This window comes from Saccopteryx bilineata, chromosome 4 (genome assembly GCF_036850765.1).
Source record: "Saccopteryx bilineata isolate mSacBil1 chromosome 4, mSacBil1_pri_phased_curated, whole genome shotgun sequence".
Lineage (NCBI taxonomy): Eukaryota > Metazoa > Chordata > Mammalia > Chiroptera > Emballonuridae > Saccopteryx > Saccopteryx bilineata.
Genome location: NC_089493.1, coordinates 217,470,926 through 218,590,972, shown reverse-complemented (window position 1 = coordinate 218,590,972; position 1,120,047 = coordinate 217,470,926). Strand labels below are relative to the sequence as shown.

The window sequence follows — 1,120,047 nt, the reverse complement described above, 5'->3', positions numbered from 1 at the left end:
AGTAAGGTTTTATTTTCCCCATTAAAGTATTTCTTTACTTTCTAATTTAGAGGCATTACTTAACTCTTTCCTAAATATTGGTCAATTTCTGTTATAAGATGTGAGGTTCACAATTGTATTCCAGTATTCAAGATAGATTCCTCGTTTTTCAATTAGGAAAAGTAAAATCCAAAATGTTAGCAAAACAAAGTGCAATATTAAATGTTTGCTTTATAGATTATACTCTATGGCTGTTTGTAATTTCTCTCTTTTTCCCCCTTTTTTATTTGGTGCTGAATATGTCTTTGTAGGCTCTGTTTTAAGAAAACTGTGGGAAATGATTTGATATTTCCTATTGCTCTTCCTTGTGGAAAATAAAAGTGTTTTGTTTTTTTCTTTTTTGTAAAACTGTTTGGAGATTTATTTGAATCGTGATCATATTAGCATCATACATGCTAACACTATTAAAACTACAATTAGGCCCTGGCCGGTTTGCTCAGCGGTAGAGCGTCGGCCTGGCGTGCAGAAGTCCCGGGTTTGATTCCCGGCCAGGGCACACAGGAAAAGCGCCCATTTGCTTCTCCACCACCCCCCTCCTTCCTCCAAGGCTCCATTGGAGCAAAGATGGCCCGGGTGCTGGGGATGGCTCCTTGGCCTCTGCCCCGGGCACTAGAGTGGCTCTGGTCGCGGCAGAGCGACGCCCCGGAGGGGCAGAGCATCGCCCCCTGGTGGGCAGAGCATCGCCCCTGGTGGGCGTGCCGGGTGGATCCCGGTCGGGCGCATGCAGGAGTCTGTCTGTCTCCCCGTTTCCAGCTTCAGAAAAATAAAAAAAACTACAATTAAACTAAGCCATCTGGGTAAGAATTGTTTCTAGACTACTAAAAGAACATTACTGAAGGCTTAAGGAATTTTTAATACTAATTATTATTGTTTAATTTCATTAAATTATGGATACTTTCTTACAAAACTTGTCTTAATAGGAAGCGGATTTAACCAGGTAGTTTCCCTTAGATATCATTTCTCTTGTTATATGTCCAAGTCTAGTATTTCAAAAGCACATAAATTTAAAAGCTATATTATTCTAATCTTCTCAAAACATGAGTTTTCTAACAAAACTAAATTTTATGTCTGAATTTTAGTGATTTGTAGCATTAGTAACAGTCACACTGAGAATTCATCTTCTAGTGTTTATACATATATGTGGATGAGATCAAGTTGTGCCTCCCCCATATTCTCAAATGTATATACACATAAAAATGTGTTACAAAGACATTTAGACAAATATGTTTATAATCAAATTTCGTAGAAGTATACTTTTATTCTTGTTCATTAAAAGCTAACAATCACCACAGCCTGACCTCTGGTGGCGCAATAGATAAAGCATGGACCTGGAATGCTGAGGTCGCCAGTTTGAAATCTGGGCTTGCCTGGTCAAGGCACACATGGGAGCTGATGCTTCCTGCTCCTCCCCCCCTTTCTCTCTGTCTCCTCTCTAAAAATGAGTAAAATCTAAAAAGAAACAAAAATAGCAACAGAGTAGATTTAGGGAGGAATGAGAGAGCAAGAATAAAATCTAAATAAAAAAATACACAACATCCTAATATAAGAAATGGGAGGAGGAATTATAGCATCACAAGGAGAGACCTAGTTTCTGTCTTCTGTGACTAGACGTTTCCTTGAATAAGTGCATTTTGATTTCTTCAGCTACAAAGTGGAAAATTAGCTATCCAATGTTCTTTTCATCCCTGAAGGTACAAAGTTATAAGACTTCTTCAGGTAAATAATGCTCTTAAGTTAATTATAACATTGGAAATGAACCACATTGCTTCTGAATTTACATTAGAATACTTTTAGACTGATGTAAGTACATGTATTAAGTTTAACAGTGACAATTATCTGGCTCTGCTTTTGCGTTAAAAAATCTATACTTACAAACTCCCCTTGCCTTTATGACTAAGCTTGGTATCTTGGTATATTTATTAGGACTTTTGATTGTAACAGTGAGAGAAACTCAGACTAGCTTAAGATCCAAAAACATGCCCAACTGGAAATAAAAACAGTATCACTGTCTTTGTTGGCACAAAGTTAAACATAAGGAAAAGAATATTTTTTTCAAACCAGCTTTACAGAGACCAACTTAGACAAGTGATGTTAAGGTGTTATTTAGAACCAAGAAGCAATAAAGTTGCTTTATAATAGTTTATAGTATTTATATGTTAATATATAACCTAATGTGATTCAAGAAAACAAATGCTTATGACATTTATGTTAAATTCTGGTACATCATATAGCTAATTCTACTGGAAATGGATTTTTGCTACTTCTAAATTCAAGACTTACATAACCTCTCAACATCATTTTCCAATCCAAACAAAATTATTACCCCTGGCCCTGGTAGGTCTTGGGAATATTAATAAAGTTAAAACAGTGAGAACATTACTTTGTAGAATTTAAAGGTCTGTTCACTGTTAACACAAAACAATCTTCCCAGTGAACAGAAAAAGGTGGAAGATTAAAAGATACTTCCCTAATTTTTAATCTTATAAAATGATGTTAACTTTGTGATTTTGCCAATCTAGAGATCTAACAGTAATGATACTAGTGAAAAAGCATTACAGTTACTACTTCTGATGATAGGAATGTTTGCATAAATGAAAAGCTATCTCATCCTTACTGCATATAGGAATTTGTACTTGTTAGGTCATTTTTATCTAATGAATTAATGGCTTAATTAAATAGAGATGAAAAAAAAAAGAACAAGTTAGTTTCTGCTTTATTTGTTGTTTTTTAAGGAAATAAACATTTCTACCTTTTAGTGTAAGGCACAATTATAATCTAGACATCTTGACAGCTCTGAATTTCTAAGAGCAGTATTCAAGATGTTTACAATAATAAGGAAATAATAGTAGACTAAGATGCAGCACATGCACCATGCAAATCAACAGTATGCTGACAAACTAAAGCATACCCAGAACCTACAGCAACAAAATCACACATGTATCCTTCCCCAAATTACTAATTCCAGAATTGCTAAAGCAGAGGAGAAATGTTTCCTCCCCTTCACTATTCTTCCTTCCATTTAAAGAGCCAACTTTAGGAAACCCCTTGTGAGAAAACAGCCAGAGGAGTCCATGCTGTGTAGAGAAGCAGTGGACAAACGCCTCTGGCTGGTGATCCTTTAAGAGTGAGTGCCTTGAGCAGTTTCATCAGGAAGAGCCCAATAAATGCCTTTATTCCATTGGCCCCTCTATTAGTGTCTTATGACTACTGTTGGTCAAATAAGTTTGTAAATATATATGGTTTGCTCGCTTATAGTTTATATTGGGTGTGGGGGACAGGCTGTAAGCAGGCCAGGTCGTTAGCATGGTTCTCTAGCCAGATGTGGCCCTTTTGATGGCTGCATCTGGCTCACAGACAAATCTTTAAAAAATAAATAATGTTAAAAATATAAAACATTCTCATGTATTACAATCCATTCATTTCCTACCGCTCATGTTTATGGTTGCGGTGGCTGGAGCCAATCACAGCTGTTTTCCGGGACAACACCAAATTTTTATTGGATAATGCATAACATACATGGGTCATTGTTTGGCTCTCACGGAATTACATTTTAAAATATGTGGCATTCATGGCTCTTTTAGCCAAAAAGGTTCCCGACCCCTGGCCTAAGGCTTAGTTTTAAGACTAAGCTTTTCCCTACACCCTTGACTGATTGCATGATGTGGGGTGGTGTATTCTCATGAAGAATCCCATTATGGCTCAGATAAGTGACTTTGTAGCAGAGACTTTCTTGCATGTGTATTGGATTAACGGTTTTGATTTCTATACTATAAAATGGGGCAGACTGGGAGCTTGCTCTCTCTCAGTTCCTGCTATCACCATTGCAGGGGCCTCTGTTGGGCAGATAAAATATGTTATGCTCACTTTGTTAAAGATTGCGCTGCCCACATGGAAGCCCATCGCCCAGGTGATACTAACGTGTGTTGGGGGCGGGCTGTGGGCAGGCAGGATCCTTGTAGCTGGGGCTTGGTTTTAGGACTAAGCCTTTTCCACCCTTTTTGATATGGGGTGGTGCACTCTCATGAAGAATCCCATTATGCCTCAGTTAAGTGACTTTGTATTAGAGACTTTCCTATTTATATATTGGATTAAAGGTTTGGAATTCTGCACTATAAAGTGGGGCAGACCAGGAGCTTGCTCTCTTGGTTCCTGAGATTAGTATTAGAGAGAAAAGCAGAGAAAGGCCACATGGAGGAGGCCAGAAGAAGCTGCCAAGATGGTGGAGTGTTGGAAGAGAAGCCAGTTTGTGCAGGAAGAAGGAAGGAGATGGGGAACAGAGGTGAATAAGGCTGGTGAGCTAGGAACCTTTGATTCTAGGAAACTCAGATAAGTCGGTAGCTTTGTGAGCACTGAATGAGAGGGTTTTGGAGCCCAGTGTGTGTTTTTACTTCCTGCTGGGTGCAAGCTAGAATTAAAGATGATGGCCCACCAGCTCTTGTCTTCATGATTTCATTACCATCTGTCCGAATCCAATGTGAAACCTGCATGGGCCAGGCTGCTGTGATGGTGCCCGTGCCCACTGGCTTTACAGCCTCCCTGATCCCTTGCCCTTCATGGGAAAAGCAGGTTTTCCTTTATGTGAATAGCCACAATGGCGGCTCCTGGCCTTACAACTGGCATAGTTTGCATCAGGATTTGGAGATCAGTATAGGGCCGCCACCCTTGACAGGTAGGGTAGAGGACTGGTTGCTACCCTGGCTCCCCATGGCTGTCCTTTTAGGGGCCGTGGGCTACGTGTTTTTCACTCAAGAGGATACCAGGAGTCCTGTGCTAGAAGCTGCCTGAGGTCAGAAGCTTCAGTATGAATGGCAAGTTGAACAGCAGAAAAAGCTGGAATTGGAGTGAGCACTGGAGAAGGAATTACAGGTTCGCGAGTTGCAGTTTGCCCTGGAAGCTGAACGTTTGCACCGGCAGTTGTTGGAGAAACAGCTGTGGATTCAAGAGGTCAAGTCTCAGCTTCTGGCCAAAAACCAGCAGCCACAGGAGCCTAAACGGTCACCAAAGGAGCAGCAGCATCCATACCGGTGAATTGGCTTTGAGTCAGTAGGAGCAGGCGCTTGCGACTCCTCTTCTGAGGATGAGAAGGCTCAGGCTGAAGCTGCCATACACACACTGAGAGCCTGACAAGTGGTCGCCGAGAAGGTAAAAACCCCGCAACAAAGAGTCCCTCAGGGGCAGCCACAGCCTCCTGCCCAGGTAATGGAACACTCTGTGGTCCGGCCCTATACCCAGGCAGAGCTGATGGAGTTGGGGGCACAATTTAGGCAGAAACCTACTGAATCCCTGGTAGCCTGGTTACTACGATTATGGGACATAGGGGTGGATGGCATCATGCTCTCTGGAACAGAGATGGAGAAATTGGCTGCCATTACCACACACTCCTCCTCGAGGAAGCATCTTCAGAACTGCCATGGCAACCCAGGAGACCATACCCTATTAGAATGGATGATGGCTGCCATTCGTATGGTCTGGCAGAATGCTGGAGAATTGCCAGGGGCAATGAGTCGGTGGCAGTGCTACAGTGAGTTAGTAAAGGTCCTTTGGGAACTAGGTATGAAGAATGCTATTTTCAACCCTGGGTCCCGTGGGCCAGACGAAGTGTTCACGGCAAAAATGAGGGAATTTGTCCTTGCTAGTGACCTGTCAGCCCTTTTGGGGTCACATGTGGCTATCTTGGGCCCCTATGTGGGGCAACCCATCAGTGCAGTTACACAGATGGTAGCAGATTTGGGAGAGCTGGAGGCTGCTCGGGATCATAAAGCACTGAGGGCTGCTGCCTATGTTGCCCCCCCAACAGACTCACAAAAGAAACGGGCCTATAAAGGTTACCCAAACACAGATGTGGGTAGATTTGATTGTGGCTGGAGCAGATAAGGGGAAATTGGATGGCCAGTCTAATAAAATTCTTTTGGAGCTTTGGAGCATCTTAAACCAGAACTGAAGTTCCAGCCACTGAAACCAAAGGCCCCAGCAGCTACCAATAAAACGTTTGGTGCGCGGGCAGCTGGGTTACAAGATTATATGATAGAGACAGCCGAGAGAGGAGAACTCCCAAGACCGATTGTACTAGTTTGAATAGGAAAAAGGCCGAGGGACCCGTCTAATGGGGATGGGTGGGGACTGGAAGCCACACGTGGAACTGGCTATCCACTGGTCCCCTTCCAATGTACAATGGGTGTTGGCCTTGGTGGATACAGGTGCAGACTGTTCCCTCCTCTATGGGAACCCAGAGTGGTTTGCTGGGACCCCAGTGGCCATTGACGGTTATGGGAGCCAAACTGTGTAAGTGAAGCCAATAACTATTCCATTGAGGATAGGAAGACTGCCTCCTAAGCCATATAAGGTGTATGTATTTCCTCTTCCTGAATATATTTTGGGGTAGAATTCTTACAAGGACTGTGGTTGGAAACTACAACCGGGGGGTTCCGGCTGTGGGTCTGGGTCATGAAGGCAGTGTTGCAGGGACACGCATCACATTCCCCTTTGCAATTACCCATCCCTCAGCGTGTGACTAAAACCAAACAGTACCACCTGCCAGGAGGTTATGAAGAAGTCACAGGGACAATCCTCTAACTAGGAAAGGTGGGGATCATCCGCCAGCACACAGTCCTTACAACTCCCCAGTGTGGCCTGTGTGCCATCCAGATGACGGAACATGGAGAATGACAGTAGATTACAGAGAACTTAATAAAGTTGTTCCCCCTTTGCACGCTGCTGTTCCCTTGAGAGCTAACATGATGGATCGGCTAAGCCAGGGGTTGGGGACATACCACTTTGTGGCAGACTTGGCCAATGCTTTTTTCTCTATTGATATAGCTGCAGAGAGTCAAGACCAATTTGCCTTCAGTTGGGAAGGGAGACCATGGACCTTTACAGTGTTACCCCAGGGCTGTTTGCACAGCCCCACCTTGTGCATGGGCTGGTGGCTTCTGACCTGGTTAAATGGAAACAGCCAGAGGCAGTTTGTATGTACCATTATATTGATGATATTATGCTAACTAGTGATTCTCTTCCAGAATTGGAGCAAGCAGTGCCTTCCTTGCTATCCCATTTGAAAGCATATGGCTGGGCAGTCAACGAGAACAAATTACAAGGACCTGGGTTATCTGTTAAATTCCTGGGAGTTGTCTGGTCAGGTAAGACAAAAGTTATCCCTGACACAGTTATAGATAAGATCCAAGCATACCCTGTGCCCAATACGGTAAAACAGTTACAGGAATTCTTAGGTTTATTGGGGTATTGGCGAGCATTTATGCCTCATTTGGCTCAGTTACTATACCCCTTGTACAACCTTATTTGGAAGGGGGTTCATTGGGATTGGGCTAAGCAGGTGCAAGGTTCATTTGCAGCAGCTAAGAGAACTGTCAAGGGGCACAGGCCTTGAATGTGTTTGATCCTGCCAGACCCTGTGAGATGGATGTTCATGTAACCTCGGAGGGGTTTGGATGGGGCTTGTGGCAACGGACAGAGTGCTTACGGCAACCTATTGGCTTTTGGTCCCAATTGTGGAAAGGTGCTGAAGTTCATTACTCATTAGTGGAGAAACAGCTGGCAGCTGTGTTTGCTGCCCTCCTGGCCACTAAGAGTATTACAGCCACAACACCAGTTACAGTCAAGAAAACATACCCTATTGCAGGACGAGTGAGAGATTGAGCAACCAAACCACGTAGTGGTATGGCCCAAATGTCCACCTGGCCAAGTGGGGTGCCTACCTGCAACAGTGCTGTGCTCTTAGCACCAGTCCATTGAGGGCAGAACTACAGGAAGTCTTGGGTCCAGTCACCTATGCGACCTTAGAGTCAGGTGCAGCTGGGGCTCAGGAGGCAGAACCTGAAGTCAGTCCCTACCAGGAGGGGCAGGTGCCCATCCCCGAGGATGCCTGGTATACTGATGGGTCCAGCAGGGGCCAACCTGCCAAATGGACGGCCATAGCCTTCCATCCGGCCACTGAGACTATTTGGATGGACACGGGTACAGGCCAAAGCAGCCAATGGGCAGAATTAAGAGCTGTTTGGCTAGTTGCCCATAATGAATGCACCATCCACTATGGGGTCAGGCCATGTGGCAGGACTTATAGGAAATAGGACACCAGAAGCAGGTGACAATATATCATGTCATGGGGCATGCCCCTCTAGCCCATCCTGGGAGTGATGAGGCAGATACGTTGGCAGGGGTGCGATGGTTGGAGACTGCATCTGCAGGTGATGTGGCGCAGTGGCTCCACTGGTGCCTGCTCCATGCAGGACAGAAAACTATGTGGGCTACGGTTAAGGCTTGGAACTTGCCTGTGTCCTATGCAGAGGTACTTGCAGCCTGTGAGCAATGTGCAGTGTGTTCCAAGGAGCACCCTCGGAGACCACTGGTGTCACCTGGACAGATACAGAGAGGTCATGTTCCACTGACACGAGGGCAGATAGACATCATTGGACCCTTACCAAAGTCAGAAGAGTACCAGTATGCAGTCACTTGTGTAGATACTGCCACCGGTCTGCTTGCTGCTTACCCTGCCCATAACCCTGACCAGAGGGCAGTCATATAGGCTCTGGACCACCTGAGTGCTACATACGGGCGACTGCTGGTCCTTGAAAGTGACAATGGTACCCACTTCACTGGTTCAATGGTGAGGCAATGGGCTCAAGAGCTGGGGGCGGACTGTAAGTACCATGTTCCCTACCATCCCCAGGCTGCTGGTATCATTGAGCTGTATAATGGACTCTTAAAGCAGGGACTGCAACAGGAGGGGGGCACCGGCTCCCTTACTGGATGGACACGCCGCTTGTGGATAGTACTCCGGATTTTGAATGAGAGACCTCGACGGGGGAGCCCAGCTCCAGTGGAGGCCCTCCTGCATTGGGCAGCTGCCCCCATTCAGTTGCAGATACGCACCAAGGACATTTTACTCAAGCCAGGTTTTGGACAGCAGGGCAATGTGCTCTTACCTGCTCCAACAGCCCTCCTTAAAGGACAATGGCTTCAATGGACTTGGCCCTGGACTGTACAGGCCCCCCACCCAAGATGGGGGCCTTGTTGGCACCATGGGGAGAGGGACTAGAGGTGGACCTCCAGTTAACTTATTGGCAACCAGCTCCTGGCCACCTAAGGCAGAAGTGTATTATCCCTTGAGTGCTCAGGGGGACAGCATTATGAAGGGCACCTTTGTAATTTCTTTATGTTCAATAATGAGTTCTCCTATTTTACTATACATAGAACCAGCAGATGCTGGTGTATTGGTCAATAAGGTTTGGTATGCCTGCTCAGGGCAGCATCTGGTACCAGCTACGGTGCTGTCTGCAGACAAAACTCTGGCCTGTATTCTGCCAGAGGAAAAAGATTTGCTTCTCTTGGTGCCGTTGACAGCTCTCTCATTTCGCCCATAGCTTTTGATTTGTTAATCCTATTGCTGTAGTTGGTACTGTTTCTGTTTATGCAATGTATCCCACTCCTTGAACAGTGACCACCATGGAAGATACTTGTGGTTTAGATTGTGAAGCGAGCAAAAGGGATGGAATGTTGGTCAAATAAGTTTGTAAATATGATATATATGATTGCTCGCTTTATAGTTTGTATTGGGTGTGGGGGACAGGCTGTAAGCAGGCTGAGTAGTTATAGCCTTACACTTATTTTTAAGACTAACTTTTCCCCACACCAGGGGTCCCCAAACTTTTTACACAGGGGGCCAGTTCACTGTCCTTCAGACCGTTGGAGGGCCGGATTATAAAAAAAACTATGAACAAATTCCTATGCACACTGCACATATCTTATTTTAAAGTAAAAAAACAAAACGGGAACAAATACAATATTTAAAATAAAGAATAAGTAAATTTAAATCAACAAACTGACCAATATTTCAATGGGAACTATACTCCTCTCACTGACCACCAATGAAAGAGGTACCCTTCCAGAAGTGCGGAGGGGTCCGGATAAATGGCCTCAGGGGGCCACATGTGGCCCGCGGGCTGTAGTTTGGGGAACCCTGCCCCACACCCTTGACTCATTGCATGATGTGGGGTAGTGTATTCTCATGAGGAATCCCATTATGCCTCAGATAAGTGACTTTGTATCAGAGACTTCCTTGTTTTTATATTGGATTAAAGGTTTTGATTTCTATACTATAAAGTGGGGCAGACTGAGAGCTTGCTCTCTCTTGGTTCCTGCTATCACCATTGCAGGGGCCTCCCTGATCCCTTGCCCTTCATGGGAAAAGCAGGTTTTCTGCTTTTCCCTTGTCTTCTCTTGTGGCTTGCCTGTCTTAGTGAGACACCAATAAACAGAATGGCCCACCATCCTCCAACTCCGCCATTTCTTTACTGTCTGCCCAAATCCAATGGGAACCTGCATGTGAATGGTCACAATCGTGGCTCCTGGCCTTATAGCTACCTTAAAAAAAATCACAAAAACCAGAAGACTTAAAACAACCAAAATTTATTCTCTAACAGTTCTGGAGACTAGAAGTCTAAAATCATGAGAGGGCCATATTCCTTGTGAATCCTGGAAAGGAAAATCTTTTTTTGTTTGTTCTTGTTTCTGGTGATGGCTGGCAATCTTTGATTCTAGGAAATTCAGATAAGTCAGTAGCTTTGTGAGCACTGAATGAGTGGGTTTTGGAGCCCGGTGTGTGTTTTTACGTGCCCGCAAGTGCAAGCTAGGATTAAAGCTAATGGCCCACCAGTTCTTGGCTCCATTGTTTCATTACCGTCTGTCTGAATCTAATGCGAACCTGCATGGGCCAGGCATCTGTGATGGTGGTCATGGATACTGGCTTTAGAGTGGGTCAAATAAGTTTGCAAATATGATGTATATGTTTGCTCACTTATAGTTTGCATTGGGCATGGGAGACTGTAGGTAAGCCGGCAAAGTCATTATAGCCTAAGGCTTAGTTTTTAAACTAAGCCTTTCCCAACCTTTTAATACTAAGATCTTCTCAACATTAATCTTTTCCTTACATTCTTGGCTGTTGCATGATGTGGGGTGGTGCACTCTTATGAGGAATCCCATTTATGCCTGAAGTAAGTGACATTGTATCAGAGACTTTCTTATTTGTATATTGGTTTAAAGGTTTTGATTTCTACACTATAAAATGAGAAAGACCAGGAGCTCTCTCGCTCGGTTCCTGAAATTAGCATTACGAGGAGAGGCAGCCAAGATAGCGGATTGTTGAAGGAGAAGCCAGTTTGTGCAGAGTTTGAGCAGAGAGAAGAAGATGGGGAACAGAGGTGAATAAGGCTGGTGAGCTAGAAACCTTTGATTCTAGGAAACTCAAATAAGTCACTGGCTTTGGGAGCCCTGAATGGAAAGGGAAGTGTTTTCTCACTGTAATGAAACAATGGAGCCAAGAACTGGTGGGCCATTAGCTTTAGTCTCTCCGAATCAAATGCGAACCTGCATGGGCCAGGCGGCTGTGATGGTGGTGGCTGTGCCTAGTGGCCTTACACCTAGCATTGAGCCTTTGCAGGGGCAAGGGGATTGAAGTAAAGAAGGAAACTTTATCCAGTTCAAACCCTTCAATGGTGCTACAGTGTGGCTGTGAAAACAGCATAGCCTGGCCAGGTGGCCCTGAGGCCAGGCCTCTCTCTGGCTAGATAGCTCTATTCTGTTCTGATCTGCTTTGCACTGCGCTGGTCCACTCCACTCTGCCACGATCAGCTTCCCTCTGCTCTGGCAATACATCTTCGATGTTTTAGCTCAGCCAGGGAGATGCAATCTTCATTCTTTGGTGGAAAGGGAAAGTGTACTGTGCAGTGAGCAATGTTAATACTGTATTTTCCCATGTATAAGACGCACTCGTTTCAAAAAAATTGGGGTCTAAAAACTGGGTGCGTCTTATACAGTGGTTTTAGATCTTTTTACTTGCATTTCCCAATTCTTTTGCTCTTGTTTTTGTGCTCATTGTTGAAGACAGTGATTTATCATCAAACACAGATGAGGACAAGCTAATGGATGGGAGTTTTGACAGTGATGAGGAGTTGTATGAATTTTATAGTGAATAAAATGAGTTCAATACCTTTTTTTCCAAAGTTTGGGCCCCAAAATTAAGGTGCATCTTATACATGGGAGCATCTTATACCTGGGCAAATATGATATATGCTCCTTATGTTAAGATAAAGACTGGAAAATTTTCAGGACAATACTAGTAACTAAACAATATACAGGGGTTGGCAAAAGTAGGTTTACAGTTGTGAGTATGTGAATAGAGTTAACAAAGCTTTTGTAATAATCATAACCTAGGTGTCTTTTTCCATATGAACAACTGTAAGCCTACTTTTGTCCATCCCTGCATTTGGTTTTATAAAACTTATGACAACAAACATTAATTCATAAGAGTGGTGGAGTCTTCCTCAGTATGAGTCGGAAGAGTGAAACTTGAAGGTTTGGCTAGTCCTCAGTAGCAGCTGTAAAGGCACCTGCCTGCTTATTTATGGTAAAGTTACTGGTGTCTGCTTCTGTCAATGGAGGGAGGAAGATAATAAGGCAAGTTGAAATGTTTCTTTAGGGAAAGTTGAATATTTCTCTGTTCACCTTACTATTGTTTATTTCAAAGACAATCTCCAACTTATTGTCAGTTAACACTGTGATTCTTTCAAGAGGGAAAAGCAAACAGTGGAATATCCACTTGGGACAATGCTTCTACGATAGAAAGTAGAAAAACCTAGAGAAAAATGCAGTACAGTTTTGGCTACAATCCCCCCTTATTACACACTGAAATTTCCTTTCAAAACAACCTTGGCTCAGCTCTAATGAAATACAACATAACAGAGTTTTGTTACCTTAGGGTTTTATCTACACCATTCTATATCTCTTTGACAGTCAGCTTTTTTGATTCAATAAAGGAGAAGAAAATTGCTCTGATTTAAGGAAAGTTTGTTAACTCGTTTAGTTCTCTAAGGTACTATTCTTCAGTATGTTGAAGCACTAGCTTACAAATAATATCATTGAAATCAGAATGCTCTGACCAGGTAAAACCTGGAGTCTATATTCCTAAATTAGGGGAGATATTGTATGTCTGACTGCCTTAATCTGGTTCCTCCTAAACCATGCAGAGTGATTTGTAGAGAAATGGTATATGTGTAGTTTACTTTGGCCCATCATATAACTACCACCCTATGAAGGGCCTACGATCTGTCAGGTTCTGTACAAGGTCTATTTATGTACATTACCTGATTCATCCTCATAGCCGCTTTGAAAGATAGTTATTACATTCATTTTTCTAGTTGGGGAAACCATTTTGAAGAAAAGTTGATCAACTGTTTCAAATCATACACCTGTCAAATTAAAGCCTAGCCATTCATATACAGAATTGTCTATAACACTACACATATTAATGTTAACCTCCTGTCTGAACCAAGGCTTTGTCTTCAGAAAGTCCTCAGGTAGCATAAAATTCACTCATCCATACCCAGCCCCCACAAAAATGAAACACTAGAATGGTAAGAACTGCAAGTAGGAGAGAAGAGGTTGGAGGATGTAAAACTCTGGGTGTGATTGTGAGCAGCCCTACTTTTCTAAGGCAGGAGTAGGAAATTTAAAGGCAGATCTCAGCAGATAGTCTTTAGAGAGGTAACTAAGGCTCGACTGTCAGCAGCCATAGCTGGTACAGGGAGAGAAGACAGTGAGAGCACAATTCCTGAGGACAGAGGACCTAGGATTCCGAGGGAAAACTAGGTCACAGTACAGTACCATGCTCTCCCAGGCTCCTTGCCCACTGGGAATGCCTCAGTAAATGTACCTGGACTAGTCCAACAGCCAGACGACTCCTCTGAAAACTGAGCTAATTAATCCCTTCAGGTGCCGGGAAAACCATTTTAGCTAATTATTTCTTTAGTACAGGGGTCGGGAACCTATGGCTCGCAAGCCAGATATGGCTCTTTTGATGACTGCATCTGGCTTGCAAGCAAATCTTTAATAAAAAAATAATGTTAAAAATATAAAACATTCTCATGTATTACAACCCATTCATTTCCTACCGCTCATGTTCATGGTTGCGGGTGGCTATAGCCAATCACAGCTGTCCTTCGGAACAACACCAAATTTTTATTGGATAATGCAGAATGTACACAGGTTGTTGTATGGCTCTCACAGAATTACACTTTAAAATATATAGTGTTCATGGCTCTCTCAGCTAAAAGTTTCCTGACCCCTGCTTTAGTGTATGAATAAGAGATAATGCTCAAAACACTCAATAATTAAGTGGAAGTGGGAAAGCCACTTGACTTCAAAACATCTCTGAGGCACACTTGGCACTTTGGATTTTAAACTTCCAACATTCATTCGTTCAACCATCAAGCCAAACAACAAATGTGCATTTTCCATAGCATTAAGTGCTGTGCATACCCTGAGAAAATCAGAACTAAGTCCATCCCATTTTCAGTAGTCTTACACCATTATGCCCTTTTCTATTGTTAGATTCTTTGGGGTGATGATAATGGCTATTAGCTCTTTTTTCCATACATCTTACATATTTTCTCAAAGAGATCATTTATTTTTTTAGCTTCAATTATCAACCCAATGATAATGATCCAAATATCCATTATCTTAGATCCTACTTTTTCTTATCTCTTTGCCTTTATTCTCCATGACATTGTAGATATTTTACTGAGTAAATTCTCCAGTTTTTAAAAACCCATTCATAAAATAAACTCATCATTCTTCCCCATGTACTTAACCCCCATACCTTCCCTACTTCCAGAATTTCTTCTCTATTAAAAGAACCACTCTTCTCACCCATTTACTCCATACCTTAGTTACGAAGTCCTCTCCATGCCGATCAGTTATCAAGTTTTCTCAGTCTTCTAAGACATCTATGGTACCTGGCCCTTTCCCCCCATTCCCATCGCTAACCTCCTCATCTAGGTTTTTATCCTGTCACACACTTCTTACTTTCTGCCACCCATTCCAAAATACCAGTTTAAGCCTCAGCTCCTCCATGAAGTTTCCAGGACACTCCAACCCTCGTTGATCCCTGCCGTGCTGGAGTTTCCTCAGCATTTATTCTACCTCACAGTGCTTGTTCTAGTTTATGATTTTCTGCTCTTCCCTCCCCAGTATCTCATTTCACTACACTCCACTCCCAATTATTATAAGCCTGAGTACAGTAAGATGCTCAAAAAATACTTGGGCAATGATTAATATTTGGGCGCTGCTGTGTACTGAATGCACCTCTCCTCCAGTTAGTATATTGAAATCCTAATGCTCAATGCAACTATCTGAAAATAGGATCTTTTTTTTTTAATTTTTATTTTAGAGAGGAAGGGGGGGAGAGAGAGAGAGAGAAGGGGGAGGAGCAGGGAAAGAGAGAGAGAGAGAGAGAGAGAGAGAGAGAGAGAGAGAAGGGGGAGGAGCAGGAAGCATCGACTCCCATATGTGTATTGACCAGGCAAGCCAAGGTTTTGAATCGACAACCTCAGTGTTTCCAGGTTGACGCTTTATCCACTGCGCCACCACAGGTGAGGCAAAATAGGGTCTTTAGAAGGGAATTAAGAGTAAATAAGATCAAAAGAGTGAGGCCCTAATCTCATCGGACTATGGCCTTATAAGAAGAGAATAATCTCTTTCAATTCTTAATTTTTTAAATTATAGTGTACATACAGTATTTCTTTGTCTTAATTCCTATTGTAAAGCATAGTGGATAGACAATCATAGACCTTCCAAAGTGTTCCTCCTGATATTTCTAGTACCCCATGGGCACCAGTCATTACAATGTTACTGACTATACTTCCTACGCTGTACTTTACATCCTCATGACTATTTTATAACTTCCAATCTGTACTTCTCAATTCCCTTCACCTTTTCAACCAGTACCCCAACCCACCTCCTCTCTGGCAACCATCAGTCCGTTCTCTGGATTTATGAGTCTGTTTTGTTTGTTTGTTTATACTGTCCTTTAGATTCCACATTTAAGTGAGTCATGTGATATGGCAGCCTAAGCTGACAGGCCCTGAGAGAAGTTGCTGTTACCAACACTGCTTCCCTTCTCCTCTTATGATTAAGGTTTCATCCTTGTGAAGAAAGGAAAAGGGCTGTCATACAGAATATGTTTTCTATATATGAAGTAAAAACTGAAAGGATGATCATAATTAATGAAGGTTCCTCCTGGCTATAAAACTTCTAAAAAAAAAGGTGTCTCAGTCTAGTTTTATAGCCTTTTTCATGGTATTAGTTTTCTCTGTCCCATAACCTTGAGCCATGAAGTATGGATGAGCTAGTAAAGAGTAAGCCCTGAATAATGTAGTCTAGTTACCTCAGCCATACTGAGCACTCAGGGATGGGCACAAGCCCCAGTGCTGACCAGAGGGCTATAGAAGAATTTTGTGAGAAAATTCCAGAAAACTTTCTTGCTGTCACCAAGAATTGTCAGGACAGGTATTCTCCTTTCCAGAGGATGTTGTTATATGTGGAACTACTTCAGCTGTTTATTTACTGTGCAGGAAACCAGGCTAAAAATGAAGCAGACACAGAGAGGGGCAGAGCTGGAGCCTTGATCTGATTACCCCCGGAAGCCTGACCTCCCCCTGCCCTTTTTGGCTCTGTGAGCTAGTAAATTCCCTTCCGTGTCATTTTGAGTCTGACTTTAATTACCTGCACCCAGAAATATCTCTCTTATATATAAAAGAGCTAAACCAGGAGTTGGGAACCTTTTTGGCTGAGAGAGCCATGAATGCCACATATTTTAAAATGTAATTCCATGAGAGCCATACAGTATGTTTAACATTAAATATAAGTAAATGTGTGCATTTTATGTAAGACCAACACTTTTAAAGTACAGTAAGTCTCTGAATTCTTTTGAATAAAATTGTTATGCTGTTGCTAACCAATGATGAATAAAGTACTTCTTACCATTAATGCGACTTCTGGTGCTGCATGATTTTGCTGATGGCTTTGAGTCTGGTTGATACATGCTGAGATTAATCTTCATGCAGGCGTTGAGACTTCCATCTGTTAAACATGATTGTAGGTTGGTCTTAATGTTCTTTAGATGTGAGAAAGACTGCTCACATGCATACATAGAGCCAAACATCATCAGTACAGCAATACTCACATGCTGCAGTGTGTATGTGATGGGAAGTGTGTTCCAAGTTTTGACAATCAGCTGGTCCGTGGGTTGAAGTGTTTACATTTCTCCCCACTTGTGTTTGCTCGCCAACTCTGCTTGCTGTCGTGCAAGTCTTTCCAAATCTTCATTCAGTGACTTGAACTTATTCACCCACATGTCTGAGGCCTTCAGGTCAGCAGCTTGTAGCTCAAAATCTCTGACAGAGACACTGGGGATGTAACTCAGGTCGGCGCTGTCCACTGCACACTCGTGTGGATGGGTGATGAACTTAAAAAGACGAGTGCGCTCACGAAATTCTCCAAAGTGTGCTTTGAATGACTGCAGGAGATTAGATGTGAAGCCTGCTAGCTGCTGGAGATCAAAGTGTTGAGTAGGGTCACTTGCTGTGCATGCATCTTTAACTCTCCCAGTTTTTCAAAGTGTAGTAAACTACCTGTTTCAATGTCAGCGATGAAGAGTTCCAGCTTGTTTTCAAATGCAAACACTGCTTGTTAAAGGGATAAGACTGTATTTCCAATGCCTTGCATTTTCACATTGAGCTGGTTCAGATGTTCAGTCATGTCCATGAGATAGTAGAACTTCAGGAGCCACTCAGTGTTAGCTAACTCAAGATGCTTGACATTTTTCATTTCAAGAAAAGTTTGAATTTTGCTCAGACAGGCCGCGAAACGGCTGAGCACCTTCCCTCTTGACAACCAATGCACATTGCTGTGCAGAAGCAGACCAGGATAATTATTCCCAACTTCATCCAGCAGCGTTTTAAATTGGCAATCATTTAAAGCTCAAGCAACAATAAAGTTGATCACCCGAATGACCAGCGACATCACCTCACCAAGCTGCTCGCCACACATCTGAGCACAAAGCGCCTCCTGATGTAGATGCAGTGAAAATTTAGGATTGGTCTCTTTTCATGTTCATGAAGAAGCACTACAAATCCTCTGTTTTTCCCCACCATGCACGGAGCACCATCAGTACACACCAAAATAAGTTTATCCATCGGTAGATTGTTTTCTTTAGCAAACTCAGTGAAAGACTTGAATAAATCCACCCCTCTTGTTGTCTCTTTCATAGGCAAAACAGCAAGACTTTCCTCACGTAGTGTGTCACCGACAGCATACCTTGCAATCACGCTGAACTGGGATAAATGGCTTATGTCTGTTGATTCATCCAAAGCGAAAGAAAAGAATGGTGCTGCATTTATGTCCTTCACTTGTGTTGCCTTCACTTGATTTGCCATCATGATGGTATGATCATGAACAGTTCTTGCCAACAGAGGCATGTCTTTTATTTGTTTGATTATCTTGTCTTTATCGGAAAAGTCATCAAAAAGTTCACTGGCAACATCAAGCATAAATGTTTTGGCATACTCCCCATCTGTGAATGGCTTTCCGTTTCTCACAATTGCTAAAGCATCAGCAAAGCTATCTGAATTCCAGTCACCTTGTTGTGTCCAAACACAGAGTTGCTGCTGACTAGCTTGCACTCTGCACAGTAGCTCTTGACATGCTTTCTTCCTGCTGTCCCCTTCTGGATATTTTGATGCAAATGTAGTGTGGTGTGAGTTGAAGTGCTGCTTTATATTTGACTGTTTCATTGATGCAATTTTATCATTGCATATTAGACACACTGCAGAACCTGCTCTCTCCACAAAGGCTAATTCCTCTGTCCATTCCTGCTGAAAAATACAATACTCCTCATCTTTTTTTCTTTTAGCCATCTTCTTCATCAAAAGGATTTCTGCAATTAGCTAGCTGGTTACTTGATTAAAAGGAGGAATGTTTACTTCCTGACCTCACAACGACCCATGTATGTTATGCATTATCCAATAAAAATTTGGTGTTGTCCCGGAGGACAGCTGTGATTGGCTCAAGCCATCTGCAACCATGAACATGAGCAGTAGAAAATAAATGGATTGTAATACATGAGATGTTTTATATTTTTAACATTATTATCTTTTTATTAAAGATTTGCCTGCGAGCCAGATGCAGCCATCAAAAGAGCCACATCTGGCTCACAAGCCATAGGTTCCCAACCTCTGAGCTAAACCCATTACAGTGAGGAAATTATTATTCATGAGAGAGCATTCAGACCTTCTCACTCTTTGTGTCTCAATCTTACTTCAAGTGCTTTGTTAGAACATTTGCTCTACTCTCTAGTACTGTATCTCTGTGAGTGCTAGTCAATGCCACAGCCTGAGGCACTTGACTGTGAGTACACTACACCGAAACTATATTAATTTATCCTCCCAGAACAAACTAAAGCCTCTGATCACCCGTGGGCAATGGACAAGGAGGCACCTGATTAATGATGCTGCTCTTATATCATCAGGGGCAAATCAGATGTACAGTCCTCAGTTCATTTTAGTTAGATGCCTATGTTAGTAATCAGTGCTACTATTACAGCTGTTTCATGCCTTGGGCACATAAAGAAAAATAAAAGCCTTTAATTGAATAACTAGAACAACAGAATGAAGATTTGAAGAGGCAACGCAAGGGCATATTTAGGAGGACCAAAACTCCACTAAGGAGAATTGAAGAGTAATTATAGAACCATTGGAAAAAAGCCTGTGTCTCACTTTCTTAGCAGCAGAATGGGAGATAACAGTATAAAAGTAACATTTTCAAGTAGGTTATTCATTTTTTGTTTGTTTGTTTGTTTTTACCACAACCTAAAATAAATACATTTTACTTGGCAACTTAAAACACATATCATTGAAACAGAGAAAAGGTATTGTATTATATGGAATGTAACTTGATATTTTCTATCAGATTCCACCATTTTATCATATTGTTGGTCGTGAATCATTAAATAGATTTTATGGTCCCCTAATCAATTGTGATATAAAGTTTGAAAAACACTTCTGTTAAATTTGTATTGTAACACTTTCTATTATATGTCTTTTTAAATGTATATTTCCATCTCTTCAAAGAACAAAACAAGAAGACAAAAATCTGTAAATGTTGCTTGAGGAATTTAAATAAGTCAGCAAAGATGATAGTAATAGCTAATAGGAGTTGAGCAGTTACTGTCTTGCAGGAGTATGTTAAGCACATATACTCTAGAACTGGACTTCAAGATTCTATTCCCAGCATAGAAAACTTAGGCAAGTTAGTTAACCTTTCTGTGCCCAGTAAAACAGAGATAACAATAACACAAACGTTTATATGCAAACCTGGATACGTATAAGACAAAGTATTACACACAGTAAGTGTCATAAAAATGTCTGTCATTGTTATCATTCTTACTAAGTACTTTATAGGAGTTATTTCATTTAGCTTTCTAATAATCCTATAAGATACTATAGCAGAATGGTTAGGTGGCCTAGATTTCTACCTACTTCTCTGTTGACCAAATTTCTACTTATTAAGGGCTTGTATCTCTTGAAAGTGACTCAAGAGTACATCATAGTTGCTAAGGCAATCACAATAAACTGTCTCCCCTTCCCGTGATGGTTTAAGGAAGAGCATGTGAATCAGTTCTGGCCAAAGAATCCCAAAGAATCTTGAAAATGTTTTCTCTCCCTTAAAGTAAAACAGAAGGAAGAAACAGCCTATCTTCTTGCACTGGATGCCTTTATGTCTGTATGTGATGCCAGAAACTGCAGTGTGCATTTGGCAACCATGACAAAAAGCCAATAGAGAATGAATGGGATAAAACAAGCACATGAAATTTTCAAGTCACACTCAGGAAGTCATCTATTCTTTATCCAATTTATGCTACAATACCCCCTTTTTTCAAAGGACACAAAAAAATTTTTTAATGCCCTGAATATGTGACCTGATAGATACAGAAAACATTTCCAGAGTCAGTTGTCTGTCTCAAGTCCTTTAATGTCAGTTAAGATTGTCATTTGTTGTCAGCTAAGATTATCATAGGTTGTAATACTGCTAATATGTATAGCATTTATATGTTTACTTTATGTCATATGCTGTGACTTTGTACATGTTTATTACTTTGCAATTATTTTTTTCTAATTACATGTCTATAGATTAGTTTCTCTCTAACTAGGTTGCTTATTCCATAATTAATGTTTTAAAAAATCTTAATCTAAGGTGTTATTGACTAGTAATACATTAACACATGCTTGTTTCCAAAACATCTATGTTTATTATTTTTTGTTTGTTTATTTATTTATTTATTTTGGTGACAGAAAGATAGAGAGAGGGACAGAAAGACAAGAAGGGAGAGACATGAAAAGCATCAATTCTTTGTTGCGGCTCTTTAGTCTCCTTAGTTGTTCATTGATTGCTTTTTTATATGTGCTTTGACCTGGAGGCTGCAGCAGAGCGAGTGACCCCTTGCTCAAGCCAGTGACCTTGAGCTCAAACCAGCAACCTTGGGATCAAGCCAGTGACCCCGGGCTTTCAAGCCAGTGACCTTTGAGCTCAAGCCAGCAACCATGGGGTCATGTCTATGATCCCACACTCAAGGCAGCGACCTTGAGGTTTTGAACCTGGGTCCTCCATGTCCCAGTCTGACGCTGTATCCACTGCACCACTGCCTGGTCAGGCCAGAAAGTCTATGTTTTTAATATACATCTTTCCTAAAAGTATTTAAATATTTTAGAATTTCAGAGAGTTTGACAGGCATATAAGAGATATTGGGTGAGCAAGATGGCCAACTCTGATATTTTTTTCTGAAACCTAGCAAGCATATATTACCTATAGCAAACTTTCTTATTATATCAGTAAACAGAGAAATAATTAAATTTAAAAAGTGTTTCATAGCCTGACCAGGTGGTGGCACATTGGATAGAGTGACAGACTGGAACATAGAGGACCAAGGTTTAAAACCCTGAAGTAGCTGGCTTGAGCACAGGCTCACCAGCTAGGGCAAGGGGTAGCTGACTTGAGTGTGAGATCATAGACATGACCCCATAGTAGCTGACTTGAGCCCAAAAGTTGCTAGCTTCAAGCCCAAGGTCACTGGCTTGAGCAAGGGGTCAATTGCTATGCTGGAGCACTCCTCCACTCCCCTGTCAAAGTACATATGAGAAAGCAATCAATGAACATCTAAAGTGCCACACACACAAAAAAAAATTGATACTTCTCATCTCTCTCCCTTCTTTTTTTTAATCTTATTTTTATTAATTTTAATGCATTGACATTGATAAACCAGGGTACATATGTTCCGAGAAAACATCTTCAGATTATTTTGACATTTCATTATGTTCCATACCCCTCACTCAAAGTTAAATTGTCTTCCGTCACCTTCTATCTGCTTTTCTTTGTGCCTCTCCCATCCCCCCATGCCCTTTCTCTCCTTCCTCACCCTCTCCCTATCCCCCCTCCCCGTTACCATCACATTCTTGTCCATGTCTCTGAGTCTCATTTATATGTCCCATCTATTTATAGATTCATATAGTTCTTAATTTTTCTGATTTTCTTATTTCCGTATAATGTTATACGGAATATAATGTTATCAAGGTTCATCCATGTTACTGTAAATGATCTGATGTCATTATTTCTTATGGCTGAGAAGTATTCCATAGTATATATGTACCAAAGCTTTTTAATCCCCTCGTCCACTGAGGGGCACCTGGGCTGTTTCCAGATCTTCGCCATTGTGAACAATGCTGCCATAAACATGGGGATGCATTTCTCCTTTTGGAGCAGGTCTATGGTGTACTTAGGGTATATTCCTAAAACTGGGATAGCTGGGTCAAAAGGCAGTTCTATTTTTAATTTCTTGAGGAATCTCCATGCTGTTTTCCAAGTGACTGCACCAGTCTGCATTCCCACCAGCAGTGCAGGAGGGTTCCCTTTTCTCCACATCCTTGCCAGCACTTATTCTGTGTTGTTTTGTTGATGAGCGCCATTCTGACTGGTGAAAAGTGATATCTCATTGTGGGGTTTTTTTTCTTTTAATTATAATTTTATTTTTTTAATGGGGCGACATCAATAAATCAGGTTACATATATTCAAAGATCAACAAGTCCAGGTTATCTTGTCTTTCAATTATGTTGCATACTCATCACCCAAAGTCAGATTGTCCTCTGTCACCTTCTATCTAGTTTTCTTTGTGCCCCTCCCCCTACACCCTTTCCCTCTCCCTTTCCCCCCTCCCCCCGTAACCACCACACTCTTATCAATGTCTCTTAGTTTCACTTTTATGTCCCACCTACGTATGGAATAATGCAGTTCCTGGTTTTTTCTGATTTACTTATTTCACTTCGTATAATGTTATCAAGATCCCACCATTTTGCTGTAAATGATCTGATGTCATCATTTCTTATGGCTGAGTAGTATTCCATAGTGTATATGTGCCACATCTTCTTTATCCAGTCGTCCATTGACGGGCTTTTTGGTTGTTTCCATGTCCTGGCCACTGTGAACAATGCTGCAATGAACATGGGGCTACATGTGTCTTTACGTATCAATGTTTCTGAGTTTGGGGGTATATACCCAGTAGAGGGATTGCTGGGTCATAAGGTAGTTCTATTTTCAGTTTTTTGAGGAACCACCATACTTTCTTCCATAATGGTTGTACTACTTTACATTCCCACCAACAGTGTATGAGGGTTCCTTTTTCTCCACAGCCTCTCCAACATTTGCTATTACCTGTCTTGTTAATAATAGCTAATCTAACAGGTGTGAGGTGGTATCTCATTGCAGTTTTGATTTGCATTTCTCTAATAACTAATGAAGATGAGCATCTTTTCATATATCTGTTGGCCATTTGTACTTCCTCCTGGGAGGAGTGTCTGTTCATGTCCTCTTCCCATTTTTTTATTGGATTGTTTGTTTGTTTGTTGGTGAGTTTTATGAGTTCTTTGTATATTTTGGATATTAGGCCCTTATCTGAGCTGTTGTTTGAAAATATCATTTCCCATTTAGTTGGCTTTCTGTTTATTTTGTTATCAGTTTCTCTTGCTGAGCAAAAACTTCTTAGACTGATGTAGTCCCATTCATTAATTTTTGCCTTCACTTCTCTTGCCATTGGAGTCAAATTCATAAAATGCTCTTTATAACCCAGGTCCCTGAGTTTAGTACCTATGTCTTCTCCTATGCACTTTATTGTTTCAGGTCTTATGTTTAGATCTTTGATCCATTTTGAGTTAATTTTAGTACAGGGGGACAAACTGTAGTCCAGTTTCATTCTTTTGCATGTGGCTTTCCAGTTTTCCCAGCACCATTTATTGAAGAGGCTTTCTTTTCTCCATTGTATGTTCTTGGCCCCTTTATCAAAAATTATTTGACTATATATATGTGGTTTTATTTCTGGACTTTCTATTCTGTTCCATTGGTCTGAGTGTCTATTTTTCTGCCAATACCATGCTGTTTTGATTGTCGTGGCCCTATAATAAGTTTGAAGTCAGGTATTGTAATGCCCCAGCTTCATTATTTTTCTTTAGGATTGCTTTGGCTATTCGAGGTTTTTTATAGTTCCATATAAATCTGATGATTTTTTGCTCTATTTCTTTAAAAAATGTCATTGGAATTTTGATGGGAATTGCATTAAATTTGTATATTGCTTTGGGTAATATAGCCATCTTGATTATATTTATTCTTCCTAACCAAGAACAAGGAATATTCTTCCATCTCATTATATCTTTCTTGATTTCTCTTAACAATGGTTTATAGTTTTCATTATATGAGTCCTTTACATTCTTTGATATGTTTATTCCTAAGTATTTTATTTTTTTTGTTGCAATTGTGAAGGAGATTATTCTTTTGAGTTCATTCTCAGTTGTTTCATTGTTGGCATATAGAAAGGCTATTGACTTCTGTATGTTAATTTTGTATCCTGCGACCTTACTGTATTGGCTTATTGTTTCTAGTAGTCTTTTCGTGGATTCTTTGGGGTTTTCGATGTATAGGATCATATCATCTGCAAAAAGTGATACCTTTACTTCTTCTTTTGTGATATGGATGCCTTTTATTTCTTTGTCTTGTCTGATTGCTCTGGCTAGAACCTCTAGTACCACATTAAATAAGAGTGGAGAGAGTGGACAACCCTGTCTTGTTCCTGATTTAAGGGGTAAAGCCTTCAGTTTAGTGCCGTTTAATATGATGTTAGCTGATGGTTTATCATATATGGCCTTTATCATGTTGAGATATTTTTCTTCTATACCCATTTTGTTGAGAGTCTTAAACATAAAATTGTGTTGTATTTTATCGAAAGCCTTTTCTGCATCTATTGATAAGATCATGTGGTTTTTGTTCTTTGTTTTGTTGATATGGTGTATTACGTTAACCGTTTTACGTATGTTGAACCATCCTTGAGATTCTGGGATGAATCCCACTTGATCATGATGTATTATTTTTTTAATATGTTGTTGTATTCGATTTGCTAGTATTTTGTTTAGTATTTTAGCATCTGTATTCATTAGAGATATTGGTCTGTAGTTTTCTTTTTTTGTGCCATCCTTGCCTGGTTTTGGTATGAGGGTTATGTTGGCCTCATAAAATGTATTTGGAAGTATTGCTTCTTCTTCAATTTTTTGGAAGACTTTGAGTAGAATAGGAACCAAGTCTTCTTTGAATGTTTGATAAAATTCGCTGGTATAGCCGTCAGGGACTGGACATTTATTTTGGGGGAGGTTTTTAATGGTTTTTTCTATTTCTTCTCTACTAATAGGTCTTTTTAGCCTTTCTGCTTCTTCTTGACTCAGTCTAGGAAGGTTGTATTGTTCTAGGAATTTATCCATTTCTTCTAGATTTTTGAATTTAGTGGCATAAAGTTTTTCATAGTAGTCTACAATTCTTTGTATATCTACGGTGTCCGTGGTGATTTCTCCTCTTTAATTTTGGATTTTCTTTATATGAGTTCTTTCTCTTTTTTCCTTGGTAAGTCTTGCCAGGGTTTGTCAATTTTATTGATCTTTTCAAAGAACCAGCTCTTTGTTCTATTATTTTTTTCTATAGTTTTACTGTTCTCTATTTCATTTATTTCTGCTCTGATTTTTATTATCTCCTTTCTTCGGCTGGTTTTGGGTTGTCTTTGTTCTTCTTTTTCTAGTTCCTTAAGGTGTGAAGTTAAGTGGTTCACTTGGGCTCTCTCTTGTTTGTTCATATATGCCTGAAGTGATATGAACTTCCATCTTATCACTGCTTTTGCTGCATCGCATAGATTCTGATATGTGGTATTGTCATTTTCATTAGTCTATATATATCTTTTGATCTCTGCACTTATTTCTTCTTTGACCCATTCATTTTTTAAAAGTATGCTGTTTAGTTTCCACATTTTTGTGGGATTTTTTTCCTCCTTTTTGCAGTTGAATTCTAGTTTCAAGGCTTTATGATCAGAAAATATGCTTGGTACAACTTCGATTTTTCTGAATTTGCTGATGTTGTTTTTGTGGCCCAACATATGTTCAATTCTTGAGAATGATCAATGTATACTGGAGAAAAATGTATACTCAGTCACTTTGGGATGAAATGTCCTGTAGATGTCTATCATATCCAGGTGTTCTACTGTTTTGTTTAAGGCCACTATATCTTTGTTGATTCTCTGTTTGGATGACCGATCTAGAGCTGTCAGCGGTGTATTGAGGTCTCCAAGTATGATTGTATTTTTGTCAGTTTTTGTTTTAAGGTCAATAAGTAGCTGTCTTATATATTTTGGTGCTCCTTGGTTTGGTGCATATATATTAAGAATTGTTATGTCTTCTTGATTCAGTGTTCCCTTAGACATTATGAAATGGTCATTTTTGTCTCTGAGTACTTTTGTTGTCTTGTAGTCAGCATTATCAGATATGAGTATTGCTACGCCTGCTTTTTTTTGGATGTTATTTGCTTGGAGTATTGTTTTCCAGCCTTTCACTTTGAATTTGTTTTTATCCTTGTTACTTAGATGAGTTTCCTGGAGGCAGCATACAGTTGTATTTTCTTTTTTAATCCATTCTGCTACTCTGTGTCTTTTTATTGGTGAGTTTAATCTGTTTACGTTTAGTGTAATTATTGACACTTGTGAGTTCCCTATTGCCATTTTATAGACTGCTTTCTGTTAGTTTTGTGTCTTGTTTGATCCTTCTCTTTCGTTTTTCTATCTTTTGTTTTTATTTGGTTGTATTCCATACATCTTTCCACTGTTGCTATCTTTTTTATCTCATGTGCTTCTGTGGTGGTTTTTTCAGTGGTGGTTACCTTTAGGTAATGAAAAGGGTTCCTACCCTGTTCATTGTAGCGCACTATTTTGTGAGTACTTTTGCACTCCATTGTCCTTTGCTACTGTTAATCTCCATCCTCTTCCCCCTTTCTTTTTGTTGTTGTCACAGTTTAAATTTGGTTTTATTGTGTTCTTCTTGGAGCTTTTACTTGTGGCTTTATTTTTTTTTTGTTCTTTGTATCTGATTGGAGAACCCCCTTTAGTAATTCCTGGAGTGGGGGTTTTCTGATGATAAATTACCTCATCTTTTCAGTATCTGTGAATGTTTTTATTTCTCCTTTATATTTGAAGGATAGCTTTGATGGGTATAGTATTCATGGCTGAAAGTTCCTCTCTTTTAAGACTTTAAATATTGGGGTCCACTCTCTTCTAGCTTGTAGAGTTTCTGCTGAGAAATCTGATGATAGTCTAATGGGCCTTCCTTTATATGTTGTATTCTTCTTTTCCCTGGCTGCCTTGAGAATCTTTTCTTTGCTGTTGGTTTGTGCCAATTTCATTATGATGTGCCTTGGAGTAGGTTTGTTGGGGTTAAGAAAACTTGGAGTTCTGTTTGCTTCATGAATTTGAGGCTTTAGTACTTTCCACAGGCTTGGGAAGTTCTCATCTATTATTTGTTTGAGTATGTTCTCCATTCCATTTTCTCTCTCTTCTCCCTCTGATATACCTATTATTCTTATGTTATTCTTTCTGATGAAGTCATATAATTCTTGTAGGGCTATATCATTTTTTTTATTTTTGAGTCTCTTTCTTCATCTCTCTGTTGTGCCTCAAGTTGCTTGTCTTCTATTTCATTAATCCTCTCTTCTATCTGGCCTGTTCTATTAGCCAAGCTTGTTACCTTGTTTTTCAGCTCATGAATTGAGTTTTTCATCTCTGTTTGATTTGTTCTTATAGTTTCAATTTCCTTGGACATATATTCTTTGTGTTCATTGAGTTGTTTTCTGAGCTCTCTAAATTGCCTTTCTGTGTTTTCTTGCATATCTCTGAGTATTTCTTGGATTTCTATCTTGAATTCTCTGTCATTTAACTCCAAGGTTTCCAATATATTAAATTTTTTCTCCATAGATTTTTCCTCATCTATCTGTGTTACCCCTCTTTCTTTTGTATCCATGATATTTGATTTTCTCTTCCTTAATGGCATCTGAGGGTGGTTTTGTTGATAGTATTAATGAGATTTAATAAAAAATAAAAAGTAAAAAAAATAGAATAGAGTTGTGTTTTTTTAAAAGTTAATAATGAAATAAAGAAAAATAAAATAAAATAAAAATTTAAAAAAAGGAAATTATTCCCCCCCTCCTTTTTTCCTCTCCTCCCCTCTTCCCTCTTTCTTGAGAAAATCTTGTGGTGAACTGTGAATTATATTGTATTTAATAGAACAAACAATGCCTGTAATGAAGGGCCTGAATTGGGGAAAAGTAATAAAGGGGCAAGAAAAAAAATAATAAAAAGAAATAAAATAAAAAATAAAAAAGGGGGGTATGGACCCACAAAAACCAAATAATGAAAAAATTTGGATCAGGAATAAAATGATTTGCATTTAGGTGTTGGTTGACTAAGAGTTATGATGAGAGGAGTAAGAGGAAAACAGGAAAATGGGGAGACAAATTATAAAATTACTATTGTATTTAGTGGAACAAGAGCTTGATAAAATGGAGAGCCAGGGATGGGAGCACTGCTAGTGAGTTAAAAAGGTGAAGTAAAAAAACCCCAAAATGCCACAAACATAAGTTTGAGTCCCAGATAAAATAATTTGTTTGTTATTGAGGTTTGAATGAGAGGAGACGTAAAGGAGAAAGGAAGAATCTAATATAGAGGGAGAAAAGAAAGAAAGAGAGAGAAAAAAAAGAGGGAACCACTAAAAGAAGAAAAAAGAAAAATAGGAGAGGGAGAGAGAGAGTTAAGGGTTTTGGAGTGCAACCCTCATAGAGAGAAAGGAAGAGGTAAGAAAAGATAATGGGAGATGTAACACTTATGGGTAGTGTAGTTCAAGGAGAGGAGAGAGTAAGACCAGTAGAGATTTAAACAACCAAATTGGAGGAGGAAAAAAAAAATCAAGGATGAAGAGAAACAAACGAACAAATATAATAAAATGGGGTAGATTATAAAGTCTGCGGATTATTCTAATTTTGAGAGGTTATCTTCTTGCTTTTACTTTTCTCTCCCTCTTCCTGGTCGCTGACTCTGTACCCCGGGTTCTGCCCCTTTGGCACGCTCAGGTAGAGGTTTGCAGTTGGTAAGTCTCTATGGCGATGTCATGTATTGCGCTTCAGTCTCGTTGGCAGTCGAGGCTCATTAGCATTTATAGGCTCTGACAGTGAGAGAGTCCGTGTTCCTGGAGCCTCTCTCCTAGTCTTTCCTTCCTCAATTAGTAGCCTGAGAATCCAGCTATGGGGTTGCTGCTGCCTCTGCCTGGATAGTAAGAGGCTCAAAGAGCTGGCAACTCCCCACTCTATTCCCACTCAGCACAGGGCTCTGGGTAAGACTCAGTCAGTCAGAGCCGCTAGCATAATCAGCCGGGGCTTCCACCTATTCAAAGACCTCTGGCTCTGCCACTCTGTCCGGTAACACAGTCGGGCACCCACTCCCTGGGCGCTTGGAGGAAACTCTCGTTCACTATCTGCGCACACAGACCAGTATATTAGACCGGAAGTCTCGCCCTCTGAGTGAAACCTCCCGCCCGCACTGAAAAGTTCCAGTGTTGGAATTGGCTCTCGCTCCGTCCCCGTGTGCGGCTTTTCCAAGGCGCTGGGGTGGCCTGAGACTCCGCCCTCAGCCCACACAAAGGCCCCCGACTCTGCCCCTCCTGGGACAACACGGGTTCCCACTCCCGAGGTGCTGGGAGGAGTCTCCTGCCCACTCTCCGTGCGTGCAGACCAGGATGTGAGGCCGGAGTTTTGCCCTCTGAGTGAAACCTCCCGCCCGCACTGGAAAGTTCCAGTGTTGGAATTAGCTCTCGCTCCCTCCCTGTGTGCAGCTCTCCCAGGGTGCTGGGGTGGCACGGAGGCTTTCGGCCCACACAAAGGCCTCTGACTCTGCCTCTCTGTGGAGTAACACGGCGCACCCTCCGGGGGCTTTGGAAGAAATCTCTCGCCCACTATGCGCCGACCAGGGGATCAGGTAAAGTGGCTGCCCCGCTTGTTTTTCTTTGTCTGGGTTTGGCGCGAGTGTTAGCTGTATTGCCCAGGTTGTCACAGGAACAGTTTTTCCTCGGCTTGGATCCCTATGCCACAGCCTGGTTTGGCCGTTTGTGCCACGGCCTGGATCTATTCATCCCCTTTGCCCGCCTTAGTTTCTATATTCTCAGTTTCCAGTGAAAACTGCCCTGTTTAGGTTAGTGAGGAAGGCGGAGCATTTCTTACTCCCTATTTCCTTCGGGGTTTGGTTATATATTTAGCCAATGTTTCACTCGATCATACTTTTTGGTGTATTGCGAAACATCTGGAGGCTCCAAGGATAGGTTTTTCTGTTTCTGGTTGAAGATCTTGTTAAGTTTTGGGGGAGATTTATCGGTATCGCTTCTTACCCCGCCATTACTCTGACGTCATCTCATTGTGGTTTTAATTTGCATTTCTCTAATGATTAGTAATGTTGAGCATTTTTTCATATGCCTATTGGCCATCTGTATGTCCTCTTTGGAGAAGTGTCTATTCACTTCTTTTTTCCATTGTTTGATTGGATTGTTTGTCTTCCTGGTGTTGATATTTGCAAATTCTTTATAAATTTTGGTTATTAACCCCTTATCAGACATATTGTCAAATATGTTCTCCCATTGTATAGTTTGTCTTTTTATTCTGTTCTTATTGTCTTTAGCCATGAAAAAGCTTTTTAGTTTAATATAGTCCCATTTGTTTATCCTGTCTTTTATTTCACTTCCCCGTAGAGATAAATCAGCAAATATATCGCTGCGAGAGAGGTCGGAGAGCTTACTGCCTATGTTTTCTTCTAAGATGCTTATGGTTTTACAGCTTACATTTAAGTCTTTTATCCATTTTGAGTTTATTTTTGTGAGTGGTGTAAGTTGGTGGTCTAGTTTCACTTTTTTGCAGGTAGCTGTCCAATTTTTCCAACACCATTTATTAAAGAGGCTGTCTTTATTCCATTGTATTTCCTTACCACCTTTGTCAAAAGTCAGTTGTCCATAGAGCTATGGGTTTATTTCTGGGTTCTCTGTTTTGTTCCATTGATCTATATGCCTGTTCTTATGCCAGTACCAGGCTGTTTTGAGTACAATGGCCTTGTAGTATAACTTGATGTCAGGAAGTGTGATACCTCCCACTTTATTCTTCTTTTTTAAGATTGCTGAGGCTATTTGTGTTCGTTTTTGGTTCCATATGAATTTTTGGAATATGTGATCTATATCTTTGAAGTATGTCATTGGTATTTTAATTGGTATTGCATTGAATTTATAAATTGCTTTGGGTAATATAAACATTTTAGTGATGTTTATTCTTCTTAACCATGAGCACAGTATATGCTTCCACTTATTTGTATCTTCCTTGATTTCTTTTTTCAATGTTTTATAATTTTTTGAGTACAAGCCTTTAATCTCCTTGGTTAAATTTACTCCTAGGTACTTTATTTTTTTGGTTGTAATAGTGAAGGGGATTGTTTCCTTAATTTCTCTTTCTGACAGTTCATTGTTGGTGTATAAAAATGCCTCTAGCCCTGGCCAGTTGGCTCAGTGGTAGAACGTTGGCCTGGCTTGCAGAAGTCCTGGGTTCGATTCCTGGCCAGGGCACACAGGAGAAGTGCCCATCTGCTTCTCCACCCTTCCGCCTCTCCTTCCTTTCTGTCTCTCTCTTCCCCTCCTGCAGCCAAGGCTCCATTGGAGCAAAGATGGCCCGGGCACGGGGGATGGCTCCTTGGCCTCTGCCCCAGGCTCTAGAGTGGCTCTAGTCACCACAGAGCTACGCCCCGGAGGGGCAGAGCATCGCCCTCTGGTGGGCAGAATGTCTCCCTCTGGTGGGCATGCTAGGTGGATCCCGGTCAGGCGCATGCGGGAGTCTGTTGGACTGTCTCTCCCTGTTTCCAGCTTCAGAAAAATACAAAAAAAAAAAGCCTCTAATTTCTGATGATTAATTTTATATTCTGCCACTTTGCTGAATACATTTATCAGGTGCAGTAGTTTTTTGACTGAGACTTTAGGATTTTCTATATACAATATCATATCATCTGCAAATAATGATAGTTTTACTTCTTTTCCAACTTGAATGCCTTTTATTTCTTCTTCTTGTCTGATTGCTGTGGCTAGGACTTCTAGGACTATGTTGAATAAGAGTGTTGAAAGGGGGCACCCTTGCCTTGTTCCTGATCTTAAGGGGATTGCTTTTAATTTTTGCTCCATGAGTATGATGTTGGCTGTGGGTTTGTCATAGATGGCCTTTCTCATGTTGAGGTATGTTCCCTGTATTCTCACTCTGCTGAGAGTTATGATCATGAATGGGTGCTGGATTCTATCAAATGTTTTTTCTGCATATATGGAAATTATCATGCGGTTTTTCTCCATCCTTTTGTTTTTATGATGAATCACATTGATTGATTTGTGAATATTGTACCAGCCTTGCCTCCCCAGAATAAATCCCACTTGATCATGGTGTATGGTTTTTTCCATATATTGTTGGATCTGGTTTGCTAATTTTTTTTTTTTTTTACAGGGACAGAGAGTCAGAGAGAGGAATAGGCAGGAACTGACAGACAGGAACGGAGAGAAATGAGAAGCATCAATCATCAGTTTTTTGTTGCAAGACCTTAGTTGTTCATTGATTGCTTTCTCATAGGTGCCTTGACCGCAGGCCTTCAGCAGATGGAGTAACCCCTTGCTCGAGCCAGTGACCTTGGGTCCAAGCTGGTGAGCTTTTGCTCAAACCAGATGAACCTGCGCTCAAGCTGGTGACCTCGAAGTCTTAAAACTGGGTCCTCTGCATTCCAGTCCGACGCTTTATCCACTGTGCCACCGCCTGGTCAGTCCGGTTTGCTAATATTTTTTGAGGATTTTAGCATCTATATTCATCAGGGATATTACCTTATAATTTACTTTCTTTGTGTTGTCTTTGCCTGGTTTTGAAATCAGAATTATGCTCATCTCATAAAAGAAGCTTGGAAGTCTTCCTTCTTCTTGAATTTTTTGAAATAGCTTGAGAAGGATAGCAGTTAGTTCTTCTTTGAATATTTAGTAGAATTTACTTGTGAAGCCATCAGGCCCAGGACTTTTCTTTGTTGGGAGTTTTTTGATAACTGTTTAGATCTCATTTGGTGTAATCAGTCTGTTTAGGCTTTCTAATTCTTCCAGATTGATTTTTGGAAGATTGTATGTTTCAAGGAATTTGTCCATTTCATCTAGGTTGTCTAGTTTTCTGACATACAGTTCTTTATAGTATTTTCTTACAATATTTTGTATTTCTGTTGTGTCAGTTGTTATTTCTCCACTCTCATTTCTAATTTTATTTACTTGAGTCCTCTCTTTTTTCTCGGTGAGTCTAGTTAAAGGTTCATCGATCTTGTTTACCTTTTCAAAGAACCAGCTCCTAGTTTCATTGATCCTCTGTATTGTTTCTTTAGCCTCTGTCATTTATTTCTGCTCTGATCTTTATTATTTCCCTTTTACTACTAAATTTGGGCTTTACTTGCTGTTCTGTTTCTAGTTCTTTTGATGCAGGGTTACATTATTTGAGCTTTTTCTGGCTTCTTAAAGTGTGTGCCTGTAGTGCTATGAATTTCCCTCTCAGTACTGCTTTTGCTGTGTCCCATAAATTTTGAGTTGTTGTATGCTCATTGTCATTTGTTTCTAGGAATTTTTTCATTTCTTCTTTGATCTCATTTTCAATCCATTCATTATTTAACAACCTGCTGTTTAGTTTCCATGTGTTTGAGAATTTTTGAGTTTTTCTGTTGTGATTCATTTCTAGTTTCATGCCATTGTGATTCAGAGAAAGTACTTGATATGATTTCAATCTTCTTAAATTTGTTGAGACCACTTTTGTGCCCTAACATGTGGTCTATCCTAGAGAATGTACCATGAGCACTTGAAAAGAATGTATGTTCTGCTGCTTTAGAGTGAAAGGTTCTGAAGATATCTATTAAATCGAGTTGATTTAGTGTGTCCTTTAAGTCTGCTGTTTCTTTGTTAATTTTCTTTCTTGAGGATCTATCTAGTGATGTTAGTGGGGTATTGTAATTCCCTACTATTATAGTATTGCAGTTGATTTCGCACTTTACATACATCAAAGTCTGCTTTATATACTTAGGTGCTCCTATATTAGGTGCGTAGATATTTATAATAGTTATATCTTCCTGTTGGATTGTTCCCTTTATCATTTATCATTATGTAGTGACCTTCTTTATCTTTTACTATATCATTTGTTTTAAAGTTCATTTTTTCTGATATAAGTATTGCTACCCCAGCTTTTTTTTTAATTTCCATTTGCATGAAATGTTTTTTTCATCCTTTTACCTTAAGTCTATGTGCACCTTTTGTTTTAAGGTATGTCTCTTGTAGACAGCATATGTACAGGTCCTGTTTTCTTATCCATGCAGCTACCCTATGTCTTTTGTTTGGAGCATTTAATCCATTTACATTTAAGGTTATTATTGATATGTAGTTGTTTATTGCTATTTTATTCTTTAATGCTGTCTTCCTATTTTGCTATATTCCTTTCCCACTTTGATCTGTTTACAACAGGCCTCTTAACATTTCCTGCAGCATTGGTTTGGCTGTAATGAATTCCTTGAGGGTTTTTTTTTTTTTTTTGTCTGGGAAGCTTTTTATTTCTCTTTCAATTTTAATGGATAGAGTGGCTGGATAAAGTAGTCTTGGTTTTAGGTTCTTGTTCTGCATTACTTTGAATATTTCTTGCCATTCCCTTCTGCCTCAAGTGTTTCTGTTGAGAAGTCGGATGTCATCCTTATGGGGGTTCCTTTGTAGGTGATAGCCTTTTTTTCCTCTAGCAGCTTTTAATATTTTTTTTTATCACTTAGCTTTGGTATTTTAATTATGATGTGTCTTCATATAAGTTTCCTTGGGTTTCTCTTTAATGGAGTTCTCTGTGCTTCTTGAACTTGTGAGTGTTTCTTCTGCTTTAATTTTGGGAAGTTTTCAGCTATGATATGATTGAACAAAGTCTCTATCCCTTGTTCTTTTTCTTCTTCTTCAAAAACCCCTATGATGTGGATATTTCTCTTTATGTTGTCACAGAGCTCTCTAAGAGTTTCCTCAGAGTTTTTGAGTCTCTTTTCTTTTTTCTTCTCTGCTTTCATGCCTTCATTCAACTTGTTCTCCAACTCGCTGATTCGATCCTCAGCTCCATCCATCCTGTTTTTAATTGCTTCCATTGTGGTCTTCATTTCTGATATTGTATTTGTCATCTCCGACTGATTCTTTTTTAATATTTCAATATCCTTTTTTTATACTTGCTATTTTTTTATTTAGGTGTTTGTTATGACCATCCATTGTTGTTCTAAGATCCCTAAGCATCCTTAGAATCATTATTTTGAACTCCGCATCTGGAAGTTTGGTTATTTCCAATCACTCAGTTCATCTCCTGTAATTTGGATTGCACTTCTTTGTCTTCTCATTATGTCTGGGTTTTGGGTGTTTTGTTTGTAGAGCTGGTTGAAGGTAGGCTTGGTGTTGTCTGCCTCCAATTTTTAATTGTGTTATTTCTAGGTCTTCTTGGGTTGGCATCAGCTATTATTTGTAATCTACTTTCTGGTTTGAGCTGCTTTGAAGTCTTGATTTGTTTGTTTTCTTAACAGGTGATAGTCTTGTTTACTGATCTCATCAGGGGGCTTATTTGAAACTGTATCTAGGAATGTGGTGGGTGTAACCTGAAACTCTGAAGGCCTCTTTTACCAGTTACTTTCTCTGGGGGCAGGGTGTTTTCTCAGCTTTAGTAGGGGGAGGTGCATCTCAGATCTCCATGGAGACCTGAGTTACTGCCCCTCCTCCCCACTTCTTGTTTTCAGCTGTGTCTTGTTGCAGTGATTGGAGATGGAGAGATGTTTGGAAATCTGTGGCCTGGAAGCACTGAAGTCTTTTGTTTTGTGGAAGGATCAGTCCCTCCCCCAGCTTTGGCCACCTCCAGCACCAGATGAGTCAGCTTCTCAGGTCGTTCCCTGCATTCCTCTGCCCCTCACCATCTGTCTCTCTGTCTTTCCTTTCTTTTTGGAAGACAAGCCAGCCCTGTCAACACACCTCATTCCCTGGTCGCCAGGAAAGTGGCTGTGAGCAGTATTTTCTGCTCTTTTCCTTGGAGTGAGAGTCCAGAAGGGCTCTCAGTCTCAACCCCCCCCCTCTGTTTCTGTAAGCAGGGGAGATTCAGGCACTCCCTAGCAGGTTTGTTGTGGCTTCTTCTTTGCTCTTTGGTTTTTGAGAGCTGTTCCTGTAGTCCAGAGTTGGTTTTTCATGCTGATTGTTCATAAATTAGTTTGTAATCCAGTTCAGTGGTGTGAGCTGAGAGTCTGTGCATCTGCCTACTCTGTTGCCATCTTCATTCCTTGTCTCTCCCTTCTTGCCTGTCTTTCCCTCTCTTTGTCTCTGTCACACACACACACACACACACAAGTGTTGCATAAGTAGGATATTTAAAATTACTAGGTCAATTTACAAACACATAACAACCATATTTGGGTTTTCTTCTGTTTTGTATTTTTCCCAAATTAGAAGTGGGGAGGCAGTTAGACAGACTCCCACACATGCCCGACCAGTATCCACCCAGCATGCCTACTAGGGGGGTGATGCTCTGCCCCTCTGGGATGTTGCCCCATTGTGGCTGGAGCCATTCTAGCACCTGAGGCAGAGGCCATGGAGCCATCCTCAGCGCCCAGGCCAACTTTGCTCCAATGAAGACTTGTCCATGGGAGGGGAAGAGAAAGATAGAGAGGAAGGAGAGAGGGAAGGGTGGAGAAGCAGATAGGTGCTTTCCTGTGTGCCCTGACCAGGAATTGAACCCAGGACTTCCACATGCTGGGCCCACGCTCCACCACTGGGCCAACCAACCAGGGCCCCATATTTGGTTTTTTAAATCAATATTTTGATTGTAAGAAACTCACTTCTATTTTACATTTTAACATCTCTGAAATTGGAAAGTATCTTGTACTCTTTGTTGGCCAGCAGGAATCATGATGCAGTTGCCATTGATCATACATACACAAGCTTTTAGTTATTTGTGGTGGTCATATTGGAAATCCCTAATCCCATGTCATTTTGGGATCACCAGAGTTGCAGTTGTTATTTAAAACCTTCTGTTGATACCTTTTGGTAAGATGAAGACAACCATATTATCAATATGTGTAAATTGATGTCAGAAGCTTGGATGAAAATGTATAATAACAATATTAAAGCATTCTTTTTGGATATGCTGCATCAACCAGCATACACAGGCACTGACAAATCTGATTCAAACATGAATCTGAAAAGCTGTAGGAATACCTTAACAAATTATGTGGTTTCTATTTTCCTTTCTTTTTCACTAGCAAAAATAAATAATTCTAAGCATTATGAGGAATTGTGTCATAGTTTGTCATCCTTTTTCCTTAATAATCCTAAAATAATGATACATCTTCAAGTCAATGACATCTTAAATTCTATGAATAAAATATTATTCATAGAAAGGCAAACAGAATCAGAAAGACTAAATAACACACACACATGGTTTCCACAGAACTAGAAGACAAGTCTTTTCTATGTGCTCCAATATTTTGCCCCTTCTTTTGTAAGCATTTGGGCATGAACCAGTTTCCTGAGGCTCCCTCTACTACAAGGATTTGGTTTGGAGACATTTACCATCAGTGAAAGTAATGTGCATATTTCCCCTAAGAATATCGCATATGATGTGTAAATGACATAGCAAACAAAGTGTTTTTTCTTTTTTTTTAATATTTTATTTATTGATTTTTTTTAGAGAGAGAGTGAGACAGAGAGACAGAGAGAGAGAGAGAGAAGAGGGAGGAGCAGGGAGCATCAACTCCCATATGTGCCTTGACCAGGCAAGCCCAAGTTTTTGAACCGGTGACCTCAGTGTTCCAGGTCAACGCTTTATTCCACTTCGCCACCACAGGTCAGGCCAAAGTGTTTTTTCTTCATGTAAATCACTGTGCAGGAAGAACTTGATTGCTTAGATTGTAGGCAGGGATTGCAGGTGTGTGAGACACAGATTGTATATGTTGGAAGGAAATCGCACTGTGCACACACACTCTCTCTGCTATGACATGTATGTTCTATCACAGCCTATTAGCCCCTAGAGAAAGTTGCATGCTTTTGCTAGGTTTATGTGCAAAACACAGTGCAAAATATTCTGACAATCTCTAGATAGATGTCAGTGTTTAGCTTCAGTTATCAATTGTATAAACTAGTGATCAAAATATCCCAAGCTTTTAAACTTTGAAAGTGACTAAAAGGAAGCATAATTTAATCTCATAGTCTGTAAAAACTCAGATTCTTACAAGCTCCTGCTGGAACACAAGAAAACATTCCTTTGAAACAAATAAACAAACAAACAAATGAAATGCCCTGGGAGAAAAGTTAGAGAAACAACATAGATACTCATGCATGATATGGTGGTGCTGAAGTGCTCTAGGTTGAGGCAACAGGCCTCTTAAACCTTTTATGTTATAGTCTACGTTCAGAAGGCAATGCTTTCTGAGCATTAAAAAAAAATTAAAAACAATAAATCTTTCTAAACTCCAGTTATATGACAATGATGATTTGAAACTATATCACAGACCATTCAGTTAAACATATCTATGGGAAAGAAAGGACAAAGTTCAAGAGAATTTTTCCTTCCATGAGGCTTTTGAGAACAGTTTTTAAAAGGATAGTTCATGGTTGTAAGAACTTGAGAGTAGAGGCAGTGACAAGGGAAAGCCTTATGTACTGTGAAAATACTAACAGATCCTCTCTCTCTCTCTCTCTCTTTCTTTATTGAATTTATTGGGGTGACATTGGTTCATAAAACCATACAGGTTTCAGGAGTACAACTAAATAAAGCATCTCTGCACACTGCATCTACACTCATCACCCAAAGTAAAGCCTCTTTCTGTCTCCATTTACCCCCCTTTGCTCACCTCCACCGACTCCCATCCCCCCTTCTCTCTGGCTCAACATCTCAACATCACTACACTGTTGCCCTAACAGACCCATGCTCAGTCAGACTGATAATATTAAAATCCATATACTAATTTAATTTGATCATCTCTAAAGCAAGTTATGAACTATTCAAAGAACTAATCTAGAGCTAGATTTTTGTCCCCCAGTGTAATCACAATAGCTAGTCAAATATAGATACTTTTAGATAGTAATTTATTCAACGCATTTTTTTTTTCTGAAGCTGGAAACGGGGAGAGACAGTCAGACAGACTCCCGCATGCGCCCAACTGGGATCTACCCGGCACGCCCACCATGGGGGCAATGCTCTGCCCATCCTGGGCATCGCTATGTTGCGACCAGAGCCACTCTAGTGCCTGAGGCAGAGGCCATAGAGCCATCCCCAGCTCCCGGGCCATCTTTGCTCCAATGGAGCCTTAGCTGCGGGAGGGGCAGAGAGAGACAGAGAGGAAGGAGAGGGGGAGAGGTAGAGAAGCAGATGGGCGCCTCTCCTGTGTGCCCTGGCCGGGAATCAAACCTGGGACTTCTGCACGCCAGGCTGGCGCTCTACCACTGAGCCAACCGGCCAGGGCTAACACATTTTTTGCCAGTCCTAAATTTTAAAGTGTTAAGTGAAATCTCTAATGCCTCTAACATGGTGTTTTTCTGAAAATCTAAAACACCCAGGCCCTATGTTGAATAAGAGGAAAAAATCATCATTTGCCAAAATGTTTTTAAGTTACTGTCTATATCTGTGTTTGCAGTGTGCCTGCTTCCTCTAGAGGAAATGTTATGTAAATAGGAGCATATCTCAGTCATTGTTGGAGATTATGTCAAAGTTAAAAGAAGAAAACCTTGAGAAATATCTTAAAATCTTTAGGCAAAAGAAGGTTTTTTGCTGTATTTTTTTTTCCTTTAGTGATAGAAGGCTTGTAGAAAACTTAGTTTGAAATAATGAAAGAAAATCTGATCATAGACAAGCTCCCCTTTTCCAGACTAACTTTCTTTTTCCTTATTATTTGTACACATTAAAATCTTATTGTAGAATGCTTCCAAAAGCATTCAATTCTTTTGTGATTCTCATCATAATTATTTTCAGAAAAGCTAGTCTTGGAAATGCTTAACATTTTTTTAGAGAATTTTAAATATCTATGTTATATAGACCAGCGGTTCTCAACAGGATTGATTTTGTGTCTTCCCTACTTTTACCAAGCCCTCAAACATTTGGCACTGTCTGGGTACATTTTTGGTTGTCATAGCTGGGGAGAGGAGGAAGTGCTACTGGCAGTTAGTGAGGAGAGCCCAGAGAAGCTGCTAACATACTACAGTGCACACCACAACTCCCATAACAAAGAATTATCTCATCCAAAAGTTTGACAGTGCTGAGGTTGAGAAACCTTCATTTCTCTTTGCTTGAAATATGCAATGTGCCTCAGGGCCTTAATGACATAATTTAGTGCACACAGAGAGAAAACAATTTAACACAGACCGTTGTTGCCATGTGCACTATCATCACCTTAGACCAGGGGTAGTCAACCTTTTTATACCTACCGCCCACTTTTGTATCTCTGTTAGTAGTAAAATTTTCTAACCACCCACTGGTTCCACAGTAATGGTTATTTATAAAGTAGGGAAGTAACTTTACTTTATAAAATTTATAAAGCAGAGCTACAGCAAGTAAAAGCATATAATAATAATTACTTACCAATTACTTATGTCAGATTTTCGCTAAGTTTGGCAGAAAAAATTTTTATAAAACAACTTACTATAGTTAAATCTATCTTTTTATTTATATTTTGATTGCTCTGCTACCACCCACCATGAAAGCTGGAATGCCCACTAGTGGGTGGTAGGGACCAGGTTGACTACCACTGCCTTAGACTAAACCATAAATTCTTCCTTGGACTTCTTGGATAGTCTCTCCACTGGCCTCCATGTTATTACTTCTGCTCTCTGTGTTCCATTCTCTCCTGGGGCTGCCAGAATAGTTTAAATGATGGATGGTTTCTTTCTTAGGCTGTATTAAAGTCAATGTCTTATGAGACCCTGAAGAATCTACTCCCCTCTCTCCCACCCTCTCTACCTCTCCCTCTCTTCAAACCACAGTGGCCTTTTAGTTGCTCATATAGCCATGATTCCTCGCACCTCAGGTCCTTCCAGTTATGATGACCTGCTTTATCCCTTCTTATCTTTCCGATCTAATCTCAGTTATAAAAAGCCTTCTTCAATCCATCTCCACTAGATGAGGACAATCTGCTATAAACTCTCATAGCCCCCTGTACTTTTTTCTTAATACTATTTATAATCTGCCTTATATACTTTAAGAAAATTTTTAAATAATATTTATCTATACAGTTGACCATAGCTTTGTGAGTGCAGTTATTGTTTCCTCTCCAAGGTCCAGCAAAGTACCTGATACAGGAGCTCAATTAATATTATGAAATAAATGAATCTAAAGTTTTGTATTCTAGGATAGTTAACACATGTTGATGGGGTTGGAATAAATGCCTTCTACATTTATTATACCTTAATGCATCTGCTTGTTATGGAAGGAGAAATATTGACAGGTGTACTTTAGATAGTAAGAGTTTATCTCAAATATTAAACTGTTTTGCATAATAAAATAAGAATTAGGTTTGAAGATGTGAAGTGACTTGGAAGAGGAGAAACCTGGGGCCTTAAAAATAAAACTGGGAGTGATGAATTCTGCAGTTAGAAATTCTCTATGACAGGAACTAACTGCTAGATTTTAGGAGAGTGATGGTAATGATTTTGATGATATTTTTGGTACTGTACAGCTCTATAACTCTTTATTAATACAAATTCTGCAACCTTGACCTTGCATTAGTGGTGCTTTGTGATGGGAGTAATCTAGGTGTTGTCCAAAGTTAGGATGAAAAAAGGTATCAGAGAAGGGTGGAGGCTGAGATCTCAATATATCACAGCCAATTGGAGTAGGATAAAGAGAAATCTAAGTCCCTTGAAGATTGCTGAAGATATTAAGATATACAATGAGTTTTCCCACATTTATAGAAAGGACTTGAGTCAGTATTAGAGGTTTAGTTGCTCCCAAGCAGGTGTCCCCGGGGCACTGGCCTGTGGGCTGCACAATAATGTAGCACGACTAAAGGAAAGGTTAAGCTAGATGATACCTAAGGTCTCGTTTTCAAACATTTCCCTTCTTTCTTCTAACGTAACTAAAGGCTGAAGCATGAATTTGAGAATAATTGCTTTTAATTTTAATATCTGAATGTGTGGACATTTCCTCTGGCCCAAGTGTTATTTCTTTTGTTTCTTAAACACTCATCTGGCAAATTGGCAAATGGGAATTACACTTAGCCTTTATTCTGAAGTTCCCAGAAGAGTTTACAACTTCCTAAATCAAGGTCACCAAATAACTCACTGTGGAAAGAAATGAGAAAAACCAACTGTAACAGGGTATGGGAAAGAGTTGTAACTTTTTCACATTTAGTGTTTAAATGGTACTGTTAGCTAACATACATATGTACAGTTATGCTTTTAAGTGCTTTCATATATCAATTCACTGAATGTTAACCTTCGAGGTAGGTATCATTAGTATGCACATTTCACTTAAAAAAAAAAGAATTGATGCACAGATAAGGCGAGTAATTTTCTCAGGATCACAAAGCTAGTAAGTGATGAGTTGAGATTAAAACCTAGGCAGTCAGCCTCCAGAGGCCACACACTTAACCAATGTACATCCGTGTTTAAATCTAATTAAGTTCATTCTGATTGGTAGGCTTTTAAGTATGGTGCAGTGCTAGGTAAAACACTGTTTAAAAAACATGACATTTATGCCTGACCAGCCAATGGCACAGTGGATAGAGCATTGGAATGGGATGCACAGGACCCACATTCAAAATCCTGAGGTTGCCAGCTTGAGCATGGACTCACCAGCTTGAGTGCAGTGTTGCTGGCTTGAGCATGGGATCACAGACATGACCCTATAGTCACTGGCTTGAGCCCAAGGTTGCTGGCTTGAGCAAGAGGTCACTTGCTTTGCAGTAGCCCCCATCCTTGTTCAAAGCAAAAATGAGAAAGCAATCAATGAACAACTAAGGTGCCACACCAAAGACGTGATGCTTCTCATCTCCCTTCCTGTCTGTCTGTCCCTATCTGTTGCTCTCGCTGTCTGTCTCTGTCTTTCTCTCTCTCTCTCTCTCTCTCTCTCTCTCTCACACACACACACACACACACACACACACACAAAATGGCCTCTCAGTTAATGTTACATCTGTCCTTTATTTGCTCAACTCACAGGCAAATCCTTGAATTCTGTCTTTCTCTTACATCCCACATCTAAATTGTCAGGAAACTTCTATGCCTGTGTCTTCAAAATATAACAAGATTTTTACCACTTTATTACAACCATCTCTGTCTAAATCATGGTCACCTCCCCTCTGGATCGTGGCACTTATCTCCCAAACATTTTCTCAGCTTCCACTTTTTCCATCTAAAAAGGTATTCGCAATATGGCAGTCAGAATGATCTTTTAAGAATAAAAGTCACTTTTTGGGAAGATGGCAGCAGAATAGGCAGATGCACAGACTCCCAGCTCTCACCACCAAACTAGAATACAAATCAATTTAGAAACAATCAGCATGAAAAACCAACTCTGGACCATAAGAACAGCTCTCAAAAACCAAGGAGCAAAAAGGAAGTCACAACAAACCTGGTAGGGAGTGCCTGAATCTCTCCTGCTAACAGGAACGAAGGAGGGGGTGAGGCTGAGAGCCCAGAGGAAAAGAGCAGAAAATACTGCTCACAGCCACTTTCCTGGCGACCAGGGAATGAGGTGTGTTGATAGGGCTGGCTTGTCTTCCAAAAAGAAAGGAAAGACAGAGAGACAGATGGTGAGGGGCAGAGGAATGCAGGGAATGACCTGAGAAGCTGACTCATCTGGTGCTGGAGGTGGCCAAAGCTGGGGGAGGGACTGATCCTTCCACAAAACAAAAGACTTCAGTGCTTCCAGGCCACAGATTTCCAAACATCTCTCCATCTCCAATCACTGCAACAAGACACAGCTGAAAACAAGAAGTGGGGAGGAGGGGCAGTAACTCAGGTCTCCATGGAGATCTGAGATGCACCTCCCCCTACTAAAGCTGAGAAAACACCCTGCCCCCAGAGAAAGTAACTGGTAAAAGAGGCCTTCAGAGTTTCAGGTTACACCCACCACATTCCTAGATACAGTTTCAAATAAGCCCCCTGATGAGATCAGTAAACAAGACTATCACCTGTTAAGAAAACAAACAAATCAAGACTTCAAAGCAGCTCAAACCAGAAAGTAGATTACAAATAATAGCTGATGCCAACCCAAGAAGACCTAGAAATAACACAATTAAAAATTGGAGGCAGACAACACCTTCCTTCAACCAGCTCTACAAACAAAACACCCAAAACCCAGACATAATGAGAAGACAAAGAAGTGCAATCCAAATTACAGGAGATGAACTGAGTGATTGGAAATAACCAAACTTCCAGATGCGGAGTTCAAAATAATGATTCTAAGGATGCTTAGGGATCTTAGAACAACAATGGATGGTCATAACAAACACCTAAATAAAAAAATAGCAAGTATAAAAAAAGGATATTGAAATATTAAAAAAGAATCAGTCGGAGATGACAAATACAATATCAGAAATGAAGACCACAATGGAAGCAATTAAAAACAGGATGGATGGAGCTGAGGATCGAATCAGCGAGTTGGAGAACAAGTTGAATGAAGGCATGAAAGCAGAGAAGAAAAAAGAAAAGAGACTCAAAAACTCTGAGGAAACTCTTAGAGAGCTCTGTGACAACATAAAGAGAAATATCCACATCATAGGGGTTTTTGAAGAAGAAGAAAAAGAACAAGGGATAGAGACTATGTTCAATCATATCATAGCTGAAAACTTCCCAAAATTAAAGCAGAAGAAACACTCACAAGTTCAAGAAGCACAGAGAACTCCATTAAAGAGAAACCCAAGGAAACTTATATGAAGACACATCATAATTAAAATACCAAAGCTAAGTGATAAAAAAAAATATTAAAAGCTGCTAGAGGAAAAAAAGGCTATCACCTACAAAGGAACCCCCATAAGGATGACATCCGACTTCTCAACAGAAACACTTGAGGCAGAAGGGAATGGCAAGAAATATTCAAAGTAATGCAGAACAAGAACCTAAAACCAAGACTACTTTATCCAGCAAGGCTAAAGTTTAAAATTGAAGGAGAAATAAAAAGCTTTCCAGACAAAAAAAAACCCAAGGAATTCATTACAGCCAAACCAATGCTGCAGGAAATGTTAAGAGGCCTGTTGTAAACAGATCAAAGTGGGAAAGGAATATAGCAAAATAGGAATACAGCTTTAAAGAATAAAGTGGCAATAAACAACTACATATCAATAATAACCTTAAATATAAATGGATTAAATGATCCAATCAAAAGACATAGGGTAGCTGCATGGATAAGAAAACAGGACTTGTACATATGCTGTCTACAAGAAACACACCTTAAAAAAAAAAGATGCACATAGATTGAAAGTAAAAGGATGGAAAAAAAAAATTTAAAGCAAATGGAAATGAAAAAAAAACTGGGGTAGCAATACTTATATCAGACAAAATGGACTTTAAAATAAAGGATATAGTAAGAGATAAAGAAGGCCACTACATAATGATAAAGGGAGCAATCCAACATGAAGATATAACTATTAAAAATATCTATGCACCTAATATAGGAGCACCTAAATATATAAAGCAGACTTTGATGGATTTAAAGGGTGAGATCAACAGCAATACTATAATAGTAGAAGATTTCAATACCCCACTAACATCACTAGATAGATCCTCAAGAAAGAAAATTAACAAAGAAACAGCAGACTTAAAGGACACACTAGATCAACTCGATTTAATAGATATCTTCAGAACCTTTCACACTAAAGCAGCAAAATATACATTTTTTTCAAGTGCTCATGGTACATTCTCTAGGATAGACCACATTTTAGGACACAAAAGTGGTCTCAACAAATTTAAGAAGATTGAAATCATATCAATCACTTTCTCTGATCACAATGGCATGAAACTAGAAATGAATCACAACAGAAAGGCTCAAAAACTCTCAAACACATGGAAACTAAATAGCAGGTTGTTAAATAATGAATGGATTAAGAATGAGATCAGCCTGACCTGTGGTGGTGCAGTGGATAAAGCGTCAACCCGGTAATGCTGAGGTTGCTGGTTTGAAACTCTGGGCTTGCCTGGTCAAGGCACATATGGGAGTTGATGCTTCCTGCTCCTCCTCCCTTCTCTCTCTCTGTCTCTCTCTCTGTCTCTCTCTCTTTCTGTTTCTCTCTCCCTCTTTCCTTTCTAAAATGAATAAATTAAAAAAAAAGAATGAGATCAAAGAAGAAATAAAAATATTCCTAGAAACAAATAACAATGAGCATACAACAACTCAAAACTTATGGGACACAGCAAACGCAGTACTGAGAGGAAAGTTCATAGCACTATAGGCACACTTTAAGAAACTAGAAAAATCTCAAATAAGCAACTTAACCCCGCATCTAAAAGAACTAGAAAAAAAAAACAGCAAGTAAAGCCTACATGTAGTAGAAGGAAGAAAACAATAAAGATCAGAGCAGAAATAAATGACACAGAGGCTAAAGGAACAATACAGAGAATCAATAAAACTAGAAGCTGGTTCTTTGAAAAGGTAAACAAAATCGATGAACCTTTAACTAGACTCACCAAGAAAAAAAGAGAGAGGACTCAAATAAATAAAATTAGAAATGAGAGTGGAGAAATAACAACTGACACAACAGAAATACAAAATATTGTAAGAAAATACTATGAAGAACTGTATGCCAAAAAGCTAGACAACCTAGATGAAATGGACAAATTCCATGAAACATACAATCTTCCAAAAATCAATCTGGAAGAATCAGAAAGCCTAAACAGACTGATTACAACAAATGAGATCAAAACAGTTATCAAAAAACTCCCAACAAAGAAAAGTCCTGGGCCTGATGTCTTCACAAGTGAATTCTACCAAATATTCAAAGAAGAACTAACTGCTATCCTTCTCAAGCTATTTCAAAAAATTCAAGAGGAAGGAAGACTTCCAAGCTCCTTTTATGAGGTGAGCATAATTCTGATTCCAAAACCAGGCAAAGACAACACAAAGAAAGTAAATTATAGGATAATATCCCTGATGAATATAGATGCTAAAATCCTCAACAAAATATTAGCAAACCGGATCCAACAATATATGGAAAAAATCATACACCATGATCTAGTGGAATTTATTCTGGGGAGGCAAGGCTGGTACAATATTCGTAAATCAATCAATGTGATTCATCACATAAACAAAAAGAAGGAGAAAAACCGTATGATAATTTCAATAGATGCAGAAAAAGCATTTGATAAAATTCAGCACCCATTCATGATCAAAACTCTCAGCAAAGTGGGAATACAGGGAACATACCTCAACATGATAAAAGCCATCTATGAGAAACCCACAGCCAACATCATACTCAATTAGCAAAAATTAAAAGCAATCCCCTTAAGATCAGAAACAAGGCAGGGGTGACCCCTTTTACCATACTTATTCAACATAGTCCTGGAAGTCCTTGCCACAGCAATCAGACAAGAAGAAGAAATAAAAGGAATTCAAGTTGGAAAAGAAGAAGTAAAACTATCATTATTTGCAGATGATATGATATTGTATATAGAAAACTCTAAAGTCTCAGTCAAAAAACTACTGATAAATGAATTCAGCAAAGTGGTAGGATATAAAATTAATATTCAGAAATCAGAGGCATTTTTATACACCAACAATGAACAGTCAGAATGAGAAATTAAGGAAACAATCCCCTTCACTATTACAACCAAAAAAATAAAGTACCTAAGAGTAAATTTAACCAAGGAGACTAAAGACTTGTCCTTGGAAAATTATAAAACATTGATAAAAGAAATCAAGGAAGATACAAACAAGTGGAAGCATGTACCATCCTCATGGTTAGGAAGAATAAACATCATTAAAATTTCTATATTACTCAAAGCAATCTATAAATTCAATGCAATACCAATTTTTTTTTTTATTTTTCTGAAGCTGGAAACGGGGAGGCAGTCAGATAGACTCCTACATGCACTTGACCGGGATCCACTCAGCATGCCCACCAGGAGGCGATGCTCTGCCCATCCGGGGCATTGCTCTGTTGCGACCAGAGCCATTCTAGCACCTGAGGCAAAGGCCATGGAGACATCCCCAGCCCCCGGGCCATCTTTGCTCCAGTGGAGCCTCGGCTGCAGGAGGGGAAGAGAGAGTCAGAGAGGAAGGAGACAGGGAGGGGTGGAGAAGCAGATGGGCGCTTCTCCTGTGTGCCCTGGTCGGGAATCGAACCCAGGACTTCCACATGCCAGGCTGACGCTCTACCACTGAGCCAACCAGCCAGGGCCTTGTGGATCACTTTTGTTTGGGACTCTCTGCACTTCCTGAACTTGTATGTTTATTTTATGCACCAGGTTAGGAAAGTTTTCACTAATTATTTCTTCAAAATATGTTCCCAATGCCTTGCTCTCTCTTTCTGGTATTCCTAGGAGGCAGATGTTGTTATGCTTAATGCTGTTCCAGATGTTCCCTGAATTATCCTTATTTAATTTTTTTTTCTCTTCTGATTGGGTATTTTCTGTTACCTTGTCTTTCAAATTGCTGGTTTTATCCTCTGCTTCATCTAATCTGCTTGATTCTTTCTGGTGTATTCTTCATTCCAAATATTGGATTATTCATCTCTGACTGGTTCTTTTTAATGATTTCTATGTCCTTTTTTATGCTTACTATCTCTTTTTTTTAAGTTGTCATTGAATTCATTCATTCTCCCCCAAAGTTTCTTGAGCATCTTTATAACAAGTGTTGTAAACTCTGTATCTGGTATATTGCTTGCTTCCATTTAATTTAGTTTTTTCTGGGATTTCATCTGTTCCTTCATTTGGGTATGTTTCTTTGTATCCCCATGTTGGCCACCTCGCTGTATTTGTTTCTGTGTATTAGGTAGATCTGCTATGTCTCCCAGTCTTGGTGGGGTGATCTTATATAGTAGGTGTCCTGTGAGGCTCAGTGGTGCAGTATCCCTGACCACCTGAACTAGCTGCTCCAGGAATGTCACATGTGTGGGTTATGTGAGCCCTCCTGTTATAATTTATTCTTGATTGAGGTTGGCTTCTCCATGGGTGAAGTTGGCCCTCAGGCTGGTTGACTGTGAGGACTGATCCCCACCACAATATATAAGCTACTGTGTGTGGGCTGACCCCATAGAACAGAATCCACCCCAGCAGGATATGGTGCCTGCCAAGATATTCCTTTGGGTGTTCCACTTGTAGAGCTAATTGGGTCATGCTCTGATATGATCTGAAGCGAACCACCCATTATGTTGGTTTTGGGGTCTCTTTGGAGGGACTCTGGTGCAAGTCAATGCCAGAACTGCCTCTGACTGGTCTTGGGCTACCTGCTAAGAGCTACAAAGCTATTTATGGTTGGTGGCTGCCTCTGCTGGGCATGGGAACAGCCAAGCTACACACCGAGGCTAGCTTCTACCACTACCCAGACTGAGCAGGTCAGCAAACAGCCCAAGGTACTCCAAGATCTGCTTCTCTCTGCCAGTTATCTATTAGTCTTAGCTACTGATAGAGCCTCTTGTGCTACACAAGTAATATGAGGTGAGTTCTGAGTCACCAGAAAGAGACGAGTGGTTTCACCATACTGAGACAGATTCAAACTTGGCATCAGTGCTGGGTTTGAGGCTACTCAGCAAAAGTCTCTGAGTACACCAAGGCATCCACCTGGGGTCTGTAGTCCTTTGCAGTGGGGCAGAGTCCTCAGGGTGGAGTCTCAATAGAGTTTTTATCAGGCTAAAACAGATTAACATTTGGCCATTTTGGCCATATGGAGAGAAGACTCTGCACGGGAACAGTGGTGCTGGTTGGAAAGTATGGGGGAAATGGCTCTCACTATTTAGTCTCTCCTTGTAAGTCTGTGATACCTTCTCCTCACTCCTGCCAGCCCCAAACCTGTCCAGACCTCCTTAAGAGCCTTCCAAGAAAATCTGCAATGCAGGCCCAAGCTGTTCACAGCCAACTCATTTCTACACAGTGTATGAGCTTGGCAGGGCAGGACCACTGGAAATTGAAAGTGTAGGGCTAGTTCATAACCCCAAGCTGATGCTGCATGGAGGGAAGTGATAGACCCAGAAAAGATGGTATCTTTGGCAATGCAGGAGAGAGCCTCAGCACAGGGACATTGGTAGCTGTCCCTCCAGCCCTCTCCCCAAAGCCACACAATGACTCTATTCCTGTATGACTTCAATCTGCTCCAAGACACCATGCCTATGAATAAGATTTTGTGCACTGGCTTTTTTAAGAGGCCACCTGGGCTTCTAGCAGCCTCTCTAGCAATGGAATCTCTGCTGATTTTCATCACTTGATGTTATGTGAGCTCTTCTGGCTGGGGAGCCTGGTGATGGGTTAGACCCCCTTACTTTTCAGGGGGGGAACTTTGCAACTGAGATATCCTTCTGGATTCTCATCCATTGCATGTGGGTACAAGGCAAGACCTTTTCACTTCTCTGCCCTTCCTATCAGTCTGGGCATGGCTTCTTCTATATTTTCCCTTAGTTACAAGAATCCTTTTAAGGTAGTCTTCAGTTGGTTATTCAGGTTAATTATTCTAAAATTAAGTGTAATGCCGATTTGTTCCTGGTAGGAAGTGAGTGTAACTTCTACCTACTCAACCACCATCTTGAATCCTTGAAAATCCTTTTTAGAATTAGAAACTGCTATTTCCCTTGGTCCTGCTGAATGCCATATCTATCATAATCTTAATCTGTGTCTCTCTCTGTGTGTTTTTTTATAGCACTCAACAGTTTCTAATATAATATATAATTTACTACTTACTATGTTTATTATTTGTCTTCTTTATTAGAATTTAATCTTGTCAAAATTAATATATCAAAAGTGCCATACAGATTTGTTGACTGAATGAACAAAAGAGTTAAGTGATCATAGTTAGGGACTCTTAGGAATCTGTGCAAATATTTAGCTGATTTTTATAGTCAAGAAATTGTCAAAGAAAGTATATAAAATATACAGTGTGTTCATAAAGTCATGGTGCACTTTTGGCCGGTCACACGAAAGCAACAAAAGATGATAGAAATGTGAAATCTGCACCAAATAAAAGGAAAACCCTCTCAGTTTCTGTAGGATGATGTAGCAGCATGTGCACATGCACAGATGATAACATAACACCGTGTATACAGCAAAGCAGCCCACGGCCATGCCAGTCAAGATGTGGACGGTACAGAGAAAAGTTCAGTGTTTTCTGTGGCTCGCTAAATTAGAATCCGTGACCAAAGTGCAACGTGAATAATGGCACGTTTATAAGAAAGCGCCACCACATAGGAATAACATTACTCGGTGGGATAAGCAGTTGAAGGAAACCGGCAGTTTGGTGGAGAAACCCCGTTCTGGTAGGCCATCAGTCAGTGACGAGTCTGTAGAGGCTATACGGGATAGCTACCTAAGGAGCCCTAAAAAATCTGTGCATGAGCCCACATCGAACTAAACTGAATAGGTATGAAACTGGGAGGGTTTTCCTTTTATTTCGCATTTCTATCGTCTTTTGTTGCTTTCCTGTAACTGGACAAAAGTGCACCATGACTTTACGGACACACTATATTACTATTAGGTATGTCAGTTCTTTAACATACAAATTGAGATAAGTGTTTGAAATTTTAAGGATCTAAATTTTTTGTAGTAAATCACTAACATTAAAATATAAATTTAGAGCAATTAATATTACCACTTTAATTATGGAATGTCTTGTTTTAGCATAATATCTGCATACCCTTTTTCTATTTACTTTATAAGCCCCCCCCCCCCCAAGAATAACAGAAATCAGATTTCTACACAGAGTGTGAGCTTAGCAGGGCAGGGCTACTGGGATTTTGGAGGGTGGGGTTAGTGCATTACCCCAGACTGATGCTGTACAGAGGGGAGTGCTTGACTTAGAAAAGAGGGCTTCTATGGGCAGTGTGGGAGAGGGGCATGGACAAATTTTGTTTTCAGAACACTTCATTTTTCTAGTCTGCTCTGCACTTTCTTGTAAGTTTTCTTCTCTCAGAGAACCTTCGTTTATGCATTACGTCTTTAGAATAATGTGTGGGTATGCGTTTGAGTGAGTGGTAAGGACGGACTCCATCAGCAGGTTTCACAACTCCTCCAAGCTAGCTGTTGATCCATCAGCACCTAAACTGTGCTCCAGGACAATCTGTATCAGAATTCTTTATAAAATTGCCAATTTCTGGAGCTCAGGTAACTATTTCTACTGAGTGAGAATCCCAGGAAGTAGGACTGAGCATTTGCTTTTTAGCTTGATTCTGGTGTGGTTCCTAAATCCCACTAATGTTTAAAAATGACTTTCCTAGTCTAGACGTTTCCTGACCTTTCTCCCAGATACAAATGTGCCTTTCCTTGAGCCTAATCTGAGAGATGTTCAGGCAATAATTATGGATAACGTTTTAATGTATTCACTCCCAAGTTCCCCTTTCTATAATTGCTTTCTTTTTTATTCCTTTTTTTATTTTAGTGAGAGAAGGGGAGGCGGAGAGACAGATTCCTGCATGCACCCCAACCAGGATTCACCCGACAAGCCTACCAGGGGCGATGCTCTGCCCATCTGGGGCCATTGCTTTGTTGCAACCAGAACCACTTTTTAGCACCTTAGGTGAAGGCTATGGAGCTATCCTCAGCACCTGAGGCCAATTTGCTTGAGCCAATCAAGCCATGGCTTTGGGAGGAGAAGAGAGAAAGAAAGAGAGAGAAATGGAGGGGTGGAGAAGCAAATGGTCGCTTCTCCTGTGTGCCCTGATTGGGAACTAAACCCAGTATATCCACATGCCGGGCTAAGGCTCTACCACTGAGCCAAATGGCCAGGGCCCATAATTGCTTTCAATACCTTTATGCAAACTAGTACCAATGCCAGGAAATTTCTGCATACTTGTAGGCTCATGGAAGAGAGAATTTGTAACAACTTTCTCCCGTTCAAGGCAATCCTTCTCTTTAATGTCCTAGTCATGTGAGTTTGATGAGAGGAAAGATGGTTCTCTAAGAAATAAAATTTCTTCTTTTTAAAATGTCTTCTAATTCAAGTCATGTACATGGTGGGGCAAAAGTAGGTTTATAGTTGTGAGTATGTAAAACATAGTTACTATTATATTATTATTTATTAATTATTGTATTATTTTTCATATGAGCAACTGTAAATCTAGTTTTGCCCCACCCTGTATCTGGAAGTAAAAACTATGTTCTTGTACATCATATTTATGTTTTATTTCACTGCTTACCAGGTTGACCTAGAAAAAACCAGGAGAACTCTATTTAGAATGGCATAAATTAGATTTGGCTTTTAATATTTGCTAGGTTATATAAAATATTTATATAAATAGGTATTTCTGGTATTTATAAGAACAAAGTTATTCTGAGAATTTCGATACTCTTTTTGTTTGTGTAAAATTCCACTATCTACAAGGCATATTTAGATTAAGGCCCTGATATAAATACAATTGATTCTCATGATTCGTGGTAGTTATATTCTATAAAGTCACCATGAAAACTGAATCAGTTAACACTGAACCATTTTTTCTAGCAGAGATACAGGGTTAGGTTCTTACAAGCCTTCAGTCACAATATTTTTGTCAACTGATCAATGAATAACTTTATTTTTGTGTTTTTATGTTTAAAAACTTATTTAATAATACTGTAATGGCCATTTATGCTATAATTTGTGCCAAATCAAAACTGATCTAACACATATATTTTCTCTGCAAAAGTCAACACAGTCTTCTTGTGCTTAAGAAAACACTTTTCAGCACTATGTTTAGGTACAATTTTAACCAGTGAAATCTCTGACCAAAATCACAAAAATGAGAAAAACATGACACTACATAGACCACTAAAAGGACAGCTGTTTTCACCATGAGAGCTGAAACAAGAAGACATAGCTTTACCTTCTTTGACTCCAATAGAAACATGCACTTCAGTTCACTCAAATTTTCCACTGCTCTGTGTATACACATGTGTGCAAATTACTCTGCAAGTGCCAAAGTATTGATCTGAGACTTACAAATAAAATTTAGCCAGTAGGAAAACTTATAAAAATGGAATTAATTAATAATACAGATTGACTGCATTTCAAATGTAAAACACTAATAATAAAAATATAGCTACTACTGCCCTGACAAGATGCTCGGTTGCTTAGAGCATCATCCTGATATGCCAAGGTTGTGGGTTCAATCCACAGTCAGAGCACATACATGAATCTACCAATGAATGCATAAATAAGTGAAACAAAAAAATCAATCTATTTCTACTTTTCTCTCTCTCTCTCCCTCCCTTCTTCTCTCTCTAAAATCAATAAAAAGAATTTAAAAATATGTAACTACCACTTATTGAAGACTTACATTGTGCCAAGCACATTTATTAACTCAATCATTTTTTTCTTTTTCATCATACTGGGGTACAATGGACAACCTGAGCAGCTTCTGAAGCTCATACATTTCTACCACCACAATTACCTCAGCAAGCCTGGCTCCCTCATCATTAACTCAGGTCTTAAAGGAGCAACCCAAATTTATTGCTGAAATAATTGGAATTTAGAAATTAATTTTCTCAGGATTACAACCCTAAATATTAAAGCAGGATTTAAGAATTTACGATTTATTTTAAAACAACTTGAATATTTGTCCAAGATATGCAAATGGTTTGTTTGCCCTTTTTTCACATGTAAAACCTTAATGCAAACATTATTACTTCAAAGTTAAGAGAAGAAATTTTTCTGACATTATGTCATATCAGTGGAAAAACCAAAGCACAAAGACATTAAATTGCTCATAACCGGGCTCATAAATTCTATTTGTAAAAACAGGAGTTTCCACATACAGTGGCATAGCCCAGGCATAATGACAATTTTACTTTGTGGATACAAACAGCACTTCTAGGAAAATAAGTGGCATGTCATCTAAATTTGAATTTGCCAATCTATTCTTTTTTTAAAAAACTTTTTTTAAAATTTTATTTATTCATTTTTAGAGAGGAGATAGAGAAACAGAGAGAAAGAAGGGGGGAGGAGCTGGAAGCATCAACTCCCATATGTGCCTTGACCAGGCAAGCCCAGGGTTTCGAACCGGCGACCTCAGCATTTCCAGGTCGACGCTTTATCCACTGCGCTACCACAGGTCAGACCAAAACTATTCTTAACATCTCATTAAATTAGACTGGTAATGGTTTTCTGAGTATTTTCAAGGATTATTGCAATCATTGCATATCATAAGCTTCACAATTTAACACTTCTATATCAAAATACTAGATAATATATAACATCTTATTTCTAGTGAAACAGTTCAATAAATATTTCAGAACTATCTTTTCTCTTCATGTTGCTCTCACAGCACTTTGCACCCATCTTTGTTTTACAATGAGTTGCATGGTATCATAATTATACACTCACACCTTACTGCCCCAGCACAATATGAGTGCTGCAATGACTAAAACTCCATTTTACTCACTTTTACGTTGTCTAGTACAGTGTCTGACTCATAGTAGGTGTTCAGTGAAAGTTAGTGAATAAATTTATGAATGAATAGATGGATGAATGGATTCATGATTGACTAAATGAAGTTTCCCATATTTGATGTCTTAAAGAGTGAGACTGGGTTGAATTGTTCTTGTTACCACTTTTTTTCATATATTTAATGCATATTTCTTGAGCACTGACTGTTAGGTGCCAGTCATTGCACTAGGCATTAGAAATAACAGCACAAAATATAAAAAAAGGTTACTGTCTTATGAAACTTAATCTTTTTTATATTTTCAGTGGAGGAGAGGACACTAAATAAATACATACATGAGTTCAAATAGTAAATGGTATAATGGAGGGAAAAAATATAGGGTCATATGGGCAGAGTGATGGACTGGAGGTGAGGGGGCTTCCTGAGTTGACATTTGGAGCAAAACCTGAATGACGATGGGGTATTAGAATAGAAAGTCAGAAGGTTTCTTGCCTCAGCCCAGGAGTGACACATCTTGCTCATGTTCACATTTCATTAACCAGCACTGATCACATAGCCTCAATCAACTGACTCCGGTTGGCCAGGAAGTACAGTCTCCTTTAGGACCAAGGCGGGGAAGACAGATCATGGCCAACCAGCAATATCTCTCCAATGGCTCAGAGAAAAAAAAAATGGCTGTGTAGTAACTTTGCTGTTTGCAAATACAATTAGTATTTAGTATTCAGTGGAATTTAAAAAATCTGAGGGACAATTGTTCCCAGCAGAGGGAGAAGCAAATGGTTGGCACATTAAAAGAATAGGGAAAAGGTCTGTGCATAGCTGGACATGGTAAATATAAGGCAGTGTGGTAGGACACAGAGAGCTAGAAGATACAGCGCAATGTGGGCCACGCCAAGTGGTATAGATTCTACTCTAAGTTCAGTGAGGTGCCTCTATGAGCTTTTAAGAAGGAGAGTCAGGTAATTGGATTTAAAATTTTAAATCTCTCTTTGACTGTTGTGTGCAAAATCGATTACAGGGGAGAAGAAGGGAAGTGAGGCCAGAGTAAAAGTGGGAAAACGGTCAAGGGGGTTCTGTACCACTTACTCCTGGTGAGAGAGGATGGTAACCAGGCCTGGGGGAGGACAACAAAGGGAAGGAAAGATAGAGCTTTAACGTAGAATAGATAGGACTAGTGGTGGGGTGGACACAAGAATTTGGAAAATAGAGATATCCTTCACCCATAGATAGTGCTAGAATCTTATTTTTCTCCCCATCCTTATTTCAATCCATAAACTTGCAGATGCCAGAATATATGCTATACTATGTTCTTCACTGTTCAAGTTTTATAAACTGTATTAAATAAAGTAGATTAGACATAATAAGGGTAGTAGCAAACAATCTTAAGCTTGAAAGTGAAGTAGATTTACTAGTGCTGGTCAGGCTAATTGTTATTTTTTTTAAATAGAGACTATTCTTTTCTTTGTGTTTTAGAATATATCTTATGCTTCAGGTTGCACAACTGCCAAATGTGAATTTTCATTGAAAGTTTTCTAGAAGTTAGTTTATGATTACCTGATGTGTGGTCCAAGTATTGGAGTAGCAATTGAATTTGTAAACCTCTACATTCATTCTCAATACCAATTAATGCTACAAATGCAATTTTATAAGTCACTGAAATCATTAGTGGCTTTGTAACTACATTGCAAGAGCAATGCTTCCAACTTTATTTTTAGAAATGCTAGCTGCAGTCTTCTGTCCTTTATCATTCTGTGTGGAAACATAGAGGTCATTTTTACATAACTACTTAAATATTCACAACTTTTAAAATGTTTTTTATTGTTATTTATTGACTTGAGGGGGAGAGAGAGAGAGAGATACATCAATTTTATGTTCCACTTATTTATGCATTTCATTGGTTAATTCTTGTTAATCCCCTGACAGGGGATTGAACCCACAACCTTGGCATATTGGGACAACACTCTACCCAACTGAGTTCCCCAGCTAGGGCTAATGTTCACCACCTTTAATGAATGAAGGGGTAAGCAAAAATGAAATTTAAGCATTAATTCTCCAGATATATTGAGATTTACATTTGTGTTACATTCTAGGCAACATTGAGTCAACAGAACAGGCAATTTGCTGTATGAAATATCAATATAAAAATGAGACTCAGAGACATGGACAAGAGTGTGGGGGTTATGGAGTGGGGGGGAGGGGAGGGAGGGAGTTGGGGGAGGGGAGGGGCACAAAGAAAACCAGTTAGAAGGTGACAGATGACAATTGGACTTTGGGTGATGGGAATGCAGCATAATCAAATGTCAAAATAACGTAAAGATGTTTTCTCTGAACATATGTACCCTGATTTATCAATGTCACCCCATTAAAATTAATTTAAAAAAAAGACTAAACTGAAGTACAGCTATGGAAATTTCTGTTTATTTTCTTGTGTAGTGTGACTAGACATGTTTAAAGTGCAACAGAAGCCCTGGCCGGTTGGCTCAGTGGTAGAGCATCGGCCTGGCGTGCGGGGGGACCCGGGTTCGATTCCCGGCCAGGGCACATAGGAGAAGTGCCCATTTGCTTCTCCACCCCCCACACCCCCTCCTTTTTCCTCTCTGTTTCTCTCTTCCCCTCCCGCAGCCAAGGCTCCATTGGAGCAAAGATGGCCCGGGCGCTGGGGATGGCTCCTTGGCCTCTTCCCCAGGCGCTAGAGTGGCTCTGGTCGCGGCAGAGCGATGCCCCGGAGGGGCAGAGCATCGCCCCCTGGTGGGCAGAGCGTCCCCCCTGGTGGGCGTGCCGGGTGGATCCCGGTGGGGCGCATGCGGGAGTCTGTCTGACTGTCTCTCCCCGTTTCCAGCTTCAGAAATAAAAAAAAATAAAAAAAACAAAAAACAAAAAAAATAAAAATAAAGTGCAACAGAAAATGCGTCATGTCTTGCATGAGGCTGAGCACCAGTGTGACGCAGTGTGTGTGGTATCATCACAAGATGATCTATTTGTAAATACTTTTTCTAAGCATTTTATGTAGAAAGTTCTTATCAGATGTGGATATTGGTCCAGGAAGACAGAGAGGATTCCAGACTGATGTGGAGACCTGGAACCTATCTTGCTGTATGCTTGTGCAAACCTGGCTGATTCTTGGAGTGAACAAGAATCATTCTGTTACTGGGACAAATAACTGCTCTGGCTGCTAGTTTGGACTCTTGAAACCAGGCTGGTTTCAATAACACTGTCAGTGAGAGAAACTTTTTTTTAAATTTTATTTAATATGGGGAGGATCTAAGAAGATTTACCAAGATGAAAGATATAATAGAGAGAGAAAGAATGCCAACACTGAAGAGGGAAGGAACATTAAGGACAGGGACATTCCAAGTTTTGAGGCTTTTTGTTTTGTTTTGTTTGGCTTCTTCTGAGAAATGACTTTGTAACTTTTAAGGGGGAGGGGATTTTATATCTTCCTCTTTTTCTGATTTGGAATGTGTCTGTTTGTGAGGTAAGGAGTTACTGTAAATGCATATGTCTATTTCTGGGGTTTTTTTCCGCTGAGAAAATTGGCCATTAAACATGCCATTGTGGGCACGCTCCTTCCCAGAAGCACCCCTGCCCCGTCTCCTCCTCTCTGCCTCCGCTTTCCCCCAGGGGAGCTTCCCTTGCCCCTCTCTCCTAAGCTCTAAGGGACCCCACTGGACTTGCAACCAGGGGAGCAGTGGGCAAAGCTTGTCCCAGGCTCACCCCCTGAACCTGTGTGCAAGCCCCCTTTTCTCGGACTCCCCAGTGAGCCACAGCAGCCCGCCTCGCCTCTCCTGTTGCTTATCTTAGGCCCTTCCTGGCTTTACTGTCCCCAGCTGTAATTAATGTTTTCTCAAAATCTAAAATCAAAACAAAACAACAACAACAAAAAACTATACTGCTGCTGCTCCCTTATTTTGCACCAAGTAAATGTTTAAATATTTTAGGATAAACATGTTTCTGCTGACTGCTGGATGAGATTCATTACTGCCAGGAGCAGGAGGACCTCAGTGGAACTGTTCAAGGAGATCTGGTTAATATCCCCATGATTTATGCTTGAGGTAGAAATTGCACTAATATTTACACGAAGGGCATGGTTTGGGGGCTGTGGCAAGGCTCGATTGAAGTGGGAATTTGCACAGTCAAAGCCCACTGTTGAAAATAGCTCCAGATCAGTGCCCCTTCCAAAAGCATAATTAGGCCCTTCAAATGACATGTTATTTTCACATTTTTACTCTTAACCTGCAAACATTTTCTTGCCATCCAGTGCCTGCATTGAGACAAATACTTTGCAAAAATAATTAAGCAAGGTAATATTAGGCCACAGGATAACTTCTTTTTAAAAAAATGTATTTTGGCTTGTTTTTTCATCAGCTTTACCAATCATAATTTTCTTGATGGTTATGTTTAAAAAATATAAACCAAAACAATGATCTATGGGTTTTCTTTATAGCATCTGAGCAGCATTGTAGAATTGTGCTTCTTTGCACACTAAACACTTGAATAGTTCCGTGTAGATGGAAAAGAAACTTTGGGCCACAAGTTATATTGAAAATACAGTTCTGCTGAAGTCCTTGCAGGTTTCCTTATTTAAGTTTTGAGTGAGCCAGTGGGAAATCTCTGACACTGGGTTTGCAGGTTTTTACTTTTTCTTTGTTCTTGCTTTCTAAGTTCAATGGTTCTCTAATTTGTTCAGGAAGCAGAACATTCTGAAAGTCAAGAAACTCTTTGTGTCACATGATAAAATATGGATATAGTTATTCCAATCTGAAAAACTCTGACTTAGTACTAAAAGGCTATTCTGTGTATCTATTATCAAGATATACATAGCTATATGGATACACAATATTTATGCATTTATTGTATTTATTTTTCAAGAATATCCAATGTTGGTGAGGAAATCACACTGCCTTGATCTTATGTTTATAAACAAAACAAGGCTGCTTCCTGGTTTCCAAGTGAGGCTATTTTCATCTTTTCCTGTTAGTATTTGTTTGCTACTCTTCATTCACTTTTGTACCTAGCAGATAAGATGCAATCTGATGTTCGAAGAAAAATTAGTGAGAGGAAACTTTAAAAATTTAAAGAGTCTGTCTCCTTATCTGAGATTTTCAGAGAGTTGGGAAAATTCCATTATTTGATTTTAGCACTGAAGACATTAGTCCATCTCATAGTCCAGCAATAATAGATTTGAGCATAGCTTGAAAACTGTTCTTTTAATTTTGAGAACCCATTACCATATCTAATTGCTGTTCAGAAGATAGAAAGAGGCCAAGGTTAACTGGAAGGCAGCTATGGACAGCTTCCTTTTAACTTTTTTAAAATGTTATTGAGTTCTATGTGCCAGGTATTTATTTAAACCCTTTGCATTTATTAATATTTTCAACCTTCAAAACTCTAAGAAACCAACAGTATCATTCACTCATTTATTAATACATTTATACCAAGTACTAGGCATTATTATAAGCCCTCGTGGTAGAATATGAACAGAACAAAGTCCTTGTTCTGCTACAGTATATAATTGTCATCAAAGGTTCTGTTAAATCTCTGCTCTACCCCTCACAAGCTCTGTGACCTTGGACAGGTTACATAACCTATCTGTGCCTTAGCTTCTTTATCTGTAAGTGCAGGTGATAACAGTTCCTACCTCAGATAGTGGATATGAAGCAATATAATGATATTAATGAGTTCATAGGTATAAAGCTCTTATAAGAGGTGCTTGGCAAACAGTAAGCATTATGTAAGTACATGTTCATTGTCAAGATCATTGTCAACATAAAGTGCTTCCTCTATGTCAGCCACTCTTCTAAACATATGACACATACATGTGGTGGTAATAAATGATGTGAAGAAAAGTAAAACTGGGTAAGGGAAATAGAGAAGGACTAGAAACAGATGTGGGTGTTCGCTGCATACAGATGGACGGGGAAAACTTCACTGTGATTATGTGTGGATGAAAAAGGGACGCTGCAATAAATCACAAATCCCTAGCTGGTCAGCTCCTGGCGGGTAGTCACACTCAGGCATGTAACTTCTTTACCAAAAGGCTTATCTTTGATTTAAGCAAGCCTTGTTCATTGTTTCAGTGTATTTATGTTAACAGGGTTAACATACCTTTCAAATGCACCCTTTCAGACCTCAACCCCTCCTTCTAAAGCTTGAGAGCACATAATCTTAACTACCCTATAATCTTTTCCCTAATGTACATTCTCCCACTTAAAGTAATCTTCCTTAGGTCCCCTCCTTGATTTCAAATACATAAAATAAACTAAAACTGTCATTCTCCAAAGCACTTAGGATCTTGCTCCCCAGCATTTTCATCAGTTTGGCTCAAAGAAAAATTCTCTACACATTTCCCTTTCTTTACATCGACACATTTGAAATGATACCTGACAGAAGTGGAAGACTGGTCAAGTGGCCACCTAGGAGAGGAGTGGTTCGGGTGGAGGGAACAGCATGTGGGAAGTACAGAGCAGGGAATGTGTGTGGTGTGCTCAGAGAACACCAGGAAGACAACACAACCAGGAAAGGGGGCATGGTCAGTGTAAGGCCAGTAGCGCAGCCACCATCACAGCCTCCTGGCCCATGCGGGTTCGCATTAGATTCGGACAGACGGTAATGAAACAATGGAGCCAAGAACTGGTGGGCCATAAGCTTTAATCCTAGCTTGCACCGGCAGGTGAGAAATACACACAGTGGGAAAACACTTCCCTTTCCATTCAGGGCTCCTAAAGCCACTTATCTGAGTTTTCTAGAATCAAAGGTGTCTACATCACCAGACTTATTCACCTCTGTTCCCCATCTCCTCTCTGCACAAACTCTGCACAAACTGGCTTATCCTTCAACACTCCACTATCTTGGCTGCTTCTCCTGGCCTCTTCCACAGCATGGGGTTCTGCTAAAACGCAATCATTCTTCTCCCAGAACAATATGATTTCTCTTCCTTTTGAAACTTTTTGGTGCAAAAGCCCTCCCCCAACACATATTAACATAAGCACACCCATCTCAAGCAATCACCTGGGCAACAGGCTTCCACATGGGCAGCGCCATCTTTAACAAAGTGAGCATAATATATTTTATCTGCCCAACAATCCACCCCTATGCTCACTTTACTACCCACAATCTACACCACCGGCATCCCTGTGCAAGGAAGTTAGGCACATTACACAAATTACAACAACATGACAAAACATACAATTTCAACAACTACAAAGGTACATTTCACCAGTCTCTGAGCACTTTGCCAAAAGCACAAAATGTCCTTGGCCTTCTTTATAGCCATTTGAAAGGCTTCCCGGGACAGGGGAAGGGCCTCCAGCAAAGCCGCCCCCCACCCCCATCAGGGTATTTCTCATTGTCCAAAATCCATAAGTCCATCCAACAAAGGAGCCAGTGTCCACTCTGGTCATAGTCCAGGAATCAGTCCAAGCACATGGGGCCTTAGCCTCCCCCCTCATCCCTGCCATCCTGGCAGGTCTGACACTGTCCCAAAGAGGAGCACATGGCAATGGCAGTCAGCATTTCCATCTCTGCTCCAGAGAGCATGATGGCATGCACTCCTATGTCCCAAAATCACAGACCTACCAGGGGTGTAGTAAGTTCTCCTTGCTACTGGGCTCTCACCTTCTGGAGACTGCAGATCGCAACTCCAGCCCAATTCTCCTCATCTTCCAAAGAGGAACTGAAAATGCCAGATCTTGCCACCAAGCTCAAGCCCCGGGCCGCCGTTGCTTTCTGCTCTGCAGGCCTTGCGGCCCCAAACCCAGCCTCAGCCCCGGCCTCCCACTGCTGCTGGCTCTTCACAACGTCCAGGGCAATCTGCAACTCATGAACCTGTGATTCCTTCTCCAGCATCTGTTCCATTTCCAGCAAATGTCATGAACTTAGTCGGTCTCCTCTGGTGAGAGGAGCTTTAGCTCCAGGGTCGGCATCTCTTTCTCCCACATTTGCTCCAGCTCCTTCCACTGCTTGGTTTGCAGGTCCTGGGAAGCCTTTTCCACAGAGCCCTCGGTTTCCTCACGCATGGCTGTAAAAGTCAGCCAGCCTACGGCCCCCAAAAGGACAGCCATGGGGAACCATAGCAGCAGCCAGTCCTCTACTCCACTCCTCAAAGGTGGTGGTGGCTCCATGCCGATCTGTATTGAATCCTGCCACAGACTACGCCAAATGCAAAGCCAGTAGCCACAGCCACCATCACAGCCGCCTGGCCCATGCAGGTTCACTCTGCACAAATTGCTTTCTACTTCGGCACTCTTCACCATCTTGGCTACCTTTCCTCTCCGATTCTAATTTCAGGAACTGAATGAGAGTGTGAGCCCCGGTTCTGCCCTACTTTATAGTGTAGAAATCAAAACCTTTAAGCCAATATACAAATAAGGAAGTCTCTGATACAACGTCACTTATCTGAGGCATAAATGGTATTCCTCATAAAAGTGCACCACCCCTCATCATGCAACAGTCAAGGTGTGGGGAAAAGCTTAGTGTTGAGAAGATATTAGTATTAAAAGAGTAGGGAAGGCTTAGTCTTATAACTAAGCCTTAGGCTATAAGGACCCTGTCTGCTTACAGCCTGTCCCCCACACCCAATGCAAACTATAAGCAAGCAAACATGTACAAACATCATATTTGCAAACTTATTTGACCCACAGTCAGAAATGAAGAAAGGGTGGGGATTGTATTAGGAAGAGCCTGTAGTCTATGATGAAACTTTCTATTTTAATTAGAGCTTCGCTCTGAATAAATCTGTAGGCCTCAGAGGAGATCCCCAATAAATTGTGCCTCACCCAGCTTTTAAGTAACTGGTAAATAAAGTGAGACATTTTTAATGTATTTTTTCTTTTCTTTTTTTCCCTTTCTAATGTATCCTAAGCATCAGAATAGTTATTTGGAATATAGTAGGCTTTCAAAAAATATTTGATGAGTGAATAAAAGAAATTCTGTTTTAAAGTTCAGATAGAAGCCACCACGCCAGATTTATTACTAATAGAGGTGCAGGTGTTGGATACTGCTTTAGGTTAGACGAGAGGACTTGCTAATACTGAACCCCAATATTAAGTAGAAGGAAGCACTGAATGTCAAATGAAGTCAGCATCAGCTGACAGGGGCCTAGGCAGCTGACACAGACTGACACAATAGCAACGGCAGAGGAGAGCACCTGCTTTTTGCTGGTTGGCTCCCCTCCAAGGGGATGAAGGGCCATTCCTGGTTTTTCATCCCACACTCATCAATTAGGTAAGTCAAGCCTTCTTCCCAGGAGATTGTCTAGAAATTGCCAGGATGTGCTTAGGACTGTCTCACCTTGTGGAAACAAGCAGAGGAGAAAAGGTATATCCTTCTAACAACTGAGATAGGTGCACATTTGAAGATCTGGAGCAGGGAAGGAGATTCCCTGATTTACATTTTTAGAGGATTCCTTCTATCTGCTCCTCCAGATCCACATTTTACCCTCCCCCAGTGGCTCAGTAGCCCCTGGAGAGTGGGATTGGAGTTTACTGAGTGCATCACAGAACTCAGATTGGGTGAGGTCTGTGCTCTTCTCTTTCTGAGTCTGGGAACCACTTCCTGTGCTGAGATACCATATCATTCCTTTTTAGTTTCCCTCAAAACTACTTACCTTTGTAAATTGTTTCTTTATTACACTCTCTTCCAATTACCGAGTTTGTGTATGCCATCTGTTTCCTGCCCTGATCCTGATAAAAAGATATAGTTTTCCCTGGCTGTTTTGTCAGGACAGGATTATTTGGGGAGGAGGGGTGCAAGAGGAGGAGGGAAGTATAAAATCTATAAAATCCAATCAGTTAGGAATGGACTGCAATACTCCTGGTGAGAGATGGTGGCGCTGTGCACAGTGGTAACAACAGAGGTAGTGGGAGAGGCCACAGCAAGGATTCAATGTGAAGCTAAAACCAACAGGACCTGCTGAGGTATTGAATATGGGCTCTATGAGGAAAAAAAAAATCTGAGAAGACTTCTTACTTTATAAATTTGGGTAACACAAAGGTGCTATTTAAAGCCCTGACAAAGAAAGGAATTGACAAGGGTTTTATCAGAGTTGGGAGGACATCCTCTAAGGATCTACAAGATTGCTCTAGCAAGTTTTTTCTCTTGGTAGTGTTCACCTCAAGACTGCAATTCCTAAAGCCCATCCTGTGACATTTCACGGCGTCTCCAATGATCTCTACACTGTGGCAAATATTTCCACCCAAGGGAATGAATTTTAACCTACTTTAATTAAACCTGAATATATGCCATGAAGCTTTGTTAGGAGAAAGAGAAAAAGGGAACTTCGTAAATACTAGACCTCAGAATAAAACCCTGTTCCTGAGCACTGAAATCTCTACTAGACCCACTGGCTGTACAAACATGTGACTACTACTGTCTGCATATATTGAATGAGTATGCATAATATTGTTGCAGGAAGCAACACCAACAGAGGAGACACTCAGACAACTTGATTAATAGGGGAAGGAGAATTTATTAGCAGCTGGTGGAGCACGTGAGACTAGTAGCACCAAAGCACGAGCCCCTTGAATTAGATTTTCTTACAGGTTATATACCTTTACAGTGTCCAGCAATGGGCATATGATTCCTTTGTTTAAGGTTTCCCAGGACGCAAGGAGAGGGGAGGGGGAGTTTCACTGGGGCAGCTTGGGAGAAGGGGTTTACAGATCACTGGTCATAGCTACATACAGATCCTGCTTTTCTTGCTTTGTGTTGCAAGCGGCTCCAAGCAACCATTTAGAGAACTATGGGATGTAGTTCATTTATAACTGGCTGACTCAGTTATCCCTGCTGGTTCCTTCCCCTTGTATTCTTCTGGTTTCTCCCCTCTCAAGGGAGAAGGGAGGCTTGCTCCTTTCTCTGTATAATCCGTAATATCCTAGTAATATATAAGTTTGCACGTGTGTATGTGATGAAACAAAAACTGAAAATGTGTAAACTGAATTGCTAGAATTATTGGTAACTTTTTTCTTTTTATATCTTTCCACATTTAAAGTTTTCTGATATAATCAGACATTAGTTTTAGAAATAGTTTCTATTTTGATATTGCATTCTTATACTGAACTCAGCTGACCATCTATCTAAAAGGGTAATATTTTCACCTCACCTCACTTTTATATAAATGCATATATATATATATATATATATATATATATATATATATAGCTTTACCCTTCAAAGCATCTATCACAGCCTGAAATTAATGTTAATTGTTTGTTGTTCAATGACATTAGTAAGATTTAAGGTCTCTGAGACAAGGTCCTTGCCTGCCTTGTTAACTCATTCTTCCAGTGCCTAGAACAGTGCCTAACTCTTAGCATGTGGCTCAATAAATGCTTGTTAATTCATATTCATATACACACACCCACTTTTATTTTAAGTGTATATGGCAGCAGTGACCGTCATGGTGAGGCTAAAAAATCTACACCACTTTTATAAATTGATACAAAAATCCTAAGAAGAAATTTTATACCATCTTAAGAAAAATCATGACCTTTGATTCAGAAACTCTACTTACAGGGGCTTACTATGAGATTCAGAGAAATAGTTATTGACAAAAGTGCCTATAACATTGGTATAAAAATGAGAAAATTAAGGAGGCTTGGTTAAATATATTCTGAAAAAGCCATAAAATAATGTTATTGCAGAAATTTAAGTGCTATAGAAAGAGGCATATCATCTGTTAATAAAATTTAAAAGTAGGTAACAAAAAAAGAAAATAAAAATGTTTTTAAAAAATAAAAAAGTGCTTAAAATTTATTAAAAATTAAATAAAAGTAGGTAACATGAAAATAAGTTTGGCATGACATAAAAAAGGGGTTCTATGAAAAGTAACATCAGAGAGTAATCTGATCATAAATTCTTAACTGGGCAGGCCCTGTGCTGAGTAGTCACTATCCACGAATATAACTTCTTGACTAAAAAGCTTAAGCCAGCCCTAATTGGATGGCCCAGTTGGTTAGAGCATCATCCAGAAGCACAGAGGTTGCCAGTTTATCCCTGGTCAGGGCACATACAGGAACCACTCGATGCTCCTGTCTCTCAATCTCTCCCTCTCTCTCTCTCTTTCTCTCTCTCCCTTTTTCTCTTGCTGAAATCAATCAATCAATCAATAATAAAAGGCTTAAGCAAACCCTGTTTCTGTGCCTCTAGATCAGGGGTAGTCAACCTTTTTATACCTACTGCCCACTTTTGTATCTCTGTTAGTAGTAAAATTTTCTAACCACCCACCAGTTCCACAGTAATGGTGATTTATAAAGTAGGGAAGTAACTTTACTTTATAAAATTTATAAAGCAGAGTTACAGCAAGTTAAAATATATAATATATAATTATTACTTACCAAGTACTGTAAGTCGTATTTTTGCTAAGTTTGGCAGAATAAATTTTTATAAAACAACTTACTATAGTTAAATCTATCTTTTTATTTATACTTTGGTTGCTCTGCTACCACCCACCATGAAAGCTGGAATGCCCACTAGTGGGCGGTAGGGACCAGGTTGACTACCACTGCTCTAGATCAACACATCTTTGAAATGCCCCCTTTCAGACCCATTCTTATAAAGTGTGAGAACACATAATCTTACCTAGTTTTGTAATCCAATCTTGGCCTCATTTCTCCTACATTCATCTAACATTCCTTACATTCCCTCCTTAATTTAAAACTTTTTAAAAAAAAAAAAATTGCAAAACTATTATTCTCTGAAGCATTTGAAATCTTGCTCATTGGTAATTGTCATCAGTTTGGTTCAAATAAATTTTTTTTTTTTTTAGTTTTTCTATTGATTGAGAAGAGGGAAAAGGGGAGTGAGAAAGACAGAAAGAAGCATCAACTCATTGTTCCACTTAGGTGTTCCATTTAGTTGTGTATTCATTGATTGCTTTTCACATATGCCCTGACCTGGGATTGAACCTGCAACCTTGGTGCACCGAGAGAATGCTTTATTCATTGAAACACCTGGCCAGGGCCTCAAATAAACCCTTACAAAAATTCTCTGCAGGTTTGGATGTTTCTTATGTCAACAAGCATAATTCCTTATGTGTTGAGAAACCTTGAGAACTCCGAAATATTAATCATGATTATATATTTCTGGGTTGTGCGAATAAAGATGTAGTTTCCTGTGGGTGCTTACCTTTACATTATAAAAGGTCTACAACAAAATCATAAAACAAGATGTTGTTTTATTTTATTTCATTATTCAGTAGTATTAAAAATTATTATAAGCAACCCAAAATGGATTTCCTAAGGACTAATAAATATAGCAAGACTCAAAGCAGAAAAAGTAAAATTTGCAAGTGAATTAGAATCACAAAAAGATCTGAATACATTTTCTTTTTAATTCTGTTATATTACCCAACATTTATCTCAAGTGGAGCATTTCTCTCTGGCTTCTAAAGAGATTTGTAGAATTACTAGCATTTGTCAACAGAAATTATTATTGCAAGTAATAATTATGCTGACAATGAAAATCATGGAGGAGTAAAAACAAAAGCCACAATTCATGATTATTCTTGAGTGGAATCTGCAGAGGTTGGAGGCACCTGGACAGATAGATCCCCTTTCAAATTCAAATCTAGTAAATGGTAATAAGCACAACTATCTGTACAGGACCCACTGAACTAAACTCTGAGGAAACACAAAACTTGTGAACAAGGTCCTTGTTCACCAGTGACATTAGTTATCCCTTATCAAAGGGATCTCAGACCCCCAGTGGATGCCTGAAACCATAAGTAGTACTAAACCCTGTAAATACTTCGTTTTTCCTAGACACACAGACTCATGATTAAGTTAAACTTATAAATTAGAAGTGGTGGGAGATTAACAACAGTAACTAATAATAAATTAACAATAATAAAGTTAAACAGCTATAACAATAAACTAATAAAAATTATATAAATGTGGTCTCTCTTCCTCAAAATACCTTATTGTACTGTACTTCCCATTCTTCTTATGATGATGCAAGATGATACAGTGTCTATGTGATGAGATGAAGTGAGGTGAAAAACTTAGGCACCTGTGACATGACCATAGACTAGTATTGATCTTCTGATGATGAGAGTTACTTGAACACAATCACTGTGTGCATGACCGATTTCTGATAACCTAAGTGACTAGTGGGTATCATCTACAATGTGGAGAGATGCTGGATAGTGGGATGATTCCTATTCCAGATTGAACAGAGCTAGACAGTATGAGATTTCATCATGCCACTCCTAATGTCATGTTATTTAAAACTTATGAATTGTTTATTTCTGGAATTTCCCATTTAACATTTTTAGATTGAGACCTGGCCATTGGTTAAAGTGTCTTCCTGACAGGCTAAGTTTATGAGTTCAGTCTCTGGTCAGAGCATAAGGAGCAACCAATGAATGAATGGGTAAAACAATAAACTGATGGCTCTCTCTCTCTCTAAAACCAATAAATAAAAATTTTAAAAATGTATATTTTCAGATTGAGGTTGACTGCCACAACTAAAACCACAGAAACTACTAGACGGATGCAGCTGAGATTTTTCATCAGGAAGCTGTTTGCAGTGGGAGGGAAGGGTGGTAATAGAGATCAAGAGTGGGTTTGCAGAAGTGCTGGTTCTTCCCCCTCTGAGCCAGGGTCTGCGGAGCTGTGGTGGGAAAGCTGAGCCAGCCCTGCGGACATGAAACACTCAGTTCTTAAAGTCAAAAGTGTGAAATTTTACCTAATTCTTTTCAGGAATAGTACTTTACAGCTAGCTCAATTCACAAATTTAATTTATAGGATATATTCCAGGTATCTTTTTCTTTTTTTGAATTTTTATGAGAGTTCGTTTGAGCCAAAATGACAACATATGCTGGGGAGCGAGACCACAAATGCTTCCCTGCAAGTACGGTTTTTGATCCTTGTGTTTAAGGATCCCTGCCTGAAAGCTGACCAGCATTTGTCAAACAGAACACCCAGAGAACACTGTTCTTAAAGGACCAATATGAAAGTGCTGTGTGGCTAAATTTTAATAATGGCAACCTCTGCAATTCACTAGAAGTAGATATGTACTAGATAGGATTTTTTCCCTAGACCTGTTTCTTAAAGTTTTGTCCTGCTGCTGTTTATCTATCAGATACAAAAACAAAGAAGCAAACGGTAGCAAGCCATCCATAAGGGAGAGCAACAACCAAACAAAGTCTACCGTGTTGGGAAAACAGGTAGAGATCAGTTTTTGCAGGACCTCAATTGTCATGGTATCAAATTTTTACTTTAGCCTGAAGATGATCAGAAATCCTTAATATGTAGAATAAAAATTTAAAAACAGTTCTAAATTTCAGAAATGAAGCTCTTTGATGGTTCCATTTTAGAGAAGAATCTCCGCACTTGGGCCACGACATCATGACATCAAACAATATCTGTCAGTCCTCAGATTAGTAATGGGTGACTTGGCACTCCAGCTGATGGGCTGTCAAGGAAGAAGCTATCGTGTGTCATATCAGAGCCCGCCACAGACACCCGGGGCAATGTGGTTTGTCACTTAAAGAGGGCAGCCTAAGCGTATCCCTTCATCTGGCTGCTGAGTCATCCTACTCTTGGTAGCTACTTAAACAGAAGCCTCCAGCACACACACAATCAGCACTGCACTCTGACAATGCCCAGACATTCAGAAATCATGTGTCCAGCTTGGATGTCCCACAACAAGTCTGATTTTCAAAATAATCTCTGTCTTCTTTTCCCCATATTGTCACACTAGAATTTTGACTTCTGGTTCCTGTCCTCAAATGAGACTGTCCAGGCCCTGACAGGTGGTTCAGTGGATAGAGTGTTGGCCTGGTATATGAATGTCCCAGGGTCAATTCCCAGTCAGGGCACACAGGAGAAACAACTATCTGTTTCTCTCCACCTCCCTCCCTCTTCCTCTCCTGCAGCCAGTGGCTCAATTGGTTCAAGTGTGGTCCCAGAAATTGAGGATAGCTCAGGAGGTCAGCTTCAGGTGCTAAAAATAGCTAGGTACTGAAGCATGGACCCCAGACAGGGGTTACCAGGTAGATCCTGGTTGGGGCACATGCGGGAGTCTGCCTCACTATTTCCCTTTCTCTCACCTAAAAAAAAAAAAAAAAGAGAGAGAGAGAGAGACAGACAGACAGACAGACTATCCAACTAGTTCTCTTATGGGACCTTGGTCCACAAGCCACAAATTCCTGTTTTAAATTTTCTCATGGTCTTTCTGACTTGACTTTTTTGTATTTCTTTTGTGACAGCAACACTGGTTGAACACCTGTTATAGATTGGGCACTGAGCTACAAGTAAGGGTTGGTTACAGAATAAATAAGACACATTTCTTGCCTTTAGTAGCTCACAGCCTAGTGGAAGAGACAGGTAATAAGGCAACGACAATATATGAAGCGATGACTCTAAGACAGGTAAGTACAAGATGATGTTGTGGACCTTAATTTTGACGGGTTAGTACTACCCTTCTCTGAAAGCTATTTCCCTCTGTGAATGGCCACCTGGGAGGAATGGAAGAGATATGGGAGGTATCACAGGGGTTTGGGAGGATGGATATTTTAAAAGGGCTTTTCAGCATCTCTCACTCCTAGGAATATGATTGTGTCTTTCCCTTCCCTCTTCTCTTCCCCTCAGGCGTGCAGCTCCTAAACTCTAGGGGACCACACAAGACTTGCCACCAGGGGAGCGACGGGTAGTGGCAGCTCTTCCCAGGCTAACCCTGTGAACTTGTCTCCAAGGCCCCTCTCTGTGATGGTCCAGAAAGCCACAGCAGCCTCACCTAGGCTCTCTCCTGTTGCTTCTATCCTAAGCCCAAAGCCCAAAGCCCTTCCTTTTTTTTTATTTTTAATTGATACTTTAGAGTAAAAGGAAGGAGGAGGTAGAGAAAAAGAGAGAGAGAGAGACACTGGTTTTGGTTTTCCACTTATTTATACATTCCTCGGCTGATTCCTGTAACATGCCCTGACCAGGGATAAACCTACAACCTTGGTGTATCAGGACAATACTCTAACCAACTAAACTACCCAGCCAGGGCCTGAGCCCTTCCTTGTTTTACTGTCCTCAGCTTTAACAAATGATTAAATAATAAATAAGTAAAAATAAAAGGGCTTTTCCAATTTAACGGTACATTAGCATTTCCTCTCGTCTGCCAGCGGTCACCTTATTTGACCTGGGCCCTCATGGCTGCTCCACCTGGCTGGGTGCTATTGATGGTTCTTTTCCCTGCTCACCCTCTAGGCGCTTCTGTCAGTGTGTCAGATGAGGACTCCTTTCCCATTTGGCTGTCATCTATCAGCCACAACTGTCCTGTCCAGAAGAGCTGGCTTGGGCTTTAAAGCCTGCCTCCCGGCTGGGCTTCTCTACTCCTCCATTAAGAATACCGTTTGGTGTCACATGTACCCAGGTGCTGCTGATGAAAGTGCTACAGGAGCTGGATGTGACTGACGTCTTAGGGAAGGCTATGTCTTAGCATGTCCATACAGTTGCTGTGTCCAAATTCTGTTCTTTCCTACCAATGGAAAGGTATTGTAAATAAAGAGAAAGTGCACTAGCTAATTTTAAACACCAAATATCAGCTAGAAGCTATCCTAAGTACTATGTAAAAATTTTATTTAGTTCTCACAGAAATATGGTCCTATGTAGAATACCATTTTGTAGGCTGAGGAAATTATGGGTCAGAGAGGTTAGGGGACTTAACCAAGGATACACAGCTCTACAAATTGTTGTTGAGCTTGAATCTGAACACAAGTCTATGTGTCTTAACTCTTTTGATTTTTAAACTACAGAAATAGTTCACAAAAGGAACCATGAAATATTAACTTGACAATAAGATTCCAGTCTAATTATTAGTCTTCAAGAGTGATAAAAATAAAGGACATATAGAAAGAGTTTCTGAATCTTCTGCAACATAGAACCAACCAAATACAATCTGAAACAGAAGGAAGCAACGGATAGTAGGATATAATTCACCAGATGAAAACATGGATAAATATGTTTATAGTCCCAGAACTTTTAATATTAGAGAATAAAAGGCACATTGGGAAAAAATTGAGGGGGAAATATGTCTGTTTTTATGACTTGATGATATCTATGGGGTTTTTCCTTAAGCCTCAAAACAATTCACAGCATTGCCAGCAGCATTCAGTACATTCAGAACAGAATCATTTCGCCCATAGCTGAACCAGGGCCATGCTTGGGCCAGCACCGAGGACAGCCTTCCAGCAGACATGCCAGGTCAGTGACTGAAGGGGAGAGCAGGCCATTTAAAGCAACACAGTTTATGTAAGTGTGATCTAATTGCTTCCACTGGAAATGGGTCAAATTTGGGTTAAGAGAACCCAGTGACATCAGACCATCAGTTTTCTTTCGATCGTCTCAGAGAATATTGCTTTCCAATGAAATAATAATGCTTGGATTCATTTTAATTCGCTGTGTTCCCCACACCTTTCTTGCCCTGTCATAGTTGATCTGATTTTTTTTGTTTTGTTTTGTTTTTTGGTTAAGCTAAACAGGATATAGTATCTGACTGTGGTAAATTTACTATTAGGAATGAGGAAAAAGTATGGGCTAAAGAAATAGTTCCTTTTTGCCTCTCACAGCTGTGATTCAGTTGTGACTCAAAAGGAAGTGTGCCACCTACTGAGTCACAGAAACCACTTCCTGTAGCTGTTTGGTTTATTCTAAAGGGGCATTAGGCCAAGTACTGCCCTGCCCTGACCCTGGCTGGCTCTCCCGAGCCAAGGCGTCCACAGCTTGAGGTGGTTTGGCAGTGGGCTCTGAGAACATTGCATATTAAATTACAAGTGTTTCGTTTCCTAGCAAGGAGTCTTTAGCAACATGAAAACGAACATGTGTTATTTTCAAACCAAGTGTATCATTACTCAACCTGAATATCCTTACTTTTTCATAAGGTATGTATTTTGGATGACCACTCTCAGGATCTGAATGTACACTGGTTCTGTTTTTCCTGAAGCCAAGTTGGGCAGTCTGTAGGGTAGCATTCACCAGATGAGGCTTCAAGAGTACACTTTCATCAGTTAAGCAACACTAAATTTGTGTGCATTAATTCAATATATTTTTGGAACATGAAGTTATTGCCATACACTGTGCTGCTGAGATGTGGAGGCTACAGTTACAGACAAGACTGTATGGCTCCTGACTTTGTAATGCGTACATTCTACACTGCATAGAAATTACTCTTTCCCTCTAGAGGCAGGGGCTGTGCTCTGTACATCATTTAAAAGAATATAAACTAAAAGAAAAGTGTTGTTTCCTCTCTATCTACAAAACACTTCTGACACCAGATGTGTGGGTATTTTCACAATAAGCAATTATTCAATTCTCAGCAAACACTGATTGAATATCCTACAATTTAACTTAATTCTGACATTAACTGCCCAGGGTTAGCACAGACCCCTCAGGTTAAGGTCTCAGGCCCACAAGATTGCCTCCCACTTCAGACAGCAATCATAAGACTGAGGTTGTTACCTATACTTGTGACAAAATGGCTATAAATGGAACTTTCCCAAAAGTTCCTCCTTGGGTTTGATAATTTGCCAGAATGACTCACAGAAGTTAGAAAAACATTTTACTTACATTTAGAGTTTATTATAAAGGATGCAATTCATGGAAGGCCAGACATAAGTGATGCACAGGGGAACGCTCGGGGTGGGGGGTGCGGAAGGGGCTCCCATGCCCTTTCCGGGCAGACCACCTTCCAAGCACCTCACTGTATTCATGATCTGGAGTCTCTCTGACTCTACAGTTTATGGTAGAGACTCTGTCATTTAGATATGATTAAATTACCAGCTGTTGGTGAGGAACTCCATCTCCAGCCCATCTCCCAACCCTGTAGATCAGGGAGTGGGGTTGAAAGCGTCAACCCTCCAATCTCTTGGTGAGATCTAGCAACCAGCTCTCATCCTCCAGGAGTCACCTCATTAGCATAAACTCAGGTACAGTCAAAAAGGGGCTTATTATGAATAACAAAAGATGCTTCTGTTATCCTTATTACTCAAGAAATTCCAAGGATTTTAGGAGCTCTGTGCCAGGCAGGATTCAGGAAGAAAGACCAAAACATATATTTTGTATTATATCACAATCATGAGTCCTAGCATCTAGCCTTGCACCATGAAGCGCCTCAATACTTGTTTGTTGAATGGATACATGAGAGAAAGAAAGAAAGAAAGAAAGAAAGAAAGAAAGAAAGAAAGAAAGAAAGAAAGAAAGAGGAAAAGAAAAAGAGAGGGAGAAAGAAAGAAAGAAAGAAAGAAAGAAAGAAAGAAAGAAAGAAAGAAAGAAAGAAAGAAAAAGAGAGAGAGAAAAAGAAAGGAAGAAAGAGGGAGAGAGAGTGTAAGGCCAGTGGCCACCACCATCGTGGCCATGCAGGTTCCCATTGGATTCGGGCAGATGGTAAAGGAACTGTGGAGCCAGAAAATGGGGGGCTATTCCATTTATTAAAGTCTCGTAATGGCAGACGAACAAACAGGCAAGGAAGACTGCTTCCCTTTCTCACTCCGAACCCAGCAGACTCACAAGCCGCCACAAACAAAACAGTAGTCCCAGCCAAACAGGCCAGGCCCAAAACTCTCAGCACACCCTCTTTCTCTCTCAACTCTAGCAAAACAGGCTGGGGAAAAAACCCCTTCTCCAGCAAACAACAGCAAACAATGGCCCCTCCCAAGCAGGAAGGCAATCTGCAATCTGCTGTCCTAAGGGCAAGCGCACACAGCCTTCCATAGACTATACATACAGGGTGCTGCCCCAGTACAAGTGAGCAAACCTAAAAAACACTTGTTACAAACTTGTCCCAACAGAGAGAAAGAGAAAGAGCGAAAGAGCGAAAGAGAAAGAAAGAAAGAAAGAAAGAAAGAAAGAAAGAAAGAAAGAAAGAAAGAAAGGAGGGAGGGAGGGAGGGAGGGAGGGAGGGAGGGAGGGAGGGAGGGAGGGAGGGAGGGAGGGAGGGAGGGAGGGAGGGAGGGGGGGAAGAAAAGAAAGACAGGAAAGTGGAAAGGAGGGAGGGAAGAAAATCACCTCATCATAGTTTTATACTGTATTGCAAGTGCAGATGAAAGCATCTAGTTATTTGTTTTCTCTGTAATGAGAGTTACAAATAAACTAAAGGTTTCTGCTCTTACGTGGACCTGGAGATTCCACAGGACAAATGTGAGCTTTCAGCCAGGGAAGTTCTGGAACCAAGAAGGGCTATTCTAAGATCAGGTCAATACTAGATATGCTGAGAACCCCCTCTGAGAGTAAAAGTCTCTTCGTTCCCATCCCCATAATGGGTCAGAATTCCTAATGATAGAGAATCTATTATTTCTCTGGTGATCCATGCCTAACAGATATGTCAAAGAATGGCTGCAAATCTGTAAAATTAAGCAAGCTGTAATTTACCCACCTCATAGAAGTTGTGAAAATTCAATGCAACAAGGTCTGGAATGGTGCTTGGCACACGGTAGACTCCTTGTAAGTAGCAGGCATCGCTCCTACAACTGCTCTGGTGATTATCACCATTACCTCTTCTATACATATTACTTAGGTCGCACCTGATAAGGCTAGCTGTTATTCCCAGGAATGACCTTATGTTAAATAATAGAACTTTATGGCTCAGTGTGTCTCAGCCTTTCTAAACCCAAGCTTTTCATTTGACAATCATAAAAATCTTAAAAAGTCCTGCCAAGAGGATATTGTCTAGGTCAGTGGTTTTCAACCTTTTTACACTTGGGGACTGTGAAAATAGGAGAATTATTTTAGGAACTGCTAAGGCAAAAATTACCCTGAGCATAAGCGAATTCAAGATCATTGGTTCCATAATTTTCATACAACATCCAGGTGGTTAACTCCTTAGCAGACCTGCTCGAAATTTCTGGTGGATGGGTTCGCTGAATGGTGGTTGAAAAACATAGGTCTAGGTTACTTACAGTGTTTAATCTTATGAGGGTTATATTTTTAACCAAACATAAAATTATATTATAATGTTGAATTTTTAAAAGAAAACTGTATAACCCAAATATAACTAGTGAAAAAAATAAACAGGGGCATATTAAAAAGTTTAGTTTATTTGAGAAAAAAATCTGTTATAATCAGGTAATAGTTAGAAATATTCCACCTACAGGAGCTAGTGAAGAGGTAAAAACAAAGCAAAGAAATTACTTTACTGGTTATAGCTTAAGTGGTTGCCTTATTTAGAAAATCCTCGTTATCAGTTTGTGAGTGGTTGTCCATAGGTTTTGATGTCCTAACCCTGAGGTTTTGGTATGCTTACTAGGCTCCTAATGTATTAGAACCTCAGTCCAATGGCCTCCTAATTTGAGTAGCTTAACACTTGTAGATTGTTTTGCCCCTGCCCTATGGCTATTCTCTACATATTAGACATAAAATAAGGGCAAGAAGGAAAAAAAGAAGAAGGAAAAGAAGGAAAGGAAGACAAATAGGAAGAGAAAGAAAGGGGGGAGGGAATTCCCCGCTCCAAATACTGAAGAGATGGAGATTTTATTGAAGTTTTCTTAAGTACTGATGAGGCAAGGCATTGATAATGCACCTCACACCACAAAGATAACTATCATCTTGTTTAAAACTTGACCAGTTCCCCTCAGTGTTCCCTTTTCTATAGAAATCCCCCAAGTATTCCTTACTAGGATGATACTTATCTTCCCATTTCCTACACATTATCCTTGTCAGCTCCTCTGTTTTCACAAAGATCAACTTAACAACCTCTCGACTTCCCTACTTCTTTCTCCTCACCCATTATATATCATTGGGCTCAAACAAGAACAAGAAGTTAGACCTTCACTAAAGTGCTCAAAATAGAGGAAATTACAATAGCTGCCTAGTCAACAATTATGATAGTAATTACAACAAGCAAATAAAATAGTTTACAGAAAAGTCTCAGAAGTCCAACTGTGTCTTAAATCCTTATCTCTATGTACAGTTTTGTTACTTTCTTCTTCTTCTTCTTCTTCTTCTTTTTCTTCTTCTTCTTCTTCTTCTTCTTCTCATTCTCATTCTTATTCTTATTCTTATTCTTATTATTAAGTGAGAGGCTGGGAGGCAGAGAGACAGACTGCTTGCTGCATGCGTCGCTACCGGGATCCACCCGGCAAGTCCCCTATGGGGTGATGCTCTGCCCATATGGGACCAGTGCTCCATTGCTTGGCAACCGAGCTATTTCAGTGCCTGTGGTGAGGCCATGGTGACATCCTCAGTGCCCAGGACCAACTTGCTCGAATCATTAAAGCCATGGCTATGGGATGGGGAGATAGAGAAAGAGAGAGCAAAAGAGAGAAGGGGTAGGGGGAGGCTGGAGAAGCAGATGGTTGCTTCTCCTTTGTGCCCTGCCTGGAATCAAACCTGAAACATCCACACACCAGGCCAACGCTCTACTAGGCATAAATATTTATTGATTAAATAAAGTAGAATTAGTTTGAGAGATAACATTTCAAGTAACACAAAATACCTTTCAATTATACTTTTTATTTTTTTCTCTTAAATAATCTGTGTGAGACAAATAGTCACACATATATTCATAGGAAAAAATACAATATTGTGTCATTAATGTTTTTCTTATGTCACTTTAGGTCAAAAGTCACAGAAAATTATATTGAACTCTTGACCAATCTATCTATTTTTTCCTTTGGAATACTGGCCCAACTAAGAAAAAAAATCAAGGAAATATTAATTCTTGGCAAAAAATGTCTTCTTAAATTCTTGTGTGTTTTGTTTTGATTTTTTCCTTAGTGACTAGAGGTCAGTTTCAATCCACTGAAGCACAAATTCCAAATTTTTAGTCTGTTTTTTTTGGGTCCTGACTGAATGCCAAGAATAAGGCAATGACACACCATCACTACCAAGATGCACACACACACACAGAGTCCACAGCATATTCTGGTTGACATGCAAGATTCTGCACCCTAATATTCTCAAAAGCATATTTTTAGTTTCAAATGCATTTACTCCCTAGCCAATGTTCATAAAGTTTTTTGTCTAAAACACTGTCAGTGTATTCTAAACTCTAAAAGATAAAACAAAATTACCCATTGACTAAAGATAGTAGGTGTCATCTACTTATTCTTTCTTGATTCCTTTTAAAACTTCAATTTTAATATACTTGGGAGTGGATCAATGACTATACATGTAATTACTGAAGAAATGATACTTCTGTTTTAGTCTAGTAAAAAAGAAACTGCATATTTTTCCGCAGCCCTGAAAGAATCCCATGTTTAATGTATCGAAGAGGTTGGGTGCCCTAAAGAAAAGAGTAATACACTGGGTAGCCAAAAGAACAGACGTCCACTAGAAGTAATACGAGTACCAGGTTTGGATGAGACCCATCTCTGCTATGAGATGGGACAATTTACTTAATCTTAGCCTTAGTTTCTTCAGCTATGATAGAGATATCAATAACTGTCTGTTTATTTTCTGAATCTCCTTACTAAAGTTAACTATAGCTATTGTTTCATGATTCTAAAAATCTCATAATAATCTTTCTTTTTATAGCCAAGTTCTCTATCATTGACAGAAATATTTATCTGGTTATTTTGGCTTCTCTAATCCTTCCAAGGAAGCTTCTGGTCAGGAACTGACAATGGCATTTAAGGTCCCTTGTGCACTTGGTAGAGAAGAAGAAGAATTTGGAAGAAGAAAAGGATCTAACCACCAATGATATGTTTTTTATTTGGACCTAGTAACTTCCCTGATAATAATATTTAGCTCATATCTGTTAAGTGCTTATTACGTGCCAACCCCTTTTTATGCATTGCCTCTTTTAATTCTTATAGTAATCTTTTGTGGTAAGGTATCACAGTGTTTGACTATAAATTACAGGGGGGGGGGACCCTCCACCTGACTAAAACAATAAGGAAATTTGTTGGCTCACATAACTAGTAGTCTAGAGAAAGGGCAGCTTGAGGGTTAGTTTATTAATCAAGATCTTTAAGTTCTCTGTCCTGTCATCCAGTGTTGAATTCCTCCTAAACCACTTTCTCTCTATAAGATGACCATTAGTGGAAAATCTATTTCCTTATTTCTATCTAAAAAGGTAAGACAGTGCTCCACAAACAGGGAAAGGCTGCCTTCTCCCCTTATGATCAGCCTAACTTTAGTTAGCTACTCATTTCTGAAACAGCTGTTGGAAATGGAAGTGAGTTGAGGAGAAGTACTACTGTATAATTAGTTCACTTTCCTGAATCTAGAGCATTAGGATTATCTTGATTAATTTATATGAAGTAGAATTTACTCATAGAGCTGAGGCAATTCTCTGAACCATATTGCTTACTATACAACAAAAGAAGACTAGGTCGAATTCGGGGAGACAATTACAATGGGCACTATAAGTAAATACTGCTAATTCTCAACTTGCAGATGAGAAAATTGAAGCATGGGAGATGAAGGTTAGTTAAGTAATTTGCTTATGATCATAATTGAACTTGGGCTGTCTACCTGCATTCTAACAATTCAATTATTTTCAATATCCATTTGAGAGCTTATGATGTATAAAGAATTCCAAGATAAAGAGAGGGTGAGTAGGGAAAGATCACAGTACTAGGCATCCAGAGATGAGATTCGAGGCTTGCCTCTCCCACTTACTAGCTATGTGACTTCTTTGAAAATGTGAACTATAAAACCTATTTTACTGGAACAATAGCAAATATTCAAGTAAAAATCCTGCAAAAGAGTGACATCACTTGGAATAGATAGAACTTGTTTGAAATGCAAACTCTCTGCCTCACTCCAGATCCATTTAACCACATACTCTGGGGTGGAGCCAACAATATATTCTTTAATAAGCCCTCAGGTAATTCTGATGCTTAAGAATTACTGGTCTGACATATTGCTTAAGCTTTTATTCGCTGTTACTGTTCTAAAGACAATGAGCACCTTGACTTCTCTCTCTAAGAGTTCACAATCTAGATAAATATAAAGTTCTAAATTAAGTTCTTTAACAGAGGACTACATTCACTGATAAGTACTCTAATACAGGTTCACTGCACTTTTAAAGCTTGTATAGGGTTAAATTTATTTGCAACAAGGTGAATCTCTGAAGGTGTTATAGGTTAGTGTATGGCCAGTATCTGCAGCCACCATCACAGCTGCCTGGCCAACACAGGTTTGCACTTGATTCGGACAGATGGTAAGGAATCAACAGAGCCAAAAATTGGTGGTCCATTTTCCTTTAATCCTAGCTTGCACCCAGCAGGCGAGGAAATACACACAGCGGAAAACACTTCCCTTTCCATTCAGGGCTCCCAAAGCCACTGATTCATCTGAGTTTTCCTAGAATCAAAGGTTTGTACCTCACCAGTCTTATTCACCTCTGTTCCCCATCTCCTTCTTCTGAGCAAACTGGCTTTTCCTTCACCATTCTGCCATTTTAACTGCCTCCTCCACATGGCTTCCCTGCCCTTCTACACCATGGGCTCTTCCTCTCTACAAGAACATGATCACTCTCCCTCAAATGGCCTCCTAGCTCCTCCTTTTAAGACCTTTTGGTGTAAAAGCCCTCCCCCAACACACATTAGTATAACCAAGCCCCTTCACAAGCAAGAAGAGCTGTATCATGTGAGAGCATCATGACATAAGAGCAGTGTCCATCTTTAACAGAGTGAGCAAAATATAATTTATCTGCCCAACAGTTAGATAAGAAATGGAAAGGGGGGAAAGTAACTGTGAACTGTAAAGCACACAGATAATTAAACTTCCAGTGGTTACCATAAATGTCTATCTAGAAAGTTAACTAAAACTATATCAATACAGCCTGACCTGTGGTGGAGCAGTGAATAAAGCATCGACCTGGAATGCCTGAGGTCACCCATTTGAAACCCTGGGCTTGCCCAGTCAAGGCACCTACAAGAAGCAATTACTATGAGTTGATGCTTCCTGCTCCTCTCCCCAACCCTTTCTTTCTCTCTCCTCTCTCTAAAATCAATAATAAAATCTTTTAAAAATACATATCAATACAAATTAATAGATTAGGGACCTTATATGTTATATAAATAGAATCCCATCAAAAGTAGAAAAAAATGAGGACTTTAGTCCTGATGTTACATTTGCTAGTTGGCTCTCAATGTCCTATTTCATAAAAAAGAAAAATGTTTGATCTGGATCCCTGGTTCTTAACTAGGGTTAAATAAGGTGGGGCCAGGACATGTGTAGATTTAAAAATTGCACAGGGCAATATGGGTACACCCTGGTTAAAAAGTTTGAGACTAGCTAGTCCCTAATAGATTACAGAATAACCGAATGTAAAGTTAATGCATTAAGAGTTTATAAATGAAAGGAAAAAGAGAGAGAGAGAGAGAGCAGGTAAATGTTATTTAAAATCTCTAAGCCAATCTATGCTTTTTTTTTTAATTTGCTTAACATCTCTGAATGTGTTCCAGTACCTGAGCACCCAATTAATCAAACGGAAACATCTGTAATATGTAGCAACTAAAATATCACCTTCCCCGCGTGGATCACAAAGTCCTTGGCAATCACATCCATACCAGACTAGTGAGTATTGTTGTTTTCATTTTCCAGATGGATAATCAGAGGATAAAGGCCTTGTTCAGTGTCACACATTTCAGTCACCAAGCCAGACACAATAGATATCAGTCTTCTCATCCCTTCAACAATAAAGAGCTTTCAAGCTCTTGCAGTCAACAAGAACTTTTGGAAAGATTTCACAGACACCGAAAAGGCATCTATATGGATGACTTCCATAAAAAGGAGTGTCTAACCTCACTGACTCTCAGCAGTAGAGACAGAAGAAAAGTAAAGTTTTAAAAAAAGGTCTGAATGAAAATGAATTAAATATAACTAATTATCAAGGGCTGTTTTTACACAGTAAAATAAGAGTAAAATTATTTTTCTTAAGCAGTAATTTTTATCTCCTGATTAATTGAGCCATTCATTCATTTAATAAATACTTATTGATTGCCTTTTATATGCCATATCTGTACTGTTAATGTAATAATGACCAAAGAAAAGAATAATAAAAATAACAATAACAGCTAATATAGCAGGTACTAATAATATACTAATATATAAGAATTGTTTCTTGAAAAACATGTTCTAACTCAGTGTGAAAAAGCAAATTCTTTGGGGCTGTATCCATTGATTATAACACAGGTAATCACTGAAATTTTCCAGTTTTCAGTCTATCAGAAGAAGCTGTCACTGAGAGCATTGTGACTTCTTTTTATGGCAATTTTTAAATTCTTAGAACTTGATCTTCTAACATTATTTCTTTGTTTCCCACTTACTAAAATATTATAATTTGTAAAAAATTTTAAAAAGCCATCTTGATATTGTTTTAACACAAAACAGCAATGTTCTTTCAACTATGCTTGAGATGGAATTAAACACAACATATTTGCCATTGCTTTCAATGGTAAATTCATTCATATATGATTTTTAAGAGTAAATGCTTTGGAGGCCCCCCCAATCTCTTATCTCTTTATCTTTTTAAATGTTAATTTACTCACACTGATGATGCTCTCAGATATTAGGAAACCTTTTGAGACAGAGGAGAAGAGTGTGTTGGGGGATGGGGGAGTAGAGTGATGCAATATTTCTGTCATGTGATTTCACAATTTGTTTTCAATCTGTTTGGACTTCTGAAAAGGAAGACTCTCATATGTCAACAAGCTCATAAACTGAAGCTTAAAATACTAGAAACAAAACCATAGTTTCCAATATATGCCATATATGTATTCACATTTTTTTCTGGGATGCTGGCTGGCATTAATGTTCAATCTGCTAAGAAATGTGTTGTTTTTTTTTTAAGTGAAGGGGAGATAGACAGACTCCCACATGCGTTTGACCAGGATCCACCTGGCAACCCCCTTCTGGGGCCGAGGCTCGAATAAGCCGAGCTATTCTTAGTGCCCAGGTCTGATCCTCAGACCAACTGACCTATCCTCAGTGCTTGTGGCTGAGGCTTGAACCAACGAAGCCACTGGCTGCGAGAGGGGAAGAAAAAGAGAAGAGGGTGAGGGAGGGGGAGAGAAGCAAATGGTTGCTTCTTCTGTGTGCCCTGACTGGGAATTGACCCTGGGATGTCCCCAAACTTGCCTAATGCTGTATCCACTGAGCCAACCAGCCAGGGCAAAATGTGCATTTTTCTCTGATGGCTTTATTAGCTTGCTTCAACTGAACACATGAACCATAAACAATGCCTAATAAGAAAACTTATTATCTTCTCCAAGGTCAAAGTTGGAACAAGTAGAGGAAATTCAGTTTTCCTTACTTGACAATGTTCATCATTCTTGTAGCCAGTGTTCTCACAAAGAATGCAAACCTCTTATAGTTAGCACAAAGGTGCTGCAAATTTTCAAAGATAAAATATAAACTGATGAAATTCAAAAGATATAAAAGTATCGCTATTAAAAAACCTTACGCTGTCACTGTTAAGAAAAAGTCAAAGTCTTTGTAAACAAGAAAACAGACTTTTGGTTTCATGTTCTATTGGTTCGAGCACTTAGGAAAATTTCTGCTGTAAGCCTACTCATGTGTTCCACGGTTGCTTATGTGTGTGTGTATTTTGTTGTTGTTTGTTTTTACTATCTGTTGAGCATTTCTTTTTCTTTTCTTTTCTTTTTTTTTCCCTTCACATCAGACGGGTAATGTGCTGATAGTGGAACAAGGTTTGAGGAGTCACATCTCACAGGAGAGCGTAAACACCCGCTCAGTATTCATAAACTACAGAAGGATCATTGAGCATTTCTGATATAGTAAACACGACTTTGTGAAAATAGGTGTCAGTGAGGAGGAATGAAAAAAAAATTAAGTTCCAAAATGACATAAAGAATAAAGCAATAAAACATAATTTTCTGGAAATGGCAGCCTTGGAGGCAAATTGGTCATATAAAATGAGGACTTGGTTTGGAGTCAGGAGGTGTTTGGAGTTTGTCTTTACTAAGCATTAGTTAGGCAAATTTTAGCCAGTTAACTTTTCTGTGACTCTTGATTTTTTTTTTTTTTTTTTGTATTTTTCTGAAGCTAGAAATGGGGAGAGACAGTCAGACAGACTCCCACATGCGCCCGACCGGGATCCACCCGGCACGCCCACCAGGGGGCGATGCTCTGCCCACCAGGGGGCGATGCTCTGCCCCTCCAGGGCATCGCTCTGTTGCGACCAGAGCCACTGTAGCGCCTGCTGCAGAGGCCAAGGAGCCATCCCCAGCGCCTGGGCCATCTTTGCTCCAATGGAGCCTCGGCTGCGGGAGGGGAAGAGAAAGACAGAGAGGAAGGAGAGGGGGAGGGGTGGAGAAGCAGATGGGCGCTTCTCCTGTGTGCCCTGGCCGGGAATCGAACCCAGGACTTCTGCACGCCAGGCCGACGCTCTACCACTGAGTCAACCGGACAGGGCCTTGTGACTCTTGATTTTTAAAATAAGGCTAAAAGAAAATGAAGAGATGAATTTATTTTTAAAAATAAATTTGCCGCCTGACCAGGCGGTGGCGCAGTGGATAGAGCGTTGGACTGGGATGCAGAGGACCTGGGTTCGAGACCCCAAGGTCGCCAGCTTGAGTGCAGGCTCATCTGGTTTGAGGAAAAGCCCACCAGCTTGAACCCAAGGTCACTGGCTCCAGCAAGGGTTTACTCGATCTGCTGAAGGCCCGCGGTCAAGGCATATATGAGAAAGCAATCAATGAACAACTAAGGTGTTGCAACGCGCAATGAAAAACTAATGATTGATGCTTCTCATTTCTCTCTGTTCTTGTCTGTCTGTCCCTTTCTATCCCTCTCTCTGACTCACTCTGTCTCTGTAAAAAATAAATAAATAAAATTAAAGTCCTGTTTAAAAAAAAAAAAATGGGCCCTGGCCGTCGGCCTGGCGTGTGGGGGACCCGGGTTAAAAATAAATTTGCCAATTAAATATAATGTGGTTGAATAGATTATTTTGGAAATACAATGCAATTAAGTGTTTTGTTGCCAGACCCAGAAGCGAAGCTTTGAAACATTCTTTATTATCATAATTGTAAAATTCTTCACTGCATATTCTTTCAATATTCTTAGATTTTTCTCATCTTTACTATATCACTTTACCATATTGTACTAATGGGTATCACAAACATGTTTATTTAGTTCAAGTTATAGACAACTTCTCCATAAAGATAAAGAATTATTTTCCTATACAGCTGTGGTTCTATCACAGCATTTTAAGTCCTATGCATCAAACACTCCTTCACAGGAAAAGAACACTACCATGTTAGAGTTGCAATGATGCTATGATGAATCACACAGGTAGCAACTTATTCTGTGAAGTTTTAAGCTTGTTAGTGCACATATGGCACTAAAAATAAAACCCCACTTCACTATAGTTCTTCTAGTTCCTGAGGCCATCATTTTAAAATAAATGCTGAATGTGGTTTTTCCACATCTTTTTTAAAAAATATTTTTTTTAATTACAATTTACAAATTCCACATTTTGATAGTGTAAAAGTATGCATACACTTTGGAAAGAGTGCAACTCCTTACCAGGTAGTAACTCAAGCAAAGGAGGAACCCCATGGGACCAGGGATTTGTCAGCGAGGCCTGAATCACGGGAGGTTGGTCTCTGGTGTATCCTCTTGGTCCAGAAGTAGGAGATGGTGGTCCAGTGAGCCAGAAATTGCCTGGCAGCATCAACATCCTGGCTGCTGCTCAGTGTAGGTTGCATTTTTTGGCTTTTGCTCCTCAACCAATAATTCAAGAGTGAAAACCAGGACTGGAGCCTCTTTTCAGCTAGAACCAGGACACCACCAGTTCAGCCAGAAGTTAGTTTGAAGGTGGAGTGCCCAGCATTCCAGGAGTGGCACATGTCAGCAGGAGTTATGCCAGGGCTGTGTCCCAACTGCAGAGCTGGGCTTGTCACACATCCTTCACTTCATTAATATACTGGGTTTGTGGGCGGCTGGGCAGAGGCGCTACTGAGACTGAATCAAGATGTTGACCTAGGTGCTGAGCCCATTATCTCAGCTTTGGAAGGCATGTATGGGGGAGAGTCAGGCTGTGGCCTGTAGATTTCAAACCTCCTTCTTCACAGTATACCTGAAAACTTACCCTTTACACTTTTGTTTCATCTTTTTTTAAGAGTAAAGGGCTCATTTCTCTGCTTTGCTCCTTTGGCATAACAAAATGCTTCTACAGCAGTGGTTTCCAGGGCTGATGTTGCATCTGAAGGGAGGAGACACCCCTCAATCTACTCTTTTGCTATAACCTGTCCCTTTATAATACTGATATTTGATGTTGTTTTATTTCATAAAAATTTTGCTTTTTTTTTTCTTAAGTGAGAGGAGGAGAGATGGAGAGACAGACTCCAGCAAACCCCCCAGACCAGGATCCACCTTGCAATCCCCATGTGGGGCCAATGCTCGAATCAACCAAGCTATCCTCAGTGCCCAGGCTGATGGTCGAAACAATCCAGCCACAGGCTGCAAGAGGAGGAGAGAAAAAGAGGGAGAGGGATGGGAAGAGAAGCAGATGGTCGCTTCTCATGTGTGCCCTGACCGGGGATTTAACCTGGGATGTCCACACACGTGGCTGATGCTCTATCTACCAGGGAAACCAGCCAGGACCTATAAAAATTATTTTTAAAAATGCAATGTAGGCCCTGGCCAGTTGGCTCAGTAGATAAAGCATCGGTTTGGCATATGGAAGTCCCAGGTTTGATTCCCAGCCAGGGCACAAAGAAGAGGTGCCCATCTGCTTCTCTACCTTTTTTCTCTCTCTCTTTTCCCCTCCTACAGCCATGGCTCCATTGGAGCAAAGTTTGCCTGGGTGCTGAGGATGGCTCCATGGCCTCCAACTCAGGCACTAGAATGGCTCCAGTTACAACAGAGCAATGCCCGGGATGGGCAAAGCATCTCCCCCTGGTGGGCATGCCGGGTATATCCCAGTTGGGCTTATGTGGGTGTTTGTCTCTCTGCCTCCCCACTTCTCAATTCAGAAAAATACAAACAAATAAACAAACAAACAAAAAACCAATGTAGATCATATTTATAGGGGAAAAATCAGAACAGCTCAAGCTTAATAAATTAAAAACACAAGTCCACCTCACCACCCTCTACATCTCCACTCTCTGGAGGTAAGTACTGGTAAAATTTTGGTATGGTTTTCTGGACATTTTAATAAACACATGCAAATATAAATGTATGTAGGTGTTTCTAAGAGTTTCTGATTTTTTGGTTTTATTTTGTTCTTACAAAAATGTTCTGGTCATGTTCTCTTTGCCTAAATGTATAGACAAATGGCAGCTAGAGGGGGGAAGAAGCGATTTGTTCTACTCTTCTCCCTCTCAGGCTTGCCCTGTGCACTGGCTTTCTATGCTCTCATAAAAGAGAGAGCTTTCTGGTATGGTGTCCAGGACCCATGCCATGGAGCAGAGGTGTTGCCACTGACACAAAGAACATCTGTTTTCAAATACAAGTCATGCAGCCAGGACACAAGTAGTTGTGTTTTAGTGTTTAGTACAGCCCAGCATCAGACTGATTTTAACCAGCTAGTGGGGAACATGTAAATGGATTTGTGATACATAATTCAGTGAGAATGTCAATGATTTTAATGTAATAAAATGGGGGGGGAAAAAAACTTCCCAGGGGCTAAAATTTTGTGGTTCATCTTTGGCACTGCTTTTAGCACAAATATAATGTATGTGCAAAATGGTACCCCAATTAATTATTCACATACAAAAATATATACTGCTTTTCAAACATCTTAATTGTTTTTCTACTAAGAAAAGTATAACTACAAATAATAAAAGTGTAGTATCCCTTTACAAGTTAGTTATATTTCATTAACAGGTAATATATCCTAAATATTGTTGAAAACAGATGAAAAGACATACAGATTTGTAGGGAAAGTTTAGGCTAAGACACTGCTCTCATAGAACAGTTATGAAGAATTACTGTACACACAATACACATATCTTTGTACAGAAATATTACGAGTTATTATTTTGAGATAATGTCTGAAGTTTTTCCTTCTTGCATTTCTCTGTTTGACCATATGAACCAATAAGTTAGGGGAAAATACTGCCTCAGAATGAGGTCTTAAAGAAGTGAACTGAAGTACCCAATAGCCTTTCTGAAGGCTAACATAGACAGAATCATCTTGAAAGGCAACATTTACAGGAGAAGAAGGGGTATTTTGAGCTCCATTAGACTAAGAGCCTGAAGGAGCCAGAGCACCAGAGAGTTTTTATCATACACCAGTAAAGTGGGTAAGATGACTAGTTTTCATACCAGTATGAAAAGAGATAAAAATTTCTCTAGGTTGAAGAAGAGTGATGCAAAGAGAGACCTGGTTAGTGCCTACCTATTGCCTGTGTCCCTGAGAAGCAGCAATAGAAACCCCATAGAGAACTAGAAAGACCACAGGTGGAGAATGTGAGTTTTGCCTCTGTTCTCAGAGGATAGCCAGAGGAGACCCAAAGCCTTTCATATCAATTTCATGTCCAGCAAGACAATAAAGCACAGTGGATGAGGGAAGACCTGGGTTGGTGGAACTGAAAGGGGTTTCACCTCACCCAAGACAGGAGAATACCTATTGATCCAGACTCCTCAAGAGGAGCACCAGCATGACAGGGTAGCCAGGGGACCCAAAAGTACCTGTGCAGAAGAAGGAGGACACAGAGTACCCGAGCAGGAGGAGGAGGATACAGGGTACCTGTACAGGAGGAGGAGGACACAGAATACCTGTGCGGAAGGAGGAGGATATAGGTTACCTGTGGGGGAGGAGGAGGACACAGAGTACCCGTGGGGGAGGAGGAGGACACAGAGTACCCATGGGGGAGGAGGAGGATACAGAGTACCCGTGGGGGAGGAGGAGGATATAGGTTACCTGTGCGGGAGGAGGAGGACACAGAGTATCCGTGCAGGAGGAGGAGGACACAGAGTACCCGTGCGGGAGGAGGAGGATACAGAGTACCCGTGGGGGAGGAGGAGGACACAGAGTACCCGTGAGGGAGGAGGAGGACACAGAGTACCCGTGAGGGAGGAGGAGGATACAGAGTACCCGTGGGGGAGGAGGAGGACACAGAGTACCCGTGAGGGAGGAGGAGGACACAGAGTACCTGTGCGGGAGGAGGAGGATACAGAGAACCCCTGCGGAAAGAAGAGGATACAGAGTACCTGTGCAGAAAGAGGAGGATATAGAGTACCTGTGCAGGACTTCTGCAGCATATAGACTGTGAGCCTCAGCAGCGAGGACCAACAGGACTAGAGGATGGTAGAGGTCAAGGGTTCCACGCCCACCTGATGTCAGGGTAACATACATGCCCCACTCTCCTTCTGCCTTCACTATCTCATCCCTGGGAAAGGAGAAGGGAGAAGACAGGGGAAAAGTAGTCCTGTGTTAAGTGAAAATTACTCAAAATGAGTTTCGAATTAACAAAATGCAATTTTTCATGGGCAGTGGAATTAGGGATCTTGAGCAAGGCCAAGGTCAGTGATAGAAAAACAAAGCTACATGTAATATGGGAAGAAACAAATTTTCCTCTAGTTCTGGCTGGTCTAACAATGAGGTCAACATACTAAGGCCAGTGGCCATGGTGGCCATGCAGATTCCCATTGCATTTGGGTAGACAGTATAGGAACTGTGTGCCAGAAAATGGTGGCCCATTCCATTTATTAGAGTCTCACAATGGCAGATGAGCAAGCAGGCTGGGCAAACCGTCTCTCTCTCTCTCTTTCTCTCAATTTACAAACCAAACAGGCAGGAAATCCGCAATTTGCAATCTGCTGCTCTGAGGGCAAGCACTGCCTTACACAGACTATACACACATGGCGCTGCCCCGTGCTCATGCACCAAATAGGCAAAGTGCAAGTGAGCAAACCTATACACTTGTTTGCCCAACAAACATGAACTACAACAAGAGAAAGGAACCATATTTTAAGTATATATAAGTATATATATACCATATATATATATACACAAGAGAGTCAGGGACAGAAAGTTAAAATGAGGTATATATGAGGTATATTCTGAACTACGGATGCCGTAAGACATCCTGTCTTGGGGTGTCAGAGGAAAGGAAGGTCATTCCCAAGCCAATAAGATGCGCAGGTGTTCAGTAATTAGTAGTTTGCCCTCCCATATACATAGGTCATAAAAAGCTTTTTTTTTTTTTGTAAGAACTCTTATTATGAACAAAGCCCCAGGTTCAAATTCTTTAAGGAAGCAGTAAAGTTTCTCATGAGCACTCAGGGTCTCAATTGCCTTCAGCTCAAAATAATCCACAAGACAGACCAGCACATTTTAGGGAGGCCTATTCTGAACCACTATGCTAGAATACCTGAGTTTGTTTCTAGAATTTTCATGCCCTCTAGGTATACACACATATTTACATGCATGACTAAACAAAAATTTGTGTCTGTGTCTTTTTTTATAATATCATACATAGACCTTGGAGACAAACAGGCCTGGGTTTCAATTTTGTCTCATCCCTTTAATAGCTGGATGACATGGGGCAAATTTCTTGATCCAAGATTCTATTTCTGTAAACTAGTGACAATAGTGTCTTATAGACTTATTGTGAGGATTAAATGAGGTATAAGGCCTGGCATATGGTAAACTCTTAAATATTTTTACCACAATCATAATAATATTAATCATTATGTGAATGGGGGAAAAAAGGGGATTCCTACGGAAAGTAACCTCACAAGGACATCTGATCAAAAATTCTTAACTGGGCAGGTAGGTAGTCACGCCCCAGGTATATAATTTCTTTAGTAAAAGGCTTATCTTTGCCTTAAGCAAGCCCTGTTCATTGTTTATATGCACCTAAATTAACACACCTTTAAAAGGCTCCCTTTCTGAACCCTTCTTTTAAAATGTAAAAGCACCTAATCCTAACTAGTTTGTAACCCAATCCCTTTCTTGCTTTGTCCTACCTCCACTTAATCTTCTCTCTGTTCCCTCCTTAATTTCAAATGCATTAAAAAAAGATGCAAAGCTGTTATTCACTAGATTGGTCGGCAAACTGCTTGTGAGCCACATGCGGCTCTTTGGCCCTTGAGTGTGACTCTTCCACAAAATACCACATGCAGGCGCTACCTCGATAAGGAATGCACCTACCTATAGAATTTAAGTTTAAAAACTGGCTCTCAGAAGAAATTTCAATCATTGTACTGTTGATATTTGGCTCTGTTGACTGATGAGTTTGCCAACCACTGCACCTTGCTTCCCAGCATATGCCAGCAGTCCGGCCCAAATACTGCACTTTTTTTTTTTTTTTAACCAGAGAGAAAGAGAGAGGGAGAGATAAGGACAGACAGAGTGTAAAGCCAACAGCCAGGGCCATCATCACAGCCGCCTGGCCCATGCAGGTTCGCATTGGATTCAGACAGTCGGTAAAGAAACAACGGAGCCAAAAACTGATAGGCCATTTTCTTTCATTCTAGCTTGCACGCGGCAGGCAAGTAAAAATACACACTGGGCTCCAAAACCCACTCACATTCAGTGCTCACAAAGCCACTGACTTATCCGAGTTTCCTAGAATCAAAGGTTTCTAGCTCACCAGCCTTATTCTCCTCAGTTCCCCATCTCCTTCCTTCTCTCTACACAAACTCTACACAAACTGACATCTCACTCAGCACTCCGCCATCTTGGCTGCTTCTCCTGGCCACATGGCCTCTTTCTGCTCTCTGCTCTGCTCCCTCTGCTCTCTCATGCTAATCATGCCAGGAACCAAGAGAGCAAACTCTCGTTCTGCCCCCATTTTATATTATAGCTTCACAACCTCTAGTCCAATATACAAAATAGGGAAGTCTCTAGTAAAGTCACTTCTCTGAGGCATGATTGGATTGTACCACCCCACATCAAAAAGGGTGGGAAAGGCTTAATCCCAAAACCAAGCCCCAGGCTACAAGGATTCTCAACACACATTAATATCACCTGGGCGACGGCCTCATGTGGGCAGCGCCATTTTTAACAAAGTGAGCATAATACATTTTATCTGCCCAACAATCCACCCCTATGTTCACTTTACTACCCACAATCTACATCACCAGCATCCCTGTGCAAGGAAATTAGGCACATTACTTGTTGGGCAGATAAAATGTATTATGCTTACTTTGTTAAAGATGGAGGCCGACGCCCAGGTGATATTAATGTGTGTTGAGAATCCTTGTAGCCTGGGGCTTGGTTTTGGGATTAAGCCTTTCCCACCCTTTTTGATGTGGGGTGGTACAATCCAATCATGCCTCAGAAAGTGACTTTGTATTAGAGACTTCCCTATTTTGTATATTGGATTAAAGGTTGTGAAGCTACACTATAAAATGGGGGCAGAACGGGACTTGGCGCTTGGTTCCTGAGATTATCATTAGCAGAGAGTAGAGCCAGCAGCGGAAGGAGGCCACATGGAGGAGGCCAGGAAAAGCAGCCAAGATGGCGGAGTGCTGAGTGAGATGCCAGTTTGTGTAGAGTTTGTATCTGGGATAAGGAAGGAGATGGGGAACTGAGGAGAATAAGGCTGGTGAGCTAGAAACCTTTGATTCTAGGAAACTCGGATAAGTCAGTGGCTTTGTGAGCACTGAATGTGATTGGGTTTTGGAGCCCAGAGTGTATGTTTTTACTTGCCCACCGGGTGCAAGCTAGAATTAAAGACTATGGCCCATCAGTTTGTGGCTCCGTTGTTTCTTTACCGACTGTCCGAATCCGATGCGAACCTGCATAGGCCAGAAGGCTGCTGTGATAGTGGCCCTGGCCCTGGCTCCTGGCTTTACATTACTCAAATTACAACAGCACAAATCATACAATCTCAACAATCACAAAGGTACACTTCACCAGTCTTTGAGCACTTAGCCCAAAACGCAAAATGTCCTCGGCCTTCTTTCTAGCCATGGGAAAAGCCTCCTGGGGTAGGGGAGTGCTTCCAGCAAAGCCACCCCCCACCCCCATCAGGGTATTTCACATTGTCAAAAATCTGTAATCCGTAAGTCCATCCAACAAAGGAGCCAATGCCCTTTCCGGTCGTAGTCCAGGAAATCAGTCCACGTACATGGGGCGTCAGCTACCCCCCTCATTCCTGCCATCCTGGCAGGTCTTACACTGTCCCAAAGAGGGGCACGTGGCAATGGCAGTCAGCATTTCCATCTCTGCTCTGGAGAGCGTGTCCAGCCTTGTGTCCCAAAATTGCAGACCTATCAGGGCCGTAGTAGGTGCTCCTTCCAGCTGGGCTCTCATCTTCTGGAGACTGCAGATTGCAACTCCAGCCCGATTCTCCTCATCCTCCAAAAAGGAACCGGAAACATCAGCTCCTGCTGCCAGGCTCGAGCCCCAGGCCGCTGCCACCTTCTGCTCTGCAGACCTTGCAGCTCCGGACCGGCCTCGGCCTCAGCTTCAGCCTCAGCCCCGGCCTCCTGCCGCTGCTGGCTCTCCACAATGTCCAGGGCAATCCGCAACTCACGAACCTGTGAATCCTCCTCCAGTAGCTGCTCCATTTCCAGGCGGATCTCGCAAACCTGGTTGGCCTCCTCCTCCAGCGCTTCCTCCAGCTCCAGGGTTAGCATCTGTTTCTCTCACGTTTGCTCCAGCTCCTTCTGCTGCTCGGTTTGCAGGTCCTGGGCAGCCTCTTCCACAGAGCTCTCAGTTTACTCACGCATGGCTGTAAAAGTCAGCCAGCCTACAATCCCCAAAAGGACAGCCATGGGGAACCATAACCAGGCCTCTACTCCACCACTCAAAGGCTCCTTGCCGATCTGTATCGAATCCTGCCACAGACTATGCCAAATGTAAAGCCAGGAGGCATGGCCAGGGCTACTATCACAGCAGCCTTATTCTCCTCAGTTCCCCATCTCCTTCCTTATCCCAGATACAAACTCTGCACAAACTGACATCTCACTCAGCACTCCGCCATCTTGGCTGCTTCTCCTGGCCACATGGCCTCTTTCTACTCTCTGCTCTGCTCTCTCTGCACTCTCATGCTAATCATCCCAGGAACCAAGAGAGCAAACTCTCGTTCTGCTCCCATTTTATATTGTAGCTTCACAACCTCTAATCCAATATACAAAATAGGGAAGTCTCTAGTAAAGTCACTTCTCTGAGGCATGATTGGATTGTACCACCCCACATCAAAAAGGGTGGGAAAGGCTTAATCCCAAAACCAAGCCCCAGGCTACAAGGATTCTCAACACACATTAATATCACCTGGGCGACGGCCTCATGTGGGCAGCGCCATTTTTAACAAAGTGAGCATAATACATTTTATCTGCCCAACACAGAGGAAGAAGAGAGATGAGAAGCATCAATTCTTCATTGCAGCATCTTAGTTCATTGATTGCTTTCTCATATGTGCCTTGACAGAGGAGCTGGGGGGGGGGGCAGGGCAAGGGGGCAAGGAGGGCTCCAGCAACTTTAGGCTCAAGCCAGCGACCATGGGGTCATGTCTATGATCCCACACTCAAGCCAGCAACCCAGCGCTCAAGCTGGTGAACCCGCGCTCAAGCCAGCAACCTCGTGGTTTTTGAACCTAGGTCCTCTGAGTCCCGGTCCAACGCTCTGCACCACCGCCTGGTCAGGTCCAAATACATTTTTATTAAAATTTTTTGCAGGTTTGGATATTTCTTATGTTGACAATTGTGTTTACTTGTTTTGACTGTGAGACTGAAATTCTGATTGGTAAGATGATGTCAACAATTGTGTTTGATTATTTTAACAGTGAGTCTGACATTCAGATCAGTAGGATTTAATTACCTCTTGTACATACTAGCAATTTTTTACAATTGTTTAAATTACTGTATTTTCTCATGTATGAGACACACTCTTTTTTTAAACACTTTGGGGTCTAAAAACTGGGTGCATCTTATACAGCGGTTATAGAGTTTTTACTTGTATTTCCCACTTTTTTGCACTTGTTTTTGTGCTCATTGTTGAAGACAGTGATTTGTATCAGATACAGATGAGGACAAGCTACCAGATGGGAGTTTTGACAGTGATGAGGAGTTGTATGAATTTTATGGTGAATAAAACTTGAGTTCAATAACTTATGTAATACTCTTTTTTTTCAAATTTCAGGTCCCCAAATTAATGTGCATCTTATACATGGGGAGATATAGTATAAATATAAAAACTTACAATATTTACCAATATTGCAAAAGTGTAGAGGCTAACGGGTCATTCATGCACAGGTTTTTAATGACAATATTTATGGTGCACCCCCTTTTGCATGTTTGTTTATATTTGTTTAATTTTGAGAGTTTGCTCTGAGAGAGGGATATGAGCCTCTAGATTTGAGGAAATCTCAGATAAAATTCCTTTTGAGCCAAAATGGACATTTAAATTTAAATGAGTAGAGCTTGTTCCCCAGCCCACCTGCATCACTGAGGTTAAAGTGTGGTGGGTGGCCCAAAAGTTCCTCTTGGCCAAGCTCATCAGAAGCACAAGGCCCTTGAGCAATTGCTCAAGGTCACTACTTGATGCAGGGCATCCTGAAGGCTTCTCTAGGAGAGTGGTCATTGTAAGGCCAGGGGCCACCACTGTGGCCATGCAGGTTTATACTGGGTTCAGGCAGATGGTAAAGGAACTGGGGAGCCAGAGGATGGTGGGCCATTCTGTTTATTAAAGTCTTGTAAGGACGGATGAACAAACAGGCAGGGAGACTGCTCCCCTTTCCATCAGGGCTTCCAAGCACCGACTCATTCTCCGGACTGTCTGGGACTCACAGGCCCCCACCAACCTCAGCAGAGTGTCCAAGTCCCTCAGCTCTCTCTTGCTCTCTCTCAGGATTCTCTCTCTCTCTCTCTCTCTCTCTCTCTCTCTCTCTCTCTCTCTCTCTCGCGCGCGCGCAAAACAGGCTGGGGGGAAAAACAACCCTTCTCCAGCAAACAATAGCAAAAATGGCCCCTCCCTAGCAGGAAGGTAATCTGCAATTTGCAATCTGCCACCCTGAGGGCAAGCACCTGCAGCCTTCTATAGACTATACACCAGGGGTCCCCAAACTTTTTACACAGGGGGCCAGTTCACTGTCCCACAGACCATTAAAGGGCCGGACTATAAAAAAAACTATGAACAAATCCCTATGCACACTACACATTATTTTAAAGTAAAAAAACAAAACGTGAACAAATACAATATTTAAAATAAAGAACAAGTAAATTTAAATCAACAAACTGACCAGTATTTCAATGGGAACTATGCTCCTCTCACTGACCAACAATGAAAGAGATGCCCCTTCCGGAAGTGCAGTGGGGGCCAGATAAATGGCCTCAGGGGGCCGCGTGCGGCCCGCGAGCCGTAATTTGGGAACCCCTGCTATACACACATGGTGCTACCCCAATACAAGCGAGCAAATCTAAAAACATTTGTTTATCCAACATTCCACCCCCCCTTTTCCTCACTTCACAATCTACACCACAGATATCCCTGTGCGAGGAATGAAATACATTATATAAACAAACTATAGTAATGGCACAAATTATACAACTGCAACAATTACAAAGGTGCCCTTCTCCCTGAGCACTCTGCCCAATGCATAAATTGGAGGCCTATCTCTAGTCCCCTACTCCATGGTAGGTGGGAGGGCCTCAGGACTGTGTCCATGGAAACCTTAAAGTTTTTTTTTTTTTTTTTTTTTTTTTTTCGTTTTCTGAAGCTGGAAACGGGGAGAGACAGACAGACTCCCGCATGCGCCCGACCGGGATCCACCTGGCACGGCCACCAGGGGCGACGCTCTGCCCACCAGGGGGCGATGCTCTGCCGAGACCAGAGCCACTCTAGAGCCTGGGGCAGAGGCTAAGGAGCCATCCCCAGCGCCCGGGCCATCTTTGCTCCAATGGAGCCTTGGCTGCAGGAGGGGAAGAGAGAGACAGAGAGGAAGGAGGGGGGGGGGTGGAGAAGCAAATGGGCGCTTCTCCTATGTGCCCTGGCCGGGAATCGAACCCGGGTCCCCCGCACGCCAGGCCGACGCTCTATACCGCTGAGCCAACCGGCCAGGGCCCCTTAAAGTGTTCTTGGTGCATCTCTCCAACCAGATAATAGACTTTCCAAAAGCAGCATGTTCATCTAACAAGGGAGCCAGTGCCGCTCTCTGGCTACAGTCCAAGAGTCCATCACACCTCTCAGTGATTAGTTCACAATCACTGTCTATACAAATTACCAAGGTAAAGGTCCATTACAGGCAACTCAGTTCCCATAGGGCCTCAGGCCTCCCCCCTCATCCCTGCCATCATGGCAGCTCTGAAGACACTGCCCCAATGAAGAGCATGTGACAACAGTGGCCAGCCTGTCCACCTCTTCTCCAGAAAGCATGATGCCATCCACATGTATATCCCACAATTGCAGCAAGACTACCAGGGGCTCAGTAGATACTCTTTGCTGCTGGGTTTTTACCTTCTGGACGACCACTGGCCAAGCTCCGAGTGTGTGGATGACAGCTTCAGCCCGAGCCTCCTCATCCTCAGAAGAGGAGCTGGAAACACCTGCTTCCACAGACTCAGAGCCACTCTGCCGGCACAGCTCAATCTTCCGATCCTGCGGTTGCCGGCTCTCAGCCTAAAGCTGAACCTGCAGTTGTTTATCCAACAGCTGCCACTGCCAATGTTCCAACTCACAAACCTGTAGATTGCTCCTGTTCCAGGCACCAACAGTGCTCAGCAGCTCTTGAACCTGGTCGGCCTCCTTCTCCACAGACCATTCCAGTTCCAGGCACTGTACCTGTAGTTCTTTCTCTCATGACCATTCCAGCTCATGCTGTTGTGCTGCTTGGTTTGCAGACCTTGGGTTGCCTCTTGCACAGAGCTCTCAGTTTCCTCTCGCAGGGCTGTAAGAAACAGCCAGCCCATGGTCCCCAAAAGGACCGCCATGGGGAACCATACACTGGAGTGCAACGACCAGTCCTCTACCCCACTCCTCAAGGGTGTCTGCGGATCCATACCAATCTGATCTGAATCCTATCCTACTGGCTACGCCATATGTAAGCCCAGTGGCCACCGCTGTGGCCATGCAGATGCAGGTTCTCATTGGATTTGGGCAGACGGTAAAGGAACTGTGGAGCCAGAAAATGGTGAGGCATTCCATTTATTAAAGTTTCATAAAGACAGATGAGCAAACAGACAGGGAAGACCACTTTCCTTTCACTCTGGGCTCCCAAAGCCTTGACTTGTTCTCTGGACTCTCCTGGACCCACAAGCCCCTGCCCCACCAGCAGCCTCAGCAGGGTATCTAAGCCCCTCAGCTCTTTCTTGCTCTCTCTCTGAATTCTCTCTCTCATACTCTCTCTAGCAAAACAGGCTGGGGGGAAAACCTTCTCCAGCAAACAATAGCAACAATGGCTCCTCCCAAGCAGGAAGGTAATCTGCAATTTGCAATCTGCCGCCCTGAGGGCAAGCACCTGCAGCCTTCCATAGACTATGTACACATGGTGCTGCCCCAGTATGGGGGAGCAAACCTGAAAACATTTGTTTACCCAACTGTCATGTACTACTTTTACTAATGCATTGTCCTAGTACAAGGTGGGGCAAATGTAGGTTTAGAGTTGTTTGTATGAAAAATAATACAATCATCAATACATAATAATGCAAGAATAAACTCTGTTTTGCATTTGTAATCTAACTCAGCCTTGCTTTCTCCCACCTCCTTGTAAACTTTCTTACCTTCAGTCCTTAACTCTGGTAGCTATATTCTCAGGCTTCCTTTTGATTTGAGAGATTTCACCAGACTAAGCATTCAAGATACCTTACCACATCTCTGTCCTAAGCATTCTACACTTCTTGTTTAAGGGTGAGGTGGGCTAGGGGGGCAGTTCCAGTTCCACCCCCTAATGTTATCAAAGTACAAAGCCTGCAATAATCCTCCTCCTCAGATAATAAAACAGCATAGCCACAGGGGCTAATCTTGCCTGTGGTGTTTTGGTAGAAAAAGCATGATAAGGTCTTTGCTTGATCTCTGGGTGGCCTCAAATAAAGCATCTAACCTCTTGACTCAGTTAACTTATCTTTAAAAGGAGGCTAATGATATGGTGTTTGCCTCAAAGGGGTATTACATAATGCTAAAGAGTGCACTGTTATCATTAACCAGAACTGACTTTATTCATATGGTGAACCAGTTTATTTATTGTTTACTACAGCCAATCCTTACAGTAATGCGAATTGTGAATAAGAGCATGTTCACTGTGGGCCTCTAGATTTTATTCAAGACAGACATATAATTTATTTGGCTCTCTGAGTCTCTCTCCTTGATCCTGAAAATGAAAAACAAAACCCTTATCAATTGGCTAGGAAGTTCTCTCCTTCAAAGTGTGTGTAGTTTAGAGGCAAAGGTTGGCTAGCTGAAAGAGAAGAAATGCAAGTGGCCAGATGTCAGCTGGAACAGGCCTGCCTCACACAGATCTTTACTTCTGATTATGTTGTTGAAAAGTTGCATATAGATCAACATGTGGCAAGCACTGTGGTATTTTTTACAATTATTGAAAAGGATAAATGTTCCTTGGCATATACATGCTATCAGAGAACTCAGAAGTTCATGTAGTTTTCAGAACTCATCTAGAAGTGAATCATTCACTTTGCACTCACACTTATAAAAAATATATGTTGTGTACACTTGTGAAGTAAACACATACAAAGTTGCAAATGATTATTTTTAATTCTAAAGGCAACTCTAGCATGTGAAGGCATGGGAAAGAATCTGGTTTTTGTTGTATTTGTTTGTTTGTTTTGTTTTGTTCCTATTTCTCAAGTTTCCTCAGGATCTGTGGAACTGTTGAGGAGACTTTAAACACGCCCTGGTCTACTGGGACGAATGCCAACTTTATATTTCAGTCTAGCTATGGAAATTGCCAGAGCAGATCTAGGAACATCTCTGTTTGGGAGAAGTGATACTATCATCTCTATCATTATCCTTCCTGTGTAGACCCCTCCCATCAACATTGTTTCCCTCTCACAGAAGGTTCTAGGGAAGGACTTCATCACCTCAATGCAGCCCTCACTGACTTCCGACGTGAAAGATAATGAGGCCTCAGAACTCGGGGTGAGGTCCAGGCCGGCCGGCTTCCCAGGGTACCCAGCAAGGTTATTTCACGGGACAGCCCATAGTCAAGGATAGTCCTGTTAGGCCTTAGAATTCCTCTCTTGACTTTGTTTTCTAATTTTTTAAAATTTATTTTAGAGAGAGAGAGGAAGGGAGAGAAAAAACTAGCAATTTTTTTTCTACTTATTTATATATTCATTGGTTAATTCTTGTATGTGCCCTAAGGATTGAATCACAAACTCGGTATATTGGGATGATTCTCTAAACAACTGAGCTTTCCAGCCAGGACCTGACTTTATTTCTTAGAGTAGATTGCACAGCCCATGGCTATTCCTGTATGCATTTCATGGACTATACCCTGAGAGCTTCTTCTTTGAGGAAAAGGGGGTACTGAACTCAGGGCAGGAAGCCATGTTTATTCTTCCTTGGCCATAGAGATGACATAAACTGTCATTATTCCTTGCTGATCTGATTAAGAGGGAATAAAATTTTATAATCACTTACATTTCTCAATAAACTGCTTATAAAAGCAGGTTCATATACTCTAGTGACTGCCCTCCCTCACTCCCAGATGTGTTCTTACAATTATGATATTGTAACCTACCAGACATTTGTCTTTTCACTGACTTTTGTTTAGAATTGATGAAACATAGAGGTACTTAGGAAAACTTTTTAAAACTAGAAGATAAGTTCATTTACTTATTCAACAAACACAATTAACTATATTTGTTGTTGAGTTATATTCAATACCAATATACTCATTGAAATAGATACCAGAGGCATATTATAAGGTGGTATAATCCAGGCCTACTTCTACCAATTCCTATATGACTTTTGAGATTGATGAGAAGGTGTCAACTCCTTCATCTATAAAAAGAGAAATGGAGGTCCAGACGTTAAGGATCTTACTCAAGGTCACTGAACACACATTTGTACATTTGATGTGTGTTGATGTATATTCCCAAAGCTGTTATGAGTTCTCTGATTGAAGAGAGTACTACCTCTTTGTGACCTAATCTACTGTTTACCAAATATATGGAGTATTAAGTAGGTGTCATTCAGTTTCTGTCTATGTAAAAATGCCAGTGATTGCATTACTATTGAATGAGCTCTTCTGTATTCGGAGCATGCTGCTAGATATTAGGTGTTATAATAAGCGCATGAGAATATGTCTCTAGTCACAGGAGGGTTTACAGTTTAGTTTACAGAGACACATATAGACATTTATAAGACATGTAAATCATAGGTATAGCCAAATGGCATGGCCAAAGTTAAAATGTCAAACGGTTTGAACATAGGTAGTGAATGTATGTTACAAGGTTCATTTGACTTGGGTATTAGTGGTGTTTCATAGAGAAAATAGACTTTACCTGTACATTTAGATTGAGCTAGATTTGAATACACAGAGAGTAGATGGAAAGACAATAGCCTGTGATAAAAGTACAGACGTAGAGATAACATTAAATATGGGGCATTCAATCAAGCACTGGCTCAATCATTTCTTATATTGAACTTAGTCCTCTCAGTATAAACTTCTATTTTCACAAGTGGCAGTGGGTGTTTTCACAAGTATGTGTTTTATGTCTGTACATATGTGCACATGTGTGTCAGAACTCTTGGCTTTAAATATTGGCCAGGGAAACAACACAAAGACCTTATGACTCCTCAAATGCTCAACTCCTAGAAAAATAGAGGTAATCTTTGATTCCTATTGCTCTTGACTCTCACTCCAATCTGTCAGCTCATTCTGGTTCTCCTCCCACTAGCATATATCTTAGATTCATCCACTTCTCTTTATTTCCACTGTCCCAATATCAGCCTCATCATCTATTGTTGAATGTATGCTACAGGGCCCCCCCATTCTATTTCTATCCTCAGCAATGCAGTCTCCACACAGCAGTAATCCGACCATGTAAATCACATTATGAAACTCCTGCTGAAACTTTTCAATGGCTTCCAACTTGACTGAGCATATTATCCAAACTGACTGCAATATAGCCTTCAAAACTCTGCAAGAACTGGCTTACTTACTTCTCAGACCTCAGGTTCTTTCACAAAGCCAAGGTTCTCTCCACTTAAGGTTTCTGTGCTTGCTGTGTGCCCTCTACCTGAGCTGTTATCCTCCCTGCGTTGTGCAACCTTCTCATGCTTCAGGCTTCAGCTTCTGGATCTTCTAAATAATTTCCCTCCGTTATTCTCTATGGTGGCACCCTATGAATTGTCCTTTCTAGCAATTATCAATTCTTGGAGAACTTTTAATGTTTATTGAATTTGTTCATTACTTAGCTTTTTAAATGTGTGTTTTCCCTATTGGAACATAACTTCTATGATCAGGGCACTGTCCTGTTCATTATTCAGACTCAAGGATCTAGTACTAAAGACTGCGGAGACCGAACATGTTTATGAAAAAAAATAAATGGAAAACCATAATAGCAAATAATTCTCATAAAATGCAGTTGTTTGAGCGATCACATTCACCTCTTGACTCTGTAAATACAAAATGACAATCATTTACAAAGCAGTTGCTTTTTTTAGGGGTAATTCCTTTTTTATAATTTTTTATTGATTTTAGAGAGAGAGGAAGGAAGAGAGAGAGGGGGGGAGAGAGAGAGAGAAAATCAGTTTGTTGTTCCACTTATTTATACATTCATTGGTTGATTCTTGTATGTGCCCTGACCAGGTATCAAACCTACAACTGTGGCATATTGGGATGATAATTTAACCACCTGGGCTAAGGGTAATTCTTTTTTTTTTTTTTTTTTTTTTTGTCTTTTTCTGAAGCTGGAAACGGGGAGACAGTCAGACAGACTCCCGCATGCGCCCAACCAGGATCCACCCAGCACGCCCACCAGGGGGTGATGCTCTGCCCATCCAGGGGTCACTCCGTCATGACCAGAGCCACTCTAGCGCCGGGGGCAGACGCCAAGGAGCCATCCCCAGCGCCCGGGCCATCTTTTTGCTCCAATGGAGCCTCAGCTGCGGGAGGGGAAGAGAGAGACAGAGAGGAAGGAGAGGGGGAGGGGTGGAGAAGCAGATGGGTGCTTCTCCTATGTGCCCTGGCCAGGAATCGAACCCGGGACTCCTGCACGCCAGGTCAATGCTCTACCACTGAGCCAATCGGCCAGGGCCGCTAAGGGTAATTCTTAAAGAAATATTTATTTTATTATGTCAGAGAATGTTATGACCATTTCCTTTTATAGGGAATGTAGGGCTCAGAGCTGCTTAGAAAGGTCAATGGGAGATTGGTCCAGATAAGTGTCTCATTAGCTTTACACCCAGAAAGAACCAAATTTATATCTTTACAAAATAAAAAATTACTGCATGTTATGTCAAGACAGTTAAATTATAAGTTAAAGAGGAAATGCTACATTCTTTCTGTCTAGTGACTACTATACTACTTCGTCAAGTTTCTCACTGTGAGAACAGAAGAAAAGGGCTGCTGGCTGGCTCTTTTGCATCACTTTACCAGTTTTCTGGCCCACTCATGATTGTAGTCACTCTCCTGATTTAGATTTTCCTTGTTTTTCCTTCAGCTGTCTTCTCATAAAGAATAGTAAACACTCGCCCTGGTGTTTTATCCAAGGATCTTGCCCAAAGTCACTAAAAAAACATGTTTGTGATAGCCCAAAATTTTTATTAATTTTATAATATAGACAAAATACTACTTCTTTGTGACTTAATCAATAGCCTAATCAAGTTTAATAACAATGATGACAGGATACAAGCTTTCATTTACTGAGGGGTTTTTAAAAATGTGCCTGGCAATGTGCTAAACCTTTTATAGGCATCATCACTGTTAATCATGCCTATACACCCATGAATAGTGATTATAATTTCCATTTCACAGAGGAAGAAACGAGAGGTTAGTGAAGCTAAGTAGCTTGAGTTCAAACTATTAAAAAAGTGAACTTGTGTTTCAAACTGAAATTTGTGTAACTTTGTAAGTGCCAAGGTCAGTATGGATAATCTAACAATAATGAATGAGAATCAGGCACAATTTTTTTTTATTTTTTATTTTTATTTTATTTTATTTTATTTGGTATTTTTCCAAAGTTAGAAGCGGGGAAGCAGACAAACTCCCACATGCGCCCTACTGGGATCCACTTGGCATGCCCACCAGGGGGCGGTTCTCGGCCCACCTGGGGCATTGCTCCATTGCTGCCAGAGCCATTCTAGTGCCTAAGGTGGAAGCCATGGAGTCATCCTCAGCGCCTGGGCCAACTTTTGCTCCAATGGAGCCTTAGCTGCGGGAGCAGAAGAGAAAGAGAGAGAGGAAGGAGAGAGGGAAGGGTGGAGAAGCAGATGGGCACTTCTCCTGTGTGCCCTGACCGGGAATCAAACCCGGGACTTCCACACGCCAGGCTGACGCTCTACTGCTGAGCCAATCAGCCAGGGCCAATTTTTAAAACATGAAATGATGTATATACATAGTTGAATTTTAAAATTTTCTAAATGAGAATAATTTAACATCTGTTTTTTAAAGGCCAGGACATAAATATAGCTCTGGTCATGAATAGTTCAAGTATATTCGATTCCATTTCTGGTCTACTCTATTCACTTTGCTTTGCTGGGCTTTCACCATCTCACATTTTCATGTTTCCTTAATTTTGTTTGTTTGGTAGAGTTTCCCTCTTTTAAAATAAATTGGGTAGTCATGCTTCTCTGTAACCTTTGTGAGTCAGTTCAACCTCTAATTACTTCAGTCTCCTTCTCTGCAAGAAAAGCGAGAACCAGTCTGTTTTGCATCACACACATACACAGAGAGAGAGAGAGAGAGACAGAGAGAGAGAGAGAGAGAGAGAGAGAGATAAGGACATAATTCTCCCAAAGCAGCAGAACAATGGGCAGCAGCTGGCAGAACAATTTATAAAAGACTCAATCTGACGCTGTCTTGGAAATCAGCTTTAAATTGCCTACATAGGCCCTGGCTGGTTGGCTCAGTGGTAGAGCATCGGCCTGGCGTGCAGAAGTCCTGGTTCGATTCCCGGCCAGGGCACACAGGAGAGGCACCCATCTGCTTCTCTACCCCTCCCCCTCTCCTTCCTCTCTGTCTCTCTCCATTGGAGGCTCCATTGAAGCAAAGATGGCCCGGGCGCTGGGGATGGCTCCGGGGCCTCTGCCTCAGGCGCTAGAGTGGCTCTGGTCGCGACAGAGCGATGCCCCGGATGGGCAGAGCATCGCCCCCTGTTGGGCGTGCGGGTGGATCCCGGTCGGCGCATGCGGGAGTCTGTCTGTCTCCCCATTTCCAACTTCAGAAAAGTACAAAAAAAAAAAAAAAAATTGCCTACATAATAATGACTGAAACTGTACCAGAAGTATTTCACTGACTAGCTACCCTTAATGCCATAATACCTGCTACCTTTCAGCATAGATGTAATTATTGCCGTTACATTTTGTAAGACCAACAAAGTATCATTTGTACCTCAGGACAACGAATATTAATTAAGGTACAGGGCACACAAAGACATGGCTCCCCTGTTCTCTGGTAACCCCACACATCAAATTATCAAATATCTCTCCAGTCTTTAGACCACTTTAGTTATTAGAAGAGGAGATTAGACAAAATATTAAAGTTTTTTTGTTTGTTTTACTAAAGACAAGTCAAAACAGTTCAGTCTTTTCCCCCAGTTACTCAACATTCTAAGTCTTAACTTTGGCCACATTATAATTTTAGACCCCAAAGCAATGTGATGATTTGATGCATAATTTTCAACACATGTTTTATAAATCCATTCTTCTTGTGCTTCATTTAAAATATTGGAAACTATAAAAAGTTCAACGTGTTACTCCTCTGCCAGGAAAAAGGAAAAAAATATGTAAAAGCTAACAAATGAAAAAAGCCAGAACAACTGGAAACTCAGTTTTGAGGAAACATATGGGATTGAAGCATCCGCCTAAACTCTGTAACCAACTGTCACATGTGACTCCCCCTGCGTGCTGAACCTTGAACGTCACTAGACTGGGGCAGAGGGTTGTGCGTGCAGACTAGTGAGTGACTGCAGAGGCCCTGCCGGGACGTGGAGGGGATGCTGCTCTCCCTGCACCGCACCGGGGAGGGTCTTCCAGGAAGGCCGGAGCTCCGCTGATTTCGCTGCCGCCGCCTTGGCTTGCACGTAGCACGCAGCGTGACTCAGCGCTGACTCACCGCGGGCTGCTGGTTGATTTCCAGAGTCAGCCATTCGGTTGCCTGTCCTCGCTGACTGCCTGCTCCGAGTCCCTGCCCGCTAGACCAGTTCTGCAGCTTTAAACAGAGCACGGCAGATTTTACAGTTTTGGAATCCCGACCAAGCAGGGAACTGACTTTCTTTGTTTTCTTGGACTTCAAGAGCTTAATAGCCCCCTAATCAAATTCTTTCATTAAATGCTTGTTGGAACAAATCCCCAATGTCTCCTTCCACAATGACTTAGAGATGACCTACACGCAGATTTTGCTTCTGTCATGCCAAGCTCATGTCTTAACTTTGTCTCACATTCTGTAAGGTTATCTTTGCAATATGTCTGATACCTATACTTGGCACAAACCTACTATTGTGGTGATGCAGATCGGGTTGGAACTTGGCATCATGGTGGGCCTGGAGTGACTTACTATAAAAAACAAACAAACAGGGAACACTTTATAAAATGTTTTTATCTGCCATATCAGTTGCGAATAGATGCCATGCTCATTTTCAGTCAGTCACTACTCTTTGAAAGGCCTTGTAATCTATTTAGAATGTTAAAATCCTCATTCTTGAGTTGTCATCCATTTCTTTCTCTCCAGGTTCAACACGGAGAGTAACAGTAATGCAGTATTTCTGCAATAGTAGCCATAGGCCACCTGCAAGGAGAGTGCTGGGGATATTTGGCAAACATACACTCAGAACTACAGACTCAGAATGTCCTGAGATGGGTCCTGGAAACAGATAAGCCCATCGGGGATTCCTGTGTACACGTAGGTTTGAAAACTACTAGCCAGAGAATGAGAGTGTGAGACATTAGTCTGTAAAGACTCTAGGAGAAATCCTTACAATTGAGAACATTTTCTTCTAAAATTGATTTTGAAGTTCTGGTTTCAAGCAATTATATTTCTAAAACTGGTTTATATATAATATTGTGTTTGCTTATCTGTATATTAATACAAGATTTTTTTTTTTAAGTAGAAATTTGGGTATAAAATAAAATGAAGTATCTGTAAACTTTTAAAATTTCAGACTAGTATTTCCTAAACCTGACATGATACTGGAATTACCCACAGAGTCTTTAAATACTCCTGGTCAGATCCAGACTTAAAGAAACATACCTCTGAAGGTGAAGCCCCCCAGCAGGCAGTGATTAGCTCTGCATGTTAGTATCTGGACTTTGCAAATTGACACTACCGGGAGTCCCCAGGTTACCAATGAGATAGGTTCTGTAGGTTTGTTCTTAAGTTGAATTTGTATATCAGTTGGAACAGATACATTTGCCTATAAAATACAACTTAGACAAATGTTTGTCTTAACATAGTATTTATTTTTGTCTTTCTATAACAATAAATACTGAAACATTTTCAAACTTACAGCACCTATCTCGTTCATAACCCATGGACTACCTATATACCCAAGTACAATAGACCAACTAATCCCAGGGTAGTAGGTCTGTATTGTTCTGTTATAGTGCTTACTCATCTATTACTCAACACTGTTTCTTTTGAAATTATCATTGAAAAAATAAAATTAAAAGTAACTATATGAGTCCTGGCCAGGTAGCTCAGTTGGTTAGAGTGTCAACCCGATATACCAAGGTTGGGAGTTTGATAACCTGTAAGGGCACAGATAAGAATCAACCAATGAATGCATAAATGAGTTGAAGAACAAATTGATGTTTCTTTTTCTTTTCTTTTCTTTTCTTTTTTTTTTTTTTTGTGTGTGTGTGACAGAGACAGAGAGACAGAGAGAGGGATAGTTAGGAATAGACAGAGAGGAAGGGAGAGAGATGAGAAGCATCAATTCTTTGTGCAGCTTCTTAGTTGTTCATTGATTGCTTTCTCGTAAGTGCCTTGACTGGGAGGCTACAGTAGAGCAAGTGACCTCTTGTTCAAACCAGCAAGCTTTGGGCTCAAGCCAGCAACCATGGGGTCATGTCTATGATCCCACACTCAAGCCAGCGACACACACATCATGCAAAAGCCAGTGACCTCGAGGTTTTGAACCTGGGTCCTCTGAGTCCCAGTCTGATGCTCTATCCACTGCACCACTGCCTGGTCAGGCAAACTGCTGTTTCCCTCTCTCTCTTTTTTCTTCCTCTCTCTCTAAAGTCAATTTTAAAAGAGACCACATGAAATAGCAACTTACTATTATATTGGTATACATATTCACCTCTTTAGAAAGCAAGTTTAAAATCATTGTATTCTAAATCATTTTGGGGAAAGGAAGAGTGGGAATGATTGGAGAGTAATATGGAAGTCTATTTTGATATTTTCCTTATTTGTTTTCCCTTGGATATTGTATTTGTTTATTCATTTTCTTTCCATGTCACTGAATAAGTTTTTCTGTATCATCTTTGCTGACATTGTGGCAAAAGCCCAGATCTGAAACACAACTGACAGTGACATCTCTTTGCTGATTCTCTTATTTACTGTATAGCTTTGCTTCTCCAAGTGTGATCTTTAGGAACAATAGCAGGGACAACACCTGGGAACTTCTAAGAAATGCAGACTCTCAGGCCCCATGCAGGACTACTAAATCAGAATCAACACTATAACAAGATCCTCAAGTGATTTATGTGTATATTGAAACTTGGGAAGTACTGTTATACAGTTATGATAAGAGTTACAATCTGGGGCTGGTGGAAGGAAAAAGAAGAAATAGGTGGACGAGTACTAGTTTCCTGTGACTGCCATAACAAACTGCACAGTGCTTGGCTTAAAACAATAAAAACGTATTCCTCCTCATTTCTGGAGGCTAGAAATCCAAAATCAAGTCAATAGCAGGGCCACCTTCCCCAGAGACTTTGGCAAATCCTTCCTTGCCTCTTCCTAGCTTCTAGTAGTGGCTGTGGGTCCTCGGCCTTCCTTGACTTATAGGTACATCATTTGAATCTTTGCCTGTGTTATCACATAGCATTCTCCCTATGTGTTCTGTCCTTAATCTCTTCTTATCAGGGGACCACTTATATTGGAAAATGAACCCATGCTAAATTGATTACATTTCCAAAGACTTTATTTCCAAATGAGGTCAGACTCATAGGGGTTAGGCCTTCAATGTAGTTCTTTAGGGGACACAATTTAATTCATAACAAGGAGATTTGAAGATTGTATTTTTAATAAGTGGACATATATTATGTGAAAAAGAACATTATAAATAAGCATTATTTTAAAATAACCTGATCACATTTTATAAAATAATTGCTTATTCTCTCTTATTAGTTGTTATTTCATATTTTTATCTTGAATTATTTCAACTAGATAATGAACTCTTTCAGGGAAACTTTATCTGGAACCCTTATAACATGATGCTGAATTCACAGTGAAAACTCAGTAGTTATTAATTATGATAACTACTAATAATTATGATAATTATGATAATGAAATACTATGGACAAATAAACAATATCTTACAAGTTTTAATCTCTCTATGGTACATGCTACAACAAAATTCTACCACAAAGATTAGTTTGACAACAAAAACTAAGCCCTAAAATAAAAGGAAAAATAATTATAGCTAAAACTATAAACACATTGACAGAAAAACTAAAAATATCTTAGGATCAGGGCAAGAAAGTAAAAGGAATCTTTATAACCACAAGAAAGGATAAGAAAGAATAGGACCGGAGAGGTGGCTCTAAGAGAACAGCGTTGTTTTAAAGCTCTTCGACAGTGCATAGTGGGGATCTGTTTCCGTTTGCCAGCCTTTGTTCTCCCTCTTTCTTTTGAGAAAACTCTTGTCATATTTGCAACATTTCTGTGTAGGATGTCAACCATAGTGTTTCCTCCCCCACCTTACTCCCAACGGTGAAAAAAACGTGACTTTCTACTTTCTGCCCTGTATGTCTAAATTTGGGTGAGTTTCAAAATTGAAGAAAGTGGTTGAAGCTGAGTCATTTCAGTGGTAGCGCTCAAAGATAACAACCAGGTGTTTTTGTTGTTTGTTTGTTTGTTTGTTTTACCACGGACAGTACCAGAGTAAACTTGGTTGCTGCTCGCCTCCTGTTCTAGTTGTTTAGCTCTTCCTTTTGTGCTGAGAGCTATCCGGTATCTTTCACAATATAATTAATTGATTGTTTTATTTAAAAATTTTTTAATTTCAATATTTGTGTTTAACTTATTGTTTTCAGATCCTTATTTTTTATTTTTCTATAATTTATTGTTAATTTTTTTAAATGGGGCCAAGAATCAGCCTTAGTTAGTCTCTATAGCTTACAACCAAAGGACTGCAACTGTTACGTAACTATTGATGGGACAACACACATTGCCTGCAGCCAGCTCACTAAGAAGACTAGAAACAGTGGTATGCATTCATGATACATAAAATATGTATTCTTGAAATATAACAAAGGTCCTTTCAGTTTGTTTCAATTGATTTTCACCAGCTATCATTACTGCCCTGTATTTTGAACTGAGTCATCTTCCCTCTGAACCACCCAGATTGCCGGGGGTACACAAGAGAGAATCACTCTCGTTATGCTGCTGGTAGGCACCAATAATCTTCTTTATGTTGCTTCCAATTCTTCATTTTGGTTCTCATGATATTTGAAATATTAGGGAGATTAAAGAAAAGTACTCTAAAGTTTCTAACTAGAGCTATTTTACCAGGGGGCTAATTGAAACAGAGTACCTGTTATGCCAGGCTAAATGTGATCTTTTCTCTGATAGCAAAGAATAACCTAAGCTGTCATATTTGCCAACACTAAACGTGTTTTTTGTGTGTGTGTTCTACTGATGAAATTTAATTTGATAAAGGTATACCAGCTTCCCAGCTTCTCTCAAAATCCTTACTCTTTCCTCTCACCAGTCTCCTTCCGTTCATGTTTGTGGCAGCGGTTCATGGTGGATATGGTTTTGTTTGACTGGAGTAAGGACCATATAGGTAGAGTAAATCCCCCTACCGCCTAGCTGTTTTGAAAGTATAGTGAATCTTGAATATCATGGTGAACAACTTGTACTTAAATATAATTCTCTAATGGTGTTTTTATCAAGATTAAGAAGTGGCCTTTATAAACTACATATTATGTTCCTGGAACTGTATTACCCCTTTTCCATGCTTATGATAGATAAGGATTCAGCTCACTGACCCCACCAACGATGTTAAGTAAAATATTTAAGCCTCAAACGATTTTTTAAATCAATAGCAGAGAGTATGAATACAGGAGTCCCCCCATATCTGCTTTTTCTTCCTGCAGTTTCAGTCCACCATCGTCAACTATGGTCCAAAAATAGTAAATGGACTATTCCACAAATACACACTTTATAGGTTTTGAATGGAACACTTCTGAGTAGCATGATGAAGTCCTGGCTGAAACACAACTCCTACCTTTGTCTGACATATCCGTACTGTACATGCTACCCATCCCTTAGTCACTTGGTAGCCATCTCAGTTACCAGATGGACTGTTGCTGTCTCACTGTGTGTGTGTGTGTGTTCAAATAATCCTTATACTAGCCTAATGCTATGTCACAAGGCTTGCGTTATTCACCCCCTTCATCTCATTGCACAGGCATTGTAGCATCTCACATCAACACAAGAAGAAAGTGAATTCCTCATAATAAGGTATTTTGAGAGAGACTACACTCAAATAACTATTATTACAGTATACTATTATAACTATTCTATTTTATTATAGATTTTACAGAGAGAGGAGAGAGAGAGGTGGAGAAGCGAGAAGTATCAACTCATAGCTGCTTCACTTTAGTTGTTCATTGGTTGCTTGTTGCATGTGTCTTAACCAAGCAAGCCCAGGGCTTTGGAACCGGCAACTTCAGTATTCCAGGTCAGTGTTCTATCCACTGCACCACCATAGGTCAGGCTGGAAACTTTGTTTTCTAGACCTCTAGCTGCTTGTACCACTTCTACCCCTGAAATGATTGTTCTCTAGACCGGTTGCACAGCTATCACTCTGAGACTCCTGTGCATTATAATACAGGAATTAGGTTAGAGCCACTGTTTTTAGATCCTATATCTTTGTTTCTTAATATACTGCTCACAAAAATTAGGGAATATTTCAAAATGAATCTGAAACTATAAAATATCTCCTAATTTTTATGAGCAGTATACATTTCCTCCACTCTTAAGTATCTTTTGTGTGTGTGTGTGTGTGTGTGTGTGTGTGTGTGTGTGGCAGAGAGAGGGACAAATAGGGACAGACAGGCAGGAAGGGAGAGAGATGAGAAGCATCAATTCACAAGGGAGCCATAGTCCTCATATTGAAATTTTTTGCTAAGTTATACATAGAATAAAAAATTTTAAATGCCTACAACTAGAAACAATATCATATAGTTACAGAAAGCTGAGAACAAGAAGAGATTCAAAGGTTGAAGAGGAGAAAATAAAGCATTTAAAATCACAATTGATTGCTTTCTCATATATGCCTTGACCGACGGGCTACAGTAGATCTAGTGACCCCTTACTCAAGCCAGCGACCTTGGACTCAAGCCAGCAACCTTGGGCTTCAAGCCAGCGACCATGGGATCATGTCTATGATCCCACACTCAAGCCAGAGACCCCATGCTCAAGCTGGTGAGCCTATGCTCATGCCAGATGAGCCTGTGCTCAAACCTGGGTCCTCAGCATCCTAGTCTGAAGCTCTATCTGCTGCACCACTGACTGGTCAGGTTTAAGTATCTTTTAAAGTGAAAATTCCTGGAAAATAAACATAATAATTTCTGCATACCTGAAAATGTTTTTATTCTACCTTTAAATTTAATTAATATTCAAACTGGGTATAGAATTCTTGATTGAAAATAATTTTTTTCTTTAAACGCTTTGACAACACTGTTCCATTGTCTTTTAACACTATTGCAGATAAGAAAACAGATGAAAGCCTGAATTTGAATTCTTTATTTTCCTCTCTTCAACCTTTGAATCTCTTCTCCTTGTTCTCAGCTTTCTGTAACTATATGATATTGTTTCTAGTTGTAGGCATTTAAAATTTTTTATTCTATGTATAACTTAGCAGAAACTTTCAATATGAGGACTATGGCTCCCTTCAATTCTTTTCTTTTTCTTCATTTTCTCTGAGATCTCTCTAACTGCTATTAATTAGAGCTTAACTATCTAGGCCAAGTCTGCTTCTTTTTTTAATATTTCTTAATTACAGTTGATGTACAATATTATATTAGTTTCAGGTGTACAACCCAGTGAATAGACATTTATATAATTTATGAAGTGATCACCCTGATAAATCTATTATAGTATCCACCTGACACCATACATAGTTATTAGATTATTATTGAATGTATTTCCTACACTGTATTTTACATCTCCATGACTATTCTGTGACTACCAATTTGTACTTCTTAATTCTTTCACCTTTTTCACTTATTCCTCCAACTTCCATCCCCGCTGGCAACCAGGAAAATGTTCTCTGTGTCTGTGAACCTGTTACTGGTCTGCTTGCTCATTTATTTTGCTTTTTGGATTACACATATAAGTGAAATCACATGGCATTTGTCTTGCTTATGTTACTCAGCACAATACCCTCTAGGTCCATCCACATTTTGGCAGATGTCAAGATTGTATTTTATTTCTTTTATGGCTGAGTCATATATCATTGTATATATGCACCACTTCTTACTTATTTATTCACCTATTGATGGACAATATTCTTGCTTTCATTTCTTGGCTATTGTAAATAATGCTGCAATAAATATATGAATGAATATGTTCTTTTTGATTTAGTGTTTTGGGATTCTTTGAATAAATACCCAGAAGTGGAACTGCTGGGGCCTTCATTGCCTTTTGTTATAGACTTTGTTTTAAAGTCTATTTTGTCTGGTGAAAGTATTGTTACCCAAGCTTTTTTTTTTTTTGCTTCCATTTTTATTAGGTATATTTTTTCATTCCTTTACTTTCAGTCTGTGTGCCTCCCAATCTAAAGTGAGCTTCTTGTAAACAGCATATGTAAGAGTTTTATTTTGTTATCCATCCAACCAGCATGTCTTTTAATTAGAACATTAATCTATTTGCATTTAAAGTAGTTGTTGATAAATATGTATTTATTGCCATTTTATTATTCATATTTTAATTGTGGTTTTTTTTCTTCTTAAAGAGGACCTTTTAACATTTCTTGTAATACTGGTGTGGTGATGAAAAACTCCTTTAGTTTTTCCTTGTCTAAAAAGATCTTTATCTGTCCTTTGATTCTAAAAGGTACTTTGCTGGGTATAATAATCTTTGTTATAGGTCCTTGCTTTTTATCACTTTGCTTATTTTGTGCCAATCCCTCTGCCTTGCAAAGTTTCAGTTGAGAAATCAACTGACAGTCTTAGGGTAGCTTTCTTGTAGATAACTAACTGCTTTTCTCTTGCTTTTAAGAATCTTTGTGCTTAATCTTTGGCATTTTAATTATGATGTGTCTTGATGTGGGCCTCTTTGGGTTCATCATATTTGGGACTCTCTGTGTTTCCTGAACTTGTATGTCTATTTCCTTCACCAGGTTAGGATTCAAATAGATTTTCAATTCCTCGTTCTTTCTCTTCTTCTGGTACCTCCATGATGCAAATGTTGATATGCTTGAAGTTGTCCCAGAGGCTTCATAAACTATCATTATTTTCTGGATTATTTTTTCTTTTTGCCATTCTGATTGTGTGTTTTCTGCTTCCTTATCTTCCAAACCACTGGTTTAATCCTGTGCTTTATCTACTCTACTGTTGATTTCTTGTAATGTATTTTTCATTTCAGTAATTGTATTTTTTATTTCTCACTGATTCTTTTTTATGTTCTCTACCATCATTTTTATGTTTCCTTTCTCTTTTGAAGTTCTCCCTAAATTCATCTATTCTCCCTCTAAATTCGTTGAGCATTCTTATAACCAATATTTTAAACTCTGCATCTGGTAGGTTGCTGGTCTCTATTTTATTTAGTTCTTTTTATGGAGTTTATGTCTTTGGTCTTGGTAGAGTGTCTTTAAGTACTACATGTCCTGAGGGCCCAGTGGAACAGCCTCCTCAGTCACCTAAGATGGGTGTTTCAGGTGTATCCTGATGTGGGCTGTGTGCTCCCTCCTATTGTAGTTGAAGCTTAATTGCTATTGGCACATCAATGGGAGTGATTTCCCCCCAGAACAATTGACTGTGAGCACTGGTCACAACCACTATGGATAATCTGCTGTGCAGAGGTTGACCACATGGAGCAGTACTCACTTCAGCAGGACTCTGGTGCCTGCTGAATTCACCCCTTGAGTGTGTCAGTTGTAGATGTAGTTGATGTTCTGAAGATATCCACTAGGCTCTGAGGCCTCCCGAGAGGTACAGGCCAAGATCAGCTGCTGATGCCTCTATCCTGTCTGGGACTATTCAACATGTTTAATCTGCAGATGGCTTCTACGTGTGCTGGGTTTGGAGATGCCCGGGAGAGGCCAAGCTGCAAACCAAGGCCTAACACTAGGCCTGGAGCCAGTTAGCAAGAGGTACGTAGCATGGCAAGACTGAATGCTGTTTGGGGTTTGTGAATCTTTGAGATATTTTTGGAAAGTCCAAAGCATGAGCTGAAATAGGTAATTTATAAGGAAAGGCCACTAGAAATGGCTTGGGTATGTTTGCATGTTGTGTGTGGTGGGTTTTCAGGGAATCACCAGGGCAAGGCAAACAGTGTTAACCAGGTTGATGGAGACTCAGATATGGCACTCACCTGCTGGCTTTGTATGTGGAGGGCTCAGCAAAGGAACAGTTGTCTCTACCAGCACTTCTATCTGAAAGAAAGCTGCTCTTCCAGCCTTTGTCTTAAAGCCAGACAATTCAGCTTTTCCCTGCAAGTATCTGGCACCGTTCAAGCTGTTGTCCCAGTGCTGGAACTCAAAGTGAGTGAGTCTGTCAGTGAATGAGTCCATGTATGAGCCCTTTAAGAGGAATGCTTGGGACTCCAGCAGCCCTTTGGGACTCAGCCACAATATCCACTGTTTTTCACAACTAGAAGTCAAAAGAACTTCTCATCTTGATACTGGAACCCTGGATGGTACTCCTCACTCCTCAGGGGGACCTCCACAACCACCATACTCACCCTGTAACCACAAAGCCTGTTTCAATCTTCCTACCTGTCTTCATGTGACTTCCTTATATTTTTAGTTAGAGGATGTTTTTTCAGCTAGATTTCAGGAGGTTCTGAATAATGGTCGTTCTGTGAATTCGTTGTAATTTTGATGTGGTTGTAGGATTATGTGAGTAACACATTTACCTACAATGCCTTCTTGACTAGAAGCCCCAACTCTAAGTTTCTTATAGCTTTTCTTTCATCTTATGTTTTCTTGATTCTTTGCTGTGTATTTTGAGAAATTTCCTTAATTTTACCTTTTAATCTTTCTATTAATATTTTAATTTTGGCAATTATATTTTTAGTGCCTCAGATTTTTACTTAATGTCTGATTATTCTTTTATTATAACATCCTCTCTGCTTGACTATATCTGATAACTTATTGGAGTTTGTTTTTAGGAAAAAAATAGTTCTTTAATGTTTCTTTATACAAGGTTTTTTTAATGATGTGTTTTTTTCATTTTGCAGGTTGTCTTCAAATATCTAGGTATCCTTGGTCATGTTTTTCTATTTAAAAAGAGGCTCCAGAAAGACATTTATTTAGGACACATAAGCTCTTTGGTCCTCAAATTCCAGAATGACTTTATTCCAGTGTGCTACTAGCTGTCATAGTGTCCCCACACAGTATTTTTAATGACTATTATGAGAATCTTCAGCATTGATTTGTTTGTTTGCTTTAATTGGGGCAAATGCCTGACTGTCAGATATTTTGAGGCAGGCAATTGAAAGTAGGGAAAGAGGAAACATCATTCTCTATGGTTCACTATTCTCTGTAGGACTCTCCCACTTTTCACTGTTACCCTTTCTGACATGTCTCAGTTTCTGAGAAGGGAGACTCTGAGTGCTGCAAATAGACAGCCTTCTACATTTTCCTAAGAAGCTCTTAAAGATTTCTGAGTGTTACCTACATCCTGATTCAGGACCTCTGGGTTAGGGATAGATATCTATTTTTTTTTTAATGTTTATTTCATTGATTTCAGAGAGAGGAAGGGAGAGAGAGAGAGAGAGAGAGAGAGAGAGAGAGAGAGAGGAACATCAATCTGTTCCTGTAGGTTCCCTGATAGGGAATCAAACCAGCAACCTCTGTGCTTTGGGATGATGCTCTAACCATCCAAGCTATCTCGCTGGGGCATATCTATCTCTGTATTTTTAATACTTTCCCTGGCTCATACATATATCCAGTTTTGGTCATCGCCAAATAGTTGCTAGTGTCTTGGAGAAGAGGTAATTATACAAGACAAAGCAGGGTAGGTGCCTCCTAACTTGGCAAAAGACTAGGAATGAGGAAAAAAGAAGGAAGAATCAAAAACTTCTACCAGGTTTCAAGCCCTAGTAACTCCAAGAGTGATAATGCAATTAGCATACATAGGAAAGTGATCAGAGGAGGTTTCACTTCCTTCTTGATTTTTTCTTCCAGGTACTGTTACAGTAAATGTCACCCTTACAAAGTAATACTAAAATGCTCCTTTTGTAGAAATATTACTAATAAGAATTACATTGATTATAATGATGAATAAATAGATATGTTAATACATTCTTAGGCTGGATAACTAGTATCATATGCACAAACTAAATGATCTATACACTTTTAACAATTTATGAAGGTAATTTAAAAACATTCATAGGACATTTGGTTTCCTTTCAGTCAAATGTCTTAATTTCTCAAAAGTAAAATAGCAAAATAAATATACAAAACCTCCTATACTTACTTGTTACATCTGAACACAAATGCAATGAACACCCGCAGTAGTCTCCACAACTCTTCATAAGGTTTATATCCTTACTAAAATATTGCTGTTTACACAATTCAATTTCTATTAATAGAACAGTCTGATGACTCATTAGGTACATTTAGAATCTGATGAGGAATTTTAGATCTGCATTATCTGCGAGAACCATTAATAGCTCTTTCACATTAAAATATGTTTTATTTCTTTTTTGGAACGGTTGCATGAAAATATTGATTAAAAAATTAAGGTATAATTCATATACAGTAATTTTGAACTTTCTTGGTACACACTTATGTGAGTTTTGACAAATTCATACAGTTATATAACCACCACCACAATCAAAATACAGAATAAGTTCATCACTCTTCAAAGTCCCTACATACTCATTTAAAGTCAAATCCTACCCTATCTCCAGACCCTGTCAACAACTGATCTGTTTTTCCTCTGTTTTGACTCTTCTTTAATGCCATATAAATGCTACCAGGCAGTATGTAGCCTTTTGAATTTGGCTTCTATCATCTAGCATAATACCTTTAAGATTAATTCATTTTCTTGCATGTATCACTAGTTTGCTCCTTTTCTTTGCTGATAATGTTCCATTGTATAGAGCTATCACAGTTTAGTTATCCAAATATTAATATTTAACCATTTATCAATAACTTTATCTTATAGAAGAGATAGTTTCATGACTATAAATTATGTATTTATCAAGAAAGGAATAAATAAGGTAAATTCCTTTTATGCTTTGAATTTTTTAGTTACTTTAGATTTATTTGACTATATATTAGTTATAATTATTTCAAATAATATGTTTTTCATGAAACTGAGAAAAATATAGCTCTTTAATTGTGGGTGTGCATTTGAAGTGTATGTTGTGATTAGGAAGGTTTTCTCTACCTGAAATGAAAATATAATACATGATTGTTTTTGCTGATAACACAAGATAATATTTTGCTAATTTCTAAAGGTAAGTGCTCTATGAAGACCCTATTCAACCCAGACCTCTGAAATGGCTCACTTCCCATGGAAATCCTGTTAATCTTTTACCCCAACAGGTGGGTTAGAAAGTAGCCAATAGAAAGACAATTCTTGTCCTTCAGGATCAGTGCCAGTGGAAAAAAGTGACCTGAAATACAGATCTCAGAACTGACATGATGAAAATCTAATGCCACAGCTGTTGTCTCTCACAACCGTCACTCATCATGTTTTAATTTCACAGTTTTGATTTAATCTTTTCTAAATACAGCCCTGGATAAATGCAGAACAAGATAACAACAGTCCCAGCAAAGAAGCCAGGTTGGTATTAGCACCACCCCCCTTTCATTACCTCCCCAGCCTTTTGGGTTTTATTTTTGTGATGACTGAATCTCCAGAACACTACTTTTTATGTTCACAAAGGCTAGAGCTTCTATACTAGCTCATAAGCTTAACAGGAATCATTGTTTTAATTTCATGGTGACTTCTTTACCTTTCTTATCATGCCAACCAGGATCATTTACCAGCCATTTTAAATTGTAACACACAATGGAGTTGGAGTTGGGGTTGAAAAAAAATCAGACTTTTCAATATTGTACCCTAAGATCTCCCACTTTTTAAGCTCTATAATTAAAGATACTGTTTTCAGCCATGAATTACATCTTTTTTCTCATAAAGCCGCCTTTTAAAAAATAAACTCTATATCGAGTTATAGTTTACATGCAATAAAATGAATCCATTCTACATGTACAATCTTCACAAATGTATATGTTCGAGTAAACCACCCCTGCAAAATACAAAGAAGAGGATCTTCTTGCCCTCCTGCAAAATTCTCTGTAATACCCTTTTCAGTCAATCCTCCCTCCTTCTCTAACCTCAGTGAACAGATCTACTTTCTATTATGATAAATTAGTTTTGTTTCTTTCAAGAATTTCCTGTAAACAGTATGCAGTCTTTTGGGTTTGTTTTTTAAAAATTTTTAAAATTTAGCATAAATCTTTTGAGATTTGTCAATGTAGTTGCATGCTTCTGTAACTCATTCTCCCTCCCTACTGCCCCACCCAGTAGTCATCCATTTTATGGATATGCCATAATTTGTTTATCCATTTGCCTGTTGATAGACATTTGGATTGTATACATTTGGGGACTATTATGAGTAAAGCTGCCATGGACATTTATGTATAAGTCCTTGTACAATATTCACTTCTCTTGGCAAATATCAAAGAGCAAATAGATGGGTTGTATGATTAAATATATGTTTAAGTTTTCAGAAAACTATTTTTCAGAGTGACTGTATCATCTTAAATTCCTAGTAGTAATATATGAGAATGCTTAGCAATGTCAGCTTTTTAAAATAATTTTAGCCATTCTAGTGAGATTGTAGAGGTATATCATTGTAATTTTAATTTGCAGTTTTCTGAAGACATCAAACAATTTTTTATGGACATATTGGCCCTTTGGATAGTTTCTTTTGTAAAATGTCCAAATATTTTTCCAATATCATTTTGAATTGTTATCTTCTAACTAGGTTGTAAAAGTTCTTTATATATCTGGAATATTACTCTTTTATTAGATATATATGTCCCAAATATTTTCCTATACCTCTTGTATTGCCATTTCAATTTTTACTGGTATCTTTTGAAGAACACAAGTTTTTAACTTTAGGAAAGTCTAGTTTCTCAATTTTATTTTTTTATGACTTGTGTGTTTTATGCCCCAAGGAAATGTTACTTATCTGAAGGTTACAATGAATGTTTATTTTTTTCTAAAAGTTTTCTATAAGTTTCATGGTTTAACTCTTATATTTAGGTTTCTGATTAATACCCAATTAAATTTTTGTTTACAGTATAAGTCTTGGGTTTCATTTCCAGTATCATTTGAGTAGAAAACAAACTGTCAAATATCAATTGACAATATATGTTTGGATTCACTTTTTAAATTCATTACTAATTATGTTAAGTTATGTGTGCACACTGATTTCACTAACAAAATTATATACTCTCACTTTATAGGAAATCTGGAAATTAGTCAATAAAATTCTTTCAAATTTGTGTTTCTTTTACAAAAGTGTTTTTTATGTTGTTTGCAATATCACATAAATTTAAGAATTGATTTATCAATTTCTACCAAAAATCCTTCTGAGCTATTGACTGAGACCACATTGAATCAATTTAGGGAGAATTTCCATTTCAATGATCTTTGAATCCCATATATCTCTTCGTTTACGTAAGTCTTAAAACTTCTCTCATTAACATTTTGACATTTTTAATGTACACATATTACACATATTTTCTTAAATTTATCCCTAGATATTTTATGTTTCTCAGTGCTGTTGTGAATATAATTGTTCTTTTCATTTCCAGTGGATAATGGTTAGCATGTAGAAATACAATGGATTTTTTATATTGACCTTTTTTGCATAACTTTGCCCAAATCACTTATTTACCATAGTATTTGATTTGTGGATTCCTTGTAATTTCTTTTTTTGTTTTGTTTTTTGTTTTTTGTTTTTTTTTTCATTTTTCTGAAGCTAGAAACGGAGAGAGACAGTCAGACAGACTCCCCCCGCATGCGCCCGACCGGGATCCACCCGGCACGCTCTGCCCACCAGGGGGCGATGCTCTGCCCATCCTGGGCATCGCCATGTTGCGACCAGAGCCACTCTAGCGCCTGGGGCAGAGGCCACAGAGCCATCCCCAGCGCCCGGGCCATCATCTTTGCTCCAATGGAGCCTTGACTGCGGGAGGGGAAGAGAGAGACAGAGAGGAAAGCACAGCGGAGGGGTGGAGAAGCAAATGGGTGCTTCTCCTGTGTGCCCTGGCCAGGAATCGAACCCGGGTCCTCCGCACGCTAGGCCGACACTCTACCGCTGAGCCAACTGGCCAGGGCATAATTTTTTATAAACACAATCATGTTGTTTGGGAGGAAATACAGTTTTACCATTTTCTCCCCAATTGTTTTCTTTTATTTCTTTTTCTTTCCTTATTGCAATGGCTAGGACCCCTAATTCATTGTTGAACAGAAGGGGTGAAAGCAAATATTCTTGCATTTTTCTTGGTCTATGGGCAGAAATACTCAATATTTCAATGTTAAATATGAAGTTAACTGTAGGTATTTCATAGGTGCCCTTTATCAGGTTGAGGATATTCCTTTCTATTCTATTTTCTGAGAATTTTATTATAAATGGCTATTTAATTTTGTCAAAAGCCATTTCTGCATCTACCAAAATTATCAAATAGTCCTTGACCTTATGGAACTTACATTCTAAAGGGGAAAATCAGATGATAAACTAATAAAAATATATATTAATTGGAAATAAGTGCTAGAGAGAAAAGTAAAAGAAAGAGGAGGGGGAAAAGGTGCTATTTGTAGAAGATAGTCAGGAAAGAAAGGAGACATGTGAGGCAAGACCTGAAGGAAGTGAAGGAGAATGATATGAAAATATTGGGAGAAACAGCATTTAGAGATAAAGAGTAGAACATATACAAGAGTATTCCTTGTGTTTGAGGAATATCTAGAAGGCCAAGGGTCCTGCAATGGAGTGAGAGAGGGCATAATAAGACATGAGGTTAGAGAGATAGGGAGCCCAGTTCATACAGGTCTTTGTAGATCAATGAATTTAAGAATGAATGAAATGAGAAGTCATTGGAGGATTTTGAACATTAAAAAGATATAATGTGTCTTATATTTTAGAAGATTACTCACATGTGGGAAACAAACTATAGGAGGCAAGGGTGGAAGTAGGTAGATCAGTTAGGGAATTATTACAGTATCCCTGGTGGAAGATTGGACCAGTATGGTAGCAGTAAGCTAGAGAGAAATGGTGAGATTCTGGACATATTCTGAAGATAGAATATGACAATGTTGCCAATGGATTGGAAGTGTCCTATGAAGAAGAGTTCTAAAATCATTTTAGTTTTAAATCCATACTTCCTCTAAGTAAAATAAAAATTATTTAAAAAAGAAAAAGGTGAAACCTATATGACCCTATTGACCAGTGTCACCTCACCTCAATAAATTTAATAAAAAAGAAAGAAAGGGAGAATAATGCACAGTTTGTATTGTTAAAAACTTATAAGAAACTAAGTTGAAATTCAAGGTCACTGGCAAATCCAAAGAGTTGTAATCATTCAAAATATCTTTAGTGTAAATATGTGTTAGCTCAACATGTCTGCCTGACATAAACGCAACGTGATGAAAATAATACAGTGTGTGTGTGTGTGTGTATATATATATAATACCAATTTGTAAATACTTTAGAATTCAGCAATTAAAATACTTCAGTGCCGTAACCAGCATGGGGAAGTGAAGACCTGAGCGGGGGGATAGATGACTAAGGAAAACACAGAGACATAGATAAAGTTTGGGCCAGGTGGGACATTGTGCTCTGATGGAGACACAATGACCCCAAGTCTGTTTTCAGGCTGGTAATCTCTTGGGGCTTCAAAAGGACTGGGTCCTTTGTTATCCCAGTCTGACACTCTATGGTCCTGCTTTCGGTGTCAATGCCACAAACAGCCTTCAAGTTGTTTTACTGACCTTGCCTTGCCAGGTCCCTCAAGGCCGAGCAGGGCCCCTCCTCTGCTCTCAGCTGCATGTGGGCCGGACACATTCAGACGCAGTGGCTCTCTACACTTCAAAGTTTGAAAAACAACTAATCATAAAGTAAAGCAACTACCACAGCAATTCTATGAAATATGAGGTGAACAACTATTAGTCCTACTATTCCATAGGTTATAAATTTAAAATCCAGATAAATATATGGCCCCTTTGGATCAAATCTAATGAATCAAGGACTAAAATCATAGTCTACTGATTCTAATTATAACCCAGAAATAGTCTTTGTTCAATTGCTCATCCCTGCTCATGGATGCTTACCTTTTCCATTTATTTTAAACTAAAGATATCAAATATCAAGACCTTTAATGGCCATGAGATAGATCCTGAAACACCAATACATGACTTTAAGAATGTCCTACATAATATTAACAGATTTGTAGTGTCCACCTAATGATACCTTGATAAAGTACAATGAACATGAAAGAACAAATTTCTATAGAACTTTGTGACCTAGATAAGTTACTCTAAGTATTTTGAAACATCTAATATAATTGCATAGATTTTTTTTTTTACTTATTTTGCAATTGCAAAATCTGTTTAAATATATGTGTGTTTGTTGCAGGTAGGGGGTTGATGGGAATAGTTTAGATATTCTCACAGAAAACATTACAACACATTTAAACAAAGAAAGTTTGGGAACTATAATTTTTACCTTTTTTTTTTAAGTTCACATGTTAGAGAGAGACAGACAGGGAGAGAGAAATAAACATCAACATGTAGTCACATCACTTTAGCTGTTCATTGATTGCTTCTCATACATGCTTTGATGGGTCATGGGGGTGGCTGCAGCTAAGCCAGCGACCTTGGGCTCAAGCCAGTGACCTTGGGCTTCAAACCAGCTACCTTTGGGCTCAAGCCAGAGACCATGTAGATAATCCCATGCTCAAACTGGTGACCCTGTGCTCAAGTTGGTGAGCCTGTGCTTAAGCCAGTGACCTTGGGGTTTCAAATTTGGAACCTCAGCAACCCAGATCAACACTCTATCCATTGTGCCACCACCAGTCAGGCTATTGCAATGTTATTTTTATGCAATGGTAAGTGGGAATGTTTTCTTAGTTTCCCTTTCTAATAGTTCATTATTGGTGTATAAAAATACAACTGATTTTTGGATATTTATTTTGTATCTTGCCACTTTACTGAATTCATTTATCAACTCTAGTAGTTTTTGGTGGTATCTTTAGGGTTCTCTATATATAGTATCATGCCATCTACCAAAAAACAATTTTACTTTCCTTTTGAATTTGGATGACTTTTATTTCTATTTCTTCTTTTTGTCCGATTGTTAAAGCAATTTTAACCTTCTTTATAGTGCCTAATGTCACATGCCATTTGATGCTTTATTAAAAAATCCATTATGACTCATTACATAAGCATACACATTTTAGTATTAAAATAGATTTTATTCGTTATTACTTGAAAATATTCAGGAGGTAATGTTTCTACTTTATAGACAAAGGTATAAATATTTAAATGTGGTAAAACAGGCCAAAAATCATGAGTGATAAACTCATTACCAGAACATGATTCATTCTTTTGCATTTATAAGGCTACTCTTTTCTAAATATGTTTGTAGTATTTGTTGAGAGACTCTTGATGAACATTTTATACTAGTAGAAATTAAGATGAAATAAATGTCTTTTTTTAATTTTTATTAATTTTAATGGGGTGACATCAATAAATCATATGTTCAAAGAAAACATGTCCAGGTTATCTTCTCATTCAATTATGTTGCATACCCTTCATCCAAAGTCAGATTGTCCTCCGTCACCTTCTATCTAGTTTTCTTTGTGCCCCTTGCCTCCCCCATTCTCCTCTCCCTCCTTCCCTCCCCCTTCCCTCCCTCCCTCCCCCACGTAATCACCACACTCTTGTCCATGTCTCCTAGTCTTACTTTTATGCCCTGCCTATGTATGTACTCATGCAGTTCTTGGTTTTTCCTGATTTACTTATTTGACTCTGAATAATGTTATTAAGATCCAACCATTTTGTTGTAAATGATCCGATGTCATCATTTCTTATGGCTGAGTAGTATTCCATAGTGTATATGTACCACATCTTCTTTATCCAATCGCTATAGAAGGGCTTTTTGGTTGTTTCCATGTCTTGGCCACTGTGAATAACGCTGCAATGAACATGGGGCTACATGTGTCTTTATGAATCAATGTTTCTGAGTTTTTGGGGTATACACTCAGTAGAGGGATTGCTGGGTCATAAGGTAGTTCTATTTTCAGGTTTTTGAGGAACCACCATACTTTCTTCCATAATGGTTGTACTACTTTGTATTCCCACCAACAGTGGATGAGGGTTCCTTTTTCTCCACAGCCTCTCCAACATTTGCTATTACCTGTCTTGTTGATAATAGCTAATCTAACAGGTGTGAGGTGGTATCTCATTGTAGTTTTAATTTGCATTTCTCTCATAACTAAGGAAGATGAGCATCTTTTCATATATCTTTTGGCCATTTGTATTTCTTTCTGGGCGAAGTGTCTGTTCATGTCCTCTTCCCATTTCTTTATTGGATTGTTTGTTTTTGGGTTGTTGAGTTTTATGAGTTCTTTGTATATTTTGGATATTAGGCCCTTATCTGAGCTGTTGTTTGAAAATATCATTTCCCATTTAGTTGGCTGTCTGTTTATTTTGTTGTCAGTTTCTCTTGCTGAGCAAAAACTTCTTAGTCTGATGTAGTCCCATTCATTTATCTTTGCCTTCACTTCTCTTGCCTTTGGAGTCAAATTCATAAAATGCTTTTTAAAACCAAGGTCCATGAGTTTAGTACCTATGTCTTCTTCTATGAACTTTATTGTTTATGTCTTTGATCCATTTTGAATTAATTTTAGTACAAGGGGACAAACTGTATTTGAGTTTCATTCTTTTGCATGTGGCTTTCCAGTTTTCCCAGCACCATTTGTTGAAGAGACTTTCTTTTCACCATTGTGCATTGTTGGCCCCTTTATCAAAAATGATTTGACCATACATATGTGGTTTTATTTCTGGAATTTCTATTCTGTTTCATATGTCTGAGTGTCTATTTTTCTGCCAATAACATGCTGTTTTGATTGTTGTGGCTCTATAATACAGTTTGAAGTCAGGTATTGTAATGCCCCCAGCTTCATTCTTTTTCCTTAGGATTGCTTTGGCTGTTTGGGTTTTTTATAGTTCCATATAAAACTGATGAATTTTTGTTCCATTTCTTTTAAAAATGTCATTGGAATTTTGATGGGAATTGCATTAAATTTGTATATTGCTTTGGGTAATATGGCCATTTTGATTATATTTATTCTTCCTATCCAAGAACAAGGAATATTTTTCCATCTCATTGTATCTTTTTTGATTTCCCTTAACAATGCTTTGTAGTTTTCATTATATAGATCCTTTATGTTCTTTGTTATGTTTATTCCTAGGTATTTTTTTGTTGTTGCAATCCGTGAAGGCAATTATTTTTTTGAGTTTGTTTTCTAATGTTTCATTGTTGGCATATAGAAAGGCTATGGACTTTTGTACACTAATTTTGTATCCTGCAATCTTACTGTATTGCTTATTGTTTCTAGTAATCTTTTTGAGGAATCTTTGGGGTTTTCGATGTATAGGATCATATCATCTGCAAAAAGTGATACCTTTACTATTTCTTTTCCGATACAGATGCCTTTTATTTCTTTATCTTGTCTGATTGCTCTGGCTAGAACTTCTAGCACCACGTTAAATAAGAGTGGAAAGAGAGGACAACCTTATCTTGTTCCTGATTTAAGGGGGAAAGCCTTCAGTTTTATGCCATTTAATATGATGTTAGCTGATGGTTTATCATATATGGCTTTTATCATGTTGAGATATTTTCCTTCTATACCCATTTTGTTGAGTATCTTAAACATAAAGTTGTGTTGTATTTTATTGAATGTCTTTTCTGCATCTATTGATAAAATCATGTGGTTTCTGTTCTTTGTTTTGTTTGATATGGTGTATTATGTTAACCGTTTTATGTAAGTTGAACCATCCTTGAGATTCTGGGATGAATCCCACTTGATTATGATGTATTATTTAAATATATTGTTGTATTCGATTTGCTAGTATTTTGTTTATTATTTTAGCATCTGTATTCATTAGAGATATTGGTCTGTAGTTTTCTTTTTTTGTGCCATCCTTGCCAGGTTTTGGTATGAGGGTTATGTTGGCCTCATAAAATATGTTTGGAAGTATTGTTTCTTCTTCAATTTTTTGGAAGACTTTCAGTAGAATAGAAACCAAGTCTTCTTTGAATGTTTGATAGAATTCACTAATATAACCATCTGGGCCTGGACTTTTATTTTTGGGGAGGTTTTTAATAGTTTTTTCTATTTCTTCCCTGCTAATTGGTCTGTTTAGGCTTTCTGTCCCTTCTTGACACGATATAGGAAGATTGTATTGTTCTAGAAATTTATCCATCTCTTCTAGATTGTTGAATTTAGTGGCATATAGTTTTTAGTAGTATTCTACAATAATTCTTTGTATATCTATGATGTCCGTGGTGATTTCTCCTCTCTCATTTTGGATTTTGTTTATATGAGTCCTTTCTCTTTTTTCCTTGGTGAGTCTTGCCAAGGGTTTGTCAATTTTGTTGATCTTTTCAAAGAACCTGCTCCTTGTTCTATTAAAGTTTTCCATAGTTTTTCTGTTCTCTACTTCATTTATTTCTGCTCTGATTTTTACTATCTCCTTTCCTCAGCTGGTTTTGGGTTGTCTTTGTTCTTCTTTTTCTAGTTCCTTAAGGTGTGAAGTTAAGTGGTTCACTTGGGTTCTCTCTTGTTTGTTCATATAGGTCTGAAGTGATATGAACTTCCCTCTTATTACTGCTTTTGCTGCATCCCATAGCTTCTGATATGTCGCATGGTCATTTTCATTGTCTGTATATATCTTTTGATCTCTCTGCTTATTTCTTCTTTGACCCATTCATTTCTTAAAAGTATGTTGTTTAGTTTCCACATTTTTGGGGGTTTTTTTTCCCTCTTTTTGCAGTTGAATTCTAGTTTCAAGGCTTTATGATCAGAAAATATGCTTGGTACAGTTTCGATTTTTTTGAATTTGCTGATGTTTTTTTTTTTTTTTTTTTTTTTATAATTTTATTTTTTTAATGGGGTGACATCAATAAATCAGGATACATATATTCAAAGATAACAAGTCCAGGTTATCTTGTCGTTCAATTATGTTGCATACCCACCACCCAAAGTCAGATTGTCCTCCGTCACCCTCTATCTTGTTCTCTCTGTGCCCCTCCCCCTCCCCTTTTCCCTCTCCCATTCCCCCCTCCCCCCCATAACCACCACACTCTTATCAATGTCTCTTAGTTTCACTATTATGTCCCACCTACGTATGGAATAATACAGTTCCTGTTTTTTTCTAATTTACTTATTTCGCTTCGTATCATGTTATCAAGATCACACCATTTTGCTGTAAATGTTCCGATGTCATCATTTCTTATGGCTGAGTAGTATTCCATAGTGTATCTGTGCCACATCTTCTTTATCCAGTCATCTCTTGATGGGCTTTTTGGTTGTTTCCATGTCCTGGCCACTGTGAACAATGCTGCAATAAACATGGGCTGCATGTGTCTTTACGTATCAATGTTTCTGAGTTTTGGGGATATATACCCAGTAGAGGAATTGCTGGGTCATACGGTAGTTCTATTTTCAGTTTTTTGAGGAACCACCATACTTTCTTCCATAATGGTTGTACTACTTTACATTCCCACCAACAGTGGATGAGGGTTCCTTTTTCTCCACAGCCTCTCCAACATTTGCTATTACCTGACTTGCTAATAACAGCTAATCGAACAGGTGTGAGGTGGTATCTCATTGCCGTTTTGATTTGCATTTCTCTAATAGCTAAAGAAGATGAGCATCTTTTCATATATCTGTTGGCCATTTGTATTTCTTCCTGGGAGAAGTGTCAATTCATATCCTCTTCCCATTTTTTAATTGGATTGTTTGTTTGTTTGTTGTTGAGTTTTATGAGTTCTTTGTATATTTTGGATATTAAGCCCTTATTTGAGCTGTTGTTTGAAAATATCATTTCCCATTTAGTTGGCTTTCTGTTTATTTTGTTATCAGTTTCTCTTGCTGAGCAAAAACTTCTTAGTCTGATGTAGTCCCATTCATTAATTTTTGCCTTCACTTCTCTTGCCATTGGAGTCAAATTCATAAAATGCTCTTTAAAACCCAGGTCCATGAGTTGAGTACCTATGTCTTCTTCTATGTACTTAATTGTTTCAGGTCTTATGTTTAGATCTTTGATCCATTTTGAGTTAATTTTTGTACAGGGGGAGAGACTGTAGTCCAGTTTCAATTCTTTTGCATGTGGCTTTCAGTTTTCCCAGCACCATTTATTGAAGAGGCTTTCTTTTCTCCATTGTGTGTTGTTGGCCCCTTTATCAAAAATTATTTGACTATATATATGTGGTTTTATTTCTGGACTTTTTATTCTGTTCCATTGGTCTGAGTGTCTATTTTTCTGCCAATACCATGCTGTTTTGATTGTGGTGGCCCTATAATAGAGTTTGAACTCAGGTATTGTTATGCCCCCAGCTTCATTCTTTTTCTTTAGGATTGCTTTGGCTATTCGGGGTTTTTTATAGTTCCATATAAATCTGATGATTTTTTGCTCTATTTCTTTAAAAAACGTCATTGGAAGTTTGATGGGAATTGCATTAAATTTGTATATTGCTTTGGGTAATATAGCCATCTTGATTATATTTATTCTTCCTAACCAAGAACAAGGTATATTTTTCCATCTCATTATATCTTTTTCAATTTCCCTTAACAATGGTTTATAGTTTCATTATATAAGTCCTTTACATTCTTTGTTATGTTTATTCCTAAGTATTTTATTTTTTTTGTTGCAATCGTGAAGGGGATTATTCTTTTGAGTTCCTTCTCAGTTGTTTCATTGTTGGCATATAGAAAGGCTATTGACTTCTGTATGTTAATTTTGTATCCTGCGACCTTACTGTATTGGCTTATTGTTTCTAGTAGTCTTTTCGTGGATTCTTTGGGGTTTTCGATGTATAGGATCATATCATCTGCAAAACGTGATACCTTTACTTCTTCTTTTCCGATATGGATGCCTTTTATTTCTTTGTCTTGTCTGATTGCTCTGGCTAGAACCTCTAGTATCACATTAAATAAGAGTGGAGAGAGTGGACAACCCTGTCTTGTTCCTGATTTAAGGGGGAAAGCCTTCAGTTTAGTGCCATTTAATATGATGTTAGCTGATGGTTTATCATATATGGCCTTTATCATGTTGAGATATTTTCCTTCTATACCCATTTTGTTGAGAGTCTTAAACATAAATTGTGTTGTATTTTATCGAAAGCCTTTTCTGCGTCTATTGATAAGATCATGTGTTTTTGTTCTTTGTTTTGTTGATATGGTGTATTACATTAACCGTTTTACCGTATGTTGAAACCATCCTTGAGATTCTGGGATGAATCCCACTTGATCATGATGTATTATTTTTTTAATATGTTGTTGTATTCGATTTGCTAGTATTTTGTTTAGTATTTTAGCATCTGTATTCATTAGAGATATTGGTCTGTAGTTTTCTTTTTTTGTGCCATCCTTGCCTGGTTTTGGATGAGGGTTATGTTGGCCTCATAAAATGTGTTTGGAAGTATTGCTTCTTCTTCAATTTTTTGGAAGACTTTGAGTAGAATAGGAACCAAGTCTTCTTTGAATGTTTGATAAAATTCACTGGTATAGCCGTCAGGGCCTGGACTTTTATTTTGGGAAAGGTTTTTAATGGTTTTTTCTATTTCTTCTCTACTGATAGGTCTGTTTAGGCTTTCTGCTTCTTCTTGACTCAGTCTAGGAAGGTTGTATTGTTCTAGGAATTTATCCATTTCTTCTAGGTAGTTGAATTTAGTGGCATAAAGTTTTTCATAGTATTCTACAATAATTCTTTGTATATCTACAGTGTCCGTGGTGATTTCTCCTCTTTCATTTTGGATTTTGTTTATATGAGTTCTTTCTCTTTTTTCCTTGGTAAGTCTTGCCAAGGGTTTGTCAATTTTGTTGATCTTTTCAAAGAACCAGCTCCTTGTTCTATTAATTTTTTCTATAGTTTTTCTGTTCTCTCATTCATTTATTTCTGCTCTGATTTTTATTATCTCCTTTCTTCGGCTGGTTTTGGGTTGTCTTTGTCTTCTTTTTCTAGTTCCTTAAGGTGAGAAGTTAAGTGGTTCACTTGGGCTCTCTCTTGTTTGTTCATATATGCCTGAAGCGATATGAACTTCCCTCTTATCACTGATTTTGCTGCATCCCATAGATTCTGATATGTCGTATTGTCATTTTCATTAGTCTGTATATATCTTTTGATCTCTGGACTTATTTCTTCTTTGACCCATTCGTTTTTTAAAAGTATGTTGTTTAGTTTCCACATTTTTGTGGGATTTTTTTCCTCTTTTTTGCAGTTGAATTTTAGTTTCAAGGCTTTATGATCAGAAAATATGCTTGGTACAACTTCAATTTTTCTGAATTTGCTGATGTTGTTTTTGTGGCCCAACATATGGTCAATTCTTGAGAATGATCCATGTACACTGGAGAAAAATGTATCACTCTGTCACTTTGGGATGAAATGTCCTGTAGATGTCTATCATATCCAGGTGCTCTAGTGTTTTGTTTAAGGCCACTATGTCTTTGTTGATTCTCTGTTTGGATGACCGATCTAGAGCCGTCAGCGGTGTATTGAGGTCTCCAAGTATGATTGTATTTTTGTCAGTTTTTGTTTTAAGATCAATAAGTAGCTGTCTTATATATTTTGGTGCTCCTTGGTTTGGTGCATATATATTAAGAATTGTTATGTCTTCTTGATTCAGTGTCCCCTTAGCCATTATGAAATGGCCATTTTTGTCTCTGAGTACTTTTGCTGTCTTGTAGTCAGCATTATCCGATATGAGTATTGCTACACCTGCTTTTTGTTGGATGTTATTTGCTTGGAGTATTGTTTTCCAGCCTTTCACTTTGAATTTGTTTTTATCCTTGTTACTTAGATGAGTTTCCTGTAGGCAGCATACAGTTGGATTTTCTTTTTTAATCCATTCTGCTACTCTGTGCCTTTTTATTGGTGAGTTTAATCGTTTACATTTAGTGTAATTATTGATACTTGTGAGTTCCCTATTGCCATTTTATATCTTGCTTTCTGTTAGTTTTGTGTCTTGTTTAATCCTTCTCTTTCGTTTTTCTATCTTTTGTTTTTATTTGGTTGTATTCCATACATCTTTCCTCTGTTGCTATCTTTTTTATCTCATGTGCTTCTGTGGTGGTTTTTTCAATGGTGGTTACCTTTGAGTAATGAAAAGGGTCCTACCCTGTTCATTGTAGCGAACTATTTTGTGAGTACTTTTGCACTCCATCGTTCCTTTGCTACTGTTAATCTCCATCTTCTCCCCCTCTTTCTTTTTGTTGTTGTCACAGTTTAAATTGGTTTTTATTGTGTTCTTCTTGGAGCTTTTACTTGGGCTCTGTGTTTTTTTTGTTCTTTGTATCTGATTGGAGAACCCCTTTAGTTAATTCCTGGAGTGGGGGTTTTCTGATGATAAATTCCCTCATCTTTTCTGTATCTGTGAATGTTTTTATTTCTCCTTCGTATTGAAGGATAGCTTTGATGGGTATAGTATTCATGGCTGAAAGTTCCTCTCTTTCAGGACTTTAAATATTGGGGTCCACTCTCTTCTAGCTTGTAGAGTTTCTGCTGAGAAATCTGATGATAATCTAATGGGCCTTTCTTTATATGTTGTATTCTTCTTTTCCCTGGCTGCCTTGAGAATTTTTTCTTTGCTGTTTGTTTGTGTCAATTTCATTATGATATGCCTTGGAGTAGGTTTGTTGGGGTTAAGAAAACTCAGAGTTCTGTTTGCTTTTTGAACTTGAGGCTTTAGTTCTTTCCACAGGCTTGGGAAGTTCTCATCTATTATTTGTTTGAGTATGTTCTCCATTCCATTTTCTCTCTCTTCTCCCTCTGATATACCTATTATTCTTATGTATTCTTTTGATGGAGTCAGATAATTCTTGTAGGGCTATCTCATTTTTTTTAATTTTTGAGTCTCTTTCTTCTTCTCTCTGTTTTGCCTCAAGTTGCTTGTCTTCTATTTCACTAATCCTCTCTTCTATCTGACCTGTTCTATTAGCTAAGCTTGTTATTTCGTTTTTCAGCTCGTGAATTGAGTTTTTCATCTCTGTTTGATTTGTTTTTATAGTTTCAATTTCCTTGGACATATATTCTTTGTGTTCATTGAGTTGTTTTCTGAGCTCCCTAATTGCCTTTCTGTGTTTTCTTGTATATCTCGGAGGATTTTTAGTATTTCTATCTTGAATTCTCTGTCATTTAGCTCCAAGGTTTCCAATATATTAAATTTTTTCTCCATAGATTTTTCCTCATCTAGCTGTGTTACCTCTCTTTCTTTGTATCCATGATATTCGATTTTCTCTTCCTTAATGGCATCTGAGGGTGGTTTTGTTGATAGTATTAATGAGATTTAATAAAGAATAAAAAGTTAAAAAAATAACAATAAAAAAATAAAAAATCGAACAGTTGTTTTTTTTAAAAAAAAATTAATAATGAAATAAAGAAACATAAAATAAAAATTAAAAAAAAAGAAATTATTCCCCCCCTCCTTTTTTCCTCTCCTCTCCTCTCCCCTCTTTTTTGAGAAAATCTTGTGGTGGACTGTGAATTATAACAAACAATGCCTGTGATGGAGGGCCTGAATTGGGGAAAAGTAATAAAGGGGCAAAAAGAAAAAAAAAGAAAAAAAGAAAAAAGAAAAAAAAAAAGGAAAGAAAAAAGAAAAATAAAGAGCGTATGGACCCACAAAAGCAAATAAGGAAAAAATTTGGGTCAAGAGTGAAATGATTTGCTTTTAGGTGTTGGTTGTCTAAGAGTTATGATGAGAGGAATAAGAGGAAAACGGAAAAATGGGGGGACAAATTAAAAAATTACTATTGTATTTAGTGGAACAAGAACTAGATAATATGGAGAGCCAGGGATGAGAGCACTGCTAGTGAGTTAAAAAGGTGAAGTAAAAACCCCCCCAAAATGCCACAAACATAGATTTGAGTCCCAGATAAGATAATTTGTTTGTTATTGAGGTTTGAATGAGAGGAGATGTAAAGGAGAAAGGAAGAAACTAATATAGAGGGAGAAAAGAAAGAGAGAGAAAAAAAGAGGTAACCACTAAAAGAAGAAAAAAGAAAGGAGAGAGAGAGAGAGAGTTAAGGGTTTTGGAGTGCAACCCTCATAGAGAGAAAGGAAGAGAAGAGAAAAGATAATGGGAGATGTAACACTTATGGGTAGTGTAGTTCAAGGAGAGGAGAGAGTAAGACTGGTAGAGAGGTAATCGGCCAAATTGGAGGAGGAAAAAAAAGTATCAAGAATGAAGATAAGAGAAACAAACGAACAAATATAATAAAATGGGATAGGTTATAAAGTCTGCAGATTATTCTTGATTTTGAGAGGTTATCTTCTTGCTTTTTCTTTTCTCTCCCTCTTCCTGGTCGGTGACTCTGTACCCCGGGTTCTGCCCCTTTGGCACGCTCAGGTAGAGGTTTGCAGTTGATAAGTCTCTATGGCAATGTCATGTATTGTGCTTTAGTCTCGTTGGCAGTCGAGGCTCAATAGCATTTATAGGCTCCGACAGTGAGAGAGTCCGTGTTCCTGGAGCCTTTCTCCTAGTCTTTCCTTCCTTAATTAGTAGCCTGATAATCCAGCTATGGGGTTGCTGCTGCCTCTGCCTGGATAGTAAGAGGCTCAAAGAGCTGGCAACTCCCCACTCTATTTCCACTCAGCACAGAGCTCTGGGTAAGGCTCAGTCAGTCAGAGCTGCTAGCATAATCAGGCGGGCTTTCTGCCTACTCAAAACCTCTGGCTCTGCCACTCTGTCCGGTAACACAAGCGGGCGCCCATTTCCGGGGTGCTTGGAGGAAACTCTCACTCACTGTCTGCGACCAGGATATCCAGCCAGCAGTCTCACGCTCTGAGTGAAACCCCCAACCGCAAGGAAAAGTTGTAGCGTTGGAATTGGCTCTCGCTCCGTCCCCGTGTGCAGCTTTTGCAAGGCGCTGAGGCGGCTCGAGATTCCGCTTTGGCCCACACAAAGGCCCCTGACTCTGCCCCTCTGTGCGATAACACGGGCGCGCACTGCCGAGGCACTCGGAGGAATCGCTCACTCCTTATCTGCGCGCGCAAACCAGGATATGAGGCCGGCCGCGGTTCCCTCTGAGTGAAACACCCTCCAGCATGGAAAATCTCCACCGTTGGAATTGAGTCTCGCTCCGTCCCCGTGCGCGGCTTTTGCAAGGCGCTGGGGCGGCTAGAGATTCCGCTTTGGCCCACACAAAGGCTCCTGACTCTGCCCCTCTGTGCGATAACACGGGCGCGCACTGCCGAGGCACTCGGAGGAATCGCTCACTCCTTATCTGCGTGCGCAAACCAGGATATGAGGCCGGCCGCGGTTCCCTCTGAGTGAAATACCCTCCAGCACGGAAAATCTCCACCGTTGGAATTAGTTCTCACTCCCTCCCGTGCGTGGCTTTCCCAGGAAGAAATTCTCGCCCACTAACTGCGCACCGACCAGGAGACCGGGTAAAATGGCCGCTCTGCTTTTCTTTCTTTGTTTGGGTTTGGCGCAAGTGTTAGCTTGTATTGCCCGGGTTGCCACAGGATCAGATTTTCCTCGGCTTGGATCTCTGTGCCACAGCCTGGTTCGGCCGTTTGTGCTGGGCGGCCTGGATCTATTCACCCCCTTTGCCCGCCTCAGTTTCTATATTCACAGTTACCAGAGAAAGCCGCCCTGTTTAGGTTAGTGAGGAAGGAGGAGCATTTCTTACTCCCTATTTCCTTCGGGGTTTGGTTATATATTTAGCCAATTTTCACTCAATCATACCTTTGGGTGTATTGCGAAGCATCTGGAAGCTCCAAGTATAGGTTTTTCTGTTTCTGGTTGAAGATCTTGTTGAGTTTTGGGGGAGATTTATCGGTATCGCTTACCCCGCCATTACTCTGACATCATCCTCTCTGATGTTGTTTTTGTAGCCTAACATATGGTCAATTCTTGAGAATGTTCCATGTACACTAGAGAAAAATGTATACTCTGTTGCTTTGGGATGAAATGTCCTGTAGATGTCTATCATATCCAGGTGCTCTAATGTTTTGTTTAAGGCCAATATATCTTCATTGATTTTCTGTTTGGATGAACGATCTAGAGCCATCAGCAGCGTATTGAGGTCTCCAAGTATGATTGTATTTTTTTCAGTTTTTGTTTTAAGGTCAATAAGTAGCTGTCTTATATACTTTGGTGCTCCTTGGTTTGGTGCATATATGATATATTAAGAATTATTATGTCTTCTTGGCTCAATGTCCCCTTAATCATTATGAAATGACAATTTTTGTGTCTGAGTGTTTTTGCTGTCTTGTAGTCAGCATTATTAGATATGAGTACTGTGATGTCTGCTTTTTTTTGGATGATATTTGCTTGGAGGATTGTTTTCCAGCCTTTCATTTCGAATTTGTTTTTATCCTTGTTGCTTAGATGTGTTTCTTATAGGCAGCATACAGTTGTATTTTCTTTTTTAATCCATTCTGCTACTCTGTGTCTTTTTATTGGAAAGTTTAATCCATTTACATTTAGTGTAGTTATTGACACTTGTGGGTTCCCTATTGCCATTTTATAAATTGCTTTTTGTTAGTTTTGTATCTTATTTAATTTTTCTCTTTTGTTTTTCTATCATTTGTTTTTATTTGGTTGTATTCCATACTTCTTTCCTCTGTTGCTACCTTTTTTAAGTCATGTGCTTCTGTGGTGGTTTATTCAAGGGGGGTGGTTACCATTAAGTAATGAAAAGAGTACCTACCATGTTCATTGTAGTACCCTATCTTATGAGTACTTCTGCACTCCATCTTCCTTTGCTACTGTTAATCTCTGTCCTCTCGCCCTTTTTTGTTGTTGTCACAGTTTAAATTTGGTTTTATTGTTTTCTTGGTGGAGCTTTTACTTGTGGTTTTGTTTTCTTTTGTTCTTTGTATCTGATTGGAGAACCCCCTTTAGTATTTTTTGGCGTAGGGGTTTTCTGATGATAAATTCCCTCATCTTTTCTGTATCTTTGAATGTTTTTATTTTTCCTTTGTATTTAAAGGATATCTTTGATGGGTATAGTATTCTTGGCTGAAAGTTCCTCTCTTTCAGGACTTTAAATATTGGGGTCCACTCTCTTCTAGCTTGTAGAGTTTCTGCTGAGAAATCTGATGATAATCTAATAGGCCTTCCTTTATATGTTGTATTCTTCTTTTCTCTGGCTGCCTTGAGAATTTTTTCTTTGTCATTGGTTTGTGCCAATTTCATTATGATATGTCTTGGAGTAGGTTTGTTGGGGTTAAGAAAACTCGGCGTTCTGTTTGCTTTTTGAATTTAAGGCTTTAACTCTTTCCACAGGCTTGGGAAGTTCTCGCCTATTATTTGTTTGATTATGTTCTCCATTCTATTTTCTCTCTCTTCTCCTTCTGATATACCTATTATTTTTATGTTATTCTTTTTGATGGAGTCAGACAATTCCTGTGTGGCTTTCTCATTTTTTTAAATTTTTGAGTCTCTTTCTTCTTCTCTCTGTTGTGCTTCAAGTTGCTTGTCTTCTATTTTACTAATCCTACCTTCTATTTGGGCTGTTCCATTAGCTCAGCTTGTTACCTTGTTTTTTAGTTCATGGATTGAGTTTTTCATCTCTGTTTGATTTGTTTTTATAGTTTCAATTTTCTTGTTAATATATTCTTTGTGTTTGTTTATTTGTTTTCTGATCTCCCTAAATTGCCTTTCTGTGTTTTCTTGTATATCTCTGAGAATTTTTAGAATTTTTATTTTAAATTCTCTTTCATTTAGCTCCAAGGTTTCCAAAATATTAAATTTTTATCCATAGATTTATCCTCATCTATCTGTGCTACATCTCTGTCTTTTTTTTTTTCTGAAGCTGGAAACAGGGAGAGACCGTCAGACAGACTGCCACATGCGCCCGACCAGGATCCACCCGGCACGCCCACCATGGGTCGACGCTCTGCCCACCAGGGGGCAATGCTCTGCCCATCCTGGGCATTGCCATGTTGCGACCAGAGTCACTCTAGCACCTGAGGCAGAGCCACAGAGCCATCCCCAGTGCCCGGGCCATCCTCGCTCCAATGGAGCTTCGGCTGTGGGAGGGGAAGAGAGAGACAGAGAGGAAAGCTCGGCGGAGGGGTGGAGAAGCAAATGGGCACTTCTCCTGTGTGCCCTGGCCAGGAATCGAACCTGGGTCCTCCGCACGCTAGGCCAACGCTCTTCCGCTGAGCCAACTGGCCAGGGCCATCTCTGTCTTTTATATCCTTGATATTTGATTTCCTTTTCCTTAATGGCATCTGTGGCTGGTTTTGTTGATAGTACTAATGAGAATTAATAAGGAACAAAAAGTAAAAAAAAGAAAGAAAAATGGGAAAAAAAGAAAATTTATTATTTCCCTTTTTTCCCCTCCACTCCTCTCCCCTCTTCCTTGAGAAAAAAATGTGATGAACTGTGAATTATATTGTGCTAAATGGAACAAAAACTACCTATAATGGAGGGCCTGAGTTGGGGAGAAGTGATAAAGGGGCAAAAAAGGAGGTAAGTAGGGACCCACAAAATGCAAAAAAAGGAAAAAATTTCGGTCAAGAATAAAATGATTGGCTTGTAAGTGATCGTTGACTAAGAGTTATAATGAGAGGGATAAGAGGGTAACAGAAAAAAGGAAAAAATTTAAAAACTAATATTGTAATATGTGGAGCAAAAACTAGATAAAATGGAGAGCCTGGGTTGGGAGGAATGCTATTGAGTTATAAAGCGAAGTAAAAAGCACCCAAAGTGCTACAAACAAAAAATTTGAGTCCCAAATAAAATAATTTGTTTGTGATTGAGGATTGAATGAGAAGAAAAGTAAAGGAGAAAAAAAGAAACTAATATGGAGGGGGGGAAAAAAGAAAGAGGAAAAAACAAAAAGAAAAAAAAAGAACAAAGAGAGAGAGAGAGAGAGAGTTAAGGTTTTGGAGTGCAACCTTCATAGAGAGAAAGGAAGAATAAAAGAATAAGACAGGCAGAGAATAAAATGACCAAGGTGGAAGAAAAAGAATATAATCAAGACAAGAAGATGAAAGAAACAAACAAAAAAAAAAGGAAATAGTTATAAAGTCTGTGGATTTTTCTTGATTTTGAGAGGCTATCTTATTTTTTTTTCTTTCCTCTCCCTCTTTCTGGTTGGTGAATATGTATCCCAGGCTCTGCCCCTGTGGCATGCTTAGGTAGAGATTTGCAGTTGATAAGTTTATGGCGATGTCATATATTAGGCTTCAGTCTCGTTGGCATTTGAGGCTCATTAGCATTTGCAGACTCCGTCAATGAGAGAGTCCATTTTCCCAGAGCCTCTCTATTAGTCTCTCCTTCCTGAATTAGCAGCCTGATGATCCAGCTATGGGGTTGCCGCTGCCTCTGCCTGGAGAATAAGAGGCTCAAAGAGCTGGCAAAACCCACTCTATCCCCACTCAGCACAGGTCTCTGGATAAGGCTCTATCAGTCAGAGCTGCCAGCATAATCAGGCGGGGCTGTGAGCCAATTGCTCTCAAGGTGCCTTTCTATGCACCTCCAGGTGTGTCCAATATGCCTCAGCAGTCTGTGGCACCACTCTCCCAGGCTTTTTGCACTTTGTAACCTGTTTTGGCTGGGAAGAAGATGCCCTAGTTGCTGTTCACAGAACAGGAGGTCTTAAAAGCTGCCAAATCCCTCTTTTTAATGTATAGCCCTGATTCTGAAAGCTCTGCCAATCAGAAGTTGCCCCCACCCCTATGTGCATAGCAAGAGGCACTAAAAAATATCACACCTCTTGTGTTAGATCTCTGAACTGAGAGAGATCTTGTCACTTAGAGCCGCATAGGTCAGTTTGGAGGTGAGCAGACTGGGTTAAGTTAATTTCAGCGATTAGATCCGCAGATCTATCCCGAGTCAGACTGCAAGCTGCTTGCACACTCCTCCCCCCAAAGCTTTCTATTTTTTTTCCTTCCCTGGGATGTTAGCTTGAATGGCTAGGTGAGGCACCCCGCCCGCTCAGAGAAGTTCAGGCGTAGGGAAATTTGCTTTCGCGCACTCCCTGCATGCCACTGTTCAAGGTGCAGGGACCACACGAGACTCTGGTCACAGCCCATGCAAAGGCCTCTGACTCTGCCCCTCTGTCCAGGAACATGGGAGCCCACTGCCGGGGTGCTAGGAGGATCCTCTCACACACTATCCAAGCTCACCAACCAGGATATCGGGGCTAATGGTGGCCACCACTCACCCCTCTTTGCCGGGGTCTGGTATGGGCGTTAGCTCGTGTTGGCTGAGTGGCCGCAGGCACACTCTTTCCTCAGCCTGGATGTCTGTACTGCAGCCTGGCTCCCTCCACACCCTTAGCCCTCTATCTCAGTTCCAAGTGAAAGCAGCCCTTGTTTAGGTTAGTGAGGAAAGCGGAGTGTTTCTTTCTTAGTCTTATTTCCTTTGGGGTTGATTATATATTTAGTTAATTTTTTGCTTAATCATACCTTTGTTTTCAGTGTGTAGGATTTCTAGATGCTCCAAGGACAAATTGTTCTGTCTCTGGTTGAAGAACTTGTTGAAATTTTGGAGAGATGTATTGGTAGTGCTTTTCATGGCACCATTTCTCTGATGTCACTAAGATGAAATAAATTGTTAGTGGAAAAGATTGCCTTTTTCAAATAAAATCCAGGCTTCTAAAAACAATCATAATTGGGAATCATATAATTCTGGAATATCAGAATAGGTAGAATCAATATACTGATAACTAAAATAATAAGCAAAGTAAAGTTTCTAGTGACTTTTCTGACTTTTGTGGCTGATTGCACCACATTCATTTTGCTCAGCAACTTTTGAAAACATGTTAACCAGCAGAAATGTGAATTGTAGATCTTACTTAATGCAGTAACAAATTAACATTACCCAGGGAGTAAATTTCAATAAAATTCATATAAAGTAAAAAAAAAAAGATAAAATCCATTTTATTCAATTATTCAATCAACAAGGACAGTGAACATTTTCTGACCATCAAAGACATGTTATGTCCATCAGTGGTCTAGAGTGATGAAGAGATGTTAGAGATAAATAAAATGGTCTTTGCCCACAAAGGATTTATAATTTATTTCTTACTGACAATTTTATTTCAGATTGGTAAATGAAAGCTTTGTGTTTATTAATATCATTATTTTGAGAATCAAACTGTGTCAGACTCATACAACTTTTGTGGATGATACCATGGAGTTAATAAATAATACAGAAAATGTATACAACAGGGTCCTTATTTTATTGAGTGAGTGAAGATTTGATATACCTCTTTAAAACATCTTATTATGGAAGAAATCCTGACAGGCAAAGACCTTTGTGAACATCTTCACCCTCAGGGAAACACACACACACACTCACACAAGTTGGTTTTGCCTCTTGGTGCTGGAAAGAAACACATGGATAGTGTGCAAGTACACTCCAAGGACTTCAATGTCATCTTTAAACAAATTTCCAAAATACCAAAGACCCAACCAATTAAATCAAATTTAGGAAAACTGCTTAAAAATAAAACTTGACCAATTATTCATTCGTTTTGGATATTCTACCCAATTATTTCTCCTATTTCCTTCATAGTACAATCTACTTTCTCTTAGTGTTTTTTTTTTTGTTTGTTTTTTGGTTTTTTTTTGTATTTTTCTGAAGCTGGAAACGGGAAGAGACAGTTAGACAGACTCCCGCATGCGCCCCACCGGGATCCACCCGGCACGCCCACCAGGGGGTGATGCTCTGCCACTCTGGGGCGTCGCTCTGCCGAGACCAGAGCCACTCTAGCGCCTGGGGCAGAGGCCAAGGAGCCATCCCCAGCGCCCGGGACATCTTTGCTCCAATGGAGCCTTGGCTGCGGGAGGGGAAGAGAAAGACAGAGAGGAAGGAGGGGGGTGGTGGAGAAGCAAATGGGCGCTTCTCCTATGTGCCCTGGCCGGGAATCGAACCCAGGTCCCCTGCATGCCAGGCCGATGCTCTACCGCTGAGCCAACTGGCCAGGGCCTTGGAGTTTTATAGAAAGAAAAAAGTTAATTATTTTTCTGATGCTAAGCTTTTGATAAAAATCACCTAAAGACTATTAGTTTTTATATGTGATCTTGACTCATAATCATTATGCTGTTTATCTATTGCACTTCAACCTAGTAAGTATTTATTGTTCAGGTTTGAGGTACAATTCACTGGCTAGACACAGAAACATGTAAACATAAATACTAACCTATATTTGATGTCCAGATACTTACCATGTAGTAAGGTAATGCCATAAGTTCTATAAAGTTAAATTTATATTGTTAAGATGTACATGAAATTTATACTTGTGAATGAGTATTTGTCAAAGTAAATAAGCTAAATTATTTTTATTTTTATCATTAAAAATAAAGTAGGAAATGAAAGAAAAACAGCTTTTAAAACTTGTTCATTATTTATTTGCCATAAAAAACAATTTTATGTACCTATACATTTTCAGTAAAAAATAGATTTAAAAACAAATTAGCATACATTAGTAAAACAATTTCCTATTGAATTTAAAATATAAAGAAAATGATGTATAGAACAATTCAGTTTGGGGACCTAGAAAATAGGAGGAGCGCTTTTTCTGAAACAATTTAAGAAATGTGTAAACTACTATAAAAGCTAATAATAGCTCAGTAAAATTTAAAAAGCCAAATAGAAGTTTTCATAGTTTGCTAAATCTTTTTAATCTAAACCATTTAAAAAGATATCTTTAGATATTTTATATAAACACCTATAGCTTTAGGGTACTTTCTGTAATAGTTAAAATAATGAAGAATAAAGATGAGACTCCTAGGTAAAGATCAAGGATCAATCATGTACTTCTGTTTGCTTCCTTCCTATAATCTCATCATAATAATAGAAGGTGATTTAAGAAGAACAAACTCATAAAGACAAAGAGACAGAAGAGTTGTCAATACAAAAAATTTTAGCAAACACAGAAGTGGTAACTACCTATTAAAACTTTAAAAAGCAGTAGTGGGGAATGTCAAGAAGCAAATTAGTTTACACTTCAGATTTGCTAAAGGCTTAAAAGGTGCTCTTGAACTGTGGGAAATGTGAGGCTATAAACAAGAGAATGAGTTGAAAGTGTTTAAAAGATACAGTTAGACATTTCCCCATTACAGAGCTTTTTTACCTGTATAATGGATCAACTATACATCCTTAAGTAGGGCAGAAGATTCCAGGTTTATTCTAGAGAGATCTTTGAAAAGAACACTAGGAGAAACAAAAGCTAGGCGTACGTTACTAAAAATAGTAGAATGAAGAGAACTTTAATAACATATAGAATTCTAAGAACAGCCAATCTTGTCTTCTCACACTTTGAATTCTCATTTCCAGCCTGTATTTCTTTGGCTTAGGAATGGAAAAGTCATTTCTAGGAAATTTGATCAACCAAGAAGACCAAAAGATTCCGATATCAAGGTTCCCTCAATGAAATGAGCCACCCAAATCACCTACCAAGAGCAAAGCCCTTCTTTCTCAACATGCACAGAGGTGGATTAAGGTCAGTTGAGACCCTGGGCATAGAAGAAAATATTGGGCCCCTTACATTAGAAACAAGTATAAAGTTGGGGTTTTATGGGGCCCTTTAGAAGTCAGGGGCCAGGGTGTGTGCCCAGTGTGCCCGCTGTTAAATCCGCCTCTTAACATACAGCACCTAGAGGTGCTCAGAGCTTCCCCATCAGCTTTATAGTCTTCCCATCTCTTAGAAAACCAAAGGTCATTCGATATCTGAGGAAAAGCTCTGATGTGAAAGACAAATATGGAAACAGGCAGATAAAGGCAAAGATGGATTAAAGAGAAGGAAGGAAATGGAAATACTCTCTTGCAATGCCCGGTAGACACAAGAAAATACTGTAGGCATAGCATTAGAATAGGGTGATTATCTACCTGTCTATTTGTCCAACAGTCCTTCCATCCATCCATCCATCCATCCATCCATCCATCCATCCATCCATCCACCCATCCACCCATCTATCCATCCATCCACCCATCTTTAAATAGAACAAAAAAAGAGCTCCTAGAAATTCAAATTACGAGAATAGAAAAATATTAAAACTAGCCTGACCAGTGTATAGCCTGACCTCTACTGAGCACTATAGAGCATCAGATTGGGATGCAAAGGACCCAGTTTCAAAACCTTGAGCTCACTGGCTTAAGCGTGGGCTCACCAGCTTGAGCATGGGTCGCTGACGTGAGTGTGGGGTCACTGACTTGAGCATGAGATCATACACATGACCCCATGGTTGCTGGCTTGAGCCCAAAGGTTGCTGGCTTGAAGCCCAAGGTTGCTGGCTTGAGCAAGGGGTTGCTCACTCTGCTGTATTCCCCCAAATCAAGGTACATATGAGAAAGAAATCAATGAACAACTAAGGTGCCACAATGAAGAATTGATGCTTCTCATCTCTCTCTCCCTTCCTGTGTGTCTTGATCTGTCTCTCTCTCTCTCTTTGACTCTCTCTCTCTCTCTCTGTCTCTGTAAAAAAAACAAAAAAAAAAACAAAACAAAAAAAAACACTGAAAGATAAATAGGTAAGTCGAAAAGATCTCTTTGAAAGTAGATGAAAAAGACAATGAGAGGACTGCAAGAGATAAAAGATTTAGACATCAGTGGACTAAAGAACCAGTCCAACAGGTCCAGTGTCTGAATAACAGGAATTTTAGAAAGTGAGATAAGAGAAAATAAATAGAAGAAAACAATCAAGTAAATCAAGAACATTCTGCAAAATTGAAAGATATAAATTTCCCCATTAAAAGGGACTACCAAGCCCCCAAAACAAAGATTTCTAAATCTCTCAGTGTTTGTTTGTTTGTTTGTTTTTTAGGGGGGTGATTTTTCTGGATCGCACGCTTACATTGCTGGTTCTTGATTTTGTAGCTTTAGGCATTATCCATTTACTTTCTACTATGGTGGCTGCGGATTAGTGTTGTTTCACCATTTACCTTCTTCATTTCTATTTATCTTCTCTTCCTCTCATCCACCTCACACAGGTATATGGCACTGTTTAATATTTACATTATTATGACTATGTAAAGGCTATTCATGAGCATGAGCTGTGTAGCATTTCATTTTTTTTTTCTTTCCTGCATAACCTTTTGCTTTCCTTAGAGTAGACCTTTGTGTTGTTTCTTCATTGAGAATTCACAGTTTGACCTATTTCAGATAGATTCAAACACTGTTACTAAGACGGATCTCCTTCCTTTGATTCGCTCTGCTTTCTTCTGAGTTACCTTTATTCCCAGGCAGGCTTTCCCAGCAAGCAGGCTCTAGGCTTACCAGATAGGAGTCTTTTTCTCAACAGTTCCAGAAAGAGAACCAATGTCTTGCCCAAGAGGATGTGTCACACTTTGTGCTCTCCTGACACTTCGCTTTGCCAGAAGTGGTGTCAATTTTATTTGAGCCTCCCAGATTGGGAGCGAGGGAAGGCGTATGGGCAGAAGAAAAAGATAATAGGTTTAGAAAATTTTTAATGTACTTTACATTTGCATCTATAACTATACAATAGTTCAAACATACACACACAAAAAAATATAGAATTGTATAGTCTAGAAAGGACAAGTTTATTTAGGTCATTACTCTGATTAAACAAGATTATAATCAAATTATTCCAGATTTAACATTCAAATTCACTAATGTCAAGCTCTATAAATGATGCCTTTTGGCTGAGGAAACTATATAATTCAGATTTTCAAGTTTAATAATACTAAGGGGTAACAGTTTGTACTGATATTCAAAGAGAAGAAATTAATGTGTGAATCAAAATTAAGACAATATGAATTTATGGCATCTTTTAATATCACAAACATGTTTTTATGCAGTTACCGTAAGTTGATCTTTTAAATGAAGGATTTAATATTATTTTGGTGTGTTTTGTGATGACCTACACAATCTATTAAGTGAAGCAACCATTGACTACATGAAATGTAGTATTTATGCTACTCTACTACTTTGTGAGTTTCTTGCCAAATAGTTTCTGTTTGGTAGACATAACTACAACTAATTTTATAGCAAATCAAAAATCCTTACCTATACTTCAAATATCTTCCACTGTAAGAGGACCAAGAATGCTTCTTTAAAGAGAAAATACTAACAATTTCAAGAATATTGACATAATAAGTTCAGACACCATCTTATTACTGCTATGTATTGATTTTTAGTGTTATCATGTTTATATTCGAGATGCTCATTACACATTATTTATTAGTGGTAGAGTACTATGATGACCACTTTAGTTTATGACAATACAACCCTGCCATTTGCAAATAGTGATAATAACAGAAGTTAACATTAATCCTCATAAAATCCCTTCAAGTTAGACACTATTATTATTTCCAGTTGATTGATGAGGAAACAAAAAACAAGATAGAAACTTACCCAAGGAATTACTTAGTATTATAGCCTAGTCTGAATCCAAAGCCTACACAAGGTAATAATAAACTGAAAGAATCTAGTGATAGCATTGTGCAGATCGTAAGACACCAACATACATTTTGAATGGCATGTGAAATAAGCCAGGAAGTTTATAATTTTACAAAAAATGTCATAGTTGTAGCTGTTGGTAAATGGAATACACTGCTCACTAAGTCCAACTGTGTAGGACTACTCATATAAAAAATTTAAGTTTGTAACAATCACAACCCACCATGAAACAGAGCCTTTTTACAATTATGAAGTGATTGATTTTTTAGAGTGTTGTCACTCATTCTCTTTCACTATACCAGCTCTCTCCCAATATTTATTTAAAAAAATTTTTTTAAATATACTTTAAAATGGGTACATGCCCTCTGATGGAGCACACCCACACCTTTCCCTTTCCTCTCTTCTTCCCTCTCAGAGGTGCATCTCCTAAATTCTCAGGGACCCCACCAGACTTGCCACCCAGGGAGCAATGGGCAGTGGCAGCTCCTTCCAGGCTACCCTCCTGAACCTGCCCCAAGGGCCCCTTTTCTTTGCCTTCTCAGTGAACCAAAGCAGCCCGCCTAGGCTCTCTCTATCCTAAGCCCTTCCTTGTTTCACTGTCTCTAGCTTAAATAAACTTAATCGCAAAATTTAAAAAAAGAATTATAATGCTATATATATTAAGTATAGAAAAAGTATAGAAAATAATGTAATTAATATACATGTGCCTATTATTCAACTTCAAGATCCAACATATTGCTGTAGTTGCTATTTTTTTGTTTTTTATTATTCTTTTAATTGATGTGATAAATTAGATTATTTAAATAATATATAGAACATATCTGTATGGCCTAAAGAATAATAATATAAATACTCATGTACTCTCCAGCAAACCCAATAAATAAAACATTACTCCTATTTAGGAGTTCCCCTTGTTTCCGTTTTCAATGTTGATAGTGTGAGTGTTGAATTTTAGGTTAGAAATAATTCTACCTCAGAATTTAAGGCCCTCTTTCATTGTCTTCTATCTTCCAGTGTTGTTAAGAAAACTGCTGCCATTTTAATTGTTTGCCCTTTGTGTATAATCTGCTTTTCGTCTTCTATGGAAGCTCTTTGCCCCTAATGTTTTGAAATTGTACAATGATGTATCTTGTATGAGCTTATTTTTATCTATGTGCTGAGTAGTCTGTGAGCACTTTCAATCTGGAAATTCATGTGCTTCTGCTCTTTGAAATTGTATTATATTACTTTTTTAAATTTTAAAATAATTTTAAAATTACAATTGGCATACAATATTATATTAGTTTCAGGTGTATATCCCACTGATTAAATGTTATATAACTTACTAAATAATCATCCCAATAAAGCTGGTACCCCTTTGACAACATATATAGTTATTAGCATATTATTGTCTACCAGGGGTCTCCAAACTTTTTACACAGGGGGCCAGTTCACTGTCCCTCAGACCACTGGAGGGCTCCCAAATACAGTGGTCCCCTCACTGACCACCAATGAAAGAGGTACCCCTTCCAGAAGTGCAGTGGGGGCTGGATAAATGGCCTCAGGGGGCCGCATTGCGGCCCACGGGCCGTAGTTTGGGGACGCCTGCTATACTGTACTTCACATTCTCATGACTATTTTGTAATGACCAATTAGTTCTTTTTAATCTCTTCACAGTTTTCACCCATAACCCCAACTCCCCATCCCATCTGGCAATTGTCAAAATTCTCTCTGTATCTATGGGTCTATTTCTGTTTTGCATCTTTGTTTTTTTTAGATTAATTTGTTGATAGATATGTATTTATTACCATTTATTGTTCATATTTTGTATGTTGGGGTTTTTTTTCTTTTTCTTAAAGAAGATATTTTAACATTTCATGTAACACTGGCTTGTGGTGATGAACTCCTTCAACTTTTCCTTGTCTGGGAAGCTCTTTACTTGCCCTTTGTTTCTAAATGATAGCTTTAAGATTTTTCATAATATACTGCTGTTCCTTGAAAATTTATCTGTGAGATGTTTTTTTGTGTGTGTGACAAAGAGAGAAAGAGATAGAGAGAGGGACAGATAGGGACAGACAGACAGGAAGGGAGAGAGATGAGAAGCATCAATTCTTTGTTGCGGCTCCTTAGTTATTGATTACTTTCTTATATGTGCCTTGATGGGGTGGGGGGCTTCAGTAGAGCTAGTGACCCCTTGCTCAAGCCAGCAACCTTGGGCTTCAAGCCAGTGACCTTTAGGCTCAAGCCAGTGGCCATGGGGTCATGTCTAAGATCCCACACTCAAGCCAGGAACCCCGTGCTCAAGCTGGTGAGCCTGTGTTCCACCAGTGACCACGGGCTGCCAGAGCCCTATCCACTATGCCTCCACCTGGACAGGCTGTGAGAAGTCTTTGAGACTTGGATTTTAAATACCTACATTTTGTTTTCAATGATATCTGGGAATAGTACCAACCTAGGATCATTTTAATGTAAATGTTTAGGTTGTGCCTTTTAAACCATACAGAGAGAATAAACTGACTCTAAACTTAAATTGAGCACTAGCTTGAAGTTCAATATTAAAAGAAGACTTCTCATCTTAATCCAGAGTTAAGGTCAAGGGTAGGCAAGTTTCCTTACTATTTTTTTTTTCCTAAGCTGTACTACTGAGGGAAACAAATATTTTGTTGTTGGGGGAGGGTCTCAAATAAGAATTTCTATACTGAATGGGTCCTCAAGTTTGTCTTTTATTACTTTTATTAAGCCATTAAATCTGAAAGCTAGTTAGTAGATCACAGTCTGCCATGCTATATCCCACACCCAAGGGTTGAGGAAATTAAACAACTCCTTGTTCTGAATCATAGCCTTATTCCATAGTTCACATTATTGTGAATCGGATCACTTGAGTTACAGGGGAAGAAGAAATGATATTTAAGCTAGCAATCTTTATCTCAAAAGATACATAAAACACATCTAAGTACATATACAAATATACAAAGAATTTACATGTAAATATATGAGTACCTGCTAAGCATAAAGCAGGGAAACTGGAGCTCACTGGGGGAAAGGGAACCCTATGACATGAGGCGAACACGCAAAGGCAGCTGTGGCTGTGCACCCAGCTTGGTGTCCTCATTTACCCCTCGGCGGCACGCTGACAAACATTCATTCCCTCTGTTTGGCAGCTGGAACATTTTTAGCAGCCTTGGAGTCCAGACATGCACACATTTAGCTCTTCAATAGTGCTCCTGAATGACAGTCCCTAAAATGGAAATTTCTGGAAATTTGGTCATAAATAAGTCTAATGTTTCATCAGAAAAAATTATAAAGTAAAGCATATTGGTCCTTTTTCTAGCCAATGTTCCTCAACTATCAATACATTCTTCAACAATATGGCCTTGAAAGTACATGAGGCTAAGCATGGATCTTTCTATAGAATGGTGAAATCCTAAATCATTTATAATGTTAGTCTCTTTTTCAATAACACTATGCACCTTAGGGAGCAGCATCGCCGTCTTATGGACATAGTGGTGGAGTTAGCTACAATAGGGAAACAACTTTATCTCGGAGGAGCTGAACTTATTAGAGGAAGGGGGCATCTATTTTTTGCTTTTCTTTCTTTTGTCTGATACAGCTCAACAGAGTGGCACAAGTTTGTAGGTGTAGATCTCTCTACCCCTGTACTTAACACATACCAAAAAAAGTCACCCAATCTCTCTTCCTATGCTCTTTCTCCAGCACAATTTTCCACCCCTCATTCCATTTCTTGTGAGCATGTGTGTGTGTGTGTGTCATTTGATAAGCTGAATGTATTATTTTCAAGAAAATGCAAAAGGCCAAGTGTAACTAAGACATATGTAAGAGAACAAGGAAAGAATTTTACTAGATATCACACAAGAGAAAATGTAGAAGTTGGAACTTTCAAAATATCAGAATTTAAAGAGATGGTAAAACAGTAAAGCATTCAAAGGAAATTTCATATTGTACCTTTAAAATCTGGGGGGAAGGCTCTAGTAACAGGATTAAAATATGTGCTGTTTTCCAGCAGGTGTTTTATAAAACGCCCCAGGCACACTCTCCCTCTGAGGAGCACACTCACCGTTCCCCCCTCACTTCTCCCCTCCAGGCGCATCACCTTTGCCTCTCTCTCCCCTGAGCTCAAATGGCCTCTTCACCTCCACAACTTGCTTTCTGAGCCCATCTCTTCTATGGCTCACTTCTACCTCTGTGACTTTCTAAATAAATTTTCTTTTGTTGTCTGGGAAAAACAATTTGTAGTAAAAGAAAAAATCTATATTTTATCTCTAACTACTTACATATCATAAGCTTGCTTCCTCCACAGATGTAAAATAAAAATGCTTGAATCTCCAGAGCAAACCATTTAAAAATAAAATGTTATTCTTAATTATTATTATTATTGTTGTTAGTAATTATTAAACTCAGTCTCTTTTGAGGCTAATAAGAGTTTTAAACTAGTGACTTTGATTCAAAATTTTGACTATTCTGTGAGAAAATCCTTTAAAATTATTTGGAGTGACAAGCCAATAAAATTCAATGAAAAAAACATTTTCAATTTTCAGATTTTTTTATAAAGGGAGATAATTAAATAACAATATCTGTCTAAAAAAGTGATGCAAGACTAAAAATGTGTTTTGGTCTACCTCCGATTCATAGTTCAAGTAATTATAGTTGAAATGAAAATATCTCATATTTTTAATAAGTGTGATATTAACAAATCTTTTCTGAATAGTTTCTTCATTGCTAGCTCAGCACATGCAGCATTGTGTAGATATTGCCTGTGTTTGCATGCTACTATAAATAAAGCTTATTCAGTGGCCACTTTCAACTATCTACTCTCTTCCAGCCGTGTCCAGGGCTGCATTTGGAAGGTCATGCATATCTGGTCAATGAGAAAAAATTGTTTGTGTGATTTCATGTGTAACTGACAAGCATAAAATTGAAGTTAATGTGTAATATTTTGGAAGCTTAAAATGTTGCTATTTCTAAACTCAGTTTGCCAGCATTATCAAAACAAATGTTATTGGAAATTTTATATAAAGTTTTCGAAATATTCATTTTGAGTTATCTTCAAGAAAAACACTTTTCTCCTTCAACAATAAAAATTACCCAATGTCATTATAATTAAATATTGCTATGTTCATAATACTCTTTATGTTAATCATGTGCTGGCCAGTTGATAACAAACTGGCTAGTATCTGTGTAGGAATTCCAAGAAGAAAATTTCATAAGGCCTTTATCTCTTAATGAAAAATAATAGTTGTTGGCCCTGGCCAGCTGGCTCAGTGGTAGAGTGTTGGCCCTGCGTGTGGATGTCCTGGGTTCGATTCCCAGTCAGGGCACACAGGAAAAGCAACCATCTTCTTCTCTACCTCACTCCTCCTCCCTCAGCCATGGCTCAATTTGTTCGACTGAGTTGGCTTCAGAAGCTGAGGATGGCTGTGCGGTCTCTGCCTCAGGCACCAAAAGAATGGCTTGGTTGCTGAGCAATGAAGCAATGGCCCCAGATGGGCAGAGCATCACCCTTTAGTGGGTCGCTGGGAGGATCCCAGGCAGGGTGCATGTGGGAGTCTGTCTCTCTGCCTTCCCTCCTCTCACTGAGAAAAAGAAAAGAAAAATATAGTTTTTATCAGTTAATAATGTATTTTGAGGGGGTCCTAAACATCAGGAATTTCTGATTCAAATAAATCTTTTTTTAAATTTTATGTAGAAAATTAATTAAACAGAATGACATTGATTGGTAAGAGTACATAGATCCAGGTGAACACTTCTATAGCATTTGAACTGTTGACTATGTTGTGTACCCATCACCCAAAGTCCAATTATTTCCCATCACTTTATATTGCCCTTATTTATACCTTCCCCCACCCTCCTTCCTCTCCATTCACTCAAATCCCCTTTTCCCTCCCCCATGTTTCCTTCCGCCTGATAACCACTTTACTTTTATCTACATATGTCCAGAAATCTCAGTTTTATATCCCACCTTGTATAAAATCATACAGTTCTTAGCTTTTTCTGACTTACTTATTTCACTCAGTGTTATGTTCTCAAGGTCCATCTATGTTGTTATAAATGTCACTATGTCATTGTTTCTTATGGCTGAGTAGTATTTCATAGTATATATATACCACATCTTCTTTATTCAATCTTCTATCGAGGGACATTTTGGTTGCTTTCATGTCTTGGCCACCGTGAATAAAGCTGCAATAAATGTGGGGGTGCATGTGTCTTTATGTACCAATGTTTTTGAGTTTTTGAGGTAGATACCCAGTAGAAAGATTGCTTGGCTAGATGGTAATTCTATTCTTAATTTTTTGAGTAACCACAGTACTTTCTTCCATAATGGTTGTAATAATTTACATTCCCATCAGCAGTGAATGAGGGTTTCTTTTTCTCCACAGCCTCTCCAACACTTGTTATTACCTGTCTTGTTGATAATGGCCAATCTAACAGGTATGAAGTAGTATCTCATTGTAGTTTTGATTTGCATTTCTCAAATAGCTAGTAAAGATGAGTATCTTTTTATATATCTGTTGGCCATTTGTATGTCCTCTTGGGAGAAGTGTCTGTTCAGGTCCTCTCTTCATTTTTTAATTGGATTGTTTGCTTGTTTGTTGCTGAGCTTTGTGAGTTCTTTATATATTTTGTCAAATAAATTTTTAGTTCTTTGTCTTGAGGTGTAAATTTATCATTAATAATCATTATTATTGATACTAAAAAATGACTATACTTCAGCAGTTGTCTTGTTTTTAAACTAGATTCCAAATCCAAATATCTTATCTCTGATTTCCTCAACTACAACCTTAACAATTGCCTGAAATGGTTAAACAAAAGTGTTGTCCAGGTAAAATTCTGTGTGCCTTCCAGTGGGACGCAAAGAGGTTGTTATGCCAATGTTGTGCTAGCGCTCGCACAGACTGACTCACAAGAACCAACTGCGCATAGACTGACTCACGAGAACCAACTGTGAGCGTGTCTTTCCAATTCCACTTTTAGTGATATCATATTGATTTTTTTAAAATTTTTTTTTTCCTTGTGGGAGAGACAGAGAGTCAGAGAGAGGGACAGATAGGGACAGATAGACAGGAAGGGAGAGAGATGAGAAACATCAATTCCTCGTTGCGGTTCCTTAGTTGTTCATTAATTGATTTCTCATATGTGCCTTGACCGGGGGGCTACAGCAGACCGATTCACCCCTTGCTTCAGCCAGCGACCTTGGGCTCAAGCTGGTGAGTCTTGTTCAAACCAGGTGAGCTTGCACTCAAGCTGGCGACCTCGGGGTTTTGAATCTGGGTCCTCCACATCCCAGTCTGACATCTATCCACTGTACCACCGCCTGGTCAGACCCATATTGATCATTTGAAATTAACCATGGCAGGAGTAGTTATCCACAGAAATGAGTAAACACTATAAATCAAGTTTTCTGGACAGCCAACTGTTTGACATTTATCAGCACATCACTTTTTAGGGGGAGAAAGATAAAAGGAAATATAGATGTGGTTTTAGTTGTAGGAAGGCAACAGGATTTAGAAATGAAGTTCAGAGTGACTAGTCAAATTTAGCATTGGAAAATTTTTAAACGTTGTATATTTGAATAATATTGTCATATTTTGTGAGGTTAGTTTCAGAAAATTTAGAAGCAGACTACTAGGAATTTTAAACTTTTGGGAAGTCCTTAGGAACCTAGTATGTTTATAGAAGTGATATGCAATGTAATCAAATGAGTTATCTAATCAAGTACCTGGATTCTAGTCTGCTCCAGGTCATCCTAACTTGAAACAAGAACAGTCTTTCTTAGGACATCAACAAAACCTGACATGAAGGGCCAAAGATCTTCAAATGGAGGGTACATCCTGGTATACTCTGGAGGGTAAAATGCATACACATAGGCCAGGACCAGCCTATTATATACACTACTTTGCAGAACCAGTGAAGCAGTTTTTACTTCAGAACAATGAAAACAAAGTTCTGAGATGTTAGAATTTGACTCCAGTTGAGTTTCACAGGAGAAATTTTACAAAGAAAAACTTATTTTTATTGTTATTATAGCTCATCTTCAATATGTAATTTGATTATATACAAAATATCGAACCAGTTATTTTGAATGTACTATGAATCCATAGGGCATTCTTGCTATTATAAGCATTTACCAATAATAAACAGGTATATATTCAACTATGTAAAGCCATTGTGATATCCAAATGATAAATGGGCCTATTTGTGTAATTACCTTTTTATTATTAATCAATATTCTGTATCTCTGCAAGATTATTATTTCTCTGTATACTTATAACCACATGTCATACTATGTATTCTTCTGACTGTTCTTATACTATTTCCATCTACCAGAATATGCAGGCTTGCCCTGGCTAGCTAGCTCTGTTGGTTAGATCATTGTCTCATAGCACAGAGGTTGTTGGTTTGATCCCCTGTCAGGGCACATACAGGAACAAATCGATGTTCCTCTCTCTCTTTATCTCTCTCTCTCTCTCTCTCTCCCCCCCTCCCTTTCTCTCTCGCTAAAATCAATAAATAACAATTTTTAAAAAAGAGAAGTCTATGCAGGCCTATGTAGTCAAAAGCCTTTCCTGTGTGTTCATTTCTTTATCTCGACCACTTGCTGGCACATAATAAATAAGGAATATTTGCTAAATAAATGAATGAATAAATTAACACCAAGACTGGTGGACAAGTTCCAATGACTGAAAACTTTCAAAATTCTACTCTACTTGAGATTTCACAGTGAACATTAATTTCAACACTGACAAACCTGGCATTAGAAATGCCATTTGCACCTAGTTTACTAAGCATTGTAGTAAGCATTGAAAGTATGTTTCAGATATTACTTCTCAACTTCGTAGAAAGATTAAGATAATATCATGCTAGCATTTTAGCTGACAAGACATAACTTTCCAAAGAGTTAGATGAGGTTACCAATAAATAACATGATCATTTTCAATAATTTTCCATATTTAGTTGTTTTTTTATTGAATTTATTGGGGTGATATTGGTTAATAAAATTAAATGGGTTTCAGATGAACAATTCTATAATACACATCTGTATATTTTATTGTGTGCTTACCAACTAAAGTGAAGGGTCCTCCCACGACCATTTATCCTCCCATCCCCTTCTCTACCTTCCTCCACCCCCTCCCCCTCTGGTAATTACCATGCTGTTGTCTGTGTCTATGAGGTTTTGTTTTGTTTTCTTTTCTTTTCTTCTTAAGACTTTAGTTATTGATTTTAGAGAGAGGAGAGAAAGAAAAGGAGGGAGAAGCAGGAAGTGTCAACTCGCAGTAATTGCTTCTTGTATGTGCCTTGACTGGGCAACCCTGGGGTTTTGATCTGGCGACCTTGGCATTCCAGGTCAACACTCTACCCACTGCATCATCACAAGTCAGACTTTCTAAAAATTTTTGCTTAATCCCTTTATCTTTTTCATCCAGCCCTGAAAGTCCCTCCCCTCTGACAGCTATCAATCTGTTCTCCACCTATGAGTCTGTTTCTATTTTTGTTAGTTTATTTTGTTCATTAGATTCCACATATGAGTGAAATCATAGGGTTCTTGTCTTTCTATGATTAGCTTATTTCACTTAGTATAATGCTCTCCAGGTCCATCCATACTGTAGCAAAAGGTAAGATTTCCTTCTTTTTTTATAGCCCAAGAGTATTTCACTGTGTAAATGCACCACAGCTTTTTTATCCACTCATCTACTGATGGGCACTTGGGCTGCTTCCACATCTTGGCTATTTTACAAATATAGGGTGCATTTATTATTTTAAATTTGTGTTTTGGGGTTTTTTTGGATATATTCTCAGAAGTGGAATCACTAATCACAAGGCAATTCCATTTTTAATTTTTTGAGGTAACTCCATACTGTTTTCCAGTGTCTGCACCAGTCTGCATTCCCATGAACAGTGCATAAAGGTTCCCTTTTCCTTACATCCTTGCCAGCACTTGTTGTTTGTTTATCTATTAATAATAACCATTCTGACAAGTATGGGTGATATCTCATTGTCGTTTTGATTTCATTTCTCTGATGATTAGTGATAATGAGCATCTTTTCATATATCTATTGGCCATCTACATGTCCTTTTTGGAAAAGTGTCTAGTTAGGTCCTTTACCCATTTTTTAAATTGATTTTTTGTTGTTGTTGTTGAGTTTTATAAGTTCTTTATAAATTCTGGATATTAATTTCTGACCAGATGTGTCATTGGTAGATCTGTTCTTTCATTCAGTGGTTTGTCTTTTCATTTTGTTGATGATTTCTTTTGCTGTGCAAAAGATTTTTAGTTTGATGTAATCTCATTAAAAATTTTTTCTTCTATTTCCCTTGCTCAAGGATAAAATAAGCAAAAATATTGTAATAAGAAATGTTCAAGATTTTACTGCCTGTTTCCTTCGAGGATTTTTATGGTTTTGAGTTTAACATTTAAATTTTTAATCCATTTTAAGTTTATTCTTATGTACTGAATAAGTAGGTGGTTTAGTTTCATATTTTTGAACATATCTGTACACTTTTTCCAATACCATTTATTGAATAGACTATTTTTAACTTATCATATGTTCTTGTCTCCTTTGTCAGATATTAATGACCACAAAGGCATAAGTTTATTTCTGGGCTCCAGTTTCACTTATTTGTGTCTTCTTCAATTTCTTTCTTCAGTGTCTTATAATTTTCTGAGTGCAAGCTTTTACATCCTTGGTTAAATTCATTCCAAGGTATTTTTTTGGATGCATTTTTAAATGGGAATGTTTTCTTAGTTTCCCTTTCCTTTTCTCACTTTCTCTCTCTCTTCTTTCTTTCTTTCTCTTTCTTTCTTTCTTTCTTTCTTTCTTTCTTTCTTTCTTTCTTTCTTTCTTTCTTTCTCTTTCTTCCTTTCTTAGAAGAGGGGAGATAGTGAGACAGACTCCCACATGTGCCCTAACCAGGATTCACCTGGTAACCCCATAAGGGGCTAATGCTTGCATACCAACCTATTTTTACTGCCTGAGGTCAGTGCTGGGACCAACCAAGCTATTCTTAGTGCCCAAGGTTGACATTTAAATCAATCAAGCTACTCCTTGCTAGAGGGGAAGAGGGAAAGAAGGGGGAGAGGGAAGTGGAGAAAAACAGATGGTTACTTCTTTTGTGTTGCCTTGACTGAGAATTGAACCTGGAACATCTATACACCAGGCTATCTACTGAGCCAACTGGCCAGGGCCTAGTTTCCCTTTCTGATAGTTTATTATTGGTGTATAAAAACGCAAGTGATTTTTGGATATTTATTTTGTATCTTGCCATTTCACTGAATTTATTTATCAGTTCTAGTTGGTTTTGGTGGACTCTTTAGAGTTGTCTATATACAATATTATGCCACCTGAAAATAATAAGTGTTTTACTTCTTTTGAATTTGGATGCCTTTTATTTCTTCTTCTTATCTGATTGCTGTGGCTAGAACTTCTTGTATTAAGTTGACTAAGAGTGGTAATTACAGACATCCATGTCTTATTCCTAATCTTAAGGGAAGTGCTTGTAGTTTAGCCACTGAGTATGATGTTGGCTGTGGGCTTGTCATATATGGCCTTTATTACATTGCAGTATATTCCCTTTATTTCCACTTTGCTGAGACTTTTTTTTTTGTTAGTTTTTTGTTTTGTTTTTTAATCACAAATGGTTGCTGGATTTTCTCAAATGCTTTTTTTCTACATCTATTGATATGATCACGTGGTTTTTATCCTTCATTTTGTTTATATGATATAGCATGTTCATTGATTTGCAAATATTATACCAACCTGAATCCCCAGAAAAAAATCTCACTTGATCATGGTATATGATCTTTTTTTTTTTTTTTTTTGTATTTTTCTGAAGCTGGAAACGGGGAGAGACAGTCAGACAGACTCCCGCATGCGCCCGACCGGGATCCACCTGGCCCGCCCACCAGGGGCGAAGCTCTGCCCACCAGGGGGTGATGCTCTGCCCCTCCGGGGCGTCGCTCTGCCGCGACCAGAGCCACTCTAGCGAGAGACAAAGAGGAAGGAGGGGGGGAATGGAGAAGCAAATGGGCGCTTCTCCTATGTGCCCTGGCCGGGAATCAAACCAGGGTTCCCCGCACGCCAGGCCGACGCTCTACCGCTGAGCCAACCAGCCAGGGCCGGTATATGTTCTTTTTGTAAATTGCTGTATGTATTGTTTGCTAATATTTTGTTGAGGATTTTTAGCATCTATGGTCATCAAGAATATTGGCCTATACTTTTCTTTGTAGTGTCTTTTTCTGGTTTTAGAACATATTTAGTTAATCTTATAGTTTTTATATTATAAAGGAAATTTAAGAAATTATTTTAGATCCAATGCAGAAACAGGTTAAGAGAAAATGTGTAACTAATTAGCAGATATGAATTAGATAGAGGAAGATGGTCAACCTAGACAAATACAGGTTATCCATATTTATAATACAATGGTATTTAAATTCATTAGAAGAAAGTTTATTAACAAAAGATCTCCATCTGACAGCCTGATAATGAGCTCCTTGGAGGACAATGGTTTGTCATCCATAGCATTTAGCATGGATCTAAGACCATAATCAGTCTCAATAAATATTTATGGAATGAACATTTCATAACTGATAACAGAGTGTCTTTGCAACCAGGCCGATAGCTTTGAATTGAGAGCTAGACTGGTTTGGTCTCTAAAGCCTATTTTCTTCACTTATCTCTCTTTATTCTTTGTCTGATCTATGAGAGAAATGTAGACTCTGAAGCCAACGAAGGAAATAGAAATGTACAAAATAGTATTTTTAAGAATAATATCTATGAAACCTTCAGGAAGAGTCCAACTTTCATTGGCTGAAATGTTTTCTGTGGGCAAAGGAATTTCTCAAGGTCAAAAAAGTTCAAAGAACACAGCAAACTTTGAGGAACATGCCAATAAATTTTGTGAAAGTTGTTTTTGTGTATGTGCAAAGACACGAAGCTTGGCCAGTCATTCTGGTCTCCAGATGGTCACAGGATGCAGCCAGTAATGACCATGGAACATCCTGAAATAAATTATTAGTTACTCAAGCAACATAGTCTCATTTGTTTTCTTGTAATAGAAATTTGTCAAAAATATTGACTCTGTTCTGTATCATTCTGACTATCACCCAGGCTAAGTAACCATTATTTTTCAGATGGATTATTATAATGTCTTCTTAACTAGTTGCCTCTTTAACAATCTTGCTGCCCTGAAATATATTCAGATTGTAGCTGTAGAGATCATTTTAAAACCTAACTTGGATCTTGTCACTTCCAGCCTTAGAATAGTTCTTGGCTGCCTGGCCTGTGGTGGCACAGTGGCTAGAATGTCAGTCTGGAATGCTGAGGTCACTGGTTCAAAACCCTGGGCTGACTGGGCAAGGCACATATGACAAGCAATAAGGAAGCAATGAACAACTAAAGTGAAGCAATTTTGTGTTGATACTTCTCACTCCCTGCCCTCCTTTCTCTGTAAAATCAATAATAATAAATAAAAACAATAGTTTTTGGCTTCTCATTGTAGTTAGAATAGAATGCAAACATGTTTACCATAGCCTGAAGAACCTGCTGGATTAGGACCCACCTTCTTCAAATGTTTTTTATGTCATTGTCCCTTGGACCCACTGCTTCAGCCACATTGAGCTTTTGTGAACCCTTTAAAGCCCCAAATTTCTTACGTGCTCATCCCTCTCCACGGAACAAGTGTTTTCTTCATAATTTAGTGTTGCACATACTATTGTAAGCATGTTAGGAGGCAGCTGTCAGTTGTTATTTTTATTTGGCCAGGGTGGTTAATTGGTCTTTAGAGAGGTGATTCTTGAACCTAAAAATGAGTAAGCATTTCTAGGCAGACAAAAGTGTAACCTCAGCAGAAGAACCAAACATACAATCTCAGCAGAAGGAATAGAATAGATAAAAATACAGAAGGCAAGAATCCATTGGTATAGAAATAGCAGTGCCACTTGTTAAAATAGACTGGGGATGAAGTTTTGAGAAAATGATGATCTCTACTTGGGACATGTTGACTTTGATTTATCTGGGAATGCAAGATGGAGGTAGAGAATAGGCAATTGAATACATGGGGGAAAATGTGGGATGAATTTATAAAAGGCAGGGAAGGATATATTGATCTAGGAGTTATAGCATGTAAATTTCCTTGGAAAATACTATAAAGTAATAGAAAAAGAAATACCAATATTTAAATATTGGGTACCAGAAAAGAAGATAAAGAACTGGTCAAAGAAATTGTCTCTAGAAATAAGGGAGGCAGTAGTTTCAAGAATGGAGTAGTCCACAGTAGAAATACAGTGGATACTTTATTAAGGTGCGAACTAAAAGGACCAAAGGATTTGGAAACAGTCTTTGATGAGTTTTGCCAGTGAAATGCGAAAAACTGAGATATAAGAAAAGCAGCTGGAGATTGAGGAGGAATTAGGATGGAAAGAAATGTAGACTGAGATTGCAGATCATTCTTTTGTGGAGCTTGGTTGTAAAAGACAGGGGAGAGATAGAGGAACAGGGAAGTCAGCTGTGAAGTAGGTGCAGAATAGAGAGTTTTATTTCTATTTATTTTATAGTAATGAGACTAAATCTGTTTTTATAAGTGGAAGGAGAGTGATATTGAAGTACAGTTTTTGAGGTAAAAAAATTTTGAAACAAAATATTACAAAAAACAGTAAGAGATGTCCTTTTGAATTAAGAAGAATTAACTTTGCCTGACTAGGCAGTGGTGCAGTGGATAGAGTGTCGGACTGGGACACAGAGGACCCAGGTTTGAAACCCTAAGGTCACCAGTTTGAGTGCAGGCTCATCTGGGTTGAGCACAGGCTCATTAGCTTGAGTGTGGGCTCACTGGCTTGAGCGTAGGATCATAGACATGACCCCATGGCCCCTGGTTTGAAGCCCAAGGTTGCTGGCTAGAGCCCAAGGTCACTGGCTAGACCCCAAGGTCACTGGCTTGAGCAAGGGGTCACTCACTTTGCTGTAGGCCCCCTCCCATCAAAGCACATATGAGAAAGCAATCAATGAACAACGAAGGAGCCACAATGAATATTTGATTCTTCTCATCTCTCTCTCTTCCTGTTTGTCCCTATCTGTCCCTCTCTCTGCGTCTCTCACTGTCTCTGTCACAAAAAAAAAGAAGAAGAATTCACCTTTAGCATATTGAGGAGGTCAAACTTCAAGAAAAATGCCACTGAAATTTTGACAGGGATTGCACTGAATCTATAGTTGGTTTTGGGTAGTATGCATTTTTAAAATATTAATTCTTCCAATTTCTGAATATGGAATATCTTTCCATTTTTTGTATTTTCAATTTCTTTCATCAGAGTCTAATAGTTTTCACTGTACAGACCTTTCACTTTCTTGGTTAAACTTATTTCTAATTATTTATTGGTTTTGATGGCTATTGTAAATTATTTTCTTTCTTTATTTTTTCAGATATTTTGTTGTTAGTGTTATCTCTTCTCATGAAGACACCAATCACATAGGACTAGGGGCCTATCTAATGACTTTGGTTGTGTTTTGGACATGTTAAGATTAAGACACATATTTGATAGTCATTTGATGAGTAGGAATAGCAGTTAGATGAATATTCAAATTTATGGTATGTTGATTCATAACCAACTTCATAAAAGCATCTGTTTTAGAAAGGTTATTGATCAGTTAGTTATAAGCACTTGAAGTGAACTCTGGTTGAGTAGGTCATCAAATAGAAAATTGGATAGTTCACAGAATTATTGGGAGATTTAAAGAACCAGAACTTGGCCTAAATAATTAAGAAAATCTGCCCTAAATACCCCAAATCAGAACTGGCTCTGAGAAGAAAACTGTTAAATTCAGTTCAGGATGATATTATTCTTAGCTGTGCTTAAATTACTAATATTTCAGTGAAAGAGTGGATTAAAAAGCTGTGGTACATATACACAATGGAATACCATGTGGCTGTGAAAAAGAAGGAAATCTTAACTTTTGCAATGGCACAGATGGACCTGGAGATTATTATGCTAAGTGAAATAAACCAGGAAGAGAAAGATAAATATCATATGATCTCACTTATATGTGGAATCTAACAAACAAAGTGAACTGAGGAACAGAATAGAGGCAGAGGCAAGGTCACAGGGAGCAGAGGGACAGATGTCAGAAAGAAGGGGGGTGAGGGAACAAGATCAAAGAAGATGAAGGGATTAGTGAAATTATATATACATAACACATAGATACAGATAACAGGACAGCAAATCCCAGAGGGACGGAGAAAGGAGTTAGGGGGAGGGGGTCAAGGGGGGTTTAATGAGCAAAACGGGGGTGGGAGGTGAGGGAGTTATATTGAGTGGGACACCTGAATCCATGTTAACACAATAAATTAAAATTAATTAAAAAATTTTAAAATACTAATATTTCAGTTTCTACACTGTCAGGAGACCAGCCAGTATCCTGGTGATCTGTTGATAATATTTGACACTTAACAGAATAGATGGCCAAGTGTGAAAGAAAATATATCATCACAAACAATGTACAAGTTGAAGCTCTGTGATGATCAGTGGTGTTGTAGAGGACTTGATGCTCCAGGTGGTGCTGGGCATTTAAGGTCCTCCAATGAAATGGCTATTTCTGCTTACCAGCACCCTATACGTCTTTCTTCTGGCAACAGCATTTCAATATTTTTTGTTGAACCACCTCTTCTCGACTTTCATGGCGTTTGAAGTTTCATAGAGCTAAAGAAATCCTCATGTTCTAGCTCTGGGAAGTTGATGCTAATATAGGCATTCAGTGTCTTCCACCTTCTACCTAAGAATGGTACATGGGTCATGCTTGGAAAATCTGAGTCGGTCCTAAGACTTTTTAAAAATTTTTTAGAAACTATTGGAAAAAAGAAATTCTTATTTGACAAGATTGCTGAAAGGATAAGATATAGTCCCAGAACTCTGGGACTAGCCAGCAGTACAGATGGGTTGCCTGGGGCAGAACAAGCGGAGAAGGAAGCCCAGCCGGTCATGGAGAGAGGGAGACTGCGTCCTGCTCCCATATGAGCCCCCGCGTCCACCAGGCCTGGAGCCGCACCAACCCTGGGTTTCACCTTCTCTGTGCCAATGCGTTCCATTTCTAAACTTTAAACCAGGTTCAGTTGTGTTTCTGTTATTTGAAACAGAAAAAAATCTGAATAATATACATTCCTTCCAACAAAACAAAACTTGATTACATGACCGTGTAGTCTATAAATCTAACTTGGCAGATTTTGAGTAATTTCTAGTAAGTTTCTTGTATTTGTAGAAATAATTTGTTGGCAATTAGGTGCAGTTACTTGTTATAAGAACTTCAAAATTATAAAACTTCATTTCTTTAAAAACTAGTGTTTTACATTGACATACAGAGTTGTTCTTCCTATTTTATTTGAATTAATGAGGTTTTATGATATAGTGTGCTCTTTATTTCAACATGGTGATCCTCAACCCAGAGCTCCTTATTGTAGTGAAGGCATATTTGTTATTTTCACATTCATAAATATTATAATTTTACCTGAACTAAAGTTTCACAGACTTAATAAATGTATTTTGTTTAATATTAAAATATTTTAAAATATGAAGTCCATGACTAACTTAAAAATAGACTTCTTAAAAAAGGGGGCAGGGTTGTGTTTGAAAGTATTTTTTAAAGGAATTCATAACAGTGACAAAATGTCAGAGACTCAACAGATGCTGTATTGAGATTTTTGATTTCTAACAACTCTGGGTAGAGTTAAGCAGAAAATGGGTTTATTAAAAGGACATTGAATAGTTTACAAATGCATTGGATGGGTTAGAGAGCCCAATCTCAGGCTAAGAACCAAAAAGTAAAACTGTAAGACTCAGCTTTGCTTTCTCATAAGGAAATAATTGCTGTCATTGCCATGGTCACACACAAAAAGTACTTCCATTCTTAGCTTCTTGCATTACTAATTCCCGGTCAAAGTCCAGCACTGAACCAAAGTCCGGAGAGTATTCTGTGTTCAAGGAAGCTCCTAAGTCTCTAGCATTCTCAGCCCCTCTAACAGTAGACTCTTTTCGCCCCACACCAGCACTCCTAAGTGGAGATTTCCCCCAATATAGAAAGGGGTTTGCTTTTTATGTGGCCAAAATGAATCACAAATGTCCACTATTAGCCAAACCTTTAGCAGTCCAACATCAACTTATAAGCTTTTCTCCACATTTAAAGTTCCAGAAAAATGCTTCCATTTAACCTAAAGTAACTGTTCTTCCCCATATAAAAAGAACAAGTTAAACTCTCATTCAGACTGAAATCTAGACTTCCTGGAAGGTACCTGACTCTGTTGGAGTTTATGCCACGGTCTTGTCTCAATATTTTGTAAAATATGTACTAATATGTAAAGTTAACCACTATATATTATAGGAGAGGTGGAGGGAAAATGTAAGAAAACTTGATAAAATGTATAAATATACACATAAAAGAAAATATGGGTAGATACTCCAGTCTATTTCTGCAACTCAGCTTTGGAGCTGTATTTGTGTTGTTGACTTGCCTCCTCTACTATAAATTTCATGTTTCTTTTGCCTTTGGCCAAGGGTTTACCTAAACCTTCATGCCCAAGAAAGGTGACCCCATGACCACCTTTCCTGTATTGGGTGGCTGTTTCAGTAGTTGTAGAAGGAATGCAGATTGAGTGAGCTATATGTAGGGTGGCAAGATAATTTATCACTCAAACCAAAACATGTTTGCTATTAATAATTATGTTGGAGCAACAGGTATAAACCATGACTGTCCCAGGCAAACTAGCATGTATTGTCACCCTAGATAAATGTTTACTTGTTTTAAACACACTTTTTAAAAACTTATTTATTTTAGAGAGAAAGGAAGAAAGAGAAATAGAGAGAGAAAGAGAGAAATATCAACTTGTTTTTCCACTAATTTTTGACTCATTGGTTGATTCTTGCATGTTCCCTGACCAGGATTGAACCTGCAGCCTTGGTGTATCAGGATGATGCTCTAACCAACTGACCTACCTGGCCAGGCAAATGTGTACTTGTTTTGTAATTAACTGTTTACTATTAGGAAGCTGTAGGCAAGAATTCTGGTAATGGAAGTTGAAGGTAGGAGTTTTGTTATAGTTGCTGTATTAAGTATATTCCTTGAATAATAAGTAAATTTTAGAATTGGTATTTATTTCAAATACATTACACATCTAGAATTTACACATCCAGAAATTATACATAAAGAAATCAGTTGGGAACATCAGGATTAGTTATTATACATGAATCAGGTCTCAAGTAGTTTGGAAAAGTACAAGTTGCTTTGAGACACCTCAACACCTCTCTAATCCCATTACTAATCATGAAAGCAATATTTTTGTTCTCGCTTTGACTTGGGTCACATTCTACGTAGGATGATGTAAGAGTTTTAACCAAGCACAGAATAGTAATGAGCAATCTGGAAGAACCAGTTCTAAAAGCCCACGTTTGGTCACTTTGAATCTAAGAATATGGAACCATTTGATTTGCAGGGTTAACTGCACATCTGTTCACTTTTGGATATTTTCTAAGTGATTAAACTGGAAAAGCAAAGAGTAGATTATGGTACAGTTGTCCAAGAAAAAAATATATATAAGCCATGAGTTTTCTAGTATTTTTCCTATCACACTGAAATATACCAGCTTGGCTACCGAAGCTCTCTGTAAACAGCTGAGGCCTTTTGACTTTTGCTTGTAGTCAGTAGTTTCCAGAGGGGCTGAACATTAGAATTACCTGGAGAGCTTTCTAGAAAACCTGATGTTATAGGCCACATCTTAGATCAATGACATTATCATCTTTTATTCTGAAAGCTTAGCATCAGTATTTTTAAAGTACTACAGATAATTCTAATGTGTAGGCAAGTTCAAGAACCACTACTACAGAGTAATCTCCACTCCCAGCCCAGGAATCCTTAAAGGCTGATTTGAAGAATGATAGCCTTGGGCTAGAATTCTGAAGAGTCTGGAGGAGTTAAAATCAAGTTATAAAGTTAGTATGATTTATTAGTTCCAGTAACTAATCTTCTAGAGTTGTAGACTGAAAAAAAGAGAGAGATAATTAGCTTTGGACTTAGGTAGGCTTTATTTTTAAACCTGGATCTGGTACTTAAATTAGCTGTATAGTCTTGGACATGATACTCTCACTGAGCCTCAGCTTCCTTATCTGTAAAATGAACCAATAACACCTGTTGTTGAGCTGCTACTATTGCTTGCCTCATTAATGAAACTAAACCTCCTCTCCCATTGCCTAGTTTTGGACGCTTCCATTCCTAGAAATGTCTGAAGTCTGTCTTAATAATCTTGTATTCCAGAGCTTGGCCTCTGCTGTGCTCATGTGGATGCCTGCTCAGTGACTATACTCTCTCCTTGACACCAGTCCAATATTGGGATTCTGCTAGGACAGACTGTCCTTATTTTCCCATGCACGTATACATTTGTGTGCTATCCCTTCCCGATTCCTGGGCTCCTGCCTGACCACTGGCACATTCCAAAACTTCTTTGTGGATATCACTGAAACCTGTTGCCTATAAGTACACATAATGGGCATCAAGTTCCAGGGTCTTGACTAGAAATCCTCTTAGTACTTCTAGTTGGGCTATCACCGCAGTTCTGCCTCAACCCTACAGAATGTATTGGATTGACTCATTAAATCAGTATTTGTGGAGCATTAACCAAATCCAAGTGTTTTGGCTCTGTACTCACAATTAACAGAATGGTGAGGGCAGATGAACAACAAAAGGTATAATAAGTACAGTGACAGGAACAGTTCTAGGCTGTGATCATCTTTATATCCCCTTTTCTCATCCAAGGTTAATGTTTTTATATTTGCTTATATCACAAAAATAGTGTCACTGTTTAAAAGATAATTTTAATTTTGGGGACTGGAGAGTGGCCAGGAAAATGGCTATTGGCTATATTAAGTGATATTAGATGCTCATGTTTTCAACATAATTGGAAGGGTTGGATCAGTCATTCTGTTTTGATAATTTTCAAAGTTCATTTTCTACTCCTAGGTAAAGGGCACATATAACCTCAATCCTATTTGGGGATCATCTTTGTGAATCTAAAGTGAACCCCATGCTTTTCCTTATGAATAATTCAGTATACTGTGTGGATAGGTATCCTCTGGCTCTCTAAAAACTAAGTAATCTAGTTGCATCTATCAATTTCCATAAAGACCTTACAGGTATATGAGAAAAAAGTCTGACAGAGAAGGAATTTGGTGGCCTTTCCAGTAGTCTATATTATGGAGCAATGTGAGACTGAGATCGAAGCTGCATTTTCTGCTTTCCCTTGACTGTGCTTATCAGTCCTGACTCCCTGCTGGGCCTTTCTAATTATCTTTTTGTGTGTCTGTTTTCTGTGACTGCCAGCTCCTTTACATATAGTACTAACCAAAGAAATGAAAAGAACTGATTCTACCAGAGGCAATTGAGAAATTATATATGGTTCATAGGGATAATAATAATGATTGTTGTTATTTTAACATTTTACAGAATTCACAACTAATTAGCTGTCTCCTGGACCCTCTCCTCAGGACCAGTTAGCCTGGAAGTTGTCCAGTTTGATTTGTAGGATCAGAGTTGGCTTAGCAAAAATTACAAAGGTGAAACAGGTTAGTTTTAGTAAACCTATCTCCACTATTATGTATCTTGTACAGGTTACCAAGGGGGCTTCTGCTGGGCTCCAACTAGGTCATCTGACTTGGGCAATAGTCCATGAAACCCAGGCTTCAACTCTTTTTAAAAACTTACCATTTTATGTCACATGTCATTGGAATTCTGTTATTTGTGGTCCAAACTGATAATGCAAGTAAACTAATCCATGTAAATGCATTAATTTATGTTATTATACAAATGATCCCAGATCACTCAAGTGTCCATTTCTGCAGTGACTTTATAAAGTTAACAGTTCTACTCAGTGTCTAATTCACTGGTGACTAATGGTGGGAATGGAGGCCAGGCATATGCGGAAGGCTATATTCTGAGAAATCAAAGGAAAAAATATTTTCCAACAGGAAGGACCTTCTGGCTCCCCTCAAAGTAAGCTGTGTGGGCAGCTGTCTGCTTCAGTTCTCCATACGCTCAAACCCCACCAAGGTAATTTTCACTCTGCCAGCAGGAAAGGAATGAACATTGTTTACTTTTAAGTTTTTATTAAAAATGCCTTGAGCTCTTTAGAGGGCATTATCTAAATCCTGAAAACAAATAAGTATATGGCATTGTTTGGCAGACTTGTTTGTCCATAAAGATGTATACAGGGTGTACTTGCATTGGCATGACCTATGCTACCCTGTGTATTTTCTTGTCTACTAAAATCAGTTGGGTAATCCCTATCTGAGAGCACATTTCCCAAGAACTGGTTAGAGCCAGTCTTCATAAGAGGAACCTATTATGAAACCGGCTCCAGAGGGCATTTACTTTGTTGAAGATCTACTGAAAGATACACTTATTTAAAAATGAGATTTCTTTCTTTTGGCTCCCACCTAATACCTTAAACCCAGGGACCTTTGGGGCTCAGTTAGACTTAGAGAAGGCAAATGACAGCTGGTCCTGATCTGCATTTTTGTAAGCTTTCTCATTATTTAAGCTGGTATTTTTTGTAGCTGTTGAATGTATGTGTTTCAAGATCAACTAAGAATTGTACTAAAAGCTATATAAACCAATGTCACCCCAATAAATTAAATAAAAAGAGATCAGCTAAATTAATAATAAATTACCAAGTTAAATATATGTCCAAGATTAAGAACTGAAGTACAAAGCACACATCTTTTGAAAGCTCACCTTTTTAATCTTACAATGTAAGAGAATTTTGTAACCTTCTCTTTAGCATATCAACATTGGATAGAAGACAAAAATAACATTTGAAGTTACTTTCGAGTACAGTTATTAAATTTTCAGTTTAAAAATGTTTCAGTAAGAAATAACACCTTTTTCTTGTGGCTCTTGATCCAAAATTTTGTATTTCCAGGAATATTTGTATTCAAACCTGAGAAGCGCCGGCTCAGACGAATAGTGAGAGAATCTAGTCGGGAAATTATGTGTGTAAATGATCGATCAGTAGGAGGAGGAGCCTGACTTTCCTCCTGGATGACTTTCTCAGGGGAACAATAGCATTTGATAGTAAGATAGCGCATAGTTAGTTGTAATGAGATTGAGATATTAGCATTGAGAGTTGAAGAAACAAACCAACTCAAGATACAGAGTTATCAAGAGGAGCGTGGAAAAGGCAGAAATGGCATCAAAAAATGCAGATTTCTTGGGTTCCTTTTGGGCTCATTGTAATTGTGGATGCACAAAGTAAATAGTATGGCAAATAAACAGGAAAGTTCTGCATGTTAATTTTTGCATTATAACTTGTTCTCTGTGCTTTCTGAAAATTTAAAGTAAATATACTAATCTTGAAAGTAATATTTATTTTTTATCACCAGTATTTTATATTTATTATCTGGAATCTATTTATTCCAGAAGTTAATTTGTCTATAGGTTATTTAAAATTCTGAACTTATTTTCCAGTAGAAAGAGTCTTACTAGCAGTGAGTTTTACAAGCCTTTTCCAAAAGTGCATTTAGCAAGTAGGGGACCTGGAACAGACAAAGGGTAAGGCCTGAGTAACCACATTTTTTTCACAAACACACTTTGATGCAAATGATCTGAATGATACTGTGAAAAACACTATATTATAAAAAGTTGAGGTGTCTTGTGATACAGGCAGAAGACTAAAGAGACTGACTGAGAGCCCAGAAAAGGGTTGCAAAAGGGTGTAAAAATATATTGAGTTGGCTATCTGACCCACAATTTTCTTTTCTGCTACCTGGTACCACTCCACAATTACTTTGGCACAGTTACTTTGGCAATTAGGCCCAAACTCATGAAACCATGACGGACACTTGAGCTAAGCTAGGCCAATCAGATATTCTAACTAGAAAGTCTGCAATTGGAGACACATGCACAAGACAACTCTTTCTGGTTCTGTGAAGAGACTTCCACACACTATAAGGAGCCAGTCCCATAAAAGGAAGGGACAAGCAGAGGGCCAACATATATAGAAAAAGAGAGGGTGTTGGGAGGAAGTGGGAGACAAAGCAGAAAAGGGAGGGGGAAATAGTGAACAAAACCCAGAAAACCAGAAGAGGAGAATTATCCTTGGAGTCTGTTGATGCCATTCCCACCTGTAGTCTGACTGTGTTTTATAGAAGATATTTTTGTGTCCTTCCAATCCATTTTTCTTTTTCATCTAAGCTGATTTGAATGTGTTCCTGAGGGAGAGGACAAGCAGGAGATTGAGAGAAGACATGAGATGTTATCCTGTTCTCTCTACTGCCTCCTCCTTCCCATCTTTCTTCATTCTCTCTCCTCCCTTTCTCCTTTCTCCAACTCCTTCATCCTTTTGATGCTCTTTCTTTTCTATCTTGAACATACTTCTCTCCTCCCTTCTGGAGAGGAAGAGGATCTTCTTTCCTTTTCTCACCTTTGTTCTCCTCCATGTCTTGGCTGTTTCTGCCCTAAATAGAGATGAACAGCGAAGATACAGAGGATAGGAACAGAGAGACATTCATAAGACCACATGGGCACAGGCAAGAATGTGACTGCTTATCATAAATATAATATAGGGAGTATATTTATTTAAAACTGCCCATTTAAGTATGCTGAATTTTAGATAGCAGTTTAGGCAGGCTTGACTGTATTTATATGTAACAAATAAAAATGCTTATTATTCTTTTTTAAATTGAACCTGATGCAATGTTTTACTTGATGAAATATTCAATACTTCTTTGGTTTAATCAGCTTCAGATGCACTAAAAGACCTTTAAAAATGAGATAATCCTCATTGAACTGAGAAAGAACTACAGATGAGGAGTAGAGGTCAAAGAGCTGTTCTTAACATTCATTGAGAGTTATGATTTTGCCTGACCAGGCAGTGACGCAGTGGATAGAGCATCAGACTGGGATGCAGAGGACCCAGGTTCAAAACCCCGACATTGCTCCTTGAGCACGGGTTCACCAGCTTTAGTGCGGGGTTGCTGGCTTGAGTGTGGGATCATGGACATGATCCCATGGTCACTGGCTTGAGCCCAAAGGTCACTAGCTTGAAGCCTAAGGTTGCTGGCTTGAGCCCTACCTAGGTCACTGGCTTGAGCAAGGGGTCACTTGCTCTGCTGGGGCCCTCCGGTCAAGGCATGCATGAGAAAGCAATCAATGAACAACTAAGGAGCCACAATGAAGAATTGATGCTTCTCATCTCTTTCCCTTCCTGTCTGTCTCTCCCTATCTGTCTCTTTCTCTGACTCTGTCTCTGTAAAAAAAAAAAGAGTTAAGATTTTATATTACAAAAATCCTCATTATGCTACAGGGGCTGAGCTAAAAGTGCTCCAGTATAGTCTTGGGCTATTTTTATGAGGTTGTGGGCTGCTGACTCTTAAACTCTCCTGGTTAAAGCAGACAACACTTTGCCTTAAAAGGCCCCTCTCTGCTTTTGTATGAGAACGAGAAAGATGTAGCTTCATATGAACTGACAGAAAAAACAACTTTGATTCAACCTCAGCTTTGATGCTCATTGATTAGCTAGAAGTGTCAAATCCTTTCTTCAAACAAAACTGCAATTTGTACTTTTGTGTATATGATGAAAGTAGGCTGAACCAGGTTGGGCTGTACTGGAGTTGGACTGACAAAGCAAGAATCCCTTTCCACCTGTCTTCTTCTCATTGCCCACTACTCACCCACCTGCCTCCACCCCTCAGACACCCCTGAACTCCCAGGGTTTTGCTGAGCACACCTGGAAATCCCCAGATTCCGTAATCTTCACAATTGCTTCAAGCTTATTAATTCCATGATTCTGTGAGGTTTTTAATGAAAACTCTACAGAAGAGAAAAGGTCATTGGCTCTATTTAATGCTTGTTAATGCTTTCTGATGACTACATGATTAAAAGGATTGGATAATGTAGGAAATCGATTTGTACTGAAGCTGCTGTTTTAATTGCTAGATATCACTGTATATGTGTTTGTTGAAAAGAGATCTTTCATATATTTGATTACATGAAACCTCAGGTTACAGGTTGAACTGTGCCCTTCAAGAAAACATCATATGGTTAATTCCTAACCCCCAGTACCTCAAAGTGTGACCTTATTGGGAAACAGAGTCATTGGCTGCCCATGTAATTAGTTAAGTTTAGGTCATCCTGCAGTAGGGTGGGCCTGACCTAATCCGACTGGCGTCCTTATAGAAAGGGGAAGTCAGAACACAGACAGGCACACAGGGAGAATGCCGTGTTAGGTGAAGGCAGAGATCTGGGGATGCAGCAGAAGACAAGGAAGGTCAGTTGCCAGCACACCCCCAGGGCCAGAGGACAGGCATGACGCACTCTGTCTCTCCCGACCCTCGGAAGAGGCCAACCTTGCTGACATCTTATCTAGACTTCTCACCTCCAGAACTGTGAGATGATACATTTCTTTTGTTTAGGCCACTGTTGTGTGGCACTTGGTTATGACGGTGCAAGAAGGGTAATTCTTAAATATCTGTCATTTGAGTAACATTTTCCTGATTTCTGCTATGGTAGCACATCTGCCTGTATTATTATTTTATATTTTTCTTTAAAAACATCTATTTTAGCTAATTAGGTATCTTTTAAAAACGATTTGTAAGTGTATTTGTGATTTAAGTGCTCTAAAAAAATCCTAGAAGTGCTGGGTTAAAGTATAATAAATATTCTTTAAAGTGCATAGCTGATTGCATATGAAGAGAGGTGGATTCTCAAGGGTTCAAAGAGAACATGTGGATCCATTCACTGCTGTCTACATCCCCTGCATGCCTCTGTCAAGTCACCAGCATCTCTCTGGACCAGTGCAAAAGGTCTTATGTCCCTCAACATCTCTTGCTTCTCCCAAACCATTCTCTTTGTTGCAGCTGGAGTGAGGTAACATTTTAAAATACAAGTAAAATTAATTAGCTTCCATGCTTAAATCCTTTCTATGAGCTGCCATTGCTATTAGTATCAATTTAGAGCAAAATCTTATGGCTCCTGCCTATCTCTCCAGTGTAGCCAGATCTCAAATATATTTTCTCTGGGTCTCTAAGCAAAAAGATTCTTCTGCTTGAAACACCCCACTCTGCTTCCTCCTGCCCTGGCTTTCTCGTAGTTAATTCCAGCTCATCCTGCAGGGCTCTGCCCAATGACTCTCATTTGCAGCCCTTTCCTGAGCCCACTCCTCAAACCAGGAAGTCTCCCTTGATTATATTCTATCAGTTTTCTGTACTTCTTCCTAGCATTTGTCATAATTCCAATTAAACAAATAATTAAGGATTAATTTGTTTCATATATGTCTCCCCTGCTAAAGTTTAAGCTCCACAAGGGGATGGACTATATTTATACTGTTATTTATGATACTCTTTTTACTAAGCATAATATCTTCTATAGGTGATTAAAAATATATTGACTGAATACTCTATATGTACATGAGGCAGGAATTGATGTTAATTTCTCTAAATCTCAGCCCTGATATTTCACCCACTGCTCTGCTATAAGGTAATGATCTCTTGGAGTAAATATTTTAAGGCTAACATTAGCCTGTTATGTTTTCTTTTAGCCTATCTTATAATGCAAATATAAGGAAGTTTCATTTCATATTCTCTGACAAATTTGCAGTCTGAAAGAAATATCTAGGGCAAGATACTTCATATGCTGCTAACTGTTACAAGGGATTTATTCTTTTAAATTATTGTAACTGAGTATCAGTTGAAATTTGTAAGTAAATTTAATTATTTAGTACTTCGCTGTCCAGTGGTTGTGGTTAATATAATTGACTTAACCTTCTACCTGAAGCAAGTGTGTGGTTGTAATTGAAATATTTAATTTTGGATGAAAAGTAATTCTCCCTTGTGCATGCATGTGTGAAAGAGACCCATTCTCCACTATAGTTTATCCTCATTTCTTAAAGATTTCCCTCACCTATAGTCCTATTGTTTTATCAATTAAGACATAAAATTTGAGATCTTTAAAATTGGAGACAATGGAAAAAACAATTGAGTAGAAATAGAAGAAATTTCTGAGTGTGTCAAGTTAGCTTTGGAATGAAAGAAGCCCATCTCATGTTCAACAACTCTAATTAATGCAAAAGACATTCTTCAGCATAGAAATAACCCGTTTTCTCTATGTAACTTTCATTGTTGTGAAAATGAGACTCAGGTAATCTCTGTAATGTAAAGAATGCTATGTAATGTTTTTGAAATTGTTTTTAAGTTCAGCATTCTTGGGGACTGTTTGTTTCATGCTAAATTATTTGCTCACAAATAAGCATCCAGCAACTAGATAAGTGCAGAGATTTTAATGCATATAATAATCTTAGGTGCGTAAGACATCCAACAAAGCACCAAATCATGTGCTAAAAGCTTTATATCAATGATCTTATTTTACTTTCTCGAAACAACCATTCATAATGCAGTGGGTCATTTTATTATACCTTCATTATCTTCATTCCCTAAAGCTTACAGGTATTAAGTAACTCTCCCAAAGTGACAAACTTAGTATATGTTAGGGTCATGAAGCAAACTCAAGTTTATCTGATTCCAAAGCTCCATTTTTAACCACTACTCTCTAGGGCTCACATATGAAAACCCTATAATGCCTAGTATTCAAATACACAAGATTTTATAACCACAATTCTTTCAGATATATTTGATTTTATAGATTTTGCTTGTGCGAGAACTGGGAGAGAAGCCCACATTTCCCGATTCTCTTCACAGTGCTTTCCCAATGCACTGTGCCACTCTCAGTTACAGAGCTCATCCCCACTGCACTGTTCCACTCTCAGTGACAGAGCTCATCCCCACTGCACCGTGCCACTCTCAGTTACAGAGCTCATCCCCACTGCACCGTGCCACTCTCAGTGACAGAGTTCATCCCCACTGCACTGCACCACTCTCTGTGACAGAGCTCATCCCCACTGCACTGTGCCACTCTCAGTGACAGAGCTCATCCCCACTGCATTGTGCCACTCTCAGTGACAGAGCTCATCCCCACTGCACTGTGCCACTCTCAGTGACAGAGCTCATCCCCACTGCACTGTGCCACTCTCAGTTACAGAGCTCATCCCCACTGCATTGTGCCACTCTCAGTGACAGAGCTCATCCCCACTGCACTGTGCCACTCTCAGTGACAGAGCTCATCCCCACTGCACTGTGCCACTCTCAGTGACAGAGCTCATCCCCACTGCACTGCACCACTTTCAGTTACAGAGCTCATCCCCACTGCACTGTGCCACTCTCAGTGACAGAGCTCATCCCCACTGCACAGCACCACTTTCAGTGACAGAGCTCATCCCCACTGCACTGTGCCACTCTCAGTGACAGAGCTCATCCCCACTGCACTGCACCACTCTCAGTGACAGAGCTCATCCCCACTGCACTGCACCACTTTCAGTTACAGAGCTCATCCCCACTGCACTGTGCCACTCTCAGTGACAGAGCTCATCCCCACTGCACTGCGCCACTTTAAGTTACAGAGCTCATCCCCACTGCACTGTGCCACTCTCAGTGACAGAGCTCATCCCCACTGCACTGCGCCACTTTAAGTTACAGAGCTCATCCCCACTGCACTGCACCACTCTCAGTGACAGAGCTCATCCCCACTGCACTGCGCCACTTTCAGTTACAGAGCTCATTCCCACTGCATGTGCCACTCTCAGTGACAGAGCTCATCCCCATACTCTGCGCCACTTTCATTTACACAGCTCACCCCCCATCTCTGTGCCACTCTCAGTTACAGAGCTCACCCCCCATCTCTGTGCCACTCTCAGTTACAGAGCTCACCCCCACTGCACCGTGCCACTCTCAGTGACAGAGCTCATCCCCACTGCACTGCGCCACTCTCAGTGACAGAGCTCATTCTCACTGCACTGCGCCACTTTCAGTTACAGAGCTCATTCCCACTGCACTGCTCCACTCTCAGTTACAGAGCTCATCCCCACTGCACTGTGCCACTCTCAGTGACAGAGCTCATCCCCACTGCACTGCGCCACTTTAAGTTACAGAGCTCATCCCCACTGCACTGTGCCACTCTCAGTGACAGAGCTCATCCCCACTGCACTGCGCCACTTTCAGTTACAGAGCTCATCCCCACTGCACTGCACCACTCTCAGTGACAGAGCTCATCCCCACTGCACTGCGCCACTTTCAGTTACAGAGCTCATTCCCACTGCACCGTGCCACTCTCAGTGACAGAGCTCATCCCCATACACTGTGCCACTTTCATTTACACAGCTCACCCCCCATCTCTGTGCCACTCTCAGTTATAGAGCTCACCCCCCATCTCTGTGCCACTCTCAGTTACAGAGCTCACCCCCACTGCACCGTGCCACTCTCAGTGACAGAGCTCATCCCCACTGCACTGCGCCACTCTCAGTGACAGAGCTCATCCCCACTGCACTGCGCCACTTTCAGTTACAGAGCTCATTCCCACTGCACTGCTCCACTTTCAGTTACAGAGCTCATCCCCACTGCACTGTGCCACTCTCAGTGACAGAGCTCATCCCCACTGCACTGCGCCACTTTCAGTTACAGAGCTCATTCCCACTGCACTGTGCCACTCTCAGTGACAGAGCTCATCCCCACTGCACTGCTCCACTTTCAGTTACAGAGCTCATCCCCACTGCACCGTGCCACTCTCAGTGACAGAGCTCATCCCCACTGCACTGTGCCACTCTCAGTGACAGAGCTCATCCCCACTGCACTGCGCCACTTTCAGTTACAGAGCTCATTCCCACTGCACCGTGCCACTCTCAGTGACAGAGCTCATCCCCATACACTGTGCCACTTTCATTTACACAGCTCACCCCCCATCTCTGTGCCACTCTCAGTTACAGAGCTCACCCCCACTGCACCGTGCCACTCTCAGTGACAGAGCTCATCCCCACTGCACTGTGCCACTCTCAGTGACAGAGTTCATCCCCACTGCACCGTGCCACTCTCAGTGACAGAGCTCATCCCCACTGCACTGTGCCACTATCAGTGACAGAGCTCATCCCCACTGCACCATGCCACTCTCAGTTACAGAGCTCATCCCCATACACTGTGCCACTTTCAGTGACAGAGCTCATTCCCCATCTCTGTGCCACTCTCAGTTACAGAGCTCATCCCCACTGCACTGTGCCACTCTCAGTGACAGAGCTCATCCTCACTGTACTGTGCCACTTTCAGTTACAGAGCTCATCCCCACTGCACTGTGCCACTCTCAGTGACAGAGCTCATCCCCACTGCACTGTGCCACTCTCAGTGACAGAGCTCATCCCCCATCTCTGTGCCACTCTCAGTTACAGAGCTCATCCCCCATCTCTGTGCCACTCTCAGTTACAGAGCTGATCCCCACTGCACTGTGCCACTCTCAGTTACAGATCTCATCCCCACTGCACTGTGCCACTCTCAGTTACAGAGCTGATCCCCACTGTACTGTGCCACTCTCAGTTACAGAGCTCATCCCCACTGCACTGTGCCACTCTCAGTGACAGAGCTCATCCCCACTGCACTGTGCCACTCTCAGTGACAGAGCTCATCCCCACTGCACTGTGCCACTTTCAGTTACAGAGCTCATCCCCACTGCACTGTGCCACTTTCAGTTCCAGATCTTATTCACAAACATTTCACTTGTGACAAACTAAGTCAATACTACGGGGCTCTATGTTTAAAAGAGATTATACATATCAGAAATTTTAAAAAATAATTTGAATTAAAATTTGATGTCTTTTTCTTAAATATTTCATTGTCACTAACATGTTTAACATGAGGCCAATTTTTTACAGTGACGCTCTCCATGATTTTGGAAAAAGACATCTTCTGTGACTAAGACCTCAATCTCAGAATTTAAGACCATTTAAGGAATCAAACACTGTCTTCATTTCTTTTTCTTTTTAAAGGTCTCAAATCAGAGAGAGAACTGCTGGAGAGAAGAGAATCACAAAGAAATTCTACCCTAGTTCATTATGCCTAACTTTCCTGATCTTTATTGCACATGGTAAAAGCAGAAAAAAAGAATCATTATATAGAATCAAGAGAGTGAATTCCTATTTCATCTTTTATTTTTAATTGAAAAGTTAATTTTCTTTTCTGCAATTAATACAAAAGGTAACTATTTCCCCATCAAACATTCCCATGAACCCATAGATAAGATGTTATTTAAGATTTATATATCAATACCTCCTTGAGCAAATCTCATATAACCTGCAGATTTTTAAAAAATTATGCTAAGTATTGTTTATAATTAGAAATCTTAGTTATATGAAAACAATAACAACAGCAAACAAACAAAAACCCTTTAGCAACCAACAAACAGAACTTGGTGGTAAAATGAGTATAATATTTAAAGTACTTGAATTAGACATTGCTAACATTTAAAAGCATGATGAATATTTTTCTTTTTTTTTTTTTTTTCATTTTTCTGAAGCTGGAAACAGGGAGAGACAGTCAGACAGACTCCCGCATGCGCCCGACCGGGATCCACCCGGCACGCCCACCAGGGGCGACGCTCTGCCCACCAGGGGGCGATGCTCTGCCCATCCTGGGCGTCGCCATGTTGCGACCAGAGCCACTCTAGCGCCTGAGGCAGAGGCCACAGAGCCATCCCCAGCGCCCAGGCCATCTTTGCTCCAATGGAGCCTTGGCTGCGGGAGGGGAAGAGAGAGACAGAGAGGAAAGTGCGGCGGAGGGGTGGAGAAGCAAATGGGCGCTTCTCCTGTGTGCCCTGGCCGGGAATCGAACCCCGGTCCTCCGCACGCTAGGCCGACGCTCTACCGCTGAGCCAACCGGCCAGGGCGATGAATATTTTTCTTTGGCTATTTTATTTCATGAAGAACAATCCAGAACTTTTCAGTGTTCCACAGATACCAATTTCCAATTTCTTAATAATTTCTTCCAGTTCTCCTCTGAATCTCTCTAGGTTCTCAATGGGTTTTTATTTTATGGATTATTGTACTAGTCTGTACGGTGCTGAGAATTGTAAGATCTATTGTGTTTCATTCACTCATTCATTCAACTGCAGGTCAGGATCATGACAGGCACTGGTTACAGAAACAAAGTAGTGCCTAGCTCTATTAGAGACTGGATGACTGTTCCGCAGACTGTTTACACTTCCTCCTGGGTGTACAGCCTGCCTACTTTCCCCAGCCCCTCTGATCAGGTGTGGTCGTGTGACTGAGCCCAGTGGCCTATGGGCACAAGTCATGTGTAACACTAGCAGGCCTGACCCATAACACTTCCTTCCCCTTTCTCAAAGTAAACATGTACCGAAACTGATGAGCTACAAGACAGAACTTGAGACCTGACCTTATGCTTGGAGTAGAGCCACCTGACAATTAGGAACATCTGTTTTGGACTTTAGGGCAAGGAATAGACCTCTATCACAATAAACTACTTAAATGTAAGAGTTTATCTCCTACAATTGCTATCAGTTCCCTAATCAATGCACTGTACTTGAAATAAAATAGAAAAACAGATTTTAAAACCACTATGCAGTACAGTGCTCTGAGAGTGGTAAACATGCTCTAATCCAGGGACAGAGGGTGACCTGGGGAGGCAAGGGGAGAGGAAGTGACATCCGAGCTGAATAGTGGAGCTGGGCAAGTGTCAGACAAGCTAAGCACAGAAAGTGGTCAAGACAGAACTGCATGTACAGAATTGCCTTTTACATGCACCCAGGCAAGAAAAGAACAATTTCAAAAGATTTAAAGAAGTTTGGAAATGGGTAAATACTGATTTTCTTTGAGCGGGGTGATGAGACATGAGTCTAGAGAAGAGGAGCAAGATAACAAAGGAGGAATAGACCTCTGACAGGTGAAGAATGGATGGGACCTGACTGGGCGGTGGCGCAGTAAATAGAGCGCTGGCCTGGGATGCTGAGGACCCAGGTTAGAAACCCCGAGGTCACTGGCTTTAGAGCAGGCTCACCAGCTTGAGTATGGGGTCACCTTGAGCTTGGGATGATAGACATGACCCCATGATTGCTGGCTTGAGGCCAAAGGTCACTGGCTTGAAGCCCAAAGTTGCTGGCTTGAGCCCAGGGTCGCTGGCTTGAGCAAGGGGTCACTCACTCTGCTAGAGCCCAGGTCAAGGCATATATGAGAAAACAATCAATAAATAAATAAGGTGCCGCAACGAAGAATTGATGCTTCTCATCTCTCTTCCTTCCTGTCTGTCCCTCTCTGTTTCCCACTTACTAAAAAAAAAAAAAAAAAAAAAGAACAGTTGGGAAGAGGGCATTCTGGGTCAAAAAGCAGAATGTATAGAGAGTTGAGAGCATAGTGAGCTCTGGAAACTAAACATATCTGAGCATAGCTGAAGTGAGGAAGGAGTGGCAAACATTAAATGGGAAAGCTACTGAGATTGGTGTGAAAGATAAGACATGTTCTCTCGACCTTGATTCTGAAAACAATAAAGCACTATTAAGGAGTTTTAAGCAAGGGAGTAATATTTTTGCTTTAGAAGTATTCCTCTGGCAGCAATTTATACAGAATACAGATTACTTGGGTGTCTGTAGTCTATTAACAAAACAGTGTTTCTTTGTGCCTACCAAAACATTTGTTGTGTTGAGTTTTCCCAGTGAAGTCTACCTTGTCATTCTTACGGATCATCATCCGATGTATAGTACTGAACTAGGAAAGACTGGAAGCGTGGGGACAAGTGAGGAGGCTATTGTTATTGTCCAGAATTTTAAAGATTAGAGTCTGAGTTATGTGGTGTCAGGAGAGAAGAAGAGGGGAAGCATTCAGGAAATAAACAACTTAAAAGCAGCCTTAGGTAGAGGCAAACATTAGAGATGTGTTAAGTTCTTTATCTTGGATAATAGGGAGATGGTACTGCTGTTCACTCAAGAAGGACCCAAGACATAGAAGGAAAATTAGGGGGAAAGAAAAATGCTGATTCTGAGGAGACCCCACCTAAGTGGAAATACTGAGCTTTCATTTGGAAAGAGAGGTTTAGGTTCATAAAGATCAGAAAAAGGGAGGATAAATTGTAGAGGGTAGAGAAGTCACAGTAGAATCCTGGATGAAACCAAGAGAGATTGTCTGGGGTGAGTAGAAAAAAGGAGGGCCAGGTGTGGAAGGTTAGGAGCTACTTACACTTCAGCACCCAACCAAATAAATGGGGAGACTGACTGAGCAGGAGGAAAGCAACTCGGAATCGAGCTCGGAGTCCAGAACGGCAGTCATAACAGGCACTCAGTTCAAACCAAGTTAAATGCTGCAATTGTAAGGGGCAGGTGAGGCTTTCACACTTACTAGTACAGAAATCCTTGGGGACATCTGGGGAAAAGATGAGTAGAATGGAGAAATGAAAGCCAGATTATGGTGAATAAAGAGGAGGCATCAAATAGAGGTAGAAGTATCAGATGTCACTATTCTTTCTAGAAATTTTACAAAATGTCTGGAGTCAACTGAATGAAATGCAGCAAAGAAGAAAATATCTTTTAGGATGAAGAAACTTTTGAAAATGTCTATAAGGACTAGGGATGGTTGTAACAAAGGGAAAAATATTAAAGATGAAAACTCCTGGGGATATGGCTCTTAAATGAGCCATAATGTACAAATTAGGCCTCTTTTTCCATTGCTCAGAATCACTTGGCAGCTTCTCGTACTTTGGCTCTGAAATACAATCACTTCTAACCAAAACTCCACAAAGAAAGTCCTTTTTACAGTACCATTCTGTGATCTTTGAGCCAATACGGCCACTAGGCTAAAATTGAAAGAGGGAAAACACTCACCAGAAAGAGAGATATAAATTCAATGTATGTATTAAACACTGATTTATTGGATACACCACATTCATCTGAAAGTAAACACAATTTCAACAACTTAAAGTTAAATGAGCTTAATGTGGAGAAATTAATGTTGAAACGACTTTTAAAGGCCAAATATCACAGTGGGTTTTTTGTTTGTTTGTTTGTTTTCTTTATTTCAAATCCTAAAAGCTACATATCAGAGGTATAAATCAAGTATATTTTTATTTGCTTATTTGTTTTTTTTAAATATAAGCCACTTCTAATGGCAAAAACAATTCTTTTTTAGACTGTTGCTTCATTCCTACTTTTCAAGTGATTCTCTAAGATTTTTACTATTCTAATTCTTTTTTTATTTTTTTTTGTATTTTTCTGAAGCTGGAAATGAGGAGGCAGTCAGACAGACTCCCGCATGCGCCCGACTGGGATCCACCCGGCATGCCCACCAGTGGGCAATGCTCTACCCATCTTGAGGGGTGGCTCTGCCGCAATCAGAGCCATTCTAGTGCCTGAGGCAAAGGCCACAGAGCCATCCTCAGCGCCAGGGCAAACTTTGTTCCAGTGGAGCCATGGCTGTGGGAGGGGAAGAGAGAGACAGAGAGGGGGAGGGGTGGAGAAGCAAATGGGCGCTTCTCCTGTGTGTCCTGGCTGGGAATCAAACTCGGGACTCCTGCACGCCAGGTCGATGTTCTACCACTGAGCCAACTGGCCAGGGCCTATTCTAATTCTTAAAATAAAATATATTGTCTTTTAATACTATTATTATTATTTCACTCAAGTTAATAAAAACACTTTTTATTTTGTCTCTACTTTTCTATGTTTAAAATAGGTTATTTGCTACTTCTCTGCTTTGTTAATATAGACATTTAATAAGATAGTCTTTTTATAAAGTTTTGAATGCTTCAAAGAACAAGAGGTGACAAGGGATCTAGAGTCAGAAAATTCAAGTTTGAGCTCCCACTCTGTCTTACACTAAGTACAGACTGATTCTCTTTGTATCATAGGACTAATGAATGGAGTTCCTTATTGGACTACTGCAAAATATTATCTGTGAAAAAGATCTACAAAAATATAAGTTAATTTAGACTTCTGCCGTTCTAAAAGAAAGTCATCTGATAATACCCTTAATGAACATTAAATTACCTCATTTCTATATATATATTTCATTAGGTAAACAACACAAGTCAACCAGCAAAATTAAGTGAATTTCAAGAAAACTTCTTTTGAAATGGGGAATTGATGATATCTAAGCCCAACCATATAAGAAAACTATGAATTGGACAAATAACCTCTATCCTTCACAGTAAAATATTAACACTGGTAAGTAAAGTATAAAGCTAAAAAAAAAAATAGAGACATCAATCCAAAGAAAGTAAATATCTTTGTGGCTTTCCTTGTTGTATTCTTATATAAATATTTTTCACACCAGCAATAATTTAATTTTCAGATTGCCTATATTCCTATTTTTTTCACATATAAATCCAACACTTGACTCTGTTACATCTGTGGTCCTTGAGTTGATTTACACTTTGATCTTTAAACAATATTTATGTTTAATCTCACCTATTTGTTTATTATCTGTTTCTTCTTTCACTGCTGGGAGTCTGTGTTTTTATTTTCTCAGAGAAAAAAGCAATGTCTGTATCATAAGTGGTTTGATATATATTATAAAACCTTAATAAATATCTTTTGATCAATGTTTTTTGTTATGTTAAAAATGTTCACATTTATGATTCAGTTAAATGATTCTGATCATTATAATATAAAATTAGAACAGTACATATAGTTTCTTTCCAGGTTTGTTTGTTTAGGGATAATTTATTTTTGAACTAAAATGAGCTCATACTGAAACACATTCTCAATATTGGACTGTCCTACACTAAATAATGTATTTACTTTTAAACATAGAATTTACATATTCCAAAAGCTTGCTAAAGTTTCCCAGTTTTCCAGGAAAATAGCTATTGGATTTTTATTAGAGCAATAATTAGTGTACTTCATTGTTTCTAATCCTTAGTGCCCATTTTAGTCATATTCATCTCCTCAAATTGGTCTACTTGCTATCTCATCTAAAGAGGTCTCATATAATGTTTTGGGTTTTCCCCCCTATTCACCATTAGTCTTTGCTCTTCTTAAGTTCCCCTGATTATGTGCTATGTGCTGTTTATAAATATTATCTATGAGAAGTGATAAGAAGAATTTTTTTTTTATTTTAGTGAGAGGAGGGGAGGCAGACAGACAGACTCCCACATGCACCCTGATGAGGATCCATCCAGCAAGCCCACTAGAGAGCGATGCTCTACCCATCTGGGGTCGTTGCTCTGTTGCTCAGCAACTGAGCCTTTTTTTTTTTTTAGTGCCTCATGGAGCCATCTTCAGTGCTCCAGGCTTATTTGCTTGAACCATTCAAGCCATGGCTGTGGGAACACAAGAGAGAAAGAGAGAGAGAGAGAGAGAGAGAGAGAGAGAGAGAAGGAAAGTGGGGGAGGAGAAGCAGATGGTCGCTTCTTCTGTGTGTCCTGACTGGGAATCAAACCCAGGACAACCCCATGCTGGGCCGATGTTCTACCACTGAGCCAACCAGCCAGGGCTTGAAGTAATAATTTTTGACTGGAGGGTAAGCCTTGATTTCTAAAAGAACTGTAAACCATTCTAAGCCCTGACGGCTATGAGAAAACAGTGAGCTCTATGTTTATCAGCTTTGAAAGTGTTAGCACCCAACAACGTGAATCAGGACAGAAATACCTTTAGCTGTTTTATGTTAACTGTTTTATCCTTGCCTCTCACCTAATCTTCTTGAAAGTAGCTTGTACTTTTTTGGCTTTTCCCATAATTTGCACCTCAGTGTTTTGCACATATATATTCATTAATACATAATGCACTTATGTAACTGTAAGACTGTACCGAGTTTTCCTACCCATTAGTCCAAACCTGAAGATTACTACTACTGGAATGTGTTGAAACTACTACTACTTGATCAGATTGGCCTACAAGAGTGCCTGGATACCACTTCAGAGGCAGGCAGATGACTGTCTAGGACTAGGTTAGTCAGGGTTACTAAACCTGGTAGGTACAACACAGACTCTTACATCTCAGTGGTTCAATAAAACAAAGAAAATATATTTCTCTCACATTTTCTGGTCTGATATAGTTCTGTTGACGTCCTTGTCTTATACTAGTACAGTGTTCCAGGGCTTCCAAGAAGGAAGCAGGGAAGACCTGGGGGGGTGTCTCACAGAGGCCTTGGAAATGACAACGTTCCTCTGTCCTCACCCTACGTGCAGAGCCAGTCAAACGGCCCAGATCTCACTGTCAGACAGGTTGGGGAGTGCGGAAAGCATTCCAAACCCTCATCTTTGTTTGTTTGTTTAACTAAAATTGAGAAGAAACTTTAACAACTTTCCCATTGTAGCTCCTTTAAGACTGAGCAACATTAGAAGCCACTGTTCTCTTTCTATCTCAGTGGGTCCCCTGAACAAAACAGACACAATGGCATGAGGGTACAATCATAGGTTTGCGACCGTCTGGGTCACATCTGGGCTGAATTTTAGGGCTCCTTCAGGTTTTGTGGAGATTTCACTAGGAGAGCAAAGGCTGGGATAGAATTGATGATTTGGACTGCTTTTCAGCTTCTCAGCTTTCCCAGGACTTAGGATCAGTTAGTTGGCCAATGAGTCTGGGCTGCAGAATTAATCATCTCACACTCTTGGGTCCAGAGGGGCTGTTGTGACTTAGCTCGGGGCAACTGACTAGAAATTGGTTGTGATCCACTTACAATGGCAGGGAGAAGATGCTTTCCTTCAGAAATAGAACTGGACAGGGTCAAACATCCAACAAAAAATGAGCTATGTTTCCAGGCCTCTGCACTCCTCAGGAGGGAAAATAGATACTGAACACAATGCTGTGAAACAGGTGTTCCAGAAACAGTCTAGAACAGCAGTACATCTATGCCTCGCTGTCTCCTTGCTGCAGCCTGTTCCTTGAAGTACAGTCACAAAACTAGACAGGATAAGTCAGCCCACGTGTCAATTTTCTTTTTTAATAAATTTAAATAATTGAAAGTTCATTGGTTTGGTTTTCAGTTGGATTTAGATCCAGTCCATCACCCAGTCCAGCCCTGGCCCGGCTGCTGGCCTGCGTTGTGATTGTTCTCCAGGCGGTAATAATCATTACAATATTACCTTTCACACAAAGCAGGTGTCTGAGGAGCTCCAGCACCGGAATTCTGTTTCACAGGTGGAAATACAGCCTTTAATGCACTCAGTGCATTGAGAAACAATTGAAACAAAACCATGAAGATGGGTAACCATCTTATGATATGGCTATTGCATTATCTCTGTTGTAATGGCATGCTATTGACTACCACTCATCAATAGACTTTTATGGCTCGGAGTGATCTAATAAATAGCAACAGATGGAGTCTTGAGTCTCCTTGGAACACTGACTAATCATACAACCTGTGGAACTGCTCTCTTTACATTTATGGCTTGGCCTTTTACAGAGACAGAAAATGAATAGGACAGGGAAACTGACAGAAGGAAAACTAGCTACCAGAGCTCAGATGCTGTTCTTTTGTCCGTACTGTTCAGGAGCTGAATCTTATTCACAGCCGTAGTCATTTCTCTTTCCCATGCCAAGCAAACTCACTACTATTGTACACCTGGGAAATTAGAACTTTGCATTGTGCGCAAGTTGGCTAATGTGCTTCCTGGTCCCCACAGCCCTCCACATACCATTTTTTTCACTATGATTATATCAGTCTGCTCTGGCTGCCATTACAAATAGCATAGGCTGGTTGGCTTAAACAACAGAAATTTATTCTTTCACAGTTCAGGAGGCTGGAAGTCTGGCTTACAGATGGCTGACCTCAGGTTGTGTCAATAGCAGAGACAGAGACAGAGCAAGTTCTCTGGTGTCTATTCTTATAAGGATATAATTCCTAATTCTAAATTCTTATAAGAGCCCTATCCTCATAACCTCATCTGAACCTAATTACCTCTCAAAGGCCTGTCTCTGAATAGCGTCACATTTAAGGCTGTTAGGGCTTCAATATATATACGGTCTACCGGAAAGTTCTGTCCGTTTTTGGAATAAAACAAAATACAAATTTTTCTTACCGTCAATAAACTTTATTAAATAATATAATTGCCATTATTATTAATGATTTCTTGCCAGCATGAGGGCAATTTGTATATCCAATTTTTGAAAAATGTTTTATCTTTTGATGCGAAAAATTGAACCAGTGCTTGTTTCATATCTTCTTCATTTTTGAATTTTTTGCCCTTCAAAAAATTTTGTAAGGACAAAAGCAAGTGATAGTCAGAGGGTGCTAAGTCCGGGGAATATAGTGGATGTGACAGAATTTCCCAGCATAGTTCTGCAATTTTTTGACAAGTCCCCAAAGCAGCATGTGGCCTGGCATTATCATGATGCAGTATGATGTTCTTCCTATTGAACATCGCGGCCTCTTTTCTTGGACTGCTGTCTTTAAATTATCCAGTTGCTGACAATACGTCTCTGAATTGAGCTTTTCGTTCGGTTTTAAAAGCTCATACTGTATTGGTCCTCGAATGTCCCACCATATACACAACATTCTCTTATTCAGAGTCAAATTTGGTTTAGAGATGGAAGGGCTAGGTTTTCCGGGTTCACAATATGCTCTTTTCCTTACAGTGTTTTCGTAGGTAATCCACTTTTCATCCCCAGTTATTATCTGGTTCAAGAAGGGTTCAATTTTGTTCCAAGAAAGCAGAGATGTGCATATGATGACTCGATCATCCAAATTCTTCTGACTAAATTCATGTGGCACCCATCTTGAATATTTCCACACCAATCCTATCTTCTGAATATGGTCCGAAATGGTTTGCTGAGCTGAATTAAGCCTTTCTGCAATCTCTGATGTTGTCAGAAAAGGATCTTGCTCCGACATGGTCTTAACAAAATCGTCATCGATCAAAGATGGTCGCCCAGAATGTGGCTTATCAGAAAGGTCGAAATCACCTGTTTCGAATTTTTTGAACCATGTTCTGCATGTCCTATCAGAAACTGTACCTTCACCAAACACTTTCAGTAAATTTCTACATACTTCTGTAGCATTTCTTCCTTGTTGAAATTCGTAAAAATTACAGTGGCGTAAATGAACTTTATCAGTAGCCATGGGTACACTATCGCTTCACACATAAGGCTAACGTGAATCAACTTTGTTTTAGTTAATTTGCTACATCAGTATGTATACATTAAGTGATAAAAAATAGGCACACATGCGCCAAATAAACATGTGCTTATGTATCAAAACTTGTTATGATAGAAATGGACAGAACTTTCCGGTAGACCTGTAAATTTTTGATAGGGTACAATTCAGCTAATACCATGAACATAATATATATATATATATATATATATATATATATATATATATATATATGAGTACTCTAGTGGTTTCTTGGTGGATTTCCTGTTCCTCACTGGACTTTACAATCTATTCCCAACAGACAGATTTTTTTTAAATTTTATTTTTTTAATGGGGCGACATCAATAAATCAGGATACATATATTCAAAGATAACAAGTCCAGGTTATCTTGTCTTTCAATTATGTTGCATACCCATCACCCAAAGTCAGATTGCCCTCTGTCATCTTCTATCTAGTTTTCTTTGTGCCCCTCCCCCTCCCCCTTTCCCTCTCCCTTTCCCCCCTCCCCCTGTAACCACCACACACTTATCAATGTCTCTTAGTTTCATTTTTATATCCCACCTACGTATGGAATAATGCAGTTCTTGTTTTTTTCTGATTTACTTATTTCACTTCGTATAACGTTATCAAGATACCACCATTTTGTTGTAAATGATCCGATGTCATCATTTCTTATGGCTGAGTAGTATTCCATAGTGTATGTGTGCCACATCTTCTTTATCCAGGCATCTATTGACGGGCTTTATGGTTGTTTCCATGTCCTGGCCACTGTGAACAATGCTGCAATGAACATGGGGCTGCATGTGTCTTTATGTATCAATGTTTCTGAGTTTTGGGGGTATATACCCAGTAGAGGGATTGCTGGGTCATAAGGTAGTTCTGTTTTCAGTTTTTTGAGGAACCACCATACTTTCTTCCATAATGGTTGTACTACTTTACATTCCCACCAACAGTGGATGAGGGTTCCTTTTTCTCCACAGCCTCTCCAACATTTGCTATTACCTGTCTTGTTAATAATAGCTAATCTAACAGGTGTGAGGTGGTATCTCATTGCAGTTTTGATTTGCATTTCTCTAATAACTAAAGAAGATGAGCATCTTTTCATATATCTGTTGGCCATTTGTGCTTCCTCCTGGGAGAAGTGTCTGTTCATGCCAACAGACAGATTTTTGAAAACTATAAATCAGATAACATCACTCCTCTGTTCAAAATCCTCCAATGACTTTCCATTACACTTACAAAAAAAATCTATGGGCTACAAGGTTCTATATGATTCAGACCTCTCTTCCTTCTAGGTCCTTTATTTTTATTTTATTTTATTTTTTAAGTTTAAAGATTCCTTTATTCAAGCCAAATAGTTAAACCCTTATTATAGTGTAACCACTTGCTTAAAAAAAACCTTGAATAAATAAGTTATCTATGTATCCTTGTCACTTCAATTTTTACGTTTTTTTTTTTCTTTCTGGGCCAGTACACAATACCACACCTATATCTTTGTCTCTTTTTGCTTTGGGTTACAAACTAATTCCAGCAGAGCCTCCTCACTGCCAACCATCTGGGAAAGTTACTGCTATCCACAATGAGGAAAAGCACAGGAGCTGGTATCTGTTGCCTTGATGTTTGCCTTCAAAGGTTCTTCAGATTGCTCTCCTTGCACACCCAACCCCTACCATAGGGCCAGCTCCATGACATTTAGCTATAGAGTCATTTGAAGAACAGAAAGCTGAAAGCTAGTTTGGGCTGTAAATTAATATGCCCCTGCATTAGCAAGGTCTGTCTTTCATCCATCATTTAAAAAAATGTTTTATTACAGTTGACAGTCGATATTATTTTGTATTAGTTTCAGATGTACAGCCCAATGGTCAGACAGTCAGATACCTCACAAAATGCTCCCTCCGGTATTTCGAGCACCCGTCTAGAACCATACAGTTACTACTATATTACTGACTACAGTCCCCATGCTGTACTTCTACATCTCCAGGACTAGTTTGTAACAACTAGTTTGTGCTTCTAAAGAAATCCCTTCCCCTTCTCACTCCTTTTTCCTTCTTTGCTCACTTTGTTCCTCCATTCCAAGTGTCTGCTGTGCCTCAGTCACATCATGCTTAAGTCTTTTTCATAAACTTCACAATTGCTCTCTTCTTGTCTGGAGAACACTTTTCCAGAGCTTCGAATGGCTTGTTTTCTGTATTCATTTTCACCTTTTTGAAACACTCCTCTTTCAAATTCTGTCTAACTGTATATTCTTGTTAATGTAAGTACTATATCTTCAAAGAACTTCATATATGAAATTTCAATTTTTTATTCTTTATATTCCCAATGCCTAGAACAGTGCCTACCATATGGCAGGTACTAAAGCACCATTTATTACAAAAAATAAACAAAATACTATGCACATGCCAATCACTTCCACGTTCATATTGTCATCCTAGCTCTCTCCTCTGGTTTCCAGGCCTGTATTCCCAACTGCCTACTTGATGTTCCAACCTATTTCATAGACATCTCAAATGAAAAGTTTTCAAAATTGATCTAGCCCATGAAACTTATGCCTTCTCACATGTTTCCCTTCATGTAGTGGTTTAAGCAAAATCTGGGAGTCACCTTTAGTTCTTGCTTCCTCACTCCTTCTTTCCTTCCATCCAGTCAGTCATCAACCAGATTTTTCTATTTTTCCAACACATCATGACTCTGTCCTCTTCGGTCCATCTCTACCACTGCCACCTTGTCCAAAACAACACTGTCTCTTGGCTGGAGCACAGCATCTTTCAACAGCTTTTCCCATTCTCATTCTGGGCACATACATCCCATCTGCTTCCTAAGCAGCACCTAGAGTGGTGCTGAGTATTTATTGCAATAGCAACAGGCAATGTATATTGGGTACCACTATGTGCTTCTCTGTTGATACTTAATAATGAATAAACTAAACATGTTTTGACACCCCCCCCCCCAACTACAGATTAAAATGCAGATGTGTTTATGTAACTACCCTACATAACATCTTTAAAAATTAGTTCTCACTGACCTCAGAATAAAAGCCAATGTCCTCCCTGGCCACTGGTGCTGCCGGATCTAGGTCTGCTTACTTCTCTGCTTTCTGCTTGCTGTGTATCCCTTTTCCCACTCCTCTGGGTGCTGCTTACAGTGACCTCACAGCCCTTTGAAACTGTCTCCTGCCTTTCTTCTTCAGAGTTTTTTTATGGGATTGTTCCTGCCGGGGAAGATATTTCCTCCACTCTGTCCTGTGTAATCCCTGCTCTTTTTAGGCCTTGACTAAAATCTCACTCCTCAAAGATGCCTCCCAGTTAGGACACCCAATCAAAAAAGAGTTTCTTAATACATCCTCTTCACAGCACTTACATTTGGACTTATCATAGTTGATAATTACAGATTTATCTAATTACAGAGATGCCTCTGCCATTAGATTGTAAGTTCATGCGTTTAGAAGTTGTGATCTGTTTTTTAACTGCCATATCTTCAAGGACAGAGCCAAGAACCAGGTACACAGTGGGCATTAAATGAACATTTATTACTGTAGCCAAAATCAGTGGAATACTCTCCCCTACCCCCCAAAGCACTCCGTTAGCTTTTATCTCTAGTCCCTTTTTGGGTGAATAAATTTGAAAACTGTAAGTTTTATTCTCATTCTGTTAAAGATGGCCACTGCTTTCATGCGATGATGCTCTCGCATGATACAGCTGATTGCCTTTCATGCTTGGGAAGGGGCTTAGTTATGCTAATGTGTGCTGGAGGAAGGGGTTGTCACAGGGAAAAGTTTAAAAGGAGGAGTTAGAAGGCCATTTTGAGAGGGAGAGACCATGTTCTTGCAGAGAGGGGAGGAGACCATGTTGTAGCAGAGCAGAGAGGCCACGTGAAGGAGAGGAGGCAGCCAAAATGGAGGCAAGCAGAGGGCACTGAGTGAGGCCTTTGATTCTAGCAAAAACCAGAGAAAGTCAATGGAGCTCTGAATGGAAAGGGAAGTGTTTTCCTGCTGTGTGTATTTTTCTCTCTGGCCAGTTGTAAGCAAGAATAAAGGAAAATGGCCCACCAGTTCTTGGTCTGTTGTTTCTCTATGATTGATCCAAATTAAATGTGAACCTAAAGCTGCTCGGGCCAGGACGGTGTAACGGTGGCCACGGCCACCATCTTTACGTCCCCTCAGTGGGTTAAAGTAAAATGTAACAACAGGATATGACAAAATGTGTAATATGCCACATCCCTGAGGAAAGGGAGGATGTTTTTAACCATGGCTTTCATTGAAATTGCCTAATTTTCTGTTCAAGAATAAAATTTTTCTGCAGATAGTATGTAAGAATTATGTTTTCTAGTAAGGAACTTACATGCATTTGGTAATTATTTGTTTTTCAATTGTTCACTTGCAAAGCATACCTTTTAGATCTTGTTTTATCAATGATAAAATTGATGAACTGCCAGTTTATCAATGGACTGTTGGGATTTCATTGTCAAAGTGGAGTGCTGTTATACCAGGAAGTGTGAAGACAGTGTTCTGTTCAGCGATTGGGTTATTTTTAGCCCAAACTACTTTGTCATATTTAACACAGGACACATTGACATAGATTTAAAAAATTTTAAATTATAATTGACATACAATGTTATACTAATTTCAAGCATACAACCTAGTAATTTATATAACCTACAACAGGGGTCGGGAACCTTTTTGGCTGAGAGAGCCATGAACACCACATATTTTAAAATGTAATTCCGTGAGAGCCATACAATATGTTTAACACTAAATACAAGAAAATTTGTGCATTTTATGTAAAACCAACACTTTTAAAGTAAAATTAAGTCTCTGAATTCTTTTTAATAACATTGTTATGCTGTTGTTAACCAATGATGAATAAATGACTTCTTACGATTAATGCGACTTCTGGTGCTGCATGGTTTTGCTGATGGCTTTGAGTCTGGTTGATTATGTGCTGAGATTAATCTTCATGCAGGCGTTGAGACTTCCATACATTAAACGTGATTGTAGGTTGGTCTTAATGTTCTTTAAATGTGAGAAAGATTGCTCACATGCATATGTAGAGCCAAACATTGTCAGTACAGCAATACTCACATGCTGCAGTGTGTGGTATGTGACAGGAAGCTAGTTCCAAGTTTTGACAATCAGCTGTTCCATGGCTTGAAGTTTTTCATTTCTCCCCACTTGTGTTTGCTCGCCAACTCTGCTTGCTGTTGTGCAAGTCTTTCCAAATCTTCATTCAGTGACTTGAACTTATTCACCCACATGTCTGAGGCCTTCAGTTCAGCAGCTTGTAGCTCAAAATCTCTGACAGAGACACCAGGAATGTAACTCAGGTCGACTCTGTCCACTGCACACTCATGTGGATGGTGATGAACTTAAAAAGACGAGTGCGCTCACGAAATTCTCCAAAGCGTGCTTTGAATGACTGCAGGAGATTAGATGTGAAGCCTGCTAGCTTCTGGAGATCAAGGTGTTGAGCAGGGTCACTTGCTGTGCATGCATTTTTAAACTCTCCCAGTTTTTCAAAGTGTAGTAAACGACCTGTTTTAACGTTGGCGATGAAGAGTTCCAGCTTGTTTTCAAATGCAAACACTGCTTGTTGAAGGGATAAGACTGTATTTCCAATGCCTTGCATTTTCACATTGAGCTGGTTCAGATGTTCAGTCATGTCCACGAGATAGTAGAACTTCAGGAGCCACTCAGTGTTAGCTAACTCAGGATGCTCGACATTTTCCATTTTAAGAAAAGTCCGATTTCGCTCAGACAAGCTGTGGAACGGCTGAGCACCTTCCCTCTTGACAACCAACGCACATTGCTGTGCAGAAGCAGACCAGGATAATTATTCCCAACTTCATCCAGCAGTGTTTTAAACTGGCAATCATTTATAGCTCGGGCAACAATAAAGTTGACCACCTGAATGACCAGAGACTTCACCTCACCAAGCTGCTCACCACACATCTGAGCACAAAGCGCCTCCTGATGTAGGATGCAGTGAAAACTTAGGATGGATCTCTTTTCATGTTCATGAAGAAGTGCTATGAATCCTCTGTTTTCCCCACCATGCACGGAGCACCATCAGTACACACTGAAATAAGTTTATCCATCGGTAGATTGTTTTTTTAGTGAACTATTGAAAGATTTGAATAAATCCTTTCCTCTTGTTGTCTCTTTCATAGGCAAAACAGTAAGACTTTCCTCATGTAGTGTGTCACCGACAGCATACCTTGCAATCACGCTGAACTGGGATAAATGGCTACGTCTGTTGACTCATCCAAAGCAAGAGAAAAGAATGGTGCTGCATTTATGTCCTTCACTTGTGTTGCCTCAATTTAATTTGCCATCATGATGGTACGATCGTGAACAGTTCTTGCCGACAGAGGCATGTTCTTTATTTGTTTGATTATCTTGTCTTTATCAGAAAAGTCGTCAAAAAGTTCATTGGTAACATCAAGCATGAATGTTTTGGCATACTCCCCTTCTGTGAATGACTTTCCGTTTCTCACAATATCTAAAGCACCAGCAAAGCTAGCTGAATTCCAGTCACCTTGTTGGGTCCAAACACGGAGTTGCTGCTGACTAGCTTGCACTCTGCACAGTAGCTCTTGACATGCTTTCTTCCTGCTGTCCCCCCACTGGATATTTCAATGTGAATGTAGTATGGCGTGTGTCGAAGTGCCGCTTTATATTTGACCGTTTCATCGATGCAATCTTATCATTGCATATTAGGCACATTGCAGATCCTGCTCTCTCCACAAAGGCGAATTCCTCTGTCCATTCCTGCTGAAAAGTACGTTACTCCTCATCTTTTTTTCTTTTAGCCATCTTCTTCATCAAAAGGGTTTCCGCAATTAGCTAGCTGACTACTTGATTAAAAGGAGGGAAGTTTACTTTCTGACCTCACAATGACCCGTGTACGTTACTCATTATCCAGTAAAAATTTGGTGTTGTCCCAGAGGACAGCTGTGATTGGCTCCAGCCACCCGCAACCATGAACATGAGTGGTAGAAAGTCAATGGATTGTAATACACGAAAATGTTTTATATTTTTAACGTTATTTTTTTTTCTTAAAGATTTGTCTGCGAGTCAGATGCAGGTATCAAAAGAGCCACATCTGGCTTGCCAGCCTTAGGTTCCTGACCCCTGACTCACAAAGTGATCACATTCATAAGTGTAGTACCCACCCGACACCATACATAGTCACTACATTATTACTGACTGTTTTCCCTATGATGTACTTTATCCTCCTGTGACTATTTTTCATAGCTGGCAAATTGTGCTTATTAATACTTTTCACATTTTTTACTCATCCTTCCCTTGACCCTTCCATCCGGGGACCATCAATTTTTTCTCTGTATCTACAAGTTTGTTTGTTTGCTTATTTATATATTTATTTATTTGTTTTGGGGCCCACATATAAGTGAAATCATATGGCACTGTCTTTCCCTGTCTGACTTATATCACTTAGCATAATACCCTCAAGATCTATTGATGTTGTCACATTAACATACATTTTTAAAGCCCTAAACACTGTTCTGTTTTAACAACAACAATGATTATTATTACTAACAACCACAAAAAGCTTCACCCCTATATTCAGATGTTTTTAATTAAAATACAAAGAATGAAGTTGCCAATTATGAGAGAAGACTATTTGGAGACCAAGCATTCGGCAGTTGGTTATAACTGATCAAATCAAGTTGAGGGCCAAAACCAGAAGATAATCTCAACCTACATCAGAAATCTACACAGGGTCCACAGCTAAGAATGATTTTATGTACAGAATTTGCAGGGAATCACCCACCTAACCTTGAACTCTATCTGACTTGGATTGAGGAACTTTAGTTAAAAGCCCTGAGTGAATGTCTCTTGGATGCAAACAGCAAGAAACTGTGTGAGTGGGTGACCTTTGTGCAGACACAAAGGAATGCATGTGAACAGGCTTTAGAAAATTAGCCTAGAGGTTCTAAATTGCCCCTTCCTTTGTGCTTATTAATTAGCAAAAGAAAAAGAATGTACTGACCCAAAATAGCCCTTTCTCCACATCAGCAAAATGGCCATTAGTCATTCTTTCCCCATCCCACCACATCTCTCTCTCTTGTAATCCTGTTACCTCTGTTCTGCTTCTGATCAATTAAAGCTGAGGAAGAAGGAAATTTAGGAGGTAGTCTTCTTTGCTTCTCTTGGCAGACCTCCTCCTCTTCCTCTTGACATAAGTTTATGTCTTGAGTAGGTTTCTTCCACGTGACACTGGTAGTTCCCAGCAGGCTGGAGTACTACATGTATTTAAATGGTTGAAAAGCAATCAATAGGATATATTTTATGATGTGTAAAAATTGTATGAAATACAAATTTCATACCACCATGTTATTCATTTATATATTGTCTATATCTTTAATGGTAGAGGTAAGTAGTTGCAACAGAGACTTTTTAAATTTTTTTGACTGTCATCCTCAGTAATACATTTTACATTGAAAACTGTATATCCACACAATTCTATAGCTAAGAAGTTTCACAAAACAGTATTTACACTATTATAATATGCTCTATAGTGTTTTCCTCAGTTCTACCTCATTTAAACAATATTTGTAATGTTATTTCTGATTCTGAGCCCATAATGATCACTACCCATAGTCTGAAAACATTCATTTGAATTTGTTTTCTCAATCATGGTTGCATAATAAATCATCTAGGAAGTTGTTTGAAAAGTACTAGGTCTTACTCAAGACCAGTCAAATCAAAATTACTTGACACCTGAATATTGGTCTTAAAAATATAGGAAGCAAACAAACTGCCTCTCATGGTGATCTTACGGGGAGCTGGGGTAGAGAACAAATCCCCCTGCTGCTGCAAGTCCAGTTTTTGGACCAGGAGCTTCAACACATGGGAGTTTGTTGGAAACGCAGAATCTCAGGCCCGCACCCAGATCCCAAGGTACTTTACATGCACATTAAAGTGTGAGAAGCACCATCCCAACCAAGGAAAAGTCTGACTAACCACTGCAGCATTAGGTTACAGTCTCCTCTTCGTCAGGGAAAGGAACAATGACGTATTTGCTTCTGGTTAGTACTGCAAAAGTAAAATGCAAACTGGCAAAGAATAGAATGTATCCAGAGAGAAAAACTATTTCACATGTGGGAGTTTCTACCTGTAGAAGGCCATTCAACTCCAAAAAAGGAGAGTCTGAGCTGGATTCCAAGAATATAACCGGAATGACTTTGGTGTGCCAAACCCACCAGACGCCTATGCTGGGTCCACTACGTTCTCGCTCTGCACTACCTCACGCACGCTACTGCTGCTGCTGCTGCAGGACCTCCACACAGCTTCCTCTACCCTAACCTCTGCACCTGGGGACCGGGCCGATTCCTGGGAATCGGAGGATAGGCTCTGCCTCTGTCTGTTCAGAAACATCCAGGTTTTAGAAACCAAAGCTCTCTGGTGCATTTCACCTCAGTAGGAAGGATCAAAGGCAGAGTTTCCCAGTTTTCTCTAGTTGCTGAATCTGAGGCTTCCCAGGGACACAGTGAGTCACAGAGAAGCCGTGCAGGGGTGAAGTCTCCAGCAACCTACACAATCTCCTCGGCAACAGGAACCTTGGACGGAAAGTTTTCCTTCTGCCATTTCCTCGGGCCGCTTCTACAGTTTAAACTCTGTGTTCTCATAGCATTTCCAAATGCTGGTTTTTACCCTCCACTGACCTGAGCAGTTCTGCTTGGTCCTGTTGTTAACTTTTTACGTGCTGTTAAGAGACCACAACATTTAGATTTATTGCTTATTTTGCTTTGTTTTATGTTTGGTGGAGGGAGAGATTGTGAGCAGAGGTACTGGATTTGGAAGCAGGCATTGATAGAAATTTAATCAAATAACATTAGGTCTAGACATAAATTTAGAAGCCATCCTTTTTTTCTTTACAGCCCCCCTTTCCAAAACAAACAAACAAACAAACAAACAATAAGAAAACAAGCAAGTAAAAAAACAGATCTAACGTACAATGGCCACATGTTAACTTCTTCCGAGATGTTGGATGTCATTGCTCAGTCCCACTGGTGAGAGAGAGCTCAAAGTGTGGGACTAGGAGAATCCGCCTCACCTGACAACTTGATGGAAACATACAGTCTTGAACATCACCCCACCCTCCTGAATCAGAAGCCCTAGGCTGAGCCCCACCCCTCCAGGGGATTCTAAGGCTTGCTGAAATTTGAGGACCTCTGTTCCAGGGAATAACTGAGTTCACACCAGCTAGTTTAAACTGGTCTCAAAGACACGTTGACCTGTTTTGAAAAACAGCTAGTTACTAACCCACACTATCTTTTAAAATAAGTCGAGTTAATGAAAAAGGATTCTTATTCTGAATATAGATAAAACAGACTTTTTATGGCCAGTACTTTTCCAATAAGAACTCAAAAAATTGTATAAACATTACCAAGCCTCATTCAGCTTCACTTACCTACTAGTGGGTAGGTCATCTTTTGTTGAAGATGATGCACACCAATGGACAGGAATCTGTCAGAGGAAGAGGACACATTGCTCTCATTTTGCAGCTGAATTACAACTCATAGTCAATAAACTAGATAAATTAAGGTCTATCTGGAAAGAAATAAAAGGCCTCCAAACAAGGTGAAATTTACCTGTGAAGATTCAGTTAGCAGAAAAAAACTGCTATTCCCACCACTAGGTGCTTTTAAAAGCTAAAAAATAAGTTAACATGCATACAAATACAAAGACAGGAGCAGGGGTTATAGAATTCCTTAGAGTGACACCCTGACATTATGCAACCATGTCAACTAACGCAGAAAGAGAAGCTAATATTTTGATGCTAAAATATGGGAGAAAAGTAGATAAATCAGTAACACATCAAAATCCAACCAGCAGGGTCCGCGTGTGAGACATCCTCTCCATTTCTTGCAGGTGCTACCATCTCTGCCCCAAAGTGACCATGGCTAAGCCTCTGAATTTCCCAGCCCTAAAACTCCCAGTTTCTTCCCCCATCACAATCTGTATGTGACCATTTATTTGAACATTACTTATTTCCAAATAATTAGAGAAAGCTTTAAAAAAATGTGTGCAGCAGGAGAAAAAAATAAATACACACACTGTGTTAAATAAAATTAAAAATTTAAATGTAGTCAAAATAAATCTCTTAAAACCTGGAATACTCAAACCAATTTTCCCCATGTGCATATTTGTTTTAGACCAAATAAAATTCATGCATCTATCTATCATCTATCTATCTACTTACCTACCTAACTACCTACCTACACACACACACACACACACACACACACACACATTTTATACATATATAATTAGGTAGGCAACTGATCTATATATAGGTGGGGGTTGGAGATTAAGGTAGTTTATGATATCTGATAATCAATAGTAAATTGCTGATATCAATTGCTGATATATTCAGCAAGGCAGAGGTGCCCCTTTCACCACTCTTATTCAAATTCTCTTAAAAGGTGAATCCATAGTCCTATCAAAAATTGGAGAATATGCCCTGGCCGGTTGGCTCAGCGGTAGAGCGTCGGCCTAGCGTGCAGAGGACCCGGGTTCGATTCCCGGCCAGGGCACACAGGAGAAGTGCCCATTTGCTTCTCCACCCCTCCGCCACGCTTTCCTCTCTGTCTCTCTCTTCCCCTCCCGCAGCCAAGGCTCCATTGGAGCAAAGATGGCCCGGGCGCTGGGGATGGCTCTGTGGCCTCTGCCCCAGGCGCTAGAGTGGCTCTGGTCGCAACATGGCGATGCCCAGGATGGGCAGAGCATCGCCCCCTGGTAGGCAGAGCATCGCCCCTGGTGGGCGTGCCGGGTGGATCCCGGTCGGGTGCATGCGGGAGTCTGTCTGACTGTCTCTCCCTGTTTCCAGCTTCAGAAAAATGAAAAAAAAAAAAAAAAAATTGGAGAATTTTAGGAAAAATTGACACCTTATATTCAAAATAAACTTTGACATTGTTCAAAATAAAACTAAATGTCTCTGAATAAATGTTGAAATAGTGGAAAGGACTATAGGTAATATAATTTTCTGGAGGGTCCACAGAAATTTATATATGTGGAACACCTCAGTTTCATAGGAGTAAAACATATGATGAGCTTCAAAACAAATTAGCTGAGATTTAGAATGTAGGATTATTTTTCAAGTAGGTGGAAAAAAATTACTTTACAATATAAAAGAGAAAGTGAACAATATACTTACCATATGTAAGGTCGGTGAATAATGGGGGATGGTCATGTGGGGAATTCAGACCCGTGAACTTTGGCTAGGACCGCCCACAATCAAGCATGCCAAAAGGAAGCTTCCCAGGAACCATTTGAAAAGAAGCGATCGTCTGCCAGCCAGTGAAATTTCACCACGTCATAGTAGCTCCACTTCCCTACAGGGACCCTTTAAATATCTCCCACGTGGTTTAATCCGTGCAACTTCCCTAACCTCCATCTTTCTTTCCTTGGGGCCAGGGAACCTTGCTGGGTGGGATGCGTGCTCTGTACTCAATAAAGCCTTTTGCTATTCCACACTTTGTGGCTCTGGCCCGTTCCTTCCTTCTCGGCGGGAAAAAATACCTTACATTTTGGTGCCAAAACCCGGGAGGAGTTAGAAGTCTGCAAGGACTACTCCTTTCCCCTCCCCTCCAAGAAAGAACCAGGAGAAAGAACCAGGATCTCCGACCTTACACCCACTTCGGCGCATGGTGCGGTAGGTCCCCTGCCTCCAGCCTTCCTCTCAGTTCTTTATTCCGAGACTCCCTGTCTGAAACCGTAGCTACGTCAGGGAATTCTTTTTGGTTCCGAGTTAGTCTGTGCTTGTGGAGACCTCCCCAAGCACATCCACTTTCGTCCATGGCTGGACCTTGAGTTTTTAGAACGCTAATACTCAAGTCTGACCACTCTGAGAACTGAGGGTGGCTGTTGGGGCACAGGAATCTCCCTCCCTAAGGAAGAAGAAACTGTTCTTCTTCTCCGCTGTGGCCAGGCCACAGAACCCACTGAATTAGCCTCCTGAAGGGACTTTCAGTTTTAACACCCTCACCAATTTAACTATCGCCAAAAAAGCTGGGAACTGATTGGAGATCTCTTACATTCATGGCTTCTAATTATTCATGCACCCGTCCTTAATCTCTGTGCTGCCTGTTCCACCATGCAGGCCTTTTTCTGGCCAGAGAAACCTCACCTAAAACCTCTATTCCTAATCTTTCCTTCTCCGCAGACTCCCAACTCTCCCTCCTGTCTGACCCTCGTGGGTGTCCCTCTCTCAGAACTTTTCTCTGGTCCCTCTGCGGACCTCTTCTGTGCTTGGGTCTCTTCCCTCTGAGAGACCCCTCTCCTCCCTTCACAAAAACCTGTTTCTTATTCGTCATCTACTACCATTCTCTTTCTCCTCCCATGCTGGCCAGGGGCCCCTCCCTTCACTGTGTTCTTTAACCCCTCCTCCGTCAGGCCTTTCTCAGCCTAGCATTGGCTCTTGCACCGGTTTTCAGGATATCCAACCCCAATTTTCTTGCAGGAAGTACCTGTCCTGCCTTTGGCTCCAGCGTTTCCTGCAGGATCCGGGTGCTGGGCTTCGCACAAGCCCCCCTCCTCTTATTCCCAAGCCCCTAAACCCTTATCCAGAACCTGTGAACACGGCATTTAAAGTTTTTAATTGTCCCAACTAGTAGAAACAGGCCAAGGCTTTTCGCCAGGCCCGCATGCAGCAGAAGGTAACGCTCTAAACCCCAACTCTTGTGGCAACCCTGAGACCAGCAGAGCCACCACCAGCTTGCTTTAAGTGTGACAAGAAGGACCACTGGTCCCGGCAAGGCCCATGCCCCCGGCTGCCCACTGAGCCCTGCCCTGACTGCAAGCAGCCCAGTCACTGGCGGAGTGATTGCCCCTTTGGGCAACAGGTTTTTCCTCAGCGCCTCTATGTGGAGGACAAGCCGCCCAAATGGGAAGGCCAATCCAGCCAGGTGGGTGCATCGCTCGAACTCCTAGGACACGGCCTGGACTCAGAGAACCCAGGGTGTACTGCAACAAGTGGGTAAGTCCATCTCATTTCTTGTGGACACGGGGGCTACCTTCTCTGTTTTGCCATCACACTCTGGACCTCTAGTACCCTCACAGGTTTCGGTTATGGGAATGGATGGGACCCCTTCCTTTCCCCTTTTACGTCACTCCTGACATGCAGTTCTGCCTCAAGCTTGCCTCCTTACAGGACCTCTGGCAGTCAGGACCACTGGACTCCATCCATCTCCAGCTCACCAAAAGGCTGGATCCTGCAAATCCCCCTATTACTCCTCCTTTTTAAAAAAAATCCTTACAGGACCGCATCCACGAAGTTTCTCAACTCACAGCCACACAGATGTTCCTCCTCACACCCCTCAAAACCACCACCTTCTGATCTCCCCCTCCCCATGATGCCCCTAATCAGCAGGAAGTAGCCAGACAAATAAACGGCGCCCTTTTTCTATTTAACACAAAAGGTCAGAGTGTAAGGTCGGTGGATAATGGGGGATAGTCATGTGGGGAACTCAGACCCGCGAACTTTGGCTAGGACCACCCACAATCAAGCATGCCAAAAGGAAGCTTCCCAGGAACCATTTGAAAAGAAGCGTTCGTCTGCCAGCCAGTGAAATTTCACCACGTCATAGCAGCTCCACTTCCCTAGAGGGATCCTTTAAATATCTCCCACACGGTTTAATCCGTGCAACTTCCCTAGCCTCCATCTTTCTTTCCTCGGGGCCAGGGAACCTTGCTGGGTGGGATGCGTGCTCTGTACTCAATAAAGCCTTTTGCTATTCCACACTTTGTGGCTCTGGCCCGTTCCTTCCTTCTCGGCAGGAAAAAAATACCTTACACCATACTCTGATGTAATAGAAATATTGTGAGAAACACAGAAAAACTGTTCCAAATATTTATCTTTGGGTATGTTGATCACATGTCCTATTTTGCCCTAGAAAGTCCAGTTTTATATCTGTTGTCCTGGTTGATGGCTAGTAAGGCCCCTTTTACTTCTTCTTTTTTTTTTTTTGGAATATTTTATTTATTGATTTTACAGAGAGAAGAAGAAGGGGAACAAGAAGTAGTTGCTTCACTCTAGCAGTTCATTGGTTGTTTGTCATACGTGCCTTGACCAGGCAAACCTAGGTTTTGGAACCAGTGACCTCAGCATTCCAGGTCAACACTCTACCCACTGTTGACCTTAAATAGGCCAAGCCCCTTTTACTCTTAAAAGTATCTTTGTTTAAAGATAGAAGGTGACAGAGGACAATCTGACTTTGGGTGATGGGTATGCAACATAATTGAACGACAAGATAACCTGGACTTGTTATCTTTGAATATATGTATCCTGATTTATTGATGTCACCCCATTAAAAAAATAAAATTAAAAAAAAGTATCTTTGTTTAAATGATAAATTTAAAAAAATTATTTATTGTTTGATTTTTTTAAAAATTAAGTGAGAGGTAGGGAAGCAGGGAGACAGACTCCCACAAGTGCCCTGAGGGGGATCCACCCAGCAAGCCCACTAGAGGGTGATGCTCTGACCATCTGGGGCCATTGCTCCATTGCTTGGCAACTGAGCTATCTCAGTGCCTGAAGCAAGGCCATGTAGCCATCCTTAGCACCCGAGGCCAACTTGCTCAAACCATCAAGCCATGGCTGCAGGAGGGAGAAGGGAAACAAGACAGAAATAGAGAGAGAGAAGGGGAGGGGGAAGAATAAAGAACAGATGGTTGCTTCTCCTGTGTGCCCTGACTAGGAGTTAAACCCAGGACTTCTACACACCAGGCCAATACTCTACTACTGAGCTAAACTGCCAGGGCCTATTTATTAATTTTAGAGAGAGAGGAAGGGAAGAGTAAGAGAAAAAGGGAGACAGGAACATCAATCTGTTCCTGTAAGTGCCCTGACTGGGGATCGAACCAGGAATCTTTGTGCTTGGGCTGACAATCTATCAATTGCCAGCGTATAAATGATAAATTTTATGTTCACTTTGTATATGTAAAATTAGATGAACAGCACCTTACATACTGACTAATTAAAATGCTTATTTGTCTGATACAGAAAAGCAGAGCTCTAACTGACACTATCTGCTTTGGTGGGAAACCAATTTACCTATCTAAATAGGTGTTGCTTCTAGTTGTGGGGCTTCTCATCTTTGTCTAATAATAATAATAACAATTCTGTGTGGATTTTGAAGTTCCAGTGTCTGGTGGAAATTCATATTTCATTCCTTGAATTTGGTATTTTTTAATTTATTGACTTTAGAGAGAGAATGAAAGAGAAAAAGAGAGAGAAAAACATTGATTTGTTGTTCTACTTACTTATGCATCCATTCGTTGATTCTTGTACATGCTTTAACTGGGGATCAAACCAGAAATCTTGGTGTATTGGACAGATGCTCTAACCAAGTGAGCTAGCCAGCCAGGGTTCATTCTTTAACTTTGATAAACCACCTCTAAGAGACCTCTGGGAAGGGCTGGGATGGCCTGAAGGAGCACAGGGCTGCATGGAAGGAGGACAAACAAAATCCCCTTTTGTTTAGAAATAGAGATGAGGCAGAGTGTATTAATCTCATTCAAATTCCCTTCACAAATGCTAGAGATCAATGTATTTAGAGGTCACAAGCCAACTGTGAAGATTAATTAGGCCCATAAATAAATGTTACCAATCCAATTTCCCAATTTTCCATAAAAGTAAATCTGTCCAAGTTCTTATAACTTAAGATCTTTCCCATTCAAGAATTGTCTAGAAACGCAGTATAGACTTCTGAGAGGTTATATAGAGAGGACTTACAGGCAGCCAACAGAGTCTAATACTTAATTCCAGCATTGCTGACTTGCACATATTGGGGTTAACAATCCATTGCTCTTTAGACAGATGTCTCTAGAAATGGCTCTGATTTGTGCCACTAGTCCTATCTGTGTTTCATGCAATTGCATTAGAAAACTACACTGCTAACAAAAATTAGGGCATAGCATATTTCAAAATGAATATGAAGAGATAAAAACGGAAGCATTTTCTTTTTATTTATTAAAGAACATCAGAAAAGCAAACAAGTCAAAGAAAGTTGCTTGATTATGCAAATGAGATGCAAACTCAATTATCATGATTGAGTAGCAAGTGACATACTTGGTAGGGTGAACAGAAGCATGTCAAACTGGACCAGAGTGCCACATATCAACTGCTCAGTGGGGTGTATGGTCTCCCAAGATTGTCAAAACACACTGACAGCGATGGGGCAGGACAGGGTCAGACTGCCCAGCAGTTCTTGTGGGATCCTCCGCCACTCTTGCTCCACGGCAACTTCCAGCTCAAGAAGTGCTGTGGGAGGCATTGGATGGTTTGTCAGACATCTTCCCAGTGCTTCCCAAGCATGTTCAATGGGATTTAGGTCTGGAGAATGTGAAGGCCAGTCCATGCGTTTGATTCCTGCCTTCTGAAGCTTGTTGTTGATAAGATGTGCACAGTGGGGCCTTGCATTATCATCCATGGAAATAAAGTTGTTTCCAACTGCTCCAGCACAGAGTACCACTATGGGGTTCAGGACCTCATCTCGATATCTGACAGCAGTCAGAGATCCATTTCTGATGATGTGGAGGTTGGTACAACCACCAATGCTGATGCCAACCCACACCATGATTTCACCACCACCAAAGGAGTCCCTTTCTCGCATGAAACATGGATTCTCCTGTGTTCCTTGTTCACGTCAGATCAGGACACAATTGTCAGGCTACAAACTGAACCATAACTCATCAGAGAAGAGGACAGTTTACTCATTGCAGGTCCAATGACGATGCTCATCAGCCCACCTACTATGGGTTCTACGGTGTTCAGCAGATAATGGAATGCATACCATTGGTGGCTGGGCATGCAGTCCAACATGATTTTGTATGGTCTGGGTGCATATCTGTCATCTAATTGCAGCAAGAAACTGTCCCCGCAGCTCTGTTGCATTGCTGTGCCTATTTCTTCTTGCCAATAAGGTCAAGTAGCCATCATCTCTTGCTGTTGTGGCAGCTGGGTGACCCTGCCCTCATCTTCTTCGTACTGTGCCAGTCTCTTGAAAGTGATTCCACAGTCTGCTAATCATGCTTTGGGATGTCCCAAGTGCTGTTGCCACTGTCATCTGTGTTTGACCAGCTTCAAGATGTCCAAGGCTCTCCAGGCTTCACATTCGGGCAAATCATGTTGCAGGGGCATTGCAGGGGTGGGAAATTGCAGGATGTGCACTCAAGATCAGGGAACATGCAGTTACTCCAGTACTTTCAGCCTTTTGTATAGTGCATTTTCACCAATGAAATAAAAGTTGGTTTTGCATCTCTTTGCATAACCAAACAACTTTCTTTGACTTATCGTTTGCTTTTCTGATGTTCTTGTTTAATAAAATAAATCAAATGCTCCTTTTTTTATTGCTTCATATTTATTTTGAAATATCCCTAATTTTAGTGAGAACAGTATTAAAATGGATAAGGAAGACAGAATTTTTTTATTATCAAGATTTCAAGCTAATTTAGGGAAACACTATCCTCAGTTTTAACAGGCCCTGGTCAGTTTGCTCAGTGGCTAGAGTGTCAGGCCAGCATGTCAATGTTCCAGGTTTAATCCCTGGTCAGGCAGGGCACATGTGAGAAGCAACCATCTGCTTCTCTTCCCCCCTCTCTCCTCCTCTCTCTCTTTCCTTCTCACAGCCAGTGGCTTGATTGGTTTCAACGTTGGCCCCAGATGCTGAGGATAGCTTGGTTAATTTGAGCATCAGCCTCAGAGCACTGCCGGGTAAATCCCAGTTGGGGTACATGCAAGATTCTGTCCCTCTATCTCCTCCTCCTCTCACTTAAAAAAAACAACAAAAACTTCACATATACTTTAATGAATAAGATAATGTTAAGTGATTATATGAGATGATATGTGGGAACATTTTTTATAAAGAGGTTAAACAAGTGGAAGGTATTATTATTATTTTTTTTTTATTATTATATGTGGAAGGTATTATTATGTTTAAACTTTCACATGCCTGCATCCTCCAGATTCCTTGGGGTGCTTGGCCCCTGGACAGTACAGTGTTGAGAGCTGAACTGCAGTTAGACCAGCAGAGGTGATGTTTACCATCTGCTGAGCAAGTGGGTGGGAAGTGAGGCCGGTGATGCAAGGCTCACATGTTCACCTCTCTCCCTTCTCAGACGTGTTCTGCAGTCAGGTGAGCTATGCAACTTTGGAAGGCATTATGGGGGGAGGAGTTAGGTTAGGAGGAAATTCTTGTCCTGTTGACTGGCTTTTTTCCCTTTGCACAGCAATTTCATGTTGTACTTGTTTTTTTCTTATTTTAGTTCAACATTTAAGTATGTGTCTAGAGTCTGAACTTCTTGCTCCTGAAGCCCAAAGAGGGGAAGAAAAATCAAAGAAATAAAAAAAGGAAGATGACACAGAAAGAAAGCTAGAAAAGAAGTAAGAGGATAGAGAGGAAAAGATTGAGGTGGAAATGACTGTTGGGTCAAGATCTTAATTGTTCTGGGTTTCAGTTTCAATTTCTGTAATAGAGGGGTAATCAAGTAAATAATTTTTAGGACAGTTGAGAGGATTCTATAAGAGAAAATATATAAAGGACATGTATCAGTGCCTGGCATAGTACTGGTGATCAAGAATTATTATTATATTTTAACAAGAGACTTTTAATTAATTACATTTAATAATAATTTTAATTAGTCATATTTTTATTTGTAACGCTACTGGTTGGGATCAGGCAGGTGCTCATCCAGTTCGGGCAGACGGTAGAGGAACTGTGGTGCTGGAAAGTGTTGGGCGATGACAGTTTATTGGAGGCTCACAAAGACAGGTGAGCAAATAAAGAACAAAAGGAGAACCTGCTTTTCACAGTGAAGGGCAAGGGAGCAGGAAAACCACACCTCTTAGTAACGAAAGAGTTACCTGGGAGAATCGCTCATGAGGGCAAGCTCCTGAAGCTCTACATAGACTATACACATCTGGTGCTGCCCCGTGCTCATGCACTAATTAGGTGAAGTGCTTGCAGCTGATAAACCAGCGAGCAAGCCTAACACAGCTGTTTCCCCCACATTTCACCCCTTCAGGGTTGCTCACCTCACAATCTATGTGAGAGGTATCTTTCACAATGGTCCCTGTGCAAGGAGTGAGGTACATTACATAAACAAAGAGTACAGACCATAGCAACAGAATTATAAAAGCACAAGCCATGAGCAAAATGAGAGAGTGGTCAGCATCACCAAGAGAAGCAAACCTTTCCCTTCTGGCAGAATACAGGCCAGAGTTTTTTCTGCAGGCAGCACTGTAGCTGGTACCAGAGGCCGCCCTGAGCAGGCATCCAAATCTTATTGGCCAATCCACCAGGATCTGCTGGTTCTATGTGTAATAAAATGAAAGAACTCATTATTGGCCATAAAGAAATTACAAAGATGCCCTTCATAATGCTGTCCCCCTGAGCACTCAACAGATAATACACTTCTACCTTAGGTGGCCAGGGGCTGGTTGCCAGGCAGTTAACTAGAGGTTCACCTCTAGCCCCTTTCCCCACGGTTATTAACAAGGCCACCCATCATAGATGAGGGGCCTGTACAGTTCAGGGCCATGTTCATTGAAGCTGTGTGCCTTTAAGGAGGGCTGTTGGGGCAGGCAAGAGCACATTGCCCTACTGTCCAAAGCCCGGCTTGAGTAAAGCTTCCTCGGTGCATATCTTCAACTTGATGGGAGCAGCTGCTCAGTGTAGGAGGGCCTCCACCGGAGCTGGGATTCCCTGTTGAGGTCTCTCATTCAAAATCTGGAGTACTGCCCATAAGCGGCGTGTCCATCCAGTAAGGTAGATGGTGCCCCCCTCCTGTCACAGTCCCTGCTTTAAGAGTCCATTGTACTGCTCAATGATATCAGCAGCCTGGGGGTGGTAGGGGACATGGTACTTCCAGTTCACTGCCAGGTCTTGAGCCCATTTTTCACCATAGAACCAGTGAAATGGGTACTGTTGTCACTTTCAAGGATCTGAGGCTGCCTGTACCCAGCACACAGGTGGTCCAGAGTCTATATGACTGCCCTTTGGTCTGGGTTATAAGCAGGGTAAGCAGCAAGCAGACCAGTGGCAGTATCTACATAGGTGACTGCATACTGGTACCCATCTGACTTTGGGAAGGCTCCAATAATGTACATCTGCCACCATGTCAATGGAGCATGATCTCTCTGGATCTGTCGAGGTAACACCAGTGGTCTCTGAGGGTGCTCCTTGGAACACACTGCACATTGCTCACAGGCTGCAAGTACCTCTGCATAGGACACAGGCAAGTTCCATGCCTCAACAGTAGCCCACATAGTTCTCTGTCCTGCATGGATCAGATGCTGGTGGAGCCACTGAACCACATCACCTGCAAGCGTAGTCTCCAACCATTGCACCTTTGCCAACGTATTTACCTCATTCCCAGGATGGGCTAGAGGGGCATGCCCCGTGACATGATATACTGTCACCTGCTTCTGGTGTCCTATTTCCCATAAGTCCTGCCACATGGCCTGACCCCATAGTGGACAGTGCATTACCATTCACAGGTTTATGTGTCAAGTAGCAACCCAAAGGGTCAATCTACGATAGACAACTCAGTTGTTGGTGCAAATTACCAGAGGTAAAGGTTCATTATGGGCAACTAGCCCTATGGCTCTTAATTCTACCCATTGGCTGCTCTGGCCTGTACCTATGTCCATCCAAATAGTATCAGTGGCCGGATGGAAGGCTATAGCTGTCCACTTGGCAGGTTGGCCCCTGCTGGAACCATCAGTATACCAGGCATCCTCAGGGATGGGCACCCGCCCCTCCTGGTAGGGACTGACTTCAAGTTCTGCCTCCTGAGCCCCAGCTGCTCCTGACTCTAAGGTCGCATAGGTGACTGGACCCAAGACTTCCTGCAGTTCTTCTCTCAATGGTATGGTGCTAAGAGCACAACACTATTGCAAATATATACCCCACTTGGCCAGGGTGGAAATTTGGGCCATACCACTACGAGGTTTGGTTGCCTAATCTCTCACCCATCCTGCAATAGGTTATGTTGTCTTGACCTTGACTGGAGTTGTGGTCTTAGTACTCTCATTAGCTAGGTGAGCAGCATACACAGCTGCCACTGCTTCTGCACTAATGAGTAATGGACTTCAGCGTCTTTCCACAATTGGGACCAAAACCCAATAGGTTGCCATAGGCACTATTGCCACAAGCCCCATCCAAACCCCTCCGATGTTACATGGACATCCAGCTCACAGGGCCTGGCAGGATCAAACACATTCAAGGCCTGTGCCACCTTGACAGCTCTCTTAGCTACTGCAAACCCACCTTTTGCCTGCTCAGTCCAATTCCAGAGAACCCCCTTTGGAATAAGGTGATATAAAGGGCACAATAACTAAACCAAATGGGGTATGAATGCTCACCAATACCCTAACAGACCTAGGAATTCCTGAAACTGTTTTACCGTAGTAGGCATGGGGAATGCTCAGATATTATCTATAACTTTTGTCTTACCCATTGAGACAACCCCCAGGAATTTAACAGATAACCAGTTCCTTATAATTTTCCCTTGTTGACTGCCCAGCCACACGATTTCATTTTGGACAGCATGGGAGGGACTACCTGCTCCAATTCTGGAAGAGAATCACTGGTTAGCATAACGTCATTCATATAATGGTATAAACAAACTACCTCTGGCTGTTTCCATTTAGCCAGGTCAGCAGCCACCAGCCCATGACACAAGGTGGGGCTATGCAGATAGCCCTGTGGTGACACTGTAAAGGTCCATTGCCACCTTTCTCGAGTGAAGGCAAATTGGTCTTGACTCTCTGCAGCTATATCAATAGAGAAAAAGATGTTAGCCAAATCTGCCACAAAGTGGTATGTCCCCAACTCATGGCTTAGCCAACCCACCAGGTTAGCTAGTGATAGAACAGCAGCGTGCAAAGAAGGAACAACTTTAATAAATTCTCTGTAAAATACTGTCATTCACCAGGTACCATCTGGTTTCTACACAGGCCACACCAGGGAGTTGTAAGGGCTGTGTGCTGGCCAGATTATCCCCAAATTTTCTAGTTTGAGGATCATCCCTTGAGCTTTTCATAACTACCTGGCAGGCAATATTGCTTCATGCTAGTCACACGCTGGGGAATGGGTAATTGCAAGGGGGGAATGTGCTGCAGGTCCCCGCAATGCTGCCTTCATAACCTGGACTTGCAAATGGAACTCCCCGGCTGTAATTTCTAACCACAGGCCTTGTAAGACATTCACTCCCAAAATATATTCAGGAATAGGAGATACATATAACTTGTATGGCTGAGGAGGCAGTCTTCCTATCCCCAATGGAATAGTTATTGGCTCCACTTGAACAGCTTGGCCCCCATAACCAGCAATAGCCACTGGGGCCCCAGCAAACAGCTCTGGGTTCCCATAGAGGAGGGAATATTCTGCACCTGTATCCACCAAGGCCAACACCCATTGTACATTGAAAGAGACCAGTGGATTACCAGTTCCATATGAGGCCTCTGGTTCCTCGGCCTTCTCATTATTCAAACTGGAACAGTGGATCTTGGAGGTCCTCCTCTCCTTCAGCAGTCTCCATCATATAATCTTGTAACTGTGCCACCCACACACCAACTGTTTTATTGGTAGCAGCTATGGTCGTTTGTCTCAGTGGCTGAACCCTCTGTTCTAGTTTAAGCTGCTGCCAAAGCTCCAAAAGAACTTTATTAGGCTTGCCATCTATTTTCTCCCTATCTGCCCCAGCCGCAATCAAATCTATCCACATCTGTGTTCGAGTAACTTTCACAGGCCCATTTCTCCTGTTAGTTGGGAGAGGGATATCACGGGCAGCAGCCCTCACTGCTTTATGATTTTGTGCTGCTTCCAGCTTCCCCAAGTCTGCTACCATCTGCGTAACTGTGTTGATGGGCTGATCCACATAGGGGCTCAAAATAGCCACTAGTGACCCAAAAAGGCTAATGGGTGCTACAGAGAATAAAATCCCTCATTACTGCTGTAAGTACTTCCTTGACTGGCCTATGGGACCCCGGGTTGAAAGCAGCATTCTTCATACCTAGTTCCCAAAGTACCTGGGACAGCTCACTGTAGCACTGCCACTGATTCACTATCCCTGGCAAGTCTCCAGCATTCTGCTAGACCAGGGGTCTCAAACTCTTGGCCCGCAGGCCGCATATGGCCCGCCCACCAATTTTGTGCGGCCCACAGACTGGCCCGCAGATTAATCCATGAAGTTTGATTATTACCTCTTTTCCTTTTTTGTTTATTTGCTTGCCTTTCATTGCAAGCCTCAAATAAACAGGTATGGGTCCTATGCTCTCTGGCCTTGCAGTTTTTCTACTGTCTACCCGAATTCAGTGTGAACCTGCCTGGCCCCAGCCACCAGCATTACACCTGGCATAGTGAGCAGGATTTGGATCAGATCAGTATGGAGCTGCTGACAGCATTGAAGGGTGGGGTGGAGTAGTGATTGACCCGCACAAAATTGGTGGGCGGGTCGCACAGCCGCGAGTTTGAGACCCCTGTGCTAGACTGTACGAATGGCAGCCATCACCCATTCTAATAGGGTATGGTTTCCTGTGTTATTATTGCATTTCTAAAGATGCTGCCTTAAGAAGGAGTGTGTGGAAATGGCAGCCAATTTCTCCATCTCTGTTCCAGAGAGCATGAGACCATCCACTCTTATGTCCCACAACCTCAGTAACCAGGCTGCCAGGAGCTCAGTGGGTTTCTCCCCCAAATCATCAGCTCTGCCTGGGTTTGGGGCTGGACGACAGAGTGCTCCATTACCTGTAAAAGGGGCTGTGCCTGCCCCTGGGGGACTCTTGGCTGTGGGGGTTTACCTTCCGGGTGACCACCGGCCAAGCTCTGAGTTTGCAGATGGCAGCTTCAGCCTGAACCTCCTCCTCCTCAGAGGAGGAGTCAGAAACACCTGCTCCTGCTGACTCAGAGCCACTTCACCAGCACAAATGCTGTTCCTTCTTTGGTGACTGTTTTGGCTCCTGTGGTTGCCGGCTCTCAGCTTGAAGTTGAGACTCAAGTTCTTAAGCTCTCAGTTGTTTCTCCAACCCCTGTTGCTGCCAACATTCAGGTTCAAGGGCAAATTGCAATTTGCAAATCTGTAATTCCTTCTCCAGAGACCGCTTCAGTCCCAGGCACCATTGGTGCTCAGACTGCATCTCACACTGCAGCTTTCAAGAGTGGTTGGCCTCCCTCTCCAGCACTAGTTCCAGTTCATGCTGTTGCTGGTTCTCAGCCTGTAAGCCTGACCTGCAGTTCTTGTCTGTCCAGTGACCCTTCTAGCTCATGCCACTGTTGGCTCTCAAGTCTGCAGCTCATCCGAAGCTTTTGACTTAAGGCAGCCTCTCTCACAGAGCTCTTGGTTTCTTCTCTCAGGGATATAAAAACTCTCAGCCCACATCCCCCAAAAAGACAGCCATAGGGAACCATACACTGGAGAACAACAATCACTACTCCACCCCACCCTTCAATGCTGTCAGCAGCTCCATACTGATCTGATCCAAATCCTGCTCACTATGCCAGGTGTAATGCTGGTGGCTGGGGCCAGGCAGGTTCACACTGAATTCGGGTAGACAGTAGAAAAACTGCAAGGCCAGAGAGCATAGGACCCATACCTGTTTATTTGAGGCTTGCAATGAAAGGCAAGCAAATAAACAAAAAAGGAAAAGAGGTAATAAACAAAGGAAAACCTGTTTTTCACAGTGAAGGGCAAGGGAGCAGGAAAGCCACACTACGCAGAAGCGGGAGAGTGATCTGAGAATCACCCTGAAGAAAAGCACCTATAGACCTTATAAACACTATATACACGGGGTGCTGCCACATGCTCATGCACTAATTAGGTAAAGTGCTTGCAGCCAGTAAACCAGCGAGCAAGCCTAACACAGTCCTTTTCCCCACAGTATTAATCTATATTTGACCAAAACTAGCCTTAAAAAAAAAACCCCGACCCCTGCTGAAATGTGCAATAGAGGTGAGATAATCCTTGCCTTCTAGTCCCATCCTTGGTGCTTATGACCCAAGTATGCAGTGAACATGCACAGATTAGCTTTCCATGGACACCAATTGTGAACTTATGGTACTTTTTTAAATTAACTTATTTTTAAAATTAAATTTAATGCAGTGTCATTGATAAATCAGTGTACATATGTTGAGAGAAAACATCTCTAGATTATTTTGACATTTGATTGTGCTGTATACCCCTCCCCCAAAGTCAAATTGTCTTCTGTCACCTTCTATCTGGTTTTCTTTGTGCCCCTACCCTCCCCCCACCTCCTCTCTCCTTCCTTGCCGCATCCCCCCTACCCCTACCCCCCCACCCCCGTTACCATCACATTCTTGTTCATGTCTCTGAGTCTCATTTTTATGTCCCATCTATGTATGGATTCATATAGTTCTTAGTTTTTTTCTGATTGACTTATTTCACTCCGTATAATGTTATCAAGGTCCATCCATGTTATTGTAAATGATCCGATGTCATCTTTTCTTATGGCTGAGTAGTATTCCATAGTATATATGTACCAAAGCTTTTAATCCACTTGTCCTACGACGGACACTTGGGCTATTTCCAAATCTTCGCTATTGGGAACAATGCTGCCACAAACATGGGGGTACATTTCTCTTTTTGGAGCAGTTCTATGGTATTCTTGGGGTATATTCCTAAAAGTGGGATAGCTGGGTCAAAAGGCAGTTCGATTTTCAATTTTTTAAGGAATCTCCATACTGTTTTCCACAGAGGCTGCACCAGTCTGCATTCCCACCAGCAGTGCAGGAGGGTTCCCTTTTCTCCAAATCCTCGCCAGCACTTATTCTGTGTTGTTTTGTTGACAAGCACCATTGTGACCGGTGTGAGGTGATATCTCATTGTGGTTTTAATTTGCATTTCTCTAATGATTAGTGATGTTGAACATTTTTTCATATGCCTATTGGCCATCTGTATGTCCTCTTTGAAGAAGTGTCTATTCATTTCTTTTTCCCACTTTTTGATTGGATTGTTTGTCTTCCTGGTGTTGAGATTTACAAGTTCTTTATAAATTTTGGTTATTAACCCCTTATCAGACATATTGTCAAATATGTTCTCCCATTGTGTAGTTTGTCTTTTATTCTGTTCTTATTGTCTTTAGCTGTGAAAAAGCTTTTAGGTTTGATATAGTCCCATTTGGTTATCCTGTCTTTTATTTCACTTGCCCGTGGAGATAAATCAGCAAATATATTGCTCCGAGAGATGTCCGAGAGTTTACTGCCTATGTTTTCTTCTAAGATGCTTATGGTTTCATGGCTTACATTTAAGTTTTTTATCTATTTTGAGTTTATTTTTGTGAATGGTGTAAGTTGGTGGTCTAGTTTCATTTTTTTTTTTTTTTTTTTTTTTTGCAGGTAGCTGTCCAATTTTCACAACATCATTTGTTAAAGAGGCTGTCTTTACTCCATTGTATGCTCTTACCTCTTTGTCAAATATCAGTTGTCCATAGAACTGTGGGTTTACTTCTGGGTTCTCTGTTCTGTTCCATTGATCTATATGCTTGTTCTTATGCCAGTACCAGGCTGTTTTGAGTACAATGGCCTTGTAGTATAACTTGATATCAGGAAGTGTGATACCTCCCGCTTTATTCTTTTTTTTAAGATTGCTGAGGCTATTCATGTTCTTTTTTGGTTCCATATAAATTTTTGGAATATGTGATCTATATCTTTGAAGTATGTCATAGGTATTTTAATTGGTATTGCATTGAATTTATAGATTGCTCCGGGGAATATAGACATTTTAATGATGTTTATTCTTCCTAACCATGAGCACGGTATATGCTTCCACTTGTTTGTATCTTCCTTGCTTTCTTTTATCAATGCTTTATAATTTTCCTAGTACAAGTCTTTAGTCTCCTTGATTAAATTTACTCTTAGGTACTTTATTTTTTTGGTTGTAATAGTGAAGGGGATTGTTTCCTTAATTTCTCTTTCTGACTGTTCATTGTTAGAGTATAAGAATGCCTCTGATTTCTGAGTATTAATTTTATATCCTGCCACTTTGCTGAATTCATTTATCAGGTGCAGTAGTTTTTTGACTGAGACTTTAGGGTTTTCTATGTACAATATCATATCATCTGCAAATCATGATAGTTTTACTTCTTCCTTTCCAACTTGAATGCCTTTTATTTCTTCTTCTTGTCTGATTGGTGTGGCGAGGACTTCCAGGACTATGTTGAATAAGAGTGGTGAAAGGAGGCACCCCTGCCTTGTTACTGATCTTAAGGGGATTGCTTTTAATTTTTGCCCATTGAGTATGATGTTGGCTGTGAGTTTGTCATAGATGGCTTTTATTATGTTGAGGTATGTTCCCTGTATTCCCACTTTGCTGAGAGTTTTGATCATGAATGGGTGCTGGATTTTATCAAATGTTTTTCTGCATCTATTGAAATTATCATGTGGTTTTTCTCCTTCTTTTTGTTTATGTGATGAATCACATTGATTGATTTATGAATATTGTACCAGCCTTGCCTCCCCAGAATAAATCCCACTTGATCATGATGTATGATTTTTTCCATATATTGTTGGACTCGGTTTGCTAATATTTTGTTGAGGATTTTAGCATCTATATTCATCAGAGATATTGGCCTATAATTTTCTTTCTTTGTGTTGTCTTTGCCTGGTTTTCAAATCAGAATTATGCTCGCTTCATAAAAGGAGCTTGGAAGTCTTTCTTCCTCTTCAATTTTTTGAAATAGCTTGAGAAGAATATTTGGTAGAATTTAGTTGTGAAGCCATCAGGCCCAGGTTTTTCTTTGTTGGGAGGTTTTTGTTTGTTTGTTTGTTTTTTAAATTTTATTTTATTTATTCGTTTTAGAAAGGAGAGAGAGAGAGAAGAGAGAGAGAGACAGAGAGAGAGAAGGGGGGAGGAGCAGGAAGCATGAACTCCCATATGTGCCTTGAGCAGGCAAGCTCAGGGTTTCGAACTGGCAACCTCAGCATTTTCAGGTCGACGCTTTATCCACTGCACCACCACAGGTCAGGCTGTTGGGAGTTTTTTGATAACTGTTTCAATCTCATTTGGTGTAATTGGTCTGTTTAAGTTTTCTGATTCTTCCAGATTGATTTTTGGAACATTGTATGTTTCAAGGAATTTGTCCATTTCATCTAAGTTGTCTAGTTTTTTGGCGTACAGTTCTTCATAGTATTTTCTTATAATATTTTGTATTTCTGTTGTGTCAGTTGTTATTTCTCCACTCTCATTTCTAATTTTATTTATTTGAGTCCTCTCTCTTTTTCTTGGTGAGTCTAGTTAAAGATTCATCTATCTTGTTTACCTTTACAAAGAACCAGCTCCTAGTTTCATTGATCCTCTGTATTGTTTCTTTAGCCTCCATGTCATTTATTTCTGCTCTGATCTTTATTATTTCCTTCCTTCTACTACATTTGGGCTTTACTTGCTGTTCTTTTTCTAATTCTTTTAGATGCAGGGTTAAGTTGTTTCTTTGAGCTTTTTCTAGTTTCTTAAGGTGTGCCTGTAGTGCCATGAACTTCCCTCTCAGTACTACTTTTGCTGTGTCCCATAGATTTTGAGTTGTTGTATGCTCATTGTCATTCATTTCTAGGAATTTTTTTATTTCTTCTTTGATCTCATTCTTAATCCATTCATTATTTAACAACCTGCTATTTAGTTTCCATGTGTTTGCAAATTTTTGAGCTTTTCTGTTGTGGTTCATTTCCAGTTTCATGCCATTGTGATCAGAGAAAGTGATTGATATGATTTCAATCTTCTTAAATTTGTTGAGACTACTTTTGTGCCCTAACATGTGGTCTATCCTAGAGAATGTACCATGAGCACTTGAAAAAAATGTTATGGTTCTTGTGTATGTGGTCACAGGTCTTTTATCATCCTTGGTTTACTTTTTTAATAAAAATTATATTATAAAATAACCTAGGGCCTTTTGCTATGGAACTAATTAGAAAGCAGCCAAAGATGCCTCCTGGGTTATGACTGATCTCACTGAGCAGCCACGCCCTGAGTCCTGAGGGTGGTTTGGTGCCAAGCCTGAACAGCTGCCACTTGGGTTCTGAATTTAGTTGGTTTGATTTTTGGATGGTGCGAAAGTCAATAGAAAAAGGCAGATTATAAAAAGCCTTAAGAAATTCTTTTCAAATAATAGGTGTATTGTTTTCAAAATTACCCTGTTTTCTGAGTGAGCTCAGCTCCCCCCAGAGGAGAGAGAAGTCTGCAGTTAGTCAAAGAGAAGTAACTATTAAAGTTCTGCATATAAAATATAAAAGAAGAAAGCTGGGGAGGGAAGCTAATGTCTCTATCTTTTCTTGACCCTTTACCCTTGAGTCTCTATCTTTACCCTTGAGTGCAGTGTTTATATGAAGCAGACAACATCTAATTACAAGATCAGCCAGCAAATTCCAAGAAGTGTTTCTTAGGGATACCAGGTCTTCCCTCATGATGAATCTCTGAAGGTTCCTCTTTGGTCTCTTGAATTTCTGTCCCAACCCCATCTAAGAGAAATTTTATGCCTCATTTAGTTATAATCTTAGTCACAATTAGCAACAGAATCAGATGCAGGTGTTATCTCGGGCAGTGCTTTTCAACCGCCCGTCTGCAGACTGGTGCCCGTCTGCGAAAGAGTTAACCACCCTGATGTCATGAAGATTATAGAGCCAATCCTCTTAGTCAACTTTGCTTATGCTTAGGGCAGTGATTGTCAAAGTGTGCGCCCTAGAAGATTTCCAGGTGCACCCTGTGGTATTCCAGAGAAATATGTGCCTATTGGGGACCAAAAAACCAACAGTGTTTTTGGAGTTTAGATTTTTGGGGGACAGAGGTTTAGAATTGGCTGTAAGCTGACAGTCTGCCCAACCCCCCACCTCACTTCCCTGATTAGGTTGCAGAAGGCTGTTAAGCTGTGGTGCTGGATTGTTTACACTGCCCCCAAGTTCCCCAGAAAGACTGGAGTCAGGTTTATTCTATCCTTTGTTTGGTGTGAAGTTAAGATGATATGTATGGTGGGGGTTTTCTGCACTCAACACAATTAAGAGTAAAAAGAGAGGAATTCTTCAATGTATTGATGAGGAAATGAGAGTTTGCCTTTCAAATATATGCCCAAACATTGAAGAAATCGCTAGGACACATCAGGCTCATGTTTCTCATAAACACAAGAATGAAAAAACTTAACACATTCATGCCAGGACTTGCTGAATTTACTAAATCTTACTAAAAATGTATCTATATATATATAAAAAGATACCTTTTTTGCCGTTTTTTAATTTTTAACCCCTATTTTTTTTATAAATTCTAAAAAGCATAACTCAAAAAGTGTAACATAAAAATGGTCTTTAATGTCAGAATAAATTTAATTTTGTCATATTTATTTCATTTAATTACCATAAAAGCACACTTGGACTTTTTTTCTTTAATATTTGACTTAATTATTATAATATATTTCTCAGAAACTTGTATATATACACTTACAGGTATTTGTAGGATTTTAAATGCACTCTGACTTCAAAAAGTTTGAGAACCACTGGCTTAGGGTGATTTCTGCCTTAGTGGTTTCTGAAATAATTCTCCTATTTCCACAGTCCCCAAGTGTAAAAAGGTTGTAAACCATTGACCTAAGGTATTCTTTGTCAATCAGAGAAAAAAGTTAGCATCTAGGAATATAATTTTCATATACACAGATATCTAAAGAGATACCATGTGCCAGGAGATTAAGGAATACTTATTATCTTTTCATGAACTGTATTTTGGACTTTCTTGGGTACTAAATAGATCCATTCTTATTCCTTCCATGAAGGAACTGCTATAATGCCGGGAAACTATTGTGGAAGAGAATAAATCATAGAAAGTTGGAGCTGAAAGACATTAAAAATTCTCTAGATCAGTGGTTCTTGTCTATAGTTTTATACTAGAACGACCTGAGGAATTATACAAACTACCAATACCAAGCCCTATTCCATAAGAGATTCTAATTGTTCTGGTTTAATGTTATGGCTCAAATATTAGTTATTAAATGAAAAGAAATGTATAATTAATCAATGTAATTAATGCATGAAAGTGACAAACATGTAAATGAAACGCTTTTCTAGAAAGTTGAAAACAAAAAGCAAACATTTTGGGGTATGATCTTCATTTTTTCTTTTTTTTTTTTTGGTTTTCTGAGCACTCAATGTCCAATGTGTGGGGAGGGGTCCACACATCACCACCAATTCTCTCTGTACACCAACTTAGTGTCCTACTATTCAACTTAATTATGCCACTTTACTTAATGATAACATCAGATTCTGCAAGGTAAAGGCTCAGTTCCAAAATACTGTCTCCTCTCCCACACCCCTTCAGAGGCGAGTAGTAATTTTAGATTGTTACCTGTTTTTCTGAGCAACCAGTTACAAACTGGAAATTCCAATGACCCCTCCTTGGACTTTAGTTGTCAGTCGAAAGTCCAAGTTGTTACCTGCATTTCTGACCAATCAGCTATAAAGCAGAGATTCCCATGATTCCTTCCTTCCTTCCTTCCTTCCTTCCTTCCTTCCTTCCTTCCTTCCTTCCTTCCTTCCTTCCTTCCTTCTTCCTTCCTCCCTCCCTCCCTCCCTTCCTTCCTCCCTCCCTTCCTCCCTCTCTCCTTCTGTCAATTAATTTAAAGAGCTTAGAGAAGTCAGAAAAACATTTTACTTACCAGAGCACAGGTTTACTACACAAGGATGTAACTCCTTAACAGCCAATGAAAGAGATGCATAGGGTAAGGTATGAGGAAGGGGAGTGGAGTTTCCATGCCCTCCCCAGAGTGCCACTCTCCTAAAATCTCCCCTTGTTCACCAAGTGGAAGCTCTCTGAATCTAGTCCTTTAGGGTTTTTAAAGGCTTCATTATAGAGTCATTATTTATTAACTCGTTGGTCATTGGCATTGATTCAACCCTAGGCTATCTTCTCTCCATAGAGACCTAGGGGTGAGCCTGAAAATTTCAACTCGCTAATCACGTGGTTGCTTCTGCTGGCAAACAGACCCGTCGTAAGTGAAGTCAAAAAGTTGCTCATTTACTTATTTCACTCCGTATAATGTTATCAAGATCCCACCATTTTGTTGTAAATGATCCAATGTCATCATTTCTTATGGCTGAGTGGTATTCCATAGTGTATATGTGTCATATCTTCTTTATCCAGTCATCTATTGACGGGCTTTTTGGTTGTTTCCATGTCCTGGCCACTGTGAACAATGCTGCAATGAACATGGGGCTGCATGTGTCTTTATGTACCAATGTTTCTGAGTTTTGGGGGGTATATACCCAGTAGAGGGATTGCTGGGTCATAAGGTAGTTCTATTTTCAGTTTTTTGAGGAACTATCATACTTTCTTCCATAATGGTTGTACTACTTTATATTCCCACCAACAGTGAATGAGGGTTTCCATACGTAGGTGGGACATAAAAGTGAGACTAAGAGACATTGATAAGAGTGTGGTGGTTACGGGGGGAGGGGGGAGAGGGAGAGGGAAAGGGGGAGGGAGAGGGGCACAAAGAAAACTAGATAGAAGGTGACAGAGGACAATCTGACTTTGGGTGATGGGTATGCAACATAATTGAACAACAAAATAACCTGGACATGTTTTCTTTGAATATATGTATCCTGATTTATTGATGTCACCCCATTAAAAAAATAAAATTATATATAAAAAAAATATTGACTGAATAAAAGAAATATAATCAATAAAAAAAAAGTTGCTCATTAATAAGACACCTTTGTTGCTCTCATCACTTAGGAAATTCCCAGGGTTTTTGGAGCTGTGCCAGAAACAATATAAAGACCTAATATATATTTTTTATTATAAATTACAATAACATACTCTTATTCCTCACTTTGATGAATTGTACAATGCAATCAATCAAATAAAAATTAAGTAGTGGTTCAGGGGTAAAATCTGAAGATGCCATTAAAACATTAATAATAATTTTAAAACTAGTCTACCAATTTTTGATATTCTTTAAATGAAATCTATAATAGTTTCCTTCCCACTGAGTGTGGGCTCCATTTAGTGTCTTCCTTCTAACCACTGGAATAAAGCAGAAGTTGTGTGACTTCGGAGACAAAATCATAAAAAGGCACTGTGGCTCTCTTTCCATATCTCATCACTTGCTCTAGAGAAAACAGCTGACATACCATGAACCACCCAGGCAACCCCATGAAGCGCATATTGTGATGAGCTGAGGCCCTTGGCCAACAGTCACCTGAGCAAGCCACCTTGGAACTGGGTTCTCTAAGTCTGGTCAAGCCATCAGATGACTTCTCATAAAAGGTTGCAGCCCTGACAGCTTGACAGCAACCTAATGAAATCCTTTGGGCCAGAAACCCCGAGGGAAACCGCTCCCAGATTCCTGACTTTCAGAAACTGTGTGAGATAAACAGGTGTTGTTTTAAGATGGCAATCTTTGTGTAATTTGTTTTACAGCCATATTTAACTAATATAGTTATCTAATACATGGCTTCACAAGTTTGCAGTACAGTTGGAAAAGTAGGTTACAGCATACACACAAAAAGCCCATGATGAAGCATGACAGGCTCTAAATGTTCTATCATATGAAGAGGACTGCTGTGTATTAGAACTCTAGAGGATGATATCCACATGGAGAGGTTTGTGACTTAGTGCCTGGAAGCGAAGCAATTCAGAGCCTGTGTGGCAGTAAAGATCAGTGGATTAGATGATGAAACAGAAAGAAGGATGGATAAGCTATGTCCTTGGGAATCTTCCTCATAGTTGTGAGATATTTGAGGAAGCAATGATGAAACCAGAACATTAACTTGGATTTTTTAAAATTGAATTTATTGGGATAACACTGGTTAACAAAATTATACATAACTTAGATCTTTAAGTAGCACACTGAGATTGCATGTAACATGCTACTAAAACATACATTTAATCAGTCAAATTAATAAACAAATTTTCAGTTAAGGGAGTTGATTAATTATTGTGCTAACCTTATTCCTGCCATTGTATTGCTATATATTGTTTTCATTGAACTATATCAGCAGTGGTATTTTAATCCCCATTTGAATGAAATCACCTAGCCCCTTCCAAAGTTAGAATAGAGGATGAAAACCTGGCTCAGACAGGAACAAGGGGAGATCCACTTGCAGAAATTAAGAATTGGGTCAGTTGGGGTACTCTCTTAAATGGAGAACAGGTTGGTATAAGTTGTCAGCCACATTTTCTTCCATTTCAACCTGGGAAGCACAGAAATCTAATCTGGAGAGAGATAGAGAAGTAGAGGTAAAGGAAGGGAAAGAGAGAGAGAGAGAGAGAGAAAGAGAGAGAGAGAGAGAGATAAAATGACCTATAATTTTATGAGTCAATTTTTCTTTCTCTTTGAAGCTGGTTATAGGTGGATCTTTTCTTCAACCAAATAAATCCAAGTCTCACATTATTTATGATTTTACTGTTTATTAACATTAAAAATAATTTGAACTTTGTTGTATAAGATCCTAAAAGCAAATCATCTATTTTTTACACTTTAAATAAATTTTCCCTAAATTGAATAACTTTCCAGAGAAGTGGTACAAATAAAAGAATTTATAAACAATATCTAACTTGTTATTGGTTATTTGTGTAAAATTTTATCTTATTACTCACACAAAATTTCTTCTTTACCCATTGGAAAAAAATAATTTGTGATTTCCTGTAAGTAAAAGAACCAGGAAAAATATTTTATTCTAATCTAAGTTATTTCTTCACTTAAAATTAAAATGCCACTATTACCTCATCCAGCCAGGAAAAGTCTGACCTCATGTAAAACTTGAGAATAATTCTGGTTTTAAAAAGTTTCAATAGTAACAATAAGTCAATTTAAATAAAAAAAATACTGTTATATTCTCATTAGTCACTGAAGAGATATAAAAAAGTTAATATGATAAACCTAAAATAAGTTTGAAAAACTATAATATGCCCTATAAAGAAAATGTATATTTATAACTAAGTCAAATAGAAATATTTTTATTTTACTGCATATATAATGGATTGGATGGATAGAAACGAAGACTAAGAAATCCAGTAATATTTTCCTCTATTTCTCTAGCAGTGTTTGAATGAGATCTTTTCATCATGGGTTATTATTTCTTTTTAATATGTTTTTGAGGAAGAAAAAACCTGGTTTGGTAGTGATGTCTAGTATGGGAGACTGCTTTCCAGAATATTTCAGCTTGTCTTAGGGTCACTGACTTCAGGTCTGAAAACTACAAGATGTATCCTCCTGTAGCTTGTTGTCTGGAGCAGTCACGTGTCCCGACTCTGGCATCCACCCCTAGGCTGTCTGCTCTGGCACCACGGGTTTGTCTTTTCATCTCGGGGAATTTTGAAAGATTGTAGACATGTATCAGTTATCAGAAAATATTGTTAGTCTTTTATAAAAAACTGTAAATTCTTATTTCAGCTTCTGTCTTCTCTAGAAGTTTCATTGCAGCCATTTTTATTGTTTCTTATACTTAGTATTAATGATTTCTTATGACAGCTGGTGATGATTCAATTGGCTTCTATCTCCCTTGTTTTGTTTTGTTTTAAATTTATTCTTTACAAATATTAAAGGGATGAACATAATCTGAGGCAAGGATATTAACTTTGGAAGCATTTGATTTCTACCTGGAACTTGGGACAAAATAGGGGGAGTTTGCAGAAAATAATTTTTATTATTTATTTTTTACAGAGACAGAGAGTGAATCAGAGAGAGGGATAGACAGGGACAGACAGACAGGAACAGAGAGAGATGAGAAGCATCAATCATTAGTTTTTCATTGCGTGTTGCAACACCTTAGTTGTTCATTGATTGCTTTCTCATATGTGCCTTGACTGGGGGCCTTCAGCAGACCGAATAACCCCTTGCTGGAGCTAGCGACCTTAGGTTCAAGCTGGTGAGCTTTTGCTCAAACCAGATGAGCCCTCGCTCAAGCTGGTGACCTCGGGGTCTCGAACCTGGGTCCTCTGCATCCCAGTCCGACGCTCTATCCACTGCGCCACTGCCTGGTCAGCCTGCAGAAAGTAATTTACTGGATGGTGGGAAGAATCACTCTGGGTTCATCAGAATGATGGTGCCATAGAGGTAAGAGAGAAAAGGCAATGGCTGGGATGGTGAGAGGCGTGTGTGCCTAAAAATATGCCCTAGACAAGGGTCAGTTATCAGAGATGATGTGATTGTGGAAAGAACTGAGAGGCTCTCTATGTGGTAAGAGGCTGTTGGTGTTCACCTATATGGACTTTTCCACAGCATGCAACTCAACACATTTCCTAGCCCCTCTTGCATCTCTACAGGGCCATGTGGCTGAGTTCTGACCAATGAGCTTCTAGTTCTGGTCACAACATGTTCCATAAAAGCTTCCACTCTTGGTCCTATTTGGTTGGCTCAGTGGGAGAGCGTTGGCCTGGCGTGTGGAAGTCCCAGGGCCCATTCCTAGTCAAGGCACACAGGAGAAGTGCCCATCTGCTTCTCCACCTCTCTCCCTCTCCTTTCTCTCTTCTCCTCCCGCAGCCAAGGCTCCATTGGAGCAAAGTTGGCCCGGGCGCTGAGGATGGCTCCATGGCCTCTGCCTCAGGTAATAGAGTGGCTCTGCTGGCAATGGAGCAACACCCCAGATGGGCAGACCATCACCCCGTAGTGGGCTTGCCTGGTGGATCCGGTCAGGCCCATGCGGAAGTCTGACTGACTCTCTGCTCCCCGCTTCTCACTTCAGAAAAATTAAAATAAAATAAAATAAAATAAAGCTTCCATTCTTTGTCCCTTTCCCAGGCTTCTCTGCTGAAAATAAAAGATTCTGAGGGTCTAAAAGATGGTGCTACTACAGAATAGAAGGAACAGGGATTCTTGAGTCATTGCTGAAGGAAAGGTTTATTGGACTTTGCATAACAAGAAATAAATTTGAATTATGCTAAGTCACTGAAAATTGGTGTGTGTTTATTACAGTAGTTAACATTAATTATGCTAATATACTATCTCTTTGGTTCTGATGTTGTTTTTGATACTGTCACAGTAAGAGAATAAAGAAGCAGGAAAATATTACTCAGAAGATATTCTAGGGGGATAGGAGGAACAGGAGGAAACAGATGGAATCAGGCATGGACAGCCTCCCAAGACAGAAAACATTTTGTGGATGTACTGGCCTAATTTTAGAACTGAGCAGCACACCTCTAAATGAACCTGAATTTGTATAAAAGTAGACAGAAATACTTTTGACAACTATAGTTAAAGGAATATCTATTTTATACAAATATAAGTGAAGCACAATAAATTATTTGAAAATAGAAAAAACCAGACATCAAACATCAAGTTCCTAGATATCTAAAAAAAAATTTTTTTTAAATGCTGAAGTATTTGAAAAAATTGTGGGGAGGAAAGGAGAGGCCCAAGCCCTGCACTGGCTGAGCGGAGGTGCTGCGAGGACGGACAGTGTACGTGGAGGGGTCTGCACTGTGTGCACTTAGACGGAGCATGCCAGGCCTGCAGGCCAAGCAAATGGCAGGAGAGGACTAGTTTCCCTTTGCTTTTAGTACTCAAAATCTAAGAGGTCGGTTTCTATGCAACAAAAGAAATATTTAGTGATTAGATCTGGAAGTTATTTGAAATCATCAAGTATCTAAAGGGGAAAGATTTTAAGCTAAAATTCATTTGAAATACAGCATAGTTTATTTTTTTTTGAAACATGGAATTCAAAATTCTAAAATAATACCCTAAATCTTCACTCTTGAATGAATAATTCATTGGTCACTATCAAATATATGTCATTATCTTTAAAATATGCTAACATTATGGCACTCATTGATTAGGATAAAATCACTCTTTTGTTTCTTCTATAAATTGCCACTATTAGACATTTCCTCTGGCTTAGGGCTTCCTTTTCTTTCCTCATCTTTTCTTTCTCTTTACTCTTTCTTACTTTCTTTCTTTCTTTTTCTTTTTTCAGAGATAGAAAGAAAGAGAGAAATAGGGAGTGAGAAGCATCAACTTGTAGTTGCTTCACTTCAGTTGTTCATCAAGTGCTTCTCTTATGTGCCTTGAATGGGGGGCTCAAGCAGTGCCAGTGACCCTTTCCTCAAGCCAGTGACCTTGGGCTTTAAGACAGCAACCTTTGGGCTCAAGCCAGATATAATCCCACACTCAAGCTGGCCCCAGGGTTTCAAACCAGGGACCTCAACATCCCAGTTGCTGTTGTATCCTCTGTACCACCACCGGTCAGGCAGGGCTTCCTTTCTCTCCCCACTTCTTTTCCACGCCCAAATTAGGTATTTCCTTAGGCCGAGATGGAAATCTCAGAGTTTCCAGATAGAGATACCTGAGGCTCCAGCACAGATAGCTCTAGTAGTCCTGAGGCTCACAGGGGTCACTGAGTGTCAATCATTCACTGAATGTCATCTATGAAACCTATTATAACACTAGGTCATTTAACACCAGGAATAGAGTATTCAAGTTCTTCAGACTCTAAAATCTCACCAGCTGGGGGCAAAGGTGACAGGAGGAATGATAAATAGGTAGAACAGTGAGAAATTTTAAGGTAGTAAAAACAGATTTTATAATGATAGATTATGTCATTATATATTTGTCCAAACCCATAGACTCAAAACACCAAGAGTGATTATGATGTATCAATGTAGGTTCATTAATTGTGACATATACCACTCTGGTAAGTAATATTGATAATAGAGGAATATATCTAAGTGTAGGGGCAGGGCTATATGGCAGATCTCTTTACCTTCTTCACAATTTTGTTGTGAACCCAAAACTGCTCTAAAAAATTGTCTTAGAAAAATCTCTCTAGTTATAATTATTCCACTAGAACTTGACTGAGCAAATGGGTCTTAAACACCACCTGTGCTAAATTTAGGACTTAAATAATTTCCAATCAACTATATACTTATTTCTGATTTTAAAAATAACATGTTCTTTGCAAAAAACTTGAAAAATACAGAAAACCCAAAAAAGAAATTACAAAATTCTGAACACTATTAATACATGTATATCTGTGTGTAAAGATGATTGTGTATAAATATATATTTATATTATAAATATAACATATAAATGTATGTTATATGTTTATATACATATACAATATAAATACATAATTTTTGTATTTATATTATATATCTATATAGATAATATGTAGAATTTTATTATACATATTTTTCTTAGCTATAAATTTTGGGTGATATTATAAAAGTTATCTCATTTGTTCATTAATATTTTAAAGACACTTTAAATATATTTCCTGAAGTGACTTTTTTATTTATTTATTCATTTTAGAGCTAGAGAGAGAGAGAGAGAGAAGGGAGGAGCAGAAAGTATCAACTCCCATATGTGCCTTGGCCAGGCAAGCCTGGGGTTTCGAACCAGCAACCTCAACATTCCAAGTTGATGCTTTATCCACTGTGCCACCACAGGTCAGGATCAAGTGACTTCAAAAGAGCTTTTCTCCCCATGTTTATTTCATTCTCTAAAAAATTTGTGCCATAGGAAGTCAATTTGACTTTGGGTGATGGGAATGCAGCATAATCAAATGTCAAAATAACCTAGAGATGTTCTCTCTGAACATATGTACCCTGATTTATCAATGTCACCCCATTAAAATTAATAAAACAACAACAATGTAATAATAATAACAACAATATGTACCTATGGCCAAAAATTTAAAATAGGATACAAGTGTAAATTGAGACCTAAATGTCTGAACCCCAGAAGTAAAAATTATTAACAGTTTCTAATATACAGAAATGTTCTGGCCACAAACATCTGATACATACATAAAGTCTGGAAGTGTTAAAAAAAAATTTGTGCCATAGAAGAGTACATAAATTTATGTAAATTTCTAATCTTACAACTGTTATATATTTTTTTAAACAAATGATATTCTCTTCTATAAAATGAAGCTTTGGAGTTACTAGGGATAACTGTGAATTATAACTTATCAACATCATCAAAAGGCAGCTTATTAAATCTTTTATCATTTATACTTGTTTGCATGCCATAAGCCTATGTACTGCCATCAGGGGTCATTGAGGAAGCAATATTTTAATGTCTACCTATTTGGTAACAAATTTACTAGTTTGGGCATTGTCTATGGTTCTCTTATAGCCTCAAAGGGTAATTTTTTTGCCTGAGGGGGTATCAGTGGTCTCTGTTTTTCCTATAATGAAAATAATAAGTGATAAAACATTTTAATGGTTTCCTTTTTCATTGGAAACCTTGGCACTCTCAAAATCTATTTATAAAGAAGGCTTGCATAAGTCACTTGGAAGTATGTGATGACATGCTGAGCTTAAGTTTTACTTTGCCTTGAAGCAGGCAGACTATGAACCATTCCTTTCTCTGCTTCATGTTACACAGTTTAGTCCTAAAACAGAAAGCAACTATTGTTTATTCTAAAAGCCATACAGGGCCGTGGGTTATACAGATTATGCCATATGACAACCAAAATCAAGTTGATGAAATGCATGAAATTTATTACATTTCTAATGGGCACTTTTATACTCTGAATGTCTATCTATTTAGCCACCATGCTTAGAAGAAGGTGTGGATGCAAAGAGAAGTAAAAATCACTGAAGCTAAAAGGTTCATCATCTCTACAGAGTTTCTAATCTTGGTTACCATGTTATATAATACAGTCTAAATCTTGTGAAGAATGATTTACTCCAAGAAGAACAAAACTGAGCAAACAGTTAAAAGGCTGGAAAACGAAGGAAACATAATTCCAAATGGACCACCTTTTATTCTAGAGATATAGTATTTGAACAAAATACAAAATCCACTGAACTTTGTCTATAGACTTTTATGGTTGGCTGAAATAGGAGCATATAATATCAAGTACAGAATAAAGAAACCAAGAATAGTATGTAGTAGTGTTTGTTTCATTAATAGAAAATAGAGGCCTTGGCTGGTTAGCTCAGTGGTAGAGCATTGGCTTGGCATGTGGAAGTTCTGGGGTCAATTCCTGGTCAGGGCACACAGGAGAAGTTACCATCTGCTTCCCCACTGCTTCCCTCTTTCTCTATCTATCTCTCTTCTGCTCATAGCCATGGCTCAAATGTTTCCAGCTAAAGTTGGCCCTGGGACTGAGAATGGCTCCATGGCCTCACTTCAGGTGCTAAAATAGCTCAGTTGCTGAGCAACAGAGTAGCAGCCCAGACCCGCAGAGCATTGCCTTGTAGGGGGCTTGCTGGGTGGATCCCGGTTGGGACACATGCGAGAGGCTGTTTCTGCCTCTTCACTTCTCACTTACTTACAAAAAAGAAAAAAAAGAAAAAGAAAGAAAGAAAATAGAAGCTACTCTCTTTGTAGCAATGAAGCAGCATCTGAGTTTTCTTACATGGAATCATGGCATGCTAATCTCCTGGAGTCTTAGAAAATGTGCAGTGCTTGCATAAATAAAGAAATAAATAAAACTTTTCAGAGTAATCATTTAGTGAAGAATTCTATTTCTTAGTAAGATCACCTTAAATAAAATAGGCAGACAGTGTGTCAGTACCAGCAAAGTCTGAGAGGAGACCCTCACTTCCTCTTTCTGCACTTGATCTTAGGACAAAAGGCTGAGAAGCTATCACTTCCTCCTTCTAAACGAGCTAACAAATATCTAACTTTGGAGGCTATATCTGAAGCTCAAGAATCTGTAACAAAAACAAAAATTCTCAAATATCCCCAGAGTGGGGATGGGGAGATTCTCATTTCCTGATGCCCATCTCCAAATTCAACCTGTTCTCTGAAGACAGAGCACCTTACTTGCCATGAGTAATTTAGTGTGAGTGAATGCTCGAACAGCACCTTTATTTCAGGGGCTATTTCAATCTCAAGCTCAAAGAAGTGTGCATTTGCTGTGTCCTGGTTAATTCATTATGCCTGTACTAAATAGATTCGAAATAAGTCTGCACTGTAACACTCAAATGTAGATAACATGTAATTCCTAATCTTAGTGAGCCAAGGGACTAAGACTAACTGTACTCTGAAGGTAAGCAATGAATGTCTACTCGATTAATTGTTAGTGTCCAAGGTTCAGAAGAACACCTTATCATCTTTACAACTGAGCAATGCCTCTATGTCATGCTGTTATGAACTAATTATATATAAGTCAAGATCTTCCCATATCCAGCCACATTCTAATTTCTCAAGACAACCCAAAGGATTATGAGCCAAAAGTCCTGGCTTCTTGCCATACTACAAAATAAAGTCTGAACAGTGAAAAGCAGACTTTCTTTCTGGCAAAGGACAAAACAGTGATTTGCTAACAGAGCTGCTTGATCACTATTCTTCACTTGCAAGTGCTGGTACTGCATGGAGAAGGAAGTTCAAACAATTTAAAAAACACTTTTTCAATCTTTTCTGGAACTCCTAGAAACCTCTCACAGAACCCCTAATGATATCTACAGAGCCCCAGTTGAGGAACCCACAATGGACTGTATGCTTATGAAAAGTGGGAAAAGCTACATTTTATTTGTTTTAGCATTCTAAGCACCTAGCACAATGCCTGGAACAAAACTGATGCCTAATAAATATTTGTTGAAATGGAAAAAAGAAACCAGTCTTTATCCTACCAGTTAAATTACAGCATCATTTTTCTTCAAGTAGATTGTTACAGATGTTTTGCCTTTAAAAATCTAAATGGATAATAATTATTGAACAAATCAGATGCCATATTATCTTCATATTACCAAACAGATTTCACTTTCTAAGCTATAATGTTAAATTAAATCTGTAATTCATTTTCCTTCCTACTTATTCAAGGAGTCTGAGAAACCACTGAAGACCTAGAAAAACTTATTTTCCTTTTGACAGGTAGTCCAAATAACAATTTAAAACTAACATGATTTTTCAAGGGTTACTGGGCAATGGGGGAAGCCAAACAGAGAATAAATAGATAATAAGAGGTGATACTCTGAATATTTCATTATTTTCCCATGACCTGTTAGTCATAAGGGCTTTGTGTGGAAAGTTGCAAATGCACGAATATTTTGTAACCAAAGTGTTATAATCTACAATTTCTCTCATACTTACCTGGAAAATAAGTTTTTCAGAGGCTTCAGGAGCAAGAAGTTCCTTCTCCATGCAATGCCAGCACTTACAATGAAAAATGGTGGTCAAGCAGCCCTATTAGCAAATGAAATCTTTAAATTTTATTGTGATAAAAACACAACAAGATTATGTTAAGTACATGACAGCATTGTTGCCTGTAGGTGTGAGGTTGTCCAGCAGATCTGCGGAGCGTGTTCATCTGGCCTGTGCCCACTGATTACTAACTCCCCATCTCTCCCTCTTTTCAGTTCCAGGCAAACACCATTCCACTCTGATTCCAGAAATTTGTTTTAGATATCTCACAGAACCATGGAATCATGTAGTATTTGTCTTTTTGTCACTGGAATGGGAGAAACTATTTGCAAACAATACATTTAAGAAGTCAATCTCCAAAATATAAGGAATACCTATTTCTCAACAGCAAAAACCCCTAATAGCTCAATTTAAAAATGGACTAAGGACTTGAATAGACATTTCTCCAAAGATGACATATGAATGGGCAACAGGTATATAAAAACATGCTCAGCATCGCTAGTCATGAGCAAAATGCACATTGAAACTGCAAGAGACCGCCTCACACCTGTCAGGATGGCTAGTCCAAAAAAAAAAAGTGTTGGTGAGGCTGTAGAGAAATTGGAACCCTTGTGCACTATTGGTCTAAATGCAAAATAGTGCAGCTGCTACAGAACATTATAGAGGTCCTTCAGAAATATTAAAAATAGAGCTATCATATGATTCAGCAATATTACTTCTTTGCATTTAATCTAAAAGAATTAAAATCAGGAGCAATATCTGCACTCCTACATTTATTGCAGCATTATTCACAGCAACCCAAATATCCATTAATAGATGACTGACTAAAGAAAATGTGGTACACGTGCAATGGAATGCTATTCAGCTTAAAAAACTATGCAAAATGTGACCACATGAAAGAAACTTGATGATAAAGATAATATTTAAAAAGAGGAAACCAACACTTACTATATAATACCATAATGCCCCTGGTGGTTCTTGAGCACCTTTCTAATTTGTTTTAGTTTTTTCATGTACTCTTTCAATTCTTTTATTAAATGATTACACTTCCCTTCTATAATGTGGCAGAAGTCTTCAAATACACACACACACACACACACACACACTAGGGCAGGATGATGAACAGTTTTATATATTTCATTAATCAGCTTTTAAAAATACCTTTTAATATGCATTGCAAACTATAATAAAAATTGTTTTATTATGATTTTCCTGCTCTGAATTCCCACCAGGACTTTCTTCAATATCACTCTCTTACACACACCCTACCTTTGAAATAAATGTAATCATACTCCAAATCCAAAGTAAGTTGAAATGGTTTGTATTGCCTCTTTCTTTCATTAGTGTTACAAAACAAATGCTATCAGTTTGTTTCCAAATTAAAAAAAGACGTGGCTTTGCTCATAAACTCCAAAAGAATTATCACAGGCAAAAAATTATAGTTTATCTTACTTAAATTTAAACCCTTTTATTTATTAGGAAAGTGATTACTCGTGTTTCTTCATGTACTGAAAGTGTTAACAATTTCCTTGAGCCGAGTCATTTTTCGGGAACTCGGCTCCAATCCTGGTGCTCAGCACAAAGCTGTGGGATGAGCCGCTGCGTCTTTGCAGGGGCCAGGCTGGGCACTGAGCTGAAGCATCTGTGGTTCTACCAGCAACCACAGCACAGTATTTGATACCTGCATCCCGCTGTCACTGCTGATGGGAAACAGGGCTTTTCTCCATTTGTTTCTCCTTAAACCATGTCATTTACATACATAAAAGATGTTTATGAAACATAAATCAATAATACTGAAGCATTAGTGCATATCTGGGTTGTTTTGACTACATTCCTTATTACACTTGTACTTTATTTCACTAGTTAGTCAAAAGATAAAAAACATTGAAGATAATAGAAGAGTTCTGAGCCTCAGTCACTTTGTCCATTCTTTAACTACTACACATAGACAATGTGGCCCTTCTGCTTGAATCCTGCCAGAGAGGCAATAGGAAGACTGGGTTCATGCCATTAACAATTAACAGGCTACAGGAAACATAGTCATGCCCTCGGTGCCTCGCCTGTTCCTTCCCAGACCAGCTACTTAGATGAGATCCACTGTGGCAACCAGCTGCTTTGAAAAGGTCAGGGGCACAAAGAAAACCAGATAGAAGGTGACGGAAGACAATTTGACTTTGGGTGAGGGGTATGCAGCATAATCAAAGGTCAAAATAATCTGGAGATGTTTTCTCTCAACATATGTACCCTGATTTATCAATGTCACTGCATTAAATTTAATTAAAAAAAAAAAGCTCAGTACCATTTACTCATCTGATTGAGATCTACCCTTGAAAAGATCTACCCAGAGGCCATAAGGCTAAACTCGAAAAGGATCTTAAGTGCGGCAGCGGGGAGGGGAGGGTAGTGAAATTGCTTAGAAGCTGTGCTCTGAATAGCACTTTCTTTCTCCAGTGATAACTCCATAACATGCTTAAACTTCTCTGACTATATTTGGGAGACATGAAATATATTGATTGCGTCGGCCTGGCGTGCAGAAGTCCCGGGTTCGATTCCCGACCAGGGCACACAGGAGAAGCGCCCATTTGCTTCTCCACCCCTCCCCCTCTCCTTCCTCTCTGTCTCTCTCTTCCCCTCCCGCAGCGAGCTCCACTGGAGCAAAGATGGCCCGGGCGCTGGGGATGGCTCCTTGGCCTCTGCCCCAGGTGCTAGAGTGGCTCTGGTCACAGCAGAGCGACCCCCCGGAGGGGCAGAGCATCGCCCCCTGGTGGGTGTGCTGGGTGGATCCCGGTTGGGCACATGCGGGAGACTGTCTGACTGTCTCTCCCTGTTTCCAGCTTCAGAAAAAAAAAAAAAATTTATTAAACCCTAAAACATCTCAAGAGATTGAAAAACAACTAAAAGCTGAAGTTCCCTAGTAAAACTCTGTGTTTTGCTTACTAAAATTTTAGTTTGTCTGGTCTCCCATCTTAACAGGCAGTCTACCAGCTGTGCTGCTACCCCATACCCCAATTGTACACTTGCTGCTCTTGCATCCAAATTAGGAAAATCCATTTTTTAAAACACTCTAAAAGACAAAAGTTGAAAGAAGCCTAAAACAAAACAAAATACAACTTAAAGAACCACAAAAATACAGAAGCAGAGACATTGCTCAAAGAAATGTCAGTTGTCTGCTGACAGAGGAGAGAAAAGACCCTAGAGGTGGGGAATAGAGCTTCTGTTTGATGTGATAACAAAGCTTTGGACATAGAAGTGATGGTTTCATAATACTATGGATGTAATTAATGCCACTGAATTTAAAAACTATATTTAAATGGTTAAAATGGCAAATTTTTTTACATATATTTTACCACAATTAAAAAAGCCCAAAGTGTAATATACCAAATATTTTTGAATTGCACACTTTAAAAGAGTGAGTTGTATAGAATGTGAATTATAACTAATAAAGCTGTGTAAAAAATGTCCCGGAGAAAAAGAGGGCCCACTCTCCTGAAAGAGACTGACCATGCAGAGGGGTTCGAGTCCCAACCCTTCGCTCTCCTTTTGTAAGACTGATTTGCTTGCTTCTTCCTCTGCCTCCCTGGCAGCTGGTCCATTTTAATCTACACGGGAGGAAGCAGGCTGGCAAAATATTGCTGCTGTTGCAATATGAAGCTTATTTGTTTTAGCACCGTGGCTTCTAGAAAGCTCGTTTTTTCCTTCCAATATTTAAAAGAATCATGCTGAACAGTGGCAGGTGGTCCACTGCTTCCTTATCAACATGGCCTTTTAGACGGCAATGGAAATCCAGTAACTTGAATTAAGAAAGGTGTTCCTGATTGGTCATGTTTTGCGCCAGATTTTCCTAAATTCTGACAACATGTAGAATTGAAAAATAACAATTGACAATTGCCTTTGTTAAAAAAATCAGATGTCTAGTTAGTTGCAAAAAATGTTACAGGGCTTCTAACTCATGGATTCCACATGATGAAATCTCACATTTCTGTAATCACTAAGCTCCAAATTCATTAAAACTTATTGGCAATTTTAGAATACTTGCCAATTTCAAAATTTTCATACTAAATTTTATATACTGTACCCAATTTCATCATTTGCTCTACCCTAACATGGAAGAAACTATTGTGTAACGCTGTAGGTTGGAAGAGATAACTAAGGTATTTGTCAGTTTAGGTAAATTCAATCTTATTTCTACAATTTCTAAAGTTCCTAAAAAAAAGATTTTAACTCCACCTATGATACAGCCTTTGTTTTCTATGTTGTTTGATTTTGTTATGCAGCTTTTATTTTTTTACCAACAATGACAATCCACTAATCAAAACTCAGTATAAGAGGGCGGGGATGGGAGTGGGCAAGAACCAACAGGAAGAAGAGAGGAGTCATTTTATAATTTATCAGGTGTATATAAAATATAACCAGGTTTTATAAAAAATAAAGCCAGTCTTAACAGCAATAATAGAGCACTTAGATGTTCTAATTATGGCTCTAAGGGAAATAATTAACAGATCAAAATTTTTTTCTTAGGTAAAAATGTTTTAAATTTTTTCTTGGGATGATACTACTGACTTTCTGAAAATTACTTCACAATTTCAAAATAAAAGGTCAAAAAGGCTTTCTTAGGACAAACTTGTTCTGTTCTTAATAATTCTTCTGGAACCTTTGTCAATGAAATCATCATGAACACAACAGTGTTTGTTCTGGGACAGACTTTCTGATTTCTCATTCCAAGACAAAGAAGGGCTAAAAAACCCAAACCAAGAAATATTTTTCCCAAACAAACTGAACTGTTTGAATGATCTTCTTCATAGCTGTGCTAAAATGCTTGCTGGAGTTATTTTTAACCAAGAACAGAACATTCATTTTGAAAAATGTTCAGTTCCCTAATTTTATAATGAGCAGAAATACATACTTTCGATGAAAGACTATGCAAACTGCAGTACCCCTGTCAACAAGCAATAAATTTTATGGTTTTTAGGAATAAGTCTTCTAGATGCTGGGAAGCCTTGACTCTAGATCACCTGGATCAATGCTAGAAGAAACAGGGCGCTTACCATCATCCAGGCGTGGGGTTTGTTTCTTTGCTCATACACAATATTTCCTCATAAATAATGAGCCTAGGTGATGCCAAGTGGATTTTATCATTTTTATTGTTATTACTTTTATTAAACAATGTTAGCCATGTGGGATGATTAAAAAACAACTAATGTTCTTGGAATATGTACATTCTACTAACTGACAAACTTGATCCAGTCTTCCATTACAGCAGTGAATTTTAAGGTTGCACAAAGATGAGTAATTTATATTCTGACACAACAATCACTTCTGCACATTCAGCACAATCGCCAGATTCCTATTATATGGCTGCATGTACTTAGAGAGTTTTAGCACGAAGCCAATACAAATATGAAACTATCCTCATTTTAATGGTCTCTGTGCCGCTAAAGATGGGTGTCGGCGATGGGTATCCTCCTGAGTTCTACGATCTGGGAGTCAGTCAACGTGCCTCCCTCCTGGCTGCCTTGACCAGACTCATTATCACTGACACTGAGACCAGCACCTGCAATAGAAAAAGAGTGAACACAAGAACCGTGATTAGTACAGTGAATTAAGGGTCAAGTTACATTAAGTCAATACATGTTTGTTATTATTATATTAGAAAAAGGGAGCTGTGCATTTAGAATAAATATTATTAATACTTAACAATTGTAAACTATGCTTTAATTTACTTTTTTATAAGTAAAATAAATTTTTAAAGACACAAGTTTGGATTCTCAATGGTTGACAGGTATAACTTAACATGAACAGCATTTCTAAACTGGGGGTTTATTAAAAAAATTCAGGCAGGTTATCAGAATTTTTCAGCAGGGAGGTATGATTTGTTATTCAAAAACATACAACCTCCAACCCTACATGTACTGAATCCAAGACTTTTACCTGAGACTCAGTCAGTGGGCCATGATCCAAGAAGAAAGACACGCACCAATAACACCTGGTGACATATCAGCACCCAGAGGACCAGGGCTCTGAATGACTCAGATCTGATCCCGAGATAAAAATGTTATGCAATATAGTGCCAGACAGATCCACACAAGATTCTCCCAAATCTAGCTGTTAATTATAGAGCACCCAGAAGCTGTTTTGAGGAAGTTCTATTATTCACTACTCTTTCACAACTCAGAATAATTGAGAAAACTTAACACTATTCTAGAGTAACACCTTATTTTCTACTCTGATTCACAAATTTGCATGCTCTCTCTGTCTCCGTCTCTCTCTTTCTCTCTCTCACTCTCTCTCTCACACACACACACAGAATGTAGATGTGGTCACAGGGCATGCTGCTGGTATATATTATATTTTCTGGGCACTAGGCTCTACATGGAAAGGAAAGTGAAAAATCAGTTGCTGGGGAGCTGAGACTTCCCTTTCTGTCTGAGATGCAGGAAAGGGTGTTTGCAGTGTTGGTAGCCATGGGGTGAATTAGCTCTATCTTACCCTGTTTGGGATGAAAGCAGGAGCCCATCAACGAGGTTCTTTTAGTCAAACCCTCCCTCTTCTGGGTCTCCGTCCTTCCCATCCTCTCTCTGTTGCAAGCTGTGGTTGACACTGTACCGGCCCACCCCACCCTCTGATCTCCAGGTCTGCTTTCGCTTTCATCGCCTCCTACAGCCTGACAGCAACCCTGCCTCCAGGCCTGCAAGCCCCACCTGACCTGCTTTGTGCTCCGCAGCCTGATGTCTCACTGGAGCTGCTGCTCGCTGTCTTCTCATCCCATGTTACTATGCTGGCATGCCTGGGATTCTCTTCTCATTCCCCCACTCCTTACTTGGGCTGCCTCCACTCTTCCTATAACTATCAACTCAGGTATCACTGCTGCTACCCATGGAAACATGATGATTCTCATTCAAAATTTCTCTCTCCCACTGGATTTATGTTCTTCATATCTTTATATTCCTAGTTCATAGGACAGTGCCCAGCATACTGTCAGTGTTCAGCAAATGTTTGTTGTCTATATTAATAAACTATGCTCTGCCTCCTAGCTCTTGAAAATGCCTCTTCCATCTCTATTGTCCACACTGTTCCTCTGATCTATTCAGCATCCACTGCCCTTTCCTTCTCAAGAACAAATGTTAGTTCCTATGGCCAATGAAATCAAGTCTGAAACCCTATGCTGTGGCTTTAAAACTCCTTATTCTGGATCTACCCTACTGGATAGACATATTTCAACCTTCACCCATTGGAGAGCTTTCTCAAAGTGATCAGGCAACTCAACAGGTCCTGAACGTGTCATGTTAATTCCAGCCTGTGTATCCATTAAGACCTATGTTTATACCCTTCCATAAATACTACTTTCACTATTCCGTCAAAACAGGGAGTTGGAGGACACAATATTTGAAAAGTCTTATTACTTCTTACCTAAAAATTATTAATAATATCCCCATTTACTCTCTCAAATTGCTTTGCTTTGGATGATGAATTATACAGCACCTCTATATATGATATAATGTATATGTAAGTCGTATAGTAAAATGTGTAAGAAGTACCCAAGAAAAGAGAATGATGTAAATTTTCTAACTGTAAAAGAAAAGGCTGCTCATATGTTATATTTGTATTTATTTTATTTGTTTTTTAAGTGAGAGGTGGGGTGGTAGAGAGACATACTCTGACATGCACCCTGACTGGGATCTACCAGGCAAGGCCCCTACCAGGGCAATGCTCTGCCCATCTGGGGCCGCTACTTCATTGCTCCACAACTGAGCTATTTTACACCTGAGGGGAGGCTATGGAGCCATCCTCAGCACCTGGGGCCAACTTTGCTCAAACCATTTGAGCCATGGCTGTGGGGTTTAGGGGATGGAGAGAGAGAGAGAGGGAGAGAGAGAGAGAGAGAGAGAGAGAGAGAGAGAGAAGGGGTAGAGGTAGAGAAGCAGATGGTCACTTCTCCTGTGTGCCCTGACTGGGAATTGAACCCGGGGCTTCCATAGGCTGGGGCGATGCTGTACCACTGAGCCAATCAGCCAGGGCTTGCTCATATATTTTAAAAATGAAATGAATAACAGTGGGCATCAAATTGCTGTAGAATTTAAACTCTTTGAATTAACTTAATAGAATAAAATAAAAATTTTATTACAAAACACTAAAATTTATAATATAGTGGAAATTACATTATTTGGAACTATTTGAATTTAGGATGAAAATATTTAGATGCTTATTAAAATATATGCAAAGGGTTACATAACTTTTCAAAGTTGTTTAGTGGTTCAAATGAAAAGGAGTGGCCCATAATTAAGGTAGAGCTGAGATAGATCAACAGTTGCAAGTTAAAATGTAACAGAGGACGGGTAAGGTAGTATAAACCAGTAAGGCAGGTCTGGTGAGCACCGGACAAACTGAGGAGCTGACGTTCCATCTAAACAGGCAACTATTACTCAACTCCAATCACTCTGTTAATATATTTTCTTTTTTTAAAAATAAATGGCCTGGGTGGCGAGTGGATACAGAGCATTGACCTGGAACGCTGAGGCTGTCCGTTTGAATGAAACCCTGAGCTTGTCCAGTCAAGGCACATACAGCAAGCAATAAATAACTAAAACAAAGCAACTATGAATTGATACTTCTTGTTCTCTATCCCTTTCTTTCCTCTCCCTATAAAATCAATACATAAATTTTTTTTTTTAAATTCTTTATTTTTATGGGCTATCTCTAAATTTTCAAATATTGGCTCAAAAAATGCTACAATGCTATGCGCGTCAAACAAAACACCCTGTTGGGCCAAATCTGGCTTGTCTGTCGACTAAATTCTGCTGCCGGCAGAATGGTATGTGGACTGTTCACATGGTTTGACCACATTCTGTGATGGAAAGTGTCTACAAGGTGGCGCTTAATTTTTATGGTACCTTTTCCAAAAATAGAAGGAACCAATGCGAGAGACTGCTATTTTGATCTTTGGAAGTATTTACTTCCTAACGAGTGCAGCGAACTCCCAGTAATACTAACCTCTATCTATAAGTAAGGAAGTCATTCCAAACATTCCTGAACTGGATGCATTTAATACTTGTTATATATATAGGACCCACATCTAATTGAATTATGCTGCAAGAATTTATTGTATGTTCCCAGTGTCATAACATCCACAACTGACTGCTTCATAGTGCTAGTGACATAATCTTCCTGGAGAATTATTTGCAATCTGAAAGCCTCCTTTTTAGTCGTAATGCTAGTGAGCATTTTATGCATCCTTGCATTCCCTTCTTCATGAAATTCTCTTTCTCTTTAGTTCTCTTTCATACAGTTCCTTCTCTGGGACCCTCTTCTATTTAGTCTTTAAATGTAGATACTATCTAGTTCACGGGTCGGGAACCTTTTTGGCTGAGAGAGCCATGAATACCACATATTTTAAAATGTAATTCCATGAGAGCCATACAACAACCTGTGTACATTATGCATTATCCAATAAAAATTTGGTGTCGTCCTGGAGGACAGCTGTGATTGGCTCCAGCCACCTGCAACCATGAACATGAGTGGTAGGAAATGAATGGATTGTAATACATGAGAATGTTTTATATTTTAACATTATTATTTTTTTTCTTAAAGATTTGTCTGCGAGCCAGATGCAGCCATCAAAAGAGCCACATCTGGCTCATGAGCCACAGGTTCCCGACCCCTGCTCTAGGATGTTCTTCTGTTTCCCTTCTTTGCTCTTGTTTTCTCTTCCTCCCTCACCCCTCCCTTCCTCGCCTTTTTCCTTCTCATCATTTTCCTTCCACTCTCCCAGATCAACCTTATTCATCCCTGTAGCTTCAAATATGACCTCTGCAGATACATTTCAAATCAATACCTCTGACCCTGAACCGTTGCCCAAGTTTCCTTCAAAACTGACTATTTAAGAGCCACTGGGCCTAAGATCAGTATGTCCAAATCTGAGCTTGTCTGTTTGCCCCTGCACAAAATTAATGAACAGATGCTCTTTATACAATTCCTTAGCTACCTGGTGAGATGCAGGGGCTTTGCTGACTGTCCTCCCAGTGGTCCCTCCGTGCTCCTCCTCTTTCATCTCTTTTTTTATTTCTACTCTCAAGTCTGAGGGCCCAGACCTCATTTCTTTGGACAATTGTAACCTCCCCCTAGCCTTTCTGATTTGGTTTCTAAATGTATTCTTCATACTTTTATAAGAGTTATTTTGTCTCAAAAACCAGTAGGAACATGCTACTCCTCTCCTCATAAACCTCCATAGCTCACTAAGCTCTATAAAGAGCCCACTCCTTAGCATGGCATCTGAACAGCATTTTAATATTACGCAAACTGTCAGGATGTGTTCCCCCCCAATGAGTCTATCATGACGTGTTATGGAAACACCAGGTTAATTGAGTGAAGTGGGTAGCTTTAAGCTAGGGCTTTTTAGAGCTGCTAAAATGGTAATGTGAATTATGAACCTTCATAGTTTCCCAAATATATGCAGTCAGAGGGTCCTCCCATTGACGATAACTACGAATATCACAAGGAACGTGCTCCCTGAAACCGGGCTGGGGTGCTACAGTAAGTTATTAACAATGCAGGCCAACTACCTTTCAGGCCTGCCCCCTCTACCCGCCACACTGCCGTGCGTATTCTCCCAGACAGGTCCCACACATGGACGCCCTGGGCTGTGCTGTGGCTAATTCTGTTCCCTCTGTCTGTACATCTTTCCTCTACTCTTTACCTGTTTAAAACCTACACATTCTATAAGAATCAATTAAGAGGGTTTAAAAAATTTATTTGATTTCCTCAATAGTTAATAACTCTCTCCACTACTTATATTACTCTTCCTTATGTCATGTTTGTGTGAATGTCTATTCCTTCAAAATCCAAGTTTCATATTCACTCACTCACTCATTCTTAAACAATAGCTACAAAATTTTACCAAGTGCCAAGCACTCTGTGTATATGGATCTAGAAATGAAAATTTCACTGAAAAAATTTTAACAGTGCAGTACATTTTTCTGAATAAAAGGATGAAAGAAAAAATTGCATATTTGATTTGAAAACAACTTTCCGTTGTGTCACAGGATGAGTGGGGTTAAACTGACAGGAAGAGCCAATGAAATAATGTAGGCAACAGCACTTTGAAAACTGTAGAATGACACGAAGCTCACGATGCTACCTTTGAAAGTTTCTGCTTTAAAGATTCTCCATAAGAAGGTCTTTTTCGCAGATCATAGGCAAAACTGTCACTGAATCCCTACCAGGTTGCCTTAGAACACTGAACTTGTCTTGGTAGTATCTTGGTGTTCTAGAACAACAACAGGCCACAGATATTTACATTTAGTTAGAGTACGCCTTTTTCTTCAAAGCAAATTGTAAATTATTTTGAGCTTGTGTTATATTTGGTGTCAAGAATAAAATAACCTAGTGTTGGGCTAAGATTAGGAATGAGTCTTGGACGCAGGTTGTGCTGAAGGTGACTGATTGGCTACTTCTAATGTAGTTTGTGGGTTCATACATACCAGTTTTTAATGCAAATATCAGGTCATCAAACTCCTGGGACTCCTCATCAGCTATTAGTGACCCCTGGCCATATCCTCCAGAGGAAGGCAGTGTGGCGCCGTTTTGTGGACTTGCCTTTAAGTCAGGACTGGCTTGACTGGCTGGCTGAAAGGGTCCTCTCTCCCAGTCAGGTGGCACCTTTTTGGGTTGTGATGAGAAGAAAGGAAACCGTTATATAAATACATACATATTTAATGTGAATGTATATAAACTATCTCCACATCTCATTACACAAAAAAGGGCTATTGAACTATTTAGAATTAAGACCTTTAATTGTACCTTTGTCTTTTAGAGAAGTATGTTTCTCTGTGAGACAATCTAACCTGGTAATTCTAAATGATTTCTTTATTAAAATTAATTGTAAATTTATATGCATTCATGTGTGGGGAAAGAAATTTACCTTTTAAGCCAATCAATACCTTTTATTTTTTAAATAATTTATTGTGCAAAGAAAACTGTTAAAAAGATAAAAACTGGAGAGGCGCCCTCCTAATTTTTAAGATACAAAATACAATTTTAAATATAGTAACTACCTATAAGAACATACTGAATTGAAGGAAAAAAGTTATCTGATAGCAATCAGATCCCTTTTAAACATTAAATAATTAAAAAGGTAGTTCCATCCTGAAATAATTAAACATATTCACTTCCCTCTTGGTTATTGGTAAAAATCCCTTAATCCTTCTTTCCTAGTACTTTCCCTTCTCTGCAAGTCTTTCTAGAATGTCTCTAACAGTTCCTCATTGACAGCTGGATCAAGGCCAATTCTAAGCCTCTGAGGAATGTAGAACTCATGTTAGGGTATGCCACTGTGCAACACCCCAGATGAACATTCAAGTAGTGGCCCAGGCCCAGGAATTGAATGGTCACAGCTGCTGCCTTTCAATATAAGCTTTTCTGAGAGACTGCAGAGATGCCAAAGGCTAAGAAAAGTGACCCAAGGACTGTAGAAATAAATCTAACAGAAGACAAAGTTTTAAACAATTTTTCTAAGAAGTTGAACACTGTTCACTTTCTGTGATGATACAAATATTTTATACCTGCATTCTCCATTACGGTAGCTTTCAGATATATGCGATTATTGAGCACGTGAACCTGGTGACTGATGAACTGAATTTTTAATGTTCTTTAATTTTAGTTAGTTTAAATTTAAATAGCCACGCATGGCTAATGGTTATTGCATTGTACAGTTCAGATCTAGGCAAATGCTAGAATGGTAAACAGTAAAAAAGACAAAAAAATTTTTTTTAAAGATTATCCCTAAATCACTGATCCTAAAAGTATCCATTTCCAGCCTGGCCTGTGTTGGCGCAGTGGAAAAAGCATCCACTTGGAATGTTGACGTCACCGGTTTGAAACTTGGGTTTGCCTGGTCAGGGAGCACATGAGAAGCAACTATGAGTTGATGTGTCCCACTCATCTCCCCCTACTCCTTCTCTCTCTCTCCTCTCTCTAAAATGAATAAATAAAATCTTTAAAAAATATATCCATTTCAACTTTGATAAGAAAATAATTCAGTTTTTAAAAGTTTTGAGCCTGACCTGTGGTGGCGCAGTGGATAAAGCATCAACCTGGAACACTGAGGTTGCTGGTTTGAAACCCTGGGCTTGCCTGGTCAAGGCACATATGGGAGTTGATGCTTCCTGCTCCTCCCCCCTTTCTCTCTCTCTCTCTCTCTCTCTCTCTCTCTCTTTCTCTTACTCTCACTCTCTCTCCTCTCTAAAATGAATAAATAAAAATTAAAAAAAAAGTTTTGGGATATACAATATATCCCATCTGGTACTAGATTTCTAAATATTTATGGTACTAAATATATATTCCAATTTTTAAATATTGTACTAGACAGGTAGATAATCTATCCATTTATCTATTTATCTAGCTATCTACCTTTCTACTTATTTTCCTATCTGTAAATTGTTATCTTTTTAGACAAATGTACTTTGATGTCCTGCCATGTTTCTAGATGAACACATAAACACCGTTCCCCTTGGCTCTTCAGTGCAGAGAGGCAGCAGGAGCTGGATCAGGGGTGGGGAGAAGCACATCTTGTCCATTGCAGAAGTTCTCAGGGCCCCGCATGCCATCTATTCTGGACAAATGTCTTCAAGTATGATGTAAAATCTGGGCAATGGTCCCAGTGCTATGGTGGCATTGCCAACAGGTTGGCAGCAAGGTGGTTTAGACCCAGGAAATCAGTATGATGTGGACAGCATGCAGAGTGCAATGGAAGGCAAACTTACAGAGGACAGCCTGGATAAAGTGGTGCTGCAAAAGCATTCTTCTATACCTTTGTTCTAAAATACTTTCTGGTATTTAAAGTAAAGTTTCAGCCTATTTTCGCCAAGTGTTTGTTGGGATTAAAGAAGTGAGCAGGAATGGGTGGAGGTGGAGAACCGTATAAATATTTTTAGGAAGAAGAATATTTTAAAAACCATTTCTGAAGATGATTCAGTCACTATCGTGTCAAATTTGGAAAACTCTGAAGAAACATAATGCAAGGTATGCATTCCCACTAGGAACTGCTGGTTAGCATAGGTCACATGGCAGGGGAGATAATGAATTCGATAACAGGTATAAACCATATATTCAGCATATCAAATATGTACCACAGATCAGAAAATGCCAGTGGCAAAGGGATTTAAGAGTCACATAGCACCATTTAACTTGCACTCTTTTTGAGTTGGAAAGGCCGTATATGAACTAGAGACAGAGAGAGATAAGAGATAAAGCCAGAGAGCAAGAGCGAGGGCAAGGGCAGGCACCTCTTCCATCGCACTGATAAGATTCTGGGTGGACTTGCTGATTTCCCCTCCAGCAGGAGGCATCCCACTCCCGGGTGTGAAGAAGGCCGTGCTGGGTCCTGGGTGCCCATTCATTTCCACTGTGTAGCTGGCTTTCATGGGGCAACAGGTCTGGTTGTGCAGAATGAAATAGACCACAAAAACGTAAAGTCCCTAGAAAAGAAAACTAGTATGTTAAAAGAAGTCCTATGACCAAAGCTAAAGTATAAATGTGGCTATAAACAGAGTGATATTCTACAAATGTTTTTAAAATTCTACCCAAAGCTAGGATTACAGAACAATATTAGAAGTCTAGCAAGAAGCCACTGTAAATTTCTAAAACTGCTCTCTCACGAATGAATCTGTTTTTTCTTGGTTATAATATAAGCAACCCTGAAATGTAGCTCTGCGAATACACAAAAACAGAATTACAGAGGTACATCTGATTAGCTGTTTGTGTTTTGTTTTAGAAAGCAAACCTCTTACCTTCCAGAAAATTACTGTCTTTTCCTAGATCCCACTTATTCTCATTGTTTTCTTAGCAAAATGGTAGACATGAACTTCAACCACCTAGTAGGCTTCTGAAGGGCAGCACTAATTAAACCTTTTTGGTTTGTTTATATATCTCACCTACATATCTCATTTGGAAATAGAATCTCACTGGGTAGGGACTCAGAGGAATTTTGTGGATTACCTAAAGTTTCCCATGCCTTTATTTTCAGTAAACGTTACATAAGAACAATAAAGGGGGTTGAGAGAAAAGAGCTCATAGACATAGAGAACAGTGTGGTAATTGAAGAGGTGTGATGGAAGAGGTGCCTGCCCTTGTCACTCTAGACCAGTGCTGGTCAACCTGGTCCCTACCGCCCACTAGGGGGCGCTCCAGCTTTCATGGTGGGCGGTAGCGGAGCAACCAAAGTATAAATAAAAAGATAGATTTAACTGTAGTAAGTTGTTTTATAAAGATTTATTCTGCCAAACTTAGCGAAAATCCGACATAAAGTACTTGGTAAGTAATTATTATTATATGCTTTAACTTGCTGTAACTCTGCTTTATAAATTTTATAAAGTAAAGTTACATCCCTATTTTATAAATCACCATTACTGTGGAACTGGTGGGCAGTTAGAAAATTTTACTACTAACAGAGATACAGAAGTGGGCGGTAGGTGTCAAAGGTTGTCTACCCCGCTCTAGAGGAAAGGGGTGTGGGGGGCAGACATGGGTGGGGGGTGCATGGGGACGGAAGGAGACTGGACTGGGGTGGTGAGCACTCAGCGCAGTGCACAGATGACGTGCTATGGAATGGTACACCTCAAATCTATGTAATGTTATTAACCAATGTCACTCCAATAAATTCAATTAAAAAAATAAAGCTATCTTGTACATTCTTAAAGATCTGCTGGCCCTTTAAGTTATTTACAATCTAGTCAAATTCTTAACAATTACTCTGCTTCTATCACAGATAGCATCTCAAATTTTGTATTTGTGTTCCCAACAGTGTATACACTGCTTTCCTTCATGATTTCTACAAGGGACCTACTGTATACTTCTAATGAAGCTTCTATAAAGCTTGTTAATTTTGACCTGTATTACAATCAGCCAATAAAACATGTTAAATAGTGCCTCTTGTGTCTGTTAATCCTGGTGTTTAAGTTTTGGAAGCAAATAAGGATCTCCTGAGTTACTAACATTCTTAAATTAATCCACAAAAGTGAAAACAAGGCACTCAATTTGTTAAAGAAGAAAGAGAGTTAATGTCAAATTTTTCACAAAACACAAATAAGTATCTTCATTTTGTGGAGCTGTTATTCTTCCATGGTTCTCCACATTTTCAGGAGTACAGAAGCAATAAAGTAAATAATATACATTTGTGAACTTGCAACATATCTGCTGGTATAACTAAAAAAAGTCTACTGGAAAATACACAAGACAAGGATTACAACCAACTTTTTTTTTTTTTTTTTTTTTTTACAGAGAGATCGAGAGAGAGAGTCAGAGAGAGGGATAGATAGGGACAGACAGACAGGAACGGAGAGATGAGAAGCATCAATCATCAGTTTTTCGTTGCAACACCTTAGTTGTTCATTGATTGCTTTCTCATATGTGCCTTGACCGTGGGCCTTCAGCAGACTGAGTAACCCCTTGCTCAAGCCAGCGACCTTGGGTCCAAGCTGGTGGGCTTTGCTCAAACCAGATGAGCCCGCACTCAAGCTGGCGACCTGGGGGTCTTGAACCTGGGTCTTCCACATCCCAGTCCAATGCTCTATCCACCACACCACCACCTGGTCAGGCCAACTTTTAATATAAAATGAAATTGGAGGACAGTCTGTGAGGTAGGCTGCAGGAACTGATTTCTGTTGCCATTTCAGGAATATTGTTAAAAATTAGGCCTTTCTCTCCTTTCTGCAGGAACGACTCCTTTTCAGGTTGGCATCCAGTCTACTTAATTAACAAATACGTTTTAAAATCAATGATTTAGCTGCTAAAATATTGTTAAACGTAATTATTCTAACAATGTTATAAAATTAGTGACAAACTTATTTCCTTTTGAAATGTTTTCTTAAAGAATTAATATTTTAAATTACGTAGTGGAGAATTGTGTTCACGTGCAAATAATACTGTGAACATTAGTAGAGAACAAATCTTCCTGAAAACACACATGCACATCCAACATTTTTTCTCGTACAAATAATTTTTCACATAATTACATTGGCCAGAGCAATAGACAAAACAGGAAAAAAATTAAACTGTCAGCCTTGAAAACTATGAGAATGTCCTGATTTATTTCAGGATTTCTCAAAGTGTTACAAAGTGATAGGGTAAAAGCTAGATCAGGAAACAAAATCCACGCTTTAAAACCCATCTCTAAGGACCATTTGCTAAAACAGCACATTCTCATTTGTTTGTTTTTATATCCAGCCTTTTGTGATTCAGGAAAGGAACTGACTGCTGAAAAGAACTCGCATGTGAAAACTGCATTTTTTTTCCTTAAAAGCCTATTTACACAGACAGCAAACGTTTTGACTCTTTTAGTCGTGCCCCAGAAAACATAAACACTGTTAATGTGGAAAGAAAAGAGTGTTTAAATGCAGATTGTATGACATTTGCCTGTGTCCAGTCTGTGCTGGGCAAATGTAGAAAAGGAGCCTTCATTATCCAGAGTTCTCAGCTGTACAGGTTTCTGACCTCAGAGTGAAAACAAGTTCCATTCCAAATGCGGCATGTTAAGCCTCAGGCTCTTTTGTATGCTGGTCTGTGAAAGCATTTTGAGAGAATCTAGAATCTCAATTATTCAATTGACTATGCTGACCATCCACTATGCACACTCCCAGGCACTGAGATGCAGGGATGAGAAGTCTGGCTCCTCTCAAGTTGCTCTTAAAGACAATATGCTACAAAATAATAGGTTAACTGTTTTAGAAGCAGGACATATATAATCCATCTGTTCTTCCTATTCTTTGTATAGTAAAGGCTTATAGAGAAGGGTTATGATTATGTGTTTAGTTGGATTTCTAATTCAATGATGAAAAATGCTTTCATAAACCTTTAGTTAGATGTATTTAGATTGAACATACCCACTATGCCAACTTTGTATTTCTTTCTTTTCATTTCCTTTCTTTTCTTTTTTTCTTTTTGACAGAGACAGAGAGAGGGATAGATAGGGACAGACAGACAGGAAGGTAGAGAGATGAGGAGCATTAATTTTTGTTGCGGCACCTTAGTTGTTCATTGATTGCTTTCTCCTCTGTGCCTTGACTGGAGGGCTACAGCAGAGTAAGTGACCCTTTGCTTAAGCCAGTGACCTAGGGCTCAGGCCAGCAACCTTGGGCTTCAAGCTAGTGACCTTTGGCTCAAGCCAGTGACCTTGGGCTTCAAGTCAAAGAGCTTTGGGCTCAAGCCGGCAACCATGGGTTCACGTCTATGAACTCATGCTCAAGCCAGTCATCCTGTGCTCAAGCTGGTGAGCCCACACTCAAGCTGGTGAGCTTGCACTCAAACTGGTGAGCCCGCACTCAAGCTGGTGAGCCCACGCTCAAGCTACATGAGCCCATGCTCAAGCCGCTGACCTCAGGGTTTTGAACCTGGGTCCTTCGTATCCCAGGCTGACACTCTATCCACTGCACCACCACCTGGTCAGTGGAGGTGGGTCTCCTGTAGACAGCATACATATGAGTCATGTTTTCTTAGCCATTCAGCTACCATATATTTTAAGATTGAAGCATATAAGCCATTAACATTTAAAGTGATTATCAACAGGTGAATATTTATTGCCATTTTATTCTTTTAACTATTTTCCTTTGTTTGCTTTAGTTGTTTCTTTCTTTTAAAATATGGTTACCTAATGTTAATGAGGATTACTTATAGAGGAAGTTTGGAATGATTTTAAATGTTTTTAATCTTTATAATTTTATTCTGTTTCAACTCTTTATAATAAATATTTAACATTTAAAAAAATAAGTCATTTAATGAAACTAAGTTTAAATTTATCAGTAGATTAGTAATGATCGATACTATATAATGAGAATATGGACACATTAACTATTTATTATTTTTTCTATATTTTTAAAACATAAAGATATTAAAATAGTAACAATATTTTGGGAGATGTAGGGAAAACATGCAATTTCAAAATCTTCTGGTATATGTTAATTCTGTTAGAAAAAACAGTTGAAAAAATTGCCAGTATAATCATACAAGTGGCCTAATAAAAACCACCTAGATAGCCTGAGAAAGTGCACAGAACAATGTAGGTTATGGGACTTAGAAAAAGAAAATCTTCATTAAAATCAGACTTTCTTCTGCTCAAAAATTATAAATTTTTGATTACAAAAAGAATATTTTCCACTCTACTATAACCTCTAGAAAACAAGAGATTATGTCCAGTTCACTGTTGTGATTTTTTAAGTTTATGGCATGGTCCCTGGCACACAGGAGGAGCTTAAGAAATTTTTATTCAGAGATTACAGTTTTTAAATTTCATTAGTGGCAGAGTAAGATAGTATGGGGACAGATAAGGGTCTGAGGCATGTGTTGGTTTTAGTACTCTCATTCTCTGTGTACAGGTAGATTATTCAGTAGTTGTTCAATAAAGTTTTTCTTTGGCTTAGTCTTTTTGTTTCACATGTTCCGTGTCCCAAGATGTTCTCATGGGAGAATGAAGCACCCACTCCTGGCTGGGTTTCTGCTCTTCTGTGTCAGTGCCCCTCTGGTGGAGGCTTGCTGGGTGCTAAGCCACAAGCTGACTTCCTGGCTGGGTTTGATTTCTCTGCTGGGGCTAGGTTGCTTAATTCCGCAGGTCCTTCCTGTGGCTTCTTCTCCTTAAAGGGTGTCACAACTTTGTTCTTGCTCACCCCTTGCATGTCACCCCTGGGAAGTCTCCTTTATCTGGCTTCCACTGCTCTTGGGCTGCTGATCTACTGCTGTTTTGCATCACCAGTGACTTAGCAGCAAAGACAACAGATTTCATGCCAATGACAGAATTGAAAAGACAAATACAGTATTTCTGCATTTATACATTTTTTCAGGTGCGAGAAAAGTAAGAATTTCAATTTTTATTGTTTCATATTTTTAACTGTTCTTATTTTTCACACTTTAAGTTGTTTTTGTTACTGTTTTAATTTATAATAAGAATCACAGTCCAAAGTGTTCATTAAATATATACAGAGAGAAAACAAGTGAATTCATTTTAACAGCCATTAGTTTATCAGCACAATAAAAATACTTAGAAATCTGTGGGAACAATTATTACTCAAATGCTTTGAAAAATACTTGGATGCAATAGGTAATTACCTAGTGTTTACCATAAGTTACATAAAAGTCTTCTAAAATTTCTTACTAAATTAAGGTACACTTCAGAACTGATAGAGTCAAGAAAAATTCAGCTGGTTTAGTCTGCTGGCTTAAGAAATGTCGATGACTAAAATATCTGGGTAGTAGGTCTTCAGTTTCAAGGTTTGAGATCAGATAAAATGTCTATTTTAAATTATGTAATCCCTAGAAATAGCAGTTCTATAGGTATCATACATATCCAGAGTATAGACAAGATGTTTTCCCTTTTATCTAACCAGGACTTCTACCTGTAATTTAAGAACATATTTTTCTGCATGTCACTTACAGACTCAAGAAACATTTGGTCAGTCTTCTTTGTGATAAATGCTCATGAATAAAAAAACAATTACTAGGCCATGCTTCAACAATCTCCACTGCTGATATGATCACTGTTCCTCCAGCCTCTCCTTGTTCTACGGAGCTTCATCTCCAAGACTCTCTTCTTCATGCTCTTAAGTTTCAAAGCATGCAGAACTCATCAGTCATACTACTACTTACCAAGAGCCAGGCTATTTCTGACAGGACAGAAGAAGTTGAAAATCAATAAAAACAAAACAAAAAAAGGTTACAAGAACACAAACTCCTGACCCTACCAAACCCCTGAGATTTCCTACATTAGAAAGTTTTAAGAAGTACAAATCAAATTGGGTATTAGAATTACAGGACAGAGAAGACTTAAAGGTGGTTATAGCAGTATTGAGATAAACTAAAAAGCAAAAGGGGTTGATAATCTGAGAATAATTATTTTAAGGTTCTAATAAAAAGTGAAGAAGATAATTGAGTTGGAGTAAGCCTTGAATGTCAATACTTTAAATTTAAATTATGTAAGTACCAAACTGAACCATGATTATTTATTTAAATCTCATGATACCTATAAATACTTATAAAAATTATAGTTTGAAACCATTTTTGATTTATTTTAGAGAAATCTCTGCCACAATCAACTGAAAATAGCCAGTTTATAGATTGAAATAATATTAATAATAACGACTATAACAATAGGAAAATAAAATGAGTTGTTTTCAGGCACTCTGATGTGGTTTTTCTTTACAGGAAAGGCTATTCAAAAGTCCACTTTTACTTTTAACAGTAGAAACTTTTCAGCTGTCCAGTCACTGTGGTCCGTGATCAAACTGGCCTGCTGCCAATCTATATACATATATCAGATCACCACCATGTGCACTCTAAACATCTACAGCTTTGTTAATTTTACCTCAATAAAGTAGACAAAACTCCCACATAACAATAAAAAGGACAAACAACACTAAACACAACAGAATAAACTTTTTTTAAAAAAAATCAGTATTCTGGGTTAAAAAAGCCAGATACAACAGAGTACCTACTGTATGATTCTATTGATACAAAATTCTAGGATTTACAAATTAATAATATGGTGATAGAAGGCAGATGAGTGGCTGCCTTGCTCTGGGAACAGAGGGAGGGATGTTCTACAGGGGGTCTGGGAAGTCTTTTGGGGGTGATGAAAATGTTTTGTTTTGATTGTGGTGATGGTTTCTCACCAGTGAGAGCTTAAGAACAAAGTAGGCTTTGAATTTGCTGTTTTTATAAGTCAAACATTAACCTTTGAAGCCAAGGGTCAGCAAACTTTTTCTGAAGAGTCACATGGTAAATAGTTTAGATTTAGCAGGACATATGGTCTCTGTTGAAACTGTGCTAAAATTTGAATGCCACAATTTTCATATGTCACAAAATATTATTTTCCTATTTTTCTAACCTTTATAAATATAAAATCCATACTTAACTGTGTAAGTACTTTTAAATATTTTTTTCAGCATCCTTTATATTACTTTACTGAAAACAAGTCTTTAAAATTTTAGCATTCTGTTATCTGTTAACCACTTTATGGATTAAGCTTAATTGTTTGGACAGAGAGAGGTGATCAAAGAATAGTGTTTATGATGATGAAAATAAAAAAATGGATAACTCAGTATCAATAAAAATAAGAAAAGAGAAGGAATCACTTTGCTGTGGAAATTAAATTTCACACATGTTGAAGTGAAAACATGTAAGATTATTTTAAATACTAGACTGAGATCAGGAGATAAGGCAAGGTTAGATATATAAGTGCAGTTGTAAAAGCTAAAGCCATACAGGTGTATGAGTCTTTTTGAGGGTTACTCTAGAGAAAAAAGCTGAGCTCTCAGGATAAAACACAGCTGGAGAATATGAACAGGAAGAGGAACCAGTGAAGTAAATAAGGAACAATCAACTGGCTAGGCAGATCAGATGAGAGGACAGTCACAATGAACTATATCAGAGAAGTCAAGAAAAAACTATGTTCCAGAGGAATGAGGAGGTTCATGTCGTCAAAAACAGACATCAAAAAGAAAAAGAGGCATTTCTGTATTTCAGATAAAACTGATGTTTTTGGGAAAAACACAATTACAATACAGAGAGTGGTGAGAATAGAATGAAATAGGTAACACATAGTCAAGAAAAAGATATCCTTGGCTTATGGAACAATCTGGCTCATGACAGGAGATTGGCCAGTTTCATCACTATATGTCAACACTTGAGGGGAGTGTTCTCTTCCTACTACCCCACCCATTTCACTCATTAGTATTCTTTTTTTTTCCTAATTAAATGTATTGATGTGACACTGATAACATTATAAATGTCTCAAGTGTATAATTTTATAATATAGCATCTGTATATTACATGGTGTACTCACCACACAGGTTTTATTTTTACCTTGAGCCAAAGACTGTATATATAATATAACACAGAGTTCAATTCCTTTAAAGTACCAACTGAATCAGGCATCCCATGTGAAGTTACTGAGTGAACACTGCACATTTGACATCACCTACAATGCTAGATTAATGTGCTTGTGCCTTCCTGTCAATTTCATGTCTTCTCTGACACCAAGATCCCTTTTGGAGATGCCAAGTTTTTGTATTCCTGACTTATTCCTATTCTACAAGTTGCTGAAGGCGGTCAGCCAGACACATAACTCCTAGGCTTCTAATCTTTTATATTGCTTTTAAAAGGAAAAAAAATTAGTAAACATTTAAGAAATGGTTCATTTCATCATAACATGGCTAATCAAATGTCAAAGATGATCTAATGGCCTTGTTTAAGAAACATTCTCAGATGAGTCAATTCCAAAATAATGACATAGTCATTGTATTGTTTATAGAAATGTAGAACTCAACATCCTATGCTTTTCTGTATTGAAACATACAGGTATAAGTCATGCATTGAGTAGATAAGGAGATATTTCTCATTACAACCGGCAAAACTGGCAAACTGGAACAATTACACCAGCAGATAAAAACTCCTTGAGGTATTGCATTTCTGGGATTTTTTTGCCTTTATACATTTGAGATAATACAGCATTTGAAAAGAAATTAGTAATAACTCCACATTTAATAAGAGAATATATAGTCAAAAAATTTTTTTTCAAGTACTCTTTTCTGATAACAAGCTATTTAGTAGGGACAAATCATTTACTATTTTTTTTGTTGCAATTTACTAATCAGTGAAACAAGGACACTAGGATTTCTGATTAAGTAACAAAACTAAAAAAAATAAATAAGTACAAGTAATTTAATCTTAAAAAGGAAAAATATAAAGCAGCCCAAGTTCATTAATATTTATTGCAAAAGAGAAAAATAAAAAAAATACATAGAATCCCCCCACCCCAACCCCCTCAAAAAGAATCTCAAAGTTTATACCAAATCCGAACACTCAGAAATAACCACTCTCTCTTGGATATGAACTTCCTTAAAACTACAATTTCTAGAGAGGATTTATTTCCCCCAACTCGTTAATTATGTAAGGGCATGCTTTTATACGTAAGCAGTTTTTTGGAATAAGAACTGAAGGTTGGATTTATAGTTGGGCAATAACTGGCTAACGTCAGGTCTTGGTTTGCCTGGAACAACTACTTTGCTTGGGATTTTGGAGGTAGATTGTTGTCTCAGCATTTTTATTAACACCACCCCTTTCGCTCAAGCATCAATGACAGTGAATTATATGGCAATTTATTTAGTAGGGCTAGGTGGGCCCAGCCTTGTGGAATCTATTTTATTTGACATAGAACTATCAAGTATAGTATGCTAATAAAAATCTAAGTCCCAACAAGACTTCTTCACATGAAGATGCTCTTAAATTTAAATTCTCTTTAACTATTTTGATTGAGTGAAAACACAATAGCTGAGTGTCCACCTAGCGTACAGTAGGTTCCATGAAGGCAGTGCGCAGACAGGCTCAGTCCTTTATTCCAGAGTATTTCATGCCCACTCATGTGGTTTAATACTTGGAGCTTCATCACGAGTTCTCTGCTTCCTGAGCCTAGGGTCACAGCCTGAAGGGAAAATCAATAAAGCGGAGGGTGGGTCCAGTGGCTGGCCTTACCTAGATTTGGTGATGTTCTTTCAAATATTTTCTCTCTCTTTAGCGAAATAATGTGTGTACTATTCTTTTAAAGTTTTTGAGTGCCTACTATATGGGAAATTTTGTGATTCCTAAAATAATATAAAAGATGTGGTATCGGCAACAAAGAGCTTATAACAGAGTTAAGAACAGAAGGCACATAAATAAAATTAAGTCCCGTGGCCTAGAATGTGTACTACAATGTAGGTCCATACTCTCAAACATCTTTCGCAACAGAAAATTTCACCTTTGCAATAGCAAATAAGTTTCACATGTGAATATGTATTTCTTTCCCCAATGAAAGTCAAAGGGAAAAGAAGATTTAGTTTTATGTATTTATTCTGTAGCCAATTTCTCAGAATATAATTCACATATATATGATACTGGAAAATGTAAATTTTCTTAGTAGTGCCTCTTTTAATTACCACAACCTCAAGTCAATCTTTTTTCATTTTTTAAAGATTTCTTTTTATTAGATCAAAAAATATAAAAATCAGCAAATGGGTATTGTATTGTTTTACATTTGGAGTCCAAGGACATTATTCATCATCATCTACTCTTTAAGAAAGTGGAATGTTCAATTCTTGTGATTGGTAATATAACAAAAATCTAAATAAGGATTTTAGTCTAGCCCTAAACTCAATTTTCTTTACTGCTTATAATTACAGCTTGTAAAAAATAGGATTTAAAGTCAGATACCTTGAGATTATACTTCTAATAAGTAGTATTAGTAGAATAAGTATATACTAATTAGTATAATTAGTAGCTCTGCTGTTATATTGAGCTATACTTTATTTATATGAACCTCAGGCTTTTTCATCTGTACAATGGGAATATATATCAGTTACCTTAGTGGATTACTGAGAGGTGGAAATAAAATCACTATAAGATATATATTTGTAAGCTATAAATCTGCTTTATAAATATAAGGTGATATTGTTTTCATTGCTAAAAGGATTTGCACAAGTTAGTGGCATCTTTATTTTGTTTGATTTCTTTCTGTGCACAAACATTCCTAGTAGTTGAGGTGGCCTGTCACAAGGTTGTGTTCTGAGAAAGGGAGGGCATCAGTTTCCTCACTGGTAGGGTTTATTCTTTTTTTTTTTTGGATTTTTCTGAAGTGAGAAGCGGGGAGTCAGAGAGACAGACTTCTACATGCGCCCGACTGGATCCACCAGGCAAGCCTGCTAGGGGGTGATGCTCTGTCCATCTGGAGCCCTTGCTCCTTTGCAACCGGAGCCACTCTAGCACCTGAGCCATTCTATCTAGCACAGGTCATAGAGCCGTCCTCAGCACTCAGGACAACTTCGCTCCAATGGAGCCTTGGCTGTGGGAGGGGAAGAGAGAGAGAAAGGAGAGGGGGAGGGGTGGAGAAGCTGATGGGTGCTTCTTCTGTGTGCCCTGACCAGGAACTGAACCCGGAACATCCACACAGCAGGCCGTTGATCTGCCACTGAGCCAACCGGCCAGGGCTGGGTTTATTCTTGATTAAGTCATATCAAAATTAGTGGGAAGGGAAGACAAGTGAATGCTTCAGTGGTTTCCAATACCTTCTGAGTAGAGAATATACATTTGTAATTTGACTAGTAAAGCCTCTGTGGTTTGTTCCTCACCTGTTTCCATTCTCTGCCTAGAGTCCACACTCTAGGCATTCTGAACCACCAGACACTTTCATTTCCTCCAGATGAGCTGGGCTTTGTCTCAGTTTCATCCTGCAGACTTGCTGTTCCCGCTCCTGCCCAACCTCCCCTAGCTTGGCTGGGCCTCTCTACTCATTAGGTAAATATTGGCCTCCTCCAAGACACTGAGAGGCTTCTTTGGTTACCTCACCATCCCATACTGAGTTATTCACCCCAACCTCTCTGCTCCTGCCACCCCATGTACCCCCTTTTATAACAATCATTATGTCCTATCCTAATGGCTAGTTTTCTACTTAGTCTCCTACATCAAAAAATAGCTGTAGACTTAAAGCCAGACTATTGCATCTCTTCCCTGCCATAGCCCAGTACAGTGCCAGGCAAATGGCTTGTTCTTTGTAATACTTGTTGAGTGAAGGAGTGATAGAAAGTCCAAGAAAAAAGCCTGTATTACCTGAGGCCTAGAAAAATAAGGGCCAGAAAACCCAGAATCTCTCTGTAAATAGTATCTACACCTTAAGGACTTATTCTTGACTAAAAAGTAGGTCTAGTTGTATCAGCTATGCCATTTCCTTAATACATCTTCACAGAAATTTTGGAAGACTTAAATTGGGGTACTCTCTTTGGTAGCTGTTCCTGTGGATCAGTATGAGTATGAGGGTATGTAATCACAACTTTTTATAAGCTGTTAAATTGGAACAAAAACTTCCTATAGTGGGAGGGAATGAAAGGCACGTTATGGGCAAGGCAGTAAAAGCTGACCTGGGAGTGTGTGTGTGTGTGTGTGTGTGCGCGCGTGCCAGTGTGTGTGTGTGCCAGTGTGTGTATGTGTATGTTTAAAGTACTTAGTGGTACATGTAGACACATGACACATTTTACTATTTCACTGGCTTAAAAAAAATTAAGTATATAAGGCAATAATTATATCTATAAAGAATAGTTGCTGCCTGACCAGGCGGTGGTGCAGTGGATAGAGCGTCGGACTGGGATGCAGAGGACCCAGGTTCGAGACCCTGAGGTCGCCAGCTTGAGCGCGGGCTCATCTGGTTTGAGCAAAAGCCTACCAGCTTGAACTCAAAAGTCGCTGGGTCCAGCAAGGGGTTACTTGGTCTGCTGAAGGCCCGTGGTCAAGGCACATATGAGAAAGCAATCAATGAACAACTAAGGTGTTACAATGCGCAATGAAAAACTAATGATTGATGATTGATGCTTCTCATCTCTCTCTGTCCCTGTCTATCGCTCTCTCTGACTCACTTTCTGTCTCTATAATAAATAAATAAATAAATAGAATTTAAAAAATTTATAAAAAAGAATAGTTGCTAAAATGAAGAAACCAAGCCTCAAGTCCTAAATTTTGGTTTCATTTCGTTTTATAAATCTTCTATACAGACAGTGGTTTGTACCTTGACTTTAAATTTTACCAACCTTATAAGAGAGTGAATATTTTACAAAATTACTCAAACCATATTGTAATTTTTAGAATAAAAATGTAAGGAAACATAAAAAATATCTAGTAATACTGTTTACATGGCATTGTGAAAAATAGTGAATCTGTGCATCCCATCACACGGCGAAAGGATGACTGAGGTCCTTTCTATGATTTGTCAGTAACAACAAAGTAAGGACACGGAGAAAAAGCAGGCCATTCTTTTAAGAAATGTTACATAGTGTAAAAGATTCATCTGCGCTTGCCTATGTTTTCCTCAAGGGATCATAGACACTTACCTCTGTACTGTTCATACTGTTACCTCTTTTTTTTTTCTTTTTTCTTTTTTTTTTTACATATTTTAGGCGTATATATGAGACTAACAGGCTTGAGATATTAGCAATGGAATCTTTTGCCTTTTATTAAATCTTTACTATATGAAGCTGGAGTCAGTGGTACACTGAGCCTTTTTCTAAGGGTAGTTACGTTAGGAAAGAGGCACCCTCTTGGTGTTACAAGCAGAGTTATTACTTAATTGACAGTAAATACATATCTTTAGTAAGGTCTGCAATTGGGTTAACCTCTGTATAAAACCTGGTAAGACATATGCTGCTAAAAATATATTTACCGTAATTTCAAATCAGACAAAGTTGGTGGGATTCACAGAAGTGTAAGACACAGAACCAGCACACAAAAGAAGACAGATGATTTCTATTTGTTGCACTTTTGTTTGTGCCATGCTCTGTATTAGAGGCTTTGCAAGCATTATTGCTCACACCTTCCAAGAATCCTATAAAATCCATACCATCATCCTGCTACCTATGAGCCTTCCTTCACAGAGGTTCAGTGATTTCCTTGCATACACAGTTTGCCTTAGCAGGCTGGGAAACCTGGGTGTGAAGTGGCTGGAAGCACAGGGATCTGGGCTTCTCTCACATTGGAGCAGTGAAGTAGTACAGGGTGGTGGCAGAGTCTGGATGGGACCAGACGGCAGTAGTGGAGAAGGAGAGCACCCATTGTTATGTAAGGTGGATCATCTACACCAGTGGTAGTCAACCTGGTCCCTACCGCCCACTAGTGGGCGTTCCAGCTTTCATGGTGGGCGGTAGTGGAGCAACCAAAGTATAAATAAAAAGATAGATTTAACTATAGTGAGTTATTTTATAAAGATTTATTCTGCCAAACTTAGCGAAAATCTGACATAAAGTACTTGGTAATTATTGTTATATACTTTAACTTGCTGTAACTCTGCTTTATAAATTTTATAAAGTAAAGTTACTTCCCTCTTCCCTACTTTATAAATCACCATTACTTTGGAACCGGTGGGCAGTTAGAAAATTTTACTACTAACAGAGATACAGAAGTGGGTGGTAGGTATAAAAAAGTTGACTACCCCGATCTACACATACCAATGTTAGGAGAATGGCCCTGCACACCTGGGACAACCCCTTCCCTTCCTCCTCCCTACCCAAGTCCAATCAACTTTACCTCTTTAACCTTTGGACCTCTCTTTAAATCCACTGCTAATATGCTAGTCACAGTTATCATGATCTCACACCTTCACCAAGGCAAGAATCTCTGTATCAACTCACCCCTATTCTCTTCCTCCACTCTCTTGCAATAATGTTCTGTAACAGAAGACGTTACTTCACTGTTTATAGCCCTCATGCTTATCACTACCTTTAAGATAAAGGTCCCAAACCTAAGATGTCTTATAAGCCTTTGTAAGACCTGGATTCTAGCCACTGCTCAATGCCACCAACCTGGCTGTACTCCTCACGTCCAGCTGCACTAGTCTAATTTCAAGTCCCCTACACCTCAAGGCTTTTGCATCCTCATTTTTAGCAAACTCATTCTGCCAATGTATATTAATTACACAGGCAGGATGGCCAGGTAGAGTTCCAAGTGCCTTTCCCTCTGACCGCAGACATGGGCAGAACACATACATCGCTCTTGGGCCTGGCACCACTTAATCAGCCTCCTGATCACACTTCTTCAGAAATTCCACAAATTAGATGATTTTCTTCCATTTTTGCTTTCATAGCACCCTGTTCTGCTCTCTTGCAGAACTTATCACAATTTTAAACAATGTTTGTGTGATTGTTTTATAAAAACTGCTTCCCAGAGTAGAAGCAGTCTCTGATTTTTCCTGTTCTGTTTAGGATGGTTCCAGTTGGTTCTCCATTGTTCCCTCCGAACCTGATGTGGTGACAGACTTGAGAAAAAACTGAATGAATAAATGGTCAGGGAGGCTCTTTGTTGAAAACTTCTCAGAAATAACCTAAAGCATGATTTGTAAATGTATTACCAATGATGATAATAGCAAAACTCAAATTTAGCAGAAAATCCAAAGGGCATTCTAACGAGAGACACATTGAGCTACAATGTAAATAACTGAAATAAATTTAACTATTTTTTTCTTCATACAAACCATTCAGGAAACACTGACAGGTGAGAGTCAAGAATCTGACAGAGATCTTCATTACTAACCAGGGACACAGAGGCTTTATTTCTTTTTGTCCTCTTCCATTTTTAATTTTAGATATTCTGGTCTCCTCTCCCCACCAAGTGGAAACAAAGATGCTTTGTCAGATGAATTCAGCTTAATGGAAACATTCATTTTGAGCATATTTTCCTGTTTAATTTTATAGTCACTAAAGAACTTGGACCATCTTCATGTCCAACTTCTGACCACCCATCCTGCTCCAAAATCAGGGAGGCAACAGGCACTGTGAAAAGTACATAGATTCTGAGACCTGGATTCTAGTCTCTGTCACTAAAAAGTGCTAAAAACTCATGGCCCCAATTTCTCATCTACAAAATTGAGATGTGCTGTAGATGAGATTATATAAGTCTTTATAGAATTAAAATGTGATTTTTATTATAATTGCAGAACATAACATATTTGCAGACATTTTGTCTCCTTTTGAGGCTTGTCACAAAGAAGGATAAATCTATGAATTTACTTTCTGTAGACAACTGGCCCAAATCCCCAGACACAAAATTATTGTAAGTTAATATATCATCAGTACTTGAGCAGGGAATCAAGTTTCTAGAACCTTGTCAAATTCGAGGTTTTGAGCCTGTACAATTAAGGATCAGACTTGGATCTATGGTGTTCCCAAAGATAAGGGTATCCTTTAAAATATACTTGTGAGAAAATAATACCACATTCTAAAGTGGTGACCCAAGTATGGCAAGTAATTATAGAATTTATTGGAAAGGAAGAATTCTATTCTCTTTCCAAAGTGCTCTCTAATTTAGCCTGCCTCATGGTAGTGGGGGGAAATTAAGAAACAGATCTTCAATAGTGATTTTTACATTTCTTGCTACATACATCACAATTACACATGTTAGACTTAGAGAACAAAAAGTATCTCTAGTAAATGTCAATCATATTTGTATATAAAGGAAATGAATTTCAGAGCTAGTTCTAACACATAAATGCAATAACAAAACATTCTACATATATCTGTCTGAATAATTTAGATATCAAAATACTCACAATAGTCTGTATCAATTTTTTGGTCCAGAGAAAACTAAATATTTTAAACTTAGGCTTTTCCTATTTTAGGTTGAGTACTTAAAATATAGTATAGATGATTTTTCCTCATCTATACTATAGCTTTTGGTTTTAATTATAAAAGTCTTAATTTATTTTTTTCAACACTCTTTGTCTTGCCCCACTCACAGCTTGTATAATAATCCTCTAGGAATATAAAGATAAAATTTATTTCCCAGGGAATCCTGTCCTTTTAGATTTGCCTAAGACTACTGGAAATAATTCAACTGGAAAGCACTGGGAACGTGGGATAAATTGTTTTGGAAATAGTGTGGTTATTATCAGTTTACTGCAAGAACAGCAAAATGGTCTTCATGTCTTTATTTTTTCCTACTACATGTGCGTGTGCATGTGTGTGTATGGTAATGGTGGTGAGAGAGTCATTTAAATTTAGAATACACCAATATAAGTAAACATATTGGAAAGGTATAAAGAATCTTTCATTAGTCTAAGCATTCATTTAAGCATTTATTCATTCATCAATCTATTCATTCATTCAACATATACTAAGCATAGGCATTGTTAGAGGTTGGAACACACATAACACCTGTCTTTAAGTGGCTAGCAAATCAGTGGGAGAAAACAAAATTAATAAGATTATAATATATAAATGCCATCATAAGAGAAAATGTCATATTGCAGAAGCTCAGGGGAAATTCACTGAAAAGTGGTTGGGGTTCAGCAGAGAAGACCCCTTGTAAGACTTATCTTCTAAGTGAGTTTTAAAAGACAAATAAGAAGCCAGGCAGCAGGCAGGAGGAAGGAGGAAAAGGCAGTAGAAGAAGGTCCTCAAGAAGACCAGACAACATGTCCATGCTAAAGTAAGCAGTACAAAAAAGCAGTACAGCTGCTGCTATCAGACTGAATAAAATCTTCATGCAACACTTCATTTCAGTGCACAACTTAAGGGAATCACAGATGTTTACTTTATGGTTCTCAATTAGTACATTACAAACCCCAAATGAATCCTGTTGATTATTCAAAATTATAAAACTAAGAAGAGTAATCTTATTTTAAAGTACATTGTAGAATGTTCATTTGAGGGGGCATGAAGATCTCTGAAGACCTATAAAACTATTATACCTGTGAGTTCAAGAATCACAGTGACTTTCTTTAATAAAGGGTTAACAAAGTTGTTTAGGTCCTGAATCAACAGCATGACAGCCTGTTGGTCTTGAAAGCAACCCAAATCTTTATTATGAAAACAGAAAAGATTTTAAGTGGTTCAGGTCAAATAATGGTGTCACCTCTGAAGCTAGCTTCCTAATTTCTTATCCAAGATTCAAGCTGACAAAAAGACCTTGTTTTTGCTTTTTCTACTGTGTAACTACATGGACTATTTGTCCAGCTGAAAGACATTTCTCTAAGACAAAAACTCAAATCTCTAAAAAGATTATTATTACTTAACAAAGTCTCAAATGCATTATTGGATGCCTGCAGGGTAAATTTAATGGGTAATAACAAACAGCCCTGACTGTTGATGGGCTTCCTTGTTGCTAATGACTAGTTTATCACTGACTGAGAGTTCATAAAGAGTTAAAGCACAGCACCTGAAAGAAGGAACAAAGGTGTTCTTTGTCCAAGTTATCGGGAAGTCCAAGGAAGTGATGATCTCATGTATTATCTGTTTACCGTAATTCTGGAACAAGTGACTATAGTCTACAGATGGACACCTGGTTGTTCTGCAAGGTTGGATGCCTGCCTACAGATCTTAGGAAATTAAAACTTTTTACTATGGGTATATTGCTTGTTGCCTTTATGAGGCAGAACCATGCAAACACCAGGCATTTCTGTTTCTTCTAGACACCATCCCAACAGAAGTGGCCCATAAATGACAGAGCCAAGTCACAGAACAAATCTTGTTTCCAGTCAATGCTACAAACATAGATTAAGTCATATATTGGAATTCTTTCACCGAGAAAACTTACAAGAAGCAAAGCAACTTTTCAAAGCATAGCAAAATAAACATTTGCTCCATGACTTACTGAATTTGGCTCTGGCTGGAAAATATGCACTTCCTTACAGTAAACTGAGTTAACTGAGGCACCGACTACACCTTCCTGGTTGCTAAGGCCACCAGACTGCGATGGAAGCCTAACCTCTCTCTTATCCCTAACTCCACCACTAAGTCTATTTATTAATTTAGGTAAAGCATGAAACCTTTAGCTATTTTAACTCTTCGGTGGGACAATGCTGCTGGCTCTCATCACTGTTCTCAGAGCAAATGTTCACTAATTAAATATGGTCTTTTAATATAAACCCTGTTTTGGTACTACAGGCTGGAAAACTATGAAGCATGTAAATAATTTGAAAATGTCAATTGGGGACAAGGTGCTAAAACTCATGAATCATTTCAAGAGATTGCCCTAAATTGAGGAGATTTGTAGGAGGGGAGTGGAAGCATTGGAAATTTCAACTAAGATTTAATTCAACAAGAATTCACTGAGGACCTTGTGCCAGCCCTGTAATTAAGCTTTCTGGGCAGCACAAAAGAAGTGGGAGAGTGGGTCTTCAGGGAACTGGTTGGGGAACAGCCCCAGGCGGTGCAGAGGTGCCAAAGAGTACAAGTACACAATACAAGGGCGGGGGGGGGGGGGGGCTGGCATCAGAAGAGGTTACAGTAAACTAGTGAGGCACAGAAGGGAAGGAAATGGCCAACTTAAAGATGGGTCCTTAAGCTTGGCCTGTGGTGGCACAGTGGAAACAGTGTCGACCTGGAATGCTGAGGTCACTGGTTTGAAACCCTGGGTTTGCCTGGTCAAGGCACATATGAGATGCAAGCAATGAACAGCTAACGTGAAGCAACTATGAGTTGATACTTCTCATTTACCAGCGCTCTCCTCTTTGTGAAACAGATAAATGAAATCTTAAAAAAAAAATGCTGAATCCCTAAGAAAAGTAAGATTTGGAAAAATTTTAAAAAGGTGAACAGAATTACACATGAATGCTAACAGCATGCTTGAAGGCAAGTGGATGGAAAATCTTTCTGTATGATGTATGACCATAATCATTGTATTTGTTCATTCCAGCCAATATTCCCTAGCAATAGTGCTTCCCATGCTTTGTTGGTCCTGTTACCACACAAAACTCTAGCACAAAATGCAGTTACTCAAAAGTTTGAACAATTATTTAAGGTCATGCAAATCTTTTCTTCTTCTCTTCTCTAAAAAAATAGTAAAACTACACTTTATTAAGTATTATGTACCAAGCACTGGGCTAACCGCTTTATGTGTGTTATTTCATTTACTAGGGCTTAGGGATGTCACTGTACCTGAAATTTAAAGTTAGGCCTGTCTGATATTATTTTTAACTGTGTTATAATTTTCCAAGCCTGGTGTTGCCTGGATTCTCTCTGGGAAGTAGGGATTTTCAATGCTTTTCTGTGGATCAGGTTATTCTCCCTGATAATGCTGTGATGTGATTACAGCTTTCATTGTGTCTTCTCATTTCATCCCTGACCCTTCTGGAGAGGTATAGTAAATCTTCAATGTCATTGATAGGTTCTGTAATTTTAAATGAAACGATATCTAATGAAACCAATTTTACCACTGTCCAGCGATTTTCAACCTTTACATCTCATGGCACACATAAACTAATTACTAGCATTCTGTGACACACCAAAAAATATATTTTTTTGCCAATCTAACAAAAAAAATAGGTATAACTTTTATTCATTCACACTGGATGATGACTGTTGCGTTGGCTGTTGTCATTTTTTTAAATTTGACAATCTAAGGGAAAAGAAGTCAGTGCCCTTGACTAAATAATTAGATATTTGCATGTTTTGAAAATTTTCGTGGCACACAGGCTGAAAATCACTGCCGTAGGCTAACAAACAAGCATTAAGGTGTTAGGCATCGTATCAACATTATAATGAAATGACGTTGAACAAAATAAAGGTATTTGAGGCCCTGATATATATAAATGCCTATTTTTTTTGAAAAATAGTATAATATTACATGATCCACTCAAGAAGAATGATATGTACTTTATTTATTTTTATTATTTTTATTTATTTATTCAATTTAGAGGAGAGAGAGAGGGAGGGAGGGAGAGAGGGAAGGGGGTAGGAGCAGGAATCATCAACTCCCATATGTGCCTTGACTGGGCAAGCCCAGGGTTTTGAACTGGCAACCTCAGCATTCCAGGTCGATGCTTGAGCTACCACCACAGGTCAGGCTGCTATGCACTTTTTATTTATTTATTTATTTATTTATTTGTTTATTTTTTACAGAGACAGAGAGAGTCAGAGAGAGGGATAGACAGGGACAGACAGACAGGAACAGAGAGAGATGAGAAGCATCAATCATTAGTTTCTCATTGCGCATTGCAACACCTTAGTTGTTCATTGATTGCTTTCTCATATGTGCCTTGACCATGGGCCTTCAGCAGACCGAGTAACCCCTTGCTCGAGCCAGTGACCTTGGGTCCAAGCTGGTGAGCTTTTGCTCAAACCAGATGAGCCCGCACTCAAGTTGGCGAGCTCAGGGTCTCGAACCTGGGTCCTCTGCATCCCAGTCTGACGCTCTATCCACTGCGCCACTGCCTGGTCAGGTTGATACGCACTTTTAAAGAGCAGTCTTTACATAATGAAGCATAGAAAAGAAAGGCTTGTAACATAAATAATTTTTGGCAAACTTACTTTCTCTAAAACAAAGAGACTTTTAGCAAAACTTACTCTTTCTGAATAGACTCTGTATTCCTGGCCTTGAGGCTGGTTTCCCAGACTGTGGCCTTGGACTAGCTTTGCGAAGTAGCAGGTATTTTCAGAATGTTTCTCCCTGAACTAACCCTATAGATAAACATTGTAAGAAAGCTTGTTTCACTGCTTTGTTTTACTGCTATACTTTCTCCCCTCCCCTTTCCTCAGTCAGTATGTAATTCTCCCTATAAAACTTAACTCCAAAATGCAGTCGGGGCTGCATTGATTTGAATGACTTAGGTTTCTATGCGGTCTGTGTAGCTGACTAATTAAAGACTTCTAATTTCTTAATTTGGCTAATTGATTGTGTGGTAAGACGTCTTATCTCGCTGATCCGATACAACAATATCATGTCAGCAACCCATAGTTTAAAAGATTTTCTCAACCAAATCTAGTGAGTATCAAGGGTGGAGCTTTTTAACTCTCATAGATTCAGGGGAAGCAAGTCTTGAGAGTTGCGAATACCTGCAACAAGAAGTAGAGAGAACAGTGTGTGTCTTCCCTCTGTTCATTCTATTGGTTGTGTACTAGAAAGTAATCTTGGACTGAGCTTGGCCAGAGGTCTGTACTGCCCTTGAAAAAATGTTGAGATGCCCAGTTCTCTTCTCCCTTCTCCTCTGTCTCTGACAGTACAACTCTTGACACTTCAAGCCATGTCTGAAGTGATAGTTAATTGTAATATTAATTAAAATATAGTTTAGAAATTAATTATAAAAACTCCAATATTAGAAATTATTGTGGGAAACTTAAGTATGACATATTTTTATGTAATCTCTCTGAACTAAATCTGTCGATTTAAAATTTTTCTTCCTGACCTTGTAACAAAATTGCCAAAGTTTGTTATAAACATTTTATTTGAGGAAAAGTAGGCTTTCACATGAAGTTTGCTTTTGTCCCATCTGTCATCTTTTCTATCCTTCATTATATTATTTTCGGGTGTTTGTACTAGTGGGCTAAGTTTTTTCTATAGTCATGTTTAAAGTCACCACTGAGACTCTTTAATCTCTAGATCAAGCGGTTTTGTCCTAGTTTTGCTCACATGACACACCTACTTTGGTAAGAGATGCTAATCAAGAAATGTTTCAACTTCCTTTTGGTGCAACAATACTAGGTTGACCTAAAGTGAAAATGAAACTCTAACATAAAATACCTGATATTAACTCCACTTAACTATGAGAGAAAAACAAACATTTGTAAAAAATTAATGTTGTGGTTTTTTCGATAGATGAACTCAAAATATACCAGAAAATAAATGCAACAGAAAATTTTAGGATAAAGGCCAAATACAGCAAAAGAACTAGTCTTAAAGAGATTCCCTTTGCAGTACTAATAATGTAATGAAACTCACTGATGACTACTCAGAAATAATACAAATAAAAAATTCTATTCAGGAAAAAATTTTAAAAAATAAATATATAAATCAGACAAGGAAGTAAAAGCAAATGAAGATGAACTCCGAGACCTTCCTCCTTCTTTCTAGATGTGGCCATCCACTTGCATTCTCAGTAAACTTCCCCCTGCACTTATTTAAAATTGCAACTCACCTGCCTGCTCCTCACTCTTCTGAACTTGGCATTTATCACCTTCTAACGTGCTACATAAGTTTCTTATTTTGTTTATTTGTATTATTTATCCATCCCTCCACCCCAACTAGAATGCAAGTCTCTCAAGGACATGCATTTTTGGGTCTGTTTTGTTAACTGATTTATCCAAAGCACATAAAACAGTTCCTGGAACAGTATAAACAAACAAATTAATTAAAGCTAGGCCTTTTCTAGTGTTAACTACAGTGAATTCATAGCTCGGAAACAAAAGTGAGTACTAGTCAATTCAGCAAAAGAGATTTGTAGAACAGGAGTGGTAACATTGGAAATAATAGAAACAACATAAAAATAGTTAACGTTTCTTAGGTGCTTACTATGTATCACCACTCTTAAATGCTTTACATATATTGTCTTGGACAGTCCTCATTGCAACACCGGGATAGGCATCATTATCATCCTCACTTAACACCAAGGAAACTAAAGCGCAGGGATGTTCAGTGACTTATCTAAGATCACAGAACTAGCAAGTGACAGAGCCCACATTTGAACCTAGGAAGAGAGCTTGTACTTGCTATTTGCACACCCTGGAAGGTGGATGACTGAGGCAAACAGGTTTCACCACATCTATTTTCTCTCCAGGAATAGGCAAACTGGAAGGAGGTCTGGGAGTCCTATTTTAAAATGCCAATATTCAGGCAGGAGGCACACCTGAAACGTCAGTGGGGGTTTAATAGGTAGTAAGCCACCTCAGCCATGATCACAAAGTGTGGGAAACTAGGCAGGGCCAGAGATGCAGAAAGACGTGGAAAGCTGAGTGAGGAGTTACTAAAAAAGAAACTTTAGCATATTGTTTTGAAATTGTCCCTAGTTTGTTTGCTGTCAGTGAGAGTAATAATCATTTCCTGACCTGCACTTTGCCAGACTACTCTTAACCTTTGCAATAAGATGAGAATATGTAGTTCAATAGAAATTTATGGTTTTGTACTGTTAAGTAATGCTCCTTTATTATTTTCACTCTTCTCCCCCAAAAGAGTTATGAGGTAGAAGTGCATCATGAGAAGATCAAACAGTGCTAATAAAAACAATGGTTATTTGTAAACAACCTAGAACAAATAGTGCTTTCTCTTTTTCTAGCTGTGTGTGTGTGTGCGCGCGTGCACGCTTCGTCATTCATCATAGGTGATACGAAAAAGATGACTTCTGGTTGAGGACCAAGTCCCTGCTTACCATTTAGCAAATCTGACTATGAAATGTATTCATTAAAAGAATTTTATTTCCATAACTATTCTATTCAAAAACATCAAAAGGCAGAGAGGAGCAGGAAATAATTATGACACCCCACTCAAGCAGCCTGATAACATATATTCCATATATATGTATAAGCAGAGTATAAATAACTTTGGCTGTCAAACTAGTTTTCCCCTTGTTGTTTTTCACTGAAAGGCCCAAAAAAGGAGCAAAGTAATAGTCTTTAACTTTATTGGTCTTGTCTCCTTTTTCACAGCCACCAAAACATTTTGAGATTTAATTTCACTGATAAATAAAGCACTTTTAAAGTTCAATAACAAGTAAATGGTCCAAGATTTTTGTGTTTTTTTTTTCTTTCTCTTTAAGTCATACTGACCTTTATAGAAGCTAAAGAGTGACATTTGACATTTCACGGAAAATAAGGAAACACAATTTAGCAATTTTAAACCAACGGCCACACGCTACAACTTTAGAGTTGCTCAATTCTTTCCAGACACAAATGCCTCACAAGCATGCTTCATATTCTTTTTAGACTCACAAGTAAATAAACAAAATTTAACGAGATGAGCCTGCATTGTGTATTTGGTTGATGTCATTCTCTCCTCACTGGGGGAAAACATCCATTAAAGAAAATACAGAAAGAAAGAAGGAAACACAAGGTGCAGATGACCCTGGGCGTGCAGGGCTGGCCGGTCTCTCAGATGCTGTGCAGACCTTCGGAACTGCAGCTTGGAGGCCGAAACTGCTGGTGCTGACTCGGCCACTCAGACTTCAATGCAAACTCACACCATAAAAAACCACACCCATGAGTACAGGTGCCAATTTCCTTGGACTCGCTCCATGTTTTTGTCTGCTCAGGTGGCCTATTCCTAGACTTGGAACAAACCTGCTCTGTTGTCTTCATCCCAGCCACTGGGACACAGGCACTGCTTCTGTTTTTGGTGAAGCTATTCAATAGCCTGGTGAATGGATGGGCACACTCAGTGAAGAAGTTAGGAGGGAGCACTAAGCATTGCCCATGGTCTGGTTATTTGGCTCCTCTGCTTGGATTCTGACAACTGATTAAAGTTGAGGAATCTGTACTGTTTCTCTACAGCCCCCGTTCTGGCTCTTAATCTCTCTGTCTCCTGTAGTATCTCAATCCCTTCTACACGGGCGGATTGCAGGCTACCAAGCACAGCGAAGAAGGTTCTGGCCCGATTTCTGCCCGGCATATGCATTTTCTCATCTATTAAGGATAACTAACTCTGTGCCTGCTCTGGGGTATAGATCTGAGCCAGGTTTCACCAGTGCTTCCTACCACAGTTATCAAGGACAGGCCTGGAATGCCAGCCTCGCCCTCCTCCCCTCTCGGATCAGCCATAGACGAGAGGTCACTTGAGGCGACAGATCATTCTGAGGCTGCCTTGGGAGTTGGGGTTGGTTCCAGACTATGTTCAGAAAAGGGGTCCAAGAATTCTCAGAACAACTCTTATTTTTAAAAAACGTTCAGTATAAAAAATTCAGAAAAGATCGACAAAGCCAAAAAAGTTTATTTTCCCTGATCCACATGGACTGTGAGCAAGGGTGTTAGATCATTACAAAACCTTGAGTGAGCGCCTGCCTATGAGGTAAGCCAGAGGTCCAAAACTGGCGCTTGAACGCTGTCTGCCAACAGCCTTTGATTGGCCTGCGCAGTACTTGAAGGTTGTCTTTAAATAGTTGCCAACATTAACAAATTAGGAGCTTTCACATAAAAATCTGGTTTCTGGCTTCTCTAGAAAAATCAGAAGATCTGGCTGACACTGGATCTGCATCCTGTCTAGCAAATACTGACCCAAAGCCAAGTGGCTGCTGCCCCTTTAGACAAGGCTCACTGGCTCCTGATCGAGGCCCCAGCCAGGTCGGTGTGCAGGTCCTGTATACATGGGGCTGTGCAACTTCTGGTGTAAGCACCATAAGTAAATACATAAGTGAGAACCAGGTGTTAAGTGCTAGGTTCTTGTCACTAGGTATCTGGCAAGGTTTGGCTCATGCTGGTCTTACCTTTGCCACCCCCTTATGCTCGCCTCGGAGCTGCCCTGATGCTGCACAAGCACTTCCTATTCACCACAGTTTCCTTTGCCAAAGGATCAGAAGGCCAAGCAAAGCCAAAATGCTACCACTGCCAGATGTTCTTATGTCTGTGAAGTCAATTGCTGCTTTAGTTGGAAAAGACTTATTAGTGAGGCAGATGTATAACTCAGATAATTGAGCCAACTATTTGCCAGTAAACAGACACAGAGTCATGTCAAGGGAGAGAGTTCTATGAGCCAAAGAAGTGGGTGTGTGTGGATCTATTTTATTTCTTAATGCCAATAAACAGACATAAAGTCATGTTAAGGAAGAAAGTTCTAAGGGCCAAAGAAGAAGTGGGTGTGTGTGGATCTATTTTATTTCTTAATGTGGGTCCACAAATTGAGCTGCAAAGTTGTTAAACATAAGGGATAATGGCTAAAGTCAAGATTAAGAAAAAAAAGCTCTGAAACATTTTCCTTGCTTCAACCTGGAACTATGGAGATTGCATTTGACTCCATATACAGGACAGTTGCCAGCTCTCTATTTATTAAATAGCAGAGGTTAACTTCTGGTGGCACACAGCTTGAAAATCACTGCGGGGCTAGGTGAAAAGTTGGTAACACAGAGGTGAAAGAAAATGAGAGGTGGTTTTCAAAGTGGTCTGGGCCTGCAGCTGTAAGATGCCTGTTGCCTGCACAGCAGTGGTGTAGCTACATGCCGCTCTTTCATGCAGCTCTAAAAACATAAGCAATCAACTCTTGGCTGACTTTTGGCTTCAGGAATTCAGTGGCCTATCTGATGCTTCACAGCACCTGCCATTATTAACTGCTACTAGGAATATGCGCTGGCTTTCTGAAATGGCACAAACCTGGATGTTCTTTTATTTCTTTTCACCCTTTCTGAATTGGGAAATTCACCAAATCTCCTAAAACAAACACACAAAAAATGCCCTGCTGAAACCGCTGGGTGGATTTTTGGTTTTGTTTTGCATGCAGAGTTGGGTCTTTGTGTGAAGAAGGCTCTCTCTCTTGGAGGATAAACCAGACATGGTTATCTTTAGGATTCCTGACCAAGCCCTGAATATGTGAGAATGATCAAGATTCATAAAAAGAAAAAAAAAAAGAGGAAACAATAGAAAACAGATGTTGAAAAGGAAAGAAAAATAAGAAATTCCAGCTGATGAAATAGAGATGGTGACAGAAAGAGAAAACAGGAGACGTGCCAGGGATTTAGATGGCTACACACAGTGCCGAGTTCAGCGTGCCCTCGGTGGCACCTCCCTCAGCCACAGCGGAGACAGCTCTAGCGCTGCAGTGTCCTAAGCTGCACGTGCTCCGGGTTGCATCTCAGGAAGTCCTCAGCACAGTAGGATGGGCTCTGACTGTGAGACACATAGAAGATTTATAAATCATGGCCTTTGATCTCAAGAAGCTTGCACGCTGGATTATAATTTTGTCTTACGCATTTATGTGTTGTTTATTTATGATAAATTCCCTTCAAGCTGCTCCAAGCTCACGCTTTCAGTCAGTGACAGTGGGAGGAGCAAGAGCATCCATGACTATGGTTCTAGGCTCCAGACAAATAAACTCCCTGGTAGCTGTCTTTGAACTTGTCTTTATAGGTAGGATGCAAGAGGCCAGAATCAAATATTGCAGTGGTTAAGGTACTGATAAAAGAATAATTTAAAAGAAGTTTTTTATAGAAAGTTTTTAAAACTGTTTTACTAGATCCCATAATAATGTGGCACAATGGCTTTCCTGCTATCAGCCCTCCCTCACACATACACTCCTGTTCCAGGGCCTTTTCAGTCCTATTTCCTTTTATTCTCCTACACGAACTCCACTCCAGCTGGACGGAAGTCAGGGATGGGCAAAGGGGATGAACGAGAGCTTGGTTACATGAGGAACCTGAAGAAACCTTCCTTTCTCCAAACTCATCCAAATCTGGTAGCCTTTGAAGACCAGTTGTAGGAACACATCTCTCATGAAGTCCTTTTTGGCTTCCTATGAACTTCTCTAATTATCGCTATGATTATTATTAAGAATAATTACCAATAACATTAGATTAAAACCGACACCATTACAATATAAGTAACTAATATTTTCTGAGCATTCTTTCAGCTACATACACTTGACCATGCCTCACTTATATTGTTATTTATATCACTCAATCCTCTCAATAATTCTAAGATAGGTACTATTATCATCTCCATTTTTTTTAGAATGAAAGAAATTGAGACTTAGAGAAATTAAGTAAATTTCCCAATGATAGCTATCAAGTGATCATCATCAATTTAGTATTTAATTCTGAATTAAATACTAAATTAAATACTGAATTAAATTGGTCAGTATCATCAATTTAGTATTTAACTCTGAAGTAATCATTTTTGTCTCTTGAGTTGCTATTTGTTGTACAGTTATTTAAAATTTTTTACATGTATTGTTTGGGCAAGAGGTTTTAGTTAAAAGCAAAATTGAGGTTTTAAATATAAAATGTACTCTTCTGTTAATCCTGTGATTGCTATTTCAGGGTTCGGAGAGACTTAGGAGATATCTGAGACTGAGCAGAGAGAAACTTAGAGAGCTCCTTCAGATGAAGAAAGAAGAGTGATATCCTGGAAAACCACTGGGTTGTCATCTGAGACCAGTGGTTGGTTGCTGGAAATCCAGATTTAGTTCCCAGACCAAGCTCATCTCACTCTCTCAGGTCTCAGTGTTCCAATTAAAACAAAACAAACAAACAAACAAACAAAAAACAGAGAATATGGGTACTTGCAGAAGTTATATACTATATATATAGAAAAGAAAGTCAGAGGGGGGATATATTCGGGGGGACACTAGAATCTATGTAAACACAATAAATTAAAATCAATAAAAAAAAAAGAAAGAAAAGTCAGAAGGAATTATTGCCATACCCTTTTTCATTCTTCATATAGAGCATTATTCATTTTTATAAACTTTTGAAATAGAAACAAAGTTCCCGAGTTAGGCAAGATATTGTCTGATTCCATTCATTTTACAGATGAAGAAATTCCAGCCTCATGCCTTGGTTGGAGTCACACAATTAGTCAGTGACACTTCTGAGTTTCTTAATTCTTAGTTCAAATCTTTGTTCACAGGTCATCATGATCCATAAGGACAAAGCATTTCACAGGTAAGTCCATACATATCTTTTTATATTTGGTCTGGGTAGTGATAAACTTGCAATTAATTTCCTTTGATAATAGTGTCTTCAAAGACTATTTTGACCCCAAATGAGAAGACATACAAAAAGTAGTAATTTTAAAAAGGCAAGTTAGTGACTTAGAAAGTTAACCTCTCTAGCCTTGGTTTCTTTATCCATGAGAGGAAGTAGTTGATTCAAAATCAAAGTCAGTGGGAATCTGATAGTGATAAAAATACTTTTGGTGACCAAGAATTACCCAAGCTGTTTAAGGAAAGGAGGGGGAAAAAAGGTAAAACATGTCACAGAGATAATAATCCAGAGGAGAAGAAAAATAAGTTTTGGCCAGGGCTGCTGACTGTTGCAAATGGAAGGGAACTACAAGAAGGGAACTACAAGAAGTGTGGATATCATTAGAGAGAGGTGCGTAACATTTCAGAATTTTCAATGCAGAGACTGAGAGGGAGAGCGCTTCACAAGAAGAATGCATAAAGGAAAGAATAGGGCTGGAATGATTTCTACAGATGCAGGGGTGGAGAGGTGGCCATCAGGGAGGATTCTTGAAAAATACACAAGGGCAGGCAGAGGAAAGGGCATGGCCACGAGCACAGTGTGGCAGGACTAGCCTCTTTTTCTCGGGGAGAAGGAGAGGCAGGAGACAGGGACTGTGCTAGTGAGCCTCAGGATCAGGGAGGTACATGATATTGCTAATGCATACTAATTAATGAACCCATCTGGTGAGTCAGTCAGATTTCAACCAACTTTTATACTTGGTTTATATTTGCTTTTGCATTAAAAATGTGCATCCCATGCTTCAAAGAGAAGAGCACATGATGGAATTAAGTATCAAGGACTAGTGAAAAGTGGTTTTGTTTTTGTAGAGATGACCTTTCTGTTTCTCTGACTCTACTTTAACCAATAAAATGTTTGATTTATATGATTTAGAGGCATAAAAAACAAACATTGTGAACTCTGTCCAAAGACTAAAGTACTAAATTACAGTGTACTAAGAGAAACCTACCAGTTGCAAAAACACTGTGGCTTTTATCATTTATACGTAAATAACAACATTCTAAAGCACAAAAAAGACAGCAAATTGAGGATTTTACAAGCACATCTTATTAAAACCTACAAGAAATTTAGATGTTAAATACAGCAAGTCCAGAAAAAATTGCAGCATAATCCAGAGGCACCCACTCTTCAAGGTACCCCCTGTATTTGCAGATCACATATGTATTATGTTAACATTTTTCTGATAATCTAATTTTGAAGTGTAGTTCATGGGTAAAGACCAGAACTGAGGAGGGGTTCTAGTTAGAACCTATAGTCAACTACTAACAGTCAACAGAAATTTGTCAATTTTTATTTATTTGTAGCATGTTGTTTTATTTTAGTAAAGACTGTACACACATAAAGTCATACTGGCACTTACAAGAGACATCCAAGCACTTCACCCGAGGCCAGTTTGTATTTGGAAATAGACAGTGTTTTCTTGGATGTTTCCTCAAAATACTGAGCCTTTGCAAATGGAAAAGATTCAAGTAGATACAAAAAACGTTTGCAATTTTTTTCCTATAATGGCTACCTAAGTGACTTATTAGAAAGAAAAAAGAAAATAAACCTTTAAAATATGATGAATGAGATGCTCTGAATAAAAGAAGCAAAGACTATGACAAAAAGTTAGATTTCTCAAAAGTATCTTATAGGGACATAATATGATATTGAAAAGGTACTACAGACATGACTATTCTTAAATTTCTCAAGTGTGAATTTTGTAAAAGACCCAGAAAAATGTAAATGATTAATAATATTAGAATTATCATGAATAAACTTATTACTACACTATATATAATAAAATAACAAAGAAGCAGAATCCTCACAGATTCAGAAACACTTTCTAACTTTTCACACTTCAGATGAGCAGTGCAAAGGAAGGCACACCTGTACAACCTTCCTTTTATTTTTACAGCGATTCTTCATAAAAAGTGGGTAACTTAGAAGCATATCATCTGTCATTCAATAACATTTAGAAGTGTTGCCTGGCTAAGCAGTGGCACAGTGGATAAAGCATTGGATGCTGAGGACCCAGGTTTGAAACCCCAAGGTTACCAGCTTGAGCGCAGGCTCATCCAGCTTGAGTGTAGGCTCACCAGCTTGAGTGCGGGGTTGCCAGCTTGAGCATGGGATCAAAGACATGACCCCATGGCCGCTGGCTTAAACTCAAAGGTTGCTGGCTTGAGCCTAAGGCCACTGGCTTGATCAAGGTGTCACTGGCTCAGCTACAGCTTTCCTGCCCCATCCTGTAAATGTACATATGAGAAAGCAATCAATGAACAAATAAGGTGCCAGAACTATGAATTTATGCTTCTCATCTCTCTCTCCCTTCCTGTCTGTCTATCCTAGTGTGTTCCCCTGCCTCGCTAAAAAAAACAAAACAAAAAATAAAAACAGCATTTAGAAGTGTTATAAAATTCATTTATTAAGTAAGAGTAGACCCTCTCCAATTCAAATGAAGTATTATTTTGCCTAACTTAAGGTAAATAGTATTCAAGGACCTTTCTTTAAAAAATCATGGGTATCAACCTCAGCTGCCCTACCCAAGCTAGCAACCTGTAGAGGGGTTGGTTGTCTGAGGCCAGTCTTTCTACAGTCTTTCTACAGAAGGCTCTGTCAGAAGACCAGGCAGCTGCAAGATGAGCTAGAGCAGCTGAAAAATGGAGGCAAATCTTATGGAGCTTGAGGCTTATATGAAGCTGCTGTCATCTCTAAGTAGGAAGAAGCTGATCCTTATACATAGATTGGCCACTTCCACACTACCTAGGCACAGAAAACTTAGACACAAACAGTGAACAGAGAAGTAACTCCAGACAGGTAGCCTACAGCAAGTTACAAAGAACGGCTGATGCCAATGAAGAAAACCTAGAACCAATACAACCATTACTGGGGGGCAGGTAGCACCAACCCTAGCTACACAAGCAGCACACCCAAAGGAGGAGTCCAGCAGGCACCAGACACTGTGGAGAATAAATATGCCTAGCGGGACAGACATTGCACAGTGTGTAATACACATGATCAAAGTTGACCCTTAGAGCCAGCCAGCCTAAAGGGATAATTTCACCCATGAAAGGACCAATTACATTCAATACTCACAACAGGAGGGAAAGTACTACCCTCAAGAAGCATTTCTAGAGCAAGAAAAATAGATGGTCTGGAGGTCAGAACCACCAAGCCCATCTTCATCATAAAGACACCACAACAAATTTCAGAGTCAGACAGTGCAACCTAATCAAAGAAATGTAACCCGAATGAATCAACAAAATAAATCCCCAGAAAAAAAAACTAAATGAAATGGAAGTAACCAAACTACCAGATGCAGAGTTTAAAATAATGATTTTTAGGATGCTCAAAGATCTTAGGACAACAATGGATGGTCATAACCTAAATAAAGAGATAGCAAGCATCAAAAAAGGACATTGAAATCATAAAAGAGAAGCAGTCAGAAATGACAAATACAATATCAGAAATAAAGACTGCTCTAGAAGGAATCAACAACAGGCTGGATGAAGCGGAGGACTGAATCAGCAATTTAGAGGACAAGATAAATGAAAGCACAGGAGCAACGCAGCAAAAAGAAAAGAGGTTCAAAAAGACTGAGGAGATCCTAAGAGAGCTCTGACAACATGAAGAGAAACAACATCCATATTATAGGGGTTCAGGAAAAAGAAGAGAACAAACAAGGTATAGACAACCTGCTTGAAAAAATCATAGCTGAAAATTTTCCTAAATTGATGAAAGAAAAAGTCACACAAGTTCAAGAAGCATAGAGAGTTCCATTAAAGAGGAACCCAAGGAGGCCTACAGCAAGACACATCATAATTAAAGTATTAAAGTTAAGAGACAAAGAAAGAATACTAAAAGCTGCAAGAGAAAAGCAGTTAATTACCTACAGAGGAGCCCCCATAAGGATGATATCTGACTTCTCAAAAGAAACACCCAAGGCCTGAATGGATTGACAAGAAATATTCAAAGTGATGCAAAACAAGAATCAACAACCAAGACTACATTATTCAGCAAGGCTATCATTTTAAATTGAAGGAGAAATAAAAAGCTTCTCAGACAAAAAGAAAATAAGACTCAAAGAAATCAAGAGAGGAGAGACAAGATGGTGATGGAGTAGGCAGATGTACCAACTTCCACCTCCCAGAACCAAAGTGGACTACAAACTAATTTTAAGAACCATCATCTGGAAAAACCAACTTTGGACTAAACTAAGAGGACTCTTCAACCAAAGAAGACTGAAGAAGGCACACTGAGACTGGTAGGAAAAGCAGAAACGCGGAGAGGGCTGCCCAGCTCCCTGGAGCGAATGGCAGCCAGAAGAGACTTGCGTGGTGAGAAGTGAGTTTAGCAGAGAGGGGAGGGTCCTGAGTCCCAAGAACAAAGCCCCAGCCTGCAGCCCCAGAGCCTAGAAGATGCATATAGACAGTATTTAGCTGGAAACAAGTCAGGATACCGTTTGTGAGAAAGAGACTGATTTCTCAGACCCAGGACTCTTCTTAAAGGGACCGCGCAGAAAACCTCTCTCACAACCACTAACCTGGGGATCCAGGGGATGGGGAGAGAGGAGAGGACTGAAGTACCAGGAAGAGTGTAATCTAGAAGGCACAGGGAGAAACATTTTGAGAGAAGCCACCCTAACCCCTGGGACGAGTCACTCCCCAAATCTGAAGTGAATATTTCCCCTAGAAACAGCAATACCAGCAAAGGGAAGGACACCAGCCAAACAAGCTCTCCCGCGGCACTCAGAGCAGAGTCACTTACAAGGAGGGAGCTTTCAGGAATACAGTAGTGAGTGTTAGGGTCTGAGCTGCAGCACCCCCACCCACACGGCTGAGGGCTCGCCTGAGAGCGGGCGGCAGCGGGATGCGGAAACACGGTTCTGTCAGCAAGGGCAGAAGCTGGCTGGCCACTACTGAGGCCCAGGTGTGTGCTCAGTCTTGTCTGGCTGGGGAGCAGGGGACCTGCAAAAGTGGTCAAGCCCAACTTTGGACCACCTGTAATCCAGCCTGCAGGGGAAGGGCAGGAGCCCCGGAAGGGGCAGAGACCCACCCTTGAGCAAGGGCGCAGGAGCACAGCATTGCCCCGCCCATGGGAACGAGGCTTGTGGCCTGACTTGGGAGCCGGCTCCTCCAACGGTGGGCGAGGGGAGCCAAAAGCCCAGAACAGGCAGAGTCCCACTACTGAGCATGGGCATGCAGTCCCGCCTGGCCTGTGGAGCCAAGGCTTGCAGCCGTCCCATGAGCAGGCTCCTCCTGCAAGGGTAGGGCGAAAGCCCAGAATCAAGTGGAGACCCACAGCTGAGCAAAGGTGCTTACCCCTGCCCTCAGGGCTGAGCATAACGCCACCCGCAGAGGCGGGGTGAAGGCCAAGGCAAACGAGGCTTGTATACCAGAGCACATGATCACAGCCACTCCCGTGAAGGAGAGGCGGAAACCACAGCAACAGCCCCAGTGGGCAGGCACCGGCAACGCCTGTACCCAAACACCCTAGGCAGAAACAGCAGAGGGGGTGGCAGGCCTGCAGACAGACCACACCTAGGGAACACAGAGGCGATACCCAGTGGACTCCAGTGGCCAAAACCTTCTTTTACACACACAAAATGAAAAAGCAGAGACGTGCAACACAAATGAATCAAGAGAAATCCACAGAAAAGGACATGAATGAGTCAGATATAACCAAATTACCAGATGCAAAGTTTAAAATAATGATTGTTAGGATGCTCAAAGATATTAGAAAAACAATAGATGGTCATTATGAACACCTAAATAAAGAGATTGCAAATATAAAAAAGGACATTGAAATAATAAAAAAGAATCAGACAGAAATGACAAATATAATATCAGAAATGAAGAACACAATGGAAGGAATTAAAAGCAGAATGAGAGACTTTGTTCAAATATATCATAGCTGAAAACATCCCTCAATTAAGGCAGGAAAACATCTCACAAGTTCAAGAAGCACAGAGAACTCAATTAAAAAGAAACCCAAAAAAATCTACACCCAAGACACACCATAATTAAAATACCAAAGCTAAGTGATAAAAAGAAAATATTAAAAGCTGCTAGAGAAATAAAGACTATCACCTACAAAGGAGCCCCCATACGGATGACTTCCGACTTCTCAAAAGAAACACTTGAGGCCAGAAGGAAATGGCAAAAAATATTCAAAGTAATGCAGAACAAGAACCTACAACCAAGACTACTTTATCCAGCAAGGCTATCATTTAAAATTGAAGGAGAAATAAAAAGCTTCCCAGAAAAAAAAACCCCTCAAGGAATTCACTATAACCAAACCAAGGCTGCAAGAAATGCTAAGGGGTCTGTTGTGAACAGATCAAAGGAGAAAAAGAATACAGCAAAACAGGAATACAGTTTTAAAGAATAAAATAGCAATAAACAATTACATATAAATAATAACCTTAAATGTAAATGGACTAAATGATCTGATCAAAAGACATAGGGTAGCTGCGTGGATAAGAAAACAGGACCCATACATATGCTGTCTACAAGAGACACACCTTAAACAAAAGATATACATAGACTAAAGATAAAAGGATGGAAAAAATATTTCACGCAAATGGAAATAAAAAAAAAGCTGGAGTAGCAATACTTATATCAGACAAAATGGACTTTAAAACAAAGACTATAGTAAGGGATAAAGAAGGTCACTACATAATGATAAAGGGAGCAATCCAACAGGAAGATATAACCATTATAAATATCTACGCACCTAATATAGGAGCACCCAAATATATAAAACAGACTTTGATGGATATAAAGGGCGAGATCAACAGCAATACTATAATAGTAGGGGATTTCAATACCCCACTAACATCACTAGATAGATCCTCAAGAAAGAAAATTAACAAAGAAACAGCAGACTTAAAGGACATACTAGTTCAACTCGATTTAATAGATATTTTCAGAACCTTTCACCCTACAGCAGCAGAATATACATTCTTTTCAAGTGCTCATGGTACATTCTCTAGGATAGACCACATGTTAGGGCACAAAAGCAGTCTCAACAAATTTAAGAAGATTGAAATCATATCGAGCACTTTCTCTGATCACAATGGCATGAAACTAGAAATCAACCACCACAGAAAAACTGAAATATACTCAAACACTTTGAAACTAAATAGCATGTTATTAAATAATGAATGGGTTAACATTGAGATCAAAGAAGAAATTAAAAAATTCCTAGAAACGAATGATAAGGAGTATACATCAACTGAGAATTTTGGGACCCAGCAAAAGCAATCCTGAGAGGGAAGTTCATAGCATTACAGGCATACCTCAAGAAGCTAGAAAAAGCTCAAATAAACAACTTGACCCTGCATCTAAAAGAACTAGATAAAGAACAGCAAGTAAAGCCCAGAGCTAGTAAAAGGAAGGAAATAATAAAGATTAGAGCAGCAATAAATGACATAGAGGCTAAAGACACAATACAGAGGATCAATGAAACCAGGAGCTGGTTCTTTGAAAAGGTAAACAAGATTGATGAATCTTTAATCAGACTCACCAAGAAAAAAAGAGAGAGGACTCATATAAATAAAATTAGAAAGGAGAGTGGATAAATAATAACTGATACAACAGAAATACAAAATATTGTAAGAAAATACTATGAAGAACTGAATGCCAAAAAAAAAACTAGACAATCTAGATGAAATGGACAAATTCCTTGAAACATATAATCTTCCAAAAATTAATCTGGAAGAATCAGAAAACCTAAACAGACCAATTACAACAAATGAGATTGAAACAGTTATCAAAAAACTCCCAAAAAGGAAAAGTCCTGGGCCCGATGGCTTCACAAGTAAATTCTATCAAATATTCAAAGGAGAACTAACTCCTATCCTTCTCAAGCTATTTCAAAAATTTCAAGAGGAAGGAAGACTTACAAGCTCCTTTTATGAGGTGAGCATAATTCTGATTCCAAAACCAGGGAAAGACAACACAAAGAAAGAAAATTATAGGCCAATATCCGTGATGAATTTAGATGCTAAAATCCTCAACAAAATATTAGCAAACCGGATCCAGCAATATATAAAAAAAAAATCATACATCATGATCAAGTGGGATTTATTCTTGGGAGGCAAGGCTGGTACAATATTCGCAAATCAATCAATGTGATTCAGGACATAAACAAAAGTAAGGAGAAAAACCACATGATAATTTCAATAGATGCACAGAAAGCATTTGATAAAATCCAGCACCCATTCATGATCAAAACTCTCAGCAAAATGGGAATACAGGGACCCTGGCCGGTTGGCTCAGCGGTAGAGCGTCGGCCTAGCGTGCGGAGGACCCGGGTTCGATTCCCGGCCAGGGCACACAGGAGAAGCGCTCATTTGCTTCTCCACCCCTCTGCCGCGCTTTCCTCTCTGTCTCTCACTTCCCCTCCCGCAGCCAAGGCTCCATTGGAGCAAAGATGGCCCGGGCGCTGGGGATGGCTCTGTGGCCTCTGCCCCAGGCGCTAGAGTGGCTCTGGTCGCAACATGGCGACACCCAGGATGGGCAGAGCATCGCCCCCTGGTGGGCAGAGCGCCGCCCCATGGTGGGCATGCCGGGTGGATCCGGTCGGGCACATGCGGGAGTCTGTCTGACTGTCTTTCCCTGTTTCCAGCTTCAGAAAAATGAAAAAAAAAAAAAATGGGAATACAGGGAACATACCTCAACATGATAAAGGCCATCTATTACAAACCCACGGCCAAAATCATACTCAATGGGCAGAAATTAAAAGCAATCCCCTTAAGATCAGTAACAAGGCAGGGGTGTCTCCTTTCACCACTCTTATTCAACATAGTTCTGGAAGTCCTAACCACAGCAATCAGATAAGAAAAAGAAAAAAAAAAAGAAAAAAGAAAAAGAAAAAAAGGCATCGAAGTTGGAAAAAAGAAGTAAAACTATCATTATTTGCAGATGATATGATATTGTATATAGAAAACCCTAAAGTCTCAGTCAAAAAACTACTAGACATGATAAATGAATTCAGCAAGGTGGCAGGATAAAAAATTAATACTCAGAAATCAAAGCTATTTTTATACATTAACAATGAACTCTCAGAAAGATAAATTAAGGAAGCAATCCCTTTTACCATTGCAACCAAAAACATAAAGTACCTAGGAATAAATTTAACCAGGGAGATTAAAGACTTGTACTCAGGAAATTACAAAGCATTGATAAAAGAAATCAGGGAAGATACAAACAAGTGGAAGCATATATCGTGCTCATGGTTAGGAAGAATAAACATCATTAAAATGTTTATATTACCCAAAGCAATTCATAAATTCAATGCAATACCAATTAAAATACCTACGACATACTTCAAAGATATAGATCACATATTCCAAAAATTTATATGGAACCAAAAGAGAACACAAATAGTCTCAGCAATCTTGAAAAGGAAGAATAAAGTGGGAGGTATCACATTTCCGGATATCAAATTCTACTACAAGGCCATTGTACTCAAAACAGCCTGGTACTGGCATAAGAACAGGTATATAGATCAATGGAACAGAACAGAGAACCCAGAAATAAACCCACAGCTCTGTGGACAACTGATATTTGACAAAGGAGGCAAGAGCATACAATGGAGTAAAGACAGTCTCTTTAATAAATGGTGTTGGGAAAATTGGACAGCTACTTGCAAAAAAGTGAAACTAGACCACCAACTTACACCATTCACAAAAATAAACTCAAAATGGATAAAAGACTTAAATGTAAGCCATGAAACCATAAGCATCTTAGAAGAAAATATAGGCAGTTAGCTCTCCGACATCTCTCGCAGCAATATATTTGCCGATTTATCTCCATGGGCAAGTGAAATAAATGACAGGATAAACAAATGGGACTATATTAAATTAAAAAGCTTCTGCACAGCTAAAGACAATAAGAACAGAATAAAAAGACAAACTACACAATGGGAGAATATATTTGACAATATGTCTGATAAGGGGTTAATAAACAAAATTTATAAAAAACTTGTAAAACTCAATACCAAGAAGACAAACAATCCAATCAAAAAATAGGTGAAAGAAATGAATAGACACTTTTTCAAAGAGGACATACAGATGGCCAATAGGCATATGAAAGAATGCTCAACATCACTAATCATTAGAGAAATGCAAATTAAAACCACAATGAGATATCACCTCACACTGGTCAGAATGGTGCTCGTCAACAAAACAACAAAGAATAAGTGCTGGTGAGGATGTGGAGAAAAGGGACCCCTCCTGCACTGCTGGTGGGAATGCAGACTGGTGCAGCCACTGTGGAAAACAGTATGGAGATTCCTCAAAAAATTAAAAATTGAACTGCCTCTTGACCCAGCTATCCCACTTTTAGGAATATACCCCAAGAACACCATAGCACTGTTTGAAAAGAAGAAATGCACCCCCATGTTTATTGTAGCATTGTTCACAATAGCAAAGATCTGGAAACAGCCCGTGTCCGTCAGTGGATGAGTGGATTAAAAAGCTTTGGTACATATATACTATGGAATACTACTCAGCCATAAGAAATGATGACATCGGATCATTTACAACAACATGAATGGACCTTATAACATTATACTGAGCAAAATAAGTAAATCAGAAAAAACTAAGAACTATATGATTCCATACATAGGTGGGACATAAAAATGAGAGAGACATGGACAAGAGTGTGGGGGTTATGTGGTGAGGGGATGAGAGGAAGGGGGTTGGGGGAGGGGAGGGCACAAAGAAAACCAGTTAGAAGGTGATGGAAGACAATTGGACTTTGGGTGATGGGAATGCTGCATAATCAAATGTCAAAATAACCTAGAGATGTTTTCTTTGAACATATGTACCCTGATTTATCAATGTCTCCCCATTAAAATTAATTTAAAATAAAAGAAATCAAGAGAAAGAGGATTGTAGGTTAAAGAAAAAAATGGCAACATAAAGGACATATCAATAATAACCTTAAATGTTAATGGATTAAATGCTTCAATCAAAAGACATAGGGTAGCTGCATGGATAAGAAAACAGTATCCATACTGTATCCATATGCTGTCTACAAGAGACCCACCTCAGAACAAAAGATATACATAGACTGAAAGTGAAGGGATGGAAAAAAGTATTTCATGCAAATGGAAATGAAAAAAAAAAAAAAGCTGAGGTAGCAATACTTATATCTGAGAAAATAGCCTTTAAAACAAAGGCTAGAATAAGGGATAAAGAAGGTCACTACATAATAATAAAGGAAGCAACCCAACAGGAGGATATAACCATGTAAATATTTATGTACCTGATATAGGAGCACCTAAATATATAAACCAGATTTTGATGGACAAAACTCTCAGCAAAGGAGGAATACAGGGAACATATTTCACTATAATAAAGGCCACCTATGACAAACTCACAGCCAACATAATACTCAATGAGGAAAATTAAAAACAATCCCCTTAAGAACAGGAACAAGGCAGGGGTGCCCCCTTTCACCACTCTTATTCAACATAGTTCTGGAAGTCCTAGCCACAGCAATCAGACAAGATGGAGAAATAAAAGGCAGTTAAATTAGAAAAGAAGTAAAACTATCATTATTTGCTGAAGACATGATACTGTACATAAAAAACCTTAAAATCTCAGTCAAAAAACTACTAGACCTGGTAAGTGAATTTGGCAAGGTGGCAGGATATAAAATTAATATTCAGAAATCAGTGGCTTTTTTATACACCTCCAACAAACTGTCAGAAAGAGAAATTAAGGAAACAATCCTCTTCACTATTGCAACAACAATAATAAAGTACCTAGGAGTAAATTTAACCAAGGAGGCAAAAGACTTATACTCGGAAAATTATAAGACATTGAAAAAGAAATCAAGGAAGATAAAAATAAGAGGAAGCATATACCATGTGTAAGTAATCACCCATCTATCCTTGAACCCTCTATGACTTGGATTGGGGAACTTTAGTTAAAATCCCTGAGTGAATGTCTCTTGGATGCAAATACCAAGAAACTGTGTGAGTGAATGTCCTTTGTGCAGACACAAAGAAATGGATGTGAACAGGCATTAGAAAATTAGCCTGGAGGTTCTAGATTGCTCCTTCCTTTGTGCTTAATTAGCTTAAAAAAAAAAAAAAGAGAATGTACTGATCCAAATTAGCCCTTTCCACATGTCAGCAAAATGGCTATTAGTCATTCTTTCCCCTTATAACCTGGTCTCCCTCCTTTATAATCTTGTTACCTCTGTTCTGTTTCTGATCAATAAAAGCTAAGGGAGAAGGAAATTTAGGAGGTCTTCTTTGCTTCTCTTGGCAGACCTCCCCCTCTTCCTCTTGACATCAGTTTGTATCTTGAGCAGGTTTTTTCCATGTGACACTGGTAGTTCCCAGCAGGTTGAAGTACTACAACCGTTTTCATAGATAGGAAGAATAAACATTATTAAAATTATATACTACCCAAAGGAATCTATAAATTCAATGTAATTCCTATTTGTAAAGCCAGTATACAAGGCCAGGGCCACCATCACAGCCACCTGGCCCATGCAGATTCGCACTGGATTCGGACAGTTGGTAAAAAAACAACGGAGCCAAAAACTGGTGGGCCATCATCTTTAATCCTAGCTTGCACCCGGCGGGCAAGTAAAAACACACACGGGGCTCCAAAACCCACTCACATTCAGTGCTCATAAAGCTACTGACTTATCCGAGTTTCCTAGAATCAAAGGTTTCCAGACTCACCAGACTTATTCACCTCTGTTCACCATCTCCTTCCTTCTCCCTGCACAAACTGGCTTCTCACTCAATACTCCGCCATCTTGGCTGCTTCTCCTGGCCTCCTCCACGTGGCCTCTCTCTGCTCTCCTCTCTGCTCTCTCCCCTAATGATAATCTCAGGAACCAAGAGAGCAAGCTCCTGTTCTGCCCCCATTTTATAGTGTAGATTCATAACCTTTAATCCAATATACGAAATAGGGAAATTTCTAATACAAAGTCACTTATCTGGGGCATGATGGGATTGTACCACCCCACATCAAAACGGGTGGGAAAGGCTTAATCCTAAAACCAAGCCCCAGGCTACAAGGATCCTGCCTGCCCACAGCCTACAGAGACACACATTAATATCACCTGGGCAATGGCCTCCACATGGGCAGTGCCATCTTTAACAAAGTGAGCATAATACATTTTATCCACCCAACACTATTAAAATACCAATGGCATACTTCAAAGATATAGAACAAATATTCTAAAAATTTATATGGACCCAAAAAAGAACACAAAGAGCCTCAGCAATTTTGAAAATGAAGAACAAAGTGAGAGGTATCACATTTCCTGATATCAAGTTATACTACAAGGCCACTGTAATAAAAACAGCTTGGTACTGGCATAAGAACAGGCATACAGATCAATGGAACAGAACAGAGAACCCAGAAATAAACCCACGCCTTTATGGTCAATTGATATTTGACAAAGGAGCTAAGAGCATACAGTGGAGTAGAGACAGTCTCTTTAATAAATGGTGTTGGGAAAATTGGACAGGTACCTGCAAAAAAAATGAAACTAGACCCACTTACACCATTCACAAAAATAAACTCAAAATAGATAAAAGACGTAAATGTGAGTTGTGAAATCATAAGCATCTTGGAGAAAAACATAGGCAGTAACTCTCTGATGGCTCTCATAGCAATATTTTTGCTGATTTATCTCCACAGGCAATTGAAATAAAGGACAAAATAAACAAATGAAACTATACAAACCAAAAAGCTTTTGCACAGCAAAGGACATCATTAATAAAATAAAAAGACAACCCACACAATGGGAGAACATATTTGCCAATACTTCTGATAAGGGGTTAATAATCAAAATTTATAAAGAACTTCTAAAATGTAACATCAGGAAGATAAACAATTCAATTAAAAAATGGGCAAGCCTGACCAGGTGGTGGCATAGTGCATAGAGAGTCAGACTGGGACGTGGAGGATCCAAGTTTGAAACCCTGAGGTCACCAGATTGTGCATAGGCTCACCTGGTTTGGTCAAGGCTCACAAGCTTGTTTGAGCCCAAGGTCACTGGCTTGAGCAAGGGGTCACTTGGTCTGCTGTAGCCCCCAAGTCAAGGCACATATGAGAAAGCAATATATGAATCATTAACCTGCCACAATGAAGAATGGATGCTTCTCATATCTCCCTTCCTGTCTGTCTGTCCCTATCTGTCTGTCTGTCTGTCTGTCTGTCTGTCTGTCTGTCTCTCTCTCACACACACACACACACACACACACACACACACACACACAAAATTGGGCTAAATAACTGAATAGATGCTTCTCCAAAGAGGACATACAGATGGCCAACAGGCATATGAAAAAATGTTCAACATCACTAATTATCAGAGAAATGCAAATTAAAACCACCTCACACCTGTCAGAATGGTGCTCATTAACAAATCAACACATAATAAGTGCCTGCAAGGGTGTGAAGAAAAGGGAACCTTCCTGCACTGCTGGTGGGAATGCAGGCTGGTGCAGTCACTGTAGAGAACTGTATGGCATTTCCTCAAAAAATTAAAAACAGAACTGCCTTTTGACCCAGCTTTTAGGAATATATCCTAAGAACACCAAATCACTGATTCAAAAGATATGCACCCCCCTGTTTATTGCAGCATTGTTTACAATAGTGAAGATCTGGAAACAGCCCAAGTGTCTGTCAGTGGACAAGTGGATTAAAAGGCTGTGGTACATATACACAATGGAATACTACGTGTCTGTGAAAAGAAGGAAACCTTACCTTTTGTGATGGCATGGATGGAAATAAGCCAGGCAGAGAAAGAAAAATATCATATGATCTCACTTATATGTGGAATCTAATGAACAGTGAACTGAGGAATGGAATAGAGTCAGAGGCAGGGTCAGAAGGAAGGGGGATCAGGGGATAGAATCAGAGAAGGTGAAGGGATTAGTGAAATTATATACACATAACACATGGATACAGATAACAGGACAGCAAATCGCAGAGGGAAGGGGGGAGGGGGTTGAGGGAGGGGGGCAAAGGGGGTAGAATGGGGGACATAGGGGTGGGAGCTGAGGGAGTGGGACCCTTGAACACTTGAATCCATGTTAACACAATAAATTAAAATTAAAAAGTTTTTTTAAAAAGAAGCAAAAAAAAAATCATGGGTAAAATTTATTCCATTTTGCAGTAATTTGCCTATCAATCTTCAGTGAAAAAAGAAAACTTCCTTTTAGCAGATGATCAGGTCACTCATGTAGTCCCCGTAATCAGGTCATATACTTCTGGTAAGCTTTTTTTTTTTTTTTTTTTTTTTTGCATTATTCCACTAGCAATTCTCTAGCTTTTGCTAGTACTGGACAGAGGTGGACACCCAGTGATAAAACAACCCTTCAATACAAAATGCTGCAACCACATCAACCAAAGAGAGGCCACATATACATTCCGAGAGGAGAGACAAGAAGCAAAAGGGAGAGGATGACTGCTCGAGCCCCGGTCCCTTACTCATTTTAGAAGGCTCAGGTACATTTGAGACAAAGGCTCCCTGGTTTGGACACAGCCAGTGAATCCAGCCTCCATTCTCCGTTTTTGCAGTCCCATTATTTCAGATGAAGTCTCTAGCTCCAGTTAGTGCTAGGTTTACTATGCTTTCGTCTTCACACAGCAATGGTCAACTAAGTGGAGAAAATAAAGCTAGAGACTTCCAATGTGTTCCCACCAAAATGTTAACCGTATTGTGCATTTCTTGCTATATTTAAACTCAGTTTATATTCATGAAAAGAGAATGTGTTAGGGATTTCAGAAAACAGTGGATTTCATGGCCATAAGCGTCACCAGAGGTTGGGAAATCCACTCTATCTGGCCTGATTAACTCAATGCATATGGCTTTTGGGTCTCCTCTAACAGGCATTAGGTAGTGGAGGGGACAGTGAGTGAGAGATGGGAAAAAAAAGCAAGGGGCATGTAAAGGAGCCAGGACACATCACCAACTGCATACTTTTTTAAACAGCTTTTCCTGTCTTTGAAGACAGGAGTGATTTTTTTTTTTAATTTCCATTTCAGCTTTCACTGTGCTTACAAATATCCTGAGTAAACAATAGAAACCTGATTTCTATCTTGACTTGATGCTGAAGGCCACTTCTTTTAGGACTGCTTCAATTATAGAACTAAAACATTAAGGATGTAATATAGCTTGTGGGGAGCATGTTCACTGTGGACTTCACTGTCTAATTTGGCGCCTACTGTATGATACTGCTACCCACCCACTGTCTCAATAAAGATCTTCAACTAAGCCAAAAAGAGATTGTTCTTTGAGGAATGTGACTTTATAATGAGCATAAGTTTTAAAACAGACGAACATTTGTTGAAATGCATTAATTTTTATAGGGGAAGATAACTAAACACAAATTCCTATGTAAATTATGCTTATTTATTGTTAATTCATTTTTCTTTTTTATGCATTTTAATTTAGCAAAATTTTTAATGCAACAGAGCATTTGTTGAATAGCTCCTATAAGCATGGCCTTCTGTTAAGTTACCATGGAATATGTAAATAATATTATATGGTGTTGTAGAACTGCATAGCCTACTAGGGGAATTGATCTTAATTTATTGAATCCCAACTCTTGAGTTACTGAGTGTGTGACTTGGCTTAAGTTACTTAACTTCTCTAAGCCTTTGTTTCCCCAAATGTAAAATGGCAAGAATACAGTTCCTTTCTTGCAGGGTTGCTGTAATGTTGAAATAAAGTAAGTACAATTCCACATAATAAATGCTTAATAAATATTAGATATTATTGTGATTTTTATTATAATACATATTAAGCAGAGAGGCATGGGGACACGTGTCTAATATATACACACATGAACACAGTCCAGATAGACTAATGCTTCTGAATGAATGAATAGAAGATTTCTAGTGGGATGATATTGGCTCAAACAATAAGGTAAATGTATATAATCTACCATATCTCCACTTTATAATGAGATTTTTCAAGACTGAAAGAGAATCTGAAATGTTGCTTCAAAATGTTCCAAAACATTAGTTAAGAAACAAAGGACAAAATATAACTAATAGGTTATGCTATATAACACCAACATAGTAGCTATACACGGGATCTTGTAGCCAAATAAGATCACTGAAATGGTAGCTCAGTGAGTGTGACCTGTGACATCATTAGGGTTCTGAACAGACTGAATGATCATCAATTGGAGAAACACTGCTAACTGATTTCAGTGACTGCTAGGAAGAGCTGAATCTCAAAGGTTTTGTTTGTGTGAAAATAATCTAATTTGAATGCATATGCAATTATGGTGTCACATTATTACAGACAGGAGAAAGGCAGTTAATGTTACTATATACCTATTATGTACTAGAAATTATAAAATCTTTTTGGGTGATTTCCACAGATGCCTTATAAAGTAAATAGTAGTATCTCCATTTCAGAGATTAAATAATTTGCCTAAAATCACAAAGCTAAAAGTTACTATGACAATATTTGTATTCCACAGTGCTTTTAACTATTTCATGCTATTTCTCAATCTAAAGAGAATATTATTTTAAATACTTGTATAGAAAAATAGTGACATGGATTTGGTTTATTTTGAAGCATGAAGACAGAAATTCCTGGATCCACCTATCTAAACAGATTTTTTTAAGAGTTACATTTAGCCTGACCAGGCGATGGCACAGTGGTTAGATCGTTGGACTGGGATGTGGAGGACACAGGTTCGAGACCCAGCTTGAGCATAGGCTCATCTGGTTTGAGCAAAGCTCACCACCTTGGACCCAAGGTCACTGGCTTGAGCAAGGGGTTACTCGGTGTGCCAAAGGCCCACGGTCAAAGCACATATGAGAAAGCAATCAATAAACAACTAAGGTGTCGCAACGAAAAACCGATGGTTGATGCTTCTCATCTCTCTCCGTTCCTGTCTGTCTGTCCCTATCTATCTCTCTCTCTGTAAAAAAAAAAAAAAAAGAGTTAAGTTTATACCTGTATTTGATTTCATGCCATTAAAACTGTTTTCGGTAAGATTTTAGTTGGCATTTTTAATCCACATTGTGAGAAGGCAGATCTGTTTTCTAGAACAGTAAGCTTTTGAAACATTCATCTTAATTGTTCTTTTGTGTTGACTGTTTTCCCTTTTTTTGTCAGCTTTGAAAAATAGGTATGAGGCTATTCTATAGCCACAGTCTCATTTCTGAATCTAAAATTTCAATTGATGGATATAAATTGTACAATTTTAATGAGTTTAATATATTTATATATGATATATATATATAAATGAATGACATACAAGATGTATAGTGTACCTCATCAGCTGATCTTAGGATGTTGCATGCACAGCCTTTGTCATCAGTGTTTCCAGAAGCATTAGTACAGTACGCGTGTCTTAAAAGATACCTGCTTACCTGACCAGGTGATGATGCAGTGGATAGAGCATTGGACTGGGATGTGGAGGACCCAGGTTCAAAACCTTGAGGTTGCTGGCCTGAGTGTGGGATCACAGACATGACTCCATGGTCACTGGCTTGAGCCCAAAGGTCACTGGCTTGAGCAAGGGGTCACTTGCTCTACTGTAGCCCCCCCCCAGGCAAGGTACATAAGAAAAAGCAATCAATAAACAACTAAGAATCTCTCTTCTTGCCTGTCTGCCCCTCTCTCTGTCTCTCTCTCTGTCTCTATCACATACACAAAAAAAGATATCTGCTAGATATCTAATGAATTGCAGTGGCTCTAAATATCTTCATATATTAACACACATTTCATCTAATGTTAAAAATTTATTAGATATTTATTGAAATAAATTTAATGAGTCCTTTGCTTCTGGCTCTGATGGGAGTTTATTTCAGATTAACTCTCACATGTACAATCCTATAAACTAGAGAAAATACTATCAACCACATGCACACAACAAAACAACAAAAACAGTAACAGAATAGCAGATGAAAGGCATCAAAACAACTAGCGCTTGAGAGACCAAGATCATACAAGGAACAAAACACACCTAGCAAGGGGTTCTATCTTCACTGCGTGCTTTTTTTCTTTAGAAAACTTTCCAATACGAAGTAAGATGCCTAAAGGCAGATCAAAAAGACATAGCCTGTGACTTGTGGTAACCTCGTGAGATTGGGGAGACCAAATATACAGTTTGGAAACCAAAATTTCTTTTAGACAATAATAAAAAATACAAAGCATTTATTTTAGCGAAAGGAGCTGCAGCCAGGGAAACACAGATTCTGGTCTAAACCTAAATTTTGCTCCACCAAGACAAAGGGGAGGCCATTTTTCATAGAGAAAGTTTCCACCCAAACTCCCAGCTACAGAAATGAGGTTTACAAATTGTGCAGTCCACATCAGATAGTTCCAACTGGTTGTCATTATAGACGCAATGAGGATACAATGTGCAGTTCTGATTGGAAGGAACAGGTCTCAGTCTGTTGGTAGGAAGGGGAGACCAGGGTGTTCCTGCAGTGGGTGATGGGAAGGTGTAGACAAGTGGGGCACCGGGCCAGGAGCCCAGAGTTCAGTCGGAGTCCCTGCTGGTACACAGAGTATGTGAGGAACCCCTGTCAGTAAGAGTTGTTAAACTTATTATTCATAAAATTTGAGCCCTTGGTTGACCATGGGGAGTAAGTGTCAGAAGACAAATTCTTTCTTGGAGTTCACATAAAGTGAGTCTTTTTCTCATGGTCTATAGGTTCAAATATACTAAGGCAAGCAGGAGTTGAGGGGCCAAGATTCCAAAGAAAAAGGAAACTGTAAAGGCATTTGCCACTTTTGAAGCTGCCTAGCAGAGAGATGAGAGGGTAAGAAACAAAGCAGAAAGGAGCTGCACAGAGGCTAAAACACTAAGCAAGGGACTCAGCAGTCTTCCAGTGCTGGGAATGAGCAGCTGGGGCCCAGAGCCTGCCGAGGAGGAAGAGTCCCAGATAACATGATCGGCTTTCACTTCAGCACCTGAACAACTTTTTCGTTTTCCCAAGGGAGGAGGCAACCATACACAGACTGACCACCACAAATCCTGAAATCCAGTGTCTACCGGATCAAGGTGATCAGCCCATATTGTTTGCTTTTCAAAAGAAGATTAAATCTCTTCTAGAGGAAGAAGTTTGCACTTATTTTTATCCAGGGTTTGTACAAGGACTGCCAGCTAGCTATGGGAATTTACCCTGCAAAAGTTTTTGTTTGGCCCACACAATGTTGGCTTTTTTCCTTTCCATTTAGGAGAAGTCTACTCTGCAGTTCTTCTATAAGCTTATTTCACCCACATAAGTTACCTGCATGAACCTGAAGACATCTGCTATACGTTTAAAAGCAAATGAGTGACCACAGTGGGTCTATGTTCTAAATAAGCAGACACAGGGGCCACCACTACATCTGCAATGAAGGAAGTACCTATGAGTAGATGGGACCACTTGGGGGAGGACCAGTGACTTAGGAGGACTTAAGGACTAAGCTTACAAATCTGCTTTTGGCCTTTCATTCATCTTTATATAGCTTCTGCCATAACTGTTTTTTCTCTCTCTTTTTTTTGGTCGAATTCTTCTAATATACTTTGTAGTTATAAAACATTATATAGTTTGTAAACTATATTTTATACATATATTTTTACACGATCCTTCAGACAAAACTTAGGACAAGAAAGCACCTCTGGAGAGTAGATGACAAGCTCAGAGACGGCACACCACTTGGCAGAGCAGACACTGCGTGACACGTGGTTGCGTGCTCCTCACACCGTCCCTGACAGCTCAGTGTTGGAGAATGCCACCATACAATATGCATAGAAAAGCATTCTCCTCTCCACAATATGTGACTAATACAAGAGATCAGAATAAATTAACACTAAAGCAAAGAATCTGAATGACCAGGTGAAAGTCGGCCGTTGGCCCCAAACTTTGTTTCCTTTGTTCTCCCAAACCTTTTTTTTTTTTTTAAACATGACAGAGAGAGAGAGAGAGAGAGAGAGAGAGAGAGAGAGAGAGAGAGAGAGAGAAAGAAATGAAAAACATCAACTTGTAGTTGTGGCACTTTAGTTGTTAATTGATTGACATGCCTTCATGGGGGCGGGGGTGGTGGTGGCAGGAATGGGGAGTGGAGAGGCAGCTAAGGGGTAGGGCTCTAGACAAGCCAGTAACCCCTTGCTCAAGCCAGCGAACTTCGGGCTCAAGCCAGTGACCATGGGATCATGTTGATGATCCCTTGCTCAAGCTGGTGAGCCCACGCTGAAGCTGGATGAGACTGTGCTCAAGCCAGTGACCTTAGGGTTTTAAACCTGGGACCTCAGTGTCCCAGGCTGACGCTCTATCCACTGTGCCACAATCAGTTAGACCGAAAACTGTTTTAACAAAAGGAAGCACACATCTTACTCTAATTCCTATAGGCTATTTCAAAAATCAGAGTGTGCTAGATCTATTCACAGGTAATGGCACACAGAGTTCAGGAAGGCATACCACACAGTTAAAAAAAAGTGCTTGTAGAGGGCATTGAAAAATAACTCTGAAATGGAAAAAAGCACAGGATTAAACACTAAAACAGGATTGGGGCAGGTGAAAAGGAGACACCTGTTTTGCAAGGATAAAGCCAGGAGTCAAAAGGTAGTCTACGCCATTCCTTCGTTACTATTCCTGCATTTGTGGAAGATACCCACCCGAGAGAACCTAGTACAAACAAAGGTAAAAATCCTGCAGTCTGCCTGAAGTGCTCTGCCTGGCTGATCAACAGGCTGAGGAGTCAATGTCAGAGGCTGTCATTCAATATCAAAGGGAGTAAGAAATCTATGGCACAAACACACAAAGATATTTCACCAGCACAGATGCTACTGAACATACAACAGAATGGCATGACCTAATCAAAACTATTTAAATACACCTCTTTGTCTAAGCTGCTCTATATTTATTGTAAAGTTATAGAAATAATCTGTGATGTTTTGAAGAGCACACAAGACATTCATTAGTCTCTGAATCTCACTTTATTTAAAAAGGGTAGTGATTCTTTTCTCACTGAACTTGACATGGCTCTGGGACAAATCAATGACAGAATCATACTTCCCCTGGCCTCTCCATGTTTATTCCAGGGTTTTCTGGAAGATTGCTTTTTCCACTCCTCATGAACAGTTCATGTGCTAGTCTCCAATGGAAACAAAGTGACACTTCTTATTACTTTTGGCTGTTGAAAAACAATTGCAAAGGGAGTGCCTTGAAGCAATTAGTCCTCTGTAACTGATTATTTAACAATATGTATTTCCCAAGAGCTGTTTATCCTCAAAAGGAAGCAGCCAAGACTAAATATGTACTGTATCTAAGCAGACACCTGCATGAACCCCTCTGGATGCTAACTAGAAATTCTCGTAGATGAAAATTAAAGGAGGATTATTCATGAGCAAAGGAGCATGATCCATTTCTTATGCTACGTTAAGGACTACTTTCATTTGGGATAATCTCTTCATAAAAGATGGCTTTAGTTTTAAAGCTGAAATTTAGCATAGAACAACAAGAGATACATGGAAAGCAAGGAATAAAGAGAGAAAAGAAAGAAGAAAGAGAGGGAATAAAGGAAGTAGAGTGGAAAAGAAAGAAAGAAGAAAAAAATCACTATTTTTCTGTATAAGATAAGTGTGTTATGTATTCAAAACACTCTAGTGGTCACCAAACAACAACAGCTAATGGGTAGAAAAAACTGTTCCCACCTTTGAGTCACTTGTTTCCCATCCATTTAAGACATGGGGTTAGGAATAAAAATGATTTTAGTCATCTGGTCCTAAATTTGAATATAGGCTATATATTTTTAGCTACAGATTCCATGTTGTAACTCCCTTCTCTGGAATAGTGAATCATTCAAAAATTGCCAGGACACATCTCGAGACCAGATGCTTGTACAAACGAACATACAGAAGTCATTTACAGAGAGACAGTCAAACAGTACTTTGCAGAATGTGATCTCATAACGCACATACTGAGAAGTGTCATAATCCAGTGCTATGTAATGTTTGGGTCTCTTGCCAAATTTGCATTCCAAGAAGAATGAATTTCAGCTTTTGGAAAGGTTCTTCTGTGTATATGAAACTGTCTCCAAAAACTTATCTTCCCGTATCTCCAAGAAGTTCACGCCTGAAACTGCTGGCTATACTGATGATCTTACATGGGATTCCCTATGTAAAAGTTACAACTGACAGTGAAATTTTAACATAGTAAATGGGAGAAAGCCCTAGAAGAATACATGAAATAAATGTACATAAGTCTGAATATGATGGGTTTGGGTTTAAAATGGACTTAAGAAAAATATTAAATGTAGTACCTTATACATTTCTTGTGGACCACATAGAAACATTTGTTTATATGATGGACTTCAAGGATATTCACAATAAACTGATGTCACACTGATTAAGTTTCTTAGTGGTTTGATAATATCTATCCTTGTCTAAACATCATCAATGAACAAGAAAATGGAGAAAATATGTGTAGTGGATATCTGTTACTTTGGCCTGGTTACCACTGTTGTCCCTTCCACCTCAAATTTGTAAAAGAATCCTTTTCTCTGCTAGGAATTCCATTCCATGTGGGTTTTCTAAGACGAATTCAACTTCTCCTACCTCAGGAGTCTGCTCATGACCCAGGCTTGGCCAGAGTACCTGTCACCATGTGATTGGTTTCTGCATAGTCTGTGATCCAAGGTGAAGATAATTCAAGTCCTTCATATTTCCTGTTGGGAAACAAGCTCTTTCCCTGCTGGGGCACATAAGCTGGTAAAAGGTATCTTACACTGCTGGTGGCCACAATGCTCAAAAAGATTACTGAGTAAGAAAAATAATAGTAGCTATATTTACAATGATTTTTCATACCTTATTTTTGCACTTATATCCATTATGCATTAATAAGTACTTTCGACAGTTTCTTAAATGCTCAGACATAGTTCAACCTTGAATTGTCAGAAAGTGATCAAGAAATTCCTGATGATATTTCTAGTGATCAAGATTCCCTTTTTAAAACTGCATCAACTAATATCTATTAAAAAATCAGAATATTAGAGCAATATCCCTTTCATTCATCAGCCTCAGAGCACCTATGTCATAATTACATTCTCAATTTTAAAAAAAGTGGCAATAATCTCTGCTGAGCAAAATATAGTAGCCAAGCATATGTATATAACATATTTTGTGGTCCCAGACATTGACAAAGGCAGTAAAAGTAATACAAAGGCCAGTAAAACAAAACAAAGAACCATTCAGCCTTCATGGAACATATGTCAAAGATCTTACTACTCTATAACCATGTCCCATAGAGATGCTCGAATTAAAGACATGAAGCAATCTCTACCTTAATGAACCCCAATAAACCCTGGGGATATCATATTTCCCAAGTGTCTCTTTCAGGACTGACTGAACCCTGATACCAAGAATGAACCAGTGTGCCAGATCCCAGCAAGAGTAATACAAATACTCACTGCTTCGATAGAGCCATGCAGATGGAATTAAGCTCATTAAATATGAGTATGAAATATTTTTATTCAATAATTTTTACTTATACACAGCTTATATTAAATTTCTCAAAGTAAGAGACCATAACAATTTCTTTTTATCTCCTTATAATATAGCTTAATGCTCAACAATCATCCTCAATTAATTGGCCTCAATAACAGCTCAATAGGCTTTTTCCTGTGTATATGGTTTGGTAGATTGTACCAGCTACCATTTTAACCTTAAGGTTTAAATTTACTTAATTACTGCTAACTGGTCCAAATACAAATTTCAGATTTCCAACCTCCACTGAATCACACCGATACCTTAAGCAGACCATCTTCAGACCCACCTCCATTTTTATCTACTTTCTGCTTAGAAACTGCTTCATATTTTTTTACTATATTTACCTCAGCTTTCAACTCATTTATCTCAACAAATCTTCTAGTTTGCTGATTTTGAGAGAAAAGAGAGGGCATCAGATGAATATTCTAACTTTCCACCTTTTTTTAGCTCCAGAATAGTGTTTTCATGTTCATTGATCCTTCCCCCTTTCCTTCGCCTCAGAGAGACAGCTCTGCTCCTCTCTCAGACAAGCCCTCTATCACTGCTGCTCTTCCTGCCCTACTCAGGGTCTTGCCATGACAATGACTTTTTCCTCCGGGTGTCAGTTTCTCCTTTGTTGATTCTTATCACAAGTCAAGAAAACAAAACAAAATAATCTTTGAATAACCAATCAATCTTCCTTCCTCAGCCACTATTTCTCATTTAGCATTCTCCTTGACACCTCTTGAAAAATAGAAATAACTGTTCTTTATGTGTGAGGGATGTACAATTGCTTTACATTCATTATGCCATTTCATTAAATTCGACTGTAATTCTAAAGAGTATTTATTTCTATTTCACAGTAGAATTGAGTAAGTATCCAGGACTCCAGCTGAAGTTGACGAGAGAGTAGGCTGGTAGAGTTAGAATCGCGTTCTATACCAGTGGTTCCCAGACTGTGGTTCCTAGGCTAGCTGCACCGGTACCCTCTGGGAACCTGTTAGAGATGCAGATTCTCAGACCCCACCCAGATCTTCCGTGTCAAACACTCTGAGTGTGGGGTCTAACAGCCTGTGTTGTAACTAGCCTTTCTAGACCACATCACTCTTCGGTTCTCATCCAATTTATCTGCTCTGCTACACTTGACAGAGTTTGGTACTGTTTTCTTGTGAAGCTTTTTTTTTTTCTAATAGCAACTCCAAACTGCCCTACACCAGTCCTCTTTCATAATTATCTCTTTCACTGGCTCTCTCCCTAGACCTAGTTACTAAAACATCGATTGGTAGCTTTGTTTCTCAAATCTTACTGACTCTCCAACCTCACTGCTTACTCCTTAGAACCCTGCACTTGAGGGGATCCCCATGTTGTCTCATGTGTCAGCGTCCAGCCATTCACTTGCGCCAGGCATTGCTAAGCAATGTTGCTCTCTCGCAGTCTAGATTCCCACATTGAATTGGCTAACCGTGTTCATTAATTGATCTCTACAGCAATTCTCAAACCTGTCACTACTTTCTGTTCCCAGGCACATTGCCAGAGCACGACAGGCTGGACTGTGGCAACATCTACCTGCTGGAGCTGCTCCCCTTTTCAATATCATCCTAAATGTTTTCCAGCATCCTTCTAAAAAGTAGGTATGAGCATGTCATTCCCATTCAATATTTTTTAAAATTAAAACTAACAATTAAAACAATCAGAACAAAACAAGCAAAGCCCTCCAACTCTGATGATTTCCCATTGCTTAGAAACTGAAGTTTACTGTCCCATCCTGACCTCGTCACATGACACTGAATCCCGCCCACCCTTCTGTCTCCTTTCCTACCTCTGCCTTCTAACTGCAGAACTGTTCTCGCTCTCCTCGACCCTTTTTCTTCATCTAGGTGAATTTGATCACTTTCTCCTTTTGTAGTCCAGGCTACAACGGTTTTCTTGGTCTGAAATACCCATCTCTAACCATATGCTCATCACTTATTTAATAAATATTAAAGGTGTCAGAGCTCATGGGCAGGCGAAATGAATGAATGAAGTCTACCACGTGTATAAGGTCGCGCAGCCTATTGAACGAGGCGGCGTCTACTCAGGACTTGAAAATTGCTGCCAAGCAAGTACAGCTGGAAGAAATTCAGGATTTCTCATTATTAAGTTTGCAGCAAATATTTTTAAAAATCTAAAAACTGGTCTGTGTACCACTGTGTGTCTCACAAATAACATATACCTTTAGGTTGTCAGGGGGGACCTTGATTCTAGCTGCACCGGGCTGTCAGGGGGGACCTTGATGATAGCTGCACCGGGCCTTAGGGCTTCACAGGCGACCAGGACAGGGCCTCTGACTTGAGTGGCTCACTTCTGGGGATCAGCTCAAATGCTAGTACAGGCAGGAGTAAACAGGCCCTTCACTGGGCTCTCAGAACACTTTGTTTACATGACACCTGCCATAGTTTATGCTCATCACTAAGTGATTATGCCTTTGAGTCACCAGATCCTAGAGGAGCAGGGCTGTCATCCTCACTCCGGCCCTGGCTCCACAGGCTCACTGTGCTAAGAGCAGATGCTTCATAATAACCATATCTGTGGGGAGGTATCTGCATAACAACTAGATTCAAAACTCTGAAGTTACTTTGTATTTTTTCCCTTCCTAAGTCCATATTATGCTTTGATAGGTACTCTGCGATAAAATATGCTCTCATGAAAGAATATGTCTCCTTTGCAAACCTAAATATGCTTTGAGTCATATTTTAGTTTTATGACATAATCCTAATACAAGATGTTTTTCTATACATGTTCTTTGCAAGACAGTGGTCAAAATAAGGACAGTTTAGACATATCTCTGGTATATTTAAGAAGTTATTTTAGTCTAGAATAGAACTTTTCACTTGAAAAAATAAGAAATATATATTTACTTGTTCCATTTGTTAATTTCAGGGTGCAACTTTTTCCCATTTAACAAGAACACTAAAGAAGTCAGCTTTAATTTTTGCTGCATCCTTTCATTTCTAGTTATGCTATCCAAGCATGCTGACAAAACTAATTTCAGCTAGGCATTGCTAGATTTAGAGGATGTCTATCATTTGTAGGGAACCAAAACACTCTCATTTCACTCAGCACAAGAGGGGATTGCTTGAACATTGCTATTTACTTCACTCCTCATTTGATCTAAATCTAGACACAGCCATGGTCCGACTATGAACACAGGTCCTCCATAGCTGCCACCTGCAAAGTTCACAAACATCAAATCTTCTGAACAAAAATATATTTTTGTAATTACTGAGATGTTCTCAAAATAAAAGGAAAGTATGTATGTCCTCCCTATCTCTATAGCCCAGCCGTCTTTCAGGTGTTAAAGATTTAACCCCCAATATCTTGTTCTACAATGCTGCATGATGTTATTATGCACACAAATTCCCCTATGTGTGGACACCTCATACCTTTACATTGACACTTCATGCCATGTGTTCATTGGCATACATGTGTGCCATCCATAATCAAACTGTAAATCTTACCTGTAGACTGTTGAAAATGACAAAGAGGACCAACATCCAGAAGTGTCTGTAAGCCATGTGCAGGCCTCCCCAAAGCCATGTTACAGAAATCAGGGCGAAGAGATATAAAACCAGTGGAATTTCTAGAAATCACAGAAAAAAGAAAGAAAAAGAAGAAAGAAATTTTGAGCTTCGGAATACTGCATAGTCTCACACACACAAAAACTATTTGGGGCTCTTTTTTTGGGGAATACTCTCCATGCCTAAGTCCCCATTTTGAAGAACTGCCTTGGAAATCCCATTCTTACGCCAGAGAACACACGTTGCTGAGTCTTCCTGTTTTGCTGGTAGGCAGGGGTGGGGTGGGGATGAAGAATTGTTCCTCTCCTAGACTACCACCTGCTGGAGTGTTCCGGAAGTTATAAGAACAATGGCAGAGATGAAATCACTTTTAAATCACAGGTAAATTCGAATAGATCACTTTGCCAGAACATGGCAAGCAGGCATCAGTGTGCTCTCGAAATTAGTGTAGTCCAACTCAGCATTTTAAAACAGAAATGATATAAAAACTTGTTTGTGTATGATGGTAAAATATATACTGATCTCTCTTTTTCTTTCCTGACTGAGAAGATCCCAAAATTTACAGTTAGGGTTAAGAGCAGAGACTAGTGAATGGGATTCACAACTATGAAAAATAAGTCTATTCTACCCATTGTTTACCCATGCGATTTGTTTCAATACTTTTCAGAACAGATTTCTCCAGGGCCAATGATTTAATTACCCTTCTGGCTTGTTTTTGATGCTTGGGTTTTAGAATAATAACCTTAAAGAGGGGATTTTAATATTTAAGTGACAAGCTGCATAAGATTTGGAAAGTAAATCAGATCTTAGCAGCTGCAAATAAACAAATTTTCAAGTTGTTAAAAGACATCAGTCTGGACCACATCACTGTCCACTCTCAAGACAAACTTGAAAGTCCATAGGTACCCACCACCATCATCAACTAACATCTACCATCCACATGTACTGGACAAGTTAGAAAAACTAAATATAACTATAGCAGGTTTAGATTTTATTTTGAAACAATTTCAAATTTACAGAAAAGTTACAAGTACATTATGACAACAAAGTTTTTCTGAACCATTTGAAAGTTGCCAACCTGATCCTTCATCATCACCCTCTGTAATACTTTAGTGCGAATTTTCTACGAAGACATTCTCCTACATAAACACAGAACAACCATCAAATCAGGAAATTAACATTGATATGTTACTAGCACTCTCAGATATTACTCAATACCTGTCAGTTATTCCAGTAGTTTCCTTTGTAGCAGAAAGAGCCAGCTGACATGTTTCTGAAGTCTCCTTTAACCCCAAACAGTTCGCCTGTCTGTGGTTGGCTTTCGTGACTCTGACCCTTTTAAAGATTACCAGTCAGATTTTCATACAGAAAGTCCTTTGAGTTTGCCTAATTTTTTCTTGTGTTTCAGTTTGTACACTTTGGAAGAAATAATAGAAGTGATGCTGGGTTCTTTTTATAACATTCAATTGGTGGCATAAGAATTTGATTTGTCCCATTACTTATGATAATCATGTGGGTCACTTGATTAAAATTGTAGCTGCACAGATTCCTCTCTGTAAAGTTAGTCTATTTTTCTTTGTAATTAACAAATACCTATGTGGTATTACTTTTGTGAATGAAAAAGGTGCTGTGTAATAAACCTGGCAAGCTGGAGGGGGGTGTCACAGGGCAGGCCTGAAAGCTCAGTGACCCAAAGTAACCGCATGGGATGTTCTGTTCATGAATTCCTGGCCGGGCATGCCATGGTGGGTAGGCACATCCCAAGTTCATAGCTTCCTTAGCAAAGGTCAATCTTTACCTTAACTGACAGCTAGCTGTCCATTGTTCTCATGCATCTAGGTTCTAGGATAACATACCTTTGAAATGTCAAAGTAACTTTCTTTTCTAGACCTCTCTCTATATAGCACAACCACAGCCACTAGAGCTCAAGACCACAGAACCCTCACTGCTCTCCTGTTGTTCAAGTACCATCTCTATGGGCTGTCAATGTTAAATATTATCTGTCCCATACCTGCCAGTGTAAAAGAAGTATGTGTTTCTCCATTTTGCTCTTTTTTTTTCTTTTTTCTTTTTTTTCTTTTTTTTTTTTTTTTTGTATTCTTCTGAAGCTGGAAACGGGGAGAGACAGTCAGACAGACTCCCGCATGCGCCCGACCGGGATCAACCCGGCACGCCCACCAGGGGCGATGCTCTGCCCCTGGGGGGGGGGGTCGCTCTGCCGCGACCAGAGCCACTCCAGCGCCTGGGGCAGAGGCCAAGGAGCCATCCCCAGCGCCCGGGTCATCTTTGCTCCAATGGAGCCTTGGCTGCTGGAGGGGAAGAGAGAGACAGAGAGGAAGGAGGGGGGGGGGGGTGGAGAAGCAAATAGGCGCTTCTCCTATGTGCCCTGGCCGGGAATCGAACCCGGGTCTCCCACACGCCAGGCCGAGGCTCTACCGCTGAGCCAACCGGCCAGGGCCCATTTTGCTCTTTATCCAATCCTACAGCTTTCCTTTCTTTGCTTCCTCCCACCTCCTTAATCTACTACCAGTGGATTTCATGAACCTTTCTTATGTTTTCTCCTTTGATTCTAAATGCACACAAGGACATGCAAAACTGCCATTCTCAGGAGCATTTTCTCAATCTGTTGAGATCTTGCTTCCAGGCATGTCTTCAAAATTTTGGCTCAAATAAACTCTTGTAAAACTTTTCTATAGGCTGGACATTATTTTATCAACGTTTTGAAACTAGGTAAACATTCTTTTATCAAATGTTTGATTTATTAATTTATTCATTCTTAGAATTTGGACCCATACAGTCTCAATTTTCATATGGGTTATTATCAATTGCTATCATTTACCTTGATGCTTAAATTGTTCTAAGTTTGTTTAGCCAGAACTCCTTCAAAATAGTTTCTGTGACTTTTGTTATGTCCTCATTCATTCTGTGAGCTTTTGGGTTCACAAAGGTGTCTTAAACTCATTTTGTACTTTCTCTGCCTCAGTCTTGGTTCCTTCTAGGAGAGAACAGCATTTAAAAACCAAGCACTGGGGCTAAGTATGCTGTTAGGGTGTTGTTGTTGCTTCTCAGCCCTTTCAGTAGACAGACTATGAGAATATATGTATGTATAACAATGTGTACACACTCATACCATACAAACACATGTACAACTATATGTATTTCTATATCCATCCCTATGTAATGAAAGTCAGTTGGAATACTTCCAACTTCAATGAAACACCACAGGGTTATTCTAATTTTCTCCCTTTTCATTTTTGTGATTCCATTCTCTGTTTTTTAAGAAATCTATTTCCAATTATCCTGAACATATTTACCTATTTGACCAACTGCCCTATTTAACTGTAACTAATCTCCCATTGCTATAATCCCTTCTCTTGCACTGATGACCTCCCATGCTCACTCTAACACCTCATGAAAATCTGACACTCCATGCTTAAACACCTTCCTGTGGATACATCCTTGCTCTATATCAACAAGTGGCTTTATGATGGAATTGTTTGGGAAGCGAAGGAAAAGGAAAACACAAGAAGAGAAAGGGCAAAGGAAATGGAAAAGTCTGAGCTTTTTTTTTTTTTTTTGAGAAGACAAAGACTTTAGAATGATACCTTATACCCTTCAGAGAAAAATACACAATTGTCTGAGTTATTATTATTAATTGCACAGTAAAAATGAATAAGACTGTATGTATAAGTGAACAATTCCTTTGTCATTAAAGCTTTACAGTAGTACAGAAGAATATATTAAGAATTATTTAATTTTTATAAAAATTCATTTTTGTTTTATAAAAGCATATAATTTGACAAGGGGTCGGAAGCTCATTTTTACTTTCAACAAGATACCCCAAAGATAGGAAACTGTGTAAGTTTGCTTGTGAAACTTCTGAAAGATGAAGTATTAGGTCTTTAACGGCATTCTTTGCTCCCACTGTGTAAGTACAAAGTTCTATTTATGGCCCTGTACAGAGTACAAAAGGACATGCATATTTTTGCATGAACAACGAGGCACCAAATTTTCAAAAACTGGCCGGCATGTTCTTCTACGTGCCTAGAGCCAAACAAGGGCTGTGCTGACAGCTCAGTGGGGGAGCCAAGGCAGCAGAGCAGGGCTGACCAGGAACACCCGCGGCCCAGCCCATGCTTCCCGGGAACTCGGTTGAAAGTGTGGTAGCTTGGCACCCCAGAACAGAAACTGCAGAAGAGAAAACCAGTTATGAATAACTCAGTATACTGAACCACAGACCCCAAGCTGCTTTCCCACCAGTTCAACAGCAATTAAAACATGACTTCTAATAGAAGAAACCTGTCCAGAGACACTTCTGGATTTTGTGAGCCTGAAGTTTAGAAAACTTAGGGAGGCTTCTTTAAAACATGAAAATTAAAAAAGCATAATTAGGCATAAGACTTTTAAAGGGGCCCATGAAAGTAAGAAGCCCTCAAACTTAAGCTTCAACTGCTTCATGGTTAAGCAATCTGAGGAAACACCTTTTACCCTCCTTGGGGTCTAGAGAGACAATGACCAAAAGGGGAAAGGGTCTTAGGGATGGGTGATGGTGGTGAAGATGGGTGGGGCATGTTGTTTAACAGCTATTATGAATTCCATTTGGCAAACTGAAAACTGAAGTGACGTCAGCGAAATGGCGCCATAAGGAGTGATACTGATAAATCTCCCCCAAAATTCAACAAGATCTTCAACCAGAGACAGAAAAATCTATCCTTGGAGCCTCCAGAAGTTGGAACTTCTAAACGCGAAGGCAGAGGCAGCAGCAACCCCATAGCTGGATCATCGGGCTACTAATTCAGGAAGGAACGATTAGGAGAGAGGCTCCGGGAACACGGATTCTCATTGGCGGAGCCTGCACATGCTAATGAGCCTTGACTGCCAACGAGACTGAAGCCTAATATATGACATCGCAGAGACTTATCAACTGCAAACCTCTACCTGAGTGTGCCATAGGGGCAGAACCTGGGATACAGAGTCACCAATCAGGAAGAGGGAGAGAAAAGAAAAAACAAGAAGATAACCTCTCAAACTCAAGAATAATCCACAGACTTTATAACCTAACCCATTTTATTATATTTGTTTGTTTGTTTCTCTTATCTTCTTGTCTTGATTCTTTTCTTCCTCTTCCAATTTGGTCGTTTAATTCTCTGCCGGTCTTACTCCCTCCTCTCCTTGAACTACATACACTACCCATAAGTGTTACATCTCCCATTATCTTTTCTTTCCTCTTCCTTTCTTTTTATGAGGGTTGCACTCCAAAACCCTTAACTCTCTCTCTCCTTTTCTTCTTTTTTCTTCTTTTTGTGTTTTCTTCTTTCTTTTCTTTTCTCCCTCTATATTAGTTTCTTCTTTTCTCCTTTACTTTTCCTCTCATTCAATCCTCAGTCACAAACAAATTATTTTATCTGGGACTCAAATTTTTCTTCATGGTGCTTTGGGGTTTTTTTACTTCGCTTTTTTAACTCACTAGCAGTGCTCCCAACCCTGGCTCTCCATTTTATTTAGTTCTTGCTCCACTAAATACAATAGTAATTTTAATTTTCCCCCCTTTTTTCTGTTTTCCTCTTATTCCTCTCATCATATCTTTTAGTCAACCATCACCTAAAAGCAAATCATTTTATTCTTGACCCAAAGTTTTTTCTTTTTTGTATTTTGTGGTTTCATACACCCTTTTTTGCCCCTTTATCACTTCTCCCCAACTCAGGCCCTCCATTATAGGTATTTTTTGTTCTATTTAGCACAATATAATTCACAGTTCACCACAAGATTTTCTCAATAAGGAAGGGAGAGGAGAGGAGAGGAGAGAAAAAAAAAGGGGGGGTGGGATAATAACTTTTTATTCTTTTTTATCTTTTTAACTTTTTATCCTTTATTAATTCTCATTAGTACTATCAACAAAACCACCCCCAGATGCCATTAAGGAAAAGGAAATCGAATATCATGGATACAAAAGACAGAGAGGTAGCACAGATAGATAAGGAAAAATCTATGAAGAAAAAATTTAATATATTGGAAACCTTGGAGCTAAATGACAGAGAATTTAAAATAGAAATCCTAAAAATACTCAGAGATATACAAGAAAACACAGAAAGGCAATTTAGGGAGCTCAGAAAACAACTCAATGAACACAAAGAATATATTTCCAAGGAAATTGGAACTATAAAAACAAATCAAACAGAGATGAAAAACTTAATTCATGAGCTGAAAAACGAGGTAACAAGCTTAGCTAATAGAACAGGCCAGATAGAAGGTAGGATTAGTAAAATAGAAGACAAGCAACTTGAGGCACAACAGAGAGAAGAAGAGAGAGACTCAAAAATTTAAAAAAATGAGAAAGCCCTACAGAAATTGTCTGACTCCATCCAAAAGAATAACATAAGAAAAATAGGTATATGAGAGAGAGAAGAGAGAGAAAATGGAATGGAGAACATATTCAAACAAATAATAGATGAGAACTTCCCAAGTCTGTGGAAAGAACTAAAGCCTCAAATTCAAGAAGCAAACAGAACACCGAGTTTTCTTAACCCCAACAAACCTACTCCAAGGCACATCATAATGAAATTGGCACAAACCAACGGCAAAGAAAAAATTCTCAAGGCATCCAGGAAAAAGAAGAATACAACATATAAAGGAAGGCCTATTAGATTATCATTGGATTTCTCAGCAGACACTCTACAAGCTAGAAGAGAGTGGACCCCAATATTTAAAGTCCTGAAAGAAAGGAACTTTCAGCCACAAATACTATACCCATCAAAGCTATCCTTTAAATATGAAGGAGAAATAAAAACACTTACAGATACAGAAAAGATGAGGGAATTTATCATCAGAAAACCCCCACTCCAGGAATTACTAAAGGGGTTTTTCCAACCAGATAAAAAGAACAAAACAAAACAAAACACAAGTAAAAGCTCCAAGAAGAACACAATAAAACCAAATTTAAACTGTGACAACAAAAAAAAAGGGGGGGGGAGAGGATGGAGATTAACAGTAGCAAAGGACGATGGAGTGCAGAAGTACTCACAAGATAGTGCACTACAATGAACAGGATAGAAACCCTTTTCATTACTTAATGGTAACCACCATTGAAAAAAACCATCACAGAAGCACATGATTTAAAAAAGATAGCAACAGAGGAAAGATGTATGGAATACAACCAAACAAAAACAAATGATAGAAAAACAAAAGAGAAGAATCAAACAAGACACAAAACTAACAGAAAGCAATGTATAAAATGGCAATAGGGAACTCACAAGTGTCAATAATTACACTGAATGTAAATGGATTAAACTCACCAATAAAAAGACACAGAGTAGCAGAATGGATTAAAAAAGAAAATCCAACTGTATGCTGCCTACAAGAAACACATCTAAGCAACAAGGTTAAAAACAAATTCAAAGTGAAAGGCTGGAAAACAATACTCCAAACAAATAACATCCAAAAAAAGCAGGCATAGCAATACTCATATCTGATAATGCTGATTACAAGACAGCAAAAGTACTCAAAGGCAAACTGAAAACTAATGTTCCATTTAATATAGATTATTTTAGTTTCACATTTTCTAAGCTAACATTTTTATACGTGGTGAATTACTAAAAACTCTTTGGTTGTCTATATAAGACAATGCTTACCAAAGCAGGCAATTATATTGTAATTTGGCAATGTTAGAAACATGTTTAAAGATGAATGTTAACAGAAAACAAAATCATTTCAATGTGCTCAATAAAAGGAAACCCTAAAAACAGAATAGGCCTAAAGAATAGAAGTGTCTATATAAAAGACTATACTATCCAGAGCATATAAGGAACTCCTACAACTTGACAACCAAACAAAAACAACCCAATTCAAAAATGGGTAAAGCAGTCAGAGAAAGACAAGTACCATATGATTTCACTCATATGTGGGATCTAATGAACAAAATGAACTAACCAGCAAAATAGAGACAGACTCATAAGAAAGTAGGTTGATAGCTGTTGGGGCGTGGGGAGCTGGGTGGGGGATGAATGAATTGAGCAGAAGAAAAAAGAATGCACAGACACAGACAACAGCGTGGTGATGGCTGAGGTGGGGGAGGGGGAGCTGGGGGAGGTGGGGGAGGGTACAGAGAGGATAAACGGTGACAGAGACTTGACTGGAGATGGCAAACACACAATACAGTGTATAGATGTTGTGTTGTAGAACTGTGTACCTGAAATCATAGAATGCAAATCAAAAGCACAGTGAGATACCCATTCTTGTAGCTATTGCCAAAAACCTAGAAAATTACAAATGTTGGCAAAAATGTGAAGAAAGTAGAACCCTTCTGCACTGTTAGTCGGGATGTAAAATTGTACAACTCTTGTGGAAAACTGCTTGGTGATACTTTAAAAAGTTAAACATAAAACTACCATATAATCTGGCTATTCCACTTCTAGATATATACTCAAAACAACTGAAAGCAGGGATTCAAACAGAGACCTGTACACCAATATTCATGACAACATTATGGACAGTAGCCAAAAAGTGACAACAATCCAGTGTCTATCACAGAAAGTGAGATATTTATGAATATTACTCAGCTTTAAAAATAAATGAAATTCTGTAAAGTAGTACAACCATTATGGAGGAAAGTATGGTGGTTCCTCAAAAAACTGAAAATAGAACTACCTTATGACCCAGCAACCCCTCTACTGGGTATATACCCCAAAAACCTCAGAAACATTGATACGTAAAGACACATGTAGCCCCATATTCATTGCAACACTGTTCACAGTGGCCAACACATGGAAACAACCAAAAAGCCCTTCAATAGAAGATTGGATAAAGAAGATGTGGCACTTATACACTATGGAATACTACTCAGCCATAAGAAATGATGACATCAGATCATTTACAGCAAAATGGTGGGACCTTGATAACATTATACGAAGTGAAATAAGTAAATCAGAAAAAAACAAGAACTACATGATTCCATACATTGGTGGACCATAAAAACGAGACTAAGAGACATGGACAAGAGTGTGGTGGTTACCAGGGGTGGGGGGAGGGAGGACGCGGGAGGGAAGGAGGGAGAGAGTTAGGGGGAGGGGGAAGGGCACAGAGAAAACTAGATAGATGGTGACGGAGGACAATCTGACTCTGGGCGAGGGGTATGCAACATAATTTAATGACAAGATAACCTAGACATGTTTTCTTTGAATATATGTACCCTGATTTATTAATGTCATCCCATTAACATTAATAAAAATTTATTAAAAAAAAGAAATGAAATTCTGACATATTCTACAACATGGATGAACCTTGAAGATATTATGTCAAGTAAAATAAGCCAGATACAAAAGGGCAAATATTGTATGACTTTACTTATATAAGGTGCCTAGAGTAGGTGAATTCAGAGACAGAAAGTAGAACAGAGGACAGCAGGGGCTGTGGCAGAGATAGGGAGTTATTGTTTAATGGGTAGAGAGTTCATGTTTGGGATGATTAAAATTCTGAAAATGAACAGAGGTGATGGCTGCACAACCTGTACTTAGTGCCACTGAACTGCACACTTAAAAATGGCTTAAATGGTAAATTTTGTTATGTATACTTCACAATTAAGAAATAAAAGACTATGATATACAGGGCATGTCAAGATTAAGTTCTACTACTGGTAGAAAGAAAAGTAAATCTTAAAAGTGCCTTATTTAGCAAGGAGTCACTAATGCGAAATTACTTAAATTAGCAAGAAGTCACTAATGTGAAAAAGTAGTTTGAAAAGGTTTCAATGAAAGAAATTACTTGTGGAAAGGAAAAAGAAACAGGATGTGTCAGGACTATTATCATTAAGAAAGTCTAGTTATGGGAGTTTGTAAATTCCACCAAGAATACATAAAATCTATTTTTTAGCAGAAAATATGATATCAATGAATTCAACTTCCATTTTTAAAGAAAGCATGGGGCTATATTATGTGTCTTCTTTGTAAGTGCAGCCTTGGCATTTATTGCTGCTCACTAGTGACAATAATAATGGCTTTATTGTGGCAATCACACGTAATTTACATGAGGCTGAAATTTATTTTGTGTTTACAATCTCCTAAAGTACTTGTTTTCCTTTTATCTCACTGACCTTCTGATTGTAACAATTTGGATGTGCTACTAAAACAAACTCATCAAAGTAAAACAAAGAACATATCTGTGAAGTGATGTGGATTTAAAGATATTTAGAAGTCTATTTATAACCATAGGCACACATTATTTTAAATTAGAAGAAAAGGCAATTAAAAAGGTATCAAAGGGTCTTATTTCTAAAATATGGCTCTAAATTAAGATACTTAGAGGCAAAGAAGTTTCATTGATCTGACACATTTCTTAGAGAGAAAATAATGTGCTCTTGAACTTTCCTAACATTAATTCCATAATGATAGTTACCCACCAGTGTTCTCAGCAAATACACCTAAAGTCATAGAAGACGATGACAGGGCACCTATTTCACAGCATTGCCAAACTGGCATTAGCATACTGGGGGTGGAACAGATAACAAACGTATGGATTAGATCTGCAAATTGTTCAAAGGAACACTCCATGGCTCATTTATCCATTTACCTCATTCCTTATGTTTGGTCACTAGTCCTATATTTGGTTTCAATTTTAGAATTTCCTTTTTGCTTCAGTTCTTCAAACACATTCCCAAAAGAGCTCTTAAAAACCCATTTGGATAAGGGAACCCCCTCTAAGTCTTGTGGCTTCTGTCTCGAGATACAGTTGGCCAGTGTTTGTTGCAGGAGGCTAACCTTTGTACGTCTCAGCTTTTCATCATGTGTCAGGGTCTTCATTTCATTTAGCTATCCCTACTAAGTTCATAATCTCTAGAGTCACCAACTTTCTTTAAACTTTTTTAAAAATTATTTTATTTTATTTTTATTTTTTAAAAATTATAGTTGACATTCAATATTATATTGGTTTCAGGTCAACTTCTCTCAACAAACACTTTAGGGCCAGTAATTTCCAAATATTCACCTCCACCTCTCCTGAGCTCCAGGCATGGAGCTTTCCAAAGCTTCTCAAACTGAGTTAATCCAAAGACGAGTTTGGTATACTTCCTCTCAAGCTCTCTCTTTCTCCTGAGTCTCACTCTCTACTAATCTCACGGCTGGTTATCCGTGATACCTGCACCAAATGGGGTGGTGGGAGCCATGCACACGAAGCAGTCAGCACAGAGCCGAAAACAAAGCACCTGTGTACCAAGTTTTAACTTGCTATTATCCTCATCCTCACCACCATCATGACATTAGTCAAGTTAGGAAAACAGTGTCTGACTATAGAGAGCCCCCTCTTGCATATTTGAAGTATCAAAATATCATGTAATAAAGAAACATGTTTAACTTTTCTTGTACCTGAATTTCTCAAACATATTTGGTTATAGAATCTTTCTTTTTACCTGATGTACTCTCAAATTCACACTGGGAGGAGGCTTGTTTTCAGTGTACAGACTCCATCACATCTGGATTGTCACTGAAAACTTCCTGACAAACCTATTTGAAATGTGCCTCTCAGTGTCTACTATTCCTATCAGTCTCCCTTTGATATTTTCCATCCCATCCTATCCCCATCCCCATCCCATCCCATCCCATCCCATCCCAATCCCATCCCCATCCCATCCCCATCCCATCCCAATCCCATCCCCATCCCATCCCATCCCATCCCCATCCCATCCCCATCCCATCCCCATCCCCAACCCATCCCATCCCCATCCCATCCCCATCCCATCCCATCCCCATCCCATCCCCATCCCCATCCCCATCTCATCCCCATCCCATCCCATCCCATCCCCATCCCATCCCCATCCCCATCCCCATCCCCATCCCCATCCCCATCCCCATCCCCATCCCCATCCCCATCCCATCCCATCCCATTCTGCTGTGCTGTGCTGTGCTGTGCTATGCTATGCTATGCTATCCCATCCAACTTTAAAAAGCATGTTGTGACTTACAATTTGTAAATCTCTGCTCTAAAAGTCAATTTAAATAGGATATTGTAGGATATCTTTGACATAAGGTAGGGACAGTAAACATAACTGTAACGAAGACCTACAATTACCACCTTCTTAAGTGGATTTACCCTGACCCTCACTGATAAATCTAATTTTGAAATATCTGTACAGGTGAGCTATTGGATCCGAAGACACAGAGGAGAGCCAATATTGGCCTAGAGTATATTTTACAGGGGAAAAGAGAAAGAATGTGAGCAAATTCTCAGAGGAGCCTCAAAGTCTGCTGAGAACCTAAATAGCAGTACTTTGTCAGTGGCTGACTTAGGGCTATCCTCAGTGCTAAGGACAGTCCAGTGTCAGGCCTACTTTGAGTATGATTTATTGGGATAGAAGAAAAATGGTGCAAGCCTAGAATTATGGTCTTGCCTTGCAACAGCTATATATAATTTTCAGTTTGCAGGCTATAATTTTGAATCTAAAGAGAATAATCAAGTTAGATGAGACATACCCACATGGACCTTGCACGAACTGTTATTAGAATAATTTCATTGGAATCATGTACTTCAAAGTTGCCAGATGTATCCTACTGGGGTGGGGTATGTGTGTGTGTAGGGGTGGGGTCAAACAGGTCCGTGATTCTTAAGTAAAAGGTTATATGGTCTGTTTTCTTCTTCTGAGGCAAAATATCTTGGAATTATGGGAAGAAAAATTATCATTTGGGTTCACAGCCAACAGAGTAATTTTCTACACATTTCCTAAATGTTTTATAAAATTAATTTGAGAATAATTTTTAGAAGATTGAAGTTCTAAAACAAACAGGAAGTCAGCCAACTAACAGTGGAAGACTGGCTCAACCTAGTTTTCTAACCACGTTACCAGCTAGTTACTCTGCCATTGAAGAGTTCAAGGCCCTCATCCCCAGGCTGCAGGGCACACCAGCAGCTCCGTCACACCTGGCTTTCATAACACAGTGAAAATGTACAATGCACCTTTCAACCTGAATACATCCATATTTTTCACCTTATTAGATGGCCTCATAATTTTTGAAAATCATATTATTATATATTTGGCCATGAACAGTCTAATTTTATAGATAGTTTGATAGGACATACACTGCAATCATTAAGATTTATTAGGCTCAAATTCAACAATAAAATCTTGAGTCAATTCTGACACCATGACTCAGAGAAATTAACACTACAGATAACTCTGCGAGAGAAAGAAAATACTTTTACAGTGTGTTAAATATGTTAGTTCCTAAAACCGTTTTCTGGTAGACCTTCAATCCTCACCTGAAGGAATGCCAGTTGACCCGAGTGCTTATTTTCTTTCCTTCATTTGGTTCTCTAGCCCTCACATTACAAAGCTGTACCATCAATTATTTTTTTAATTTTGTTTGTATTTCCTTTGCCATGTTACTATTCTAAAAAGTTTATTTGAGTTAAATCTTTTGTTTCCTCTCTGTCACTGTGATTAACTGTAGTTCTTCTCCTATCAGCTATCAGATTATCTGAGTATTGTTTAATCTTTAAAATTATGCTATATGTATAATTATCAAAAGCCTTGGAAATATTATTTGGTCTCTGTTGTTAAATAACTATCTTTGTGAATAGAGCAAATTAATACCAAACTCACCTACAGAACTGTTTTTAAGAATATACAACCATAATAGACCACAAAATGGTCTGATATCTGTATTACTTAAAAACTTATCATTATCCATTTAAACAATGGCACAGTACCCAGAGGTGTGGCAGGGATTTTTAAGCATATGGAAGTAAACTAATATCTAATTGTTCATTCTTTTTTTTTTTAATGTTTATTTTGTTGATTTTTAAAGGGAGCGGAAGAGAGGGAGAGACAGAAACATTGGTTTGTTCCTGTATGTGCCCCAACCAGGGATCAAACCAGCAACCTTTGTGCTTCAGGACAATGCTCAGAGGAAGCAAAGCCCAGAGGAAGTAGAAGCAAGGAAATAATAAAGATCAGAGTAAAAATAAATGACATAGAAGCTAAAAAAAAAATACAGAGGATCAACAAAACCAAGAGCTGGTTCTTCGAAAAAGTAAACAAGATAGATGAACCTTTAACCAGACTCACCAAGAAAAAAAGAGAGAGGACTCAAATAAATGAAATTAGAAATGAGAGTGGAGAAGTAATAATGGACACAGCAGAAATACAAAGGATTGTAAGAAAATACTATGAAGAACTGTATGCCAAAAAATTAAACAACCTAGGTAAAATGGACAAATTTGTTGAACAATATAATCTCTTGAAAATCAATCTGGAAGAATAAGAAAACCTAAATAGACTGATTACAACAAATGAGATTGAAACAGTTATCAAAAAATTCCCAAAAAACAAAAGCCCTGTGCCTGATGGCTTCATAGGCGAATTCTACCAAACACTCAAAGAAGAACTAGCTCCTATCCTTCTCAAGCTATTTCAAAAAATTCAAGAAGAAGGAAGAGTTCCAAGCTCCTTTTATGAGGCAAGCATAATTCTGATTCTAAAACCAGGCAAAGACAATACAAAGAAAGAAAACTATAGGCTAATATCCTTGATGAATTTAAATGCTAAAATTCTCAACAAATATTAGCAAACAAAATCCAGCAGTACATGAAAAAAATCATATGTCATGATCAAGTGGGATTTATTCTGGGGAGGCAAGGCTGGTACAATATTCGCAAATCAATCAATGTGATTCATCACATAAACAAAAGGAAGGAGAAAAATCACATGATAATATCAACAGATACAGAAAAAGCATTTGATAAAATCCAGCACCCATTCATGATCAAAACTCTCAACAAAGTGGGAATACAGGGAACATACCTCAACATAATAAAGTCCATCTATGACAAACCCACAGTCAACATCATACTTAATGGGCAAAAATTAAAAGCAATCCCCTTAAGATCAGGAACAAGGCAGCGGTGCCCCCTTTCACCACTCTTATTCAACATAGTTCTAGAAGTCTTAGCCACAGCAATCAGACAAGAAGAAGAAATAAAAGGCATCAAAATTGGAAAAGAAGTAAAACTATCATTATTTGCTGATGATATGATACTGTACATAGAAAACCCTAAAGTCTCAGTCAAAAAACTACTGTACCTGATAAATGAATTCAGCAAGGTGACAGGATATAAAATTAATACTCAGAAATCAGAGGCATTTTTATACACCAACAATGATCTGTCTGAAAGAGAAATTAAGAAAACAATCCCCTTCACAATTGCAACAATAAAAAATAAAGTACCTAGGAGTAAATTTACCAGGAAGGTTAAAGACTTGTACTCAGAAAATTATAAAACATTGATAAAAGAAATCAAGGAAGATACAAACAAGTGGAAGCATATACCGTGCTCATGGTTAGGAAGAATAAACATCATTAAAATGTCTATATTACCCAAAGCAATTTATAAATTCAATACAATTCCTATGAAAATACCAATGACATATTTTAAAGATATAGAACAAATATTCCAAAAATTCATATGGAACCAAAAAGGAACATTAATAGCCTCAGCAATCTTGAAAAAGAAGAATAAAGTGGGTGGTATCACACTTCCTGATATCAAGTTATACAACAAGGTCACTGTACTCAAAACAGCTTGGTACTGGCATAAGAACAGGCTATAAGATCAATGGAACAGAACAGAGAACCCAATATAAACCTGCAGCTTTATGGACATTTGATATTTGATAAAGGGGGTAATAGCATACAATGGAGAAAAGATAGTCTCTTTAACAACTGGTGTTGGGAAAATTGGACAGCTACCTGCAAAAAAATGAAACTAGACTACCAACTTACACCATTCAGAAAAATAAACTCAAAATGGATAAAAGACTTAAATGTAAGTCATGTAACCTTAAGCATCCTAGAAGAAAACATAGGCAATAAGCTCTCCAACATCATTCACAGCAATATATTTGCTAATTTATCTCCATGGGCAAGGGAAATAAAGGACAGGATAAGCAAATGGGAATATATCAAACTAAAACGCTTTTGCACAGCTGAAGACAATAAGAACAGAATAAAAAGACAAATTACACATTGGGAGAGTATATTTAACAATACATCTGATAAGAGGTTAATAACCAAAAGTTATGAAGAACTTTTAAAACTTAACACCAGGAGGATAAACAATCCAATCAAAAAAATGGGCAAAAGAAATGAATAGACACTTCTCCAAAGAGGATATACAGATGGCCAATAGGCATATGAAAAAATGCTCAACATCACTAATCATTAGAGAAATGCAAATTAAAACCAGAATGAGATACCACCTCACACCAGTCAGAATGGCGCCCATCAACAAAACACATCAATGATTCAAAAGAAGAAATGCACCCCCATGTTTATGGCAGCATTGTTCACAATAGCCAAGATATGGAAACAGCCCAAGTGCCCATCAGTGGATGAGTGGATTAAAAAGCAGTGGTACATATACACAATGGAATATTATGGGGTTGTGAAAAAAGGAAATCTTATCATTGCGACAACATGGATAGACCTGGAAACTATTCTGTTAAGGGAAATAAGCCAGGCAGAGAAAAAAAAAAATTATATGACCTCTTTTGAGGAATCCAATGAACAATATGAACTGAGGAACGGAATACAGGCAGAGGTGGGATCAATGGGTCCAGAGGTAAAGCAGACAGAGGGAAAGGGGATGATAAGAAGGGATCAGAAAAGGGAAAGAGATTGGTGAAATTATACACACAGAACACAACGTTACAGAGAGCAGGAAAGCTAATCCTGTAGGGCAATGGGGAGGGTACTGCGGGGAAGGGGTAAAGGGGAATGTTGTGGGGAACACAGGGGAGGGAGGATGCATTTGGGAGGATACTAGAATCTACGTAAATTAAAATTTAAAAAATACTAGAAAGAAATAAAAATAGGCTAGACAGATACTGCTATATTTTGTTGTTTTTTGTTTTACTTTTAACTAGATGAAGTTGATTTTGTTACAAAGCTTGTGCAATTTGTGAATTTTAAAAAAAACAAACAAATTCTTGTGTGGATTAAGTATTTATTTGCAAATACTCTGGCATTGGGCGGAGGGAATGATGGAGCGAGGAAAATCAGCACACTTCTTGGACCTGTACAAGTAAATGAATGCAAGGCTCAAATACTGTTCACTTGGTTAACTTGTTAATTTACACCCCACTGATTTATACTTTTTATAGTACTGTACAAGAGGGCTTTAAATTGCTCTTTAATGTTTTTAGTCTTTCTTATGGTCCAAATTCTACTTCTTTGTTGAAGTTGATGCTAACAATCAATCATCTGAAGGTTATTTATACTAAATTTTATAATTTGTTTCTGTCAATTTCAATCAAAAGGAAAGATCTAGTTTAAATATGGGCCTTCAGCCAATAACATTTTTTTTTAAAAAAAAAGCATGACTGGGATTGACTGAGTGGGATTCATTAATAATAATAATAATAAACAGAATAGTATAATGGTTATAGACATGGACTTGAGCCAGATTAATTGAAGGCCATTTACCAGCTGTGTGACCTTGGCAAGGTACTCATCTGCTCTGAGACACAATTTACTCATCTGTACAATGAAAGCAATACTAGTACCTCCCAAATGGCGTTTTCTAGACCTAGATTTAGTGAGGATTTAACAGTTAAAATGCAGAACACTTAGAAGAGTTTTATATAAACTTTGGCTATTGCTTGCTATTTAAGAAATGTATTTCATTAGCAAGCATCAAAATATATTAGCTAAAATGTGGTAGGTAAAAAGGTACATTACATATGGATTTCATTTCAAATATTATATATATTTATATATAGACACACTATTATATATGTACATTTATATACAAATACACTATAATAAAAGGTAGAAGATAATATTAGGAGAAAACAAGTTATGTAAAAATTTAGGGGAAAAAAGCAGTTACTTCTCAATGGTAGTAGGGAGATATTAGTGAGAAAGAATTTTCAGCTGGGCCTTGAACATGAGCTAAATTTGAACATGCAGATTTTGAGCTTAATATAGCAGGAATAGCATAAATAGAGGCAAAAAGATAAATGCATAAATTAGTATAAATTATTCCTTTTGATTGATGTTAAAAGTCCATGAAAGTAAACAGGAGAAGAACATTTGTAACACTGGGTCATGGAGGGAGCGTGAGGGCCAGGGGAAGCAATACAAAATTATTTTGTAGAAAATGGAAAGTCATTTAAAAATTTTGAGAAAGGAGGTGGCCTATTCATAACAGAGCTAATATCAAAGGAAAGTAAATAGTGGAGAGAAGGCTAAAAGCAGGGCACCAGCTCAGTAATGACTGCAGTGGTCGAAGTGCAAGATGAAGAGGACGTGAGGCGAAGGACTGGCAGAGGAGGAGCTCCCACAGTGGAGAGATGGACACAGAAATGTTACAGAAGGAGGATCTACCATAGAACCCCCAAATATAAAAACAAGGAGAAGCTTTGAAACTATACCGATATTGGGACTTAAACATTAGATTCTAAATCAACTCAGCAAAGTATACTTTCTGATAGTGTGATTCTGATGATCATTTTTTGGCAACCGACATAAAAGTCTATGACTGCAGAGTTAAAGAAATTACACTGGCATTCAGTTTAGGAAAATAAGAACAGGATTAAGAGGAAGAATAGGAAGAGTGAGAATAACACAATAATCAGAACAACGAGAACAGGCAAAGGAGCAAAGTTGATAACAAATTTTGTACTTTTTGAGAACAAGATATAATTCTCAGTAAGAGGATAGAAAATAAGTTGGGGGAAAAATTATAAACAAGAGGATAGATTTGAAAATTGCCACTATGATTGAAAAAGGCAAAGGCAATCCCTGAAAAACACAGACACTCCAAAGGTGAGTCACAAGAAGAATGTATCATGTCCTTGAATTTAGCAGAAAAATAAAAAGAGAGGGTCATGACAACCAACGGAGAGAGACTCCTGGAGGCCGGGTACTGATTTATGCAGCAGAGTTTAAGGGTAAGGACATGAGGAAAGAGATTAGTAGATGTGGTGTCCAAGGTTACAAGTGATGAATGAAAAAGGACAAGCAAGGTACTCTCAAGATTTAGCAATGAACAGAGGTGATGAGATCAGCTAGCTCCACATCCCAGTTCGATGCTCTATCCACTGTGCCACCTCCTGGTCAGGCGAGATCAGCTAGCTCATACGAACTACTCTAAGAAGTTTGTTGGTTGATCAAGCAGAACAGAAGCAGACTCACAGAGAACATTTTGATGGCTGCCAGATGGCAGAGGGTTTGGGAGGATGGGTAAAAAAGGTGATGGAATTAATTTGTACAAATTGGTTGTTACAGAACAGTCATAGGGATGTAAAGTACAGCATAGTGAATATAGATAATAATATTTCAGCCACTATGCATGATGCCAAATGAGTGTGAGATGTATTGAAATAATCACTTAGTAAGTTATGTAATGTCTAATCACTGGGGTGTACTTCTGAAACTAATATAATATTGTATGTTAACTGTAATTGAAAAATTTTTAAAAAGATTTCAAAAATAAGTAAATAAATAGATAAAACACTTTGGGAGAAAAAGAAGTTTGTTGGTGAAGGAAGAGAGGCAGGAAAGTAACCTGAGGAGGCAGCAGCATTATTAATTAGAGGCAGTGAAAAGTGGTGAATATGTTTTTAGACGGAAGGGGAAGACTGAGAGAGAGAGAGAAAGAGAGGGAGATTTAAGACATAAGGCAATTGTGTAAAATTGAATGAAACAAGTTCCAAGAGAAGGAAAAATAGATAAAGAGCACAATTGTGAGAGTTGGTTGGTTTTGGTGAGAATGAGTTATTTACCTCCTTACCGGATATGGGAGGAAAAGTGGCAAAGAAAGTGGACAACAAAGAGTAATGAATATATAAAAATAAGGAAAGTTGAGTGAAGTAACATGTTGTTTTCACAAATGTATAGAAAGTAAGAATAAAGCTATTGTGCAACAAGACTTAAAGGTAGTGGAATATGTTTCAAAGATGACTTAAACATCAAAGATAATCCAAAGGATTTCTGAGAGGCAGAGAAAGCCCAGTTGAAGGTTACTTAGACTGAATTAGTATCTATTACAGAGTAGTGCTAATTGGCTGGTAAACAGATGTGCTGTGCCTGCATTGACAGCACTGATGATTGGCAAAATGCTTAAAGAGGGAGCCAAGTTGGTGAGGAAACCGAGGGAGCTAGTGAAAATAGCCTTGGAATGCCAAGCACAGAGAGGAGGGAAGGGAGGTCACAACGACCATTAAAAACAAGTCAGAGTGAGGAACAGAGAGGAGGGCAGAAAGATATTGTGCTCAGAGACAAAGAGAGGGAAAGGGTGACCCAGGAAGGGAGAACATCATCAGAAATGATAACCACATTAACATAATTAGGAAAAGGGTAGTAAAACAGATTTAAAAATAGAAAAAATATTTTTGACATCCTATAAATTGGTAGGAGTGGCGTCTTGTAACTGGTTGCAAGAAAAGTGATCTTTCTTTAGGACCACCCTCTCAGTCCACCTCTGATAGGGTGTACTACTTTTCTTCTGAAAGGAACCAACTTATAAAATATCATCTGTTATTCAGCTGTCTGAGTTTTATAATATGCAAAAGATCAAGTTTGGTGTTGTGAACATAGGCACTGTGTCCAGTATACATTTTTAAAGAAATTGATGACACAGTTGCCCATTTCCAGATTACCTGTTCTTACTTCCTATTTTCCTAGTCCTAGCTATCCTATTTTTCTCTAGTTCTGGATATTTTCTTCAGTATTGTACTGGCTCATTAATTAAAGTATGATCAACTACTATTCCGTGACTATATTTTTTTTAAGTAACTGTGCAGGCACTAAATCATAAAATGAAAGTATCTGTAAATTATGAGAATAGTAATAAATAACAAGGAAAAAGTTGCAACTCAAGAATAAAATTTACAGCTGAGAATTTGGGATTTGGCTGATGAGAGGAAAGCATGGTGTGTTAGAGGGTCACCATGTTGACAGCAACAGGGGGGCTCAGGTCAAAGGGGAAACACCGCATTTTCAGTATCATGGATCTGCCTGACGTGGTGGCGCAGCAGAGAAAGCAGTGACCTGGAATGCTGAGGTCACTGGATGGAAACCTGGCCTTGCTCGGTCAAGGCACACACAACAAGCAACTGCTGGGAGCTGATGCTTCTGCCCACTCCTTCCCCTGCCTTCTCTCCTTCTCCTCTCTCTAAAAAAAAAAAAATCTTTAAAAAATATATCAGACATTCCAAGATAAAACAGCCTTAAAATAGGTTTCTATTTGCTAGTTGGATTTAATACACATTCTTCAGAAATGGTGTGAATATACATTTTAGAGAGACACATTAAAAAAAATCATAAGTTGTATTTTTGTTAGCCAAGAGTTAAATGGAAGATTTCAGTCATCTATTTAAAAAAAGAATGTGCTCTTAGTTCAAAGCAATAAACATGAATCACTATTTTATGTAGCTTTCAAAGTAGTAGAAAGTAATAGTTCATCAGTAATTTTTCCAGAATAAATAAAGAAGGATTTGAGAAGGAAGTTTTTAAAAAAAGAATGAAGCATACCAGGAAAATTAAAATTTAAACTTTTTTTGTCTATGTAAACTTACTTTATACTATCTAAACTTACTTTGTCTATGTAGAAAAACTATAAACAGTGAGAAAAGTTCCATTGAATTCTCCAGTACAAACAGAGGCATGGCAATGGTACTCATACATCAACGGGAGATGCAGCTTGACTGAACTGTGTGCAAGGCACCTGACTAACAAGGCTACTGGGATGCTCTCAGTTACTGGCTGTAAACGAATACCATGCTGACCATATTTTCTACTAACACCCCACTGAAGCCTACTCATAATGCCTATCAACATGGAAATGAGTTTCAATTCCATTCCCTCTGCTCCCTGACCATAAATTTGTTGATAAACTCCACAAGTGAGAGTGGATGCAATGTTATTTAAGTCCAGCTTCTCAGAAATCATGTCACCTTTAGACAACAGTACAAGTTTAGTATAGCTGAAGAAAGAAGGAGGATACAGTGTTCTTTTGTCTATCATGGGGGTTGGGTTCCAGAACCACCTCTCCACCCCGTGATAGGTGAAAATCAGCGAAGTAGCGACCTTATATTTATTTTATTATTTATATATATTTTAAGGCTTTATAAACCTTCCCCACATCCTTATAAACCTTTCCCACACTCTTATAAACACTTCCTATGCTCTTAAATACTTTCTATACTCTTAAACCTACGTAATTTTAACAACATATAAAATTCTATATGGGTACTCACCAGTGAATATACTATAGCTCGATTTAATATTCTTTTAATATACTTTAATTATTTTTATATTTTGTATATTATTTTCAATTTCTTAGGCTAGAAAATCCTTATTTTACTGCAAAAATAATTAATATAATAAATATATAAAAATGCCTATATACTGCAAAATCTCACGATATAGCAAAAAATCTGCAATACAAAATTAGATATGTACAATTTAGAAATCCACGATATAGTTAAGACCGTGAATAGTGAACCTTGATAAGGCTGGGATGACTTTGGAGATGGATACTTTGAAAGGTAATTAGGTCATGAAGGTAGAGTCCTCATGGTGCGATGAGTTCCCTAATAAGAAGAGACATGAAAGAACTCTCTCTTTACCATGTGAAGACACAGCAAGAAGAGGGCCATCTGCAGGTGAGGAAGGGGGCCTCGTCAGGAACTGAACTGGCCCGCAAACCAGATTGTAGGACTTCTCAGCCTCCAGAACTGTGAGGAATAAACCTCAGCTGTTTAAGCCACCCAGTCTATGCTATTTTGTTATGACAACTCCAATTGATTTAACACAGCAGGCATAATCATGAAGAAAGAGGGAGGGATGCATATTTGAGATAATTGAGAGACATTAAGGATGCATATAGGACAAAGGAGTACATATCTGACTATATTCTGTACATACTTTCTTTTAATTTTTTGACAGAGAAAAAGAGAGAGTCAGAGAGAGAAACAGATAGGGATAGACAGGAAGGGAGAGAGATGAGAAGAATCAATTCTTCATTGTGGCACCTTAGTTGTTCACTGATTGCTTTCTCATATGTGCCCTGACCTGGGGTGGAGGGGGGTGGCTATAGCAGAGCAAGTGATGTCTTGCTCAAGCCAGAGACCTTGGGCTTCAAGCCAATGACCTTTGGGCTCAAGCTAGCAACCATGGAGTCACTTCTATGATCTCACACTCAAGCCAGCAACCCTGCACTCAAGCTGGTGAGCCTGTGCTCAAGCCGGATGAGCCTGCGCTCAAACTGGAGACCTCAGGGTTTTGACCCTGGGTCCTCCGCATCCCAGTCCAACGCTCTATCCACTGCACCACTGCCTGGTCAGGCTATTCTGTACATATTAAAAGAGTTAGGCTTTTTCTAGAATTCTAGTTCTTCAATGTTTCATTTTTTTTCTTATAAATTCTATCTAAAACAAAAGTTATATTAAACAGTCAATGAAGGAATAAAAAATAGTTATGCTAATAGAAATACCAACACATACTGTGGGCTGAGTAGATTCCAGAGAGTTCACTAAAGACTTCACACAAGTTAACATTTAATCCTTCAAACAGCTCTATAAAGTTAAGTATTGTTATTATGCCTGCACTACATACAAGAGTAATGAAGAAAATCAGGGATGGTTCAGTACCATAAAGAGAGGGGAAGTCTTTCTTGGAAATCAGAAGATGAAGGAATAATTGCCAGCCCAGATCACTTCCAATTATTTCTCAGGAAAGAAGTCTACTACTTTTATGAAATGAGAACTCTTTAGGTTTAATTAAATGTTTACATGTTCCTTTTCTCGATGAAAGTTTTGATAACAACCTGGGATAGGTGCTCCAGGGGTAACGGCAGCTCTGGAGAGCGTGAGAGTCACCTGTGGCTCTACTGCCAACTACAGACTTGGATACTTTTCTGTGCCTCTCATTTCCATGATTTTCTTATCTGACTACAGACATAATACCTGCTTCATAGGATTCTTGGACAAATAGAGATAATATATACGAAAAGCTTACCACAGTGTCTGGCATATGGTGAGTCTTAATTGGTAGTGATGATGATAATAATAATTATGACTACCACAGCCCACATAAATTCATACTTGCCACTTATATGCAGTCCAACCCTTTACTTCTCCTTCCAGCCCTCCCTATCTGTGCCCTCTGACCTCTGCACGTAGAAAACAAATGTAAATATTGGACTTAAAAGTGCAGTACTAAAATAGACTAGATAGAGAACTTCCCTTGTTCTCACAAGCATTTAACTGTGACTAATAAAAAGCAGTTCACTGAGGGAAAAAAATATTCAGGAAACTTTAGTTCCAGAAAGACCCAGCTCTAACACAAATTAATCAGTCCCTTTTCTTCTTTGGTTATATGTCTAAATCAGGAGTTTAAATAGAAATGTAAGCTTTCTCTCAACTCTATGATTTTATTTCTATAATACTTTTCACCTGGATGTTTTAAGCCTTAGGAAACTAACTCCTTATGTTAGTTTCTAATAAGCATTATCAAATCTTATATGTTTTCAAACAGTAATAAAAAAAAAACACTGACAACTGACTACACTATCTTTAAGGCTCAAAGATTTCTGAATTGACTCTTTAAAGACTGAAGTCATAGATAGGAGTCTAGGCAGAGGATGAGCATCCACGATGTTTCTTAAAAATTTTTTATTTTTCCCATCACTATTGGCAAAATGTGGGAAGACTGAACTGTGTTCACAAAGAGTTTTCAAGCTCAAGTGAAAGAATTGGTCAGGTCTAGGGAGAAGCTCTGGGGTTTTCTGTAGGTCCGAAGACATTGCTTTCTTTTCTGGTGAGCAACCAGGCTGCAGACAAACAGCTTACTGCCAAGGACATGTGAAACCTGTTATATCAGTCATTCTGGACACTATTCAAACACTTACTAGGTTAGATTACTTTTTCTTCACTTTAGTGGAAATGCCAGTTTCACTTTCAAAAAATAATTATATTGTGTTTTCCATTTTTATTTATAAATCGTGTATGTTTCTGCAAACAATAAAATCTAAAACAAAAATGACAATTATAATTTTGATGTAAGAGTAATAATACTAGAACCATAGTGTTTCAGCTATTTATTGCTATGTAATAAAACCAACACAAAACTTAGGGGCTTAAAATAATTTATTATTTCTCACAATCCTACAATCTGAGCTGGGCAGTTTTTCTACTTGTGCTTGAACCTATAAGAATTTTTCTGGCCCTGGCCCGTTGGCTCAGCAGTAGAGCGATAGCTTGGTGAATGGAAGTCTCTGGGTTTATTCTTGGTCAGGGCACACAGGAGAAGCAACCATCTGCTTCTCCACCCCTTCCTCTTCTCTTTCTCTCCCTTTTCCCCTCCCACAGCCATGGCTAGAATGGTTCAAGCAAGTTGTCCAGAGGTGCTGAGGATGGCTCCACTGCCTTTCCTCAGGGACAAAAAAAAAAAAAAAAAAAAATTGCTTGGTTGCCAAGCAACGAAGCAGCGGCTCCAGATAGGCAAAGCATTGCCCCAGAGAGGGGTTGTTGGGTGGATTCGGGTAGGGGTGCATGTGAGAATCTGTCTCTCTGCCTTCCTGCTTCTCACTTAACATATATACATATATATATATGATATATATATATATATATATATCATATATATATATGAGAGAGAGAGAGAGAGTTTTTCTTCACTCTCGTGTCTGGAATCAGAGTTGAGGTACCTGAAACAACTGAGGGATGGCCAAGCATGTCTACCCACGGGGCCACCCCACACTTCCAGCTTGGGGTTTCAAACTTCCTGGTGGTCTCAGGGTAGCTGAACTTCTTACATGGAAGTTGGCTTCCAAGAGAAAAGAAGCAGAAACTGCTAGTTCTTTAAAAGGCCAGACCCATTATGGGACAGCATTATTTCCATCAGATTATATGGTCTAAGCAAGTGCAGAGCCAGTCCAGATTTAAAGAGTGGTGAAACAGATCCACTGCTTTGCACGAGAAGTACATATGCAACAGAAGGGAAGTAACTGATGGTGGCCTTCTTTGCAGAGTACAACACAGAGTTTATTGCATTTACTAGGACTTCTTTCCTTTTCCTCTCTTTTGTTTGAAATTCATTGAGTATCTTTGAACTTAGTTTGAAATTTTTTAAATGTCAGGGGAAACAAAGTCACTCAACTTTAACAAAAGGATGATACTTCGTAATATTCATTATAACAAGTTCTCAATGATTTTCACAATAACAATGGAATCTTGATTTATATTATTTCTGTTTAGTATAAATGTGAAGTAATGGTGCTGCGGAAAAATAGAAGCATTCATTCTCAAATATGTTCTCAAGAAGAAAGGTAGCTATCACAGTACCAGTAAATTCTACATAACTCAGATTCTTGTTGTGCATGGCTATCTGGCTCGAGCCTCCTTTACATTTTCATGTACTGTACTGAAACATATGTGTGGAATTTTAATAAAAGAATTTGTTATCACCTACATCCTCTTTTTACTCCAATTAACCTTGCTTCCCTGATATTACATAAATAATTCCTCACATAAGAACTAGTTGGTGAATCAGAAAGGACTCAGTAAATTTTAATAAGCCTAAAAGAAGAGACAAGATTATCATCATCAGAGATCAAAACCAAACTCTAAAATTACAGGCTTTGTTTAAAATGCTGTTTGAGATACTGAAGTTTAGGTCAGGAAACATATCTTTATCCTAACTCATTCTCACTGCGTCTTCAGCCCACTGACGAGAGGAGGAGGCCAGGGAATCTCACTAAGAAACACTGACCTTCAAATACTTGGTTGACAGCAGCCAGGCAGCAACACGGCACAGAGGCCACGCTGTCATCGCTGTGCCAGGCGAGCTTAGAGGAGGAGGGGCCGGCCAGTGGCCAGCCCGGGGAGATCACGGCACAGAGTGTAGTTTCTTATTAGCAGCTCTCTCTCTGCGCTCCCCTTTCCTTGGGTTTCATTGAGTTTACTTGAGCTCCGAAATTAAGGGTACCAGTAACAAAAAAGTAACTCAAAATACAGAGTTGTAAAGGGATTGATACTTAACAGTCATGACAAACACACCCGTGTTGATTTAAAATTGCTCCTTTAGGCCCTGGCCGGTTGGCTCAGCGGTAGAGCGTCGGCTTGGCGTGCGGGGGACCCGGGTTTGATTCCCAGCCAGGGCACATAGGAGAAGCGCCCATTTGCTTCTCCACCCCCCCCCCTCTTTCTTCTCTGTCTCTCTCTTCCCCTCCCGCAGCCAAGGCTCCATTGGAGCAAAGATGGCCCGGGCGCTGGGGATGGCTCCTTGGCCTCTGCCCCAGGCGCTAGAGTGGCTCTGGTCGCGGCAGAGCATCGCCCCCTGGTGGGCAGAGCGTCCCCCCTGGTGGGCGTGCCGGGTGGATCCCGGTCCGGCGCATGGGGGAGTCTGTCTGACTGTCTCTCCCCATTTCCAGCTTCAGAAAAATACCAAAAAAAAAAAAAAAATTGCTCCTTTTGTCATGAACGTCTAACCTGTACAGTAGCTATTAGTTTGGAGAATAGTTCTACAGATATATAAAAAATCCCAGGCCTAACAAAATGATTGATGCAAGTGCGTTAGGTATTCAAACAGGTGATGCTGGTGTTAACTAATGCATCTGTTTACCAAACCTAAAACTTCAAAGTAAATAAATAATCATAAACAAACAAGCAGCTTGTAAAACTAGGAAAGTGTGCTTTTGTAAGAAAAGGGGAGTTATTTTCTCCTCTTGATTTATTACTTGAGAATCTATTTTTTTCATAATATCTGATATATCTAGAAATGGTCATCCAATTCAAAAATGCAAGGCAAGATATAACTAGACTATACACCATCCTAGCTGCCCTAGTGGAAAGGGTTGCTTTGGAATGCTTGGAATTGCAGAGAACTAAGCTGAGCTGGCTGGAGACTAATTAGAATTGCCTTCCTTCCCAGGTATTAAGTGTGCCTGGGGTGTAAAAAGTTCAGGTTTCTCAGAAGAAAGTGAAGGGACTGGCAATCGGTCTGTGTGCTGTCTTTGAAGCTCAGGTTCACGGAGAGCTTTGCTGCATCTGTTTGTACCTGGAATCGTAACTCTCGAGCGGGGTTCGTGCCACTTATATATTATAGAACGTCAGACAAAGAAAAGCTGCTCGCTATCCAGTTTTCCAAAAATATGGACACGAGAACTTTCAAAATGTACTTCATATTTTGCTAATACACTAGAATATTCATCAATCTCCCCCGCCTCCCATTTTTCCACATAGATACCTATTTTATGTCTAGTTATGGTTTTGTTTTGTTTTTTAATTCTGGAACATTCTCAATCATTAACTCTTAAAATCTTCCTTTTTCTCTATCCCCTGTATTCTTTTCTTTTGGCAATATATGCTTACATCATTTAGTTTTGCTTTTGCATTCTTTCTTTTTGACATGAACTCCTTGGTTAATTCCTCAGTCCCAGCTTCAGGTTCTAATTCATTAATGCCCTCTTCTGTGTCTCATATAGAGTTCATCTCAAATATTAAGATACTTTAAAATTTCAACTAGTATATTTTTCTTTGCCAAGATTTCATTTTCACTTTGTCTATTTTATTTGTTTACATCTATTTTGGGGTTTTGTGTTTAAGTGATTTTAGTGAATATGTCTGCCTTTATACCGGGGGTCAGTCATCACAATTTTTCTGAAAAGGGCCAGATATTAACTGCTGTGTTTGCAGACCACATGTCCTTTGTTGTACTACATATAGTCAGCTATGTATTGTAAAAGCAGCCACAGAATATGAGTATAATACAGGTGTGGCTGGGTTCCCAAAAACATTTTATTTACAAAACAGGTCACTGCAGCCACTTTGGAAAAGTTTAGCAGTTCCTCAAAATGTTAAACACAGAGCTACCACATGATCCAGCAATTCTACCTCAGGTATATACCCAACAGAAATAAAAACATATATGTTAAGCCTGACCAGGCGGTGGCGCAGTGGATAGAGCATCAGACTGGGATGCGGAAGACTCAGGTTTGAGAGCCCGAGGTCGCCAGCTTGAGCGCGGGCTCATCTGGTTTGAGCAAGGCTCACCAGCTTGAACCCAAGGTTGCTGGCTTGAGCAAGGGGTTACTCCATCTGCTGCAGCCCCACGGTCAAGGCACATATGAGGAAGCAATCAATGAACAACTAAGGTGTTGCAACGAAAAACTAATGGTTGATGCTTCTCATCCCTCTCCGTTCTTGTCTGTCCCTATGTATCTCTCTCTCTCTGACTTTCTGTCATTGTAAAAAAATAAAAATAAAGAAAGACAGAAAGAAAGAAAAACATATGTTAATACAAAAACTTATATATGAATGTCCATGACACCATTCTTCATAACAGCCAAAAAGTAAAACCAACCCAAATACCAACTGATGAATGATGAGCAAAATGTAGTGTATCTATATAGTTTACTATTATTTGGAAATAAAAGGAACTATTTACAGATATATGCTGTAATACGGTGAACATTGAAAACATTACACTAAGTGAAAGTCAGACACAAAAGACCATATGTTCTATTATCTTGCTATATAAAATGTCCAAAATAAAGAAATCTAGAAATGAAAAGTTGATTAGTGGTTACCTAGGGCTCAGGGAGTGAAGAACGGGGAGTGACTGATAATGGGGTTTCATTTTGAGACAATGAAAATGTTCAAAAAGTTGTATTATGGTGATAGTTACATAACTTTATAAATATACTAAAGACCACTGATCTATCCAGTTGAAATAGATGAATTCTATGAGACATAAATTATATCTCAATGAAGCTTAAGAAAACCCAGATGAAATGAGAAACAGATCAGCAGCTGGCAGGACCACAGTTTGATAACTACTTATTTAGAATCCTAACGTATTTACTCAAAGTTATTCATAGTTTATCTTAACACTTTTTTTTTTTAGATCGGATTGTTTTGATTGCTGATTTTAAAGGCTGTCTTTGTTAGTTTTCCTCCAATATTGGGAATTTTTATATTGCAGCTATATTCTCTGCCTGTCTGTCCCTCTTTCTCTGGCTACCTTTTTCTGTCCAATGGTTTTATAGTTGCCTTCACTCAGTCCTACATCCAAAGAGGACTGTCGAGTCTGAGTCTTGGGCCTCCTGACCCCATGGTGACATATGGACATGACAGATGGAGTCTGAAAAATCTAGAGAGCTTAGCCCAGGTACTTAATGATATGCTTTGTCTTCTTTCTCCTTGGACTCCCAGATTTCTATGATCTGAAACCCAAGCTACTGTGCTGCTCTTTTTTAGGCTTTTCATGCTGGTGTAAGTGCTCCAGTTTTACCTGCCTTGGCTGGGACCTGTTTATTTCCAGTTGACCACGACAGCCGTTGAGATACTCTCTCATCCACCAGGCTTGTGGACCCAGAAAACAGGTCAGCTTATCACTTTGTCTTCCTGATTTATTTCTGATCCACGAATGTTCATCTTTTGTAAAATTTTCTTTTATTATAGTGTGTCTTTGCTACAAATATGGAACAGGGTAATGGGCAGAACACAAATTAATGGTGCCATCTTGATAAGAACTTTTTCAGGTCATTACAATGAAATTTTAACAGAAAGATTTAAACAGAGCATCAAAAGCTCCTTGGTACATTAGACAGTATTTTTTTTTTAATTTTGAATTCAGGGTAAGTAGAGCATATTAAGTGGAGGTGGGTTATAATAAGTCGCTAATAAAATATAAAAGCTCAATCGGACATCAAAGGTGAACATGTAGTTTTGGAAATAACAGAAGTCAATGAAAAACAGTCTTAATAATAACCTTCAGAGGAGATATCTACAAACACATCAATGAGATAAATCCTTGAATTTCTACTTCTGATGATATAACAGATTTCTCTTCTTATGTCATAAAGTATCCATTTCTATAATTATAAGATTTTATAATACATTAATGATTTTTAATTTATTCATTTATTCAACAAATATTAATTATGCTCATGATATTCACTGAGCAAGAGCTCTGCAAGACCCTGGTAATACAGAGATGAAAGTAAATGGTCCTTGCCCTCAAGGATTCATAATTTATTAAGGAAATCAGCCACACACCAAAACAAGTCATTATCACAGATAAGTGCTATAATAGCTATAGGGATAAAGTGGTTTCTTTAAAGGCATAGATAAAGAAATGAGTAATTCCTACTGGTATGGTTCTGTAAAGAGGTTTCACAGAAGATGTAACATATTGAGAACTTTCAGAATTTTTATAAATGAGGTAGTAACATATATTTTTTTTTCCTTTTTTTTTTTTTGCGCACGAGAGAGATGAGAAGCATCAACTCATAGCTGTGGCACCTTAGTTGTTCGTTAATAGCTTTCTCTTAGTCTCATTTTTATGTTCCACCAATGTATGGAATCATGTAGTTCTTGTTTTTTTCTGATTTACTTATTTCACTCCTTATAATGTTATCAAGATCCCACCATTTTGCTGTAAATGATCTGATGTCATCATTTCTTATGGCTGAGTAGTATTCCATAGTGTATATGTGCCACATCTTCTTTATCCAGTCTTCCAAGAGTGTGGTGGTTACCAGGGGTGGGGGGAGGGAGGACATGGGAGGGAGGGAGGGAGAGAGTTAGGGGGAGGGGGAGGGGCACAGAGAACTAAATAGAGGGTGGCGGAGGACAATCTGACTTTGGGCGAGGGGTACGCAACATAATTTAATGACAAAATAACCTAGACATGTTTTCTTTGAATATATGTACCCTGATTTATTAATGTCATCCCATTACCATTAATAAAAATTTATTAAAAAAAAATAAAAAAAAATAGCTTTCTCATATGTGCCCTGACTGGGGGCTCCGGAGCTATTGACCTCTTGCTCAAGCCAGTAACCTTGGGCTCAAGCCAGTGACCTTGGGATTCAAGCTAGTGACCTTTGAGCTCAAGCCAGCGACCATGGTGTCATGTCTATGACCCCACACTCAAGCTGGCGACCTTGCGCTTAAGCTGCTGAGCCTGTGCTCAAGCCAGTGACCTCAGGGTTTTAAACGTGGGCTCTCAGTTTCCCAGGCTGATGCTCTATCCACTATGCCACTTCCTGGTTAGTCAGATTGAGTAGTATCTTTTTGGAAGTGGGGTCTCAGGGAATTAACTCATGTTTATCTACCACTTTTACTTAGATTATGGGTTTATTTTGGACAGCTTTGAGGAACTAATGAACATGACAGGGGGGAGATAAGACCTTTCCACCTCTCTCATCCCCACATTCCCACATTGCTTATTAAACACATGGATTTTTATCAATTAATGATAAAGTGTTCAAAGTAGAGGGTTCTTTACATGAACAAAGATGACAGTATCAAGCAATTTTAGGAAAGAGAAAATAGACTGGCATAGTCAGAATGCAGGATAAATAATAACTAATTTAAGGTTGAAAAGATGATGCCAGGGCAGACTGTGCAGACTCTCATAGGCTACAAAGACTGGACTTTCCTTTGGGGCAATGAGAGAGTGCTTGGGTGACTGTAATGCTGGATAGTGAGGGGATCCACTTTACAGTTTTGAAATATAGACATCTGAGAAATGAAATAGAGAAGAAAAAGACTTGAGCTAGTGTCCAATGAGGAAAATACTGTAGGAATCCAAGTATGAGGTAATGACTATTAGGTTGAATTGTCATGGGAATAGGAAAATTAGAAATATTATATTTTTTTGAATTTGAAAAGCTACAATAGTGGCCCTGGTCGGTTGGCTCAGTGGTAGAGTGTTGGCCTGGCGTGCAGGGGTCCCGGGTTCGATTCCTGGCCAGGGCACACAGGAAAAGCACCCATCTGCTTCTCCACCCCTCCCCCTCTCCTTCTTCTCTGTCTCTCTCTTCCCCTCCCGCAGCGAGGCTCCATTGGAGCAAGGATGGCCCGGGCGCTGGGGATGGCTCTTTGGCCTCTGCCCCAGGCGCTAGAGTGGCTCTGGTCGCGGCAGAGCGATGCCCCGGAGGGGCAGAGCATCGCCCCCTGGTGGGCGTGCCAGATGGATCCCGGTCGGGTGCATGCGGGAGTCTGTCTCTCCCCGTTTCCAGCTTCAGAAAGATAAAAAAAAAAAAAAAAAGAAAAGCTACAATAGTACAATGCTTCTATTAATACTTCATTGAAAGAGAGGTTTTCCTAGTTGAGAGACAAATGTGCTAGAACTTTCATAATTATGTTTAATGCTTGAGGGCTAGATTTTCCAGGTAAAATATTGTCTACTATATCCATGTTAGATCATATCCAGAATGCATAGGAGTGATTTAGGCATGAAAATGATTAACTCATTATGTTAGACCCTAATGTTACCATTATTAAAAACATGCAAACACTGGCACTTTCATATTACACAGTAAACAAAACAAATCTTGTCATTTGGAAAAAGAAACTAACAAATCTTCCCTAAAGAATGTGCATTGTAATAAAATTGACTCCAACTTGAAAAAAAGCATGCTTCTGTAAAAATTCTATGTCCTGTGAAAAACTAGGATTTCTACATTAAATAGTTTCTTAATTGAAGAATTTAAGATTAATCACAACCTTAAATAATATTTCTTCCTATGCAATGATTACATGCTAAATGAGAAAGGATACAGAAGAGGTAGCTAGATACAGCTATCTTACAAATGACCCCACAAAATAATATAAAAAAATCCCTTGTCTTTATACCACAAGGATCTTCCCTGATCCAGTTCAGGTGCTAGAAGATGTGGTGTCATTTGTAAGATAGCTGTATTTTTCATTATCCTATAAGTGGCAACATCGATTGAGCCCTCAAGAATATATCAGATTATTCTGGAAACTTCATATATGGTATATTGTTTAAACTCTGGGAAGCCCTTAAAATGTGAATAATTCCTCTCATTCATTTGGCTTTAGATTTGTCAGAGCTTAGAATAAAGGAGACGCCTCTTCTTCATTGGCCCAAGAGGGATCCCCTGCCCCTAACTTATAAGGTTCGCCCTAATATTCTAATCACTCACCCATTTTAGAGTGAGTTTTCCATACGTAGGTGTGTGGTTATTGTTCCTCATTAAGAAAATTCCTAAGAGACTTTAACAAAAAAAAAAGAATCAGATCATAAAAACCTGTCCTAAGTATGATTCAAAGGGAAAGAATGAACTGCAGTGAAAGCCAATTTGAGCTGGAAAGACTTGCGCTCTTAAATAACTAGACACGTGTAGCCACTTATGGAGCTGTCTGATCACATGTTTCTAAACATCTGTCAGCACAATCAGAACACCACATGCAAAACACAACCCTCCTGAGCACTATGGAGGTTTATTTGTGATGAATTCTCATATTTTAAAAGAAATGAATAAATTTCACACATTGAACAGAGGTTATTACTGTTTAAGTTGAAGGAAGCTTTGGGAAGCAGCTCCCAAAGGCTGTGACTCATTTTTCTTGAACATTAACATCTTAAGGACAAAACTGGAACTAACAATAAAACCTACAGAGACCTAAAGACAGAAAGAAGTCAGGAAGTACCAAGAAGCAGGAGAAACTGGAGACTACAGCTTCACTTACAGAACTGAAAGCTGAGTCTAACTTCACTCTTCTCTTTTTTTTTGGATAAAATTTTTTTTCAGTGACACTGTCCCCACCATTAAAAAGTTCCCATCTCCAAAGTGAAAATACTGTTTCTTCCAAACCTGCAGCGTTTGTTCGCCCTCTGAAGATATCATCATATGCTTTCCACTGTGGCTTCACTTGGTAGGCATGGATGAACACCACAAATACCACCACAAGGCACATCAAAGGAATAAGAGCTGCAGTGAACAGAGCTGCGTAGATATTTGGGATGAAACACCTGAAAGAGAAGAGACAATTCAAACAATTTCAATAAAAGTATTTCTGAAATCCAGCATGCATGACATTATTGCTTTATTCTAACTCTTCATACCTAAATGTTGGCAAAAGCACAATTTTGGTTTGCCAATTTGAATTTTTGTTTGAGTAGAGGCTACATGATTAAGTCTAATCTACTGCTTCACAAAGTAGGGTCTATGAAACATGCTTATCCTGAGATGCTTAGAAAACTTCAGAAAAGGTTCTAGCCAATACATTTGAGAAATAAACATTGCTTTCCAGCTCTATATTCTTGGCCTAATAAGATCATGGTTACACTGTGGACCGGTTGAGAGAAAGTACTGCTGACTGGTACATCTGAGTTATCCTCAGGCTCAATTCTGTCATTCCTAAGCTATACATTTCCTGAAGAGCCATTAATTCCCTTGAAAATGATAACTTTTCATTTAGAAGCTATACTGCTCAATTACATTTATTAGTACTAGAGTTTATTTAGAACAATGAGGTCCAAGGTAAACTTACATTATTTATTTATTCTGGTAACACTGAAATTCTATAAAAATAGTTTTAGACATGTAACCGGAAATTTTTACTCATATAAAAAAATCACCTTGTTCTTTACATAACATTTTCCATAAAATAATGTCAAAATAGAGGACTGCTAAATAAGTTCTCTATCTGAAACTATGTTTGAGGTATTGTAGAAAGGACACACCTCCTACAACTTACAAGACTATCATACTTTTAATTATAAGAAATCTTAATAGTAGGTAGTATTCTTTTCAAATATTTTTGCCAAGTTCTCAATTTTAATATATAATTCCTATAAAGCTAGATTACAACACAGTCAAAAATAATAGATTCTGAAGAACACTCAAGAAAAAAATATATAACCTGTATAAAAGAAAACCTTAAATCCAAAATACAGGTAATTAGGAAAAACATCCATTCTTGCAACTTGTAAAAATAGTGCCTCAGTTTTATATTTAAAAAGAGATATATAGTCAAAGACCTCATGCAGGTAGTATTTCTAATTAACATGATCTGCTAAATGTATTCCTCCTGTAAACTAGACACATTTCAAGAGATATTTCAACACATATTCTGCATCTGCAAAGAGACGTCAGAATGATAAATGTACTGGCTTTCAGAATTTAATTTGGACAGCACAGAGGCTCGGTCACCCCCTGTGCCCTCCTCTGTATGTCCCTGGCCCATCTCTTCCTGGTAAAAGGCATATGATTAAATAAAACAAGCAAACATTAATGACCTTGCTCTTGAATATATTTCTGCACTAAAAATAGTGGTTATGTTGGCTAGTCATTTCTATGTACATTAGCTTTGAATGATTTTTTTAATTGTTTTCATCTGAATTATGAAGTCACCTCCATAGACTGGCTTAAAGATGCTCAAAGGCAGATATGAACAAAAACTCACACAGGCTTCAGTGCTGTTTTTACCTTGAAAAATGCCATCGCAATTCAGTTTCAGAATGTAAAATGGGGACAGTCACTGAGACTATTGGGAAGTACTCTAGGAGTAATAAACATTTTATACAGAGCTCCAGGGTAGAGATTCAACTCCAACGCATAAAACTGCTCAGTGGCTGACCATGGTCGGCTCCCACTTCTCTATTTGAAGTGCCTTCCTAAAAGCTTTCCTTTGTTTTCAATTCAGGGGACAACCTTGAAACCAGAACACCAACTAATGGTGCACCATCTTGGTTAAAAATAAAACTGGCAAAGTGAACCTCGAGGAGGTGAGCACTAACCAGGCATGTCAGCAGCGGCTCTTAGGAAGAGAAGGAAATTTCCTAAGTGCATCGCTCTTAAACACCTCCATTGTAATTTGCCCTGCATGTAAGAAGATTTGGCCATCCTGCCCCATTCTTTCAGAGAAAGGGGCAGGAAAACTATCCAACCCCAAAGTGACCCTCCCCACAGCCCCATGCTTCTCAGAGCCCCATGGGCCATAGCCTGTCATAAGCACCAGGCTGTTGAGTGTCCTAAATTCGTCCTCTGCATGGTTAACACGGGCAAATCATTAATGAGGAGGGCTCTGGTTCGCAGCACACCGCTCCTGCTGGGAGCCCGGGCCTTCCTGCCTACCTCAGGCCTCAGACCCTGAGGGCTCTCCCCCTACCTGATCCTATCCAGTTGCGGCTCTGTCCCTGTCTCCCTGAGATGAAAGCTACCTGCATTTCCTACCACCTCTTCTGGGAATTAAGGTGGCTAGCTCCTGGGAACTAGCCTTAAAAGGAAAAAAGGAGCCTCATCAATCAGAATTTCCTTTAGCCCAGCTGAATAAGAGGTATAGTACATCCAGGTAGTTTGAGGATTAGGTCACAGGAAAGTGATGTGGGAGTTCGGAAACTATGACTGTCATGTTAGGAACAGTTTCTGGAATGAGGCTAGGAACACATTTTTGGAAAAACCGAATGTAATGTAAGAAATGTGCAGACTGAGTGCTCATCACGCCGAGGGCGGTGAGGTCGGCTGGAGGCTCGGGTTCAAGGCCGATTTGGCAGTAAGAACACTGTGGACTTCCTCTCTTCAAAAGGGTGAAGGAATTGTGTCCCGTGTAATTATCAGCTCATCCAGCTTCAAAGCACTCCAGTGACCCTTCTCTCTTTTGGTGCTGAAAGTCCTTTGGGGTTCTTGCAATCACATGACTAACTTCTGCTGTTCCTTTTTAAACTTTCATGGGTAAGTTTTCATTCTTATTCTAAGCCACAGATGATCCCAATTTATTTCAAAATCTTGTCAGGACTTTAACATTTGCTCTATTTTTAGCCAGATGCAACAAGCCACGGCTGTTTCACTACCTCCAGGCTCTCCTCTTCCACGGGCGCACGGCCTGTCGACAGCGTCTTGTGTCACTTTCTAATCTGGTGAGATGATTACTTCCCCTCGGTAGCACTTCTTCCTTATTCAACTGTTTTCACTTGTATTATCTAACTTGAGTAAAAAATATATAATTTTTGAGTAAAACAATCTCTCTCTATATTTGAGTAAAAACCATATATATGCCATTGGCATGAGGTTATTTCAGTTTTGTTATTCCTATGTGGAATAAGCTCAGGAAGCTCAGAAGCAAAGGAGTCCAGGAGAGACAGAAACTTCACTTACAACTGCTGAAAGATTGGGAGAGATGTTGGGAACTCCCTGTACGTGTGACTGTGATCTGAGTCCATTTAAATTCTATTTTAAAGAACAAGTTGACCCTGGCAATCTGGAGAACTTGAAGAAATCCAGGCAGCTGACATCTGGGTTACATCTGGGTTACACAGATAATGAAAAAGGAGCCAGTAATGGAAAAATAATAAATGTTTGTTTCCAAGGTCCTTACAACTAAGTACGTCTCCTTAACAAGACAATGGTAATAGCTACGAGTCACAGACTCATGTGCCAACCTCCCCTAGGTAGGTCTCCATCAGGCTCCATTAATGATGGCACCTACATCAAAAGCTGTATTTGTTGCTTCAACCAACTTTTATCTTTTGCACATGGAAAATAAATAACTTTATGAAGACATGAGAGTGAAAAGAAAATCACAACTTCAAGGGAGGAAAATATATTCTTTCTGTCCTCTTATAGTGTATAAAGCAGTTTTCATACCTAGGAAAACCAAATGAATTCTAAAATGCATTTTCTTTTAAGCTCAAACTTTAAAACAATAATCAAGTTAAGATTAAATTACAGATAAGCCCTACAAAGTGAAAATGAACCACAGGAAAACAGATGGACTTAGAGAGGATGGGAAGGAACAAGGTATTTTCCTGGACTGTGTTAGCTGGATAATGAAAACTACTGTAAATGTTACTACTACTATACTCACTTCCAACCTCGCTACAAATGACACAGCAGGGATCATTTACTATGTGCCAGGCATGAAACTCAATCCTTACACGCATCATCATGCATAAATATCACAACAATCCCCCTAGTCTCACTGTACACATGGAAAAATGATTCCTAAATTACATAAGGTCAAATTGCTGATAGCAGACAGGCTCATTTGCCTTCACTGCTACCTCTATAATTCTAAAATTATTTCCATAATCCTAGTAAAGAAATATTAAAGGCAGTGGTGAACATGCCAGTGTTCTTCTTGAGAACAGGAACCATAATCTGTTTTGTTTATATTTCTCCCAATGCTTTGTATAATAGGCCCTTAAGAAATGTTATCAATTCAACTGATTTTTAGCAGTGTTTGAAAATCACTTACTTAAACAAAAAAGTAGGCATAGAAAATTCTGTTTTTCAGGTGTGCTCATTTCAATCAAAATCCAAGCAACATTGGCCTATCATGTACAAGTACAGTGCTGGACATGGAAGGACATATAAAAATGCCTGAGGCATGATCCCTTGCATTAAGCAGAGTATATTTACAATAAATACACAGCACATCAGAATCTAGTCTTTATCTCAAAGTGTTGCTGTTCCGTCAGCATCACTAGCACTACCTGGGAGTCTGTTAAAAATGCAGGATCTCAACCCAAGACAGAGTTTCTGTACTGATTTTTTTAGAGAGAGAAAGAAGGGTGAGGGGGGGGGGAGAGTAGGAAGCATCGCCTTGTAGTAGTTGCTTCTTGTATGTGCCTTGACCCAGAAAACCTGGAGTTTCGAACTGGTGACCTCAGCATTCCAGGTCCATGCTTTATTTACTATGCCACCACAGGTAGGTGACACAGTTTCTAAAACCATGTTTTAACAAGATCCCCAGTTGTCTCAAGTAAACACTGAAAGTTTGAGATGCATTTTTCTAGCACACTTAAGGGACATAATGTAGATTAAGGTAATTAACTAATCTTAACATTCTTTTGGCAGAAAAGCCATGGAACTATGGACCCCCAAGGAGAATCAGATCCAGAGATTTCATAGCACGTGGTGGTAACAGCAGCCTGAAGAACCAGAGAGAAAGTAAAGCGGCAGGAAACAAAAGGAATAGAGAAGCAGAGTTGTGTCATAGAAGCCTGGGATTTAGCAACCTGAGCACGCTGCAGAAGAGGAGAGAGCTAGCCAGCAAAGTGAGAGAGGACACACAGGTCTGCAGATGAAAGGAGAAGGGGCCTGAGGGCTGTGGGGGGAGGTGAACATTCAGTCCTGCTGCACAGAAACAACTCTTGAAGGACGAGTTCTGTGAGTGCAACAGACATGCTCTTCAACTGCGTACACAGCTGAAGGTTTCTGGGAAGTGTGATCCCTCTATCCCTACACGCTGATCGCAGATCACCCTGGCCACGGGCAGTCAGCTGTGAGATATGTACTTGACCCAAAGTCTTGTGGCTCGCCCCGGACTTATAACTTAGTAACTCTGCTCCAGAAGTTCAGCTGAGCTAATCACCTTTGAGAATCTGCCACAGATAGTTGCCAGTTAGTGGTGGGCACTAGAGACGATGTAAATTCAGAGCAATTAAGAAATTAAGACTGAGAGATGAAGATTATGGCCTTGGTTTTCAGCATTCTAACTCAAGTTCTCTGAAGTCCAAGTATACCTCATTTCCCGCATGTGAATGTCCATGCAGTGGGGTACATATATTTCTACAGCGCCTCCCCTTTCCTGGAAGTAGCGTGTTTTTACATGCAACTGTAATGGCCATTGAACAGCCCTAGTGAATGGGGATAAAGAGAAAAAGGAAGTGAACACAGAACTGTCCTTTAAAAACAGGTTGTTTTGAAGATGCAGTAGAATATCACTGCCATATATTCCAGTTTGGGGGCTCACTCTCAACCATGTTTAGTGCCTCTATCTAACTCTGCACTGACAATTGCGTCAGAAGAAGCCAAAGGACTAGAAACTGAGAATCAGCCTCACCTTTTAGTACTTATAATGTATCTATATGCTTATATAACTTGAAAAGATTGAGCAAAGAAAAATGTAAATAAAAACTCAATTAACATTAAACTGTCTAAAACTTTAAGGTAGTCAGATATACTATATGCACTGAAGTATAGTCCTGTGTTGTATATAATTAGTTCTTGGTGAACAAGATAATTACCGACATCCCAGGCTTATTAAAAGGTAAACTATGGTGATTATCATTAAGACAGCAGATGCAAACACACGCAGCAACCACCTGCTGAAACCAGGTTAACGTCAGCCTTGTCCTGCGGCTGTCCTCCCACTGCTGCCGACTCAATAATAATAAAAAAGGCCAGATTTATTTACACACAAATTCCACAGATGAATAATGGACCCATTGTATTAACAGGTTAAAAAAAAAAAACAGTCTGAAAACCATGATACCCCAAGAAAAGAAATTTTCTTTTGCTTTCTTTTTTCTTTTTTAAGAAACTCAAGTATGAATAATGCGTTCCCTAAACGACATGATGATACTGTTGAAATCAGTCTACAACTTCACTCCAGGTAGGTTCCAGGGAATCAAGTCCCTTCAGAATTGAATCAGAATAAGGTCAAGCTGACTTGTCATTTTTTACATGTACTAATGCTCCACGTGCTCATAAAACAAAATTATTTGGTACTGAAAAATGTCATTGTCCTAGAGCATTCAAAGGTGTCCTGCTCTTACCCCTTGCTCACCAAGCCTCAGAATAAATGGCTAAAAGTTTTTTCCCCCAAAGAATCATACCACATTCTTATATCTGAAGATAGTAAAATTATAGATTTTTATAATTTTATGAAAATGTAGATAAGATTCACAGATGTGGATAAAAGAATATAAGGATTAACATCTAAAACTTCTGTCTTTTTGCACACTCTTGCCATCTGCATCTGACCCCATGATTTCACCAGGCACAAGCACCCCGAGCGCATGAGCAGTAGTCGGAATGCCGTTATTTCAGGGAAGGCCAAACTCTTCACATAGGCTAACTTCTGATCCTAGGCTACTGTTGGAGATGCAATTTTAATTTTTGTGATTTTAATCTGTGCTTATTTCAGTAAACTCAAAGCATTTAGGAATAGCTAAGAAGAAACTGGGGGCATGTGTCATGTTAGCATAACTGTTACTTCCTTTTCCTGATGAAAATTTGTAGGCTTTGAAGTTCTTTCTCCCCAAATACTCTTACAACACACTTGTATCACCCTTTAAAACAGAAGAAAGGCAGAAGTATTGGTCCATGCTGACAAGAGTGTCATTGGATATAGATATTGTTGGTGGTAAAAAATCCTGACAGCAATAGTGGCCATTTCTTGAAGGGGAAAAAAAATCACTTGGTAGAGGATAATCCAATTGATAATTATTAACCATCTTTTATGAACAGTAGCCACATTATATTGTCCAGGAGATTAGACCCACTGATTCCTCTGGCTTTATGTGAAATCTGCAAATGCTCCAAGAAAACACTTCAAGAACATTCCCTATAGGAATGAATGCTCAGTCACACCACTTCTGCTATCATCTATAGTCATATTAACACTTACAGCTCATTGTAATAACTGATATTCTTAAATGAGAACTTTAAATCATGAAGAGATTGTTAATTATAGTCATATTGTTTAAAATAAACTATATATATCTTTGTCCTGTTAGCAAAATTTTAATTGTAAAATTTTGCAAATAATAGGGTTAACTTTTTACTATAGAGAAAACAAGGATAATGTGAGTAGTTGAAGTTAATAATTTTAAGGTCATTATTTTTAGTTGTACATAATATATATAGTTATGTCTTGACTCTAACAGCCAGTTTTGTTCCTAAGCACATAGCCCTGATACACTGATTTTTTTATTGAACAAATATTTCAGGATGTTGGTCTTCACTGAATAATGGGTTAGCACAACAAAGATGTGTTTTAAGATATCTAAACAACCTTTATATGTTTATAGATGGTTGCTAGAGTTGGTCCATGATACCAGTATTAACTAGTATTTATTGAGTATTTCAATAAGCCTTGAAATGTTGCAATTACACCTGAGAACTTAAGAAATGTGAAAGGCATAACTCCTTACCTGAGGATCTTGGAGTAAGAAAAGGCAATGTAATAATACAAGAACATTATAAAATCCCAATTTACACTGTCAGCATGTGAGGAATAGCTAATAATGTTAAAAAGGTAAAAAACATTAATTAAAATTACCTAGGGAAAACGAGGTAGAGGTCATGAAGTAATTTCAGAAAAGAAAAGTAAAAATGGGTCAAGGATATAAAGGCCAAAATTTTATCTACTCTACATGGAAGCCCTAGTTTTGATGGGGAAATAAAATGACATATTTCATTTTCCTTGAGGTTTGGAAAGCTTAAAGATTGGATCAAACCTGAATGTTGAGAAAGCAACATTTTATTTTATGTATGTATGTATGTATGTATGTATGTATGTATGTATTTTAGGTGAGAGGAGGGGAGATAGTGAGGCAGACTCCCACATGTGCCCCAACCAGATCTACTTGGCAACCCTGTCTGGGGCCGATGCTCAATTACTGAATACTTTATAGTGCCTTGGGCTGTTGCCCTCTCCAATTGGGCTATCCTCAGTGTTTGGGGCTATGCTTGAACCAATCAAGACACTGGCTGTGGGAGGGGAAGAGGTACAGAAAGGGGAGAGTGAGGGGGAGAAGAAGCAGATGGTTGCTTCTCCTGTGTGTCCTGACCAGGAATTGAACCCAGATGTCCATACACTGGGACAACGCTGTATCCACTGAGCCATGGGTCAGGGCCAGGAAGCAGCACTTTAAAGCTCCTTAGACAGTCCTAAGCTATCAGATAGATATTAAAGTGATTTCTTTGTGATTTCTGCAAAGGTTCTCAAAAGGAAATGATGTTGTGTCTATGTGTGGAAGAGGACAGAGAATGTAGAAGCCTCCTGTTGGATGAGGATAATACTGCCTAAAGGAAAAGGAGTATACCGTTAGGAATAAAAGCAGTGGTGGGATTCAGCCAGTTCGCACCAGTTCAGAAGAACTAATACCTAATTATTTGTTGAGTTCAACAAAAAAAAAATCAGTGAACCACTTGTTAAAATGGCACTTGTAATCAGGGTTCTCACTAAGGTGGGCACCTGGGCAGCCAGCCAAGCAGCTGCCCGATGTGGAAATCACAAATTGACATTCCTTACTCTTTTTTAACATCCATCTGGGCAACAGCGTATTCTAAGAGCCCATACTAATGTTCATTTTGTTCACAGTTGAAAAAAACTGCAAGTAAGGACACCAATCAAGAAGCAATATAGAAATATCTTAAATAACAGTTTTACTGTTTTTTGTCAGGTATTATTTAGTATTTTTTCATTACTATTTTAAACTTATAACATAGGTAATCTAGTGTTGTATACTTCTTTTATTGTTCAAGTATTAAATGCATGAAATAATAAACTACCTTTTGATATATCATCTTTTTATACTTACAATGGACATGAGGGCAAAAAACTGGTAGTTAAATTATTTGAATCCCACCACTGAATAAGACTCTGGAACCAGACTATGTGGGTCAATCCTGGATATGCATGTTGTTGATTCTCTGGAACTTAGGCCAGTATTGAACTAGTCCATACGTCAGTTTCCTAAAAACATTAAATGGGAGAACTATAGCATCTAACACACATGAGTGCAGTGAGGTCTTAATAAGTCAATATGTGTAAAGCCCTTGGATTAGAGCCCGGCATGCTGTAGATAGTCAATAAAAGATAGCTATGATTATTATTATCACCGGTTACTAAGTGGTAAATCTTATTTATATACAAGACTTAATCTGTATAAAAAATAAAAGGAGGGTCGAGGGAAGTGCTGAACAGTATAAATTCAATGAAAGTAAATTTTCAACTGGGGTAGGCAGGGAAGACTTCGCGGAAGAGGTGGGGAAACCAGCTTTCTTTCTCTTAAATTTCTTATCAAGCAGCAGATGTTTAATATGATTGAAATGTGCAAACAAGATTATGTGCCTGTGTGCACAATGGCTCTGCATAGGGGAAGGAAGAAAACTTTCCCTTTGCTGCTTTTCCCCATGACTCATGTGTGTTTCTGCAAAACTAGTTGTTGAAACTTGGTTCCAACTTGAAAAGTGAAGGTAATTATGAGCCATTCAAAAAAAGGCTGTTAATATTCAGGGAAGTCCAACATAACACGATGGCACCCCCACAGGCTGACAGGCCAGCCTGGCTCAGAGATGTCAGCAGCAGTAGACTGAGCTCCGGGTTCGGGGACTTCTGAGGGATTTGAACTGATAGCTTTTTACTTGCCATACTCCTGTCCCCCCTCCCTTCTTCTCCCCCAGCCCCAACACCTGCAACAAGAAGACAAAAGGAAGGAAAAAGCCAATTAGCTAATAGTTCTCTAGAAGAGGAAGTGTTTCTAGCCTAGTCGATGCCTGCACTCTACTGGCGGATGCCCGATGCTGACTGTTGAGGGTCCCCATCAACCTGAGCTGCCTATCAGAAAGAAAACTGTACTTCCTCCTTTCAGGAACTTTTCTTTCTGCATAAAATCGTAAAACTATAAGGGATAGTAGGGGTCATTCCTTCTTGCCTCTAGTTTTATGGGTGAAAAAACCAAGATGCAAGGTTTGCCCGGTACCTGGGTGTCTAAACTCCAAGGTCATGCTCTGACTGAGGCTCTGAAGCAAAAGTCAGACTCAACAGAAAAATAACTTAGAATATTTTCAGGCGCTATTTTCTGTTAATAATCTAAAAATCTCCCTGTAGGAAGTGTCCTCAGTGTTTTCTTTTACATTGCATACAAATACGCATGATACTGAACACGCGTATTTCTGACCCTAACGCTCAGTAGTCATCACCCGGACCGCACAGACCGCACCTACTCCTCCATGGAAATTCTTAATGACATGCATTTAACACTTTTACAAAACACAAAAATTCATACAAAAGAATATATTTCATCCACTCAGAGTAACAAAGATATAAGGAAAGGGCAAGTATTCTAAGATGGCATTTTGTCATTCATAAGCCCCCCTCCCACTGAGGCCCTTCCCCTCTCTGAAAAAAATCTGGCTTCAGCTGAATCAATATTTTATCGTAAGGAGTTTATTTTTGTCAACAGGATGTTCCTGTTATTTTCAAGTCCTGTAGTTTCAACAACAGGATTTCAGAGCAGTAAAATGAAATGGGAACAGTAGAGTAATATTAATTTCTCAGAATAATCATAATGTGTGAGAAAAAAATCCAAATAGTCCAAAACCTGCTTTAAAAATTTAAAGCTATGTTCTTCATAAACTTTCTAAATTTCTATTCCTTAAAAATATATCATAATCTAATATGCAGCAAAGATTTCTGGCTGAGGTTCTTAACTATAGCCAAACTTCTGAATTGTAGAGCTGGGTTAATATCTGCAAACACTTCCCCTTATTGTGAGATCCTAGTTTCTTTTCTTTCTTTTTCTCTCTTACTTCAAACAAAAGTTTGATATGCCATAAAATGGAAAAAAATTAAAACATACTAAAAATTCAAGAGTGTGAGAGCCATGCCATCTGGGAAGGTATCATGTGCTTTTAGATAAGAAGATCTTACCAAATGTCAGCACTATCCTTCATAACTCATTTGGAGGTTTATTGCTCAAGTGTGCGAAGACGAGTCAGAGAAATCACTTCCTCTCAATTAAACAATTGTTAGAGAGTCTGCGGCCTGCCATCACCAAGAATGGAGACTAATCTTAATCTAACTGGGTTTCATCAGGGGTAGAAATGCATCAAAACCCACCACTCAATTCAGAATCTGGGATGTTCTGAATTGATGACAGAAAGATATGATGATTTTATAAAACACAGAGTGAGAAAGTGGATGTGAATGTGAATGTATTTAATGCTAGTTAATAGCTGTGTAACTCTGGGTAAGTGAAGTTACCTCTGTGAGTCTCAGTACCCTTGTTAATAAAATATGAATAAAATGTATTTTTTCATTAATGCATTGAGATTTAAATGAAATTAATTTGATTAAAGTGCTTAGCATGGTGCCTAGCATGCAGGACTCAATAAAGGATAGTAGGCCCTGGCCAGTCAGCTCAGTTGGTTAAGAGCATCATTCCAAACAACAAGGTTGTGGGTTCAATCCCTTGTCAGAAAACACTTGAGAAGCAACCAAAAAATGCATGACTGAGTGGATGAAAATGCTTCCTTTCCCTCTCCCCTCTCTCTCCCTTCCTCTCACTATATCTCTGGAAATCAATAAAAGTTAAGCCCTGGCCAGAGAGCTCAGTTCATTGGAGTATCGTCCTGAGCACGGAGTTTGCCAGGTTTGATTCCCTAGTCAGGGCACATACAGGAGCAGCTCAATGTTCCTGTCTCTCTCTCTCCCTGAATCTCTAAAAAATAAATAAATAAGATAAAAAATAAAAAAAATTAGCCATTCTCATTCACATTAGTATATCCGTTGGTTTACTTTGCTGAGACACTGTAATACTTAGGAATAGAATAAATGATATTTAACTGTATTCACATTCCATTTAATAGGATACCCAAATATTTGGTTAACATCACTCATTTTCTGGAACAGCAAGCTTATCCACAAAGTTTTCATTACCTCTAACCAAATACCTAACACCATTTTTCACAAGATTAAGCATTTTCCTTGAACACCCATAGCAATGACTTAAATGTGAAGGCACTAGGTCAATGTTCAGTCATTTGAAAGAAAGATATACAATCTTTTAAATATATGTTTAAATCTCCATTTGGTTCTGCCACAGTTACTAAAATTTAAATCTAAATCTCAGATCTAAAAATCACAGAAATGTGAGGTGTAATTAAATATTTAAGTCAGGATGCAGAGAACTGCTCAGAAATGTGTCGCTGAAATGCTGTTTTGAAGGGCAAGGGACCACACACCACCTCAGTGGTCTCCTTACTATGTCTAAGCTGTTATTCTCACAGCTATGTTACTATACTTAGAATTCTAAAGACATTTTTTTTGCAGTTGAGGCAACTTTGTTAAGAGTTCTTGTCATGTTACTTTATTATCTGGGGAGCAGTAAATAACATCCTCATGATGGTTCACCCTGCACCCCAATTTTCCTTGTCACCAATAAAAAAGCTTCTTTATTTTTATAAAATACTAAAGATTAAATGATGTTCCCTACAGATTTTTGAGTAGCTGATAAAATACATACTCAAAAGGAAACTAAGATTAAAGAGGGAATGGATACCAAAATACTATTTGCTAAAAAAATGGATTTTACATTCATCCTAGTTTGCTTTCTCTAGCAAGTATTTCAGAGTTACATACAAACACTGAACAAAATACCCCTATGTAGTAAAACTGGAAAGCTCAGGGGGGCCACATAGCAGGCCTGAGAAGCTCAGTGACCACAAGGAACCATGCAGAACTGTCTGATCATAAATTCCTAACTGGGCAGGTCATGGAAGGTGGTCACGTCCCAGGCCTACAGCTTCCTTAGCAGAGGCCAATCTTTACCTTCTGTGACCTCTGTCCATTGTTCTTGAGCATAGGATAATGTACCTTTGAAATGTCAGAGTCATTTTCTTTCATAGATCCCTGCTAACCACAGGCACCATAGCACAGGACCCCTCAGTGGTATGTATGTTCCCTGCATAACATCTCTCTGTGCTGTAAATGTTAAAAGTTAACTGCCCCATACCCGCCAGTGTAAAAGAGGTAAGTTTCTCCATTTTGCTCTTTATCCAATCATAGAGCTTTCCTTGCTTTGCTTCCTCCCACCTCCTGAATCTACTACCAGTGGATTTCATGAACCTTTCTTATGTTTTCTCCTTTGATTCTAAATGCACACAAGGACATGCAAAACTGCCATTTTCAGGAACAATCGGTTGAGATCTTGCTTCCAGGCATGTCCTCAAAATTTTGGCTCAAATAAACTCTTGTAAAACTTTTTTATAGGCTGGACATAATTTCATCGACAACACATGCATACCACTCTCATACATCAGTTCAAGAGAAGTATAACTTTCTCCAATATGAGAACAGTGTGGTTACTGCGTCATATAATAGACCATGTTCTGGATCTTGTAATCGTGAAAAACTCAGTACTGACTCTCATACAACTGCTGTTCATTTACTTAACATGCATTTACTAAGCAACAGTGTGCATGCTACTTGCTATGCTGTGGGCATATGTGATGAGTAAGACATGCCTCCTGACCTGGAGAATATTATTATAGTGTAGAGGTGAGGCCCATTCCAAATCTTAATTCAGTGTGTTACGTTTGATTGCATGATCATCTGGAGCATAGTGGGAACTCAAAAGAAGGAGCAAGCTATTATATGAGCAGGAGTTGGATGGTAAAATCATTTTTACCAATAAAAAAAATAAGATGAAGTGAAAGGATTAAGCAAAGAAAAAACCTTACAGACACATCATTGGGGGACTGAAGAAAGGAAAGGGCGTAAGGGAGGTAGAAGAGGGTAAGAGGGATGGATAGGGGTGGAGGGTGCCTTGACTTGGGGTGGTGAACCCAAAATGCAGTATACTGATGATGTAGTATAGAGCTGTACAGCCAAAACCTATATAATTTTATTAACCTGTTACCCCAATAAATTCAATAAAACTTTTTAAAAAATTAATAAGATGAGAATTCAGAAGGACATTTGTTACTTGAGTGACTTGATAGGAAAATGATTTGGGCCACCTTGGATAGCCACACTCCTTTCTCACCAGACAATGTCAAAGAAAAGGCTAGGCTCAAAAATTTCTCAGCTTTGTTTCCTGTTGGTTCAGGAATCATCTGTGTTCTTAAAAGGGGAAGCATGGCTTGAGGTTTTCAGGAAGATAACATAATTGTGATTAATCTTTGTTCTTCCTCTGGGAGCTATAAAACTTTCAAGGACAAGGATTTGTGTATATGCTCTGATTTTGGGGGGTAAGGATAAGAATTAATAGCCACAAATAATTACAACCCATGCTTAGTTGATCTGATGATACGTGGACTGTGTATTTTACTACTTTTAGAAAAAAAAACCCAGAGAGAAATGAGGACACATCATTTCACAACCCTCCAACACAGTCTGTGTGAAAAATAATTATGGGTGAAAGCTCAGGAAAGTTCTCATATAAAAATATCAAAAGAACTTCAGACAATCCAGAAATCCCAGCAGCATCAGGAAGCAAACAGTTACTGAATCAATGCTCTCTCTTCCCTGGACCCTTCAACCAATGAAACGACCAGATGTGACCCATAAGGTCAAAGCCGAGTAAGGGGTGCTTGGGAAGTACAGTAGAGGTAAAATAATTCACAGCTCCTCAAAAAACTTCCACTTTCTTTTATTAGCTGAAGCTAATTAAAACTTAACAAGTGAAGAAAGCACTAATATTGGAGGAAAGTAGAAAACCCAAAAACACTGAAGAAATATTATGTCTAGAGGGAAAAGAGGCCTTAGTACTGCTTTTTCGTCTATCTTTTCAATGTAAATGTGTCCTTCTTCATTAAAATTCTTCCCAAACTATAACTGGACTCTGACTGACACAGATATCTGTAATAAGAAACAAGATATTTAAAATGCTAGGTCCAAGAGCTAGACTCTACTGATAGCCAAAATAGCAGCACAGCTGTTAATTAGCATGCAGAAATCTTGTAAAAAATGTGGCAGAACATCTCCTATATTTCAATGCTACCAATAAAAACAGAGCACAAAACACTGAATTTCATCCATTAAATGCCACTACAATGCAATTTTGGACAGTTAGATTTTAAGATGCATCTTTATGGGGAGAGAGGATCAAGAAAATATAGAGGCTATGAAGCCATCATACACACTAAAATCAAGTGTCTCACTCTTTGTAACCCCTTTATTTAACCCTCTTAAAAACTCACTGCAGAGACCCTGATATTAACATCTGCACTTGTTTAGAGTTCCAAGTGAAACCCCGTTTCTGGTCTTTCCTGAGATTAATTCTAAAAAAGAAAAGCCAAACAAGGAACATCATTCTATTGTTTAGGTGCAATCATTATCAAACAAATAGAGCCAAGATACTGGTCAACGAAGTCACTAGTAGTTCTCAGTCTATAGTTGGGTAAGATGTTTAAGATATTCTTCTTTTATACAAAAGAAGCTTTTATAAGCCAAATATAAGGCCAAATGCTCACGAAATCTTAAAAATTCACTCATAAAAACTAGTATGTTGAATATAATTTTTAGAAGTCTAATACATTTAAAACGTGTTTAATCAGTACCTCCCAGTTTATGGGTTGAAGTTCATATATTTAAAAGCCAGGTTTGACAGTTTTGGGTGCCATATGAGCCCTTTGAGGTTTTGGGATTCCATATCCTACAGTAGGTATATTAAGTACTTTTGCATGCAATTTTTAGTTTAATCCTCATGACAGATCTATAAGGCAAGCATTATTTCCATTCTTTTATATATTTAATATTTATTGAGCATTCATTAAAGTCCAGAGACTATTCAAAGCTCCAGAGGTAGAGTAGGGAACAACCACCACACAGAGTGCTTGTCCTCCTGGAGGCTACATTCTTGTGCATACTGTTTCTTTCCTTCTTTCCTCCCCCCTTCCCTCCATCTCTCCCTCCCTGCCTTCCTACTTCCCTCCCTCCCTCCCTCCTTCCATTCTTCCGTTCTTCCTTCGACAGGGGGAAGCAGCAGGAAGCATCAACTGATATGTGTCTTGACTGGGCAAGCACAGGGTTTCGAACCAGTGATCTCAGCATTGCAGGCTGACACTTTATTCACTGCACCACCATAGGTCAGGCATGTTTTTTTTTACTTCTTTTCAATCTAACCCGGTCCTAAGCTAAGTTATTAGAAAGAAATTGAAAAATAAAACTTTCCTGATCTGTTGTGGCACAGTGGATAAAGCATCGACCTGGAATGCTGAGGTCGCTGGTTTGAAACCACAGTCTTCCCCAGTCAAGGAACACACAAGAAACAACTATGAGTTGATGCTTCATTCCCCACCCCCCTCCTTTCTCTTTCTCTTTCTCTTTCAAATCAATAAATAAAATCTTAAAAAAATAAAACTTTGTCTTAGACTATAGCTAAAATCTGATATAGATAACTGAGAGACATATAATATAAAAAATACAAATACATAAATAAATATATACTACATCTGAGAGTAATAAGGCTATGACAGAAGAAAAATAGTATAAGATCACTATGAAGTGCTGGAAACTTAATTTTATGTCAGAGGGTCATAGTGGTATAAAGCCCCCTATTAAGGCAAACTGAGGCATGAGACATTCAATGACCTAATCAGTAACTAGAGCTCAGACATCTCTTTCAGAACAACCGAAAAATAATTAATGTTGTATCAACATGCTTTTAATGCTAGCCTTGGAATGGCAGGATATCACCCAATGAATACTTTTTCTCTCATAAAGGTAAAAAATATCTTATCACCTTATTTCTAAAACATGAGATCTTCATTGTCACCACATGTACCCAAATAAGTATGATTATTTTTCTAATTCTTTATCAGCAGGATCTGGTTGAAAACATATGGAATTCTTTTTCACAGGTTAGCTCATGACTCATGTCAGCAAAATAGTTGTATCAGGTATCTGACAAGTTTGTATTTATGGTATTTCTAGACCTCATAAAATATATCATTTTTCTTACTTATACCCAGATATTTCTTTTCCCCAAAGCATTCTCCTTTCAAAAATAAACAAAAGACACTGATGATTCAAAATTGAAATTTGCTTGATTTTTTTCTATCTCATTAGAATCCATATCATTTGATTATCATCATCCCTTTGCTACGAGTCTGAATATATAGGGCAACAAGTGTCCACGTGTGGTTATTTAGTGTAGTATGCATGCATTTACTTACTTATTTAATTTATTTGTTCTAGATGGGCTGTCTTATTTCAAGTAGACCATCATAAGAAAAGTATAAAAATAAGATTTAAAAGATATTTGAATAATTTGCTGTACTTTTAAGTGTAAAAAGTCCACTCAGCCTAGAACTGATCATTTTTCCTAAAGGAGGAAACATCCTAGATCATCAAACAATGCATTTAAATAAGCAACAGGCCTGACAGATTCATAAGCAAACACATGAGTTTTGAGAATCACACTCAGGCAATACATATAAAATACATGGGTTGGAAAAAAATTAAAAGTACTAAGTCCTCCACTTCCAATAAAATACATTTTCCACCTCCACCGCCATTACAAGTAATATATCATCTCATCATCTCAAAACATCATATTGATATAAATAATAAAATTAATTATAGATTATTGTATAAATTATTGACATTGTATAATTATAGATATTGTATAATTATATAAATAATAATAATCCATTATTATTACTTTTCAGTACATTACAAATCATTCAGTTTTTCTTTATTTAGGGTACCATTTCAATTATTTTATAAATAGAAAATTTTGAAGGTCTTTTAAAGATCTGCTTATATTTTCCTCTGATCCAATCTGCTATATTCTTCAGTGTTTCTCTACTAAGTACTCTTAACAGTTTGGTAAAGGGGGTTGCAGTATTACCATATACTTTAAAATAGATAACAAGTTAAGAAAAATTATTATTTGCTACTAAGGTTTTGGGGATAAACCAGGGTTGTGCCATGTTAGCTTCATGGTAAATGAGACAGGTTTGATAGCTTACCTAGAAATTTTTCTTCAATCTCAAAATAATATTATTCTTTTCTTTTTGAGTGTGTGAGAGAGACTGATTGATTGAGGAAGAGAGAGAGAGAGAGAGAGAGAGAGAGAGAGAGAGACAGGAAGGGAGAGAGATGAGAAGCATCAACTTGTAGTTGTGGCACTTGAGTTGTTCATTGATTGCTTTCTCATCTGTGCCTTGACCAGGGGGCTACAGCACACTGAGTGACCCCTTGTTCGATCCAGAGACCTTGGGCTTAAGCCATAAACCTTGAGCTTCAAGCCAGTGACCATGGGGTTATGTTGATGAGCCCATGCTCAAGTCAGAGACCTAGGGGTTTTAAACCTGAGACCTCAGCATACCCAGTCAATGCTCTATCCACTGTACTTCCCACTGGTCACGCAAAATCATATCACTCTTTAAAATATATTTTACTGTCATGAATATTTAATGATTGATTCAGATCAGTGGTCTCAGTCTAGTATTAACTTTTTTTTAAATGAAAAAGGCTGGATTTTTAAATAATCATGTCATAATCCAGTAATCACCTGAGGGTGCCTCATTGGACTGGTGGGTAAAATAAACTTCTGTTAGTGTTGGCTGAATGTTGAAGAAGCAAATAAGTTGTTACATTTTTGTGGTTTTCACCATTTTTAAAAGGTAGAGCATGTTATAATGGAAGTTTTGATCAAACTCTAAGGCATTAGATGTCAAAGTAAGTTGACAGAAAACATTGTGAAATTAGACCTGTGAAACTGGCTGAGAATAGATGATCTCTTGAAATCTTCATGCATCAAGGGTATTAAATAGGGAAAGAGAAATGAAGATTTTTAGAAAAGGGAAGATTATTTTTTTTATTTAAAAAAGTTTTTTTTGAGATAAAGAGAGATAGTGAGGAGGAAGGGACAGGAAGAGAGAGAGGAAAAGGGGCTGAGGGAGAAAGTGGGAAGAGAGAGTGAGAGAGAGACATACAGAGAGACAGAGACAGAGTGCCCAAAAGAACTATACTTTCGCTACATAGCTAGATGTGTGCCCCTTGGAGTTGGAAATAGTGGGGAGAAATGAAGAGTTCTCATGCTGACTTTCACTTTAAAAAAACCTAAAAGGTGAGAGACCAGCTGGCTTGCTACTCTAACAGCTAGTTAAAAGAATTGGTGATTGGGTTTAGTTGGGTAAAGTAGAACTTCAAAAGTTTATTGGGTCAAAATACACACTGATGTTTCTGGTACATTGTGCATGAGTGAACTGGAATAAGATGCTTCTAGCTTTTGTCTAATAGAACCTCTGAGAAGAGCCAACTGGCCTCAGCAGAAAGAAATCAAGGTTATTACTGAGTTTCCAGAGAACGTGCAAATAATAAGCAACTCTCCAGAGGAGAGCAGCCAACTCATGACAGTACCAATTAAATAAAAATGCCAGTACTTTCCTGCATCTCTTCCCTTTCTCCCTCACCATGTTCCAGCCCTGTGGAACCAGAAACAAAGATTAGCTAGCAGAGGGGAAAAGAAATGGGGAAAAAAAGCTAACTGCACCCTCTTCCCTATCTTCAAACTTTATGCTTTAGTATATCTTTGCTCTTTGAAGTTAAGTAGTTCTAACCGAATAAAATTGATTCAAGGCTTTCTTTGTGATTTAAAATGACCATAGACCTTTTCCTTTTTTTTCTTTTAAAATCCAAGGTCAGAAAACTTGTCTTGCCCGCATTTCAAAGAAAGAGAAAGTGACAAAATGATATTGGTTTATGATTAGGTTTCATTAACCCTAACAATTAATTACATATAAATGGGGGGGAATCTTGATAGTGGTGGCTATTAGTCAAATTATATTGTCTTATTTATGACATCAGCAACTCTATTATTTGCTTTCATGAAAGGTTTTTAAGGGACTAAATTGTCTAGGTGATGTTATCTAACAACTATATTCTTGTAGAGTGCTTCATAGTTTCCAAAGCAATTTCACACACTTTATGTCTCTTATAGATAGGGCAATATTATCATCCTTATAATGACAAGGGAACCATGTGGCTAAAAATTTGCCCCCAGTTATCAGATGTGGAAACTAGAACTCAAATCCAGATCTCTGAACTCCCAGATCACTGCTATTTTTACTCTGCTGTAGTCACCAAAGTTTGATTGATGAGGTCTAAAATGAGTCTCTTTCATAATGAATTCTCCTAAAACTGATCACAGACTCCTTTGTATTTTGGTTGCTTGCTTTTAATTTTTATGAGTTCCTGGTGGTATCCATACAAGAGTATCTCTCTTTACAGATTTACCTTGGGGGTGCATTTCTTTTATTTCTTACCAAAAGACTCATAACTAGATACGAGTAGAAACATATTCTATTTTTTAAAGTTAAATACTTGCTAACTTACTAAAGTGCATGCCTAGTATTCATTGGAAAACTTGCAAAGAGAAGTCTAGTGATCTAGTTGGAGAAAGGTGGTATTCCCATTTACAAGGTATTAATATAACTAGTAAAATTTGTTCTGGCCTTTGGATGATCTCTGGTTCAAACCACCTGCTTTGGTTTTGAACCATGCTAATCAGCCCATTTTGATCTTGTCTCAGGCTATGCATCATGCACCTCTGTTCTCCTCACCTGACCCCAAACTACCCAGAAAAATGCTTTTCTTCCTTCAATGCATGGCTAACGTATCTCTGTTCAAGTCTTTCTCTGATCACGTATACTCCAAAGATATTTCCTTTATCTGAATTTCTGTGTTGCTAATGATTTACTGATCTCTGGGGTTTTTTTTGTTTGTTTTTTTTTTCAGAGACAGAGAGTCAGAGAGGGGGACAGATAGGGACAAACAGACAGGAACAGAAAGAGATGAGAAGCATCAATTATCAGTTTTTCGTTGCAACACCTTAGTTGTTCATTGATTGCTTTCTCATATGTGCCTTGACTGGGGGGGGGGGCGGACTTCAGCAGGCTGAGTAACCCCTTGATTAAGCCAATGACCTTTGGTTCCAAGCTGGTGAGCTTTGCGCAAACCAGATGAGCCCGGGCTCAAGCTGGCGACCTTGGGGTCTCAAACCTGGGTCCTCCACTTCCCAGTCCAATGCTCTATCCACTGCACCACTGCCTGGTCAGGCTGATCTCTTACTGTTTTTGTTTCTTTTTTTTTGTATTTTTCTGAAGTTGGAAACGGGGAGGCAGTCAGACAGACTCCCACATGCGCCTGACTGGGATCCACCTGGCATGCCCACCAGGGGGCGATGCTCTGCCTATCTGAGGCGTTGTTCTGTTGCAACCAGAGCCATTCTAGCACCTGAGGCAGAGGCCATGGAGCCATCCTCAGCGCCCGGGCCAACTTTGCTCCAGTGGAGCCTTGGCTGCAGGAGGGGAAGAGAGAGACAGAGAGGAAGGAGAGGGGGAGGGGTGGAGAAGCAGATGGGCGCTTCTCCTGTGTGCCCTGGCCGGGAATTGAACCCAGGACTCCTATACACCAGGCCAATGCTCTACCACTGAGCCAACCAGCCAGGGCCTGTTTTTGTTTCTTATTGTTCCAAATAGACTACATGCTTTTGAAAAACAGAGCTCCACTTAGTGACACCTGATGAAGATTTAAGAAACAAGAAATATTTATTCTTTTATCTTGATGGTAGTGCCAGTCTCTACTTAAATAAGATTTTAAAAGATAAAGAAAATTTATTTTCATTTGAAAATATTGAAATAACCAAATTAAAGCAAGTGAAATTCTGGTGTGGTTGAGGTCAGTGGTTTTCAAAATTCTAACCTATAGGTTAAAGGGCGTTTGGCTATTTTACCCTGACATATGTTACAAAGTAAAGCAACAGTTTTAAAAACAATTCTTTGTTGAATTATTCAAAATTGAAAATGAGAAATTACTTACTCTTTCTTTACCAATGATAGAAATCACTGTTATCTTTGTGTGTGAACAAACATCTCAAATTTTTCAACTTGGTACCATTTCCTTCTCTGTATGTTAAACATCACATGTACTGAAAACAAAACTGACTTTGAGAAGTCGATTGGAAAGGTCAGGCTTATATGTGAATCACTATAAACACTCATAAGTGTTGGGTATGAGCACAGCATTCTTCTATTCACTATAAACATAATCCTAAAACCAAGATCTAGTTCATTTTGGAGTAATTGTGATTATTTTGTGTCCTAAGGAGTTCTGATATAAAGATTTACGTCTCTATAGAAATGCATTCTAATGAAAATATACTTTTTAAGTAACGTCTTCATATATTGTTATCAAATAATTGCTGAGCATGGGTACCTACTATATATACACCAGACACTGTTCTAGACTTTTTGGATACAGTGCAATACAGAAGACCTTACTGTGATGACATTCTTTTTGGAGAAACAGAGAGTTAAAAAGATGAAATAAATATAATATTGGGTGGTGATCAGGGATATAAAGCAGTAAATAGAAATAGAGACTGAAAATGATGGTCAGGAAAGGTCTCTCTGAGGAGTGACATTTGAAGTGGCGAAGCATGCCATGAAAATGTCTGAAAGAAGAACATTCCAGATAGAAGATACAAGTGCAAAGACTTTGAGATAGGAATAGCTGTAAAAATATCTAACATGTTAAGTGTATTTATTAGGTGCTAAGTACTTTTCTGAGTAGCAGAAGAGTAGCATGAATAGAGTAACTGATTTAATTCTCACAGCAATCTTGAATCAAGGCACAGAGAAGTTTAATAACTTGTTTAGGCCCTGGCCGGTTGGCTCAGTGGTAGAGCATCGGCCTGGCGTGCAGAAGTCCCGGGTTCGATTCCCAGCCTATCGAACGTGCAGGAGAAGCGCCTATCTGCTTCTCCACCCCTCCCCCTCTCCTTCCTCTCTTTCTCTCTCTTCCCCTCCCACAGCCAAGGCTCCATTGGAGCAAAGATGGCCCAGGCACTGGGGATGGCTCCTTGGCCTCTGCCCCAGGCGCTAGAGTGGCTCTGGTCACGGTAGAGTGACGCCCCGGAAGGGCAGAGCATCGCCCCCTGGTGGGCAGAGCATCGCCCCTGGTGGGCGGGCCGGGTGGATCTCAGTCGGGCACATGTGGGAGTCTGTCTGACTGTCTCTTCCCCATTTCTAGCTTCAGAAAAATACAAAAAAAAGAAAAAGAAAAAGAAAAAAAAAAGAAAAATAACTTGTTCAAGGTTAAACTGTAGGGAAAGGCAGAACCAGAGTTTGAACCTAAGCAGTCTGTTTGGCTCAAGAATCCCATTCTCTAACTACTGAACACACAGCCTCTCTACACAAAAGGGCTGTTAGAGCTTATTACAGAGCCATGTCTCCTTAGCAAAAGTTGTAGCAAGAACTTCTAGAGCTGCAGAGTATCACCATCAAGAGATAAGGATATTTGCTTTGATTTTTAAAAAAAATAAAGGTTTATCAGCAGGAGCCAATACAATACCTAATAGAACTATATATGGATTAAAAAGTCTTCTGGAAAGACAAAATGGTGATGGAGTAGGTGGACGTACCAACTTCCACTTCCCAGAACCAAAGTGGATTACAAACTAATTTTAAGAACCATCATCTGGAAAAACCAACTCTGGACTAAACTAAGAGGACTCTTCAACCAAGGAACACTGAAGAAGTCACACGGAGACTGGTAGGAAAAGCAGAAACGCGAAGAGGGCTGCCCAGCTTCCCGGAGCGAATGGCAGCCAGGAGAGACTTGCGTGGTGAGAAGTGAGTTTAGCAGAGAGGGGAGGGTCCTGATTCCCAGGAACAAAGCCCCAGCCTGCAGCCCCAGAGCCCAGAAGAGACGTATAGACAGTATTTAGCTGGAAAGAAGACAGGATACTGTTTGTGAGAAAGAGACTGATTTCTCAGACCCAGGATTCTTCTTAAAGGGACCGTGCAGAAAACCTCTCTCACAACCACTCACCCGGGGCTCCGGGAGATGGGGAGAGAGGAGAGGACCGGAGTAGCAAGAAGAGAGTGTAATCTAGGAGGCACAGGGAGAAACATTTTGAGAGACAGCCACCCTAACTCCTGGGATGAATCACTCCCCAAAACTGAAGTGAATATTTCCCCTGGAAACAGCAATACCAGCAAAGGGAAGCAGGACACAAGCCAAACAAGCTCTCCTGTGGCACTCAGAGCAGAGTTGTTTAGAAGGAGGGAGCTTTTGGGGCTACAGTAGTGAGTCTTAGGGTCTGAGCTGCAGTACTCAGACCCACATGTCTGAGGGCTCACCCAAGGGCAGGCAGCAGCAGCAGGACGCAGAAGTGCGGTTCTGTCGGCAAGGGCGGAAGCCAGCTGGCCACCACTGAGGCCCAGGTGTGAGCTCAGTCTTGTCCAGCTGGGGAGGAAGGGACATGCAAAAGTGGTCAAGCCCAGCTGCAGACCGCCTGCAATCAGCCTGCAGGAGAAAGGCAGGAGCCCTGGAATGGGTAGAGACCTGCCCTTGAGCAAGGGTGCAGGAGCACAGCCTTGCCCTGCCTGTGCAACCCAGGCATGTGGCCTAACTTGGGAGCTGGCTCCTCCCGTGGAGGTGGAGCCAAAAGTCCAGAACAGGTGGAGTCCCACTACTGAGCGTGGGCATGCAGTCCCGCCCGGCCTGTGGAGCCAAGGCTTGCAGCTGTCCCACGAGCGGCCTCCTCCTGCAGGGGCAGGGCAAAAGCCCAGAATCAGGTGGAGACATGCAGCTGAGCAACGGTGCTCACCCCTGCCCTCAGGGCCGAGCTTAATGCCACCCGTGGGGGCAGAGTGAAGGTCAAGGCCAACGACGCTTGTACACCCGAGCACGTGATCACAGCCACTCTGCTGAAGGAGAGGCAGAAACCACAGCAACAGTCCCAGTGGGCAGGCACCAGCAATGCCCATACTCCAACGCCCTAGGCAGCAACAACAGAGGGGGTGGCAGGCCTGCAGACAGACCACACCTAGGGAACCAGAGGCCACACCCAGTGGGTTCCAGTGGCCAAAACCTTCTTTTACACACACAAAATGAGAAAACAGAGAAATGCAACACAAATGAATCAAGAGAAATCCCCAGAAAAGGATCTGAATGAGTCAGATATAACCAAATTACCAGATGCAGATTTAAAATGACAATTGTTAGAATGCTCAAAAATATTAGAACAACAATAGATAGTCATTATGAACACCTAAATAAAGAGATAGCAAATATTAAAAAGAACATTGAAGTAATAAAAAATAATCAGTCAGAAATGACAAATACAATATCAGAAATGTAGAACACAATGGAAGGAAGGAATTAAAAGCAGGATGGATGAAGCTCAGAATCGAATCAGTGAGTTAGAGGACAAGATAAATGAAGTCACGGAAGCAGAGCAGAAAAAAGAAAAGAACTCAAAAAGTTGGAGGAAACTAAGAGAGCTCTGTGACAACATGAAGAGAAATAACATCCGCATCATAGGGGTTCTTGAAGAAGAGAAAGAACAAGGGATAGAGACTTTGTTCAAACATATCATAGCTGAAAACTTCCCTCAATTAAAGCAGGAAAACATCTCCGAAGTTCAAGAAGCACTGAGAACTCCATTAAAGAGAAATCCAAAGAAATCTACAACAAGACACATCATAATTAAAATACCAAAGCTAAGTGATAAAGAGAAAATATTATAAGCTGCTAGAAAAATAAAGACTACCACCTACAAAGGAGCCCCCATAAGGATGACTTCAGACTTTTCAACAGAAACACTTGAGGCCAGAAGGGAATGACAAGAAATATTCAAAGTAATGCAGAACAAGAGCCTACAACCAAGACTCCTTTATCCAACAAGGCTATTGTTTAAAATTGAAGGAGAAATAAAAACCTTTCCAGAAAGAAAAAAACTCAACGAATTCACTACAACCAAACCAAGGCTGCAAGAAATGCTAAGAGGCCTGTTGTAAACAGATCAAAGGAGAAAAAGAATATAGCTAAAGCAAAATACAGTTTTAAAGAATTAAATGGCAATAAACAACTATATATCAATAATAACCTTAAATGTAAATGGATTAAATGATCCAATCAAAAGACATAGGGTCTTTTGATGGATTAAATGATCCAATCAAAAGACATATGCTGTCTACAAGAGACACACCTTAAAACAAAAGATGCACATAGACTGAAGGTAAAAGGATGGAAAAAATATATCATGCAAATGGAAATGAAAAAAAAGCTGGGGTAGCAATACTTATATCAGACAAAATGGACTTTAAAAGAAAGGCTATACAAAAAAAAGAAAAGAAAGGCTATAGTAAGAGATAAAGAAGGTCACCACATAATGATAAAGGGAGCAATCCAACAGGAAGATATAACCATTATAAATATCTACGCACGTAATATGGGAGCACCTAATTATATAAAGCAGACTTTGATGGATTTAAAGGGCAAGATCAACAGCAATACTATAATAGTAAGGGATTTCAATACCCACTAACATCACTAGGTAGATCCTCAAGAAAGAAAATTAACAAAGAAACAGCAGACTTAAAGGACACACTAGATCAACTCGATTTAATACATATCTTCAGAAACTTTCACCCTAAAGCAGCAGAATATACATTCTTTTCAAGTGCTCGTGGTACATTCTCTAGGATAGACCACATGTTAGGGCACAAAAGTGGTCTCAACAAATTTAAGAAGATTGAAATCATATCAAGTACTTTCTCTGATCACAATGGCATGAAACTAGAAATGAACCGCAACAGAAAAGCTCAAAACTCTCAAACACATGGAAACTAAATAGCAGGTTGTTAAATAACAAATGGATTAAGAAGGAGATCAAAGAAGAAATAAATCCCTGGCCGGTTGGCTCAGTGGTAGAGCATTGGCCTAGCGTGCGGGGGACCTGGGTTCGATTCCCAGCCAGGGCACATAGGAGAAGCGCCCATTTGCTTCTCCAACCCCCTCCTTCCTCTCTGTCTCTCTCTTCCCCTCCCGCAGCCAAGGCTTCATTGGAGCAAAGATGGCTCGGGCACTGGGGATGACTCCTTGGCCTCTGCTCTAGGTGCTAGAGTGGCTCTGGTCATGGCAGAGCGACGCCCCGGAGGGGCAGAGCATCGCCCCCTGGTGGGCAGAGTGTCGCCCCTGGTGGGCGTGCTGGGTGGATCTCGGTCGGGCGCATGCGGAAGTCTGTTTGACTGTCTCTCCCCGTTTCCAGCTTCAGAAAAATACAAAAAAAAAAAGTAGAAATAAAAAATTCCTAGAAACAAATGACAATGAGCAGACAACAATTCAAAATCTATGGGACACAGCAAAAGCAGTACTGAGAGGGAAGTTCATAGCACTGCAGGCACACTTTAAGAAACTAGAAAAAGCTCAAATAAACAACTTAAGTCTGCATGTAAAAGAACTAGAAAAGAACAGCAAGTAAATCCCAAATGTAGTAGAGGGAAGGAAATACTAGAGATCAGAGTTGAAATAAATGACATAGAGGCTAAAGAAACAATACAGAGGATTAATGGAACTAGGAGCAGGTTCTTTGAAAAAGTAAACAAGATCGATGAACTTTTAACTAGATTAACCTAGAAAAAAAGAGAGAGGACACAAATAAATAAAATTAGAAATGAGAGTGGAGAAATAACAACTGACACAACAGAAATACAAAATATTGTAAGAAAATACTATGAAGAACTATAATATATGCCAAAAAACTAGACAACCTAGAGGAACTGGACAAATTCCTTGAAACATACAATCTTCCAAAATCAATCTGGAAGAATTAGAAAACCTAAACAGACCGATTACAACAAATGAGATGGAAATAGTTATAAAAAAACTCCCAACAAAAAAAAGTCCGGGGCCTGATGGCTTCACAAGTGAATTCTACCAAATATTCAAAGAAGAACTAACTCCTATCCTCCTGAAGCTATTTCAAAAAATTCAAGAGGAAAGAAGATTTCCAAGCACCTTTTGTGAGGCGAGCATAATTCTGATTCCAAAACCAGGCAAAGACAACACAATGAAAGAAAATTATAGACCAATATCCCTGATGAATATAGATGCTAAAAACTTCAACAAAATATTAGCAAACCCGATCCAACAATATATGGAAAAAATCATACACCATGATCAAGTGGGAATTATTCTTGGGAGACAAGTCTGGTATAATATTCACAAATCAATCAATGTGATTCATCACATAAACAAAAGGAAGGAGAAAAACCACATGATAATTTCAATAGATGCAGAAAAACATTTGATAAAATCCAGCACCCATTCATGATCAAAACTCTCAGCAAAGTGAGAATACTGGGAACATACCTCAACATGATAAAAGCCATCTATGACAAACCCACAGCCAACATCACACTCAATGGGCAAAAATTAAAAGCAATCCCCTTAAGATCAGGAACAAGGCAGGGGTGCCCCCTTTCACCACTCTTATTCAATATAGTCCTGGAAGTCCTCGCCACAGCAATCAGACAAGAAGAAGAAATAAAAGGCATTCAAGTTGGAAAAGAAGAAGTAAAACTATCATTATTTGCAGATGATATGATATTGTATATAGAAAACCCTAAAGTCTCAGTCAAAAAACTACTGCACCTCATAAATGAATTCAGCAGAGTGGTAGGATATAAAATTAACACTGAGAAATCAGAGACATTTTTATATACCAACAATGAACTGTCAGAAAGAGAAATTAAGGAAACAATCCCCTTTACTATTGCAACCAAAAAAGTAAAGTACCTAGGAGTAAATTTAACCAAGGAGACTAAAGACTTTTACTCGGAAAATTATAAAACATTTTTAAAAGAAATTAAGAAAGACACAAACAAGTGGAAGCATATACCGTGTTCATGGTTAGGAAGAATAAACATCATTGAAATGTCTATATTATCCAATGCTATCTATAAATTCAATGCAATACCAATTAAAATACCAATGACATACTTTAAAGATATAGATCACATATTCCAAAAATTTATATGGAACCAAAAAAAGAACACGAATAGCCTCAGCAATCTTAAAAAAGAAGAGGGAGGTATCACACTTCCTGATATCAAGTTATACTACAAGGCTATTGTACTCAAAACAGCCTGGTACTGGCATAAGAACAGGCATATAGATCAATGGAACAGAACAGAGAACCCAGAAATAAACCCCAGCTCTATGGACAACTGATATTTTTGACAAAGGAGGTAAGAGCATATAATGGAGTAAAGACAGCCTCTTTAATAAATGGTGTTGGGAAAATTGGACAGCTACCTGCAAAAAAAATGAAACTAGACCACCAACTTATACCATTCACAAAAATAAACTCAAAATGGATAAAAGACTTAAATGTAGGCTGTGAAACCATAAGCATCTTAGAAGAAAACATAGGCAGTAAGCTCTCCGACCTCTTTCCCAGCAATATATTCAATATTTGCCGATTTATCTCCACGGGGAAGTGAAATAAAAGACAGGATAAACAAATGGGACATTATTAAACTAAAAAGCTTTTGCACAGCTAAAGACAATAAGAACAGAATAAAGAGACAAACTATACAATGGGAGAACATACTTGACAATATGTCTGATAAGGGGTTAATAACCAAAATTTATAAAGAACTTGTAAATCTCAACTCCAGGAAGACAAACAATCCAATCAAAAATAGGAAAAAGAAATGAATAGACACTTCTCCAAAGAGGACACACAGATGGCCAATAGGCATATGAAAAAATGCTCAACATCACTAATCATTAGAGAAATGCCAGTTTAAAGCACAATGAGATATCACCTCACAGAGGTCAGAATGGCACTCATCAACAAAACAACACAGAATAAGTGCTGGCGAGGATGTGGAGAAAAGGGAACCATCCTGCACTGCTGGTAGGAATGCAGACTGGTGCAGCCTCTGTGGAAAACAGTATGGAGATTCCTCAAAATATTGAAAATCTAACTGCCTTTTGACCCAGCTATCCCATTTTTAGGAATATACCCCCAAAACACCATAGAACGGCTCCAAAAGGAGAAATGCACCCCCACGTTTGTGGCAGCATTTTTCACAATAGCAAAGATCTGGAAACAACCCAAGTGCCCGTCAGAGGACAAGTGGATTAAAAAGCTTTGGTACATATATAATATGGAATACTACTCAGCCATAAGAAATAATGACATCGGATCATTTGCAATAACATGGATGGACCTTGATAACATTATACGGAGTGAAATAAGTAAATCAGAAAAAACTAAGAACTATATGAATTCATACATAGATGGGACATAAAAATGAGACTCAGAGACATGGGCAAGAATGTGATGGTAACGGGAGTGGGGGGGTAGAAGGGGATGGGGAGAGGAAGGAGAGAGAGGGGGTGGGGGGAGGGGAGGGGCACAAAGAAAACCAGATAGAAGGTGATGGAAGGCAATTTGACTTTGGGTGAGGGGTATAATCAAATGTCAAAATAATCTGGAGAAGTTTTCTCTCAACATATGTATTCTGATTTATCAATGTCACTGCATTAAATTTAATAAAAAAATGTCTTCTGGAAAAATAATGAACACACATATCAATTTGTGTCCAGGCTATAGACAACTCTCCTGTGTTATAGCTAAGAACACACTATAAGCCTGCTTCTTTGATTGCATCTGAAATGATGAGCAGAGATGGAACTCTGGTACTTCTTCTCCTAAGTGGTACATCTGGTTTTCCCAGACGGCAAACAGGAAATTACAGATACACACTGAGCTGAGGATAAAACCACCATACAAGGCTTGGGCTGTTGCTGGCGCAAATTAATAAAAATGCTTGTGGCTCCTATTGACTCAAACTATAGCTTGTTTGTTCTCTTGTGAAGGAAAAAAAAACCCTAGCCAGAAATCAAGTTTTAAGGATGTCAATAAAGAATTGGAGCAAAACAGTGAACCCTTTCAGCACTCTGAATCACATGTAAAATGATCATGAAGGCTCTTTTCTAGGGTGCCTCCCATTTATGGGTCTACAAGTACAAGTTTGTTAAAGTCCTGACATACATAACTTTAGATCTGTGTAAAGGAAACAGGATAGAGATTGTTTGCTAATGTGTAGGGTATTATTTTTAAAAGGCTGCTGTTTTTTCTAATACTGGAATTTCACTCAGATTAAATTATCCCAATTTAATATTTAAAGATAACTTTTCTGCAATGCAATTGGCTAAAAACTAAAAGACACTGGGCTTAAGCACTGGAACATCTGTTTTAATATCCAAGGCAGTATACATATCTTGTGATGTCCAATAGACAGCTCTAGCCCAGCTGTGAATGAAATAAACCAGTTTACTTCATGGCCAAAAAAAAGTGTTATTTTTTTATATACCAACGGTACTGAATACTTGTAATTTATTGTCATTTATGGTGACTTCCAACTATATAACTTCTGGATTTTTTATCAATCAAAAAAAAGACTATAGCAAAGAACATTTCTTTAATATTGCATTAACTGCTCAACTAATTTCAGAGACATTTGGGCAGAGGTTGGTGAGATCATCTTTGAATGGGGTGAGCATATCTTTCTGTCCTAAGGGTGTATGGATTAGAGTAATTAGATCACAGGTGAATCAGTAAAAACTGAATAAGAGCCTCAAGATTAATACTTCTGTGAAGCAGTTAAATAAGTTCCAAATTTCTTCCATAATCCTTAAAACTATTTCCTAATGGAGAGCTCATTTTAGTCAACTCACCTAAGTTCTTCTCAAATGTAAGGTGTTTCTTATACAAAGAGGAAAGGAAAATAATAACAAATTTAGCATGTGTTTATCTGCATGAGTTCAATTTGTTTTCAGGGCATTAAAAAGAAAATTGCAAATCAGTGTAGTCTCATGATTATATGAAGATAGAGATTATATCAACCAATTAAAATTAATAATTAAGATCTGGCTTCTGAAAACCTTCCTCTGGCTTCCAGATATATTTCTTTTTCAAGAAGGTTCTAGACCGGTTATATATAAGAGGTTATTTCACATTGGTTAAGTCATTTAACATAGCTAGGCCCCAATCTCATTATCACTTAATGAGAGACCAGAGAAGGAAAGGTAAGGTAGAAGATAAGCCTTTAGTTTCTTTGCTGAACCGAAATTCTATTGCTTAATTCCATTTTGACCTTGATTGAATAACATCATAAAGATGTTATTACCATGTGTTTTTTTCTAGTATAACTTATGATATTAATAAACCCCATCTTTCATAATTATAGCTAATGAACTCTTAGTTGATAATAATAGATTGAAACAACAGACCAGATGACCTAAAACTGAAGATAATTGAAAATTATATCAGTATCACATCATCATTTACCTTCCACTTGGATTAATAGCATATCTAGCTATTTCACTGAAAACTCAGTAGTTAGAAAGCTGGCAGTCTAGGAGTTTGCTATGCATGATGATGTCACCAGCATAAATACATTTGTTTGGTAGATCCACAACACAGATTCCATTCACAGATAATTAAAATTAAGTATATGTACAAATTAGCATCAGCGCACATTTAGTCAGCAAATGTTTTAGAGCCTTTTATGCTCCAGCCTCTGACACAAATTTGCACAGCACATGACTCCTGCCTCTATGAAGCTGATATTCATCTAACCAGCCACTCTGACTCTAAGCAGCACAGAGCCCCCAGCCGTCAGACATATTAAAAGAAAATCTATTTTAAGGGATTCCACAGAAGGCTCCTAATTTCTCCTAACACTAATTAACTACCAGTTAAATAAATTTCCCTATCTCTAATCCAAATGTTTTGTAATTCTACTCAAACTTTTTTTTTTCAGTTTTAGCATGAGTATAGATGCAAAAACAAAAATAGCCACTGGTTTTCCTGAGTTAGAAATATAGCATTAAGTTAGAAGAGAGCATTAAGTTTCTCTTTTCTTATGGCAATAATTTTACATCTATTATGCTCTTAAAAGGCTTTATTTTGCATAGATGATACACTACACACATATTTATTGGTTTTTAAACTTTATTTTCGACCCATTACTCACTTTTTTTTTTTCAGAGAGAGAGAGAGAGAGAGAGAGAGTCAGAGAGAGGGATAGACAGGGACAGAGAGACAGGAACAGAGAGAGATGAGAAGCATCAATCATTAGTTTTTCTGTATGGTGTTGTTTGTTTGTTTGTTTGTTTTTTGTATTTTTCTGAAGCTGGAAACGGGGAGAGACAGTCAGACAGACTCCCGCATGTGCCCGACCGGGATCCATCCGGCACGCCCACCAGGGGTGAGGCTCTGCCCACCAGGGGGCGATGCTCTGCCCCTCGGGGCATTGCTCTGCCACGACCAGAGCCACTCTACACTCTAGCGCCTGGGGCAGAGGCCAAGGAGCCATCCCCAGCGCCCAGGCCATCTTTGCTCCAATGGAACCTCGGCTGCGGGAGGGGAAGAGAGAGACAGAGAGGAAGGAGAAGGGGAGGGGTGGAGAAGCAGATGGGCGCTTCTCCTGTGTGCCCTGGCTGGGAATCGAACCTGGGACTTCTGCACGCCAGGCCGACGCTCTACCACTGAGCCAACCGGCCAGGGCCAATTATTAGTTTTTCATTGCGACAGCTTAGTTGTTCATTGATTGCTTTCTCATATGTGCCTTGACCGTGGGGCTACAGCAGACCGAGTAACCCCTTGCTCGAGCCAGCGACCTTGGGTCCAAGCTGGTGAGCTTTGCTCAAACCCGTTGAGCCTGTGCTCAAGCTGGCAACCTCGGAGTCTCGAACCTGGTTCCTCAGCATCCCAGTCCGACGCTCTATCCACTGTGCCACCGCCTGGTCAGGCCCCATTACTCATCTTTATAGAACTCCTCTGAATCTTTTCCAACTGGGCCTTCAGTGCTTCATCCTCTCACCATACTGATTGGTTAGGGATGAGCAATGACTCAGACTTCCTTGTTTTCATGGTGGGGAAGCAGCATACTTTCCCACTGGAAACCAGAAGGACCATGTAGGCTAAGAGCTGCCAGTGGCCTCTTCCCGCCTCATGTAGAAAGCCTGCCCAGTTAGGGAAATAACAAAGGAACCCAGAGGTGAGTCATGGACTGAGACAGAACTCTATGAAATTTTTTGTATTCAGAGCTGCCTGAATCTTACCCTGGTCAGAAAGTTTTTATATACATGAGCTATGTGTTTTCTTATGCTAGTTCAAGTTGGATTTTGTCAATTGCATTTTAAATACTCCAAAAAGATGCTCCTAGTAGTGCCTTAATTCCAAAAAACTTACAGTGTGGACACCAGGTTCAATACATTCCTGTCACGGTTGTATAAATATTCTATATTATCCAGAATGTCTGTGGGAAGTAAGACAAAATGAAGAAAGATGATAAATCTCAGGATTCCAGAATTAACATACTGGAAATTTAATGTGTATTAAATAATGGTATTCTACTCTAATTTAAAATTTTAAGTTTGGAAGGGATCATTCTGGTAGGAAAATCTCAGTTAATTTTTTTTTCACCAACTGATAGCATAAGGACATTCTTTCTCCAATGAATTCAAGCAAAAAGAGCTATTTATTGAGATTAGGAGGTATGTGTGACATTTCAATTCCCTATAGTTCATCTTTCATCTGCACCAAAGTTAGTTCTTAAGAGCTCTGGAGAGAGTCAGATTCCTTATGTGTATATATCTAAAATGCTCGCTGTCACTGAAATAGAAGTGAATTTATGAGATAAATCCCCAAGAGGCTAGTTAATTCCTTCTAGGCATTCTGCCTATGCAGTTGCCCCTGCCAGAAATCTGAGAATCATCCATGACTTTCTTTTTCTCTCTTTAAATCAAATCAATCACCCAAGCCTGACAACTATATTTTTTGAATATTTTTAATCCATTCATTTTTCTTCATCTATGCTGCCACTGTCTGTAGGCTAGATCACTATCACTTCCTGCCTGGCTTATGGTAATAAGCTTAGAACTCCACTGTCAACATTTCCCTACTCCTTTAAAACCCATTTCTTATAAAACAATGTAATGGGGGAAGCCTTTTAAAATGCAAATATAAGAAGGTATATTCTCTCTTAAACCTTCAGTGACTGTGCATTTTCATCAGATTCAAGACCCAAATACAATCTGGTTCCTCTCTGTTTGTTTTACTCTAATCTAGGAAGACTGGTCTTCTTGTTCCTCCAACAATGCAGGCACCCTTCATCCAGTAGGATTATCCTTCTTCTCAGACCATTATATTCCCTCCTCTTAACTGGTAATTGCTACTACTCATTAGGCCTTGTTCTCAAATGTTATTTCCTCAGGGACATCGTCTTTGACATCACAGACTAGACTGAGTCTGCCCAATATATAATTTTATAAACCTGTTTGATTCCGTCTAGTGGAATTTACTCAAATTGCAATTAATTATTTTAAGGGCTGTTTAAAGCCTGTAAGCTTCCTGAAGGCATTCATTATGTATATCTTGTTCCTTTCTTATTCCTCCTAGTATATTAAAGAGGTCATTAATTATCTATCTGTCCATATAAATAACATTATTCCCCCTCCTCCAACTAATGTGACAATACCCCTGTCCCCTTACTTGATGGAATATAGGTTGTGAGATAGTTCTCAATGAGTATGTTTCTGTATGGCTTGCAAGCAAAGGCACTGACAACTTTTGTCCTGGATTATTTTTTCAAGAATGCATTGAAAGCCTTAGAAGATAGTGCTTCCTTCTTGAGAAGAAGGCATATTTATTTACTGTCTAGTGTAATAAAGATTTATTTTACAGTTTGAACAAGTTTTTAGAGTCATGACCCCCTCTCCACAAAAAATCCCAAAGAGCCAATGCCATTTTGAGAAAGAAAAACAGAGCTAGAGGCCTCACATGCCCTCATTTAAAACTATATTACAAAGCTATAGTAAATAAAATACTATAAAATATAGTGGTATGGTTTTGGCATAAAAACAAACACACAGAGCTGACATCAGTGGAGCAGAATAAATAGATCCACACATATATGGTCAATTAATTTACAACAAAAGAGAATATACAGTGGGGAAAGAATACTCTCTCCAAATAATGGGGTTGAGAAACAAGACAGCCATATGCAAAAGAATGAAACTGGGTGATATGTAAAAATAAACTAAAAATGTTAAAGACTTGAGTATAAGACCTGAAACCATAGAACTTCTAGAAGAAAACATAGATGGTAAATTCCTTGACATTGGTCTTAGTGATGATATATTGGATTTAAAAACAACAGCAAAGGCAACAAAAGTAAAAAATCAACATGTGGGACTATATCAAACTCAAAAGCTTCTGCATAGCAAAGGAAACTATTAACAAAATGAAAAGGCAATCTACTAAATGGGAGAAAATATTTGCAAATCGTGTATTTGATAAGGGCTTGATATCCAAAATATATTTAAAAAAATTAATGCTCTTCAATATCAAAAACAATCCAATTTAAAAATGACCAGAGGATCTGAATACCATATTTCCCTATGTATAGGACACCTGTTTTGAAAAATTTGGGGTATAAAAACTGGGTGCATTTTATTACAATTTGGGGTCTAAAAAATGCTAGATTTTTTTACTTGCATTTCTCGCCTTTTCACACTTGTTTTTGCACTCATTGTTGAAGACAGTGATTTGTTATCAGACACAGATGAGGACAAGCTAATAGATGGGAGTTTTCACAGTGATGAGGGATTATACGAATTTTATGATGAATAAAATTTGAGTTCAATAACTTTATGTAATACATTTTTTTATTCAAATTTTGGGCTCCAAAATTAAGGTGCATCTTATACATAGGCGCATCTTATACACGGGAAAATATGGTAGATATTTTTGCCAAGAAGACATACAGATGGCCAACTGTATATGAAAAAATGTTCAACATCACTAATTATCAGAAAAATACAAATAAAAATCACAGTGAGTTATCACCTTCCACCTATTAGAATGGTTATTATAAAAAGACAAAAAATAACAAGTGTTGATTAGGATGTCGAGAAAAGGAAACCGTTGTGTACTGTTGGCAGGGATATAAATTGTTGCATCCACTATAGAAAGCAGTGTGGAGGTTCCTTCAAAAATTAAAAATACAACTACCACATGATCCAGCACCCTTTCATGTGTCTTGGCCATCTGTATATCTTTGGAGAAATGTCTATTTAGGTCCTCTGTCCATTTTTTAATTGAATTGCTTTTATTTTTTTGATGTTGAGCTGCTTTAGTTCTTTATATATTTTGGATATTAGCCCCTTATTAAATATATCTATCATCTGCAAATACCTGAAGAAAACAAAAACACTAACTTGAAAAGATATACACATCCTTATAATATCCCATATAATCAGTTATCTTTTATGTTTGTCTTTTATTTGTCTCTGCCTCAAAAGCTCCACAGAACAGGGATCTAAGATCTATTAACTTATTTTTCACTGTTCTTTTTGTTTTCTTTTCTTCTTCCCATTGTAATCACTTAGAACAGGGTATGGCATAAAGCAGTTACTCAATGTAATTTATCGTTAAAAAGGCTACTGCTTTGAAAAGACACTAACAATCATTGGCATTATTGATCATTAGAAGAAATAAGCACAAAAACAATGTTCAGAATGAAAAGGGGATATAACTTTAGGTATAACAAAATAATATGAAGCACTTTATGCCCATAAATTGGCATACTTGATAAAATAAACAGAGGTGTTTTTTTTTGTTTTGTTTTGTTTTTTGTATTTTTCTGAAGCTGGAAACGGGGAGGCAGTCAGACAGACTCCCGCATGTGCCCGACCGGGATCCACCCGGCATGCCCACCAGGGGGCGATGCTCTGCCCATTCGGGGCATCACTCTGTCACGACCAGAGCCACTCTAGCGCCTGGGGCAGAGGCCAAGGAGCCATCCCCAGCGCCCGGGCCATCTTTTGCTCCAATGGAGCCTTGGCTGCGGGAGGGGAAGAGAGAGACAGAGAGGAAGGAGGGGGAGCGTGGAGAAGCAGATGGGCGCCTCTCCTGTGTGCCCTCGCCAGGAATCGAACCTGAGACTTCCGCATGCCAGGCCGACGCTCTACCACTGAGCCAACCGGCCAGGGCCTCAAAAGTTATTTATTAAAAAGGAAAAACATGAAATTTCTAAGAACTATTAAATAAACTGGAGCCAAAACTCACCCCATATCTTCAGATCAATAGGTTTTAAAGGGGTCTTAAACAAACATTTATAGAAAAGATAACTTCTTTGTATATAAACTGTGTTGTAAAATAGAAAGTCACCCACCTAATTTTTTGATGCTACCATAACTTAGATACCAAAAGACCAGAAACATATGAGAATCATATTTTTTGTTTCTTTTGTTTCATATGAGAATCATTTTAAACTAATCTTGCCTATGAGTATGCATGCAAAAAATCCAAATTAAATATTAGTAATTTGAATCGAGTGGACTAAAACAAAGTAAAGTTTATTTAATGATTTCAAAGAGGACTTAACATAAGTATGCCTGTGAACATAATCTCCTCAGTAACATGAAAGCAGGAATGTGCAGCAATGAAAAGAGTGTGATATTGCTACATAAACAAGCATATGGAAGAGAAAAAAGTCTACCCACATCTGAATGGAAATCTTAGTATATAATAAATAACTGGGGGAAGAATCAATTAATAAATGGCACTGAGACAATTTATTATTAAAAAAATAAATTCCTAATTAATACCACTCTCAAAAATACATACTACATAAGCAAAATGTCTAAATGTGAAAAGTAATACTTTGAATATCTTAAAAGACAATATAAGAAATTACTTTGTGATATTGGATGGATTATTGTTTAAGCAAGGTACAAAATCACAAGTGTTACAGGAAAATAAGAGTGAATATGACAGCATAATTTTAAACACTTCACAAAATGACAAGGGGCAAAAGAGAAGCAGATATTTGCTACATATTTAATTGAGAAGTGATTACCATCATAAAAATAAGTTATATAAAGACTCCTACAAATCAACAAGAAAAAGACAATCTCATAGAAAAACAGGTAATTATTTGAAGGGAAAAGACACCACGTTGTTGAAGCTATGTGGATATACTCCTACATGGCTGGTGGCATGTAACTTGTTGCTACTATTTTCAAGAGTATTTTGGCAATGTCTACTAAAATTTCAGATGTGCCCCCATCAAGTCCAGCAGTTTATTTCTAGCCAGAGGAACTTTTGTACACATGCACATGCAAACGTGTTCATTGAAGCACTGTTTATAACAAGGAAAAAACTACATGTGTATCTATGGATAGATAACTGGAGAAATAAATCATATTATATACATATTTTATCATATAGAAGAACAGTTTAGTGAATAAACTATAGGTATGTGTATCATTTTAGAATAACCCAAAAGTATTATAACAAGCAAATGGAGAAAGAATAAGAACATTTATATAAGTTAATATTCTATGTAGTTCACTATGAGTGTGAATAAAAAGGATATACATTAACCTTTATAATATGAAGGAGTAGAAAGGGGAGTTGACCTGTATCTATGGTTTATTTCTTTAAAAAAACAAACAAGGAGAAACATCTAACATTTTTACTTGGACTTTGGCTCAGTCATACTTGGTGAGTGGTAAGTCTGGAAAAGGCTATATTTAAAGAGGTTGGCCCTTGATGGTAGAGATGTCATAACACAAAAGGCAAAAGGTAAAGATACTAAAACCAACTTGAAGGAGTCAAAGTCAGCTTAGAGTCTTCCGGAAATAGAGACACAGGTAAATAAGCCATCCAGAAGGAATGGTGAAATAGCTCTCGATAAATGTATGGTGCACAAGCAAGACTGTAATTGAGGCCGACCTTGGTTCTGTTTGAAACTCTAGGTTCCACGGCATCAGACACTGTAGGTTTCTTTAGATAGCTGGGTATGAGTAAAAGGGGGGAATAGTAGAATTGTTCATAGCTTCATAGATTTTGGTAGGAATCTTTCCCTATACTGTGATCCAGACAGCCTCAAAACAGATTCAGAAGAAGTGTAACTCTATTCTTTACTCATAAATCTTTTCCTACTTCTTTTTATAAGAAATAAAAACAGAGAAAAGTTAAAATTCAACCAGTCACTGGTTTAGAGAATTACATAACAAAACCAAACCAGGACTTGAGCAGCAAGTGGGTCTCGTTATTTGGGAAATCTTGACTTAGAAAACAACTTCCATACAACAAAAGAAAACCTGCTGGCTTGGTGAACCTTACAAAGCAGCAGTCTCCTTAAAAAGTCTATTGTAAGATCAGTATTTACACCACCAACAGCACTGTCAATAAATTAGACTTCCTATGGTACAACACAGGAATAGGCAATGTTCCTTGTTTATCTTTGGCTGCTGTTTACTTTTAGCGCTGCTGTGGGAACGAGAACTCAAATAATGCTAAGGTTTCCCTTAAAGAGATCCTTATTAGACAGTCTGGAGCTATGTAGGAAGCACAGTACACTCATGCAGAAGGACAAAATTAACTTCTTTGTTACCCTCTCCCCTGCAACACTGCCATCACTCCAGTGTGTCCTCAGCACAGAGGAGAACCTTGTCATTTCCATGACCTCGCTCTTTGCACCAAGTGCCTGTTCCATCTTGCCTAACAACATTCTGGACCGCCCTTTCTCATGCTGTTCCCCATAATTTTCCAGTTTGGGCAGGCCTTGCTTTGCTCTTAAGTAAGGAAATGCACCTGCTGTGTTTTAACTTCTCAGCATTACAAATTAACAGAATCCCCAAAGTAGGCGTTGTGAAGAATATGAGATTTAATCAAGTTTTTAACCTGGATTCTATGATGAGGTTCAGGGGCCCAAGAAATTAATTGAATTTATGGCTGCTCACTTCTTGAGAGAGAGAGTTCTAAGCTTTTATTATATTGTCATAGGTGAGCAACTATTATTTAGTCTATTCATTGCTCTATAAATTGGAAAGTGAAGAACAGTGTTCCCTAGAAGACAGTTCATTAATGGCAGAGAGAGGACTAGTGCTAGTCCCCTGGATGTTAGGTCCAATCCTTATCACACTGTAAGAGCTGAGGTTAACCTGTCTTCATGAAAACATTCATTCTTAATGACAGTTGACATTTTTACTGAGGCCTTCAGTGTTCTCATCTCTCATCTGCCCGGTCATTTTGGCATGCCTCTAAAATCCGTTCAGCACAGATGGCTGTATTGCCTAGGAATTCAGGAATGTTTACATTCAAAGTGCTATTAAACCTGCCTTGGCCAGATAGTTCAGTTGGTTAGTGTCATCCCGATGTGGGTTTGATCCCAGTCAGGGCACATAAGGAACAGATCGATGTTTCTGTCTCTTTAAAATATTCAGTAAATAGATTTAAAAGAAACAAAGTGCTATTAAACCACCTTAAGTCATCGGTGAACCTTTCCCCTCCATTAACTGAACTCCAAGGAGGCAGCAATCCAAAGTCATCCCTCCTTCATTGTGTATACTTTTTTCCTTCTAGTCCTCAATATCAATCTTAAAATTTTCAGTTTTTCAGGACTTATATTGCAATACAGGGAAAGGGAATTGTATCATGGGAGAAAAAATATTAAATAATGAAATTGCAAGATTTTTAAAAAGTACTTTGGTTAATGTTCACAAAATAACAAAGGGATCAAATAAACTTTGACTGCTTTAATTTTTAAAAGGCATTGTTTTGTGCCCTGCTCCAGTGAAATCCTGCATTTAATTTGCTGATATCACACCTGTTCTGCTTTCAAGCACTGACAAACACTTAACCTTATTTATAAGGAGCAGAAGTTTCCTAAAGGTTAACAGGATTATAGGCTAGTGGTTTAAAGGATGGACCTTGAAGTAGGTTCATATCCCAGCTAAGCTACTTGCTAGTTGTGTGACTTGTACAAGTTTTATATAATCACCTGGTCCCCCAGTTTTCTCATTTTCAAAATGGAGATAATGATCATATGTACTTTATATAACAGATTTTGTAGTAAGCATTTAAATATTATTATTAGCTGGTTATCTCATCAATAGAATGTGTCCAATCCTTCAACTCTGTCTCCTCCACCTTGTTGAGCATTGAGGTACTTTTATGTTAAGGCTAACCCACTAACCCACTGAGCCTTTCTATGTCCTATGCTGTATTTTTAACAGTATATTCAGATTCCTGGACCAGTCACAGTGGCACAACACTACTAAAACAGCTGTTTCAATTCCCTGTTTGGACAGTCAACGGAGATAATCGAAATAAATGCAATGGCCCAATGTGGAAATGAGTATTTGTGGTTTGTGTGGTCTCATTTCATCACTGCTGAATGGCGATGGTCTTGGTTCACAGGCTGTCATTCTGAATGTGTTAGCAGAAGGGTGGGGAAGGAGTCTTCTACTGGCTCTATCTTTTGCCCATGATAGTCCATTGATGGATCAGCTGAAACAACCATCTTATCTGAGAGCTTGCCTTTCCGAATGTCTCTCACAACAGGAAAAAAGATCCTACATATTCAAATGTAATTACATCTATTGTTCCAACTATATGTTCACAAAGTTCATTCATTTTTACACTAAATACACTACTTTACGTATTTATGCATCTATTTTGAAAATTTGTGTTAAAATGCTTACTCAGGCTTGGGTAAGAGGAGACTCCAAAATCTCCCTTCTGCTCCAGTCAACATTATTGTTTTTGTCTCCAACTAATTGTATGATTCTTATGAAAGTTATTTAAGGTCTGCATTGGGGAGGAGGTTGGGGAACTGTGACTGGAAGAAGAAAAACATAAAAGCAAGGAAATGCTAGAAAGAAGAGAGGGAAAATTATGCAAAATAGGAGTGACACTGTGATTTAATGTGTAGGAAAGTCTTCTATTTTGATAGATCAGGAATAGTCTCAAGGTTGCCAGGGTTGATCAGAGAAGCTTGCCATAGGCAATCAACTTTCTTCGTCTGTGAAGAGTTCAAAAAACTGCAGTTTATAATCCAGAAATAGCAATGAAAATATTAAAGCCCTTTATCTTGGCACAATTCTCAGGGAAGTCGATGTACAGACCCACTGGCTATGAACACCATTCTGTGCAATTTGACTCTTTTTATTTGGTGGACTTTTGTTGCCAAGGCTATTGTATCAAGTTATTGAACTCTTAGTGGATGTAAATTGTCTCATCTGTCACTTATTCTGGCAAAAGTTTTAAAGGCCATGCTCTCTACTGAATGGAAGGACTTAATCTCTTTTGCCCATTATGCAATACACAGCATTCTAAACACTATAGAAATGCTTGTGCTATAGCTTGTGTCTAGGAGAACCAATTGTTTTTAACCAGAAAAAGAAAGTTTTAGTGGAACCTAATTCCTCTCATTATGAAATATGCACATATTCTGAGATATTTTCTAGGGACTGGGAATTTTAAAATATATTTGAATCATTTTCTATGGTTGTTCAGTTTTTTAAAATTTGTATGCAACTTAGCACTGCTTTTAGTTAAGTCCTTGGAGAGAAAAAGTCAGTATTGATTAAGTATGTAAAACAACGGTTTAATATTTTCAAATCTTAAATATTGGCAGAGTAAAGAGAGTAGTTAATAGAGCATGATCTTAGGGTTTATTAATCTGCTACGATAATTCAGCAGTATAGAAATTGCTTTCCTTGCTAAAACAAGATATTATCAACATGAACTTCCTTTGTTTGTCTAGACTGAAAATGCCCAAATCTTCAACTTCATTGTCATTCTTTTGTGTCTCAAAATCAGCACACAATAGACAAGATCAGTAACACAGTGCAAGGAACATCTAAGCGAATGAACAGCTGAGACAAAGCAATACTACAGACTAAGTGTCTACAGAGGAGGAATTCAACCTTGGGAGCACTTCGAATTAGCCATGGACTTTTTAGATCATATCACACCGGACCCTAGGCTTTAGTTGCAAAAATTGTTTTAGGATTCGGCCTGTTCATCAATACAAGTATTAAAAAGCTTTCCAAGTCCATCTAACTGTCTAACATGTAGTCAAAGCTGAGAACCACTGGCCTGTAAGATGATGAAGGAGAGGGATAAACTTGCCCTTGCAGATTTCTAATATGGGCAGGCTCTAAAAATAGACAAAACTATTTAAAAAGCATTTTAGTAACATTCACTGGTTTTCATCCTATGGCTGTCAGGATAAACATCTGCATTCTCAGAAAAGGAAACAGGCTGAAACAGCCTCACTCACGGCTCCGGGAAGAAGCTGTGCTCCCTGCGCACCCAGTCACCCCTGGAGCTTGGGAGTGGCCCAGGAACCTTCTGGAATTATGAGATGGAAATCACAGGAGCGAGTAGGATTTATATTGCTAAACCCCACACCAGAAAACATTTTCAATACCTTTCACCCCATATTCTGGCAATTAAACCTGAAACTGTTCAAGAAGATTAACCCTAATTCAAAAACCAAACAAAAGATGGGGAGAAGAAACATACCTTTGCAAAATACAACAGTTATATTTCTGGTATCAGATTCTTTTTCCCTTGCATTCCCACTGCATCTCTGCCTAAGGTCTTTCTCACTCAAGTTATCACTCTTTTTACCTGGGCATTAGCAACTTATTCTTAATTCAGCCTGTGAACAGCTAGCTGCACATTAATCTTCATGCTCACAGTATGTAGCACCTGTGTTAAACTCATAGTTTAGCCACACATCACACTGTTTTTAATCACAAGAATATTTTCAATATTTAAACAGTGGCTTTATTAACTGTAAAACTGCAATGTACAAGGCTGATTAAAAAGAAGAGTTGCTGTTTAAGCATCAATCCTCCTTTAGGTCTTAAAGTTATCTGCAAGATCTTCAAAGGAAGACAAATCATCCCTATTTTAACCCACACGAAAAAGGACGTTAAGGTTTGAGACAACAGGGATATAAAACTTGATAGAAATTTCCACAACGTTCCAAATTTCCTTTCAAAGGTCCCAGGATTTTACACTTAAATTTAGTTATTTATTAGCTCTCCAGTCTACTTTAAATGTAGTATCTTAAAATAGCGGCACAGAAAGCTGCAGGCTAAAGCTGTAACTTGTAAACCTGTTGCAACAAATCCAGTCCTCACATTAAGGGAAACAAAATTACTATATTCATCTCCCAAAATTTTTCCCCACAAGTAATTTACCTTATCTGTGACCCAATTCCAGTTACTCATGGGTGGGGGTGGGGAACCAAACACCCACACAGTGGAAGCACTTGAAGGGTTTATGAGCCTGTAAGTGGATGTTGGCCATTTGAAGAAAACATAGGCCAAGCCAAACTCTTAGCTGTCTGTATTTAGCCCTGATTACAGGGGTTATACAAATAAAAACCCCGATGTATTCAGGATTTAGAAAATTGCTTAGAGGCTTTCCTTTCCATAAATCTTAAAGTACAGGAGGTTCTCTATATTGAGTCTGCAAATCAAATCTTTCAGTCAAAAAAGTTTTTTCTGTCTATTTTCATGGCAGAAAAACAGAAATTCTGAGGAGCCACAGAAAATATTTGTAGATCAACTATTCAACACTCTCTGATAGTAAATTTAGTGGTTTTTCCCACCTGTGCTCCATGGAAACTCTATAAGCAGTTGGATGTACCTAAGTTAAGTCTAGCTAAATGTAGCAGAAATATTATGTTTACTTGGATATAACTTCTACTCATAAAGATATGGTATCATAGAGCCTAGATTACCTTGATATATATTATGGCTAACATTGACTATGATTGAGTCATGAAGCTAAGCTAGAAGAAAGATTATGGTTATGCTATTTTAACTAAGTTGTGTGCTGCTTAATGACAGGGATATATTTTGAGAAATGTGTCATTAGGCAAAATCATTATGGTGCTTACATCATAGAGTGTACTTATTAGCACAGGTAGCTAGATATTAAAAAATAAAGGTAGCAAAGGAAATCAGACATTAAGAAGACTAATCAACAAAGGAGCTGAATCAGACAATAAACCTGATTAAATCTGAAAGTTAAGAGCTTCCAGACTCCCCAGTGGGATCATAAGGGGCCTCATCAAGGGGATAAAAACTCCTCACTGCCCCGGGTAGGGAGGAGCAACCAGCTTTCCAGTCTCCCCAGGACACCACTGGCCCACTCCCGTGGACTGTGGTGGTGGGGGGATAAATAATAAAGGGGAAATTCCTTTGCTAGGCACAGGTGCAGCAGAAGTAAGGATGGCACAGTGGAAAGTCCTTCTATTTTTAGGCATAAGCAGGAGGAGCCAAAATGGTGACACAAAGGGGAGCAGTCTACCCTAGGAAAAGGATCCAATTGGGTAAAGGACACAGAATCCTGGGAAAGCTAAGAAATACATGGGCCAGGGGAGGACCCAACACAAGCCCTTGAAAGATTAGGAAATGAGTTTGGTTAGTTCGAAAAAGTACCTGGTCCTCCCCAAGTCTGAGATAATATAATCAGACCCTAACAAAGGCCAGCTCTTTATGTCTTACTTGGTAACATGCATTTGTTTGCACACTTGTTCTCATGTTCTGTCTCTGCAGCAGCCACCTGGGCCCGCCAGCCATGCAGGCTCCAAGTGCAGACCCCAAGCGAGCTGCAAGTGTGAGTATGATATCGCAGGGAAGTGCAGGCTGGAGTGCAGCCAGGAACAGAGACTGAACTAAGCTTTGGCATGGGCTGAACCAACGCCACAGAAGTTTTGGACCCTGGCCTTTCTCCTGGGCTAGATGATGACAGGGCTGGACTTTTTCCATAGCGGGATGGACAGAAATGAGACATTGGGAACCTGGGGGCAGCCTTTTCTTTCTTTTTTTAAAATTTTTATTTATTGATTTTAGTGAGAGGAAGAGAGGGAGGGAGGGAGGGAGGGAGGGAGGGAGGGAGGGAGGGAGGGGGAGAGAGAGAGAGAGAGAGAGAGAGAGAGAGAAAGAAAGAAACACTGAGCTGTTACTGTATGTGTCCTGACCAGTGATTGAACCAGCAACCTCTGTGCTTTTGGATGATGCATTAACCAACTGAGCTATCTGGCCAGGATAGCCTTTTAACTCTATTCCAATAAAACACCCCAGCCTCCCATTCTTGGGTCCCTGGAAATACTTTTCTGGTGACCCCATTTCCACCAGCAACATACTTACACCAGCCTAGATAGCATACCCCAGTGATTTTCAACCCTTTTTCATCTCATGGTACATATAAAATAATTACTAAAATTCTGTGCTACACCAAAAACTATAAAGTTTTTGCCAATTAAAAAAATGGGTATATTTTTTACTCATTCGCACCAGGCTGCTATTGTGTTGACTACTGCCATTTTTTTACTTGACAATCTAAGGAAAAAGACGTCAGTGACCCTGATTAAATAGTCAGATACTGCATGTTTTAAATATTCTTGGTATACCAGTTGAAAATCACTGTTATAGTCAAATGCTCCTAGGCTACAAGCCTGAACAGCATGTAGGCAACTGTCATACAATGGTAAGTATTTGAATACCTAAATATATCTAACATAGGATAGGAGCAGTAAAAATACAGTATAAAAGATTTTTTAAAATGGTGACCCTGTATAGAGCACTTACTATGAATGGAGCTTGCAGGCCTAGGAGTTGCTATGGGTGAGGCCGTGAGTGATAGCGAGTAAATATGAAGGCCTAGGACATTACTGCAGACTTTATAAACACTGTATAGTTACACTATGTTAAATTTATAAAATATCGAGATTAAATCATGTACAAGAGAAAATAAAGATATCAAGAGGCTTAAACATAAAATGTATGAGGCTGCTGCTAGTATAACACAGCAGGCATACTGTTTTACAGCAAAATATTTTTAATAAGTAGAAAGAGTACATCCTATGTGCACTCTTATCTATGTATAATAAATATATAAATTTATACAGTGTGTCCGTAAAGTCATGGTGCACTTTTGACTGGTCACAGGAAAGCAACAAAAGACGATAGAAATGTGAAATCTGCACCAAATAAAAGGAAAACCCTCCCAGTTTCTGTAGGATGATGTGGCAGCATGTGTGCATGTGCAGATGATGACATAACACCGTGTATACAGCGGAGCAGCCCACGGCCATGCCAGTAGAGATGCGGACGGCACAGAGGAAAGTTCAGTGTGTTCTGTGGCTCGCTAAATTCGAATCCGTGACCAAAGTGCAACGTGAATATCGGTGCATTTATAATGAAGTGCCACCACATAGGAATAACATTACTCGGTGGGATAAGCAGTTGAAGGAAACCGGCAGTTTGGTGGAGAAACCCCGTTCTGGTAGGCCATCAGTCAGTGTGAGTCTGTAGAGGCTATACGGGATAGCTACCTAAGGAGCCCTAAAGAATCTGTGCGTGAGCCCACATCGAACTGCACTGAATAGGTATGAAACTGGGAGAGTTTTCATTTTATTTGGTGCAGATTTCACATTCCTATTGTCTTTTGTTGCTTTCCTATAACCAGTCAAAAGTGCACCATGACTTTATGGACACACTGTATATGATACCCCAGCCTCCCATTCTTGGGTCCCTGGAAATACTTTTCTGGGGTCTCTTAAATACTTTTAATTGGGTCTCTGATTCCTTCCTGGGCACAGAAATTATTAGTTTTTGGTGTAGCACAGAATTTTAGTAATTATTTTATATGTACCATGAGATGAAAAAGGGTTGAAAATCACTGGGGTATGCTATCTAGGCTGGTGTAAGTATGTTCCTGGTGGAAATGGGGTCACCAGAAAAGTATTTCCAGGGACCCAGTAATACAGACATTTATTATCATTATCAAGTATTATGTGCTGTACATAATTATATGTGCTATGCTTTTATATGAATAGAAATGTGTTAGGTTTGTTTACACCAGCATCACTACATACATGAGTAATGCACTGACCTATGACATTAAGACAGCAATGATGTCAGCAAACAATAAGAATTTCTGGCATCATTATAATCTTATGGGACAACCACTGTATAGGTAGTCCATTGATCAAATTGGCAGTATGTGGCCCATGACTATAGTTCAAAATGGAATTAAATGGTTAGGATTACTGTATTAACTAATCCACTGTTTCTTTTTCAGTTTCAAAATGTCTTGAATTTTGTACTATATCAACTGCTTGCGGACTTTAAAATACCTGTCACTATGTTCATATCCCAATTGCTAATTCTGATGACTGAAGAGCGTACTAATAATGATGCTGGTAGCTTTTCCCTGGATGTAATATATCTTTTTTTCATATGAGGCATCTAGATCTGAATTCCACATGTTTTAGCTGCTCCCAGTGCACATATTTTAGACGTTCTATCTAGATACTATTCTTCTTTTAAAATAAAAATTCAGAATTAACCTGGCATTTTCTGAGAAGTCAAGACCAGGATTGGCATGGGTCTGTGCCATATAAGATATGATCCGGGAGAGCAAACACATCATTTCTACCTGCTGCCACCCTGTGAGAGCCAGAGTGATTTATGCTTTCCTCTGTTTTACACTTCCTTGGTGAAGAGTCACACAGAAGCTGATGGGATGAGACTGTTTCACACAGGAAAATGTGGGAGATAAGCAGACTCTAACCTGGTTCTCTGTGCGGGCTTAACTGGGTCTCTGATTCCTTCCTGGGCATAGAAATTATTAGTCTCAGCTTTGTTTTCTCCACCTAATATAAATAAAGCTGAGTTCATTAAACTATTTGATCTGCTTCCAGTGACTCAAACTAGATTTTATATATTTAACTTTGTAAATATAACATAATGAAGAAACTGAGAAAAAAATAATAAGTAAAGACAATAGGCCTTGGTTAGAATTCAAGTCATATTTTACTTACTGATGAATGAAACTGATAACCTCATGCCATTTTGCATTACAGCCTTTCAAAACTATCAGTTATGACAGTTTTAACTGATATTCTTAAAATAAAACAAAAAATGAGGTCAGATAAAATATTTTCTTATTGCAATTCAAAGTCCCAATAATAAATTAATAGGCTTAAAATAATTGCTTTTAGGAATATAAACTATTGATTTGTCTCTTTCTGATATGGAAATATTTACTGTAAATTAATATTCAAATTCAAAACTATATGTAAAGGACTGAAATAAAAACACAAATTCTTATTTACATACTAGGAAACTGGAGATAAATAGCTTGAAAGAATTCAAAGAACGTATTTCTTTTACTTGAGTTGTGATGCAAGTATAGTAGGTAGATGGGCAGGGCAGAGCAGGAACAACAGGCCAGGAGCAGAGCCCTGGGTGCCGAGCAATGGGCAAAACCGTAAGCCCTTGCACAGCCACTCCCTGAGCATCAACTCCTGGACGTGACACCTAGGCTTCCACTGTTTCAGCAGCAGGCCCAGAGAAGCAGCAAAATCAGATGGAATGACGCCATGATTGACATCAAGACCAGCTGCACTGACTAATGACCCTCTGGGGCTGACAAATCAGTGGAGATCACGAGGGGGGAACCCTGGAAAGTTAATGAGTTTTCTATTGGGATTCTTTCCTAAGGCCTCCAGATAAAGCCTTTGATATGGGTACCCTGGACGTGCTCTCTCTCTTTTTCTGGAACATGACAGCACCTCTCCTCTCACTTTTGTCCCTCAAGATGTGTATCTCTCTTCCTCTTTTTCCTAAGCTGCAAGGGCCCTTCTACTCCTCTGTTACTCTCTAAATAAACTCTCCCTTACAATTTGAGTTCTCTGGCTCTGAATTCTTTCAAGCCAAACTCAAGTGCTGAGGTGGCTGAACCAAGGTCCAGCCTAACTCATCGCTAACACCTGGTGTCATTTTTCCACTGCTCACACAAACAGCACAAAAACTAACTTATATCCAAAGTCAGAGCCTCTTAAATCATATTTCAGAGATTTAGCTGTCAAGGCAATGGTATTCAGTCACTTTAATGTTCTTTCAAATGTGTCCTACTGGTTCATTCCTCTTTCCAGGATCTCAGTTTCGGTCGGGTCTCTGGGCCTTCCAGCTGAAATGCCTGAACCGTTCTCAGCCTTGCAGCCACCCTGATGGACGTGCACAGTGGCAGTGGCCTTTCACACATGCTTAGCTCCATCTCACAGTCTGCAGATGCCAGGATGGATTCCAGGCAATGGCGTGATGGAAAGAACACGGACCCAGTCCAGACTCAAAGCCCTGACTGTCATTTCCTTCTTATATAACTTGACACAAGTCACTAAAGGTCCTCAAGCCCTAGTCTTTACTGAAAACAAGAAAATGACATCTCATCTATTGTGAGAATTAGGTGGGATAATATACATGAAACTAGTTTCTAAAAGGAAAGTCATATATAAATGAAAGCTGTCTGACAAGCTCTTTTTTCTGTGATGGGCTAAGTCAGTAATGAAAGACAGTGGATATGTCAGTACTGAGCCAGCTGCATAGCTCAGAGGGCTAAGAACGGAACTGGACACATATTGCATGCACTCCTTGTCCCACTCTTTGGGATCAAGGCCAGCTTGCAAAAGCACACACCCACAGCAGCCTGACAAGTATAATTACTCGTACTTGCTCAGAAATAACATAAACCAGCTAACGAACCACAGATAACAGTACGATATGCACTCAATGGGAAGTAAATCCTAGCCACCCTGTTATAACTATAAACCATAACAGAAATTATAGTTAGAAACATCATCATATTTTCTCTAAATTTTCCTTAAGCAAGATCTGCTTCTCTCAGCAAATCCTAGATAGGCCCAATTGTTTAATGAGAATTTTAAAGTTCCAGCTTTTGAAATGATAGTTATACAAGGAGAAAGCATTGGAGACCTGGGAGAGGAGTAGAGAGTAAGAAAGAGCTAGACAAATGAATGAGAACATTTTCTGAGTGAGGAGAATTAGATTTATTTCCACATACATTTCAGTAGTTATACAAATCTGAAGAGTTAAAATATGAGGAACTGGCCCTCGCTGGGTGGCTCAGTGGTAGACCGTCGGCCCAGTGTGTGGATGTCCCAGGTTTGATTCCCAGTCAGGGCACATAAAAGAAGTGCCCGTCAGATTCTCTGCTGCTCCCCCTCTCGCTTCTCTCTTTCTCTTTCTCTCCCCATCTGCAGCCATGGCTCGAATGAAGCAAGTTGGCCCTGGGTGCTGAAGATGGCTCCATGGCCTCCACCTCAGGTGCTAAGAAGAGCTTGGTTGCTGAGCAATGGACAAGGCCCCATATGGGCAGAGCATCATCCCCTAGTGGGCTTGCTGGGCGGATTCCGGTAGGGGCGCATGTGGGGGTCTGTCTCTCTGCCTCCCCTCTTTTCAGTTAATAAAAATAAATGTGAAGAACTAAAAATATTGCTTGTAGTGGTCATATGCTTGGATGATAGCATTTTCAACAAACATTTTATTTTGATGACATCACCATTGAGAGTCCTAAAAATTTTATAATTAAAAAGAATAAAGCAGTTTCCTAATCATCAGACTCCCAGTGAGGATCTAGTGACATCATATAAAATTTTCCCCCAGAGAAAGAGAAGTAACCTAAGTAAATGAATGGTACATAGATGCTCAAAAGCTACATCTACTAACTTTACCCAAGAGTACAGAAGAGCAAGCTTAAAGTTGGTCTCACTTTGCACTAAAGTGCAACATACTGATTAAATAGTGCAAAGCAAGATGAAAAGACTGAAAGTATCACACAACACAATCAACAGTTCAAATGTTATAGAGATGTTCACCTGAAACCTATGTACTCTTATGGATCAATGTCATCCCATTAATTTCTAAAAAAAAAAAAAAAAAAAGTATTGCAGCTAAAAAAAGCCACCTCTACCAAATTATAGTAGACAGCAACAGCAGAGCGGATGTCAAAAAACTATTGCTCCTTCTACATTTCCTCTCCCAAAGGAAGAGAAGAACGATCATCAATGAATCCTTCTATATTTCCTAATCCCTATGATTGCATTCATGCAGATTTTTACATACTCAGTTACTATAAAGTACCTATATAATATTGTAGAATAGAAGCTAGTTTCCTGCTCAGCATTTATTCCTTCTTCTTCTGATAATAGCACTTCAAAATTTCCTTTGAGATCTACAAAATTTAGCTACAGTTGACCTCACTTTTCCTTGTCCCAAAAATGGACCTATGGCCTGGACAATCAACGTTATCTGTTCCCTTATCCACAAGCTCAGGGATGAACAGCGACTCCATGAAGCTGAAGAGACACCTGTTAGGACTTCTGTTAGAGCTCTTAGAACATTTCCTCATCTGAACTGAGAAGCTGAAAGGATGACAGTCTGAAGCCACCAGCCCTCATTAAGTTGCTACCTTAAGGGATGTGCCTTGTAGTGACGAAATGAGTGACAGAGGACTGCTATGACATGGGTTTAGCCCCTAGATGGAGAAAGTGAGAGTGCTGTGATACTGGGAATCCCTGGATTTAGAAATACCTGAAGCTAGTTATTCACAATTAATTTACAGAATTTTTAAGGCTTATGCCATGCCAGTTTGCATTGGGTTCCTGCCATTTGCATTAGCATGAATTCTGAATAGCATAATTTTGCTTCACAAATTGTGGGGATTTTCTTTACTGAATAGATATAATAAATGTGCTTTAGGACACTTATTTTGAAAGAAATTTCAATGGGGAATTTTATAAAATGACTAAAAACCAACTTCTTAATTTATTTGTATAAATGTACACTTGGCATTTTCTCTTTTAGCTGATTTAAAACAAATATAAGGTACAAGACTTAGAGTATCTGCTATTTTTTAGAAGGACAAATGTTGCCTTTTATATCCAAGAACCCAAAGCAAACGCTACTTGAGGCCAAGGCATTGAGCAACAGAAACCTCAACTTCTCTTTCAACACTTCTCTTGAGGAGGTTCTGCCAAACGCTCCGTCCTACTATGTGGCTATGTAAATCTCCCTATCTTATCCAGTTCAGTAATGGCATCTCCTGGGAGTCTCTGTCCAGGTACCGGGACAGCAGAGGGAACTTATCTAGAAACTCAGCTGGCTACCAGAGCTTCAGTGAGCTCCAGGTACTAAGGGGTAGGGAGAGCGGGCAAGGTATGAAACTGCATTCCAGAGAGCCCGCTGGGCCTGCCTGCAAGGACAGCTGGCTCTCAAAACAGACAGGGTCAGAAGACAGTGACTCTCAGTCATATGCAGGAAAGACTTTCCTTTCCCGTTCAGGACCAGGTTCTTCGTTAGGCCTCTCCATGTTGATTTCTTTTTCCAAGTAAATATAGAAAACCTAGTATGTACATGGTAAAAAATGGGTAGTTCAGATTATAAATTCTCTAATAAATTTTTTACATTGTCTCTGTATATCATATATATTTTGTACTTTTAAAAACATTTTTAATTATTTTAGAGAGAGTGGAAGGAAGAGAAGAGAGAGAAAAACATTCATTTGTTGCTTCGCCCATTTAGGCAGTCATTGGTTGAGTCCTGTATGTAACCTGACCGGGATGGAACCTGCAACACTGGCCTTTTGGGACAACGCTTTAACCAACTGAGCTATCTGGCTAATGCCTATATCCTGTACTTTTAATCATGTAATAATTAAAGTTTGATTTCTATGAAAAATTTAGTTATACTGACGGATAGGAAGAAATTCTTTCCCTTCGAGGCCCTTTAAACTTCATTTTGCATTGTATCCTCTGAGGACTCATTCAAAGTGCTGATTCTGAGGGCCTACCCCAGCCTTGAAGAATAAGAATCTCTGTAGACAGAGCCTAGGAATCAGAATTTTCAGTGATAAAAAATCACCTGAGACCCACACATGGAAAAACATTCACATCTAAGAGCATATATCTATAATACATAAATATTTGCACTGTGTAAGTCTAATTCACATTGCTGGTGTCATTTCTACAACTTGATGCTTTTATCATAAAACTTTATTTATTAAGAGCCACAGAATTAAAGAGTATGCAAAATTGCTCAGACTAGTTATTTTGTGTGCAATCACCCCCTGCAGTCATGTCATGAGAGGGCAGAGCGTTCCTGACTACTGCTGCGGTGGAAACACATACAACCTGCTTGGGCTCACCTTCAGGGGACAAGGCAAGAGGCATCACAGACCTTCCTGGATGACATGGATACATTTTAACTTGCAAAGGTAAAATGGGGGGGGGGTATTTTCCACTCTAATTTTTTTTTTCCAAGTGAAAGGAGGGGAGATAGAGAGACAGACTCCTGCATGCGCCCCCATGGGGATCCACCTGGCAACATGGTCTAGGGGCAATGCTCTGTCCATCTGGGAGCATGCTCACAACCGAGCTATTTTTAGCACCTTGAGGTGGAGGCTCCACGGAGCCATTCACAGCACCCAGGCAATGTGCTGAACCCGTTGGGCCATGACTGTGGTAGGGAAGAGAGAGAGAAAGAGAAGGGGGAGGGGAGAGGTAGAGAAGCAGATGGTCGTTTCTCTTGTGTGTCCTGACCAGGAATCAAAGCCGGGACATCCAATGTGGGGCTGACGCTCTACTACTGAGCCAACCAGACAGGGCCTCTACTCTAATTTTTAACATGGAATTATATGAAAATACATTATGTATTATACTTCCTGCTAGAACACATTCTGCCAATGGTGGTCTAAAAGCAGTTCACATAGTTTGGTAGTTGGTCAATCAACACTGTTAGAACAATAACATGTCTTAATAAAAAAAACTGTGTCAAAATTAAAAATCTAGCAACTTTATACAGACCAGGCTCTTTATGAGTCACATGTATCCATTTTGAAAGCCACATTTACCATACGACATATTTGAAACATGAACAGCAAAGTACCACTGAATATAATGAAACAATAGTTTCATAAATGGTTCTACTGGAACTCTTCAAGTTACACCTTGAAAATCCCTTAACATCAAAGTTTTCTCAGTTCTCTTCTCTCTTTAAACTCCCCTTCTCATCTTTGTACCCTCTTTTTACTAGCACTGAGATTGATGTCAGGGACTATTTTTATTACCCAGTCTCCAAAGTCTACTAGAGTGCTTGGCATATAGAAGGTGCTTAATAAATACTTATTGAATGAACAAATGAATGAATAAATGAACTAAATGGTCACATTACACCTCATTCTGTCTTAATTTTATTCAGTCTGTCTACTCAAGCTGGAGGAGGTAAGAACAATCTCTCTTTCTCACCACCTGCCACAGGATACCTAAAATTTATCGACCTGGCCCTCCTCAACTGATAATCCTGGAGGACAGAGGAACACTGGCCAGAATTTCCCCTCCTTCCAAAATTTCAAGGGTTTTTCTTCTTTACTCAGTAATGAGCTTAAGAAAATACTGACAGGCCCTGGCTGGTTAGTTCAGTTGGTAACATCGCCCCGGTGCACCAGGGTTGTGAGTTTGATCCCCATTCAGGGCACATATAGGAATCAACCAATGAATGTATAGATGAGTTCAACAAATCGATGTTTCTCTTTCTCTAAAGTAAATATTTTTTTTAAAAAAAGAAATTATGGATAGAAGAAAAGCCCAATAAAGAGAACTTGTTCATAAGTCTGGAGCCATATTTGTGGAAATTTGTCTCTGCGTTGTGTGCACATATGTATGTGAAGCTTCCAGGGGCTGGGAGCTGAGGTGGTGGCTGGAGTGCGTGAGAGTGAGAACTCTTCCAAGTCTGGTAGTTTATGAAGAACTTCCCACGATACTGTGCCTGGAACCAAACAGATGATCGATAAATCTTTTTTGAATGAATAAAAGTATATATAGGGAGAGTAAAGGTGTGTGTGTGTGTGTGTGTGTGTGTGTGTGTGTGTGTGTGTAGAGAGAGAGAAGGAGGGAGGGAGGGAGGAAGGGAGTGAGAAAAAGCAAGGTACGGCCCAAATCAACCTATTAAAGGCTGCTTAACAATTACAAACAGATGTATATTTGAGCCATCTCAATTTTAAAAATCTATGAATATATTTTACCATGAACCCTGTCACAGGCAGGAAGCAACTGCTACTTGTTTTCCATTATTCCCTCAGCATCAGCACACTGCCTGACATACAGTATGTGAATAAAGTAGTAAGAGAGAAAAGGTTACATAAGTTATGTGATAATTGCCAGAAGAGTGTTTCAGAAGTTATTAATAGGAGAGAGAGCCTGCTTATGATAAAAATGAAGCAGGGCTTCTTGAAGTTCATGGAATTTAATCCCAAACTATAGAAAAGATTTGAACAGAGAGCTAGGAAAGAATGCACTTTATTAAGACAAATGGTATAAGCAAATGGGTGGAGCAAGGAAAGAGGAAGTTGTCTGAAGGAGAATAACAGCAAGTAAACTAAACAGACGGGATCAAGTGGAATGCCAAACAGTTAGAGACCGAGCTGAAAAAGGTATCCAGGGACATGGAAAGTTAGGCTAAGGGAAATCAAATATTATTTAGGAGGAAGTAGGAAACCAGTCACAGGAGAATAGCAACAGGAAGAGATAGACCAACCTGACCCCAAAATAAAGAAAAATTGAAGGGGGACAGGGAGCCTTGGAAATTGTTCATATTTCAATATTTCAGATCATGGATTTAAGTGGAAAAGACCCAATGTGAGATGTATGGTGAAGGAATAATAAAAAATAGGGAGATTTTATTAGACATGAAGAGTAAAAGAAGGGGAATGAGAATTCTCAGAATTAGAGGAAAAGTATGGCTTATTTCTCAGAAAAAAACAGTTCTTAGTTTAAGAAGATCAAGATAATTGATATTGCTATCAGTGGAAGGCAAATCAAAGCTTATAAAGTAGCTTTATTAGGTTCAAAACCAAGTCTGTTGGCTCCATTTTTTTTTTTGCCTTACCAAATCTAAATAGAAAAAGACTTCATGAATGGGAAGCATAAGCCATAGCATCAGCAGATAAGCTGATAGTAATAAGACTGTAGTGAGGGAAAGAATAGAGAAATTTACAATTCATCATTTTCTGGTTATATCAGTGAAAAACTTTACACACACACACACACACACACACACACAAACACACACAATATAGTACTATGTTCAAACTTACAAAGGGTCCACAAAGTAAATGTTCTGAACATGATAGTGTTCCAAATGAATGAGGAAAAATGTGGAGTGAAATCTGCCAGGATCTAAGCAGTACTGTTTCTTTTATTTTTGCCACATATTAAGGTGATGACTAAAGAAAACTGAAATAAAGGGAAATGGACACAGAACTATAAAGAGAATACAAGAAATCAGAAAAGAATTTGAAATGACATTTTAATTAAAACTTGTTCAAATGAAATTTCTCTCCAGAAAATAAATGGTAACATAATTTAGTGAAGACTCCAACATAAATATAACAGTTAAATATTTGATGTTTTCCCATCTACAAAGCTTTAAGGTGTCATATCTTGGGAGCTTAAACATTCTTATTATAAAAGTAGCAAAGCAGGTCCTGGCCAGTTGGCTCAGTGGTCGAGTGTCAGCCTGGAATGTGGATGTCCTGGGTTTGATTCCCAGCCAGGGAACACAGGATAAGTGACCATCTGCTTCTCCACCTCTCCCCCTCTACTTTCTTTTTTTTTTTTTTTTTTTCATTTTTCTGAAGCTGGAAACAGGGAGAGACAGTCAGACAGACTCCCGCATGCGCCCGACCGGGATCCACCCGGCACGCCCACCAGGGGCGACGCTCTGCCCACCAGGGGGCGATGCTCTGCCCATCCTGGGCGTTGCCATGCCGCGACCAGAGCCACTCTAGCGCCTGGGGCAGAGGCCACAGAGCCATCCCCAGCGCCCGGGCCATCTTTGCTCCAATGGAGCCTTGGCTGCGGGAGGGGAAGAGAGAGACAGAGAGGAAAGCGCGGCGGAGGGGTGGAGAAGCAAATGGGCGCTTCTCCTGTGTGCCCTGGCCGGGAATCGAACCCGGGTCCTCCACACACTAGGCCGAAGCTCTACCGCTGAGCCAACCGATCCCCCTCTACTTTCTTTTTATCTCTCTCTTCTCCTCCCACAGCCACGGTTCCACTGGAGCAAAGTTGGCCCCAGGCGCGGAGAATGGCTCCATGGCCTCCACCTCAGGCACCAGAATGGCTCCGGTTGCAAAGGAGCAAGAGCCTAAGATGGGCAGAGCCACACCCCCTAGTGGGCTTGCTGGATGGATCCAGTTGGGTGCAATGTGGGAGTCTGTCTCTCTGCCTTCCCGCTTCTCATTTTGGAAAAATACAAAAATACAAAAAAAAAAAAAAGTACTAAAGCAAGTTTGTGATAAACAGAATCAGAAGAATCGAAAGCAGAAAATAAAGGCCTCTTGATACCCCTCCCCCATCTCATTCTCTGCAGAAAACTACTGTTGGTTGTTTGTTTCATATTTTTACAGATCTGTTCCAACCATATTAACATTTGAATTCCATAAAACATGATGCCATCTTTTTCTAAGAAATCATTCATTTATTAATAGGAGTAATGGTGCACTATGCTGAAAAGTCAATGTCAAATAATGTCTGGATTTTGTTTTCAAAGAATTTACAATCTGGTGGGAAAGAGAAAGAAGCCCATCAATTTTCACAATAAAGAACTTGGGACTGTGAAAATCATTACTTTGTCTAATGCTTATAAATATTTTAAACTTTCAGAAAATTTTCAGAAATTATGGTTAATATATTCCAATAGAATAAAAGCAGTTTTGTAGGACGTAAATTAGATTGATTTATTCAGAAGATTTATATAAGGTTCCTACTGAAAGTTGTACAAGAACATTTGCAGATAAGTTTGGCAAAGTTTCTTTATAATACAGAATGGATATCATTTTAGTGTTCATTTTCTGGTGGTTTTAATATCTGAAAATATCTTTAACCTAAAATCTTTCATTTTATTTTAGCCCATCAAAAATCCACTTGAACAAAGTAAACACTAATTTTTCTATTTCCAAATATTTTGGAGAAAAACAAATGATTCATAACTATGTCTCTACAGAGCAAATAAGAGTCATGAAAAGTGCCTACACATCATATGATTTCTGAGAACAAGACTAATGTTTTAAGGCAGCCTTTGTATTCAGTCAAGCATTTCCCCTTCTTTTGAAAGATGAACACATGTATGCTCATATAGTCATGGTTCCTTTGATCTACCCCAGGATCTGCAGTGTGCAAGTACTGCTTCTGAGAAATGCTGAATGACCTCATTATTCATTACTTGGAAAGTCTGTGTGTCATGTTGCGTTTTGCTTTTATACATCCCCATTCATTTTATTCCCCTACTAACAACTACTTCCAAACCCAGCCAGTTTTTAGTAACTCATATTTAAAAACTATTAATATAAATTAGTGAAACAACAAATTGATGTCTCTCTCTTCCTTTCTCTCTCTAAAAAAAAAGTCAATCAATAAAAAACTTTTAATTAAAAAGGTGAAAACTATTTTGTTTGTGACCTACCATTGACAAAATTTTATGCAAGAGATATGATAGTAATACTAGGATGACTCTGATCACGTTACAGCTGTTTCTTTTTTTTTATTAGTTTTAATGGGGTGACACTGATAAATCAGGGTATATATGTTCAGAGAAAACATCTCCAGATTATTTTGACATTTGGTTATGTTGCATAGCCCTCACCCAAAGTCAAATTGTCTTCTGTCACCTTCTATCTGGTTTTCTTTGTGCCCCTCCCCTCCCACCACACCCACCCTCTCCTCCCCTCCCCCCACTACCTCCCTCTCAATCCCTGCCCTTAACCATCATACTCTTGTCCATGTCTCTGAGTCCTGTTTTTATGTCCCATCTATGTATAAAATCATATATTTCTTAGTTTTTTCTGATTTACTTCTTTCACTCAGTATAATATTATCAAAGTCCATCCATGTTATTGTAAATGATCCGATGTCATCATTTCTTATGGCTGAGTAGTATTCCATAGTGTATATATATATACCAAGGATTTTTACCACTCATCCAATGACGGACACTTGGGCTGTTTCCAGATCTTCACTATTGTGAACAATGCTGCATAAACATGGGGGTGCATTTCTTCTTTTCAAACTGTGCTATGGTATTCTTGGGGTATATTTCTAAAAGTGGAATGGCTGGGTCAAAAGGCAGTGCAATTTTTAATTTTTTGAGGAATCTCTATACTGTTTTTCACAGTGGCTGCACCAGTCTGCATTCCCACCAGCAGTGCAGGAGGGTTCCCTTTTCTCCACATCCTCGCCAGCACTTATTCTGTGTTGTTTTGTTGAAGAGCGCCATTCTGACTGGTGTGAGGTGATATCTCATTGTGGCTTTTTGTTTTTTTTTTTCATTTTTCTGAAGCTGGAAACAGGGAGAGACAGTCAGACAGACTCCCGCATGCGCCCGACCGGGATCCACCTGGCACGCCCACCAGGGGGCGACGCTCTGCCCACCAGGGGGCGATGCTCTGCCCATCCTGGGCGTCGCCATGTTGCGACCCTCCTGGGTGTCACCATGTTGCGACCAGAGCCACTCTAGCGCCTGGGGCAGAGGCCACAGAGCCATCCCCAGCACCCAGGCCATCTTTTGCTCCAATGGAGCCTTGGCTGCGGGAGGGGAAGAGAGAGACAGAGAGGAAGGCGCAGCGGAGGGGTGGAGAAGCAAATGGGCGCTTCTCCTATGTGCCCTGGCTGGGAATCGAACCCGGGTCCTCCGCACGCTAGGCCGACGCTCATTGTGGTTTTAATTTGCATTTCTCTAATGATTAGTGATGTTGAGCATTTTTTCATATGCCTACTGGCCATCTGTATGTCCTTTTTGGAGAAGTGTGTATTCATTTCTTTTGCCTACTTTTTGATTGCGTTGTTTGTCTTCCTGGTGTTGGGTTTTACAAGTTCTTTATAAATTTTGGTTATTAACATATCAGACATATTGTCAAATATGTTCTCTCATTGAGTAGTTTGTCTTTTTATTCTGTTCTTATTGTCTTTAGCTGTGCAAAAGCTTTTTAGTTTGATATATTCCCATTTCTTTATCTGGTCTTTTATTTCACTTGCCTGTGGAGATAAATCGGCAAATACATTGCTGCCAGAGATGGCAGAGAGCTTACTGCCTATGTTTCCTTCTAAGATTCTTATGGATTCACGACTTACATTTAAGTCTTTTATCCATTTTGAGTTTATTTTTGTGAATGGTGTAAGTTGGTGGTCTAGTTTCATTTTTTGCAGGTAGATGTCCAATTTTCCCAACACCATTTGTTAAAGAGGATGTCTCTTACCTCTTTTGTGAAATATCAGTTGTCCATAAAGCTGGGTTCTCTGTTCTGTTCCATTGATCTATATGCCTGTTCTTATGCCAGTAACAGGCTGTTTTGAGTACAATGGCCTTGTAGTATAACTTGATATCAGGAAGTGTGATAACCCCCATTTTATTCTTCTTTTTTAAGATTGCTATGGCTATTCGTGTTCTTTTTTGGTTCCATATAAATTTTTGGAATATGTGTTCTATATCTTTGAAGTATGTCATTGGTATTTTAATTGGTATTGCATGGAATTTATGAATTGCTTTGGGTAATATAGACATTTTAATGATGTTTATTCTTCCTAACCATGAGCACATTATATGCTTCCACTTGTTTCTATCTTCCCTGATTTCTTTTATCAATGTTTTATAATTTTCCGAGTACAAGTCTTTAACTTCCTTGGTCAAATTTACTCCTAGGTATTTTATTTTTTTGGTTGCAATAGTGAAGGGGATTGTTTTCTTAATTTCTCTTTCTGACAGTTCATTGTTAGTATATAAAAATGCCTCTGATTTCTGAATATTAATTTTATATCCTGCCACCTTGCTGAATTCATTTATCAGGTCCAGTAGTTTTTTCACTGAGACTTTAGGATTTTCTATATACAATATCACATCATTTGCAAATAATAATACAGTAGCTTTACTTCTTCTTTTCCAATATGAATGCCTTTTATTTTTTCTTGTCTGATTGCTGTGACTAGGACTTCCAGACTATGTTGAATAAGAGTGGTGAAAGGGGCACCCCTGCCTTTTTCCTGATCTTAAGGGGATTGCTTTTAATTTTTGCCCATTGAGCATGGTGTTGGCTGTGGATTTGTCATAGATGGCCTTTATCATATTGCGGTATGTTCCCTGTATTCTCACTTTGCTGAGAATTTTGATCATGAATGAGTGCATTTATCAAATGCTTTTTCTGCATCTATTGAAATTATCATGTGGTTTTTCTCTTTCCTTTTGTTTATGTGATGAATCACTTTGATTGATTTGGAAATATTGTACCACCCTTGCCTCCCAAGAATAAATCCCACTTGATCATGGTATATGATTTTTTAAATATATTGTTGGATCCTGTTTGCCAATATTTTGTTGAGGATTTTAGCATCAATATTCATCAGGGTTATTGGCCTATAATTTTTTTTCATTGTGTTGTCTTTGCCTGGTTTTGGAATCAGAATTATACTCACCTCATAAAAGGAGCTTGGAAGTCTTTCTTTCTCTTGAATTTTTTGAAATAGCTTGGAAGGATAGGAGTTAGTTCTTCTTTGAATATTTGGTAGAATTCACTTGTGAAGCCATCTGGCCCAGGACTTGTTTTTGTTCGGAGTTTTTTGATAACTGTTTCGATCTCATTTGTTGTAATCAGTCTGTCTAGGTTTTTGGATTCTTCCAGACTGATTTTTAGAAGATTGTATGTTTCAAGGAATTTGTCCATTTCATCTAGGTTGTCTAGGTTTTTGGCATGCAGCTCTTCATAGTATTTTCTTACAATATTTTGTATTTCTGTTGTGTCAGTTGTTATTTCTCCACTCTCGTTTCTAATTTTATTTATTTGAGTCCTCTCTCTCTTTTTCTTGGTGAATCTAGTTAAAGGTTCATCGATCTTGTTTACCTTTTCAAAGAACCAGCTCCTAGTTTCACTGATCTTCTGTATTGTTTCTTTAGCCTCTATGTCATTTATTTCCATTCTGATCATTATTATTTCCTTCCTTCTACTACCTCTGGGCTTTACTTGCTGTTCTTTTCCTAGTTCTTTTAGATGCAGGGTTAAGTTGTTTATTTGAGCTTTCTCTAGCTTCTTAAAGTATGCCTGTAGTGCTATGAACTTCTCTCTCAGTACTGATTTTGCTGTGTCTCATAGATTTTGAGTTGTATGCTCGTTATCATTCGTTTCTAGATATTTTTTTTTATTTCTTCTTTCTTAATCCATTCATTATTTAACAATCTGCTATTTAGTTTCTATGTGTTTGAGAATTTTTGAGTTTTTCTGTTGTGGTTGATTTCTAGTTTCATGTCATTGTGATCAGAGAAAATGCTTGTATAATTTCAATCTTCTTAAATTTGTTGAGACCACTTTTGTGCCCTAGCATGTGGTCTATCCTGGAGAATGTACCATGAGCACTTGAAAAGAATGTATAGTCTGCTGCTTTAGGATGAAAAGTTCTGAAGATATCTATTAAATCGAGTTGATCTAGTGTGTCCTTTAAGTCTGCTGTTTCTTTGTTAATTTTCTTTCTTGAGGATCTATCTAGTGATGTTAGTGGGGTATTAAAATCCCCTACTATTATAGTATTGCTGTTGATCTCGCCCTTTATATCCATCAAAGTCTGTTTTATATATTTGGGTGCTCCTATATTAGGTGTGTAGATATTTATAATGGTTATATCTTCCTGTTGGATTGCTTCCTTTATCATTATGTAGTGACCTTCTTTATCTCTTACTATAACCTTTGTTTTAAAGTCCATTTTGTCTGATATAAGATTGTGATACCAGCTTTTTTTTCATTTCCATTTGCATGAAATATTTTTTTCCATCCTTTTACCTTCAGTCTATGTGCATCTTTGTTTTAAGATGTATCTCTTCTAGACAGCATATGTACGAGTCCTGTTTTCTTATCCATACAGCTACCCTATGTCGTTTGATGGGATCATTTAATCCATTTACATTTAAGGTTATTATTAATATGTAGTTGTTTATTGCCATTTTATTCTTTAAATCTGTATTCCTCTTTTGCTATATTCTTTTCCCACTTTGATCTGTTTACAACAGGCCCCTTAACATTTCCTGCAGCATTGGTTTGGTTGTAATGAATTCCTTGAGTTTTCTTTTGTCTGGGAAGCTTTTTATTTCTCCTTCAATTTTAAATGATAGCCTTGTTGGATAAAGTAGTCTTGGTTGTATGTTATTGTTCTACATTATTTTAAATATTTCTTGCCATTCCCTTCTGGCCTCAAGAGTTTCTGTTGAGAAGTTGAATATCATCCTTATGGGAGCTCTTTTGTAGGTGATAGCCATTTTTTCTCTAGCAGTTTTTGGTATTTTCTCTTTATCACTTAGCTTTGGTATTTTAATTATGATGTGTCTTGGTGTAGATTTCTTTGGGTTTCTCTTCAATGGAGTTCTCTGTGCTTCTTGAACTTGTGAGAGTTTTTCCTGCATTAATTTAGGAAAGTTTTCAGCTATGATATGATTGAACAAAGTCTCTATCCCTTGTTCTTTCTTTTCTTTTTCATGAACCCCTCTGATGCAAATGTTATTTCTCTTCATGTTGTCACAGAGCTCTCTAAGAGTTTCCTCAGACTTTTTGAGTCTCTTTTCTTTTTTCTGCTCTGCTTCCATGCCTTCATTCAACTTGTCTTCCAACTCACTGATTCAATTCTCAACTTCATCTATCCTGTTTTTAATTCCTTCCATTGTGGTCTTCATTTCTGATATTGTATTTGTCACCTCTGGTTCTTTTTTAATGTTTCAATGTTCTTTTTTATACTTGCTATTTCATTATTTAGGTGTTCATAATGACCATCCTTTGTTGTTCTAAGATCCCTAAGCATCCTAACAATCATTATTTTAAACTGTGCATCCGGAAGTTTGGTTATTTCCATATCACTCAGTTAATTTCCTGGAAGTTTCTCTTGTGGTTGCACTTCTCTGTCTTCTCCTTATGTCTGTATGTTTGGGTGTATTGTTTGTAGAGCTGGTTGAGTTTAGGCTTGGTGTTGTTTGCCTCCAGTTTTCAGTTGTATTATTTCTGGGTCTTATGAGGTTGGCATCAAGTGTTATTTCCAATTGATTTTTAATAAACTAGAAAATTAAAGCAAATTGCAACATTTTAGAAACATGGAATATGAATTTATAATTCATGTAACTATTCTTTTTTTAATTATTTATTTATTTATTCATTTTAGAGAGGAGAGAGAGACAGAGAGAGAGAAAGGGAGGAGCAGCAGGAAGCATCAACTCCCATATGTGCCTTGACCAGGCAAGTCCAGGGTTTTGAATCAGCGATCTCAGCGTTCCAGATCGAGGCTTTCTCAACTGCGCCACCACAGGTCAGGCCATGTAACTACTCTTAATTTACTAAATCATATGCCCTTAGTTCTCTGATACTTTTAGTCTCTCTTTCCTTTTACTTCAAATAGCTAAAAGGCTGTCACACGGTGTTTTGAAAGCCACCCAATTTGGTGCACTAGGCACTACAGCACAACTTAAAAAACACACATTACATAATGTTAGTTCATGACATGACTGATTTGCCTTTCATTTTTCATTACAAAATAGAAAAAAATGGCTGAAATGGGATTTTTAAATTAAAATCATAGACAAAAGTTATAGCTTTAAACAAAATAAAGTTTCTAATTATTTTTTGTTATTTGGCTTAATTATCTGCCAGATAGATATTTATTATATGACAGAGAAAACAGAGTGTAAACATTTGAAATAAAAGATAAAATGTGTTCTGGAAACTCACAGGAATTCTATTTCATGTCAATGCAAAGCAGTAGGTCATTCTTGGGACACACCAGAACCATTGGGTTTGCCTTGTCTCATGGCAGTGCTCTCTAACAGGACCAGGAAGTACAAGCTGAGGTCTTGTGGCCTGAATGCAATGCTGGCCTAGTAAAAACCTTAGCCTAAGAAATACTAGGAGTTCTGGATACCTCATCTATTTTCTTCATCATTTTCTCAATGAAAAATCCTTTTGCAGGGATTCTGTGAGTGGAAGGTCATTGTTTTTTTGGGTTTTTTTTTCACCTCTTATTTATATGAGGGGGAAAATCACACTTGGAGGAAACTTAGGAAATGGTCAATAGTCTTTGCATTACTGTTCGTGATGTGCCTCTCTGGACTACACATTTTCAAAATTTTTTATGAATTGAAGAACTAGTAAGTCACATACAAATGCAACAAATTATCTGAGGACAGCATCATTATTAACCTGAGGGCAGTATTAGTTTCCCTACTCTATTACCAATATAATTTCTTTCTAGAATCCTCTGAATATGATTGTTATGATTTGTCAACATTTACTTTAAGGAGTCACAAACAGTGCTGTGCTGGCACAGGCTTGTACAAGCTCATAAGAACTGATTGTTAAATTTTCCTAAATTTTGTGAATCACCTGTTATATACAGTCACTACTGAAATTACACAGACTTACAATAAAACTAATTATATTAAAAGAAAGGTAATAAATACAACTCATACCACTTTTTAATTATTTTACTATGTTTTATTATTAACCATGCATCTATCACATCTTTGTGGTCAAAAGGCTATATAATGGTGTGCTAGTACACATTTCTTTCCACCTCTGTGTTCAATGATGCCATGTTGTAGTTTAAAAATCACAATAGTGGAAGCATTTGTACTATGTATTTCCATAGAAAGAGCATTTTTTTTCATTTACTTTTTCTTAAGTGAAAGGAGGAGAGATAGAGACAGATTCCTCATGTACCCTGACCGAGATCCACCCGCAACCCGTCTGGAGCTGATGCTTAGATCAACTGAGCTATCCTCAGCACCTGGAGCCGACACTTGAATCAATGGAGCCACTGGCTGCAAGAGGGGAAGAGAAAGAAGTGGGAGAGGGAGGAGAAGAGAAGCAGATGATCACTTCTCATGTGTACCCTGACCAGAATCGAACCCGTGATATCCATAAACCAGGACAACGCTCTATCCACTGAGCCAGCTGGCCAGGGCCAAGAGAGCATTTCTCAATTTTTCTTTCTGATAGTTTATTATTGGTATACAAAAATGCCACTGATTTCTGAATATTAATTTTGTATCCTGTTATTTTGTCTAATTTGTTTATTAGATCTAGTAGTTTTTTGGTAGCTTCTTTAGGGTTTTCTATTTATAGTATCATGTCATCAGCAAATAATGATAGCTTTAATACCTTCTTTCCAATTTGGATGCCTTTTATTTCTTTTTCTTGTCTGATTGCTGTGGCTAAGACTTCCAACACTATGTTGAATAAGGGTAGTTAAATAGACCTCCCTATCTTGTTCCTGATCTTAAAGAAAATAATTTTAGTTTTTGCCCATTGAGTATAATGTTGGCTGTGGGTTTGTCATTTATGTCCTTCATTATGTTGAGGTATGATACCTCTATTCCCACTTTGCTGAGAGTTTTTACCTTAAACAGGTCCCAAATTTTATCAAATGCTTTTTCTGCATCTATTGATATGATCATGTGGTTTTCTTCCTTCATTTTGTTTATGTGATGGATTATGTTTATTGATTTGAAAATATTGTACCAGCCTTGCATCCCGAGAATAAATACTTGATAATAATGTATTGCTGGATCCAGGTTGCTATAGTTTTTGAGGATTTTAGCATCTATGTTCATCGGGGATATTGGCCTATAATTTTCTTTCTTTGTAGTGTCTTTATTTGGTTTTGGAATTAGGATAATGCTGGTCTTATAGAAAAAGCTTGAAAATCTTCCCTTCTCTTGAAATTTTTGGGATAACTTGAGAAGGAGAGTTGTTAGATCTTCGAATGTTTGGTAAAATTTGCCTATGAAGCCATCTGGTCCAGGATTTTTGTTTGCTGGAATTTTTTTGATTATTGCTTCAATTTCATTAGTTATAATCAGTCTATTCAGGTTTTCTGATTCTTCCTGGTTCAGTTTTGAAAGACTGTATGTTTCTAGGAATTTATCCATTTCATCCAGGTTGTCCAATTTGTTGGCAAATAGTTGGAATCTTTTTTTACAATCCTTTTCATTTCTTTGGTGTCAGTTATCACTTCCCCTTTTTCATTTCTGATTTTATTTATTTGGGTCCTCTCTCTTTCTTTTTTGATGAGTCTGGTGAAAGGTCTATGAATATTGTTGGTTTTCCAAAGAACCAGCTCTTGGTTTCATTACTCTTTTGTATTGTTTTTTACTTTCTATGTCATTTATTTTTGCCCTGATTTTTATTATTTACTTCCTTCTAATTACTGTAGGCTTTGTTTTTCTTTTTCTAGTTCTTTTAGGTATTGTAATAAGTTGTTTAAGATTTTTCTTGCTTCATGAAATAGACCTGTAAAGCTATGAACTTCCTTCTCAGACTGCTTTCATTGTGTTCCATAGATTTTGCGTTGTTCTGTGTTCACTTTCAGTTGTTTCCAGGTAACTTTTAATTTCTTCCTTGATCTCATTGTTAACCCATTGTTTACTAGCATGTTATTTTGCCTACATGCGTTTAAGTGTTTTTCAGTGGTTTTATTTATTCAGTTTTTTAGAGAGGAGAGGGAGAGACAGAGAGAGAAGGGGGGGAGGAGCTGGAAGCATCAACTCCCATATGTGCCTTGACAAGGCAAACCCAGGGTTTTGAACCAGCGACCTCAGCATTTCCAGGTCGACGCTTTATCCACTGCACCACCACAGGTCAGAGTCAGTGGTTTTATTGTAATTTATTCTAGTTCCATACCATTGCGGTTAGAGGAGATGCTTGATATGATTTCAATCTTCTGGAATTTATTAAAAGTTATTTTGTGTCCTAACATGTGGTCTATCTTTGTGAATGTTTCATGTGAACTTGAGAAGAATGTATATTCTGCTTCTTTGAGATAAAATGTTTTGTAAATATCAATTAAATATATATTATGCAGTGTGCCATTTAACATAACTGTCACATTGTTGATTTTTTTGTCTAGAAGATCTATCCATTGATGTCAGTGAGGCGTTCAAGTCTTCTACTCTGATTATCTTGCTGTTAATTTCTCCCTTAATGTCCACCAAGATTTTCTTTATATATTTAGGTGCACCTGTGTTGGGTGCATATATGTTTAGAAAAATTATAACCTATTGTTGAATCAATCCCTTTAGTATTACGTAGTGATCTTTGTTTCTTGTTATAACCTCTGTTTTAAATCCTATTTTGCCTAATGTAAGTATTGCTATCCCAGCTTTGTTTTAGTTCTATTTTCATGGATTGTTTTTTTCCATCCCTTCATTTCTGTATCTTTTGCTCTGAGGCGGGGGGGGGGGGGTCTCTTGTAGAAAGCACATATATGGGTCAAATTTTCTTATGCATTCAGCTACTTTATATCATATGATTGAACTTTTTTAATCCATTTATATATATGGTTATTATTGATTGGTACTTCTTTATTACTATTTTATTCTTTATACCTATGTTCCTTACTTCTTTTTGTCAGTGATATTTACAATATACAAAATTATAAATGCTCTATATATTTATTTTTTTTACAGACTATATTTATTTTAGAGCAATTTTAGATTCACAGCAAAACTGAGAAAAAATTATAGAGATTTTTCTTATACCTCATGCTCCACACATGCACAGCCTTCCCCATTATAAACATCCCTTATCAGAGTGGTACATCTGTTATAATTGTTGAACCTATATGGACATGTCATAATCACCCAAAGTCCATAGTTTACATTACAGTTTAATCTTGGTAGTATAAATTCTATGGGTTTTATGACATGTTCATCATTATTGTATTATATAGAGCATTTTCACTGCTCTAAAAATCATCTGTGCTATACTTATTTATCCCTTCTCTTCCTCTCAACCTCTGGAAACCCCTGATTATTTTTTACTATCTTCATATTATCCCTAAAATATAGATCTGCCCATGTGAGTATTCTTATTAAAATATTACAGGGCATAGTATTATGGATCTAGCATAAAAAATAATATTTAACTTCCTAAACTACATTTTTGCCATTGATATTTAAATAAAATAAAACTTCAGGAAGATGAACCGTGTCTTTTCTGAGGCTTAGTGACTCAAGCACACTCTTCAAGTACTATAGTTTAAAACATATAGGTCTAGGACTTAGCATAGATGAGTGGTTATGAAGGACTAGAAAAATATAGGTTGGGACCAATGAATCAATGCTGTGCATAGGAGTTTGTATTTTTTCCCCCAGAGAGTTGAGGAAGGATTTTAAGAAGATCTTGTTTTTAGAATGGACTTTGGTGATGGTACAGAGAAAGGATTAAAATGGAAAGTAAATAATATGACAACTGACATTGAGGCTACTGCAGTAGATTTGGTTCAAGATCACGAGGACTTGAATTAGGCTGATGAAATAGAAAAGGACAGAAGGGAACAGGTTTTAAGTGTTATCAAAAGGATCAATAGCCTATGACTAATAGGATGTGAAAAGTGGGTGAGAGGGAGCTACCAAGGATGACTCCAAATTTTCTAGTTTGAACACCTGCAGGAATATACTGCTGATAATAAATTTGGACAAATAAAAAGCAGATTTTTTTTCACAATATAAACAGTAATGGCAAACAAATTGGAATCCTTGCTTTAAAATATTTTGATACAATTTAAAAATATTTTTTCAATTAAATTGTTTATATGAATATCTGGGGTCGTCTTCTTTCCTTAGAAGTTAGTTTTTGAATTATAAGCTGTATCCTAGGTTATATATTAGGAATAACTAGAATCTTTTTTTGTGTGTGTGACAGAGACAGAGAGAGTCAGAGAGAGGGACAGATAGGGACAATCAGACAGGAAGGGAGAGAGATGAGAAACATCAACTCTTCATTGCGGCTCCTTAGTTATTCATTGTGGGCTCAAGCTGGTAAGCCTTGCTCAAACCAGATGAGCCCACGCTCAAGATGGTGATCTCGGAGTCTCAAACCTGGGTCCTCCACATCCCAGTCTGACACGCTATCCACTGCACCACTGCCTGGTCAGGCGTAACAACTAGAATCTTAAAGTAAACTGGTCAACCTTATTTATTTATTTATTTATTTATTTATTTATTTATTTATTTATTGGCAAAACAATAAAGTTTTAAATGAATTTAAAAAAATATTGCCTGAACAGGCGGTGGCGCAGTGGATAGAGCATCGGACTGGCATGTGGAGGACCCAGGTTTGAGACCCCACGGTCACCAGCTTAAGCGTGGCCTCATCTGGTTTGAGCAAAAGCTCACCACTTGGACCCAAGGTCGCTGAAGCAAGGATACTCCATCTGCTGAAGGCCCGTGGTCAAGGCACATATGAGAAAGCAATCAATGAACTTAGGTGTCAAAACGAAAAACGATGATGCTTCTCATCTCTCTCGTTCCTGTCTGTCCCTATCTATCCCTCTCTCATATATACACACACACACACATACACACACACACAAAATATCCATCTTTATTTAATGTTGGATTAATGCAGTAAGTTACATTTAACAGAAAAATTTAAAAATATACATCACTGTATCAGGACTATAAAAGAAAATGAAATTAGAAAACACGGAGGGGAGGTCATTTAATTAATTTTGAATCAATACTTGACTCTCACAGATGACCCTTCCAGTCTCCCTTTTTGTTATGGCAGTTATTCATAGGCCTAAAGAAAGCCATCTGTGTCCCTAAGACATCCATTTTACAGACAAGGCCCTGCTTCTTCTATACATGAGGTTACTTGACATTCTCTTAACATCATAACATCATGACCATTCTCCCCTGACATACTATTGTTTTTTAGCATTTCGTTTTACCTTTAGAATTCAAAATAAACTATTAAATCAATACTCGTTGGATATATTTGTTTAAACAACTCAATCATATCTACACCATATTTCATCATCTTGTCCTTAAGACAATCATGGGAAAATAAATAATTGATTTTAACGTCTATAGCATTTTCCTGATTATATTGATATGCCCCTTATTTAAAAAATGGGTATAATAGTATATGTTATCTTTTGGTTTAATCACCACTTCCCTTTTTCTAAGTGCTCCTAAGCAATAAATTTAAAAAGATATTTTAAGAAATTATTTTTTTAAACCAGGATGAGTAAAAAAAATCCCATTTATCAATCTGGGAACAATTTGCTTATTTTCCATTTATTTTTATTACCAAACTGTTCTGCAGTCCACATTACTCATTGTCAGTTCATAAAATTCTCTCATATTTTAATATTGTCATTTATATAGAAAGAGAAAAGTGAAATTATTTAGAACACTTAAGTGCTCTCATAATCAGTTCACTATTTTTGAAATTGCATTTTTTACCTATAGTCTTTTTTCCAAAGTTGTAAAGATTGTTTTTATTTGAGAGAAAATTAAAGCAAAATGGGACTTAATCATCTTTTCTTCTAATATTAAATGTCTTCCTCTAGTAAAAATTTTCTCTACTATTGAGCATATTTTTAATTGGAACATAAACTTTAACCAGGCTCTCCTCCAACTGTTATTATTGTTAGCAACTTTTAATTCATAGTTAGGTTTCAGCTTCCCTGTGATATTTATATTAGAATGCTTTTTCTATTAATGATATGTCTCTACTCTCTTTCATCAGTCTTGTCCTTGTTACATTTGAGCCCACCAGATACGTACACCAATATTGATTTTGATTACCAAATCCCTTTTTCCTTTCTTTTGAATTTTTAAAAAACCTTTCATTCCTCTGGTATTGTCATTCCTTTTAGAGCCTTCGGTCATGAAATATAATCAGTTTTTACCTGAGTGTTTTGAAATTGATCTTCCTAAATTTTAGTGTACACATTATCAGTATTTCTTGTCTACCAAGAGCTCTATCAGACAAAGGTTGTTTTCTGCTGGATCTTGTCATTTCTGGTTTCAGATTTGAAGAGAATTATGTCAAGCAGTTTGCCTCAATGCCTCTTCTACCTTCTGAGAAATTTTCAGATACGCAAATTAAATATCATCAGTGATTCTTTTTAAAGCAGAATAAAGGGCCCTGGCTGGTTGGTTCAGTGGTAGAGCATCAGCCTGGCATATGGATGTTCTAAGTTTGATTCCCGGTCAGGGCACACAGTAGAAGCATCCATCTGTTTCTCCATTCCTCCTCCTCTCTTTCTCTCTCACTTCCCCTCCTGCTGCCATGGCTAGACTGGAGCAAGTTGGCCCCAGGCATTGAAGATGGCTCCATGGCCTCTGCCTCAGGTGTTAAGAAGAGCTCAACTGCTGAGCAATGGAGCAACACCCCAGATGTGTAGAACATAACCCCGTAGTGGGCTTACCAGAGGTGGATCCTGGTCTAGGCGCATGCAGGAGTCTATCTCTGCCTCCCCTCCTAATAATAATAATAATAATAATAATAATAATAATAATAATTAGAATGAAGATTCCAGTATGTGAACGAGAACAGCTATAGATCTGTGGATAAGTCAGACACACTAGGTATAATTCTGGTTGTACTACCTAAAATTTTCACTTTATACCTAAATTTCCCATGTTGAAACAAGTTACCTAGTGCTCATGGCATAGTTGTTTAGCAACAAGTGCCAAAATCTCTACCAACTAGAAAGCAGAAGACACCATGTCTGTGGGCCGACCATGGACCAGACAAATTTAAAGAAAAAAAGTTACAACTCAATACATTTGGCTTAGACGTCTACATTATAGAAATACAGTTTTAAAGATATATAAGTATAAGAAGGTGAGGAATAAATTTACCTAAATGAAACAATATCAAGTTAATCTCTGTAACATGAACTGCTAAACAGTAATAATATATTTTTAAGTTCTGATGCAAAAAATTATATCAATAACAAATTATTTAATAGTAAAGAAATAAAACAAATACTAATTTCAATTGAATTAGGCAAATGTAGGAAATGTTTGAGAAAAAAGACACAAAAAAAGAAAGGGAGTGACGTCAGAGAAATGGCGCCGTGAGTAGCGATACCGATTAATCTCCCCAAAATTTCAACAAGTTCTTCAACCAGAGACAGAAAAATCTATCCTTGGAGCATCTAGAAGTCCCACACTGAACACAAAGGTATGATAGAGTCAAAAATTGATTAAATATATAATCAACCCTGAAGGAAATAAGACAGAAAAAGGAACACTTCGCCTTCCTCACTAATCTAAACAAGGGCTGCTTTCACTGAGAACTTAGAGAATAGGAACTAAGGCGGGAAAAGCAGGTGGATAGAGCCAGGCTGTGGCACAGATGTCCAAGCCAAGGAAAGACTGTGCCTGTGGCGACCCAGTCAACACAAGCTAATGCCTGCACCAGACCCAGACAAAAGACAGGCAAGTGCGGAAGCCAGTAGCCCCGATATCCTGGTCGGCGAGCACGAATAGTGGGTGAGAGGTTCCTCCTAGCGCCACGGGAGTGGGTGCCCATGTTCCCGGACAGAGGGGCAGAGTCAGAGGCCTTTGCGTGGGCTGTGACCAGTCTCAGTGTCGCCTTTGCTCCCTGAAGAGTGGCACGTGGGGAGTGTGCGAAAGCGAAATTCCCTATGCTTGAACTTCTCCAAGCGAGCAAGGCGCCTCACCCAGCCATACAAGCTAACAGACCCAGAAAGGATTAGCTTAACCCACCATCTGCTCACCTCCCAACTGACCAATGTGACCCTAACTGACAAGATCTCTCAGTTCAGTGATCTAAGACAAGAGGCGTGATATTTTTTAGTGCCTCTTGCTATGCATGTAGGGGTGGGGCCAACTTCTGATTGGCAGAGCTTTCATACTCAGGGCTATATGTTAAAAAGAGGGATTTGGCAGCTTGTAAGTCCTCCTGTTTGGCAAACAGCAACTAGGGCATCTTCTACCCAGCCAAAACAGGTTACAACGTGTCAAAAGCCTGGGGAAAGTGGACCCACTGAGCACTGAGGAATTCTGGACACGCCTAGAGACGCATAGAAAGGCACCTTGAAAAAAATTGGCTCCCAGCCCCACCTGATTATGCTAGTGGCTCTGACTGATAGAGCCTTACCCAGAGCCCTGCGCTGAGAGTGCATAGAGTGGGGATTTGCCAGCTCTTTGAGCCTTTTACTCTCCAGACAGAGGCAGCGGCAACCTCACAGTTAGATCATCAGGCTGCTAATTCAGGGAAAAAAAACTAGGAGAGAGGCTCTGTAAAAACAAACTCTTTCACTGTTGGAGCCTGCAAATGCTAAAAAGCCTCAACTGCAACAAGACTGAAGCCTAATTTATGACATCGCTGTAGAGACTTATCAACTGGAAACCTCTCCCTAAGCATGCCACAGGGGCAGAGCCCGGGGTACAGAGTCAATGACCAGGAAGAGGGAGAGAAAAGAAAAAGCAAAAAGATAACCTCTCAAAATCAAGAAAAATCCGCAGACTTTATAACCTATCTCATTTTATTATATTTGTTTGTTTGTTTCTCTTATCTTCATGTCCTGATTTTTTTTTTTTCCTCTTCCAATTTGGTCGTTTAATTCTCTGCCGGCCTTACTTTCATCTCTCCTTGAACTACACTACCCATAGTGTTACATCTCCCATTATCTTTTCTTTCCTTTTCCATTCTCTCTATGAGGGTTGAACTCCAAAACCCTTAACTCTCTCTTTTTTTTTCTTTTTTCTTCTTTTAGTGGTCCCCTTTTTTTCCCCCTCTCTTTCTTTCTCCCTCTATATTAGTTTCTTCCTTTCTCCTTTACGTCTCCTATCATTCAATCCTCAATAACGAAAAAATTATCTTATCTGGGACTCAAACTTATGTTTGTGGCATTTTGGGGGGTTTTTACTTCACTTTTCCAACTCACTAGCAGTACTCCCAACCCTGGCTCTCCATTTTATCTAATTCTTGTTCCATTAAATACAATAGTAATTTTTTAATCCCCCCCCCATTTTCCTGTTTCCCTCTTATTCCTCTCATCATATCTCTTAGCCAACCAACACCTAAAAGCAAATCATTTTATTCCTGACCCAAATTTTATTCTTTTTTGCATTTTGTGGGTCCATACCCCCCTCTTTTGGCCCTTTATTACTTCTCCCCAATTCAGGACCTCCATTATATGCATTGTTTATTCTATTTAGTATAAAATACTTCACAGTTCACCACAAGATTTTCTCAAGAAAGAGAGGAGAGGAGAGAAGAGGAAAAAATGAGGGGGGGGAATAATTGTTTTTTTCTATTTTTATTATTTTTTTTAATTGAAACAAAATTTTTTTAAAAAAACTTTTCTACTTTTTATTTTTTTAACTTTTTATTCTTTATTAAATCTCATTAATACTATTAATAAAACCACACTCAGATGCCATTAAGGAAGAGAAAATCGAATATCATGGATACAAAAGAAAGAGAGGTAACACAGATAGATGAGGAAAAATCTATGGAGAAAAAACTTACTATATTGGAAACTTTGGAGTTAAATGACAGAGAATTTAAAATAAAAATCCTAAAAATACTCAGAGAAATACAAGAAAACACAGAACGGCAATTTAGAGAGCTCGAAAAACAACTCAACGAACACAAAAAATATATTACCAAGGAAATTGAAACTATAAAAACAAATCAAACAGAGATGAAAAACTCAATTCATGAGCTGAAAAACGAGGTAACAAGCTTAGCTAATAGAACAGGCCAGATAAAAAGTAGGATTAGTGAAATAGAAGACAAGCAACTTAAGGCACAACAGAGAGAAGAAGAAAGAGACTCAAAAATTTAAAAAAATGATATCCCTACAGGAATTATCTGACTCTATCAAAAAGAATAACATAAGAATAATAGGTATATCAGAGGGAGAAGAGAGAGAAAATAGAATGGAGAACATATTCAAACAAATAATAGATGAGAACTTCCCAAGCCTGTGGAAAGAACTAAAGCCTCAAATTCAAGAAGCAAACAGTACTCCGAGATTTCTTAACCCCAACAAACCCACTCCAAAGCACATCATAATGAAATTGGTACAAACCAATGACAAGGAAAAAATTCTCAAGGCAGCCAGGGAAAAGAATACAACATATAAAGGAAGGCCCATTAGATTATCATCAGATTTCTCAACAGAAACTCTACAAGCTAGAAGAGAGTGGACCCCGATATTTAAAGTCCTGAAAGAGAAGAACTTTCAGCCACGAATACTATACCAATCAAAGCTACCCTTCAAATATGAAGGAGAAATAAAAACATTCACAGATACAGAAAAGATGAGGAAATTTACCATCAGAAAACCCTCACTCCAAGAATTACTACAGGTGGTTCTCCAATCAGATACAAAGAACAACAACAACAAAAAAAAAACAAAGCCACAAGTAAAAGCTCCACAAAGAACACAATAAAACCAAATTTAAACTGTGACAACAACAAAAAGAAAGAGGGGTGAGAGGATGGAGATTAACAGTAGGAAAGGACAATGGAGTGCAAAAGTACTCAAAATATAGTGCACTACAATGAACAGAGTAGGAAGCCTTTTCATTACTTAATGGTAACCACCATTGAAAAAACCACCACAGAAGCACATGATTTAAAAAAGATAGCAACACAGAAAAAATGTATGGAATACAACCAAATAAAAACAAAAGATAAAAAAACGAAAGAGAAGGTTCAAACAAGACACAAAACTAACAGAAAACAACCTATAAAATAGCAATAGGGAACTCACAAGTGTCAATAATTACACTAAATATAAACGGATTAAACTCACCAATAAAAAGGCACAGAGTAGCAGAATGGATTAAAAAAGAAAATCCAACTGTATGCTGCCTACAAGAAACTCATCTAAGCAACAAGGATAAAAACAAATTCAAAGTGAAAGACTGGAAATCAATACTCAAGCAAATAACATCCAAAAAAAGCAGGTGTAGCAATACTCATATCTGATAATGCTGACTACAAGACAACAAAAATCCTCAGACACAAAAATAGCCATTTCATAACGGCTAAGGGGACAATGAATCAAGAAGACATAACAATTCTTAATATATATGCACCAAACCAAGGAGCACCAAAATATTGATATATAAGACAGCTACTTATTGACCTTAAAACAAAACTGACAAAAATACAATCATACTTGAAGACCTCAATACACTGCTGATGGCTCTAGATCGGTCATCCAAACAGAGAATCAACAAAGATATATTGGCCTTAAAGAAAACACTAGAGCACCTGGATATGATAGACATCTACAGGACATTTCATCCCAAAGTAACAGAGTATACATTTTTCTCCAGGTTACATGGATCATTCTCAAGAATTGACAATATGTTGGGCCACGAAAACAACATCAGCAAATTCAGAAAAATCAAAGTTGTACCAAGCACATTTTCTGATCATAAAGCCTTGAAACTAGAATTCAACTGCAAAAAAGAGGAAAAAAATCCCACAAAAATGTGGAAACTAAACAACATACTTTTAAAAAATGAATGGGTCAAAGAAGAAATAAGCACAGAAATCAAAAGATATATACAGACAAATGAAAATGACAATACGACATATCAGAATCTCTGGGATGCAGCAAAAGTAGTGATAAGAGGGAAGTTCATATCACTTCAGGCATATATGAACAAACAAGAGAGAGCCCAAGTGAACCACTTAACTTCACACCTTAAGGAACAGGAAAAAGAAGAACAAAGACAACGCAAAACCAGCCAAAGAAAGGAGATAATAAAAATCAGAGCAGAAATAAATGAAATAGAGAACAGAAAAACTATAGAAAAAATTAATAGAACAAGGAGCTGGTTCTTTGAAAAGATCAACAACATTGACAAACCCTTGGCAAGACTTACCAAAGAAAAAAGAGAAAGAATTCATATAAACAAAATCCAAAATGAAAGAGGAGAAATTACCATGGATATTGTAGATATACAAAGAATTGTTGTAGAATACTATGAAAAACTTTATGCCACTAAATTCAACAACCTAGAAGAAATGGATAAATTCCTAGAACAATACATCCTTCCTAGACTGAGTCAAGAAGAAGCAGAAAGCCTAAACAGACCTATTAGTAGAGAAGATATAGAAAAAAACCATTAAAAACCTCCCCAAAAATAAAAGTCCAGGCCCAGACGGCTATACCAGTGAGTTTTATCAAACATTCAAAGAAGACTTGGTTCCTATTCTACTCAAAGTCTTCCAAAAAATTGAAGAAGAAGCAATACTTCCAAACACATTTTATGAGGCCAACATAACCCTCATACCAAAACCAGGCAAGGATGGCACAAAAAAAGAAAACTACAGACCAATATCTCTAATGAATACAGATGCTAAAATACTAAATAAAATACTAGCAAATCGAATACAACAACATATTAAAAAAATAATACATCATGGTCAAGTGGGATTCATCCCAGAATATCAAGGATGGTTCAACATACGTAAAACGGTTAATGTAATACACCATATCAACAAAACAAGGAACAAAAACCACATGATCTTATCAATAGATGCAGAAAAAGCATTTGATAAAATACTACACAATTTTATCTTTAAGACTCTCAACAAAATGTGTATAGAAGGAAAGTATCTCAACATGATAAAGGCCATATATGATAAACCATCAGCTAACATCATATTAAATGGCACAAAACTGAAGGCTTTCCCCCTTAAATCAGGAACAAGACAGGATTGTCCACTCTCTCCACTCTTATTTAACGTGGTGTTAGAGGTTCTAGCCAGAGAAATCAGACAAGATAAAGAAATAAAAGTCATCCATATCAGAAATGAAGAAGTAAAGGTATCACTTTTTGCAGATGATATGATCCTATACATCAAAAACTCCAAAGAATCTACAAAAATACTACTAGAAACAATAAGCCAATACAGTAAGGTCGCAGGATACAAAATTAATATACAAAAGTCCATAACCTTTCTATTTGCCAACAATGAAATATTAGAGAACGAACTAAAAAAATAATCCCCTTCACGATTACAACAACAAAAAAATAAAATACCTAGGAATAAACATATCAAAGAATGTAAAGGACCTATATAATGAAAACTACAAAGCATTGTTAAGGGAAATCAAAAAAGATACAAAGAGATGGAAAAATATTCCTTGTTCTTGGATAGGAAGAACAAATATAATCAAAATGGCCATATTACCCAAAGCAATATACAAATTTAATGCAATTCCCATCAAGATTCCAATGACATTTTTTAAAGAAATAGAACAAAAAATCATCATATTTATATGGAACTATAAAAACCTCGAATAGCCAAAGCAATCCTAAAGACTAAGAATGAAGCTGGGGGTATTACAATACCTGATTTCAAAATATATATATTATGGACCCATGACAATCAAAACAGCATGTTATTGGCAGAAAAATAGACACTCAGACCAATGGAACAGAATAAATAGTCCAGAAATGAAACCACATATATATGGTCAAATAATTTTTTTTTAATTTTTTATTTATTTATTCATTTTAGAGAGGAGAGAGAGAGTCAAGGGTCAGGAAGCATCAACTCCCATATGTGCCTTGATCCGGCAAGCCTAGAGTTTCAAACTGGCAACCTCAGTTTTTCAGGCCGACACTTTATCTACTGCGCCACCACAGGCCAGGCAAATAATTTTTGATGAAGGGGCCAACAACACACAATGGAGAAAAGAAAACCTCTTCAACAAATGGTGCTGGGAAAACTGGAAAGCCACATGCAAAAGAATGAAACTCGACTACAGTTTGTCCCCTTGTACTAAAATTAATTCAAAATGGATCAAAGACCTAAATATAAGACCTGAAACAATAAAGTATATAGAAGAAGACATAGGTTCTAAACCCATGAAACTTGGTTTTAAAGAGCATTTTATGAATTTGACTCCAAAGGCAAGGGAAGTGAAGGCAAAAATAAATGAATATGACTACATCAGACTAAGAAGTTTTTGCTCAGCAAGAGAAACTGACAACAAAATAAACAGAAAGCCAACTAAATGGGAAATGATATTTTCAAACAACAGCTCAGATAAGGGCCTAATATTCAAAATATACAAAGAATTCATAAACCTCAACAACAAACAAACAATCCAATAAAAAAAATGGGAAGAGGACATGAACAGACACTTCTTCCAGTAAGAAATACAAATGGCCAACAAATATATGAAAAGATGATCATCTTCATTAGTTATTAGAGCAATGCAAATCAAAACTGCAATGAGATACCACCTCACACCTGTTAGGTTAGCTATTATTAACAAGAAAGGTAACAGCAAATGTTGGAGAGGTTGTGGAGAAAAAGGAACCCTCATTCACTGTTGGTGGAAACGTAAAGTAGTACAACCATTATGGAAGAAAGTATGGTGGTTCCTCAAAAAACTGAAAATAGAACTACCTTATGACCCAGTAATCCCTCTCCTGGGTACATACCCCCAAACTCAGAAACATTGATACGTAAAGACACATGTAGCCCCATGTTCATTGCAGCATTGTTCACAGTGGCCAGGACATGGAAACAACCAAAAAGCCTTTCAGTAAATGACTGGATAAAGAAGGTGTGGCACATATACACTATGGAATACTACTCAACCATAAGAAATGATGACATCAGATCATTTACAACAAAATGGTGGGATCTTGATAACATTATATGGAGTTAAATAAGTAAATCAGAGAAAACCAAAAACTGCATTATTCCATATGTAGGTGGGACATAAAAATGAGAGTAAGAGACATGGACAAAAGTGTGGTGGTTATGGGGGGCAGGAGAGGGAGAGGGGGAGTGGGAGGGGAAGGGGCACAAAGAAAACTAGATAGAAGGTGACAGAGGACAATCTGACTTTGGGTGAGGGGCATGCAACATAATTGATTGACAAGATAATCTGGACATGTTTTCTTTGAATATATGTACCCTGATTTATTGATGTCACCGCATTAATTTTCATAAAAATTAAAAAAAAAAATTTGGGAGGATATAATGTAAACGTGGGAGATAAAAAGACAAGCCAATAAATTAATAGATAATAAAGAAAAAAACTCACCAAATGTAAAAGAATAAAAAAAAATTAAAGATATAATTGAAGAAAAAATATCTGAATTTAAGGAAATTAAATTAAGAAAATTAAGAAAACTAAAAGAACACACACTTTTCTAAGCAAATATACAAGAAAATATATAGGAAAATGAATAAATTTAGTACAATTAAAGAAGATAAATGACAAATTGTGGACTGAACCTGAGATGACGTCAGAGTAATGACAGCGTGAGAGATACTCCTGATCTCTTCCCTTGAAATTTAAAAAACTGAACAATTATGCAGCAAAGGAACACCAGCTGGGCTTGCACGTGTGCCTGAAAAATCTACACACGAAATGGACAAAAGGTGGGACAGGGTGAAAAGGGAGGTGGAAGATAAAATGCATTTGCAGTGGGGTTTGGAGAGGAGAGGAGAAAAACCTAGAGTGACTGGGAGGAGGAAAGCTTAGGGTCTCTGGATTTTTTCTGAGGGGTATGGAGACAGAAACTCAGAGTGACTGGATCTCCTTCTGCCAGGGGGAGCAGTGAGATAGAGGGGCAGAGGGGGAGATAAAAGGGCCAGAGCATGGAGTCACGGCCAGTGTTCCTGCGGTCTGCCTGCTATCCACTATCAGCAGAGACAGAGAAAACTAAAGTGTGCCTCCTCAGCATCCCAAATTCCACCTCCCTCACTTTGTGGTACCAGGAGAGGCAGAGACAAACCCAACAGCTCACTCCCCAGAGCCACTCACTCCCATAAAGAATGAAGGTGCTCCATATCTGGTCCCCAGTCTGTTAAGTTGTGGAAAGTATTACCCCAAAAACTGAGATCACCATTGCTAGAGCTGTAAAGTTGAAGCTATAAAGTTTTCACAACATGCCCTACCCACCAATGCAAATGTAGCCCCATCTACATCACTGCAATAGCAACATATCACTAGAGGACAGGCTAAAAAATTTACAGAGCTAAAAGTTCTAATACAGTGAAATCTACTGCAAGAAACCTCACAAAACTGAAATTATTCTTAATTTTCCCCCCTTTTTTCTTATTTTCTTTCTTCTCTTTTGAATTTTACTTTCTTTAATTTTCATATTTTTTATTTTTATTCTTTGTGGGTGTTTTTTAATTTTTGTTGGCTTTCAATATTTTTCTTTGTTTTTTCATTTGTCATAATTTTTAAATTTTTGTTGTATTTTAAAATTTTTCATTTATTAATTTTATTTAGGTTTCTTAACAGTACAACTCTCAAATGTCATCAAGGAAGAAGAAATTGAATACCATGGCTATACAAGACAGAGATGTAGTTCAGAAAGAAAGTAAAAATCTCAAGAAAAAATATCTCAGTCACATGGAAACCTTGGAGTTAAATGATAGAGAATTCAAAATTGAAGTTCTGAAAATAATCAATGAGATGCAAGAAGACACCAAGAGGTAACTTAATGTATTCAGAAAAAAAATAATGAACAAAAAGAGTACTTCATCAAGAAAATTGAAACTTTAAAAACAGAGATGTAGAACTCAATTTATTAACTGAAGTCAGAGATAGCAAGTTTAGCTAATAGAACAACTAGATGGAGAAAGGAATCACTGACATTGAAAACAAGCCACTAGAGATGCTAGAGTGAAGAGCAGAGACTCATGAATTAAAAAAACTGAGAGAGCTCTACATGAATTGTGCAACTCCATCAGAAAGAGCAATATAAGAATAATGGGTATATTGTAAGAAGAAGAGAAGGAAAAGGGAATGGAGAACCTTAAATAATTGATGAGAATTTCCCAAGCCTATGGATAGAGCTAGAATCTCAAATCCAACAAGAAAACAGAACACCGAATTACCACAATGCAAACAGACCTACTCCAAGGCACACTGTAATAAAATTCTCAATTAAAAAAAAATGACAAAGAAATAATCCTTAAGGCAGTTAGGAAAAAGAAGAACATAGCATATATAAAGAAAAGTCCATTAAGTTATCATCAGGATGTTCAGCAGAAACTCTACAGCCAGAAGAGAGTAGACCCAAATATTCAAAGTACTGAAAGGGAGAAATTACCAGCCAAGAATACAATATCCATCAGTTATCCTTCAAATACTAATGAGAAATAAAAACTTTTACAGACATTCAGAAGATAAGGGAATTTATCACCAGAAAAAACCCACTACAGGAAATACTAAGGGGGGTTATTTGATCAGATACCAAGAACAAAACAAATCAAAACTACAAATAAAAGCTCCAAAAAGATCACAATAAAAACAAGGATAATCTGTGACAACAATAATATGAAAGGGGAGAGAATAAAGATCTTCAGTAGCAAAGGAGGATGGAGTACAGAACCACTCATAAGACAAAGGACTCTTGTACATATGAAATTTTTTTTCTTAATAAGCTAATGATTACCACTTATGAAAAAGTAACTACTGAAACATACAGCTTAAAAAAAAAAGAATCAAGAAGACCTGGCCAGTTGGCTCCATGGTAGTGCACTGGCCCGGCATGTGGATGTCCAGGGTTCAATTCCTGGCCAGGGTACCCAGGAGAAGCACCCATCTGCTTCTCTAGGCACCCTCTGCTTTCTCTCTATCTCTCCTCCTCCCACAGCCAAGGCTCCATTGGAGCAAAGCTGGCCCTGGGCGCTGAGGATGGCTCCATGGCCTATGCCTATGGCACAAGAATGGCTCCAGCTGCAACAGAGCAACACCCCAGGTGGGTAGAGCATCACTCCCTAGTGAGCTTGTCAGGTAGGTCCAGATCGGGTGCATGCTGGAGTCTGTCTCTGCCTCCCCTCCTCTCACTAAACAACAAACAAAAAAATAAAATAGAAAATATAGGGGAAAGAAGTATGGAATACCACCAAAAAACCTAAACAACTGACAGAAACAAAGAAGAGAAGAACCAAGCAAGACACAGAGCTACCAGAAAACAAAGCATAAAATGGCTATCGGAAATCCTCAACTAGCAATAATTACTCTAATGTAAATGGACTAAGCTCATTAACAAAGAGGCATAGAATAGCAAATTAGATAAAAAACCAAAACCCAACAATATGCATCCTTCAAAAGACACATCTAGATTCAAAGTGAAAGATTAGAAAATGATTCTCCATGCAAATAATATCCAAAGAAAAGCAGGTATAGCCATATTCATAGCTGACTTTGTTGACTTCAAGACAACAAAGGTAACATGAGACAAAGATGGACATTTCATAATGATAAAGGGGACACTGTATCAAGAAGACATACACTTCTTAATATATATGCACTGAAATTACATAAGACATCTACTAACTGATCTTAAAACAGAAGTCGACAAAAACAATTGTATTTGGAGATTTCAACAAACCATCGACTGCTTTTGATAGATCATCCAACAGAAAATCAATAAAGAAATATTGGCCTTAAATGATACTCTGGACCAAATGAACATAATACACATTTATAGGACATTTTATCCCAAAACGTCAGATTATACATTCTACTACAGTGTGCATGGAACATTCTTAAGGATAGACTATATGTTGGCCCACAAAACAAACATCAACAAATTCTGAAAGATTGAAATTATACCAAGTGTATTTTCTGATCATAAGGCTTTAAAATTAGAATGCAACTGTAAAAAGAAAGTAAAGAAACCATAATAATTTGGAAATTAAACAACATACATCTAAAAAATGACTGGGTAACAGAAGACATGAAAGCAGGGATCAAAGAGATATACAGATGCCTGAACTATGGTGGCGCAGTTTATAAAGCATCAACCTGGAACACTGAGGTCACCAGTTCAAAACCCTGCACTTGTCTAGTCAAGGTACATATGAGAGTTTATGCTTCCTGCTCCTCCCCCCTTTCTCTCTCTCTCTCTCTCTCTCTCTCTCTTCTCTAAAATGAATAAATAAAAAAAAGAGATATACAGACAAATGAAAATGACAACACAACATATCAGAATTTCTGGATGAAGCGGAAGCACTAATAAGAGGGAAGCTTATATCATTACAGACTTATATCTAGAAACAAGAGAGATCCCAAGTAAACAATCTAACATCAAACCTTAAGAAACTAAAAAGAACAAAAGCAACCCAAAGTCAGCAAAACAAATAGTAAAAATTAGAGAACTAAATGAAATAGAGAACAAAAAAACTATAAAAAAATATAATACAACAAAGAGCTGGTTCTTTGAAAAGATTGATAAAATAGACAAACCACTGACTAGGCTAAGGAAAAAAGAGGAAGGATTCATATTTTGAAAATCCAAAAAGAATAAGGAGATATTAACACAAACATCATAGATATACAAAGAATCATAGTAGAATACTATGAAAAATTATATGGCACCAAATTCAATAATCTAAAAGAAATGTGTAAGTTCTTAGAACTAAACAATCTTCCTAAACTGAGTCATGAAGAAGTGGAAAACCTAAATAGACATAGGGGCAGAGAAAAAATAGAAACTATCACAAACTTCCCCAGAAACAAAAGTCCAGGACCAGATGCCTACATTAGTAAATTCTACCAAACATTAAAAGATTTGGTATCTATTCTTCTCAAAGTCTTCCAAAAAATAGAAGCAGCAGTAAAACTCCCCAACACATTTTAGGAGGCCAACATGACCCTCATACCAAAACCTGGCAAGAACAAGAAAAAGAAAACTGCAGGCCAATATCTCTAATGAATACAAATGCAAAAATTCCTAAACAAAATGATAGCAAATCGAGTACAACAACATATTAAACAAATAATACATCACAATCAGTGGGATTCATTCCAAGAGCACAAGGATGGTTCAACATATGTAAAATGATTAACGTTATACAAAACAAAGAACAAGTATCATATGATCCTATAAATAGATGCAGAAAGCCATTTGATAAGATACAACACCCCTTTACATTTAAAACATGCAATAAAATCAAAATAGAAGGAAAGTACCTCAACATAATAAAGGCTATGTATGACAAACCATCAGCTAGTATCATACTAAATGGTGAAAAAAGGAAGGCTGTTCCTTTAAAATCAGGAATGAGACAAGACTGCCCACCCTCTCCACTCTTATTCAACATAGTTCTGGAAGTTTTAGCCAGAATGATCAGGCAAGAGAAAGAAATAAAAGGCATTCATATCAGGAAAGAAGAAGTAAAAGGTATCACTTTTTGCAGATGACATGGTACTGTAAATAGAAAACCTCAAAGACTCCAACAAAAAACTCTCAGAAACAATAAATCAATAAAGTCAAGTCAGAGGATATAAAATCAATATACAAAAGTCCACTGCTTCCTTATATGCAATGATGAAACATCAGAAAATTAATTAAAAAATAACAATTCATTTTATAATAGCAAAAACAAAAAAATAAAATACCTAGGAATAAACTTAACAAAGAATATGAAGGACCTATATACAAAAACTAAAAAACAGTATTGAAAGAAATTGAAAAAGACAATGAAATGGAAAATGTTCATGGACTGGAAAAATCAACAGTAAAAATGACCATATTACCCAAAGCAATATACAAATTTAATACAATCTCCATCAAAATCCCAATGTCATATTTTAAAGAGATAGAACAAAAAATTACCAGGTTTGTATGGAACCATAAAAATCCCAAATAAACAAAGCAATCCTGAGGAAGAAGAATGAAGCCAGAGATATCACACTTCCTGCCTTCAAATTATACTACAGAGCAGTGGTAGTCAACCTGGTCCATATCGCCCACTAGTTTGCATTCCAACTTTCATGGTGGGTGGTAGCGGAGCAACCAAAGTATAAATAGAAAGATAAATTTAACTATAGTAAATAGTTTTATAAAGACTTATTCTGCCAAACAGCGAAAATCCAACATAAAATATTTGGTAAGTAATTATTATTATATGCTTTAACTTGCTATAACTCTGCTTTATAAATTTTATAAAGTAAAGTTACTTCCCTACTTTATAAATCACCATTACTGTGGAACCGGTGGGCAGTTAGAAAATTTTACTACTAACAGGGATACAAAAGTGGGCGGTAGGTATAAAAAGGTTGACTACCCCTGCTATAGAGCCACAATAATCAAAACAGCATGGTATTAGCAGAAAAACAGACATACATACCAATGAAACAGAATTGAGAGCCCAGAAATAAAACCACATATATAGGGACAAATCATCTATCTTTTTAATTTTTTTGTATTTTTCTGAAGCGAGAAGTGGGGAGGCAGAGAGACAGACTCCCACATGTGCCTGACTAGGATCTACTCGGCATGCCCAGTAGGGGGTGATGCTCTGCCTATCTAGGGTATTGCTCTGTTGCAACCAGAGCCATTCTAGTGCCTGAGGCAGAGGCCCTTGAGCTATCCTCAGCACCCGGGCCAACTTTGCTCCAATGGAACAATGGAGCCTTGGCTGTGGGAGGGGAAGAGAGAAAGAGAGACAAAGAGACAGAGAGAAAGAGAAAGGAGAGAGGGAAGGGTGGAGAAGCAGATGGGCATTTCTCCTGTGTGTCCTGGCCAGGAATCATGGACTAATCATCTTTGACAAAGGAACAAAAAAACACACAATGGAGAAAAGAAAGCCTCTTCAATAAATGGTGCTGGCAAAATTGGAAAGCCATATGTGAAAGAATGAAACTTGACTACAGTTTGTCCCCCTGCACAAAAGTTAATTCAAAATAGAATAAAGACTGAAATATAACAAGAAAAACAATAAATTACATTAAAGAAAACATAGGTACTAAGTTCATGAACCTTGGCTGTAGAAAACAATTTATGAATTTGACCGCAAAGGCAAGGGAAGTAAAGGCAAAAATAAATGAATAGGACTATTTCAAACTAAAAAGCTTCTGCACAGCAAAAGAAACTGACAATAAAACAAATAAGCAGGCAACAAAATGGAAGATGATATTTGCAAACAACAGCTCCCATAAAGGGTTAATATCCAAAATATATAAAGAACTCACAAAGCTCAGCAAGAACCAAGCAAAGAATCCAAGTAAAAAATGGGGAGAGGACCTGAACAGACACTTCTCCCAAAAGGACATACACACAGCCAAAAGACATATGAAAAGATACTAATCTTCACTAGCTATTAGAGAAATGCAAATCAAAACTACAATGAGATACTACTCACACCTGTTAGATTGGCTATTATCAACAAGACAAGTAATTACAAGTGTTGGAGAGGCTGTGGAGAAAAATGAACCCTCATTCACTGTTGGTGGCTCTGTATCTACCTGGATACAGTATCTTTCTCCACGGTTCTGGAGAACCATGACTAATACCCTGCACTTACCTATCAAAATCATAAAATTCACCATTAACACACTAGCATTGGTGTTGGAAGACAGGGACCCTCAAGAAATACTGAGACTGTAAATGTTCAACCTTTCTGGGGGAGCTTGGCAATGTTAATATTTCTAAAACTGTCAAATCTTTAACCCAGTAATTTCATTTCAAAAAGTCGGTGATGCAGAACCATGACATAGCATATCACATGTAGGATTTTTAAATATTATAAAGGGGGACAAGGGATTACTTAAATGTCTAATACTAGGAAACAGTAAACATTCATGGTAAAGTCTATCATGAAAGATATTATGAGTCCATTAAAAAAATTTAGAGTGAGAGGGCGCACATGACCCCCAAGGAATCTGCTGAGATATGAGCTGACGGAGGCAGTCCCGGAAGTGGTCCAAATGGGCACGCAGGCACATGCGAGCCCAACCACAGCAGCGGCGGTTGCAAAGGTGGGCTGGAGCCAGGAGCACCTGAGACCAAAAGCCCCAGGCAGCAACAGCGGCGGTGGCCTGGTAGAAAGACCACAAAACGAGAGCTAAAATGTCTAGCTAGAAGAACACCTGAGGCAAAGAAGTAGGCCACATCTAATACTGTACCTAGTCACTGAATTATAGTACTGAGACCAACAAGTAGCCTGCAATAAAAGACAACGGAAAGCAGATTTTAGGGGAGCTTAAACTTTTAAAGTAACTTCTTCCAGGCCAAGAGCAGATAAAAGCAAACCTAGGCATGCAGCTGATATTTACAATGGTATCTGGACCCAGCAGAGGCAGGCAAAGGATCTGGATAACCTGTAGCTCCCAAAAAGTGGATAAGAACCAGGCAAAGGCAGTGACTCCCACTGACCTGTGCCAAACCTCAACCAGGGAAGCCCAGAGCAACACAGATAAAATGGGAAGACAGAGAAGTGTAATCCAAATGACTCAACAAGAGAAACCCTCAGAAAAAGAGCTGAGTGAGATGGATATAAGCAAACTATCAGCAGAGTTTAGAATAATGGTTATTAGAATGCTGAAAGATCTTACAACAACAATGGAAGGTCACAGTGAGCACATAAATAAAGAAATAACAAGTATTAAAAAGGACATTAAAATAATAAAGAAGAACCACTCAGAAATGAAAAATACAATATCTGAAATGAAGACTACACTAGACACAATTAATAGCAGGCTGGATGAAGTAGAGGATCGAATCGGCGATTTAGAAGACAAGATAAATGAAAACACAGAAGCAGAGCAGCAAAAAGAAAAGAGAATAAAAAATCTGATGAAACTCTAAGAGAGCTGTGTGACAATATAAAGAGAAACAACAACCGCATCATAGGAGTTCCTAAAGAAGAAGAGAAAGAACAAGGGTTAGAAATCTAGTTCAATCAAATTATAGCTGAAAACTTCCTTTTTTTTATTTTTATTTTTGTATTTTTCTGAAGCTGGAAACGGGGAGAGACAGTCAGACAGACTCCCACATGCACCTGACCGGGATCCACCGGGCACGCCCACCAGGGGTGACGCTCTGTCCACCAGGGGGCGATGCTCTGCCCCTCCGGGGGGGTCGCTCTGCCGCAACCAGAGCCACTCTAGCACCTGGGGCAGAGGCCAAGGATCCATCTCCAGCGCCCGGGCCATCTTTGCTCAAATGGAGCTTTGGTTGCGGGAGGGGAAGAGAGAGAGAGAGGAAGGAGGGGGGGTGGAGAAGCAAATGGGCACTTCTCCTATGTGCCCTGGCTGGGAATCGAACCCGGGTCCCCTGCACACCAGGCCAACACTCTACCACTGAGCCAACCGGCCAGGGCCGGAAAACTTCCTTAAATTGACACAGGACAAAGTCACACAAGTTCAAGAAGCACAGAGAACATTAAAGAGAAACACAAAGAAATCCACACCAAGACACATCATAATTAAAATAGTAAAGCTAAGAGATAAAGAAATAATATTAAAAGCTGCTAGAGAAAAAAAGGCTATGACCTACAAAGGATGACATCCAACTTCTCAACAGAAACACTTGAGGATAGAAGGGAATTGCAAAAAATATTCAAAATAATTCAGAACAAGAACATACAACTAAGACAACTTTATGAGCAAGGCTATTGTTTAAAATCGAAGGAGAAATAAAAAGCTTCCCAGACAAAAAGAAACTCAAGGAATTCATTACAATCAAACCAAGGCTACAAGAAAAGTTAAGGGGCCTGTTGTAAACAGAACAAAGGGGAAAAGCATACAGCCAAAGAGGAATGAAGCGTTAAAGAACAAAATGGCAATAAACAACTACATATCAATAGTAACCTTAAATGTAAATGGATTAAATGATCCAATCAAAATACATAGGGTAGCTGCATGGATAAGAAAACAGGACCTATACATACATTGTCTACAAGAGACACACCATAAGACAAAAGATACACATAGACTAAAGGTAAAAGGATGAAAAAAAAATATTTCATGCAAATGGAAATTGAAAAAAAGCTGGGGTAGCAATATTTATATCAGACAATATGGCTAAAACAAAGGCTATAGTAAGAGATAAAGAAGGTTACTACATAATGATAAAGGGAGTAATCCAACAAGAAGATATAACCATAATAAATATCTACGCATCTAATATGGGAGCACCTAAATATATAAAGCAGACTTTGATCGATATAAAGAACAAGAACAACAGCAATACTATAATAGTAGGAGATTTCAATACCCCACTGACATCACTAGATAGAAACTCAAGAAAGAAAATTAACAAAGAAACAGCAGACTTAAAGGACACTAGGATCAACTCGATTTAATAGATATCTTTAGAACCTTTCACCCTAAAACAGCAGAATATACATTCTTTTCAAGTGAGTGCTCATGGTACATTCTCTAGGATAGACTACATATAGGACACAAAAGCAGTCTCAAGAAATTTAAGAAGATTAAAATCATATCAAGCATTTTCTCAGATCACAATGGCATGAAACTAGAAATCCACCACAATAGAAAAACTTAAAAATACTCAAACACATGGAAACCAAATAGCATGTTATTAAATAACAAATGTATTAACAATGAGTTCAAAGAAGAAATAAAAAAATTCCTAGAAATGAATGATAATGAACATACATCAACTCAAAATTTATGGGACACAGCAAAAGCAGTCCTGAGAGGGAAGTTGATAGCACTACAGGCATTTCTTAAGAAGTTTGAAAAAGCTCAAATAAACAACCTAACCCTTCATCTAAAAGAACTAGAAAAGGAACAGCAAGAAAAGCCCAGAGGTAATAAAAGGAAGGAAATAATAAAGATCAGAGAAGAAATAAATGAAATAGAAGCTAAAGAATCAATACAGAGGATTAATGAGACCAAGAGCTGTTTCTTTAAAAGTGTAAACAAGATCGGCCCTGGCCGGTTGGCTCAGTGGTAGAGCGTCGGCCTAGCGTGCGGAGGACCCGGGTTCGATTCCCGGCCAGGGCACATAGGAGAAGCGCCCATTTGCTTCTCCACCCCTCCGCCGCACCTTCCTCTCTGTCTCTCTCTTCCCCTCCCGCAGCCAAGGCTCCATTGGAGCAAAAGATGGCCTGGGCGCTGGGGATGGCTCTGTGGCCTCTGCCCCAGGTGCTAGAGTGGCTCTGGTCGCAATATGGCGACACCCAGGAGGGTCGCAACATGGCGACGCCCAGGATGGGCAGGGCATCGCCCCCTGGTGGGCAGAGCGTCGCCCCCTGGTGGGCGTGCCGGGTGGATCCCGGTCGGGCGCATGCGGGAGTCTGTCTGACTGTCTCTCCCTGTTTCCAGCTTCAGAAAAATGAAAAAAAAAAAAATGAAAAAAAAAAGTGTAAACAAGATCAATGAACCTTTAACAAGACTCACCAAGAAAAAAGAGAGGACTCAAAATAAATAAAATTAGAAATGAGAGTGGAGAAATAACAACTGACACAACAGAAATACAAAATATTGTAAGAAAATACTATGAAGAACTGTATGCCAAAAAATTAAACAACCTAGGTGAAATGAACAAATTCCTTGAAACATATAATCTTCCAAAAATCAATCTGGAAGAATCAGAAAACGTAAAGAGACTGATTACAACAAATGAGATAGAAAAACTTACCAAATAGCTTCCAAAAAACAAAAGCCCTGGGCCTGATGGCTTCACAAGTGAATTCTACCAAATATTCAAATAAGAACTAACTCCTATCCTTCTCAAGCTATTTCACAAAATTCAAGAGGAAGGAACACTTCCAAGCTCCTTTTATGAGGCAAGCATAATTCTGATTCAAAAACAAGGCAAAGATAACACAAAGAAAGAAAATTATAGGCCAATATCCCTGATGAATTTAGATGCTAAAATCCTCAACAAAATATTAGTAAACTGGATCCAGCAATACATGAATAAAATCATACATCATGATCATAAAAGTAGGATTTATTCTGGGGAGGCAAGTATGGTACAACATTTGTAAATCAATCAATGTGATCCACCACATAAACAAAAAAAAGGAGAAAAACCAAATGATAATTTCAATAGATGCAGAAAAAGCATTTGATAAAATCCAGCCTGCATTTATGATCAAAACTCTTAGTAAAGTGGGAATACAGGGAACATACCTCAACATGATAAAGGGCATCTATGACAAACCCACAGCCAACATCATAATTAATGAACAAAAACTAAAAGCAGTCCCCCTAAAATCAGGAACAAGGCAGGGGTGCCATCTTTCACCACTCCTATTCAACATAGTACTGGAAGTCCTAGCTACAGCAATCAGACAAGAAGAAGAAATAAAAGGCATCCAAATTGGAAAAGAAGAAGTAAAACTATCATTATTTGCAGATGATATGATACTGTATATAGAAAACCCTAAAGTCTCAGTCAAAAAACTACTGGATCTCATCAATGAATTTAGCAAGGTGCCAGGATATAAAATTAATACACAGATATCAGAAGCATTTTTATACATGAACAATGAAATGTCAGAAAGAGAAATTAAGGAAACAATCCCCTTTACTATTGCAACAAAAAAAATAAAGTACCTAGGAGTAAATTTAACCAAGGAGGTTAAAGGCTTGTACTCAGAATATTATAAAACATTGATAAAAGAAATCAAGGAAGACACAAACAAGAGGAAGTATATACCATGTTCATGGTTAGGAAGAATAAACATCATTAAAATGTCTATATTACCCAAAGCAATTTATAAATTCTATGCAATACCAATTAAAATACCAATGACATACTTCAAAGATATAGAACACATATTCCAAAAATTTATACGGAACCAAAAGAAAACACAAATAGCCTCAGCAATCTTGACAAAGAAGAATAAAGTGGGAAGTGTCACACTCCCTAATATCAAGTTATTCTACAAGGCCACTGTATTCAAAACAACTTGGTACTGGCATAAGAATAGGCATATAAAACAATGGAACAGAACAGAGAACCCAGAAATAAACCCACACCTTTATTAACAATTGATATTTGACAAAGGAGGTAAAAGAATACAATGGAGTAAAGACAGTCTCTTTAACAAATGCTGTTGGGAAAACTGGCAGCTACCTGCAAAAAAATGACACTTGACCACAAACTTACACCACTCACAAAAATAAACTCAAAATGGATAAAAGACTTCAATGTAAGTCATGAAACCATATGCATCTTAGAAGAAAACATAGGTAGTAAGCTCACTGACATCTATTGCAGCAATGTATTTGCTGAATTATCTCTCTAGGCAAGTGAAATAAAAGACAGGATAAACAAATGGGACTAAATCAAACTAAAAAGCTTTAGCACAGCCAAAGATAATATGAACAGAATAAAAAGACAAACCACACAATAGGAGAATATATTCGACAATACATCTGATAAGGTGTTAATAACCAAAATTTATAAAGAACTTGTAAAACTCAACACCAGGAAAACAAATAATCCAATAAAAAATGGGCAAAAGAAATAAATAGACATTTCTCCAAAGAGGACCTACAGATGTCCAATAGATAGATGAAAAAATGTTCAACATCACTAATCATTAGAGAAATGCAAATTAAAACCAGAATGAGATACCACCTCACACCAGTCAGAATGGCGCTCATTGACAAAACAACACACAATAGGTGCTGGCGAGGATGTAGTGAAAGGGGAACCCTCCTGCACTGCTGGTAGGAATGCAGACTGGTGTAGCCACTGTTGAAAACAGTGTGGAGATTCTTCAAAAAATTAGAAATGGAACTGCCTTTTGATCCAGCCATCCCACTTATAGGAATATATCCCAAGAACACAGTATTACCGACTGAAAAAAAGAAATGCACCCCCATGTCTATGGCAGCATTGTTCACAATAGTGAAGATCTGGAAACAGCCCAAGTGTCCATCAATGGACGAGTAGATTAAAAAGCTGTGGTACATATATACAATAAAATACTATGGGGCCATGAAAAAGAAGGAAATATTACATTTTGCAACAATAAGGATGGACCTGGATACTATTATGTTGAGTGAAATAAGCCAGGCAGAGAAAGAAAAAGATCATATACCTCACTCATTTGAGGAATCCAAGGAACAATGTGAACTGAGGAACAGAATTAAACCTGAAGGGAAGGGGGGAGGGAACTGTAGGGAGGGGGGTAAGGGAGATATTGACGGGAATACAGGGGAGGGGGGATGCTTTTGTGGTGACACTAAAATCTATGTAAACACAATAAATAAATTAATTAAAAAAAAAATTTTTTAAGGTAGCCTGACCAGGCAGTGGTGCAGTGGATAGAGGACAGACCTGGAAAGCTGAGGACCCAGGTTAGAAAACCCGAGGTCTCTGGCTTGAGCGTGGGCTCATCACCAGCTCGAGCATCGGATCATAGACATGACCCCATGGTTGCTGGCTTGAGCCCAAAGGTCATTGGTTTAAACAAAAGGTCACTGGTTCAGCTGGAGCTCTCTGGTTAAGACACATATATGAAGCAATCAATGAACAATTAAGGTGCCACAACTACCAGTTATTGCTTCTCATCTCTCTCCCTTCTTGTCTGGCTTTGTCTCTCTCTCAGTTAAAAAAAAATTGAGGTATACTTACTCGCTTGGAAATTCTGATGATATATCATTAAATGACCCAGAGGAAATAAAACTATGTGATCCCAATTTTGTATTATTAAAATAAAAATGTATGAATCTAGACATAACCAGAAACAACACATCAACAATTAGAAGTACTTATGGTTGAATAATGAAAATGTATCTGATTTTTATTTTAAAAATTATATTATCTATGCTTTCTATAACTTGTAAAATAATGATTGATTTTACAACATAAAAGAACATATTTTTCCAGGCAGAGGCAGCAGCAACCCCATAGCTGGATTATCAGGCTACTAATTGAGGAAGGAAAGACTAGGAAAAAGGCTCCAGGAACACGGACTCTCTCACTGTCGGAGCCTATAAATGCTAATGAGCCTCGACTGCCAATGAGACTAAAGCACAATACATGACATTGCCATACAGACTTATCAACTGCAAACCTCTACCTGAGCGTGCCAAAGGGGCAGAACCCGGGGTACAGAGTCACCGACCAGGAAGAGGGCGAGAAAAGAAAAAGCAAGAAGATAACCTCTCAAAATCAAGAATAATCTGCAGACTTTATAACCTATCCCATTTTATTATATTTGTTCATTTGTTTCTCTTATCTTCATTCTTGATACTTTATTTCCTCCTCCAATTGGGCCGATTAACTCTCTGCCGGTCTGACTCTCTCCTCTCCCTGAACTACACTACCCATAAGTGTTACATCTCCCATTATCTTTTCACTTCTCTTCCTTTCTCTCTATGAGGGTTGCACTCCAAAACCCTTAACTCTCTCTCTCTCTCTCTCTCTCTCCTTTCTTTTTTATTCTTTTAGTGGTTCCCTCATTTTTTCTCTCTCTTTCTTTTCTCCCTCTATATTAGTTTCTTCCTTTCTCCTTTACATCTCCTCTCATTCAAACCTCAATAACAAACAAATTATCTTATCTGGGACTCAAACTTATGTTTGTGGCATTTTGGGGGGTTTTTACTTCACCTTTTTAACTCACTAGCAGTGCTCCCATCCCTGGCTCTCCATTTTATCTAGTTCTTGTTCCACTAAATACAATAGTAATTTTTTAATTTGTCCCCCCATTTTTCCATTTTCCTCTTATTCCTCTCATCATAACTCTTAGACAACCAACACATAAAAGCAAATCATTTTATTCTTGACCCAAATTTTTTCCTTATTTGCTTTTTGTGGGTCCATACGCTCTTTTTTTTTCTTTTTTCTTTTTTTTTTTTTTGCCCCTTTATTACTTTTCCCCAATTCAGGCCCTCCATCACAGGCAGTGTTTGTTATAATTCACAGTTCACCACAAGATTTTCTCAAGAAAGAGGGGAGAAGAGAGGAGAGAAAAAAAGGAGGGGGGGAATAATTTCCTTTTTTAAAATTTTTATTATATTTTATTTTTCTTTATTTCATTATTAATTTTTTTTAAAAAAACTTTGATTTTTTATTTTTTTATTTTTTTTATTTTTTTAACTTTTTATTCTTTATAAAATCTCATTAATACTATCAACAAAACCACCCTCAGATGCCATTAAGGAAGAGAAAATCGAATATCATGGGTATAAAAGAAAGAGAGGTAACACAGATAGATGAGGAAAAATCTATGGAGAAAAAATTAATATATTGGAAACCTTGGAGATAAGTGACAGAGAATTCAAGATAGAAATCCTAAAAATACTCAGAGATATACAAGAAAACACAGAAAGGCAATTTAGGGATCTCAGAAAACAACTCAATGAACACAAAGAATATATGTCCAAGGAAATTGAAACTATAAAAACAAATCAAACAGAGATGAAAAACTCAATTCACGAGCTGAAAAACGAAGTAACAAGCTTAGCTAATAGAACAGGTCACATAGAAGAGAGAATTAGTGAAATAGAAGACAAGCAACTTGAGGCACAACAGAGAGAAGAAGAAAGAGACTCAAAAATTAAAAAACATGAGATAGCCCTACAAGAATTATCTGACTCCATCAAAAAGAATAACATAAGAATAATAGGTATATCAGAGGGAGAAGAGAGAGAAAATGGAATGGAAAACATACTCAAACAAATAATAGATGAGAACTTCCCAAGCCTGTGGAAAGAACTAAAGCCTCAAGTTCAAGAAGCAAACAGAACTCCAAGTTTTCTTAACCCCAACAAACCTACTCCAAGGCATATCATAATGAAATTGACACAAACCAACAGCAAAGAAAAAATTCTCAAGGCAGCCAGAGAAAAGAAGAATACAACATATAAAGGAAGGCCCATTAGATTATCATCAGATTTCTCAGCAGAAACTCTACAAGCTAGAAGAGAGTGGACCCCAATATTTAAAGTCCTGAAAGAGAGGAACTTTCAGCCACGAATACTATACCCATCAAAGCTATCCTTCAAATATGAAGGAGAAATAAAAACATTCACAGATACAGAAAAGATGAGGGAATTTATCATCAGAAAACTCCCACTCCAGGAATTACTAAAGGGGGTTCTCCAATCAGATACAAAGAACAAACAAAAAAAAAAAACAGAGCCACAAGTAAAAGCTCCAAGAAGAACACAATAAAACCAAACTTAAACTCTGACAACAACAAAAAGAGAGGGAGAAGATGGAGATTAACAGTAGCAAAGGACGATGGAGTGCAAAAGTACTCACAAAATAGTTCGCTACAATGAACAAGGTAGGGACCCTTTTCATTACTCAAAGGTAACCACCATTGAAAAAACCACCACAGAAGCACATGAGATAAAAAAGATAGCAACAGAGGAAAGATGTATGGAATACAACCAAATAAAAACAAAAGATAGAAAAATGAAAGAGAAGGATCAAACAAGACACAAAACTAACAGAAAGCAAGATATAAAATGGCAATAGGGAACTCACAAGTATCAATAATTACACTAAATGTAAACGGATTAAACTCACCAATAAAAAGGCACAGAGTAGCAGAATGGATTAAAAAAGAAAATCCAACTGTATGCTGCCTACAAGAAACTCAACTAAGTAACAAGGATGAAAACACATTCAAAGTGAAAGGCTGGAAAACAATACTCCAAGCAAATAACATAAAAAAAAGCAGGTGTAGCAATACTCATATCGGATAATGCTGACTACAAAACAGGAAAAGTACTCAGAGACAAAAATGGCCATTTCATAATGGCCAATGGGGACACTGAATCAAGAAGACATAACAATTCTTAATATATATGCACCAAACCAAGGAGCACCAAAATATTTAAGACAGCTACTTATTGATCTTAAAACAAAAACTGACAAAAACACAATCATACTTGGAGACCTCAATACACCGCTGACGGTTCTAGATTGGTCATCCAAACAGAGAATCAACACTAGAGCACCTGAATATGATAGACATCTACAGGACATTTCATCCCAAAGTGACTGAGTATACATTTTTCTCCAGTGTACATGGATCATTCTCAAGAATTGACCATATGTTGGGCCACAAAAACAACATCAGCAAATTCAGAAAAATTGAAGTTGTACCAAGCATATTTTCTGATCATAAAGCCTTGAAACTAGAATTCAACTGCAAAAAAGAGAAAAATAATCCCACAAAAATGTGGAAACTAAACAACATACTTTTAAAAAATGAATGGGACAAAGAAGAAATAAGTGCAGAGATCAAAAGATATATACAGACAAATGAAAATGATAATACGACATATCAGAATCTATGGGATGCAGCAAAAGCAGTGATAAGAGGGAAGTTCATATCACTTCAGGCATATATGAACAAACAAGAGAGAGCCCAAGTGAACCACTTAACTTCACACCTTAAGGAACTAGAAAAAGAAGAACAAAGACAACCCAAAACCAGCCGAAGAAAGGAGATAATAAAAATCAGAGCAGAAATAAATGAATTAGAGAATAGAAGAACTATAGAAAAAATTAATAGAACAAGGAGCTGGTTCTTTGAAAAGATCAACAAAATTGACAAACCCTTGGCAAGACTTACCAAGGAAAAAAGAGAAAGAACTCATATAAACAAAATCCAAAATGAAAGAGGAGAAATCACCACGGACACTGTAGATATACAAAGAATCATTGTAGAATACTATGAAAAACTTTATGCCACTAAATTCAACAACCTAGGAGAAATGGATAAATTCCTAGAACAATACAACCTTCCTAGACTGAGTCAAGAAGAAGCAGAAAGCCTAAACAGACCTATCAGTAGAGAAGAAATAGAAAAAACCATTAAAAACCTCCCCAAAAATAAAAGTCCAGGCCCTGACGGCTATACCAGCGAATTTTATCAAACATTCAAAGAAGACTTGGTTCCTATTCTACTCAAAGTCTTCCAAAAAATTGAAGGAGAAGAAATACTTCCAAACACATTTTATGAGGCCAACATAACCCTCATACCAAAACCAGGCAAGGATGGCACAAAAAAAGAAAACTACAGACCAATATCTCTAATGAATACAGATGCTAAAATACTAAACAAAATACTAGCAAATCAAATACAACAACATATTAAAAAAATAATACATCATGATCAAGTGGGATTCATCCCAGAATCTCAAGGATGGTTCAACATACGTAAAACGGTTAACGTAATACACCATATCAACAAAACAAAGAACAAAAACCACATGATCTTATCAATAGACGCAGAAAAGGCTTTCGATAAAATACAACACAATTTTATGTTTAAGACTCTCAACAAAATGGGTATAGAAGGAAAATATCTCAACATGATAAAGGCCATATATGATAAACCATCAGCTAACATCATATTAAATGGCACTAAACTGAAGGCTTTCCCCCTTAAATCAGGAACAAGACAGGGTTGTCCACTCTCTCCACTCTTATTTAATGTGGTACTACAGGTTCTAGCCAGAGCAATCAGACAAGACAAAGAAATATAAGGCATCCATATCGGAAAAGAAGAAGTAAAGGTATCACTTTTTGCAGATGATATGATCCTATACATCGAAAACCCAAAGAATCCACAAAAAGACTACTAGAAACAGTAAGCCAATGCAGTAAGGTCGCAGGATACAAAATTAACATACAGAAGTCAATAGCCTTTCTATATGCCAACAATGAAACAACAGAGAAGGAACTCAAAAGAATAATCCCCTTCACAATTGCAACAACAAAAAAAATACTTAGGAATAAACATAACAAAGAATGTAAAGGACATATATAATGAAAACTATAAACCATTGTTAAGGGAAATCGAAAAAGAGATAATGAGATGGAAGAATATACCTTGTTCTTGGCTAGGAAGAATAAATATAATCAAGATGGCTATATTACCCAAAGCAATATACAAATTTAATGCAATTCCCATCAAACTTCCAATGATGTTTTTTAAAGAAATAGAGCAAAAAATCATCAGATTTATATGGAACTATAAAAAACCCCGAATAGCCAAAGCAATCCTAAAGAAAAAGAATGAAGCTGGGGGCATTACAATACCTGACTTCAAACTCTATTATAGGGCCACGACAATCAAAACAGCATGGTATTGGCAGAAAAATAGACACTCAGACCAATGGAACAGAATAGAAAGTCCAGAAATAAAACCACATATATATAGTCAAATAATTTTTGATAAAGGGGCCAACAACACACAATGGAGAAAAGAAAGCCTCTTCAATAAATGGTGCTGGGAAAACTGGAAAGCCACATGCAAAAGAATGAAACCGGACTACAGTCTCTCCCCCTGTACAAAAATTAACTCAAAATGGATCAAAGATCTAAACATAAGACCTGAAATAATTAAGTACATAGAAGAAGACATAGGTACTCAACTCAGGGACCTGGGTTTTAAAGAGCATTTTATGAATTTGACTCCAGTGGCAAGAGAAGTGAAGGCAAAAATTAATGAATGGGACTACATCAGACTAAGAAATTTTTGCTCAGCAAAAGAAACTGATAACAAAATAAACAGAAAGCCAACTAAATGGGAAATGATCTTTTCAAACAACAGCTCAGATAAGGGCCTAATATCCAAAATATACAAAGAACTCATAAAACTCAACAACAAACAAACAAACAATCCAATAAAAGAATGGGGAGAGGATATGAATAGACACTTCTCCCAGGAAGAAATACAAATGGCCAACAGATATACGAAAAGATGCTCATCTTCTTTAGCTATTAGAGAAATGCAAATCAAAACGGCAATGAGATACCACCTCACACCTGTTCGATTAGCTGTTATTAGCAAGTCAGGTAATAGCAAATGTTGGAGAGGCTGTGGAGAAAAAGGAACCCTCATCCACTGTTGGTGGGAATGTAAAGTAGTACAACCATTATGGAAGAAAGTATGGTGGTTCCTCAAAAAACTGAAAATAGAACTACCTTATGACCCAGCAATCCCTCTACTGGGTATATATCCAAAAACTCAGAAACATTGATACGTGAAGACACATGCAGCCCCATGTTTATTGCAGCATTGTTCACAGTGGCCAGGACATGGAAACAACCAAAAAGCCCATCAATAGATGACTGGATAAAGAAGATGTGGCACATATACACTATGGAATACTACTCAGCCATAAGAAATGATGACATCGGAACATTTACAGCAAAATGGTGGGATCTTGATAACATGATACGAAGCGAAATAAGTAAATCAGAGAAAAACAGGAACTGTATTATTCCATACGTAGGTGGGACATAATAGTGAAACTAAGAGACATTGATAAAAGTGTGGTGGTTACAGGGGGGGAGGGGGGAATGGGAGAGGGAAAGGGGGTGGGGAGGGGCACAAAGAAAACAAGATAGAAGGTGACAGAGGACAATCTGACTTTGGGTGGTGGGTCTGCAACATAATTGAACGACAAGATAACCTGGACTTGTTATCTTTGAATATATGTATCCTGATTTATTGATGTCACCCCATTAAAAAAATAAAATTATTTAAAAAAAAACATATTTTAAGGAAAAAAATAGCACACAGATCCTCTGTTCCTGAGAAGCTACAATATAGAAAATAGAACCACAAAATCAACTGTCAAAAAATCCTCTTGAGCCAGGAATGGTTTTTTTAAGTTGTACTTAGTATCGTATTTGACCAACTGTTTATATTTGTGGGCATTTCCTTTTTCATTAGAGACCTGGTATTCAACAGAACTTCCTCTATAAATAACTGATTTGTTTCCTGAACTAATACACACTTGACTGTTTATGATAGTACGGGCTTTTTCAATTTTCCAAATGAGAGTATTTGAGAGATTGCAAAATGCCTTGTAATAAAGAACATCTGAATAAAAGCGGATCAAGTTTTTCATTTTATCCCTGAACTATTTAAAAAAAATAGTGAGATGAAATTCGATTTCACCTCTATCATTACAACTCTACTGCCTGCAGTTTTACAATGACATTGTTTCTAATGCTTTATTTGGCTTGATATGCCTAAGTTCTTAGCACTTTGCATGAAAAGCTAATCACTAGTCTTTCTGATTTTGCCCCTAGTTAATAAATCAGGATAAACAAAGAGTGAGCTTCTTGTGGCAACACATATTTTCACTATTTTGACCCTGAGACAGTTACTTCAAAGGCTTTTAATATATTATCATACTTGAAAAATTTAATTAGCACACATAATGCTTAAAATAATTCTCTGAAATAATCTGATATCACACAAAAGCTCATCTCATACATTAACTGTAAATTATTTTTAAAAATGGATGAGAGAGATATGTTAATAGAGAAATAAAAATTCAAGAAAGATAAAAGCTAATAGCCTTAATGTAGCCCATCTTCAAAAAAGAAAAGAAAAAAATACTTTTAAAATTGTTGGAAAACATGGACAATCAGGAAAAATAATGCAGGAAAATGAACAAAAGATTCACAAAAGAAATAAAAATGCTAAATAAAGCTATGCAAAGATATTCAAATTCATAGGGTTGCATGAGGATAAATGAGGCCACATACTTAGTATAATGCCTGGCACATAATAAGTGAAACTATTAAATCATTATTAATAATTAAATAAAAATTTAACTACATATATATATTATATGTGTGTGTGTGTATGTGTGTGTCAATCTATCTATCTATCCATCTATCTCAACATATCTCACATTGTCAAACACTGAAAAAAAATTAGGATGCCCAGAGTAATCAAGAATGTGGGGTAACAGGCTCTGTCATAATTTGTATTTGAGTGTAAAAAGGTGTGCCCACACTGGAAAACACTTTGGTAATATCTTTGAAAGTTAAAAAAAAAAAAATTATATGTGTCTTTGAATGAACCATTCCACTGTCAAAATTCATCCTATAGAAAATATTAACACAAGTGTTCAAAGATATCTATATAGGGATATTCATTATAACACTATTAAGAAGAAAACTGAAAATACTACAGAAGCCCACCATTATAGTATTAATACAATAAAATATTATAGTATAAAATGTGATTGATATATACTGACATAAAAAATTGTCCAATAAATAAAAAGTAAATTGAAAAATAGTACATATAGTATCTCATTTTTGTTGTATGTGTGTATATGTGTGTGTGAGCTTATATATATAAATGTGGTATAATACACACAGAAAAAAAGAAAAAAATATACTAATTATTTTTGGGGTAAGGTTACAGGTTAGGTCATAATTATCATAATATTGTTATTATCGTAAGTATTAAGACTTGGAGAAGTTATTACTGATATGAATAAAGTCATTATAAATAAATATATTTATATGACACTACACTCTGAGAATAATTTTAGAATAAAATTAGTTATTTTCAGAGATGGAAGGATATATATAGTTCATCTTTCAACATAAATGAAGCTGAAGTTCTATTATTTTTTCAGAACTCATGACCTTACCAAAAATGGCTCCCTGAAACTAAATGAATACTTACTTACCCTTTCATTTCAGATTGTATTCAAATTAAACTTTAAAAATATCTGCTATAGGCTGAATTTTATGTCACCCCCCAAAAAAACACCTTATGTTGAACCCTTAAACCTCAATGAGATATATTTGGACATGGGGCGTTTGGGAGGTGATTATTGATATATTAGATGTTGAGGTCTGGGCCTTGTGATGAGATTAATTCCCTCACAAAGACAGAAGGAAACACAGGCTCTCACCTGTCTGTGCATGCGCGATGGAAAGCCATGTGAGGACATGACCAGCCAACGAGCTCTCACCAAAAACTGACCATGCTGGCACTTTGATATAAATTCCAGCTTCTGGAATTGTGAGAGAGAAATGTTTATTATTGAAGTTACCCAGGCATTCTGTTCTATCAGAACTAAATAAGACAGTGTCATCTAGAAGATGACAAGCTTTAGAAACATTTCCCCCTCACTCACTTATGACAAAAATAAAACTAAACAGAACTCTAATTTATGTTGATAAATTTTTCAGTTTCAGAAATATTAAAGATTGTGTTGTTTGCAATCCTGATACCAAAGATTCAAAAGAAAATAACAGAAATAATTTAAATGACAGTTTCAGAATAGCTGTAGGTAGAAAAATGGTAAGCTGCCCCTCAGGAATTTGTAGGGTTAATTATGTTTAGCCAGGCTTGTCTGATAGGTTACATGTAATTACCACTTCCTATGAGACACGTATTCACAGGCTCTCACAACTGACCCTTCCTCTTGCCAGGCACTGCACATATATTTTCTCTACATGTATCACCTCACTCAGTTCACAACTCAATCCTATTACACAAGTTTTATTACACCTATTCCACAGATGAAGAGCTTTAGGCTTGCAGATGTAACTTGCTCTGTGTCACAGAGCTACAACATGGCAGAGCCAGTATTAGTTCCTTAAGTCCCTGATCTTTTCACTGCATTCTAGTCAAGGAAAATTTTGCAGTCTCATCACCAGATACACTTCGTACAGTGAATTTGCTAAAGTACATTTTTTTAATGGAATGCTTCATGAATTTGCATGTCATCGTTGTGCAGGGGCAATACTAATCTTTTCTGCATTGTTCCAATTCTAGTATAAATATTTGTGCTGCCAAAGCAAGTACACTTTTTTGTAGTTTCCTACATTTCAGCACCTAGGTGCTGTAGATGTTAAGGACATTTACATAAGAATTGGAAGCCTGTATACTAGAAGTCAGTCTGAGTTGCATCTGGCCACAGATGCTTATTTACAAATGTTAATTGGGTATGACTACTAAATAAATATTTTTTTTACTAAATGATGCTACTTGATAGTAATGCTAACCATTTTATATAGCAGGATATTGAGGTGGAGCTTGAATGAATGTTAAATCATTTATAATTTTTATTCAAATACAAGACATGGTGGAGTTTGTTCTTCTGACATCCTATGTTGAATAGGGTTCAGTGAATGCTTTACGGAGAGAAGGAGTGACAGAGGTAACTTATCTATGAACTTCTCCAGTGATTAAGATAGTAAAATGAATCTAGGGCTTTTTAACTTAGAATGTTCACAGGAAATTCTCATCTCTGTCTTCTAATGGCAACTTTTTCTACTTAAATGTTTTGCTAGTGTGTTTTAGTTATTATACAGCCATGGGGACACAGCTAGAGAATACAAAAACTTTTGTAAATTATTATTCAGATTAAACTGTATACTGACAAATGTATGCTAGACACATATCAAGGCTATTATGTGCCTTTTCTTCATTATCCACAGCAATGAGCAGCTAACAAGAAACTTTGTCATGTTGTGTTGACATAAGCCAAGCCAGATCAGGACGGCACAATCACTTGTGGAGAAAAGAATTTCATGTTTGTAGATATATCGTAAAGATATGATGGACATTTGCAGTTTTCCATGCAAATAAATTTGAAAGTTTACATGAAATAGATTTTTAACATAACATAGATTACCAAAATTATTCCCATTTGTTTTAAGACCAATATCTATAGATTTTAATGCTATATGAAAAGGAAGATAAACTTTTAAAGTTCTTTTTTCTTTTTTAAGTGAGAGGAGGGGAGATAGACAGACTCCCACATGCGCCCTGACCAGGATCCACCTGGCAACCTTATCTCGGGCTGATACTCAAGTACAGAGCTATTGTATGCCTGAGGCTGACATGCTTGGAACAACCAAGCTATCCTCAGCACCAGGGCGCATGCTCAAAACAACTGAGCCACCGGCTGTGGGAAGGGAAGAGGGAGCAATGGGGGAGAGAGAGGGGAAAAGAAGCAGATGGTTGCTTCTTCTGTGTACCCTGACTGGGAACCGAATCCAGGACATCCATATACCCAGCCGACACTCTATCCACTGAGACACTGGACAGGGCCTAAAGTCCTTCTTTACAGCAAATAAAATACTGCCATATAAACCAATTAAAAGCAGTTTAAACAAAGAAAACAACAGACCAACATTACTTATGAAGAGTGATATAAAACACTAAATAAAATATAAATGACGAGCATCCAACTCCACATTAAGAAAGGGATACCACCTGGGCCCTGGCCAGTTAAATCAGTGGTAGGGCATCAGCTGACGTGTGGATGTCCTGCATTCAATTCCCGGGCAGGGCACACAGGAGTGACTGCTTCTCTACACCTCCCCCTTCTCTCTCTCCCTCTCCCTCTCCTGTAGTCATGGCTCGATTTATTAATTTGAACAAGTTGCTCCTGGGCCATGAGAATGGTTCCGTGGTCTCCGCCTCAAGCACTAAAAATAGCTGGGTTGAGCAACAGAGCAACACCCCAGATGGTCAGAGCATCACCCCAGAGGGGGCTTGCTGGATGGATCCTGGTCCGGGCATCAGCAGAGTCTTATCTTTCTGTCTTCCCTGTTTTCACTTAATTAAAAAAAGAAAGAAAGAAAGAAAAGAAAATGATACAGCCTGACTGGTGGTGGCGCAGTGGATACAGTGTCAACCTGGGGCCCTGAGGCCCCAGCTCTGAAAACCCAAGGTTGCCAGCACTGGTGGGATTCAGCGAGTTTTCACTGGTTTAGCAGAACCGATAACTAATTTTTTGTTGAGTTTAGCCAAGAGGTTGTTAAAATGGCACTTGTAATCAACCTTCTCTCTAAAGTGGGCGCCTGGGTAGCTACCCAGTATGGAAATCCCAAATTTACATCCTTATTCTTTTTTAATGTTCATCTGCACAACAGCATATTCTAAGTGCCCATAGTAATGTTCATTAGGTTCAGAGGTGAAAAAGAATTGATAGAACTATGCTTGTAATATTTATTTATTCATCTCATAAAACTCATTACACCTTTGATAAAATACTATATTTTAATTTCCTGTGTGTTACTTCAGTAAACATACAACATAAAGAGAAAAGTGATAAAACAACCAGGGATGACAAACTGTCATTGAATATGTCTTAAATAACAGTTTTATTGTTTTTTGTCAGGTATTATTTAATTTTTTTCATTAATATTTTAAAATTCTTATAATCTAGTTTTGTATACCTCTTTTATTGCTCTTATTTAAGTGTTAAATGCATGAAATAACAAACTACCTTCCGGTATATATATTTTTTATACTTAAAACGGTCATAAGGGCAGGGAACCAGTTGTTAAATTATTTGAATCCCACCACTGTTTGCTGACTTGAGCATGGGATCATCTGCCTTGAGTGCAAACTCACCAGCTTGAGTGTGGGTTTGCTGGCTTGAACGTGGGATCATAGACATGACCCTATGGTCGCAGGCTTGAGCAAGGGGTCACTGGCTCAGCTTGAGTCCCCTGGTCAAAGCACTTATGAGAAGCAATTAATGAACAACTAAAGGGATGAAACTATGAGTTGATGTTTCTCCTCCATCTCCCTTTCTGTCTCTCAAAAAAAAAAAAAAAAAAAAAAAAAAAAGATACAATGACCAAGAGGGATTTCTTCTTCCAGGAAGGCTAGGTATGTTATACCTAATAATATCATACATATATAAATATATTAAGTGAGAGGAGGGGAGATAGACTCCCACATATGCCCCAACCAGGATCCACCTGGCAATCTCATCTCAGGCTGATGCTCAAGTACAGAGCTATTTTTAGTGCCTGAGGCTGACATGCTCAGACCAACCCAGCTATTCTCAGCACCAGGGCCTATGCTTTAAACAATTGAGCCTCTGGCTGTGGGAGGGGAAGAGAGAGAGAATGTATAAAGATACATTCTTGTATCTTAATATATGAAGATACATTAATAAAATGATATAATTGCCTCCAAAAATGTTGAAAAGCCTCTGATGAAATTTAACACCCATTAACAATAAAGCATTCAAAAAAACAGAAATTAAGAAATATTTTTAAATTTAATAAAACACATATATTTTATTCCTAATGCCAGCATCTTATTTAATGGAGAATATAAAAACAGGTAATCTTATTTAATGGGGAAACACTAGAGAAATATCCACTACATAAAATAAAAAAAGCTAAAGATCACCACTGTCTATTTAAACAGTATGCAACATTGTACAACAGGTATTAGCCAATGAAGCCATACACAAGAAATCAATTAGGGTTGCCGATGGATCTGGTTGGGGCACATGTGGGAGTCTGCCTATCTTCCTTCCTTTCACCAAAAAAATAAATAAATAAATAACAGTCTCAATGGACATATCCAGAACAGGGGTCCCCGAACTTTTTACAAAGGGGGCCAGTTCACTGTCCCTCAGACCGTTAAAGGGCTGGACTATAAAAAAAAACTATGAACAAATCCCTATGCACACTGCACATATCTTATTTTAAAGTAAAAAAACAAAACAGGAACAAATGCAATATTTAAAATAAAGAACAAGTAAATTTAAATAAAAAAACTGACCAGTATTTCAATGGGAACTATACTCCTCTCACTGACCACCAATGAAAGAGATGCCCCTTTCGGAAGTGCGGTGGGGCTGAATAAATGGCCTCGGGGCGGCATGCGGCCCGCGGGCCATAGTTTGGGGACCCCTGATCCAGAACATCAAAAATAAATAAGTCAAACTTTAAATTCACTTATTTTATTATTTTAATAAAATAATTTAGTTAAGTTAAAAGTGCATCATTTGCTACATAAATCAACAGTCTTCATTGTACACACATTAAACAAAGAATACAGAGGTGGGGAAAAGTAGGTTTACAGCAATGAGTACACAAAACAGTTTATTTTCTGGCCAACAGATATATGAAAAGATGCTCAGCTTCATTAGTTATTAGAGAAATGCAAATCAAAACTACAATGAGATACCACCTCACCCCTGTTAGATTAGCTATTATCAACAAGACGGGTAATAGCAAATGTTGGAGAGGCTGTGGAGAAAAAGGAACCCTCATTCACTGTTGGTGGGACTGTAAAGTAGTACAACCATTATGGAGGAAAGTATGGTGGTTCCTCAAAAAACTGCAAATAGAACTACCTTATGACCCAGCAATCCCTCTACTGGGTATATACCCCAAAACCTCAGAAACATTGATACGTGAAGACACATGTAGCCCCATGTTCATTGCAGCACTGTTCACAGTGGCCAAGACATGGAAACAACCAAAAAGCCCTTCAATAGAAGACTGGATAAAGAAGATGTGGCACATATACACTATGGAATACTACTCAGCCATAAGAAATGATGACATCAGATCATTTACAGCAAAATGGTGGGATCTTGATAACATTATAAGGAGTGAAATAAGTAAATCAGAAAAAAACAAGAACTACATGATTCCATACATTGGTGGAACATAAAAATGAGACTAAGAGACATGGACAAGAGTGTGGTGGTTACCAGGGGTGGGGGGAGGGAGGACATGGGAGGGAGGGAGGGAGAGAGTTAGGGGGAGGGGGAGGGGCACAGAGAACTAGATAGAGGGTGGCGGAGGACAATCTGACTTTGGGCAAGGGGTACGCAACATAATTTAATGACAAAATAACCTAGACATGTTTTCTTTGAATATATGTACCCTGATTTATTAATGTCATCCCATTACCATTAATAAAAATTTATTTAAAAAAAAAACAACAGTTTATTTTCATATTATTATATTATTTATTTACAATTTATTGTATTTATTATTATTAACCTACTCTTACCCACCCCTGGATAATGGTCAGAAAAAAATTCTGCTTATAATAACAATAAAGATTAAATATGTAGAAATACTTTTAATGAGATATTTTCATAATCTATACAAAGAAAATTATATAAATTCCTCTGAAATACTCAAAACTAGATTTGAACAAATGAAAACATTAGGTTTTTTCTTGGATAAGATAACACAACATTGTAAAAATGAAAGTTTTCTCTAAGTTAAATTATATATTTAATATAATCTCAACAAAATACAGAAAAACTATTTTATGGAGGTAGGCAATTAAGACATAAAGCTTGCATTAAAAAGTCAATATTCAAAAATAACCAGAAAAACATGAACAAAAAAAATACTATAAAAGTGGAGAACTAGCCTTACTGAAACATTAAAATATGCTAAGAAAGCCTCAATAATTAAAATTGTGAGAATGGTACATGAATAGACCAAAGATGTGTAAAATAAAATGGAAAATCTACACATAGACCTTAGAATGTATGGAATATAGTATATAATAAAGGTATGTCTACAAGTATTGGTATAAATATGGAATTTTAAATAAATAGTAATGGGTCAACTAGGTAGAAATTTTAAAAAGATAAAATATCCACAAAAAAATACAAATGCATTATAAATTTTTAAAAATTACACCACAGAAGTACCAGAAGAAAGTATAGAAGAATTCCTCTTTAATTTTAGTTCCAGGAAAGGCTTGCTCACAGTGACTGAAAATCCAAAGGCAATAAAAAGAAAAAAATTTGATAAATTACTCATTAAAAAAGTCACATGACAGAAAACAACATAATATGATATATGATAAAAATATTTTCTACTTATACTATATATAAAGCAGAGTATCCATAAAAATAATGGCAAAATTTTTCAGAATCTACTTTCTTAGCATTCTGTGAATAAACCAAAGGCTTGCAGCTACCCAGAAAGCATGGAAGACAAGCTACTCAAAAGCTGAACCTTGAGAAGAAAAGCAAGCTTTACGCAGTGTCATTTGCTCTAGTTTCATATCCTGCTCTGCTTTCATGTAGCCTTGAAAAATAACCGCCCACCTTCCCTGCAGTCTGGCATCCACTAGGGAAGGGGTAAGGTGGCAAGCAGAATGCAGTTATAGTTCTTGCAAAGCTTCATTTCCAAAAAAAGCTCCAACCTGCAAGGCTCTCTGTATTTGACCTGTTTCAGAGCTCAGCCAAGGCAGTTTGATCCTTGGGTAGAGGACGAGGTATGGTGGGGGATGAGGGCAAAGAGGGTTTTGAAGATTATAAGCAATTTAAAGCCAGTGATTTAACTTTATGGCTGCTTGAGAAATGGATAACAATTGGGGCAAACTGACAAACTAAAAAACATATATGAAAATCTGGGGCATGAAATGGTTACAGAGACTTTGAAAACCTCCATTCTAGTCCCGAGAATTCAGAAATCCACATGTATGCCTAGGGCTGTGTTCATGCTCAGCAAAGACCCAAGAAGGCCCTCAGCTCTCTCACCACTGGTTGGCCTTGATGGCCTATGTAAGCAGAAGTGAAGTAGCAACTCTAAGGCCTGGTGAGGTATTGAAGACATGTTCCACAATGCACACAGAGATTTCTTGGTTATAGGCTTCAGTGTGGGTTCTAGTTTAAGCCTAAAGGTCGCTGGCTTGAAGCCCAGTTACTGGCTTGAAGCCCAAGGTCGCTGGCTTGAGCAAGGGGTAACTGGCTCGGTTTGAGGCCCCTGGTCAAGGTACATGTGAGAAAGCAATCACTGAACAACTAAAGTGAAGCAAATGTGACTTGATACTTCTTATCTTTTTGCTTCCTCTCTCTCCCTTCCTGTCTTGGTCTCTCTCTCTCTCTCTCTCTCTCTCAAAAAAAAAAAAAAAAAGATTCCATTGAGTGCAAACCAAAAGTGAGCAGGGGTAGCTATACCTATATTACGCAAAATAGACTTTAACTTAAAAGGTGTAACAAGAGATAAAGAAGGTCACCATATAATGATGAAAGATTACCAAAAGAATATGACAATTATAAATATATATGTTCCCACACTGCACATTGAACATCCAAATATATTAAGCAAATAATAAGATCTCTGAAGGGATAGATAGACAATTCAATAATAGTTGTGAATTCAATAATTCTACTTTCAACAATAGATTGATTATATATAGTAAAAAATCAATATGGAAATGTTGGTGTTCTCTATACTTTGGACCAAATGGACCTAATAGACATACAGACAACATTCCATCTGAAAGCTACACAGTTCTCCAGTGCACACAGAAATGCACACTGTTCTCCAGTGCACACAGAAATGCACACTGTTCTCCAGTGCACACAGAAATGCATTGTTCTCCAGTGCACACAGAAATGCACACTGTTCTCCGGTGCACACAGAAATGCACACTGTTCTCCAGTGCACACAGAAATGCACATTGTTCTCCAGTGCACACAGAAATGCACACTGTTCTCCGGTGCACACAGAAATGCACACTGTTCTCCGGTGCACACAGAAATGCATTGTTCTCCAGTACACACAGAAATGCACACTGTTCTCCAGTGCACACAGAAATGCACACTGTTCTCCAGTGCACACAGAAATGCACACTGTTCTCCAGTGCACACAGAAATGCACACTGTTCTCCAGTGCACACAGAAATGCATTGTTCTCCAGTGCACACAGAAATGCACACTGTTCTCCAGTGCACACAGAAATGCATGGTTCTCCAGTGCACACAGAAATGCATGGTTCTCCAGTGCACACAGAAATGCATGGTTCTCCAGTGCACACAGAAATGCACACTGTTCTCCAGTGCACACAGAAATGCATGGTTCTCCAGTGCACACAGAAATGCATGGTTCTCCAGTGCACACAGAAATGCACACTGTTCTCCAGTGCACACAGAAATGCACACTGTTCTCCGGTGCACACAGAAATGCATTGCTCTCCGGTGCACACAGAAATGCACACTGTTCTCCAGTGCACACAGAAATGCACATTGTTCTCCAGTGCACACAGAAATGCACACTGTTCTCCGGTGCACACAGAAATGCACACTGTTCTCCGGTGCACACAGAAATGCATTGTTCTCCAGTACACACAGAAATGCATTGTTCTCCAGTGCACACAGAAATGCACACTGTTCTCCAGTGCACACAGAAATGCATGGTTCTCCAGTGCACACAGAAATGCATGGTTCTCCAGTGCACACAGAAATGCACACTGTTCTCCAGTGCACACAGAAATGCACACTGTTCTCCAGTGCACACAGAAATGCATGGTTCTCCAGTGCACACAGAAATGCATGGTTCTCCAGTGCACACAGAAATGCACACTGTTCTCCAGTGCACACAGAAATGCACACTGTTCTCCAGTGCACACAGAAATGCATTGTTCTCCAGTGCACACAGAAATGCACACTGTTCTCCAGTGCACACAGAAATGCATGGTTCTCCAGTGCACACAGAAATGCATGGTTCTCCAGTGCACACAGAAATGCATTGTTCTCCAGTGCACACAGAAATGCACACTGTTCTCCAGTGCACACAGAAATGCATGGTTCTCCAGTGCACACAGAAATGCATGGTTCTCCAGTGCACACAGAAATGCACACTGTTCTCCAGTGCACACAGAAATGCACACTGTTCTCCGGTGCACACAGAAATGCATTGTTCTCCGGTGCACACAGAAATGCACACTGTTCTCCAGTGCACACAGAAATGCACACTGTTCTCCAGTGCACACAGAAATGCACATTGTTCTCCAGTGCACACAGAAATGCACATTGTTCTCCAGTGCACACAGAACATTCTCAAGGAGAAATCATATATTAGGTAATAAAATAGGTATTAACAAATTTAAGAAGACTAAAATCATACCAAGTATCTTTTCCAACCATAGTGGTACAAAAATAGAAATCAATAAAAGGAATAAAACTAGAAAAACTCACAAAAATATTAAAATTTAACAGTAGACTCCTGAACAACCAATGGGTCAAAGAGTAAATCAAAAGGAAAATAAAAAATATCTTGAAACAAAACGAGATAAAAATACAACATACTAATACTACAACATGCAGCAAAAAAGCAGTTCTAAGATGAAATGTACAGTGACAAATGGTTCCAGAAAAGAAAAAGAAAGATATAAAACAACCTAACTTTTACACATCCAGGAACTATAAAATACAGAACAAACTAAGCCCAAAATTGGCAGAAAGAAGAAAGTAATAAAGATCAAAGATTGGTAAAAATGTAAATTGGTACAACCACTATAAAAACAGTACAAAGCTTCTTTAAAAATTAAAAATAAAACTGTCATATAATCCAGCAATCCTACCTCTGGTATATAACCAAAGGGGCGGGGACAGAATCTCAAAGAGGTAACTGCACTTCCACATCGATGCATCATTATTCACAATAGCCAAGACATGGAAACAACCTTAGTGTCTTTCTATGAATGAGTGGATAAAGAATATTATTCAGCAATGAAAAAGATGAAAATCTTGCCATTTGCAACAACATGGATAGACCTAGAGAGCATTATGTTAAATGTGATAAGTTAGACAGAAAAATAAAAAGAACAAATACAATCATGTATTGCTAAATGATGAGAATATGTTTGAGAAATAAATGCATGGTTAGGCAATTTGGTCACTGTGAAAACATCATAGAGTGAGTATACTTACAGAGATCTAGATGGTGTAGCTTACCACACACCTAGGCTATAAGGTATGGCCTATTGCTTCTAGGCTACAAACCTGCACAGCATGCTACTACTATACTGAATACTGTAGGCAACTGTAACACAATGGTATTTTTGCATCTAAATATATCTAAATATATAAAAGGTATAGTGAAAATAGGTATAAGTATTAAAAAACAATACACCCATATAGGACACTTACAAAAACGGGCTTGCAGGACTAGAAAGTACTCTCAGTGAGGCAGTGAGTGAGTGGGGAGTGAACACAAAGGCTGAAGGACATTACCGCACAGCACTGCGGACTCTTAAACCTGTCCCACAAGCCCGAACCCTGCTTCCTACCGACAGCGTCAGAAGCAGAACACTGAAGCTGTCAGTGCTGCTCCATGAACAGGGATGTGGGATGGACTAATTGAAAATATCAAAGTGATTTGGCTGGGTAAGGCACAGTTGACCATAATAGTGACTATCAAGAGATAGTGATGCCTGAGGATCAGAAGGAATGAAAAATCAAGATAAAGAGATAAAGAAACTCGGACTAGCGTGGCAATATGGTTTTGGATACTGCATGTTGAAGCAGTGGTCAGATTAAGGATCTTTTATGGTAGTCATGAAAAAGAGGGCATTTTATATGGAGAGGGTATAGAACTTAGGATTCAATATTTGGACTTTGAAAATTTGTTTTGGTTCCCTTGATCCCATCTGACACAAAGGACTCTCTCTGGCATTGAACTGAATAACGAAAGAAATAAAACTTATCTGTGTTTTGAAGCTTCTGCAGACTTGTGTCCTGTGCAAGAGCTTAGGGCCGCAATAAAGAATCTATAGCAATACTCTGAAGCCCATCAGGCTAGATCTGGGAGGGCTGTAGTGTCCTGTGACTATGTAGCTCTGGGGGTGGGAGGGCGATTCCTCTGTGCTGAAATGGGCCAGTGGATGACCCAGTGGGATGTAATCTGTGCACTGAAAATTGAGGTGCTGTGAGTGAAAAGAAATCTATTGCAAAGACCTACAAATATTGTTCTTGCCAGAAAAATAAAAAATATATCCTAAACACATCTCTTTCCACTTCTTCCAGGAAATTCAGTGCCATTATAATCTTATGGGAACATCGCTGTACTGTATAATCTCACTTATATGAGGAAACTAAAAATGTTGAACTCATAGAAACACAGATTAGAATGGTTGTTGCCAGGAATGGGGGGTGGGGAAAGTGGGGAGATGTTGGTCAAAGAGTAAAGATTTGCAGTTATAATATGAATAAGTTTGGGGGATCCAATGTATAGCATGGTAACTTCAGTTAACAATACTGTGTTATATGCTTGCAAGTTGCTTAGAGAGTAAATCTTAAATGTTCTTACACACATACATCAAAAAGGTAATATAACCGTTGTGGAAGACTTACCTAAACCTATTTTGGTAATCATTTCACACTTGGTACATGTATCAAATAATCATATAGAACATTTTACACTTATATAATTATATATGCCAATAAAGCTTGGAAAGCTTTTTAAAATAAATAAAATTAATGTCTAGTATCTGGTATACAGTAAGAAAAAAAGATAAAACAGAGGTAGTAAAAGTAATAAAATTAAAAGATGAGTTTAAAAAGTGATGAAATCAAAGACAATCCAATTAAAAAATGAACAAAGGAATAAACATTTCTCCAAAGAGGATATACAGATGGCCAACATACATATGAAAAGATGATCAACGTCACTAATCATCAGAGATATGCAAATCAAACCACAATGAGCTATTACCTCACACCTATCAGAATGGCTGTCATCAATAAATAAATAAACGGCCAGTGTTGAGGAGGATGTGGAGAAAAGGGAACCCTCCTGCACTGATGGCGGGAATGCAGACTGGTATAGCCACTATGAAAAACAGTATGAAGCTTCCTCAAAAAATAAAAACTGGAACTACTTTATAACCTAGCAATTCTGGGTATATATCAGAAGAAACCCAACATACTACTTCAAAAAAGAATATACACCTCTATGTTCATTGTAGCATTATTGACAATAGCCAAGATAGGAAAACAACCCAAGGGCTCGTCAATAGATGAGTGAATAAAAAAGTAGTGGTATGTATATACAATGGAATATTACTCAGCCACAAAAAAAAACAACTTACCATTTGCGACAGCATGGATGGACCTTGGGGGTATTATGCTAAGTGAAATAAGTCAATCAGAGAAAGACATATACCATATGATTTCACTTTCACATCAAATCTAAAGAACAATATACACGAACAAAATAGAAACAGACTCACAGATACAGGGAATAGACTGTTGCGGGGGCGGGGGGAGTTTGGGAGACTGGCTGAAAATAAGTGAAGGGATTGAGAAGTACAGATCAGTCGTTACAAAATAGTCATTGGGATGTAACTTACAGCATAGGAAATATAGTTATTAATATTGTGATAACTATATATGGTGCAGGATGGGGACTGAAAATACTGGGGGATATGCTTTTTAAAATATATGATTGCCCAACCACTCTACTATACACTGGAAACCAAATTATAAAATAATATTGACTATAAACTGTAATTAAATATTTTTTAAAAATCTTTTTAGAAACAGAGAGAGAGTTTCTTCAAATAAACATCACTTTCATCAGGTCCCATCCATCAAGGTGAGTTAGGTACACCTGGAATTCTAAAACTTCCCCTTAACAAGTCCTGTCTCCCCCAGGAGCGAATGAAAGGAATGGGCTGCTGGCTTGTCTCATAGTGACTTTGTATTTGACAAAGAATGCTGCAGAACCTTCTGAAATTAATCGTGGTAGCATGATCTGTGGTGGTGCAGTAGATAAAGCATCGACCTGTAATGCTGAGGCTGATGGTTCAAAACCTGGAACACTGAGGTCACTGGTTCAAAACCCTGGGCTTGCCTGGTCAAGGCACAAATGGGAGCTGATGCTTCCTGAGGACCGCCCTTCTTTCTCTTTCTCTCTCTCCCCCTTCCCTCCCTCCCTCTACTCTCTCTAAAATATTTTTAAAAATCAAAGATTTAAATTAAAACAGGAGTAGTAAAATGCCATAACATAAGTTTGAAAAGATATGACCATTCCTTTCTAGACAATTAGGCTTTAGAACTTCACATGAGAAAAATATATGACAATACTATAATCAGTATAATGGAATCTCAATAATAAAAAGACAAATTATTATATATGTTATTTTAATAGGTGTGGATGTGGTATGAGATATAGGTCTGTGATTGCCTGGATGTGAAATACATTTGCATATGTTGATAATAAGAATTTATTAAGTATATAATAATTATAATTCATCAGAGGCAGAAATAATGTTAAAATGAGTTCTGCTTATACAGTGGTTTTTACTTTAAAATTTTTTTCATATCCGTTAACTAATTTTAATCTTCACAATAACCTAGGAGATATTTAGGTAAAACTGTCTTCATAGGATTATGAATAGGCATTCTTTCTTATTTAGAAATGTTACTTTTTCCTCTAATTATAATTATACTGAAGGAGATGATTAACTTTTATTATTACAAAGGTTTTGGGGTTTCTTTTTTCTGCATGTGGAGTCAATGCAAGGAGCTGAGTGGTCCTAAAATCTGTGAGAAACCAGATTCAGAACTAAGACATGGATGTACATGCCTGCGTGCATGAGGGTTTGACAGATTTCAGAACTACTGGCTCACGGAATACCTAATGTAAGGAGGAGGCACTGATCTCGTCTCCCTCCCAGGTCCTTCGCTCTCCATTCACTCTGATCCAGGCTTTTGGTTTTTTAAGGATTTTTCTGGATGACGGTGGCTGCCATCCCACCCCAAACTACCCCCTTCCCCATCAGAGTCCTTAATGTGCCACACTTTTAATTTTTTACTGCTTGTATTCTTTATCAACATTTATACAGTTCTCTGATTTTGCTTGGTATTTTTGTTGGTCTCAATTGAATAAACTAAATTATGTTAAGATGCAGATTACTGTGAACTGTTTGATACATCACCTCACCTAAGGAAATTAAATCTATAAAAGGAACTGGAGAGGTAATAGTTTCTTGTTTAAAGAGATAATTGGAGGAAGTAGAATCAGACAGTATGACAGGAAATCTAGATTTTCTGTTTTTTGTCCAATCATAGCGAGTCAGCCGTTTCTACCATCTACTACTAATAAAACTGCCTGGGCACATGGAGGCTGCGAAGGCAATGTGTTCCGCCTGGACGCACTTACAGGTCGCCGTGGATGAGCCCGTAGATCTGTGGCATGCTCTGATGATAGACTCCTCTCAAAATCACTATAAGGAGAATCACCACAAAAGCTGGCAGTCCCCAACTCAGCAGGAAAAACAGCAGGTACCGCCTCTCGGTGTGTTCATCATTCATCACCAGCACGTACCAGAAATTCACAGACTAAGAGAGGAAAAATAACATGAAATGAGCAGGGTCTGATTTAATGGCACAGGACACAAATTTACCTGGCTTACACGTAGAGTTATTGGCCAGCAAAAGGCTAGGATTTACTTAATAATTGTAGTTTTGAGTTGATTTTTTTATGATAGTACATGCATTCATTCTTTCTTATACCCAAGAATTTCAGGATACCTGAAAAGTCTAGAAACACTGAGAAATAGTTAACTTATTATACTTTTTTATTTTTCTTAAATTGCTTTGTTTTAATCTCAGTCATAATCTTTTGTGATTGTTCTGTAAATGTGTCTTTGAAGAAACAAACACAGATACTCAAACTTACTTTCTAGGTGAACAATTTCATGATGATAACGAAGTAAATAGCTTTACATTTTCAGATTTTTATTTATTGAGGGCCTATCATATGATAGGCACAGTTCCAGCGACAGGCGAAATGACTGAGCAGATAACTCCATCTCAGCACCCCTGCCCCCAGGTGACAGAGAGAAGCATACAGAAAATGACTGCACAGAGATAAGTCCTGTGACAGGGTCGGTTTGGTGGCTAGTTTTCCTTCTCAGTTTATACTCTCTTTTTTTTGTTTATTCATTTGAGAAAAATATATTGTTTGTTTACAAAATTTCAGGGACCCATCCCGGCAGTAGGAATGTAGCAGTGAAAGAACTGGGGGAGGTTTTTACTTTCCTGAATCTTAAGTTTCTAAAGAAGTGGGAAAAGTATTTAAGAGAAACATTTATTTTATATTCTATTTGTATCATATTTTACATGTTATCTGTTACTTCTTATCTAAGATTAACATAAAAGAGACTAGTTTGTAGAGAGTGTGGGGGAGATGAAGGGACACATTAGATAGCTAGAATAAGGAAACTGAAGCCTGGAAATATTACTGGCCCTAAACCCCACACCTAGCTTATATCTAAGCCAAGTCTAGAATTTATATATTGTGTGTACAATGAGGCCATTATAAAGATTAAGTGAGATATTTATTACAAATGAAGTGCTGAGCACATAGTCACCATGGGAAAAATATTACCACCTCTTTTAAAATTTCCTATTAGGATGTCAGCACAAAAAACAAAAGGTAAATAGTTTAAGACCAAAAGTAAGCAGTGATACAATGGAAACTATGTGAAAAGTACACATGCCCAATATTAGAGGAAAAACTTTCAGATGCTCTTTGCTGAGGCTTCCAAGGAAGATTCCATCTGTATCAAATTAGCCTTGAGGAATTAGTATTGATTGGGCTAAACCTGAAAGGATAAAAATATTTGGTTAAGTGGAGAGTTTGTCTCTGAATTTTATTTCCAGTCAGCACTCCTTTTCTTTATGTACATTTACTTATATCTGCAACTATGAAGCATGTTATGAGTTGTTGCTTATGAAATTCTGTTTCAACTTCTTTTTAAAAATTATTAGATCACAGAGGGTTCCCTCCATCCCTGCTTTTCCTATAATTACTATAGGGAAGTAAACACAATATGTGAGATTGTATTAATGTCCCATGCTGAGGTCATCCACACTGTCTGTTTTCACGCAAAGTAAGAATTGACCATCTTCTTAATAAAGTACTAATTAATTATTTTAAATAGATATTTGTGTGTATCCAGATAACATGGTAATTCAGAGGTGTAGTTGGTGGAAGAATCAGGAAGGAGACTACAGATTGGTAAATGTCTTCTAAGTTGATTCCTCATGATAAAGATCGGGATAGTTGCAAAATGTCTGCTTTACAGAGAAGGACATTAGTTCTATCAGTTAAAAACACTGATCAGTTGTCTGACCTTCACCACAGGCTCAGATAAGATAAAGACAAGTGTAATTGTTAGATTTTTACATGCAATGCTTCAGCTCCAAAGAGCTCAAGGCACAGTGTTGCTGAGTTCTTAAATACTCAGGCAAGAAAACTCAAAAAGTTATAAGCTTTTGTTAATAATAATGATAAAAAAAATCCCTTTCCTTCTCAAACGAATCTAATCACTAAGGTATACTCTAAGGACAGTATTTACCATTTTGTTTTTCTCTCTCTTTTTTTACTATAAAATAAAAATGTTATGTAATGAAACATTTTATTATTCTAGAAAATATATGGCCCAAACGTAAGATCTGTTTTGACTAAGCTTTACTTGAATTTCAAAATATTTTAATATAGTATGGTAAGTACATTTGGGATATGCTAAGGTTATGTGCTCTCTTTCTCTGAATCCTGTCTCCCTACTCATACTTCTCTCTCCCCCACTGCCCCTTCCATCCAACATTTTCAGGGTGAGCTTATGACCCTGCTCTTCTGGCCACAGCTGATTTGATTCAAGGAAGAAGTCTGGCCCAGGCTGGACCACTCACTCATCACTGAATTTCTTAAAATTTGGTGACAGTCTAAGTTGGCCAAATGAGAAAAGAAGGCATATGAATGTTAGTGGTAAGGGAGCCAAAACATAGTGAAGACAGAAAGTGTGTATTCAGATAAGAAGAATGGACACAGACTTCCATTCATGCTCACAGTCCCTTGTGAGGTCCAACTGTATTTACAAATCTTAGGTTCCCTGAGTTATCCTACTTATGCTTATTATTCCCTTTATGATTTGAATGTTTGCTTACATTCACTCAATTTAACTTCTTTTTATTGTTCAAAAAAACCCAAAACAAAACAAAAAACAACTCAACTGAGATTGGATTAAAAGCTCCAGATATTGCCAATATGTAGACAAAAAGAAGACAGTGGAATATTTGACTATGTTGCTTTTCCTATAATCATGGTTCTTCCTTTGGAACTAAGGTAAGAGAACTAGGAGACCATTAACTTTGCATAATAATTTTATGTTGACAGTTACATAGTATATGTGATCTGTGTGCTATAGTGTCTGTGTGCTTATCCAATATTAGAACTAACAAAATTATCAGGACAAAAGAAAGGGTGTCAAACTCAGCAAACATGCTTCACACATATTGAGCATGGCTAACCATCACTGCCTAGCTTACATTTTTCCTGCTAAAGACTAAATGTAAACTGAAAATTTCAATATGTAGGTCTCTATTTACATGTCTATGTCTAAGCTTTGAAAATTTGTTGGAACAATCTTATGGACCATCTCAACACATAATCACTATGTAGTCAAAGTGTTATTATACCCTAATATAACCATCTATATGAATCCAACTTGACTATAATTCACACATACACAGATACAAAGTCTCTCAACATTAAAGTGATGTAGGCTCTGAAGGTCCAAAAAGTTTAAAAAGTATTTTCAGCATTAGAAACCATCAAACTAGCCACCTTGAAAGGGGTAACTGAATAAAATCATCTGCAGAATGTTTAAAAATCAGTGATGTTACCATTGAGTTCTTTAATATAATGTCAATCATTGGTGTATTTGAATAACTATCTTCTTATTTTTGTTATTGCTAATCATGAAGGATGATGCATTCAAATTTGCACACTTACCACAATTACCAGCACTTCCAGATTACCTGGGTGACTATAACTTGAGAGAACTTAATTAAAAGGTTATTTTACTAAATTTTAAATTTAAAGAAAACTACCTATTGCCATTTTAAACATTTTCCTGTCATAAACACGATTCACAGAAATACAAGAAAAGAAGATTTGTAAAGGCACACATACTCAAATGCTATATTTTCAGGTAAATAACAATTTTTTAAATAATTATAAAATTTGAAAAGACATAGTGAGTAATGATTTAACTTGGGATTTTAACATGGTTCTGCATGGATAAACTGTATGTATTTGGTCAATAACTTTTGAATCACCTGGTTCTCAATTTCCTCCTCTGGCAAAAGAAGAGGTTAAATTGTAGGTTATTAACAATTTCCTGACTGATACTTTGTGACTAAATTATTGTAGAAATCCTGATTTCTTAAATAAAAACACTAATGGCATGAGTGTACATATTATGAATTTTAGCAGCAATAACAAACCTTACAGACCATCTGACTAGTGTTTTATTGAGAGATAAGAAAACTGAGGCGATGAGAAAAAAAAGCATAGTATTTTAATATTTTTATTAGTTGCAGAACTGGGAGTGGAACACAAATCAAAAGCACTTTGTCAAGGTGATTAAATTTAAATTTTATTTCCATAAAAGTTCATATAAATATTGGCATTATTTGCATGGCCTTATTATTTTTGTCTTCATTTCACCACACTAACTTTACATACCTGGTACAGGTATGAAGATAACTCTTTATCTCTCTCTGCTTTTTTGCTAACACTAAATAAAAATTTATAGAAGTTTATAAAACATATAAATGCCTGAAACATAACTGAGGTGTGGTAGATTAATTTTTATATATTTCATAGTACCTAATAAAATGCTTTTTATATAATCTTTATTGAGCAATATCAAATAAAGATGTATGCAATCTGAGTTAACAATGTTAATTTAATAATAATTTCATAATTTTGTTTAGTTTTTGAGTTTATTCATTTATATATAATTTTCCATAAAGAATTTTAGGAGGCTTGTTAATTTTCATTGATTTCATTGAACTCCCAATCAAGATTGTCAAAGTTAACCGGTGGAAACTTTAAAATATTAAATGTGATAGTTTGAGAGGAAAAATTGAATTAGTATTTAATAATTGGGTAGTAAATGTAGACTCCCACATTAAGCTATAACTCATTCAACTTTTTTCTTAAGTTTTATTATAGTATTTTTTAAACAGGAGTAAACTGAAAATGGAAGAAGTATATTTCCAAGAATTAATATGTAAGGCTTTTAGAATTTAAACTGATTCTGATTAAAATGCAAACCAACCAAATGAAAGACCCAGATATAATTCAGGTCAAAGGTAGACAGGAATAAACTAAAAGACTGTGTCAGTAGCATATTTATTTATATTCCTACATAGAAATGTCTATTTATTTTTATAATAACATTTTTAGTGAATACTACTACTATATTCCAAGTGCTCACATAGGAAAATCAAAGACATACCTTTGTTACCTGTTTAATTATCATAGGTCATAACTATGCTTTTATATTCTATATAAACACAAGTTTATTTGTTTACATATATAATATACATTAACATAAGACATATTAGTATATCTATAAAATATAATATAGAAATATCTTTAATTTTTTTAGTTAAAAATAGACTACTTGGACCCCATAAATTTTCATGGTATGGGAAATAAGATTGGTATCTAGCCTGCCATTTAATATTTGGTAATTAATTACATCACCAGAAACCTTGGACTTATAGCATCAAGTTTAGTCAGAGATCATAGATACTATTAATTGTCATTATCATACATTCTTAGTCATTTATTCCATAGAAGAGACTAAGCAACATTACCACGTGTCCTTGCTCCAGATATCCAGTTATCTTAATCATTTCTGCACGTAATAAACTACAAGGCTTTTTGAGGACTGGAAAACTCAGTGTTTCCTGGGTAGGGCACTTTTATCTTGGTAATTATCAGTTTGTCCTCCCTAGTACCTTTGATGTCCACCAAATTAAATCAAAGATGAAGGAAAAACATGGCTAATTTTAGCATTTCCCTTTCTGTTACTATGCTCTAGCATTAAATAGCCCTTCTGCCAAGGAGTAAATAATATGTGCATTTGCTTCTTCATAGCCTTATAGGAAGAAATTAAAACACAAGAGATGATTACTCAAGTAGAATTGTAAAATGCTTTTAACTTTATTCTACCACTTAGAAAGTACATTATTCAAGCAAGCTTTAGTTTCACAATAAAACATTATTCTTTTAAGTAAGCTCTGTTCCCTGGGCATGAGATGGACAAGCTGCAAGGACATTTCAAGGTGTGGATATTGCTAATAATCGAAGAAAACTGCTATATAATTTAACTTGGTGACAGGAAATGATCATAAAACTCAGCCTAATGAATATACAGACAAAATTTTATGTTTCCATTTACTCATTTATAATATTTCAAATAATTTACTTGTGATTTATTTCTTTCATATATTAACCCATGGCCTGGCAATCCATCTGGTAGCAAATTTTACATAGATGTTAATAGTAAGTGCATATACTCTAGAAATTTATTCTATGGATAGTCCATTAGTAAGGAAATATTCCGAGTATAAGGATGTCTAAGAAAACATTGCTTATAATTATAAAAATAACTAGAAATAATCAACATTTCAATAATGAGAGACTGGAAAAATGAATTACAGAATAACTATTATAAAATAGGAAAAAGGTATATTTGTATGTGGTAAATTTATGTGTGCACAAAAATATATATATTATATATAAAATATATACATATACTATATATACACACATACATACAAGGATATACACATCTGTCCTTGTTTATGTATTTATAAATATTTGTATATTTGTGGAATATTTCCGGGGGAATACACAGGAAATCATTAACAATGTTTACCTTTGGAAACAGGGTGTAGAGTAGAGCAGAGGGTGGAGAGTGAGTGAAACGGAGAAACAGATGTCCTTTTCAGTTTATATTTCTCTACTGTTTGATTATATTTTGTACCATTAGTATATGCTATTTTTAAAATGAAAGCAAATAAAACAAAAAGGCATTGAAAATAAAACAATTAACTACTAGGAAAATAGAGTAGAAATATTATGAGTTTAAATTCTCATTGCCAATCTTTCTTAAAGTAGACATGACCTGCTGTTATAAGGAAGTGAAAAACTATTTCAGTAATTTTACAGAGTGATCTTAAATGAAGAGCAAACAAAAAGATAACTCAATTTCCATAACCAAAAAGGAAATCTGTGAGTTGTTTGCTTAAAAAAATAAATAAGCACAAATAATCTGTTACTCTATTCCCGTCATACACAATATAACTTCCCTGCCAAAGAAAGGATAAGCCTAAAGAAATAGAGTCAAGTCACTAGTCACAGAGCCTGCTATCAGCCATGCAAGCACTTATTTATAAAGAGGTTAGGGCCATGGCCAGTTGTCTCAATGGATAGAGCATCACCCAGCATATGGATGTCCTGGTTCATTTCCCAGTCATGCACACAGGGAGGCCACCATCTGCTTCTTTCCCATCCTGCTTCCCTATCTTTTTCTCTTCTCCTTGCCCAGCAAGTGGCTGATTGTTTCAAGTGTCAGCCTGGATGCTGAGGATAGCATGTTGGTTAGAGCATCAGCTTCAGGTGCTAAAAAAGTGCTTGGTTGATTTCAGCATTGGCCCGAGACAGGGCCTGTAGGGTGGATCTGGTCAGGGTGCATGTGGGAGTCTGTCTCAGCATCTCCCCTCCTCTCACTTAAAAAACCCCCCAAAAGTAGAGAGGTTAGAGGTTATACAGTTTGCTAAGGATTTGCCTGTAGTTAATGTATGTCTTACTTTAATTCTTTTTTCTATATCAAGCTAATTCTCTTCAGTTAAAAAAATAAAAAGTAAATTATATTGGAAAAAGCAGAATATTCAACATGTTTCAAAAATCTATGAAATATCAGCCATAAATATTTGCTTAACTAATAATATAAATAAGTATGTATGGAGTGTACAGCCTGGCCAAGCCACATTTCCAAGCTCTTTCCATGTATTAATTCATTTTATCTCTTGACAATTCTCAAAGAGTGGTGCTGTTATTACAAGTCTTAATTATTCAGAGAAGAAAATCTAGGCTAGGAGAAGTTATGTAACTTGTTTAACCAATAAAGTTTTCCTCTACTTACTCTAAAATATAATCCAATTTTACTATAATGAATTAAAAATATCTGATATAAAGTAAAATAACATTTTATGATAAAGTCATTAAATGCACTTAGAATAAATATTCTAAGATTGAATATACAATGCAGATCAAAATATACAATAATTCTAACATGTTTAGGCAATAATTAAAAGTTAATGTTTAACTTTGCCATTATTAGCTATGCATCCATATACATTTATCAAATTCTCTCCTATACTGCTACAAAACGTGAAGCAGAATCATTAAAATGTTAATATTTGCTCTTAATTTTTCAACCCTATTTGACAAACAGATTTGGATTAACAGTAGTGTAATCCTTTATATAATGTTTTAAAAATGGATTCTAGTTTTAAAAAAATATTTAGATTACTTTATAAGTGGGAAAACACAGTCTGGTAAAATGACAACCTCCAACCACAAAGTAACTCATTAGAAGTAACCTACCTAGAATCAGAAGTTACTGAATTTTCCCCTTGTGGTCACACCACAAACCATGAAAAATATGTGGTGTACCATCTGAGATACACTGACCTTCACTGGTACTTTAAACAGTTTTCCTAAACCATTAGCTATACAGAAAGCTAATTAGTTTACTAAATGTGCATTAGCCACAATCATATTTACTTAAGACTTGAAGAAGAGATATAGAATGCACCAAATCTGTATTAAATTGGGTGAAATCTTACACATCATCCTGTCCCCAAAAGCAGGAAATCCATCTAAATCCATATTTGAAAATTAGTCATTTCCTCATCTGAATATATTTCAGTGATTGAATGCTCTCTACTTTTAGTAACAGCCTCATCGACTTTGAAAGTTTTATTGGCTATGGAAGTTCATAACATGAATCAAATTTGCTTTCCTAATTTTTGACCCATTTGCTCTGCTCCTTCCAAATGTATTTTGTATTTATAAGGACTGTTTTCTGACTTCCCATTGGCTGATTAATGTTCCTGCTGAAACACGATTTATGAAAGCGGTTAAGGGTCCCAACATAATCTGAACATTACAGATTATAATGTACTCACAGTTCCCCCAGCTGCCTCCATACTATTATTATTATTATTATTATTATTTAATAATTTTATTTTTTTAATGGGGTGACATCAATAAATCAGGATACATATATTCAAAGATAACAAGTCTAGGTTATCTTGTCGTTCAATTATGTTGCAGACCCACCACCCAAAGTCAGATTGTCCTCTGTCACCTTCTATCTTGTTTTCTTTGTGCCCCTCCCCACCCCCTATCTCTCCCATTCACCCCTCCCCCCCGTAACCACCACACTCTTATCAATGTCTCTTAGTTTCACTATTATGTCCCACCTACGTATGGAATAATACAGTTCCTGTTTTTTTCTGATTTACTTATTTCGCTTCCTATCATGTTATCAAGATCCCACCATTTTGCTGTAAATGTTCCGATGTCATCATTTCTTATGGCTGAGTAGTATTCCATAGTGTATGTGTGCCACATCTTCTTTATCCAGTCATCTATTGATGGGCTTTTTGGTTGTTTCCATGTCCTGGCCACTGTGAACAATGCTGCAATAAACATGGGGCTGCATGTGTCTTTACGTATCAATGTTTCTGAGTTTTTGGGATATATACCCAGTAGAGGGATTGCTGGGTCATAAGGTAGTTCTATTTTCAGTTTTTTGAGGAACAACCATACTTTCTTCCATAATGGTTGTACTACTTTACATTCCCACCAACAGTGTATGAGGGTTCCTTTTTCTCCACAGCCTCTCCAACATTTGCTATTACCTGACTTGCTAATAACAGCTAATCGAACAGGTGTGAGGTGGTATCTCATTGCCGTTTTGATTTGCATTTCTCTAATAGCTAAAGAAGATGAGCATCTTTTCATATATATGTTGGCCATTTGTATTTCTTCCTGGGAGAAGTGTCTGTTCATATCCTCTTCCCATTTTTTTATGGGATTGTTTGTTTGTTTGTTGTTGAGTTTTATGAGTTCTTTGTATATTTTGGATATTAGGCCCTTATCTGAGCTGTTGTTTGAAAATATCATTTCCCATTTAGTTGGCTTTCTGTTTATTTTGTTATCAGTTTCTCTTGCTGAGCAAAAACTTCTTAGTCTGATGTAGTCCCATTCATTAATTTTTGCCTTCACTTCTCTTGCCATTGGAGTCAAATTCATAAAATGCTCTTTAAAACCCAGGTCCCTGAGTTGAGTACCTATGTCTTCTTCTATGTACTTAATTATTTCAGGTCTTATGTTTAGATCTTTGATCCATTTTGAGTTAATTTTTGTACAGGGGGAGAGACTGTAGTCCAGTTTCATTCTTTTGCATGTGGCTTTCCAGTTTTCCCAGCACCATTTATTGAAGAGGCTTTCTTTTCTCCATTGTGTGTTGTTGGCCCCTTTATCAAAAATTATTTGACTATATATATGTGGTTTTATTTCTGGACTTTCTATTCTGTTCCATTGGTCTGAGTGTCTATTTTTCTGCCAATACCATGCTGTTTTGATTGTCGTGGCCCTATAATAGAGTTTGAAGTCAGGTATTGTAATGCCCCCAGCTTCATTCTTTTTCTTTAGGATTGCTTTGACTATTCGGGGTTTTTTATAGTTCCATATAAATCTGATGATTTTTTGCTCTATTTCTTTAAAAAATGTCATTGGAAGTTTGATGGGAATTGCATTAAATTTGTATATTGCTTTGGGTAATATAGCCATCTTGATTATATTTATTCTTCCTAGCCAAGAACAAGGTATATTCTTCCATCTCATATATTTTTCGATTTCCCTTAACAATGGTTTATAGTTTTCATTATATAAGTCCTTTAAATTCTTTGTTATGTTTATTCCTAAGTATTTTTTTGTTGTTGTTGCAATCGTGAAGGGGATTATTCTTTTGAGTTCCTTCTCAGTTGTTTCATTGTTGGCATATAGAAAGGCTATTGACTTCTGTATGTTAATTTTGTATCCTGCGACCTTACTGTATTGGCTTATTGTTTCTAGTAGTCTTTTTGTGGATTCTTTGGGGTTTTCGATGTATAGGATCATATCATCTGCAAAAAGTGATACCTTTACTTCTTCTTTTCCAATATGGATGCCTTTTATTTCTTTGTCTTGTCTGATTGCTCTGGCTAGAACCTCTAGTACCACATTAAATAATAGTGGAGAGAGTGGACAACCCTGTCTTGTTCCTGATTTAAGGGGGAAAGCCTTCAGTTTAGTGCCATTTAATATGATGTTAGATTGTTGAATTTAGTGGCATAAAGTTTTTCATAGTATTCTACAATAATTCTTTGTATATCTATGGTGTCCGTGGTGATTTCTCCTCTTTCATTTTGGATTTTGTTTATATGAGTTCTTTCTCTTTTTTCCTTGGTAAGTCTTGCCAAGGGTTTGTCAATTTTGTTGATCTTTTCAAAGAACAGCTCCTTGTTCTATTAATTTTTTCTATAGTTCTTCTGTTCTCTAATTCATTTATTTCTGCTCTGATTTTTATTATCTCCTTTCTTAGGCTGGTTTTGGGTTGTCTTTGTTCTTCTTTTTCTAGTTCCTTAAGGTGGGAAGTTAAGTGGTTCACTTGGGCTCTCTCTTGTTTGTTCATATATGCCTGAAGTGATATGAACTTCCCTCTTATCACTGCTTTTGCTGCATCCCATAGAATCTGATATGTCGTATTGTCATTTTCATTAGTCTGTATATATCTTTTGATCTCTGCACTTATTTCTTCTTTGACCCATTTATTTTTTAAAAGTATGTTGTTTAGTTTCCACATTTTTGCGGGATTTTTTTCCTCTTTTTTGCAGTTGAATTCTAGTTTCAAGGCTTTATGATCATAAAATATGCTTGGTACAACTTCAATTTTTCTGAATTTGCTGATGTTGTTTTTGTGGCCCAACATATGGTCAATTCTTGAGAATGATCCATGTACACTGGAGAAAAATGTATACTCAGTCACTTTGGGATGAAATGTCCTGTAGATGTCTATCATATCCAGGTGCTCTAGTGTTTTGTTTAAGGCCACTATGTCTTTGTTGATTCTCTGTTTGGATGACCGATCTAGAGCCGTCAGCGGTGTATTGAGGTCTCCAAGTATGATTGTATTTTTGTCAGTTTTTGTTTTAAGATCAATAAGTAGCTGTCTTATATATTTTGGTGCTCCTTGGTTTGGTGCATATATATTAAGAATTGTTATGTCTTCTTGATTCAGTGTCCCCTTAGCCATTATGAAATGGCCATTTTTGTCTCTGAGTACTTTTCCTGTCTTGTAGTCAGCATTATCCGATATGAGTATTGCTACACCTGCTTTTTGTTGGATGTTATTTGCTTGGAGTATTGTTTTCCAGCCTTTCACTTTGAATTTGTTTTTATCCTTGTTACTTAGATGAGTTTCCTGTAGGCAGCATACAGTTGGATTTTCTTTTTTAATCCATTCTGCTACTCTGTGCCTTTTTATTGGTGAGTTTAATCCGTTTACATTTAGTGTAATTATTGATACTTGTGAGTTCCCTATTGCCATTTTCTATCTTGCTTTCTGTTAGCTTTGTGTCTTGTTTGATCCTTCTCTTTCGTTTTTTTATCTTTTGTTTTTATTTGGTTGTATTCCATACATCTTTCCTCTGTTGCTATCTTTTTTATCTCATGTGCTTCTGTGGTGGTTTTTTCAATGGTGGTTACCTTTGAGTAATGAAAAGGGTCCCTACCCTGTTCATTTTAGCAAACTATTTTGTGAGTACTTTTGCACTCCATCGTCCTTTGCTACTGTTAATCTCCATCTTCTCCCCCTCTTTCTTTTTGTTGTTGTCACAGTTTAAATTTGGTTTTATTGTGTTCTTCTTGGAGCTTTTACTTGTGGCTCTGTTTTTTTTTTTTTTTGTTCTTTGTATCTGATTGGAGAACCCCCTTTAGTAATTCCTGGAGTGGGGGTTTTCTGATGATAAATTCCCTCATCTTTTCTGTATCTGTGAATGTTTTTATTTCTCCTTCATATTTGAAGGATAGCTTTGATGGGTATAGTATTCGTGGCTGAAAGTTCCTCTCTTTCAGGACTTTAAATATTGGGGTCCACTCTCTTCTAGCTTGTAGAGTTTCTGCTGAGAAATCTGATGATAATCTAATGGGCCTTCCTTTATATGTTGTATTCTTCTTTTCTCTGGCTGCCTTGAGAATTTTTTCTTTGCTGTTGGTTTGTGTCAATTTCATTATGATATGCCTTGGAGTAGGTTTGTTGAGGTTAAGACAACTTGGAGTTCTGTTTGCTTCTTGAACTTGAGGCTTTAGTTCTTTCCACAGGCTTGGGAAGTTCTCATCTATTATTTGTTTGAGTATGTTTTCCATTCCATTTTCTCTCTCTTCTCCCTCTGATATACCTATTATTCTTATGTTATTCTTTTTGATGGAGTCAGATCATTCTTGTAGGGCTATCTCATTTTTTTTAATTTTTGAGTCTCTTTCTTCTTCTCTCTGTTGTGCCTCAAGTTGCTTGTCTTCTATTTCACTAATCCTCTCTTCTATCTGACCTGTTCTATTAGCTAAGCTTGTTACTTCGTTTTTCAGATCGTGAATTGAGTTTTTCATCTCTGTTTGATTTGTTTTTATAGTTTCAAATTCCTTGGACACATATTCTTTGTGTTCATTGAGTTGTTTTCTGAGATCCCTAAATTGCCTTTCTGTGTTTTCTTGTATATCTCGGAGGATTTTTAGGATTTCTATCTTGAATTCTCTGTCATTTAGCTCCAAGGTTTCCAATATATTAAATTTTTTCTCCATAGATTATTCCTCATCTAGCTGTGTTACCTCTCTTTCTTTTGTATCCATGATATTCGATTTTCTCTTCCTTAATGGCATCTGAGGGTGGTTTTGTTGATAGTATTAATGAGATTTAATAAAGAATAAAAAGTTAAAAAATAATAAAAAAATAAAAAATCGAAAAGAGTTGTTTTTTTAAAAAAAATTAATAATGAAATAAAGAAAAATAAAATAAAATTAAAATTAAAAAAAAAAGAAATTATTCCCCCCTCCTTTTTTCCTCTCCTCTCCTCTCCACTCTTTCTTGAAAAAATCTTGTGGTGGACTGTGAGTTATAATAAACAATGCTTGTGATGGAGGGCCTGAATTGGGGAAAAGTATTAAAGGGGCAAAAAAAAAAAAAAAGAAAAAAAAAGAAAAAAGAAAAAAAAAGAGCGTATGGACCCACAAAAAGCAAATAAGGAAAAAATTTGGGTCAAGAATAAAATGATTTGCTTTTAGGTGTTGGTTGTCTAAGAGTTATGATGAGAGGAATAAGAGGAAAACGGAATAATGGGGGGACAAATTAAAAAATTACTATTGTATTTAGTGGAACAAGAACTAGATAAAATGGAGAGCCAGGGATGGGAGCACTGCTAGTGAGTTAAAAAGGTGAAGTAAAAATCCCCCAAAATGCCACAAACATAAGTTTGAGTCCCAGATAAGATAATTTGTTTGTTATTGAGGTTTGAATGAGAGGAGATGTAAAGGAGAAAGGAAGAAACTAATATAGAGGGAGAAAAGAAAGAGAGAGAAAAAAAGAGGGAACCACTAAAAGAATAAAAAAGGAGAGAGAGAGAGAGAGAGTTAAGGGTTTTGGAGTGCAACCCTCATAGAGAGAAAGGAAGAGGAGAAAAAAGATAATGGGAGATGTAACACTTATGGGTAGTGTAGTTCAAGGAGAGGAGAGAGTAAGACCGGTAGAGAGTTAATCGGCCAAATTGGAGGAGGAAAAAAAGTATCAAGAATGAAGATAAGAGAAACAAACGAACAAATATAATAAAATGGGATAGGTTATAAAGTCTGCAGATTATTCTTGATTTTGAGAGGTTATCTTCTTGCTTTTTCTTTTCTCTCCCTCTTCCTGGTCGGTGACTCTGTACCCCAGGTTCTGCCCCTTTGGCACGCTCAGGTAGAGGTTTGCAGTTGATAAGTCTCTATGGCAATGTCATGTATTGTGCTTTAGTCTCGTTGGCAGTCGAAGCTCATTAGCATTTATAGGCTCTGACAGTGAGAGAGTCCGTGTTCCTGGAGCCTTTCTCCTAGTCTTTCCTTCCTCAATTAGTAGCCTGATAATCCAGCTATGGGGTTGCTGCTGCCTCTGCCTGGATAGTAAGAGGTTCAAAGAGCTGGCAACTCCCCACTCTATTTCCACTCAGCACAGGGCTCTGGGTAAGGCTCAGTCAGTCAGAGCTGCTAGCATAATCAGGCGGGCTTTCTGCCCACTCAAAGACCTCTGGCTCTGCCACTCTGTCCGGTAACACAAGAGGGCACCCACTTCCGGGGTGCTTGGAGGAAACTCTCACTCACTGTCTGCGACCAGGATATCTGCCCAGCAGTCTCACGCTCTGAGTGAAACCCCCAACCACAGGGAAAAGTTGCAGCGTTGGAATTGAGTCTCGCTCTGTCCCCGTGCGTGGCTTTTGCAAGGCGCTGGGGCGGCCCGAGATTCCGCTTTGGCCCACACAAAGGCCCCTGACTCTGCCCCTCTGTGCGATAACATGGGCGCGCACTGCCGAGGCACTCGGAGGAATCACTCACTCCTTATCTGCGCGCGCAAACCAGGATATCAGGCCGGCCGCGTTTCCCTCTGAGTGAAACACCCTCCAGCACGGAAAATCTCCACCGTTGGAATTAGTTCTCACTCCCTCCCGTGCGTGGCTTTCCCAGGGCGCTGGGGCTGCCCAGAGACTCTGCCCTCGGCCCACAGAAAGGCCTCTGACCCTGCCTCTCCGTGGGGCAACACGGGCACCCACTCTCAGGGCCTAGGAAGAAATTCTCGCCCACTAACTGCGCACCGACCAGGAGACCGGGTAAAATGGCCGCTCTGCTTGTCTTTCTTTGTTTGGGTTTGATGCTAGTGTTAGCTTGTATTGCCCAGGTTGTCACAGGATCTGATTTTCCTCGGCTTGGATCTACGTGTCACAGCCTGGTTCGGCCGTTTTTGTCGCGGCCTGGATCTATTCACCCCCTTTGCCCGCCTCAGTTTCTATATTCACAGTTACCAGAGAAAGCCGCCCTGTTTATGTTAGTGAGGAAGGCGGAGCATTTCTTACTCCCTATTTCCTTCGGGGTTTGGTTATATATTTAGCCAATTTTTCACTCAATCATACCTTTGGGTGTATTGCGAAGCATCTGGAAGCTCCAAGTATAGGTTTTTCTGTTTCTGGTTGAAGATCTTGTTAAGTTTTGGGGGAGATTTATCGGTATCGCTTCCTACCCCGCCATTACTCTGACGTCATCCAATCTCCATACTATTATTAATGTAATTCCGGCCTGTGTTGTTTTTGTAGTTAAGTTTAGTTGCTACCTTTTAAGCAATCCAGTCACACATTTGATTACTGAATTTGTGTTAAATTAAATTTTCAAAGTGTTTACATTAACCCTCTTCAGATTATATCGCTTCCACTGGTTTTCAATCTGTTTTGGTACAGTCTGTACCTGTTCTGCCTGCACTCTTAAAGCAGGCAGCTTGCTCTTTTAGCTATCTTTTCAGCTCTGTATCATTTCCTACCTGATAAGACACTTTCCTGTGTTTTCATCCAAATCACTCATGAAAAAACGGAATAGGTCAGGGACACGGACAAAGACCTTCAGCCCACCAATGGGGAGCTCAGTACAGGCAGAAAAATGACATATTCTCAAAACACACATAAAATATTCAGCTTAAATTCCTAAAGAATTTTGCAAAAACAAAATCTAGCAAAGACTACTTTAATTTCAGCAGATATTTAAGATTTATGTTATATGATTTAGATTTATTTTACTTTTCAATTGTAAGGGAGATTTAGAGAACACTCCAACTTTCTATCATTACAGCAGCTCAAAAAGCCATAAAACAAAATTGTATGAGATATGAATTATTCTCCCCATATGTAAATTTAGAACCAAAACTTAAGAGTCAATAACTTGATTAAGATTACCAAAGTAGTGTTTGAACCAGAATTCAAACCCAGTACAGGGTTCCAATTGATCCAACCAATTCCATTAAATAACTAAATAGTTTGGTTCTCTTCTCCTTCAGGACCCACAGCTATATGAAGGAAAGAAATTATCCCTTCCTCGAGTCTCTATTATTCCCTCATAATAAGAGTACCACATCACTTTCCTTCAATAGTGCTATACAGTGGAAATCCCACACCCTTCTTATTCAACAAGAAAAAAGAATACGCAAGTGCCCAGATGCATCTGTTTACATAAAATAGTTACTGCGAACACTTAGAAACACATACGGAAACTTCTATCACATAAAAGATTTAACAATACCATTATATAGAAATCATTATTAAAGGCAGCATTTTAGTTGAGCCATTAGGGACATTATTTCTGCAGATGTGGATCCAATTTTCACATTAGCCTCTTTATCAAGCAAACCAGTATAGGACAATAGACAGATTTTGGGATTTTAGTCAGAAAAAGAGAGTTCAACATTCTTCTTTACATACACCAGTTACTCAGGAGAGTATGCTCATGCTCAGTAAGACTCCTTGGCTCTCACTCTGTACTCTTTCCCAAAGTAATCTCTTCTAAAACAATGATTCCATTTTCTTTTTTTAGAATATTTTTTATTATTTTTTTATTTTAATTTATTCTGTTTACATAGATTCTAGTGTCATCCCGAATGCATTCCCCCTTGCCCCGTATTCCCTTCAACATATACTTTGCCCCCTTCCCATTATCTCCCTCCCCCCTTCCCTTCAGGTTTACCCCATCCTATCATCCCCTTTCCCTCTGTCCTCTTTTCCTCTGGTCCCTTTGATCCCTCCTCTGTCTCTATTCTGGAAGTTCCTCAGTTCAAATTGTTTCTTGGATTCCTCAAATGAGTAAGGTCATATGATATTTTTCTTTCTCTGCCTGGCTTACTTCACGTAATATAATAGTTTCTAGGTCCATCCATGTTGTTGCAATATTTCCTTCTTTTTTATGACCCCATAGTATTCCATTGTATATATATATATGTAGCACTGCTTTTTAATCCACTCATCCACTGACAGACAATAGGGCTGTTTTCAGATATTTGCTATTGTGAACAATGCTGCCAAAAACATGGCAGTGCATTTCTTTTTTTGACTCAGTGATATTGTGTTCTTGGGATATATTCCTAAAAGTGGGATGGCTGGGTCAAAAGGCAGTTCCATTTTTAATTTTTTGAAGAATCTCCATACTGTTTTCAACAGTGGCTGCACCAGTCTGCATTCCCACCAGCAGTGCAGGAGGGTTCCCTTTTCTCCACATCCTCGCCAGCACTTATTCTGTGTTGTTTTGTTGATGAGTGCCATTCTGACTGGTGTGAGGTGATCTCTCATTGTGGCTTTAATTTGCATTTCTCTAATGATTAGTGATGTTGAGTATTTTTTCATATGTCTATTGGCCAACTGTATGACCTCTTTGGAGAAGTGTCTATTTATTTCTTTTGCCCATTTTTTTTATTGGATTGTCTTCTAGGTATTGAATTTTACAAGTTCTTTATAAATTTTGGTTATTAACCCCTTATCAGACGTATTGTCAAATATATTCTCCCAATGTGTTGTCTGTCTTTTTATTCTGTTCTTATTGTCTTTAGCTGTGCAGAAACTTTTTAGTTTGATATAGTACCATTTGTTTATCCTGTCTTTTATTTGACTTGCCCATGGAGATAATAAGCAAATATATTGCTACAAGAGATGGCAGAGAGCTTACTGCCTATTTTTCTTCTAAGATGCTTATGGTTTCATGACTTACATTGAAGTCTTTTATCCATTTTGAGTTTATTTTTGTGAATGGTGTAAGTTGATGGTCTAGTTTCATCATTTTTTGCAGGTAACTGTCCAATTTTCCCAACACCATTTGTTAAAGAGACTGTCTTTACTCAATTGTATGCTTTTACTTCCTTTGTCAAATATCAGTTGTCCTTAAAGGTGTGGGCTATTTCTGGGTTCTCTGTTCTGTTCCATTGATCTGTATGCCTGTTCTTATGCCAGTACCACACTGTTTTGAGTAAAATGACCTTGTAGTATAACTTGATATCAGGAAGTGTGATACCTCCCACTTTATCTTCTTTTTCAAGATTGCTGAGGCTATTCATGTTCTTTTCTAGTTCCATATAAATTTTTGGAATGTGTGTTCTATATCTTTGAAGTATGTCATTGGTATTGTAACTTGGTATTGCACTGAATTTATAAATTGCTTTGGGTAATATAGACATTCTAATGATGTTTATTCTTCCTAACCATATACGGCATATGCTTTCACTTGTTTGTATCTTCCTTGATTTCCTTTATCAATGTATTATAATTTTCCGGGTACAATTCATTAATTTTCTTGATTAAATTTACTTCTAGGTAATTTATTTTTTTGTTGCAATAGTAAAGGGGATTGTTTCCTTAATTTTTCCTTCTGACAGTTCATTGTTGGTGTATAAAGATGCCTCTGATCTCTGTGTATTAATTTTATACCCTGCCACCTTGCTGAATTCATTTATCAGGTCCAATAGATTTTTGATTGAGACTTTAGGGTTTTCTATATAGAATATCATATCATCTACAAATAATGATAATTTTACTCCTTTTCCAATTTGGATGCCTTTTATTTCTTATTCTTGTCTGATTGCTGTGGCTAGGACTTTCAGGACTATGTTGAATAAGCGTAGTGAAAGGGGACACCGCTGCATTGTTCCTGATCTTAGGGGTTTGCTTTAAATTTTTCCTCATTGAGTATGATGTTGGCTCTGGGTTTGTCATAGATGGCCTTTATCATGTTGCGGTATGTTCCCTGTATTTCCACTTTGCTGAGAGTTTTTATCATAAATAGATGCTGAATTTTATCAAATGCTTTTTCTGCATCTATTGAAATTATCATGTGGTTTTTCTCCTTCTTTTTGTTTATGTGATGAATCACATTGATTGATTTACAAATATTATACCATCCTTGCCTCCCCAGAATAAATCCCACTTGATCATGATGTATGATTTTTTTCAAGTATTCCTGGATCCGGTTTGCTAATATTTTGTTGAAGATTTTAGCATCTAAATTCGTCAAGGATATTGGCCTATAATTTTCTTTCTTTGTGTTGTCTTTGCCTGGTTTTGGAATCAGAATTATGCTCACTTCAAAAAAGGAGCTTGAAACTCTTTTTTCTTCTTGAATTGTTTGAAATACCTTGAGAAAAACAGGAGTTAGTTCTTCTTTGAATATTTGGTAGAATTCACCAGGAAGCCATCTGGCCCAGTGTTGAAAGTTCGTTGAAAGTTTTTTGATAACTGTTTTGATCTCATTTCTTGTAATCGGTCTGTTTAGATTTTCTGATACTTCCAGATTGATTTTGGAAGATTATATGTTTTAAAGAATTTGTCCATTTCACCTAGGTTGTCTAATTTTTTGGCATACAGTTCTTCATAGTATTTTCTTACAATATTTTGTACTTGTTGTGTCAGTTGTTATTTCTCCACTCTCATTTCTAATTTTATTTATTTGAGTCCTCTCTCTTTTTTTCTTGGTGAGTCTAGTTAAAGGTTCATCAATCTTGTTTACCTTTTCAAAGAACCAGCTCTTGGTTTTATTGATCCTGTGTGTTGGTTCTTTAGTCTCTATGTTCTTTATTTCTGCTCTGATCTTAATTATTTCCTTCTTTTACTACCTCTGGGCTTTACTTGCTGTTCCTTTTCTAGTTTTTTTAGATGCTGGGTTAAGTTGTTTATTTGTGCTTTTTCTAACTTCTTAAGGTATGCCTGTTGTGCTATGAACTTCCCTCTCAGTACTGCTTTTACTGTGTCCCACAAATTTTGAGTTGTTTTATGCTTATTATCATTCATTTCTAGGAATTTTTTTTATTTCTTCTTTGAACTCATTGTTAACCCATTCGTTATATAACATGCTATTTAGTTTCCATGTGTTTGAGTATTTTTCACATTTTCTGTTGTGATTGATTTCTACTTTCATGCAATTGTGATTATAGAAAGTGCTTGATATGATTTCAATCTTCTTAAATTTGTTGAGACTACTTTTGTTCCCTAACATATGGTCTATCATAGAGAATGTTCCATGAGCACTGGAAAAGAATGTATATTCTGCTGCTTTAGGGTGAAAAGTTCTAAAGATATCTATTAAATCCAGTTGATCTAATTTGTCCTTTAGTCTGTTTCTTTGTTAATTTTCTTTCTTGAGGATCTATCTAGTGATGTTAGTGGGGTATTGAAATCCCGTACTATTATAGTATTTCTGTTGATCTTGCCATTTATATCCAACAAAGTCTGCTTTATACATTTAGGTGCTCCTATATTAGGTGCATAGATATTTATAATAGTTATTTCTTCCTGTTGGATTGCTCTGTTTATCATTATGTAGTGACCTTCTTTATCATTTACTAGAGCTTTGTTTTAAAGTTCATTTTGTCGGATATAAGTATTGCTACCCCAGCTTTTTTTTTCATTTTCATTTCCATGAAATATTTTTTTCCACCCTTTTATCTTCAGTTATGTGTATCTTTTATTTTGAGGTATGTCTCTTGTAGGCAGCATATGTATGGATCCTGTTTTCTTATCCATGCAGCTACCCTATGTCTTTTGATTGGATCATTTAATCCATTTATATTTAAGGTTATTATTGATATGTAGTTGCTTATTGCCATCTTATTCTTTAAAGCTATATTCCTCTTTTACTATATTCTTTTCATTTTTTGTTCTGTTTACAATAGGCCCCTTAACATTTCTTGCAGCACTGGTTTGGTTGTAATGAATTCCTAGAGATTTTTTGTCTGGGAAGCTTTTTATTTCTCCTTCAATTTTAAACAATAGCTTTGCTGGATAAAGAAGTCTTAGTTGTCAGCATTGCTTTGAATATTTCTTGCCATTTTCTTCTGGCCTCAACTGTTTCTGTTGAGAAGTCGGATGTCATCCTTATGGGGGCTCCTTTGTAGGTCATAGCCTTTTTTGCTCTAGCAGCTTTTAATATTTTTTCTTTATCTCTTAGCTTTGGTATTTTAATTATGATGTGTCTTAGGTGTAGATTTTTTTGGGTTTCTTTTTAATAGAGTTCTCTGTGCTTCTTGAACTTGTGTGACATTTTCCTGCATCAATTTTTGGAATTTTCCAGCTGATTTCATTGAACAAGCTCTCTTTCCCTTGTTCTTTCTCTTTTTCTTTCCGAACCCCTTTGATGTGGATATTGTATCTCTTTAGGTTGTCATAGAGCTCTCTTAGAGTTTCCTTTGATTTTTTTTAGCCTCTCTTCTTTTTCCTGCTCCACTTCCATGTTTTCATTTATCTTTTTTTTCTAAATCACTGATTCCATCCTCTGCTTCATCAAGCCGCTTTTAATTGCTTCTAGTGTAGTTTTCATTTCTGATATTGTATTTGTCCTTTTTGACCGGTTCTTCTTTGTTATTTATCAATGTCATTTTTGATGTTTGTTCTCCCTTTATTTATGTGTTCATTGTGTCCATCTATTGTTGTTCCAAGATCTTTCTGCATTCTAATAATCATTATTTTAAACTCTGAATCCAGTAGTTTGCTTATTTCCATCTCACTCAGTTCATTTTCTGGAGGTTTTTCTTGCTGGTTCATTTGGATTGCACTTCTCTGTCTTCCCATTTTGTCTTTGTATACCCTCCTCATTTGGGTGTGTTGTTTGTAGAGCTGGTTAAGTCAAGGGTTGGTGTTGTCTGCCTCCAATTTTTAGTTGTGTTATTTCTAGGTATTCTTGGGTTGGCATCAGCTGTTTTTTGTCACAATGGCTCTATTTTCTAACTCTAAGGCAACAGTTTACTAATGTAGTTCTATAATGTGGGCCTCTGTTCTGAAATTTAGTCATTTCTCCCACTTCTCACAAAGCTTCCACTGTCAATCTCATAGAACTTCACACAGTGTACGTCCTAAAAAACAGTGATCATCTTTTCCCCAATATCCAATGATCATTATTTCAGACCCATCACTCATGCCAGAAACATCCTTCATTTCACCTTCTTCAGGCTTCATAACCAATCTCTACCTCTTATAGTTCTATCAAAAAAAAAAACAACAAACAAACAAACTTCAAAAGCTGACTACTTCCCTTAGCTTTTTTTCTGCTATCTCTGTGTTTCACACTATGTTCTTTCCCCTGCATACATTTATATCAAATGCTACTTAATTTGTCCTCATGTCAGCTCTTTCCTGTTCTCAATACACCATAAACAGGGAGATCTTTCTAAAATCCAAATTGTATGATGTCACAGCCTTGCTTAAAATAATTATATGATTACCCCTACAAAAAAGTTCAAATTTCTTCCTGTGCCTTACAGGATGGCCCATATCATAAGCCTCATTTGCTACCAAACACTTATTTTCAATCTTACCAGAGTTCTTCTCATTATTTCAAAGTCACTATGCTCTCTAATACTATATAGCTTACATGTTTTTTCTTGCATTAATCTCCTAGAAATGCAGTGATTACATTACTTTCATTTCAGTATAAGGAGTATCAGATAAGATCATTCATTAGAAAGTTGAAAGGGGAAGGGGTGGGAGCTTGGGTGAGGAAATAAGCATTGATGGGCTTCAGCCGTTTTTGCACTGGTTCAGCAGAACCAATACCTAACTTTTTGTTGAGTTCAACAAACAGGTTGTAAAAATGGCACTTGTAATCCAGGTTCTCTCTAAGGTGGGTGCCTGGTCAGCTGCCCAACGTGGAAATCACAAATATACATTCCTTACTTTTTTAACGTTCATCTGTGCAACAGTGTATTCTAGGTGCCCATAGTAATGTGCATTCCGTCCATAGGTGAAAAATATTGCAAGTGAGTATGCCAATCAAGAAGCAATATGGAAATATCTTAAATGACAGTTTTATTGTTATTGTCTGGTATTATTCATTATTTTTTCATTAATATTTTAAAACTCTTATAATCTAGCTTTGTGGACCTCTTTTATTGTTCTTATTTAAGTATTAAATATATAAAATAATAAACTACCTTTCAGTATGTCTTCTTTTCATACTTAAAATAGTCAATAGGAGAGAGAACCGGTTGTTAATTATTTGAATCCCACTACTGAAAGAAGGTACCAACCTGAATGAGCATCCAGCTAAACTGGCACAGGTACAGGTAGTGCATGGCAGCAGCCATGGCTGAGCAGGTCTCATCTGTGAGCTGAGGACTTGCATATGCAGATGCCAGAAACAGAATCTGTAAGAAACAAATATTTTTGTTTTATAATCACGCTAAAACCATTCAGGAATATTCAGAGGCTCTGGCTGGTTGGATCAGTGGTAGAATGTCGGTCCGGCGTGTGGAAGTCCCAGGTTCGATTCCCGGCCAGGGCACACAGGAGAAGCGACCACCTGCTTCTCTACCCTTCCCTCTCTCCTTTCTCTCTCTCTCTTCCCTTTCAGCAGCCAAGGCTCCACTGGAGCAAAGTTGGCCTGGGTGCTGAGAATGGCTCCATGGCTTCCGCTTCAGGCAATAAAATGGCTCCAATTGCAACGGAGCAACACTACAGAAGAGCTGAGTGTCGCCCCATGGTGAGCATGCCAGGTGGATCCTGGTTGGGCGCATGTGGGAGTCTTTCTGTCCCCACTCAGTTCCTCACTTCGGAAAAAATACAAAAAATTAAAATAAAACATAAATAAACAAAAGAATATTAAGAAAATACTGTTTTCTTATCTGAATCTATGATTTAATGACTCAAAGGGACAATAAGTTGATCTGTTGCTCAAACTGAGATGACTAAGAATCTTCTAAAACTGGCAGTTCATGAATTTTTATATTTCTAAGAAACTATGAATTCTATGAAATTATGATACCTGTTGCTAAGGGCTGTCAAAGGACATTCTCAAAGTAAACTTGTTCTTGTTATTGATATACAAAAATCCTATAAAATACATGTGTGTAGCTAAGTAGAAAAGAGAATAGATAGAAATGCCATGCTTGTTAAAGTCAGAGTGAATGGGAAAATGGGAAAGAACCAAAGGAGCAGAAGCTGATTTTACCCTCAGCTGCATCTTCCTGCTGAGAAGTAACATATGTAACAATATAGACAAATTAAAATTAAAATTTCCAATTGTATGATTACTTTAATCCTTGGGATTTTATTTCAACTGCCCTTTAAGGCTTTGTTCAAAAGTAACCTTCACATTGAGGCCTCTCTTGACCATACTATTTAAAATTACACCCTCTTTCCATCTCTCCTTCCAACACGATTCCCCACCTCTCTTTTCTTCTCTTTTTAAACAGAGTATATCTACTTTTAACATGCTCTATAATTTGCCTATTTATTATGTCCAAATGAATTCCCTAGAAAAAGTCAATAAAGTCATCTTTCCAGAACATACCATAAATAGCTTTTAATTAATTAGAGCTTATTTTAAAAACATGTTTAGATTTTTCTAGATTTTTAGCTTCTAATTTCTGAATTGTAACATATTATAGGTCATAAATTTAATCTTTCTAAATTCCACACATGTTCAGTGAACTAAACCAAACACTAAAACAATAATATTGATCCCTATGTGCACAGCCATTCCTAAAGGGCCTTGAAAACACGATCTGTGAGACTCAGCATCCTCCAACCCCAAAAGGAATAATTTTATTGTTTTATGTTCTTTCTTTTTTGCAAAGTGGCATCTGTTTCCTTAAAATCTTTAAAAGTGTACCTGCAAGAAATTTGAGTCTCTTTAATTCAGACTCTATAATATAATAATTCTTTTATTTTTTACAATTTATTTTTTACATTTTATTTATTCAGTTTTTTAGAGAGAGGAGACACACAGAGAGAGAAAGAGACAGAAAGAACAGAGGGAGGAGCAGGAAGCATCAACTCCCATATATGCCTTGACCAGACAAGCCTGGGGTGTTGAACCAGTGACCTCAGCGTTCCAGGTCGATGCTTTTACCCACTGCACCACCAAAGATCAGGCCAGACTCTATAATATAGATAATGAAGTTTACTTGATAGTTTTATTCTAATCAACCTAAACAGTCTGTTATGTAATCCAAATTGTGCTTCAATGTCCCTAGTTTCAAGCATTTTATGAATCTCTTTATAAATAATATGCTAATTTAAATAATTCTAATTTTAAAAAAAATTTTTTAAGACTTTATTCATTTTAGAGGAGAAAGAGAGAGAAAGGGCAAGAGAGAGAAAGAAAGAGAAGGGGGTAGGAACAGGAAGCATCAACTCCCAAATGTGCCTTTACCTGGCAAGCCCAAGGTTTTGAACTGGCGACCTAAGCATTCCAGATCAATGCATTATCCACTGTGTCACCATAGGTCGAGCAATAATTCTTATTCTTTTGGATATTTTTTTTCTTTGAATCAAATCAGTATAGGTTATTGTTTAAAATTCTATTTAATTTCAGAATACTGCTTTAACACCCCAAATTCCATTCTTAAGGTGTAACTTTTTAATATATTGTTGTTTGAATTTCCTTTTCCAAGTTATGATAGTTACCAATCTACTTTTGTAAACTGTGAACATTCTTCCAGAATTGTGGGTGGAGTGCAGAGCACATTCCTAGAAGCTGCGGCTGATACAATGCTGTGAGAATACTCCAGCTCCCAGAAGCCTCCAGGGCACACCCAGGAAGGAAGCTCGCCTGCTATAAGGAAGTGACTTAGCGCCAACCACGCAGCTCCCTGATCTTTTTAGTCATTGGCTTTGAGGAACACACTGTAACACCCTATAGGCTGAACCCATATATATAAGCTTGTGTACTTCCTGAATAAAGTGGATCTGCGTCACTGAACCTGGTCCCCGGAGTCGGGTCTATGTGTCTCCGTCATCCTCACCCACGGCAGGACTTGTCCACACAGAATACTCTCTGAATTATGAAAAATACTTCTGTCTACATGGCAGAAGATTAGTCACAAGAACACCTGAGGGGTCACAATGCAATTGCTACAGCAGGGATGAACTAAGAATGTTTAGCGAACCCACTCTTACATGTAACCAGGCCTTTTTAAAATTAAACTAAATTAAAATGAAAATTAAATGATTAAAGTAAAAAACAATAAAAAGGGAAAAGAAAACTCCCTCAGCACAGTTACCTCACACATCATTAAACCTTATAACCTATTTGAGAAAAAGATGGCAGCGGAGTAGGCGGATGCACAGATGCCCAGCTGTCACCACCAAACTGGAATACAAATCAATTTAGGAAAAATTAGCATAAAAGACCAACTCTGAACTGCAAGAATGGCTCTCAAAAACCAAGGAGCAAAGAGGAAATCACAGAAATCCTGGTAGGGAGCCCCTGAACGTCCTCTGCTTGCCGGAATGGAGGGGGGGGCTGAGAGCCCAGAGAGGATCTCGGAGGGAGGGGAGCAGAAACTACTGCTCACAGCCACTTGCCTGGCGACCAGGGAGCGAGGTGCGTTGAAAGGACCAGCTTATCTCCCAGGTGGAGAGGACAGAGAGAGGGACAGACTGTGAGGGGATAAGGAATGCAGGAGAGGAGCTAAAAGGGCTGACTCATCGTGCTGGAGGCAGCCATAGCTGGAGGAGGGACTGAATCTTTCACAAAACAGAGCTGAAGTGCTTCTGGATCAGAGACCTCCGGACATCTCTCCAGCTCCAATCAGCGCAACAAGACACAGCTGAAAACAAGAAGTGGGGAGGAGGGGCAGTAACTCAGGTCTCCATGGAGATCTGAGCTACACCTCCCGCTACTGAAGCTGAGAAAACACCCTGCCCCCAGAGAGTCTAGCTGGCTAAAGAGGCCTTCAGAGTCTCAGGTTACACCCACCTCATTCCTGGATACAGTTTCAAGGAAGCCCCCTGCTGAGATCAGTAAACAAGACTATCACCTGTTAAGAAAACAAACAAATCAAGACTTCAAAGCTGCCCAAATCCGAAAGTGGATTACAGATAACAGCTGATACCAACCCAAGAAGACCTAGAAATAACACAACTGAAAACTGGAAGCAGACAACACCAAGCCTAGACTCAACCAACTCTACAAATAAAACAAAAAAAAAGAGGATGAGAAGACAAAGGAGTACAATCCAAATGAAACCACAAGAGACACCTTCGAGAGATGAACTGAGTGATATGGAAATAATCAAACTTCCAGATGCAGAGTTCAAAATAATGATTGTAAGGATGCTTAGGGATCTTAGAACAACAACGGAGGGGCAGTTTGAAAACCTAAATAAAGAAATAGCAAGTATAAAACAGAATCAGATGAAGACGACAAATACAATATCAGAAATAAAGACCACAATGGAAGGAATTAAAAACAGGATAGATAGAGCAGAGGATCGAATCAGCGAGTTAGAGGAAAACTGGAATGAAGGCATGAAAGCAGAGAAGAAAAGAGAAAAAAGACTCAAAAAGTCAGAGGAAACTCTTAGAGAGCTCTGTGACAACATGAAGAGAAATAATATTCACATCATAGGGGTTCCTGAAGAAGAAAAAGAACAAGGGATAGAGACTTTGTTCAATCATATCATAGCTGAAAACTTCCCTAAATTAATGCAAGAGAAACTCACAAATCCAAGAAGCACAGAGGACTCCATTAAAGAGAAACCCAAAGAAACCTACACCAAGACACATCATAATTAAAATACCAAAGCTAAGTGATAAAGAGAAAATATTAAAAGCTGCAAGAGAAAAAAAAGTTATCACCTACAAAGGAGCCCCCATAAGGATGACATCTGACTTCTCAACAGAAACACTTGAGGCCAGGAGGGAATGGCAAGAAATATTCAAAGTAATGCAGAACAAGAACCTACAACCAAGACTCCTTTATCCAGCAAGGCTATCGTTTAAAATTGAAGGAGAAATAAAAAGCTTCCCAGACAAAAAACAACTCAAGGAATTCATTACAACCAAACCAATGCTGCAGGAAATATTAAGGGGCCTGGTGTAAACAGATCAAAGTGGGAAAAGAATACAGCAAAAAAAAAAAAAAAAAAAAGGAATACACCTTTAAAGAAGAAAATGGACGTCAGAGTAATGGCGGAGTAGGAAGCGATACCGATAAATCTCCCCCAAAACTCAACAAGATCTTCAACCAGAAACAGAAAAACCTATACTTGGAGCCTCCAGATGCTTCACAATACACCCGAAGGTATGGTCGAGTGAAAAATTGGCTAAATATATAACCAAATCCTGAAGGAAATAGGGAGTAAGAAATGCTCCACCTTCCTCACTAACCTAAACAGGGCGGCTTTCTCTGGTAACTGTGAATATAGAAACTGAGGCGGGCAAAGGGGGTGAATACATCCAGGCCGCGCACAAAAGGCCGAACCAGGCTGTGGCACGGAGATCCTAGCGGAGGAAAAACTGTTCCTGTGGCAAGCTGGGAAATACAAGCTAACACTCGCGCCAAACCCAAACAAAGAAAGACAAGCGGGGCAGCCATTTTACCCGTTCTCCTGGTTGGTGCACAGTTAGTGGGCGAGAGATCTCTTCCTAAGCCCCAGAAGTGGGTGTCCGTGTTGCCCCACAGAGAGGCAGGGTCAGAGGCCTTTCTGTGGGCCGAAAGCAGAATCTCTGGGCAGCCCCAGCGCCCTGGGAAAGCCGCGCACGGGAGGGAGCGAGAACTAATTCCAACGGTGGAAATTTTCCGTGCTGGTGAGGGTTTCACTCAGGGAAACGCGGCCGGCCTCATATCCTGGTGTGCGCGCGCAGATAGGTAGTGAGCGATTCCTCCGAGTGCCTCGGCAGTGCGCACCCGTGTTATCGCACAGAGTGGCAGAGTCAGGGGCCTTTGTGTGGGCAAAAGCGGAATCTCGGGCCGCCCCAGCGCCTTGCAAAAGCCGCGCACAGGGACGGAGCGAGAGCGAATTCCAGCGCTGCAAATTTCCATGCAGTTGGGGGTTTCACTCAGAGCGTGAGACTACTGGCCGGATATCCTGGTCTGCGCACGCAGATAGTGAATGAGAGTTTCCTCCAAGCACCCCGGAAGTGGGTGCCCGCCTGTGTTACCGGACAGAGTGGCAGAGCCAGAGGTCTTTGAGTGGGCGGAAAGCCCGCCTGATTATGCTAGCAGCTCTGACTGACTGAGCCTTACCCAGAGCCCTGTGCTGAGTGGAAATAGAGTGGGGAGTTGCCAGTTCTTTGAACCTCTTACTATCCAGGCAGAGGCAGCAACAACCCCATAGCTGGATTATCAGGCTACTAATTGAGGAAGGAAAGACTAGGAGAAAGGCTCCAGGAACACGGACTCTCTCACTGTCGGAGCCTATGAAAGCTAATGAGCCTTGACTCCCAACGAGACTAAAGCACAATACATGACATTGCCATAGAGACTTATCAACTGCAAACCTCTACCTGAGCGTGCCAAAGGGGCAGAACCTGGGGTACAGAGTCACCGACCAGGAAGAGGGAGAGAAAAGAAAAAACAAGAAGATAACCTCTCAAAATCAAGAATAATCTGCAGACTTTATAACCTATCCCATTTTATTATATTTGTTCGTTTGTTTCTCTTATCTTCATTCTTGATACTTTTTTTCCTCCTCCAATTTGGCCGATTAACTCTCTGCCGGTCTTACTCTCTCCTCTCCTTGAACTACACTACCCATAAGTGTTACATCTCCCATTATCTTTTTTCTCCTCTTCTTTTCTCTCTATGAGGGTTGCACTCCAAAACCCTTAAATCTCTCTCTCCTTTCTTTTTCTTCTTTTACTGGTTCCCTCTTTTTTTCTCTCTCTCTCTTTCTTTTCTCCCTCTATATTAGTTTCTTCCTTTCTCCTTTACATCTCCTCTCATTCAAACCTCAATAACAAACAAATTATCTTATCTGGGACTCAAACTTATGTTTGTGGCATTTTGGGTTTTTTTTACTTCACCTTTTTAACTCACTAGCAGTGCTCCCATCCCTGACTCTCCATTTTATCTAGTTCTTGTTCCACTAAATACAATAGTATTTTTTTAATTTGTCCCCCCATTTTTCTGTTCTCTTATTCCTCTCATCATAACTCTTAGACAACACCAACACCTAAAAGCAAATCATTTTATTCTTGACCCAAATTTTTTCCTTATTTGCTTTTTGTGGGTCCATACCGCTCCCCCCTTTTTTTTTTCTTTCCTTTTTTTTTTTTTTTTTGCCACTTTATTACTTTTCCCCAATTCAGGACCTCCATCACAGGCATTGTTTGTTATAATTCACAGTTCACCACAAGATTTTCTCAAGAAAAATGGGAGAGGAGAGGAAAAAAAGAGGGGGGGAATAATTTCCTTTTTTTAAAAATTATTATTTTATTTTTCTTTATTTCATTATTAATTTTTTTTTAAAAAAAACAACTCTTTTTGATTTTTTTTAACTTTTTATTCTTTATTAAATCTCATTAATACTATCAACAAAACCACCCTCAGATGCCATTAAGGAAGAGAAAATTGAATATCATGGATACAAAAGAAAGAGAGGTAACACAGCTAGATGAGGAAAAATCTATGGAGAAAAAATTTAATATATTGGAAACCTTGGAGCTAAATGACAGAGAATTCAAGATAGAAATCCTAAAAATCCTCCGAGATATACAAGAAAACACAGAAAGGCAATTTAGGGAGCTCAGAAAACAACTCAATGAACACAAAGAATATATGTCCAAGGAAATTGAAACTATAAAAACAAATCAAACAGAGATGAAAAACTCAATTCACGATCTGAAAAATGAAGTAACAAGCTTAGCTAATAGAACAGGTCAGATAGAAGAGAGGATTAGTGAAATAGAAGACAAGCAACTTGAGGCACAACAGAGAGAAGAAGAAAGAGACTCAAAAATTAAAAAAAATGAGATAGCCCTACAAGAATGATCTGACTCCATCAAAAAGAATAACATAAGAATAATAGGTATATCAGAGGGAGAAGAGAGAGAAAATGGAATGGAAAACATACTCAAACAAATAATAGATGAGAACTTCCCAAGCCTGTGGAAAGAAAGAAAGCCTCAAATTCAAGAAGCAAACAGAACACCGAGTTTTCTTAAACCCAACAAACCTACTCCAAGGCATATCATAATGAAATTGACACAAACCAACAGCAAAGAAAAAATTCTCAAGGCAGCCAGGGAAAAGAATACAACATATAAAGGAAGGCCCATTAGATTATCATCAGATTTCTCAGCAGAAACTCTACAAGCTAGAAGAGAGTGGACCCCAATATTTAAAGTCCTGAAAGAGAGAAACTTTCAGCCACGAATACTATACCCATCAAAGCTATCCTTCAAATATGAAGGAGAAATAAAAACATTCACAGATACAGAAAAGATGAGGGAATTTATCATCAGAAAACCCCCACTCCAGGAATTACTAAAGGGGGTTCTCCAATCAGATACAAAGAACAACAAAAAAAAAACAGAGCCACAAGTAAAAGCTCCAAGAAGAACACAATAAAACCAAATTTAAACTGTGACAACAACAAAAAGAAAGAGGGGGAAAAGATGGAGATTAACAGTAGCAAAGGACGATGGAGTGCAAAAGTACTCACAAAATAGTTCGCTACAATGAACAGGGTAGGGACCCTTTTCATTACTCAAAGGTAACCACCATTGAAAAAACCACCACAGAAGCACATGAGATAAAAAAGATAGCAACAGAGGAAAGATGTATGGAATACAACCAAATAAAAACAAACGATAAAAAAACGAAAGAGAAGGATCAAACAAGACACAAAACTAACAGAAAGCAAGATATAAAATGGCAATACGGAATTCACAAGTATCAATAATTACACTAAATGTAAACGGATTAAACTCACCAATAAAAAGGCACAGAGTAGCAGAATGGATTAAAAAAGAAAATCCAACTATATGCTGCCTACAGGAAACTCATCTAAGTAACAAGGATAAAAACAAATTCAAAGTGAAAGGCTGGAAAACAATACTCCAAGCAAATAACATCCAACAAAAAGCAGGTGTAGCAATACTCATATCGGATAATGCTGACTACAAGACAGGAAAAGTACTCAGAGATAAAAATGGCCATTTCATAATGGCTAAGGGGACACTGAATCAAGAAGACATAACAATCCTTAATATATATGCACCAAACCAAGGAGCACCAAAATATATAAGACAGCTACTTATTGATCTTAAAACAAAAACTGACAAAAATACAATCATACTTGGAGAGCTCAATACACCGCTGACGGCTCTAGATCAGTCATCCAAACAGAGAATCAACAAAGACATAGTGGCCTTAAACAAAACACTAGAGCACCTGGATATGATAGACATCTACAGGACATTTCATCCCAAAGTGACTGAGTATACATTTTTCTCCAGTGTACATGGATCATTCTCAAGAATTGACCATATGTTGGGCCACAAAAACAACATCAGCAAATTCAGAAAAATTGAAGTTGTACCAAGCATATTTTCTGATCATAAAGCCTTGAAACTAGAATTCAACTGCAAAAAAGAGGAAAAAAATCCCACAAAAATGTGGAAACTAAACAACATACTTTTAAAAAATGAATGGGTCAAAGAAGAAATAAGTGCAGAGATCAAAAGATTTATACAGACTAATGAAAATGACAATACGACATATCAGAATCTATGGGATGCAGCAAAAGCAGTGATAACAGGGAAGTTCATATCACTTCAGGCATATATGAACAAACAAGAGAGAGCCCAAGTGAACCACTTAACTTCCCACCTTAAGGAACTAGAAAAAGAAGAACAAAGACAACCCAAAAGCAGCCGAAGAAAGGAGATAATAAAAATCAGAGCAGAAATAAATGAATTAGAGAACAGAAAAACTATAGAAAAAAATTAATAGAACAAGGAGCTGGTTCTTTGAAAAGATCAATAAAATTGACAAACCCTTGGCAAGACTTACCAAGGAAAAAAGAGAAAGAATTCATATAAACAAAATCCAAAATGAAAGAGGAGAAATCACCATGGACATGGTAGATATACAAAGAATTATTGTAGAATACTATGAAAAACTTTATGCCACTAAATTCAACAACCTAGAAGAAATGGATAAATTACTAGAACAATACAACCTTCCCAGACTGAGTCAAGAAGAAGCAGAAAGCCTAAACAGACCTATCAGTAGAGAAGAAATAGAAAAAACCATTAAAAACCTCCCCAAAAATAAAAGTCCAGGCCCTGACGGCTATACCAGCGAATTTTATCAAACATTCAAAGAAGACTTGGTTCCTATTCTACTCAAAGTCTTCCAAAAAATTGAAGAAGAAGCAATACTTCCAAACACATTTTATGAGGCCAACATAACCCTCATACCAAAACCAGGCAAGGATGGCACAAAAACAGAAAACTACAGACCAATATCTCTAATGAATACAGATGCTAAAATACTAAACAAAATACTAGCAAATCGAATACAACAACATATTAAAAAAATAATACATCATGATCAAGTGGGATTCATCCCAGAATCTCAAGGATGGTTCAACATACGTAAAACGGTTAACGTAATACACCATATCAACAAAACAAAGAACAAAAACCACATGATCTTATCAATAGATGCAGAAAAGGCTTTCGATAAAATACAACACAATTTTATGTTTAAGACTCTCAACAAAATGGGTATAGAAGGAAAATATCTCAACATGATAAAGGCCATATATGATAAACCATCAGCTAACATCATATTAAATGGCACTAAACTGAAGGCTTTCCCCCTTAAATCAGGAACAAGACAGGGTTGTCCACTCTCTCCACTCTTATTTAATGTGGTACTAGAGGTTCTCGCCACAGCAATCAGACAAGACAAAGAAATAAAAGGCATCCATATCGGAAAAGAAGAAGTAAAAGTATCACTTTTTGCAGATGATATGATCCTATACATCGAAAACCCCAAAGAATCCACAAAAAGACTACTAGAAACAATAAGCCAATACAGTAAGGTCGCAGGATACAAAATTAACATTCAGAAGTCAATAGCCTTTCTATATGCCAACAATGAAACAACTGAGAAGGAACTCAAAAGAATAATCCCCTTCACGATTGCAACAAAAAAAATAAAATACTTAGGAATAAACATAACAAAGAACGTAAAGGACTTATATAATGAAAACTATAAACCATTGTTAAGGGAAATTGAAAAAGATATAATGAGATGGAAGAATATACCTTGTTCTTGGCTAGGAAGAATAAATATAATCAAGATGGCTATATTACCCAAAGCAATATACAAATTCAATGCAATTCCCATCAAACTTCCAATGACGTTTTTTAAAGAAATAGAGCAAAAAATCATCAGATTTATATGGAACTATAAAAAACCCCGAATAGCCAAAGCAATCCTAAAGAAAAAGAATGAAGCTGGGGGCATTACAATACCTGACTTCAAACTCTATTATAAGGCCACGACAATCAAAACAGCATGGTATTGGCAGAAAAATAGACATTCAGACCAATGGAACAGAATAGAAAGTCCAGAAATAAAACCACATATATATAGTCAAATAATTTTTGATAAAGGGGCCAAGAACACACAATGGAGAAAAGAAAGCCTCTTCAATAAATGGTGCTGGGAAAACTGGAAAGCCACATGCAAAAGAATGAAACTGGACTACAGTTTGTCCCCCTGTACTAAAATTAACTCAAAATGGATCAAAGATCTAAACATAAGACCTGAAACAATTAAGTACATAGAAGAAGACATAGGTACTCAACTCATGGACCTGGGTTTTAAAGAGCATTTTATGAATTTGACTCCAATGGCAAGAGAAGTGAAGGCAAAAATTAATGAATGGGACTACATCAGACTAAGAAGTTTTTGCTCAGCAAGAGAAACTGATAACAAAATAAACAGAAAGCCAACTAAATGGGAAATGATATTTTCAAACAACAGCTCAGATAAGGGCCTAATATCCAAAATATACAAAGAACTCATAAAACTCAACAACAAACAAACAATCCCATAAAAAAATGGGAAGAGGATATGAACAGACACTTCTCCCAGGAAGAAATACAAATGGCCAACAGATATATGAAAAGATGCTCATCTTCTTTAGTTATTAGAGAAATGCAAATCAAAACAGCAATGAGATACCACCTCACACCTGTTCGATTAGCTATTATTAGCAAGACAGGTAATAGCAAATGTTGGAGAGGCTGTGGAGAAAAAGGAACCCTCATACACTGTTGGTGGGAATGTAAAGTAGTACAACCATTATGGAAGAAAGTATGGTGGTTCCTCAAAAAACTGAAAATAGAACTACCTTATGACCCAGCAATCCCTCTACTGGGTATATACCCCAAAAACTCAGAAACATTGATACGTAAAGACACATGCAGCCCCATGTTTATTGCAGCATTGTTCACAGTGGCCAGGACATGGAAACAACCAAAAAGCCCGTCAATAGATGACTGGATAAAGAAGATGTGGCACACATACACTATGGAATACTACTCAGCCATAAGAAATGATGACATCGGAACATTTACAGCAAAATGGTGGGATCTAGATAACATGATACGAAGCGAAATAAGTAAATCAGAAAAAACCAGGAACTGCATTATTCCATACGTAGGTGGGACATAAAAGTGAAACTAAGAGACATTGATAAGAGTGTGGTGGTTACGGGGGGGAGGGGGGAATGGGAGAGGGAAAGGGGGAGGGGGAGGGGCACAAAGAAAACAAGATAGAAGGTGACAGAGGACAATCTGACTTTGGGTGACGGGTATGCATCATAATTGAACGACAAGATACCCTGGTCTTGTTATCTTTGAATATATGTATCCTGATTTATTGATGTCACCCCATTAAAAAAATAAAATTATTTAAAAAAATAAATAAAAAATAAAAAAAAATAAAGAAGAAAATGGCAATAAACAACTACATATCAATAATAACCTTAAATGTAAATGGATTAAATGATCCAATCAAGACATAGGGTAGCTGCGTGAATAAGAAAACAGGACCGATATATATGTTGTCTACAAGAGACACACCTTAGAACAAAAGACACACATAGATTGAAGGTAAAAGGATGGAAAAAAATGTTTCATGCAAATGAAAATGAAAAAATAGCTGGGGTAGCAATACTTATATCAGACAAATTGGACTTTAAATCAAAGGATATAGTAAGAGATAAAGAAGGCCACTACATAATGATAAAGGGAGTAATCCAACAGGAAGATATAACTATTATAAATATCTATGCACCTAATATAGGAGCACCTAAATATATAAAGCAGACTTTGATGGATTTAAAGGGCGAGATCAACAGCAATATTATAATAGTAGGGGATTTCAATACCCCACTAACATCATTAGATAGATTCTCAAGAAAGAAAATTAACAAAGAAACAGCAGACTTATTGAAAACACTAGATCAACTCGATTTAATAGTTATCTTCAGAACCTTTCACCCTAAAGCAGCAGAATATACATTCTTTTCAAGTGCTCATGGTACATTCTCTAGGATAGACCACAAGTTAGGGCACAAAGTGCTCTCAACAAATTTAAGAAGACTGAAATCATATCAAGCACTTTCTCTGATCACAACGGCATGAAACTAGAAATGAATCACAACAGAAAAGCTCAAAAATTCTCAAACACATGGAAACTAAATAGCAGGTTGTTAAATAATGAATGGATTAAGAATGAGATCAAAGAAGAAATAAAAAAAATTCCTAGAAACGAAAGATAATGAGCATACAACAACTCAAAATTTATGGGACACAGCGAAAGCAGTGCTGAGAGGGAAGTTCATAGCAATACAGGCACACTTTCAGAAGCTAGAAAAAGCTCAAATAAACAACTTAACCCTGCATCTAAAAGAATTAGAAAAAGAACAGCAAGTAAAGCCCAAATGTAGTAGAAGGAAGGAAATAATAAAGATCAGAGCAGAAATAAATGACATAGAGGCTAAAGAAACAATACAGAAGATCAATGAAACTAGGAGCTGGTTCTTTGAAAAGGTAAACAAGATTGATGAACCTTTAACTAGACTCACCAAGAAAAAGAGAGAGAGGACTCAAATAAATAAAATTAGAAATGAGAGAGGAGAAATAACAACTGACATAACAGAAATACAAAATATTATAAGAAAATACTATGAAGAACTGTATGCCAAAAAACTAGACAACCTAGATGAAATGGACAAATTCCTTGAAACATACAATCTTCCAAAAATCAATCTGGAAGAAGCAGAAAACCTAAACAGACCGATTACAACAAAGGAGATCGAAACAGTTATCAAAAAACTCCCAACAAAGAAAAGTCCAGGGCCCGATGGCTTCACAACGGAATTCTACCAAATATTCAAAGAAGAACTAACTCCTATATTTCTCAAACTATTTCAAAAAATTCAAGAGGAAGGAAGACTTTCAAGCTCCTTTTACGAGGCGAGCATAATTCTGATTCCAAAACCAGGTAAAGACAACACAAAGAAAGAAAATTATAGGCCAATATCTCTGATGAATATAGATGCTAAAATCTTCAACAAAATATTAGCAAACCGGATCCAACAATATATGGAAAAAATCATACACCATGATCAAGTGGGATTTATTCTGGGGAGGCAAGGCTGGTACAATATTCATAAATCAATCAATGTGATTCATCACATAAACAAAAAGAAGGAGAAAAACCACATGATAATTTCAATAGATGCAGAAAAAGCATTTGATAAAATCCAGCACCCATTCATGATCAAAACTCTCAGCAAAGTGGGAATACAGGGAACATACCTCAACATGATAAAAGCCATCTATGAGAAACCCACAGCCAAGATCATACTCAATGGGCAAAAATTAAAAGCAATACCCTTAAGATCAGGAACAATGCAGCGGTGCCCCCTGTCACCACTCTTATTTAACATGGTCCTGGAAGTCCTAGCCACAGCTATCAGACAAGAAGAAGAAATAAAAGGAATTCAAGTGGGAAAAGAAGAAGTAAAACTATCATTATTTGCAGATGATATGATATTGTACATAGAAAACCCTAAAGTCTCAGTCAAAAAGCTACTGGACCTGATAAATGAATTCAGCAAAGTGACAGGATATAAAATCAATACTCAGAAATCAGAGGCATTTTTATACACCAACAATGAACAGTCAGAAAGAGAAATTAAGGAAACAATCCCCTTCACAATTACAACCAAAAAAATAAAGTACCTAGGAATAAACTTAACCAAGGAGACTAAAGACTTGTACTTGGAAAATTACAAAGCATTGATAAAAGAAATCAAGGAAGATACAAACAAGTGGAAGCATATACTGTGCTCATGGTTAGGAAGAATAAACATCATTAAAATGTCTATATTACTCAAAGCAATCTATAAATTCAATGCAATACCAATTAAAATACCAATGACATACTTCAAAGATATAGAACACATATTCCAAAAATTTATATGGAACCAAAAGAGAACATGAATAGCCTCAGCAATCTTAAAAAAGAAGAATAAAGTGGGAGGTATCACACTTCCTGATATCAAGTTATACTACAAGGCCATTGTACTCAAAACAGCCTGGTACTGGCATAAGAACAGGCATATAGATCAATGGAACAGAACAGAGAACCCAGAAATAAACCCACATTTCTATGGACAACTGATATTTGACAAAGGAGGCAAGGAAATACAATGGAGTAAAGACAGCCTCTTTAACAAATGGTGTTGGGAAAATTGGACAGCTACCTGCAAAAAAATGAAACTAGATCACAAGCTTACACCACTCACAAAAATAAACTCAAAATGGATAAAAGACTTAAATGTAGGCCGTGAAACCATAAGCATTTTAGAAGAAAACATAGACAGTAAGCTATCCGACATCTCTCACAGCAATATATTTGATGATTTATCTCCATGGGGAAGTGAAATAAAAGACAGGATAAACAAATGGGACTATATCAAACTAAAAAGCTTTTGCACAGCTAAAGACAACAAGAACAGAATAAAAAGACAAACTACACAATGGGAGAACATATTTGACAATACATCTGATAAGAGGTTAATAACCAAAATTTATAAAGAACTCGTAAATCTCAACACCAGGAAGACAAACAATCCAATCCAAAAATGGGCAAAAGAGATGAATAGACACTTCTCCAAAGAGGACATACAGATGGCCAATAGGCATATGAAAAAATGCTCAACATCACTAATCATTAGAGAAATGCAAATTAAAACCACAATGAGATATCACCTCACACCAGTCAGAATGGCGCTCATCAACAAAACAACACAGAATAAGTGCTGGCGAGGATGTGGAGAAAAGGGAACCCTCCTGCACTGCTGGTGGGAATGCAGACTGGTGCAGCCACTGTGGAAAACAGTATGGAGATTCCTCAAAAAACTGAAAATCGAACTGCCTTTTGACCCAGCTATCCCTCTTTTAGGAATATACCCCAAGGACACCATAGAACGGCTTGAAAAGGAGAAATGCACCCCCATGTTTGTGGCAGCATTGTTCACAATAGCGAAGATCTGGAAACAACCCAAGTGTCCGTCAGAGGACAAGTGGATTAAAAAGCTTTGGTACATATATACTATGGAGTACTACTCAGCCATAAGAAATGATGACATCGGATCCTTTACAATAACATGGATGGACCTTGATAACATTATATGGAATGAAGTAAGTAAATCAGAAAAAAAACTAAGAACTACATGAATCCATACATAGAAGGGACATAAAAATGAGACTCAGAGACATGAACAAGAATGTGATGGCAACAGGGGTGGGGGGTGGGGGGTGGGGGGAGGGGGGATGGGGTGAAAGGGGAGAGAGGGGTTGGGGGAGGGGAGGGGCACAAAGAAAACCAGATAGAAGGTGACAGAAGACAAATTAACTTTGGGGGAGGGGTATACAGCACAATCAAATGTCAAAATAATCTAGAGATGTTTTCTCTCAACCTATGTACCCTGATTTATCAATGTCACTGCATTAAATTTAATAAATAAATTAAAAAAAATAAAATAAAATAAAACCTTATAACCTACAAAGAGGTAGAGTTTACCACTATCCTTTTACTCAAACTTATAGAGATGACCAAGAAAAAAGTTATTTTCACCAACAGTTTTCTGGATATGTTAAGTTGAACACTGAAACATAAAAATTTTTTTCAACAGTTCTCAATCATTATGCTATCTATGCAAGATATAAAGAATTATGATGGCTGAAAACTATGGTGTACGAGCAACATGCTACGTTTTCCCATGTCTTGTGTGTTTGTGTGTGTGTGTGTGTGTAAAACTTACATATTAATGACATGAGGTCATTATTATTTTTATACCAATTTAATAAATGATAAAAGAAGATCTGATAGGGAAATTAAGTTGTTTAAGGGTCATTGAACAAGTCTGAAAGTGGGATTCAAATTCTGGTGCTCGGATTTGTAAAACCATACTTCCTTCTGGAACAACACAAAACCAAATCAAGTACAAGTCCTGTCTGAAAGCTGACATTTTACTTCACTGTTTCTCAATCCTCTTTAACTCATGGCTCACTTCAGGTTCATGATAAGAGAATATAATGCCAATAGCAATCATAATATCATTCTAGATTCTATATTGATGTGACACAAATACATCTTAGCAAAAAAGAAAAGAAAAATAAATATTTCCCAAGAGAATATGTGAAATATTTCATTAATAACTTAGAAAATTCTTTGCTTCTTCTGGTTGATGAGAGCTGTACTTTACAGCCAACTGTAAAGGAGATAACCAGATAACCTAATTTTTTGTTTTGTTTTGTTCTTTTCCTCCACTTCCATTATATAGCACATGCTTCTGCTTGGTTGAGCTAAATAATTAGTAATAAAATCTTTTACTTGTAATCCTCAATTATTATACACTCCCCCACACACATATTTTACTACGAACATTCCCATTCCCCTATGAAATGACCTTCTCTCTACTCTCCATCTTATCCAGAACCTTTGCTTTATTGAACCAGTTCAAATCCCACCTGCCTACTCTGATCATAATAGACTCCCAGACCTTTCTATTTTTAAAGTGGCACATCACTTATATTGAACATTTAAAATAAACCAAATGTTGTCCTTTCCAATAGAAGAGTGCCCAAGGATAAAGCCAGATACAATAAAATGTGTCAGATATGGAGTAAATTATTAGAGAATGCAGAGTCAAGATTGATTAGTCCTGCTTGTGGGAGTCAAAGAAATATTCAAAGAGGAAACAATTACTGCAGTGATTGCTAGTCCCTAGACGTGTTCTATCATCTCTCAACTCTGCCTTTGTTCTCTTCTTCCTTCTAGCCAGAATTTGTTTCTCATCTTCCTGTGTTGAAATTATGTCCATTTTTCAAGGCATGGTTGAAATGTCAACTCTGTCATAAACATGTGACTATTTCTTTTAAACATAAATAATATTTTCCTCCTGTGAATTTTTAAAACAGGATTTTATTAACCTAAGGATTGGTTTTTCTATAAACCTCAATTTGCCCAATTATTAGATAAAATCAGCCTTAATCTCATAGAAAACTGTCAATTCCTTAAAGGCAACAATTTGATCTTATTCTCTATTACAATTATTTTGAGATACATTTGAAAAAAAGAAAATGTAGTAAATATTCACTATCTCATACAGACCCTATCATGGATTTAGCATGGTGTTTTTTAAAACAACTTTATTGAAGTATGAGAAACAGACAATAAATGGCATGTAAAGTGTATGATCTAATAAGCTTTGACACATATATACACCTGTGAAACCATCATCACAATCAAGGTAATTAACATGTCCAGTATCCTTAAGTTTCCTCATGACCTTCGTAGTACCAACCACTGCTTCTCATATCCCCACGCAACCTGTTTTCTATCATTCTACATAAGTTTTCATTTACTAGAATTTTATGTAATTGGAATCATATGTATTCTTTTCTCTCTTGTGTATTTCACTCAGCATCATTATTGTGAGAGTCATCTAAAATAATGCATCACTAGTTCGTTCTCTTTCTATTGTAGAGTAGTATTCCAATTATGTATCTTTTCACCTGTTGATGGATATTTGGGCTGACTCCAGTTTTGGACTTTTACAAATAAAGCTGTCATGAATGTCAAGTCTTTGTATGAACATATGCTTTCATTTATCTTGAGTAAATATCTAGGAGAGAAATGGCAGGATCATATGGAATGCATTTATTTTAAAAAATTGATAAATTATATTCCAAAGTGTTTGCAACATTTTACATTCTCACCAGCACTGCATAAGTGTCCAGTTGCTCCACATTCTCACTAAAATTTGTTTCGGTGAGTTAGGTTTTCTTGTTTGTTTGTTTGTTTAACAAGCAAAAGTTTATTTAGAAAGTCACAGGGTGGAAGAAATGACCTTTAGAAAAATGGGCTCAGGAAAAAGTTACAGACGCAAAGGAAAGGCCCTTGGAGCTTAAGAAAAAGAGGAAGGAAAGGAAAATGTGCCCGTGGGAAGGGAGGCAGTAAGGAAGTGCGTTAGTGTACTAGAGAAAGGGGGGACAAGGGACGGAGAGACAGCCACCATCGAGAGTTAGCTTTCAAGATTTTAGCTTTTCTAACAGGTATAGTTTCTCACTGCGGTTTGAATTTTCATTACCTAATGAGTAATGAGGTTGATCATTTTTTCACTTGTTTATTTGCAATCCATATCTCTTCTTTGAGGAAATGCCCTATTGACTCTTTTGCCCACTTTCAAAATTGAGTTCTTTCCTTATTATTGAGTTTGATGAATTCTTTCTATATTCATCATATGTTTTTCATCAGATATTTAATTTGAAAATATTTTCTCCCAGTTTGTGGCTTGTCTTCTAATTCTCTTAGCAGTGCTTTTTGAAGAACAACAGTTTCACAGTTTCTTAACATTGATGAAACCCAATTGAATTGGATTCTACTTTTATGGCCTTTTATAGATTATACTTTTCATGCCATATCTAAGAAAACGATGCATAACCCAAATTCATAAGTTTTTTACACTTATTTTTTCTAGACATTATATAGTTTCAGGTTTTAGAATTAGGTTGTTGGTTGATTTTGAGTTATTTTGAATATGATACAAAGTATGATCCAAAGCTTTTTGTTTGTTTTGCATGGGGATATCCAGTCATTCTAGTATCTTTTCCTTAGGATATTTTTCTTATCCTTCTCTAATGAAGTACTTGTAATTACATGTATTTGCCTATATATGGGAGGGTCCATATATGGATGCTGATCAATTTGTTTATACCAATACCACATCATTTTGATTACTGTAGCTATAATTCTTAAAAACAGACAGTGTTAGGCTTACATTCATTCTACTTTTTTCAAAGTGGCTTTGGTTATTTCAAGATATTGGCATTTCCATATAAATTTTAGAAACAGATAGTTGATTTCTACACTTGGAAAAAAAACACCTGCTGAGGTTTTGATTGGACAGTGTTGAATCCCACCCAGTCTACAGTCTAACTGACATACTGTAATAACAATATTAACTCTTCTATCTGATGAATACAGTTATTTTTCCATTTATTTAGTTTTTTCTTATTTCTATTAGGTGTGTTTTGCAGTTGTGCATGTACAGATCTTTCACATATTAAAAAAATTACCACTAAGTGTTTTTTAGTTTCACTATTATAATTGATATTTCATTAAATTTTAATTTCTGATTGTTCACTGCAAGTATGTAGAGAATACAATTGATTTTTTGATAGTGTTCTTGTATCTTGCAAATTTACAAAATATACTTATTAGCTTGAGTAGCTCTTTTGTAGAAAACATTTATTTTCTACATAATGAATTATGCCATCTCTGAATAAAAGGAAATTTTACTTATTTTCTAATCAAAATGGCTTTAATTTCTTGCTTTGCTGGTATAGTTAGATAGATTAGATGGATGGATGGAGGATGAAAGGATGGGTGGAAGGATGGATGGATGGATGGATGGATGGAAGGATAGATGGATAGATGGATGGATGGATGGATGGATGGATGGATGGATGGATGGATGGATGGATGGATAGATGGCATAGATAGGTAGATAGATAGATGATAGATAGATAGATAGATAGATAGATAGCATAGATAGGTAGATAGATACAGACATAGTACATACACATACACACACAATATTGTAAAGAGGTAATAAAAATTAACACCCTTGCTTTGTTTCCGATCTTAGGGGAAATTATGTGGTTTTTATTATTAACTATTTTTATGTGCCGAACTGTGTTGTATCCTAACCTCTAGTACCTCAGAATGTAAGTATATTTAAATAACGAGATCATTAGAGAGATAATTAAATTAAAATGAGGTCTTTAGTCACCAATATGACTGGTGTTCTTATAAGAAAAAGGAAATTTTGGATACCAATATGCACACATACCGAAGAAAGACAAAGTGAAGACAAAGAGAGAAGGCAGTCATCTACAAAGCAAAGAGTGAAGCCTCAGAATGAAATCAACCCTGCCAACACCTTGACTTCAGAATTCTAGCCTCCAGAGCTGTGAGAGAATAAATTTGTTATTCAAGCCATTTAGTCCGTGGTATTTTACTATGACAGCCCTAGCAACCTATACGATTATACACTGCTCACAAAAATTAGAAGATATTGCAAAATGAATATGAAGAGATAAAAAAAAGCTTGATTTTTTTTTATTAAACAAGAACATCAGAAAAGCAAACAAGTCAAAGAAAGTTGTTCGATTATGCAAATAAGATGCAAACTCAATTATCGTGATTGAGTAGCAAGTGACATACTGGTGGGGGTGAACGGAAGCATGTCAAACTGGACCAGAGTGCCACACATCGACTGCTCAGTAGGGTGTATGGTCTCCCAAGACTGTCAAAACACACTGACAGCGATGGGGCAGGACAGGATCAGACTGCCCAGCAGTTCTTGTGGGATCCTCCACCACTCTTGCTCCAGGGCAACTTCCAGCTCAAGAAGTGCTGTGGGAGGCATTGGATGGTTTGCCAGACGTCTTTCCAGTGCTTCCCAAGCATTCTCAATGGGATTCAGGTCTGGAGAACGTGAAGGCCAGTCCTTGTGTTCAACTTCAGCCTCCTGAATCATGTGGTTGATGAGATGTGAATGGTGGGGCCTGGTATTATTGTCCATGAAAAGAAAGTTGTTTCCAACTGCTCCAGCATAGGGTGCCACTATAGGGTTCAGGACCTCATCTGGATATCTGACAGCAGTCAGCAATCCGTTTCTGATGACGTGGAGGTTGGTACGACCACCAATGCTGATGCCAGCCTACACCATCACACCTTAATTCCACCACCACTGAAGGAGTCCCTTTCTCGCATGAAATGTGGATTCTCCCGTGTTCCTTGTTCACACAAGATCAGGACACAATGATTGTAAGGTTGCAGACTGAACTGTGACTCATCAGAGAAGAGGACAGTTGACCACTCATCATGGGTCCAATGACGATGCTCATCAGCCCACTTTCTACAGGTTCTACAGTCTTCAGCAGATAACAGAATGCATACCATTGGTCACCGGGCATGCAGTCTAACACAATGGAGCCAGTTTCACATGGTCTGGGTGCATATCCATCATGTGGCAGCAAGAAACTGTCCCTGAAGCTCTGTTGCATTGCTGCACCTGTTTCCTCTTGCCAATAAGATCAAGCAGTGGTCATCTCTTGTTGTTGTGGCAGATGGGTGACCTACCCTTGTCTTCTTCATACTATGCCAGTCTTTTTCTTTGAAGATTTTATTTATTCATTTCAGGAGAGAGAGAGAGAGAGAGAGAGAGAGAGAGAGAGAGAGAGAGAGAGAGAAGGAATACACAAGGGAGGAGGAGCAGGAAGCATCAACTCCCATATGTGTCTTGAACGGGTAAGCCCAGGGTTTTGAACCAGCGACCTCAGCATTCCAGGTCGACGCTTTATCCGCTGTGCCACCAGGGGTCAGGCCTATGCCAGTCTCTTGAAAGCGATTCCACAGTCTGCTAATCATGCTTGGGGATGTTCCAAGTGCTGTTGCCACTGTCGTCTGTGTTTGATCAGCTTCAAGACATCCTATGGCTCTCTAGGCTTCGCATTTGAATGAATCATGTTGCAGGGGCATTGCAAGGGCTGGGAAACTGCAGGATGTGCACTTTCAAGATCAGGGAATGTGCAGATACTCCAATCTAGTACTTTCAGCCTTTCGTATAGTGCATTTTCACCAATGAAATAAAAGATGCTTTTGCATCTCTTTTGCATAATCAAACAACTTTCTTTGACTTGTCGTTTGCTTTTCTGACCTTCTTGTTTAATAAAAAAAAAATTCAAATGCTTCTGTTTTTTTTGTTTTTTGGGTTTGTTTTTTTTTTTTTTTTTGTATTTTTCTGAAGTTGGAAAGGGGGAGGCAGTCAGACAGACTCCTGCATGTGCCCAACCGGGATCCACCCGGCATGCCCACCAGGGGGCGATGCTCTGCCCATCTGGGGCATTGCTCTGTTGCAACCAGAGCCATTCTAGCACCTGAGGCAGAGGCCACAGAGCCATCCTCAGCACCCAGGCCAACTTTTTGCTCCAATGGAGCCTTGGCTGTGGGAGGGGAAGAGAGAGACAGAGAGGAAAGAGAGAGGGAGGGGTGGAGAAGCAGATGGGTGCCTCTCCTGTGTGCCCTGGCTGGAAATCGAACCTGGAACTCCTGCACGCCAGGCTGATGCTCTACCACTGAGCCAACCGGCCAGGGCCCAAATGCTTCTGTTTTTATCACTTCTTATTCATTTTGAAATATCCCCAAATTTTTGTGAGCTGACTATAAGATTAGATATTTGTTTTTTGTTGTTGTTTTTAGATACTCTTATCAGGTTAGGTTTCCTTCTAGCCTATTTTATTGGAAGATTGTTTTTTGTTTTGTTATTTAAATCGGGAATGGATATTGAGTTTTGGCAAATGCTAATTCTCTATTAAGATTATATTATTCAATTTTTATTTAATATTAATAAATCACATTGATTGCTTTTGAATATTAAACCAACCTTGTATTAGTGCGAATAGTTATCACTGTCGTGTGTATTAGACTTTTGATTTGCTATTTTGATTTAGAAATGTCTGTATCAATGTTCTTGAGGAACACTGGTTGGAGTTTTACTTCATGTAATGTCTTTGTCTCATTTTTGTATCAGGGTAATGCTAGTTTCAGAGAATGAGTTAGGAAGTTTTCCCTCTTTTTCAATTTTCTGAAAGACTCAGTGTAGAATTAGTATTTTCTTTTTCTTAAATATTGGTAAAATTCAAAGTAAAACCATATTAGGATTAGAGTTTTCTTATTGGGAAGATTTTTAAATATAGACTTACTGGCCCTGACTGGTTGGCTCAGTGGTAGAGTGTTGGCCCAGCATGTGGATATCCTAGGTTTGATTCCTAGTCAGTGCACACAGGAGAAGCAACCATTTGTATTCCCAGAACTTCCCCTCCCCCTTCTCTCTCTCCCTTTCCCTCAGCCATGGCTTGATTGATTCAAGTTGGCCCCTGGTGCTGAGGATGGCTCTGCAGCCTCTGCCTCAGGCACTAAAAATAGCTCAGTTGGGGAGCAGCAGAGCATTCCCCAGATGGGTAGAGCACCGCCTCATAGGGGGCTTGCTGGATGGATCCCAGTGGGAGTGCATGTGGGAGTCTGTCTCTCTGCCGCCCCTGCTCTCACTTAATTAAAAAAATAATAGCCTGACCAGGTGGTGGCGCAGTGGATAGAGCGTCGGACTGGGATGCGGAAGGACCCAGGTTCGAGACCCCGAGGTGGCCAGCTTGAGCGCGGGCTCATATGGCTTGAGCAAAGAGCTCACCAGCTTGGACCCAAGGTCGCTGGCTCCAGCAGGGGGTTACTCGGTCTGCTGAAGGCCCGCGGTCAAGGCACATGTGAGAAAGCAATCAATGAACAACTAAGAAGTCGCAACGCGCAACGAGAAACTGATGATTGATGCTTCTCATCTCTCTCCGTTCCTGTCTGTCTGTCCCTGTCTATCTCTGCCTCTGTAAAAATAAATAAATAAATAAAAAATTAAAAAAAAAAGCCTTTAAAAAAATAAAAATAAATAAATACAGATTTAATTTCTTTAATAGATACAAAGCAACTCAGATAATCTATTTCTTCTTGAATGAGTTTTGGGAATTTGTGTCTATCAAAGAATGTGTCCATTTCAGTGACATTGGCAAGGTGATTGGTAAAAAATTATGTATAATACTCTCTTGTGATCAAGATCTTTAGTGGTACTGCTTTTCTCTTTCTTCATAATGGTAATTAGGATTTACTCTATTATTTTTTCTCATTATTCCAATTAAAAGTTAATATTTTATTAATCTAAAAGAACTGGCTCTTGGCTTCACTGATTTTCTCTATTGTTTTTGCTGCTTTCTAATTCAATGACTCCGTTTTCCTCTTTATTATGTATTTCTTCTAAATGTTTTGAGTTTTTAAAATTGTTTTTCTTTTTATGTGGTCATATTTTGGAAACTTTACTTTTTTTCAAATTTAGTCATTTAGCTCTATAAATTACTTTTTAATACTACTTCTATGGGGTTGCTCAAATTTTGACATGTTGTATTTTCATTTCCATTCAAAATACTTTGAGATTTTTCCATCACTTTTTTTTATCTATAGACTATGAATGTTTATTAATTAGTTTCCAAATATTTGAGGGTGTTTCAACGATCTTTCTGTTGTTGATTTTGAATTTAATTTCACTGTGGTCAGAGGTCATGCTCTGTATGACATTAGTCATTTTGAACTTACTAGCCTATGTTCCATGTACACTTAACAAAAATGTGTATTCTAATGTTGTAGGGTGGCATGTTCTATAAATCTCAACTAGGTCCAGTTGGACAGTAACATTTTAAAAATATTCTATATTCTTCCCGATTATCTGTTCTTTTCCCTCCTATCAATTACTAAAAGAATGATCTTTAAATTCTCAACTGTCATTGTGAATTTGTCAATTTTTTCTTGCAGTTCTATCACGTTCTGCATGATACATCTAAACGCTCTGTTATTAAGTATATAAATATTTAGAATGATTATATCTTCTCAATAAAATGTCCCTTTTAACATTTTGGAACAATCTTCTTTCTTTCTGGTATCTTTTTATCTCTCTGAAATCTACTTTGACACTAATATTGTCACTCCAACCTTTCCCCATCTTTTTCCTTTCAATTTATATATGTCTTTATATTTTAAGTATATTTCTTATGATCATCATATAGCTGTGTCTTGCTTTTTAATTCAATTTGCAAATCTTTTAAATGATATATTTAGACCATTTGCATTTATTGTGATTTTGTGTGCTGAAATAACTTTATCATTTTACTATTTCATTCTTGTCATATCTGTGAAAATTATCACAGATATGTATATTTGAAAACATCTGTTTAACCTTTATTTTGAAATATATATACTTTCGTTGATGTTTTTTCTCTTTCTGTACATAAACATGTTGCTCCACTATCTCTTCACTTGCATTATTTCTGACAAGAAATATGCTGCAATTCTTATGCATCTTCCTCTGTGTGGAATTTTTTTTTAATATTTGTTGCTTTTAACATTTTTTCTTTATCACTGATTTTGATAATTTGACCATGATGTGCCTTGGTATAGTTTCTTCATTTATTATTTGTTTGTTTGAGGCTCACTGAGGTTCATTGAGCTTAAATCTGTAGGTTTACTATTTTGACAAATTTGAAAGCATTTAACTTGTTTTTTTTTTCAATTGTTCTTTTTCAAACATATTCTCTTTAACCTTTCTTTGTGGCACTCCAGCTACACATATATGAAACCCTTACTTTTTTCCTCACAGCTCACTAGTGCTTTATTTTTTTGATTCCCCTTTTGCTTTGATTTTTATTTTAAATAACTTATGTTGCTATATTTCCAAATTTTCTTATTTTCTTCCAGCTATTTCTAATCTGCTATTAATCCCATCCAGTTTGTTTTTTATCTCACACATTGCAGTTTTGAGTAATAAAAGTCTGATTTCGTGCATTTTAATACCTTCCACGTTTCTATTTAACTTTTTAAACACTTGGAATCCAGCTATAATAAATGTATTCTTGTCCTAGTCTGCCAATTCTCACATCTGTAAGAGTTCAGTATTAGTTGATTTACTGATTTCATCTTCTGATTATGTCTTATTTTCTTACTTTTTGCCATGTCTTATAATTTTTTAGAAATTTTACTTCTTTGGGTGTTAAATTTGTATTCATAGACATATTTTTGAGGTTTGTCCTAGGATGCACTTGGAAGCAGTTTAATCTTTTTAATTTCTCCGTTAAGATTTTTTAGGCAGGACTATAGTGTTCAGGCCAATTATTCCCTAAAACTGAGGCAAGATCTTTCTGTGTACTCTATTAAATAGCTTATAAATCTTGAAAATTTTCAGTCTAACTATTGAAAACAAACAGTATTATTGCACCTGGAATTCTATCACTTTATCATTTCAGGTGATTCTTTCTCTAGACTTGAGTACCTTCTTCACACACATGGCCTGATCAGTACTCAGGTGAATACTGGGAACCCCCTGGAGTGTTTTCTTTTCTAGTACTCTGTTCTGCAAACTCCAGCCACCTTGGTTTCCTCAGATTCTCACTTCATGTCCTCAATTCTGTTAGTCTGCTGGGTTCCACCTGCATTTTTCCTCCTGTGCCACCTGGACAATCTTACAAGGCAGTAATCCAAGGCAACTGTTAAACTCACCTTGTTTGCTTCCTGTATGTACTCCAGGGATCCCTATCTTTCACTGTCTGATGTCTAGTATATTGAAAGTTGTTGTTTCATACATTTTTCCACTTTTCATTTCTTTCAGATTTGAAGGCAAACCTGGTCCGTTATTTCACCTTGGCTTAAAGCGGAATCTAGTAGGTGGTCAATACCTTTGGGTCTTGTTATTAGTAGTCTATGTTTTTCTTTTAAAAAAAATCACAAAATGCTGAGCTCTAAATATCTCTGCTACATATAAATCATTTATGTCTGTAAAATCCTTTTCAGTAGAAAATAGTGTATAACTTTAATTTGATGCTACAGACAAAGACACCTCTGTAAGCTGCTAATGCATGGACCACTATGGCATGGCCAACTATGGTATTCACAGGTGTAATGACATTTCCATGACATTTACACACTCTGTGATGAGACTTCCTTTTTTGAACCTTTATCAGCATTATCAATGCAACTTTTTAAATTACTTGAAGAAATATTTAAAACTATCTAAAGACTTTTAACAAAGCTTTAAACATAAAGTATTAGTATTACTTAGAGTGATAATCTTTAATTCTATATGCAATAGGGTAGAAGCCAGACATGAAAAAGTAACTCTAAGGAAAGGCTATCAATTCTTTTCTATTTAACTGTGCTCACTAGAGATTGCCTAGAGCATGTTCCTATAAACACAGTGCTTGGAATAATGTCATACTTAATTTATTGTATCTTTTCTTCATTACTTGTAATCACATAGTACGCTTAACACTTTTCTTTTTCTGGGTTACCATCTTTTTCACTGGCATTTTTGCCTATTCCTTAAGAGAATGTTTAAGTGTCAGGCTGGTTAGAAGACTTTAAATATTCTTGGATAGCCTTCTTATGATTTTTTTTATCAAGGAAAATAAAATCTGTTATGCTCATTTTTATGTCTTTCTCTCTCCACTCTCCCTCTTTCCCTCTTTTTCTTCTGTTCAACTCAAACAATTCCCAGCTCTTTATAATTTATACTTACTTTGGCTATTACATAATTTATGGAATCAAAGACCTTTAAATGCTAAACTAAATATGACTCTGAATGTCTTAGGTGTGTCAGGGAGGTGTTTTAGGCAATGCATAGTTTTTGGCAACTGCAGAATGTCAGAAACCAATCTGACATTTTTTTATCACTATTACTTTTTTATAGTTGCCATAGTAAAAACACAGTACAAAAATCAACACATTTACAGCCTTCAAATGGCATTTTCTTACTTCTTTCTTTTTTTTGTATTTTTCTGAAGTGAGAAGCAGAGAGGCAGAGAGACAGACTCCCTCATGCACCCAACCAGGATCCACCCATCATGAGGGGGCGATGCTTTGTCCATCTGGGGCTCCATTCCATTGCAACTGCAGCTGTTCTAGCGCCTGAGGCAGAGGCCATGGAGCCAACCCCAACGCCCGGGCCAACTTTGCTCCAATAGAGCCTTGGCTGCAAGAAGGGAACAGAGAGATAGAGAGAAAGTAGATGGGGAAGGTTGGAGAAGCAGATGGGTACTTCTCCTGAGTGCCCTGGTTGGGAATCTAACCCGGGACTTCCACTCACTGGGCCAATGCTCTACCACTGAGCCAAATGGCCAGGGCTCAAATGTCATTTTCTGTAAATGCCCTGTCCTTGGTTGTATGGCCAGTGGCCACCACCATCCAAGCCATGCAGATACTCATTGGATTTGGGCAGATGTTAAAGAAACAGTGGAGCCAAAAAATGGTAGGACATTCCTTTATTAAAGTCTCACACTGGCCAATGAGCAAACAGGCAGGGAAAATACTTCCCTTCCATTCAGGGCTCCCAGAGCCCTGACGTATCTCCACTTCCACAACAGGAGGATCTTCTCCAGTATCCTAGAATCATAGGCTCCCATTAGCCTCAGTAGGGCTCCCAAAGCACCTCAGCTCTGGTTCCCCAACTGCACACCTTCCTTCTCTCTCTGTAAAACTGGCTTCTTCTTCAGCACTCTGCATTCTCTCTGCTCTCTCTACAAAAAATGGCTGGGGCCCAGTAAGACATCTCCTCCACCAAACATTAGCAAAAACAATGGCCCCTCCAAGCAGGAATGCAATCTGCAATTTGCAATCAATTGCCCTGCTCTGAGGGCAAGCACACAAGTAGCTGCCCAGTGCCATTTTTTAACAATAAAAGTGAACAAACTAAGAAAAAAACAAATTTTACAAACTCATTTTCCCAACATTAGTGTACCCTTGTTCCTGCTGCTGTAACAACACAGGGCACAGATCTCCTATTTACGTTACACATTTCTGTCAGAACGTTAAGCAAGTTGCTAGCTCACCACATCTAACAACTAAAGTATATAAACATATACTATTAATAAATCAGTAGCTATTACTCAGAGTCAGAAGCAGGTAGAGATTGGGAGTGTCCACTTAGATTATATATGTGCAAGTCAGATTAAGTTATGTGTTTTAGCATATAACTTAAAAGAAGTCAGTCAATCAACAGTTGTCAATTACCATTTTTATTTTATTTTATTTTTTTTCTATTTTTCTGCAGCTGGAAATGGGGAGACAGTCAGACAGACTCCCGTATGTGCCCGACCGGGATCCACCCTGCATGCCCACTGGGGCAATGCTCTGCCCATCTGGGGCATTGTTCTGTTGCAACCAGAGCCATTCTAGAGCCTGAGGCAGAGGCCATAGAGCCATCCCCAGCGCCTGGGCCAACTTTGCTCCAATGGAGCCTTGGCTGCAGGAGGGGAAGAGAGAGACAGAGAGGAAGGAGAGGGGGAGGGGTAGAGAAGCAGATGGGCACTTCTCCTGTGTGCCCTGGCCAGGAATCGAACCTGGGACTCCTGCACACCATGCCGACGCTCTATCACTGAGCCAACCAGCCAGGGCCAATTATCATTTTTAAAAAGCCCCAAACCTCACGTCAATACACATCTCAGATGTTATCCTAGCTCATCTTTGGTAAAGTAGACTGCTTGGGATATCTGACATATAGAAAACTAAAAGACATTTTAAAAGGTCCTGTAGTAGACAATAGCAGAATTCCCTAAAAAAAAAAATTTTAAACAGTAATTTCCTCTTAGAAATACAGATCTTTATCAGTCATTTGTTAATACCAAGACTAGTACTTTTCATTTGGTACAAAGACAAAGAAGTATTAGCTTATTTTTACAATAATAATAATAATTACTGTGGACAAGTCCCCCCGGGGGTGAGGACAACGGAGACGCAAAGATCCGACTCCGGGGACCAGGTTTAGTGATGCAGATCCACTTTATTCAGGAAGTAAACTAGCTTATATACATGAGTTCAGCCTATAGGGTGTTACAGTGTGTCCTTTAAAACCAATGGCTGAAAAGATCAGGGAGCTGTGTGGTTGGCGCTAAGTCACCTCCATATAGCAGGCGAGCTTCCTTCCTGGGTGTGCCCAGGAGGTTCTGGGAGCTGGAGTGTTCTCACAGCATAGCATCAGCCACAGCTGCTAGGAATGAGCTCTGCGCTCCACCCACAAATTACTATGTACCTAATGAATGGTACTTGTGTGCCAGGTATTATGCTAAATATCCTATAAGAAACACATTATCTCTTCTTATCCCTAAATAACTCATGCAATTTAGAAATCAATGTCTTAATTTTATAGAAGAGTAAATTGAGGTTTAATAAAAATTTTTAAAAGCTTGGAAAAAAAGCTCTATGTTTTACATAATGCATGGCTACCTGATACATTGTTATCATTAAAAATCAATGTCAGCTTAAAACTTAGTCATCTCAATATTTTTTTAATTTAAAATGTACTTTTTAATTGCTATTGATAATTATTTGAACAGTCCACTGGCATAGTTAAAATTAAACAAGCACAACCAAAAAACTAAATTCAAAATTAGAAAAATTAAACACATCTGTTTTTAAAAAAAGGTTTTTATTTTTTATCTAGATTTTTAACAAATAAAAAATGCACTAAATTTCCTACAACCATTACCATAACTCTCTCTTATTTATTCTTTGCACCATTTCCCCATTTAGAACTATGTAATAATTATTATAAAGGAAAAGTATTCATGGTTTTTATGGTTAGTTTCAAATCATATTTTTACTTCAAACTAAATCACATAGCTAAATTTTAATACACAACTTTTTAAACTTTTCACTTGGATTGTTATTCTTTAACAGCAGGGGCAAGTTGCACTGACTTTATCTGTAATTTCCCCAAGGTCATTTGATTCATTGGTAGCAGAATAGATTCATGGGCACAGTTGAGAGCAATAGCAGGATATCTGGAAAATGACATGATTGCATCAATTCTGCTGAGGGATATATAATAATTAGAAAACACAGCTCAAATAAATGAGGTATGCTCTATATACAGAGCATGGAACTCTGGAAGGAACTGGTCATGTAGGATCCAGAATGGAGGCTATAGTGAAGTTTATAGCAGATTATATCATTTAATCAGCCAGACAAGTATGAATGGATCTAATCACTAGCTTGTAAAGAAATTGAGATTCTGGCCTGACCTGTGGTGGCGCAGTGGATAAAGCGTCGACCTGGAAATGCTGAGGTCGCCGGTTCGAAACCCTGGGCTTGCCTGGTCAAGGCACATATGGGAGTTGGTGCTTCCAGCTCCTCCTCCCTTCTCTCTCTCTCATTCTCTGTCTCTCTCTAGCCCTCTCTCTCTCCTCTCTAAAAATGAATAAATAAAAAAATTTTAAAAAAATTTAAAAAATATATTTAAAAAAATTGAGATTCTTAGTATAATATGACAAGCTGAGTTCTTTTATCATACATCATAAATCTATGAAAATAAAATTGAGCCTGACCAGGCAGTAGTGCAGCAGATAGAATATAGGCCTGGATGCTGAGGACTCAGGTTTCAGACCCTGTGGTCACTGGCTTGGGCATGGGGTCACTGGCTCAGCTGTATTCTCCCCACCCTGCCCTGACAAGGCATCTATGAGAAAGCAATCAATGAATAACTAGGGTGCCGCAACTACGAGCTGATACTTCTTATCTCTCTCCCTTGCTGTCTGTGTGTCTCTGTCTATTCCTCTCTCTCTCTTGCTAAAAATAAAAATAACATTGAGGTTGGACATTTTTTTTAAATTTTTTCTTAAGCTGTAAACGGGGAGAGACAGTCGGACAGACTCCCACATGTGCCCGACCAGGATCCACCCGGCACACCCACCAGGGGCGATGCTCTGCCCACCAGGGGGCGATGCTCTGCCCTTCCGGGGCGTCGTTCTGCGGCGACCAGAGCCACTCTAGCACCTGGGGCATCAAGAGCATGTGGGTATGTGTAGATTTCTTCACTGCACCACTTAAACAACCAGGCTGTGCTCTGGACTCTACAAGCAAAGCTTATTCCATCATGGAATGAAGGGAAGGGCCAGAATTGTAGAATTTAGGCTAGCACAGTAAGATCTCTAGAAGAAGCTGAAGCTACAAATACAGATTTTGTCATAAGACTCTATGAAAGGTATTTCATATTTGAAATTAAAGGGTCTGAGAGGCTCGATTTTTTAAATCCCCCAGTCACTTCAAGGAAAAAAAAAAATAACAAGACCGGATAGTGATTAAGATCATAAGCTCTGAGCCAGAATGCTCAATTTCAATCCTGGCACTATTCCTTATTAGTTGTCTGAGCTTTGGAAAACTACCTCTCTGTGCCTATCTTTTATCTTGTGTTAAATAAAGATGATGTACATAGTATCTACCTCATAGGGGTGTTGTAAAGATTGTTAATAAAGGTAATTTTTTATTTTAAGTGTCTGTCATAAAGTAGACATGGGTAATTTGTTCAAATGGGTACAATTATTTACATGAAACTAGATAGGTTGATAAATAGCTAGCAACTGAAGATTACACTTATTTTCAATTGGTAAGTAACTTAGAAGTAAATAAAATCATATTTTAAAGAAATAACTCATTCAATGAGATAAATGATGTCACAATTTCCAGTAATTTTCTCAGATTTTGATCGCTTTGAACTGTTTTAATTCTGTTGTTGAAGTGGAAACCTCTGGATGTTTATGAACTGTCAAGAATCTTCATTATCTGAGTAGGTCAATTAAAACAAAAACAATACTAATTGTACTTAAAAAAAAAACCCAAAAAGCAAAAAACAAAACTAGGTCCTCCAAGAAGATCAAGATTTCCTGGAATTGTAGAACTGAGCATATAAATCCTAGAATTGTCCTAAAATATTGAGCATTGTGGGTACACTGGGCACTGTGTTAACACAAATAAATGGGGAGGGATATAATCAACATTTATTGAGTTCCTAAGGTTGGTAGGCTTAATGTGGTTTCTTTTTATAACAGTACTTCAAGATGATTACCCCTATGTGATAGCTAAGGAAACAAACTCAGAGGTCTTACAGCTAACAGACTTGCACTGAGATTATCTGACTCCTAATTTGATTCTCTTTTTGCTATGACCTGATTCCTTTATACTGTTTCATGAGAACTGCTGAAATTCAGGCAAGGGCTGCCATTAGTTCTTTGAATGTAGAGACAGAATTCAGATTTGCCCACATGGCTTTCAAGAATATTTCTGTTAATACAAATGTTCCTGATTACTTGGTCAAAACTGGTGACTCTCACAAGTGACTCAAACTATTTTTTTTTATTTTTTCTTTAATTTTTAAAAAAAATTTATTTATTGATTTTAGAGAGAGAAAAAAAGAGAGAAAGAGAGGGAGGGGGCGGCGGGAGAACATCAGTCTGTTCCTGTCTGTGCCCTGACTGGGGGTTGAACTGGCAACCTCTGCCCTTTGGCAGGAGGCTCTGATCAACTGAGCTATTTGGCCAGGGCTCAAACTATTTTTTTCAATGAATAAATAATATCAAACTGCTTTTAAATGTTTTATGCTAATATGCAAGTTTATATTTTTGAACTGGTAAAATGGGTGACAATTATTAACAGAAATCCAAGTGCTTCTATTTTAAAAGTTAAAAATGAAACATTCCCACTACAGACAATTCAGCAGCACACAGGAAACAAAATAAAAGAGGGTCATGTACAAAACAAGAGGGCAAATCAATATAAACAGGTTAAGGTCTGCATAAAAGTGCATTCCTGTATATAAATAGTAGAAATTTGAGGGGATAGTTTGGTACTTTCCTCTTACTAATATCGACACAGCTAAACTGAGTTCATGTCCTAAAAGAGAAAATGTGTTCTCCCAATAAAGTTATGAAATACTCTGGAATGAGACAAGAACTTGTGGAAGCTGAATTGTATTCTGATCATATTACATACATTGGGTATCTACAGATCAGCTTTCTAGCAACTTCAAGTGTCCAGAATGCCCCAGATTTCAAAGTAGTCCATTCTTCCATACATCCCAATCTTTCTCATGGCCCCACCATCAGGCACAAATGAAACTTAACACAAATGAACCAACCCTGGAAAATAAAAAAGCTCAGAGATAATAAATGATAGCTCATGACTGATCAGAAGGAAAAGAGCATGCCAACTATATAATGATGTCCATAAACAGTCAGCTGTTTTGAGCTAGAGTGAAGAGCCTCTAGAGAAGTGGTAGAGACCAAAAGAAAGGCAGGGAGAGAACAGATGAAGGTGGATGTGGGGGCATCAGGTGCAGAGATTAGAAGTGGCGGCAGTGTCCGGGTAGTAGAGACAGCCAGTACTAAAAACAGAGAGAGATCATTTTTAAACTGATAAGAACAAATACTACACTTGATCTTAGCCAAAAGGCCGAGAAGCGATAGAGAGAGATCATTTTTAAAGGTTCAACATAGATTGGTGAAGACCAGTCTTGGTATATTTGAGTTTTGGAAAGCCATATAAAATCTTCATTAATATTAAGTCTGAATAGAAATATCAACCTCAATCCTAAGAGAAATTTTCTATAATTTGTTTAATAACGACAAATAACCAAGCTTGACCAGAATTACCACTGATTTGCATGAAAGTATTATAGCAAATTATTCATTTTCTAGAAAATTAATATAGCTTTATATATAGCATAATTTATAGTCTTAAAAATAGCTCCAACTCCATATAACTTGGATTTAGTAAACTCTTAGTTCAGATTTAAGCACTTTGAGGGGGGGCTCATGTCTTATTATTGAGGTATCCCAACATTTAGTACATTAGCTACTATCTGGTGAGAATTTAATAAATATTTTATAATATTTATTATTTAATTTAAATAAATATATTCCTTAAGTTAATAATTTATCACTTATTATAAGTGATTAATAAATATTTATTATTTAAGTTAAATATTTATTGAATGTATAGTATGTAGGATACCGACTCATTTTGGAAATGTTTACAAATCTGTGAATTAAAATTTAAATTTGAATTGGAAATCTAATTCATTTAATTCCTTGTACCATTCAGTTATTATTATCTTTTTTTAAATTAATTCTGTGTCAATTATACAGTCCTGGCCTCTAATAAAACAGAAATTGTGTTAACTTCAGTGAAATGCTAATTATCACAGTAAATAGTGTAAAAAATAAAATATTATTATCTATTTGAAATAATGATCAGATGGTACTAAATTTATAACTTAAACAAGATTTCAAGGGAATAATTAGGATCATATTGTTTATTTCCAGGGACCCACAGTAATTAAAGAAATTTTATTCATTCTTTCCTCAATAAAGCAACAGAACTTTTGTAAACTTTTACAAAACTGTTGTAAAAATAATTCATAATTCTGCCTAGTCCCTCATTCAATCTTATCACCTCCCTACAACCCAACTCAACTAGTTCTTATCTAATAGGCAGAAAAATAATAGCACGAAGGTGTACTCTGGGGGAGACACTAAGAAGCAAAAGAAATGTTTCCCACTTGCGAACAGTGGACCATCTCAATGCAAAGATGAGCTAATGCTGTATCAAGACTGGGTCACACACCAGCTTCCCTCTCTCCCTTTGTTTTTGTTTTAACCACAAACTGTAAAAAGTGATTATTGCTTGTTCTGCAAAGTGAATAAATATATAAAAGAAAATTTAGGCTTATTTTTGTTTATGGTAGTAACATGAAATATTCAGCATTAATTTTTTTATTCAATCAGCCATAGCATGCATAGGAAGAGAGATATTGATAAAAGACTAACATTAGTTACGATTATGCGAATTAATCAAAGATTACGGTCCGATGTAACTGCTCCCTACAAGACTCCACACTGAAATTCTGGTCCACTCTACTGAAAGCACTGCCAGTACCCAGTGTTCTGTGTCCCAGTCAACGGCTCCACCATCCATCCAGGTACTCAAGTACTTTAATCCGTTGTTTTCCATCCTGTGCAATTAGTTCTCAAATTCTATCAGTTATATTTTGACTTCTTGAACATGCCAATCCCTCACCCTTCTACTATTATTTCTCAACTGGAGTTTGGTATAATTACCTTAATACGCATCAATAAATACCATGAATTATATACATAAGAAGATATATATTAATATACCTTAAAGATAGAAAACAAAAGATGTTCATTTTGATCCACAAGATAAAAAGTTTAAAATGTGGCATGAAACTTTTTAATTTATTCATCATTACAGTTTTCTCTGAAATAACTACCACACTTTAATCAATATATTGCCAATTTTCATACATTCAGAAACATTCAAATGTTAAGATGCTGATAGGAGTCATAGACCAAGCACTGTACTAAGTTTCTGTTTAACAATGCATTATCCGGGAAATGATTAATCAAATGAGCAAGAGCATCCCTCCTTTGTCAGAGAAACTCCATATCAGAGAACCATGCACTCTACAAAGTCACTGCCAAACAGTCAATGCAACACATTCGTTTTATAATTAGAGGGCTGGCTGCATGAAGGCTAATTACCTTACATATTTCTCTAAAGCAGGGGTCCCCAAACTACAGGCCATGGGCTGCATGCAGCCCCCTGAGGCCATTTATCCGGCCCCCGCCGCACTTCCGGAAAGGCCACCTCTTTCATTGGTGGTCAGTGAGAGGAGCATAGTTCCCATTGAAATACTGGTCAGTTTGTTATTTAAATTTACTTGTTCTTTATTTTAAATATTGTATTTGTTCCTGTTTTGTTTTTTTACTTTAAAATAAGATATGTGCAATGTGCATAGGGATTTATTCATAGTTTTTTTTATAGTCCAGCCCTTTAACAGTCTGAGCGACAGTGAACTGGCCCCCTGTGTAAAAAGTTTGGGGACCCCTGCTCTAAAGTACCATGATTATTTTGCTTCTTTCTGACTTCTCATTCAAAAGTATCGGAATGTATGAATCAGACTCTAAACTAATCTGGTCTCGTATGCAGAGAGCTCCTAGAGTTTCTTGGTAAAAAGGAAACTCATGTCCCCTCTCTTTTCCTCACTTGTGTTCACGACCAAAGCATTCTTCTGGCAACCTGTACTGGAGCCTGCTCTCCACTTATTACCTCCACCAGCTGTGCTCTACAAAACTTCTTACTAATTTTCCACTCATTTTAATTTTACATGCTTTTCAAGATCAAATTGTTTTAGGTTTATTGTAGATCAACTGTTCTCTAAATCTTGCTGTACAGTTGTCATTCTGGGACTTCCCTTTACCATTACCTCAGTGGTTTTTTGTGTCTCGCCTATGCTGTTCATGTCCATATGCTTCCTGGTTCCACAGTTCCCTCCGTTTCCCTTCCCCTTCTTTTAGTGAAGCACATCTTTAGTGATTTGCGATAGAGTTCATAGATATCACCTATTGCAGTATAATGTGACTGAAAACTCACTTTTTCTATCAACTGAATGGTAGGTTAGCTGGGAAAAGAATTATGGAATAGGAATAATTTATAGTGAGAATTCTGGGATTATTAATATTTTTTTCTTTAGTTTTGCTGTGACATGTGACATTTTTATGGGAGAGGAGTCCCTCTGGAAACTCTTAGACCTTCATTTTGTTAATACTGATCTAAAATGTCATCATGATGATGAGCCCTTTTTGTATTGTTTGCTAAGCATTTGAAGGACTTTTATGGGTCATAGCCTTCAATTCTTGAAATTTTTATATTATTTTTTGATAATTTTCTTCCTCTATTTTTTATTTCTTTACTTTCTAGATTTCCTATTTTATCCAAATGTTGGACCTGCTGACCTCATTCTTTCTTATTTAAAAATATATATTCTCTTTATTTACTATATTATTGTTCTCTTTTTACCATGCTAGGATACCTGCAAGAAAAATGTTCATTTAAAATTTTTAAGCTGAAGCCTACCGTACATATAGTAGAGTTCACAAAGGTTCAATTACAGTTAGATAAAATTTTACATCTTGGCCCTGGCTGGCTGGCTGGCTCAGAGGTAGATCATCAGCCTGGTGTGTGGAAGTCCCAGGTTCGATTCCTGGCCAGGGAACACAGGAGAAGTGACCATTTGCTTTTCCACCCTTTCCCCTCTCCTTTCTCTCTATCTCTCTCTTCCCTTCCCACAACCAAGGCTCCATTGGAGCAAAGATGGCCCGGGTGCTGAGGGTGGCTCCATGTCCTCCACCTCAGGCACTAGAATGGCTCTGGTTGCAACAGAGCAATGACTCAGATGGGCAGCGCATCGTGCCCTAGTGGGCTTGCTGGGTAGATCCTAGTCAGGCACATGTGGGAGTCTGTCTCTCTGCTTCCAGGCTTCTCACTTCAGACAAATACAAATTTAAAAAAAAGAACTAAATAAAAGGAAGATAAGCAATCTACCAGATGCAGATTTCAAAACACTAGTTATTAGGATGCTCAATGATCTCAGTGAAATCTTCAACAAAGAAAGAGAAAACATAAAAAAGACCTAATCAGAAGTGAAGAAAACATAAATACAATAAAGAATACATTAGAAGGAATGAACACTAGATTAGAAGAAGCAAATACTCGAATTAGTGATTTGGAAAACAAGGTAGCAGAAAACACCCAATTAGAATGGTAAAAAGAATAAAGTATCCAAAAATAAGAGGATAGTTTGAGGGGCCTCTGGGACAACAATAAGCATAACAACATTCGCATTATTAGGGTAACAGAAGGACAAGAGAGCAAGGAATTAAAAACCTATTCAAGGAAATAATAACAGAAAATTTCCCTGACCTTGTAAAGGAAATAGACATATAAGCCTAGGAAACACACACAGTCCCAAGCAAGATGAAGAGAAAAGAGGCCCACACCAAGACACATCATAATTAAGAATGCCAAAGGTTAAAGACTGAGAGGAATCTTAAAAGCAGCAATAGTAAAGCAGTTAGTTACCTAAAAGAGAGCTCCCTTAAGACTATCAACTGAATTTTCAAGAGAAACTTTGTAGGCCAAATAAATTGGCACGAAATACTCAAAGTGATAAAATGCAAAGAATTGCAAACAAGATTATTTTTCCCAGCAAAGAGCTTATCAGATGAGAAAAAAATTAAGTGAGTTCGTTAACCCCAAACCAGTAACCAGTATTATAAGAAATGTAAAGAGACTTCAAGGAAAAAAAATTATTAAAAAAATTTGAATAATTAAGTGGCAATAAATATATATCTATCAAGAATTACTTTAAAAGTAAATAGATAAAATGCTCCAATCAAAACACAGAGGGTGGCTAAATGGGTATTAAAACAACACCCTTACATATCTGCCTATAAGAGAATCACTTCAGGTCAGATGCAGAGGCGGATTAAGGTCTGTTGAGGCCCTGGGCGCAGAAGAAAATATCAGGCCCCTTACCTTAGAAAAAACTGTAAAGTTGGAGTTTTGTGAAGACCTTCAGAAGTTGGGGCCCAGAGCTCACACCCACTGCACCCACCATTAAATCCGCCTCAGCTCAGAAGGTACACACAGACTGAAAGTAAAACGACAAAGATATTTCATAAAAATGGAAACAAGTAAACAAACAAAAAAGGTAGGGTAGCAAAACTTATACCAGGTAAAACAGACTTGACAACAACAGCTCTAATAAGAGACAAAGAAGTACCCAGCAATGCCACTTATGGGTATTTATCCAAAGAAACCCAAAATATTAATTTGAAAAGATATATGCATCCATATGTTCACTGCAGTATTATTTACAATAGTCAAGATATGAAAGCAACTTAAATGTCTATCAACAGCTGAGTGGATAAAGAAGTGGTATATAGCGGGGGATTCAAAGATGGCTATGGAGTAGGCAGATGGTCCAACTGCCACCTCCCAGGACCAAATTGGATTACAACTTAATTTAAGAACAATCATCTTGAAAAACCAACTTTGGACTAAACGAAGAGGAGTCTATAACCAAGGATCACAGAAGCCACACTGAGACTGGTAGGAAGGGTGGAGACATGGAAATGGCTGCCCCACTCCTGGGAGCGAGTGGCGGCTGAGGATCCAGAGGAACTCTCACTGTGGAGAGTGTTGCCCTGAGAGGAGTGGAACCTCAGCCCCAAACCCAGAGCTCCAGTCTAGAGCCCCAGAGCCTAGAAGAGGCACCCAGACAGCATTTGGTGGTCAAAAGAGGCAAGTTTCTGTCTGCGAGAAAGAGACAGAACTCTTGGACACACAGGCTCTGTCTTAAAGGGCCCTCGCAAAAAATCTCATTCACAGCCACTTACCCAGGGCTCCGGTGGAGGGAGAGCTGAGAGGACTAGAGTTGCATGAGGAGAGTGTACAGTTGAAAGCTCAGGGAGATTACCACCGGAACCCCTGTGCTGAGTCATTCTCTAGTAGTGCAGTCGCCATCTTTCTTGGGGTAAAGCAATCCCTTCTGAATGGCACCAGCCTGGGGAGAAGCAATTGCTCTGCCTTTGGGAGTATCTCCTGTTCCAGTCATGGCAACTGGGTCATACTAGAATCCAGGAGGTGGGGCCCATCAGTGACTCAGTTTTCTGATGTTGAGGCCAGAGCTTCCTCCCGACCCAATTCTACCTCATGGGAGACTCAGTGGAAACTGTCCAGAGTGTGGCCAGACCACGTCACTGGATTTCTGAGGCCACACCCCACTGAGGTCTGTGGAAAAAGTCTGGACTGACACCCATCACCCTTCCTAATCCCTGAATTGCCACAGGCTCCAGACTCTAACAGGTTTTTTCCTATGGCCGAGCTCAATAAGCAGGCAGCAAGCAGACAGAGGCTGCAGGAGGCCAGACTCAGGGAAACTTCCCCCAGGACCAGTGTGGGTAAAAGCCAACTACAGGTGTGTAGTTTGGTATTTCCATGTGCACCTGGGCCCAGCAGAGGCAACCACAAACTCTGGATTGCTTATAGCTCCAAAAAGGTTGCTGAGGGCCAGTCACAGGCAGTGTCTCTCACTGGTCTGCGCTGGGCTGCTTCAGAGAGGCCCAGGGCTGGAATATCCAGTGGTCAGCTGCAGAGAGGATTGGTTCAAGACCTAACAACCCTTGCTAAAGTGGTATCCAAAAGAAGGACTCCTCACATCTGGCCCAGCTAAAGCGAATTTCACTCTCTGTGATCAGCTCAGGCACAGTGGCTCATGTGCATTGCATACAGTGGAGCTTCACAGTCAGCCGGACTGGGTGCTGGATGTCCTGCCCTGTAGGGCTAGATTCCACTGGGAGAAGGGAGAGAGGCTTGGAGCATGGACATTTAAAGTGTGGGTCCCTTTAGCCTAGTGTCAGGTCTGGTCAAAGAGCTTAGTCACTTTCTGTAGAGGGGGCTATCAGCCCCACTTTGAACTGAACCTTCTGATCACTTTGTTGGGATGAAATAAAATATGAGTATCCATCAGTGGCTGAGGGATAAGGCTCTGGAGTGGGACCACATTCCTCATACTGAGCTACTGAACAAGAGACCCTTGAAATAGGGGGTCCCACTAACATTGGATTCCCAACCTCAGCTGCCCTAACCCAACAAGCTTGCAATTTTAAGATGGGTTGGTTGAGTGAGGTCAGTCTGGGCCCACACTACAGTCTTTCTACAGAAGACTCTGTGGAAAGAAAGACCAGGAAACTGCAAGAGGAGGTGGAGCAGCTGAAAAATGGAGGCAAATCTTATGGAGCTTAGGGCTTTAATGGAGCTTCTGTCATCTCTAAGCTGGAGAAACTTGATCCTTACACACAGGTTGGCCCTTCCCATACTACCCAGGCACAGAAAACAAAGACACAAACAGCAAAAAGAGCTGTAGCTGCAGACAAGTAGCCCAGACCAGGTTACAAACAACAGCTGATGCCAACCTAAGAAGATCTAGAACCAACACAACTAGTAGTGGGTGGCAGACAGCAACAACCCTAGACTCATCTAGCTACATAAGCAGCACGCCCAAAGGAAGAGTCTAGCAGGCACCAGACACTGTGGAGAATAAATATGCCCAACAAGACAAACATTGCACAGAGTGTTATACACACGATCAAGGTTGACCTTTAGAGCTAGCCAGTCTAAAGGAATAACTGTACCCACAAAAGTTCCAACTGCATTCAATACTCACAGACAACAGGATAAAAAATAGTACCCTCAAGAAGTATTCCCAGAACAAGGCAAACAGGTGGCCTGGAGGCCAGTACCATCACACCCATCTTCCTCATAAAGAAACCACAAAAGTTCAAAGTCAGACAGTGCTTCTAATATACTGACAAAATGTGTAGACAGAGAAATTCAACCCAAATAAATCAACAAGAGAAATCCCCTGAAAAAGAACTAAATGAAATGGAAGTAACCAAATTACTAGATGCAGAGTTTAAAATAATGATTTTTAGGATGCTCAAGAATCTCAGAGCAACAATGGACAGACATAATGAGCACCTAAATAAAGAGATAGCAAGCATCAAAAGGGACACTGAGATCATAAAAATGAACCAGTCAGAAATGACAAATACAATATTGGAAATAAAGGCAGCACTAGAAGGAATCAACAGCAGGTTGGATGAAGGAGGGAATTGAAGCAGTGATTTAGTAGAGAAGATAAATATAAATATAAGCACAGAAGTAGAGCAACAAAATGAAAAGAGGCTCAAAAAGACTGAGGAAACTCTAAGAGAGCTCTGTGACAACATGAAGAGAAACAACATTTGCATCATAGGAGTTCCTGAAGAAGAGAATGAACAAGGGATAAAGAACCTGTTTGAAGAAATCATAGCTGAAAATTTCCCTAAATTGATGAAGGAACAAGTCACACAAGTTCATGAAGCAAGAGAGTCCCATTAAAGAGAAAGCCAAGGAGGCCTACATCAAGACAGATCATAATTAAAATGCCAAAGTTAAGAGATAAAGAACACTAAAAGCTGCAAGAGAAAAGCAGTTAATAACATACAGAGCAGCCTCCATAAGGATGACATCCGACTTCTCAAGAGAAACACTTGAGGCCTGAAGGGATTGGCAAGAAATATTCAAAGTGATGCAAAAGAAGAACCTACAACCAAGAGTACATTATCAAGCATGGCTATCACTTAAAATTGAAGAAGAAATAAAAAAACTTCAAGGAAAAAAAAATAAAAAAAAAACTCAGGGAATTCAACACAACCAAACCAGTACTGCAAGAAATAAAAAATTTCCTTGAAACAAATAAAAATGGACATACAACATCTCAAAATTCATAGGACACAGCAAAAGCAGTCTTACAAGGGAAGTTTATAGCATTACAGTCATACCTTAAGAAGCATAAAAAAGCTCAAATAAACAACTTAACTCTGCATCTAAAAGAACTAGAAAAATAACAAATAAAGGCCCAAAGAAGTAGAAGGAAGAAAATAATAAAGATCAGAGCAAAAATAAATGACACAGAGGATAAAAAAAAATACAAAAGATCAATGATAGCAAGGGTTGGTTCTCTGAAAAGGTAAACAAGATTGACGAACCTTAACCAGACTCATCAAGAAAAAGAGAGAGAGGACTCAAAGCAATAAAATTAGAAATGGAAGTAGAGAAGTAACAATTGAACCACAGAAATACAAAGGATTCTAAGAAAATACTATGAAGATCTGTATGCCAAACAATTGAACGACCTAGGCGAAATGGATAAATTCCTAGAAACATACAATCTTCTTAAACTCAATCTGGAAGAATCAGAAAATGTAAACAGACAAATTACAACAAATGAAATTAAAACAGTTATCAAAGAACTCCCAGCAAACAAAAGTCCTGGGCCACATGGCTTCACAGGTGAATTTTACCAAATATTCAAAAAAGAACAAATACCTATCCTTCTCAAGCTATTTCAAAAAATTCATGAGGAAGAAAGAAATCCAAGCTCCTTTTATGAGGCAAGCATTATCCTCATTCCAAAACCAGGTAAAGATACTACAAAAAACAACAAGAACAAAAAAAAACTATGGGAAAATATTCCTGATGAACTTAGATAAAATTTTCAAAAAAATATTAGCAAACCGGATCCAGCAATACATGAAAAAAATCATACATCATGATCAAGTGGGATTTATTCTGGGGAGGCAAGGCTGGTACAATATTTGCAAATCAATCAATGTGATTCATCACATAAACAAAAGGAAGGAGAAAAACCACATGATAATTTCAATAGATGCAGAAAAAGCATTTGATAAAATCCAGCACCCATTTATGATCAAAACTCTCAGTAACGTGAGAATACAGGGAACATACCTCAACATGATAAAAGCCATCTATGGCAAACCCACAGCCAACATCATACTCAATGAGGAAAATTAAAAGCAATCCCCTTAAGATCAGAAACAAGGCAGGGGTGTCCCCTTTCACCACTCTTATTCAACATAGTTCTGAAAGTCCTAGCCACAGCAATCAGGCAAGAAGGAGAAATAAATGGCATTTAAATTGGGAAAAAAGAAGTAAAACTATCATTATTTGCTGATGACATGATACTGTACATAGAAAACTCTAAAGTTTCAGTCAAAAACTATTAGGCCTGATAAATAAATTCAGCAAGGTGGCAGGATATAATTAATATTCAGAAATTAGTGGCATTTTTATTTACCAACAGTAAACTGTCTAAAAGTGAGATTAAGGAAAAAATTCCCTTTACTATTACAACAAAAAAATAAAGTAGGAGTAAATTTAACCAAGAAGGTAAAATATTTGTACTTGGAAAATTATAAAACACTGATAAAAGAAATCAAGGAAGATACAAACAAGTGGAAGCATATACCATGTTCATGGTTAGGAAGAATAAACATCATTAAAATGTCTATATTACCCAAAGCAATCTATAAATTCAATGCAATTCCTATTAAAATATCAATAGCATACTTCAAAAATATATAAGAAATATTCAAATAACTTATATGGAACCAAAAAGGAACACAAATAGCCTCAGTAATATTGAAAATGAAGAATAGAGTGGGAGATATCACACTTACTGATATCATGTACAGGCCATTGTACTCAAAACAGTGTGGTACTGGCATAAGAACAGGCATACAGATCAACAAAACAGAACAGACAACCCAGAAATAAACCCACACCTTTATGGTCAACTGATATTTGAAAAAGGGAGAGAAGAGCATACAACTGAGTAAAGGCAGTCTCTTTATTAAATGGTGTTAGGAAAATTGGACAGCTACCTGCAAAAAAATGAAACTAGACCACCAAGTTACACCATTCACAAAAATAAACTCAAAATGGATAAAAGACTTAAATGTAACTCATGAAATCATATACATTTTGGAAGAAAACATAGGAAGTAAACTCTCCAATATCTATCATAGTAATATTTTTGCAGATTTATCTCCATGGGCAAGTGAAATAAAAGACAGGATAAACAAATGGGACTATATCAAACTAAAAAGCTTTTGCACAGCAAAAGACACCATTAACAAAATAAAAAGACAACTCACACAATGGGAGAACATATGCACCAATATGTCTGATAAAGGCTTAGTAACCAAAATTTATAAAGAACTGCTAAAACTAAACACCAGGAAGGTAAACAATCCAATTAAAAATGGGCAAAAGAACTGAATAAACACTTCTCCAAAGAGGACATACAGATGACCAATAGGCATATGAAAAAAATGTTCAACATCACTAATCATTAGAGAAATGCAAGTTAAAACCACAATGAGATACCACCTCACACCTGTCAGAATGGTGCTCATTAACAAAACAACACAAAATAAATGCTGGTGAGGGTGTGGAGAAAAGGGAACCCTCCTGAACTGCTGGTGGGAATGCAGACTGGTGCAGCCACTGAGGGGAATTGTATGGAGTTTCTTCAAAAAAAATAAAAATGGAACTGCTTTTTGATCCAGCTATCCCACTTTTAGGAATATATCCTAAGAATACCAAATCACTGATTCAAAAGAAGAAATGCACCCCTATGTTTATTGCAGCATTGTTTACAATAGCCAAGATCTGGAAACAGTCCATGTATCCGTCAGTGGACAAGTGGATTAAAAAGCTGTGGTATATATATACACAATGGAATACTATGTGGCCGTGAAAAAGAAGGAAATCATACCTTTTGCGACAGCATGGATTGGACTGGAGATTATTGGAAAGTACCCAATCCACAATTCCACAGGTTTTCGTAGAGGCACATAGTCCAAATCAGTTTTTGAAAAGTTTTATTAAAGGAGGAAATTTATTAAATATGCCGGCCACATATATCTTACATGGGGTAGTTCCAAAGTCCCAAATCGTGTGTGTTATTAATATTCTAGGGGTTGGTTATATACTGTTAATTATACATGGGTGGGGAAATAACCTGACTTCATGGTATAAGCCTATACCTTTTGTTTTCTCCTATACAGGTTTGGAAAAAAGATGAAGGGAGGGGGATGTGACACAATTCATTAGCAAGTTTATAACATCTGTCTATAGGATTCATAAAAAGACATTTCTACACATTAAAACTTACAAGGCAACATAATGGTACAAATGTCACTTTACATACTAAAAGACATTCCTATAATTTCTAGTGTTTATTTGCTATTCCTTTGTCCAGAGATACATACATTAAATGCATGCTTTCAGGAGGGGAGAGGTAGTTTCCATGGGGAGAGATGCCTGTAAATGGTCCATTAGTATAAGAAAAGGTTTAATTTAATTTTTTGTATCCCTACATCTGGCTAGCTATTCACCCACTTTCCCATAGGTTTGGGGAAGGTCAGAGAATCCAAGTCTCCTTTCTCTTTCTGCATTTATAACATAATGTCATCGGCCATATTGGTTTTATGCTAATCATATATACAAGTACAGAGATCCTTTACAAAATGCCTAGCCCAAATTAATAAAATGTTCTTTAAACCTCCTAAAATATTAATATTAATTCTGTAGCCTTTGGTACCTTACAACAGAGGTTATTGTGCTAAGTGAAATAAGCCAGGCAGAGAAAGACAAATATCATATGATCTCACTTATTGCAGAATCTAATGAACAAAGTGAACTGAGGAAGAGAATAGAGGCAGAGGTGGGGTTACAAGGACTAGAGGGACAGCTATCAGAGGGAAGGGGGATAAGGGGATGGGTTCAGAGAAGGTGAAGGATTAGTGAAATTATATATACATAACACATAGATAGATACAGATAATAGGATAGCAAATCCAGAAGAAAGGGGGGAGGAACTTAGGGGAAGGGGAGCAAAGGGGGTATTAAAAACAGACACAAGGGTGCGGGGTGAGGGTGATATATTCAGTGGGACACGTATCCATGTAAACACAATAAATTAAAATTAATAAAAATTTAAAAAGTGGTATATAAATACAATATAGTTTTACTCAGCCATAAAAAATATATAATGAAATCCTCATATTTGCAACAATCTGGGTGAATCTAGAGGGTATTATGCTAAGTGAAATAAGTCAGAGAGAAAGGTAAATACCATATAATTTCACTTATATGTGTAACCTAAAAAAAATAAAATAAACAAACAAGAAAGACACAAACTCATAGACACAGAGAACATTTTGATGGTTGCAGAGTAAAGGGGATTTGAGGGCTAGATGAAGAGGTTAAGTAGTACAAATCAGCAGTTATAAAACAGTCATGAGAATATGAAGCATAGCATGAAGAATATAATCAGTAATATTATAGTAAACTATGTGTTGTGTCAGATGAATGCTTTATTTGGTGGGTGATCACTTTGTAAGGTATGTGGACATCTGGTCCCAGGGGTGTACATCTGAAATAATTAATATTGTATATTAACTGTAATTGAAAAATCATGTTTGTTTTTTTTTTAATTCTGGATGGTTTCTGCTAAACGCACTGTCAAGATACAATATTGAGCTACTTATAGGTATTATGTCTTATTCACCTGAATTGAGACTATCCCTATTCTGCTTCAGAATCTCCCTTGGAGTTGAATCTTTAAATTACTGAAGAGTGTCTGAGCAGCTAAGAATTTGGATAAGACAGTTCTTCCAGTTCTGTCTCTAATGCCTGTATTTTCAGTGGGAGGCCATGTTGGCAATGACTCCTAGAATGAAAACCATTAGTAGGTTTTAAATGGCACTGGATTGCTGCCCAGTAGTAGTAAAACCCCAAATTAATGAAACCAAACTGATTTGAATGATGAATTTGAAACATACCAGAAGCCCCATATCCACCCTCTTGCCCAATCAATTTAACTCATTCCTGAAGGTCATTCTCATTTTTAGAAATGGTTATTTATATTATAAATTTTCACAAAATTGATCATTTAATATCAATCAATTTCACTTCCTTTACTTAAGAAAATCTTTTGTGACTTTAATCCTCACTGAGGATTATAAGCGATTTCCTGTCTTTGTTGATTTAGAGCAAATGGACATCTCTAATGCACATTCTACAATATTGGAAGTAGACATTATTTTGAAGTAAAGTTTTTTGTTCTTGATATTGATATGTGCTTACAATATTTAAAAGAAGTGCTTTTACTTCACATGATCTTATTAGGAACTCTCCAGAAGCAGGATTTGTTTATATTTTGTTTTTATTTATTTTCTTTGAAAATGTTAAAACTGAGGATGCTATTTCATCTGTATTCACATTCTATTCTAAAGGAAAAGAGTGGGGGAGGCAAATCCCAGGAGGGAAAAACGCAGAGAAAGCTCTGCTGTAGCACAAATAGCTGTTTCTTTCTCAAAAGAGGAAGACGTTTTTGAAAACATTATGCCCACACCACACACTCCGATGATAGCCTCTCAGTGAATGATGATAGCCGTTACAGTGAATCTTTGAAACGAGGCTCTGGCTGAACAGTAACTCCCTTCCTGAGTGCTCCTCCTCCCTGCTGGTCCTGTGTCCACCTCTTCTCTCCCTGTCATTACTAACTAGTGCCAGTTCAAACTGGCTGGCTCCAGTCTCTGCAGCATCCTTCCTCTCATTCTGGGCTTTTGTATGAGTTAGAACAGAACATGGCTTTTTGCTTCCATGCAGCTTGTGCAATTAACCCACAAAACGGAAAGACATGGAATGTCATTCACTAACCATTCAATGACCTAATTATCTGAGAAGAAAATATTAACCTAAAGCAAATATAACTGCATGTTTACTATTTATTTATTTATTTTCATTTTTCCAAAGCTGGAAACGGGGAAGCCGTCAGACAGACTCCCACATGCACCCGACCAGGATCCACCCGGCATGCCCACCAGGGGGCGCTGCTCTGTCGCATCCAGAGGCATTCTAGCGCCTGAAGCAGAGGCCACAGAGCCATCCTCAGGTTCCGGGCCATCTTTACTCCAATGGAGCCTCGGCTGTGGGAGGGGAAGAGAGAGACAGAGAGGAAGGAGAGGGGGAGGGTGGAGAAGCAGATGGGGGCTTCTCCTGTGTGCCCTGGCGGGGAATCGAACCTGGGACTCCTGCACGCCAGGCCGACGCTCTACCACTGAGCCAACTGGCCAGGGCCTACTATTTATTATCATATTTGTATTTCACCTATTCTCCTGGTTCTGACAGTTTAAAGGCTTTTATCCCTTGGCTAATGGTGTTTTCTTTATAATTGTTCTGTTTGCTGTTTATGAAGTCTACAGAAATATTTGCATAAAGAATTTGAAAAGACTCCAAAGAAACTTCATTTAAATATTCTAACTTTTTCTGTATTTCCACTGTACAGACAGGAAGAGTAAACAGAGCAATCCTGAATCATACAACAAAGCAAAAACTGGAAAATGTCACTGATACAAGGATATTATTTTAAGCAATGCAGTGGTTTTAGAATCAATTATTTTAAACACTGAATATGTATGTTCTGTTACAATACTTGTAGAAAGGAAAACTATTCCAAAACAACTTCTGTTTGCAGAATAAGTATGTCATTATCAAAACTCAAAGGAAATGAAAACAATTTAAAGGATAGAAATATTATATTCTGATGAAATGAGAAGTAACATTACTTAGTCACAGCAACAGCGGCCACACTTTATCAACTGCAGTTTCCTTTCTATTGTTGACCTGAACATCTATCTACTTTTTATGAGCAAAGTTTTGACCTCAGGCTTCTATATTTCAAGACCTGCACAAGGTAGTGCATGCTTATGCATGTGGCTGTGCTGTGGAAGGAAGAGGAACACAGAAGAGATTAGGGCCATGTGACAGGTGGTTGATTCTTTCAGTCAAGGTTTTTAGAACCCCTGTGCTAGCACACGTGACAAACAAAATGGGATCTCACTATTGAACCAGCTGAGAGAACTGAACTTGGCCAAACAGCATGCATCACACCCTGAAAAGTGAACCTTTGCCTGCACCTTTGTTTTATTTGGCCAGTGCAGTGTTTTTAATACTGTGAGTGTGAATGCCCTTAGGCAGGGCATGTGCTGCTCTGTCGCCTCGGTCACCACCCACTCCCCATTGCCTTATCCTTGTGTTCACTTATGGTGTGACTGGCCCCTGCAGGCCTTTGGATATGGTTCTCCTTCTCCTTTAGGAATTTTTTCTCAGAAGCAAATTCACTGTGGCCATAGATACAGCAGTGTGTACAAAATCCCAGGCTGTCTGTCCCCAGTGTGTACGTTTGCAATTAAACAGAGCCTTGTTCTGAAACTCAGCCAACTCACCTGTGTCTTATCCCTTTGCCAGTAAGAAAAAACTCAGAATAGCAGTAACACCATCTAAATCATGAATGACTCATATTCAGAGAAAATGCCAACAATACTTTGCCTTTTAAATTACTTTGGATTCTTAGAGAAAATCAGAATATGGCACAAATAATGTACTTTCCCTTTGTGAAATAAAATAACATAGAAGCAACTCATTTGGAGAAGACAGAATCAGCTTGAATCAGATTTATTTCCAGTCCTTAAAAGACAGTCGGGGAGGGTCGTACATTCTTTGCCTATTTACATTCCTTCCCAGAAATAATTGCAGTTCCTTTGTTGTTCTGCTAGTCTGCAAAAATGTTAGGAGCTATTTAAAGAGGGTGAGGGGTCAACAATGACATTTTAAAGGCCAAAGGAAAATAAGAATACCAAGTTGTTTGCTTGGGAAATTGTTATATCTGAACCACATGGAGAGGTGAGGTGAGAGTGCCAGGCTCTTCTACCTGTGTGGGAAACTCTACAAGGGCATCAGTGTTCAAGGTAAGACAAAGGTGTCCAATCTCTCCTAAATTCTCCGAGAAAAGATGAACAGTTGCTGTTCATGAATCACGCAGGAATGGCCTAACTTAGGGGGCTTTTGTAAGGATCACATGAGATTAGAATGATAATGTACTTAAAAACCTGGAAATCACTACTCAGATGTTAGGTATCATGACTATCTAAAATCAAATGAAAGAAAATGCTATTCTTCTACCTTCTGAGCACAGTATCTACATTCGCAGCAAAATGTTGTTTATCAATTCAAATATTACTCTCAGGTGAACACAAGATCTTTTTTTCTCTAAAGTATTACCATTTTTCCACTGTACTTTCACAGCACTCTATATCCTTGTTATTTAGAGCATTTCGTTTGCAATAGCATTAATTGACAGTATCTCCACAAAACAGGAAGAAATTCAAACTGCATGGAAAGTAAACAGGCAACCTAGAATGGAATCCACAATTCCTGACCTTCAGTTTAGCGTTCCATCTGTGAAGCCCTGGTATTTGAATAATGAACTCATATTAACCTAATGGTCATTGCCCCAAAATTCATTAATCACAGCAGCAAACCAAAACAAAATGTTAGTGAAAACTAATATTCTAAAACTATCTTTCAGTGTCATTACTTACACGGCTACCTATTCATGAGTAAGACTCTAATCCACATCTTGAACTTCGATAAAAATAGGCCTCTCTTTTTTTTTTTTTTTGATTTTGCTCACTTTATTGTTTTTTGTTTTATTAATTTTACTAGGGTGACATTAATAAATCAGGGTACATATGTTCAAAGAAAATAGGTCCAGGTTATCTTGTCATTCAATTATATTGCATACCCATCACCCAAAGTGAGATTGTCCTCCATTACCTTCTATCTAGTTTTCTTTGTGCCCCTCCCTCTCTCCCTTTTCCTCTCCCTCCCCCTCCCCCAGTAACCACCAAACTCTTATCAATGTCTCATTTTTATGTCCCACCTACTTATGAAATACTTCACTTCTTGGTTTTTTCTGATTTCCTATTTCACTTCGTATAATGTTATCAAGATCCCAGCATTTTGTTGTAAATGATCCAATGTCATCATTTCTTATGGCTGAGTAGTATTCCATAGTATATATGTGCCACACCTTCTTTATCCAGTCTTCTATTGAAGGGCTTTTTGGTTGTTTCCAAGTCTTGGAAACAGTGAACAATGCTGCAATGAACATGGGGCTCCATGTCTCTTTATGTATCAATGTTTCTGAGTTTTGGGGGGTATATACCCAGTAGAAGGATTGCTGGGTCATAAGGTAGTTCTATTTTCAGTTTTTTGAGGAACCACCATACTTTCTTCCGTAATGGTTGTACTACTTTACATTCACACCAACAGTGAATGAGGGTTCCTTTTTCTCCACAGCCTCTCCAACATTTGCTATTACCTGTCTTGTTAATAATAGCTAATCTAACAGGTATGAAGTGGTATCCCATTGTAGTTTTGATTTGCATTTCTCTAATAACTAATGAAGATGAGCATCTTTTCATATATCGGTTGGCCATTTGTATTTCTTCCTGAGAGAAGTGTCTGTTCATGTCCTCTTCCCATTTTTTTTTATTGGATTGTTTGTTTGTTTGTTGAGTTTTATGAGTTCTTTGTATATTTTGGATATTAGGCCCTTATCTGAGCTGTTGTTTGAAAATATCATTTCCCATTTAGTTGGCTGTCTGTTTATTTTGTTATCAGTTTCTCCTGCTGAGCAAAAACTTCTTAGTCTGATGTAGTCCCATTCGTTTATTTTTGCCTTCACTTCCCTTGCCTTTGGAGTCAAATTCATAAAATGCTCTTTAAAACCAAGGTCCATGAGTTTAGAACCTGTGTCTTCTTCTATGTACTTTATTGTTTCAGGTCTTATATTTAGGTCTTTGATCCATTTTGAATTAATTTTAGTACAAGGGGACAAACTGTAGTCGAGTTTCATTCTTTTGCATGTGGCTTTCCAGTTTTCCCAGCACCATTTGTTGAAGAGGCTTTTTCTCCATTGTGTGTTGTTGGCCCCTTTATCAAAAATGATTTGACCATATATATGTGGTTTTATTTCTGGACTTTCTATTCTGTTCCATTGGTCTGAATGTCTATTTTTCTGCCAATACCATGCTATTTTGATTGTTGTGGCTCCATAATATAGTTTGAAGTGAAGTATTGTAATGCCCTTAGCTTTGTTCTTTTTCTTTAGGATTGCTTTGGCTATTCGGGGTTTTTTATAGTTCCATATAAATCTGATGATTTTTTGCTCCATTTCTTTAAAAAATGTCATTGGAATTTTGATGGGAATTGCATTAAATTTGTATATTGCTTTGGGTAATATGGCCATCTTGATTATATTTATTCTTCCTATCCAAGAGCAAGGAATATTCTTCCATCTCATTGTATCTTTTTCGATTTCCCTTAACAATGGTTTATAGTTTTCATTATATAAGTCCTTTACATTCTTTGTTATGTTTATTCCTAGGTCTTTTATTTTTTTTGATACAATTGTGAAGGGTATTATTTTTTTGAGTTCATTCTCAAATGTTTCAATGTTGGCATATAGAAAGGCTATGAACTTTTGTATGTTAATTTTGTATCCTGCGACCTTACTGTATTGGCTTATTGTTTCTAGTAGTCTTTTGTAGATTCTTTGGGGGTTATGATGTATAGGATCATATCTTCTGCAAAAACTGATACCTTTACTTATTCTTTTCCGATATAGATGCCTTTTATTTCTTTCTCTTGTCTGATTGCTCTGGCTAGAACCTCTAGTACCACATTAAATAAGAGTGGAGAGAGTGGATAGCTCTGTCTTGTTCCTGATTTAAGGGGGAAAGCCTTCAGTTTTGTGCCATTTAATACGATGTTAGCTGATGGTTTATCATATATGGCCTTTATCATGTTGAGATATTTTCCTTCTATACTCATTTTGTTGAGAGTCTTAAACTCCCTTGACCAGGCATGCCCAGGGTTTCAACCGGTGACCTCAGCATTTCCAGGTCGACGCTTTATCCACTGCGCCACCACACGTCAGGCAAAATTGTGTAGTATTTTATCGAATGCCTTTTCTGCATCTATTGATAAGATCATGTGGTTTTTGTTCTTTGTTTTGTTGATATGGTGTATTACATTAACCGTTTTACGTATGTTGAACCATCCTTAAGATTCTGGGATGAATCCCACTTGATCATGATGTATTATTTTTTTAATATGTTCTTGTATTCGATTTGCTAGTATTTTGTTTAGTATTTTAGAATCTGTATTCATTAGAGATATTGGTCTGTATTTTTTTTTTTTGTGCTGTTCTTGCCCGGTTTCAGTATGAGGGTTATGTTGGCCTCATAAAATGTGTTTGGAAGTATTGCTTCTTCTTCAATTTTTTGGAAGACTTTGAGTAGAATAGGAACCAAGTCTTCTTTGAATATTTGATAGAATTTGCTAGTATAACCATCTGGGCCTGGACTTTTATTTTTGGGGAGGTTTTTAATAGTTTTTTCTATTTCTTCCCTACTAATTGGTCTGTTTAGGCTTTCTGCTTCTTCTTGACTCAGTCAAGAAGGTTGTATTGTTCTAGAAATTTATCCATTTCTTCTAGATTGTTGAATTTGGTGGCATAAAGTTTTTCATAGTATTCTACAATAATTCTTTGTACATCTATGATGTCCGTGGTGATTTCTCCTTTCATTTTGGACTTTTTTTATATGAGTCCTTTCTCTTTTTTCCTTGGTAAGTCTTGCCAAGGGTTTGTCAATTTTGTTGATCTTTTCAAAGAACTAGCCCCTTGTTTTATTAACTTTTTCTATAGTTTTTCTGTTCTCTATTTCATTTATTTCTGCTCTGATTTTTATTATCTCCTCTCTTTGGCTGGTTTTGGGTTGTCTTTGTTCTTCTTTTTCTAGTTCCTTAAGGTGGGAAGTTAAGTGGTTCACTTGGGCTCTCTCTCGTTTGTTCATATAGGCCTGAAGTGATATGAACTTCCCTCTTATCACTGCTTTTGCTGCATCCCATAGATTCTGATATGTAGTATTGTCATTTTCATTTGTCTGTATATATCTTTTGATCTCTGTGCTTATTTCTTCTTTGACCCATTTATTTTTTAAAAGTATGTTGTTTAGTTCCACATTTTTGTGGGTTTTTTTCCCTCTTTTTTGCAGTTGAATTCTAGTTTCAAAGCTTTATGATCAGAAAATATGCTAGGTACAACTTCGATTTTTCTGAATTTGCTGATGTTGTTTTTGTGGCCCAACATATGGTCAATTCTTGAGAATGATCCATGTACACTGGAGAAAAATGTATACTCTGTCAGTTTGGGATGAAATGTCCTGTAGATGTCTATCATATCCAGGTGCTCTAGTGTTTTGTTTAAGGCCAATACATCTTTATTGATTCTCTGTTTGGATGACCTATCTAGAGCCGTCAGCGGTGTATTGAGTTCTCCAAGTGATTGTATATTTGTCAGTTTTTGTTTTAAGGTCAATACATAGCTGTCTTATATATTTTGGTGCTCCTTGGTTTGGTGCATATATATTAAGAATTGTTATGTCTTCTTGATTCAGCATCCCCCTTTTTTTTTTAATAAATTTTTATTAATGTTAATGGGATGACATTAATAATTCAGGGTACATATATTCAAAGAAAACATGTCTAGGTTATCTTGTCATTAAATTATGTTGCATACCCTTCACCCAGAGTCAGATTGTCCTCCATCACCCTCTATCTAGTTTTCTCTGTGCCCCTCCCCCTCCCCCTAACTCTCTCCCTCCCTCCCTCCTGCATCCTCCCTCCCCCCACCCCTGGTAACCACCACTCTCTTGTCCATGTCTCTTATTCTCGTTTTTATGTTCCACCAATGTATGGAATCATGTAGTTCTTGTTTTTTTCTGATTTACTTATTTCACTCTGTATAATGTTATCAAGATCCCACCATTTTGCTGTAAATGATCTGATGTCATCATTTCTTATGGCTGAGTAGTATTCCATAGTGTATATGTGCCACATCTTCTTTATCCAGTCTTCTATTGAAGGGCTTTTTGGTTGTTTCCATGTCTTGGCCACTGTGAACAGTGCTGCAATGAACATGGGGCTACATGTGTCTTTACGTATCAATGATTCTGAGGTTTTGGGATTCAGCATCCCCTTAATCATTATGAAATGACCATTTTTATCTTTGAGTACTTTTGCTGTCTTGTAGTCAGCATTATCAGATATGAGTATTGCTACGCCTAATTTTTTTTGGATGTTATTTGCTTGGAGTACTGTTTTCCAGCCTTTCACTTTGAATTTTTTTTTAACCTTGTTGCTTAGATGAGTTTCTTGTAGGCAGCATACAGTTGGATTTTCTTTTTTAATCCATTCGCTAATCTGTGCCTTTTTATTGGTGAGTTTAATCCATTTACATTTAGTGTAATTATTGACACTTGTGAGTTCCCTATTGCCATTTCATACATTGCTTTCTGTTAGTTTTTCTATATTTTGTTTTTGTTTGGTTGTATTCCATACATCTTTCCTCTGTTGCTATCTTTTTTAAATCATGTGCTCCTGTGGTGGTTTTTTCAATGGTGGTTACCATTAAATAATGAAAAGAGTTCCTACCCTGTTCATTAGGCCTCTCCTTTGACTACTAGTACATTACTTTAAAAGATAATTTGAAGGCTTAAACTGCCAAAATGTTTTTCTTTTATTGCCTTAGTTTAACTTTGTTTCCCAAGCTGGAAATATTAAATATGGTTTACTGAAACTGGCACATTTGACTTGTAGACAAATAAAATCTATTAATAACCTTCTCCTGAAGTTCATACCTATGGCATTAGAATAACTGATAGTCTTCTACAAGTATAGGTTTACTTATACAAAATATAGAGACACAGAGAACCATAGAAAATATAGATACACACAGAACCATGTACAAACATGGAGAGTATGTTTTGTGTCAGTGTCCTAGATATGTGACAATAATAATAATAATAATAATAATAAAAAGGTGAGTTATTCTGGATTTAGTTACCAAGTTGAAAGATAACAAAAGTGAATCCTAGAATCACCAACTGTACTTCTCCTGCCAATACTGAACATAGTAACCAATCCAAGAACTATTACTTTTTATGATATTTAGTGATTAAGAAAAATCCTGCCTGATAAAAATTAATAATAATAAACTCCAAGATGGTGAGAGATTTTATATGGTTTGTCTGCTGTCATATATGGTGTGGTGTGCACAGAATAGTGCCTGGCATATAACAGATGGTCAATAAATTATTTGTTGAAATGAAAGGGAGCAGAGGCTCGGCTGAGGGAGAGAGTCAGATTATTGAGAATGGATCACAGAATGCTTTAACAGAAGTATCCAGTAGGGAACGTTTTTAGTAAACTAGTGTCTCTTTTGACGCTAACTTTACCAGCTTCACTGTTACCTTTTTCCTCAAAAAAGCATACTTTTTTGGTAGTATAATGTATCAGGAAATAAGTTACAAGACAAAGCCAAACAGTTCTAAAATTGAAAGGATCTAAATAAGAATAGTTTCAAGTTAATCAAAGTGAATTTTTCAGAGCAATAAGTACCACAACTGGAACGAAAGCCAGTAAATAAAATGTTGCTTTTATCCCAATTGACATTAAAATGTACTGAATGACAAATCCAATCAAGTTATTTTTTACTCTTCTTTCTAGCTCAAATAAGCTGTTTGGGACTTAACAGTTCAAGATGCTCAATGGCTTCACAAAGTAATGTCCACTCTAAACATAGATCAATGATGGAATAAAAACAAAGCAAAAAAAAGGGGAGATAAAAATTACAGCTAGGGTCAAATACAATCAAAAACTTTTGTGAACCAGAAATGGAATAAAAATCAACACTGGGCAGGTGCTAAAGCAGTGATCTTGTTGGGCTATGGTAATGGAGGTATGCTGAGACATCAGAAGTTAAGGTTCCTCTGTGGTAAAGAGAAATGAAAATGTTTCACAGGAGATGGGGGTCTACAGGTGGCATATGTTGCTACCTTCCCACCTCAACTTCCTAAGAAAAAGACTGATATAGTTTCTGCCAACTGTTGCCTGTGTTAGCATGTTATGGATCTGTAAGACTTGGTAAGTGAAAATTCAAATATAGCCTCCTGACCAGAAACTGAGTCAAGTCACCATTTGGCTCTAAGACTAGATTGACCATACCCCCAATAGTACTATAATATTATAAATCTGAGTTCCAACAAGGAGCTTCTAAGTTCTGAGTGGAAGCTACTGCAATATTATTAAACAAGTATAGGCAGATGAAAGGGGGAAGGAGGAAAGGAGAGAGAAGAAAGGATAAAATAAAACAAAAAACCTGCCACTCAAAACGAGCCTGCCAACTATTATTTTGATACACAAGAGTAAATCTAACTCAACTAGAAGGCAATAAATAAAGTCAATAATTTGAACAATAATGTGCTCCATAAATGAATTTCATAAAACAATCTGACAAAGATCTTAATAAGAGTATGTTAATGCCTAGAGATTAATAAAAAATTATCAATAAAAAGAACAGTGTCTATAAAATATTCACAGTCAGAGCTGAAATAAGAATAGGTAAATACAAAGAAACACAAACTTTAAAATTAAAAAGTGAAGTTACCAAAATGAGAAGATACAATAAATGAGATCACTTTAGATTAAAATCAAAGAATTAATGAAAAGGTAGAGAGTACTGAGGAGCTCACCCAAAATGCAACACAGAAAGATAAGGCCAAATATTTTGAAAGAACATTTATCAATTTCTAACCAACTTAAAAAAAAATAGAAAAAAGCAAAAAAACATTAACAAATTTTAAAAAATATACTCCTAAATTAACTAAAAAATTAATTAATAATTGAAATCACTATATTTAGAACTAAATGACAACAAAAGTACCAAAATTTATTGAAGAGCTGTGACAAGTGATACTTCAAGGTAAATTTATAGACTTGACTTACTTAGAAAACTAAATATACTGCTCACAAAAATTAGGGGATATTTCAAAATAAATATGAAGCTATAAAATATCCCCTAATGTTTGTGAGCAGTATATAAAAAAAAATTCAAAAGTTAAATAAAGATAAAAACATAAATTTGCTAGAAAAAATACACAATAAAAAATAGGATAAAATATTTAGTGGGTAAAATAAACACCGTAAATAAAACTATAGGCATTTTTCTTTGAAAATATCAGTAAAATAAGTAAATGCTGAGAAAGGGTATAAACAGTATTGGGTATAAAATGAAAAACAAATTTATTGGTATAACTGATGTCACTTTAAAAAATAATCATAAAGACCTCCCCAAATTCATATTAACAAATTTAAAAGCTATAGGTGTGTGTGTGTGTGTGTGTGTGTGTGTGTGTGTGTGTTGATACAAAGAGAATGTGTTTATGGCATGTGAGAAAAAACAGCACAACTGATGTTAAAATTAAATAGAAAATTTTAAATTTAATAATCTAGTAATAATTAACTAAATTAGATTCACAATACAAAAGTACCTTGGCTCAGAAAAAAATAAAAAATTAAAACAGTTGTTTTGAAGAACACTGCAGAACATGACACTGTCTTTCTCCACCACTTAGAACATTTAATCACAAAATCTAAGGTACCTAAGAATAACCTAGGAAATTTATGACAGTGACAAACCATCAGGAATAACTTCAGAAATTTATTACAATGGCAGACTTTCAGGTTTCATCAAGGGAAATTCTATTTCTAAAATTCTGAAATAACTTCATTTTTAACAATCATTCCAGGTAACTCTGATAAAGTTGATCCTCAAACCACATTGTGAGAAATACTGCTTTAGGACATATGACCTGACAACATCTATTAATAAAAGCTCAGTTTGTCTTCCTAATTATGATGAATACATCCCACAGGTGTATGTATAGGGGTAAAGTGAGGTATAAATTCCGTGGTACCAACAGAATTAATAACTAAACAATAACAAAAGAACTATTAGAAAAAGCATACACCCATTTTTTCAGACTACATTTTTTTCCTATTGAATATATAGACTTAAGTTCCCTAAGATTTAAGAGCATAACCAAGCTTTCCTGTCCATATTAGAGAGCAATACTGTCCAAATAGGTTACAGAGATTTCCCTCAGTCCACTGCTACCAATAAGGACCCAGGGGTACAGAAGAAATTGGGAGTGGGCATTGGAAAGAGATGAAAAGCCCAGAACTACTCACCCCCAGGGAGTAGTGAGTAAAACTATCACTCTGCGAAAGAAGGGAAGACCTTAGCTCCCACATCTAGAGCAGCTGACTGGCCGGCATTTTGGGGGTATCAGCTAGCAAGGCATTGCTAAAAGATGATGAGAGGGGCTGCACTAAATATGCCCCTGCCTCCCTCTCCCATGTGGCTTACTTACTATTACAAGAGTCCCCAAGAATCTAAATACAGCTACAGAAACAGGCCATGGGAGTCCAGAATTGACAGATTTAGTTTCTACCACCCAACAGAATGGGGCTCAATTCAGCTATGATCAAACAGGGTTATATTTCTCAGATATCTGTGAGTAGACAGAGATTCATACCCTCTACAAGTAAAAGGATATTTCCAAGCTGAAGGAACTAAATAAAACCTGAGAGGGTCAGAAGGCGGGGCATTTACAGGAAATAGCAAGCATACGGCATTGCTTATACAGTGGGGGAACAAAGCTGAAAACTGAAACCTTTAAAGTTCCAACTTTAAGCTAAAGGTACAGGCAACCATCACAGGTTCGCAAATTGGGAATGGGGTGTGCAGTCAAAGAAACATACTCAGGGAAACATAATGTGTAGAAAAAGAACAATTAGTATGAAAAATGTATTTGACAGAGAAGATGGGGGACTGGGAGAAAAGTAAGTAGGCTGCCTCTTGCAATAACAAAAGATCATTTGGATTGGATGAAAGTACACACATTTGGGTGTGTGTGTGTGTGTGTGTGTGTGTGTATAAAACTCCAAAGATGATTCAGACCCATTAAGCCTCTGTCAAATGGACCCTTCATGTGTTGTCATTTAATTCTCAAAACAAGTCCATACATAGGTCACATTTTTCTCATATGAACATGAGGAAACGGCCTCAACAAGGTTAAAGAACTTCCTGAAGTGCTTGTAGAACCATACCTCTTGCCTAAACAATTGCAAAACTACTTAAACTAGTCTTCCTACTTTCATCCCAACTCCATATAGTCTAGATTCCCCTCAGAATTTAGAGTGACCTTCTGAAAAGTGAAGTGCCAGCTTAGTTTGCTCTTCTGCACAAACCTGGCCTATGACTTCCCACCCTGTTTGAAGGGAAATCCTAATTAGACCCTTTCAGATGACTGACTTTCCCCACTACAACTCTCTCTAATATCCCTGTTCCTAGAAGAAATCTCAGGACTGCTCGCTTTTCCTTTTATCAGGAATACCCCCACCCCATTATATGCATGTTTTTCTTCTCATTTCCTTCACATGTCTCCACAAATGAACCTTCTCAGAGAGACTTCCTCGGCCCCTCCCATATGCAATAGCTCGGCCTCTACTACTCTCAGTCCTTTCACTCCTGGTTCACTCTACCTCCTGCACCTAACCCCAACCTAGTGTGCACCCTGCCCACCACCCAAGCAGAAACACTACAAACAAAGAGATTTGGTCTATAAATTCACTGCTCTAAACTAAATCAGGGGAACAGGGTCTGGCACCTAATATGCACTCAAGAAATAAGTGAACTGATGGAGTCAGGTCTCTAACTCTGATATAAAAAAAATTGAAAAATCATGCTTGTTAGATAAACCAACCAATTTTAATTTGCAGTACATTTTTAATGTCCAGTTATAATCTCTGATAACAGAACTTGAAATCATCTGAAAATTCAATGCCAAGTGTGACTATTTCTGATCACATGTCACTAAGAAAAGGCTCTCCATAGTCTGGTCATTGTCATTTTTATGTCTGCCTGCATGCATGTATACACCATACTCTGACCCTACAGTCTCAAATGATTTTGGAATCTGAAACCTCTACCTAACACTAATCATCATTTTTTGGTAATATTTTATTCTATTGATATTTAATATTCTCAACAATTAACAACTGGTATATACTTAGTGATCTATATGATTATATCCAGGAGAAAATATATCGGGGACACAATTTTAAAGGTAGTAGTAGTAGAATTTAGTGAACATTTGATAACAAAGATCGTATTTTTTTAACAAATTAATGTCTCCACAAAACAGTAGTGAGAAAAACAAGGTATTAAAACATTTGGAGTGACGTCAAGGAAATGGCGCCGTGAGAAGCGCGTCCGACAGCTCTCCCCTAAATCACAACAAATTTATCAACTAGAAACAGAAAAATTTATCCTCGGAGCATTCCGGAGTTCCACACAAACTGAAAGCAAAAGGACTGTTATCACTTGAATCTGAGAGACGAGGGTGTGGAGGAAGCTACCGCAGCGACGCTCATTCAAGCCGCCAGGGAGTGCGCCCGCGGTGAGTCAGCCCATATACTTGGGAACCGCAAGCCGCCGCGAGCCCGCGAGCTGCCACGAACCCCCGCGAACCGCCACCGCGAGCGGCCGCCACGAGCCGCCGCGCGCGCGCCCGGTCCGGTTGAGCACTGCTGACGTTCCCAGCGGCCCGCACACTGCGAGTGGGGGTCGCCGGCCACCGGTGTCCTGAGCGCCCCATTCGCGTGCGTGCCTTGGGCATTCCACGCGCCCAGGGCGCCCTACTGGCCCGCACACCCAGGGGGCTCCATTATCCTGCACCTGGGGCGGTCCAGCCACCAGCGGCGGGCGATCGGGAGAGGCTTGGGAGATTCTCTCCGTGGGCGGGGCACCTCACCCAGCCATTCAAGCTAACAATCAAGCGTTGGGGGAGGGGTGCGCGCAGGCAGCCTAAAATACCTTCGGAAACACAGCTGCGACCCAATCACTGAAATTAGCTTAACCCATAAAATCTGCGCACCCTCGGTTCTAATTGATAAGATCTCTCTCAGTTCAGCGATCCAAGACAAGAGGCGTGATATTTTTAGTGCCTCTCGCTAAAGGGGCGGGGGCAACTTCTGATTGATAGAGCCTCCATATTCAGGGATAAACGCTAACAAGAAGGACTTGGCAGATAATAAAGTCTATGCTACACTAGTCGTAAGCAGAGACTAGTGCCTCTTCTTCCCTGCAAAAACAGGCTACAAAGTGTGGAAAGCCTGGGTTGAGAGGTCCAACTAAATGATAGGCGCTGAACAGTCACCTTGACAACAATTGACTCCCACCCCCGCCTGATTACACTGGAGGCCCTGACTCTCAGAGCCTTTCCCAAAGCCTTGCACTGAGTGGAGATAGAGTGGGGATTTCCCAGCTCTTTGAGCCTCTTACTCCCCAGGCAGAAGCAGTTGCAGCCTTATAGCTGGATCACCAGGCTGCTAATTCAGAAAGGGGGGACTAGGAGAGAGAATCCAGGAAAGCAAACTCTCTCATCGTTGGACCCTGCAAACGCCAACAAGCCTTTACTTCCAGCAAGACTAAAGCCAATTATATGACATTGCCATAGAAACCCATCAACTGCAAATCCCTAACTAAGAGTGACACAGGGGCAGAGCCTGGGGTATAGAGTCACCGACTAGGAAGAGGGAGAGAAAAGAAAAAGGAAGAAGTTAACCTCTCAAAATCAAGAAAAACCCACAGACTTTACAACTTGATCCACTAATTTTTTTTTGTTGTTGTTGTTGTTGCTTGTTTCTTCTATCTTTCTGCCTTTATTTCCTCCACCTCGGTCCTTCTATTCTCTGCCCATCTTATGCTTCCCCTTTCTTGAACTACATTACCCATGAGTGTTGCATTTTATTTTTCTTCTTCATCCTCACCCTCCTTTAAGGTTATACTCCAAAACACTTAACTCTCACTCTCTCCTCTTTTGTTTTTTTTTTTGTCTTGCTTTATTTTGTTTTTTTCTCCTCCTATTTTATTTCTTCCTTCGTTTTTCTCTTTTTCTTATTTTTTCCTTTCTATTCGTTTTTTCTTTTCTCATTTTACTTTCCTCCCATATAATCCTCAATCACGAACAAATTAGTTAATTTGGGACTCAAGGCTTTTTTTTGGTTTTATTTCTCTTTTTTGCTTTTGTTTTTATTTTTTTTTCTCTTGTTTGTTTATTTTTGTGGCATTTTGGGTCCTCCCAACCCAAGGTCTCCATTGTATTTAGTCTTCGCTCCACTTAATACAACAGATTTTTACTTATTATTTTTATTTTTTCTTCTTTATTATTCTTTTTTGGTCCTTTTTTCTGATTCCCTCTTATCCCTCTCATTATATCTCTTAGTTGACCATCACTTACAAGCAAATCATCTTATGCTTGTCTAAGATTTTCTTCCTTTTTTTTTTTTTTTTTTTTTTTTTTTTTTTGCATTTAGTAGGTCCCTACTCCCTTTTTTTGCCCCTTGAGCTCTTCACCCCAAATCAGGCCCTCCATTATAGGCACGATATTTCCCTGAGGAGGGGAGAGGAGGGAAAGAGAAGAGAGAAAAAAGGGGGAAATAATAAATTATTACTGTTTTTTTTTGTGGGGTGTTTTACCCTTTTTTTTTTTTTTTCTTTTTACTCTTTATTAATTCTAATTAGTGCTATCAATAAGACCACCCTCAGATGCCGATAAGAAAGAGGAAATAGAATATTATGGATACAAAAGAAAGAGAGGTAACACAAATAGATGTGGAAAAATCTATGGAGAAAAGACTTAACATATTGGAAGCCTTGGAGCTAAATGACAGAGAATTTAAAATAGAAATCTTAAAAATACTCAGAGATATACAAGAAAACACAGAAAGGCAATATAGGGAGATCAGAAAACAACTCAATGAACACAATATATTACCAAAAAAATTGAAACTATAAAAACAAATCAAACAGAAATGAAAAACTCAATTCACGAGCTGAAAAACGAGGTAACAAGCTTAGCTAACAGAACAGCCCAGATTGAAGATAGGATTAGTGAAATAGAAGACAAACAACTTGAGGCACAACAGAGAGAAGAAGAAAGAGACTCAAAAATAATAAAAAATGAGAAACCCTACAGGAATTGTCTGACTCCATCAGAAAGAATAACATAAGAATAATAGGTATATCAGAGGGAGAAGAGAAAGAAAATGGAATGGAGAATATACTCAAACAAATAATAGACGAGAACTTCCCAAGCCTGTGGAAGGAACTAAAGCCTCAAATTCAAGAAGCAAACAGAACACCAAGTTTTCTTAACCCCAACAAACCCACTCCAAGGCACATCATAATAAAGATGACACAAACCAATGACAAAGAAAAAATTCTCAAGGCAGCCAGGGAAAAGAAGAGTACAACATATAAAGGAAGGCCTATTAGATTATCATCAGATTTCTCAGCAGAAACTCTACAAGCTAGAAGAGAGTGGACCCCAATATTTAAAGCCCTGAAAGAGAGGAACTTTCAGCCAAGAATACTATACCCATCAAAGCTATCCTTCAAGTATGAAGGAGATATAAAAACATTCACAAATACAGAAAAGATGAGAGAATTTATCAACAGAAAGCCCCCACTCCAGGAAATACTAAGGGGAGTTTTCCAACCAGATTCAAAGAACAAAAGAAAACAACACCACAAGTAACAGCTCCACCAAGAACACAATAAAACCAAACTTAAACTGTGACAACAAAGGAAAAAAAGGGGGGAGAGGATGGAGATTAACAGTAGCAAAGGATGATGAAGTGCAGAAATACTTATAAGATAGGGTACTACAATGAATATGGTAGGTACCCTTTTCATTACTTAATGGTAACCACCCTTAAAAAAACCACCACAAAAACACTTGACTTAAAAAAGGTAGCAACAGAGGAAAGAAGTATGGAACACAAACAAACAAAAACAAATGATAGAAAAACAAAAGAGAAGAATCAAACTAGATACAAAACTAACAGAAAGCAATTTATAAAATGGCAGTAGGGAACCCACAAGTGTCAATAATTACACTAAATGTAAATGGATTAAACTTACCAATAAAAAGACACAGAGTAGCAGAATGGATTAAAAAAGAAAATCCAACTATATGCTGCCTACAAGAAACACATCTAAGCAACAAGGATAAAAACAAATTCAAAGTGAAAGGCTGGAAAACAATACTCCAAGCAAACAACACCCAAAAAAAAGCAGGCGTAGCAATACTCATATCTAATAATGCTGACTACAAGACAGAAAAAGTACTCAGAGACAAAAATGGTCATTTCATAATGATTAAGGGGAAGTTGAATCAAGAAGACATAACAATCCTTAATATATATGCACCAAACCAAGGAGCACCAAAATATATAAGACAGCTACTTATTGACCTTAAAACAAAAACTAACAAAAATACAATCATACTTGGAGACCTCAATACACCGCTGACGGCTCTAGATCGGTCATCCAAACAGAGAATCAATAAAGATATAGTGGCCTTAAACGAAATACTAGAACACCTGGATATGATAGACATCTACAGGACACTTCATCCCAAAGCGACAGAGTATACATTTTTCTCTAGTGTACATGGAACATTCTCAAGAATTGACCATATGTTGGGCCACAAAGACAATATCAGCAAATTTAGAAAAATTGAAATTGTACCAAGCATATTTTCTGATCATAAAGCCTTGAAACTAGAATTCAACTGCAAAAAAGAGGGGGAAAAACCCACAAAAATGTGGAAACTAAACAACATACTTCTAAAAAATGAATGGGTCAAAGAAGAAATAAGTACAGAAATCAAAAGATATATACAGACAAATGAGAATGAAAATACGACATATCAGAATCTCTGGGATGCAGCAAAAGCAGTAATAAGAGGAAAGTTCATATCACTTCAGGTCTATATGAACAAACAAGAGAGAGCCGAAGTAAACCACTTAACTTCACACCTTAAGGAACTAGAAAAAGAAGAACAAAGACAACCCAAAACCAGCCGAAGAAAGGAGATAATAAAAATCAGAGCAGAAATAAATGAAATAGAGAACAGAAAAACTATAGAAAAAATCAATAAAACAAGGAGCTGGTTCTTTGAAAAGATCAACAAAATTGACAAACCCTTGGCAAGACTCACCAAGGAAAAAAGACACAGGACTCAAATAAATAAAATCCAAAATGAAAGAGGAGAGATCACCACAGACATCATAGAAATACAAAGAATTATTGTAGAATACTATGAAAAATTATATGCCACCAAATACAACAACCTAAAAGAAATGGATAAATTCCTAGAACAATACAACCTTCCTAGACTGAGTCATGAAGAAGCAGAAAGCCTAAACAGACCAATCAGCAGGGAGGAAATAGAAAAAACTATTAAAAATCTCCCCAAAAATAAAAGTCCAGGCCCAGACGGTTATACTAGTGAATTCTATCAAACATTCAAAGAAGACTTGGTTCCTATTCTACTCAAAGTCTTCCAAAAAATTGAAGAAGAAGCAATACTTCCAAACACATTTTATGAGGCCAACATAACCCTCATACCAAAACCTGGCAAGGATGGCACAAAGAAAGAAAACTACAGACCAATATCTCTAATGAATACAGATGCTAAAATACTAAACAAAATACTGGCAAACCGAATACAACAACATATTAAAAAAATAATACATCATGATCAAGTGGGATTCATCCCAGAATCTCAAGGATGGTTCAACATACGCAAAACGGTTAACGTAATACACCATATCAACAAAACAAAGAACAAAAACCACATGATCTTATCAATAGATGCAGAAAAGGCTTTTGATAAAATACAACACAATTTTATGTTTAAGACTCTCAACAAAATGGGTATAGAAGGAAAATATCTCAACATGATAAAGGCCATATATGATAAACCATCAGCCAACATCCTATTAAACGGCATAAAACTGAGGACTTTCTACCTTAAATCAGGAACAAGACAGGGTTGTCCACTCTCTCCACTCTTATTCAACGTGGTGCTAGAAGTTCTGGCCAGAGCAATCAGACAAGACAAAGAAATAAAAGGCATCCATATCGGAAAAGAAGAAGTAAAGCTATCACTTTTTGCTGATGATATGATCCTATACATCGAAAACCCGAAGGACTCCACAAAAAGATTATTAGAAACAATAAACCAATACAGTAAGGTCGCAGGATACAAAATTAACATACAAAAGTCCATAGCCTTTCTATATGCCAACAATGAAATATTAGAAAACGAACTCAAAAAAATAATCCCCTTCACGATTGCAACAAAAAAAATAAAATACCTAGGAATAAACATAATAAAGAACGTAAAGGACTTATATAATGAAAATTACAAAGCATTGTTAAGGGAAATCGAAAAAGATACAATGAGATGGAAAAATATTCCTTGTTCTTGGATAGGAAGAATAAATATAATCAAAATGGCCATATTACCCAAAGCAATATACAAATTTAATGCAATTCCCATCAAAATCCCTATGAGATTTTTTAAAGAAATGGAACAAAAAATCATCAGATTTATATGGAACTATAAAAAACCCCGAATAGCCAAAACAATCCTAAGGAAAAAGAATGAAGCTGGGGGCATTACAATACCTGACTTTAAACTATATTATAGGGCCACGATAATCAAAACAGCATGGTATTGGCAGAAAAATAGACACTCAGACCAATGGAACAGAATAGAAAGCCCAGAAATAAAACCACATATATATAGTCAAATAATCTTTGATAAAGGGGCCAACAACACACAATGGAGAAAAGAAAGCCTCTTCAACAAATGGTGTTGGGAAAACTGGAAAGCCACATGCAAAAGAATGAAACTCGACTACAGCCTGTCCCCGTGTACTAAAATTAATTCAAAATGGATCAAAGACCTAAATATAAGACCTGAAACAATAAAGTACATAGAAGAAGACATAGGTACTAAAATCATGGACCTGGGTTTTAAAGAACATTTTATGAACTTGACTCCAATGGCAAGAGAAGTGAAGGCAAAGATAAATGAATGGGACTACATCAGAATTAAAAGTTTTTGCTCAGCAAGAGAAACTGATATCAAAATAAACAGACAGCCAACTATATGGGAACTGATATTTTCAAACGACAGCTCAGATAAGGGCCTAATATCCAAAATTTACAAAGAACTCATAAAATTCAACAACAAACAAACAAGCAATCCAATAAAAAAATGGGAGGAGGACATGAACAGACACTTCTCCCAGGAAGAGATACAAATGGCCAACAAATATATGAAAAGATGCTCAGCTTCATTAGTTATTAGAGAAATGCAAATCAAAACTACAATGAGATACCACCTCACCCCTGTTAGATTAGCTATTATCAACAAGACGGGTAATAGCAAATGTTGGAGAGGCTGTGGAGAAAAAGGAACCCTCATTCACTGTTGGTGGGAATGTAAAGTAGTACAACCATTATGGAGGAAAGTATGGTGGTTCCTCAAAAAACTGCAAATAGAACTACCTTATGACCCAGCAATCCCTCTACTGGGTATATACCCCAAAACCTCAGAAACATTGATACGTGAAGACACATGTAGCCCCATGTTCATTGCAGCACTGTTCACAGTGGCCAAGACATGGAAACAACCAAAAAGCCCTTCAATAGAAGACTGGATAAAGAAGATGTGGCACATATACACTATGGAATACTACTCAGCCATAAGAAATGATGACATCAGATCATTTACAGCAAAATGGTGGGATCTTGATAACATTATAAGGAGTGAAATAAGCAAATCAGAAAAAAACAAGAACTACATGATTCCATACATTGGTGGAACATAAAAATGAGACTAAGAGACATGGACAAGAGTGTGGTGGTTACCAAGGGTGGGGGGGGAGGGAGGACATGGGAGGGAGGGAGGGAGAGAGTTAGGGGGAGGCGGAGGGGCACAGAGAACTAGATAGAGGGTGATGGAGGACAATCTGACTTTGGGCGAGGGGTTTGCAACATAATTTGATGACAAAATAACCTAGACATGTTTTCTTTGAATATATGTACCCTGATTTATTAATGTCATCCCATTACCATTAATAAAAATTTATTAAAAAAAAAAAAAAAAACATTTGGAAGTGTTTTCTTTTTCATTTTTTAACCGCATCTTCCCTGCAAGTAGGGACTGAGTGTAAAAACCCTTAGCTTAGAAACAAAAACAGAAAAGATAAGTATCCATGTTGGAGTATTCTGGGCATTCTGAGAAGAGAGTTTGGAAAGAGTGCCTCCTAGGGGGTAGACTTGCTCAATGTTCAATTGACAAGATGGAAAAGTACTTTTTACAGGAAAACAAAATGGGATAGTTGGGAAATCATCCTCCCCGGGGGGAAAAAAATCACAGCTTTGCAAACTCATTTCCTAGCAAGTCACCATTTCCTTTCATTTTCTCACCTGCTAAGATGATTACATACAGATTTATCACAAGGAAAATCAGCTAAACTGTCTAACAATGCTTAAGAAATCCTTTCTAGAAAGTGGAAAATTTATGTAAGAAAAATAAAATGAGAAAGGCGTTGAGTTCTTCATGGTTCTACTTGTTATTGCAACTTCGTACCTCTGCTCCTATGAATCACTTATTTTACGACCACTAAATATTCAATTACTTTTAAGATTTCAGGCGCCCAAATGAAAATCACCAACAAACTGACAATGATTTTTGAATTTGAGTTTTGTTTGAGTTAATATGTAGCAAAGGATTTTCAAGCATATGCCCTTCCAGATATAGTTATTTCATGTCTGTCCATCAGCTAATCATGGACTAATCAAACAAGTAGGAATGGACAATGATTAAAATATTTATCTTAAGATATTATGTTGTCTATTTAATTGCATGTTTGTTGAAACACTCTCTATTTTCCATATTTCAATTTAATCATTTCTATAACATTTAGTGCAAAAGCACTGACAATAGCAGAGTCATTTTTTAACAATTTATGATTTAAAATTTTTTTCTAATTTCTAAATAGAATTGTACTTCTCCTAGAAAAGCAAACTTTTTTTTTTTTTGGTCTAGTGAAATGTATCAATTTGGATAGCAATGCAAGAAGTGAACTAAGAAAAAAATTTTACAGAATTTCAATTAAGTGAGCTAGATACATCCTGGATTAAACCACTAACTTTTTGGATAATTGCTTCCTTTCACGTAAGACTCCACTTAAATCTTCACTATCTCCCCATTAATGGTAAAACTGCAAGCTTCTTAACTACCTGCCCCTTAGTAACTAGCTATTGCTTACCAGTCCAATCTCATCTTCTACTTCTGCCCAGTGTTGCTTTACATTCCAGTCACCTTCAACTACTGTTTGATCCTCTTTCTCCATCACCACAGTCTGTCAGGGCTACCTGCTCTTACCAATGCTACTTGCTCCACGTGGACAAGTATGTCTTCTTCTCCTCCTTCACTTCACCTATCAAAAGTCAACTAAATTCTTCAGTTCTCAGCTCAGCTATCATCTATGCCAAGTCATCATGAGAGGAACGAAGCGGCCCCTTCTCTGCGTTCTCACAGCACACGCCCGTAAGACTTAGCATTGTCACTCTGCACTAAAGGGCTTGTTCAGGTTTCTCTTTCTCAGTCAGGCGCTGCTCCTCCCTCACTCCCAGCTCCATGCTTTGCCCATAGTGAACACTCTGCAAGTGTTTATTGAGCTATGTAGTCTACACTATATAGGTTCTCACACTGAAATGATATATCTTTAAAACCTAGGTAAAATTATTACTAGATTTGACACCATAGCATTTCCTCATTACCATAAAAGGAGCCATTTATAAAAGTGCAAGGCCAAGTTGATTAGGCCAATAACTTGGGGAATTTTACAGTACAGTTAAAAGAGAAAATTTCTGCCGTTAAAAAGATATACTATCTTTTATATACATTATACTAAATCTTACTCTGACATTTGTTTATGAAAATATTCTTTTAGCTAATGGCTCCTTTAGAGGCACAACAAAAGATTCTGAACACAAACTGTAACTTATTCCATCCACCTTATGTGTTATATGTAATGCTCACAGATTTAAAAGAACATGGTCTGAAAGGGACAAAAATGCTTCTATTTCTTTTTTTTAAACATTTGTTTTTAAAAATTATTTACCAGTGGATTTAAGAGAGATAAAGAGAGAAAGGGAGAGAGAGTGAGAGAGAGACGGTGAGAGGGACAGGAAGCATTCATTTATTATTCCACTTAGCTGTTCACTCATTGGTTGCTTCCCATATGTGCCTGGACAGGGGCTTGAAGCCATAACCTTGGCATTTGGGGACAATGCTCTAAATCACTGCGCTAACTGATCAGGGGAATGCTTCTATTTCTTATGGAGATAAATAATTCAGTTGGTTAGTGCTGAATATACCCATATTGCAAGCATGATTTCTTATAAGATTGTATATTTTCAGAGAAGATAAAATAAAGCACAAATCTGGTTCCTCAGTAGAAATGCACTGAGAGGCACTATGTAACAGATGCTCTGCACCAGGTTTTGAGGGCTCCACACCTAACAAGATTCAGTTCCTCTAAGAGAAACTCAAAGTCTACAAGAGACAGTGCATCAAGAAGCTTATATATGTATGTATACTATCTCTAAAGCCTGACACCAGAAATATCAGATCACATGGAAGTTAGTTACAAATTCTGTGGCTGGTTCAGTAGGTCAGGCGGGGCCCAATATTCTGTATTTCTAACCAGTTTCCAACTGAATGCCAGTGTTGCTGGTCTGCAGACCTCATTCTGAGTGGTGAAGGTTTCACTATTCAGCAACACAGGTAAAGGTAAAGCAGCAATAGACTGTTTCAGTGGAAGATGTCTAGGAAAGCCACTGACAGGAGGTGACAAATGTACAGGATAAAAGGAGAAAGAGCTTTAGTCACAGGAAATTTCAAAAACAAAGATATAGAGCTTTAAAATGACATAATGTGGTTAAATGACAGTGAGCTGGCAAAAGTGCTCAAAGTATAGAATATACAGAAAAAGTGCTCGGAGACAAAGTGAGAAGAGTAACCTAGGCAGGTTATGACTGCCCTATACATTTGCCATGCGTCGTGGAGTTTATCTGCTAAGCACTGTAGACCTCAGAGGGATACTGGACTTTATTTATTTTTATTGAATATACTTGACATAATAACATTGTGTAAATTTAAAATATACAACGTATAAATATGGTACATTTATATAGTATGATTGCCTCTGTAGCAATATTCAGTACCTCCATCATCTTGTATAATTATCCCCTTTGTATTGGTTGGGATAATAAAGTTTGAGTCTCTTAGCAAGTTTGATGATTGTCGTATAATATTGTTGTCTCTATTCATTATACATACTTTGTAGACCTTTTTAATTTTATTGAAGGGTAATAACAGAACAACAGTATTTTAGAAAGATACTTGTGACATTAGTATGGGAGATGGATTGAGAGAAATAAACATAACCAAGCAAAAGGGTATCCGAACTAGTTAAGCAGGAAATGTTGAAGCCTTGGACTACAGCAGTGTCATTTAAATGGAGTTAGAAAGAGAAGGTCTGGAAAGACATTTATGAAACTACATGTGAAAAGACATGGAACCATCCACCAAACTATACATCCCATACTTTCACATAGTTATGGCTGGGGGGGCTGCCTGCTTGGAGACCATGTTTCTTGGACCCCATGCAGCCAGCAGAATGTGAGTAAAAGTGATTTAAACAACTTAGGCCTTGCTTAAGAGTCAATGTTCGATACCAGATTTCCAAAATCCCCTCTCTCACTGGCTGGAATGGTGACCTTGGAAGTCATACACTGAAGATGGGAAAGGCTTTAGATAGTTATAGCTATAGTTTAACTATCTAAAGCGCTGTATGGAATAGAGCTGCCCATTGACCTTGGCACTTCTCTCAGACTTGTATGACAAAACAACTTCAGTGGTTTAAATCTTATTTGTAATGCATCCTGTTCCAGCAGCTTAGTTTTTACACTTAGCCCCTGGATGATTTAGTGATGTGAGTATCTGCAAAGAGTAAAGAGCACTAGGAATTTCAGAATGGCTAAATTTAACAGCGTGGACCACAGAGTTGATGGTGTGCCCTTATTCAAATTAAAGAAAAGCAGATGAAAATGTAGGTCTAAGAAGATTATGAACTCAATTTGGAGGGGTGAAGTCTGAGCTACTTGCTAGTCATCCTACTGCAGATACCCTGTAAGTTTTTAGACAAGGAGGCCTAGATCTCAGGAGAACACAAGAGCTTAGAAGCTATACAAGGTGAGGAATAAATAGGGAAGTGAGTAGAAGAGGTAATAGTGACGGAAAATAGAAAACAGTATCACAAAACTTTTTAAAAAGCAGAAAAGAGGACAAATCTCATAAAACAATGTCAAGTGAAAAATACAAAACCAGATGCTAAACAGTATGCACATTATGATATCACTTATATAAAAGTTGAAAGCATGTATAAATACGACATGCTTACCGGGAGCACACGTGTTCAATGGGACAAACATGTACACTCATGAGAATGGTAAGTGCTAAGTGTCTGTGTGCTCAGGGAGGGTATTAAATAAGGAACAGACAGGGAGCTCAAACTCTGTTGATAATGTTGTGTTTATTACTCCGGGAGGGGGAACATGAGTGCTCACATTTTAGAGTTTACATGTTTCTTAATAAAAATTTGAAACTAATTAAAGTGATAAAAACAAAAGAGAGAGAGCTTCACAAAGTAGGACGTGGGAGACAATATCAAAGGAAGATGAGACTGGAAAAACAATTAGATGTGGCGAGGGACAGTTTAATGACACAAGAAAAAATTTTATAAGTACAGAACTTGGGTAGATTTCTTTTAAAGGAGTAAAATTCCATGTTTATATTTTAAACATTAACTATGCTATTTCTGTTAAGTTATTCATGGTATAGAATACTGTATACTTGTTTCCTAAGGAGCAAAAAATAAGTAAATTGTTCTTTCTGTAATAATTACAGGAAAAGTTACTAATGAAATTACAACCTCTCCAATTCACCTAATAAAAAGGTAAGTTTCTTGATTAGCATAGCTCATTAGAGAAATAAACTATAAAATGCTAATCATTCATTAGTATCTTTATATAAATACTGGGGAAAGCAGAATTTAGAATGGAAAGTAAAAACTGACTCTTAAGGGAAAACATATCTTTTTCATTCAAGAAGTCAACAAACTATTTTCAAAACAGTATTGCAAAATAAACCTCTTTAAAAATACCATTTTATATTTATTTTAGCACTGATGAGATTTCAAGCTATTGCTTGTATTTCCTTTAATAAAACTAAACTCAGAGCTTAAGCTAAACCTTACCTGAATCACAGATAAACATATACCTGTAGCATATTTTAACAGTAAAGGAGATTAATTTTGAAAAAGAACCTTAATTTTGCAAATTGCAGTTGCTTTTCCTCTCATTTAGAAAATAAACACTACAAGAACTTGGTAAAATAGAAGAAAGAAAACTACTAATTTGAATTTGTAGTAACAGAATTTTATATGTATCAATTACACTTCCCAGCATTATTTTCTGTTATCAACTGTATCTTAAAATCTCTAATCCCATGGAAATATCAGCTCTGCAGTCATTAGAATAAACCGCTATTATGATGGGGCAAGACTTTCTATTCTACCTATTGTTGGTAATACAGAGACACTGTTAAGAAGTATACATCATATGAGGATAAAATAGGAACAAGGGTACAGATTCGGACAAAAAGGAAATGACTAGACTAGATAAATTCTTTGGTCCTTTATGATTCTCTAGTTCTAAATATGCTATTAGTGGCTGGAAAATATTTTAAAACTAGAAATCGAGGTTTAGGTTTGATATCTGGGGTAGTGCGTAGTTCATGATGCTTCATGGGTGGCCAGAAAAAGAAGAAATGATCTTTAGTAGGCAAATTAAGATAAAAAAAAACTTTTAAAGAAACTTAACCCAAACTATATGTATGAAACAATGAGGCTTCTGCCAGCTCTAAAAGATAAATATGAAACTTTGTAGTCCTCAAAGTCCTATGCTGCTACAGCCAAAATGCTCAAGCACAGACCTGTGCACTAGACTCCCCCAAAAAAGAAAGAACTCTTATGCTGTACAAAGTCAATGTGTATCATGTCTAGAATCACTCAATAAAATGATGAGGGGAATGGAAAAGGTTCTGCAGTGAGCACCTGACAAAGATCCAAGAAAGATTGTGCTTAGAATGTTGATCCCAGTTGATGTAAGTCCAATGATGAAGTTCCTGCAACTCTATGATAAAAAAGACATACTTTCCGTATATCTTCGGGGGAGACACTTTCTGGTAAGGGGCTGTTTTTGTAAAATTCAAGCCTCAAAAAGAATTCCTCTAATAGCATGTTTATATGCAAGAAACTATTAACCACAAGGCCATGGAAACAAAGCAGACTTTAACAACACAGAGCAAAGCATTTCACTCTGTTACACATGTGCTAGACACTGTATAAAATATTTAAATACATTTTGTTTAATCTTCATAACAACCATGCAAACTTGTTATTATGATACACATTTAACGATCACAAAAATCAAGGCACAGAGACATTAAGTAACTTAGCTGTCCAAAGCTACAAATATAGTAAGTAGTGGGGCTAGATTTCAAACTATAAACTATTCAAATTCTACAGTCTTTCCACTAATCTTTGTACCTATCTCTCACACTAAACTTGGTGACTCATGGACATGGAAGACGCAGGAGATAAAATCACTGAAAATAAGCTGGAGATTAAAACTTACTGACATGGATGTTAAGAAAAGAGAACTAGCCTCTGGGAAATAGATGTTTGGATTGTTTCTATCTGGATCTGGGCCTTTGTTCAGTCTAGTAGAAGTGGCCTGTCATAAAATTGCTACAGGCTTCCTGGAAATCAAGAAAGACTTCTGGAGGATAATTAGAATCACAGTTGGTCCAAAAACTCTGAAATGATTTCCAACAGGAATTAGCATCTTTTATGGCCATCAGATTGGGCTGATCCAGCAGCCAAACCACAGCATCTGTAAGAGGCCAATAGCCTTCGAAATCCATTTAGATGTTCAAGTGCAGGGTCTGGAAGGACAGAGTATGGATCTGATCTATACTGCTCACAAAAATTAGGGGATATTTCAAAATGAATATGAAGTATTAAGTATCCCCTAATTTTTGTGAGCAGTGTATCTCAAATCCCAGCTTCTGTTCTTACTGTCTGTATAACCTTGAATAACGTGTCTATCTCCTCCATGCTCAGTTTTCTCACCTGAAAAATGAAATTGTGAAATACATCTAAGAGCTATGAAAAAGATTAAGCAAAATAAGGTGAGAAAGTACTCAGAATACTAAGTACTTTTCAAATGCTCCTTTTATAAAAATGATGATGATAATGATGCTAAAAATGATAAAGGATGAAGAGAAGATGAACAGGAGTCCAGTTAAAAAATTCAGAGATAGCCTGACCAGGCAGTGGCGCAGTGGACAGAGCGTTGGACTGGGATGCGGAAGACCCAGGTTCGAGACTCCGAGGTCGCCAGCTTGAGCATGGGCTCATCTAGTTTGAGCAAAAGCTCACCAGCTTGACCCCAAGGTCGCTGGCTCGAGCAGGGGTTACTCGGTCGGCTGAAGGCCCGCGGTCAAGGCACGTATGAGAAGGCAATCAATGAACAACTAAGATATTGCAATGTGCAACGAAAAACTAATGATTGATGCTTCTCATCTCTCCGTTCCTGTCTGTCCCTGTCTATCCCTCTCTCTGTCTCTGTAAAAATAAATAAATAAATAAAAATAAAAAAATTCAGAGATATTCTCTGAATATCTGCATTTCTAGGTATTTGTCAGTCAACAGCCTGCTTTCTGCTTGGAGCTTGCTTTCTATAGTCAAGAGGTAATAAACAACATATGTTGAGATGCTTTGGCTAGTTTACTCTTCTAAGGAAAGAAGTCTGTTCTCTCAGTTGCAGAAATAGTCAGGTTTCACACTTGCTTCCTTAGCAGTGTGTCAGATATAGAGCTTGATACAAACCTGAAGACTGTGAAGCAGGTTACACCTGTTCATTTTGTTTTGATTTACCAGTCTTGTTTGCTTATTTTGAGTATTCCAACTGCTAACACATGGTTGGCATAAATTATGGTAGTTAATTTTTATCCATTCTTAGTTGCTGTAGATGATTTACATTAAAAAAAAACTATGTTGGTAATGATTTAGAAAGTCACTTTTAAATTAGAATAACCTACCAGTATCTGTCTGATTATAGACAAGGCAATATTTAATTTCCCACTTCCAGGGAATTTCCCATGATTCTTTTTATAAATTAGCTATTCACAGCATTTTTCCCTTTTTCTCATTTTTATAGTCTTAAAAATAATAAAGATTAAAAGGGTATTTAATAAATGATGACTCCCTAATTCCAGGAAAGGTGTGCTGAAGTAAGGACTCACCGCTGACAGCATTGTGATTGCTACATCCCTTATGAAAACAATGTGGTCAGGTTTACTCATTCTCTTTGGTTTCCTCTGAATGCTCAGAAATCAAATGATAATGCACCATTGTTTTCTACTGACTTACAAATAAAACATTCAACATTAGAATAATTTAATAAATTATGATATACAAATATATGATCATTCAAATGAAAAATTTGAAGAATACAAAGTCAAAAGACTTTGTATATGAAAATATTTACTATAACATTAAGTAAAATAGAATACAACTACAGAATGTAAGATAATATGTACACTGTGGTTGAAACTATGTAAAACACTGGTTCTTTACCTGGTGTGCACACAAGATCACCTACAGAGCTTCTTAAAAATTTAAGTACCTAGACCAGTGGTAGTCAACCTGGTCCCTACCACCCACTAGTGGGCATTCCAGCTTTTATGGTGGGCGGTAGCAGAGCAACCAAAGTATAAAAAGATAGATTTAACTATAGTAAGTTGTTTTATAAAGATTTATTCTGCCAAACTTAGCGAAAATCCAACATAAAGTACTTGGTAAGTAATTATTTTAACTTGCTGTAACTTTGCTTTATAAATTTTATAAAGTAAAGTTACTTTCCTACTTTATAAATCACCATCACTGTGGAACCAGTGGGCGGTTAGAAAATTTTACTACTAACAGAGATACAAAAGTGGGTGGTAGGTATAAAAAGGTTGACTGCCCCTGGCCTAGACTCTGCTCCAAAAGGGGCTTATTCAATTGATTGTGGTTGTGGGATTGTTAAAAATTTACATTTCCTTTAGATTTTAGTGTAATGATATTACCAATTTCAAAATACCTTCCTATGTTTAAATGTTATTAAATGACATAGTTATTAAGATGTCACTTCAAATGAAATGAAAAAATTTTAAGTCTATGGCTTTCTCTTTAAATACTACTGCCTTATTAAGTAAATACAATCCTTTCAATTAAGTCACTGGAATGGGATACTAGAAGCAATACCAATATAATAAAGTGGCTACAATGAATACTCAGCGAGAGGCCAAAGGCATCCTGCATACAAATATCTCCCCAACACCACTCCAACTTTCCAAGCCCTGGTGCTGGTTCATGCCCAAAGAAAACCTCCTGGAAATACTACAAAGAGGTCAAGATTCTTTGCTCACACCCACAATATGTCACCCCAAATATAAGAGGATCAAAACAGCGGCTTGAAATTATGAGCAAACAATGCTGTTAAAGTATGGCTAGAAGCCTTATAGTGAGAGTCTGAATGTTTACACATATAAATTATAAAATGTTGAACTGTTAGCGACGTGTATATTTGTGAATAAAATCAGACAATCTGCTTTGTGGAAGTTAATTTTGATGATTTTTCTAAGAATGAAGCATGCCCATGTAGTACACAGTATAACGGCACAAAGCCTGTGCTCGGGAGGCTGGGCTCGTCCCCCCCCCCCCCCCGGGGTGTCCCAGTGGAGGCAGGCAGGGTGGGGGTGGGGGTGGGGGTGGGCCCTCCCAACCAGAGGCCAGCCAAGGGCCCAGGGTGGGCTGCGCATTGATAACAGTGGCTAATTTTAGAACTCCACGTGTCTGTTTTACTTTGTCACCACCCCCTTTTCTACCAATTCACAGTCAATGTTCATTTTTGCAGTGCTTTTGAATTCCTAAAAGAGTTTAGCCTTCGGACACAATGGAAAAACAAACAAACAAGGTCATGGACCTTGTTACCCTCAGCTCATGTGGCTCTTCCTCAGATTTCTGACCAAAGGCCGCAGAGATTAATAAGTAATACTAAAGTTGGGGGAATTAAACAACCACTGAACTCTTAAGCCAAACTCCATAGACACTCAACACAACATATTTCAAAATAATTACTTTTTAATATCAAGTTTCTTTTAAAACAGCATATTATTTTTAATTTTTATTTGTTTCAAAATGATAAATACTACCTTATAACAAACAAAGATGTTATCCTAAACTACAGATTAATATACTACTAATATGCTTTCTCAGGTTACTGTAAAAATTCTCTTGTTAAGTTATTATTTTTAGGTAATAATTCTCACAAATTAATAATAATGAATATTAAAAAGAAAGTTTCTTTAAATGTCAAAGTTAAAAGAAAGAAAGAGAAAAGAATTACGAACATCACAAACATTATCCAGTTTTGAGGACAGCAAATAGGAAGAATATAAAATCTGTTTATAAATGTTCCAATAGTTAGAGAATTTATCTAAGAGATCTTAACGGTTATTAAAATATCATAATCATATGACTACTGTTAACTAGAAAAGGTTTCTTGAAAAACAAACATTTTGTTGTTAATATAATAAGTAAACTTAGCTGGTACAATTGAAGGTCTATTTAAGGGTTACACACCACTTGCCCTATAAACTCAATGAAAAAGATCTGGCAGCTGCAGGTAAGTGGAAAATCAATGAGAAGTGGGGAAAAACATCTTTTATTAAATATTATTAGATAACACAATCATATTTATAACATTTTACTAGTATAATAATTAGTAATACACTATTATAGCTATTGTTCACTGGGTCTAATATCCAAATTCTTTGGCCTGAAATTAAGGACCAAGTCATTTATTACTTCATAGTTGTGTGTCCTTAGACACGCTAAATAAACTCTCGGAGCCTAGGTTTACCTTTTTTTTTTTTAATAAGGACAATAAACGTAGCTCACTCAAGGATTTACTGTGAGGATCAAATGAGATGGTATCTGTGAAAGGTTTGGCACAATGGCTGGAACAGAGCAAAGCCTCCACTAAGGATGTAATTACTCAGCTTAGCCTGCATCCTTTGCAACAGTCCCACCTGCTATGCACACACTGAACAAAGGACTAGATTTTCATTGTTAAAGTAGCCATGCTAAGAGGGTCTTATTACATCTATAAAATTAATATCTTGATGACACACACTATGCATGATATTCACCTGCAAAGATTTATGATGCTAAACCAGGACAAAAGTAGCATTTATCTCTGAATAACTGATTTTAAATATTTTCAATAAAATGAACACATACATCTTGAAAGTGTCTTTTGGTTGGCTTGGTTTTCCCTGGGGAAACTCACAAGGAACTCTGTCCAGAATGAGGTCTGTAGAAAGGAAGCTCACTCTTTGTGATTATATTTAGAATGCCACTCTCCAACGGGAAGATGAATTGTGATAAATGGGGCTTATAAGGCACAGAGATGAAAAAATCTGAATAGAGGAAACCTAAGTTTCCTTATCAAATTTAAATTTTATACCATCAAAAATATATAAAACAGACATTTCTTAAAATTTTATTATAATCTTATTACTCAAGATATTTTACAATTCTGTATATATACTGCTCACAAAAATTAGGGGATATTCAAAATGAATATGAAGAGATAAAAAGCATTTGATTTTTTATTAAACAAGAATATCAGAAAAGCAAATGACAAGTCAAAGAGAGTTGTTCAATAATGCTACACGAAAGGCTGGAAGTATGGGAGTGGCATAGGACAAATGGACAGGCACAGGAATCTGCTCCTGTGTGTGCCCTGACCGGGAACGGAACTGGCAACGTCTGTGCTTTGGGATGACGCTCAACCAACCGAGCTCTCCAGCCAGGGCTAGAAGTGAAATTTCGATTATACTTACTTGGTTAGCTAACTTCTACCAAATCATAAAATAAGAATTCTCACTAAAAAAGTGGTAAATTTGATAAAACAGGAAAACTATAGTAAAAAAGTCTACAAATTTAGGCTTACGCTTGGGGTTAGGAGTGCTGATTCTCTGATTGCTAGTGATATCGCTGCTACTGTGAGAGATGACACTTCCACTGTAAAGGTGGACCCAGATAAATACAGAACACTGTTTCTATCCTGCCCTCAGTAATAAGTGACTGCTGAGAAGGCACTAACAATTCATTTCTAACATAATTTGCCTGGGTCCCAAATTATTCAGGCAAAATCACAAACTCCTGTTTGAGTGTGGCATATCATTTTTACAGTGAGCCCTTTAATGATGAGAAATACTTGTGCAGGAGATGACGTCAGAGTAATGGCGGAGTAGGAAGCGATACCGATAAATCTCCCCCAAAACTCAACAAGATCTTCAACCAGAAACAGAAAAACCTATACTTGGAGCCTCCAGATGCTTCACAATACACCCGAAGGTATGGTCGAGTGAAAAATTGGCTAAATATATAACCAAATCCTGAAGGAAATAGGGAGTAAGAAATGCTCCACCTTCCTCACTAACCTAAACAGGGCGGCTTTCTCTGGTAACTGTGAATATAGAAACTGAGGCGGGCAAAGGGGGTGAATACATCCAGGCCGCGCACAAAAGGCCGAACCAGGCTGTGGCACGGAGATCCTAGCGGAGGAAAAACTGTTCCTGTGGCAAGCCGGGAAATACAAGCTAACACTCGCGCCAAACCCAAACAAAGAAAGACAAGCGGGGCAGCCATTTTACCCGTTCTCCTGGTTGGTGCGCAGTTAGTGGGCGAGAGATCTCTTCCTAAGCCCCAGAAGTGGGTGTCCGTGTTGCCCCACAGAGAGGCAGGGTCAGAGGCCTTTCTGTGGGCCGAAAGCAGAATCTCTGGGCAGCCCCAGCGCCCTGGAAAGCTGTGCACGGGAGGGAGCGAGAACTAATTCCAATGGTGGAAATTTTCCGTGCTGGTGAGGGTTTCACTCAGGGAAACGCGGCCGGCCTCATATCCTGGTGTGCGCGCGCAGATAGGTAGTGAGCGATTCCTCCGAGTGCCTCGGCAGTGCGCACCCATGTTATCGCACAGAGGGGCAGAGTCAGGGGCCTTTGTGTGGGCAAAAGCGGAATCTCGGGCCGCCCCAGCGCCTTGCAAAAGCCGCGCACAGGGACGGAGCGAGAGCGAATTCCAGCGCTGCAAATTTCCATGCAGTTGGGGGTTTCACTCAGAGCGTGAGACTACTGGCCGGATATCCTGGTCTGCGCGCGCAGATAGTGAATGAGAGTTTCCTCCAAGCACCCCGGAAGTGGGTGCCCGCCTGTGTTACCGGACAGAGTGGCAGAGCCAGAGGTCTTTGAGTGGGCGGAAAGCCCGCCTGATTATGCTAGCAGCTCTGACTGACTGAGCCTTACCCAGAGCCCTGTGCTGAGTGGAAATAGAGTGGGGAGTTGCCAGCTCTTTGAACCTCTTACTATCCAGGCAGAGGCAGCAACAACCCCATAGCTGGATTATCAGGCTACTAATTGAGGAAGGAAAGACTAGGAGAAAGGCTCCAGGAACACGGACTCTCTCACTGTCGGAGCCTATGAAAGCTAATGAGCCTTGACTCCCAACGAGACTAAAGCACAATACATGACATTGCCATAGAGACTTATCAACTGCAAACCTCTACCTGAGCGTGCCAAAGGGGCAGAACTGGGGTACAGAGTCACCGACCAGGAAGAGGGAGAGAAAAGAAAAAACAAGAAGATAACCTCTCAAAATCAAGAATAATCTGCAGACTTTATAACCTATCCCATTTTATTATATTTGTTCGTTTGTTTCTCTTATCTTCATTCTTGATACTTTTTTTCCTCCTCCAATTTGGCCGATTAACTCTCTACCGGTCTTACTCTCTCCTCTCCTTGAACTACACTACCCATAAGTGTTACATCTCCCATTATCTTTTTTCTCCTCTTCCTTTCTCTCTATGAGGGTTGCACTCCAAAACCCTTAACTCTCTCTCTCTCCTTTCTTTTTTCTTCTTTTACTGGTTCCCTCTTTTTTTCTCTCTCTCTCTTTCTTTTCTCCCTCTATATTAGTTTCTTCCTTTCTCCTTTACATCTCCTCTCATTCAAACCTCAATAACAAACAAATTATCTTATCTGGGACTCAAACTTATGTTTGTGGCATTTTGGGGTTTTTTTACTTCACCTTTTTAACTCACTAGCAGTGCTCCCATCCCTGGCTCTCCATTTTATCTAGTTCTTGTTCCACTAAATACAATAGTATTTTTTTAATTTGTCCCCCCATTTTTCTGTTCTCTTATTCCTCTCATCATAACTCTTAGACAACACCAACACCTAAAAGAAAATCATTTAATTCTTGACCCAAATTTGTTCCTTATTTGCTTTTTGTGGGTCCATACAGCCCCCCCTTTTTTTTTTCCTTTTTTTTCTTTTTTTTTTTTTTTTGCCCCTTTATTACTTTTCCCCAATTCAGGACCTCCATCACAGGCATTGTTTGTTATAATTCACAGTTCACCACAAGATTTTCTCAAGAAAAATGGGAGAGGAGAGGAAAAAAGGAGGGGGGGAATAATTTCCTTTTTTTAAAAATTATTATTTTATTTTTCTTTATTTCATTATTAATTTTTTTTAAAAAAACAACTCTTTTTGATTTTTTTTTAACTTTTTATTCTTTATTAAATCTCATTAATACTATCAACAAAACCACCCTCAGATGCCATTAAGGAAGAGAAAATCGAATATCATGGATACAAAAGAAAGAGAGGTAACACAGCTAGATGAGGAATAATCTATGGAGAAAAAATTTAATATATTGGAAACCTTGGAGCTAAATGACAGAGAATTCAAGATAGAAATCCTAAAAATCCTCCGAGATATACAAGAAAACACAGAAAGGCAATTTAGGGATCTCAGAAAACAACTCAATGAACACAAAGAATATATGTCCAAGGAAATTGAAACTATAAAAACAAATCAAACAGAGATGAAAAACTCAATTCACGAGCTGAAAAACAAAGTAACAAGCTTAGCTAATAGAACAGGTCAGATAGAAGAAAGGATTAGTGAAATAGAAGACAAGCAACTTGAGGCACAACAGAGAGAAGAAGAAAGAGACTCAAAAATTAAAAGAAATGAGATAGCCCTACAAGAATTATCTGACTCCATCAAAAAGAATAACATAAGAATAATAGGTATATCAGAGGGAGAAGAGAGAGAAAATGGAATGGAGAACATACTCAAACAAATAATAGATGAGAACTTCCCAAGCCTGTGGAAAGAACTAAAGCCTCAAATTCAAGAAGCAAACAGAACACCGAGTTTTCTTAACCCCAACAAACCTACTCCAAGGCATATCATAATGAAATTGACACAAACCAACAGCAAAGAAAAAATTCTCAAGTCAGCCAGAAAAAAGAAGAATACAACATATAAAGGAAGGCCCATTAGATTATCATCAGATTTCTCAGCAGAAACTCTACAAGCTAGAAGAGAGTGGACCCCAATATTTAAAGTCCTGAAAGAGAGAAACTTTCAGCCACGAATACTATACCCATAATAGCTATCCTTCAAATATGAAGGAGAAATAAAAACATTCACAGATACAGAAAAGATGAGGGAATTTATCATCAGAAAACCCCCACTCCAGGAATTACTAAAGGGGGTTCTCCAATCAGATACATAGAACAAAAAAAAAAAAAAACAGAGCCACAAGTAAAAGCTCCAAGAAGAACACAATAAAACCAAATTTAAACTGTGACAACAACAAAAAGAAAGAGGGGGAGAAGATGGAGATTAACAGTAGCAAAGGACGATGGAGTGCAAAAGTACTCACAAAATAGTTTGCTACAATGAACAGGGTAGGGACCCTTTTCATTACTCAAAGGTAACCACCATTGAAAAAACCACCACAGAAGCACATGAGATAAAAAAGATAGCAACAGAGGAAAGATGTATGGAATACAACCAAATAAAAACAAAAGATAGAAAAACGAAAGAGAAGGATCAAACAAGACACAAAACTAACAGAAAGCAAGATATAAAATGGCAATAAGGAATTCACAAGTATCAATAATTACACTAAATGTAAATGGATTAAACTCACCAATAAAAAGGCACAGAGTAGCAGAATGGATTAAAAAAGAAAATCCAACTATATGCTGCCTACAGGAAACTCATCTAAGTAACAAGGATAAAAACAAATTCAAAGTGAAAGGCTGGAAAACAATACTCCAAGCAAATAACATCCAAAAAAAGGCAGGTGTAGCAATACTAATATCGGATAATGCTGACTACAAGACAGGAAAAGTACTCAGAGATAAAAATGGCCATTTCTAATGGCTAAGGGGACACTGAATCAAGAAGACATAACAATTCTTAATATATATGCACCAAACCAAGGAGCACCAAAATATATAAGACAGCTACTTATTGATCTTAAAACAAAAACTGACAAAAATACAATCATACTTGGAGACCTCAATACACCGCTGACGGCTCTAGATCGGTCATCCAAACAGAGAATCAACAAACACATAGTGGCCTTAAACAAAACACTAGAGCACCTGGATATGATAGACATCTACAGGACATTTCATCCCAAAGTGACTGAGTATACATTTTTCTCCAGTGTACATGGATCATTCTCAAGAATTGACCATATGTTGGGCCACAAAAACAACATCAGCAAATTCAGAAAAATTGAAATTGTACCAAGCATATTTTCTGATCATAAAGCCTTGAAACTAGAATTCAACTGCAAAAAAGAGGAAAAAAATTCCACAAAAATGTGGAAACTAAACAACATACTTTTAAAAAATGAATGGGTCAAAGAAGAAATAAGTGCAGAGATCAAAAGATTTATACAGACTAATGAAAATGACAATACTACATATCAGAATCTATGGGATGCAGCAAAAGCAGTGATAAGAGGGAAGTTCATATCACTTCAGGCATATATGAACAAACAAGAGAGAGCCCAAGTGAACCACTTAACTTCCCACCTTAAGGAACTAGAAAAAGAAGAACAAGGACAACCCAAAAGCAGCCGAAGAAAGGAGATAATAAAAATCAGAGCAGAAATAAATGAATTAGAGAACAGAAAAACTATAGAAAAAATTAATAGAACAAGGAGCTGGTTCTTTGAAAAGATCAATAAAATTGACAAACCCTTGGCAAGACTTACCAAGGAAAAAAGAGAAAGAACTCATATAAACAAAAGCCAAAATGAAAGAGGAGAAATCACCACGGACACCATAGATATACAAAGAATTATTGTAGAATACTATGAAAAACTTTATGCCACTAAATTCAACAACCTAGAAGAAATGGATAAATTCCTAGAACAATACAACCTTCCTAGACTGAGTCAAAAAGAAGCAGAAAGCCTAAACAGACCTATCAGTAGAGAAGAAATAGAAAAAACCATTAAAAACCTCCCCAAAAATAAAAGTCCAGGCCCTGACGGCTATACCAGCGAATTTTATCAAACATTCAAAGAAGACTTGGTTTCTATTCTACTCAAAGTCTTCCAAAAAATTGAAGAAGAAGCAATACTTCCAAACATATTTTATGAGGCCAACATAACCCTCATACCAAAACCAGGCAAGGATGGCACAAAAAAAGAAAACTACAGACCAATATCTCTAATGAATACAGATGCTAAAATACTAAACAAAATACTAGCAAATCGAATACAACAACATATTAAAAAAATAATACATCATGATCAAGTGGGATTCATCCCAGAATCTCAAGGATGGTTCAACATACGTAAAACGGTTAACGTAATACACCATATCAACAAAACAAAGAACAAAAACCACATGATCTTATCAATAGATGCAGAAAAGGCTTTCGATAAAATACAACACAATTTTATGTTTAAGACTCTCAACAAAATGGGTATAGAAGGAAAATATCTCAACATGATAAAGGCCATATATGATAAACCATCAGCTAACATCATATTAAATGGCACTAAACTGAAGGCTTTCCCCCTTAAATCAGGAACAAGACAGGGTTGTCCACTCTCTCCACTCTTATTTAATGTGGTACTAGAGGTTCTCGCCACAGCAATCAGACAAGACAAAGAAATAAAAGGCATCCATATCGGAAAAGAAGAAGTAAAGGTATCACTTTTTGCAGATGATATGATCCTATACATCGAAAACCCCAAAGAATCCACAAAAAGACTACTAGAAACAATAAGCCAATACAGTAAGGTCGCAGGATACAAAATTAACATTCAGAAGTCAATAGCCTTTCTATATGCCAACAATGAAACAACTGAGAAGGAACTCAAAAGAATAATCCCCTTCACGATTGCAACAAAAAAAATAAAATACTTAGGAATAAACATAACAAAGAATGTAAAGGACTTATATAATGAAAACTATAAACCATTGTTAAGGGAAATTGAAAAAGATATAATGAGATGGAAGAATATACCTTGTTCTTGGCTAGGAAGAATAAATATAATCAAGATGGCTATATTACCCAAAGCAATATATAAATTCAATGCAATTCCCATCAAACTTCCAATGACGTTTTTTAAAGAAATAGAGCAAAAAATCATCAGATTTATATGGAACTATAAAAAACCTCGAATAGCCAAAGCAATCCTAAAGAAAAAGAATGAAGCTGGGGGCATTACAATACCTGACTTCAAATTCTATTATAGGGCCACGACAATCAAAACAGCATGGTATTGGCAGAAAAATAGACACTCAGACCAATGGAACAGAATAGAAAGTCCAGAAATAAAACCACATATATATATAGTCAAATAATTTTTGATAAAGGGGCCAAGAACACACAATGGAGAAAAGAAAGCCTCTTCAATAAATGGTGCTGGGAAAACTGGAAAGCCACATGCAAAAGAATGAAACTGGACTACAGTTTGTCCCCCTGTACTAAAATTAACTCAAAATGGATCAAAGATCTAAACATAAGACCTGAAACAATTAAGTACATAGAAGAAGACATAGGTACTCAACTCATGGACCTGGGTTTTAAAGAGCATTTTATGAATTTGACTCCAATGGCAAGAGAAGTGAAGGCAAAAATTAATGAATGGGACTACATCAGACTAAGAAGTTTTTGCTCAGCAAGAGAAACTGATAACAAAATAAACAGAAAGCCAACTAAATGGGAAATGATCTTTTCAAACAACAGCTCAGATAAGGGCCTAATATCCAAAATATACAAAGAACTCATAAAACTCAACAACAAACAAACAAACAATCCCATAAAAAAATGGGAAGAGGATATGAACAGACACTTCTCCCAGGAAGAAATACAAATGGCCAACAGATATATGAAAAGATGCTCATCTTCTTTAGCTATTAGAGAAATGCAAATCAAAACAGCAATGAGATACCACCTCACACCTGTTCGATTAGCTATTATTAGCAAGACAGGTAATAGCAAATGTTGGAGAGGCTGTGGAGAAAAAGGAACCCTCATACACTGTTGGTGGGAATGTAAAGTAGTACAACCATTATGGAAGAAAGTATGGTGGTTCCTCAAAAAACTGAAAATAGAACTACCTTATGACCCAGCAATCCCTCTACTGGGTATATACCCCAAAAACTCAGAAACATTGATACGTAAAGACACATGCAGCCCCATGTTTATTGCAGCATTGTTCACAGTGGCCAGGACATGGAAACAACCAAAAAGCCCGTCAATAGATGACTGGATAAAGAAGATGTGGCACATATACACTATGGAATACTACTCAGCCATAAGAAATGATGACATCGGAACATTTACAGCAAAATGGTGGGATCTAGATAACATGATACGAAGCGAAATAAGTAAATCAGAAAAAACCAGGAACTGCATTATTCCATACGTAGGTGGGACATAAAAGTGAAACTAAGAGACATTGATAAGAGTGTGGTGGTTACGGGGGGGAGGGAGGAATGGGAGAGGGAAAGGGGGAGGGGGAGGGGCACAAAGAAAACAAGATAGAAGGTGACAGAGGACAATCTGACTTTGGGTGACGGATATGCATCATAATTGAACGACAAGATACCCTGGTCTTGTTATCTTTGAATATATGTATCCTGATTTATTGATGTCACCCCATTAAAAAAATAAAATTATTTAAAAAAAAAAAAAAGAAGATAAACCTTTACGGTTGTGTTTGAGTACAAATAAAAAGAAATAAATCTACTTGCATAAAAAAAAAAAAAAAAGAAATACTTGTGCATTTAATTAACACAGAATGAGATCAAGAGGTAATAGACACAGAGGTTCAGTCGCGGGCTCTGGAGCAGAACTACCTCCTAAGTGGTTTAATATGTAGATGTTTGACTTGGGAAAGTTAAATTCTTTGCGCTTCAATGTCTTCATATGTAAAAGGTCAGTAAGTACCTACCCACAGGGTACTTGTGAAGATTAGATAAATACATATGTATATGTGGATATAAAAGGGCTTATAACAGTGCCTAGTTAATAACTCATCAACATGCATATCTAACAATATACATTTGTGAATGTTTCAATTCTTTTTATCAAATGTGGAAATGGTTCCCCTGCAATTTTAGTATTTGCTTCTGAACAATTTTTCTCATTCAAGTTAATCTAGAAAATAGATTCTGAAGACCTACTGTTTGTCTAGTCTTGTTTTTCATAGTGTATAAACCTAAATACCCTAAATAAATATCAAAAATAAAAATGTTTCAAATTAAAATATCCAAATTTCAGATTTCTACTCTACAGACATAAATGTGAACAACAGAGGTTTGAGAACTGGACTTAATTAACTCTGCACAAAAGATGGTGCTAGCACAGATTCAAGAGAAATATTTTGGTACTGTCATTTAAAATCCTAAAAGCCACTGGGGCCTCAGGTGGACTCAGGTCTCCTAGTCAGCTTGTTGTCTTCCTCTCCCATTTTTTTATTACTAGGGGATCTGGTATCAGCCCAACAGGACTTCTGTTTTTCACCACTGGTTTTCGTAAGAAATTAATTCCTTAAAAATCCTGGTTAATAAGGTTCTCTCTTCTCCATAATTATAATGACAACAACAATAGCTTATATTTATGAAGTACTTACCGTATATCAGCCCAGTCACCTTATTGGACATTTATATGCTTTTTTTCTTTTCTGTATTTTATGCTCATACCCTCCTGAAACTGGCTCATCAAGTGCCCACACCACACAGTTCAGAACTGACAGAGCCCAGGTAGATCTGAACTCAGGTACTTGCACAGCAGACTCAGCATTCCCATCAACATGAGACAGCTCGAAAGGAGACTTTGCAACTGTTTGCTTATGTATAATATGCCCTGAACCTGAGTAACTAGAAGACACTTTTTTGTGGGATTTGGGGCAGTTTCCATTTCAATTAACTTCCTGACAAGACAAGGGAGAATATCTCTAACATTGTTTCTGATTCCAAAAAGTTCATAATATATATATTTTTTTCTTGTTTCTTTTCTTTTTATTTATTTATTTATTTATTTTCTATAAAGATTTTATTTATTCATTATAGAGAAGGGAGAGAGAGAGAGAGAGAGAGAAGGGGGGAGGAGCAGAAAGCATCAACTCCCATATGTGCCTTGACCAGGCAAGCCCAGGGTTTTGAACCAGCAACCTCAGCGTTTCCAGGTTGACACTTTATCCACTGCGCCACCACAGGTCAGGCTCTTGTTTCCTTTCTTAGTGAGAGGAGGGAAGACAGAGAGACAGACTCTGGCATGCACCCCGACTAGGATCCACCGGCAAGCCCACTAGGGGGTGATGCTCTGCCCAACTGGGGCTGTTGCAGTGGAGTCATTATTTTAGTGCCTGAGGCAGAGGCCATGGGGTCATCCTCAGCACCCAAGGCCAACTTTCTCAAACAAATCGAGCCATAGCTGCAGGAGGGAAGAGAGACAGAGAGTGTGAGAGAGGGAGAAAGAGAGAGAGAAAGGAGGAGGAGGGGGAGGGTTGGAGAAGCAGATGGTCACTTCCCCTGTGTGCCCTGATCGGGAATCCAAGCCGGAACATCCACACGCCGGCTGAGCCAACCGGTCAGGACCAACCAAGTTCATACTATTTTGAAGATATAGAATGTTAAGAAGGGAGAGGCCAAAATAAATAAATAAATAAAGGAGATGTTACACATAATATAGTTAATGTTTAATATTTATTTGAAATTCAGCTGCAATGATATTAAACAAATAAGATGTTTCAACATTTGTGTTATTCAGTTTATAGGTTTTACATTATTAAAAATTATTATAAGCTAAAATAAACTTTATCCTCCTTCTAGGTAAACTAGTATGTGAAACAATATTGTAAAGCAATTTTTTAATTTCTAAGGAAATGTTAAGAGAATGAATCCAACTCCCATCTTTCAATGAATTTTGAATAAACAAAGGTAACTGACCTTAAATTCAGCATATGAGAGGCCTGGATGGGAATGTTTGGGTAAGGAGATGAATTAGTGCTTCCTAATATTTACAGAATACAAAAAAATTCAAAAGCCAAATGCCTAGTTGTCTGCCTGAAGAGTCACATGTTGCCAATACATGAAAGAACTAACCTAAGAAAAAACCAGAATTCTCATTATGCTGCCTACCCCCTTTTCCTGAGGAACTTCACTTAAAAAGAGAACCACAGTGATTTGACAGCCATACTTACTTTCTTTGGCAAATCCATCAAATGTGTTTATGTTTATAGATCTCTATTAAAACTCCTTTATTAGGATTATTCATAGAATAGACTGAAAACACATTAATTGAAATTCTATTTTTCAATATTAAATATGTCTACTACTTAGCTAATATAAGGATCATCTCAGATAAGTTAACGCTGTCTTTCTTTTATGAGTTGCAAAGGTCAAATATCTGACCAAAATTGTAATAGGAATGAATAGGAACACCAACAAAAGAATTTATCACCACTGTCAAAAAATCAATTCCCATAAAAAATCAGATTTTTAGTCAGTAGTCAGTTTCTTGCTATTAAAGATGAAAATATATTGTGAAATGTACACAACACACATACAAACCCTTAAAGACTCTGACCAAGAATCTGCAGATTGAAGCTACTACTCATGACAGCCACCTGTTGAAGCTGATACTTACACCTACAAGCTCTTCCTTAACTACACTTAGAGCACAAATCAATAGTATATATATTGAAATACACAAAATAAATATAATCATATATAAAATATATATATAAGTACATAAAAGTATATAGATACTATTTTATCCATTTTTTTCCAAAAATTAATTAGTTCACATAAACCCATACTGAAGTATTCAGGAAAATAGTACACAATTTAATTTTCCAATTCTTTTCTAAAAAATTCTTTTGGATTATGATTTCAAATGACAGCCTAATGATTCAAAAGATGGTATTCCCTATTTAAAATCAACTTCAGGAAAGTCTAAATTCATCATGTCACTCCCAGAATGAAATCACTCTATAACATAGTCTCCAAATATTTTCAATCATTACCACAAAATAACCCCAACTGCTAAAATAGTTTTGATCATATACTCAAAATGTGAACATTTATGCACAAAATATAGTTTATTCTCAAAATTAAACACATATCCTATTAAACATAAGTAAAAGTTGAAATTTTAAAAATGGAGTATAAAAATAAAACAGGCAATAAATACATACATTTTTTTAAGTGAGAGAGAGACAGACAGACTGGAAGGGAAAGAGATGAGAAGCATCAATTTGTTGTGGCACCTTAGTTGTTCACTGACTGCTTTCTTATATGTGCCTTGACTGGGGGGCTCCAGCTGAGTCAGTGACCCTTCGCCTAAAGCTGGTTACCATGAGGTCATGTCTATGATCTTATACTCAAGCCAGCAACCCCGCGCTCAAGATGTTGCGCCCACGCTCAAGCTGGATGAGCCTGCGTTCAACCCACGCTCAAGCTGGATGAGCCTGCGTTCAACCCACGCTCAAGCTGGATGAGCCTGCAATCAACTCGGTGACCTTAGGGTTTCGAACCTGGGTCTTCAGCATCATAGGCTGATGCTCTATCCAGTGTACCACTGCCTGATTAGGCTAAAACAGGCAGTTTTTTGACATGATAATTCCATACTCAAACTGCTTATTATCCAAGGTAAGGTTTTTCATCAAAGATACTTGTATATATATATCTAACATTGTAATAGTTTTCTTGGAAATTACCAATTTTTTTTGGTTCTGTCATACCTGACTAAAATACCATTGAGTTTTGCTCTAAGTGTACTTCAGGAAGAGTTTGTATTAGGAGTATAAGAATCAGCTTCAACATGTAACTGCATCGTGAGTAGAAGCTTCAATCTGCAGGTTCTTGGAAAGAATTTTTCTGAAGAACTGGACCATTTTGTGAGTGCTACTGTGGTTAAAGTAAAAAACATAACCTATAAATCTAGGCACACATAAACTACAATACAACAAAAATGCTAATAATAAACAAGTAAGGTCTCCACTTCCAATCCTTCCATGTTGTGAGGTTTAGACTCCTTCCTCAAAAACCTGTTACCGGCCCTGGCTGGCTGGCTCAGTGGTAGAGTGTCAGCCTGGCGTGCAGGAGTCCCGGGTTCGATTCCTGGCCAGGGCACACAGGAGAAGTGCCCATCTGCTTCTCCACCCATCCCCCTCTCTTTCCTCTCTGTCTCTCTCTTCCTCTCCCGCAGCCGAGGCTCCATTGGAGCAAAGATTGCCCGGGCACTGAGGATGGCTCCGTGGCTTCTGCCTCAGGTGCTAGAGTGGCTCTGGATGCAACAGAGTGATGCCCCAGAGGGGCTCTGTGGCCTCTGCTTCAGGCGCTAGAGTGGCTCTGGATGCAACAGAGTGACGCCCCAGAGGGGCAGAGCATCCTCCCCTGGTGGGCGTGCCGGGTGGATCCCGGTCGGGCGCATGCGGGAGTCTGTCTGACTGCCTCCCTGTTTCCAGCTTCGGAAAAATTAAAAAAAAAAACAAAAAAAAAAAACCTGTTACCACACTTGATATGTGACAATATGCTTTTGAGAGCATATTGGGCCAATCTATAATTTATACTATTTGAATTTTTTATTCATTTTTATCTTAAATAGTTGTATTTTCCACTTTTTCTGTATTTTTTTTTATTTTTATTTTTTTACAGAGACAGAGAGTCAGAGAGAGGGATAGATAGGGACAGACAGATGGAACGGAGAGAGATGAGAAGCATCAATCATCAGTTTTTCGCTGTGACACTTTTGTTGTTCGTTGATTGCTTTCTCATATGTGCCTTGACTGTGGAGCTGCAGCAGACTGAATAACACCTTGCTCGAGCCAGCGACCTTGGGTCCAAGCTGGTGAGCTTTTGCTCAAACCAAATGAGCCTGCGCTCAAGCTGGCAACCTCGGGGTCTCAAACGTGGGTCCTCCGTGTTCCAGTCCAACATTATCCACTGCGCCTCCACCTGGTCAGGCTCTTCTGTATTTTAAATAATTACATATTTTTTAAAATTTTAGGATAAAAACACATTGAACTAATCATTTTGAGAATTGCTTTCCACATGACAATGAGTCACCCTGTGTATTTCTGAAATACAAACTCTCCACTTTGAAGTCTACTGGCATAAAGAATAAAATATAAACTACAACCTGCTTTGAAAATGCCTTCATAGCCCAACTTTGTCCTTTTTTTTTTTTTAAGTATTTTACAATTTTTTTTTTTTTTTTTTTTTAGTATTCCCACAAATGACTTTTTCATGGCAAGCAAGCTGGTTGCTATGATAGAATAAGACGCTGGGGAGGAAACTCTGGTTGAAAATGTAGTTTGTGTCAGTCCACAGCTAGGTACTTAGTAAGCCAGGAACTAGACAGACAGTAAGCCAACTATACCAGAAAGCCAAGGGCAAGTCAGACACTTCAGCCAGACTGAAATGAGAATATTCAGGTCAAGCTCAGGGACCAAAGGTAAAAAAGAAATCAAGCAGGCAGGTGACCAAGGCACAGTGGCAAGGCTTCGAGAATGGTCAAAAGGTCATGGAGTCAGGAGTCAGGAGATCCACTTTAACTAGCACAGGGGTTGGTGACAGGACAAGGAAACAGATGTGAAGCCCAAGCAACAAAGCAATTTGATACTGAAGCAATTTTCTGTTATGGCCAGGAAGTTTCTTACACATTTCCTACTGGACCTTTTCCCAGAACCTGACTAGTGTGAGTGACCCTGTGAACAGCATCAGGAAAAGGCAAGTGTCTGCAGAAAAAGGTGGAGAACAGGAGGGATCAAGTCTGCTCCACTGCCCGTCCCTCTGCTAGGATGCACTGTGTTCCTGCGGCAGTCTCTCCGATCCACCCTTAAAACCGCGCTCAGATGCTACCCTCCCCTCGAGTCCTTCTTTAACCATCTCATCACACAACTCCTTGAATTTCTAGGACAGTTATTTTATCCTCTGAGTATTTTAACACAAATCTGTGTTAAAATCTGTCCAGTCTTGATATTTTTCTTCTTTCATGTATCAACTGCCCCCAAAAGATTCCAAACACATAGAGAGTTATGAATTCATGTTACACTTTGATTTTTAGAAGTCAATGCTTTTTTAATGTTGTTGAGAGTTCCTCGAATGCTGTGATGTCGCTCTTTACCCAGAGAAATGCACAGAGGGGCATGTAGACAATATTTAGTATATAATTATATGAGATCAGGTAGTTTGCCTGAGATGATTATAGTAAGATTCTACCACTGAATTCATAGGAAAGGCGAGGAGAAATGGGCTCTGTACCAAAATAGAATAAGTAGAGATTTCTTTACTTGTGTGAACTATGAAGAATCAGAATAGGAAAAATTGGCTATTAGTCTTTAAAGCACTGATTACTCTCCATCCATGGATGGATTACCATAGCATTCATCTACTAATTTATTGACAAACTCCATACATCTACAATCTCCCTGCTACGAAATACTCAGCAGACACTGGCATAGGAATTAGATGAAAAGAGGGCTATGCAATAAATAAACATCACTTAGTCTTGGAAAAACCCAGTAAATGTGAAATATTTCAGGGCCACCTAATCAAGCCCTGAAAGGTTGCCCAGCCATTTGATACTGGGCATGAAGAATGAGTAGTAATTTAGCAGGCAAAGAAAAGGAAGAAGTTGTTTGTAGGTAGCAGCAGAATCGACAGGGGTAAAGCTAGGAGACTATGGAGTATGGGTATGAGGCATTCCCTCCGAGGAATGAGAGAGAGAGTACATGGATGGGAGACCAAAACTTGGTTTGCTGCTGTGTTCAGGATTTCGGACTTCATCAAGGAGACACTGATGAGCCATGGCCAATTCTGAAGTAGTCAAGTAGCAGATTTTATCTGGGTTTGTGGATAAAAATTAATATTAATTTAAGTGATTACTTTATTGCTTGCTATTATTAAGATAACCCAGGTGGGGCAAAAATAGGTTTACAGTTGTCTGTATGGAAAAGAATGCAATAATTAATAAATAATAATATAAGAATAAACTGTGTTTTGAGAATTCACAAATGTAAACCTACTTTTGCTCCACCCTGTATGTGAATCCAACCAAAGTGATATATAACATTCAGGCTAATTCTTTTATTTTTATTTTTATTTTATTTTTTTTTTCATTTTTCCAAAGCTGGAAACGGGGAGGCAGTCAGACAGACTCCCGCATGCGCCCGACTGGGATCCACCCGGCATGCCCACCAGGGGGCGATGTTCTGCCCCTCTGGGGCGTCGCTCTGTTGCATCCAGAGCCATTCTAGCGCCTGAAGCAGAGGCCATAGAGCCATCCTCAGCACCCAGGCCAATTTTGCTCCAATGGAGCCTTGGCTGCAGGAGGGGAAGAGAGAGACAGAGAGGAAGGAGAGGTGGAAGGCTGGAGAAGCAGATGGGTGCCTCTCCTGTGTGCCCTGGCCGGGAATCGAACCCGGGACTCCTGCACGCCAGGCTGATGTTCTACTGCTGAGCCAACTGGCCAGGGCTAATTCTTTTGTTTTATAAATTATCTATTAAAAAAATACATATCTAGCTGACTTCTAAGCTATTTCTGAGAATAATTCACAGTGGGCACCATTTATTGTATTATATGTAAAAACTAATTTGTTGATTAACTTAATTTAGACTAATTCCTAATTATATATTCTAGATCTAACTTAAATTTGAAAAAAAACCCACAAGTCCTCACTCAACTATCATCTGGAACTCAGGGGCCGTAGCTGAAGTCACTTGCTGAAAGGTCTGACAGGTCCACAGTGCCTCTCCACATCAATTGAGAATATTAATAACTATTTTATTATTCTAGTTGTTTATATCCCAATGGCTCACTAAGCTACCAGTTCTGCTCTTTTACATTTAAAAATATGGAAAACAAAAAAAAGAAAATAAACCCTAATTTCCTTGCCTCTTAACTCTAGGGTATATTCTAATTTTTTATAAAGTATATTTGACAAATGATCCACAGTCAATAGCATGCTCCAAACAAAATATCACTGTTCCAAAATAACAATGGAAGTTACTCAAGTTAAAGAAAGTGCTATTATTTAAATCTGCAAAGAGCTTGTATTATTGTCCCATTTAAAAGAGGTAAACATTGCTCACTATTTTTTAAGAAAAGAAACTTTGGTATGTATTATAAAACAAGAAATTTATCTACATCTGAGATCATGCATTATAATTTAATGAAAATATTTTGGGATGACTTTCAAATGGATGCAGGAAGAATGCCGTTAAAAAGAACAAAGACTAGGAAATACACTGCAGCACGTAACCCTGCAGAGGGGAGGGGACGGCTCTTCTGGTTTCATGGGATTTTTCCATTCTTAACTTGGTTAATCTTAGACACAGAGCAAATAAATCTTTCTTGGTTTCTAAAAGTCCATGGTGATACTCAAAGGAAATTAATTCTCTTTGCTAAACATCATTCATAAAAACATAATATTACAGTCAACTCAATGAAAATTCTAGATTTGTCACTAAAATGGGATGTCTTTTTTTTTCCATAAAATTAGGGATTTTTCCATCCCTTTTTAAAATAGTTTCTAACACAAGCGTGACTTTCCAGTATTGGTAAATACATGGTGTCTGTAATAGAATAGCAAAGGTATATAGTGTTGACATGACAGAGCTCTTGGTAAAGTCAGGGTGGTGAACGGCAGCCCTTGGATACCGCAAGCGGACTACTGCCATCCGAAAAACACGGGTGTTTCATCATTTTAAAATATGGGAGGGAAAAAGCATCACTACTGATAACAGTGTGATTAAAATTCTTATCAAACACAGCCACTACATTGGAATCAAAATGTAATCATCATTTAAAAATATTTATTTTGAGCCTAATTGCTCAAGTGTAAGGCAGGAATTGCCCTCTAGTGTCAAAAATCAAAAATAGTATGCACATTTAGTGAAACATGGAACTGAACATGCAGAGCAAATATATGGACAGAAAATGAAGCATTACTATTTCTCAGATAAAAGGTAGGGCCCTGTAGCCAAGACATAACATATGCAGCTGGGTTGAGGACAGAATACCTATGAAAACTCTTCCTCCCAACCAAATAAACTATGTGGAAATAGTCTGGCCTTTGGTCAATCAGTAGAGTTTGGTGAAAGAGCAAGGATTTCAAAATCTGTTAGAAAGTTCACAAAACACGTATAATCTAGAGGTGGGTGGTGACAGAAGTAATGAAAAGCAACTGAGCAATGGAATATGGCTCAAAGCTGATTTCTCAAAGGAAGAAATCATTTGGATAAAGATTGAATGACTCAAATCAGGAGTCACCCTGGACTCCTCCTCATTTTTCCTTACCTGCAATATCCAAGCCAGCAGCAAGTCATATGGGCTTTATACCTTCAAAATCTAGTGCACCCACTATATTTTGTGCTTCCCAGTGCTAATGCCCCAGTTCAAGTTATTACTGTCTTTCACTGGACTCCTGCAAAGGCCTCTTAATTGTTCTCTTTGTTTTCACTGTTCCCCACCATCAAATATCCACTATGATCTATCATCCTTCACTCAGCAGCCAAAACTTTATAATGACTTCTCATCACACTTAGAATAAAACGCTTATTGTTTATCACAAGTGACCGAACCTTACATTATCTGGCTCCTACTTCTCCTTCTATACTCATCCCCCTCCATTCTCTGCCTTGTTTTATCCAGTCCAGCCCTACAGGACTTCCTGTTGGTTCTCCAGGCAAAATCCCAGTTAACTGCTATTTTATGCAACACTAAAACCTGACCATGTATAGAAACTGTTTACTCATGTGTCCTTCCTTGGCTAGGGATTTGCTATTGAATTGAATTACAAAAATTGACATTTGGAAATAACAACAATGATTTAACCGATTGCTGAGCAAACAAAGCAGTACAATTTAGGCATTTTCAAATTTACCTTTGAGATAAAAACAAAATAAGCATTTGCTGCCCTACAGAAAGACACATATAAATGGCCAATGTCTGTAGGTGACCCTGTTCCTTCTGAAGCATGAGATACGTTCACTGACACAGCACATGTGGTAACAGAGAAAAATGGGAAGAAGAGAGAAGCAGAAAGAGAAATGCGTTGCAGGTGCCACACATACCATGTGGAGCTGAGATGAGTAGAGGAGAAAGGGGCTCTAGTTTGAATCCCAAGGTGTAAGCAACAAAGATCCCAGAGTCCTCAGATACCCATCACACACTGATGGTCACATCCACTTGATCAGCATACCAGGGGGTTGTGGCTGAATAAGACAGATTCCAGGCATCTCTGCATCCTTTTCCAACATGCATAGTTGCACAATGTTCTTTCCTATAGAAGCTATGCTATGAGATAGTGAGGATTCCTGAAAAGACCACAGAATCTAGAATCCTTCATGATATTGCTGGGGTAATGTGTATTTTTAGTAAGGAGGAACCTGATATCAACTGAACACCAGTAAAATACCAAAGCGTTGAGCTCTACACGTTACCTCATTGAAAAATCTATTTTATATTCTTGACATATATTTATTTTTATGTCACAGCCTGACTATGGATTAAATTACCTTTTGGGAACAGGCAAAGAGTCTAAATATTAATTTAAAAATGTATTTGCATCCTAAATGCCTGAGTACAGTCGAAATACTAAAATGCACAGCAATTACAAATCAGAAGTTAATAATTGTGTAAGTAGTCTGAGCAAAAGTCAAATGGGTTCATGCTCATTCCCAAGGGGAGGACCCTTGGGTGCAAAGGTTTGGTGGCAACGAAGGTGGGGCTGATGATATCATACCACACGAGAAGGGCAGGTGAATTTCCAAACTTTGGCCCAGATGAATACTTGATCGTATTCACTGTTTAATTCCATTGGCTTGAAGCTGGCCAGGATCTGTGAAAAATACACCTCCCTGACCAGGAAAGGTCAAGACTAGGATGATTCCAGCTTCCTGTTCCACATTTATAAATACTCACAAATTAATCTGTTACAAGGACTTACAGGTGTGCCTTTGTCCCATTTCAACCACTATGAAATCAACTTATGACTACGTTTTCTACATGAGCCCGAGAGACTCTAGACCAAGAACCCTTAGGGTCCTTGATTTGGAGAAAGTGGAATGTGTAATGCCATAGTCATAAAGTGGCTAGACTTTGCAAACCTGAGATCATTATATCTCCTGGAAAAAAAGGTAGTAACACCTTTGAGAACAGAAGGTCTTTTTTTTTTTTCTTTTTTCATTTTTCTAAAGCTGGAAACAGGGAGAGACAGTCAGACAGACTCCCGCATGCGCCCGACCGGGATCCACCCGGCACGCCCACCAGGGGCGGTGCTCTGCCCCCCAGGGGGCGATGCTCTGCCCATCCTGGGCGTCGCCATATTGCGACCAGAGCCACTCTAGCGCCTGAGGCAGAGGCCACAGAGCCATGCCCAGCGCCCGGGCCATCTTTGCTCCAATGGAGCCTTGGCTGCGGGAGGGGAAGAGAGAGACAGAGAGGAAAGCGCGGCGGAGGGGTGGAGAAGCAAATGGGCGCTTCTCCTATGTGCCCTGGCCGGGAATCGAACCCGGGTCCTCCGCACGCTAGGCCGACGCTCTACCGCTGAGCCAACCGGCCAGGGCCGAGAACAGAAGGTCTTGATGACAGAGAAATTAACCCTGAATATGGTAATCAAATTCTATAAGATTAAAATGGTGCTGGACAGGGGGAAAAAGCCTTGAGAGTACACGTGCCAAAAAATTAACAATGATTTATTCTGGATGGTGTTGATATGGAAGACTATTAATTTTTTTCTCTGTAGTTTTTTAATGTTTTGATTCTTTTAGAAAAAGCACTGCTGGGTGGAAATCTATGCCTTTATCTCTTTGGTTCCAACCACACTTCTTAAGACAAGGATCACAAACTCATGCCTTAGCACCAGCACTTAGCTGGTACAATGAAATGCAGGTAGTGATGCCAGATTTGAAACTTTTCCAACATGGCAATAAGAATTTTTGTTAAAATTTTCTGAATTTTAAATCTTAGCAAGCAATTTAAATTAAAAAAAAAAACATTGATTTTGGGTGATGGGCACACAACTCAATGAATAGCTCACATTCCATGGAGATGTACACCTGAAACTGTGTGTTCCTAGGGACCAATGTCATCCCATTGAATTTAATTTCTAAATTAAACAAAAGAAAACAAAACACATAACTCTGTAAGGGGACAAACAAAGCTTCAGGGATTTCAAAGGGTGATTTTTCCCCCATAAACCATAAGGTATATACTTATTTGTTTTGTATGAAAACTCATATTTACATTAAAGTCTAAGCAGCACAGGTCTAGATCAAAGGAAAGGATAATAGTAATCTGTATGCAGAAGTCTGGCCATCCAAGCAATGCCTTTAAGAGCTATTAAATTCCTATCTAAATGGAGACATCCATATCTAATGGTAGACATTGCTAAAGTATTCCTTTCTGCTAGTAAAAATCATTCCATCCTACTTATCATTAGGTCTCTATTACATGTTAACAGATTATACAAGTGAAGTCACTCTAAAATGGAAGCTAGGTGAGACAACTTCACTAAAATAATAAATGAAAAGATTGCATCATTCTCATATTATGCAGTCAACATAAAATTTATGGTGAAAAAAAAGTACAAGGACTAGTTGAGTCAGAGAAAGACAACCAGAGGGATCAACAAGGACAGATCCATACATAGGAAGAATTCCCTCTCCCAAAGACCTGGTGGCAAAGGGCATCATCCCAGGTAGAGAGAAGACAAGGTTAACGAGGCCCACTAGGTGGTGGGGAAATGTTAGCTGGCTAAGATGGAAGAAGATCACTCTTGATACCAGACAGCCCAGATGAGGTAGAAAGGTTGAAGGAAAAAAAGAGGAAGGAGGGAAGAAAGGAGAGAGAGTCTGGAAGGTATTGTCAGCACGCCAGGCCCAGAGGTCAAAGCCTGAGAAGAGCGGTGGCCTACAGTCAGACCCTGGGAGACAAGCAGGAAAGCAGGCTTCGGCACAGGAAGACACAGACTAAAAACAGGTTTCCAGATCAGCCAAGTTCTTCCAGCTTTGTTGCTTTTGGCCAGGTCGGGGATGTTTACCTATGCAGGGCCAGACGGGGTAGAGAACATAACTCCAGAAAGGTATGTAGAGTGATCTGTTCCTTAAGTTGACAGGCAGCCAGAAATACCATCCCAGAGGCTTGGGGCTGACCTGGGCAGAGCAATGTCGCGTCACTGTAGATGAATAAAGCCATGATTCTTCTGCCAACAAATCTGCTATCTGATTTATTTCTGTAAAGCCCAGCATCCAGGAAGTTCAACCGTTTCATTTATTTTGCAAACAGAGTATAATCAGAAAATTAAAGAAAGGGTTAAAAAAATCACTGAAGCTAGCTAATTTTTTTTTCTGAATCACATGGTTCCCTGTGACTTTGTGTTTATACAGAAAAGACAGGCAGCAGCAGAGTTCATTTCAATCTTTAACCATAGCTGATTTCCAACAAGCGAAACACCAGCCCCAGTTGTTTAGTTCAGTTACTTTCAACCAGTTATCAGCATTTAAACTTATTGAAGCATGCTTGAAAATCAGACACATTGAAAGGCTAACCTAATTTAAGTTATGAAATTTTATTCTGAAGGGAAGTATTCCAGTTAAACAAGGACCTATGATGACATCTGCTATGAAAATGAGAATACAGTAATGACTGGACTAAGGGAATGAAACCTCAGAACTTGAACTTGTCCATTTATCAAGCTTTAAAAACTAATTTCTACGACCAACTTGAAGTTAGGAGCTAAATTAAAATATGTCAACCACTTAATGCAATGAAGTGACCACTGAGGACCCGAAAAGGTGACTGAATTGCCCGATCCTCTACTTCTTGGACCAACCATAGTAATGAAAGTCAGAGACTCTTACAGTATGCCTCTGGACAGAAAGTGCCATTCATTATTTTGTCTTGGTCTGCACAGGACCCTCAGCATCAAATAGTCAAACATGACAGAAGGAAATCAAAATGAAATTTATATTATACTGTACAGTGTTTTAATGTACAGTATAATATAAATTTGTACACACTTACACTCACACTTTTGTGTAAGTGTGTACATTTATTAGTTTTGCAATTGTTCTCAGGTGAGCTAAAACTGAGAACAATTGCAAAACTAATAAATGTACACACACAAAAGTGTGAGTTCACTGTAAATTCTCTACCTTACTTTTGAGATCCTGCTAGGCCTAAAGAAACTGGAAAAAGGCATAGGCAGTTAAAAGCAAAATAAAAGTCATGTTCAGGTTAGCAGAGGCTGGCTGGACAGGACAGGACCCCCTGTGACCTCATCTATCCACAACTATTAGAACCTTCGGTAGTTCTGGGAGTCACTGAATCTAGGCTTCCCTCTCCTACAGGGTCAGGCTACGGGCTCAGGCCGTTCTTTCTAGGCATGCTCTAAAGGAAAGACAAAATGGAAAAGTTTATCCTCTCACTAAACAAATACAAGCAAAAAAAGGCCCCAGAGACAAAATATGAGACCTCAAAAAAGAAAGATCTAGATGTTCTGATGAATAAAGCTGATAAATGTAGGGGCATATAAGTTCTAATCATCCGGAATACTCTAAAAAATAAAAATAAATGTATTTCTCTAAGCATACTCCTTTTTTTTTTAGTTGCTAACTGTGCATAAATAAAAACTTATTTTCTAGGTTATTTAGCCGTGGTATGATATTAAAATAGCAGGATGCAAAATGTATACACCTTCTAGGGGAATAAAAATGGCTATTAACGATAAGTAGCATACACTGAGGGCAGGTGTTCTGACAAGCACTGTGCTAAGCTTGCAGCACTTCATGAACTACTGATATCATAGAGAGAATTATAAAATGGGTGTATCATGTACATATGTATTCTTATTTCTACACTTTACTATTTCAAATACTACATTACTCAAATTTTATAGCTGATGAAATAGCCACAAAATTAACAAGTGGCAGGTTAGGGTCCAAAATCCAAATCTCCCAAAGTCCATATCAATATCAACAATGAATCATGTTTATATCTGGCCTTCCTTTCCATCGGTTAATTTTTTATTTGTCTGATCTAAATCAATTTATAAAATTAATTTTTAATTTATATTATAAATTTTTGTATTTATATAAAAGATATACTAAGTTGTACTAAATTTTCTGTTAGCTCAGAGACATTCTGGACTCAATTCTATTTCTCTAAGGTGAGACATCTTCCTCTTTAAAGCACAAGTACAAACAATAAAAGCAGTAAGGAGTCTTAATGAGAAGTAGCTCTTTCAGAACCAAATACAAATAAAAAAGTCACTCTTGAAAGCAAGGACTCAGATTTTGTAACCGGTTCATACATTCGGTCAGTGTCTCTGGGACTTCGTAACTGATGCCTCCTTTTGGTCAGCTTGTCAACAGATCCGGCCGTAAAAAGTGCAACACCTAGTCCTGGCAGTCCCCTTCTTGTGCATTTAATTCTGCTTTGTGCTGGTGCAGTAACAAGGAGTTCATGACAAGGCTGTTTTTTAAATAGTTTTTCTTTCTTGAGAAGTCATACTGCCTATGTTTTTACTCACAAGGCATAGTTATCTTATTAAGCAAGTTTCACTTTTAACACATGTATATTGAAATCATAAGAATAAACATAGCAGTCAGGGACGGAACATACTGAATGGATGTCAGCTGTTGGATATACTAGCTACAATACAATTACTTTTACTCAGTTCTTAAGAATGGACCTCAATGCATATACAATAGGTAACAAATATTTTACTGTAACATATTTATTTGTTTTTAAATTTTTATCTTTTCATGCTAAACTTATACGTCCAAGAGGCTAAACTTATGCATCCAAGAAATACAAAGAGAGAAACTTCTTTCCTTAGTCTTTGAAATACCAAAAGAAATGTCAGATCTACTACATTTGAACTAATTTATGGCAGTTTTTTTTTAAAGTATATGGTCCATATCAAAATTGCTTTTGGTTTGGTCTTTTTGGGAGTTTTATCTTTTGTAATATAAAATCAGTAAGTAAACCTTATAAAAAATAAGAGTAATTTCCAATTTAAAAAAATGTATACTGGCCCTGGCCGGTTGGCTCAGCGGTAGAGCGTTGGCCTAGCGTGCGGAGGACAGGGTTCGATTCCCAGCCAGGGCACATAGGAGAAGCGCCCATTTGCTTCTCTACCCCTCCGCCGCGCTTTCCTCTCTGTCTCTCTCTTCCCCTCCTGCAGCCAAGGCTCCATTGGAGCAAAGATGGCCCGGGCGCTGGGGATGGCTCTGTGGCCTCTGCCTCAGGTGCTAGAGTGGCTCTGGTCGCAACATGGTGACGCCCAGGATGGGCAGAGCATCGCCCCCTGGTGGGCAGAGCGTCGCCCCTGGTGGGCGTGCCGGGTGGATCCCGGTCGGGCACATGCGGGAGTCTGTCTGACTGTCTCTCCCTGTTTCCAGCTTCAGAAAAATGAAAAATGAAAAAAAAAAATGTATACCGCCCAACAATCTACATTTTCAACTGCAGTAAAATTCACTTAGCTTGACCACTCAATCATCGCCCACTTCAGAGGCTGGAGTCTACGACTTAAATGCACTCCTATTGGCACTCTTAAGCCTCGACAGTTCAGAGCACACTTCACTCTAACGAATGGCACAAACTATAGACAGACAACTTTCAGTTCAACCATGTTCAGTTCATCTTTCAGTTAAAAATTAATGTATCATTGCAGTTGTCAATTAAAGTCAACTTGTGGATACTACAATCCTTGTTGATATGCTATCCAGTAGCAGATGTTCTGTATGATCCTGACTAAAAGCACACTGCAGTACATCTCCCAAATTGGACACATCAACAAACTAAAAGTATTACCACTTTTAAGTAGCCAAAATAATGGTATTCTCATCAGCTAACCTAAAATTTACTCTTCTGAAAAAGAGGCAGATAGTCTGTGTTTAACTAAACTGAAAAAAAAGAGAAATGTTAAATTTTAAAAACATGTTATACCAAGGCCCTGCCCAGCTCTTGGACATTGTCTAGACCTCCCATCTTGTTCACTAGGGCCACACTGCCCTTTCTGTTGGAGCATGCCAAGCTTGTTCAACCTTCTGGGTCTTTGCACTTGTATTCTCTGCCTACAATATTCTGACCCCTAATATATTTATTTTATTTTATTTTTATTTATTTATTCATTTTAGAGATGAGAGAGAGCAAGAGAAAGGAAGAGGGGGGGAAGGGGGGGAAGGGAGGAGGAGCAGGAAGCTTCAACTCCCATATGTGCCTTAGACCAGACAAGTGCAGGGTTTTGAACCAGTGACCTCAGCATTCCGGGTCGACGCTTTATCCACTGCGCCACCCAAGGTCAGGCTGACCCCTAATATTTGCATTTCCTTTCAGTTCACCTGTAAACTCCAAAGAGATACCTTCTTTGGTCCCACTTCCCTCCAACTGGTTTTCACTGTAACACTTACACGGTCTAAAGTGTGTTTGTTTACTCCTTTATGCCTTTTCTGAAGTGCTAAGGTATTTATACTCAGAGAATAGAGAACTTGCATATTTTTGTTCACCACGATGAAAATAGTTGCATGGCCCTTATTAGAAACTTAATGCATATTGATTATTGTAATAAATGATAAAAACTGGCCCTGGTCCGTGGCTCAGTGGATACAATGTCAGCCAAGGGTATGGACATCCTGGGTTCAATTCCCGGTCAGGGCACCTAGAAGAGGAGACCATCTGCTTCTCCTCCCTTACCTCTCTCCCTTTTCTCCCTCTTCCCCTCTTGCAGCCAGTGGTTGATTGGTATGAGTGTGGCCCCAGGCACTAAGGATAACTCCGTTGGAATACACCAGCCTCAGGTGCTAAAAGTAGCTCAGTACTTGAGCATCATCAGCCCCAGATGGGGTTGCTGAGTGGATATTATTTGGGGTGCATGTGGGAGTCTGCCTATATCCCCTCCTCTCACCTAAATAAATAAATAAATAAATGATTAAAATTAATCTAATAAAAGCATTTTGATTTAAGGGGCAAATTTACAAAGTAAACTTGGTTCCTTAATATCGGGTATCCTTGGGTTATGACAGTCTTGACATATATAGTGTTCCGAGTTTACAATGATCGCTCTCATAAAAACTTAAAGAAATCGAGATGTGTTTCTGTTTATGTCTTTAGTGTCGTACTTACGAACTATGTGGGCAAACTAGTTTGGTTGTGCGTGGCGGAAGAATATGCAGTAATGGGGCATAGAGTGAGGGAGCTGGCATCTGCAGTACCCTTACCAACACCATTTTAGATTGTTAAGCATGCACGTGTTCCATTTGTGTTAGGTTAGGGTGTGTTTCAATTTACACCAAAATTCGGGTTACGTCACTGCTGTAAAAATGGAGCTGTGTTGTAACCTGAGGATGCCCTGCACTTACTTTCCTCATTTAATCAAAATTTATCTTGAAGAAATTCAAGGTAAAGAATGAATTAGCTTCCACATTCATTCTTAGGACTCAGTTCCCTTTGCTTTGCTATACGCTATGCTCATGCTTGCGTGACTCTAATCCAGTTACACTCAATGAACCCCTTGGAGTCTGGGGAGCCACCGTGCCCCGCAGAGTCAGTGACTTTCTGTGCCCTTAACATTCATAAAATATCAGTGAAATAAAGAATTGGGGGGGAAGGGAACAGTCAAAACTTATTAGTCTGCTCAGTTTTGCTAGCTAGCTAACAAATACAGTGTCCTCCCTAGCCTTACCCTCCAATAAATGAGTCTTCAAATTACAGTAGGTGCAGGCTATTGCATTTTATCTGCTTTGTTTTAGGGTACAGTTAAAATTACATGAAATTGTGCCGGCACTCCTGATGTTTTATACAGGAATCAGAGCAAAACACGGGAAAGTGAGAAAGGAATATAAGAAGAATAATGCAACTGAATCTGGGAGTCTGAAGAAAGTCTGAATATGATGAAAACCTTTGCCAAAACTTAAGCCTCAGAACCCACTGCTTCTTTCTTGGGAACAGCATGTGCTATAGGGTGGGGCAGAATGACTTTACTTCCAGATTCTTTGATGCTGTGTTTAATTTGGTTTTCACTGTTTGCATCTGAGGGCTTATTTTGAGTTATATACTCTATTACTGTTTATAAATGAGAACATCTATTAATATACTACTCACAAGAATTAGGGGATGAACATCTATTAGAGTTTAATTGTAAGCTGTAGTTTTGCTTTAAATAATCTTTTTCAAGTATGCTGATTTTTTTTGAGAGAGAGAGAGAGAGACAGGGAGAGAGAGAGAGTAACATCAAGCTGTATACGCCCTCCTGCATGTGGCCTGACCAGAGAATTGAGCCAGCAACCTCTGTGCTCTGCAATGACGCTCCAACCAACCGAGCTATCCAGCCAGGGCTTAATTTTTTTAACTTATTAATTGATTTTTAGAGAAACAGAGAGAGGAAGGGAAAGAAGAGGGAGGGGTGAAGGAAGCATTTATCAGTTGTTCCACTTAGCTAGCCAGCCAGAACCATATGCTGAATTTCCAAGTGTGATGTATTTATACACTCAAATCCTTCTTTTTGTACTGATTTTCAAAGTAACACTAAGAATTTTTTAAATGTATCTACACGTAAAATATTGGAAGCATGTCAAAAAATATGAACAATACAATAAATACTATGAAAAGGGTGAACAATACAATAACACTTTTCAAAAAAAACTTTTTACTATAGTGGGGCTTGGGAAAAATAACTATTAAATTAGCTAGTCTTTCTTAGCTTCATGTTTATTAGTAGTCCTTCTGAGTAAACCTAGAAATAATAAATTCAGGTTCTTTTATAACATACTGAAGTTTTGATCAATATAGGTGGTTTTCTTTTGTTCAGTGTCATAAGTACTTAAATGTATACAAAAAAGAAAGCACACAGAAATAAAAACTACCAAAATAACAAAAAGTTCTTGAAATATAGAGGACATTTTAAAAAATGCAACTTTTATTTATTTTTTGACAGAGTCAGAGAGTCAAAGAGAGGGACAGATAGGGACAGATTGACAGGAAGAGAGAGAGATGAGAAGCATCAATTCTTCGTTGCACCTCTAGTTTTTCAGTGATTGCTTTCTCATATGTGTCTTGACTGGGGGGCTGCAGCAGACTGAGTGAACCCTTGCTCAAGCCAGTGACCTTGGGCTCAAGCCGGCAACTATGAACTTCAAGCCAGCGACCTTGGTGTCATGTCTATTATCCCACACTCAAGCCAGAGACCCCGTGTTCAAGCTGGTGAGCTTTGCTCAAGCCAGATGAGCCTGCGCTCAAGTCAGTGACCTCAGGGTTTTGAACCTGGGTCTTCCGCAGCCCAGTCCAATGCTCTATCCACTGCGCCACCACCTGGTCAGGCTCAACTTTTTTTTCAACTGCTGCTAGTAAAGTGTTAAATAAATATGTGCTTTTAAAAATTATTATTCAATAAGTTGTATAACTGTTGTGAAATCAGACCAAATGAATACTGCTAAGCTGGATTTTATGGGTTAATTACACAAGAGTCTTAAAGAATAATAAAAAGTATAAACATTGTGAGAGCCAGACTTCAAGTTGTCCCCAATGAGACCCATTGCCTAGTACACTTTTGTAAAGTCCCCTCCCACTGTGAAACAGGTTGTTCTGTATGACCAGCAGAACATGGGAGAAGAAATAGTATGTGACATCCAGGAAGATTTAGTTTTCATCTTGGTCATGCTCACTCTCATTCTTGTAACATTCACTTTGTAGGAAGCCCAATATTATGTTAAACTTTCTATAAAAAGGCCAAAGCATGAGGATCTGATGTCTTCTGACAGAGAAGTGCCAGTGAGAAAGTAGGACCTTTGGCCAACAGTGACATGAGTAAGCCTGGAAACAGAATTTCCAGTTCAAGTCAAGCATTAGCTGGTAATGTGACTGCAACCTCATGATCTGGCCTGGGCCCAAACCACCCAGCTAAGCTGTTCCTGGGATCTTGACCCAAAGAAATTAAAATGTACTGTTTATGCTAATAAGTTTTGGATAATTTGTTACGCACCAATAAATAACTAACACGCACATCCTCTTGCAACCCATCTGTCCCTCTTACCCCACTTGGACAGGAGACAAAGTCAATCAATTCTGATTGAAGATTACAGTTCAAATAAGCTATGTTTTGTACATTTCTCAAAGACTTAAGGAATATAGAAGAATTATTTAGCCCTGGCTGGATCGCTTGGTTGGTTAGAGCATCATCCTGAAACACAAACATTGCCAGTTTGATCCCTGGTCAGGGCACACACAAAAAGAGATTTCTGTCTCACTACCATTCTCATTCTCTAAAATCAATAAATTTTTAAAAATAATTATTTAAAGTTAGTATCTAACTCGTTTATATCCTGGGTTTGAATTTACCTGAGCAATAATAATGATTATAAGATATTTTATTACTTTAATATACCATAATCATCCTCTATTATCAGGAAGCTAGAAAATTTTTTCTTTTACTCTTATTACTCTCTAAATATGTTCTGCATATTTAAAAAGATTAAAAGTCATTATTTCCTAATGCTTTTTCATAATTTTACTATTTATACTTTTATACAAAAGAATGACTATAAGCAATAGTTTTTCTTATAATAACATGTACATACTAATTTTCTTAGTCAATGATACTTAGACTATTGCTATTATTTATTTATCAGTTATCTATAAGTATGTGATTTTATATAAAGACTATTTTAAGATAGTATCTTTTAGTTTGTGTTACACAACAGGGCATGATTATAATTCTATACATGCCTGTTGTTAACTACTCTAGAGATGCTAAAAAAAATAACAATGCCAAAAATAAAAGTGAGAAAGATACAAAAGCAAGTCCAACCAAAAAATCATCTGAATCCCAAATAGGATTACTTGCTCTAGTAATATAACTAAATTTAATATTTTTAAGTTATAAAATACTAAATATGAAAATGGCAAATAATATAAAATATGACGAGTTACTCATCACCCAGATATAACAAAATAAATTTCCAAATGTTCTTCATATTTTTGTTGTTTAAAGAAATGAAATGTTACAGTATAGCTAAGCCTTATTCTTTTAATCCACTTCTGCCTCTTCTACAGGTAAAATGTAAGTTTCCGCAGATTTTAATTTTATATGCTTGTATCCCATATTATATGTTTCATTTTGAGGAAAGAATATTAATAGGAATTCTAAGAAAAGCCAATAAGAAAAAAAATTCAATTCCACTCTATATCAGGGACTTTAAATTAAAATAACAGAGAGATACCTGTCATCCATCAAACTAAAAATAAATTAAAAGTCTGGTAACACAAAGTGTTGGTCAAGATGAGAATAAACAGAAATTTCTATTCCATAGATAAAAGTATAAGTTGATATAATGTCTTCAGAGAACAATTAAACAAATTTTTAGTGAAAACTAAAACTATTCCTAGTATATAGCCCAGAATTGATTGTATTACACAGAGAAAGCTCATATGTGTGTGTGCATATATATATGCACAATCTCTATTGAGACAAAAACCAATCTAAAAGCGACAAATCTTTGAAAGAGCTATAAGTTAAAGTGAGCACTCACATACATGGCTAAAGAGTTAGTTTTCATGGAAACATAATGGACAAATAAATGGGGTATATTAAATGTTAATTACTCTTAATCTTAGCTGTTGAAAAAAAATGCTTTAGGTTTGGGTGCGGCAACTCCTTCTGAAAATCTTGTTGACACTCCAGTGTAGAACTTGCTATGATTTATTTCCAACATTGGACACACCTTGTTCAAAAGACAAAGTGACTCATAAGAGCTCACAATCTAAGATGTTATATTCAGCATTTAACTTGCTAATGATACCCCAGATATAACCACAGCTTCTACTATGAGAAAAATAGTAGATAGTGCAGTAAGAACTATGGCTTCTCTATTCACTAGAATCAGTTGTGCAAGAATAGTAAAAATACAATTTAAAGAGTCAGATAAGGTAATGAGGAGAAAGGCTACAGGGAGATTGTGAAAGTGTGCCAACATCAATAAATGTTACTCAATATTTTACCACTTAACAAAAGTAAGTGAAGCATCGAAGGTGAAAATGGATAGATAAGAAAGAAAATAAAGGTAACTATGTAAGAGTTGACTAGGCAAATCTGTACTACAATGATTAAAAATACCAAGTGATTAATAAACCCATATTTATAAAGTCAATTAATCTATGACAAACAAGGCAAGAATATACAATGGGGAAAACATAGTCTTTCCATAAATAGTGGTGAGAAAACTAGACAGATACATGCAGAAAAAAAAAACTTGATTATTTTCTTAAACCATATACAAAAATAAACTCAAAATCAATTAAATACTTTAATGTAAGACTTGGAACCACAAAACCCTTAGACAAAAATATGGGCAGTAAAATTTCTGACACCAGCCTTAGTAATATTTTTGGGGATATGTCTTCTCAGACAAAGGCAACAATTGAAACAAAAACAAACAAATGGGACTACACGAAACTAAAAAGATTTTGCACAGTGAGAAAAAGTAGCAATAAAACAAAATGGAAACTAACCTAATAAATTAAAGAATATATTTGCAAATGGTAAATCCAATAAGAGGTTTTTTTGTGTTTTTTTTTTTTTTAGAGTCTGAAAGAGAGAGTCAGAGAGAGGGATAGATAGGGACAGACAGACAGAAATGGAGAGAGATGAGAAGCATCAATCATCAGTTTTTCGTTGTGACACCTTAGTTGTTTATTGATTGCTTTCTTATATGTGCCTTAACCGGGAACCTTCAGCAGACCGAGTAATCCCTTGCTCAAGCCCGTGACCTTGGGTCCAAGCTGGTGAGCCTTGCTCAAACCAGATGAGCCAGAGCTCAAGCTGGAGACCTTGGGGTCTCGAACCTGGGTCCTCTGTATCCCAGTCCAAAGCTCTATCCACTGAGCCACTGCCTGGTCAGGCTTAATATTCAAAATTGTGGGTGGAGCACAGAGTGCATTCCTAGAAGCTGTGGCTGATGCAATGCTGTGAGAATATTCCAGCTTCCAGAACCCTCCTGGGCACACCCAGGAAGGAAGCTCACCTGCTATAAGGAAGTGATTTAGGGTCAACCACGCAGCTCCCTGATCTTTTCAGCCATTGGCTTTGAGAAACATGCTGTAACACCCTATAGGCTGAACCCATGTATATAAGCTAGCTTACTTCCTGAATAAAGTGGATCTGCATCACTGAACCTGGTCCCCAGAGTCAGGTCTTTGCATCTTCATCGTCCTCACCCCTGGCAGGACTTGTCCACAAAAAATATATAAAAAACTCATACAATTCAAAATTAAAAAATAACAATAACCATACAATTTTTTAAAATGGGCTTAGGATCAGAATAAGCATTTCTCCAAAGACATACAGATAGCCAAAAGACACATGAAAAGATGTTCAACATCACTAATCACCAGGAAAAATAAAACTATAAGATATCACTTCACAACTATCAGAATGGCAATTATCAAAAAAAGAACAAATAACAAGTGTTGATGAGGATGTAGAAAAAAGGGAACTTGTAAAATATTGGTGTGATTGTAAATTAATGCAGTCACTATGTAAAATGGTATGGAGGTCCCTCAAAAAATTAAAACTAAAACTACCATAGGAGCTGACAATTATAATTCTGAGTATTTATCCTAGGAAAACAAAACCAATAAATGGAAAAGATACATGTACCCCTATGTTCAATGCAGCAATATTTATAATAACCAATATATGGAAGCAAACTAAGTGTCCATGGATAGATGAATTGTTAAAGGTGTAATCCAGATATACAATAGAATATTACCCTAACATAAATAAGAATGAAATCTAACCATTTACAATAACACTGATGAACTTAGAAGGTATTATGTTAAGTGAAATAAATCAGACAAAACAAAACAAATACCATATTATTTCACTTGTATGTGGAATCTAAAAAACAAAACAAACAGATGAAACAAACTCATAAATACAGATACCAATTGATGGTTGTCATGGGGAATTGGGTGGAAAAGGCAATTAAAACGTACAAACTTCACCTGACCAGGCAGTGGCACAATGTACAGAGCATTGGCCTGGGATGCTGAGGACCCAGGTTCAAAATCCCAAGGTCACTGGCTTCAGCATGGGCTCATCTGGCTTGAGCATGGCGTTGCTGACCTGAGTGTGGGATCATGGATACGGCCTCACGGTTGCTGACTTGAGCCCAAAGGTCACTGGCCTAAAGACCGATGTTGCTGGCTTGACTGAGCAAGGGGTCACTCGCTCTGGTCAAGGCACATATGAGAAAGCAATCAGTGAACAACTAAGGTGCCACAACAAAGAACTAATGCTTCTCATCTCTCTCCCTTCCTGTTTGTCCCTGTCTGTTCCTCTCTCTCTTTACCATTAAAAAAATATAGGTACAAACTTTGAGTTATAAAATAAGTCACGGAGATGCACAAAATTAGAATAAAGTCATAAATTGGTGAGTGATGTTAGAGAAATGGTGGCACGAGAGATAATTCTGATCTCTCCCCTTAAAATTTCAACAAATTGAACAAACTACAAGCAGTGAAGGAACCACAGCTGGGCTTGCAGGCATGCTTGAAAGATCCACTCAACAAATGGACTGAAGGTGAGACAAGTTGAAAAGGAGGGTGGAAGATAAAACACATCAATGGTAGGCTCTGGAGAGGAAATAAAGCAGAGGATTGAATTTTTCTTTCTCCTTGCTGGACTCAGGAAGAGTTTTATTCTGAGCCAGGAGAGGCAGAGACTAGCGGTCAGGGGAGAAGCAGCTGAACTAACGCAGGCAAAATCAGACGTAGGGTTTCTGAGGACTGCCTATGTTGCTTGCCTTGCAATTAAGTTGTGTGGGCAAGTGCTCAACTTGCAGCACTTGCTCCATCAGTGAATGCTGAGCCCAAAGTGCTGGGCCCTTGGTCTCTTGTGGTGGGCCCGAGCTCCATTGGTGTGCACTGGGTGATGCCTGGCTCTTGTGGTGAGGTGCAGGCTCCATTAGTGGGTGCTTAATCTATGAAAATCAGCCCACACGTGGCTGCACACTTGCCAATGGAAAACCTGAAACTGCCACTGTTAAAGCTGTAAAGCCAGCATCAAGCAGCCCCCAGAACATGCCCCACCCACCAATGTGACTGCAGCCCTGCTTACATCACTACGACAGTGGAGGTCTGCCCAAGAGTTTCATAGAGCCAAAACTTGTAGTATAACAATAGCTACTGGAAAATAATCACTTCTTATTAGGGTTCTTAACAATACTACTTTCAAATGTCATCAAAGAAGAAGAAATCATACATCATGGAAACATAAGCCAGAGACATAGTTCAGGTAAATAATAAAAAATCTCCAGAAAAAAATTTTCAATTATATGCAAACCTTAGAGTTAAAAGACAGAATTCAAAACTGAAGTTCTAAAAAAACTCAATGAGTTGCTAGAAAACACTGATAGGCAATTTAATGACCTCAGAAAACAAATTAATAAACAAAAAGAGTACTTCACCAAGGAGATAGAAACTTTAAAAAAAAAACCAAATAGAGATGAAGAACTCAATACATAAACTGAAAAATGAGGTAACAACTTTAGCTAATAGGACAGGCCAGATAGAGAAGAGAATTAGTGACATTGGAGACAAGCAACTAGAGATACTAGAGAGAAGAGAGAGACTCAGGAATTTTAAAAAAATGAGAGCTCTAAAAAATATCTGACTTCATCAGAAAGAGCAATATAAGAAAATGGGTATATCAGGAGAGGAAAAAGGGAATGGAAAACCTATTTAAACAAATAATTGATGAAAACTTCCAAAACCTGTGGAAAGAGTTAGAGCCTCGAATCCAGGAAGCAAACAGAATACCGAGTAGCCTCAACCCAAACAGACCTACTCAAGGCACATCATAATGAAATTGTCACAAATCAATGACAAAGAAAGAATCCTTAAGGCAGCTAGGGAAAACAAGAATATAACATATAAGGGAAAACCCATCAGGTTACCATCAGGTTTCTCAGAAACCCTACAAGCCAGAAGAGAGTGGACTCAAACATTCAAAGTAATGAAAGAGAAGATTTACCAGCCAAGAATACTATATTTATCAAAACAATCAAATATGAAGGAGAAAGAAAATCTTTTACCAACAGAGGCTAAGTAAATTTATCATCAGAAAACTGCCACTGCAGGAGTAAAAGCTCCAACAAGATCACAATAAAAACAAGGATAAACTTCAATAACAATAACATAAAAGGAGAGAGGATAAAGATCAGCGGTAGTAAAGGGGGATGGAGTGCAGAAGCACTCATATGATAATCAACTCATAAATATGACAATTTTTCTTTTAATAACATAAAGGTAACCACCTACCAAAATGCCACTATTGTAACAAGTAGCTTAAAAAAAGAAGAAACAGGGTGGGGAGGAGGTATGGAATACCACCAAACAAAAACAACTGACAGAAAAACAAAAGACAAGAACCAAATGAGACACAGAACCTATCAGAAAACAATACATAAAATGGCTATAGGAAACTCTCAAGTGTCAATAATTACCCTAAATGTAAACAGATTGAACTCACCAATAAAAAGACACAGAGTAGCAGACTGGATCAAAAAGCAAAACCCAACCATATGCTGGCTTTAAGAGACACATTTAAACTGCAAGGACAAAAGTAGATTCAAAGTGAAATTTAGGAAAAGGATTCTCCAAGCAAATAATACCCAAATAAAAGCAGGTGTAGCCATACTCATAACTGAAAATGCTGACTTCAAGACAATAAAGGTTACCAGGGGCAAAGATAGTCAATTCATAGTGATAAAGGGGATACTGTATCAAGAAGACATAACACTTCTTAATATATACGCACCAAATCAGGAACACCAAAATATATCTACCAATTGATCTAAAACTAAAAACAGACAAAAACATATTTATACTTGGAGATCTCAATATACCATCGATGGCTCCAGACTGATAATCCAAACAGAAAATAATAAAGAAATATCGGCCTTAAATGACATACTAGACCAAGCAGACATAACAGACTTTTACAGGGCATTTCATCCCAGGAATTCAGACTACACATTTTTCTCCAGTGTACATGGAACATTCTCAAGAATACATCATATGCTGGGTCATAAAACTAACATCAATAAGTTCAGGAAGACTGAGATTATACCAAGCATATTCTCTGATCATAAGGCTTTAAAATTAGTATTCAATTGCAAAAACGAAAAAACCCCACAAATATGTGGAAATTAAACTACACACTTCTAAAAAATGAGTGGGCAAGAAGAAATAAAAGCAGAGATAAAAAGATATACACAGACTAACAAAAATGGCAATACGACATATCAAAATTTCTGGGATGCAGCAAAAGCAGTAATAAGAAGGAAGTTTATATCATTATAGGCTTATATCAAGAAACATAAAAATTCCAAATAAACAGCTTAACATCACATCTTAAGGAACTAGAAAAAGAAGAACAAAGGTGACCCAAAACCAGTAGAAGAAAGGAAATAGTAAAAATTAGAGCAGAGATAAATGAAATAGAGAACAGAAAAACCATAAAAAAATTAATACAGCAAAGATGGGTTCTTTATTAAACTCCTGGCTAGACTCACTAAGGAAAACAGAAAAAGGACTCATATAAACAAAATCTGAAACTGAAGAGAAATTATCATAAATATAATAGATATACAAAAAATCATTGTAGAATAATATGAAAAATTATATGGCACTAAATTTAACAATCTAGAAGAAATGAATAAATTCCTAAAACTACACAATCTTCCTAAACTGAGTCAACAGAAGTGGAAAGCCTAAATGGACCCACAAGCAGGGAGGAAATACAAACAACCATCAAAAACCATCCCCAAAATAAAAGTCTGGGACCAGACAGATACACTAGTGAATTCTACCAAACATTCATAAAGGAATTGGTTCCTATTCTTCTCAAAGTCTTCCAAAAAATAGAAGAATCAGTACTCCATAATAGATTTTATGAGGCCAATATAACCCTCATACCAAAACCTGGTAAGAATATTGCAAAAAAAAAAAAAAAAAAAAAATACAGACCAGTATCTCTAATGAATATAGATGTAAAAATCCTAAACAAAATACTAGCAAATCGAATGCAACAACACACTTAAAAAATAATACATCATGATCAAGTGGAATTCATTACAGAAGCACAAGGATGGTTCAACATATGTAAATTGATTAATATAATACATCATATCAACAAAACAAAGAAAAAAAATTATATGATCCTATCAATAGATGCAGAGATGCATTGATATGATACAACATCCCTTATGTTTAAAACACTCAATAAAATGGGTATAGAAGGAAAATACCTCAACTTAATGAAGGCCATATATTTCAAACCATCAGCTAATACCAAAATAAATGATGAAAGCTGAAAGCTTTTCCTCTAAAATCAGGAACAAGACAAGGATGCCCACTCTCTCAATTCCTATTCAACATAGTGCTGAAAGTTTTGGCTAGAGCAATCAGACAAGAGAAAGAAATAAAAGGCATTCAGATAAGAAAAGAATAAATAAAGGTTTCACTTTTTGCAGATGACATGATCCTGAAATACAACTCCAAAGACTCCTCAGAAAGACTAATAGAAACAATAAACCAATACAGTAAGGTCACAGGATACAAAATCAATATACAGAAGTCTATTGCTTTCATATATGCAAACAATGAAACTTTGGAAAATGAACTAAAAAAAAATAATCCCTTTTACAGTTGCAACAACAACAACAAAATACCCAGGTATAAACTTAACAAAGAATGTAAAGGATCAATATCTGAAAACTACAAAGAATTATTAAAGGAAATTTAAAAAGACACCTTGAAGTAGAAAATATTCCATGGTCATGGAAGAATCAACACAGTTAAAATGGCCATATTACCCAAAGCAATATACAGATTTAATGCAATTCCCATCAAAATTCCAATATTATTTTTAAAGAAATGGAACAAAAATCACCAGATTTGTATAGAACCATAAAAATCCTCAAATAGCCAAAGCACTTCTGAGAGAAAAAAAAAAGCTGGAGATATTACAATACCTGACTTCAAATTATACTATAGAGCCACAATAATCAAAACAGCATTGTACTGGCAGAAAAAGAGACACATAGAAGAAAACATAGTTGCTAAACTCATGGATCGTGGCCATAGAGAACAATTTAGGAATTTGACCCCAAAGGCAAGGGAAGAAAAGGCAAAAATAAATGAATGGGACTATATCAAACTAAAAAAGCTTCTGCACAGCAAAAGAAACTGACAACAAAACAAATAGCCAACAAAATGGAAGATAATATTTGCAAACAGCTCTGATAAGGGGTTAATATCCAAACTATATAAAGAACTCACAAAGCTCAGCAACAAACAAGCAAGCAATCCAATTAAGAAAGGGAGAGGACATGAACAGACACTTCTCCCAGGAAGAAATACAAATGGCCGATAAATATATGAAAAAATGCTCATCTTCACTAGCAAGTCGAGGTGCAAATCAAAACTACAATGAGATACCACCTCACACCTGTTAGATTAGATATTATCAACAAGACAGGTAATAGTAAATGTTGGAGAGGCTGTGGAGAAAAAGGGACCCTCATCTTCTGTTGGTGGGAATGTAAAGTAGTACAACCACTATGGAAGAAAGTATGGTGGTTCCTCAAAAAATTAAGACTAGAACTACCTTATGACCCAGCAATCTCTATACTGGGTATTTACCCCCAAAACTCGAAAACATTGGTACGTAAAAACACATGCAGCCCCATGTTCACTGCAGCATTGTTCACAGTGGTCAACACATGGGAACAACCAAAATGCCCTTTGATAGAGGATTGAATAAAGATGTGGTACATATATGCAAAATGAAATACTACTCAGCCATAAGAAATGATGACATAGGGTCATTTATGACAACATGGATGGAGAACATTATACTGAGTGAAGGAAGTAAATCAGAAAAAGCTAAAAATTGTATGATTTCACAGATAGGTGGGATACAAAGCTGAGACTCATGGACATATATGAGAGTGCAGTGGTTACCAGGGGGAGGGAGATGAAGGAGAAGGGGAGTGGAGGTTGGGGAAGGGTGTAAAGAGGGAAAAATACAAGGTGAGAGAAAATGATCTGGCTTTAGGTGATGGATATATAACATAATTGACTACTCAAATGATAGAGTGATGTTTGCCTGAAATCTATATATACTTATTGATCAATGTCATCCTGTCAAAATTAATTTGCTAAATTTAAAAAAAAGAATAAATTCAATAACATTGTACTATGTACAGTGACAGATGATTACTAGACTTAAGGGTGACCACTTTGCAAGGTATATAAATGTTAAATCACAATGTTGTACACCTGAAACTATCATAATAATGTATGCAAATTACAGTGAAAATTATGGAAAAAACAACTGATTGACACATGATATTCAATATCAAATACCTTATTTATTATCAATGAAAGTTATAAGTTCCTTCAAAATTTTTTTTTACAGAGACAGAAAATCAGAGAGAGGGATAGATAGGGACAGACAGACAGGAACGGAAAGAGATGAGAAGCATCAATCATCAGTTTATCATTGCGACACCTTAGTTTTTCATTGATTGCTTTCTCATATGTGCCTTGACCGTGGGCCTTCAGCAGACCAAGTAACCCCTTGCTCAAGCCAGCGACCTTGGGTTCAAGTTGATGAGCTTTACTCAAATCAGACGAGCCCGCGCTCAACCTGGAGACTGTGGGGTCTCGAACCTGGGTCCTCCGCATCCCAGTTTGATGCTCTATCCACTGCACCACCACCTAGTCAGGCCAAAAAAATTTTATAGACTCAAACTCATGGATATAAAGAACATTTTGATGGTTAGCAGATGGGAGGAAGGTTCAGAGATGGGTGAAAAAGGTGAAAGGATTAAGAAGTACGAATTGATAGTCAGAAAATAATGAGAATATAAAATACAGCATAGGAAATACAGTAAAAAATATTGTAATAACTATGTATGGTGTCAGATGGGTACTTGATTTATCAGTGTGATTGCTTCTTAAGTTATATAAATGTCTAATCACTGCTATACACCTGAAACTAATATAATATTATATGTCAACTAAAATGAAAAATAAAGAATTACTTTAAAGCCTGACCTGTGGTGGCGCAGTGGATCAAGTGTCGACCTGGAACACTGAGGTCACCAGTTCAAAACCCTGGGCTTGCCAGGTCAAGGCACATATGGGAGTTGATACTTCCTTCTCCTCCCCCCTTCTCTCTCTCTCTCTCTCCCTCTCTCTCTCTCTCTCTCTCTCTCCTCTAAAATGAATAAAATAAAAATAATTTTAAAAAAAGAATTTAGTAAAAAAAAATTACTTTAAATAAATATTTAATTTAAAACTTTCACCAGCCACAAGAAGGTACTATATATTTGGTTGAGTTTATTCATTGTTTCAATATAATTTTATAATTCCATTATGCTATGTCCTAATAACAGAAATGTAAGAGACACTACTTTTTTTGCTCTTATATGCTCAAAGTGCACGAAATGGGGCAGAAATATACACAGATATTTCTGTTTAATAATGATTATTCTATCAGAGAGTTGTATAGAGGTAAGTTTTTCCTGAAGTTCATCCTTCCTCCTAGAGGAAAAATTTATTTTAATGCTAACCAATTCCACTAGTTAAAAGAAATTTAATAGACCTCATGTACTTCGAACATGATAATGTAATGATCTCTTCCTATATATATAACTTTAACAGAACCCCAGGGAGAAGCCAATATTCAAAATGGTACACAAAAATGAAGACTTAAAGAATACTTTTAGATTGTTTTTGCTTTTATAACCTACCTCAAGTCAGAGCTGGTAGACAAATGGACATTTATCTAAGGTCAATCTGTATTTTTTTCCTTTCTGACATAAATTTTAAAATTAGTTACTGTGTCTGGAATGCCTAATTTAAAATTAGGGTAGTACAAAAAACTTACCGTAACTTATATAAGTAAAGGAAGTGTTTGCTTACTTAATATTTAAATATTTACATAAAAACAATATAAGAGCATAATAGATGAAGGATAAGATAGAGCTTATTAGAACTCCATGTGAAGTTTTAGTTTGTAGTTTTCCACTTTTAACATAAAATCAGTTATTTTTTACAGTCTCTCCCAAATTCTATTCCCCATCTAACATGTCTTGACTTTACATTAAAGAAAAACAAAACCTAAGCCTTAATCAATTCATTGAATAAATATACACTGATTGTTTATTATTGGCCAGGTACTGTTCTAACTAATGAGTATATAGTAGTGATGGAAACAGCCATAGTTCTTGACTTCATCAACTATACAGTCTCAAGAGGGAAAAAAATGAATAAATATATAACCACAGCATGCCAAGTATTACTGAGGAAAGGAAAATGAACTGAGAGAAAGCAAACTACATACCGAGGATGAGAAGATTTAAACAGAGAGAAGTGGAGTGGTGAGGAAGGCTTTCCTAAGAAGGTGATATTTAACATGATCCCTAAAGTGACTGAAGGAATCTGCAAGATGAAGTACCAAAGGACCAGAGAAAGAGCCCACCACACTCACACAGCTTCCATGACGGGAAACTAAGGGAAAACACCAGTATTGCTGGAGCAGAGTGACAAGGAGTCAAGCACCCCGAGCACTGGGAGTCTGGGAAGACTGAGCTGGTCAGGTACTATCTTATCAACCATATTAAGATGTTTGAACTGAATTTGAAAAGCAGTGGAAAGCCATTAAACCAATTCTATATGAGACATATATGTCACTTTTCAAAGATGACACTGTCTCCTAAATAGAGAACGAATTGGAAGGGAACTGGAGGTGAAGCAGCAGACCAAGGAACATGCAATTTCAGTAGTCATGTAGGACATGTGGCGAGTTGGAACAAAAGGTAGTGCATGAATCTGAAAAAAAACAGATAAAGTCATGGCATAATTTGGAGATAAAATCAATAGAACTTGCAGCCAGATCAAATACTGTGGGTGATGCAGCAGGAGGAAGAAATATTGCTTGAGAAACACTGAGAAAAGTGGCCTCAATTATCAAAATATGGAAAACCGTGGGAGGAACAGGTTCCAGAGAATATTAAACATCTTGTTTAGAAATGCTAAGTTTGAGATACGAGATATTCAAGAGGAGATATCAAGGGGCAACAAAGCATACAAGACCAGAGCTTCATAGAATGGTTGTAGTGGAGCTATAAATTTGTCAGCCATGAAACATGTACATACTACCTAAAGCTATGACTCATGGTGAGATCACTGATGGAGAGTGTGGAGTAACACGTATTCCTATAATTTTGGCATGCAGAAAAAATTCCTAGGAAAATTCTGATTCAGTAGGTTTGGGGTGAGAACTTTAAATCTATATTTTCATTAAACCCTACAGATGAGTTCATCTTAGAACCATTTTGTTAAATACTCCTAAAGAGACAGAAAATAAGTGAGGCAATAGTGAGCTGAGAAATTCTAGCAGTTGTTGGCTGGCCAGGCGAGACGTTTGAGAAGCTGAAGCTAGACACTGAGCAGGAAAGAGTGTTCTATGCAGTTTATACTATCTTAGAAGGAAGAATAAGAGGCATCTGACTATTAGGTACTACTACCACGACTCTGATCAGAGTTCTTTTGAACAAGTCTTATAAAACAATGCCAAGAACAGACCTCCAGAACAATAGGTTGGAGCAAGTGCTTGATGCTGTTCAATAGATGCTTTTGACTGGAAAAAAATATGGACAGTATCAACAACAGGATTGCTGATGCCTTCCAAGTATGACTACTGAAATACAAAAATCAGAAGAGGGCATCATGGGATCAGTACTGGCTATCATGGAGTTAAAGAGACCTTGACAAACCCACTTCAACATTACTGTGAGTAACACCACACCTTTTTTCTCTTTTCTTTCCTGTAGTAAGTATGCAACTAGCCTCACGACCCTAGTATAGTAAGTCCTCACTTAAAACTGTCAAGAGGCTCTTGAAAACTGTGACTTTAAGCAAAACAACATATAACAAAAGCAATTTTAACATAGGCTAATTGATAGAAACAGAAATTAGGTTCCTGTGGCATATTTCTGGTCACAAAAACATTGCCAAACTTCTAAATAAAGACCTCAAACACTTTTAATATTAAACCTTAAAATAAATGTGAGCTGTATATACATTTAAGAAAGATGAATGGAAACAAGAGAATTCTTTTCCAACCTGCTTAGTTCAGTAGAGGATCATGGGTCACCAGCGCCTCTCCCAGGAGCTCTGGCTGCAAAGGTGAAAACCCACCTTCCATCACAGGGCACACTCACACACCCACACTCAGGCAGGGACAGTGCAGACACACCAGTTCACCCTAAATGTATATCTCTGGGACTGGGGGGAAACCAGAGTGCCCAGAGACAACCCACCGATACGGAGAGGGCGTGCAAATGCCACACAGACTGTGACCCCAGCAGGAATTGATTTCTCTTTCTCATCAACATTACAATGAAACTACACTGAACAGAATAATGTTATTCAAGGACCTGCTACATTTTTTAATTTGTTAAAACAATAGGGTAAGACAAGTAGGGCCAGACAAATTATGAGACAGACTCATATCTTTCTCAAGTGTAGATCTGCTAGCAGCTCCTTTGCCAGCCCTCCACATCTCCACACTATTCCACCTGCTTAGAACTGAACCACTCAGTCTTTGCCTGGGTCACACAAACCAAACTTCAGAACTCTTTTTTTGATCACCTCACAGAACTTGTCAAATTTCACTTAGGCTTGTGTAATAACCAGTTGATCCATACAATTATTATATGCTGATAGTGAGGAGCCACTGAGCCATTTCACCCGCAGGTGTTGTAAAGTACCAAAGGCTACAGAATTAATATTAATATTATAAGAGGCTTGGAGAACATTTTATTAACTTGGGTTAAGGTGTGCAAAGAAATTGTGAGAATAGTCTCTGTACTGTGTGATTGGCATAGTCAGGATAGCCCTTGGCATTGTATTGTAAATGCAAAGGGAAGGAAAACATGGATCCCCAGACATTCCACCACACCTGTGGGGAAAGGGGTGAATGGCTAGCCAGGTACAGGGAGAGAAAAGCCAAAATAAACCTTTTCTTATAGCAATGAGCCATTCGCAGGCATTTGTCCCCACCGAAACTACCTCTCCTATGTAAATGCGTGTGTGACTCTGGACAGAGAGATGGCAGATAAACACTAGATAATATAGGAATGCCTTTAATATGTAAAGAGACATCTTTCTACCATTGTGTTGGCTTGTAAATTTTGTTTTCTACAAAATGATGTATGGCTTGCAAATTGAACATGGTCCTAATTGCAATTTTTGCTTCAGTACTTCCCACTTACAAAACTATAAAAACTAAGTAGAACAAAGGGCCGGCGCGCTCTCGCAGCTTGGCCAAGCTAGACAATAAAGCTTTGATGTGTAAACGAAGGACCTTGTTCCTGTCTTTCATGTTTCAGGTCCCTCAGAATTTGGCTTAACAATAGGTTTGCTATTGCCCACTAATTTACATTTTAACAGGGTCTTTTGTGGCTACACAACTTAATTTGAAGAAGTTAAGCTAATGTTAAAGTATTCCTATATTATAATGAAGAAGATAATTTCAACAATCTTTAATCAACACTCCACAGATTGCTATCTATTTCACCTGTACAGACAGTTTAAGAAGTCTTTGAGTTAATTACCTGGGTGGAAACAACCATTTCAAAAGACTGCTAAGAGATTATAAACTGCTTCAGAAAGCTGATTTCATGCTCTATGGTAGCTAAAACAAGTATTGAACAGCAAATGCATCTATGAGTCTGCCATGTAAAAAATTTACAGAACCAAAGTTTTTTTTAAATGAATAATAAAGCTGGAAGTAGTCCTTAAAAGAAGGGTTGCAAATCAAAGACCAGCAGGTACAAGATACTTAACAAAAATGTGTGGAGGAACCAGAAATAAGATAACATGGGGAGGAGAGGTCCATAACAGACATTCAAACACCATTTTTGGAAAACACAGGCCACACACATCACAACTGTGAGCCAACCTCAACTCATCAGACCTCAGTGCACTAAATTCCCCATGCCACTGTGGAACAGAAAGTAGAACAGGACAACATTCCTCTAAATGCCAAAGAAATCAAAAGAAATATCAAGTAGGGTTTTCACCTGTCCTAAATTTCCTAGGTTACAGAACTTTCAGTGCTAATATCAGGACGGTCCTGGACAAACTTCTCAGGGATCACTGTTCACCCTAAATCAAGACAATTATTGGCCTCTGTTTTGGAGTTACGGGAACAAAGTACAATGACAATCTGAGATCCAGTTCACACAAAAAGTTGAAATTGGCAGCTTGGTTTGAAAAATGTTGTCAGGCAGCACATAAGGAAGAAGATGAGTCATCACTGAGAAACCCTCCAAACAGGACCCAGAGGGTAAGGCAGTCAACTGTCACAGGCACTACAGTGTATGTCACTGACACTATTCTTCCAATAACTCACACAATAACAATGCTGTGAAAATGTACTAGCAACTCTCAAAGAGATCATGATATGAAACAAACAAACAGAAATATCAGAGGCAATTTAATGAGCAAGTGTTGAAACCAACATCTTAAAGTCAAATAAGATAATGGTTCTGTAATTTAAAAACAATAGCCTATATTTCATAAAGCATGTATAAAAAATGATAAAAGAAATAGACTGTCTAGAGTAGTGGCTCTCAAATGGCAGTAATATTGGCCCCTTAAAAAACATTTGATAACAACCTGAAGACATTCTTAGATGTCACAATTGGGAGAAAAGGTGTTATTGGTATTTAGTGAGTAAGGGCCAGGTATGGTACTAACATCCTACAATGCACAGGATAGTACTTTATATCAAATTTTATGCCCCCAAATATCAGGAGGTGCTGAGGATCAAAGAAATCCTACTTTCAAGCCATACAACTTTTATAAATACCCTTGGTTAATGCCAGTCAGATTACAGGATATGAAAATTACGTTTACTCTGTGGATGTGATTCCTTACTTGACAAACGACAAAAATGAGAGACAAGGAGGAGAGTAATGTGGAATAAGCAATGTAAGGTGATGCATGATATAAGGCAGGGGTCCCCAAACTTTTTACACAGGGGGCCAGTTCACTGTCCCTCAGATCATTGGAGGGCTCCCACATACAGTGCTCCTCTCACTGACCACCAATGAGAGAGTTGTCCCTTCTGGAAGTGCAGCGGGAGCTGGATAAATGGTCTTAGGAGGCCAAATTGCGGCCCGCGGGCCTTAGTTTGGGGAAGCCTGATAAAAGGTCTACATACAAAGAGAAGGGGACTTAGTTATCACACATAACCTTTATGCTCAGTACCGCCCCCCTCAAATCAACACCTGTAGAAGCTTGTCTTTCCACTCAGGAATGTGGAGTTCTAGTTACTACAAATCACCTCTCCATGTCACAGCTCCATGAGTGGAATTTGAAGTGCATATGACATCATCTTACAGTCACCAAATGCAGGAAGAATGATGGCCTTGAGGTGAGGAGTTACGAGAATTGGGGTGTGAGAAAAGGAAATGCTGAAGAAGTAAAAATACCAGACACGTGGCAGTTAGGAGAAGGCATATTCTGCATATATACAAATGAATTTGAGGAGGGGGAGAAAGCTAACATTATACTAGTTAAATCTGGAAGCTGTGAACAGGATCTATGTAGCACAAGATGACCACGGCAAGTAAGGCTACACCACTTTTCTCTGAATGCCATCTGCTTGGAGAAACACTTTCCATCCCTTCAATTATGGACCTTGGTATCAGAGAGCATTTTATGAATTGGACTTCAAAGGCAAGAGAAGTAAAAGCACAAACAAATGAACAGTGCTATATCAAACTAAAAAGCTTTTGCTTAACAAAAGAAACTGCCAACAAAACATAGAGGCAACCAACAAAATAGGGATTAATATCTAAAATATATAAAAAACACATACAACTCAGTAACAAAAAAACCCCAAACGATCCAATTAAAAAGTGGACAGAGGACTGGAACAGATAATTCTCCCAAGAATACTTAGAAATGGCCAAAAGGTATACGAAAAGATTGTCAACTTCAATAGCTATTAGGGAAATGCAAATCAAGATTACAATGAGATACCACCTCACACCTGTTAGAATGGTCATTATCAATAAGCCAAGTAATAACAAGTACTGGAGAGGTTGTAGAGGAAAAAGAACCCTTATTCACTGCTGCTGGAAATGTAAAATGGTACAGCCATTATGGAAAATGCTGAGGAAAACAGTATAAAGATTCCTCTAGGCCCTGGCCAGTTGGCTCAGCGGTAGAGCGTCGGCCTGCCATGCGGGGGACCCGGGTTCGATTCCCGGCCAGGGCACATAGGAGAAGCACCCATTTGCTTCTCCACCCCCACCCCCCTCCTTCCTCTCTGTCTCTCTCTTCCCCTCCCGCAGTCAAGGCTCCAATGGAGCAAAGATGGCCCGGGCGCTGGGGATGGCTCCTTGGCCTCTGCCCCAGGCGCTAGAGTGGCTCTGGTCGAGGAACAGCGACCCCCCGGAGGGGCAGAGCATCACCCCCTGGTGGGCAGAGTGTGGCCCCTGGTGGGCGTGCCGGGTGGATCCCGGTCGGGCGCATGCGGGAGTCTGCCTGGCTGTCTCTCCCCGTTTCCAGCTTCAAAAAAATACAAAAAAAAAAAAAAAAAGATTCCTCTAGCCTGACTAGGTGGTGGCGCAGTGGATAGAGTGTTGGACTGGAATGCAGAGGACCCAGGTTCGAGACCCCAAGGTCGTCAGCTTGAGTGCAGGCTCATCTGGTTTGAGCAAAAAGCTCACCAGCTTGGACCCAAGGTCGCTGGCTCGAGCAAGGGGTTACTCAGTCTGCTGAAGGCCCGCGGTCAAGGCACATATGAGAAAGCAACCAATGAACAACTAAGGTGTCACAACAAAAAACTAATAATTGATGCTTCTCATCTCTCTCCATTCCTGTCTGTCTCTATCTATCCCTCTCCCTGACTCTCTCTCTGTCTCTGAAAAAAAAAAAAGATTCCTCAAAAAAATTAAGAATGAAGTTACCATATAACCCAGCAATCTCTCTCCTGAGTATCTACACCCAAAAATTGAAAACATTTATTTGCAAAGATATATTCTCCATTATGTTAACTGCAGCATTATTCATGGTGGCCAAGACATAGAAACAACCAAAGTGTCCGTTGACAGATGACAGGATAAAAAAGATGTGGTACATATATACAATGAAATACTACTCAGTCATAAGATGAAATTATGCCATTTGCTTAACATTGATGGATCTTGAGAATATCATGCTAGTGAAATACATCAGACAGAAAAAATTAAAGAACCATACAGTTTCACTCATATGTGGGATATAAAACTAAAAGCAATAAACAAACAAAAATGCATGGGCACAGACAACAGTGTGGTGGTGACCAGGAGGGGAGGTAAAAGAAAGGTCGTAAAGAGAAAAGGGGGTCAAACACATGATAACGGAGGCTTTGACTTTGGGTGGTAATCACACAATGCAGCATACAAATGATGTATCGTAGAAATATACACTTGAAACTTATACAATTTTATTAACCAAAGTCACCCCAATAAATTTAATAAAAAAGATTAATGATTTCATAAGGAGATAATTATATAAAATGAAAATATTCAGGGTACTAACTAGGAGTTTGAAGACAGCATTTTCAGCATATCTCACTATTGTACTGCATATCTATTGAAATAATAGGAAAAAGAGAAAAATTACAGAGAGCTATCTAAGAATCAATACATATTTGTTCTCTGTCCAGCACAGAATCCTCTTCAAGGCTGAAATGTCTATTCTAAAAGGTAGAAGCAAGAAATGGCCTTTGGGTTCCCAAAGATGAACATGTAACTTTTAGTATAATATCTCTATCATTAAATACCTGTTAGGGTTCATCTTACTTTAGAAAGAATCACAATTTTTTTTTTTGACAGAGACAGAGAGAGTCAGAGAGAGGGACAGATAGGGACAGACAGACAGGAATGGAAAGAGATGAGAAGCATCAATTCCTCATTGTGGCATCTTAGTTGTTTATTGATTGCTTGTTCATTGACTTTCTCATATGTGCCTTGATCTGAGGGCTCCAGCAGAGCAAGTGACCCCTTGAGCAAGCCAGCAATCTTGGGCTCAAGACAGTGACCATGGGGTCATGTCTATGATCTCATGCTCAAGCCTACAAACCCACGCTCAAACCAGTGACCCCACACGCAAGCTGGTGACCTCAGGGTTTGGAACTGGGTCCTCTGTGTCCCAGTCCAATGCTCTATCCACTGCGCCACTGCCTGGTCAGGCAGAATCATAGGTTTAGGGATATGCCCGCTAAGATTATGTTCAAAACCTGTACTTTCAAAGTAGAGATGGAATTTTTTCTTAGTAAATTGCTACTTTGATGGAAATATTTACCCAAAAGCATCTATCTTAATTTCAAGATCTCTAGTTACTAGTAGCACAATATCAAATTTTTTAATTAAAGATTTTTATTTCAATACAATTTTAAAAACATTGAAATAATTTTTGGAATTTTGACATCATCTGATTCATGTTACAATTCAGTTGTATGTTTACTGATTATGCATGTATTGACAGAAACATTTCCGTACTTTGGGTGTTGTCACTTATCTTCTGTGAACGTCACCCATATATACCCACTTTCCTTTAGAAAAATCATTTCTAGATGTGAAACGCAAACACAGTGAGCATTTACCCTGTCGAAGTAAGTAGGTAGTGAGCAGCACACCCAGAAGCCTTTCTGGGCACAGGTCGAGTTCCCTATCCAGAACTAGAACTTCCTTGAAAATTAACTGTGAAATCTCACAGGGAGGAGTTTTTGAGTCTACCATGAAAATAAATATATATAGGTATACAATAGTGGAAACAAATATATTTTGACATTAGCCAGGTGTAGGGGGAATTTTACCGTTTCATCAATTACTAGGCAGGAGACCAAGAGTAAGCTTATTTATCTCCACATCTTTCAAATGAGGATTACAAAGGTAAATAAATTACCTGGTTCTCAACAGACCCCTCAGTAATGTTCTTTCCTACCCTCCCCTCCAAAGTAAATGACAAAGACACACAAAAGCCCTGAAGAGCTTTGTGAAACTGCTTTCAGAAAAAACTCTGTTTTTTAATTAATTATACTAAATCAAAATATCAAATTTAATTTTATAATTTGGAAATAGCTTTCTGTTTGGAGGTGAACATATCAGTGGAAAAGAAGATTTCCAATATAAAAATTATCTGTGATTTTCTCCTGTATGTGAATCTGCAATGCTCTTCTTTTGGCTTAATGAATAATACTCGGGGGTAAAGTAACCTCTATTCAAAAGTTAAGGATGAAATTGCCCCATATTTTATTCTTGGTGTCTCTTCTTCCCAATCTCTAATAATTTTCCAGATTTTCTTCCACAATTTGCATGAATCCTGCAGGAACAGCTAGGAAATACTACAAATTCTAAGCATCCCTCACACACAGTGCCCAGTCTCCATCCTTGCAGGGGTCTCCAAACTTTTTACACAGGGGGCCAGTTCACTGTCCCTCAGATCATTGGAGGGCTGCCAAATACAGTGCTCCTCTCACTGACCACCAATGAAAGAGGTGCCCCTTCCGGAAGTGCAGTGGGGGCTGGATAAATGGCCTCAGGGGGCCACATTGCGGCCCGCGGGCCGTAGTTTGGGGACGCCTGCCTGTGGCCCACAGGCCGAAGTTTGCCTCTTCTGAGTTATCCAGTAACATGAATCTTATGGAAAAATACAAGATTAACAAAAAACCTTCCTAAGGCTTTTCATGAAGGTTTGTGATTAGACAAGTCTATTAAATGGTAGCACATTTAATGAGTACTTAAGAACATTATTAACAGCCTAATAATTAGACCCCTTTGCCACACACACAAAATTATCAAAGTAACAGGGTCATAATTTCCGGCAAAACTGGTTACAGGTGCTCTGGTCTTAACTTTTTTATTCTTTCCCCTTAATTTGATTAAGCCAGAAATAATGAGCAAATGTGACCCCTTCCTGGAATGCATCATTTAATTTCTTTTCAAAAATTGCACAGGTAGAATCCAGCAGTCTCTTGGCAATGCACTGAGGTAGGGTCCAAGAAATACAAAATATTCCATTCATTATCAACTATGAATGAGATGCACAACAAAGTTCCTCTCATTGTATTTACCCTCAGGGTCTGATTTTGTTAAAAAGCAGACCAAAACATCATCCATCTATGGAGGATGCATTGCTGTGCAGATACGGTTTAAGTTTCCCCCAAAAGCAAAAGTAGTGGATGTGAGAACCTTAAAGCTGCAGACAGGACCATGGGGTCTATAGAGCAGTCACAGTCAGAAAAGGTCATTGCAACAATCTGCCACTTTACAGTGCGAGTGTCCCTAAGGCAGCGATTTCAGCCTTTCCATCTCATGACACACATAAACTAATTACTAAAATTCTGAGGCCCATCAGAAAATATATTTTTTGCTGATCTGACCAGAAAAAAATTAGGTGTAATTTTGATTCATTCACACCAGACAGCTATTGTTGTGTTGGCTGTTGTCATTTTTTTATTTGACAGTCTAAGGGAAAAGAGGTCAGTCTGACAAAATAGGTATTGCATGTTTAAAAACTCATGTGGCACACCAGTTGAAAATTGCTGATATAAGGGCGAGAGACTACAAAGAAATGGGAAATGTGAGATTACTTCCATATCTTGACACATTGATTATCTCCAGGAAACGGGTACATTGGGATGGTGGTACAAATGAGCAAACTGTCTGTATCCTAGTAATTCCACAATGTTCTCAGAAGCTAAGCTGAGAGCTGGTTCCAGGGTGGACTTTCCCATCCCGTCTCATCTCTAATAGAAACTCTCAATGTCTAAAACTTAAAGCCTCAACTTCTAAATTGAGCTTTCAAGGTCTCCCATAAATTAATCTGGATCTGCCTTTCCAAGATTTTCCCCCAACACTCTCATCCAAGGATGTGTTCTTTGTGGGGGAAGAACAAACTTTCTTCTACAATACTTTCAAGGTTCTTCTGGCCAGTCTAATAATCAAATAGACGTGACAGGTTAGCAAGAAAAAATAACCAAATTTGATACATACCTATGTGTGGAAACCCCCCACAATGAGAGCGTCTGAGACCTCACAGAGATGAGAGGTTCAGAGACAGAAAGGGGGAGAGGTACACAGGCCACCCTGAGCTAGGGCTGAGGTGCAGGCCCACAGCTTCAGAAGACCAGTGCAGCCTGTTGAGAAGAGCGGCCTTCAGTACACAGAAGCTTGCCCTGCCCTCTGGGCCGAAAGAAGTTCTCTCTCATAATCTCTTATGGGAAAGGCCCCTAATTAAATGTCTCTGGTGGTTCAAGGGAGTCAGAGGCACATCTTGAAGTGGCTTGTTCTGAACCCCACACATGTCCGTCACAATGTCCTACTCTGGAGTTTCTAAAAATATGTCCTGTACGTTCATAAAACCAAGGTGTTATCGACGCTGTTTTCTTTTTCTCTCTCTCTTTTTTAAATGCTGCTGCTTTCTTTGCTCAAAAAGCCTTCACTCCCCTAAAAGGCACCGTCTAATTCTGATTGTTCATTTCATCCGTCCGGCTAAAGCCTTCAGCAACTTTCAGGAAAAGGGAAAAGAACTGCTATACATGAGCCGAGTTCATGTGACATGCATGTGCACATGTTTGTGGCTAGTTTTGTGGATCAACGAGAACCAGATGCACATGGGTTCATATCTCAGTCCTCCTGCTTCATCGTTATGGTTTCTTAGGCAGACTTATTTACTTATTTTTTTAATTTTATTTAGAAAATTAAATTTAACAGGGTGACACTGATTCTCAGACAGACTTAATTATATTCTGTGAGACTCAGTTTACTCAGCTATAAAATGAAGATAACAATGAATAATTATACCAATATTGTGAAAATAAAATAGAAATAGCATATTTAGAGTCTGCATTATAACAGGACCTCAAAAAAATCATTAACAATACCATTAGTCCTCTAAGAATTAAATACAATAAAAAACTGGAAATGGCTTTTGAAAACAGTTTATTTCAACTGAATTCAGAATTTAAATTAAATATATGCTACTTACCATTTGGGAAAATAGAAGCATAAAATCAAACAAATCAAAGCAGTACAACAAGAAGAGAACTGGCATTCTGACACTTTAAGAAGTAAAGTCAACCTTGGAGGGAGGTGGGAGAAAGACCTTTGATGAGGGGAACCAGTGCTTCCATAATCAAAATAACTATAATCACACATTTTACAAGTAAAAAATAAATAAGTTTTTAAAACCCAAATAAAATACCTTAACTGTTTTACACCCACAATGTCATACTTTATTTGCTTTTCTGAATAAAAACTGTTTTTTCTTTTCAAATTTATATCTCATCCTGTTTACTGATACTTCTCTTGTTTTCAAATATATGTTAAGTGGTTTACTTGTGAACATAAGGGCCTAGGTTTTCTGTGAATCTCAAAAAGCTTCTAGAAGGATGGTGGGAAGGGGGACTCTTGGGCTCCACTCCGAGCGTGAAGTTGGGAGTCTGCACCCATCGTGCTGGTAGGGCTCCCCTCCTCCGTCCTGCTGACAGACTGGGAGAACGGGACAGCCGCCACAGCCCAGTCCTGTCTGAGTCTGCGCTCCCATTTCTGCCACACCTTCCCCAAGCCATTCTCCACTTGAGAACTAAAGTAGGCTTACACTAGGGAAGGAATTAGTCACAGGCAGCTGGGGCAATGTTTCTTTTCCCGTTTGTTCCAGTCTGTCCACAGAAGGCGACTGAACAAACAAATGTGGTTAGAGTCGTCTTCACCCTCAAGTAAATTATAATGTGTGAGTGGGGAAAGTGTAAATGGGCAACAACAAAAAATGGGTGATAACTGTCCACATTCACGTAGCCAATTTCATACTCCCCTTATTTTCTCGCTCCACAGCTGTAGGAATTTCCCCACCACCCTTTGGAATCATAATCTTCCTGAGGGCATAATTGCGACTACTTTGGGGTCCATTAGTCATTTTTTTAAGTGACAGGAGGGGAGAAAGATTCCTGCATACGCCCTGACCAGAATCCACCCAGCAACCCCGTCTGGGGTGATGCTTGAATCAACTGGCTATCTTCAGCACCTGTGGTCGATGCTCAGCCCAATCGAGCCACTGGCTGCGGGAGAGGGAGAGGGAGAGAGAGAAGGAGAGGGAGAGAGAGAAGGAGAGGGAGAGAGAGAAGGAGAGGGAGAGAGAGAAGGAGAGGGAGAGGAAGAGGAGGGGGAGAAGGAGGGGAGGAAAAGCAGGTTGCTTCTCCTGTTTGCCCTGACCAGGGATTGAACCCGGGACTCCTGCATACTGGGCTGATGCTCTATCCACTGAGCAAACTGGCCAGGGTCATTAATAAATTTAATTATTTATTTAATCTCACAGAGAATTTATAAATGACTATAAACAAAAGAGATATTGAGGCTGACCAGCTGGTGGCACATTGCAATGAATACTGCATTGGCTGGGATGCTAAGGACCCAGGTTTGAAATCTCAAGGTCGCTGGCTTGAGTACTGGTGGCTCACCAGCTTGAGCATGGGGTCGCCGGCTTGAGTGTGGAGTCCTAGACTTGACCCCATGGTCACTGGCTTGAGGCAAAGGTGGCTGGCTTGAGCCCAAAGGTGGCTGGCTTGAAGTCCAAGGTTGTTGGCTTGAGAAAGGTGTGACTGGCTCAGCTGCAGTCCCCTCCCCCCATCAAAGCACATATGAAAAAGCAATCACTGAACTTAAGGAGCTGCAATGAAGAATTGATGCCTCTTATCTCTCTCCCTTCTTGTCTGTCCTTATCTGTCCCTCTCTCTGTCTCTGTCTCAAAAAAATAATAATAAAATAATAATTTAAACAAAACAGCATTCCTATGGTGTTCTACACCACTAAATTTGGTCTTTTAATTCCATGTTAACCAAAGTGGTAAACAATCTTTTCTTCAAGTCACTTCCTCTCTCATGGCCACCACTGACGTAGACATCAGCTGAAAGAAGGCCTCCAAGGATTAGGTAGTGCGTATTATACACAACTTGGCAGCCACTTGTAAACTCTAAAAAGAGTAAATCAAACATCAGTGACTGACTGTGAAACTGAATTGCTTCCTCTCTGTAATTTTCTCACAAAACTGTTTGAATGCAGCTTCCCTTCCCCCAACAGCAGCCACTTTTGACGGAAGTCTATTTTCTCAGACTTGCTTCTATTTAGGGGAAATTGCTTATGTTGTTGTTCTCAAGCCTATTAATAACTTAGAAAAAGAGTTACACATGCTGAATTTTAAACACCACCACAAGTATTTTCCTGTGGCATTTTCACTGTATTTCTCTATGCTCTGAATTCTATCTTTACCTCAAAAATATAATTTCAATAGTTCACAAAGTAAAATCGTGGAAAATATATACAGGATATATTTCCTATAGTTAAACAGTTTATAGTTCCAGATATTACAATTCCAATTTAGGTTTTTATTCTGAATTTTGTCACTAGGGCTTACATAATGAACATATAAAATATAGCGTTAATATTTTTATGTTTAAATATTGCAAAATATATAGCTGTACTGATTTATGCCTTAATGGGTCTTTAACATATGATTGCAGATTTTATCTGAAGGAACATTGAAAAATATACTCTAAACCCAATTAGCCTTTTTTCCTATTTCTTCATTTGAATTCATAATAAATAGCTCATTAGAAGGCTGTTTTAAGGAACTAGTCTTTAAAATATAAAATAGCTTTTTATCTTAATGCATAATGAATGCCTCAGTTTCAAAGATTACCTCTGCATCAATAAAAAACAAAACAGAAAAGCTGAAACCTTAGTGACACCTTACAGAGTAGAGACCTGGTTTTTATGAGCAGTAGTATACAGAACTGGGTATGCTGGCCTCTTTAGATTAGACCACTTAAAACATTTCTAAGAAAAACACTCATGAGACATAAGAATGTATCTATGGCACTCAAATTCTTATCCTAGAAAAACCTGTAAAAAGTTCTAGTTTCCTCTTACTTCCCCAAATGTCAGTCTGCACAAGTGTGGTGACTATTCTCCATCTCTTCCAAGTCTGCGGCAGAAATCATTTTTATCATCAACCTTTAACCCTTTGAGTAGTAGGAACGTTCATGCAATCCTTGTGCCTCCTGACCATCCAGAGTACGACTGATTGTACATGTGTAAGGCAACATTTTTAAAAAGGCAAATGTATGTTCTTTTTGTTTCCATAAGTTGGTTATCAAACAAACATGATTTTAAGTTAATAAAACTGGAACTGGAACTAGTTTTATTTTTTTGAAAAAACAAAGCAGAACAAAAAAATTACCAGGGGTCAGAGAGCATGAAAAAAACTCACTACTCAAAGGGTTAACCAATTAAAGTGTCCCTGATGTCTTGGAAAGAAAAAATAAGCAGAATATAATCCAATGCAGAGCAATGCTTTTTCATCACTAATCCTGCCAGACACGGCCCATTCCTCTGCCTTTACTAATGTCTGTGCTTTAATTATACGTAGATTCCACCTGGTAAAGACTTCTCATCTTTCAAGACAGCTTAATCATTCTCATCGCTATAAAGATTTTCCTGACCCCACCCCTCACCCTGGATATAATAACTCACTTGTTTTGTTCCCACTGTATGCTGTACACACTGTTATCATATGACTATAACACTATTGTATTCATTCATGTCCACGTTAATCCCATTACTAGTCAACTACAATTGCTTGAGGGTCCAAACGGTGTCCTATTTTTCTTTCTGTCTGCAGTTCCTAGCAAAGAGCCTGACATATTACATATGACACTAAATACTTGCAGAACGGAAACAAGCAACATCTACTGTATATACAAGGAGATAAATTTAAATTAGGCTCCCAGAAGAATTTCAGAAAAGGTCCTCTTTCTTTTTTGTTACCTAGGGAATAAGCACAGTTTTCTGTTACTCTGATTAATACTGAAAACAGGAGGTGGAAGACAGGCCTGCTTGTCCTCACCTGACTTTCTATATTCACACAAGAGTCTTCAATAATTAACCCTGACAAATATTTTCAAAAAAGCAATTCCGAATCCATAAAGTTGAAGGTTGCTCAAGTATGGATTGTTTGTATAAGGCCCTTTTCACGGGGTCTCACGAAGCCGTAGTGAGTTAAGAGTAATGATGACCAAGTCCCGAGTTAAAACATTGGTAGTCCAGCTGCTCTGACTTCCTTGGGTAACTCTCTTAGATTCTTCTGGCCTTTGTACCTCTGCAGAATTAAGAAATTATGTAAGCACTCCCTACACATTTCTATTTCTATCATTTTAATTGATAATATCAGCCATCAAAAACAAATATTTATTGAACACTTCTCTAGGCAGATTCAAAGAAGCAAACACAAAGAACCAAACACTTTCACTTTTTTTTTTTTTTTTTTTGCACTTTTCTGAAGCTGGAAACGGGGAGAGACAGTCAGACAGACTCCCGCATGCGCCCGACCGGGATCCCCCGGCACGCCCACCTAGGGCGATGCTCTGCCCACCAGGGGGTGATGCTCTGCCCCTCTGGGGCATCGCTCTGCCGCGACCAGAGCCACTCCAGCGCCTGGGGCAGAGGCCAAGGAGCCATCCCAGCGCCCGGGCCATCTCTGCTCCAATGGAGCCTCGGCTGCGGGAGGGGAAGAGAGAGACAGAGAGGAAGGAGGGGGTGCAGGGGTGGAGAAGCAAATGGGCGCTTCTCCTATGTGCCCTGGCCGGGAATTGAACCCGGGTCCCCCGCACGCCAGGCCGTCGCTCTACCACTGAGCCAACCGGCCAGGGCCAACACTTTCACTTTTTAGTTTCAAGATTTCCAATGTACAAAAAATACATTCCTTAAATGCAGATACTTTAATTCTCAAAAATTTGGGGTGAAAATTGGGTTTTGTGATTGCTGTATCTTGTTTACTCACTTGCTTTAAAGTAGCAGGCACTGTAATGAATGCTTTCAGGTACTCATAGATGAAAACAAATGGTGTCAGATATAACAAACTCAGAAACTAACAGCGCTTTAATCATAATACACATGACCAAACATGGAAGGATTATTCATTACGTGTAGACAAATACCCTAATGCCAACATATTATGAATATTACAACCTTGTTATTTATATCTTTATTTCAGTGGCCATATTAATTACTTGGGTGCCCTAGACACTTACTAGTTAACTATGTCTTAGAATTAGCTATTAATATTACTTATTGTCTATCTTGAGTGTCTATTATTCAATCTTAACACAAAAAATGTTATTTCTATGGAATATAAAAAGATTTTAATTAAGAAATCTTTTTTCTGTATTCTACAGTAATTTTTCTCTCATCTCTAACCTTGCTTCTCAATAAAAAAGTTAACAAAGGGGCTTTAAGAGCCAAATCTCTATCCACACACTACAGTGTGTCTGCAAAGTCATGGTGCACTTTTGACCGGTCACAGGAAAGCAACAAAAGACGATAGAAATGTGAAATCTGCACCAAATAAAAGGAAAACTCTCCCAGTTTCATACCTATTCAGTGCAGTTCGATGTGGACTCATGCACAGAATTTTTAGGGCTCCTTAGGTAGCTATCCCGTATAGCCTCTACAGACTCGTCACTGACTGATGGCCTACCAGAATGGGGTTTCTCCACCAAACTGCCGGTTTCCTTCAACTGCTTATCCCACCGAGTAATGTTACTCCTATGTGGTGGCGCTTCATTATAAATGCGCCGATATTCATGTTGCACTTTGGTCACGGATTCAAATTTAGCGAACCACAGAACACACTGAACTTTCCTCTGCACCGTCCACATCTCGACTGGCATGGCCGTGGGCTGCTCCACTGTATACACGGTGTTACGTCATCATCTGCACATGCGCACATGCTGCCACCTCATCCTACAGAAACTGGGAGGCTTTTCCTTTTATTTGGTGCAGATTTCACATTTCTATCATCTTTTGTTGCTTTCCTGTGACCAGTCAAAAGTGCACCATGACTTTACGGACACACTGTATGTCTAAGTTTCAGAAACCTTCACATTCGCTATCCAATTCACTTGTCAAAGCATCAACCCAAACTCAGGAAGTGTTGCCTCTCACCTCTATGTCCATCTCACCTGCCCCGCCCACCACCGTCCTGCGCCCTTGTTGTCTGAAGGAAGGAGAGCCATGGAACAGAGGCTCTGGGAGCAGCAGAGGTTTTCTTGGAAGTTTCCAATCAGAAGTCAGAATATGTTTTAACACAAAGAAAAATTACAAAATACAGTTAAGGGCCCATAATAAAGCAGATGGAGAGTAAAGCAGGATTTGGGGAATGGCCTGAAATCTTAACTTTTCTTTATAACTATTTTCCTGGAAAAAAATTCTGACTTGAACATGTTTAAATTATAAACCAAGATTTATAATGCTATTTGCTTATAAGTTGTAGAACACTACAACACTTCACTTCTTTAAGAAAATGAATATCTTTCTAAAGTATGATTTTTTGCTAAGAAATTGAAAATATAGGAAGAGCTTATTTTTAATAAGTAAATGATGATAGGTTAGTTTTAAATTGCTGAAGAATGTTTGTTAGGAGCAAGCCTATAATTTCCTTTCACCTCATTATTTTTCTTATTATTTTAACCAGTTTTTACTAAACATCTAGTCTAGTCCATTCCAAAAAGCTTTGTGTGCTAGACCACACCAACGAATAAAACAAGTGATTCCTGATCTAAAGGAGTTTACATTCTAGGAGGTAGACAGGGGTTAAGGAAGGGGACAGAATATAAAAAATGAAGAAGAGATTTCAGATATCAGTATACGACATGATATAACAGTGATGTGATACTGTAGAGTAGGCGGGCTACCACAGCAGGATTTTCTAAGGTGACAACATGTGAGCACAGAGTGAATGAAGGATCGGTGAATGAATATATAAATGAGCAGAACACGGTGCAGAGCTGTCCAGGCAGAGGGATTAACTGGCGCCCAGGACCAGGTGGCAGGTTTAAAGAACTGAACGGTGTCCACTGTGGGTGCTGGGCGAGCAGGTGGAGATGGTAGGAGGAGAGATGAGAGCTGGCAGAGGGGAGGACCCTCAGGGCACTGCTGGATGGAAGGCAGGTCCTCTCTATCTGCAACAGCAAGTCACTGAAGGGTTTTAGGTGGGAGAGTGCCTTGAGTTGATTTAGTCTGTAAAAGGTCTGCTCTGCTTGCTGAAAAGAGAACCGATTACAAAGGAAGGGGTCAGAGTAAAACCATGGGGACTAGTTTGGAGGTTACTATAGAAGACAGATGGCTTAGACAACAGTCAAGACTGACAGAAGGGGACAGAATGGGGATACAGTTTAGAAGCAGGGAGATATAATGCATTCCCAAATATGGTTAACTCTGCATATTTTAAAAGAAAATCCATACTAAAAGGTTTGAAGACATGCAAACATGAGGATATAAACTCAGAGGTTGACTTTCATTTAACACTGATGCCTGTATTCCATAAGGGCGAAGGCATAGACTAGGTTGGGACAGGGCTTAGAGTGAGGTCTGAGGCTGCCAAGTCTCATCAGATCCTTGTACACGCCATCTTCTGCAGATAAAACTTGGCTATGAAATGTACTTGGTTGTTGATATGTGACATGTAAATGTTTCAATTTGGCAATAACATTCACCTTTATAATCAAAATATAAAGCCTGAAACCAAGTTCCTCCCCATCCCTGGCAGAACACAGAGTTTATGTTCCTGAGAGACAGGACTCAAATGGGCCTGTGCCAGAAAGGTGGCTCTGGACGCGCACAGCCAACGAGTCTCTGAGAAAGGCAGCTGCACTTCCACAGCCGCTGTCACTGTGGCCCTCATATACATTTGGCCCAGGGTCTGATATTTACAGAATGGTCTCTTCACTCAGGAACGTAAGATAAGATTAGCAGATAGGCACCTAAATATAAGACACTCGGCTGGTACAGCGATTATCTAAAACTCTCCAAGACAGGACTTCTTGGCACTTACAGATGTACATGGAAACATAAAATCCTCTTTTGTAAGGATCACTGTGGGGCAGATAAAATATATTATGCTCACTTTGTTAAAGATGGCACTGCCCATGGGGAGGCCTGTGGCCCAGGTGATATTAATGTGTGTTGGGGGCGGGCTGTGGGCAGGCAGGATCCTTGTAGCCTGGGGCTTGGTTTTAGGACTAAGCCTTTCCCACCCTTTTTGATGTGGGGTGGTGCAATCCCATTATGCCTCAGATAAGTGACTTTGTGTTAGAGACTTACCTATTTTGTATATTGGATTAAAGGTTTTGATTCCTACACTATAAAATGGGGGCCGAACGGGAGCTTGCTCTCTTGGTTCCTGAGATTATCATTAGAACAGAGAGCAGAGAGGAGAGCAGAGAGAGGTCACGTGGAGGAGGCCAGGAGAAGCAGCCAAAATGATGGAGTGCTGAGTGAGAAGCCAGTTTGTTTAGAGTTTGTGCAGAGAGAAGGAAGGAGATGGGGAACAAAGGTGAATAAGGCTGGTGAGCTAGAAACCTTTGATTCTTGGAAACTCGGATAAGTCAGTAGCTTTGTGAGCGCTGAATGAGTGGGTTTTGGAGCCCAGTGTGTGTTTTTACTTGCCCGCCAAGTGCAAGCTAGGATTAAAGCTAATGGCCCACCAGTTCTTGGCTCCACTGTTTCATTACCGACTGTCCGAATCTAATGCAAACCTGTATGTGAATGGCCACGATGGTGGCTCCTGGCTTTACAGTCACTCATTGAAAAGATTCACAAAAGGAAACAAGGTATCAGAGAGCTAAAAAAGAGATTGAAAAGTGTCCTGCTACCATGATCAACACAGTAGTAAATGTCAACTACACCCATATAAAGCTAGAAAAAATAACTACATAACATTATTGTGATGGTACACAACAGTATGTGCGTGGGAGGGTGTGTGTACACTAAAGGTCACTGAATTGTACAATTTAAATGGGTTGAATGTAGCCTGTATGAATTATATCACAACAAAGTTGTTTAAAAACTTCTGCAAGAGCCCATGCTGTACTGCTGGATGGGAGCGGAGGGAAACCTCACCACGGGGGTGTGAGCTGTCCTCACAGAGGAGAGGACAGGCAGACGAAGGCTTGGAGTCGACAGGCTACTTGATGTGGTCAAGTAATGTAACCTTTTGAGGTTTCTGATTTCTCATATGCAATACAGGGGCAGTAATAATAATACTGATTATCTCACAGACTGCTGTCAGGTCAGGTGCATATTATACGGGTGTTTCATTAATTAATGCCTCTGTGAATATACACTTATTTCAAATTTCAAATATACACACATGTACAAATTCACACCACATATGTGTACATATGCACACATAGTTGGGGTTTTTTTAATAGGTGTATACAGGGTGGGGCAAAAGTAGGTTTATAGTTATTCCTATAAAAATAATACAATAATTAAAAATACTAATACAAGAATAAATTCTATGTTTTGCATACTCATAATTGTAAATCTTCTTTGCCTCACTCTATATGTGTATATAAATAAAAGTATCTATATATATATAAATAGGTGTAAATTTATAAATACTGTATGTATATTCCCAGTTATTAAAGTTCTAATGATTCGACAAAAGCAATAAAGACACAAGCTTAGAAAATACTCAAAATTGGGAGAAAATCCCATTTGAAAATATAAACAAAGCAACATTGCTGTGGTATCTACAGATAATGTGGACAAACAGAAGAGCCTTTCTGGGACAGTAGAGTGAGAGAGGAATGGTGACAGGCAGGAGAGAGCGGACTATGTGAAAAGGGTGAGGCTGAGAGGACTGTCATCTCAGTTCCTTCCAGAAGGCAGTAGGAGGCGTCTGACTCAGCAGAACCCAAGGGGCTGCAGGAATCATCCTTGCCCTCCTCCTCTGCCCCCATCCCTCCCTGTGTTTTGAGATTTTTGAACACGATCTATTATCCTCTCAATTAAACATGATGTATTATCCTCTCAACAACATTGCAAGGCAGGCATTCTACTTATTTTCCCAATGATTTTTCCCATGCAGCTCCGGGATATTACCCCATTTGTCCTTCCAATTCCAAACCTGGGACTTTCCCCTACAGTCCACATTTGTTAAGTGAAACTCTTTAGAGCTATCATTAAATATTCGGGAAAAGCTTTTTCACATGCTGATTTTCCCTTGTTAGCATCATCAAAAGAAGTCTTTAAAAAGTCAAGGATAGTTTATGTTTTTGAGGCCAGCCATAATAAAAGATTCCAAACCAGTATTTTCTGGTAAAGTCTGGATCTGCCTCACAAATTTTCCTGGTAACAAAGCCGTGTTGCAAACACGATAATGTCACTGTAGCCTCATTCAGAATATTACTCACTCCTTCTGTTGCTCTGCTACTTCAGCACTTGGGAAAGTTTGAACTTCCCAGTAGTATGACCATGGTACTATTTTCGTATCTTCAGTGTCCACTTATTTTCAATTTAGCAGGAACAGACTATGTGGAGCTGAGGATTGAAAGCTTGTCTAAAAAAAAGGAGCTGGATTTTATCTTAAAATATTTTAAGAATAAATATATAATATATAAAAAATGTATACTTAAGAAAGCAAAACCAAAATCCATTGTTTCTTTTTAAATTCAATATTTTGATCAATATTCAGTTTCACTCCATCTTGAATACCATTATTGCCTTAATTCCTCAAAGCAAATACTTGTGACTCTCATAACAATATTTTTGGTTGTAGAGGGATTATACAATTCCTTGATAATCACTAGTCAAAAATTTACCTCACAATTGATTGCAAGTTTACATAAAATTTAATAATAGCAACACCAAAGGAAAAAAAAACACCAAAAATGTATGGTCATCAAAGAAATACGTATTTAAGAAATGGGGGGGGGAGCTCAGACCAGAGATTTCATATTCTTCTACATATAACATGATTAGGTTAGGCACATTAGCAGGATGCCACTTGCATTAGGCATAAAAAATTTCAAAGTAATCAAAAAATACAAATCAAAATGTGGACCTAAAACTCTTTTAGCAAACTTCTACAGCAAGCTCTCTGTCCTGAGAAGGAAAATACGGGGGGTGGGGGGGGGGGAGACTAGGAGTGTAGCTCAAGGTCCTGCAAGCTTTTAATGATCAGAGGCCCCAGGGCTGTCCTTCTTCCTGCGTCCTTCACTGTCCCCTCTTCCATGCCAAAGTTTTCTCAGGTGTGGTCTGAAACAGCCTCTGCCATTTCCTCCTGAATGTTTTATGTTTCATTTTTATCCTTTCTCTCCAAAGTTTCCAGAGACTTTGTTCTTGCCAAATGAGAGGACTAACAATCTCTCACTGATGCTAAATCCTTCCATCTGAAAAGTGATTTTTAAATTGATTTTAGAGAGAGGAAGGAAGAAAGAAGGAGTGCAGGGGAGAGTGGCAGACAGAGATAGAGAGAAAGAGGGAGAAACATTGATTTGTTGTTCAACTTATTTATGCATCCATTGGCTGATTCTTCTATGTGCCCTGAGCAGAGATCAAACCCACAACCCTGGCTTATTGGGAGAATATTCTATTCAACTGAGCTACCCGGCCTGGGCAATAATCTTTTTTATTCCTTGGCCTCAGAACACTATGCTTTAATTATTTGTTTCTAATGATGCTTTTCATTCCAACTGGCACGGTGTTTTAAACACATAAGTTTCAAAGCCAGAGACACTTGGGTTCAGATCCTATTCCAGCTGCAACATCTATTAAGGTTAGGGCCGATAGCTGAGTATCTCACAGTCCCATTTTTTCCATCTGCAAAATGGAAATGATGGCAGCACCTACCCCGTGTAGTTGTTATAAGGAGTAAATAAGGCCATGCACACAAATCACCTAGTTCAGTGCTATAAAGCAGGCCCCTAAGGCCATCAGTCTGAGTATTCTGTAATCCTAGGTTCTCTACACAATCTATCTTAAAGGACTTGTTTTCCAGTGCCTGGTCCTTTATGTTTATGTAACTAACATCTAAATCACTAGCTTAAATGTGGGGCAGAAACTTTAAACCCCCTGTTGGCCAAAACTGCACGTCTCCCCCTCCATCTATATAACTTCCAGCCTTTTCTCTTCAAGTCAAATGAAACCCCTGATTTCAGTCACCTTGAAATCATCCAGCTCCTTTGGTGGCCAAGTAAATCTTATTGATTCCTGATTTGTGAGGCGGTATAGCATTGTGGTTAAAGGCGAGGACTAGAACCTGGGTGCTTGTGTTCAAAACCGGTCCTGTCACTTACCACTGTATGACCCAGGGCAATTGAAACTCTTTGTGCTTTGATTTCCTCATCTGTAAGATAGGAATAATATTAGTACCTACCTAATATAACGTTTAATAACTGTTATTTTAATGTTTATTAAATAAAATTTGCAATGTGGCAAATTTTATTGCTTTAAAGAAAAAAAGTGAAACTGTAAAAGTTTTATAAAGCAAAACAGGTTTATTAGTTCTTATTTCTTCCTTTGTATTCTTACTGCCATGACTATTGTCCAAGCTAACAACCCACCATAATCAGGTGATGCTAAAAGCTGCCTTCCCTGCCTCTCTAAACTGATCTCCCTAATTCCAGCCTCTCATCTACTTTAATCCATTTTTCATTAACCCTTAATTGCCAGATAAAGCCTTAAAAACACTCCTTTCCTACTGGACCCTCCTGGGCTGACTCCACCAGTGACTCTGCACGGTGTTCAGACAATACGCAGCCTCTCCCCTGGAGCAGCGACCCTATTTCTCCACGCAGACATGTAGGCCTCACCCACGTCCCCAGGCTCCTGTGCCATCCCTGCTCTTATTCTTGTACTCTTCCCTGCCCGGAATGTGCCACATTTTAAGTTTTCAAGTCTTACATATCATATCCTTCAACCACCAGCTCAGATTCCAATAGCTCCATGGAGCCTCTGAAGCTGAGGCCCCATCCACGGCTTTGTGGTACCACCTGGTATATCAGAGAAATAGAGACCATCTGGTTACAGAACACCCAGTTCTTGTCATGAGCTTTCTGTTTTAGACTCATTTACATACTCCATGGAGCTTATCTCGCTTGGCATCTCCCATTGCACAACTCCAAGTTTTGCATGCGGTTGATGGGGTGAGAGTGGTTGAGTTCTTGGATGAGTGCTGATCTGCACCTGGGATAAGTAGGTTTTGATTAACTTTTTGTTTTAATTTCTTTACTGGATGACTGGATGGGCATTCATAGTCAGGAATGTGATAATAGTTTGGCCACCCTGATGAACACCTAATTAGAGTCAAATAATTTAATAAGTTCAACTTCAGTGCATATTCATATCTGTGTGCAGAATGCTCTTTAGTTATGTTCACCAGATTAATCTTTACACGAAGAGATAATTAAATACCTCAGATTGTTTTGTTCAAAAATAAAAGTAAAAGCCTTGTAGTATACTTAATACCATTAAAGTGGAGCACTCCCAGTTCTTTATAATAAAGAGGGAATTTGGGGGTGCAGAGCTCATTATATGTTCTTTTTAGTGGTTTATTTTATGTCCAAAAGCAACACTGAGAAGTTCTGAAAAGTATGAAATACTATAAGAACAAAACAGAAGCCTAGTCTTTACTCTGAACTGGACATTGTTCACTTGTCCAAGGACCTGTCCTTTCCCCAGCGCTGGAGGGAACTTTCCCCCCAGAAAGGAGACAGACGTTTGCAAGCAGTTCCAAAGGCAATGGTGCCTTACATGAAAGTAAAATGGCTTAGAATGGTAACCAACACACAGTACAATGTACAGATGATATATTACAGAGTGTATACCTGAAACCTTATCATTTTATTAACCAGTGCCACCCAAATAAATTCATTGAAAAGAAAGAAAAATTTAATTAACATAATTTCTTAAATATTTCTTATAGTAAGGAAAGTAGTTTTAGAGTATGAGTTTAGTAATAATAATAACAATACCACCAGCAGCAGTGGCAGCAACGACAACCAGAGATGTGCTCAGTCATAATATAGCTGAACTACTCCCCTTAGAAGCAGGATCCAGAAAGACGCCCAGATTTCCCCGAGTCAGTATCTGCATCTTAACAGGAGGCCTACCTCCAAGTCCAGTTAACACTTCCCTACGCCATTTACACGGCACTACCATATTACCACAAATGCTGTACTGGGTAAACACCCTTTGGGTTGTTCAAGTTTCCAGTTCTCCAAGCAAGATCCAATGTTGATCCTTGTACTTAAACTCTTAAATACTTTTCTTTTAAAGGTAAAACGCAGAAATAATAAAGAATACTCAAGTTTAAAAGTGATTAATCAAAACTTCCAACTAATGACAAGTCTCCTAATTCATAAACATTTTACAGTTCTCACCTTACTGCTTACTGCTTCAATCCATACAAATATGCTTATTAGATACATGTTCTCCAATGCTACACACCACAGCTTTTTAGAGTTGGCAGTTTCAACGAGATAGTGAAAGACGCAGGAAGAAAAACCAGTAAGAGCCAATATTTGGAAGGTCACACATGGCACCTGGCTTCCGGCACATTCTGTCAATAATTCTTAAAGAGTCTCAGAAATGCTAGATATTCACAGCTAGAAGGACATACCCTGCAGGTTAAAGCTGGAGTACCTGAACAGGGTCCTACCTGGGGAACAAAATGACATCCCCAAATATCGCAGAATGAGAAACCTGACAAGATACCAACTGCTCAACTTTTGCTAAATTCCAGAAACCAGTTCTTTGATTTGAAGGCAACTCCCTGTCCCGTTTTGAAGCAAACGCCTTTATAGCTAAAACTCATGCATATCCAATGGCTGCCACAAATTTATATTTAAGTATTTCCAATTTTCAGTTATTCAGTGTCATCTGAATTCAGATGATGTACAGGCAGGATGGTAAATTTAAGCATTTTCACATACACTTTTTTTCCTATACAAATTTGCTCTTTAGTTTCAGAAATTGTGCTTAAAGCCATACAAAAAACAAAGACAGAAGGGGAAAAAAGAAAAACAAATATTTCACCCTGGTTAAGTTTATTCATCAGAGTAAATACAGTTCTATCTTATCATCATGTTTTCTATGAGGAAACTTCTGTTCTTTTTTTAGATTTGGGGAACTGCTTTTCCTGACAGAACCCCCAGAACCGAGAACCCTGAACTGCAAACGTGTCCTTTGTCCCAGTTGTTTACCACTCTTATCAGGCACACATGGGTTGGCAATGTGATTCTAAGATAAAAATTCCACAGATATAATTAGATGTTCTTCCGAGAAATATCCCCCAATGCCATGAAAATTTGTTTGCTGTTTTTCACTTCAAACTTGAAATAAATGGTCTCACAATTTCTTGCCACTTAACCATTTTCTCCTAGATAAGTGAGAAATACTAACTTGGCACTGAACAAAAATACATACTTTTAAAATAAACAATTCTGAAAGTTATCGCAAACTTCTAACTGTGATAGTCAGTAAACCCACTTTTCTGTAACACACTCCTAAAAGCTTATAACAGCATAAATATAATAAAAATAATTTTATAGCCCTCAATTGAACTATAAATGATAAAAGATATATCTCAAGCCAGTGATGTACAGGCTTTCTTATAAACCTCATAGATTCACTAGTGCAACTGCGAACCAAGGGGATAAAAAGGGAAAGGTAGGACACCAAAAATGTGCAGTTACTGTGTTGCAGAAGAATGCTCTCTAGCCAGAGAAAGAACTGTGAAAACATCTCTTTTTTCTACTGAACTCCATTTTTGCTAGAGACTGAAACTAGTTGTGCAAAAAGAGAATCTTACACTGCCACCTGCTGGCCATTTATAGGAAATGATTCTTAAAGATGCTAGAATAACAAACTTCAGATTAAAGTAGAACTTTTCATTTTTAAAGCAAGAATGCTCTTTAGATTCTTATCTATATTCCTCCATTTATGGATACATATAATAAACTATGGACATCTATTGTAGATACATTTCTAGAAGTAGAGAATTACAGCCAGAGGAGCTCATTTCTGATTACCTCACTACTGACTCACTAAGGTCGACTCACTACTTTGAAAGGAAGTCAGAGACCATCATATTTCCATTCTTCCCTTTCCCACAGAAGTCATTCAACTTAGTCCTAGGTCAGCAATAAAGGTTTGAAACCTGTCTGCAAAGAATTCACACTAAGATACCCTAGGTCAACTAGAAAAGTTTCACTCTTTCAGCCACCCCCCCCCCAAAAAAAAAATCACAGGTGAAACCTATATTTTTGAAGACTTCTATAGAGGAAATTTAAAATCTAAGGGTGTCAACTTAATGCTGATGGAGGATCCCAAATTAGAGCTCCATGGCTGAAACTGGAATACCCCTGTTTGTGAGACTCTAACTGGAGATACAGACATGATATTAAAATTCGGAAAGTGTGGCCCAAGCTCCTGCAGCCAGCTTTCTTTCTTTCTCTGGACAGCCTAAGGAGGTTTTAAAAGTCTTTGCTATAAGGTCTTAAGGATGATGATGATTCTCTTTAATCAAGAGGATATTTTAAAAATCAAAGTAGATAAAAAAACTCGGGAGGAAACAGTGCTTTTCCATCAACAATACAGTCATTCTCCCTGCTGAAAAGAAAACTATTAAGAGTATCTGTACTGTATTTCATGTTGAAAGTCAGAAATTATAAGACTTCTCATGCTACATGCTCCATCTATTTTAACAATATACTTAAAAATGGTATTTAACTAACCATTTTCTCCAGAATTAATATGAAGTGCAATGTGAATCAAAAGGCAAAGTGCCAACATATAAATCCTGAGTCTTTCTTTCATATCCCTAGACATGAGCAAATTTGTCCACCGGGACACTAAAGAGCCGTCTGTAGTTCTATAATTAAGACTTGTACAAATTCAGCTGCCAAAAAATCACCAGAGTGGGTGGTGAATATGGCCAAGTAAACTCTAATTATGGAAGTCAGGTTTTCTAAGATCTTACAGACAAGAAGCAAAGGCAAGATCAGATGGCCAAGATAGTTACCATGGCAATATAAACAGTCTTGCCAAATTCAATGCAAGACCCCCTTTGGTAAAGCTATTACCTCCCATAGTTCATAAGTACTTTAAAAAAGCAGTCTGGGCTCCTCTGCTTGGAATCAACACTTAATTTTTACCAAAAAATAGAGTTATGAAAATTACACAAGTCATTTTCACTCCTGGGACAAAAAAAGAGAAAGAGAGGGAGAGAGAAAAGAATTCCAATGTTCCAGATAATTTTCCATTTTATATCTCCACTCCTCCACTGGTATTACTTTTTAAAGTTCTGTTGGAGTTCAATAAAATGCAGTTAGAATTCTAAAAGATAGTGTACAAATCATAAGTGTACAGCACAATAAATTTATCTAAATTGAACACTTGCATATAATCAGCACCAAATCAAGCACCAGCATTTTCTACACTCTAGAAGTGCCCCCACCCACCCAGAAAGAAGGAAATTTTACTTCATAAAAAAGACTGCACAGTTTTCTCAATAACATAATATGGTGTACTCTTACTGTCTGGATCTGTAATTACAGCCTTGCAGTAGAAGTAACTACGCCCTTCCCTCACTTCTTTCTTTTACAAACCTCTATGCCCATCTTTCCCCTTATCAACAAACTGAACCAGCTCAAATAACACCTGCTCCTCTATGAAGACTTCCTTGATCTTCCTAGAGAAATGACGTAAGTCCACATCTATATTCACAGAGTAATTTGCAAATGGTGTATATTTATGCTTATCACACTGACTTACAGTTATTTATATGTATGTCTACTTTCTAGACCAGGGGTCGGGAACCTATGGCTCGCGAGCCAGATGTGGTTCTTTTGATGGCTGCATCTGGCTCACAGACAAATCTTTAAGAAAAAAAATAACGTTAAAAATATAAAACATTCTCATGTATTACAATCCATTCATTTCCTACCGCTCATGTTCATGGTTGCGGGTGGTTGAAGCCAATCACAGCTGTCCTCTGGGACAACACCAAATTTTCATTGGATAATGCGTAACGTATACGGGTCGTTGTATGGCTCTCACGGAATTACATTTTAAGATATGTGGCGTTCAAAGGTTCCTGACTCCTGTTCTGGACTGTAAGTACCTCATGGACAGAAAAGTAATTTAATCTTTTATCTGCTTTCTGTGCTTTAAACTGCATGCTAATGAATGGCTTGATGTTTTTCATGCTATTTTTTCTGCCACAGATCCCTAAACAATTTTTCAAAAAATAAAATATACTGTCCAGATATTTTAAAATATACATCTTAATGCCCTCCATAAAAGTAATTTGTAACAGTATATTTTAATCAAACAGATTAAGTATGCTAATTTTAATATGTATATGTAGCACATAGAAATTGATGATTCAATACTTTGTGATAAGCAGCAGGTATTTTTTTATAAGCAATGATATTAAGGCACTTTCCTACAGAAAGTTCACAAATCCACTTTTTTTTTTTTTTTTTGTATTTTTCTGAAGCTGGAAACAGGGAGAGACAGTCAGACAGACTCCCGCATGCGCCCGACCGGGATCCACCCAGCAAGCCCACCAGGGGCGAAGCTCTGCCCACCAGGGGGTGATGCTCTGCCCCTCCGGGGCGTTGCTGTGTTGCGACCAGAGCCACTCTAGCGCCTGGGGCAGAGGCCAAGGAGCCATCCCCAGCGCCCGAGCCATCTTTGCTCCAATGGAGCCTTGGCTGTGGGAGGGGAAGAGAGAGACAGAGAGGAAGGAGGGGGTGGGGGGTGGAGAAGCAAATGGGCATTTCTCCTATGTGCCCTGGCCGGGAATCGAACCCGGGTCCCCCGCACGCCAGGCCGACGCTCTACCGCTGAGCCAACCGGCCAGGGCCCACAAATCCACATTTTAGGCCCAATACTATCATTTCTGTTTACCACTCTCCTCCCTCCATCCTCCTCCAATACAAAACTAAACACAATGATTTTGAGTAACTTGAAAGTACTCTTTACTTAAACATTCAGTTCAAGGGTCAGAGAACAGAAACGTGCGCATTTCATGGAAGCCGGCAGTTCCAGGGCCCGCCTACCTGGGTGCCTAAGCTGCCTGCCATCATGTGAGTCAGAAGCTTTGCTGCAAACATGGAATATCTGGCGCAGAAGACATGGGAAAGAACAGCCAGGCAGAGACCTGTAGGAACAAAAAGGTCCATGTGTGGGTTTATAATCCACGAACAAACCGCACAGGAAAAAGCTTTGGAGGGATGAGCACCACAGGCCTGCAGCCTGCCTCTGCCGCACAGTCTCTGGGGGCGATTATGTTGCAATTTTAATTTACTCCATTTTGCATGACATATAAAATCTTCATACATCAATTAAACCCAAAGGTTAACTTTAACTTTCAAATATCTATGTGTCCTTTTCCCAACTTAAAAAAAAAATTCACAAATTAAGCAGAATAACAATTTCATTAAGCATTTGGTGTTGTTTCCATTAGACAAGTTTTACTGTTTAAGAAAAGAACCATATTCCAATCCAACTGTCTAAGACCAAGTGGGTTGGCTAAATAGATTTTAATTAGAGAGGTGAGGCCTGAAACTGTGAATGGTTCTACCAAAACTCAGGTTTGGTAATTAGCCCTTTTATCTACTAAGAATAGTTATGTAATCACAACAGTGGTGCTTATGAATTTTAAAAGTAACTTTATGCTACTGGGTGCTAAAAACCAGAAACATAATGTGTTCCTTTCCCCTAAGATGACTTTAACTTAAACATCTCCATTTCTAAGTGGGGTGGAGAAAATTTATTTTATTTTCTTAAGTCTACTATATTTAACTATTACACTATTTCATGGGGACAATGAGAACCTAGGCATTAATCCACAAATCTTTTGTCTTGCAAGTTATATAAATTTCTTTTAATGCCAGGTCTTCAAATGCAGAATGTATACATATTTTTAAAATATTTCCTGTCTTTTCAAATTTAAATGTGCAGCATATAGTAATGCTTCCACTTAAGTTTTTTTTTTTTCTTTTTTTTAAAATTTTATTTATTCATTTTTGGAGAGGAGAGAGAGAGGGAGAGAGAGAAACAGAGAGAAGGGGGGAGGAGCTGGAAGCATCAATTCCCATATGTGCCTTGACCAGGCAAGCCCAGGGTTTTGAACCGGCGACCTCAGCATTTCCAGGTTGATGCCCCATCCACTGCGCCACCACAGGTCAGGCCACTTAAGTTTTTACTCCACTGTCATCCTCTGTACGGTTGTTTTGTCTAGGAATTATTCAAACATAAGTGACATATGTATGCTGCTTTGCCATGTACTTTGCATGCCATGTGGTCTGGTTTTCTGCACAGAAGTGCCTCTCATAACTCCTTTTGGGAAAAACTTTCAATATGTTTAGATGTTAATAGGGTGGGAGGGTAGATCAACTTCCATGTAAAAAGTGAGGCTCTGCATTAGTCGACGCTTTTGGCCTAGAAAGTTGGCCAAGACATCTGGAGTGATCCATGTTTCGGCAGGCTGCCATGGGGTGTTCTGAGACAGGTGTGCAAGTCCTGGGGTTTCCTCCAAAAGCCACCCACTCAGGGACGCAGTGTATTCAGAAACTGCAGGGGCATGCCTGATTTCGCACCTTTACCTACGTGGTCTACAAACTATTGAGGCTGATGCTATCAATTTATTCATGTACCCTGAATCTCCTCGGATGAAAAAAGCTAGTGTAAACTCAAGTTTTCAGTTGAGTGTGCACATGTGTGGAAAAGAGACTTAAAAGGTCTTTCAGCCCTGGCCGGTTGGCTCAGCGGTAGAGCGTCGGCCTAGCATGCGGAGGACCCGGGTTCGATTCCGGCCAGGGCACACAGGAGAAGCTCCCATTTGCTTCTCCACCCCTCCGCAGCACTTTCCCTCTCTGTCTCTCTCTTCCCCTCCCGCAGCCAAGGCTCCGTTGGAGCAAAGATGGCGCGGGCGCTGGGGATGGCTCTGTGGCCTCTGCCCCAGGCGCTAGAGTGGCTCTGGTCGCAAAATGGCGACGCCCAGGATGGGCAGAGCATCGCCCCCTGGTGGGCAGAGCGTCGCCCCTGGTGGGCGTACCGGGTGGATCCCGGTCGGGCGCATGCGGGAGTCTGTCTGGCTGTCTCTCTCTGTTTCCAGCTTCAGAAAAATGAAAAAAAAAAAAAAAAAACAAAGGTCTTTCAAGTTTTTATTTCATTATAAGCCGTGTGATTGCAAATATATGCTTTACTTTAAGTTTACTGTTGTAGACGGTAACAATGTCAAATAAAGGGATTTAGTGCTGGGCAAAGGAGAAATGCACACCAGTCAACTTTTTTATTCATGGCCTTTACCCTTCACTTGGTAATATTCCAATATATGCCCATTTTCTATAAATTTAGTACAGTTAAACTGGACCAGCTTGGGAATCTTTAATTAAGTATATTAAGCTTCAATTAACATGCTAGCATGACACCTGGTGGCAGACCAGAATTCAAAGCTAAAGGCAGGAAAATAGACTAGATTCTACAGCCTGCACCTGTACTGTACGGCGGTTACTCTCAAGTAGGCCGCGCCCTACCCTCCACTGGCCGGAGGAAATATATTTAATACCATAGCTGTAAAGAAATAAATACTTAAGTTACCAAGTTTCTAAGGCATTATATGCTAAGTATTTATCTTTTATTTTATCTGATGCTGCATAATAGTTGTAATTTAAATTTATATCTGTTCTTAAATTGTTAACAATTTTTAGTTTAAATTCCCTTAATATAAATACATAAATAACAGGGCACAAAATGATATAAAAATAAGTAAATTTTTTAAAATATGAAGTATATAAAATAAACTAAAATATTCAGTTATTACCATAAAGATGTACTCAAAGTTTTTTAAAAAAATTGATTCCTTGGCTAACTGAATAATTTACCTTTCCTTTTTTTCTAACACTATGTAGGTTACAGACTCAGTTGGAAAAGAAAAATTAATTAGTTTACTAACACATACAACTTTCTGTATGAGTTGAAAGTGAAAGGGAAGATAAAATACCCTTAACAAAATGGTAATACTGATCATATTTGATACATGAAAAAGTCTAAAGAACAGGTAAGAGTCTTTTGCTATTGTCAAGCTAGACCAAAAATTCTTACCTATCTATACAATATTTGACTGTTTGCATGTGCATAAACATATGTACAATATTATGTTTGTATGTGAATATGCCTACATAGTAAACATCTTGTTTTGTATAACTCAGTAATAAAGTATACTTTCCAAACTACTGAAGTTTGTCCTCTCCTTAAGCCAAATATTAATATTTTTCCTATCAAAATTTTTGTAAACCAATTATAAATTTTGTATCTAACTACTTATCTGTTTTTCTACAGATAAATCTGTACAAAATCAAATTATTACTATATATAATTAAATCAATAATGAGCCGGTTAGCCTATTTGTGTGTGTTTGCTTTTTTTATGGGAGACAGATACAAAGAGAGAGAGACAGGGAGAGGAACAGATAGGGACAGACAGACAGGAAGGGGGAAGATGAGAAGAATCAATTCTTCGTTGCGGCACCTTAGTTGTTCACTGATTGCTTTCGCATGTGCCTCAATAGAGGAGGCTACAGCCAAATCCCTGACCCCTTGCTCAAGCCAGTGACCATGGGGTCATTTATAAGATCTTATGCTAAAGCCAGCGACACCATGCTCAAGCTAGATGAGCCCATGCTCAAGCTGGCAACCTTGGGGCTTTGAGCCTGGGCCCACTGTGTCCCAGGCCAACACTCTATCCACTGCGCCACTGCCTGGTCAAGTAGCCTACTAGTTGTTTAATACTTTCCCACCCCATGCTAGCTGCAGCTGGCACTTTTTCTACTATTTTTTTCTGATCTCTATTGATTCCCATATTCTCTCCCCTCAGCACAATGCCTCTTGGTTACTGCTACTAACAAGCTAAGGGAAGAAAAATACATATACTTGCCAAGCCTGAAAAGTTTTCTAGGTTGAACAAAAGTTAATATGAAACACCTTAGTGTACACAGGTTCTATGTATTAGGGCAGTGGTTCTCAAACTTTTTGAGGTTGTGGTGCATTTAAAATCCTACAAATAATTGTAGGCACACTATATACAAATTTCTGAGAAATATGTTATAATAATTAAGTCAACTATTAAAGAAAAAAATATAAAGTCCAAGCATGCTTTTATGGTAATTAAATGAAATACATATGACAAAATTAAATTTATTCTGACACTAAAAAACATTTTTATGTTACATTTTTTGTTATGCTTTTTAGAATTCATAAAAAAAGGGGTTAAAAATATGACAAAAAGTTATCTTTTTATATATATAGATACATTCTTAGTAAGATTTAGTAAATTCGGCAGGTCACAGTGTGAATGTGTTAAGTGTTTTCATTCTTGTGTTTATGAGAAACATGAGCCTGATGTGTCCTAGCAATTTCTTCAGTGTTTGGGCATATATTTGAAAATCAAACTCTCATTTCCTCATCAATACATTGAAGAATTTCTCTCTTTACACTCTTGTGTTGAGTGCAGAAAGCCCCCACCACACACATCATCTTCACTTTACACCAAACAAAGGATAGAAGAAACTTGCCTCCAGTCTTTTGGGGGAACATGGCGGATAGCACCACAGCTTAACAGCCTTTTGCAACCTAATCAGGCAAGTGAGGTGGGGGATTGGGCAGACTGTCAGCTTACAGCAAATTCCCCACACACACCTCTGTCCCCCCAAAATGCTAAACTCCAAAAACCCTGTTGGTGTTTTGGTCCTCAATAGACACATATTTCTCTGGAATACCATAGGGCACACCTGGAAATCTTCTAGGATGGACCAGTGCGCCTTGGTGCACACTTTGAGAACCACTGCATTAGGGGGATTTATTTCAGAGGGATGAGGTGGCCAGGATAGCAGCCTTCAGATAATCATGGTGTTCAACCTGCGATGTTCCATACAAAAGACACGAGCCACTTAGGCTATTTACATTTTAATTAATTAAATTTAAATAGAATTAAAAACTCAGTTTCTCAATTGCACCAGCCATATTTCATGGGCTCAATAGCCAGATGTGGCCAGTGGCTACCATACTGGACAGTGCAGATCACCATCATTGCAGAAAGAGCCACGGAAGTGTTCAACTGTCCTGAGTAAAAGCCAGAAGGATTTCAGGAGAATTTTTATTAAAGATAGATAAAATTAGATGGTTTGGGACTTGAAGGTATGAACTTAACTTACATATAAGGCCACAAATACATCTCATTATGTGAGGATGTCAGATGAACACAGTTTACTTATTAATTTAACAAATAGCTATTGAAACACTATTGTATTTGAAGGGCTGTGTTGGGCAACAGACACACACAATTCAGAGAGAGCTGCTGCTCTCCTACTGCTTGTCTCAGTATCTCTATCAGGATCTTCCCCCAGGCAGAGATTGGTTTGCAGAAGGTCCTAGAATACAACTCTCGACAAAGAGATGTACAATAAAACATTCTGGCTGATGTTCTTTTTCTTTAAGATTTTTTAAAAATTTTATTATTCATTTTTATAGAGGAGAGAGAGAGAGAAGGGGGAGGAGCAGAAAGCATCAACTCCCACATGTGCCTTGACCAGGCAAGCCCAGGGTTTCAAACTGGCGACCTCAGCATCCTAGGTGATGCTTTAGCCACTGCGCCACCACAGGTCAGACCGTTCTGGGTGTTTTTCAGGAAACTTTTCATTGCTCTTAAAACAGGATGCAGTTAAGTGTTTGCCCTTGGCAAGCCTAGGCATTGTTCAAGGGTTACTGCTTGCTGCTTCCGCCAGGTTAAGAAAAGCTGAGAAAATAATATGTTTGAGAAGAGTAAGACAAAGAAATAAACAAAAATGAGAAGAAGCTGGGCACCTGAAGATGCCATTCTGCTTATTTAAGATATTTGCATTGTCTTTTGTTACCTGCCAAATTCATCTTAAATAATAGACCTATAAGCACATAGCTGGAGAAATTCAACACTTTTTATGCCATGTTAAAATTAAAACTAAGCTTCAAAGGGCTTGGGATTGTGTTTATTTACTTATCCTGCAAGTCTTATTATTTAGCAATTATAGACACTTCTTGTGACTGTAAAATTGACATTGTGTTGGTATTTATCACTTAGTAATCTGTGAATTAAATAAATCCATTAGCCATTTAAAGAGGAAAGCTTTAGTTTAACTAATGTGTTAAAATACTTCTCCACCATAAAAGAACAAGACAAACAAAAAGTGAAATAAATCTGAGGTCTATGTTCATCTCGATGGTCTGCTTTAAAAGCATTCCCGACATAGGAGACTCATCTACAAGTGCATCAAACATGATCCAGCTCATGTACTGATGGTAAAACTGAAATGGGTAATGGAAGATCACAAAGACACAGAAATTGTATTCGGAGTAAAATTAGGATGATTCCAATCCAATGTACACAGGCAGTCCCCAGGTTACGAAACAGATAGGTTCTGTTGGTTTGTTTTTAAATTGAATTTGTATGTCAGTTGGAACAGATACATTTACCTATTCAGTGCAACTTAGATGTCTGTCTTAACGTAGTGGTTATTTTTACCTTTCTGTGCATATAAATACTTAAACATTTTCAAACCTACAGAACTTATCTCATTCGTAATCTGGGGTAGCCTATCTTTGACAGTACAACATCAATAAGAGTTATGAGAAGCAGAATAAGTTTCATCGACATTATCCTCCAAACTATGCTTAGATTCCTTAAAATAATTATATTATAAAATTATAGCATTTTTATCTAAAGTTATTCACCTTTGAGGTGAATTTCATAATGTTACACTAATATGCACCACTGTCTTACTATTTTTCACTATTTTTTTTTTTTTAGCTTCATGAGGTAACCTTAGCTTAATTTCTTGGAATTTGATAAACTGGTTTCTAATTTTAAAAGTCAGGGTTATATGCCCTAATTTTTCATCTTTCTAAGCTGAGCATTACTACACTTTTTGGCCTGTATGCCCATTTCAAACCCTGATCATTTTAGTTGTTCTATTCTAGTAGAGTAACCAGAACTGGGAATCAGAATTGGAAAAGGTACATGTGAACTATCTATAAATAAAAGGGTCTGCTTCCTGTCTAATTGGATGTCACCACATTTCACTAAAGGAGCTAGTCTGAATATTTTTAAATTACTGAATATGTCTGTGTGATGTATAAAAGACTCTTCAGTAGCGACCAGGGACCCAACTGAAAGACGGACATGCAGCTCCTCTGACACTGAAACAGAGACCCGAGACCGAACTTCACGTCTCCTCGTCTGGAGAGTACGCAACATGCACTGCAGTATGTCATGACCCTTGAACACCATGAATTTGAACTGCAGGGTCCACTTATACGTGAATTGTTTTCTCAATCAACAATTTGAAAAAATTTGCAGGTGAATACATAGCCTAAAACAGATAATATAAGCTTATGGTACCAATAAATACAATATAGTACTGTAAATGTATTTTTTCTTCCTTATGATTTTCTTAGTAATATTTTTTTCCTCTAGCTTACTCTATTGTAAGAATATTGCATATAATACCAAATATATGTTAACTGACACAATCAGTAAGGCTTCTGGTCACCACGAGGCTACTAATAGTTAAGTTTTTGGAGAATTAAAAGTTAATATGGATTCTTGAATTACAGTTCAAGGGTCAACTGTAATTTCAAATATGACTTCAATTCAAAAGTAATAAAAGTAGATATTGATATTTAGGTGTTGATACTCAAATATATGAACAAATCTATGCAGCCTTTGTTAGAGTAAGCTGCAAACAATATGTTTTTATTAACAATTCTTTCAGGAAATATAGTCCTGCTAGTCTTCTATAAAATCAAAGTAACATTTCACTTTATTTTTTAAAACCCTTAGTTTTGATGTTCAATATTTACAACAAGCAAGGAATTTTTGTGGGTCACAGCAGCACTTGGCTTTATCTCTCTACTGAAATACAGGTTTATTTCAGCATTTTACCCTCTGGGGTTACTTCAGCAATCTCTGAAATTTCCATTAATATTAAAGTAAGATATGATGTCTCCATCTGGTTTAGGAACACTGTGGACCTGGAAGAATCTATTAAACAAAAAATGTCATTCTTATGAAAGATGTTATTGAGCATAAGAAATTATTAAAACTCCCAAACATATAATTAATGCAGTAAATGAGAATAATTCTATGGTTATTCTTAGTTAAGTCTGACAGATATTCACACAATTCAAGTTCCAACTCCTGCCAGAAATGAAGCCTAGATGTGGAAGGTGAAGGACAATTTATTTTTTTTAAACATAGCATATTTAGAGTTCCTAGGTTGTAGAATACAAACCAACCAAAGGGGTAGGCATTTTTTAAATAAAAATACAAACTGGTTTGTATACATTATCTTACACAATTCTGACATTCTAATGCAGACCCCGCCCTCTAAACCCCGAGACTAGGAATGATGTCTATCCTTTCCTGTTACCTGGCTTCCATCCCACGTTGTATTTTAGATTCCTTATGAGCTGGAACTGTCTCTTCTTCTTTCTTTTGTCCACCCATAAATATCCACTGAATAAACGAGTGAATAAGATAATGGGAAAGTTTATTTTCTCCCAGCGCTGATGAATTGCAGTGTATTGGCACATTGCATATACAAAATGACTATAAGAAAACAGACTTTCATCATCATAACTATTTAAAATTATTGACACAAAACTGTTTCAACTGACCTGAAATACATATAAATCCAGAAGAGAAAAAGGCTTCATTATATGAAGACAGGTTGTCGGTCTGGGCGTAGACAGCATACACAGACATGTAAGAACAGGCACATTCCACGTAGTCTGAAGTGTCCTCAACCACTCTGCAAAACTGACTGTCAGACAACCAGCTGGGGCGCAAAAGAAAACAAAACAAACAAACAAAAAAAAAAACAATTGTCACTTTTCCTCTTTCATCAAACTTAAGGTCTTGAGCAAGGCTTAAAAAAATAAGTTACTGAACTTAAATTAAGTGTTTTTGACTTCAGACATAAGCAGACGACAGTTTCAAGATGAAACAGTGGAGGGAACATCTTGTCCATGATATGACACAACAGATCCCACAACGTACCTTAAGAAGCAGCCTGAACACTATCCCAACCTTCAAGTGTTCCAGGTACCAAAGAAGCTGGTTCTCTCAACAGAGCTCTACCAGTTGCTACCTAATCTAAAGCAAACATACCCACAGTTTTCAAGAGAACATATTCCTCTCTATCTTGAAAATCCCAAAAGATTGGCACAGCCATTATAGTATTCACCCTTCCTTATTTTTCACAATTCCTGGTGATTTGAACCACACAAACTACTTATATGCTTTCCTAAAATTCTTTCATCTTTTTTAGAAATTGGAACCAGTTATAATACATAAATGTTTCCCAGGATTTCTTTAAGTGTAGAAGGGTTTCTATAAGGTCTGGCTAATTTAGCACACAAACACAGCACAGCGTGCCAGGCCTCTGCGTGCTCCTCAGTGACCGCTCGAGCCTCTTCCCACTCAGCACCTCTTGATTTCTTTACTTTTCCAAGGACCTTAACCCAACTGTAGTAGATTCAACCTTGCAATATTCATTAGTAATTACATATGGAGGATCACAGAATAGCTATGTTTAAGACCTGTCATCAGGCATTTGAAATTTCAATTGATAATTCTTTTTTTTTCCAAAGAAAGAAACAGGTTAGCCAAAATTTTAATGTTTAGAGGACAGTTGGTTGGTTACCCAACTAAGCTGTTAAATCTATTTAGAATTCTATTTTATGTGGCTGAAAGTTAGTAATAAACAACTTTTTACCCTCAGTGCTATTTCCTCAGTGTGAGATTTCCATTAATATTAAAGTAAGGTATGACACCCCATCTGGTTTTGGAGCTATGTGGGTCTGGGAGAATCTATTAAGCAAGAAATGTCATTCTTATGAAAGATGTTATTATGAATAAGAAATTACTGGCCCTGGCTGGTTGGCTCAGCAGTACAGCATCAGCCCAGAGTGTGGAGGTCCTAGGTTCGATTCCCAGCCAGGGCACATCTGCTTCTCCACCTCTCCCCCTCTCCTTCCTCTCTCTCTCTCTCTCTCTTCCCCTCCTATAACCAAGGCTCCACTGGAGCAAAGTTGGCCCAGCGCTGAGGATGGCTCCATGGCCTCCACCTCCGGTGCTAAAATGGCTCCGGTTATAGTGGAGCATCGCCCCATGGTGGGCATGCCAGGTGGATCCTGGTCAGGAGCATCCGGGCGTCTGTCTGTCTGTCTGCCTGCCTCGCCCCCCCCACCCTGCTTCTCACTTCAGAAAAATAAAAATAATAAAGAAATTATTAAAACTCTCATCCATTATTATTCCTGTGGATGCAACTGGGATTCTAGGAATCTCTATTTTTCAACCAGTTCACCAATAAATCTGATGCACCGTGTCAGTGGACCCATCATGCTTGCAAACAATGAGATACAAAGGTGAATCAGATCTAAAACTTTCTTGGAAATGTTTAAAGGCTATTAGGATAAAAATTATGCATTAAATGTTAAAAAGTAATTTAGGCCAAAACACATGTATAATATACATATACTTAATATCATGGATCTGAATGATACCTTGTCAAGATTGCTAACCAGGGAAATGGAGCAAAAGATTTTCAGTAAAAGATTTGAGAAAGAAAGCTCTAAGGGCTTACCTCCTAGCTATATTCCCTTTCTAAAAAAAAATCCGCTATCCCAGCTTTAACAAACACATTTAAATTGATGCTTAGGGTCCAGATCACTCACTGTGCCCTCTGGTCCAGCACAGCCTGACCCTAAAGCATTGGCTGAGCTCAGAGTGACAGAACTGCTCAGAAACTTGAGGCCTTAAGCCAAGAAGATTCAAAGAAAGAATCACTCTCTTCTTCCCATTCCCAATGCATGGCTTTAGTCCCAAAATGTACTCCAAGTCATATGTAAACTAGAATTATAAATCCCTGCTAATTTCTCTACACACAGAGTATCATCTCCAGAACCACAAGTCCAGATGGAAGGGGTAAAGAATTTCCTTTCTTGCCCAATAAACTAACCAGTAACCACAGTAAGTTAGTTCTCTGCGCTGAGCAGAACCCATGCTAGGTCCCACTAAAGCATTCATAATCAAGAAGTAAATATTGTGTTAAACACACATTTCAATTGTTTGCTTCGTTTGCCACCTGTACAATGCTAGATCATTTTCTATTCTTTTTGTTTTATTTCCTGTAGAAGTTATTCCTGTCTAAAGTCAATCAATGCTCAGTAGAAAAAAATGGGCTCATTTGTACTGGAATGAAGAAGGCTCATATTTTGATTTTAAACAATTATTAATCAGTACCTTGCAGCATCCTGATTCCAAAGGAGACACAGAGAGGTTTTGGGAACAATTCTAGGCTCAGCAGCATAAATCCTGTAGAGAACCTCATTGTTGTCAGTCAGAGGTTGTGAACTTTGCCCTTTCACACTCAAAGATAATACCTGTAATACAGAATGAAAAAAAAACCTCCAGAATGTTTAAAGATGTTTTCAAGTTAATGTCATGACTGAATGTCCCATTCTGAACTTTGCTTCCCTTCTCTAGTCAATTTAGTTACACTGATGGCCACTATTTATAGGTAGCTTCCTTCCAACTGCAGAGCATCTCCCTGGTTTTCCGTCACAAACACCTTCCCTCCACTTCAGTTTCAGAGCAGCTCCAATTGATAATACTCACTTGGACCATAATTGTTGGACTTCATTATTACTATTTTATTTATTTATTTTTATTATTATTAAGTGAGAGACAGGGAGGCAGAGAGATAAAATCCCGCATGTGCCCCAACAGGGATCCACCCGGAAAGCTCACTAGGGGTGATGGACTGCCCATCTGGGGCCATTCCTTCGTTGCTCAGCAACTGAGCTATTTTAGTGCCTGAGGCGAGGCCATAGTGCCATCCTCAGTACCCAGTGCCAACTTGCTCGAATGAGTCATGGCTGCAAGAGGGGGAGAGAAAGAGAGAGAGAAAGAAAGAAGGGGGAGGGGTGGAGAAGCAGACGGTCGCTTCTCCTGATCGGGAATTGAACAGAGGGCTGACACTCTACTACTGAGCCAACCAGCCAGGGCTGGACTTCATTATGATACCATACTAGTTAAAGCTTTTTCTCTTCCATGACTTTTATATATAGTTTACTCAATAAAACATGAAAGAAATATTTCCAGCTGTCTTTGAGGCAAAACATTTTATAAATAGTTCATAAAGAAGGAACATGGGTGAGCACTAGCTCACTCTGTGCAGCACTTCCCATTTGATCAAGCAAATGCATCCAGGGGAGTGTAGCTGCTCTGGAAAAGTCAGATTCTGGCCGTAATTCTTTGTAATGATAGATTACCTTATTTTTCAGGGCAGGAAGATTGCTTCCACTCAAAAACCACTGCTGGCTGCTGTACTCTGTAAACTGGACTAACTCACATGTACTTTTCTCAGACATGATTTCTGCATCCAGTACATTCAATAACCTTTCTGGAACTCGAATAGAATCGCCTTCTTTTCCTTCGAACTTGTGTCCATTGATTTGCTGAGGATACCAGTGAAGAGCCAGTATTGACAAGTATGGGCAACTGCTGAGGATGATTTTGCTTCTACAACAGAAAAGCAAAGGCTCTGTTAAAATGGCATGCATTTTATATATACAGTGTGTCCGTAAAGTCATGGCGCACTTTTGACCGGTCACAGGAAAGCAACAAAAGATGATAGAAATGTGAAATCTGCACCAAATAAAAGGAAAACTCTCCCAGTTTCATACCTATTCAGTGCAATTCCATGTGGGCTCATGCACAGATTTTTTAGGGCTCCTTAGGTAGCTATCCCGTATAGCCTCTACAGACTCGTCACTGACTGATGGCCTACCAGAACGGGGTTTCCCCATCAAACTGCCGATTTCCTTCAACTGCTTATCCCACCGAGTAATGTTATTCCTATGTGGTGGTGCTTCATTATAAACGCGCCGATATTCATGTTGCACTTTGGTCACGGATTCGAATTTAGCGAGCCTGTGCTCATCAAAATTGCTTCCAAACCTACAGTGTGTTAAAATCAGTTGAAAGCTTGTTTAAAAATAAAGATTTCTAGATAACAACCCAGACTGACTAAATCAGAACCCTTGCCTGGGAAGGGAACTAGGGGTTCTAGGAATCTGTACCATCCACATCTCCATTGGCATGGCCGTGGGCTGCTCCGCTATATACACGGTGTTACATCATCATCTGTGCATGCGCACATGCTGCCACATCATCCTACAGAAACTGGGAGGCTTTTCCTTTTATTTGGTGCAGATTTCACATTTCTATCGTCTTTTGTTGCTTTCCTGTGACCAGTCAAAAGTGCACCATGACTGTACAGACACACTGTATTTTTGTATTTGTTCTATGTATCCACTTAGATTTGTTAAAATGCATTACACTGGGCTCTGTTCTCTATGTACAATCATGACACTCCCAACCCAGAAGCAGTAGAGAGAATGTGTTTTCAGTTCTTTTATGGTCACCATGATTTCTTCAGAGAACTTTCTCCATCCCCTTGCCTGATCCCGTGTAACCTAAAAAAATGGGTTTTTGAAAGCTGTTTCACGGCTATTAATCAGTGGCTATGAAATAGACTCTTCAGTGTGAGTCATATCAGCACTGGTGGCTGAAGAAAAGGCACAGCACTAAAGTGAAAGCTCTGCTTTATTTAAGAATATAGTAACATTACAGATCTATAGCCATGTTTCCATCAAAGGTTCGCTCACCCCTTTCTAACCCTTCAGAGAACTGCTAATTGGCCAGTGACTGCTAGGAGAAACAGCCCTGAACAGCGGGCTTTATCCACTTAACAATTCTGTTCTGAACATCCCCTAGGCATAAGACCTGTGCTCATCAAAATTGCTTCCAAACCTACAGTGTGTTAAAATCAGTTGAGAGCTTGTTTAAAAATAAAGATTTCTAGATAACAACCCAGACTGACTAAATCAGAACCCTTGCCTGGGAAGGGAACTAGGGGTTCTAGGAATCTGTATTTTTTTAACCAGTCCTCCAGCAATTCTGATGCATCTTGTCAGTGGACCCATCATGCTTGCAAACAACAAAGAGATACAAAGATGAATCAGATCTGAAATCTGCCTGGAAATGTTTCAAGGATATTAGGATAAAAATTACACATTACATGGTAAAAAGTAATATAGGCCACAATACATAAAGATTACGTATAACTGAGAGTGACGTCACGGAAATGGCGCCGTGAGCAGCGCGTCCGACAGCTCTCCCCTAAATCACAACAAATTTATCAACTAGAAACAGAAAAATTTATCCTCAGAGCATTCCGGAGTTCCACACAAACTGATAGCGAAAGGACTGTTATCACTTGAATCTGAGAGACGAGGGTGTGGAGGAATCTACCACAGGGACGTTCTTTCAAACCGCAAGGAAGTGCGCCTGTGGTGAGTCAGCCCATATACTCGGGAACCGCGAGCCGAAGCAAGCGGCCGACGCGAGCTGCCACCGTGAGCCGCCACTGCGAGCGGCCACCACGAGCCGCCGCCGCGAGCCGCTGCGAGCAGCCGCGCGCGCGCCCGGTCCGGTTGAGCACCGCTGACGTTCCCAGCGGCCCGCACACTGCGAGTGGGGGTCGCCGGCCACCGGTGCCCTGAGCGCCCCATTCGCGTGCGTGCCTTGGGCATTCCACGCGCCCAGGGCGCCCTGCTGGCCCGCACACCCAGGGGGCTCCATTATCCTGCGCCTGGTGCGGTCCAGCCGCCAGCGGCGGGGCGAGCGGGAGAGGCTTGGGAGATTCTCTCCGTGGGCGGGGCACCTCACCCAGCCATTCAAGCTAACAATCAAGCGTTGGGGGAGGGGCGCGCGCAGGCAGCCTAAAATACCTTCGGAAGCACAGATGCGACCCAATCACTGAAATTAGCTTAACCCATAAAATCTGCGCACCCTCGGTTCTAATTGATAAGATCTCTCTCAGTTCAGCGATCCAAGACAAGAGGCGTGATATTTTTAGTGCCTCTCGCTAAAGGGGCGGGGGCAACTTCTGATTGATAGAGCCTCCATATTCAGGGATAAACGCTAACAAGAAGGACTTGGCAGATAATAAGGTCTATACTACACTAGTCGTAAGCAGAGACTAGTGCCTCTTCTTCCCTGCAAAAACAGGCTACAAAGTGTGGAAAGCCTGGGTTGAGAGGTCCAACTAAATGATAGGCGCTGAACAGTCACCTTGACAACAATTGACTCCCACCCCCGCCTGATTACACTGGAGGCCCAGACTGTCAGAGCCTTTCCCAAAGTCTTGCACTGAGTGGGGATAGAGTGGGGATTTCCCAGCTCTTTGAGCCTCTTACTCCCCAGGCAGAAGCAGTTGCAGCCTTATAGCTGGATCACCAGGCTGCTAATTCAGAAAGGGGGGACTAGGAGAGAGAATCCAGGAAAGCAAACTCTCTCATCGTTGGACCCTGCAAACGCCAACAAGCCTTTACTTCCAGCAAGACTAAAGCCAATTATATGACATTGCCATAGAATCCCATCAACTGCAAATCCCTACCTAAGAGTGACACAGGGGCAGAGCCTGGGGTACAGAGTCACCGACCAGGAAGAGGGAGAGAAAAGAAAAAGGAAGAAGTTAACCTCTCAAAATCAAGAAAAACCCACAGACTTTACAACTTGATCCACTAATTTTTTTGTTGTTGTTGTTGTTTGTTTCTTCTATCTTTTTGCCTTTATTTCCTCCACCTCGGTCCTTCTATTCTCTGCCCATCTTATGCTTCCCCTTTCTTGAACTACACTACCCATGAGTGTTGCATTTTATTTTTCTTCTTTATCCTCACCCTCCTTTAAGGTAATACTCCAAAACACTTAACTCTCACTCTCTCCTCTTTTGTTTTTGTTTTTTTTGTCTTGCTTTATTTTGTTTTTTTCTCTTCCTATTTTATTTCTTCCTTCGTTTTTCTCTTTTTCTTATTTTTTCCTTTCTATTCGTTTTTTCTTTTCTCATTTTACTTTCCTCCCATATAATCCTCAATCACGAACAAATTAGTTAATTTGGGACTCAAGGTTTTTTTTTGGCTTTATTTCTCTTTTTTGCTTTTGTTTTTATTTTTTTTTCTTGTTTGTTTATTTTTGTGGCATTTTGGGTCCTCCCAACCCAAGGTCTCCATTGTATTTAGTCTTCGCTCCACTTAATACAACAGATTTTTACTTATTATTTTTATTTTTTCTTCTTTATTATTCTTTTTTGGTCCTTTTTTCTGGTTCCCTCTTATCTCTCTCATTATATCTCTTAGTTGACCATCACTTACAAGCAAATCATCTTATGCTTGTCTAAGATTTTCTTCCTTTTTTTTTTTTTGCATTTAGTAGGTCCCTATTCCCTTTTTTTTGCCCCTTGAACTCTTCACCCCAAATCAGGCCCTCCATTATAGGCACGATATTTCCCTGAGGAGGGGAGAGGAGGGAAAGAGAAGAGAGAAAAAAAGGGGGAAATAATAAAGTATTACTGGTTTTTTTTTTGTGGGGTGTTTTACCTTTTTTTTTTTTTTTTTTTTTTACTTTTTACTCTTTATTAATTCTAATTAGTGCTATCAATAAGACCACCCTCAGATGCCAATAAGAAAGAGGAAATCGAATATTATGGATACAAAAGAAAGAGAGGTAACACAAATAGATGTGGAAAAATCTATGGAGAAAAGACTTAACATATTGGAAGCCTTGGAGCTAAATGACAGAGAATTTAAAATAGAAATCTTAAAAATACTCAAAGATATACAAGAAAACACAGAAAGGCAATATAGGGAGATCAGAAAACAACTCAATGAACACAAAGAATATATTACCAAGGAAATTGAAACTATAAAAACAAATCAAACAGAATGAAAAACTCAATTCATGAGCTGAAAAACGAGGTAACAAGCTTAGCTAACAGAACAGCCCAGATTGAAGATAGGATTAGTGAAATAGAAGACAAACAACTTGAGGCACAACAGAGAGAAGAAGAAAGAGACTCAAAAATAATAAAAAACGAGAAAGCCCTACAGGAATTGTCTGACTCCATCAGAAAGAATAACATAAGAATAATAGGTATATCAGAGGGAGAAGAGAAAGAAAATGGAATGGAGAATATACTCAAACAAATAATAGACGAGAACTTCCCAAGCCTGTGGAAGGAACTAAAGCCTCAAATTCAAGAAGCAAACAGAACACCAAGTTTTCTTAACCCCAACAAACCCACTCCAAGGCACATCATAATAAAGATGGCACAAACCAATGACAAAGAAAAAATTCTCAAGGCAGCCAGGGAAAAGAAGAGTACAACATATAAAGGAAGGCCTATTAGATTATCATCAGATTTCTCAGCAGAAACTCTACAAGCTAGAAGACAGTGGACCCCAATATTTAAAGCCCTGAAAGAGAGGAACTTTCAGCCAAGAATACTATACCCATCAAAGCTATCCTTCAAGTATGAAGGAGATATAAAAACATTCACAAATACAGAAAAGATGAGAGAATTTATCAACAGAAAGCCCCCACTCCAGGAAATACTAAAGGGGGTTTTCCAACCAGATTCAAAGAACAAAAGAAAACAACACCACAAGTAACAGCTCCACCAAGAACACAATAAAACCAAACTTAAACTGTGAAAACAAAGGAAAAAAAAGGGGGGAGAGGATGGAGTTAACAGTAGCAAAGGATGATGAAGTGCAGAAATACTTATAAGATAGGGTACTACAATGAATATGGTAGGTAGCCTTTTCATTACTTAATGGTAACCACCCTTAAAAAAACCACCACAAAAACACTTGACTTAAAAAAGGTAGCAACAGAGGAAAAGAAGTATGGAACACAAACAAACAAAAACAATGATAGAAAAACAAAAGAGAAGAATCAAACTAGATACAAAACTAACAGAAAGCAATTTATAAAATGGCAGTAGGGAACCCACAAGTGTCAATAATTACACTAAATGTAAATGGATTAAACTTACCAATAAAAAGACACAGAGTAGCAAAATGGACTATAGTCCAGCAGTTGCCAGCAGTAGGCAACTATATGCTGCCTACAAGAAACACATCTAAGCAACAAGGATAAAAACAAATTCAAAGTGAAAGGCTGGAAAACAATACTCCAAGCAAACAACACCCCAAAAAAAAGCAGGCGTAGCAATACTCATATCTAATAATGCTGACTACAAGACAGAAAAAGTACTCAGAGACAAAAATGGTCATTTCATAATGATTAAGGGGAAGTTGAATCAAGAAGACATAACAATCCTTAATATATATGCACCAAACCAAGGAGCACCAAAATATATAAGACAGCTACTTATTGACCTTAAAACAAAAACTAACAAAAATACAATCATACTTGGACACCTCAATACACCGCTGACGGCTCTAGATCGGTCATCCAAACAGAGAATCAATAAAGATATAGTGGCCTTAAACGAAATACTAGAACACCTGGATATGATAGACATCTACAGGACACTTCATCCCAAAGCGACAGAGTATACATTTTTCTCTAGTGTACATGGAACATTCTCAAGAATTGACCATATGTTGGGCCACAAAGACAATATCAGCAAATTTAGAAAAATTGAAATTGTACCAAGCATATTTTCTGATCATAAAGCCTTGAAACTAAAATTCAACTGCAAAAAAGAGGGGGAAAAACCCACAAAAATGTGGAAACTAAACAACATACTTCTAAAAAATGAATGGGTCAAAGAAGAAATAAGCACAGAAATCAAAAGATATATACAGACAAATGAAAATGACAATATGACATATCAGAATCTCTGGGATGCAGCAAAAGCAGTAATAAGAGGAAAGTTCATATCACTTCAGGCCTATATGAACAAACAAGAGAGAGCCGAAGTAAACCACTTAACTTCACACCTTAAGGAACTAGAAAAAGAAGAACAAAGACAACCCAAAACCAGCCGAAGAAAGGAGATAATAAAAATCAGAGCAGAAATAAATGAAATAGAGAACAGAAAAACTATAGAAAAAATCAATAAAACAAAGAGCTGGTTCTTTGAAAAGATCAACAAAATTGACAAACCCTTGGCAAGACTCACCAAGGAAAAAAGACACAGGACTCAAATAAATAAAATCCAAAATGAAAGAGGAGAGATCACCACAGACATCATAGATATACAAAGAATTATTGTAGAATACTATGAAACATTATATGCCACCAAATACAACAATCTAGAAGAAATGGATAAATTCCTAGAACAATACAATCTTCCTAGACTGAGTCATGAAGAAGCAGAAAGCCTAAACAGACCAATCAGCAGGGAGGAAATAGAAAAAACTATTAAAAATCTCCCCAAAAATAAAAGTCCAGGCCCAGACGGTTATACTAGTGAATTCTATCAAACATTCAAAGAAGACTTGGTTCCTATTCTACTCAAAGTCTTCCAAAAAATTGAAGAAGAAGCAATACTTCCAAACACATTTTATGAGGCCAACATAACCCTAATACCAAAACCTGGCAAGGATGGCACAAAGAAAGAAAACTACAGACCAATATCTCTAATGAATACAGGTGCCAAAATACTAAACAAAATACTGGAAAACCGAATACAACAACATATTAAAAAAATAATACATCATGATCAAGTGGGATTCATCCCAGAATCTCAAGGATGGTTCAACATACGCAAAACGGTTAACGTAGTACACCATATCAACAAAACAAAGAACAAAAACCACATGATCTTATCAATAGATGCAGAAAAGGCTTTTGATAAAATACAACACAATTTTATGTTTAAGACTCTCAACAAAATGGGTATAGAAGGAAAATATCTCAACATGATAAAGGCCATATATGATAAACCATCAGCCAACATCCTATTAAACGGCATAAAACTGAGGACTTTCTACCTTAAATCAGGAACAAGACAGGGTTGTCCACTCTCTCCACTCTTATTCAACGTGGTGCTAGAAGTTCTGGCCAGAGCAATCAGACAAGACAAAGAAATAAAAGGCATCCATATCGGAAAAGAAGAAGTAAAGCTATCACTTTTTGCTGATGATATGATCCTATACATCGAAAACCCGAAGGACTCCACAAAAAGATTATTAAAAACAATAAACCAATACAGTAAGGTCGCAGGATACAAAATTAATCCCCTTCACGATTGCAACAAAAAAAATAAAATACCTAGGAATAAACATAACAAAGAACGTAAAGGACCTATATAATGAAAATTACAAAACATTGTTAAGGGAAATCGAAAAAGATACAATGAGATGGAAAAATATTCCTTGTTCTTGGATAGGAAGAATAAATATAATCAAAATGGCCATATTACCCAAAGCAATATACAAATTTAATGCAATTCCCATCAAAATCCCTATGAGATTTTTTAAAGAAATGGAACAAAAAATCATCAGATTTATATGGAACTATAAAAAACCCCGAATAGCCAAAACAATCCTAAGGAAAAAGAATGAAGCTGGGGGCATTACAATACCTGACTTTAAACTATATTATAGGGCCACGATAATCAAAACAGCATGGTATTGGCACAAAAATAGACACTCAGACCAATGGAACAGAATAGAAAGCCCAGAAATAAAACCACATATATATGGTCAAATAATCTTTGATAAAGGGGCCAACAACACACAATGGAGAAAAGAAAGCCTCTTCAACAAATGGTGTTGGGAAAACTGGAAAGCCACATGCAAAAGAATGAAACGACTACAGCCTGTCCCCGTGTACTAAAATTAATTCAAAATGGATCAAAGACCTAAATATAAGACCTGAAACAATAAAGTACATAGAAGAAGACATAGGTACTAAAATCATGGACCTGGGTTTTAAAGAACATTTTATGAACTTGACTCCAATGGCAAGAGAAGTGAAGGCAAAGATAAATGAATGGGACTACATCAGAATTAAAAGTTTTTGCTCAGCAAGAGAAACTGATATCAAAATAAACAGACAGCCAACTATATGGGAACTGATATTTTCAAACGACAGCTCAGATAAGGGCCTAATATCCAAAATTTACAAAGAACTCATAAAACTCAACAACAAACAAACAAACAATCCAATAAAAAAATGGGAAGAGGACATGAACAGACACTTCTCCCAGGAAGAGATACAAATGGCCAACAGATATATGAAAAGATGCTCAGCTTCATTAGTTATTAGAGAAATGCAAATCAAAACTACAATGAGATACCACCTCACTCCTGTTAGATTAGCTATTATCAACAAGACGGGTAATAGCAAATGTTGGAGAGGCTGTGGAGAAAAAGGAACCCTCATTCACTGTTGGTGGGACTGTAAAGTAGTACAACCATTATGGAGGAAAGTATGGTGGTTCCTCAAAAAACTGAAAATAGAACTACCTTATGACCCAGCAATCCCTCTACTGGGTATATACCCCAAAACCTCAGAAACATTGATACGTGAAGACACATGTAGCCCCATGTTCATTGCAGCACTGTTCACAGTGGCCAAGACATGGAAACAACCAAAAAGCCCTTCAATAGAAGACTGGATAAAGAAGATGTGGCACATATACACTATGGAATACTACTCAGCCATAAGAAATGATGACATCAGATCATTTACAGCAAAATGGTGGGATCTTGCTAACATTATAAGGAGTGAAATAAGCAAATCAGAAAAAAACAAGAACTACATGATTCCATACATTGGTGGAACATAAAAATGAGACTAAGAGACATGGACAAGAGTGTGGTGGTTACCAAGGGTGGGTGGAGAGGGAGGACATGGGAGGGAGGGAGGGAGAGAGTTAGGGGGAGGGGCACAGAGAACTTGATAGAGGGTGACGGAGGACAGTCTGACTTTGGGCGAGGGGTTTGCAACATAAGTTGATGACAAAATAACCTAGACATGTTTTCTTTGAATATATGTACCCTGATTTATTAATGTCATCCCATTACCATTAATAAAAATTTATTAAAAAAAAAAAAAAAAAGATTACGTATAATTATAACATGGATTTAAATGACACCTTGTCAAGACTGCTAAGTGAGGAAATGAAGCAAAGACAATTTTAATGGAAGATCTGAGAAGGAAGGAATGGGTAAGAAGGTAAGGGCTACCCTTTACCTCTAGCTGTATGCCCTCTCAAAAAAGAAGCCCTGCCCCCCAGCTTTATCTACCATATTTGAATTGATGCCTTCAAATACCTATCTGTAATCCAGCCATTCGTCCAAGGACCTAGACCTCACGCACAAGATTCCCATGGAAGCACTCAGTCTGCAGAGGCCACACTCATCTCCTAATCTTCCCAGTCGGCGTCCCACATTTTCCCCACTGTCTCCCAGCTGAGAGTGCCCCGCCACTGCCTCCCAGGGAACAATGGCTGAGACCAGTGAGCCTCAGCCACATGGCTGCACATCTTCGTCCACACCACTAGAACCTCCTGAGAGTTAGCTCAGTCAGCACGTCCAGGGACTCTGCCCCTTTGTAAACTGAGGACATCACATACACAGTGACTACCTCAACCTTGACACAAGTGTGACAAATTCCTAGTCCCTCTCCCTTGCTGATGACTATACTCTCCCTGACTCTCCCCAGATATCCATGTCCTATTGCACTCATTTTGATCAGTCCAACAATCTGCTTGACACCCAGGTTGAAGTGTGTGTGTGGCGGGGGGGATATCATGTTGATTAGCATCACTACAAAGTCACAGTGACCAGCTTTAGGCAGCTCTTAATGCCAGTTGATATTCTTTTTATTTGGCCCAAGTGACTGTTTTAGGTTCCATCATTCTCCTCAATATCCCTGGTCAATTCCCAAACCCTTCACTCCCAGTACAGAGGGTCCTCGGGTTACAACAGCCTCGACATACGCCGTTTCCAGTTTGCAACACTCCCATAAAAACTTTTAAAACATTGAAACATGAATGTTTCGGCTTATGCGTTAGCATCCTACTTACAGACTACATAGGCAAACTAGTTTGGTTGTGCAAGGTGAAGGAATATGCAGGATTCTTTTCCTGTGATTTGGTGTGTTCTTATGTTCTAGATTATTGTTTTACATCTGTGTTAGAATAGGTAAGTAGAATAGGTAAGTGACTTAGGCTACTGTGTGTTTCGACTTGTACCAAAATTCAGGTTATGTCACTGTCGTAGGAACAGAACTGTGTTGTAACCTGAGGACCCCCTTGAATACTGCTTAAGATAATGTGTAAATAATCAGAATTGTCAACATCTTCGGTTTTCTGAGTAAAAAAAAACTAGTCTTGATCTCTATCTTATTTTCTATGTTCAATTTGTCACCTATTTGTTAATTCTACAATCTGATTATTTTCAAGGTTACCATACTATGTCGCTGCCTCAATTTCAGCCATCATCATCTTTTACCTGCATAATTACCTCAATTACAGTCTTCTTTATGTCCTGATAACCTCTCTTTAACTTTTACCACTGTCCTCAAATGGTAGATCTAACATCCTAGGTCTGATTCTTTCTCATACACAAACACACACACATACACAAACACACTGTGGCCCAATGCCATCTTACTTAAGGGAAGAAATTACCCTCCATTTCAGAGGATTTTAGAGACATTTAAATGGCACTGAGAGACTGAACTGCTCATCACTGGCCTCAGATGGACAATTAGGAACAGGGGAGGAATGGAGCCAGGGCCTCCTGTAAGGGCATGCAGAGCTGCTCAGATGCTTTGCTGTTGCTTCTCACTAAGAACACCACGTCCTCAGGACTCAACCATCAGGGTTAAAAGAATACAGTGTAAGGAGTGCTAGTTCTGTACTAAGTCACGCCCTGGCACTGACCTGGGAGGAAAACTGGGGCAGTTTGGAGGCATGGGGCTCCATCCTCCAAGTGGAAGATTGATTAAAAAGCAAGTGGTTTATAATCTCTTCTGCCACGTGGCATGGTGGCCAGCAGTGGAGTCAGTTATACCCAGAATTGGCCTCTAGGCCTGGGATTGAGCCCAGGACTCTCCATGAACTAATCATGTGACCATTGGCAAGCTGTGTAAGGTCCCTAGCCTCAGTTTTTACATCTGTAAAGAGGTATAATAGAAGTCCTAACCCTATCTTTGAACTACTTAAAACGATCTTTTGTAGAAATCAAATAATATATGTACAATTTTTAGTAAAGACTAGTTCGAACCATATAAAAATTGCAAAATATTATGCTCTGTATACCTAGATAAAAAGGAATTTCATACTGTTCAATCTAATACAATGTTATAACTAGAGCAGAGGTATAGTTAATAACAGTTATTGTTATTTTCTTTGATCTATCTTATAATACTTTTTTATCTGGATTCACTATCTCTTTGACCTTTATGTGTCTTACGATCTAAGAAGTAAAGAAAAAAGTTTTACATATCTAACCAATATTTCAATTAATATGTCAGTTCATAAAGGGCCCCACATAAATAAAAAGATGATTTAAATTATTATGCCAATTTTTTAAATTTTTTTTTATTTATTCATTTTTAGAGAGGAGAGAGAGAGGGAGAGAGAGACAGAGAGAGAGAAGGGGGGAGGAGCTGGAAGCATCAACTCCCATATGTGCCTTGACCAGGCAAGCCCAGGGTTTCGAACCGGCGACCTCAGCATTTCCAGGTCCACGCTTTATCCACTGTGCCACCACAGGTCAGGCGCATTATGCCAATTTTTTAAATGTAGTCTTGAAAATATTTCTGAATTTCAACATAATTTAATGAATACTGATCACAGCATTCTCAATAAATAAAAAAATAAACTTTATACAGATTATATAAACATTTTAAATCAGATATGTCCCATTAAATAATAGTCACTGCTTTTTAAATAACATATTACTTTATGAGAACTGGGGGGGAGGGGATCTCCATTTCCACTCAAATTCTATTATCAGACATTTTTATGTTAAAGCAAATAAATATTTTCAACCTTTGTACTATACTTACTCAATTTATCTTATAAATGTAATTTAAAACACCATGACATCTGAAGAATATTAACACACTGTTATTAAATTAATTATATAGTTAACAATAAACATAAGCCACATTTTACTTTTCCTTTCTTCTTGCTTACTTCATGCCATAAAACCCTAGCCATGAAACGAGTCTGAAGTTCAACAACATTCTGAAAGATGCCTCCAAACAGATGAAAGTAAACCAGAATGAAGAGCATTTCAGAACACATGTAAAGGTTGGAATCACCTTCCCTTATTTCAGAATGTATCTTCTTTTCACTATATAAATAAAAGTAAGCAGTAAGACTTTTATATTTATAAAAGACCCTTCAAAACAAGAGGAATATATTGTTGCCAGAACAAATTTATATTTCTTGATGTAATTGTTATCTTTCAAATAATTAATTCCCTTTGCCCACTAGGTATAATGCATTGACTGTGTAGTCTTTAGTTACATCAAGTGATGTCAATTTGCATGGAACATTACTTTGTACACTGAAGGAATACATATAAGGTACAACTAGTATATTAAAAGATACTTACTTTTCATCAGGAGAGCCACAGGTAACATCAGTCAACAGAGAAAAGGCAAAATTCTCAGTCACTTCAGTAAAGTGACTAAATCCTCTAGTGTCCTTGCGCTTCGGGTTAACAAGAGCACAAAGAATTTCATAAAAAAGATTTCGGTTTTCAATACTGAATGCTTGACTTTTTCCTTCAACCGTTATCTGAAAAAAAGAAGTATAAAAATATATCTTCAAAAATAAAACTTTTTAAATGATATGTATCATATAACAAAATGTGTTTTTATTAACAAAATAAGAATGAACCTCTGAAGAATTTAAAAGAAATCAGTAACAAAATATTTCAAATACATCTATTTATACTTTAAAATGCATAAATGATCAATTATAAACAAAAGGCAGGAGTGACGTCAGAGAAATGGTGCCATGAGGAGTGCGACCGACAAATCACCCCAAAATTTCAACAAGTTCATCAACCAGAGACAGAAAAATCTATCCTTGGAGCATCTTGGAGTCCCACATACTAAAAACGAAGTGCTATCAACAAGACCACCCTCAGATGCCATTAAAAAAAAGGAAATCAAATATCATGGATTCAAAAGCTAGAGAAGTAGCACAGATAGATGTGGAAAAAATCTATGGAGAAAAAAATTAATATACCGGAAACCTTGGAACTAAATGACAAAGAATTTAAAATAGAAATCCTAAAAATACTCAGAGATATACAAGAAAACATAGAAAGGCAATTTAGGGAGCTCAGAAAACAACTCAATGAACACAAAGAATATATTACCAAGGAAACTGAAACTATAAAAACAAATCAAACAGAGATGAAAAAGTCAATTCATGAACTGAAAAATGAGGTAACAAGCTTAGCTAATAGAACAGGCCAAATAGAAGGCAGGATTAGTGACATGGAAGATTAGCAACTTCAGCACAACAGAGAGGAGAGAGAGACTCAAAAATTTAAAAAAAGAGAGAGAAAGCCCTCCAGGAATTGTCTGACTCCATTAAAAAGAATAACATAAGAATAATAGGAATATCAGAGGGAGAAGAGAGAGAAAATGGAATGGAGAATATATTCAAACAAATAATAGACGAGAACTTCCCAAGCCTGTGGAAAGAAATAAAGCCTCAAATTCAAGAAGCAAACAGAACACCGAGTTTTCTTAACCACAACAAACCTACTCCAAGGCACATCATAATGAAATTGGCACAAACCAACTACAAAGAAAAAATTCTCAAGGCAGCCAGGGAAAAGAAGAATACAACATATAAAGAAAGTCCTATTATCATCAGATTTCTCAGCAGAAACTTTACAAGCTAGAAGAGAGTGGACCCTAATATTTAAAGTCCTGAAAGAGAGGAACTTTCACCCAAGAATACTATACCCATCAAAGGTATCCTTCAAATATGAAGGAGAAATAAAAACATTCACAAACACAGAAAAGATGAGGGAATTTATCATCAGAAAACCCCCACTCCAGGAAATACTAAAGGGGGTTTTCCAACCAGATACAAAGAACAAAACCAAACCACAAGTAAAAGCTCCACCAAAAACACAATAAAACCAAATTTAAACTGTGACAACAAAAAAAAGGGGGGGAGGGGAGAGGACGGAGATTAATAGTAGCAAAGGATGATGGAGTGCAAAAACACTCATAAGATAGGGTACTACAATGAATATGGTAGGTACCCTTTTCATTAGTTAATGGTAAACACCCTTGAAAAAACCACCACAGAAGCACATGACTTAAAAAAGGTAGCAACAGAGAAAAGAAGTATAGAATACAAACATACAAAAACAAATGATAGAAAAACAAAAGAGAAGAATCAAATAAGATACAAAAATAACAGAAAGCAATTGCAATTTATAAAACGGCAATAGGGAACCCACAAGTGTTAATAATTACACTAAATGTAAATGGATTAAACTCATCAATAAAAAAAAACAGAGTAGCAGAATGGATTAAAAAAGAAATTCCAACTGTATGCTGCCTACAAGAAACACATCTAAGCAACAAGGATAAAAACAAATTCAAAGTGAAAGGCTGGAAAACAGTCCAAGCAAATAACATCCAAAAAAAAAGCAGGTATAGCAATACTCATATCTAATAATGCTGACTACAAGACAGCAAAGGTACTCAGAGGCAAAAATGGTCATTTCATAATGATAAAGGGGACACTGAATCAAGAAGACATTACAATCCTCAATATATATGCACCAAACCAAGGAGCACCAAAATATATGACAGCTACTTATTGACCTAAAAACAAAAACTGACAAAAATACAATCATACTTGGAGACCTCAATACATCGCTGATGGCTCTAGATCATTCATCCAAACAGAGAATCAATAAAGATATATTGGTCTTAAACAAAACACTAAAGCACCTGGATATGATAGACATCTACAGGACACTTCATCTCAAAGCGACAGAGTATACATTTTTCTCTAGTGTACATGGAACATTCTCAAGAATTAACCATATGTTGGGCCACAAAAATAACATCAGAAAATGCAGAAAAACTGAAATTGTACCAAGCATATTTTTTTATCATAAAGCCTTAAAATTAGAATTCAACTGCAAAAGAGGGGGAAAAAAACACAAAAATGTGGAAACTAAACAACATACTTTTAAAAAATGAATGGGTCAAAGAAGAAATAAGCGCAGAGATCAAAAGATATATACAGACAAATGAAAATGACAATATGACATATCAGAATCTCTGGGATGCAGCAAAAGGAGTAATAAGAGGAAAATTCATATCACTTCAGGCCTATATGAACAAACAAGAGAGAGCCCAAGTAAACCACTTAACTTCACACCTTAAGGAACTAGAAAAAAAGAACAAAGACAACGCAAAACCAGCTGAAGAAAGGAAATAATAAAAATCAGAGCAGAAATAAATGAAATAGAGAACAGAAAAACTATAGAAAAAATCAATAAAACAAGGAGCTGGTTCTTTGAAAAGATCAACAAAATTGACAAACCCTTGGCAAAACTCACCATGGAAAAAAGAGAGAGGACTCATATAAACAAAATCCAAAATGAAAGAGGAGAAATCACCACAGACATCATAGATATACAAAGAATTACTGTAGAATATTACGAAAAATTATATGTCACCAAATTCAACAATCTAGAAGAAATGGGTAAATTCCTAGAACAATACAACCTTCCTAGACTGAGTCATGAAGAAGCAGAAAGCCTAAACAGACCAATTAGCAGGGAGGAAATAGAAAAAACTATTAAAAACCTCCCCAAAAATAAAAGTCCAGGCCCAGACGGTTATACTAGTGAATTCTATCAAACATTCAAAGAAGACTTGGTTCCTATTCTATTCAAAGTCTTCCAAAAAATTGAAGAAGAAGCAATACTTCCAAACACATTTTATGAGGCCAACATAACCCTCATATCAAAACCTGGCAAGGATGGCACAAAGAAAGAAAACTACAGACCAATATCTCTAATGAATACAGATGCTAAAATACTAAACAAAATACTAGCAAATCAAATACAACAACATATTAAAAAAATAATACATCATGATCAAGTGGGATTCATCCCAGAATCTCAAGGATGGTTCAACATACGTAAAACGGTTAACGTAATACACCATATCAACAAAACAAAGAACAAAAACCACATGATCTTATCAATAGATGCAGAAAAGGCTTTCGATAAAATACAACACAATTTTATGTTTAAGACTCTCAACAAAATGGGTATAGAAGGAAAATATCTCAACATGATCAAGGCCATATATGATAAACCATCAGCTAACATCTTATTAAATGGCACAAAACTGAAGGCTTTCCCCCTTAAATCAGGAACAAGACAGGGTTGTCCACTCTCCACTCTTATTTAACGTGGTGCTACAAGCTCTGGCCAGAGCAATCAGACAAGACAAAGAAATAAAAGGCATCCATATCAGAAAAGAAAAAGTAAAAGTATCACTTTTTGCAGATGATATGATCCTATACATTGAAAACCCCAAACTTCACAAAAAGACTACTAGAAACAATAAACCAATACACTAAGGCCGCAGGATACAAAATTAACATACAAAAGTCCATAGCCTTTCTATATGCCAACAATGAAATATTAGAAAACGAACTCAAAAAAATAATCCCCTTCACAAATGCAACAAAAATAAATAAAATACCTAGGAATAAACATAACAAAGAATGTAAAGGACCTATAAACGAAATCTACAAAGCATTGTTAAGGGAAATCGAAAAAGATAAAAGGAGATGGAAAAATATTCCTTGTTCTTGGATAGGAAGAATAAATATAATCAAAATGGCCATATTACCCAAAGCAATCTATAAATTTAATGCAATTCCCATCAAAATTCTGATGACATTCTTTAAAGAAATGGAACAAAAAATCATCTGATTTATATGGAACTATTAAAACCCCAAATAGCCAAAGCAATCCTAAGGAAAAAGAATGAAGCTGGGGTCATTACAATACCTGACTTCAAACTATATTATAGGGCCATGACAATCAAAACAGCATGGTATTGGCAGAAAAATAGACACTCAGACCAATGGAACAGAATAGAAAGTCCAGAAATAAAACCACATATATATGTTCAAATAATTTTCAATAAAGGGGCCAACAACACACAATGGAGAAAAGAAAGCCTCTTCAACAAATGGTGCTGGGAAAACTGGAAAGCCACATGCAAAAGAAAAGAAACTCGACTACAGTTTGTCCTCTTGTACAAAAATTAATTCAAAATGGATCAAAGACCTAAATATAAGACCTGAAACAATAAAGTACATAGAAGAAGACATAGGTACTCAACTCAGGGACCTGGGTTTTAAAGAGCATTTTATGAATTTGACTCCAAAGGCAAGGGAAGTGAAGGCAAAAGTAAATGAATGGGACTACATCAGAATAAAAAGTTTTTGCTCAGCAAGAGAAACTGACAACAAAATAAACAGAAAGTCAACTAAATGGGAAATGATATTTTCAAACAACAGGTCAGATAAAAGCCTAAATATCCAAAATATACAAAGAATTCATAAAACTCAATAACAAACAAACAATCCAATAAAAAAAATGGGAAGAGGACATGAACAGACACTTCTCCCAGGAAGAAATACAAATAGCCAACAGATATATGAAAAGATGCTCATCTTCATTAGTTATTAGAGAAATGCAAATCAAAACTACAATGAGATACCACCTCACACCTGTTAAATTAGTTATTATCAACAAGACAAGTAATAGCAAATGTTGGAGAGGCTGTGGAGAAAAAGGAACCCTCATACACTGTTGGTGGGAATGTAAAATAGTACAACCATTATAGAAGAAAGTATGGTGGTTCCTCAAAAAACTGAAAATAGAACTACCTTATGACCCAGCAATCCCTCTTCTGGGTATATACCCCAAAAACTCAGAAACATTGATATGTAAAGACACATGTAGTCCCATGTTCATTGCAGCACTGTTCACAGTGGCCAAGACATGGAAACAACCAAAAAGCCCTTCAATAGAAGACTGGATAAAGAAGATGTGGCACATATACACTATGAAATACTACTCAGCCATAGGAAATGATGACATCGGATCATTTACAACAAAATGGTGGGATCTTGATAACATTATACAGAGTGAAATAAGTAAATCAGAAAAAAACAAGAACTACATGATTCCATACATTGGTGGGACATAAAAACGAGACTAAGAGACATGGACAAGAGTGTGGTGGTTACGGGAGGGGGGGGGAGCGGGGGGGGAAGGAAAAGGGAGGGGAAGGAGCACAAAGAAAACTAGATAGAAGGTGACAGAGGACAATCTGACTTTGGGTGATGGGTATGCACATAATTGAATGACAAGATAACCTAGACATGTTTTCTTTAAATATATGTACCCTGATTTATTGATGTTACCCCATTAACATTAATAAAAATTTATTTATTAAAAAAATACATAAAATGCCTTAAATTGTGAAAAAACAAATAAATAAGTAAACAAAAGGCATATTCACCAAATTATTTTCTATATATATATAATAACAAGACAAAGCCCAAAATGGTTCCATGGACCACTTTTTTTTAACTTCAATAATTAACATCATGAGTCAAAATTAATCTTTTATATCTACCCCAAGCATTATTATTCTTTTAACCAACAACTAAGGAAAAATATATAAGAATATCTGTCCATAATAGAAGCAAGATTACCCTTGATTATTGGTATTTCAATAAACAGAATCCATCACATATCACTAAATTTCTAAAACATCAAATGAGAAAACCCTATTCCAATCAAGAGTAGCCAAGAACTCCTGGCATTCTTGCCTTTATCCATAAGTATGAGCTTTCTTATCTTCAAGGGATGGGTTATTTGCTGTTTGAGGGGAAAAAGAGAGTAAGAGTAAAAACTGCTTTCATGCGGTTTTTTTTCTTGCCAGAATGATGGGGTCACATCTTTACTGTCTGACTTAGCTTTCGTGTGAAACCAATGACTTGTTATTCCACTACACTCTTATGTATCTGAGAAGTCCCTATTAATTCTTCAAAAATCTTCTTCTCTCTGACTTCTAACCTGTGCCCCACCTGCCTGATCATAAATGTGATCACTCTCTTTGTAACTTGCATATACCTTTATTACTGAACTTATGACAATGTTGAAATGATTTGTCTATTACTCCTACTAGTTGATATCACTGAGGAAGTGGCTCACATTCCTCATATGTTTAGAGTTTTATAGTCTATATGGTACCAAACTGAGAGCTGAACTGAAGATCTAAGTTTAAGAGTACCCATCTGAAAGATAGTAAAGAGGAAAGGAGAATGATCCATAAGGAAAAGATGACTAAAAAGTACAGAATAAAAATTTAACAAGGTAAAAATTACAATGGAGACAGAAAACAGCCCGTTGGATACTAAAACTGAGTATGTCAAATGGAAAATTAGCTCAAAAATGCTCCCAAGACTCAGAGAAAATACAAAAAAGAGGACTAATCCTTAAAATACAAGAAGCACATAAAAAGAGCAGGTAGAAGTAAGAAAGCACAGGTCTTTGATAAGCTAAAGAAGTACTTCTGCCTAAAAATGCAAAGCTGGCTTTATACCAGAGAAAATTAGACAAAAAATCCCAAAAAAACAACAGATGTATCTGGTGATTTTTAAATATTATTTCAAGAGTTTTTAAAAAAACTTACCAGGAAACCAGGCAGGAAAAAAAATTACTAACATAGAAACAAATATTCAGTTCGACATCAAACTTTTTTTGCAGATGACATGCCAGAAACCACTAAAGCACATGTCGAGTTTTGAGAATTAAAGGTTTTCACCCAGAAATTCTAGAGCCACCCCAATCTTCATTCACATTCATGGGCAAAAGGATGTTTCTTTTAGTAACACACACACACACACACACACACGCACGTGTGCACCAAAAGGCCATTTATATAACACTTGGTTTGTATTGGTGCTCAGCTGGTTATATTAACGTCTCTAATTTCACAACAATCTTGTGCTAGTGGTATTCTGTTTTTAGATAAGGAAACTGAGGCAACAAGAGAATATCTCCCTTGTCTGAGTGTACCAAGACGGTGAATAGCCCAAAAGAGACTCGTGACAGCACCCTGCCCTGACTTGAAACATCCCACCACTCGCTTGTCCTAAAATAACAACCAAGAATGACTCAGTTTGTAGACAGGTCACACAAAGTTATTGCAAGCATGAAATATAAAACCGGGTAGTAAAATACAGAACTAAGTCTAAATCACTGTTAGCGTGATTATAAAATAAATCAAACATGAAGCATAATTCTTTATATGTAAGACATATAAGAAGTATATAAGAAATATATTTGCTCTGAAAGGCTACTTTACATAAACAATAAAAAGAACTCCCCCAAATTATCAAAACTGGCTTATAAAAAAAGGAGAGACCCTGAATCAGCCATGGGAATTCTTTTAAACTGTCAGAAGAGAAAACAGAAGAAAGAGACCTTTGGAAGGAGAGGGAGTCTATCCAGCTTTCACAGAACACACTATTCCTGTGCTCTCTGCAGTGTTCCAGAACACAGAAGGAGAGGCAACGACTCCTGACTCACGTTGGCCCAAACTTTAATAACTGAAAAATCAAAACCCTAAGGAATTAAATTTTGCATATCAAATCCAGTAGTCTTAAAAGACAGATATTATTATTAAGCAACAACAGCATTTTAAATATTTTTCATGGCACCATACCAAGAAAAATCAAAGGATAGAATATTACGTCACAGCAAAACTTTGCCAAAACTCACAGCTGAATTTTATCCAAAATACAATAAGTCATTTAAAGTTTGGGCTAATAGTCTATCCACTGTGCCAACTGGCCAGGGCTCTTTTAAGAATTTAAATGTCTTCTTGATTTGATAATATTTTATAATGCTTAAATTTATTCCTCTAATAATTACCCCCTCATTTCATGTATTTTCATATATTTTAATATATGAAAAAATTATACTGTTTATTAATAGTTACTCAAAAAATGTTAATTATATTTTCATCAAAATTTCTTTCACAATTCATATGCATTATTCATAATAAACAATAAAAAAATCAAGAAGTACTACTTGCCAATGCCAGTTAAATGTTGATTTTCAACCAATATGCAATTCTTATATAACCTACTGAGAAAAAATAATAAAAGGATGTCCTTATATCTTCTCTAAATCATATAAAATGAGGTTTTTTCTAAAATGTAGTTAACTATATATTTTCCCCTCTTCTTGTTCAAAATCTACTGTCCTATGTTATTTCATCATTAGAAATTTAAGTAACAATATTTCTCAAAGTGAATTCTTATTTCTAGAACTCTCTCTCATGAAATAGTCCATTTTCTTTGCTTTCTGCTGTTCGGCAAGGCAGCCTTTTCTTGCCTGTGGTTTTTTGTGGGTTTTTTTTGTATTTTTTTCTGAAGCTGGAAACGGGGAGGCAGTCAGACAGACTCCCGCATGCGCCCGACCAGGATCCACCTGGCATGCCCACCAGGGGGCGATGCTCTGCCCATCTTGGGGCATCGCTCTGCCACAATCAGAGCCATTCTAGCACCTGAGGCAGAGGCCACAGAACCATCCTCAGCGCCTGGGCCAACTTTGCTCCAGTGGAGCCTTGGCTGCGGGAGGGGAAGAGAGAGACAGAGAGGAAGGAGAGGGGGAGGGGTGGAGAAGCAAATGGGCGCTTCTCCTGTGTGCCCTGGCCGGGAATCGAACCTGGGACTCCTGCACGCCAGGCCGATGCTCTACCACTGAGCCAACTGGCCAGGGCCGCCTGTGGTTTTTTTAACTTTCTTTTCTACCCTTCAGGCACTGAATTTTAAGAGACATAACAGAAGTAAAACAGGCATGATCATCTAAAACCCTATTGTAAATATCTTAAGTATCTAAAGTTCACTATGTACATAATATAGTATTTATGAATTCATATGCCTGTACTCAAAACCTTTTTACCTTTATATTAAAGACCCAAATAAACATCCACAAGTCTTTTTCTTTATTAAGAATTCTTTTTAGGTACGTTTCCTTTATATGATTAACGTCTAACATCTCCATTTAATCCCATCATTTACAGAAGTATAAATAAATAAATAGGTTTAAAATAAAATATGGTTGCTCTAAGTCAACACCAATTTGAATGCTTGAAGTTATCTGGTCATTCCTGAGTTCTCCTTTTTGGTGAAAGTTTCCAGTGCTCAGGCGATGCAAAGAACAGGCACAGCAGACAAAAGCTTCTGTTCTATGGTATTTAAACAGAAAGAACTATGTAGATAATCTAGTTCAAGTTCTCTTTTTATACATCTAAAAAACTAAGACACAATTCCAAAAGATATTCATCTGCTTTGTTAAGAATCAGACAGAGCCTCTTAGCTTCTGACATCAGGTGCTCCTTTTCAGACAACGGGCTGTCCTTCCTGCTGCAGTAGACATAATTCAGCACTCTCTGAATTTAAGACTGAAGTTTCCAAACAGGTATAGGTCACATGCAAGCAAAAGTACAGTGTCAGATATGATCAGTTACACTCCTTTGTTCAGAAATTTAACTCTAGCCTGACCAGCTGGTGGCACAGTGGATACAGCATCGGACTGGGATGCAGAGGACCCACGTTCCAAATGCCGAGGTCGCTGGCTTGAGCTCACCAGCTTGAGCCCAGGTCACTGGCTTGAGCAAGAGGTCACTTGGTCTGCTGTAGCCCCCCCAGTCAATGCATATATGAAAAAGTAATCAATGAATAACTAAGGTGCCACAATGAAGAACTGATGCTTCTCATCTCTCTCCCTTCCTGTCTGTCCCTATCTGGTCCTTTCACTGTCTCTGTCTCAGTCATAAAAAAAAAAAAAAAAAAAAAAAAGTTTAACTCTATTATAATTTCATGGTAAACAACATCACAAGTGTGTGTTTTTTTATTTTTTTAGGTTGATGAAACCTTACTAAACCAACTGCTGACACTTGCAAGTGCTTACCTTGTCTATTAAGTGCATGACGGCACTGAGCTGTTCATCAGTGTTCTCTGTGGCCACTTTCATGACGATGCTGTGGAGCACTCTGTTGAGAATGTCACCATCCAGGGGCTGCTGTAGTTGATCTGCAAGCCCCCAGACAGCCTGCAAATCTGCATCAGAAACAAGAGTGATGTTGGCAGTCCCGTACACTTTATCAATTTTGGCACCACCTTTTGGGTCAAAAAGCACCACCTGGAAGCGTTTAGGAAATGGATTTAAAGATCCTGTCTCTGGGGTTAGGAGGACATCCAATACGGCACTTCTCTGGCCGGGTTCGAAGACCAGCGTGCCTTCAGTTCTCACAAAATCCTTCCCGGAGAGAGCTGGAGATATGAGAGCACGGCCCACTGTTTCAGCACTCCGCAACTCCTAGAAAGGAACCAACATGCTTCAGAGAAGGTGCAAGTCCTCTGATCTTGTCCAGAATAAACTCTTACTCCTGAAACAGGGGCTAGTTCTCTTAAGCATACTGATGGGCCATAACAACATTACAACAAAAGCACTGGGTTTATATTTTTTCTTATCTTCTAAGGTAAGTTAGAGGGGAAAATGTCCCATCGTACAATAATGAGGCTAGAGAAGACAGATGCCTTAAAGCAGTGGTCCCTAACCCCTGGGTCGTGGACCGGTACCAGTCCGTGGGCCATTTGGTACTGGTCCGCAGAGAAAGAATAAATAACTTACATTATTTCCATTTTATTTATATTTAAGTCTGAACAATGTTTTATTTTTTAAAAATGACCAGATTCCCTCTGTTACATCCGTCTAAAACTCACTCTTGACGCTTGTCTCGTTCACGTGATACATTTATCCATCCCACCCTAAAGGCCGATCGTGAAAATATATTTTTTCTGACATTAAACCGGTCCGTGGCCCAAAAAAGGTTGGGGACCACTGGCTTAGAGTACACCAGGAGATAGGATAACAACTGTTGCTCATGCCTCAAAGAATCTCTCTAATTGTGAACGCACTAAAAAAATTGTGCTTTAAATAACACCTGCTGCAAAATATAAGTATGGAGGAAAAGAGGGAATATTTGCATTGTCATTTTCACCTGGAAATTTGGGAAGGATGGGGTTTGTGGGAGTTAAGAGAAAACAGAGGGAAGGAGGAGAAACAAGTCTCTGTTATTTTTACTTAGATACAAAAATACCTTAAGGAACAGGGAAGTTGGGCATCTATACCTCTGAATTTCTTCAAATTGTGGCTATTAAATATTTTTGGAAACTGAAGCATGAGAACTTAAGTCAAGGAAGAATCAAAGTAATGTGCATTTATTTACTATGTGCAAACAAATATTAAACTCCTAATACCTGCCAGTAGTTGACATACTGTGGCTACAGATATGAACAACAGACTACCTTCACTCATGGAACCTAGCAAAGGACATACATCAGTGGTTCTCAACCTGTGGCTCGCCACCCCGGCAGGGGTCAAACGACCAAAACACAGGGGTCGCCTAAAGCCATCGGAAATACATATTTTATTTAAAAATGTATTGTATAATAAATATGTATTTTCCGATGGCTTTAGGCGACCCGTGTTTTGGTCGTTCGACCCCCGCCGGGATCGCGACCCATAGGTTGAGAACCGCTGACATAGATAGTAAGAAAGTTGTGGAATTAATAATACAACTTTACATGAAGATGAATTCTCTGAAGAAAAAGAAGACTAGGTAGGGGCATTCAGGGTGAAGGTAAGGGCACTATTTTATATTTAAGATAAGGTTGCTCAGGGAAGCTTTTAAGAGACATTTGAGCAGAGACTTCAGTGACATAAGGAATAAGCCACACGAGGATCTGGGGGGATATATTCCAGGCAGAAGGAACAGCAAATACAAAGACCCCGAGGATGAGCCAGGACAATATAATTGTAAGAGGGTAAAAGTACAAGACGCTGGAGTCAGAAAGGTGGGCGGGGGCCAGATCCCATACATCTACTTTACAAAGAGTGGCAAAGGACACTGAAGCATTCCAGGAGAGTGACACATTTTATTTCCTATCTTTATAACTATTCTGGCTCTCAGGGGATATGCTGTAGGAGGCAAGAAGAGACAGAAGGTTTCTGCGTTAGTTCATATAAAAAATAATGGTAACTTGAAATAGGGTTGTATGAGTAGAAAGAGAAAGTTGGGCTCAGATTGGGGATATACTTTGACTGTTGAGTCAATTAATTCAATGTCAGGTAGAAGGAGAACTGAAGCCTGATGAGTGGTAGTGCAGTGGACAGAGCATCGACCTGGGCGGCTAAGGTCCCATGTTCGAAACCCCGAGGTTGCTGGCTTGAGTACAAGCTCACTTGGCTTGAGCACAAGCTCATTGACTTGAGCCAGCAGGCTCACCAACTTGAGCACGGGGTCACCACCTTGAGCGTGGGATCATATAACATGATCCCATTGTCGCTGGCTTGAGCCCAAAAGTCACTGGCTTGAGCAAGGGATCACTGGCTCAGTTTGAGCCACCAGTCAAGGCATGTATGAGAAGGAATCAATCAACAAGCAAAAAATGACAAGACTGAGGGTTGATACCTCTCATCTCTCTCCCTTTCTATGTGTGTGTTTCTCTCGCTACAAAAGAAAAAAAAGAGAATTGAGGACATTTGCTTCGATGAAGCGTAAAAAACATAGTTAAGGGGAGAAATCAGAGTTATTTCTTATACATATTAAGCCTGACATGCCTTTTAAACATTCAAATGAGGATGTCAAGTAGGAGCAATCAGCTATATGAATCTAGATCAGGGTGGTGAAGAGGATGGTAATAAAATTTCAGGAATCTTCATTTTAAAGATGCTATCTGAAGAAACAAATCTGAATGGTCTGTCCCCGGTGCACCCCATTACTTGATGGTCAGGAAGACCAACTAGGCAACAGGAAGGAGCTGCCAGTGAGGTAATGTCTAAGAGTAGAAAAGGGTGATGTGCCAGCAGCCCAAAGGAGAAGAGCATGCTTCCAGAAAGAGGAAGTGACCACGTGTGTCAAAACACAAAAGATCAATGAAGATAAAGGGTTTTTAAGAACACTGGCAGCAAAATGGTAAAATCAGAACAAAACAAAAACAAAACACCTTGTTGAGGTGAACACCACCAAAGTCTATCATCTTCAGAATGGATAAAGTATCCATTGGACTATTGTGTCATGATGAAACTTAAAGAACTACACACATCAACTTGGGTATTTCTCAGAAACACATTGTTGAGCAAAAAGTACACCAAACACAACACAATTGGCAGAATGTCATCTGCATAATTTCCAAAACAGGCAGACCTAAACAGCATATAATAAGTGGTAACACTATGCAAAAAAACAAGGGAATAATTCAACATGAAATTCAGAACATAGGTTACCTGTAAGATGAGGAGACGTTATCCTGCAGGAAAAAGCAGGATGGCATGAAAGAAGGGTTTGTAGAGTCTAGTTCTCTGATCTTGACAAGGCTGAATTTCTAAAGCTAGGTAGTGGTGACTTTATTACTATAAACTTCATACACACATTTGTGCATTGTGTTCTAGTAGGATTTCACTATTCAGACATTAAAAGGAAATGGAATAATCAAAAATGTTCTTGTGTTTATAAAATACATATAAAAAAGAAACACTATGCAATTTAAACAAAACAATGGAAATCAATAAAAAATAGCCTTTGAATAGAATAGGCAATGTGAGAATAAGAAGGAAAAGTAGGTTCTTTTTTGAGCTTGTATGCCCTAGGCTAATATACAGATATATAAATGAAAGGATTTTAAGTTGTTTTCTAACTTTGGCTTAGCTATAACCCTATTAAATTTAATGATAACTAGAATGAGTAATATTTTCATTATCTTAAAATTTTATATCCCTTAACTTTTTATTACAAATATGTAGATATAAGGGAACTAATGCTAAGACTATAGTATTTATGTACTGGGAATGCTGACCTACAACAGGGGATGTACACTACACCTACTGGTTTAATTACATTATGAAAATCTATTTAAAGAAGTAAAATGAAGATTGGTATCATCGTAACAGAATAGCAACTTGGTCCCTAATTATTTTCTCATTCCTGCCAGCTACTGGAAAATAGAATTATATGTCCTTGCCTTCTAGTAATATGCCTAGCATTGAAGAGAGAAAATGCAGGGGCAATGAAGAAATAGGAAAAGAAAATAATACAAGAAGTGAAACTTTTATTTCTAATGTTTAAAATTAAACTTTTTATTTTGAGATAAATGTAGATCCACATGCAGTTGCAAGAAATAATAGAGTGATCTCCTGTACCCTTTACCCAGTAGCCCTCACTGGTAACATTTGCATAACTAAACCAGATAGCAACCAGGATACTGACATTGATATAGTCAAGCTGGAGAGCCACTGGGATTTCCATCAACACAGGGATCCTTCACGTGCTTACAGTGCTATGAAAATACTATCAGTAACATGCTGGTGGCAGTATGTGTTTTGCAAGGAATCATTTATTAGTATTTAGAATCTTATTTTGGCAACTTCAATTCCCTTCTCATATGAGAATACAAAATACAGTGTGCCTCAGATCTCTTTAGCATCTGTTCTTCATCTCCAGTTGCCTTCTTTCACTCTACAGAAGTCATATATATTTCATGGGAGAAAAAGAAGAAATCGTGTATTTTTTTTTCTCATTTCTCTTCCTACTTTAAATGCTCAAAGGAAAAATAATGCCAAAATTTCCCTACTATGAATCATTCTTTTTGTGTCCTACCACTTCAGAGCTACAGTATATGATGGAGTTTATTTATAGATTCTCATATGATAGAGTTCTGTCTTCTTGTCTGCCAAGCTGCGGGTTCTGTCTTAAGGACAAGCTTTTCTGCCTGGCAAGCGTCCAGGACCGCTTACTCCTCCGAGCCCTAGTCTCCCCCTCCCGTCCCTGACAGACGTGCTCCAGTGCAGCGGTGGCTCAGGTATTATAGTTCATGCACAGAATGTTCTACGTGTTTGATACAACCAAGAGTATACTACACAGTACTTTGTCAAAAAACAAAACAAACAAAAACAAAAAATATTGAAACATTGAGGCCTAAAGAACCATGAGGTTTGGAATCTTTCAAACAGGGGAAATGGTGGCACTATCTGAAATGGCAGTTTCTAAACTGTGGTGTCTTCGAGTTATATGAGTCAAAAAGAAAAATAAGAAAAAGAGAGAGGGGGGGCAAGTTTCAATTCCTACAATCATGCTTTAAATAGAGTAGGTAACACTTTTGGTTTAATGTAGGAAAATTTTGCTGCTAAAACAAACTAAAAAATAACACTGGAAAGGTGTATGATTTTGTCTGAACCAATCTTGGATCCAATCACTTCATGTTATATAATATTGCTCTTGGGAATCTCTGGGAACCTACCTAGTTCCCTCTTTCACCTGATGTCACCTAATGAGATGGATATGAAAAGTGGCAGTAACACCACATGAACTTACAAATTTAGAGAAACATAAAGATCAGTTAGCGTTTGAAGTTCTGGAGAAGATTTTCAACTAGTTCAACTATCAACAGTAAAAGACCATTACTTTCTGTTTCTGGTCGTAGAGAGTTCCACTGTGCAGAGATGTTAACTCTCTAGAGATCTTACAGAGCAGATCTATGCAAGAAGTTGTCACTGCACAATTAGCTTTTTCAAAAGAAAGAAAAATACAAAAGACTATCATTTTGAAACATCATCTAAATGAAAAAAACTGAACTCTTTCAAGGATGAAGCTCATATAATAAATAAAATGTGAATTATGGTGGCATCATAAGAAAATAACATCACAATTATTCTTCATTTCTTTACATATGCTATAGGTTAAAAAAGAAAATCTCATGTTTTATGTTAATAGGTATCCCATGCTTACCTGGGTCCTGAAGTTAACAGACATCATTAGTCCTGTCCCTGAATCTCTGGCCACCTGCAAACTGATTAAAGTGGCCTTTCTCTGAGCCACCGGTAGCCGAGAGCCCACAGGAAAATACATGAGGCATTGCAGTTCATCACTCTGTAATAATTTAATCTGTGCAAATCTGGCACTATTATTTATTGCTGCTCCAGCAGTTACTTCATACAGTTCCACAAAAAAATACATTTCAACTTGTGGTATCTGATGATGAAAAAAAGGAAAAAAAGGATATTAATATATCTCTATTTTTAGGTAATTCTGATGCTAAGAATTAGTACTATTCATACATATAATTACAGAAATAAATGTATATTTAGAATACAGTCTATATAATTATAGAATTAAATTCTTATGTTAGATTATCACAGAATTTATATTCTTTTAGGACTAAAAGAATGGTGTTTCTTTAAGAAACACCATTATTCTCCCTGGATAAACTCCTCACTAGAAAATCAATGACAGAAGACCACTTTATGTGAATGTACTTCAATAAGCAAAAGCATAAATAAAATATACTCATACAATAAAATGCTATTTAACAGTTAAAAGGAGTGAATTATTTTAATACTTTTCAACATGGATGAATTTAAAAACATGATAATGAGTGAAAAAAATCAAGTTGTGTATTATGTTTAGTATGATACAATAAATGTAAAGTTAAAAATTACACACAACTTACTACATATCACTAATGGATATTTATTTAAAGATTTAAAAATGCCATGACAAGTTGGCTCAGGTGGAGGGGTTGGGTTGGGAACAGGGCAGAACATGGAGTTGGAGAATGTCACTGTACAGAGGAAAAAAAGAGAGCTTCCACTTTGTCAGTAAGGTTTTCTTTTTAAAAAGTTAAACATAACATGACCAAATATCGATAAGAGTCAATTTGGTAATTTTATGTACTTTACAAACTTCAGTATCAAATAAGTCTAATTTAGTTTGTTGATTACAGTTTGCTCATTTATTACCTCAGTTCTTTCTCAATAATCTCAAATAATTTATTTTCTAAAGCCTGCATTCAATTTTAGGATATACTACCAATCACCTGCTTTTACTTACTCACTCTTAGACAATAATCTAAATATTTTAGCAGCATTGCTAGATTTCTGTCTTAACTCAAACTAAGCTGATGCATTTTCAACTGCATTTGCCATTGCCTTATTTGATATAATACAATGTTTTAATTTATCAGCAAGGGCCTCATTTGTTTTGTGACAATTAAAAATCGTTTTTATTGACTTTAGAGAAAGGAAGAGAGAAACATTAATATGTTATTCACTTATTTATGCAATCATTTGGTTGATTCTTGCACGTGTCCTGAGTGGGGATCAAACTCACAGCCTTGGTGTATTGAGATCTCTAACCAACTAAACTAACTGTCCAGGGTTGTTTTGTGATAATTTTAAGGTGACTTACCATGTTGTTTATGTCATGAAATAATACAATACACTCTTTAGTATTATCCAAGAATAAGTCATATCTTAGTCACACTGTAACTGAACTTAATCTTCCTTTATAATCCGAAGAAATATGTTTAGATTTCCTATGGCACATGCCATTCGTTACAATTCTACAGCAGTAACTACTGAAATATGAAGATAACTGTATTCTTCCCACTCCTTAGAAACAAATTTTGGAAATATATTAATCTGAAACACTCGGAAATTATGAGTATCTTTATTCAAGAACTATCATTCCCTAATGGCCAAGTGAATTAAAGTCACAATAGCTTCATTGAACTAATTATTTCAGCATTACATTATTTTATTTTTCAACTGATTATATTACAACATAGACTCTTGTCTTTATTTTCCAGTAAAATATTTCTTCTCATTGTGATAATGATTAGAACATTACTGATAAACACTTAAGAGTCAAAAGAATATGCTATAATCTAAATAAAGAACCATCTAAAATTGAACAGTATATAGATGGGTACCACCACATAATCTGACTACACACAAAAAGAATCTTCCCGTCTTATAAAGAAATACACTATTTAAATAATATATTGTTGAACATATTGAAATATATTGTGAAACCAAACCCCACAGATCATATCTAAACCTCTCTAGACTTAGATATGACTAGAGACCTCACAAGAATCTATTTCCTGTGTAAATGCCTGCAAGTTCCTTTCCTAGTTAGGTCAGAAGTGTTCCAGGATGAGTTTTGTCCAACTAGTATAAAATTATTTTTCCTGGGTAAAATATTTGCTCAGTAGCCATTAAAGTAATAATTAATCCATATCTTTGTTACTTTTTTTTTTTTTTTTTTGTATTTTTCTGAAGCCGGAAACAGGGAGAGACAGTCAGACAGACTCCTGCATGCGCCCGACTGGGATCCACCCAGCACGCCCACCAGGAGCGATGCTCTGCCCACCAGGGGGCAATGCTCTGCCCCTCCGGGGCATCGCTCTGCCGCGACCAGAGCCACTCTAGCGCCTGGGGCAGAGGCCAAGGAGCTATCCCCAGCGCCCGGGCCATCTTTGCTCCAATGGAGCCTTGGCTGCGGGAGGGGAAGAGAGAGACAGAGAGGAAGGAGGGGGGGGGGGGTGTGGAGAAGCAAATGGGCGCTTCTCCTATGTGCCCTGGCCGGGAATCAAACCCGGGTCACCCGCACGCCAGGCCAACGCTCTACCGCTGAGCCAACCAGCCAGGGCCTTACTTATTTTTTTTAAATACTTGTAACATATTTAAACAATATGTTTAGTTTAAACAGATTTTGTGGGTTAAGATTGTGCTTCCTAATTAGCTATTATCTTGATACATTTTGCTAATATAGAACCATTAGCTACAACAGCAAAGAAAGGGGAAGTCCAAAAGACAAGTTTTAATCTTAGCCCAGTAGTTGACTAGGAAAAGTTACTTAAATACTGCATAAGTTGAAAATGAAAGTACTGAATAACTGTTGAGATGACAATCAGAGATACGATTGAGTAGAAAAACTATGAGCTGAGCGTCAGGACATTGGATTGAGTTTAGGCCAGTGGTCCCCAAACTACGGCCCGCGGGCCACATGCGGCCCCCTGAGGCCATTTATCCGGCCCCGCCACTCTTCTGGAAGGGTACCTCTTTCATTGGTGGTCAGTGAGAGGAGCATAATTCCCATTGAAATATTGGTCAGTTTGTTGATTTAAATTTACTTGTTCTTTATTTTAAATATTGTATTTGTTCCCGTTTTGTTTTTTTAGTTTAAAATAAGATATGTGCAGTGTGCATAGGAATTTGTTCATAGTTTTTTTTATTGTCCGGCCCTCCAATGGTCTGAGAGACAGTGAACTGGCCTCCTGTGTAAAAAGTTTGGGGACCCCTGGTTTAGGCCCATCATTAATCAGTGATGTAATTCAATAAATGAATGTGTAGTGTTTGCTGCGTTGTGATGCTGTAACGCCCCTATCTCTAGTTTTGATGTAGCTACTGCTCAATCACTAAACCACCCTAGTCTCCATTCCCATCCATTGTGAATAATAGTTACACCAACCTTTTCCACTGAAGGGTCAACTCCTCGCCAAGAACTGTGTGAAGAACCTTTCATTCATTATCTAATTTAATCTAACAGCCCTATTATTAACACCATCACATCTGGGAGGCTCAGGAAGGTTAAGTAACCCGTATCATCTAGTTAATTAGCAGAAGAGCTGAGTTTTGAACCTAGGTCTTCTATCATCGGAGCCCAAACTCTTAAACACCATACAACCCCCCAGAATAGCAGTATCTTTTGATAAAAAATAAAAAGATGGTTCTTATATCAAAAGTCAAGAAATAGTTGTACTGCTTTGCCAGGACCTCCAAACAATCTCTCACAGTCCACTACAGAAGAACATGGCTGTAGAAGCAGCTTTACTTATACAGCTAGGTATTAGTTTATTGGGTACAAAACAAAGAATTTGTACCAATGAGCAATAGGTTTTCTTCTAGTAAAATAAAAAAAGTAATTTATTAAAATGCATATTAGAGGCTATTACTACTTTTTAAAAATATATTTCTCCATTCTTCTGGGAATATAATTTTCTTCCCTCTTACTGCAACTGGAATGTATATTGCTCTTGCCTACATCTTTCCCTTTAACAGCTGAGAAGATGAGAACAAATGCCTTGAAAATTAGCTGCAGGATAAAACTCAGCTCTATGATTTGAAAAATCATTAGAAAGATGTAAGAGGTGAGACCAAATTCTTTCTATTGCCAAAATGAAACTACGTGGATATAGGCTCACTTCTCACATTAGGAAATATATATATGTACACACAGCATCCCACATATTACCTACTGTATTTTCTCAAACCTTAACAATATTCTTAGTACCTAGGAATTTCCTCAGTGTTTTCCTGCAAGGAGGGCAAGCTCTTCTCCACCTGCATTCCAACGTCCCTGTTTCCCTTGTTTTCAGTCTGTAAACACCTACCTGTTTGACTCTCTTCTTTTCTCTCTCTCTGCTGCAGGTAGAAACCCCCTTCAAACAGTATTAAAGCACAATTTTCAAAATATTTGAAGTCTAGTGAGATCTTTCCCAGATCCTAATTTACCAAAAATCTTACTTCAGATAAAATGCACAATAGAATTTTCAGTAACATGTACGTAACACATTTATGGAGGACAATGGGAGGACCCAAAGATTCATATTACCATGTTTTAACTTTCAAGCAGCTGAGAGTTCAATAGTCAAGATAAAATTCAATTTTGACCCTGAATAAAACTGATATCTTCCATAAGAAAGGTACAGATGGTCTTTGTAATTCAGAGAATTAAGAAATCTAACTGGAGGTATCAGGTGAGGCAACATGGAGGAAGTGATATTTTGACTAGTCCTTAAGGGAGAACTATTAATAGTAAATGTGGGGTCTGTGGGGCTTGAGGAAGGCATAACCCTATTTGAACAAATACACAGAAGAGGATTTAAGTGTTTCCAAGTAGAATAAGATGAGCAAATGTTTTCAATATTGGCATTTCAGTTTCTACTTTTCAGTGTGATAGGATGTATTACTGGCTAATGAAATTCCCATTCCAGAAAAGTAAAATACAATATGATATGTTAAATCAGAAAATATCAACGGAATTCAATATTTTAACTTTTATTTATTGATTGATTTTACAGAAAAAGAGAGGAAGGGGGAGAAGAGAGAAAAGGACACAGAAAGAAAGGCACTGATTTGTTTTTCCATGTAGTTTTGCAATCATTGGTTGCTTTTTGTATGTGTCCTCACTGGGGATTAAACCAACCACCTTGACATATGGGGATGACACTCTAGCCAACTGAACTACCCAGCCAGGGATGAAATTCAGTACTTTTAAAACTTACTTCCTAACTCTATCACTACCAAGATGGTCCACAGCAACACCACCAACAACCATTAAGTCTTATACACATCTCTAGTTCTAAAACTTTCTTATGAAAAAAATAATTCTTGGACAGTAGTGGATTAGATGGCTTAGATCAGGAAAAATTGTTATAAAGCCAATAAGCTTCTAGAGAAAATGAAAAGACAAAAGACCAGCTTAACAGGACTTGCAGTGATATGACTTGACTACTATATTTGAGTAGCAAAAAGAAAAGCATTTAGTAAGTAAATAAAATTAGTTGAATTTGAGACTTTACAAAAAAATTATATATAAGTGAACCTACCCAATTCAAACCTGTGTTGTTCAAGCATCAACTATATATATATATATTTTTTTAATAAATTTTTATTAATGGTAATGGGATGACATTAATAAATCAGGGTACATATATTCAAAGAAAACATGTCTAGGTTATTTTGTCATCAAATTATGTTGCAAACCCCTCGCCCAAAGTCAGATTGTCCTCCGTCACCCTCTATCTAGTTCTCTGTGCCCCTCCCCCTCCCCCTAACTCTCTCCCTCCCTCCCTCCCATGTCCTCCCTCCCCCCCCCCTTGGTAACCACCACACTCTTGTCCATGTCTCTTAGTCTCATTTTTATGTTCCACCAATGTATGGAATCATGTAGTTCTTGTTTTTTTCTGATTTGCTTATTTCACTCCTTATAATGTTATCAAGATCCCACCATTTTGCTGTAAATGATCTGATGTCATCATTTCTTATATTTTTGATCTGTTATTAAGAATCCTCAGATGTGGAATGCCGACTTAAGTTAGAAGGAATTTTTGACCCCAGCATTTTCCAAGATCAACTGTGATTGTATTTGCATACTATTTCTGCTGTTTAAGTGTTTACCATGTACAAAGAAACTATGATATTTTTGAACATTCATAATATTATGACTAGTTTTTGTATTAAATATTTGAGTTTAATAAATTTAGTGGACACAAAGCAAATACTACTGGGTGCTTGTTAGACATTAAAGTACCATAAAACAGTAATTAAAAAAAAAGAAAAGCCAGCTCTGGCTGATTGGCTCAGTGGTAGAGCATTTGCTTGGCATGTGGATGTCCCAGGTTTGATCCCTGGTCAGGGCTCACAGGAGAAGTGACCATCTGCTTCTCCTACCCCTTCTTTCTCTCTCTCTCCTCTCTCTCTTCTCCTCCCATAGCTACGGCTCAAATGATTTCAGCAAGTTGGCCCTGGGTGCTTAAGTCAACTCTGTGGCCTCGCCCTAGGCACTAAAATAGCTTGGTTGCTGAGCAACGGAGCAGCGGTCCCAGATGGGCAGAGTATTGCCCAGTAGGGGGCTTGCCAGGTAGATCCCGGTTAGGGTGCATGTGGAGTCTGCCTCTGCCTCCTCACCTCTCACTTAATTTAAAAATTGCCACACATAATTACTAAGTGACAAAAGCTCTATTAGGTCATCAGTGACCAATACCATTTGAATAACGCAGATCCTTTGGAAAGAGGAGGAATTCCTGTCTTGTGGGTGCCATGTGCAACATGAACCAATAGAAATTTCTCCAAAGCTTGGCTCTGGCCAGCTTGCTCAGTGGACAGAGCATTGGCCCAGCATGCAGAGATCCCAGGTTCAATCCTCAGTCACATGAGAAGTGGCCATTGGCTTCTTTGCCTCCCTCTCCCATTTCACTCTCTCTTTGCCTCTCGCAGCCAGTGTGGCTCGGCTGGTCTGAGCGCTGGCCTGGTCAATGAGGACAGCTCAATGGATTCGAGCCTCAGTCCCAGACACAGGTTGCCAGGTATATCCCGGTCAGGGCACATGCATGAGTCAGTCTCTCTGTCTCCCCTCCTCACTTAAAATATATTAAAAAAATAAAATGAAATAAAAATAAAATAAAAAAAATAATTTATCCAATGACTCACCGAGCATGGCCTCTCTGCCTCTTAATCAAAACTTAACTTTCTAACTACACAAGAATAGAAGATGAGAGACTTTTCACCCTATGATGAAATCTATAGATAAAATATGATCAAATCTATAGATATAATAAAAGCAAAACACTAATATTCAGAGTAATCAGAGATACTATTTGGCTGCAAATCACCCAAGGGATCATTCACATAATGAGCAGGTGGGCCCAGAAGAATCGTGGAAATGACAAGAAACAGAAACAAAGAAAACTGATAAACTTTTTTAAAAACTGAGGTATAGTTGACGTATAACATGTATTAGTTTTAAGTGTGTACAGTAATGAACTTACTTACAAAAATTCTCTAATAAAAGCATTTCTGAAGTCTGTCAAGTAAAGAGATTTAGACATTACAGTTAGACAAGACACAAAGAATCTTCACAGCCCTGGCCGGTTGGCTCAGCGGTAGAGCGTCGGCCTGGCATGCGGGGGACCCGGGTTCGATTCTCGGCCAGGGCACACAGGAGAAGCGCCCATTTGCTTCTCCACCCCCCCCCTTTCCTCTCTGTCTCTCTCTTCCCCTCCCACAGCCAAGGCTCCATTGGAGCAAAGATGGCCTGGGCGCTGGGGATGGCTCCTCGGCCTCTGCCCCAGGCGCTAGAGTGGCTCTGGTCACGGCAGAGCGACGCCCCGGAGGGGCAGAGCATCGCCCCCTGGTGGGCAGAGCATCGCTGCTGGTGGGCGTGCCGGGTGGATCCCGGTCGGGCGCATGCGGGAGTCTGTCTGACTATCTCTCCCCGTTTCCAGCTTCAGAAAAATACAAAAAAAAAAAAAGAATCTTCACATAACCAATGTACAAGTTATAATAAAGAGGCTTTAAAATGCTAATTCTAAAGAAATAAAATTAGAAATTGACAACACTATGCCTCCTCATCCCTTACCTTCCCTGGTTTGAGCTGCATGGTGATGAAGCACTTTGTTTGGCCTGCTGTGCAGGTTGTGGTCCCTGACACAGAGAGGAGTTCATCCCCCAGGTTCACACCACCCTTCTGGAGCACAGCCGCGGTTTTGTTCAACGTCACACGCCAAAAGACCTTCACATCTTCAAAGGCCCTAGGAACAAAACAAAACTCATACAGCAATGGAGTACAATACCCCTGTGCTTAACGCAGAAAGTCTTATCATTGCACCTATGTGCACTTCATCCAAAGCACAGCACTTATTTTACGTGGCATTCTTTGATCTCACTCTATTCAATGTGGAAAAAGTATTTATTGAATGATTGCATATCAAGAATGTGAAAATAAATAATAATTTTCTTCCTATTATGCTTACTGTATACCAGAAATATTAAAATAACATTAAAAAAATCTGCCTTCATATAAACATTCTTCACTTGTTTTTTAACAAGAATTCTTTTATAGGAAAAACACTATTGCTAAAAATGGTTGTTATAAAAATAAAGGACAAGACATGATCTCCATTTTTCAGAGGTTATTTACATCCGAGGATGGAAAAGGTGGTATATATACATGCAGATGTATGTATACCTAGTGCATGTATATGATGTGTATTCAGAAGGTATGTACTCCACAATATTAAGTTGCAAGCAAAATTATGGTACTCCAGATCTCCCTAACAGTAAAGATTTGTGCATGCAGAGTGATCAGACAACAGTAAATGTGATGTGGTAACTTACATAATCTGTACTTTATGAAGTACAAAATATTCATGATAGCCCTAAGTGACACTCATAAACCAAATGTGTTAAGTCACAGACTAAGAACTAGAGCATGTGAACACGGACATACAACATTCCACACTACCTTCTATCAACATGTGATCTGCCTTTCCCACTTTATGAATTCAAATATAGATGTGCAGGCCATTAGATCTTCCACACGTACATAGACATACCTGTTTGGCTGCCTTGTGACAGTAAGATGCACCCTGTTCCTATCAGCTCCTTCCCCCAGCTCATGCCCGCTCTGAGATTCCTCACTGAATCTGATGATGCCATTCTGAAGATCACTTCCTGGAAATAAAAATGCAGGGCTCTAGAATATTATGACTTCAAAAGGTCTCCAGTGCTACACTGATCTTTCCAGCTCACATGGCATAATGACTGAGGGGAGCTACAGTTTTTAAAGATCTTTATTAAAAATAGGCTAGAATAAAATGGTAACATCAAGGTGCCTAAGACTTTAAGAACAGAAAACTAGAAGAATGAAAACATCAAATTCTATTCCCCACGCTGAGACACATGCTCATCTCTCTCCAATGAGACTCTATCTCATAGTTCTTAACATTTTACATATTTTATTTAAAGTCAGTACTTCACAGAGTATAAGTTCTACCAGAACAACAATGCTGTATTCACTAGTGTATCCCCAGTGTGAAGAGCAGTGGTCAGCATATTGTAAGTGTTCAATAAATTTTAATTTAAAAAATGAACTCCATTTTACTGATTTATTTTCTTTAAGACAGTCAACCAAAAGACCATTTATGTTACCACTGTCAGTTATTTGCCCCAAAGAAAAACAACTATTAAAGGACTCCTCAGGAACTCTGAGTGAAAGAAACCCCTCTGAACAACACTTGAGGTTACAGGCATCACTCCATTACAAAATTGTGTTTAATCTTTAAAACATGGAGTTCACACAACACTGAAATAGTGCACTGTTTTCTCATAGTGTCACATTAAACTCTAAACCACTGTGTAAAACTTATAAATGTTCGTATAAAAGAGCAGAGTAGAGAAGAATCATGAGACGGCCTTCCCAACACTCTAATTAGTATAAGGTATTGACAAGACAAGCTATCCCACTTAAAGAAATACAGTATGAGTTCACAGGAAAATCGCAAATTATCACCAAAGATTTTATAAGGTACATAAGGAACTCTTAAAAAAAACTCATTCCATTTTTAAGCTATTGTAATATATACACTAAAATGTACAAAAGTTATACATTACATTGGTCCAAAAACAGAACAAAAGAAAATAGTTTTAGTTTATTTCCCAACAGATAAAAAGACTTTCTTGATAATGTGATCTTAGAGTTTGGGGACAGATTATTGAAAGTGGTTGGGGACCCTGGCAAGTTGGCTCAGCAGTAGAGCATCAATCTGGTGTGTAGATGTCTGAGGTGCAATTTCCAGTCAGGGCACACAAGAAAAGTGACCATCTGCTTCTTCACCTTTACTCACTCTCTCTCTCTCTCTCTCTCTCTCTCTCTCCCCCCCTCTATCTCTCCAGTAGCCATGGCTCAAAAGGTTTGAGCAGGTGGGCTTCGGGCACTGAGCATGCCTCCATGGCCTGGCATCAGGAGCTAAAATAGCTCAGTTGCAAAGCAACAGAGCACTAGCCCCAGATAAGCAAAGCATGCCCCAGTAGTAGGCTTGCCAGGTGGATCCTGGTCGGGGTGCATGTGGGAGTCTGTCTCTGCCTCTCTGCCCCTCACTTAATAAAAAAAGAAAAGAAAATGGTTGGGAAATTCAGAATGAGGTTTCAATAGGCAATTGTGTGCTTGTATGATTAAATTAAGTATATTCCAGAGGAAGAACATAGACTTAAGTATGTTAAACGTTTTCCGTTTATTGTAAAAGTATAGATTTATAGCTTGATTAACTAACTCTGAGCTAATGGACATTGAAAATTCATTAAATTCTACCCTGGCACCTCAGAACATCATGTATTCATGATGTGGGCCCATGCCACAGGAAAACGATGTGTTTTTTGTTTGTTTCAGAAGCCATTTATATTTTTCAATTACATTTTACTTTTCAATATTATTTTGTATTACTTCCAGGTTTACCATGTAGTAGACAATCATATACTTACAAAGTGTTTCGCCTGAATTAAGGAAGAAATAAAAAATTTCCTTGAAACAAATGAAAATGAGCAGAAAACGACCCAAAATCTATGGGACACAGCAAAAGCAGTCCTGAGAGAAAAGTGCATAGCATTACAGGCATACCTTAAGAAGAAAAAGTTCATAAAGACAACCTAACCCTGCACCTAAAAGAACTAGAAAAACAACAAATAACATCCAGAGGAAGTAGAAGAAAGGAAATAATAAAGATTAGAGTGGAAATAAATCACATAGAGGCTAAAAAAAATGCAAAGGAGCAATGAAATCAAGAGCTGGTTCTTTGAAAAGGTAAACAAGATTGACAAACCTTTAACCAGACTCATCAAAAAAAAACAAACAAAAAACGGGGAAGAGGACTCAAATAAATAAAATTGGAAATGAAAGTGGAGAAAGTAAAGCCTGACTAGGCAGTGGCGCAGTGGATAAAGCGTCAGACTGGGACGTGGATGACCCAAGTTCAAAACCCCGAGGTCGCCAGCTTGAGTGCGGGCTCATTTGGTTTGAGCAAGGCTCCCCAGGTTGAGCCCAAGGTTGCTGGCTTGAGCAAGTGGTCACTCTGTCTGCTATAGCCCCCCGGTCAAGGCACATATGAGAGAGCAATCAATGAACAACTAAGGTGCTGCAACGAAGAATTGATGCTTCTCATCTCTCTCCCTTCCTGTCTGTCTGTCCTTATCTGTCCCTCTCTGTCTCTGTCACAAACAAAAAAGTGGAGAAATAACAATTTTGACATGGCAGAAAAACAAAGGGTTGTAAGAAAATACTATGAAAATCTATATGCCAAAAAATTGGATAATCTAGGTGAAATGGAGAAATTCCTAGAAGCTTACAATCTTCCAAAATTTAATTTGAAAGGATTAGAAAACTTAAATAGACTGATTACAACAAATGATATAGAATTAGTTATCAAAAAACTTCCAGCAAACAAAAGTCCTGGAACTGATGGCTTCACAGGCAAAATTTACCATTCAAAAAAGAACTAACATATACCCTTCTCGAGCTATTTCAAAAAATTCAAGAGGAGGGAAGACTTCCAAGCTCCTTTATGAGGTGAGCATTATCTTCATTCCAAAAGCAGGTAAAGAAATTACAAACAAAGAAAACTATAGCCCAATATTCCTGATAAACATAGATGCTAAAATTCTCAACAAAATATCAGCAAACCAGATCCAACAATACATTAAAAAAGTCATACGTCATGATCAAGTGGGATTCATTCCGAGAAAGCAAGGCTGGTACGACGTTCACAAATCAATGTGATTGATCACATAAACAAAAGGAAGAATTAAAATCACAAGATTATACAAATACATGCAGAAAAAGAATTTGGTAAAATAAATCCAGCACCCATTTATGATAAAAAAAAAAACTCTCAGCAAAGTAGGAATACATGGAACATATCTCAACATGATAAAGGTCATCTATGACAAACCAACAGTCAACATCATACACAATGGGCAAAAACTAAGTGCAATCCCTTTAAGATCAGAAACAAGGCAGGGGTGCCCCCTTTCACCACTCTTATTCAACATAGTTCTGGAAGTCCTAGCCACAGCAATCAGACAGGAAGAAGAAATAAAAGGCATCCAAATTGGAAAAGAAAGAGTAAAATTATCATTATTTGCTGATGACATGATACTGTACATAGAAAACCCTAAAGTATCAAAAGACTACTAGACCTGATAAATGAATTGGGCAAGGTGGCAGGATATATCATAAAATTAATATTCAGAAATCACTGGCACTTTTATACACCAACAATAAACTGTCTGAAAGAGAAATTAAGAAAAAATACCCTTCACTATTTCAACAAAGAATATAAAGTACCAAGGAGTAAATTTAACCAAGGAGGTAAAAGACTTGTACTCAGAAAATTATAAGATCTTAAAGAAAGAAGTCAAGAACGATACAAACAAGTGTAAGCATAGACCATGTTCATGGATAGGAAGAATAAACATTAAAATGTCTATATTACCCAAAGCAATCTATAAATTCAATGCAACTCCTATTAAAATACCAATGGCATACTTCAAAGATATAACAAATATTCCAAAAATTTATATGAAATAATAAAAACACAAATAGCCTCAGTAATTTTGAAAATGAAGAATAAAGTGGGAGGTACCACACTTCCTGATATCAAGTTATACTACAAGGCCATTGTAATCAAAACAGCCTGGTACTGGCATAAGAACAGGCACATAGATCAATGGAACAGAACAGAATCCAGAAATAAACCCACGCCTTTATGGACAACTGATATTTGACAAATGAGGTAAAAGCATACAATAAATTAAAGACAGTCTCTTTAATAAGTGGTGCTGGGAAAATTGGACAGGTACATGCAAAAAAATGAAACTAGACCACCAACTTTCACCATTCACAAAAATAAACTCAAAATGGATAAAAGACTTAAATATGTCACAAAACCATAAACATCTTAGAAGAAAACATAGGCAGTCAACACTCCGATAACTTGTAGCAATATTTTTGCCGATTTATCTCCACAGGCAAGTGAAATATAGGACAGGATGAACAAATGGAACTATATCAAACTAAAAAGCTTTTGCACAGCTAAAGACACCATTAACAAAATAAAAAGACAACCCATACAATGGGAGAACATATTTGCCAATATGTCCGATAAGGGTTAATAACCAAAATTTATAAAGAACTTCTAAAGCTCAACAACAGGAAGGTAAACAATCCAATTTTAAAATGAGCACAAAACTGAATAGACACTTCTCAAAGAGGACATACAGATGGCCAATAGGCATATGAAAAAATGTTCAACATCACTAATCATCAAAGAAATGCAAATTAAAACCACAAGATACCACCTCACACCTGTCAGAATGGCGTATATTAACAAATCAGCACACAGTAAGTACTGGTGAGGGTTTTCCTGCATTGCTTATAGGAATGCAGACTTGTGCAGCTAGTGTGAAAAACAGTATGGTGTTTCCTCAGAAAATTAAAAATGGCACTGCCTTTTGACCCAGCTATCCCACTTTTAAGAAAATATCCTAATACCAAATCACTGATTCAAAAAAAAAGATATGCAGCATTGTTTACAATAGCCAAGATCTGGAAACAGCCCAAGTGTCCATCAGTGGACGAGTGGATTAAAAAACTATGCACATATACACAATGGAATACTACACAGCCATGAAAAAGAAAGAAATCTTACTTTTTGCCATTGTAGGGATAGACCTGGAGATTATTATGCTAAGTGAAATAAACCAGGCAGAGTAAGACAAATATCATATGATCTCACTTATATGTGAAATCTAATGAACAAAGTGAACTGAGGAACGAAATAGAGGCAGAGACGGGATCACAGGGAGCAGAGTGATAGCTGTCAGAGGGAAGGGGATGAGGGGATGGCATCAGAGAAGGTGAAGGGATTAGTGAAATTATATATAGTATACATAACACATAGATACAGATAACAGGACAGCAAATCCCAGTGGCAAGGGGGAGGGAGTTAGGGGGAGGGGGGCAAATGGGGTGTAAATAGGGACACGGAGGGGGGGTGAGGATGTTATATTCAGTGGGACATTTGAATCCATGTTAACACAATAAACTAAAATTAATAAAAAATTAAAAATAGTGTGTCCCCTGATATTTCCAGCACCCACCTGGTACGGTACATAGTTATCAAAATATTATTGACCATCTTTCCTATGCTGTACTTCAATCCCCAGGAGACTTTTGTAACTACCAACCTGTACTTCTTATTCCCTTCACCTCCTTCAGCCAATCCCTTAACTCTATTTCCCCTCTGGTGGCCACCTGTTCGCTCTCTGTGTCTATGAGTCTGTGAAAACAATATTTTAATGAATTACTAGGAGTGGTCCAAGTAATTCAGACTGCCAATTAAATTAAGGTAGAGCGATCTTATAAAAACCTGTAGCACAAGCATGGTGCGTTCTGATCCCCATCACTCCAGAGATATACCTGTAATAATGACCATCGCAAACGCCGCAAACCCTGTGTCATCCTCTCCCTCCACAATCTGTGCGCCCCCTCGAGGGTCTGTGAGAAACACGTAGAAGAACTCCTGCCCTTCGGGCTCATCATCATCCAAAATTGGAACTGATATTTTACGTTCTCTTTCTCCATCTACAAATGTAAGGATAAGAGTTTGTTCTTCAAAGTCCTCGTCTTCCATGGCCCACGTCAGGTTGGAGAGCCCATTGAGGTCACGAAAGCGCAATGCCTTTAGATCCTCCTGAGCAGATCTTCCACCATAAGTCCTAACTGTCACACTGACACTGCCACTAGACCCACCAGTTCTTCGAATAAGAACTTCTGCAGTGTTCAGCGTTCCATTCCTCATCTCCTCTTCAACGTAAACAGTGGGTGGCCCAAGACTAAATGTTCCGTGAACAAAAACATTTGCAGTGACAGTGGCCACATCAGGCTTCTCAGACGTAGCAGGTGAGCCAGGAAGGGTGACCAGTTTCTCCGGGGTCACAGCGGCCTCAGGAACAGCAGCAGCCATTTCAGTTGCCTGGGGAATGGCTGTTACCACGGTCATATCAGGGTGTGAGGTAGAGGAGTCAGTTTCCAGGGGGAGGGGCACCGTGTCAACTGCTGCCATCTCAGTTGTCTTGGGGACAGAAACATCCATTCCTGCCAGGTCATCATTATCCAGTATTGTGACCACTGCCACACTGAAATCTAGATTCAGGCGTGGTCTCCAATTTGTTTTTGCAAACTTTTGCAATCCTTTAATTTCTACTGACGTTAGATTAATGTAAAAAAATTCTTCTACCTCAGGAAGCTGGTCATTAAAAATAATTATTTCAAAATTAACCTCAGCTTGGAATTTTTGAAAAAGCAGTTCCCCATTCTGAACAGGCTCAAAATCTTCCAATGGCTTTGCACTTCCTGCAGTTGTCTGATAGGAAACTTTAATAAGATTGCCATGAAACCCAAAGAGTCTTTGTACATATAATTTGATCATCTGCGTATCCTCTGACACTATGATATTTCTTGAACGAGGGGAAAATTGAAAGACTCCCATTGGTTCAATTTCAGCAACAGTGAAACCTGATCTGAAAAAAAACACATGGAAAGATTGAGAATAATAGGAATACCATTGCAGGGGTTCGTTTTCACATATTTAAGATGTTGCTCATAAGGGTATCTTAAAAATGACATGCCCTTTCAAATTCCAAAAAACCCTATTTATTGATGAAAAATCGGAGCACAAGAAACAGAAGAGCAGGACCACTCTGGAGGGGACCTACCACGTTTTAGGAGAGTGAGGAGCTCAGAAGTCTCTGCTCTGTGTCCCCAGTCACCCCACAGCAGCATTCTCAAGGGCCTGAAATGTCAGGCTCTCTGCGATGATCAGTACGTAGCAAAGGAAAAATTCTTCCAATGTTCTGGTATCAGCCAGGTTTCTTACGTACCAAACAGAAATAGTTGCCCCTACTAAATGCAAAAATCCTTGCTTCTTTCAAATGGATCAAAATGGGACTATTCTCTCAAACAAATGTTACTAAAATTGTATATGTGAATTGGAAGAAACATCCACAATTAGTGATTCATCCTTAGCTTTATTCTATGGAGTTTTATTATGAGTTAACAGTATGTCAGAAGTAACACTGATAGCCCATCAACCTAATTCAGACAACAGACATATTTCTTTTGGCTAACATTTAATTTTTTTTTCTGAGTCTACATTTGAATGGCTTTAGAAAGGACACCCTAGAGTTCATCGCTCTCTATTGTAAAGTACTGATAATTTAACACAGTACAATGGTTAAGAGTTCAGAGAGTGGCCAGACAGGATTCATATCATGGTCCCAACAATTATTACCTGTGTGACACTAGGTATGCTACATAATCTGTGACTATCATTATCTATAAAATGGGATTAGTAATAATATCTATGTAATATGACTGCTGTAGAGAATAAAAGTTTGAGTAAACACATACCATTCTTAAAGCAATGCCTGGCCTAGGGTAAGCACTATAAAACTATTAGCATTATTGCTATTGTTAAAGGCATTTGAATTTGTTAACCTGAAATACGTCCTGTAGCCAAACACTTCTGAAATGATGTATGTATAACCTAAAGCTATATTTGATGCTGCCAACTGGTATCTCCCACACAAAAATATGTACACAAACACACTTGAACAGATCCTAATTTTGTCCACACATTTTCCCCATTTTCCAAATAAGTAAACTGAAGAACAGAAAGATCAAGTAACTTTTCCCAAGTCACACAGCAAGTAAGTGGCAGAGCCAGGACTAGATTCATGAATCTGGCTCTCAGGTCTGCCCTCTGCTGTTCTGACCAAGCCCATCCTAGACATGAGAAAGGAAATTGCTTTTGGTTTGATCATATTTATCTGCAATATTCTGATTTAAATTAAACTCAAAAGAGCCATTGGCATAAATCTTATTGTTACCCTACTATGGTGACTTCTGCTTACTCTGAATCCCTTGGGAACATAGGTATTTTCCAGTGACTTCTCAAAAGACAGCCCCTTTAAAAATACTTTGCCATTACATTTTTTATCAGAGATATTACCCCAGGCCAACAATCTTAAATTAGACGTCACAACGAGCTCTCTTCAAGGTGAAAAGCGGTGGAGACTCGGGCAAGTCAGCCTCCCCTGAGGCTCGCTGGCATGCAGGCCATGTGATTCTACACCAAAACTGTTTCTACATCTGCTTCGGGAAAGAGATCCTTGTGGGTTCTTTTTCTGTTTCAACTGATAAATTCCAGATTACCTCTCAGAGATGCCTTACCTAAGCTCGGCCCCACCGGGGGCACTGCTCTGCACTCCAGAGAGGTGAACGACAAAGGCCTGCGGCTGCCCAGGGCTGGGACGTGTCCACAGCAAAACACCTTTACTCTGTTCTCCGTGGGGAAAAAAAAGGCTCCCTGAAAGAAAACAAGAAAAGAGAAGTAGGGTATCATTATCAAGTCCTTTAACTGGGATTCAGCTCTTAAAAATGTAGTGAAATATTTCCTTTTCCAAAATTCCAAGACAGTCTACAAAAAGTAAAACATTTTAAAAGCAGACAAAAAGAGAAATAAAGTTATAGCAAGTGCCCTACTAGACTACATAAACCTTGCCTTTAATCCTCATCTCCGCTACGTGGGAGAGGTCAAACCTGCTAACACCTGCATCTCACTGTCCTCACAAAGCTAATGATACAATTAAAAAATAAAGTAGATTAAGTAACAGTTGCTCTACTGTCAAAATATTCAGGTGAACACAAAGGTGTGTCTTATTATAGCATGGTCCAAATTAAGTTTTTAGAACTACTTTTAACTCCTGATGTATAAACAGTCTGCTTAGTGACCACTATTTCCAGGTGGGGTAGAAATTTTTTTATTTGACTAATAAACTTTCTCTCCTCCTCACCAAGCAGACTTCACTTACAATTCTGATCATTTAAACACAGGAACACTATATTACAACCAAATGGTTCATTTTCAAGAGTAAGGACGACTCAGACCAAGAAAATGAGTGGCCAATTACACAGCGCCAAGATTTACAGAGCAGACAGTAGAAAAACTACAACTCACCCAGATTCGGGGTCACGTTGCCCACAACAATGGGTTCAGGGGCTCCTAACCCAGGGGCATAGCCGGCCCCCCAGGCCACCATGAGAGAGCCAAACGTGCCTCTCCTAGAAATCACAACCCGGCTTGTTCCAGCACTGAGGTCCGTGAGCAAAAAAGCAGTAGATTCAAATCCAACCTGAGGAAAAACACACTGAAAATATTTTATTTCTCGCTAAAGGTTTGTTTTCTGAAGCATGAGCTTCCTTTTTGTTTTGTTAAAAACAAATTCCTTTTTGTTTTTAAATACAATGCATTTTCCTGTTTTAAAATACATTCAATTAAAGAGTAATGATTAAGAAATGATATCTGAAATGAAAATATAATCAAAATTTTGATTTTAGCTTATAGCTTAATTTTTATTCAAAATATAATCCTTTAAATTAAAAATATCCAAAAACACAAATGTAATTCTGGTTAAATGAGAACAAAAGATTAAAAATAGCATTGTGGTATGATTTGTACATGTGTCTTTGTAGAACCCAATTTGTCTAGAACTAAAATATGACTTATTTCTAAGACATTAATAATATATTTTTGTTTATAAAATGATCACCAAAAACCAGATTTTCCATTAAGGTTTATTTTCAGCTCTTTTATTCAGTATCTTCTTCTTCTTTTTTTTTTTTTTTTTGAAGATAAGATAGCTTCAAAGACTTTTTTTTTTTAAGAATCAGCTTTTTACCCATATAAGATATCTTTGTAAGGGCAACTGCTCCCATTTACAAATAATTTCTAGGTGAATTAAGTACTGGTCAATGAGTAAGTATAAAACCAGATTCCTGGCTTCTTTTGGACAAATCAGTTTACTTCTTTTGATCCTAATATCTGTAAATCTGGGACACTATGTGATCAACAGTTCTAAGTTAAGACTCATTCTCCCTCATTTTAAATTGAAATGGAAAGTAGCAGAGAAGTGTGGCAGGGTGCCACAGGATAGCTTCTGGAGCTACGGGGAAATAAAAAGAACAAGAAAAATAAACAAGAAAATTAGTTTGACATCAAACTAAATTGCCAAAAGGCTTGGTATGTCTGAGATCATGCTTCCTACATGGCCAGAGGCTGTTTATGTGTCCTAGTCACAAAGTGTCGCACACGGACCCACACACCCCATTCAAACACTGGTAAGGAATACCAAGAATACACTGAGGATGGAAGCACCCATGACTAGCCCTGACCATGTAAGGAAATATCTGCTACATGAAATGAGGAATGCAGGTTGAAAAGAATATTTTTTATAACAACCTGTGAGCAAAAAGAAAACAAAACTTCAAAGCATTATTAAATTCTAAACCCTCATTCCCTACAATCCAGAGGAGGTAAGGAAAGAAAACTAGTCGCCCCAGGCTGGTGGACTGCACTACAAAAGACAAGGCAAATTCACGCCCAGTGGAGAAGCAGTTCACGAGGGTCTAACTGAAGAACATCTCCCATGTGGCCAGAGACCCTGTTACACAAGCTGCTGGCCAGTTCCGCCCACACTCCTGCCTCTTCACTGGCACAGACTTCACATCCACTGCTTGGTCCCGCCTCTCCCAGTCAAGTTGAAGGAGCTCCCAGCTTTAGGAGTAAGATGCCATGAAACCTCATTATGGTGTTTGTACATGACTATAGCCAGAGACAACAGCCTTGTCTTACTCCTATGTTGACTGGATCGGGCTACACAGGAAGTAAAACCATCAAGTTGTTTCTTGTTCTCATAGAATTCATGAAGGGCAGAGGAAACGATCTTTCCTACAATGAACTCCGGGAGAAGATTCAAATGCTTAGGTGGGATTCAGCCAGTTCGCACCAGTTCAGCACCAGTTCGCACCAGTTTAGCACCAGTTCAGTAGGACCCATACCTAATTTTTGCTGAGTTAAGTGAACCAGGTGTTAAAACAGCACTTGTAATCAGGGTTCTCTCTAAGGTGGGTGCCTGGGCAGCCGCCCAGTGTGGAAATCACAAATGTACATTCCTTACTCTTTTTTTTCTTTCTTTCTTTTTTTTTTTTGTGACAGAGACAGAAAGAGAGTCAGAGGGAGGAACAGATAGGAAGAGAGAGAGATGAGAAGCATAAATTCTTCGTTGTGGTACCTTAGTTGTTCATTGATTGCTTTTTCATATGTGCCTTGACCAAGGGGCTACAACACAGTGAGTGACCCCTTGCTCAAGTCAGCGACCATGGGGTCATGTCTATGATCCCATGCGCAAGCCAGTGACCCCACGCTCAAGCTGGCGACCTCGGGGTTTTGAACCTGGATCCTCTGCGTCCCAGTCCAACGTTCTATCCACTGTGCCACCGCCTAGTCAGGCTTCTTACTCTTTTTTAACATCCATTTGTGCAACAACATATTCTAAGCGCCCATAGTAATGTTCATTCCGTCCATAGGTGAAAAAAAATGGCAAGTGAGGATGCCAATCAAGAAGCAGTATGGAAATAACTTAAAAACAGTTTTATTGTTTTTGTCAGCTATTTTTAATATATATTTTCATTAATATTTTTAAACTTTCTTATAATCTAGTTTGTATACCTCTTTAATTGTTCTTACTTAAGTATTAAATGCATGAAATAATAAACTACCTTTTGGTATATGTTTTTTTACACTTAAAACCGTCATTATGGCAGAGAACCGCTCGTTAAATTATTTGAAACCCACCACTGGTGCAACTGTGTCACAAGCGCGCACCATTGTACCTACTTTCAGCACAAACCACAAGAAAAAGAGTCTCAAAACTTAAAGGCAAACATTAACTGGTTCACTCTAACTTTAATTATTTAGCATAAAATAATCTCAATAAAAATATTCAATGTCAAGAAAAAGACCTGGAAATTCTGACTCTAGGTGACTGTTATTTTAAAAATTCTATACCTTACATTAAAATTTTACAAGCTACAAACTTTCTAAAACGTCAGAAAGGAAATATATTATTCTATCAAATGTCAAAAATTCAAAAATCATTTTTACACAATATATCCATAATGTCTACTTTGATATGCATAGGATTACTTGGTTTTAATTTTATTTTTAAGTTCTTCAAATGTATTTTTCAATTACAGTTGACATACAAAATTATATTAGTTTCAGGTGTACACACAGTGATTAGACATTTACATGCCTTATGAAGTGATCACCTCGCTTAGTACCCATCTGATTCCATATGCGGTATTACAATATTATTGACTCTATTCCCTATATTGTATTGTACTTTACCTCTCTGTGACTATTTTAACAACAGGCAATTTGGACTTCTTAATCCCTTTCTCCTTTCGACCCATCGCCCTGACAGATGTGAGGATTACTTAGATTTAAGGAAATAATGAATCTTAAGGAATTCTGTCTGAATCTTAGTAAAGCTAGTGGTTCCCAGATAGTACCACGCCCAGAGATAATTACCTGAGAATTGGCAGCTTTCTCGGGGACAGGAAGGACAGCAGATTTTGCTTCCTGGAGAATTTTTGGCATGCTATAGAAATGTCCACCAACAAGCACCGCAGTCAGCAGTTGTAGGGTGAAATTAGAGCCCAGTGACAGGAAGACCTATAAACAAACAGTATCAATGACTTCTTTAGTAGTAAAAAATAATTTTCAGAGAAAAACACTGACATTTGGCATAAGTCATTTAGCACACTGCCTCAGGATACGTTTGTATCAGTTTCATCAATCTACACCCTCTTTCCCGCATGTTATAAAACAAATTGCTGTTATGGAGACTGTGGGGAAGAGTGGTAATAATAGTATAAAAAATACAAATCTGCAAATTCTCCACGTTTCCAAATGGCATCAAGAACAATGAGACACACAAGTAGTATTCGTGATAGAATCATGTGTTACAGGAATGGAAAGAGCTCACAGGTGAATAGTGTCAGGTCCTAAAACCAACAGAACTCAATTTCTTCCTCTTCACTGAGTAGTAAAAAATACCTCTGATATTTACTCAAAATGGATAATGAGTTAGGTGTACTTATTATTTGAGTATTTAACAAATAACTATTATATAATAAATATTGATTTTCAAAATTTTAGAATCCAAAGAATAAGGAAAATGCTGGATTTTAAAATTCGTGTTTCTCCAAAGTTGGTTGTTTTGTTTTTTTTAATATACATTTTCCCATAGAAATACTGTTCTTGATAGTGGATAAGCTACCAAGATACCCTATGACCTGGAATATTACTAAAAAGTCTCTATATCTATATTCAACATAAAAATAACCATTTCTGTAGAACCTTCTTTTAAAGATAATGTACTTAAACATCATACCCCCAAATATGTCAAATATGTACCACAGTAGTTTAAAATGCTGTGCAAAATGAGGGTAACCGATGTTTCATTCATTTAATCCATCTTCATTTTTGTCAAAATGACGTTCACTGAACATGAACATAGGTCAAGTGCTAAGAAAACAGATCAGTGTCCTGACTTCACACGTGTTTCCCAGCTCTCCTCTAAGGATAACCCCTTGTAGCCCACGCAGCTCACTGGCTGGCCAGCTGAGGGTCTTTTATCCCTATCTCCGAAAGAATGAAGAGCCAGGCTCCCAATCATTTGTGCCTCCCCATACGGCTCCTCTGTTCATAAGCCCAGCCAGCACACACAGACTTGTGTGGTGCAACAAATCTTCAAGGTACAGTAATTGAACATGAGACTTGAACAGCAGTAACAGCAAACTTGAGAAAAAGCTGGTTGCCTTGCAGAAGAAAAGCAGGTGGATTAATCTGAACAGGAACTTGAGGGTTTTTAGGAACGGTTATGTTCTCCAGTATGAATCACCAATACTATTCTACATATTTCTCATCATTCTTGATCACATTTGAGCACAAACAGAAAAAATTTACAGCCCCATAACACCCTGTGCACATTGCAAACACTGCTCATCCATGTTTTCATAATTGCTGAGTAATGAGCCATCTGCACTAGACAAGGAGCAACATGCCAACAGAGACTGTGCCTTTGTCACCTTTGTATCTGCTCTGCTTATCATAGTGGCTGGCACAGAATAAGCGCTCAATATGTGTTTGAATAAATGACTCAACCACAAATGTAAAATTCTTCTCGTGTCCTAGCTTGAATATTTTTAAACTTAGACTTGTGCCTTTAGTGTGCCAATGATTCTTATCATCAGTATGTACCTCATATAAGAAGTCTATTGTTAACCAGATGAGGCAAATTTATACTCCCAGGTCCTGATGCTAAACCAGCACCGAGAGTCTTCTAGTTTTCAGAACCTAATGGAAATTTACCCTGTCCAAAGAGCCACTGCCCTTCTCTGTGGCTAACCTGTCCAAAATTCTAACTTTTGCCAGGGAGGTGGGACAGGGAGAACTGTATGTAATTCTTGTAACTAATCTCGTTCAAACTTCAAAGTGATGCACTGTATCCAGGGTGTGAAGAAAGAAGGGGACCACTGAAAACATCCTACCCTTGTTTTATGTGCATGCCACACCCTGCTCCAAACAGTTTCCTTGGAAGACTAATTCACACAGCAAGACCTAATACAATCTATGTCCAATCTTAGATCACAATCCTAGAATGGGAGAGAAAGAAGGAACCTATGCAATTTTAAATGTTAATAAAACACATTAAAATGAAAGAAATAAGAGGAAGCTTTCATGTGTGCATAAGTTAGTCAACTTTTGTTATTCTATTGAAAATAGAAATAAAAATAACCAAAATATATTCAAAAATACTTTAAAATTCATAGATTAGTCAAATAGTATTAGGAAAGCTAAGTATCTTTATAAACTATTATTAAGCTTTCAAAATGAAATCAAAAGACAACTACTGTCTTTCAAAATGTTCTAGTTAGTCAACCTGAGTTAGGCAGATAAATGGTTTTAGTTCATATAATATTTATCATATATTGTGGTTTTCCTATACTTATTCTGAGAATAATTTTGTACCTTTCACATTGTTTAGTAAAATAATAGAGTGATCAAATCTTCAATGTGCCATGTTCTTATTGTCAATGAAATCTTACTACCAATGCCAGATATATAAAACAAAACTCTTCCTTAAAAAGCTGAAGAAATGTCCCCTTGTGTTCATTAACAGAGATTATAGCTTGAATGTGTTTAGAAGATAGATATGTACAGGAAAATGTACATAGATATGTTCAGGAAAATGTTTCAAGTTACTATATAACTGTATAATTATATAATAATCAATAATAATTTAAGCATACTGTACTTAAAAAAAACCTCTTATAATTTATAAACAAGACTTAATAAAATAATATTCTCTTTAAATCAATTCACCTTTTATTTCCCCAGCTTTGTACTCTATTTCAGTCTTGAGAATTTTTGGATATAGGAAAGAGAGGTTAGACATTGATACATCAGGGCTGTGGCACTGAGTCCATGGTCCAAAGAGCTACAGAGGTATAGGAATAATTATGAAACCCACGTCTCACTAAGAGACTCTATTTTTCTCCTTTCTTAAACAATAAAAGTAGACTCAGGTACACAAAAGATCAAAAAGCTAGATTGCTGCTTTTTGTAATATGCTTGTTGTTTATTCTGAATGGCAGCCTATTTTCTATTGATCATAAGCTTATATGAAACTAAGATCATCAATTACTGAGTGGGCCAAACTTAGTAGAATACAAATAGCAAATTGCTTCATTTTTCTCCTATTACTGCCTTGGGGAGTTTCTTTTCACTACCCATTGACAATGTTGTGGGTAAATCCCAAAGCTTTTTGTCATTTTCAGGAAGATAAAGGACAGACCTGTATCAACCAAAACTTCCATCACGCACAGAGTTAAAGCTTCCGCTTATCCCAGTTTTTGTCTAATTCATGGTTCAGGATCTACAGTGGGAAAGGGGTCACAGTATGATGTTTCACTACTCATCAGTGCCTCTCAGACCTTCCACCAATCTTCTGGCACTTTGAAGATTTGGGGCAGGGAGGAATTGCTTTAGAGAGAATGACAAAAATATTATCTCTATGCATTATAGCTCTTTCTGGCTCAACACTGGCTAACTGACCACTATCCTTTCGTGAAGACAGGCACTCAAATCCACAGCCATTCATGGAATTGACATGGGTGTTCCTCAAAGACTCTAAATTCCACTCCTGACCATTCCTCCAGAGACGAGGACCTTTTCCAGATTCTGTCCTAGCTTCACAATCCACCCTGCAGATTTTTCTCAAGATTATTCTAATCTGGCTACGCTCTGGGGCAGCCTTTCTCAGCCATAATTAACCACCAGTGCCATAATGCACCCTATGTATGAGAGAACTTCTCTCCTATGCACAGAGAATGACACTACATAGTTACGGACCAATCTTGGAAGGAATAAGACAAAGAGTCACTCAAATCACTTTCCGTGTTCAGACTGAGAAAGGCTGCTGAGATATCTACTCGACTCAAAGGAAATCCACCCACTTTGACCACCCTCCCCCCCATACGTTTGCCAGAGTAGTCTTCTGCCTTCTGTCTTTCCTATCACAGGAAGTCAGACCAATTCCTGACGTTCCAGATTTGCAAGGACAGGAGCTGGTACCAGTCTCTGTCTTCATGTAGCCCCTCCAAACTCCAGGAAGCACATGCCAGTCCCACAAGAAAGCCTAAATATTTCCCCTCAACAAGTATCCTGTGTGTGTGCGCGTCAGGGTTTATATGTAGAAAAACTGAAATAATTTTTGAAACTTTTTAAGTATGAAATAAATGCCTGCTACTATCTAGACAAAATATTTCATCTCTGAATTGGAATATACTTATTCACTTATAATTTACAATACTTCACTCTATGTATTATCCAATAATTACTACGCATTTTCCAAGGCATTTTTCATGGTTACCTTTAAATACTGAATAAAATTTACACTGATCATGATGTAAGTCAGGGCTCTCATTGAAGAAGTGCAGTTGGGATGATCAGGAAAATAAAGAGAGAATACAAACCTGACTCTTTACTGGCACCGTGTCCACTGTACAGCTGGCACCATCTTTGACCACCAGCTGCCTCTCTGCATCTTCTGTAACAACTGGCTGCTCGTTATGATTAGAAGATATTCGATATCCAACAGCCACATCTCCAAAAGTTCCGGCAAGCCTGGTTATATTAACTTGGATGAATCTACTAAGGTTCTGCCCAATAAGTACCGACTGGCGATCTGCATACAGAGCAAACACTCCATGTGGGTCATCATTCGCAGAGACGGAGAACTGTGTGATGCATCTTTCCGGGTCCAATTCTGCCCCTCCCTCCACAGTAACGAGCTGGATCACATATTCCTCCTCTATCTCGGGTGTGTCATCTGGCAGCAAATGAACATCAAAGCTAACTTCACTCTCTCCATCAGCAATGGTGAAAAATCCTTTGGTAGAAAGAAAGTCTCCAGTGATATCAAACTGACTCCTTATTTCCCAGTAAACCTAAAATAAAAGGGGGAAAATCCAACAACTTTATATAATGCAGTAAATGAAATCAAAATCCTTTCAGTTATTTTTTCCTTTATAATATACAAAGAGGAAATAGTAACTGTGCATCATTACACTTAAAGGCAGCGTGTCCAAGCAGTCAGTTTAGAAAGTGGGGAGGAGTGATGTCTGTATCATGAAAGTATAGTCTTTCAGGCTGTTGTATGCAATTTGCAGTAAAAGATCACAAAATTTCATTTTACCTACTCCTAAAACAGTAACAATTGAAGAGATAAAGAGGAGCAAGTTAACTCTAAAATGCTAGTAAACACAAATACAGTCAGTAATGAACCAGAGACAATATTCAAAGGTAAAAAGTGAGTAAATGAGCTAATGCTTCACATCAGTATTAGTTTTTGTTTTTAACTACAAGGAGATATCTATTAGATTCCTTAGAATTAAGAGTTATTTTCCAAGAATTTTTGGTCTCCAAACCATAAAGCCTCACGTGAAAAAATACCAGTTATGGGAAAAGAGGGAAAATTTCTCCATTGAGAAATTTCATAAAATATGTTTTCTAAACAACCTATATCTGTTAGATGAGTATCTTGGTGATTTACAAGGGCATATTCAAATGTTTTATATCAACACACACACAAATGCAACTTCTTAAAAATCAGTTACTAAATGAAAAAATTATATTAAGAAATAAAGCCCTGGAGAATACAATAAGCAATTTACAAAAATCATTCAGAGATTTAAGCAGAAAAATCTTCATGTTACAGCAGACAAGAAGATACAAAATAGCTTAGTCATACTCTTCCTGATTAGTGTGAGGAAGATGTGTTTAATCAAATTGTAACAGAATGTAGAGAAATTGCTAGAGGTTGATGCTGGCTGGAGAGCCCTAAGGAACTTAAATGCACCGTCTCAGCTTCTCTGGAAACTCACATCACTTCAGTTTGTGAAAACCTTTAGCCAGAACAACACAGTTTCTCTGTCCCTCTCATCCATATTTGTGAAGCAAACTGTTATTCTACTTAAAAATCAAGTGAAAAATGATACCTTAATCTCTCCTAAACTGCCCTTGACTCTTCTGACAAAGAAAGTAATGATCAGGGGCCCTTTCAGAGCTGACGGCTCGATATAGGTCTTCACAGGTAAAGATTCAGGAGCAAACTGAACCACTCCATTGGGATCACCAAACTTCTGTATCTAAAAATAGAAACAGAGAGCAGAGTGAATAACACATACAACCATGGATGAAAATAAAGTATCCAACACAGATAGCAGAAGAAAATGGAAGAAACATAGAAATAATACTTTATCTACCTAGGTGATTTTTAAAAACCTTCTTTATGCCTGACCGCTTGTAGTGCAATGGACAGACAGACCTCAGCCCTGAGCACGGAGGTTGTCGGTTTGAAACCTGAGGTCACCAGTTCAAAACCCAAGGTCACTGGACACAGCTCAATGCCAGGGTCGCCAGCTCACCTGGTCACTTCCTGGTCAAGGCATGTATAAAAAGCAATCAATGGGCACACAATTTAAGTGGAGCAACCAGTTGATTCTTTCTCTCTCTCCCTTTCTCCTTTCCTCTACCCCCCTCCCCAAAAAAAATCTTCTTTATTACACTATTACCTAAAACAAGTAAGTTCTTATTACCCAGGGACAACGGGAATACGTATCCAGAAACTATAGTTTGCGGAATTTCAAAAGGATAGAACTTGGATGCCTCGATCTAGGTTCGTTTCCCTTGAGTTTGTTGGAGTTCACCAGTTACTTCTTGCTAGGTTCTTTCTATTGGTTATAATACAATGTGAAGAGAGGGAAAGGCCCCAGGATGCTTAGTTTTATGTGTCAATTTTTAGATCATGGTGCCTAATTCTTTGGTCAAACACTAGTCTAGATGTTGCTGTGAAAGTATTTTGTAGATGTGATAAATATTTACAATCAGTTGACTTTAAGTAAAGGAGGTTATCCTCAATAATAGTGTGAAATAGTTCTCTGCCAAGACTGTCAACCTTTTTACCCCCAAAATTTCAATATAAGAAACCTAGAGAGGCTGGTGAGCTTGTTGGTTTCTTCAACCAATCAATCAATCCCTTCCCCACCGTTTCCTCCTTCTCTTTCTACTTCTCTGGAGAAATATGACTGATACTGACCCAAAACAAAAGTTATCTTTCAAATTTAAAAGATATACATTTCTCTACATTGTGAAAACAGCCTTGGTCCAAGCACTTTCTGCCCCGACAGACTGGGTGGTTCATATCAAATACACTGAATTCAAATCTAATCCAACACTAATTAATCAAGTACTATTCTTCCTTCACACAATCTGACTTGTAACTAGTTAATTTTTATGTACTTTGATGGCAAAGCTATCCAGTGTTTGGGATGATATCACAACTACCTCTTCTCTAAAAGTGGCAAATATTCCCACAACCCCAAATTTTCTTAGAATGTAAAATAAGTATTTCTCACTATATTAAAGCCTTCTTAGAAATAATACCAATAATCAGGCTATGTAAGAAACTAATATAACAACCACAGCTATTATTATGACTTCATTTGGTTTTATGTAACTTCTAACTCATCATAGGCCTGTCCCAACAAAGGTAAACGCATTTTCTGATAGCTCTATTAAAAATGTTGTGGGTAAGACCAGGTCAGACTTACTGTTAAAGTAACATTTTTAGCTCTAGAGTCCAATTCTGCTTCTCCTTTCACAAGCTCAAGTTTAACAATGTAAGTCTCTTCCACTTCAGTTTCTTCATGCGGACATACTGTTAGAACTATGGTTCTCACTCCACCTTCTCCCTCTCCAAAATAGAAGGAGCCGCTCGCTGGGCCGGCCAAGTCTCCGTTCTGTGGTGGCAAGGCTTCCTGGGAATTTGGTCCTAGTATCTCCCAGTTCACCTGCGGGGTATTTGTTGATTTTTTTTTTAATAGAGATGATCAGTTTTAAACCAAGAATTATTTTGAAGAATATGTAGTGTTAGAAAAAAAATACACACATATATAAAAATTATTCTAGAGTACTTCCAACAAATTGTTATCAACTCAGTTTTTTAAACCATGATATTTGCAAATATAAACTGCATAACTATAGAGTATCACTGTTTATAAATAACAATGTCTAATAAGGAAAGAGAAATCTGATTACCTGGTCATTTTTCATTAGTACAGGTTATCAAAAATATAAAAGTATGAATTCAAAAATATATATTAGAATAATATAAAAATGGTTTAAATACATGAATATAACACTGTCTTGCTGTGTGCACAGGTTCTGTCAATCAAAACCTACTTGAATAATAAAACCATGTAAAAATCTGCTGGGTGTGCAACCTCTTCTAAATATACATAAATTCCTAGTATAGAATGAACAGAAAAATTCATAACTTGTTATAAGAAACAAAGTTTTTATATTTTAAAGTTTCCAAAATTTAAATTGTATTATTTTCAATATCCATGAATTCAGGAAAGAAAACTGGGCACTTTCCTTCTTTTATCTTTGATCAGCATTGTACACAGTTGATCACCTCCTTTTTCTTACAACATGGCACCCTGTCTCTCTTGCCTTAGAGATTCTCACATGATGCAGACCTTCCTCCTTTCCTCCCCTTTCCTTCACAGTCTGCTCTGCTAGCTTTCCTTCCTCAGGTCCCGAAATGCCAGGAGCCTGGGGCTCAGGTCTGTATCCTTCATATCTCTTTCCCTCCTCCTTAGGCCTCATAGTTGCCGATGTCTGTATTTGTGCCAAGAACTTCTCTGTGTGCAGCCCTAACTGCACCCCACAACCTGCACACGCGAGTCCCCTGCCTACCTGCCCCTCCACCGGCATGTCTCCTAGCTATCTCAACTGAACATGGCCAAAACGGAACCTTGATCCCTCCCCCCAAAACTTCTGCATTTCAGTAAGCAGCACAATATAATCAGTTGCTAAAAGTAACAGTCTAGCAATTCTCCTTGATTCTTCTCCTTTCCTCAGCCTCCACTAGCTCACTGAATTTTTCTCCCAAAATATACTCAATGCCTATTCACTTCTTAGCATCTCCATCTTGACCCTTGTCTGATCTGATGGCCTCGTCCTGGGCATAGAGGGCAATAGCCTCCTAACTGCCCATCCTGCTTCTAATCTGGCTTCTTCAAAATCCATTTTCCTCACAACTGTCCTAAGTGAGCTGTTTAAAATGACAACCCAGTGACACTGACATTAATACCCTACTTAAAACTGTCTAAGGGGATCCTATTTGCACGTGGCATAAAACCTTTAACCTGTTTCAGAAGGTTCTCTGTGATCAAGCACCTCCTGAGCCCACTGGTCTGCCCTGTGCTGCGATCCCAGCACCGCCAGGCCCCCCACGACATGGACCTCTCCAGACCCCAAGCGTGCCAGGCTTGTAGATCTGCACTGGCTTTCTCTCCCCCCAAACACTCATCCTCTCACAGTGACATGACAACCTGTTCCTCATCATCCAGCTTTCAGGTTCAATACTGCATCCTTACCATCCAATCTAGAGTAGCCAGCAGGTCACTTGGAATTGTGTCTCTCAATTTATATGCCTGCAAAGCACTATTTGTTATCAGATCATCTTCCTTTTATTTATTTGTTTATTGTTCTAAAGCTTTATGTGATCAGAAAAAAGGTCTTGTTCACCAGTGTGTTCTCAGTGTCCACAACAAGGTCTGACACATGGAAAGTACCCAACCAACACTTGCTGAATTTATGCATTCTACCAGGATCCATCATTTAATTTCTAACTTGCTCTCAAGAGTTCCCTGAGGGTGGCTGTATGTGAGGACAGCTGTATGCTTCCTATATTTTTATTTGCTTCGCAGAACTTGGAAGCTACGTTATACTTACTAGGTAATTAATTAGTATTATTGATTACAAATAAATAAATGAATGTATTTGTGAATAAGAAAATCCAACACCAAACTAAACCATCAAAAATTATTTTTAAAGCCATGGGAATAATAACTCTACCTGAATCTCTCCTAAGAGTCCTCCAGTCCTTTCCAGCACCAAAGATAAAATCATTGTAGCATTGGGATTAGGAAGAGAGATCCTGCTTTCATTGAGAAATCGTACAACACCAAAGGGAGAGTCACTCTTGGCGATCGTGATTCTGCTCACTAGGTGGCGCCCAAGGACCGCTCCACCAGTAGCTCCAACGAGCAGAATTTCAATAGGCTCCGCATATTCACTGCATAGGAAGAAGGAGCAATTCTGTGAATCCAAATACATTAAAATGCTTCTAAAATCGAAATAGCTAGTCATTTTCCTAACTGGTCCTACATATTCAAGGCACAGTAGTCACATACCAAGTGGGAAAAAGGTGCTCAGCTAAAGGCATAAATGATTAATATTATACAATCTGGACTGGTTAATACTTTCTTCTCTTTTTAATTGCTTAATATATTGAAGAAGTGAATTGAAGAATGTTTCTACATTCTTACTGGGCTTTTCAAATCTAAAAATAATACAAATTATTATTCCTGTTTTTGAAAAAAGTAACTTACACAATCACAACGGTCTCTGAGCACCTTTTCCCTACCCCAGTGCATCCCCTGTGCAAACATTTGTCTCTTTCCTCTCAGTGGTCACATGGATAATCTAAAATTTTAGTAGCAGTGCAAAACAGTAAGGACTAGAACACAATATTCATGTTTTATGTATATCCATATGACGACAGTCCCCATTATCTGTAGTTTTGCTCTATGCGGTTTCAGTTATCTCCACTCGTGTGGTCTGAAAATACTAAATGAAAAATTCTGGAAATAGCAATTCATAAGTTTTAAATTTCATGCTGCTCTAAGCAGCATGGCAAAATTTTCCACTGACTGCTCCATCCCAACCAGGACCACGAACCAACCTTTTGTCCAGTGTATGTACACGCTACCCACCATTCGTCACTTAGTAGTTACCTGGGTTATCAGATTGACTATCTCAGTATCACAGTGTGTGGTTCAAGTACCTCTTACAGTAGCTACACACTGTGTCACAGTGCCTGTGCTCTCCACACACTTCGTCTCAGCGCCTCGTCACATAGGCATCTATCTCTCATCATTGTAAGAGGAAAGTAGTGTACAATGAAGATATTTTTACAGTATATTGTTATAATTGTCTATTTTATCATTAGTTATTGTTGTTAATCTCTTACCCTGACAAATTTATAAATTAAACTTTATCATAGGTACATATAGGAAAAAAAGTAGTATACATAGGGTTCCATACCATCTGCAGTTCCAGGCATCCACAGAGGGTCTTGGAATATAACCCTGCTGATGAGGGGCTGCTGCCTTTCTGGTATTGCTAAACAGTTTACCTTTCATCGTCATCGATGATGGAGACGTTTATAAAACTTAGGTTCTGCCCGTGCTGGAATGTGACTGAATCCCCATGCAGTACGTAATCGATGCCACCAGGAACCGCCGAGGAACTCTGAGAGATGAAAGCGGCCATCACACGGCCATATGTGCCTCGCAGCCTCACCACTGGGATCCTGATGGTCCCGACATCCTCCTCCACTGTAACAGGCATTTGCAATTAATGGGTATGCCAGACAAAGCAACTACCTTTTATAGGATTCAAATTAAGCATGACAATTAAATATAATGGTACAATGCAAGCACTTGATTTGTCCATAGTTCATTTATCACTTTTATAAAATGATTGGTGGGCTCTGGCAGGTTGGCTCAGTGGTAGAGCATCAGCCTGGCATGTGGATGTCCCGGGTTCGACTCCCAGTAAGGGGACACAGGAGAACTGCCCATCTGCTTCTTCACCACCCCCCCTTGCTTCTCTCTCTCCCTCTCTCTCTCTCACTTCCCCTCCTGCAACCATGGATCAATTGAAGCGAGTTGGTCTGAGGTGCTGAGGATGGATCCATGGCCTCTGCCTCAAGTGCTAAGAAGAGCTTGGTTGCTGAGCAATGGAGCAATGCCCCAGATGGGCAGAACATTGCCCCCTACTGGGCTTGCAGGGTGGATTCCATTTGGGGTGCATATAGGAGTCTATCTCTCTGCCTTCCCATCACTCAACAAATTTTAAAAAAATGATTGGATAAAATTACATAATTTTTTAATGAGGAATACGCAGTTTGTCACAAGTTCAAAGTTAGAGTGAACAATGCAAGTTAGAATTTAAATCACCTATGTAATCATCAGCATGTGCATGCTTCCTCTATGTGCCACGTACAAATGATGCTTTATTAAAAAGTATGATATTCACTGATTTCCAATCACAAAGAAAATTAAGAATTGCAAAGTTAAAAATACACTTACAAAAATGTTTGAAATACAAATATTTCAATAATCCTAAAGTTAAAACGTATTATTTCTAAATTGCCTTATTCTTAACCACTCAGGTTTTTGGCACCCATAATTAAGGTTCAAGATTGCCCAAAGGTAACACAAAATATATTTTTAAAATAAATTTATAAATAATAAAAGCATATACAGATACATAAGATGCATCTGTACGTGTGTATATATACTGCTCACAAAAATTAGGGAATATTTCAAAATGAATATAAAGTGATAACAAAAGAAGCATTTGTGGGTTTTTTTATTAAACAAGAACATCAGAAAAGCAAACAATAAGTCAAAAAAAGTTCAGTTATGCAAATGGGATGTAAAACCAACTCTTATCCCATTGGTGAAAAAGCACTGTACGAAAGGCTGAACGTCCGGGAGTATCTGCACGTTCCCGGATCCCTAAGTTCTGTGAGCAGTTTTCATATACATGAACACACACGTGCCTCAAACAGAAAAGTTACATGTGAGAATTCAAACTGTCTAGCTCAAATACTCTGTAATTCAAAGAGTGGTGGCTAATTTATAAATAAGGTTACTAAACCTACCTTCAAAAGCAGTATACTTTGGGTCAAATTCAATAATGCCCTCTGCATTATCATTTTTCATTATTACGATTCGGACAATGGAGATGTTTCCTATTTCAGGAGGCTGATCTACTTGAAGTCCATTTTCTTGGATGGTAAAGTCATACCCTCTTGCAAAGTCATAAAAAATAAAATAAAATGCATACATAATTTCTAGCATGAGCTGAATGGTCCTCTTAGCTCCCATAACTTAGTCCGCTTAAGCATTTTAATACTTTTTAAAATTCTCATTACAAAAATATTCTTTTTTTTCCTGAAAGGCTATTTGAAACATTACTGTGCTGCTCACAATGATCACTTCCTGCATGAAACCAAAACTAATATAAAGTTATTAAACTTCGGCAATGGGGAGATAATAAAACTATAAGGAAACTGAGGAGAAGCTGTTGTAAAATGGAACTCTGGGTGTAGGAATGCACTGCAGAATACATCCCACAGCGATGGACCAAAGTGGGAATGCAGATTAAACTGTAGTGTACTCGGGGAAACCAGAGGGCCCAGACATTTTCAGTGTGAGGTTGCAAGAGTTATGTCAAAGAAATAATGTTATGCCACTAAATATACCACTGAAGAAACTTCAAGCTAACCCTTCAACATTTAAGAAAGTATTTTAATATCTTAATAAATAAAATGATTACAATCTTAATAAAATGATTACAATCAATGCCTCTGCTCTTTGATACACATGGTACTTTACTTGTCTAATGGCATTTATGCAAAGGGAGTTTTCTTTTTTATGTATGTTAATATAACTCTCATTTAAAAAAAAAATTCTGAAGTTCAGAGCTTTATATCACTTTAAATACCCAAAGCCAAACAACAGGGCACTAAAACCATTTTTGTCCTTCCTGCAATTTGCAAACTCTATTTACCTAGAATTTTTATTACACCTAATTTCAAAAGGTTGAAAGCTGGTTAATAAGATTATATATAAGGCAAAACTAGAAACAAGGGAATTAACATATGAAATGGTAAGAGCGACTGTCATCAGCAGACTAAGATCGTAGATAAGCAGGATATTGTCCAGCAACTAGGAAAATGGGTTTGTAATACCTTCCTTTACAGATCAAAGGAAGACTCGAAATTTATCAGGAAGGAAAATCTTATTTCCCCCAAATTAAACTTAAGTAGAAATTGTTTTATTTAAAGGGTAGTATAGCTTAAACAGGCAGTGGCAGAGTGGATAGAGCATTGAACTAGGATGCTGATGACCCAGGTTCAAAACCCTGAGGTCACTGGCTTGAGCACGGGCTCACCAGCTTGAGCATGGGGTCACTGGCTTGAGCGTGGGATCATAGACATGATGCCATCGTTGCTGGCTTGAGCCCAAAGGTTGCTGGCTTGAAGCCCAAGGTCACTGGCTTGAGCCAAGGTCATTGGCTTGAGCAAGGGGTCATTCACTCTGCTGCAGCCCCCCCCGCCCAGTCAAGGCACATATGAGAAAGCAATCAGTAACAAGATGCTGCAACTAAGAACTGATGCTTCTCATTTCTCTCTCTTCTAGCCTGTCTCTCTTTCTTTCTCTCTCTCTCAAAATAAATAGCCTGACCAGGCAGTGGCGCAGTGGATGGAACTTCAGCCTGGACACAGAGGACTCAGGTTCAAAACTCCAAGGTTGCCGGCTTAAGTGTGGGCTCATCGGCTTGAGCGCGGGCTCACCAGCTTGAGCATGGGGTCGCTGGCTTGAGCATGGGATCACAGACGTGACCCATGGTCAATGGCTTGAGCACAAAGGTTACTGGCTTAAAGCTCAAGGTCACTCGGTCTACTGTAGCCCCCCCCCCCCCGTCAAGGCACATATGAGAAAGCAATCAATGAACAACTAAGGTGCTACAACAAAGAATTGATGCTTCTCATCTCTCTCCCTTCCTGTCTGCCTGTCCTTATCTGTCCCTCTGTCTGTCTCTGTCTCTCTCACTATATAAATAAATAAATAAATAAATAAATAAATAAATAAATAAATGTAGTACAGAAAAGGCAAATATTTTGGTTCCTACTATGTCATAACACTGATGTGATCGCACATTTTATTAGCTATTTTTACCAAATTTCACCTATTTAAGAAGTCAGTGACTAGCTTAAATATTAACACATTTAATATAAGTGCAAATTCATTCCCAGCACTGACACAGTATCATCTCTGGGAAATTTCAGGTCTGAGGTACAGGCAAGCCCACAACATTGGTTTTTCCACCTGGAATGATAAACACTCCACTTAAACCATTTAGTGAAGTATTTTACCTTCAAAAAGCTTGTAAAGCATGGCATTTATGTAACAAATACAAACACATTTTCAAGCACTAGAAAACTTCCTTTAGAACTTATATAAATGCACAAACATTATTGTAGTTGAAAGTTAGGCTGCTCAAGCCTGTGGGTAAATCAGCATGCTAGAGGGGCTTCCCACCGTGTTAATGAAGTCACTCCCACTAAATCAGAGAACGAGAGGGGCTCCACAGGCTTCACTCTGATCTTCCACGGGAACATGATGCACATTAATGACTGACCATCCTTGATTCCAATTTATTTTGCCCCCTCTACAACTGCTATTGGGCAAGCATCTACCTCATTCATGCAGGGAAAGGACAACCTTGATTCCAAGCATGGATCTCTGACTCCAGCCCCTCCACAGGTCAGGAGACAGACACAAGCGGACGCAAGCTCCCCCAGGCCCGCTGATTCTGACCCAGGGGATAGTTCCCACACTTCCTCACCAAATTCCTCCCGCCTGTACCATGCTCAGGTCTCTGGCTGCCCAGAGTGACTACACAACACGGAAGCAGATTCCTTCATCTTTCGAGGGGAAACTGTATTTTAGGACAATGCAGAGCTAACAGTCTTTGTCATAACTTCCTACCACACACTGTTCTAAAGTCACCTAATCTATGCAAGAGAAGGGAAAGAACTATTCTCCAGCTCTGTATTAATCCCTACACAACCTAGCACTCACTTTTCTTTCTTTCTGTTTTGTTTTCTTTTTCTACTTTTCTTTTTTACTTTACCTTCCGAGGAGTTCCACTTTTGTGATTACTAAAGAAAATTCCTCTGGGCCTTCAGGAAGGCTATCATCAAGTATTTCAATTTGCGTGCTTTTCACCATCTCCTGCGGCTCAAAGAGGAGCTCCCCCCGTGCAGGAACAAAATCCACGCCAGCCTCGGCTGTCCCACTCACGGTCTCGTACCACAGCCGCACAGGGCGGAAAGACCCACCCCAACGGATGACTGTGACGTTCACCTATGGTGAGAAGAGGTTTTTCATTGGATTTGAAAGATTAATCTATCAGGTAAGACTCAACTTTTATTGTCTCTAATTCTATTTACTGGGATTATGCTGAAATTACATATAAATTTATAAAGGTATACAAACAATATGTTACAATAACATTAGCAGCAAATTAATCAGTTTGTGAAAACTTTGGAATCAGAACAAAAAAACACATTTTAAAGAAAACTACAATATTAAAAGCAAAAATGGGCCTGGCTGGTTGGCTCAGCAGTAGAACGTCAGCCTAGTGTGCAGAAGTCCCGGGTTCAATTCCCAGTCAGGGCCCACAGGAGAAGTGCCCATCTGCTTCTCCACCTCTCCCCCTCTCCTTCCTCTCTGTCTCTCTCTTCCCCTCCCTCAGCCAAGGCTCCATTGGAGCAAAGATGGCCCGGGCACTGGGGATGGCTCTGTGGCCTCTGCCTCAGGCGCTAGAATAGCTCTGGCTGCAACAGAGCAATGCCCCAGATGGGCAGAGCATCGCCCCCTGGTGGGCGTGCCGGGTGGATCCCAGTTGGGCACATGTGGGAGTCTGTCTGCCCCCCACCCCTGCTTCTCACTTCAAAAAAATACAAGTAAATAAATAATAAATAGCAAAAATGAAATTTCAGATTTCAAGCATTTCACACTCTACCCTTTGTACTTCTTCTGACACTCGAAGCTGCTCCTGTGGGAAGGCGAAGCGACCATATGGAGAGTCACTGGCCACCACTGTGATATTGGCAGTGCTACTGGCTTCCCTCAGCACTCCCCCCTCACTGACCCCAGTGAGCTGGAACTCATAGAAACACTTTTCCTCAGGAATGTCATCATTCAGAGCCTACAGAAGGACAAAGAGGACCATTGGCGGTACAATCTATAATATTTAAAGAAAAATATCATAAAAGTAACAACAACAAATCTGGGAGATTAACCATCTCCCACTACACCACCCACCAACCATACACACACACACACACACACACACACACACACACACACACACAGCAAAGGGCAGGACAGAAGCCAGTAACATTAATACCTGGATCACTACAACCGCTGCAGACTGTCCTTCTCTCAGTGTCAGTTTTCCTGATGTTTCAGCAAATGTCCCCATGGATGGGGGGAATATCCTCCAGTACACTGTGACCTCCTCCCAAGCTGCTGGGCCACGGACAAGCCTGTAACACGCACATGTGTATTCAATGCATTTTCATTGAAGAAACTTTTCCTAGGTATTTGTCATGTCCGTCAACAATAAACAATTTCCATTTATTTTTGAAACATTAGATACACTTAAATAACCTTATCTATCAATTATAAACCAAAAGAAAGTCTTATAATTCGAAGAGAATAACAGTCAAAGGACTGAACTCAGATAAGTCTGCTTGACAAGAATGCTGGCAAAAGTCGGACACTTACAGTGGAAGGGTTAAAGGAATAAAAAAAAGTAATTGATAGATTTTTCACTTTATACACAAGGTACAAAATGTCAATAGACTAACAAAGTTCTGTAAAGAGGAAACACTTCTCACAGGCAATGCTAATGAAAAAACTATCAAAAAGGTAAAGTTTTAATTCAAATTCAGCTACTTCACTGTTAGTTGCTATCCCGCTCCTCATGAAAAGGTCTGCAATAAACAAAGTCGCTTCTGACCATCCCATAGTTATATAACAGGCCCTAAGTTTAGACCACATAGAATCATAAAATGCTTGATTTGGGTAATTTTCTAAGGAATGACTTGGTAACTAATACACACAAGCTCACAGAGTTGAAGTGAAGCTCTTATTTTACATGGTCAGTGACAGGTGGAGTCAAAGCATAGGTCTGATATCAACTCAATGTGCTTTCCACGGCACGGCTTCTGCAAATCACCCAAGAGAGTCAGAAAACTCCTCAAGATCTAATGTTAACATAGGTCAGAATATGTCTTCAATTTTTACCCAAACTGTGCTTTACCCTTCACAGAATGTTACTAACATATAAAATAACAATGCTTAAAGTATATGTATGTGTGGAGAACAACGCATTTAAAGAATAAAAATGCTAATTATTTACACAAAACCTCAAAACCCCTACCCAAGAAAAACGATGATGCCATTACCTGATGACAGCAGTCCCGTTATATTTTGTGGAGGGTTCCCCAATGAAGACATGCCTGGAGGATGGCGCTATCCCAACTTCTCCTGAAGCTCCCTTATCTCCTCGAATGATTATTGATGCACTACCTAAATTGAAGATGACATACATACAAGTAGCAAACCATGTATCCACTTAGTATATGCCTGTAATGTTCTAAGCGCTTTACATATACTAACCATATGAGTTAATCCTCCTGGTAATCATTTCAGTTAGAAACTAATATCATCCTAATTTTACCAATGAAGACAACTGAGCATATTGAGGCACTGAAGAGACTGAGCAAATAACTTGTGCAAGATCAACATTTTAATGAAAATGGGCAATAATTCCAATCGCATGATAAACAAGTAGTCTTCTACCATTTGCATCAATTCACTTCTATAGTAACTACTTTGCAACTCACTGTGATTGGCTGCATCTGGCTGCATCTATTAGCTATGTGACAAAGGCAAGAATTCTTGAAGTTACTTTTTTATTTTTAATTTTCTAACTATTATCTGCTTTTTAGCATTTATAAAAATGTGTGAAATAGTCCTACTGAAATAGACACAAAAATATATTAAGTAACTTGGTATTTATATTATAATTTAACAGTAACTTGAAGAAAATTCTTTCTAGAAGCACACTGATCCAAGGCACAAACAGTAATGCTCTACCATTTTTGAGAATGTCCTTGACCACAGAATTAAGCTTTTTTGGCTACAGACCCTTGCAGAGGACGGAGTCCTTAATGGAAAAAAAGGACAAGTAACTAAATTTTCATATCAAACTTGCTGGCCCATTGCTTGTAATACAATGAAACCATTTAGAACCATTAATCCTCCTCTCCATATTCAAGAAACAAACTTTAATATGGATCATAAGCAAGTAAGAAATATGATGTCTGTTTCTGAAATATCAAGCTTTCTACATAATTACTTTTCGATGAAAACAGGTATAGATTGGCTGGAATCGACATAATGATATGCAGTTTTAAAATAATATTTTATTATAGAAGTAACGTGATCAGGGCAAATATATCTAAAAAACATAGGCAACCAAAAAACACTATTAACATTCCCTGTAGATGACGTCAGAGTAATGGTGGTGTGAAAGATACTCCTGATCTCTCCCCTTGAAATTTCAACCAATTGAACAACTAAATGCAGTGAGGAAACCCCAGCTGGGCTGGCAGGCACTCCTGAAAGATCCCTGCCCCGAATGGACTAAAGGTGGGACGGGGTGAAAAGGGGGTCGGAAGACAAACACACACACTCATGGTGGGCTTTGAAAAGGAGAAGAGACGAACCTGGAGACACTGGGTTTTTTTTTTTCTCTTTTGGACTATGGGGAGGAGGGAAGCTTGGGCTCTCTGGATTTTGTCTGAGGGTACAGAGAAGGAACTCTGTTCCCCTCTATCCCCCTCTGAACTCTGTACAGAGAGGGAACTCAGAGTAACTGGGTCTCCTGCCGGGAGGAGCGGTGAGACAGAGGAGCAGAGGGGGAGATAAACCAAAGCAGCAGAGCGCAGGGTCCCAGCCAGTGTCCTGTGGTCTGCCTGCAGTCCGCACTCAGCAGAGACAGAGAAAGCTACAGTGTAGCCCCAGCCTCCCAGATCCCGCCTCCCTCACCTCACGGTACAGAGAGTGGCAGAGACAAACCCCACAGCTAGCTCTCCAGAGCCACTCTCTCCCCTGAAGAACAGAGTAGCTCCACGTCTGGTCCCCAGGTCTGTTCAGATGTGGATAGGAGTGCCCAGAAGCCTGAGATTGCCATTGCTAAAGCCGTAAAGCTGGAAAGCTGAAGCTGTAAAGCCAAAGCCATGAGCCAAAGCTGTAAAGCTCTCACAACACACCCCACCTACTAAAGCTACTACGGCCCTGGCTACATCATAGCGACAGCAACATCTCAGCAGACAGCCCAGGAACTTCCCAGAGCTAAAAACTGTAATACAGCAAAACCTACTGGAAGAAACCTCTCAAATCTGAAATTTATTTTTCCAGTTTTTTAAACACTTTTTTACTTCTATTTCTTTTTTTCTCTTGAATTTCATTTTCTTTACTTATTATATTTTATTCTTTATTTTGGTAGGTGTTTTTCATTTTTTTGTTTGCTTTTTATTTTTTTCCTGCAGTTTTTCTTCTTGTCATAATTTTTAAAATTTTATTTTTTTATTGTAATTTAATTTTATTTTTTATTTTTAGGTGTTTTTTTTTCTGTTACTGTTCTCAAATGCCATTCTCAAATGCCATTAAGAAGAAGAAATCCATCCCTGGCCGGTTGGCTCAGTGGCAGAGCGTCAGCCTGGCGTGCAGGAGTCCCAGGTTCGATTCCCAGCCAGGGCACCCAGGAGAAGCGCCCATCTGCTTCTCCACCCTTCCCCATCTCCTTCCTCTCTGTCTCTCTCTTCCCCTCCCACAGCCAAGACTCCACTAAAGCAAAGTTGGCCCAGTGCTGAGGATAGTTCTGTGGCATCTGCCTCAGGTGCTAGAATGGCTCTGGTTGCAACAGAGCGACGCCCCAAGATGGGCAGAGCATCACCCCCTGGTGGGCATGCCGGGTGGATCCCAGTCAGGCGCATGCGGGAGTCTGTCTGACTGTCTCCCTGTTTCCAACTTCGGAAAAATACAAAAGAAAAAGAAAAAGAAGAAATCCAATACCATGGCTACACAAGACAGAGACGTAGTTCAGAAAGAAAGTGAAATATCTCAAGAAAAAAATCTCAATCACATGAAAACCTTGGAGTTAAACAATAAAGAATTCAAAATTGAAGTTCTGAAAATACTCAATGAGATGTGAGAGGACACCAAGAGGCAACATAATGAGCTCAGAAAACAAATTAATTATAAAAAGTATTTCACCTAGGAGATTGAAACTGTAAAAGCAGAGATGAAAAAAAAAAAAGCAGAGATGAAAAACTCAATACATTAATTGAAGACTAAGGTAACAAGTTTAGCTAATAGAACAAGCCAGATAGAGGAAAGAATCAGTGACATTGAAGACAGGCAACTAGAGATGCTACATAGAGAAGAGCAGAGAGACTCACGAATTTAAAAAACTAGAGAGCTCCACGAGAACTGTCAGACTCCATCAGAAAGAGCAGTATAAAATAATGGGTGTATCAGAAGAAGAGAGGGAGAAGGGAATGGAGAGCCTATTCGAACAAATAATTGATGAGAACTTCCCAAGCCTCTGGAAAAGGTTAGAGCCTCAAATCCAAGAAGCAAACAGAACGCCAAGTTATTGCAACCCAAACAGACCTACTCTAAGCCACACTGTAATCAAATCAAATTGTCAAAAATCAATGACAAAGAAATAATCCTCAAGACAGCTAGGGAAAAGAAGAACATAACATATACAGGAAAGCCCATCAGGGTATCATCAGACTTCTCAGCAGAAACTATACAAGCTAGAAGAGAGTGGACCCAATATTCAAAATACTAAAAGAGAGGAATTACCAGCCAAGAATACTATATCCATCAAAACTATCCTTCAAATATGAAGAAGAAATAAAAACTTTTATAGACATACAGAAGCTGAAGGAATTTATCACCAGAAAACACCCACTGTAGAATAACGTCCTCAAGGGGTTTATTCGACCAGATACAAAGAACAAAACAAACTACAACAAGGTCACAATAAAAAATAAGAATAATCTGTGACTACAATAACATAAAAGGGGAGAGAATAAAGATCTGCAGTGGCAAAGGAGGATGAAGTGCAGAAGCACTCATATGACAAAGGACTCTTGTACATATGAACATTTTTCTTTTAATAACCTAATGGTAACCACCCACAAAAACAGCCACTACTGAACACACAGCTTATAAAAAGAAGAAACATGGGAAAGAAGTATGGAAAACCACTAAACAAACATAACTGACACAATAATCAAAACAGCATGATACTGGCAGAAAAGCAGACATACAGACCAAAGAAGAGGGCCTAGAAAAAAAACAACATACGTATGGACAAATCATCTTCGACAAGGTAGCCAAAAGCACACAATGGAGAAAAGAAAGCCTCTTCAATAAATGGTGCTGGGAAAATTGAAAAGTCGCATGCAAAAGAATGAAACTTGACTATAGTTTGTCCTCCTGCACAAAAATTAATTCAAAATGGATCAAAGACCTAAATATAAGATCCAAAACAATAAATTACATAAGAGAAATCATAGGTACTAAACTTGTAGACTTTGGCCATAGAGAACAATTTATGAATTTGACTGCAAAGGCAAAGGAAGTAAAGGTAAAAATAAATGAAAGAGGCTATACCAATCTAAAAAGCTTCTGCACAGCAAAAGAAACTGACAACAAACAGGCAGCCAACTAAATGGGAGAAAATATTTGCAAACAAGAGCTCTGATATAGAATTAATATCCAAAATATATGAAGAATTCACAAAGCTCAGCAACAAACAAGCAAACAATCCAATTTAAAAATGGGGAGAGGCCTGCCTGACCTGTGGTGGTGCAGTGGATAAAGCGTCAACCTGGAGCCCTGGCCGGTTGGCTCAGCAGTAGAGCGTCAGCCTGGCATACGGGGGACCCAGGTTCGATTCCCGGCCAGGACACATAGGAGAAGCGCCCATTTGCTTCTCCACCCCTTCTCCTTCCTCTCTGTCTCTCTCTTCCCCTCCCGCAGCCAAGGCTCCATTGGAGCAAAGATGGCCCGGGTGCTGGGGATGGCTCCTTGGCCTCTGCCCCAGGCGCTAGAGTGGCTCTGGTCGCAGCAGAGCGATGTCCTGGAGGGGCAGAGCTTTGCCCCCTGGTGGGCAGAGCGTCGCCCCTGGTGGGCGTGCCGGGTGGATCCCGGTCAGGCACATGCGGGAGTCTGTCTGTCTCTCCCCGTTTCCAGCTTCAGAAAAATACAAAAAAAAAAAACAAACCATCAACCTGGAAATGCTGAGGTCGCCGGTTCGAAACCCTGGTTTGCCTGGTCAAGGCACATATGGGAGTTGATGCTTCCAGCTCCTCCTCCCTTCTATCTCTCTGTCTCTCTCTCCTCTCTCTGTCTCTGTCTCTGTCTCTCTCTCTCCTCTCTAAAAATGAATGAAATAAAAAATTAAAAAATTAAAAATGGGGAGAGGCCTGACCAGCAGGTGTTGCAGTGGACAGAGCATTGTACTGAGGCACAGGGTACCCAAGTTTGAAACCCCGAGGTCGCCAGCTTGAGAGTGGGCTCATCTGGCTTGAGCACGGGCTCACCAGCTTGAGCGTGGGTTCACTGGCTTAAGTGCGAGGTCACTGGCTTGAACTCAAAGTTCGCTGGCTTGAGCAAGAGGTCCCTTGCTCTGCTATGGCCCCCTGGTCAAGGCACATATGAGAAAGCAATTAATGAAAAATAAAAGTGCCATGGCAAAGAATTTATGCTTTTTATCTCTCTCCCTTCCTGTCTGTCCCTCTCTCTGTCTCTCTCTGTCTCTGTCATGGAAAAAAGTAAAATGAGGAGAGGGTCTGAACAGATACTTCTCCCAAGAGGACATACCAAAGGCCAATAGATGTATGAAAAGATGCTCATCTTCATCAGCTATTAGAGAGATGCAAATCAAAACTACAATGAAATACTACCTCACGCCTGTTAAATTGGCGAGTTTCAATAAGACAAGTAATAACAAGTGTTGGAGAGGCTGTGGAGAGATAGGAACCCTCATTCACTGCTGGTGGAAATGCGTATTAGTATAACCATTATGGAAGAAAATATGGTGGTTCCTCAAAAATTAAGAATAGAACTACCATATGACCCAGCAATCCTTCTACTGGGTATCTACCCCCATAACTCAAAAACACTGGTACATAAAGACACATACAGTCCCATGTTCATCACGGCATTATTCACAGTGGCCAAGACATGGAAACAACTGAAGTGTCCCTATATAGAGGATTGGATAAAGAAGGTATGGTACATAAATACAATGGGATACTACTCAGCCATAAGAAATGATGACATTGGATCATTTACAACAACATGGATGGACCTTGAGAACATTATACCGAGTGAAATAAGTAAATCAGAAAAAAACTAAGAACTGTATGATTTCACACATAGATGGGATATAAAACTTGAGACTCATGGACATGAATAAAAGTAAAGTGGTTCCAAGGGGGAAGAGTATGTGGGGGAGGGGGATAGAGGAGGGGGTGGAGGGAAAATATTAAGAGGGACAAATATAAAGTGACAGAAAATAATCTGACTTTGGGTGATGGGTATACAACATAATCAACAGTTAAACGCTATAGAAATGTTTACTTGAAACTTATGTACTCTTATTGATCAATGTCCCAGTGTTAATTTTCTAAATAAAATTTAAAATTTTTAAACAATTCCATGTAAATAATTTCAAACATATTTATGATCTGCACATGAGAAATATGAAATTACAATGAACATGTTTTGAAGCCTGCTTTATTAACATAACAATTATACATGTAATTAAGTGCTCTTAATTTTTATACTACATGTGCTCTTAATTTTTAATGTAATTAAGGCCTTTTGTGAATTCTTTTGAATAGTTGTGTAATATTCTGTGATATTTAACCAGTCTCCATTGGTTAAATGGATCATTTAGGAAGCTCCTGTATTTTATTTTATAAACACTGCAAAAATAACTTTATTTTATTTTATTTTTTTCTCTTCATTTTTCTGAAGCTGGAAACAGGGAGAGACAGTCAGACAGACTCCCGCATGCGCCCGACCGGGATCCACCCGGCACGCCCACCAGGAGCGACGCTCTGCCCACCAGGGGGCGATGCTCTGCCCATCCTGGGCGTCGCCATGTTGTGACCAGAGCCACTCTAGCGCCTGGGGCAGAGGCCACAGAGCCATCCCCAGCGCCCGGGCCATCTTTGCTCCAATGGAGCCTTGGCTGCAGGAGGGGAAGAGAGAGACAGAGAGGAAAGCGCTGCGGAGGGGTGGAGAAGCAAATGGGCGCTTCTCCTGTGTGCCCTGCCCGGGAATCGAACCCGGGTCCTCCGCACGCTAGGCCGACGCTCTACCGCTGAGCCAACCGGCCAGGGCAAAAATAACTTTATTTTTAAAAAATCACAGTTAAATTGTTTGAAATCTTTGACATATGACCTTACTAACCCTAGGTATTACAATTTTAGTTTCAAAAATTCTTGAGCTATAATACATAGGTGGACAATGGCATCTTTATATTTTAACAAACATTTTAGGAAGTAAAAAACCTAATTTTACCTATTTTAGTACTATGATTATTTGATTATATTTTACTGAGAATCTCTTTTTAATTTCCAAAAAATACGAATCTCTCTTACCTTTCACAGGAGATATTTCTGCCTCATCAAGTGCTCTCAGCTGGATGGTGAAGCGCCGGTCCTCCAGCACCGTGTCCTGAAGTGTGTGCAACACAATGGTCTTCTGGGACTCGGTCTGCATCAAACGACAGGAAGAATAAATTCTCCACAGTGACTGACGGTACTTCTGAAAATTCTCATTAGCGGGATAATGTTTTTATCCATATGCATTTTTTAAAGAATGTCCTTTTTGTCCTCCAGAATTCTGGGTTGCTTCTAAAGAGAATTACTATATAAACATTAGTCTGATCATAACATTAAGAATGCTATTCAGATTCTTAACAGCAAAAAAGGAGGAAAATAATTGGACACAACTTCTAAATTTACTGAAAATTTTCCATTGTTGGAAGTCTAATTCCTTAAAGAGAGCTAAATAGTCAAAGAACGATGAAAACAGACAGAAGTTGCACTGGTACCGGCTATCTTTCCACGGCACACTTTCACTCTGCCCTCTACTCACTCCTGCTTCCTGGTCCTCCTTCCCCAGGTGCTGATCTAAGGAGTGCTCACTATTATTCCCTTCCTCTCTTGTCTTACACTTAGCTCAGTAATTTTTTGGAACATCTGTTAAATTTTCAATGAAGGCTGGAAGAGGAGGAATGAAGGAGAGGAAATATATTGAGGACAACTAAATTAATACTCTGAGACATAACCATGACAGGTATCGTTTTTATCTTTACCCTTTTTACCATTTTCTCTGTATGCTGATAAAACAACTCCATTATCTTATTATCACTGATTAATTTTCAGCACTTTGAATTCCACTGTTTGTTCCTTCTTATGTATATCTTAGTTCTGTAATTGTATTTATTTTGGTGAGGGAGAGAGAGAGACGGAGAGAGGGACAGATAGAGACAGACAGACAGGAAGGAAATGAGAAGCCTCAATTCTTTGTTGCAGCGCCTTAGTTGTTCATTGATTGCTTTCTCATATGTGCCTTGATTGGGGGGGTTCCAGCTGAACCAATGACCCCTTGCTCAAGCAAGAAATCCTGGGCTCAACCAATGACCTTGGGCTTTAAGCCAGCAATCTTTGCTCCACTCAAAACAGAGACTCCGTGCTCCAGCTGGTGAGTCCACACTCAAGCCAGAGACCTGTGGTTGCAAACTTGTGTCCTCTGCATCCCAGGATGACAATCAATCCACTGCGCCAACGCCTGGTCAGGCTCTGTAACTGTATTTTTTGTCTGAGATTAATATTCTGATTCAAGCTGTCCTCATTTCTATTTTATAGTATCTGTACTTTAAAAAAAAAGAACTTTGTAACAGAGTTTCTAGAAAAACGTCTACTTCCTGCCACAGGTCTTATTAAATGTACTCATGAAAAAATCTGTAATATACAGGATGCAATGAATCACTCACATCCCTTATATGTACTGCATATTTTGAATTAAAGGCTCTGATTTTATGTCTTAGCTACAAAATCATCCCTTAGAATGGAGACATGTCTATGTCAAAGCTGGTTGTACAAAAACAGTGAAACTGTTAGGCAGTTGTGCAGGAAACACACCAGGTTTGTGACCAAAAAACTAGATGGAGCAAGTCAAATCCAGAATGACCTACGCATGACCTCTCTTGATGTAGTACTCTGGAAAGGGATGGTTTTATTCCTTGGGAGAAAATATCAGACATGTGACATTTGGATGTGGATGTCATGATGAAAACCAGAAAATCTTTCTAGTCATCTGGAGAGTAGATCTAACAATGAGACTCTGGTAACTAGAAATTATTGCTTATTATCACTGAGGAAAATTTTTATAGGAATTTGAAAGTAATTTCTAAATCCTGTTCATTCCAGATGAGAAGTTTTCAGATCATGGCTAGGTCATAAAACCTAGATGTTCCTTGAGTCATTATCTATCAGAATCTGGATGAAACATCTGCAACATCTGGCTTGAAATCATTAATGTCACTGGAATAACCAACCAACAGTCAAGAATGGTGGCAGAATGTTAAGTGGCAAAAGAAGTGCCAGAAGGCACGCTGATTAATTCCTTAACCAACCACCAGGAAACTGAAATAAATACTTGTTTCTATGCTGCTTGGTGCTGGAAGCTCTAAAGAAAGGTCAGCAGACTACTAAAAATTAGACATAAACCAGGTAGCTCTGGGATTACCTGATCTTTAAATACTTGGTTGAATTCCTTCGGGAACCATCTGCGGAGCTTCTACTCCCTTATTTAACTTTTATTCCTCTTTGATTTGTGAAAATTCATCTGTTTAGACTTTCTATGTCTACTAAATATCTGCCAGAGCCAATTTCATATGGGTTTTTGCAATTATTAGCTTAGATTTGCATAAAGATGTATCTTACAATTTGCCATATTATCTCTCTTTTAGTAGTTATTTCCTTTTTTTCTATTTTTATTTTGTGAGGGTTCTAAAAACATTTTCATCAGTTCTATTTTTCTGGTTTTTAACTAATTTCCTTCTTATTTCATCTTTATTAATTTAGGAAAGATATATGCAGCCATGCTTCTAAAGCAAGGTGGAAGGTACAGCCAGCAGGCCCTCGTGAAGCTCTGTTGTGTACTGTGTACAGCGCTTGCATTTCCGCAGGTAAGGGAAAGTCCCTGAACTGTTTTGAGCAGGAGGTGGCATAACATGACATAACTCAGAGAATTATGATAACCTATCAGCAACACAAGTAATAAACAGAAAAGGGAAAAGATTTGGAATAGGATTATAAGTTAAAGACCCCACCTAATGAAAGATGACGGAGGCATGCACTGTCACAGACATGACAGAGAAGTGGAAGCAGTGAGATAGGGTATTTAAAAGGGAAAACTGGCAAGATTGAGTGATCAAATCTATGCAAGAGTAACAGAATGAGTCAGATGGGGAGAATACCCAAAGAGACAGTTTGGTTGACTTATTTTGCCATCAATCAGGAGAGAAAATGTGGATAGAAGAGTAGTTTTGATGGTGGGATGGAGGCAGTGTCTGAACTATATTTGATTCCAGACATTTAGGGGGGTGTGTGTGAGAGAGAGAGAGGGATTTTCTCCCACAGTGCAAATAATTTCAAAGAAAGTTCAGATATAGTGCATACTATCATAAAAATTCTTAAGTAAGACTATGGAAAAGAAAATGAAGAAAAAATTAGAGAAACATTACAGGAGTCCTGATGCTGACTATACCTCATCAAAATGAAGTGTCCCATTCAAAGGACTGAGATCATCTTTAGCCACCTCATCTACAGTCCACTGAAGTCGGACAGCTCCTTTTCCTCCCGGGGACCGGACAACTGTCAGTGTCACATACGAATCAGGGTCATCAGACAAAAGAGACTCATCAACCATTACCTGAAAGAAATAAAAATTCCACTAAGGTTTTAAAAAAAAGAAATAGGAAAAAGAAAAAGAAGCTTATTGCCATTTATAATGACTGCAATTTTTAAATATGGAACTCTATGTTACAATCACATGGCAGAAAAGGGCCTTCACCAAACCTCACTTCCTCTCTGTTTTAGACAGTCGGCCCCTGGAATTTCTTAGCCACTCCTGTCGTTAGGTGGGCCATGTGGCTGAAATCTGACCAAAAGTAGGCAGATAAAAGTAACATGTTACTAACAGTCTGGCCATCAACTTCTCACACAATCCTCCATATATTCTTTTTCTCCACTTGCGGGGATTCCCAGGATCCAAAAGGGGACAGTGTCACAAGATGGAAACAGTCTGGTGCACAAGACACCAGGTGAGAAGAGTTGTCTGTCTATAAGACCCCAAATAGAAACACTAATGTAAAACATTTGCAGGAAGAAGAAATAATAAAAAGAAATATTTTGTTGATGAAGATTTTGGGGTTCTTTTTATGACAGTCAGACACCCTACATAATAAAGACTTAAACTGCCCTCTAAATTATGTGCAGTTTGCCAACTTTAGTAAGTATAAATTTAAAAGAGATTTTATTATCACAACATAAAGAGAGAAGGAAATTCAGTATATTGATTTACATACACTCTTTATCTTCTATACAATAGCCTTATTAAGAGACCTGATTAAACTGAATTACATATATTGACTCTGTGAAGTAAAGTCCAAATGAGCTTATCCTATCCACCTGTCACATAAATAAAACACATAACACAATGCTTTCCATTTTCAAGATAGCTAGACACTTAACTAATGTATACTTGAATCTTGGTTTGGTTTTCCCATAAGATTTTCCATTGGTGTCAAGGGTAGAGATTTGGGGCCAACTGATATTTATTGAGTTTCTAGATATGTCAGTTCTTGCACATACTTCAACTTATTGAAGGCTCACAGAAATCTGAGGACCAGCTATGTATTCAGATATTTGGAGAAGAGGAGCCTGGAATTTAGTTGAGAGGTTTGACTCCATACCCAGTGCTATTCATACCACTCTTCAGAGGCCAGAAATATTAGATAAGTGAGAAAGAAAAATTCATGACAAAAAAACTGCACATATAAGTCCTTTTTGTTTTCATAGATAACAAACACTTTAGCTAGGGTTTTAACCAGATTTCCTTGAGCCTCTATTCCAAATTGCTTCAGTATACCTGGCACAGTGTCCTCACGAGCAGCTTAGTAATTGTGACAGGTTTATGTCAACAACCTTTTTTCAGTGTTCTCAGTGCTGAATCTAATCTGTATCATCAAATAAAGCTAACAGAATGTGCACTCTGTGCCCAATATTGTATATCTCAGATACAAGTTAAAAGATAAACTCCATGTTATCAGGAGCCTTTGGCAGTAAGAAAGATATGATAAGAGGAAAGTAGCTATAAAGGGTTGGTAACAGCTAATACTAACACCAGTGACAATAAAAACAGCAATTGACACCTACTGAGTGTATGGCCCAGCGAGAAGTGCTTCATGTATATCAACTCATTCACTTCTCACAAGAGTTATGAGGGAGAACTCAGCAGGATTTGGGCGACCCAACTCTTACTTTTAGACTCTAAGACCAATTGGAAATTTTGAGGGTACTACTGTAAGTTATAAGATCCCAGATCAAGGATGCACTAAAGATTATACACTAAAGTAGTTAAGATAAAAATGAATAAATAAAAAGTACTTATGATTAGTAGCATAACTCTTCATTTCCCCTAACAGTGAGAGAAGCATGTAAATAAGCCGTCCAGTATCTAAGTCCAAAACTATGACAAAGTTGAAAGCAAAACATTATTATTATAAAATTTCACCACCTGGAGGTTTGATTACCGAACCCTAAACCTTTTATCTAAATTTAGAAGCGAATGGAGACATTTTATAAAAATTAAATTACATATTCATATGTATTAAAATTATTTCTTTGTATATACACAATAAAAGCTTAGATAGAAATACAACAAAATGTTAGTGATGTCTATCTCAGTAATAACACTGTGGATAATGTTACTCTTTTCTTTTTACGTTTTTGTATTTTCCCAGACTTTTTATGTTGTCTGGGGAGTCAGTGCTCCTCTCTCATGGACCTGCAGCTCCTTACACTTCCTTCCTCTCACTCCTCTCCTGAGGAGGAGGGATCTCACTAGGTTACAGCAGAAGTATATACTGTATTTTTCGCTCCATAAGACGCACTTTCCCCCAAAAAGTGGAGGGGAAAATGCCCATGCATCTTATGGAGCGAAAAATACAGTATTTTATTAAATATTTTAACACACCATTTGGTTCAGAACATTTTTTTTCTTATTTTCCTCCTTAAAACCCTTATGATCTTATGGGTAGGTGCGTCTTATGGAGCAAAAAAATACGTTATGTTATGTGCCTCATATAGTTTGCATTTTCTTATGAAGGTAAAATTTCAGTGATCAAATCATTAGACAATTATTAGGGTACATTTAAAATCTGAAGCACCTGGGACACCTAGCACTGACAGGCACGGTGTAAATCCAGCACTGCATCCACAGAACAGTGATGGCAATGAGCATCAAAACAATCTTTTACTATTTATTGTGATCAATAGTGAATTACTGACTACCTATAAATGATCAAATAAAGGGAACAGTGATTTATGAAGCCAGAAAAGTTATTGTGTATCCTGGAATCATCTAAATATTTTGATTATTTCATCTTAGAATTTTCTTTGAAAGGTAAAGTCATAATTATGACATAATCATCTTGTAATAATAATTATGATCTGGTTTATAGCACTTAATTTTATATTTAAGATGTACAGATATTTTGGTAGTCACTAAACCTGGCTGCACAAATGATTGGTTAAGCATTTTTCTCTCTCAGTCTTTGAATCAATAATAATTGGGTTCCCATTTCCAGATCTTGGAAGTAGACAGCCAAAGAGAAATAAGAGAGTAGAAGAAGAAAAAAATATAGCAAAACACATGAGTGTGGATGACTCTGGAGTCTTGTTCAATATAAGTCAAGACAAAGTCCCAGAAGGCAAGGTAATATAAAGACATCCCCAACTAAGTCCATCCCGGGATGTCACACCAGGCACATGACAGAGTCTGGCCTTATGACCAGGATGGTGGGCTGGCAACAGGGGAGGCAGAGAGCAAATTTATGGACAGAGAAAGTACATCTTGTCTATTACACTCAATAAGTAGGAATCTGGGCCCCTTTGTAATTGTCTAATGTCAGAGTTCTCATTACTATCAAATTGCACAGATTGAATGATTTGCCAGTAACTTAATAGCCAACTCAAAAGACCCTTGAAAAGCGAAAGACAAGGAAGGGTTATACAGATATTTAAAAAATAAATAAAAGACATCTTTCTACTAAAAATTACATGAAAAAATAGCCTATGGGAGCCCCCCTGTCAAATATATTTAACTTACAGTCTTTTCTTCAAATCCAAATACTCCAAATGGAGAATCGTTTTGTGGGATAACAGCAGTTACAACAACATCGTCACCAAGTCTGCCACCTCCAGTCACACTGATTAAGGAAATACTGAAAGTCTCCACAAGTTCAAATTCAGCATCATCAATTATGGTAATTTCTATCATGGCAATAACCTACAAAAGAAAAGGAAAGAAAGACAAAAGGGAGAAGGAGAAGGAGGAAGGGAGGGATAGAGGGAAGGAGGATATAATATAATAGCAATTTCTGAACATATACAATTTATTTTTAAGTTGAAATTTAGAAACATAGTACAAAAGAAAAATGCAGAATTTTTTGCCTATTACATTCATAATGCTATTTTAAAGTCATATGTGGGTGTGCGTGTCTTTGTGTATTGTATTTCAAAGTCAGAAATTTAGTCTTTTATTTTCAATACAAGAAATTTTATATGTAATAAAATATAGTGCTTATAGATACTATTTAAGATGCCATGTAGCACAAACATAAATGTTTTTATACTTAGTATTAACATTACATGATATAAAATGGTACCATAGATATTTTTATTTTGTTCTACAATTAGAATAATTCATTTTGGTTCCAAATACTGTTCTTAAAAGTAGAAGAAAAAAAAGAAAGATAGAAAGAAAACCCAAATTTGTTGTTCTTAAATTAAATGTAAACAACTGCCCTGGCCAGATAGCTCAGTTTGTTAGGCATCGTCCCAAAGCACAGAGATAGCTGGTTCAATCCCCAGTCAAGGCACATATAGGAACAGATCGATGTTCCTGTCCCTGTCTCTCTCTCTCTCTCTCCCCCTCTCCCCCCACATTCCTCTTTCACTAAAATCAATCAATATTCTTTTTAATTAAATGTGGCCCTGGCTGGTTAGCTCAGTCCATTGAAAGAATTGTCCTGAAACAATAAGGTTGAAGGTTTGATCCCTGGTCAGGACACACATGTAAAACAACCAAAAAATTCATGACTGAGTGAAACAATAAATGCTTCCCTTCTCCCTCCTTTTCCCCTCCCTGCTCTCTCCCTTCCTTTCTCTCTCTAAAAAATCAATAAAAATTTAGCCCTGGGGCTCTGGCCAGTTGGCTCAGCAGTACAGCATTGGCTCCAGCGTGTGGAAGTCCCAGGTTTGATTCCTGGGCAGGGCACACAGGAGAAGCATCCATCTGCTTCTCCACCCTTCCCCCTCTCCTTCCTCTCTTTTTTTTTTTAAGATTTTATTTATTTATTATAGAGAAGGGGGGGGGAGGAGCAGGAAGCATCAACTCCCATATGTGCCTTGACCAGGCAAGCCCAGGGTTTTGAACCGGTGACCTCAGCATTTCCAGGTTGACGCTTTATCCGCTGCGCCACCACAGGTCAGGCTCTCCTTCCTCTCTATCTCTATCTTCCCCTCCAGCAGCCAAGACTCCACTGGAGCAAAGTTGACCCGGGTGCTGAGGACAGCTCCACGGCCTAGACCTCAGGTGCTAGAATGGCTCTGGTTGCAACTGAGCAATGACCCAGGTGGGAAGAGCATTGCCCCCGGTGGGCATGCCAGATGGATCTCGGTGGGGTGCATGCAGGAGTCTATCTAACTGCCTCCCAGATTCTGGCTTCGGAAAAATACAAAAAATAAATATAAAAAAAAATAAGGCCTAGCCAGATAGCTCGATTGGTTGGAGCACTGTCCCAAAGCACAGAGGTTGCTGGTTCAATTACCCAGTCAGGGCACATACAGGAACAATTCCTGTCTTTCCCTGCCTCTCACAAAACCAAACAAAATAAAAATAAAAATAAATGAAATTAATGTAAATAACTTATAATTAAATAAAAATCCAGCTTGGTGATTTCACTAGTGGTGATAAAAAAATATCCCAACTATATCTCCAAACTAAGAATATTTCTGTGTTCCAAAGGGAACTTTCAGTACTTTGACCCAGAATTTTCCTAGAAAATGAAGTTCTCTACTTGAATCAACCTAAAACCTTTAGTTTAATAACAGATAAAAGTGAGAAATTGAATATCACACTTGACAGGCAGAAACCTGAATAAAATCAAATGCTAAAATGGTAGCATATTAAAATGTCTGCACCTCAAATCTATACTGTGGAATACAGAACACCTTCCTCATAGGATCCCAAATTTAATAATAATGATTACCTTAAGAATGCTGCTAAATAATGAAACTTCAATATAATGCACAGAATAAGATACTAATAATATAACTGAAACTGGAAGACTACTTCAGTGAGAAACCACTTTATTTGTTTCTACTTTTAATGTAAAAATGTTTTTTTCCTCATTTTAGTAGAAAATGTTTTAATTTCTAAATCTGTTAAAACCCCATGATTTCAAATATTAACAGTAACAGATCTTTACGTGTAAGAAAATCTAGACCTGTATGCTTATGTTTTAGCTGCATTTACTGCCCCCCTGTGGACAACTAAGAAGCTGACATACACTCTGCAGATTAGTAGGCAATCACAGACTTGATGTAGACAGACACTGCTCCTTGAAATTACTAACACTTTCATGGTTGTTCTAATGCTTTTTCATTTATTGATTTAAAATTTTATGATATCTTATTCTTACATATTACAAAATGCCCAGTTCGTAAAGCTTATAATCCTGTGGAATATAATTGTTAAGGTTAGTAGTCACAAATCTTGAATATTGACTTTCAATTTTTTCTAGTTCTAAATATTCTGTTTTTTCTCTGTTTAGTCTTTTTTATATTTTTTTAAAAAATAGTTTTGAATATTAATAAATGCAAACTTTTAGTGCAAATCTTAAATAGATATCTGTATTAACATACATTAAGAAATAAATAAGAGAACCTAAAATTCATAGGAATAGTCTAGTTCAGTGGTCGGCAAACTCAGTCAACAGAGCCAAATATCAACAGTACAACAATTGAAATTTCTTTTGAGAGCCAAATTTTTTAACCTTAAACTATATAGGAAGGTACATTCCTTACCGAGGTAGCGCCTGCACATGGTATTTGTGGAAGAGCCACACTCAAGGGGCCAAAAAGCCGCATGTGGCTTGAGAGCCGCAGTTTGCCGACCACAGGCAGTTTTTTAAATATTTTCATAGACACCTCTAAGGCAATTATTAGCCTCTTTTATAACTTTTATAAAATAGAATCAGGTGGAAAAGTTCAGAAAAGGGTGAGATTCTTGACTATTTCTCTTCCTATGTCCATTAATTAATTATACATGAACTAACAATATTTCTGTTTGGCTTAACAGAAATTTAGAGTATGATTCATTTAGCAATCACTATTGCACAATCATTTAATGGATTCCTATAAAATATGTGAAGTACAACCAGAAATGCTAATATGTTCATCACTGTCATACTTGTTTATCTGCAAACTCCAGAATCCCATGAGATGGCTGGAAGTCTTCCAGGCCAGCACTGTCCAGTGTTGCTTTCCAATAAACATTTACTGCCCCAAAGCTTCCAGCCAGCCGGACTACAGGAACTCGAAGAACATTCAGGGGTGGAGGCATCTCATAGGCAGTAATAACTCCAACAGCATCCTTTAAGTAAAGAATAAGAAATAAAATGCAAGACAAAAGTAACTTGTATAAGGCATCACTTTCTTAATTTATTATTTGTACTTATAGTTCCTACACTTCACCCTTCAAAGTAGAAATCTATACTTGGTATGCACAATAGGTCTTCAGAACTCTTCATTTAAATGTAGTACAAATAAATTTACTTAATCCTTTGGTCCAGCTCAAAGTGAACTAAGAATTAGTCTATAAGACAAACTTTGACAGGTATTTATAAATATCCTCAAGCAAAGCCACCTGTTTTGCAGAAAATATGTGTTACTGGCCAAATCATCAGGTATGAGTTTCTATATTACTATAAATATATGAAAGTTCATCTCACTGTGGTAACATGAAACTTAAAAATTCCTCTGGGATCATCATTTTCCTCTATCATTATCTCAGCTCTCTCCATCCCAGGCCTCCGAACACTTGGCTGTCCTGCAGAGAAGTCAGAGTTCACCAGGTACACATCAGTGAGGTTGACAATAAATCCTTCCTCCAACTCAGGAGCATCATCCTGGAGGTGCGCAGGGAGGTAAGGGGAGAGAGATGGTGCTTTATTTTTAAATATATTGAATGTGCTTTGAATAGCTGGTATTTTTCAGTAACGACCTTCCATAAGAATAGGTAGCTCTATCACAATGCAAAATAAGATTTCTTTCTATATTTCAATACATTCCCACTATCAACATTAGAATCCTAGGAGATATTCAAGCTTTTTAGTGATGGCTTAATAGAGCCCTTATACTTATGAATAAGTAAAATATGTAATTTTTAGAATTCTATCCTGCAGTTTTGACCATATTGTATTTTTTTACAGTATTAGTCTCAGGTGTATAACATACTGTTGAGGGGAAGACTTTGAAAAGCATGTGATTGTTTGACCATATTGTATTGAATATGTTTAACATAAATATTACCTGCTCCTAAATTTAAGAAAAATTGGTAAATGCTATACACATTTTAAAAGAGAAAGCCCTTGACTTGCAAATCTACACATAGTCCTACATTTTAATTAAATTTTTGAAGACTGTTACTTTATTTTAGAATAGTTAATAAAGAATTTCAGAAGATAAAGTACTCCACAATGAAAGGGAAACTTTTGCCCTGCCCTGTCTTTCCCAGTGTCTTCTCCACATGCCAGTACTATCTAACATCAACAGTAGTACTATCTAACATCAACAGTAGTACTACCTAACATCAACAGTAGTACTATCTAACATCAACAGTAGTACTACCTAACATCAACAGTAGTACTATCTAACATCAACAGTATTACTAACATCAACAGTATTACTAACATCAACAGTAGTACTATCTAACATCAACAGTATTACTAACATCAACAGTAGTACTATCTAACATCAACAGTATTATTAGCAATCCTAATACTATACACTATATTTAATAATATATGATATAGTTATTATTATATATTACATACAGCATTATAACATATAAAAGCAGTATTTATTTATATAATAACACTAATACGTACTTTCAGTTTAAGTATCACCATTAGATATATACATACAAGAGAGAGTGCTAAAACTAGATCTAAATCATCTGAAGACTAATCTTGATTCAAATATTTGTATCATTAAATGAAACTATGCCCTATTAAACCAACAATAAAAATAATTATATTGATTTGGACATTTTATTTATTCACTAGCTGTACCCAGCCATGCGTTGCTGTGGCTCAGTCTGGTTCAATGGAAAAGAAAGAAGAGAGAAAGCACATGTTTCGAATATGTTTAATTTTACAATGCTTTGGGTATACAATATTTTTTTGTTCCATTGTTTGTGCAGATATAGAGATTGTCTGGTTTGCCAAGTCTAGAACACGCAACATATAACTGTCCATGTGAGAAGCACTCCATGTATAGATCTAAAGTGAACAATTCTAAAGATTGGCCCTGAGCTTTGTTGATGGTGATGGCAAACGCCAATCGAATTGGGAACTGCAATCTCTTACATTGAAATGGCATATCCGTTGGAATCATAGGAATGAGAGGAATGAGGACATCACCTTTAAAAGGTCCTGTAAAGATTCTTGCTTCTACGACATTGCTCATTAATTTTTTACAGCGCACAGACCCAAACACTTCAAGTTTTACCATGAAATCCATCAGCGATTTCAGCTTCTGTCTGAAAACATGTGCTGTGATGTCATGCCTATCCACCGGTGATTGGCCAAGAAGTAAGAGCTGTTGTATATTGTCCTAAGCTGGATTGCATGTGAATGTAATGAATAGGTCTGGATGCCTGTAGTGATGAACATATGCAATTGTATCTTGAGCATACTCACGCATACGACATGGACTGCCTGTATATGAAGATGGCAAAATCGTTAGTCTTCCAATGTTAGCTGTATTACCATCATTTACAACTGCATCTCGCAAATGAACGTATTCTTCAGAGTGAAGCTTTGTCTGATTCAATCAGATGAATATTAAACGTTCTATTTAGATTTTTGCATACATATCTACGATGTATTGATGAAACAATTGACAGCATTTCAAAATGTGATTGTCTTCATTCTCTCGAATCATTAATTGGTATGAATAATACATAGTTCATTGTACTGCATTTCATATTTGTTTCTTCACCACTGACTGGATTTATCATCTTAACGTTGAAGTGATATCCATCGGCACCATCCCCAAAAATGATTAGATACTGCAGGACATTGTAGCATAGATGAGTTTCTGCAACTTTTTTCAATTGGTTGTTTCTCTGATGAAGAACAATATCTCTAGGTTGGAATTGATCTCTGACTATAACAATTGCTACTTCGTCTATAGTTGGAGCATTGAATCTTCGCACATGTTCTCCAGCAGCCATTTTGTCAGCATGAATAACAATCTTGTATCAGATGGCATCATGTCAATTGCTGTTTTGAACAAATGCACTAAATTGTTTTTTTCGTGAAGAAGCTCTTGCAGTTGGGAAACAAAGGACCTTTTTATGCCGGTAAAAATTCCACAGCATGCATTCAATTCATCATTGCCATCAGAGATGAAATACATTTGTAGGAATTTATGTTGACCATCTGGGAACGGAAGCAAGGAGCCGGCTTTATAATACATTTGTCCTTTCACTTTGAAAGTTGGAATGAATTGAGCTGTTACGATTTCTGCATCAAACGACATCATATGGAAGCATGAGTTCTATTTCTGGATGTTAGATAGGAAATGCTTTGATTCGGCGGTATATCTCGCAAGCAAAGTTTTTAATGGCTCTGGCGGTTCTCCAAGTTAAGGCAGTTTAATTTTTCCAGCAGTGCAACACATTCCTTTTGTTTCTCCATTTAATTTCAGAACCTTGCAATAAGGACACACTTCAGTCATAGTGCCAATGAGATCATGCCGACTCAAACTATAATCATCAGCTGGGTTGTACCGGAATGCAAGGTGATTGTAATCGCGTGATTGCTGAGCACAGAGTCGTGTTTGATGCTGATCTGCTGTTTCTCGTTGACGTCTTTCAGCCACTCTCAGCCTGTCACGTTCATTCTGTTGAGAACGAAGCAGATCTGAAGCTGCAGAATGTGATCGCTGTGCTCACAATTGTGCATCCTCAGTCTGGCTGCATGTAAATGGATCATAAATGGGAAACATTGAAGTGGGACTGTAAAATATTTAGTATAGTGTGTGTTGCTTTTACGTCCAACAGATAGGCGCTGTTTTTCAAAAAAAAAAGCATGTTTTTACCTGTCGCAAGTGTGACATCTATATCTGTATAATAGCCGGTATATAAAAAGGAGCGTATATTTGAATGCAAAGTTATATCAAAATTTCAAAGCAATGGGTGAAGAACTTTTGGAGATTTAAGATTTTGAACAAACAAACATTTTCATGCTTATTTATATATATTCATTAAAACAATTAACCAGCCTGACCAGGCAGTGGCGCAGTGGATAGAGCGTCAGACTGGGATGCGGAGGACCCAGGTTTGAGACCCCGAGGTCGCCAGCTTGAATGCGAGCTCACCTGGTTTGAGCAAGGCTCACCAGCTTGAGCCCAAGGTCGCTGGCTTGAGCAAGGGGTCACTCAGTCTGCTGTAGCCCCCCAGTCAAGGCACATATGAGAAATCAATCAACTAAGGAACCGCAACGAAGAATTGATGTTTCTCATCTCTCTCCTTTCCTGTCTGTTCCTATCTGTCCCTCTCTGACTCTCTCTGTCTCTCCCACAAAAAAATAAAAAACAACAAACAAACAAAAAAACATCTTTTTTAAAACAATTAACCAGCAAACAAAATAGTAGTTCCAATCGGATATATAATCATATTAATTACAGCTTCAACTTACCGGCAAAATGGCAACTTTAACATAAGTTTCTCTTATGTTTTCTTTCATTCTTATTATTGTTTCCTGTAGCACATAATCTTCATTCTCAGTAGCTTGGTTATTGATGGGCAGTAAGAAATTGGGTTCAGCTACCAAGTGAATGTCAATGTCTCCATGTAGTCCTTTCTCTCTAACAATTTGTAACTGAAGAATGGTGATGTTCTCTGTGAACAGACATGCCTCAAGTAAATAAGATTCTCTATCTACTGTCCATGCTATTCCAAGCACTTAGGGTGGAATGTTCTGCACTATTCCTTTTATTCCTTGGTAAATACTATATATATTTTATAGTTAAGGAAAGAGAGGTAAAACAAAAACAATGTATATTTCTAAAAAATATTTTGTGCTTTGCTCACTCTTGTCCCCAAAGTTGTGCTGAGAATCACTATGCACTGTCAGCACTATATACCAGTTCTAACCCCTCACCTCTGCTTTTCTAACATGTCATGCCCATGTCATGTACTTTAACAGAAATAGCCAAAGAGCTCAGGAAAGTGCATACAGCCAGACTGAGCGGAGGTACTAATTAAAAATACTAAGAAGATTATTCAAAAATTAAAAATTAAACAGCAAAGTCATCATTTAATGACTAATCATTATAAGAATTTTATTCTCATAGTGATATGCCTTTCACAAGGCTCCAAGTATATCATAGCACCTATTTTTCTTTAATTTCTTAGATTTTTAAAACTTAATCTGCTACATCAATGAAAAAAAATGCTTGTCCATCTTCCTGACTGGTCTTTGAGTTTCTAATAACCAAATACTGTGTCTTTGTTTCCAGACATATTTCTGGTACTTACTACATGCTTTAAAAATATTTGTTAAATATATAAATGAACATATCATTTTATTTTAATTCTATTGCTTTTGTTCATATATATACAGAAATATAAAGGCCCAGGTGCATAATTACTTGGCATTTTTTCCCACCAACTATTTAAATGAAAGGTTCTTGAGATGTCCATGTTCTTCTTGCAAACTTTACATAGCATATTCTAAATACATACATATCACCTGTGTGTGTGTGTGTCTGTATATATATATCCTTATATTTAAATAAGCCAAGTAACCTTTATCTACAAAAATCCACTTATCCACTGACATAAATAGTTATTTAGACAAAGATTGCAGCACTAAGCTCAAAGAAAACAGGCTGATTACTTATACTTCAGAGAAAATATTCTAAATACTGTATCAGGTTTAACAATTAACGCCTGGAATACCATATACAGTTCTCTGTGTTGCTCCTTGTTTACTGTAACTATTAAAAATTGATAGAGAAGAAATCTGAGGAAAGAGGACAGATAAAGGGTGCAAAAGAGAAAGCAAAATAAAAACTGCAATGAATTACTATAATATTAACATTTCTATTATGATATATAATGTCTCAAAAAAGTAAAGTATTTTCTCTATCATTATTACTGAATGTTTACATTATCATAAAACAATAAATATAAATAAAAAGTAATAAGGATTATGACCTATCAAACTGAAAAATATCACATGAAAATCACCTAATGAAACTTACTAGAATCTGATAAATATTTAACAGGACTTACCTTGAGGCTCTGCTGCTCTGACAAAGAGAGACTCAGCATGCCAGCCCACCAAGCCACAGGGTGAGTCACTGGGTAGAGTGGTTATCAAAGACTTGCTTCTTTTCTGATCAATAGTAGCACCTTTTGATGGGTCTTCAACCCCTTCTGTGCTAATATGGATGAGTGTTACGGTAACAATTTCTGATAATTCTGGTACATCATCAGCAAGAACAGTCAGAGTAATTGTAGACAGTGCCTGGCCTTCTGAAAATGATATCTAAAATTTTAAAGAAAGATTTTATTTATTTTTTCATTGTCACTGTGCAGTAAGAATATCAGAAAGTTAGATTTCTTTTTATATTGGCCACACTTAAGTAACAAGAGATATTTAAGCAACATAATATCTACAAATCAAATGTCTTTCATATTAAAAGTAGAAGGTTGTTAGGGAAAAAATAGTAAACTATTACAAAAACTTAAGCTAATAAAATATGTAGCCAAATGGCCATCTCTTAAAACCTACATTCTATTAAAATATTGAGCAAAAAGTCTCTCTCTGGGAATCTAAGTCCAAGATACCACATATAAAAATCTCTAACATTAAGAAGGTAGCATATAGTTTAAATAGTTTTTTCTACAAAAAATTTTGTTAGGATAGCTAGTTCCCTTGGGTAAAGTCTGATTAGATGTATCATTTAACAACGAATCAAAATAGAGGTAGAGAACAAAAAGGAAGAGATACAAATCAGAGCATCTCTCTTTTCCTTTTGTGTCTCCATTGTCTGAGGGGTCAAATCTGAATTTGCTAAATGGCATTAAGTTCTTTCCAATAGACTTCTCTCTGCTTCTTAAATGTCATTTACCATTGTTCCTATTTCATGCCTTATTCTTCAGCAATATGGCCACAAACTACAATTATTCAAACTAGTATTACAGGTTTATTTTGCTGAAATTCATCTCTCCACTTTGAGAAGTCACTTGAGGATATAAACTCAAGAGTTTCATTAATATAATCAGGAGTCAGTAAACCACTGCCCTTTGGCCTTCATTTTTTATAAATAAAGTTTTATTAGAACACAAGCTCATTCAATAACACATTGTCTGTTGCTGCAAATGTGCTATAAAAACAGAGCTGGAAAAGAGACCACATAATCCTTAAAGTTGAAAATATTCACTATCAAGCCCTTTACAGAGTTTACTGACCTTTAGATAAAATAATTCTTCCAAAATATAGTCTACACTCAAGATATTCTTATGCAGCCTGACCAGGTAGTGGCGCAGTGGGTAGAGTGTCAACCTGGGACTCTGAGGACCCAGGTTTGAAATCCCCATGTCACCAACTTGAGCGCGAGGTTGCCAGCTTGAGCGTGGGATCATAAACATGACCCCATGGTCGCTGGCTTGAGCCCAAAGGTCGCTGGCTTGAAGCCCAAGGTCACTGGCTTGAGCAAGGGGTCAGTAGCTCAGCTGAAGCCCCCCACACTCCCGTCATGGCACGTATTAGAAAGCAATCAATGAACAACTAAAGTGCAATAACTACGAGTTGATGCTTCTCATTTCTCTCCCTTACAGTTGGTCTGTCCCTCTCTCTCTGTCTCTCTCAAGCTTAAAATATATATTTATATATAATATATAAGGTCTACCAGAAAGTTCTGTCCAGTTTTGGAATAAAACAAAATACAAATTTTTCTTACTGTCAATAAACTTTATTAAATAATATAATTGCCATTCTTATTAATGATTTCTTGCCAGCGTGAGGGCAACTTGTATATTCCATTTTTGAAAAATGTTTTATCTTTTTTTTTTTTTTTTTTTTTTAATTTTTTATTTATTCATTTTAGAGAGGAGAGGGAGAGAGAGAGAGAGAGAGAGAGAGAGAGAGAGAGAAGGGGGGGGAGGAGCTGGAAGCATCAACTCCCATATGTGCCTTGACCAGGCAAGCCCAGGGTTTCGAACCAGCGACCTCAGCATTTCCAGGTCGAGGCTTTATCCACTGCGCCACCACAGGTCAGGTCAAAAAATGTTTTATCTTTTGATGCGAAAAATTGAACCAGTGCTTGTTTGATATCTTCATTTTTTAATTCTTTGCCCTTCAAAAAATTTTGTAAGGACAAAAACAAGTGATAGTCAGAGGGTGCTAAGTTTGGGGGATATGGTGGATGGGACAGACATGCTTCTGTAGCATTTCTTCCTTGTTGAAATTCGTAAAAATTACAGTGGCGTAAATGAACTTTATCAGTAGCCATGGGTACACTATCGCTTCACAGATAAGACTAACGTGAATCAACTTCGTTTTAGTTAATTTGCTACGTCAGTATGTATACATTAAGTGATAAAAATAGAGAGACACACATGCGCCAAATAAACACGTGCTTACGTGTCAAAACTTGTTGTAATAGAAATGAACGGAACTTTCCGGTAGACCTTATATAATATTATGCATTTAAATTATAATCTTTATCACTTTTATATATGTTAATTGGTGAAATACAGTATAACTCAGAACACACAGAACCTAAGAGATGCAACTTATATTTTTTGTAGCTTGCATAGTCACTGCAAGAAAGTTTACTGTATTATTTTTAAGACACTGAAGCTCTAATTACCTTTCAAAAGATATAGAAACCTGGAAATAATAGACCATAATATACAACTTTTAAGAGATGACTTCAGAGAGGCATCTGGGCAAATTACATGGATTAATCAATACAACCCAAGACAAGGAGACAGCCCATTTTCCATTTAAAAACTAAAGACTCCTTGAACCTGCTCTTTGTGAGTCTTCTATTTCTTTGGCCCATTCTGAGTACATTCTTGAACCTGTGCCCTAATTTTATACTATCTTCCAATAGTGGATAATCTGATCCTCTGCTCAGATATCTTCTTGGGGCTGATGCTCTCTTCCCCCAGCTGCTGGGGATAACAGCTTCTGCATTTCTCACTGGGAAGTGTCCTAGCTGCAGTAACAGTTTCACCTAAGGTTATGCTCCACCCAGAGGGTGACTGAAGTTCAAAGACAGCTAAAAGAGGGATGCAATATGTCAGCCCCTTACCCCTAATGGAAACAACTCTAAAGTACCAGTTCAGCTCCAGAACTTCCTCAATGACACACAATTGTCTGTGGGTCAACTTCTCCCTCTTTATAGCCTAAACTTCTTTGTAAATGTATCTTCCCAATAAACTTAACCTTCAATCTCAGAGTCTCTTTACAGGAAACTCAACCTACATCACTCAACAGCTCTAATCTACTTTTTCATATACAGCTGTCTCTCGCCATATCACGGTTCACTTTTCATGGTCTCACTGTATTGCGAATTTTTAAATTGTATATATCTAATTTTGTATCACAAATTTTTCGCTATATCGCTGGATTTTGCGGTACATAGGTATTTTTTTATATTTATTATTTTTATTATTTTTGTGGCAAAATAAGTGTCAGAATGGTTAATAACAGTGTGGGAAAGATTTGTAAGAATGTGGAGAGGGTTTATAAAACCTTAAAATATATATAAATAATAAAATAAACATAAGGTCACTACTTCGTGGATTTTCTCCTATCGCAGGAAGTTCTGGAGCCTGATCCCCACTATAGATGAGGGACGACTGTATCTGGCCAATTTACATAAACTTGTTCCCTTTCACTGCTCCCATTTCACTCATAGCTTGAAACATTTCTATACCCAGTCCGTGTTGTTTTTATTTACAAAGTAATGATTCTGTATTTGCATACATTGTAAAATGATCACCACAGTAAGTCTAGTTACGATTTGTTACCATACATAACAATTTATGATTCTTTACTTCAGTGAACTACTGCAAATTTAATGGACATTTATCCTATACAGGTGAGATCATCCCAAGGTGTATCTATAACTTGTCTGAGAAAGGAATTAGATGGATAAAATTAGTACCAGTAGTACAACTTAAAATCTTAGGAGTTCCTATGAGATATAATATCTTTCTGACAATATTAATACTTCTACTTATTTACAGATAATTTTGGCATTATAAAAAAAGAATAATAATCACAACAATAAAACTAATCTTAAATTATATCCCTCTCTGTGATAATTAGTAGAAATCCAATGTTGACATGGTAAAACTCAAACACTTCATAAAGCAGGGTTTGGTGCCATGCACCAATCGTAACCACAATTTAAAAGTGATTCTCCTATAATTTTGTAAATTACATACCACTCCTGAGGTAGGAAATATATCACTAATACTTCCATCAGCTTCCCATGCTACGGTTATATGACCATAAGTTCCTTTTAAGCGTTCAACATTCAAGGTTATTAGGCTATCTTGCTCCATTTCTTCCACTTGTTTGTATAATGAATTCTAAAAAATATACAGGAAGTCACAAAGGTTATTTGAAATTACCCAAGTAGACTTTTATTTCATGCTACGATGTGTTTGCAATCTTTACAGTAAAAACCAACATGATATATTAAGTGAAAAACACTAGTTAAAAAACCATAATAAAAAAAACCCATAATATAGGAAAACTGATTTTATTTAAAAACATGCATGCTTGAAAAAAGTAAAAAACAGTTAAAATAAATGAAAAGGTTTATTTTTTTGAATTATATTTGTTTTCCTGTTTCTACATTTTTCAAATCTTCTTCCTTGAATATATATTATTTTTATACTCAGAAAAAACACACTTTCTTGAAAGTGTTATACATAGCACATAAAAAGTTTCTAGAACAAAAAGGACACTAGAGTTAGAAGAAGGATGTCTTCTTCTATCCTCAGCTCATGAGGATGAGCTGCCCAAAATATCCCTTTCTCTTGTGTTAGAATTCCTTACTCTCCTCTCCTGTCAACTTTTAACTTCTTTCCTTTGTTCCAGACTGGTTTCTATCTCGCTGTGTGACTGTAACACTCTTTGTTGGACACTTGGAACATCTCTTGCCAATACTCAATGAATTTTCCCTCAAAATTAATATTCTAAAGAATCCCTTCTTCAAAATATTCCTGGTTTCTCTATAGGCAATAAATCAAAAATATGAAGTATAAATATTTTTTCTTAATCTTTCCAGTCAGATTTTTCTTGTCTTTTTACTATGGTAGTCTGAAAAAAGATACCCACATTAATTTCTTAAGATTCTATTTAGAATACTAATTTGAATAAATATCCTATCTTATAACAATACTTTACAGTATTTGCAGCATTTTAATGCAGTGTTAGAAAATGTTTAAAAAAAAATCTTGCTCAAGGTAATCAAATATTCCTACAGAATATGCCTTGATTTTAAAATACGCAAGTATGCATAGAATTTGGTCACAAAAGACAATGCCTTTTAAGAAAAGAAGCTCTATCTGGCTTCATGCCCTCTATTAACAATATTTGTGAAATGATTTAATACAACGTGTAAATATTCAAGAAACTCTCATTTCCTACTAACGCTCATCTTGGAACGAGGTTTGACCAAATACAAGAGACCCAGGACACTAGCTATTGATTTGAATTAAACTATATGTTTTGAATGAATGTCTCTAGAGCAATTTTGGAACAAGCTTCATGAAGAGAACTGTATTACGCTGAGATAGCTGAGAAACAGAATGTACTCTCCATCTGTAGCAGTGCTTCAGGGTGAGACGCAGCTGGGCAGCAGAGAAGCCTGTTCTGGCCGCAGGAAGCCCAGGTCTGCCCTATGTACACTTGTATGAGATCCTGAGAATGCGTGTGAGTGCTCCTTCCTCCCGCAGAACCTACTGTGTGCCAGGTACTTCTCTGGTCAGCAAAAGAGCTGTGAGCAAAGCAGTATCCTAGATCTCACTCTTCAATTCTAGTAAAAAACAACTGACAATAGGCAAATTAGGCTATTATAAGTTTCATAAGGAAGAATAAGGCACAATAAAAAAGTAGTGATTAATGGTGGGGAGTTGAATTTTTCAATCAGGGAGGACCTTTCTGGTAAGGTAACATTTCAGCAAAGACCTGAAGAAAATGAGGAAACAAGTCATTATAAAGCTCATCTTCTTTCTTTCTAAGCCCCTACTTGACCCCTTTAGCTCATGTCTTAGAGCTGTACTGTCCTTTACAATAGTAGCCACTGGCCACATGTGGTTACTGTGCACTAGAAATGTGACTAGTCTGTAAGTGTGAAATGCACTTTGAATTTGGAGATAAACTATGAAAAAAGATTTTATATATATAGTATCTTATATATATGTAATTATATATATAATATATATGTATATATATATATTGTATTTTCTGAAGTGAGAAGCAGGGAGGCAGAGAGATAGACTCCTGCATGCACCAGACCAGGATCCACCCAGCATGCCCACCAAGGGGCGATGCGATGCTTTGCCCATCTGGGGCCGTTGCTCCATGGTAACCAGAGCCATTCTAGTGCCTGAGGAGGAGACCATGGAGCCATCCTCAGCACCCAGGGCCAACTTGCTCCAATGGAGCCTTGGCTGTAGGAGGGGGAGAAAGAGATAGAAGAGAGGGATAGGAGTGGACAAGCAGATGGGTGCTTCTCCTGTGTTCCCTGACCAAGAATCGAACCCAGGACATCCACACTCCAGGCCAACACTCTACCACTGAGCCAACTGGCCAGGGCTAAGATATAAAATATTTTATCAATAATTTTATGTTCATTACATGTTGAAATAATATTTCAAATATACTTGGATAAATAAAACATAGTATTAAAACTAACAACTTCACCGGTTTATTTTTTCCTTTTTATGTGACTACTAGTGTAAAGCCAGTGGCCACGGCCACTATCACAGCCGCCTGGCCCATGCAGGTTTGCATTGGATTCGGACAGTCGGTAAAGAAACAATGGAGCCAAAAACTGGTGGGCCATCATCTTTAATCCTAGCTTGCACCCGGCAGGCAAGTAAAAACACACACTGGGCTCCAAAACCCACTCACATTCAGTGCTCACAAAGCTACTGACTTATCTGAGTTTCCTAGAATCAAAGGTTTCTAGCTCACCAGACTTATTCACCTCTGATCCCCATCTCCTTCCTCCTACCTGCACAAACTGCACAAACTGGCTTCTCACTCAACACTCCGCCATCTTGGCTGCTTCTCCTGGCCTCCTCCATGTGGCCTTTCTCTGCTCTCTGCTGTGCTTTCTCTGCTCTCTCATGCTAATCTCAGGAACCAAGAGCAAGCTCCTGTTCTGCCCCCATTTTATAGTGTAGAAATCAAAACCTTTAATCCAATATACAAAATAGGAAAGTCTCTAATACAAAGTCACTTTCTGAGGCATGATGTTAAAACCCTGAGTGAGTCCCTAATGAGCTTCCCCGGTTGGCAACACTTCTCACGTGTTATCAAAACCTAACGCAATGCTGGGCAGCTGTGCTTCTTGTGACTCCACTGAGAGAGAACTCCTGGAAACTGGCACCTAATTTCCTCCAGACTTCAGCACATGAGCCTTCTTCCTTAGCTGATTTTGTTTGGTAGCCTTTAGAGCAGGGGTCTCAAACTCGCGGCCCATGCGGCCCGCCGAACAACTTTGTGCGGCCCGCAGAATAATCCACGAAGTTCAAAATATTTTGGATAAAATTAAGTAAGCCTAGGGGCCTACTTGTATTTTTCATTTCTCTAGCATCCTAGCTAGATATTAGCTTAGTTAACAGCAGTTGTGATGCGAACACAGTTTCTGGTCATTTTGTGACACTGAATAAACTGCATGTACGATTGTGCTTGTTGTACTGATTTTTTTTTTGTTTTCAACTGCAGTGAGAAAAGTGTTGCATAACAGTTGCCTTTTGTAGACCTAGTGCAGCCCGCCCAAGGGCTGTGATCTTGCTCTGCGGCCCACAGGCTGAGTTGAGTTTGAGACCCCTGCTTTAGAGTAATAAGTCTGTCATCAGAATAATAATATACTGAGTCCTGTGAGTCCTTGCAAGTTTCTGAACCAGTGTTGCTGGCGGCACCCCTAGCCCAGTGCGCCGGCCATGCCCCTGCTGGACCTCATCTGCCCTAGCAGAGGTCAGTCACAGCCATCTCCCTGCTGCCCCAGACGGGTGGGGCCTTCCTTCAGGGCCACTCCATCTGCGCGTGCTTTCTCCCCCGTGACTGTATTTCCCCAAGATGTGTGTGTAACTCCCTTCCTCATCTCCTCCAGGCCTTTGTCTTCATTTCACTTCCTCAGAGCAGACCACCCCGATATCCCACTCTGAAGATCTACACACAACTTCCAGCCCCTTCCGCACACCCTCTCCATCTGCCTTCCCTGCCTCATGATTCTCTATGCACTCACTGCTATCCCCTATAGCTACAGATACTTGTGTCTCTGTTCGTCTTTCTCTCCTGTCCCGTCTCTAGTCTCTATAATTTAAGAACCATGAGGATAAAGATTTTTATTGTTTCCTTTTCTGACATATCTCTCACATCTGAAACAGTATTTGGCACATAGTAGGTGTCTGTTAAATATCTGCCATATGAATAAATGAATGAGCAAACACACTTGTTACCCAGTTCCGGCGAAGGAGAAACTTATTCCTTACACCAAGACCCACATAAAGAATATCACTCTCCCTAACTGCACCTGAACAAGAAAGCAGTAGCCCCTACAAGGACATCAGCTTTCAAACAACAAAATGAAAGATCAGCTTCATGTTAGCAAAGTAAAGACTAGAAAAGAATTTGAGCCATGGTGACAGTATATTCAATCAACTTCAAAGCCCACCTTCTCTGTGGACATGCCCTGTGTGTTTAAGCCAGTTTGAGTTAGGGTCTCCTTACTTGCAGAATATTTCAGAGAAAGACACAGGAATGCTGCCACTATAACTCTAATTAATAAATCAGGATCTACCTTGAAAACAGGACTCAATTATGCAATATGAGTGAATGTCCTTTTAATAATACACTGTACTTGGTAAAGGAATATGAAGTCTGGGCATAGAAGTTGACCTGGAAGATTTGCACAGCTCTCCTTCCTCAGGAGAAGGCATCTCCGTATGTACGATGCGCATATAGTTACAAACATCTCCCTCCCATCCCACAGAAAGAATAAAGCATCACAGACAGTAAAATACATGCAGGAAATGTGTTTGGAATCTGCTTCATCAGCCTTTGGGACAAAGGGCTAACAGCAAATTCAAACTTCTGGGCCAAGGCCAATGGATAATATTTTAAATTCAATCTTATAAAAAGGAGTTAATATTGCAATACATAAAAATAAAGTTTAGGACAAATTGACCCAGAGGGAACAGTGTGTAAGACTAAATTGCAAGACAGTAGAATTCAGCTTAGAATGCACAACAGGGGGTGAAGCAGGGAAAGGGAAGGAAGAGAGGCTTAAGACACTAAGAAGTATGTCTCCTTTAGTCTGATAACAACCCACACATAAAGACAGTGAATACAGCAAGCTCACTTCTAAGTGTGGGCTCTTCGGATTCATTACCTGAGCAAATCCAACAACTCCATAAGCATCATCATTAGACAGGATAGTTATTTTTACATAACCATTAATACCAATCTCTGCTCCTCCTTTGGGATTTTTAAGCTGAACTCTGAAGGATTCTTCCTCCTCTGGAATTGTATCATCAAGAATATTTACTGTGATTACAGCTTCTCTGTCACCAGGTTCAAATATCAGTTCACCTGAACTGACATAAGAAGAATGTATAAAATAAGTCAACTACAACAAGTAAGAGACATATACATAGTACATTACTCATAAAGCTTTTATAACATTGATATTTAAAGTTTGGAAAAATCACATTTAATAAATAAAATTTTAATCTGAAGCTTTCATATAATACTAATTAAATTGGTAGAATAAATACTAGCAGTATGAATAAGGACCCAACTTCTGGTTTATAAATAGCTCATCATTTAGACATTTTTCAGTCATTAAATAAAGATTTAAAAATGAGGCGCCATATAAAATTATGGTGAGCATCGTCAGCAGAAAGCGCTGAACCTACCTAGGAATAAAATCAGACTGGCTTGAAACGTAGGCCAGCTCATACATGTGTGAATGGGTGGCTCCCACTAGAGCGATTATATTCTTGCTTGAATTAAGGGACTTGACTGTAAAAGAAGCTGCATCATGAGCAGAAGGTGCTTCCAGAATAAAAGAGAACTGACTCAGCTCTGAGTTCCAGCAGTAAAGAGCAGACGCAGCTCGGCCAACAAGAAGGATGTGGACTGCAGGAAGGAAGGAAACAGCAGGAGTGAAATATAAATCATCCCCTCACATGCTCCCCACATCAACACCACAGCAAAACCTTTCCATTCTCAAGGTCCCATTTTATTTCTGAGTAACACATGATTCAATTTCTAAAATAACTGAATGTAAATAGTAATTTTTAAATGCTATGGCATGATCAAGCCAGCCTGACAACATACCCTAAATCCACTTAAAAAAGTGATCCTTGGATGGTAAAACAAATGGATTTTAGACTTGTTATTAAACAAAATATTTATTTATTGAATAGCATGCTAAGATATTTTTGAAAGTGCAAAATACCCACAATCCTAGCATTAAGTGTTTCATTTCTGTATTTTCCTTCCAATCACCATTCATATAAGTTCATAATCGGCAGAGTTATAAAAAGTCTAAATACAAAAAAATTCTTAGTTAAAAAGCTGAACACTATATTTATTGTATACATATAATGTATGTAGTTTTATATGTTGCCACACAGCATTCAAATTTATCATTTAATATATAACCTATAAGATTGATCTAAAATATATTTAATAATAGTTTTCTATATAGTTTTTCAATATTAACTCTTTTTTTTTTTTTTAATTTTTCTGAAGTGAGAGGAGGGGAGGCAGAGAGACAGACTCCCGCATGCACCTGACTGGATCCACCCGGCATGCCAAACAGGGGGCGATGCTCTGCCCATCTGGGGCATTGCTCCATTGCAACTGGAGTCATTCTACTGCCTGAGGCAGAGGCCATGGAGCCATCCTCAGTGCCCCGGCCAACTTCACTCCAATGGAGCCTTGGCTGTGGGAGGGAAAGAGAGAGATAGAGAAAAAGGAGAGGGGGAAGGGCGAAGAAGCAGATGGGCGCTTCTCCTGTGTGCCCTGGCCGGGAATCGAACCCAACACTTCCAAACACCGGGCCAGTGCTCTACCACTGAGCCAACCGGCCAGGGCAATTTATTCTTTAATTATTTTCACTTCATAAATTCTCAAAGGTGGTTAACTAAGTCAAGAATATGTTCTGCCTATGCTTTTGTGGAAATGTAATTAGAAAACCACACTCTTCATAATTCAAAGCAATTGTACATATTTGTATTTATAGAAGTTAGGAGGAGAAGGGGACTTACTACAATGTATGCAACACTAAAAAATGTTCACACTTAAAACTGGGAAGTAAGAAACCACAGAGAAATATTAATAAATTCCAGTACTTGTTGAAATACACAGGACATAAAGATATCAGATAAGATTGAATGGTTATTAAAATAGCACATAAAACTAGGAATCATGAGTCTCTTTCAAAATTTTGAATAATAGGATAAAATGGAAAATATCATATTCTTACTCTTAAATACCAAGAACTGATAATATTTATTTATAGGAATTAGTGTAACTACTATTGCAATTTAGTAAATGTTGCATAAAAGGCGGTTACTAAAAAATTTTGTATTTTCAAATGATCATATATTTTTCAAAAAGCTCTGTAAAACTGGAGACATTCAGTACAGAGCAAACTCGTCACGGAGATCTCAGCATCTCTCAAGGTTAATTGATTCCATAGTCGCAGGCAAAATCAGACACTAACGTATGCTGAACATCAATGATTATAATTAACCCTGAGATACTTGTAAGGTATTTTTCCCCCCCGCTGAGAAGGAAGGAAGAGGCCAGAGCCACAAAGTGTGGAATAGCAAATGGCTTTATTGAGTACAGAGCGCGCATCCCGCCCGGCAAGGTTCCCTGGTCCTGAAGAAAGAAAGATGGAGGCCAGGGAAGTTGCACGGATTAAACCGCGTGGGAGATATTTAAAGGGTCCATCTAGGGAAGTGGAGCTAACATGACGTGGTGAAATCCCACTGGCTGGCAGATGATCTCTTTTTTCCAGACGGTTCCTGTGAAGCCTCCTTTTGGCGAGCTTGGTTGTGGGCGGTCCTAGCCAAAGTTCAGGGCCTGGGTTCCCCACGTGACCATTCCCCATTATCCACCAACCTTATAATACTCTCTGTTTACTTCCTTGCAATCTACCAGTCTCTAATCTTTCTCGCATGGCAAACTTCCCTTTTTCACACACACACTCACTCATACTCACACACACAAGTGTGTTTCTCTCCCTGTCCCTATTTCTCCATCTCCTCATTAACCTCAAATAAAAGGCACCCCAATACTTTTAGGGTGAAGGTAAAAATCCTTTAAGTCCATCTCTGGCCTATCTAATTACATCTTCGATTTACCCTGCACCACTCTCCCCGCACCGCCCCCTTGCCTTCTCCCTGGTCCTTGAAAAGCTCATGCTAACGGCTACAGTCCGACTCTGGATATGCTGTTCCCTCAATCCAAAGCCTGCCCGTGTTCAGCTCTGCCTCATTAACACCTACTCACCTACATTTCACAATTAAAAGTTTCTCAAGAAAGGAAGTTTTCTGGGCGTCCCTTAGACCAGGTCAAGCCCTCTCTGCTTTGTGTTATGGGAGTACTCTACTCTTTCGTAGCAGTTAATTTCTGTGATTTTACTTAATGTCTCTCTTCCCTATTACATGTTGAACTTCTTCAGGGCAAAGATGATATCTGATTTTGCTTACCCATGTTTCCTTGGGGTCTACCATTGTGCTTGGCATCTAAGTGGCACTAAAAATATATATTAAATAATAAAAGGAGAGAAGTGGGAAGGGGGAGATACATTTACATGTCCTTGCAGCCTTTGTCATATTCATTCTTTTTCTTCCATTTAAAGAATTCAGCCACCATCCAATAATCTCTGTCAAGTCATTAACAAGAATTAATATGTAATCCTCATAGTCATGGCTCCAATCTAATGCTTTTAATAAAATATTTGACACATTCAAAATAAGAAAATCCTTGAATATTATTTAATGCATAATTTCAGCTTTCAAGGGATCTATAATAAGCCATTTTAAATAATTACCTGTAATCTTTTCATACTTCTAGAATCTCAAGTCACAGAAACAAAAGAAATAAAGAGACCTCACAATGGGTCCCTTAATAAGCCTCTGGCAGATTTTTTCACAAATTATTTTAGAAAGTGTACCTATTCTGTTTTTTTAAAGTCTTTAAAAAGAATTCTATTATTTCAATTAATGGCCCATTCAGGTAGAACTCCTCATCCTTAAAAAACATTCATTAGGCAACTATTTTGAATTATAATAAGTGACTCAAGTAGATTATGTTAGTCCATTTGAAAACTTGAAGTTTGCCTGACCTGCGATGGCGCAGTGGATAAAGCCTCAGCCTGGAACACTGAGGTCACTGGTTTGCAACCCCTGGCTTGCCTGGTCAAGGCACAGGTGGGAGTTGATGCTTCCTGCTCCTCCCCCCTTCTCTCTCTCTCTCTTTCTGTCCTCTCTCTCTCTCTCTCCCTCTCTAAAATGAATAAATAAAAATAAATAAATAAACTTTAAAAAACTTCTTTAAGAGAAGTAAAAATGACAAAGGTACACCATTAAAGTACAAGTAGACAAAAACAACACAAACACAAAGCGGCAGCATTTATTCCGTGAATCAGTTGTTGAGAGAATGATGAGCACATCACTCAAGTTTTTTCTCACAGCAGAACACAAAGGTGAGGCCTGTCAGAGGCCGACAATGCAAAGAGAAGCTATTTAAGGAGAGGATGAGCAGCACAGAGAGAGACACTCCAACAGCACTGTGAACCTGGTACGCAGGCCAGAAGGCACAGTAACCGTCCACATGGGAGGTGGCTGGGGTATGGGAGAGCCTGGGCACCAGGGCCGAGAGGGGAAGAGGACACATGAAAACGAGGTAAAATGAGACAAACTATAAAAAGGTACTAAAGGGTAAAGGGCATCAAACATATGGTGATAGGAAGAGATTTGACTTGGGGAGGTGAACACACAATGCAATATACAATGTATCATAGAATTATACACTTGAAACCAGTATAATTTTATTAATCAATGCCACCCCAATAAATTTATCATAAAAAATGAGAGGTAAATAACCTGATTCCTGGTTAACAGTGAGGTGGCACTGCCCAAAGGTTACCATGCCTGACATGGCAATAGTCAGGCATCTAACAAAACCCGCAAGAATACACTTGTATTTGTGCTAAATCCTCTACTCTTTTCAACATCATTTAACTTTTGGGAGTTCAAGTACCCCAAAATCTAAACCTCTAATTGATTTCCTCCTGATTTCAGTTCCACACCTCCAATCACCCACACAGGCTCTCTACCAACTCCAGCTGAGCAGTTATAAACTTCTGCATCCAGCATGTTCTATGCACCAAAGATAGGCAGAGTTGTGCAACGTGACTTTGATCATCACTTGTCTTTAAAACACCTGCAAGGATTTTTCTACCTCTGTAAACTCGGAATATTGTCTGGGGACACTTAAAAGTCCTTGAGGCCCTTAAAGACAGCCTGTGAGAGATGGCCTGTGTGTTCATAATAATGCTCAGGTGTTATTTGTCTACTTCACTCTCACTCTTTTAGGAGTGCACAGTGGGATTTTGCAAAGGCCACATGATTGATATTATTGCAACAGGTTAAAAATACTAATGCAGACACAAACATCCAGATATCATCTATTAAACCAGACATAAGATTTGCAAAAACAAAAAAGAATTACCACTCTTCTTACAGGCATTTTTGTTTTGGAAAATATAGTTTTTATAAAAATAAAACATGTTATTTATGTTCACATGTAATAAGTTTATTGCTGTTATTCTTAAAAGAATAAATATCTTTGAATTTCTCTATTTAATTTCTAATATACTGAATATTAGTAGATACACACACAAACAAAAACTCTGAGGTCTCAAATTTTATGGGGGTAAAAAGTTCCTAAGACCAAAATGTCTGGGAAGTAGACCATCTGGAGCACGGGCCAAGCCCCGCCGACACTCCGGGTCTGCTTTGTGGACAGGCTCTCGAGCGTCTCCAGCCTAACCACCACATTCTGACTCGAACCCTTGTCCCACCACACTAGTCTGCCTGCTGTGCCCTCAATACCACAGACACTCTGGCCTTCACTTCTGCTCATACCTTTTCCCCCGCCCACCATATTTCCTGTCGAGCTACCCAGGGGATTGTTCAAGATCTCCTCCAGGATGCCTGAATCGCTCCAGTTCTTCTACTCAAACAGCAAATGGGATCAGGACTCTACCTTGAATTTTTATCTTAATATTTTTCTTGCTTTTCCAACTAGACATTAAACCTATGAAGGTGAGAAATTCTTCATAACTTTAAACAATGACTTACATGTAATATCTAATTAATAAATGTGCAGTTTAATTCATAAAGAATTTCTACATCTCAGTTTAAAAGTGGAACTTTGAGTATCCATATTTGCCTGCTGAGCCATTCAGCTTAGGCCCCCAATTCCTCTGGGACCCTTGACAAGAGACATGCTGACTCTGAGTGTGCCCTCTCACTGTTCACCTGCTGTGGGAGGCAGCACCACTAGTCACCATGCCAGTGCCCTGGGCTTCTTTGCCTTACTGTCACTGGCACAGCCTTGTGGCTCCTTGACAACCCTAAAATAATTCTAAAGCCTCCAGACAGCATTAACCACTTGGACTCTCAAGAATTCATCAGAAACTAATGAGATTAAAAAAACTGCTTATACCTGAACAGGCGGTGGCACAGTGGATAGAGCGTCAGTCTGGGACGTTGGAGGACCCAGGTTTGAAACCCTGAGGTTGCCAGCTTGTGTGTAGGCTCATCCGGGTTGAGCACAGGCTCTCCAGCTTGAGCGAGGGGTCACTGGCTCGCTCGCTTGAGCGAGCATGGATCATGGACATGATCCCATGGTCACTAGCTTAATCCCAAAGGTCTCTGGCTTGAGCCCAAAGGTCGCTGGCTTGAAGCCCAAGGTCACTGGCTTGAGCCCAACGTCACTGGCTTGAGTCCAAGTTCATTGGCTTGAGTAAGGGGTCATTGACTCAGCTGGAGCCCTCTACACCCCATCAAGGTACATATGAGAAAGCAATCAGAGAACAACTAAGGAGCTGCAATGAAGAAATGATGTTTCTCATCTCTCTCCCTTCCTGTCTCTCTGTCCCTCTCTCTGTGTCAAAAAACAAAAACAAAACAAAACAAAACAAAAAAACCACATATTTCTGATGGGTAGCAGATAGCACAGAAACCCAAAAACTGATTTCGGATGATTGAAGACAGTTGGGAGAGTGAAGAAGGATGGCACAATTCTCACAACCATTTTTTACTTTATAAAAATTCTTCAGTGCACATACTTCCTGTCCCCTTATAAATACTTCTATAGTTAAAAATATGTATGTCAAGTCATTCTTCATCCTTCCCTGTAGTAATGTATGGTCTTCCCTTATGCTTCACTAGCATTTCCCCCATGTTTAGTAATTCTCATTCTTCTTATGCATAATCCCCATTTTAACAGCATCAGTCCTTCGGAGCTCTACGATTACTGGAAATACTATTGTCAAGATCTTGATTTTATATATTTATTAAAATAACCAGTGTCTAGCACTGTGATTAGAATCCTTCTAGCTTTCCACACTGCTCTCAGCACTCGCTGGCAGTTGAAGAGCCCTTACCTATGCCTGAGGCTGGTGTGAAGGGGTGGATCTTATCCACAGGAGTAAAATCCAGGGACTGAAAATGTCTAAAAGAAGATTGTCCTGGCTCCCAGATGAAAATATCAATTGAATTTTGATCTCCTACAACAATAAAATAAAAGTCAAATCTGAAGGCAAAAGTTACAGAAAAAAAAATGACAATTACACAGTAAAAGTATAATAAAAACATTAAATTTACTTAAAAGAACAAATGTAACAGGTCGGACATTCCTAAGAATTCACTCAATTAAACAGAAATACAACTTAGTAGGAAATATATCAAGCCTCTCTGCATCTACCACACGAAGTATACACAAAGCCACTAATCAGGACTGATATCCGAAAAAAGCAGCAAAGGTTTTATTTTTTAAGAATGTTGGAATTTTATTTATGAATGTTACACTAAGCAGAAAAAAAGTATATTCATATTCAAGGAACATTTAATGTCTATTGCAAGTTGATAACTACTATTTATTACTACTATAAATTATCCATGACACCCACATACAGTCATATAAAAGATGGGTATATGGTCTTCATAGAGCTTTTTATCTTTCTACTTTACTCACCCATCCCAAATTTGACTTTTGTATCTTTAAAGTAGTGGTTCAGAACACCTGAAGATTATGGACATAACACTTACTTTTTTCCCCAAAATCAATTTGTAGCTGACAGCCAATAATTATACATCAAGAAACACTCTGAATTAGCTAAAATTTATTTTAAGAGCATTTTCATATGAACATACAGGCGAATGCTAGGTTATTTTGAAAATAATTATGCATACATTGCAAACACTTTATCTTCTTACCTAGAAAGATTCTTCTGGCAAAAATTAAGTAAATATCATCGCCTGAAGTCAAGGCCTCAACTTGTGATGTTCCACTGATCAGTACTTCTTGAAAGTGAATGAACTCATTGCCAGACCATCTGAGCAGAAGGGAATTGAGCCTGGGCTGAGCCTGGGAAATGGCTAAGAACACAGAGCCTCCTCTGGAGAACAAGGCCATGGCCAGCACACCTTGGACAGGGAGTGTCTGATGCACAACAAAGCTTCCTCTATTCCATCTGTAGACCTATAGGGAGTGTTCAAACACAAAATCTTTCAGAAGTAAGAATTTAGCCTTTGTGAGAATTTAACCAATATCATATGTTTATTCTCCTCGACCTAAATGTGAAAATAGCAAAACTAAAGCTCCCTCCCTCTTTTTATCTGTGTGTGTGTGTGTGTGTGTGTGTGTGTGAGAGAGAGAGAGAGAGAGAGAGAGAGAGAGAGAGAGAGAGAGAGAGAAAGGACATACATATAGAATAAGTTTTTAAAAAGTTATTTGAAAATAAATCAGTTTCAAATAGACATCTGGGCAGAGGTCGGTGATCGCAAGAGAAGAGGGAAGCCTTCTTTAGAAAGAGGAGATAATTAATTTAAATATAAAAAAATGTAGAACTCGATAGGAAACCTTTTGATGCTGCAATATTATTCATTGCCCTCTGCTAAAGCAATAGACTATAAAAAGAAACACCTAAACTTTTTAGTCCTGAAGGTGGCAATGCATACAAGGTTTCAGGGTGAGTGTTCATACATTTAAAATTAAAGGAAAATCCCAAATCTACCTGGTTTCTGATATAGGCAGTCCTGAGTCACAAATGAGATAGGTCCTGTAGGTTTAAAAATGTTTAAGTATTTATATGCAGAGAAAGGTAAAAATAAATACTATGTGAAAACAAACATCTAAGTTGTATTTAATAGATAAATGTACCTGTTTCAACCTTCATAAATTCAACTTAAGAACAAACCTCCAGAACCTATCTGTTTGTAACCCAAGGACTGCCTGTATAACCCGGTCAATTTCAGAAAGAATTATATTTATTCAGTCAATAACTAGGAACCTTATATGAGCCAGGCATTATGCTAGGAGTTATGACTAAAGTAATTTCTCCCTTTATGGATATTAAATATTAGTAAAAGGCAAACAAACATCAATAATTAAAAGTAAAATTATAAAATGGATAAAAGTGCTAATGATAACAATTGGAATGATGTAATAGAGAATCATGGGTATACTGGGGAAATAAAAGTAGAGAGAATGACAAAATTTCCAAGGCAGAAGGTCTGTCATTATTTGAATAAAGACTGTCCGACTGGAAGGAAGCTGAAAGTACCGGGGGAATAAAGACCAGTAAGACTAGAGAGGTACAATCATGAGGTATCTTCTGCCAGAGTGACAATATAATTTATCACAGGGATCCTTGAGAGAGCGAAAGGGACAATATTAATCATATATCGGGACAACAGGCATTATCCAATACTGTGTGCGGGACAAATAAGAAGATATGGTTACTTATAGTCCTACTAAATAACTTAGATTTCTACTAAGTATAATTGGAAATTAGTGACTTTTAAAATAAGGAGTAACACAGTATTAATTTTTTAAAGTATTACTCCAGCCACTTAAGCAATAGATCTGAGGAGGTGAGGTAAGTTCTGGAAGCAGCTAGAGGCTACCCTAACAGTGTGGGTGAGCAATGATGGGACCTTGATGAGGGAGGGAGGGAGGGAAGGAGGGAGGGAGGAAGGGAGGGAGGGGAGGGGAGATGGGGAAAAAACATCTGTACCCAATCACTGGAAGATATAATAAAAAATCACTTAATAATAAATTAGATGTAAATGAAGAAAAAGGAGTAATCAAGAAAAATATATCCCAGTGCAATGGCATTTATGAGGTTGCTATGAAAGCAAGCACTGAACGAGTTTCATAGAGAAAATCCAAAGTTTAGTGGGGATATGTTAAATCTTTAATACCTAAAATACATCAAGTGGAGATGCCAACAGGCAGTTAGATATATAAAGCAGTAAGTCTGAATACAGAGAAATGGCTACCAATAAAATTGGAAGACATTAGCCAATAGCTGACATTTACAGTCACAGGATTGATAAAATCACCCAGAGTGAATGAAGAAAAAATTTTAAAAATTTTGAACTAAAACTGAGCCTGAAAAACTCCAAGTTCAGAAAAGGCAGAGAGAACTGGTAATGGACAGAGAAAGAAAGGGAATGTCTTTGTGGTATCTTTATCTCTTTTAGAAATTAAGAGAAGCGATGGTTCAAATCTGGGGAAGCTGATTGTCACAGGCAATGGGTAGTACTGTAAGAAAACAACTGAAAAACATCCACTGATTCTGCAACTCTCATGGTCATCAGTGACCATGAGGAAGTAAAAACAACGCAAGGAGACAATTCTTTCAAACGAAACAGAATGTAAAAAGGTTCAGTAGCGGAACCTCCTTGTAAACTCAGAGTTCCAGGATTTATGCTGATTGTAATAACCCTATATATTCAGAGAGATGCTGGTGATGCCGACATAAAGGTAATACAAAACCTTCTGTAAGCAGAGGTTAGCTATGCGAGGAGACTGGCAGAATAGGACTGGGTTTCAAGAGGATTTCTGAATTTGGTGTTGGGAGATCAGTAACCTCCTCTCTGGGAACTTTTTTTTTTTAAAGATTTTATTTATTCAATTTTCAGAGAGGAGAGAGAGAGAGAGAGAGGGAGGGGCAGGAAGCATCAACTCCCATATGTGCCTTGACCAGGCACATCGAATAGGTGATCTCAGGGTATCGAATAGGTGACCTCAGCGTTCCAGGTCGATGGTAACTTTTTTTTTTTTCCTAAAGAGAGCAGTGGGGAAACAGACTCCCGCATGCACCCAACCGGGATCCACCCAGCACGTCCACTAGGGGGCGATGCTCTGCCCATCTGGGGCGTTGCTCTGTCGCAACCAGAGCCATTCTAGCAAGGCCACAGAGCCATCCTCAGCGCCCCACCCAACTTTGTTCCAGTGGAGCCTTGGCTGTGGGAGACGAAGAGAGAGAGAGAGAGGAAGGAGAGGGGGAAGGGTGGAGAAGCAGATAGGTGCTTATTCTGTGTGCCCTGGCCAGGAATCAAACCCAGGACTTCCACATGCTGGGCCAACGCTCTACCACTAAGTCAACCGGCCAGGGCTTCTGGGTAACTTTTATTTCAACAATACCATGAGCTGAAAGTGAGAACATGAAAGGCAGGTATGGGAGTTTGGGGAGGAACAAAAATGATCAAATAGTACCTTTAGTGTGCATTATGAGATGTAATTTACTAGAGAGTAAAGGAATTCGGGAGGTGCTGCTGAGTGCCCACTTGGAAATGTCAGTCATGAATTTTTAGTGACACAATCTATTTGTGTGATTTTTCTCTATAACATATCACAAATTAATTAAATTTTACTTATATGTTAAGACTTTTTGTTACACATGCTATGGCTCTTAAAGATAGTATAATATTCACAACTATTGTTTAAAAATTAACTGTAACTAATCAAGATCTATATTCTACTTTACTACTTTAGTCCAAATCATGGTGCTATTGTATTTTATGTTAAACCTACAGACTATTTTTTTTTCCAGAGACAGAGAGAGTGTCAGAAAGAGGGATAGACAGGGACAGACAGACAGGAACGAAGAGATGAGAAGCATCAGTCATTAGTTTTTCGCTGAAGACACCTTAGTTATTCATTGATTGCTTTCTCATATGTGCCTTGACCGCGGGCCTTCAGTAGACTGAGTAACCCCTTGCTCGAGCTAGAGACCTTGGGTCCAAGCTCGTGAGCTTTTGCTCAAACCAGATGAGCCCACGCTCAAGCCTGCGACCTCAGGGTCTCAAACTTGGTTCCTCCACATCCCAGTCCGACGCTCAAACCACTGCGCTACCACCTGGTCAGGCCAGATTATATCTTTAATGAGCTTTAATTATAGTATTAAAAATATTTTATTTTAAAAGAATCAAACCTGTGTGAATTCAGAATCATTTCGTTGACTTGCAACAATTAAGTAATCTTGACTGTTGGAAGTAAAATATCTTACTTGAGAACTCTCCAAAATAATTATTGTTTGTACCTGCAAGAAAGACAGAAGAGTAGGAATAAAACTTTAAAGTAGAATATAACCAAAAAGGATTGAATACTGTAACAGGATGAGTTAGTATTTGAAGTTCAAATTGAAAAGTCATTCTGATCCCTTGATATGCCAATCTAGGGATCATTTCAAGAAAGACAAAAACATCCCTGGATTAGGAAACCTTGTTCAAATATGTATCAACTTGCAAAAAGCCCTTTTTCACTTGATCATAGGACATACATTATCTTTTATTTAGATCAAGCTTACAAATCTAATTTATCTTTTAAATAAAGCAATCTACAAAAAAGAGTAGTTTTTGTTTTTTCTTTTACCAGGAATAATTTGTGTCCAGATGTGAATGTATACACATTGTTAACTGAAGGTTTTTCTTCATTTCTTTCTTCATGAGTAATCACAAAGTAGGGAGATAGACCAATATGAAAGGTCTCACACATTTTAGGATTTTCTACATTTAAATCCTAGGAAATAAGAAAGAACAACAGTAATTCACAAGGCATTTAACATTACCTATACATCATATTTTATATACTGTAAAATTAAGCAATGCATACCTGAAATGGCATAAAAACCCCTTGCCATCTGTAAACAGTAGACAACCCTTTTCTTAACATTACACCATATATTGAATCTTCCAAAGTAAAAAAACACCAGCCAGAAGTCGATGCATCAGAAAAACTTTGAAATATGGAAAACACAGTATCCGTTCCCCCTGAAAAACACAAATCATGTATATATATATATGATTTTTAGTATATAATGTCTTCCGAGCTTTATCTATCCTAAGTTTATTATTCTAAGTTTATCATTCTTTATATGACACTGGGAATATCTTCAAAGTGCCAATGGTATCATACAACCTTATGCTATGTAAGCACAGTAACCTTCCCCAATGCCTAAACCACTCAAAGCTTTCATTAACCCTCAAATTAAGACAGATGTCCATAACTTGTTCTTAACTTTCTGAATGACCCAGTCTTGAAACTCAGAACTCCCCTTATTTCTAAACCCAATATCTAAAGTTTACTTCTGCTTCATTCACTTCACACTTTTTCTTCCACTTTCCTTTAACCCAGGTCTTTGTATAATCAATCCCTACTCAGCATTTTGATTTAGTTCAAACTTTGATACACCTGAGAAGCATTCCCTAATGTTCTCACAACACTAAGAACTTCCCCCTTAAAACATTTATTATATCCTGTCAAGGCAGTGGAGCAGTGAATAGAGTATTATCCTGGGATGCTGAGGACCCAGATTCAAAACCCTGAGGTCGCCAGCTTGATCACAGGCTCATTCGGCTTGAGCGAGGCTCACCAGCTTGAGCACAAGGTTTCTGGCTTCAGTGTGGGATCATAGATATGACCCAAGGGTCACTGGCTTGAAGCCCAAGGTCACTGGCTTTGCTGGTGCCCCCCAGTCAAGGCTAAGGTGCCACAATGAAGGATTAATGCTACTTATCTCTCTCCCTTCCTATCTGTCTATTTCTCTCTCTCTTTCAATCATGCTTTAAAAAAATTATTATAGTTTAAACCACACACTGGCTTTTACTTGTTTTATTTCTGACATCCCTTAAATTCTAAGCTCTGTAAATTTAGTCCCATGCTTGGTACATAATAAGCACTCAATAAATATTTGTGGATACAAAAAAAGAATTAGGTATCTGTTCTCTATTTTCTGAAGATCCATAATATACAATTCATGAGGGAATAAGTAAATCTTATACATGCGATATTTCTTGGCTATAGAATTTTGTTCTCATAAGAAAAACGTACTCATGCCAAAGGCTGTTTCAGATATTGTCTCCCACGCCACACTCACAGCTGAATCAATGCCATTAGCACGTGACACGTTTAAATACACAGTTCTGTTAGCTTCTTCAATGTTTACAGAGGTGTCACTAAAGAAAACAAATGGATTACGGAAAGCAGAAAAAAAGCATTTCTACATATTAAAATATTTATCACACTGCTAGAATATATTTAACACACTTTTAAATTTACACTAGCCAAGGTGAGACTCATCCACAAATTTGATACTGTAGGAAGACTAGACTCTAGACCTCAAAAATACTCATTTGCAAAGTTATTTTAAAAAGCACAAATGTAACACTCTGATATTAGGATCCTAACAAAATACTGATAGTAACTGTATGCTGCATATTCTATTTTTTTTTTTTTTGTATTTTTTGTATTTTTCTGAAGCTGGAAACGGGGAGAGACAGTCAGACAGACTCCCGCATGCGCCCGACCAGGATCCACCCGGCACACCCACCAGGGGTGATGCTCTGCCCACCAGGGGGCGATGCTCTGCCCCTCCGGGGCATCGCTCTGCCACGACCAGAGCCACTCTAGCGCCTGGGGCAGAGGCCAAGGAGCCATCCCCAGCGCCCGGGCCATCTTTGCTCCAATGGAGCCTTGGCTGCGAGAGGGGAAGAGAGAGACAGAGAGGAAGGAGGGGGGTGGGGTGGAGAAGCAAATGGGCGCTTCTCCTATGTGCCCTGGCCGGGAATCGAACCCGGGTCCCCCACACTCCAGGCCGATGCTCTACCGCTGAGCCAACCAGCCAGGGCTGCATATTCTAAAAACTAGACACAACGCTGTCATTTCTCATATAAACCAAAACTGTTACAGAAAAAAAAGAAGTCAGGAATTCTTAGTATATTAGTGAAATTTGATCGATTGAAATATTTTTAAGATATAAAAAAAATAAATTATCTTCAGCCTCCAAAGGGAATTTTAAACTATAATCATGTTACTATCTATTTGAGAAATCATTTATTTAGTCTAAGTGCCAAATATAATTTATATTATTCCTCAGTTTTTATTTAATTTTATCTTATCTATTACATGCTACTCAGCAGTAAATAAAATAAAATAGTGTAAGTCATTACCTGAAAGTGTAAACTGTGAGAAAATAAGAATCCACTAACATCAATCACTAGGCAGGACATGACTAGGTTACTGCTGTTCCCTGTTTTGAGAGGACTTCGGCCTGTCCGAATCTACCTGCTAGAGCTCATCTTAAAAGTCCTCTTAAAGAAAGCCAAAGATCAAATTCCTTCTGCATTTTATGTAAAAAAGTATTTCCTACTTAGCTTCAGAAGTGAACATTTCCTTATGAATAAATTATACCTATTTGCAACTGCAGAGATACTGAATAGCCCCAGAGGGGCCTGGTTTTGCAAAACTGTTACCAGGGTTTGAAAACGTGCCCCTAGTCTAGCACCTCCAGTCGGATTAAACAATGTACAAACAAAATGCTCATCCAGTTCCGGTTCCGTGTCTAATATGGCAGAGATGCGTAGAGCCTGAAAACAAAATCAAAAGATAGTTACTAAAACATAATATTTCTACAACAGACAGAGAAAACAGCTAAACATTTTAACAATAAATGTTTTAGAAGACAGCACTTTTTCTTTAATTTTAACACTGATCCCCATTATATGATAGTGACAACTCCTTCTAGTCACTACCTTCAAGATTTTCAGCATTGTAATATAATGAAATATCAAATACTAAATGTTTATGATATTTAGAAATAACATTAAGATTAAAAATTTAATATATAGTATTCATTTTTGTTACCTCTTTATCCTGATCTAGCTACACAACTATATTAGTCTCATTTTACTCTAGGATTCACTGCTAAAAAAAATGGTTATAACCACTGTAGGCCCAAATTAGAAAAAAAACAAATGTTCATCAACAGGAGAATGGATAAACCAATATTAGTCTATTCCATGAAATGCTAGTCAGCAATAAAAAACAACCAACTACTGATGTATACAACTGTACAGATCTCTGAATTATGTTTCACAACAGCAGCAAGACACAAAAAATATATACTCTATGATTCTACATCTTTATATGAAGCTCAAGAACCAGTAAAATGAGTCTTTAGTGATAGAGATTAGAGAGTAGTTTCCTCTGGAGAGAGCAAGAAACTTTTCATTGATCGTAATATTCAATATCTTAATTTGAGTAAAGGTTACATGGGTGTATACATATTTTTAAAATTATTGAGCGATACTTTTAAGATTTGTGTATTTTACTGTTTACATCACAAAAGAAAAAACAGTGGGCAAAAAGTCATTATATGTGTGAAAAAAATTTATTCCAATTTCTCTAACATTTAATTTGCCTAATGAACAGAAAGCTCTTTAAACACACTATGAAAAAGGAATTCTTTAAAAAAACAAAATAAAGCTATTTTTAAATTTTAATTTGAAACTTTTTAAAAGCATGTGAATATAATAGAAAATAAACTACTTCAAGTTTAAATTCTTTAATATCTATATCAAGATGTGTCTTTGAAAAACATTTCTGAATTTCCAAGAATGTGGAAAAATTAATATGCAAATCAATATTCATTAAAAGAGTGTGTTCCAGTTTATACACTGATCATAAATAAAATTATTTAATTATTGGACTGTTTTTAAATGAAATTGTTTTAAGTACTTTATTTTAGAATTATTATACTTTATTATATAGTTGGCTTATAAAATGTGTTAAACTAATACAATTAACTACAGTATTTTAAGCTTAAATTGTTTTTAAAATAAAGTTTAGCAACATAAACAAAATTGTTAATATAAGGAAAAGAGGATTCTGAAGATAAACTTCTGCTAGTATAGATCACATTTATAATTAATCCAAATCCAGCATATTTTTCTCCAAAAAGCTATTCCCATTCACATAGGATACTTGCTTCTGAAACAAGCAGTCTGAAAGAAACCATTATATTTTCCTTAATGAAAATGTGGCAAGAAGGAATGATTGTGCTGAGGCTTCATGACTGCAAAGAATGGTTTAGAGCTTCCTTTACTTTATGGTTTATAGACATATAAATTGAAGTATTACATTTGAATATGCTTAAAATTTAAATAGTAATACATATATTTTTTTTATTATTTGCACACTCTACTGTACTACCTAAATAATAGCAAATTGTTCCAGTTGCACTCTTTATAAACTATCACTGTGGCACTTCCACATAGTAAACAGATTATGTCTTTACCTAATACCTATGCTAGAAATATTCTTTTTCTTTCTAGAACCTAGGGTGCTCTTCTAAGAGAATATTTTGTAAATATAAAAGATAATTATTCTTTGTCTGTGAAGGTTCATACTTACCTTGAATCGAACACCTTCTTCTAAAACAATATAGCCTCTGGAAGGAGTCAGATCTTTAGACTCCACTGACGAATTCACTTCGGTAACAATGAACTGAACTGTCACAGTTCCAAACAGTCCCTGTGCAGGTTCCCGAGTGATGTATAGCACCGCGACACTCTCATGTGCATAGAGAGCTGTTGGTTCTCTCAGAAAAAAGTGCTCACTATTGTTAAATGATAGGACTCCAGGGCCGTCATCATTAGCAAGGACAGTAATTAAGGCTGTCAAAATAAAAATCGTTAAAGATAATAAATGAAAACGGAATGGCTTATAAGTACTAGGAAGTGTGTTGGATGCTTTATTGTGAACTAGGCCAAATCTTTTCTAGATCACCTTAAAAATAAGGAATATTTCCTTTTTTCCCGCATCATTATGGTAAGGAATCCCTTTGTCAAAAAACCAACAAAAACTTTAAAAAGCATCTAATAGAATTTATGTTCATATATTATATTAAAATACTCAGTAACCTCAGAATAAAAGGCAGTTTTCTCAAACTGATGAAGTGATATCTCCCAGAAGCCAATAGCAAATAAGAAACTTTATATTGAAAGATTGGAAACATTGCCACTAAAAACAGAAATAAGACAATGATGCCTGTCTTCACTGGAGTTATCAACCAGGTTACAGGTATAAAAGCAATGGAAAAATAGAGTCAGAACTGTCCCTGTTTTCTAGCTGACATGATTCCCTTTTTAGAAAAAAAAATTATTAGAATGATTATAGGAGTTCAAGATATTAGTGGAATAACCTTCAAAAATCAAGAGGTTTTTCTTTTACTACCACTAATAATGATATTAGTAATAACAACTGAAATATCAACTAATATTATTGAGAACTTATAAATTGCTTACTGTATATTAACTCATTTAATTCTCATAAGACCCTGTAAGGTTGATCTTATTCTCATTTCACAGAACTGATTGATCGAAGCAGACAGGTAATTTATGACGCCAACAAGTTAGATACCGGCAGGACTGATGATCAAAGTTCAGGGGTCTGCTTCAGAGCACATATTTTAAAAGAGTTATACTATCTCTATTCATCAGCTATAAACTATATAAAAATTAGAAGAGAAAAGGGACTTCATTCATAACAACAATATCTAGGAATCAAAATAAAATATGTAAGACCTGTATGAAAAAACTATACAATATAAATGTATGACTGTGGCAAACGCTGTCAGTGGTTCGCCCATACCCCCTTGGCATACTCTTGAGTCACCTTCAGCAGTTCCTTTTACAGCTGGTCTCAGAAAGGACAGCATCAGCTCATGCAAGAGTCAGGCCAGAACTGCTGCAGACTCAAACGTAACCCTCAGAATGAGGGACAGAATTGGTGAAGGATTATCCCAGCTCCCTAGCTTCTCAGTAGGACTGCCCTAAGTCTTGTTCAACTCAGAGTCTAATAAGGACCTCAGCAGGACTGAATCTCAGGTGGCCACAACTGTACCATTTATTAGCACATCTATCAGCTTTCCTTCCTCTGTCTCACTTCTTATTTCTCACTATGCCTCCAGACATCCTCTCCCAAACAACTCTACTTCCATCCAAATCCCTGTCAAGCTTCATAAAAGTGTGAAAATAGTAGAAGTCGATTAATGGGGCATGATTAAAGAAATTACCCACTATCAAATTACTTATTGTTCTGAGGAATATTTTTAATATTTAAAAATAGAAAATTACAAGCATAAAACAAATTTGATAGATCCCAATAACACATTCCTTCCTACTACTCATGCTGGTGGCATATAAACTATGTAATTCCAATCAGAATTATATCAGGACATTTTAGGATGCTTCACTTTGGGTATTCTTTTTCCTATTACATGGAATGTAGAAGAATGATGCTGATGATCATCTTGTGACAAGTAATTAGCCTTGGGATAAAGCCAATGCTGCAAGTATAAAAAGAGGGAAAACAACAGGGTCTTTGAATGGTTTTAATTGGGTTTTCTATTGTTTAGACATAGAGTGTTCTTAACTAACATATAGCATCCATTCTAACAGTCCTTTGCATACAACCTATTATGCTCTACACCAAAATAATTTCATTTCAAACATATACTCTGAAAATTTGAAACAATGGCTACTGCCTCAAGAACAAAAAAGGTTGTGGAAACTTAGAAATATCAATTTACCTTAACATACCAATAAAAGTAAAAACTAGTTCTTGGGCTACTCAAAATTCTTTTGTGTTTTCACTACAAATCAGATTATTTTAAAATTTAAAAATACAAGTGTTAATTAAATTAAAGAAGTCCCAAAGAACATTCAGCCACTGGCTAAATCAGGAGTTTGAAGAGTCAGTCAATTCTGGGTGTTCTGAATACATCTGCCTTAGCTATCCCCACAAGGAACTGAATTAAAGTGACTTTTTAGTGCCTTACAGATCCAAAAGTTCTATATATTTATGAGAGCTCCTCATTTTCTCTTTTTTACATTCTCTAAGCAATCAGCATGATGGCTAACAAGTAGTGAACTAGGATAACTTTTACTAACAATATTAAACTGTTCCAACAAAGAATTATTACTCTCATTGGCAGTGTTCAGGTATCAGTGCATTTCAACTTGATGTGCAATTACTACTGCAATTAGATGACTTTAAAACAGATACCAGCCCTGGCTGGTTGGCTCAGCAGTAGAGCGTGTGGAAGTCCTGGGTTTGATTCCCAGTTAGGGCACACAGGAGAAGTGCCCTTCTGCTTCTCCACTCCTCACCTCCTCTTGCTCTCCTGCAGCCATGGCTCGAATGAGCAAGTTGGCCCAAGTGCTGAGGATGGCTCTATGGCCTCACCTCAGGCACTAAAATAGCTCGGTTGCCAAGCAATGGAGCAGTGGCCCCAGATGGGCAGAGCATTAGCCCCTAGTGAGCTTGCCGGGTGAATCCCTGTGAGGATGCATACAGGAGTCTGTCTCTCCACCTCCCTGCCTCTCACTTAATAAAAAAATAAAAAATAAATAAAAAGATACCTTGTTATTCTGTCTACTGCTAACAGAAAACCAAAGCAAATTACAACGGAAAGACATTTACAAATTAAATAAAACCTACAATAACTATGGGTAATATTATCTTTGCTACCAACCCATTTTTTTTTTACCCTCACACAAACATACACACAGACTATACTGTGCTATACTAACACAGGAACTCTAAAATGCTTAACAAAAATATTTTTTATAATAAACATAGAAAACCATCAAGATTCTCTAATCCCTTCACATCTGGCTCCATGTTAGAAAACAGCACGAGGGAGAGGGAGCTGTGTATAAGAAATTACCAATTACCTATTGTATTTTCCCCCAGCTCCAGGCCAGGAGAAGGACTGGTTAAAATCAGCTGGAATCTCTCATTTCCTTCTGGAATATCATCGTCAAGAATCATGATATCAACATTTTTATACCTTTCTCCATCAGCAAAATGAAGAATCTGGTCATGGAAGTAAAGTAAATACTGTTATATTTAAATATACTCTGCATTTTTACAGGATGAAAAGAATACAACATTGTTGTGAAAGTGAAATAAACTATTTAATAGGTATTTTCCCATATTTTTTTACATTATCTTTTCAAATTTAAATTGACAATATTAAGAGTATACAGTAAAACTTATGGAAAAAGAGAAAAAATAAACATTTGTTTAAGTAAAATAAGGCATGAAGATAAATTTTCAAAAAGCATAAGAAACACTCTGAGAAGGTCACCTAATATAAATTCTTTAACATGATAACTCTCCAGTATTAAATACTACAATAAAATAATAAATTAATCAAATAGTACTGAAAATTCTACTTATATATTTTAATAAAATAATGAAGGGAGCTATTCCACCATGTGGAAGTCTTCTACCCTACTTTACTGTGGTATATCATAGTTTATCATTTTAAGATTAATTTATTTATACAGGACATAAATTATTATAATTCTCCAGGAATCACCATTGGGGGAAAGCTGTAATCCAGTCCCAGCTGTGCTTCCAAATTCTGGGCAGACACAGAGAGGGAAACGCGGCCGAGAGCTCCCTGGCTCCTTCGGGCTATCAGCGTCAAACATCCTTGGGTTTCATTAATTTCAAACCTATAATGAAGAGAATACATGCATTTGTCCTTTTGTCCTTTGATTCTATAAATAAATAGTAAAGAATTTGGAACTCAGAGAAAGGCTTTCAGGTAGCTTTGGGCTTACCTGCTATACTGCCATTCAATTATGCCCCGAGCACCATCGTTGGCATCAATAATAATTTGTGCAGTCAAGCCCTCTGAATCTAAAAAACAGAAATGCACTTAAATATAAATATAAATGATTTAAAAAGAACTTTTAGAATTTAAAGAAAGTCTCTTTGAGATTATATTAATTCCTAACTTAGTGGTCTCAGCAACATTACTCAAAAGATGTTTAAGAAAATAAAGACATAAATGCTTTTAATATTTCAATAAGAAAACTTACTAACAAGAGCCACTGACTTACTGAAATTTAATCAACTGAGAAGAGTCAGAAATAAACAACTGAGGCTATTGTTTTATTTCTATTGTTTTAACCCACTTCAAGGAGACATGAAAACAGGGACAGTAGAAGGAAGAGAAAGGGCTAGACAAGAGAAAGAAACAGGACAGGGAGGCAGGGAGTGCTGCAGAGAAAAATACAGGTGTGAAAAAGAGATGCAGACAGAAGTTGAGACAGGAGAGAAAGATGGGAAAAATAGAGAGAGACTAACACTGAAGTACATTTATCTTACCCCTTTTTATTTTGTATACTGTCCAGCCAGTTCAGTTATGTTACCAATATCCACTACTCAATCTTGAAACAGGAATTAAATCTGTTACCATTTTGTTTTGTTTTTAATATTTTTGTCCTTTACCTTTTATTCAGAGCCACTAACTTAATCTGGGGTACTTATGACTGCTGACTGGGTAGGGAAAGAGTATAAGGAGTATAATTCTCTGAGTGGAGGGGCCAAACTGTTGAACAAATGATACAAAATCAGGATCTGTGCCCAAAGAAAAACCCAGATCCACTATTTCCCAGCTGTGTGACTTTGGGCATGCTACCTAGCTTCTCTTACCCTCAGCTCCCTCATCTGTAAAATGGGTAGATAACAAAGAGTAACAGTATAACATACAAAGCAATTGAAACAGGAGCATTAGAAAGCACTCAACAAAAGTTAAACTACTCAAACTATCTTTAATATGAAATTGAAAGACTACAAAGTACAGTATTTTGTTAGTTTTTCTTAGTGCGAATGGTAATTATAATAATTACTTGATGTCATTTATTTCTTTTGCAAAAGAGTTTAAAGTTTTCAAATAATGTTAAAAATTTATAATTTCTTTTTGATATTTGCAAAGTTGTTATGTTGCTCCTCAGAAGTAAATGAGAACCCATTATTCCCAGCCAGGGTACTCCTTCTTGAACCCACATGTCCCTCTGCCCAGAACACCTTCTAATTAAGGGACAGGAGGCAGGCTACCTCAGCACTGTTCACTACCACCTACTACCGGTTCTAGACAAAATCTCCCAAGATTAAATTCCAAACCACAAGGAGTTTGTGTTCTAAAAAGAAATAATCTACGTAAATTTGTACTGAGGTTCAAGTTTTACCTTTTAGTCTGTAATGAATTAACTGAGTCTTTTCTAAAGCATGAAAAGAAAGAGATAAAAGGTCATAAAAGAAACAAGAACACAACAAACACACAAATGAAAACTCTGCTTATCCTAGGAGAAAATAAAGTCATCTGACAATTTAGCAATCTACTGGAAACAGCAAACTAAATTGTAAAAGAAAAACGCCTTCCTACAAACTAATTCTATTTTGAAGATTACAAATTTGGTTAAAAATAGTTATGACATGTAATAAGCATCACAATAATTCTTAAATGTGTTTACATGGTCCAATGGTCAAAACTGCAATACTTGAAGAGTTTCTAAAATTAAAATATATCTAAAAGCGTATTTTCACATCTAGCTGATATTAACAGACATCACGATGACCACTTCTGACTAAAAAATAAAGTACCGGTAACTTTATTGCAGTGAGTAAACAGAAACAAATAAAAGCTCACCATACCTAGTCTCGGAGGAAATGAAGTTAAAGGAGCCATGATAAGTTCAACGTAAGTTAAGTTCACGAGGAAATATTCTTCTAGTTCTGGTACATCATCCTGCAAAAATCACACTCATTAAATTCCCTAAAACTATGCTCTCAAAGCAATTACCTCTCACAAGTTTGAAAACATCTTATAAAAATATGTGCTTAAATGGTATACAGAAAATATAAAAATGCTAACAAAGTAGAACAAATTAACACGTCAAAATAACATGTCTTGACAATTATTTTTTTTCAAATGTGACACCTAAAGAAAAAAATATACATCAAACTACATCAAACTAAAAAGCTTCTGCACAGCAAAGGAAATCAACAACAGTTCAATATCAAAAATCAAACAATATGACTAAAAATGTGCAAAGAAGCTGAACAGACCTTTTTCCAAGGAAGATACACAATGAACAAGTACAGGAAAAGGTGCTCCACATCATTAATTATCATGGAACTAAAAATGGAAACTGCAAGTGATATTACTTTACATATGCTAGAAGGGATATTTACAGGGAATCACCCACCTAACCTTGAAACCTCTCTGACTTGGATTGTGGAACTTTAGTTAAAAGCCCTGAGTGAATGTCTCTTGGTGCAAACATTAAGAAACTTTGTGAGTGAGTGACCTTTGTGCAGACACAAAGGAATGCATGTGAACAGCCTTAGATAATTAGCCTAGAGGTTCTAGATTGCCCCTTCCTTTGTGCTTGTTAATTAGCAAAAGTAAAAGAATGTACTGACCCAAATTAGCCCTTTCTCCTTGCCAGCAGTATAATAGCCATTAGTCATTCTTTCCCTTTATCATCTGATCTCTCTACCCTGTAAACCTGTTACCTCTGTTCTGCTTCTGACCAATAAAAGCTAAGGGAGAAGGAAATTCAGGAGGTCTTCTTCAACTCCCTTGGCAAACCTCCCCCTCTTCCTCTCGACATAAGTTTGTGTCTTGAGTAGGTTTCTTCCATGGGACACTGGTAGTTCCCAGTGGGCTGCAGTACTACAAGTGGTAATCCCTGTTGGGCAGATAAAATGTATTATGCTCACTTTGTTAAAGATGGCGCTGCCCACATGGAGGCCGTCACCCAGGTGACATTAATGTGTGTTGGGGGCGGGCTGTGGGCAGGCAGAATCCTTGTAGCCTGGTGCTTGGTTTTGGGATTAAGCCTTTCCCAACCTTTTTGATGTGGGGTGGTGCAATCCCATCATGTCTCTGATAAGTGACTTTGTATTAGAGACTTCCCTATTTTTTATATTGGATTAAAGGTTTTGATTTCTACACTATAAAATGGGGGCAGAACGGGAGCTTGCTCTCTTGGTTCCTGAGATTAACATTAGAACAGAGAGAAGAGAGGAGAGCAGAGAAAGGCCATGTGGAGGAGGCCAGGAGAAGCAGCCAAGATGGTGGAGTGTTGAGTGAGAAGCCAGTTTGTGTAGAGTTTGTATTTGGGATAAGGAAGGAGATGGGGAACAGAGGTGAATAAGGCTGGTGAGCTAGAAACCTTTGATTCTAGGAAACTCAGATAAATCAGTAGCTTTGTGAGCACTGAATGTGAGTGGGTTTTGGAGCCCAGTGTGTGTTTTTACTTGCCCGCCGGATGCAAGCTAGGATTAAAGATGATGCCCCTTCAGTTTTTGGCTCCGTTGTTTCTTTACCGACTGTCCGAGTCCAATGTGAACCTGCATGGGCCAGGCGGCTGTGATGATGGCCGCGGCTACTGGCTTTACAACAACCCCTTACGCCAGCGGTTCTCAACCTATGGGTTGAGACCTACAGGTTGAGAACTGCTGCCTTACGCAATCATACAGAATTCATGTGTGAAGAGTAGTTTAGTAGCCACATTTTACGGGAAATTTTGGTAAGGAACAAGTAAATCAAATACTGCATCAATTGGGAAAATAAAAATTTTTTTAAAATTTCCATTAAAGGAAAATAATCTTGAAAGAAAGGTTTGTTGCAGGATTATTCCAATACAACTTTGGGCCTTTCTCAGTACAAATATTGGCAAGATTCACCAATATCCTTTTGATATATATGTGTATTCCAAACTGCCCTCTTGATGTTCTGCTTATCTGTCAGACCTCACCCTTACTGGACTATTGACCCTGAGACAGAGGAATTCCAAAAAGCTGACAAGCTGCCCCAAGGAGGGGCCCCAGACATACCAGGACTTTTGATTCAACACCCACATGCTCGAAGCCCTCCAAGGACATTCTGGACATACCAGGACTTTTGCCTCAGTATCCCCTCAGGCTCTCCCAAACACTACATAACTTGCCCCTAGTCTGTAACAGGTGCTCTTCTCCCCCGGGAGAAGTGCCCGGCAGGGTTCCTTTCTTCCTTGCAATAAAGCCTGTTACTCTGGTCTTTCGGACTCCCATGGATTCCAACATTTGGTGCCCAAACCCAGGACAGGGTACTGGATGATCCCTCTTTGCAGTCCAAACTTACAACCAGAGAAGCAATAGGCAGCGGCAGCTCGTCCCAGGCTTACTCCCTGTTGGGCAGATAAAAAGTATTATGCTCACTTTGTTGAAGATGACACTGCCCACGTGGAGGCCATTACCCAGGTGATATTAATGTGTGTTGGGGGCAAGCAGAATCATTGTAGCCTGGGGCTTGGTTTTGGGATTAAGCCTTTCCTACCCTTTTTGATGTGGGGTGGTGCAATCCAGTCATGCCTCGGAGGAGTGACTTTGTATTAGGGACTTCCCTACTTTGTATATTGGATTAGAGGTTGTGAAGCTACAGTATAAAATGGGGACGGAGCGGGAGCTTGGGCTCTTGGTTCCTGGGATGATGAGTAGAGCCAGCAGCGGAAGGAGGCCACGTGGAGTAGGCCCGAGAAGCAGCCAAGATGGCGGAGTGCTGAGTGAGATGCCAGTTTGTGTAGAGTTTGTATCTGGGATAAGGAAGGAGATGGGGAACTGAGGAGAATAAGGCTGGTGAGCTAGAAACCTTTGATTCTAGGAAACTCAGATAGATCAGTAGCTTTGTGAGCACTGAATGTGATTGGGTTTTGGAGCCCAGTGTGTGTTTTTTACTTGCCCGCCGGGTGCAAGCTAGGATTAAAGACTATGGCCCACCAGTTTGTGGCTCCGTTGTTTCTTTACCGACTGTCCGAATCCAATGCGAACCTGCATGGGCCGGGCTGCTCTGATGGTGGCCCTGGCCTCTGGCTTTACACTCCCTGATTCTGTTTGGATTTGTAATTGTAGGTTGATTGGCCAGCAGTCTAACACTGTCCAGAACCCCTGCTGGACCAGAAAGGTAAGGAGTTTCTCCCCTCTCCTTACCCCGGTTGGCCTCCAAATTTCTCTCTAAATCACCCCTTCCTGGTCGGACGGTTTTGACTTCGGACCCTATATCTACGGGTGGTCTGCCTCTACTCCTTTATGGACTTCTACGAAAATCTAGGCACGCCTAGCCACGCCCCTCTCGTACATCCTGGGATCTCAGCCTTGGGGTGACGACCTCTTGTCTGAGACTCTTTCTACGGAGATTTTCTCCTCTCGGAACTGTGACTGGAGGCGGGGACACCCCCTTCTCTCACCAGTCTCCTCTACTGTGGGCTCCTCTCAGTCCAAACTGTCCAGACAGACTCCCCTCGGAACACGAGCTCCTCCCAATCTCAGGCCTCAGAGACTATTCCTCTACTCCTTCAGGACTCACCCTACTCTCTGAGGTTCACAGTTTGGGAGGTTTCTACTCTGAGCGGCCTGCTTCTATGGACTTCTTGAAAGTCTGGGTGCCTAGCCAGGTTGCTTTCTACTACCATTACAATATCCTAAGAGATCTTGACAATTTCTGCCACCGGACAGGGAGGGCATCAGAAATTCCTTACGTGCAGGCTCTCTTCTCCCTTTGCTCTTGTCCTTAATTTCTGTGCCTTCTGTTCTACACGCAGGCTGTTTTTGGCCAAAGAAACCTCACCTAAAACCTCTGCTCCTAATCTTTCCTTCTCGGAGGACTCCCAACTCTTTCTCCTCTCCTGCTGGCCAGGGGCCCCTCCCTTCTCCACTGTGTTCTTAAATCTGCCCCCCTCCTTAAAAGCTGTGGATCGGGCTGCAGTGCCTGTCTCTTCTCTGACCCCGCCTCCCTCCTTACAAACTGCAGTTCGGTCTGTCTCTTCTCCGACCCCTCCTCCCTCCATACAGATGGACAGCTCTGTCCCTTTTTCTTGCTTGACCCATTCCCACACCCCACCGGCTTCGGCTTTTTTTCTTCTTTGACCCATCCTTCCCCCTCCTCCCAGACTGACTGTGCCTTCCACTACCCCTTGTTCTCTCCCCTCTCCTCAGAGCTCTAAATCCTTTTGACTCCTCTGACCATGTGGCGCCACACCAATACTTTAATCTCCTCCTCCTCCTCCCGCAGATTCTGACCCTCCTTCTTTCCATCCAGCTGCTCACACTGTCCACCCATTTGCTTTCTCTCTTCCTCCCCTCTATGCTGGCAACTCCCTGTCATCTTCAAAAACTTTTAAAAAGCAGAATTGTATATTCTGCTTTTACCTATGTGAATAAGTAATCCGTCTGGTCTTTTTTTTTTTGTCAGAAAATATCTCTAGTATAATTTGAATTGAAACAAGTAAAGTGCACTCATTTAAATTTCTTAATTCATAATGTGTGAAGTCTTTGTTTAATATGTAACTGTATCTGTTTCTAAGGCCTTAATCCAATAATTACTCGCCTCTTAAACCAAGTTTACTCATCCCCATGGACTCTCCCTGCAATACCCCCACCTTTCCTGTTCGAAAACCTTCAGGGGCTTATCGCCTCATACAAGCCTTACATCTAATCAGTGAGGCGATAGTTCCCCTCCATCCAGTAGTCCCTAATCTCTACAGGTTACTGTCACACATTCCCTCAAACACCGTTCACTTCAGGATCATAGACCTCAAGAATGCCTTCTTTACCATTCCTCCACCCTGACTCTTTACTTTCTGTTTACCTTTACATGGACTATCTTACCTTAGGTTATCAAAAACAGCCCACACCTGTTTGGGCAGGCACTAGCTCAGGATTTAGCAGCATGCAATCTCAAAACTAGTACTCTCTTACAATATATAGATAAAGTACTCCTCTAAAGCACCTCCCTGCCTGCTTCAAGGAGACACACCTCCACCTTTCTTAACTTCCTCACTGTGAACAAATATCTTGTCTTCTCTGCTAAGGCTCAACTTCACTCTCAGTCCATAGTCTAACTAGGCATCGCCTTAACCCCCACCACCTGAAGTCTGACCATAAATCAAACTCAGACCCTCCACAGTCTCCCACCACCTACCACTACAGATCAAATCTTTTCTCTCTTCAGTCTAATAGGCCTCTTTAAACACTGAATTCCCAATTTTGCTCTCTTAGTCAAGCCCCTCAGTGAGATCTTCTGAGCATGGCTTTTAAGGTCTATAATGGTCAAGGAAGTAACAGAAAAGGCAAATAAGACCCAAAAGAAGTCAGGAAATACCAGCTTTTGGCTCCAGCGCCCTAAAGGGCTTCACAGGACAACATCAGGGCCCTACTTCAAGAGTGGAAAGAGCCTGACCTGTGGTGGCGCAGTGGAAAAAGTGTCGACCTGGAACACTGAGGTCGCCGGTTCAAAACCCTGGGCTTGCCTGGTCAAAGCACATATGGGAGTTGATGCTTCCTGGTCCTCCCCCTTCTCTCTCTCTCTCTCTAAAAATCAATAAATAAAATATTAAAAAAAAAAAGAGTGGAAAGAAAAGTCATTGAACTGAAGCCTGCCAGGCTTCCCAGCCCCACTGGTTGACACGACTGTGCTGTGGAAAGAAGAACATGAGAAGGTAAGCTGCCCCCTTGCTCCATGGAGGGAGGGTTCAGTCTCTTCTAGCCCTGCTCCAGCTACCTGTGACCTGACCTTGCCCAGCATGCTGGGAATTGCCATTGAAGGCCCAAGGACATCGTTCAGGAGCCTAAGGTATTTCTTCCAAGTAGCAGATAAGCTACTTTCTTGTAAACACAAGGGCCATCTACTATGCCTTGCCTGAATATCTGAGTTTTATTTATCCCTCGAAGATCTCTAGTGTGGGTATTGACAGTTTGATTTTGTTACTTTATTTAATGTATAGTATCTCCTTTATTCCTCTTGTCTCAATGCCCCATACCTATGGTAGGCTGGGAACTGCTGCTAATTCCAACTAGAAGCAGTGGTCACTAGGACTTAAATTTTAATGGCAAAGTGTAGAAATGTAACCACCCTTTCCCTAAGTACTTGCAGGATTTACAGGTTACTCAGCAAACTGTTCAAAGACTGTCCAAGAGGCACTTCCACCATTACATCACCCAAGGACTGACTTTCACATGGACAGGTCCACACACCGTGATGCTGACAACTTCCACTGCACCTCTCAACCTACCTCACCAAATCAGGAACTTTCTACTCGTGTGGGACCAACACCTATCTGTGTCTCCGTACTAATTAGACAAAAACCTGTACCCTTATCTATCTCACCCCAAATATCAACCTAATCTCACCCCATGAGCCTCTTTCAATTCCTAGTACACTACCTGTCAATCTAAGGACCAAACGAGCTGTACAGGTAATTCCTCTCCTTGTTGCTTTAGGAATCTCTACAGAAGTAGGTCTAGGGGCAGGGGGACTGGACATTTCCCTGTCTTATTCCTACTCTCTCTGTCTGAAGCTCAGCGAATTCGTAAACAAGGAATCAGTGGTTTCACACAAACTGGGTGTCTTGACTATTGCCTTTCATTAGTCCACTCACTCTCCTATTTATTTTTCTAACTTTTAAACCCTGCCTCTTACGTTGGTCCACTAGTTTCTTACAGAACCACATACAGACCTTCACCAATCAGAAAATTGGAAAAATCTACCTAAGCCTACACACCAACCCTGAAACCTGCCCTCGCGAAACAGAAAAATCTGAAACCCTAGATCAGCAAACCTCCTAAATCCTACCTTTCAACCCCTACAGGTCCTCTAACCCTAAAGCTCTCCTATATCCCTGAAGAACTAGGAGAATGAATAACATTCACCTCTTAATGCTTCTCAGTCTTTTTACCCTTCACATAGTAAGGAGACAAGATCACTAGGTCTTCAAGCTAAAGAAGAGCCTACAAATGGACATGAAACATTTCTTTTAGCTCAAGCTAACTGCTCTCTCCAGGGCTGCCAGGAAACTAACTTTACCATGGAAGAACTTTCACCCCACATTATACAACCCTCCTTATATCTGCATTCCTGATCTCCAAATACTTGCCCCTTCTTTATCAAGTTCTACAGGCCCGGATGAGAGAAATCTCTAGGGTTACCTACAATCAAATGCTCCTACACTCCTATTTCCTAATACCCCAAGGAGAACTTCACAAGGAAAATATCAAATAGGTAGAAATGACAGCAGGAAGAAGCCGCCCCTTAGCTCGAGAAGTTCCCTACTGAATGTTCTCCAAACCCCCTTCCTTTTAACCACATATATTCAGTCCTTCTAAAAACTTACACCAACAAGTTCCCTGTCTCTAAAAATCTCCACGTCCTCCCATTTGAGAGGAACCAGACCAGCACGTCTCATGAAGCTCATCCAGGAGACCATGTATCACTATGTCACTCTGTTCAATCAGCACTCGCAGCAAGCAACTAACAATTATTACCTCGCAAAATTTTTTTACTTCCTCACTCAGATTTTCGGAGACATTGCCTGGTTCAGATCTTACAGCATGGAAATTGACGACCTCCTTAACTGGATGGGGGACTTGGCTTGGTAAGGTTCCCTTCCTGAGTTCTCTCCAGAAGAAGCAATATTTTTCCAATTTTTTTTTCCTCTTTCTCCTCATTACCCCTCACCATATATTATAAAATTAATAACTGTCTTTCTTTTATATGTAACCACAGAGTTGAGAAATGATAGATATGTGTATTTCAAACTGCCCTCTTGATGTTCCGCTTATCTGTCAGACCTCACCCTTACTGGACTATCGCCCCTGAGACAGAGGAATTCCAAAAAGCTGACAAGCCGCCCCAAGGAGAGGCCCCGGACATACCAGGACTTTTGATTCAACACCCACATGCTCGAAGCCCTCCAAGGAGGAGCATTCCAGACATACCAGGACTTTTGCCTCAGTATCCCCTCAGGCTCTCCCAAATACTATATAACTTGCCCCTAGTCTGTAACTGGTGCTTTTCTCCCCCAGGAGAAGTGCCCGGCAGGGTTCCTTTCTTCCTTTCAATAAAGGCTGTTACTCTGGTCTTTCGGACTCCCATGGATTACAACACCTTCAAGATCTGATGTACTAGTAGCTGAAATTAAGACCACTATACTAGATTACTTAAAAAGGCATTTATAATTCTATGTACAAGCCTTTTTAATTTTAGCTTTCCAGTAAAATAGATTTATACAAAATCTCAAAGCTATAAGATAGTTGTTCCCAGACATCCTGTGGTTCCAAATCCGCATGATCTATTACCAAGTATTTTGTAGATTACCAATATTTTTTAATAATAATAAAGCCATGTAATGCCTGTTTGAGCATGTCTGTAATATAAAAGGACAGAAATACCTCTTCCTTTACCCTTGGAAGGTTACAAGTTTAGTTACACAGTAATGCCCCAGGGATATACGGAGAGTCCTATCTATTGTCTTAAATACTAAAAGCTAATTTGAATAGTGCTGAATTTTCCAGAGATTACACTCAAATCCAATTCATAAATAAAATATTTGACACTGTAAGACAAGCTCTGATTCTCTACTGTTAGTGAAATACTTGGGATATCTCACATTTAAAAACTGGCTACTGGCCCTGGCCGGTTGGCTCAGCGGTAGAGCGTCGGCCTGGCATGCAGGAGTCCCGGGTTCGATTCCCAGCCAGGGCACACAGGAGAAGCGCCCATCTGCTTCTCCACCCCTCCCCCTCTCCTTCCTCTCTGTCTCTCTCTTCCCCTCCCGCAGCCGAGGCTCCACTGGAGCAAAGATGGCCCGGGCACTGAGGATGGCTCTGTGGCCTCTGCCTCAGGTGCTAGAATGGCTCTGGATGCAACAGAGCGACGCCCCAGAGGGGCAGAGCATCGCCCTCTGATGGGCATGCCGGGTGGATCCTGGTCGGGCGCATGCAGGAGTCTGTCTGACTGCCTCCCTGTTTCCAGCTTCGGGAAAAATGAAAAAAAACTGGCTACTAATTAACCCTGAAAACTCAGAGGAATCCCATCTCTCAAAAATCAAGCAGCTTAAAAGATTTGGGGGTTTGATTGAATATTGTCTCAATTAGGTTTCAAGTTTTTATTACTATAATCAAGTTTACATAAAGAACATGGAGATCATCATAGACCTATAAAATGTTATAGTCAGCAACTTGATTTCAGTAGGAAAAGGGCTCCCTCCCTGGACAAGGGCTATCTCTACTATAGTCCTGTAATGTAAACAAGCAAAAGAAATAGTTATGGACTCCTTTCCTTATTTATAGATTCCTATTCAGCCATGATCCACGCTATGACTGCTACCAGGGAAGCAGCACATCATGCTATTTCTCACCTCTTAGAGTCTATCTCTATTCCTAGCTGCCTTGAAGTAATTAAAACAGATAATGGCCCTTACTATACTGCTAACACATTCTAAATAGCTTTATAAAACTATTAAAAATGTTACAGGTATCCCTTATAATCCAACAGGACAGGCCTGTATTGAACATACTCACTGCACCTTATAAACCTATCTTAACAAAAATAAAGGGGGAGTGTAAAGCCCGTATCCAGGACCACCATCACAGCCGCCTGGCCCACGCAGGTTCGCATTAGATTCGGACAGTCGGTAAAGAAACAATGGAGCCAAAAACTGGTGGGCCATCATCTTTAATCCTAGTTTGTACCCGGCGGGCAAGTAAAAACACACTGGGCTCCAAAACCCACTCACATTCAGTGCTCACAAACCTACTGACTTATCCGAGTTTCCTAGAACCAAAGCTTTCTAGCTCACCAGATTTATTCACCTCTGTTCCCCATCTCCTTCCTTCTCCAGAGTCAAACTGGCTTCTCACTCAGCACTCCACCATCTTGGCTGCCTCTCCTGGCCTCCTCCACGTGGTCTTTTTCTGCTCTCCTCTGCTCTCTCCTCTAATATTAATCTCAGGAACTGAGAGAGCAAGCTACTGTTCTGCCCCCATTTTAATTTTTTTTTATTTTATTAAATTTAATGCAGTGACATTGATAAATCAGGGTACATATGTTGAGAGAAAATATCTCTAGATTATTTTGACATTTGATTGTGCTGTAAACCCCTCCCCCAAAGTTAAATTGTCTTCTGTCACCTTCTATCTGGTTTTCTTTGTGCCCCTCCCCTCCCCTAACCCCTCTCTCCTTCTTCACCCCATCCCCCCTCCCCCAACCCCCCACCCCTGTTGCCATCACATTCTTGTTCATGTCTCTGAGTCTCATTTTTATGTCCCTTCTATGTATGGATTCATCTTAGTTTTTTTTCTGATTTACTTATTTCACTCCGTATAATGTTGTCAAGGTCCATCTATGTTATTGTAAATGATCCGATATCATCATTTCTTATGGCTGAGTAGTATTCCATAGTATATATGTACCAAAGCTTTTTAATCCACTCATCCTCTGACGGACACTTAGGCTGTTTCCAGATCTTTGCTATTGTGAACAATGCTGCCACAAACATGGGGGTGCATTTCTCCTTTTCGAGCCGTTCTATGGTGTCCTTGGGGTATATTCCTAAAAGTGGGATAGCTGGGTCAAAAGGCAGTTCGATTTTCAGTTTTTTGAGGAATCTCCATACTGTTTTCCACAGTGGCTGCACCAGTCTGCATTCCCACCAGCAGTGCAGGAGGGTTCCCTTTTCTCCACATCCTCGCCAGCACTTATTCTGTGTTGTTTTGTTGATAAGCGCCATTCTGACTGGTGTGAGGTGATATCTCATTGTGGTTTTAATTTGCATTTCTCTAATGATTAGTGATGTTGAGCATTTTTTCATATGCCTATTGGCCATCTGTATGTCCTCTTTGGAAAAGTGTCTATTCATCTCTTTTGCCCATTTTTGGATTGGGTTGTTTGTCTTCCTGGTGTTGAGTTTTACAAGTTCTTTATAAATTTTGGTTATTAATCCCTTATCAGACGTATTGTCAAATATGTTCTCCCATTGTGTAGTTTGTCTTTTTATTCTGTTCTTATTGTCTTTAGCTGTGCAAAAGCTTTTTAGTTTGATATAGTCCCATTTGTTTATCCTGTCTTTTTTTCACTTCCCCGTGGAGATAAATCAGCAAATATATTGCTCCGAGAGATGTCGGAGAGCTTACTGCCTATGTTTTCTTCTAAGATGCTTATGGTTTCACAGCCTACATTTAAGTCTTTTATCCATTTTGAGTTTATTTTTGTGAGTAGTGTAAGCTGGTGATCTAGTTTCATTTTTTGCAGGTAGCTGTCCAATTTTCCCAACACCATTTGTTAAAGAGGCTGTCTTTACTCCATTGTATTTCCTTACCTCCTTTGTCAAATATCAGTTGTCCATAGAACTGTGGGTTTATTTCTGGGTTCTCTGTTCTGTTCCATTGATCTATATGCCTGTTCTACTCAAAAATGCCAGTACCAGGCTGTTTTGAGTACAACGGCCTTGTAGTATAACTTGATATCAGGAAGTGTGATACCTCCCACTTTATTCTTCTTTTTTAAGATTGCTGAGGCTATTCGTGTCCTCTTTTGGTTCCATATAAATTTTTGGAATATGTGTTCTATATCTTTGAAGTATGTCATTGGTATTTTAATTGGTATTGCATTGAATTTATAGATTGCTTTGAGTAATATAGACATTTTAATGATGTTTATTCTTCCTAACCATGAGCACGGTATATGCTTCCCCTTGTTTGCATCTTCCTTGATTTCTTTTATCAATGCTTTGTAATTTTCCAAGTACAAGTCTTTAGTCTCCTTGGTTAAGTTTACTCCTAGGTACTTAATTTTTTTGGTTGTAATTGTGAAGGGGATTGTTTCCTTAATTTCTCTTTCTGACTGTTCATTGTTGGTGTATAAAAATGCTTCTGATTTCTGAGTATTGATTTTATATCCTGCCACTTTGCTGAATTTATTTATCAGGTCCAGTAGTTTTTTGACTGAGACTTTAGGGTTTTCTATATACAATATCATATCATCTGCAAATAATGATAGTTTTACTTCTTCTTTTCCAACTTGAATGCCTTTTATTTCTTCTTCTTGTCTGATTGCTGTGGCTAGGACTTCCAGGACTATGTTAAATAAGAGTGGTGAAAGGGTCTGCCCCCATTTTATAGTGTAGATTCATAACCCTTAATCCAATATACAAAACAGAGAAGTCTCTAATACAAAGTCACTTATCTGAGGCATGATTGGATTGTACCACCCTATATCAAAAAGGGTGGGAAAGGCTTAGTCCTAAAACCAAGCCCCAGGCTACAAGGATCCTGCCTGCCCACAGCCCGCCCCCAACACACATTAATATCACCTGGGCAACGGCTTCCACGTGGGCAGCACCATCTTTAACAAAGTGAGCATAATATATTTTATCTGCCCAACAGGGAGTCAAGAGGAGAGACTCACCCCAAAGAACAATTGTATAAGGCTTATTTTACTCTTAATTTTTTGAACATTTCCTTCTCTGGACTTACTGCAGCAGAAAGGCATTTTATACTAACAGAGCAACCTAAGCCTCTCACGTTGTACCAGGATATTAGCTGGCCCTGAATGGCAGAGTCCAATCAAATTACTAACTTGGGGCGAGGATATGTTCCAATGTTGTCATCAACAGGTCCTCTCTGAATACCAGTGAGGAATGAGAAACGTGAAGCCTCATCATGAACTGGCATCAGCCCCTAGAAAGCAACCTGGTTCCAGAAATCCAGAAGCCAATAATGAATTCATCTCTGGAAATGAACCCAGAAAAGGACACCTAACTCACTCCAAAACACTCAGGGAGCACCTGCCATCACCAGGGAAACTGTGAAACATCTAACCAGGTGTGCTAAAGAACTTTTACAAAATATAGAAACTCCTGTAAACCCATAAAAACCTGTTCCTCTCTATGCTTGCTCTTTACCTTCCACTACAACCACTTAAGCATCTTCCTCTCTGTTAATCTTTACTAAAACAAAAAAGGGGGTGTAAGGCCAGGAGCCGCCATCGTGACCATTCACATGCAGGTTCCCATTGGATTCGGGCAGACGATAAAGAAATGGCGGAGTCAGAGGATGGGGGGCCATCCTATTTATTGGTGTCTCACCAAGACAGGCAAACCACAAAAGAAGACAAGGGAAAAGCAGAAAACCAGCTCTTCCCATGAAGGGCAAGGGATCAGGGGAGCCCCTGCAATTGTGATAGCAGGAACTGTGTGTCCAAGCTCCTGGTCTGTCCCACTTTATAGTGTAGAAAACCAAAATCCCTTAATCCAATATACAAACAAGGAAGTCTCCGATACAAAGTCACTTATCCAAGGCATAATTGGATTCCTCATGAGAGTGCACCACCCAGATCATACAATCAGTCAAGGGTGTGGGGAAAAGCTTAGTCCCAAAACCAAACCTCAGGCTACAACAACCTGGCCTGCTTATAGCCTGTCCCCCACACCTATTATAAGTCACAAGCGAGCAAACATATATATCATGTTTACAAACTTATTTGACCAACAGGGGGAGATGTAGAGAATCACCCACCTAACCTTGAACCTTCTATGACTTGGATTGGGGAACTTTAGTTAAAAGCCCTGAGTGAATGTCTCTTGGTGCAAATACCAAGAAGCTGTGTGAGTGACCTTTGTGCAGACACAAAGGAATGCATGTAAACGGGCTTTAGAAAATTAGCATCGAGGTTCTAAATTGCCCCTTCCTATGTGCTTGTTAATTAGCAAAGAAAAAGAATGTACTGACCAAATTAGCCCTTTCTCCTTGTCAGCAGAAAGTCTACTTGTCACGTGGCCTCCCTCCCTTGTAATCCTGTTACCTCTGTTCTGCTTTTGATCAATAAAAGCTAAGAGAGAAGGAAGTTTAGGAGGTCTTCTTTGCCTCCGTTGGCAAGCCTCCCCCTTTTCCTCTTGACATAAGTTTGTGTCTTGAGTAGGTTTCTTCCACGCAACACTGGTAGTTCCCAGTGGGCTGGAGTACTACAGATATTATCAAAAAGACAAGAAGAGTTTTTCTTTGTTGCCTGACCAGGCAGTGGCGCAGTGGATAGAGCATCAGACTGGGATGAGGAGGACTCAGGTTCAAGACACCGAGGTCGCCAGCTTGAGCGCGGGCTCATCTGGTTTGAGCACTTGAGCAAAAAAAAAAGCTCACCAGCTTGGACCAAAGGTCGCTGGCTCCAGCAAGGGGTTACTCGGTCTGCTGTAGTCCCACGGTCCAGGCACATATGAGAAAGCAATCAATGAACAAAGGTGTCGCAACAAAAAACTGATGACTGATGCTTCTCATCTCTCTCTGTTCCTATCTGTCCCTATCTATGCCTCTGACTCTCTCTCTGTCTCTGTAAAAAAAAAAAAAAAAAAAGACACGAAGCAAGTTTGGCAAGGATGTGGAGAAAGAGAACCCTTGTGTGTTATTGGTAAGAACACAGGTGGATTAAGGTTAGTTGAGGCCCCAGGCGCAGAAGAAAACATTGGGCCCCTTAAAAAAGAGAGAGGAAAAATAAAAATACGTTACCATATTTTTAAATAAATAAAAAATATTATGTACTATTAATATTAAAATTGCACATATGAAACCAAACTTGGTGTCATTAGAAAAAAGTATAAAGTTGGGGTTTTGCAGGGCCCTTCAGAAGTTGGGGTCCAGGGCACGTACTTGGTGTGCCTGCCATTAAATCTGCCTCTGGGTAAGAATATAAATTCATGCAACCGCTATAAAGAACAATCTGGAGATTCCTCTAAAAATGAAAAATGAAACAAATGTACAATCCATCAATTCCACACCTGGGTATGTACCCAAAGGAAAAGAAAACAGGATCTCAAAGAGCTACATGCACCCTCACGTTCATAGCACTATTATTCATAATAGCCAAGATATGAACACATCCTAAGTGTCTGTCAAGAAATGAATGATGAAGATACAGTATACACACATATACACAAAGATACAGTATATACACATACACACACATACACACAGGAATATGATTCAGCCATGAGAAAGAAGTAAATCCTTCCATTTGCAACAACATGGACCAACCTTGGGGCATTATGCTAAATGAAATAAACCAGACAAGAAAAGACAAATACTGCATAGTATCACTTAAATATGGAATCCTAAAAAAAGTCAAACTCATAGAAACAGAATGGAAAACTGTTTGCCAGGGGTTGGGCGGGATAGAGGAGACTGGTAAAGAGTGCAAACTCAGCTACAAGATGAGCCAGGTCTGAAGATGTGATATAAAACACGGTGACTATAGTTGAATACACTGTTTCGTAACTTAGATGCTCTCACACACAAAGAAAAGATAAATATGTGAAGTGACGGGTATGTTAATCAGACGAGGGCACTTCTTTCACAATTTAAACATATACCAAATCACCACCACATACACTTTTTAAATATCTTTAAATTACATGTATTTTTTAAATTCCATATATAAATGATACCATGTAGTATTTGTCAATTATACTTCCATAAAGCTGCAATTTCTAAAAAAATACATAAATAAATGTATTCAACTTATATCTGATTGTATGATAAAGTATTAGGTTGAACCACATAAAATGGCTAATATATTATTTTTTACCTACACTAATATGTAAACTAATTATATAAATATACAAACTTAATCTAGTTGAAATATTATAGGAGCAAAAGATTTTGAATTACCTTAATATCAAAGATTAGAATGAAGACTAGAATATTATAAAATATAAGACTTTGCAGTCAAAGAGACTAATACCAAATTCTTAAAGTTAAATTACTATATTATTAGGGCCCAATTCTGCCATCATGATAAAGGTAAAATTAATAGCTATTTTGAGGATTATGATAATGATTAAAAATAATATGTTTGGAGTAGTTGGCCTACAGAAAGTATTCGTACAAAGTGATCGCTATGTGTGACAGTGAACTAATTTAATACACTATTGCTATTAATCACTAGCCACATAGTAGCAATGAAAATAAGGCAAGTGCTCAAAACATGAGGACTAGGAAAACCCTTGTCAGTAGTGACCAGACAGAAAATAATATTTGCATAGAAACCTATGTACATACCAACATACACATATCTCTTCATTTATTTTAAATATAGATATGTTTCCATGTGAAAAAATAAGAAATGAAGATGAGAGTACCTAAACTATCTTCTGCACTAGAGTCTAAAGTAAGTTACAGAATCAGTGATGTAAAAGGAACTGGCTCCCACCGACTCCCAAACCACTCGCCCTTATCATGCCCAGCTCACTTATTTCTGCAGATACAGGCCTGCCATTTCTTAAACTTGTGCTTCTCAGGGAACAGGAAGGGCTTCAAAGACATAAGGAGAAAAGAAAAGAAACTAGAAACCCTGTGGTTATAAAATTAGACTCTTTAAAGAAAAAAAGGGAAGGGTGCCTGACCAGGTGGTGGCGCAGTGGATAGAGCATCAGACTGTGACATGGAGGACCCAGGTTCAAAACCCCGAGGTCACCAGCTTGAGTGCAGGTTCATCTGGTTTGAGCAAAGCTCACCAGCTTGAACCTAAGTTCGCTGGCTTGAGCAAGGGGTCACTCAATCTGCTGTAGCCCCCAGTCAAGGCACATATGAGAAAGCAATCAATGAACAACTAAGGTGCTGCAACAAAGAACTGATGCTTCTCATCTCTCTCCCTTCCTGTCTGTCTGTTCCTCTCTATCCCTCTTTCTGACTCTCCATTTCTGTCAAAAAAAAAAAAAAGAAAGAAAAAGAAAAGAAGGGTGGTTACATGTGGTCTGCTTTAAAAACTAACCTATCTGAGGAATAATCTATTGATTTATATTTAGTTACATTAATAGAGTATACATTTGAAATGAGACTTAAATTTTTATCAAATATTGTATTGCATGTTACAAACTGACATAATATTACCTTTTATCTTCTGGCTTGAGAGTCCTGGTACTATCAGATTAGGTCACAGTGCCATGTTAGTCAACAAAATAAGAGTTACTGACTTCAGATGGTAGATGGTTTACACTACTTATAATTTTTGTAGAAGTAAAAAGCCTGAGAATTAAAACATTTTAAAAAATAGAACCCCAAAAATATAGTAATTGAGAAGACTCTTCTAAGGTGACATTCACTCTTTCTCTCTTTCTCCCCCAAGCCCTCACAGGCAGACAATCTCCGACCTCTCCATATGTCCTATTTTCACAACCCTCTTGTAAATTTATTTAGGGGCTAAAACACTAAGTCCCAAAACAGCCCGAGATTTCACAATACGAAAAATCATTTAAAATGCAATTGCAGTCACTAGTGATTACTTTCTGTTTGACCTTAATCACATTTTTATGCCATCAGCCTCTCGGAGTCTCTCTGTACCTTTCATTTAACCAGCCCTAACAACTAAGATACTGGGCTATGTGGATTTGTTGGTCCAATGAGTCCTTTGGAGTAGTAATCAAAATGCTTCTCTTAGGCCAATGCCATCCTAAAGGGGACTACCCTAAGGAAATTCTCTTTGTCATAAGATGTTCCTATAATAAAATACACAACAGCAAACCAGCCTATCTAGACAACAGAAACCCCTGTATGATTTTTTTAAATCACAAAAAGAGATAAACTGATTTAAAAGCACCAGAATATTCCATCAATTTCTACTTCCTATATGGTTATTTGGGTTTAATACAGTAATAGCAAAATAAGTTTTACCTCAAGTATAGTTATGTTGATGGCTGTGGCTGTTACTCCCTCTTCCAAAATTAGAAAGCCAACTACTGAGACAAAGTCAACATCTGGTTCAGCTAAGTGTCCTTCTGTTTGGTTCTTTAGACTCAACATTCCAGGAACTGTGGCATATGTGACATTAATGGCTCCTAATTGAATTGGATAGGATAAGATTTTATAAGTAAAATTTTAAACAGTATCTCATTAGGAACTCTTCGACTTTCCCAAAAGTACCTGCAGTAGCTTATATAATTAGTCCCAACTCCTCACCCCTTCCCATATCCTTGCCAGGGACCCCCAAACTTTTTACACATGGGGCCAGTTCACTGTCCCTCAGACTGTTGGAAGGCCAGACTATAAAAAAAACTATGAACAAATCCCTATGCACACTGCATATATCTTATTCTAAAATAAAAAAACAAAACGGGTGCAAATACAATATTTAAAATAAAGAACAAGTAAATGTAAATCAACAAACTGACCAGTATTTCAATGGGAACTATGCTCCTCTCACTGACCACCAATGAAAGAGCTGCCCCTTCCAGAAGTGCAGCGGGGGCAGGATAAATGGCCTCAGGGGGCCGCATGTGGCCCACGGGGGCCGTAGTTTGGGGACTCGTGTCCTTAACCTTTAGCATGTAATGGCTCAGCAATGTCCCACTATGGACAAGGATACTTCCCTGCCTCCAGACTTTGAGTATGGCTGTATGAATTGTTTTGGCTAAAGGCACAAAGTAAAAGTGATGGTGTTCTAGTTCTGAGCCTAGACTTTAGGGGTCCTGCCATGCTTTTGCTTGCTTTCTTGTGCCTCTCCTGGTCCTAGGAGAGGAATGAGCAATATGGAGCAGAGCCACCCCAAGCCCAGCTTAGGTGAGTGGACCCACAGCCAACATCATTATTAAAGGATGCTGAGATTTAATGACTACTTGTTACATAGCATGTTTGTGACAATATACAACTCCTTTAATCTTTTAAAAATCAAGAAGTCATAAAGTGCTATCCTGAATTAATAAATATGAATGCTTTCCCTGCCCTGGATTTATTTCAGCCATGGCTTTCATCCACGCAAGGAGGTTATTAAAAAGCACCTGCTTGGAGACCCCCCATTCATTCTAGAACAACACAAACCTAGAGATCCAAATTCTCGGTTGATGAAAAGCTGAACTGTTATGTTAGCCTCTTGTAGCAAAACAAATCTTGAAGAAAGAGCAAAATTTAAAACTCCATGTGGTTCGTCACTGGCTTCCACAGTCAGAACAGCTGCATGTCCTTGAGCATCAAGCAGAGCAATTCCGGCCAGTGGGACTCCTAAAGATGTCGGGGGCCACAAGAACTCTGACAGTGATTTGGCACTTACTGCTAAATACTTAAAATACCATCCCACTCTCTGAAACATATTAAAGTGTACAGAATGTGTTCCATTTATTCATTTCTTGAACTGAAATGATAAAGTTGCATAACTGAGCTTATATTTAATTTTATTTTTCTACATAGCAAATCATGAGTTTTTTTACTTGATATATTATTGTCATTATTTGCGATATGGGCATTTGAATTATAGAAAGTAACTGAGGAAAGTACCCTTATAGTTTTCTAAAAATGACTGAATTTAAAATATCCAGACAATAGGTCCAAATCCAAATTGGGCTGCTGGTATAAGATTAATAACAGAAAAATTCTTTCTTTGGAAATGTATTATATTCCATAAGCAAATATTTAGCAAAATGTGTAGAGGTTGTTCCTAAATTCATAATGATAATATGTTCTCATTGTGGGCTGATGTTATTGAAATTAACATTTTTAGGAACAAATGATATATAAAGTAACATTTTTTTTTTTTTTCATTTTTCTGAAGCTGGAAATAGGGAGAGACAGTCAGACAGACTCCCACATGTGCCCGACCGGGATCCACCCGGCACGCCCACCAGGGGCGACGCTCTGCCCACCAGGGGGCGATGCTCTGCCCATCCTGGGCGTCTAAAGTAACATTTTTAATTGGCATTAATTTAATTATTAAATATACAGATAGCAATTATTAATTTTTTCTGAAAAGAGTAATATAATAAAAAATGTTTAAAACTGAACTCTGAATTACCTTGTGTCCTCACATCATAAAGAATGACCTGGTAAACTTCTTTCTCCTCAGGAATGTTGTCATCCAATAATTGCACATGTATTGTTTTATCCAATGAACCCTATGTCAGACAGAAAGATATTCATCCCCGCATTGTGTCCCTAAACACAAAATATCTCCATCCAAACACATTTTATTTAAACAGTATCCTGTGGCTTAAAACATAAATTTTAAAAAATCATTCACTCGGTGATCAAAGATGGCAGTGGAGTAGGCGGACACACAGACGTCCAGCTCTCACCACCAAACTGGAATACAAAACATTTTAGGAAAAATCAGCGTGAAAAACCAACTCTGGACTACAAGAACAGCCCTCAAAAACCAAGGACAAAGAAGAAGCCACAACAAACCTGGTAGGGAGCGCCTGAATCTCCCTTGCTTACAGGAACGGAGGGGAGGGTGAGGCTGAGAGCCCAGAGAGGATCTCACTCCAGGGAAAAGAGCAGAAAATACTGCTCACAGCCACTTGCCTGGTGACCAGGGAGTGAGGTGTGTTGAAAGGACCAGCTTATCTCTCAAGTGGAAAGGAGAGAGAGAGGGACAGACTGTGAGGGGTAAAGGAATGCAGGAGACGACCTAAAAAAGCTGACTCATCCATGCTGGAGGCGGCCATAGCTGGGGGAGGGACTGATCCTTCCACAAAACAGTACTAAATTGCTTCCAGATCAGAGATCTCCAGACATCTCTCCAGCTCAAATAAGCTCAACAAGACACAGCTGAAAACAAGAAGTGGGGAGGAGGGGCAGTAACTCAAATCTCCATGGAGATCTGAGATACACCTCCCCTACTGAAGCTGAGAAAACACCCTGTCCCCAGAGATATTAGTTGGTGGAAGACACCTTCAGAGTCTCAGGTTACACCCATTGCATTCCTGAATACAGTTTCAAGGAAGCCCGCAGCTGAGATCAATACACAAGACTATCACCTGTTAAGAAAACAAACAAATCAAGTCTTCAAAGCTGACCAAATCCAAAAGTGAATTACAAATAATAGCTGATACCAACCCAAGAAGACCTAGAAATAACACAATTGAAAAGTGGAGGCAGAAAACACCAAGTTTAGACTCAACCAACTCTACAAACAAAATACCCAAACACACAGACACAATGAAAAGACAAAGAAGTGCAGTCCAAATGAAACCAGAGAAACTTTCAGGAGATGAACTGAGTAATATGGAAATAATCAAACTTCCAGATGCGGAGTTCAAAATAGTGATTTTAGGGATACTTAGGGATCTTAGAACAACAATAGATGGTCATTATGAACACCTAAATAAAGAAATAGCAAGTATAAAAAAGGATATTGAAATATTAAAAAAGAATCAGTCGGAGATGACAAATACAATACCAGAAATAAAGACCACAATGGAAGAAATTAAAAACAGGATGGATAGAGCTGAGGATCAAATCAACGAGTTGGAGGACAACTTGAATGAAGGCAAGAAAGCAGAAAAGAAAAAAGAAAAGAGACTCAAAAAGTCTGAGGAAACTCTAAGAGAGCTCTGTGACAACATGAAGAGAAATAACATCTGCATCATAGGAGTTCCTGAAGAAGAAGAAGAGAAAGAACAAGGGATAGAGACTTTGTTCAATAATATCATAGCTGAAAACTTCCCTAAATGAATGCAGAAGAAACCCTCACAGGTTAAAGAAGCACAGAGAACTCCATTAAAGAGAAACTCAAAGAAACCTACACCAAGACACATCATAATTAAAATACCAAAGCTCAGTGATAAAGAGAAAATATTAAAAGCTGCAAGAGAAAATAAAGCTATCACCTACAAAGGAGCACGCATAAGAATGACATCCGACTTCTCAACAGAAACACTTGAGGCCAGAAGGGAATGGCAAAAAATATTCAAAGTAATGCAGAACAAGAACCTACAACCAAGACTACTTTATCCAGCAAGGCTATCATTTAAAATCAAAGGAGAAATAAAAAGCTTCCCAGACAAAAAACAGCTCAAGGAATTCATTACAACCAAACCAATGCTGCAGGAAATGTTAAGGGGCCTGTTGTAAACAGATCAAAGTGGGAAAAGAATATAACAAAAGAGGAATACAGCTTTAAAGAATAAAATGGCAATAAACAACTACATTTGAATAATAACCATAAATGTAAATGGATTAAATGATCCAATCAAAAGACATAGGGTAGCTGCCTGGATAAGAAAACAGGACCCGTACATATGCTGTCTACAAGACACACCTTAGAACAAAAGATGCAAATAGACTGAAGGTAAAAGGATGGAAAAAAACATTTCATGCAAATGGAAATGAAAAAAAAAGCTGGGGTAGAAATACTTATATCAGACAAAATAAACTTTAAAAAAAGGATATAGTAAGAGATAAAGAAGGTCACTACATAATGATAAAGGGAGTAATCCAACAGGAAGATATAACTATTATAAATGTCTATGCACCTAATATAGGAGCACCTAAATATATAAAGCAGACTTTGATGGATTTAAAGGGCGAGATCAACTGCAATACTATAATAGTAGGGGATTTCAATACCCCACTAACATCACTAGATAGATCCTCAAGAAAGAAAATTAGCAAAGAAACAGCAGACTTAAAGGACACACTAGATCAACTCGATTTAATACACATCTTCAGAACCTTTCACACTAAAGCAGCAGAATATACATTCTTTTCAAGTGCTCATGGTACATTCTCTAGGATAGATCCCATGTTAGAATACAAAAGCGGTCTCAACAAATTTTAAGAAGATTGAAATCATATCAAGCACTTTCTCTGATCACAATGGCATGAAACTAGAAATGAACCACAACAGAAAAGCTCAAAAATTCTCAAACACATGGAAACTAAATAGCAGTTTGTCAGATAACGAATAGATTAAGAATGAGATCAAAGAAGAAATAAAAAAATTCCTAAAAAGAATGAAGCTGGGAACATTACAATACCTGACTTTAAACTATATTATAGGGCCACGATAATCAAAACAGCATGGTCTTGGCAGAAAAATAGACACTCAGACCAATGGAACAGAATAGAAAGCCCAGAAATAAAACCACACATATATGGTCAAATAATCTTTGATAAAGGGGCCAACAACACACAATGGAGAAAAGAAAGCCTCTTCAACAAATGGTGTTGGGAAAACTGGAAAGCCACATGCAAAAGAATGAAACTCGACTACAGCCTGTCCCCGTGTACTAAAATTAATTCAAAATGGATCAAAGACCTAAATATAAGACCTGAAACAATAAAGTACATAGAAGAAGACATAGGTACTAAAATCATGGACCTGGGTTTTAAAGAACATTTTATGAACTTGACTCCAATGGCAAGAGAAGTGAAGGCAAAGATAAATGAATGGGACTACATCAGAATAAAAAGTTTTTGCTCAGCAAGAGAAACTGATATAAAAATAAACAGACAGCAACTAAATGGGAAATGATATTTTCAAACACAGCTCAGATAAGGGCCTAATATCCAAAATTTACAAAGAACTCATAAAACTCAACAACAAACAAACAAACAATCAAATAAAAAAATGGGAAGAAGACATGAACAGACACTTCTCCCAGGAAGAGATACAAATGGCCAACAGATATATGAAAAGATGCTCAGCTTCATTAGTTATTAGTGAAATGCAAATCAAAACTACAATGAGATACCACCTCACCCCTGTTAGATTAGCTATTATCAACAAGACGGGTAATAGCAAATGTTGGAGAGGCTGTGGAGAAAAAGGAACCCTCATTCACTGTTGGTGGGAATGTAAAGTAGTACAACCATTATGGAGGAAAGTATGGTGGTTCCTCAAAAAACTGCAAATAGAACTACCTTATGACCCAGCAATCCCTCTACTGGGTATATACCCCAAAACCTCAGAAACATTGATACGTGAAGACACATGTAGCCCCATGTTCATTGCAGCACTGTTCACAGTGGCCAAGACATGGAAACAACCAAAAAGCCCTTCAATAGAAGACTGGATAAAGAAGATGTGGCACATATACACTATGGAATACTACTCAGCCATAAGAAATGATGACATCAGATCATTTACAGCAAAATGGTGGGATCTTGATAACATTATACGGAGTGAAATAAGTAAATCAGAAAAAAACAAGAACTACATGATTCCATACATTGGTGGAACATAAAAATGAGACTAAGAGACATGGACAAGAGTGTGGTGGTTACCAGGGGTGGGGGGAGGGAGGACATGGGAGGGAGGGAGGGAGAGAGTTAGGGGGAGGGGGAGGGGCACAGAGAACTAGATAGAGGGTGGCGGAGGACAATCTCACTTTGGGCGAGGGGTATGCAACATAATTTAATGACAAAATAACCTAGACATGTTTTCTTTGAATATATGTACTCTGATTTATTAATGTCATCCCATTACCATTAATAAAAATTTATTAAAAAAAAAAAATTCCTAGAAACGAATGACAATGAGCATTCAACAACTCAAAATTTCTGGGACACAGCAAAAGCAGTACTAAGAGGGAAGTTCTTAGCACTACGGGCACACCTTAAGAAACTAGAAAAAGCTCAAATAAACAACTTAACCCTGCATCTAAAAGAACTAGAAAAAGAACAAGTAAAGCCCAAATGTAGTAGAAGGAAGGAAATAATAAAGATCAGAGCAGAAATAAATGACATAGAGGCTAAAGAAACAATACAGAGGAACAATGAAACTAGGAGCTGGTTCTTTGAAAAGGTAAACAAGATTGATGAACCATAAACTAGACTCACCAAGAAAAAAAGAGAAAGAACTCAAATAAATAAAATTAGAAATGAGAGTGGAGAAATAACAACTGACACAACAGAAATACAAAATATTGTAAGAAAATACTATGAAGAACTGTATGCCAAAAAACTAGATAACCTAGATGAAATGGACAAATTCCTTGAAACATACAATCCTCCAAAAATCAATCTAGAAGAATCAGAAAACCTAAACAGACCGATTACACCAAATGAAATTGAAACAGTTATCAAAAAACTCCCAACAAAGAAAAGTTCGGGGCCTGATGGCTTCACAACTGAAGTCTACCAAATATTCAAAGAAGAACTAACTCCTATCCTTCTCAAGCTATTTCAAAAAATTCAAGAGGAAAGAAGACTTCTGAGATCCTTTTAGGAGGCGAGCAAAATTCTGACTACAAAACTAGGCAGACAACACAAAGAAAGAAAATTATAGGTCAATATCTCTGATGAATATAGATGCTAAAATACTCAACAAAATATTGGCAAACCGGATCCAACAATATATGGAAAAAATCATACATCATGATCAAGTGGGATTTATTCTGGGGAGGCAAGGCTGGTGCAATATTCGTAAATCAATCAATGTGATTCATCACATAAACAAAAAGAAGGAGAAAAACCACATGATAACTTCAATAGATGCAGAAAAAGCATTTGATCAGCACCCGTTCATGATCAAAACTCTCAGCAAAGAGGGAATACAGGGAACATACCTCAACATGATAAAAGCTATCTATGACAAACCCACAGCCAACATCATACTCAATGAACAAAAATTAAAAGCAATCCCCTTAAGATCAGGAACAAGGCAGGGGTGCCCCTTTCACCACTCTTTTTCAACATAGTCCTGGAAGTCCTAGTCACCACAATCAGACAAGAAGAAGAAATAAAAGGCATTCAAGTTGGAAAAGAAGAAGTAAAACTATCATTATTTGCAGATGATATGATATTGTATATAGAAAACCCTAAAGTCTCAGTCAAAAAACTACTGGACCTGATAAATGAATTCAGCAAAGTGGCAGAATATAAAATCAATACTCAGAAAATCAGAGGCATTTTTATATACCAACAATGAACAGTCAGAAAGAGAAATTAAGGAAACAATCCCCTTCACTATTACAACCAAAAAAATTAAGTACCTAGGAGTAAACTGAACCAAGGAGACTAAAGACTTGTAGACTTGTACTCGGAAAATTATAAAGCATTGATAAAAGAAATCAAGGAAGATACAAACAAGAGGAAGCATATATCGTGTTCATGGTTAGAAAGAATAAACATCATTAAAATGTCTATATTACCCAAAGCAATCTATAAATTCAATGCAATACCAATTAAAATACCAATGACATACTTCAAACATATAGATCACATATTCCAAAAATTTATATGGAACCAAAAAAGAACATGAATAGACTCAGGAATCTTAAAAAAAAGAATAAAGTGGGAGGTATCACACTTCTTGATATCAAGTTATAGTACAAGGCCAGTGTACTCAAAACAGCCTGATACTGGCATAAGAACAGGCATACAGATCAATGGAACAGAACAGAGAACCCAGAAATAAACCCACAGCTCTATGGACAACTGATATTTGGCAAAGGAGGTAAGGAAATACAATGGAGTAAAGACAGTCTCTTTAACAAATGGTGTTGGGAAAATTGGACAGCTACCTGCAAAAAAATGAAACTAGACCACCAGCTTACACCACTCACAAAAATAAACTCAAAATGGATAAAAGACTTAAATGTAAGCCGTGAAACCATAAGCGTCTTAGAAGAAAACATAGGCAGTAAGCTCTCCAACATCTCTCGGAGCAATATATTTGCTGATTGATCTCCAGGGGGAAGTGAAATAAAAGAAAGGATAAACAAATGGGACTATTTCAAACTAAAAAGCTTTTGCACAGCTAAAGATAATAAGAACAGAATAAAAGACAAACTACACAATGGGAGAACATATTTGACAATTCGTCTGATAAGGGATTAATAACCAAAATTTATAAAGAACTTGTAAATCTCAACACCAGGAAGACAAACAATCCAATCAAAAACTGAGAAAAAGAAATGAATAGACACTTCTCCAAAGAGGATATACAGATGGCCAATAGGCATATGAAAAAATTCTCAACATCACTAATCATTAGAGAAATGCAAATTAAAACCACAATGAGATATCACCTCACACCAGCCAGAATGGCGCTCATCAACAAAACATCACAGAATAAGTGCTGGCGAGGATGTGGAGAAAAGGGAACCCTCCTGCACTGCTGGTGGGAATGCGGACTGGTGTAGCCACTGTGTAAAACAGTATGGAGATTCCTCGAAAAATTGAAAATCGAACTGCCTTTTGACCCAGCTATACCACTTTTAGGAATATACCCCAAGAACACCATAGAACAGCTCCAAAAGGAGAAATGCACCCCCATGTTTGTGGCAGCATTGTTCACAATAGTGAAGATCTGGAAACAGCCCAAGTGTCCGTCAGAGGATGAGTGGATTAAAAAGCTTTGGTATGTATATATATATATATATATATATATATATATATATATATATATATACACACACTATGGAATACTACTCAGCCATAAGAAATGATGACATCGGATCATTTACAATAACATGGATGAACCTTGATAACATTATACGGAGTGAAATAAGTAAATCAGAAAAAAACTAAGAACTATATGATTCCATTACATAGATGGGACATAAAAATGAGACTCAGAGACATGAACAAGAATGTGATGGTATTGGGGTTTGGGGGTGTGGGGGATGGGGGGGATGGAGAAGAGGAAGGAGAGAGGGGGTGGGGGAGGGGAGGGGCACAAAGAAAACCAGATAGAAGGTGATGGAAGATAATTTGACTTTGGGTAAAGGGTATACAGCATAATCAAATGTCAAAATAATCTGGAGATGTTTTCTCTCAACATATGTACGCTGATTTATCAATGTCACTGCATTAAATTTAATAAAAAAATGATAAAAAAAAAAAAAAGTAAAAGTGTGGCTCCCAGAAAGAAAAAAAAAATCATTCACTCATGGGTAACCAGGCTTAAGGCAGATAAAGACTAATTGTGAAGGATCTTGAATATAGAGCTGATCAATGTAGATCTTATCAAATGAGCAATGTATCATTATTGACAATTTTAGACAAAGAAATTAGTTAAGAGATTCTATGGCAGTGGCGAATAGGAAAAGATCAGTGTGCCTCAAAGAGACTAGGGATTAAAAGTCCAATGTATTCAAGACTGAAAGTTATAGGAGCTTGGCTTAATATTGAGACAGTGGAAATAAAAAATAAAGAGTTAAACACATTATCAAACAGGAATTCACTAAGTGAATGTGGAGAAAAAAGGACGATGACAACTTGACCATAAAGTGGTGCCAATTTTTTTCAGAAGTGCTTTTATAAAGTTATTTCTCAACAATCACCTTTTTTAAACTATCAAAGTCTATAAACGGCAACTCAAAAATATACTTTCAAAACTATCCTCATGTTATACTTTGCCAACAGGGCATAAAAAGACATTTGTTTTTAGAGCTATATTTGCTGTTGCCATGCATTTAAAGTTCCAAGATAGTGAGAAGTAAGAGAAGAGGAACAAGGACTACCACCATCTTCAGAATGATGCGGTGACAACAATGGTAGGCCTCAGATACACAGTCAGCATTTTCTGTTTCTTTAAAGGAGCTCTACCAAGCACATATAAAAAAACCAGATCTATTCCTATGTCTTTGAAGTTCTTTACTCAAGTAGTACTCTCTCCCTTTCCAGTTCCAAGCAAGTAGTGATCCCATCAACCTCCATTACTCCTTGCATTACCTCATCAGAGCTTCCCCGTTTTCTCAAAGCAGTTTCTCCTACATATGCATGGTAAAGCTCTTTTGGGTTGTCTTACCTCAGGAAAGAAGAGTTGTCCAGTAAAGTTAGCAAAATTGAGTTCTAGATTTTGCCCAATAATTTTCCAGTTAACCGTAACATTTCCTCGACCGGGGGGTGTTCTTATAACATGGAATTGCAAAATTTCTCCTGCAAGTGAAGTATACAGATTGAAAAGTGCTTAATGGAAAATGAATTTAACATATGAATTCAACAAAACCCAAATCCCAAACATGCAACTATTACAGCACCTTTCCAGAACATTACAAAGAAGTTCTGTTTTGAATTTTCTAGAAGCTTTATACATGCTTATTGCTTATTAACACAGGGATCTCACTTCTAAATACTTGTATTTAGTAGAAATTCAGGAAGTTCAATATTTAAAAGTTACAAAAGCACATGCTATAATGGAAAACACGAACGTTTATACACTCCAAACATGCACCAGAACATAAATGTTCTGTACATATAAGAAAGTAATCAAGTCTTCATGGTCAAAAGTCACAACAGCACAGGTGCATTTTCCTCTCCTTTTCAAAAGGACACAGTTCCTTACACTGATATGCAATGTGATTTTACACAATGCATGCATAAAAATGCTTGCAAATACCTGAAAATCACATTTCTTTAAGTTGTAACTTACATATACCATCAATGATTATGTTTTTTAAAAAGAAATACAAAGGAAAGGTGTCACATCTGTACATCAGTCTCTGTAACCACCAAAGTTACAGTTCTCCTTCCTGGGTAATTGAGGTATTTTAGATATTTTCATTCCTGGCTTTTATCCTTATGTAATACTTTATCAAAATGAAGGAAATAGTGATAGGCATTTCTTTCAAACTGCTGAAAGTGAAATGTAAGCTCTATGGCATACTGTTAACAGCCACGTGGCTTGCTGAAAATATGCTCAATTCAAAAAATCCTTGCATGATGATGAATACAGTTAAGGTACACAAATGAACTATAGCACTAAAATAATAATCGCATGACAAAGTAAAATGAAATGATGTTTAAAAGCTTTTAAAGAACATATCATTCAAATTTTATAGCATAGAAGTATATCTGAAATCCATGCATATGCATTAAAAGTATCACTTTTACTTAGCTATCCAAATAAGTATATACATCTGGCACTTTTTAAGTGAGCAGAGTAGAAATAAAACAAAATTTAAATACCCTTTTAACATATTTTTAAACTAGCATATTTTTAAAATTTCTTAAGATAAAACATTAGTATTAGAAAGTTATCATGAATTTAGAAATTATCTTAATTTCAATTACTATAAAACAAAATTTTCATACTAAACTTAAGCACACTTATCTTTAGAACAGTGAATTATTTGGGAAGAGTGAAGAATAGAGAAAGCAAAAGTATCAGAAAGACTTCTGAATAACATTTTCTCCAACATTTCAATGTTCAATGTGTACATTTTTTGTACTTTAATACAAAAACAAAATTTAGTCACCATTCCATTAGTAGACTATATCTTTTTTTTAACATATAGAAACTGCTAGCTAGGAATCAGATTATCAAAAGGTCAGGACATATCTAAAAGACTGATATAACTGTATAATCAGTCTAATCATCAGTGAACCATTTAAAAATTTTTATACTTGTATAACTCATATGAAAAAAATATAGGCACTACTATAAAATCCCGGAGTCTCTCTGTTGCACATCATGCAGCATTTCTCATGTACTGAACAAAAAAAAACTATTACTGAATGACACAGACAGCGCACTAGATCATTAATCTTTTCACCTACAGTGTTGTCTGGTGACACAAATGGAAAGGTTTATAGTCACAGTTATCAAAATTTTAAAATCACACAACCTAGTAGTAAAACCTAATAATATTTCAAAAATAAAATGATGAAAGCTTGATTAGTGCTAAAAATACAATAAAATACAAGTGGCAAGAAAAACAAAATGTAGGTCAATAAGGACCCATGTTGAAGGGGATTTTGCAATCATAATAAATTTTATAAATTATAGTTGCAAGATTTTACAATACCTAGAGATTTGGAAATAAATATACCAGTATAAAGAAAAATAAAAATGAAATGCTACAGAGAAAAAAAGTAAAATTCTCCTAAAAACTTATTATACGTAAAATACTCAAAGTCTAATACTACTTAATATAAGCTTTGAAAATTTAACAAATTACCAAACAAGAAACTTGCAGAAAGTATTGCAGCAACAGTTTGAAGCATGATACACACAAACACATAAATAAAATATACTGCTCACAAAATTAGGGGATATTTCAAAATGAATACAAAGCAATAAAATATCCCCTAATTTTTGTGAGCAGTATATAAACAAAGCATTCCTTGAACACATACTCTGTAAGCCTACTACAAACTATGTCAACAGCATGAATAGTGTAAAAATGTTTCAAATAGTAAAAATGAAGGTATCGATCCTGCCTCTTTAATATAGACTCCCTGGAACCAGTTCCACTTAATATGCCTCCTAGGTAATATTACTAGAATGTTACCCTCCTACCTGGATAAAAAGTCAAAGAACAGTCTTTAAATTTTTTTTTATTTATTCATTTTAGAGAGGAGGGGGGAAGAGAGAGAGAGAGAAGGGGGAGGAGCAGGAAGCATCAACTCCCATATGTGCCTTGACCAGGCAAGCCAGGGTTTTGAACCGGCAACCTCAGTGTTTCCAGGTTGACGCTTTATCCACTGCGCCACCACAGGTCAGGCAAAGAACAATCTTTATAAAAGAAAAAAACTTAAAAACAACAGCTTAGTCTTAAATAATGGGAAGGACAGAAGGTAGATCTGGGAGAGGAAGATGAATTTTTTTAGATAACATTTTATCAGGTACTACACTGCCTTCTAGGTTTAGTCCACAATGGAGGACTAAGACGGGCTTTCACCTACCAAAGAATCTGACTACATTCCTGGAAGACCATCCTGACATAAAATATACAGAGTCCACCAAAAGCTGGTGATACTAGGCCAGTAGTCGGCAAACTCAGTCAGCAGAGCCAAATATCAACAGTACAACGACTGAAATATCTTTTGAGAGCCCAATTTTTTAAACTTAAACTATATAGGTAGGTACACTGTTATAACTTAATTAGGGTAGTCCTAACCTGACCTTTACTAAAAACGTCCTCAATCTGATTGAGCCGCATGTGGCTCGTGAGCCGCGGTCTGCTGACCACTGGTATGCCTACCCTAATATAGATAAGGAATAGGAATATAAAATGCATTTAAACAATGCTGAATATTTTGTACACTTGTTACCAAAACAAACAAGGATTCTTCTCACAAAGGTAAAAAACATTACCTACAACATGTGTAAAAATAATAGAAATCTAAAATAGAAGGAACATGTTAAATATTGTAACAGATACATGTATACACTATATACATGTATTATCTATAGTGATCACCTACAACAGAAAATGATATAAAACAATATAGAAACATGAATAGCATGAAACACAAACTGCCAACATGAACAGTCAAGGAAAAAAAGTTGAGTGCTTTTAATCCAGCTGGCCCTTCATTTTCCCATGTTCTTCATCCTCGGATTCAACCAACCCCAGATCAAAACTACAGAGAGAGAAAGTGACAGGATTCTGTTGGCTTGGAATCACCACCCAGAAAATTCTGACATGTGTACAGTTTTCTTGTTATTATTGCCTAAACAATACAATGTTTACATTGAATTAGGAATTATGGGTAATTTATAGATACATTTAAGTATATGGGAGGATGTACAAGGATTATAAACAAATACTACATTATTTTATGTAAGAGACTTGAACATCTGTGGACTATGATATCTTCAGGGGTCCTAGCACCAAGCCCCATGCATACTGATGGACAACTATATCGCTGTTGTATATTTTTAGGAATCATTTGTTTAAATCTTTGCCTAAAATGATTCATGCTATCTCTGAGAAAAGGAAAATGTTTATATCCATTGAACATGACATGAGATTATGATGCTGCTAAACTGGGTGACTGAGTAAAGCATACAGAGTCATAAAGAAAAGATTTATATATAGTTCGCAACCACAGTAAAAATCTATTGTCCCACATTTCTAAATTCTTCCCATTACATTTGAAAGAAATATTTATCACCAGACATTAGTTCAATTGCCTTAGGACAAAAATGTAAAAATAGGATATTCAACAGCATTCAATATTGTTATACACTAAAGCAACTTTTTCCCATGAATTGAAAATGCATTCTAGAAGTTAAGTAAAGTCCATGTTTTAAATCTAATCACATGAATGAAACTCCAACACCAGGCCAAAGGCAATGTTAACATTGTTAAAATTCCACATAGCATGATTATTTTTACCCCATTTCTTCAGCCATTATCTTTGAAGTACCACCACAAAATTTTCATGAATTCTTTTGGTAAACCTATGCTTGATACTCTTTTCTCTATGCCATTTCACGGAGATATTAAGAATACACACACAAAATAACTAAATTCTTTTTTTTTTTTTTACAGAGACAGAGAGAGAGTCAGAGAGAGGGATAGATAGGGACAGACAGACAGGAACAGAGAGAGATGAGAAGCATCAATCATCAGTTTTTTGTTGCGACACCTTAGTTGTTCATTGATTGCTTTCTCATATGTGCCTTGACCATGGGCCTTCAGCAGATCGAGTAACCCCTTGCTCAAGCCAGCGACCTTAGGTCCAAGATGGTGAGCTATGCTCAAACTAGATGAGCCCACGCTCAAGCTGGCAACCTCAGGGTCTCGAACCTGGGTCCTCCACATCCCAGCCCGACGCTCTATCTACTGCACCACCACCTGGTCAGGCAAAAATAACTAAATTCTTGAAGTACATATAATTTTTTTTTGTTGTGGACCATAAATGGCAAAAAGCCATTTTAGATTCGAGGCTTAGCAAAAGGCTAAGTTCTCCCCCCTCCATCTCCATATTTGGCTATGATGCTGAGTATTTGCACCCACTCTACTTGCTTCCTTGGGTTGCTGGAAGCAATATACATGCCCTTCCTCTGACTCTTTGTTTCAGATGTTGGTAGATTTCACTAATGTATCCTGTTTTTGCCTTGGGAGAGTTCCTGTCTTAGCCTTGGATGTGCAACTTTGTATCAAGGTCCTTGATTTGCATAGATCTATATAATAAAGCAAACTGGGGCTATGGGACACTCGGATACTGCCAGGCATTTTGAAGAGTCCTCCAGGTCCCATCGTTTTTGTTTTGATAAGTGTGTTTCCTTAATTCCGCACCATTATTAGGAGCCACGCTGGTCCACGGCATTTTTTGAAAAAGAAAATTCAGACTCTAGGTAAAGGCTCAGGAATAAAGGGGGGAAAATAAGTAAATGTAGAAGCTCCTCCCAATTTCTGTTTAGGGAAAAAAACAACAACAACAAAAAAACTAGGCCGTACTCATGCAAGCTATAAAAGCAATTCAGTGTTTTGTTTCCTGTACTTAACTCATGCTCATAGATTGATGTGCTAAAGCAGATTGTCAATCTGTAACACATTTGGACCATTTGTTTTAATTACTAATGCTTTTCTTCCTGGAGATATTTAGCTGTTGAAAGCTGACTTCCAGGTTCAGTTCATCCAGGTGGAAGACAGCACAGGTGACCATGTCTGGATGTCCAGCAGGAAAGCCGACTCCCTCAGGCCCCCAAACCGCCCACCCTCACACCACCAGACTATCCTAAGGTGCATTTTCATGCCACTAACTGCTTTACAGTTAAAATACCTTTAAAACGATACTGGGAAAATAAATTCTTTGGTATTCTTTTCCAAAAATAACTCTATCATATTGCTGAAAATCACATACCTCGTCTAGCTCTAAGTCTTCCCTGAAATCTAATCCGTCCCGGACCTGGGTCGTAATTATACCTCCATTTCACTAACACTTGTATTGTCGCCTTCAACACTATTTTCCTTCCCATATTTCTTAAACAAAACAAAAACACATCCAAAATACTCACTTTTAATCCTTTTTCCCCAATTTGTCTCTTCCCCTTGCTCCCGTGGCCGATAAGTACACTATCTGCTAAGGCAGCGCTTCTCAAACTTAACACAGTGAAGAACAAGGTGTTTTTATTTGTGTCTTGTTTTGCTTGCCCTGATCTATTATAGACTAACATTTTTATAAAAGACAATAAAATGAATGACTAGATTAGTTAAATAGCAAAAAGAACACAGATAGAAGCCCATAGATATTGCTTTTGGATATCACAGCAAAATGAAGTTGTTATATGTAAGTTTCTAGCACAGGTTATTTCAGTTTCTGAACTTATCTTGTCACAAACTAGTAGAAACTCTGTAGATGGATACCTGCCGAAACCATACTTTGAGAAGCACTGCCTAAAAGCCTCCATATCCTTTGATCAGCCTTGAATATTTGCTTCCCATCCCAAGTCCTCCTTCAAAAACTCCTTTATAGTTACTACTGTCTACTCCAGAGCTCTTGGAAATCTAATCTCATTTGTTGTCCTGTTAGTATGGGATCCAGGTGGCTCCTGGTAAGAGGGAAAACACACTCTTACATTGGTCTCTTCCACCCCTTTGGTGGAACCTTCTCTCAGACCTTTCTCCTTCCCTAGCCCCTTCCTCTGGCACTGCACATGGCTTTATCTTTGACAACTTGCTTTTCTTCAACTATCCACAAAGATTTTATTAATTTTTATGATTTCCACTATTACCTCTAAATATCCAATTTTCATTTATAACCTAGATAGAGTCAGGTTCTCTCACTAATTTCCTTCTCTCACAGAGATATTTTTACTCAAATTCATTATTCTTTTAACTCAAACCACTTGAAATATTTATCCAAAATTCCTACATTGTCAAGTTCTGCAGCAGATTTAAGTTCAAGCAAAACAAAGTCTCTTCTCAAAAACTTCCTTGTAGCAGGACCTCTGGATTAAGATAGCAGTGGGGGCCCTGGCCGGTTGGCTCAGTGGTAGAGCGTCGGCCTGGCGTGCAGGGGACCCGGGTTCGATTCCCGGCCAGGGCACATAGGAGGGGCGCCCATCTGCTTCTCCACCTCTCCCCCTCTCCTTCCTCTCTGTCTCTCTCTTCCCCTCCCGCAGCCGGGGCTCCATTGGAGCGGAGATGGCCTGGGCGTTGGGGATGGCTCCTTGGCCTCTGCCCCAGGCACTAGAGTGGCTCTGGTCTCGGCAGAGCGACGCCCCGGAGGGGCAGAACATCGCCCCCTGGTGGGCAGAGCATCGCCCCTGGTGGGCGTGCCGGGTGAATCCCGGTCGGGCGCATGCGGGAGTCTGTCTGGCTGTCTCTCCCCGTTTCCAGCTTCAGAAAAATACAAAAAAAAAAAAAAAAAAGATAGCAGTGGGTTTAAACTCTATCATGAATAACTGTGCTATTTAGTCTTTCTAAAATTCAGTTTCTTTTTGTGAAAATCTGGTGTATACTATTACACCTATTATATAATTAAGTGAAATAATTAATGTGAAATATGTGGCACGCAAAAAATACTTAATATTATTGTTGTTGTTATCATTTTAAAGATAACTTCTCCTACAGTGAAGTTCTATTTGTATTATATTAGAAAAAAGTTTTTGATGACCGGTCAATTGAACTTACGGCAATTTGCTAATCACTTTCACTCACTATTGCTCTAACAACATGAGCTTAGACCATTAATACAAGGAAATCACTAAGACACTTGCATTGATAAATTAAACCTGCAAGTCAGGAGTAGAGGAAGGTGAAAGGTAATACACACTAAATTACACTTAGTTCCCAGCACAGCAACTAGCTGTATGGCCTTGTCAAATCAGTTTTCTCGTCTGTAAAATAAAAGTCCAAATGCATGATCAATATCCTTTCCATTTTTTAACTCAAGGTACAGTGTTTTTTTTTTTATTTCTAAATACACACTATAGTGAAACATAGACTATAAACAGCAGTTTTATCTCAATCAAGCTTATTCAAAGAAACAAACACATTGCCATAATCTTTTAAACAAAACAACAGCCTTTACAGGGTGGGGTAAAATAGGCTTATAGTTGTTCATATGGAAAATAATACAATAATAAATAACGATACAAGAATAAACTCTGGGTTTCACAAACTCAAAACTGTAAACCTACTTTTGCCCCTCCCTGTATATGCAACACCTTACATACAATGTAAAATACAAAATGAGAATTAAATAAAATTGTTTAAGGAAGAAATGGACATTTTATAATTTTTTTCTACTTTGGCACTTTTTTCATGAAATATATAAACACAATATAAAATCCAGGCTAAAATATTCACTGATTACAAACCACTATTTGTCTTTAACAGGAAGCCTGGGTTTCACTGTTTAATATAAGCAGCTACCGTTGAGCATATATACACTTGCCAGGACCTGTGCTAAGCACTTCAGACTCATTAGTTTACCTAATCCTCACAAAGACACCTAGGAAGTAATATCTGCCATTATTTAACAGACAAGAAGGCTGAGCATCCCAGGTCTGACTACCTTCCTTACAGCCACTCCGGGGGGGAGTGCACGCTAGAACACTATACCAGTCTGCAAGGCTCCTACACGTATTACACAGTTCACTGTATATCTCTCTCCCCAATGAGTTCCACGCATATTAGCATACACAGCCCTACAAAGTCATAAAAAGATTAAAAAATCAAAAACTTTAAAAACTAAACAAAAATAACATCCATAGAAAAGAGAATGAATGTGCTCATCAAAAATAGGAACCCAGCCCTGGCCGGTTGGCTCAGCGGTAGAGCGTCGGCCTAGCGTGCGGAGGACCCGGGTTCGATTCCCGGCCAGGGCACACAGGAGAAGCGCCCATTTGCTTCTCCACACCTCCGCCGCGCTTTCCTCTCTGTCTCTCTCTTCCCCTCCCACAGCCAAGGCTCCATTGGAGCAAAGATAGCCCGGGCGCTGGGGATGGCTCTGTGGCCTCTGCCTCAGGTGCTAGAGTGGCTCTGGTCGCAACATGGCGACGCCCAGGATGGGCAGAGCATCGCCCCCTGGTGGGCAGAGCATCGCCCCTGGTGGGCGTGCCGGGTGGATCCTGGTCGGGCGCATGCGGGAGTCTGTCTGACTGTCTCTCCCTGTTTCCAGCTTCAGAAAAATGGGAAAAAAAAAAAAAAATAGGAACCCACCTTCATGACCTATGACAGATCTGGAAGCTGTCTGAAAGCTAACAATTCCCGCCACGTTGTCATTGGCCAGAATGTTCACTGTCACAGTGTCGGAGCTGGGCAGGATTCTACTTCCACCTTCAGTGTACACCAAACTAACAACGATGCTTTCGTCATCTTCTGGCTCAGAATCATCCAAAATAGCTAAAATGGCTATCTTTTTGGTTTCACCTATAAAGAAAAAAATTAATGGGAATTAGAAGCAATGTAGCAAAATCACCAACCAACATCACAAGGAATTGACAAAGGCTCAGAATCACTTTGATTTTAAAAAGTTAAGTAAAAATATGTAAGTGAATTATAATAAGTTTAATATTAATATGAGGAATATTAGCGCCACTATAAGGAAACATGTTATTTCATCTTTTCATATATAAAACACTGTAAAAGTCTGTTACTATAGACAGATCGTGGAAAAGGACATTTTGAATCATGGAAAATTAAAGAATCAGATTATTTCAAAGAATCACGGTTTCCTTCCTGGTCTTTACCCTGGAACAGTGATTTTCAACTGGTGTGCTACAGTACACTAGTGTGGCCCAAGAATTTTTTAAATGTACAATACTTGACTCTTTAGCTAGGGGCACTGACCTCTTTTCCTTTAGATTGTCAAAAAAATAACAGCCAACACAACAACCAAGCATTGTGAATGAATCAAAATTACATCTACCTTTGTTTGTCAGATGGGCAAAAAATATATTTTTTGGTGTGGAACAGAATTTTATAATTCATTTATGTCAGATAGAGAAGGTGGAAAATCACTGGCCTAGAACAACAGCCTAGCTAGGGAAAGAGCTTCTAAAGCCCCTTCTTTAGAAAGAGCACCCTCTGATAACGGACTCTCATTCCCATTCTGGCATTACTGTAAATAATATTCATGAGGCACTCATGGCAATACCTCCCTGAAAGGAAGCTTAGGCACAAGTGGCCAAAATGGGAAACAACTGGCAAATTCTGAGCGAACCAGCCTGAATGAAATGAAATGATTCTTTGGGTAACTGGATAAGATGACAGCAACAGATACCAGTTTCCAGGATGTAGGCCAATGAAGGAAGGAGGCAGAAGAGCAACTCAAAGGCTGAGTGACAGTGACAGGGCTAATCAATCTACTTTTCAATTCGGTCTAGGACCCCAGTAGTCCATAGGGCACCCCCTACTAACACCCCTGAAACCAACAATGCTTCTGCTCTTTAGCCTATACTTTCTCCCATCTAATTCTTTGCCACTTTCTGAAAAGAAGATGAAACAGTGAGAAAACAAAAGGCAGTAAAAGGAGAAAAGGGATACGAATGCATGCTCTTCTCTCTTGTGCCCCTGGTGCAGGTCCTCAGTTCACAGCACCAAAACCTGCTCAAAAGACTACAGATGATTTATGAATCTAGGTTAGCTATGCAGTCCATTTTATGTGGTGCTGAAGTTACAATTCGAAGTAATACTAATTCATATAATGTTATTACTTTATATGAAAACTTGGAAGTTACTAAAGCCACTGGAATATCTAACTTTAAATTTTCATTTTCACACCCTCCTCATTGGATTTTCATGATTTCCTGTGAAATAAGGAGAAAAGTTACCAATTACCAACCTGCACCCTCCTGCTCCATCAGGCATGTCATATTCCATTGTTCCCTAAGTCATTTAATAGAAATAACCATTATAGGAGACTTGATTTGGGGTGGTGAACACACAATACAATATACAAATGATGTATTATAGAATTGTACACTTGAAATCTATATAATTTTATTAACCAATGTCACCCCAATAAATGCAATAAGTTTTTTAAAAGTAATGTTTTATACTATTTTAAAAATTTACTCTAAATCATATGCTGATTGTTTCAAAAAGTATAGGATAGCCTGGGCTGGTTAGCTCAGTTGGTTAGTGTCATCCCAATAGAACAAGGCTGTAGGTTTGACCCCTGGTCAGGGCACATACAAGAATCAACTAATACATGTATAAATTAAGTGAAATTGATATTTTTCTCTCCCTTCCTCTCTCTAAAATCAATAAAAATAAATAAAAATTTCAAAAAGTATACAAGAGTATGCATCATGACCCCCAATTACTGTTTCCAAAAAGTTAAACAATAAAAAGTGCAGTGAACTGCTCTAAACATGTAATTGTGAATGTTTATTTCCTTCATTTTTCTGTATACAGTGATGTTTTTATGAGTACTCATCATTTTTTATTGGCTTTATTAGGATGGCACTAGTTAACATAATTATACAGGTTTCAGATGCCAAATTCTGTAACACATCTCTGTACACGGTATTGTGTTCACCACTCCTCCTCAGTCAAGTCTTCGTCCTTCACCATTTGTGTCCATAGCCTCCTCTCCCTCCTCCTCCCAACAATCAGCACACCGCTGTCTGTGTCTGAGTTTCTTCCTCTGTCCTTTTCTGCTCTCGCCCTCCATCTCCCTCACCCAGTCCCCGTTTCCTCACAGCTGTCAGCATGTATGAGTCTGTCTCTATTTTGCTAGTTTACTTTGTTCATTAGATTCCATATATGAGTAAAATCATATGATACCTGTCTTTCTCTGACTAGTTTCACACCACTTTTTCAATCAGAAAAATACTGTATTAAAAAAACCATATGGAATCTTCAATTGCCCAAATCAGAATTTAAACACTGATCTCAGAAAAATACATTTTCAAATGTTTACAAACTATTTTAAACATAAAAACTTTTCAAATTTTTCAATAATAGATGATTCAAACAGCCTTGAAAATGAATCAGTGAATCTGACCCTAATTCTAAGTTATTGTCCAAGTTACCAATAATTATATTGCTCATGAAAATTTACAATAATGATCCCATCCAAGTCTAAGAATAATATCAAATTGATCTGTCATTTGGCCTAATTATAAATGAAGTCACCAAACTTCATACTATTTATACTTATAAATTACTTTCATTGAAGATTTATCGTAATACGTCTAAGGCATAATCAAGTCTCCCAGTTAATACTCACTTAGAGAAAACAGTACTTCTTAGCCACATCCTTCATTGTATATACATAGCTCATTCTTATAATTTCCCTTACAAAATTAGAGCTTTCCTTAGACTTGCCTCTTTGTTTACTTACCTATATCACATATAAAAGGATAAAATTCACACTCCCTAAAACCTGTTTGTGTTTAATAAATAAGTGGACAGATAGGATGTAGGGCCATGTCAGTCTACATAGATGTCAACCATTTAACTTCTATTTTTTCAAAATCATACTGCACTTTTACATATCAGCAAGAATGTATATAGTAAGAACTCTTATGAACATAATCATAAAAATAGAATATGATGACTTTTCCAAGACGAACTAAAATCCATTTAGAACCTTCACTCACCTTCAGCAAAAGTCAGAATGTCTCCAGAACCTATAAAATCTAAACCTTCAGTAGCGGTTCCATCAACAACACGCCATTCGACTGTCACCTGACCTAAGCTGCCCCCCGTCCTGTGGATCAGCAGCTCCACTGTGGTTTGAGGCTGCTCCTGGACCTCAACATACAAGCCATCTTCTGAGGTATTGGGGCTAATACTGTAGATCACAAACACTCCAAAGGCATCACCATTTAATGCTATGACAACAGTAGAAGTGTTTGGCTGTCCTATGATTGGCTGGTTTTCAAAACTGGCTGTAATGTTCATGAGGTGAACTTCAAGGAGAGAAATTAGGAGACTCTCATCCATCTCAGGGAAATCATCTGGAAGAATAGAAACTGTGAGATTCGCAAATTCATCACCTTCCAGCATTATGGCCCACTGCCTTGTGACAGGCTCATAGTCACTACCAGCCACAGCCTGACTGCTATAAAGAGATGCTACCCTTGTCAGGTTTTTCCTGTAGGTCCAGAAGTCTGAGTGGTTACCAGCTGGACTGATCCACGATGTCATCCAAAAACACTGGGGGCCCTCAGAAGCACTGAAAAATGAAAATGCTGAGCACGCGTGTTCTCTGAGGCACAAAGTGGCACAAGTGTACTGGGGTTCCCCCACGGCAGAGACATTCACCCAAGTTCTCCAAAGCGAGTCAGGCACCCCTTGAATTGGTGACTCATAGTAGGACAGTAAATCTTGACCTTCCTCAACTGCAACAGCCACTACATCAATATCGGAAGTATCGTAGAACAACAAGAGCTGCCCAAAGCGCCCTCCGCTAAAATGTGGAGTGAAATTGAAAGACAGGTTAAACATTCAAAGCAATCTGTGGATTACACATAGAGAAGAGATATGCTAATTACAGCTGTCACTATTTCAGTGTATAATGTAAAACACAACCACATTTCTTATTACATTTGTCTTTCAATGTTTTAATTTCTCATGTATGTAAATCTTGGTAGTTTTTAATCAATACTTTATTTTTACCAAGCTATGAAAATATCTTTCAATATATGTAAATCATATCCACTTTAAAGTTATCAAACAGAAATAGAAAATTAGCTTTCATTACTAGATGTTGCTGGAACAAATTAACAATGATAATAGCATGAGTACATTTTGCGGAAATAAAATTGTTTGCCATAAAGTCCCCAAACCCTGTATTTTCTATTTCTAAAGGAATTCAGTGAACTGTATACTGCCTCACAAAGGAAATACAGAAAAAGTAGGACCTAAAAATTAACCACTTTAGCATATGAATATTCTTTAATTTAGAAGCTAATTGTATCTAAATTCTAATGCGAGTCACAGATTAAAGTAACAAGTGTCTGGAGTTAGAAAGCCCAATGATGTATAATTCATCTCACTAATAATAGATATGATAAATATAATGAGCTCTTTATATTAATAGGTATAAATCATTTAACTAAATAATTTACATTATATAAAAAACAATCAGACCTAAATTATTTAAATAAACAAAAGTGACTCTCCCACCGCCCCACAATTCCCATCACCCCCACAGATGCAAGCAGCCATCTCATATACCTTCTCCTGACAGTTACGTTAGCACAGGAACTTCTCTCCAGAGGCTCTTGCACTCGATAAACCGACTGAACAAACGCTACTGTACCATAAGGATTGTCATTGGCAGGGATAATGACATTTGACATTCGATCTAACCCAATAGTACCTCCACCAGAGGCATCAGTTAGTTGCACTTGTATAACCTAAAAATACAGTGAAAACATCCTTAACAGAATCCCAGTTCTGAAATCAGAATAAGAGTGATGCAGGGGGAAAAAAATTAAACATTTTCATACAAGTATAAGAACAAAATGTATTATGACTCAAAAAAATTCTCCCATTACAGTTACAAACCCCAACATGTAATGGAATAATCTATCATAAACTTTAAATAATAGAGCACGATTATACATTCAAAAATAGGCTATTTAAGTCCTTAATATGATAATACTGTGAATCAAATTTAAGATCCTAGTTTATGTTTACCACTTCAATAAAATACTTTTATGTCCTATATCATTTTTTTGTATTTAGGGAAAATACTGCATATGTTTTATGAACTTAATATATTATGCTTTATTCCCCACGTTCTCTTAAATAGCAATACTCTGACAAAATTTAAAACCTAAAGTTAGAGAAAAGGAAAGAGAAATGTTTCACAGGTATTAACTAGCATCTAATATTTTAGAAGTATATAATGATATAATTAGCATTCAAATGAAATTTTATGAATTTCACTTCTATGAAAATTTCTATGAAAAAAGTAAACGCTATTAAGTATAATTTTATGAGATCTAGGCTTTAATAATACTTGAATTTTATGCAATACAACTATCTTCAGCCAATATATGTTATTGATGCATCAACTTTTCCACTGAGACTCTATTTATATTTGCTACCTTGCTAATTCTTCATGAAAAATAAGTATCAGGCAGCTATCAAGTGTGGTATTTGTCACATAGCAAATTCTCAAAAGTTAAAGAATAAATGAATGAATGAGTGAAAAATCAAAATCTAATTTAAGACTGGCCCATCTTCAAGGCCAAAGGAAATACAGATATAAATAAATAATTTATATAAAATAATATAACAAAAATTATGATAGATGTGTATGTATTTAATCATGTAACAAAATGTTGAAACTACAATTGTATAAAAAAAATCTTATACTAGTAAACTGGTATGTGTACAAGAACTGTATCTTAAATATTCTTGTTTCTATAAGGATCATTTTCACACTTCCATAATTTGAACATTCTTGCAAAAATAATTATTTGACATCCTCTATAAATGTCACAATAGCCATCTGTTCTAGTCACTATAAGACAAGGCAAGATTTAGTGTCATTCTATTCTAGCCATTCCTCTCACCTCTTCAATTTCCGGAACGTCGTCAGCCAGGACCTCTAACAACAAGGTTTGAATGGTTTCCCCAGGGGCAAAGGTCACATTACCTGAGACAACTCGCAGGTCACCAGTAGCAAGCTGTCCATTAATGGTGGCAACCCACTGAACAGTAACATTGCCGAGTGTCCCAGAATTTCGAATTATTGGCAGGTTTACCTTCACTGAGTTAAACTCAGGTTCCTCGACAATAAGTTTAGTAATCTGAAAACCTGAGGGGCAGAGCAGAGTTAACTTCAGATACAAAATGAAACGGAGACAACACAGATCTAACCCACTGCCATCCTACAGTGGTTAGATCTCTTTTCCCCGTCAGTAACCTAAGGAAATAAACCCCATTACATCAGAGTAACATGCTGTGGTACAAAGCGCTCAGGCCTGTCAAAGGTCTACATTATTTTTCAGCAGGATAGAAGCAGAAATCACAAATGCAAGTGCCCACATCGGTCGGGCATATACTAGTCATGAGCGCAGCGGGACTCGAGAGTTCTGTGGCTAACTGCAAAGAGCAGCCTAGTCCAAAGGGACAGCTGCTAGCAGTTCCCATGACTGATGCTATACAGAAGAGGTCGAGCTAGCCAGCCTTCCTACTTAATGAGATAGCCCACATATCCACATTTTTGTATAAATTTCTGTAAACAAAGAATTGTCTAAGGTTCACAAAACATTTAGGAGCCAGATATGACTTAAAATCCTAAAAGATTGTGACTTTCATATTTATGTAAGGTTGATTTTTTTAATAACTGTTAACCATGGCCAGTTACTATACACAGACGCTGTATATATCAGTAATCACACGTTAAAAAGAAAACAGGATCAAGTCAACACTGTGTCTCTAAAAATAAAGAAATGTATGCTCTATGAAGACAAATAAAAAAAAAGATACAAACTAATCTGTTTACCAAATAATCCATAGGGGTCATCAGAGGCCTCAATAATAATGATTGCCTCTGTTAACGCCCCTAGTCTGGCTCCTCCTGTTGTTTCATTCAGTAGTTGCACAAGAAAAGATTCTTCCAGCTCCGGGTAAATGTCATTAATGATATATATTGGCACAGCTTTACTGGTTTCCCCTTCTAGCAAGACTACATCTGAGGAAGCTATACTATAATCTTCACCTACAGAGACAAAAAGCAAAATGTTAAGAAATTCCAAAATACAGTAAACATGCCATATACTAGAAATTCCAAAATACAGTAAACACGCCATATACTAGGAAACACTATGATGTATCAAATTCTATAGATATACTTGCAAAGGCATTTTTGAGAATACTTACTACATTTATTCTAAACAAGACTTTTTACCTCTCTTGCTACAAAACAATTGTGTTTGATATCACAAAAACAATGAAAAATCCTTCCTAACGGTATTCGAGTTCATTCACTGATTTTTAGAAGTATACATCATTTGTTCTATTTGCCATATACATATATAGATGATACACGGGTATAGATATAGATACAGATACAGACACAGAGTCATTCATTTCCACAGGATTGCCCCTTATCTACAAAAGAAAAAAATGTGTACAATATTTTTAAAAAAGAACAACTCACTCACTGGGGAGATAAACTATACTGTTGCCCAGCTATGGGCATGTCAGCTTCATCAATGTTATAGCTGGAAACTATGGACCTTTCTACACACTGGAAGCTGCTACTACAATGCTGTTCAGGTGGCTTTGTTTCTGGCTCAACAGTAGTTGGGGATAGGAGAGAGGCTTCCTGTGGAGCCTAAGGGCAAACTTCCTAGAACACTGATTACCCTCGTTTGTGAATGCATAAGATCCCCCAAAGCAGCATTCCACTAGGTTGCTACCCCAGGCATATGCACACATGCACACAGAGACACACTTAGGGACAATGTGAGCCTGGTTTATTATCTTTTCAAGCAAGTCTCATAGCCAGATAATTTATTTCAAAAGGTCAAGCCTGTTATCACAGCCACTCACACTCATGTTCCTCTCAGTGCACACTAGAAAGATGCTTACAGAATTGCTCTAAGGCAAATCTCCCTGCAGGGGTCCCCAAACTTTTTACACAGAGGGCCAGTTCACTGTCCCTCAGACCGTTGGAGGGCCGCCACATACAGTGCTCCTCTCACTGACCACCAATGAAAGAGGTGCCCCTTCTGGAAGTGCGGCGGGGGGCCAGATAAATGGCCTCAGAGGGCCTCACGTGGCCAGCGGGCCGTAGTTTGGGGATGCCTGCTCTAGAGGCTGTAACGGTACCATCAAAGAGGGCAGTTCTCAGATTTGCATGACAATAAAAGCATTTTTCTTATACATAAAATAATTATAATGTTAACCATTGTCTCTTCCATGTTCTTCGTAAAATAAGCAAGATAAACGGGTCAAAAAACAAACTATTGCTAAGTACCTGCTATCAGATGGCCGCAGTATTCAGCCATTTTACCCTGCACTCCTCAATATAATTTCATATGAGTCCCTTAAACTAACAAAATAGAAACAGACTCGTAAGCATGGAGAACAGACTGACAGCTGTCTGAGGGGATACATGTTGGAGGGTTGGGTGAAAATGATAAAGGAATTAACAAAGAAACACACATGTACACACACACAGTGTGGTGACTGCAGGAGGAAAGGTGGGGGGGGACAAAGGCTGGGGGCTAAGTGGTGGTAAAGGGGACACTTGACGTGGAGCAGTCAACACACAGTGCAGTACACAGAAAATCCAGCACAGACATGCACCCGAAACCCGTGTGATTTTATTAAGCAACGTCACCCCAATAAATTCAATTAAAAATTTTAAAAAGGAAAAAAAAGAGCTAAAAGTTACACACAAAGAAACATAATAATGCTTTCCTTAGTTTACTTTTCATTGGTTTGTGCCTATTTTGGTCATTACAGCTTTTAAATTAATATACAATTCACCAACAGTTTTCACAAATTCTATAAAATCAGTGCCATAAATAATGCTAAAAGCCCTGGATTTGTGTCTTACAAAAGATAAAAGACTTGTTTTCTGGCTGAATTTTCCTGCTACATCTTTGAGAAGCTTTGTTATCAAGGATAATATTTCCCCTCTAGAGCACTTCACTGCTCTTAGATGTCATTTCTCACCAGCTATTGCAGTTATTGGCACAGCTTTAAACTTCACAGAAACATCTGCAAATGCTCCTCCTGTTCTAGTCACATTGATAATGGGTCCAACATGATTCTCTGCCACTCGAACAACGGGTGCTGAGAGCTGGAGAGTTCCAAAGGCATCGTCATTGGCAACGATAATTAGATGAGCAATAGTTTCCACCTTAGGCCCAAGGCGTGGATAATTTGAAACTGAAAGAAGAAAAGCAAATATATCAAAATTGTAAGAACTGGCCAAAAATCATTAAACTTCAAGCAATATTTCATCAATCAAATGGGATCACCATTTATTGTTTTCTATTATTTATATTTTAAAATACTCATTACTATACATATATCAGCACTAATCTAGACATTGGGATAAAAATAAATTAAATAGAAAGTCCCTACCCTTATAGGTTTATATTCTATTGAGATTTTTAATTATAGAATCCTTAGCAAAGAAATAGTTAACCTACACGGTTATTTTAATAAGTATTGGAAATCTGTCAAAAGGCAAAAAAGGATTAGAGTATAATAAATCATTGCTTTGCATAATATTACAGATAATGATGAACCTACAGAATTATGATCTTCTAATTAGCTACCAGCGTGCCATAAAATTTTCTAAAAACAACATTTCAGTTACAAAATTGAGTAGGAAAGTAATTTAGCTACTTGCTCTCAAAGACAAGCTGCAGCAAATCACCAAACTCTAATTAAATGACTGCCTCACTGCTTCAGCCGTCGTCCTTCACAAACCTGCCTCTGCCTGCCCTTCTTCGTCAGCAGGCACTCCACTCACTCAACGGGGAAAGGCACTCCACTCACTCAACGGGGAAAGAGCCTCACTGCTACCTCAACACTGCCAGGAGAGTATGTGCAACACTTTAAAGGTTCTCTTCGTACTTCACTGATTTTCAAGAGAGCAAAGCTTATTTCAAAGGCATTTAGGACATTCAAAGGCATTTAGGACCTCCCCCTCATTTATTTTCTAGGTTCAATTCCAACCAAAACCCTTGCCAAAAAAATCATAAGAAGTAAACTTTTAATACAAATAAAGCATCAGAAAAGTTTATGAGAAGTAAAAAATTTTCAGTTCATATTTACTTTTATTTTTGTATTCTTTCTAGAGTTCATATTTAGTGTATTTCTAACAATGACAGTATTTGAAAATATATGATAATAAATAAAAGTTAACATTTTCAGCTAATTTAACCTAAATCAAGAAATAATTTCATTTAATTTCAACTGTATAGGCCCCAGTCATGCTAAGTTATAAAGTTACAACTATAAATCAATATAATTAAATTCAACTAAATTAGAAAAAAATGGCAGAACTGTGGCAGCAGATGACAGGGTTTTTTTAAATTAATTTTAATGGGGTGACATTGATAAATCAGGGTACATAGGCTCAGAGAAAACATCTCTAGGTTATTTTGACATTTGATTATGCTGCATTCCCATCACGCAAAGTCTAATTGTCTTCAGTCACCTTCTAACTGGTTTTCTTTGTGCCCCACCCCTCCCCCAACCCCTTCCCTCTCCTCCCCCCACCCCGTAACCCCCACACTCTTGTCCATGTCTCTGAGTCTCATGTTTACGTCCCACCTTTGTAAGAAATCATATAGTTCTTAGTTTTTTCTGATTTACTTATTTTGCTCAGTATAATGTTATCAAGGTCCATCCATGTTGTTGTAAATGATCTGATGTCATCACTTCTTATGGCTGAGTAGTATTCCATAGTATATATGTACCGAAGCTTTTTAATCCACTCGTTCTCTGACGGACACTTGGGCTGTTTCCAGATTTGCTATTGTGAGCAAGGCTGCCATAAACATGGGGGTGCATTTCTTCTTTTCAAACAGTGCTATCCTGTTCTTGGGGTATATTTCTTAAAGTGGTATAGCTGGGTCAAAAGGCAGTTCGGAGAGTGACGTCACGGAAATGGCACCGTGAGCAGCGCGTCCGACAGATCTCCCCTAAATCACAACAAATTTATCAACTAGAAACAGAAAAATTTATCCTCGGAGCATTCCGGAGTTCCACACAAACTGAAAGCGAAAGGACTGTTATCACTTGAATCTGAGAGACGAGGGTGTGGAGGAAGCTACCGCAGGGACCTTCATTCAAGCCGCGAGGGAGTGCGCCTGTGGTGAGTCAGCCCATACTCGGGAGCCGCGAGCAGCCACGGGCCCGCGCCCGGTCCGGTTGCAGAGCGAGCACCGCCCACACTCCTGAGCGGCGAGCAGCCGCTGGCGCGCACCGGTCCGAGCACCGCCCACACTCGGGAGCAGCGAGCAGCCGCCGGCGTGCCCGGTCCGGTTGCAGAGCGAGCACCACTGACGTTCCCAGCGGCCCGCGCACTGCGAGTGAGAGTCGCCAGCCACCGGTGGCCGGAGCACCCCATTCGCGTGCGTGCCCTGGGCATTCCACACGCCCAGAGCGCCCTACTGGCCCACACACCCAGGGTGCCCCATTATCCTGTGCCTGGTGCAATCCAGCCGCCAGCGGCAGGGCGAGCGGGGGAGGCACCAGGGTGGTCTTCTACTTGGGAGATTCTCTCTGTGGGCGGGGCACCTCACCCAGCCATTCAAGCTAACAATCAAGCATTGGGGGAGGGGCGCGCGCAGGCAGCCTAAAATGCCTTCAGGAGCACAGCTGCTACCCAATCACTGAAATTAGCTTAACCCATGAAATCTGCGCACCCTCGGTTCTAATTGATAAGATCTCTCTCAGTTCAGCGACCCAAGACAAGAGGCGTGATATTTTTTAGTGCCTCTCACTAAAGGGGCGGGGGCAACTTCTGATTGATAGAGCCTCCATATTCAGGGATAAACGCTAACAAGAGGGACTTGGCAGATAATAAGATCTATACTACACTAGTCACAAGCAGAGACTAGTGCCTCTTCTTCCCAGCCAAAACAGGCTACAAAGTGTGGAAAGCCTGGGTTGAGAGGTCCAACTGAATGCTAGGCGCTGAACAGTCACCTTGACAACAATTGACTCCCACCCCCGCCTGATTACACTGGAGGCCCTGACTGCCAGAGCCTTTACCAAAGCCTTGCACTGAGTGGGGATAGAGTGGGGATTTCCCAGCTCTTTGAGCCTCTTACTCCCCAGGCAGAAGCAGTAGCAGCCTTATAGCTGGATCACCAGGCTGCTAATTCAGGAAGGGGGGACTAGGAGAGAGAATCCAGGAAAGCAAACTCTCTCATCGTTGGACCCTGCAAACGCCAACAAGCCTTGACTACTAGCAAGACTAAAGCCAATTATATGACATTGCCATAGAATCCCATCAACTGCAAATCCCTACCTACCTAAGTGTGACACAGGGGCAGAGCCTGGGGTACAGAGTCACCGACGAGGAAGAGGGAGAGAAAAGAAAAAGGAAGAAGTTAACCTCTCAAAATCAAGAAAAATCCACAGACTTTACAACTTGTTCCACTAATTTTTTTGTTGTTGTTGTTTGTTTCTTCTATCTTATTGCCTTTATTTCCTCCACCTCGGTCCTTCTATTCTCTGTCCATCTTATGCTTCCCTTTTCTTGAACTACACTACCCATGAGTGTTACATTTTATTTCTCTTCTTCATCCTCACCCTCCTTTAAGGTTATACTCCAAAACACTTAACTCTCACTCTCTCCTCTTTTGTTTTTTGTTTTGCTTTATTTTGTTTTTTTCTCTTCCTTTTTTATTTCTTCCTTCGTTTTTCTCTTTTTCTTATTTTTTCCTTTCTATTTGTTTTTTCTTTTCTCGTTTTACTTTCCTCCCATTTAATTCTCAATCACGAACAAATTAGTTAATTTGGGACTCAAGGCTTTTTTTGGCTTTATTTTTCTTTTTTGCTTTTGTTTTTGTTTTTTTCTTGTTTGTTTATTTTTGTGGCATTTTGGGTCCTCCCAACCCAAGGTCTCCATTGTATTTAGTCTTCGCTCCACTTAATACAACAGATTTTTACTTATTATTTTTATTTTTTCTTCTTTATTATTCTTTTTTTGGTCCTTTTTTCTGGTTCCCTCTTATCCCTCTCATTATATCTCTTAGTTGACCATCACTTACAAGCAAATCATCTTATGCTTGTCTAAAATTTTCTTCCTTTTTTTTTTTTTTTTGCATTTAGTAGGTCCCTACTCCCTTTTTTTGCCCCTTGAACTCTTCACCCCAAATCAGGCCCTCCATTATACGCACGATATTTCCCTGAGGAGGGGAGAGGAGGGAAAGAGAAGAAAGAAAAAAGGGGGAAATAATAAATTATTACTGTTTTTTTTTGTGGGGTGTTTTACCTTTTTTTTTTTTTTTTTTTTTTTTTTTTACTTTTTACTCTTTATTAATTCTAATTAGTGCTATCAACAAGACCACCCTCAGATGCCAATAAGAAAGAGGAAATAGAATATTATGGATACAAAAGAAAGAGAGGTAACACAAATAGATGTGGAAAAATCTATGGAGAAAAGACTTAACATATTGGAAGCCTTGGAGCTAAATGACAGATAATTTAAAATAGAAATCTTAAAAATACTCAGAGATATACAAGAAAACACAGAAAGGCAATTTAGGGAGCTCAGAAAACAACTCAATGAACACAAAGAATATATTACCAAGGAAATTGAAACTATTAAAACAAATCAAACAGAAATGAAAAACTCAATTCACGAGCTGAAAAACGAGGTAACAAGCTTAGCTAACAGAACAGCCCAGATTGAGGATAGGATTAGTGAAATAGAAGACAAACAACTTGAGGCACAACAGAGAGAAGAAGAAAGAGACTCAAAAATAATAAAAAACGAGAAAGCCCTACAGGAATTGTCTGACTCCATCAGAAAGAATAACATAAGAATAATAGGTATATCAGAGGGAGAAGAGAAAGAAAATGGAATAAAGAATATACTCAAACAAATAATAGACGAGAACTTCCCAAGCCTGTGGAAAGAACTAAAGCCTCAAATTCAAGAAGCAAACAGAACACCGAGTTTTCTTAACCCCAACAAACCCACTCCAAGGCACATCATAATAAAGATGACACAAACCAATGACAAAGAAAAAATTCTCAAGGCAGCCAGGGAAAAGAAGAGTACAACATATAAAGGAAGGCCTATTAGATTATCATCAGATTTCTCAGCAGAAACTCTACAAGCTAGAAGAGAGTGGACCCCAATATTTAAAGCCCTGAAAGAGAGGAACTTTCAGCCAAGAATACTATACCCATCAAAGCTATCCTTCAAGTACTAAGGAGATATAAAAACATTCACAAATACAGAAAAGATGAGAAAATTTATCAGCAGAAAGCCCCCACTCCAGGAAATACTAAAGGGGGTTTTCCAACCAGATTCAAAGAACAAAAGAAAACAACACCACAAGTAACAGCTCCACCAAGAACACAATAAAACCAAACTTAAACTGTGACAACAAAGGAAAAAAAGGGGGGAGAGGATGGAGACTAACAGTAGCAAAGGACGATGAAGTGCAGAAATACTTATAAGATAGGGTACTACAATGAATATGGTAGGTACCCTTTTCATTACTTAATGGTAACCACCCTTGAAAAAACCACCACAAAAACACTTGACTTAAAAAAGGTAGCAACAGAGGAAAGAAGTATGGAACACAAACAAACAAAAACAAATGATAGAAAAACAAAAGAGAAGAATCAAAGTAGATACAAAACTAACAGAAAGCAATTTATAAAATGGCAGTAGGGAACCCACAAGTGTCAATAATTACACTAAATGTAAATGGATTAAACTTACCAATAAACAGACACAGAGTAGCAGAATGGATTAAAAAAGAAAATCCAACTATATGCTGCCTACAAGAAACACATCTAAGCAACAAGGATAAAAACAAATTCAAAGTGAAAGGCTGGAAAACAATACTCCAAGGAAACAACACCCAAAAAAAAGCAGGCGTAGCAATACTCATATCTAATAATGCTGACTACAAGACAGAAAAAGTACTCAGAGACAAAAATGGTCATTTCATAATGATTAAGGGGAAGTTGAATCAAGAAGACATAACAATCTTTAATATATATGCACCAAACCAAGGAGCACCAAAATATATAAGACAGCTACTTATTGACCTTAAAACAAAAACTAACAAAAATACAATCATACTTGGAGACCTCAATACACCGCTGATGGCTCTAGATCGGTCATCCAAACAGAGAATCAATAAAGATATAGTGGCCTTAAACGAAATACTAGAACACCTGGATATGATAGACATCTACAGGACACTTCATCCCAAAGCGACAGAATATACATTTTTCTCTAGTGTACATGGAACATTCTCAAGAATTGACCATATGTTGGGCCACAAAGACAATATCAGCAAATTTAGAAAAATTGAAATTGTACCAAGCATATTTTCTGATCATAAAGCCTTGAAACTAGAATTCAACTGCAAAAAAGAGGGGGAAAAACCCACAAAAATGTGGAAACTAAACAACATACTTCTAAAAAATGAATGGGTCAAAGAAGAAATAAGCGCAAAGATCAAAAGATATATACAGACAAATGAAAATGAAAATACGACATATCAGAATCTCTGGGATGCAGCAAAAGCAGTAATAAGAGGAAAGTTCATATCACTTCAGGCCTATATGAACAAACAAGAGAGAGCCGAAGTAAACCATTTAACTTCACACCTTAAGGAACTAGAAAAAGAAGAACAAAGACAACCCAAAACCAGCCGAAGAAAGGAGATAATAAAAATCAGAGCAGAAATAAATGAAATAGAGAACAGAAAAACTATAGAAAAAATCAATAAAACAAGGAGCTGGTTCTTTGAAAAGATCAACAAAATTGACAAACCCTTGGCAAGACTCACCAAGGAAAAAAGGCACAGGACTCAAATAAATAAAATCCAAAATGAAAGAGGAGAGATCACCACAGACACCATAGATATACAAAGAATTATTGTAGAATACTATGAAAAATTATATGCCACCAAATACAACAATCTAGAAGAAATGGATAAATTCCTAGAACAATACAACCTTCCTAGACTGAGTCATGAAGAAGCAGAAAGCCTAAACAGACCAATCAGCAGGGAGGAAATAGAAAAAACTATTAAAAACCTCCCCAAAAATAAAAGTCCAGGCCCAGACGGTTATACTAGTGAATTCTATCAAACATTCAAAGAAGACTTGGTTCCTATTCTACTCAAAGTCTTCCAAAAAATTGAAGAAGAAGCAATACTTGCAAACACATTTTATGAGGCCAACATAACCCTCATATCAAAACCTGGCAAGGATGGCACAAAGAAAGAAAACTACAGACCAATATCTCTAATGAATACAGATGCTAAAATACTAAACAAAATACTGGCAAACCGAATACAACAACATATTAAAAAAATAATACATCATGATCAAGTGGGATTCATCCCAGAATCTCAAGGATGGTTCAACATACGCAAAACGGTTAACGTAATACACCATATCAACAAAACAAAGAACAAAAACCACATGATCTTATCAATAGATACAGAAAAGGCTTTTGATAAAATACAACACAATTTTATGTTTAAGACTCTCAACAAAATGGGTATAGAAGGAAAATATCTCAACATGATAAAGGCCATATATGATAAACCATCAGCCAACATCATATTAAACGGCATAAAACTGAGGACTTTCTACCTTAAATCAGGAACAAGACAGGGTTGTCCACTCTCTCCACTCTTATTTAACGTGGTGCTAGAAGTTCTGGCCAGAGCAATCAGACAAGACAAAGAAATAAAAGGCATCCATATCGGAAAAGAAGAAGTAAAGCTATCACTTTTTGCTGATGATATGATCCTATACATCGAAAACCCGAAGGACTCCACAAAAAGATTATTAGAAACAATAAACCAATACAGTAAGATCGCAGGATACAAAATTAACATACAAAAGTCCATAGCCTTTCTATATGCCAACAATGAAATATTAGAAAACGAACTCAAAAAAATAATCCCCTTCACGATTGCAACAAAAAAAAATAAAATACCTAGGAATAAACATAACAAAGAATGTAAAGGACCTATATAATGAAAATTACAAAGCATTGTTAAGGGAAATCGAAAAAGATACAATGAGATGGAAAAATATTCCTTGTTCTTGAATAGGAAGAATAAATATAATCAAAATGGCCATATTACCCAAAGCAATATACAAATTTAATGCAATTCCCATCAAAATCCCTATGAGATTTTTTAAAGAAATGGAACAAAAAATCATCAGATTTATATGGAACTATAAAAAACCCCGAATAGCCAAAACAATCCTAAAGAAAAAGAATGAAGCTGGGGGCATTACAATACCTGACTTCAAACTCTATTATAGGGCCACGATAATCAAAACAGCATGGTATTGGCAGAAAAATAGACACTCAGACCAATGGAACAGAATAGAAAGCCCAGAAATAAAACCACATATATATGGTCAAATAATCTTTGATAAAGGGGCCAACAACACACAATGGAGAAAAGAAAGCCTCTTCAACAAATGGTGTTGGGAAAACTGGAAAGCCACATGCAAAAGAATGAAACTCGACTACAGCCTGTCCCCGTGTACTAAAATTAATTCAAAATGGATCAAAGACCTAAATATAAGACCTGAAACAATAAAGTACATAGAAGAAGACATAGGTACTCAACTCATGGACTTGGGTTTTAAAGAACATTTTATGAACTTGACTCCAATGGCAAGAGAAGTGAAGGCAAAGATAAATGAATGGGACTACATCAGAATAAAAAGTTTTTGCTCAGCAAGAGAAACTGATATAAAAATAAACAGACAGCAACTAAGTGGGAAATGATATTTTCAAACAACAGCTCAGATAAGGGCCTAATATCCAAAATTTACAAAGAACTCATAAAACTCAACAACAAACAAACAAACAATCCCATAAAAAAATGGGAAGAGGACATGAACAGACACTTCTCTCAGGAAGAGATACAAATGGCCAACAGATATATGAAAAGATGCTCAGCTTCATTAGTTATTAGAGAAATGCAAATCAAAACTACAATGAGATACCACCTCACCCCTGTTAGATTAGCTATTATCAACAAGACGGGTAATAGCAAATGTTGGAGAGGCTGTGGAGAAAAAGGAACCCTCATTCACTGTTGGTGGGAATGTAAAGTAGTACAACCATTATGGAGGAAAGTATGGTGGTTCCTCAAAAAACTGCAAATAGAACTACCTTATGACCCAGCAATCCCTCTACTGGGTATATACCCCAAAACCTCAGAAACATTGATACGTGAAGACACATGTAGCCCCATGTTCATTGCAGCACTGTTCACAGTGGCCAAGACATGGAAACAACCAAAAAGCCCTTCAATAGAAGACTGGATAAAGAAGATGTGGCACATATACACTATGGAATACTACTCAGCCATAAGAAATGATGACATCAGATCATTTACAGCAAAATGGTGGGATCTTGATAACATTATACGGAGTAGAATAAGTAAATCAGAAAAAAACAAGAACTACATGATTCCATACATTGGTGGAACATAAAAATGAGACTAAGAGACATGGACAAGAGTGTGGTGGTTACCAGGGGTGGGGGGAGGGAGGACATGAGAGGGAGGGAGGGAGAGAGTTAGGGGGAGGGGGAGGGGCACAGAGAACTAGATAGAGGGTGGCGGAGGACAATCTGACTTTGGGCGAGGGGTACGCAACATAATTTAATGACAAAATAACCTAGACATGTTTTCTTTGAATATATGTACCCTGATTTATTAATGTCATCCCATTACCACTAATAAAAATTTATTAAAAAAAACAAAACAAAAGGCAGTTCGATTTTTAATTTTTTGAGGAATCTCCATACTGTTTTCCACAGTGGCTGCACCAGTCTGCATTCCCATCAGCAGTGCAGAAGGGTTCCCTTTTCTCTACATCCTCGCCAGCACTTATTCTGTGTTGTTTTGTTGATGAGCGCCATTCTGACTGGTATGAGATGATATCTCATTGTGGTTTTAATTTGTATTTCTCTAATGATTAGTGATGTTAAACATTTTTTCATAAGCCTATTGGCCATCTGTATGTCCTCTTTGGAGAAGTGTCTATTCATTTCTTTCACCCATTTTTGGATTGGATTGTTTGTCTTCCTGGTATTGAGTTTTACGAGTTCAGTATAAATTTTGGTTATTAATCCCTTATCAGACATATTGTCAAATATGCTCTCCCATTGTGTAGTTTGTCTTTTTATTCTTTTCTTATTGTCTTTAGCTGCCCAAAAGCTTTCTGGTTTGATATGGTCCCATTTGTTTATTCTGTCTTTTATTTCACTTGCCCGTGGATATAAATCAGCAAATATATTGCTCTGAGAGATGTCAGAGAGCTTACTGCCTATGTTTTCTTCTAAGATGCTTATGTTTTTATGGCTTACATTTAAGTCTTTTATCCATTTTGAGTTCATTTGAGATGACAGTTTTTGAGTGTACACTATTTGCCCAGTGTTGTTCTAAGCCAGGGGAAGTCAACCTTTTTATACCTACCGCCCACTTTTGTATCTCTGTTAGTAAAATTTTCTAACGCCCACCGGTTCCACAGTAATGGTGATTTATAAAGTAGGGAAGTAATTTTACTTTATAAAATTTATAAAGCAGAGTTACAACAAGTTAAAGCATATAATAATAATTACTTACCAAGTACCTTATGTCGGATTTTCACTAAGTTTGGCAGAATAAATCTTTATAAAACAACTTACTATAGTTAAGTCTAAACCTATCTTTTATACTTTGGTTGCTCCGCTACCGCCCACCATGAAAGCAGAACGCCCACTCGTGGCCGATAGGAACCAGGTTGACTACCACTGTTCTAAGCACTTTTCTTACATCAAGTCATTTAATACCCATGCTATCTCTACGCGATCAGAAAATTTATAGATGAGGAATCAGAGCCACAAAGATGTTGAGGAAGTCACCTAAATTATTATCTGACTGTGTGCCCAGTAGACACAGTCAAAAGCCATTCAGTAAGAGTTTGTCAAATCTCTTATATACAATTCCTCATCAAACATCTCCTAAAAATTGATTATACTTGAAGTAAAGTAAGAGATCCTACCAGGTTTCAACACTGATTTTGCCTATTAAAATCTGAATCAGGCCCTGGCCGGTTGGCTCAGCGGTAGAACGTCGGCCTGGCGTGCGGGGGACCCAGGTTCGATTCCCGGCCAGGGCACATAGGAGAAGCGCCCATTTGCTTCTCCACCCCCCCCATCCTTCCTCTCTGTCTCTCTCTTCCCCTCCCACAGCCAAGGCTCCATTGGAGCAAAGATGGCCCAGGCGCTGGGGATGGCTCCTTGGCTCTGCCCCAGGCGCTAGAGTGGCTCTGGTCACGGCAGAGCGACACCCCGGAGGGGCAAGCATAGCCCCCTGGTGGGCAGAGCGTCGCCCCTAGTGGGCGTGCTGGGTGGATCCCGGTCAGGCGCATGCGGGAGCCTGTCTGACTGTCTCTCCCCGTTTCCAGCTTCAGAAAAATACAAAAAAAAAAAAAAATCTGAATCAATAACACAGATTTGCATTTAATTATTCTCTAATTATTCTACTTATAGCTTATGCCTATCGTGAACTGTCCCAAGTATGCTGCAGGGTTTCAGGGACATATCAAGCATAAAATACATGTCACTTGCTTCTCCCATCCCATAGCACATTGATACTCTACATATATCACTTTATTAATAACAACTGTTCACATGTATTACATGCTTATCATGTACCAGACATTGTATTAATTTTTACAAATATTATATTTAAACCCTATCATACTACTATATTATACATAAGAAAACTGAGGTTAAAGAAACTATTATGTCCAAGTTTATTACCATACACTGGAATATAAATTATCTGATAGCAATGCTCACAGCTCCTAGTCGCTGGTTTATGTAATAATCCCACCTACTTTTATTTCTACCTCACTCAAAACACCGTGCATTCCTTGAAAACTAGACTGTATCATATAATTCTTACTTAAAAGACTAATTATTGGATTTTAATTCAATTTGCTATTTTAACTGATTCTAAATCTTGCTGAGAAAGAATGAAGTATTGCTTGAGAATTTTAACCTTCACTATTCTCTGAAAATTTAATGTAAGCAGTTATCATATAAAGTAAATTTCCTTGTATATAAACCTGAACTGCAATTACTGACACTGTGGGCAAGAATGTTGCTTACTAAGTATATCTATCAACATGTAAGAAGGTAAAGAAATTTACTGGTAAGAAATCTTAATCTATGTGGCAGAACATAGTCAATATGGAGATCTTGGAATCTTACTCTTTGGACTACAAAATTCCAGTTCTCTTAAAAAAGGTTTTGCTTGTTTTTTAATAAATATTCTCCTAAAACTGACATTAAATTGACCTTACAATAATAACAGCAATCTTTCTTTCTATACTTGTTCCCTTATTCTAGGAAATCTAGACTCTTTTCATCTTTCTCAAGTTTTATGTCCACTTAGAAAGATGTAACTAATGAACACAGTAACCGCTTTAACTCCACCAGCTGAAGCCTGGCTCTTCACCCAAACCACCCAACTCTCTCTCCAAAGCCACCAAGACACAACCCCGGGAAGAGTGGCTTATACTTTCTAATAGAAGCTGTTGTATCAGAGCCTGTGTCCAATGTGGTCAGTCCTCATTCCTCATTCTTACCCCTCAAACATTGTCTTCTTTTCAACTCTCACTATGACCCACCAATTTGCAGGATTTCCTAGTGCTCCACAACCCTGTCGCTCTGCTCTCATGTAGTTGCAAGATCCACAATCTCTCTACTAATACAAAGAGCCTCTACTGTTCAAGAAATCTTCAAGAGTGAATCAGGATGACAGGTTCAGGCTCTTGCTCCCAGGACTATCCTTGGAATCCCCAGACTGATTTCAAATGTTCTAGAAGTCACAATATATAGTACAATAGTACTAGACAGAAGCCAATTACACTTAATGACACACGCACACTTCCAAAAAATTTAGTCTTGGAATGTAACAAACTTTTTAAACATGATTTCATGTTTTGAAGTGTCCCGCTTCCATTTACCTCATAGAAAAACTTTTGAAAGATTAGACTTTCAAATTTAGAGCTTACTATTTTTATAGAATTTTCTACTATATCAAATTCTTAATTTATTGTTTTAGAATTCTTACTGCTAATAATAACAATAACACACTAATGGTAACTTACTTGGGCGATTCTGTACTTTCTCTATTAGAGTAGAGTTGAGTAGTTCAATAAACACAGACTCTGACCTCTCTGGTTCTTCATCATCCAAAACTGAAATAGTTATTGTGACCTCACTCTGATTGGCTCTGAAAAGAGCCAATCCAGAAGCTGGTACATAGTCCTTTCCTTGAGTTGCTCTGGCTAAATTAGGTGGAAAATAAGGTGGTTTTTCCATATCATCCACTGTTGCATATGTGACTATCACTTTTCCCATGAGGCCTTTTAACCTTATTATTGACAACGTAATGTTCTGAGTTGCTTCCTCAACTTCAATAGGTCTATTTTTCTCAGAAAAGATGAAGACCCCATAAGGATCATCACTAGCCAAAACTATTAATGTGGCATTCGTATGAACGCCCAAAGATCCACTGGAAACACTGAGGATCAACAAAGAGAATGCCTTATCCAGTTCTGGATCTTCATCAGGCAATATTTCCACAGTAATGTTGGCACTCTTTTGCCCAATTTCAAATGTGACGTTGCCAGAGGTGAAGGCGAGATCATCGTTAGGATCAGAGTCTATGCTCCAGAGCAAAGACACTCGAGACAGAGCTCCATGACTTCTCATAACCTATAAAATATTGAATATTAACATGTATTAAAAGAGACATTAAAACCACTGACTTAGAGGTTTGTAAACACAGAATGTTCGCAGAATATTAAACTTTTATTTTATATAGGCTGTTCTAAAAAATATAAGATTCTTGGGCCCTGGCTGGTTAGCTCAGTGGTAGAGCGTCGGCCTGGCGTGCGAGAGTCCCGGGTTCGATCCCCAGCCAGGGCACATAGGAGAAGCACCCATCTGCTTCTCCACCCCTCCCCCTCTCCTTCCTCTCTGTCTCTCTCTTCCCCTCCCACAGCCAAGGCTCCATTGGAGCAAAGTTGGCCCAGGCGCTGAGGATGGCTCTGTGGCCTCTGCCTCAGGCACTAGAATGGCTCTGGTTGCAAAAGAGCGATGCCACAGATGGGCAGAGCATCGCCCCCTGGTGGGCATGCTGGGTGGACCTCGGTCGGGTGCATGCGGGAGTCTGTCTGACTGCCTCCCGATTTCCAACTTCAGGGAAAAAAAAAAAAAAAAAATATATATATATATATATGCAATAAAGCAAATGTAATTTAAAATGATTACATTTAAGCACATTCATTAAAACTTTTACAAATACTGCAAAAATAGTATATGCATTATTGTAAAAAAAAGTAGATGGGTAATATTTTTTTATAAAAAACTAGTCATAAAAACTCATTTTTAAAAACAAATTATAATATTCCTTTTATCTTCACTATAACATGAAAAACAAACTCACCAAACATATCTGACCTAAGATTACATAAAATACTTCTAAAAAGAAAAAAATATCTTTTTGTCAATGTGTTAAAAATAATAAAAACCTCTAAAAATGTTCAAATAAGTTACAACTAAAAGTAATTTTTCTTTAAATATAAAAATGTCTCAAAATAAAATTTGAGATAAAAATTTTATGAAACTTCATCTTCTCCCACAATCCTTTTTTATTTTATTTTTGAGTCATCAGCCATCCTTGCTAAAGCTGTTCAATTTACTACATACCAGTTTAATGAAGATCTGCCATAAAAATACAGGAGGAATATATTTTGAGTGAACTTTCTTCATTATTTGTATACAATTGAGGAAGCTGAGCAAACTTCTAGCTCCTGAAGTATTAACAATAGAAAACTATGTACTAAACTCCTACTAGAACAACGCAGAGTAGCCACATACATACACACTATACAAGAGTTGTTATTAATGCTGTTCACAAACATTTTTTATTTTATTTTTCTCTGGGAGAGAGAGAAGACAGAATTGTGCTTCTCTACCTGCTAACATTAGCATGGTCCTGTGACCTGCTTTGACAAAGAACGGTAAGTGGAAATGCTGTGAATTACTTCCAGAAAGAAGTTGTGAGAGCCAATATGTAGTTCTCCACATCCACAGTTCCCTCTTCTTAAAGACAGAGGCATCTGTTTGATGAAGCCTCTGTAATCCTCAGTTCCTAAATGATTGATGATTGCCAACTTAAGTTGGACACATAACACAAGTGACTCTTGAGGTTTTGGAGAAGTTTGCTGCCATAGTCTATCTGCATTAATACAAAAGTCTATGTGATACAGCTCCATTACATTCCTTAAGAGTCAAGACTCATAAGAGACTCAGACTCATTAGAGAAATTTGTATGCAAAACTAAATACAAAGGCAAATGCTAAACCACTGTTTAATGGTCAGTTTGTGTTGTTTGTGCCGCTAGGCTCATTCTCCTCCACTCAAACAGAAAAAAACTGGCATAAAGCACACCTTCATGAATACAGTAAAAGTTTTAAAGGAACAGAGTATGTCTAGGACTGGAGAAAAAAATGTACTCACGTTGAATGTAACAGTGCTATGCCCATCTTCTGGCTCAGTTCCGCTGACAAAGAGTGACTCGGGGCTAAATTCAAATATACCATGAGCATGGTCAGAGGCCTCAATTGTCACTAGAATTTGGGATGCCACACCTAGACTGGCTGCATGAATAATTTCTACAAATAGTAAGAAAATGTTAATCAGTAATTTACAAATTAAAGGAAAAAGCAAGGAACAAGCTTTTGAAGGGTTGTACCATTCACTGAGTACCTTTCATTTATTTTAGAAAGAAAGGCAGACACAAATCGTTGCCAAACTCTCGGCTTCAGCCCTGGCTGTCATGCTTTTATGACCCTTCTCTCTTTTGGCACCAATATTACACACAAGTTGTGCCCAAGCATTTGTAGGTGAATAAGGAAAACTTTATTTTCTTTCTCTTTGCTGTGAAAGAGAACATTCTTCCACACAAAGTATATGAAGAACATCGTCCACAACCTTTACTGTCCTCGGAAGAACACGAGCCAAATGACTCTTACCTGTATGAAAAATAGTTTTCCTATGATTTTCATCAATCTGACTGAAACCATTCTTGGTTTCCAAATGTGTGTTAATTTTAGGCCTATTTTTTCATATTATAATAATCTAGACCGATCTTTCCTGGTCCCAAATAGTCCAATCCTACAACTAAAAAGGTATCAAGATCTAAAGAAATATTTAATTCTTTTTCTGAGAAGTACGTTCAACTTTTATGTTATATTAATGGATGCAGAGGAAAAACCCCAAAAGGAGTAGAGTACTTACATACAGAGGTAACATGATGCACTGAGGGAAAGTAGGAGTGAGAGGGGTAGAAATATGAACTCTGACACTAAAATAGAAAAGCTGACACTGCAAAAAAGAAGCATTCACTTGAGGATTATAAAGAGTTCTCCCCTGAGAAACAAGTACTCTATGTATTTTCTAATATAAAAAAATATTGGAGGGAAAAAAGCTGATTCATATTTGTACATAATCCTACTTCAAAAAGATCATTTTTTCAACATTTCCTCCCATTAATTAGTAACTTATCCTCCCCATTTATTTTCTTCTTAAAATTTTTTCCCATTTGCTTTTTAAGTGAATTTATTGGGGTGACACTAGTTAACAACCACAGGTTTCAGGTGCCTGATTCTACAACACATCTCTGTACACCGTATTGTGTGTTCACCTCCCCAAGTCAAGTGTTTACCCATCACCATTACACCTCCTGTGCCCTCCTCCCAATTTGTTTTGATTAAATGCTTCATATAAAGACTCATGGTTCTTTTGGAAAAAAAAATCAAAGAGATTCATATAATATGAAAATATAATGTCCCAATTCTCTTTCAAAGTATTCAAAACTATTTAAGATCCTTTTCAATAATCACTTTTAAATGATGTTAAAGCAAAACTGTTACTACAATTAGAATCAGAAAACTGCAGCAGGCTAATATAGAGAAGAGTCTGAAAGGACAGAAAGGACCTGCACATAGTAGGTATCAATAATTCTTTAGCATTGTTGTCTCTAAACAGAAAAATTAAAATGTAGAACAATACAGGGCCTTGGGACAGCTGCTTACCATATTTGTGAATAGCAGGAAGGAAGAATTCCATGTCCCCATCACCACTACCACTGCCATCAACCCTATAGAGTTCAGCAGTCACTTCACAAGGAGAAACACAGAGACACAACCCACACAACACACATGACACAATGAGAAAATTGAGAGCTCTTAAAACATATCCAGTAAAGAGGGCAATGCAGTAATATTCACCTAATGTTATGCATTCTTCCACACATACTCCACACAAAAAAATAGATTCTTTTAAGCGGTAAAAGTATAAATTAGTTCAGCCACCAATTTACAAAAACATCATTCATTGCTTCATGAAATATTCTCTGTAAATTGTAACTGGTTTTTGCCTGACCAGGAGGTGGTGCAGTGGATAAAGCGTCGGACTGGGATGTGGAGGACCCAGGTTCAAGACCCCGAGGTCGCCAGCTTGAGCGCGGGCTCATCTGGTTTGAGCAAAGCTCACCAGCTTGGACCCAAGGTCGCTGGCTCGAGCAATGGGTCACTCGGTCTGCTAAAGGCCCATGGTGAAGACACATATGAGAAAGCAATCAATGAACTAAAGTGCCACAACGAAAAACTAATGATTGATGCTTCTCATCTCTCTCAGTTTCTGTCTGTCTGTCCCTATCTATTCCTCTGACACTCCCTTTGTCTCCGTAAAAAAAAAAAAAAAACAAAAAAAAAAACTGTAACAGATTTTTCCCATTTCTGCTAATTTAATTTTAAATTTTCACTTACAGTAAAATAAGTTGTGTTTAACATTTTAAATTTTTTAAATATATTTTTTACTTACTAATTTTAGGGGGGCAGGAGACAGAGAGAAGGAGGGAGGAGCAGGAAGCATCAACTCTCATATGTGACTTGACCGGGCAAGCCCAGGGTTTCTAAACGGCGACCTCAGCATTCCAGGTCGACGCTTTATCCACTGCGCCACCACAGGTCAGGCCAACATTTTAAATATTTTTAAAATATTTGTTTGTGTGGCTAAGCATACACTTAGACCTATATATAGTACCTATGACAGCTACCTTACCACTCACAACAACCAATTAAAAATTAGGGAAATGCATCAAACATTTCCCTCCAGCCACACACTCAAATTCCCACCATAATTACTATTCTCAGACCTGATCACCTTTTTTCACCTGACACTGTGGAAAGAACCTGGTAAGCAGTCGAAAACTCTGCTTCAGTCCTGGCTGTGAGAGACACCAGCTGCAAACCTCCAGTAGGTCCCTAAGCCTCTTGGTACCTCACCTTTCTCACCTAAAAAAGGTGCTACCTTTTATAGAATTGTTGTAAAGATTGAATAAATAATATTGTAAAAATAATAATAATAAAGTACCTTGGCAATATACAAGGACTATAATTAAGAGGAAGTACTCTTACCTTTACTTCCAATACACTTTATCCCTCAACCATTATTTTACCAAATGCTTGCAAACAATGAAGACAGGAAGGGCAGCGATAGCAGCAGTAGAAATGAAAGAGGAGGAGAAGCAAGGCCACATCCATACCCTAGTGGCACCCTTGACTGGCACGCTAGCTTAAGATCTGCCCTGTTTTGTTCTCCTCAATAGGACTGGAATATACCAGGCATGAGAGCTGATGGCACCCAAAACCTGAAATGTCTTAGAAACTTAAGAAGCAAAACATAGAGCAGGAATCAGTTTCTCTGCCACTAGTGCTTACTAAGAAACTGCAAGACTGGTTTTCAGATGAGTATTCATGCCTAACTAATATACAGCAATGTGTATTATGTGTATTTATAATAGGGATATAAGAAATTTTTACACAAAATCATAACTATCACTATGATTACAAATATCATTTCTGAAGAATATTTGATGTCCCTTATTAATCAATATTATAAAATGATCACTAATTTATTCTCAATTAAATATGAATACTTAACTATAAGTGATACAAAGAACAACTTTCCAAATAACTTATAGTGACCTTTAATTAATAAAGTACTGTCACGAAACTAATGATTTGGAGACCTGAGGATTTGTCTGTAGAGGACAAGCAAAGCTGGTATCATTACAGGCCACCTGCCAAACAGGTCATCCAGTGTGTTTTTACTGTTTTATGCAGTTAACCAAACTGCAGCGCTAGTTAATCATTTCCCTGGCTTGCCCACCATTCTTTTCACTGGGCTTTGAGAATGCCGGGAAGGGAACTTTGAAAAAATTTTATATAATTAACCCAAAGTCTCACTAGATACTAACAGTTAATCTTAATATTTCTGTCCTATGCAATCTCTCCCTTTGGATGACTTACATAGTACTATAATTTACTTCATTAAACATGAAGATAGTAATAAGATAATAACGCCAAGTTATGTAATGGAAGAGACTGATAAATACCATAACAGCTCTCGAGTTCTTACATTTACATAGGTAATGTAGTGCACACCACATATACTCTGTAACACCCCAGAGCACCTGATAACCAAACACATTAATACTTCTGCAAACAAACATATATAGTTAGTCAAGTAGGATAAAAAAAGATCATAAGTAGCTTCTCTTTCATACAGATGAGTTTTGCTACAAAATAAACTTTGACTCCAAAAATCTTTAATTATCAGAGCTTTCTGAACATCAGAACAGATAAGGTATTGTTGACCCATTTTGTTGATAATCACCTCATAGTAGATTACCTAAAAAGACTAGTTTTTACTTGTGTTAAACCAGGAGATAGCTCTAAAAGAGCTATCGTGAAAAATTTTTTTAAATCAAAAGAAGAGAGGTGATTTTAGGGGCACTATGTCTGACAATTATAATTTGGTGATTTGTACAATTACACTATTTCATTCTAAAAGCACATATAATTTAGGAAAAGACCAATGAATAATAAAAGGGGAAATAACACCACAGTAAATGGCATCCTTATATAAACATTAGAGACATTAACTCAGAATATACCAAACCTCACAGCAAGTATATGTCAATAAAACTGAGTTTAATATTAATTTCTAAAACTAGTATTATAAATTTATGTAAAAAGATAGAAACTGGCCTGACCAGGCGGTGGAGAAGTGAACAGAGCATCGGACTGGGATGCGGAAGGACCCAGGTTCAAGACCCCGAGGTCGCCAGCTTGAGCGCAGGCTCATCTGGTTTGAGCAAAAGCTCACCAGCTTGGACCCAAGGTCGCTGGCTTGAGCAAGGGGTTACTTGGTCCGCTGAAGGCCCGCGGTCAAGGCACATATGAGAAAGCAATCAATGAATAACTAAGGTGTCGCAATGCGCAACAAAAAACTAATGATTGATGCTTCTCATCTCTCCGTTCCTGTCTGTCTGTCCCTGTCTATCCCTCTCTCTGACTCTCCCTGTCTCTGTAAAAAAAAAAAAAAAAAAGTGGAAACCGTCTTTTTACCATGAAAGAAATGATCCATCAGAAATTATACATCACATACATTAGAGCAATTAATAATGTTCAGGCTATTTTCTGCAAAAACTAGTAATTCACTTATTTAAGAAAAAAAAAGTAACATTAATTCAAAATCATATTTCCTTAGTAGAATGTGCAATCATGGTGGGTAGAAACGCAAATATTTAATATTTTGAATCATCAATCTTACCTCCTCCCTCCAAGTTTAACAATTCAACTTTAAAAGATTTTTCCAATTCAGGGATAGAATTATCAGTGATATTAACAGAAATGTATTTATATCTTTCTCCTGGTTGAAATTCTAAGGTACCAGCAACACTCTGAAAAGCAAATAAAAGATTAATCCATTAGATTATAATTATTCTATATATGAATGTGCAAAATGAGAATGTTTACTATGTCTCAAATTATTTTAAATATTGAAACAGAACAAAAGTAAAATATAAAACTGGAAATACTTAAGTAGATATGTATAGTGTTTAGTACTCTAAATATTTCCCAACTAAATAAAATAGATAAAATTTTACTTCTTATTTGCCTATATATAAAAAATGTAGTTCAGGCAAATGTAAATAGATGACCTCCACAAATTCCTAAAGAATTAATTCAATGAGATGCAGAAAATGTGCTTAAATGAGTATATTTAGAACTATGCAAATTACATCACTTAGCAATTTAAATATGCAGTGCATAATAATAATGACATTTCCATTCTGAGATTTTTTCCGAACAATAGTTACTAGTCTATTGCACATTAATTATTCCTTGTCTACTGTATACCTAAAATTGCAATTCATAATGTAGATCTTCCATCAGAAAAGTTCACGTACTACAAGAAGAACAAAAAGTTATTTAAATTTCAAGTGTTAAGGCCCCTTTTCCCTCCGATTATTTCTTATTTAAGCATTTCCCCTCAACTGATGAGTATAAATTTTAGTTGTTTTTCTCATGTTAGCTTGTGTGTACATATATATATCATCTTGTTGAGCTATAAATAATCTCAAAGCTAAAATGAGCAACCCAAGTACCAATTCACTTAATCACATATTTATTAACTTTTTTTCAATATTTATCAAACACATAGCATGTACACCTAACTATTTTCAGTGATTCAGATTCAAAAACAGCCAAGACAAGTCTCTGGCTCCATCAAAAACATTCCAGAAGAAGTTTAACTATGTAATACAATAATTCAAATAGAGTTACAACTGCTATAAAAGACATGAAGGTAGCTTAAGAAGAGAGTAGTTAGTTAACTTTGACGAGAGTGCAGTCGTCAGTGGAGTAATTCTTCAAGTCTCAACAACAAAAATAACATTTGACTGTTTCACTCTCTTACATTGGCCATTTCCTCTTTTAGAAAACATGTTCTCTCTGGTATTCCATGATATCACACTCTCCTATTTTTCCTGCCTTTCCATCTCATCCTTCTTAGTGTTGTCAATTTTAGCATCCTCCTGTGATCTCTAAAAACTGTTGCTCATCAGGCTCTCTCTAAACTCTCTCCGTACACAAGGCTGTCATAGGTTTTCAATATCACTTATATACTCCCAACACTCAGATTTCTATTTTTAACCTCCGATATCCAGACTTAGATATTAATATCTACATCAAATTTTTCTTATAATTTATGCCAGAATTTTAAATTCTACTCTTCTTTAAAACCTGAAAATTGTGGAGTAGCAAGCTATTCCTAGTTCTTTTCATCTATACAGTTACCTTCCTAATCCAAGGCACTATTACCTCTTGCTTTACTCCACAAAATAGACTCTTTACTGGTCCATTCTCCATTGCTCAGCCTAATCATAATGGTTCAGCCTTTCACAGTAAATAACATTCAATTTCTTGTTTTTATTTTATTTTGCTTAATTTAGCTTATATAATTTTTATTTGCTCTAAATCTTGATGCATTATTGTGGATTATTTCATGCTTATACTAATTATAGAAATGTAAATGCATATTGATGTATAAGGTCAGCAAAGTGTGAAGTGTTTAAAGAACTTATTTCTCATACAAAATTATTTGTAATTACTATTTTTTTAATTTTCTGGATAAAATTTATAAACAGCTGGTATTTCTTAAATTTATAATAACATGTATTCAAGTGTCCCACTCAATATAATACCCTTACCTCCCAAAAACATGCCCCTATTACACCACTTTTGCCCCCTCCTGCTAACTCCCTCCACCCTTCCCTCTAGGGATTTACTGTCCTGTTATCTGTATCTACGTGTTATGTATATATAATTTCACAAATCCCTTCACCTTCTCGGATTCCATCCCCCCATCGCCCTTCCCTCTGACAGCTGTCCCTCTGCTCCCTGTGGCCCCGCCTCTGCCTCTATTCCATTCCTCAGTTCACTGTGTTCATTAGATTCCACATATAAGTGAGATCATATGATATTTGTCTTTCTCTGCCTGGCTTATTTCACTTAGCATAATAATCTCCAGGTCCATCCATGCCATCACAAAAAGTAAGATTTGCTTCTTTCTCATGGCTGTGTAGTATTCTATTGTGTATATGTGCACAGCTTTTTAATCCACTCATCCATTGCCATCACTTGGGTTGTTTCCAGATTTTTTTTTTTTTTTTCATTTTTGTATTTTTCTGAAGCTGAAAATGGAGAGAGACAGTCAGACAGAATCCCGCATGCGCCCGACCGGGATCCACCTGGCACACCCACCAGGGGGCGACGCTCTGCCCACCAGGGGGCAATGCACTGCCCCTCCGGGGCGTCGCTCTGCCACGACCAGAGCCACTCTAGCGCCTGGGGCAGAGGCCAAGGAGCCATCCCCAGCGCCCGGGCCATCTTTGCTCCAATGGAGCCTTGGCTGCGGGAGGGGAAGAGAGAGACAGAGAGGAAAGCGCGGCGGAGGGGTGGAGAAGCAAATGGGTGCTTCTCCTGTGTGCCCTGGCCGGGAATCGAACCCGGGCATTTTAATTTTTTGAGGAAACGCCATACTGTTCTCCACAGTGGCTGCACAAGTCTGCATTCCCACCAGCAGTGCAGGAGGGTTCCCTTTTCTCCACGCCCTCGCCAACACATGTGTGTAGATTTATTTGTTAATGAGAGCCATTCTGACAGGTGTGAGGTGGTTTTAATTGGCATTTCTCTGATGATTAGTGACTTTGAACATTTTGTCATATACCTATTGGCCATCTATATTCTGTCTTTGAAGAAGTGTCTATTCAGGTCTTATGCTCAATTTTTTAATTTCTAATTTTATTTATTTATTTATTTATTTAGTATTGTTCCTAAGTGAGAAGCGGAAAAGCAGAGAGAGACTGGCAGGCCCACTAGGGGGCGATGCTCTGCCCATCTGAGGCAGTTGGTCTGTTGCACCAGAGCCATTCTAGCACCTGAGGCTATGCCATGGTGCCATCCTCAGCACCTGGGCAAACTTGATCTAGTGGAGCCTTAGCTGCAGGAGGGGAAAAGAGAGAGATAGAGAGGAAAGAGAGGGGGAAGAGTGGAGAAGCAAATGGGTGCTTCTCCTGTGTGCCCTGACAGGGAATCGAACCCCAGATATCAACATGTCTGGCCGATGCTCTACCACTGAGCAAACAGGCTAGGGACTATGCCCATTTCTTAATTGAACTGTTTACCTTCCTGGTGTTGACTTTTAGAAGCTCTTAATAAATTTTAGTTAACACCTTTTCAGATGTATTGGCAAATATGTTCTTCCATTGTGTGGGTTGTCTTTTTATTTTGTTAATGGTATCTTTTTCTGTACAAAAGCTTTTTATTTTGATATAGCCCAATTTGTTTATTTTCCCTGTTATTTCACTTACCCATGAAGTTATATAGGTAAAAATATTGCTACAAGAGCTATTAGAGAGTTTATTACCTATGTTCTTCCAAGATTTTTTATGTTTTCACAAGTTACATTTAAGTCTTTATCCATTTTTACTTTAGTTTTGTGAATGGTGAAAGTTGGTTGTCTAGTTTAATTTTTTTGTATGTATCTGTCCAATTTTCCCAACGCAATTTATTAAAGAGACTGTCTTTACTCCATTGTATGCTCCATCCTGTCCAATGCACATGAGCTGCTGTGCCAGTGCTGATTACAGAGAGCATAATTCCCTTCAGCTGGTTCCAGTGTCCAGAGCCCTCCCTTAAGATATGGCACCAGCAAGGGTCGTTAGGTCCAGAACCAATGCTCTCCCCAACTGGCCTCTGAAGGTGCCAGCCCTGGGCCTTCCTGGAGGGAACCTGGCACAGACCAGTGGGGTCACTGCCCATGACTGGCTGTCAGTAACCTTCTTGGAGCTACAAGCAATCCACAGTGTGTGGCTGCCTTTGTTGGGCCCAGGTGCACACTCAAATACCAAACTGCACACCTAGGCTGGCTTTTACCAACTCTGGGCCTAGGGGAAGGTCTGCAAAAGGCCAAGGTTCCCTGAGCTCCACCTCCTATAGCTTCTCTCTGCTGGCTGCTTGTTGGGGTCAGCCACTGAGAAAAATCCTCTGGTAAAGTCTAGAGCAGGGGTCCCCAAACTGCGGCCCCCTGAGGCCATTTATCCGGCCCCACCGCACTTCCGGAAAGGGCACCTCTTTCATTGGTGGTCAGTGAGAGAAGCATAGTTCCCATTGAAATACTGGTCAGTTTGTTGATTTAAATTTACTTGTTCTGGCACTGGCCGTTTGGCTCAGTGGTGGAGCGTCGGCCTGGTGTGCGGGAGTCCCGGGTTCGATTCCCGGCCAGGGCACACAGGAGAAGCGCCCATCTGCTTCTCCACCCCTCCCCCTCTCCTTCCTCTCTGTCTCTCTCTTCCCTTCCTGCAGCCAAGGTTCCATTGGAGCAAAGTTGGCCCGGGCGCTGAGGATGGCTCTGTGGCCTCTGCCTCAGGCGCTAGAATGGCTCTGGTTGCAGCAGAGCGACGCCCCAGATGGGCAGAGCATCACCCCCTGGTGGGTGTGCCGGGTGGATCCCGGTAGGGTGCATGCGGGAGTCTGTCTGACTGCCTCCCTGTTTACAACTTCAGGAAAAAAAAAATTTACTTGTTCTTTATTTTAAATATTGTATTTGTCCCCATTTTGTTTTTTTACTTTAAAATAAGATGTGCAGTGTGTATAGGGTTTTGTTCATAGTTTTTTTTATAGTCTGGCCCTCCAACGGTCTAAGGGACAGTGAACTGGCCCCCTATGTAAAAAGTTTGGGGACCCCTGGTCTAGAGTCTGGGGCAATTCAGGGATTAGGAAGATTGGTGGGTGTGGCTTGGCCCCAGGTGTCAACCTGTTCAGACTGTTTCACAGACCTCAGTAGGGTGTGGCCTCTAAGACCCAGAGATGTGGTCTGCCCACACAGTCTGGACAGTATCTACTGAGTCTCCCGTGATGCAGGAGCACCAGTCACAGTCTCGGGAGTGTGTGTGGGGTAGGGTGGGGGGTGGAAAACAGAAATTCCAGCCTCAATGCAAGAAAACTGAGTCACTAACATGCCCCCTGCTTTCTGGCTGACTTCTCAGAATGGCAGTCTCCATAGGGAGAGACAAAAGGGATGCCCAAGGGTGGGAACGTTTCTTTCCCCCAGGCTGATGCCACATGGAGGGGACTGCTCCACCCAAGAAAGATGGCAACTGTAGTATTGGAGAATGACTCAGCACAGGGTTCCAATGGCTGTCACTCACGTTGTCTCTCCCTTGGCCTCCAACTTCTCACTCTCCTCACATAACTCTAGTCTTCTCAGCTTTTCCTCACTGGAGCCCCAGCTAGGTGGCTATGAATGAGATTTTCTGCACTATCTCTTTAAAACAGAGCCTGCCTGGCCTGACCTGTGGTGGCGCAATGGGATAAAGCCGACGACCTGGAACACTGAGGTTGCCGGTTCGAAACCTTGGGCTTGCCTGGTCAAGGCACATATGGGAGTTGATGCTTCCTGCTCCTCCCCTTCTCTCTCTCTCCCCTCTCTCTAAAAATCAATAAATAAAATATTAAATAAATAAATAAATAAATAAAAATAAATAAAACAGAGCCTGCCTCTCCTAGAGTTCCTGTCTCTTTCTCACAGAAAGAAACCTAAGTACTTTTTACCACCAAATGCTGTGGGTGCCCAAAGTTGGTATTTTAATATGATGGTTTGTAAATTAAATTGTAATCCAATTTGGTCCTGGGAAGTTGCCACTGGAACATCAGCCTATTCTGTCACCATCTTGGAATCTATTTCTTGTTTTTAAAATGAAAACCATATAATCCATAAAGCAGCGGTTCTCAACCTATGGGTTGCCTAAAGCCATCGGAAAATACATACTTTATTTTAAAATGTATTGTATAACAAATATGTATTTTCCGATGGCTTTAGGTGACCCCTGTGTTTTGGTCGTTCAACCCCCGCCGGGGTTGCAACCCACAGGTTGAGAACCGCTGCTGTAAAGTCTTGAATGATCCAGTCTCTCCTATTTTATCTTTTATCACCACAACTAGCTCTCCACATTCCAGAAAGACTGGTCTTCTTATTGGTCCTCTGCCAGCCTGTGCTTTTCTTACCATTTGATTCATGCCATTTTACCAGTCTCAAATAATTCTTTGTCCTTCACCTAGCTTACTAGTTTTCTCCTCCTTAAACTTAAGAGATCAGTATAGATCTCAACTCCCCACGAAAGCCCTTCTTGACTACCCAGACTATATCAACACCAGCCTGTCTCCCAGAGTACCAGCTCTGAACATTTACCACAACTATGAGTCAGTCATTAATTAGTTGTTTAATATCACTCAAGAGCCTAAGTAAACACCTGGAAAGTGAGGGTCACCTGCACCTTGGTATACGAGAATTAGTTTAAGAGAGTGATACCTGATATTCAATTGTCTCCTATTCTGTACATGATCGTTCCTGGCACCTCCCCGCCCTCACTGTAACATACACACACACATTCTCATGTACACAGCTAAGAATCTTACTTCTGTGTTAGCACAGACCAGAAATAGCTGAAGCATCATACAGAAATGGTAAAGGCAAAGGTTATCAGGTTTCCCAATACAAGCAAAGACTCAAAGTGGTAACAAGCGACAAACAGGACATCTAAGTCCCTTTGAAAATCCTCACAAATTTCTCCAAGGGTATTAGCATTCCAACAGTTATGAAGAGAAACAAAGTTTCTTTATGTTTTGTTTCATTTTGTTTTAGTTATTAAAGAAAATGCTAATCCAACTGGAGATTGGGAATATTTACCTAGAAATTGAAGACCATCAATACAAGAACTAAAGTGTTTCTTTACAAAAATGCACAGAAGACAATACTCATATTCCTGAGCATTGCCCTGAGAAATACAGCCAAGAACTTAGGCGCTTTAGCTTCATATAATTATTGGTGATAGTAATAGGTAGTGGTTATGGAGTGTTACTCTACAACATGTGCCATGTACAGTACTTGATAATTAAAACAATGCTGCCTGACCAATGGTGGTACAGTCGAGAAAGCATCAACCTGAGCAGCTGAGGTCCCAGTTTCAAAACCCCAAGGTTGCCAGCTTAAGCATGTGCTCAGCTGGCTTGAGCGAGGGGTCGCCTGCTTGAGTGAAGAATCATTGACATGACCCCACAGTTGCTGGCTTGAACCCAAATGTCACTGGCTTGAAGTCCAAGGTCGCTGGCTTGAGCAAGGGGTTACTGGCTCAGCTGAAGTCCCCACCCTCACCCCTGTCAAGGCACATATGAGAGGCAATCTGTGAACACGTAAGGTGCCACAGCTACAAGTTGATTCTTCTCATCTCTCTCCCTTCCTGTCTCTCTCTTGCTTAAAAAAAAAAAAAGGACAGAAGGAAGGAAGAAAGAGAGGAAGGGAGGGAGGGAGAAGGGATGAAGAAAAAGAGAAAGAAAAAGGAAGAAGGAGGGGAGGGGAGGGGAGGGGAGGGGAGGGGAGGGGAGGGGAGGGGAGGGGAGGGGAGGGGAGGGGAGGGGAGGGGAGGGGAGGGGAGGGGAGGGGAGGGATGAAAAAGAAAGAGAGAAAAGACCACTGCCATCATCCTCAAAGTGAGTCTGCCCAGCAGACAGTGTCACCGTGTTACAGATAAGAAATCTAGAGTTAGGAAAGATTGAGTTTCCTGAAGCCACACACTTAGAAGACCAGTTTAAACACAGTTCTGTCCAGTTCCAAATCCTAGACTTTTTTCTCTTTTTTCTGTTAGTACTATACTAATTCTCACTTGAAAAAAAAATTAATTAAAATTAAAAAGACATGAACATATAATTTATAATTTGGTTTTGTTTGATGGATGCAGACAAGAGGATTTGAGAATTTAAAATATGTAAGAAATATAATTTTAAATATATCTGATCCAAACCTATAATATTAAAATACATACACGTGAAGCTTATGACAAATATAAAGTAGAAGAGACATCAGTATGATAACTATTTAAATATCCGGCTTCAAGGGACTGAACTACTTTATGTACATAGATTTAAAAAGCCATCCGTGCTTATTTTCCTTGTTCAGTATGTCCTGGGCACAGTGTCAAGTCCCTTCCAACCCGCCAAGAGGTTTGTGTCTGTTTTCTAAAATCAAGTACTATAATATGAGGTGATTTACCTGGTAGTCTTCAGGACTGAGTGCTGTCAATGACACCGTTCTAAATTCTGCCATAACCCTCCCCAGAAGTCCTTGTGCACGGACGACCAATAATCTAACTTCTCCATCTTCCTCCTGCACAGTGACGTGGGGCACGGTGCTTGCAGGCCGGGCCGGCGGGTCCGCAGGCTGGGGAGGCAGCCCGGCAGAGAACTGCAGCAAGCCTGGCAAATACACAAAGAGGCAGGGCGTGCTTGCCCCAGTCATCTATGGAAGAATTTCTTATGCACATGAAACTGTTCTGCACAATTACTTTGATCACAGGGGGAAGGGGGGCTTTCATTTAGAAAGGATTTTAGTGAAGATTTGATTAACATGGGTTTGCCACAAGATATGTTTATTTTTCAGAACGTTAAAAATTAAAATGTTAATTTTCCTGTCTCTACCCAAAGAAAATTTTTCAAAAAAAGAAAAATAAATAAGAGAAGTACCAATACAAAGAACAATGATGGATATTTAAAGTATATATTATCAGACATTTATTCATACTTGGCTCTCTGGAATTCATTCCTGAATTTAAGATTTGCAACATGTTTTTAAAAATTTAACTATGAAAATCAGAGTTAAAGAGCTTTCCCTTTACGTACACAGATCTTTTAACAGATGCTCTTGCTTTATGCCTACAAAATAAATACTACTTTTCAATGCAAAAAACAGTCTCAGTTTGTTAAGACAAACATCTATAATAGTCCCCCAATTAAAAAATTATAACTTCTCAGCATAAGACAAACAATTAATATAAACATATAGCAATAAGTCCACTTTTTTAAGCTTAATAAATACAAATTACAATGTACTTAATTAGGTGTTAACATGACACTAGGATAATTTTTTTTAAATTTTATTTATTCATTTTTAGAGAGGAGAGGGAGAGGGAGAGAGAGAAACAGAGAGAGAAGGGGGGAGGAGCTGGAAGCATCAACTCCCATATGTGCCTTGACCAGGCAAACCCAGGGTTTCGAACCAGCGACCTCAGCATTTCCAAGTCGACGCTTTATCCACTGTGCCACCACAGGTCAGGTCAGATAATTTTTTAAATAACTGTTTTGATAGCCATAAATAGACTTTCATTTATTTTAAATATTCCTATATATACTTTTTAAAATATATTATTAAACTTCAGAAATTAATCTTTATAGTTTCCTTCAAAAACAAAGTTCCTCAAAACAGCAGCTTAGAAGTTCAAGAGCTTAGAAGTGAGAGAGTCTGAAGGAGTTTTACTTCAATTATTTGCAAAACAAAATAAAGCCCTTAAGAATTTCTTGACAAACCTGACCAGGCAGTGGCACAGGGGCTAGAGTGCCAGACTGGGATGCAGAGGACCCAGGTTCAAAACCCCAAATTGGCTGGCTTGAGCATGGGCTCACCAGCTTGAGCGTGGTGTCGCTGGCTTGAGCGTGGGTTCATAGACATGACCCATGGTCACTGGCTTGAGCCCAAAGGTTGCTGGCATGAACCCAAGGTGACTGGCTTGAGCAAGAGGTCACTCTCCCTGCTATAGCCTGCCCCATCTCCATCAAGGCACATATGAGAAAGCTATCAATGAACAACTAAGGAGCTATAACAAAGAATTGATGCTTCTCATCTCTCCCTTCCTGTCTGTCTGTATCTATTCCCTCTATCTCTCTCTGTTTCTGTCACACACACACACACACACACACACACACACACACACACACACACAAAGAATTTCTTGACAAGACCAAGTACACCCAAAGGAGAGGATTAGTTTTGCAAAGAGCTGTGTTTACCGTATGGGTGATCACTGGCTTTGATAGTGACATCTGTTGTTTCCTTTTCAGGATCTATGCTTGCACCACTGGTGGGAGTTGAACCTAACTTCCCATCTCCAGGAATAGCAGAAACCAACGTCACACGGAAATACTCATTCAGCTCAGGGATGTCATCATCAAGAACATAGATATTCAGTACCTATACATATAAAAATGCAGAGGCATTAAACAATGAGGCATGTATAAATTATTCACCATTTCCCAGAAGAAAATAAAACAGCAATTAAATTATATTTAATAGTAATTATTATTTAATATGAAGTATTTCTACATAAATTTAAACATTAAAGCACAGAAGAGAAATCTGAGAAATTAATTCTTTAAATAATAATGGGTGTTAAGCAGTAACATTTCCTGTCTAAAATTATACTATCTGTATATTAGTATCATACATATAGGATAGCATGTTAATATATCACATAATCTTTGTATCAAAGACAGTGGCATTGCCAACCTCAGGGTAGAGAGTGCGTGTTATCCGACAGGATGTGTTAGGGCAGCAGGGAGGGGCAACTGCAGGAGTCCAGCTCCTGCCTAAGGCAGGCCTACAGACCTAGTTACTGCATTTTAGAAAACACATTCACAATAAGCCTTAGAAGTCTGGCATAAGCAATACGTCCAAAAAAAAGTTATAAAAGGAAGTAGCAGTGTTGGGCAAATGATCTTGTAAAATTTGTATTTTTGAATTTGCTCACCTTTAGTGTTAAAAAATGGTGCTGGGCAGCACCAGGTATGTGATCTGTGAAACTGCAAATTACCTTCCTACTTGGGAAGGGCCATTGTCTTGCTAATGTTTGCTGGAGGAAATGTTTTCCTGTCGGAAACTATTGAAAAGAGAAGGGAGGAAGCCATGTTTTTGGAGAGTTTGTGCAGAGAGGAGAAGGTGAGCAGATGGGGAACCAGAGCTGATGGGCTTTTGCAAGCTCCGCTGAGACTGGTGGGGCCTTTGATTCTAGGAGAATCCAGAGAAGATTCTCCTGGTGGTGGGACCGAACAATGTGTCAGTGGCTTTGTGAGCTCTGAATGAATGAAGAAGGAAGTGTTTTCCCTGTGTGTTTGCTCGTTGGCCGGTGCAGGACTTTAGTAAAGGAATGGCCCACCACTTTTTGGCTCCACTGTTCCGTTACACTGCTCCAAATCCAGTGAGAACCTGCGTGTGCATGGCCACAATGGCGCCCACTACTGGCCATACAAGCAGTAACTCAGCCATGCTCCTCAAAATTTAAATCAAAATTTGGAGTGAAAAAAATGATTTATCTTTATTTTATTAATTGAACAATCATGTTTTGACTCTTACAATGTGACAGGGTTAGAAATGGACCCAGTCCCTAAGAGGCTCAGTCCATTGTAGGAGAGAGATCTATAGAAAAACATTTAAAATGCAATGTAAACATGTCATCGTAGAGTTATGTATAAAGTAAATTGTGAAAAAAACAACCAACTCGATTTGGTAAAGTTTTAACAACGGACATATTAGAAGTGAGTTCTAATGAATTAGCTGCAATTGTAAATAATAATGGGAAAAGACATTCCAAGCAAAAGAAACAACACCAGCAAGGCACAGGGGCTGCAATTAGACCACTAAGGTAGAGTAAAAGATAAGGCAGGATGGATAATCAGGAGTCGGATCATAAAGACATTTTATATTATTTTTTTTAAAAAACTAACTTCATTCCATAATGAGTGATACAAAATTGAAGAATTTGTAAAACAGGAGACTGACAAAATAAGAACTCCATTTTAGAATAAGTACCATGGCAGAATGTAAACAAGTGGACCCAGCAAGAAATGAGGCCGGGGGTTGAACTAGGAGCTGACTGATGAGAAACAATGAGATTCTGAACTAGTGCTGTGACAATGGAGATGAAGGAAAACTACGAGATTTTTTTCTGGAGATAGTAGATCCAGGCCTTCATAACTCACTTAGTGTAGGGAGTGAGTGAGGATAGAAGGAATAAAGGATGACCTCCCGGTTTCTCCAGAAAGGAGGCTAGAAACAATCTAAAAATTAACTCCGAATGCTATTTCCATATTACTAATTGATGGGCCTAAAAGCATTTGAAGAACATTTTTTAATGTAATTTTTCCAGAGATTTTGATTCCATAGGTCCGAGGTTGAATTGTGAATGTTGGCATAGGTAAGGAAGCAGATGGAATCAGACATTGAGGAGCCTGCTTGCTTCACTGGGAAGCTGCAATTCTGGACACCCCAAGGGATCACATCCATGTACCTCTAAGGCAGCGGTTCTCAACCTGCGGGTCGCGACCCCGGCGGGGTCGCCTAAAGCCATCGGAAAATACATAATGCGTATCAGGTATTTACATTCTGAATCATAACTGTAGCAAAATTACAGTTATGAAGTAGCCACCAAAATTATTTTTTGGTTAGGGGTCACCGCAACATGAGGAACTGTATTGCAGGGTCACGGCATTAGAAAGGTTGAGAACCACTGCTCTAAGGGATTAACACTCCCTCTCCACCAGGGAGGGAGAACCAGTTTTTCCACAGCCCCAGGGTACAACTGGTCAATACCCGGACTATGGGGGAAGGTGCTTCTATGTCTCCTCTTTCAAGGCAGGCAAAGTAGAAGCCAGGGTAGTGGCCATAAAGGCCTGTAGAAGAAGGATCTGACTGGTTAGGGGAGGAACCAGTACAAACTCATGAAAGAATTAGAAACTGATTTGTTAGCTTACCAAAAAGCTAGTCCTTCTCAGCCCGAAAATAGAAACACAGGCTTAATGAAGAACCACACTTGCCTGCCTTCTCTCTTCCAGCTTGGGGAAGTGAGTTGCCCTTGTTCAATCTGGGGCTCTCCAGCACAGATTCCCAAGTACAGGCCTTGAGCAGTGCCTGGACTGGACTCATCTTTGATGTGGATTAAGCCATGGCACAAAATTTCTGGACTCTGGTGTTTGTACTGGGCTTAATGAAGACAAGGCTGGACTTTTTACTTGGTAGGACAAATGAAGATGAGACCCTGGGAACCTGTGCCAGGCCTTCTACTGTATTTAAACCTGAATAGATCTTACTGCAAAAGCCTCATTTCCTCCATACGTGAGTCCTGTCGAATTCCTTCTCTGTGACTCCATAAAAGAGCAACATTTCCAAAAGCAACAGAATCTGAATTTGGTTTTAATGTTAATTTTTAATTAAGAAAGTAACAAATAGCATGGTCAATGTGCTCACTGCCCAAAACAAATCGTGTCATTGTTCTTGAACTAAAGGAAGATTTCAGATATCTTTCCCCTAGAAAGTAAACTGACAAATGTTGCTATGAAAAGTAACTCCAAAACATCAAGTATACATTAAAATAGAAGCAATAAGTATTGATATATTTCTGTGTGTGAGAGAGAGAGACAGGCAGGCCGGCAGGCAGGCAGGAAGAGAGATGAGAAGCATCAACTTATAATTGCATCACCTTAGTTGTTCACTGATTGCTTCTCATACATGCCTTGATCTGTGGCTCCAGCCATGTTAGTGACTCCCTTGCTCAAGTGAGCAATCTTGGGCTCAAGCCAGCAACTTGGGCTTCAAGCCAGCAACCTTTGGGCTCAAGTCAGCAACTTGGGATCATGTCCATGATCCCACACTCAAGCCAGAGACCTCTTGCTCAAGCTGGTGAGCCTGCGCTCAAGCCAGTGAGTGATCTTAGGATTTCGAACCTAGGCCCTCGGCATCCCAGGTCGATGCTCTATCCAGTGAGGCAGGCTCTACTGGTCAGGTAAAGCAATAGATATTTTTAAAGTATTGATGAACACCAAAAAATTCTTCATTTTAGTGAAGAGTTTGAAATTGAAGAACTTATCAACATACGACTAACTTTATTTTATTTTACATGGTGAATCAGTACACAAAACTATATTTTCCTTTACTGTAGGTTATACATTCTGTTATTTTCTAATCTATTTTTAAAATTTGGTCATAACTTACTAAATCGATTTCATAATAATGGGTCATTTAAAAAAAACAACTTGAAAACACATTTCCAGTGTATTTTCCTATATTACAAACACACACACATTTTGGAGACTCCCTTGCAACTGTTTCTTTATGTCAGCGGTTCTCAACCTTTGGTTCGCAACCCCGGCGGGGGTCGAACGACCAAAACACAGGGGTCGCCTAAAGCCATCGGTTGAGAACCGCTGCTTTATGTGATTTAAGTATACAGATATTGATCGACTTACAACCTATGCATCTTATGACCATTCGACTTTACGACCACAATCGCTAGCCATGACTGCTCCGTGTCTGGCAGCGCAAGCGTTGCCCAGCTGGGTGTACAACAGTGCAGACCAGCTTCCGGCAGCACTACCATCTCCGTGTGCACCATTTCAACTGTTATCCCAGACTTGGGACAGCAATTTGTATTTTGTGTCTTGGATATTTTTCATCAAACCCCTCCCAAGATGTCTACCAAGAGGAAATTGTCTTTGTCTACGCCTCAGTCTGCCAAGAAGGAAAGAAAGGCCATCGATCTCGACACGAAAATGAGCGCGGGCTCATCCAACTTGAGCATGGGTTTACCAGCTTGAGTGCAGGGTCACTGGCTTGAGCATGGGATCATGGACATGACCCATGGTCGCTGGTTTGAGCCCAAGGTCACTGGCTTGAGCAAGGGGCCACTCGCTCTGCTGTAACCCTATGGTCAAGGCACATATGAGAAAGCAATCAATGAACAACTACGAAGGAGGAAAGAAAGTGAATGTGATCGCACATGTTTGTGAAAAAAACCAACTCCGGTAACCCCACCTGCTGCCTCAGATGACATCAACGATCCACAGCCAAGCCCCAGCGGCCAATAAAATGTTTTGTACATGTTTATATATTTTGATATGTTTTGCAATTGGGAAAATGTTTCCTATGGTATTTTTTACACCTGTATTTTGTATTTTTGAATGCACCTGTATTTTGTGATTTTGTATGTTTTGCAAATATTAAACCAGTTGTACTGGTAATGCAGTGTTTTAAACCTGATGAATGTAAAAATAAGAAAATGGTGTAGAGATGATACAAATGGCATAAAATGAACAAAGAAAATTATGATATATAACAATAATGAAAGAAAATTATGATAAAATATGACTTAAAGATTTTTATAACATCATTTCACAGTACTGTACATATAGCCTACTCAACTTATGACCAAATCGTGTTACGACTGGTCTGTCGGAACCAATCGTGGTCATAAGTGGAGCGCTAGCTGTCCTCAAATCTGTTAGGTATCTGGAAGGCAGTAGCAAAGTAGAGGCCACATTATTGCTGTTTATGCTAGAAAGCACAGTCATGGACATTAGTAGATATCTCAGTATCTAGTCACTGGCTTCGCAAGATGGAGAGATTTGTATAAATGTAGCGGGTACAGTGCTATAAACCAATCCCACTATTCAATCTTATTATTGCTGCTTTAATGGTCAATTATTTTTTTATTAAAAAATTATAAAAAAAATATTTTAAATAAATTTTCACAAGAGTATATGCAACTATTTTTCTGACAGAAATTTTATTTACTTTTAACTCTTCCAAAGTGTATATAAATCTACTTTATAAAACAATGGTTTTCAGTTAAATTTTTATATAATAGCTGGTAAATTTCCTAAGGAAAATTGTGGAAATCAACTCTGTTTTCCAAGTAGGAACATTAAAAATTACCAGATGCTATCATTATTACTTAATAAAAGAAAGAGTACTTTAAATTCAAAAAGTAGTAAAAAAGACAGTATCAGAATAAAACAAAGTCTTTTAAACTAAATAACATTATCCTTATTAAAAATTAATAGTTGTCCTAATTTTCTCATTTTACTAAAGACTAGTAAAACATTTATCATGGATCTATCTCCAGACCTCTAATAGAGAATTTTTTTTTTTTTTTGTATTTTTCTGAAGCTAGAAACGGGGAGAGACAGTCAGACAGACTCCCGCATGCGCCGGACCGGGATCCACCCGGCACACCCATCAGGGGGCGACGCTCTGCCCACCAGGGGGCAATGTTCTGCCCATCCGGGGTGTCGCTCTGTCGCGACCAGAGCCACTCTAGCGCCTGGGGCAGACGCCAAGGAGCCATCCCCAGCACCCGGGCCATCTTTGCTCCAATGGAGCCTCGGCTGCGGGAGGGGAAGAGAGAGACAGAGAGGAAGGAGAGGGGGAGGGGTGGAGAAGCAGATGGGCGCTTCTCCTGTGTGCCCTGGCCGGGAATCGAACCCAGGAGTCCTGCACGCCAGGTCGACGCTCTACCACTGGGCCAACCGGCCAGGGCTAGAGAATTTTTATTATAAACAATTTAATTTGTTCCTTCCTTCCCCCAAATTATGGCGATTGGATCACTCTTCTTTAGCTTTAGCTCTTTAAATCTTAATATTTTTAAATCTTCCCTCAAGTTTATCTTTTTCATCTAATTAGCTAACTCCTAAATCCCTGAGAAATTACCTCAAAGATATTACATCTGCAAGCCTGAGGCTATTTTACTATTTATCCCTGATGATCTATAAGATATTTCCTTTTTTTAAAGAAAAATTATACTGAGATGAATAGTCCAACATGACTAAAAGAATATTTTTTAAAAATTGCTATAGGAGGCTCATTCCAATTTCACTTACAAAAAGAGTTATTCATTTCTGAAATATGTATTCAGAAATGTGATAATGGTTCATCAAAAGTTTTTGGTAAAATTACAGATCCGTTTGTACTTTCAAACCAAAGAAAAATTACCTCCTTTTCCAAATTTAAAAGTAAAATGAGATTATAAGTATAAGAATTTCTTATTGGCTGCCTGAAAAAATGCCATTAAGAGTTCTGCAGTTTCCCATTGAATCAGTAATAACAAAAAACCCACAATAATAAACTTCCAAGCTACACCATTTTTATTACATTGGAATTAAAGAACAGATAAAACTGTAGCACACATCATTCAAAATTCTTAGTTTTTATCTTTTGCATAAATAAACACAAAAATATTTTATATTATGACATATACCAGTATTTAATCGCCTAAATATTTTAAATTGCTTAAATTACAAGAGGCTAAAAGCAAATAACATCAGAAAAAGCTTTGCAAGAGGCTTTCAAAGAAACAAAGATAGGGTTTACCTCTGATCTCTGCCAGGGAAGAAACGTGATAGTTCCACTGGCATTAGCAAAATCATCAACAAGGTAATTAATGCCGTCAGATTCGATCTGTGAGATGGTGTAAAAAACATTCACATAGCCCAGAGCTCCTCTGGTTCGCTCCACCACACATGAAATGGTGGATCCCTCCTCTGCAATCTGAAACAGAACACAAATTACTTATAATTATATACAGATTCAAATCAATAATAAAATGACAATGCTTTCATAAAATCCTTTCACCATAACCTTAACTCTGTAACTTTCTACCACTCTAAGAAGCTCTCTACATCCCTCTAGATGTATATTTGACTACATTCCTCCAGGTATATTTTGAACTGCTAAAAAATATTTGAAACCATTTGTTTTATCTCATTCATTTACAGTAGTAAATAAAGCAAAAAGAATAATAACTATATATGTAATTTATTCACTGGTACCCCATGTGCCAGCCACTGTGCTAGATGCTATGGTTACAAAAGATTGTTTTTACAAGAGCAAAGTTCTTCTGGATAAGTCTAAAGAAAAAGACAAACTCAAATTTTATAATGCGTTCAGCAGCAACAAAACAACTGAGGGCAGAAGTTAAGGATAGGGGGTAAAATATGACATCAGGGAGAACATTCCAAGATTCAACATAAGATATAATCAAGTAGATTTAATGAAATCATTTTGAGGGTTATAAAGTAAGTGTGAAGAGTTTTGAGAAATGCATGGTGGGGTGACAAGAGTCAGTCAAGGGGGACATTTATGTCATATTTAATATAGTTTTTGTTTTTATTTATTTATTTTTTTTACAGGGACAGAGAGAGAGTCAGAAAGAGGGATAGACAGGGACGGACAGACAAGAACGGAGAGAGATAAGAAGCATCAATCATCAGTTTTTCACTGTGACACCTTAGTTGTTCATTGATTGCTCTCTCATATGTGCCTTGACTGTGGGCCTTCAGCAGACTAAGTAATCCCTTGCTCCAGCCAGCGACCTTGGGTCCAAGGGTCAGGCTAATATAATTTTGATATTTTTGTCATACATACTAGCTATCCCTCGGTATTCACAGGGTACTGTATTGGTCCAGGACCACCGACACCACAGAATCTGCAGATGTTCAAGACTTGTATAAAACGCATATAACCCACGTACATTCTCCCTTACACTTTAAGTCATCTCTGGATTACTTGTAATACCGAATACAGTTTAATGCTATGTAAACAACTGTTATTGTTTGCTTCTGGAATACTAAGAAAAAACAAATCTGTGCATGTTCAGTACAGATACAATCATCACAGGCCTACTACACAGTACATGTCAACAACAATATAACTATTTTTTTCAAATATTTCTGATCCACATTTGGTTGAATCCAAGGATACAGAATTCTCAGAGATGAAGGGCCAACCCTATATGTATGTATACACATATGTGGGGGAGTGTCTGTTTTATGTCCAGAACATTTTTACCTAAACATTTAAGATAATGCTTAAAAATTGATGGAGCAAAATGTTGTAATATCTTTTAGAATAAGGCCTTCATTATCTTAAATTATCAATCTCTTGATTTAATGTTATTTTTATGTGAGCAAACATAATTCATAGGAAAAAATATTACAACGAGCAAACATATAATTCATAGGAAAAAATACTACAACCGAATGAAGAGTTCAATATATCATATAATTTTTTTTTTTTTTTTTTGAGAGTGAGACAGACAGGAATGGAGAAAAAGGGTGATAGAGAATGAGAAACATTAACTTGTAGTTGCTTTCACTTTAGTTGTGCCTTGAGCATGTGCCTTGACTGGAGCAATGACAGTGACCCCTTGCTCAAACTTGCAAGGTTGGGCTTTTCATACCAGAGACCTTTAGGCTCAAGCTGGCGAGCTTTGGAATTGTGTGGATGAATGCCCCGCTCAAGCCAGTGACTCTGTGCTCAGAACCAGCAACCTCAGCATTCCAGGTCAAAGCTTTATCCACTGTATCACCTCTGATTAGGCAGAAATATATGCATGCATACACACACACACACACACACACACACACACGCACATCACTATTTTTCATATCAATCATAAGCACCTCTGAGCAGCATCAAAAAGAGTCACTTCAGTCTCAGCATTTGGATTAGAAAGAACAGATTTGAAATTCGTCTACAAACAGGCAATAGTTAAAAGTTATCAATGAGAATGAAACCAGTATATCATGTGAATTTTACTGAGCATCAGAACTCTTACTTCAAACTGTAGCAGCAACCTGGTGGCTCATAGGAAACAAGACCAAAAGCCCCTGAGCCAAATGTATCTCCTTTGTCTGCCTGTGGTCTGCTGACCGGAAGAGCCCAGACCACCCGCTGGTTGTTCAGTGGAGCCCTCAACATCTTTCCTGTAGAAACACTCCAGACCCAGCCAGAACCAGAACATCTAATCCAGTGAAGCCAAAAGCCTGGGAGCAGGAAACACAAAGAAACCCTAGCCTGTGAATATTCAATTTCTCTCTTTTTAGCAAGAAGCATGGATTAAAAAGATGCAAAGATACATTAAGGAATCTGTGATGTTCCCTTCCAACTTTTTTACCAAGTCAATAAGCATTATCTCTCAGGATCCAGGACTAAAGTCCTTATCAAAATCTATTACCTACTGTTTTCAGTTTTAAAAAGAAGAAAAAAAGAGACTATCCATATCCAATGCAGTTGTGTGACAGTATGTGCTATACATCAAGACTTCATAGAAAACTTAATAAATTAATCATTTATACAGTAAAGCAAACTCCAAAGAGGGAAGAAATTTCAACTGTCTTTCAACTGTCAAGAGTCCATTAAAAAATCACCTAAAATGTCTGGTAAAAAATCTACCTTTCATACTAATGAATTTATAGAGAAATGGCACAATGCCTGAGAGTTGCTTTAAAATCACTTCAGCTGAAAAAGATGAAACCAGATTGGCAAAAGGCTGAACGTGATTAGTCACTGGAGTCCATTAATCTAGTTTCTCTATTTTTATGTATGTACAAAATTTGCCATTTTAAAAGATTTTTAAAATTCAGCCTTTTGCCTCCCATCCCATCCCCCTGCCAGAGATTCTAATTCTGAAATGGAATCCTGAATCAGGAATTGTGTCCTGGAATAAAATTAGATATTTTATGACAAAGGCTGCCCAATTTAGGAAATATTAAACCAGAGAATGAAATTATTAATACAAAAAGATAGTAAAGACATAGAGAATAAATCATTAAAAAATTGTTCTATTTAATTATTCATCTAATTGACTTTAGATTCATGATACAATCAGATGCCTAGGGCCAATATACAGAAAGCCATAACACAAAGTAACAATCTATTGAACCATCTTCATCCCATTTCTCACAAGACATAATAGTTGGCATACCGTTTTCTCTTTCTAGTCAGGAGTTTGCCAAATCTTCAGATGAGCACCACAGTAATATTAAAGGTTAACAAGAAGATTCTTAAAATATATTTTCTAGAAAAAAGAATGTACTGTTCTGAGCCATTAATTGGCTTTCTCTACTGAAATAGAAGATTAAAGCTAAACAATTACACATCCAATTAATTTTTTATTTTGTTTCATGCTTGGGTGATGATCTGTGATATCAGATTATAGCGATATCACATATCTAAAGGAATCTATTCATGTAACATATGGCAGGCACTTACAACCTGCCATAATTAAATAATATTCTCTGTTTCACAAAGATCCTCTGAAAATGTCCAAATTAAATAATATTGTTTCACAAAGATCCTCTGAAAATGTCTCTAAATTTACTCTTAACTCATGAGTTTATAAATATAAAATATATTCCAAGTATTAGTTATAAAAGTAAAATAATAAGACTAGCAAGTTCTATAAATCACTATGAAAAGCAATTTCATTACTTTATAATCAGGTGGTATGCAAGATTGCAGAGCATTAAAAACAGAGCTAAAATAAGGTGGAGAGAAAATAACATAGAAAGTACACAGAATAACAAGACATGGGGGAAGACAACAGAAAAGTGTGGCCTCATCTGGGTTCTGAACTGCATATAGGTTTATTTATTCTCTCAGTTATAATTTATTCATTGCCTGTTATTTGCCAGGACATGTAATACCCTGGTTACGAGGGAACAAATAAAAAAATAATTGCCATCTTTTCATTATGTGAAAGAGTAGACTATGTCATATTCAATATATTTTTTATTTAACATGTAATTATGCTTTCATTTTAACATTAACATTAATTTGTTATATATATCTATAAAAATGTAAAAAAAAGTATAATATGACTCAGAAGTCGTTAAAGAATCTACTGCCTTCAGCATTTTTGAAAGCATTAAAAAAAGTTAATTTTTCAATGTCACAGAGAAGAATCTAAAGAAGTGACAGTATTTTTCATTTCTGAAAACGAAGCAATTAACCATAAATTTAACCTCTGAAGACAATTCCAGGCATTGATTAAGTCAGCAGTTCTCAAATATTTTAGTTTCAGGGACCCTGAACACTTATAAAATTCACTGAGAACACCAAGGAGTTTTTTGCTTATGATGGTGAAATCTGTTGATATTACTATTTCACAAATGAAAACTGAAAAAATAGTACTGATATATTAATTCATTTTAAAAGCAACAATAAACTCATTATGTGCTAACATATAAGCAACATAGTTTATGAAAATTAACTTTACTAAAACAAAAAGTAATAAAGCAGCACTATTTTATATTTTTACAAATCTCTGTTTTCTAACTTAATAGAAAATAGCTAGATTCTAATATTTCCATTTGCAATCAATTTGTCTATTCATAGATGTTGTTTTGGTTAAAATATATACAGAGTATCTAGCCTCATATAAATATATAACTGGAAAAAGGGAAGGACTTAGTCATCTTCTTAGGTAAGTGTGGGTATTCTCCCTTGATATTATAAACAATCTGACAAGTGGTCATTTCTCAGAGTTGTTACAATATAAAATTATATTCTAATACATTAAAATCCATTGTTCTATTTTATATTTTGAATCAATATTTTACCCATGCATAATTCTTCTAACAATATGCACTGATTATTTGGAAACTATTGGTTCACTGAGCTATACAGATCCTCCAAATGTTCACAAATTTCATTATACAAAATAAGTCACATATACAAATAAGTCACACTTGATAACTGCAAAGTGTTTAATTATTGAGAAACAGCTAAGCTCACTTTGGCGGTAAAAGTGTTCCACAATTCCAATTTTTGTTTAAAAGCTGAAATTTTTATCACTGGCAACAAGTACTATCAGTTGCTTCTTTTTTGTTTTGTTTTTTGTATTCTGAAGTGAGAAGTGGGGAGGCAGAGAGACAGATTCCTGCATGCGCTCGACCGGGATCAACCCAGCATGCCCACTAGGGGGCGATGCTCTGCCCATCTGGAGCACTACTCTGTTGCAGCCAGAGCCATTCTAGTGCCTGAGGTGGAGGCCATGGAGCCATCCTCAGTGCCTGGGTCAACTTTGCACCAATGGAATCTTGGCTGTGGGAGGGGAAGAGAGGGACAGAGAGATAAGAGAGGGGTAAGGGTGGAGAAGCAGATAGATGCTTCTCCTGTGTGACCTGGCTGGGAATTGAACCCAGGACTTCCACACACCAGATCGACACTCTACCGCTGAGCCAACCAGCCAGGGAACTTGCTTCTCTCGTAGTCACTGACTCACTATGTTCCTTCTCATGAAAATGAATGCCAGATGACCATGTCCAAATAATCAAAATTTGTCAGTCATTTTTGCAAGTAAAACTGGTGTTCCGTGAAAAGAGCAATACTTGAACTCACAACTTAATATCTGCACAAACAGATACTTTTCTTCAGGGCACTAAAACGTTTGGATAATGCAGTAGTGCTTTATCTGTGATTCCCATTTTGTGACATGGAACACTAAAATGACAGAGATTCGGGGTCAAGATCTTATCAAATTAGTATTTTATACTGCTTCATCAAAGATATACTTATGTGAAAATTTGCACCTTTTAAACTACAGGTGTGTGGAGAATACCGCAATGACAACTGGCAGAGTTTAGTGCCACTGCCTTGGTTTGTACAAAGGAACTACCAGACAGTATTTGTGGCAACCACCGCTCTGCCAACAGAATGACAACGACATCTCAGCATTTCTATAAAATTAGGTTTGACCTTTGCAGAACTCCTGAAACATTCTGGAAGCTCCCGGGTGCCTAGGCTACAGCTTGAGAATGACTTCAGTAAACAATACATATTATTGATGATGATGATAAAACTATTTCATATTACTCCTATCTTCAAATCATTCCAAGATGAAAGTAAGAGTTCTATGCTTCTATTAATAGTTTCAGAAATGAAAATTCTGTACTATTCTCAACAAATTCCAATGTTTAGTCTTTTAGACTCAACAACACTTTTTCTATATTAACCATCTAAACTTTATTTTTTCCAATATAGATACATTCTATTTCTCTCATGGGCTTGGAGAATAACCAATTATATTTTCTTTTTCTTTCCAGCAATTCTACCAGTATTGGTGCTGTGGCCTCCACAGAGAAGTTCTGTTTCCTCCAATCAGAAGCCTGAGTGGTCTCATTGAAATTCTGAGATTTGGGGGGAAAGGCAGAATTGCCTATCTAGGTGGAAGTAAACCAACACCAACACAATCTGGAAACAGAACTTGTGAGACAAGCCAGCATTGAAAACTTACTATAATGACCCATAAAGCCAGAAAAAATGTTTGGTTTTTTTTTCAGTTTGATTGTTTATGTAGTTTAACTGAACCTAAAAGTTTGTTATTTGACTATGAGTCTTTTCATGTTTTGATATTAAAGTACATTCACAAGTACAACAAAGACTTTTGAGTACCTGCTATGTTCCATTCTAGGTGCTAGAGATACAATAGTCAACAATAGACCTTACTACACTCAGTTCTTTCATCTTTGTGGTGAAAAGGGATAACCAGTAAATAAGCAGACTTATGAATAACAAAAAAAATCAAAAGTATGATCAATGCTAGAAAAGAAGTTAAACTAGGTACAGAAATGGAGAGTGATCAATAGAAAGAAAGGGTGGACTATTCTAAATAAGAAAGTCTTCACTGAGGAGACAGACATCTTTGCAGCTCAGACTTGAATGACTAATCCTGAAGATCTGGAATAAGAGAGCCTAGGAAGTGCTGATGCCCTGAGTCAGGGACTGAAACAAGACCAGTCCAACTGAAGCACACTGACCAACAAAGAAAATTACACAAGGAGTCAGAGCCACAGGCAGGCGCCAGGTCGTAAGGGAAATGAGAAAAGCTGGCTTTACCCGGCACCACAATGGTTCTCTTACACCCTGATGGAAGCCACCTGTCTTTTTGAAAATAGTTGTGATGATGATACTAAAATATAAAAGGAAACATGACAGGCTGGACGTCACAAGACATAGGTTCAAATTCTGGTTCTTCCCATTGTATCTAAGGAGAAAAAAATGAAAAATTAACCTTTACTAAGTACTAGGATCCTGTCTCAAATAATTCAACCTGAATTACTTATTAGCTCAGGTCTCTCAGCCTCAGTTGCTAACCTTATGAAAAGAGTAATATTTGTTGCAGATATATTATGGATTGTCAGAAACGTGCATGAAAAACTTAACATGTAAAGTTCTTTGACAACGGCGTATCTATTTAAAGGTATTATCAATATAAATAAGCATATTTCTTTGTTTACATTATAGATTTGGATGACAGTGGTCCTAGGTATTTTTTTAAGCTCTACTCATTCACGTCTTTCTTAGTCACAATTTGCATATACACCCTTCTAGACCATGAGAATCAACTTGCAAAGGGAAAGACTCTTGTTCCTTGGCATCCGTTCCTAGACATCGAGCTGTTGCTGTCCCACACGACACCTGTGAAGCAGTTTCATGGATCTCATATTACTGAACAGGAAACCAAGATGATTACGAATCTTTGAAAACTTGGAAAGAACTGATAAGGACAGTAAAACAGCCTAATTAATTAAGCTGACTGCTGATAAGAAAGGTATTTATACCCTACATGGAAGAATGCTGTAACTACTTAAGTACATTTCACCTGTAAAAAAATAAATAAACCTCAAAATATTGTTATTTTACAAAGTTTCAACTATAATTACTCATAGAAGTCTTCAATATTTATTATTTCATTTACTTACGTGGTAATCAAATAGTAACTAAAAGTACATGTGGAGTATAATTTTACGTTCTGTGAAGTGAATTAAGTTTAAAGTTAACTCTTAAAGTTTAATTTGCTAATTTGTTATTACTTATACGCTCTCTAAGCTCTGACTCAACCTGTAAACTTATAATTTACATCTGCAACCACTGGCTCTATTATACCTCTTGTCATAAAGTTAATTCTCAAGCAATCTTACCAAATGAAAGAAAGCCCACACCCAAACAAGTCCACCTACAATGAATTTTTTAACTCGAAACTCTCCCAGTTCACTGCTTACCTCTGGTATGCAAGCTCCCGTGAAACCAAACAAGCCATTGGCATCATCACTTTTTTGTATTATTACTCTTGCTGTAGTATTCTCTTCAGAAATACGAGCTCCTCCATATACAGAAACTAATTTAAGGATGAATAACTCTTCTCCTTCTTCTTCGTCATCATCTCTTGCAGCAATAATGAAGGATTTATTAGTTTCGCCCTGTCTGAACTCCAGATACCCAGAAACAGGGTGCAAGTCGCTCTTTGCTGGCCTGGCATGAAGCTCATAAATTTCTTCAAGGGTCAGTTTCCTCTCATAGAACCGCACATCCTGCATCAGACCTGTAAATCTGTCATTGCCATTCACTCCTGCCCCAATTCTCAGTGTTCCGGGACCTACAATTAGAGACGGATTTAAACACTTCACTATCCCAAATTACAAGTGTGATTCAGAAACTAAAGCAACTTTATGGAAAGGTTTTATAATTAAGCAAAGATTATTTCTGTTATGATGAAAGAATGAATCAGTAATCACAGGAATCTCAGATATTTTGTACTAAAGGATATTTTGTACATGCATATATATGTATGTATGTGTATACCTATAGTGTGTATGCGTGTATATGGATAGACATTTCTTCCAAGAAGTTTTTTAATTTCCTTATATATCTAAGAATTGAATGATGTAATTCAGTCACAATTTTAAAACTTCAGTATGACTACTCTTTGCGTACTTCAAAGCTTGCCCTACACAGATGGCTCTGTTGATTCGGGCATCGTCCCAAAGCTCAGAGGTTGCCAGTTTCATCCCCAGTCAGGACACATACAGGAACGGATAGATGTTCCTGTCTCTCTTTGTTTCTTTCTCCCTTCCTCTCTCTAAAATCAATAAAAATATTTGTTATTTTAAAAAAGAAATCTTTAAGGCTTGATCTGTTAAAAATTAACCTTGAGTTAAATAAAATTGTGAGAATTTGGGAAAACAAGTTTTTGTGGACTAAATGTAACTCTTTATCCATAAAACTAATGCACTGGAGCCTGACCTGTGCTGGTGCAGTGCATAAAGCATTGAACTAGAACACAGAGGTCACTGGTTCGAAACCCTGGGCTTGCCTGGTCAAGGCACATATGGGAGTTGATGTTTCCTGCTCCTCCCTCCCTTCTCTCTCTCTCTTTCTCTCTCTCCTCTCTAAAATGCATCAAGTCTTAAAAAAGAAAAGACTAATGCAATGGATATAGAAAAAGTATTCTTTTGCTTTCCAGGAACAACACTATATGTTAGTCTTGCATAATAACAACATGCAGCCCAACTATATTACTATATATATCAATAACAACCCTTTTCAGGAATTTACCAGTTCTTATTTCTCTACTTATTCCCTCTCCAATAATTCAACTAAGATACCTTTGTAAGGTGAGAGCTTGGCATTGATTTAAGTAAAATGCACAAGCAATATTTCTTATTAATGTTACCAATCCAGGCAGTTTTATAAGTGACTGCCCAGATAATTCTTTCAGGGTAGTTCACATGTATCCTGAACTTTATCATCACAGTTGACCCATGCCTTCTGCAGCGGTCTGTACTGCCTATACAGGAATGAGAGTGAAATAGCTACAACAGGCAAAAGTATGAATGAACCTCCGAAACAATACTAAATAAAAAAGCCAGACACTCAAACATACACACTGCACAATTCCATTTATATAACTAAAAAAACAGGAGAAGCTACTCTTACACTCCTAGAAATGGCGATGGAGGTGGGCGGGCTGGGGAGCCAGTGCCAGGAGGAGTGCCAGAGGGCTCCTGGATGCCGCGCCTGGACCGGGGCTGGCTGCACGCGCACTGGGACTGAGGAACTGAACGCTTGCAGAGCCACGTGGACCTGTACACTTATGCTATATACACTTTCTTTTTTTTTTTTTTTTTAGAGAGAGGAATGAGAGAGAGAGAGAGAGACAGAGAGAGAGAGAAGCGGGAGGAGCAGGAAGCTTCGACTCCCATATGTGCCTTGACCGGGCAAGCCCAAGGTTTTGAACCGGCGACCTCAGTGTTCCAGGTCGCTTTATCCCACTGCGCCACCACAGGTCAGGCCTATATACACTTTCTTATATTTTATAATATGTAACATACACTATATTTCATTAATACCTTTTTAGATATATATACACTCCACTTTCTTTCCAAGTTCAAAATTACAAGAAACAATTTCAGGCCCCTGCAGTAAAGAGAGAGGAGAAACTGCTGCCGCACTGCCCAGTCTTTCCCATCCCCACGCTGCACCACGCTCTCCCCAGACGAAAGAGTATTAACAGAAACATGTACATATTCACGCATCAAAGGTGAGTAAGTTAGTGCCACAGTGCTGTGGAGCAGCACACACACTAGAGTTAAAATCTGTAGTGTGTGCATATTTTTTCTTTTGCCTACCTCTTTTTCCCCAAAAGAAAAAATATAAAACCAGGTATCTAATGCAGGAGGTTCAGAAGGAAAACATTCTACTGTGCGATAACCATGTAAGAGCTGCTCTACTTCCTTACTAAATGAAAAACAGAATCAAATCAAAGGACAGAGGAGCTGAAAGGAAACTGATGATTAAAATGGAGATAACCAATATTGTGTGTAAACATGCAAATATGTTTCTCAAGAAAACAGCATAGGTTCCAGCTCAAAAACAATGAAAACTCCCTCATCACAGAACCCCATAGAATTCACCTATCTACTCTTTATACAAACCCTTGTAAATGCTGGAATTTGTAATGTAATCTTTCTCTTCCAATTCCTCTTTAAGCTTATCCCCACCACCCTGCACTACCAACAATACTGAGCTAGCAGCAGTTGCCATACGCTGTTTCACATTTCTCTACCTTGTCTCTTGCCTCTACCTGAAATATTATGTCCCACCCTCATTACAAGAGGAATAGACGTTCCCCCTCTGTCGTTTGTTCCTGTCCTGCTCCAGTGCACCGAGGTAATCTGTGGAACGTCTCCCCAGTACCTATTTCAGATTCCTCAAAGGGGAAGACTGCCTGGCTGTAACCCTCAGCCCAGTATTGCCTTGGCAGGCACATAGCTCTAGTTAAATAAACTTAACTAAAACACAAGCAGATTTGCAAATACCTGTTAGACTTTTTAAGAAATCAATTTTTAAAACTTCCAAATTCAGTGTCCTCGTTGTATCGACTATACTCACCATCAGTAATAGCTTCTCCTTTCAGACTCCTGATTCCTCTGGGCACTGCATTTCCATCAAGGTAGAATTCAATTATACCATCATCCAGGATAATTAGAAGATGAAGCCAAGTATTTTCTTCTAAATATTTCATGACTGTTGTCTTGGCAGTATAGGTAGAATTGAAACCCAAAGTTTTGTAATGAAGGGCAAGTGTCACATGAGATGCATTGGTTTGAATTTTTACCCCATAGTAGATGCTTCCATTACCATCATCCTTTGCTGTAACATATCCATTTGTATTGGCATTGGGCATTACCCAAGCTGAAAAGGTGAAGTTAGCAATTGAGTTGTTTCTAGAAGGATGATATTTTGGATTAACAGTTCCAAATGCACCCTCTAATCCAGTGAAGTACAAAGCATCTGTTCCACTATGGTGACGCCTCATGTGTGGTTGTAAATGCACAGTGCTAGGAAAAATTCCAACCAACAAAAAATCTATCATTGGAGGCAAACCAGCAGTGAACTCACTAGACAGTATTTCCCAGCCTACACGTACATCCCCAAAGACACCCTGCTGCCTCAACATGGTAAAGCTGGTGATAGAAGACATATCATCTTCTGAGAGAACATCTTCTGCTACTTCTCTCTCCAAGCACTCTGGATCCAAGATAAAAACTCCAAAGGGATCATCATTGAATGGAATCATTACTGTCACCTGGAGGTTTGTTTCTGCTAGTTGGCCTCCTGGACCTGGGGAACCACCTATAATAAGAAAATCTTTAATTAATGAAAAACCAGAATTTGAAGTACTTCTTAGTTTAAGGTGAAGACAAAAGTTTTGTTTAGCAAACTCTGGTTAAATAATTTACCATTCCTCAATGAACAGTATTTTCACCATATGCCTTTTATCACAATTTCAGAGGTATTCAGCATAATTTCATTCAAAACCCGTACAGCCTGAAAGAGAATATTCACTAGGGAGGTTTAATCCCTGTGCTTAAAACCAAAAATGATGAAAAATTGTTTAAAAAATGACCAATCTTTAAGCTACTATGAATCTGTACTTCCTAACTTCCATTAATGTTTTATCAGAGACACTATATTTGAGTGGGAAAAGAATGTATTTACAAGTCTGAGGATGAATGTAAGACTCCTTCCATAAAACTTAACCAAGCTAAGACCACAAAATAATCATTAAGAATAACACTTCTTTCAAAAAGGGTATTTTGACATATAAAATCAGACAATTAAAATACACTTATTTCTTCATTAATTTTATTTTTTCCACTCGTCTAATTATTTAAATGTAAAATATTAAATTGTAGTGGTAAAATAAAAGAGATGGAAAAACACAGCACCTGAAATATTTACTAGCTTTAAAATATAGAACTCATTGAATTCAGGAATTTTATCTGGAATAGCATGAAGAATTATTGGTTTGGCTCCTTCTCCGTCCATAAAGTTAACAGTCCCTGAAGTTTCATAGAACTCCTGTTCAGGCTGCAAAGCAGAATCATTCTGAAAAAGCTCCCAAGCCACAGAAACATTGCCAAAGTGTCCTCGGTGCCTCACAATCCTACAGAACAAATTAAGAAAATTAATTATGAAAAATGTATAAGTAGTGAATCTAACCTTAATGGAGGCTTTGTATTTTCTCAGAAACATACTTTTTCTCTTTATCATCTTTAATATACAGCAGCCAGCCAGTTCATACTGAACAGCCATGAAGAATTTCATGAAAAGGAAAGAATGAAGTAGAACTTCAAATAATAAAGAGAAGCAATCTTAAAAGTCATAGTCTTCAAAGTCCAAACTGAAAGATAACTTCTAACCCAATCAAAAAATACTAAATGAGAATTGGCAAGTGCTTGCTCTACCAAAGCGAAGGACAAGGTGAGGACAGGCATACATCATTTGAGAGGCATTCTGGAAGAGCGTGAGTATTCAAGTCTCCGAGTCCTGACAGAGGATGGAAGTCAGGGTGAGGAGTGTGGGGAGAATCACCTCAGCTCACTAGCTAAAGTGTCATTCTCTTTAGCAACAGCATAAAAAAAATTTACAATTCATTCAGACTGCCAACTTTAAAGTTATTCAATTCTTTCTTTTTTAACAAATTTTTTTATTCAGTGAGAGGAGGGAAGGCAGAAAGACACCCACATGCGCCTGGACCGGTCTACCCGGCAAGCCCAGTAGGGGGTGATGCTCTGCCCATCTGCTTTGCTCCGTTGCTCAGCAACCGAGTTCTTCTTAGCTCCCGAGACAGAGGCCATGGAGCCCTCCTTAGCACCTGATGCCAACTCATCCCAATTGAGTCATGGCTGAAGTAGAGGAAGAGAGAGAGAGATAGATCCGAGGGGGAGGCGTGGAGAAGCAGATGGGTGCTTCCCCTGTGTGTCCTGGCTGGGAATCGAACCTGGGAGATACACGCGCCGGGCTCTACCAATGAGCCAACCAGCAAGGGTCCCAAAATTATCTAATTCTTAATCAAACTGTTCATTTTGAAAGATTAATATTTCAAAAGATTTCATTTTATTGTACCCAATTTTGAATTTGTCCATTATGCTTACCAAAATGCATTGGTCTTTCCTTCTTCTACTGCTTTGTCTATCGGCTCCAGAGAAAAAATACCATTTGGGTCATCGTTAGCTTCAATTATCACTGTTGCCATTCCATATTGATATACAACTGTATCACCTGAATTAATGGAAAAGTCAAAATAACCAAAAAGTACTTTCTGTTAAATTTGCATTTTTAAGAAATACTTTATAATTAAATTCAAATTTCAGCAAGAATATCTGACTGCAGGTCATAAATAAATGAGAGCAAAATGTTTAAATAAGTTTAATGTGACTTGTCTTTGAGGAAATGTCTAACTACAGAAGAACTCCTTTCTTGAAAAATATATGAGATACTTTTCTTCACAATAGAAATAGCACTTCAATAGTTTAATTAGAAATAAAAAAAAAACAGCTTTATCTAATTTCATATTTTTGAGATAGATTTCTTCATTTCATAAAAAAGTAATGAAAGGGTTACCCTGCAACATAAAACTACTCCAGTCTATACTAATTGGAATCAATAGCTTGAGCATTTTCCTTTAATTCTCTGCCTTTAGTCAGCAGGGTTTGATCTGTTCTGATAATAAAACAAAGCAATCTTTCCAGTGTTGAACTTGATTCCTCTTGACCCCGATTCCTCCCACTATTACCAGTACTTTAGGTCTCTTTTCATAAATTCCGAGTCACACAGCTCTTCCTCTTTGCTCCAGCTGTTCCCTCTGCAAGCAGAAGTCTTTCCCTTCTTTACTCACCTAATTCATCACTTCTCAGAACTCAGCTCAAGCAACAACTCTTCCAGGAATTCTTCCTTGAATTCCCAAGTTAAGCTAAATGCATCTCTGCTGTGCTGCTACAGCATCTCACACTGTCAATCTATCTTTAATAATCACCACATTTTATTAGCACGCACACACACAATTTCCACTTTAAGCTCCTTAGACAAATGCCTCGTAAATCCCTGCCCTAGCAGAGTTGATGCTCAGTAATTGTTACACAGAAGTTACTTATGAGTGTTAGTTGAACTGATACAAATAAAGTTTTTTCTTTTTTTAATTAATTTATTGATTTTTAGAGAACAAGGAAGGGAAGGAGAGACAGAGACAGAAACATCAATCTGTTTCTACATGTGCCAATGACTAGGAATCGAACTAGCAACTGTTGCATATCAGGATGATGCTCTAACCAACTCAGCTATACAGCCAGGGCTATCATATAAAGTTTTCAAAATTAGATAGAGACGACACCTAAAACTAAAAATATAGAAATAGAAATTATATGTAGAGGAAATCAGCACAATAAAAATAATTTATATAAGTATACAACTATATTCAACCTTACTTAATAATTAACTAACGGAAAAAGAAAAAACAAAAATAAACAGTAAATAATTGTATAGAATATGTTGACAATATAGAGTAATAAAATAATATAAAACATACAAAAAATCTAACAAAAACAAATAAAAAATAATAAAACCCAATTCTGGGAGGGTTCTGCAATCATATGCATCTGTCATGCACTCAGCAGGGGTCCCCAAACTTTTTACACAGGGGGCCAATTCACTGTCCCTCAGACCGTTGGAGGGCCGCCACATACAGTGCTCCTCTCACTGACCACCAATGAAAGAGGTGCCCCTTCTGGAAGTGCAGTGGGGGCCGGATAAATGGCCACAGGGGGCCGCATGTGGCCCGCGGGCCATAGTTTGGGGACGCCTGATGTTATAGGGTATACTAAAAACTCATTCTGTTTCTCCTCAGAGAACTAAAAATATTTAACAAAGGCTCTACTACGGATGGCTAAATCCTTTGATTCAATAATTCAGCCTTAGTTCATATACTGTGAATAATAGCTACCAGGCATGCACACTCATGCCGTCACTAGGTCACATTAGAGATGCTGCCCATCCATCATCCCCTCAGGTCCTCAAGGTTTGATATCATACAAGGAGAGAAAAGAGGGGAAAAAACAACTAGGAAAAGATGTAAAAAGCACATATCGTAGAACACAAGTCTTGAGAGCTAAAGTTATCAGATCCTCAGATGTCACCATTTCTGGAAAAATATCAAAGACAAATGCAGTGGCAGTATATACACCATACTTCACCGAGTGGCCTGATCACACCTTGTGCACACTCGCTTACCCTCTATCATCCTCTCCCAAAATCAAAAACATTCTTTCCCAATGATACATCTTACAAAATAAACTCAGTCTATTAAAACAAAGTCATTTCTTCATCAACTTCCTAGACCTCACAGCAAAATTTTGTTTTTTATCTGTAGCAATTTCTTTCATATAAATTTTAGGATAGTGATTGGATTCACCAAAATGTTTTTGATTTATATTAAGATTTGATTAAATATGTTTTTTGCAACTGTGAAATTTCTTTTCTGGCCATTATTCTGTGAAGTCAATTTTTTTCTCACCAGATGATAGTTTCTACTTATTTTCTTAGTTAAGTCATGTAAAAAATGAGAGAGCAGAAAAGGAACAGAAAGAGACACAAATGGAAAAGAGAGACAAAGAGACAGAGAGAATGATAGAGAACAGAGCATAAAAATTAACTGATCTCTTTTTTTCCCTCTTTTCTAAATATTTCAGTCCAAAGGCACAAGGCAGAGCACAAGGTAGGCATTCACACTGGGGTGAGGTAGGCCCGGGAACCACAGTGATCAGGGCAAGGTTCCAGAGCTTATGCGGGGCAGAGGGCGTCTCCAGGGCAGAAAAGCTTGCTATTGGATGGTGGGTCTGTGGAGTATGAGAGAATCTGCATGGGGAGAATGGGGCTGACCTAAAGCAGGAAACCCGAATCCTTGTGGGGTAAAAAAGATATCTCATTGTAGAAAGAGAGTAGAAGAAGCGACTGAAAAGTGATCACACCTGGCCTGTGGTGGCACAGTGGATAGAGCACTGACCTGGAACACTGAGGCTGCCAGCTTGAAACCCTGGGCTTGTCTGGTCAAGGCACATATGACAAGCAAGCAACAACTAAAGTGAAGCAACTATAAATTAATACTTCTCGCTCCCCCCACATCTCCTCCCTCTGTAAAATCAATAAATAAAACATTATTTAAAAAGTTTAACAATCAAAAAGTGATCACATACAGAGAGAATTGATCAAATTAATAAACATATTAAAGATACTGGGAGCTGGCTTTCTCTCATCAGAGAAGGAACAAATATGGAAAGAAAACTAGAATGAACTGTGATATTAGATAAAAACAGTGAAGTTGGTGTGACCTAATCATTTTCAATATACAGAATTGGACACAGAACTAGACATATAAAAGAGTGTATGTATGTATGTATACAGAAAAGCATACATGCTTATATATATATTCCCTATGTCTGTACTCTAAGACAGTGGTCCCCAACCCCCGGGCCGCAGACCGGTACCTGTCCATGGGCCATTCAGTACCAGTCCGCAGAGAAAGAATAAATAACTTACATTATTTCTGTCTTATTTATATTTAAGTCTGAACGATGTTTTATTTTTAAAAAATGACCAGATTCTCTCTGTTACATCCATCTAAGACTCACTCTTGATGCTTGTTTCGGTCACGTGATACATTTATCCGTCCCACCCTAAAGGCCGGTCGGTGAAAATATTTTCTGACATTAAACCGGTCCGTGGCCCAAAAAAGGTTAGGGACCACTGCTCTAAGAGAACATAGAAGGAGCATAACACAATAACAATAAGCACACATAGTGCCAGATCCTGGTTACCAAATAACATTCTTCACTGAAAAAAACCAGGACTTCCCAGAGAAATGGTTGATTTCAGGGTTTTGACAGGAAAAGCACAAGATGAGTTGTGACAGGAAAAACACATATTGCTGTGCCAGAAAGTAAGAAGATATTCAAATAATAACAGAGACATGTCAGAAAGGCAAAGAAGTCATCTTGAACAGAGAATCACTAGCCAATTTGACCATCAAAACAAGTAATGATGCCAAACAAAACCCAATGCATCAAAAAGAAACCATGAGCCCATACTGATAAATATATCAATGAAATAATTGAAAGTCTGATGAGTAACAAGACAGATAAATATTTTAAAGTATCTTTGTCATAAAATTACTAATTACAGAGAGGAAAAAGTAGAGCAGACAAGGCAGGCAGTCACTACCTAAATTGTGCTCAAAGTGAACATCCAGAAAAGGGACAAAACAAAACCGTGTGCCCACTGCAGGGGCGGGAGAAGAGCACAGAGGCACCTTCACAGAGATTCCTCCCAGGGATGCAAAACCTGAATCTAAGGATGACGAAACATGAAAGAAACCCCAATGCGGAGCATCCTACAAAATGCTAGTCTATAATCTTCCATATTCTAAAGATCATGAAAGACAAGGAAAGACTGAGGAACTACTCCAGACTGAAGTGTTCTCTGGGTGATGCTGTGTTGTTTTGTTGTTTTGGGGGCTGAAGATTTTTAAAAGATATGACAATTAAAATCAATACATGATTCAGGAAATGACCATTTTGCTAGAAAGAACATAATTGGGACAACTGTAGAAATCTGAATAGGTTCTAAGGCAATGATTATATTAACATTAACTTCCTGATTTTAATGTTTATACCGTGGTTGTATAGGAGAATGTCCTTATTTGTAGAAAAACACAGGGGTGATGAAATATGTCTTCAACTTACTCTCAAAAGGCTCAGAAAAACATAGGTTTATGTAGTCTTAAAAGAATAAATATTAATTGAAGGTCTAGCACTTCCAACTTACTAAAAGTGGGGTCTAAATCTTCTCATGATCCAAATATTGGGGTCAAACATCCTACTTCATTTATAGTATGGAGAAGAATGAAGAGCCCATCTTTTACCCCTTGCAAATTATCACTAATGTGGCTAATAACTTCAGAGAATTATCTAACAGCCAGCTGAACTCAGCCACCTACAGAGTGCAGGCTCCCAGCATGCCCAGCACCCTACTGAGAGAACAAGGGTTACAGAATCCTTGATGCCATTAGCACCTGGGTTCCTTGACAAGGCCTAGCATAGCTTTAGCTAGGAGATTTTTATTCCTTATATATTATAATTTTCTATGTGTGTTATATTGTGAAAAAAAGATAAAAAAGGATGCCATCGAGTGTATCAGGTACATGAAGGTTCAACATATATTGTCCTCCCTCAAGAAAGCAACGAAATAATTTTGCTCTTAAACAGTCACAGATGATGGTTAAGTACTGCATGTCACCACTACTAGACAGTAGTACTTAATACAGTGTGTCTGTAAAGTCATGGTGCACTTTTGACCAGTCACAGGAAAGCAACAAAAGACGATAGAAATGGGAAATCTGCACCAAATAAAAGGAAAACTCTCCCAGTTTCATACCTATTCAGTGCAGTTCAATGTGGGCTCACGCACAGATTTTTTAGGGCTCCTTAGGTAGCTATTCCATAAAGCCTCTACAGACTCGTCACTGACTGATGGCCTACCAGAACGGGTTTCTCCACCAAACTGCCGATTTCCTTCAACTGCTTATCCCACTGAGTAATGTTATTCCTATGTGGTGGAGCTTCGTTTATAAATGTGCTAATATTCACGTTGCACTTTGGTCACGGATTCAAATTTAGTGAGCCACAGAACACACTGAACTTTACTCTATACCGTCCACATCTCGACTGGCATGGCCGTGGGCTGCTCCGCTGTATACACGGTGTTACGTCATCATCTGTGCATGTGCACATGCTGCCACATCATCCTACAGAAACTGGGAGGGTTTTCCTTTTATTTGGTGCAGATTTCTATTATCTCTTCTTGCTTTTCTGTGACTGGTCAAAAGTGCATCATGACTTTACGGACACACTGTATTACCTTAACAGAAATGCTGAAATAACACCGCAGCTATAAAAAGACAATTTATTTACCTGTTGAATTAAAGAGGATTATATAAAAGGGCTCGTCTGTTTCTGGGATATCATCATCCTTAACGAATACAGATATTCTCTGTTCTCTACTTCCGACCTCAAAAACAAGCGCTGCTTCTTTTTCAGTGGGAACCAAGTCTCCCTCTCTGGCAGTGGCCTTCCCATCCACAGTAGCATACTGGACAGCACAGGCAACATCAACAGATCCACTTCTGAGAACTGTGAAGTCAGCAGTCTCACCTTCCTGAACCCTCACTACACGAGGTTCTAAAATATTCACAAAGAAAATGAAGAATATATGAGCTTTTCATATTCCATCTACATGTTTTCAGGTCATCTGAAATTTCTTCCTGACCCTACAAGAAATGCCCTTCAGTGTGTCTTTGCTGAAAGACTCACCTCTGGTTCCAAATCCTACATGACGCCTCCTTTAATTACTTCTGGCCGATGGCCTTCCTCTTGCCCTAATTCCTACAGAATCATTGTCTACAAAACCCAATTTGTTGGTAAATTACATATGATCTTAAATCTGCTACCTACTATCTCATACACCTCATTTCCAAATTTAGACTGTAAATTCCTTGAGAAAAGTCACAGATACCTTATGTTTTATTTTTGCTACAACAGTTAGCAGAAAGCTGAACAAAGAACTGATTAAGTACATATTAACTAAAGGGTAACAATATAAATTAATAAAATTCAAGAGGTTTAAAAGATTGCTATAATTGTAAGCTAAACATCTTGCAAAAAGGGTTTAAAAAGGAATTAGACACCAATTAAATCTCACAAGTAAAAGATGTCTCAGGTGGCAAAAGACAGTTCTAAAGAAACCATTAAAGTGGCAAAAATAAAGAAACCTTAATTTATATGTCCATTCAATATTAGTTACTATAGTAAGTGACCACCCATTAGGTACCCTACTCAGACCCTGAACTGGCTACACTATGGACTGAAACAGGTTACATGAAAGAGATTTATTTTTGCACAAAGGAAAGAAAATACCTTGAAATTTGAAGGTGGAGGAAGAACAAAGCTGTATTTACTGTTTTTAATCCTTCAGAAGATGTTTAAAAATATTTGTTAAAGCATTAAAATGATCAGATGATCATCCAAAACAATCACATTTAAACAAGCATCAATTGTGTTTTATCAAAAATATCTAGTTAAAAAATAATTTAAAATGCATATATATACACACATATATGTACATATATACATATACACACATATTATACATATATATATAATTTAAGAAAAATGTAAACTCACTCAAAAAAAATAATACCACCTGCAAAGTAAATGGGGTCATCATTTCTTCTAATCCTCAGAGTTGCAGTTGTCTTATTTCCTATTTTAGCTCCTCCAGTGGCATTGAGTAAGGTAATGGTAAATTCCTCCATTTCTTCTGGAATCTTTTGGAAAATGTTATATGTTTTTAAGTTAGGTGATATGTAAAATAATTCCATTATACATCCCTAAACTACTTTTATCTTTCAGAAAATATATAGCTCTATCAATGAGAGTGCTATTTACATTTCTGAGAGTGTTTATTTACATTTCTGAGACAGAACCATCATAAATTATTCAAATGAGACTTAAACCCTCTCAGAATATTCACATGAATTCATCCAAACAGCCACTTTACTTTGACTTACTGTAAAATTTAATGAAAATAGATACTTTGCCTTACCTTAAACTAAAAATACTCCAGTCATATTATTTCTTTATGAAAATGTGATATATGTTGTTTGAAAGAAAAATGAAATAAAAAATAACTTTTTGACACATTTAGAACTGAGTAACAAAGTAACAAAAGCTCAGCTAGCTCTCAAAGGCCACTTACAAATGCTACTGAAGTCTCACCCAAGTATGCCTTAAAGATCTCAGCCTCATGTCCCAATACGATGAGATGCTCAGCACCTCTAAGCCTATATGAATCCCCAAGTGGACACTGTTTCTCTTTCACTTCATCCACATGAGCTGGACCTCTTCACATCAGAAAACAGAGTTGGATTTTGTCTCTCAAGGGAAGAGTTTGAAGTAAAGGAATTAGGCTTGCGCAGCTGTTCAAAGTGCAGTTCCCTTCAGAAAAATCCACCCCCATTGTTACTGAGTTCTTTCTCTTCATTATCAATAAGATGAACATCATACTAGATCAATGAGTTATATGGTCCATTATCTTGATTCTGAGATTACAACATTGAATACCTGGTATGGCTGCCCTTGTTTTCAAAGGGTCTAAGTAGAAGGCAAGTACTCCGCTGATTTTGAGTCCCTAATATTTCACAGCTACACAGTGTCCCTGGCCACTAGCAGTTCTACGAGTTAAAATGTCTTCAGGAAAACCAAAACTAATATTCCCTTTTGGCTTATAATCAGACATTATCATAACTGAATTATTTATTAATATAGTCAAAACAAAGTATATTAACAGCTGTTTAATTATTTAATAAAAAAATTATTATTTTGCAATGACAACAAGTAAAGAGGATTATATATGCAATACTTACGTCATCTGGAAGAGAGTAAATGGTGATATTTTTTGAAAATTCCTGATCTCTGAAGAAAACAGTCCCTTGGACAGGAAATACATCTTGTATAAAGTCTGGACTAACCACCCATGATACACTAACATCACCAAAGTTGCCTCGATTTCTTACTACACCATAAACAGCTGTAAAATACAAATGTGTACAATATATGTAAGTATACATTAAATAATTTTAAAATAATGAATAAAGAAATAACTCAAATAAATAATAAAAAATGTCTTTATAATAAAGCCAGTTATTTGCTTAGCATAGCCTCTAAGGTACACAGGAAAATGCCCTGGCAAGTGTCCCTCTGTAGGTATATGACTGATAAAATAAACAGCACTCTACCTTTCCTATCACCGTTGGGCTTTTTAAGTCATTCTGCATTTGGAACAGAATGGTGATTAATTAGATATACCTATCACAAAGTCTTATAAAAATATTTGCTAATATTTGCAGCTAGAGGAAGCTGCACACTCAAAAGTGATTTTCTTACCCAGAAAGACACTGCTCCAAAAATAAACTACTTCTCATTTCAGACCACTGTAATAGTTCCCTAGAGGTTACTCTCAGTTTTAAAAGCTTTTCCTATTTGACTCAACTCATTCTTAAGTGTCTGAATTCAACCACATATGGTTAACTGAAATCAAAATATAACGGAAGTCATCAGTTTCATCACAATACTTACTATGTATGAAATAAAAATAGCAATGTTAAATATGGTTTTTAAAAATACAATTTCTGCACACCATGTGCAGACAAACTAAAAATAACTATCTCCTAAAGAAATAGATTTTAAAATTATTCATTTCCTCAGCAGTAAATCATAATAGAATACAAGAAGCAAAATAAATTACCACTGTAGGTATTGTCTCCTTTAGTTTCATTTATTGTAAGAATTAGGTCATCAGAAACAAAATCTATAATCCCATGAGGATTGTCATTTTTTAGAATCGTTATGTTGACAATGGTAGCACTTCCCAACTTGCTTTCCCGTTCACTGTGGCTGCTGAGGAACACCCAATAGTGTTCATCCAACTAAAATGAACAAGTCAAATTAGGAAAAATACAAATTTCAACTTTTCACAGCAAATAAAACAATATATACTCAAGAATATTAACAGTCAATTTTTTTCAAAAACACATAACTCACTTTAAAGACAAGAGTGACATTATTCCTTAAAAAATGTTTAACATTTTTTCCATCAATTAAGAGAGACACCAGATATAAATGTATAGTCTTCAAAAAGGGAAAGGATTAACAAAGGCACTACTCTAAACAGATCACTAATGATCTAATAATTTAAACTAATGGGAGTAAATAAAATTAATTTAAAAGCTACATATGCACTGGTGTGTAAACATAATGAACTATATGCTTGGTTCCATTTATATAAAACAAATTTATTTCCTTTAAAATCTAATTATAATAGAACACCAGTTCAAACTGTAGCATATAAAGTTTAGCCTGACAGCCGGTGGCGTAGTGGATAGGGCATCAACCTGGGATGCAGAGGACTCAGTTTTGAAACTCAGAGGTTTCCAGCTTGAACACAGGCTCATTTGGCTTGAGGATGGGCTCACCAGGGGCTCACCAGCTTGAGTGCGGGTTCGCCAGCTTGAGCATAGGATCATAGACAGGACCCCATGGTCACTGGCTTGAGCCCAAAGGTCACTGGCTTGAAGCCCAAGGTCACTGGCTTGAGCAAGGAGTCGCTGGCTTGGCTGGAGCACCCCAGTGAAGGCACATATGAGAAAGTAATCAATAAACAACTAAGGTGCTGCAACTATGAATTGATGCTTCTCATCTCTCTTCCTTCCTGTCTGTCAGTCCCTATCTGTCTCACTCTGTCTCTATCCCTAAAAAAAAAAAAAAAAAAAGTTTAGGCAATGCAAATGACACAAAATAAGACAGAACTAAAAGAAGATGAAAACTGATCCCACAATCAAAGTTTCGTATCGTTTGGTATTTTTTTTATGTAGGGCAAACACACATCATTCAAAGTTGAATGTCTTTGTTTTCTAAGCTTTTTTTTTCAACTACAGTACTTCTTTTATTTTAAATTTTTATTTATTGATTTTAGCGAAGGAGGAAGGGAGAGAGGAGGAGACGGGAACATCATTCTTTTTCTGTATGTGTCCTGACCAGGGATCGAACCAGCAACCTCTGAGCTTCAGAATGAGGTTCTAACCAACTGAGCTATCCAGTCAGGGCCACAAGAACTTCTCAATCCATTCTTGCCCATTTACATTCTTGTGTTTCTTTGTCAATGTTCAAAATATTTATATTTCATAATGACATTAGATACTATCAACTTTCCACAAAAGCATAGGGGAAAAAAATAATAACTCCGTACCTCTGGTATCCCATCCGATCTTGTTAGCAAGGTGATTACTATCTCCTGTTCCCCAGGTTTAAATTCCAGGACCCCTGTGTTTCCATAGAATTCATTGCTATCTCTTGGTTCTACCCAGTAGCGTAGAAACTGCTTAACAAGAGCTCCCCTGGATCGAACAATGTGGAGCTCTACAGATTCTCCTTCCTTAAAAAAAAAGTGCAAAAATTCAAATCTGTTACAATTCTTCTGAAGTTTTAAACAAAATAGATTGAAGTTTCTTTCAACTTACATTTATAATATAGTGTCCTCTGGTTGCAGGAGAAAATTCAAAAACTCCCCCAGGATCATCATTTTCCAAAATAATTAGTTCATGGCTAGTATATCCAGATTTTAGCACTTGATTTTCCACATTGACCCTGGAGGAGTCAGAGAGGGAAAGGCACCCACTACCTATAGTTTTACTTCTGAAATTTTCAGGCTTCAAAATCAGTATTTACAACAACGTCAGATACTAAATATAAAGATGATTAAGAGTTTAAACCTTAAATTGAACTGTATTAACATCACTTATGAACAAAACAGTTTTCCTCATAACATTTATGAAAGAACTTCTATTTCTGAATTTATTATATCCTTTATATTTGACAGAAACCAAAGACTGCATATGTACATCAAAAATCTAGTAACCAAAGGTTGTAAATATATTGTAATTTTACAAAGAATCAAATTTACAGATGTTTCCAGGTTTAGAAAAACTAATTTGTAACATGTGCTTAAAAATATATTTCTAAAATTGTTTTAACTTTACATACACTTGAATGTCTTTTAAAAATTCATTATATAAGATTAAACTAACTGAATTAAAGTTGGATAAGTATGTGGATGAAAGCCAAAGAGATCAAAATATTTTGTGACCTTTCATATATTTCTATTCACCTCGTTTATAACCTCATGCATTCTTTTATTATAAAAGAAAATGTAGTACAAATAAAAAATAGGATCAAATGGACCTCATATGCATGACACGTTATAACAGTTTCTACTTGTATCTCAAAAGAAGTTATTAAAATAAGCATTTTTTATTTCTGGTTTTTAAGTTCAGTGTATAATTAGAACGATCAAAGGAACTGGGACTACAAGGCTCTGAGGGTGTGAAAGACTGCAATTCTCTTTAAGAAATTCTCAGTCCTGCAAGCTACTCTAAACCTTCACAAACGTTACCTTCTATTGAACCAAAAAGTACTCTTGAACAAACCTCAAAATCACAATGAAGCCACAATTAATATGTAGAAAGGCTAGATCACTTCCTGTATAATACAGAATCTGAATTAACATCCTTCCCCAGCTTCTGGAAACCTGACAACCAATACGTAACCTATTAGTGGCCACAGAAGGGATTAGTCCAAATAATATTTTTTTATATTGTTAATGTACTCATATGACTTTTATAGCAAATTTGCCCATATTTCATTTACATCAATATTTTTATTAATTAAAATTTCTTATGTCCACCTAAGCTGGGAAACAGGAAAACTCAATCAGAATATAAAACATAAAAATCCAATTGGAGCATTAAACAAAATTTTTTAACTTTCTTAAAATATGCTACCCCTACATAAAAAGACCAAAAAAACTTAAATTCTTCATACAACTGAGAAAATGCATACAGAAATTGCTTGGATGCAAACCAGTAGAAGCACTGTGAGTTTTAATTACAAATTCTCTGTTAAACGAACTATAAGGTTCACAAAGATGTTAGATGAGAATTTCACAATGCACAATAATTTTTCTCTACATTATGTGTAAACTGCCAGGAAATTTAAATTTTTTAATTCTTCATAATATGTAAGTACATTAATTCTCAAGCTTTTTATCAGATATCTTAAATGCATTCATAATTTAAAACGCAGGAAAAAAGACTTCTTATAAGTTCCCTTTATCATTAAAAAATTAAAGTACACACAAAGCATGCACAGGCAGGTGGACAAGCAGAATTTCTAAAGGACCTGTAGTCATGCAGAACAGCAGCTGTATCCAAAACAATGGCTGGCAAAGCAAAATGCTAATCAGCAAAACCCAGGCATTATCTTGTACACTTACCCAAAGTACACAACAAACCTTTCAGTTTCTACTCTGTAAACACAGAAAGCAGCATGGGAAGGGGAAAGAAGAGACAGATACCATTTGCTAAAACTCACTAATACTGCTAGAAACTGAGAATGGCAAGGTGAAAATAAAGCTGAAAAAGCCTTTCTTCTCCCCGCCTCCTCCCCTGCTGTGAGCTACTAATGTCCACTTTCTGGGAACTCCACACACTGGGGTCTTTGCTATTGACAAGTGCTAGCAAGGGGTTCGGCAGTTCCCACTCAGGGAGATGACCCCGCGGCCAGCCAGCATGCAAGGCCCATTGAAGACATTTCTTTCCAGGCCTGCTCCAAGGCGCTGGGGCTGCCAAGCACTGTGCGTGCTTCCAAACCGCAGCAGCTGAGCAAATTTCATTCAGCAGGGCTTATAATTACTTTGTAGCTTTAATTAGGTTTAAAAAAAAAAACACCTCTATCCTCAGATCTAAAGCCATTTGTGCTTTGAAAGAAATAAAAACTCTGTAAATAGAAAATATACCTCTCATCATTTGCATAGGCATATTACTCAAGAAGCTGTTATTATATTATTTATATAACAAATATTACTTAAATATAACTTTTTATCAGGAAATCTAAATATTTTTCCAGATTCCCAATGTAGAGCATTTTCACACAGCACTGAAAAATACATGTCAAAATAGACACACCTATGGCTTGACTTTCAAAGTAAAACGAGACTATAAATAAAAGGTTATATAGAACAAATTTCAAAATCTTTAAAAATAAAATGGTATAAAAATGGTTGATTTGGAGAAAATTAAACAATAAAATATTTTTAACTAGTATGGTATCAAAAGCTTTATAAATTATTCAGCACCAGGGCAACTTTTATCTATGTTTAGTTGAAATACAAGAAATATTCATTTAAATTTGGCATTAAGAGAAAACTGTTAATGTAAACACAATATAGTATTGATTATTTTTGTTGCAATATGATATTGTAGCTTACTGTAATCACACTGAATTTTGTTAAATATTTCCAACCTGAGATGGAGTCTCTGATAAAATATATAATTAAATGCAGATTTTATTCCTTAAATATAAATATGTTTTTAAGCACTCAAATGTAAATAGCTCATTCCTGTTCACACATAATTGTGATAATACAAGTATGCATTAGTTACTAACTGAATTAAAACATTTTGGTATAAATTTGAACTAATATCCTCTATTTCAAAAAAGAGAAACAAATCATTTCTGAAATTCTCTACCCCACTATTTGTACTTCCTTGTGAATGGTTTTTTACCTATAGGAAAAAAGGAAAATGAGAACTTATAATTATATTTAATTAATTCCAAAGGTTTACAGGATAAGGTTGAAAATAACTATTTTGAAAGAATATGAAGGATAGTCACTATGAACTTGCAGAAGTAAAATTTAAATCATTCTTCAAACATTTAGTTCAGAGCAGAAACTCTCAGCTGAGCTAGCAAGTTTCAATGGATTGCTCATCTTTGGTTTATAATTGCCGTTCCATTTTTGTTTAGTTTATTTTTAAGATTGTTAATTTATTTAGTAAGTACTCAACCCTAACTTAAAGAAAAAAACACATAAGTGAAAAAATAGTAATTATGTTTACATTTCATTACATTTCACTGATTATTTTATCATATAAAATATCTTTCCCTTAAGATTTAATTTAAAATATATATTAAAACCATGTCATTTACTTATTTGATTTTTTGTTTGCTTGTTTTGTTGTTGTTTTAATTTTTAAATAAAAAAAGAATAAGCAAAATGTTTTTCAAAGCTAACCAAATGAACAGTGGTTATTTAATAAATTTGTTCACTACAGTCTGTATTTTTCTTTCTCATAAAAAAACCCACTACTTACCAGGTTTATGAAATTTATTTACACAAAACACCTTCAAAAAAAAAACCTCTAAAAGGATGACTGTAATAGAGAAGAACGGGGTCAAAAAATAATTACTACCTTAGTACTAATTAATATAGTAAAAAATAATACCTATTAAATTTATTTGTAAATTTTACTGTTTTAAAAATGTGAGTTTTTCAAAGCCCTCAAGTCACATTAACTTTAATATATTAACTTTAATATAAAGAGAAGTGTAGTAAATAAGCTTCGTTTTGATTTTTTAAAGTAATATCAATTAAACAGTACTTTTTTCATTTATGGAAAGGTTTCCTGAATTACTGAAGAAAAAATCTCTATGATGATTATGATGTTCTCTTAATATAAATTACCAACTGAGAAATGTTAAGTAAATTCTTAATATTACTGAAAAATAACCCTTAAAGCTGTATTATTTTTGATTCTCTGGAATATAAGTATTACAATATTTAATGTTTAAATTCCATGAAACAAAGAGAATTTCACTGTGTAAGAAGATTGACAGTGTCTTTTAACTAACTCAAAAGAGCTCTAATCCTCTCCTGTGTTGAAAATGCAGCCGGCAGAATTATTTGCTTAACCTAACATTTTAGATGTGTTGCTGCCTGGTTTATTTCATACAGCAACATGCTGGCTATGCATAATATTTATCTGAAACGCTCTATAAATTCTGTATGAAATTTTTCCTCATAATGAATAGCAGGGTAGAAGTTCACACATGTCAGAATATTTACAGTCTAACCAGAAGCAATCAACAAACAACTGAATAGTCAGAGGTCCAGCATAACATTATCTCTTAGTTTTTTCTTTTTATTTTATATGGAGTAAAAAATTAAGACAAAAAGAAAACATTATTTCTGAGAACTCATACATATAAATGTTACAAAGCACTACCTAAACAGGTCATTACCTGTCCAGAGAGAGCGTTACCGTCTCATTCGTTTCCGGTATGTCATCAGCTTTGACAGTAATGTTGATTGTTGTGTCACTTTGGCCAGACAAAAATACAACAGAGCCATTGAAGGGGCCTATGTCATCCAGGGTCACTGCTTTTGAATTAAAGCCAGAGGGCTTCAAACTCCAATAGACTGCAGCCTGGCCATCAGTCCCATCCCGATGTAAAGGAATGTAGACCTTATTAAAAAAAAAATTCTTATATACTCACAAATTATATAAGCTTTTCAGTGACTACTGTGTTCCCATGTTATTATGTGAATATGTGTATTCTTCATAGAAAAACAAACCATTAAATGACATTAAAAACATATGCATACAATGCGCAACAAAAAACTAATGATTGATGCTTCTCATCTCTCCATTCCTGTTTGTCTGTCCCTGTCTATCCCTCTCTCTGACTCTCTCTCTGTCTCTGTTAAAAAAAAAAAAAATTAAAAAAAAAAAATATATAAAACAAAAACATATGCACAAGCCTTTTAAATTTAAAATTAATTTTAGATAGAACTATATTTATTAGTTTTTGTTAATCAACTTATTAACAAAATTGCCCCCACCAAAAAATATGCCTAAATAAAGATGTCTTAAAAAGACTTAAATATTTTAAAAGACAGTGATGAAAAATATAGAACAATTTAGCTAAAGAATAAATTGCTATCCAAGGTTCTCTTTAAAAAAAAAAAGAAATCTATTGTCACAATATAAACAAAAGTAAGCCTTTGTGATTACAATAGAAAAATTATATTTTGTAAAATGCAACTTAAAGTGACAGGGAGCAATGTAAAAACAATATAAGTAACAAAAAGAAATGTTTCTAAAAATACAATAAATGCAATACAAACAAAATCTGCTTACTCAAATCACGGCTCAGGGTTACCTTGGCAAGTTACTTAACCTCTCTGACCACAATGTCCACATGTGGAATGAGGTTGTGGTTCTCTGTTTTGGGAATTTGTGGTGAGGATTAGAGTACCTCTCCATAGTATGAGCTAAATAAATGGAAGCTATTATAATAATTCTGACACTAATTGTATCTCATAATTTTATTTAAGTGTAGTACACATTAAATATATATAATAAAAAACTGTAGATCATGATGAGGTTTTTTCAAAGAATATAAATAAATACTTAATTGTAGATACACTATTCTTTTTAAATTCCTAAATAAGGTACCCTCTTTGCTCTCTGCCCTTTAACACATCCCCTTTAAAAATGGTGGGGGGCGGGGGGCATTTTCTTCACTAACCATTCTGCGAATCTGGCTAGCAATGGCCAGGGCTGGAGGCTAGAGAGCAAAGATTCTTAGGGAAGACAGAAAATGTAACAGAGGTCTGCACCCTTAAATCACCAGAGGGAGTGGGCGTAGTCCAGGCTGCAGATGGGATAAAGAGAACAAAGGAAAACTCCCACTTTTTCTGCTGTTTCCCAGGAGAGGAAGAATGCAAGTTAATGGAGCCCAAAACTTTCCCCAAAAGCTATTTGGTCAAGGGAAAAATGTAAAATGGTAAATTTACAGCTTTATAAGATAAATAAAAACAATCCACACTTTAAGAACAAGCTAAATCCTTTACAAATCATTTTTACTTTCTTAGAAGAAAAGTGTATTAAAAATATATACAGTATAATAAATTCAAAACCATCTTGAAAAATGGAGCTTCTCTGCCAATATACAGAATCCAATATACAAACAAAGGAAATTATGGTCACCATATTTTGACACAAAGCTTTGATACCACAATGAGCTCTCCTCATTCCAGATGTGAACCCCAAACCAATTTAAATCGTATGTTGGATCAGGTCTAAGGGTCTATGGTTCAGGGAATGGTAGGACTAAAGTTTACTAGGTAAATAGTGGGAAAATTCAAGCAGAGTAGCGGGCACAGAGTGGGATGCTGTATATGTGAGCTTTTATGTGGGGGTGAGGTGGAGGTAATGCAATAATTTACCCACATACATAATGTAGAATTTCTAAGATTAAGCATTGCACTTTACCACCATCACCTACACTACCAAACATAGTACCCCAACCCTGCTTAAGGCAGGCATCAGTAGCTCTCAGAAATGGAACGGGTTTTAGGGACCTGTGGTATATATGACTTGGCCAATATATATATATATATTATATATATATATATAATATATATTTTGGCTATCACTCTATCAAATGTCATACCGTTATTCAAAAGCGGACACATCAAAATATACCACTTTTGCTGTGAGTAAATAAAATTGTAATTCTTTTATCAAATATGGCAAAAGATGATGGAAAATCACATATTCATCAGTTACTTATTTTAAATTACATATTGAAGGTTAGCTATAAATGGTGAAACTTTTCATTCTGTTATATGCTAATCCTATAAAAAATAATTAGTATCTGTAGGTTATCTCTAACTAATTATGCCCCATTGATAAGAGAAAGCACACTTACCACATCAGCAGGAGAATCTTCTGGTTCATGCAAAATGATTGGAAGATTGCTAATAAAGCCAATTTCTCCATTCGCAATGTCTGGAGTAACTGCTAAAGAAATATTTTGGATTTTCCCAAATCTAGGACTGATAGGTGGGATTGGGGGATTTATGTTCACCAATTCCACAGTTTCCAACTATAACAAACAAAACAAAAATGAAAGAACAGAAAATTTTAAATTAAAAAGTCTTAGTTGCTTGGGGCAACAAAGTAAACATGGATAAAAGCCACTTAGCAACTTCATTTTCTTCTTCATCCTCTATACTGTTTCAATCTCCTGCAATGGCTTCTTGAGATCCTTCTGTTCTTCAATTATTATTATTTCTCAGGGTTCTTTCTAAGTCCTTTATCTTATAATTTTATACTTTTTGCGCTTAATAATCTCAGGATATCTTCTTCAAATTTCAAAAACTTTGTAACCAATTGCTATTAGATATGACAAAAATGTCACGCAGAAACTTTGCAGATAAAATACCCATAACTGAAATCACTGTTTCATGTCCATTACCATCTCCGGCACCACCTTCTGCTTTTCCTCCTTCTTAACCTATACCCAACTACGTTGACCTTAAAGCCAAATATCAAAGAGTTGTCCACATCTCTTTCCTCTCTTCCACTGGTCCCCACCTCTAATCAATAACTCAAACCCACTCCCTGCCAGAGAATATTCATCCTCAGATGATCCTCAAACTCCCAATGTGACTTACCATGCCTTTAAGTTTAAAGAAATGCAGAACATGTATACCATGTAGCATCCCTTTAATTAATGAACATAACCACCAGAATGACTTTTGTGTTCTCCTCATCTAGGATGAGATCCCTTCATCATTTCACAAGTTCAAAGTGCACCTGCTCCTAAAAACCAACTACATTTTCCTCTCTCCCATGAAAATCTGCTTGAATTCTTTAGCCCTTTCTACTTTCTTTCTTTCGAAACTTCTATTGCTACTCTCAGTTATAAATTTCATGTGTTGCTTGCTTATCATCATTGTGTGTGTTCCAGACTTTCACTTTCCAACAGGATTACAGAGTTCTTGTAGCTCTGTGTCCTCAGAATCTTCCCAATATATAACATAGATCTGACACTACAGCAGCTACACAGTAAGTGCTTGCTGACTCATCTCTCCAACACACACTGAGCTCTGTAGGAACCCTGATCTAACACAAACTTTCAACACCTTAATATTCTAACTGTTCAGAATACAACTTATCAATTTTCACAGTATTCATCTGAGTGTAAGAATAATCATTACAGGAGTGCACAAAGCATCAAGGTTGTAAGTTAAAAAGCAATTGTGAAGTTAATGAAACATTATGGCTCTCCCACTCTAGAGCTCTATAGCAGGGGTTCCCAAACTTTTTACACAGGGGGCCAGTTCACTGTCCCTCAGACTGTTGGAGGGCACCACATACAGTGCTCCTCTCACTGACCACCAATGAAAGAGGTGCCCCTTCCGGAAGTGCAGTGGGGGATAGGGGGGTGGATAAATGGCCTCAGGGGGCCGCATGTGGCCCGCAGGCCAGGCCATAGTTTGGGGACGCCTGCTATAGGCTTTGTAATGTAGAAACAGCTTGTGCTTTTTAAGTTGATTTTCTACAAGTGGACTGAACTGGTACTGATCCCACACATGCTCTCACAGCTTTTTATTAACAATATACATTTTAAAAGGCAAAAATAAATGCCTTTTTAAAATGTCATATATTTGCTTTGAAAATCATATATAGGAGATATTAAAAACTCTGTATTTGGTAAACATTCATTTGAGTCAAAGAAAAAAGAAATTAGACTGACATATTGGGCCAAATATTGGTATACAGACTAAGTCAAGCACTGTAAAAAAAAATTTTGATTCTTCAGTATATGAATTTACTTTACCAAATAAATATAATGTAAAGATAGATAGCTAAAACTACATAAGTAGAGCCAGACCAGGTGGTGGCACAGTGGATAGAGCAGTGGCCTGAGATGCCAAGAACCGAGGTTCAAATCCCTGAGGTTACTGGCGTGAGTGCAGGCTCACCAGCTTGAGTGCCGGGTTGCCGGCTTGAGAGTAGGAGCACAGACATGACCCCATGGTCATTGGCTTGAGCCCAAAGGTCACTGGCTTGAAGCCCAAGGTCACTGGCTTGAGCAAGTGGTCATCAGTTCAGCTGAAGAACCCTGGTCAAGGCACATATGAGAAAGCAGTCAATGAACAACTAAGGTGCTGCAACAAAGAACTAAGGTTTCTCGTCTCTCCCTTCCTGTCTGTCTGTCCCTCTCTCTGTCTCTCTCTAAAGAAAAAAAAACCTGCATAACTGTCATTCTTTCTAGAGAAATCTATATACCCGTATACATATATATTTAACTTTAAATATAGCACAAAGAATAAAATAAAATATGTATATTTGAATGACATATAAAGTATGCATTGTTTGGAGACAAAGATGTTTATCAAATACACTGATCGTGTTTAAGCACATATTTGTGAATAAACACTCTCGTTTCTGTGTACTCACAAAGCATTAAACTGATAATACTGTTTAAAACATCAAGGGACAAAAGAGCAAACAAAAAAACATAATGGGAATATAATTTTACTTCAAAAATTTCTACAAAGAAAGGAAGAAAATAAGTCATATCTTACATTAATCAAAACAGTTATAGATTTAATTCTAAATATCATATTTTGAAAAAAATAAAGAAAGAGGTATAGAAGACTATGGAACGAACTGATCAAAAGGAAAATGCTAATTTTACATAGCTTTTTTTCCTAGTCTCTAAGCCTTTTTGTCTGGATTTCTTAAGCATCTGCTAAATCAAACTGCTCCATTCATAAAGGTTCCTTCTTTGCTTTCAGACAGTTTGCAACTGGGACAGCACATTAGTAACCCCACGCTTGCCAAAAGTTGTATCTCAGACTGATCTATTTAGCTGAGAGGGTTACTGAAGAATGAGGAGCTCATGTCTCAGATTCTCCTTTCTTCAGTTTCATTCATCTTTACATGCACAGTCTGATGCCTCTTATTCTTGAGTTGCTCATCCATTATGTATTATACAAACTACACAACCTTCTAATTTCAACCAGACTTCCAGAGCCTATAGCTGTTTTGAACCTACAAGAAATTCCGTCAGTGACTAATAATGCCTATTTTTCTCTTCAGTGTTAAATTAACTGTCTGCACAGTAAGACCTTTGTTTTTTAACTGAATACACAGATAGATAAAGAACTGAATTTGGAATTAGTGGTACAAACAGATATCTAACCCAAGATCACCAAAAATTCAGATGTTACGTGCTTCTTCAAGGGTTACCTTACTTTTCAAGTGTCATCGAAAATAAATTCTGTCATGTTCATGGAGAATGTTGAAACACAAAGTAGCTAGGATATCTGACCGACAGAAAGTTCTTAATAAGACTTTATTTACAGAGGCATTCTCTGCAGCTATATGAATAAAGATATTAAACATTTTTAAAAGACTAAAAGTTTAATATAAATGTTAGTTATTCACAGTAAAAAGTGGTTGAGCCAACGTAAGAAAGTAGAAAGCTAAAATGAAAAAAAAAGTTCTCTACAAATCAAAACCTACATTTCTACATTATCAGTTTTCAGATTCATGCCTCATTACTGCAGCTACTACAGGGAGGCCAGGACGCCCAGGCCACCACCGGAGCCACGGGAACTGTGGGACAGATTTGCTTCATGGTACTTATTTTAATAAGTTGGTTCTTTTATGAATTGTGACCTATGCAATACTAGAGAGAGATAGAAGGGAAAAATAAATACTGAGATAATAGAAACACAAAAACCTTAAAACATATGCCATGAGTTGAATGTTTACATCCCCTCAGAATTCATACATTGAAATGCTAATCCCCAGCAGTGCTAGAATTCGAAGATGGGACCTTTGGGAGGTAGAGCCCCTGTGATGAAATTAGGGCCTTTATAAGAAGAGACACCAAAGAGCTTGTGTCCTCTCTCTCTCCACTATGTGAGACCACAGCAAAGACACCAGTTTGCAAACCAGGAAGAGGGTCCTCCCCAGAAGCCCCATCACACTGTCATCCTGACCTCGGAATTCCCAGCCTCCAGGACTGTGAGAAATAGACGTCTGCTGTTGAAGCCACCCAGGCTACGGTATTCTTTGCGGCTGTCTGAACTGACTGCAATAATGTATACTAATGAGAATGCTCAGAAGCCAGACGACACCCGCAGCACAGAAGGCCAAAGAGAGCGCTGACACCAAAAAGGGAAACAAAAACCTCCATTAAATGCTGGAACTCCACTTGACAAGGTATTATCTCCCAAAGGTTCTTGAAAACTCCTAAGCTTGGAAATGCTACCCTAAGAAAAAACTGGTAAAATTAGTATGCATTTCTGTATACTGATAAAACCAACTTTTAAAAGTAAACAATGACAAGGTTTTGTATAAGGCCAAACTTAAAGCTCTCTTTAAAATTTCAAAGATGTGTTTAAAAGTGCTCTGGTAGCAACATTCTAGTTCCTTTATCTCCTTGTCAGGGTCCAGGCTGGACCACTTGTTTAACTGTACTTCTCAGATGCAGGTCCCCACCAGCCAGCCAGTTACCTCACAGGAGCATCCCACAGGCCGCAGGCTGGACCACTTGTTTAACTGTACTTCTCAGATGCAGGACCCCACCAGCCAGCCAGTTATCTCACAGGAGCATCCCACAGGCCGCAGGCTGGACCACTTGTTTAACTGTACTTCTCAGATGCAGGACCCCACCAGCCAGCCAGTTACCTCACAGGAGCATCCCACAGGCCGCAGGCTGGACCACTTGTTTAACTGTACTTCTCAGATGCAGGACCCCACCAGCCAGCCAGTTATCTCACAGGAGCATCCCACAGGTCGCAGGAGGCAAACACAACTGTAAATAACACCACGTTCTGCTCCTCTGTCACTCCAAAAAGAGAAATTCAAGGGTCCTCCAAAGAGTGGGTTATCCTCATAGACAGATATATGTATCATAGCATCATTTACTAATTCGAGATGACAATAAAACAACAGTAGTAATGATAACAAAGATGAAGAGCAGGATGTTCAGCCACTAGTAACAAAGCTTTTGGGAACACTGGGAAAAGGTCTCCCTCTGGGTAGGCATATTACAAAAGGTACCCCCTACAAATTATATATCCCTATTACAGGTCACCCACTAGAGCACTTTGCCAAGAATTCTCAAGAACTGTGCAAACAGGGCAAGAATCAGTGGTGGCACAGGTTAAAAAACAGAAAGTCTTCAGAATGCAAGGGCCCACCCACCCCACTGAGTAGTTAGCAAGGTGGGACACAACCCTGTGAAATTTAGAACACCAAGAAGACTTTTAAAAGAAAAAAACCTTTCAGAGATAAAAAGCAAGTAAGTAATTTCTTTCCCCTCAAATTTCATATTAGCAACTATGGAAATTAAAGGACAAAACTTTCCATGTTCTGATGAAGAAAAAATTATTTTAATCTATAAGTTTCTACCAAGCCAAACTATCAATGTATAAAGTTTCCTTTTTAGATGCTTGAAGACTCCAAAGGTTTACCGTGCATGTCCAGTCTCTGCACATGTATCTGAGGACAGGTGTACTACAACAAAACTACAACACAAGGTTAGGAAAAGGTAGGATCAAGGAAATTCCAAAGTTCAGTAAACAAGGCCCCAGATGTGAAGCAAGCATAGAAAGCAGCACGGGTGAACTGGACACCCACGTGGGTCAGGCAGCTGGGAGAGCCGACACGGAGAGGGGGCACAGGAGAGGGGGCAACTAGAAACTCCAGAGAGAGAAGCAAAGCACAAAACAATGTCTAGGCAAAAGTATGAAACAAAGTGCAATGTGGCATGACTCAAAAAAATTTTAAATATGCTATTTCATTTGATACATACAAAAAGTACAGTGACATAAGTTTACACTCTTTATCAAACATCACACTTTCTGGATCTGTATTATATTTATGTACATTACCAAAATTTGATAAGCACCCTTTCATTGCTTTCTAATGTTCACAATCAACCAAAACCAAATTCACAAAAAACATAACCATACTATCATAAGTGAGCACAGATGTTTTAAACTTTGACAATAAAAACACTAATAAAAGTTAAAAAATTAAATAGATAAGATGGAAGAGTAAGTTATAAGGCCCCTATTTCTTCTCATTAAGTAGATGAAAATCCAGTTAATAGACAATTATCTACAGTTAATAGACAAAGAAACATATTTTAGTAGATGATTTAAAAGTTTCTACGGTATACTATTTTTCTCATATTGCTTTTTCATTTGTGGAACGCCATCCCTGCAAGTTATCCTACAAACCACTTCCCTCTGTCACATTTTCTCAAATCCCTCCAAAGAATAGCGGATCTCTCTTTTTCTCATGTGCACATGCGTGTGCGTGTGCATGTGTACATGCATGTGTGTGTATGTGTGTGTGTGCATATGTGTCTCCTCTGTCCTGCCCCATTAACAGTTTGTAAGTTTCTCTATTATTCTGACCTGCTTTTTATGTCTGATGTGCTTTTATTATCACCTGATTAAAATTATAACGAGTAGAACCCTTCTTTTACTCATCTATATATGTCTTAGGAGCAGACAGTCTTTCTTTGGAGTCTCTAGTTATAGTAGCCAGTAGTAGAATCCAAACTATAAATGAGAGCAAAAGAATGGTTAGTTAACTCTCTCACATATATAAGTATGCTTATAATTTAACCAAAGTTCAGGTTATTTTTATTTTTTTTAGCAAGAAAAAGGGGGGAACAGACACACTGGAAGGGAGAGAGAAGAGAAGCATCAATTTACAGTTGTGACAACTTAGTTGTTCATTGAGTGCTTTCTCTTATGTGCCTTGACCGGGGGGTGGGGGTGGGGGGTTCTGACCAAGCCAGTGACCACTTGCTCAAGCCAGCAACCTTGGACTTCAAACCAGTGACTTTTGGACTCAAGTCTGCAACCATGGGGTTATGTCTATGATCCCATGCTCAAGCCAGCGACCCCATGGCTCAAGTTGGTGAGCCTGCACTCAAGCCAGTGACCACAGAGTTTCAAACCTGGATCCTCAGCATCCAAGACTGACACTCTATCCACTGTGCCACTGCCGGGTCAGCCCAAAGTTGAGATTATTTTCATCATTAAAATACCTGTATTAGGAAGTGGGCCCCATTTTGAAGGAATGCATCATTTCTTATTGGTAATTTTGTGGTGCCTTGGGTTTTTTGTTCCGGAAAAATGAGGCTATTTCTCCTGGATATATTTAAGATGCCATCTTTTGCTCGCAAAGGGTCCACAGCTCCAACAGGAATATAAAGTGCAGAATAAAACATCCTCACATCTCCTTTAGTTCCTCCTAGTCTTGTAAAACTCAAGGATAAATATCGTTCTCCTGGGCTGCTTTCAATCTTCTGGTTTTCCATAGGAAAAAATGTTATTAGGCCATAAACATCATCACTATCCTGAATATAGAACAAAAGCTGTGGATAAAGGAATAAAACATTGAAATAAAGTATTCTCATATCTGAGATTATTAAACTGTTTATTTTCTAGGCTACTCTGATTTTTAATACTTACTTATATATCATATCTAAAACTGATTATTTCTTATATGTACTACCGTGTTTCCCTGAAAATAAGACAGTGTCTTATATTAATTTTTGCTCCTAAAGACACACTAGGTCTTATTTTCAGGGGAGGCCTTATATTTCTAAGCTTGAAAAAAATTGCACTAGGTCTTACTTTCAGGGGATATTTTATTTTCAGGGAAATGGTAGAGTAAATGATGAGTCAAAAACAGATCTAAAAACTTTCCTAATTCAGTTTGTAGAATTTTTTAAGAGCAAACTTTTTATTTACGGAAGGGACAACATTGAGCAAATGAAGCAATTTCATTTCCAAAACCAGTGTTCTTCCTGTCACATCAAAGTATATACAGCCTGACCGGGCAGTGGTGCAGTGAATAGAGCATCAAACTGGGATGTGGAGGACCCAGGTTCGAGACCCCGAGCTCGCGAGCTTTAGCACGGGCTCAACTGGTTTGAGCAAAAGCTCACTAGCTTGAACCCAAGGTCGCTGGCTCGCAACGGGTTACTCGGTCTGCTGAAGGCCCACGGTCAAGACACATATGAGAAAGCAATCAATGAACAACTAAGGTGTCGCAACGAAAAACTGATGATTGATGCTTCTCATCTCTCTGTTCCTGTCCGTCTGTCCCTATCTATCCCTCTCTCTGACTTTCTCTCTGTCCCTGTAAAAAAAAAAGGTATATACATATGTTGGGGTGAGGGGTACACAATGCGACATGAAGATGATGTTATACTAAGTTGCACACTAGAAACCTGTATGGTTTGGCGAACCATGTTGTCCCAATAAATTAAAAATAAAATTTTAAAAAGTAAAAATAAATAAATTTTTTAAAAGTACACATAAATGTGACTTGTGTGATCAAATTCTTTGGCTCTTCTACAGCATAGAAATACACAAGGAAAGCATAACAAGAGACCGACCTCTGCTGGTTCGCTCACTTCTGCACCTCCTTGTACTGTATGAGGAAGAATCTGAAGTATATAAGCTTCTGCCTCTTCTGGAAGATCATCATCATCAACAGTAAGAAGAATAGATGCCAACATCTGCCCTTGTGCAAAACGAAGAACTCCGGAACTTGGTCTGATATCTGCTATTACCGGTGAGGGATCACTGCTATTCCGTGTCAATATCCAGTTCACAGAAATATTCCCATGGGTACCTCCATTTCTAACCACTGTAATATTTTCAAATCTAGAATTTTTAAAAATAAATATATACAGTCACATAATACACTCTAGTTTCCCTTAGATGGACTTTTCTACTGTCAAGTTGGCCATCAGATACTAGTAAACACAGAATCCATATCATGAAGAATGATTGTTTTTACTATGAACAATTAGGTATGTAGATATGCCCTAGGAAACCACAATAACAGGAATTCACTTGCATCTTTTTTTTTCTTCCCAAATTTACAAGCAGGGAGGCAGTTGGAGACTCCCACATGTGCCCAACCAGGATCCACCTGGCATGCCCAACAGGGGCGATGCTCTGCCCATCTGAGGCATTGCTCTGCTGTGGCCAGAGCCATTCCAGAACCGGAGGTAGAAGCCATGGAGCCATCCTCAGTGCCCGGGCCAACTTGGCTCCAATGGAGCCTTGGCAGCGGGAGGGGAAGAGAGAGATAGAGAAGAAGGAGAAGGAGAAGGGTGGAGAAGCAGATGGGTGCCTCTCCTTTGTGCCCTGACCAGGAATCAAACCTGGAACTTCCACACACTGGGTTGATGCTCTACTGCTGAGCCAACCAGCCAGGGCCACTTGCATATTTAAATCACTTCAAAAGAAAAAAAAATGGTGAAACTGTGGTAGAGGTCATTTCCTCTACCACGGTTTCTCTCAAAAGTTCAGCATTATGTCCAACACCACAATCATTAAATCTTGGAATAATATAAAATAATTATAGCAAAAAATTTAAAGTGAACCATACCTTGATGTTGTATCTTCATCAATTATAACTGTCCTTTCAAACAAGACACTGTTGAATGAGAGGACTCCATAAGGTTTGTCATTTGGCTTAATGGTGACTTGTACAATAGAAGGGCTTAATAGCACAGCATCTCCCTTTAAAGTATCTTTTAATAATACAACATGAAATGATTCAGCAATCTCTGGTATGGTGTCATCAACTATTTGAAATTTCAGGTGTGATTCATGAACAAAAGGTGGAAAAACAATAGTTGTGTTTGGCTGAAGATCAATGAAATCTAAATTTTGCTGGGCATGTACTGTTGAATTCCCAGTTATAACAACATAACTGATTGAAATTTCAAATTCACCGGATCCAATCAGATTTCCACTGTCCTCTTTTCCACAAAGCACTGGAATCATGAGTATGTGATCTTCCTCAGGTACCAAATAAACACTCTGAATGAATCTCACAGGACTATCATTTTTCTTAATGATAATCTCAACTGAGCTCCTAGAAGTGTTCATCTCAGCTCCACCTTCTACACTTTTCAGTTGAATCAAAAATATTTCATCATTTTCTGGTATCTGTCAAAGAAATATAGAACATCAATAGCTAAAATGCCTGCAAAGAAACCAAAGTATAAAAAGTCACTATGTTTCAATACAATTACATAAAAATAAAAAAATCTTTAACTGCAGGGAGCCTATAGAGAGCCTTGCCTAGTGTCCATTTACTAAAATACTTTCTAAAGGTAAATAACACATTTTAGATAGGAAAGGAATAGTTCATAAGTATGAACACGTAATAAAGTTAATGTCTCTCAACCCCAATCAATCTTTAGATAACACTAAAGATTTGACAGTAAAATGAACATAGTTTCTTACTACTTTTATCAGGTTGGAAGGGTCAGAAGCACCACTTAAAATAAAATAATATCTAAGAATCCGAGAAACTACACTAAACACCACATACAAATTGTTACTTTTCAGCCACGTGATTTATTCTTGTTTCTTTCTAGACAGTTTCTAATTTAATAAGAGTTAAACATATGATACCAATGATATGATTTCAAAAATACACATCATACCTCTCTGGAGAACAAGACAAGAATGACTATTAGGGAAAATGTTGACATTGTTAAAATGAAATATATATATTGGTCACTGCATGGAAATAGTAGGGTAATCTCTACTGTGCCGTTTGCGCTTTCCTTCATTATACATTCTGTATTATGAATAAAAGTGAAAAAAATACATCTTTTCACTTCAATCAATATCAGTGTAAGAGGTAAAGCTATTTATCTCAAAAAATAAAATATGATTTGATTGATAATCTTTTTACCCCCAACTTTATTGAGGGATAATTGACAAATAGAATTATAACATATTTAAAGTGTACAATATGATCATTTGATATACATATACACTATCAAATGATTACCAAGAACAAGATAATTAACAAATTCATCACCTCACATTGTTAACTCTTTTGTGTATGTGTGTGTATGGTCAGAATGCTTAAGATCTACTCTGAGCAATTTTCCAGTACACAAAATCACAATTATTAACTATCATCACTATACTGTACATTACATCCTTAGAAGATCTTTGAAGTTTACAATTAAAATGTATAATTAATATTGCTTCAAATTATAACATTTTCTCTATTCTAGGATCTAAAAACAAAAGGTGTCTGTTAGCTTTGAAACCAGATAAACTAGTTATCACTGCTACCTAACATCTCACTGGTTTCAAAAGAAACATTTTCTTTTCCAATAATGAATTCTAAGTATTTTTCCTTCACTTCGGATTATTGTGATTGGGTTTCGTAAATTTTTTGTAGGAGAGTAAAGGAATGATTATAAATTCCCAGATATTCTTTCTTTTCCCTTTGGCAATACTGAGATTTTTTTATTATTATTAAAAGTCATGTTTTATCTTGTTCAGCTCAAGCGGATATATTTGCACATTATTCAAATTCATTCTTTCCTTAGCTGTCATATATCTCAATACTTGGTAGCTTCAATGTGAAATATTAAAATAACTAAAGCCTTTCTATGAATGTGAACATTTAAAATATCCAAATACAAAAATAACAATTGCAGTAAAAACCTGCTTTGTTTTTTGGGGTTTTTTTTGTATTTTTCCAAAGTGAGAAGCAGGGTGGGGTGGGGAGTGTCAGACAGACTCCCGCATACCCTTGACCAGGATCCACCCGGCATGCCCACCAGGGCACAATACTCAGCCCATCTGGGGCATCGCTCCGCTGTAACCGGAGTCATTCTGGTGCCTGAGGTGGAGGCCATGGAGCCATTCTTAGCGTCCAGGCCAACTTTGCTCCAACAGAGCCTTGGATGCAGGAGGGGAAGAGAGAGACAGAGAGGAAGGAGAGGGGGAGGGGTGGAGAAGCAGATAGGCGCTTCTCCTGTGCGCCCTGACCAGAAATCGAACTCGGAACACCCACATACCAAGCCAACATTACACCGCTGAGCCAACCAGCCATGGAAGAAATTGCTTTGCTTTTATAGTAAAATATTTATGCTGGGTAAACAGTACTGTACTTGTTCAAAACTTAAATAACTAACAAAAATCAATCACTAGCTTTTACTAAAAGCTTTGATTTTTATACTGTGTGGTTGACAATTATGCTCAGGTTCAACAGCTTTTATATATACATTTTAATGTGAATTAAGGTAAATATTAACAAGATTTATTCCAAAATAATTATTTATAGCTGAAGTATGACTGGCTATAATACACTAACTTTACAGAGGTCTATGCTCTTGAATAATTTCAAATACTGAACACAATTTAGTATTTGACACAATGTCCTCTAACATGTCTGGAATACAGACAACAGTCTTGCCCCATTTAAGCATTTCACATTATCCCACCTCATCACCAAGTACGGTCAAGTTATAAATGACTGTTGCTCTGCCAGGGGGGAAAGTGATATTTCCTTTAACTGGACTCAAATCTTCTTCCGGTGGATTTGGGCCACCCTCCACCTGCAAAGAAATACATATAAAATATTTCACAAGCATAAGAAAGCATTATTGTGATGTCAGCCAAAAAATATCTCAAGTTTACTGTGAAATGTTTTGCAAGAATTATACTAACTTATATGTAAGTCTGCCCTTCCAATTAACAGTTGAGGCCTATAATTACAGATGTTGACTATAATTACATTGAACTACATGGTTCCTAAGAGCTTTCTCTTTATCTTAACCAGTGTAGTAAACGAAAGAGAAAGAACCTTGTAAATATTTTTTCTTGAGAGGAAGGTATTCAAAATTAGTAAATTCTCTTAAGTTATGGAATCAAATATCAGTGCAAGAATTAACCATGCTATGAAGCTTGTACTCACCTTTAAAATGATCATAATAGAACAGGCTAGATATGAAGATTTAATAAAATTGTTTCTTTTGAAAAGTACATATTAAATACTCTGAGAGCCTGACCTCTTTGAGGTACTAAAGATACAGCAGTGAACAAGGCAAACTCCCTACCAACCAGGACCTTACATTTAAGAAAGGGAAGAAATAATAAATAAATGTGTACATGTTCCATGAAAATAACAATTATGAAGAAAAAATTTAAGAAGGACGAGGGAAATGGAGTGCTGGGAAGGGCTGCAGTTATATGCGGTGCAGTCAGCGTCAGATGAAACACCAGAACCGTGTATGCAAACACTAAGTGCTCCACAATGTCAGCTGTAATTATTTCAACAGAACAAAGACTCAGGATCCAATATAATAACTTTAGACATGCACAGTGAATTTAAAACACTATAACTGATGATGATGCCTTATCCTTTCTACAGTCAATTTTTTATAATTTTCCATATTTATTATCATAAAAAAATTCAAAAATGTATTATCTAAGTCCATATTCCTAAGCACATGAAATACTGCATAAGGCTTCCTGTGTAGAATTTGAAAGATTATTGCACATATAATTAGTGTTTACTATGTTTTTCATGCATCACGGCCTCATACCAGTTTATTTTTTTATGTAATTAACAAAACCACCCCATGAGCCAAGTAAACCTCTTCTATGCTTCAGTAGAATTGTCATATAAATCCAATTATCCATCTCATTAATATTACAATTAACAATTAAGATATAAACTAGTATCAAGACTTTCTAATGTTTTCGCCTGACCAGGTGGTGGTGCAGTGGATAGAGCGTTGGACTGGGATGTGGAGGAACCAGGTTCGAAGCCCCAAGGTCACCAGCTTGAGTGCGGGCTCATCTGGTTTGAGCAAGGTTCACCAGCTTGAGCCCAAGGTCGCTGGTTTGGGCAAGGAAGGGGTCACTCAGTCTGCTGAAGGCCTCCCACCCCAGTCAAGGCACATATGAGAAAGCGGTCAATGAATAACTAAGGTGCCGCAACAAAGAACTGATGCTTCTCTCTCCCTTCCTGTCTGTCTGTCCCTATCTGTCCCTCTCTCTGTCAAAAAAAAAAAAAGACAGACTTTCTAATGTTTTAATGTTTGAAAATAGTATGTTTTGGATCTTTTTCTCTTTTTGTTGCTTTGGATATTATAAAGCAGGAAAATTAGTTAAATTTTAAATATGTATCTCATAGAACAGCAATATGATGACACAATGGTGAATATATAGTCAGTAAAGCAAAAGAACAAAAAAATATGGTTATAGCTAGCATCTAAGAAATACACCTCCTCCACAACCTATCTTATTCACATCAAACGCTATATCTACGGACCTCCACGGCAGAGTGGAACTGCTTTTAACACTATCCATTAAGAGTATTTTTAAAAGTGGGATATGTGAATGTGAGGAGACTACATATTAAATAACTTCATATACCTATATATAACAAACCTAAGTCACCCATGGGGATTTTTTAAATTTATATTCCTTAAGAAATTTATCAGAGGTTTTATGAATTTTATAGAATTAACATTATCCTATATATAGTTTATTATTACTCTGTATCTAAAACATTATGTTGTATTCCATGTAAGCACAGTAAATTCAAGTAACGAGAAAGACCTTTTTATATTACGCATGAATTTTATCAGATAATAGAAGTACTTACTTTTATTTCCTTTTTATTAAGGGTCACATTTCTTATAAAAAGAAACTTGCTTTTTAAAATTGTAGCTATCTGGTATGAACTCTAAAGTATTACCATTTAAAATGATTTCAGAGTAAAGTACCTCAAAAGTCACAGTGACCATTCCATAGGTTCCTTTTTCTCTGATGAGAGTAAGAGGCACAGATTCATTTCTGCTCCTGGGCTCACTCACTGTGACTGAGAAAGGCTAATGGAGAAATCAAAGACAATCAGGCATTGGTCAGTCAGAAAGAGGGGGTGGTGCAAACTGTTACCTGAGAAACATTATATTTCCACAGACAAACTCATCCATATTGGACTCTTAAGGACGGGGTATTTCCTAGCATTAATTAACTGCAGCTAATCAAAGCACGTAAAAGGTTAAAAACAGAAACATAAAAGTAGTCATGCGAAAGATGCAGGTTCTGAACCTGGTTCTACCATCAACTAGCTATTCCACTGAGAAACCTTACGGTTATCTAGTCAAAGATGACAAATTCCAATGCGCACAGGAAGTCACAAAAATGAATTGAGCCTCCAGGCCAAGCAGCTCATTGGAACAACCATTCTGCCTTGCTCCCAACCACCATTTCCTCCTCATGAGTCAGCTCACCACTGAAAAGCAGACAACTGCTAATGAGTTTTTCAGGACATGATCACTGAGCAAAAGAGCCAGGACTTCAAAGGTTGAAATGTGCTGGTTTGGCTGGCTGCAACTCAGCAGAGAAGAGTAGTTAGAGGGAAGCGGCAGGTGCACACTAACTAGGGCAGTGGTGCCCACCTCTCCAGAGGGCACAGTGTCTCAATATTCCCATCTATAAACGGGGATAGGAATACCTGTCTTGAAGAGTTATGATGAGATTTCAATGAGATAATTTACATCAAGTGGTTATCCTAATACATGACACATAGTGAAGGTTGAGTAAATGTTGGCAATTATTATTATTATCAATGTTATCTTCATCAACAATATAATCATGATCCAGGCTGGGAAACAAAGCCAGCCTCTTCAGCAATTACTGTGTGCTCAACAGTTACTTAGTCCAGTCTTAATCATGCAGGGCAGCCGCCCAGTCAGAAACCACAATATTCATGGACCTGGAACCAAAACTAGAAACAAGAATTCATTCCCAGAGGCTAGAGAATATGTAATGTCAAAACTAAAAAAGAAAGAATGCATTCAACAAATCAGTCTGAGGTTAGAGATGATAAAATGGAAGTGAATGCAGAGGAAAAGCAGCACAGAGGGAAATTAAGCAAGTAATGGAGCCTGCATTCAAATAAAGATAATTGATTAATTTAATTTTTGTAAATAAGGACATAATGGAGGCTACAAAATATCTACTATAATGACGTTATCTATGTATCTTTTTTAATAAAAATACCGCAGTTACAAAAATCACACTTATCTATAACAATCTTGTTTCAAAGATAATTTAAGAAAATAACACACAATATACCAATTGTAGTAAAAATCTAAATTGGAAAATAAATAAAATGCCAGAGAGTGTCACATCATCTTTTAGTAATGAGAATTAGTAACATGATTCAAAAAGTCTACATATCAGGAAGGTTATTGTAGTCTGAAACTTAGCACAAAAATCCAATTGTATTCGAGATAAATTTTTATTTTAAGAGTTGGGACCTGCCTTGACTGTTTGTATCTAAAGATAAGCCCCCTGAACACAGGACTGGCCAGGAACACAGGAATTCTATAAGGGAGAAAAAAAACTGCTGTACAAAACTGAGGGATTTTAATCTTTAGGAAATATTAATGGGAAAATCTCAGGGTAGAGTGAGCACAGATATTTCAAGCACTCTAATGTCTGCTAGTCAATTTGAAACTTTCTATAGGGTTTGCCTTCATGAAGGGGCTCCCTTGACCCCTCTGCTATGTCAAAAAGACAGTTTTCTAAGAAGCAAGAGTGGGCCTTCACCAGACACTGACTCTGCCTATGTCTTGATCTTAGACTTCCTAGCCTCTAGAACTATGAGAAATAAATTTCTGTTGTTTTTAAGCCACCCAGGGTATAATATTCTCTATAACAGATCGAACAAACCAAGACAATATCTGAGAGACGAACCAAAGGAGGTAACAAATGAGTCAAATGGAATGATCAACAGAAAGGGGTTAGGCTGAGAGATGACCCTGACTACACAGGCCTCATCAATTCAAAGAATCTTTGGTAGAACATCTACAGAATGTGGAATACAGATGAAGTTAGAGCAAATTTAATTACCAAAAGACAATGATACTACTAGGTAACATCATGACAAATGATCAAAAAATTAAACTATTATCTAGCAACCACAGGATTAATCAAATTATAACCATACCATATTAAATGAAATAATTCCAAATGCATTATCATTTGATAATATTGTCACAGTAACAGTTCTTGGCCATCCAAGCTTCGTATTTGCTGAAGGTTTCTAAAATAAAAGCCCAAAAATATTAAGAAATTAAAAATAAGAGAAAAGAATAATCATTTAAGCAGAATATCTTTCTATAAGTAATTATTACAAATATTAAAAAAATATAAGAATACTTTTAATGAACAGATTAAGAAAATACAATAAAACTAAGTCAACATGATAAAATAAAGTCCCAACAAGAATTCTTTAAAAAGGTTTTAGAAACAATCATTGATTATTAAAGCATAAACTATTATAAGTAATCACTGGCTACTAATATTATACGTATTATAATTACTCCAATGTCATTACTAATATGACAGAGAATAAACTAAGCAGTATAAAATTCTATTCAAATTCTTATACTTTAGAAAGTGCTGAAACTTAAGAATTAATGATTCCATAAATCATGGAGCCAATTTAAAAATATTAAAAAAAATTTCTAATAAATGTGAGGAGAGTTTTCTGCAACATTTCTTATTATTCAACAGCAGCCAACAGGAATATAAAGAAAAGATTGTACAAAAGCAAAACATGACTACTTCAAGTATCATTTTCATTAAAATTTAATCATACCAATATAATCATTTGAAAAAAATTCTCAATGTTCTTCAGAAAAATTAACTAGAGCACTGGTAGCAGTCATTGCCTCAGCCTAATAGATCAACCCATAAAGGACAATTAAACTTTTTTTTCTGGCATTTTTCCCAGGGGTATTCCAAATTTATTCTAAGACACAGGGACCTCCCACTTCCATGCTTGCTTTTTGTATCCTTCTCCTTTGAACTTAGAAGTCATGGTCAATCTTTGTGCATCTGGTAAAAGGGAAAAGAGAAAAGAGAAAACAGCTCCAGGGAAGACAAAGTTTCCTGAGCATCTGTCATGGCAATTCCTAAATAAGCTGAATGGACCCAAAACTAGCTGCAGGATCTGCTAGACAAGATTGTCTGAGGAATAACTAGACCATGGGATTGTCAAAGAGGTTTTCAGTTCTGGCTTCTGTGAAAAGTACTACCAGTCACCTAAATTGGCTTATCTCTGCAGAAATAAATAGAATTTTAAGCATGTAAGATTTGTATGAGTTTACGGTTAAGGGATTGAGGGGAGAAGAATTTACCTGTAATGTTAAGTGGAAAATAAAAGTTTCATCAGGCTCTGGTAAGTCGTCATCACATACTGCTATGTACACTGTCCTATTTGTTTCTCCAACAGGTATAAAAGCGGCAGCATATGTGTCAAAAAAGTCACCGGTGTCTTCTCCATACAGCTATCAAATGCAAAATATAGACAGTTCTTACATAACACACTGTTAGCACAAGCAAACCTGATGCCATTGGGAAAAAACATAAATCATCAAGTGACATTTTTGTTTATAGATAGGATGGATGTACAGAGGCTAATATTTAACAACTGATAAAAATCATCTTCAAAAAACATTATAAAAAGAAATTATTTTACACAAAAGCATTTCCTTAAGGCACTGGGAGGTTAAGAGATCATTACATAGAAAAGTAATACTTATAAATGAATGTATGATGTGAATAGTCTATAAGTGTGAAATGCACACTGAATTTGAAGATAAACTATGAAAATATTATTATATATACAGTGTGTCCGTAAAGTCATGGTGCACTTTTGACCGGTCCCAGGAAAGCAACAAAAGACGATAGAAATGTGAAATCTGCACCAAATAAAAGGAAAACTCTCCCAGTTTCATACCTATTCAGTGCAGTTCGATGTGGGCTCATGCACAGATTTTTTAGGGCTCCTTAGGTAGCTATCCCGTATAGCCTCTACAGACTCATCACTGACTGATGGCCTACCAGAATGGGGTTTCTCCACCAAACTGCCAGTTTCCTTCAACTGCTTATCTCACCGAGTAATGTTATTCCTATGGGTGGCACTTCATTATAAACGTGCTGATATTCACGTTGCACTTTGGTCACGGATTCAAATTTAGAGAGCCACAGAACACACTGAACTTTCCTCTGTACTGTCCACATTTCGACTGGCATGGCCGTGAGCTGCTCCTCTGTATACACGGTGTTACGTCATCATCTGCGCATGCGCACATGCTGCCACATCATCCTACAGAAACTGGGAAGGTTTTCCTTTTATTTGGTGCAGATTTCACATTTCTATCGTCTTTTGTTGCTTTCCTGTGATGGGTCAAAAGTGAACCATGACTTTACGGACACACTGTATTTCCCTGCCTCATGATTGATCTGAAGTGGAATACAGCAAACCTAACAAGACAAATTATAGCTAAAACTCTCCCAAAGAAAAGTTGAAAATAGCCTGCCAAAATATATCAGGAAAGTTCATTCTCTTCTGTGCAAACTATAAGCAATGCACAGAAGTACAATAATGGGTTTGTTTCATGGAAACAAACAATTTCAAAGAAATTGCTTTTTCCAAAACTTTAAACATGAAATTTAATTTATATTCTCCCACAATGCCAATAAAGTACCAATTCTTTTAGCATTCCAAATTTATTAGTCATTATAAACTTTTCCTGAACTTTTTAAGACTTCAGTCTGTAATATCAGTGTTGCTAGTAAGATACTCAAGAGAGAAATAATTATGAAATTATAAAGGAACAACTTCTTGTGCAAATCTAAATGAGATTTCTTTTGTTAAAGAACTCAAAATAAATAACAGGTATAGAAAATCCTATGATTTAGTACAAATAAAAAATGAAGGACATGTATAGAGAATTTTAGTCAATTCCTAGTTTTCATTTATAATAATAAATTAAGTTTTAATTTTGATCCAAGTAAGCTGCCAAGGGTATTAGAAAACTTATTCTCACACCTTAATATAAAAAGTGGCAGTCTTTTAGAAAGTATTAAATATTAAGAGCCACTAACACAAAGGGAAAAACACAGTAATCCAACCCCAAAAAAATCACTTAATCCAAAATATACAAAAATCAGTAAGTATGTAAATAGTTTTATTAGAGCAACAGTTATAACAGCACAAATTAAGAGCAACCTCACAGAAACATAGTTGAGGAATGCCTAGGAAATGATGCTACCACCATCAGAAAAAGCTGAGAAAATAATAAACCAAACTGAAAAAATTAAGACACAAGCAAAAGTATATGTACAAGATTATCAAGTATAATATATATTCAAACTAAAAAATGAACTCAATAAATATATACATATATGTAACAAATTAAAAACTATATATAAGCAATGTACAGAAGTACAATATTGGGTTTGATTCATAAATAGTTTTTTCTTCTTTATCTCTTTTTACAATGTTTCACAATGTGCTACTTTAACCTACTGCTTAAAAAACTATTTTTGAAAACAATTTCAAGTATTTGGGGCCTCAAATATAGTAATATCCTAAGAGATCATATGATACTAATACTTTCTAGTTAAACTTGAACACAAAAACATGCACACTCAATCCACCCAATAATTAAACTGTGTGTAAGAGAGATCAAAAGTTTAACAAATTCTACCCAATTTCTACATTAAGTTAACCTACCTAATTTTGTCTAAAAAATAATTTTAAAAAAGAGTTCTCTGACATAACTAAGAGGTTTTTAATTGCCATTTTTCTACTTTTAAATATTTCATATATTCTCTTAAAGCCAGATGACAATAGATAATCTATCCAAGCAGAGATAACTAGAATCTAAATTACCCAAAATAAAATGTTCTTTTACTTAGAAATACTTATTGATATTTTTGTTTTATTTTAAAACAAACATTTAAAAATTATCAGTCTACATCAGGGGTAGTCAACCTTTCTATACCTACCACCCACTTCTGTATCTCTGTTAGTAGTAACATTTTCTAACCGCTCACCGGTTCCACAGTAATGGTGACTTATAAAGTAGGGAAGTAACTTCATAAAATTTATAACGCAGAGTTATAGCAAGTTAAAGCATAATAATTACTTATCAAGTACTTTATGTCGGATTTTCGTTAAGTTTGGCAGAATAAATCTTTATAAAACAACTTACTATAGTTAAATCTATCTTTTTATTTATACTTTGGTTGCTCTGCTACTGCCCACCATGAAAGGTGGAATGCCCACTAGTGGGTGGGAGGGACCAGGTTGACTACCACTGGTCTATATCATTAAAATACTATTATTGCCAAATGTACATGCGACCTTGCAGCATCCTTCAAACCAATATAAATGGAATCGTGTATATGCAAATCATTTATCATGCTCAAATTACTCAGAATCTCAGCTAAAAAAAATCTTGTCACTGGAACTAAGAAATTGCATATCTATTTCATAAGAACAGAACAACAATCATTTCTTACCGATACAATTGCTGTGACATTTGCTGGCTCTCCTATCCTTTCAATGACAAGACGAATAACTGTTGTACTTGTTTCATTAACTACAAATTCTGTTTCTCCAGCAAACCTTATTTCTGTTTCTCCGAACACAAAAAGGATGAATAAAGCCGAAATAAGATTTACTAATAAAGATGCAGAAGGCATCCCTGTAGGAGAGAAAGAAAAAGATTTTGTTCACAAAACATATCTAATATATTTTCATTATACTGTATTGTCTACAGATACAAATAGAGTGAAGAGTTAGACAGTGAACAACTAAAACATAAATACAGCAAATATTAAGCCATCCAATTAAATGTGTGATTACAGAAATAAATTAAAAATCACAAACTCTTCTCCAGTCCTCTTTTACTATTCATAACTAGGTTTTGTTCTTTAGCTTATATATCAAAATAATAGTTATAACTAGCCTTAAATTTATTTATTAAATTGCTTATTACAAATTTTGAAACTCTAATTTATTCTCTAAAAAAAACAAACATGAAAACTGAATTAAAGCCAATCTCTGCCCAAAATGAAACTAAAACACAAGCAAAACTAAAAAATTATCAAATGGATCAATAATCTTTTTTTTTTTTTCATTTTTTTTTTTCTGAAGCTGGAAACAGGGAGAGACAGTCAGACAGACTCCCGCATACGCCCGACCAGGATCCACCCGGCACACCCACCATGGGGCAACGGCTCTGCCCACCAGGGGGCGATGCTCTGCCCATCCTGGGCGTTGCCAAGTTGCTACCAGAGCCACTCTAGCGCCTGAGGCAGAGGCCACAGAGCCATCCCCAGCGCCCGGGCCATCTTTACTCCAATGGAGCCTTGGCTGCGGGAGGGGAAGAGAGAGACAGAGAGGAAAGCGCGGTGGAGGGGTGGAGAAGCAAATGGGCGCTTCTCCTGTGTGCCCTGTCCAGGAATCGAACCCGGGTCCTCTGCACACTAGGCCGACGCTCTACCACTGAGCAAACCGGCCAGGGCTGGATCAATAATCTTAATGGAACTTACTCATCTATTTATTTGATCATACAAATGAAAGAACTCTTAAAACTGGTATAGAAAGCAGTTGAAACTAAAATTCTATAAATACATTGATTTTTAATCTACTTTTTCCTTAAATTTGTCTTATTTGAGAATGCTTTATAAAAGTTTTTGCAAGGAAATGCTAATTCTATCAAAGAACACAAATTTTTAGGACTTAAATTTCTCCCATTTACTAACAACAATATTAACACCACATTTTAGAAAATGTCCATGTTTCTTTAAAAACAAGCAAATTTGGCAAAGTGTATATTTCCATAACTTCTATTGCTTCCTTCTTACTACAATGTGCATGTTTGTGAACTATCAACATTGTTCCTCTCTTCCCTGTTTGACTCAAGTGCTTTTAAAAGCACCACAGTGCTGTGGCCTCTTGAAAGTGCTGCTGTTTTATAATGTAGATGTACCTCTAAAAATATGAACAGTTTATCTCACGGATCATTAAGATTCCAATGGATTATAGGATCAGTCGCAGGAATGTAAAAAGTTCATGCCTTTTAAGGGAGAGTTGCATTACAAACTCTTAAGAGCCAAACATACTTCCTAGTAATCTTTACCTTGGTCAAGAAGTAATAACTTTTTCATGTATGTGGTATTTCCACACTGTAATACGTGACTTCATATTTAAGAACTATGAAATTCATAAGGATTTAAATGCAATTTTCTCACTCAAGTATATTCATATAATGCAGTCTGACTGCTTAATGTCTCACATGCTTGTGGCAGCAAAATTCATAGACAGGGATGCAGAGTTCAGATGGAGTCCAGGACACAGGCCAATAGAGACAGAGATTCTGAGGACTAGGGCACTTTTTACACTGCACCTTCTAAGGAAGCCTACCACGGGCTAAGGGACTTACAGGAAATAAAACAGGTTCTCCCTTAGCAGCTTCAAACTCCTCCTTGACTTACAACCCAGGAACATTCATAGAAAGAAAGGAATTAAAAATATAAGAGAGAAAAGAGACAAATAAAAAGACAAATTTAGGTGAGGCAGGAAATTGGGAGTTCTGGACTGAACCAAAGACAACTAAAGAAAATCTTTTGTGGAATTCTAACGCCAGAATGATTTCACACCTCACCTATGACAAATAATGGGAAATAAATGAATTACAGATGCGAAAGAGAATACAAAACAGACAGGTGGCTGACCTGGGATGGCGCAGTGAGAAAAGCATCAATGTGTAACGCTGAGGTCACTGGTTCAAAACTCAGGCTTGCCTGGTCAAGGCACATAGGGGAGTTGATACTTCCTGCTCCTCCCCCTTTCTCTCCCTCTCTCTCCTCTTTCTCTCCTCTCTCCAAAATGAATGAATAAAAAATAAAGTTATATTTTAAAAAATGGAGAGGCAAAGAGGTAGTAGCCTAAGCCTGGGTGTGTAAAAAAAGAATCAACCTTGGTTTATTGTGATTTTGAAAGAAAAATCTCAATTCCTTGAACATGACAGGTGAGTTGAGTGGGGAACCTTGAGTTGGGAACATGAGATAGAACCCTGAGCTGAGAGAAAGGAGACACCTGAAAAAAGTCTGAGTAAATGGGAAAGTGAGTTACATACAGCATAAGAAGGGGAAATCATGAATGACTGGGAATATAAATTCTCAAAAATTTGTACTATGTAGGCCCTGGCCGGTTGGCTCAGCGGTAGAGCGTCGGCCTAGCGTGTGGAGGACCCGGGTTCGATTCCCGGCCAGGGCACATAGGAGAAGCGCCCATTTGCTTCTCCACCCCTCCGCCGCGCCTTCCTCTCTGTCTCTCTCTTCCCCTCCCGCAGCCAAGGCTCCATTGGAGCAAAGATGGCCCGGGCGCTGGGGATGGCTCTGTGGCCTCTGCCCCAGGCGCTAGAGTGTCTCTGGTCACAACATGGTGACGCCCAGGATGGGCAGAGCATCGCCCCCTGGTGGGCAGAGCATCACCCCCTGGTGGGCATGCCGGGTGGATCCCGGTCGGGCGCATGCGGGAGTCTGTCTGACTGTCTCTCCCTGTTTCCAGCTTCAGAAAAATGCAAAAAAAAAAAAAAAGGACGTCAGAGTAATGGCGGGGTAGGAAGCGATACCGATAAATCTCCCCCAAAACTCAACAAGATCTTCAACCAGAAACAGAAAAACCTATACTTGGAGCTTCCAGATGCTTCGCAATACACCCAAAGGTATGATTGAGTGAAAAATTGGCTAAATATATAACCAAACCCCGAAGGAAATAGGGAGTAAGAAATGCTCCGCCTTCCTCACTAACCTAAACAGGGCGGCTTTCTCTGGTAACTGTGAATATAGAAACTGAGGTGGGCAAAGGGGGTGAATAGATCCAGGCCGCGACACAAACGGCTGAACCAGGCTGTGGCACAGAGATCCAAGCCGAGGAAAATCTGATCCTGTGGCAACCTGGGCAATACAAGCTAACACTCGTGCCAAACCCAAACAAAGAAAGACAAGCGGAGCGGCCATTTTACCCGGTCTCCTGGTCGGTGCGCAGTTAGTGGGCGAGAATTTCTTCCTAGGCCCCGAGAGTGGGTGCCCGTGTTGCCCCACGGAGAGGCAGGGTCAGAGGCCTTTCTGTGGGCCGAGGACAGAGTCTCTGGGCAGCCCCAGCGCCCTGGGAAAGCCACGCACGGGAGGGAGTGAGAACTAATTCCAACGGTGGAGATTTTCCGTGCTGGAGGGTGTTTCACTCAGAGGGAACCGCGGCCGGCCTCATATCCTGGTTTGCGTGCGCAGATAAGGAGTGAGTGATTCCTCCGAGTGCCTCGGCAGTGCGCGCCCGTGTTATCGCACAGAGGGGCAGAGTCAGGGGCCTTTGTGTGGGCCAAAGCGGAATCTCGAGCCGCCCCAGCGCCTTGCAAAAGCCGCGCACGGGGACGGAGCGAGACTCAATTCCAACGCTGCAACTTTTCCCTGCGGTTGGGGGTTTCACTCAGAGTGTGAGACTGCTGGCTGGATATCCTGGTCGCAGACAGTGAGTGAGAGTTTCCTCCAAGCGCCCCCCCAGAAGTGGGCGCCCGCTTGTGTTACCAGACAGAGTGGCAGAGCCAGTGGTCTTTGAGTGGGCGGAAAGCCCGCCTGATTATGCTAGCAGCTCTGACTGACTGAGCCTTACCCAGAGCCCTGTGCTGAGTGGAAATAGAGTGGGGAGTTGCCAGCTCTTTGAGCCTCTTACGATCCAGGCAGAGGCAGCAGCAACCCCATAGCTGGATTATCAGGCTACTAATTGAGGAAGGAAAGACTAGGAGAAAGGCTCCAGGAACACGGACTCTCTCACTGTCGGAGCCTATAAATGCTAATGAGCCTCGACTCCCACGAGACTAAAGCACAATACATGACATTGCCATAGAGACTTATCAACTGCAAACCTCTACCTGAGCGTGCCAAAGGGGCAGAACCCGGGGTACAGAGTCACCGACCAGGAAGAGGGAGAGAAAAGAAAAAGCAAGAAGATGACCTCTCAAAATCAAGAATAATCTGCAGACTTTATAACCTATCACATTTTATTATATTTGTTCGTTTGTTTCTCTTATCTTCATTCTTGATACTTTTTTTTCCTCCTCCAATTTGGCCGATTAACTCTCTACCGGTCTTACTCTCTCCTCTCCTTGAACTACACTACCCATAAGTGTTACATCTCCCATTATCTTTTCTCTTCTCTTCCTTTCTCTCTATGAGGGTTGCACTCCAAAGCCCTTAACTCTCTCTCTCTCCTTTCTTTTTTCTTCTTTTAGTGGTTCCCTCTTTTTTTTCTCTCTCTCTCTTTCTTTTCTCCCTCTATATTAGTTTCTTCCTTTCTCCTTTACATCTCCTCTCATTCAAACCTCAATAACAAACAAATTATCTTACCTGGGACTCAAACCTATGTTTGTGGCATTTTGGGGGGTTTTTACTTCACCTTTTTAACTCACTAGCAGTGCTCCCATCCCTGGCTCTCCATATTATCTAGTTCTTGTTCCACTAAATACAATAGTAAGTTTTTAATTTGTCCCCCTATTTTTCTGTTTTCCTCTTATTCCTCTCATCATAACTCTTAGACAACCAACACCTAAAAGCAAATCATTTCATTCTTGACCCAAATTTTTTCCTTATTTGTTTTTTGTGGGTCCATACGCTCTTTTTTTTTTTCTTTTTTTTTTTTTTCCTTTTTTTTTTTTTTTCTTTTTTTCTTTTTTGCCCCTTTATTACTTTTCCCCAATTCAGGCCCTCCATCACAGGCATTGTTTGTTATAACCCACAGTCCACCACAAGATTTTCTCAAGAAAGAGAGGAGAGGAGAGGAGAGGAAAAAAGGAGGGGGGGAATAATTTCCTTTTTTTTTAAATTTTTATTTTATTTTATTTTTCTTTATTTCATTATTAATTTTTTTAAAAAAAAACAACTCTTTTCGATTTTTTATTTTTTTTATTTTTTTTAACTTTTTATTCTTTATTAAATCTCATTAATACTATCAACAAAACCACCCTCAGATGCCATTAAGGAAGAGAAAATCGAATATCATGGATACAAAAGAAAGAGAGGTAACACAGCTAGATGAGGAAAAATCTATGGAGAAAAAATTTAATATATTGGAAACCTTGGAGCTAAATGACAGAGAATTCAAGATAGAAATACTAAAAATCCTCCGAGATATACAAGAAAACACAGAAAGGCAATATAGGGAGCTCAGAAAACAACTCAATGAACACAAAGAATATATGTTCAAGGAAATTGAAACTATAAAAACAAATCAGAGATGAAAAACTCAATTCACGAGCTGAAAAATGAAGTAACAAGCTTAGCTAATAGAACAGGTCAGATAGAAGAAAGGATTAGTGAAATAGAAGACAAGCAACTTGAGGCACAACATAGAGAAGAAGAAAGAGACTCAAAAATTAAAAAAAATGAGATAGCCCTACAAGAATTATCTGACTCCATCAAAAAGAATAACATAAGAATAATAGGTATATCAGAGGGAGAAGAGAGAGAAAATGGAATGGAGAACATACTCAAACAAATAATAGATGAGAACTTCCCAAGCCTGTGGAAAGAACTAAAGCCTCAAGTTCAAGAAGCAAACAGAACTCCAAGTTTTCTTAACCCCAACAAACCTACTCCAAGGCATATCATAATGAAATTGACACAAACCAACAGCAAAGAAAAAATTCTCAAGGCAGCCAGGGAAAACAAGAATACAACATATAAAGGAAGGCCCATTAGATTATCATCAGATTTCTCAGCAGAAACTCTACAAGCTAGAAGAGAGTGGACCCCAATATTTAAAGTCCTGAAAGAGAGGAACTTTCAGCCACGAATACTATACCCATCAAAGCTATCCTTCAAATACGAAGGAGAAATAAAAACATTCACAGATACAGAAAAGATGAGGGAATTTATCATCAGAAAACCCCACTCCAGGAATTACTAAAGGGGGTTCTCCAATCAGATACAAAGAACAAAAAAAAACAGAGCCACAAGTAAAAGCTCCAAGAAGAACACAATAAAACCAAATTTAAACTGTGACAACAACAAAAAGAAAGAGGGGGAGAAGATGGAGATTAACAGTAGCAAAGGACGATGGAGTGCAAAAGTACTCACAAAATAGTTCGCTACAATGAACAGGGTAGGGACCCTTTTCATTACTCAAAGGTAACCACCATTGTAAAAACCACCACAGAAGCACATGAGATAAAAAAGATAGCAACAGAGGAAAGATGTATGGAATACAACCAAATAAAAACAAAAGATAGAAAAAAGAAAGAGAAGGATCAAACAAGACACAAAACTAACAGAAAGCAAGATATAAAATGGCAATAGGGAACTCACAAGTATCAATAATTACACTAAATGTAAACGGATTAAACTCACCAATAAAAAGGCACAGAGTAGCAGAATGGATTAAAAAAGAAAATCCAACTGTATGCTGCCTACAGGAAACTCATCTAAGTAACAAGGATAAAAACAAATTCAAAGTGAAAGGCTGGAAAACAATACTCCAAGCAAATAACATCCAAAAAAAAGCAGGTGTAGCAATACTCATATCGGATAATGCTGACTACAAGACAGGAAAAGTACTCAGAGACAAAAATGGCCATTTCATAATGGCTAAGGGGACACTGAATCAAGAAGACATAACAATTCTTAATATATATGCACCAAACCAAGGAGCACCAAAATATATAAGACAGCTACTTATTGATCTTAAAACAAAAACTGACAAAAATACAATCATACTTGGAGACCTCAATACACCGCTGACGGCTCTAAATCGGTCATCCAAACAAAGAATCAACAAAGACATAGTGGCCTTAAACAAAACACTAGAGCACCTGGATATGATAGACATCTACAGGACATTTCATCCCAAAGTGACTGAGTATACATTTTTCTCCAGTGTACATGGATCATTCTCAAGAATTGACCATATGTTGGGCCACAAAAACAACATCAGCAAATTCAGAAAAATTGAAGTTGTACCAAGCATATTTTCTGATCATAAAGCCTTGAAACTAGAATTCAACTGCAAAAAAGAGGAAAAAAATCCCACAAAAATGTGGAAACTAAACAACATACTTTTAAAAAATGAATGGGTCAAAGAAGAAATAAGTGCAGAGATCAAAAGATATATACAGACTAATGAAAATGACAATACGACATATCAGAATCTCTGGGATGCAGCAAAAGCAGTGATAAGAGGGAAGTTCATATCGCTTCAGGCATATATGAACAAACAAGAGAGAGCCCAAGTGAACCACTTAACTTCCCACCTTAAGGAACTAGAAAAAGAAGAACAAAGACAACCCAAAACCAGCCGAAGAAAGGAGATAATAAAAATCAGAGCAGAAATAAATGAATTAGAGAACAGAAAAACTATAGAAAAAATTAATAGAACAAGGAGCTGGTTCTTTGAAAAGATCAACAAAATTGACAAACCCTTGGCAAGACTTACCAAGGAAAAAAGAGAAAGAACTCATATAAACAAAATCCAAAATGAAAGAGGAGAAATCACCACGGACACTGTAGATATACAAAGAATTATTGTAGAATACTATGAAAAACTTTATGCCACTAAATTCAACAACCTAGAAGAAATGGATAAATTCCTAGAAAAATACAACCTTCCTAGACTGAGTCAAGAAGAAGCAGAAAGCCTAAACAGACCTATCAGTAGAGAAGAAATAGAAAAAACCATTAAAAACCTCCCCAAAAATAAAAGTCCAGGCCCTGACGGCTATACCAGCGAATTTTATCAAACATTCAAAGAAGACTTGGTTCCTATTCTACTCAAAGTCTTCCAAAAAATTGAAGAAGAAGCAATACTTCCAAACACATTTTATGAGGCCAACATAACCCTCATCCCAAAACCAGGCAAGGATGGCACAAAAAAAGAAAACTACAGACCAATATCTCTAATGAATACAGATGCTAAAATACTAAACAAAATACTAGCAAATCGAATACAACAACATATTAAAAAAATAATACATCATGATCAAGTGGGATTCATCCCAGAATCTCAAGGATGGTTCAACATACGTAAAACGGTTAATGTAATACACCATATCAACAAAACAAAGAACAAAAACCACATGATCTTATCAATAGACGCAGAAAAGGCTTTCGATAAAATACAACACAATTTTATGTTTAAGACTCTCAACAAAATGGGTATAGAAGGAAAATATCTCAACATGATAAAGGCCATATATGATAAACCATCAGCTAACATCATATTAAATGGCACTAAACTGAAGGCTTTCCCCCTTAAATCAGGAACAAGACAGGGTTGTCCACTCTCTCCACTCTTATTTAATGTGGTACTAGAGGTTCTAGCCAGAGCAATCAGACAAGACAAAGAAATAAAAGGCATCCATATCGGAAAAGAAGAAGTAAAGGTATCACTTTTTGCAGATGATATGATCCTATACATCGAAAACCCCAAAGAATCCACAAAAAGACTACTAGAAACAATAAGCCAATACAGTAAGGTCGCAGGATACAAAATTAACATACAGAAGTCAATAGCCTTTCTATATGCCAACAATGAAACAACTGAGAAGGAACTCAAAAGAATAATCCCCTTCACGATTGCAACAAAAAAAATAAAATACTTAGGAATAAATATAACAAAGAATGTAAAGGACTTATATAATGAAAACTATAAACCATTGTTAAGGGAAATCGAAAAAGATATAATGAGATGGAAGAATATACCTTGTTCTTGGCTAGGAAGAATAAATATAATCAAGATGGCTATATTACCCAAAGCAATATACAAATTTAATGCAATTCCCATCAAACTTCCAATGACGTTTTTTAAAGAAATAGAGCAAAAAATCATCAGATTTATATGGAACTATAAAAAACCCCGAATAGCCAAAGCAATCCTAAAGAAAAAGAATGAAGCTGGGGGCATAACAATACCTGACTTCAAACTCTATTATAGGGCCACGACAATCAAAACAGCATGGTATTGGCAGAAAAATAGACACTCAGACCAATGGAACAGAATAGAAAGTCCAGAAATAAAACCACATATATATAGTCAAATAATTTTTGATAAAGGGGCCAACAACACACAATGGAGAAAAGAAAGCCTCTTCAATAAATGGTGCTGGGAAAACTGGAAAGCCACATGCAAAAGAATGAAACTGGACTACAGTCTCTCTCCCTGTACAAAAATTAACTCAAAATGGATCAAAGATCTAAACATAAGACCTGAAACAATTAAGTACATAGAAGAAGACATAGGTACTCAACTCATGGACCTGGGTTTTAAAGAGCATTTTATGAATCTGACTCCAATGGCAAGAGAAGTGAAGGCAAAAATTAATGAATGGGACTACATCAGACTAAGAAGTTTTTGCTCAGCAAGAGAAACTGATAACAAAATAAACAGAAAGCCAACTAAATGGGAAATGATATTTTCAAACAACAGCTCAGATAAGGGCCTAATATCCAAAATATACAAAGAACTCATAAAACTCAACAACAAACAAACAAACAATCCAATAAAAAAATGGGAAGAGGATATGAATAGACACTTCTCCCAGGAAGAAATACAAATGGCCAACAGATATATGAAAAGATGCTCATCTTCTTTAGCTATTAGAGAAATGCAAATCAAAACGGCAATGAGATACCACCTCACACCTGTTCGATTAGCTGTTATTAGCAAGTCAGGTAATAGCAAATGTTGGAGAGGCTGTGGAGAAAAAGGAACCCTCATACACTGTTGGTGGGAATGTAAAGTAGTACAACCATTATGGAAGAAAGTATGGTGGTTCCTCAAAAAACTGCAAATAGAACTACCTTATGACCCAGCAATCCCTCTACTGGGTATATACCCCCAAAACTCAGAAACATTGATACGTAAAGACACATGCAGCCCCATGTTTATTGCAGCATTGTTCACAGTGGCCAGGACATGGAAACAACCAAAAAGCCCATCAATAGATGACTGGATAAAGAAGATGTGGCACATATACACTATGGAATACTACTCAGCCATAAGAAATGATGACATCGGAACATTTACAGCAAAATGGTGGGATCTTGATAACATGATATGAAGCGAAATAAGTAAATCAGAAAAAAAACAGGAACTGTATTATTCCATACGTAGGTGGGACATAATACTGAAACTAAGAGTCATTGACAAGAGTGTGGTGGTTACGGGGGTGAGGGGGGAATGGGGGAGGGATAGGGGGTGGGGAGGGGCACAAAGAAAACAAGATAGAAGGTGACAGAGGACAATCTGACTTTGGGTGGTGGGTATGCAACATAATTGAACGACAAGATAACCTGGACTTGTTATCTTTGAATATATGTATCCTGATTTATTGATGTCACCCCATTAAAAAAATAAAATTATAATAAAAAAAAGAAGCAATATAGAAATATCTTTAAAAAAAAATGCAAAAAAAAAAAAAAAAATTTGTACTATGTAACAATCAACTCAGACCTCTGTTAAAATTCTTATTTTCAGACCCAGAAATTCAGATCCAGTGAGTTTAGGGCAGGGCCCATGAATCTGCATTTAACAGGCAGCCTGGTTGATTCTAATACAACTGAACCTTGGGCTACACTTTAAAATCCATTGTCCCAGGGTGTGAAGAAGACTGAGGAACATGTCCTGGACAGAACATACAACAGGGCCACTGTTGGGCAGATAAAATATATTATGCTCACTTTGTTAAAGACGGCGCTGCCCACGTGGAAGCTCATCGCCCAAGTGATGATATTAGTTGCCTTTCTTGCTTGGGATGGGCGTGATTTTATTAACGTGTGTTGGGGGAGGGCTTTCGCACCAAAATGTTTTAAAAAGAAAAGGAGAATGAGGCTGGTGAGGTAGACACCTTTGACTCCAGGAAACTCGGATAAGTCAGTAGCTTTGGGAGCCCTGAATGGAAAGGGAAGTGTTTTCTCATTGTGTGTATTTCTTGCTCACCGGGTACAAGCTAGGATTAAAGGTAATGGCCCACCAGTTTTTGGCTCCGTTGTTTCTTTACCCACTGTCCGAATCACATGCGAACCTGCATGGGCCAGGTGGCTGTGATGGTGGCCGCAGCTACTGGCTTTACAGCCACACTTGGAGCTATAAGTTAATTACTGAAGTTTTCAATGTAATATGTTTGAACTTTCTGCAGATTTCCTCATATATTTTTCTACATATTACTATATTGCATTTTAAGATTCCATACATACCATAGAAAAACTATAATGACCTATAGAAAAAAATCAGAACAGCAAATACTTATATAGTATTATTCTATATACTTTATATACAATAACACATTTATTCTTCACAATATCTCTATCTCTATGAAGAAGGTGCTAAAATTTATCCTGTTTAACAGCTGAGGAAACTAAGACAGATTAACACATACAGTCTTATTTAGCTAAGTAGCTGGGCAGGATTTGAACCCACGAGTCTACCTTCAAACTCTCCACCCAATAACCACACTACATTGCCTCTTACATTTTATTCTTATAAATCACCTATGAATAATATATATACACTTACAAATCTCCCTCATGAATAATATATATACACTGTTTATGCTGAACATTTCAAAGCATTATATAACATTTTAAACTCCTGCACAATAACCAAAACTACCATAAAACTGCATAATTATGAGTCTCCTAAAAGTTGCACTTTATTATTCTGATAAACATCATATTTATATAACTGAAGCTAGAGTTCTCTTGACTACTTTAAATATTTTAACAGTATCTTTTAATGTCAGGACTAATGAGCTCAAATGGTATATTCTTACAGTTTCCTAGACAATCAGAGCTCCAAGATCTTGCTTGTAAGTCAGCATATTCATTTTAAATTGGTGTATGTCAGTGGGTTCTGGAATTATGCAAAATGAACAAACAAGCATGACTGGAAATGCCTTAAACTCTGTGACATCATTGATCATTGAGTCTCCTCTGCTTTCATCGTTTCAACTTGTAAGAAAAGTTGTTGAGACAAACCTGGCATTCAATGGAAATTAAACGATGAAAAAGCTTTGAAAGTTCCCATTAGAAAACAGGCATAATTACATAAATGCCAAACAGTTTCTTTTTCAGAGTAACTAAGTACATTTTCCTCTATCATCCTAAAAATCTAGTCTTTGGAAATCTATTAAATCCAGGAGAGTAGGTAGTAGTAACTGACACACACGTAAGTCTTATCTCTATTTCAAGTCACTTTTTCTCATATTTAATAAAAGTTTTACATGGCCCATCAAACCACCTATTTTAAACTTCTATAAAATGAATTTCAAATGTATTTGAATATCATAATGTGTTTAATTGATATTCTGTCACAACTGCAAAAGAGTAATTTTATCATTATTGAGTCATTCTTCTACTCTATAATGCATGATATCCAATATTCTAAACCTTTAATTTCCAACTTGCATTCATGCTCTCCTCACACATCCCCCTCTTGTTCGGTATAATTCAAACAAAATAAAAACTGTTCCTGCCAATAGGTCTCTTATCTCTTAATAGATTTCTTATCCTGTTCAAGAAATTGAGATATAGTATATTTTCTTACTTCTTATTTCCTGAATTATACTATGAAGTTCTGACAGAGTCCTGATAGCATGCAGCCACAAAGTCTAATGTTCTTGGATTCTAATAATCCTACCCCACAAGTTACCTAATTCTGCAAAAAAGAAAATAATAATAAAATAAAAAGTTTTTTTGAAATTAAAATCAGGAATATATTAAAGTAGGTTCTACAATGTAAACTGACTGCTTTCAGAAAAGCAGCTTAATATAACATTTGTATTCTTAGCACCTAGTCTACATTGTGCAACACCCGGTACTACTCATGGAGGACACAGGTTGGCTCAGTGGTAGAGCGTCGGCCTGGCGTGCAGAAGTCCCGGGTTCAATTTCCGGCCAGGGCACACAGGAGAAGCGCCCATCTGTTTCTCCACCCCTCCCCCTCTCCTTCCTCTCTCTTCCCCTCCCACAGCCAAGGCTCCACTGGAGCAAAGTTTGCCCGGGCGCTGAGGATGGCTCTGTGGCCTCTGCCTCAGGCGCTAGAATGGCTCTGGTCGCAACAGAGCGACGCCCCAGAGGGGCAGAGCATCGCCCACTGGTGGGCAAGCCGGGTGGATCCCGGTCGGACGCATGCGGGAGTCTGACTGCCTCCCCGTTTCCAGCTTCGGAAAAATACAAAAGAAAATAAAATTTTAAAAAATAAAAATAAAAAAGGACCCATAATATTCAATATATGGGCTTTGGTTCCAAGATATTCATTGAGATGATCCAATCAAAGCCAACAAGGCACAATTCTGAAACTTTTCTTAAATGTAGAAATGCACATTCCCTCTACATCTTGATTCAGGATAGTGTTGATTGGTGCCAGTTTCCTCTGAAGCCTAGAAATAAAGCCAGAGCTATGAGGTGAAGAGGAGCCAAGTCTTGATAACCTGAGGTTATCTGAATCCAGCTTTACACTGGCCTTTCAGTTACTGAGGCAATCAATTACTTTTTTTTTTTTTTTTTTTTTGCTATAGCCAGCTTGGATTGGATCTTCTCTCACTTGCAACCTCAGTATCTACCCACTAATCTCCAGTCTGTGACATTGTAAACCCTTGTTAGGATGTACCACGTGGAAGGTCCCTCCTCTTCCACTCTGACATTCAACAGTTTTTTAATCTTTTCTAAACATTTGTGAAAGTACACCACACTATCTATCTTTCCTATTTTCATGCAATTATTACTGCCATCTGTAATATTTTCCCTTCTACCTCAAAAGTGACAAAGACTAGTAAGGACTAGGATTTAGGATATGTAGTGAAAAATAAAAAAAAGGATGTCTTCACAACAGAACAAAGCAGCACAGGCTACGTGTACTCCATTGACTGTTTTCAAAAAGTTAATGTCCTTCTGATTGTCACAAGGTACTCTAATATCATGCCTCTTTAAATTCTCCTCCATTAATTCCTTTCTCTAGCTTTTTTTCTTGAGATGTTAGCTCTTTCTTCCCTTTTGAAAACCTACTGATATTTGCTAACTTTATTCCCCACTTGGATTACTTAGCACATAAACATATTAAATGTCATTTATAAAACAACACTCACCAAGACAATATATATTAATAACCATGGAATTCTAAGTCCTGTTTATATAAGATATTGCCTTTCTCCCATCTCGTCTCTTATAAATGGGTACTATAGGAAACATAGCAAGTATAGTATAATCTGAGTAAATGGGAATAGTCCTCTATTTTAAATGTCAGTAAGTCTTTAGAATTAAGGAAAAGAATAAATAAGAATCAAGACCAATAGATGACAATGTAAAGAAAAACATAAGAATTCATTTAACTTTATTTTCTAGTAATCAACTTTCATATAAAACCTTTTGTCAATTTGAAAGTTAGCTTTATCTTTTTAACAACCGTACAACACCTGTGAATGACAGGACAGAATGAAAAGACAAAGATTATTAGTGCAGAATCAATCTTTTAGCTCCAGCTGTTGCTTGTCAATTCTGTGGCAAGCATCTACCCATGGTATGCCCACCAGGTAATTAATACTGAAAATACGATCCTAATGGAGAAAGGTTTTCAAGTTTAGAATTACTTGAATTCTATTACATTTACTAAAGGGCTTTCTAAAACTATAGAATTACTCCTGTGGAACAAGAGAAGTTCTATCATTCATATCATCAATTATTCAGCCTCTAAGAGTTTTTATTCTGTGCTATTTGTACTTGGCCAGTAGGACAAAAAATTGATCTTTTTCTTCCTCCATACAAAACATAATTTAAATTTGGATCTTTCTAAAAAAATCTGTTACATTAAAAAATGCTAAAATTTTTAAATGATAAATGGGGCAATCTCTTACAGTTATTTAAATCATATGGAATGTTTATTACCTTCATTTTTATTTGTTTAAAAATTTTAAAGAATATATTTTTATTTTATTCATCTTTAAAACACATATGTACATGGAACAGTATTAAAAAGGAAAAAAGGTAAATAATGAAAAGATTCCTTCACACCACTCCTACCAGCCATATGCTTCTCCTAGTCAAGTATCAACTTCATCAGCCTCGAGAGAATTTATACATATATTAAGATGTATGTCACCCTGGCCAGATAGCTTGGTTGGTTAGAGCGTCGTTCCGATATGCAAAAGTTGCAGGTCTATCTCCAGTCAGGGAACATAGAGGAAGAGATCGATGTTTCTCTCTCTCTCTCTCTCTCAAAACAACAAATAATAATAATAATAAAAGATATATATCCATAGGAAAGAATTCCTGTGACAGATTTTGTTTTCTTCTGCATATATACGGTCTACTGGAAAGTTCTGTCAGTTTTTGGAATAAAACAAAGTAGAAATTTTTCTTACTGTCAATAAACTTTATTAAATAATATAATTGCCATTATTATTAATTATTTCTTGCCAGTGTGAGGGCAATTTGTATATCCCATTTTTGAAAAATGTTTTATCTTTTGATGCGAAAAATTGAACCAGTGTTTGTTTGATATCTTCTTCATTTTTGAATTTTTTGCCCTTCAAAAAATTTTGTGGAGAGTGACGTCACGGAAATGGCGCCGTGCGCAGCGCGTCCAACAGATCTCCCCAAAATCACAACAAATTTATCAACTAGAAACAGAAAAATTTATCCTCGGAGCATTCCGGAGTTCCACACAAACTGAAAGCGAAAGGACTGTTATCACTTGAATCTGAGAGACCAGGGTTTGGAGGAAGCTAACTACTGCAGGGACGTTCATTCAAGCCGCGGAGGGAGTGCGCCTGTGGTGAGTCGGCCCACACTCGGGAGCGGCAGCCTAAGCACTAAGAGCAGCCGCCGGCGCGCGCCTGGTGCCGCGGTCCAGTCGCAGAGTGAGCACCGCTAATGTTCCCAGCGGCCCGCGCACTGCGAGTGAGAGTCCCCAGCCACCGGTGCCCGGAGCACCCCATTCGCGCGCGTGCCCTGGGCATCCCACGCGCCCAGAGTGCCCTACTGGCCCGCACACCCAGGGTGCCCCATTATCCTGCGCCCGGTGCGCCCTACTGGCCCGCACACCCAGGGTGCCCCATTATCCTGCGCCCAGTGCGCCCCAGCCGCCAGCGGTGGGGCGAGCGGGAGAGGCGCCAGGGCGGTCTTCCCTACTTGGGAGATTCTCTCCGTGGGCGGGGCACCTCACCCAGCCATTCAAGCTAACAATCAAGCGTTGGGGGAGGGGCGTGCAGGCAGCCTGAAATACCTTCGGGAACACAGCTGCGGACCCAATCACTGAAATTAGCTTAACCCATGAAATCTGCGCACCCACGGGGCTCTAATTGATAAGATCTCTCTCAGTTCAGCGATCCAAGACAAGAGGTGTGATATTTTTTAGTGCCTCTCGCTAAAGGGGCGGGGGCAACTTCTGATTGATAGAGCCTCCATATTCAGGGATAAACGCTAACAAGAGGGACTTGGCAGATAATAAGATCTATACTACACTAGTCGCAAGCAGAGACTAGTGCCTCTTCTTCCCTGCAAAAACAGGCTACAAAGTGTGGAAAGCCTGGGTTGAGTGGTCCAACTGAACGCTAGGCGCTGAACAGTCACCTTGACAACAATTGACTCCCACCCCCGCCTGATAACACTGGAGGTTCTGACTGCCAGAGCCTTTCCCAAAGCCTTGCGCTGAGTGGGGATAGAGTGGGGATTTCCTAGCTCTTTGAGCCTCTTACTCCCCAGGCAGAAGCAGTAGCAGCCTTATAGCTGGATCACCAGGCTGCTAATTCAGGAAGGGGGGACTAGGAGAGAGACTCCAGGAAAGCAAGCTCTCTCATCGTTGGACCCTGCAAACGCCAACAAGCCTTGACTACCAGCAAGACTAAAGCCAATTATATGACATTGCCATAGAATCCCATCAACTGCAAATCCCTACCTACCTAAGTGTGACACAGGGGCAGAGCCTGGGGTACAGAGTCACCGACCAGGAAGAGGGAGAGAAAAGAAAAAGGAAGAAGTTAACCTCTCAAAATCAAGAAAAATCCACAGACTTTACAACTTGTTCCACTAATTTTTTTGTTGTTGTTGTTTGTTTCTTCTATCTTATTGCCTTTATTTCCTCCACCTCGGTCCTTTTATTCTCTGCCCATCTTATGCTTCCCTTTTCTTGAACTACATTACCCATGAGTGTTACATTTTATTTCTTTTCTTCATCCTCACCCTCCTTTAAGGTTATACTCCAAAACACTTAACTCTCACTCTCTTCTCTTTTGTTTTTTTTTTGTTTTGCTTTATTTTGTTTTTTTCTCTTCCTTTTTTTTTTCTTCTTTTGTTTTTCTCTTTTTCTTATTTTTTCCTTTCTATTCGTTTTTTCTTTTCTCATTTTACTTTTCCTCCCATTTAATCCTCAATCACGAACAAATTATTTAATTTGGGACTCAAGGATTTTTTTTTGGTTTTATTTTTCTTTTTCGCTTTTCTTTTTGTTTCTTTTATGTTTGTTTATTTTTGTGGCATTTTGGGTACTTTTTACGTTGCTTTTTAACTCACTAGCATTCCTCCCAACGCAAGGTCTCCATTGTATTTAGTGTTCGCTCCACTTAATACAACAGATTTTTACTTATTATTTTTATTTTTTTCTTCTTTATTATTCTTTTTTTTTCCTCCTTTTTTCTGGTTCCCTCTTATCCCTCTCATTATATCTCTTAGTCGACCATCACTTACAAGCAAATCATCTTATGCTTGTCTAAGATTTTCTTCCTTCTTTTTTTTTTTTTTTTGCATTTAGTAGGTCCCTACTCCCTTCTTTTGCCCCTTGAACTCTTCACCCCAAATCAGGCCCTCCATTATAGGCAGTTTTTGTTCCATTTAGCATAATATAATTCACAGGTCATCACGATATTTCCCTGAGGAGGGGAGAGGAGGGAAAGAGAAGAAAGAAAAAAGGAGGAAATAATAAATTATTACTTTTTTTTTTGTGGGGTGTTTTACCTTTTTTTTTTTTTTTTTACTTTTTACTCTTTATTAATTCTAATTAGTGCTATCAACAAGACCACCCTCAGATGCCAATAAGAAAGAGGAAATCGAATATTATGGATACAAAAGAAAGAGAGGTAACACAGATAGATGTGGAAAAATCTATGGAGAAAAGACAACATATTGGAAAGCTTGGAGCTAAATGACAGAGAATTTAAAATAGAAATCTTGAAAATACTCAGAGATATACAAGAAAACACAGAAAGGCAATTTAGGGAGATCAGAAAACAACTCAATGAACACAAAGAATATATTACCAAGGAAATTGAAACTATAAAAACAAATCAAACAGAAATGAAAAACTCAATTCACGAGCTGAAAAACGAGGTAACAAGCTTAGCTAACAGAACAGCCCAGATAGAAGATAGGATTAGTGAAATAGAAGACAAACAACTTGAGGCACAACAGAGAGAAGAAGAAAGAGACTCAAAAATAATAAAAAATGAGAAAGCCCTACAGGAATTGTCTGACTCCATCAGAAAGAATAACATAAGAATAAAAAATTTTGTGAGGACAAAAACAAGTGATAGTCGGAGGGTGCTAAGTCCGGGGAATATGGTGGATGCGACAGACATGCTACTGTAGCATTTCTTCCTTGTTGAAATTTGTAAAAATTACAGTGGCATAAATGAACTTTATCAGTAGCCATGGGTACACTATCGCTTGACACATAAGACTAACGTGAATCAACTTTGTTTTAATTAATTTACTACATCAGTATGTATACATTAAGTGATAAAAATAGAGAGGCACAGATACGCCAAATAAACGTGCTTATGTGTCGAAACTTGTTGTGATAGAAACGGACAGAACTTTCTGGTAGACTTGATAGATACAGGGATCAATACATTCTTTTTTTTTTTTTTAAGATTTATTGATTTTAGAGAGAGAGGAAGGGAGAGAGACAGAGCAACTGGAACATCAATCTGTTCCTCTATGTGCCCTGACTGGGGATCAAACTGGCAACCTCTGTGCTTTGGGACGATGTTCTACCAGGCTATCCAGGGACAGCAATACTTTTTCCTCAAAATGGCAGTTGAGAGATACGGATATGTAGATAAGCAGGTAGGTAGGTAGGTATGTAGGTACAGTGGTGGGATTCAGCCAGTTAGCACTGGTTCAGCAGAACCAATACCTAATTTTTTACTGGGTTCGGCAAACCGGTTGTTAAAACAGCACTTGTAATCAGGGTTCTCTCTAAGGTGCGCGCCTGAGCAGCCGCCCAATGTCAAAATCACAAATTTACATCCCTTACTCTTTTTTAATGTTCATCTGTGCAACAGCATATTCTAAGCATCCATAGTAATGTTCATTCTGTCCATAGGTGAAGAAAATTGCAAGTGAAGATGCCAATCAAGAAGCAAATATGAAAATGTCTTTAACGGTTTTATTGTTTTTTTGTCAGGTATTATTTAATATTTTTTCATTAATATTTTGAAACTCTTTCCTATAACATACTCTAGTTTTTTGTACCTCTTTTATTCTTATTTAAGTATTAAATGCATGAAATAATAAACTACCTTTAGGTATACTGTTTTTTTATACTTAAAATGGTCATTGGGACAGATAACCAGTTGTTAAATTATTACCACTAGGTAGGTACAAAGGTAGGTAGGTAAGTAGGTAGGTAGGTAGGTAGGTAGGTAGGTAGGTACAGGAGGTCCTCAGGTTATGACAGTCTCGACACATGACATTTCGAGTTTACAACACTCATTCCCATAAAACTTAAAATCACTGAAACTGAGTGTTGCAGCTTATTCCATTCGAGTTGCACTTATGGACTACGCGGGCCAACTAGTTTGGTTGGCGCAGTGGAAGAATACACAGTACAGTGTATTTATGTCCTTTTATTTTTCCTGTGGCTTAGCTGTGTTTTCATGTTCTAGGTTATGATTTTACAGCTGTGTTGGGATAGGTAAGTGAATTAGGCTAAGGTATATTTTGACTTACACAAAAATTAGGGTTACATCACAGTCATAGAAACAGAACTGTGACATAACCCTGTAGATAGGTAGATAGGTAGGTAGGTAGGTAGGTAGGTAGGTAGGTAGGTAGGTAGGTAGACATTCATGATGGAAACATATTTATTGTCTCAATTACACACCATCATCATTATATATTTCATCAATAAAATGATGGCTTCTATTGACTTTCACCTATCAATTCCCTCTCTAGGAAAAGGGAGATAAAGTCTGGCAACTTGTACTTTCCTAGAGCACACAGTCAAACCTACATTAATCAAGACTACTTAACCTCTACAACTGAAACACATAGTTATTCTGAGATCCCTCCCTTCCCTCTTTACATCATTCTGGGATTCCCTTCCACTTTTTCCTATGTATATTCTGCACTTGTTGCCTGACCAGGCAGTGGCACAGTGGATAGAGCATTGATCTGGGACAGTGAGGACCCAGGTTTGAAACACCAACGTCACCGCTTGAGCATGGGGTCACAGACATGACCCTATGATCTCTGGCCTGTGCCCAAATGTCACTGGCTTGAAGCCCAAGGTCACTGGCTTGCGCAAGGGGTCAGTGGCTTGGCTGGAATTCCTGAGTCAAGACACAGATGAGAAAGCAATCAATGAACAAATAAAATGCCGCAACGAGCTGATGCTTCTCATCTCTCCATCTTTCTGTCCCTATCTGTCTGCCTGTCCCTCTCTCTCTCTCATGCACGTGCTAAACAAAAATCTGCTTTTGCTGATTCCATGCTTTCCTCCTTCTTGATGACTTGGTTTATTTCCTCATGCTGATGGAGAACATCCTCCAGTAGTTACCTAAGAAAGGTGTGTAGAGATACACGTTCTAGGTCTTGTATATTAGAAATTGTTGTGATATTAATCTTCCACTTAACTAATATTTTCATTGGGTATAAAATTTTAGGTGAAAATAATTTTCTTTCAATATTTTTGAAAGCCTCATTCCACTGTTGCTGTCAGAAAATCAAAAACACTCTTTTTGTGTGACAAAGACGGAGAGACAGAAACAGACAAACAGGAAGAAAGATGAGAAGCATCAATTCTTCATTGCGGCACCCAAGTTATTCCTTGATTGATTTCTCATATGTGCCTTGACTGGGGGGCTACAGCACAGTGAGTGACCCCTTGCTCAAGCCAGAGACCTTGGGTGCAAGACAGCAACCTTTGGGCTCAAGGCAGGGACCAGGGGTCATGTCTACAATCCCACATTCAAGCCAGCAACCTCACGCTCAAGCTGGATGAGCCCACACTCAAGCCAGCGACCTCAGGGCTTTGAACCTAGGTATTCTGTGTCCCAGTCCAAGGCTCTATCCACAGTGCCATTGCCTAGTTAGGCGAAAATCCTTTTCATTCTGAAGTGTTGTATGTATTTGCTTATTTGTGTTAGTTCCTGCTCTGAAAGGTTGTTTTCTCTGTCCACCAGTGTTATAAAATTTCACATGATTATTCTTGTAATAAGTTTTTGTCTATTTGGCTGAGCACTCAGTCAGTCTCCTTCAATCTGACACCTGTCTTTCAGATCTGGAAAATGTTCTTATATTATTTCACAATAATTTTGCTCCTTCCATTTTCACCGTTATTTGACATTGGTATTCTGGGACTAACCCTCTCATTTTCTTATCTATTATTCTCTAACTACTAATGCTTTAATTTTTGCCCTACTTTCTAAGAATTTAATTCATCATTAAATTTCAGTGCTCCCAGTAATTTTTTAATTTACACTATGTTTTCCTTTTCTAAGAATTAAATGGTATCATTATTTTTTCATTAATGAAATGCCACTTATCTCTCAGAAAATACTGATATTAAGAAAAAATCTTTTTCCATTTTCTTTAGTCTCTGTTACCTCTAAGTTGCTTTGTTATTCTGGGATTTATCTTCTATATAAGAAGATTTCTTCAGATATGAGCAAGTCGAGATCTGTTCAGACAACTGCTAATCTGAGCGTGTGGAAGGTTATCTCTGTCAAGGAGACACACACTAGCCTTTTTGCGCCTTTGAAATATATGGAGCATGTGTCTAAATGAAGACACTCTGAACCTACCATTAGATTGGCACCCCTTCATTTTCAACACAATCAATTAAAAATGTCTCAAATTATGAAAAGAGATGGTAAGAATTTAAAGATAAATTTTTGCCACCTATAACTCTTAGTAAACAAAAATAATTTAGAATTCCTCATAGTACTCAGACAAAAGTCACAACAGCAATTTTCTTGATATTAAGGCCTTACTGGAAACAGCTCAAATCAGTTCTAGTCTTTCTTTCCTCTGAGATTCAGTATTATCTAAAAAAAAAAAAAATTCTCTGTTTCTTTCTAGTCTCTAAGACTATCATCTATTCTTACTGTATAGTCTAGGCACTTGTGTTTACTAAATGAATTATCTGCACTCATAATAGGAAAGAGACTTTCCTGTAATAAATGCAGAGATTTCAACCCAGAAGAGGCCTACAGACACATTTGTTAGTCCAAACTCTGTTTCCAAAATAATACTAAAAGAATTTTGCCAAGACTTAAAGTCTGAAGATTCTGCATTTTAAAAAATGAATTTCAAGAGCATTCTGAAAAATTATGAGAACTGGCAGATCTGAGTCTACATGTTTACATAAATTATCAATTGGCTGGAGTTGAGCAGCAGCTCTCATTTAACTATTTCCTTCCTGTCCCCTGCTAACATCTCCTTGGCATAGTCAAAGAGGAAAGTAAAGTAACTCTTATATTCATATCACTCAGAGGAAGAAAGACAGGCACCATTATGCGTGTGTGTGTGTGCACGCGCACACACACACACACACTAACACATCCATGTGTGCTGAAGCTGCCTTCTTGCAAGCTCCCACGAATCTGATGTTCGGGAGGATCTGACATAGCTGCTATGAAGCCTCTAGTTGGACATTACCAGTGTCCCTGGAGGTGTTTAGCCACCAATCATCTCTAATAGGAGACAAGTATTGACCTTGGCATCTATCTTGGGCTCTACTCTAGTCTCTGCCATCTTCCCAGCTGTGTGACTTTTAGAAATCAATTCACTTCTGTGGACCTCAAGTTCCCTCAACTGCTAAAGGGCAGCTGTAGGGTTAGGGTGATAGTGAGGCACAGGGGAAGAAATTTATCCCAGTACACCATGAAGTGCCAGGTTCTAGGTGTTAGATCCTCAAGGTCCACACGGTCAAGGGACCAAAGAAAATGGGATTAGACATCCTAAACTCTCCAATGTGAGGGCCATCCTCCAACTGACAGCTTGTTTTTTCTCAACCAGTTACTTGAAGCAATTGTAAAATCTCTAGATATATAACTTACAAGCCATTTTCTAGTCATTAAGGGTCTAAACTCTTTACCAGAATTCAGATTGATAAACTGGTTGGTTAGTGTCAATCCTCATGCTGAATAAAATGCAGCAGGGTCTCTCAGCTGTGCCCTTAGAGTATTCTGCCACATACTAGCTGGGCAGCTATAGGCAGTCATTTAACCTTGAGAGTCTATTTACTTATCTGTAAAATGAAACAAGACTACTGACCCCATCTGGCTATTTCCACCTTGCATTTATTTACCAAGTCCACTAATTATCTGTTTTCTAATTCATCTATTTCTTCTTAAACTATTACTAATTTCTCCATACAGACTGGTTTATGTGTGTTAATTCATAAATTAAACATTAATCTTGTTTCATTATTGTTTGTCCCCTAAAGCTATGATTTTGCTCCAAGTATAGCTCTGGCTGTACCTCATTGGTTTTGATAAGCTGAGTCCTTGTTATTATATTCCAAAACATTTTTTACTGCAAATATTAGTTCCTCTGTAACACAAAAATTATTTGGAATTGGGTTTTTGCTTGTTTCCCAGTAGAAGGGAGTTTTTCAAAGGTATTATTTTTTGTTTGTTTTAATAAAAAGTAGGCTTTTACTTAATTTGTTCATAACATTCTATTTTCTGGTGATTATTTTAACTTATAAATCTTGACACAAGGCCTGACCTGTGCTGGCGCAGTGGATAAAGCGTCGACCTGGAAATGCTGAGGTCGCCGGTTCAAAACCCTGGGCTTGCCTGGTCAAGGCACATATGGGAGTTGATGCTTCCAGCTCCTCCCCCCTTCTCTCTCTCTGTCTCTCTCTCCTCTCTCTCCCTTTCTCTCTCTCTCCCTCTCTCTCTCCTCTCTAAAAATGAATAAATAAATTTTTAAAAATCGACACAAAACAGAATTGTATTAACAATGATATATGAAAAAATATTTAAACTTTTGTTCTTTGGTCTTGCTTGAATTTTGTTAAAGAACCTTCTTTAAAATGACCACACTGGCTAAATAAAATACGTGACATTCAGATGAATTAGATAAAGTGCTAGAAGATCACTTGAGGTTCAGCTAACTGATTTCTCTTTCCCATTTGTAAGGTATTAATGTGCCATGCCATCCATTTTTCTAACTGAGATATTTTTAAGACCCTAGAAAATGAACTAGACATCTTAATATGTTTGAAATTAGAGTAATGTTTATTATTCTTTGCTTTTATTACTGCATCAATAAATTTTGACATTTTTATATTTCAAATATTTAGGGGATTTTATTTCTATTCCCTCAAAATTCTCTCTTTCTCCTTCTCCACAGATTGTCTTCAAATACAGTGCACCCATATTCCTCTCTAAGAATAAGTCAACATCTATGTTCCTGGCTCCATTTATTTGTGTTTCTCTCCTTACTCCTATTAATCTATCTACCTCTTCTCTTCCCTCCCTCCCTCATTTCCCCCAGCCTCCCTGTTCCCGAAATGCAATTTTCTTACCTATAAACAATTCCCTGTCTTCAGCCTTGCTTTTTCTTCAAGCTTTCACCTCAATTCTAGCCTTCCATTCAATATCAAATTTAAACTTTCCCTTGGAGCAATCTAAGCTTTTCCTAATCCTTATAGAAAAATCCATTCCAACTCCTAAATTTCACATCAGCTCCAACCAATACTTCCCAAAGTGTGTTCTATGCAATGCCATGCCCACATTTTGACCAGACTAAAGAATTCTGTTGTGAATATTTAGAAAATAAGTTTGTATGGGTACTATATTTTCTTTTCTTTTTTTTTTTTTTCTTTTTTCATTTTTCCGAAGCTGGAAACAGGGAGAGACAGTCAGACAGACTCCCGCATGCGCCCGACCGGGATCCACCCGGCACGCCCACCATGGGGCGGAGCTCTGCCCACCAGGGGGCGATGCACTGCCCATCCTGGGCGTCGCCATGTTGCGACCAGAGCCACTCTAGCGCCTGAGGCAGAGGCCACGGAGCCATCCCCAGCGCCCGGGCCATCTTTGCTCCAATGGAGCCTTGGCTGCGGGAGGGGAAGAGAGAGACAGAGAGGAAAGCGCGGCGGAGGTGTGGAGAAGCAAATGGGCGCTTCTCCTGTGTGCCCTGGCCGGGAATCGAACCCGGGTCCTCCGCACGCTAGGCCGACGCTCTACCGCTGAGCCAACCAGCCAGGGCGGTACTATATTTTCTTAAATGTTCAAAATACTTTTGCATGTAACAAGCCCAAGAAGGGCTAAAGACACGCTTCACTTTATTTAATCCCAAACCTATGGCCACAGAGTAAGTTTCTGCTGAAACCTAAATACTTCCTGTAGACCTAGAACCATATTGACAACTACCTAGATCCGTGATGGCGAACCTTTTTATAAAAACCACACACTTTTGCAGTACTGGTCAACCTGGTCCCTCCCGCCCACTAGTGGGCGTTCCAGCTTTCATGGTGGGCCAACCGCGGTGCCGTTTGATTGCTCCGCTACGCCCATCATGAAACATGGACCACCCACTAGTGGGTGGGAGGGACCAGGTTGACCAGCACTGCAAAAGTGGGCGGTTTTTATAAAAGGGTTTGCTATAATGGGCCTAGATGCTTCTTCCATCTAGCTACCCTACAGTTTCTAGCTATTTTGACTATAGTAAGCAATAATCCTTCTCTTAAGTCCCAATCCTACATCTTCAGCTTGAGATACTTTCAACTGACGGCTGGGTATATCCACACAGATGTCCTACCAGTGCTTCAAACATGTCTAAAACCAAATCGAAATGCTACACCTCCCAGATTCCCTTGTCCTCTGTATCCCCATAATGGAGATGAATTTAGCACCTCTCATAAATCATTTATAATATTATTCTTTGGTTTATAACTACATTCATCATCCACTATACTTTGGTCTCCTGAAGAAGGGGCATGATGCTTTATTTATCTTTACATCCTCCTCTGCACTGACTCTTATTCAAATCATCGATCAATTCTTTTTTAGTACTATTTTAATGAAGGAACTGTTTTATACAAACTTGTAAGCACTTGTTTTGTGGTCATGCTGCCCAGGTTAAGTCCAAGTTCAGCCTTATCATCTACATAAACCTGGGGAGTGGCTTAGTGTCTCTAAAACTCAGTTGTATTTTTAAACCTCAGTTTTCTCATGTAAATGTGGGATTAAATCATCTACCTTAGAGTGTAGTCATGAGGATTAGATGAAATAATATATGTTAACACTTTTAGTACATTACCTTATTTACAGAACCACACAATAACTATGCTTCTTGTTATTAATTTACCCAATTCATTAACAAAACCAAAACTTCCACAAAGACATATCAAGAAGTAGAACTCTATGTGGAATAATTTTTAGCAACTAGAACACAAATTCACTTAAAAAGTCCCTGATTAGCTGACTTTTTAAGTCATTTACAATTCTCTAATGGCCACTTAGTAATGAGCCATCAGCAGTTACGCTTTTCCTTTAGCAGATCTCTAGTTACTTTAGCCCTTTATATCAGTTTGTTTAACCTCTTTGCAATTCAGCTGAGGAATTAAAATTATTTTGTCATTAATATAGAAACACTAGTAGATAATCTTTGTGTAAAGACTGATTTTTAAGAAATAGTATATCAGAGCACTACGAAGTCATTGAAAATCTTTAACAAATAATATTTATAGGCCTGCCCAGGTGTGGCACAGTGGATCGAGTGTCTGAATGAAACATGTAGGACCCAGGTTCAAAACCCCAAGGTCGCCAGCTTGAGCGCAGGCTCACCAGTTTGAGCATGGGGTCACTGGCTTGAGCAAGGGGTCACTCGGTCTGTTATACCCCCCAACATCCCATCAAGGCACATATGAGAAAGCAGTCAATGCACAACCAAGGAGCTGCAACAAAGAATTGATGCTTCTCATCTCTTTCCCTTCCTGTCTGTCTGTCCCTATCTGTCCCTCTTCCTGTCTCTCTGTCTCTGTTACTATATATATATATATATTTATATATATAGTCTGACCTGTGGTGGTGCAGTGGATAAAGCGTCGACCTGGAAATGCTGAGGTCGCCGGTTCGAAACCCTGGGCTTGCCTGGTCAAGGCACATATGGGAGTTGATGCTTCCAGCTCCTCCCCCCTTCTCTCTCTCTGTCTCTCTCTCACCCTCTCTTTCTCCTCTCTAAAAATGAATTTAAAAAAAAATTTTAAAAAAAAACAGAATTATATATATATATATATTTATAGACATGAGAAAATATTCAAGGGTAAAAAAGAAAATACAATATTATACTATGATAACATTCTTATTTTTAAAAAGTTAAAAATAAACATACAAGTATCCATTTCTCAAGTAATAATAGTTAAATAAATATCTAACATGGCTGATGTGAGTCTTCTATTACAGCAAGTTGGAATGAGAGTGCATTATTCTACTCTAGAATTGGATGAGGCCACGTGTAAGATTTCAGATAGCTCCAAAATCTTTGCTATCCCCCCCTTGAGAGTGGAATCTAATTTCTCTCCCCTTAAATCTAGGCTTTAGTGATTTGCTTGGCCAAACTGCAGCAGACATATGATATATGATATTCTGGGTATTCTAAGGAAGATCAGAAGAAGTTTTGAGGCTTCTGCCCAGTCCTCTTGGAATGCCTGCCCCAGCAGCAGTCAATTACGATGTAGGACGCCTGACTACCTTGACACCACGATGCACTGAGGAAGCCCAAGCTAGCCACATGTAGGCTGCAAGGAAAGATATATGGCTGTAATATCCAGCCATAACATCACAACCAAGACACCAGACATGTGACTGATTAAGCATCCCCAGCCACTATCTGGCTGCAATTCAATGACAGGCACCAAGCAAGAAGAGCCCAACTAAGCCCTTCTTACCCCAGAACCATAAGAGATCATCATAAATTAATTTCAGCCACTGAGTTTTGGTGTGGTTTATTTATGCAGTAATGGATAACTTAAAAATATCTCATTAGCCTTCCATTTTAATATACACTGATTCCCTACATCAAATATGTCATTTTAATTCTTATGACATAATTATTTAAAATGATTTAAAAATCACATTATGAAATATAATGTATTTTAAATAAATTTTATAATGCAATATGTTAATCTAAAATAAAATACTTTACATAAAAATCAATACTAAACACACATTCACTTACATCTACACGTGAGTACACACATAGAAAGAACTAGAAGAACAGTGTCAGCCCTAGGTAGAGAAGTTTTAGTGCTTCTGCTCTTTATTCTTGTCTACATTTTCCATAGTTCCTACACTGAATATGTTTTATTTTGGTCATTTATGAATGTTTTTGTAAAGCAAAATACCAAAAATTACTACTCTGAAACTAAACCCTAAAACTAAGATCATTTAGCACCCCCATTCTAACACCAGAATTGTGGATATAAATCCCCAGGGCTCAATTAAAACCTAAGAGCTGTAACCTTATAATTAGAATCTTATAAATATGTCCCCAACCCATTGTCAAAATAGGGAATTTCTGGATATGTTTAGTGCCCAAGAATTTTTATAAAATAAAATGGCAGAAAGATCATTTAATCAAAACAAGAATATGGACAAATAAATCTTTCATCATCTTTGTACTTGACCTAAGCTGTTTGTTTGCTTCCTCATCTTCCAGTCTCCATTTTCTTCTTGCAGCCACAATACATTACTGGAGGACACATAGCTCCCCACCCAACACATGCATAGTTCACATCCTTCTATGAAATCCTTTATACCTAAAACTTCCCTTTGAAGAAAATTCACAAGTGAAAAAAAAAAAGCCTTTAACAGAATTCATTGTGTGCATCAACTACATTATCTTTCATCTCCTGACTTTGCCTTAGGAGATCTGGTGTCATAAATTGAAATACAAGGAATTTTTTTCTAATAATGCAATGTCTTCCTCAGACTTGCTTCTCTTATAATTTGCCTTTGATCAATGTGTTCAGGGTACAGAATACTTTGAAGTTATACCACCCACTTTGCCCTCACTTTCTATCATGTTAATTGACCTGTCCTTCAATATAAAATTTAGGCTAATCAATTGACTTTAAATAAAAGATATCTGTATCATTTTTCTCTTTGTATATTTTTTATAATTCATGAAAGACAATACATTTTTGTTTATTCTTTCTTCCAAATTTAAATTTTAACTGGATCCTATTTTAGTAGTTCTTTTTAAGTTTTGCAAAAGAAACTAAGAAGGTTAAGGTTATTAGAAGGTAGTTTAAGAGTAAAAGTTTTATAAAAATTAGCTTACTTGAATTTCTCTTCTAACTTGGACTTGCTCTTCCGCTATCAGAGCACATTCCTTCTCACTCTAAATATCTCCCATTTCCCTAACTTCACCTACCTCCTGTAATTCTTTACATACTCACTTGTGGCTTAGGATGTACAGCAGGAAAGCAATATAAAAACTGTCGGAAAAGGCAGGTAGGTGGTCACTCCCTTCTTCTAGAGTCACTTTCTCACATGGTTTCCTGATGCCACATTAATGTGGTTTTCCTTCTCACTCATTAGGTATCCTTCAGCCTCCTTTGCTGGATCCTTGTCGTCTTCCCGATCTCTGAATAATAGAATATCCCAGTTCCCAGGCCCAGAATTCTTCTCGTCTACACTCGCTGTCACCGTGATCTCATTCCCCTCACTGCTTTAACACAGTCTCCACAGGAGGAATAAACGGTGATGGATGAAGACTTGACCTGGGGTGAGGGTGAACACACAGTACAGCACACAGAGGTGTGTTATAGAACGGCACACCTGAAACCTATGTAATTTTGTTAACCAGTGTCACCCCAATAAAGTCAATAAGAAGGAAATAAAATAATATTCCAAGTTTACATCTCCAGCCAAAGTTATCTAAATTCCAGATTCATATACCAAACTATTTGATATCTTCAAGTATAATTTTTTAACCTAAATTTTATTTTCACAATATATAACATTTACATAAAAACAAGCATAAACTCATACAACAAGGTATAGAGAATTCTCACTTCCATCTAACTATTCCTTTCCTCTCCTTATGAGTAACCAGCTTTACTAGCCCTTCATTTATGTTCCCAATGTTTCTTTTGCAAACATAAAAACTACACAATCAAAAACAAACTGAAACAAATGATGCAACTGTATACAACTGACATATAATCATGCAGACAAAATAATTATTTCTAGTAACTTTAAAACATGGTATTCTGACTGCCTGCTCTTAAAATAAAGTCTAAGGACATATACAATTACAAAGATGGCTCCATGGCCTCCACCTTAGGTGCTAGAATGGCTCCGGTTGTAACAGAGCAACAGCCAGGATGGGCAGAGCATCACCCCCTGGTGGGCATGCTGGGTGGAACCCAGTCACGTGCATGCGGGAGTCTGTCTCTCTGCCTCCCTGCTTCTCACTTCAGAAAAATACAAAAAAGAAAAGAAAATATCAGTAGCACCTCATGACTTTTTTCTTTACAAAAATACGTATTTCCTGCCTGACCTGTGGTGGCACAGTGAATAGTACATCAAACCGTAGAGTGCTGAGGTCACCAGTTTGAAACCCCAGGACTTGCCCGGTCAAGGTACATACAAGAGCAATTATTACAAGTTGACGCTTTCTGCTCCTCCACCACCACTTCTCTCTCTCTCTAAAATTCAATAAATAAAAGCATTTAAAAATCTTTTTTAAAAAATACATATTTCCTGACTCTCTTCATTAGAAAGGCTTAGAAGAATGTCAATTCAGCAACAATATTCACTAGTGCCCAGATTATTGTCTCTAAACACCATTTCCCACTAAAAGAAACAAGGCTCCTTTTTATTAGAGAAATAACTGAAGTCTGGAAAAGAAAATATGCAAAATGAACGTGAATATCTTGTACCAATCAGCAGAGAAGCAATCAAAGATTAATGGAGTAATTTCATGGGACAAAAGAATATGAAAGTGTTTCCATTGTCTAAGGACTGAAATGTGTGTACATCTAAAAGGGTAATGACTCCAATTGTTTAAAATATATTGAGTATATAAATTCTGATGTTTATAAGAATACTAAAATAAATAACTAGATAAATAAATAAATCTCACTGGTCACCACTGAAAGTAACTAGGGCATCAACTCTTTTCTCTGAAATTAACATTTAAAGAGGAGAATTAAATATTTATCCTATCTATCCTGGTAAACTCCTTTCCAAGTAATCAAATAGCTTTAAATAGCTGTTAAGGAAAAAGTTCTTCAAGAATTCCAGCTAATGTGCCAAAAATGAAAGAGTTTTTAAAAAAAGTTAAGAAACAATTCCTAAAAAGATCATTCATGGGCAAAAACAATGAAATAAAAACTCAAAATGGATTACAGACTTGAGCATACAAGCCCTGAAACCATAAAACTCCTCAAAGAAAAAATACAGGGGGTAAGCTCCTTGACATTAGCAATGATTTTTTTTGGATTTGACACCAAAAGCAAAGGAAATAAGAGCAAAACTAAGAAATAGGACTATGCCAAACTAAAAATCTTCTGCTCAGCAAAGAAAATCATCAACAAAATGAAAAGATATTCTGCAGAATGGGAGATAATATTTATAAATCATATATCTAATGAGGAGTTAATATCCAAAATATATAACAAACTCATTCAACTCAATACCAAAAATATATATATTTTTTAAATGGGTAGAAGAACCGAATAAACATTTTCCAAAAAAGGCATAAAAAGGTGGGCAACATCATTAATCATCAAGGAAATGCTAATCAAAACAATGAGACATCATCTTACACATGTTAGAATGGCTACAATACAAAATACAAAAAAAGTAGTTTTACACTGTTGGTGGGAATGTAAATTGGTGCAACCACTTAAGAAAATATTATGAGGCTCTCCAAAATAGTAAAAGTAGATTATCATATGATCCAGTAATTCCACTTATGGGTATGTATCCATAAAAACCAAAATCTGGCCTGACCTGTGGTGGCGCAGTGGGTAAAGCGTAGACCTGGAACACTGAGGTCGCCTGTTCGAAACCCTGGGCTTGCCTGGTCAAGGCACATATGGGAGTTGATGCTTCCTGCTCCTCCCCTTTCTCTCTCTCTCTCTCTCTCTCTCTCTCTCTCTCTCTCTCTCTCTCTCCTCTCTGAAAATTGAATAAATAAAATCTTTAAAAAAAAAAAAAAAAACCAAAATCTCAAAGAGATACCTGCAACCCCATGTTTACTGCATCATTATTTAGAATCACTCACACACACACACACACACACATACAATCAAGCCATAAAAAAGAAGAAAATCTTGTCTTATTTGACAAGGATGGAACCTGAGTGCCTTTTACTAAGTGAAATAAGTCATACTGAGAAAAATAAATATTGTATGATTTCACTTGTATTTGGAATCTTAAAAAACCAAATTTATTGAAACAGAACAGACTACTGGTTGTCAAAGGCGAGAGGAGGAGTGGGGGCAATGCATGAAGATGTTCAAAGATATACACTCCCAGCTATGAGATAAGTAAGTCCTGGGCTATAACACACCGCATGGTGACTACAGTTAACCACACTGTATTGTATATTTGAAATATGCTGAGATACTACACCTTAAAAGTTTTCAGGCCCTGGCTGGTTGGCTCAGTTGTAGAGCATTGCCCCAGCATGTGGATGTCCTCAGTTTGATTCCAGGTCAGGGCACCCAGGAGAGGTGACCATCTGCTGCTCCACCATTCCCTCTCCGCTTCTTTCTCTCTCCTCCCCTCCCACAACCATGGCTCAATTGGTTCGAACACATTGCACCAGGCGCTGAGTATGGCTCCACCGAGCCTTCACCTCAGGTGCTAAAAATAGCTCAGTTGCGAGTATGGCCCCAAATGGGCAGAGCATCACCCCAGATGGGAGTTGCTGGATAGATCCCAGTTGGGGGGCAGGCAGGAGTCTGTCTATCTCCCCTCCTCCCACTTGAAAAAGAAAAAATGTTTTCATCACAAGAAAAAAAAAATCTGTAACTATGTGAGGTGATAGATATTATCTAAACTTACTGTGGTAACCATCTGCAATACATATGTATATCAAATCATTATGTCATACTTCTTAAACTAATACAATGTTATATGTCAGTTATATCTCAATAAAATTGCTGGGGAGGGTGATTCATGGATAGTTTGTGAGTGGAGTGATTGATTACGCTTTTACCACCTAAACCCACTGCTGATTCCTAGTGTCACTGAAGTCAGAGAACCAGATACGACATATACGACATGACAGTATAAAGTTTATTACACCACCTACCTTCCATCCTTCTGCCAAAGGCCACCTCACCTATCTTAGAAGTTATTCTGTACCTCTTTTTGCTGTGGTCCTCAACTACAAATCAAACTCTCCAAGGAGTTTTGTGAAGCCAAAGCCCTCCTTCCCAAACTTAAGCTGAGGCACAGACACACATGAGATAAAAGACACTCCTAGACTTCCATGCTTCTCCAATATAATCTCTTCTCAAAATATCTCTGACTTCAATCTTTTGACTTTTTTTATATACTCAATATGAAGAAATTCAAAGGTTATGCAATTCATTTTTTGTTACATTCTTCGAAATTCTGAGTCTCAATAATTTCTCACAACTCACTTTGACATCTAACATAAACATTTTTTTCTTAGTGCCTCAGTTGAAAACTCCAGTTGAAAAATAATGCATGAATATACTGGCATCAGGAGGACAAAGTGGATTTCCCCCCCAGAAACCACACCCTCTCCAAAACTGCTACACCTTAACAAAGTAGTCCATGATAATACTCTTCTTGTTATTTTTATTAATAACAACAGCAGTTTTAAAGTATGATCCACAATTTTGGACACTACTCCATTGAAAAGCAAGCTATACGTCCTCTCTTCTTAAATCTAAGCTCCATGGCCATTTGACTACAGAATTCAGTGGAAGTGCATGGGCCTGAACTAGCTTCCAGGCCCAAATTTTAAAAGTTGGCAGCTCCCACTCTTACCATGCTTGCCCTACCAAGCATTACCCAAGTGACAGATTCATAAGCAAAATCGGTGGTTATTGTAAGCCATTAAGTTTTCTGGTGGTTGGCTGTGGCTGAAGCATATATAATTTGGGGCTCCTTTTCAAGTAGGAGAGTACAATATTAAATAGAAAACTGTTAGGGGCTGATTCTCTCTCTCTGCATTCTCTGGCTTTCAACCATCCTATGTCCTTACGTTGAATGTCTGTCTTGTAGAGAATATGTCATTGATTTCTATATTTTTGGTCCTGAGAATCTCCACATTCTTCCTGAAAAGTTCAATTTATATTCACTTATTATAATTAGTCTTACATTTAGATTTTTCCCTACCATCTAATTTTGTGCTTTTTGTCCTTCACTTAAACAGTTTTTTCTCTTTTCTTGCTTTCTTTTGCTGTGGTTGTAGATTTGATTATTCTTTGTCCTGTAAACTTGTTTAAAGTTTATAGTTAATATCTTCACCTTACTGTTGAACAATAAAAGGATCTTAGAATATTTAAATCTAACCACCTGTCATGCAAACCTCACTACTGTTATATTTTGTTTATGATATAAGCTATATTTTGGTTTCCCTTTCAATATTTAACATTGGAATTGGTCATAGAATTCAATGACTAGTATTTTCTTCATTTATCCAAAGGTTTTCTCTCTACTTAGTCAACATTCCCTGTATCTTGGATTTCTCTGGGATCATTTCCTTCTTTATGAAGTTGATAACAGGAAAATACTACTAAAATGTAATGGGTATCAATTACTAACAGTCAAAATAAACTTCAAGGCAAACAGCATTTCTACAGATAGTCACTATATGTAAAAATGTAAATTTACCAGATGATACATTAAAACACAGCTTTAAAATATATAAAGCAAAAATTGCTAGAACTTCAAAGAGAAGTGCAGAAATTTATTTCATTCATTCTCTCTCTTTCTCTCTCTCTCTGATATAGCAAGTACAAAGAATAATGAAGGATAAAGGAGGATTTGAACTATCCCATTAATAAGCTTGATTTGACAGACTTACTGAATATATTCCCAATAATCAGAGACTACAATGTTCTTTTGAGCATATAGGCAAGGTTTATAAAAATTCACAACAAATTCCAAAAGTGAATAGCATAGGTTCCTTGGGCTCTGAATATAATTTATTTAAATATTAAAAATACCCAAAACCAGCCCTGGTCAGTTGGCTCAGTGGTAGAGTATTTGCCTGGCATGTGGAAGTCCCAGGTTCAATTCCCGGTCAGGGCACACAGGAGAAGCAACCACCTGCTTCTCCATCCCCCACCCATTTCTCTCTCTCTTCCTCTCCCATAGATATGGCTGGAATGGTTCAGCAAAGTTGTCCCCGGTGCTGAGGATGGCTCTATGGCCTCACCTCAGGTTCTAAAATAGCTCAGTTGCCGAGCAACAGAGCAGTGGCCCAGACAGGCAGAGCACTGCCTGGTAGAGGGCTTGCCTCAGGCACATGTGGGAGTCTGGCTCAGCCTTTCCACCTCTCAATTAATTAAAAATAAAAACAAAAGTAAAGCAGCACATCTTGGAAATTTTGAAGAGCAAGGCCTAGAAAGAATCATGGGTCAAAGCAGCAAACATAATGGAAATAGGAACCTGAATAATGTAAAACCCAATTTGAAGGTTCAAGAAGACTTCCTCAAGGATGCACTTACATTAGAAAATAGAAAGAACAGAGAATGTGCTAACAATACAAAAATAATAGCCTACAAAACAATTTTTTTTAAATGTTAGTGCCTAAACCTTGAGCTCTAGTAGCTTCAAGGTAAATTTAAATCCTCTTCAAGAATCTAGAGGAGGCAAAAGAAGCTATGGAAGTATCCTTTAGACCAGTGGTCCCGACCTTTTTTTGGGCCACAGACCGGTTTAATGTCAGAAAATATTTTCACCGAACAGCCTTTAGGGTGGGACGGATAAATATATCACGTGACCAAGACAAGCGTCAAGAGTGAGTCTTAGACGGATGTAACAGAGGGAATCTGGTCATTTTAAAAAAATAAAACATTGTTCAGACTTAAATATAAATAAAACATAAATAATGTAAGTTATTTATTCTTTCTCTGCAGACCGGTACCAAATGGCCCACGAACCGGTACCGGTCCGCGGCCCGGGGGTTGGGGACCACTGCTTTAGACAACTCAATCAATAATTGGGATTTCATGTGTGTGACAGTAGGAGCTAACAGTAGCTAACTTTACCAAGTGCTAGGCGCTATTCTAATTGCTTTACATGTGTTAACTCATTTGATTCTCATGGCAATCATTTAAAATATTAGATAGTCACTATTATGCTCATTTGCAGATGAAGAACCTGAGATACAGACAGATTAAATATATTTATCGGCCTGACCTGGGGTGGCGCAGTGGATAAAGCGTCGACCTGGAATGCTGAGGTCGCCGGTTCAAAACCCTGGGGTTGCCTGGTCAAGGCACATATGGGAGTTGATGCTTCCTGCTCCTCCCTCCCCCTTCTCTTTCTCTCTCTCTCTCTCTCTCTCCTCTTTAAAAATTAATAAAAGTAAAAAAAATAAATTAAAAAAATATATTTATCAAAATTATACCTTGGAAATGCAAAGCAGAATACAAACTTAAGCTTTTGGGTCTAGATCCCACACTATTTTTTTTAATTGATTTTAGAAAGAGAGAGAGAGACAGAAACATTAACCTGTTTCTATATGTGGCCTGACCAGATAAAAACCGGCAACCTTTGCAAATCAGGATGACACTCTAACCAACCAAGTTTTCCGGCCAGGGCTAGTTCCCACACTTTTACTAAATACAGTAAGGGTACAGAGTATGTCAGCGCTGCCCTTACCTCCTCCCATGACCGCATGAAAATTATAACTAAATTACAAAACAATCAACCTGAATAACCATCTGCAAAAGTCCTATGACTACAGATATAAAGAAGAAACCCACGGACACCAGTAGAAGGAACGGAGACACAAAACGTGCCAGTTCCTCACTCACACTGTGTGGCTTAGAATATGGAGGGATGTCTCAGCTGCAGAGGTCCCCACTGACCAGCAAGGGGCTTCAGCCCCACACCAGGATTCTCAGCCCAGAACACAAGTGCTAGCAAGAGTCCACATAACATCTGGCTGTGAAAATCAGCAGTGATGCAGTGAGTGTGAGACAGAAGGCTACTGGAAACCCAGTTGTCTTCTTAATAGGACAGTGCACAAACTCTCATCACAAGCACTCACCTTGTCTCCAGCAAAGGGACAGGGGCTCACAGGACACCAGAGATATACAGGGAGAAACTGAGTTGTGTGACAGCAAGGCAAAGACTGGAGGGATGGCCACCATTGTCCCTGTTTGGTGCTATCTTCCCAAGTCAACAGGTGGTATCTCTTGCATTGAGTCTTTCCCCTACATGACCAAATCTAAATCTGCAGTAGCCTGGAACTACTAATTCCATCCTGATGACTCCCTGAGACCCTGCCCTACCCAACTCATGCACAGCCTGAGACTCTTTTGGTAGCAAACAGCCTGGGCCAGCATTGCAGTCTTTCTTAAAAACCTTGAGGGACTCCATCAAGCCATGTAGGGATGGGAGGGAAGAGGGGTGCCAGAGATATACGGAAAGAATCTGAGTTGTGTGGCTTCAAACGAGGGCTTGTGGGAAAGCCACCATGTTCCCTGTGTTAAGCTCTGCCTCACACACACAACCAAACCAAATCTAAATCTGCATTGGCCACCTGACCAGGCAGTGGTGCAGTGATAGAGCATTGGCCTTGGGATGCTGAAGACCCAGGTTTGAGACCCCAAGATCACTGACTTGAGCACAGGCTCATCTGGCTTGAGCATGGGGCTCACCAGCTTGAGTGTGGGATCACAGACATAACCCCATGGTCACTAGCTTGAGCCCAAAGATTGGCTTGAGAAAGAGTCAGTGGCTCAGAGGGAGCCCTCCAGTCAAAGCACATATGAGAAAGCAATCAATGAGCAACTAAAGTGCCACACTATGAATAGACGCTTCTCACCTCTCTCCCTTCCTCTCTGTCTGTCCCTGACTGCCCCCGTCTCCCCTTTTCTCTCTCTCTCTCTTTCTCCCTCTCTCATATGTGTATACTAAAGTAAGTAAATAAATAAATAAATTTACATTAGCCTGGTGAATTCTACTAGCTCTACCCTGATGACTACCTGACACCCCATCCTACTGGAAATTTCTTAGGCACAATACAGGTGGTGGCTGGCCTTGGTGTAACCTGAGATTTTTGCTGAGTGCACTCTTGTGAAGAATTGAAGTCAAATCTGAATCTGTGTTAACATGGTGAACACCACCTGCCCCACCCTGATGACTCCCTGGGACCATGCCTAATACAATTCACATACCACCAAAGGTACTTTCAGTGCTGAGCCTTACAGGTAGCTGGCTGGTGGTGACAAGTCTTGGGGTGCCTTGGACCTTTTGCTGACTTTCCCAAGGCCTAGTGATTGGGAAAGTCAGCAAAAGGTTGCAGCTGGCTTTGGTTCACAGCATGGCCCCTCTCACACAGAGCCAAGAACAGAACAGGCAGCACAAACCACAAGTCATTTTTAGCTCATAATAGGTAACACTGGACCAGTCACAGGCAGTGTCTGACATTGACCTGCATCAGAGACCCTCCCAAGAGGCCCCAAAACCAGCACACCTGAGGGCTGGCTTCAAACCACAACAGAGCACCACCCAATTAGCTCTACAAGCATCATACCTCAAGAGAAGGCACCAGACCTGGTTGGAGCAAATCCTGCTCTGAGGAGTCAGCCCCAGAACAACAGCTTATATACTGTGGTTGTGGCCAATTCTTACAGCCAGCCAGTATAAGGGTCAGTCCAACCCACTAATGTGTCAACAGAAAAAAACTCAAGTACAAAAGGATGGCACACACAACCCACACAAGGGGTATTCCTGAAGCATCTGGCTCAGATGTTCAGAGACTGTGCTACTGAGATCCACAAGACAGCTACTACATAGGACCCCCCTGCCAAGCCTGAAAGACAGAGCACATTTACCTAATACATAGAAAACAACACAGAAAGGCACCAAAATGGGTAAACAAAGAAACATTTTCAAATGAAATAACAGAAAATTGCCCAGAAGAAAATTAAATGAAATGGAGGAAAGCAGTCTCTCAGATATAGAGTTCAAAACACTGGTTTTAAGGATGCTCAAGGAAGTTAGGGAAAGAATAGATGAACTCAGTGAGAATTTTAAACAAAGAGATAATAATCATAAAAAAGGACACAGAAACTATAAAAAAAATCAGAAAAAACACAATAACTGAAATGAAGACGTCACTATAAAAGAAATTAGCCAACTAGATAATGTTTACGACTGAATCAGTGAATTGGAAGGCAAGATAGCAGAAAACACTCTATCAGAACAGGAAAAGAAATAAAAAATTACAATAATTTAGGGGACCTCTGGAACAACATCAAGCATAACATCATTCACATTATAGGGGTACCAAAAGGAGAAGTGAGAGAACAAATGATTGAGAATCTATTTGCCTGGAAATGCTGAGGTTGCCGGTTCGAAACCCTGGGCTTGCCTGGTCAAGGCACATATGGGAGTTGATGCTTCCTACTCCTCCCCCCTGTCTCTCTCTCCTCTCTCTGTCTCTCTCTCTCCCTCTCTCTCTCCTCTCTAAAATGAATAAATAAAATAAAATAAATTAAAAGAAAAAAAAAGAAAAAAAACTATTTAAAAAAAAAAAAAAGAATCTATTTGAACAAATAATGACTGAAAACTTTCCTAACCTGAAGAAAAAAGTCACAGAAATCCCAGAAGCACAGAGTCCCAAACAAGAGAAACCCAAAGGCACCCACACCAAGACATATCATAATTAAAATGGCAAAGGTTAAAGGCAAAGTGAATATTAAAAGGAGAAAGGGAAAGAGTTTGCTATCTATAGGGAGCTCCCATAACACTGTTAGCTGATTTCTCAACAGAAACTTTCCAGATCAGAAGGGACTGTCACAAAATATTCAAAGTATTGAAAAACAAAGACTTACAACCAAGAATACTTTATCCAGCATGGTATCATTTAAAATTGAAAGAGAAAAAAAAAAAATTTACAAAAATTCATCAGCACCAGACTAGTATTACAAGAAATGTAAGAGACTTCTTTAAGAAGGCATGGGGAGGAGGAGTGCAGAAAACACAAATATAAGTAATAAAATGGCAATAACTACATACTTATCAATAATAGCATTAAATGTAAATGGCTTATATGTTTCAATAAAAAGACATAGGGTAGCTAAAAGACCCATATATATGCCGTCTGCAAGAGACCGACTTCAGATCAAAAGATACACACAGACTAAAAGTAAAGGGATGGAAAAAGATATTCCAAGCAAAGAGGAACAAAGAAAAACTGGAATTGCAATATTTAGACAAATTATACTTCAAAGCAAAGGTTACAGTAAGAGACAAAGGACATTCCATAGCGATAAAGGGATAAATCCAACAATTTAACCCTTGTGAACATTTACGTCCTCAACGTAATAGGAGCATCTAAATATGTAAAGCAACTCTTGATAGACATAAAGAGAGAAACTGACAGTAATACAGTTTTATAGGGGATTTTAACATCCACTGACATCAATGAACAGATCTTCCAGAGACGAAAGTTAACAATGAAACAGTGGCCTTATATGGATTCAACTGATATCTTCCAAGCATTTCACCCCAAAGCAGCAGCTTTGGATGCTTTGTCAACTGCACATGGGACATTTTCAAAGATAAACCACATGTTAGGACACAAAACAAGTCTCAATAAAGGTAAGAAGACTGAAATCATATCAAGCATCTTCTGTGACAATAATGGTACAAAACTAGAGATCAACACATGATAAAAACTGAGTAACACACAAAGACATAAAGGCTAAGTAGCATGTAACTAAACAGTGAATGGGTTAACCATGAAATCAGGGAGGAAATCAAAAGATACCCTGAACCAAATGAAAATGACAGTACAACACCCAAAATCTATGGACTCACTGAGAGGGAATTAATAGTGTGGAGGCCTACCTCAAGAAACAAAGAAATCTCAGATAAACCGTCTAACTTTACAATTAAAGGAACCAGAAAAGAAAAACAAATCCCAAAGTGAGTAGAAAAAGGAAATAATAAAGATCAGAGCAGAAATAAACAGTTCTCTGAAAAGATAAACAAAATTAACAAAGCCTTTAACCAGGCACGTCAAGAAAAGAAGACTCAAATAAAATAAGAAATGAACGAGAACTGACACCAAAGAAAATCAAAGTGTAAGAAAATATTATGAACAATTATATGCCAACAAACTGGATAATCTAGGCGAAATGGATAAATTCCTAGAAATACACACTCTTCCAAAAACTTAATCAGGAAAAATCAAGAGAATCTGGACAGATTACAACTAGTGAAAGTGAAGCAGTAATCAAAAAACTCACAACAGCATGACCTGTGGTGGCGCAGTGGATCGGGCCACAATCTGGAAATCTGAGGTCACCAGTTTGAAGCCCCAGGCTTGCCTGGTCAAGGCACACAGTAGCAGCAACTACTACGGGTTGATACTTCCAACTCCTACCCCCTTTTCTCTCTCTCTTCTGTCTAAAATAAATAAATATAAAAAAATATCTCACGCCCTGGCCGGTTGGCTCAGTGGTAGAGCGTCGGCCTGGCGTGCAGAAGTCCCGGGTTCGATTCCCGGCCAGGGCCTATCTGCTTCTCCACCCCTCCCCCTCTCCTTCCTCTCTGTCTCTCTCTTCCCCTCGCTGCGAGGCTCCTTTGGAGCAAAGATGGCCCGGACGCTGGGGATGGCTCCTTGGCCTCTGCCCCAGGCGCTAGAGTGGCTCTGGTCACGACAGAGCGACGCCCCGGAGGGGCGGACTGTCGCCCCCTGGTGGGCGTGACAGGTGGATCCTGGTCGGGCGCATGCGGGAGTCTGACTGTCTCTCCCCATTTCCAGCTTCAGAAAAATAGAAAAAAAAATATTTCACAACAAACAGAAGTCTTAAACTTGATGGTTTCACAGGTGAATTCTACCAAACATCAAAGGAGAACTAACACCTATCCTTCTCAAACTATTCCAAAAATTCAAGGACCGACTCCCAAGCTCATTTTATGAGGCCAATATTAACCTAATTCCAAAACAAGATAAAAACACTACAAGAAAAAGAAAATTATAGGCCAATATCCCTACTGTACATAGATCCTAAAATCCTCAACAAAAGAGTAGCAAACTGAATCCAGCAATACATTAAAAATATCATACACCATTATCAAGTGGGGTTTATTCCTGGGATGCAAGGCTAATACATCTGCAAATCAATTAACAAAATACATTACATATACAAAATGAATAATAAAAATCATATGATCACATCAAGATATGCAGAAAAAAGCATTTGATAAAATCCAGCACTCATTTATGATTTAAAAACTCTCAGCCAAGTGGTAATTGAAGGAACAAATCTCAACATAATAAAGGCCATAGGAGACAAACCACAGCTAATATCATACTCAACAGGGAAAAGCTAAAAGCATTTTCCTTGAGATCAGGAACAAGACAGGAATGTCCACTTTTACCACTCTTATTCAACATAGTACTGAAAGTCCTAGCCACAGCAATTGATAAGAAGAAAAAATAAAAGGCATCCAAATTGAAAAGGAAAAAATAAAACCCATTCTTCACAAATGACATAATACAATATATAGAGAACCCTAAAGATTTCACCATAAAAGTACCAGAACTGATAAATAAAATCACTAAAGTAGCAGGATATAAAGCATTCAGAAATAAGTTGCATTTTTATACACTAATAATGAACTATCAGAAAGAGAAACTAACAATTCCATTTACAATTGCATTTAGAAAAAGAATAAAAATACCTAGGAATAAATTTATCCAAGGAGGTAAAAGACCTCTGCTCAGAAAATTTGAAGACATTGAAGAAAAAAAATGAACACTATACAAATAAGTGGAAGCATATCCTATGCTTATGGATAGGAAGAATTAACATCAGTGAAATGTACATACTTCTTAAAGCAATCTAGAGATTCAACTCAATCCCTATCAAAATACCAACAGCTTTTTCCACAGAACTGTAATCAATATTCCAAAAATGTATATAAATCCACAAAAGACCCTGAACAGACACAGCAATCTTAAGAAAAGCAAGGTTGGTATTATACTACCTGATATCAAACTATACTACAAATTATAGTTATCAAAACAGCATGGTACTGGCATAAAAACAAACACATAGATCAATGGAACATAACAGAGAACCAAGAAAGAAACCCACACCTATATGGTCAATTAATATATGACAAAGGAAACATAAACATAAAATGGAGTAAAGACAGTCTATTCAATAAACGGTGTTGTGAAAACTGAATACATGCAAAGAAATGAAACCAGACCACCTTCTTACACCATATACAAGAATAAACTCAAAATGCATGAAATACTTAAATGTTAGACTTGAAATTATAAAACTTGGCCCTAGCCGGTTGGCTCAGTGGTAGAGCGTCGGCTTGGCATGCAGGAGTCCCGGGTTCGATTCCCAGCGAGGGCACACAGGAGAAGCACCCATCTGCTTCTCCAGCCCTCCCCCTCTCCTTCCTCTCTGTCTCTCTCTTCCCCTCCCGCAGCCAAGGCTCCATTGGAGCAAAAGATGGCCCGGAAGCTGGGGATGGCTCCTTGGCCTCTGCCCCAGGCGCTAGAGTGGCTCTGGTCGTGACAGAGCAACGCCCCGGATGGGCAGAGCATTGCCCCCTGGTGGGCATGCCGGGTGGATCCCAGTCGGGCGCATGCGGGAGTCTGTCTGACTGCCTCCCCGTTTCCAGCTTCAGAAAAATACAAAAAAAAAAAAAAAGAAAGAAAGAAATTATAAAACTCCTAACACTTAAGAAAAAAGTTCTTTTCCCTTTTAGACATATTCCCCATAGAATTCTTTCCTGAAGAAAAGCATACTCAATAATAAATACTTAAGAATTGCTTCTTCTATGTTAATTTTGTCATCTTAATTAATTCATATATATGAATATTTATATTCATATGTGAATGTATATATTAATTCATATATACACACACACATATATATATACCCTCTATTTATTGTGCATTCCACATGCAGAAATAAACTACTATTAAGAATGCCACACGATGTATTTTTTTTAATTCACTCTTTTCAATTTTATTTTAGATTGTATTTATTCATTTTTAGAGAGAAAGGAGAGAGAGAGAGAGAAAAAGAGAGAAGGGAGGAAGAGCGGGAAGCATCAACTCCCATATGTGCCTTGACCAGGCAAGCCCAGGGTTTTGAACCAGCGACCTCAGTGTTCCAGGCCGACACTTTCTCCACTGTGCCACCACAGGTCAGGCACCCACAATGTTTTCTGAAGCTGCATTTTATTTGAAGCTATTTGGAATCTTTCAACCTATGCCACATTTCAATAATGACTATTTAATAATTACAATCATCTCCTTATTAACTTGGCATTTCATTTTCCTTGCCCTACAGTTGAAGGTGAGGAAAACTCTGTTGATTAGTTATTTAAGACCAGCAACAATAACTGTGCTGGAGAGAAGGCTACTTGGAGAGGATTACATAAGAGCCAGACCTCAACAGACCCAGAGAACAGCAAATTATAAACCGAGGCACTACATTGCATGTAACCAAATTGGCTAGTTGAAATGCTAATTGCCTTTCAGCAAAAATAAAGACAGATAGGGGACCTTGTGCTTCAAAGAATAAAATGCATTTTTACTCTACCTCTGCACTATTGTCTTGCTGAGAATAATCTGAAATCTATTCATAAAGGTAGCACTTTCCCTAACCTTTAAAATGTGTAAAATGTATTTAGGCCAACCAGCACCTCCAATGTGCTGACGAGCCAAGATTGAACAGATGGTTGGAGTTAAGCCCTGTTAAGCCCCTAATAAAGTAAAGCATGAAAGAATTCTATGCTCAAATATATAGTGCAAATTAAGAAAATGTGCCTAGGGAGAGGAAATTTTGAATAACAAATTTATGAAATTAAAATAATCAAATAATATAATCCTTAAAACATGAATATTTTCAATGCAATCACATTCAAGTGCACATGAAAGAGCTATCATTTTAAGAGCTTCTCAGCCTCCCTTTATACCTAATCATTTTGTATTAGTTCAAAACTCATTTATGACCTATTCTAAAAGCCAGTTTCCACATTTATATGAAAGAGAGTCCATTCTGGGTTATTAGAATCCTGAATAAATGAATGAGAAATGCCCTATTGGCATCCTGCTCTCATTTTGAGGTATAGCCAGACATAAACCTGATTGCACCAGAAAAGCCCCATGACCACCTGCCCAGAAGCTGGGTGAGAAACTTGGTCTGGTACACTTTAAAGTGTATAGTGTGTCACAGTGGAGTCAGAAAACACAGCCTTTGTCACAACCTCCCATGTCCAGCACCACCCTTCTCCTCCTCTGCCACACCTCTATCAGGGCAACAGAACACAGGTGCTGGGGCTTCTTGGATATGCCTGACATCCTGGCACACTGGGGACCCCTCCATATATGTACATGCAAATGCCTTCTGCCCCCTCCAATCCTGCCTCATGAAGGGAGAAAAGTAGACATGTATGCATGGGGAAATCCACTTTCCCTACTACTTAATTCTGCCTAAGGTAGAATGAGTCCAGTTTATCAGTAGTATGTTTATTTTCATTTCCCAATAACTATCTTTATTTATCTGAAGTCTGAGCTGACTGAAAGTGATAGAATAATAAAACAAAATAGAACTTTAAACTGTAAATGGTTTCAATAAATAATTCAGCTCTCTGATTCAGTGGGAGTTAAGGGGAGAAAGACGTCTCATTAGCTAGATGTTTACCAAAACCTTTAGACAATGAAGTTTCTGGTGATTTTTTTTTTCTGTACTGTTTGAATTTCCTTCATGACTTTGTATTATTTTTACAAGCAGAGGAAAAGTTATTTTCAAGTCAAAGAGAGAGAGATGCCTACTCAGCTGAGTTAGCACTTAACTGTGACTTCCCCCACAGAACTGGGGAAATGCCCATGCAAATCTCTCCATGGTAACACTACATTTTATAATCAGATTAAACAGTCATCATCTAAGGAGCTCAGTATGCTTTAAAAGCACCTATAAATTGTTTAGTTGTTTCCTACATGCAGTAAAGGTGATGATGACAGCACAGTGCTTCCACTGCGCAGATTTTGGACCCAGTGCATAAAATAATGACTTGTCACAGGTCAGCAGGTAACACAGCCATTTATTCAATATACTGACCATTTTACTAAACTCTAGAGTTACTTGAGAAATACATAATACAGTCACTGTCCTCAGAGATTCTGTAACCTAATTGGGACAACACTAACATTTTCAATAACGGTAGGATAGCAATATAAAAAGGGCAGGAGGCAGCATCTGGCTGAGTGACAATAAACCAAATATGTAATGACCAAGTTAACCTGCAGACATACTTCTCACTTATTAGTGTAAGGGAAGGTACACATAACTAAAATCATAAATGGAAAAACAGAATATGTGACTTTAAGTAAGTCTCCTAACATTTTTAGGATTCAGTTTCCCAAATATAAAGGGGTTGGTCTAGTTTGGCTCCAAGTCTCCTCCAATGGTTAAGGATTTCAACGTTGTGTTCACAGCCTACGAATTTCTGAACAATAAAGGATCAAACACTTAATCAAAGACAGAATATATTTTCTTTGTGCATCCCACCAGTTTCTTCACCTACAAATCAGGAGAATAGTATTTGATGATTAAATGTAAAGTTAGTCTATTTAAAGGACCCAGTAGAATTCTAGGCATAAAGTAGACATTCAATAAATGAGGCATACTATTATCATTTATCGTGGGAGCACAAACAAAAGAGGTTAGTCACAGCTAATTCTGCTGTGACCGCTCTCTTTCTTTGAGTAGCTGGGCTAGGGCACCTCCAAGCAGAACGCTATTGGAAATACTTTTGCTTAACATTAGCCTATGCCTTCCTATGTTATTTGTGACCATTCTTTTTATTATCATAAAAGCATTTGTGTTTCAAATATATCTCATGTTATCATTTTTTACAATGAATGCAATTGGTATTCAATATAAGATCACTATATGGACAGCATAAAACTACAACTGTTATGAAAATATAATAAATATTGAGTGATATATCATTTGTGTCGGATATCAAGACTCAGTGTTGTTACATAAGTCACCTCCACCACATATGGATTTAAATTTTAGTCTAAGATTATTTCTTAGCTTTCTTAGTTGTTTATAGATGGTTTCAACTCTTAATCATCACATTCCGTATAGTGTAGATAATCAGAGCACCCAGGAAAAAAAATTTTTTTTAAATCCATGATCCAGCTCTTGTTAACTGGGGAACTCAGGAAAAGGAGCTTAAATTTTCCATGCCTCAGAGTCATTATCTATAAGGTGAGCTAATACCATTTAATTTATAGTGGTGGTGTGAGTGTTAAATAAAATAATCTATATAAAGCACTTCTCAGAATTTGTTACATATCAGGCATTCAATATAGAATCATTACTAACATCACTCAACATGGAAATAAGAACATGGAGATAGGATTCAAACTTTTTTTTAGTGTATACATTTAAGTTACTTTTAAAAAACTATAATCTTGACGTATTTCTGGCTGAAGTAAGTTTTTTCAATCACTTAGTCCAGTCCTTTTACTTTATAAATAAACAAAGGACCGGAGGATAGGTATGTGTCCAGTCACTGTAAGTTAATGGCCGATCCATACATTTAATATATTTTATAATAATACAATTCAGAGAGTATTTGGCACTTCCCTGTAACCTAGAAAATTACCCAAAAATAAATAGCTAGTGTTCATTTGTATCATAACTAAAACATCTTTTTCCCCACCTTAAATGTCTGTTTTTTTTTGGGGGGGGGGTTGGTTCTTTCTAGTTCTTTTGCGTAATTTAAGGTAGTAAGTTCAGCAAGAATATTTAAATAATATTATATTGGTTAAGGCCCACTTTTTAGCTTTATTCTAATTGTAAGTAATTATGTACCCTTAAACCTGATATTAGCAGTTTCTAAGAGTGTGCAGTTTATACACAAACACATTTACACATTTTTAAAGACTGTGGATTTTGTGAAATGTAAAGTTTATTAAAAAAAGTTAAACATAAGTTAATATACCACATTAACATTGTTTTTTCCCAATGAATGCTGCAATAAGTGCTGTTTTAATTTTGTGTGTGTATTAACAAAACAAATTTATTATTGAGTTGATAAAACAAGTTACAGAAAGGTATGCACAATAAATGTATTTGGATTATTCTGTTATGCTTGATTATCCTTTTGAATTGAGTTTATCAGAACTGAATTGCTTAATAACAGTATATAGCTTGCTGGTGTACAATTCTATAACACATCCTCTGTACACTCTATTGTGTGTTTACCACCTCAATCAAGTCTCCCTCCATCGCCATTTATTTCCCCTTCAACTAACCCCAACCCCTTTCTTTCTTGTAATCACCATACTTACTGTTGTCTGTGTTTACAAGTTTTTTCTTTTATGTTTTAGTTCTTTAAAAAATACCAATTTTAAAATAATTTAAAACATTAAAATGTGTACACACAACACACAAAGTTCCAGAATAATTCTAAACCCTCTGAAATCAATACATTTCATCGAAAGTACTTCCATGCAGAGATTATTTTGGAACATAAAAACAAGTTTATCTCAACCTTCTCATTATTATTACCTATGGGGTGCCGCATTGGGTCGGTTATTTTCCAAACCGACTTTTTAAGTAAAGCCAGGATTCGGGTTTCAATTAGCGGAAAGAGAAAAGAAACTTTTCCTCTGCTTATTCACTTCTCCCTTCTTTGAGATCAAGCAGCTCGGGAAGAGGCGGGGGGCAGAAACCGCACGCTCACCGCACAGCCGCAGCCGCAGGCAGGGTGGACGCGGGCAGTCCTGCCAGGTTAGCCGCAGCCCGCCGCGTCTGGAGCGCGCCTGCCTCCCGCGCCCTCTCCTCCCACCTCCAGCAACAGGTGAGGAGCAGCGATCCCGCCCGCCACGGACGCTTCGGCGCTCCCTTGAGGCACCGGGATCATCGCAGCACCTTCCCTTCTGTCAGAGCCTACCTGGCCCCGGGAACACCGACATCCGCGCGCGCCCTGCGGTCCCCGCTGGTCCTCCTTTCACACACCCTCGCTCTTTCTCGCCCTCGCGTCCCCACGCTGCGCCAGGATTGCTTACTCTGCCGCTATCTGGTCAAGAAGGTGGCTCCATTCTCTCCCCTTTATCCCACCTCCATTCCCCCCCTGCTCCCCCCCCATTCCCCCCCTGCTCCCCACCCCCCGCTCTGTCTGCTCCAATAGAACTCGCGGGTCCCCGGGCTGCGCTCACCTGACCAGCGGAGTGGGGGTAGCTACCCAAGGCAGTGCGCCCTGTCTGCACAGCGTGCAGCCAGGTCCGCGCTCCGGCGTCGGAAACACCCTGCCTTGACCATCCTTAATGGACTCTTCCAGCAGGCAGGCGCTTAAGCTGACCTGAGTGCGGTCGGAAACTCACGAGTCTTGTCTCTGCCCGCGCATCTCCAGCGGAGTGCGCGGTGTGCGCTTTCTTACCGTGGGCTTTGACTAAACTTTCTAGTCTGTCCTATTAGGTACAAGAAACCTTCTCACCTAAACAGTGGGGCACTTCGCCCTGTAAACAATACACAGTTTTCATTCCGGGGAGAAAACCCATTTACTGAGTCTTGCACGTTTCTTTTAACTTTGACTGAAGCACGCCTGAAATGTACATCCCATTAGAATGTGTACATAAATTGATGAAATAGTAGAAGTGAGGGACCTACTCCTATATACGCTTATCTGGGTAACTTATCTGTCTCCTCGTTTATAAAATAGCATTGTTAATTCCTGCCTCATACTGCTGTTAAAAGGAATGAGAAGTGTGTGGAGTGTAACTATTTACAGTACACCTGGCATATGGTAAACCCTCAACAAATGTTGGCAATTAGTCCCAGGGTTAGACTATATCATCAACAACATGCAAATCCCCTCTACCCAGAGATTAAAACACATGCAGCATTCTAAGAAATTTCAAACCAGGAGAGAGGTTAAAGACTAACTTAAATTAGCAGTCCAGTACCACTTCATCGCTGACTTGACATGGGGAAAAAAATTAAAATAAGAGCTGATTAACTAGCTGAGTTAAAGGCAGAAGCAGGACTAGGTCCTAGGTCCCCTAATTGCAAATACAAGCATGTGTCACCCTTCCTAACACTAAGAATAACTAGATAGTTACTTTGAGCGGCAAACTGCTGTCCAGTTGTACTAATTTACTTTGGAGCAGTTGCTGAATGTCTCATCTTAGAGCTGTCAAAGGATTCTCTTACAGAAACTGTGGGAATGCAAGTGCTGTTGTTCTTCAAGGGGTAAGAACAGGTAGCGAGAAGAGCAATCTCAATGATCAAGGAGATTGAACAGCTTTCCTGTGAGGCTCAGCTACAAAGATGGAACTCTACCTTGAAGCTGTAAATCCATGGGGCAGATTGAAAGAGTAAACACAGACACACTCAGCCCTATCCTGAAGTAGAAAAACTGAAACTTGAGACAATTTAAAGTCAAAATACTAAGTTAGTTATTCATGTAGTGATAATGTAAAAGCAGGAAAAAATTCAAAAAATGATTTCTTACATTATTAATGTAAACATGCATTTACTTTGTTACTATTCCCCATGAATTTACAGCTTCTAGATTATTTAAAATGTCTTACTAAAATTTATATTCAATCCAGTTTTATTCCATTATTAAAATGCTTAAAGGTTTTTTTTTTGTGGCTCAATGTTACTTTAAATGTCAAGACCCTGATAAAGTCTGTGTCTATCAACAAATTATTCTGTCTTAATCATTGTTTCACCAAGACTGTCATTAAACACATTTCCTAGAACTGGACTTAACTTAGCATGTATCTTCACTCTATGTATGACATTGCCTGAGGCAGTGTGATGGGTGAAAATGAAACTTACACTCACTTTCTTCTCAAAGCTACCTCAAGGAACTGAGTCATTTATTAACAATTATTAGTGTTTAGGAAGCTGAAGGCCTGTGGGAAAAACAACAATTTCTAAAGCACAACTCTTAGTTCACTGAGCATACACTTTCCCTGCAGTTAAAGTTTAATGAACCAAGAAGTAGAATAAGCCAAGCAAAAAAAAAAAAAAAAAAAAAAAAAAAGCACTCCCAGAGAGTGCTAGAGATATACCAAGAGAATGCGATTATATGGAATGGTGAAGGCTTCTCCAAGGTGTTGTTGATCATTGTTCTGGAAAAAAAAACAAAAAAACACAGCAAGCAGTTTAGGTGTTTTGGGGTTTTTTTGTTTTTTGTTTGTTTTTTGTGTGTGTGACAGCCAAAGAGAGAGACAGAGAGAGGGGGAGATAGGGACAGACAGGCAGGAAGGGAGAGAAATGAGAAGCATCAATTCTTCGTTGCAGCACCTTAGTTGTTCATTTATTGTTTTTTCATATGTGCCTTGACTGGAGGGGGGGGGGGAGTTGGGGCTATAGCAGAGCAAGTGACTCCTTGCTCAAGCTAGCAACCTTGGGCTCAAGCCAGTGACCATGGGGTCATGTCTACGATCCCACGCTCAGCCCAGCGACCCCGTGCTCAAGCTAGCAACCTCGGGGTTTTGAACCTAGGTCCTCTGAGTCCCAGTCCAACGTTCTATCCACTGCGCCACCGCCTGGTCAGGCTAGGTGGTATTTTTAGCCCAGGTATTTGACAATGTGATGTACTATAGATGCTATCAAACACTAAAAGTATTCAATGAATGCCCATCGCTTTTAAATCCAAATTCCTCACATGAACCAAAAGAACCACATGATTCTGTCTCTCTTTTCCTCTCCAGCTACCTCTAACAGTCTCTTTTTGTATTACTATCACAATGTATAATGCCAGTGGCCAGGACCAAGCAGGTCCACACTGGATTTGGGCAGATGGTAGAGAAACTGTGGAGCTGGAAAGCTTTGGGGCCATTACGTTTAATAAAGTCTCACAACAGCAGACAAGCACACAGGCGGGGAAAACCACTTGTCAGGCAAAGAAACAGCAAGAATGGCACCTCACAGTGGCAGGCAGGCAATACGCCATCTGCAATCCCCCTGAGCGCAAGACTATGGAGTCTTCATAGGCTGTACACATGTGGTGCTACTGCGAGCCCACACACCATCAGGCAAAGTGACTGCAGCCGGTAAACCAGCGAGCAAGCCTAACACTGCTGCCCCACACAATTACCTTCTTGCTTTGGCTCAAACACTCAGCCAAATCACTCCTGCCTCAGAACCATTGCACAAGTTTTGCCCTTTGTCTGGCATACTGTTCCCAAAGATGTTCATATGTTTGGCCCCTCTGCCATATCATATCATTTATTTGAATGGTAGCTCAACTACACCTTCCTCAGAGGTGTCTGCCACCTGCCCTTAATAACTTCCACGGGCACTGTTCCCCATTACCCTGTTTTATTTTCTTTATATCATTTATTCCTAACTGTAAGGGAAACAGCTGTGTTACGATTGCTTGCTGGTTTACTGGCTGCAAGCACTCTGCCTGATAATACATGAGCACGTGGCAGTGCCATGTGTGCCTGGTCTGTGTAAGGCTGTGGGTGCTGTCCCTGGGGGGTGATTCTCCCCGACCACTCTCCCACCACCGGGAGGTGCGGTTTTCCTGCTCCCTTGCCCTTCACTGTGAAAAAGCAGGTTTTCCTTTGTTTATTAGCTCTTTTCCTTTTTTGTTTATTCACGTGCCTGTCTTTGCGAGCCTCCAATAAACAGGTATGGCTCTGTGCTTTCCGGCTCACAGTTCTCTACCGTGTGCCCGAATTCAGTGAATCCCTTATTTTCTGATTTAGGGTTTTTATGTCCAGAAAAACAAAAGCTCCATGAGGGTAGGTTCTATGTCTCTCTCTTTCACAGCTCTATGGTGAGTAGTTTGAATGGGCTCTAGGACATATAGAAACTCAATATCTATGGAAGAAAGGAGTCAGGAGAGGGTGTACCTATATAATAAGTTCTGCGAGAAGGCTGGAAAGCTATCACATAGAAAGATGTACTTCACAATTCAATCCTAGAAAACATGACTGGGTCCCATGTTAATACACAAATACTCCTAAATTGTAGACTTTTTAAACTCCCTCTGTCATTTACAGCTTAGAGAGATTATGTTCTTGAAGTTAGGAAAATAGAAGTTGGAGCATTATTGAGTATCTGTAGGTGGCAGGTGGCAGTGGCAGGTGCCACAGAGAGAGAAGGGTGCTGAAAGTTGGAAGTTTTGAAGTTGACCTAATTCCCAATTATTTTCAAAAGCAGCCCTGAGGGAATATAACCTCCTCTCTACAATAATCTTCATCAGATCAATTCAATAACTCTACATTTCACACAGGAAGGAGCTGTTCTCTTAAACCCTACAGGAAAAGTACTGATGTTATACAGTTCTTCTTCCTTCTCCAATTTAGTCTTGCATACTAAGTAAACCTTATAGCTATTCTCCAAAGATCTTTGTAGTTCCTTGAACAAAGTATTTCTCATACTTGATATTCTGAGCTCGATATCTAAGTTTAGGCATTGAGGAATTTCATAAAAGCAAGAAAACCAAGCTTGGTCAGTACCTACTTCCCTTCCTCTACAAAAAAGTAGAAGTAGGGTGTTACTTCAAGAGTGCCCACATCTGTCTGCCATAGGCTTCTGTTAGGGACTAGGTCCCAGACAGGGGGAAAATTAAGATTTATCAGGAGCTTTCCACAGACTTGGACTGTTCATTCTCTCCCCACTCCTAAGTTTAGACCAGATCCACCGAGGCTACTAATCACCCAGCTCTGCACCCCTGCACACCTATATGTAGTAGAGTTCTCAATAGAGTTTAGTGTGCTTATCATCTTAATACTTCCTAATGGAAAAGCAGAGCTTAAATCCAAGTTCCCAAAGAGCATGGCACTTAGTCATAGCTCATCAAACATTTGCTGAACAAGTGAAGTGATTGGACAAATAAATGACAAAGAGGCCTCATTCTTATTCCCAGAATTAGAATCTATGAGCCAAAGGAAATAATTTCCCACTACAAAAGGATCAGAGAATGCATCTAATAACAGTGAATACTTTAAGCTTGATAAATTGCTGCAGAGTCAGAAAATAAAAAACATCCTTGGGTTTTTGGGAAATAAACAGCCTCAAAAAATCTGGATAGTTCCCTGAACAATCTCTCACACGGAGCTTTCCTTTGGTTTTACCACTCCTTTAAACACTCTACTGCAAACTGTTTTTTTTATTTAACTTCTTGCTTACTGTTATTTCAAATTCTACTGCTTCTAAGCTGCCTCTTCTTCAGATAGTACCATAATCCTGCTAGGTACAATGCATATTTTAAATGAGTACCTACTTAACCAGAAACATCACTCAACACTCAATATGAACATGGATAAAATGTGGTCTCTGCCCTCACACGCTCCGTATCAAGTAGGAGAAAGAAGATATAAATCGGCCCTGGCTAGTTGGCTCAGTGATAGAGCATCAGAGCTGTGTGTGGATGTCCCAAGTTCAATTCCCAGTCAGGGCACACAAGAGAAGCAACTATCTGCTTCTTCACCCCTCTCTTCTCCTTTCTCTCTCCCTTTCTCTCTTTCTCTCTCTCTCACTTGCTCTCTTTCTGTCCTGTAGCCATGACTCAATTGGTTTGAGTGTATCAGCCCTGGGGACTAAGGATGGCTCCATGGAGCCTCCACTTCAGGAGCTAAAAATAGTTTGGTTGTGAGCTTGGACCCAGATGGGCAGGTCATTGGCCCCAGAAGGGGGTCACCAGGTGGATCGTGGTTGGCGTGCATGTGGGAATCTGTCTCTCTATCTTCTCTCCTCTCACTTAGAAAAGAAGGGAAAAAAAGAAAATATAAATCATGATAATCAGAAGTACAATGTGACCAGTGCCATCAGGAAGTATGAAGATGGTCAGAGAAGGGAGAGACGAGATTACTGAACTACATCAAAATGACTTTCCTCTTGGCTCTGATGGGTCTGCTACACCCACCCTGCTTTGGTTCCCAGGACTTGCTCTTATCTGTCTGACAAAATAACCAGGTGCTCCCAATTACCTCTGGACCCAAGTTAGTTATGTGGTGACTGATTCACACTCAACAGATGTCACCGCAACAATGAACTACTCAGAGACCAGACACAATGCTCCAAAGGGCCGAGGGGAGGCAACAGCCCTGGTCCGCAGACAGAGAACTGAAGCCCCATCCTCGGCCTTACTCAGATATTTATTAGCCACTACAAATAACTCAAGGAAGCAGACAAAAGCTTTCAGCAGGTGAAGTAAAGGACAAGGAACATGCTAACTCCTAATCTCTGTTCTGAGAACCTAAACATTTCTCTTACTGACTCTTGTCCTGCTGCTTTGCTGTTTCCAGCACAGAGTCAGAGAGGCCCCTGGACTCTTGTCCGCTCAAGGCTTTCACCCTAGGGTACCCCACTGTCTCTCATTGTTTTCCTAATTCTGCACATCTTCATAGTGTATTCCTCCATATCCCCCTTTTTTGTTTTAGTAAAGATTAACAGAGAGTAAGATGCTTCAGTGGCTGCAGTGGAAGGTGAAGAGCAAGCATAGAGAGAAACAGGTTTTTAGGGGTTACTAGAGTGCTTGTATTTTGCAAAACTTCTTCAGCACACCTGGTTAAATGTTTTAAAGTGTCGTAAGTGATGTCAGGCGCTCCCTGAGTGCTTGGGGTCGAGTTAGGTGTCCTCCTCTTTTTTGGGTTCATTTATGGAGGTGGATTCACTATTAGCTTCTGGATTTCTGGAACTGGGTTGTTTTCTAGGGCCTGGTGCCAACTCATGATAAGGCTTTATGTTCCTCACTGGTTTTCACTGTTGATGACAAAATTGCAACATAAACTCGCCCCAGGTTAATAATTTGACTGAATTCTGTCACTCAGGGCCAGCTAATATATCACAGTACAACATCAGAGGCTTAGGTCATTGCTCAGCCGGTATAAAATGCCTCTTGGCTGCAGTAAGTCTAGAAGAGGAAATGTTCAAAAAATTAAGAATAAAGAGATCCTTATACAATTGTTCTTGTTGGTGAGCCTCTCCTCCTGACTCCCTCTTTTTTGTTTGTGTAGTGGGGCTTAAGAAGGTTATTGGCTCTTTCTGTAGTACCTGTAATTTTGGGTGAATTTATCAAGCTTCTGAACCCCCTAAGAATGTTCTAATGTTCCTTTTTGTTTTCCTTACAGGACAATCTTGTTTCTAAAGTCCTTCCTTTTTTTCCTTTTCTCACCTTTGTCTATGTTCTTAGTTCCTTCTCTTTTTGTTTCTTCTCTCTACACAAACCTTCTACAAGCTGCACAAATCTTCTGCATCTTACACAAACTTTCTGCAACTTATACAAACCTCCTGCAATTTTCATGAACTTTCTTATCTATTCAGAAATAACTAGCTTTCAGAATTTATTTACTTTCTTCCTTTTCTTTCAAAAGTACCTTCATACCTTATACCTTTTATCATTACAAACATACAATTTCTTTCTAATTAATCAGAATTCTCAATTTTCAAAAACCTTGACAACTAAGTCAGTAATAAGCAATTTTACATGATACTTTTATGAACATATTTCATGACCTTTAGAAACAGTTTCTTTCATTGGCAAACAAACTCATATTTTAGAAGACACAACACAGATAACAGGAAACTTTTGTAAACCTAGACAAAACAAACATTTTTGTTAAGAACTTCATAAGACATTAATCAAATTTTAACTAGTAGAATATCAAATGCTTTTCTAGACCATCGGCTAAAAAAATTTGACATAACTTTATATTTTACAGCATTATTACTAATTGCAGAGAAGGCAAGACTCTATTTGTCCTTGGCAGCCTTCCAGGATGACTGAAAAGAAGGGAGGGAATGGGCTACTGAGCTGCTTGGATTTTAAAAGTGCCCCCCCTTTTTTTCTTTTTACATTGAGGTCCTGGCATGACCCTTCCCATTTTTATAGCCTGCCTTGAGTTTAAAGGTACCCTGGACCCAAATCTAACATTCCAGCCTTTTGGTTTTTTGTTTACAAAGCAAGCAGTGATCAGAAATAGCCTAAGGGCCGTAGTTTGCTGATTACTGCTCTATGCAGAAGCAAAAATTATTTTAGTTCTGAGGTTCTTTTTTGATACTGGTATCCTAAATTGATTAATTGACTCCACAAACCTTTGAGTGTCAATGATACATGATGCTTTGCAGATATAAAGATGAATAAGGAAGCAGACAGCTATGGGTCCCTGGACTCTATTCAGTTGCCTAGACACCTGGTCCTGCTGGCTAGCAGCACAGCCAGCATCTATGCAGATGCTGGAAGCTTGGGCCCTTAAACTTATATGACCTACTCCACCAATATCCAAGGCAGCTGGTGGTCCAGGGGCCTGGCCACAGAGATGGTTGGGCATCTGGCTGACATAAGGAGCACCCAAAGCAAGTGGGAGACTATGCAGTGTCTGAATGATCACCTCACCTTCTTCCTAGAGAAGGGGAGGAGCTTGGAGGGGGATAATTAGTGACTTGAGAGAAAAATAGGGAACACCTAGAGAAGAATAGTTCCTAGGTCAGAGACAGAAACATTACTTCAAGACTATCCAGGACCTGAGAACTCAGATCTTTGCAAGTTCTTTGGACAATGCTTGCATCATTTTGCAGATTGACAGTGCCCATCATGCTGCTGATGACTTCAGTGTCAAGTATGAGACAGAGCTGGCCATGTACCAATCTGTGGAGAATGACATCAAGGGCTCTGAAAGGTCAATAATGACACCAATATCAAGAAGGAGCTACTCTTCATAAAGAAAAACCACAAGGAGGAAGTAAATGGTCTCAAAACCAGATTAACAACTCTGGGTTGACTATGGAATTGGATGCCCCAAATCTCAGGACCTCAGCAAGATCATGACAGACAGGTGGACCCAGAAGAGGAGCTAGACTAGTACTGATCCCAGCAGATTGTGGAGAGCACCGCTGTGGTCACCTCACAGACTGCTGAGATAGAAGCCACTAAAATGATACTCACAGAGCTGAGATGTACAGTGCATTCCTTGCAGATTGACCTGGACTCAATGAGAAATATGAAGGCCAGATTGGAGAACAGCCTGAGGAAGGTGAAGACACTCTATGCCATGCAGATGGAACAGCTCAATGGGATCCTGCTGCATTTGGATTCAAAGCTGGTCCAAACCAGGGCAGAGTGACAGCATCAGGACCAAGAGACAAGGCCATGCTATATATCAAGGTCAAGCTGGAGACTGAGATTGCCACCTACTACCCCCTTCTGGAAGAAGGTAAGGCCTTTGATCTTAGTGACGCCCCAGACAACAGCAACTCCATGCGATCCGTCCAAAAGACCACTGCCAGCAGGTTGGAGATGGCAAATGGTGTCTGAGGTCAACGACACCAGTTATATGGTGTTCAGACAGCAAAAGAAGGGCATCACTTAAGGGAAAGGAGGCCAATAAAAAGTTCACAAATAATTGAAAAACAACAAAGAGATGAATAAGGATAAGTTTTCTGTCCTCAAGAAGCTTTCTGTAGCAGAATTTGCTGTCCTGTTCCACAAGGTCCCTCTATGCATTCAGAATCGAGCCATGCTTCTTTACAAGAAATCAGTAATATTCCATGTCTGAGGTCCTTATGTTTGTAATCTGCTATTTTTTTCTTCGGCCTAGTTCCTGATCAATATTTTTATCTGGCTAACTTCTTGCTTGTGATCTAAAATTCTGACCCTTAACAGACTTTCCTTGACTTTCCTCATTCTCACTCTCTTTGAAAACAAAAACAAAAAAGAAACCAAAAAAGCAGCTAACAGCTATTACCAAAGTAAGCACCAAATGGGATTTCTCATCCACCTGTTCTGTACTTTGTACAATATTAAATATCAAGGTCCTGAATAGGCCATTTTTGGCTCCCCTAGAACTGGTGATTTGGCCCAAGCCAGGACCAAAAAGATGACAAGTACCTGATGTCCAAAGAAAGTTTCCAATTATTGTGACCAGATTATGCCTCCAGGGCTTTTTAAAAAGTGAAAAGACAAAATAAGACTTTCCTCTATTCTCATGCCAGAGGAAAAGAAGAATCCGCCATGTGGAGTTAGAATATAGGAAGGAGGTTCTGGCTTTTCTCTCTCTCCCAGAATTGTGGTAGAGATTAAAGATTATAGTAGAGAGGAAGGAATGGCAACTCATTCCACTGTTGGATGTCTACTCAGGCCAATAGTTTTGTTGTTCTGCCCTGGCCCTACCACTCAGAAGAAATAGAATTGGGAAAGAAAGATAGCGAAACAGAGAGAAAGTACAAAGAAGTAGACCCACTCTCACCTTTGTATAAGGATGTGTATGTCTCCTATAGACTGCGATGCCATGGCAGTTGCACTTTAGCAAAATCTTGCCAGTACTTGACCTGAGAGAATGCCTTATGCAGTGGGAAGGCACCGAGAACAAGAGGCTGTGTACTCCCAGCAGCAGCTGAAGGAAATGGCTAAGGAAAAAACACATTTCAAAGAATCACGCAATGGGGAGGACTCACAGAATCCACCAGAAATTACCCGTGTGCCTTTGACAAAGTCAGCACACCAGTCACATGGAGGATAACTAGTCTGTGCTCTCCAGAGACAAAGCCACAACCGTAAAGAAGGGCACTATGTTCATAAGCAAAGAGGTGTTTGTCCTTCTCCTATTCTCCCTGCCAGCTCAGTAGAGTATTAGGCCTTGAGATGGAGGGGGTAGAAAAGAGAAGTATTCTAAAATCAAAATCACTATAAACACACACACATACACACACACACATACACACACACACACAATCTACACACTTCAACAACTAACCACATCTCCTCCCCATTTTAGGCCCCAAATCATTGGGAGAAAGCTTTGACTATGATCTGAGATTACCATATATATATTGAAGCTATGGAAGCTTTCTATTTGCTACCCAGTGGGGAAAGATGATTTGAAATAGAATATATAGGGAAGAGACTTGAAACAATAATACTGACTCATGTCCATGTTTGGAGTTCATGTTTGAACCCCACTGAATGGAAACTCCTCAGTAAACCAGTCAGATTGGCACTCTGAAAGGGTGTACTGTGTACTTCAGTTGCCCAAACTTGAAAAGGACAAAAGGCTCAGTAATCAAATCACAAATGTGGGAAACATTCTTAGAAAATCACTAAGCCCAATAAATATTAAAAGATCTGAGTATTATCATAAATAAACCAGTTTAATTTGTCTAACTCACTGTTTTATAAATTTATTTGGTCACCAAAACATTTCTTTCTATCTGATTTCCATTAATATTCTTCAAAATACACATTTGGGCTTGAGCAGGTGGTGGCGCAGTGGATAGAGCATCAGACTGGGATGTGTAGGACCGGGTTTGAAACTACAATGTTGCCGGCTTGAGAGGGGGCTCATCTGGCTAGAGCACAGTATCACTTGTTTGAGCATGAGATCACAGACCTGTCGCCATGGTCGCTGGCTTGAGCCCAAAGGTCACTGGCTTGAAGCCCAAGGTTGCTGGCTTGAGCCTAAGGTGACTGGCTTGAGCAAGGGGTTACTTGCTCTACTGTAGCCCTTCGGTCAAGGCACATATGAGAACACGATCAATAAACAACTAAGGTGCCACAACGAAGAATTTACATTTCTCATCTTCCTTCCTGTCTGTCCCTATCTGTCCCTTTCTCTGACTCTCTCTCTCTCTCTATCTCTGTCCAAAAAATAAAAATAAAAAAATACACATTTGGAAATTTTTTTTCTAAAGAAGGATGAAAGCCTGGTTGAGTATAAAATCAAAGTCAGATGAATGCCAATTGGACAGTTAATGGAAAGAATCATGTTTCTTTAGGGTTTGAGATTCTTATGGTTGGGGCAGAACCTGCCTGTATTATTCTCGCCATGGCTGTAGGAGTTGTGCAGCTCTGGGCAAAGCCACTCACGTGGAAATCTATGTGAGGAATGTCCTCTGGAGCTGTTCCCACTAATTAGAACCATATCAGAAAATATGCACTTTATGCAAGGTTTGAAAAGCTGGGAAAGATCTTGGAAAATGAAGAGGATTAAATCTGTCTGGGGTTATAAGGCTTATTATCAGAAAATAACAAAGTTGGAGGCCTGGAAGGACTGGAAAATTATCAGTACCATGGCTTCGGAGAGGCATGTTTTACTTCTTTCCTACTCTATACAAGATTTCCACAATCAAACTTCTGGAGTTGAAAAACAACTTGATACCAAAGCCCCAGAACAATTGACATATGGACAATTGTGTAAGGGAGGAGCCAGAACAAAGCAGAATGGCAAAGGTTCAAACACAGCTCCAGCTGGAGATGACTTCACATCATCCTGAGGAAGGAATTAGGCACAAGGAGCTTTGCAAGCCCTGTACCCTGGGTCTTATCTAGGATTGTCTGTGGGCTATTGAGAGTAATCAATTTGTCATGATTGATCATGACTGTTTTGAAATCTCTAATCTGTTATGTCAGAACCTTCTCTGCAAATGATTTGTTTCATACATAAGTGAAGTATACAATGAGTAGTTAGTTCCTGCTTAATTTAAGTCTCAGATGTTTAACAAGGTAGCGGTCAACCCAGACAATCCTGTACAACAAAGGTTAAAGTGGCATTTTAGAATTTTAAACCAGAAAGGTGATGACAAAAACCAACAAAGAAACAAAAAACACTATCAAAACCTTTTCGTCTCTTGCTTTTTTAAATGTGAATTTAATATTTCTTTTTTGTACTTGGTTTTGTCTCTCTTTTCTAAATTTCTATGCTCTCAATATTTAATTTTAATTTTTCTAAAATTAGTAAATAAAAAGCAAAGAATGAACTAAGGAGGATGTTTACATTCTGCTGCAAATGTATTCTTAAGTTAAAAATGCTTTTCCTCAGTAAGCCTATTTACATAACATGCTAGCTAAGACTTAGTAAGATCATTAGCACTGTTTCTATTTCTAAAGGTGTAGAAGAACAAAAATAAAAGCATTTTTCATGGTTAGGTCCAGATGATGCCACGCAATAGTGTGCAATAGACAGATTAAGCAAACTTAGACACATTTATTAATCTTTCACATTTCAGTTTCCTTGTTTGCAAAATAAAGATTCTTGTAATGCTGATTACACAAGATTATGTATGTATTGAATGAAATAGTGAAGTCTGGTACATGGTAGAGTTTCAAAAATTAATAGAAAAACATTGAAAAAAGCAATGATTTCCTACTTGACTGTATTTTTAGATGTAGTGAAGAAAGTTCTTCTTGAGTTAACCAATCCAATATTGAAACGCACCAATGTTAATTATACATAAATTTACAAATTATAATTATGTATTTAAAAGCATTTTTCCATTAAATTTTTTTCTTCTTTTTCAAATGAGAGGAGGTCAGATAGAAAGACAGACTCCCGCATGTGTCCCAACTAGGATACACCTGGCAACCCATGTCTGAGGCAGATGCCCAATTATGGCCTTGCTTGCAATGAAGCTATTTTTAGCATCTGAGGCTGACGGCTCCACAGAGCCATTTTCAGCACCCAGGGTAAAGTGCTGGAAACAATTGAGCCATGGCCGCGGGAGGGGAAGAGAGAGCAAAAGAAGGGGGAGTGGGAAGGGTGGAGAAGCCAGATGGTTGCTTCTCCTGTGTGCTGACTGAGAATTGAACCTGGGACATCTACATGCCAGGACAAAGCTATGCCACTGAACAAACCAACCAGGGCCCCATTAAAATTTTTTAAATAATTATTTTTACTGCCATAATGTGATTGTACCTCTCTTTAGTATATCTGGATATTTTATATAAATTTAAATATATATATAATGGCTTAATAGCTCCATGAAATAACATTTAGATCAAATAATAGCCAAATATATATATATTGCTTTCTAAGAAATAATCTCATCACCTTACAAATCTAAATATAATATATACAGTAGTTGTGTTTGATTACACAAACTGTTTTTTATTTTTATGCTCACTTGTAAGATTTTATGATGTCATTTAGCAAAGAGTGAACTAAGTACAATTTTATGTCCTGTGAAAAACATTTTAAATCTTTATCTTTCTCAAGTTAAAAATATTTTTCCTCAAGAAATCTGTTTACAAAAAAATATACAAAAAATACTATCTGAGACATTTTAGATTAATGATTGTTTCTATTTCTTTTATACTTTTTTGTTTCTATTTCTTAAAAAGAAAGACGTCTCAGAGCATTTTTTCTCACATTTTTAAAAAGGAATTTACCCATAAATCAGATACAAATGTATATGGAATGTTTTTAAGAACAACTAATTAAATCTTTTTTTCCTAGTTGCCTCTGGCTGGAGCACGCTGTGTGTGGTACTTCCTGGGATTCCTCGTTTTGTTTTAATGGTGGCGGGGAGGAAACCAGTCAATCTCAGTAACCGGACTGCATATTAAAATGTCACCATGGCAGCATTTGTTCACTTGTCAGAATCCTTCTGAAATGACTCGACCATTCATTTTGTTGAATCAATATTGAAGCTTTTGAAATTTATTACTTGAGGTTTGGGAGCAGGCAAGGCAAATAAACCCTTCATTCCTAACATCAAGTTCTGTTTGGGCCAAAATTATGATTTCTTTCTACACTTTATTTATGAGAAGAGACTTTAAATATTCCACTCCTTCCATAATTAACTTGTAATATACTTTGTATTTACATGCCGGCTAATACAGTGAAAAATAATTTAAAATTTCCAAAAACATTCCATGGACTGTGGTAAACTTGTCAAATACTGAATTCAAACAGCTAATTTCCTGGGAGATGTGGTGGAGGGGGGCAGGGAGGAGAGATGTAAAGTTTTTGGTATAAAATCTTTGAAGTTTTGATATATTTCTTTAAATTTCATTTCTACATATACCATCTTGAAGCATAATTAATAAGAACTAGGATAAGCATGTTATTTTGCTATTTAATAATGTTGATTTATTAATATTTCCCCTTTCAACAAATATAAAGCTGATTTTTCTATTTCAAAATACTGTGATTTCTTCAAAGACTTTTTTATAATCATATAAATTTCTTGTAGATTGGGTCACAAAATGAGTCTGATATCTTAATCCAACTACTCACATGTGTGTTTTCAGCTATCACCAGGCTAAATGCAGTGCAGAGCTCATTGATACTATTCAAAGATGAAATTATGAGACATTTTCATAAGTATAGATCTGCCTGACAAGATCCTGAAGTGTCTTTGAAGCTTCTTTGACATGTTGGGCCAGGTTACAGTGAGAGAGGACCAGCTTCTCTTCCGTATTCCTCTTTCTTCATTCCTCCTAGGGCTGAGAAGTGTCACAATGAACATCCCATGACCTAGACCACTTCTATTTGGATCTGCCCAGGATTCTGCAATTCAGTTATCCTCAATGGGGTGAGTCTACACCAGACAACATGTTGCAGTCATCTCAGTCGGGTTATAGGATCTGCTGTCCCAGGAGTCCTACCTGGGAGCTCTATCAATCTGAGGTAATGTTTATTTTACTAACGACTGTAAGCAAACAAAGCCCCCCACTGTCTTACATCCCACATGGGTGGGAAAATCAAGCACAGTTAAAGAGAGGTTTGATGGATGGTATGTTTGAGGATCATGTGGGACCTTGCAAAGTTTATATATTTGTGGGTGCCTGATCCACTTAACACAGATATCTCTGCCAGCAGCTTTAGACTTAAGTTTGAAGTGCTCTATCAGTCCAATGTCCAGTCAGCTTTCTTAACTTACAGACCTTCAAACAGCCATAAGAATTTTGAATCATACATATAGAGTACCCTTTGTAGCAGGGGTCCCCAAACTATGGCCTGCGGGCCGCATGCGGCCCCCTGAGGCCATTTATCTGGCCCCCGCCACACTTCCGAAGGAGCACCTCTTTCATTGGTGGTCAGTGAGAGGAGCACAGGATGTGGATGCATCCTCATCCTGTGCTTCTGGAGTACCATATGTGGTGGTGCCGCAAAGTGCGACGTCGCTCACGTAGAGTATTACTTCCAGTGACGCAGGGCACACGCATCACGGCTCCGGAAGCGCGTCATATCACTTGATATGGCTAGCAGTGACAAATATGGGACTGGACATTGACTATCTCATTAGCCAAAAGCAGGCCCATAATTCCCATTGAAATACTGGTCAGTTTGTTGATTTAAATTTACTTGTTCTTTATTTTAAATATTCTATTTGTTCCCGTTTTGTTTTTTTACTTTAAAATAAGGTATGTGCAGAGTGCATAGGGATTTGTTCATAGTTGTTTTTTTATTTATAGTCCGACCCTCCAACAGTCTGAGGGACAGTGAACTGGTCCCCTGTGTAAAAAGTTTGGGGACCTCTGCTCTGTAGTTTTTGCTGAAGGCAGCGATTTTCAACATTTTTTATCTCTTAGCACACATAAACCATTTACTAAAATTCTACAGCACACCAAAAATTATTTTATATTTTGCTGATCTGACAAAAAATAGATATAATTTTGGTTCATTCACATTGGAAAGCTATTGTCGTATTGGATGTTGTCATTTTTTTTCCTTTTTTTTTTTTTTTTGTGTATTTTTCTGAAGCTGGAAACGGGGAGAGACAGTCAGACAGACTCCCGCATGTGCCCAACCTGGATCCACCCGGCATGCCCACCAGGGGCGATGCTCTGCCCACCAGGGGGCGATGCTCTGCCCCTCCGGGATGTTGCTCTGCCGCGACCAGAGCCACTCTAGCGCCTGGGGCAGAGGCCAAGGAGCCATCCCCAGCGCCTGGGCCATCTTTGCTCCAATGGAGCCTTGACTGTGGGAGGGGAAGAGAGAGACAGAGAGGAAGGAGGGATGGGGGGTGGAGAAGCAAATGAGCACTTCTCCTATGTGCCCTGGCCGGGAATCGAACCCGGGTCCCCCGCATGCCAGGCCGACGCTCTACCGCTGAGCCAACCGGCCAGGGCCATCATTTTTTAATTTGACAATCTAAGGAAAAAGAGGTCAGTGGCACTGACTAAATAGTCAGGTATTGCATGTTTTAAAATTCTTGCAGCACACTGGTGTGCCTGCTATGGCGTACCTTTGAAAATTCCTGCCTTAAGGTGATGAAAAGTTGTGGAAGTAGATAAACAGCGATGGTTGCTTAACACTGAATGTAATTATTGCCACTGAACTGTACACTTAAAAAATAGTTAATTAAAATAGCAAATTTTATTTTATGTTTATTTTACTACAATTTTTATATAGATAATGTTGTATATCAAAAACCATTTCACATTTAAATGAATGAATTATATAGTATGTGATTATGTCTCAAGAAAGTGGTTGCAAAGGAAGGGAAAAAGAGTACTCTAAAGAAAGCTGTAATGCTTTGTCTGTAGCTTATATATGTCATGTCATGTCATAAAACTTACACCGAATGTGTCTCACTTTTCAGAAAATCAAAATTCTTTTGAGTTTTCTTCTTAGTGAGGTTCAGAGAAAGTAAAAAGGTTTTTTAAGATTGTGCTTGAAAGGTACCAGGCAAATACAGCTTTAGCATCGTATTGAAGCAATCCCACATGGAATACTTCCAGACAAGATGGAATTCTCTATTAGTCCTTCGTTTTCTCTTTTCTTTTTTTCTGAAAGCAAGGAAGTGAATTGTGAATATTTCCCACAAGAAGTGCTGAGCTGGTTAATTTCTGATAATTACAAAATCATGGGTGGTCACTAGTTCAAAGAAAAATTTTCCCAAATAAAACCAAGTATGAGCGGAAGACTTTTACTGTGTCCCTTTATCCACTGCCAAAATGCAGTATCAATAGAACAGAATGTGAAAGTTGCAGCTTTGATATGAAAGGTACTGAAAGTATTCATCTTCTGGTAGTTGTTCTGCCATATGGAATGGAATAAAAGAAAAAATAATTATGCAGCATCAACTTGAATTATGCAACTGGAGAAAAAGCAAGGCAAATCATAACCAGATGCATCCATGCATACATTTTATAATAAAAATTTTCTCTGCTATCACTAGGCACCCAATGCACACTCTTGGCAGGGTGAAGTTATTGAAAATAATACAAAAGAAAATTTTAGACTAATGTATTATCATTCATTTACAGTAGAGAAATCCTATCAGAAATGTCTTTAAAACATCAATATTAGGCCTGACCTGTGGTGGCGCAGTGGATAAAGTGTCGACCTGGAAATGCTGAGGTCGCCGGTTCGAAACCCTGGGCTTGCCTGGTCAAGGCACATATGGGAGTTGATGCTTCCAGCTCCTCCCCTCCTTCTCTCTCTCTGTCTCTCCTCTCTCTCTCTCTCTCTCTGTCTCTCCCTCTCCTCTCTAAAATGAATAAATAAAAAAAAAAAGGAAAGATATTTAAAAAAAATAAATTAAAAAAAAACATCAATATTAGGCTGGACCACATGAAATTGATATTTTCTTAAGTTAAAATGGTCAAACATTGGTGAAGTGGTTGAATAATGACAATTTCATATGATTCAACCTAATACATAATTTTCATCCTAACTTAAAATGGCAGTCTGTTTTGTTCTTCATCATCACCATTCAATAGAATAAAAGACATTTATTTAATTTTATGTAATTTATTTAATTTCAAGTTATTTCACATTTTAGCTCTTTAATGTAAAATGACTCCATAAATACACAAATCAATTAGTGAGGTTTTTTTTACCCTTTAGTTAAAAAACATTTTTTAAAGCTGGATATACCAAAATTCCTTCTTCCTCAGTCTGTTCAGGCTGCCTCTCAGCTGATCTTGAGGCGCTTCAAGGGGAACCTTCTCTATATGAGGTGAAGGAACATACTCTTCCCCAGATCAGCTCTGCTCCTCTCTCCTTTCTATAAAATAATGATGTAAGCTAAATACCATGCTTCCTCTCTTTACTACCTTGACAGACCCAGAAGCAGGTACTGTGGGCGTGTCGAGAGATTGAACAATCTGAGCATGAGGTCTCGGGCTGCTGGAGTGGGACTGAGTGAAGTTTGCTACTAATGGAATGAAAGGGAAAAGGCAAATTCTACCCTAAATGAGCAACCTCCCTCCACTCAGGAAAATCATATCTCTTTTAGGGTCTGGAGATAAAGACTAATGCTGCAAATAGAAGGTAAAGCCAAAGATTAAAAGCTAGATCAGCTTAGCAACAGTGTTAAAAGGAGAACAGGAGAGGCCCTGGCCAGTTGGCTCAGTGGTAGAGCGTCGGCCTGGCGTGCAGGAGTCCCTGGTTCGATTCCCAGCCAGGGCACACAGGAGAGGCGCCCATCTGCTTCTCCACCCCTCCCCCTCTCCTTCCTCTCTGTCTCTCTTCCCCTCCCACATGCAGCCAAGGCTCCATTGGAGAAAGGTTGGCCCAGGCGCTGAGGATGGCTCTGTGGCTTCTGCCTCAGGTGCTAGAATGGCTCTGGTTGCAGCAGAGCGATGCCCCAGATGGGCAGAGCATCACCCCCTGGTGCGCATGCCGGGTGGATCCCGGTTGGGCACATGCGGAAGTCTTTCTGACTGCCTCCCTGTTTCCAACTTCAGAAAAATACAAAAAAAAAAGAAAAAAAGAAAAAAAAAGGAGAACAGGAGAGAAGGGGGGTGAGAAGAAGGGCAAAACAGGATAGAGTTGAAAGAGAAAAAGAACTTGGACGTGGAGTGCTGCCTGTACAACCTAATGTAAAGATGTAGCAGTGGGGTTGAGAAGGGGCAGTGGATGGGCATTGTCTATATTCCAGAGCTCAGTGGCCAGGGCACAATCAATACACAAACAAATGCTTGGACGGTGTTCAGAAAACTGCAGTTAACTCCCACTGTGGGGATAGAATTTAGGTAGCATTACTGAAAAAAATGTCATGTTGTCAGTGACAATTTACACTATTCAACAACTGGAAGAGTTCTGTTTGCAATTAACACAAAGGAAACACAGCACACAATTTTGGACATTTTCCCAGGAGAAGAATAACCATTAAACAACTGTTCCTAAATTAGAGTCAAAGGTCAGAGACAGTCTAGCAGTGACTGATAAAGTTCTTTTTCAGCCCAAGCCAGATGGCTAGGTAGGTTAGAGCATTTTCCTGAAGCACAGAGGGTACTGGGTTGGTCCCCGGTCAGGGAACATACAGGAGCAGATGGATGCTCCTGTCTCTCTCTCCCTTCCTATCTCTCTCTCTCTTTCTAAAATCAATACAATAAATATTTTTTTAAAAAAGAAAGTTCTTTTCCAGAGTTTAATATGAGACTAATATGAGGAGAAAGTTTTGGAATGGGGTTCAATACCTACGTGGCCAGTTCACTGAATTCAGTTTACTGAATAATATTTGCACTGTTAATCATTCTTTTCTGTTCCCAGATTGAAACCTTGGGTGGATCTCATGTTTCATATTCATTTGCAATTATTAACAAACAGTCTCCTCTCAGATTATACAATGCAACGCTTAACATCCCATTTATACTCTGAGAGTTAGCTCTGTGTGTACTGGAGCCTGATCCAGGTTGTAAAGCCCATGGTGGGGAAGGAGGGTGTGGTCATTATTTTTCTTGATTCCTCCCAACTCTTACCTCTTTTCATTTTGCTCTTTCATGGCTCCTTTGGGGTTGGAAAGCAGGGGAATAGATACATAGAAGTAAAGGAAGTTTCTTTGTATTATCAGCACAGATACGCAGACAATAGGAAAAATTACATTAAAAATTATTGCACATTTGTCAAATCGAATTAATGTACTGACTCATGGATTTTCTAACAGCTTCTTCACCCACCACTTACCTTTACCAACTCCCAACACTGATCTTTCTTTAACTTCTCCACTCTTCCCTTCAGACCACTAATAATATAGCCTCTGACTTTCTTGTTTATATTTTGGTAGGTAATATAATCAGCAGATTTTTTTCTATATATGCTTTAATCTGTAACATTTAAATTCACAGCTGACATATAAAATCTTTGTGCCTTCAAACTGACACAGTGATTGACTTAGATCATTTTAAGGCTACACTTTACAATATAGCTTAGTAGATCTCAAACGTTTTAGTGTCAGGACTCCTTTATTCTCTTAAAGATTGAGAACTCAGGATTTTGATTAGTTATAGCTATTAATACTTACAATATTAAATATCAAAGCCAAGAACAATTTAAAATATGTATTGGGTTGGGGAATAAGTTCGTAGCGTTTTTACCGAAGACTTTTATTTAAACAAAAAACAATAATTATATCAATAAGTTAATCAATTATATATTCGCCATTGCTGTTTACAGCCTCTTCCCACCTCTCGACCAATTTGTTGATGCTGTTTCGCCAAAAATCGCCTGGTCTGGTGTCAAAGAAGTTGTTGAGCCAGTTTTTAAGGACCTCTTTGTTATCGAAGGTAACGCCCTTCATATAGTTTGACAGGGAGCGGAAAAGATGGTAATCGGTCGGTGCAAGGTCCAGAGAATACAGCGGATGCTGAAGGACCTCCCATTTGAGCTCTTGGAGTGCGACTTTGACGACTTGTGCAACATGGGGCCTGGTATTGTCGTGAAGGAGTATGGTTTGACCATGTCAATCAGGTCTTTTCAGTCGAATAGCCTCATTCATGCGGTGTAGCTGGGCAATGTAGAGCTCCTTGTTGACCGTGGCATTCTTTTCGAGCATTTCCCAGTGCACCATGCCTTCCCAGTCCCACCAAACACATATTATGATCTTCTTTGGATGAAGGTCCAGCTTGACTCTCAGCTTTGGCATATCTCCTGGAGCCACCCACTCCTTTCTTTGCTTCATATTGATGTATAGGCACCATTTCTCATCTCCCGTGACGATTCAGTACAAAAAGCGCTGTTTATGACCACGTGTTGCTCGATGGCGGGAGAGATGCTGAGAAGCAATTTGAAGGCGACTTTCTTTGTTTTCTTCGTTGAGCTCGTGAGGCACCCAGGCTCCCAATTTTTCGGTAAATCCCATTGAATGAAGGTGATTGAGAATCATTTTATGATCGTAGTTCATTTTTTCCACCAATTCACGACTGGTTTGGCGACCGTTCTCCTTCAAAAGTGATTTGAGACGTTCTTCATTGAATTCAGAAGGTCTTCCGCTGCGTGACGTGTCATCGACGTCAAAGTCGCCATTTTTGAACTTTGTAAACCATTTCCGTGCTGTAGTCTCACCTATGACACCTTCTCCATACACGTCGCAAATGTCCCGGGCTGCTTCGGCAGCTTTTTGACCTCGATGAAAAGCAAAGAAGAGCAGGTGTCGAAAATGTTGATTTTTGCCCTGGCCGGTTGACTCAGCGGTAGAGCGGCGGCCTAGCGTGCGGAGGACCCGGGTTCGATTCCCGGCCAGGGCACATAGGAGAAGCACCCATTTGCTTCTCCACCCCTCCGCCACGCTTTCCTCTCTGTCTCTCTCTTCCCCTCCTGCAGCCAAGGCTCCATTGGAGCAAAGATGGCCCGGGTGCTGGGGATGGCTCTGTGGCTTCTGCCCCAGGCGCTAGAGTGGCTCTGGTCGCAACATGGTGACGCCCTGGAGGGGCAGAGCATCGCCCCCTGGTGGGCAGAGCGTCGCCCCTGGTGGGCGTGCCGGGTGGATCCCGGTCGGGCACATGTGGGAGTCTGTCTGACTGTCTCTCCCCATTTCCAGCTTCAGAAAAATGAAGGAAAAAAAAAAAAAGAAAGTGTTGATTTTTGCCTCCTGGGTATTTCATTTCTAAGCCTCAAAACTAATAAAAAATTAAATAACTCAAAAATACAATTAACATAGTTTTGTAGAGCAGAAAGAGTTTTATCGAATGAATACTTACCCTTTGCCAAAGAGCAAACAAATCGTTGTAAAATAAAAGAAAATATAAAAACGCTATGAACTTATTCCCCAACCCAATATTTATTAATTCAATTAAAAATAAACTTATTTCATGTTAACATAAATATTTTTATAGAAATTTTTGTCCTCAAACATAAATATTTAGTGAGATCAGTAGCATTCATTACCATTTTACAAATCTCTTTAATGTCTAGTTAATAAAAGACAACTGAATTCTTTTTTTTTAATAATTGTGGTAACATTCACATAAAATTTACCATTTTCACCATTTAAAAACATACAGGTCAGTAGTATTTAGTACATTGACAACCATCACTATTTCTGAAACATTTTCAGAACCCCAATAGGAAAATCCGTACCCATTAAGCAGTCACATCCTATTCCTTCCTTCCCTCAGCCACTGGCAACAACTCATCTGCTTTCTGTCCCTATGGATTTGCCTATTCCGGATACTACATATAAAAGAAATCATACGATATGTAGTCTTTTCCATCTGGCTTCTTCCCTTAGCATAATGTTTTGAAGGCTCATGCACGTAGTAGCACATAGCAGCACTTCATGTCTTTTCATGACTGACGGAAAATTTGGATTATTTCTACCTTTTGATTATTATGAATAATGCTGTAATAAATATTCATATACAGTTTTTTGTTTGAACTCCTATTTTCAGTTCTCTTGAGTATCTGCTTAGAAGTAGAATTGCTGGGTCATATGGAAATCTATTTTGCAGTTTTTGAAGAATGGCCAAACTGTTTTTCACAACAATTGCACCATTTCACATTTCCATTAGCGATGTATGAGGTTATTTCTCTGCATCCTTACCAATATTTCTTATTTACATTTTTAGAACTATGGCCAACCTAGTGGATATGAAGTGATATCTTATTCTGGTATTGATTTTTATTCCCCTAATGACTAATGATGATGAGCATCTTTTCTTATGCTTGTTGGCTGTTTATTTTCTTTGGAGAAATATCAAAATAAGTCCTTGGCCCATTTTTTAAATGAGTGTTTGTCTTTTTATTGTTGAGTTGTATGACTTCTTTGTATATTCTGGATGCTAAACCAGAAGTATGACTTACAAATATTTCCTCCCACTCTGTAATATGTCTTTTCACTCTGTAGATAGTGCCCTTGATGTCCAAAAGTTTTTAGTCTTAATAAAGTCCAATTTATATTCCATTTTGTTGCTTATATTTAGGTCTTTTTTTTTGTATTTTTCTGAAGCTGGAAACGGGGAGAGATAGTCAGACAGACTCCCGCATGCGCCCGACCTGGATCCACCCGGCACGCCCACCAGGGGCGACGCTCTGCCCACCAGGGGTCGATGCTCTGCCCCTCCGGGGCGTCGCTCTGCCACGACCAGAGCCACTCTAGCGCCTGGGACAGAGGCCAAGGAGCCATCCCCAGCGCCCGGGCCATCTTTGCTCCAATGGAGCCTTGGCTGCGGGAGGGGAAGAGAGAGACAGAGAGGAAGGAGGGGGTGGGGGTGGAGAAGCAAGTGGGCGCTTCTCCCATGTGCCCTGGCCGGGAATCGAACCCCGGTCCCCTGCATGCCAGGCCGACGCTCTACCGCTGAGCCAACCAGCCAGGGCCATATTTAGGTCTTTGATCCATGTTAAGTTAATTTTTATATAAAGTGTGAGATAAGGATCTAGGTTCATTCTTTTGTATAGGATATCCAATTATTCCATCACCATTTGTTGAAGAGCTTTTTCTTTCCCCCTTAATTTTCATCTTTGTCAAAAATAAATTGACCATAATTGTATAGTCTATTTCTAAACTCTCAATTCTATTCCATCGATCTACATGACTAACCTTATGCCAGTAACACACTGTTTTGATAAATGGACCTTTGTAGTAAGTTTTGAAATTGGGAATTATGAGACCTCCAACTTTGCTCCTCTTTTTCAAGATTGTTTTGATTATTTGGAATCCCTTACCATTTTATATAAATTTTAGCATCAGTTTTTCTACAAAAATATCTGTTGGCATTTTGATACAAAATGCAATTGAACTGTAGATCTCTTAGCAAGCATGTTGCCATCTTAAAAATATTAAGTTTTCCAATCTATGAACACAGTCTGTCTTTCCATTTATTGATATTCTTTCATTTTAGCAAGGTTTTGAGGTTTTCTTTATATGTCTTGTATCTTACTAATTAAATAAATGTTCTAAGTATTAATTTTTCTTGATATTCTGTAAATTAAATTTCCTTTTCAGATTTTTCATTGTTAGTGTGCAGAAATACCAGTGATTTTATGTATCAGTCATATATTGTCAACTTATCTAAAGGACATATTATCTCTACTGACATCGCTGTACATTCCGTTTGTTGCCATATATTGTTTTGGTTAAGTGAAATCAGAAAATAGAAAGAAAATTAAGCCTCTCATAAATATGTAGTTAAGATAGGGAGAAAGATTTTACAGTAATTCCTTTTTCCCAGATAATTGTGAATTTTTGTCTTTGATACTATACAAAGACTCATTAAGTAACAATTTTTTATTAATTTTAATTTATTGTGTTATCATGGATTCAAGTGTCCCACTCAATATAACTCCCTCACTCCACCCTCTTGTTCCCTATTACCCACCCTTAGCCCCTTTCCCCCTAGCTCCCCCTTTTCTTTGGGATTTACTGTCCTGTTATCTGTATCTCTGTGTTATGTATATATAATTTCACTAATCCCTTCACCTTCTCTGATCCCATCCCTTCATCCCCCTTCCCTCTGACAGCTGTTCCTCTGCTCCCTGTGACCCTGCCTCTGCCTCTACTCCATTCCTCAGTTCACTTTGTTCATTAGATTCCACATATAAATGAGATCATAAGATATTTGTTTTTCTCTGCCTGGCTTATTTCACTTACCATAGTAATCCACAGGTCCATCCATGCCATCGCAAAAGGTAAACTTACCTTCTTTTCCACAGCAGTGTAGTATTCCATTGTGTATATGTACCAGAGCTTTTTAATCCACTCATCCACTGACAGACACTTAGGTTGTTTACAAATCTTAGCTATTGTAAACAATGCTGCAATAAACATGGGGGTGCATATCTTCTTTTGAATCAGTGATTTGGTATTCTTAGGCTACAGTCCTAAAAGTGGGATAGCTAGGTCCAGAGGCAGTTCCATTTTCCATTATTTTAGGAAACGCCATACAGTTTTCCATGCTGGCTGCACCAGTCTGCATTCCCACCAGCAGTGCAGGGGAGTTCCCTTTTCTCCACACCCTCACCAGCACTTACTGTGTGTTGATTTGTTAATAAGCATTATTCTGACAGGTGTGAGGTGGTATCTCATTGTGGTTTTAATTTTCATTTCTCTGATGATTAGTTATGTTGAACATTTTTTCATATGCCTATTGGCCATCTGTATGTCCTCTTTGGAGAAGTGTCTATTCAGTTTTTTACCCATTTTTTCATTGGATTGTTTATCTTTCTGGTGTTGAGTTTTAGAAGTTCTTTATAAATTTTGGTTATTAACCCCTTATCAGACATATTGGCAAATATGTTCTCCCATTGTGTGGGTTGTCTTTTTATTTTGTTAATGATGTTTTTCGCTGTGTGAAAGCTTTTTAGTTTGATATAGTAACATTTGTTTATTTTGTCCTTTATTTCACTTGCCCATGGAGACAACTCATCAGAAATATTGCAGCGAGAGATATTGGAGAGTTTACTTCCTAAGTTATCTTCCAAGATGTTTATGGTTTCATGACTAACATTTAAATTGGTGGTCTAGTTTCATTTTTTTGCATGTACCTGTCTAATTTTCCCAACACTATTTATTAAAGACACTGTCTTTCTCCAGTGTATTCTCTTACCATCTTTGTCAAATATCAATTAACCATAAAGGCATGGATTTATTTCTGGGTTCTCTGTTCTGTTCCATTGATCTGTATGCCTGTTCTTATGACAGTAACAAGCTGTTTTGACTACTATAGCCTTGTAGTATAACTTGATATCAATAAGTGTGATACCTCTCACTTTATTCATCATTTTCAAGATTGCTGAGGCATTTAATGTTCTTTTTTGGTTCCATATAAATTTTTTGGAATATTTGTTCTATATCTTTGATGTATGCCATTGATATTTTAATAGGAATTGAACTGAATCTATAGATTGCTTTCGGTAATATAAACATTTTAATGATATTTATTCTTTCTATCTATGAACATGGTATATGCTTCCACTTGTTTGTATCTTCCTTGATTTCTTTTATCAATGTCTTATAATTTTCTGAGTACAAGTCTTTTACCTCCTTGGTTAAATTTACTCCTAGGTACTTTTATTTTTTGTTACAATATTGAAGGGGATTGTTTTCTTAATTTCTCTTTCAGACAGTTTAGTGTTGATGTATAAAAATGCCACTGAGCCCTGGCCGGTTGGCTCAGCAGTAGAGCGTCGGCCTAGCGTGCGGAGGACCCGGGTTTGATTCCTGGCCAGGGCACATAGGAGAAGCGTCCATTTGCTTCTCTACCCCTCCACTGCGCCTTCCTCTCTGTCTCTCTCTTCCCCTCCCACAGCCAAGGCTCCATTGGAGCAAAGATGGCCCGGGCGCTGGGGATGGCTCTGTGGCCTCTGCCTCAGGCGCTAGAGTGGCTCTGGTCGCAACATGGTGATGCCCAGGATGGGCAGAGCATCGCCCCCTGGTGGGCAGAGTGTCACCCCATGGTGGGCATGTCGGGTGGATCCCAGTCGGGCGCATGCGGGAGTATGTCTGACTGTCTCTCCCTGTTTCCAGCTTCAGAAAAATGCAAAAAAAAAAATGCCACTGATTTCGGAATATTAATTTCATATTCTGCCACTGCCGAATTCAGTTATCAAGTCTAGTAATTTTTTTACTAAGACTTTTGGGTTTTCTATATACAGTATCATGTCATCAGCAAATAGTGATAATTTTACTTCTTTTCCAATTTCGATGCCTTTTATTACTTTTTCTTGTCTGATTGCTGTGGCTAGAACCTCCAGAACTATGTTGAATAATAGTGGTGAAAGGGGCCACCCCTGCCTTGTTCCTGATCTAAAGGGGATTGCTTTTCATTTTTGTCCATTGAATTTGATTTTGGCTGTCAGTTTGTCATAGATGACCTTTATTATGTTGAGGTATGTTCCCTGTATTCCCAGTTTGCTGAGCGTTTTGATCATAAATGGGTGCTGGATTTTATCAAATGCTTTTTCTGCATCAATTGATATAATAATGTGATTTTTATCCATCCCTTTTTTATATGATGAATCACATTGATTGATTTGTGAATATTGTACCAGCCTTGCCTCCCCAAAATAAATCCCACTTGATTATGATGTTTGACTTTTTTAATGTATTGCTGGATCCAGTTTGCTAATGTTTTGTTGAAAATTTTAGCATCTATGTTCATCAGGGATATTGGTCTATAGTTTTCTTTCTTTGTAGTGTCTTTACCTTGTTTTGTAATGAGGATAATACTTGCCTTATAAGGAGATTAAAAGTCGTCTCTCCTCTTGAATGTTTTAGCTTGAGAGGATAGGTGTTGGTTCTTCTTTGAATATTTGGTAAAACTCACCTGTGAAGCCATCTGGTCCAGGACTTTTATTTGTTGGGAGTTTTTTGATGACTTTCAATTTCATTTGTTGAAATCAGTCTGTTTAGGTTTTCTGATTCTCCCAGATTGAGTCTTGGAAGATTGTATGTTTCTAGGAATTTCTCTATTTCATCTAGATTGTACAATTTTTTAGCATATATATCTTCATAGTATTTTCTTACAATACTTACAACACTGTATTTCTGCAGTGTCAATTGTTACTTCTCCAATTTTATTTCTAATTTTATTTGAGTTCTCTTTCTCTTTCCTTATGAGTCTAGTTGAAAGTTCACCAATCTTGTTTACCTTTTCAAAGAACCAGCTGTTGATCTCTTGTATTGTTTTTTTAGCCTCTATGTCATTTATTTACACTCTGATCTTTATTATTTCCTTCCTTCTACTTCCTCTGGGCTTAATTTGTTGTTCTTTTTCTAGTTCTTTTAGATGCAGGATTAACTTGTTTATCAGAGGTTTTTCTTGCTTCTTAAGGTGTGCCTATAATGCTATAAACTTCCCTCTCAAGACTGCTTTGGCTGTGTCACATATATTTTGAGTTTCTGTATGTTCATTTTCATTTGTTTCAAGGAAATTTTAGATTTCTTCCGTGATCTTGTTGTTAACTCATTCATTATTTAATAACATGCTATTTAGCCTCCAAGTGTTTGAATGTTTTTCAGTTTTTCTATTGTACTTGATTTCTAGTTTCATGCCATGGTGATCAGAGAAGATGCTTGATATGCTTTCAATATTCTTAAATTTATTGAAACTTGTTTTTTATCCTAACATGTGGTCTATCTTAGAGAATGTACCATGAGCACTTGAAAAGAATGTATATTCTGCTGCTTTGGGGTGAAAGGTTCTGAAAATAGCTATTAAATCTAGTTGATCTAGTGTATCATTTAAGGCCACAGTTTCTTTGTTAATTTTCTGTCTGGAGGATCTATCCATTGATGTTAGTGGAGTATTAAAATCCCCTACTATTATAGTATTGCTGTTGATCTCACCCTTTATGTGCATCAAAATCTGCTTTATATGTTTAAGTGCTCCTATATTAGGTGCATAAATATTTACAATGGTTATATCCTCCTGTTAGATTGCTCCCTTATCATTATGTAGTGACTTTATCCCTTACTATAGCCTTTGTTTTAGTCAATTTTGTCAGATATGAATATTACTAACCCAGCTTTTTTTTCATTTTCATTTGTATGAAATACTTTTTTCCACCCCTTCATTTTTGCACAAAACATTTTTTTCCATCCCTTTACGTTCAGTCTATGTGTATCTTTTGTTCTGAGGTGGATCACTTGTAAACAATATATGTACAGGTCCTGTTTTCTTATCCATGCAGCTACCCTATGTCTTTTGATTGGAACATTTAATCCATTTACATTTAAGTTTATCATTGATATGTCTTTATTTATTGCCATTTTATTCATTTATCTACAATTCTCTTTTTCTAGATTTTTTTTCTTTGCTCTTTTTACAATAGGCCCCTTAACATTTCTTGTAGTACTGGTTTGGTTATAATAAATGCCTTGAAATTTTTTTGTCCGGGAAGCTTTTTATTTCTCCTTCAATTTTAAATGATAGCCTTGCTGGATAAAGAACTCTTGGTTGTAGGTTCTTGTTTTGCATCACTTTGAGTATTTGTTGCCAAACCTTCTGGGCTCTAGTGTTTCTGTTGAGAAGTCAGATGTCATCCTTATGAGGTCTCCAATAGAGGTAATTACCTGCTTTTCTCTTGTGGCTTTTGTGTTCTTTCTTTGTCTCTCAATTTTGGATCTTTATTTATGATGTGTCTTGGCGTAGGCCTCCTTCTGTTCCTCTTTAATGGAACTCTCTGTGCTTCTTGAACTTGTGTGGCTTTTTCCTTCATCAATTTAGGGATATTTTCAGCTTGATTTCTTCAAACAGGTTCTCTATTCCTTTTTTGTTCTCTTCTTGTTCAGGAACCCTTATGATGTGGATGTTGTTTCTCTTCATGTTTTCACAGAGCTCTCTTAGAGTTTCCTCAATTCTTTATGAGTCCCTTTTCTTTTTGCTACTCTGTTTCCATTTTGTGTTTATTTTGTTTTCTAAATTGCTGATTTGATCTTCCGCTTCATCTAGCCTGCTGTTGATCCCTTCTAATATAGTCTTCATTTCTGATACTGTATTTGTCATTTCTGCCTGGCTTTTTTTTATGATTTAAATATCCTTTTTGATGCTTGCTATCTCTTTCTTTGGGTGCTTATTTGTCCATCCATTGTTGCTCTAAGATCCTTCAGCATCATAAAAATTGTTATTTTAAACTCTGCATCTGGTAGTTTTGTTACTTCCATCTCATTCAGTTCTTTTTCTGGGTATTTCACTTATTGATTTATTTGGGTTGCATTTCTCTGTCTGCCCATTCTGTCTGTGTATTAGGTAGCACTGTCTGACTTTGAAATTTTTGTGGTGTCTTTATGAAGATGTGCTCAGTGGTAGTGACTTCTAGTTCACCTGTTTTCCTTGTTCTAGGGATGGTTCTTGAAGGTACTATTTTCCATCTTGTTGTATGTGAGTATTAAATGCAGTTGGTCATTTCATGGGTAATGTTATTCCTTCAAGGTGGCTGTCTCTAAGGGTCAACCTTGAGTATGTGTATTATACACTGTGCAATGTTTGTCCTCTTAGGCATATTTATTCTCCACAGTGTCTGGTGCTTGTTAGACTCCACCTTTGGGTGTGCTGCTTGTCTAGGTAGCTAAGTCTAGGGTTGGTGCTGTCTGTCACCCACTTCCAGTTGTGCTGGCTCTAGATCTTCTTGGGTTTGCGTCAGCTGTTGATTGTAACCCGCTGTGGGCTACCTGTCTGCAGCTAGTGCACTTTTCGCTGTTTGTGCCTGAATATTCTGTGCCTGGGTAGTGTGGGAGGAGCTGACCTTTGTATAAGAATTATCTTCCTCCTGCTTAGAGGTGACAGCAGCTCTGTAAAAGCACCAAGCTCTGTAAGATTTGTCTCCACTGTTCAGCTGCTCCTCCTCCTCTTGCATCTGCCTGATCTTCCCACAGTCTTCTGTAGAAAGACTGTAATGTGAGCTCAGACTGGCTTCACCCAACCAACCCCTCTACAGTTTGCATGCTTGGTGGGTTATGGCAGCTGAGGTTGTGAATATAACATTTGTGGGACCCTCTACTTCAGCAGTCTCTTGGTCAGGAGTTCAGTACAAGGAATGTGGCCCCTACTCCAGAACTTGATCCCTCAGCCACTGCTGGATACTCAAATTTTATTTCTCCTCAACAAGGTGAGCAGTAGGTTCAGACTGAGTGTGGTCAATAGTCCCCTCTGCAAAAGTTCTTTCAGCTGGTGAGACCCTGGTCAGGGAGTAAGACTGAGGGAGTCCTGTCCTGGGGCTGACTATGCCCTCCTGAAGGTGGCTAAGCTCCTCAACCAAATCCAACAATAGACTCACAGGGACCCACACATTAAATATCCATGCTCCAAGCCTCTCTCCCTTCCCCCTGTTTAATCTAACCCAGCAGAGCAGGATATCCAGTGCCCAGGCTGGCTGACTGTGAAGCTCCACCCTATCCAATGCACATAAGCTGCTGTGACAGTGCTGATCACAGAAAATGAAACTTGATTCAGCTAGGCCAGGTGTGAGGAGACTTTCCTTAGGATACCACTCTAGCAAGAGTTGTTAGGTCCTGAATCAATGCTTTCCACAGCCTGCCCCTGGATGTGCCAGCCCTGGGCCTCCCTGGTAGGAACCTGACACAGATCAGTGGGAGACACTGCCCATCACAAGCCCTCAGCAACTTTTTTAAAGCTACAAGGAATCCAAACTTTGTGGCTGCCTCTGCTGGCCCCAGGTGTACATTGAAATACCAACCTGCCCTCGTAGGCTGCCTTTTACCTGCAATGGGCCTGGGGGAAGGTCTGTTTAAAAGGCCAAGTTTCCCTAAGTCCTGCCTCCTGTAACCTCTGTCTGCTGGATGCTTGTTGGGCTCAGCTGCTGATAAAACCTCTGCTAGGGTCTAGCAACTGCAGCAATTGAAGGATTAAGAAGGGTGGTGGGTGTGGCTCTGCCCCTCGGCCCCAGGTGTCAGTTTGTCCAGACTTTTTTCACAGACCTCAGTAAGGTGTGGCCCCAGAAGCCTGGTCAGTATGGACTCTGAGACCCAGTGGTGTGGTCTGGACAGTTTCTACTGAGTTTCTAATGAGGTGGAAGCACCAGCTTAGCATGGGGAAGCTCTGGTCTCAACATCAAAAAACTGAGTCACTGATGTGCCCCCTGCTTCTTGGCCTCTCAGAATGACCCATCACCACGACTGGGGTAGAAGAGACTCCCAAGGGTCGAACAGTTGCTTTTACCCAGGCTGATGTTGCACAGAAGGGATGCTCCGCCCCAAAAGGATGATTACTGCAGTACTGGAGAATGACTCAGCACAAGGGTACTGGTGCTGTCCCCCACAGTATCTCTCTCTGGACCTCCAACTTTACACTCTTCTCACGCAACTCCTGTCCTCTCAGCTCTTCTTCTTCTGGAGCTCCAGTTAAGTGTGAATGAGATTTTTTGCGTAGGCCCTTTAATTCATAGCCTGCATCTCCGATAGCTCAGAAACCTGGCTCTTTTCACTGCCAAATGCTGTCTGGGTGCCTCTTCTCGAAACTGGGTCTCTAGGCTGGGGCTCCAGGCCTAGGGTTGAGCACCCACTCCTCTCAGGGTGACCCTCCTTATAGTGAGAGTCCCTCCAGACCCTCAGCCACAGCTTGCTCCTGGGAGTGGAGTAGCCCTTTCTGCATCTCTACCCTTCCTAACAGTCTCAGTGTAGCTTCTTCTGTGGTCCTTGGTTATAGAGTCCTCTTTGTTTAGTTCAAAGTTGGTTTTCAAGATGATTGTTCTTAAATTAAGTTGTAATCTAATTTGGTTCTGGGAGGTGACAGTTGGAAAGTCTGCCTACTCTGTTACCATCTTGGAATCCCCCTCTCAATAAGTAATAATTTTTTGAAGGTTAGCCACAATGTGGCATCTAATATCATATCAATAAGCATTTTTTACTTTGTCACATTAAAAGTCTTGGCCTTATACTTTTATTCATGTATTATATTGTGACATTGTACAATTGGAAAATATTGAGTCACTGTTATACAAATTTTCCAAGTAGTAACACTTTTATTATATATTTTAAGAACCATGTCATTAATATCACCTCCGATTTTATCACAAAAGTTTTCAGTTTTGGGGCATTGCCAGGCTCACTGGAAGCAATAAAAGTGTTCTAAATCTAATTTTTGCTTGAGATAACACTTAAGTCTTATGGATGGTAGAAAATTCTAATTTTTTTTTTCTTTTAAATAACTGGCTTACTTTGCTTATTTAAAAAAAATATCCACCAAATATCCAAGTCTATTGACTACAGTTTTTTTGTCATTCTTTCTATTAAATATTTTACCCTATAGTAAAAATAACTTGTTCAGCTCCCAATGCAAACAAAGGCTCATAAGCTTTTCCTACAGGCAACCATTATACTTTCATATGCAGCAAAACAGGTTTATTCATTATTCCCACTTCATCTGAAAAAATAAATATCCATGTAGTCCAGTGTCAATATTTATTAAAATGGCCTAGACTGGGTGGCTCAGTGGATAAAGCATCAACCTGGAACACTGAGGTTGCTGATTCAAAACCCTGGGCTTGCCTGATCAAGGCACATATGGGAGTTGATGCTTCCTGATTCTCCTCCCTTCTCTCTCCATACTCTGTCTCTCCTCTCTAAAATGAATAAATAAAAATCTTAAAAAAGAAAAAAGATCCAATGAATTGAATATCTTTTACTGATTAATACAAGAAATATTCTTAAATAAAGTTTTAAAAATATAAATATGCAGATCCAGGAAAATGGCAGCAGAGTAGGCAGATGCACAGACTCCCAAGTCACACCACCAAACTGGATTACAAATTTATTTAGGAACAATCAGTGTGAAAAACCAACTCTGGACTATAAGACCAGCTCTCAAAAACCAAGGAGCAAAGAATAAGAAACACTGAGCCTGGTAGGGAGTGCCGAGGAGCGGTGAGTCTCCCCTGCTTACAGGAATAAAGGGGGTGTGAGGTTGAGAGCCCATAAGGGCTCTCATTCCAAGGAAAAGAGTAGTAAATATCACTCACAGCCACTTGCCTGGGGACCTGGGAATGAGGTGTGTTGAAAGGGATGGCTTATCTTCCAAAAGGAAAGGAGAGAGACAGACAGTGACTGGCAGAGGAATGTATGGGAGGACCTGAGAAGCTGACTCATCCAGTGCTGGAGGCGGCCATAGCTGGGGGAGGGGTTGATCATTCCACATAACACAAGACTAAAGTGCTTCCGGATCATACATTGCAAGACATCTCTCCAACTCTAATCAGCGCAACAGCTGAAAACAAGAAGTGGGGATGAGGGGCAGTAACTCAGGTCTCTATGGAGATCTGAGATACACCTCCCCCTACTGAAGTGGAGAAAGTACCCTGCCCCCAGAGAGAATAACTGGCAGATCAGGCTTTCAGAGACTCAGGTTACACCCACCGCATTCCTGCATAAAGTTTCAAATAAGCCCCCTGCTGAGATCAGTAAACAAGACTACAACTGAGAAGAAAACAAACAAATCAAGACTACCAAGCAGCCCAAATCTGAAAGTGGATTACAAATAACAGCTGATGCCAACCCAAGAAGACCTAGAAATAACACAACTGAAAATTGGAGGCAGACAACACCAAACCTAGACTCAACCAGCCCTACAAACAACACATCCAAACACACAGACATAATGAGAAGACAGAGAAGTGTAATCCAAATGAAACCACAAGAGAAATCATCAGAAAAGGAACTGAGTGATATGGAAACAACCAAACTGCTGGATGCAGAGTTTAGAATGATTGTTAGGATGCTTAAGGATCTTAGAACAACAATGAATGGTCCTTATGAATACCTAAATAAAGCGATAGCAAGTATAAAAAAGGACATTGAAATATTAAAAAAGAATCAGTCAGAGGTGACAAATACAATATCAGAAATGAAGACCACAATGGAAGGAATTAAAAGCAGGATGGATGAAGCTGTGGATTGAATCAGCGAGTTGGAGGACAAGATGAACAAAGTCACAAAAGCAGAGCAAAAAAAGAAAAGAGACTCAAAAAGTCTGAGGAAACCCTGAGAGAGCTCTGTGACAACATGAAGAGAAATAACATCCGCATCATAAGAGTTCCTGAAGAAGAAGAAAAAGAACAAGGGATAGAAACTTTATTCAATCAAATCATAGCTTAAAACTTCCCTAAATTGATGCAAGGAAGGGTCTCACAAGTTTAAGAAGCATAAAGAACTCCATTAAAGAGAAATTCAAAAAGACCTACACCAAGAAACATCATAATTAAAATACCAAAGCTAAGTGATAAAGAGAAAATATTAAAAGCTGCTAGAGAAAAAAAAGGCTATCACCTACAAAGGAGCCCCCATAAGGATGACATCTGACTTCTCAACAGAAACACTTGAGGCCAGAAGGGAATGGCAAGAAATATTCAAAGTAATGCAGAACAAGAGCCTAAAACCAAGACTACTTTATCCAGCAAGGCTATCATTTAAAATTGAAGGAGAAATAGAAAGCTCCCCAGACAAAAAAAAAGAACAACAAAAACAAAATAAAAACAAAAACAAAATAACACAACAAAAACAAACTCAAGGAATTCATTACAACCAAATCAATGCTGCAGGAAATGTTAAGGGGCCTGTTGTAAACAGATCAAAATGGGAAAAGAATATAGCAAAAGAGGAATACAGCTTTAAAGAATAAAATGGCAATAAACAGCTACACATCAATAATACCTTAAATGTAAATGGATTAAATGATCCAATCAAAGACATAGGGTAGCTGCTTGGATAAGAAAACAGGAACCGTACATGTGCTGTCTACAAGAGACACACCTTAAAACAAAAGATGCACATAAACTGAAGGTAAAAGGATGGAAATAAATATTTCATGGAAATGAAAAAAAAGCTGAGGTAGCAATACTTATATCAGACAAAATGGACTTTAAAACAAAAGCTATAGTAAGAGATAAAGAACATCACTACATAATGATAAAGGGAGCAATCCATCTGGAAGATATAACCATTATAAATATTTACGCACCTAATATAGGAGCACCTAAATATATAAAGCAGACTTTGATGGATATAAAGGGCGAGATCAACTGTAATACTATAATAGTAGGAGATTTCAAACCCCACTAACATCACTACATAGATCCTCAAGAAAGAAAATTAACAAAGAAACAGCAGAGTTAAAGGATACACTGGATCAACTTGATTTAATAGATATCATTAGAACCTTTCACCCTAAGGCAGCAGAATATACATTTTTTTCAAGTGCTCATGGTACATTCTCTAAGATAGACCACATGTTAGGACACAAATGCAGTCTCAACAAACTTAAGAAGATTGAAATTATATCAAGCATTTTCTCTGATCACAATGGCATGAAAATAGAAATCAACCACAACCGAAAAACAGAAAAACACTCAAACACATGGAAACTAAATAGCATGTTATTAAATAACAAATAAGTTAACAATAAAATCAAAGAAGAAATAAAAAAATTTCTTGAAACAAATGATAATGAGCAAATAACTACTCAAAATTTATGGGACACAGCAAAAGCATTCCTGAGAGGGAAGATCATAGCACTACAGGCATTCCTTAAAAAGCTTGAAAAAGCTCAAATAAACAACCTAACCCTTCATCTAAAAGAACTAGAAAAAGAACAGCAAGTAAGGCCCAGAGGTAGTAGAAGAAAGGAAATAATAAAGATCAGAGCAGAAATAAATAACATAGAAGCTAAAGAAACAATATGGAGGATCAATGAAACCAAGAACTGGTTCTTTGAAAGGGTAAACAAGATCAATGAACCTTTAATAAGACTCACTAAGGAAAGAAGAGAGAGGACTCAAATAAAATTAGATATGAGACTGGAGAAATAACAACCGACACAACAGAAACGCAAAATATTGTAAGAAAGTACTATGAAGAACTGTATGCCAAAAAATTTAACAACCTAGGTGAAATGGACAAATTCCTTGAAACTTATAATCTTCCAAAAATCAATCCGGAAGAATCAGAAAACCTAAACAGACCGATTACAACAAAAGAGATCGAAACAGTTTTCAAAAAGCTCCCAAAAAACAAAACTCCTGGGCCCGATGGCTTCACTGGTGAATTCTACCAAACATTCAAAGAAGAACTAACTTCTATCCTTCTCAAGCTATTTCAAAAAATTGGGAGGAATGAACACTTCCAAGTTCCTTTTATGAGGCGAGCATAATTCTGATTCCAGAACCAGGCAAAGACAACACAAAGAAAGAAAATTATAGGCCAATATCCCTGATGAATTTAGATGCTAAAATTTTCAACAAAATAGTAGCAAACCGGATCCAGCAATACATGAAAAAAATCATCATCATGATCAAGTGGGATTTATTCTGGGGAGGCAAGGATGGTACAACATTCATAAATCAATTAATGTGATTCACCACATAAACAAAAGGAAGGAGAAAAACCACATGATAATTTCAATAGATGCAGAAAAAGCATTTGTTAAAATCCAGCACCTATTTATGATCAAAACTCTTAGCAAAGTGGGAATACAGGGAACATACCTCAACATTATAAAGGCCATCTATGACAAACCCACAGCCAACATTATAATAGACAAAAATTAAAAGCAATTCCCCTAAAATCAGGAGCAAGGCAGGGGTGTGCCCTTTCACCACTCTTATTCAACATAGTACTGGAAGTCCTAGCTATAGTAATCAGACAAGAAGAAGAAATAAAAAGTATCCAAATTGGAAAAGAAAAAGTAAAACTATCATTATTTGCAGATGATATGATATTGTATATAAAAAACCCTAAAGTCTCAGTCAAAAAACTACTGGGTCTAATAAATGAATTCAGCAAGGTGGCAGGATATAACATTAATACACAGAAATCAGAGGCATTTTTATATGCAAACAATGAACTGTCAGAAAGAGAAATTAAGGAAATAATCCCCTTCCCTATTGCAACAAATAAAATAAAGTACCTAGGAGTAAATTTAACCAAGGAGGTTAAAGACTTGTACTCGGAAAATTATAAGACATTGAAAAAAGAAATCAGGGAAGATACAAACAAGGAAGCATATACCTTGCTCATGGTTAGAAAGAATAAACATAATTAAAATGTCTATATTACCCAAAGCAATTTATAAATTCAATGTATTACCAATTAAAATACCAATGACATACTTCAAAGTTATAGAACACATATTCCAAAAATTTATATGGAACCAAAAAAGAACACAAATAGCCTCAGCAATCTTGAAAAAAAAGAATAAAGTGGGAGGTATCACACTTCCTGATATCAAGTTATACTACAAGGCCATTGTACTCAAAACAGTGTGGTACTGGCATAAGAACAGACATATAGATCAATGGAACAAAACAGATAACCCAGAAATAAACACACATCTTTATGCACAATTGATATTTGACAAAGGAAGTAAGAGCATACAGTGGAGTAAAGACAGTCTCTTTAACAAATGGTGTTGGGAAAACTGGACAGCTACCTGCAAAAAAATGAACCTAGATCACCAACTTACACCATGCACAAAAATAAACTCAAAATGGATAAAGGACTTAAATGTAAATGGTGAAACCATAAGTATCCTTGAAGAAAACTTAGGCAGTAAGCTCACTGACATCTATCGCAACAATATCTTTGCTGAATTATCTCCACAGGCAAATGAAATAAAAGACAGGATAAACAAATGGGACTATATCAAACTAAAAAGCTTTTGCACTGCTAAAGACAATATGAACAGAATAAAAAGACAAACCACACAGTGGGAGAACATATTCGACAATACATTTGATAAGAGATTAATAACCAAAATTTATAAAGAACTTGTAAAACTCAACACCAGGAAGACAAACAATCCATTCAAAAAATGGGCACAAGAAATGAATAGACACTTCTCCAAAGAGGACATACAGATGGCCAATAGACAAATGAAAAAATATTCAACATCACTAATCATTAGAAAAATTCAAATTAAAACCAGAATGAGATACCACCTCACACCAGTCAGAATGGCGCTTATTGACAAAACAACACATGATAGGCACTGGCGAGGATGTGGAGAAAGAGGAACCCTCCTGCACTGCTGATGGGAATGCAGACTGGTGTAGCCACTGTGGAAAACAGTATGGAGATTCCTCAAAAAATTAGAAATGGAATTGCCCTTTGACCCAGCCAGCCCACTTACAGGAATATATCCCAAGAACACCATATCACCGACTGAAAAAAGAAATGCACGCCCATGTTTATGGCAGCATTGTTCACAATAACAAAGATCTGGAATCAGCCCAAGTGTCCGTCAGTGGATGAGTGGATTAAAAAGCAGTGGTACATATATACAATGGAATACTATGGGGCCATGAAAAAGAAGGAAATATTACATTTTGCAACAATATGGAGGGACCTGGAAACTATTATGTTAAGTGAAATAAGCCAGGCAGAGAAAGAAAAATATCATATGACCTCACTTATTTGAGGAATCCAAGGAATAATGAGAACTGAGGAATGGAATTGAGACAGAGGAGGGATCAAAAGGACCAGAGGGAAAGAGGATGATAGGATGGGATAAGCCTGAAGGGAAGGGGGGAGGGTGCTGTAGGGATGGGGGTAAGGGAGATGGGAGGGGGGATGCATTAAGGGTGATCCTAGAATCTATGTAAACACAATTAATTAAATAAAAATATTTTAAAAATTGAATATGCAATACTAAACAATACAATGACTACTAATGTAGTGTGTTGCCATTGTCTTGATTTATGCTAAGGATTTACTATGAGTGCACCTGATAACACAATGAATAAGGCAAATTTCTCCCTAGAATTATTGCAAAAATATTTTTGACCTTGACATTATGAAGTAATCTCAGGGATAGGCAAAGGTCTATAGATAATACTTTGACAATAGTTGATATAGCCATTGAATCTTATCAAATGTTTTTTCTGCATCTACTGATAAGATCATATGATTTTTATCCTGTTTTGTTAATATAGTGTATTACATTGAATGGTTAGCATATGTTGAACCATCCTTGTGGCCCTAGAATAAACCCAACGTGGTCATGATGTATTATTTTTTTAATGTGTTGTTGTATTTAATTTGCTAGTATTTTGTTTAGGATTTTTGTTTCTGTCATCACCAGAGATATTGGTCTATAGTTTTTGTGTGTGTGTATCTGTTGTCATTGTCAGGTTTCGGTATCGAGGTTATGTTGGTTTCATAAAATGTGTTAGGAAGTTTTGCCTGTTCTTTTTTTTTTCTTTTGGAAGACTTTGAGAAGAACAAGTACCAAATCTTCTTTCAATATTTGATAGAATTCACTGGTGAGCCTGACCAGGCAGTGGCGCAGTGGATGGAGCATCGGACTGGGATGCATAGGACCCAGGTTCGAGACCCCGAGGTCGCCAACTTGAGCGCAGGCTAATCTGGTTAGAGCAAAAGCTCACCAGCTTGGACCCAAGGTCGCTGGCTCGAGCAAGGGGTTACTCAGTCTGCTGTAGCCCCACGGTCAAGGCACATATGAGAAAGCATTCAATGAACAACTAAAGTGTTGCAATGCACAACGAAAAACTAATGATTGATGCTTCTCATCTCTCCATTCCTGTCTGTCTGTCCCTGTCTATCTCTCTCACTGACTCTCTCTGTCTGTCTCTGAAAAAAAAAAAAAAAAGAATTCACTGGTGAAATTATCTGATCCTGAACTTTTATTTTTTTGCGAGATTTTTATGGTAGTTTCAATTTCCTGTTTATCAGTCTATTTAGGTTTTCCAATTTTTTATAATTCAGTCTAGGTAGGTTATTTATTCCTAAGAAGTTATACATTTCTTCTAGGTTATATAATTTGATAGCATATAGTCTTTTATAGTATTCTAGTATGATTCTTTGTATATCTGTGATGTCTGTGGTAACTTCTCTTTCATTTCTCATTTTATTTATATGAGTCTTTTCTCTTTTTTCCCTTAGGGAATCTAGCCAGGGTTGTCATTTTATTAATATTTTTAACGAGTCAACTCTTCATTGTATTGATTTTTTGTAAGTCTTTTTGTTCTCTATTTCATCTAATTCTGCTATAATTTTTATTATTTCCTTTCTTCTGCTTACTTTAGGCTACATTTGTTCTTCTTTTTCTAGTTTTTTTATGATGTAATGTTAGATTGTTTCTCTTGTTTCCTGAAATAGTTCTGCAATGAGTCATTGCTTTTTTTTGCTGCATCCCAATAGTTTTGATATATCGTGTTTTCATTCCCATTTGTCTGCCTATATCTTTTGATCTCTGCTTTTACTTCTTCTTTGATCCAGACATATTTTGATAGTATGTTGTTTAATTTCTATATATTTAGATATTTTGATAGTATGTTGTTTAATTTCTTTAGCTCCTTTTTGCAGTTGATTTCTAATTTCAAAGCATTATGGTCAGAGAATATGCTTGGTATAATTTCAATTTTTTTTATTTTGTTGAGGCTTATTTTGTGACCCAACATATGTTCTACCCCTGAGAATGTTCTATGTCCACTGGAGAAAATGTATAATCTGATATTCTGGGATGGAAGGCTTTGTCTATATCAATTATGTCCATTTGATTTAATGTGTCATTTAAGGCTTATTTCTTTTTTTTTTTCCTTTCTTTTTTTAAGGAGAGGAGAGGGAGAGAGAGAGAAAGAAAGGGAGTGGACAGGAGCAGGAAGCATCAAGTTGTAGTAGTTGCTTTTCATATGTGCCTTGACCAGGAAAGCCCTCTGCTTCTAACTTGTGACCTCACCATTCCAGGTCCATGCTTTATCCACTGTGCCACCACCACAGGTCAGGCTAAGGCCAATATTTCTTTATTGGTTTTCACTATAGCTATTGAAATGTCAGTTTTGCACAGACTGCCTGAACTTCATAAATGTTGAAAGACATAGATGTTAATCATTCTTGTCATAAACTCCTGGTTGAAGTTTTCTAGTCCCTTAGCAATGCATTTGGGTGCTCTCACTACACACACCCAACAAGCAATTAGCAGTTTCTATTTCCAGTTCTTATGAAACTAGAATTTTAATGGGTAAAAGGTGAATATTTAGAGAAAGGTGAATATGGATCAAAGAAGGTAGAACAAGGCAGGAGGAAAAGATAATTTACTATAAACCCATTTAGGTATCCACATTGCATTCACTGCCAAACTCTAGCCACCCAGTTGCATTAAAAAAAAATAATGTAGAAGGGCTAGCATATTTTACTAGACTACATTAGGGAATGGTTTTATGGCTTTGCCTTATAAGCGACTATAATATTTTAATACAAAAATTATCCTTTCTCAAATTAATGTCTTCTTTTGTTATCAGCATTAATTATAAAGCCTACATAAGTTGTGTTTGACAAAGCCAAAAATAACACACGAGAAATTTTCTTTTGAGGACTGGCATAGTAAAACATTATGTTTCAGTGAAATGACCGAAACAGTAAGATGTAGGCATCTTTACAAACCAAATATTCATTTATATTGTTACTAGAAAGCCCGGCAGTCATACAAAATGACCGCTGTTCTAGATATTATAAATTATAATTAAAATGATTTGTGCAAAGGTGTCTGCTAATTCAAACTGAATTACCCAGGGCAGGTGGCGAGGACGCCCCTTTGCTTAGTGCCCCATGGGGTTTCCCCCTTCTACTTGCTTAAAGTAGAGTGCAATGAAGGAAACCACTGGTGGTACATTTCTTAAGAGCCACCATTAGCTCAATAAATAAAGGTGATTTAAATAATAAAATATTAATTCACATGTCAAAGATCTCTTTGTACACAACATTTCAGTTAGTGGAACTACAATGTTTCCGTACTTGCAACATTGAGAAAATCCTTTCTTGCCACGGTCAAATTGATTAGTTTCTAACTTGAAGTTTAAGGACTGACAGTGTTCACATTTAATATTCATGTCACCAGAGGAATGCTCAAAAATTAAAGTTTCTCCATTTGAAACTGTTTTAATCCTTTTTGCATTTCGGTCAGCATTACTCTGTCGGTTTTTTTGCATTTCTCTCCTGCCTTTGTTCAAGGGACTCATTTTGTTAAGACAGGCTTTTTTTGTCTTGCATCTGAGGCAAGCCTTGTTTCTCTATACTCATCAGTCTCATTTTGCCGAGGAAGATGCATTTGCTCTGCGACTGAAGCAAGCCTTGTCTTTCTCTGCTCAGTGGTTTCTTTTTGTCGAGAAAGCCGTTTTTGTGCAGCTTTAGCTCCTTTTCTCTCCTCTTCAGTGCTGTATTTTCTGGGAGGCATTCTTAAAAGAAATTATGTTAAGATGTAGTTTTTATGTAAAAAAGATGATTGCCAATGCAAACAAATGTTCACCTTCTCCCTGACACGCTCAATTTGCATTCAGCCTTAAATTGTTTCAAAAGCAGATGATTGCCAATGCAAACAAATGTTCACCTTCCCCCTGACCCGCTCAATTTGCGTTCAGCTGTGGCAACTTCACCCCATTGGCTAGTACAGTTATGCAAGCAACCAATAAGCTATCGGTGACAGACACTTAAGCTGCATATAATAAAGATGCTATAGATAACTAAATCTTTGGTATGATCTTAAGGATGGGGTAATGAAAGTGAAGTTAGTCAAGTTTCTATTAATACAAATCAATTTTCCTACAAAATAACAGATTAGATTTAGAGTTGAAAAGTATTCCAAATGAAAGTAAATTCTTTTCAAAACAACCAATCAAATAAATGAATTTCAGTGTGTTTCTTAACAGACTGCTCACCCATCAGCATATACCACTGCCAAACACTGTTCTGTATAAAAAGGAAGGAAAGTTGCACTACTCTTGCTATATACCCTACTGAGTAAAGCCAAATATGAAATACTCTTTGAAGTCAGCAGGCATTTTTTGCTTCAAATAATTCTGAAGGGATTTAGAAGGTAGATAGGATTAAAGCTTTGAAAAGGGGGTGCAGGGAATCAGTTCAACCTTAACTGTAAGTAAAAGAAAAATGGTGAGAAGGAAGAGGGAAACTTTATTTAGATCTAACAATTGCTACAGTGGTAAAGCATGATTTATTTAGAATTAATGGGGAAAAGGGATCCTAATACAGACTCACTAATCAAAGTATGCAAGAAAAAAATCAGTAAAAAATATCTTTAAAACCAAAACTAAGCAACCTCACAAATTTGAGTGCTTTGAAAAAATATTTTAAATGAAATTCTTGTAATCCCAATCAATCTGAGATTTGATCTCTGTCTCCAGCCAACCTCCCTGTTGCCCTAGTTACTGCAATAGTCTCCTAACTGATCTCCCTGCTTCTACCCAAGCCCTCCTAAGTGATGCTTTAAAAAGGTAGATAATATCCTTCTCTGTTCAAAACCCTCCCGTGGTTTTTCATTTTGCTCCAACTAAAAGGTGAAGACCTGGCAACAGTCCTATCCCACTTGGCTTCCTCTAATCTCATTTTTATTTCTCTGCCTCTATGTGTAATCCACTCTAGACATATTGGCCTTTTTGCTGTTCCTCCAATACACTAGGTACAATTCCTCCCAGGGACCAACATGGCTCACACATTTAACTTTCTTCAGGCCTGTGCTAGTCTATCAGCTTTTCAACCAGGTCTTTCCTAACTCCCTGTATTACAAATGCAAATGCCCCCCCATCCAAAACTCTCCAACCTTCTTCTCTACTTACTTTTCCTTCATTAATTTATCACCATGCAATATACTAATATTTTCTTTATTTATTTTGATTTTTTTCTCTACCACTGTAAGAAAATAAGCTCCATGAGAGCAAGGATTTGGGCCACTTTGTTTAGCACCTATCCCCAGTGCTTAAAACAGGGCCCAAACACATAAGGTACTTAATTAATATTTGGGGAATGAATAGATGTAATTATGAAGGGAAAGACCCTGCACAAATATGAACGGTAGTTAACTTCAGAGCAGGGGTTACTTGGAGACAAGAGATCTTGGAGTGTGTTAATCATATAAGGAGACTGGCCTGAGGTTACTTGAAGGCAAGTGCCCAGGATTCTTGGAGGAATGCCATCAAGAACTAGATGTCCTTTATGATTGATAAGCTCTGAGACTCAGGCTCCTCTCGTGTCCTTGATCATGAAGGAAACAGTAGACATGCAGGATTGGGGATGGTATGGTTGGGAAAAAGGCTTTTGTAGCATTCTAGTTTTGTCTGCTGAGCTGAGGCTTTTGGAACTCAATAAATATGCAGTGGTGCAGTTTCTCAGGGCAGATTCCGCTTCTGAGTTTCAGCCCTCTGCTTATGCTACTTTCATCTGATGTGTCTTATTCCTGCGAGTCCAAACCATAAAAGAAAAATTGTAACATCTGGCACCTAACGGAATGCTCAAAAAGGAGCAAGTTTGAAGTCTTGGGATCATCAGACCGAAGGGGAAAACGTCCTCTCAGTGGTAAGCAAAACCTTTGGGATATCTTAGGCAGAGTCATGGGGAATTCTCCATCTATTGAGACCCAGTATATAAAAATACTGCAAGCATTGTTAAGGGGGTCTGATATAACTGTTAAAAATAAGAATTTTAAGTTACTTTTAAAAAAATGTTAGGGAGCATTGTTATTGGTTCCAGCCACAAGAAAAAGCTGCTTTAAGTTTGAAAACATGGAAACAAGTAATGAGAACTTTTTGCTGTGCTCATCAACAAGGAGGTATTATTCCTCTTTCTGTTTGGACTCTTCGTAATTCAATTTCCTTGGCTTTGCAACCATTACAGTCTGATTCTGAATCCTCATGGCCTTCAGCTCATGAAGTAACGTCTGATATTGATAATGGTTAGGTAAAAACCAATATGGGTTGAGCAGTGGCCACTAAAAGGAGAGAAGCTTGAAGCTTTACATCAATAGGTACAGACTCAATTAGAATTAGGACATATAGAAGAATCACGAAGTCCTTGGAATTCTCTAGTCTTTGTAATAAAGATAATATCTGGAAAATGGAGAATGTTTACTGGTTTTCTTTACAATCCTCTGAACTATCATTTTGTTTCTTTCTTATTCTTTGACAGAAATTTAGACCAGGGACTCCTGATGGATCTGAATACAAAATCTCCCAGCAGCTGCAAGTTTTTTTCTTGGGAGATTTTGCTTAGTTCCATCCATCATTAGTTTCTCTGAAAATGCCCTGACTAAGGTCAGGCAAGCATCCTTCTAGTCTGTGCTCTGAAATCCCAGGTTTCTCTTTGGTTTATCTGCTTTGTCTGATTCTAGTTTCTGTTTAGTTTTTGCTTAATGTTGTCTAAAATGTGATTTTCTAAGGCCTGAATTAAGTTCTTGCATGCAAATATTGGAAATGTCGGCTGGCTCTTATGTTGAAAAATAGTTTCATCCCTTCATCTTTTGTTTTAAAATTGGAATTTATGAGGAGCGCTCATTTAAATTTAAATTGTATGGAATATGGATCCGTAAGACTTGCTAATTCGGTTAATGCATTATAAGGTGTATTCAAAGTTAGAAGCCAAATAGTAATTCAAGTATTAGGATTAATCAAAGTTATGTATTATACTTGTGTTTCTGTGCTGAAAGTTGTCTTGTTTGTGTGTAAAGATATGCTCAGACCTTTGAAACAAAGGAATTAAGCAAAATTAAGCAGGGCCCTGATAAGTCATTTCAAGAATTTGCCTCAAGTTGCTTCAGGCAGTTGGCTGCTTGTCAGGCCACATCCTGCAAAAGGGGCCCTGAAGAAATCAGGAATTTGGCCTCTGATAAAGAAGAACATTTATCTTCTGAACAATTAAAGAAGCAACTTTTTTGTTGTTGTTGTTGTTGTTGTATTTTTCTGAAGCTGGAAACGGGGAGAGACAGACAGACTCCCGCATGCGCCCGAGACCGGGACCCACCCGGCATGCCCACCAGGGGGCGATGCTCTGCCCACCAGGGGGCGATGCTCTGTCCCTCCGGGGCGTCACTCTGCTGCGACCAGAGCCACTCTAGCGCCTGGGGCAGAGGCCAAGGAGCCATCACCAGTGCCTGGGCCATCCTTGCTCTAATGGAGCCTTGCTGTGGGAGGGGAAGAGAGAGACAGAGAGGAAGGAGAGGGGGAGGGGTGGAGAAGCAGATGGGCGCTTCTCCTGTGTGCCCTGGCCGGGAATCAAACCTGGGACTTCTGCATGCCAGGCCGACGCTCTACCACTGAGCCAACCGGCCAGGGCCTAAAGGAGCAACTTTTTAAACTACAGTTTAAACTTTCTGACAAGAAGGTTCGACATATTAACCCTTTCAAAACTGACCAAGATAATGGGCCTCCGCCTCTTCCTTCTGTTGCTCCCTCTGCTCCACCACCATTTGCCTTGTATCTAGCCCTACCCACAGAAGCCCCCTCTGCTAATCCATCTGTAGATTCAATATCTATTGTTGTACCTGAAAAACAAGCTAAGGGACCTATTCTTACACCTCTTATGAAACAAATAATGCACGCTAGACAAAAAAGGGAATTAAAATTCCTAAGTCCAGCATTAGAAGCTTTTCCTGTCATGCTCACTCCATTTAGACATACATAATCCACAATTCCCCCAAGGAGGTTTTTATACTCAATATGACCAAATCCCTGTCAAAACTCTTAAAGAGTTAAAAATGGCTTGCTCCCAGTATAAAACTAACTCTCCTTATAGGCAGAAACTGCTATCCTCCTTCACAGACTCTGAATGTTTTATCTCAAAAAATTTAGAGATGTTAGCTCAGACTGTTCTTTCAAAAGTGGAATAGTTACGCCTAACCAGATGGTGGCACAGTGGATAGAGTGTTGGACTGGAATGCGGAAGACCCATGTTTGAGACCTTGAGGTCGCCAGCTTGAGCACAGGCTCATCTGGCTTGAGCAAAAAGTTCACCAGCTTGGACCCAAGGTTGCTGGCTCGAGCAAGGGGTTACTCAGTCTGCTGAAGGCCGGTGGTCAAGGCACATATGAGAAAGCAATCAATGAACAACTAAGGTGTTGCAACAAAAAACTGATAATTGATACTTCTCATCTCTCTCTCCGTTCCTATCTGTCTGTCCCTATCTATCCCTCTCTCTGATTCTCTCTCTGTCCCTGTAAAAAAAAAAAAGTGGAATAGTTACAATTTATGACTTAATAGAAGGATCAGGCTCGTATTCAAGCTAATCAGAATGCTAACTTTAACCCTCCTGTTAATATTATACAAGATAAACTTTTTGGACAGGTACAGTTTACTGATTTACAATAGCAATATAGGCAAAATATAGAGGTGAGGATTTGCGCTTATCTCCACAGATACAGGAGACCAGTAGATACCTTTCAGAAGATTGAAGCCTTGTCATGAGTCGGAAATAGATGAAAGGGAGATTTGACATCTTTGAGCCGCCAGGAGAAGAAATAAAAAGACTAAGCCTAGAGCCAAAGGTTATTAGAGAAATGAAGATGAAGGCAACTACAACACAAAAATACTGAACTGCCTACTTAGGAGCAACTGAAGAAACTTACCCAGGAGGCAAAAAAATGTTTTAGTTAGGACTAAGACTCCAAAACCATCCTTGACTCTGTTTCTGGCAATGTTGGCTATTGTGTCCATAACAATAAGCAGAACTAACTATTCTTACTAAGTTTATATTCTTTCCACAAAAAATGTTGAATAGCCCAATATTGTGTCAAAATTATATAAATCAACCTTTAGAAAAAATTTGTCATAAATATCCTCAATCTTTGATAATCCATTTTATGTATGACTTACTAATAGCTTGTAAAAATAATGCTGAACTTTCAGTCATCCTTAAAGATGCTTCTGAAACCTTGAATCAATACAGTTTAATCATAGCTGAAGACAAAATTCAAACATTTTGTCCTTTTAAATATTTAGGGCATATTATTGAAAATCAAAAAATTATTCCTCAAAAAAGTCAATTTATAAACTGACTCCTTATAAACCTGAATGATTTTCAAAAATTACTAGGTGATATTAATTGGTTGAAACCCTCCCTAGGAATCCCTACTTATGCAGTAATGAATTTATTGAAGGAGATTCTGATTTAAACAGTCCTAGACAGTTAACAGAAATAGCAAAACAAGAGGTCTCACTTAACAAAAAAATTATGCAGACTGCTTATTTAGGTTGAATTAATATACATCAACCTATTTAATTAATTATTTTTCCCTCAGAACATTCTCCTTCTGGCATCATATGGCAACAAAACAAGATATTAGAATGGCAATTTCTGCCACATAAGACTCAAAAGAAATTATGTACCTACTTAGAGAAAATCTGTATAGTACTATAATTACTAAAAGTAGACTTAGGATAAGAAAACTGACTAGAAATGATCCAGATAAAATTATTGTACTGGAAATTGATATTGATTGGCAAATTGCATTAGCTGATTATTTTGGTACCGTAAACAATCACTATCTTACAGATAAAAGAATTCAATTTTTTTTAAAAAAGAACACAGTGGATTTTGCTGAGTAAAGTATCAGTTTAGCCAATTCAAAAGGCTTCTATTTTTTTTTTTTCTGAAGTTGGAAACAGGGAGGCAGTCAGACAGACTCCCGCATGCGCCCGACCGGGATCCACCCGGCATGCGCACCAGGGGGTGATGCTCTGCCCATCTAGGGCATTGCTCCATTGCAACCAGAGCCATTCTAGCGCCTGAGACAGAGGCCATAGAGCCACCCCCAGCGCCCGGGCCAACTTTGCTCCAATGGAGCCCTGGCTGCGGGAGGGGAAGAGAGAGACAGAGAGGAAGGAGAGGGGGAAGGGTGGAGAAGCAGATGGTTGCTTCTCCTGTGTGCCCTGGCTGGGAGTCAAACCTGGGACTCCTGCATGCCAGGCCGATGCTCTACCACTGAGCCAACCGGCCAGGGCTAAAAGGCTTCTATTTTTTATACTGATGTAAATAAATTAAATATAGCTAGGTATACTAGACCAGTGACAAAAGTAATAAAAACTCCATAAACCTAAGTTAAAAAGCAGAATTAACTGCTATATTATTACATTTTAGTAATTTTCTTTGCCCTATTAACATTGTTACTAATTCACAATATGTAGAACATACAATTAAACTTATAGAAACTGTTTATATTTCAAATGATAGTGCGAATTACACAAATTATTTTAAGAGTTACAACTTTTATTGTAGGAACAAAATTTACCTATCTATATAACTCACATTCATTCTCATACAGCTTTACCAGGTCCTATGTCTAATACAAATAATAAAATTAATCAGTTACTTATTAGATTTGTAGAAACAGCTGCTAAATTTCATGCAGAGACTCATATGATTAGAAAAGGTTTAAAACAAAAAGTTAAGATAACCAAGCGAGAGGCTCAAAATATTGTTAGAAAATGTCCTCAGTGCAGAATTATAAATACTCCTCCATTACCAGGAGGAACAAATCCTAGAGGACAGAATAGTAATGAACTGTGGCAAATGGATGTAACTCATATTTCTTCTTTTAGAAAACTATCTTATGTACACTGTTCTACTGATACTTATTCTTCCTTTCGATGTGCCACACCTTTGTCTGGAGAAAAGGCTGACTGTGTCATTCAACATCTTATAGAAGCTTTTAATGTTATGGGCATTCCTAAAGCAATTAAAACTAACAGTGGTACTACCTATACATCTGCTAAACTTCAACAATTCGTAGGATTTTGGAATATTAAACCTACTACTAGAATTCCATATAATCCACAAGGACAGGCAATTATTGAGTGCAGTAATCACATTCTGAAAAATATGTTAATTAAACAAAAGTGTGGAGAAGGAAGGGGATTATCCCCTAGAATTATGTTACACAAAGCTTTATTTATTTTAAATTTCATAAGTACAGGAGAGGATAATTTGCTTCAGACAGACATTGGACAAAAAATAATAATTCTAAGATTAATCATCCTGTGCATTATAAAAATGAGTTGGATCAATGGGTATCTGGTGTAGTGCAACATTGGGGAAGAGGGTTTTCTTGTGTCATTGCAGAATCCGGCGAAGTCCTTTGGATCCCTGCCCACTGAATTAAACTAACAACATGAGCAAGAGAAATAGATTTTCTCCATATGCTCCCATTACTGAGATGGAAGAACCTCGAAAGAACCTTAAAGGTGCCGCTGCCTAGTACTGTGAAGGCTAAAATACCAAGTAAGGGTCAACTTAAAAAGCTGACCTTTGAGGGTAAAAAGATGCTACAAGCTACTGGAAAAGAACAAAATGCTACTAATCTGTTCTTAGCAATGATTGCCTTGGTAACAATTCCGGTAAGTATGGCTGAAATTTTAGTTACTGAGCATACATCCCTAATCCTCCATTAAGTAGAGCAATTCATTGGGAAAATAATGCCGTTCCTATTTTTATTAATGATTCTAATTGGCTTGAGGACATTTTGATGATAGAGTCCCCTTAGTATCTTCAGAAGAAGGAATAAGATTAGAATATTATACAACAGGAGTTGAGGGATTACCTATATGCATAGGATATGAGCCACACTGTTTAAGAATAGAAGTTCAAGCTTGCTCTCTATTGTAAAAAAAATAACAGTAAAGGAGAAGAAAAAAAGGTTTGTTTTTGTTACAAGGATATGAATTTAAATGTAATACATCTGTACATGATCCTGAACCTCCACCCGATTTACCACCCTGTCACACTGCAATCATTAATCAGCTAGGTGAATGGGTACATTGGGAAAATCGCAGAGGTGAAACTGCTTGGGTTTTACTTAATATTTCCTATGGAAACACCATACATTGGAGCCCTCATGGTTCCGCCTGAGTTAAAGGGCCGGGTACTGATCTAAGGTGGCATAAGAACAATGGTTCAATTACAGCTGACGGTCCAGGTAATCATATTATCATATGGCATGGAGGAGGGAAGTTACCTCAAGCTCCTCATATAAAACTTGGTCCTATACAATATTATTTGTAAAATAGCTATGGCACTTAAACATATGTCAGCATGGAAAAGAAAAATCTAGAGAAATCATTCTTCTAATCATACTCTGTTAACCATTAAAAAGAATGAAATATGCCTGACCTGTGGTGGTACAGTGGCTAAGGCATCTACCTGGAGTGCTGAGGTCACTGGTTTGAAACCCCAGGCTTGCCTGGTCAAGGCACATATGGGAGTTGATGCTTCCTGATCCTCCCCCCTGTTCTCTCTATCTCTTTTCTCTCTCTTTCTCTCTCTCTCCCCCCCTCTCTCTAAAAGTGAATAAATAAAATCTAAAAAAAAAAACCCACAAAAAACTTGTTAAAAGAATGAAAAGCATTTTATATCTGCTTGTGTTAGATTGCCTTAAGTGTTTATTACTGGTGAAGCCAAATTTACAACTGAAAATTACTCTATAACTTGCAACAACTGTACTTTTTATACATGTATTAACTCTTCCATTCCTTTTAATGAGAGTAATAAAAATCTATACATTTTAGCCTGACCAGGCAGTGGCGCAGTGGATCAAGCATTGGACTGGGATGCGGAGGACCCAGGTTAGAGACTCGAGGTCACCAGCTTGAGCACAGGCTCATCTGGCTTGAGCAAAAAGCTCACCAGCTTGGACCCAAGGTTGCTGGCTTGAGCAAGGGTTACTCGGTCTGCTGAAGGCCCGCAGTCAAGGCACATATGAGAAGGCAATCAATGAACAACTAAGGTGTTGCAACAAAAAACTAATAATTGATGCTTCTCAGCTCTCTCCATTCCTGTCTGTCTGTCTCTATCTATCCCTCTCTCTGACTCTCTCTGGCTCTGAAAAAAAAATCTATACATTTTAAGAGCCAGACAGGAGTATAGATTCTAGTACAAATGCATCGGATGTGGCAATATACAGTGGTGCAGTTTCTCAGGGCTGATTCCACTTCTGAGTTTCAGCCTTCTGCTTATGCTACTTTCATCTGACGTGTCTTATTCCTGTGAGTCCAAGCCATAAAAGAAAAATCATAACATAATTATTGTCTATATTTTGTCAGATAAGCATTATCTTCACTTTAGGTGTATATACTTCACAGTTCTATGATTCTTCATATGGACACAGAAACTTTTCTTTTGAACTTCTTGCTTATTTTTTCAGATACAGTTGGTTAAGCTGAGAATTGTCATAGAAGTGGTCTCTAAATACTTGGAAAAACCCAGACTAGAATGAGAAGATGCTGTTTCCTCTTGCATTCTCCCATTGTGCTTCCCCACACCCTAATCTTTCTACCTCCATGAACACAATACCCAACACCTAAGAAACTTAACTGGGTGTGTGCTCTCTAGACTCTATTTTGACTTGCACTCTACTTCTGGATGATCACTTCTGCCCTCATCCAGTTTCATATACTGGGTCATCCTTCATGCTTTCTGTTGGTGAAATAAACTTAATTAAATTCTGTCTGACCATCTTAGGTCTTTGGCAGAACAGATACAACAGCCAGCAGGTTATAGGTTCTAGGGCAGTGGTCCTCAACCTTTTTTGGGCCATGGACCGGTTTAATGTCAGAAAATATTTTCACGGACTGGCCTTTAGGGTGGGACAGATAAATGTATCATGTGACCAAGACAAGCATCAAGAGTGAGTCTTAGATGGATGTAACGGAGGGAATCTGGTCATTTTTTAAAAATAAAACATCGTTCAGACTTAAATATAAATAAAACGGAAATAATGTAAGTTATTTATTCTTTCTCTGTGGACCGGTACCAAATGGCCCATGGACCGGTACTGGTCCACGGCCCAGGGGTTGGGGACCACTGTTCTAGGGTATTCACCTGCACCAATTTACTTATGTGACAATAGTGATTATAAAGATCATGAGAAACAAAGCATTTCAAGTTATAGTCTACTTAATTATAAACAAGTAATTACTTATTTCTATATGTACTACCTAACTAAAGAATTTAAGGATAGTATTTGTGAGGCTAGTTTTCATCTAGTAATATCTGTATAGATTGGTCACTGTCAAGTCATATTTAATACCCTTGAATTACTTACTGGCATTTATAAACAATTCTGGATGCCTGAAGTTATGTTGACTCATCCACATTATTGAAGAGTGGTTATTATGAAAATCAATATGTTTTAAAATCAGAGTGAACAGCAAGTAGGGAGGTCATCTGGTTCATCACTAGCAGGACATAGCTAAATCATGTAGTCTTTTGATTTGCTTTTCTAAAGGCTTCTAGAGAAGAATCACAGTAATTTTTTCAATATATAGATTGTTTTGTGGTAGGCAGTTAGACAGCCAGCAGGGCTAGCACTACAGGCCAGGCACAGAAAGCCGTGAGGATGGAAAACCCGGAGTGACTAGCAATGGCAAAACTGAAACAAGGATCTCACCTTCAGGGTGACCTTCCTGCCCTTAGCTGGTCATGCAGATTAGACCCGCTGATTTCATATCACTAGTCATGGAATTTGGATCCTCCCCTGACATTTCTTCCCCTGGCATTCATAAGTCATGTGTTTTTAGACCCTTAGAGGAGGAACAAACAAGAAAGCTGGAAAACAACACTTAAGCATTAACCCGTAGAGATATCATCTAGGCCTCCATTGTGTTTCAGCTCCAGGCCCAGAAAAGCAGCAAAACCAGACAAAGAAAAGCCATGGCTGACCTCAGGACCAGCCATATTGACTAATGACCCCCTCCTCTAACACCAACCAATCACTGAGAACACGACCCACCGCAAAAGAACACACTTGGAAGCCTGATGAATATGCTATTAAGATCCTCCCCTGAAACCTCCCCTAAAATATCCACCCTTAAAATCCTTTCGGATCCCAGTGCGCTCTCCCTTCAGGGAGTATGCTTTTGTTTTTCCCTTCCCCCTTCTCCTTCTCCTTCTCTTCCCCCAGGTGTGTATTCCTTGCCCTCTCTTTCTCCTAATCTCTAAGGAACACCACAGAAGTTGCAACCAGGGGAGCAGTGGCAGCAGCAGCCTGTCCTGGGCTAACCTCCTGAACCTGTCTCCAAGGTCCCCTTTCCTCTTTCTTTCCGAACGGTCAATAAATTCTCCCTTTACTTGCTGCATTTTGTCTCTTGATTGAATTTTTTCTCTCAAGAAGAATTGAGGTCCCTTTGCTCCTCCTGTAACAGTTTAATGATGAGGGGAGACTTTTTAGGTTTCACCCCATAATCCAATTTTAAATTCATCCGATATTAAGAATTTCCTTAGTGTACAACAGTCTTTTCCAGTTTTGCTGCTAGAAAGTAGGATTAGCAGAAAGGCTGACAAAAGGTATAGGAAGGAGCAGAGAGTAAAAAAAAAAGAGAATGAAAGAAATCTGGCAGAGGGAAATCAAGAAGAAATGTAAAAAGAATTTAATGTTTTGTTACTCTTTCTTTTTTTGATTTCCAAGGGACTTGATCTGGTTCTTTTCTCCAGACACTCACTTTGAATACAAAGTACAGACAAAAATGATTAAGAGTTGAATGGTTGACTATTTGTTAACTGTGGATACAAGTTCAGTTATTCAACAATAAAATGTGTTCAGTCTTGATATTTTTTAATAATAAAAGCCTGTGGTAATAAAAATTCAATTTATATAAAAAAATCTAGGAAAAGGCAAATGTTCTCCTGCTTATTCGCCTGCCACAGCTAGTCCTTTCCAACCACTGTTACAAAGTCCTTTAGTAATTTTACAGAAGGAAAAATGAAATGCATCTCCCTACACAGATAAATGGATATGTGTGGGGTGGGGGTGTACACATTTAAAGTTTTATCAAAAAAAATAACGTCATATTGTTATAAAGTACTGCACCGCAGATTCTGAAAGACACTGTACCTCATTTCATGGAGTTCACGTAGAGACACCCAGTCCAGTTGAATTTGGAAAAGTTTTATTAAAGGAGGAAATTTATTAAATATGCCGGCCACATATAGCTTACATGGGGCAGCAGTTCCAAATTGTGTGCCCCTATAATAGTCTAGGGGCTGGTTATATACCATTAATTATACATGGGCGGGGAAAAAGCCTGACTCATGGCATAAGCTTATAACCTTTTTTTCACCTATACAGATTTGGGAAAAGGATGAAGGGGGGATGGGACACAATTCATTAGCAAGTTTATAACATTTTTCTATAAGATTCATAAAAAGATGTTTCTACACATTAAAACTTACAAGGTAATACAATAGTAAAAGTGTCACTCTACATATTAAAAGATATTCCTGTATTTTCTAATGTTCACCTGCCATTCCTTTGTTCAGAGATATCTTTATTATATGCTGCTTAAGTGTCTGTTTGTCGCCGATAGCTTATTGGTTGCTTGTGTAACTGTACTAGCCAATGGGGTGAAGTTGCCATGGCTGAACGCAAATTGAGCGGGTCAGGGGGAAGGTGAACATTTGTCTGCATTCGCAATCATCTGTTTTACAAAAAAACTACGTCTCAACGTAATTTCTTTTAAGAATGCGTCCTAGAGGCCCTGGCCGGATGGCTCAGTGGTAGAGCGTTGGCCTGGCATACAGAAGTCCCAGGTCCAATTCCCGGCCAGGGCACACAGGAGAAGTGCCCATCTGCTTCTCCACCCCTCCCCCCCTCCTTCCTCTCTGTCTCTCTCTTCCCCTCCCGCAGCGAGGCTCCATTGGAGCAAAGATGGCCTGGGCGCTGGGGATGGCTCCTTGGCCTCTGCCCGAGGCGCTAGATGGCTCTGTTCGCAACAGAGCGACGCCCTGGAGGGGCAGAGCATTGCCCCCTGGTGGACAGAGCGTCGCCCCCTGGTGGGCATGCCGGGTGGATCCCGGTCGGGCACATGCGGGAGTTTGTCTGACTATCCCCGTTTCCAGCTTCAGAAAAAAAAAAAAAGAATGCCTCCTAGAAAATATAGCACTGAAGAGGAGAGAAAAGGAGCTAAAGCTGCACAAAAACGGCTTTCTTGACAAAAAGGAACCACTGAGCAGAGAAAGACAAGGCTTGCTTCAGTCGCAGAGCAAATGCATCTTTCTCGGCAAAATGAGACTGATGAGCATAAAGAAACAAGGCTTGCCTCAGATGCAAGACAAAAAAGCCTGTCTCAACAAAATGAGTCCCTTGAACAAAGGCAGGAGAGAAATGCAAAAAAATGACAGAGTAATGCTGACCAAAATGCAAAAAGGATTAAAACAGTTTCAAACGGAGAAACTTTAATTTTTGAGCATTCCTCTGGTGACATGAATATTAAATGTGAACACTGTCAGTCCTTAAACTTCAAGTTAGAAACTAATTGATTTGACCGTGGCAAGAAAGGATTTTCTCAATGTTGCAAGTATGGAAACATTTTAGTTCCACTAATTGAGAATTATCCACCACTCTTGAATAAATTATTGACTAATCAGCATCCAAATAGCAAACAGTACATGAATAGCATTCGATCCATTAATAGTTCGTTTGCTTTTGCGTCCATGGGAAACAAACCAATTGACTTGCCTGGACCAGGACTTTATTGCTTTCGACTTCGAGGTTCTCCAATTGAAAAATAATGTCATAATAGCTAAGTCTTTGACTGGCTCCTCTAAAGGTGAAATATATGTCATTCCAAGAATTGATTTGGCTCCACCTCAAACAGGGTTGCCATTTCAATTGAGATGTAGACAATTTCCTGTAAAACTTGCCTTTGCTATGACCATCAATAAGTCTCAGGGCCAAATGCTTAAGCGTGTTGGCATTTTTTACCTGAGCCTGCATTTGGACACGGTCAACTTTATGTTGCCTGTTCAAGAGTTCGTGAAAGAACGGACGTAAAATTAAAAATAATTGATGGTCCTCTGCAAGGCGAGCTTAAAAATGATGGAAAGATCTACACAAGAAATGTTGTGTACAAAGAGATCTTTGACATGTGAATTAACATTTTATTATTTAAATCACCTTTATTTATTAAGCTAGCGGTGGCTCTTAAGAAATGTACTGCCAGTGGTTTCCTTCACTGCACTCTACTTTAAGCAATTAAGCAAGTAGAAGGGGGAAACCCCGTGGGGTACTAAGCAAAAGGGCATCCTCGCCACCTGCCCTGGGTAATTCAGTTTGAATTAGCAGACACCTTTGCACAAATCATTTTAATTACAATTTATAATATCTAGAACAGTGGTCATTTCGTATGACCGCCGGGCTTTCTAGTGTATACATTAACCTCATGCTTTCAGGAGGGGAGGGGTACTTTCCATGGGGACAAATGCCTGTAAAAGGCCCATCAATATAAGAAAAGGTTTAACTTAATCTTTCTCTTCCTATACCTGGCTAGCGATTCACTGGCTTCCTTATAGGTGTGGGGGAAGGTCAGAGAATCCAAATCTCCTTCCCCTCTGCATTTACAATACAATGCCATCGGCCATCCTGGTTTTGATGCTAATCTCACAAGCATAGAAATCACACTTACAAAAACCCTCTGCAGGCCTAGCCCAAATTAATAAGATGTTCTCTAAGCTTCCTAAAATATTAATATTAATTCTGTAACTTTTGGTACCTTACAACAATACCTCTTATATGGCAACTTACTTTTTTCTCTTTAAAACACATTTTGAAGATTTTTCTACATGCCTAGTCATGGGAGCTCCATGAGTAAAGAAACTTTTTAAAGTACTATATTCCCAATATCTAGAATAGAGGTTTCACATTTACTTTTTCTTCAACAAAACATTGATAGATAAGTGAATACATCAAAAAATATAGTTCAACTTCATTGTTTGAAACAAAAGTATAAAATTACATTATTTGAATCTACCAGAGTACCTAGTTGGCTATTGATGAGCATTTAAAATATTTGCAGATTTTTGGCTATTACAATAGTAAAGATTCTCAAACATTTCTGTTAAATCATAACCTTATGTAAATATGTGTGAATCAAAGGTAATTACTTAGTAATATAATAGTTTGATCAATTGAATGTTTAACTATTATTGATATTGCCAGGTATTGTACTGGGCCAAATCACAAAAACTAAAGGTTAGTGACAGAAACACACATTCTTAGAAACTACATATTCTTTCATCTACAGCCTTTTAATAAAAACTGTGTCAGATGAGATCTCAAAAAACTAAAAAGCCTTTTGGCTTTGCTGAGCAATGGGGACATCCTTTTTCTCCAAGACAATGTATTTGTTCCTACTGGCCAGCTTTTTGGAACTTGGCCAAAATTCATGCTTAACTGCCTCCTTTGTATATTTTAATAAAATATAATTCTACTAGAAAGCCCGGCAGTCATATGAAATGACCGCTGTTCTAGATATTATAAATTATAATTAAAATGATTTGTGCAAAGGTGTCTGCTAATTCAAACTGAATTACCCAGGGCAGGCGGCGAGGATGCCCTTTTGCTTAGTGCCCCACAAGGTTTCCCCTTTCTACTTGCTTAATTGCTTAAAGTAGAGTGCAGTGAAGAAAACCACTGGCGGTACATTTCTTAAGAGCCACCGCTAGCTTAATAAATAAAGGTGATTTAAATAATAAAATGTTAATTCACATGTCAAAGATCTCTTTGTACACAACATTTCTTGTGTAGATCTTTCCATCATTTTTAAGCTCGCCTTGCAGAGGACCATCAATTATTTTTAATTTTACGTCCGTTCTTTCACGAACTCTTGAACAGGCAACATAAAGTTGACCGTGTCCAAATGCAGGCTCAGGTAAAAAATGCCAACACGCTTAAGCATTTGGCCCTGAGACTTATTGATGGTCATAGCAAAGGCAAGTTTTACAGGAAATTGTCTACGTCTCAATTGAAACGGCAACCCTGTTTGAGGTGGAGCCAAATCAATTCTTGGAATGACATATATTTCACCTTTAGAGGAGCCAGTCAAAGACTTAGCTATTATGACATTATTTTTCAATTGGAAAACCTCGAAGTCGAAAGCAATAAAGTCCTGGTCCAGGCAAGTCAATTGGTTTGTTTCCCATGGACGCAAAGCAAACGAACTATTAATGGATCGAATGCTATCCATGTACTGTTTGCTATTTGGATGCTGATTAGTCAATAATTTATTCAAGAGTGGTGGATAATTCTCAATTAGTGGAACTAAAATGTTTCCATACTTGCAACATTGAGAAAATCCTTTCTTGCCACGGTCAAATCAATTAGTTTCTAACTTGAAGTTTAAGGACTGACAGTGTTCACATTTAATATTCATGTCACCAGAGGAATGCTCAAAAATTAAAGTTTCTCCGTTTGAAACTGTTTTAATTCTTTTTGCGTTTTGGTCAGCATTACTCTGTAGTTTTTTTTGCATTTCTCTCCTGCCTTTGTTCAAGGGACTCATTTTGTTAAGACAGGCTTTTTTGTCTTGCATCTGAGGCAAGCCTTGTTTCTCTATGCTCATCAGTCTCATTTTGCCGAGAAAGACGCATTTGCTCTGCGACTGAAGCAAGCCTTGTCTTTCTCTGCTCAGTGGTTTCTTTTTGTCAAGAAAGCCGTTTTTGTGCAGCTTTAGCTCCTTTTCTCTCCTCTTCAGTGCTTTATTTTCTAGGAGGCATTCTTAAAAGAAATTTCGTTAAGACGTAGTTTTTATGTAAAACAGATGATTGCCAATGCAAACAAATGTTCACCTTCCCCCTGAGACGCTCAATTTGCGGTCAGCCTCAAATTGTTTCAAAAGCAGATGATTGCCAATGCAAACAAATGTTCACCTTCCCCCTGACCTGCTCAATTTGCGTTCAGCCATGGCAACTTCACCCCATTGGCTAGTACAGTTATGCAAGCAACCAATAAGCTATCGGCGACAAACAGACACTTAAGTTGCATATAATAAAGATTATTGTCTTTTTATAAAAAGTTGAATAACTGCATCTTTGTTAAATATAAATAACAATTCAAGAGTATGCAGATATCATTGAGAAAGTATTTAAACAAAGGAAACAGGCAGCAGCCCTGCAGAAGTGGTTTAAATGCTATCACTCAGGCTTCTCACATGGCTGCCAGTGCCTATTGACATTAAAATAAAAAAAGTAACCTATATGTAGAAAGAAGGTTGTATTCACATTAACATTCATGAAGCCTAAGCAGCAGAAGCCCTACACATCAAGTCGGGAATATATCCTATGTCTACTGATGAGAAAATGTCTCAGTGATAAATGGCTACAGACAGGGGTGTCACAAGGGCAACAGTATACAGATCAGCTCCAGCAAAGTTTAAAATATATTTTTAAGTTTTCCTCTCCTGCAGTTCTTTTTGTAGCATTGTGGAACACAGTGATTATCCCCTCAAATAAAAGAAAAATATTGCACTACCAAATTCCTAACCTTTACTAAGATACTTCCCAGAAAACAAAAAATTATATACTTTGAAAATAATTTAAAACAAAGCTTTAAATGCTTCATGATGCATAAATACTGTATGTTGGAATCCATGGGAGTCCGAAAGACCAGAGTAACAGGCTTTATTGCAAGGAAGAAAGGAACCCTCCTGGGCACTTCTCCCAGGAAGAAGAGCGCTGGTTACAGACTAGGGGCGAGTTGTATAGTGTTTGGGAGAGCCTGAGGGGATACTGAGGCAAAAGGCCTAGTATGTCCGGAATGCTCCTCCTTGGGGGGCTTCGAGCATGTGGGTGTTGAATCAAAAGTCCTAGTATGTCCAGAGCCCCTCCTTGGGGCGGCTTGTCAGCTTTTCGAAATTTCTCTGTCTCAGGGGCGATAGTCCAGTAAGGGTGAGGTCTGACAGATAAGCGGAACATCAAGAGGGCAGTTTGGAATACACACATCTATCATTTCTCAACTCTGTGGTTAAATATAAAAGAAAGGCAGTTATTAATTTCATAATATACGGTAAGGGGTGATGAGGAGAAAGGGGAGAAAAAATTGGAAAATTATTATTTCTTCTGGAGAGAATTCAAGAGGGAACCTTGCCATGCCAAGTCCTTCATCCAGTTAAGGAGGTCGTTAATTTCTGTGCTGTGAGGTCTAAACCAGGCGATGTCCTCGAACACCTGAATGAGGAAGTAAAAAAATGTTGCGAGGCAATAATTGTGCATTGCTTGCTGTGAGTGCCAAGTGGACAGAGTGACATGGTGATACATGGTCCCCTGGACGAACCTCATGAGACGTGCTGGTCTGGTTCCTCTCGAGTGGGAGGACATGTGGATATTTTAAGAGACAGGAAACCTGGCCCTGGCCGGTTGGCTCAGCGGTAGAGCGTCGGCCTGGCGTGCGGGGGACCCAGGTTCGATTCCCGGCCAGGGCACATAGGAGAGGCACCCATTTGCTTCTCCACCCCCCTCCCCCTCCTTCCTCTCTGTCTCTCTCTTCCCCTCCTGCAGCCGAGGCTCCATTGGAGCAAGGATGGCCCGGGCGCTGGGGATGGCTCCTTGGCCTCTGTCCCAGGCACTGGAGTGGCTCTGGTCACGGCAGAGCGATGCCCCGGAGGGGCAGATCATCGCCCCCTGGTGGGCAGAGCGTCGCCCCTGGTGGGCGTGCCAGGTGGATCCCGGTTGGGCGCATGCGGGAGTCTGTCTGACTGTCTCTCCCCGTTTCCAGCTTCAGAAAAATACAAAAAAAAAAAAAAAAGAGACAGGAAACCTGTTGGTGTAAGTTTTTAGAAGGATTGAATATGTGTGGTTAAAAAGGAAGGCGGTTTGGAGAACATTCAGGAAGGAACTTTTCAGGCTGAGGGGCGGCTTCTTCCTGCTGTCATCCCTACCTATTTGATATTTCTCTCATGAAGTTCTCCTTGGGGTATTGGGAATAGGAGTGTAGGAGCATTTGATTGTAGGTAATCCTAGAGATTTCTCTCATCTGGGCCTGTAGGAACCTGATAAAGAAGGGGGAAAGTATTTGGAGATTAGGAATGCAGAGATAAGGAGAGTTGTATAGTGGGGGTGAAAGTTTTTCCATGGCAAAGTTAGAGACATTCTTTCCTGGCAGCCCTGGAGAGAGAGCAGTTAGCTTGAGTTAAAAGAAATGTTTCATGTCTGTTTGTAGGCTCTTCTTCCACCAAGAAGACCCAGCAGTCTTGTCCCCTTACTATGTGAAAGGCAAAAAGACTGAGAAGTGTTAAGAGGTGAATGCTATTCATTCTCCTAGTTCTTCAGGGATATGGGAGAGCTTTAGTTTGAGCTAAAAGAAATGTTTCATGTCCATTTGTAGGCTCTTCTTTGGCCAAGAAGACCCAGCAGTCTTGTCCCCTTACTATGTGAAGGGTAAAAAGACTGAGAAGCGTTAAGAGGTGAATGTTATTCATTCTCCTAGTTCTTCAGGGATATGGGAGAACTTTAGGGTTAGGGGACCTGTAGGAGTTGAAAGGTAGGATTTAGGAGGTTTGCTGATATAGGGTTTCAGATTTTTCTGTTTTACAAGGGCAGGTTTCAGGGTTGGTGTGTAGGGTTAGGAAGATTTTTCTAATTTTCTGATTGGCGAAGGTCTGCATGCGGTTCTGTAAGAAACTAGTGAACAAATGTAAGAGGCAGGGTCCAAAAGTTAGAAAAATAAATAGGAGAGTGAGTGGACTAATGAAAGGCAATAGTCAAGACACCCAGTTTGTTTGAAATCACTGATTCCATGTATATGGACGGATTCGCTGGGCTTCAGAGAGAGAGAGAGAGAGAGAGAGAGCAGGAATTAGACAGGGAAGTGGCCAGTCCCCCTGCCCCTAGACCTACTTTTATAGAAATTTTTAAAGCAACAAGGAGAGGATTTACCTGTATAGCTCATTTGGTCCTTAGATTGACTAGTGTACTAGAAACTGGAAGAGGCTCATGAGGTGGGATTATGTTCATATTTGGGGTGAGATAGATTAGGGTACATTTTGGGCAGATAAAATATATTATGCTCACTTTGTTAAAGATGGTACTGCTCACATGGAAGCCTGTCGCCCAGGTGATATTAATGTGTGTTGGGCGCGGGCTGTGGGCAGGCAAGATGCTTGTAGCCTGGGGCTTGGTTTTAGTACTAAGCCTTTCCCACCCTTTTTGACGTGGGGTGGTGCAATCCCATCATGCCTCAGAAAGTGACTTTGTATCAGAGACTTCCCTATTTTGTATATTGGATTAAAGATTTTGATTTCTACACTATAAAATGGGGGCAGAACGGGAGCTTGCTCTCTCAGTTCCTGAGATTAGCATTAGAGAGGAGAGCAGAGAAAGGCCATGTGGAGGAGGCCAGGAGAAGCAGCGAAGATGGCGGAGTGTTGAGTGAGAAGCCAATTTCTGCAGAGTTTGTTCAGGGAGCAGGAAGGAGATGGGAAACAGAGGTCAATAAGTCTGGTGAGCTAGAAGCCTTTGATTCTAGGAAACTCAGATAAGTCAGTAGCTTTGTGAGCACTGAATGAGTGGGTTTTGGAGCCCAATGTGTGTTTTACTTGCCCGCCCGTGCAAGCTAGGATTAAAGATAATGGCCCACCAGTTTTTGGCTCCGTTGTTTCTTTACCGACTGCCCGAATCCAATGCGAATCTGCATGGGCCAGGCGGCTGTGATAGTGGCCCTGGCCACTGGCTTTACAGTACAGGTTTTTGTCCAATTATTAGGGAGACATGTATAGGTGTTATGCCATTTTTCTACTTTAGCAGCAGTGGGAGTTGTCAGGATCACGGTGTGTGGACCTATCCATGTGAAAGTCAGTCCTTGGGTGATGTAATGCTGGATACGCCTCTTGGACAGTCTTTGAACAGTTTGTTGAGTAACCTATAAATCCTTCAAGTACTTAGGGAAAGGGTGGTTACATTTCTACACTTTGCAGTTAGAGTTTAAGTCCTGATCACTGCTTCTAGCTGGAAGTAGCATCAGGTCCCAGCCTACAATAGGCATGGGGCATTGAGACAAGAGGAATAAAGGATACACCATACATTTAAAAAAGTAACAAAATCAAACTGTCAATACCCACAGTAGACATCTTTGAGGGATAAATAAAACTCAAATATTCAGGGAAGGCATAGTAGATGGCCCTTGTGTTTACAAGAAATGAGATCAGTTTATCTGCTACTTGGAAGAAGTACCTTAGGCTTGTGAACGATGTCCTTGGGCCTTCAGTGGCAATTCCCAGCATGCTGGGCAAGGTTGGGTCACAGATAGCTAGAGCAGGGCTAGAAGAGACTAAACCCTCCCTCCATGGAGCAAGGGGGCAGCTTACTTTCTTGTGTCCCTCTTTCCACAGCACAGTCGTGTCAACCCATGAGGCTGGGAAGCCTGGCAGGCTTCAGTTCAATGAACTTTCTTTCCACTCTGGAGCTGGGCCCTGATTGAATTCTATGAAGCCCTTTAGGGTGCGGGAGCCTTTAAGAGTATATGCCAAAAGCTGGTATTTCCTGACCTCTTTTGAGCCTTATTTGCCTTTTCTGTTACTTTCTTGGCCATTATAGACCTTAAAAGCCATGCTCAGAAGGTCTCATTGAGGGGCTTGACTAAGAGAGAAAAATTGGGAATCCAGTGTCTAAAAAAGCCTATTAGACTGAGGAAAGAAGAGATTTGATCTGTGGTGGTAGGTGGTTGGAGACTGTGGAAGGTCTTGTTCGATCTAGGGTGAGACTTCAGGTTGTAGGGGTTAAGGTGATGCCTAGATAGACTACGGACTAAGAGTGAAGTTGAGCCTTAGCAGAGAAGACACGATATCCTTTCATGGCGAGGAAGTTAAGAAGGGTGGCGGTGTGTCTCCTTGAAGCAAGCAGGGAGGGGCTTTAGAGGAGTAGTTTATCTGCATATTGTAAGACAGTACTAGTTTTGAGATTGCATGCTGTTAAATCCTGATCTAGTGCCTGCTGAAATAGGTGTGGGCTGTTTTTGATCCCCTGGGGTAAGACAGTCCATGTAAATTACTGGGCCTAATTAGTGTCCAGGTCAGTTTAAAAAAAGGTGAATGCAAACAGAAAGTAAGAGTCAGATTGTAGAGGAATGGTAAAGAAGGCATTCTTGAGGTCTAGGATTATGAATGAGTGGTGTTTGAGAAAATGTGTGACAGTAACTTGTAGAGATTAGGGACTACTGGATGGAGGAGAATTATTGCCTCATTGATTAGGAGTAAATTTTGTACGAGGTGATAAGCCCCTGAAGGTTTCTGAACAGGAAGGATGGGGGTATTGCAGGGAGAGTCTGTGGGGATGTGTAAGCCTGGTTTAAGAGGTGGGTAATTATTGGTTTAAGGCCTTAGAAACAGACACAGTTACATATTAAAGACTTCAGATACACATTATGAATTAAGGAATTTTTTTTAAAGATTTTATTTATCATTTTAGAGAGGAGAGAGAGAGAGAGAGAAAGAGAGAGAAAGAGAGAATGGGGGAGGAGCAGGAAGCATCAACTTCCATATGTGCCTTGACCAGGCAAGCCCAGGGGTTCAAACCGGTGACCTCAACATTCCAGGTTGACACTTTATCCACTATGCCACCATAGGCCAGGCTGAATTAAGGAATTTAAATGAGCATGCTTGTTGGGCAGATAAAATGTATTATGCTCACTTTGTTAAAGATGGTGCTGCCCATGTGAGGCCGTTGCCCAGGTGATATTAATGTGTGTTGAGAATCCTTGTAGCCTGGGGCTTGGTTTTGGGATTAAGCCTTTCCCACCCTTTTTGATTTGGAGTGGTACAATCCCATCATGACTCAGAGAAGTGACTTTGTATTAGAGACTTCCCTATTTTGTATATTGGATTAAAGGTTGTGAAGCTACACTATAAAATAGGGGCAGAATAGGAGCTTGCTCTCTTGGTTCCTGGGATGATTAGCATAAGAGAGCAGAGGGAGCAGAGCAGAGAGCAGAAAGAGGCCATGTGGTCAGGAGAAGCAGCCAAGATGGCGGAGTACTGAGTGAGAAGCCAGTTTGTGTAGAGTTTGTATCTGGGATAAGGAAGGAGATGGGGAACCGAGGAGAATAAGGCTGGTGAGCTAGAAACCTTTGATTCTAGGAAACTTGGATAAGTCAGTAGCTTTGTGAGCACTGAACGTGAGTGGGTTTTGGAGCCCAGTGTGTGTTTTTACTTGCCCGCCGGGTGCAAGCTAGAATTAAAGACTATGGCCCACCAGTTTGTGGCTCCGTTGTTTCTTTACCGACTGTCCGAATCCAATGCGGACCTGCATGGGCCGGGCTGCTGTGATAGTGGCCATGGCTGTGGCCACTGGCTTTACAGTGCTTTACTTGTTTCAATTCAAATTATACTAGAGATATTTTCTGACAAAGAGACAAGACGGATCACTTACTCACATAGCTTAATATACAATTCTGCTTTTTAAAGTTTTTCGAGATGGCACGGAGTTGCCAGCATAGAGGGGAGGAAGAGAGAAAGCAGATGGATGGACAATGTGAGCAGCTGGATGGAAAAGAAGGAGGGTCAGAATCTGGAGGAGGAGGGGGAGGAGGAGGATAAAGTATTGGTGTGGCACCAAGTGGTCAGAGGAGTCAAAAGGATTTGGAGGTCTGAAGAGAGGGGAGGAGGCGAGGAGGAAAGAAGCAGTCACAGTTTGTAAGGAGGGAGGAGGGGTTTAAGAATACAGTGGAGAAGGGAGGGACCCCAGGCCAGCGGGGGAGGAGAAAAAGAGTGTGGTGTTTGCAAGTGAATGAAAAACAGGATCCTGTGAAGGGAGGGAAGGAGGCTCTTTTAGGAAAGAGACACGAGCCAAAGAGGTTCACTGAGGGACCAGAGAGGAGTCTGGAGAGAGGGGTGCCCTCGGGGGTCAGGCAGGAGGGAGAGAGTTGGGAGTCCATGAAGAAGGAAAGATTAGGAGCGGAAGATTTAGGTGAGGTTTCTCTGGCCAAAAACGGCCTGCGTGTAGAACAGGTGGCACAGAAATTAAGGACAGGAGAGAAGGGAGAAGAAAAGCCTGCACGTAAGGAATTTCTGATTCCTTCCCTGTCCGGTGGCAGAAATTGTCAAGATCTCTTAGGATATTGTAATGGTAGTAGAAAGCTAGGTGCGCCTGACCTATGGTGGTGCAGTGGATAAAGCCTCAACCTGGAATGCTGAGGTTGCCGGTTCAAAACCCTGGGCTTGCCTGGTCAAGGCACATGTGGGAGTTGATGCTTCCTGCTCCTCCCCCTGTTCTCTCTGTCTCTTTCCAATCTCTCTCTCTCTAATAAAAATGGATAAATAAAACCTTAAAAAAAAAAAAAAAAAAAAAAAAAGAAAGCTAGGTGCCTAGAATTTCAAGGAAGTCCATAGAAGCAGGCTACTCGGAGTAGAAACCTCCCAAACTATGAACCTCAGAGAGTAGGGTGAGTCCTGAAGGAGTAGAGGAATAGTCTCTGAGGCCTGAGATTGGGAGGAGCCTGTGTTCTGAGGAGAATCTGGCTGGATGGTTTGGACTGAGAGGAGCTCACTGGTGAGAGAAGGGGGCGTCCCCGCCTCCAGTCACAGTTCCGAGAGGAGAAAATCTCCGTAGAGTCTCAGACAAGAGGTCGTCACCCCAAGACTGAGATCCCGGGACGTAGGAGAGGGGCCTGGCTAGGCATGCCTAGACTTTAGTAGAAGTTCATAAAGGAGTAGAGGCAGACCACCTGTAGATACGAGGTCCGAAGTCAAAACCCCCTGACCAGGAAGGGATGTTTTTAGAGAGAAATTTGGAGGCCAACCAGGGAGGGGGAGGGGAGGGGAGGGGAGAAACTCCCTACCTTTCTAGTCCAGCAGGGGTTCTGGACAGGGTTAGACTGCCGGCCAATCGACCTACAATTACAGATCCAAACAGAATCAGGGAGTAAGCCCGGGACGAGCTGCCACTGCCCATTGTTTCCCTGGTTGTAAGTTTGGACAGCAAAGAGGGATCGTCCAGGCAGTTAGTACCCTATACCAGGTTTTGGCATCAAATGTTGGAATCCATGGGAGTCCGAAAGACCAGAGTAACAGGCTTTATTGCAAGGAAGAAAGGAACCCTGCCGGGCACTTCTCCCAGAGAGAAGAGCACCAGTTACAGATTAGGGGCGAATTACATAGTGTCTGGGAGAGCCTGAGGGGATACTGAGGCAAAAGTCCTAGTATGTCCTGAATGCTCCTCCTTGGGGGGCTTCGAGCATGTGGGTGTTGAATCAAAAGTCCTGGTAAGTCCAGGGCCCCTTCTTGGGGCGGCTTGTCAGCTTTTTGGAATTCCTTTGTCTCAGGGGCGATAGTCCAGTAAGGGTGAGTTCTGACAGATAAGCGGAACATCAAGAGGGCAGTTTGGAATACACATATCACTGTATTCATACATTTTTTTAAAAAGTGCCCTGCACCCTGCACCTTGTCTATTTGCATCTGAAATGTACATTTTCATACAAAGTGCAAAGTCTGTAACATCAACACTGGGAGATATTAGGCCCATCAATAAAACAATTTACATTAGTGATTTTCAACCTTTTACCTCTTGGCACACATAAAGTAATTACTAAAATTCTCTAGCACACTAAAAAATTTTTTTTTGCAAATCTGACAAAATATAGCTACAATTTTGATATATATATATATATATATATATATAACCTCTTTTTGCTCCAAAGTGACTTTTAAGAAAACCAGGTGACTACACTTGCATATAATAATTTCTGTTACTAAGAATTAACCAATCAGATGCAACTTTATTATGTGACATTACCAATAAGATGCAAATCTATTGTACAGCCTATATATTATGGTTCAAGATAGTGCATTCACACCTGATGCTATTGTTGTATTAGCTGTTGCCATTTTTTAAAAAAATCTGACAATATAAGGGAAAGGAGGTCAGTTCCTCTGACTAAATAGGTGTTAGATGGCTTAAAAATTCTTGTGGTACCTGATCAGGCAGTGGCACAGTGGACAGTGTCAGAACTCCGAGGTTTCCGGTTTGAGCATGGGCTCACCAGCTTGAGTGTGGGGGCACTGGCTTGAGTGTGGGATCATAGACAGGACCCCATGGTTGCTGTCTTGAGCCCAAGGTTGCTGGCTTGAATAAGGGGTCACTGGCTCAGCTGAGCCACCCCTGGTCAAGGCACCTATGAGAAGTCATCAATGAATAACTAAGGTGCTGCAACTATGAGTTGATACTTCTCATCTCTTTCTCTTCCTGTCTGTCCTTGTCTATTGCTCTCTCTCTCTAAAAAAATAAAAATAAAATTCTTGTGGCATACACACTGGTTGAAAATTACTGCTTTACACTTACATAAATTCAAATATATTATTGTACTTAACGAAGTTCATCAGGATAATCATGTATGAAGTCATGAGTTTGCTATTGAACAAACTAGTGTCTCCATACACCTCAACTTTAACTACCAGTGACTTTTGATTATTTTCAAAACAAAGTAAGTTACAATTTGTAGACAGCTTTGTCTCCTTGAGAACAGGAAGCCTGAGAACCAGGGCTGAAGGGCAAACGTTTCCTAGGGTCTGACTCTAGGTGGCTCACTTTCCTCGCCTATATACACAAAAGCTGAAACAACCATCCCCGCCGCCGAGGGCTTTTCTTCCGGGGTTTGCCTCTTCTGCAGCAGTCTAGAGACTTCAGCATAAAGAATAGTAAGCCTTGTGATTTTCCAAAACATGGACGTCCACACTATTCTTTTGAGCGCCCATCCCACCCTACAGAAACTTCCAGATGCCGCGCAAGAAGAAATGCACAGCAGTCTCCGACAAATCTTCAGCACCTCCGCCACTCAATGTTCCCCAGACAGTTTTGTCAGCGCTATGTGGACGAAGGACAAAGACGCACTCGACAGGTACCCGGGAATCAGGGACTAGGCTGACGACTTGGCCCCTAGCGCAACGCCTAGAAACGACGGGCCTCGGCCAAACACGCCTGGAAGGAGCGGGGCTGGAACTTGGACCCCGCCCCCTGGCCCGGAGGCGTCCGTGCGCCTGCGCGCCCAGCATAGGCCTGGACTTGAAGAGCCCGGGGTTTGAGCTCGCCCTTGCGCCCCCGCCCCCGCTCTCCGCCCCCTCCCACCTCCGCCCCCTTGACGCGATGACGCACGGCAGGTTTGCGGACGTGGCGGCGGCGCAAGCCCGGGAAGGCGGGGACTTTGGCCTCCGCAGCAGCGGTGGAGGGGGCAGGGGAGGACGGTGGTACCCCAAAACGGAGGCTCAGCTATGAACTTGCCCGGGACGGCAGCCGTTTCTTCGTGACGTCCCCCTTGCTAACGGGACAGGTAAAGATGGCGGCGAGAGGTGGGGAGTGGCTTCGCCCCGGGTGGCGGGGTCGGGCCCCTGCGGCGTCCGCGGGCCATTGGCCGCAGGGGTGGCGGGGGCGGCTGCAGGAGACTGGGACTGGGGAGACCTTGGGGACCGCCCTACCAAAGTCCCTCGACACATTGTTGGGGAAGCTGAGGGTCAGAGGAAGGGCTTCTACGTGCCCTGTTCGCGGTGCGACTCATTTTTCACCCAAACACCTGTATTTCTTTCACAACTGTTTTTGTATGGAATAGTCGCTGACGGCATCTTGTCCACATCGTCCAAGCGTGATGGTGTGACATAAAAATCTGATGTTTAACCATCGCAGGGGATGACAGGGAAAGGAAAAACTAGACTTGTGGGATGAAGAGGGAGGGAAGTTTTCAAAAACTGAATTGGCTCTGGAGGGTACGGCCCCAGTGATCCTGACCCGGTGGACGCCTTCCTGCCTTGAACCCGTGGCCCTCTTATTGTTCCCTCTTTAAGGATGTCAGCGCGAAACACCCGACAGCAGTTACACAGAGTGAAGGTGTTTGGGAAACCATTTTCACATACAGACTCAGCTGATGAATCCATTGGTAATTTTTGTGACTGCTTGTAATCTACGTAGCTGGCAGAGGTTTGTTTTAGTTTTCTGAAGAGGGAATTCGTGCTTTTTTCTTGCCCAAAGAGAACTAAGACAGGTGAAGAGAACTGAGTCAGATGACGGGAGGACTGTGTACTTCCTAATCTCTGGTTGACTCAGATAATTATCTGCCTGGGTCAAAGTCTAGCTTTTCATTTTAATGAGACACACAACCAATTCTTGATTATTCAGAAACAGAATACTAGTTTATGGTATTCTGCAGCCAGCATTTCATTACAAGGGGGACTTAAGTGATAAAGTTCAATCTTTTAAGTATTTAGCAATATATCAGACAGAAGTTGATATAAGTATCTAAAATGGCTTTGCTCAGTGACTTTCATCCATGCGAATCCAGTTTAGGATTTTAAGAACAAAATATGAGGGAAAAAAGTCTCGTACTACCTGTCCATTTCTCTTCATTTTTCACAACAACTGAAAGTGATCCTGTGAACAATTAATATGAAACTAAAACTGTGAATGTGGAATTAGTTCTCATATTGTTCATTTAAAAAAATTTTCAGTTTTATTTATTTTTATTTAGAGGGACAGACAGGAAGGGAGAGAGATGAGAAGCATCAACTTATCTTTCTGGCACTTTAGTTCATTTATTGCTACCTGTCTTGACCAGGGGGGCTCCAGCTGAGCCAATGACCCCTTGCTCAAGCCAGCAACCATGGGAACATGTCTATGATCCCACGCTCAAGATGGTGGCTCCCACGCTCAAACTGGTGTTTTGTGATACATGGTCTATAAGACTGGATTACCTTTTCATCCCACCCTCATGTCGTCATTGCCAAATATACTCACTGTACTTCAACAGCTATAAAATTTGAACCTGAATTATTCAGTAACCAAAACCAATTGTTAAAAAAAACAACAACAAAAGATAAAATGTTCTGAATATAAGTTTCATGTAAAATCAGTCAAGTGGATCAGCTCTATTTCAAAGTTTTCTCTGCCTTCTCCCCTCAACCCAGGTTTTGACAGTATGTCAGGAAGGCATCAGAATCGTAGTTTTCCTGTTCCAGGAGTTCATTCATGTGGTCAAGTACATGCATTTGGAAATTGTACAGAGGGTGATGTGTTGGAAGAGGATGCTGAAGTGTATGAGCTTCGATCCAGAGGAAAAGAGAAAATCAGAAGAAGCACATCAAGAGACAGACTTGATGACATTATAGTATTAACAAAAGATATACAGGAAGGAGATACTTTAAATGCGATAGCCCTTCAATATTGTTGTACGGTAAGTTTTAACTTGATTTTGCATAATGCAGTCCAAAATAAAAAATTATTTTTCATAGCACAAATTGAAATAAATTACTGTCTTTTCCTCTGCTCCCCCTTTTCCCTTTTTTCATGAATATCTAGCTGTTTGTGGATGTTAACTTTTTAAATGTTTAAGTGAATACTTGAATTTATTGTTATGTCAAAAATCGGTGACTCTATTTTCAGTATTGAAAAATATCCAAATTTGTTATCTTCTTTTCCTTATCTAAGTTGTAAGAAAATGTATGAATATATAAGAAAGTTTTCCCCTGCCTCAATTTCCTGAGATAACACACTTGTGTTTCATTTCATACCTTTTTGTCCTTTTACGAATATGGGTGTTTGTATATATCTATATATACACATGTGTGTATACATATAGACCTTGGCCGGTTGGCTAAGTGGTAGAGCATCAGCCCGGTGTATGGGTGTCCCAGGTTCGATCCCCAGTTAGGGCACACAGGAGAAGTGACCATCTGCTTCTCTTCCTTCCCCTCTCCTTCCCCTCACAGCCAGTGGCTCAGTTGGTTTGTACATTGGCCTCAGGCACTAAGGATAGCTGGGTTGATTTCGAGCATCTGCCCCAGAGGGGGTTGCCAGGTGGATCCTGGTCTGGGTTCATGTAGGAGTCTGTCGGTCTCCCCTCCTCTTACTTAGAAAGAAAAAACCATATATAAAAAATACTGTATTTGGGAAATTTCTGATTTTTGTGTTTTAAAATTGTTTTATACCACGCCTGTTACTCTGCAATTGCCTTTGCCTTTTTTATTTCTTAGTTTATCATGGGTATTACCTCATAGCTTTATAGATTTAGTTCATCATGGTGTATAGCTATAAACTTTCCATAGGATGGATGTACTATAATTAAGCCATTCTTATACTGTGGATAGCCAAGATTTTCCCATGTTTTGCCTTGTACTCCAACAGTCATCATGACAGTATCTTTAAATGGAGTTACTTTTATTTCTGTAGAATAGATTCCCAAAAGTGGGATTTATAGCTCAAAGGAAAGGTTTACTTCTCATTTTAGTAGATATTAAACTGTTTAACCTATTTTATATCTGTCATTTCTATCTTGCGTCCTTAGCCTAGAATCAGTTTTCATGTAAACACTTTGATATAACTGTTTAGAACATTGGTTTTCAAACTTTGTTCTCATGCTACCAATGGAATTTTGAAATGCATGTGTACCTCTTTGCACATTTTAAAGTGAACTTATACTTCCTAATAAATTAAAAGTTACCAAGGATATAATTTCTATAAGGTTGTATTGATATTTAAAAATAAGACTGTTTGAATATTCTTTAAATGTATACATGGAATTCTAAATACTAATTCAGGATTTTCCCCTGAAATAATTTATTTTTAAAATATAGATATATATGCTCTTTTTTATGAGCATGACATTTTATATCATTTTTTTTCTGCTTAATATTTTTATTTTCATTTCCAAAATCTTTCAGAATGTATTTTTAACTTGAAAACCAATTATGACTATCTGTCATAGTTATCTGAAATAGAAATACATATTTATAAACTTTTATATATAAATTTAAGTATATTTTAAAAAATGCTGTATGACCATAAGGTGCTATTTTTTTTTTTTAATTTTTCCATTGATTTGAGAGAGATGAACAGAGAGAGAGAGAAGCATCATATTGTTTCACGCCATCGTTTCATTCAGTTGTGCACTCGTTGATTGCCTTTTGTGTGTACCCTGACTAGGGGTGGAACCTATGTCTTCTGGTGTGCTGGGTTGATGCTTCATCCACTCATCCTCAGACAGGGCATATTCTGTTTTTTGGGTCGAGTAATAATTGCAATTATTCAAAATTGATCAAAACATGTAAGTGTTGATTTAAAAGTAAAATAAAATGTGTTACTGAAATGCATTCCTTGATGAGGTCAGAAAAGCTAGGTTGTATGGTTTTTTTGGCAATTCATGTTTGGCAATACCGTTTATTATTAAATCAGAAGATATCTGATCTCATCTTTTAATGCAAGTAAGCATGTGTATGTGTGGTTTGTAGAGAAATAAGAACACTGAGAAATAAATTATACAATATGCCTTAAATGATCAGTTATAGAAAGTAATGAAGATTTTAAATTAGAGGAAAGACTAGATATCATTGTGGTCCAGTTTCATTGCAGAGACATTAGTTTTCCTTTCATGAAATTAAGGTTTTCTTAGAAATGTGAAATGTTATGTGAATACTAGAAAGCCCGGCGGTCATACGAAATGACCGCTGTTCTAGATATTATAAATTGTAATTAAAATGATTTGTGCAAAGTTGTCTGCTAATTCAAACTGAATTACCCAGGGCAGGCTGTGAGGACACCCCTTTGCTTAGTGCCCCACGGGGTTTCCCCCTTCTACTTGCTTAATTGCTTAAAGTAGAGTGCAATGAAGGAAACCACTGGCGGTACATTTCTTAAGAGCCACCGCTAGCTCAATAAATAAAGGTGATTTAAATAATAAAATATTAATTCACATGTCAAAGATCTCTTTGTAACAACATTTCTTGTGTAGATCTTTCCATCATTTTTAAGCTCACCTTGCAGAGGACCATCAATTAAGTGTTCACATTTAATATTCATGTCACCAGAGGAATGCTCAAAAATTAAAGTTTCTCCGTTTGAAACTGTTTTAATCCTTTTTACGTTTCGGTAAGCATTACTCTGTCATTTTTTTGTATTTCTCTCCTGCCTTTGTTCAAGGGACTCATTTTGTCAAGACAGGCTTTTTTGTCTTGCATCTGAGGCAAGCCTTGTTTCTCTATGCTCATCAGTCTCATTTTGCCGAGAAAGACGCATTTGCTCTGCGACTGAAGCAAGCCTTGTCTTTCTCTGCTCAGTGGTTTCTTTTTGTCAAGAAAGCCGTTTTTGTGCAGCTTTAGCTCCTTTTCTCTCCTCTTCAGTGCTTTATTTTCTAGGAGGCATTCTTAAAAGAAATTACGTTAAGACGTAGTTTTTATGTAAAACAGATGATTGCCAATGCAAACAAATGTTCACCTTCCCCCTGAGACGCTCAATTTGCGTTCAGCCTCAAATTGTTTCAAAAGCAGATGATTGCCAATGCAAACAAATGTTCACCTTCCCCCTGACCTGCTCAATTTGCGTTCAGCCATGGCAACTTCACCCCATTGGCTAGTAGTTACACAAGCAACCAATAAGCTATTTCAGTGAGATAGATGAAGAGGACAAAAGTATTCTTGGCATATGACAATAATGTAGAAAATATTTCAAGAAGGAAATAAGGTGAACAATAGGAAATTTAATAGGTGTTTCAGAAATAAGCATCATAGACTGATTGGGATGAAGCACTTTGAGGTAAATGAGGAAAAATTTGACCCCTATAAGAGAAAACCAATGTACAGTTTTAACAAGAGTTCTGCAAAATGATGGGGAAGTCTGCTGTGAAATGGAGGGGACCCAGGAGAGAGGGTATGAGAATAATTCAAATGAAGATGATTAGGGCTTAGAATAAAATATTTGTTGGTAGGCCCTGGCTGGTTGGCTCAGTGGTAGAGCGTTGGCTTGGCGTGTGGATGTCCCAGGTTTGATTCTGGCCAGAGCACACAGGAGAAGCGCCCATCTGCTTCTCTACACTTCCTCTCCTTTCTCTCTATATCTCTCTTCCCCTCCTGCAGCCAAAGCTCCATTGGAGCAAAGTTGGCCCAGGCTCTGAGGATGGCTCCAAGGCCTCCGCCTCAGGCGCTAGAATGGCTCTGGTTACAAGGGAGTAGCGTCCCAGATGGGCAGAGCATCGCCCTCTAACGGGCATGCTGGTGGATTCCGGGCATGCTGGTGGATTCCAGTCAGGTGCATGCAGGAGTCTGTTTCTCTGCTTCCCTGCTTTTCATTTCAGAAAAATACAAAACAAAACAAAAAAACAATTTGTCAGTAAAAATAGAGAAGAACCTGATAGAAAGTGTAATCACATTATGTATCAGCTGATTTCTCATTTAGCATGAAGAATCATGAAAACAGCTTAACATTAGAGGAAAGATGACATTGGCCATAGTAGTAAGAAAATTAATGATGTAGAATTAGGGAGTTAAGATAAGCAATGCTCAAGTAGCAGAAAAAAGATTAACCTTACCAAAGGATTAATCATTTAAAGATGCAGTATTTAGTGCTGTATTCCACTTACTATATATCGAGTCATAGGAATTATTAAAAACATGCCAGTTATAAAACGGTAATAAACCCAAAAAAGTCCAAGGTTGGAATCCCAAATGCATTAAAGAAAATGAGCTTAACAGAAAATGTAGGTCCATTCATAGATAATCTAGGTAGATAATAAATCTTTGGAAACCTAGTTCAGAAAGAGTATTGAACAATTATTAAGATATAACCAAGCAAAAGAACGTTAAAAAAAAATAGGGTCTGGTTTAGGGTTTGTCAATGAAGCTGTTTTTCTTTTTTTCTTTAAATTTATTGGGGTGACATGGATAATAAAATTATATAGGTTTCAAGGGTATGACTTTATGCATCATATATGTATTGCACTGTGTGCACACCACCCAAAGTCAAATCTACTTCCGTCACCATATATATTTGATTCCTTTTATCCACTCCCTACTTTCCCTATGGTAACCACCATACTGTTGTCTGTGTCTGTGAGTTTTTATTTTTCTTGTTTGTTCATTTGTTGCTTTTAGTTTTATATCCCACATATCAGTGAAATTATATGGTTGTTGACTTTTTCTGTCTGACCTATTTCGCATACCATGATACTCTCGAGATTCATCCATGTTGTCACAAATATTCTTTTCTTATGGTTGAGTAAGTATTCCATTATATATATGTACCACATCTTTTTGTGTGTGTGTGTGTGTGACAGAGCCAGAGAGAGGGACAGATAGGGGCAGACAGGAAGGAAGAGAGATGAGAAGCATCAATTTTTCACTGTGGCACTTGAGTTGTTCATTGATTGATTTCTCATATGTGCCTTGACTGGGGGCCTTCTGCAGACTGAATGACCCCTTGCTCAAGCCAGTGACCTTGGGCTCAAGCTGGTGAGCCTTCCTCAAACCAGATGAGCCCGTGCTCAAGCTGGCAACCTCAGGGTCTGGAACCTGGGTCCTCCACATTCCAGTCCGAAGCTCTATCCAGTGCATCTTGATCTAGTCATCTGTTGAAGGACACTTCGGTTGTTTACATGTCTTAGCTACTGTGAATAAGGCTTCAGTGAACATAAGAGTGCATATATCTTTGCAAATGTTTTCCAATATTTGAGGAAGATAATCCAGAATATGGGTTGCAGGGTCATATGGTAACTCTCTTCTAAAATTTTTTGAGGATTCTCCATACTGTTTTTCATAGTGGCTGTACGAGTTTATATTTCCCACCAGCAGTGAATGAAGGTTCCTTTTTCTCCACCACCTCTCTAATAACGCTTATTACTTGTCTTGTTGATAGTAACAGTTTGTATAGGTATGAGGTGGTTTGTCATTGTAGTTTTGATTTGTATGTCCTTAATAGCTAGTGAATTTGAGTATCTTTCTATATACCTGTTGGCCATTTGTATGTGTCTTAGAATAAGTGCCTATTCAGGTCTTCTGCCTGTTTTTTAAATGGATTGTTTGGTGTTAATTGTATGAGTTCTTTATATATTTTGGATCTTAACCTCTTCTCAGAGCTGTTGTTTGGAAATATCTTCTCTTTTGGTTAGTTGTCTTTTGTTTTGTTGTCAATGAATCTTCATTTGCCTTAAGAAAAAACACTCTCAGACAAGACCCTTTATCTTTACTGTCTCTCGTCTCCTGGTTATTCTTCAGTCTTCTCTTTCTCCTCCTCCCATACATACACTTCAAGGGAGTTGGTTTTTCCAACAGGAACTCTGCCTTCATTGGATTTGATAATCTACCACTGATCCAGGTCACCACTCCCTCCTACAAACCTTCTTTGACCTTGGGTTTCTGATTTTCCTGTTAATATTTAAGAACAGCTATTATTTGCATAATGTACAATATGTCACTATTCTAAATGTCCTTCATACATTTTAATTGATTAATCGTTACAACGACCATATATGGTAAATATTATTACTGTCATTTTACAATTGTGAAAACTGAATTTGTGAGAGGTTAAACAACTTGCCCTGAATCATACTGCTAGACAGTGTCAGAGCCAATTTTCAAACCTAGATGATTCATGCTTTTAACCATTATATATTGCTTTCCTGGTCACTCTTAATTTCCTCTGTGGATTTCTCTTACTCAACATACCCCTCAAATGTTGGCGTTCCTCCAGGGTCTTTCCTATGTCAACTTTTATTCCTGTCTTTTTCTAGTGAATCCATCTCTTGTGACTTCATTTACCATTTTTGCTGGTATTCCACAAATATATACCTCTAACTAAGATCATCAGCATTTCAGACATACATCTGTAACTATCTACTGGACATCTTCCACTTACATATTTAAAGCACCTCAAAGACAACATGTGTAAAATCTGCCTCCATTCTTTTTTCTTCCTCCAGTATTCCATATCTTAGTGAATGGAGTCATTATCCATCAAGTTGACCAGGCCAGATATTTGAGTTTTATTTATTGATGAGATGATAAATAATCAGGGCTATGGTTACAGCTTTGATGGAAAAGATGAATGGGACTAACTCAAAAGACAGTGGGAGAGCCTGGCATAGTAATTGCTAATCTGAGAAATACTGCCGCCGACTGTGTCTCCTCACACGGGCAAATGGATGGAATACACAGATAGGGAAAGGGCTGTATAATATTTAGGGAAAGCTTATAAAAATGACTGACCTTGGGGTAGTTGAATAATGCATTTACACTGGTAAGTTTGGGAAAATGGCTTCAGAAATTAAACGAGGGGGTAAGTTTTATTTTATCAAGTACAAGATGTTTTTCACATTTTAACATCTTTGATGTTGGAATGGTGGCATCTTCAATATTTGGTGGGGTATTTTTGCCTTAATGAGACATAAAATAGTGGCAAATCTTGGCTTGGCAGCATCTTAGTTTTGATAAAATATGGTAGTTTTAGTTAGATAACTCTATTACTAATTGCCACTTTATTTTTTCTTTTTTAGTGAGAGAGGTGGGGGTTGGCAGATACGGACAGACAGGAAGGGAGAGATGAGAAGCATCAACTCATAGTTGTGGCACCTTAGTTGAGCCAGTGATTCCTTGCTCAAGCCAGCGACCATGGGGTTATGTCTGATGCCATGCTCAAGCCAGCTTCCCTGTGCTCAAGCTGGTGAGCCTGTGCTCAAGCTGGTAACCTCAGGGTTTCCAACCTGTGACCTCAGTGTCTCAGGCAACCACTCTATGCACTGTGCCACTGCCTGGTCAGGTGCTAATTGCCACTTTGGAAGAAAGAACATAAGAATCAGTAATCCTTCTTTCACAAATTGTTTAGGGTGATATTTATATAGACCCTAGTCAGGTAGCTCAGTTGGTTAGAGCAGTGGTTCTCAAAGTGTGCGGCAGGGCGCACTGGTGTGCCCTATGGCAGTGGTACCCAACCTTTTTTGGCCCACAGACCGGTTTAATGTCAGAAAATATTTTCATGGACCGGCCTTTAGGGTGGGACAGATAAATGCACAAAATAAAATGCGACTGGCATAAAAACAGTTGTATTTTTTAACGTAACTGTCAAACTTACAAGACAGGCATCAAGAGTCTTAGATGGTTCGATTCCTGGCCAGGGCACATAGGAGAAGCGCCCATTTGCTTCTCCACCCCCCCTCCTTCCTCTCTGTCTCTCTTCCCCTCCCGCAGTCAAGGCTCCATTGGAGCAAAGATGGCCCGGGCGCTGGGGATGGCTCCTTGGCCTCTGCCCCAGGCGCTAGAGTGGCTCTGGTCGCGGCAGAGCGACGCCCCGGAGGGGCAGAGCATCGCCCCCTGGTGGGCAGAGCTTCGCCCCTGGTGGGCGTGCCAGATGGATCCCGGTCGGGCGCAGGCGGGAGTCTGTCTGACTGTCTCTCCCCGTTTCCAGCTTCAGAAAAAAAAAAAAATACAAAAAAAAAAAAAAAAAGTCTTAGATGGATGTAACGGGGAATCTGGTCATTTTTAAAAAATAAAACATTGTTTAGACTTAAATATAAATAAAACGGAAATAATGTAAGTTATTTGTTCTTTCTCAGCAGACCGGTACTGGTCTGTAGCCCAGGGGTTGGGGACCATTGCCCTATGGTGTTCCAGAGAAATATGTGCCTGTTGGGGACCAAAAAACCAACAGGGTTTTTGGAGTTTATTTTTGGGGGACAGAGGTGCTGGGAATTGGCTGTAAGCTGACAGTCTGCCCAACCCCCACCTCACTTGCCTGATTAGGTTGCAAAAGGCTGTTAAGCTGTGGTGCTGGATTGTTTACCCCCCATGTTCCTTGGAAAGACTGGAGGCAAGTTTCTTCTATCCTTTGTTTGGTGTAAAGTTAAGATGATATGTATGGTGGGGGTTTTCTACACTCAACACAATTAAAGAGTAAAAAGAGAGGAATTCTTCAATGTATTGATGAGGAAATGAGAGTTTGCCTGTCAAATATATGCCCAAACATTGAAGAAATCGCTAGGACACATCAGGCTCATGTTTCTCATAAACACAAGAATGAAAAAACTTAACACATTCATGGTGGGACCTGCCAAATTTACTAAATCTTACTAAGAATGTATCTATCTATATAAAAAGATAACTTTTTTGTTTTTTTTTTATTTTAACCCCTCTTTTTTTATGAATTCTAAAAAGCATAACTCAAAAAATGTAACATTAAAAGGTTTTTTAATGTCAGAATAAATTTGTCATTTATTTTGTTTAATTACTGTAAACGCACGCTTAGACTTTATATTTTTTCTTTAATGTTTGACTTATTATAACATATTTTTCAGAAATTTGTGTATAGTGCACCTACAATTATTTGTAGGATTTTAAATGCGCCCTGACTTCAAAAAGTTTGAGAACCACTGGGTTAGAATGTCATTCCTACATACCAAGGTTGTGGGTTTGATCCCGTCAGGGCGCATACAGTGAATGCATAAAATAAGTGGAACAGCAATTCTTTCTCTCATCAATACATAAAATAAAAAAGAGAAATAGGATCCTAGAGTCTACTTGAAAATAGCTAGCATTAATGTAACTTCCATAGGGGATATCCTAAGACTGGTAGATCAAAAGTGGTATAGAATTTTATCCATAAATAAAATACAATCTCCCTGGGTGTAACCACTTACTACTGTTAATTAAGCTCTTTTTCCCCCTCCAGAAATAAGTGGATGAATGAATATTTCTACCTCTATTTTGATTTAGAATTCAGTTGAATGGTTTTTTGTTTTTACAGGTTGCAGATATCAAGAGGGTTAACAATCTCATCAGCGATCAAGACTTTTTTGCCCTTAGGTCTGTCAAAATTCCAGTAAAAAAGTTTAGTTCATTGACTGAAACACTTTATCCTCCAAAAGGAAGACAGGCTTCACGTTCTTCATCTGCGCAACATGTTCCAGAACCACAGGATATTTTGTCACGTAATGATTCTCTTTCTTCCAGTGAGTCAGCAGGTAGCTTTTTAAAAGAAGTAGACCGAGACATAGAACAAATAGTAAAATGTACAGACACCAAAAGAGAGAACCTTAACGAGGTGGTGTCTGCTTTAACAGCACAACAAATACGTTTTGAACCTGATAACAAAAACATTCATCGGAAGGATCCTTATTATGGAGCAGACTGGGGAATAGGATGGTGGACAGCTGTAGTGATAATGCTGATAGTGGGTATAATAACACCAGTGTTTTATTTGCTATATTATGAAATTTTAGCTAAAGTGGATGTTAGTCACCATTCAACAATGGATTCTTCACACCTACATTCAGGAGTCACACCTCCATCACAACAGAGAGAAATGGAAGGTGGAATTGCTCCAACCAAAGGAATACCCTTTGGCCAACAAGATGATCATAAGCTGCATAGTCACAATTCTCAGTCTCCCGCTGCTCAACACAAAACATAGCAATTAGCTCATAATTACAATGTTTGTGATCACATGTTCATCTGGAATGTGGTGAATCAGTTATATTCAATAACCACTTCAAAGTCAGAATTTAGGGAGATGAAGATGCTTTTGTTTATTACTTTTTTTGAGCCACTTACAAATGGATCGAGTATAAAATCCCTGCAGTTGCTAATTGCTGATACTGAGAACAGTAAATCTATGTATCTGTTATATCAATGCTTAAAGCAGAAATGAATTTAAATATGTTTCTAGGAAGTTCTTAACTTGGCAAACACTTCATTTTTCTTATTCAAGATCGGTTATGTTTAAATTTATTTATTGTTTGGTTTAAGGTTATTAATGTTCATTAAGCTGAATGATAGCACCAGATACCTACAACTGAAGAAAATTTACTACTGTGAATCATCAAAATATTTAGTTTTAACATTTGATTCTAAAATTATTTATGGTAATACATACTTAATATTCCATTTTAAAACTTTTTGAAAATAAGTTTAGCACATATGCTATAAAGACATAAGTAGGTACAAAAGTGGAAAAACAGTGTATAATGTCTGTAATAGAGGCTAGGATAGAGATGAAATATTTTCAAGCCCCAAAATAATGTTGTGGTTGGAAAGTTGACAGTTGGTTACTAGAACACTGGATTAGGTCAAGAACCTAAAAGCAATCTTTGTCTCTTAAAGAATGCTGCCTCTGCTTCTGATTTTGAAGTCATTGTGTTTGCCTCTGATATTTGAAAGCACTTTTGTAATTCTTTGATGAAAAGTATTATACATACATATACAGGTTAGCATTATTTAGAAAATAATTCCCTACATACTGTGATAAGTTGTTGCTATGTTACATGTGGTAACATGCCTTAATTACATTTAATGCCTTATAAAATATGTAAGCTTATATTTTTGTAATTAAAAGTTGACATTTCTAATGGTCCAATGGGATTCATAACATAGGCTATATAAATGTCTCCACTTTTACTATCAAGTGTAAATTAATGGGGTCAAACCAGTTTTCACTGTCTGCCTCTGAGGTTTGTTGCAAAAAAAAAAAAGGTTAATTAAGCAAAAGCAGAAGTAAAGATACCTTTGGTATTAGCAATAACAGACACTTTTTATTAATTGATCCCTTAACCTGTTTTCAAAAAGAAAATGTCCAACTTAAACCTTTTTTCCCTTGAATAGCATAAAATTGAGGAACAGGCCAAAAGCATATAGGCAAAAGAGCTTGATAGTGCCACTTTTTAAGGTCTGCTAGATAAGAAGTATTTGCATACTGATTCCATCATTTAAGTTTTTAAAAGTTGTGTTTTTAAAAATGTAACCAAAATGATGCATTAGACGCAAGATTTGGTGGAAATTGCCTGTTTTGTATGTAATAAAGTATGAACCTTAAGACCTACAATACCACCTCATTTTCTGGCCTTATTTCCTAATTTTAATGTTTCAGCTTTTTGACCATTTTCTGTTTCAAACTCCAATCTTGATACAAAGTAGTGTTAATAAAGATATGTGGTAAATAAGGTTTTATGTACCTTCAGTAGCAAAGTATAAAAAGACAGAACAAAGAAGTCAAATATTAAAGCCTTTGTATTAGAGCAGTGGTCCCCAACCCCCGGGCCGCGGACCGGTACCAGTCCATGGGCCATTTGGTACCTGTCCGCAGAGAAAGAATAAATAACTTACATTATTTCCGTTTTATTTATTTTTAAGTCTGAACGATGTTTTATTTTTAAAAAGTGATCAGATTCCCTCTGTTACATCCGTCTTAAGACTCACTCTTGATGCTTGTCCCACCCTAAAGGCTGGTCCGTGAAAATATTTTCTGACATTAAACCGGTCCGTGGCCCAAAAAAGGTTGGGGACCACTGCATTAGAGGACCTTAGATAATTACCAAAAAGTATTAATGTGGGAATTATAGCACAATGATTATTTGAATAACTTGTTTAAAATTAAAAAATTGTTTTAATGTGCCTTGGGCATATTGAAAAGAGGAGTGTGATCTTTCTAATTTATGCTCGATGTTAACTTGGTCAGTTTACATTGTATTTATTAAGCCTGCTGAAAAAAATCAAGTGTTAGGGAAGAAAATAGAGTATTTTAAAGTAGAATGGCTAGATGTTTTTTGAAGAACTTTGTTTACATCAAATTGATGAAATTATGGAAAGTCAGTGATTCCTTTTTGCTAGTGGTACTTTGAAATTGTGATAGAGGTCTGATATCCAGTATAAGTAACTTATTTTTAAAGTAGTAAGGTGTACTATGTACTTGTGAGTGTCCTAGTCATGGAAGGAAATAAAACATCCTATGACACAATCAGGCAGTTTCCTTTTTCTGTATATCTGAATTATATATTTTTAATTGATTAGAATGTAGATTATAATTGTCACTAAAAAAATTCCTAAACATTTAATATAGAAAAATTTTAGCTTTAAAAATATACTAATATACATCAAAATTTGTAGCAAATGCAGATTACTCTGTAAAACTTAAGAAAAATTGTGATTTTTTAACTGTTGAAACCCTTATTTAAATTTACTTTCAGGCGTCACATTAGGATCTATGTATGTACACAACTATAAAAGTACCACAACTGTGTGAGTCATTGCATTTGGTTCACTCAAAAAGTTGGGAATTACAAGTGGAGAAAAATCTGCTATTGGTGGGACAGATTTTTTTTTAAAGTCTGTACAAATGGTTAAGGTTGCTTTGAAAAATTGACTATAATCTGCTGGCCACATCAAGAATTAGAAGATTGCAATGTTTAATTTATCCAGAGGACTTTTTGTTTTTAAAAGCTTTTCTTTTTCTGTTCTCAACTTGCTTATTCAGTGGCCTGAAGAGTTCTTTCAGTGATCCATAATGGTTCATTACTTAGTAATCAGTTCTTTTTAAAGTTACCTACTTCTAAAGTTACCTACTTTGGAATATGAAGGATACAGTTAGTTTTAGAAATATGAAGCAAGGATCCAGTGAGTGCTATAAGTTATAGACATAGTTTTTCGAAGTATTTAAACGGTGCTTTGTGATGGGAATCATTCTTATTTTGAATTACAACAATGTTGCTCAGGAAGTTAATATTTTTCTTTTAAGTATGTGCATATTGCACTGTTAGATCATAGAAATATCTGAATGCAATATTTAATTCTTATATATGCAAGTACTATAAATCTTGTATAATAGATTTTATACAAATGCAAAATGGAATTGTAGAACACTGTTAGCATGTACATTTGTAAAACTGTTTTTAAAAACTTTTGCCCCTTTTTCATATTTCAAAAGATCTTCAAAATAAAGTTTCTATTTTATTATCCAATCTGAAATGGAAGCTGGTGAATTTAATTGAATAAAGCAAACCTTTTCTCTTTCAAAGTATTTGATATAATAAAGATATTATGTAAGGTAGATCAAGTTGCCACAGGTTTACCAATTCAAGTTTTCCCCTTCTGATATTGAAACAAAAATCTACTGGATTACTTAAAGGATGAAAGTGAAATGAAATCAAAACTTCAGATGTGTATTCTTTGAGAAATCTTGGACCTCAGGGAAGAAGATCTCACTCATAAAGCAGGGTCCAGGACTTCATACCAAGTTATAGATCAGTCCTATAATATACTGCTCACAAAAATTAGGGGATATTTCAAAATAAATATGAAGCTATAAAATATCCCCTAATTTTTGTGAGCAGTATAATATGCTCTATTAATAGATTTTATTATGAAACAAAAAAACCTTTCTACATATTAATTTTTTTAAAATTACCAACAGGAGCAAAAAAGAATTGAGAAAGTTCTTTGGAGCTTTTATTTAATGGAGGAATTTATGATACAGCCCCCTACTTTTGTAATCATCTGGATCTTAAAATTGAATTTAATTACATCTTTTTTAATATAAAAAGTTTTACTAACTCTGGAACTTGAAACCATATTAAGGCCACGCCACTGACCTTAGGAAGTAGTGGGGAAGGAAAGGTTAACATCCTCTGAATTTGTCAGCAACGCCACCATATTCCACTGTCTGTCAAATCCGTTAATCACAACTTTAATCACCTCGAGTTTTCATTTGTTGGTTTGTTCAAGAATATTTGATACTGGCATCCCGATAGCTGTTTTACCTGGTAAAATCTGTATTAACAAATTAGTTTTCTCTATAAAATATATTTATGTACCTTCAAGGTAAAACAACTCTATAAAACAGGACACCATTTTGTTTTGTAAGAATTTAATATGTAAACAAATACAGAAAAATAAGCATTATTGCAAACAAAACAGTATTGCTTGTTTGATAGCAAGTTAAAAGACACTTCGCTGATAAGTATGTGTTCATATATAAGATGCTAGCTCTGCATTAAAGTTTACCTTCTTATGAAATAACTTCACAGTCTCTGAGATTTTAAGCCACAAAAATAAGATTCATGCTGGCAAAGCAACCTGCAAATACTTCCTGCCTGTTCCCATAATTAGTCTACTTAACATTTGTAAAGAGATTTTTCCAAAGGGGAAGCACAATGCACTTAAGGGAGGATGGCTACAGCTTCCCGAAGACCCTGCCCAAAGGGCTGTCTTACCATCGGCAGGACTAAAATGCTGGAGCACTGAAAGCTAGGGGAACAAGTACCTCTGTCATTGGTGTATTTGCCACATTCAAGCAGTAATCTGCAGATTTACAATAAAACAAACACAACCAGAGGTAAGACTTTATAAATTAAGTGATACTAGGTTAAGGTACTAAGGTGAGAGACTAAAACACACCTATATAATTAGAAATCATAAATGACTATTTTCCCATTACAATAGAAACTTTAAGTGAGGTTTCTACTCTAAGTACAGTAGATAGCTGCTTTAAGGTAGACTTATTTTAGTCGTTTTCCATTTAGAATCTTTAAATTTTTTATAAGTTCCTTTAAACAAGACATAATTCACATATGATCACATATGCACTGACCTAATAATGGTCCTCACACCCATCCTAAATTATCTGAGGAACTGTTACAATTGAGAGTGATCTTTTTCCTGAGAAAGTCATTTTACAAAACACAAGATAATGTTAAATTTCCCCCACCAGAATAATGGGAAAATCAAATTACAATATATTTTGTGAGGAAAACAAGTTTGTTTCTCAAAACTGTTTTCATTCACTTTACAAATTACCATTTTTTAGAAGGCCAAGCCAAATGTAAATGAAGAAGAGATTATTTCTGTATGCTAAGAGAATGAATACATACAGTAAATTTTGATTGGTCTTTAAGCAGTTTTTGTAGGAAACTGACAGAAAACAAAGCTCAAATTCAAGGTTGAGTTTAACAGTAAAGGCAGAAATAGAGCTCCAATTCTCAGGTTAGAGGGTAATGGGTGATAGCTTCCCAAAAGGGAAAAATAATTTATTTCTTTTGGTAGGTAATATTAATAAATCATTTTTGAATACATAATATGAATCCCTTTCAAAATCTTTGGCATTTATGAATCTTTAGAGACTAAGGTTTTTTGATATCTCCCCTCCCCACCCTGCCCCCAATATAAAAAGTCAGGGGAGCTAGTTTTTAATTAAAACAAAAGAAGCTTAATCTTCATTTCAAAGTGACCTGAGTTATTCTACATTGTTATATAAATCAATTAACATGAGTTCTTTGAAATATAACAGAGGCCATTACACCTCACAAACTCCACACATGCATCCTGCAGTGAGATTGATGACTAAAACTTAACTCATACGTTTTTGTAAAATACAAACTTACATAAGATGTCTCAGTCCAATTTTTTATAAACCCAACCATTCGACATATCAAACCAATTACAGTGAGAAGGTGATTATATATTGTATAGTATGAAGTTAGCTCCCAATTCAGTATTTTATACCCATCCCAAGTCTTTGTACTGGCTAAGATGTAACCTATGACATTTATATACCTCCACCTGGCATTTTTCCCTGTGATTATTTTTGATCACAAAACTTCTCATATGCACTTGTAAGAGCTCAGGTAGGTTTATGTAGTAATAATATAGTAGCATAGAACATAATATGTAAAAGTAAAATTATTTTCAAGATTTTTTGTTTTTAAAGTGCTCCATGTGCAGTATTACATCAAATTTAAGGTTACAGAAATCCATTATGATGACTAGCAATAGTTTTACAAAAGATCAGCACAGTTGAATAAGAATAATTTGTTCAAGTATGAATACATAGCTGCAGAAACTTTAGGCACATTCTAATCCAAATAAAAGCAAAAATAAAATTTTCACTTGAATACTCATGAGGGATGAACAGGTGTTGAGAGGAATGTCAGAGTGTCAGGGACTAACTGGTAAACTAACTACATAGTATGTAAAACTCAAAGTGGCTCTGAGTATTTTGGTAACAAGAATTGTCGAACAAGACAAAAAAACTCATTCCTTACCAGAAATAAGGAAACAAGGCTGTCCAAATTTTCAGAAGCCATATCAAAAAAGTGCATTTTGAGAAATTTCATAGCTAATACGTTGCTTCATCCATGTTGTCATCACTGTCTGCGCCAAAGTCATCTCCGTCTTCAAAGTATGAGTTAATGTAGTCATTTTCCTAAGCGAAATGATCGAATCCTCAGTAAACATTAAAATGAGTGATAAATTCCTCAGTAAATATTAAACATTGTTAAAGAACATAAGGCTGTCCCTTTGAATTTATAAATATTAAATTTAGATAATAAAAAATACCAGACTTAAAAGCAGTCTCTGCTACGCCATCTGCTTTGAAAGCACATTAGCTTTCACTTGCATCTACTGTACTTGTGCTGCTTTCTCCAAAGCTCACCTCCTCCCTCTATTCTCAGGCACCAACTAGCTAAAGAGATGCCCATTACATTTTAGTAGGATGACACATTTAATTCACTACACCTCAGTGGAATGATACGTGGTTTAGTTAGCTAAACCATTGAACACTTATTTCAAACAAACATACATTCAAGAAACAAAGCCAATTTACATTAACACCAGATCTGAGGGTTTTAGTCACAATGCACAACTGAGCAGAAACAAGAATTTTTGCTTTTGATCACAAAAAGGCCTCAGAAAATCAAAACTAGAAGATGCCATATTACATCTTTCTAGGGCAATTCAATTTCCATTATGTTAATAGAGATTAGCCCTTGGGAACATTCCAATTCTTATGGCTAAGACTATTATCCATGTAAGTGAGTCAAGATATCTCTGTGCTTTTAATAAAAAATTCAAAAACCCATTTTAGATACAAAAAGAAATTTAAGGAAATTATTACCCAACTGCAGTATAAGGGCTGTATCTGGATTTTGACTGGAACAATTTTTTGAGACAATAAAAAAATTTTGAACACTGGCTTAATATTTGATGATATTAAGGAATTATATTTCATTGTGTTGGGTATAAGAGTGATACTGTGATATTGTTAAAGAGCCCTTGTTTTTGCATAATACTGAGTTATTCATGGATGAAATGATACAATGCCTAGGATTTGCTTTACAAAATCCAAGGCAGATGAGTTTTGATGTGGGGGCACAAGAGTGGACCGGATGGATGAATGAGTGATTAAAAGATTGCCTATGCACTGATCACTGTTAAACTGGGTTGTGTATTTCAATAGGCACTAGATTTTTGTACATGATTGAAATCAGCCACAATAAAAATTAACCTCCACATCTTTACCGTCTACAGCAGGATTTATGACAAAGTAAGACATAGAGACTATTTCCAAAAGGAAGTCTCCTGGATATCAGTTTATTTAGTATCCACATGATAGATTTTATATATAAATTTATACAGATAATGCAAGAAAGGTATCTTGTATTCAGATATATATTTTATTACTTTGTCTTCACTAAATACTGTAAAAACCTTACCATTTCCAGGAAGTTGACTTGGCTTCTCTGGTGCCAAGAAATCCAATAATGTCTGGAAATTAGCAGAAGCCTAAGGCCAATGTACAGGGGAGGCAAGGCATGGTTGAAGATACAAAAAGGGAAATGACATGAGGAATATGGTCCCCAAAGAGGGAAGGACCATTAGCTCCACACCGGATGGACATTTCTTCCATTGATAAAAAAAGAGGAGAAGAAAGGAAGACAGTCTGAAGACAGATGACATGAAATAAAAGTTTTCTCTGGGTGGCTTTATTTTCTGTGTAAAGGTGCTATATCTGCTAAAAGTAGAAAAGCTAATCAGGAGAGAGGTTAAGAAGAAAGACAATCTAAAATACTTATGAAGGACAACAGAAAACACGTTAGCCAGCAAAATGGGACTAGTGTTCTCAGTGGCATGAGTTTCTGTGATTTTTCAGAAACGCTCAGTAGGCAGGTTCGGAGGGGCAATGAGGGAGACAGTGGAACTGAGCCAAGGTTTCAGGTAGGGACCGGGAGACCAAGGGACAAGAACAACAGCAAGAAAGAAGTTGAAGAGCTAGCAAGGGCTCCTTAGGGAAGGAAATGAAGACAGGGAACCAATAAAGGAGAGACTGGATCAGAGGGCTTAGCAGTTTCAATCACGTCAGAGTGAAGGAATAAAGTGAATGATCTGGAAAGAAAACTGGAGACAAATGTGATATGTTTAATTTAAAAATGTTTAGAGCAAAAATTTACCTGGAAGAATAAATAAAGAATACTCAGGAAAATCCTGAAAAAAACAGGTAGCATGCCCTACAAATATTAACAAATAATCAGAAGATTCTAGTTATTGGAACAGCATAGTGATGGTTCAGAAACAGATCAATGGAACAGAATCCAGAAATACATCTAAGTAGGTGTAGGAATCTAACAGTTAATAAAGGAGAATTTCAAATCAACAAAGGCGGCAAATTATTTAATAAATGAGGTTAGCTAATTTGGAAACATAAAAATAGATCTGTTCCAATAAAAAAGAATCTGAAATTTAATGCAAATAAGGCATGTAATAAACATCTCATAGTTGGAAGCATATAATAAAGATTTCATAGCTGGAGGAGTTTCAGGTGAAGAAAAATGCAGAGTGTGATGTGAAAAGCTGAAACGGAGTGAAGACAAGGGCCACTGGAATGGAAAAGAAACTCTCAGCCTAGGGCTACTGCAGGAGGTCTCGACAAAGTCCCAGTGAGCCTGTGACCAACAAAGTTTCCCTACTCAAAGACATCTGGATTGACTCCAGTTTACTTTGAAATGCACCATGTTTCTCAAAGTTGCAAATCCAAAATCCAAAACACTGACTCGTGACTCAGTCAGAGACTTGAGGTTGGATTATAAATGTTTTCATAGTGTCCACGTCCAGTCTAGGTTTTGAAACACACAATGGGACAATGATTCCTCCTCAGACCTACATGACTAAGCCTTTAATTGCTGACTTAAAATTCTATGTCGACAAATTTTAATTAAAATAATCTGATCAATTTTCTTAATTGGTGGGCTATCAAGATACTTTCACTTCCTATTTCAATTTGGTGTCATTATCACTTCAATGCTATAATTCTGTTGATACAAGGGAAGAGATGCCAATGATAATAAAATGGCCGTGATTCCAATCAACTTGGTTTTTGTTTGTTCATTTTAATCTGTCCCATATATCTTATTCCTTATTAGATAATTCTTAATGTTACTTTGTTACCCTTCCAAAACAGACCATTACCATACTCTGGTTTCTCTTCAGATCGCATAAATCTTTCGCCTTTTACCAAAACAGACTATTACCTCTTCTTGCTCTTCTTCATCGTATTCCTCTTGTTCGGCAGCATCATCTTCCTCCTCCTCATCGCCTTCTTTACTTTTCTCTTTGCTTCCTTCTTTCTCTTCATTTTCCTCATCTGATTTTTCACCATCACCTCTCTTTTCCAATTCCTGTTACAAATGAGCTTCATTAACTTATTTGGAAACCACTAGATTTTGACCTCCCTGCTCAGCGTTAAGAGAATACAATTACCATCACCTTTTTCTACCCCACCCTTACCAAAACTCCCGGACATCACACAGGAAATCATGAGTTAACTCAGAAAAGGAGGAACTCACTGTCCTATCACAACACTAGTATTTTCTTTGATTTTGTTACTTTATAATTGGGACCCAGGTAATGCTGGGGCATCAGCTCTATGCACAGTGCTTTATTTTTATAATTTCTATCATACCTTCTTCAAAAATACTACAATGACTCAGTTTATGAAGATTTTTTTTTTTAAATTTTTTCTGAAGTTGGAAACAGGGAGGCAGTCAGACTCCCACATGCGCCCGACTGGGATCCACCCGGCATGCCCACCAGGGGGTGATGCTCTGCCCATCCGGGGCATTGCTCAGTTGCAACCAGAGCCATTCTAGTGACTGAGGCAGAGGCCACAGAGCCATCCCCAGTGCTCGGGCCAACTTTGCTCCAATGGAGCCTTGGCTGCGGGAGGGGAAGAGAGACAGAGAGGAAGGAGAGGGGGAGGGGTGGAGAAGCAGATGGGCACTTCTCCTGTGTGCCCTGGCCAGGGATCGAACCCGGGACTCCTGCACGCCAGGCCAATGCTCTACCACTGAGCCAACTGGCCAGGGCCTATGAAGAATTTTAATATTATTTTGCCTGACCAGACAGTGGCGCAGTGGATAGAGCATTGAACTGGGATGCAGAAGGGCTCAGGTTCGAGACCCCAAGGTCGCCAGCTTGAGTGCAGGCTCATCTGGCTTGAGCAAAAAGCTCACCAGCTTGGACCCAAGGTCGCTGGCTCCAGCAAGGGGTTACTCGGTCTGCTGAAGGCCCACAGTCAAGGCACATATGAGAAAGCAATCAATGAACAACTAAGGTGTCGCAATGAAAAACTAATGATTGATGCTTCTCATCTCTCTCAGTTCCTGTCTGTCTGTCCCTGTCTATCCCCTCTCTCTGACTCTCTCTCTGTCCCTGTAAAAAAAAAAAAAAAAAAAAAAAAAAAAAAAAAAGAGTATTATTTTGTTTTCCTTCTAACATAAAAGGGGAAGAGCCAATGTAAGGGTACTTTTCTAAAATATCTATGTTTTAGTTTATAAGCATAATTATTTAAAACAATCATAAGTCATATTGGGGTGAGTTATCCTATTTGCAGATTATCCAAGTCTTTTTATTTCTTTTCTCCCTCTTTACTCCCCATTTCCAGGAATTTTGCTTCTTAATATACCTGGCAGGTTGAGAAAAAAGAAAGCTTAAAACTCAAGTCACAGTCAACATAAGTGCTTATTAACTCTACAGGAGGAGGCAAAACAGAGGTGTGGAATTAGGAAAGCTTTGATTGCCTGATGGTTCTACTTATCCACCCTGTTAAAATGATTATACTACTATCTCATAACTTTTTTTGTGTTTTTAGGTGAGAGAAGGAGAGATGGTGAGGCACATTCCCACACAAGCCTGGACTGGGATCTACCTGTCAAACCCCTTCTGGGACGAATGCTCCAGTACTGAGCTATTTTTAGCACCTGAGGCTGTCACGCTCTAATGGAGCTATCTTCAGCGCCTGGAACCAATCGAGCCACTGGCTGCAGGAGGGGGAAAGGGAGAGAAGGGGAAGAGGAAGCAAGGGGGGTTGGTGCAGATGTACCCTGACTGGGAATCAAAGCCAGGATGTCCATACACCGGGCCTATGTTCTATCCACTGAGCCACTGGCCAGGACCGCATCCCATAACTTTAACACACAAATTTAACTGTAATACAGCTTCATATTCCTATTATGATTACCAACAATTTTCGCCCATTTGATAAAAATGAGCTGTTTTCATTACTATCACTTTGTTCACTAAATTGTTCTATGCTTAATTTGTATAAGTGATAGGATTTCACAAGCTTTCTGGGAGGTAGGTGCAGCAATAATTTCACATTTCAACAGTCATAAGGCATGTAATCACTTTAGCTAAGATATGCATATTCTTAAACAGTAATCAGAACATTAATTCATAACCTGCAAATACTCCATTCTATTATAAGATATTTGCTTAGTGTATTACCTATAGAGATAAAACACATTCTACATTTGGGGTGATTACAACTTAGCTATTCCCTTATTGGTTCTTAAATATTTATTTAAAAAATTTATTACATTCAAATATGAATTTTAGGATAATCAAAGGCAATGGAAAGACTACAGCAGATAAACTCAGGTTCTAATCAAGATTCAAACTCTACTTTCCTGTTGTCACTTCACCCCACTCAGACAGAACAAATAAGACCAAGATTAATTATCTTTGTACTGACCCATCTTGCCTTATGTGACTTAATACTACAATAGAATGTGTGCAAGTCTTCTAACTGGCAATCCTTTGGAAAACTGCAAGTAAACAAAACAATATTTATAGAACTCGGAAGTATCGTTCTGCCATCATTGCAGGCCACCACAGTGGTGTGCATGACTGCCCTGCCTGATGCTCCCAAGAGCACCAGTATTGCAGAGAGACGCAAACACCAGGTTCTCATTAGCTCGTGCTCCAAAGTCATTGTCCAGCTTCTCACTATGATGATGAAGCACGGTTACATTGGCAAATTTGAAATTATTGATGACCACAGAGCTGGGGAAATTGTTGTGAACCTTACAGGCAAGTTAAGATCTGGAACCTCAGATCTGATGTGTAATTCAAAGATCTAGAAAAATGGCAGAACCACCTGCTTTGTTCCCATCAGTTTGGGTTCACTGTACAGACAACCTCAGCGGCATCATGAACAATGAAGAAGCAAGAGGAAAACACACAGGAGGGAAAATTCTGGGATTCTTTTTCTAGGAAGGCAATATATACGTGCAATAAAATGCCTCAATGGATAAAAAGAAATATACACATATACAAATAATGATGCTAAGTTAACATTAATTAACATATGGATTTTTCTTTTCTATTTTAATGAAACCATAGTAAAAGGTGTACAGCCCATAACTTTGTGTAGTTAAGAGGAATTATAGTACAGTATTTAACTCTGTGCAAGATATGTACTATATTTGAAAAATCATGCAATTGGCTATTATTTCATAATTAGCAATGGAATTATTTAAACCAGTTATGTAAAAATATTTTTAAAATACAGAATTCATTCTATCCTTTATTTTCATTACTGCCACCTCAAATAACTTGACATAAATAACCTTAACTTTATTTCTACCACACAGACCTAAAGCAAACCCATAAAATACCTGAATCAGTTAATAAATAACACATTTGTGCAATTTAAAAAATGATCTAAAAGTTATATATATATAGTCTCATTATTTCATTCTTTTTGTGTTAAGCTCCTACCAGTCTCCATTTTCTCTTCTATGAGATATAACTATTTAGCCTTGCTACTTGACATATTTGTTTTAAGAATAATGTGAATAATATAATGAGAAAACCTTTAAAAGGGTTAATTTATAGATAAAGAACAGTTTTTGTAGTTTAAATGCTAAATGGCCACCCCATTACAGTTCTCTCTGCATGTCATACAGAAACAGGAAGCTCAAATATTAGTTTATAGGAGTCTGGTGATTCACATGTTAATTATGAAATTTAAGTGAATGTCACTCCCTCTCTATCCAATTTTATTATGATAAAACTTGAAACTGCTTTTGCTGAAGAAATGAACAGTAACAGAGTCATCTGGAAGCTAATTTTGCTCTACTGAAACTGCAACTCATTGGGATTTTTAGATTTAAAACTTCAGTTTGTACTGAGAAGGTGTTCAAATGCAGAGAATAAGGAAGCACAATTTGTTTTGATCAAAAACCACATTCCAAAGTCCAAATCAAACTTCCTTATAAGACATGCCAACGTAGCAACTTCTTTCTAGGAAGCTTTAAGAACAGTCAGAATCTGTGTTTGATCAATACAAGCTGGCTAGGTCTGCAACCCCATCCATTATTCCACCACAGTTAAACCTGACAGTTAACACTATTTCTTCAACAAGTCTCTTGGCTTTACTTTCAGACATGTTATTTCCAGCTCAAGTACTGTCAAAATATAATAACAAAACTACAAGCTTCTATTACCATGTAGCTGGCCAACTTGGCCAGGCAAGTCAAGTTTTAAAGTAAGTAAAGAAGGAATAATAATACCCATCTTATCTGTAGGTAAGTAACAATAATATTTATCTCAGGCCTCTGTTGTAATTAAGTCTTCAGGACATAATGAATGTAAACAGTTCATCAAAGGGCCTGGTAAGTAATAAATTTTCAATAAGCGCTCGCTGCTATCATCATCGTCATCATCACTGCAAGGTAATACATGCACTAACAGAATAAACTGGGATACCCTTCACGGAGCATGAGCTGTTCAAATTTACTCATCTTACACAATACATGTAACAACTGTCCCAACAAATACATACCTAGAAATCTACCCTACACATGTAAGATGATGTAATTAACATGAATTCATTGCAGCAACATAATGTCCATCAGTAGGGCACTGATTAAATAAATCATGGTTCATTCTTACAGTGCAACCAAAAAAAAAACCCCCCAAAAAACCCCAAGTCTATACAGATTGACATGGAACCATCTATAAGATATAAGCGATAAAATGAAAAGGGAAGAATATATATGCTACCTTTTGTCATTTAAAAAAATTGAGCCTGACCAGGCAGTGGCACAGTGGACAGAGCATCGGACTGGGATGGGGAAGACCCAGTTCCGAGACCCCGAGGTCGCCAGCTTGAGCGCGGGCTCGTCTGGTTTGAGCAAAGCTCACCAGCTTGGACCCAAGGTCGCTGGCTCCAGCAAGGGGTTACTCGGTCTGCTGAAGGCCCGCAGTCAAGGCACATATGAGAAAGCAATCAATGAACAACTAAAGTGTCGCAATGAAAAACTAATGATTGATGCTTCTCATCTCTCTCCATTCCTGTTTGTCTGTCCCTATCTATCCCTCTCTCTAACTCTCTCTCTGTCTCTGTAAAAAAAAAAAAAAAAATTGAGTTTGCTACACATAAAATATTTCTGGAAAGACATATAAGAAACTGGTAATGTTGGTTGTCTATAGGAAGGGAACAGAACGGGAGGGAAATTTTTCAGTTATTAAATGTTTGAATTTTAAATCTTTTTGGTTTTGAATATTAAAAAAATATATAAAAATAAGTTCCATAAATTAAGGTCTTCCTTCAATAGAATATTCTACACTTAACATGAGACAGCAGAAAAGCATTAGAAAGTACATGTACAACAACAGGAGAAAAACTGAAAGGTTTTTAAAAGAAATACATTCTAGGGATGTAACTCATTTCTTGCCCATGCATAATTCAAATGCAAGGGGAAAATAGGGACAGGATAGAAAAAGCATGTGACAGAAGGCAAGGCAAGCTGACAGGTGAGTGGGAGAGAAGGACACACTGGAGACCTTATCTCCCAGCCAACGGTGTTCAAACCTTTCCCGTTACCTGTGTGCTGGGCTCGGATCTGTCAAATCCACATGTTGTTAAAAAGTGAGAGAAGGTGGAAAGGCTGAAGAAGGCAAAAGGAGGTATGACAATTTTTCAGTTCACTCTTATAGTAAGAAAAAAACCTTACCTCAATTTTTTTCAATACATCCACAGTATTAGTGAGTGAAGGGTCTTTGCTGGTATCATTCACCTTTTTGGATTTTGGACCTGCTGAAGTAAAATCACTGTTAACACATTTTTCAGTAACAGCAATGGTGTGTTATATTTTGTTGCCTTTTAATATGCTGCCTAACATAGTAGTATGTCATACCAGGTAGTCACATAATTTGCAGCGTGAATTCACGTTTTTAAAGAATAAACATAATAAGTAAGCACTCCTCACCGATTTTCCATGATGGGAATTAAATAATAACTTAATAGGGTATTTTCTACAACTGCAACCAGATTATCTACAGTGTGTCTGTAAAGTCTTGTTGCACTTTTGACCGGTCACAGGAAAGCAACAAAAGACGATAGAAATGTGAAATCTGCACCAAATAAAAGGAAAACTCTCCCGGTTTCATACCTATTCAGTGCAGTTCGATGTGAGCTCACGCACAGATTTTTTAGGGCTCCTTAGGTAGCTATCCCGTATAGCCTCTACAGACTCGTCACTGACTGATGGCCTACTAGAATGGGATTTCTCCACCAAACTGCCGGTTTCCTTCAACTGCTTATCCCACCGAGTAATGTTATTCCTATGTGGTGGTGCTTTGTTATAAACGCGCCAATATTCACATTGCACTTTGGTCACGGATTCAAATTTAGCAAGCCACAGAACACACTGAACTTTCCTCTGTACTGTCCACATCTCGACTGGCATGGCCGTGGGCTGCTCCGCTGTATACACGGTGTTACGTCAACATCTGCGCATGCGCACATGCTGCCACATCATCCTACAGAAATTGGGAGGGTTTTCCTTTTATTTGGTGCAGATTTCATATTTCTATCGTCTTTTGTTGCTCTCCTGTGACCATTCAAAAGTGCACCATGACTTTACGGACACACTGTATTTATTAGTCCTGGAAATCTGTACTGGCAATTAATATAATTCATGTCAAAACTGCTAAAATATTACCTCTGAAAAAATTGCTAAAATATTACCAGAAAAAGATTTCACAAATATGTCATCTATACTGGCTTCCTATTCACCGATAACTGTATTTTAACAGGGGCAATTTTTACCAAGTTTGGAAAATAAAAAACAAGTATAGAATAAATATGCATGTGCGCAACAAAAAACTAATGATTGATGCTTCTCATCTCTCCGTTCCTGTCTGTCTGTCCCTGTCTATCCCTCTCTCTGTCTCTGTAAAAGAAAAAAAAAAATGAGTGCCAATGATTAAAGAAATGAGAAAGAGGTTATATTCAGTGCAACATAGCACTATATTTGGAATGAAAATTAAAAATGTTAAAGTGAACATATCCATCATATGAATCTGAATACTCAAAACAATATAAATGTGTTAATGGCTTTGGGACAATTTTTTAAGCCATACAAAAAATACTGCATTTTTAGGCAATTCTGAAACTGTAAGAAACTACAGAATTATTTTACATGGAGATCCTGCCAATCTGTTACTAAACAAAGCATTATGATATGATACAAAATTGTCATTGTTATAGAAACGCATTATAGTGTTTAGTCCCCTAAATCAGGCTAAACACCTACAAAGTAGTTGGTAATAGAAAAATAATATGGCTCAGAAAGATGTAGTTTTGGTAAAGATGAACATTTAACCTACAGAAAAAAAAAATGTGTAGACTATCGTGGATGACCCATAACTAATGAAATTATAATTTACTGTGTTATTTCAAATTAAATTACCTCATGGGGAAACACCAAGCTTAGAACTCCCAAATGTATAAATTAGTGAGGTTTTGCTCAAACAAAAGTAATGGTTAGATTTAATGATGAGTAACTTTCTCGATCCCCTTGTGGGCAAAGACTTTAATTTGAACTGTAGCACATAAAAATATAGTAGTATCATAAATGAACAGTAACCCTGGCCAGAGAGTTCAGTTGGCTAGAGCATAGTCCTGAAGCACAGAGGTTGCTGGTTTGATCCCAGGTCAGGGCACACAGAGGAAGAGATTGATGTTCCTATCTCTCTCTCACTCTCTCTTTTCCTCTCTAAAAAAATCAGTAAGAAATTGAAAATAAATTAACGAGATTACAACATATGATACTGATGCCAGATAACATTAAGAATATAATTTACTCACAGCATTAAGTATTTTTCTTTAAGGCTCTTTTATACATTATTTAAATTTCATAACACATAGTCTGTTCAATGGCTTTTATAGAATATTGTCAGTTAACAAACATTAAAATTACTAATTTCTTAACCAAGAAAGTAAGTTGTATGCTCCAGTCCACTCATTATCTTGTCCTATTTATCATTCTGGCTTTATATAATGCTAATACTTAGGCATTATAACTAGGGGAGAAGTATCAAATTACCAAAAATTGTTAAAAGGCTTTTTTAACCCCAAAACATTAACATAAATCACTCTTCCATCTTTGGCCAAATATGTTATTCTAGCAATCAGATTCAAAGAGTGGGAGGTCCTAGGAACATCTGATTTGTAGCCAAATCAGAGAGAAGTTTGAATAACCTAGGGACCTACTATTCAAGATTAGCATCTGAAGTAGGGAGCAGTCTTGTGGAACTGAGCCCTTAACCTGTGGTATCGGTGCTAACTCTAGTTAATATCAGAATTGAATTGAATTGTAAGGCACCCAGCTGGTGTAGCACAGAATCGCTTGTTATGGGAAAATAATTCCACATATCTGGTGTCAGAATTGCAGCCTGATCAGGCGGTGGCACAGTGGATAGAGCGTTAGACTGGGAGGTAGAGGATCCAGGTTTGAAACCCCGAAGTGGCCAGCTTGAGTGCAGGCTCATCTGGCTTGAATGTAGGATCACAGACATAACCCATGGTTGCTCGCTTGAAGCCCAAAGTTGCTGGCTTGAGCAAGGGGTCACTCGCTCTGCTGGAGCCCCCGGGTCAAGGCACATATGAGAAAGCAATTAATGAACAACTAAAAAGCTGCAACAAAGAATTGATGCTTCTCATCTGTCCCTGTCTATCCCTCTCTCTGTCTCTTTCTCGCAAAAAAAAAAAAAAAAAAAGAGAAATTGGGAATGATAGTATGATAGTAGTATGACAGTAAAGGAGAAACATACAGCAGGAGTGTGTTTTCCCTACAGACAGTTATCCAAAATATACCAAGAACACTTAAAGCTCAACAATAAAAACACAATAACCAATTAAAAAATGAGTTAAAGACCTTAACAGACATATCACCAAACAAGATATACAAATAGAAAATAAGCATATAAAAAGATGCTTCAGGCCCTGGCCGGTTGGCTCAGCGGTAGAGCGTCGGCCTAGCGTGCGGAGGACCCCAGTTCGATTTCCGGCTAGGGCACACAGGAGAAGCGCCCATCTGCTTCTCCACCCCTCTGCCGCGCTTTCCTCTCTGTCTCTCTCTTCCCCTCCCGCGGCCAAGGCTCCATTGGAGCAAAGATGGCCCGGGTGCTGGGCATGGCTCTGTGGCCTCTGCCTCAGGCGCTAGAGTGGCTCTGGTCGCAACATGGCGACCCCCAGGAGGGGCAGAGCATCGCCCCCTGGTGGGCAGAGCGTCGCCCCTGGTGGGCGTGCCGGGTGGATCCCGGTCGGGCGCATGCAGGAGTCTGTCTGACTGTCTCTCCCTGTTTCCAGCTTCAGAAAAATGAAAAATGAAAAAAGAAAAAAAAAGAAAAAAAAAAAGATGCTTCACATTACATGTCATTAGGGAAATGCAAGTTAAGATGAGATGATAGCCAAAATCTAGAACACTGAAAAACCAAATGCTGGCAAAGATGTGGAAAAACAGAAACTCTTATTTCTTACTTGTGGGAATGTAAAATGGTATGGCCACTTTGGAAGACAGTTTGGTGGTTCCTGATACAACTAAACATACTTTTACCACGGAATCCAGCAATCATGCTCTTTGGTATTTACTCAAGAACTGAAAACTATGTCCACACAAAAATGAATGTTTGTAGGAGCTTTATTCATAATTGCCCAAACTTGGAAGCAACCAGGATGCCTTTCAGTAGATGAATGGATAAATCAACTATAGTGCAATTAGACGATGGGACATTATTCAACATTAAAAGGAAATAAGCTATCAGCCCTGAAATGTCATGGAGGAAAATTAAATGCATATTGCTAAAGGAAAGACGCTAACATGAAAGGCTACACAGTGTGATTCCAATTACATGACATTCTGGAAAAGGCAATGTCATACTATGGAGTCAGTATAAGACCAGTGGTTGCCAGGGGTCAGGCAGAGGTGGGAATGACTGGCCAAGTACAGAGGATTTCTAGAGCACTGAAACTCCTCTGTCTGAAAATATAATGGTAAAGACACACAGCTACACATTTGCCAATAGCATGTACAACACCAAGAGAGAACTCAGAGGTAAACTATGGACTTTGAGTGATAATGATGTGTCACTGTAGGCTAATCGACTGTAACAAAGGTATCACTCTGGGGGGAGGTGCTGGCAATGCAGGAGGCTAGGCACGTATGTGGGGCAGAGAATATACGGGACCTCTGCATTTCCTGCTCATTTTTGCTGTGAACCTAAAACTGCTCTAAAAAAGCTTATCAACAAACTCAAACAGGGCCTGAAAAAATAAAAGAGGTATTTGGGCAGAATTTCTTCTCTTACTTATTAATCCCATTGTTCGTTTTGTTTTGTTTTTCGGAAGTGAGAAGTGGAGGGGCAGAAAGACAGACTCCTGCATGAGCCCAACCGGGATCCACCTAGCATGCCCACCAAGGGGTGGTGCTCTGCTCATCTGGGGCATTGCTCCATTGCAACTGGAGCTGTTCTAGCGCCTGAAGTGGAGGCCATGGAGCCATCCTCAGCACCCGGGCCAACTTTGCTCCAGTGGAGCCCTGGCTGCAGAAGGGGAAGAGAGAGTTAGAGAGAAAGGAGAGGGGGAAGGTGGAGAAGCAGATGGGTGCTTCTCCTGTGTGCCCTGGCCAGGAATCAAACCTGGGACTTCCACATGGTGGACCAATGCTCTACCACTGAGCTAACTGGCCAGGGCCCCCATTGTTCATAACCTCTTCATTGTTTTTTAGCAAAATTCTCTACAAACTCTTCTATGCTGTCTACATTTCTTAAACTCCCATTCCAATGCTTAACCATTAGTCTGCTGAATTCCACCTCTCAGAATCTTTTAAAAAGCTCTCACTAAAGTCAGCAATGACCAGCACATCAAAAATTAATTTATATTTTCCAGTCTTTACCTTATGGACCTCTCAGCAGCATTCTTTAATGTCCTTTAACACTGTTGACCACCTTATGAAAGACTTCACTTCTGAATACTCATCTGTAACACCACTCTCTTCTGTTTCCCCTCCTCTTCTTTTTCTCTTTCCCTCTCCTTTCTTTACTGATTCAATTTTCTCTACCAGTCATTAAATTCTGGTATTTCCTAAGCTCAGTCTTAGGCCACCGTTTCTTCAAGTCCTTTAATTTCATCTTTTTCATAGTCTCAAGTTTAATATCTATTCTGATGACCACCATTTCCATTTTAAGATCCATCTCCCCATATCCAACAACATATTCAACTTTGCTATCTGTTTACCTTAGGAAAAAAAAAACACCTTAAAAACCATCTTTGAATTAAATTTATGATTTTCCATCTCAAACCTGATTTTTCTCCAAAATCATCTTAGTAAACTCCTACTCATTCTTTAATCTGAATACCAATTCTATCTCCTCAAAGAACTTTTCCGAGAGCAGTGGGTTTTTGCTAAATGTTGTCACTACATTTTGCTGTATGCTCCACTAGGGCAAGGACTGTTCCCACTTTGCCCACTGTTTGATTCCTCTTAGCACTGTCTAGCAATAGTTAGATGCTCAACAGTTATTTTCTCAGTGGAATTATGAAAGTGCAACACAACAGAAAATGTCACTTTTGTATCTTATGTATAACATAAAGCTCTATTCTACCAATCCCTAAATTTTACCATTTTCAAATGTTTCAGTTAAACACATAAAAATCAGGCCCTGGCGGGTTGGCTCAGTGGATAGAGCGTTGGCCTGGTATGCAGAAGTCCCGGGTTCAATCTCCAGTCAGGGCACACATGAGAAGCAGCCATCTGCTTCTCTCCACTCATTCTCCCCCTTCTCTCTCTCTTCCCCTTCTGAAGCCAGTGGATGAATTAGTCTGAGCATCAGCCCCCTGCACTGAGGATAACTCAGTTGGTCTGGTCAGCCTCAGGCACTAAGAACAGCTCGGCTGATTGGAGCATTGGTCTTAGCTGGGGGTTGCTGGGTAGATGCCGGTTAGGGTACATGCGGGAATCTATCTTCCCTCCTCTCACTTAAAAACCAAAAAACACATAAAAATCAGGCAATATAACCATTTAAATATTTTCAAATATGCAAATAAAATTGTCTCCATAATTGAAAAGGCTTTCTTAGCACATCAAAATTCCATAATTAAAGAAAGAAAACTTAAAAAATAAAGCAAATCAACAAAGAAAGCTTTAGCAAAATATTCAAAATGCCAAACATGTTTTAACAAAAAGCATTTGGAACACTAAGTGCAGCTTCAGATTGAGAGTTCCATATTAGAATGAATTTAAGCAGTATGTTTTCCTACCTGGATAATTATATTAGTCAATGTACCTTTTTTGGTTTTTTTCCTTGGTCTCATCTCTCTTGGGAGTCTTCGCCAATCTGTGTGTATAAAAGAAGAAAAATATAAAAATTGCAATTTCTTCTACAAAATAGTGGCATTGGATATAACTACATATTTAAAAAATATAACAGTTGTTCAAGCAATGAAAATAAAATTTAATATCTGACTGTGCAGATTTAACCTGGGAATCAAAATATAACTGCAAGGTTTTTTCTACTATGAAGAAAAAGTGTTCATTAAAATAGCTTTGAAATAGTGCTGTAAAATTTCTACACTTTTTAAGATTAAATCTAATGTGGTCACACTAGTTATAAAATTATACAGGTTTCAGGTGCACAATTCTACAACACATCTTCTGTACACCATACTGTGTGTTTATCCCCCAAGTCAAGTCTCAATTCATCACCATTTCTCCCTCCACACCCACTCCCCACCTCCCTGCCACTGCCCCACCCCCTTGTCTGTGAGTTTTTCCCTTTCTTTTGTCCTTTCTGCTCAATCCCTCCACCCTCCCACCCAGTCCCCCCAACAGCTGCCAGCCTGCTCTCTATGATCTGTCTCTTTTTTGCTTGTCTACAACATTCTTTTAATAGCTATTTATAAATACAGTATTTAGATGAACAATTTTTTTAAATTTATTAATTAAATTTAATGCAGTGACATTGATAAATCAGGGTACATATGTTGAGAGAAAACATCTCTAGATTATTTTGACATTTGATTGTGCTGTATACCCCTCCCCCAAAGTTAAATTGTCTTCTGTCACCTTCTATCTGGTTTTCTTTGTGCCCCTCCCCTCCCCCAACCCCTCTCTCCTTCTTCACCCCCTCCCCCCTCCCCCCACCCCTGTTGCCATCATTCTTTTTACATGAACAATTTTAAAGATATATTTTCCTCACAAGAAAAAGGTAGAAAAATGTTTTCCTACATAAAAACGTTCTGGGCCTGACCAGGCGGTGGCGCAGTGGATAGAGCATCGGACTGGGATGCAGAGGACCCAGGTTCGAGACCCCGAGATAACCAACTTTAGTGCGGGCTCATCTGGCTTGAGCAAAAAGCTCACCAGCTTGGACCTAAGGTCACGGGCTCGAGCAAGGGGTCACTCAGTCTGCTGAAGGCCTGCGGTCAAGGCACATATGAGAAAGCAATCAATGAACAACTAAGGTGTCGCAATGAAAAACTAATGATTGATGCTTCTCATCTCTCTCTATTCCTGTCTGTCTGTTCCTATCTATCCCTCTATCTGACTTTCTCTCTGTCCCTGTAAAATAAATAAATAAATAAAAATTAAAAACAAAACAAAACGTTCTGGGTAAAAACGGACATGGAAGTTATTCATGATCTACTGTTGAATAAAAAAAGTTATTAAAATAATCTGTATAAAATCCCATTTAAAAATAAACCCAACTATAACTATTTATGCATGGTGTGCCAAAAGTAGGTCTACAGTTGTGAGTATGTGAAAGTTTATTGTTGTATTATTTATTAATTATTGTCTTATTTTCCATATGAACTGTGAACTTACTTTTGCCCCATCCTGTGTGTACATGTGTGTACATTTATACATATATATGTATATATATATATTTGTGCAGAGAAAGTTGTAGGTTGTGAACAAAATATTACAGTAATTTTTGTAGGTGTTTGAATTTCAGCTGTTTTCTTTAAGTATTATTTATTATTTGACTGCTCTGCATTTTATAGCTTTTCTGTAGTTGATATATATTTCTTAGGTAATAATTTTTTCCAAAAGTTAAAATATGTGGCTGCATCCCAACACATGAAAATTTAAATAATTCCATTCTCTAAAAACTTTAACATTGAAACCATAAAAAGCTGTGGAAAAGTAAATTCCCTGCAGTAATTCTGCCTACATAAACAATTCCTCTAATTTGTTACTCCTTTTAATTTTTAAGCATAGACTAGTTAATCTATGCTTAAATTGAAGTAACAAAAAAATGAATTAAAAAATACTGCCTAATTTAAAAAAATACAAACACCTTAGTGTATTTGGTAGAGAACATCTACATCTCAATTTATTTTTCCTGAACTAATAAATTTGACTATATTTGCTTTTATAAATAATTCTTATAATCATGAGAAACTATGTAATAAGGATGATTTAAAAGATGAATCTTTATAAAGTGGAAGAAACGAGAGATCTAAGAAATAAAAGAAACGAGAGATCTAAAAAGAGTTTCCAGGAGACACAATCTTGTCAATGATCAATCAACACTGAAAAGAAAAAGCACTCTAATCCATGAAAGCAATAATTCTGTAAATGCCATTTATGGTTTTACATAAAGATGGCTTTTAGAGAACACCCAGGGCAGACATGTCTAAAAGAAAGTGAGTTAAAATGTGGAGATCTAGGTTCTAATAGCACTATCCAAGTCACCCTGACAGGTCACTGCATTTCAGTGGCAACCGTTCTTTTCCAAAATAAATGAGCTGGGTGAAACCTCTCCAGCTCCCTCCACCCTGTCAATAATGTTGAAAACTACCATCTTAGGGTATGGTTCTTTTGAAAAGGCATCTTAACAACTAAAAACAGTCTATGTCTGCTTGAAAGAAAGGAAGAGCTATGAGCTTGGCTTAAAAATTCAGAACACTAACTTTGTTTTTTTTTCTTCAAAGGCTACAGAATCACCAAAAAGCGCAGAGCTGACTACTATTGGGACTACAGATTGAAACTGTAACTGTGGCAAATGAAAATGAAAAATCCAGATGGGTCTGGCAGATCCTAGTTAAATAACAAAAACTACTTTAAGAACTCCCTCAAAATTACTTCAGCTCTTCCTTGTTACAGTATAAAAAACTTTTCATCTTAATTTTCATAAGATATACTTTACTAATTAATTGCAGGAAAAGAGACAGACTCTATTTTGCTATGGTGAAACAGAAAATTTGTCCTAAAAAATATAAGGTAGGAAATTAGTCTTTAAATATCTCAACATTGTCAGTTTTATAATTACCTGGTATCCACTCTTCTTTGTACACCTTCATATATCTTTTACTATATCTTTCAATATCTAAAAAAAATAAAAAAGTGTTCATTAGAAAAATAAAAAATAAAAATGAATTTAAGCCATCCATTAAGTAACTGAAAACACCAGATACCTTTTACTTCACATTTAGGGAGTTTCCTACATTTGTACCTAATCTATTCCTGAACACATATTGAGGAGTTCTATGAGCATTATGTGTTAAGAAAGTGGCAAGAAGCAGCTGTGTATGAATGGCAGGTGGTGAGCAGAAACCTGAACCCTAATTATAGTTCTTAGAATCATTTCTGAGGATATTCATGAAAGTCCAAAGCCACGTCAGAAAACCACTTACATGTAAGGCAGGGAAGTGTCCCTGGCATCTCCTGTGTTCTTCTGCTAACACTGGCCTCCAGTCCCAATCTTTAAACCTTGTGTAACTGGGATGTACTAAGTACTTCAGTGGGGATTGAGGGCTATTTGCTTATTTCTAGCATTTAATACACATATTCAGGTAGGTTTCTCAATGAGCTACTTTTCACAACCCATTGCAAAGGATAGTGGGGAGAAGGGTAGGAGCAGGCAAGGCTGGACTTGATGGCCCAAGAAGGAGCAAACTCAAGGCCTCCATGCCAACTACTGAGAACTCTGCAGGGATCTTCTGAGCCTGCCAAAAATGGAAGAGCCATAGCTGAGTCTCTTGCTTCTGCTTTCTGCACTTTGCCACAAGAAGCTCCTTTGAAGAGGGCCCAAACTCCACTGTCATGCTATTGGGTGAAACCATGGTTCCTCACTAAAAGTGGTTCTGGAGTATGGCCATGAAAAAGAAAAGGTAATATAAAAGATGACAATATAAATATCAAGACCCAAATATGTACTGATTCTTCCTCTATTTATGCTTCCAAATAATACTAGGTCTATGGTGTTAGGCAAAGATAACCAATGACAACCAAAGCAGATCGAAGACCAAGAGACCAGGCTTTTCTAAGTATATAACTGACTTCATTCAATCTTACTCTTAGGTTATTTTACCTATAAAGAGAAGTCAGCACAAATAAGAAATATTCAGCATTTGCATTTTATAATTTTCTCCAAAACTGATTCCATATTTTGAAAAAAAATTAACCCAAAGTATACTAAGAAAAGCAGTTGTTACCATTTATTATCTTGCTTCAATGAACCACTTTTTTTTATACATTTAGGTTAGTTTCAAAAAATTTACGGGAGAATAAGAGATACTGAAAACTAACTACTAGGACCCAATTAAAAAGAGGCAAATAATATGAATAGACATTTCTCAAAAGAAGATCTATATGGCCAAAACAAAACAAAAACACATGATAAGATGTTGAACATCATTAGTCTTTAGGGAAATTCAAATCAATACCACTTTATACCCAGGACGGCTAGAACCAAAAAGACAGTAACAAGTGTTGTCAAGTATGTGGAGAAACGGGAACTCTCATACATTGCTGGTAATGTAAAAATGTGTAAAACTTTGTAAAACAGTTTGGAAGGTCCTCAAAATGTTAAATATAGATTTATCGTATGGCTCTAGATATGCACTCAATAGAAATAACTTATGTCCACACAAACACATATACATGAATGTTCACAGCATTACTCATAATATCTTCAAATCAGAACTTACCTCCGTGTCTACCAACTGATGAATGGGTAAATAAAATATGGTATATACATAAAGTGGAATATTATTCAGCCATATAAAGAAATGAAGCACTGACATATACTACAATATGGACAAACCCTGACAATATGATAAGTGAAAGAAGCCAGTCACAATATGATTCCATTTATATGAAATAGCCCAAACAGACAAATCACTTAGAGACAAAGCAGATTAGTGGATGCCATGGGCTAGGAGGAGGAGAGAATGGGGGTATGACACTACTGAGTACGGGTTTCTTTTCAGGATGACAAAAAGCTTCTAAAAATTAGTAGTATGGGCCTGACCTGTGGTGGCGCAGTGGATAAAGCGTCGACCTGGAAATGCTGAGGTCACCGGTTCGAAACCCTGGGCTTGCCTGGTCAAGGCACATATGGAAGTTGAAGCTTCCAGCTCCTCCCCCGTCTCTCTCTCTCTGTCTCTCTCTCTCCCCCTCTCTCCTCTCTAAAAAATGAATAAATAAAATTTTAAAAAAATAATAAAATAAATAAAAAAAAATTAGTAGTATGGTTGCACAATTCTGTGACTACACTAAAAGCCACTGAATTCTATAGTTTAAAAAGTAAATTTTATTTCAAAAAAGTTGTCATTTCAAAAGAATAAAAATTATTAGAAATTTTAATGAGCAATTAAGTATGGTAAACTCAAATTAATATTCCATTATTTTCTTGTTTTTTAAAGCATATTTATCTAAAAAGGGCAAGTCCTTTGAGGGCAGCACCCTGTGCGTCAGCTGTGCATTCTAGGTTTGCCATGCACAAAACTTGAATACGTGTATTTCATATATCCTGATTCCAGGTTTCAAATATATCTTTAATAAGTACTAACTTTTTACTTCTGCTGCTTCTTACACTAGCACCATCTAAATGATTTTAATTACAAATGTATTTCTAATGGGTTCTCCTTTATAATTACTTCCAATTCTTCTTATACTTGTAATACATTTTATTACACTAAAATGTAATACTTTAAAAAACATTGATGGCTCACATTTTTGTTGAAGAGAGAATGAGCCAACCATCTTCTTTGGTCTATAACTGCAAAACATTTTCATTATTAAATTTATAATTACCGGCCATGGCCGGTTGGCTCAGCGGTAGAGCGTCGGCCTGGCATGCAGGGGACCCAGGTTCGATTCCCGGCCGGGGCACATAGGAGAGGCGCCTATTTGATTCTCCACCCCCCCCTCTTTCCTCTCTGTCTCTCTCTTCCCCTCCCGCAGCCGGGGCTCCATTGGAGCAAAGATGGCCCGGGCGCTGGGGATGGCTCCTTGGCCTCTGCCCCGGGCGCTAGAGTGGCTCTGGTCGCGGCAGAGCATCGCCCCTGGTGGGCGTGCCGGGTGGATCCCGGTCGGGTGCATGCGGGAGTCTGTCTGACTGTCTCTCCCCGTTTCCAGCTTCTAAAAATTTTAGAAAAAAAAAAAAAAATTATAATTACCAATTAGCACAATCAATTCATTAACTTGTTTCATTACTAAATAATCTACTTCCTTTCAATCGTCTTTGTTTTTCCTTCAGCATTTATCTAATTATAAACTACAGCAAATAAAAAAGAAAAAAATATGGTCTCATGTCATTTTAGCAAATAGGATGTTCTAGACTTAAAAAAAAATTTTTTTTAAACTTTATTTGTTTTAGAGATGAGAGAGAAGAAGAGAGAGAGAGAGAGAGAGAGAAGGGGAGGAGCAGGAAGCATCAACTCTCATATATGCCTTGACCTGGTGAGCCCAGGGTTTCAAACCAGCGACCTAAGCTTCCAGGATGATGCTTGATCCACTGCGCCACCACAGGTCAGGCAGATGTTCTAGACTTTTATCACAAAATATTATATGACATGCTTTCCAAAGATTACATGAGATTACCATATTTCCTTTATATCCTTAGAAATATATTGTTTACTCAATGATTCTTGAGATTGAGAAAATTAATCTAGAGTATTGTCAAAATGAGCGCTCAATCTGAGATACTGCTTATACAATCAATTTCACCATCTTCACTAGCAAGCAGAGAGCTTTGCATTCGACTCTTGAATTGTCTAGTAATTTTGAATCATCTTCTTGTCAATGTTCTTTTCTTTAATATTATGAGCAGAAATGGAAATTTTTAATTTTTCAATTGTATTCTATAAAAGCTAGAACAAAACAAGTACAAAGATAAAGAGTTTCTCCAGAGACTTCTTTTATATCTTCTTAAAAATTAATGTAATTCTTTGGGCAATACAATAGAAAAAAACTAAAGGATGATGTAATAGTGACTTATAATTTATTTCAATATTGTGAAATAATTTCTATGCAATTTTGTCATTTTTCTATTTTTTTATATGTTGCCTTTTTATTTAGCATAGTGAGGAGTAATTGATGAATGATAAAATAATATCTATGATGATGAAACACCCCAATGTTTCAAGGCAGGAAAAATAAGATCACTGAGATTCCCAAATGTATTTTAGATTAATAAAAGGGTCAAAGGAGGTGATATGGTAGTGCTAAGATAAAATAAAGTGGGGTTTTTTTTCTTTTTAAAATTCTCTTTGTTCTTTGGAAGATCTCTATGATAACAAACCTCATTTATTCATTATAAGACCTCGTAGCCATATTGCAGGTAAATGTGTAGTTTCCATTGAGCTTTAAGTTTTGAAGTCACAGAAAATATTTTATTGTGCAGTTATCAAAGATAAAAAGCCTCTTGATCCAAGTATAAACCAACCACTCCTAGAAATCAGCAATAAAATTATGTTCTTAATGTACCTATGTAAAAGACTCACATAGGTACTTTAATGCTATGTACTTATACATATGCTTTTAAATTAGACATGAGCTGCCTGACCAGACAGTGGCACAATGGATAGAGCGTCAGACTGGGATGCGGAGGACCCAGGTTCGAGACCCCGAGATAACCAACTTTAGTGCGGGCTCATCTGGCTTGAGCAAAAAGCTCACCAGCTTGGACCAAGGTCCCTGGCTCGAGCAAGGAGTCAACTCGGTCTGCTGAAGGCCCGTGGTCAAGGCACATATGAGAAAGCAATCAATGAACAACTAAGGTGTTGCTACGAAAAACTAATGATTGATGCTTCTCATCTCTCTCCGTCCCTATCTATCCCTCTGACTCTCTCTCTGTCCCTGTAAAAAAAAAAAAAAAAAAAATTAGACATGTGCTTTCATGAGAAGCCATTTAGTTAACTAAATCTGTTCTGCAGTCTGGGAAAAAAGGCTAATTTTAAAAAGACTAAAGTATATGCTACATTATTTTTCTAATAAGAATGAATGATAGTTCATTTAGTGTTACTTCTTAAAATCTTTAAAATAAGAGCTTCATTGTTTTCAACTAAAAGATAAAAGCATGCAACATAATCATGAAAGTTATCCAGTATTTTTGAGATTAAAAAAATCAGTATGTTTTAGGTAAAATTATCTCTTCTCAAACCATTATGCAACTTCAAGCAGTTATGTTTTAAAAAATTAAGAACTTGTCTAAAAAGTTCTCATAATTACAAGCACATGTAATACTATATATTATATAAGACTTCCCTTTTGACTCTTAGAGAATTTCATCTTTCAGAAAGTAGGAAAATGGAATGCATACATTTTTATTACTACTGGAATGAGATGATACAATATGAATTTCTCATGTTTTAATGATGTTGTTTTCAAACCTCAAGAATGATATTGCTCTAATTTCAACATTCAAGAGCAGATACTGAAAATCAATATAGTTGTATAGTGCCAAACCACCACTCAGGAATGGGTTCCCTTCCTCTAAAAGCACTTCCTACTTCTAGTCTAAGAATGTCAAGCCTTTTCCAACTGAATCTCCTCTCTGTCCTTAGCATAACCAATGAATGTGTGTTTTATACTCTATTATGTCTGATATATAAATAAGGCAAAATACAGTCAAGACATTGAAAAATTTTAACCAAAATATGAAATAATCAGACTTGCAAAAAGATTTATGAATAATGATAGTAATCATGGCATTATATATGAGACAGAAACATTAGAAACAACCTTAAATTTAACAGCAGGGGATTAGCTACTATTAATGTTATACCCACAAAAGAATACCACAGTCATTAACAATCATATTTTCCAAGAATACTAAGGATATGTAAAAATGCTAATAATATGCTCTTGAGTAAAAAAGATACAAAATAATATGCATCCAATTTTGTGAAAAGAACACACATACAAAAAAAAAATTCTGGAATGTACAATAAAATTATTAGCAGTATTATAACCTAGACAAACAATTATAGGTGATTCTCACTTTTTAAAAATTTCTTTTGTTTTTCCTAATTTTCACTGAACATATAAAACTTCTATTTTGAAAGGTAATTTTACAAGTGAATTATCAAAAAATTTAGTATAGATTTTGTTAATTTAACATAAATGCATTTATTCAAGGTAGTTGATAATTTCCAACTGAATTGATTCAAGCAGTACTAAATGAGCATGTATCTTATGCCGAAGCACCGTTTCATTTGTATACACTGAACCACAAAATCAGAGACCAATACACACCTTGTTTTTCTTCAGGAGTTTCTATGAAATAAGGCATTCTTTTCACAGTTTCTCTCAACTCTTGTTTCAAGGCCAGCATATACTCTTCACCCTCTCCTGTTTTCAGTGGCACTGGTTTATAATCTGTATCCTATTTAAGTTAAGAGACAATGCTTTTTTAAAAAAAGTATTTTAATATCCCTTTTATCTACATAATGGAAAATGTCTGTTATTGAAGAACTACATATTATGGGTACTAAGTTTTACAATCAACTTAAAAGATGTTGAGCTTTTGTAATCTATTTAATGACTATAAAAAAATCATTTTGCTATATAGTTTGTTTACTGTGACTTCATATTTTAAAAATCAAGGCACCCAAATGAGAGTACCTACTTTAATATCCTATTCATGTCAACCAGTGGTGTTGGTACTGGTTGGAGCAGTAGCATAAAAACAGCAACAGTAGCAGTTATCATTTAGCACATGGTTACTGTGACCAAAATGTACTGTCTTCAATATCCATGATTTCACTTAAAGTATCATCAATATTTTCCTTTTATAGTGAAGAAATGAAGCAGTGAACAATTTATAAACCTATAGAACATGTAAAGCAGGAGTCTGAAACTACAGCTTCAATTTTTTAAAAAATTACATGCACACACACATGTATACATATATATGTATATATATATACATATATATATTATACATCTGCATTCATATATTCATAAAAAAGTGAATCCTCGGGGTATAAGTAAAGATATTTCTAGTTTCAGAAGCTAAGTATAAGATAAATTTTCAAAATTTCACTCCAAATTCACTCATTAATTCTACAACTATTTATTGAGTACCAATGATAAGACAGACGTGGCTACACCACAGGGGATACTATGATGAACTACTCAAAGTTCTTGTTCTTAAACAACTTACATTTTAGGGGAGAAAAACACAACTATGTACACAAAGGAGGTAATATATAATTTTGGGTCGGGATAAAGGCTATGAAACAAATGAAGCTGGGTGGAGGAAGGTGTGACCGACAGAGTATGTGGAGGGCGGAGGTGCCTGGTCCACCAAGGACAAGCCTGCATGACCTCTCAGGGAAATCAGGTGTCATCAGAGAGCTGGATAAAATTTGGAAGCCGTCCATGCAAAGACTTGGGAAATAGATGGCTCCAGCCAGGGAAACCAGCAGAGGAAAATGCCAAAGGGAACAAGGAGGCTGTGATTGCTATGGAAAGAGAATAGTGTGGTAGGAAAAGGGGTGGGAAACATGCAAAAGGCCAAATCAGACAGCCTCTTAGCAAGTGGTAAGAAATTTGTTTCAGTCCATGTATCAAACAACAGTATGTACTAATATCCCGGTGTCCAGAAGTAATCTCATACATGGGAAAGAGCTTGTTTTAAAAGAAATAAAACTAAAGTGACATCATGCCTATCCCTGAGATATTTATCTGTTTTCTAGCTATAGTGAATATTAGAAAGGCAAAATACCAAGAGCAAAAAGTAGAGACTCCCTATGTGAGACATCCAGATCCCCAGATTTATTTGTCTGGGTCCTCTACTTACATAAATCTTTCAGCAAAGAACTTCTTTTTAAATTCATTCAAAAATTTTTTTCCATTGATTTGAGAAAAAGAGAGAGAGAGAGAGAGAAAGGAAGGAAGAAGGAGAGAAAGAAGCATCAACTCATTGTTTCATTTGGTTATTCCATTCCAAGCTCATTGATTACTTCTCATAAGTGCCCTGACCTAGAATCAAACTCGCAATCTTGGTACAACAGGACAATGCTTTATTCTCTGAGCCATGGGCCAGGGCCTCAACAATAACTTTTCTTTTTTTTGTATTTCTCTCTAAAGCAAGAAGAGGGAAGCAGAGACAGACTCCCACATGCACCTGACCGGGATCCACCTGGCAAGCCCACTAGGGGGCGATGCTCTGCCCATCTGGGCCATTGCTCCATTGCAACCTGAGCCATTCTAGCGCCTGAGGCGGAGGCCATGGAGCCATCCTCAGTGCTGGGCCAACTTTGCTCCAATGGAGCCTTGGCTGCGGGAGGGGAAGAGAGAGATAGAGAGAACGGAGCGGGGGGAAGGGTGGAGAAGCAGATGGCCACTTCTCTTGTGTGCCCTGACTGGGAATCGAACCCAGACAGCCACACATGGGGCTGATGTTCTACCACTGAGCCATCTGGCCAGGGCCAAGAACTTTTCTTTTTTGAAATACGAAAAAAAGATTCCTGGAGGAGGTATCTGGTTACTTATAATTTTTTTGTCCTTTTTTTTTTATACAGCAGCACATGCACAACTGGAAATATATGCTTACATTTTAGACTAAATATAAAACAAAAGCATTAGATATAAACATTATGCCAATTAAGCTTATAGCATATTCATTAAATTTAAAAGCAACACTAAATGTAGAAGAATTTATATTTTGAGAAACTAACACAATTTAAGCTTACTTTAATAAAATGTGGAAATAAAAAGAAAAGTTCAGTGGGAATAAAAGGCCAAATGGTAGCGTAGAGAGCAAAATTAAATCCTAAAGATGCAAGGTAAGAAAATCATTAAATGAAAGTCTGGTAGAATGGAAACTGAGGACCACTGTAAAAACTTTCCTTTAAAAAATATTATTTTAGTATTATAATGTATCAATTAACAGCAGTATAAGATGCATAAATTTAAAAAATTCTTTCTTAGTTCACACAGTACTGAATACATTCGTGGAAAGGTCTGTATTTTAAGAAAGCAGTCTGAAAATTAGAAGAGGTTCAAGAAACCTTTAAAGGTAAGTGGAACATGTTCTTACTTTTTATACTTTAGGATATCACATATTCAAGCGCTATATAAAATTTTAATTTTCTCTGAAACATGAAAAAACACACAGAGAATTTGCTGTTAACACACTTACAGGAAACAGTGGGGGTGGTTTCAATACGACATCAGGCAACTTTTCACCTCTGTTAAATCCAACCGCCTCAATATTGAAGGTATACGCAGCACGTCCTCTTCCTTTGTTCCCAGCCATTGGGACTAGTTATACCAGAAAAGCGGGCAAATTCTGAAAGACACTATTAACGATTAAAATTTACTGGGTCATATGAAAAATGAAACCAACATTTTAAAGCAAAATACACTTTACCCTTTAGGTAGCATGGCTGACTTAAACACTTCTGTTTAAAGCCAAACTTGTAAAGAAATAAGCATGTGATAAACTGATCTCTGAACCCCTCCCATCTAGTCCTGTCTGGCAGGTAAAGTGGCAATGGCCTCAACTACCTCACTCAGGTCCTGGGTGGAGGCCTGGGTTTCAAGTGCTGCCACAACCACTGCACCGCCAGCTGGCGCAATTTTCTCCACTCCTGTGGTCTGGCAACAAGATCGCGGATAATGTAAAAATGTGGACAAGGAAAGGTCAGGCAGATGGAGACAGGACACTGTGCTTTTTCATTCAACTTGAAGACTATCAGCAGTCGCACATACTTTAAATATTGTAATGATTATTTTTGAATGACAGAAAAGAGTCTTGAGATCAAGTCTCATGTCCTCCCTTTAGAAACGGGAATGGGCTCAGTAAGACTCTGAAGAGGTCTAAGCAAAAACATAAATAAATAAGTTCAAATAAAAATATCTGAAATTGAAATTGTTAAAGGTAGGATGAGCCTGCATTCTCTTCAACTTTGGGGACAGTAAAAATCTCACATACTCAAGTCCTGTACTGACTGTCTGAATTGTCTAAAACACGATTTTTCTAAAATGTGGTAACAGAGCCAGCAGTGTATTAACAGGGATTTCTGCAAATTAAAACACAAACTTTTGAAATCTTTTTTCCAACTGGTAAAACTGAGTATCATTTAACCCTGTAAGCTCAAAAAGCAATAATACGCCCCCCCCCTGCCACTGTACTAGTTCCCTTCCCTCCTGTTTTGACCTTGCCATATATTTATTTAAAAAGACGTGGTCATTCTACATATGATGCTTCTCCAAATTTAGGGCACATGTGAATTACCTAGGAATTTTGTTTAAATGCAGATTCTGATTCAGCTGGTCTTGGGCGGGACCCAGTAAGCTACACACTGTCTCACATTTTGAATTTGAATGGTTGCATACATGAAATGTGGTTTAACACATTCCTCTATTCCTTGTATTTTCTATACAGGTGGATTAGAGGCTTACTCAAATTTGGGTTTGATTTGTTTGCAAGAATCCTTAAAACAGGGGTCAGGAAGCTTTTTGGCTGAGAGAGCCATGAACGCCACATATTTTAAAATGTAATTCCGTGAGAGCCATACAACGACCCATGTACGTTAGGCATTATCCAATAAAAATTTGGTGTTGTCCCGGAGGACAGCTATGATTGGCTCCAGCCACCCACAACCATGAACATGAGCAGTAGGAAATGAATGGATTGTAATACATGAGAATGTTTTATATTTTTAACGTTATTTTTTTAATTTAAGATTTGTCTGCGAGCCAGATGCAGCCATCAAAAGAGCCACATCTGGCTCATGAGCTACAGGTTCCCGACCCCTGCCTTAAAAGATACGCTTGTTTATCCTACTGTATCACATCAGGATGCACAGGAATTGTCTATCCCAGTGATGTTCTCTGGTCTGTGGGTTCAGGTGCTATCAGTCTGTTTCATCTATTGTAGGATAAAGTTCTGCTCGGTTTTCACCAGAGGATTTTAGCCACCATTGATGATCATAGCCCATGATTCCATTAAGGATTGCAATGTGGTGATATACAAATTTTAATATCCTTTCTGTATTTATTAACTGAAATTCTACCAAGAATCAATTCCTCTCATCCACTATTTAGTTACTATGAAACACAATTCATATAGGAAAGGTGTTTACTTTAATAATCAAGCTCATTTCAGCTGTCCACTCTAAAAGAGAAGGAAAATATCCAAATGGACTTGTTTCAACTGCTGAGTTATTGAAGCAGTGGTTCTCAAACCTTTGGAAGTCGGGGCACATTTAAAATCCTACAAATTGGCGTATTATATACAAATTTCTGAGAAATGTTATAATAATTAAGTCAAATATTAAAGAAAAAGAATATAAAGTCCAAGCGTGCTTTTATGGTAATTAAGCAAAATAAATACAACAAAATTAAATTTATTCTGACATTAAAAAACATTTTTATGTTACATTTTTCAGTTATACTTTTTAGAATTTGTAAAAAAGAGGGGTTAAAAAATAAAAAAACTACAAAAAAGTTACCTTATATATATAGATACATTTTTAGTAAGATTTAGTAAATGCGGCAGATCCAGGCGAGAATGTGTTTAGTTTTTTCATTCTTGTGTTTATGAGAAACATGAGCCTGATGTGTCCTAGCGATTTCTTCAATGTTTGGGCATATATTTGACAGGCAAACTCTCATTTCCTTGTCAATACATTGAAGAATTCCTCTCATTTTACTCTTAATTGTGTTGAGTGCAGAAAACCCCCACCATGCATATCATCTTAACTTTACACCAAACAAAGGATAGAATAAACCTGCCTCCAATCTTTCCGGGGAACATGGGGGGTAGTGTAAACAATCCAGCACCACAGCTTAACAGCCTTTTGCAACCTAATCAGGCAAGTGAGGGGGGTGGTTGGGCAGACTGTCAGTTTACAGCCAACTCCCCACACACACCTCTGTCCCCATAAAACTCTAAACTCCAAAAACTCTGTTGGTGTTTTGGTCCCCAGCAGGCACATATTTCTCTGGAACAGCACAGGGCACAGCTGGAAATCTTCTAGGGCGCACCAGTGCACCCTGGCGCACACTTTGAGAACCACTGCATTAAAATACATGCTAGGGTTTCAGAAAGCAGGTCTCCCAAGTATAAAAACTGATAAGCAGAAGGGCTCATACCTTTGCTCTAAGAAATGAATTGTAGGAGCCCAGTACATAGGGTTGAGACCACTAGGCAGAATTCCAATCCAGGATTTGCCACTAACTAGGGATTAAGAACAATTCTAGGTCATGTCTCCCAAACTTGCCTGATCATGAGAATTACCTGGCAGACTTTTTAATTAAAGAGTCCAAAGTAATCCTCAAGTCCTCAAACTTATTACCCAGAATCTTTGGAGGTGGGCCCAGGGAAATAGTTGGAAAACTCATCCTAAAAAGAGTCGATTAGCTACCCTGCTAGATTGTAGGTAGTATCATTAGTGAGTAGACTCCCTTCCACAGAAAAATCAGTCCTTGTTCTGGAGATACTCTAATAATTACTTGCTTTCTGGTTTACAAATCACCTCTTTTTAGTTTGGTTATCATGAGTCAGTTCTCTTGTACCCAGAGAAACCGCTAAATTCATTTGTTTCTGCTCTTGCAGATCTGAGACAATCCCTTGACTGGCAACTATCTCATGGGAAATATGGCTCACAAGTGATGCTGAAGCGTCACTCTTTGAAATCCTTTGAGTCAACAATTGCTTTGTTTCTTTTTTACCCTGCAACATTTCTTAAATGAAGTTTTTTTAAACCCACTTTTCCCCATTTTCTCACTATCCAAATCTTTCTTTACTTCATATTGGCCAATTTCATTGAGTCATTCATTCAATCAATATTGAACGTTCTGGACACTGTGGCAGGACCCAGATAGCATTGAATAAAACCAGTTGCTGCCCTCAGGTCTTAAATTTCAATGCAGGAAAGAACACAAGTAAATAATTATGTAACATAATATTATCTGTTCTTGTTGTGAGTTGAATTATCACCTCCAAAAGGATGCTGAAGTCCTAACTGCCTAGAACTGTGAATGTGACCTTCCTTATATGGAAATCAAGTCTTTACAGATGCAATCGAATTAAGATGAGGTCACATTGAACTAGGGTGAGCCTTCTTCCAAAGACTGGTCTCCTTATAAGAGGGAAATCTGGACAGAAAGAGACACACACAGAGAAACATGTAAAGGTGGAGGCAGAGATGGCAGTGGTACAGCAGCAAGCCAGGAACACCAAACAAGGCGAGGAACAGGAGAAGCTAGGAGAGAGGCATGGAACAGACTCCCGCAGGGCCTCCAAAAGGAACAAACCCTACTGACACCTTGATTGCAGACTTCTGGCCTCCAGAACCACGAGAGAATAAAATTCTGTTGTTTTAAGCCATCTAAGTTGTGATAATATATTAAGGCAGCCCTAGAAAATCAATACAGCTCTGAAAAAAATACATCAAAAATATTTTTGAAAAAAAAATAACAAAGAAGTATGGCAGTGACTTTTTCATACAAGGAAGTCTTTCGTGAAGGATAAAAACAGCCCTGTGGTGGAGAAGGTCCCTGAGCCACAAGAGGGAGGGATGGGTCAGAAAAAGATGATTAGAGAGGAGTAACGGCAAGGGCAGAGAAGAGAGCCACAAGCTGGGAGTGTCTGTCAAACCAGAAGTCCATGTGGATGGTGAACAGCAAGAAGAGGCCGGTCCAGGCCAGATCCGGTGGAGGCCAGATCTGGGCGAGCCCTGGGAGAGCTGTGGTCAACGGCTGGCTTCTGTCGTGTGATGGGACCTACACTCATGAAGGTGCTGAAATGCAAAGGTCCCAATGGTCCCCAATGGCAAAATCCACTGATCCTTTTTATCTTTGTTCTTTATTTTAGACTTCTAAAGCCCATAGCTCATTACTAACTCTTTTGAAAACTCTTTTCTGTGGTTTAATAAAACTCCAGGTTCTTCTATTCCACTGACCATATTTTTCATCTACTTCTCTTCTTAAACCCTCTAAATATGAATTTCCTTAAGGTTCAATCTTTAATTTTCTGGGTATTTTTTGTTTTTTGGTCTTCAGAAAATGCATGCACTGTCAGGGTTTGATGACTTCTCCCCCAGCATTATCTCCAGCACCAACTTTTGTCCTGAGTTTCAGTTCATGTGCTTACTAACAAAAGAATATTTGGACAGCACAACAAACAACATACTGATAATCTTTCCTCTACATTAGCTTGCCTTTCATGTATAAGACCCTGGTTTATATCTATGGTATGTTATTTTCCCAGTCACCAACATTTGAAATTTTGGAGTGAGTCAGTATTAATTTCTTGTTCTGTTCCACCCCTCCTATCAAATCAGTCATCTAGTTCTTTCAAAATGTCCCTGCCTTTCTATTTCTCCATCTATAATCCAGCTCAGCCCTTTTCCACCTTGTTTTTTATTATCTGCAAATTTCATGGTATCCCTTGCTTTTCCTGTTATTTTAATTTGTTCTTCCACAGTATTCATAGTTCTTATTCATATTTATAAAGCATAGTCCTGATTATGCTACTCTTCTCATCTTTCGTCCTGGCTAAAAAATTAAACCCTAACTCCCTATCTAAGTACTATATTCAGAACCCTTTTAAGATGGTCGCACCTACCCTTCTGACTCCTGCTGTAATCAGGTCTTGACTACCATTCTCTCCACTGCAACCTACTTCCCTCACCCTCCCTGACTGGCTACATCCCTTTCGCCTTAAGATCCACTTTAAAACCTTTAACATCCACAAAAGTCATTTCATCCCACCTTGCTCTTGGAAAGATCCTCTTGGATTTTGTAATAGATTTTTAAAATTTGAGGTGATACATACTGCTGTGCTCCTCAATTCTCAAACACAGACATGCCCCATTTGGGAAATGGGCTTTTTCCAAAGGGAAAGAGTTTCACTTACTTTTGTTTGTTTGTTTCCTTGACTATATTAACAGTAGAGATTTTACACTCCCCACTGTCTTTCCTAGAATTCTTGAGAACCTAGGTCATGGCTATCTTCACACATCATCTAGCTCAAAGACTTTAATATAAGAATAGCCCTGAAAATTCTAACTAGGTTAGAGAAATACTCAAAAAGGCTACATCACCACCTGAAGCCTTCAGAGTGTAGAGAAGGAGAGTACACGTATCCTTGTATGAAGGCTTAGCAGATGCCACAGTAAGAGTTTTCATAATTATCTTTTATAATGCTGTCTCATGGGTCTCTAATTATTCCAGGTTGAGTAGGGGATTAGTCAAGTTCATGCGGGAATTTTTTTTTTTTTTTTTGTATTTTTCCAAAGCCAGAAACAGGGAGGCAGTCAGACAGACTCCCCCATGCGCCTGACTGGGATCCACCGGCACGCCCACCAGGGGGCGATGCTGTGCCTATCCGGGGGTCGCTCTGTTGCGACCAGAGCCACTCTAGCGCCTGAGGCAGAGGTCACAGAGCCATCCTCAGCGCCCGGGCAAACTTTGCTCCAATGGAGCCTCTGCTGCGGGAATGGAAGTGAGAGACAGAGAGGAAGAAGAGGGGGAGGGGTGGAGAAGCAGATGGGCGCTTCTCCTGTGTGCCCTGGCCTGGAATCAAACCCGGGAATCCTGCACGCCAGGCCGATGACTTGTGGGAATTTTTGAAAACTAAATTGATATTTCAATAGCTGGGCGGTGTGGACAGCAACCTGATGTTAATGGAAGGGTGATTTATGTGGCTGGCTGGGCTACAACCAGTTATCCACTTTTTTTGTCCTCACAAAGGGTGGCTGCCTTCACTTTTCTTAGTTGAGTAAGCCAACTCTCTTTGCTCTCTTCCAAAAGTTAACAAATTATCATAAATAAATAATTAAGGATGAAGAAAGATCATATAGTTTAATTTCTGGAAGAGAAGTAAAACCTCATCAACAAGCCCTCTCCCCAAGATACGCAGGATCTAGTGCCTACAGTGATGAAACGTCTGCGGCAATGATTCGTGCCTGAATCAATACATAGTAGTCACCGGATTTGAAAATTTACCTACAGTAACCATAAATTCCTTTCTAACTCACTGCAAACAGTTCCAGGAAGTGGCGAATAGGTAAAATCTGGAAACGACGATTTTAAAACATTTGGAATGGATTAAAGGTAAAGCTATCTCTCAACGACCCAGAGACGCTTTAATGGATCTCCACCCCTAACTCCCCCTCACCTTCTTCATGTGCCCCTTTAACTCCCCTCTACCGTTTCCATCTCCTCCCAAGTCCTCATTTGCTTCTGTTACCTGCTCACTAAGCATCGAGGCTGGGGCAAACTGCAGCCGACGCGCGGCCCGCCAAGAACCGATGTGGACCGCGGCGCCGGCGCTCGGGTCTGGTTCCACCTCTGGAGAAGCGCGCTCCACCCTCCACGCGGCCTCGGAGCCCAGTTCCGAGCCCTACCAGTTGGCCCCGCCCAGCCCCTAACTCGGCTCCGCCCATTGGGGGGGGGGAAGAGCTTTTTAGCCCTTGGCAGGCGCCGTAGTCGGCCGACCGGCTTGGTCTGACTCTTTCCGCGCCTGCTGGAAGTGCGCATCGCGGTTCGCGGTGGGTAGGCGGACCTGGTGCAGCCTACGTCTCGCCCTCGGTCTCTGCAGTCAGAGCCCCCGAGGTGGGGAAGTGTTGCCTTATAATCTGCAGTCAGCTGCAGTGGTCCTTGCGTTCATGCTCCCTCGTGGTGGCGTGACTACTGAGACTGCGACTGCCGCAGCGCCCCGGTGCCAGCACAGAGCCCTCCGCTCTCAGGGCCCCGCGAGAGAGTGGGGGTGGGCGCTCCAGGCAGCGTCCCCACGCCCCCTTTCTCCCGGCTCTCGCCCCCGCCCCCGCCCCCGCGCATGCCCCGCCCCCGCGCATGCCCCGCCCTCTCCTGGCTCCGCACCTCCTCCCTGGCTGCGGGCAGAGAGCCCCGCACCGCCGCAGTGCCTGCAGTCCGGACATCCTGCCGGAGGCACCCACGCCCACATCCAGTCCGCCGGCCGCACCCCTGTTCAGCATGTCTGCCCTCGAGTGGTACGCCCACAAGTCCCTGGGCGACGGCATCTTCTGGATTCAGGAACGCTTCTATGAGTCGGGCAACCGCGCTAATATCTGGCTAGTGCGTGGCTCCGAGCAGGACGTGGTGATCGACACCGGCCTGGGGCTCCGCAGCCTTCCGGAGTACTTGTACTCCTCCGGCCTCTTGCAGGACCGCGGGGCCAAAGAGGACGCGGCGTGCAGGCCGCTGTTAGCCGTGGCCACCCACGTGCACTTCGACCACTCTGGCGGCCTTTACCAGTTTGACCGGGTGGCCGTGCACCATGCTGAGGCCGAGGCACTGGCTCGCGGGGACAACTTTGAGACCGTGACCTGGCTGTCCGACAGTGAGGTGGTGCGGGCGCCCAGCCCCGGCTGGAGGGCCAGGCAGTTCCGAGTGCAGGCGGTGCAGCCCACCCTCGTCTTGCAGGATGGTAATGGGCCCTTCACGGGCGCGCGCTTTTTCATTGAGGGAGGGGATTGGGATGAAACTGCCCAAGGGATGCATGTTGCAGATGTGCGTGACTAAGAGGCTTGTTTTGTCACATCGCAGAAACGCCAGTTTTGTTTCTCCCTTCCCTGAGTAAAAGCCCACTCGACCAGAGCGGAGGCCATCGCAGCCTTCCCTACCAGAGATCCATCAGCTCTGGCACCGTGTAGCAATGCTGAGCCCTCAAAGGAAAGCCGGCCTCACCCCTAGTCAGTTTCCTGTGTAAGGTACTGTAGCGCCACAGACTTGGGACTAGAAATTTCCCATTCTTTTCCCGCACACCTGTTTGACTTTTCCAGGCGCCTTTCAAGCAAGAAGACTTTTAAATTACGCCTCACAGAGTGCATGTTATACTCTGTGCTTTTGAGAATGCTGACTTCGTCTGCTCGGTAACCAGTAACCGTGGGCTGTGAGCAGTTCCCACCTGTAGGCTTAGAAAGCCATTAGAGACTGGTTACGATATGCTTGTGCATCCTTATCTTCCAGATAGATTTCTGTTCTTGATGTTGCTTCACGAGGGAAAAATCGTGATAGGGTACACAAAAAGTGGTATGTATGTCTTGAGTCTTAAACTATGACATATATCCAGTCCGGTTGAAAGCAAGGCCTGTGAAAAATTAATGAGGAAATTATTTACGGTGATAGTGAAGGATGTGGACTATTATCTATATATAGATATTCATTGGCCTCCGACTCTGAGAGATAGGATGGTGTTTAGAAAGAAATTAGTGGAATAAAATAAGAGTAGGACCCCAGTTCTCCCAACCCCATGCAGGCACTTAAGTAATCCAGCTAGTTAGATACAACAGTAATATTTGTATATTAATTTCCTTTATTTTTTGAATACTTTTGCTGACTTCATTATATCCTCACAACACATTTAAAGTGAGGTGAGAGGCCCCCCACCGACACACAATTAAATAGTGTGCCTACAGTGCACAGAGCAAGACAGCTGGCAAAAGCTAGGGTTTGAACCAAGGCATGAGATCAAAGCATGAAAGTCATACTTAAATCCTACCCAATAAATATATTGTGGTAATTCTGAGTAGAATGTAAAACCCCCTTCTTTCCATTCCATTCTTGAAATCATTATAATTGCCACTTTAATTTATTAAAACATTTTTAATGAGGTAGAAAAATCCAGTGGCTGCATTACAATAAGGTTCACTTTATGACCTACCAATATGACAAATAATGAAATATTTTACAAAAATCATTTTATCTTTCAGATGAAATCCTAATCACTCGAGATATAAAAAAAATAGCATGATTCTATACCTCACATTCCACCCAAAAGAGTCTTTCATTAAAAATATAAATCTAGGCCCTGGCCGGTTTGCTCAGTGGTAGAGCCTCGGCCTGGCGTGCAGAAGTCCCGGGTTCGATTCCTGGCCAGGGCGCACAGGAGAAGCGCCCATCTGCTTCTCCACCCCTCCCCCTCTCCTTCCTCTCTGTCTCTCTCTTCCCCTCCCGCAGCCAAGGCTCCGTTGGAGCAAAGATGGCCCCAGAGCTGGGGATGGCTCCTTGGCCTCTGCCCCAGGCGCTAGAGTGGCTCTGGTCGCAACAGAGCTACGCCCCAGATGGGCAGAGCATCGCCCCCTGGTGGGCAGAGCGTCGCCCCCTGGTGGGCGTGCCAGGTGGATCCCGGTGGGGCGCATGCGGGAGTCTGTCTGACTGTCTCTCCCCGTTTCCGGCTTCAGAAAAATACAGAAAGGAAAAAAAAAAAAAAAAAAAATATATATATATATATATATATATATATATATAAATCTAAAGATTAAAGTGGTTTAGATAGTCTTGTATTGTTTAAGATAAAAAAGTATACTTAATGTAATTTAATGTCCTTTTACATTACAGTATGTTTAATATAAATTTAACAATACGTTAAATGTACTTTTAATTACTATACATTTGATTAAACTGGTAATTTTAGAGGTAAGATTTCCATGCAGCTGATGAATGTACATACTAAATTTTTCTGGCGTACAGACCAAAAAATGTTGACATTAGTATTTAAAATATATTTAAATTGGCTAACGAGTAAATCACTTGATTTATTTACTTTTCTTTCTGCCAGCAATAGGAAGTCAATGGTGAAAGAGTGATAGGAATACCTGTTTCATAGATAAAGAGTTCAAGCAGGCCTGAATATCGTGCTTGAGGTCACACAGCCATTTAGGAAAAGAGCTGGGACTAGAATCCAAGTTTTCTAAATACCGGTTGATGGTAGAATTATAGCCTTATAATTATAGGTAGAATTATAGCCTTATAATTATAATTAAAGCATTTTGGAATTGTAAAGGGCCTGTAAGCTACCTGTGTGGTGCTTTAAGCCTTTAAAGGTGTGAAAAGAAAAGTTAATATTTAACAAACACATTGAAGGTGATAATTCTGTGTTATATCGAGAGTTTCTTTTTCTTTAAATTAGGAGCTGAATGCCTCCTCCTCTCAAGTAGTATCTAATTTTCTCTTTTCTCAGGAATATTCTCCTGTCTCTTCTGAATTGTGTGGTCTGCTAACTTGCTATTATTGTAATCCGGATGCCTGGAAGGAGATATAAAATATTTATATTAAAAATTCATACATAGTCAAGCACACATACACCAGCAACACATACATATCCAAACAGCATAAAGTCTTCATTGCTTTGGTTAGGACATAAAGAGGCTGAAGTCATTATCGTATTACACTTGAAGTGAATTGATGGTCACCTGTCTTGGAGAAACAGCAATCTGTACACTGTATTACTAATCCAAAAGCTAACTTATAAATGAGGGACAAGGCGGACAAGGTGAGATCATCATACAGTGCAGCATCTTGACAGGAAAACAACTAGTGAAATAGTATCTTCTTATTAGATAGCAATAAACTTTAGATTGATACAGCACATTCTTATTGAATGGGCATACATTTTGCCTATTTTTCACAATATTCAAGTGATATGAAGTGCAGGCATTTTTGTTTCCATTATGCATATTTAAACAATTTGCTCCGAGTCACCAACATATAGGGTGGGGCAAAAGTAGGTTTACAGTTCATATAGAAAATAATACAATAAATAATAATACAAGAATAAACTGTTTTGCATACTCAGAACTGAAAACCCAGTTTTGTATTAAAACAGTTGTTTCAGATGGACTTGAATCATTTGGGGATGATAAAAAAAACAGATCGAACAAACACATCTAATTTGATTTTCTTTCAAACCCCACTGACATTACTATAAAAGGACTGTGGTTTGCTCATTTTAGGTATTAATCTACATTGACTGAAGAACTGTTTTGCATTCTGGAGAATACTAAATATGTCTGATGACTGAGTCAGCAGTTTTATCCTATTTCAGCATGCGGAGTCAAGAACCAATCCAGTTTGCTCTGCATGAGCCTTGAAAGGTATTAGCAATAGCTGGTACCTTAGTGGCAGCAAAAGCAAGACTACTAAAAAAAAAGGAAGACTACTAAAATAAGTAGAAAAGGTTAAAAGCCATTTGAGAAGCCATTGAACCTCTAGAACCCTTCTGCCTAAGTGAATGCTCATCCAGTTAGTTTGTTCTCTGGAGAGAAAGAGAAAAACAGAGGGGTTTCTTGATTGAGGGATGTTAAGTACTATTGAGCTCAGAGGTTCAGAACTGAAAATAGGAGGAATAAGTGTGTGTGTGTTATTAACACTCCCTACTAATTCCCAGACAAGGACAGCCAGGTTTTTACTACCTCCCACCACCACCTCCTGCCCATAAGAAAGAATCTTATGTGAGATGCTGCCCAGACATAGATGAAAGACTAAGATGCTGACCTCTAAGTAACCCCTGCTTGATCTCTCTACAGTGAAGCCTATATATATATATTAATAGGCACCTTGCATATGTTTCAAGCAGCCTTTTTCATCCTCCACTCTTAGACAACCAAGCATTATTTAAAATCTGGGAAAATCCTTTAACGACATCAAATACTAAAACAGCATAAAGCAACTTGAAAGCGTAGGACTATCATTAATTGCATCAGGGGACTATAGTAGGTATTGCAAGATATCCAAGAGACAATAGGATGCTTTCAAAATAAGCAACAGAGAGAGCACACACACAAAGGGCTATTGGAATTTAAAACGTCAAAAAGTAGAAGATCCAGAAGATAACATTGAGAACTTACAAAAAGAGCAGATAGGCAAAATGGAAACCAGGAGAGAACCAGTAAAGGATCAGTTTAGGAAATCCAACATTGGAATAATAGGAGTACAGATAGAATTTTAAAATAGGAGGAAAAGAAAGCACAGTAGAAATAATTCAAGAAAATATCCTACAGGTGAAGGATATAACTTCCCAGATTGAATAAACCCACAGAGTTTCCAAAAAAATGGAAGAAAACACATCCAACCCAAGCCACATTATTGTAAAGTTTCAGAATACTGGGAATCAAGCTTTCAGAAGCTTAAAAAAGATTATCTGTAAAGAAAGAGCATAAGAGTTTTGGAGCCTGAAAAGAAGTGTTATGCCTTATTTAAATAAAATTGATTTCCAACTTAGAATTCTACATCTATTCCACTAATGACCAAAGTTTCAAAAAATTATTTCCTACATGTGTTACTTTAGAATATACTCAGATAAACCTTTATCCTATTTATTCCCCTCAAAACAAGGAGGTAAACCAAATGGAAGACATGGAATATAGGAGATATAAAACAAGAAAAAGTTGAAAGGAAAAATCAGAATGATGGCAAAGTATGACAGTCTGACAATGATAGCACCCCAGGCATAGAGGGTTCCAGATTGGAACACTTAAATCACTACTTTTTTGGAGGATGAGAGGATGGGAAATGTATACATATGTGGAGAGTGAGAAGTAAGAAAACTATCCTTATGTTTCTTAGTGGAAATCAACAGATAATATAAATATTTAAGATTTTAAAACCAAGTAATGGTTAATACATGAATAAAATCAGTACAGTTTATTTAATTGGCAAATCAAGACTCAAGTATAAACATTATCTAAAGATAACTACATTTAGTAGAGGCAACTACCTGAAAAAAATAGCTAAAATTGTTCAAAGTGGTTTGCCTTCTTGGGAACAGGATTGGATAGAGCCAGAATGGGTCAAAGGACTTTTTTATTTTTTACATTTAACACCTTCTGGAATATTTGATTTGACATATGTATATATACTTTGGTTAAAATGAAATGAAGGAAAAGATCAGGAATGCCAAGATAAGAAAGGGAAAAGGCAAGAAAACTCAGGGACGGCTGGAATCTGGGAACAAGTGGGTCAGGAGTATGTGTGTGTACATTTCATGAGCAGTTCTGACTTGTGTAAGAAAGCTTTTGTTGAAATTATGTGAGCATTATAAGCATATAGAAGGCATTTATAAAGCCACAAGGTAATAGCAGATCTAATGATATTCAGCTACAGTGGTCTTATCAGTTGCTTACAGTTGATATCTGTTTTGCTAGGTAGTGTGTATATATCTTTTCTGTTTCTAAATATTTTGAATATCATCTAGACATAACCTAAGATCAATAAGACTCTACATTAGTAATTCTCCAGAGCTGCTTTTTGAGGGTCAAACTTTCCTTACTCCCTTCCTTTCTTTATACTTATTAAATAATCAGTCTCTAACAGCTATATTATTATATTAAGTCAACTTAGCTATAATTTTTTTTTAACCTTACCTGCCAGTCATGCTGTAAATGGCAATGGTTTGTGATTCCACAGAGGCACCTAAGTCTGGAACAATTATCCTATAAAAGAATCTGGCTCCTTATGACTGGAATGCTGGGAAATTTGGGAGTGATACTATTTCAATGTAATTACTAGGATTCAAGTCAAGACCAGGCAAATCCCTGTTCCTACCTCTAACCTCACTGATCTGTTTTATGTCACTACAATTGATTTTTTTCTGAACATTTTCTACAAATGCAATTATACAGGAGTGGGCAAAAGAAGGTTTACAGTTGTTTATATGAAAAATAGTAACATTAATTAATAAATAATACAAGATTAAACTGTTTACATACAACTGTAAATCTACTTTTGCCCACCACTGTGTAATATATAGTCTTTTTGTGTCTGTCTTTTTTCATCTGGCATGATATTTTGGAGATTCATCCATGTATCGATTAATAATTCATTCCTTTCTATTGCCTAAAAATAATCCATTTATGGACATAACATATCTATTTACCTGTTGAAGAAAATTTGAATCTTTCTAGTCTGGGGCTGTTATGAATAATGTTGCCATGAATATTTGCATATAAGTCTTTGTGTGGATACATGTTTTCATTTTCCTTGATAGATACCTAGGAATACAATTCCTGGGCCTTATAGTAAGTGTATGTTAATTATTTAAGACAGTGTCTGTGGGTCAAATAAGTTTGCAAATATGATGTATATGTTTGCTCGCTTATAGTTTGCATTGGGCGTGGGGGACAGGCTATAAGCTGGTGAAGTCATTATAGCCTAAGGCTTAGTTTTAAGACTAAACTTTTCCCCACACCCTTGACTAATTGCATGATGTAGAGTGGTGCACTCTCATGAGGAATCCCATTATGACTCAGATAAGTGACTTTGTATCAGAGACTGCTTTCTTTGTATATTGGATTAAAGGCTTTGATTTCTACACTATAAAATGAGGCAGACCAGGAGCTTTCTCTCTCTTGGTTCCTGAGATTAGCATTAGAGAGGAGAGCAGAGAAAGGCCATGTGGAGGAGGCCAGGAGAAGCAGCCAAGATGGTGGAGTGCTGTAGGAGAAGCCAGTTTGTGCAGAGAGAAGGAGATGGGAAACAGAAGTGAATAAGGCTGGTGAGGTAGAAACCTTTGATTCTAGGAAACTCGGATAAGTCAGTGGCTTTGGGAGCCCTGAGTGGAAAGGGAAGTGTTTTCCCACTGTGTGTATTTCTCACCTGTCGGGTGCAAGCTAGGATTAAAGGTAATGGCCCACCGGTTCTTGGCTCCGTTGTTTCATTACCATCTGTCCGAATCAAATGCAAACCTGCATGGGCCAGGCTGCTGTGATGGTGGTCGTGGCTACAGGCTTTACAGTGTCTTAAAACTGTTTTTCCAAAGTAGTTATACCATTTTACATTCCCAACTGCATTGTATAAGGGTTCCAGTTTCTCCATTTCTTTCTCAATAGATGTTAGCTATTCTAGTGAGTATGAAGTATTTCGTTGTGATTTAATTTGCATTTTTCTAATGACTAATGATGTTGAACATCCTTCAGGTACTTATTTGCTATTTAAGTATCTTTTTTTTTTTTTACAGGGACAGAGAGAGAGTCAGAGAGAGGGATAGATAGGGACAAACAGGCAGGAACAGAGAGAGATGAGAAGCGTCAATCATTAGTTTTTCGTTGCGACACCGTCGTTGTTCATTGATTGCTTTCTCATATGTGCCTTGACCGTGGGCCTTCAGCAGACTGAGTGACCCCTTGCTTGAGCCAGTGACCTTGGGTTCAAGCTGGTGAGCTTTTTGCTCAAGCCAGATGAGCCTGCACTCAAGCTGGCGACCTTGGGGGTCTCGAACCTGAGTCCTTCGCATCCCAGTCTGACATTCTATCCACTGTGCCACTGCCTGGTCAGGCTAAGTATCTTCTTTATTAAAAGAACTATTAAAATCTTTTCTCCCTTTTAAATGTGAAATTTTTGTTTTCTTATTATGGTATAAGAGTTCTTTATGTATTCTGAATTCAAGTCCTTTATGAAATACACAATTTGTAAATACTCTTAGTGTGTTGCTTATTTTTCATTTTCCTTCCTCCCTCCCTCCCTCCCTCCCTCCCTCCCTCCCTCCCTCCTTCTCTTCTTTCTTTCTTTTGTGACAGAGACAGAGAGAGGGACAAATAGGGACAGACAGGAAAGGAGAGAGATGAGAAGCATCAATTCTTCATTGCGGCTCTTTTGTCTCCTTAGTTGTTCATTGACTGCTTTCTCGTATGTGCCCTGATTGCGGGGGGAGCTACAGCAGAGTGAGTGACCCCTTGCTCAAGCCAGGGACCTTGGGCTTAACAACAACCTTGGGCTTCAAGCCAGAGACCTTAGGGCTCAAGCCAGCAACCATGGGGTCATGTCTATGATCCCACACTCAAGCCAGCAACCTGATGCTTAAGCTGGTGAGCCCTCAATGAAGCCAGATGAGCCCATGCTCAAGCCGGCGACCTCAGGGTTTCGAACCTGGGTACTCTGTGTCCCAATGTGACACTCTATCCACTGCACCACCAACTTGTCAGGCAATTTTTCATTTTCTTAATGGTGTCCTTTTAAGCAAGAAACTTTACAATTTGGATGAAGTCAGTCATTTTTCCTTATGTTTTATGGGGGTTTTTTTAGGTCTTATATAAGAGCTCTGTGTCTAGCCCAAGATCACAAAGATTTTTTTCTAGAAGCTTTTACATTTAGGTTTATGATCCATTTTGAATTAATTTTTGTTAATATTGTGAAGTAACAGTTGAGAGCTTCTGTTTTGCTTATTTGTTTGCATGTGGATATATGAAGAGCTACAGTCTAATTTGTTGAAAAGATTATCCTTTTACCCATTGAATTATTTTGATAGACACCTTTGTCAAAAATCCATTGAACACATGTATGTGTTCCTTTTTGGATTCTGTTCTCTCCCATTAATTATGTATATCATATAGCCAGTACCACACTATCTTGATTATTGTAACTTTATTATAATTCTTAAAATTAGGTAGTGTAAGTCTTTCAACTTTGCACCTCTTTTTCAAAATTATTTTGGCTATTATAGGTCATTTGCAGTCCTATACAAATTTTACAGTCAGGTTTTAAGTTTCTATAAAAAAAAAAGCATATCAAGGTTTTGACTGAGATGCTATTGAATTTCTAGATCTACACTGACCATTACAGATACCACTAGCCACATGTGACTATCCAAACACAAATTTAAATTAACATTGATTAAAATAACTAGACTTATTTCAAGTGCCATTTGCTACATGCTAATAGCTACCATATTGGACAGTGTTGATACAGAATATTTTGATAATCTCAGAAAGTTCTACTAGACATTGCACCTATAGAAAAAAAATGAATTCAGTTATCATCTTAACAATTTTGAGTCTTCCAGTCAATGAGGTGGAATATTTCTCCTTATGTTTATGTCTCCTTTAATTTCTCTTGATAGTATATGATTTTCAGTGTTCGGATAAAACATCTTTTAGTTTCTGTTTTTGTTCCATGTACATTTATAATTTTTATTTTTTAATGTATTGACCTAATATATATCTTCATATAATGTCCCTTTTTTCTCCAGTAATAGTCCTTATTTTATCTGATATTAATATTTTGATATTATAGTCCCTTTAGAGTTGATATATATATGTTATATATAATGTTTTCAACCTATTTTTGTCTTTGATCTTATAGTTCTTATATAGACTGACATATAGCTTGCTTATTATAATCTAGTGCAACATTCTCTGCCTTTGATTAGAATGTTTATCTCACTTATATTTAATGTAATTATTGATATAGTTGTATTTGGGTCTGCCATTTTGTTGTTTTCTGTACTTTTATTTTTTTTTAATTTTATTTTTATTCATTTTAGAGAGGGGAGGGGGGGAAGTAGCGGGAAGCATCAACTGCCATATGTGCCTTGACCAGGCAAGCCTGAGGTTTCAAACCAGCACCTCAGTGTTCCAGGTCAGTGCTTATCCATTGCACCACAACAGGTCACGCTGTTTTCTTTGTCTTATTTCTTGATTATCCCTCTGTTTCTTCTTTATTGTGTTTGTTTCACAAATCCTGATTATTATACTTTAATTCTTCTATTAACTTTGTTAGTGTATTTCTTTGATTTTACTTCTATGTATGTGTATTTGCACTAGAAATAAGTGTGAAAACTTTTAACTTAGGATGATTTACATAGGTTAGTACTTATTTAACCCAGTAAAATAGAAATTTTGCACTCATATAAGCTCAATTTTCTCTCACTATCAAAGCCTGGGAAGAGTCTGAGATTCTACCCTACTTGCAAGTTAGTAAATTAGTCTGCCACAGTTTAATGGATTCTTACAGAAGACATGATGTTCCTGGATTAGAAATTAAGGACAGTTTATTATAGCAGTTGCAGCCACCAGAGCATTATCATTTATACCAATTCCTTAGATTCTACAGGCTGACAAACCAAGGGGTAAAAATATAATACTGTTCACTAGAGCAGTATTCATGAATTGTGTCATGAGGATGCTGGTACTGCGGATGGTCTGAAAAATAAAAGTTTGTGGTCATTAAGTTTGAGAAAGTATGCAACCATATCTCCCTCATATCTAGCACAGTGTGCATTACTATGCTAAAGAAGGCTTGCAGAAAAAGAAAGCTGCTGAATTTTCTTTGAAGTCTCAAAAATTATATGACCACAGAATCTTCTTTTCTTCTTTCTTTTATTTATCATAACAATGTGCAGAAATAATGTTCCACGTTACTCACTTTGGCAAACACTGGTCTAGCAAACAATAGAAAGGAAATTCAGGCAACTTATTTATTTTTAGTTTTATGTTTTTACTGATTTTTAGAGAGAAGGGAAGGGAGACAGAGAGCAAGAGAGAGAGAAACACCAAGTTGTCTAACTTTTTATTCCACTTATGGAATTTTATTCCATGTCATCATTGGTTGTTTTTTGTCTGTGCCCTGACTGGGGATTGAGCCCACAACCTTGGCATGTTGGGATGATGCTCTAACCAACTGAGCTACCTGGCCAGGGCCTAGGCAACTTAGTTTTAAATCATCAATAAGAAAAATGGTATTTTGTCTGACCAGCCGGTGGCGCAGTGGATAGAGCATCGGACTGGAATGCAGAGGACCCAGGTTCGAAAGCCCGAGGTGGCCGGCTTGAGCGCGGGCTCATGCAGCATGAGTGTGGGTTTGCTGGCTTGAGCGTGGGGTCATAGACATGACCCTATGGACACTGGCTTGAGCCCAAAGGTTGCTGGCATGAAGCCCAAGGTCGCTGGCTTGAACCCAAGGTTCCTGGCTTTACAAGGGGCCACTAGCTCTGCTATATAGCCCCCCAGTCAAGGCACATATGAAACTGCAATCAATGAGCAACTAAAGAGCTGCAACGGTGAATTGATGCTTCTCATCTCTCTCTCTTCCTGTCTGTCTGTCCCTGTCTGTCTTTCTGTCTCTCTCTATGTCTCTGTTACAAAAAAAAAAGAAAAATGGTATTTTAAAAATAAAACTATAAAGTAAGTGTCATCCTTCCCAACCTCTTTGAAACCATTTAAAGTTCTTCTATTCTTTAAGTAACTGAAGTCATATGTGCAACACGCTTATCTGTAAACTCTTTTTCCTTTTGTAGGGGATATAATCAACCTCGGTGACCGACAGCTCACTGTTATGCACATGCCCGGTCACTCCAGGGGCAGTATTTGCTTACATGACAAAGACCGAAAGATTCTCTTCAGTGGAGACGTTGTGTATGATGGATCACTGATTGATTGGCTCCCATACAGCAGGATAAACGACTATGTTGGAACCTGTGAACGTCTGATAGAGCTTGTGGACAGAGGTCTGGTGGAGAAGGTGCTTCCTGGGCACTTCAATACCTTTGGCGCTGAAAGGCTCTTTCGATTGGCTTCTAACTATATTGCAAAAGCTGGGATATGTCATAAATTTTCAACTTTTGCCGTAAGATCTCTTGCAAGTTTAGCCCTACGTGTAACAAATTCTAGGACCTCACCCTAGTATCTATACTTATAACACATTTAGATTAATTCTATAAATTAATCCCATTCACTTTGTGCTGGTTAAAAATGATTAATGGTGAGCATTTGAAAAAGTGCCATTATACTACTGTTGTATATTAGAGAAAAAAGATTGAGAATGAATAAGCCAAAAAAGGAAGTTCTTAGTTTAATTTTTTTTCTTTCTTCCAAATAATAAACCTCTTAAGTGAGACTATAATTTTCCAAAGCTGTCATCTTATAATATTTGCTCTAAAATTAACAAAATATATGGGAAAACAAGGAGGCATTTTGTAGTAAAAGAACTGTCCTTGCCTCTGTCCAGATGACCTAGAAAAAGGGCATAAAAAGTGTTATGCTTATACTCCGAACTTGATATTTTTAGTATATTATTTAAAGGTAAAGGTTCTTGGGTTTAAAATACATTAGAACTTGATACAAACATATAAACTAAGATTTAATAATAATAGCTAAAACAATCCATTGTTATGATACAGAATTTTTATGCTTTGTTTTATTTATTCTTAATGTAGTTATCACATACATTATAAATTGTATAATTTTACATACAAAAGTACAATGAATTTTGTTTTATTACAAAGCTTTAAATGTAAATTGCAGAGTACTTCAAAGTAAAAAGATGATATATATTGTTGTTTGTTATTATATATGTGTAATATTTTTAATCATAAAAGTGAAATTCAAATGTCTGTAATCTAACTACAAATTGTCATATTTCTCAAAAGGACACTGTCAGGCAAACCTCAAAAATATACAATTGAGAATAATTTTTTTATTATATCCTATTTTAATATTAACAGTTATAAACAAAATTTTTCTTGTGAAGTAGCTTCAGTATATGTCATATTTTATAGTATCAAAACAACTACAGACATCTACAACATCCTGATCAAAACCATTCTTTTATTTAACATAACATACATATGTACCACAGAAGGCTTTTCAAATTAATTGCAAAGTGTGCATTAGATGCTGACTTAGAGTGAATTGCCTTTTTAATCCTGATTCACAACACCTATTCCTGTTCAGTATTTTTTGTCTTAAATGAAATGAAGTCTACATTTGTACAGTTATAGGAAAGTTATACCAATAGTTAGTAAAATGTTTTGGTTTGGTGCTCTTAGTAATTTCTTTTAAAACCTTTCGGAATATTTCATAAAGGTTTTTTTAAAAAAGTTTTTTCATTGCCTTTTTAGTATTGACATATCTAAGACTAAACTGAAATAACTTTGGAAATCAGATTTTTAGGTTTTAGGAAGGTCCAGCAATTGATTTCTGAAAAATGTTGGAACTTTTCCTAACCTAAAGCCACCGAGGTTCTTTCGTTTTTTATTCACTCAATACACACATGCACACACACCCACATGCATACACACAGTCACATACATACATGCACAGCATTGTGCTAAAGACTGGAAACACAAAAAGTCAAAGAGATTAACTAGATTCTAGCTGGAAATAGAAAGCAAAATATGAATAATATTATATACAGATTGAAGTTGATACAAATTACACATGAGTGTCAGGGACATAAATGGAGGGATGTGAAATTTAGTTAGGGAAAAGTTTTTGGAGGAGGGATTTTTGATTTGGAAAGATGATTTGTTAAGTGGTCAAGATAGGAAACAAAAAGATGCAAGATAGGGATGGAAGCATTGCTGTCTGAGTAAGTTATTCCCTGTGACAGTTTAAATTTCATTTTCAGAAAGCTCAGATTTTTCCAAGACCAAGTATTGAGTATGAAAAAAATGAGATTGTGATTGTGTATAGAAGAATCATCCTGAATGACAGACAAGCTGTACTGCCACATGAGACCAAATGAACTTTTACTTAAAGTCAGTAAGGAGGCCATGATTGTTCAAATGTAGACTGTCATAGGTGTTTCTCTATGGTAGTCTCAAGATAGTAGGTCTGTTTCAGCTGATAGTGCAACATCAAGAATATAAATTTGGTTCAGGGCAACTACAGATAATCACTTAATGAGCCTTAAATATAGCCATTATTTTTATATCAGTAGCACAAAAGAAACCAAAAGTCCTTAACCATTGACCATTTTATCATACTTTTTTTTAAATCAGGGTATAGTAGGCACTAATTTTTAAACCTGATGAAGGCTTTATTTCTTAAAAGTGCAATTCTTCAAAACACATTGATTTTATTTTAATTTTTTTCCATTTTTCCAATTGTACCAAAACATAAAATTGTGATAATTTACTACTGCTTCAATATGAATAAATTGGGGAAAGCATCTATCATTCATTTAGTGCCCATGCCATGAATTGAAAAATGTGCATTATTTAATTTAATCCTGGCCCAGTGCCGAGAAGAAATTGACCAGCTTCCCACAACACAACTCTGGACAGAGCTGGTGATTGAACATAGGTCTGTCTGCCACCCAGCTGCGCTCTTGCGCTTAGACCCGCACAATAACAGGAAATTGGCAAAGTGTATTTTTACTTTCCAAGATGCCACATGTGCCAAGAAGAAATCAAGTGATGTTAAAGCATAATCTTAGCGTATTTTAAAAAAAGCTTTAAAAATATATATATATCACCCTGACAGTGACCCTTGTTGTAATTTGTTTTTTTAAATGATAGCATGTAAATGTACTTCAAAGTTGTCAAAAATAGAAGACATTTAGAAATAATTTTTATTTTTATTGTTAATAACTGAATCTTTGGAAATTCATTTTCCCTATTATTTCCTTTTAAATGAAAGGTCTTAAACAAAAACCTTGTATGTTATTCTGATATAGATGAATAAATGATGATGTGTAGTTCTTACATGGTTAGTAATATGAATGTGACATGTACAAGTTGTTATCATACTTTTCAGATAAATGTAAGTAAATATTTGTGTGACTAATATTAAAATGGACATTTTATTTCAGTCTCTGGTATTTTTTTATAATGTTAACAAATTCCCATTTAATTTCTTGCAAGGGTATTTCCTATATGATGTGCAGTTTTGAAAAGCTGGTAATAAATCTCTAAACCATGGCACAGGGAGGGCACCTTTCTCATGGGAAATTTCATGCCCGTGGTAGGTAGAAAGGGGGAGGTCAGAGACCTCTTCCTATATTCAATTTCTCTCATTGCTTTCAGCTCAATCAGTATGCCAAATGGGATATTTTGGGTAGTGTAGTCTGATTCCCTTCATTACTTACTGGAAAAATGGGTAAATTATATGAACAGGTTATTCATAGAAGAGGAAATGCAAAGGGCCAATAAACATATAAAGTTATGTTGGAACTCAGTAGTAATCAGGGAAATGCATATTTATATAATAATATAGCTTCACCAGATTGGGAAATTTTGAGAATATGGAATGTTGGCAAGGATAAGTGGATATTTTTTACTGTGCTACTAGGAGTGTAAACTGTTCCAAACATTTGTAGGAGTGGGGAGAGGGTCAATTTTGGAATAGGATTTAGCACATTCTGGGTTAAGAATGGAGACTGAGCATACACCTTAACTTCTGCTTCCTTTTGAAACAGTAAAATAACAGGCATTTTTTTTAATAGCATAAACTAGCAAGAACAACAAGAATGGTAAAAGAAACAATAGCATCAACATTTTGGACACTGGAAAGCTGATAGATCAATAAAAATTAATTTGGCAAACCCAAGCTGAAAACAGGAATGAGGAAAGCCAAGAAGCAATTTTATTACTACAACTCTCCCTTAAAAAGGCATAAAAATGTATAGTACTAGGTGTCTCTAAAACTTGGGGTGAAAGTCTTTTTGATTCAGATTGTGTTTATGATTTATTACTACTAAGCAATTCCATACTACTAAGCAATTTGCTGTCCTCATCTCAGGAAAGACTGGAGGCTAATTTAGATTTACCATGAAGTTAATCTTTAGCCTCAGGGCCTACAATCCACTGGGACCCCTTCCAAAGTCCTGGAAGGGGCCCAAGAAATGTGTTTAAATGGTCATTTTAATTTGCAAAACAGTTATTTTTATTCTTTCTCTTAAAGCCCCTAAATTGCATAAATTTCTGGTCCCACAAAACTAGCATCTACTCCTAAGTAGAGGATTATTATGTAGGTAGAGTAGGGTAAAACAGGTCTCTACTCGGAGGAAACCAGACCTTGTTAAGCTTGGGTTCTATGTTTAAAAAAAAAGGAATTAAGCAAAGGTTTATGTACAATGAAAGACTGCATATTAAATATTCACATGCCCAGATGTCTCCAACCTAGCTCAAGATTAGCTTAGCTGGCAGCTAAGAGTATATATACTCACAGGCAAGAGAATAAAAAAAGGTTTTCTTAGAAATGTGAATCCCAAACATAAAACCAAATGATATGTAATCTGGAGTCCCCAAGGAAAGGGTCCATTGGGATCACCCTATAGTGCAGGGGTCCCCAAACTTTTTACACAGGGGGCCAGTTCACTGTTCCTCAGACTGTTGGAGGGCCGGACTATAAAAAAAACTATGAACAAATTCCTATGCACACTACACATATCTTATTTTAAAGTAAAAAAACAAAACGGGAACAAATACAATATTTAAAATAAAGAACAAGTAAATTTAAATCAACAAACTGACCAGTATTTCTTTTTTTTATATACATAAAGTTTTATTAATTTTAATGGGGTGACATCAATAAATCAGGGTACATATATTCAAAGAAAACATGTCACGGTTATCTTGTCACTCAATTATGTTGCATGACCATCACCCAAAGTCAGATTGTCCTCCGTCACCCTCTATCTAGTTTTCTTTGTGCCCCTCCCCCTCCCCCTCTTCCTCCTTCCCTCCCCCCACCATAACCACCACACTCTTGTCCATATCTCTTAGTCTCGTTTTTATGTCCCACCAATGTATGGAATCATGCAGTTCTTGTTTTTTTCTGATTTACTTATTTCACTCCGTATAATGTTATCAAGATCCCACCATTTTGTTGTATATGATCCGATGTCATCATTTCTTATGGCTCAGTAGTATACCATAGTGCAGGGGTCCCCAAACTACGGCCCACGGGCCACATGCGGCCCCCTGAGGCCATTTATCCGGCCCCCACCGCACTTCCGGAAGGGGCACCTCTTTCATTGGTGGTCAGTGAGAGGAGCATAGTTCCCATTGAAATACTGGTCAGTTTGTTGATTTAAATTTACTTGTTCTTTATTTTAAATGTTATATTTGTTCCCGTTTTGTTTTTTTACTTTAAAATAAGATATGTGCAGTGTGCATAGGGATTTGTTCATAGTTTTTTTAATAGTCTGGCCCTCCAATGGTCTGAGGGACAGTGAACTGGCCCCCTGTGTAAAAAGTTTGGGGGCCCCTGTCATAGTGTATATGTTCCACATCTTCTTTATCCAGTCATATATATATATATATATATATATATATATATATATATATACACATATATACATATATATACACACACATATATATACATATATATATATTTTTTTTTTTTACTGTGATTAAAGCCTTTAAGCAAACTCTTGGCGAATACAACAAGAATTCATAAAAGAGTAGTGTCCTTAACATGTTCACCAAGTCCAAGTTGGCACCAACACCATTCCAAATCCCTGCGAATGCAACCCAACCCCAATTCAGTCCGTTAGGAGCTATCACAAAAATAGGAGTCAAGTAAAAGTCCACATCCAGGAAAAGTCCGCATGGCACTGGAATTGTCACAATTTTATATATACTTTGCAGCTCACGCCCAAGTCCCAATGTCCGCTGCTTCTAGCTGGTAATGATTCAGGAAAAGCCATCTGCAGCATGTGTGGAGATGGAGCCTCTGTTCTCCTCTGCCTGGAGAGATGAGACTAGGTTGCTTTTCCCTGGAGCTCTGCAATTGTGGCATGGTAAAGAGAACCTTGGGATACACTAAGCTGGGTGGCAAAGGTAAATTCACAATAGAAGTTGGCAAAAAGGGGGAGAGGGAGCTCTAAATTAGGAGTAGGTCCCAGCCTGAAATATGACTGGGGCAATGAGGTAGGAGGAATAAAGGAAACACTATATATTGAACAAAGCAGCAGAAAATAGGAATATCAACACCCACAACAGAGATCTTTGAAGGAAGAATAAAAAACCTGACTATTCAGGCAAGACATATTTAAGTGGCCCTTGTGCAAATGAGATCAGATTACCTGCTTCTTGGAAGAAATACCCTAGGCTCATCCACAGTGTCGTAGATGGGGCCGACGACTCTGGGCACCTTCAGCGTTCAGTGGCAAACCCCAGCATTCTGGGCAAGTCTTCTATTGAAGGGCTTTTTGGTTGTTTCCATGTCTTGGCCACTGTGAACACTGCTGCAATGAACATGGGGCTACATGTGTCTTTACGTATCAATGTTTTTGAGTTTTGGGGGTATATATCCAGTACAGGGATTGCTGGGCCATAAGGTAGTTTTACATTCAGTTTTTTGAGGAACCACCATACTTTCTTCCATAATGGTTGTACTACTTTACATTCCCACCAACAGTGAATGAGGGTTCCTTTTTCTCCACAGCCTCTCCAACATTTGCTATTACCTGTCTTGTTAATAATAGCAAATCTAACAGGTGTGAGGTGGTATCTCATTGCAGTTTTGATTTGCATTTCTTTAATAACTAATGAAGATGAGCATCTTTTCATATATCTGTTGGCCATTTGTATTTCTTCCTGGGAGAAGTGTCTGTTCATGTCCTCTTCCCATTTTTTTATTGGATTGTTTGTTTGTTTGTTGTTGTTTTATGAGTTCTTTGTAAATTTTGGATATTAGGCTCTTATCTGAGCTGTTGTTTGAAAATATCATTTCCCATTTAGTTGGCTGTCTGTTTATTTTTCTGTCAGTTTCTCTTGCTGAGCATAAACTTCTTAGTCTGATGTAGTCCCATTCATTTATTTTTGCCTTCACTTTTCTTACCTTTGGAGTAAAATTCATAAAATGCTCTTTAAAACCCAGGTCCATGAGTTTAGTACCTATGTCTTCTTCTATGTACTTTATTGTTTCAAGTCTTATATTTAGGTCTTTGATCCATTTTGAATTAATTTTAGTACAAGGGGACAAAGTGTAGTCCAGTTTCATTCTTTTGCATGTGGCTTTCCAGATTCCCAGCACCATTTGTTGAAGAGACATTCTTTTCTCCATTGTGTGTTGTTGGCCCCTTTATCAAAAATTATTTGACTATATATATGTGGTTTTATTTCTGGGCTTTCTATTCTGTTCCATTGGTCTGAGGGTCTATTTTTCTGCCAATACCATGCTGTTTTGATTATCGTGGCCCTATAATATAGTTTGAAGTCAGGTATTGTAATGCCTCCAGCTTCATTCTTTTTCTTAGGATTGCTTTGGCTATTTAGTGTTTTTTATAGTTCCATATAAATCTGATGATTTTTGTTCCATTTCTTTAAAAAATGTCATAGGAATTTTTATGGGAATTGCATTAAATTTATAAATTGCTTTGGGTAATATGGCAATTTTGATTATATTTATTCTTCCAATCCAAGAACAAGGAATATTTTTCCATCTCATTGTATCTTTTCCGATTTCCTTTAACAATGCTTTGTAGTTTTCGTTATATAGGTCCTTTACATTCTTTGTTATGTTTATTCCTAGGTATTTTTTTGTTGTTGTAATCGTGAAGGGGATTATTTTTTTGAGTTTGTTTTCTAATATTTCATTGTTGGCATATAAAAAGGCTATGGAGCCTGACCAGGTGGTGGCGCAGTGGATAGAGCGTCGGACTAGGATGCAGAAGGATCCAGGTTCAAGACCCCAAGGTCACCAGCTTGAGCGCAAGCTCATCTGGTTTGAGCAAAAAAGGCTCACTGGCTTGGACCCAAGGTTGCTGGCTCCAGCAAGGGGTTGCTCGGTCTGCTGAAGGCCCACGGTCAAGGCACATATGAGAAAGCAATCAATGAACAACTAAGAAGTCGCAACACGCAACGAGAAACTAATGATTGATGCTTCTCATCTCTCTCCGTTCCTGTCTGTCTGTCCCTGTCTATCTCTGCCTCTGTAAAAAAAAAAAAAAAAAAAAAAAGGCTATGGACTTTTTTATGTTAATTTTGTATCTTGCAACCTTATTGTATTGGTTTATTGTTTCTAGTAATCTTTTTGTGGAGTCTTTGGGGTTTTCGATGTATAGGATCACATCATCTGCAAAAAGTGATACATTTACTTCTTCTTTTCCGATATGGATGCCTTTTATTTCTTTCTCTTGTCTGATTACTCTGCACAGAATTTCTAGCACTACGTTAAATAAGAGTGGAGAGAGTGGACAAACCTGTCTTGTCCTTGATTTAAGGTGGAAAGTCCTCAGTTTTATGCCATTTGATATGATGTTGGCTGATGGTTTATCATATATAGCCTTTATTATTTTCCTTCTATACCCATTTTGTTGAGTGTCTTAAACATAAAATTGTGTTGTATTTTATCAAATGCCTTTTCTGTATTTATTGATAAGATCATGTGGTTTTTGTTCTTTGTTTTGTCGATATGGTGTATTACGTTAACCGTTTTACGTATGTTGAACCATCCTTGAGATTCTGGGATGAATCCCACTTGCTAATGATGTATTATTTTTTTAATATGTTGTTGTATTAGATTTGCCAGTATTTTGTTTAGTATTTTAGCATCTGTATTTATTAGAGATATTGGTCTGAAATTTTCTTTTTTTGTGCCGTCCTTGCCTGGTTTTGGTATGAGAGTTATGTTGGCCTCATAAAATGTGTTTGGAAGTATTGCTTCTTCTTCAATTTTTTGGAAGACTTTGAGTAGAATAGGATCAAAGTCTTCTTTGAATGTTTTATAGAATTCACTAGTATAACCATCTGGGCCTGGACTTTTAATTTTGGGGAGTTTTTTAATGGTTTTTTTCTATTTCCTCCCTGCTAATTGGTCTGTTTAGGCTTTCTGCTTCTTCATGACTCAGTCTAGGAAGGTTGTATTGTTCTAGGAATTTATCCATTTCTTCTAGATTGTTGAATTTGGTGGCATATAGTTTTTCGTAGTATTCTATAATTCTTTGTATATCTATGATGTCTGTGGTGATTTCTCCTCTTTCATTTTGGATTTTGTTTATGAGTCCTTTCTCTGTTTTACTTGGTGAGTCTTGCCAAGGGTTTGTCAATTTTGTTGATCTTTTCAAAGAACCAGCTCCTTGTTTTATTATTTTTTTCCATAATTTTTCTGTTCTCTATTCCATTTATTTCTGCTCTGATTTTTATTATTTCCTTTCTTCGGCTGGTTTTGCGTTGTCTTTGTTCTTCTTTTTCTAGTTCTTTAAGGTGTGAAGTTAAGTGGTTCACTTGGGCTCTCTCTTGTTTGTTCATATAGGCCTGAAGTGATATGAACTTCCTTCTTATTACTGCTTTTGCTGCATCCCAGAGATTCTGATATGTGGTATTGTCATTTTCATTTGTCTGTATATATCTTTTGATCTCTGCATTTATTTCTTCTTTGACCCATTCATTTTTTAAAAGTATGTTGTTTAGTTTCCACATTTTTGTGGGGATTTTTCCTCTTTTTTTGCAGTTGAATTCTAGTTTCAAGGCTTTATGATCAGAAAATATGCTTGGTACAATTTCAATTTTTCTGACTTTGCTGATGTTATTTTTGTGGCCCAACATATGGTCAATTCTTGAGAATGTTCCATGTACACTAGAGAAAAATGTATGCTCTGTCGCTTTGGGATGAAGTGTCCTGTAGATATCTATCATACCCAGGTGCTCTAGTGTTTTGTTTAAGGCCAATATATCTTTATTGATTTTCTGTTTGAATAAATGATCTAGAGCCATCAGCAGTGTATTGAGGTCTCCAAGTATGATTGTATTTTTGTTAGTTTTTGTTTTTAGGTCAATAAGTAGCTGTTTTATATATTTTGGTGCTCCTTGATTTGGTGTATAAATATTAAGGATTGTTATATCTTCTTGATTCAGTATCCCTTTAATCATTATGAAATGACCATTTTTGTCTCTGAGTACTTTTGCTGTCCTGTAGTCAACATTATCAGATATGAGTATTGCTACACCTGCTTTTTATTGGATGTTATTTGCTTGGACTATTGTTTTCCAGCCTTTCACTTTAAATTTGTTTTTATCCATGTTGCTTAGATGAGTTTCTTGTAGGCAGCATACAGTGGATTTTCTTTTTTAATCCATTCTGCTACTTTGTGTCTTTTTATTGGTGAATTTAATCCATTTACATTTAGCTTAATTATTGACACTTGTGGGTTCCCTATTGCCATTTTATAAATTGCTTTCTGTTAGTTTTGTATCTTGTTTGATTTTTTCTTTTGTTTTTCTATTATTTGTTTTTGTTTGTTTGTATTCCATACTTCTTTCCTCTGTTGCTACCTTTTTTAAGTCATGTGCTTCTGTGGTGGTTTTTTCAAGGGTGGTTACCATTAAGTAATGAAAAGGGTACCTACCATATTCGTTGTAGTACCCTATCTTATGAGTGTTTCTGCAGTTCATCATCCTTTGCTACTGTTAATCTCCGTCCTTTCCCCCTTTTTTTTGTTTTTGTTGTCACAGTTTAAATTTGGTTTTATTGTGTTCTTGGTGGAGCTTTTACTTGTTGTTTGTTTTTTTTTTGTTCTTTGAATCTGGTTGGAAAACCCCCTTTACTATTTCCTGGAGTGGGGGTTTTCTGATGATAAATTCCCTCATCTTTTCTGTATCTGTGAATGTTTTTATTTCTCCTTCATATTTGAAGGATAGCTTTAATGGGTGTAGTATTCTTGGCTGAAAGTTCCTCTATTTTAGGGCTTTAAATATTGGGGTCCACTCTCTTTTAGCTTGTATGGTTTCTGCTAAGAAATCTGATGATAATCTAATAAGCTTTCCTTTATATGTTGTATTCTTTTTTTCCCTGGCTGCCTTGAGAATTTTTTCTTTGTCGTTGGTTTGTGCCATTTTCATTATGATGTGCCTTGGAGTAGGTTTGTTGTAGTTAAGAAAACTCGGTGTTCTGTTGCTTCTTGAATTTGAGACTTTAGTTCTTTTCACAGGCTTGGGAAGTTCTTGTCTATTATTTGTTTTAATATATTCTCCATTCCATTTTCTCTCTCTTCTCCCTCTGATATACCTATTATTCTTATGTTATTCTTTTCGATGGAGTCAGACAATTCCTGTAGGGCTTTCTCATTTTTTTAAAATTTTTGAGTCTCTCTCTTCTTCTCTCTGTTGTGCCTGAAGTTGCTTGTCTTCTATGACACTTATCCTACCTTCTATCTGACTTGTTTTATTAGCTTAGCTAGTTACCTCATTTTTCAGTTCATGAATTGAGTTTTTCATCTCTGATTTGTTTTTATAATTTCAATTTTTTTGGTAATATATTCTTTGCGTTCGTTGAATTGTTTTCTGAGCTCTCTAAATTGCGTTTCTGTGTTTTCTTGTATATCTCTGAGTATTTTTAGGATTTCTATTTTAAATTCTCTGTCATTTAGCTCCAAGATTTCCAATATATTAAATTTTTTCTCCATAGATTTTTCCACATCTATCTGTGCTACTTCTCTCTCTTTTGTATCCATGATCTTCGATTTCCTTTTTCTTAATGTCATCTGAGGGTGGTCTTGTTGATAGCACTAATGAGAATTAATACAGAATAAAAAGTAAAAAAAATAAATAAAATGGAAAAAAATTTGGAAAAAACCCACAAAAAACCCCAATAATAATTTACTATCCCCCCTTTTTTTCTTCCCCTTCTCTCCCTTCCTCCTTAGGAAAATATCATGATGAACTGTGAATTACATTATGCTAAATGGAACAAAAACTGCTTATAACGGAGGGCCTGAGTTGGGGGGAAGTGTTCAAGGGGCAAAAAAGGAAGTAGGGACACACAAAATACAAAAAAGGAAAAAATTTTTATCAAGTATAAAATGATTTGCTTGTAAGTGATGGTCGACTAAGAGAAATAATGAAAGGGATAAGAGGGAAACAGGAAAAAGGGGAAAAAATAACTATTGTATTAAGTGGAGCAAAAACTAAATAGAATGGTGATCCTGGGTTGGGGGGAATGCTAATGAGTTAAAATGCGAGGTAAAAAGCACCCAAAATGCCACAAAAAAACCCTTGAGTCCCAAATTAAATAATTTGTTTGTGATTGAGGATTGAATGAGAGGAAAAGTAAAAGGAGAAAAGAATAAACTAATAGAGAAGGAAAATAAGAAAAAAGGGAAAAGGAAAAGAAGAAGAAAAAAACACAAAAAGAGAGAGAGAGAGAGAGAATTAATGGTTTTGGAGTGTAACCCTCATGGAGAGTAAGAAGGAAGAAAAGAAATAAAATGTAACACTTATGGGTAGTGTAGTTCAAGAAGAGGACAGAGTAAGACGGGCAGAGAATAAAAGGACCAAGGTGGAGGAAATAGAAATAATAATAATAAAGGCAAGAAGATGAAAGAAAAAAAAATAGTGGAGCAAGTTATAAAGTCTGTGGATTTTTCTTGATTTTGAGAGGTTAACTTCTTCCTTTTTTTTCCTCTCCCTCTTCCTGGTTGGTGTCTCTGTACCCCAGGCTCTGCCCCTGTGGCACGCTTAGGTAGAGATTTGCAGTTGATGAGACTCTATGGCAGGGGTCCCCAAACTTTTTTCACAGGGGGCCAGTTCACTGTGCCTCAGACCATTGGAGGGCCGGACTATAAAAAAAACTATGAACAAATCCTTATGCACACTGCACATATTTTATTTTAAAGTAAAAAGACAAAACTGAAATAAATACAATATTTAAAATAAAGAACAAGTAAATTTAAATCAACAAACTGACCAGTATTTCAATGGGAACTATACTCTTCTCACTGACCACCAATGAAAGAGGTGCCCCTTCCAGAAGTGCAGCAGGGGCCGGATAAATGGCCTCAGGGGGCCGCATGCGGCCCGTGGTCCGTAGTTTGGGGACCCCTGCTCTATGGCGATGTCATATATTAGGCTTCAGTCCCGTTGGTAGTCAAGGGTTGTTAGTGTTTGCAGGCTCCAACAATGAGAGAGTCCCTTTTCCCGGAGCCTCTCTCCTAGTTTCTCCTTTCTGAATTAGCAGCCTGATGATCCAGCTATGAGGCTGCCACTGCCTTTGCCTTTACCTTCAGTGTGTGGAACTCCCAGACACTCCAAGGATAGATTTTTCTGTCTCTCGTTGATGAACTTGTTGAAATTTTCGGGAGATTTGTCGGTCGCCCTCCTCACGGCGCCATTTCTCTGACGTCTCAACAAATGGACCAGTATTTCAATGGGAACTATGAGCCTGCTTTTGGCTAATGAGATGGTCAATGTCCGGTTTCATATTTGTCACTGCTAGCCGTAACAATGATATGACACATTTCCGGAGCTGTGAGGCATGCGTCCAGCATCACCGGAAGTAGTACTGTATGTGAGCGACTTTGTACTTTGTGGATGCATCCTGTGCTCCTCTCATTGACCACCAATGAAAGAGGTGCCCCTTCCGGAAGTGCGGCAGGGCTGGATAAATGGCCTCAGGGGGCCGCATGTGGCCCACGGGCCGTAGTTTGGGGAACCCTGCTATAGTGCATCCTACAATTGCTGATTCACCCTTCCTCACCACTTTCACACAGTCATGTGTCATCAGAAACATACAAACTAAGACAATGAGATAATACTACATACCTATAAGAATGACCCAAATCCAAGACACTGATAACCCCAAATGTTGTCAAAGCTGTGGAACAATAGGAAATCTCTGTCATGGCTGATGGTAATACTTTTAAAATAGCACAGCCATTTCAGAAGACAATAGGCAGTTCTTTTAAAACTAAACATGTTCTTACCATATTTCATTGAAAGA

At 38.3% G+C, this 1,120,047-nt stretch overlaps 4 protein-coding genes, 2 long non-coding RNA genes, 3 other non-coding genes and 4 pseudogenes across 13 annotated transcripts; 6 read left to right on the top strand and 7 right to left on the bottom strand.

Moving 5' to 3' along the window:
• Positions 1-54,828: 54,828 nt before the first annotated feature.
• LOC136337061 (small nucleolar RNA SNORA66) lies at positions 54,829-54,963 on the bottom strand. Its single transcript, XR_010731776.1, has one exon. It is a non-coding gene; the product is annotated as a small nucleolar RNA SNORA66 (small nucleolar RNA).
• A 30,475-nt stretch (positions 54,964-85,438) lies between these two features.
• Positions 85,439-85,539, bottom strand: LOC136336731 (small nucleolar RNA U13). Its single transcript, XR_010731555.1, has one exon. It is a non-coding gene; the product is annotated as a small nucleolar RNA U13 (small nucleolar RNA).
• A 20,312-nt stretch (positions 85,540-105,851) lies between these two features.
• On the bottom strand, positions 105,852-119,741 carry LOC136334044 (uncharacterized). Its single transcript, XR_010731119.1, has 3 exons — positions 119,681-119,741; positions 106,332-106,485; positions 105,852-106,017 (listed from the first exon to the last, which is right to left on the bottom strand). It is a non-coding gene; the product is annotated as an uncharacterized lncRNA (long non-coding RNA).
• Positions 119,742-239,928: 120,187 nt separating this feature from the next.
• Positions 239,929-969,180, bottom strand: ADGRV1 (adhesion G protein-coupled receptor V1). Its single transcript, XM_066273806.1, has 90 exons — positions 969,035-969,180; positions 919,137-919,321; positions 915,962-916,111; positions 914,767-914,862; positions 912,533-912,637; positions 910,241-910,354; positions 907,366-907,931; positions 906,362-906,632; positions 905,003-905,332; positions 897,839-898,015; positions 895,364-895,587; positions 890,746-890,872; positions 890,475-890,660; positions 888,975-889,155; positions 888,094-888,257; positions 886,872-886,995; positions 885,584-885,850; positions 879,719-879,845; positions 878,510-878,727; positions 877,170-877,913; positions 874,001-874,374; positions 865,527-865,703; positions 858,401-858,581; positions 856,611-856,813; positions 848,271-848,400; positions 844,685-844,768; positions 843,108-843,247; positions 840,689-841,298; positions 827,498-827,713; positions 825,315-825,530; positions 824,380-824,624; positions 823,031-823,212; positions 821,449-822,260; positions 818,060-818,269; positions 808,963-809,093; positions 800,278-800,377; positions 799,311-799,490; positions 798,168-798,331; positions 780,345-780,438; positions 778,466-778,544; positions 778,219-778,357; positions 777,569-777,710; positions 774,243-774,505; positions 772,242-772,417; positions 770,883-771,007; positions 769,665-769,822; positions 769,425-769,571; positions 768,985-769,092; positions 764,978-765,242; positions 764,146-764,268; positions 757,367-757,589; positions 756,841-757,045; positions 751,652-751,798; positions 747,479-747,734; positions 745,878-746,080; positions 741,903-742,079; positions 741,362-741,544; positions 737,996-738,175; positions 734,372-734,536; positions 731,194-731,308; positions 723,901-724,024; positions 722,838-722,976; positions 722,451-722,636; positions 721,557-721,789; positions 718,516-718,664; positions 716,980-717,181; positions 715,638-715,857; positions 713,324-713,563; positions 711,710-711,859; positions 710,186-710,659; positions 705,675-705,818; positions 702,261-702,435; positions 701,474-701,609; positions 698,660-699,762; positions 692,745-692,862; positions 691,769-691,940; positions 683,573-683,815; positions 677,695-678,102; positions 667,237-667,421; positions 654,112-654,361; positions 653,081-653,220; positions 650,452-650,612; positions 641,800-641,900; positions 486,425-486,541; positions 462,547-462,725; positions 341,341-341,498; positions 306,664-306,785; positions 249,075-249,266; positions 246,273-246,450; positions 239,929-240,349 (listed from the first exon to the last, which is right to left on the bottom strand). Exons 1-90 carry the CDS (start codon positions 969,054-969,056, stop codon positions 240,231-240,233), a joined length of 18,924 nt encoding a protein of 6,307 aa, XP_066129903.1. The 5' UTR covers positions 969,057-969,180; the 3' UTR covers positions 239,929-240,230.
• LOC136336257 (uncharacterized) lies at positions 343,832-349,050 on the top strand. The gene is made up of 3 exons (XR_010731402.1): positions 343,832-344,202; positions 344,290-344,387; positions 346,327-349,050. It is a non-coding gene; the product is annotated as an uncharacterized lncRNA (long non-coding RNA).
• On the bottom strand, positions 448,552-448,664 carry LOC136337016 (U6 spliceosomal RNA; annotated as a pseudogene).
• On the bottom strand, positions 521,513-521,613 carry LOC136336800 (U2 spliceosomal RNA; annotated as a pseudogene).
• Positions 617,049-617,124, top strand: TRNAG-GCC (transfer RNA glycine (anticodon GCC)). The gene has a single exon. It is a non-coding gene; the product is annotated as a tRNA-Gly (tRNA).
• An 8,132-nt stretch (positions 969,181-977,312) lies between the features above and the next one.
• On the top strand, positions 977,313-978,419 carry LOC136335641 (keratin, type I cytoskeletal 18 pseudogene; annotated as a pseudogene).
• A 61,678-nt stretch (positions 978,420-1,040,097) lies between these two features.
• LYSMD3 (LysM domain containing 3) lies at positions 1,040,098-1,053,531 on the top strand. Its single transcript, XM_066273800.1, has 3 exons — positions 1,040,098-1,040,251; positions 1,041,876-1,042,141; positions 1,051,468-1,053,531. The coding sequence occupies exons 2-3, from the start codon at positions 1,041,887-1,041,889 to the stop codon at positions 1,052,131-1,052,133; spliced, it is 921 nt and encodes a 306-aa protein (XP_066129897.1). The 5' UTR covers positions 1,040,098-1,040,251; positions 1,041,876-1,041,886; the 3' UTR covers positions 1,052,134-1,053,531.
• Positions 1,053,532-1,055,943: 2,412 nt separating this feature from the next.
• Positions 1,055,944-1,093,908, bottom strand: POLR3G (RNA polymerase III subunit G). Of its 5 annotated transcripts, XR_010731116.1 has the most exons (9): positions 1,093,335-1,093,908; positions 1,086,273-1,086,432; positions 1,083,380-1,083,509; positions 1,077,168-1,077,224; positions 1,074,180-1,074,230; positions 1,067,564-1,067,646; positions 1,061,795-1,061,941; positions 1,058,531-1,058,691; positions 1,055,944-1,056,260 (listed from the first exon to the last, which is right to left on the bottom strand). XR_010731116.1 is itself a non-coding variant. In XM_066273801.1 (8 exons), the coding sequence occupies exons 2-8, from the start codon at positions 1,086,387-1,086,389 to the stop codon at positions 1,058,605-1,058,607; spliced, it is 672 nt and encodes a 223-aa protein (XP_066129898.1). In that variant the 5' UTR covers positions 1,086,390-1,086,432; positions 1,093,335-1,093,908; the 3' UTR covers positions 1,056,316-1,058,604. The 5 variants fall into 5 exon arrangements, 4 of the variants coding, with proteins under 4 accessions (XP_066129898.1, XP_066129901.1, XP_066129899.1 ...); XM_066273801.1 differs by lacking the exon at positions 1,055,944-1,056,260 and having other exon boundaries at positions 1,056,316-1,058,691; XM_066273804.1 differs by lacking the exon at positions 1,055,944-1,056,260 and having other exon boundaries at positions 1,056,316-1,058,691; positions 1,067,564-1,067,643.
• LOC136334035 (small ribosomal subunit protein uS8-like) lies at positions 1,064,343-1,067,347 on the top strand (annotated as a pseudogene).
• A 43-nt stretch (positions 1,093,909-1,093,951) lies between the features above and the next one.
• Positions 1,093,952-1,109,173, top strand: MBLAC2 (metallo-beta-lactamase domain containing 2). Its single transcript, XM_066273799.1, has 2 exons — positions 1,093,952-1,094,534; positions 1,105,896-1,109,173. The coding sequence occupies exons 1-2, from the start codon at positions 1,094,081-1,094,083 to the stop codon at positions 1,106,279-1,106,281; spliced, it is 840 nt and encodes a 279-aa protein (XP_066129896.1). The 5' UTR covers positions 1,093,952-1,094,080; the 3' UTR covers positions 1,106,282-1,109,173.
• The last annotated feature ends 10,874 nt before the right edge of the window (positions 1,109,174-1,120,047 follow it).

What these genes read in the sequence shown, in the direction of transcription:
- ADGRV1 (XM_066273806.1), bottom strand. Translation starts at nt 969,056, where the DNA reads ATGTCGGTGTTCCCGGGGCCAG. An exon ending in GAATTATTTCATTTAATATG is followed by an intron (nt 912,638 to 914,766) that starts GTATGGTTATAA and finishes TTTCTCCATTAG; the next exon opens with CCTTTCTCAGTCACAGTGAG. An exon ending in TGCAGCTCAAACCAGGGAAG is followed by an intron (nt 683,816 to 691,768) that starts GTAAGGGATGAG and finishes TTTCATCATCAG; the next exon opens with ATACCACAAGTTGAAATGTA.
- LYSMD3 (XM_066273800.1), top strand. Translation starts at nt 1,041,887, where the DNA reads ATGTCAGGAAGGCATCAGAATCGTAGTTTTCCTGTTCCAGGAGTTCAT. An exon ending in CCCTTCAATATTGTTGTACG is followed by an intron (nt 1,042,142 to 1,051,467) that starts GTAAGTTTTAAC and finishes TTGTTTTTACAG; the next exon opens with GTTGCAGATATCAAGAGGGT.
- POLR3G (XM_066273801.1), bottom strand. Translation starts at nt 1,086,389, where the DNA reads ATGGCTGGGAACAAAGGAAGAGGACGTGCTGCGTATACCTTCAATATT. An exon ending in AACTCCTGAAGAAAAACAAG is followed by an intron (nt 1,077,225 to 1,083,379) that starts GTGTGTATTGGT and finishes TATTTTTTTTAG; the next exon opens with ATATTGAAAGATATAGTAAA. An exon ending in ATGTATTGAAAAAAATTGAG is followed by an intron (nt 1,061,942 to 1,067,563) that starts GTAAGGTTTTTT and finishes CATTTGTAACAG; the next exon opens with GAATTGGAAAAGAGAGGTGA.
- MBLAC2 (XM_066273799.1), top strand. Translation starts at nt 1,094,081, where the DNA reads ATGTCTGCCCTCGAGTGGTACGCCCACAAGTCCCTGGGCGACGGCATC. An exon ending in CACCCTCGTCTTGCAGGATG is followed by an intron (nt 1,094,535 to 1,105,895) that starts GTAATGGGCCCT and finishes TTCCTTTTGTAG; the next exon opens with GGGATATAATCAACCTCGGT.